The sequence below is a fragment of the Microcaecilia unicolor genome, chromosome 6 (assembly GCF_901765095.1).
Source record: "Microcaecilia unicolor chromosome 6, aMicUni1.1, whole genome shotgun sequence".
NCBI lineage: Eukaryota > Metazoa > Chordata > Amphibia > Gymnophiona > Siphonopidae > Microcaecilia > Microcaecilia unicolor.
In genome coordinates, this window is record NC_044036.1 from 23,758,538 (window position 1) to 24,906,325 (window position 1,147,788).

At 43.6% G+C, this 1,147,788-nt stretch overlaps 5 protein-coding genes across 9 annotated transcripts; 3 read left to right on the forward strand and 2 right to left on the reverse strand.

Annotated features, from left to right (window-relative positions):
• Positions 1-30,003: 30,003 nt before the first annotated feature.
• DMRTA2 (DMRT like family A2) lies at positions 30,004-33,700 on the reverse strand. Its single transcript, XM_030205598.1, has 2 exons — positions 33,250-33,700; positions 30,004-30,881 (listed from the first exon to the last, which is right to left on the reverse strand). Exons 1-2 carry the CDS (start codon positions 33,698-33,700, stop codon positions 30,004-30,006), a joined length of 1,329 nt encoding a protein of 442 aa, XP_030061458.1.
• A 49,858-nt stretch (positions 33,701-83,558) lies between these two features.
• Positions 83,559-800,467, reverse strand: FAF1 (Fas associated factor 1). Of its 3 annotated transcripts, none has more exons than XM_030208188.1 (19): positions 800,429-800,467; positions 726,660-726,728; positions 612,944-612,990; positions 601,535-601,764; positions 578,521-578,612; positions 577,341-577,435; positions 535,860-535,965; positions 420,455-420,541; positions 329,371-329,466; positions 317,391-317,520; positions 305,892-305,955; positions 301,198-301,279; positions 272,285-272,439; positions 226,780-226,916; positions 217,474-217,562; positions 152,239-152,319; positions 148,385-148,462; positions 125,352-125,567; positions 83,559-84,776 (listed from the first exon to the last, which is right to left on the reverse strand). In XM_030208188.1, the coding sequence occupies exons 1-19, from the start codon at positions 800,450-800,452 to the stop codon at positions 84,693-84,695; spliced, it is 1,962 nt and encodes a 653-aa protein (XP_030064048.1). In that variant the 5' UTR covers positions 800,453-800,467; the 3' UTR covers positions 83,559-84,692. The 3 variants fall into 3 exon arrangements, with proteins under 3 accessions (XP_030064048.1, XP_030064047.1, XP_030064049.1); XM_030208187.1 differs by lacking the exon at positions 800,429-800,467 and adding an exon at positions 768,166-768,346; XM_030208189.1 differs by lacking the exons at positions 601,535-601,764; positions 612,944-612,990; positions 726,660-726,728; positions 800,429-800,467 and adding an exon at positions 588,246-588,468.
• A 4,202-nt stretch (positions 800,468-804,669) lies between these two features.
• CDKN2C (cyclin dependent kinase inhibitor 2C) lies at positions 804,670-811,503 on the forward strand. Of its 2 annotated transcripts, XM_030208191.1 has the most exons (3): positions 804,670-805,373; positions 806,331-806,469; positions 810,446-811,503. In XM_030208191.1, the coding sequence occupies exons 2-3, from the start codon at positions 806,341-806,343 to the stop codon at positions 810,824-810,826; spliced, it is 510 nt and encodes a 169-aa protein (XP_030064051.1). In that variant the 5' UTR covers positions 804,670-805,373; positions 806,331-806,340; the 3' UTR covers positions 810,827-811,503. The 2 variants fall into 2 exon arrangements, with proteins under 2 accessions (XP_030064051.1, XP_030064050.1); XM_030208190.1 differs by having other exon boundaries at positions 804,671-806,469.
• An 82,404-nt stretch (positions 811,504-893,907) lies between these two features.
• Positions 893,908-1,018,693, forward strand: LOC115472814. 2 transcript variants are annotated; one of them, XM_030207255.1, is made up of 9 exons: positions 893,908-894,078; positions 902,050-902,208; positions 903,184-903,270; positions 927,355-927,460; positions 928,684-928,813; positions 946,439-946,478; positions 963,859-963,909; positions 983,085-983,255; positions 1,017,659-1,018,693. In XM_030207255.1, the coding sequence occupies exons 3-9, from the start codon at positions 903,192-903,194 to the stop codon at positions 1,018,621-1,018,623; spliced, it is 1,542 nt and encodes a 513-aa protein (XP_030063115.1). In that variant the 5' UTR covers positions 893,908-894,078; positions 902,050-902,208; positions 903,184-903,191; the 3' UTR covers positions 1,018,624-1,018,693. The 2 variants fall into 2 exon arrangements, with proteins under 2 accessions (XP_030063115.1, XP_030063114.1); XM_030207254.1 differs by lacking the exon at positions 902,050-902,208.
• A 28,364-nt stretch (positions 1,018,694-1,047,057) lies between these two features.
• On the forward strand, positions 1,047,058-1,126,674 carry RNF11 (ring finger protein 11). Its single transcript, XM_030207256.1, has 3 exons — positions 1,047,058-1,047,743; positions 1,109,965-1,110,134; positions 1,126,095-1,126,674. Exons 1-3 carry the CDS (start codon positions 1,047,621-1,047,623, stop codon positions 1,126,264-1,126,266), a joined length of 465 nt encoding a protein of 154 aa, XP_030063116.1. The 5' UTR covers positions 1,047,058-1,047,620; the 3' UTR covers positions 1,126,267-1,126,674.
• The last annotated feature ends 21,114 nt before the right edge of the window (positions 1,126,675-1,147,788 follow it).

Sequence of the window (1,147,788 nt, forward strand, 5' to 3'; positions counted from 1 at the left end):
ACCGCTTGGCACCTCACATGCCCAACTTGGTGGGCGAGGGGCAGGTGGGTTTTGTGCGAGGCAGGCACTCGTCTATTAATGTACGTAAAGTATGTCTCACAATCGCACACAGTCAAGCTCAGGAAAAACCACTGTTATTGGTGAGTTTAGACGCCAAAAAGGCGTTTGACAAAGTGTGCTGGGACTATTTATTTGGGGTTTTGGATTATGTAGGCCTGACTGGTTGGTATGGGCGGGCGATAGCAACTCTTTATTGTGGTCCCCGAGCCTCCATGATGGTAAATGGCCTGCGCTCTCGCACGTTTCCCATAGCTCGCGGTACGCAACAGGGATGCCCGTTATCACCGTTGTTGTTCTTGTTGTATTTGGAACCGCTGTTGCGGCCAATACAAAGATACACTGAGATTTTGGGGGTCGACGGTCCTTCGTTTGCGATTAAAACATTGGCTTTTGCGGATGATATACTGCTGACTTTGACTGATCCGCATAAGTCATTACCTAGTCTCTTGGATGTTATAGCAGAGTTTAGTTATTACTCTGGGTTTACACTTAATCTGCGGAAGTCTGTTGCCTACCCTGTTCAACCTGAGATTAGAGAGACTTGGGAGGGGGAATTTCCGCTCACGTGGTCCACTGGCCCTTTAAAGTACCTGGGAGTATTGATTACATCAGACTTTACACGCCTGTACAAAGCTAATATCCAGTCTCTGCGAGTGCGCACTCAACGGGCTCTACAGGGGTGGTTTTCGCTTCCCTTGTCTCGCATGGGCAGAATCGCCTTATACAATATGATTTTGATCCCTCAGTGGCTTTATGATTTACAGATGCTGCCTTTATTTCTCAAAGATAGTGATGATAAACTAGTAACAAAGCTAGTGACGCGTTTTCTGTGGCAGGGCAAACGTCCTAGGTTACGGGCTTCACAGCTTTTTCTTCCCCGCACCCAGGGTGATTTGGGTCTGTTAAGTGTTAAGCTTTTCTCGATAGCTAGTAACATGCGCCATTTGACCGATTGGTTTCGAGGATCCTCTTATTTTTCTTGTACAGAAATGGAGACGCGATTGTTCGCCCCCCTTCACTTTAGCGCTTGGTTACATGCGCGTCCGGGGAGGTTGTGTACCCCTCCGGTTCTTGCACCGTTGTTGCTACCCATGCGGAGGGCGTGGCGTTGGGTATGTCATTTTTATGGCCTAGAGGCGGAGGCTTCACCATTCAGGGTAATAAAGACTTTATACCAGGATCTATCTCGTTAGATTTGGCCACCTGGGCAGCTAAGAGATTGCAGTATTTGCATCAACTATATCAGGAAGATGGAACACTTAAAACCCCAGAACTTTTACAAGAGGAATATGGAATTTCAAAGGTGAATTTTTTTTCCATGTTTCAATTGCGTCATTATTTAAGATCTCTGCCACCTGCAGCGCTGACGCCACAGACATGGGAAATACTCTTGACTATTTTGGGTTTAGATGCTCAACTAGTGATTCCCCTGAAATACTATCATAATACATTACGGGAACACTTAGGGGACATTGATTATGATAAAGTATTAGACAGCTGGAAGGGGGAGTTGGCACTGGACCTGCAGAGGGATCAGGTGAAGGCATGTCTCCTGGGCAGGCGGCGGGTGACGGAGAATGTGACGTTGCAGGAGATCCATTACAAATTCTTATTGAGGATGTACATTTCTCCATACCGAGCATACCGGGCAACTATTCAGGCTGAAGATGAGTGCTTAAAGTGTGCCCAGTCCTCGGCGAATTTGGGACATATGTTTTGGAGTTGCCCGAGGGTTTTGGGATTTTGGCGCCAGGTAAATAAACATGTCTCTCAAATGTGGGAGGTCATTTGGCGACTATCGCCATTACAATTGTTTGAAGTCTTTAGGGTGTCCCCCTTTTTATCCGGAGCGCTAAGGGCCTTTTTGAAAAAGGCAGTGTTAATTGGTAAGAAGTGCATTCTTCAACATTGGATAACGAGAGAATGCCCAACATTGCAGCAATGGCGCTCACACATGATTGTATTTTGTGCGTTGGAGCGACGGGGTGTAGGAGATTTATCCACCCCTGGTGGTGATCTTTTTTGCCGGACTTGGTCCCCATTTTGGGACTCCCTGACCGCAGTGGCGCGCAGTAGAATTTTGAACGCTTAAACAGAAATGAAACGATAGGATATGACATGGCATGGGATGGGGGGGTGGGGGGGAGGGCTGAGGGGGGGGAGGAGTGGTTATAATCCTGAAGTGAGGTTTTCCATATTGTAGAGACGGTGGTTTCTGTCTGGTGCCATCATGACCACGCTTTCTCCTAAGAGAAGTCTCTGCCAGTGGCGTGGGGCTCATCAGAGTCCAGACCCCGCATGGCCAGGCACAGCAGAGCGGTAATTGGTTATTGGAAAAAGAGATGGCCTAGAGTGGGATGATGGCACACTAGCTACTCAAGAGACAGATGTTATCATTGCTATAGGGGTTGGGGGAGGGGAGAAAATTGGTTGAATTCACTTGGATAGTTGATTGTATTATGTTGAGCACGTACAAAATGATTGGTTAACACATTTGTATTCTGCAAGATTGTGGTTTAAGTGCTGTAAGGTGGTTCATAATACTAGAAATCATTTAAACATAAAAACAGAAGGATAGGGTGGGGATGAAAAGTTAAAAGTTTGATGACGGACTGCATCATTTTGTCTTTATTGTACATATCTTCATATTGGAATCTCCGTATATTCATATTGTTAAAAGTGTTCTGGTGGGTTGGTCATCAATAAAAATGTTGAACCATAATGACTCAGATGTCCCTCAACAAACTTCTACACCAGAGAGATGTTAAATCGCCTAAGTATTATCAGTATCAACTATACCGATTTGGGAATAAGCCAAAGCGTCTTTTGGCTCGGCTATTACATCAATGGCAGAGACCTACATGGGTCGCCTCTTTACGGGAGGCTGGCTGTGTGCTCCATTTGGATGTAGATATTGTATAGGCATTTTGCTATTTCTTTGCATCTCTCTACACTGAAGACACCAAGGTCAATCTGGATAACAAGGCCTATTTAACAGATAAGAATCTACCCACTTTTCCGGACCAGAACCATCAAACATTGAATGTCCCTATCAGGGAGGATGAGGTGGTATTGGTCATTCGACAATACAAGCTTGGTAAAGCCCCTGGACCTGATGGCCTTCGCATAGAATTTTACAAGATCTTATGGGAGCATATTATTCGTTCCTTGACGGATCATTTTAATGCTGCTGTTGACTCACAACACCTTCCGGGTGTACTTAGCCTCACACATATGGTGGTTTTACCTAAGCTGGGCAAGGACCCCACTAGAGTGGAGTCCTACAGACCAATTTCCTTATTATGCATGGAAACTAAATTACTTGCTAAAGTGTTGGTCAATCGCCTGGTTTCCTGTCTATCTCCCTGCATTGCTTCCCCTCAGGCTGGGTTTATACGTGGATGCAATACCACTAAGAACCTTCAACTGATTCTAGCCTCCTTGGAAGAACTGAGGACACGACGGTCTCCTTCTCTGCTAATCAGCTTCGACGCAGAAAAAGTGTTTTCCAGGTGAATTGGCAGTTTCTTCATGGGTCCTAGACCACTATGGAGTGCAGGGGTGGTTTCATAATGCTATATTAGCTCTTTTCCAAGATCCCTGGGCCTATGTAGTGATCAATGGTCTTCATAGCGAAATGCTCCCATGACAGGGTTATCCCCTATCCTCACTTCTGTTTGAATTGGTTATGGATCTCCTGTTAGGGGAAATGATGGGAAATCCAAAGATTCTGGGAGTTCGTCTGGGCCCCTACGAATTTAAAATTGCCGCTTTTGCGGATGACTTACTTGTGCATCTCGTGGAACCCAGACGGTCCCTGCTGGCCTTGTTGGAAAGTTTTATGAAATTTGGTGATTTCTCTGGTTTTAAGATAAACATGCAAAAGTCGGACGCTCTGGCTACTTGTCCTCTTTTGCGCCGGGAATGGGGAGGGAAATTCCTGATGTAGTGGGCTTTCATTACTTGGGTATCCAGCTTCCTGAGGACCCATTGCGACTCTATAAGGTTAATATCCCAGTTCTGTTAAGCTTTACCAAGCAGAAACTGGTTGCCTGGCAGTCTCTACCTTTGTCACTCCTTGGAAGTATAATTCGTTTTTAAATGACTCTCTTTCCTAAGTGACTTTATGTTTTTCAGACAATCCCTTTGATTTTTAAGCGAACAGATCAATGTTTGTTGGCAGGGATGATCTCAAAGTTCATGTGGACCGGTAAAAAAACAAAATTATTTTTTCATCGTCTCTGTAGATCCTGGTGGCAGGGAGGTTTGGAATTGCCAAATGTGTCAGCATATATTCAGGCTTGTCATCTTCATGATTTGGTATTGGATGTTGAGCGTTTTACCCCAGTTGAACATGCGTGGTCTGCTCTGTTACACTTAAACTTTCTGTTGCCTGCCCCTGTGGCTGCTCTTTCGCTCTTTCTGTGAACTAGCATGCTGGTTAGGCCTTTACGGGCACTCTGGAGAACACTGTCGATTTGTATGAAATTTCCCGCTCAATGTACAGATCTTTTGCCAGTTGTCAGGAACCCCACCTTTTCTCCTGAGATGTGTGAGGGCTCCTTTCATTCCTGGGCATCTTATGGTTTCACCTTGCTCTTTTATATTTTGTGGGAGAGTGAGTCCTTCCAGTCTTTGGCAGATCTTTCAAGGGAGCAGGAAGATCGAGTTCCAACTGTTTTTGCTTACTTTCAGCTGACTCACTATCCCCATTATTTTAGAAAGAGAAAGATGCCCATATTTCGACCCAAATCGGGAGATGGGCGTCTTTCTCCCGTGGGCGCCCAAATCGGTATAATTGAAAGCCGATTTTGGGCGTCTTCAACTGCAATCTGTCGCAGAAATGGGCAAAGTTGACGGGGGGGTGTCGGAGGCATGGTGAAGGCGGGACTGGGGTGTGTTTATCGGCCGAGGAGAGATGGGCATTCTCGGCCGATAATCGAAAAAAGAAAGGCGTTTTTAGCGCGAATTTGGGTCACTTTTTTTGGACCCTTTTTTTTTCACGAACAAGTCCCAAAAAAGTGCCCTAAATGACCAGATGACCACCAGAGGGAATCGGGGATGACCACCCCTGACTCCCCCAGTAGTCACTAACCCCCTCCCAAAATAAAAAACAAGTTTAACAACTTTTTTCGCAGCCTACAGGCTCAAATGCCATCACAGCAGTATGCAGGTCCCTAGAGCAGTTGTTAGTGGGTGCAGTGGGCTTCAGCCAGGTGGACCCAGGTCCATCCCCCCCCCTACCTGTTACACTTGTGCTGCTAACTGGGAGCACTCCAAACCGCCCCCCCAAAACCCACTGTACCCACAATTAGGTGCCCCCCCTTCAGCCATAAGTGCTATGGTAATGGTGTAGAGTTATGGGCAGTGGGATTTGGGGGGCTGAGCACCCAAGGGAAGGGAGCTATGGACTTCAGAGGTATTTTAATTTTTTTTGTTACAAGTGCCCCCTAGGGTGCCCGGTTGGTGTCCTGGCATGTCAGGGGGACCAGTGCACTATGAATCCTGGCCCCTCCCATGACCAAATGCCTTGGATGTGTTCGTTTTTGAGCTGGGCACCTTCGCTTTCCATTATCGCTGAAAAACGAAACCGCCCAGCTCAAATCCGATACATTTGCCTGGCACAAACCGTATTAGAAAAAAGATGGATGTCCATTTTTTTCAAAAATACAGTTTTCCTGCCCCTTCACGTTCCCGTTCTCGGAGATAGACACCCATGGAGATGGGCGTTCGCCTACGATTATGCCCCTCCACGTTGCTTCTTTACGTCATTAAGGATTTATGGGTGGCACAGTTGTCTTTAGCTGAGCTGCACTGTGCCTTTCAGGACTTACTTCCTTCAGTGGATTACTCTATGGTGATCCAGAACTGGGTCTCTGATTCACTAATTCAGATTTTATAACCTTGTTGAGTTGCATGCCTTCTATAAGCTGTAGTGCTGTCTTACAAGAATGTCATTTTCAACTGCTTACTCAAGTGTATTTCTCCCCTGACCGAGCCCATCATGCTAGACTGATGTCTCCTTCTTGTTTGAAATGTCAGACCGCAGTGAGAACGCTGGCTCATGTGTTTTGGAGTTGTCCAGCCATACAAGCATTTTGGCCTCAGATAGCTTACTATGAGCAATTTATTGGGAAAATCTATCCGTCTCACCCCAGTTAGCATGCTATTTGGTCATTTCCTGGCTTCTGGCCTTTTATACTGGGGGGGTGCCTTCCTGGCTAAGGCTAGTGTTATTGGCCAGAAATCTATTTTACTACTACTACTACTACTTATCATTTCTATAGCGCTACTAGACGTACGCAGCGCTGTACACTTGAACATGAAGAGACAGTCCCTGCTCGACAGAGCTTACAATCCGATCAAGACAAACAGGACAAATAAGGGATAAGGATAAAGAGTAGCAAGATTCCAGAATCCCAAAGAGTAGCAAGATTCCAGAATCCCAAAGAGTAGCAAAGTTCCGTGCACAATCCCAATGAGTAGCAAGATTCCGGAATCCCAAACACTACTACTACTACTACTTATCATTTCTATAGCACTATTAGACACACGCAGCGCTGTACACAGGCTATGAAGAGACAGTTCCTGCTTGACAGAGCTTACAATCAATCCTGGACCACTGCTTTTCTGCTGGCATCCTGGCATTGGAGAAATGCGTTCCATGCGTGCATGACATTGGAAGCACTGCATGCCAAGGGTTCTTAAAAACGAAAAAAAGAGATTTCTCGATATTTGGGAGTCATATCTGCAGTCTCTGTCCCACAGAGCATGTAGTTTGATTGTTAATCAGTTGTAATGTTGTTTCTCCTCCCACCTAAGTGTTCTGGGAACAAAAGGAAGGATCGTAGGGAGGGTGGGTAACAGTGTCTTTATTCTCTGGGGGTGTTATCATTGTTAGATGTTGACTTATGCTCTCTCTTGTTGATGTGTTTATTGTTCTCTTGCTAACCTCAATAAAAATTGTTGATTCTAAAAATGAGAGGTGGGCCTGGGTCCTCTTTTCTTCAGTCCACTGCACTGACCACAAGGCTACTCAAGGGACCTGCTTGCTGCTCTAATAGGACTGGCCATAACATCTGAAGCTGTCATAAAGCCTGGTATGTACTGTTTCTTTCACATCTTTGGGAGGTAAGAAGTGGTCAGTGACCACTGGGGGAGTGAGGGATCATGCCTTAATCACTCCAGTGGTCATATGGTCATTTAGGGCACCTTTTTGTGACTTAGGCATGATTGAAACAGGTGCAGACCAAAACGTCTAACTTTTAGCTCTGGACGTTTTTGCTTTGTTCCATTATGGCAGAAAAGCATCTAAGTTTTGTGAACACCCAAATCCTACCCCCCACCCCTTTAAGGTTTCAAAAAACAGCTAAAATCTGAATTTTGAAAAACATCCACATGCCACTTTGAGACGTCACTTCACTGGTTTCCGATCAGGTACCGCATACAGTTCAAGCTTCTCCTACTAACCTACAAATGCACTCAATCTGCAACCCCTCTCTACCCTCATCTCCCCTTACGCTCCTACCCGTAACCTCCGCTCACAGGACAAATCCCTCCTCTCTGTACCCGTCTCCACCACCGCCAACTCCAGGCTCCACCCTTTCTGCCTCACCTCACCCCATGCTTGGAATAAACTCCCTGAGCCCATTCACCAGGTCCCCTCCCTGCCCATCTTCAAATCCTTGCTCAAAGCCCACCTCTTCAGTGTCGCTTTCGGCACCTAACCATTGTACCTCTATCCAGGAAATCTAGACTGCCCCCAATTTGACTGACTGCACTTTTTTGTCCTTTAGATTGTAAGCTCCTTTGAGCAGGGACTGTCCTTCTTTGTTAGATTGTACAGTGCTGTGTAACCCTGGTAGCGCTTTAGAAATGTTAAATAGTAGTAGTAGTAGTAGTTTTTCTCTTTTGAAAATGATCCCCATTATATCAAGTCAAACTTGTTGAAGCCATGAGCTGTTGCAATACTGCTTCAAACCATCGGGTGACAGTAGACTCAAAGCTTTGAAGAAAGAGCAGCGTTATCACCACCACAAACTTTACTGAACACCTGGCTGAAACAGCTGATTCCAAACTCAGCAGCAAAAGTAGATGATTAAATTATATGAAGGCAATGAATACCACACCTGAGTTACCTTTGCAATGGTAAAATGGAAATTATGGCTATTATCTTCTAAATGATGTTTGTCATGGGAGCTTATTCTTGATTTTTTTTAAGCCGTAAAATTTCTTGCAGTGACATATGAAATTTTTCACGGAATATTAAACACTCCGCAAACTGCCCGCAAAAAATTCTAATAAAATGCCAGAAGTGATGGAAGAGTAACTGTTCTCTATACAAAACCACAAAATCTCTAATAATAAAGGGGTCCTCTTTCTAAGCCACGGTAGCGTTGGTAGCTTGTGGTAGAAATCAGCTGGTGGTAAACAGGGGCGTATCCAGACCTTACGGTGGGAGAGGGCCAGAGCCCGAGGTTGGGGGCACATTTTGAGTGCCGCCCTGCCGCCACCGCCACACTTTGCTTCGCCTCACCTCCTCCCCCCCCCCCCCCCCCCCCCCCCCCCGCTGCCACTGCCTTGCGCCTTTTCGCACCCCCCTCGTCTCGCAAATACCTTTGCTGGCGGGGGCCCCAACCCCCGCCAGCTTAAGCCTTCCTTCAGCGCCATCTCCAGCGCCGCCACAGCCACGTTCCTGCCCTGCTTTTCTTGCTCTTCCTGTCCTGTGCACGCTGACGCAAAAAGAGCAGGGCAGGAATGCGGCGCTGAAGAAGGCTTCGGCTGGCGGGGGTTGGGGACCCCCGCCATCCAAACCAGGGGCCTGGACATAATTTGCGGGGGCCCAGGCCCCCGTGGCCCCCCGTAGCTACGCCCCTGGTGGTAAATGCTGAGATGCCCATAGGAATATAATGGGCATCTCAGCACCTTCTGCCAACTGATTTCTACCATGAGCTACAAATGCTATCGCGTGTTAGTAAAAAATCTCCCAAAGGAACAGGACCTTAGAAAAAAAGACCTGCTGTTTGCCAGCATTTCAGGTTAAAATGCAATCATCCTTCCTTCAAAGAAACCTTCATACACCAAGATATCCAGCACTGGAACTCATTGCCGGAGAAGGTAGTGACAGCAGCTGGCCTTGCTGAGTTTAAAGGGGGTCTGGACAGATTCCTGAAGGAAAAGTCCATTGATCGTTATTAAATTTTGGGGGTTTGCCAGGTTCTTGGGGCCTGGATTGGCCGCTGTCGGAGACGGAGTGCTGGGCTTGATGGACCTTTGGTCTTTTCCCAGCTTGGCAGTGCTTATGTACTAAACAGAATTTAACCGGCTATCTGGCAATATTGAGCTGAAGATAGCTGGTTATCTCCCACTGAATATTCCTGGTCAGCACTTAGTGGTTAACTGGTTATATCGTGTGATATTACCGCTATTCCCTAATATTCAGTGTATCACTGGCTAAGTTTGGTGGCCAAATCAGGCTGCCGAAATAGCAGACCTATCTTTGACCTGTTTAAACTTAACCAGCCAGTGTTGAATATTGGCTTGGCCGTTTAAGTTTAAACCGACCTAAATTAAACCGGATATTCAGTGGCGGTCACCAGAAATGGCTAGGCATTGAATATCCGGTCTCACCACCCACTGCGGGAGTTAGCTCGGCTGCCTCCCCTGCAGGGGCGGCCCGACCATTAGGCCACCTGAGGCGGGGGCCTCAGGCGGCACTCATCAGGAGCAGCACATCGAAGGGGCGGCATCTCACCCTTCACAGCATCTTACCTCACGGTGATGTTCCAAACCTGGCATGCAGCAGCGATTCCCGTACTCCACCCTGCCACCACCAGCACCCGCCTTGTCCCTTTACTGTGGCCGCCTCTCTGATGTAACTTCCTGTTTCGTCAGAGGCTCAGGCAGCCACAGTATAGGGAAGAGGCGGATGTCGGCGGCAGCAAGGCAGCATATGGGAATCGCTGACGCTGCCGGGTTTGGAGCTTCACAATGAAGTAAAATGCTGTGAAGGGGGGGCGGAGGTTTGATCTGGTTGAAAGATCGCTGCCAAAGTTAAGTAGCGTGATTATGTATCTTATCTTAGAAGTAATGAGTAATTTTTAAATAAAAGAAGAAAAAGAAAGAAGAAATTTAGTTAAATAAAAAGATTGTATGCTACGGGTGATTCAATGAAGATCTATTCAGCGCCATTAATATAGGGGATGCTGCCCCCATTTGGGAAGGCTGATAATACTCTGAAGATCCCCGTTTTAAAAAAAATGTACGGAAAATGAAGTAAATATTGTTGGATGTTGGACTGTGTATTTGTTAGATATTGGGATGTTTGGGACAGAAGAGGATCATTTTTGAGTGAAGGGGGGAGCGGCATGTTAGCTCCACCTCAGGTGGTATCTTGCCTTGGTCTGGCCCTGCTTCTGTGGTCCGAATATTATTGCTGGGTCACTTCGGTCATAAGGTTTTTAGACTTAGGATGAAGTGACCCAGCAACAAAAGAAATATTTGGTTGTATTCAGAGTTGATAAGCTAATAAGCTTCTAAAGTCTTTTCATCTGACAAATAAGTGAATTTAAGGGAAGTTTAAGCAGTTAAGTTGATACATTTTCTTGTGCACTAGAGAAGATTGTGAGTTCACTAATCACAAGCTTTAAGCCATTAAGATTTGAGAAAACTCGCCATACATTACAATTTCTCAAAAAGCTTTTCATGTAAGCAAAGTTTACTCATCTGTTCAAAAATGTTCAAATCATTTCCTGAAGATAAAAACCACCCAGATGCACAACAGAGCCCTACGTTTCACCATCCTACCAGCTGCCTAAGGAGCAAACATTTTTTTCTTTTTTTTCCTTTTTTATTGGAGATTATGTGTTAATTTGTATAGAGAACTGTTTCTCTTCCGTCTTTTCTGTCATTTTATTGAGGTTAGAGAATAACAATCCATGATGTAATAAAGCATTCTGATGTATAACACAGAACAATTTACAAATTAATTGGGACCATAATCACACTCAGAACAGACAGAAATCTCATAATTCAATACTACTGCTATAACTTATCATTTCTAAAGCACTGCTGGACATATGCAGCACTGCACATCAGTGGCATAGCTACAGGGGACCACGGGGGGCCCAAATTGGCTATGCGGCCCCTGGTTTAGCTGGCGGGGGTCCCCAACCCCTGCCAGCTGAAGCGTTTGTCCCACGCTGGTCTCGTCGCATTGCCTACCCTGCTGTTCTCAGTCACTCCGTGCACGCTCATTTTAGTGCAGGGCCACAGAGAAGGGGGTTCAGGGGGGACAAAATTCCCCGGGCCCGGCGGCGCAGTACCTGATCTCACCTGCACTCGGCTCCATCAACCGTCCGCCACCGGGCTGGGCCCCCTGCATTGAAATCATCACAGCACCTCCCTCACCCGTCACCTCCGTGACTGAAAGCGCAGCAGCGGCAGATCAGATTCACCTTCCTTTGGGCCTCCCGCTCCCTCTGTCCCACCCTCGTCTGATGTAACTTCTGCGTGGATGGAACACAGGGAGGGAAGGCCCAAAGGGAGGCGAATCCGGTCTGCTGCTGCTGCGCTTTCAGTCACGGAACGAGGTGACAGGTGATGATTTCAATGCAGGGGGGCCCAGCCCGGTGGTGGACAGAGGGGGTGGGAGGGGACTGTTGCGCGGCAGCCCTGAAGGGCGGCGGCAAACGACCTCAGGGGCGGGGCCCCGGGGGCGGCCTGGCCCTGGGCCCGGCCCAGTCTCTCAGCGGCCCTGTTTTACTGAAACTGAGCATGTGCGACGCTTCACTCACATGCTCAGTTTCATGAAAACGAGCGTGCACGGCAGGACTGAGAACAGAGCAGGGCAGGCAATGCAAGAGCAGCGTGGGACAAATGCTTCAGCTGGCTGGAGTTGGGGACCCCTACCAGCCAAGGTACCATCATGCAGTGGTGGCAGCGCAGGGGGGGAGGCAAAATGTGCCCCCACATACACACTTTGGGCTCTGGCCCCCCCCCCCCTCCCCTTCGAGATCTGGCAGGCAAAATATAGAAATAAATTCATGCATACATAAAACATGGGTTTTTTGGCTGAAACTGAAAATCCTAGTTTCGGGCAGACTCTACTTTTGTTGTATCTATTGGTCTGTAGTTCTGGACAGGCTGATTCCAGATCGGATGCAGCGAGAGGCTAGCACAGTTCCAGAGAAGAAACGGACAGTTCCAGGAAAACTTATGCCAACAGCGGGGAGAAATACCTTTCATATTATGTTAATTTATCTTCCCCGGATTTCAAGGAAAGAATTTCATAACAGGGGAATCATTCTCATCTAGCTTTTAGATTAACTAGAATTAAATGCATAAATGCAGGTAAATCTGTAAAGTACAGACTAACATTTCCATGCTCTTTACACTTGCAAATGTGTAGAATACCGGTATATATGGGGGGAAGGGGATTTGATATACTGCCTTTCTGTGGTTACAAAATAAGTACCTGTATATAGTATGTAAACTGCTTTGAATGGAAAAATCACAGAAAGGCAGTATATCCCGTCCCATTTCCCTTTCCCTAATTTGAGATTCTACATGGAATGTTGCTGTTGCTACTATTTGAGATTCTGGAATGTTGCTACTATTGAGATTCTGTTGCTACTGTTTGAGATTCTACATGGGATGTTGCTGTTGCTACTATTTGAGATTCTGGAATGTTGCTACTATTGAGATTCTGTTGCTACTGTTTGAGATTCTACATGGAATGTTGGTACTATTGGAGATTCTAGATGGAATGTTGCTACTATTGGAGATTCTGTTGCTACTATTTGAGATTCTACATGGAATGTTGCTGTTGCTACTATTTGAGATTCTGGAATGTTGCTACTATTGAGATTCTGTTGCTACTGTTTGAGATTCTACATGGAATGTTGCTACTATTGGAGATTCTAGATGGAATGTTGCTACTATTGGAGATTCTGTTGCTACTATTTGAGATTCTGTTGCTACTATTTGAGATTCTACATGGAATGTTGCTATTCCACTAGCAACATTCCATGTAGAAGCCTGCCCTTGCAGATCAGCAATGCGGCTGCGCAGGCTTCTGTTTCTGTGAGTAAGTTAAACACTTGCCATGCGGCCATTTTCTGGAGGAGGCCTTATCGCCACCTATCTAGGAGATGGTAAGGGCTCCCGCGCTAACCCTGCGGTACCTGGGCAGCAAGCGATGCTGCCCGATTACTGCTGGGTAAGCTCCCCATGCTAAAAATAGAAACATATTTTCTAAGCACGGAGGGGTTAGCAACTACTGCTGGGTTCCTGCAGTAACCGATGGTAGTGCTGAATTTGCACACGGCAAGCCCACGGCAAACTTGTCGCACCTTTAGGAAAAGCCCCAAAGGCAGTTCATAAATCTCAATAAATAAATAAGAAGAAATGTAACTGGATACAAATGATATAATCCTTTCGTGTGTTACTCTCTTCTCAAGGGAATGTTTTATGTATTCAGTATAGGTTAGCTCTGATTAAGATGTTAGATAAGAATTATTCTTGCACTTCCGGACATTACTTATTGCTTCAATTTCCTTTTTCTCTGCGGGTGCATTAAAAGACTTTAGTGTCATTAAGGTTTATGTATCAGGCTGCAAAATGGTGGAATTTAGAAAATCTAATTTTTTATAAATTGCTAAAAAATCTGGCTGTTTTCAAATTTTTTAATATTTTATATGTTTTTTTATTATCTATGGCTGTGTATTTCAGGAGTCTGTTCTCCCTTATTCTTTAGTAAGCCTTGCTGAACTATTTTATGGTATGTGTGATCTGTAAGCCTTAATTGTATTGTATTTGTATTATATTATATTGTTTTTTCGACAGAGGCAGAGGACAGAGGTGAAGACCAAGAGGAAAAGCATACAGAGGTACACAACAAATCAGACCATCGACACGGTCACAAGACCGTTGGAACAAATAGTATTTAATTTATCTAACAGAGAGTTAACAGCTAATGAAAATGCAGTATTGCAAAAAGGACTATCATTTGTACCTACTAAGTCTTTTGACTTTTTTTTTCCATTTCAAATAGACATGGAACGGTTTATTAGAACCTTAAATTTAAAAATCTTCTTCCGTGATAAAGACGAAAGCATGGATAGGTCTATAAAAAAAGAACAAGTCTATATGGAGTCCACCTGGACAAATTGATCCATTAGTGGCAGCTTTTAAAACAATAGTGCTAGGTGATGTGGAAAAATAAGTAAAAATTGTAGGATACATCACAATTTATCTAAAGAAGAAGAGAGAGCATTGAAGACTTTACAAGAAGATAAAGATATAATAATCAGAAGAGCGGATAAAGGAGGAGTGGCCTAGTGGTTGGGGTGGTGGACTTTGGTCCTGGGGAACTGAGTTCAATTCCCACTTCAGGCACAGGCAGCTCCTTGTGACTCTGGGCAAGTCACTTAACCCTCCATTGCCCCATGTAAGCCGCATTGAGCCTACCATGAGTGGGAAATGTACAAATGTAACAAAAATAAAATAGATACTATTGGAGATTCTTACTGGAATGTTGCTACTATTGGAGATTCTACATGGAATGTTGCTACTATTGAGATTCTGTTCCTACTATTTGAGATTCTACATGGAATGTTGCTATTCCACTAGCAACATTCCATGTAGAAGGCTGCGCAGGCTTCTGTTTCTGTGAGTCTGACTTCCTGCACGTACATGCAGGACCCAAAATATAGAACAGGAAAAGTTCTCTACGATGACGAATCACAGAAGGCAAAAGTAGAGACTAATAGACGATTCACCACTGGAGACGTGAGTCCAACAGTCTTTATTATATCAGAGATAACGACCCGACACAGGCTGTGTTTCGGCGCTAAAAAGCGTCTGCATCAGGGGTCAATAAATACACCAAGTAATGAATGCAAAACGAAGAGTCCTACTTGTATATGTGTTGTCAACTCACTGATCACGTAGCACCAAACAGAATATGCTGGATACAAACTATCAGAGCAACTGACAGATAACCAGACATATAAAAAAAAAACTTTTACAAGGTGTAAAAATAAATAACCTTGACCAGTGAGGATTCCCGCAAAGTACCACACTGGAACTATAAAATCCAGCGGTTTAGCGGAGCAGTGCATGTATCTATTTAAAAGATAAAAGCAGCACAGGGGATCTGAGATCAAGGTGATTTGCTGAAATTAGAAAAGACTGTGTGTAAATCTACAGAGTGCTGCAGTGATTTTCAACATAGAGGTAAAGACGTTTGGCACCTTTTATGCGGAGTACTTATATTATATTGTACGCAATCTCCAAGGGCACTGTGGTTTGATTTTTTTTTTTTTCACATATGTCATTTTAGTTGTTTGGCTTCAATATTTTGGAATGCTTTACCAGTTTTTTTAGTTCAAAAAACTCTTATACAAAATTTAAGCAAGGTTTTGAAAAGTTGGTTGTTTGAAAGGCATTTTCGTGGAGGCCAAAGAGTATCTAGCTGCCCTGGTGGGGACATAACACAACTCTTCCATTCTCCGATTCCCTAATGTGGCTGTGCCACATGAACTGGATCTTACCACAACATCACCCTGTATTTGTTCACATGGGAGCCTGCAAAGGCCTCTCCGGTACTATGTAAGCCATATTGAGCCTACAAATAGTTGGGAAAATGTGAGATACAAATGTAAAAAATAAATAAATACAATTTTAGTGTAAATATGACCAGGCGTGGAGGAGTAGCCTAATAGTACAGTGAGCTGAGATCCTGGGGAACTGGATCCATTTCCCACTATAGCTCCTTGTGACCCTAAGTCGCTTAACCCTCCATTGCCCCAGATCCAAAAAAATTCAAAATCACCTACCATCTGCATAGAGGACGGGATTCAGCAAATATTCTATAAAGAGAGCTGATTATAAGTACATAAGTAATGCCACACTGGGAAAAGACCAAGGGTCCATCGAGCCCAGCATCCTGTCCACGACAGCGGCCAATCCAGGCCAAGGGCACCTGGCGAGCTTCCCAAACGTACAAACATTCTATACATGTTATTCCTGGAATTGTGGATTTTTCCCAAGTCCATTTAGTAGTGGTTTATGGACTTGTCCTTTAGGAAACCGTCTAACCCCTTTTTAAACTCTGTCAAGCTAACCGCCTTCACCACATTCTCCGGCAACGAATTCCAGAGTTTAATTACATGTTGGATGAAGAAAAACTTTCTCCGATTTGTTTTAAATTTACTACACTGTAGTTTCATTGCATGCCCCCTAGTCCTAGTATTTTTGGAAAGCGTGAACAGACGCTTCACATCCACCTGTTCCACTCCACTCATTATTTTATATACCTCTGTCATGTCTCCCCTCAGCCGTTGGTCGTCAAATTCCATACCCAACTTTGGGAGCCAGGAATTACACCAACAAAAACTAGGTGTGAATCCTGGCGCATAAGTTGAGCGTGCATTCACGGTGTTCCATAATACTGCGTGCAATTTTCTGGAATGCCCCTGACCACCCAGTTGTGCATGGATACACTTTGGCGCTATCCTATAAGTGAGGGATATGTGTAGTTCCATGCCGATCTGCCGTTTCAGCACCTTGCATCCATCGGAATGCATTTCCACTCTGAAATATTGGCGGAGAATTACTTTAGGCACCATTTATAGAATTCCCCTGATAATGTGTACAGCTCTGCATATGTCTAGTAGTGCTATAGATGTTTAATATGACACCTAGATATTTAATATGATGGGTGGGATACTAAATTCTGAATAAATTTGGAAACTTGGATAGAAATGATAAGTAGTAGTAGGGTAGAACCCTTCCCTTGGGTATTCCGGATTGATAGATGTCCTTTCAATTTTTTCCTGTTGTGCTACATCTCCGTCTTTGTTATGCTCCTGTCCATGTGAAAAGGTGTGTTTTGGTGATTGGGGGGGGGGGGGTTGTTTGTTTGTTCTGTAACTCTTTTTTATATTTTTACTGTGAACTCGTGTTGTTCAATTAATTGGTCAATTGACAGTATAACAAATCCTATAAATAAATAAAAAGATATATATGCTCTGCATGACCCAAGAAGCAGAAAGCCTGACTTGGGAATAAACACAGGTCTTTCACACAACAAGTCACTTCGCTGGCTCCCTATCCGTATCCGCATACAGTTCAAACTCCTCTTATTGACCTATAAGTGCATTCACTCTGCAGCTCCTCAGTACCTCTTCACTCTCATCCCTCCCTACATTCCTCCCCGGGAACTCCGTTCACTGGGTAAATCTCTCTTATCTGCACCCTTCTCCTCCACCGCTAACTCCAGACTCCATTCCTTTTATCTTGCTGCACCATATGCCTGGAATAGACTTCCTGAGCCGGTACGTCAAGCTCCATCTCTGGCCGTCTTCAAATCTAAGCTAAAAGCCCACCTTTTTGATGCTGCTTTTAACTCCTAACCCTTATTCACTTGTTCAGAACCCTTATTTTATCATCCTCACTTTAATATTCCCTTATCTCTTATTTGTCCTGTTTGTCTGTCCTAATTAGATTGTAAGCTCTGTCGAGCAGGGACTGTCTCTTCATGTTCAAGTGTACAAAGCTACGTACGTCTAGTAGCGCTTTAGAAATGATAAGTAGTAGTAGAAGTAAGTTAATAATTACATTAGCTAGAAATGATCGGTGTGAACTCTCACTGAGAATTATTGCCTTCAAGAAAGAGCTTAGTGATTGGCATTGTAATACTCTACATGTAAACTGTCCACTTCTTGGAAGACTGTTCTTCATTGTATGGCCTGGTGGTGGCAGCTCCCACCCACCCTAGGTATGATTCCCTGGCTCTCTGTCTCCCACCCCCTGCCAACACTCAGTGAATTTGAAGCCTGCAGTGCTCAAACTTTTGCTCTGCTCTTGTGGGACTGCGTGAACAGGTACCATGTGACTCAGACTGACCAATAGGAGCGCAGTACCGGAAGAAAACAGAACAGCTGGTCCAGAGATGGCGCCAGTGGCAGGCCTCTGAGGAAACAGGAGGGGCTGGGAGTGGAGGTCAGCTGGTGGGTCACTGAGTATTAAGACTGGCAGGTTTGAGGTTGGGGAAGAGAGAGAGAGAGAGACTGTGTCTAGGGGTCAAGACCTTGTTTTAGTTAAATATGTTGCTTTGAGTGCCCGACTACAGCAACACTGGTGGTATTATTGGAGGAGGATCCCTCTTGCCTGGGGTATTAAGCATCCTAGGTAAACCTTCAGTCTTGCATGCCTCCCCCACCCCACCCCATCCCATTACACACCAACCTACTAGCTACAGCTGTATCCTCCTCTTCACCCCCGAGTCCTATCCAGGGCCACCGAGAGAGGGGGGGGGCAGGAGGAGCAAACATCCCTGGGCCCGGGCCTCCAAGGGGGGGCCCGGCACCGGGGTCTCTCTTTCCTGCTCCTGACGGAACCCGGGAGATCATGTCCCAACAGAAGCAGGAGAGAGAAAACTCCGGCGCTGGGCCCCCCTTAGACGCTGGGGAGGACCTAGAGGAAAAGACATAGCAGGCTGCTCTTCTTCACAGTCTGCTGCTTTGCCTTCCCTTGTGGCTGCTTTTCACCTCCTCAGTCTGCGCATGCGCAACCTGAGAGAAAAAGCAGCCACAGAGGAAGTCCACGCGGCAGAAGAAGAGCAGCGCTGGAGGGACGAACTCTTCTGCTGGCGTGGCCTTGGGCGGGCAGCAGCACTGATCGGGGAGGGTGGGGCGGTGGATCCTGGGGGGGGGGCCGGTGGCAGCAGCAACAATCATGGGGGGGCCCGGTGGTGACAACGATGATCCTTGGGGAGGGCCCGGTGGCGGCCTTGCCCCAGGCCCGGCTCAGTCTCTCGGCAGCCCTGGTCCTAGCAGCCCCCTACCCCTTCGGACCCAAAATTCCACTCTCTCACTTCCTCCTGAGCTCCAGCAATGCTTCTCTTTGCAAACCTCTCCCCCCTCCCCAATGCATTTTTCTCTTCTCCCGGCACCAACCCCATCTGCATCAGTTTATCCTCCCCCTGTCTCTCTATTTGCTGCCTTCTACCTACTGGTTGCACTGGGGGGCTTCAGAGTCTGCCTAGTAACACTTGTTCCTGCTTTCCCTGGACACCATGCCAGCCACACCAGCCATGCCACAGTTCCTAGCTACTTCTCAGCTCTCTAGTGCTGCAGGTGTGCAAGACTTTTGCACTGTCTTGCTGCTGGCACAGCTGCATGCGGTTCACTTCTGGACTGTGATGCCACCTCCAGGACATGAGTTTACACTTTGGACACCCAATACTGATGATACTGGGGCAGGGTCGGCAGGTGCCCCCATCATGCTGCCTCCTCCCCCCTCTCTGCATTCATTATCTAGGGTGCATTTAGCAGAGATGAGAGGATGAGGTATGTACAATTTACAGTCCTTGCACCAGCCCCAAAACTGTGCTACTGACTAGCTTGTTGCCAGAAAATGTGGTAAAGGCGGTTAGCTTAGCAGAGCTGAAAAAAGGTTTGGACGGCTTCCTAAAGGAGAAGTCCATAGACCACTATTAAATTGTGGAAATCCACTATTTCTGGGATAAGCAGCATAAAATGTATTGTACTGTTTTGGGATCTTGCCAGGTATTTGTGACCTGGATTGGCCACTGTTGGAAACAGGATGCTGGGCTTGATGGACCTTTGCTCTGTCCCAGTATGGCAATACTTATGTACTTATGTTTACTGCTTGGGCTGGCACTGCCCTTGCCCCCTTGCCGAGGGCACAGCCACGTTGTCTAGCAGCAGCCCTGGCTCTCACTTTGAAGTGGTTTTTTTGACAAAGTGGGTCCCATTTGAAAAAATACTGACTGTGACTAGCCTGGAAGTCAATAGTTAATTCTTTTTTCTCCTCTGACCTAATACAACCCCCTTTTCAAAATCATGTGTTGACAGATACAGGAAGCTTCGCTTCAAAAAGCATTTCAGCACTTTTGGGTGCAAGCAAATACTTGCAGACTACTCGACCTCTTTCCTCTTGTCTCCTTGTGCAAGCTGCAGAAGGAAGTCTCATTAGAGAAGTAATTATAATTATTCCATTCATAAAATATAGGTATCATTACAAACTGGGGGCCTGGTCTTCAAAGCAAGGCTCCTCCCCACTTAATTCACACTCAGTGGGCCAGTTACTGGTATTCACTGGCAGTTAACCATAGTAACATAGTAGATGACGGCAGAAAACGACCTGCATGGTCCATCCAGTCTGCCCATCAAGATAAACTCACATGTGCTACTTTTTGTGTATACCTTACCTTGATTTGTACCTGTCCTTTTCAGGGCACAGACCGTATAAGTCTGCCCAGCACTATCCCCGCCTCCCACCACCGGCTCTGGCACAGACCGTATAAGTAGGTCCGCCGAGAGGGGGGACAGGGGGGACAAAAGTCCCGGGACCCGGGCCTCCAGGGGAGCCCAGCGCTGCTGCCGCCGGGCCCGCCCTCTGTCGCCGCCTGGCCCGCCCTCTGTCACTCCCGGAACTAACCTTAAGTCTCCTTTCACTTCGCAGCAAGCTGCAACAGGTCAGGCCACTCCTTCCTTCTATGTCCCGCCCTCGCCTGATGTAATGTCCGCGAGGGCAGGGCACGGAAGGAAGGAGGAGAGGTCTGCCCTGCCGCTGCTTGCTGTGAAGTGAAAGGAGGCTTAAGGTTAGTTCCAAAGGCCCGGCCCGATAGCGGGTGGAGGGGGGCCTGGCAACCTCGGGTGGGTGGGCGGCAGGGGGGCCCGGTGATCTCGGGTGGGGGGCCCGGGGGCGGCCTTGTCCCGGGCCTGGCTCCGGCTCTCAGCGGCCCTGCATATAAGTCTGCCCAGCACTATCCCCGCCTCCCAACCACCAGTCCCACCTCCCACTACCGGCTCTGGCACAGACCGTATAAGTCTGCCCAGCACCATCCCCGCCTCCCGCCAGACAGTGCAACTGAACATAAGCACTAACGGCCATGTTGAAAGAGGGCAGCAGAGAGCAAAGTCGGGGAGGAGCCAATTAGGGTGGGTGCCAGCAATATTCAGTGCCAGTGCCCACAAAGCTAACTAAACATGTAGGGTCGCACAGATATCACTCCTAACTTTACCCAGTTAACTATGCTGGTGCTGGCACTGAACATCGGCCAGCACCTGCATAGTTGTCAGTGGTGGCTCATTGCCCCTCCCTCCAACCCCCTCCCCCCCCACAATAAGTTCCAATCCCTCCTCCCACCTCCCTAGCACCATCTGATCCCACGCTGTCCATCCAACCCACGAAATCCCAGCAGGTTCCCCTTCGGGCCTACCTATGACCAATGTTACCTCTAAGGAGTAGCATGGTGTGAGCAAATATTTTGTGTGTGTGAGCAACAAGTTTTAAGAACCAACAATTTTTGAGCACCAGTACTACAGCAATGCATTTCTGTATATAGCACCAAAAAAATTGTGAGCAACCGTGTAAAATCTGTGAGCGACACTCCTAAAATGTCTGAGCAATCGCTCATGTGCTCTGCTTAGAGGTAACATTGCCTATGACCCTCGCGGAAACAGGAAGTTACATCAGACGAGGGCGGGACACAGGGAAGGAAGGCCCGAAGGGAGGCGATCTGCCGCTGCACTTTCACATGGAGGTGAGGCGCTGCCGATTTGAATGCAGGGAGCCCGGTAGCGGACAGAGAAGGGCTGTCAATGGAGCCAAGGGCCCCCCTTGGAGGCCCGGGCCCGGGGAATTTTGTCCCCCCTGCCCCCCCTCTCGGCAGCCCTGAATATGCTTAGTTGATATTTCAGCGCCAATATCTGTGCGCATCCATTTACGCCAACAAAAACCTGTTGTAAATCTCAGCACGTAGATTTAGGCACACTGGGCCATATTCTATAACTAGGCACCTACATTTTGGAACACCCACGAAAAGCCCGTTTCCCCACCTATAACCACACCCCTTTTTGCATCCATGCATTAGAAGTTCAGCACAAGTCATTACAGAACACGCTTAGCGAGTTGTCTGCCTAAATTCTAATCTGTGCCAAATTCTAATCTGTGCCAATTAGCGCTCATTAGCTTGATAAGCCAAGTAAGTTACGCGCAGTGTTATAGACTCTGCGCCCATAAATCTAAGCGCACTATATAGAATCCGAGGGCATATCTAGAATTTGGGGGATAGTACATACCTCAATAGGGGGCAAGGCTATAGGATGCGCACAGGTGTGTCAAGGCATTCTGAAAATCCGCACTAGTAGTTATAGAATGCTTGGGCGCCAGAATGTACCTCTACGTCAAATAGTACAAGCAAAAGGGAGCAGAGGCTGGCCAAAGGACCAGGGCCACCAAGAGACTAGGCCAGGCCCAGAGCAAGGCCGCCCCACCTCCGCCGACCCCCCCCCCCCCCGCCACTTCCGCCCCTGTCGCTCCCCCTGCAGTCCGTGGTCTCACCTGCCTGCTTCCACGGCCCGGGGCCCCCTGCATTCGAAGCGGCAGTCGCAGATCGCCTCCCTTCGGGCCTTCCCTCCCTATGTCCCGTCCTCATCTGATGTAACTTCCGATTTCCGCAAGGGTGGGACACAGGGAGGGAAGGCCCGAAGGGAGGCGATCAGCGAGTGCCGTTTCGAATGCAGGGGGCCCGGAGCCAAGGAGGCAGGCAGGTGAGACCACGAACTGCAGGTCCAGCTGCCTGACCCCGGCACTGGGCCCCCCCCCTTGGAGGCCCAGGCCCGGGGAATTTTGTTCCCCCTGCCCCCCCCCCTCGGCGGCCCTGCGAAGGACAACCCAACACAGGAGATGGTGCTTAAAAGATGCTTTATTTGTTGCTTGGACTAAAGAGACCCAACATGGTCTCTGTTTCGGCATCACAAAAAACGCCTACCTCAGGGGTCACAGTAGTGTTCAGGAAAAATGTTGAACAAACAGCGCTACCCGAGGAAGTCCGCTCAATATAAATAAAGCATCTTTTAAGCACCTTCACCAGAATGTACACCAGGCTTCAGCAGACGTAAGTCTGGCACCCAGTGTTAGGCACGAGATCTATGCTTAAATGTGGTTAACTTAGCGGGGTTTAAAAAAAGGTTTGGATGTCTTCCTAAAGGAAAAGTCCATAGACCGTTATTAAATGGACTTGGGGAAAATCCACTGTTTCTGGGATAAGCAGTATAAAATGTTTTGTACTTTTTGGAGGATCTTGCCAGGTATTTGTGACCTGGATTGGCCACTGTTGGAAACAGGATGCTGGGCTCGATGGACCTTTGGTCTTTCCCAGTATGGCAATACTTATGTACTTATAGGGTGCATGCCCTTTACAGAATAAGGCTTAGCGCCAATTTTTTCCGGAGCCTAATTTTGAGTGACACTTATAGAATCTGGCCCTAAATGCACTTTATATACAATGGCCACAAGTTTCATTTCAAAACTATTTTGATTGCATGTCTGAACAGCACCCCAGGGTCCCGCTAACAAATCAGTTGGTCATTTTGGCCGTTGTGCTTTATGTCAGGATTTCCGCATTGTTCCTGGACATTCTGAGCTTTTCTGAAAATAAAACTGTCAGTTGCATAGAGGTTTTTTTTTATTATTCATTCTGAAAAAGATTAGAAAGCTGTGCCTAACAGACAACAGAATGATCTAGACATAGTAGATGACGGCAGAGAAAGACCTGCACGGTCCATCCAGTCTGCCGAACAAGATAAACTCATATGTGCTACTTTATGTGTATACCTGACCTTGATTTGTAGCTGCCATTTTCAGGGCACAGACCGTAGAAGTCTGCCCAGGACTAGCCCCGCCTCCAAACCAGTAGCCCCGCCTCCCACCACCGGCTCTAGGCACCTATGCGTGTCCAATGCATGTCAAATTGGCACTACTGCCCTGAGTGGTAATTCCATTTTTGGTGCATACCCAAAACAAGGGGTAGAAAATATTTTGAATTTTCTCCTGTGGGGCCTTTACCCGTACTGCATTCTTACCGCCCAGTTAGCATGTGAGACCTTACCGCTAAGTCAATGGGTGGCGTTAAGGTCTCAGACCGAAAATGGATGCACACTGGTTTTCATTTTGCCACACACCCATTTTCCGGTACATTAAAAGAAAATCCACTTTTTTTTTCAGGCACACTCAGGAAATGGAAGTGCAAAGAAAACAGTGAGGTGGATCCAGGGAGGATAACAATGAAGTCTTTATTAGGGTTGCCTTAAAATACGACCCGACACGGCCGTGTTTTGGCCCAAAGTCCTGCCTCAGGGGTCTTGATGGATCTCTGATGTTGTAACGTATTACTTAACAACAGGAGAATCCTAAAGCAAGGGCATGGCTGTAAAATCCTTTGGTTATCCTCCGTCTTGTGAGTACACTGAAAAATGAAGAGCTGTATTACCAGCTAATGTAAGTGATGCAAGTGGAAAAGGACCCCTTAAAGTATAAAGTACACTTCATTTATTCAGCCTGTTTCTGTAACAAGTTTTAGTATCAGCTAGTGTCCAATTTACATCCTTAAAAAAAAAAAAAAGAAATGTTTTCTTGATTATTAACACTTCACAACCAAACTTTTTCTAGGATTCACAGATGTGTTTCCATTAACTATATTTAAACACAATGTTTTAATTCATAAATGATTTTTTTTTAATATCTATCCTGTAAAGGATGCTTTGTATCCTTTTACCCCTGGATTCTATATATGGTTCTTTAAGTTGCGTGTGCAAATTTGTACACACGCAACTCAATCTGCGCTGATAATTGGGCAATAAGAAGCAATTATCGGCACTAATTGGCAATAATTAGAATTTATGTGTGCATCTTTTGACACGTATTCTATAAAGAGGTGGGTGTAAATTCTAAATTGTACAGCGCTGCGTAACCCTAGTAGCGCTTTAGAAATGTTAAGTAGTAGTAGTAGTGCATGGATCTGAAAAGGGGGCGTGACCATGGGAGGAGCATGGGCGGGTCAGGGACATTCCTAAAATGTATGTGCATTGTTATAGAATTAGGGAGATCTGCACCTAATTATACCAGGTTTTAATTGGTGTGGTCGTGCCTTAATGTAGTTGTGGTTCCCGGCACTAAGCGCTATTCTAAAAACCATGTCTAACTTAAGCGCGTTTTTTTTGCAGTGCTAATTTTTTAAGCGCCATGTATAGAATCTAGACCTTAATGTGTAAAAGTCTATCTGTAAAATAACAGAAATAAGCAGCCCATAAGACAATGCTAGGACTAGGGGGCATGCGATGAAACTACAGTGTAGTAAATTTAAAACAAATCAGAGAAAAGTTTTCTTCACCCAACGCATAATTAAACTCTGGAATTCGTTGCCGGAGAACATGGTGAAGGCGGTTAGCTTGGCAGAGTTTAAAAAGGGGTTAGACGGTTTCCTAAAGAGCAAGTCCATAAACCGCTACTAAATGGACTTGAGAAAAATCCACAGTTCCAGGAATAACATGTATAGAATGTTTGTACGTTTGGGAAGCTCTCCAGGTGCCCTTGGCCTGGATTGGCCGCTGTCGTGGACAGGATGCTGGGCTCGATGGACCCTTGGTCTTTTCCCAGTGTGGCATTACTTATGTACTTATGTCCTCTACTTGGCTCACTTTTATTACATAGAGCAGTGATTTAACCTATTGTGATGTCATAGTGGCTCATTCCACCAATAAGAGCCAACCTCTTTAGTGATGTCACAATGGCTTGATTGTATAGAATGTTTGTACGTTTGGGAAGCTCGCCAGGTGCCCTTGGCCTGGATTGGCCGCTGTCGTGGACAGGATGCTGGGCTCGATGGACCCTTGGTCTTTTCCCAGTGTGGCATTACTTATGTACTTATGTCCTCTACTTGGCTCACTTTTATTACATAGAGCAGTGATTTAACCTATTGTGATGTCATAGTGGCTCATTCCACCAATAAGAGCCAACCTCATTAGTGATGTCACAATGGCTTGATTGTATAGAATGTTTGTACGTTTGGGAAGCTCGCCAGGTGCCCTTGGCCTGGATTGGCCGCTGTCGTGGACAGGATGCTGGGCTCGATGGACCCTTGGTCTTTTCCCAGTATGGCATTACTTATGTACTTATGCCACTCAAAGCAGAGAAAAAAAGCAACCCCCCCCCCCCCCCACCCTTTAACAGGAGTTCCAGTGTTCAGTTTCACATAAGCAATAAACAGAAGTAACCTCCTCCCCCCCCCCCCCTTTCTATGACATCAAAATAAATATTCAGCTGCAAGGTTGTTCCCCCTTCTGCTTTTACCAGGTGCAGGTAGCGGATGGAACGTTCTTTTCCCATTTTCATATCCTTCAGTAGTCAAAGCAAAAGTATCTGGTAAAAATAAGTTGAAATAATAATTCAAATCAAATCCCCTTTCCAGGCTTCAAAGCGGTTTACATTCTAGGTGAGACAAATAAAAAAAAAAGCGTTCTGAATGGTACAAAACCTATGAGGGACTTTGTTAAAAAGTGCAGACAGAAGAATAACCTGGGACTGCTGCATTTCTAGAGAAGTTCCCCTCAGCCCAGGGAATGTCAGTGTGTTTGGCAAGTGGACGGTGCGGTTGATCTTGCTCCAGTGGTAAATGACGGCTGATTTATACCGCGCAGCCTAGAACAGACTTCCATTCCCTTGTCCCTGAAGTTTAACTCAGAGCTGCGATTAATCGTTTGGAATTTAATTAACACACAGATTATAAGTCATCCCCGGTAGGCAGTTCAAGTAAATACCGTTTCTGATCATTCTGTTTAAACATGTTTCCGATAATGGCAATAGGTTCGCTATTTTTAAATAAAAAAAATCATAGCGAGCATAATGTGGATTATAATTGTTGCAATGTCAAATTTCACGCGCGCAAGGGAGGAAGAGATTTCACGCAACTGCTTTCACGGGAGGACAGGGGGACACCGAAAGGAAAGCAAAATGGAGATTGGAATGTGTTTATGTCACCATGAACGTAATATGTGACCAAGCATATTAAAATAAAATCACAGCACAGTCATTTTTATGTCAAAAGTAATGCAAACCTTTCTAAAAATAATTTCATACATTAGGGGGGAGGGAACTTTTAAGCACTGAAACATTTTTCTTCAATAATTATGATGGGGGGGGGGGTTAATTTGATTTCTAAATATAAGATCACCTTCTTCAGTGTGTGATCCCGTTGCATGTCAGAAGAAAATAGCTTATCTAAGTAGAGATACGCGTGTATTAAAAAGTGACATTTCAGTAACAAATACGCAATCTCTGCCTATTAAAAAGAAACCCCGTATGTTGTCAAACATCTCCCCCCCCCCCCCCACCCTCTCTATTAGCGTTTTAAAAGAAGACAGAAATTAAGTCAACATCTTCAAAAATCCATTAAATGTGTCTTAAATTGGGAGGGATGTCGCGATCAAGGCCTGGCCGTTTCATCTGTGCGAAATCAACCACGTAGAAAAGGTTTATTCAGACGGTCAAAGTCCATCCTCCCTCCCCCCCATTCTAGCCTAACCCCGGCTCTCTATAACCAAACAGACACCTACTTTTTCTAATTAAAGTGGAATTAGGCACCGCAATCAAATTAGGTCACTATTAAAGCCTTCCTTTATTGAAGCGTTTTCTCGCGGCGGTATTACGTTTCGGCGCCTCCTGGAACCCGAGACGTTTAAAAGTTTACCCAGCGCTGAGGATTTAGCCGCTCATTATTTACAAAGGTGCAAAGTTACCTACAGGTAAAAGCGCTCTTAAAATCGCATCTGGCGTGTAAGTGGTGAGAGTAAACACAGAAGCAGCGGTAGCGGCAAGACCCTGCATCTCTTTTCTCCTCGCTCCCTGGGATGTGTTTGATTTTTACCCCTGGGCTTTTTTCTGTAACGCCTAAGCTGACACATTTTTCTCCTCTACACACCAATATCTGAACTGATTATGGGAAGAGCGCTGGCAGATCGGAGGCACTGTTTACACACTTATATTTGAAGTGAGAAAGTAAAGAGTCCAGCTGCGCCAGGGAACAGTTTGCTGGGATTATTAGGTTTCCATACCAACCCATTTAAGGAGCTTTTTTTTACAGTTTTATTTCAGCCAGGCACTGAATTTCAGCGGTGTGGGGCAGTAATAGCTGCCTTTCCTGAGCCAACCCCTCCCACCCCGGCAGTCAAAAAAACTCCTCAGACTGCATTTCAGATCATTGCCTTCACGGACAGACGAGGTGCCCTGATGTTACGGATTTTAAGCGTTGCGGGGGGTGGGGGGTGGGGTGTTTCCACTTCCCAGCTAATTCCCTGTGAACCTGGCTTCCCTGCGTCCACTTCACGATCCGTCTGGGAATAGCAGCATCTTTGGAAAAAAGAGCTTGGGACATCCTAGCGCCCCAGTTTCATAGGTAACAGTTCAAAATGCCGCGCAAAGTTTGCCTTCACGCGAACACTATATACTCGCTTGGATTTCGGGTGGTTTGTAAGAGCGGCAAAATGTTGGCGTGAAACTAGATTTCTGCAGTTCGCAGAAACCTACTTTTCTCAAAGGTTTTCTCCCCGTTTGATATTTATGGACAAAGCTTTGGGGGAAGTAGGGCCCTAAATCAATGGGAACTTCGGAAAGTCAGGGGAAGTTTAGTGGGAGAGAATCCTGTTTCAGTTGGAGCCCGTCATGTGGAGAGCAGTTGGATACATGCGTTACATTATTATTATTGAGCCTACAAATAGGTGGGAAAAAGTGGGATACAAATGCAATAAATAAAATATCTTAAAACATCTCATTGATTAATCCCAAGGAACACTGGGATTTCAGAGTTGCATTATTATAACTGAAATAATTTTGTAAAAACAAAAAAACTGGTCTAAAAAATTAAACAATCGATTTATAGTTAAAATGTAATGAGGGAGGGAGAGAGATTTCGCTTAAATGTATTATCTTGAATAGGAATTAGAAACGCCTAGCCGAGGATTTGTAAATCACAGGCACACTTGCTGAAAAACGTGTAAAACCCAACTCCATTTTATCAGAAAAAAAAAGAGTAATTTTGATCTTGACTGGAATATCACCATTTCGATTTGTTATATTTCAGGGTTTGAGATTATAATCTGTAACTGTGTTAAGGAAGCCGCAATGACATTTGTTAAAGTGAACCTAATTTTCATTCGTTAATTTAAAAGATTAATGTTTTCTTATTTGCTATTGTGTGGTTTTTTTCCAGAGGACTTCGTCTTCCATCCCTAACTCCCAAGTACAAACTGCACTGATTTTGGAAAATAACATTTATTTCTAAGCGGCCCTATGAAACATAAATGTTAACAACAAAAGGTTTACTAGGTACAAAATTAACCAAGAACAAACTTTTTTTTAAATCACAATGGGGAAAGTTCATCAGAATTATTAATCTGAGATGGCTGGGGCAATTATAGGTACAACATTACAAATCTCCTAATAGGCAACCTTATATACAAAATTGTGTAACAAGTTTACATTTTGTAAATCCACCGCGACTTTCTAATCCTTTGCTCATTTTAATGCGAAGTTTCATCTACAAGTACATTAATAACTTAAAAGTCCATAACATTACATTGGCCTGTATATATATTGATTTTTAATATTAAAAAAAAAACTCACAATGCACCAATGGCCTCCATGCTTATGGTTGTAAGCCAAAAAGGAATGACGAATACCTTAACAAGGAAAGCGCACTTTTTAACCTTTTCACAATTATTGTCATGCTTTGTCCAAAAGGTTAGATTCAGTGCCATCTGTAGGTATCAAATTTAATTTTGTTAGAACCAGAAACTGGGAAAGGAACACGTCAAAATCGAATATTACTGTTTTGCATCAAGATTTCGTTGTAATTTGGCAGTTATCAATAACTGGGATAAGATGTTCGTTTTACAGCCCCAGAGAGCTGTTGTTGAGCAGAACTGTTTGTCTTTCGCGTCTACAAATGCGTGCAATTTTTAAAATATCATTTTCAAACGTCCCCGATTAGACGGCCATTTGGCAACGGCTCCGCACAGGAAAGCAATTTCGGTTCTTGAAATTGTTCGTTGACCTAAACTTGGTTGCGTTCGTTCATGGTTTCTCAGGGGTGTTGTTGACCATCGGGCCGTATAATCCGTTGGTATACACTTGCTCTTTGTGCACGTTTGATCTGTCTCTCATCAGGTCGCTGAAGGCGTAGTCCATGGGCGGGCGAAAGCCTAAAGTGGGCATCAGGCTGGCTGTGGAATAAGGAGTCATGAAGGCGAGTCCTCTGCTATGAGCTGAGTAGGCAAAGCGCAAAGGGTTCAGTCCCAGGTGGGTCCCCAAGGGGTAGGCATTTGCATCAGCTCCGAAATGGGTCGCATTAGGTTGCAGGGGTGAGAAGGCTGATCGGGTACCAATGGCAGGCGTCATGGCTCCAGCTATCAAAGGTCTATGAGTAGATGACGGGGAAGGCTGAAGGCTTTGGAGAGCTCCCTCCTTGGACCAGGTCTCATCCGTGCCCTTTTCCTGCCCCCTGTTGTTCAGTATTTGCTCAATAGCCTGAACCACGTCGCCACCGCAGCCCTGGAGGACTAGCTCCAGGACACTCTTTTTGTGGGTGGGGAACACCCTGGTCAGGATGTCAATGGGGGTCCTCTGACGCGCCCCTGCAGACGGAGAGGGGTCCTGCTCGTCCTTCTCGGGTTCCGACCCAGAATCGGAGCCCAGGGAGCTGATGGAGCCCGGACTGTCTTCCCCTTCTTTCAGCACTTTAGAGATGGGGGAGCTGAGGAAAGACTCGCCGTCCCCGTTTTCGGAGCCGGAGCCCTGGCGCACATCTGGAGAAGAGGTTCCCGGGACGCTGCCCGAGACGGACTCGCCGTCGGTGGAAACGGATTTCCCTCCCACAGCTGGAGACTGGTGAGGCGTGAGCGACCTCGGCAGCAGGTTTTTGGGAAATAGATCAAACTTCTGGAGCTTGGATTCTGTCAAATACAAAAAAATATATATAAAGCAAATAAATAAAAAGCGAAGGTTAAACGAATACATCAATAGTTAGAGTGAATTTGGTTCTTGCTTTCTGTTTCTGCTTCAGTAAATTGGTTAACATCGAGATTTTACTTGATTTACAAGATTTTACTTTAAAACACCAACTATTTTACTTGCTATTACAAGATTGTACTTTAAACGTCAACTAGAATTTTGATGATTGAGTAGGTGTAATTATTGCCACAAGAAGCTGAAATATTGGCCCGTAAACTTTCCCCAAATTATGGAGTCAATAGTATTTCCCCTATTCCACTAAAATAAAAAATAAACCATAGTACACCTAAATGAATAAACCGCAAGCCTTTAACGCCCAAGTTTCAGAGAAACAAACTCATTTCAAAATAGATTAAGAAAGGCGTATAACTAACTCTACCAGACTGTTTATTATGGACCTACGGGGCAAAGGAGTTCTATGCAAGCTTCATATAATGAGAATGTTCTGGAAAATAAGAAAAGCTCCTAAAATGTAAAAGTCAATCATCAGACCTTGGATATCAAAATGTAAAACAATGAAAGCGACAAATCTACAGGTCGTTGAGATTCTTCTGACAGCGTCTGAGGCCTCGGTTGGTTGATTGTAAGAGAACAAGGCCAAAATTACTGGGACTGGAAATTGCCCGAGAAAGGTCAGTCAGCAGGCTGCGACCCAACTGGAACATTTTTATTCGTTATTCAGAGAAGAAAAAAAATAGAAGTTGCCTGAGAAACCTTTTAATTTCCAGGAAAACCATCTTAAGTAGAGGAGTGTGGTAGCCGTGTTAGTCCACTCTTAAGGTTATCAATAAGCAAATGTGCTAGCTGACAGTGTATATAAGTCTTATATAGTGACTTATATACACTGTGTCAGCTAGCACATTTGCTTATTTCCGATCTGAGGAAGAAGGGCAACCTTCGAAAGCTAATCAAGAAATGTATTAAGTTATGTCCAATAAAAAAAGGTATCATCTTATTTTCTTTTCCATGTTTTATTTTGTTTGATTTCTATAGATTCTACATGGAATGTTGCTATTCCACTAGCAACATTCCATGTACAAGTCAGCCCTTGCGGATCACCAGTGTGGCCGCGCAGGCTTCTGCTTCTGTGAGTCTGACGTCCTGCAGGTAGGTGCAGGACGTCAGACTCACAGAAACAGAAGCCTGCGCAGCCTTCTACATGGAATGTTGCTAGTGGAATAGCAACATTCCATGTAGAATCTCCAATAGTAGCAACATTCCATGTAGAATCTCCAATGGTATCTATTTTACTGTCATAGTAATGCTTGAATGTTTTCACTTATATACACTGTCAGCTAGCACATTTGCTTATTTCCGATCTGACGAAGAAGGGCAACCTTCGAAAGCTAATCAAGAAATGTATTAAGTTATGTCCAATAAAAAAGGTATCATCTTATTTTCTTTTCCATGTTTTATTTTGTTTGATTTCTATTGATAACAGGAAAACCATGAAAGCCATGAGAGATAGGCCGAAGGGAAACTTTTAGTTGGGTGAACATAAAAATTCTAGTGATGTGTGCAATAGGATATATTGAAAAAAAAAATGCTTTTCTCAACAATAGGAAGGAAATCTGAGACAACCTTTCAAACTAATGAAGCGAGATACTTCTACTAAGGCCAGGGACAACTTCATAACAGGTACACTTCCTCAAGCAACAATTTAAAATGAAAGGGTGGAATGTTATTACTGTCCAAAATGCACTAAAATGACTAAAAATTGCCAGACCCCAGGGCCTCTAAGCTCAGCTCCTTTCCCGCAGGACCTGAATTTTCTTTCCTTAACAATGCAGGCAAGCACACTATTGACTGAAAAAGTAGCCTTTGGTCCTCTTCTGTCTTAGGAAGTTGCAAAAAAAGTAGGTCAGAAGACGTATTTGCTTTAACTAATTGCATTAGGGATTCTAGAGCCATCTGGAGAAACAAACATCAGTTTCTGAGCTCGGGGGTTCAGCTGAGTAGAAGTAATGGCAATAATTATAATCATAATTCTCACTACTAATAATCTATGCAGTCAAACATGAAACTGTTCTCCTTTTTCTTTCATAATTAATAACACAGTCTGAATTTTACAATTGAAACATTTCCAAAATGAATGACTTCTTTTAAAACCAGTGCCAGAGAGCTGTACATTCATCGTGCAAAAAGACGAGCGGAAGCAAGGTGTTGTATTGAATTTGAAATCACCTTTCTTACAAAAATGAACTATACAAAATGAATCGAATGCATTGCACTTGGGCTTTCTGTCTTACCAATTGAAAGTGAACCCTGCTGCCCCCCCCCCCCCCCCCCATCCCACACCCCTATTCTTACCTGCGTTGCTTTCGCTGCAGACGGCTCCAAAGACCTCATAAGCCGGCCGAGGAGGGATGATGCCGTTGGCCGCAGCCAGGGCCAGGCCTTCGGCGGTGCCATAAAGCAGCTGCAGCTCCCGGGCTTCGTTCTCTTCCTGCGCCTGCTGCCTGCGTAGCGCCACCTGCGCTGCCATAACGCGCTGGCGCTCGGCGATCAAGGTACATTTCGCGCACATGCAGTCCTTCCAGCGGCAGTAGCGTTTGTGGCCCTTCAGCGCCGACACCACCCCGTGGTTTCGGCAGCGCGCGCACTTGGGCGTCCGCGGGTACTTCTCGGCCGCCCGCAGGAGAAGCGGAGGCCCGCGCAGGAGACTCCCGGCCACCGTCACCGGCAGCGCGGCAGCGGCGGCGGCGGCGGCCACCGCCGCGGCGCTGTGAGACACCTGAGGACCCGAGGGGGCACCGGGCATTTCGGATCTCAGCTCCATCATAACACCTAGTCGGCCTTCCCCCCGAAAAGACGAAGGAAATAGCCCAGAGCTACTTTCTTGGCCCTGATTAGTACCAGCCAGCCCCTCCCCCTCCCCAGCAAATGTTGCTTTCTCTGCTTGGAAATATTTGGGGGTCTTGTCTTTTTCAGCCCAAATGATGTTAACTGCAAAAGCAGCAAGACAGATCAAATTCCATCACTAGTCTTTCCCTCTTGCACTTGAGATTCAACGCAGCTCGTCCCTTCCCCAACCAGATTCCCTTTTTCTATTTAAATTGCATCTCACTGGTACAAAAATAGCCACAAATTTAATCTGTGCTGCTTCTACAAGAAATAAAATTACTAACTCTTATAGAGAGAGGTTACCCAGCATTTAAGCAGGAAGATTAATCTGCCGGAGGTCAGATTTTACACATTCCCTTTCACGAACTAACTAGCAGGAGTTTAGTTTCGTTTTTTTACAACAGATTTGTTTTTTTGTTCAGCACTGATTTCAAATATTTAAAACAAACAAAAAAAAAAATAGCAAAACAAACTAGAACCTTAAACGATCCCCTTGCGCGTCAATATCCGACAGCAAGTCGAGAAGGACTTCGTGCGACTCCCAGGTCCTGCCTCGAAAGAGACACCCGGCGTCTCCCCTACCGTCACCTTTCCAAGTCCAGCTCAGACTCTCAAGTCCCCTAAAGCTCGTTACCTTCTTTCGTTTGGTTTTAGCATTACTTAAAAAATAAAGCAAGAGAGGGGAAGAAAAAGAAAAAAAAAACTCTTCCCGGATCCGAATCCACGCGCAAGCTAAGCGTCCACAGGTAGCTTTTTTCCCCCCCTAAGCAAAAGTTTGAACGTGTGACAGTAACACTGAGAAAGAGAGAGAGAGAGAGTTGTCAGTAGTTACAGATCTCCAGCGCGTCCCCTCTCTCACTCACTCTATTGTTGCCCGTTACGTTTCCATTAGACAAAAAATTGACAACAATGTGACTCCTGCCATTGGCCAGGGGAGGGAAGCGGAGCCCTGATTGGTTTTCTTGGGGTTGTTTTTTTTTTTTCTTTCTACAGTGTCCACCCGACTCTTTTCTCAAATAACTGTGTTTTAAGCAAACTGTAGGCGGATCTTGAAGGAAGTGTGCATCTGAAAATCATGATACTTTTCCCTTTCTTTGTGTGTATGTTTGTTGCGTGTATGTGTGTAGGATTTCTATATTTTTTTAACTTATTACTACCTAGTTTATTTTTCGATAGTTTTGATGCGGGTGTCAAGGGGGGGTGGTGTCAATTCCTGTTAAAAAATTCTTGTGTGTCTGTGTCAAAAAAAAAAAAGAAATTTTCACGTCGAAATTAAAACATGCGATCATGACATCGAATTTATTCGTTTGGGAATCGTATTATGGTTAGTGTCTAATGCATTTTTTTTTTTTTACTCGCTTTGAAACCGCAGGTGCGTTTTTAACCAGGCAGATGACATGTGTGCTTATGTAGATTGTTTTAGGGGTAAGTATATGGTTTTTTTTTTAATTATTCTCCTAAAAAGGGGGGCAATACCTCAATCACTCTGTTTATTTCTCTGTCATTCTGAGAGAGCTGTTTGGGAGTGAGTTTTTATGAAATGGTTGTAATCCGTTAAGTAATTTCCAGTGGGGCAGGTAACAATCTTCCTGTTGGTAACTGTAAGCGAGTCCAAGCTTTTCTTATTCTATCATTAACCTCCTGGCTGACGTCATCACTCGTAATCAGTATGCATTTGGGGTAGGGAACAGATTCCAGACTTTAGTCTCCCTTTTCTAATGACTAAACTCTACCTTACTACTTACTACTACTACTACTTAACATTTCTAGAGCGCTACTAGGGTTACGCAGCGCTGTACAATTTAACAAAGAGAGACAGTCCCTGCTCAAAGAGCTTACAATCTAATAGATAAGAGTGAGACAAGTATAGGACAATCAAGCCATTGTGACATCACTGATGAGGTTGGCTCTTAGGCATTGGTGGAATGAGGCATTATGACATCACAATCTCAGCTCTGGATACGAGACTGAAACTCTTCACACTTAGGGGGGGGAAGTGGGCCAAGTATAGGACAATCAAGCCATTGTGACATCACTGATGAGGTTGGCTCTTAGGCATTGGTGGAATGAGGCATTATGACATCACAATCTCAGCTCTGGTTAATTATTTTAATACTACTACTACTACTTAACATTTCTAGAGCGCTACCAGGGTTACGCAGCGCTGTACAATTTAACAAAGAGAGACAGTCCCTGCTCAAAGAGCTTACAATCTAATAGACAACAAGGGTGTTTTCGGTCGTTTTCTTTCTTAAAAAAAAAAAACCATATAAATGTATTTCTCTGCCTCTTTTGTTCTTTATGTCTTTTTCTTTTTTTTTTTTTTTTCGTTTCTGTGAAAACTAAGCCAAAACGAAACAGGGTATGTAACAAGGAATAATCCAGCGGTTATACTCTAAACTAGCTTATTGGACTGCTACTTACAGCAATACGGCAGGTTGAATACATTATATCTTAATACAGTAAATGTCCAGGTCTAGAATAATTGGCATTATAAACCCGACACACTCATTCGCCAGATTCTATTTGCTTGCCACATTTGGGAGAGATACGGTGCAGTAGTGGAAACCTATATCCTATGAGCTTTGAATTTTTAAATCCTTTGGGACTTAAGTTCACATTGCTACTCACTGGGAAGTCCAAGACCTAACTGGCCACAGTGTAACCCAATTTCCAGTAAAACTGTCAACATTTGAATGGGAAAAACAGTTTTGTTTTGTTTTTTAATTGAGGCGGGACACTTGAAAAGTGTGCCTCTGGCTTCCGATGCGTGAGTTTTTCAGTCGGAACATCAGTCTAAATTTAAGTGTGTTACAGTAATGCATCTTTTGAGGAAGACGTAAAGAAAAATAACGCACATAGGAAGCGTTAACTCTTTCCTTGTTTGTTCAAATGAAACTCGCTCCCGTTTTAAAACATATATAGCTAACATCTAGGCGTTGCTAGCTCTACTACTACTACTACTTAGCATTTCTATAGCGCTGCCAGGGTTACGCAGCGCTGTACAAGTTTAGACAAGGGGAAGGACAGTCCCTGCTCAAGAGAGCTTACCAGCTTTCCTTTTAGGTGTCATAACACTTTTATCTAGCGCAAGCAGAAGTCAAAATATCTGCTCTCTTTTATCTCCAATCACAAATCTAATCCTCCTGGGAGAATTTAGCAGTGTCCTGGCTTTGGGCTAGGAATTTGGTTAATTGGGTCAGACTGTTCGCAGGCTTTCTGCTTCCTATTGCTGCTGCTTTTACGACAGGATTCCTATTATTATATTCGATTGTTTGTTGTTTACCTGCCAGAAGATGTCGAAATCCAGTCTCATAATATTCTTAATTCGTAATTATTTGCAAACTACAATTTATATATAGCGCAGTTCACCGTTTTTTGTTTTGTGTGTGGTTAACGCTAAAGGACCCAATTCATTTTTGATTGTACGGTTCTGCCTTCATTGGTTACATCGATTATAAATGTTTGATAGCATGTTGTAAAAAAAAAAGTTATAACAATGTAAATATAAACATAATACAGTATTATAATTCTACACTCCTTTCTGTACATAATTGTTGCTCTTTCAAACACACACCAGTGTCCTAACACATTATTGTATCGATTATATTTACGCTTATTTAGTCCAAGATTATTGTTTTACATTTATTTTTTTAAATCTTTTTAGTTAAATGTTTTTTCATAAAAGTTTATATAACATGCAATTTAACCATATAACAGAACAAAAAGAAAAAGCACCCATTATATAGCTGGTGTGAAAGTTCACTTACTGCTTATTTAAAGTCCAGAAGATCTAAAAGATAATACTAAAGGTATCAATAAAGGTAATCATTGTAGTTCAGTTATAGTAGCCTGAGACCAGGTGCTGATATTAGCACAATATGAGTGTAATGGTGCCCAAGTTTTTTTTAATGAAGATTGATACAAACAGTACAAACAAAACCTAAAGAAAATAAAGTGCCTTTATATAATTCAGGTGTTCTTTTTAAATTGCTGAAATATCATAGAAAATAGAAGCTACCCCGACTAAAGCAGCCTGAACAATCAGAAAATGTTATTTATAGTTAAATCAGCAGTAATCTAGTTATTGTTTTATTTTTTCTAAAAATACTTTGTAAGTCCTAAATTGTTTATTTTTCTTCCAGGTTTTATCACTTCAATCAAAGATTTCAGAGAAACAAAGAATAGAAATAGTTACAAATCGTATATTCATTCTGTGCAAATTGATGTCCTGAACATTATTGCCCTTATAATAAAATGTAGATACTGTTTTTCCAATTATTTTTTTTCTGGTAACTTATGTATTTACCATAGTAATCGCTGTTTTTAAGTACATCTTTTTGTTGTTCATTGTGGATGAATAAACCAGAGTTCAGGTATCTTTAAAAAGTCTTTACATTTATTAGCAAAATAAAATACATTTTATTATGATTACTTAATGTATGTTATTTAGCAAACAACACAACATTCAGGGAATAAAGAAAGATACAGAAGGAAATCTGGACATATTAATTAACGTGGATTTTATTAACCCTGTTATGAGTTTATAGGTTTTACATTTTGTACGGGTGGGTTGTACAGTTGACTTGTCTCTTTTAAATCATCCGTTTGGTCTATTTTAAGCATTTAATTTCTACTGAGCTTAAAAATGAAGATAAATCTAGAGAAACATGAATATCAATAGAATTCCTTGGTGTCAAAATAACAATTAACTCAATGACTGCCTTCAATGTATTCTTTATTATTTAATCAAAGTATAGGAAAGCTAATTTTCTTACTGCAATTGTTAGGTCAACATTTTTACCTTAGTGACAAGAATTCTCGAATTTTAGCATACAATAAGCAGAATAATATTAGGCGATAGGTTTGTTCAAATTCAAGAAACTTGTGAAAAGTCGAAAAAATAATTGTGCTATTGATTAAGAATGACTATGTTTCCTTTGAAAAACAGGTGTGACTTTTATTCCGCGCTTAGATCTCCTTGATATTATAGAGATTGTTCCCGCAATTACATATACTAGAATAATAAATAAAATTCACCATTTGGTTTGCTGACTTTGCTCTGGTATAGGTGACATATTACTTCCTAGAAACACTTTTTTTTTTAAATTTAAATGTTGAAAAACAGTTTAGAATACAGCTGCTTTTCAACTATTATGTCAACATCAGATCGCCAGCTAATTAAATCTTCAGCACATTTTCAGAAAGAAACTTCTGTTTGTTGAGGGTAAAAAAGTATCCTACAGCTAGCTCCCTGCAATCTCGGACCTCAGACATAGCAGGTATGATGTCCCTCCTGATTAGTGCATATTCCTATTTCAAGCATTTGACAGTTTTCAAGCACTTGCTATAATGTTCGTGCTCTTTAAGGTTTCCAATTGTTCCAGGGGGTTGCCACTGACTTTTTCATTATTTACCTACTGAATCAGAGTAAGCAAATGCCATCTGTTTCCCTGCTGCTATCAGCCTCACTTTTAATTATCCGCCCAGTAGCCTAATAGAGATGATATTAAACTAAATCTTTTTGACATTAAAAGTAATTATCTCCGAAGCAATATTACAAAAATTAAAATTACTCCGCCTCCTTCAAAAACAAAAATGAATCTGAACGTCTTGAGCAATGGCTGTCCTTATGAAAGCCCGAGACATATACTCTGTTATTTTAATGCAGAAATAATGATTTGTCAGTTTAAATGTCTCTATTACTGATGAAAGCATTGAGTAGGGATTATTATGATTTTACAGGACAATTTATGTCTTAAAAATTGTGTGGTTTTTTTCTACGTAGCATCTGCTACACTGTAAAATAGTTCGTTTTCTGATAGTCAGTGAATTGCTAATTAATAGTTTAGACAAAAAATGAATTAGGAAATTAATTGAATTTTGATGCATTAGCCTTGACGAACACACACACCTATCTATGCAGAAACCGAAGACGGCAACTCTCCCCCCCCCCCCCCCCCCACACCAACAGAGTCCCAGGTTTTGCAACATACAACCCAAATTACATCTGTGAAATAATTTAACACCCAAAGTATTGTCGTTAGAGAAACATTGCACTTCACTGATTAATAATTGCAAAAAGAATAGCACAATTCTGTAACAGATGGTCTTTATCGTGCGCTATTCCCAACACGCTCCCTTAATTTATATTGAAAAAAAAAAAACCCAAAACAAAACAAAAAAAAAAAACTTCGGATCAAGTCTTCCACATTTGTACCTTAACTTGTGTAATACAATCTACATGAAGACACGTCCCATTTTCTTCAATATGTGCCAAAGTGAGCTAATTTTAATTGCATGTTTCAACTTTGCTAATTAAATCGAGTGGTCTAATTAAAAGTGACTAGGGAACTGTTTTAATTCCACCTTCTACTTTTTTTTTTTTTTTGACGATCCATTATACCACAAATCCGTCGAAAACCCGCCCTAAAAAAAAAAAAAGCTACAGACCAATGCGTTTTTACACCTTCTTACATTCTCACAATGGCCAAGTTTGACCCAACATATGTAACAGCATGTTCCTGCCCTTTCGGCCCCCTGGTGGGGCATTGGAAGAGGGCTCTGGAACTGCTGTTGCCCCGCCTGAGCGCTGTTGGACCCCGGATTGCCTCTCAGGGGCTCCTCACTGAAAGCTGCTGAGAATATTAGGCCGGTGGATGGGGGGTTTAGAGTGGCCAAATCCGAAATACAGCGGAGCAGGATTTGGGCAAAAGCAAGCGCTTACACGCTTCAGCTCTTCACCAAGTACCCATTAGGTTGTTAACCTCTGGTTCACATAAAAGGAGCGTGTGATGGTTTTGCTCTTGAACAAATGGAAGCATCCCCCTTCAGGCAGTTAACAAAGCCCTTAAAATAACGCCACGTAAAAAGGCTCTTTGGTTGTTAGTCTAAAGTTTCTTTTATGTAGGCGTTTGTGCACATACGCGGACAGAAAAGAGAGAGAGAAATGTGAATTGAAAGGTTTGATGATGTTCGAACACTTTGCCTGTTCGTCGATCTGTCATCGGATTAGATAAATCGTTGCTATGGCGTTGACTATGTGGAGATAACTCTTCAACTTTTAAAACGTTGCCTGTTATTTTCATAGTATATAGGGAAAAAGAGAGATGCGGAAGGTGGGGGGGGGGGGGGAGGCATTAGATCCAGAAATGTGGCAGCGGGAGGCAATGGGGGGGGGGCCACGCTTACCTTAACAATATTTTTAACAACTTGATTTTGAATATTTGGTGACATTTTACTGCACGGTTTTTTTTTTTCTTGCATTGGTGGTTAAATCCGAATTCTCTTTTCGGACAACTGAGTGAGGGAATAGCATTTTTCCAGGTACCAATAGTATCTTCTGTAATTGATGTTATGCTAATGGACTTGAGTTTGACGTGGGGGGGGGGGGAGATAAATATTCCGACCTTTAAATTTTGCAAATAAAAAAAAATAGAAAATTATACTTAAGTGGTCAGCAGTTTGTTAAGATTACACTAGGCATCTTGTACTATTGAAACCACATCCCATCTGTGTCCTGGTTTAATGCTGACCACTGCGCCTGTCTTCTAATCACGCTGAAGTAACTGCAGCTTTTTGGTCTTTGAAAATAGTAAATAAAAGTCTTCTAAAACAAACAGGCTCACCTTTAAAGAAAATCCTTCCTCTGCTCTGCTATATAATAATGCTCTTATTTCTAATTGACTGATTGCCAGAGAAGGACTCGAAAGAAGAGGCTCTGCCCCCAGCATTCCCACAGCTATTGTATGGATTTTAGGCCCTTTAAGACCCTTCCTTTTCTCTTTATTTTCCAGCCCCCTCGGGCACGGATTAAAGCGACAGACAATTTTCGCTTCACACCTTATTGCTGTTCCAAATGCGCTTGGAGGTAATGTGAATAGGGAGCCCTTTAAGAACGCTAGAAGCGTAGGGTTGGCGGTCATCTTGGTAAAAGGTGGAGGAGCAGGCAACAATTAGACACAACGTTTTAGAGTTAATAAAGAAGAAAAAGAAAAAAAAAACACTATTTTTTTGTGTGTGCAAAGTGTTTTAACAGTGTGAAAGTTCTATCACTTGCCAGATAATGCCGAGTCTGTTCTTCTAAAAGTGGACAGAACATCCAGGAACCCTCTCAAACTCGCTACTGGGCTGTTCCCGTGCTACTGGGAATATTCATGTTTTTCAGGAAGAGAAGGGCGTATTTTGTTCTTCAGGTCTGCTGGAAATTCCGAAGGAACTAATTCTATGCAAAGATCATCAATGGAAATCAAATAAAATAAAATAAAACAGATACAAGAAAATAAGATGATATATTTTTTACTGGACTAAATACATTTTTTTAATTAGGTTTCGAAGGTAGCCCTTCTTCGAAAGCTAATAAAAATGTATTAAGTTAGTCCACTAAAAATAAAGGTATCATCTTATTTTCTTTTTCTATTGATTACCTTTAAAAGTGGGCTAACACGGCTACCGCTTCTCTCTATGCAAAGATCAGAAGTAAAACAGGGTCTGTGATTTTAGAAAGCTTCGCCCCCCCCCCCCCCCCATGATCCCTCACCTGATTCTTACACATTGGTCTCACATTTCCTATGTATGATATAGTAACAGGTGGTCCAAAGGTACTGTCAATCCCTCTGGTGGAACCTTTCAACTCACCAATGTTATGGGAGGGGGGGGAGGGGAGAGGGAGCCCATCACATTGCTAAGTTACAATAAGAACCAAGAAAATTCATTAAAGGGGTCTAGTGGGCTACAAACCCTGGGACGGCTTTATGAATTGTATTTTATTATATTCTATTGCTCTTTCCCCCAACTTCAAACACATGGTAGAAAAAAGATCTGCTGTTTTTGTTTCAGGTAAAACCTAATAATTAGAATTCAAACCCCGTCCCATACATCTGCTTCGTCTTTGCCAAATGAATTGAATGGCAAGAGAAAAGAGATTGTACTGAGATCACAGATGGGGTGCAGGTTTTTGGAAGAAATTTGAGAAACACTATTGTCCGGAATCAAAACTCAATGTGTTTCCCTACAAAGGGGTCTGCTTTAAGCCCCTCAACTTGTATTGGGCTTGTTTTTTAAACTTGAAGGGCTGCGTACAATGAGCTGGCCATCTAAATGTCACAACCAACTCTGATTCCAAGTGTGTCTGGCTGCGACTGATGGAAGAGAAGGGAAGGGGGGGGGGGGGAGTATAATTATGAACCCATAATTACCAAAGTTACTTGCCATATCCAGGTCCTTAAGACAATACATTTTAAACATTTTTTAAGTTGGTTTTTTTTTTTCTTCTGGAAATGGATCCAATGAGCGGAATGCCTACGGCCTGGGGAAGGAAAAGAATGAATTGATGAGTATGTGGGTTTGGTGGGAACGGCTTAATACACGCATACGTATATCTATTTTCTCACAATGTTGCAAAAACGTTCATTATTTCAGGCCCTCCTTTTTTTTTTTTTTTTACCTGTGGGCTTGAATCATGCAGAAACAAAAAAAAAAAGCGTGACTGTATACATCTTCTTTCTAGTTTCACTTCAAGCTGGAGTTTCCATTAAAATGACAAGCAACTGACATCAATACACTGTAATCGTAAAGTTTGTTCTGCTGAAACGTATTAGAAGGCGAGTTAGTGGAGGAATCGCTTTTTAGCATAACAGAAGATCGGCTCTGGGAGCTTTTGGGCCGCATTTTGGGGTGTTGAGACCCCCTTCGGCAGCCCCAGTGTAATCACCGACTTTGCCACATTCAGCGTTGCTCTCCGTTTTCATATTTTAGTGGGTGTAGGGAAGCCTAGGTTTGTTTCATTAGCTCAGAGCACGAGATTAAGCCTTTTATTTTTATTCATGATCATGACAGCTCCGCTTGGATTTGCTTAAGGATTTTTCTTTGGAATGATGTTTGTTGCCTTAGTAGCTCATGGGCTTAAAACTCCACCAGGAATGTGATGGATAAATAAAACCTACTCTAAAGAAACATATTGAAAGTGTCTTTGGTGTAATAGACTCTGTCTTAGTAATATCGGTTTAAAACTTTGCAAAAATAATGCTGGTATGACTGTAATTTGCACAGGGGGGTCTTTTAAAGGTACCAGTCACTTGTAAATACACTAGTTATTAGATTTCACGTTAAAAAGACATAAGCAGTAGTTATACTGGAGACTATATTATATTTATCTCTAAAGTTGGATGTAAAACTAAAGTATATATATATTTTTTTTTTTTTGCATCAATTTGTTACACTCAACAAATATAAACATTTGAGTTAAAATTCTCTATATATTTTAGCGAGTGTAGAGTGTACACACGCTTTCATGTACACAATCTATTTATACCACAATGTGGAGAAAAGTCAGTTGTCCAGTTAAGGAATGTGGTCAGTATACGTTTATATGAGCAACCCGCTTTGCTTAGGATAGGATGACTTAATTCTATACCAAATAAGGTACACAATTAGCCAATATATTTCTTAGGACAACTGGCTGACTTGGCTCTAGAAGAGAAAATTTCTATAAACCAAAATCAGAATCTTACTTATCTCTATCCTTTACCGGGAATAATAATAATAATAGACACTTTGTACTGAAATGTTCTTTGGGACTCGCATCTTCTACACCTTTGAACAACTCACTGTCAAATATATATTCAGGTACAGTAAAAATAGCCAAACTTTGTAGACTAATGACTAATTAGTTGTCTCTTACTTTCACTAGGAGAGATTATGTAAAAATTCCCACATTTTATACTTTACAGGAGCTGAATATTTAATTTTGATCCTACATGCAAAAATATTCGTTAAGAGATTAGTAGTCAGTTTTTCTTTTGTTTTTACTTAGAAAAATTACAAATTTCGATTATTTTTATCCTCTCTCTTTATTTCTTTGTTAGAAACTGGTAAAATATGTCGCATTTGCCAGTCTCTGAGACGGATATCTCTTTTCTCAGGATACACATTGCAATGTGATTTTTGTTTAATCTTGCAAATTAAAAATTTCACGGGCAAGAAGGTTAATATTCGAATTACCATGTTCAGAGAGGGTACAGGGACCGGTAAACTTATCTGACGTTTTTAATTTTTTTGGAGCGAAAGAACTGTAATTATAATTTCTAGGATAACATGTTTTTTTTTAACTTTCTTTTCGTTTCTAAACATTTGTGGGGGAAATGCAGGAGCCTTTTTTTCATTTTACCACGTGTCTTTTCGCCATTAGAGACTAGAAAACACTTTTCTTACAATACATAACATTATTATATTTGTAAGAGTGCCCTAATAATTGTTTTAATCAAAAAGTAATTTTTTTTTGTTAAACTGCTTTGTGAGTCACTTTCTTTTTGTGTGACCGAACATTGATTTTAGCATTTAAAGTTAAATTTTGATACATTTAGTTTTTTTACGACCAGTAAAAGGAGACATTATTTTTAAGTTTTGGCAATAAAATGAGCGAATGGTAGCCACAGAGCACAGGAGGCAGTGCAAGGGGTTTGTAGCTGGATTTTGAAGTATAACTCTAATATCTCTGAAAGGACAGAGTTGATCTTAAACAGTAAAGAACTTTACGACTCAGCTATTTCCATAGGCTCCAGCGCAAACAGAAACGGAGAAAGATCTGTTTGGGACAAAACTGTTTAAGATGTAAAGACTCCTGAGCAGCAGGACCAGTGCTGCCCGCCACTCTGAGAAAGTAAACTTTGAATGACCTCGCAGGTTAGTTTAGTCTGAGATTCCAGTACAGAGGGAGTTGGTACGGGGCTGGGAATAAAAAAACCCAATCTTTCTCCAGGGGAGGAGGGGGAATCACTTGCTCTTGAAATATTATCTTTACCTCAGGCAGGCACATACTGGTAACATTTACACAACACATTTGCAACTGGTCCCGGAACAAGGATAATCTTGTTGGGACTTTTGCCCATATCCAACTATCTATTTATAGATAGATATAGGATTTTGCATTCATGCTAACGCCTGTAAGCTAGGAAAAAAAACAAAACCCCAGACACTTCAAACGTGTGTTATTTCACATTTCTATCTTTGCAAATGTTAGCATGTATTGTGCTCCGATTCTTTTTCCAGATTGATTTCTTTATCCTTTCCAGTGCGAATAATTAAAAAAAAAAAAAGTGTTAAGAATACGTAAGCGGGAAGTGGGACTGATTTGAAAGTGTCAGATTTCGGAGCTATCTCTGTGTGAAGGGCGCTGCTGGATCTTGGTTATAAAGACAGTTTCTTAAGTTGGCTAAATGTGGTTGCACTGATCAGCTTGTTAGAACTTGTTCGATTTGCCCTGGCCAAACAGAGCGGGCAAGTGCTGGGCTTAGCCTGAAGGTTCTCGGGGCACAGCAGCAGAGAAAGTTTGTGCAGGTCACGAGACGCGTCAAGGAATGGCATCAAGCTTGCAAATGAAAACAGACAGTAAAAGTCTAAACAATTGCAAAGCTGTCTTCTTAGTGCTTTTCTTTCTACCTTGGATTTGATGCTTTTTTTTGTTGTTGTTGTTGTTGTCAGTGTAACACTAGGACTTTCTCTCAGGACTTACCAGTGGATCAGAGCTTGAGCAGCTTTGACTGACAGGATGCGATCTGTGATGACACTGACTAAAGGTGTATTATTGTCTTCATTAGCCACGCGATTTAAGTAATCTTTTCCAGAAACCACAGGCAAATTAGGAAAGCTTATGAGCACTGGGGATGTACTGGTTAGCCTCCTAGATCAAGCTGACTAGGAAATCTAGACTGCCCCAATTTATCCTTTAGATTGTAAGCTCCTTTGAGCAGGGACTGTCCTTCTATGTTAAATTGTACAGCGCTGCGTAACCCTATTAGCGCTTTAGAAATGTCAAGTAGTAGCAGTAGTATGTTTGTTTGGGGTTGTTTTGTTTTGTTTTTTGCTTTTTTAAATGCAACGATTTTTGTTGCTAGTTCTTTGGATTTTCCAACACTTATCTTCCTTGAGTTCAGCTTTCCCTGTCTCTATTGGTGAATCAACAGGGTGAAGGCAGCAACTGTAATAACCCTCAGTAACCAAGAGGCAACAGGGGCTTGATTTTATCAAAGGATCCAAGGCAGCGTATTATTAAGGAGCTTATGGTACAGATATCAAGTTTATTTTCAGTTATCAGTAACACTAATTGTGGAAGATACGCCCAGTAGCATGATGGTCATGGTTCATTTAAATATGCCCAATGTGTGCAATTGATAACAGCTCCATGAAGTGATTACTACAACACACGATAAGGACACCGTCTTGCAAAACTGGAGTTATTTTCCTTTTTTTTTTTTTTTTTTACAGTCCTTAGAGGTTTAGGAAGGAATTGTGTGTTTCAAGGGGTTTATGCCAAACAGTCAGTTGATCTCAGGGCTCCGTCATCTTCATAGTAAAGAGCTCTCAGCTCCATCCTAAACTATTTAAAGGACAGAACGATATTTCTGTTGGGTTTGGTTCATTTTAGCATTTAATGTACAATAGTCAGACTAATAACCTTCACGGTCGTTTCCTGCCGTCATGAATATTTCGAGACTGTCATTCTTAGATCAAGGTACATCAAAAAGCGGAATACAAAAAAAAAAATTAATAATCATAGCTCAGTTCAACGGTCTAATATCAAAACGGTTTCTACATCAATAAAATGCAAATCTTAGAGAAAGAAGCTTGGCAATTTTAGGCCGTTTTCTTTCTTTTTTGTTTCTCCTTTTTGAATAATCCTCGTTAGAAAATCACAAAACTTTCCATTTTATTGCCATTGTTATTATAAACTGCTCAGATGTTTTGTGATGGATGATGACATATCAAACATTAATAAACGAAACAAATCCTACTGCATTTAGGTAATACAAAAATCACCCACTCAGCAATCTCACAATACTTCAGCCCTCCCAACACCTCCAAATCATGAGTCCCAGTACTCGGAACCAGGGGCGTAGCTAGACACCCAATTTTGGGTGGGCCTGGGCCCAAGATGGGTGGGCAGAAGTACTCCGCAAGTGATTTGGTCTCTCCCTCTCTCACCTGCATGCCATATGGTCCCTCAAACATCCCTCACCTGCTTACCTTTTAAATAGCAGATTTTCACCGACAGCGAGCAGCAACTAATACACACTGCTCGTGTTGGCCTCACAGCCTTCCCTCTGATGTAACTTCCTGTTTCCGCATAGGCAGGAATACATCAGCGGGAAGGCTGTGGGGCTGGTGCCAGCAGTATGTATCAGTCGCTGCTCACTGCAGGCATCTGGTATTTACAAGGTATGCAGGAGGGACAGTTGTTGGGAGTTTTCAGCTGGTGGGGCTTGGGGAATCCCTGCCAGCCACATCATAGATTTGCTGCTACTGGGTGGGCCTGGGCCCAAAATGGGTGGGCCTGGGCCCACCCAAGCCCACCCTTGGCTACGCCACTGCTCGGAACTACAGAACCACCAGACAGCTGGAAGGAACACTGACAGCCAGGTGCAAAACTTCCTCTCAGTTGAAAATTTCAACTTGAAATACAACCCACATAAAAGGAAAATACTAAAGGCTATATATACACATCAGTCTTAAATTCTATCAATCTTGGAACTGTGCAAAAACACACACACAGAAGAAAGAGTCTCTACAGGCAGTGCTAGTGCCAGAGCCAATGCAGAAAGCCATGTGGTAGAACCTGGATGACTGAGCAAGCCGCTTCCACTGCAAAATTCTCTCAATAATATACTGTGGAGATGCAGTATCAATAAGCATGCAAATTACTATGCACAAGTCATTGGGAACATGTCCCCCTTCCTGTCAGTGTACGAATGGTGATTGGCTCATGCACTGACAGGAAGTGGGGCATTCTGCATCCCCCACACCACCACAAAACCCTGGAAGTCTAGCAGCCCCACTACTCTGGTCTCCCTGGCCAGCCTCTTGCACCTGTCATTCAAAAAAAAAAAATTCCCTGGTAGGTTAGCTGTCCACCTCCAATCCCTCTCACCTGATTCTGTGCCTGCCATAAAAATAAATCACAGGTAGTCTAGCAACTCCCCTGCCTCCAACATTTAAAAAAAATCAGTCCTGGTAATCTAGTGTACCCACCTCCCCTCTTTCCCCAAAACTTCCAGATACACCCCAAGAGGTGGAAAGGCAGGAAGGCGCCCACTTGGCATCTGTGGAATCATCTTGAAAAAAATGGCAGCACCTGACCCCACATGGGGTCACTGCACAGGTATGACACTGCATGGGGTCAGTCTGCCAAATAAGGGAATTTTTCCCTTATTTGGTAGACTAGGTGGAGATTACCAAATAAGGGGAAATGTTCCTTATTTGGCAGACTGACTCCACAGGTGCATTTGCAGGGTCAGGCACCAACGTTTTCCAAGATGGCTACACTGAGGTAGGAGAGAGTGGATATCCCTCCTGCCTCAAGGCAGGGGGGAGAGGTCTGGGTTCCCAGTGGATTTCAGGGGTGAGTGTGCCACTGGCCATCAGGGCTATTTTGGAGGATCAGGAGGTAGGTGGTCAGAGGTCATGTCAGGGGAGGGATCTGGGAAGTCCAGACAGCTATTAGTTTCTCAGCCCCAATGCAGAAGGTGAGGTTCTACACCTCCTCAGACCGGGCAGTAACTTTCTTGTGTTGTGCTATGTTCTTCTCTGCATCAGAGTGGAATACTTAATAACAGTCCCCATATATTTTAATATTCTCTGTGCCGATATCTATTGAGCAAGCTAACTACCATGCTGAACCTGGGAATTGTGCCTATTCCTCTCATTAAGTGCATTCTGCTGCCTGAGGTAGCTTTCTGTGTCAGCTCCTCTGTGCAGGAGGACCAGGAAGCAGCCTTCACTCCCCTGTCTCCTCTAACACTGTCACCTGCACATACTATCAGGATACACCCCATGTCATTGTACTGTCACTGTCTCTTATCTACACTACAGCCCTGTGCATGAGACACAGTCAAATAGCCCCAAGCTGATCAGAAGATCCCTTTTGCAGAACAAGAATGTGTGTGTGTGTGTGTGTGTGTGTGTGTGTGTGTGTGTGTGTGTGAGGGGGGGGGGCGTTATATGAATATTCACTGCTGTGTGTGAATCTCTTCACAGAAGCATTTAACTGATCTTAACAAGTAAATTCAAAATGTCCACATATTTGGTTATTTCAGAATTGGGGCCCATGCATATGCATCAAGAGGGGGAACAGGGCAGTTCCTAAACAGAGTAACCTAGTGGATGTCAATTACAACCCAAGGAGAAAAAAAAACCTCTCTCTTATTCTTCTCAAAATCTTTGCCTGGGGCACATTTCTTCTGCATAAAAGCAACACTCTACCAGAGAAGATTAAACCAATCAAAGAGAATGGCTGATTCTGTCTTTTCTAGTTATAATTTTGAGTTAGCTCAGTAAAATTCCAATGGGTTGGCAAAATATATCTATAAAACATTTACAGAAAACTTTCTAACTAGTCAGAATCCCAGCATATTTTTCAATTTGATACCAAAGAAATATGAATACAGTTGCCTTAGAGTAAATTTGCAGGCAGTGCATTTCTTATGCTTGGAGTGAATACACAGAGGAAATAAGGATCATTTTTTTTATATTGTTGTTATTGTTAATACCCAATTACAGGTAGGCAAAGAGAGGCATGAGAAATTAAACAGGACCGGCTTAACCAATACACATACTAGGCAGTCACCTAGAGTAGCAGTTTCTGTGGAGGAGACAAAGAGTAGCCACAGTCATCAAATTACTCCCATATCTTTTTGTTGTGTTGTGTTGTGTTGTATTGTGTAAGCTGTCATGGTAGCTTATGCTGCAATACAAAATGGAATTAAAGTTCAATTTTAAATCTCTTGCAGCCACCCAACCTCCAATATTTAGCAGCGCTAAAATTGGGCAGTGCCTCTGAATATCATCTCTGACCACCCACGTAGAAAGTTGGTATGTCAGAGGTGGCACAGGGGGTGGTATTGGGGAGAGCTGGTGGTTATGTGGGTGCTGGGACCTGCATAGTTAAATCCAGCCAAGTTAGGCCAGCTCAAAAGCTGGCCTAACTTGGCTCAGTTAGCTATGCTTGTCCTGGCACTGAATATTAGCTGTTTTTCTATTCCCCCCTCCCCTTGAAGCATCCCCCCAAGCCTGTGACACTGAGAATCATCCCCCCAACTCCCCACACCTATCTTCAATTTATGGTGGTCGAGTGGAGGCGGTGAGGGTACGAGCAACCCGACTTGCTCCTGCCCCTAGCAGCATCTTCAAAACAGCTGCCATGATACTACCATAATACCACAAGGCTGCCGCAAGAGGTCCAAAAACGAATTTTTGAAGATGTTGTCGCTAGAAACAGGAGTGAGGGGGGTTCATTCTTGCCCCCACTGCATCACCATGGCTAGGAGGTAGGCCCAGGAGGAGGTTGTCAGTGTTGTAGACTGGGTGGGGGGCTACCTGGAAGAAGAGGGCTCGAGGGGGGGGGGAATAGAAAACAATTATGCAGGTCTTGGCCAATATTCAGTCAGGGCCCATATAATTGTCTTATGTGGGCCCCGGCTGGACATCGGCCAGGCTCACATAAGCTCCAGCGGCTAGCAGTGGGTAAATTTGCCCCAGATATTCAGTGCCCATGGCTGCACATGACTCGGTACTGAATGTCTGGGGCTAATGTAGACAGTGACAGTCAACATTTAAAATGCTGACTGCTGCCAGCTGAATATCGGACAGAGTTGTATAACAAATAAACAATAAAAATAACAGAAAATCAATCTAGAAAACTCAAATAATCTGGATTCAATTTGAATGTGTCTGGAAAGGAATTCCACACCTTCGCTGTTTGGTAAGAGAGCAAGGAAAAGTAGGGTTGCTTGTATTTCATATTAATCACAGATGGCCAATGAATAGTCAATTGTTTATCGTGCAGTGTGTCCTATAAGGAAGGGAAAAGAAGAACTAGTGACATTAAATAAGACGGTACCATGCTGTGGATAATTCTAAATGTTAGAGAACATAACTTAAATATTGAATGGGCTTGTATTGGTAACTTATGTAAAGCTCTCAGGACTGGAGATAATGGTTCCTCTTTTTGTACATGATAGATTAACCTAGCTGAGACACTTGGCAAAGTCTGTAATCGTTTCCTTAATTTCTCAGAACCACCTGCATAAATCATTTTACAGTTATCTGAGCGATCACATAGGCTTGCAATAAATAACTCTCTAGTCCCTTATTTGTCCTGTTTGTCTGCCTTGATCAGATTGTAAGCTCTGTCAAACAGGGACTGTACCATATGTGGAGGAGTAGCCTAGTGGCTAGTGCAGTGGACGTTGATCTTGGGGAACTGAGCTCAATTCCCACTGCAGCTCCTTGTGACTCTGGGCAAGTCACATAACCCTCCATTGCCCCTGGTACAAAATAAGTACCTGAATATATGTAAACCAACCTCAGAAAGGCGGTATAACAAGTCCCATTTCCCTATTTGAGATTCTACATGGAATGTTGCTACTATTGGAGATTCTGGATGGAATGTTGCTACCATTGAGATTCTGGATGGAATGTTGCTACCATTGAGATTCTGTTTCTACTATTTGAGATTCTACATGAAATGTTGCTATTTCACTAGCAACATTCCATGTAGAAGCCTGCCCTTGCAGATCAGCAACGCGGCCGCGCAGGCTTCTGTTTCTGTGAGTCTGATGTCCTGCACAGAGCCTGCGCAGCCGCATTGCTGATCTACAAGGGCAGGGTTCTACATGGAATGTTGCTAGTGGAGGAGTAGGCTAGTGGTTAGTGCAGTGGACTTTGATCCTGGCAAACTGAGTTCGATTCCCACTGCAGCTCCTTGTGACTCTGGGCAAGTCACTTAACCCTCCATTGCCCCTGGTACAAAATAAGTACCTGAATATATGTAAACCGCTTTGAATGTAGTTGCAAAAACCTCAGAAAGGCGGTATATCAAGTCCCATTTCCATATGTGTTTAGTGTACAGTGCTGAGTACATGACATAGCCCTATAGAAATGATAAGTAGTAGTAGCAGCAGCAGCATGCATGGGTGATAATCTAGTTGGAAAACTAGCTACAGAGATGGCTTTACAGAAATAAATGACTGCTTCATGGAGCAGATGGTCCAAGAACTGACAATTAAGGGAGCTATTTTATATCGCTTTGTTAGGCGAATGCAGGACTTGGTGCGACTGATAACCGTGTTGAGTCCACTGGGCATAAACATCATCAAATTTGAGTTAATAACTGGAATGAAGACAATCTTATTTGTCAGCATTTAATATTTTAAAGGGAAACTACAATAAAATTAGGACAATTATTTTTAAAAAGGTAAAAGGAGCAGATACAAAAGTTAAGAGTTTAAATCGGGCATGGATGTCGTTTAAAAATACCATCTTGGAAGCCCAGTTCAGATGTATTCCATGCACTAAAAAAAAAAAAAAGTTGGAAAGGATTCCAAGCTGGCATAGTAATGGTGCTTACCATGCAGATGCTCTGCTTTTTCTGGCTGTCAGTGTTGAGGGCTCCCCTTCCCAGTATGGGTAAGAGGAAGGATGCTTCCCAAGCGGTTCCCAGTAAGCCTGTGGTTTTGTAGCCACTCTGCCAGATGACTTTAGAGAGGTTTCAGGCATCATGCAGACCTCAAGCCACCTCTTCTTCTTTTTTGCTTGGGTCAGTATATTCAGGCTTTGTTGAGCCCCAATTAGTAGCTCGTTGAGACCTGATTAGCGGACCACACCCCTTTAACCCAGAAGTGATTCCATGGAGGCAGAGCAATGTTCTGAAGCTGTGAGCTGGAATTTGGTGTCTCTGCTGGGAAGTCTGCCTTTGGTGATATCCAACCAAAAAGAGGGAGCTATACCCAAGAAGGTGGACAGGCTTGTTCCACTATTGTCAACCTTGGAAAGTACAACTTGAGTCTGAGAGTAGGATCCTTCCAAAGTAATGTTCAAGGAGTCGAAGAAACCAGCAGCCATAACCCTTGAGGTACTCTGGGAGACTAAGAGGGGCATAATCGAAAGGGATGCCCAAGTTTTGCTGAGGACGTCCTAACAAAACGTTCCGATGGAGGGGCAGGGAAACCCGTATTATCGAAACAAGATGGACCTCCATCTTTCGTTTTGATAATACGGTCGGGGATGCCCAAATCCTGAAATTTTGGTCATCCTTAGAAATGGTCGTCCCTAGACTTGGTTGTTTCTGATTTTCGGGGATAATGGAAACCAAGGACGCCCATCTCAGAAACGACCAAATGCAAGCCCTTTAGTCACGGGAGGAGCCAGCATTCGTAGTGCACTGGTCCCCCTGACATGCCAAGACACCAACCGGGCACCCTAGGGGGCACTGCAGTGGACTTCAGAAATTGTTCCCAGGTACATAGCTCCCTTACCTTGCATGCTGAGCCCCCAAAACCCACTACCCACTGCTGTACACCACTACCATACCATAGCCCTTACAGGTGAAGGAGCGCACCTAGATGTGGGTACAGTGGGTTTGTGGTGGGTTTTGGAGGGCTCACATTTACCACCACAAGTGTAACAGGTAGGGGTGGATGGGCCTGGGTCTGCCTGCCTGAAGTGCACTGCACCCACTAAAACTGCTCCAGGGACCTGCATACTGCTGTGATGGACCCGAGTTGACATTTGAGGCTGGCACAAAATATTTTTAAAGATTTTTTTTGAGGGTGGGAGGGGGTTAGTGACCACTGGGGGAGTAAGGGGAGGTAATCCCCGATTCTCTCTCATGGTCATCTGGTCAGTTCGGGCACCTTTTTGTGCCTTGGTCATAAGAAAAACAGGACCAGGTAAAGTCATCCAAGTGCTCGTCGGGGACACCTTTTTTTTTTCCTTTATGGGTCGAGGATGTCCAAGTGTTAGGCACGCCCAAGTCCTGCCTTTGCTACGCCTCCGACATGTCCCCGGGAACTTTCACCGTCCCTGCGATGGAAAGCAGTTGGGGACGTCCAAAATCGGCTTTCGATTATACCGATTTGGGCGACCCTGTGAGAAGGACACCCATCTTCCAATGTGTGTCAAAAGATGGGCGTCCTTCTCTTTCGAAAATGAGCCTGTGACTTGAATTCCTCAGTTAAGAATTTGCTTGCTAAGGAACAGATATTGGAAGTATTTCTCAGACGGCTGTGGAACAAATGTTCTTCCCCCCAGCAGCCTTACACTAGTCTTCATTGCATAGCTCTAAAATGTGTTTAATGCTTTTTCACTCCTTAGGATTTGAATGCTGCAGTCACTTCCTGCCATGATATTTGAGGAATGCGTTGTGTGTAATGTAGTCTCATATGTACTGCAGCCACCCCTGCTTATCCATATAAGCTTCATTACTAGTGGTCTTTTCTACTGCAAAGATCTCCTCTTTCCCTCAGCTGAGCTTGGGTCCTTTGTCTACCTACTGTTATGTCCTGATTATCTCTACTATCTTCTTTCTGATGGTCAGCATGGGTATGACCTCCTTCTCCAATCAAGGTCTACCCCCATGACCTGCTCTGTAACCTGGTCTCAGGTTCTGTCCCTACTGGTTACTTCACCTCGCCCTCTGGCCTTGTGGGTGTTCTTCTTGGTTCCTCTGTCCCTGTGAGCTCAGACCCTTCCATCTTGTCTCAGAAGCATGGCTTTTCTGCTCCCCTGGAGTGAACTTGTCTTTTTACCACAATATTACAACAACTCAGTATCCCTAACCTCTGGAACTACCTTCTCATTTACCTGATAACTCTCCCACCTCTGCCATAAAGCTTATTTCTCTTCAAATTTTCACCTCCACCCACTGGTACAGTTTTCAAATCTACAAAGTCTCTTTGCAACAAGCTTCTGAGAATCTACAAACTGTAAGTAAATTAGCTACATTTATTCAATAAAGTAAGACTTCTTGTGTGTGCTGATCTGCTAAGTTTATACTCTCTGAATATTATAGCACATGTCCACTTTAAGAGGATATTACAATTTCAGAGGCCAGAAACACAAAGGCAAGGGATATCTAGATGTATTATCAAAATAGAGTCTATGTAGACATCTTTATCCCTTGTCAGAAACAGTGCATTTTTGCATAGAAAAATTGAATAGATTAAAAATGTGGCTAGGCGCAATAATTTGTGCTATTTGAATTTTCCTAGATAACCATTAGTTGCACCTATGGATATGGTCAAGTAGCATTGGATGGAGGTTAATCTACTTTCAGAATCCTTGCTGCCAATTGTTCCAGCTTATTATTTGGTTCTAAAGGGTTCCGCGACCTCACATTTATTTATTTGTTACATTTGTATCCCATATCATCCTCAAGCTGGTCAGCTTAACTTTGACCTCACAGGATTTCTGGAATCCTCTATGGAAACAGTGACTCAAAGAACAACTATGATTGACACATTTGTGTTAGAAATGGACTGCAACAATATTTTATGTCTTTATTTCAGGCACATTAATGAACTATTTTTTTGGCTGAAAAGTGCAGATTTTTCCTGATTTCTCTAAAGTTTCACAAAGGAGACACCACGATTTTCTGGCACTCTGCTCCAGAGTTTTGGCTTTTGGGGTAAGTTTTGACATTTCCTTGCTTGTGTGTGGTATTATTTCAGTGAGGGGTCCTTGTGCTAAACGCTAGAGATATGCTCATATTTCTCAGCTAATCATTAGCACCTGCTAAAAACGCTAGAGTGCCTTTGTAAAAGACCTCCTCAAAGTCTTATTTGTTTTTTGATCCAAAACAATTGATAGACTTTTTACTAGCCAGAGAGGAAATTCAGTTCAAGTTAAGGATCCCTGAGTTCTATGTCATTGTATGAATGTGCTGAAGCGGAGTGGAGGGTAATGTTTATTTCCTCACATTTCTTTTTTTTTTTTTTGTATCTTGGAATTTATATTACCTATAATTGTGGTCAAATATTTTTTTTTCCATTTGTACCCCGCGCTTTCCCACTCATGGCAGGCTCAATGCGGCTTACAGGTACTTATTTGTACCTGGGGCAATGGAGGGTTAAGTGACTTGCCCAGAGTCACAAGGAGCTGCCTGTGCCTGAAGTGGGAATCGAACTCAGTTCCTCAGGACCAAAGTCCACCACCCTAACCACTAGGCCACTCCTCCACTGTTGCTACTATTTGAGATTCTACATGGAATGTTGCTATTCCACTAGCAACATTCCATGTAGAAGTCGGCCCTTGCAGATCACCAATGTGGCCGCGCAGGCTTCTGCTTCTGTGAGTCTGATGTCAGACTCACAGAAACAGAAGCCTGCGCAGCCTTCTACATGGAATGTTGCTAGTAGAATAGCAACATTCCATGTAGAATCTCCAATAGTAGCAACATTCCACGTAGAATCTCCAATAGTATCTATTTTATTTTTGTTACATTTGTACCCTGCACTTTCCCACTCATGGCAGGCTCAATGCGGCTTCCATGGGGCAATGGAGGGTTAAGTGACTTGCCCAGAGTCACAAGGAGCTGCCTGTGCCTGAAGTGGGAATCGAACTCAGTTGATGTTCTATTTCCTTTTAGCTTTTACTTTGTTATTGTTCCTTTTTACTTGACATGGAATTTATTGAAGTGAAATAAAATTAAACATTTCTATAAAAAAAATAAAAAAGGTAGAAAGAAGAGCAAATGATAACAGGCATGTTTAAAAGGTCAGGGGAAGAGGGGGGGGAAGGGTGGGGGTTCATGGGAAACGGGGAGAAGAGAGGAAAGCCCAAAACGACAATATAACGGATAATGAATAGTTAAATATCAGAAGTGTCATGGTATGATCAATGGCTCTGGAATTTAAATGATGCAAAGTGGCAGAGCATTACTAATTGAAGAAAGATAACGAGTGGATGGGCATGGGAAGGGGGGGGGGGGGAACGATACAAGTTTGATGACAGAGGATAACCAAATGTATTAGCTGTTTGTTTCTCCATGGTTAAGTTAAGGTATCTTCTCAAATGGAATGTGGTAACTATCTTGTAATGTCATCGGAAAAAGCGTTGAAGCATTAGATGTAACTCTGAGGGGGGAAAGGGGAGGGATACCACCGAGTCTATAAGAACACAAGGCTCGGCTGGGAGATACATGGGATGGGTGGGAGGGAGGAGGGGAGAAAATGTTCAAAAAGTTTGATGATGGATGTTATCATTGTTTTGTAAGATTGGAAGTCTTGGGGCAACACTGTGTGTACCCTTGACTATTGTTGTGATAATATATGTTTATCATCAATAAAATGTTGAAACATAAAAGGTCAGGGGAAACCAGTGGCGTACCGAAGGCGGGGCGGTGGGGGCGGTCCTCCCCAGGTGCATGCCGCTGGGGGGTGCAGAAAGCAGCCGCGTGGCTGTCGGCTCCGCTGATTCCCTGCTCCCTCTGCTCCGAAACAGGTTACTTCCTGTTCCGGGGCAGAGGGAGCAGGGAGCCAGCGGCACCGACAGCCGCGTGGCTGCTCCCAGCAGGTAAGAATGCACTTTGGGGGGGCCTTGGGTGATACGCTGGAGGGGGGGTGCGCAGCTGTGTACCTCCCCGGGTGGCAGCTGACCAAGGATTGCCACTGGGTGAAACAAGCTATTAGAGCCAAAAGAACATCTTCCAAACAATGGATAAAAGGATCTGAATTAAGAAAACAGGAAGCAGCAGAAGAACGGGCAAGCTAGATGCAAAGCATCGATAAGGAAGGCTAGTAAGAACTTTTTCAGCTATATTAGAAACACTAGTAAAAAAGGCCCATTTCTCAAAGAAATGTAACGGGTGCTAACAAGGTTTTCCTCAGAGTGTGTATGTTTGAGAGAGTGTGTGTGAGAGTGACTGTGCGAGTGTGTGTGTGTGACAGAGAGAGAGTGAGACTGGGTGCAAGTGTGTCTGTGAGAGAGAGAGTGTGTGTGTGAGATTGAGAGTGTGTGCCAGGGCCTCCCTCCCATTTCCAGTGTCTCCCCCCCCTCCGTGTTCCAGGGTCGTCCTCGTCATCCCCCCCTCCCTCCGAGTTCCAGTGTCATCCCCTCCCTCCCTCCGAGTTCCAGGATCATCCCCCTCCCTCTCTCCGACTTCCAGGGTCGCCCCCCCCCCTCCCTCCGAGTTTCAGGGTCCCCCTGCCTCCCTCCCTCTGTCCCTCCCAGTTCTAGGGTCCTCCCTCCTCCCTCCCTCTCAGTTCCAGGGGTGTCATTGTCCCTCCCTTCCTCCTTCCCTTCCTCTCACTGTTCCACCCTCGACGTCATCACGTTTTGAAGCGAGGGCGGGACAGAGAGAGATGGTGACAGACTGATGAACCTTACGAACCCTTCACTTCAGTGTGCCACGGTCAGTTTCAGAACGTTGGAGGTGCTTTTTATTATAGTAGATAGGTGTACTTTTACGAAGGCAAACTGAAAAATGTCTTGTGGTAGTGCAAACGTGGGTTTTGGGCGCGCGTCAATGAATTTTTCAATGCGCCTGTACAAAAATGCATTTTTAAAATCTTTGCCGAAAATGGACGTGCGGCAAAATGAAAATTGCCGCGTGTCCATTTTGTGTCTGAGACCTTACCGCCAGCCATTGAACTAGCGGTAAAGACTCATGCGGTAACCAGGCAGTAATGACCTACAAATGCCAAATGCCACTTGGTGCGCGTCTGTTCCGCACGTCTGATAATAAAAAATATTTTTCAGATGCACGTATCGGACACGCGCCAAAAATGAAATGACCGCAAGAGCCATGCAGTAGCCGTGCGGTAACTCCATTTTGGCACACATTGGGCGCACGTAGATGCTTACACGTCTTAGTAAAAGGGCCCCATAAAGCCTGTGAGTGAATTAGTGGGACCATTAGATCATCAAAGAGTAAAAGGGGAACGCAAGGAGGACAAGGCCATAGAAGAGAGATTTAGAGCTCCTTTTACTAAGCTGCTGTAAGCATGGATTTGCCGCATGCCCAGGCCATTTTTTTACGTGGCCGTAAAAAAACATTTTTTTAAATGGAGACAGTAAATGGCCATGCGCTAATAAAAAAAAATCTGCATGCAGCCATTTACTACCTGAGCCCTTACTGCCTCCCATCCATTTGACATTTTTCTCTCTTAAAGTAAAAAAAATGGGGGTAGCAAACCTAATTACAAACTAAAAAAAATGTTTCCTAAAATTCAGGATTGAAACTTCTCAGAGAAAGCTTCATACAAACATAGTTTAAATAAACAAAGCCTCAAAGCTCATTTTTTTTGTCTCTCCTGTCCACTATCTCCCCTCTGTGGACCTATCCCTATTCTTCTCTAGTTTCAGTATCTGCCCTCAAAGTGTCTCATTCCAGCCCTTATATTCAGCAGTTTCCCCTCTATAACTTGTCCAGCATTTCCCCCCTTTGCCCCTATCCCCTCCCGAGATCAGCATTGCCCCTCTGTGTCTCTACCCCTTCCCTGTCCAGTGTTGCCCCGTGACCTTATCCCTTTCCTTCTATACCTCTTCTTTGTCTCCCTGTCTCTCTCCTTTCTCTTCCCTTCTTCCCACACCTTCCACCCCACCCTGGGGCCAGGATGTCTCCCCTCTCTCATCTCATTCCCCTCCCCCCACATTTCAATATATCTTCCTACCAGATCTCCAGGGCCTTTCCGCCTTTCTTCCCATAGTCCATCAGCCAATCAGTCTTTCTTTAGTCCAGCATCTATATCTTTCTCCCTCTCCCTCCAGCACCTCTTCCTGTCTCTGTTCCTCCCTCTCCCCTCCTGTTCCAGCAAAGCAACACTTATTTCTTCCTCCCTCTCACTTGCAAGTCCAGCGTTTCTCCCCTTGTGTCATCCTCCCAATGGTTCCTGAGTCTCTCCCTCCTGCCCCCCAAGGTTCAACGGTGCTTACCTCAATCGTTGCCAGCAGGGGCACCACAGCAATTCAAAAGAGCTGCCTTGGTTCCTGAATCTTCCCTGTGATGTGTCCTGCCCATGCGGAACAGGAAATTACATCAGAGGAGGCAGAATATGTCACAGGGAAGATCGAGGCACCCAGACAGCTCCAGCAGTGGGCAATGGAACTGACTCGAAACGGAGCTATCCCAGACCTGGTGCTCACAAATGGGGAGAATGTTTCTGATGTTAAGTTTGGGATCATTTGGCATCTAGTGATCACCAAATGGTGTGGTTCTACTACTACTACTACTATTTAGCATTTCTATAGCGCTATAAAGCATATGCAGCGCTGCACAAACATAGAAGAAAGACAGTCCCTGCTCAAAGAGCTTACAATCTAGTAGACAAAAAATAAAGCAAACAAATCAATTAATGTGTAGAGAAAAGAGGAGAGGAGGGTAGGTGGAGGCGAGTGGATACAAGTGGCTCAATATTAAGACAAAGGAGGAGAAGGCTCATTCAAGATTGAAGGTCCTAGATTTCAAAAGAACTAACTTTACCGAGATGGGGGAATTTCTCAGGAAAGAGTTAGCTGAATAGGAACAGCTGAAGGAAGTAGAACAGCAGTGGGCAAAACTGAAAGGGGCTATATTAAAGGTGACAAACCTTTATGTTAAAAAAAATTACAGAAAAGTAAGAGGAACAGAAGGCCGCTCTGGTTCTCGAACATAGTAGCTGAAAAGGTAAGGGAAAGAAGGTTAGCCTTCATATGTTACGAGATGACTCAGAAAGAGGAGGACAGGCAAAAATACCTAGAAAAGCTTAGAGAAGCTGGGAAAGCTGTCAGGAATATGAAGAGGCTTTACTCATACCACCCCTCTCCTCAAGACCCTTCACTGGCTCCCTATCCGTTTTCGCATCCTGTTCAAACTTCTTCTACTAACCTATAAATGTACTCACTCTGCTGCTCCCCAGTATCTCTCCACACTCGTCCTTCCCTACACCCCTTCCTGTGCACTCCGCTCCATGAATAAATCCTTCGTATCTGTTCCCTTCTCCGCTACTGCCAACTCCAGACTTCGCGCCTTCTGTCTCGCTGCACCCTACACCTGGAATAAACTTCCTGAGCCCCTACGTCGTGCCCCATCCTTGGCCAACTTTAAATCTAGACTGAAAGCCCAGCTCTTTAACATTGCTTTTGACTCGTAACCACTCGCCTCCACCTACCCTCCTCTCCTCCTTCCTGTACACATTAATTGATTTGATTTGCTTACTTTATTTATTTTTTGTCTATTAGATTGTAAGCTCTTTGAGCAGGGACTGTCTTTCTTCTATGTTTGTGCAGCGCTGCATATGCTTTATAGCGCTATAGAAATGCTAAATAGTAGTAGTAGTAGTAGACTCGTAACCACTTGTAACCACTCGCCTCCACCTACCCTCCTCTCTTCCTTCCCGTTCACATTAATTGATTTGATTTGCTTACTTTATTTTTTGTCTATTAGATTGTAAGCTCTTTGAGCAGGGATGTCTTTCTTTTATGTTTGTGCAGCACTGCGTACGCCTTGTAGCGCTATAGAAATGCTAAATAGTAGTAGTAGTAGACTCGTAACCACTCGCCTCCACCTACCCTCCTCTCTTCCTTCCCGTTCACATTAATTGATTTGATTTGCTTACTTTATTTTTTGTCTATTAGATTGTAAGCTCTTTGAGTAGGGACTGTCTTTCTTCTATGTTTGTGCAGCGCTGTGTACGCCTTGTAGCGCTATAGAAATGCTAAATAGTAGTAGTAGTAGTAGTAAATGGAAGAAAAGTTAACTGATATGGTAAAAATGGGAGACAAGACATTTTTCAGATATATAAATGACAGGAGGAAGTGCTACAATTAGCATAGTGAGGCTCAAAGCTGAGAGGGAGGAATATGTAGAGGCTAATGAGAATAAAGCTGAACTGCTTAACAATTATTTCTGCTCTGTGTTCACAGATGAAAGGCCGGGGGTAGGACCACAGAACACAAATGCAAATGAGGATGGATGGATGCTAGACCGGGACCGATTCTCAGAACACTGTGTTCGTGAGGAGCTAGCTAAATTAAAAGTAGACAAAGCAATGGGGCCTGATTGGATACATCGGAGGGTGCTCAAGGAACTCAAGGAACCTCTCTTTCTGGCAGCTCCACTGTCTGAGATCTTCAACACTTACTTAGAGTCTGGAGTGGTCCCGGAGGACTGGAGAAGGGCAGATGTGGTCCCTCTGCACAAGAGCAGAAAGAGGAGGTTGGAAATTACAGACCTGTCAGTCTGACCTCAGTGTTGAGCAAACTAATGGAAACGTTTCTAAAGCGGAGGATTATGAGGGTTCTTGAATCGAATGGACTACCCAAGGAAGCATGGCTTGACTAGAGGCAGGGATCTCTCTCACTCCGATAACTGTATCACAAATCCCTTATCACTGCATATAGTATACAAGAGGAAAAGCCTCAACAGACTCCGAGATACAGCTATACAGCTTCAATTTATGGAGTTCTATCTGTCATCATCGGCAAAAACCTCTGTTAGACTGATATTGCGTCTTTCTTGAGTTTGTATCAACAAGCACTTATCTTGTTTCAGACAGCTCCCGTCTCTCCACGGCCGACTTTGTCCAAGGTTTCGGTATTTCGTCCTGCCTCAGAGTCCATGGGAATCTTGACTCAGAGGCAGGTCATGTCAGGCAAACCTGACCAAACAGTTGGACTTTGGAGGTGCGCTAGATGTGGTGTACTTGGATTTTAGCAAAGCCTTTGATACGGTTCCTCACAGGCAACTGATAAATAAACTGAGTGCCCTCGGTATGGGACCTAAAGTGACTGACTGGGTTCCCTTTCTGCTAACAGCTACTTAAGGTAATCCCTCATCTGAACAAAATTAGGATTTTTTTTTTTTACAGTCTAGAACCTTCACTTTTGAATGAACCCTCTCCACACCTGTCAATATTAAATCACACTGTCTGGATGCCAAATGATCACCCACTATAACATCAGAAACATTTACCCCATTCATAAACACTAAGTTCAGTCAGGGCCGCCGAGAGACAAAAGCAGGCCTGAAACAAATGCTTTTAGGGGGCCCCCAACTTGCCGCACCAAACGCAGGGGTATAACCAGCAGCCTATGGGGGAGACTTCTGGGGCCACTCATTCCTTTTTGCTCTCTTCCTGACTCTATTCCCTCCCCCCAATTAAAAGTGTTACCTTTGCTGGTCCAAGTCCCGCAAACCAAATAGCTCCGTAACCAGAACCTGCCCTGGTCTAAGGAAGTCGGCACCATATTTTCTAACCACTCATGCCGGCACTCTTTGGACTTGCTCAGTTCATGCGCATGAACTGAGCATGCATGGAGTGCCGACGTTGGCTGCTAGAAAGCATGCTGCTGACTTCCTTACACCCGGGGAGGTTCGGGCTTTAGAGCTATTTGGCTGCTAGGACTTGGGTATCCCATCAGACATTCAAGGTACCGCAGTTGGCTAGGCCCAAGCCCTAAGTGGAGGGGCCCAGGACCCCCATGCCACTTAGTCAGCAGGGCTCCCCTCTGAGGCTGGGCCTGAGGAATCTTACCCCTCCCCCTCTCGATGGGTCTGAATTCGGTATGGACCCATTCCGCTTGGGTTTCATTACCAATAGCTAGAATAGTAGAATCCAAGGTCTCCCTACTTCTAAGAGACCCTGCAATAGAGATACCCAATCAATATCTAGAATACTAAAATCACCTATTAGTAGTACTTTCCCTTTCACAGCTATATTTTGAATGGCTTCAATTAAATCTCTGTCCATTTCATCTGTCTGTGAAGGAGACCTGTGTATCACACCAATGTAGATGCATTTTCCACTTTCTCTTTCCAGGTTGACCCACATGTCTCTTCCATATCCTGTAGGTTCTACAATTGTGTGGCTTTAATATTATCTTTAACATATAATGCCACTCTCCCTCCCTTTCTTCCTTTCATGAACAGATTGTAGCCAGGTATAACTATATCCCAGTCATGGCTCTCCTTGAACCACTTCTCCATGACCGCCACTAAATCCAAATCAGCCTCTTCCATCACAGCCTCTAGATCCAAAACCTTATTTCCCATATTTCAGGCATTTATTAAATATCATGTCCTCATTCAAACCCGTCAAACGAACCGACTTGTGAGATTTGATGGGTTTAAATGAGGACATGATATTTAATAAATACTGAAGAAAAAAGAAGATATGTGATTTGTTTAAAGTATATATAATTAGTTGGTTTAATATGTTCATGATATGGGATGACTAATTATAGCTAATTGTAACCCTTGTATGAATAATAGATACTTCAGGCATTAGTATACATTGCTTTCCAGATGTTGCCCCCTTTTCCCATTTGTGTAGAAGTATTTAATACTTCACTTACCTGAGGGCTTATACTTACCTGGGTTTTGTTCACTCAGCTCAATGATTCTAATTTAAAGCCCTCTTCAGTAGGTTAGCCAGTCTACTGCTGAAGACACTTCTTCCCTTCTTTGACAGATGCAGACACCATCTCTGCTCAGCAGCACTTGGAAAATCATCCCATGGTCCAGGAAGCTGAAACACATTCATCTCCACGATGTGAGCTTCTCTGCCTTGGCCTTCACCCTTGACATGAAGGATAGATGAAAACACCCACCCGCGCACCTGTTTGCTTCATCTTCTCTCCCAGAGCTACAAAATCGCTTTTGATACGTTTGGCGGGGTACCTAGCAGGATCATTTGTGCCTACATAAATAAGCATTACTGGATAATAGGAGTGATGAGTCTCAGCAAGCTGTCTAACATCTCAAATTCTGGCACCTGACAGATAGCACACTTCCTGGGACATCATCTCTGGTCTGCATCTGTACCCTTCAGAAGGGAATCGCCAACCATTACTATCTTTCATCTCCTAGTGGTCACTGATCCAGCAACTAGGGGAATTTTGAGCTTCAGTTCCTCCTGTCCCTGGAATATTCTCACCTCCTCCACCACTTCCAGGGCTGCATACTGGTTCTTCAGTTCGAGAGTTGATGGAGTCATGGTATCGATCCTGCAGGATCTCATGATCTAAGTTCAGTTGTCCTCTTTCAGCACAGCTTCTTCTTCCCCAAAGCTGGAGATCTTTGATGCCTCATGAAGCATTTCATCGATGTATTTCTCAGTCTCGTAGATGATTCTCAACCATATCACCTCCTTTCGCTGTACAAATGGATCCCTTGGATCAGGTTTTCTGTCTGCACAGAGGCAGAGGCTGTAACTTGGGCAACAGCTTTGGTGATATGATGTTTGCCAGCCATACTGCAGTTGCAGAAGTTTTTGCAGCTGTTGAAAGAAAAGAAGACAGAAAAAGACCTACCAAAGCCTCTTCCTTTTCCTCAGCTGTTCTAAGGTTATAAGAAACAGCTATCCTCTTTTTATGTAAGAGCTAATCCTCAGAAGTGTGGGAGCTTCAAAAGAGGCTAATCTGATCACCTCTCCTTTTGAAATGGAAGTAAAAAAAGAAATTCGAGAGCGAGAAAGAAAGAAAACAAAGAAGCCCCTTGAAGAGAAAAATAAACAAAGTCCTCTCTACTAAATATAGAAAAGGCTACAGGTATCCCAGCAATATAACAGAATTTAAAGAATCCTTTTCCTAAAACAAATCAGGCACAGCACTGGATGCAAAAAAGACAATTCTTTCTATCTCTAGATAGATAGATAGATACACACACACACACACTACCTCAATCTACAATGTCCTCCTTCTAACTGGCTGAAGAGCCTATAAATCAAAGATTAGCCTTGGGTGGGAGGAGGGGGAATTAAACACTAAACAGAGGTTTCCTTCAACTGGTATCTGTGCTCTAAATTATGCTAAGCTCTAAAATGCAACCTAAATACAAATTAGTTTTTTTATGAAATTCTAATAGAGAATTTAAAGGCTACACTATTAACTGAACTAAAAAAAAAAAAAAAGGCAATGGAATTACCTATTTAATCCCAAATTTGCATGCAATTTCCAGCTGACAAGATACTCACCAATGATGTTATGCTCCTGTCAGCAGGTCCTCTTCCAGCACCAATACAGGAATATCCTTAGCTACATCTTCTCCAAAGGAAATCATGCAACATGACATTCAACAACAAGCCTTCTCCAGAGTAGCCCACACACTCTGGAACACACTCCCAAAAAGACTTTGATGCAAGACAAAAGACACAAGACTCTACTTCAGGAAGAAGCAATTAACTAGATAGTCACACACAAGGACCATCGCCAGCTGTACATAATGTAGCAGACCTTGCTTATCCACTTTTCCTCTGTGATCATTATTTATTTATTTGTTACATTTGTATCCCACATTTTCCCACCTATTTGCAGGCTCAATATGGCTTACATAATACTGTATAGGCGATTGCCAAGTCCAGTATGGAAACAAATACAATTTGATATTAGGGTCGGGTAAGGTTAATGTATTCAGGAACATAAGGATTGAAGATAGGAAGGAATATATAGTATCCAATACAATCTATGGTTTTAATGTGTTGCAGTGTTGAGGCATCTAAGTTATGTCGGTGGGGAATACTTTTCTGAATAGGTAGGTCTTTAATGATCTCCTAAAGTTTAGATGGTCATAGTTTGTTTTCACAGCAGTGGCGTAAGCAAGGGGGGGGGGGGGCGGGAGGGGCGGTCTGCCCCGGGTGTCAGCTCAGGGGGGGGTGCTCCCTGCCAGCTCCCCCCCCTCGGCGAATCGACCCCCCCCGACCAGCTCCCGCACCCTACCTTTGAAAAGAATATTGGAATCCGCGTGCCTGCCCTGCACGTAAAACAAATGTGGACCGTCGGGTCTTCCCTCGCTCTATCTGTCCCGCCCTCCGCTGACGCAACTTCCTATTTCCGCAAGGGCGGGACAGAGCGAGCGAAGGCCCAAACGGTCCACATTTCATTTACGTGCAGGGCAGGCGTGAGGCGCTGTGCCTCGCCTCCCGATATTCTTTTTAAAGGTAGGGTGCGGGATCTGGTCGGGGCGGAGGGGGGTGTCATCGTGCTGCACCCGGGGGGGGGGGGGGTGCAACGCGAACCGCCCCGCCCCGGGTGGCAGCCCCCCCTGCTACACCACTGTTTCACAGTCTTTGGCAGTGCATTCGACAATTGTGTGCCTATGTAGGAGAAGTTGGATGCATAGGTTAATTTGTATCTGAGTCCTCTGCAGCTTGGGTAGTGGAGATTCAAGTAGGTACGTGATGCTCTGGTTCTGTTTCTGGTTGGGAGATCGATCAGGTCGACCATATATCTTGGGACTTCACTGTAGATAATCCTGTGGACCAAGGTGCAGATTTTGAAGGTGATACGTTCCTTGATTGGGAGCCAGTGCACTTTTTCTCAAAGGGGTTTGGCACTTTCGAAACGTGTTTTGACGAATATCAGCCTGGCTGCTGTGTTTTGGGCTGTCTGGAGTTTCTTTGTGAGTTGTTCTTTACATCCCGCATATATTCCATTGCAGTAATCTGCGTGGCTCATTACCATTGATTGTATCAGGTTGCAGAATATTTCTCTCGGGAAGAAAGGTTTTATACATTTAATCTTCCACATTGAATGAAACATTTTCTTTATAGTGGAGTTTACTTGGCTCTCAAGTGTAAGTTTGCGATCAATTGTAATGCCTAGTATTTTGAGGCTATCTGTGATGGGGAGGGTGTGAGCTGGGGGTGTTTACGGTTGTGGGTTTATAATTATTGTGTTGGGATGAGAGGATGAGGCAGTGTGTTTTTTCAGTGTTCAATTTCAGTTGAAATGAATTTGCCCATAAGTCCATGATATTTTATTTTTGTTACATTTGTACCCCGCGCTTTCCCACTCATGGCAGGCTCAATGCGGTAGGCAATGGAGGGTTAAGTGACTTGCCCAGAGTCACAAGGAGCTGCCTGTGTCGGGAATCGAACTCAGTTCCTCAGTTCCAAAGTCAGGACCAAAGTCCACCACCCTAACCACTAGGCCACTCTTCCACTCCAAACCGTGCTTGATTTCATCGGTGATTTTTGTTAGATCTTGATTGAAAGGGATGTAAATTGTGACGTCATCTGCATAAATGAACGGGTGAAGGTTTTGGTTGGATAAGGATTTGGCCGGGGGGGGGGGGGGGGGTCATCATTATATTGAAGAGTATTGGTGAGAGTGGTGATCCTTGAGGTACTCCGCAATCTGCTTTCCACAGTGGTGATATGTTTGTTTTTGATTTAACTTGGTATGTTCTGGTTATAAGGAAACCCTTGATCCAATTAAGTATATTTCCCCCAATCCCGAAATAGTCTAGGAGGCATAGAAGTATGTGTGGTTTACCATGTCGAATGCACTCGACATGTCGAATTAGAGGAGGAGTATGCTTTTACCTGTGGCAATTTCATGCTTGAATTTGGCCAGGAGGGTGACTAGTACAGTTTCGGTGCTATGAGAGGGGCGGAATCTTGATTGTGATTCGTGTAATAATGAGAACTTGTCCATGTATTCCATAAGCTGTTTTGCACCATGCTCTCCATCAATTTGACTACTAATGGGATGGATGCGACTGGGCGGTAATTGGTTATGTCGTTTGTTTTTTTCTTTGTGTCTTTCGGTAGTGGGGTGAGTAGGACGTTGCCATGTTCCTTGGGGAAGAGACCTTGTTGGAGCATGCAGTTTAATTAGGATGTAAGGTCTTCAATGAAGCGATTGGGTGCAGATTTAAGTAACTGGGGCAGGTGTCCAGTTTACTTTGAGTATTGGGGAATCTATGGATCACCTTTTCTGATTCCATGTACCATTTTTCCTTAATCATCCTTATTTTCTATCAGTCTGTCTATATGTTCCACCTCTGCTAACACTCTATGTACTACTATGGAACTTTGTAAATCTATGTGTTTTGAAAATTAGCACCATTCGATGTGTATTATCAGGACTTTTTTGAGGGGGTGCTTGGGGGTACTGAGTACCAGCACCTTTTCCACTGTCTGCTTAAATTGACCCATGGTCCTCATATTTTAATGAAAGAGCTTAGGCTCTACATACAAATTCTGCCTTGTCATAGATTCTGTGACTGGTTGCAGGGGGCCTGGCTATTGTGCGTGTGTGTATATGGGGGGGGGGGGGCTGGCTATTGTGGAGTGGGTCCCTCAGTGATCACCCCACCCTTGAAGAGTGGCCTGGCATTTGAGTACCGGCACATTTTTGGCTAGAAAAAATGTACTCCCTATCATTTTTGAATGAGTAGCCTAGTGGTTAGTGCAGCGGACTTTGATCCTAGAGAACTGGGTTCCATTCCCACTGCAGCTCCTTGTGACTCTGGGCAAGTCACTTAACCCTCCATTGCCCCTGGTACAAAATAAGTACCTGTATATATGTAAACCGCTTTGAATGTAGTTGCAAAAAAACCTCAGAAAAGCAGTATATCGTCCCATTTCTCTTCCCTTATTTTTGCAGTACACCACCTTGCGAGCTTCTTTTACAATGCTAGCAATTCCCACACAGCAAATGAGAGGAAACCCATAGGAATTGAATGGATTTCCTCTCATTTGCCGCATCGGGAATCGGTAGCGCAGCTTTGTAAAAGAGGTCCTAAGTGAATTTCTTTAAAAAGGCAGTAAATAAATCAAAATACATAAAAATAAATGACTAAAATACCCTTGCACTGGCTCTGGAATGAAGGGCAGGCACACGAAAGGCAGTGTCCTCTTCCAGTTGATACAACCACCATAAAAGTATCGATAATCTGTTTATTCACAATTAATGGGAAAGCAGATGCCACTTAGCTTCCACTGACTTTCCAGTGAGGGAGAAGATGCTGCTTTTCAAACGCCTGCATTCAGAAAGCATTATTGTAGCAACAGCGCAGTGCACCAGAAAGCAGGTACCACCAGGTGTGCAAGATGAAACTGGTATTAAGTATCCTGGGTGTAATTATTTCAGCAATAAGCGAGAGATGTGAATGGTAGCCATTTCAGCAGAAATTTAATTAGGAACTATTTAACCAGTTTCAGTGCTTTTCAACAAGGCAGAAAAGTATTTACACACTGCTTAAATCCAGCCAGCCACAGGCAAATGCTTGCCAGCTGGTGGAACAAAGAGGTTGCAGGTTGGAGAGGGGGGAGATGAACTTGAGATTTATTCTACTGGAAAATATATTGATTTTTTTTTTTGTTTGTTATATTTGTACCCTGCGCTTTCCCACTCATGGCAGGCTCAATGTGGCTTACATGGGGCAATGGAGGGTTAAGTGACTTGCCCAGAGTCACAAGGAGCTGCCTGTGCCTTAAGTGGGACTCGAACTCAGTTCCTCAGGACCAAAGTCCACCACCCTAACCACTAGGCCACTCCTCCTGGGAAGGGTGAGGTAATTTGTTAAGTATCAAAGTTGAAAAAGCCCCAAATCCAGGTGAGTGTAAGGACAAGGTCTCACTAGCTTCTTTTTACTGAAATTCCTTGGTTAATTATTACATAGTAACATAGTAAATGATGGCAGATAAAGACCTGTACGGTCCATCCAGTCTGCCCAACAAGATAAACTCATTTTACATGGTATGTGATACTTTATATGTATACCCGAGTTTGATTTGTCCTTGCCTGTTCTTGTACTAAGTTCTGAAGCTAACATCGAAGCCCAAATTTACACTCCAGCCCATCCCTATCTATTCAGTCACGATCAGGGCGTAGACCGTAGAAGTCTGCCCAGCTCCCGTTTTGTTTCCTATTACCAGTGTCGCCACCCAATCTCCGCTAAGATTCCACAGAACCATTCCTTCTAAACAGGATTCCTTTGTGTTTATCCCACGTATGTCTGAATTCCATTACCGTTTTCATCTCCACCCACCTCCCGCGGGAGGGCATTCCACATATCCACCACCCTCTCCGTGAAAATATACTTCCTGACATTAGTCCTGAGTCTGCCCCTCTTCAACCTCAATTCATGTCCTCTAGTTCTACCGCCTTCCCATCTCCAGAAAAGGTTTGTATGCAGATTAATACCTTTCAAATATTTGAACATCTGTATCATATCACCCCTGTTTATCCTTTCCAGCAAGGTATACATGTTCAGGTCAGCAAGTCTCTCCTCGTACGGTTTGCAATGCAAATCCCATACCATTTTCATAGCTTTTCTTTGCACCGCTTCCAGTCTTTTTCCATCTTTAGCAAGATACAGCCTCCAAAACTGAACACAATACTCCAAGTGGGGCCTCACCAACGACTTGTTGAGGGGCATCAACATCTCCTTTCTTCTGCTGGTTATGCCCCTCTCTACGCAGCCTAGCATCCTTCTGGCCATGGTCGTCGCCTTGTCTCTTCACCTTCAGATCCTCCGACACCAACACCCCAAGGTCTCTCTCCTGAGTCGAGCTTACTAATCTCTCCCCTCCTATCCGGTATCTCTCTTTTGGGTTTCCGCAACCCAAGTGCATCACTCTACACTTCTTGGCATTAAATTTTAACTCTAAGTCCTGTATTGGGAACCTTTTACCTTTCTGTTTGAAACCCGCTAGTATCTATTCCCAGTGTTCTTGTGCAAAACTGATTTTTTTATTTTTAAATATGCTGTGCTCAATGGAGGGGGTATCGTTCACAGGACCTACGTACAGTATTTACTGCTTAAGCCCCCTAATAAACATCATTGCACACCTCCTTCCTTCCTATCTCTTGTTGTTAATAATTGATAATATGCTAAAATGTTGCTACTTAGCTTGGTTCCGGAGTCTGTGCTGCTCAATTTTGTTGATGTTGCTGTCCTGTGTAGCCCATCATTACAGTACAGCCTGTTATTTTTCCACGTATTACTCCATTCTGCTATGTATCTGAAACCTTCTTCTTTACACCTAGACTCAAGCCACTTATTGAATTCCTCTGTTTTGCGTAGTCTTTCCTCTCCCCTCCCCAACGTAGGAGTTACTTCAGAAAAAGCCACAGTTCGAACCAAAGGTTTCAGTCCCTTCCCAAACTTCTGGAACACTTTCTGTGCTGTAAACCTGCTATTGTTGGCCAGGTCATTTGTCCCCAGGTGAATTACAACACAAGCGTTAGAAGCCTCGCTGTATTAGTTTTACATCTATGCATTCTGAAATTCACTATATATGGCTAGTTTCTTGCATTGTAACATACTCTGACAATGTTAAAAACATGCTGCAATATCATTGCAAATATTGAAAACAAAAACTGAGTTTCACCAGCAAAGCTGAAGCCAAAATGACAAGCCGTGTGCTTTCACTTACATGATGCATATGTAAACTAGGCAGTGACCTCAAGTGTCAAGATTCTGGGGGTAGCAAAAGGCAGTGGGCAGGTATTTTAAATTCTGTCCCTTCTGGTGGCCCCTACCCCTGTGCTTTGGCTCATCAGGACGGAAGCACTTAGTAGTACACTGCACTGTACAGTGCAGGGTCAATCTCACGGTAAGAGCTGTGAGATCCCATATCCTTGCAGTTCATAATATGAAACTGACTCTGTGCAGCACCGATCAAGATGTGTGAGTTGTGTACATACCCTTCAGCTCCTCCCTTCCCTTTCTGGTCCAGCCCCACAAAGATCTGACAATTGCCTCTATCCCTTGCTTCCCCCCTCCCCCCATCTGCCCCGTTGCCTTAAAATTCCATCCAGTCTTTGCCTGGGCAGCACCAGCAGGTTGCCTGTGGCTTGCACCACAGCTTTCTCTCTGAACCGTCCTGCCCCTTCCGATGCAACTTCCTGTTTTCTGAAGGGCAGGACAGTTCAGAGAGAAAGCCCTGGTACAGGCCCACCTGAAGCACTCCTTGCAATCCAGTTAATGCTTTACTGTTGGCAAAAACTTCCTTTTATTCGTCTTAGGTTGTTGGGCCTATCCAGGACACCTCCTCTCCTCACGGGTCCTGGTGGGGTGAAGCAACCAAAGACCATGTGTCACTAATTCCATCACTTTTATCTCCTTCCAACTCCACCCCACTATGACACCTACTGTCATTTACACCATACTAATCCCTCCCTCTGGGCTGAGCTCCATTCCCACCCACTGACATTGCTCTCCTTCCTCCCCCCCCCCCCCCCCCTCCATTGACTCTGGAGTGCTGGGTATACTACTTGACCAGTACTTAACACTCAAACTGCAAGCATCTGCCTTAACATCAAAAGTATTCAGATCACTATCAGGCTTATTTTCGAAAGAGGACGCCCATCTTTCGACACAAATCGAGAGATGGGCGTCCTTCTCCCAGGGTCGCCCAAATCAGCATAATTGAAAGCCAATTTTGGGCGTCCCCAACTGCTTTCCGTCGCGGGGACGACCAAAGTTCCCAGAGGTGTGTTGAAGGCATAGCGAAGGCGGGACTTGGGCGTGCCTAACATATGGGCGTCCTCGACCCATAATGGAAAGAAAGGGCATCCCTGACGAACACTTGGACGACTTTACCTGGTCCTTTTTTTAATTACAACCAAGCCACAAAAAGGTGCCCAAACTGACCAGATGACCACCGGAAGGAATCAGGGATGACCGCCCCTTACTCCCCCAGTGGCCACTAACCCCCTCCCACCCTCAAAAAAACTTTTAAAAACATTTTTTGCCAGCCTCAAAATGTCATACCCAGCTCCATGACAGCAGTATGCAGGTCCGTGGAGCAGTTTTAGTGGGTGCAGTGCAATTCAGGCAGGCGGACCCAGGCCCATCCACCCCTACCTGTTACACTTGTGGTGGTAAATGTGAGCCCTTCAAAATCCACCAAAACCCACTGTGCCCACATCTAGGTGCCCTCCTTCACCCATAAGGGCTACGGTAGTGGTGTACAGTTGTGGGGAGTGGGTTTTGGGGGGCTCATCACACAAGGTAAGGGAGCTATGCACCTGGGAGCAATTTACTGAAGTCCACTGCAGTTCCCCTAGTGGTGCTCGGTTTGGTGTCCTGGCATGTCAGGGGGACCGTGCACTGCAAATGCTGGCTCCTCCCATGACTAAATGGCTTGCATTTGGTCATTTCTGAGATGGGTGTCCTTAGTTTCCATTATCGCCGAAAATCAGAAACGACCAAGTCTAAGGACGACCATCTCTAGGGATGACCTAAATGTTAAGATTTGGGCATCCCCGACCATATTATCGAAACGAAAGATGGATGCCCATCTTGTTTCGAAAATACAGGTTTCCCCGCCCCTTCGCTGGGACGTCCTGCGAGGACATCCTCAGGAAAACATGGGCGCCCTTTTTGACTATGCCCCTCCACGGCAACTGCAATGACTAAGAGCCCACTTCTCAAAAAACACCTTTCGCATTTTGGTCCAAAGATTTGTTCTTTCCCAGATAGACTACTGTAATGTGGTCTATGCGGGATGCAGTGAATACATCTTCAAAAAGCTACAAAGAGTACAAAACACCTCTGTGTGTTTGAACTGTGGAGCAGCCAGATACAACCATGCTACACCACTGCTGCAATCCCTGCACTGGCTACCAATAAAAGTGAGAGTGGTTTTTGAAATCTGTACTTTAGTATACCAGGTTGTCCATGGCACTTCACCAAGCTATATGATGTCAACAGTAAAGCTACTGCTATCAAATCTCAAGGAAAAGTTGAGTGACCACCTAATTATCCACTTCCCCAGCTGCAAAGGGTTGGTCTACAAATCAGCCCATATAACGCGGCCAAATGGTGGAATGCATTGCTCAAAGACATACAACATGACATCACCTATGAAAGCTTTCATAAAAAACTGAAAACAGTTTTAGATAAGAAATTCCTGTTGATAGATGTGACTTAAATCTGTGTTGCAAGGCATCCCAATAATCACAACCAGATCATGTATACCTCCCCTCTCCTACCCTAGCTCTGTTAACTAACCAATGGGCTTCGTGCCCAATTCCAAGGAGCTGTCTACCCACCACTAGGTCTCCTTCCCTAATTCTGTTCCACAATTTTATCTGCTCACTGTTTTATCATGCATCCTTGACATTTGTATATCTGCTTAATCTGATGTAAGCCACACAGAACTAAGTTCTCGACTCGGATGACTGTGGGGTATAAATCCAATAAAGTAAAGTAAAGCTCTTCAGTCTTTATCAAATAGGTCTGGATGCATCTTCCGTTAGCAAAGTGGGGGGAACTCTATTGGTTCTTCAATCTTTACCATGTCATAGCAGGCTCCAGCCCCTTCTTTAGTTGGAGGAAGCGGGAACGAACTAGCTCTTCAAGCCAACAGACCCACTCTTGGCCACAGATTCTACTGCACTGATGCAAAACAAATCTAAATAAATACAAGCATCCTTCATCAGGAATCAAGCTTTTTCCATGAGAATAGGCTTTGATTTTCCTTATTATCATGCAAAGAAAGGGTCATTACTATCAACTTATTATATCACAACACCCTATTGATTATAAGACTAGACTTATAGGGAGATTAATGAAGTTCTTGAATATAAAGGGTGCCAAAGGTTTCTGAAATCTACAATAGATTTTTTTTTGTAAAGTAGATTTTTGCACTGCTAAGGACATTCAACTCTTTAAATCTAAAGATTATTACTAAGGGCTTAGTAACTGGGCTAACATGGCATCATATTTGCAAATATGCAGAGAGAAAACTAATCCTACCTATCCTATGCTAGATTCCGTAATAGGAGTAATGTTATCACTCAGGAAGGCAGTCATGGACTCATTGTGGACATTATGCTGAAAGCCTCAGCTCAGCATGTGGCAGCAATCAGAAAAGCAAAAGCAAACAGGTTGCAAGGAATTATTTGGAAGGAAATAACTTCTTGATCCATGGTGAAACTGCATTTCGAATAGTGCTTAGATACTAATAGCACTGCCACGTATCGCTCTTGCTTTTAAAGCTTTGCAATCCGGCTTAGAAGTGCCCCTTTTTGATTCTGTTATTCAACTGGTTCACACACGATGTTTGTGTTCAGCTGTGAATAAACTGTTGTGGATTCCTCTTCCATCTCAGGCACAGTGGGCCTCCACTAGATTCTGCCTGCTATGTTTTAGTCCCCTTGATATGAAACTCGCTTCCAAAATACGTTTGGCATTGGGGTGCCACAATTTAGGTGTACCTACTAATGCACTAACACAGCAGCCAGACTCATATTTGGAAAAACGAAATACGAAAGTGCCAAACCCCTAAGAGAAAAACTACACTGGCTCCCACTTAAAGAACGTATTACGTTCAAAATCTGCACTCTGGTCCATAAAATCATTTACGGCGAAGCCACGGCCTACATGTCCGACCTCACAGACTTACCACCCAGGAACACTAAAAGATCAGCATGCACATTCCTGAACCTCCACTACCCCAGCTGCAAAAGACTAAAATATAAATCAACATATGCATCCAGCTTCTCCTACATAAGCACGCAGCTTTGGAAAGCACAACCTAACTAACTTTCGGAGATCACTGAAGACCAGCCTGTTCAACAAGGCATACCACACTGATCCATCCTAATACCAGACAACGAACCTCAAGCCAGAACTGGATAAAACCTAACTCTCTATACTTGACTACCAAGGTCTACTCTACCACGAATGAACTCTAATGCAATACCACTTTATCCCTCATTCTATATGTACTCTTTTACTTGACTGCTTAGTCTACTATGAGGCATATTTTCAAAGCACTTAGACTTACAAAGTTGCATTGTAACCTATGGGACTTTGTAAGTCTAAGTGCTTTGAAAATGAGCCCCATCGTCAATCATGATCTTTAATGTAATACCACTTGTATCTCTCACTCCGGAATGGCGATCGCCATGACGGAACAATGTAAGCCACATTGAGCCTGTAAACAGGCGGGAAAATGTGGGATACAAATACAACAAATAACTAAATAAATATGAAACGCACCTGATAATATTCTATAACTGATGTGTGTTGTTTGGCAACATGACCATGTCCTGCACATGCTCTACCCATGCCTACCCCTCCCCCTTTGCAATTACATGGTATAGCAATGAGGTGCTACCATATAGAATAACATCTAGTGTACATATGTGCTTAACTGAAAATTATTGGCCTCTTGACACGCATAAGTGCCAGGTTTACAGAACTGCCCTGTAATTAATAGTAATAAACAAACATAGTAGTTTAATAGTATGCAAATGAAATACAAGGATATAGCACTTTTTCCCATGATGCTCTACGAGGTTTACAAAAAGAAACCTGTATAGAATGCTTCGTGCTCTGAATTTACCGCTGCTGAAAATCAGGCACAAATTCAGTTATATTGTTTAAAAAAAAACCTCCTGTATACTGCAAACCCTCCCTCGTTTGATGCAAAATGTTCAATACTGGTTAGAGACTGGTAGGAAAAACATTTCTTCACCAATGACCTGCAGGATGGAGACTGATGTGGGTGCAATTGATTAGCATCTGGACCTTCTTAAAAACTGCACAAAGTAAGGGGTATGTTTACTAAGGTCCGTTAGCGTTTTTAACACGCCTGTAAATTTAAGGCACGTTAAACGCTAACGCGTCTATACATTTCTATGACTGCGTTAGCGTTTAACGCGCATAAACCATTTACGCGCGTTAAAAATGCTAATGCGCCCAGAGCGCCGCTCAGTAAACATAGGTGCTAGTCTGCTTCGGAAATACGTCAAGTGCTAGAAACTGCGTGCATAGGGAGCATCACTCTCCCTCGTGACTAGCAGCATAGAAGTTTCTAAATGAGCTTTAGGGTTCCCTTGAAACAGAAGGAAGGAATCTTGTGGATATAAATATTGCAGAATAAGGGTGGCTTATTGAAACACCTGTTATTTCAGGCTCTTTATTATGACATCCATGACCACTGATATTTCTAGCATAATCCTCCATGACTGAATGAAATCCCCACTGTTTGTTGCCAGCTTTAGCCAGGACCATGACTCAAATATAAAGGTATTAAATGAAAATACATTGCTTGCTGGATTAATACCCATGTACTCTGCAGCTTTTTAATGTGTTGCACTGTTGTACATTTAGCTCCTGTATCTCTCCAGCATGCACACTCACACAAACACACATATACACATACAAACTAAGTCAACAGATAACACTTTTACATACAGAGGTAAGCAGATTTCTAGCCCCGAATTTTGTGTAAATCGAACATTTTACATTTCTAGTATCTCTGCAAACGTATGTTTGAATGCCAAATCAGTTTCTTTACTTATCCCCCCCACCCCGGCCAAAATTAATTACAAAAAAAATCCTTATTAAGAGTGTGTACGTGAGCACAGTGCAGACATAAATACGAGGACTTAGCATAACGTTCAAAGAGTATGGCGATACCAAAAACAAACCTAAGGTAGTCCCCTCAGAGAAATCTTCCACCTGCCCATGAATTTCTAAGTCATAACAGTCTTAAGTCATTGTTTCAAAAAAGGATTGCATTAATTGAGAAAGAAATCCTTCATCTTTACAATTAATGCACTACGCACAGTCAATATAATCCAGTAACATAACATTACTGGCTCCAGAAGAGTGGAATCAGGAAAACTTTAGTGACACTGTTACAGTTTTGGCTTAATACCACATCAGAAAAATATTGTAAAGCCTGGCAAATGGATTTATCACACCATGGGATCTTGTGATGTGCACAGCATAGCTACTTCCGGCCACCAGCAAATAAGGCATGAATTTCTGCCCGAGAAGCCAACTTACATAGTAACATAGTAGATGACGGCAGAAAAAAAGACCTGCACGGTCCATCCAGTCTGCCCAACAAGATAACTCATATGTGCTACTTTCTGTGTATACCCTACTTTGATTTGTACCTGTGCTCTTCAGGGCACAGACAGTATAAGTCTGCCCAGCACTATCCCCGCCTCCCAACCACCAGTCCCGCCTCCCAACCTCCGGCTCTGGCACAGACCGTATAAGTCTGCCCAGCTCTATCCCCGCCTCCCAACCACCGGCTCTGGCACAGACCGTATAAGTCTGCCCAGCACTATCTCCGCCCTGCCTCCCACCACCGGTTCTGGTACAGACCGTATAAGTCTGCCCATCACTATCCCCGTCTCCCACCACCGGCTCTGGCACAGAGCTTTTTCAGTTTTTGGGGAAAGTCATTTCAAAATCTAAAGCTGTAAATGCCTTAATTCTATGCTCTCAGTTTTACATCATCACTTGTATTACTTACATCTGCCCGACTGACAACATGCACCATACCATTAAACAAAAAGGAGATGCACATCCCACAGTAACTGACAGGAAACGACCAAGATTAAAAAAAAACAAAAAAAAAAAAACCTTCTAAAGATTCATATAAGTTTCAAGCCATATTTAATACGTTATTCAAATTCCTAACATATGAACAAAAACACATAAGTGCAGTGAAACAAGAGCAAAGCAAACAGCCTTATGGGAAGACTGAACAAAGGGTTAAAGCAGGCATTTTTTAAAACCTCTGTCAGCAGGTGCAAGGCCTACAGGTATTATTCCCCATAAATTCTGTACCAGTTCTTACAGGGACAATGTATGCAAACTTGCCCTTTGATAGCAGTACCCACAGAGACGTGTACCTGCTTTTTCCAAAGGTACTTTTTCCATGGACAGTAGTGTGCATAGTTTTGAAAATAGATACTTCTATGTGCATTACCTGCGGCCCGAGCCCACCTTCTGTGGGCACTCATGATTCCAGTATACATCTATACCTACAGAAAAAGTGGGGCATTTTCAGTTTAGATACCTCAGGTAAATGGCTTTAGGAAATTGTGCTCTAAATGTGACAGCTGGTTTACTTTCTGTGGGAACTTGGGAACTGACCCAATAGCCAGGGCTGTATGCTGCCATTTCGAAAACCTGAAATCAGGTCCCAAGGGGAGAGGAGGAGAATATCGGCTGCCGTGGAGACATCATTCGCACCCTTCGGCAAAAACAGCAAAACCTCGTGGCCGTGGCCAAATGGAGGGAACACGGGTGATTGCCTCCCCGGGCCAAGGACTGTTGTTAGAATGACGGGTTTAGGTGAGTTTGGAGGAGGAAAAACTCCTCCATAGCTGTGAATAGAGGCTCATGGTGTCAGATCCCATCTCTGGTTTCACCTAAGCTGAAGTACAAAAGGAGGAGGAGGAAACAGCTAGATGAAAACCTAAGGAAAAAAAAAGAGAGAGAGCCCCCTAGCAAGCTTACTAAAAAAAAAAAAGCCCATCTGACAGAGCCTGCTAGGGGTAGAATGCAGGTGCACATGCCAAAAAACAGTGTTCCTTCTTTCAAACTACCCTAGATGGCTGACTTAACAAATGTGTTACTAGATACCCAACCAACGTAAGTATCCAAAGATGATGTGTATATCACTTCTGAGACCTCACAGAGCCCTCCCTCAGATGTAGAGGAGAAACTCGTGGACATCTTCACCTGTTGAGAATTCTTACGCTGGACCAGTAAAAGACGGCCCTACCTGCAAGAGAATCTAGTTTATTCCAAGACAAACAGAGATATGATAATTGCAGTAGCAAAAATGTCCTGGAGCGTCACATCTGTTTGACAGTTACTGGAGGGGGAGGGGGGAGAGGCAGGGGAACAAATCAAACATTTACACATACATTTTCTATTACACGATGACACCCTGCTTTCATAGAAATTCCACTCTTTGTTATTAACATTGTTTATTGATAGAAACATTCAGTTTCCCATGAACTTAATTTCCAAAAGAACGTACCTAACCAGCTGCAACGTAACCTTTCCTGGGAAATAAACCAGCTTAAAGCAGTGTAGACCATGATACATTTCAAGCAATTTGTTCTCTCCCCTTATCCTTCTAACCCCCTCCCCCCCCCCCCCCCCCCCCCCCCCCACCAAATCCACAAAACCAAGCAAATCCCTGGGAGTTTAAGGCACTGGGACATTGTCCACGCTGCCTTCATGTTATTCCAGTCCTAAAACCAAACTGGTGTTTTTGGCTAAAGGTAACATGCCAACCTCCTCAAATATCCAGTTAGATGCATGCTGAGAAACATGGCTGCCCCATCTCCAACAGCAAATGGCTTTCAGTGACAGTTACATATCAGTTGGGATCATCATCGTATACAGAAATCTGGTCTTTATGGGCAATTTGTTATTTAGCAGATCTCCACAACATAAATGTATATATAGAAAGAGGATAGAAGAGACTATTTAAACAACTGAAAATCATAATTCTTCATCTTTGCTAGCAAACTTCACAATTGTATAGCTCAAACAACGTAACTCCCAACCACAGATTATGATCAGAATGGGGGGGGGGGGGGGGGGGGGGGGGGGGGGGGGGGGGAGCCTCAGAACCTCACCCTTCAGCCTCTCACAGGTGACAGGATTTTTAAGGTAATTACATCACTGGCATAAAACCCCCCACCCCAGATGAATCATTAAAACTCTGTGTGGTATATAAATCCACTGGATGCCCCTTCAAAACTGGGGTCGACAGTCAGAGCTCTTCCATTTTGAGATAAATGTATTTCTTATTTTTAAAGAGTCACAGTTTTAAAGGGGTAACCAGTGTTTTAAAACCACACAGAATTTTAGGTGCCCTTTTACTAAGCCGTGTAAACGTCTACACACGGCCAATGCGCGCCAATTTGGAGTTACCGCCCGGCTACCGCGTGGCTCTTGCGGTAATTTCATTTTTGTAGCGCATCCAAAAAATACATTTTTATTTTCTGGTGCACGGCTGCCGTGCATGCCAAGTGGCGTTTGGCGTGCGTAGGTCATTACCGCCCGGTTGTGTGAGACCTTACCGCTAAGTCAATGGCTGGCGGTAAGGTCTCAGACCCAAAATGGAGGCGTGCCAATTTTTATTTTGCCGCACGCCTATTTTCAGCAAAAAGGCATTTCTTGCAGGAGTGCTGAAAATATGGATCTGCGCGTGCCCAAAACACGCGCCTACACTTCCGCAGGCCATTTTTCAGTGCAACTTAGTAAAAGGACCTCTTCTTAATAATTATTTCAAGTGGCTTTTTGTGCCTGTGATGTCATTCAGACCTGCCATTTTGGGTGGGCCCAGAATTAACCTGGGTGGGCCCTTCCCACCCCCACCCCTACCTCTGGACATACATACAATATAGTGTTTTTTTAAATGACCCAACATCTGACCTTTTCTCTCTGAAACCCCTCCCCTGATCCTACCTCAGAGCCATTGCCCATTGCAATTCCTATAGGCAAACAGTGCCAGCCCTGCAGGATTCTCTCTACCACTTTCCCGCCAAAGAAACAAGAAGTGACATCATTGAGAGGACATGATAGAGAGAGGCCTGCAGGACTGGCGCAGGATGCCTATAGGAATTGCCGCCGGCAGTAGCTCTGAGGTAGACCAAGAGGGGGGGTTCCAGAGAGAGACAGGCGGATGCCAGACCACGAGTGGAGAAGAGGGAGAGAGAGTAGTGAGGCACGGCTACTGAAGAGTTTTGGGGGCCTCATGAGCCTGAGGCAAGACTGAGTGGGCCTGTGCCCACCCATAGCTACGCCACTGATATAGTTACTTAAAAAATCCTGTCACCTGTGATTACAAAAGTAGAGGGTGAAGGGTGAGGTTCTGAGGCCTTTCTCTCCCATTCTGATCATACTCTGTGGTTGGGAGATTGTTGTTTGAAGTACAAAATTGTGAAGTTTGCTAGCAAAGAATAATTTTGATTTTCAATTATTTAGCAGATCTCCTACATCCTGCGACTACTCCACTAGCTATCTAGGTAGTCAATCTTTAGAGCCATGTGGCTTCAAATATAGTTATTTTGTAGTATAAAACGATCCAATCAGAATTCATACTTTTATGATGAAAAGCAGGTGTTACATCAAAATGTGGAAAAATAAATTCTGTTCCAGACTGTAGAGACTGAGTTTTAAATGGCAGCTGGTATCTTTTCTACTGCTTTCATATACTAAGCTCTGGATATAAGGAACAATGCCAGAAGCATAACCACGTTTGACTGCCTTCTCGGATGTCTCGTATATGCCACGTACTACAAGGCTCACAGAAGATCATTTCTGTACTGCGTGGTACAGAACGTACCAATTGTTTCCCTCAGCAGATATTTAACATGGACACTTCGGATCTTTTGAATTTCACAAGATCACACACCTCATAATAAAACGTAAATTTAAAAAAAGTACAATATAAGGCAACATCTGCTATCACACCATCTTGTTAGGCATTTATCGTTTCTGTGGAATTAAAAAAAAAAAAATAAACAAGGTGCTTAAAAGCCAGCAGAGTTATATGATACAAAAAAGACCCAGAATAAAATAAGAAAAGCAACCCAGGAATTGTCAATCATTCCTCGCATTGAGGAGCTGGCTAGAGTTTTTTTTTTTTTTTTTTAAATTTTGGATCTGATATTAGGAAAGATTCTAATCTACTGGTGGTTATTACCCGCTGATTTCTGAAATATTACCAACATACCAAATCGCTGGTAGTGGTCTGCTCCTACAATTATTTAAATAGTCACATCATGCAAAAGAAGCAGTTGCATGTAATTGGGAACAAAAAATGACTTCCAAAAATGATCCAGAATGTGAGACCCAAAGCAGAAACTGCAAATAAATATGTCACTTATATGGCAAAACTATATTCTCCAAACAAAACCTCACATCTTAACAAAGAAATTGTAAAATAGCATAAAAAACAAACAAAAAAAACCCCAAAAAACAAAAAAACCCCAAAACAACCCCCCCCAAAACAACCCAAAATTATGTCTCTTCCAGTATAATACTGTAAAACTGCAATGGCTGAGAAAGTCCTGTTTAGATATGTTTTTTATTTTTCCTGCCTTCATAAATTAGGTGACAAAGTAGAAATTCAACCACAGAAAGAAAATGTTTATACGTATATATATGAGAGCAGTGGCTCAGCAAGATCTATCAAATATACTGTGCAGCATTCTAGTGTCAAAAGTAAAGGCAGAAATCGCCAAGATCTCTTGGTGAAAAATAGGGGTGGTGTCTGAGGAGTAAAAATTCTATGTGACTATGAACTCACATTTCAACAGTGCGTTAATTAGAACAAAAAGCCAGATGATACGTGAGCAACAGTCTTCAGGTCCAAAGTAGCAGAACCGCTGCGTCTTCTGCTAGTTTACACCAGGTTGAAAAAACAGGGACTTTATGAATGGGAAGCTGTTTTGTTTTTCGGTACTTAAGCAGCGATGTTGCTTCTTTAATTCTTTTTAAGGACTCGTGGCCACAGACAGAGAATGAAAAGTTGGTTCTGGTCGATGACTGATCCAGGTGGTTTTTGAGAGAAGCCTTTTTTGTTTTGTTTGCTGCTGTGCCTCTGGGTTGTCCAAGCACTATGGATCCTAGGATTTGCCTTGATTTATTCTTTCGCTTCTAGGAAAAGGGTTTCCTGAGGGTAGAGCTTTGCGTCCATTAATGATTTACAGGGATCCATCTGAGTAACCTGAAAAAAAAAGAAAAAAAAAAAAAGAAGAAAACACAGAACCCAAAGGTTAAAACTTACATCACCATCATGCCCCATAAGTAAGATTTGATTTTTAGATGAGTTCCTGAATATTAACTGAAAATCTTCATACTTCACTTTATTTGATATACCGGTAAATCAAAGGAGTTTCTAAGTGGTTTATAATTGAGGGGCTCTTTTACTAAGCCACTTAAGCGTCTATGCGCGCCCAACGAACGCCAAAATGAAGTTACCACACAGCTACTGTGTGGCTCTTGCGGTAATTCATTTTTGCCGCGCCGATAGGTCATTACCGCTCGGTTACCACGTGAGACTACCGCTAGGTCAATGGCTGACGGTAAGGTCTCAGACCCAAAATGGAAGCGCGACAATTTTCAGTTTGCCGTACATCCATTTTCTGCAAAAATTTTAAAAAAGGCCTTTTTTTTAAAACAGGTGTGCTGAAAAATGATTCTGTGCGCGCCCAAAACCCGCGCCTACACTACTGTAGGCCATTTTCAGCGCACCTTAGTAAAGGGACCTGTAAAATAATATAAAGAAAGAAAAGGCAGGAAATGGAACAGAAACAAAAGCTGGTCTGGGTTACAATGGCAAGATTAACAACTTAATACAGTCAAATCAATTATGATAGTAATAAGACACCCAAGGAGGGGAGGTAACGTATAGACAAGACATAGCCCACAGATCCTTGGCCCAAAACACTAGAAGATCGTCCCGAACCTTCCTCAATCTCCATTTCCCTAAGTGCAAAGGCATAAAATACAAAGTACTGCACGGATCAACCTTCGCTTACATGAGCACGCAATTCTGGAATACACTACCACGCAACCTGAAAACGATCTACGAACTAACCGACTTCCGCAAACTACTGAAGACGTATCTCTTTGAGAAAATCTACAGCAAGGATCAAAACACATGAAGTCCATACACACTAATAGATATGCATCAACACACTCTCTTCTGAATTCTCTTCCCCCGTATCCTCAACTCTCTTAAAACTCTACCCACAGATAAAATTGTTAGACCTTTATGTTCCCTTAATACTGTTTTATCGCCCCTCAACTCCCCATTGTTTTATTCCATTGTTCTATTCCCAAATGATATCCTGACTTTACTCTGTCTTCCCACAACTCTTCACAATGCAACCCATAAGCGTACTGTAACAAATTGTATTTCCATCACTCATAATGTATTGTAAGCCACACTGAGCCCGCAAATAGGTGGGAAAATGTGGGATACAAATGCAAATAAATAAATAAATAAATAAATAAATCTCTCTTCTTCCTACCAAAACAAGGATACAAAGAAGAGCAAATCATGCTGCTGTTTAAAAAAAAAATAAAGGCGTCGATATTCAGCTGGCAATGGTGAGCGTTTTTTTTTTTTTTATGAAAGACACTACTGGCTTTGCTCCTGGATATTCAATACCTTGAATGTCAAGGTTTATGTGACCGGCTTCCCTTACGCGGTTAATGCAATATTCAGCATTTAATCGCATAAGTGACACTCCATAACGACAGGACTGACTTTTATGCAGTCCGATTTAACCGCTAAATTTAGGTGGTAAAGTACTGAATACTGGCATTTATTTGCGTAAGTGCTGACTCTGCCCTCCCCCCCCTCCGACCACCCATAAAACAGCAGGCACTGAATTTAGCCGTCTGTAGTGATATTTCAGTAGCACTAAGCAGTTAAATGCTGCAGAATATCAGCAGATAGCCCCGAATGAGTGATTTAACTGGCCGGTTAAATCACTTTGAATATCGATCCCAAAGAATTTAGTTAAAGGCTTAAACTAAACTACATCCAGGGTCATAAGTACTGTCTAGGAATGAACAATTTGGTCAGTTTAGGGGTCCCTTTATTAAGGTGCGCTGAAAAATGGCTTGCGGTAGTGTAGGCAGGGGGGTTTGGGGCGTGCACTGATCCATTTTTCAGTGTGCCTGTAAAAAGGTATTTAAAAAACTTTTGCAGAAAATGGACATGCGGCAAAATCCAAATTGCTGTGCGTCCGTTTTGGGTCTGCGACCCTACCGCCAGCCATTGACCTAGCGATAAAGACTCATGCGGTAACTGGGCGGTAATGACCTGCATGCGTCCGAAAATAAAAATGATTTTTTTGGACGTGCGTATCGGATGCGTGCCAAAAATGAAATTACCGCAAGAGCCACACGGTAGCCAGGCGGTAACTCCATTTTGGCGCAGGTTGGGCACGCGTAGACACTTATGCGGCTTAGTAAAAGGGACCCTTAATTTGTTTATTTCAGCTAAGAAAGTTCCACTGGGCATTTCACAGGATGGGCCAGACACAAAGTCTGATTCTGGTCCACAATGACTGAGGTCTAAATTGCCTTTCCTAGGAGGTAATCTGTTTGGGTTAAATGATGGGAGCTAATAACCATCATCGGTTGCTAAAGAAGCAGTGGTGCTTTTTCCTAGCAAATAAGGTGCCGGTACTCAAATGTCAGGCCACACTTCAGGGGTGCGGGTGATCACTATGGGGCTCATTTTCAAAGCACTTAGCCTTACAAAGTTCCATAGATTACAATGTAACTTTGTAAAGTCTAAGTGCTTTGAAATATGCCTCTAAGGGACCCACCCCACAATAGCCAGGTCCCCTGCAACCAGTCATAGGCTGTACACACCAATTCTGCCTTGTCAGATTCTGAGGCTCTTTCATTAAAACTTGGGCTCCATGGGTCAATTTTAGCAGACAATGGAAAAGGTGCCGATACTCAGTACCCCCCCCTCAAAAAACGCCCTGTAAGGAGTGTCCTGGAATGGTTCCTATCCCGAGGGACACTTGCTGTTTCCAGCAAGCATGCCATCCAATCAGCAGAAGAGCATGAAGAATTCCAGGCAATGAGAGGGTTTCCAGCCTTTAAGAGGCCATTTTTAAAAAGCCTTCTGCGGATAAACGACAGAAAGTCTTCTGAATACTGTCCCCCTCGAGATGTGGGGAGGGTAGAGTTAGACCAGGCTGTCTAATATACACAACAGGGAGCACAGGGATTTCATTTGACATTGCCATGTGTAGTTTAGCCTTTGGCACTGGCCTGCTGCCTGATTTTCAAAGGGAAAGTCTGCGGGAGTTCCTCCTTGAAAAGAAAACAGTGCAGGGTCTGCAGGATGGACGCAATGCTCTCTGCAAGCTTTTAAAAAGTCTCCCATTTTTCATAAACTACTTTCATCTGTTTCTTTGACCCTGCTTTTCTCTGTGAGGGAGGGAAGAGGTCCAATTCCTATCTTCTAAAGTTGGCATCTTTGTACTGTAAAAACAGAGCAATTCTCCTAGGTTGGTCATATCCAAGTAGTTGGATTCTTAGTCATCTGAACGTACTCTGGGGTTGCAAAGAAAGATGGGCATGATGGGGGAATGTTTGAAAAGCCTATTTGGTAACTACGAACGTAGAACTTCCAACTCAGTCCTTTTGAAATACATATGGCCACGCATACACTAAGTCACATGACTGGGTATTTAATACAATGCATGGCGGGTGCCTGGGCAGTAGTTTGGTTTGTCACATGCGGTTTTACAATATATACCTGATACCTTTTTAGCTAGGTGCCCTATTGAAGTTTTACCCATTAATATTACAAATGAAGCTGCAAGTTACCAGGGGCAATAACAACCAGCCCTATTTTTCTTCTACTTCTAGGTTTCCTAGAAAAGACACAACTATACTGACGTCAACTGAAATAGTTTTCCACATCTCTGTCAAACTTGGAAAAATTGATCAACTATTTCCCACAATTCCTCTGAGACTGAGTGTGTTGTGAAGGATTCAAAATGATCCAATCTGTAGATGTGGAAAAATCAGATGTATCTCACTGACAATCTGCAATACATTTTCAATAAACAACACGTGGTACTGAAGAATTTCATAGCCTCGTGATGAAGAGAAACACATTTCAGTGAGCAAGAAGAAACTCTTATTTCAAAATACTTGAGTATGATCAAACTATAAATAGCCCATGAATTTACATATAAATATCTGTGAACACATTTACTAGCTTACGCTTTAGGTGGCCGATATGCAAAACCATATAACTTGGAAAACAAACCAGCAGATCAGTATAATATCCAAAAAGACTTTATTGAGGATACCGTGTATGAAACAAATGCCCGACACAGGCCGTGTTTCGCCCAACAAATAGGGCTGCGTCAGGGGCTATAATAAATAAACATATAAAATTAGAAACATATGAAATTATAAAACATAAAATTACATAATATATATATATTTTTTGTTCATGTCTGTACCCCGCACTTTCCCACTCATGGCCGGCTCATGAGGCTTACATGGGGCAATGGAGGGTTAAGTGACTTGCCAGAGTCACAAGGAGCTGCCTGTGCCTGAAGTGGGATTGAACTCAGTTCCTCAGGACCAAAGTCCCACTACCCTAACCACTAGGCCACTCCTCCACTCTTTTATAAAATATAAAACATGATTATTCTGTACGAGTAAAACAGAGACATGAATTATAAACACTAGAGTTCTTTTTTAATTCAAAACATTTAAAATTTCTATTTGAAAATTTCATAAATAACTTTATTATAGCCCCTGACGCAGCCCTATTGTTGGGCGAGAACACGGCCTGTGTCGGGCATTTGTTTCATACACAGTATCCTCAATAAAGTCTTTTTGGATAGTATACTGATCTGCTGGTTTGTTTTCCACGTTGGATTTTGCAGATCGTTTGCCCTGTTTGTTTTCTGATAACCATATAACTTGCCAGAAATGGCCGCCAACTATTAAAACGTTTGTTTGAGGCTATCTAGTCATTTTCAGCGGCACAACCAGTTATCCTCAAAGCAGCTAACCCTGTGGGCATGCCAAGGGTGGAGTCAGGTTAAATGCTGATATTCAGTCCCTCACCGCATAAGTAAGACGCATAAATAGCGGTCATCAGGGGCGTAGCCAACACTCAATTTTGATGGGCCTGGGCCTGGGCCCAAGATGGGTGGGCAGAAGAACTCCACCCTATCTCACAGTGATTTGGTCTCTACTACTACTACTTGACATTTCTAAAGCGCTACGAGGGTTACGCAGCGCTGTTACAATTTACATAGAAGGACAGTCCCTGCCAAAGGAGCTTACAATCTAAAGGACAAATGTACAGTCAGTCTACCTCTCTTGCCTGCATGCCATATGGTCTCTCAAATATCCCCCCTCCCCCGCATACCTTTTAAATAGCAGATTTTCACCGGAGCGAGCAGCAACTAACACACACTGCTCATGTTGGCCCATAGCCTTCCCTCTGATGCAACTTCCTGTTTCTGCATAGGCGGGAATACATGAGAGGGAAGGCTGTGGGGCCAGTGCACAGTATGTATCAGTCGCTGCTCGATGCAGGCAAAGATCTGCTATTATAAGGTATGCAGGAGGGACAGCTGTTGGGAGTTTTCAGCTGGTGTGGCTTGGGGGATCCCTGCCTGCCAAATCATAGGTGTGCTGCTCTGGGTGGCCTGAGCCCAAAGAGGCCACCACGAGCCCACCCTTGGCTACGCCACTGGCGGTCATATCTTTAAGTGGGTTGGCTTATGTGGTGAGGGGCTAATATTGACTTAACTGGCTACGTGTTAGCCAGCTCAAAATAAAAAGGATGTTCAACGCTAAAACCTGGACAGGCCCCGGCATTGAATATTTGAGCGGGTGGATCAAGAAAAAGAAGAAGGGCCAAAGTTAAGTTACAGGTAAAAAAAAAAAAAAGCGCATGAAGCCTGCAGGTCAGTTTGCTCACACAGTTTTATGGTTTATACTGCTTCATTTGCCAAAGACAAGCCGAAGCGGTGTATAATTCTAAAATTAAAAAGCAAGAAAAGCACTCCAACTGAATATAGGAAAGAATCAAACAGTCAGGGGCCCTTGTACTAAGGCACGCCGAAAAATGGCCTGCGCTGGTGTAGGCACGTGTTTTGGAGGTGCGCAGGTCCATTTTCAGCAACCCCTGCATAAAGGGCTTTTGGGGGGGGGGGGGGGGGGGGGGGGGAATGGACTTGTGGCAAAATTAAAACCAGCGCACATCCTTTTGGCCTAGATCTTACACCATTCATTGACTTAGTGGTACGTCTCACTCGTTAACCAGGCGGTAATCATCAGTGACGTACACTGCCAATTACTGCCGGGTAAGCGCCACATGGTAGAACATTCAACTTAGTTATAACTTAGTTCAACTTAGTTATAACCTTTAGATTGTAAGCTACCTACACTGACTACATAGTTTGTAACCTTTAGATTGTAAGACTCTCCTGAGCAGGGACCTGTCCTTCCCCATGTTAAACTTGTACAGCGCTGCATAACCCTGGCAGCGCTATAGAATACTAAGTAGTAGTAGTATTACCGTGTGTTTTGGATGCGCATCAAAAATGGAATTACTGCCCGGGGCACGTGGTAGCCGGGCAGTAGTTCCAATTTGATGTGTGTTGGACCCGCGTATAAAAAAGGGCCCCTCAAAGAGTCATAAACATTCCAGCAAAATACTAAAATTAAGATTTTAGAAATCCAAAACTCAACTTAAAATCAAAGTGTAAAAGTTAAAACACATTTTTGGCATTTGCAAAATACGAAGAGTTATAAATTACAATAAGAAAAAACAAACAAAACAAATCTTGTAAGTGCCACCAGAACTGCATACAGTAGTCAAGGTTCAGGCGTAAGGTTGCCAAACTAGATCCCAATTTGCCCGACAGGGTTGATCCAATCCTGGGCTTACCCCACTGCAATGCAGAGACTTTTGATTCCGATTTCCCCATTGGATTTCCTATGAAAAGCAATGCTATAGTTCCTGCATGCATTTCGATAAGCCCAGGAACGGATCAACCTGTCAGGCGAATCTGGATCCAGTTGGCAACCCCAAATCAGCAGGGTCAGCCCTACCACTAGATGGACTAAGCGTCTGGTGAGAGTGGCAGGCTTCAGGGGTGGCAAGCACAGCCGGCAAAAACAGCAGCAGAGCAGTCCTTAAAGCCACCATAAGCCCTGGGCCTTTTGGCATGCATCTGCATGTGTGTGCTTAAGGCCTGCCAAATAGAGAATGACATGGGGACAAAGTTTGTCCCCATCCCCGTGGGTTCTGTCTCCATCCCCGCCCCCACAGGTTCTGTTTCTGTCCTCGCCCCGTCCCCGCAGGTTCTGTCCCTGTCCCTGCAGTTTTGTCCCTGCCCCCGCCCTGTCCTCAGTCTGCAGAAGCCTCAAACAATTATGATTTTATATTTAAAATCTTTTTATTAAAGTAATAAAAATGAACAAGATGCTGTGCAACTATTGTGTATAAATTACAAATAGAAAACAATAATAACAGCGAGCAGTTATAATAACCCTCCTCACCACCACCCTCTAACCTTCCAACCCCAACAATAACTGATTTCTACTACCCCAAGGAATCCTAATCCACCCTGTTAAAATGTCCAGGAGTACAAAATACAACCCGTTCTGTATGTCCCAAAGGGGAGAAATATGACCTATGAAGTACAGTTAGATATTTTAATCTGTGGATGAATAAGAAGTCATCAACATCTCAGGATTCAGTCTGGCTCTCCTGTCTTCCACAGTCCTTCCTGCAATAGAAGATGTGCTGGTAGCAGGATGTACAGAATCCAGCGGCGTTGCCACAGGTGGGCCCTGGGTGGGCCGGGGCCCATCCACTTAGGGCTCAGGCCCACCCAACAGCAGCACATATTTAGTGCTAGCTAGTGGGGATCCCAGGCTTCGCCAGCTGAAGAGACCCCCCCCCCCCCCCTGATGGTGCTGAGAACACTGCTTTCCACTTCAGCAGTCTAAGCTTCCTAAGCTGCTGATACTGGCCTCATCACATGGGGGGGGGGGGGGGGGGGGAGGAGAACACTTGGTGTCCACCCACTTCTTGACTAGGCCACCCAAAATCTGCTGTCTGGCTACGCCCCTGACAGAATCCCCCATGCATAGTTTGCTAGTTGTTGCCAGCATGTTTGCTTGTTTTTCCAAAAAAATCAAAATATTATTGTCTGCATCATTCCAACATAAATAACACTCCAGTTCATTAACAGGCTTCAAAGTAGAAAATGACATGGGGACAAAGTTTGTCCTTGTCCCCATCCCCATGTCATTCTCTACTGCCAAATCCTGCTGCTGAAAGTGAGTTTAAACGGTTGCCTTGCCACCGTCTTTACTGGTGCTGAGCTACTGCCCCCTGAAACCTGTATTTCCTCTGTGCTCCTGCAGAGGTGGGGTGGTGAGAGCAGCAGTAGCAGTGCAATACTGGTAAAAAAAACAAAGAGAGACAGAAATGCATTTTCTCCTGTACTTTGCAAAATAAAAATAGAAAAAAAAATGTACATTTTACAAAGCAGGTACATCTCAGTCCTTCCAAAGTATTAAATAAAAATACTTTTTTCAACCTTTGTTGTGTGGGAATTTGGCTGGTCCCACTCTTTTTTTCCCACGTTCCATGAGTCAGCCTTACAAATTCTTTTCCAGGTTGGCCTTTCCATTTCTTCTCTCGCCTCTTGTCTTCTTCCTTTCCTTCTCTACATCTGTTTGGCACTGATCTTTCATTTTATGTCCCCACTATCAAATAGCTGTGTATAGAGCTGCCAAGTGATCCAGTTCCAGAAGGGAGATTTTTCAACCAGTCCTAGTGTGAACTCACATCCCTAATTCATGTGGAATTTGCAGTCCCTGATTCTACCCATCAAAATCTGTGCTGCAGCACATCCAAATGTCTTAAGAAAATGCACTCAGACCCCTCTACTGTTGTTTGAATAATTTATTTGCTTTGGAGCCACTGTCTCTTTTCTGTTTCTTCTGCCTTTGCAGGGTTTCTTGTCCACCTGACATTTCTTCTGTCTCTAAGTGCACCATCCTTCTTTCCTCTGCACCACTATTTGTCCTGTCCAGCATCTCTCTTCTGTGGTCCTTGTCCCTTTCTGGGTCCCCATCTCTCTCCTTTTTCAGCATAATCCTACCTGGTCTCCTCATCTCCCCCTTTTCTAGTATCTGCCCTCCTGGTGTCCCCATCTCTCCCTTTTTCTAACATTGCCCTGTGTTACCATCTTCCCCCTTTTCCAGGATTACCTCTTTGTACCCATCTCACCCCTTTTTTCACCATTGTCCCCATCTCACTCCTTTTTCACCATTGTCCCCATATCCCCATTCCCCCTTCCAATGGTGCCCCTCTGTGTCCCTATCTCCTCCTCCCCTTTCCAGTAGTGCCCCCTCTGTGCCTCTTTCTCCTCCCCCTTTCCAACAGTGCCTTCTCTGTGTCCCTATCTCTTCCCCTTTTCCAGTAGTGCCCCTCCATTTCAGCAGAGCCCCTATCCCCTCCCTTTTCAGTAGTGCCCCTGTGTCCCCATTTCTTCTTTTTCCAGCACAGCCTCTTTGCGTTCCAATGTCCCTACCCTCTCCCTGTCCAGCATTTACTATATCCTTCTTCCCTGTCTCTTTCAGTGCTCCCCATCCTCCTTGGGGCCACATCTCCTGGCCTGCTCCCAAAGTTCATCCTCTGGCAGCTCCAAGGAGGTTTAAAAGACAGGAGACCAAGTGACGTCAAACTGTTGAAAGCAATTATGCTAGTCTCAGTTTCCCCTTCCCTGCGTAACTGTCATTGCCGTACTCTCAAAACAAAGCAAGCAAACCTATGAGCTGCTGCATCCACATTGTCACTCTTTATTGTTGGAGGCCCCGCGCTCCTAGGGCCCCCTGCATTTTTGGCACGTCTGTCCTCCTGTCTTGGAACACCTCCTTGGTCCATACCTTAATGTGCATCCATATTTCAATAAGGAGCATCAGGCAGCAGCAGCGATTTTCATATCCCGTCAGCTGCTGAGTCCAGAGCTTCCTCGCTGCTGCATCCCGCCTCCTTTTGATGTCACTTCCTGCTTCTGCAAGAGTGGGATGCCACAGCGAGGAGGCTCTGGGCTCAGCAGCTGATGGGATATGAAAATTGCTGCCACTCTTTACGGAAAAATACGAGGATTAGGGGGCACACAATGAAGCTACAAAGTAGTAAATTTAAAATGAATTGGAGAAAATATTTCTTCACTTGACTTGTAAGTAAACTCTGGAATTCATTGCCAAAGAATGTAGTGAAAGCAATTAGCTTAGCGGGGTTTTAAAAAGTTTTGGACAACTTCCTAAAAGAAAAGTCCATAAGCCATTATTAAAATGGACTTGGGGAAAACAACTGCTTATTCCTAGGATAAGCAGCATAAAATGTATTGTGCTGGTTTGGGATCTTGCCAGGTACTTTCGCCCTCCTGCAGTTTTCAACCTCTCTTCCTACTGCAGTCTCACTGCTTCTCATCCTTTGAAGTTCACTCTATCCGTCTATTCTACCCGCTGCCACTCAAAGTTGCAGTCATTTACCGCCCCCCTGATAAGTCCCTCTCTTCTTCCTTACCGACTTTGATGCCTGGCTCTCCGTTTTCTTGAGCCCTCATCCCCATCCCTCATTCTTGGAGACTTTACATACACACTGATGACCCATCTGACTCTTATGCTTCTCAGTTCCTCACTCTAACCTCCTCCTTCAACCTCCAACTGAGCTCCACCACCCCTACTCATCAATCTGGCCACTGTTTTGACCTCGTCCTCTCCTCTACCTGCTCACCCTCCAATCTCTGCGCCTCAGCTCTCCTCTCTCTGACCATCACCTGATCACCTTCACACTTCATCACTCTCCCCCTCAGTCCCGCCCAACACTAACCACTACTTCCAGGAATCTCCAGGCTGTCGACCCTCCCACCTTATACTCTAGTATCTCTAATCTCCTCCCTTCCATTATGTCCTCCGAGTCTGTCGACAAGGCTGTTTCCACTTACAATGCCACTCTCTCCTCTGCACTAGACACCCTTGCACCATCCATCTCCCGTCCCACAAGGCGTACTAATCCCCAGCCCTGGCTGACCCCTTGTACCCGATACCTTCACTCCTGCGCCCCCGATCGGCTGAACGCCTCTGGAGGGAAACTCTCGCACCCATACTGATTTCATTCATTACAAATTCATGCTATCCTCCTTCCAGTCCTCCCTATTCCTCGCCAAACAGGACTATTACACCCAGTTGACTAATTCCCTCAGCTCTAACCCTCGTCATCTCTTCGCCACCCTTAACTCACTCCTCAAAGTGCCCTCCGCTCCCACCCCCTCTCACTATCTCCTCAATCACTGGCTGATTACTTCAGGTGCAGAAGATCAACCTCGAATTCACCACCAAACCATCTCCTCTCTCACCCTTTAAACCACTCCTCAACCAATCAACTCAAGCCTCCTTTCCTCTTTTCCTGATATTCACCCGAGAGAAGGACACCGCCCATCTTCACCCCTCCTCGAAATGCACCACCTGTTCCTCTGACCCCATCCTCCACAACTTACTCAACACCATCTCTCCTACTGTCACCCCCCCCCCCCATCTGTCATATCCTCAACCTCTCTCTCTCCACTGCAAACTGTCCCTGACACCTTCAGCATGCTGTAGTCACACCACTCCTCAAAAAAACATCACTTGACCCTACCTGTCCCTCCAACTACCGCCCAATTTCCCTCCTACCCTTCCTCTCCAATATACTTGAACGCGCCGTTCACAGTCGTTGCCTGGATTTCTCTCCTCTCATGCCATCCTCGATCCGCTTCAATCCGGTTTTCGCCCTCTACACTCGACAGAAACGGCACTCTCTAAAGTCTGTAATGACCTGTTCCTTGCCAATCCAAAGGTCATTACTCCACTCTCATCCTCCTCGACCTAATCCGCCGCTTTTGACACTGTTAATCATGATTTACTTCTTGCCACACTGTCCTCATTTGGGTTCCAGGGCTCTGTCCTCTCCTGGTTCTCCTCTTATCTTTCCACCATACCTTCAGAGTACATTCTCATGTTCCTCCTCCACCCCCATCCCACTCTCTGTTGGAGTTCCTCAGGGATCTGTCCTTGGTCCCTTCTTTTTTTAATCTACACCTCTTCCATGGGCTCCCTAATCTCATCTCACAGTTTCCAATATCATTTTTTATGCCGACGACACCCAGCTTTATCTCTCCACACCAGACATCACTGTGGATACCCAGGCCAAGGTTCGGCCTGCTTATCCGACATTGCTGCCTGGATGTCCAACTGCCACCTGAAACTAACATGGCCAAGACGAGCTTATTGTCTTCCCACCCAAACCCACTTCACCTCTCCCTCCACTCTCTATCTCAGTTGATAACACCTCATCCTCCCGTCTCATCTACCTGCAACCTCGGAGTCATCTTCGACTGCTCCCTCTCCTTCTCTGTGCATATCCAGCAGATAGCCAAGACCTGTCGTTTCTTCCTCTATAACATTAGCAAAATTCGCTCTTTTCCTCTCTGATCACACCACCCGAACTCTCATCACTCTCGCCTTGACTACTGCAACCTACTCCTCACTGGCCTCCCACTTAGCCATCTATCCCCCCCCCTTCAGTCCGTTCAGAACTCTGCTGCACGGCTTACCTTCCGACTGGACCGATATACTCATATCACCCCTCTCCTCAAGTCACTGCACTGGCTTCCGATTAGGTTCCGTATACAGTTCAAGCTTCTCCTACTAACCTACAAATGCACTCGATCTGCAGCCCCTCCCTACCTCTCTACCCTCATCTCCTACGTTCCTACCCGTAACCTCCGCTCTCAAGACAAATCCCTCCTTTCAGTACCCTTCTCCAGCACCGCCAACTCCAGGCTCCCCCCTTTCTGCCTCGCCTCACCCCATGCTTGGAATAAACTACCTGAGCCCATTCGCCAGGCCCCTTCCCTGCCCATCTTCAAATCCTTGCTCAAAGCCCACCTCTTCAATGTCGTCTTCAGCACCTAACCACCATACCTCTATTCAGGAAATCCAGACTGCCCCAACTTGACATTTTGTCCTTTAGATTGTAAGCTCCTTTGAGCAGGGACTGTCCTTCTCTATTAAATTGTACAGCGCTGCGTAACCCTAGTAGTGCTCTAGAAATGTTAAGTAGTAGTAGTAGTAGTAGTACTTGTAACCTGGATTGACCATTGTTGGAAACAGGATGCTGGGCTTGATTGACCTTCAGTCTGTCCCAGTACGGCAATACTTATGTACTTATATACTTCACAAGAATATACAATTACAAATGTATAATTTAACAAAAAAGTCTTCCAGAAAAAATAAAAGAGGATATTTACACTTAGGCACTCTGCATTGAGAGGTGCTATTTACATCAGGCCTGGGGGGGGGGGGGGGGGGGGGGAAACCCATATAGAATTAAATTTGAAATCTACGTTATGTGTGTACTTACCTGTTCAAAACTGGTGCAAGGAGACTCTGAAAATTGCCCCATATTATTAATGCCAAATGTGTGGGCATATGAAAACACAGAGAACAAGGAGTTGCCCTGCCCTTGTTAAGCTGCATTTGCCTTTAGATTCTATTGCAGTGGATCTGAGCACAGTACTCTGCCGCCATCCTCACCCACCTTACGTTCTCTATTACTGTATTTGTATTCTACATCAGTCCTGCCAAACTATTAAAAGATTGCTTTTATTTCTTTTTAAAGTAACTACGTTAAGTGAAAAAAAAACAAAGTTGTATCTGGGTTCTTAAAGCTGCAATTTCAAAGGTACACTAATTAGGCACCTTAATGTGCCCTAAGGCCTTCAGGATTCTTATGGGACAGTCACTTGCACTGAAGCACAACAGCAGAGGTATAGAGAGACTTTCAGAAAGCTCGGTACAAGATATGCCATGCACCTGAGGAAGGTGATTTTCTTCTTGTTTGCTCAGCTCAGTCGTGTATCTAATTAGATCAGGTTGCTTCTCCGATCCTAGAACCCCTTTATTAGAAAGCCTAGGTGAAGAGGCCTTTTTCTTTCCTCCATGTCTGGCACACTCCGATTGTGTAAGCACAGTCGTCTTAATGAACAGACTGCAAGCAGATGGAAACCTACCATGCACTTCGGTATAATTAATGACAGACCAGCCTAATCAAAACTCTGGGGTTTCCAAACTCGAGTTAGTATCTAACAGCGAGGAAAGGAAGATGCCCTTTTCTCGATTTTCTTTTCACTTTGAAGATTAGGTAACAGTTTTAGGCTACAGCATCTAGATTAAGCCAGGAGTGCTGCCCCTTTCTAGCCTGGATTGCGGCTCGCCTTCTGTTTTCCAGGGTGCCCAGGGACAGCAGAGTTTGCAAATGTTTACAACATTAGCCAATTAACTAACAATACGGCTCCTGCATCTGTCAACAAACAAAGCTGTGGATGCTTTGTTTTAGCTGCTAGGCAGTTTTTGTCCAGAAGGCTTCTTCACTGCAGTTAATTAGCATGCTGTAGTCTCAGGCATCATGTCCTTTTGTTATTTGTGGTTTGTAAATGTGTTGTTCACCTCAAAGAGCAGAAGCTTTATTAGTGCGCATCCTTCCTTGCTGAAAAAAAAATATACAACCAACCCAAATAAAAACAAAACAAACAAAAACAGTTCTCATTAGAGAGCTAGTGATGAAAGTTTAATATGTTATGACTTCAAACATATAAGCTCAAATCTAAAACATAGGCATATGGAAGTCCACTGGAGTACCGGGTTTGGATTTATTTAGTGTTTTTAATCCAAATAAGATCTCAAAAACATTTACAACTGCAGAAACAAGCACAGATGGTACTCAGGGGTTCAAATGTTTGGATTTTGAGGTCCGAATTTAATGCAGTTTCTAAAGAGAACACAAGAACCAATGTATCATTATTGCCTCTCATAGAGTATGAGTCAACTGCAGCACAGGGCAATAAAGGGACTTGCCACATGAGATCAGTAGCTCTCTTGATTTACAGTTTCATGATTCAAAATCATCTAATCTCCTCAAGGAACTGATGCAGAAAGCTAGCGTTAAGAGTTGTGTGCCGATGGCTTAACGCACGGCTTTCTAACGCAAGTGCAACCGAATAAAGACTGTTTTTTTTTTTTACAAGATCAGTCTCTTTGTCTTATCTTTTACTTTGGATTTGGCAGATCACCTGCCTTGTTGTTGTTTTTTTTTTTACTTGTACACAAATTATATGCAAACAGAACCTGTGCAAAACTTGGGACAGGACACCGCATACATGGATACAAGGCTCTGCACAAAGCAGCTACTTCTATGCACACATCCAAAGAGTAAAATGTATCAGCACATGTGCTGGAATGCTACTCTACTACTACTTAACATTTCTAGAGCGCTACTAGGGTTACGCAGCGTTGTACAGTTTAACAAAGAAGGACAGTCCCTGCTCGAAGGAGCTTACAATCTAAAGGACGAAATGTCAAGTTGGGGAAGTCAAGATTTCCTGAATAGAGGTGTAGTAGTTAGGTGCTGAAGGCGACATTGAAGAGGTGGGCTTTGAGCAAGGATTTGAAGATGGGCAGCGAGGGGAGGAATACAAGATAGTATTCCAGCACATTCACAGATATGTGCTGATAATTTTTTTTCCGCTCTTAGCGCAGCATCATCTCCTCCCCCATTTTGTCTTTTTAAAATTTGGCAAGTCCCATACATTTTCAGAAAAGGAAGAACAGGTATTAAATCTTCACAGACACTAGTGCAGAAGAACGAGCTAACACTTCTTTGCCGCCTCATACTTGATGTCAAAATCCCCAGCATTGTGTTCAGCCTTCTACACACTTCACCACACTGGGGGAGAATAGCTAATTATCCTCATTAACGTGATTTTAAATATGTTGTTAGCTAGTGTCTAAAGCAAGACTTTGCATAGGGTTAGCTCATGTGTACCCACAAAATGGTGAGCTAAAGCCATGCTAACCTAGTGCAAAGCCTGGGAGACCTTTACTGCATTGCCTTCTCCCCCATCAGTTGTAAATAAACTCTGATAAAGAAGTTCAGGGGAGTTCATCTGCAGAAAAAAAAACAACTTTCAAAACTGCTTCTCCTCTCAGCGGGGTAAAAGTGTTGATGCTGCTCACAGCGAGTGTACTTTTACCCCCTTTCAAAATGGGGTGGCAATGAGACAACCACAAAAAGGAGGAAAACAAAAACCCTCCACAAGAAGTCAATGGCCAAACCAAAGCAAAAGTAGAAGTCACCAAAAAAAAGTATGTGTTCAAGACGGTAAAAAACATCAAAAGACCAATGATGGAGTCCATCACATCTGTTTATTCATACTTGGTTAAACCTCAATGTAAATGAAGAAATCAGACCCAACATGGGTCTCCATCACATTTCCAAGAGGCTATTCTAGGCTTTGTCTTCTTTCTCTTTGGTGCTTCCAAGATCTATATTTAATTCAACATCCCAGCTTCCCCCCCCCCCCCATATCTTACTATCAACATTTGAAATAATCAACTAGGGGGCTCATTTTCAAAGCAATTAGACTTACAAAGTTCCATAGGTTAACTTTAAGTGCTTTGAAAATATGCCTCTTAGTCATCAAAACTAGTTAAGCTTGATTATGTTAGGGTAATTAATCATGACCACCCTGTGCTAGTTATGCCCTCCTTCTAGGAAGCCTGATATTGAATTTTATTCCCCCCTAACCCCACCCTTTTGGCTCTCTAAAGCTTATCAAGCCCATTGCATAATTTCTTCTGCCTTTTAACCCAAACCTCTTAATCTACTCTTTATATAAATCCCACATTTAAATATTCTCATGGATTTGGTTGGCCACTATCTCTACTGCTATACACCACTCTCTCAGTAAAGTAAACCTGGAAATATATTTTGAGGTGGGAGAATCTAGGCCCGGTAAGATAAGGTGTGGGGCCAAACTACACGGCCCAGAAGGTATTAGGAAGGGGAAGCAGGAAGGTGTACTCAAAAACCTGCCAGGGACTGCACATTGGGGAGGTGGAAGGGAAAAGTGGAGGGAGCAGCCGCTATGGCGATCAACGTCCAGAAGGGGGAGCAGTGATGAGAACACTCAATTTGCGTGGGTCAGAAATCAATACAAGATACCTTCCACCTACGAGGGGTGGGGCGAACTAACCGGCAGGCTGTGAGGGAGCCAGAGTTAATGGAGTTTTTGGAGGAAGGAGAAGGAGAGAGTACAGGATTGCCAGGTTTGGAGGAGCAGTTGGATATGGACTGTGATTGTGCTCTGGTGGAGGGTTGCAGAGGTTTGCGGGCAGTGGGTGGTCACAGGAGTCATGTAGCTGTGTTGAAGGAGATGTACTGCCATCCTGCAACCACTCAAAAGAAAAGACTTAAAGAAAAACAAAACCAGGAGGACTGAACTTCGGACTGGGATTTATAGGGGGGGGGGGGGGGTTGCTTTTGCTGTGGTTTCTTTTTCTTTTTGAAACTGCCTAGGATATTGACTAAGTGAATGGAGCTGTGATAGGGAAGGAGAAGAGAAGAATAAACAGACGAACTAAAAACTGTGTTGCCTGGAAAGACTGGATGAATGGACTACTGGAGGGAGGATTGAGATTGCTGAAAATCCTGGAGTTTTGGAAAAACTCAGAAAGGAGGATTAATGGCGAGCCGGCCATCACCCCAGAGGGACTGCGACCAGCAGATAAGAACTGGAATATTCCAGAACATTTCTAGATGTAAAAACAATAGCTATGAGTTTTCAGTGAATTAAAAAAACTGAACTCACAAATACAAGCATGCCATTGTGATTTGTACTGATGTCTTTACATATCCAGTTATTAAACCATCGGTGACGAAAAAGTCCACACCTTCCTAAATGCAGCTATTATATTATTTTAAAGTTACTCGGATTCTCTTGGTAGAAAATGGTTTTACAGAGCAGCAGAGAACATGGCACATAAAGATCATAAAGCTTATCCAGTCTGCCCATCCATACCAACTACCAGGCACTATAATCTCTTCCTCTCTCTTAGAGATCCCTATGTGCTTGTCCCATGCTTTCTTGAATTTAGATGAAGTCTTTGTCTCCATCACCTCCACTGGGAAGTTGTTCTACACATCTACCACCTTTTCCGTAAAGAGGTATTTCCTCAGGTTACTCCTGAGTCTATCTCCCTTCACCTTCATCTTATGTCCCCCTCATTCCGAGGCTACTTCTTGTGTGTCTATTACCATGGAAGTCCTTAAACATCTCTATCATATCTCTACTCTCCTGCCATTCTTTCAAAATATACATAATCAGATCTTTTAAGTTGGTCTCTACATACTTTATGATGAAGACCACTAACCATTATAGCAGCTGCCCTCTGGACAGATTATCCTGTTTTTATTTATTTTGAAGGTTCGGTCTCCAGAACTGTATACAATACTCCAAACGAGGTATAGGTAGAGACTTATATGGGAAGCACCGTTACTTTCTCTTTCCTGCTGGCTACTCCTCTCCCTACGCACACAAGCATCCTATTGTATTTTCTGGCCACCTTAAGAGCATAAGATATGATCATTCCAAAGTTCCACTCTTGTGCACAGAAATACTTCACACTAATATCTATAAATGACTAAAAATATGAACAATGAAAAATAACAGATATTTCTTCTGTTCTTTAAAAACAATCCTACAATTTACATAACTTTTACAACACAAACCATGCAACCACTTCATTTTCTCTTCAAATGTGACAGACTACTGAATTAACGTAGTCCTTAATGACATCACTGCAGTTCAGTCCTTTAGAGTACAGTGAGATCAAGCAAAGCTCACCAGCTATCCAGTACTGGGCTCACCATTTATAGGGGCCAGAAGGGACCATTTCTTGCCCATTCTTTGTTTCAATTCTTCCTTCTTTTGCTTCAGCCCCATGCATTGCTGACTCACCCAAGGGCGTAGGCAGACCTGCCATTTTGGGTGGGCCCAGAGTTAACTTGGGTGGGCCCTTCCCACCCCTACCCTTACCCCTGTACATACATACATATAATATAGTGGTTTTTTTAAATGACCCAGCGACTCTCTGAACCTCCTCCCCCCCCCCCCCCGGTTCTACCTCAGAGCTGTTGCCCATCGCAATTCCTATAGGCAACCTACGCCAACTCTGCATGCTTCTTCTACCACGTCCCCAGCAAAGAAACAAGAAGTGACATCATTGAGGGCAGGACATGACAGAGAGATGCCTGCAGGGCTGGCAAGGGATGCCTATAGGAATTGCTGCTGGCAGTAGCCCTGAGGTAGACCTGGAGGGGGGGTTCTAGAGAGAGACGGGCAGATGCCAGGCCATGAGTGAAGAAGAAGGAAAGAGAGTAGTGAGGCCTCATGGGCTGCTGACTGGGTGGGCCTGAGGCAAGAATGGGTAGGCATGTGCCCACCCAGGTCCACCCTTAGCTACGCCACTGGACTCACCTATGATGCTAACAGTTTGCACAAAATATCTCTGTAGCAAAGATCTATTCAGGAGGAAATGCCAGTCGAAGTCATCCTGTCCATATTCTTTTGTTACTGTTACATCTGCACTCATCAGTAATCACAATATAGCATGACAAATGATAGCCAAAACTACGTGCCTCTTTGGGCCATTTGGTAAACTAGACTGTAGCAAACTGCTCTGTCCTCAACCTAGCTTTGCGTTACTCCTGGGACATAAAATATTAGAGGATGATCTATGCCATGTGGATTCTGAGTTCCACTGTAATTTTCCGCAAAGGATAATCTTTAGAGAGAATGTAGACTGCATGTGCCATTAATACGAGTGGAAAGGAGGGCAGTGAGAATCTGGGGACAACAGTTTGCCACTCTCCATCAAGACACACATTATCTCCAGGCGCATAATTTCGCTTTGGACTCCAGATTTCCACCCTGTTTGTGCATTGTTAGGCTGGCATGCTCACCAGCATTATCAACCAAAAGGCACAAGGTTCTGGAACTGTCAGGTCTTAATATAATTTCTAACACCATTATGATTTTCAGCCTTTCTCATGGTATTGAACCATTTGGATTAAATCAAACTTACATTAACTGCTCTCTCTACAACAAGATGGATTATTTTCGTGTTTATTTAACTGCTGTTGAAACTAGATAATTAAAAGGATTTCAAAAATCTTAATACGCTAAACAGAACAAACTGGTTTTGAATTATTAAGCAACATTTTAGATGCATCTGAATAACCTTAAATGACTTAACTGCCACCTGATCCCAAGCTACGGATCAGCTAAATCAAGTGTGAAAAGAGCAGAGTCTTAGGTTATTAAGGCATGCAGATACAGTAAACAGAGCTTAATTCTCTAGCATTTTTTCTGCAAGAACCATTACCTCAAAGAAATGGCTTTTAAACAGGAACATACGAAACAGAGCATAAATACTCTGGCTAAATCACAGAAATGTACTAAGTGTTTAAATGAAGCCTGTTTGGCTAAGTGATTCTATTGAAAAGACTTTCCAAATACACTACAGTCTCTATTTCACAAAATTCAAGCCAAGTAAAAGGTCAGATATCTAAATGTACATCACATATTGTCTCAGGCGCCAAAAAAACTTAGAACATAAGAACTGCCACACTGGATCAGAGCAAAGGTCCATCAAGCCCAGTATCCTGTTTCCAACGGCAGCCAATCTAGGTCACAAGTACCTGGCAGGATCCCAAAATGTAGCCAGACTCCAAGCTGCTTATGCCTATGATTAAACAGTGGCTTTTCCCAAGTCTACTTGGTTAATAACGATTTATAGACTTTCCACATTTAGGAACGCTTCCAAACCTTTTTTTAAACCCAGCCTATGCCAACTGCTTTTACTACATCCTCTGGCAATGAAATCCAGGGCTTAAAATGTGTGTTGAGTGAAAAAAAATGTTTCTGAGTCGCATTAAATTTGATACTTAGCATATCTTTGTGGCCCTTTGAATTTTTTGAAAGAGTAAACGGTTGATTTGCGTTTACCCACTCTATGAGACTCATGATTTTATAGACATCTATCATAAGAACATAAGCATCACCATACTAGGTGAGCGTTAATGGTAAATTTGAGAGACTGAGATGATACTCCACATGTCCTGGCTTAGGAGTGAGGTTCATTCCTGTCATGGTATATGCAAAACTAAAAGAAACAAATAAAAAAAAAAAAAGAAAGGAATCCCACATAGAGCGTAGTTGGCAAACGACAGTGAGAAGGTGGAGAAGGCTTCAGAAAAACCAGGGACACAGAATAATCATCAAATGACGAAAACACTATTTCTTGTACTTGTAGAAAACATGCAAAGCCCGACACAGCACTTCAGTGCCTGCCTCAGGATCTATTGAACTTAAAACATTAAGCAAATAATATATATAGAATATACAAAGATATAAAATGATATAAATGAGTAGAACAAATAAGTATAGGATATGATAGTAGTATAGCCCTACGCATATATTCTTTCCCTTCACACGTGGAATTTTTATCCATAAGGACTCCACGCTGCTGTCTGTTTCATACAGAATTTTTATTACGTTTGACTCAATTTCTTCTTTAACATACAGCACAACCCTCTCCCTCCAATTTGATCCATCCTATCATTACGATATTTATACTCTGGTAACACAGTGTCCCATTGATTCCACCAGGGCTCTGAGATACCTATTATATCTACCTCTTTATTTACTGCTATATATTCTAACTCTCCTATCTTATTTTTTAGGCTTCTAGCATTTGTATACAGACACTTCAAAATGTGTTTTTTCTTTGCATCTATAAGCTGCTTAGAAGTTGATGGGGATAATTTGCAACATTTGCTCTGTTCTTACATTAAACATTCCTGGCTATCTTTCACCTTTGTTGAAACCTCTCTATTGGGATTCCCTAAATGTCCTGTTATAATAGTATTCTCTTCAAGGATACTTTGCTCCTGAGCGAATGTCGACTCTCCCCCCCCCCTCCCCATTCTTATTTAAAAGCTGCTCAATCTCCTTTTTAAATGTTAGTGCTAGCAGCCAGGTTCCATCCCAGTTAAGGTGGAGTCCATCCTTTTGGAATAGGCTCCCCCTTCCCCAGATTGTTGGCCAGTCCCAACAAATCTAATTCCCTCCTCCCTGCATCATAGTCTCATTCACACATTGAGACTTTGGAGCTCTGCCTGCCTCTTGGGTTCTGCACATGGAACAGGGGGCACTTCAAAAAATGCTACCTTAGAGGTTCTAGACTTTAGCTTTCTACCTAAGAGCTTAAATTTGGCTTCCAGAACCTCCATCCCACATTTTCCTATGTTGTTGGCACCCACTAAGACAGCCGGGTCTAGGTGACGCTTGAGGTTCGCAACCTTCGCATCAGGCAGGCAGGTAGGTAACCAAGACATCCTCACATCCACCAGCTACTCACCTCTCTACATGCCTAATGATTGAATCTGCAACTAATATGGCCATCCTAACCCTTCCTTCCTGGGCAGAAATCTCTGAAGATGCATCCTTGGTGTGAGAGGATATTTCATCCCCTGGTGATCACTTCCTGTCTCTCCAAGATGATGCTCTCCTTTCAGGTGATCTTCCTTCTCCATGGCAGCACAGAGATTAGAAGTTGGACTTTTCTACCATGTCCCTGTAGGCCTCCTCTCTGTATCTCTCTGTCTGCCTCATCTCCTCCAAGTCTGCTACTCTAGCCTCCAGGGATCGGACCACTTACAGTGGTGGAAATAAGTATTTGATCCCTTGCTGATTTTGTAAGTTTGCCCACTGACAAAGACATGAGCAGCCCATAATTGAAGGGTAGGTTATTGGTAACAGTGAGAGATAGCACATCACAAATTAAATCCGGAAAATCACATTGTGGAAAGTATATGAATTTATTTGCATTCTGCAGAGGGAAATAAGTATTTAATCCCTCTGGCAAACAAGACCTAATACTTGGTGGCAAAACCCTTGTTGGCAAGCACAGCGGTCAGACGTCTTCTGTAGTTGATGATGAGGTTTGCACACATGTCAGGAGGAATTTTGGTCCACTCCTCTTTGCAGATCATCTCTAAATCATTAAGAGTTCTGGGCTGTCGCTTGGCAACTCGCAGCTTCAGCTCCCTCCATAAGTTTTCAATGGGATTAAGGTCTGGTGACTGGCTAGGCCACTCCATGACCCTAATGTGCTTCTTCCTGAGCCACTCCTTTGTTGCCTTGGCTGTATGTTTTGGGTCATTGTCGTGCTGGAAGACCCAGCCACGACCCATTTTTAAGGCCCTGGCGGAGGGAAGGAGGTTGTCACTCAGAATTGTACGGTACATGGCCCCATCCATTCTCCCATTGATGCGGTGAAGTAGTCCTGTGCCCTTAGCAGAGAAACACCCCCAAAACATAACATTTCCACCTCCATGCTTGACAGTGGGGACGGTGTTCTTTGGGTCATAGGCAGCATTTCTCTTCCTCCAAACACGGCGAGTTGAGTTCATGCCAAAGAGCTCAATTTTTGTCTCATCTGACCACAGCACCTTCTCCCAATCACTCTCGGCATCATCCAGGTGTTCACTGGCAAACTTCAGACGGGCCGTCACATGTGCCTTCCGGAGCAGGGGGACCTTGCGGGCACTGCAGGATTGCAATCCGTTATGTCGTAATGTGTTACCAATGGTTTTCGTGGTGACAGTGGTCCCAGCTGCCTTGAGATCATTGACAAGTTCCCCCCTTGTAGTTGTAGGCTGATTTCTAACCTTCCTCATGATCAAGGATACCCCACGAGGTGAGATTTTGCGTGGAGCCCCAGATCTTTGTCGATTGACAGTCATTTTGTACTTCTTCCATTTTCTTACTATGGCACCAACAGTTGTCTCCTTCTCGCCCAGCGTCTTACTGATGGTTTTGTAGCCCATTCCAGCCTTGTGCAGGTGTATGATCTTGTCCCTGACATCCTTAGACAGCTCCTTGCTCTTGGCCATTTTGTAGAGGTTAGAGTCTGACTGATTCACTGAGTCTGTGGACAGGTGTCTTTCATACAGGTGACCATTGCCGACAGCTGTCTGTCATGCAGGTAACGAGTTGATTTGGAGCATCTACCTGGTCTGTAGGGGCCAGATCTCTTACTGGTTGGTGGGGGATCAAATACTTATTTCCCTCTGCAGAATGCAAATAAATTCATATACTTTCCACAATGTGATTTTCCGGATTTAATTTGTGATGTGCTATCTCTCACTGTTACCAATAACCTACCCTTCAATTATGGGCTGCTCATGTCTTTGTCAGTGGGCAAACTTACAAAATCAGCAAGGGATCAAATACTTATTTCCACCACTGTATCTTGATTCTAATCTTGAGTCTGCCTTCTCATACCTAGCTACCTGTGTGGAATTAGTTCCCACTTTTATTGCAGTCTGCCAGGCCAGAAAGATCAGACAGATGAAGATATGTTAACAGAAATTAGAAAAGCTAGCAAATTTGGCAATAGTATAATAATAGGTGACTTCAATTACCCCAATACTGACTGCTTAAATGCCACATCAGGGAGTGCTAGGGAGGTAAAATTCCTAGACATAAATGACTGCTTCTTGGAGCAACTGGTCCAGGAACCAACAAGAGTGGGAACTATTTTAGATCTAGTCCTTAGTGGAATGCAGGACTTAGTACAATGTCTTCAAAGAGGACATTTCTTTGGCATGTAGATACCCTGTAATTGTGATGGTAGATCCTCATTGCAGGATACAACAAGCCTTTACCTTGTTCTGATCCCTGACAGTGGTGTACCAAGGGGGGGGCGGTCCGCTCCGGGTGCACGCCGCTGGGGGGGGGGGGGGGTGCCGCACGCCTGTCGGCTCTTTGTTTTCATGCTCCCTCTGCCCTGGAACAGGTTACTTCCTGTTCCGGGGCAGAGGGAGCATGGAAATGAAGAGCCAAAAGGCGCGAGGTACCCCCCCCCCCAGCGGCATGCACCCAGGGGGGGTCACGCTGCACCCGGGGGTTATTTTGCCAGGGGGGGGGGTCGCGCTGTTCCGGGGGGAGACGCTGCACCCGGGGGGCTGGGCGCATCTGCGATCTGCCCTGGGTGTCAGCGCCCCTAGGAACGTCACTGATCCCTGATTCAGGCATCTGCCAAATTACAGGCCGTGTTGGGTCTTCGAATAAACGCTGCTTCCTTGATATTCGGCTCTGCTTGTCTGTTTCATCTGATGCCTTCTACACTGTTTCTCCTTCATGACTTTTTGTGTTGCTGTTTCTTCTCGATCAGCTGTTTTTTCAAGTTGTTATTAGGCCACAAATCTGGTAGTTTGCATGAGCAATTATTAATATGCTATCCTACTGTGAAAAAGGTTAAGTCTGTAAAATGTTTGTCTTCTTTCTTTTCTTATCAGGCTGTCTCTCTACGGAATTTCTTACCATGTAGAATTAGAACAAATAGAAATTATCCAGATTTCAGATGAACGCTTAAACATTCTTATTTCATAAATTTGTTGTACTCAATGCAAAATGAGTTTTTAGAGACCATTTTGCTGCCTATATTATTATTTTTGTAAATTAATTTGAACAAATGGTTCAATTATCAATGGTTATGTAATCCGAAGTGAACTATATTGGTATCTGCAGGCTATAAACAATGCAAGGAGACAAGCAGAAGACTATTTTAGAAGGAATTATAATAGTCTATGTAGGAAATCACAAAGCAAATATCAGAGAAAGAAGATCCTTTGTCTCTAAGACTTGTCTGATTGAAGGGATCTGTCTCAATGTTAAAAAGGAACTAATTTGTTATTCACAGTTCAGGGAACAGTCCAGGTGCACACCTAAAGAGGTAACAGAATCATATTGTGACCACCAATCTTCAGTATCAACCGAGTAAGCTGAGGTTTTCTAGTAAACCTGATGACATTTGATTTTGAAAAATGTAAAGTTGATTACTTGATAACCAGTGCAAAACAGCAACCAAATATACATTTAGTTAAAATAAGTCTGGAGTTAGCCAATCCACAAAAGCAACCACCTGGATGTGATCCATAAAGTAATAGCTATATCAATGTACCCAATGGTGAAAGAAATACGTTAAACAGAATAGGGTGAGTACCGAACCCTGTCGGATACCACAGGTCAGAGGAAATGTACCTGAGGAGGATTAACCAACAGAGAAATAAACGGAGCACTCTACAAAATAAGAGGAAAACCACTTCAGAACTATTCCACCAATATCTAGATCCATTAGGTAAGAAAGAAGTAACTGATGATTTATAAGACTGAATGCAGAGCTAAGATCAAATGTGACTACCATGGCAGTTTTCCCATGATCAAAATGTCTGAGAATTTCATCTACCATGGCATGGGTGAAGAACATTGAGTGACTCTAAAAAGTTCAACAACTGATTGACCACCACTTTCTCTAGAAATTTAGAGAGGAAAGGCAAATTAGACACAGGAAGAAAACTGGATATATCATTTGTATAAAGATTATATATTTTTAACAGGAGACAAACAGCAGCCTTCTCCAGGAACCTGGCCAATAGAAAGGCTAGTGGCTCAGCATGGACAGCAGACACGGAACAAGGCTAGGATGGGGATTTTTAATTGAGACGGATCTGGATCAAGCTCAGCGAAGAATTCATAGATGCCACAAGCAAGGACAGACCAAATAAGGTCATTAACCAGCTTATTTTCGAAGGAAATCACCGGCCATCTTCCGACACAAATAGGGAGATGGCCGGCGATCTCAAAAAGCCGGCCAAATCGGTATAATTGAAAGCTGATTTTGGCCGGCGCCAACTGCTTTCCATCGCAGAGCCGGCCAAACTTCAAGGGGGCGTTTCAGTAGGGTAGCGAAGGCGGGAAGGGGGCGTGCTTTGAGATGGCCAGCTTCGCCCAATAATGGAAAAAAGAAGGGCATCCCTGGTGAGAATTTGGTCCACTTTATTTGGTCCCTTTTTTTTCAGGTCCAAGTCCCAAAAAAGTGCCCGAACTGACCAGATGACCACCGGAGGGAATCGGGGATCACCTCCCCTGACTCCCCCAGTGGTCACTAACCCCCGCCCACCCTCAAAAAAACAACTTTAAAAACTTTTTTTGCCAGCCTCTATGCCAGCCTCAAATGTCATACTCAGGTCCATCGCAGCAGTATACAGGTACCTGGAGCAGTTTTAGTGGGTGCAATGGACTTCAGGTAGGCGAACCCAGGCCCATTCCCCCCCTACCTGTTACACTTTTGGTGGTAAATGGGAGCCCTCCAGTCCCCCCCCCCCAAACCCACTGTACCCACATGTAGGCGCCCCTCTTCACCCATAAGGGCTATGGTTTGTGGAGTTTGGTTTGTGGGTTTTGGGGGGGGGGGGGATTTGGGGGGTTCAGCACCCAAGGTAAGGAAGCTATGCACCTGGGAGCTATTTTAAATTTTTTTTTTAATTTTTAGAAGTGCCCTCTAGGGTGCCCGGCTGGTGTCCCAGCATGTTGGGGGACCAGTGCACTACAAATGCTGGCTCCTCCCATGACCAAATGCCTTGGATTTGGCCGGGTTTGAGATGGCCGGCCTCGTTTTGCATTATCGGCGAAAACCGAGGCTGGCCTTCTCTGACATTTGGCCGGCCCCAACCGTATTATCGAAATGAAAGATGGCCGGCCATCTCGTTCGAAAATGCGGTGCCGTCCTCGGAGATGGGCGTTCCCGGTCGAAAATGCCCCTCCACGAGTCCCATAAAAAGAGTGCCTAGCCTCAGATAAGCATTAAGAGGAGGGCAATTCAATACCAAAAGCAGAATCAATATCAAGCAATTTTTGAAAAATCATTCCTTATCTTGGCAGCTTCATTAGATTGTAAGCTCTTTGAGCAGGGACTGTCTTTCTTCTATGTTTGTGCAGCGCTGCGTACGCCTTGTAGCGCTATAGAAATGCTAAATAGTAGTAGTAGTAGTATTTCATTAAGGAAGAATGGCCAAACAGTATCATTGCTGGTCAACACATTTGAACGGAACTGGTCACATTATTAAAAACAGAAAGAAGTTTTCTAGACTAATTTTGGCTGAAGCTGACTAGAGTAACTTAAGATCTCTTAGCCTTGACAATCTGTTTATGACAGAAGGCTCGACATTCCCGGTATAAGTTGACAGAGGAGTCAGACCTATCCCTGTTCCAGGTCTTCTCAGCATGTCTAACCTGTTGTTTATATAAGGAAAACCCTGGATGGAACCAAGGCTGAGATAGCTTGCAAGATAGGGAAAGTTCATGACAAGGAACCAGATCATCTAAGGAGTTTCATGGATACCAGATATAAACATAGTGTATACTAACAGAAGACCTTGATTTAACAACTGGTCCATTCAAACTATTTATGCATACCTAAACTTTATTATAAAGTTGGTTCATTTAAAATAAATAGGTACCACACAGACACAGGGTAGTCCTAGTAGATCAATTACTTCTTTAGCCTGTCACAATGATCAATCAGTTTGAGCAGCACACAACAAAAGGAAGGCATAGAAAGGAAACTTTTCTCCAAAATACATAAGTACATAAGTAATGCCACACTGGGAAAAGATCAAGGGTCCATCGAGACCAGCATCCTGTCCACGACAGCGGCCAATCCAGGCCAAGGGCACCTGGTGAGCTTCCCAAACGTACAAACATTCTATACATGTTATTCCTGGAATTGTGGATTTTTCCCAAGTCCATTTAGTAGCGGTCTATGGACTTGTCCTTTAGGAAACCGTCTAATCAAACTTATATTAACTGCTCTCTCTACAACAAGATGGATTATTTTCGTGTTTATTTAACTGCTGTTGAAACTAGATAATTAAAAGGATTTCAAAAATCTTAATACGCTAAACAGAACAAACTGGTTTTGTTCTGCCAAGCTAACTGCCTTCACCACGTTCTCCGGCAACGAATTCCAGAGTTTTTTTTTTTTTGTTACATTTGTACCCCGCGCTTTCCCACTCATGGCAGGCTCAATGCGGTGGGCAATGGAGGGTTAAGTGACTTGCCCAGAGTCACAAGGAGCTGCCTGTGCCGGGAATCGAACTCAGTTCCTCAGTTCCCCAGGACCAAGGTCCACCACCCTAACCACTAGGCCACTCCTCCCCCCTGCTTTGGGTGAAGAAAAATTTTCTCCGATTTATTTTAAATTTACTACACTGTAGTTTCATCGCATGCCCCCTAGTCCTAGTATTTTTGGAAAGCGTGAACAGACGCTTCACATCCTGTTCCACTCCACTCATTATTTTATATACCTCTATCAATAAGCCTTCATGAACAGTAGGCGCTACTGAAACTTGACAGATACAGTAGGTATACAAATTACCACCAACCACGCCATGGATACCAGATATTTGTAAGCAAATGATGCCATATGGCGCATTTACTGAGTGGCAAAAAAAAAATAAAACACTCGAGACAAGAAAACAAGGCTCCCCCTTTCTTCCAAATGAATTGAGCCTCTCTCGCATACAAAAAGGAAACAATGCATATGACTAGCTGATGTTTGATCATGATCCATAATGAATATAAAACAGCTAGAGATGCATGTGCATCTCAGGGTTTGATACTGGGAATTTTTTTTTTAAAGGCTAGAGCTAATTGTGTAATGAACCGAAAAACCTCTGGTACACCCTACAATTGTTTTTTTTATGTCCAGGTTTCACTGAGAATACAGCCTCATGCTGCCAAAACTGTCATTTTCTCTAGATTATAATGCTTTACACGCCTACAATGAAACATTTTTTGGCATGTAGAAATGAAATGCTAAGAATGTTTCCTGTATGTATAACTTAACACACCAAAGAGGGAACTGGATTATGTGAATAAGAAAAACCAACAAAAAACCCTATGCTGCTTAATACCTAAAAAAAAAAAAATACACCAAGTATCTTAGCTTAGTTAAAGCGATGACGGTTAAAGCAGCACCGGGTAAAATGATTCTTATAAACAATACATATCTTCCGCCAGGGTCGCTTTACTCATACTACCCCTCTCCTCAAGACCCTTCACTGGCTCCCTATCCGTTTTCGCATCCTGTTCAAACTTCTTCTACTAACCTATAAATGTATTCACTCTGCTCCTCCCCAGTATCTCTCCACACTCGTCCTTCCCTACACCCCTTCCCGTGCACTCCGCTCCATGGATAAATCCTTCTTATCTGTTCCCTTCTCCACTACTGCCAACTCCAGACTTCGCGCCTTCTGTCTCGCTGCACCCTACGCCTGGAATAAACTTCCTGAGCCCCTACGTCTTGCCCCATCCTTGGCCACCTTTAAATCTAGACTGAAAACCCACCTCTTTAACATTGCTTTTGACTCGTAACCACTTGTAACCACTCGCCTCCACCTACCCTCCTCTCTTCCTTCCCGTTCACATTAATTGATTTGATTTGCTTACTTTATTTATTTTTTGTCTATTAGATTGTAAGCTCTTTGAGCAGGGACTGTCTTTCTTCTATGTTTGTACAGCGCTGCGTATGCCTTGTAGCGCTATAGAAATGCTAAATAGTAGTAGTAGTAATCAAGACAGGCCAGCAAGGGAGATAAAAACCTCAAGTAACTTCTTTATGTCATAGCCTCGAGCTGGGACAGAGCTGAAAAGTATTAATAACCATCTCCCTTGCTATAGAATATTTCATAAGGCTTTAAAATATAGCTTTTTGAAAAATATGTAATGGGTAAATTTGAAGGGGAGGTTATTTGGGGTTTTTTATTGCAATTTTTTAACTGATTGTAATTCCTGGTTTCTCCCAATCTCTTTTCTACTTCGTAAATCACACTGAACTATTTTGGGTATGTTGTGTTCCACAAGAAGTAAAGCAAAGTAAAATATATGAGGTTCTACTGGCATAGACTCAGGAACATCATGGAAAGAATGGAGATGTGACATCTACAATGCCTTCTGGGGATGGTAATAGACTTCAAAAAGTTATAGCATAAACCCCAAATCACAAATGGGCAGACTAGATGGACCAACTTGTCTTGTTCAGCAATCATTTACTACGTTATTTTGAACTGGAGCTCAAAGTACAGAAGAAGCTGTCAAGATGCCCTCTCTTAAAAGTGAGCAAAACAAATGTATAAAACACCCAGAAAACTGAATATAATTGATCTCTATTTAATTTAAAACTTGTAATGATGGAAACCTATTCTTGAAAGATGTGCTTAAATAGGAATGGATGTAGGTGGAATTCAAGATGGCTGCTCAGTAAGACATGCTGAAAGTGCTCTGTCTTACCTCTTCTTTTCCTGGTTTACTCCATGAGCTTGGTTTTTCCTTCATGCTGAAATGGAAGGGAGGATATTGAGTTCCTGCCTGCCTGACATAGCTTTCCTCTATGTGACAGAGATCTCCAGTTTTGTTTGTGCTAATGCTGGGTGCATACCAGCTAACCTGGGCATGAGAGCCTAGATCTTGGGAGCAAGGTATCGTTCAGCCTCATGGGCTCAACTGTCCCACCAGCTCAGTAAGTGGGAGCAGCTGAAGGGTCGCAAACTACGACAGAAGGTAGCGCTGCACTGAGTGGCTGAGGGCAAGGTTCAGCTGCTCATTCTCCCGATGGTGATCCATCTATTGTAGCATGTGTAGTGCAATTGCCACTTTTGGAGGGCATGGAAAGCAACCATGTAGGGGGGGGGGGGGGACTGAGACCTTCTTCTCCCTCTTTGTAAAACCTGCAGAGGTCACTTTGGAGACAATCTGAATGGCCCTGGAATATCACTATAAGATATATACTGGAGTTATCCCATCAGTTCCAATGAACTCTGCTAAGCTGCAGAAATTGGAAAGAAGGAGTTGGTTCCTGCAATAATACAACTGATGATTTGGGAACTTAACTGGAAGTTAAACAGACTAATTTTTCATGGGAAGATGATGCACCAAAAGGTAGAGAATTTTGATAATTGTGTTTGGCAATTAAACTTGAAGATCTTGAATTTTCACTAAATCAGTGGTTCCCAAGTCCTGGAGGCACCTCAGACTGTCAGGTTTTCAGGATATCGACAATGAATATTCACGAGAGAGATTTGCATGCAGTAGAGGCAGTGCATACAAATCTGTCATGAATATTCATTGTGGATATCTTGACAACCTTTCTGGCTGGGGTGCCTCCAGGACCAGGTTTGGGTACCACTGTACTAAATATTAACTGTTACTCCTAAATATTTGTTTTATAGATTCTTAAAGGAGATTTAACATTATTCTGACTCTAAGTCTTCCTTCTCTGCAAAAGATACACTTTTGCCTGTTCCAACTTGAAGCAGTAATCTGTTTCTGGAGAACCTCCACTGGTGGAAGTTTCATCTGATAGCTTGAATGCATTCTCAAAGATTCCTGTCACAATGGATGAGGTGATTTCTAGAGCAACCTTATCGGTATCATTTGTCTTTCTTCAGGATACAGAAGCTTTGATTCAACTGTTTTTCTAATTGATTGATTGTAATTTCCTGGGTGGAAAGTTTTGTGTTTTCCCTGATGTAACAAGATGGCCCCAGATTAGAAGAAAAATGATTCTTCTTCTATTTTTTTCCATTGTCAATAGATACTGGATATGGGTGCTAAATGTCAGCTTCACTATACATGTAATTGTGTAATATTAGGTAACTAGGAAAAAATGCCCGTTTCTGAGCGCAATGAAACGGGCGCTAGCAAGGGGCCCCCTCCCTCCGTCCCTCCGAGCTACTTGCCTTGTTCGGGGTTCGCGTCGCTGTGTGTGGGGAGGTTTTTTTTTTTTTTTTGCTGCGCCTCCGTGGCTGTACCTGTGGCGTTTCCGTTTCGGCCCTCGAGTGTCATAGCTCCGCCCTCGACGTCATGACGTTTTGACGCGAGGGCGGTGCAGACACTCCAGGGCACACCGGATATCTTGGGCGCCTCAACTTCCGTGGAGGCTTCATAGAACGTTGGGGTTGCCTTTTATATAGAGAAATTATTCCTATACCTTCTATGAACCATTTTTGTTTGAGAGAAGGGGACTTCCAAGTACATCATTTATATTAAATTACTTTATGCTTTGTATGCTTTGTTTGAGCCATACATGTTTTTTTGCATTAGCCTGCTTACTGTGTCTTTGAGAAAGTGACCAACCTCCTCTGGTTTATTACTTCTTGGATTCTCCTTATATTCAGGCTAAAAAGTGCTTTTCTTCTTCTTTTTTGTTATTATTTCCTGTATTTGTTTTATTGTAACTGTTATTGGAAGATTTCACTATTCTTTAAAGAGTATTTGGCATTGATATATTATTGAAATGAAATTAAAAAAAAGAATGAATGAATGTTTGTAGGAGCTGTGTCAGAAAAATCACCAGAGAAAAAAAAATGATATACAACATGCATAATAAACCTAATTTTCCAACTGAGAAACGAAAAACAAGTTGCACAAAGCAGACACACTGGAAATTGTAGCACATCTAACCTCACATGGCAAGTCTCCAAACAACAGAGCCTTTAAGGCAGGGATGTCAAACTGCATTCCTGGAGCGCTGCAATGTGCAAACCAATCTGGTTTGAAAGACATCCCATAATGATTATGCATAAAATGTATTTGCATACAATGGAGGCACTGCATGCAAATGTCTCATGACTATTCAGTACATAGCTTGTTTATTTTCATATACTGCATATAAACACAGAGTATCTAAGCCGTATACAAAGTACAAAAATGTGGTAGAAGTGGGGAAAGGGAAAGGGGATGGGACTTGATATACCGCCTTTCTGTGGCTACAATCACAGCCATTTGCATGTTATATACAGGTACTTATTTTGTACCTGGGGCAATGGAGGATTAAGTGACTTGCCCAGAGGAGTTGGGGAGAGACAGATGGTGGACAATGGGATGTTGGACCCAGGGGTGGCAGGCGGTGGAGGGGTGGCAGGCGGTGGAGGGGGGGGGAGGGGATGCGAGATGGAAGGGCAGTGGGGAGGAGAGAGGCAGAATTGATGGATCATGGAGCAAGAGGAGAAAACAGCAGAAAAGAGAGAGGGAGCAATGTTGGACCATGGGGGTTGGTGGTGGTGGGGGGGGGGGGGGGAGAGAAGTGATGGGACAAGAAGATGGTGGACGGAAAGGGGCAGGAAGATGTTAGGTCATTGGAGAAGGGAAAGGCCACTGGGGAAGAGAGAGGAGATGCTGGGCTACAAACGAGTGGAGGGAGGGGGAGATACTGGAAATGGTGAAATCATGTGGGAGAGGCCAGGGGAGGTGACAAGGAGAGGAGTGTGAAGAGGATAGTGAGTACACAGGTAGAAATGTAGTAATGAGGAGTAGATGAAAAATAGAAGGGAATAAGAGGCTGGGGAAGGAGTAAGATGGGAAATGGAAGAGCGAGAAAGGAAGACATTTCAGCAGACAAAGAGGTAGAAAAGAAAAAAGGAGGAAAGAGCTAAAAGGAATAGTGAGGGAAGCAGCCACTGGAAAGAGAATTAACAGAAGATGCAGGACAAAAGAAGTGACAAACTGAGACCAACATGATGGCTGGTGGATACTATGGAGCGGATGTATGGTAAGAGTGGCTGTAAGAAGTGGAGGAGGAGGAAAGCTAGCAATAGATCTGTGTGGGGCGAGGATGATTTCAAGGATGATGCCACCTTGGCTATTTGTGCTACAAATGGAACATCAAAGCTTGAGAGGGAAGCAACTAGAGCACATGTCAGTCTGATCTAAAGGTGGAGAGGAACTGATGGAGGGAAATCTTGTCTCACCAATCTATTACATTTCTTTGAAGGAGTGAACAAACATGTGGATAAAGGTGAGCCGGTTGATATTTCATGTCTGGATTTTCAAAAGACATTTGACAAAGTACCTCATGAAAGACTCCAGAGGAAATTGGAGAGTCATGGGATAGGAGATAGTGTTCTATTGTGGATCAAAAACTGATTAATAGAAAACAGAGAGTAGGGTTAAATGGTCAATATTCTCTATGGAGAAGGGTTGATAGTGGGGATCCACAGGGGGTCTCTGTGCTGGGGCCGTTGTGGTTTAACATATTTATAAATGATTTAGAGCTGGGAGTAACTAGTGAGGTAATTAAATTTGCTCATGACACAAAGTTATTCAAAGTTGTTCAATCGCAAGGAATGAGGAGCATGTCTGAAAATTCTACCCTGGAGGTTCTGGATTTTAGCTTTTAACTAACAGCCCAAATTTGGCTTCCAGAACCTCCCACCCACATTTTCCTATGTTGTTGGTAGCCACATATACCAAAACAGTTGGCTCCTCCCCAGCAATATCTAAAATCTTATCTAGGTGAAGTGTGAGGTCCGCCACCTTCGCACCAGGCAGGCAAGTAAACAAGCAATCCTCATGTCCACCAGCCACCCAGCTACCTATATGCCTAATAATTGAATCTCCAACTAAGATGGCCATCCTAATCTTTCCCTCCTGGGCAAAAGCCGCTGGAGAGACATCCTCGGTGTGAGAGGATAAGGCACCCCATCTACAGGATTACTTCCTGCTTCTCCAAAGTGATGCTCTCCCTTCAGGTGACCTTTCTCTTTTATGGCAACACAGAAGTTGCCAGAGTGGAGGTGGGACTTCTCTATATATATCTCTGTCTGCCTCAACTCCTCCAAGTCTGCTACTCTAGCCTCCAGGTAACGGACCCATTCTCTGAGTGCAAGGAGCTCTTTGCACTGAGTACATATATATGACCTCTCACCAACTGGGAGATAATAAAATGTTACACTCAGTGCAAAAGACTGGATAGGCCCCATCTCACTCCTGGATTGCTGTCTGCATCTTATTATTAAAAATTTCTTAATTAAGTTGCTAATGGAGTAGGAATCTGTAAACTGAAATTCCCCACAATTGTGATTTATTCTAGGCTATACTAATATTTAGGGTTTTTAAAACATTTTTATTTTTATAAGTTTGTGGTTCCCCTCCATAGGCCTACGTAGACTGTTTCTAAGAGCTAATTACTAGCTGATAAAGATGCCCTAATTAACCTTCTAGCCTTCTAACTGGTTCAAGGGCCTATAAATCAGAGATCGGGCCCTTGATGGGGGGAATTTAACTTTAAACTAAGGTTTCCTGTGACTATCAGTTCTTCTCTACACTGATGCTATAGTAAACTCTAGAATAGTCCCTTAACTAATAGCCTATGCAACTGTAATAGAGACTTTAAACGCTAAACAAACAAAAATAAACCCATTCCTTAAACTGCCTTTGCTAAATAAGCAGAGTAACTTAAAAATAAAGACACTGAGATTACCAATTTAACTCTAAGAAGTCTGATTATGAAGCAGCGCTAGTGGCTGTCCATTCGCTAGTGCCGACATGACCCATTCAAACTGAATAGGCCGTGTTGGCGCTAACGCTGCTTAGTAAACCAGAACGTTCGTCTACCTTTCCCCAAGTTTAAAAGCAATTTCCCAGCAAATATCATACCTTTTCTGCCTTTGCAAAATCAGGATTTGGACGTTTCAAGCACATGGACATCCATTTGGGCATTTTGAGATGTCCATATGCTTTGAAAATAAGCTCCATAGTAACATAGTAAATGTCGGCAAATAAAAGCCTGCACGGTCCATCCAGCCTGCCCTACAAGGTGCCCGGAGTTGAATCTGAAACTCTTCATGATTAAACCTGTTCTACTTAATGTCTGTCTCTCCCTGCCAATTTTGGGGCACAAACCGTAGAGTTTTTTGACTGAATCAGAAGCACAAAGAAATAGTAGGAAACAATTGGGCCTTCCTCCCGCCCTTTGCAAAGGAGCAGAACAATGGCCCCCCCACTCCTCATGTCAAATGTTTATCACTGTACGGCTAAAGGGGATTCCAACACCCAACAAGTTATGGGCCGAACTATTTCTTTGTTCCATGAACAGAAAGACTTTGTAGCATATTAACACAAGTCTGGCCTCCTGTGATATTTTTCCGGCAGGTAACACTTATCGTGCTGGCCAGAAGTTTCCCAAAGAAGAAAGCTTTCAGTAACATGAGTTTGGTATGTAGCATGAGGGATGTTTCAGTCACACCGATCTACGAAGCTGTGGTTTAAACAGTGGGATCCCTGATTATTGCTGTAATCATTGTAGAAGACACAATTAAAAAGCAGTCAGGTGGGACAGTGAAACAGTTCAAATCTGCAGTTTGCAAAGAAACTGCAGATAGCCGTGATAAATTCATTAAACATCGCTGTCTGTAATTAAAATGCACTGCGTGAAGATATAAAAATTGCTCTGCCTTAGAGAGATATTTTTTTTCTTCCCATTTAATTATACCATAGTTCTGAAGGATTATGACTTTCATACTAAGTTATTCAAGTAGAAGCTGAAGGAGGTTTTCTTAAATCTTTTGTCATTTCTTTGTAAGGTCAAAATAAACATTTGTGAACAAATTTATCAGATGTACCCACACCTCTAAATTTTGGGATGGCACATGCCTTTTCTAATTCACGTTCTTCTACATTGTTTGATAGGTCTCCTACGAAGTCTGTCCTGGTTATTTATTTACATTGTAAACCGCTTTGAATCCTGAGGTGTTAACCGCTTTGAACCCTGTAATGTTAACGGTATACAAGTATCCTATATAATAATTTGCACCATGAACATTCCATGAAGCTGATTGGGCCCGTGCCTCCATTCTGATTGGCTGTGCCTGGGACTGAAGCCTCGGATGACGTCATCCAGAGGGCCCAAGCAACAGCAGTGTGGGCCCAGGCAGCTTCATTGAACGTTCATGGAAAATAAAAGCTAAGAAAAAGAAACGACAAAAACCAACCGAGACTGCCGCCCTCCCGAACCTGCCGCCCTCCCGAACCTGCCGCGCTCACCGAATGCCCTCCCGAACCACCCCTGACACAACAGACAAGGGGGAAAAAAACGCATGAAAGAAAGCGACAGAAGCAACTTAACTCCTGCTGCCATGACACAGGCGCCTGACAGGCAGCTCCAAACAGAAAAAGATGATTTGAATCCTACTCCGAAGCCTCTGATGTGTCCCCTCCCCCCCCCGGCACATCAACCCCCTCCCCACCCCGGCACATCAATCCCCTCGCCACCCGCAGCTGCCACTGGTAACGCTGTCTGGCCGCTGCTGCTTCTCCTCCTGTTGAGCAGCAGCAGCCGCTTAAAAAGGAAAAAAGTGATAAATGTTTTAAAACCCAGCCCAAATCATTCGCAAATGCCCGAGTCTTGAAACGCAGTCTCTGCAGCCGCTCCTCCTCTCGCCTCCACGTCACTGCCCCTGGAGTAAGACCCTGGAGGAGCGCAGCGACGTGACAGGCAAGAGGAGGAGCGGCTGCAGAGACTGCATTGTAAGACTCGGGCATTTGCGAATGATTTGGGCTGGGTTTAAAAACATTTATCGCTTTTTTCCTTTTTGTTGCAGCCGCTGCTGCTCAACAGGAGAAGCAGCAGCGGCCAGACAGCGTTACCACTGGCAGCTGCGGGTGGCGAGGGGGGTTTGATATGCCGGATGGGGGGGGAGGGTCGCTGGACATGGGTAGCTGGAGGTGGGGGATGGGAGGGTCGCTGGATATGGGTGGCTGCAGGGGGGGCAGGGGGAGAGGAGGGTCGCTGGACATGGGTGGCTGGAGGGGGCGCAGGGGAGAGGGAGGTGGGGAGGGGGTCCTGAGACCAGAGAGGTGGGGGTGGGGAGGGGGGCACTGCGAGAGGGGGGGGTGGTGGCTCACACTCACTCACTCACTGCCTCTCACACACTCCCTGTCTATCACACTCTATCTCTCTGTCACACACACACAGACACTCTGTCTCTTGCTCATTCTCTCTTTGATACACAGATTCCATCTCTCACACACACTCTCTGTCAAACATACACACTCCGAGGAAAACCTTGCTAGCGCGAAACGGGCCTTTTTTTTTACTAGTAATTTAATATGCATTGGTTAAGAGACAATCTTAAATGTTTTCTTCTTTGCACTGAAGATTCAAATTCTGTTGGCTCCAAGACATATCTTTATTGGCTCTAAGAGAAATGATCCTTGTTTCTTGGGCAAAGATCACTGCTGGGGGGGGGGGGGGGGGGGAGGTACACTCTTCAAACTTACTGCTGAATTTCTCCACACTCTTTTTCCTTTAAGAAAATCAGCACTGTTTGAACAAAACTCTTGACATGTAAGCAGTGCCACAGGATTCTTCATATTCTGATTGAGAAAGGATGAATAAAAAGCACTAGGACTGATCAGCTCCTCAGAGCAGGGGAGACTTCCAACTCTAAACTTTCTCAGCTTCAGCCTGGTGTGGATGGAAGCAAAAGAGGCTCTCAGCACCAAACTCGTGCTGGTGTCGACATACCTGGTGACTCCTAATGCGACGGCATCTGTATACCCTTGATGCAGGCAGTTTCAGCTGAAACATGGACCATGTCGGGTCTGATTAATAAAGTCAAGCTGAGACGCCCCCAACCTGAAGGCTTCCTTGTGCTTTTTCGCTATTTGCTTCTGCTTCTGTGCTTTTGGATTCCCTCTCCTTTGTGTTTCAGGATATAAAATCAGCAACCTCGTGTGCACATCAGCCACGTATGTTTACACCACTGCCGCAGAAGGTGTAAATGTGCACAGCTGCGTTTTTGCCCCACAAATCCTTCCTGCAGTGCCTCTGGGCCTTTATAAAATAGCCATATGACAGACATTTAGTGTTTTTCAACCTACTGCATGAAATCTTTTGGTTATGTGCATTTTTTTGCAATGTATATAACTGCACATTTTTATAAAAGGTCTTTTCCCCATGTACAAAATTTATTTTTATTTATTTATTTTTGTTAAATTTGTATCCCGCGCTTTCCCACTCATGGCAGGCTCAATGCGGCGGGCAATGGAGGGTTAAGTGACTTGCCCAGAGTCACAAGGAGCTGCCTGTGCCAGGAATCGAACTCAGTTCCTCAGTAACCTTTACATACAAAAAAAAAATCATTAAACACCCATTTTTTTCTAACAGGCATACGGAGTTTTGGGTTTTGAGCCCCAGGAATAGCAAATAATCTAATTTTATTTTATTTGTTTAATCTATTTTACTTATTGTTATATATACATTGTAAACCGCTGAGACCTGTATGTCAGATATAGCAGTATATCAAATCTCAAATAAACCATAAACCATAAGTGGCCCGTTATAAATTTATCCTCAACTTCAGATTTTGCTAAGTAGGTTACTAAGGGGGGGGGGGGGAAGAGTTATAAACGTGAACTACTAAGTTAGGTTCTTTTAGCACAAGATCTCATTGGGACCTACACTAAAATAACCCGACGTAACAGTAGCCCATCTTGATAACTTCCCTCCTGAATGACAAAGATATTTTTTCAGGCTCTAGAGGTGCTTTATTGATTGCATTTTTCAAACTTGAATTCAACTTTAATTTATGAGAGTGAGCAGACAAACTAACATTTCTGCCTTGAGGTGAACTGAATGCTGATTATTAAGTCATATTGAGGTATAAATGCAACAAAATTGAATAAATATACGCATGCAAATATTAAAAAAAAAACACCATGAAGATTACAATTTAGCTCTAAATAGTTCTACCCGAGCTTCCCAATCGTACAGAAGATATCCGTTGCTCTCTAGTCTAACATTTGTTCAATACAAAAAATATCCACACCAAAAAGAATCCCATTTTCTTCAGCATAAATAAGTAATAAAACTTTGTTCTATTCCATGTGAGTGTTTTCTATTTCCCATAATGGCAAAATGAAGCAAGAAGTATGAAAGACTAGCAGTGTTTAACCAACAGATTTTGTGTATTTCCGATGGCTTAAATATTGCAAAGGACCTCAGCAGTTTCCCTACATCTCTTACACCTGAAAGCACATCACGTACAAGTATACAACGGAGGTACTGTACTGTGAAATAAGTACTTGAAGACACAGAACCCTTTCGAGGTGCTGCACAAAGAGAAGTTACTCACATCTCGCCTGGGGAAAGTACTCAGCAGCTTGAACTCTTCCCAAGGGTATCCCTTGGATGCTACAAAATCAAAGACAACCTGCAGGTTGTTGCTGGCCAGGAAACGTCGCTCAAAGAATTCTCCACTTGGCGTTCTGATTCGCAGTTTACTAACGGGCTCGTTGTTCTCCTCCTCGGGCTCTGGAGGCAAAGCCTGTTCTAGGGATAGCCGGATAGCCTGAGAAAACAAACATAACCATTTAAGTCCACTGCTTACAATTGAGAAAAGAACATTTGAATGGAAACCTGCTTTTTTTTTTTCACATCTAGAACCCTAAACAACAGGGATGACAGTGCTCCAGAGCAGATTAACATTTATCTACCTGTTTTACTTAATTGACAGATGTTGGAATGATTCATTTTCATTGGTTAATGACTGCCTACTAAGCAACTAATTAAAATAAACCCTCCTTTACAACACATATTAAGTGTACAATTTACTGCATGAGAGGAGAGCTAATTTAATTGCTTGACTGAAGGGCTTACAATTTTTTGATTGAAGAAATAATTGCCAGATGCCTAATTGATCACAGTATAAGAATTCATCCTGCTTTTTAAGGTGTAAATGAAAGCCATGCAAAGGCCTTAACCCCCCACCCATCAAATGTATCACCCAGGAAAAATAACCCATCATCTTCATCCGTCTCCAGCTGCCATCTATATTGTAAGAGAAATTGCTTATATATTTGTTACTAGCTGTGTTTTTCCGGAGATGAGCATTCCTTCTTTGCTATTGTTGTAAAGTTCAGTATGCAATCAGCTCAAAAAAATTCACTGGGGTATGTTCAAATTTGATTTTAATATGTTTCATTCTCATTATCTTTTTCAAGCTTATTCAGAATTATAAATGGGAAAGAGATGACTAGAAGCTGTTTTAAGGTGAGTAAGCATGGTAGGAAAAGATTTTAGTATTATAAACAACCTGAAGAACAGCTACCCCTGTGAAATTTGGTACAGGACATTGGAGCCGACTCTGTGGGTGCTTGAGCACCCCCAATATTGAGAAAATTCCTTGTATGTGTCCAGGGAGGGGTTATTTTCATTGGGCTTAGCACCCCCAATAATTTTGAAAAGTTGGCTCCTATGGTACAGGATTATGTAGTTTTGCGGGGAGAAGGGACCAGGAAAGGACAAATTAGACAGCGAAGGGAAGAAATGAAAGTTGGACAATCTTTCATACCTTTAAATTTATTTTCTGCCGTAGATCTTGGTGGAAGCTTCAGTTGCTTAAGAATGTTTGTCATTTTCTTAAACTAACAGCTCTAAGACCACTGGTTTCCTCATTGACACTGGGTAATTCTATTGGAAATTTTGATTACTATAATGTCTTGATAACCGAGTTATTGAACAGGCTGGCAAAAAAAGTTGTAACTGTCGCAGAAATTGACATGAAGGAAGTCTGCCAGAATGGTCATAAGGAAAGCTACTTCAGAAAGAGCAATGCCCTTGCTCAAGAGTTATACTGGCTGCCTGTGAAGTTTCATGAACAGTTCAACATGTTGACCTTGATGTTCAATGCTATACATGGAAGAGAATCTCTACAGTAGTCTGCAAAGTTTAGGCACCTCTAGAACATTTCAATTAATCTCTAAGGGGCCCTTTTACAAAGTGGTGGTAGCATGTGCCAAATCGACAATACCGCCCAGTTTGAACGCCACCCGGCTGTAATTTCTTAGTCAGCGCATGCTGTTTCCCACAGTAGAAAATATTTTTTATATTTCCCGGTGGTAACTGGCAGCACGGCCACAATAGCGTGCTGCATGAGTACCGTGTGTAGCATGTGAGCCCTTACTGCTAGGTCAATGGGCGGCGGTAAGGGCTCAGGCAGTAAACATCCGCATGCTACTTTTAATTTTAGCACAAGGCCATTTACTGCCCCTGTTAAAAAAAAGTCTTTTTCTCAGCCACAGTAAAAAATGGCCCAGCACATGCCAAAAACACGCGCCTACACTACCGCAGGCCACTTTTTACCGTGGCTTAGTAAAAGGACCCCTAAATGAATAGGCTGAAACCCTACTTCATCTCAAGCTTAACTCTTCATGGTACCAAGTTAAACAAAACATCTTTTTTTAAATGATTATTCACTATTTCCTTGTAATTCTTTACAGATTCAAACTGAGAAAACTGTGAATATGGTGATGCAAATATTTGGACAACTTTCATTACCTTTCGCGCATTTTCACGGATGTTGTTGGTTACGATTTATATATTTACGTGCTCCTGAAAGAATAAGCTTGCAGTATTGTGACGCGCATCACTGATAGGTCCCCTGACGAAGGCATACGTGCCAAAAAATGGCTTGTGTTGGGATTTCTTCTCAAGTGTTTGCTGCCTGCAGCCAGTGTTTTTGTCTCCCTGCACTCCACTGTGTGTCTGCTGGCTGCAGAAGGACTTTGTGGTCATCAGTACTACAGTTCCTTTGACTGATTGGCAGTGCAGTGTGAGGCTCTGCCCACTGGTGACATCATCAATGTTCTGACAACTTCTGTTGGTGAGATATAACAGTGAGCCCAGTCTGAGGCACACTGCTGAAGGGGCGTGTCCCACATCTTAGTGTGCACCGTTGTGGGCAACTTTGGGGGCTAGCCTTATCTGACTTGTTAAGCAAAGGTGGTTAGCTTACGTCACTGGCAAGTGGCCATATCAACGTTACTGCCTCTAAGGCGTCGTGCCTTAAATGTCGTACTGAAGAGGCATGCCAAAGGAACACCTTCATGCGGCACATGGGTGGTGCTTGGATACTTTCAATGTTTTATTGAAAAAATAAGATATTAAGTCAATTGTATTCTGTCTTAATTTTTTTTCTTCTTCTCTGCAACATCAGAAAACGACTCTCTCTTAATCACCAAGTAAGTTTTTCACTCCTTAGTGCTTAGCCGCTGCATTCTTATTCACACTCAGTGGCAATGGATTTACATAGAATTCTACAACATTGGTTAACACACTTATACTGTCTTGTGTTATAATACGCTTTACTTTAGTCTTTGAAACTTTTTATTATATCCCAGTGATAATTAATCCGACAGTATATAAATCTCTCATCTAACAGACTTTTGCATAACTTATCTATATCAGATTTTCAACGTGCGACTCATGTAGGCTCTAATTTATCACCTTCTACTAATTGCAATAATAGAAACAGAAGGAATTGTTTGAAGATTTTTTTACAAAAGGAGTCTATTAGTTAAAAATCCAATATAAAAAAATTCATTCTTATCTACCTATGCCGGTTGGATATATAAAATGCTCGCTCTGTCATAAATAAAATTGAAATAATTTGAGACTGGATAGAAGAGGCTCAGGGGTTACTTACTAAGCCGTGACAAAAAGTGGTCTGTGGTAGTGTGGGTGCATGTTTTTGGCACGCGCTATGCCAGTTTTTACAGTGCCTAGGAAAAAGGGCTTTTTTTCAATGGGCCGGGAAAAGGGCCCGTGGTAAAACTGAAACCAGCATGCGCCTATTTACAGTCTGAACCCTTAACACCATCCATTGATCTAATAAGGGCTCACATGCTACATACGTGGTGACCAGTTGGCATGCGCCAACTGCCGATTAATGCAGAAAACACCGCACGAAGTGGGAAATAAAAAAATAATTTGTCCCCGCGGTATGGGCAAACACCAAATCTGAAATTACCACGGGGCGGACGGGAGGGGGGGGGCATGCTAGTCTGGTGGTAGAGCTTACTGTGCCTTTGTAAAAGGGCCCCTCAGTTTGGCATAACTCTTATTGTTGAAACCTGGCTTTAAATGATGGATTATACAGCAACTCTAGACATTTGACCACTAAAATACAAAATTCTTCATCTCCTCAGAACTAAAAAAAAAAAAAAAAAAAAAAAAGAGGCAGAGACATAGCCATCATCTACAAGTCATTCTTTGATGTAAAAAATATACAAAAATTGCTAACTCCCCAACTAGAAATTGCAATCGTCTCTATAAAAGATTCTTATCAAAGCCAATTCAAATATTAATAGTATATCGGCCCCCTGGAAGTTGGGAGTAACTGGAAGCAGTGTTCAATGAGTTCATTGCAATTGCTTGTGTCAATAATGATGACATTTTGTTGATTGGAGATGTCAACCTTCACCTAATAATCATAATACCAAGCAATTTCTTGACTTTCTTCAATTATGGCAATTCTCAATCTTCAATGGCCAATCTTCTCATGTCAAAGGTAATTATATATATATTAGCAACCAAATTTGGAGACTCATTTATTTTTTGTGTTTAATCCACAATGGTTACCGATTCTTTGGGGAGATCATAGCTGCCTCACATTTACATTAAATTGGATGGAAGCTTCATTTAATCTTAAAACAAGAAAAGATTCTCACATCTTTCAAACCAGAGGTAAAATTAACCCTATAAACTTTTGGTCAAATGATCAAAACCAAATCCAGAACTAATCTGAGGTTATCTCCCCGGTACAATGTAGATCTCTTAGAAATGAAACAAGAATGCAGAAGATATGAAAGAATTTGGTACAAAACTAAAACGGATGACAATTGGATAAATTGGAAACAGCTCCTAAGAGAATACAAATATATGATTCCCAAAGATAAAATTACTTATTACTCTAAATTCATAGGCAAAACAACAATTAACCCTAGAAAACTATATGCTTTAGTTAATTCATTGTTGAATACTTAACAGGTAACCTCCATAAATGAATATGTTCCTTCAGCAGACCATCTGGCCTATTATTTTGAACAGAAAATAACTAAAGCAACACTGGGCCTCCAAGACTGGGACAACAAGAGTATTTTATTGACAATTGACCCGACACAGGCCATGTTTCGGTGTAAAACAATGCCTGCCTCAGGGGTCCAGTTTTAGTTGCAAAAAGTATATGCGTTCAATGCCTGTAAGAATGAATGGAGGAAGTCTTTTGAACCAAACGTTCCTGTCGAAGCAGACAGCCATGATATAGGAAGTAAACTCCTGTGCTAGCCTTGTCTTTACCAAAAACAAATTAGAAAAACCATATACTTTTTGCAACTAAAACCGGACCCCTGAGGCAGGCGTTGTTTTACGCCGAAACACGGCCCGAGTCGGGTCATTTGTCAATAAAATACTCCTGTTGTCCCAGTCTTGGAGGCCCAGTGTTGCTTTTTTTTGTTTGTATACTTTCTGTGTATGCTGTATACCCTCTCTTTTTGCTTTGAACAGAAAATAACTAAAATAAAACAAGAATTGAAAAACCCTTCCATCTCATTAGAGCAATTCCTTAATTTACAAAATCAGTCACCCTTTTGCTCATCTATGAATAGAATTTGGTCGACATTTCAACCTATCACATCGGACCAAGTCAATCATTTCCTTTGCAAATATACTAAATCACAATGCTTGCTTGACTCCTGTCCTAATTATCTCTTGAAACCAGCCCCTAAGGTTTTAATTGATCACCTACATTCAAGTCTAATTTTATCATCTCAGGGTGCATTCATTCCCTACTTGTAATGATAGCATAATCTTACCTCCGATCCCAAAAAATAGTCAAATTAATATTAGTAGACCAATGGCCTTAATATCTCTATTAATCAAATTTGTGGAGGGGCTAATCACTCATCAGTTAATGAAATATCTTCAGCATCATTCAATTCTACATAAATATCAGTCAGATTTCAGGCTCTCATATAGTCCTGAAACCGTTCTTAAATTAGTAGCCAATCTTAGATGAGAATTAAGCTTAGGCAACAAAGTTTTAATTCTCCAATTCGACATGCCTAGTGCATTTGATACAGCAGATTATGACATCTTTTTAAATACTTGACTATTATGGAATCTGTGGAACTATCTTGAAATGGTTCTCTGGATTTTTAAAATCCAGATCTTACTAAGTTAAGCAACTGGATACTATCTCGTTGTCATGGGTTTCTTGTAGTGGAGTGCCACAGGGTTCTCCTCTATCATCTATTCTGTTTAACATTATGATGATCCCTTTAGACCATTTGCTAGAATCAAATGGGTTTTCAGCATTCATGTATGCTCATGATGTTACAATTTATACCCCAATTCATCAAAGAATTACGTGAGATTGCAAACAAAATCGAAGTAGGTATTGACTTAATGGAATCCTGGGCTCTTAATTTCAAATTGAATCTTAATACTGATAAAACAAAATTTATGATAGCAACTAACCCTTATCACTCAATTACCATCTCAAATTTTAAGACTGATAATGTTAATTATTCTTTGGATTCAACAATGAAAATCTTGGAGATCTTTATTTCTTTTGATTGCCAAATTTCCAAAGTAGTCTTGAATGTTTTTTAATTCATTGTGGAAACTTAAAAGACTAAGACCAATCTTTTCAAGATCAGTCTTTTGCACTTTAGTTCAGTTGTTAGTCTTAATTAAATTTGACTATTGCAATTCAATTTATTCAGGTATTAAGCGGAGTCTCCTAAGAAAACGACAAACTGCACAAAACAGAGATCGCAGCGGTATGTTAAAGCATCTCTTCTTCTTAAGGATCTACACCGGCTACCTATCAGTGAAAGAATTTCATTTAAGCTCTGTGTTCTTGTTCATCAGATTCTTTATGGTATCTTTCCACCTTATATGATAGATCTCTTTATGTCATCACCATGAAATACCACCTCATCATCTACAGATATCTCAGATTACATTTCCCCAGTTGTAAAAACAACCTACAAAACTATCCATAATGCTAGTTCTTCTTACCAAAGTACCAAACTCTGGAACTTATTACCCAAGTATATCAGATACTCAGTCGATTATATGTTATTTAGAAGTTTACTTAAAGCCCGTTTCTTTAGATCTGTGTTCAGCTAATATGAAAATAATTATTTTTAATAGTTGTATTCTTGTATTAATATTAATTGTCATGTAATGCTTCTTCTTAATTTGTTATGTAAGCTGAATTGAACCTGAGCTTTTTTTTGGGAAAATGCAGGTTAGAAATGTTGTAATAAATAAATAAAAGTTTATCCTGCATACTGCATGTGAAGATTGCACTGAAAGAATATCTTGTGTTTTACGAATAAAAAGACTTTTTATCTTGGACTTTGGGTATCTTCCACTCTTGTTTTTGAACACTTTTCATTACTACATTTTTGTAAAACAAAAAAAAGGGGGTAGTTAAGTCCTGAAAGATTTAATTAAAGCCAATATTATTTTTCTTGCCCAGCAGTATAAGTCTGCTAATAATCAAGGGTTGGGGGCAGTATTTTGAACCCAGCGCCAGCAGGGGCAGGAGCACTTAAGGCTCAAAGACACTAGAATAGATAACATAACTAAGTTTATTTACCATATAGGTAAAAAGCACATTGTAATCATACTTATCACACAGTGTTTATACTTTCACTTATCTATTTCCAACACGTATGCCTCTCTCCTTCATGGTGCCACCTCTCAATTGCACCTCTTTCTGGTCTCTCTGCTGGAGGATCATCTTCAACTGGCTGGATTTCCTAAAAACCTTTATTTTATAGGGCTTTAGTCCATAGGCTACAATGTATTGCCTCACTAGCTGCAGTCAGGTGAGATTAGGTGCAGTGCCTTGCCAGCACTTTACGTTTGGTCTAACCCTTAGAAACAGAGTGGCTTGAGCTTACCTTGATCTCAGGGGCTAGTGTTCAAAAGTTGTCATTAATAAGCCACAGCTGAACTTACCAAACGAGAAATAGAGATCGATGTTCAAAAGAAACTGCATGCAAATGAGATGTGCTGAAAGTCTGCATGTAGTTCGATAGGGAAAGCAGCCGGCACATGTGCAGAACGGTCTCGCACTAAGCGCTGATGTTCTGTGCATGCCCAGGCCAGAGGAACAGGAGGTGGGGGAGGGATAACGAGTGCAGTAGACGTGCTTCATTACACAAGAAAAAAGCGGAAATAAAATTAAAAACAAAAGACAAAATCAAAACAGAACCCGACTTTAAAAATGGCAACAACTGCTCTTTGGACCCTGTCATAAAGGCAGATGGACATCATATACACACGTTCATGGACAATTCTTGTTGGTTACTTTATTTTTGTTTTCGCTTTATTGTTTTTTTTAATTGTTGTATTTTGTGTACGGCAATCAGAACACTTATTTTTTTTTCTTTTTTAAGGTTGTACTACTGTTCTGGGCGGAACACACATTCATATGATACATGCACATGAAAACTGCAGATACTATTTAAAAATAAAAAACCACGCCTCCGAAGGGACACCACCTTGTAGGGGTGGAGGGGCTTGTGCGTTTCAATGACTTAGAGGGCTATGCTGAAGGGTTACCCATATCAGACAGGCCTCTGAGGAGAAACCAGACAAAGAGTGTCCCAAACTGGGAGAGTGGTAAGATGGTGACCTGAAGTTCGTATGCCCAACGTCCCAGCTGCCCTCTGAAGTTTCGTCTTCTTTACGTAAATTTCTTCTCTGCAATTACAGTTACGTTAACTGAGAGGAAGGGGACAACCGGCGGTCAGCCGCCGATGGCCAGCGTTTTATCCCCTGAGCAGCAAGTGTGGGACCGCTGCGCGATGAACTGCCCACAGATGAAAGGGTTGGCGAGTCCTTTGATTAGCGCCGGTGAAGGAGCGTCGACTCTCTTGGACCTGGAAAAAGCAACTCCATCGCTCCCGAATTATTCAACCACTATGCCCAAAGGAGTGGAGAAGTGAGTTAGAGGTATATGCTGAAACGGAGGACGTTTACAGCAGAACCCGAATCGGCGGAACCACTCCTAAAGACCTATGAGAAATCAACTTGGAGTTTTTGGCTCCCGTGGAGGTTACATTGAATACCATCTGGAAGGTACTTCGGGACCTAACGGTGGCAGTAAATAATTTTGTTTCAGATATAATTTTATTAGAGAGTTACATGGACAATTCAACTGAACCCTCTGAGAGTAAAAAATTGATATAACAACTGATTCTACATGAGCAAGAAGTGGTTATGATTTTCAAAATGATAATAGACCAGAAATTTTGAATAATAAAATGAATATTATTATAGATGATTTATATCGAGATTATTGTTTTTCCCAGAGTTACGGGTATGACTCCTAAAGTTTTCCTCAGAAATATTTCCTCAAATTATTACTTTAAAAGGAGTGGAGCCTGTGAAAACTGGGATTACTTTAATCAATGGGATTTGAATTAGAGACTTAAGTATACGTATTGTTAAATAATTTCTGGTTTTTAAAAGAAAGAATGTAATCAGATGTATTATTTCTAACTAATATTGGACAATAAGTATGTTTTCAATGAAATGATTTGACTATATACCGTATTGGCCTTGAAGAAGCCAACCAGATGATCAATGTGGAATAATGAATTAGACGAGTAATATCTGGGGATAATCAGGTTAATACCACGGGGTTTTTTTTTTCTGTTTACTTGTTTATCTTGTTTCACTCTCCTTATTTAGTGGTCTAAGGAAGAGAATAGAATTACATGACTGAAATAATTCCTACATATTACTTTCTCTGTATTTCCAGCAAGTTGTTTTATCACTTGTAAAAATGTAAATGGTTATAAATTAAAAAAAAAAAAAAGCAAACCACTGAGAAGCTGCCCTTTCACATTCAACGCCACGTCGGACCTGCCGGAAAAGTTTGAACATTGCAGGCAGGCGCTCTCTTCTGTGCACTGCAGAGAAATGTCTATGCATTGCACGGAATGCTCATTTTGTACATTTGTATCTAGTGTTCGGCTACTGCTTTCACGAATGGTAAAAGCAGCACTAAAACCTTTTGAGCATTAGGCACACAATAACCTTGAAAATCAGCTAAAACCGGTCAAAACAGAACATTAGAAGCCTGGTAAGCTTTGAGCATCAGCCCCTCAGTATCTGCTCCCATAATGCCAAACCAGTGTATGTATGTAACATGTATGTGATGAATGTAGTTTATCACAGGCTTCCTCCTAGCTTTTGAATTTAACTGTTTACTTGAAGGGATAGCTGGAAAGTTCTTGTAAGTCCATTTAATATTCCCATTAAGGCCTTAGAGCACAGGCTCCAGCTCACAGTTCCTTGACCTAACTTGATTTATTTATTGCATTTGTACCCCGCATTTTCCTTCCAAGTAGTAGGTTCAATGTGGCTTACAGTTTACTGAAGGATTGAGCAATTTACATATTCAGGGTGATAGATTACATGTTTTAGAGGGGTTTCATGTTTCAGGGTGAAGACATGACAGATTGCATGTTCCAGTGGGCTCACAATCTAAGTTTTTGTATCTGTCAAATAGAGTGGATTGGTATCTTTCTAAGAAGAATTTGAACTCTATTCAATCTGCTCTCTTAGAGGTTCTTTCAAACAGGCATTGGAGGGTGATCAGAATGCAGGCAAGAGCCTTTACTATGAAACAATCTAACTCTAGTCGCTCATTAAAGAATTAATTCAATTTTCAAAAGAAAACGAAAACTCAGATGTTTCATGGAGATTAATTCGGGGGCATGTTTAGTCTATCATTATGTTTGTGGAATAGAAGTGAGTCTTGTTGGCTTTTCTTGTCACTAAATTGTGCATATTATGTTGTACACCTCTGGGAAGGGCTTTTGGGCCTCATTTGATGGTTTATAAATTGTTAAATAGATCAAGTAATATATTATACCTACGACACACTTTTAAAGCATATGATAACCTTGTAGAATGCATCTTATCATGCCTTCGTCCTTAAAGAATCGGTTAAAAAAAATGACCGACACAAAGAAATTCTCAGAAAGTGCACCAACGCCCCCTAGAATGAGTGAATGTGTGACTAAGAGCCACTGAATACCTGGAGCTTTCACAGTGGCTCAGTGTTAAGGTATTTAAGCCCAGGTGTCTCTATTATTGTAATACTTGGGAAAATGAAGTTCCTCCTCTGGTGGGGTAGTGTTATAATACACTACGCAATGGAAAATAATGTGTGCTCTGCAAAACCCAATACCTTAAAAAGTCTTTTCTTCCCCCTACATTGTGTGCAGTTCTTTGTTTAAGTGTATTTCTTTGTGTCAGCACGTCTATCTATTGGAAAAAGAAAAAAATACAATTTCCAAGACGGAAAACCAAGGACAAACCTTTGCAGCTGTGGAATGAAGGTATTTTACGTCTTTTCAACGAGGACGTCAGGATTATATTACCAGCTTATGAACATGTGAAATTATGCTACTTTGAAGCAGCTGTTCAATTAAAAAATAAAAATAAGTTACATATGAACAATATCTTAGATAGGGCAATAAAAGGACATGTCCACCAGCAATAAAAATAAGTCCCCCTCCTCTTTCTCACATTTGAAACAGTGTCCTGATCTTCCTTCCCAGACCATCTAGGGTGCATATACATACGATGTAGGATATAGTATTGCATCTCAAATCAACTCTCCCACACATCCCCTCCAAAGATTCACTGGGGTGTAATCCTCATTCAGATCTCAAAAGCATTTTTGACCTGTATGGTGGAAGGGCTCTTTGTGCACTTACATGCTTTATAATAATTGCCAATGAGCCCTTCTTTTTCTGTTCTGGCCAATACTGGATTTCTTTTTTAACTGGGAATATTATTTTATTTGTTTTGTTACATTTGTACCCCGCGCTTTCCCACTCATGGCAGGCTCACATGGGGCAGCTTACATGGGGCAATGGAGGATTAAGTGACTTTCCCAGAGTCACAAGGAGCTGCCTGTGCCTGAAGTGGGAATCAAACTCAGTTCCTCAGTTCCCCAGGACCAAAGTCCACCACCCTAACCACTAGGCCACTCCTCCACTGTTGCTACTATTTGAGATTCTACATGGAATGTTGCTATTCCACTAGAAACATTCCATGTAGAGGTCGGCCCTTGCTGATCACCAATGTGGCCGCGCAGGCTTCTGCTTCTGTGAGTCTAACAGACTCATAGAAACAGAAGCCTGCGCAGCCTTCTACGTGGAATGTTGCTAGTGGAATAGCAACATTCCATGTAGAATCTCCAATAGTATCTATTTTATTTTTGTTACATTTGTACCCTGCACTTTCCCACTCATGGCAGGCTCAATGCGGCAATGAAGGGTTAAGTGACTTGCCCAGAGTCACAAGGAGCTGCCTGTGCCTGAAGTGGGAATCAAACTCAGTTCCTCAGATCCCCAGGACCAAAGTCCACCACCCTAACCACTAGGCCACTCCATTAGCTTTCTGTTATTTATTTTCTACATCAAACTTTTTTTATTTATTTATTTTGACCTGGAGGCTTCCTCCTGCTTCTTTCAGTTTCTAGCTCAGTCATGCCACAGCACATGTTTCCATTCACAATTATCTCAGGATTTCTTTCCTTGGATTTTTAATCAAATCTGTTTATTGAAAAAGCAACAAAATAGAACCAGAAAGGAAAAATATCAAACATGGCAGAGAGCTCGGGTTCTTATAGCCCTCTGCCAGAAGTAGAAACAAAATGCAACCTTCCTCCAACTGAACCCCTCCCCCTCCCCAAACCAAAAATTACAACATTCCATTTAAGTGAAACAATAAAAAACCACCAAAACTCCAAACCTCTAGTAGATGAATACATGCAATTCAAAATCAGACTCCTTGCTATCTGTGTGAGTGACTGTAAATAGGGATCCCAAATAGACAGATAAATCTTTTCTCTCTTTGCCGAAAGGCCTGCATCTCTCGCTTCCAGTGCCAGACGGTGGACACCGAAGTGCCATGTCCAAAAGGATGGAGGTTCAGGATTCATCCAGGAACATAAGATGCACTTTCCCCCCACTATTATAAACTTTCTAAGCAGTGCCTTCTGTGTCTTTGCCCAACCCATCTGTTAGATCAAATAAAACCAAATTCACTGTAATATAAAATACAAATAGTACTCAATAAAGAGCAACGGCAGACCAAAATTGCTGTATAACAGTACTGTTCCATGGTGTGTGATAGAAAGTACTGTCACCACATTGACACATGCAGGAGAAGTCCATCGTCCTGCTCTGTGCATCTGCACCTGGGTGAAATATGCCTGATGGAGCACCCGAAACACACACTCTCTCAAATCATCCCCACCCCCGGACCAACCTGGGTATTCTATGAATAGTATTGGCTACATTCCACCCTAATAATGAGCTCTCCAAGTCAGATTCCTATCTGGCTTTTACCACCCAGTAATCTTTGCCTCCTGACTTAAAAAGCCTTGAAACAGCAAGCCTTTCAGTAACCACCGATTCAAAAAAAATCCCCTTAATTTGGTTCCCAATTTCAATTTTAGGATATTAGGGTCTAGGGAGATCATATAGTGTTTAAGTTGGCAAAAAGCAAATTGATCCCCCCCCCCCCCACTGTATTTCCACTTGTTGACTGAAAGCCTCAAAACTCATCATTGTACGCTCCCTCATTAGCACATTTTCTACCAAGTTGTAACCCTGGGTTTCCCAACATTCAAATATAATACTTTCTAAGCCAGGCAGAAAATGTAGGTTGCCCCAAATCGGCAACTGATCTGTATCCGTGGGGGCACTACCTAACCACTGAGTCAACCTATTCCTGGTATCTTCTCAGGGTCTGAATAGTGAAATTATCTCCAATGAATACGGCAAAGTATGAGTAGGAACTTGTAAGAGAGATCCAACACTATAAGGAGCACAGAGCTGCTGTTATAAACTTAGGAATATAATCTGATTTGTCCATTAACCAATCACCCAGATGTCATAAAAGACAGGCGTAATTATATAGCTGTAAATCTGGCAAGCCCAAGCCTTCATTTTGCCAACTACCATATAAGTATGGTAAACATATTTTCATCTTTTCCCCACATCAATAATATTTAATCAGCATTCTGGTCAGCTATGGAAGATCTCTCTTGAGGAGGCAACCCGGAGCACATAGAGCCATTTGGAGAAAATAATCATCCAATAAAAGCTGATCAGGCCAGATAAGTGGAGGAGTGGCCTAGTGGTTAGGGTGGTGGACTTTGGTCCTGGGGAACTGAGGAACTGAGTTCGATTCCCACTTCAGGCACAGGCAGCTCCTTGTGACTCTGGGCAAGTCACTTAACCCTCCATTGCCCCATGTAAGCTGCATTGAGCCTGCCATGAGTGGGAAAGCGCAGGGTACAAATGTAACAAAAATAAAAAATAAAATAAGGACAAGGGCAATGCTGACCACCCCTCCAACTGCTGCCGCATTGCAGCCAGGGGCACACCCACATTAAGGGAGCACACCAACCTGGCCGAACGTGGCAACAGAATCCCTAAATACCTAAAAGACTCTATGGTCCACTTCAATGGAAAGGCCCCCCCCCACACACACATGTCCTGCTCACCAAATCCTCGGTGGCTGGGGACTCCAATTTGGAAAGGTTCAGTTTAAAGCCTGAGTAATCCTGTATTCCCAAAAAATACTCAGTAGTTCCTCGAAAGAGTTCTGAGAGTCAGTGAGGCGAACTAACAGATCATCCGCAAAGGCTGATATTTTAAAACTATGTTTGTCCGTCCCCACCCTCTTCACTACTAGGGCAGAAATGACATCTCTAATAATGGGATCCAGCATCAAAACAAACAAGAGAAGAGACAAAGTACAGTCCTGACAGGTCCTCTGTCTTCCATTGACCCACACTTTATCACCCAGGGGGTGGAATAGAGAGTGCGGACCGCATCCAGGAACCACCCCTCAAAACCATAATGGTGTAACATGTCATACATAAAGTCCCATCTAACGCTGTCAAATGCCTTTTCAGCATCAAAACTGATCAGGAGCGATGGAACTGAGGCACACTCTTCCAAGCTCCAAAGAAGCCAATATTTCCTTATGTTTTTGGCTATGTACTGGCCCTGGATGAAACCTACTTAGGACTCATGCACTAGTGCAGGGAGGATGCTGGCTAATCTATTCGCCATCACTTTCGCCAGTAGTTTGGGTTCAAAGTTTAATAACGATATAGGGCGGTACGATTCCAGAAGCAAGGGATCTTTGTCAGGTTTAGGGAGAACCACTATTTGGATCAGACTTAGCTCTCCCGGTACCTTCTGGGAATCCAAGCTGGCTCTGTACATGGCAGTGAGGGGCAGGACAGCATGCTCCCCCAAAGGCCATATAGCTTTGGAACCCAGGGTCTTTAACAAGGGACTCTGCTTCATCGCCCAAGCTATTTCATCTGACGTTAATGGGGAATTCAGAAATTCCTTCTTTGATTGAGATAATTAAGGAGTATCTATATTTGCTAAATACGTGGAATTCTGAAGTCCCTCCTCAGGAGGGTGGCATACAGTGCAGCATAGTAGTCTCTGAAAGACTGACAAATCGTAGCATCAGTACGTAGAATCTTCTCCCTTCCATCCCTAAGACCCACCACTTGTCTAGGCCCTTCATGATTAGATATTAGCTGGGCCAAAAGTCTTCCCCCTTTATTATCATTCTTGTATAAGTGATACTTATAATAGGTCAGTGATTTTTTTCGATCTTTGGTGCAACAATTCATTTAGAGCAGCCTGCAGAGTTAATACATTTTGCTTAGTAACATCAGTGGCTAAAGGCTAATGGCGCTGGCAGGCAGCCCTGACTTGTCTTTCAAGACGGATAATGTCCTGATCTCTAGATTTCTTTTTGAAAACAAAATAGCTTATTATACCTCCCTGAAGAACCACCTTTGCCACTTCCCAAAACAGGATGGCGTTATCTTCGTGCTCTACATTATCAATCCTATATCTATGCCAGCATTCTATTTAAACAGTCAAGAAACCTAGCATTGCCATATAGATCTAAAGGAAATTCCCACTCAAAAGGCCCCCTCTCATCGCTTGCATCCACCTAATCCATGCAGAGCACTGCATGGTCAGAAATTTTGCATGGACCTCTGTCCCCTGAGTGAATGACAATAAGGAGGAAGACAGTAAAATACAGTTGATGCAAGAGTGCATTCCGTGCGCCTGGGACAGTTGGGTATAATCTCTTTTCTGATGGTGTAAAACTCTCCAAATGTTTAAAAGACAGAGGGGTGGGAGACCTTTGTTAATATTGAAACATTCATGGCTAACAGGAGTCGACTTATCAATAGAGGGGTCCCATACCCTATTAAAATCCCCACCCAGAACAAAGGGTAGGTTACCACACTGCAGGAAAGTGTTCTGTAGTTTCTGATAAAAGTGACCATCATAATGAATGGGAGCATAAACACTTCACAACACCAGTTCTCATCGGTCAAAAAAGAGTTTCTCTCCTTGTTTATATATCCTTCTCTCTTCAGTCCAGCCACTTTAGCAATAGTCTTTGGCTAGGGGCCATACACTGTGGGTCTCTCCAGAAAACGGCTAACTTGGACCCCAAATTTGGCCACCATATGTTGCCAATGAGTAATGACAGATACCCTCCTGCCCACCAGGGGCTATGAACACTGCCTCTGCAGCATTCGTAGCATCAGCTGATCTGAGAATCAAATACAGAGTCTCTATATGGCAACATGCAGAACTTTTCATGGAGCTGGTCTTACATATCTTTAATTCTGAGTTAAACCAGTTGGTATATAAAAAGGGACAACTGATAACTTTATTTTATTGTTGAAAAGTATACCAATACTTATTGCATTTATAGATTATTTATGTATGTTTAGTTGTAGGTGGAATAGAAATTTTTAAATAAATAAAAAAAATTAATTCCTATTCCGCTCTAACAAGCTCTTTTACAAAACGGTGGTAGGGCTACCGTGCGTGTTCCGCATGCCAAATCAACACTATTGCCCGGTTTGTGCACATACCTGGCAGTAATTTTGAAGTTTGCGCGTACTGTTTCCCACAGTAGAAAATATTTTTCTATTTTCTACCATGGGGAGTGTTCCTGGTGGTGCTGCACGACTAATATTCCACCAGTGTCGTTATGCTCATATTAGCCCTCTCCTCAAGTCACTTCACTGGCTTCCTATCCGTTTCCACATACAGTTCAAACTCCTCTTATTGACCTATAAGTGCGTTCACTCTGCAGCTCCTCAGTACCTCTCCACTCTCATCTCTCCCTACATTCCTCCCCGGGTACTCTGTTCACTGGGTAAATCTCTCTTATCTGCACCCTTCTCCTCCACTACCGCTAACTCCAGACTCTGTTCCTTTTATCTAGCCGCACCATATGCCTGGAATAGACTTCCTGAGCCAGTATGTCAAGCTCCATCTCTGGCCGTCTTCAAATCTAAGCTAAAAGCCCACCTTTTTGATGCTGCTTTTAACTCCTAACCCTTATCCACTTGTTCAGAACCCTTATTTTATCATCCTCACTTTAATATTCCCTTATCTCTTGTTTGTCCTGTTTGTCTGTCCTAATTAGATTGTAAGCTCTGTCGAGCAGGGACTGTCTCTTCATGTTCAAGTGTACAGCGCTGCGTATGTCTAGTAGCGCTTTAGAAATGATAAGTAGTAGTAGTAGTAATCAGCAGTGTGGCTACATTGGCGTGTGCTGCATGAACAACGTGTACCACATAAGCCCTTACTGCTAGGTCAATGGGTGGCAGTAAAGGCTCAAGCAATAAATAGCCGCCTGCTACTTTTAATTTTAATGCGCGGCCATTTACTGCCCCCATTTTAAAAAAAGCCCTTTTCCCAGCCACAGTAAAAAAAACGGCCCAGCATGTGCCAAAAGCACGCATCCACACTATCGCAGGCCACTTCTTACCGCAGCTTGGTAAAAGGACCCCTAAGATTCTAGGTGGATTACAAAATAAACATAATCAACTAATTTAAAACAATTAAAACAAATATTATTTGTCATTTCTCTTTGCACAATAGAGGTGCTGCTCTTTGACAGGCATGTTAAAGGCAGCTCTGTGCTATGATCTCAGTCTACGCCTGAAGAGAAAATGATCTAATATTAGAATGTGTACAAACTGTATCTCCTGTACAAACGAGTACAGGTCTCCATGGACTTCGTGTTAGCCCTTCATATAATATATTACAACCTACAATTTATACATTGCTCTCCTTTCAAAGAGAACTCACAGTGGTTCATAACATTCATGTCCTACATTTGCCATTCACATACCACCAAAGCAACAGAAAATCCCTTATGGAATTTCATTCAAGATCCATTCTCTATAGCAGGCTTTAAACAATAATGATATCATAGCAGAGGGTTAACTGAATCCGAAGCTATTGTGAAGGTTTTTTCTGGTCTCCAGCTCAAACAGAAGCAAAGCTGGAATCTGGCACCAGGCACAAAGAGCCTTCATTTGCATCCAGCCAGGAACTTTACTCCTATTTTAAAAGGCTGATCATTGCAGCAATGGTTCTGAAGTTCTTCTCTAGTGCTTTGTCAGGAAAACACCAAGCCAGAATTGCACCCTGTTCCCCCCACCCCGTGCTCCTGCCCTGCCCGCTGTGTTGCAGCCAAGCACAGGAGATAATGAATGGGGAGCAATTTTGGTGCCTCTGCTTCCACTGCACTCTGTGCAGCCATACAGCCCTTGATATGGCCTGCCCTATGTCATGGGCTCTACAATGGACTTTGCCTCTGCCGCAGTCCCATTCAGCACCACTTCTCAGCCAACACACAACTTCTAGTTATTACTGTATTCAATGAGCTGCAGAGGCAGAAAAAAAAATGTATAACTATAACCTTGTATGTAGCAGAACAACGAAGATGACTCAAGAATAAGTAGACGATGCTACAGATGGTTTAAACTGTTTATTGTAGGACAAACGAGACTCGACAGAGCTGTATTTCGGCCGACAAGGCCTGCATCAGGAGTCTCTTCTATTTAATAAAATCATCCACCTGAAATGTTAATTGTACTCAGTGTGGTAAATTGAAAAGTAGTGCGCTCCGTGAGCCAAACAAATCAAAGTTTGCTAAAAAAAAAGTAGCAAAACGCTCCGTGTGTTGAGGCAAGCACAAACTTACACGAGCTGCTAAACTCTAAACTCCGAGTAAAGGCTCATAGTTTTTTGCTTTCAAACTACGAGCCTTCACTCGGAGTTTAGCAGCTCGTGTAAGTTTGTGCTTGCCTCAACACACGGAGTGTTCTGCTAGTTTCTTCAGTGATCTTTGTCTGGCGCATGGAATGCACTACTTGTCGTTTTACTATGTTGACTACAATTAACATTTCAGGTGGATGATTTTATTAAATAGAAAGAGACTCCTGATGCAGGCCTTGTCGGCCGAAATACAACTGTGACGAGTCTCGTTTCTCCTACAATAAACTGTTTAAACCATCTGTAGCATCATCTACCTATTCTTGAGTCATCTTCGTTGTTCTGCTACATACTGTGTATTCTTGAGAAGATTTGTTTCTTCTGTGTACACATTAACTATAACCTTGACCAAACTCCGCGTTACCCTGAACATTCTCTGGGTAGAACAGTTTGGTTTAATGTAACTCTACTTACCCCTCTAGCCCACCTCGTTCGGAATTGTAGATGATGCGAGTTATACATTTTTTAAATAAATAATATATATAAAAAAAAGAACTGAGGCCAGAAATGGGCACTTGGTTATGAAAAGGACAATAAAAGTGATAAGAACACAAGCTGATGGAGTGAACCTGATCCTGCTTACACCTGACATTTTTTTTTTTTGTCTTTTATGTTTAAAACAAAGTAAGGGCAAAACCTGATTCCTTGGATTACAGCAAACTTTCTTTGCAGTAAACCATTCCCTGTGAGTGTTAGTCAATGTAATTCGGTATCCCTTGTTTCTTCACATTCTATTGTGCGTGAAGCACCTGTTCCTACCTCTCTGTTTTGACGTTTTCCTGCATGTACAACAACAGATGCTACTTTATTTACTGAACTCAATCAATTATACTACAGAAACCTAAACAACAGTAGCTCATTAGAGCTCTTTTCATAATATGGAGAATACCTTACTCCCCTATGTAACCGGTCTCAAAGGCTTCACCACACAATTGGGATGAAAAATGGATATTCCACTCCACTGACCAAGGCGGGAAAACAATTATGACATGGACATTTGCAACATACGAATAAGAATAACCGAGAATTTGTATCAACCCCCTCCCCCATACAAAAAACAAACAAACATAAAAAACCTCAACCAATAAAACCCTGAGGTTGTGACTTCACATGTGAACAGATCAATAGCTAGATTTCAGTTCTATGGATAGAACAAAAAAGCCCTGTTGTAAGCAAACACTGTTGTAGAGCAATAGACTACGGCTAATCCCTGGACTTGAGCATCGGGTTTTTAGTAAATAGTATTGTTAAAAATTTGTCTTTTATTTTGCTAAACAAATATCTTTTTATATTAGTGTTATTATTTATGTGGTTTCCAAACAGCTAACATGGTTTCAATAATAATAGGGAGAGCAAAAAGCATTTTACAATGGAAAGAGATGGTTATTTGTCTGAGAATAGACAAGTGCGGGCAGAGAAAGTACCTGCATATAAGAAATGTAAACAACTTTGATTGTACCACTGAAAAGATGATATATCAAATCCCATTACCCTTTAGCTAGCAAAAATATACATCTCTTTATATTTTATGTCTTTTCTAAATTTACTATACTTAGGGCTTTTTTTGAGGGGGTACTTGGGGTACTGAGTACCGGCACCTTTTCCATCGTCTGCTAAAATTGACCCATGGACCCCAAGTTTTAATGAAAGAGCTCAGGCTCTACACACTAATTCAGTCTTGTCATAGATTCTGTGACTGGTTGCAGGGGGCCTGGCTATTATGGGGTGGGTTCCTCAGTTATCACCCACCCCACTCTTGAAGGGTGGCCTAGCATTTGAGTACTGGCACCTTTTTTGCTAGGAAAAATGCACTGACTATACTACCAATTAAGAAGAAAATCCACTTCAGCAGTTTACAATAGTAAAAATACATCAAATAGGTCTTAGTAGTTTACAATACTGAAGTTAAATCAAATACAAAAACCTCGCTGCAAGCTAACAACGTTAAAAAAATTTAAATATACGCTACAATTATAATGAATTACCAGTTGAACAAAGACAGCAGAATATTAATACATGGGTGATACCATCTGATGAACTCGGGCTGGAAAAAAAGTTTATGAAAGCTTTCTAGTACAGTGAACTATGCAAGTGCAGGTTCTCCAGCACCGACACTGGCATGCAAGACCACCCCTATTCCATATATAGCTACTATTAAGAGAATCCAAACTCTACGATAGGTGGGCAGGCTTTGACAGGAATAATATCCTGCTCTCCTGGGAAAAAAAACATTTACAAGTAAGCAGCTATGCTTTCTCCAAGAACACGCATGATACGTATAGTTCTTAAATATGGGACTCTCAAACTAAACGTTACCACTAATAAAAACACTGCTGTGAGAAAGAGCTTAGTTCCCCATCGGTGGATCATTTGTATATTAATATAGTCAAAATGTCAGATGACATTTTTCTACTAAAATGATGAGTGCATTGTTGTCCGGGGGCCTTTCCATGACTCTAAGACAGGGGTGGGCAACCTGCATCCCATAGGCTGAATGCAGCTCGCCACTGAATCTTATGCGGCCTGCGACACCATGGGATATATACTGAGCTTAGGCCCTCTTTGGCCCACCGAAGCACATTGTAAAAACACCCTGAAGTAACTCATAGTCTTCCTGCAATTCTGTAAAGGGAAGTTCACCCTCAATCCAAACCTGTCCCAGGGTACATAAGGACTGTGCTGCCCAGGTGACAAAGGTTTTATCAATCTTCCCAAGCAGAAAGCAGGGTGTGTACATAATGGATGCATTAAGATGGTAATGCCGGTGTGGGATAAATTGGGCTCTGACTGTAGTCCAAGTGAGCAATGGGCTCTGATTTTAATTCAAGTGAGCAATGGGACCCACAGCAGACCCTAGGTATGAGCCACCAGAGTTTTCAACTGTTCTAAGGGTAGCCACGGAAGGGCCCATAGTGGAACCCCTCTCAAAGAATGCTGGTCAAGGGGTGGGAGTGTCCCGTTGCCAGAGTGCAACAATTCGCAACAATGCTGCTTTATGATAGAGTTCAAAATAGGGCACCCCCATACCACCATGGATTTTAAGTTCATACAGGGTTCGATAATTAGGGGGTTTCTTTTCCAGGTGTAGGCAAATGGTCTTTTTCGGAGGGCTATAAAAAAGGATTTTGGAATGGATAAAGGGGTAGCTAAGAATAAATACAACAATTTCGGGAGAATAAGCATTTTAAGAGTTGAAATTCGTCCCACCCTGGAGGTTTGAAGACCTTCCCATCGATCCAACTCTGCAAATTATTCTTTCAACTTGGGGGGGAAACTTTTTCTCATATATCTGCCCAATAGTATTTGTGAGAGATACCCTAAATATCTAATACAGTGAATATAAATCCCTCTCATGAACATACATTAGGGAAATCCTGAAAAAAAAACCAAAAACAAATTGTGCTCACCAAAATTGGTTGCTTCCCATCCTATAGTATTCAAAATTACAAACTCAAACAACTCCACATCATGCATTAGGAAGGTCTTTCCTTTATATTTTTTTTGTTACATTTGTACCCCGCGCTTTCCCACTCATGGCAGGCTCAATGCAGCTTACATGGGGCAATGGAGGGTTAAGTGACTTGCCCAAAGTCACACGGAGCTGCCTGTGCCTGAAGTGGGAATCGAACTCAGTTCCTCAGGACCAAAGTCCACCACCCTAACCACTAGGCCACTCTTCCACTGTTGCTACTATTTGAGATTCTACATGGAATGTTGCTATTCCAACATTCCATGTAGAAGTTGGCCCTTGCAGATCATCAATGTGGCCGCGCAGGCTTCTACATGGAATGTTGCTAGTGGAATAGCAACATTCCATGTAGAATCTCCAATAGTAGCAACGTTCCATGTAGAATCTCCAATAGTATCTATTTTATTTTTGTTACATTTGTACCCTGCGCTTTCCCACTCATGGCAGGCTCAATGTGGCAGGCAATGGAGGGTTAAGTGACTTGCCCAGAGTCACAAGGAGCTGCCTGTGCCGGGAATCGAACTCAGTTCCTCAGTTCCCCAGGACCAAAGTCCACCACCCTAACCACTAAGCCACTCCTCATATAGTGTAACTGTTTAATATTCTTATTAAAAATAACACTCATATCTGACACGACTATAAAACAGAATGTATTAAAATGCCAAAGTGTCGTACTTCCCGCTCTTCTTCCTGTTCTTTTTTAATTTGTTCCAATCGGAACTGCTCAGCCATTTCTCTTTCTTGTGCTTCCCTCTGTTAACAAGAAAGCAGAAAATTAGATTACTTTTATGCATTATGAGCTAGATTCTATATATGTCGCCATAAAAATCAACGCCAAAGAAAAATACGCCTAGCCATATTCTATTAACCGTGCCTACTTTTAGGTACGGTTTATAGAATACGCCTAGGGCCCATCCACACGGCTAAATGTAGTCATGGGAATTTACTCCAAGTAAAACTTGGTGTAAATGCCAGCGACTAAGGTAGGCGTGGAGCGGTTGTATTCTATAACAGCGCATATAGTTTTTAATAACGCCTACCATCCGCCCATCCCAAGCCCCCTTTTTGGCAGTGCACTTTATAGAATGCACTTAGCAAATTATGTGCATAAATTCTAATTAAAGCCAATTAGTACTGCCTGTTAATTGGCAATTACCGGTGCTGATGGGTTTGTTAAGATAATTAAGTTGCGCGCACAATACAGAATACGATCTGAATTGCACGTGCAACTAAAGTTGCACTCTATAGAATCTGGGCCTATATTCATACTTGGTCCATTATGAAAAACCAATTCATATGGTCTGTACTGTATCTAGTAAAACCCATGGTAAAGCTTGAATACTCAGAAATTAAGATGAATAGTGACCGTGTATGAAAACTAGCAATACTATCTACATAAATACAGACAGACAGATATAGACAGGTATGGATATAGAGATAGACAGGACATTACAGAATATGGGTCAAATCACAATAAATATAATGCTGGTTAAAAAGCCCAGCAGCAATGTTTTGGGAAATGATTTTATATTCATTTTTTCATTATATGTTGCAGCTTATTGCATCCTTAGTGAAAGCAGGAATATGGTAGGTGTGGTATAGCAGGTAGTTTTAGGGCTGGTGTAACAACAGGCAACAAAACATTACATATGCCCATACTGTATTGTGCTAGTATTCTACGACAGAACCTCGGCTCCATTAAAGAACAGACACCTAAGCTACCACGCAGCTTCGGGGCATCTAAATGGAGTTCTATAAATTTATCTGCAGATAGGTGAGCAATTTTCAAAAGCCCTTTTTTCTGCACACATGATCCTGCTTTGTGCATGAACATAAGCTTTGTCTCAGAATAAACTCAACATTAAATTTGCAAAACATCCATTCATTCCCTTCTACAAAGGTATCTGGACGTCAAGATTCTTTTCCAGCGTAAGTCAGCACTGATGCACCTGAATGGAGGCACCAACGGTTACATCATGTCTACCTTGACTAAACTGTAAGCGCCAAGCACTGCCTTTCTGAGTCTCTGAACAGTGTAAACTGTTTTGGTTATTAATGTATATTCTTTCCTCTTTTTAGGCCTGTTACTAAGGGCTAAGGCCTAAGGCCTGTACTGTCAGTTTGGTTCTCACAAGATGGCCTAACAAGTTATCTTTGCAACATACAGTGCTTTTCTCAGGAGCTGGGAGCTGAGATCATGCCTTTCATATAAGGTAACCTTGGCAGTTGCTAACAGGCTGAGGACATAGTGTGAGGGCTAAGGGAGATAGACAGAGAGAGGACACAAGGGTATTGTTATATGTAATTTTTTGCGCTGTGACTAACTGCACGCTATACTGATAACTGACTAACCAATGGCCACAGACTGTTCACGTGCAAACACATCAGGAGAGACTGATAGAATACATGACCAATCCATATATGGTATAAGGCAACCTAATGGTGCTAGTTTATGGGAAATCACATGATTTATGAGAAATGGAATTTGCAACAGTATATATGTGATGTTGGGGAGGTGTTAGCTGAGCAGTCCTTGTCTTTCAGGATGCGCATTTGCTGACTGACAACCTGCTTCAGGGAGAGAACTATTATTTGTATTTTTTGGCTCTGTGACAAGCTAATAAAGGTAATTTACCGGCCGCGCCTAATGGAGTCTAAGTTCTCTTTCTTATCTGTGTTTTCCCTCCCTGGGGGGGGGGGGGGGGGGGGGCTAAGAGATGGAAATACACATTAACATCTACAAAATACAGGAACCAAACTACAAAAACCCAAGAAACTCCAATAGAATGTAGTTCAAAAATAATTTTTATAGTGCTAGCACCTAATTCACAAGGAAACTACCCTTAAATGAATTATTAAATAAACATGACCTCATATCTCCCGATAGGCCATCTTTTGCATTTGATATGATGGTGTGAAGCTGAAGGTGATCTTCTTCTCCTGAAGCAGAAAAACTTTCTTTGTGAAATGAGGCGCTCTCGTTGAGAGAAAGGAGACTTTTGTTTATATGAAAATGTTATGTGAAGATGTTCTTAAGTTCACAATGATCTAGAAGTGTACTGCACCGGATTGAAGTTTTAGACAGTCTGCGGTTACTTTGAATTACAGCATGGACGTCCTGTTTCCTGACATGATGGAGCAATGAAGGCTTTCTCAAGCTAGGTGACATTTTCGGGGGTTGTTTTGGGCAGGAGCGTAGCCAGACAGCCAATTTTGGGTGGGCCTGAGTCCAAGGTGGGTGGGCATAGAGTTCATGCCCTCCCCCCATCCCTAGCCCCCCTCTGCTCTGCTCTTCATCCCTCCCTCCATCTGCAAGCCCACAATATTAAATACCTGAGCAGGAGGGGATCTACAAACCCCGCCAGATGAAGATTTCCTCCCTCGCAGACAGTCAGCACTCTTCCAAACAAGCCAGCAGCACTTTCCTTGAGCTGATGCCACGGCCAGCAGGCTGTGCATGCATGAAAAACTAAGCTTGTGAAGAGGGGCTGGTGTTGGTTTCAGCTCGAGGCAGCTGCCGTTTGAAAGAGCACTGGCTGCTTGAGAAGGAGGAAATCTTCAGCTGACGGGGTTTGAGGACCTCTGCAAGCCATAGCAAGAGTGCACAATTTTGGGTGGGCCAGAGTCCAAATAGGGTGGGCCCTGGCCCACCCATGGCTACGCCACTGGTTTTGGGGTGGGGGGGGGGGGTTGAAGTTGATGTTGCCCCTTTGTTTTTTCTTCTTTTTGTTCCCCCTTTTTTTCTTGATAGATAATTGTTTTGGGTTGCTGGTGGCCTTTTTTTCTCCATTTGGAGGCAGTTAGCACGCCAGCTTGAACTGAGCTTTTGAATTTGGGGATTTTTCCCTTTTTCTAGCATTATTGTACCTTCACACTTGTTTGAATGTTAGAGACTTATTTATAGATTTGTGCATGTGCTTGTACCTTATTCTGTTAAGTGTTGGGGAAGGGGGGGGGGGGGGGGTTGAACCAGCAATTTTTCTCCCTTTGTAGGGGAGTTTTTTTGTGCTGGTTTTTTTTTTCCTCTTACACCGTTTCTGACCAATGATATTACTGGAATCCCATGTTTGACAGAGGCATATCTATCACTATGTGTTGGTCCTATCGGGAGATCTGAGGTCATGTTTATTTAATAATTCATTTAAGGGTAGTTTCCTTGTGAATTAGGTGCTAGCACTGTAAAAATTATTTTCAAACTACATTTTTTTTGGATTTTCTTGGTAATTAACATGCAATTATTTAAGGTTAACTTGAGGAAGAAATTGTGATGCTGTCCATGTATGTTGCAACAAAGGGAGCAGAAGACTATCATGTCACAAGAATGAATACACTAATTATGGAACTATTCTAACTGGAAAAGAAGAGCGGTGGCAGTAAGCGTGAGAGACTGAGATAATACCCTGCCTACCCAGGCTTAAGCAAGAGTTCAGTTCCTGTCATGGTATGTGAAAAACAAACCCATTTGGAGACACTACCCTGAGAGTGAAACATACGTTACTTCTGAACTAGCCCCCACTGAGCATGTGCACCTTTGCTCTGTCTGCTTCAAGTGAAAGGCGATAGGCTTCATCCTGCTCCCTCTTCACCTTTTCTCTGGCTTCCCGTTCATCCTGAAAGATAAAAACTATGTCATTAAAACAGGCATGAACTAACCGATCAGCTTTAATGTTTGTTCACATTCACTCTTCAAATTAGGCTCTTAACAGTGCTGAATTGTATTCATCTATATTACATAAATGCCATACTGGGCCAGATCAAAGTCAATCACACCCAGTTTCAGGGACATAATCACTAAAAGGACCTCCATAGCATGCTCACAGAAGTAAAGCAAAACTTAAAGCAGGAAATAATAGTGGAAACCAGAAGCTGAACGCTATGTTCACAGAGGTTGCAGACTGGCTTGAGTGATTCGGGCCTAAGACAGGAAGAGGCTGAACAAAAAGTTGGAGGACCATGACGCAGCCCTGGAAATGCATGGTGTACACACAGAGAAATTGGTGGAACAGCAGATGGTCTCCTGGTGTGGCTGGAAGACCTGGAAAACTGCTCCACAAGAACATAGAAATGGCCAAATGGGTCACACCAATGGTCCATCTAGCCCACTATCCTGTTTCCAACAGTGGCTAATCCAGATCACCTCGCAGAAACCCAAGTAGCAGCAGTGGCTTCCTGAAATCTTCTGCCCAGTGTGCAGCGGCAGCAGCCAAAAAAGCAAACAGGATGCTAGGAATTATTAGGAAAGGGATGGTAAATAAGACTGAGAATATTATAATGCCTCTGTATTGTTCCATGGTGAGACCTCACCTTCAGTACTACGTCCAGTTCTGGTCGTCATATTAAAAAAAAGATATTGTGGAATTAGAAAAGGTTCAAAGAAGTGCAACCAAAATGATAAAGTGGATGAACTCTTCCCGTATGAGGAAAGACTAAAGAGGTTAAAGCTCTTCAGCTTGCAACAGAGACAGCTGAGAGGAGATATGATTGAGATCAACAAAATCCTGAGTGGTGTAGAACGAGAAGATGAATCGACATGTTTAGCCTTTAAGAAGGTACAAAGACTAGGGGACACTCAAGGAAGTTACATGCAGGGCCACCGAGAGACTGGACCGCCCCCGAGGTCTCGCTGCCCCCCCATCCACCCCCCTGAGGTCACCACCGTCGCTCTCCACCCGCATCCCTCCATCCGCCACCCAAGCCGTGCCCCGTCCCCTGCATTGAAATCACAGCGCCTCTCACCTCCGGGCGAAAGCGCTGCAGGCAGCATCAGATCGCCTCCCTTCGGCCCTTCTTCCCTCCCTGTGTCCTACCCTCGCGGAAGTTATGTCAGACGAGGGCAGGACACAGGGAGGGAAGGAAGCCCCGAAGGGAGGTAATCTGCTGCTGCCTGCAGCGCTTTCACACGGAGGTGAGAGGCACTGTGATTTCAATGCAGGGGGCCCGGCCCGGTGGCAGACGGTCGACGACGGAGGGCGGGTGGGACTGCGGTGCCGGGCCCCCCTTGGAGGCCCGGGGAATTTTGTCCCCCCTGCCCCCCTTCTTGGCGGCCCTGGTTACATGAAAATACTTTTAAAACAAATTGTTGGAAATATTTTTTCACTCAACAAAGAGTTAAAGTTCTGAAACTCTTTGCTGGAAGCTGTTGTAACAACAGTTAACGTACCTGAGTTTTAAAAGAGGTTGGACAAGTTCCTGGAGGAAAAAAACTCTGTGCTGTAAGATGTAGTATCAACAGTTATTGTATCTGGGTTTAAAAAAGGTTTGGGCAAGTTCCTGGAGGAAAAAGTCCATATATTGCTACTGAGGCAGACATGGGGAAGCACCTGGAAGGATGATAGTGAGATTACTGGGGTGGGGGGAGGGAAGGGAAGAAAGTGGAAATGTGTCGATAACAATGGTATGCTAGAAATAAGCAGTGAAATTTCCCGTTCATCTTAATAATGGCTTATGGACTTTTCTTTTAGGAAATTATCCAAACGTTTTTTAAAACCCTTCTAAGCCTTGTTCTGTGTCTTATTTGCTAGTGAAATTGGTTCCTTGGTCCAACCATTATTTATTTAATTTAAATGGTTTATAAACAGAAGTTGTAAGACCATCTTAGATCTAAAGAAGAAAATGATGTGTGTGAATATTGATACTATCTTATTAGCAGAGATGTGTGGATATTCGGGGAATGGTTTCTAAGATATGGAAATAGATGAGTTTGTGGAAAAAATGGAATACTTCTCTTCTACTGATGTTAGATGAATTGCTCCAAGCTCCGATGAAGAAAGTTAAATTTAGACAAAAAATGAGGTCAAACTTTGGCATTCTGAAGGTTTGAACCAATTGAGAACAAACAACCAGAGAAAAATTGGAGTACTATAAGGGGTGCTGATTTGAGAGGATCTTTTCTAGTGAAAAAGGATGAATACAATCTGCTGTAAATCAGGCAAGAGAAGAATACTATTAAAACAGATATATTTTTGAAAACAAAATTAAGAAATTAGTGAGTGGGTTAGATATTGTTTACCACATGATGACTACATTTCGACAGAGGAAGAAGAATGGAGTATTTTTGATGTTGTTAGGGAAGATGAGATTAAGTTGATTTTGAGACCTTTGCGATCGACCATTTCTTCTGGTGATTTGTGTTCACCGTTGGTTGTCCAAGTAAGTGGATCAAAAACTAATACCTGCACTTACTACCATACTTAATGCTTCCCTGAAACAAGGAAAATTAACATGTATATTAAAGATTGCTTGTGTGGGTCCTTCAATTAAAAACTGCAACTTAGATCTGATATCCCCTAGCAATTACAGACCAATTTCATCCCTTCCAATGTTGGCCCAGTTGATTGAGAAGGTGGTTTTACAACAAACTATGATTTTTAAAAAATTCTTTTCAATTAGGTTTTAGAAAAGATCACAGTACAGAATCTGCTTTATTTCCTACAGCTGATGTTATGAGACCAAGTCTCGATCATTGCTATTGTTATTTCCTTGTCTTATTAGACATCTCTGTTGGATTTGATATTATGAATTACTCAATTTGTTAAATCGATTACAGGCATGTGGAATCACTAGTATTGTATTAGAATGGTTTAACATCTTTTGAGTGTACGAAATCTGCATGGGAGATCAGAAATCAAAGTTGAGAGAACTACAAATTGGTGTACCTCGAGGCTCAGTCTTATCAGGAGTGTATATATATTTAAGACCTTTGTATCAAAAATTAAAGACTTTAAATGTACATTACAGAATATACATAAATGGCATTCATTTTTCTTCAGCTTTGATAGTGGTACAGTTTCTGATATTTTATCAAAGTTATATCAATTTTATCAAGGGGTTGAAATGTAGAGTGACCATCCCCTTCCTCTCCAGTCCTCCAACTGCTCTCTTCTCCTCTATTCTCACGTTCCTCCAGCTCTACTGACTATTGGTCATTCTCCTTAGCTTAGTTTCTCTCTCCTTGTCAGCCTTTTTTTACTGCTCTCTTCACCTCCAACTTTCTTAACCGGTCTCCATCTCTCTCCAGGGCCAGTCCAACCACCAGGAGGTCTAGGGCAGCACAATTTATGGAGAGGAACCACTGTGCTTATGGGACTCTTAATTTGGCTGCAAGGGCCCTTGAGCTTCTGCACACACTGAAGACCTGCCGGGTCATGCCCTCTAATTTCCCTCTGATAATGAATTATCAATAAATATTAAAAGGACACAAAGAATATTCAGTCTATATTTTAAATACTAATATTTATCTAGCAGATTCTATTTCTGATTAAGTGAAAATATGATAGAATGGTTCATCTTGTAATGTAATTTACATGAACAAAAACTTGTTTACCTTACTTTATAACTTCCTATTAACAGGGACATTGGAGCCGACTCTGTGGGTGCTGGGGGTGCTTGAGCACCCCCAGTATTAAGAAAGTTCCTTGTATGTATCCAGGGAGGGATTATTTTCATTGGGTTTAGCACCCCCAATAATTTTGAAAAGTTGGCTCCTATGAACAGGGAAGCCTGAAATTGACCAGCTAAGAAGGGTGATTAGTGAACAGCAACACTGACAACCTTTTGAATCATTAATGCTTTTATGGAAGAGTTAGTAGCTGTGAGCTTGACTTCATTTTTATGCACGCGAGTGTAAGAGTCACGGTTTAGGAAATGTCCCTCCTAAAGCTAGCACTACTGGGACAACTACAAGCCAAACCAATTTAGTCTTCACCTTCAACAGAACATATAATGATACTTATGACAGTAATCACACAACAATATTGGAGACTGCATATAAAAACAGAATATAATGGCATATAATGGCTAAAGCTCATCGGGTCTTCTCAATGTCATTCCTGGTGCACTGCCTTAACCCCCAGTTGATTTTGGCTTCCCCATTTTTTCTTTGTAACGGCAGACTTTCATTAGACTATCCTGCACAAAAGAGCTCTAACCGTGAACCTATTCTGCAAACAATATATCCTCAAAAGTCCATGTGCAAGCAGATAAGTCTTAAGTCCTCAGTCGAATCATTCTAGTGTCGTTGAAAAAAAGATATTTATAGACTCCATCCTTCTCCAACAATAGCTATAAATTTAAAGCTGATCCACCATCTTTTCCTCGCCACATTATGAAAAAAGAAACAAGTTTCAGTCTAATTTATAACTTTATCATTGATGGATAGTAGAAAGATTCTTAGATCCATTGAAACAGAAAAACACAAATATGTACCCTTACTTTTTTTTGTGCATTGCAAAATGTCTCTTCTGGTTTGCCGAGTCTAATGATATACTTTTGATTCAGAGATATTAATGCTGCTTTCATGGTCTGATCATATCCCACTGTTTGTCTTTGCTTATTCTGTACCAGGAGCTGACAGTGGTAAAGGTCCTGTGGTTTTTCCATTTAATTAAATGGGAAACTGTGCGTCACACTGTAGGACAGCGGATCTGTTACTCGGCCCCCACTGAATGTAAAACTGTCAAATTTGGTGTCAAGATGAAGTATATAATTATTGAAGCAGAATAAGAAACAAAAACTGTATATGCCAAGATAGATTTTTTTAAATTTATGTTCTCTTTCTTGGGCCTCAGAGTCAACAATCCAACAGAAAATCATTCCAGAACCTCAGAAAACAAGCTGACCTTTCTCAAAATAGAGCTGGCAGAAATCCATTCAGGCTTTCAATCCTATTTGACAATTCTTATTTCAATTAAAGCTTTCTGTGTTCCTCATTAATAGGTACAAAGGTTTAATTTCTTCACAAACAGCTCAAGAATATCACAGCCCAAAGTTTGCAAAAAATTTGCATGCAATCCATGCTTTTGTCCGCAGACCTAAAATAACTTGCTTGAATGGTTTCAACTTTGTTTGACAATATCGAACACACAAGGAAATGGATCTTTATGACAAAACAGAGCTAAAGTGCTCAGTTTATACCTGCCAAATTATAACACTTCCCTTCGATTAAAAAAACACAACAAAAAACCCCCACTCATCTCTTCTTATCCTTTTCAACTTAAGAGCTGGCCAGCACTAACAAACCTGTATGCCAAGAAAGGTTCTCTTTGCAATGCATTGGCAAACCTCCACATACCAGTTATTTCTGAACAAGGCACCATATACTAAAAAAAAAAAAGTCTCTCTCTTATACCTTAACTATGGAGAACGTTGTTATTGAATAAGACCATAAAGTTAAATGTGATTTTACTTTCAAAACTAAATAGAAGCATGGAAACTCAAGCCCTCATTTTCACAGACTGACTTTTAGCACTTCAAAGAATAAGCTGAACATATTCCAATCGCTCACCACAAATAGATGTTGGAGATAAAAGCAGAAGAAATCAACAATGGCTACCTGGAACGTTCAGAAGGTGGCTGAATATTGGGTATCACAGTATAGTGAGTGGCTTGCTCAAAAGCTGGAACTTCAATACAAAGTTGGAGGGCTTTTGCTTCTGAAGGAAGATAGGCACTTCTTAAGCAATGGTTTTACACTTTTACTTGAAAATTTTACATGGTTGTAAGGTTCTAGAGGGTAATTTTATAAACCTTTTCCATTTTTTTGCACGTAAAACTCCCGGATTCTATCTAATGCGCTTAGATTTAGGCGCTGAAATTGGCGCGGATTCTATAATACTGTGTGTAACTTAATTGGCTTAGCAAGTTAATGAGCACAGATAACAGCACTTAACAAGCAATAATGAGCACTAATTGGCACTGATTAGAATTTAGGCATACAACTTAGTGTACTCTGTAACGATGTGCTCTGAACTTCTAACATGTGGAGGCAAAAAGGGGTATGGTTAGGGTTACCATATGTCTGGATTTACCCGGAGATGTCCTTTTTTTGAGGACATGTCCGGGCAACCGGGCGGGTTTTGCCAATCTGCCCGTTTGTCCAGATTTCTGGACAAACGGGCAGGCTGGTGGGCGGGCCGTCCTATAGGGCTGCCCACCAGCCTGCCCGTTTGTCCAGAAATCCAGACAAACGGGCAGATTGTAAGCCTCCCCTCCCCTTACTTACTACTGCCCTGGTGGTCTAGTGACCTCTTCCGCCTTCGGGGCAGGAAAGAGCCCCCTCTTTCCTGCCTGGAGCGCTGCCCTGCATGCATCTTTCCTGTTCGTGATCTCGGCGCCAATTCAAAATGGCCGGCAAGAGTTGAAGTGACCTCGCGAGACTTCAACTCTCGACAGCCATTTTGAATTTGCGCCGAGATCACGAACAGGAAGGATGCATGCAGGGCAGAACTCCGGGCAGGAAAGAGGGGGCTCTTTTCCTGCCCCGAAGAGGTCACTAGTTCACCAGGGCAGTAGTAAGGTAAGGGGGTGACGGGGAGGGGGAGTGACAGGGTGTGTGACAGTGGGGAGGGGAAAATGTGACAGGGGGCAGAGCATGTGTCCTCCCTTTTGGGGGACAAAATATGGTAACCCTAGGTATGGTTATGCGTGGGAAAAAGGGTGTTTCATGGGTATTCCAAAATGTAGGCACCTACCGGTAGTTATAGAATATGGCCCAGTGTGCCTATATCTACGCACTGAGATTTACAACAGGTTTTCATTGGCATAAATGGATGCATGCAGATATCGGAGCTGAAATATCAACTAAGCATATTCTATCATTGGTGTCTAATTCTGATGATAGAATACATTTTGTTGGCACTGATTTCAGTGCCAATTTTTTAGGTACCATATATACAGAATCTTCTCCAAAAGGGCTTTCCTAAAATTACACCAGGCATTACATGTGCACCACAATCATGGTGCAAAGCAGCACTACTTTCACGCTACGCACATGTAGTAAGGTGAAGTATGGGCAGAGTCACAAAGGGACACTTCTGTAACTTGTGCTGATGCCGTGCACTAATGGCATCTGTGTTCTAAGGTCCTTAAATCTGTGCTCATATGCTTTAGGACAAAGACCACTGACCATTTCAGTAGCTGCTTTCTGGATGGACTCAGTCTTGTTTATGCTCTGGTTATGTGTAGCAGGCATGTCTAAAATGAGCAGGTTAAAATGGGCACATAAACATTTATGTCATGAAATTGGCGCCGACCCCCCCCCCCCCCCCGAGTAAGCAGTATTCTATAAGCTACACCTAAAAATTGGCGAGGTTTATAGAATTAACACGGAAGCAGAGAGGTCGTATGTAAATTTAGGCATAGCCATTTGCACCAATGAAAACATGGTGCAAATGCCCGCACTTAACTTTATGCGCAGAGCACAGTTATTCCACAATTACACATGTAACTCAAAACCACAACCCCGATTCACCCCGAAATGTCTATGACCTTCCCATTTCCACGCCCCCTTTTTTGGATCACTCATAAATTTTAGGTGTGGATCTCATGACTATCTTTATGCGGGCGTCCCAATTAAATCTAATTAGTACCAATGTCTGCTTGTTAAAAAGTCAATTATTGGCACTAACTGGCTCATTATTCTATTAAATTGCACACACAAATCGAGAAAGCGACTAAATTGCGCACATAATTTTTGGCAACATTTATAGAATCAGAGGGAAAACATTTAAATGCCAGAACATAAACGTTTAGGTTAGCCATTTTAGAAACAAATGCTTATTTTTTCCCGAAGCTGTCACAGAGCCTGGTATCACTTGTCCGTTTTGCTTTCAGGGGTAGGGGTGGAATAGGGGCACTTTTCTGAAACCTGGACCTCCTGGTTTGGCCTTTTTTGGACACAGGCTTGCATTCCCCTTCTGAAATTGGGAATACATGTTTATTTTTTGGCCCACTCTAGACCCACCTACCAGATGCACGTCTTTGAGTTTTTGATGCGGCCCCTGTGGCAAAAGGAGGGCTGGTGCTGGCCTTGGTGCTTGTTTTACACGCACGCCGAGCCCCCTTTTACTGCAGCTGGTAAAAGGGAAGGTCTTGCTTTCCAACTCTTACTCAACACCCTCACTTATCACCCCCTACCACTGCAATTTCCCCACCCCTAGCTGTCTGTTCGTCTGTCCAATTTAGATTGTAAGCTCTGTTGAGCAGGGACTGTCTTTTCATGTTGATTTGTACAGCATTGCATAAGTCTAGTAGCGCTATAGAAATGTTTAATAGTAGTAGTAGTAGTCTTGCTTTCCTGCAAGAAATGGACGGGTGGCAAGTAAAGAGTTTGCCACGTGGGCACAGTCCGGCGCTACAAACATAAATACATTTTTGTAGCGCTGGAAATGACTGCACTGTAGGGGTGGGAAGTACTGCCAGGCTGCTGCAGTAGCCTGGTCGTAGTTCTGTTATAGCGAACAGTAAGCCCCGCGGTGGGCTAACGGCCGCTTAGTAAACGGAGCCCTTAGTATCCAAAAGGATCAAATAAGATGTATTTAACAGAATTAAGCTTAATGCATTTGCATGGATAATTAAGCCAGAAAAGAGCTCCTAAATGCTGAACTCGCAGTCTTAAGACCAAAAATTGTTGGCAATGCTTCTGTGTCGCTCTCGCCACATCCGGGAAAGCCCTTATTTTACATCCAAGGGAAAGTGAGCTGCGATGGCAGAAGAAGATTCTTAGAACCCAATCACGGTCCAGATACAACACGAAAATCACAAAGTTGTAGTTTTAATATCTATCACTTGAGTTTAATTCAAAAGATCAAATGAAACATCCAAATTAGTGGCACCCTTTAACGGCTGATCCATTTCTTTTTTAACAAAAGGTAGAACAAAATAAACCCTTGAAACTGGACGGTAAAAGAATTTTCTGGAATTGTAAGTTTTTCAGTAAGATATTTCTTAAAAGTAACTACACATGCTTCAGTGGAAACCTTAGGAAAATTAATAAATCTTAACGTTTTACACTTATGATGTTATCTACATTTTCAACTTTACAATGTAAAATGCTATTATCCTTTATCTAGGCAGTATATCGCTTATCCATTTTCATTTCCAAAGTGGAAATTGACTTCTCTACTGTTATAACCTTCTGCTCAAGCATTGTAACCTGTGCTGGGTCACCAGAAAAATACTGAGAAACGTCTAAAAACTTTTGAGACAAACGTGCCTCTATATCAGCCATAGCATCCCACAGAGAATTCAAACTTGACTTTCACAAGCTGGAAGTGGCCCTGTGTGGGTCCTCCATTTGAATCAGCCACAGTCTCTGACGTTTCTCCAGCCACAATTCCATGGGACATCTGGTCTGCTACAGAAGGAGCAGTCAGGACTGGCAACACACTTGGCCAAGTAGGTCCTGCCAAATTGCTCTCCATTGCCTGAACAGGTGTCGGGGAACATTTGCTGCTCATGGTTCTCCGAGCCAGCATCAGGGATGGACTCCAAACTTCCAGGCTGAATGTGATGTCGGCCTCAACGGGGGGAGCCATTCCCCTTTCGACACTCCCTCACAGATGATGCAATTGGTCTGGATGACACAGATGGAACAGCATAGCAGTCCATCGGGCCCATCACAGGAGCTGCATATGCAGCAGGAAACAAACACTGCATCCTTGTACTCCTTGGCATAATGAAGAGTTGAATGGTAACTATGACCCTGGACCCAGAACTGCTGCTCAGGGACAGGCATCAGTAAAGGCATGGTCGGTGGCGATATGGGGATAGCCCCCCCCCCCCCCCCAAAGATGTTGGAGATAAATCAGAGGCAGGGTCCCACCTTTGAGGAGACTGGAGCATCGACACCACTTCCATGGAGAAGGAGTGCCTCTACTCTATTGGGTATTAGAGATGCCGGAGTCCTGGAGCTCCTGGCACCATGCTTCAAGGAGGACTTATGTTGGATGCTTCTTCACCCCTGCTTGATGCATGACATCGGAATCCCTCGGTACTGATGAGGACGATGTGGAATCTTCAAATGTCCTCTGTGTCGGATCTGATGATACTTGTCCTGACTGGGCACTACCAACGCCTAATGTCGAGGTAGGGGGAGTCCTCCTAGATGACAATGCATTCCCAGCATCCAGTGCAACTGCTGAAGCCATGAGGGACCATGCCTCTGATGCCAATGTTGATGGACTGACTTAGTTTCTTGTGCAGGGTCTCTCAACTCTTGTGTCCTTTTCTGTATTTGGGAATAGAATTTACAATGAGAGGACTTATGGTCAGGCCTGAGGCATGGCAGGCACCTGGAGGACTTTTTACTGAGAGGCTTCTGGTACATATTGGGGGAAAAAAAAGTCAAGGTGAAATCAAATGGCTCAATGGTGTAAGAGAACTTTTATTTATTTATTTATTTTAATGATTTAAGATAACACATTACAAGTAAACACTTGTTAAAGCAACATAGAGCAGTACAGTCTGGAAAAGCACAATGAAGAAACCAGCCTCCCTCTTCCTTAGACCACAATACTGAGGGAAAGTGAGTGATACAATATTAGGAGAAACAATAAAGGAAAGGTTATAACGTGAATTCTCCCATCCCTAACTCAAAATACAACCTATTTTAAGAAATTAAACATTACCTGCAACAACTTCTTTAAATCTAAGAAAGCCCTCAGTTGCCCAGGAGCAAAGAAAACATCCTTAATCCCCAAATATTTTATAAGCTATAAAAAAAGAAGCTCCTAATGTTTCTACTTCTTGTCTTAGGGCCAAGAATGCTCTTCTGCATTCCTGTGTTTGCTTGGTCACATCAGGATTTTTTCAATTCTTCTTACCATAGAATAAGGAATTTAAGTTTCTAAAGCAAAGCCTCATTAGCGCATTTAAATCCTGTTCAAACGCTAATAACGTGGCCCTTTCAGATTCCTCCGATTGCAACGTTTCCAAAATTGCTGAAATATTTACTTTTTGTTCTTGATTCATTGCCCCTTGTTGGTCTCCCACCTCTTTAGCAACAAAAGGAATATAATATATTTTATTTAGTGGAGGAATAGCACCTGACAAATATTTAAGAACTTGTCTTAAAGACTTTGAGAGGAGAGACTCCCGAGGACTTAGGAAAATGTAAAATCCTAAGATTTCAATCTGTTCAATTTATGCAGTATGATCTTATCTTTCACAATAGCAGTAGTTAAATCTTGAAAGAATTTAACATCTTGAATGCTCTAATTTGAGTTGAAAAGTCCAATTTAACCCCTTCCAATCTTTTTGATATCACATAAGAAAATAGCCACAAGATGCACAGCAATGCGCAGAAAATGAATTAAAAATAGTGAATGAGACTTTCAAAAAACAAGTTTTGATACTTCTAGAGTACCGGGGGGATGGTGCAAAGATCAATTAAGTATATTTACAGTAAAAACATAAAATATAAGACCCAAACCTGGAAACATAACTAAAAATAATGTATAAAAAGTGAGAACTGAAAATGAGTCACAATAAAATTAACAGCACATTATAAGTTGTGTCTTCACTTGGCGTTTGGTCTTTCCCACGTACAGGAGACTACACGGGCATTGATAATAGATCAATTGTGCAGTATTGCAATTGGAGAAGTGATGTAAAATATATATTTCTTGGTTTGTGGATGACTGAAGACATCGATCTCTAGAGCATGCGGACAAATGCTGCATTTCCCACATGATCTGTGTCCAAAAATAGTATCTGAGAATGGGTTCTTCAGAGGATCTGGGAGGGCAGAGGGTACCATCCGCTCTTTTAGATTTCTACTCCTGGAGTATGGTATGACTAAGGTTTAGGTACAACGTATTTCCTTTTCACTACCCACAGCAGTGACATTTTTGGCGCCAGTGTGTCCTTTGGCAATTATCACAGGTGAGTACTTTCTTTCTTTTTTTTTTCACGTTTTTTGGCTGCGATATTCAAGCAGCTTGCCGTTTTAAGTATTGTCCGGTTTAGTAACAAGCCATGATGTTTGGCTCCTATGATCATCCTTAGGATTACATATTAGCTGTTTAATTAAATTTATGATGTGCTGTCAATTTTTATATTTGGCTCAATTTCAGTTCTCACTGTTGTACATTTATTTTTAGTTATGTTTCCAGGTTTGGGTCTTATATTTTGTGTTTTTACTGTTAATATACTTTATTAATCTTTACACAGCCTGGAACTCTAGAAGTCTCAAAACTTGTATTTTGAAAGTCTCATTCACTAGTTTTCATGCATTTTCTGCACATTACTATGGATCTTATGATTGTGAAAAAAAGCCTCAGTTACGCTATATATTTCCCCCCCCTTGTCACTAACAGTAGTGGCGATTTTGGCACTAACATTATTTAATCATTCACTACAGGTGAGTTTTTATATTATTTATACCAGTGAGCTTCTTGATTTCTTTGCAATTTTTATCAGTTAAATGATGTCGTGCAGGGCAATTCAAGACCCTAGTTATGATTGTAACCTAACCTTTACCTATTTTTCATTTATAGATACTGAGGCAATTTCTACATTTTATATAGTAGCTCACCATTACTGGCATATTTCCAGCTTCTTCAAGCATACATTTTTGTATCTTCTCCAATTGGCTTGTTAGTTCATATACTTGAAATGAACATGTGTTTTTTTTTTTTACATATCCATACCGAGCATCCAGGACAAACGTCTTATGGAGTACTCATATTTTCCTCATATGCAGCACATTTATCTGCTTATTCACAGCTTATGATGCTCAGTTTGGCTCATATATAGCCCTTTTACCTGAGGCACAACACATATTGTTGCAGACTCTGAGGTGGGGTTAAGTTTATGATTTTTCCAATTTGGTCCTTCCTATCACTAGTAGACTGACATTGCTTTGCAGTCGCCAAACGTTGACATAAGCTTATACTATGCAGCCATCCTCTTTGATTTGACAGATTGAGTCATTTTGGCTCATAAGATTTGCTTCTCCTTGAGCCAAAGGCTCCGAACCGAGCTTCATCCCTGTTCCTATCTCCAGCGAATCTTAGTGTCTATAGCCCAGCATGGGTGTTCCTGAGCAGCTTCCTCTGACACAGATTCCCCCGCCATAGTAACTGAGGTTGATGGACATGGCAGTAGGTTGTAAACTGGAGATGACACGAGTGACATCCAGTCCATATCCACGAGCGCTCCTCCACTCGGGGGTCACACCTGAACGGCATACTGGGCCAGCATCTGCTGTACGGGGGAGAAGTCAGACATACTGGGGAAACAGTCTTGACTACCCTCTTCCTCATAGTGAAAGGCATATTGGAAAATTTCACTATGGAAGAAACAGTAGCAGGTAAGCGAAACTGCCACCTTAGCAATCACCCCCTGCCCCACAATGCAACTTTTTTCTTTTTTGAAAAATAGAAGAGGACGGCTGGAAGCTCAGTCCTAAGGGGCTGTGAGCCACAGAAAAAGAATAAAACTTAAAAAGACTAAAAATCACTATGGAAAATACAGGGAACAAACAAATGAAAAAGAAAATAGGTCCTGTGCTTCTCACAGGTGAAAAAGGGCAGGAAGGCAAGAGAAATCTCCTGGATAAATAAACCGCATGTCTGAGGGAAAACAGAAGAATCTTTATTGTTCTGTGGAAAAAAGCAAAAACTGAAGGGCCTGAGCAGTCGGGTGGGCGGGACAGGCATGCGCAATTTACAAATTGTAGAATGCTGGGCAGCATCCCTACTGGGGCTCCGTGGATGACATCACATGTGAGAACTGCATACCCTGCTTGTCCTTGGAGCATCAAAGTTTATAAATAAAACAATTAAGGTGATAACCTTTTTATTGGACTAACAATATCTTTTGACTGGCTTTGGGAGCACAAAAACCATCACGCTATTATATTGAATATCTATCTATCTAATATGTAGGAGACACTGGCCAGTGTATTAGAAGTATCATATCTGCAGCTATGACTTTCCAATAATGTGGGCCAGGACAAATTGTCATAACCACAGCCATCCTGTGAATGAATACTTATAACCTGATTGTAAACATGAACACTTCAGTGCTGTTAACTAGAGTCGCATAAAATCCCTCGGTTCATGTTTTATCTTAATAAGAACTAGGAATTCAGATACCACCTTCTCTAATAGCAACCAGCCTCTCAAGTAAATGAAACTGCGAAACTTCTTAGGAAAAAGTTCTTGTGTGTTTCTAAACAACATTAACTATTTTTCCCCCGGTGTCAAGCAGCAGTTCTACAGTTCATGTCTTGAAGCACTGTATGATCGTGGTCAGAACCCCTCTCAACTTACCTTGGGGCCTGGGGGGTCAGCTTTTTAGCTGGCTTCTGTTCTGTTTTTCTGTCCTGTTTGAGCTAGCTCTCTCTATCTCTGTGCTGGCTGCTGCCAGCATGGGGCTAATTGTCCTCACTTCACTGCAGCTGGGGGTGTAGTCTGAGTTGCTCTAACTCTCTTTGGGTGTACTGGCTTCAAGTGTTTCACGGTGTTGCATTGGGTGTGGGTTGGGCCTTCTATGGTTTTCAGGGTGCTCTCTGGGTCAGTGTGCTGTTGCCTGGGTCTAGGGAGTGTGACATCATCAGGGAGGGCCTTGATAAGGAAGTGGTGTTCTTTCCTTCAGAGCCTTCGCAACGTTTGCTTCGGGCTACTTGCTTTAGGGCCCAGGTTAGTTTAGTGCAGTCAGTGTGCCTTGTGACTTTGTGTTTGACTTCCCTGTTTTTCCCTTTGGCTCCTCTGCTTTCCCCTTTGCTACGGTGTGTAGCAATTGCTGTTAGTGCAGTGCTGGAGTTTGGTGCTGGGAGCAACCCTTGTTAGTAAGTGTTTAGGAAGCACCTTTGTTGTTTGGGTATTTGGCTTTCCTGCTTGTTTCCTTGTGCTTTCCCCCGCTTTTTCCTCGTGACCTGTGTTTAGCTGCTGTAGCTGGGTGCTTAGGGAGCACCGGGGTGTGCACCCATGTTTAGCTGCTGTAGCTTGGTGCTTAGGAAGCACCAGTGTTAGGTCTGGCGTTTGTCTTCCCTTCCTTTTCCCTTGTGGCTTCCCTGCACTTCTGTTAGTGTAGGGCGTAGGGGCACCCCTGTTAGTTTCTGTTAAGAGCACTGCTGTTAGTGGAGGGCTTAGGAGCTCTTTGGTTGGTGCCGGGCTTAGGAACACTTTTGGTCAGTTTAGGAGTTAGGTGCACTTCAGCTACAGCCTGTTCTAGTCCTGGTCCCTGTGTCGTCCAGTAAGTCCTGCCGGCTACTCAAACCCAGGAGCTCAACTCCTGGGGGGCTTAGTAGCTAAGTGCAGGTGAAGCTGTGTGGACCAGTCCGGTGTGCTCCAGTCCAGTGTTCCAGTCCTGTGTCCTCCTGTCCAGGGAATTCCAGTCCAGTGTTCCAGTCCGGGGGATTCCAGTCCAGGGTTCCAGTCCTGTGTCCTCCAGTCCGGGGAATTCCAGTCCCGGGTTCCAGTCCGTGTGTTCCTGCTAGCCTAGGCGGTGCCTGCAGTCCCTGCCGGTGTCGGTGTGCTTGCCCAGCGTTGGTTGGTGGGTTTTGCCTGCTGCTGTCGCTCCTCGTCAGCAGCCCAAGGGCTCACGTTTGCTCCAGAGCCCGGCCCCGCGGGCTCTGAACCTGAGAACCTGACAAGCACCCAGCAGATTTCTCCCACACCTTTTGGACTGCAGCTCATTCAGAACCAGGCCTGTCATGAGCCCTTCTCAGTGTATTTTATCTTCACCACACAACATGAATTAATCTACCAACACTAACATATGCTCAGCTGCTGTTTTGATGATCAACAATAGTCATTAAAGGGCCCTTTTACTAAAGCACATAGGCGCCTAAGCGTGTCCAACGCATGTCAATCTGGAACTACCGCCTGGCTACTGTGTGCCCCAGGCGGTAATTCCATTTTTTACGCGCCCAAAAATATTTTTTAATTTTCTACCACGTGGCGCTAATCGGGGCAGTATCGGCAGTGTATGCGCGCTGATGATTACCACCCAGTTAACGTGCAAGACCTTACCGCTAAGCCAATGGGTGGCACCAATTTTTATTTTATTTTGCCGCATGTCCATTTTCGGCTCCCCCCCCAAATTTAAAAAGCCTTTTTTGCAGGCACGCTGAAAAATGGACCTGTGTGCATCCAATACGTGTGTCTACAACAGCGCAGGCCATTTTTTGGAGCACCTTAGTAAAAGGGCCCCTAAGATACTTAAATTCTAACAGTTGGAAAGTAACTGAACCCATTACCTTTTTCTCACTACAGCATATTTGCTGTTTTATGGGTCACTGAAACTTCAGTGACTTCACATTTCTGACGGCAATTGCATAATTCATTACTTAATGCAACTGGCAAAAATGATTACCTGACAGTTCATTGAACACAACTTTAATGCATAACACTGCCTACTCTTATTTTTTTGAAGAATATCTGTAGACATATGTGCTTTCTGCCTCTCTCTCTCTGACTGTGCTAGGGAAGGCGACGGCCAGGCCTGCAGACTGTGCTTTGACCCAGTGAATGGCATGGTTTGCAGGAGCCAGACCTGACCACCTCAAGCAGAAGTCCTGTATCTCTTGCCACTGCATCAGAAAGCTGGAGCAGGGGGTGGCCTACATGGGACACAAGGCAAACACCATTACAGGGGTGATGAGATACATATTGCTAGAAGACCTGAAGCAGCAGCAGTCAGGAAAAAGGAGAACTCATCTCAGGCCATTATTTATAACACACCTTCTCAAATAGTTTAAATTTAAAAAAAAAACCCCCAAAACCCAGAATACAAGAATATGTATAAAGAATAACGTATTTTATAATTTTGACTTTTTTGTGGGGGAAGGGGAGGAGTGGGAAAGGGGAATTCCCCCCCCCCCTTTTAAGGTAGAATTTTCTTACATAACAAAGAAATAATGTGTTTTTATTCCCTCTTAGGTTATTCATTTCAACTATGGAATACTTCACAAACATGTGAGTCATGCCAATGTTCTCCAACCCATTCTGACTTTAGAATATGTCAGTAGTCCCAAACCTGGTTCTAGAAGCAACCCAGCCAGTCAGGTTTTCAGGATATCAACAATGAATATTCATGCGAGATTTGCATGCAGTGGAGGCAGTGTATGCAACTCTCATGATATTCATTGTGGATATCCTGAAACCTGACTGGTTGTACTTCCTAGGAAAATTTTCACAGGAGTTTTAAGTCAGGAAAAGTACTCTATAATATATTGTAATTACATCATCATATGTATAGTATAATCTAAAAAAGGAAAGCTAAAAAAGCAGAAAGACAATGAGCTTTTCATTATGTTTCATTAAACCATGAAAAACAGTGGCTAGGCTGTCTGCCTCATAGTCTTCTGTATAATATAAACGCATTCATCATTGACACATAAGTGCCACATCAAGTAAGGCTGATGGAAGTTATCAGTCCCTAGAATTTAAATACGGGTGCAGGTAAAACCTCCATCTACTCAAAAGAAATAATCATTTGATCAACCCTGGAATTTACATAAACCCTTGTGTACAAAACTCAGGAATGTCCATCTTTTGCTGTAAGAACATACAAAGGCTCAAAAGTGAAATGCCAATGTAATTTTCAACCTGTTTTTTCTTATTCAAAATAATATTTGAGGACAAGCAGATATTCAATCCCCAGTACTGAACACCTGAAATATGGAATGTTAATCAAAGCTCCAAACTAATGTTGTGATAAAGCAAAGTTATTCACCTGTAGCAGGAGTTTCTCTGAAGACAGAAAGCCAAGTATTCTCACAGCTAGATGACATCATCCAATGGAGCCTGGTGCGGATGTTAACTAGTGGGAATAACTTAGAACTTTCTACTAGAGCCCCATCGCGCATGTACTGGTGCCTTCCCGCCTGATAAGCAGCTTGGTTTCCTCAACAATTTTTGAAAAGCTAAAGACAACAACTCTAAGGGGAGGTATGAGGGTATGTGAGAATAATTGGCCTGCTGTCCTCGGAGAACATCTGCTACAGGTGAGTAATTTTCCTTTCTCCATGGACAAGCACAGCTGGGAATCCCTAACTACAGGCTCACCCAAAAAACAATGCTAGGATAATAGGGACTTGAAATGTCGAGGCCTCAAAGTCAATTAATCTAAAACTATTTACATACTACTTGTGAAGGTGCAGCCTAGAACAAAAGAAAAATCTAAGGGGTGTAGTTGGATTCTAGACACCAAACAAATTTTCAGAACTGCCTGCCCAAACCGGCTGTCATGTCAGGTATCCTGCTCAAAGAAGTAATGAGATGTGAATGTATGAACAGATGACCACGTTGTAGCTTTGCAAATCTCCTCTATGGAGGCTGACTTCAAGTGGGCTATCATGGCTGTCACATTATGAGCCCTGACATGACCCACCAGAGTCAGCTCAGGGCATAAGGAATGTATTCTGCTAGCCAACTGGAAACTTCATTTGCTGATGACTACCCCTATCCTGGTTTGGGAACAAAAAGCTGGATGGACTATCTATGGGCTATAGTCTGTCCAGACAGAAGGCTAAGACTCACTTGCAGTCTAAGGCAGTGTTTCCCAAGTTGGTTCTGGAGTACCCTCTTCCCTGTCAAGTTTTCAGGATATATATAGTACTGGGGATAAATATTTTAAACTAGAAGAACAGATCCCAAAACTATATCACAAAAAACGTTCTTCCTTAAGGGTTTATGTGAATGGGTGGTGAAGTGAAGGGTGTGACTGGGCAGTTCCGGAACTTACACAGCATAAGTGGTTTTATGTGATATATGTATTGTAATAAAAGAAATTAATATTTTAGTTTCAACAATTTTTATTATCAATGAATTCAACATAACATTACATTATTACCAATGTTTAACAGTAACAGATATTTTTCACCTCATTTTTCCTGTATTAGTGCAATAAAATCAACTATTATCTTCCACATTAGTATGATGTTTCATTTTTCCATCCTTATATCTACTAGTTCCCCTTCCCCATTCCCACCCCCCCTACCCTCCATTCTACATGCTCTCCCCTGTAACCCACATTAATCCCCATGCTTTTCTAGTATCGTATAAAGTCTATTCATAAGGTATTAATAATCAGACCTCCGCCCTTTCTGTGTCATCTTTTCCAAGTAGCAACCCCAGATTTTAAGAAATCTCGTTTTTCTTTTATCATTTCCTTTAGCCTCTTTGCTTCCCAGACCAACAATTGGTGCACTTGACTACGCCAATGCCAGAAATTTGGCGGGTTGTCTGTAGTCCAGTGTTGCATAATACACTTCCTTGCAATCAAACTAATTTGCGCCTTAAGCAATACTTTATCTGCATTTAGGCTCGGCTGTACCTCCTTCATATCTAATATTAGTTGCAATGGATTCATATCTACTCTACTACATAGCACACCTGTAAGATAATTAGTTATTTGTCTCCAATATCGTTGTATTAATACACAGTTCCACATCGCATGGTAGATGGAGTTCTCAGCATTATTACATTTTAAACAAAGAGCTGTTTCTATACCCCCAGCTTTATACTACTACTACTAACTAGCATTTCTAAAGCGCTACTAGGGTTACGCAGCGCTGTACAATTTAAACATAGAAGGACAGTCCCTGCTCAAAGAGCTTACAATCTAAAAGACAAGAAAACAATCTAAAGACAAGTGAACAATCTACAGTTGAACCTGTGTAAAGTATGCCCTGTGTATCATTCTAAATGCACATTCTCTATAATCAGTTCCCCCTATCAGGTGTGGAATACTTTTGATTTGTGCTACTATATCCCAAGATTGCAAGTCCCTCCCTATATCTTTTTCCCATTTCTGCTTCAACAGAGTCATCTCCTTCTCAGGAGTTAGCTCCATAATCTCTGATATAATTGTGATATAGAGGGGGCATTTTCTGTAATTTCCTCAAAGAAAGTAATAATTTTATTACCTATCTTAAGTGTAAGTGTTTCTTTATTTAATTTTTGTATGTAATGCTTAAGTTGATAGTATGCGTAAGTATCCTGCCAACCTGGTTCCTCTTGATGAAGCAGCTGCGACAATGGTTTAATATCCCCATTCTCCCCTAATGCGTCTGCCAGGGTTTTCACACCTAACTTTCCCCATTCATCAAAGATTTTGTTCTCCATTCCTGGTTTGAAGACCGGGTTCCCTCTAATACTTAATAGCTCCGTTATTCCTTGAGTCTCCATCTAATAATATGCCTATAAATTTCCACACCTCTCTCAAAGGTTTAAGTAAAGTGTTGTGTCTAATTCTTTGAGGGGTTTCCACACTCCGTAGATGCAGTAGGGTAGTAAAATGATATGGGCTGAATAGTGCATCTTCTATCTCTATAGGTGTATGGTCGGGAGCATGGAATAATCTATCTCTCACCAGTCGCAATAAGCATGCCATGTTATAATATTTAATATTGGGAATTCCCAGACCCCCCTGTCTCCAACCTCCCAACATGTGTTTTTGTTGTATTTTAGCTTTTTCTTAGCCCAACAAAATCTGAACATTGTTCGGTATAAGCGCTTTATATCTTTCTGCAGCAAGGCTATAGGTAAAATCTGCAACATATATAACCATTTCGGTAATATCACCATTTTAAGAAGATTGATCCTCCCCGTGAGCGAGATTGTTAGCGTGCCCCATGAATCTAACTGTTGTTTTGTCTGCTCCAGTAATTTTTCAACATTTAAATGATATAGCTCTTTTGGTCTAGCCGGCAGCTGTATACCCAAGTATAAAAAGGATTTGTGTGCCTGCTTCAAAGGAAAATCTCCCCCCCATAGCTTGTGTATGTCCGCATTAATCTGAAGCGCTTCTGACTTGTCTATATTCAATTTGAAACCCGAATAATCTCCATATTCTCTAAAAATTTGCAAAGATCTCTAGAGTATCTTTCGGCTTCGTATAATCATTAACAAGTCATCCGCAAATGCGGCTATCTTAAATTCCTGTCTTTTAATTTTTACCCCTGTTATCGCTGCACAACCATGTATGTCTCTGATTAATGGGGTCTAATTGAAGTGCGAATAACAGAGGCGACAGAGGACAACCCTGTCTAGTTCCCCTACTTATCTGAATTTCATCCGATATATTTCCATTTACTAGCACCTGTGCTCTTGGCTTATGATATAATGCTCTAATTGCCTGCACAAAGGTGCCATTAAATCCATATTTCTCTAGCACCGAGTACAGGAAGGGCCATTCCACTCTATCGAACGCCTTTTCTGCGTCGAAACTGATCATCAAAGCTTGCTCTTTGGAATGACCCAATCCTTCCAAGGATGCCAGAATACTCCGCAAATTTTTTGTAGTTGATCGCCCTTGGACAAATCCAACCTGTGCTGGATGAATAAGGTGAGGCAATATCCCTCCCAATCTTTTGGCCAATATTTTTGCAAATAATTTTGCCTCTTGATTGATTAAGGAAATGGGTCTATATGATGTAACCAGCTGCTCATCTCGCTTGGGTTTAGGAAATACTACTATCCTAGCTAAATTCATATTGTCAGATAAGGTACCCTTCTCTATCCATTCATTGAACACCTCGGTCAAGGTAGGAAGAATCGAATCCCCCATCATCTTATAGAATTCCGCTTTAAAACCATCTGGACCTGATGCTTTACCTAATTTACTCTGTTTGATTGCCCAGCCCACCTCATCTTCACTAATCCTGGCATTTAGCCGCTTTCTATCTCTGTTTTGAAGCCTCAGGATATGAATACCCTCCAAGTAAGACTCCCCCTGTAGCTCGTCTTGATCTGCCCTCTTATAAAGTTCTTGATAAAAAGTTTGAAAAGCCTGTCGAATTTCTTTATTAGAATGTATGAGATTCCCGTTTTTATTTTAAGAGTTGTTATATTTCGGGAAGTAAACTTAGATGCTATAAGTCGAGCTAAATATTTGCCCCCTTTATTCCCGGCTTGTAAAGTTGAAAGCGATAGTAGGCCTGAGACTTCACTTCTCTCTCATGTAATTTGGTATTAAGTTGTTTGTATGGTCAGAATCTCTTGTCTAATATCATTATTGGGGTTCAAACCGTATTGTCGGTTTAATTTACCTAAGAGTTGTTCCAGTCTCAATATTTCTCTGTCTCTCACTCGTTTATATTGCGTTGCATAGCTGATTATTTCACCCCTCAACACAGCTTTCGCTGCTTCCCAGTAGGTACTGGTCTCAGCCACTGAGCCTTCATTGAAATGCTTAAATTCTGCCCATTTGGCTTGTAAATGTTCCCAAATCTTGCATCTTTAATTAAATATGTTGGAAACGTCCAACTTTTTAGCAAGTCCTCGTTCTCCCCTCCCTTCCATGTCACTCCGACCAACCGAGTGATCCGATATGACACAGGGGGTCTATGTGTGCCTCAGTGATGTCTGTTATTATAGTTCGAGATACCAACAAGTAATCAATTCTTGATGCTGACCCATGTGCTCTAGATTGGTGTTATATTCTTTCTCCATAGGGTGCAAGGTACGCCAGACATCTATTAAATCTAATATTTCACATAAATCCGGTAGACCCCTAGTATCTATTTTTCGCATCTCCTTTGGTGGTGCGATCTGTCCATAGTCGGATCCCATGTCATATTAAAATCTCCTCCCACCACTAGGGGTAAGTTTTCTAATTGAGTGATTTGTGAAAGCAATTTCTTGTAGAATTTTAAATCTAACACATTGGGAACATATATATTTCCCAAAAGTATAGTTTTTTTATTAATGGTTACTATGCTTAGTATAAATCTACCCTCCGGGTCTGGGATAGTTTTATGTATTTTAACTGTTAACCCTTTCCGAAAAAGTATGGCTACCCCCCCTTTCCGACCCATAGCCGCAGCTGCCACACAATCCGCCACCCACCATTGGCTAATTTGGCATGTTCCACTGTTGATAAATGTGTTTCTTGGAGCAGTGCAATATCTGCTTTTATATGTTTAAGATGACGCAATATTTTTGATCTTTTAATGGGGGAATGTATTCCCCCCACATTCCAGGATACTACCTTAAGTGGTTATCTTTCATATTCCGATTTTCCATCATTTGATTACCCTTTTACTACTAAGAGTAGCCAGCCCAGCCTCCAGCCACTCCTACTCATACCCCATGTTCTCATTTTCATGTATGTATGCGTCTGTAGGTTACATTGATGTTACTCTCTCCCCCCCCCCCTTGAATTGTCCTTTAGTTATCTGTTCCCTAACCTCCCCCCTCCCCCCATTCCCCCCCAATATCCCTCTCCTTCCCATAGGAAGCAGGTCACTGTCGACGCTCCTCCTCCCATCATTTGTATCCGTCCCTTCTCTACTCATTCTTCCGTTAATGATATATTACATGTATGAATAGATATTACCCCTCTATCATTCAGTCCCCCAACACATTTAACTTTTAGATTTGCCAGTCTCTACGGTTATTAAGCAAGTTCAGTATTACTAATCTTAAGAAATCTTATTGTTGTCAGGTTCTTTCAGCTAAGATTGCAATACTTTCAAATCTAATTTAACTGATTTCTGGCCTGCGTCTTAAATTGCCCATAGTATCAAATAACTAACAACAAAAGTAATATCCAACATCAGTGTGCTATATCTATTATAGCATGCTTTCATGATATCCAAGATTCCTGGCCACTTTCATGCTCAAATGTCCCTTTTCTTTCCTCTTACTTGTACATCAATTGGCCATCCAATGTTTTCATTGTCCATCATGTCCACCTTAAGTCCAACTTGTATCTCTTTCAATTTGTCCTTTAATAATCTCCTTCATGGTGTCATCTGCCCCGACATCCTCTTATTACTATTCTCATCTCAATTATTAGCCCCATGTTGTGGCTTTTATTCCTTCTCTTTTCGTTCTTCACACCATTGTAAATTGTCTCAATCATTTAGCAACGTTAGTTGAAGAGTGCCTTATTTCTGCAGTGCAATCCTTCGCTCTCACAATTCCGGCCTCTCTTCCATCTGCTGCACAAATAGTTTGCTTCTTCCCACAGTGGTGAACAGCTTCATGCCCGAAGAATGGATGATTCTCAGCTTCGCGGGGTATAATAGCGCAAACTTGATCTTCTTATTACCAATGCTGAGCATATCGGCGAAAACTTTTTTCTTTGCGCCGCTAAACCCGCCGATGAATAATCTTGAAAACCAAAGAACTTTGCGGTTTCCACTGTATAATTCTTTGCCGTGCGTAGTGCTTGCAAAATGGCATTTTTATGGTTGAAATTAAGAATTTTGCAGATGACTACACGTGGTCCTTCCCTCCGTCGCGTTCTTCGTCCCCAGTCGATGTGCGCGTTCGATTCTTAGCGGCCCCAGCGTCTCTGGCAACTCTAGTTTCTGCTGCGAACCACGTTTCAAGATATTTGCTGAGTTCGCGATCTCCTTGCCCTTCAGTTAGTCCCACAATTCGGAGATTGTTCCTCCTCGACCTATTTTCTAGGTCTTCAAGTTTGTCATCATAGGATGGATGATTGTTTTCTTCAATTGGTTTATCTCCGCTTCTAGGACACTGACTCGGTCTTCTGTTTCACTGGCCCGCTGTTGATATTGCGCCATATCCTTTTGTATTTGGGCTATACTGTTATTGAGGGATTCCAGCTTGTTGTCCAGAGAATTCAATTTTTTTTCTAATATTACCTCTAGCGCTTTGTGTGACTTCTCCCACAATCTCAGCGGCCCAGGCGGACCCCACCGCCGACGTTCCCGGGCTCGCCGGCGCCGCCATTTTGTCTTCAGCTAGGCGAGTCTTTTCTTTCTCTTTTCTTGTGTTTTTGTCGCCATTACCGTAGCTTTCTCCACTCGGTACGTCCACTATGAATTCAGCTAATATGCTCCTCTCATTAGAGGGTATTAGTCCTTTTTTGTAGCGATAGTTTACACAGATGTTTGGAGGAGAAGGCCAGGAGCGATTCAGCTAGCGTCCACTCCCGCTCATAGCGTCACGTGACCCCCCTCGAAATTAAATATTTTAAAGGAAGAACGTTTTTGTGATAAAGTTTCAGGATAGCCACAATGAATAGGTATGAGATTGATTTGCATAAAATGCCTACATTGTTTGCAAATATTTCATGCGTATTGATTGTGTAAATCATGAAAACCTGACTGGCAAGAGGATAGTCCACGACCAAATTGGGAAACACTGGTCTAAGGTACGCATTATACTCTTGCCAGAATGGGCATGTGGTTTTGGGAAAAATATTGGAAAGACGATTGATTGATTATGATGGAACTCTGACACTACTTAGGAAGGAACTTATAGAGTGTGCGGAGATCTACTCTATTGTGGTGAAACTTAGTGTAAGGTGGATCAGCTACTAGGGCCTGAAGCTCACTGACTGCCACCAAAAACAACACTTTCCAGGTCAAACACTTCAGATAACAGAAATCAAGCAACTCAAAAGGAGCTTTCATCAGCTGGGTGAGGACAATGTTGAGATCCCATGACACAGTTTTAGGTTTGACAGGGGACTTTGTTAATAACAAACCTTGCATGAAATGAACAACTAGAGGCTGCACAGAGATGGGTTTACCTCCTACACAGTGATAAATACTAACTGTACCTTAGATGAACCTTACAGGAGTTACCCTCAGAGAGTTGGTTTCAAACCAGACTCAGGGCAGGTGAGGTGATCTAAGGCCTTGTCCTCACTCCAGACAGACAAACCTTTTCCACTTAAATGAGTAACACTTCTTCTGGAGGTTTTCTTGGAAGCCAGCAAGATGTGGGAGACATCGCAGTGGAAAAATCTAAGGATTCAAATTCTATGCTCTCAATATCCAAGGAGGATGAATTACTGAAAAGAGATATTCCCATCACCACCAGTACTGGCCTTCCGACAGCCACCCAACTTAAAACACAAGCTAATCAGAAGTAAACTTCCATCACAGACTGACAAGGAACAGAAGGGTACACTTCTCTGTAATTTATCCAGTTGCAAACTATGACAAAATATTTCACAGGACCCCACAGTCATCACAAAGGAAAGATATTCAACATAAAGGAATCTTTCACTTGCTCATCTTCCAATGTGGTATATCATTCAGTGTAAAAAATGTAACGGAGGATGCTATATTGGAGAAACAGGCCAGATGCTTAAGACAAGATTCAATTTACATAGACATCACATGAACAATACTGGTGCCAGTAGGGTTCCCACCCCTGTTGGTCAGCATTTTACAGGACCAGGACACTGTACCAGTGACTTCACAGTGAGAATCCTGAAAGGTAATTTTAAAACCATACAAGAACGTAAGACCTTTGAAGTCAGAATGATTGAATATTTTAACACCCAACAGAAAGGACTTAACAAGGATCTGGGGTTCCTAGCCCATTATAAACCATAAAGCTGTATTTCTCTCCACCCCTCACCTATCCACACCCATCCTGTTAGAATATCAATGATATGCTTTGATGTCCCCATGCATACCTCTTACCCACCCCCATCCTCCCACCCTGTCAGACAGTCATAGTAATGCTTGAATGTTTTCACTTATATACACTGTCAGCTAGCACATTTGCTTACTTCCGATCTGACGAAGAAGGGCAACCTTCGAAAGCTAATCAAGAAATGTATTAAGTTATGTCCAATAAAAAAGGTATCATCTTATTTTCTTTTCCATGTTTTATTTTGTTTGATTTCTATTGATAACCTTAAGAGTGGACTAACACGGTTACCACACTCCTCTAATATCCAAGCCGTAAGAACAGAGATTGGAGGTTGGAAGGCAAAAGGAATCCCTCGTTATCTGCGATTAGAGTCGGAAAGTATTCCAATCTCTACGGATCTTTGGAAGACAACTCCAGAAGAGGAAGAAACCAGATCTGCCTTGGCCAGTAATGCATGATTAGGATCATAATTCACTGGTCTTGTTTGAATTTCAGCAAAGGAGAAGTATTGGAGGATACACATACAGAAGTCTCTCCCCCCAATACAGGAGAAGGCATCCAACGCTAGAACGGGACTTCGTTGTTGAGATAAGTTTCAAAAAGTCCACTGAGGGGTGCCATACTCTTGGAAGATCTTGCGGGCAACGCAAAACCCTGCTCAGTCTGTCTGCCAGGCAGTTATCTTTTCCTGGTAGTGTGTGGCTTAGACGACCATTCTGGGAGGAGGGCCTACTGACATAAGGGGGACGATCCCGTACCCCTCTGCTTGTTTATATAGAACATTGCAACCTGGTTGTCCATTTGAATGAGAATAATTTGGTACTGTAGCCAATCTCTGAAAGCCTTTAGAGCGTTCCAAATGGCCCCTAGCTCAAGAAGGTTGATATGGAGATCTGTTTCCTGAGCAGATCACGTTCCCTGAATGTGAAGCCCATCCACATAAGCTCCCCAGCCCAGGTTGGATGTATCCATTGTTAGCAGCTTCTGAGGAAGTGGAATTTGGAATGGTAGTCCCACAGTGAAATTCTTTCATATTCCATCAGAGAAGGACATGAGTCACTCTGGAGGAATATGGATGACATCCGCTAGATTCCCAGCTGCCTGAGACCACTGAGAAGCTAAGGTCCACTGGGCCTCTCTGAAATGGAGATATGCTAAGGGAGTGACACACACTGTTGAGGCCAAGTGGCCCATTAACCAATCATTTTCCTGAATCATGGGGAGAAGGATGTCCAGGGAAATCATCCTAAACTTTTCTTTGGCCAGGAATTTGTTCAGGGCCCTTAGGTCTACATGGGACAAATTCCTCTGGTCTTTTGGGTACAAGGAAGTACCTGAAATAGAATCCTTTCCCTTCTTCTCCTGGTGATATGGATTCATCCGTATTGGCCTGTAGAAGTGCAGAGAGCTGATGTAAGGTGCTCTCTGTGGGTAATTTGGTGATGCCAATGCAAGGCAAAACCAAGATGGACTACTTGAAGAACCCACCAGTTGGAAATTACGGTAATTTGAGTGTGACTATGCTCTCCTGGAGCCAGTCAAAAGCTTATCCCTTCCTTCAACTGAGGAGCCAGCTGGGCTTCTGAGGGCAACTGGAGAAGCTAAGAATGCTGGGCCTAGGGGTTCTGGGCAGAGTGAGAAGGCAGCAGAAACCTATGCCTTTCAGAGTAGTGGGTTGCCACCAAGGCCCACTTGAAAATGATGGAGGGTATGAGACAGAGTTTGGATGGTATCAATATATTTCTTTATGAGGTCAGCAACCTCTTCTACCTCATCTCTAAACAGATTGTTACCTTGAAAAGGAATGCCCACCAATCTCTCCTGAAACGCTGTTTCTAGGTCGGAAGACATGCAGCCTTGAGAGTCTGTGCATCTCTACATCCATGGTGGAGAGTCTGGATGCTATGTCAAAAGAGTCATAGGCGTCCCTGGCCAAATACTTTCTACACTCCAGCTGCTTACTGACTAACTGACAAAGCTCTATGGCCGCCTCCTGTGGGACAGAATGCACAAGACTTAGTTACTGTGGACCAAAGACTGCAAGTAAAGGATCATGTAGAACTGGTAGGACTGGGTGCAGGCAATGGGCATTGAAGCCTGAAAAGTTTTTCTCCTAAACAGGTCTAGTGTCCAAGCTTCTCTACCTGAGGGCGCTGAGGCACGAGTCCTGGAACTCCTAGCTTATTTTAGGGTGGATTTGACCACCAGAGAATGGTGTGCAGTTCAACCTTCTCAAGTCTGGGAGCCTTCTGGATACATTACTGCAAATCCACCTTCTTAGGTGCAACCTGACTTGAGAGGGGATTCCCAGTTCTTTATCAGTGCATCTTTAAGGATAGGGTGCAATAGTATTATGACCCCTTCCTTATAGCCCAGGACAGTTAATATTTCTGCCCTGAGATCTTCCTGCCTCTAACTTAAATGGGATGGCACAAGCCATTTCTCTGACAAAACCAGTGAATGAGAGACCTTCAGGTGCAGATTTACATCTCTCTTGAAGTGGGGAGGTCAGAAAATCCCATAAGACTTCTCCTCCAGGAAGTAATGAAGATCCTCTTCTGAGTCCCATGAATGGTCCCAATTCAGACTCCTCATTGGGCTGAGTTGGAACCTTGTCCACGCCCTGAAGAATGCCAGTGTACAGCCCTATCCTCAGACTCTGGGAAGCCCCCTGACATCAAGGGTGGTATTGTATGTGTTGATGTTGATTTCAAAGATTTCCATATAGGCATGGATGGAGCCTGGAGGAATTAACTGGGGCTGATCCGCAGCTGGTGCAAATACCTTCTGTGCCTGAGAGGTAGTGAAAAAAGAGAGCTAAGGGTGTGTGCCTGAGCTGGAGAGGCCTTGGGGACAGACAGAATCAGGGGGTTTTGCTAGCCATTAAGGAGAGGGACAGAGAAGGCTGAGGGGTAGAGAGATAAAATTGTGGAGGATAGAGAACATGCTAGAGAGCAGAGAGAGAACAAGGGGACAAAGGATAGGTACAAAGGGAGAAAGAAAACAGGGGGCAAAGAGAAAGCTACGAGGTGTCCACTTAGAGAAGGGGTAGAGAAAACTTGGGGCTTAAGCTACTAATGCTAAACTGGGGGTAAGAGAGCAAGCTGGAGAGAGTGGAATCTGAAAAGGATGGCTGGTGAAAGGCATAATGGACAAGACTTTCCTTTGGACACTGCTGCCTCAAATGTATTTATACATTTAATTCTAAACAGGATCTCATCTGAATCAGTTTTGAGGTAAATCAGTCATAAAATATTGTGTTTTACAATTAGTCTTTATGCCCTGACACATAAACAACTGGACATTAACATTTTAAACATGTAAAAATTGTTGTATGAAAATAATAGCTGACTCTGCTCATTATAAGCAAAACATCTGACAGTCCAGTGAAATAAAAGCCTTTTAACATGACAGTACAGGAAGAGAAAATATGTGGGATTTCCAGGATACATAATACAAAGCCTCAGATTATTGAGGGGTGATGAATATATGAGTTTTCAACCATCTACAATATAATACCTGTCACTAGACAGTAAAGATAGCTCAGTCTACAAAATATTTAGACATAAGCCCCTTGGATGTACACAATCATCATGTAAATATTGCACAGGATAATCCTATTGGTTGAGAAAGTTTGAAATGTAAAGCATAATCTTAAATCCCTCTCCTGGTAAACCTGGAAATGAAAATGTGTTGTTTAGTGAACTTCTAACATTCATGGCTTGCTAAATATTTTCATGATTATAAAATGTACAGCAAAGTCTGAATGTAAAGTTACTTATAATGGAGTATCTCTATGGATAGCAATCCTACAAGTGGAAGATATCAAGCAATGGCACTGATGACGAACGCTTCCTAGACAGCTGTGGAAATGCTAAAAGCTTTTCCATGAACAATAACAGAACTTTCCACCCAGTTACAATCAGGCTGGTGCAAGGGTACTGGTGCTCTAGGAAAACCTTCAACGTTACACCCCTCTCAATTAACTTTAGGCCCCTAACACCCCCACCCCCCACCTTTCAGGTATGTTTTTATGGAGAAGTTGCCTAGTGGTTAGAGGCTTGACATCCAGGGGTGCCCAGTTTGAATCTCACTGCTGCTCCTTGTGATCTTGGGCAAGTCATTTAAGCCTCCATTGCCTCAGGTACAAAAATTGGGTTACGAGTGCTCCAGGGTCAGGGAAATACTTAATGTACTTGAAGGCCGACAGTCGCTCAAAAGAGCATGGTTCGGGATAAGGTATCTTTCAAAGATATCACCATAACAGGGAAGATAGAGTATCCTGATAGTGAGGTTGCAAAAGAGATTGTAGTAGATCGGGTATCTTTAAATAACAATAAAAATCAGACAAAAGATTGCCAATTAATACTGTCAAGTACTAAGCATGATGTACTTAGGAACAACAAACATAGTTTGAAATGTCTATATGCGAATGCCAGGAGCCTAAGAAATAAGATGGGGGAGTTAGAATATATTGCACTAAATGAAAAATTAGATATAATAGGCATCTCTGAGACCTGGTGGAAGGAGGATAACCAGTGGGACACTGTCATACCGGGGTACAAATTATATCGTAGTGATAGGGTGAATCGGATTGGTGGAGGGGTAGCATTGTATATTAACGAGAGCCTTGAATCAAATAGATTGAAAATTCTGCAGGAAGCAAAACACTCCTTGGAATCACTGTGGATTGAAATTCCATGTGCAAAGGGGAAAAGGATAGTGATAGGAGTGTACTACCGTCCGCCTGGCCAGGACGAACAGACGGATGCGGAAATGTTAAAGGAAATCAGGGACGCAAACAAACTGGGCAACACAATAATAATGGGGGATTTCAATTACCCGCATATAGACTGGGGTAATGTAACATCTGTACACGCAAGGGACATAAGATTTCTTGATGAAATCAAGGACAGCTTCATGGAACAGCTAGTTCAGGAGCCGACAAGAGAAGGAAAAATACTAGACTTAGTCCTTAGTGGTGCTCATGATCTAGTGCAGGGGGGGTAACGATACGAGGGCCGCTTGATAACAGTGATCATAATATGATCGGTTTTTGATATTGGCATTGAAGGAAGTGAAACTAGGAAATCAAGTACGCTAGCGTTTAACTATAGAAAGGGTGATTACGACAAAATGAGAAAAATGGTGAAAAAAAGACTGAAAGGAGCAGCTCGCAGAGTAAAAAACTTGCATCAGGCGTGGATGCTGTTTAAAAACACCATCCTGGAGGTTCAGGACAAATATATTCCACGTATTAGAAAAAAGGGAAAAAAGACTAAACGTCAGCCGGCGTGGCTAAACAGTAAGATAAAGGAAATCATTAGAGCCAAAAAACAATCCTTCAGAAAGTGGAGAAGAGAACCAACTGAAAGTAACAGGATAGATCATAAGGAATGCCAAGCCAAATGCAAAGCGGAGATAAGGAGGGCAAAAAAGGACTTTGAGAAGAAATTAGCGTTGGAAGCAAAAATACATAGTAAAAACTTTTTTAGATACATTAAAAGCAGGAAACCGGCCAAGAGTCGGTTGGGCCGCTGGACGAAAATGGTGTTAAAGGGGCGATCAAGGAGGACAAAGCCGTAGCGGAGAAATTAAATGAATTCTTTGCTTCGGTCTTCACCGAGGAGGATTTGGGGGGGACACCGGTGCCGGAAAGAATATTTGAAGCGGGGGAGTCGGAGAAACTAAACAAATTCTCTGTAACCTTGGAGGATGTAATGGGTCAGTTCAGCAAGCTGAAGAGTAGTAAATCACCGGGACCTGATGGTATTCATCCCAGAGTATTAATAGAACTAAAAAATGAACTTGCGGAGCTACTGTTAGAAATATGCAATCTGTCCCTAAAATCGAGTGTAATACCGGAAGACTGGAGGGTAGCCAATGTTACTCCGATTTTAAGAAAGGTTCCAGAGGAGATCCGGGAAATTATAGACCGGTGAGTCTGACGTCGGTGCCGGGCAAGATGGTGGAGGCTATTATTAAGAATAAAATTGCAGAGCATATACAAAAACATGGACTGATGAGACAAAGTCAGCACGGATTTAGTGAAGGGAAGTCTTGCCTCACCAATCTAATGCATTTTTTTGAGGGGGTAAGCAAACATGTGGACAATGGGGAGCCGGTTGATATTGTATATCTGGATTTTCAGAAGGCGTTTGACAAAGTGCCGCACGAAAGACTCCTGAAGAAATTGCAGAGTCATGGAATCGGAGGTAGGGTATTATTATGGATTAAGAACTGGTTGAAAGATAGGAAGCAGAGAGTAGGATTGCGTGGCCAGTATTCTCAGTGGAGGAGGGTAGTTAGTGGGGTCCCGCAGGGGTCTGTGCTGGGTCCGTTGCTTTTTAATGTATTTATAATGACCTAGAGATGGGAATAACTAGTGAGGTAATTAAATTCGCCGATGACACAAATTATTCAGGGTCGTCAAGTCGCAGGAGGAATGGAACGATTACAGGAGGACCTTGCGAGACTGGGAGAATGGGCGTGCAAGTGGGCAGATGAAAGTTCAATGTTGACAAGTGCAAAGTGATGCATGTGGGTAAGAGGAAACCCGAATTATAGCTACGTCTTGCAAGGTTCCGCGTTAGGAGTTACGGATCAAGAAAGGGATCTGGGTGTCGTCGTCGATGATACGCTGAAACCTTCTGCTCAGTGTGCTGCTGCGCTAGGAAAGCGAATAGAATGTTGGGTGGTTATTAAGAAGGGTATGGAGTCCAGGTGTGCGGATGTTATATGCCGTTGTATCGCTCCATGGTGCGACCGCACCTGGAGTATTGTGTTCAGTACTGGTCTCCGTATCTCAAAAAAGATATAGTAGAATTGGAAAAGGTACAGCGAAGGGCGACGAAAATGATAGTGGGGATGGGACGACTTTCCTATGAAGAGAGGCTGAGAAGGCTAGGGCTTTTCAGCTTGGAGAAGAGACGGCTGAGGGGAGATATGATAGAAGTGTATAAAATAATGAGTGGAATGGATCGGGTGGATGTGAAGCGACTGTTCACGCTATCCCAAAAATACTAGGACTAGAGGGCATGAGTTTGAAGCTACAGTGTGGTAAATTTAAAACGAATCGGAGAAAATTTTTCTTCACCCAACGTGTAATTAGACTCTGGAATTCATTGCCGGAGAACGTGGTACGGGCGGTTAGCTTGACGGAGTTTAAAAAGGGGTTAGATAGATTCCTAAAGGACAAGTCCATAGACCGCTATAAAATGGACTGGAAAAATTCCTCATTTTTAGGTATAACTTGTCTGGAATGTTTTTACGTTTGGGGAGCGTGCCAGGTGCCCTTGACCTGGATTGGCCACTGTCGGTGACAGGATGCTGGGCTAGATGGACCTTTGGTCTTTCCCAGTATGGCACTACTTATGTACTTATGTACCTTGAACTACTAATGAAAAAGGTATGAGCAAAGTCAAATTAAATAATAATAAATGATGAGGGCAACTTCCAAAAGTTATTTACCTACATAAATGGCTACTTAAATATTGTCCACCCTTCCTGATGGTTCTTTGAATTTGTGGCTGTCAAGACCTATTGTTTTTCTTTGACTGTAGCTGCTCTTTGCTGCCCCTTTCTTCCTTCCCCAAAAAGCTGTGACCCTAGATGACTGCCTTAGTCTTGCCTAATGTCTTCGCCTGGTACAGTCATGTGGAGAGCCCTCAGCTCTGAGTATTAACTGAAAAAAACAACTCCAAATGGGAATATGTGACCGAATATCCTTCTGTCCCCAGAGAACACTCAATACTAGTAAGCAACCTTTCTGAAGCAAGATGAATCAGCTAAGATTTGCTTTTAAGAAAAAAGGGAAAAGACAATAAGCAAGGTGGCTATTTCGAGAAGAAACATGTTCTCATGGATAAAGCAAGTGGCGTTCCGAGGGGTGCTGACACCCAGGGCGGATCGCTGATGCGCCCCGCCCCCTGGATGCATGCCGCTGGGGGGTGCCGCGCGCCGGTCAGCGGCGTTCGTTTCCATGCTCCCTCTGCCCCAGAAACAGGTTACTTCCTGTTCTGGGGCAGAGGGAGCATGGAAATGAATGACGCTGACCGGCGTGCGGCACCCCCCCAGCGGCATGCACCTGGGGCGGACCGCTCCCCACCGCCCCCCCTTGGTTCGCCACTGGATAAGCGAAGATACTTACCTGTAGCAGATATTCTCCGAGGACAGCAGGCTGATTGTTCTCACATGTGGGTCGATGTCTGCGTTGGCCCAGGAATCGTCCATTTTGCCAGCAAAATAAAACAAAGTTTTGCTAGTCTTCTAGTGCGCGAATCGCTACACAGCGCACATGCGGACAACTCCCACCCATCGCATGAGCGTGTGTCCTGATCACCTGGCGAAAAGGCTCAGCCAGCTCCGTAGGGAGTGCATCAACCAAGCTTGACAGTTGCGTATAGAGTCCCACAAGTGCACGCTCGTGAAGAGCTGGTAAAACTGGATCTTGGTGGCAAGCATAGCAGCCTGGTATGTCTTCTTCCAAAAGAGTCAAGTATTCTACCTCTCTGCCTGGGGGCGCCGAAGCATAGTCTCTAGTACTCCTGGATCTCTTGAGGGCAGAGTCCACCACCATGGAATTGTGGAGTAACTGACACCTCATCAACCCAGGTTCACCGTGGATCCGATACTGGGATTCACCTTTTTTGGGGACAATGGGGACAGACAGAGGGGCTGGACCAGTTTTCGCATAAGGACTTCCTTCAGTACCTTATACAAAGTAACTGTCACAGCCTCTTTAGGTGGAGAAGAATAATCCAGGACCTTGAGCATCTCAGTCCTGGGCTCATCCTCAACTTCCATAGGGAAGGGAATACAGTAGCCATTTCCTGGACAAAAGAGGAAAAGGACAGACTCTCCGGTGGAGATATCTCCTTTCTGGCAGAGGGGAAGGATCAGAGGGAATCCCAAAGGACTCATCAAAAGAGAAGTACCTCTGATCCTCTTCTGACTCCCACGAACGCTCCTGCTCAGTATCGGATAGAACCTGAGGGTAAGGTGCTTTGACACTGAACCTGCCTCAACGCCGAGGACGATGTCCTCTATGGCAATGTCGAGATGGTGAAGCTCCCTCGACCGACGTCGAAGGGGAGTCGACATGGATGCCACAAGCGGCATCACGGTGGGGACCTCACCGCAGGCGAAGGGCCAGACACCGCTGCAGCAGGAGGAACAGAAGGCGCAAGCACCCCCGTCACCAAAGCTGACTGTCGTAGCAGTCCCTCCGGAAGTTCTGGAAACAAGGCCCGTATCCCTCGTCGAGAGCCGCCATCGGAGAAGACTGTGGGTCGGTTGGAACAGGTGGCGTCAGAATCCGTGGAGGCTCGGGAGCAGGTACCGGGCTGCTAGGAGACAGACGCATCGGCACCTCCTGTATCGAGGGGGAGCGATCCTCTCGGTGCCGACGCTTCTCAGGTGCCGACTCTCTCAATGCCCCGGAGCTCCCGGTACCGTGTGTCGAAGGAGAACGATGACGGTGCTTCTTCGCCTTTGCTCAACACCATCATCGAGACTCCTCAGTACTGATGAGAAGGATGTGGAATCCTCACGTCTCCTTGGGGCCGGGTCCGACGAAGGTTGGTCCCTGGGGGCCTGCATAACAGGAGGCCTCGAGGCACGTGGAGACCCACTCAATGCCTCACTGCTCCCAGCGCAAGTTGGTCTCTCAGCAGCCATTACCTTTCTTCCCAACGTCGATGCTCCTATCGATGTCGACGTCGAAGGACCAGACTGAGCCCCCAAATGTTTTTCTTGTGGGCTTCTCGAGACGCTTGGGTCCGTTTCTTCATACGAAGACACAGACTTAAAGCGGCTGGGCTATGGTCGGGCCCAAAGCACTGGATACACCAGGCTGGGGTATCGGTACCTGAGATAGTCCGGTTGCACCGCATACAACGCTTGAAGCCGCTGGGTGTCTTCGATGACATGGAAGGAAAAATGGCTTTGGCGAAATCAAACGACGCGATTGTGCCAAAAAAAGAGAAGGGCACAAAAGGGAGAAAGGCTGGCCGCGTCGAAAAGAAAGTAAACTTAAAATAGAGAAAAAAATACTAAAAGTAACTACGAGAATATATATATATATATATATATACTATATATATATAATATATATATATATAATGACTAAATAATAAAATAAATAGTCCGTTAGACTCTGTTTCTGGAACAAGAACGAGGAGAGCAGAAAAAAATCCGGTCACCTCATCGCGCACAAAAAAGAACTGAGGAAGCACGCTCAAGCAATGGACGGGAAGTCATCCGCGCATGCGCGGGTGTGTGCGATTCGCATGCTAGAAGACTCTAGCAAAACTTGTTTATTTTGCTGGCAAAATGCCGATTCCTGGGCAAACGCGGACGTCGACCCACATTTGAGAACAAGCAGCCTGCTGGTTGGAGAAAAATCCATTTCTATTTTACTCTCTTTTTTGTATGCGGAAAAATGAGACAACTGAAAAAATATAATAAGCCTACTCCATGAAAATACCCAACATGTAAGGCACAACATTTTCAGAAGATCATGAGTGCTTGATTGTCTATATTAGGATAGCTGACCGCTGAAGGCTTTTAGGACACACAGAGGCGTATTTCAAAGCACTTTCAAAGTGCTTTGAAAATGAGCCCTACAGCGTACCATGTATTTGCAGAAATGAATGAGATATACCTTTTGCTTGCTAGATGAGAGGTCTGTTTGAGCCCACAGGTCAGGCTGGAGGCCTCTGTTGTGAGACTAATCTGGTGAAGAGGAATTTGGAAGTTAATCCGTTGGCCAGACTGTAATGGAACAGTCAAGAAGAAGAAGAGAGTCTGAGCTTCTCTCTCAATCTCGCCACTCAGATTTTAAGGACCATTGGGCTTGTCATTTAACCTTCCTATTACACATCAATTGTGGTGCATTCAGCCTTTTGTAGCTCAACCAAACCTAGTTTACTGTGCCCATGCTTATAACAAAACGGAAGGGGGGGGGGGGGGCCTAAACTTCAAACGTCAACAAACTAGGTCTTTGCTAAGATGTAAATTTTCTTCTTAAGAGAATCAATAGCACTGTCTTCTAAAGTTATATAGCAAACGTATGCGTGACGATTACTGGGCTATATGAAACTGATACTTGATGGGAAAACCACGTGTAGAAAATCATATTAGCTCAAAATAGGATCGAAATCAAAGTCAAGGAAAAACAAGACCTCAATGTTATATTTATAAGCCTTTCCTTTTATGGATAAACTTTATATATAAACAGAAAAATGAAGGCAGATAAAGACCATATGGCCTATCCAATCTGCCCAGCCATACCATTCACTATCCCTCCTTAGAGATCCTATGTACATTTGGAGGTTTGGAGATTATTTTAAAAAGGCAGAATGAGGAAGTCAAGTTTGTAAAACAATGATATATGAGAAATATCTAATAAGACAGTAGGGTAAGAGCACATCATATACAGGAAAGTATCCAACATTTACAAATAATATTTTTCCCCAAGCATAAAAGAGAATGAATACTACAACAAAAAGAAAAGTAGGCACTTTAACTTAGATCCTACTGATACTTCAAGGTAGACAAGTTGGACCAGCTGTATAACAGTTAATTCTGGTACAGTATAAACTCTTGACAGCTCAAAGAAAAGGAATGCATTAGAGAGATCTCATCTGATGAACTCTGTCATTACACAGCAGCTCCACCCAGTATAAACTTGTCAAAAAGTGTTACTGTAATCCATTGAGAAGTCCCTTCCTCAGGCAAGAGAAAAAAGTGTTTAGAATAGGTTCACAACAGGTGTGGTTAGATTGTAAAGCCAGGGGTTTTAGTCATGAATGTCTTCTCATTAGTTTCAAATGTGACAAATTCAGGCTCTCTTCTGGTCTTTCATGCTATACTAAACTTATCAGTCAACAGCCAAGTCAAGAGCCAACAAATGTAAACAAAGAGGCTAAGGACATGGCGTTTTAACACTGAGCACGCCCTTAAGCAAACAAGCAGAAAGACTAAATGACAAGCATATTTAACCGGTTTTTTCCTGAGTCAATTCTCATCCCTTGGTGGCCCAAATAGTTATCTGGCCCTAGTATAATGAAGGGCAATTCTATAAAATCTGTGTGTTACTAGTGTAAATCTTTAGAATACATGCACTTATGCACTAAACGTTGGTATGGCACTTAAGTGCCATTCTTCAAATAGCCGCTTAATTTTTACACAGCATGATTTTACAATGGGGTGTACACAGGGGTTGAGCGTGAGCTGGACATTGGTGGAGTTCCTACTTCATGGGAAACTTACAGAATCTTGTAAGTTAACTGCATCCTGTTCTAGGCTGCGTTTGGTTTGCTATTCGCTAAAACACTTACGAATTCTATTAAATGTTATAGAAAAAATTGTACAGGAATTAGAGGAGAATTAAAAGTCTTTTTAATTACTCACCCACCAGCACAGCAACAGACATCAGTTTCAAGTTATAACAAACTTACAACATCTAACATCAGTACCTCTGGTAAATTATAAGTAATTAGACTAATTAGTTAAAGAAGGAAGAAAAGTTTGTTCCTCATACAAAGGTCACAGAACAGAGAGAAGCAGAGAAAGAAAGAATAAATGAAAGAAAGATTCATAGCTATAGAGAATTAGTTTCTATTAAGGGGGGGGAAGTAAAACCCCCTTGGGAAAAAACCATAGGCCACTGGATAGATCTGAAACACTCTCTCTCCAAATATGCCTGCTTTTTTTCAGCCTTCCTTTGTTGCAGGGTTTTATAGGTTGTTGTGAGCATCCACCTCTCTTCTACCCTGGACCAATCATTGGTGCTGCATATGGGCTGGAGACTTGTAACTGGGACTTTCATATGTGCTGGAAGCTTGCAGTTGTCCTTGTCACACCTCTAACTCACTTTTATAACAGAATATACCAGGTATCTGAATTGTCTTAACAACATGAGACCCCCATCAGAGCATGTGACCAGTCAGAAATTCTTGTCTTGTAACTGTCAGTGGAAACTTACAGAAACACACAGAAATAAGCAGACCCAAAAGAAAAGGCCAGAATATTCCAGAACAATCCCTGCTACACTTAGGTGTGTGAAACTACACCAGCTCTATGGCTGCATTGAGTGAAAGCGTCAAAATGTTAGGATGTTGGTAATTGGTTTGCGCTAGTATTCTACGATGTTACCTAGGTGACTACGTTCCATTATAGATGAGATTCCTATCATGTGTCCTCCAGGCACATAATTGGAGGTGTTCAGTTATAGAGTTGCCCCATTAGTGTGCAGGCCTACTTGTTAAATAATTGTATTTAAATTGGTGCATTTCTTTAAAAAATTAGATTTAGATATAGGAAGAGCTATAGACTGGGTCCAAAGGAAGTCTAGGTGTATGACTGATGTAGAAAATCTGACTCCAGAAATATTTATGGAAAAGGAAACAGAACTGACCAGAGAGAGCTGGGTTCCATTCTCAGCTCAGGTTGTCTTCTCCTGTTAATGCTGCAGGGGAAGGGAGGAATGTAAGTGGAGACACCATGGCACAATGACGACGCCATGGCCGAATTATGGACCAAGAACCACATAGTTCCAGAAAGAGCCCTGGTGTATGGTCCATGACTGAGAACTGCCACTGTAATGATTGGATTAATGTAAATTGGAAAAGGATAAAAAAAATACAGGGGAGAAAATTCCTGTATAGTTGCGAATTAGGCTTGCTCTGTCAGAGTGCTGGATTCCAGCCCTGGTTGACAGTAGGCTGGAAGTCCAAAGCACCAGTGAAAGCAGCTGGGTCAAAAAAGAAAAAAAAAAGAGAGAAGAAAAACAGTTAATTGTTACATTTGAACTCCTTCAGTTACATGAGCTTGACGCCAATTTCAATATCTATTCAACAGTATGAGTGTGAGCGCATCACAAAATCCAAGGAGTAAGTGATCTAAAAAGTAAGGCTTCTTAGACTGATACCTGGCAAACAACCAAGAAAAAAAAAAAAAAGAAGTACATGAGCTTGGTAACCTCACAGGTCTTCTCCTTCTTTAAATGGTATCACAACCTACAAAGATGTAAAGAGTTAGAAAGGATGAGAGAACATATGAGAAAGATAAATGTGATTGTGCAAAAAAGATCATTCCCAAAAGTGTGGCTTAGAGATGAACATATTTATTCAAGTATAATGCCTGGGTCTCTCTTGCACAAAATATGCACCAGTGGTTACATATACAAAGAAGAAAGTATGTTTGTCTATGTCTCTATTCTTCATGAACTTGGACACAGTAAGAACAAATGCAGAAAAACTTTTCAGGGATCATCCCTCTCATCCGGCAGGAGATCAACGATTAAGTTCTGTTGAAAAACATCAGTCGCCCCCCCTATCTACCTGAGTAATGAGATTGTGGCATTCAGTAGTATCAGAGAATGACTGAGCAGCATGTTCTGAGCTTCAATCTGTGGTCCATTTGTCTTGACATCTGACTGGATGCAATATCAAATGTCTTGTACTAGTAATCTATATGTCTTCAAAGTTAATTTGTCCTTTATGGATTTGGATATGGAGATAATGCAACCAACTTGGCAGGGGATATCTTTATGACCAGAGGAAGATCATGGGCTACTTCTTGACCTCAAATGTCCAGTCTTTTCTGAGCTAGAGGCTTTAAAATAAGACACACTTTGTTTCTCTAAGAAACACATGCATTCATTTTCTCTGAGGAACACTCATACGCTCTCTTTGACATTCACTAAGGTAGCAGGCCAAATTTATGTAGTGTACTCAAGAGTTGGGACTGGAAGAATTTATTTATGTTTGCCCCTAAGTCTAAAACAAAAACAAATTTGGGGCAATTCTATAAGCTGGAACTTAGAGATACATGCCACTTATGCATGTCAAAGGAACTATTAATTGACAGAAGCCTATGTACAATAGGTGCTATTCCAAAGGTAACGCCTAAGTGCCATACAGCCTAACCGAAGGGGGGGACATACATGTGGATGAAGCAGGTGTGGGCCACGGGTGCATCTCCCAGTTATGCGTGTAATTTATAACAGTGATTCCCAAACCTGGTCCTGGAGGGACCCCCAACCAGTCAGGTTTTCAGGATACCCACAATGAATAATTCATGAGAGAGATCTACATGACATGCCTCCACTGCATCCACATTTTTAAGTGTGATATATAGAATCTAGCCCATAAGGGGCTCCTTTTACAAAGCAGCGCTACCAATTAGCATGCGCTGAATGCGTAGAAGCCCATGGGAATAGAATGGACTTCTTGGCATTCGACACAAAGCGCTGCTTTGTAAAAGGAGCCCAATATGAGACTATTTAAAGCTTGTTTATAAAGCTGTTGTGTGGAAATTCCAATTTAGCAATTACACATCTATCTACAACATCAAAGCTCTGCTAAAAAGGCATATTGTGCAATTTCTTCAATGGATTCTAAAGCACAAAAATTTCCAGTTGTGCTTTGGCAACATCTGGTTCACGAAACATCGGAAGCCAACAAACCTAGGTGTACGAATGGTCTTTCCAAGATAAATTCACCCTTCGTTCCCATTGAATCGCCTGTCCTTTTCCATTTGTGTAATGCACATGCTTTGAAAAAAAGAAAGCAGAGACCGACCCAAAATATCCTACCAAATGGCATTATTCCATTAATGAATATTCCCATTGTTAAGGGCAGGATGCATGCCAGTTCATTACAAAAGAAAGCTTTTAGAATACCATGACCTGGAATAAAGAAATACTGACTCTTTCTTTTTTCCCGTCTGCCACAAAAGAGCTTTTTGTTTATCTTCTTGTGGGTTTACTGACTTATTGTAGCTATTATTAAAACAGTAACAGAAACCAGCATCTAAACCTTGTTCTCTATTGTCACGTTTGGAAAGAACTTCCATTTGGCTACATTTTGATCTTCAATAGGAAAATGAGTTGATGTTCGAACACAACAAGTTGTCCGAGGACGAGATTTCTAAGAAAGCTACATATATTAGGAAAAGAAACACAGGAAAAAAAAAATATTTATCTTTCTCATGCCATCGTCTTGCAAAGAGCAGCACATCACACACAGTATTTAGCCCTTTCCTTTGGAGCCTTTGTCTTAAGTTTAGCAGTTGCTTTGGTTTGACCGCTGTTATGCAGTACCTATATACAGCATCCCTCCGAATGGAAATAGGATACACACTAGAAAATTGTGCCAACCTTCTTAAGGGAGTGGAGGAGTAGCCTAGTGGTCAGTGCAGCGGACTTTGATCCTTTTGACTCTGGGCAAGTCACTTAACCCTCCACTGCCCCAGGTACAAATAGTTGCAAAAACCATGGAAAAGAGGTGTATCAAGTCCCATTCCCTTTCAGGAGCCTGGGTACTCAGCTGTGGTTTTCGAGTATCTCTCAAAGCAGTGTTTCCCAAGTCAGTCATGCATGTTCACCATGGATATTCTGAAAACCTGACTGGTAAGAGATTACTCCAGGACTGACTTGGGAAACATTGTCCTATAGGCAGGGCTTTTTTTGAGGGGGGTACTGAGTAACGGCACTTTTTCCATTGTCTGATAAAATTGACCCATGGTTCCCAAGTTTTAATGAAGAGCTCAAGCTCTACATACAAATTCGTCTAGTCACAGATTCTGTGACTGGTTGCAGGGGGTCTGGCTATTGTGTGTGTGTGTGTGGGGGGGGGGGGGGCTGGCTATTGTGGGATGAGGTCCCTCAGTGATCACCCCACCCCTGAAGGGTGGACTGGCATTTGAGTACCGGCACCTTTTTTGCTAGAAAAAACACACTGCCTATAGGTCTAGTTACAGGATAACTAAGTTTTGCAGATGAGCCCTGTTAAGCCATGTGGATGCTGAAAAACAGACACGTGTGGCTCTAAGATCCAACTCTGAAACAACGAGATAGCTATCTTGTTGCACTGTCTGACATATACACAATATTTCCTCTTTTGTGTCTCATGATCATAAGCAGCAAGTATTTCTCAGCGGAAAGGAACCTTCGGAACAAAGATTCATGATGTTAAGTGGGAGAGGTGTAGACTGAAGACTGAGGTAAAGAAGAATTTCTTCACGGAAATATAGTAGATGCAGGTAAAGAAGAGGCTAAAATGATATTAGACCTCTAAAAGCACGACACAAGGACAGAGGATTATTTCACGAGAAGCAGACCAGGCAAATGCAGACATTTGAGTCAGGTCCAGGGCCGCCGAGAGCCAGAGCTGGGCCCGGGACAAGGCCGCCCCTGGCCCCCCCCACCCACCCGAGGTCATCGTCGTCGTCGTCGCCGCTGCCGGGCCCTGAACTAACCTTAAATGCCTCCTTCCTTTCCTTTCACCACCTTCGCGGCAAGCAGCAGCAGGGCAGACCTCTCCTTCCTTCCGTGCTCCGCCCTCGCGGACGTTATGTCAGGCGAGGGCAGGACACGGAAGGAAGGAGTGCCTGCCCCGGTGCTGCTTGCCACGAAGGTGGTGAAAGGAAAGGAAGGAGGTGTTTAAGGTTAGTTAGTTAGTTAGTTCGGGAGCGACGGCGGGCAGGCCTGACTGCGGTGGCGCCGGGCCCCCTCCGGAGGCCCGGGGACTTTTGTCCCCCCTGTCCCCCCCTCTCGGCGGCCCTGGTCAGGTCTGAAATGCTACCCCCAGAGAGAGACTGAAATGGACCTTGCAGTTTTTACTTGCCATTGTATTCAATATTTGTGTTTCTATCTTAATAGATACCATTTCTCACACCTTTATGCTGTTCTAGCATTTAATGTATATATGTTGAAGAGGCAAATTTATAATGAAGCAAATGGCATAGTTTTGTCATGTCTGTCAGTTTATTTGTATACACAGCTTGAACATGCCTTACTCTTTCAGCAAGCATGCACTTTCCCAACCTATTATTATAACCGCACACCACTTAAACATGTCCTGTTCTACTACCCAGAAAAGTTGTGAGTAAATAGGAAGCTGGGTATTTCATTTATTTCTTTTCTATTCCACCTATCATCAACTACCAAGTGGATTACAATTACACATACATATCAGATAAACATAAAATTAACAATAGTTTACAAAGAAGCTCATTTTCAAAGTACTATGGAACTTGTAAGTCCAAGTGCTTTGAAAATACGCCTCAAAGTAAAACAGTACAATAATACAATTAGTTAAAAGGAATTTTAAACAGGTGGATCTGAAGACCTTTGTTGAATGAAAATCAAATCAACTCCTCTCGTATGAGGAAAGGCTAAAGAAGATAGGGCTCTTCAGCATGGAAAAGGAGACGGATGAGGGAAGATATGATTGAGGTCTACAAAATCCTGAGTAGTGTAAGTCGAGATTTACTCGTTCCAAAAGATCAAAGACTAGGGGACGCTCAAGGAAGTTACATGGAAATACTTTTAAAACAAACAGGAGGAAATATTTTTTCACTGAACGAATAGGAAGCTCTGGAACTCTTTGCCAGAGAATATAGTAACAGCACTTAGCGTAACTGGGTTTAAAACAGGTTTGGACAAATTCCTGGAGGAAAAGTCCATAGTCTGCTATTGAGACAGACATGGGGAAGCAAATGCTTGCCCCAGGATTAGTAGCACGGAATGTTGCTGCTAATTGGTTTTCTGCCAAGCACTTGTGACCCGGTTTGGCCAATGTTTGGAAAACAGGATACTGGCCTACATGGACCATTGGTCTGACCCAGTATGGCTACTCTTATGTTCCATGGAGCAACATTAATGGTAAAACACTCCAATTAAAGGCCCCTCTCAGAGAAAGCATGCAGTCTAGTAACTTCCTTGTTTGCAACATCTATTGTTGGAACTACTGACAATGATTGTGAACTAGACTGGAGTGAACATGGGGGATTGCGATTATTCACTTAACTAATCAATCCATTTGTAGAATCAGAATACACACACCTAAAAACTAAGAAAAGGCACTTAAAGAACAACTGATAATGTGTTGCCAGTGGAGTTCCACAAGAGCTATAGTAACTGTCACTTCTCCTTAAACCACTCTGCACCAATTGTAACGGCTTGACTGTAAAATCTGACAAGCCAACATACAAAACAGTGTAATAATCAAAATGCAGTTATACGGGGGGGGGGGGGGGGGGGGGGATGAAGTCATGTCATGGAGAGAGATGGCCACCTAAGATCAGAGCTCCAAGTTGAATGGTAAATAAAAGTGCTACCTTAAGTGATTGTCACCCATAAAGAGTCAAATCTAGTATAAATTTGAAAAACAGATGTCTTCCAGTCTGCAGCGGAAGGGGGACAGCACAGCGGTAGCACAAAAGAGATAACGGAGACAGGCTGCTCTGACTCAGAAAGAGGTGGTACTAGAGAAGACAGGGAGAACCAGCGTTTACAAGATGAAAGATGCAACAGTGGTTGACTGAAATTAAAACAGAAATAGCTGTGGTATCAGATTCAAAAGAAGCTGTAGCAGACACGAATGAAACAGGAAGGATGTGAGATGGGGAATAAAATGAAGGAACTCAAAGAATAGACTAGAGAATGACAAGGGGATGGGGACCTGCGGTATTCTGTGGTAAAAAAAAAAAATTAAAAATGGATGATAAAAATAATAATGAGTCCTTACTATGGAAGAAAAACTTTATACCTCCCTACAGGAGCATTAAAAGTCTTGTTCCCGCTGTAAAAAAAACTCCTGCGATAACTGCGGGTCCAGCATGTCTTCCTACCTTCCCTCTCAGTCTGTACCTTATGGAACCGCAAAGATCTTTCATAGTCCTGCTCCGGGGCCTTCCCTCCTCTTCTGATGTAACTTCCTATTTCACAAAACAGGATCCTGTTCAGAAGAAATGGATCCTAAGGAGCTTAGCTGAGATTGGGTGGCAGAGCCGGTGGCGGGAGGCAGGGATGGTGCTGGGCAGACTTATACGGTCTGTGCCAGAACCGGTGGTGGGAGGCGGGGCTGGTGGTTGGGAGGTGGGGATAGTGCTGGGCAGACTTATACGGTCTGTGCCCTGAAAATGACCGGTACAAATCAAGGTAAGGTATACACAAAAAGTAGCACATATGAGTTTATCTTGTTGGGCAGACTGGATGGACCGTGCAGGTCTTTTTCTGCCGTCATCTACTATGTTACTATATATGTTACATCAGAAGGCGGGAGCAGGCAGAGGAGGGAAGCCCCGAAGTAGGCTTGTGGGGATCTTCTTCATGGCTCTATAAGGTAAATAATACAGGAATGTACAGCCTGGATTGGAAGACGTAAAGAAGGCTCTGAATCCAATCTGGGTGAATGAACATTTACACATTTTGGTTTCATACATCCACTGAGTAAGTAATGTGCAAGGGAGTCTGAGGGATGGATCTGTGACATACAGCACTGAAGTTTACCTCTGTAACTGAAACTAGTCCTTCCCCAATGAGAGAGAGAGAGAGAGAGAGAGAGAGAGAGAGAGAGAGAGAGAGAGAGAGAGAGAAGGAAAAACAAGAGTATTCAGAAACATTTGTGCCCTTAAGGAATAAGCAGTGGCATAACCATCACTGAGCGAACCTGGCAGAGCCTGGGGCTACCCGCTGGGGCCTAACACTGGGATGTGGTGGTGTGCTTGGAGGTTAGTGCGCTTTGTCCTTACTGCATTGCTGTGCTGCTGCCTCTGATCCTATCTTTTAATCTCCCAATGTGTCCGGGGAGTGGGAGAAACACTTAGGCACTTCCTCTCCGGCTGTCACACAGCAAAGTATTGCAGATCTTATCATGAGATTTGGCTCCAAGACAGTGGAAAAGGAGGTACTAAGCGTTTATCCTGCTCCCCAGCTGCGTTGGGAAATTAAGAAACATGCAGGATAATTGTAAGACTGACACAGTGCTTTCTGTCTCTCTCTCTCTGAGCCCCAGCTCTGACTATACAGTGCCTCGTGCTTATACAGCCAGTAAGCCTGAGAGGCTTTTAATTTTTCTGTGACACTGAGACAAAACAGTACTACCTCTCTCTCCCTTAGATCCCTATATTCTCTTTGAATATTTTCAGTGCTGCGGCTTCCTGAGGTTTTGGCTTAATATTTTTATCATTTTTGGTCAGCTATTATGTATTTGGCATTTGTGTTCTCTGTGTGTGTGACCGAGGTATTCTGTTAGCATGAATTTTCTATGTAGCATTCTGTAGTAATTTGGTTTGTTCAGTTTTTCCGATAGTGGAGGGGATATTTGTGAGAAGGGAATCTGGGGTTTTATTGATCCTTGTTCTGTATAGTTTGTGATTTATAAAATGACAGTTGTACAGTTGCTTCTTTTTATACTTTAATAAAATGATTTAAATATAAAAAATCATAATTGTTCGAGGCTTGTGCAGCTAGGATCAGACAGAGCTCGCAAGGACGGAGACAGCGCTCATGAGGACAGAGTTCGCAGAGACGGGAACAGTGTTTGTGCAGCGCTGCGTACACCTTGTAGCGCTATAGAAATGCTAAACAGTAGTAGTAGTAGTAGTGCTCATGGGGATGGGGCTGGGACAGAATTCACAGGGACAGGGACAAACTGTCACCACGTCATTCTCTAGAACAGACTGAATTGCAGGGAAGAAGTGGAGTCAGAGGTGCAAAGAACAATACAGAAGGTACAGAAAATGCAAAGACAATGTATTAAGAAAATAGAAAAACATTTACATTGTAATATAAATCTCAGAGGAATTCTTTGCCAATTGCATGGAGACTGCGCAGGGCCTTTGTGGAGTGGTACTAGAGCAGGTCTCAAGTAGGAGGAAATCCAGGTGCCCTATAAAAGTAGACCATGCTCATTGGAACCTAGGGCTGAGAAGGAACAACCAGTCTAGGGACATTCTTGCAGAGAGCAGGTAATGACAAAAGCAAGACAAAAGGACCTGACTGAATGGAGAGGGTGCAAAGTGGAGCTCTTTCAGGACTTCTCAATATCTGCCCTGCGGAGGAGATAGCTAAGGGAAATCACAGAAATAATGCCCAATCAGCGCTGCAAAACAGCTCCCTAATGTATAGCATTAATGACGTGCAAATCTAGGCATGGAGGGGCATAATCAAACGGCGCCGGCGAAATCGATCGCCGGCGATCTATTTTGGCGGCGCCGCAACAGCTGGCCGGAACCGTATTATCGAAAAAGATGGCCAGCCAACTTTTGTTTCGATAATACAGTTGGGGCCGGCCAAATGCCACAGATCGCCGGGTTTGAGATGGCCGACTTTGTTTTTCAGCGATAATGGAAACTGGAACCGGCCATCTCAAACCCGGCCAAATCCAAGGCATTTGGCCGTGGGAGGGGCCAGCATTCGTAGTGCACTGGTACTTCTGGATGTTTAGATCTTGCTGATCAGTTATGTTATGACTTACTTGTTCTGGAGTGCTGTATTTTGTGATACTGTTTTGAGAAATGTTCAAGAAAGACTTCATACAAATGAAAGAAGTCCCTGCCTTGCATTTTCCCTTGATAGCCGTCTTTCTCTCCGAAAGTGCACTTCTCTTAATGGCCGTCTTTCTCCCTGAACAGGGAAATCAAAAGCTTTTGCACACTGCTTTTTTTGTAGTAACAGTGGGATTTGAACCAGCCACCTCTGCATTACAAGACAAGTGATGTAACCACTTGGCCACAGCTCCACTTACTTGGATGTCCCTCCTTTTTGATTATACCCCTCCAGGTCTCTCTCAGCCACTCACAGACAGCTTAACGCGCTGTGATTGGCTGAGAGAGACCTGAAGGGGTATAATCAAAAGGGAGGGACATCCAAGTAAGTGGAGCTGTGCCCAAGTGGTTACATCATGGCTCTTATAATGAAGAGGTGGCTGGTTCAAATCCCACTGTTACTACTAAAAAAAACTGTGAGCAAAAACTGTTTTGATTTCCCTGTTTGGGGAGAAAGCCAGCCATTAAGAGAAGTGCACTTTCGGAGAGAAAGACGGCTATTAAGGGAAGTGCACGTCAGGGACGGCCATCAATGGAAAATGAACTGCAGGGACTTTTTTCATTTGTATGAAGTCTTTCTTGAGCATTTCTCAAAACAGTATCACAAAATACAGCACTCCAGAACAAGTAAGTCATAACATAACTGATCAGCAAGATCCTTTTGTTTTTTTACGAGCTGGCCGACTGGCTTCCCCTCCTAGGAAGGAAATGTTTTGAAGTTTTTTTTTGGGTGGGAGGGGGTTGGTGACCACTGGAGGAGTATGGGGAGGTCATCCCTGATTCCTTCCGGTGGTCATCTGGTCAGTTTGGGCATTTTTTTGAGACTTGGTCGTGAAAATAAATAGACCAAGTAAAACTGGCCAAATGCTTGTCATCGCCGTTTTTCTTTTTTCCATTATCAGCTGAAGCCGGCCATCTCGTAAGCACGCCCACATCCCGCCTTCACTACCCTGCCGACACGCCCCCTTGAACTTTAGCCGCCTCCGCGATGGAATGCCGGCGAGTGTGTCCAAAAATCGGCTTTCGATTATACCGATTTGGCCGGTTTTAGGAGATGGCCGGCCATCTCCCGATTTGTGTCGGAAGATGGCCGGCTATCACTTTCGAAAATAAGCTGCATGATGTCAGCACTGGGCATTAGGGAGCCGTTTCCAGTTTTGTGTGAGAATTGTGCCTGGGTATGTGCTCATGAGCCCAGGCACAATCCTCTCACAGAAGAGGCTTGACAGGTCTGGGCTTTTCTCCCACATGAGAAAAGCCTTAACCTGTCAAACCTAAAACCCTGGAGGTCCGGTAGACCGCCAGATCCCCAAAGATGTAACCCCCCCCCCCCCCGATAAAAAAATGTAAAACCCTGGTGGTCCAGTGGGAACTACTCCCGAATACTAGCCCTGGTGGTCTAGTGTAGGCCCCCCCAAACCCCTCCTACCTTGACGAAGGAGGATGGACTAGGACTCCCTCCCCTCCTCCTTTCCAGGCTGGGCACCTCCTCAAAATGGTGGTGCCCTGCCCAGTGCGTATCCTGGGATGCACTGGGCGGGGCTTGCCATTTTGAGGAGGCACCCAGCTCAGAAAGGTAGGAGGGATTGGGGGGTTTGTCAAGGTAGGAGGGTTTGGGGGGGCCTACGCTAGACCACCAAGGCTAGCTTTCGGGGGTGGGTTCCAGTGGACCACCAGGGTTTTAATTTTTAATCGGGGGAGGGGTTTACATCTTTGGAGGTCTGGGCATTCACCAGACCTCCAGGCTCTTACATGTTTAGGGGTCTGGGGGTCCACTGGACCACCAGGGCTGTGATGACCGTTCCCCCTATTCCTTCCCTGCTTGGCAAACCCTAACACCAACTCCGAGCTGGCATAGGGTTTGCTGCAGGAGGAGCACCCTTGTTTAGTGTGCTGGCTGCTGAGCAATAGAGAGGAATGCGGGAGACCCTCCTTTGCATGCAGTTTGCGTTCAGAGCCAGAGAACTTGTTGTTTTAGTGCAGGCACTAGTCTGGCGCTAAGGACCACTAGTATCCGCATTTGTTTCTGAGCATCTGGGCAAAGGTATCTCAAAGAAAATATGAGACAGAGATGGCTGCATCCTTTTGAGATACTCCTTATGATTAATGGAACATCTAAGTGCGCTATGACAATGGAAAAAAAAGAACATAGGAGCTGGAGTGGGCCAAGGGTCCATCTAGCCCAGTTTCCTGTTTCCAAAAGTAGCTAGCCCAGGTTACAAGTACCTGGCAGAGTCCCAAGAACTGGCAAGATTCTATGTTATTTAATTCCAAGGATAAGCCAAATTTTCATGTTTAATAACGGCCTACTATACTGCCCATCAAAACATGAGTATTTAGGTGGCTTACAAGTCTACAATAAAGAGAAAGGAGAGAGGTAGCAAGACAAGAGGCACAGGTCAGGACGAGGGGGGGGGGGAGGAGGAAGCAAACATGAGGAAATCAACTGCGTCTTCCAGGCCCACACCGGCAACTCAAACAAAAGTAATTATGCAAATAAGTAAATGCATCTGCAAAAAGAAGCAGTGGCTTTCCTCAGGTCTACCTTATCTGTTTACGGACTTTTCCTCCATGAGCTTGTCCAAACTTTTTATAAACCAGCTACATTAACTGCTTTTACCACTTGCTCTGCCAATAAGTTCCAAAGCTTAACTGGCAAAGGTCTGGAAAACTCTGATCGAGGAGGGAGTGGAGAGCTAAGTGGAGTGGAAGGATGAGTGATAAAGTACGAATGGTTAGAGAGAATGGATGTATGGATACAAGTGAGAAAGTTATAGGAGCATGAGTGTTGAATATGAATCAGTGTGGTAGAGAAAAAGGTGAGAAAATGGGGGGAGAGGGTGTCAGGAAAAGGAGTGATGGAATGAATGTGTGAGGTAAGGTGAGAGTGGTGGCCATCTTGCCAGTGGGTTCATTTCTTTACCAGTGATGATAGAGGAGAGAGGGATTGGGGCAGAGAGCTGAGAAGGGAAAGGAGTCACAGGTTGGTGAAACATTGGAAGGGGGACAAAAGAATGATAATAAGGGGCAGAGAAAAGGGGGTGGAGGTGAGATGAGGCTCTGAACTCTCCCTTTAAATGACAAATGGTTTTTAAAGAAATGGATCGCTGGAAAGCAGATATGTGTTTAATTCAGGAGATGCACTTGTGAAAGAGACACAAAGAGAGGGTAAGGCACAAGAAAACTCCATGGAATTATTTTGCATCACAACCTAATGGGTAATGAAAGGAAGTATTACTTGGAGAATTTAATATCCATATCGATGACATCACCTCTCCTTTTTCCCAAGACTTATTGGATCTTTTCTCAGACTTAAATCTATCACAGCATGTTCCCACTGCTACCCATCAGGGCGGACATACCTTACATCTGATCCTTACCATTTCTGCCTCCTCTTACTCAATTGCCATTCCCCCTTTCCTTCCCATACCGCGGACTCACCACTCACTTATCTCTTTTGTTTATACCACTCAAATGACATCTGAACTATCCGTATTTACAGATCTCAGCCAGCTCACTTACGACTCCCTATTGGATTGCTCTCACTTGATCTCCCTTCCTTTAACTGTCTCCCTTTAGCAGATCAAGCTATGAGCTAGGGCACTTGCCTCAATCCCACCCACAGATCTACCCTGCCCTTGGTATACTTCTGATCTTCATTAACTTAAAAGACAGCTATGCCAGGCAGAATGTAAGTGGCACCATAGGCTCATTTCCACCCTACTGATGATCTACAAAAATATAGCTCACTCCTATAAAGCTGCCCTGCAGACTTCTAAGAAAAAATGCTACACTGTCAAAATATTCAAATCACCATAAACCACCGTTCTTTACAAGGACCTTAAGTCCTTTACTTCCTTTCATTTCCACACCCCCCATGATTCTTCTAAACATTTATCCACTGGGCCATTACTGGCCAGCCATTTTGAAAATTACTACTACTACTACTATTTAGCATTTCTATAGCGCTACAAAGCATACGCAGCGCTGCACAAACATAGAAGAAAGACAGTCCCTGCTCAAAGAGCTTACAATCTAATTGACAAAAAATAAATAAAGTAAGCAAATCAAATCAATTAATGTGAATGGGAAGGAAGAGAGGAGGGTAGGTGGAGGCGAGTGGTTACAAGTGGTTACGAGTCAAAAGCAATGTTAAAGAGGTGGGCTTTCAGTCTAGATTTAAAGGTGGCCAAGGATGGGGCAAGACGTAGGGGCTCAGGAAGTTTATTCCAGGCGTAGGGTGCAGCGAGACAGAAGGCGCGAAGTCTGGAGTTGGCAGTAGTGGAGAAGGGAACAGATAAGAAGGATTTATCCATGGAGCGGAGTGCACGGGAAGGGGTGTAGGGAAGGACGAGTGTGGAGAGATACTGGGGAGCAGCAGAGTGAGTACATTTATAGGTTAGTAGAAGAAGTTTGAACAGGATGCGAAAACGGATAGGGAGCCAGTGAAGGGTCTTGAGGAGAGGGGTAGTATGAGTAAAGCGACGCTGGCGAAAGATGAGACGGGCAGCAGAGTTTTGAACCGACTGGAGAGGGGAGAGGTGACTACAACAACAATCACTTGTATCAAGTGCAACATCTCCTGCATTTATCGACTAAGAGGCATATTTTCAAAGCACTTAGCCTTCCAAAGTTCCATGCCTGTCTACCACCAAGTCTATACCATGCAGCACCCTTACAAACTTTAATATCCCGGCTCCCACACAGTTTAATAAGACTATTAAAAGCATGAAAATGGTGCTACTGCACAACCCTTTCCCCTTGTGCTTTGTTAAACGATTTCTAAGTACATTCCTTCCTTATATTCATTTTATATCTCACGAATAACTAGAAGGCAGCTATCATTTGCATAAAAATTAAGAATACTGTTCACACCATCAGTGACCCTACGAATTCTCATCTAAGAGCCCATCTTCAGTTTGCTACAAAAATTGCAGAATATGAAGTTCACTCTCAGCTCCTCGATTTCTTCAATAAAACCCATATACTGCATCCTTCCAGATCAAACTGGGTTTCGAAAGCACCACAGCACTGAAACCATCCTGTTGGGCATTACAACATATATTTATTCTCACCTTGATCAGCTTATCTTTTTTTAGAAGTCATCTGCTTCAGAGATAAAATGTGCTATTTATTATAGAAATATGACAATTAAAACAGCTGACTGGTTACTGTTTCCAGAAAGAGTTTTTACATTTTCTGTATATGTATACTGTTTAGATAGTGTAGTTTTGATTAAAAAATTGTAACAGCAAAAGGGCTATATAAATAAAATTTATTATGAAAACTAAGACAAATATATATATATATATATATATATATATATATATATAATAAGCCAAGGAATAAATTATAACATGTGTGTGTGTATATATATATATATATATATATATATACACACATATATATATATATATATACACACACACACAATTTATTCCTTATTCAGTGTCTACTTGATGTTTCTTGGCTTGTCTCCTGTATTCATGAAATGCAGCATCTCTTGTCAATGTCAAACAGTAGTCTACAATCATTGAAGGGCACCATTTGCCCTGATAACATTGCTCCATTCCTGCAATGTCCGGGTGAAATTGCTCACGGTGCTCGTTGCTCACTGCTCAAATGAGGAGGATGGGAAGAAATCTGGATCGTGTGACATTGATGGTTCAGGACCAGAAATTTCATCTTCTTCCTCTTCAGACTCAAGTGAGAATGATTCTGGTGCAATCTTTCTCGGTGGGATACTGGATATATAACTGATGGAATGTTTGAATACTCCACATTCCTCTTTTTCGTCCTTGACAAACCTTTTCTAAATGGAAGCACCATGCAGAAGTAACAATTGCTGATATGATCTGTTGGCTCAAAGGCATAGTTTTCCTTTTCCTGTTCATTCACTGGTGAAGATTTGTTGCACAAATATTGCTGCATAAGTGCACGGCCCAGCTCTTGTCCTTATGTCAAATTTTGCAGCTAAATAAAGAGGCCCTTTTACTGAGCCACGTAGGTGCCTACGCGTGCCCAACCTGCATCAATTTTGAGTTACCACCCGGCTACTGCATGGCCATTGTGATAATTTTATTTTTGATATGTGTCCGCTAGGCGCACCACAAAACATTTGTATTTTCTGGCACGTGGGCGGTAATCGTCATTCTACGAGCATAGACCATTACCGCCCGGCTACTGCATGAGAACTTACCACTAAGGTCAATGGCTGGCGGTAAGGTCTCAGACCCAAAATGGACATGTGGCAATTTCTATTTTGATGCATGTCCATTTTCGGCAAACATTTTTAAAAAGGCATTTTTACAGGTGCGTTGAAAAATGATTCTACACGTACCCAAAACACGTGTCTACACTACCACGGGCCATTTTTCAGCGTGCCTTTGTAAAAAGGCCCCAAAGGTAGTAGGCATTCTTAACCACAGCGGTTATACAAATGTCACTTCACCACAACTAGAGAAGAAGCTATCTGCATTGTTCAAACAAGTACATGGCACCACTTTGGCTAAACAGATGCGCGTCCCTTTGCAAAATCGTACACTGACAAGTATGAGAGTGTGATACTATAGTACAAGTCCTGGCTGTTCAGGGATTGGGTCAGTCCGGGTTTTCAGATTTTCTGGATTCTCAGGCAGTACTTTTAAAATTCAAATTTAAGAAAGAATAAAGAAGGAATGAACAGGCAAATTTTGTTGATTTATTCATTAACAAATACAGAATGCTTCTCTTATCTCACCATCCAGTGGGGGGGGGAATATTTTTTCACGCAAAGAATAGTTAAGCTCTGGAACTCTTTGCCGGAAGATGTGGTAACAGCGTTTAATGTATCTGGTTTTAAAAAGTCCATAGTCCGCTATTTAATGTATCTGGTTTTAAAAAGTCCATAGTCCGCTATTGAGATAGACATGGAGGAAGCGACTGCTTGCCCTGGGTTTGGTAGTATGGAATGTTGCTGCTAATTGGGTTTCTGTAGGTATTTGTGACCTGGATTGGCCACTGCTGGAAGCAGGATACTGAGCTAGATGGACCAATGGTCTCTCTCTCTCTCTCTGCAGCATAAGAAAATGCCAGAAACCAAAGGAGTGGGCCCGGGGGCCTAAGCCCAAAGGAGGGACTCCAGGTGGCTATACCTTCCGTTCCTCCCCCTGAATGGTCTAGTATCTCTCCCTCCGCTCCGGCTCTCTCTCCCTTCCTGCCCCCGATGTACCTTTTCAGACATAAGCAAGTTTTCTATGCTGCAGAGCTAGCAGCCTGACTGCCTCCAGCCTGAACTGGGCCTTTCCCCTCTGACCCGTCCCACCCCTTCTGATGCAGCTTCCTGCTTTCGGAAGGGCAGGATGGGTCAGAGGGACCGGAGGCAGCCTGCGAAGGTGGCCGCCGGTGCTGCAGCACAGACTTGTTTACTTCTGAAAAAGTACACCGACAGGTGGGATAGTGAGAGCGAGCTGCGAGCAGGGCTGAGAGTTGAGGGAGAGATGCCAGACCTTGCAGGAGGGAGGGAGGAAGTGTGGAAAGTGGGCCCATAGGCCTCACTGAAGGGGCCACTAAAATTTTAACTCCTCTGTTGTGGAAGAGCAGATGCAAACAACACTAAAAAGAGCTGTGGTAGGCCCCCTACTAAAAAAGACCTCCCTTGACCAGGACAAGCTCGAAAACTACCAACTAGTCTCTAACATTTCTTTCTTGGCACAACTTATAGAACAGACAATCTGCATTCAACTCCACTGGCTAATTGAAAGTAATGTAAACACCTCAGCGGACTTTGTGCTCTTCTCAGGAAGTATTTTTTCACGGAGAGAGTAGTGGATACTTGGAAATCCCTCCTGTGGGAGGTGGTGGAAATGGAAATGGTAACAGAATTCAAACACGCGTGGGATAAACATAAAGGAATCCTATTCAGAAGGAATGGATCCTAAGGAGCTTAGCCGAGAGTGGGTGGCAGAGCCGGTGGTGGGAGGCGGGGCTGGTGGTTGGGAGGTGAGGATAGTTCTGGGCAGACTTATACGGTCTGTGCCCTGAAGAGGACAGGTACAAATCAAAGTAGGGTATACACAAAAAGTAGCATATATCAGTTTATCTTGTTGGGCAGACTGGATGGACCGTGCAGGTCTTTTTCTGCCGTCATTTACTATGTTACTATGTTTTGTGCTCTTCTCAAAAAACTGTCTTAATGTGATCAGGCTTTCAACAACGCAGAAAAGCGTGTTTTTGTATGCTGGTTCTGTATTTTGGAACTCTTTACCAGAAGAGCTGCATAATGCCCCGTCTTATCTTAGATTATGTAAACTTTTAAAACCTTGGTTATTTCAGCAGTGTTTTAATTAATGTTTTCTATATTTCGATTTTGCATTTCCGGATATTGTGTGCGGTATTATGCATTTGTTATTAGGTGATTATAGTAAACTGCTTCAATACTTAAAATAAAAAAGTATATAAAATTCATAAATCCAATACTATACCATAATGTACCCAAACGTATAGCACAAAGTTGCAAAACAGAAACTCTTAAAAGTTCTGTGAAATCAGTACAAACCAACCTCCAAGCAAATGGCTCAAAGGAAAGGACCAAAAGCCATTTGAAAAGGAATTTACACACTGACACCCCCCTTCCTAAAATACCTTTACCCACCAAAAACCCACGCATCTGGAAAACAAACACGACTTCTACAAACCATGTCACACTAATTCAAAGGTTCCAAATTAAAGTAGTCGCTTGATAGTTGACCAAAACGGACTAGATTTCATCTGCATGGACAAGTGTTAGGCAGTATCCGGACTGTGCTATATTCACTAAACAGAAAAAATGAAATGCTCCTCCGTGTCTGTCATCCTTCTGCCTCAGCAGCAATCTCAGAGCTGAATTAATCAGGAGCATTGCCAATTCGACTTCAGGAGGATGTGTAGCACAATAACACATTAGTAAGGGCTGGTTTGCATTGTTCTCATGCATGCTCTCTCAGCTTATTCACATTCCCTTCCAGTTTCACTTATCAAACTAATTTTTTTTTACGAAAATACTTTTATGAATCTAAACCCTTTACAGCACAGTCCCATCAAGCAGTTAATGCAATCAAAAATTCAATTATATTGTTTTGCTGGTTTCCTGTAACCCTCATCTTAAAATCTACCAAGAATTAAAAGGTATTAAAGTCAATTTCTCTGCCAATGAGCAATGAGGAAAAAAACAAATTAAGAAAAAGATGAGGGGAGAAAAACGCATGCAATTAATGTGAACTCATATTACCATATAACATAATCAGTACTAATAAGATACAAGACTTAAGAATGTTTTCAGTTTGTCAATCAATGCTCAAGCAAGGGGATAATAATCTTCATGGTAACACACCTATTATTGCAAATTCCTAGGTAAGTACTTCATTACTTTAAAATGTCACTGTTAGTTTATAAAGAGTAACAAATAAACAGCTTTCTTGTGTCTTTAATAATTAGCAGAGTAAAACCGCCTTACAAAACTTCAGACTATCCTGTACCAATTATATTTGGCCAGAGAAAATATATGTTTGCTGCTGCTGGCAATTGACAGTTTTAAATATGTATGATCACTACTCTCTTTTTATTTATTTAGTGCAACAGTTCAAAAAGCAGCACTTCCCAGACCTGTTCTGGGAACTCCACAGCGAGCTGGACGGTTAAAAATGAATATGCATGAACATAGTAACATGGTAACATAGTAGATGACGGCAGAAAAAGACCTGCACGGTCCATCCAGTCTGCCCAACAAGATAAACTCATATGTGCTACTTTTTGTGTATACCTTACCTTGATTTGTACCTGTCCTCTTCAGGGCACAGACCGTATAAGTCTGCCCAGCACTATCCCTGCCTCCCACCACCGGCTCTGGCACAGACAATATAAGTCTGCCCAGCACTATCCCTGCTTCCCACCACCGGCTCTGGCACAGACCGTATAAGTCTGCCCAGCACTATCCCCGCCTCCCAACCACCAGCCCCGCCTCCCACCACCGGCTCTGGCACAGACCATATAAGTCTGCCCAGCACTATCCCTGCTTCCCACCACCGGCTCTGGCACAGACCGTATAAGTCTGCCCAGCACTATCCCCGCCTCCCAACCACCAGCCCCTCCTCCCAACCACCGGCTCTGCCACCCGATCTCGACTAAGCTCTTGAGGATCCATTCCTTCTGCACAGGATTCCTTTAAGCTTATCCCATGCATGTTTGAATTCCGTTACCGTTTTCATTTCCTCCACCACCTCCCGCTGGAGGGCATTCCAAGCATCCACTACTCTCTCCGTGAAAAAATACTTCCTGACATCTTTCCTGAGTCTGCCCCCCTTCAATCTCATTTCATGTCCTCTCGTTCTACCTCCTTCGCATCTCCGGAAAAGGTTCGTTTGCGGATTAATATACTGAAAATCCAACTGCTTGTGTCCGAGACAGATTTGGGAAGCTCAGGTCAGGTAGAAAAGCTGTTGCTTTCTTTCTACTGTTCCACATAGTTATACTGTATTTCATTGAGGACATACAGCTCAGTCCTTAGGAGGAAATCTAAATTACAGCTTTCTATTTAATACTGGTAAATGAGATCAGAAAACGCAAGCATTTAATCAGGATATAACACTGGCAGACTCTCCAGTTATAAAACCAATGATCCAATTAACTGCATGACCTAATATTAACAGCAAAGAGACCCCTGCTAAGCTAATGTATAATAATTTAAGGACAGGCTTTTAAAGGACGGCATCAGGATTAGCAGAACGGGGAAACAAATGTTTTAAAAGAACAAGCTTGGAATTCTATGTTATTTTATTGGATTTTACAATATACATTTGATTGAATTAGCATAGGACAATTCAGTTTCCAATACAGCATTATCCACACAGCCTAATATTATCTCATTTTAGAATACGTTGTATCTTTAAAGCTTTTGGGTTCTTTTAATGGTGTTTGGCAGAGGCCTACCAGATTGAGGGCTTGAGGAGTGAAGTTGGGGGGGGGGGGGGGGGGGGAGGGAAGCAGGGGACTCTGAAGATGACAGCGGAAGTGACCCATGAACCTCTACTCCTTCCATGAAGGGAACACCTACTCCAACCTGTCTCCTTATAAGCACAGAGCTTATGGACCAAGGCAAGGACAATTGTACTTGAATCAACAGCATTCTGAATTGGGGCAGGGGCCCTATAGCCCACGATTTTTTGGATAAAAGGTGGAGGAGTTAAAGCCCTGGTGTGTTATCCTATGATCTTTTACAATTTTGGATGGTTTATAAAGCTCATCTTCTAGCTATAGACCAGGGGCATAGCTAGGTGGGGCCATGGGCCCCCACAGATTTAGCCGTGGCCCCCTCTACTTTCGCCCCCCCCCCCCACCAGCTACTTTTGCTGGCAGGGGTCCCCAATCCCCACCAGCCGAAGTCTTCTTCAGCGCCGGAGACCGGCACTGAAGAAAGCTTCAACTGGCGGGGCTTGGGGACCCCCGCCAGCAAAGGTACCTGGCGGCGGTGGGTTGGCAGCAGGAGGGGGGTCGAGAGTGGCGGGAGAGGGTCGGCGGCAGGCTAAACTGTGCCCCCCCACCTCCCGCCGAGGTCTGGCTATGCCCTGCTATTGACATAAGCTATGAACATCAATGCTCACAGTCTAGCACAGTGATTCCTAAAGCTCGGTATACAACAGCAGCTAGAATGTTAGGAATTATTAAGAAAGGAACAGAGAACAAAACTGAGAATATTAGAATGTCCTTGTTTCGCTCCATCGAGCGACTGAATATTGTATGCAATTTTGGTCACTGCATCTAAAAAAATATATATAGTAGGAGACCGCAAGGAGCGTATATCTAGTATAAGTGAATAATCTGTAATGAGTAACTAGACGTTGATAATAAGCTAATACTACAGTTTGAATTTTAAATGTTTGTATTAATATGCTCTGCTTGTTATTAATAAAACGATTACTCAAAAAAAAAAAGAACGGACACAGAAAGGCGATGAAAATTATAAAGGGGATAAGACAACTTCCCCAAGGAAATGCTAAAGAAGAAAGGGATCTTTAGCTTGGAGAAGAGACGGCTGAGGGGAGATATGATAGAGGTCCAAAAAATACAGAATGTAGTGGAGTGGATGTGAATCATTTTGTTTATTCTTTCCAAAATAACAAGGATTAAGGGGTACGTAATGATGCCACTAAGTAGTAAATTTAAAACAAATCTGAGAAAATATTTCTTTATGTGTAATTAAACTCTGGAATTCATTGCTACAGAATGTGATAAAGAGAGTTAGCTTAGCAGGGTTTTAAAACAAGGTTTGGACAAGTTCCTACAAAAAAGAAGTCCATTTGCCATTATTAAAATGGATTTGGAAAAATCCACTTCTTATTCCTGGGATAAGCAGCACATATCTGTTTTACTGTTTTGGGATCTTGTCAGGTACTTGTGGCTACCTGGACAAGTTCTGTCAACGGGCAAAAACAGGACTACATTTTATGTGGTCCTACCTGCTTAGTTAGCTATCCAGGCACTGGCACTGAATAATGCTGGTGCCCAGAAAAGTGTCAGCTCTGTCCAGACCCTGCCCTCAGACCACCCTAGCACTACAGTATACTACATAGAAAATTCATGCTAACAAAATACTTTGATCACACACACAGAACACAAATGCCAAATATAAAATTCAAGTGACCACAAACCATAAACAAATTAAATTGAAATCCCAAAAGGCCAGACCTTGCATGTAGAACAGCACAGAGATATACAAAGAGATGCATTTTCTCTTACACTGGAAAAATATAATGATAGCACATGCCAGAGATGGTGTTAGGGGGGTACAATTAGGGTAACTTCCCTTGGCCCCCCCTAACCAGAGAGAACCCCGGGCCCACCACTGAAGAAGATGCAGCCTATTAGTAAGCTTTGGGTTCCCTCCCAAATTTCTGCCTTATGCCCCAGCCATATCTAAACACCAGCCTCTGGCAGGATGTACATTTCAAATCTGACATATTCTAATCACAAAATAGAAAAATACAATTTTTTTTAACCTTTTGGTGTCTGGTCATTTTAATTTTCAAATCATGTTGGTCCCAGGCTCTACTTTCTACCTCCCTCTGCCTGCTCTTAATTCACTCACCAGGGTCTCCTTGTCCATTTGCTATTTCTACTCCATGTCCATTATCCATCTTCTTCCATATTTGTGCCTCTATCTTCCTCCATGTTCAGTATCTCCCCTTCTCTGTGTCCCTATATTTCCCTGTCCAGATTCTCCTCTCTCTTCATCCCCCATGCCAATATATCTCTGTCCTTTCCAACTCTACCCCATCCAGCTTCTCTCCCTCTTACTTCCCCTCTCCTTCCCAGCATCTGGTTTGCTTGCTTGATTGCCTGTCTGCTCTCCCTCCCTCCCACTGTAGGTTCAGTATTTGATCCCCTTTTCCTTCATCTCCTTGGTCTGGCATCTGTTTCTCTTCCCCCCCCCCCCCCCCCCCCCCCCGTGCTGTTCCAGTAGTTCACTCCCTTCCCTCCAGCTCCCCTCCTCCTCTTCCTCCCACATCCAGCAGCTCTCTCCCTTCCATCAGCAACTATCTCCCTTCCCTCCAGCCCCCTCTTCCTCCCATGTCCAGAAGCTCTCTCCCATCCAGATCCCCCTCCTCTTCCTCCCATGTCCAGCAGCTCTCTCCCTTCCTTCCACTTCTAGCAGCTCTCTCCCTGCAGAAATCCAAGACAGCAGTACACAGTGGGGATGGGGAGAGACAAATATTGGTGTAATTTAATAAGGGAAAACAGCCATTGTGATGACTACATCTCATAATCAGTTTGCAAGGTGGTGGCCAGAGCTGAAAGAATTCTAGGTAGTAAGTTGTAGAAAAAAAATACTGAAGTGATTGTGTTGTTTTGCAGGTCATAGGAGAGACCTCAGGTAGAATATTGTGCTCATTTTAGAAGCTGTGGCTTTGGAAGAATAACAAAAGGGCGTGAGAGGAGACTAAAGAACATTAATATATGTATCATACAGCAGTGTTTTTCAAGCTGCTCTTGGAGCACCTCTAGCCAGTCTGGTTTTCAAGCTATCCACAATGAGTATATACGAGATAGGCTTCTATACACTGGAGGTAATATATGCAAAACTCATGCATGTTCACTGTGGAAATCTTGAAAACCAGATTGGCTAGGGACTATTTAACAATAGGTTTGAGAAACATAGCTGTAGAAGAGAGAAATAAATCTCTTTTCAATGGAAAGCAGCTTCTAAAACAAGATATCATGAGATGGGCTCCAAGATGTTCAACAGAAGGAAATACTTTTCCACGGACAAGCAGGTGGCAACATAGGATGGTTCCCCAGTTCAGTGAATAGTGGGTGCTAGAACAGTAACAAACTTCAAGAAGGCCTCAAATAAACATAAAGGAAGTGCACTTCTTTGTAAAAGAGATAGAAGAAGCATGACAGACATCACAGTCTATAAGAATAACTTGGTTTGTGCATTGAGATATTAGGAGACTAAAACTTGGAAATAAGAATGAACATATTAAGGATGGTAGAGGGGTTGGTCTAGCAGGCTAAAAGTAAAGAACACAGCTAGGTTTCTCTGCCAGGCTATGCAGGGACTAGTGGAAATTGATTTAAGACTGTAATTAAACTCTGGAATTTGTTGCCAGAGAATGTGGTAAAAGCAGTTAGCTTAGCATGGTTTAAAAAGGGTTTGGACAAATTCCTAAAAGAAAAGTCAATAAGCCTTTATTAAAACGGACTTAGGAAAATTCACTGCTTATTTCTAGGATAACTGTCAAACACACACGGCCTCTCTTGGTCCTCTAATCTTCAAATGTCAACAAATAACTGACCAAGTATTAAACAAGTTAGCAGTAGAGGCAATGTACATGGACGCTGAGGCAGATAATTTGATTTGGTGATACTCCCCCTTGATAAAGTTAAACGAAACGGGGACCTGTTGGGGTACAAGAGCTCACCAACCTGCCTGAGATAAGTGTAGTGTGCATAGATAAGTTAAGATAAAATGTGAAGTTACAATATAACATCAAGATTATTAGTAGGAGGCGGGAGGAGAGTCTATGATTAATTTATGAGCACCAGTGAGTGATTCACCTTAGGGTGAACTGATAACAGTTGTGCCATTTGTATGAGACTCTATCCCATTTAATTTAATTGATTTATATATCTAACTTGTTTAATACTTGGTCAGTTATTTCTAGGATAAGCAGCACAAAACCTGTTTTACTGTTTTGGGATCTTGCCAGGTATTTGTGATCTGGATTAGCCACAGGATACTGGGCTTGATGGACCTTTTGTCTGTCCTAGTACGGCAACACTTATGTTCTTATGCTCCCAGAGACTAGATGGGTCAAGTAGAGAAGGTTTCTTGAAGTGGAGTACTCTCTGGTAAGGTCATGAAGATTTAGGGGTTGAATGAAGGGAAACAGCCATGCTGGTATTGGTGACAATTTAGATAATTACAAAGTTTTCTGGTTAGATATAAGATGAGATAGGATACTAGGTTTGACTTAAATGGCAGGTCTTGCAGTCTCATTTATGTAAGGTGGTAGAAACTGACCAGATAAGGAGCAATATCTTAGAAGCAGTCATCCTCTATGGCTGACAGCTGGGCTATATTGTGGTGGCATGGATAGGAATAACTGAGCAGACTGGGTGGGGCAATTGATCTTTTTTCTGTTACCATTTATTGTGATGGATCAGTCTCTACATCCCTTCCTGCTGCATCACAACTACACACACAAATCAGTCATTCCTGTGCTATCAATTTTGACAATATCTTTATGATCTAAAGTATATTACAATCCAATTTATATAATCGACGAACTAATGTATGTTACAATCCAACTTATTCTCAGAAACTTCATGCAAGACCATAATTTATTTTCTTTACCATGTATATATGCACATGATATATATATATATATATATATATACATACACATACATACACCATGATCTGTTCCATATATGCCATGTTCCATGTATGTTACCATATATGTATGCACCTTAATGCAATACCATTTGTAATTCTGCTACCCGGAAATGGCAACCGCCATTACGGCAAATGTAAGCCACATTGAGCCTGTAAATTGGTGGGAAAATGTGGGATACAAATGCTACAAATAAATAAAATAAATAAATAACTTACGTGATGTTCAGTTAAAAACTTACTATGCTGACATGGACCCTACTACAATTTTCATTCCTGATAAGATTCAGCACTGAACGACTAATTTAGGGTTCTTGCCAATAAACCTTTGGACTGTCATAGCAAAACCTACATGCTTTTGGTGTTTTATCTTCATGAAAATTCTCAAGATGTGTGCGATTACTGTCTACACTTACCTCATCTTTTATGTCTTCCTGCTGTTGGGCAGTGAAAATCTCCATTGCTGCCATCAGTCTCATCATTAGTTCATCCACTGTCGTGTTACCTAGCAACACAGCAAGATTGCCCATCTTCATATTAGTAAAGTTATTAAAAAATTGAAAGTCAGTTTAGAATTAATCAGGAAGGAATTAATAACTAGTATTAGGAAAATTTCACATTAGAATACTGACGCCTAATTAGAATATTTTTAATTTGTCTTCTCACTGAAAAGTTTTAATTTTCAAACAAAAAACCCTAATGAGCTCAAATGAATGCTTATGATTCAACCCTACCTATATTTTATGTGCTAATTAAGTCATTATTTTACTTGTTTGTATTACCATATTTAAAGGTAATAATTAGTCTGTGTATCTAAGTGACCTGTAAAGGACGTCTGCCAACGGTGACATTTTGCTTTTCAAGCTTAGTACAATAGTTTCGAGTGCAGATTTTGATCTTCAATTTCATTCTTCACATGCATTCTTAAATATTTTTATAAGCATCTTTAGTGTTCATGGTAACTGAACACACACTGAAGTTTGTCACCTTTTCTCAGGCAAATAGTTAAACTGGGCTACTAATGGAACAAATAGTTGGGCTGGCCCAATGACTTGGTGACAGTGCTGTTTATATGGTAAGTCCTCAGTGTGATCAGCTAGTCATGTCTTCTGTTCTTCAGATTGTTGAGGCTAAGGATGCTGTTGAGGCAGTGTTCAGCCTCCCTACCCCACCCCACCCCACCCCAAGGAAGGGAGTTATGGCCATTGCTTATGGTGACACTTTGTGGCCATATTCAGAACCCATGACTGCAGAATTGTGAAAGTACATGACCTCTGACCCAGGACTTGCATTCCAATGACCAGGCTAGGTATTTTTTTGGGGGGGAGGGGAGGAGAGACAAAATAGGGGAAAATACTTGGGTGGTTGAAAATAAAGTCTCATAGCATCAGATCCCAGCATCAACTCTAAACAGGAAGCCCAAAGAAGCCCCTCCCCCAACTCCTGGCATAATTATTTTCAAGCTATGTAGTAAGCATTTTGTAGGACCACCTAGCGATCAGTGGCATTGTTGTGCACTGTCATGTTAATGAATCTGGGTTTAACTCCTGCCTCAGGTTTTCTATTCCCTGGGTCAGGCAGGCCTTGCAATGCAGTGAAGGAAGTGTTCAAAGCCCCTGGAGGGAGAAAGTGCAATAGTGACAACCCAGTGGTCAGCTATAGGGTCTATAACAGTGGGGTTCAGAAATGAGCCCTGCTGCAGGGCCTCAGCCTAAAGACTATCACTGCAATAACTAATTGGTGACTTGGAAAGCGATATAAAATAGGGAAACAAATCCCCTGACAGTTGTGAATGAAGGCTCATGGTGCCAGATTGCAGCCTACAAGCCCCAAAGAGCAGGAGGAAAGTGTCAGGTCTAGAAACAAAGCAATAAAATAAGACTTTTTCAAGCTTGCACAGATTTGATATTTAAAAAAATGTCCTGTGAGTATTACTCTGAAAAACAAACAAACAAACTGAAAAAGGAAAATAAATAGGAATATACAAAACAGAAATACATACCAGACCAAACCCCTAAAATACTACCGGTACACCGATGACATTTTTATGATTTGGACTGAGGGGGAAGAAACTCTGAAACAATTTTACAATTTCTTCAATACATACCATCCTAAAATCAGATTCAAAATTGACTACTCCCCAGGAAAAAGTCAATTTTTTGGACACCACAGTCAATATCAGTGATAGATATATACAAACATCCATATACAAGAAACTCACAGACAAATTCAGCTACCTACTACTACTACTATTTAGCATTTCTATAGCGCTACAAGGCATACGCAGCGCTGCACAAACATAGAAGAAAGACAGTCCCTCTGCTCAAAGAGCTTACAATCTAATAGACAAAAAATAAAGTAAGCAAATCAATTAATGTGTAGAGGGAAGAGGAGAGGAGGGTAGGTGGAGGCGAGTGGTTACAAGTGGTTACGAGTCAAAAGCAATGTTAAAGAGGTGGGCTTTCAGTCTAGATTTAAAGGTGGCCAAGGATGGGGCAAGACGTAGGGGCTCAGAAAGTTTATTTCAGGCATAGGGTGCAGCGACACAGAAGGCGCGAAGTCTGGAGTTGGCAGTAGTGGAAAAGGGAACAGATAAGAAGGATTTATCCATGGAGCGGAGTGCACCGGAAGGGGTGTAGGGAAGGACGAGTGTGGAGAGATACTGGGGAGCAGCAGAGTGAGTACATTTATAGGTTAGTAGAAGAAGTTTGAACAGGATGCAAAAACGGATAGGGAGCCAGTGAAGCGACTTGAGGAGAGGGGTAGTATGAGTAAAGGAACCCTGGCGGAAGACGAGACGGGCAGCAGAGTTTTGAACCGATTGGAGAGGGGAGAGGTGACTAAGTGGGAGGCCAGCAAGAAGCAGATTGCAGTAGTCTAAACGAGAGGTGACAAGGGTGTGGATGAGGGTTTTGGTAGAGTGCTCGGAATGAAAGGGGCGGATTTTACGGATGTTGTAAAGAAAGAAACGACAGGTCTTGGCGATCTTCTGGATATGGGCAGAGAAGGAGAGAGAAGAGTCAAAGATGACCCCAAGGTTTCGAGCTGAGGAGACAAGGAGAATGAGAGAGCCATCAACAGAAATAGAAAACGGGGGGAGCGGGGAGGTGGGTTTGGGGGGGAAAATGAGAAGCTCGGTTTTGGTCATATTTAGTTTCAGGTGGCGTTGAGACATCCAGACAGCAATGTCAGACAAGCACGCTGAAACTTTGGTTTGGATGCAAGGTGAGATATCAGGGGTAGAAAGGTAGATTTCAGAGTCATCAGCATAGAGATGGTAGAAAAAGCCATGGGATGAAATTAATGAACCAAGGGAAGAAGTGTAGATAGAAAAGAGGAGGGGACCAAGAACAGAACCCTGAGGTACGCCGACAGGCAGAGGGATAGAAGTAGAAGAGGATCCACCAGAGTGAACACTGAAGGTGCGGAGGGAGAGGTAGGAAGAGAACCAGGAAAGGACAGAGCCATGGAATCCAAGTGAGGACAGGGTATCGAGGAGTATGCTGTGATCGACAGTGTCAAAAGCAGCGGAAAGATCAAGAAGAATGAGGATGGAGACCTCTGGATTTAGCCAGTAATAGGTCATTGGAGACTTTAGTAAGCGCAGTTTCGGTTGAGTGGAGAGGGCGAAAACCAGATTGTAGTGGGTCAAGAATAGCTTCCACCCTTCACATACAAAAAGATCCATTATTTACAGCCAAGTCACAAGATACCACCATATCTGCTCTGACCCTGGGGACAGAGACAGACACCTTGAAATCCTGACTGCATCCTTCGAACAGAAAGGCTACAACCCCAAAATAATCTCCAAGAATATTGCCTCCTCCCTCAAAACACCCAGGGAAAATCTGCTACAGTACAAAGAAAAAAAAGCCACAGACAGAATCCCCCTTATAGTGACATACAACCCAGAACTGGAAAAATTAAGAAAAATCATAAAAGATCTGCAGCCTCTACTCCATGAGGATGAATTACTGAAAGAGATATTCCCATCCACACCAGTGCTGGCCTTCTGACAGCCACCCAACTTAAAATACAAGCTAATTAGAAGTAAGCTCCCAACACAGACTCAAAAAGAAAAGAATGGCACACATCCTTGCAATATATCCAGCTGCAAACTATGCCAAAACATTTCACAGGACCCCACGGTCATTCACAAAGGAAAAATATTCAACATTAAGGAATCTTTCACGTGCTCATCTTCCAATGTGGTATATATCATTCAGTGTAAAAAATGTAACGACGACTGCTACATTGGAGAAACAAGTCAGTTGCTAAACAAGAGATTTAATTTACATAGACACCAAATGAAAAATGCTAAAGATGTCACACCTGTGGGGCAGCACTTTACAAAACCAGAACACTGTACCAGTGATTTCATGGTAAGAATCCTAAAAAGAAACTTTAAAACAATACAGGAACATAAGACCTTGAAGTCAGAATGATTAAATATTTTGACACCCACCAGACAGGACTGAACAAAGATCTGGGTTTTCTAGCCCATTATAAAACATAAAATTGTACTGCTTTGTCACCCTCCTGTCTCCATGCATATCTCCCTGTCCCTCATCCACCCAACTCTTCCTGTCTCTCACCTATCCACTCCCATCCTGTTAGACTGTCACTGCAATGCTTTGATGTTTCACTTATATATACTGTCATCTACCAACATTTGCTTATTTCCGATATGACGAAGAAGGGCAACCTTCGAAAGCTAATCAAGAAATGTATTAAGTTATGTCCAATAAAAAAAGATATCATCTTATTTTCTTTTCCATGTTTTGTTTTATTTCTATTGATTATCAACAAAACAGAAAGAAATCATTGGCTCTGTGTTTCTACCTTGCTGTGGCCCCTGCCACGAACAGTTTTTCTGAGCCACAGTTATCACGTTCCTTCTCTAGACATTAAAATCTAGTCCAAAAATTCACCACTTTAAGGCTGCTTTTAAATTTACCTATAAATACATTTCCCATATATTCCTGTTTGTCAGGTATGTTTGTCCTAATTAGATAAGTCATACTGAGCATAGACTTCTCTTATATATATCTGCATCTGATTCATGGTGCTTTAGAAATAACCAGAAGTAAATCATTTCAATATACGAAAAAGAAGACCAGGGTATCATCATGTGAAAGGTCTTTTAAGCCTAACTGTTTACTTTCACAATTCATTTACTGTAATGTTTTGCCTTTTTTCTCTAAGCTTCTGTCTTGAATGGGCTAGGAACTGGAAAGGAAAGCAGAAAAGCAGCAGGTTATAATAACCCATAGAACAAAAGAGAGGAATAGCAGCTAAGAGAACTACATTTCCCTACATTCCTAGGAGAAAGGAGGGCTCCCCGAGGGAATTATGGGACAATAGGGGTCCTGTGGAATAAAGTCCTCAGAGAAGAGAGGATGGGTCTTCCACTGAACAGCCTGACATATCTACACAGGGGTGGCCATTAGAAGGACTACTGTACACGGAGGAGGATGTGCAGCAGGAGGAGAAAGAGGAAATTATGGAGGTGGATCCATCTGAGGCAACAGTTCCTGGAAAACTAGAGTTACAAGGAAGAGAGGAGGAGCTTATCATACTCTGCATAATACACTACATGAGAAACTGTGTGCTGAGGAGCTTGATTTATCAGTTCCAGGACTGGTTACCTGCTGAATGGATGAACTGTGGTGAACGTTAGAGCCAGAAGTAGAGCTGTAGGTGACATTTCAGATGTGGCGTTTAAATATGTATTTTGGAGAAAATGAGGAATAAGCTGAGGAAGACTAAAGCTTCTGGAACAAAATACCCAGTGTATTTTAAAGTTAAAGAAGTGGAGTATGTGAATGTTGAAAAGAGCTCACTTCTTGAGGCCTATTGTAATCTTCCTGCAGGCCTATGGGGTGGATGGTAGCATATGACTTCTGTTGATACTGTCGAGGGAAGTGGCCAACATTTGCAGTTATCTCTATTCTTGAGAGGGATAATTACATGCTAAGTACTTTCTGTCTATTATAAAGACTTGTGAAGTTACAAACAAATTGCAGATTAAATATGAGTAACTATCAGTAACCAGCTACGATTTCTGTTCCCTTGCTTGCCTCCCTCTAGAATCCAGTCATCACAGCATTCCTCAGCTAAGGGAGTGCACAGAAAAAAAGGTTTTTGTTCGATTTTAATTACTTCAAATGTGCAAAGTCTTATTTACCTGCATAAAATTACTAAGATAAAATCAAATATTGTTTTATGCAAGTAAACAACGTATGCATGCAGAGAGATGGAGACATGTAGAGAAATATTAAATTGAAACTAGTGGACACCGCTGGTCCACGGTAGGTAGCCACACGTTTTGGCTCCTTTCAAAGCTAGTATACGTACACCATGGAAATCATTTGTGAATTCCGCTGTTTGAAATGGCTGCTTTCCTGCCCCCAACTTCCTCCAGGAACAACTAAGAATGACTCCACACAGTTCTCATGTCTAAATGCTGCCTAGACCACTGCTCTTATCCAGCCAAGAGACACTGCCCCCTTTTAGCGCTGAGACAGTGGTTCCCAAACCTGATCCTGGAGGCACCCTAGCCAGTCAGGTTTTCAAGATATCCACAATGAATATTCATGAGAGAGATTTCCATGCAGTGGAGACAGTGCATGCAAATCTCTCTCATGAATATTCATTGTGGATATCCTAAAATCCCGACTGGCTGGGGTGCCTCCAGGACCAGGTTTGAGAACCACTGCACTAAGAAGGGCAGAAGCGTATAATTTATATGCAGACACTTTTGAACCTCATTTTACAAGCCCTAGCTGCATTTTACATGAGCATTAATTGGCACTGAAATGTTTTTCTTGCATAAATGTCTAAGTCCCCGTTTTACAAAGCTGGGAAAGGCATGTCTCTAACCCAGGGGTTCTCCGCCCAGTCCTCAGGACACACCTAGTCAGTCAGGTTTTCAGGATACCCACAATGAATATGCACGAGATACATTTGCATACCATGGAGGTAGGGCATCCAAAACTATCTCATGCATATTCATTGTGGGTATCCTGAAAACTTGACTGGCTGGGTGTGTCCTGAGGACTGGGCTGAGAACCCCCTATTGGTTTTACCAAAGGTAAATCGTGCAAAACGAATCTCATTGAATTCTTTGACTGGGTGACCAGAGAACTGAATCATGGATGTGCTATAGAAGTAATCTACTTAGATTTCAGCAAAGCTTTTGTCACAGTTCCCCACAGGAGGCTCTTGAATAAACTTGACAGGCTGAAAATAGGGCCCAACGTGGTGAACTGGATTAGAAACTGGTTGACAGACAGATGCCAGAGGGTGGTGGTTAATGGAATTCGCTCGGATGAGGGAAAGGTGAGTAGTAGAGTGCCTCAGGGATCGGTGCTGGGGCTGATTCTGTTCAATATATTTGTGAGTGACATTGCCGAAGGGTTAGAAGGTAAAGTTTGCCTTTTTGCAGATGATACTAAGATTTGTAACAGAGTGGACACCCGGGAGGGAGTGGAAAACATGAAAAAGGATCTGTAGAAGCTAGAAGAATGGTCTAAGGTTTGGCAATTAAAATTCAATGCGAAGAAATGCAAAGTGATGCACTTAGGGTGTAGAAATCCACGGGAGATGTATGTGATAGGCGGTGAGAGTCTGATAGGTACGGACAGGGAGAGGGATCTTGGGGTGATAGTATCTGAGGATCTGAAGGAGACGAAACAGTGTGACAAGGCAGTGGCCATAGCTAGAAGGTTTCTAGACTGGATAGAGAGAGGTGTGACCAGCAGAAGAAAAGAGGTTTTAATGCCCCTGTATAAGTCATTGGTGAGGCCCCACCTGGAGTATTGTGTTCAGTTTTGGAGGCTGTATCTTGCTAAGGATGTAAAAAGAATTGAAGCGGTGCAAAGAAAAGCTACGAGAATGGTATGGGATTTGCGTTACGAGACATATGAGGAGAGACTTGTTGATCTGAACATGTATACCCTGGAGGAAAGGAGAAACAGGGGTGATATGATACAGACGTTCAAATATTTGAAAGGTATTAATCCACAAGCGAACCTTTTCAGGAGATGGGAAGGCGGTAGAACTAAAGGACATGAAATGAGATTGAAGGGGGGCAGACTCAAGAAAAATGTCAGGAAATATTTTTTCATGGAGAGTGGTGGATACTTGGAACATCCTCCCGCGGGAGGTGGTGGAGATGAAAACGGTAACGGAATTCAAAAATGCATGGGATAAACATAAAGGAATCCTGTTCAGAAGGAATGGATCCTCAGAAGCTTAGCCGAGATTGGGTAGCAGAGCCGGTGGTGGGAGGCGGGGTTAGTGCTGGGCAGACTTCTACGGTCTGTGCCATGAAAATGGCAGAAACAAATCAAGGTCAGGTATATACAAAAAGTAGCACATATGAGTTTATCTTGTTGGGCAGACTGAATGGACCGTGCAGGTCTTTTTCTGCCGTCATCAACTATGTAAGTATGTGCAAATGGCAAGGGAGCATGGTCTGGGCAGGCTGGGGAGTTACACCTGGTACCAAGTTCATTTAGGATTTGGTAAACAGCTGTAGAGCAGCACTCCACTGAAGGGATTAGGGGAGGCTGCCTCCTTCCTTAAATCCCCCAGTGATTTTTGTCCCCTCCAAATGCCAAATTGTCAAGGGAAACCAGTCTCTACGACAGCATCAAGATTATGTTTCTAGAGTCAGAAAGATAAAAGGCTAGGTGCTGGCATATACCCCTTTATGTGCTGCCTTTAAACCAGCTGTTATTTTCTTCATTTATTTTGCTAAAAGGGATGTTTATATTGCATGTATATGGCGCATAAACGTCCATTTCTCCTTTACTTCAGTTCAGGCCCTAAGTCAGCAGATTCTGTTTTAAAATACTCATGAAACTTGAGATGTACTGATCTGCACGTCTCATTCCGACTTCTACAACCTGTTTAAAATGAAGGGGCTGTTTGTGTCCTGAACAAGACATCAATATTATATTACAACTAGAAAATATTAATGTGCCAATATTTAATCCCATTTACATATCTGATAATAAAAAAAAATATTTTAAACTTTTAGGGGTCAACTTTTCTTTGTACCAACACAATTAGATGAATGAAAGGGAAATTATTAGAAATGGATGCAAGCATAAAAGTTAGATTAATGGGGCTGATATACAAAATGGCAAAGATTTTCACTGGAATCAGCTGGCAATGCGAGAAGCTTCCTTTTGCAGTACAGAATCTAACCTGCAATATTTTTCTTGCAGAAGGCTCAGCATGAAATTGCAGACCTTTCTATAAAAAAATTAACTAGACCTCTCTGAAATTCAGTTACGTTGCACAAAAAATGTTGCTTTTGCTAAATTTGCTTATGAAGAATCAATAATGAACTAGTTTGCCTGATTTTCTAGCTCAGTTGCTATTTTGCATAAAATCTGCTTACATCTCCAGAAACACACAATTTTGCATATTTTAACATTAAAATGATTAACATGCGCTACTGTACTGCCATGCACTCATACCATTAACATGCATTATTTGTAAATAGGTCCTACTGTATAACATGGGATCTGAAGCACAATAACATGCATTAACTCTAACTATTAACCAACGAACTTGAAACATTTCCCCAAAAGTGACTACTCATGCTATTTGCTGTTTTAAGATGCAAAACCATATTTGTAATGCCATTCGCAGCTTGATATAGCAACCTCAACAGCAGCTGTGGCCTTGCAGGAAAGGATGAACCATACCTTGTATTACATTCAGAACCTCATTGGATGACCGCTTTCCCATCACAATAAGAAAAAGAGGAAACTGGTCTGTCTTCTGCGTCCTAATGGTTTGGGCAACGACACTACCAAAGTGTCTAGTGCACATCGTCAGAAACCTACAAAGACAAGGGAATACGTATATAAAATGTGCTCTGCCACTTTCTTTCTTTTTGGTGCATGGGAATACTTTTGACATAGATTTTTAAATTTCTTAAATAAATATCTCGGGCTTCCAGGCACTATATGTCGGTGAAATGACAGCAAGACTGTTCAGCAAATGTATTGCTTAAGCTCTAACAGTTATTTGGAGCTTTCTATTTCCAAAATTTTGGCATACAGTGAAGCTCAGAAACTGAATTTAAAAAAAGCACATATATGAAGACATGACTAAAATAATAATCATAACATTTAAGGGTGATCACTAGCGGCTATCAGATTATTTAACAAAACCACAAAAATTATAAAGCAGTGATGAAATGGTTTCATTACGGTGGTGGCTGTGTCAGTCACATAGGATGGATGAATTTACCTTTGTCTGTAACTGAAGAATACACACAATTTTTAAGCAAATAGTAGATAAGCGAAGCAATGTGAATGCTACTTAAGTATTCTAGTAGACCTATTATTTGATACCCCATTCCTATATTAGTTGGTTTGTTTTTAAACGTTGACAGCAGGTACCCATGATGCAAACACTACTATTAAAAAACATGGCCATGAAAGGTGATTTTTATCTTTATGAGTTATGACACCAAATAAAACAGCAATAATAACAGACTGGATCACGTCAGAAAACCTTGACCTGCTTTTCATCAGTGAAACCTGGATCCACGACCAAAAGGACCCTATAATCCTAAACCTCTGTCCCCCGGGTTACAAAATCACTCACTGGACCAGAAAGGAAAAGACAGGCGGAGGCATAGCACTGATCCACCGATCACACTTCTCTACCATAACCACTACCGAGTCCATATCACCACAACTTGAAATTGCCTCCATTGGAATCAACCACACTACCCTGCAGGATCATCTAAACTGTGTCTTGTTTTATAGACCACCAGGTAACTGGAACGAATGCCAATCACAATTCATGGGCTTCATATCAAACACCTGTGTTGCCAACCCCAACATACTAATACTGGGAGACATCAACCTCCACCTAGAAGACCCAAACTCTACTAATGCACACGAATGCAAGGAATTCCTCCATTTATGGAACCTTAAGTGGCCACACTCTCAGGCAACCCATGTCAAAGGGCACACACTCGACCTTATCTCTCACAAACTGTCCTCCGACAAGAACTTAATAATATCAGATATCAAATGGACAACTGCACCATGGTCAGACCACTACAAACTAAACCTATCCCTACTTTGGTGGAAAAAGGGCTTACATTGTACAAAAGAACGCACAACCTACAGCACAAGAGGCCAAACAGACTCGGAAACATTCTGGCAACACATGTACAATGATGACTAGACAGCACAAACGGACTCTACACACTATCTCTCAGATTGGAATATAAGATGTAAACAAATACTAGACAAAATAGCACCCTTACAAACAAGAACCTCACAAAGGCATACCATGGTACAATAAAAAACTGAAAAAAACTAAAAACACAATCCAGGAAACTGGAACAAGCATGGAAAAAAGCAAACGATACACAAACACTCAATGGATTGGAGGAGTGGCCTAGTGGTTAGGGTGGTGGACTTTGGTCCTGGGGAACTGAGTTTGATTCCCACTTCAGGCACAGGCAGCTCCTTGTGACTCTGGGCACGTCATTTAACCCTCCATTGACCCATGTAAGTCGCATTGAGCCTGCCATGAGTGGGAAAGCGCGGGGTACAAATGTAACAACAACAAAAAAAAAAGCATGGAAACAAACTCAAAGAAAATACAAATACACAACAAGACAAGCCAAAAGGTTATAGTACAAAACCAAAATAGGGCCTGACTACAAAGACATGAAAAAATTATACCAACTCGTGAACAAACTACTAGATATCACCGTGGTCACCACAACCAACACAGACATCCCACCTGCAGATAAACTTGCCAAATACTTCAACGAAAAAATTGCAAACCTATGTTAACACGCTACCTCAAAACATCACTGGTATTGAAAATTTCATCGATTGTCTGAACCCAGACTCTGCACAAGTTTCACTCCCCTCACTGCTAAAACAGTCAACCAAGCGCTTAATAGGTTCTCTAAGACTCACTGTAAATTGGATACCTGCCCCAGTTACCTTTTAAAATCCGCTCCCCACTGCTTCATAGCAGACCTCACATCCCACTTAAACTACATGCTTCAACATGGTCTCTTCCCCAAGGAAAATGGCAACATCCTACTCACAGTGGGAGTACGACCAAGGATACCAGAAACTGGAGGATTTTCTTAAATAAAAATCTTTATTGAAGGTTTGAAGACTCGACACAACGTCGTGTTTCGGCCGTCAGGCCTGCATCAGGAGTCTGCTGTGCAGAGTGCTGCAGAGCAATGATGATGGAAATCCTCTGAAGATCTTACAGCAGTCTCTTGCACGGAGAATTGCTAAATAGCAATGAGGTTGGTTCTTCAAAAAAGATGTAGTAGTCTTTAAAAAGACTACTTAAAAAAAGTCCGTCAGAAGCGCTGCACGCACTATTGGTAATGCATTACCAATAGTGCGTGCAGCGCTTCTGACGGACTTTTTTTAAATAGTCTTTTTAAAGACTACTACGTCTTTTTTGAAGAACCAACCTCATTGCTATTTAGCAATTCTCCGTGCAAGAGACTGCTGTAAGATCTTCAGAGGATTTCCATCATCATTGCTCTGCAGCACTCTGCACAGCAGACTCCTGATGCAGGCCTGGCGGCCGAAACACGACGTTGTGTCGAGTCTTCAAACCTTCAATAAAGTTTTTTATTTAAGAACATCCTCCAGTTTCTGGTATCCTTGGTCGTACTCCCACTTTTTGCACATTATCGTTTTTACCGTGGGGTGCTTGAGTTCTCCGCTTGCTGGCGGATCTTCTCTCACAACATCCTACTCACCCCAATACCAAAAGATACCAAGAAAAAAAAACTGCCGATATCACCAACTACCGCCCAGTAGCTTCAATCCCACTGGTAGTCAAACTGATGGAAAGTGTGGTAACCAACCAACTCACTGACTACATAAACAAATTCACAATATTACACGAATCACAATCAGGATTCCGCTCTAACCACAGTACTAATTACCCTTCTAGCCAAATTCAAACAAGAAATTGCAACAGGCAAAAGCATACTTCTCCTACAATTCGACATGTCTAGTGTGTTCGATATGGTGAACCATAACATTCTACTAAACATCCTAGAATACTTCGGGATTAGTGGAAGTGTACTTAACTGGACCAAGGGCTTCCTAACAACTAGAACTTACCAAGTGAAATCAAAGTCGACCATATCATCACCATGGAAAGCAGACTGTGGTGTACCTCAAGGATCGCCACTATCACAGCTCCTTTTCAACCTAATGATGACCCCATTAGCCAAGTCTTTATCCAATCAAGGCCTTAACCCTTTCAAATACACTGATGATGTCACACTGTACATCTCTTACAAAAACGATCTAACAGAAATCACCAAAGAAATCAAACTCAGCTTGAACATCAAACTCAGCTTGAAATGCTTGAACAATGCATTTCAATTTAAACTCAACACAGAAAAAAACACACAGTCTCATCCTCTCATCCCAATATAACACAAGTAAACCCACCAACATAACCACCCCAGATTACACTCTCCCTATCTCAGACAGCCTGAAACTTCTCGGAGTTACAATCGATCGTAATCTTACACTAGAGAGCCAAGTGAAAGCTACAACAAAGAAAATGTTCCACTCAATGTGGAAGCTCATACGAGTGAAACCTTTTTTCCCCCGAGGGAAATATTTTGCAACCTGGTACAATCCATGGTAATAAGCCATCTAGATTACTGTAATGGAATTTATGCGGGATGTAAAGAACAAATCATAAAGAAACTCCAAACTGCTCAAAACACAGCAGCCAGGCTTATATTTGGGAAAACAAGATTCGAAAGCACCAAACCTCTACGAGAAGAACTACACTGGCTCCCAAACAAAGAACGTATTGCGCTCAAAATCTGCACCCCGGTTCACAAAATCATCTACAGCAATGCCCCGGGATACATGACAGACCTCATAGACCTACCAACCAGAAACACAACAAGATCAACACGAGCCTACCTAAATCTCCACTGCCCAAGCTGCAAAGGACTCAGATACAAATCACCCTATGCATCCAGCTTCTATTATATAAGCACGCAACTATGGAACGCGCTACCAATAGCCTTGAAAACAACATACGACCACCTAAACTTTCGGAAACTCCTAAAGACTAACCTGTTCAAAAAGGCATACCCTAACGATCCAACCTAAATGCCTTAACCCAGCAACACAACAATATAAAAGTTTGTACTGGACATAACCCAACTCTTCCTTCTTATGACCCCTAATGTGTCTATCACACTATTCACTACTCTACCATAACCTCACTTTGTATTGTCCCTACCAGCATTGGCGATCGCCTCTACTGCACTAGGTAAGTCACATTGAGCCTGCAAATAGGTGGGAAAATGTGGGATACAAATGTAACAAATAAATAAATAAAATAAATAAAAATAAAATCTTGGTGCCAAGATGTAGGTGCTACAAAGAGGTGTGCTTATTGCCAATTCTGTAACAGATTCAGGGTACGCCTAAGCCATCAAAATTTAGGAATATCCACTTAAGACAATCCTAACAATGCGTGCTATGATAGTCTATGAGTTGAGTATGTCACTTGGCAACGTGCCCATGGCCTGCCCATATGTCCAAGTGACTTTGTCACATACATTATAGAATAGTGCCAAGCACTTATGCATTTAAGTGCCAATTATGGGAATCTCCGACTCATGTAAGTTCTATTATTCTGTAATATTAGATGTCAAGTTACACATATTTCAATGAATTTATTTCTGAGTGTGTACAAGTCCATTTCACCACCACAATACACCTTTATAGCTTTTGGCTTGTGTGAGTGAGTGTCTGTTTGGGTCTTCTGGACTTCTGACTTTAAGAAAAAGCAACAAGAACAATCTAAAATCTAGATAGGTAAGCTTGCTCTATACTTTAACTCTGGTTCATAAACCACCCCCCATTGTTAACTTGAAGGGTGGTATAACAAATTCCTGTAAGTAAATACTCTACAAAACTAGGAATTACTACGTAGGAAAGAATACTTCAAGAAGCACAAATATTTTCATTGGTACAAAACAAGGCTATTTTTAGAGAACCTGGAATGTTTACATGAGGGAGAAATTTCAAACCCTCCTCTCCCTGCCCCCTCCCCTTTAAAAAACCCCAAAAACTGTATTTCTAAGCTTTTGACCAAAAAAAAGTGCTTCGATATTAGCATACTGAAGTCTAGCATTAGCATTCTTCACACGATCTTGAATAAATGAAAAAACTGATAAAGCTTTTCTCTTCCATTAAAGGACTGTTTGAAATTAGCATTTCTTTCAAGAGAAAAGGGTAGCTTATGATATGTTTTCAGATCTGATGGTAAAAAGTAAATGTCATAATAATAATGAATTATGAAAGACCAAATGCAAATATAGAATGCTTTAATAAGATCCAATTTAATAAAGTCTGTAAAAATAATGGACTTTTAATAACACAGGTCACAAAAGGCAAAACAGTGGAAATTCTGAGCAGCAGTCAGTGATACAGGCTTATTAATTCTTAATTATGTTCAAGAAAGGTAACTTAAATCATGTGATTTTCCTCTCTGATAACATTTTCGGCAACAAGTGCTTTGAAATGCATGTTCTCGATGATGAAGGCATGTTGGTGCACACGTCAGAAGACGAAGCTATCTGAAACTACAAAGTGCACTAAAATGTCATATTGCCAAGATTGATTTCATATAATTTTTAAAAGCAATATTTCTGTGCTGCAGCAAAGTTTGGAGTGTGACAAGGCCTCTGGCTCCAGAGGTTTTCACAGTACTTTATAAAACACCTTCCATAAAATAGTCATCAGAAAGGAGAAACCAACTATTGTATCATCACAGGATTCATTTCTCAGCCTTGAAATCTGAGAAACCCTATTACTATTTACTAGCCAAAAGGGCTAGTCACCAAATGATGGATGAACACAGCCTCCAAGAAGTGTACTCCATGGCCCTGACTTGCACTGTAGACCTACTTGTCCTCATTCCAGGCCACACATATCCAAGGTGCTGTTTCTTATTATTCACCTGCGTGGGCCAGGGCTGCCCACCTCGCTGACACACTGCCTCATTACACTGCCCCTGAAATCTGGGTCACTCACCCAGTGGCGTACCAAGGGGGGGCGGTGGGGGCGGTCCGCCCCAGGTGCACGCCGCTGGGGGGTGCCGCGGCGTGCGCCTGCTGCGAGAGTTCGCTAACTTCTCTCGTTCGCTGCAGCTCCCTCTGCCCCGGAACAGGTTACTTCCTGTTCCGGGACAGAGGGAGCTGCAGCAAACGAGCAAAGTTAGTAAACTCGCAGCAGGCGCGCGCTGCAGCATCCCCCCCCCCCCCAGCGGCATGCACCTGGTGGGGGCGGGGGGCGCTGCACCCCGGGGGCGGGGCGCCGTCCCGGGTATCCGCCCCCCCTAGGAACACCACTGCACCACCTCATCATTGCACTTCTCATACGGTTGTCTGCTGGGGCTCTTAACAGCCACATTGGCTGCATGTCCCATGCTGCTGTGGGTTATGTATAGACTATTCGGGTGTTATTCACAGCAGTAAAACAGATATATATATATATATATATATATATATTGAAAGGGGGGGGGGGTCCGCTTCTTCCTCTTGGGTGGAGCCAGCAAGCCTGCGGGGCACCCAGGGTTCCAGGACAGAATGCTGCTGATACTGGGACTCAGGGCCAAAGTATTTTATTATCAAGGCAATTTCATACCAAAAATCATAATATATTCTTCAAAACAAAAGGTACAGCCCTCGTAATATAGTCTTCAAAAGAAAAAAAAGGTACAGTCCATGTCCCAAAATCCCTCAGCAAATGCTCAGGTCTTCTATTAGGGCATTAGCTTTCCCTTCCCCCTCCTTCAGAAGGGTTTAGTAAGAGCTCAGCACACTTCCAATATAGCACAACAGTTCAGAACAAATCTTCATGGACAGTCTTTTCACATCATACCAATACCACAAATCACCTGCCTTTTCACAGCACAGAGAGAACCCTGTAAGGAGCAGGGTTGGCAGTTTCTCCCACCTCTCAGCACCACGTCCCGGTGTGGCCCCCTCCACTGCCTTAAAGTGCTAGGCAGGACAACCTTTGAATTCTCCCACTCCATGGTAGCTGGCTCCTCTCCTTTAGGCAGCTCTAGTGGCAGGCTATTTCCTTCCTCCACATACTCCATGGAATCTCTCCCTCCATTCGTCTCCCCTCTCTCCTGGTGACTGAGAGCCTCCAGGAAATCTGCTCTCCCCTTCTCTCAGCTGGGGGGAATTATATATTGATGGTGAAGCCAGGGAAACTGAGCTTCATCCTTCCCTCGCCCTCTAGTGGGGAAGGGAGTAACAGGCTCACCCTGCCTCGAGCCATTGCTTGCTTGGGCTGGGAATCCATTCCCATTTTTTTTAGGACTACTCTCTTCTCTCATTCTTGCAAGGACTTCTGGGACCCGTAGTTCTGGCCTCAACTGCTTCACTGGGGAATATCTAGGGTTTGTCTTGTCACTATATATATATATATTTTTTTATTTTTATTATTTATTTTTTTATTTTACTGCATTTGTATCCCACATTTTCCCACCTTTTTGCGGGCTCAGTGTGGCTTACAATATGATATGAATAGTGGAAATACAATTTGTTACAACTTGATTATGGATTACATTGTGCAGAGTTATGCGAGATAATCGAAGTATCGTTGAGGAATATAACAATGGAACACAAATATTGAAACATTGGAAGGAAACAATGGAAAGCTTAAAGGGCAATATTAAGACACGAAGACATATGGTATACATATTTCTGTGAGTAAAGGTATGAGTGATGTGAGATTACGGGGGATGAGAGTTCAGAAGTGGATGTATGATGCATTAATGAACAGAGAGTGTGGACTTTATGTGTTTTGGCTCTTTCCGTAGATTTTTTCAAAAAGATGGGTCTTCAATAATTTGCAGAAGGAAGCTTGCTCATAGATCGTTCTTAAGTTGTGCGGCAGTGTATTCCAAAACTACGTGCTCATGTGAGAAAAGGTTGATGCGTGTAGCGTCTTGTATTTCAAGCCCTTGCAATTAGGGAAGTGGAGGTTGAGGAAGGTTCGGGATGATCTTTTAGCGTTTCTGGGTGGTAAGTCTATTAACTCAGACATGTAGGCTGGGGCTTCGCCGTGAATGATTTTGTGAACTAATGCGCATACTTTAAAAGTGACGCGTTCCTTGAGTCGAAGCCAGTGTAGTTTCTCTCGTAATGGTTTTGCACTTTCATATTTTGGTTTTCCGAAGATGAGTCTGGCTGCTGTATTCTGGGCTGTTTGAAGTTTCCTCAGTATTTGCTCTGTGCAACCTGCGTATAGTGAGTTGCAGTAATCCAGATGGCTGAGTACGAGGGATTGCACTAGGCTGCGAAAGACGGATCTTGGGAAGAATGGTCTAATCCTTTTCAATTTCCACATGCAGTAGAACATCTTTTTAGTTGTGTTGTTTGCGTGAGTTTCGAGTGTTAGGTGGCGGTCGATAGTGACTCCAAGGATTTTTAGCGTTTCTGAGATTGGAAAGTTTAGGTTTGGTGTGTTTATAGCAGTAAATTCCTTCGTGTTGTATTGGGAGGTATTAGGCATTGAGTTTTTTCTGCATTTAATTTCAGACGAAATGCATCTGCCCATGTGTTCATGATATATAGACTTTGATTGATTTCGTTGAAGATTTCTTTGATGTCTTGCTTGAAAGGGATGTATATTGTCACATCATCAGCTTATATGTATGGGTTGAGGTTCTGGTTTGATAGGAGTTCTGCCAAAGGGATCATCATTAGGTTGAAAATGGTTGGTGAGAGGGGTGATCCTTGTGGTACTCCGCATTCAGGTGTCCATGTCACAGATGTGGTTGAATTTGATGTGACTTGATACGAACGCTGGGTTAGGAACCCCTTGAACCAGTTCAGGACATTTCCTCCAATGCCAAAGTATTCAAGTATGTGTAATAGGATTCCGTGGTCTACCATATCGAAGGCACTTGACATGTCAAATTGTAGGAGGAGTATGTTGTTGCCAGTCGCAATTATTTGTTTAAATTTAGTCATAAGGGTGACTAATACTGTTTCTGTGCTATGATTCGACCGGAATCCTGATTGGGCATCATGCAGTATTGAGTGTTTGTTTAGACAGTTTGTGAGTTGTTTGGTTACCATTCCTTCGGTTATTTTGGTTATTAGTGGTATGGATGCTACTGGCCTGTAATTGGTTCATTCGCTCGTGCTTTTCTTTGTATCTTTAGGAATTGGGGTGAGTAAGATTTTTCCTTTTTCTTTTGGGAAAAGTCCGTTTTGTAGCATGAAGTTTACATGGTTCGTTAGGTCTATTATGAATTGTTGAGGAGCAGATTTCATGAGGTTATTTGGGCATATGTCTAGTTTGCAGTGGGATTTGGCATATCTTTTGAGAGTTTTAGAGATGGGGTCTTCTGATAGTGGTTCGAATTCGGTCCAGGTTCTGTCTGCTGGGTGTGTTCCTTCTTCTGGATCTAGACAATCTAGAAGTGTGGCATATTCAATAGGGCTAGCGGGTATCTTGAGTCGTAGTTGTATAATTTTCTCCTTGAAGTATTTCGCAAGGTTGTCAGCATCTGGTGTATCTTTGCCGTTGTTTGTAACTGGTGTGCGTCTAACAGTTTGTTCACAAGGTTGAAGAGTTTGTGTGTGTCTTTGTAGTTTGGTCCTATTATTGTTTTGTAATGTAGTCTTTTGGTCTGTTTTATGGTATATTTGTACTTTCTACGGAGTAATTTCCAGGCGTTTAGTGTTTGTTCGTCTCTCTTTTTGATCCATACTCGTTCTAGTTTCCTGACTTGTGTTTTAAGTTTTTTCAGCTCTTCGGTGAACCATGGATTTGCTTTTTTCCTGTGTGATGTTCTGGTTTGGATTGGGGGCGATTTTGTCTAATGTTGTTGTACATAGATCGTCCCATTCTTGGAGGAATTGGATGGTGTCAGCGTTTGTTGACCATTCGTTCAGGTAGATCTGTTGCCAGAATGTTGTGGGGTCTATTTTTCCTCTCGTTGTGTATGTTGTTCGCTCATGTTTATTGATTGTGTTTATGTGTGTTTTTCACCAGCAGAGAGAGACATTTGCTTTATGGTGGTCTGACCATAATGTAGGTGTCCATCTTGTGTCAGTGAGTATGATAGTTGAGTCCGGTTCGAATTTGTTTGTTATGATATCTAGTGTGTGTCCTTTTTTGTGTGTTGGTTGCGTGTTGGGTGCTTGCAGATCCCAGAGTTTTAGGAATTCTTTGCATTCTCGTGTGCTTGGTGAGGTGTCGTCTTCTAGGTGTAGGTTGATGTCTCCTAGTATAAGGATGTTTGATATATATATATATATATATATATATATATATATATATATATATATATATATATATATATATATATATATATATATATATATATATCTCACTTGTACATGGCTCTCTTTTACTGCTGTGAATGACACCTGAATAGTCTATACATAGCCCACAGCAGCATGGAAAATGCAGCCAATGTGGCTGTTAAAAGCCCCAGCAGACAACAGTATGAGAAGTGCAATGATAAGGTGAGTGACCCTGATTTCAGGGGGCAGTGTCATGAGGTAGTGTATATCTATCTATCTATCTATCTATCTACCTATCTATATATATATATACAGTGCACTCCATTTAAGTGCACGTTGGATAAGCACATGCTCTGTTTAACTGCATGCTGTACTTCAGTCCCGTTTTTGGCGCTATCAATTTCTATGGGGACAAACTTCGGTTTAGTGCACCACTGATAAGTGCAAGATTTGCTTATATGCATGGTTTAAGACTGCTCCTCTGCAGGAAAGACTCCACATAAGCGCATGCATGGAATATGGAAGCCGAATGGCGCGTGACAAAGGGGCGGTAAATTTGAAATCTTGTTGGTTAACTGCTACAGGCAGAATAAGCGAAAGAATGTTATTAAGAGTGTACACTGAAGTTGTTATCGTCGCGCAACTGTAAGACTTTAACACTGGCTGAACTGTTCTTAAAAAATTAGAAAACAAAGTCAAGCATCTATTGCTAAAGAATACGGTGTCAATCCCAGTCAAATTTCACGTATCTTGAAGCAGAAAGATCAGCTTCTGGAAGACTGGCAAAACAATACAAATCCACACAGAAATCGTAAACGGGAGGGAAAAGCTGAGGCTGTAGAAGATGCTCTTCTTCGGTGGTTTTCTCAAGTCAGGAGCAGACAGTTTCCTGTCAGTGGTCCACTGCTTATGGAGAAAGCTAATCAGCTAGCTGAAAGTCTTGGACTAACTGAATTCAAAGTCACTGTTGGATGGTTGGAAAGATGGAAGGAGAGGAGCAGCATACAATTCAATAAACAGCATGGTGTGAAACAAGACACTGATGACTTTGGTGCTGAAAATTGGGTTGTTTCAGTTCTTCCTACCATCTTGAATGAATTTGCATCTCATGACATTTTCAATGCTGACGAAAACGGACTCTACTGGTGAGTGATTCCTGATGGAACACTTGCATTCAAACGAGCCGAAACTACAGGAAGTAAAACATCGAAGGACCGACTGATGATCCTCCTTTGCTGCAATATGGATGGGAGTAAGAGGTTGGAACCACTCGTCATTGGACACAGCAACCAGCCCCATTGCTTCAAGAATGTTAAGCGACTTCCTGTGTCATACGAGGCTAACACAAATTCATGGATGACTAGGGAAATTTGGAAGCAGTGGCTAAAGAAGTTAGACACTAGAATGCGGGCACAAAAGTGTCAGATTTTGTTGCTTTGTGATAATTGTGCTGCACACAGTGATGATGTCAGGCAGTCTAACGTCAAGGTGGTCTTCCTGCCACCGAACACTACCTCTCTGATCCAACCTATGGATCAGGACATAATAGCCAATTTCAAACAACATTATCGGGCTCTTGTGCTACGTCGTCTGATGAGCGTTATGGATGACCAGACTGGCAAGGATAAATGTGCTGTTGAACTGGCTCGCAATCTATCACTGTTGGATTCCCTACATATGCAGAAAGAAGCCTGGAATCATGTTACACAGGCAACCATTGTGAACTGCTACAAGCAGGCAAGCTTTGTTAGGGATGTGGAGAGGGACGAAACAGATGCAACTGTTGCAAATGTGTCAGATGAACAGGCTATTGACATCCCAGCCGGTGTTACTGAAGAGGAGTTTCACCACTACGTAGCTGTTGATTACGATCGACAAACAGCTGACGACAGCACTGATGTGCAGATATGCGCCTACACGCAGGCAACGGCTGATGATGAAACAGATGATGAAATGAGCAGCGAGGCACATGCTGACGAAATTCAACAACTTCCTGTCACTTTTGCAAGAGCGCTGGAGAGTCTCAACACCATGCGGGCCTATCTGGAGGCCACTGGATGTCAGTGCTATGACAGTTTTTACCGTCTGGCAGATGTAGTCTATGGAACTCACAGACACAAGAGTGTACAGAGGACTATGACTGATTACTTCAAGTAAGCCTAACGTCAGTTAACGGAGACTGTATACTGTACATATAATAAACAGTACTGTACATATGATTATCAGATGTCAAGCTTCTTTTTTGGGTCACAATGGTTAAGTGCATGCTCCGGATAACAGCATGTATTTCTTTGGTCCCAGACCCTTGCACTTAAGCGGATTGCACTGTATTCTGATATAACTGATGATAAAATCAATTTTTGAGAAGTGATCCACATATTTGATTTAAGTATTTACTTGTGGACTGAATTATTTAATATTTATAACCCATGTTATATCTACCCATATCTACAGCTAACTGCAAAATGAAGAGTCATTCACTGGATATATGAAATAAAGTGTGAACAAGAAGTTGTTTTATTCTAGTAAAGAAATTCTTTGTAAGAGATAACACACAAAAGCAGACTTGCTTGCCAGAATCAAAAATGAGGTCTGTGAGTGAGGGACATTTTCAGAGACAACAAGGTAGCCAAGATATATACAGTGGAGGCTCCAAAGCTTCCAGCCGAATGGCCTGTGGAGTTCATCAAAGAACCAGATGTCACTGCGGGAGGAATTGTTTCCTCACAGCTTAGAATCTGGATTACTGAGATCTCCCATCAATGTGGAAACAGAGGTGGATTTTAAGACAGGAGGGGCAAATGGCACCCCACCAGTACCTTTGTCTTTCTAATTATAAAACTATTAGCTATGTTAAGAAATCTATATTTTAGGATAGACTTAAAAAAAAAATTAGAAAACAGATAAAAATGTGAAAAAACTGTTTTAGTAGTTAACAGGAAAACTGAAGAGGGAAACAGCATAAATAAGGTGAGTTTTGATTGTATTTGTGCATATACACACATTTATCAAAGATACTTGTGTTGTTTTTAATTTTTTAAAAGCCTGAAACAGCCCTGTCTTAAGGTCCAATGGTCACCCCACTTATCTACCAACTCACCACTCTCCAGGCAGCACAGCAGATCCTGACGCAAGTGCTTCCAGGCACATAACAGAAGTATCGACAGAGGCCCTCAGCCTCAGCATCAGTTGGGGGAGGGGGTCACAGTGGACAAGTGCCCCTCCTACCTCCTTGATTTATATGCCAGTTAGCATACAGTAGGAATGCTGACTCACACAAAGCAGAGAAATGGCAGAGTAGCCTAATGGTTAGAGCAGTAGGTTGAGAGCCAGGGAAGCCCAGCTCAAATCCCACTGACACTCCCTGTGACTTTGGCCAAGTCACTTAACTCTCTGTTATCTACGGTACAAACAAGACTGTAAATTCGAGGGATAGGGCATTATCTAACGCACCTGAATGTAACTTGTGTGTGCTAAATCTAAATAAAATAAAGTAATAAAATGGGAAAGGAGAAGGTAAGGTGGTAATATCATTAATAGGAGAAATCTTGAGTTTGCTGTAAGAGGAGCTGCCATGGGGGTCACTGAACTGCACAGATGGAAATATAAATGAGGCAACATTTAAAGCAATGGTCTGCCTAGACCAGAGACTCTCCACCAGTGTAACTGGCCTGTGTAGACAGTTACGAAAGATACTGCATAACATGGGCAGCCGTGACCTATCCTTTAGCCTTGCAGTTTCTGCTTCTTACCAATCTTGTCTGACTCAACAGGCAGTAGATGGTTCCCAGGAGGCATGATTAGCCAGACCATTGTATTGATGGTAAATATTAGGCCGCAGCTTTATTAAATGTATCAATATGCCATTTCAAACAATTCAGTACATGAGCCATCTGGTACCTTTGATCTAAACATCAATGTAGGCCCATCATGGTAACCAGCAAGGCCCATGGTTACATTTTACACCCCGGGGGTGGGGGGAAGCACCAGCCATGAAGCAAGGTGGCCCTGTCATGCACCCACTCAAGCGTGAACACTCCATTGTTCTAGGGGTACACCGGTCCTGCAACCAGGGCACCCCTCTGTAGTAATATCCTTCTCTTAAGCCAAGGATTTACTTCTGGATCGGGTACCCCCGCTGCTGCAACTGCTGTGAACCCCCAGTCCAATTGACTGTGGGAGGGTGGACTGGGAATGCCACCGCACCTGGAGAGAGAGAGGGTGCCGGCCTGGTGGTCATGGCATATAAGCGCTGCCGCGCCTCCCGTCGGCACCCTCTCTCTCGAGTCGCATATTTAATGACGCGCAACTTCCTTGCAGCTCCCGCACCTGGTGGGAGCCACGCGTGTCATGGGGCAAGGGGCATGGCGCCAGGTTATCCTCGGCTGCCAGGCACCCTGGCCCATTGCATCCCCATTTTTCTAACCCACTGAAAGCTGTAAGCAGTGCTGTGAGAAACTGTTGGTGGGAATGGCAGCAATAGCATAGGCTGAAGAAGCAGGATAACATTCTGGGATGGAGGAGGAGAATGAACGGGAGGATGGCTGAGAGAGTTGCAGGGACTTTGACAAATTAGAGTAAAGATATTTTGGATTGTAGTATGTAAAACATATGAAATAAACAAATCTTCTCCTGATTGTAGAGCAGCACTGACCGAACTTACGTTGCTATCCATCGCAACCTTTGTGCAGAAGCCACCCACCAGTCAGTAGCAGGAACGGTTCAATCAATAGTTCTCAGCTTCAGCAAAACCAGGTGGCGCGTGGAACAAATTAGGAGGACCTTTGGGGGATGTGGGGCCACATGCAAAGACTCACTCATTTGCCCAAGTTCGCAGGGGCCAAACATTGGTAGGGCCAGCCCTTATGAGTAGCACAAGCTGTAGTGTAATATGTGTGTGCGTGTGCTCATTTGCGTGTGTATATCTAATTAAAATCTTTACTAGTCTATAAGACACACATAAGATTTCTTATAAAAATTTAAAAGAAAAAACACACTTCACCACAGCTTGTGCAATTCATCAAGGCTGGGCTACCAATGAGCAACAATGTGTTTTTTGCACACATTCATACACAATTTTCAAAAAGAGAGCACACACTGCTATTCTTTGGTTAAATGAAGCTTTTGACAAAGTTGCAGTGTTCATCACAGGTGAGCAGGAATAAGAAAAAGACTGTATTACTGTAAATTCACTATCCAGTGATTTCTCAGCTAAATCATACAGAATGCAGCGGCTCATTTACTGACAATTCAGAATATTCCACCATATTTAAAAATGGCTGCCACATCAAATTTTAACACATGAGGCTTTGCAAAACAACACTCCCTACTAGTACTAGTAGAGGAGTAGCCTAGTGGTTAGTGCAGTAGACTTTAATTCTGGGGAACTGGGTTCGATTCCCACTGCAGCTCCTTGTGACTCTGGGGAAGTTACTTAACCCTCCATTGCCCCAGGTACAAATAAGTACCTGTGTATACTATGTAAATCGCTTTGAACGTAGTTGCAAAAACACACAGAAAGGCGGTATATCAAGTCCCACTCCCTTTCATCTGTCCACAGTTTTGAAAATCTATAGGTGAAGCAGAGGATTGAGGTCTGAAGGCACTCAACATTTGTTCATTCCTTCACTACACAGAATTTGTTTTTCAGAAACGTGATCCTGTTCATTTTCCAATGCTGGTCTGGAAGAGTAGAATAAGCTCCTGAAAACTTTCTGATTGTTGGCCAGCAGATCAATGTCACATCAAAAAGATTTTATTGAAGATACCGTGTATGAACAAATCGCCCGACACAGGCCGTGTTTCACCCACCTAGGGCTGCGTCAGGGGCTAATTTGAAACCTTCGTAAAGGGGCAAATATGGTGCATAAAAGTCAAGAAAAAACCAGCTCAAACGGGAATCCTGTGGTCTCTAGCATACACAAATGGACACACCATTATTGAACTGGAATAATGGTGTGTCCATTTGTGTATGCTAGAGACCACAGGATTCCCGTTTGAGCTGGTTTTTTCTTGACTGTGTCGGGCGTTTTGTTCATACACAGTATCTTCAATAAAATCTTTTTGTTGTGACATTGATCTGCTGGCTTTCTTTCCCATATTGGATTTTGCAGATCGTTTGCCTTGTTGTTTTTTGGAACTTTCTGATTGTTGTCTGATACTGCAGGGCTTAAAAACAACTGAAGACCCTCCTGCTTATACAGGCTTTGGCCTTTAGTGCTGTATTGAGATATATATATATATATATTTATTTAACTGCAGGATAATAAGGCAGATGATAGGGCTTTTCTTTACGCAGGCTTTTGATCTTTTTTCCCCTTTGTTTTATGATAGTGCCGTTTGAACTTCTATAGGCTGATATCCCGTTTGTCTAAACACTGATTCTATAATGTCTATTTTTGTGCCAGATGTTTTATTTAGATTTTTTATGGATGTTCAATTTGCAATCTGCTAAGATATAGACAGAAAGAATATAAACATGTAAATAAATATAACTGAAGTCTAATGACCCTAAGTTTCATTGTCATTATTTTCACTGCTGGTCATATGAAACAAAACGAGTAATTGTTTTTGCATTGTGTGCAGACCAAAATACAAGGCCAAAAGCTGGACTTTTAAGTGTCAGAAAATTAAAATCATGGGCTAATACTTTTGAGATTTTTCAAGTGTAAGATAACTTCAGAAACTACAAGCACACATTTTAAAAACCTATCCAGTTTAATACTGCTTGCCTATCAGATTTAAGGGGTTTTTTTTATTAAGCTGTGGTAGCATTTTTAGCTCATGGTTGAAATCAGCTGGCAGTAAACGCCGAGATACCCCTTACATTCCAATGGGCGTCTTGGCGTTTACCACCAGCTGATTTCTACCATGAGCTAAAAATGCTACCGCAGCTTAGTAAAAGACCCCCAAGTGCCTTATTTCCTATTAAAAAAACAGCAATCAGAATTTTATAATACTGATTTAACACATATGCACTGCATAGAAACTTAAAACACTAGTAAAAAAGCAGTATTGAAGAACATTTGCATTTATATTGCCATATACCTCTATTCAGTTTTTAATTAAGTCTAGATGGACACGTGGAGGGGCATAATCGAATGGGGGGGGGGGCCAAGTTTTCCTGAGGATATCCTCGCAGGACGTCCCCGTGAAGTATTATCGAAACAAGATGGACGGCCATCTTTCTTTCGATAATACGGTCGGGGACGCCCAAATCTCAACATTTAGGTCGACCTTAGAGATGGTCATCCCTGATTTTCGGCAATAATGAAAACAGAGGACGCCCATCTCAGAAACGACCAAATCCAAGCCCTTTGGTTTTAGGAGGAGCCAGCATTCATAGTGCACTGTTCCCCATGACATGCCAGGACACCAACTGGGCACCCTAGGGGGCACTGACAGGACTTCAGAAAAAGCTCCCAGGTGCATAGCTCCCTTACCTTGTGTGCTGAGCCCCCCAAAACCCACTCCCCACAACTGTACGCCACTACCATAGCCCTTAGGGATAAAGGGGGGCACCTAGATGTGGGTACAGTGGGTTTGTGGTAGGTTTTGGAGGGCTCACATTTACCACCACAAGTATAACAGGTGGGGGGGATGGGCCTGGGTCCACCTGCCTGAAGTGCACTGCAGTACCCACTAAAACTGCTCCAGGAACCTGCATACTGCTGTCATGGAGCTGGGTATGATATTTGAGGATGGCATAGAGGCTGGAAAAAATATTAAAAAAATTTTTTTTTTAGGGTGGGAGGGGGTTAGTGACCACTGGGGGAGTAAGGGAAGGTCATCTGGTCATTTAGGGCACATTTTTGTAGCTTGGTCGTAAAAACAAAAAGGACCAAGTAAAGTCGGCCAAGTGCTCGTCATTATCGGCCGAGGACACCTATGTGTTAAGCACACCCCAGTCCCACCTTCGCAATGCTTCCAACACGCCCCCGTGAACTTTGGTCATCCCCGCGACGGAAGGCAGTTGAGGACGCCCAAAATCGGCTTTCAATTATGCCGATTTGGGCGACCCTGGGACAAGGACGACCATCTCCCGATTTGTGTTGAAAGATGGGTGCCCTTCTTTCGAAAATAAGCCTGATAGTCTCTTCCATATTATCTAGCCTGAGAGGCACTGTTAACAACCTACTGGTATATTTTTCATGCTACAGGAACTTATTTTGCAGGTCTGTCATCTGATAATGTATGTGGCTTTCAAAGATTTTCAAGAGTTAAACATTTCATAAATTTGTCTAGTGGAGCTGGAGAACAGAATGAACATGAGAGAGGATCACTGAACAATTTCTTAAGAAATTATTGAACAATGTGAAGGTGCTGAAGGTCAAGCAGAGGGGACCTACCGAACAGCTCTCGCTGAAGCGATATTAAAACATGAGGAGTTTTGGAAGCAGAACTCAGAAATCCAACCACCTTATCTCAAACACACTTTTAATTTCATTAGTCTCTTCTATATTGAAAGCATAATAAGATTTATGGTGCCTGGTGTAAACGTGTTCACTGTGTTTTATTTTATTGCTTTGCTATCTAGAGGATGTGCAGAGATCCAAATTGACATCACTTGTAACCAAGAGCTCTTATGATGGTGAAAACTAAGTAAAGCATTAGTAATTTTATGCACTGTTTTATTCGTTAGCAAATGCAAACCTACAAATACGACCTCTACCCCTCCAAAAACCCCTTGAGTTTGCTCTAATGGAAGTAATCACATCCTGGACCAAGTATATATGTTGATCCTACCAGGGTATTAGGCACCTGTATTTGAACCTCCTGGTTTGCCTCCTCCTCCAATTAACTTAGTTTAATTACCAAAATCTCAGGGAGCCAACAATCATGACTATCTCCACATCACCTGTCCTACAACAATTGTGTCAATATTCAGTGGGACAGCCAATGTAGAACTTGAAATGGATTCACTTTAGGAGCTATCAATAAGGCATGCCTAAAGTAAGGTGCCAATTGCATGTCAACGTTTACAGAATAGAGGCACTTATGAGCAGGATTGGAGCTATGAATTGGCACTTAGGTATACAACTTCTCTCGTGGGTGGAGAATGGGCACCATGGGTGTGTCACCACAGACAGAATACTATTCGCAGGGCTTAATTTGTAGATAAAGAGGAAGTGGCACTGGGGGCGAGGCCAGAACCAGAAGTGGAGCGGGGCAAGAACCAGAAATGAATTTACTCCTACACACACACATAATGCTTCATTTGCGGATAGAAAGGAAGCTGGTATGTAAATAAACTTGGAAAACTCATATTTAATTAAAAAAAAAATCACCAACCATAGTACAATTTTGCAACATTATGAACAAAATCTTGGACTAATCAATGTTTTTCTTAGCATTTACACATTTGATACCATCGTGTTTTCACCCAAAATGTTCGGCAGCCTGGTGGCATAAAGAGCAGGTAGGTGGAAATGGAGGAATACCTGCACAGTATTATAAAACTTTCTGTTATTTATAAATACAACTGCTTTATTTCTGTAAAGACATACATTTAAAGTGAATGCATAATCCAGGGCAAAAATTGTCTGAGTTACGATTAATTGATTTAATGATTATGATATCAACACACATGAAAACAAGGGTCCTGCATGTCTTCTTCTCTCTCTCCCACAATGGTCCAGCATTTCTCCTCTTCCACCTTCAATAGTCCAGTATTTCTCCTTCACCCCAAATGGTTCATGATATCTCTTCCCCCATGGGTCCAGCATGTCTCCTTCTCTTTCTACCTCTCTCAGTGGTCCAGCATGTCTCTTTCACTCTCCATCCACCCATGATCCAGCATGTTTTCTCTTCTCCTCAACCCACCCCAATGGTCCAACATGTTTTCTTCCTCCACCCAAGGGTCCTGCATGTCTTCTTCTCTCCCCATCCCTCCTAATAGTCCAGTATGTCTCCCTCTCTCCCCATCCCCCCAGTGTCCAGCATGTGACCTTGTCTCCCTATCTCCCCATGGGCCAGCATTTCTCCTTTTTCTCCCAACCTTAACCACCAATGGCCCACCATACCTCCTATCTCCCCCTCATGATCCAGCATGCCTCCTTCTCTTCACCCCTTCCAAAAATCCAGCATGTTTCCTTTTCTACCCACCCCTCCAAATGAGCATGTCTCCTTTTCTATCCTTCCCCCAATGGTCTAGCATTTGTCCTTCCTCCCACCCCCCCCAATGGTCTTGCTTGTTTCCTTCTCTCTTCATTCCCTAATGGATTAGCATGCATCCACTCCCCCCTCCCCAAGGTCCAGCATTTCTCCTTACAGTCCCTTATCCAACTGGCAATTCCTCCCCCCCCCCCCCGCCCAATGTACCTTTTTAATTGTTGTTTTTCCTTGCAGAAGCCGAAGGCAGTGAGCAGCAATGCGTAAGTGCTGTTCGCACCTTCCCTACAGCTTCACTCCTGACACTTTTCGCCCATGAGTGAACAGGTAGTTGCATCAGAGTGAAGGCTGTGAGGAAGACATGAGTAGCATTCATGCTTTGCTATCGGCAGCCTCTTCAAGGAAAACATTTAAAAGGTACACATGTGGGTGGGTGGGGGGTTAGAGGCCAGAAGAGATGTTGGATCAATGGCTGGGGAGGAGAAAGGAAGGAGAGAAAAGCCAGACCATGGGAAGAGTCAGCCAGTGGTTATATAGGGGGAGTGGTGGTGATGATGTCACTGCAGGAGTTGCCAGAAGTGCTGGAATGGAGTTCTACCTCGTTCTGGAACAAATTAAGCCCTGTGTGGCACATCAACTCATGCCAGCCATTATCCTGATACATGTGGTCGCACTAAGTTTCAGCTCCATAACGGGTTAGGTGCATTCTAACACCATTACAGAACTGGCGCTAAGCACATCCTATTTAGGCGCTACTTTATAGAATTGCCCGTTTAAATTTCTGCATTCAAGTGTGATTGCTAAAACATCACATAACAGAGAACTCACTCATATTTTTGATGTTATTCCGATTTCTGCAGATCTCTATGCAACTTTTAGCCCCACCATGGACCATCCCAAAAATCATAAGAGCATAAGAATAGCCATACTGGGTCAGACCAATGGACCCATCTATCCCAGTATCCTGTTTCCAACAGTGACCAATCCAGGTCACAAGTATTACTACTACTACTATTTATTATTTCTATAGCGCTACTAAATGTATGCAGCGCTGTGCACTGTACATGGCAAAAACCCAAATAGCACCAATAGAGAACAGGCGCAGATGCAACGTGGCAACAGACCCATGTCTAATATCAACTTATAACAATTTTTGATATTATCTTTTATTATTCATTTCTGATTTCTTATTTTTATTTTCTATAGAGAAACACAGAGGAATCAGATATTTTCATCAGCTAACGGATCTCTTATAGCGCACAGCTATTCCAAATCCAAGCTCTATCATATCATCAATCACTTGCCTCGTGTGTTTGCTTTCAAATCATTTATCGATCAAAAAGCCTTCACACTACTAGTCCAAATGTTAGTCCTACCTCACTTGGATTAATGTAATGTTCTATTTCTTGGTATTAAGTATCAATATCAGAAAATACTGCAAATCATACAGAACACAGCTGCTAGACTAATATACAGATTGAATTGATATACTAGTGTTTCAACTCATCTAAACAAACTGAACTGGCTTCCCATAGCAGAAAGACTCAGATTCAAGGCTGCTTGTTTAGTTTTTCAAATCCTAAAGGGCTTACCTTTGAACTGTGACTTAAGACCGCTTCGCTATGTCTGGTCCAGTCTAACAAACTGAAACAACAACGGATGCTAGCATCACCATTCCAAAAGACAATTAGAAACCAGAAAAGTTTCAGCTCTCTATTCCCTGTACTTGGAGTCAAAATATGGAACTCTCTACCTATCTCCATCAGAACAGAAAACAGCTCAGGAAGAGGCTAAAAACCTCTCTTCCCAAAGACAGCTTCATAACAATCCATCATGACTTCTACCTCCTAGTATCATCAGGGCCGCCGAGAGCCGGAGCCGGGCCCGGGACAAGGCCCCCCCGGCCCCCCCCACCCGAGGTCGCCGCCCACCCGAGATCGCCGGGCTCCCCCGCCGCCCACCTGAGGTCGCCGGGCCCCCCTCCACCCACTATCGGGCTGAGCCCTCGGAACTAACCTTAAGCCTCCTTTCACTTCGCAGCAAGCAGCGGGAGGGCAGACATCTCCTCCTTTCTTCTGTGCCCCGGCCCTCACGGACGTTACGTCAGGCGAGGGCGGGCCATGGAAGGAAGGAGTGGCCTGACCTGCTGCTGCTTGCTGCGAAGTGAAAGGAGGCTTAAGGTTAGTTCTGGGAGTGACGGAGGGCGGGCCAGGCGGTGGCGCCGGGCCGCCCTGGAGGCCCGGGCCCCGGGACTTTTGTCCCCCCTGTCCCCCCCTCTCGGCGGCCCTGAGTATCATCCATTATCCTTTCCTTAATGTTCTTAGTCTCATGCATTAATCCAATGGTCTCTAATATTTCTCGAACCTCACACTAACACTATTTGCTTTTATCTCACCTAGAATGTAGACCGCACTGAACCCTAGAAAGGAAATATTAGCGGTATACAAGAATTGATTTGAATTTGAAATATATAAAATTCACTGTGAACTTCTTAAAAACACACTTGAACAAAAAGAAAGAAAGAAAAGAAAAACCCAAATAGTAGCAACACTCCATGCTACCAATTGAATTCAAGTTATGTACAACCGTGCACAAAATCATCCACGCAGATGCCCCACTCTATATGCTAAACCTAGTAGACCTGCCGCCCAGAAACGCCAAAAGATCGGCCCGCAAATTCTTAAACCTGAACCTTCCCAGTTGCAAAGGAGTGAAGTACAAACAAGCATATGCCACGACCTTTGCATACAAAAGTACACAGTACTGGAATGCACTACCCAAAACCCTAAAAACCACGAACAATCTAACCAGCTTCCGCAAAGCTTTGAAAACGCATTTCTTTAACAAAGCTTACAAAAGTCTCCACCAATGATACAACTCTTCCCCAATTCACCCAAACACACCTAAACACCTCTCATATAATCTACCCAAGCTTCCGCCCAACTACCACCTCTCTTACCTCTGCTTTTGATCAATTGTATTTAAATAAGGCACTGTCTTTATCATAACCTACTCTGTAAGCCACATTGAGCCTGCAAAAAGGTGGGATAATGTGGGGTACAAATGCAACAAATCTCTCTATATAAAAAGCAACACCAACGTTCATGAAGCCTCCAGCCGGAAGTGTGAAGGGGGCGAGATATCCGGTTTCCCTATGAGTGTCTGCCCCGCCCTCTCTGTAACACAGTCAGTGAAGGAAAACAGCAGAGCACGAAATCAAATTGCTGGCTCTGTAACAGTGAAGGACTCAGAGGGGAGAGAGGCCAGAGGGCAGGGACACACACACTCCCACATGAACACAGAAGAAAACATTGCTAGCCCCCGTTTCATTTGCATCAGAAACGGGGCTTTTTTACTAGTAAATAAATAAATCATAGGGCAAGCAGTGGCTTATCCATGTCTATCTCAATACTATGGACTTTTCCTCCAGGAACTTGTCCACGCCAATTTAAAATGGATAACTGACAATATAGTGACTAATACATCCAAACATTATTTGTATAAGTGCCAGCAATTTTTATTTTTAATAAAGCACTGATGCAGATCATAGATGCTTTCGCCCCACATTTTGAAATATTAAACATTTTTTATATTACAGTGGGGGAAATAAGTATTTGATCCCTTGCTGATTTTGTAAGTTTGCCCACTGACAAAGACATGAGCAGCCCATAATTGAAGGGTAGGTTATTGGTAACAGTGAGAGATAGCACATCACAAATTAAATCCGGAAAATCACATTGTGGAAAGTATATGAATTTATTTGCATTCTGCAGAGGGAAATAAGTATTTGATCCCCCACCAACCAGTAAGAGATCTGGCCCCTACAGACCAGGTAGATGCTCCAAATCAACTCGTTACCTGCATGACAGACAGCTGTCGGCAATGGTCACCTGTATGAAAGACACCTGTCCACAGACTCAGTGAATCAGTCAGACTCTAACCTCTACAAAATGGCCAAGAGCAAGGAGCTGTCTAAGGATGTCAGGGACAAGATCATACACCTGCACAAGGCTGGAATGGGCTACAAAACCATCAGTAAGACGCTGGGCGAGAAGGAGACAACTGTTGGTGCCATAGTAAGAAAATGGAAGAAGTACAAAATGACTGTCAATCGACAAAGATCTGGGGCTCCACGCAAAATCTCACCTCGTGGGGTATCCTTGATCATGAGGAAGGTTAGAAATCAGCCTACAACTACAAGGGGGGAACTTGTCAATGATCTCAAGGCAGCTGGGACCACTGTCACCACGAAAACCATTGGTAACACATTACGACATAACGGATTGCAATCCTGCAGTGCCCGCAAGGTCCCCCTGCTCCGGAAGGCACATGTGACGGCCCGTCTGAAGTTTGCCAGTGAACACCTGGATGATGCCGAGAGTGATTGGGAGAAGGTGCTGTGGTCAGATGAGACAAAAATTGAGCTCTTTGGCATGAACTCAACTCGCCGTGTTTGGAGGAAGAGAAATGCTGCCTATGACCCAAAGAACACCGTCCCCACTGTCAAGCATGGAGGTGGAAATGTTATGTTTTGGGGGTGTTTCTCTGCTAAGGGCACAGGACTACTTCACCGCATCAATGGGAGAATGGATGGGGCCATGTACCGTACAATTCTGAATGACAACCTCCTTCCCTCCGCCAGGGCCTTAAAAATGGGTTGTGGCTGGGTCTTCCAGCACGACAATGACCCAAAACATACAGCCAAGGCAACAAAGGAGTGGCTCAGGAAGAAGCACATTAGGGTCATGGAGTGGCCTAGCCAGTCACCAGACCTTAATCCCATTGAAAACTTATGGAGGGAGCTGAAGCTGCGAGTTGCCAAGCGACAGCCCAGAACTCTTAATGATTTAGAGATGATCTGCAAAGAGGAGTGGACCAAAATTCCTCCTGACATGTGTGCAAACCTCATCATCAACTACAGAAGACGTCTGACCGCTGTGCTTGCCAACAAGGGTTTTGCCACCAAGTATTAGGTCTTGTTTGCCAGAGGGATCAAATACTTATTTCCCTCTGCAGAATGCAAATAAATTCATATACTTTCCACAATGTGATTTTCCGGATTTAATTTGTGATGTGCTATCTCTCACTGTTACCAATAACCTACCCTTCAATTATGGGCTGCTCATGTCTTTGTCAGTGGGCAAACTTACAAAATCAGCAAGGGATCAAATACTTATTTCCCCCACTGTATATATACACTATTTCTAAAATTGCTCACCCTCTCTGTTGCTAAAAATATATGCTGATACTTTTGAGTTTGCTCTTTCTTTCCCCGCCCCCCCCCCCCCCCCAAATTGCTGCACTAGGCAACTGCCTAGTCTCCCCATTGACTAAGTCAGCCCCATTCCTGGCACTAACTCATTATTCAATATAGTAATGTTATGTGAATTGAAAATTACAACATCTCCATATGTGTCAACACAACACAGAATGTGGACTATGTTTTATCTCTGTAACCATAAAAATTCCACACGGTTATAAAATAATATAAACATGTATAAAATAAAGTTATAACAACGAAAACTAGAAAGAAAATTAGATGTCCTATTGTTTAATAGCAATGGTAACTAATCCAATCTTAGAGGAGCCCCTTATACTGGGAAGGTGTGCTAGAAATCGAAAAACATCTATTCTGGTTTTCAGGATAACCTCAATGAACAGGCATGACATATATTTGCATACAATGTAGGCAGTGCATGAAAATCTCTCATATCTATTCACTATAAATATAAAATAGGGCAATAAAAAGTTTTACAAATCAACACTATTTTCGATACAATTTGTTGATAATTATACTAACAAAATAACCATGCATGACCCCTTCAAAACATACACAAACGTTAAAACTACCCCAATGAACCCCAAAGTCAAAGGACAGTTCTGGTTTGAAAATGACCATGTTTGGTACTGGAGTTTTGGACGATTTTTGCAAAATGTCCAAAATCAGATTTGGATGTCGTATTGAAAATGCCCCTCTATACTGAACAGTTCAGCCATAATATTATTTCTGAAGGTGTGAACTACAATATCAAGTACTTGCAAGAAACCTTCCGACAAAAATTAAGGGATCTTATACAAAAGATGAAAAGGAAACCTGATTGGCTTGTGCTCTAGTCAAAATGTACAAAAATAAAGGCATGTGATCCATACTGAAGGTTTGCAGAAACCTTTCCGAATTCTTGAAATTAACTTATAAAGACGTTTATTGGCAGTTAATCCACCTCCTCTAGTGGAGAAAACAGTATTATAAACAGTTAAGCGTCATCTTTACACAGATCTACTTGTCCTCAATCTAACGAGACCATTACCTTTTATCACTTTCTCTTTTTTCTTCACTTTGCACTGCTATTAGAAAACTATTCACCAGTACAAACCTGAACAACACTATGTGGTAATTATGGCTAGCAAACAAAGAGATGTGAACAATTACTGAGTCCATTTTGAAACCCTATACTAATAAAGTCATTAGATGCTGCCCTTGCCATGATCCTTGTAAAAGCTTCTGAAGTTACAAGAACTCAAAGCATTGTTTGTTGGGACAATCGCAGCTGGCAGAACGCAAACCTCGAGTTAAACCATGCTGCAAATTGATCTTGACATTCTGTTAAGAATGCTACGGAAATCAAAAGCAAAAGAGAAAAAGAGAAAATGAGTGGGTAGGTTCTAAGCATCCAATAAGAGGACTCCATTACCATCATCTTCTACAGCCCTCAAAACTTTACAAAAAGATACACAGAGAATAAGATTCTCTCCCGTGATCTGAAACCCGATTTTTTTTTTCATGCACTGAAACAGGGTTTCTTTGATAATTCCAATCCTACCTAAACAAATGCAGTAAAGGCTGTGGAAATACAATATCCTGGAGAATATCATCTCAATGCTGATTACAGACCCCTCATTTCTCTTATTCTGTGTACATGACAAAAACCTTGATCTTATGCATAGTTCTGTAAAGACCAATAAATATAAGTCTCATCTGCCAGGATGACACTGCACAAACTGTACAGTGCATTGGGTCTGTGAGAAGCTGTTGGAAATTAACATCTTACACACATTTAACACCTGCAGATGTCAAATGAAAGCGAAGGGCTGGGGGTACCATGGTCAACTGGCCTTCATCCAGTGAAGAATCCTTAAAGGTTAGTGCTAGGGTCAGCAACTGTGAATATGGTTAATTACTTGATGGTGGAGATGGCAGGTGAGGGTGCTTGAATCAATTAACTCTTTCCTGAGCTTAAGCAAAGTGAAAATCCATCATTTGAATGTTAAGACTAACAAGTACCTGTCAAGACAGTAGGTAATGTCTTGAAACTTTGCACCCAAGGGCTTTGGGTTCAAAAGGAATAACAGAGCAGACATTACAGTTACTTGTTTTACCAGTTTAGTGTGTGCACTCATGCAAGCAAACTAATTAAATCTAGAACCATTTCAACTTGCTTCTATACAAATATTCATCTACAACAGACATGGCTTTTCCAGGCTATCTGTATTGCAAACAGTATGCTAAAATAGTTTCAAAATTATGTTCCTAATTATGGAACAAGATGTCTATTACCACCATCTTGATTTGTATAGCATATACCAGGTGTACACAGCACTGTACAGACACACATAGGGGGCAATTCTATAAAGGTCACCAAAGTTTGGGTGCTAAAATGCAGGATGCAGAGTATGAATTCTATAATGGTATCTGGGTGCCCAGATTCCACTGCAGACTAGAGCATAAGTTGACACATGGATGCCAACATTTATAAGTACATAAGTATTGCCATACTGGGAAAGACCAAAGGTCCATCGAGCCCAGCATCCTGTTTCCAACAGTGGCCAATCCAGGTCACAAATACCCGGCAAGATCCCAAAAAAGTACAAAACATTTTATACTGCTTATTCCAGAAATAGTGGATTTTCCCCAAGTCCATTTAATAACGGTCTATGGACTTTTCCTTTAGGAAGCCGTCCAAACCTTTTTTAAACTCCGCTAAGCTAACCGCCGTTACCACATTCTCTGGCAACGAATTCCAGAGTTTAATTACACGTTGAGTGAAGAAACATTTTCTCTGATTCGTTTTAAATTTATTACATTGTAGCTTCATCGCATGCCCCCTAGTCCTAGTATTTTTGGAAAGCGTGAACAGACGCTTCACATCTACCCGTTCAACTCCACTCATTATTTTAAATACCTCTATCATATTGTATAGTGAGCCCTCCAGAAATAGAAAATAAAAGTGTACTGTACCCGTGTACACCACTACAATAGTCCTTATGCCTGCAGGTATCTCCTATATGTGGATTCCATTAGGTATTTCTGGGTTTTGGGGTGCTCACCTCTATCATATCTCCTCTCAGCCGCCTTTTCTCCAAGCTGAAGAGCCCTAGCCGCATTAACCTTTCACTTACACCACGTAAAAGCAGACATAACTTGCTAGTGTAAATGTTGCACTTCAGCATGTAATTTATAACATCTATAAATTACATGTGTTACGTGTGGGACTTGCCCATGCCCTGCCTAGGTGTATGCCCCCCTTGCAAACTGTGCGCTATGTGGCTTGTGCACTAAGCTTGTAGAATACCGCTTAGCGCAGTTATATTCATGCATGTAAGTAATCACATGTACTGATTCTTTCCGCCCAGATCTTTTGCCATTTTAGTTATGTCTTGACTCTGTCTATTCTTGGTTACATAGAAATCGGTCGATCCATAACTTTTCTAAGTCCACTGCATGTTGGATCACTGGTAACAGACAACTTTCCCTACCAGCTCTAACATTATTAGTTGGTATTCAGATTCCTCAAGCTGAGTCCTTTTAGTAACTTGGGTATAAATTGTATTTAATGTTTGATTGATAAGTGTCAAACGTGGTTTGCTACCTGGTCTGGTCCTTTTGTCCTTATCTGGATACTGCAGCCCAGCAAACTCTCCTATACAATCTGTAATATGTCTTTTTGTTAAGCAACTCCGGACAGTCCAGAATGTTACAATCAGATTTCTCTGTCATACTGGGCAATGTGATCGAATAACTCCACTTCTGATGAATCATCATTGGCTCCAGATTTCATTTCAGATCCAGTTTAAAATTTGGATCCTGGTCTATAACACTTCGTATAAGCTTTGTTCTACATATAGGACATCTTTTATTATTCCATACATAACACCACGTCTACTCTGATCATCTACTGGATATCGACTTTTTGTCCTCAGTCAACTCTGCCCATCTTGATTGAACAAGAAATGCTTTCTATTTTCTAGTTCCACTTCCTTGGAATTCCCTTCCCTTCCCAACTATCTCCAATGTGAACTGTCTTACATGAGGTTTAAGGCTGGCCTAAGTCCCACCTCTTTATCAAGGTGTTTGGAGGAGAGTGTTAATTGCAGAGGTTGTCTGCTTGCTTTCTTTTTGTCCTCTACTCTGAGACTCTTTTGCCTATATATATATATATTTCATAGTTCCTTTCTTTTATTTATTTTAATGTAAACCACCTTGATATCATCAAGTGCTAATAGTTTCTAAAGAATAAACAATCTTAGCGCTTAAATGACACTTAAATGGCCAGTTAAATGCCATTATTCAGCGCAAGATAGCCAGCTATCTCGGCTGAATATTACTGCTTAGTGGCTAGTCTGGTCAGCGGCTATGTCACGCAACAGATGGTTAGCGCCGATATTCATTGGCTGACCAGGTAAGTTTAGCAGCCAAACAGAATAGCAGGTCTATCTTTGGCCACTATAACTTAGCTGGTCAGCCGATGAATATTGGCTTAACTGGCTATGTTTTTAGTGGCCAAAATAACCTGGAAATTCAATGTCGGTTGCCGGATATGGTCCCAGCAATGAAGTTCCGGGTTAGCCACCGACAGCGGGTGTTAGTTGGGCTCCCAACTCTGGTCTCAATATCGGCTCTAAGGATTACAGAATTAAGAGAAAAATGGACAGTCCCTACCCCTTGGAGCTTTCAATCCAGTTACGATAGATAGAAAAGACATATAAACAACAAATAGGTGGATTAAGAACATAAGATTAGCCATACTGGGTCAGACCAATGATCCATCTAGCCCAGTATCCTGTTTTCCAAACAGTGGCCAAGCCAGTTCACAAGTAACTGGCAGAAACCCAAATCATGGCAACACTCCATACTACAAATCCCAGGGCAAGCAGTTGCATCCCATGTCTGTCTCAATAGCAGACTTTTTTTCCAGGAACTTGTCCAAACCTTTTTTAAACCCAGATACGCTAACCGCTGTTACCACCTCTTCCAGCAAAGAGTTCCAGGGCTTAACTATTCGTTGAGTGAAAAATATTTCCTCCTATTTGTTTTAAAAGTATTTTCATGTAACTTCTTTGAGGCTTTGTACATTTGGAACGAGTAAAAAATAGATTTACGGAGGAAGTGACGTCAGCGGAGCGAATGGCTGCTTAAACGCTGAGCTCCAGCACACCCGCGACTAGAAAGCACTCTCTCTCTTCCCCACGGCGGCGAATTGATAGCCAACTGAGATATAAGAGATACCCTGGTTGCGGCAAGGAAAAATTCGGGATGCAGGCGAACGGAGGAGCTGTGAATCTCACTCAATTCGCGTTTGAAGGCAGTGCGACACAGAAAAAAAAGATGGCGGATCAGCCTGCACTGACCTCGTGCACACAAGACTCGGCGCCAGAATTATTCACCTCTCAAGAACAAACAGACAGGTTGGGAGAAATCCTGCCCGAACTGCGGGACTGGCTGCAGGAAATAAGATCTGATCTGAAGGTGGTCCGGGAGGAACTCACGAATCTGGGGGCTAGCTTGCGAGGAGAAATCGCGGAGATTGGCCAAAGAGTGGAAGAAGTAGAAACGCGAATGGAAGACCACACGGAGGCTTTGACAGCAGTTGAATTACAAGTCTCTGATATTAGCTTGGGGCAACAACAAATCAATGATAAGCTTGAGGACTTAGAAAACAGGAGCAGGCGCTGCAACCTCCGTTTTCGAGGCCTACCAGAGACTCCTGCCTACCGCGAAGCTGAGAGTGTGATACAAAAAGTGGCTAGTGCTCTACTATTGTTGGATGGAACTGAGGTGAGCCCAGATGACATCAAGCTGGAAAGGGCACACAGGGCACTGGGCCCGGCAAGACAGAATCTGCCCAAAGATATCATCGTGTGCTTTCGAGATTACGGGATGAAGGAGAAAGTGCTACAAGCAGCTCGCAAAAGCACAGATTTTAAATGGGACGCCCACCGCATAGAGGTATACCAAGATCTGGCAGCGGCGACATTAAAGCGGAGAGCTGAACTGAAGCCGGTCACGGCAAAGCTACGTGAGATGGGCATACGCTATAAATGGAGACATCCCTTTGCACTGGTATTCTACAAAGAAGGCAAAATGCAGCAGATCCGAACGAGGGCAGAGGCACAGCAATTTTTTCCAGAGGGGCTGGCCGAGATCCCACCGAGTGCAGGAGGTAAAAGAGGACACTCGGGAGGGAGGGCTACCCAGCCAAAATGGCAGCGAGCAGGGCGCAACAGGCTGCAGAGACAACAATCAGCAAACCGTCTGACTTGAACTTCTCGGGGCTGAAGCGAGTAGACTCGGCGGTTGGAGAAGACAGCCCCCGCGGCGTACTGAGGGGACTGAAAAGATGACTGAGTGGTATAAAAAGAGGGGTATTATAGAATTGCGTGGGATGAGGATTGGGGTGCTTAAAGTTTCAATCTCACATGTATATAGTTGAAGTTATGTGTTAATGCTAGAAAAGAATGACAATAGGGTGTGGGGGAGCCACTTCCTTCACGGGTAGCACCTAGCAAACTAAGAGAAGAAGGGTGCTTAAAATGTATGAAGAGGAAAAGGTGGGGGGGGGGTGGGAGGGAAGAAGGGGGAGGGGGAGGGAGGGAGGAGCAGACAGATATGATATAATCAAAATATGGGGGATCTCGTTGAGATGGCAAGAGGGAGCCTGGTTGTACGAACAATATGAAAGCAAATGTCATGGCTCTTAACTGTGTAACGTTGAATGTGAGAGGGCTTAACTCCCCGCAGAAACGCAGCCAGATGTTTAGAGAAATGTTACGTTTGAAGGCAGATGTTATGTTCCTCCAGGAGACGCACTTGAAGCGCGGACATGAAAAGTTGGTCAAACATAAACGATATCCCTCAATTTACTATGCATCTAACATTGCAGGGACCAAAAGTAAAGGGGTTTTAATAGCGCTTTCCAGTGCGTGCCCATGGAGTGTGAACGAAGTGATACGGGATCCTGGGGGGAGGTATTTGATTCTAGTGACCTCAGTGCTAAATGTGCAGTACACATTGATAAATGTTTACGCTCCCAATGAAGACCAAGGGGGGTTCATAAAAGAACTAGAGGAAGTGATTCGGAAGAGAGCTAAAGGCCTTCTCTTGATTGGAGGCGACTTTAATGTCACCTTAAATCCGAGCGTAGATAACTCGGGGGGGACAGCAGGATATGCCCAAAAGGATAGAGATGCAATGAGTGAATGGATAGCCCGAGAGGGCCTTATGGACATCTGGAGGGAAATCCATGGGACTGAAAGGGACTATACATATTTCTCCCCTAAGCATAAAACGTACTCTCGCATAGATTACTGGTTGGGGGAGGAAGCCTTTCGAGGCAGAATTTGTGAGACCAGGATCGAACCTTGCTCCTGGTCAGATCACTGCTCGGTCAGTTTAGAGCTTAGCCTTATAAGAGAGAAGAGGGGTCACAGGAATTGGCGTATGAATGAAGCACTTTTGTTGGAACCTCAGCATGCACGTACAGTGGAGAAATGTATTGAGGAATACATTATGTTGAATGACAATGGAGAGACACGTCCGGTGAATGTAAGGGAAGGTATGAAAGCGGTTGTACGGGGTCATATCATTGCGCTGCAGTCTCATATAGATAAGGAAAGGAAACAGGGAGAGGCCACAATGCGGCAGCAATTAGACAACTTGGTAAAGACACATAAGGCAGACCCCGCGGATAATGCGCGAGAGGGGCAGATACAACAACTACGTAGACAACTTAATGAGACCCAGTTAGCTGAAATAGCAATTCAGTTACAAGCAGCGCAACAGGAGCACTTTGAATTCGGGAATAAAGCTAGCAGGTTATTGGCCCGTAAACTACAAAAGCGAACACAACGTAACTATATAGCTGCTATAAAGTCTGAAGGGGGAGAGTTGTACACCTCCACAGGGGCTATACAACACGCTTTTTGGGAATATTATGGCCAGCTCTATGAGAGGGAGCAAACAGCAAATAGGGAAGAGCAAGAAGAGTATATAAAAGACCTGGGTATACAGGGGATCTCAGAGAGGGACCGGGAGGACATCTCAGCGCTAATAACAGTAGAGGAAGTGGAAGAGGTGATAGCAGGGATGCCTACACATAAGGCTCCAGGCCCAGATGGCTTCCCAATCAGATTTTATAAGATGTTTAAGAAATGGCTTGCCCCCCTGTTAGTAAGGGCGATTAGGTCCTTCGACGAGGAGCATTCACTGCCATACTCCTGGAGAATGGCAGAGGTAGTATTGATCTTGAAGCCAGGGAAGGACCCGCAACAGTGCGCGTCATACCGACCTATATCCCTGTTAAATAATGACTATAAAATCTTTACTAAAATTCTGGCCAATCGATTGAGGGGGATAATGCCTCGCTTGGTCCATCATGATCAAACGGGGTTTATTGAGGGACGTCAAGGCAGTGACAATATAAGAACCCTGCTACATGTGATCCAACAGATTGAGGATGAAGGGGGTCCAACGTTGCTGCTCTCGATAGACGCGGAGAAGGCCTTTGACCGGGTGGACTGGGCCTTCCTGCAGTCTTTGATGGGGAGGCTGGGCATGGGTGAGAGATTCGATAAGTGGATAAAGCTTATATATGACAAACCTTTAGCCCTACTAAAAATCAATGAGGGGTTGTCCGAGCCGGTCCAACTACATAGAGGCACGAGGCAGGGGTGTGCTCTGTCTCCCTTGCTGTTTGCATTGTCGATAGAGCCACTGGCCAGGAAAATTAGAGAACATGCTGACATTAGAGGGGTGGCTCGGGGCTCCCGCGAGCATAAGATAATGCTCTTCGCTGACGATATCTTACTGACTGTATCGGACCCGGTGATGTCCTTGCAGAGGGTGATGGAGATATTTGCGCAATATGGGAGGATGTCAGGATTCAAGATCAATATGACAAAATCTGAGATTCTAAACCTGTCAGTAGACCAAGATGTTAAGCGAGAGATACAACAGCGATACCCATTTGTTTGGGCACAAAAATCTATCAAATATTTGGGAGTGCAGATAACAGCAAAAATAGACCAGCTATATCAGGCAAACTACCCCCAAAAAAGTAAAGAACTATTTTTGGAACTAGATAGATGGGAAGCTATGACAGTATCATGGTCGGGTCGAATTAATGCAATAAAAATGATTATACTACCCAAGTTATTATATATGTTTACGGCCCTACCGGTGCCTATTCCGCGTTCCTTTTTCCAGCAATTACATAGAAAAGTGTTTGCCTACATCTGGAAAAAGAAACCACCGAGAATCCGTAGGAGAGCAATGCACCACCCCCCAGCATTGGGGGGGATGGGCGTCCCTGATTTCTTCTTATACTATCAAGCAGCTCAATTAAAAATTTTGGCTGAATGGCAGCCCAGTAATAATAAGAAATGGCTGCATTGGGAAAGGGCATGGATGGGCACTAAGTATTTAGGCAATGTGCTATGGGGACCGAGACAACAGATTTTAACAGCCCTTCGCAGGGTGCCGGGGGGACTAGCTCATCTGCTTAACACGTGGCTACAAATTAGAAATAGAGTGTTTCCTGAAAGGCAATATTTCTTGCAAACGGCTATAAGTGAAGCCCCTGGTTTTTCTCTAGGGGCGGAGGAAAAAACCTATCAAATGTGGGCCCGCAAAGGGTTATATAGGTTGGGTCAATTGTGGGAAGAGAATGCGGTGAAAGATTTTGAGATAGTGAGGGAAGAATATGATTTATCCGCCAGGGACCTTGTGTATTACCACTATGTGAGGGATTACATCCAGAAGAAAGCAAGGGATGAGCTGGAACTGGCGGAGACGGGCTTAGAGCGGGCGCTAAGAGAAGGAGGAGGGAAGGGATGTATAACTAGACTCTATAAAGCTCTTTTGCTCATGTACTCCCCGATTGACTTTTACACAGACAGATGGGAGAAAACGATACAAAAGAACTTTTCTATAAGTTGGTGGGCCAATAGCTTTAGGTTCATGTTGCGCTCATCAATCACTCAGCCGGTGGCAGAAAGTGGATACAAGATATTGTTCTGGTGGTATTATACGCCATTACGCCTCCACAAGATCTATCCGAAGGTATCCAAGAGCTGCTGGCGTGGCTGTGGGGGACAGGGATCCTTTTTACACATCTGGTGGGAATGTCCCAAGGTACGTACCTTTTGGGAACAAATCATAAAGATAGTCAATGAGTTGGGTACAGGGGGCTATACACGCCAGATAGAATACTGCCTGCTACACGCCCGCCCAAAAAAAACCAGAGTGCAAGAGCATAAGCTGGTAGTCCAGATATTTGCTGCGGCCAAAATGCAGCTGGCAAGGGCCTGGAAAACACTGGAAACTCCACCCTTGCAAAGAGTGGGATATAAGGTCGAGTATATATACCAAATGGCAAAACTGACTGCGATGAGGAAAGGTTTGCTAGGGGTGTTTCAGAAAATATGGGGCCCCTACGAGGAGAAACGAGAAAAAATCTGGCTCCGGGGGGGAGGGGATCGAAATGAGGGGGAGGAGGGAGGGGAGGGAAGGAGGGGACAAAAGTGAAGAAGGAATTATATAATGTTGGTAAGATAGGATACATGATGTTTTCCAGTAGTAAGATATTCCTTGTGTGACTGTATGATCAGTGATGTCTCCATTTTGGTGTAAAATTTACTTAAAATCTTTAATAAAGTATGTTTAAAAAAAAAAAAAAAAAATAGATTTACTTCTACTCATTCTACACCACTCAGGATTTTGTAGATCTCAAAGTCTTCCCTCAGCCTTCTCTTTTTTTGCGCTAAAACAGCAAGGGCATAACCAAGAAGAATTAAAGAAGGTAGTTATAGGAGTAGAGATGAGACTAGATGAAAGATATTAAAAATATCATGAAATATTATTTAAAGAACACTGGTTATATACATTGCTTTAAATCAGCCTTTTCAAATTTAGTATGAATAGACAAAGAATATCTCCCCCAGTTCTAGTAAGAGACTGAAAAATGCATCCCCCCCAACACACCCCCTCTGAGTAGAAGTCAGATTGATAAATCTGCTGCACTAGCAGGAAGAACTAAAATTCAAATATTTTATGCATGGGATGCACTGAAGCCAAAACTGGCAAGAGTTAAGCCAGATGGGTGAGGGGATATGGACAGATTGCTTTTGAACGCCCTTAAGTTTTACTTTAGCTCTATGAATTTTGCTACAAATGTGAATTGGAATTACAATATGCCATAATATTTTTGCAGACAAGAATCACTTACACCAAAAACAATTTTTACAAAAACTGATTAGCAGTTTTGGTTGGGGGGTTTTCTGACCTAAGATAGAAGCTGTGAACTGTGGTTTGAATGTTGAAACATTGAATTACCGCAACATTCTAAGGGTACTCCAGTCATCTGAGGTCTTTTCCCCCACCATTCCGATTTTGTGCCACATTACAGGGATTTTGAATTGAATTTAGATGTGTATTTTATAATATACATACATTGCAGCTACAGCCCTGTTCTATCCAAACGTTGCCTACAAGGGTACTACTTACACACAGATCACATAAAAGTAGATACACACTTTCTATCCACATAATATTTACACACATATGTGGTCGCTTAATTTTGTAAAAGCCTTCTCATGTGTGTATAACAGGCTTTACATATGAAAAAAGCTTTGCAGAATTACTCCTCAAATTTGTAAAAATATAAACAAGCAGTTAAAATTTTCCAGTGGAAAAGAAGGTTTAGATAAATAGTTATGTTCAAGTTGGGTAGACTGAGCAATAATGCAAAGAATATTTGAAAACACAAAGGGTGATGGCTAAAGTGTCTCTCACAGGGTAGGCCCTGCTATTAAGCCGACTAGATGTGGTGCCAAGGACAGCAGAGTTTGGAAGAGAGATCTGCTCTTGCCACTTCTCCGCCAGTGCATTGCCACCCTACATCTGCCGGCTGCCCTGAAGCCTTGTAATGCAGAATATACAGCACAGGGCCACTGAGTGCAGGCACATGCTCAAACTCTGCCAGGACTTGCCCCCACTGACATTCCGCTGGAGGGGGCAGGACCCAGCAGAGCATGAGCACGTGTCTGCACTCAGAGACCCTCAACCATGGCACAGAAAGGGTGGTGGTGGGCGACAAAGGACAGGGATGATTAAGAGAGATGCTGAGCACAGGACAGGCAAGTAGGCAGGGGAAAGGGAGATGCTGGGTACCTGGGGCTGGTAGAAAGAGGAGAAATATTAGAAATGTGGTTTGGGGGGGATATGGGGGGAGAGGATATAGAGGGGAATGGGAGGTTAAGGAGTAGAAAAAGAGATGCTGGGCATCTGTAGGGGAATATGAAGAAGAGGAGGAGATGCTAAGTACCTGGTTGGTGGGGGAATGGGGAAGGCACGCATCTCAAGGTTTGCCTAGAGCTTCAGATAACTTTGGGCTAGCCCTGGTCTCTCAGTAGCACAGGTGCTTGAATAACACCACCATTCTTGTTTCTAAGAGCATGGGAAAGGCAGCAAGTCTGAATGGGTCAGCAATCTTTATCAGCCATTAATTTCATGTTTCAAGACAGTATTTAAAACTGCATATAGTATACATAGTTATATACAAAGTAGACTTTTAAAACAATTCCAGATTGCTTTGGAAACCCGAGATCACCTGAGAGCAGCCCCATATACAGTAATGTTTCTTATAGGTGCCTACAGGAAACTGTGTTTAGCACTTTTTAAGGGTATACGTGCAGTAAAAATCAGAGACAAAGAAAAGGACTGATGACTATACAAATATAGGGGGTTCAAATTCCACCTTATTAAATATATTGTCCACTTTGAGAAGAAGTTTTGGGTAATATATCTGCTGAAACGGGTGACTGATATTTACGAAGGTTAGTAGTTGCTGAATTCTATTTGAGTGACACTGTAAAGAAAAGAAATATGCATATATACATATCCAGATATGAGTATTTTAAATGTACTTTATAACATAACACAAACTACGGGGTCGCTGGGAGCCCTTACCGCCGCCTATTTAGGTGGCGGTAAGGGCTCCTGCACTAATTGGGTAGACACGTTTCATGTTGCAAAAATTAAAAAACAAACAAACCATTTTTTACCATGGGAGTGGTGGACACTGCTGCCCAAACTACCTCAGGATGCCTCAGCGCGTCCTGCGGTAGTGCCTTTTTACCCCATGGTAGGCCCGCGTTAGGCCTATCATACCTCAGTAAAAGGGCCCCTATATTAATGAAAAACATTATTTCAGCTAATGGAGGTTTTTTTTTGGTTTGTTTTTTTTTTTTAAATACAATGACAGACCAACGTACAAAAGTTATCATATATTTCACATACAGTAACACAGAAAACAGTAGCACAAAAAAAAATTGGCCGATGTAGTCTGCCTGGTTCTGATTCTTGCACTTTGGATAAAAAGATAAAGGTAGGCCACTGTATACAAGTATCAATTTGGCAATCGGTTTTCACGGAGTGGAGAAAGAAGGGGTGTAGATACATAGGTGACTTTCGAAAGGTGGGTGGTCAGGAATTCCCGGAGTTCACACAGATCAGGAGTGCATGGAATATCCTGAACTCCCAATTCTTTGCCTTTTTACAAGCAAGGGACTATGTGTTAACTGTTGAGAGGAAAGGGGGGACTGAGGCTGTTTTTGGGAAAGCTGATGCTTTGTTCTTGCAACTACCGCACACTTTAAACAAGTTATCTCAATGGTATCAGCTCATTGGGGAAAATAGGAAAGCTACACATCTAACACACTTGGCTAATGTATGGAGTAGAAACATAGGAGGCACAGTGTCGGAGGAGGAACTGGGGAGAGCATTTGGAGAACTCAGCAGGGCCACGCCGAATGCGGCATTACAAGACATTCAATTGAAAATTATGCATAGGGTACACATATCTAAAGCGAGAGGAAAAAAAAATGGGGCTTTGGACTGATGACACCTGTGTAAAATGTGGGGCTTTCGTGGGCACGCTGTTACATTCATTTATGGAATGCCCGAAGTTGGGGGAGCTCTGGAGAGGAGCCCTACAGCAGATAGAACAAATAGTGGAGCATGCGTTCGAATGGACATACTCAGTAACCTATTTAGGGAGCACTGCTGGCCTGAGAGAGCAAGGACTGAATGAGGCCCAGTGTAAATTCATCCTAGTTGCCACCATTTTGGTCAAAAAATGTATATTAATGTCATGGGTGGATGCTAGGCCCCCACAGATAAAGGTATGGTTAGATGCGATGAAAGAAATGGCCAGTTGGATGCAAGAGTCCCTTAAGTTTCAGTCCTCTAAGGAGCACGACAATATAAAAATTTGTGGAGCAAGATTGCCAATGTGGAGGGACTACTGGTGGACCCCTCTCTTGATAACACTGCAGAGTAAAGTACTAGCAGCCACTTGACGGGGTGCGGGAGCAATAGGGTATTGGTCTCTACATGGCACTGTGCAGCAGGACATGTTAGCATATTAGGAGGAGTGGACGGGGGGGGGGGGGGGGGGGGGGGTAAGTAAAGGCAAAAAGTCCAAGGTGTTTCGTTTAATGTTATTTGATGTATATGTGTTATAACCCTGCGGATGTTAATGGAAAGGCTAATATTTTATTTTATTCATTGATGGAAATGACGTGGGGAAGGGGGCTGTTGTGTATTGATGTTCTGTGCACTAAGGACTTAATAAAGATACTTTCAAAACAAACAAAAAAAACAAGTATCAATTTGGCAAATTACTTGCTGGGTTTGCTACTTGTGTCATGGTTTCTTGGCAGACTATTAATGGGGTGGTTTGCCATTGCCTTCCCCAGTCATATTCCCCCATTCCCGCTCAGCCAAGTTGGAGTACTCATTTACCAATCAAAAGTGGATGGATGGCTGAATTGTCCAGGGGTGGCTACCTGACAGAAATCCCAGTACGGGAGTTGATCTCAGATCATGTGCTCAGTAGGCAAGAAACCAAACGATTGCACCAAAAGGCCTCAGACTTTGGGTAGATGGGCCTAATTTTCCATACTCATTCTAACCCTAGTAACTTCCTTTCCCAGCTCCTGCTTTGTCTTTTATAGGAGTTGGCAAACCCTTTCTTACCAGTGTTCTCCACATCAGTTCCAAGCATGCCCAGCATACCATTAAAGTACTGTCTTTTATCAATGCCATTGGTAGTCCATTGCAGGTCTTGCAGTCTTCCTCTATGATTTTTACAAGATCAAAAGTAAATTCAAGACTCGGGTCTCCTTCCGTGTCTTAATATCAAGTTTTCCAATAGTGGTTACAGCTATCAGAACCAGTGAAGCTATTGTCTAAAATACTTGGCCTGCCAATATGTTGTTTTTTTTAAACTAAGTCCATTCCATGAGGTTGACCCCAATGCTTCTGCAGTCATACCACCACTGTGAGAGTCACAAGGGCTGTTCTGTAATGGGTTACCTGAACTACCCCTGATGGTATACGGATACCACTGGGTTACTCATCCACCATTCCTTCATTGTTTGTAAGTAAGGGTCCTCAGGGTTTATCCTATAACTTTTGGGAATGGAACATTATGGGAAATGGGACTTGATATATTGCCTTTCTGAGGTTTTTGCAACTACATTCAAAGCGATTTACATATATTCAGGTACTTATTTTGTACCAGGGGCAATGGAGGGTTAAGTGACTTGCCCAGAGTCACAAGGAGCTGCAGTGGGAATCGAACTCAGCTCCCCAGGATCAAAGTCCACTGCACTAACCACTAGGCTACTCCTCCACTAGCAACATTCCATGTAGAAGCCTGCCCTTGCAGATCAGCAATGCGGACGTGCAGGCTTCTGTTTCTGGGAGTCTGGCATCCTGCACATACGTGCAGGACGTCAGACTCACAGAAACAGAAGCCTGCCCTTGGACGTCAGACTCACAGAAACAGAAGCCTGCGTGACTGCGTTGCTGATCTGCTAGTGGAATAGCAACATTAACATTCCATCTAGAATCTCCAATAGTAGCAACATTCCATGTAGAATCTACAAATAGTTTCAACATTCCATGTAGAATCTCAAATAGGGAAAGGGAACTGGGACTTGACATGCCGCCTTTGTGAGGTTTTTGCAACTACATTCAAAGCGGTTTACATATATTCAGGTACTTATTTTGTACCAGGGGCAATGGAGGGTTAAGTGACTTGCCCAGAGTCACAAGGAGCTACAGTGGGAATCGAACCCAGTTCCCCGGGATCAAAGACCGCTGCACTAACCACCAGGCTACTCCTCCTTTCTGAACTTGATTATCATTTTAGTTTCTAACACACTGTGAAAAATTATTTCTCGAGGTTGTTCCTTAGTCTAACACCTTCCCTCCTCCCTCGGAGTTTAGTTTAGCATATTTGGGCTTGCTATACCGCCTTTGCCAGCCAGCAGATCATAGCGATTTACATATTATCAAAAATCTACAGAAAAACAGAAAGGAACTAGAATAATTAGATAGGAAAGTTAACAACCATCCAAACAATACTAAATGGTTAGGGTGTGGCATTGGACTGTTACCCAGGGTGAAACAGACGTGAGTGAGGAGAAAAAAGGAGAAGAGGGGAAAAGTACTCCTACGAGTGGGAAAGGTAGAGGCAGAAACAAAGAAAACAGTTCACATCATGACCCCCCAGTTCTCACCTTCCTTCTCATTGAAAAGGTTTACTTCCTGTGTATCAGGTGTCTGAATAGTTGAGTTATAGCCCACCTGGCTCTATTTTAGGTAATAAATACTTAGATGCTCTAGTTTCATTTCATGCACCATTTTGGTTGTACGCTCCCCAGAACCAAAATAAAACAAATTCTGCATCAATTATTTTAGTGAAAACACAGTCAAATTTATGCCAGCTTTCATTAAATGTACCAGTTAAGAGGTTAACAATCTGCTTAGGTAAGAGGCTGAAGATAACTGGAAGCTGAGAACTAAGATCTATTTCAGCTAACTTAACATTATTTAGCATCATCCTGCTTCATGTTTCATTGTAAGCATTCACTTGATCTTATTTGAATTTATACAATGCTTTTAACTCAAAGCTCTTTCACACAGCCTACTGAAACATTTTCCAATGCCAAAGGCACACTAAACAGCCGTTGAATTCAAGCAATAAATTCAGATTCTGGTAACACACACAATATCTAAGCCGATACGGAGAACACGGACTCAGAACCCTAAATAAGACCTTTATTTGGTATCTGAAAAAATGTCATAAGGAGTTAATAAGACACAGCTGTACTGGCTCTTTCTAATAAGCAGCTTCTGGCACTTTGGACACCACAGGTATCTGCGTAACCAGAAAACTTATTACTAGTGTATCAAAGTTGTGCTACTTAATGGACCTTCTTTAGTAAAACATAACAAAGCAATTACATGGCTGTTGATTGTCAGTCATAAAAAAAAAACCCTGCAACACTGCTTTTCAAAAGAAACTACACTGCAATTTTTGTGGTGGTAAAATAAAAGGAACTAGAAAATTAAATGGAGAATAGAACAAAAGACCAGCAGGTAGCCAACTGAACTTAGTCACTACAGATGGCTTAGGAACAGTGTTTCCTTCTACATCCAGTGGAGGGATAAAAGGGAAGGAGGAGACTCCTCACAGCCTGTGAATAGTAATAGCAAAAAAGTTTAGGCAAGGCTTGAGTCTATGAATTTCACCTCATGAAAGGCCTCGGTTGTCTCATTTTTTTCCTCTTTCTGGAAACGCTTTTCATTGCTTTTTAATTACATCTGAATGATAACCTGATGTAATAGAACAAATAAAGGCACTTAAGGAGTTTTCCTTGCAACACTCAACTTGCTCTGGGCCTAAAATAAGACCCATTGTTCAGACGCCCAACAATAAAAAAAAAAAAGCACTTGAGAATCAAAGAATACTACTGTGTTCTTTCTCTTTTATCTACAATATATTTAAGGGACAACAAAAACAGTATTCATTGATTTTTACCCACAGATTCCTGGAAAACATATTGAGATCAGGGGAAGAAAAGCACTGGAATTAATTATTCATAGCCATTTCTTTTTAACTTTCTAAATATACTTTTGTTCATTTTTCAGTGCACTTTTTTTTTTTTTTTGGCAGAAAGTGGTTTCATGCAGTTTCTGACAAAATGCTCTACCTACAGTCAAAGAGAAAATGTTTTTTTTTTTTTTTGCTGTTTATACTGATCTTGCACTTAATGAATGCAGCTTCCAAAAGTCTTAGAGGGACGTGGCGTGGCGTTTGGTATAACTTGTAAAGGATCACTAACCTGACTTTATTCTTACAAGGGTAGTGTATATTTTCCACTGTTAACCTTTAACATTTTTAAAATGTATTTTAAACAAAACTTCCATTAAACTTTGAAATAGAGACTTTTTTTTTTTTAAGTATCTACCTAACAGGAGATTTACTCATTATGACAGGATAAGATAAAAACGACATAAATCATAATTGAAAGACAAAATAAAAACTAATTCTGCAAAGTGTAATCTCTTAACAAGCGAGTCACAGCCTCAAGCAATAGGTAATATGGATGGCTTGTAATTGGACAACAGCCACATTATAAAACCACATCATGTGCCCTAGAGTGAATGCATTTATTCAGGCTGCAGCACAATTAGCGTTACACTGGATTCCTGCCCCCCCCCCCCCAATAATGAAGTTTAATGACAAATTATAATCCCACAAACACCCAAAGATGATAAAATAGAATATCCTTTGCACAAACCCCAACATGTATGGCAACCAAAAACCGTCCATTTCATTGATTAATATCACTGATGCTTTAAATTAATTTATCTAAAGGACATGGGTCGATTTCAGGCTGCGCAGCCAAAAGAATGAGTGAAAGAAAGCGATTAAATCAATTAACGTACGGTAGAGCTAAGCCATTACTCCTGCAACTTGACAAGCCTACAGTTTAATATTTCCTGATTCTCATTAAGAAAGCTAACATAACTATAATAAATAAAATCAATGTGTCATCTTGTGTTCATATTACTATATATTCTTTAAACGTTAGGGCCTGAATCACTAGTATAACTTTTTCTACATGGCTTTTTGGGTGCTGAATAGTAACATAGTAGATGACGGCAGAAAAAGACCTGCACGGTCCATCCAGTCTGCCCAACAAGACAACTCATGTGTGCTACTTTTGTGTATACCCTACTTTGATTTGTACCTATGCTCTTTAGGGCACAGACTGTATAAGTCTGCCCAGCACTATCCCCGCCTCCAGCCCCGCCTCCCAATAGTGTTCCATGAAGAAGAAGCTGTGAATTACTGCATCATTTTACACAATGGAATGATGCTTTGAACTAGGATACTGAGAACGCAAATAACTTCACTACATTAAAACAAAGTAATTATAGGTGTGTGCCCCATCCACTTACAAGCCAAGAATATCAGCAAGTCTTACTGCTACCAGCACATACCATTAACAGATGACCTTTGTAATGAGGATGATGATGAGAACTGGTTTAAATGAGAGCCCCTTATGTAGCATGGAGAAAGCAACCTTGCTTGATATGACAGCTAAGAAGCTCAGATCTCATAGCAACTCTTTACCTTGCTCGGTTCGCTTCCTTTGTTGTATCCCACGCCCAGGTTATGAAGTTCTGACTCAGATAAGAGACGACAGATTCAACACAGAGCATTTGTGAGCAGAACACGTTGGTGAGAACACTTTCATCATGATGGAGGTAGATGGCAAGAAGTTTTCGCTGAAAATAAAGGAGTAAATGTATTTAAAGCGGCGATTCCACTATTTAACCACATTCAGCATGGGCACAGCAAGTTTCATTAAACCATCTGATCCAGGTACTTCAAACTTATTTTGGCATGATCATCTGTAGAGCAACGAGAGAACAAGTCAATTAATTCAATCCTTGGCCTATCTGCACACATGACCAACTGAAGTGCCAGCTGTGAAGGTACCTTCCCTAAACTGCCATCTGGAATTAAATTGCTACCTTATTTCTCTTACTTTTGTACGATACTGTTTTCAGGCTAGTCGATTATGGATGAAGACTAATAGGTTGGCTTTAAATTTAGCAAAGACTGAAATTATGTTTGTTAGTCAGGTGGCCTATAGCCAGAACACCTCCAGAGCTTTCTTGTTCCCACTGTACATCAGATTGTGAAACTTGAGAGTTGTACTGGATACACAGTTGAATTTTAAGGCACAGGTAGCAAAGGTAGTTCAAACTTGTTTCTATCAATTAGATGTTCTAAGCAAAATTAAACCTATGACTCCTGGATCTCATTTTCAGATAGTGATTCAGAGTTTAATTTTGTTTAGATTAGATTACTGTGATAGTCTTTACCTGGGTTTATCTAGTTGTAAAATATTACAGGAAGTATAACACGCTGCTGTATGGCTGATTGTTGGATTAAAACGTACTGAGCATGTTACATCTTCTTTAAGTCTTTACATCGACTATCTGAGAGCTTCAGGATAACGTTTAAAGTACTGATGATTTTTTTTAAAGACTCTGATCAGTGGTGTTCCTGAACATTTGAAGAACACTCTGAAGCTCTATGAACCAGCTCACTCTCCTTGAGATCGACAGGAACTCGGCTATTGGTACAGCCTTCTTTAATGAAGGTTTGATATGTTGATACTTGTAATGGTGTTTTCTCCTTGGCTGGTCCAACTCCTTGGAAGTATTCAGATGTTAACATCTGTTGTTGAATGTAAGAAAAAGTTGAAAATCCTTTTGTTTATTCAAGCTTTTATGGTGTAAGAAGGCTTGAAACTGGTTCTATGATGCTGGCATATTAAATTCTGTAAAAAGGATGTTATTTGGATTTCTGTTTTTAGTTTTAGATTTTATATATGATTTGTAAAATGTTTGTTGTTTGCCATAAAATAAGGGAAGTTATACTCTAATAAATATATCTAGTGGTGACAGGTAGGCAGAATGCTACCTTTATCTGCCATCATTTACAGCGTTATGCCACTGAAACTCTAAGGAAAAGCTGTCAGTGTATCACCGGTTACTACAGGTGTGGAGAACGTTTACTATGAACAGCTAAATTCACATAAGGGATAAGAATGAAGATGTGACAAAGGAATAGAAACTCTTTCTGAAATGTGCAGGGGGGTTGTACAGTCTTGTTTCCATGAGACTTCTGAAACATTTATTCAAAAGTTCATTAACAGCTGAGATTACCACCTAATTTTTCTTTCAAAGGCCAGAGATTTTAAGTATCACATATTATTTCAATGCTAACTTTTGCCTATGGTTTAGGTACTTTTGATTTAAAATTCTGGTATTTTGTCAGATGGCGAATGAAATAAATGTTGCATACAAGAATAATTGATTATATACAGTATTAATGTGCAGAAAACATCAATAAAGAAAAAGTGTTAAAGGTTTGGTACAATTCACAAATTTTTTACATAAATCAATCAATGTTGGCACACTTGCCTTTTACATATAAGCAAATAGTCCATCACACTGTCATGCAGAGTAATCTAACAACAACACAATACCTAACCTAAATGGCACAGAATGTATTTTCCAATAATGACTTGTTCAAACCTACCTGTATTCCTCTACCTTTATGTAATACCAATTGTTTTCTTTAACCTGGTATAGTTATGCTATAACAGGTCCTCTGTAAGCCACATTGAGCCTGCAAATAGGTGGGAAAATGTGGGATACAAGTGCAACAAAATAAAGAAATAAATAAATAAATATATTTTGCTTGCATTAATGCATATATTAAAGGTTTCTGGTAAATTATATCAATAGAAATCAAACAAAATAAAACATGGAAAAGAAAATAAGATGATACCTTTTTTATTGGACATAACTTAATACATTTCTTGATTAGCTTTCGAAGGTTGCCCTTCTTCCTCAGATCGGAAGGGCAACCTTTGAAAGCTAATCAAGAAATGTATTAAGTTATGTCCAATAAAAAAGGTATCATCTTATTTTCTTTTCCATGTTTTATTTTGTTTGATTTCTATTGATAACCTTAAGAGTGGACTAACACGGCTACCACACCTCTCTAATTAGGACAGAGAAACAGGACAAATAAGGGATAAGGACAAAGGGTAGCAAGATTCCGGAATCCCAAAGAGTAGCAAGCTTCTGTGCAGAGTCCCAAAGAGTAGCAAGATTCCGGAACACAAATAATAGCAAGATTCCGGAATCCCAAAGACTACTACTACTACTTATCATTTCTATAGTGCTACTAGACTTACGCAGCGCTGTACACTTGAACATGAAGAGACAGTCCCTGCTCGACAGAGCTTACAATCTAATTAGGACAGAAGGGCAACCTTCGAAAGCTAATCAAGAAATGTATTAAGTTATGTCCAATAAAAAAGGTATCGTCTTATTTTCTTTTCCATGTTTTATTTTGTTTGATTTCTATTGATAACCTTAAGAGTGGACTAACACGGCTACCACACTCCTCTACTTTGGGAAATTATACAATGCTTATGAATTCTGAAAGGGTAACCTACTTAATGAAAATTGCCCCTACATTTGTAACCAACTTCACTACCTGGAACGGGCCCAAAACATTTTGCTGTGCATGTTTTGGATGGAATAATCATTTTAACAATTACTGGAAATATAAAAGCCACCTTTGCCTGATAAACAGAGCAGGATGCACAAGCGTTTCCACAGAAATTTTCAAAAGGGACAGCACATCAAAAGCCTTTTCAAAACCTTGATTCAGATTGTTCTGTTGCATCGGAGAAAAGCAAATGCTTAACCCTAACCAGTCATCACTGGCTGATACCAACCACAAGGTTATCGTCAACTTGCAAAAGGCTGCAGGTTCATTACTGTTACCCCTTGATTTTTTTTCCCAGAATAGCCTTAACTGATGCCAATAACAGATGGCAAACTACGGGCAAGCTATGAAAAAGTAAGACACTCAAGAACGTGTATTTGCAAATAGCTAACATTCTCTCTCAGTCTTTAAATGTCTCTAAAATAAAGAATTATGAAAAAGATGAAACACTGCTGGCAAACATTGACATTGTAGACTTATATTTCCCAGCAATAAGAATGTACTTAGAGTTAACACTTATAATCTATGGAAGTTAAAAGCTCATCCAATCAATAATCTCTTTTCAAAATGATAAGTTCTTTATGCCTGGGGACTTTCAGCCAGTCAGGTTTTCAGGATACGCACATGCATGGGACTGATCACTGCCTCTAGTACATAAGTATTGCCATACTGGGAAAGACCAAAGGTCCATCGAGCCCAGCATCCTGTTTCCAACAGTGGCCAATCCAGGTCACAAATACCCGGCAAGATCCCAAAATGCACAAAACATTTTATACTGCTTATCCCAGAAATAGTGGATTTTCCCCAAGTCCATTTAAATAAGTACATGCAATTTTAATTCACATTCATTTATTGAACGTATCCTGAAAAGTTTGGTGGCTGAAGCATCCCAGGACAAGTCTGTGAGTCACTGATGTAAAGCACTGGTACTTTTTAATAAGCTTCTGGAAATATGTCCAACGTAGCATATCTCTCAAACCATAAACTAACTCTAATTTCATGTAGTTGTCTACTGTTATCTGCACAACCTTGAGACTCTAGAATTATCGGCGACACTAATTTTTGCCACTCATATCAGGGGCTTCCAAACTTTTCATCTGAAAGGCATAAAATGCATTTCTATTCACAGGCACCAACATTACGACATGATTGGGGACAATGCCAAACACATTTGAAATGATCCCTTCCTGGACACAAAGAAGGAGCTTGCTCAATAGTGAAGGTACTCAGCACCCACAGAGCTAGCTTCTATGTTCTAATCTCAGAGAAGGCTGAATGGGGGTGGGAAGAGAGGGCTGGAGGTGAGAAGAGATTGATGAGCGGGGAGGGGAGGACTTTTCTTACTCTACCACCTCTATTCTTTTTCACTGCCAACCCCTTCTCCTAGTCCTGCAGTCCCAGAGCAGAGAAGGACATGGTACATCCACATACATATTCCTGGTATTGTACCACTGACAGCTTGTAGCACCAACACACACCCTTCATCTTGCAATCCTGGAACAGGGCACAAATACACAACCCCCTCTCTCCCTTCTCCCCTGGTACTGCAGCCCTGGAACAGAGAGTCAACTATATACCTGGAGCCTGTATCATCAAAAACAGGGTGATTCTCCTCCTTGGCACCAACAATGCCCAGCTCATGACAGGTGCAAGCTGGGTCTAAGCTATAGAGGGATTAAAGGTGTTTAGGTGGACTCACTTCTAGCAGGTCTACCAACCACAAGTTCCAGAGGCAGTGGCTATTCCTGGTTCTGTTAATTTCATATTAATCCTGGAATTATTACCACTTTCCTGGCAGAGAAAAGGATGAGGAAGATCTGGAAAGCTCAACAGGGAAGGATAGAGAGGGAAGGACCAAAGAGACTGAGAATGGGTTGCCTTGGGCTCCAGGAGATGCGGGTGTGAAAGAAAGAGGCAAGCTGGAGTACATGGGCAAACCAAAAAAATATATATATTCTTCTCTTAGGCTTCTGTAGCTGGCGTCACGATTTTTGTAGTTGTCTGGTTCTTGCCGTGTCTGAGTACTAGAACTGAGGTTTCAGCCATCATGCTGTGGCTTTCTCCAGGGTATGTTATGAGATATGCAGTGGGCTCTCAAACCTGACTGGCTTAAGTTTCAAGTGGGTGGTTTCCTCAGGAAGGAGATTTTGGGAGGAAATTGAGGCAGGAAAGTCTTGGTCACAAATTTGAATACCTCGAAGAAAGCCACATGGTTGAAGCGTCAGTTCCACTTAATGAGAAGCAGCAAGATCTGGACAATAAAAAAAAATTGTTTGTAGGGATTCATCTGATCTGGGGACAAGAAACAGAACAGAAGGCTACACAAATTTGTTATAAGGACCATATCTGGTCTATGGGCTTTAGTTTGGGGACCCCTGATTAATATACGGCCCTTAAAAACCAAACACAGGGAGATGATAGTGCTATTTAGAGACCAACAAAAGTTGAGGCCCAAAGTTACATCTGTAAACTGTGGCTTCAAAGGAAGGTGTGTGTAAGGAGCTATGATAGCAAGTGATCTAGTCCCCCTGCTGGGAAGGATGCCACATTTCATGAGTATGGTTGGCCCATAAAAAAAACAAAGTTGAGGCAAACAGTGCTACCTGATATTTAGAAACTGACAGGTTAATATTCGGATGCCACAGCCAGCATTGTTTTTAAACACTAGCTGCGTTGGTCAAAAAATATCCAGATATTCAGCACCGCTATCCAAACAGTGCCTGGTACTGAATATCTGGATACAGTGGTCAGTACAGGAATGTCTCCAGATCATGGCGATATTCAGTCTGCTATCAGGATAAACCTATCTGTCCTAAGTTATCCGGATGGTGGACTGAATGATGCCACTACTTGGGTAAATTCTGGGACCATCCTGGCTCTGCCCCAACACTATTCACACAGAACAGCCGAAAGATAAGGTATTACATGAGCTTTTGAGGCCACATACTTTCCTCTTTAGACATGGTGAAAGTAACCCTCAGAAGGGACTTATGTGATCCTGCAAGTGGAGGAGTGGCCTAGTGGTTAGCGTGTTAGACTTTGGTCCTGGGGAACTGGGTTCAAATCCCACTGCAGGCACTGGCAGCTCCTTGTGACTCTGGGCAAATCACTTAACCCTCCATTGCCCCAGGTACAAATAAGTATCTGCATATAATATGTAAGCCGCATTGAACCTGCTATGAGTGGGAAAGCGTAGGGTACAAATGTAACAAAAACAAAAAATTACTACAATACTATTTAATTATACTTACATTGGTTCAACACAAGGTATCACACCCTACAAAGAATCCAACTTTCCACAGGACTTAACTGGGCCAGTCCATGGGGGCAACTCAAGGCCTAACATCCGCCTATGTCTCCTCTTTCCTTCCCTAATCCAACCCCCCAAACAGGTTTCCAGCAGCTCCCCTTTTCTCACCAGGTTTCCAGCATCTCCCCTTCTCTTCCTTCCCACTCATGTCCAGCATCTCCCTTCTCTTCTCTTTCCCTGCCCCCGCTCCTTCTTTCACATCTGCTTCCCTACTGCTCCCGCTCAGCAGGTCTTGAAAATTGTGAGCATGCAACACAGGGCTTTGAGCTCCCATTGGCACTCAAAGGCCTGCCACGTCAGGCCTCTTTCCAAAAAGAAGTGTGTGCTGGGGGGTGGATCTGGACACACCAGGCCTTTGAGCGACAGCATAGGTTCAAGGCCCCATGCTGTGCACTCACAGTTTTTTAAGTGCCCAAGCTACCCCTGAATTTAGCTACCTTAGGCGGAAACCTAGTCCACCAAGTGGTTGGGTCAGCCCTGAGGACCAGAGAAAGACTTCTAGAAATCTCTACCATCTAGAAACTGGAACACAGAGTCCAGCTGTTGGATAAATCTATGGGTGTTTTGATAATTTCAATATCTTAATAACTATCCACAAGAAATCAGTTTCATAAAATTTGTTCTGACTGCCGGCAGAGGAGTTATAAGTTACTTATTGTTACCTTGGGTGCTTTAACAGTGAATTGTGCCTAGAAGAGTGCATGTAACAGAGTTCAAGTTTGATTTTCTATTAAATCTGCGGCTTTGGTTAAAACTTAAAAGGACCGTTTCTTTTCAAGACACATGATTTGAGCATTAAGTTTTAGAGAAAAGATTAGCAACTTACACTGATGTCTGCTTGATTTCATTTAAACAGACTTCAAAACAAAATACACATTTCCTAAGAGAGGCCATTAATAATCCCAATATGCACGGTTCCATATGACTGCAGCCAACAATGTTGACTTGAAACGAAAGCTGAAAATCCAGGGCACCGATACACAATATCTAGCAATAAAAAAGCATTTCTCTGACGATATTTAATTTAAAAAGAAGAAAGAGGCAGGAGAAGATCAGGCACTGTCTGTTTGGAGGATCAGTCATTCTGCATTTCAAAGCGGGTGTTCCTGCAATATCCAGGTTACTGTGGTAGAATCTGGACTGTTATATAGCAGTTCTAAGAGAGGAAGGGTAAAGAGGTGTTTACTCAGTGATTAAGGCCTTAGACTAAGCCTCTAGCTCCTAGAGAGGCAGCTCACCGCTTATTCATTTGGGCCAATTCACAAAGCCCAGAAAGATTAAACACCCATGCTGGGAAGACAAGCGAATGCAGCAGGTGAAAAAGAAATAAAAATTCTTGAAAAACTCTTCGATGACTTCATTATTTTTTCCACAAGGAAACTTTAGGAAAGTGTTTAGTTAGAGAAAAACCCACATTGACCTCTCGATAAACCCTTAATCTTTCCTTTGTGGTAGCCCTGCTTTGTGGTAAGCGGATGGCTTTGCTCTCTCCTTTTCACTGAGCAGAGACAGGGAGAAAAGGACGCTTGAGAAACTGTTTTAGCTGCAAGGACACAAGTTCAGTGAAACTGTTATACTTCAGGTTCTATGAAAATAAAGATTTAAAAATGAATGTTTGCGAGTTTTTTTTTGTAAACACGAGAAACTAGATAAACTACAAGGAAATATTAAGGAACTTCTAAAACTATTTCATAACACAATCTCAGAATGAATAGATCATATTCCATTAGTAACAGCAAACTTATGTTCCATTAACAAAGTGCATGTTTAGTAAAAAAAATAATAATTTTTTAATTAAACATACTATTTAGTACTGCAAAATGCAGTTTCATCTTCGTAAGCAATGAGTTTCTGAAGACCATGTCAGCAGCAGCATCTTGTTTCCATGGACTCTTGATACACAAACCTTCCTATAGAAACTGGAAGGTGTGCTCGTTAAAGCGAGCGAACTCAACAATGGCCCTTAAGGACAACAAAAATGGGTCTGGTTTAGAGGCTATCCAGTTCTTGGACTCATTTATATCAATGTCTGTGAAGATTATGCATTCGGGACAGACTGAAACCTAGACTTGTCTGTAGCCTCTAAGAACTGGCATTGAGGAACTGTGTTGCACAGCCAATAACATGACGTCTCCTTATAGCTTCTATTTCAATTCCAGACAGCATCAGTTCATCAGGTGGCATTTTCTTCTTTTTCACTTATTTTATTGGCAGTGGATGACTTGAGTTCAGGCTTTGGACTCCAAGTCTATGGTATCATTGGGCAATGGTCTAGTAATTTATTCATGTTGTGAATTGAAGGCATATAGCTGGTTGCCTTTAAGATATATTAGCTCTTCTATAATTGATCAAGTAAAAAGTGTTTAGCCATTTAACAGATATAAGATGGAACATATAGAAACAGCAAACAACATACACTACGGGCTCTTCAACTTTGTACAAAGTGATTTTCTACGACTTGAAACCTTTGTTCATTTTGATTTAACTTTACAGAAGATGGAACTTACTTTGTGGCTACAGCATGGGAACAGGAATGAAAATCTGGGTATCTGAATTTACCCATCTCGGTTTCACCACACCCCAGGTTGATATAACTAACAAGAACTTTGTGTCTTCTCGCTCTCCTCTCCATTGAGGGGGTGTGTCGTGGGGGTGCAAAGAGTGGTCATTTCTGTGATGAACAGTTAGTGTAGCTACATGCTAACTTAGTAAAGGACAGCCCTTATCTCCTACAAAGCAATTGTTGGTAAGTGCTCATGTGCTAATTGTTTTGAATGGCAACATTAGCACGTGGCCATTAATTGAAAAAAACATGGAAAATCGGCCATTTTACTGTTGCGGTAAAAATGTCTTTAACGCATGGGAAAAACCCATGTAAATGAACCTTAAGGCCACTTTCTACCTCTACTACTACTACTTAACATTTCTAGAGCGCTATACCACAGCTTAGTAAAAGGACTCCTTAACTATGTTTATTTTTAATGTTTTGATGTTACAATTTATCATTATATCACTTTTTTATAATTGTGATAATGTACATTGGTTATTCTCAGCACTGAATTTTGAAAACAGTGGGCTATACATAAACATACATACAAAGAAAAGACAGAGTCTTAGAAAGATTCTTTTAAGGGATAAAAAAAAGAGGATTCCTTCTGAAAATGACATCCATTGTAGACATTTAAAGAGCAATTTTCAAAGCAATTTACCCAAGTACTGTAAATAGTCTATCTGGGTGAATGGGCTTATCTAAAAATTGCCTTTCTCTGCCCAGTCAAGTATGCTCAGGCTTCCATGTTGGGTGTTCTTTCAGCTGAGTTAAGTGAGGCATTCCCAGGGGGCAGGTTTAGGTCAAGGGAGGAAAACCGTGTACTTTCCGTTTTCAAAATTACATGTACTGTTTTACCTCAATTCGGAGCCTTCACAAACAGCAGTGTATGTATCTGCGTACTTTACACTGGCCAATTAAAAAAAAAACGTTTTCTGGAATCACCCTTTCTACTGAACATTGATCCCAAGTGCAACTGCAAGAGTTCTTAACATACCACAAGTGCCTGATGTTCTGAGGCTCCAAAATTAAGCATTATTGGAAACAGCATCATACTCGGTCATCTCTCTGAATTAAATGTTTCATTTATGTTAGTTTCCAAACATGAAGTCTGCTACCAGCACCTGGATACTCAAAATCCCACTGCCATAATCCCCAATGCACCTAACAAAAAACAGACATGCACTCAGAACTCAAAACCAGTTCTGTCTGTCCATACTACACAGCAATATTTAAATTAGTTTTGGTGATATGTAAATATTAAGCCACCGATTCTTTGGAAGGATTGCAGGAAGGATGGCTGTGTTTTCTGCAGTACAGCTAGATAGGCCTTGGTCAATTCAAATGGGCTAAGCAGCCTTTATTTGCAGTCATAGCCATTTGTCTCAGTTTCTATTCATCACAGACATTTGCTTTTCTCACAGTACAAAAGGAAGACTTAGAAAAAAAAAAGGTAAAGAATAAAAGCCTCAAAACAACATTCTATTCATATGACAAAAAAAAAAAAGAAAAAGAAAAACAAGCACAGGAAGCATTCGTGTACATTGAGTCTGTACCACCACAGCGCCTGCCAGGCTCTAAACAAGACATATACACACAGTATGCACAGAAAAGAAAAAAACCCAGGACACTCCAGCAGGTATGAGCACCAAGCCTGAAGGGATAGCTCACGAATCTGGAGGGATCCTCTACTGGAACTTTCTGATTTTTGCTGAATTTGGATATTCTGTTATCAGTCTGGTATACATTCGCCTTTGTGAAACAGCCATAAAACACCTGTTCTATGCCTATTTTATAAAGGCCAAAACCAAATTCTCTCAAGGAAATATATATCAAATATATAATAACAATCAGTCTGGAGATAGTAAAATACAGCAGTTAGATTCAGTGGTGTGCTGGTAAATGTTTAACAACAGGATCTCTCCCCGGTCCCACCTCTGTGCCCCCCCCCCCCCCAAAAAAAAAAAAAATTGCAGAGCTGGCTATAGCCAGGGAGAGAGCCTGGGTGGGAGGGCAATGCATTACTCTCTCCAGGAAAAAAAAATTAAATGCTCCCAGGTTCCAATCTAATTCATGTTTAATGTGGGATAAAATGCCATAAATAAGTAAATAAATATAAACTTTTAATGTGGAGAACCTGATTCTCACAACATGATGTCTGTTTTAGAAGCCCTTTACCAGGAAAAAAAAATCTCTGCAGTACACCCAAAATGACACAAACCAAATTAGCATACAGACCAGGAATTAGGAGAACAGACAGTCTTGCCAACTCTGAAAAACAATGTGTTATCAAAATCTCAGAACCTAACAAACAGATCCCTATTCAGACACTTGGCCTTGCAGTCATACATGCAGAACAGAGATAGCCCCTATTCAAATTCTTCAACAATTAACCTGAAATCCTAAGAAGCACAATACCAGAAAAACAGAAAGAAACACGTTGCTATACACTGCAAAATATGATAGCAGATGTAAATTCTCAAAGTGGACATATTCCAAACACTAAAATGAAAATAATTTTTTCTACCTTTGTTGTCTGGTAACCTTGTTTTTCTCATCATGCTGGCCCAGTATCTGATTCTGCTGTTCTCTATCTGTTCCCTTAGCTCCGTTTCCAGGGCTTCCTTTCCATTTATTTCTTTTCTTTCCTCCTTTCTTCATTTCTGGTCCTCCGCAGACTTGACTGTCCAGTGGATCCAGCTTCTTCCTATTTTCTCCATTCATGTGCAGTTTTTCTCCTCTCTTCCTTTTCCCTCATCTCATCTCCTTTCTCTTTCTTCCCTCCATGTCCAGCATTTCTTCTCTCTCCTTTCCCTCTCCTCCATCCATGTCCAGCATTTCTCCTTTCTCCCCTCCATTCATGTTCATCTCACTTCCTCTCTCTTCCCTCCCCTCCATCGATGTCCAGCATTTCTTCGCTCTCTCCCTTCCCCTCCATCCACGTGCATCTCCTTCCTGTCTTCCCTCCCCTCCATCGATGTCCAGCATTTCTTCGCACTCTCCCTTCCCCTCCATCCATGTGCATCTCCTTCCTGTCTTCCCTCCCCCCATCCATGTCCAGAATTTCTCCAGCCCTCCCCTCCATGTCCTGAAACTCTTTCCCCTGCCCTCCCCTGCCCTCCCCTCCATCCACCCATATCCAGCAACTCTCCTCTCCCCTCCCTTCCATCCACCTATGTCCAGTAACTTTCCTCTCCCCTGCCCTCCACCCATGTCCAGCAACTGTCCTCTCCCCTGCCCTCCACCCATGTCCAGCAACTGTCCTCTCCCCTGCCCTCCATCCATCCATCCACCCATATCCAGCAATTCTCTTCTCTCCCCTGCCCCCTCCATCCATACCCAGCGATTCTCTTCTCTCCCCTGCCCCCCCATCCATCCATACCCAGCGATTCTCTTTTCTCCCCTGCCCCCCCTAACCATCCATACCCAGCGATTCTCTTCTCTCCCCTGCCCTCCCTCCAGCCATCCATACCCCAGCGATTCTCTTCTCTCCCCTGCCCCCCCAGCCATCCATACCCAGTGATTCTCTTCTCTCCCCTGACCCCCCAGCCATCCATACCCAGCGATTCTCTTCTCTCCCCTTCCCCCCCTCCAGCCATCCATACCCAGCAATTCTCCTCTCTCTCCTGCCCCCTACATCCATCCATATCTATGTCCTCTCTCCCCTGCCCTCACCTCCCCTCCATGTCCTACTACTACTACTATTACTACTATTAAACATTTCTATAGCGCTACTAGACTTACGCAGCGCTGTACAAATTAACATGAAAAGACAGTCCCTGCTCAACAGAGCTTACAATCTAAATTGGACAGACGAACAGACAGCTAGGGGTGGGGAAATTGCAGTGGTAGGGGTGATAAGTAGGGTGTTGAGTAAGGAGTTAGGAGTCGAAAGCAGTAGCAAAGAGGTGGGCTTTAAGCCTAGAAGAAGACAGACAGAGACTGAGCCTGAAGTACTGACTCAGGGAGTCTATTCCAGGCATTGGTAGCAGCGAGATAGAAGGAACGGAGCCGGGAGTTAGCAGTGGGGGAGAAGGGGGACGACAGGAAACATTTACCCAGCGAACGGAGTTCACGGGTAGGAGTGTAGGGAGAGATGAGAGCGGAAAGGTACTAAGGAGCTGCGGAGTGGATGCACTTGTAGGTCGGTCAAAAGGAGAAGTTTGAACCATATGCGGAAGCGTATGTCCAGCAATTTCTCGTCTCTCCCTGGGCCCTGCCTTCCCATCCATATACATCAATGGCTTCTATGCTCCTCTTTCCCCTGCCCTCCCGCTCCAATGTCCACCTGCCCGCCCTCTTCTCACCCCAACATCCCTCTTTTTGCTCCTGCCGTCCTGGGGAGTTTAAATCGTTGATTTACCTCCATCGCAGCAGCCGCAGTGAAAGCCTGTCTCTAGCCTTCCCTTTGTTTCCTGTCAGTGTCCCACCCTCGCGGAAAGAGGAAATGATGTCAAAGAAGGTGGGACACTGACAGGAACGAAGGGAAGACTAGAGATGGACTTTCACTGCGGCTGCTGCGACGGAGGTAAATCAACGATTTAAACCTCCCAGACCGATGGGAGGTGAGGTAAGCATGGCTTATGGCGCCCTCCTGCCATGCTTACCTCACTTACCGCCGGGTTGTGCCGCCCCGCCTGCCAGAACAACCGGCTCGCAAGAGCTTTAAAAATTTAACAACCGGCTCTTGCGAGCTGGCTCCAGCACACCACCTCTCAAAAATCCATTACAGGTCCTGTATAGTAGATAAGGTATGCAGACACTGATCACAATAAACTTATATAGTAACCAATTTCTTCAAACACTTTTCTTTTTTCACATCAGGGCATTCTACATGCTCCTTCCTTCAAAATTCAATCTAAATATAGTCACCAAATACTCCAGTCTTTAAAAGTTCTTTTTCAGAGCTCCTTCAAATCCATCTAATAGATTAGTTTACTGATCCATCTGCTCTGTCCATATTTACAAATAAAAATTGCGGATAGCATACCAATGTGGGAGAAATTTAAAAAAACCAATTATGTCTCTCTTTGAAATTTTGTTGGACATAAGATGTTCAGGAAATCCTGTGCTGCAGAAACAGAGTCCATAAATCTTCCAGCAACCCTCATGCTGAACTTTCAAAAGCACAGGATACAGAAATAAGATTTGCTTCTCAGCAAGTCCAGCACAAATAGGATAATACTGCTTCAGCCGCTCCACCAATGCTGGAAAATAATCCTGAAAAATTTGGACTGGGTGGCCATCATATTGCAAGGAAGGATCTCTACTTTATAAACGTAATTTTGCAGTTTAACAACCGCCACACGTGGGCAGAGGTCTCGAGATCCCTTTTGGCCTAGATGATGTGCTTGTTGCAACTTATTTATTTGGATTTATTAACTGCCTTTATGAAGAGATTCACCCAAGGCGGTGAAGGGCCTAGGCCATCCAGCATGAAGAACTCCATTCACTAGGCAGTCCACCGGTATAGAGATGTTGAGTGTCCGCCACAGTGTCAAGGATGTCCAGAAAGCGAAGGTTACCGCATCTAGAGTGGTTTTCAAGATAGTCCAACTTCTCCGCATGCTGATGTAGCTGGGCTTGCAGGGATTCCAGGTCCGTGGTCTCTGCATGGGAGGCATCCTCAAGTGCGGACACCTGAGTTTCAAGTTCAGTAGTTTGAGCCTGGGTCTCAGTAAGTAAATGCTCTAAATAAGTAATCTGACCCAACAAAGTTTCAAAGCATGGAGCCAAATTGCGAGTAACCACTAGTGCTGCCTCTGTGATCTGTGATACTGCCATCGAGAATAAGTCCGCCATCTCACCCTCAGACTGCTTAGCGTTGTCACGGGCTTTCTTCCTGGGTTTTGCAGACATGTTGCCTTCTGCACGCTGCAGAAATCTGTCCATACACGCTCCACTACAGAACTAAAGCGCCAGCAGGCTCCTGAACTTACAAATTGGTGAGTTTTAAAGCGAATACAGAGGCTGGGACCCTGGAGCCTGTCCGACTTATGTCTTCCCACTCCTACAGCATCATGTGACACCAGAAGAAATATTTTTATGCACCACCACCTGCCCCCCCCCATCACCACGAGGACATGGATATTCATCGAAGGCACCCTGGCAAGGTCAGTGTGAAGCAGTGCATCACACCACCACTCATGTGCAAGCACCATACATAGGTAGGGTAACACACAGTGAGGTTCCTTTGTTGTTGCAATACGTTATTGATTTTTCATAAAAAAAGAACAAAACATTGCTGAAATCAGAATGTACAGAATATCCAATGACAAGTAATTATGGGGTCCCCTCCACTAACGCTAAAATGAGGGGCTGCATATATACTGACCCCCCTCAACCATCCTGCCCCATGCCTTCATACTGAAGGGAACGTTGGCAGCAGCTTACTGAAGTACACTAAGCCATCAAAAGGCACACTTGCTTTACCCCAATGGCCATCCCTTTCTTCCCAGCAACAGTAAACATGTTCCACAGAAAGGCCACCATGCCATCCTCATCTCACATAGCACCTGTGGCTGTGTAATGCATACCCACCCCCTCAGCCCCGCCCTCCAAATCTGGCTGTTAGCATATGTCATAGGCTATGTGAGGAGCACTGCATAACATGCTGTAAAAATGAATAATGTATGTGACACCAAGAGGCCCATCACCTGAACCCTGTCTCCACCAACTTGTGTTTTGCAGACGCTTCGGTACTCACCAGGTCCTTGAGTCGCTCTGGATCTACTACAGGCACATCTGCAGAGAAGTCCCTGTCCTAATCCGGCACTTGAGGGAGTGCTCTGGGCCCGATGTAAGTACCACAGACATAGCTCCCTTACAACAGCTCTGTCCCTGATCAAGGCCTGAATATGCAGCTACCCTTGCTACAGTGTGCCCCACAACCCAATATTTGCCAGAATGTGTTGCAGCCAACCCCCAACCTATATCCAAGCTGGGGGGCCCTGAATTCTGCACATTATAGTGGGCCCCCAATCTCCTCTTATGGAAACTCCCATCTATGTGTACACTTCCCCTCTCCCCAGGCACCCCCAAAGTATGGGGATCCATTATGGGGTGATGTGCAGTCACTGCCATCAGTGAGGGCCCTAAAACAGCTAGCATGAGTATCCCACAGATAGATGCTCCCAAATCTAGGTTTTCCACCTTGACGCTTGTGAACTGCTGTTCTCCTGGGGGACGCAGCAGAGGTGGTCAGAAGGATGGGTGGCTCTGACAAGATCCCCTGGCATCTCCCAGACAGCAGTAGGACACATACATATAGGGATGCACACACACCCATATCCCTGACAAAAATAGAAACAATGGCCTCACCCGTGCAACAGAGCAGTGCCATACTGCCTGCAAGCCCGTTCCTGCTCATCCAGGGCCCTCCAACAAGGCCAGAACCCATCCTACGTGCCCACAGCCAGACAACCCTCTCAGGGAACAAACAGCTCTCATATCATTGCCTCCCGGTTTCCTGTTATGTCATCTTGTTGATGCCACATCTCACACATAAGAACATAAGAATAGCCATGCTAGTCAGACCAATGGTCCATCTAGCCTAGTATCCTGCTTTCAACAGTGGCCAATCCAGGTCACAAGTACCTGGCAGAAACCCAATTAGTAGCAACATTAGTAGTAACAATGCCGCCAAGTTGTCCCTGTTCCTGCCTCCCGATAGATGTACCGCTATGCAAAGCCATGTAGCATATGTCGATATGAACTGCAAACCGTTTACACACACAGTGCACCTTCTAGCTGCCAAACAGCCTGCCTAGGACCAGCCCGTCCCATCCACTTGCTGGGTGGTACCAACGGTGATCTTGCCCCATGCTGAACAGAAGCTCCACAGATGCTTCCCAACCTGTGGGTCTGGTTTTCACGAGGGCCACTGGCCCCTTTTGCCTCTGCATAGACATAACAATAAGACCAGAACTTCCAGGCTGTCTACTGTCATAGCCAACACTAAAAGCCTTGATCTCCTGTTCCAACTGCAGCGGTGGTAACCTGCTTACTTGGGCTTAAAGTGACATTTGCATCAAGAGGAGAAGCTGGACAACCTGCCCCTGGTTCCGGCTCAAGTGATGCCACCACTCCCAACATCAACCAGACAGTCAGCAAACTGGTCTATAGAGCCCCACAGAAGAGGAAGGCATTTGTTCTGTAAGATAAGGTCTGAACTTTTCTTCCCATTTCCCTAAAGCTCAGAAACATTTTGCAGGAAAATATATGCGCTCCCATTGAGTGTCACAATCTTGGTGTCATCTTGAATCCATCAGTATGTTGATTTTTATAATCAAAGCAAAAAAAAAATTGGGCTCACTTGTGGGATTGTCACTCAAATAATAACAGCCTTTCCTGACTTAAAAAAAGACATTTTTAATATTTATATCTTACAATTGTGGGGCTCCTTTTACAAAGCTGTGCTAGTGATTCCCACATGACAAATGTGACGAAGCCCATTCGATTCCTATGAGCCTCATCTCATTTGCTACACTGGAATCACCAGTGCGGCTTTGTAAAAGGGAGCCCATGATGTCATATTTTTCTGTAAATAATTAAAAAAAATCCCAAATATTAATGCTTGCTGTTTTAAGAACTGCTGCATTTTTGAAAGAATCTTTAAAAATCCTGAAATGGTTGAGGGTTGTACTTTCAGCTTGGCCTTTGGAAAAGTCCTTTTGTGAGAAGCAGCCCTCAGCATTAGGCAGAATGAGAATTCCAGGAAGAAAGGAAAGTTATCCATGGGTCTTGCTGGCTGCCGACAGCTCTCAAATGTAATCAGTTTGAAGTGGTTTTCATTAAGATGGATTGAGAGTGGCATCGTGAGAAACACTTTATCAAATGTAGTGTTTTACTTAGTGATTAGCCATATTCCAATTGATGAAGTGACTCAAATCCTTCATAATCCCACCACTCCAATAAACATTTAATGAGCAAAAAGCCTAGCAGAAGATTTAAACCTTCAATCTTGTTTTTATTTACTCTTGGAGCTCAATTTCTTATGTCAAGTGAAGAATGCTGGTGATTGCTGCTCATTTTATTTTGCCCTAGAGGTGCCGTCCACATTTTAAATTAAACACCAAATATTAAGGTTAAAGGGAAAAAAATGTGTGAATTTTTAGTGATTGCTGGTTTTAATAGTCTTAGTCCTTTTCAAAAAAAGGAAGGGGCACAATCTTCATCTTTTTCCACTCCTACCCTAGCTGAGATAATATTAAACCATGTGTGACCTCATGTGCAACTTTCTTGAAATTAATCACCTTACTTATTTTATTTATTTTATTGCATTTGTATCCCATATTTTCCCACCTCTTTGCGGGCTCAGTGTGGCTTACAATATATTGTGAATGATGGAAATACAATTTGTTACAGTACTGTTATGGTTACATAGTGAGGAGTTTTGTGAAGGCAAAGTGAAAATCAAAATATCATTTGGGAAACTAGAACAGTGGAATGTATCAATGGGGAAATGATAGGGCGATAGAACAAAAGCAAGAGAGCATTAGGGTATAGCAAATTTTATCTGAGGGTAGAGTTTTAGGTGTGGTGAAAGTATGGGGAAGAGAATTCAGAAGAGAGTGTATTGATGCATTTCTATTAGTGTGTATGGAATTCATGTGTTCTGATCCTTGCAATTGATTTTTTCGAAGAGATGAGTCTTCAGTAGTTTGCGGAAGTTGGTTAGTTCGTAGGTCATTTTCAGGTTGCGTGGTAGTGTATTCCAGTAGTGCGTGCTCATATAAGGGAACTCTTACTCTCTTACCTGTCTATATGTTCCATCGTTGCTTTATCCTTCACTATCAATTACAATGTTCTATTACGTATTGTATTGACATTGTAAGTAGTATATATCATGCCATACTTTTTATTGTTATTTGAATATTTTTACTGCTGTAATTGCCTATTGCTCATGGTTGAGCTATTCTTACTGTACACCATCTTGAGTGAATTCCTTCAAAAATGCGGTAAATAAATCCTAATAAATAAATAATTTTTTCCATAACTAATGAAGAGTCCTTGACAATAGAAAATGGTTGCTCTAGTTCTGTTAAAGACAGTGCTGTTTCAGCACGACACACTCAACTTGTTCACAGAACTTGGGAAATGGGATGATATACCGCCTTTCTGAGGTTTTTGCAACTACATTCAAAGCAGTTTACATCTATTCAGGTACTTATTTTGTACCAGGGGCAATGGAGGGTTAAGTGACTTGCCCAGAGTCGCAAGGATCTGCAGTGGGAATTGAACTCAGTTCCCTGGGTTCAAAGTCTGCTGCACTAACCACTAGGCTACTCCTCCACTAGCAGCATCCCATGTAGAAGCCTGCCCTGGCAGATCAGCAATGCGGCCGCACAGGCTTCTGTTTCTGTGAGTCTGACGTCCTGCACATCAGACTCACAGAAACAGAAGCCTGCGCAGCCGCGTTGCTGATCTGCAAGGGCAGGCTTCTACATGGAATGTCGCTAGTGGAATAGCAACATTCCATGTAGAATCTCAAATAGTAGCAACAGAATCTCCAATAGTAGCAACATTCCATTTAGAATCTGAAATGGAGAAATGGGACTTGATATGCTGCCTTTCTGAGGTTTTTGCAACTACATTCAAAGCAGTTTACATATATTCAGGTACTTATTTTGTAGCAGGGGCAATGGAGGGTTAAGTGACTTGCCCAGAATCACAAGGAGCTGCAGTGGGAATCAAACTCAGTTCCTCAGGATCAAAGTCCACTGCACTAACCACTAGGCTACTCCTCCACTCATTCCACCAATAAGAGCCAACCTCATCAGTGATGTCACAATGGCTTCATTGCTCGATACTTGGCTCACTTCTGATATTGTGATGTCATAAGGGAAAGGGGGAAAGGGAAATGGGTCTTGATATACCGCCTTTCTGAGGTTTTTGCAACTACATTCAAAGCAGTTTACATCTATTCAGGTACTTATTTTGTACCAGGGGCAATGGAGGGTTAAGTGACTTGCCCAGAGTTGCAAGGATCTGCAGTGGGAATTGAACTCAGTTCCCTGGGATCAAAGTCTGGTGCACTAACCACTAGGCTACTCCTCCACTAGCAGCATCCCATGTAGAAGCCTGCCCTGGCAGATCAGCAATGCGGCCGCACAGGCTTCTGTTTCTGTGAGTTTGACATCCTGCACGTCAGACTCACAGAAACAGAAGCCTGCGCAGCCGCGTTGCTGATCTGCAAGGGCAGGCTTCTACATGCAATGTCACTAGTGGAATAGCAACATTCCATGTAGAATCTCAAATAGTAGCAACAGAATCTCCAATAGTAGCAACATTCCATTTAGAATCTGAAATGGAGAAATGGGACTTGATATGCTGCCTTTCTGAGGTTTTTGCAACTACATTCAAAGCAGTTTACATATATTCAGGTACTTATTTTGTAGCAGGGGCAATGGAGGGTTAAGTGACTTGCCCAGAATCACAAGGAGCTGCAGTGGGAATCAAACTCAGTTCCTCAGGATCAAAGTCCACTGCACTAACCACTAGGCTACTCCTCCACTCATTCCACCAATAAGAGCCAACCTCATCAGTGATGTCACAATGGCTTCATTGCTCGATACTTGGCTCACTTCTGATATTGTGATGTCATAAGGGAAAGGGGGAAAGGGAAATGGGTCTTGATATACCGCCTTTCTGAGGTTTTTGCAACTACATTCAAAGCAGTGTACATCTATTCAGGTACTTATTTTGTACCAGGGGCAATGGAGGGTTAAGTGACTTGCCCAGAGTTGCAAGGATCTGCAGTGGGAATTGAACTCAGTTCCCTGGGATCAAAGTCTGGTGCACTAACCACTAGGCTACTCCTCCACTAGCAGCATCCCATGTAGAAGCCTGCCCTGGCAGATCAGCAATGCGGCCGCACAGGCTTCTGTTTCTGTGAGTTTGACATCCTGCACGTCAGACTCACAGAAACAGAAGCCTGCGCAGCCGCGTTGCTGATCTGCAAGGGCAGGCTTCTACATGCAATGTCACTAGTGGAATAGCAACATTCCATGTAGAATCTCAAATAGTAGCAACAGAATCTCCAATAGTAGCAACATTCCATTTAGAATCTGAAATGGAGAAATGGGACTTGATATGCTGCCTTTCTGAGGTTTTTGCAGCTACATTCAAAGCAGTTTACCTATATTCAGGTACTTATTTTGTAGCAGGGGCAATGGAGGGTTAAGTGACTTGCCCAGAATCACAAGGAGCTGCAGTGGGAATCAAACTCAGTTCCCCAGGATCAAAGTCCACTGCACTAACCACTAGGCTACTCCTCCACTCAAGTATTACCATAGTCATGCACTGATATACAAAGATATTTAATGTGGGCTGACTATTAATGAACTGTAGCATAGACTGAAATTCTGTTGTAGTATAAATATACAAATGTTAATTCTATGAGGACTATAATAAGCTACCTCACAGCAGATGCAATTCGTAAGTGCAGGCTTTGAATTCATTTTGCTGAAATGAACGGAATCAGGTGAGTTAGCTTATTCAGCAGCTTGGTATAGCCACTTTCCGATCAAGATACACACCAAAGCAGTTTAAGAATAGAGGGGCCCTTTTACTAAGCCGCACAGGCGCCTACGCGCGCCCAACAAGCGTCAATTTTGAGTTACCGCCATTCTACGCGCATAGACCATTACCGCCCGGTTACCGCGTGAGACTTTACTGCTAGGTGAATGGCTGGCGGTAAGGTCTCAGACCCAAAATGGATGTGCAGCAATTTTCATTTTGCCGCATGTCTATTTTTGGCAAAATTTATAAAAAGGCATGTTTTCACAAGTGCGCTGAAAAATTATTCTGCGTGTGCCCAAAACATACGTCTACACTACCACAGGCCTTTGTAAAAGGGACGCAGAAATAGTTTATCGAGAGGAAAGAAAGGGGGTTAAGCAGCTTGAGTCCTCTTGCACCAAATGCATTTGAAGGACAAAAAGCACCTCAGAGGTCCGAAAAAGATTGGTCAATAGGTAAGTTTTAAGATGAGCCTTGAAATGAGGTCGAGAGGCCTTGCATCTTAACGTAGTTGGCAGAGTGTTAGGCTACTGTACTAACGGAGTAACATTCAAGAGTGTACACACTTTTATTTTTTTAAATCTCTCTATATAAAAACCAACACCAACGTTCATGAAGCCTCCAGCTGGAAGTGTGAAGGGGGCGAGATATCCGGTTTCCCTATGAGTGTCTGCCCCGCCCTCTCTGTAACACAGTCAGTGAAGGAAAACAGCAGAGCACGAAATCTCTCTCTATATAAAAAGCAACACCAACGTTCTATGAAGCCTCCAGCCGGAAGTGTAAAGGGGGCGAGATATCCGGTTTCCCTATGAGTGTCTGCCCTGCCCTCTCTGTAACACAGTCAGTGAAGGAAAACAGCAGAGCACGAAATCTCTCTCTATATAAAAAGCAACACCAACGTTCTATGAAGCCTCCAGCCGGAAGTGTGAAGGGGGCGAGATATCCGGTTTCCCTATGAGTGTCTGCCCCGCCCTCTCTGTAACACAGTCAGTGAAGGAAAACAGCAGAGCACGAAATCAAATCGCTGGCTCTGTAACAGTGAAGGACTCAGAGGGGGGAGGGGAGAGAGGCCAGAGGGCAGGGACACACACACTCCCACATGCACACAGAAGAAAACATTGCTAGCCCCCGTTTCATTTGCATCAGAAACGGGGCTTTTTTACTAGTATGCTAATAAAACACTCTCTCATTTTGCTTATTAACAGATTTTCCTAACTTCATTTCCTTTTGCCGTAAGGTCAATTGAACATATATTTCGGACGTGCAGGCAGTACATAAGGAACTGAGAAAGAAGTAAAAAAAAAATCCGATACAGAACCTACTATCAACTGAATCCCTCATCCCTGTTACACAAGGAAAACAAAGACAAAATAAATAAATAAAAAGAAATCAGACTGAGCAGAGAAACCCCAGAGAAGCAGAGATGTGTTTCCTTCTGTACAGAACAAAATACAAGAGGTGCACATTTTCAAAGCTGACATTATCTTTCTCTAAATATCAAAAATAAATTTGTAATCTTGTTTTCTGATGTTTCTTTCTCTATAATATCACCAAAATTCGCCCTTTCCTTTCTGAGCACGCTACCAGAACCCTCATCTACACTCTTATCACCTCTCGCTTAGACTATTGCAACTTGCTTCTCAGAGGTCTCCCACTTAACCATCTCTCTCCTCTTCAATCTGTTCAAAATTTTGCTGCACGACTCATATTCTGCCAGTGTCGCTATGTTCATATTAGCCCACTCCTCAAGTCAGTTCACTGGCTCCCTATCCGGTTCCGTATACAGTTCAAACTCCTTTTATTGACTTACAAATGCATTCACTCTGCAACTCCTCAGTACCTTTCCACTCTTATCTCTCCCTACACTGCTCCCTGAGAAACCCATTCACTGGGTAAATCTCTCTTATCTGCATCCTTCTCCTCCACCGCTAACTCCAGACTCAGTTCCTTTTATCTTGCTGCGCCATATACCTGCAATAGACTTCCTGAGCCGGTACATCAAGCTCCATCTCTGGCTGTCTTCAAATCTAGGCTAAAAGCCCACCTTTTTGATGCTGCTTTTAACTCCTAACCCTTACTTTATCACCCCCTCCTTAGTAATTCCCTTATCTCTTATTTGTCCTGTCCTAATTAGATTGTAAGCTCTGTTGAGCAGGGACTGTCTCTTCATGTTCAAGTGTACAGCACTGCGTACGTCTAGTAGCGCTATAGAAATAATAAGTAGTAGTAGTATTTCCTTTTGTTGTTTTTCTCTGAGTTCCTTTCCAGGATCTTATTTTCATTTCCTATTTCTTCACTGTCCTGTCTTCTTCCTTATGCCTGACTGACACTGATTCTTGTTTCATTTTTGTCTCCATTTCTCTCATCTGCCTTTTCATGAAGCTGTAATTAGATTTCATCTCTCCTTCTCCACACAATCCTCGGTCTCCTCTTTCACCTACTTACCAACTTTCAATTTCCTACACATTCCTCTCCTCCCAACCCCACCCCTCTCTCATTCCTTCTCCAGTCTCCCATTCCCTGAATTTTACTTGCTTTCCAGCCCCTGTATTCATCGCCTCTCATCTCCTCCCTGTTATTCATTTCTCCCCACCTCTGGTCCCCTATGTCTTACCCCCTTATTCAGGTTCCGATTCCCCATTTTACCTCCCCTATTTCCACCCTCTCTCATCTATGTCACCTTCTTTTATTCTTCAGACACTTTGTAACCTTCTTTTTCCCCTTTCCCCAGCAGCCACTGTCCCTACCTCTTCTCCTATATTTCCTTCTCAACTTCCCTTGCATCCAATCACCTCCTTCTCCAATATTTTTTACCCTATCTTTCTTTCCCTTAACCTCAGTCCACATATAATCCTTATTTTGTTTTATTATTGAGGCTAGTGCGAGTGATTCAGGTGTGGCACTTTGAGAGAACAGGTATATATGTTGAGTGAAGTTTACATTATGTTATTTTAGAGCACTGGGTTTGCTCACTAAAAAATTGAAATTTCACGGAGTAGATCAATGATTGAGAAGCTTGTCCATCCTTAGAGGTATAAATCGTTTCGGCGTTTCCTTGTTTGGGTGAGTTATTACTCTGAGACTACTCCAACACACATATTAACTATTTATAGGTTTATTAGCGTTTAAGTGGTTATACCTGTTCCCTCATTAGTGCTTCCCCTGATTGAGACCCTGGTTTTTTCCTTGCAGTTGCATATATAATCCTCAGCATTCATCTCTGTGCCCTTCCATTGTCACCTTCCTCTACCAACAATATCTATCTTTCTCCTCTTTCTCCCACCACCAATGCCCTCCTCCCATCCCCTGTATCAGACCCATCTCCATCTTGTCCCCTTGTTAGGCCCCAGCCCCCTTCCTCCAATCCCAGCATCAGAATGGTCTCATTAGCCCCCTTCTCCTATCTTCCAAGCACCACTAAATGCACTGCAGAGAAGGGAGCTCCTTTCTTAGCGCAAGCATTTTAGCCGCCAGCACCGAACAGCAATTTAAAGTAAAGAAAGAATGCTTCCTGTACCGTAAATGAAACAGAAAGTAGATTCTCTTTGATTTTTAGCACCTGTGCAGTGCCAGCAGCCAGAGCAACTGGAGCGAAGAAAGGAGCTCCCCACTTTACCACTGATTCAGTTGTGCCACACCAAGCAGGTAGTAGAAGGGAGCACTTGGCACAAGCTGTGGTGGAACAAAGAGAGGCTGATGCACCACAACAAAATGAAAAGGACGGCCAACCCAAAGAGCGACATTCACCACCACAATGATTGAGCTTGAAGACTATGGGAGAGATTTTCTAGCAGTGTATCTGGGGTATAAACTTGGAAGGATCTGCATGTGGAAGAGTGGCCTAGTGGTTAGGGTGGTGGACTTTGGTCCTGGGGAACTGAGTTCGATTCCCACTTCAGGCACAGGCAGCTCCTTGTGACTCTGGGCAAGTCACTTAACCCTCCATTGCCCCATGTAAGCCGCATTGAGCCTGCCATGAGTGGGAAAGCGCAGGGTACAAATGTAACAAAAATAAAATAGATACTATTGGAGATTCTACATGGAATGTTGCTATTCCTCTAGCAACATTCCATGTAGAAGGCTGCGCAGGCTTCTGTTTCTGTGAGTCTGACGTCCTGCACGTATGTGCAGGACGTCAGACTCACAGAAGCAGAAGCCTGCGCAGCCACATTGGTGATCTGCAAGGGCCGACTTCTACATGGAATGTTGCTAGTGGAATAGCAACATTCCATGTAGAATCTCAAATAGTAGCAACAGTGGAGGAGTGGCCTAGTGGTTAGGGTGGTGGACTTTGATCCTGGGGAACTGAGTTCGATTCCCACTTCAGGCACAGGCAGCTCCTTGTGACTCTGGGCAAGTCACTTAACCCTCCATTGCCCCATGCAAGCCGCATTGAGCCTGCCATGAGTGGGAAAGCGAGGGGTACAAATGTAAGAAAAATAATATTGGAGATTCTAGATGGAATGTTGCTACTATTGGAGATTCTACATGGAATGTTGCTATTCCACTAGCAACATTCCATGTAGAAGCCTGCGCGGCCACATTGGTGATCTGCAAGGGCCGACTTCTACATGAAATGTTGCTAGTGGAATAGCAACATTCCATGTAGAATCTCAAATAGTAGCAACAGTGGAGGAGTGGCCTAGTGGTTAGGGTGGTGGACTCTGGTCCTGAGGAACTGAGTTCGATTTCCAATTCAGGCACGGGCAGCTCCTTGTGACTCTGGGCAAGTCACTTAACCCTCCATTGCCCCATGTAAGCCGCATTGAGCCTGCCATGAGTGGGAAAGCGCAGGGTACAAATGTAACAAAAAAAAAAACAACATGTTTTGTTTTCTAAATGCTGCAGAGACTCTAGGGCAATGGTTCTCAATCTTTTTTTTTTCAGTTAGGACACACCAAATGGACGATGCTCATATATGTGACACACTGCATATATAATCCTCTAGGACCTTTGGTCCGACACAATATAGCAGTTCTTATTAGTTAAATGTAACTATGTTCTGCATCCACAAAGTAACCCCCCCTCCCCCCCCCCCCCCCCCCCCCCCCCCCCACTAGAAGTGCAGATCATCACTAAGACATTTCTCCATGGAAGTCACAATTATTCTGATTCTGAAGCCATCGGAGTAATAGCAACATAAATCTTTCCACCAGGCACATTGTGAAATACAAAGCCTAAAGAAAAATCCAAACTCAACATACATTTAGCAAGTATGTCATACAACGGTAGCACTAATGCTATGATTCAAACAGAATTTTGTGCACAGCATTTTAAAACTCTGCATCTTTATTTGAAATTTTTGCGCAGAATTTCCCCATCATAAGGCCTAACCATGCCCTCAGCCTCTTCCTTCACCAGTAATATCGCTCTTCAGGTTCCAACCTGCCCAGCTCTGTTTCTCTGACTTAGCTTCAGGTTCCACCATCCCCACCCTGATATAACTTGAAACGCTTCCTTTCCTCCAACTTGCTCTGCCCTCACGTTCTTTCTCTCCCTTTAATCCCCAACCCCCACCTCTCTGTATTCTTTCTCTCCCTGCCTCCACATTACTGTGTTTTCTTCCCAGATAATGTGGCATAAGGAAGAAACAAGAAGCTGCACCTCAGACCACTTCCTCCACCTCTTCTGGCCTTGGTCCACTGCTCATCTGAACCGTGCAGGACTCTGTACAACAACTGGGTCCAGGCTAGCAGAGGAGGAACAAGCAGTCTGATGTGCAGCTGCTTGTTTCTTCCGTCTGCCACATGATCTGGAAGAACAGGGTAAGCCAGGTGGGGGTGAGGGAATTTGTACAGGCAGTCTGTGGGTGTGGTTTGTAAGGTGAGGGGGATCAGAAACCGGAAAAATGTTACACTAGACCCTAAAACACCAAAACGCCTACTACAGAACAACAGAAGAAGCTGTACTTCTATAGATCTTAACACACACTATATGCAAAAAATTAAATCACATTTCAGTCTCATGCAAAACAGACAGACCCTCACCAAATACAGCACAAGGGATCCTCAATTACAGAAATAAATGTGAAGACAAAAATTGAACTGGGAACCCTAAGACGTTAAGCTCAGCATATACTGCAACACTGGAGAGAAACAAGAGCAAATGCATTTCTTTATTATGTTTCAACAAGTTTTATTGATGATCAACAGAATAAACAAAGACTTAACATTTCTGTTGGCAACATTTGAGTAATTCCTCATTTGTATACACCTCGATACAGGTCTTCTGCTTTGTCATCAAGAGTTTACATTTTCTCCCTCCCACCTCTATACCTTTATGTTTCTACATTTTTAATGATGAAATTGTAGATAAGTACACAACAGATTTTTGTCATGTGTTTAGTACAAATCTTGATTGTCAAACATGAGCATCGAAACAAGCTGAACATCAACCATTTAACATTTTATTCCCCATCATACCCTATTCCCCCCCACCCCCGGGAATGCATTTCTTTTTGTACTGAACACAATACATAGACATTTGTGATGCATTTCCCAAAGCTAACAATGCTCCAGTTTATAAATTAAAAATATAACACTTTTTTCTACTTTTGTGTAAACCACATTGAATGTAGTTGCAAAAACCCCTTTCCAGCTCGACTCCATTTAACTTTTCATCTACTTATCAACTTTCTATTTCCTTCTCTTATCATCTAGCTCTCACCCTTCCATCTCACTCATTTCCCAACCTCCTTTTCCCTTTTATCTTTCATCTGTTCCCCATTACATTTCTATCCTCTGGACTCTTCTCACTCATCTTCTTGACAACCCTCTCCTATGTCCTCTCCCACATACATAGAGGCGTATTTTCAAAGCACTTAGACTTACAAAGTTACAAAGCAACCTATGGAGCTATGTAAGTCTAAGTGCTTTGAAAATGGCATAATTGAATGGGACACCCAAGTTTTGCTGAGGACGTCCTCGCAAAACGTCCCAGCGGAGGGGTGGGGAAACCTGTATTATCGAAACAAGGTGGACACCCATCTTTCGTTTGGATAATACGGTCGGGGACGCCCACATCTTGACATTTAGGTCGTCCTTAGAGATGGTCATCTCTAGACTTGGTCGTTTCTGATTTTCAGCGATAATGGAAACTAAGGACGCCCATCTCAGAAACGACCAAATGCAAGCCCTTTGGTCGTGGGAGGAAAAAGCATTCACAATGCACTGGTCCCCCTCGCATGCCAGGACACCAACCGGGCACCCTAGGGGGCACTGCAGTGGACTTCATAAATCGCTCCCAGGTACATAGCTCCCTTACCTTGTGTGCTGAGCCCCCCAAAACCCACTACCCACCACTGTACACTGCTACCATAGCCCTTACGGGTGAAGGGGGGTGCCTAGATGTGGGTACAGTGGGTTTGTGGTAGGTTTTGGAGGGCTCACATTTACCATTACAAGTGTAACAGGTAGTGGGGGGGGGGATGGGCCTGGGTCCGCCTGCCTGAAGAGCACTGCACCCACTAAAACTGCTCCAGGGACCTGCATACTGCTGTCATGGACCTGAGTATAACATTTGAGGCTGGCACAAAAGATTTTTAACCAACGTTAGAAAGACACTTACATCTCTGGCTTTCCCGTAGAAGGCCTCCTGAAAAGCAGCTTCTAGAGATCCAATGAAAAATACTGGATGGCAGTCACCATACCTGGTTAAAACAAATACTCTGTAAGTACACTGCACTGGGAAAACATGATCACTTCAAGAAAGAATATTGCCAGTAGTGGCTGCATATCAAGGCGATATGTATTATGAGCCAGTAATAGGAACATTTAAAATAACTTTTATTTTAATTTGTTGTTCCTTACCTGAAGCATGATTAAACTTGTAAAAGTTTCTTTTTGTGTGCAGTTCTAGAGCAGTGTTTCCCAAGTCCAGTACTGGAGTACCCCTTGCCAGCCAGGTTTTCAGGATATCTACAATGAATATGCATGAACTTGATTTGCATGCAATGCCTCCATTATATGCAAAGCTCTTTTATGCATATTCATTGTGGATATCCTGAAAAACCTGGCTGGCAAGGGGTACTCCAGGACCGGACTTGGGAAACACTGCTCCAGGGTATTTTAACAGTTTTTTTTTTATTTTTTTGTCACCGTTATTTATTTATTTTTAAAAATATATATGTTTTTCTTGGAAGCTGCTTAGTGTTAGGCAGGGCATAATTTTTTTTTTAAATAAAAATAATTAAATAAATATGTACAGACATTGGACACACCAGGGGGAAAAAAAATCAAAATTAAAAAATGTATAATCATCTTTATTCTTGAATGTAATTAACTACAACTCTAATCTATTAAAATAGAAATCTGGAACAGTCTTTTGCTTTTATCAGGAGAGAAAAAGAACATACTGGCTAACTTACTAAGAGGAATTTAAACTAAATTCATTGGGGAAGGGTAAACAAAACCCTCAGGTAACTGAGATATTGTTAAACCAAGTTATACTCTTTGCAGAAAAGACAGGGTAGGGAAAAAGTGCGAGGAGTGGCATTATATATCAGAGATAACAATAAAGTGACAGAATAGCTGGACTTAAAGGGTAAGGAAAAGGCACTATCGGTTAATCTGGAAAGAGCGAATGGACAATGTATTCACATTGGTATGTTATACAGGCCTCCTTCATAAACAGAAGTGGACCAAGATTTAACTGAAGATATTCACAAGACTGCAATGAAAGTCTGGAAGGAACACAGGACGAATGTAGATGAGTTGGAGATAATTACGCTGGACAGCTTGAAGACGAGGAGAGAGATGGCTCATAGGAGTTGTGCTACTGTGGAGCTGGCAGTGTTGGATGGTGTACTGGTGGGCTGAGTGATATGCCTGGGGTGCCTGTACAAAAGCAAAGAGACCCCGGTGAAACTGTGCTGTCCTACTTGTGGCACTTGCTTCTATGAGGAGGACTGGAGTGAGGCATCCTCGGGCAGTGCAAGCCTAATTTCCAGTGATGGAGAAGGAGCCCCCTCGGGAGGGGGGGAGACGGGGGACAAGAGTACTATGTGGGCCAAGATCCGAGAGCAGTTGGCTGCCGAATACGTAGTGAAGAGCGCCTCGGTGGATGACACTGAGGAGAAGCTGGAGATGGTAACTGATCCAGTTTATCGTGGGCCTGGAAAGGAAAGCTGTTGGGGAATCCCCACTGGACCAATGGATAAGGACAGGGAGAGCATTGGAAACGAGGAGACAAGAGACAGGCCTGGATATGGGGCTGTGGCTGCAGACGCCGGACAGAGAAGATGGAGGTGGTGCTCCCACAGGAGGAAGTCATATTAACACCAGTGGGGGCCGCACCAGAGCCGGGGGTACTGCGGGGCAAAGTAGAAGCCTCGACCAAGCCTCAGGAATTCCTACAGCCCAGGAAAAACAGCATAATGTGAAAAACCCTAAGGATCGAGAGATGGGCTTGCCAACACCTGTCACCATGCTTGACTCTGTGTGTTTAGCCACTGGAGAACTGACCTTAACCATCCTAGTTAATTTGGCTTTGGAGTGGGTGGTGAATAGTCTGGAGGTGGACGGCTTCTGTGGACTCTATGGATCCCAGCTAATGTAGTGGACAAAGATGGGCGGCCAGGCCTACAACCAGAAGCTTTGGAGAGGTGCTGCCTGGGAGAGTCAGTGCCAGAGGACCTGCTTAACAGCATCCGGACTGAGGGTGCAACAGTAGCTGGGGGGAAGCTGCCCAAGGTCAGCAGAGTTGACAGACATACGCAAAACATTGTTTGGGACTTGTAGGGTTTGGCATACCCCTAAGTGCCACTGCCAGTCATGTGCCTGACTGATGCCCAGAGGGAGGTTTGGGCTAAAGAAGAGATCTTCTGGCAGATTAAGCCAGATCCTACCTATCCGATGGAAACGAAGGACCCTATAATGCATGGTCATATCAAATCCCTTTTGGACCCATTACGTGGAAGTAATGGACTCCTATCACTGCTCAAAATATTATGGGATGACCTGTCCTCTGTGGGATGGGGTCATGGTCCAGAAACTAGACCCGAAGTGGTATGGCTGAAACCAACCAGTGAATGGAACCCCGACCCATGCTAGCTGGAAGAAAAAATATGTTGAACTATATTGAGTATGAAGGTAAAACTGGTTGGACCCAGATCCTGAGGTGAACTGTTGCAAATAATATTTCTGACCCAGCTAATGAAGACAAAAACAAAATAAAGATCATGTTAAATGATACAAAGTATTAGGGTTCATAATATAAGACAGTGGTATCGCACTTGGGTTGCAGAATTATGCAAATACTAGTAAAAAAGGCCCATTTCTGACACAAATGAAACGGGCGCTAGCAAGGTTTTCCTCGGAGTGTGTATGTTTGAGAGTGTATGTGAGAGTGACTCTCTGTGAGAGAGAAAGTGAATGTGCGAGTGTGTGTGTGTGTGTGTGTGAGAGAGAGTGTGATTCTGGGCGCAAGTGTGTCTGTGAGAGAGAGAGTGTGTGTGTGAGAATGAGAGTGTGTGCAAGTGCGTATGTGAGACACAGTGTGAGAGAGAGAGAGAGAGAGAGTGTTTCACAGATACAGTGTGTGCAAGAGATAGAGAGTGTGTGTGAGACACAGACTCTCTGTGAGACTGAGTGTATTAGACCAAGAGAGTGTGTGAGTGACTGTGTGACACATAGAGAGTGAATGTGATATAGTGTGAGACACAGAGTGTGTGAGAGACAGTGTGTGAGAGTGAGAGAAAGACATTGACTGTGAGAGAGAGTGTGTGTGTGACAGAGATACCTCCCTCTCTCTCTCTGGTGTCTGAGCGTTACTGTGAAGGACGCTGAGCTCTGGCTGTGCTTCAAGGAACTGACCAATCCTATTTAATAGAATGCACCTCCAACATTCTGAAGCTGAGAAACCTCGTGTGGTTGGTCCCTTCTGCTTGTGATGAACACGGAAATGCGTGATGTCAATTCAGGAGATGGATCCAGAGAGCAGGAATGTCTCAGCCATGCAGTCAGCTTCAGAATGTTGGAGGTGCGTTTTATTATATAGGATGTGTGTCGAATACAGCTTGTCTGGTATTATTGATTAAAGTGTTCTCATTTGTATGGTGAATTGATGGGGAATGTGGGAACAATGGGAAAATGTTGTAGAGTGTGATATGGCCAAAAGTATGGCTGAGCAGGCTGCCACCTTGGATTCATCTGAGCATCCTGGTTAAACCAGTATGGGTTGGAGGTAAAGAAAACCCCTGGACATACAGAGTAAGGGATTCTCACTGAAGGAAGAGAGGCTGAAGAAAAAATCATTGATAACATTGGGTAAATAATACATTTGTTTGAAGGGAATAATATCAGGAAGAAAGAAGTTAATGGGGAATAAAATGGTTGAATGAAAATGTTTGTGTAAAGTGAAGGTCACTGAAAGAAGTGACCAGTACAAAGATAAAATGGGTTAAGGTGATATTGTACTTTGAATAAAGTTTAAAATGTTGAGTGGGGTTGTTGTTGCTCCAAAAAGGGAAAGGAGAACAAAACCTAAGCAGTTTAGCCCTTGAGGACAAGGGAAGATGATTTCCTGTAATGGAGACAAGAAAACAATTTTTTCATTGCTGGGGGAAGAGTATAATATCCCATGATATGGGTATTATTAAAAGTTGTGATAGAATTTTCCAGAGGCCCTGCCCGTGGGCTGGAGTGTGAAGTTGGAGACCTGCCCAGAGGAGGGGTTGGCACAGAAGTTGCAGGAATAAAGTGGTTTGGGGGGGGGGGGGGTTGGAAAATAATAAAAGGGATTGCAAAGAGGTACATGAGGTCTTTGGTTGCCTGTACTCCCCACCAGGACCCGGGAGTACTAAAGGATCCTGGAGTGATAGAAATAAATGCAGGCTGGGTAAAGGTGTTGTTGCTGCCCCTTTAAATGCCAACTGAGGTTCAGGTGGGTAAGGGGAATTCAGTCTGGAAGCGGAAACCAGAGCAGGGGAAGCCTCCAGAAACCAAAACCTCTACAATATTAATTAACCTTTATTTTAAACTTTTATTTTAAATGCATTGGAAATTTAAATGTGTTAAAAATTCTTCAAAACAAAAAATGTATATATATGAATTACTTTTAAGATTGCTTTATATGAGGCAACATTAAACCTCATAATATCTCCTGACACTGGCAAAGAGCAGGCAACATGACTGAAAACATGCAACAATAACGCAACCCTGTTATCTTCAGCTTCTACTAGGGTATGAAACACAATATCTAAAACCTGTGCAGGTGCAAAGTCCCTTTTAATCTAAAAGGTGATGGAAGTATCCCAAATATACCTTGAGGAAAATTCTGCTGTAAACTGTAATAAAGCATCGCCTTCATTTTCAGCATTTTCTGGCACTAGAAAAAGAATTAGATTAAAACATAAAATGAATAAAACTTAACTTTCAACAGAAACTTGTGGCCATGAACAGAATGCAGAATATCCTTGCCTTTAATTAGACCCAACACATCAGTTTTAAACAGTGAATTTCCAGTATAAACTGCATACGTCCACCCTGATCCAGAAAGCTTTTACTGAAGGCTGTCGTGCTCCTTCAAAAGTGGGCCTCGGATAAGAAAATGCATAAAAATATAACTTTCAAACACTATTTCATAAAATTATATAGAAATAAAAATCTAATAAATTAAAAAGACACATACAAAAAATATGGTGATACTTTCTTCTTGAACTAAATACATTTCTTGACTAGAGTTTGGAAGCTGTCTTTGGGCCCTTTTACTAAAGCTTAGCATGCGCTAAATGCTGTGTGTTCTATTTTATACCTATGAGCCATGTGGCACTTAGCTCATGCTAATGTCTGTTAGTGCGTACTGAGCTTTAGAAAAAGGGCCCCTTAGGTAAGAAGAGAATGAACAAAAAATGGTATTTCCACAAATATGTCAAGTTGTACCTGCTGTGCACCACCTTGGGTGAATGTCTTCATAAAGGCAGTTAATTAATCACAAACAACTAATAAAAAGCATCCCATTGATAATCTGACAGGGAGAGTTGGGGGTAGGTAGGGATTGATGGGTGATCTGAACTTTGACGGGCAGTACACCATAAATTCCTGTCTTGCTCACCAACCTCATGTGAAGGGCTGAGCAGCATAACGTCAGCAATCCCGAGTAAAAACACAAGTTATTCTTGATTAAAATGACTGCATATAAAACTGTGCCAGATTTGTGTATATCATCTCCCCTTTGGTTTACGTTGGGATTTATATGTTCAAATTTCATGTTTCGACCCAATTCAGCTCCACCTGTCTGAGTCTCTGTTATTCACAAATCATCCCTATATCCAATTCAGGAAGGAAAAAGACTCAGCGTCCTCATCTCGGCCACAATGCTCTCAACTTACAGTAACAATCACATCGTGGGACTAAAAACTTCCATTTTTTGTGTGGAAAATTAGTCCAAAAGACCCTGTGCGATTTTATAAATTATATTGATGTTGCTATGAAAACTTTGGGGTAGACAGTGAGCCAGCAACATTCAGCATTTTTCTTTTAAACAATGACCGCTGCGGGCTGAATTGGCCCCAGATATTCAATACCAGGCCACATCCAGGCACCAGCAATTGAATATCTGGGACCAATTCATTATGTACTAGTCACTGGGTCTTATGCGGGTCCCGGCTAAGTTTCGGCTGGAACCTGTATTAAACACTGTGGATGCTTCCAACACCCCCCTTCCAATCCTCCCTCCAATTCCCTCCTCCCCCGAAGAAAATGTAAGGGGGCCCCAGGCCCTAACCCCATATCTATGCTTCCCCCCCACCTCTCTTTATGAGTTCCTAGTGGTCTGGGGGAGAAGGACAGGAGGGATGCCCACTCACTTCTGCTTAGTACAGCCTACTTGAAGTATAATGAGGCTGCTGCTAGAAGTCGCGGAGAAAATTTTTCTTCACCCAACGTGTAATTAGACTCTGGAATTCGTTGCCGGAGAACGTGGTACGGGCGGTTAGCTTGACGGAGTTTAAAAAGGGGTTAGATAGATTCCTAAAGAACAAGTCCATAGACCGCTATTAAATGGACTTGGAAAAATTCCGCATTTTTAGGTATAACTTGTCTGGAATGTTTTTACGTTTGGGGAGCGTGCCAGGTGCCCTTGACCTGGATTGGCCACTGTCGGTGACAGGATGCTGGGCTAGATGGACCTTTGGTCTTTCCCAGTATGGCACTACTTATGTACTTATGTAACCATTGATGAGCAGGGAGCGAGTGGCCACTGCACCGTGGTGTCACTGAGTCATCTGTTGCCATCATAAGCCACCGGTTCATGCTCACAATTCAGTTAAGAGCGGCATTAAAGAAGATAGGCCCCATAGATTCTAACCTACACAAACCAAACTTGAGCATCACCCTGTAGAATACTCTTCCATAACCGAGGTCAGGTTTCTAGTTAGCTCCTGAATTGATGCTTCATGCAGGGTAAAAACAAGCTTTTTCTGGGAGTTTTGTGCCATTTAGAGGAGGCTATAAGACAATTTCAATGTGTTTGACCATCCCTTGAGGCAATGTCAGGTCCATCATTGTAAAATGGAATCACTTCAGCACCATTAAGATACTGCCTCAATTAGATGTCACTCCAAAGTCAGTAGTTGTGTGTTACAGAAACTGTTGTGAAAGGTCATTGTAAGGCCTAAGATTACTTTAGAACAATTAGAATCTCTGATTAAAATTGGGGAAAATATTGACTGTTCACAAATTCCAAGATTATGTCACAAATATGGCCTATATAGGACAGTGGCAAGAAGGAAGCCACTAGTAATTAAAGGCCATCTGATAAACTACACAACATTGCAAAGAACACTTGGTAGATATGTGATTTTATGAGATCAAAGTAGAATTTTTGGTTTCAATTCCAAGAGATATGTGTAGCTTGAAAGAATAGCACACTTCCCTGCTAACACTATTCCTACAGTAAGGCCTGGAGGTGACAGCATTATGTTGTAGGGATGCTTTTTGCAAAAGAAGAGACAGAGAAGTTTCTGAAGACAGAAGGTGCAAAGTACAGGCAGATCCTGGAGGAAATCATGTTCCAGTCTACCACAGACCTAGGCCTGGTGAGAATGTTGGCATATAAGCAGGACAGTGATCCTAAGCTCCAAGCATAAGCAACAATGGAATGGCTCAGCAAGAAGAAAGTGAATGGCCTTGAGTGGTCCTAAGCCCAGAACTGAATCCAATAGAAAATCTGTGGCAAAACTTTAGTACTGCACCTATAGACAATCTACAGTCAATCTGAAAGAGCTTGAGCTATTCTCCTATGAAGAATGGCCAAAAACTGAAACATCCATCTGTACAGTTGATAGACACCTTAAATGACTCATAACAGCTATTCCTGTAAAAGGCTTCCATAACTGTTCAGTCAAGGGGTGTAAACACTTATACAATCAAGACTTTTTGGTTTCTTATTTTATGTACTTTTTGAATATTTCTATAATTATTCCTTCATGTTCAAAGTGTACAATGTGTTGAGTATATCATGAAACAAGCTCTTACTAATGCATTTGGAACTGCAGTTTTTTAAGACAACAGAATGTGGAAAATGTAGAAGGGTGTGAAGACATTTACAAGGCATAATTACCTGCATCTACAGATTCTGGGCACTGTCATGAGCACCAGATGGCACCCACAGTATGCCAACAATTTCACGCAGAACTGAACAAATATTTTAAATAAATATCAAAATAAACCTCTTGAATATTACCAGTATACTGATACGTTTCTGATTTGGACTGACGGAGAAGCTGCTCTGCAGCTGGAATCATGCAGTATGTGTGCTTGTAAAGTTTTCTAGAGCCTCTACTATAAGCAAAGTGATTTTACCATCAGGCTTATTTTCGAAAGAGAAGGACGCCCATCTTTCGACACAAATCGGGAGATGGACGTCCTTCTCCCAGAGTCGCCCAAATCGGCATAATCGAAAGCTGATTTTGGGCATCCCCAACTGCTTTCTGTCGCGGGGACGACCAAAGTTCACGGGGGGCGTGTCGGAAGCATAGCAAAGGTGGGACTGGGGCGTGCTTAACACATGGGCGACCTCGGCCGATAATGGAAAAAAGAAGGGCGTCCTTGACGGACACTTGGCCGACTTTACTTGGTCCTTTTTTTTTTTAACGGCCAAGCCACAAAAATGTGCCCTAAATGACCAGATGACCATCGAAGGGAATCGGGGATGACCTCCCCCTACTCCCCCAGTGGTCACTAACCCCCTCCCAATCTAAAAAAAAAAATTTTTTAATGTTTTTTCCAGCCTCTATGCCAGCCTGAAATATCATATCCAGCTCCATGACAGCAGTATGCAGGTCCCTGGAGCAGTTTCAGTGGGTACTGAAGTGCACTTCAGGCAGGCGGACCCAGGCCCATCCCCCCTACCTGTTAAACTTGTGGAGGAAACAGCGAGCTCTCCAAAACCCACCGCAAAACCACTGTACCCACATCTAGGTGCCCCCCTTCATCCCTAAGGGCTATGGTAGTGGTGTACAGTTGTAGGGAGTGGGTTTGGGGGGGGGGGTTGGGGGCTCAGCACACAAGGTAAGGGGAGCTATGCACCTGGGAGTTTTTTCTGAAGTCCACTGCAGTGCCCCCTAGGGTGCCCGGTTGGTGTCCTGGCATGTCAAGGGGACCAGTGAACTACGAATGCTGGCTCCTCCCACAACCAAATGGCTTGCATTTGGTTGTTTCTGAGATGGGTGTCCTCGGTTTCCATTATCGCCGAAAATCGGGGACGACCATCTCTAATGTTGAACTAAATGTTGAGATTTGGACATCCCTGACCATATTATCGAAACAAATGATGGCCGCCCATCTTGTTTCGATAATACAGGTTTCCCCGCCCCTTTGTGGGACGTCCTGCGAGGACGCACTCAGGAAAACTTGGGCGCCCCGTTCGATTATGCCCCTCCACATGTCTGACATCAGTAGTTGCTAGGTATAGCACTACACAACACTCACACTTTCTAGCTTCTTCCTGAAGGAAGAAGGATCTAGAGTAGTGACGTGAAAAGTAGAGGGAGGGAGCTGTGAAGAATTCTCTGGCTGAGTATAAAACCCTGTGCTACATTTGTATAACTGCCTTTCTTTCTTTGTCTCCTCGTTCTCTTACTGTACCCATGAGGGGTGCGCCCTTCTAGCCTAAAGCCTTAGCCATATAGACCAAGAAGTTCTACAAACTTTATTATGTGTTATCTTAGCTGGTATAATAAGAGTAATCCAGGATCATACAGGAGACAGAAGTTGCTTAAGCATCTGCCCTGTTGAATGCCTGAGAGAATGGTGAACCCTCTACATCCCATCTATTGGACTGAAATAAGTTTTACCTTCGAAATCTACAGACTTACTGAGGATTCAATACAGATTGAAAGGATCTGCGTCTGAGTTTCAGAGCCTCTGAGCCTTATTGCAGCCAACAAAAGAACTGTAAGTGAATACTGATATACCCCTCCTACCCACAGAAGGAGGATCTAGGAGATAGGGGAGTTTGGACCTTCTCCTAACTCAGAGTATAAAGCACCAGGCACTGCAAATTGGTTGCTACCTGTTGTCCATGTATGGTTCTGTCTCTCGACAATTTCTGGACATATTATCGCAAATGAGTTTTGAAAGTGATGACCCTTTATTGTTGGCAACTTTGGATTTTAAAGCTCTATACACACTTATGCCACAAGATCAAGCCATTCAGGTGTCACATTCATTTCTATCTCAAGCATCTATTTCTGGGGACAAATTAAATTTGTTAATATGGATGATAGAAATGGTAGTCACTCAAAATTATTTTTTGTTTGAAGATAAAGTTTATCTACAGGTCAAAGGAGTAGCCAAGGGGTTACTATAGCCCCATCCATAGCCTGTTTATATATGTCTCAGTTTGAACATAAATATGTCTATAGCCATCATGATTTTTCATTGGTATTATTGTGGAAACACTATATTGATGATGTAGTACTGATTTGGAGAGAAACACATTAACGATTTGTGTCGTTTATTACTTATTTGGATGGAGTGGATGCCAATATCTTTTTTGATTTTTGTATATCCCAGAATCAAATAATATTTTTGGACATTAAAGTGTCTGCATCTGATTTAAATTTATGTTCTACCACAGTGTTATCGTAAAGAATCAGACTGCAACACATTGTTACATTATACTAGCCATCACCCCAAACATCTTTAAAATAATATTCTGTTGGGCCAATTTTTACGTATTCGGCAACTGTGTTTGAGTGAAAAGGAATTTCAGCATTAAGCCGAACTATTGGTACCTAGATTTGTAGAACGTGATTATCCATCAAACACTATGCAATGAGCATATAAATGACACAAATATACACATAAGGAATGGGGACCTGTTCATCATCAGTCTGAAAAATGCAATGCAGTAGTCTGTGTACTTCCATATTCACTATATACTGTAGCTATTGCTAAGTCTATTCATATGAATTGGTCGGTTCTGGGTATTCATTCTTCCTTACAGGAGCACCCCAAGTTTGCTTAGCTACGTCAACGCAATCTGGGAGAGATGTTAGCAAGTACTCCCACCCTATTTGATTTGAATCCGAGCCACTTTAAATGTGGCAAAGGTGTACATTATGAGTATGTACTGGGAAATGAATGTTATTCCCATACCACATAGTTTGAAAACATTTCACTGTAGACAACATACCGATTGCAACAGTACTCAAGTGGTTTATGTGATAAAATGTCCATGTGGACTATACTACATTGGTCAAACTCACAGAAGTATAAAACTCCAAATGGCAGGACATTTAAGCAGGTTGTGCACGCACAGAACGGAAGCTCCACTGACTATGCATTGGGAATGCTTTGGCCATCACCTTAGTGATTTATGATTTGCTGTTTTATTTCGTATTCATAAGCCATGAGGGGGAGATATCTATCTTTTACATTTTACATATAAAGTATCACTCATTTTACATATAAGTATCACATACCATGTAAAATGAGTTTATCTTGTTGGGCAGACTGGATGGAATGTACAGGTCTTTATCTGTCATCATTTACTATGTTACTATGTATGTTAGATGTTTATTGCTTAAGGAACAATGGTTCATATTTATGTGGAATACTACAACCCCTGCGGGCTTAACTGAGGAAATAGAATTGAACATATGATGACTTCCAGCATCAAATTTACGCATGCGCGCAAGAATTTCTCTTTAAAAACTGACGGTAATGTCAAAAGTCTTGTAAGCTATTGCGTGAACTACCGAGTGATGATGCATGAATCTAATTTCAAGTAAGTGACCTGGAAAAATGAATCTTAAAGATAATTTTTTGTTCAAACATTAGTTTCACTTTTCATTTTTGATTTAATGTTTTTGATCTTGATTTAATTAAGTGCACATATCCAGTTGAATTTTATCCATTTGACATATTATAGAACCCTTTCTTCCTGAAGAAGCATTCTAGCAAAACCGGATCTGCGTTGAAGCAAGGACACAGTTTTTTCGTCTTTTCTTTTTTTCCTTTGATTGATATTTTTTGGCGTTTTTGGTTGGATTTTAAACTACTGCACTGATTGAATGTGGATCCCTACACAGTCAACAACGCCATCAGTGTTTCATTGGAAAGAACAATCAAATGCCAGATAAGTCAACAAGATTTTGTGATTCTTTATCCATATATACACTTAAGAACTACTATGTAAGTAAAGCTCATTTGCATCTTGAATGTATTATTGCGTAGACTGGAAATGTCACTTGCATGACCTTTATTGTAAAAGACCATTAGTAGCTTCTGTTATGGTGTAAGCTCTCTGGCAACTTGAATGTTAGCATTCCCGCCCTTAATTGGGTGGGCAGTTTGGAACACTGAAGTGCAATGATGGTTCCATATCCAGTAGTAACTTGTTTGTCCTGTTTGTCTGTCCTAATTAGATTGTAAGCACTGTCGAGCAGGGACTGTCTTTTCATGTTCAAGTGTACAGCGCTGCATACGTCCAGTAGCGCTTTAGAAATGATAAGTAGTAGTAACAGTATACATTTTGGGTGAATATACGGGGTGAACTGAGCACATTATACTTAAAAAATTTAAATATTAAAAATTAATCTTTATTTCCACTTTCAATCATTAATTTTAATGTTAGGATTATGTATTTAGGTATATGAGTGCGGTACTTTTTAGTATTTTACATAATGGTTCTGTCTCTGCCATAAGGAACTTATTTCAGTATTTCAGTAAATAGTTGGCTGATAACACATTATTGGAATGGCCTGAATTATTGTGGGAGTGAAAAGAAAGAAGTCTAATGAGCTACTTATGGCCCCGGCACTGGCCCCAACCAAATAAATATTGTTTATCTAAGGGGGCTGTACTGACTCCGGGTACAATATGCCTATAAACACTAACTGAGGCCCCACTACATATACAAGAAACCAACTGATAAATGTTGCAATCTTCACAGGTTTAGCTTTTATCCTTTACATACAGCCTAGCTATACAGTACCACCATATATGTTCTGATCCAAGAGGCAGATGTCTTGACTAAATCATTAAATCCACCAAATCATCACCAGAAAGATTGCTTTTCCACCTCAAACACACAGGACGAACATATTGTAGTACAAAGAAAAGAAGGTCAAAGAATAATTACTCTTTGTGGTAAAATAAAGTCCAGAGGTGGGGAAAAAAAACCTCAGAGAAAAACCACAGAATAGCTACAGCCACAACATCCGAAGGATGAGTTACTAAAAGAAAGACTCCCCATTCTCTTGGTACTGATTTTTCACCAAACACCTAATCTGAAGATAAATATGGCCTAATGCTATCCAACCTGGAGCGGTCAGAGCTCTCCCGATCAGTTTGCCTCTTCTGCTTCATCTCTGGCAACCTTTCCTATTCTATCAGGAACATGTGACAGTTTTTCCACCTACTACCTAGCCCTGATATATTTCCAAGGTTAAAAAGTACTACCCCCAACCCTCCTCTTCCCTATCCCCTCCTCCCCCCCTCTCTCAATCCTGATGATTGTTATACTTATGGCAGTTGTGAAATGATGGATACCTGTTGTATAACGCCTTTCTTTGTACAGTAGATGCATATTCTGTATTGACGTTGATAAATACAAATTAAAAAAAAAGTATTAGCTGTACTGGAAAGGTGATAGATAGGTACACAGAGATCTCCACTGTCAGTAAGAGGCAGATAAGCAAGGATTCAGCACCGGTGCTGGCTTACAAGTGAAGTGTACTGGCCACAGCTCCATGACTGAGAGAGAATAAGCATGTGTCTCTTACTCCACCCCCCTCCAAATAGCCCAAGCCACATGACAACACAGAGCCCTATATGTGCAACCTACAGCAAATGTGTGTGCTCCTAAGAGCGACTGTAAGTCTCATTTACACAGGGACTGTATGTGGGAAACGGGTTGTTCAGGTTGGGATGTTCACATTTCTTCAGTATTTTACAAAACACTCTGCCAAATGGGACAACAGTGTTAACTGACACTAGTGTAGGGGATCCCTACTGAGTTTCTGAACCTTCCCATGATGTTATGCAGTACTTTGAGGGCTTCAACAGCAGTAATATGGCCCTCCACCCAAAAAGGTTCACCATCCTTGACACAAAGGGATCCTACTCATGCTTGTCCTTTAACGTGTTATGCATTCTTCTGGGATGGCTAGTAGGGCTGTGGAGTCGAAGTTGGAAGCACTTTTGGAAGAATGTACCAACTCTGACTCTAGCTTCAAAACAAAAATTTACAACATCATAATATATGGTAAATTTATAATTTTAAACTTTTGTAATTGTTTTTGTCCTGGATCTAAATTACTGGCAAATATATCCTTAGGGGGGCTTTTACTAAAGCTTAGCTCAAGTTATCTGAAGCAAGGCCCATAGACCTGCTACAGATAACTCGAGCTAAGCTTTAGTAAAAGACCCCCTAAATCTGATAGAGATGTTGCCCTGGTGGTTGCTGCTTTGCCACCGACTCAAGTTAATGTTGAGAGGTTGTTCTCTGCTCTGAGAATAATTGGATCAGATTTGAGGGCATCCATGAAGGAAATCTGACTGAGGCTATTTTCTTTTCTGAGAACAAATTCTTCAGAGATCTATTACAACTATTAACCCCTCTGTTTACTAAGCCACCACGCGGCAATGCTGACACAGCCCATTCAAAGTGAATAGGCTGCGTCGGCATTAGCGCATGGCAGCTGCTAGCATGGCTTAGTAAACAGGGAGGTAAATGCGTAACAGTGTACAGCATATTTTCTTTTGACGTCCAACAACAAAGAAAAACCAAATAATCCCACCAGAAGCATGAGCAGGCAAAAGGGTGGAAATGATCAAAAATAATGAGTCAAGAAAACCACACAGGTCTTTACTATGTAGAATTAACAATGATTGCTTGAAGAAATGCATTTATATTGATTTGCTGCCAAGACTAGTGTTTGCTGTTCATAGTAACAGCACTTTATTCATTTTAGACTCCACACCTGGACTCCTGACGAACGCATAGGCTGAATCACAGACTGTGTCGAGTCCATGCTTCTGTGAAGCCTGTTTTTACCATTATGCTGTCTTGAAGCAAACACTACACAATAAAAACCTGTATGGTTTTCTTGGTTCATCGCTTTTGCTCATTCTCACCTATTTGCATATTTTAATTTGACAGCATTCTTCAAACTTAAAATAAATATATTTTGTGCTCTATTAGTCCTAATTTGCGATAAAGCAATATCCCATGTTTCCATAATGAAGCAAATTTCTCTTAGATTTACTATAAATAGTAGAGTCGGAGATGGACAGCAGGAAAAAAAGAGAAGTCGGAGTCAAAGGTTTGGTGTACTAACTCTACAGCTCTCATGGCTAGTGGTATAATTTTTTTAAAATAAATAAATTAGAATGATGGTAAATTGTCCAGATGTTAACAAGAATCAACGCAAAGCTACAAAGAAGACCATGACAATCACTTCATGGGGGGAGAACCTTTTGGGATCATACTACACCTTAATAACTTTATAATCAAATACTTGAAGGAAAATTTCAAAATTAAGGAATGCAAAAGTGTTCTAGATAAAATGATCATATACTTCGGAACAGAAAAGAAAGCACTCAAAGATCTGAGTTCCTTCAAACCTTTGTAAGCCACAAATGCTATGCCGCTTAATTTAACACTCAATATAAACACCCTGTCTACCCCTCCCCCCAAAATCTCGCCTTCAGACCATCAATGGAATGCATTTTAATTCTCTGGTAAATGCCATCTTTTGCTAATTTTGTTCTGACGTAAAAGAGTGTTAGCTCCTGAAAGCTAATCAAGAAATGTATTAAGTTTATTCAATATATATCACCTTATATTTTTTTGTTTTAAATTGTAACCTTTATTTCTTTTTATTCAAGTAGACTAGCACAGAAACCACACTGGTTTTGAAAAAAATGCACACCGAAACAAAGTTTAAAACTTGTAATAATTATCAAGTAATATTATTGCTTATAGAATCGTACAAACGGACACAATACTAATATCAACAAGGGCATTTTGTATCTTCAAATTAAGAACAGTAATGCAAAGCTCCTTGAAGAGGTGGGATTAATAATATAAATGTCTTATCTCTAGGTTATGTTCTTTAAAAGCGGTGTCAACATTTTTGCAATATGCCAACGACATAATTAACACTTTCAGTCTTCTTTGATTAGAAAAATCAATTATATTTATGAGTAAGTCTTAATGAAGTATTTACCCAGTAAAATTATACTTCGGAAGACATTCTAAATTGGCCAACACCTCACTAAGATGGCAGCACTGTGACTTTTACCACTTACTCATTGGAGATTTTCTTAGTGTAGATGATGATGACATCCCAAATATTTCTCCATCATCCACTCCAAATTCTGTTGCATCTTCAAAGTCATCACCATCACTGTCACTAACCATGTGCACATCTGTAGATGGCTAAAGGGCAAAACAAATAACCAATTATACTGTTGTATTATTCGTAATAAATATCTACAGTAAAATGATCTTATTTGAAACAATGTATGTTTGTTGCGTTAATTTCTGTTTCCTAGATGTTCTTGGATCCTCAGACTTCTACAGGTTCATACTTATTGCTAGACATACTTAAGGAGTGTCCATAGCATACAATCCTCATACAATTGTTCACTTTACAATGAATTAAAAGCAAGGAATTTATTGGTAAGGGTATTAATGTAAGCCCCATCAAGAGACACCACTGCTCTTACTATATTGGATGAGTTGCAGACACAAGGTATGAGCTCTGCTTCTCTGTGCACTTTCTAATTAAATCTGAAAACATGGTCAGTTTTCTAAAAGTCTATGGCCCTTCCCCCTACTGTCATCAGATCTTTAAAGTTGACTCACGTTTGTGCCTTTTAAAATTTTTTTCTATAAAGTTTATTTAGCAGCCACAAAAGACAGCATATAAAATGAGGCATTCAAGAGCTGAACAATACAACCACAAGCTTCGGGAACCAACCTCCCCCATCCACTCCTTCACCCCAAAGCGACACAGAAAAGAACTGCCCAAGGGGTCGCAGTGTTGCTCCTTCACTGTGATCCCCAGGAAATAGAGGATAGGCCCAATTCAACTCCCCATACCCCCCACCTTTTGCTCTGAAATTACAAGTTCAACAAAAGACTGCATGCTCTATGATTAAGTATGTCCCAAATCAGAGACCACACTTGTTGAAATGCCCACCAGGCTCTCGGGGATCCCTGCTTGACATCCAAGCACTCCCAGTGCATCAGCTGAAATAGTTCATTACGCCATTCTACTAAAGATTGTGAGAATAACTGTCTCAAACTGCATAGAATACACTTTCTGGCTAACAAAAAACACTTGTGCAAGAAGACATTAACATGTCTAGTAGTGCTCATTTACGGTACTATGTAAGCCACACTGAGCCTGCAAATAGGTGGGAAAATGTGGTGTATAAATAAATAAATAAAACAAACATTGGAAAACAGTAAGATACCAGCACACAACACAATGTGTTTGCCCAATGAAGCTGTTAAATAGGACTCTATTTTCCTCCAGAACACTTGAATCTGAGCACAGGTCCAAAATATTTGAGTCAAGTGGGCTGGACTAGCCCCACACTTAGGGCATCAAGCAGAGTCTGAGGTCTGTGCATGAAATGCCCTCTGTGGGGAGATGTACACGTTCATCAAAATACGTAACATATTGCCAGAAACATGTTCTACATCCGCCAATTCACTATTCCACTTAGTAGCTAGCAAGTCGTAGTCCCATGGTGGATCCAACGTACGCAAACTTATTTGATAGAAAGACTGGCCCTAGTCTCTCTGGTAAGAGTGAATATCTCTACTATCAGATCCGCTGCATCCTCATTAATCCAGTCCTGGCCTTGTAATAGACCCTCTTCCTGCAAAGTCACAAAAGATTTAAGGTGTAACCTCAGAACTAATCAAGTCTCTTACATGCCGGAATCCAGCATCCCACCACCTCTGCAAGTAAGACTTGGACCTGTCAGGATTCAAATCTTGATTGCCCGCCTGAGGCAATAACACAGTCGATCATGGTGACAGCTGGATGCGTTTGCAGATCCAATTCCAATTCCATGCCTGTCGTATGGATTTTAAAATAGGATGTTGCTGAGATGAAATAATCTGAGACGGTTTCAAAGTACGGAGATAGAACAGCAAATGAACTCGAGCCACAAGCTGAGACTCTAAAGCGTACAGTGTATAAAAATGTATACCTTTAACCTCGTCTACCAAATGGTGCATCAAAACAGGCCACACTGTACTTATGGAGATCAGGATATGCCAGTCCTCCTCAACCCAAAGGCTGCGCCAGTTGTGCTAATGTAGCCCATGGCTTTTTATTATTCCAGAGAAATTTACACAGTCTGAAATCCCGAAAGGTCTCTATCAGTCAAAAACAATGGGAACGTCTGCAGAATGTATAGCTATTTAGGGAACAATACCATCTTATAAAGTATTACATGGCCTAGCAGACTTAAAGGAAGAGCCATCCATAACATCAAAACACCTATAGTTTTCTGTAACAGTGTGGTAACATTTGACGCTTAGGCCACACTCACACAGACAGTAAGGTATACCCCCAGATATTTCAGCTGATGATCCACCTTTATAAGAGGGAAAGTCCCCACTGAGTCAGAATAATTATATCCACCAACAGGCATTGCGTCTAACTGTCCATGAGCTGGAATATTGTGGGATATAAATGTCATAAATAAATAACTTATTGAAATTTAACAGAAAGCCAGAAACAACTCCATGCTACTCGCTCCATCGATCGATATGGTTGAGATAAGACCAAGAGTAGATCATCAGTGAATGCCATACACTTTACCAATTCCCTTCCCATCCGAATACCCTGAACCTCCACATCCTTCCTCAACTTGATCAACAGGGGTTCTGAAGCTAGAACCAACACCGCCAACTCCAGGCTCCACTCATTCTGCCTCGCCAAGCCCCCTCCCTGCCCATCTTCAAGTCTTTGCTTAAAACCCACCTCTTCAATGCTGCATTCGGCACCTAACTCTTACCGTTCAGTAAATCCAGACTGCCCCAATTTGACCGCCCCTATTGGACTGTCCGTTCACTTGTCTCTTAGATTGTAAGCTCCTTGAGCAGGGACCGTCCCTCTATGTTAAATTGTACAGCGCTGCGTAACCCTAGTAGCGCTTTAGAAATGTTAAGTAGTAGTAGTAGAATAAATAATAAAAGAGAGAGAGAACACACCAGCCTCATTCCTCTACCCAAGCGGAAAAAAATCAAAAAGAATCCCATTAACTCATACAGCCGAGGCAGGTTGATGATAGAGAAGATTAAGCATATCAAGGAAAGGACCCCATCCACCCATACTGTCTTAATAGTTGGTCAAGTATGGCCAATGAACACAATCAAATGCTTTTTGGGCATCAAGGCTAACTAATAGCACAGGAAGTCCACGCATAGCACAGTGCCTCATTGCAGCCACGGAACATCTGACATTCTAAACTGCTTGCCTGTTCCAAACAAAACCTACCTGACCCGTGTGCACCAACCCTGGGAGATACTGAGCCAGACGAGAGGCTAAGATTTTAGGAAGCAGTTTTAATTCAGAATTGATTAATGAAATAGGGTGATATGAATCTAATAAGGATATATCCTTCCCCAGCTTAGACAGAACTACTATAATAGAACACTTTTTATAGGCAGACAAAGTCTGCTGAGCAATCACCTGCCGAAAAATAAGCCTTCAGAGGCAATGAAACCTGTTGTATCAAAAATTTGAGTTTTAACTCCACTGTTAGACCATCAAATCCTGGTGCTTTGGGCAATGGGGCCTGCTTAATAGAAGCCAAGATGTCATATACAGACATAAACCGCTTCCTCCTCAAATTGAAGCACCACCACGAATGAAAGATAGTCCTCAACTGCCCCCCCAGGAGTGTCCTTACTCTGGTAATAGGCCTCAAAATACTGACTAAAGGCATTCAATACATTGGTGGTCAGTTATTGCCTCATCTCCCCACACAAGGCTGTTACAGAATTTAGGACCCTGCCATGAATATACCAAATGGGCCAAGAGCTTACCCATGCGGTTACCATATCTATACAACTTAGAATGGTAGTACAAGTGTGATTTAGCTACTTTCTCATTGAGTTTGAAGTTCAAGGCCACCCTTGCAGCCTGTAAATTATCCAGAGTCTCTCGTGTCCCCATCCGGCGCCAATGAGCTTTACAGGACTCAATTTGATGCTCTAAGTATAGAAGCTCTCTAGCAGTCTGTTTCTGAGCAACATACCACCCTGAGAACTGACTTGGCAGTCTTCCAAAATAACACTGCGTCAGTTACATGGGCAGTGTTATCTTCTGCATAGCTTTTCCACTTATCAGCTATAAATGCCTGGAAATGTGAATTTCTATACAAATGACTAGCGAAGCACCAGCTAGAGACTCCCAGCCCCCCCCCCCCCCCCCCGAGTGCCTGGCCACTTCACCCAGATCATCACATGATCTGAGATAGAAGGGATCCCAATCTCACTCCTAGCCACCCGGACAAACCACGTTGAAGAGACAAACACATAATCAATAAGAGACATAGAAGGGTTGGCCCAGGCTAAATGAGTAAAATCTCTGTCAAGCAGATGAAACACCTGTCAAATATCAACCAGATCCAACACCTTGCAGAGGTGCTGTAAGTCCACGAACAGACCTGGAATCTCCTGAGTCTGCTTTAACCAATTTCTGAAAAAATGTAGGATCAAAAGTATTGGGTGTATAGACATTAAGCAGCACCAGATCAGAGCCCAAATATGTAAATGAAATAAGACAAAGTGACCCGCGCTATCCTTTTCTACATGATGAACAGTATAAGGGAGATGTTTGCTCAGCAGAATGGCTACTCCAGCACTATAGGTAGTGCCTACGGAAGAAAACCTTCCTTACTCACATCCAACACAATTTAAGATGCTTCTGTGCTGAAACATGTGTCTCCTGGAGACAAACGATATGCAGCGTCTGTTTCTTAAGCTCCTGTAAGACTTTTGATCCTCACCTCAACTGATCTCTGGTATAAGGCAAGCAGAGAAGGTCCCCTACTAGGATCCTTATCAGTTCTACATATCAAAGGTTTCTTGGCCAATGTAGGGAAATTAGGATGAACAAGCCCAAATACGCTTCAAAATGACATTATCTACATAAGTCAGTTAAGACAGCTGTGGTTGAATTAGGGTATCTATGGTGCATGACCCTATTATTCTCCTGTGACTGAAAAGACAGGGGAACTTTATTGTTCCCCAGTGTTGTCATCAGATCCTATATGTGGGATTCCCCACTTCTCTGTGACCAAAGCAAAGGCTTCAGAGAGCCCCTACTCTCCCAATTCTAGAATGTATTGGCCTAAGTAATCCACCTGGATGTTCTCTATTCCTGCAGTATAACCTGCTCACAAAGTCATAACATGGAATTCTGCCCATGACAGAATGAAAGCTCATTCTCTTGCCAGTTGCGGGATCTTAGTACCTTCTTGCTTGTTCATAAAGGCTGAACATTGTTAAAAAGTACATGTACTGGCCTGCCCTAGAGGATGGACTGCAAATGCTTCAAGGCAAACCACACGGCCCTAATTTCCACCCTGCTGACGGACCATTTTTTCCTTGGTGATCACACCACATGCTTTCAGAGTTGCACCTTTGGTGACAACAATCCATGTTGGAGCTTTGAGGTTGATGCCTTTTGTCAGATGCATTTGCTCAGACTCTGGCACGGGCTTTCTCATGCCCTCTTCTGTAGTGAAAGTTGGCCCTTGAAGTCTTGATCCTCTGGGTATGTGCCCTCAAGGGCTGAGGCTACTGATTTTAAAATCTATAAATTTGCACCAATATCCTGAAGGCTTGGGATTAACAGCCTCCGAATCTGGGTCTGGATCTCAATGACGCAGCCCTCAGGCAGAAACAGCTTGGCACTTGGGCCATATTGAACACTACTTCCCCCCCTCCCCCCACCTATTCCAACCTTTGAGAAGGCTGTAGCTTGCTCTTGACTATGTTCATCACCCAGTCTAGCTGTTGCATATTTGTTCAGCTATCCTTATCAACCTAGTTGAAACTAGAATATTAAATGCAGGTGGACTCAAATGCCCTCTTTCCTCAGAGGATGTCACAGTTATCATAAACTGCAAACCGAAAGGGTAGTGTCTGAAACATATAATGGAGGAATTTCTAAAGATCTTCTGTGATAGGAATATGGAAACATGTCTCCATGAGATCCACTGATGACAAACTTTCTGGCCTGTACTGTCACAATTACTGAATGCAGCGTGTCTATCTGGAGTTTCTGCACCCTCAGTGAGCCATTGACCTATTTCAAATCCAGAAAAAGTCAAAAGGATCCTTCCTTTTCTAGTCAATGTATAATACAGAGGACAGTACACAGTAAACACACAGTAACATAGTAAATGACTGCAGAAAAAGACCCACACAGTTCATTCAGTCTGTCCAACAAGGTGGCCAGAGCCTCGCCCACCACTCTGTGCAGCCCCAGTCACCCATGCTTAAATGCTGGTTGCCAAGTCTCTGTCATGCCAATCATATAGGCAGCCAAACATGATGGAGTCTTGGCTATACCTAAATATCATCCCCAAGTACTGCTGACAGTATTTAACTTATCAGTCAAAATGTCTTCCTTCCCACCTGAGCTGCATAGCACCCTCACTCACAGCACATGACATGGAGAGGCATAATCGATAGTTTTGCTGAGGACGTCCTCACAAAACATCCCGATGGAGGGGCGGGGAAACCCGTATTATCGAAACAAGATGGGCGTCCATCTTTCGTTTCGATAATACGGTCGGGGATGCCCAAATCCTGACATTTAGGTCATCCTTAGAGATGGTCGTCCCTAGACTTGGCTGTTTCTGATTTTCGACGATAATGGAAACCAAGGACACCATCTCAGAAACGACCAAATGCAAGCCATTTAGTCGTGGGAGGAACCAGCATTCGTAGTGCACTGGTCCCCCTGACATGCCAGGGCACCCTAGGGGGCACTGCAGTGGACTTCACAAATTGCTCCCAGGTACATAGAAAGACTAGGGGGCATGCAATGAAGCTACTAAATAGTAAATGTAAAACAAATTAAAAAAATATTTCTTCACTAAGGTGTGCTAGCGTTTTTAGCGCACGCGCTAAAAGCACTAACACGCCTCTAGCGTGGCTTAGTAAACGGGGCCCAAAACGTGTAATTAAACTCTGGAAATTGTTGCCAGAGAACGTGGTAAAAGCAGTTAGCTTAGCAGGTTTTAAAAAAGGTTTGGACAAGTCCCTAAAGTAAAAGTCCAAAAAACATTATTTATTTTAAACACTCCAACTCGCCTATAAACTTGGCGGTTTCCATAAAAACACATACCAATGTAAAACAAAACATTATCAATTAACAAAAATATAACATAAAATACTATTAACATAATCCAACACATAAGGTGCTGTTGTCATAACTTCCAAAACTGCACTATATCAATAGTATGCTTGAACAAAAAGATGTATTTTTAATAATTTCTTAAAATTGTTGGGAACTAGTAGTTAAGCGAAGCTGTCCTGGCAAGGCATTCCACATTAACATTCCTGCTATAGAAAAAGGAGGACTTTGGATAATACACTGCTTATTCCTGGGATAAGAACCATAAAATCTGTTTCACTCTTTTGGGATCTTGCCAGGTACTTGTGACCTAGATTGGCCATTGTTGGAAACAGTATACTGGGCTTGATCGACCCTCGATCTGTCCTAGTATGGTGATGTTTTGCTGGAACTCTTTTCTTCCTTCTTGCATCAGAAAACACTCTCTCCCAGCTGGAGACAGAGAATACTGGTCAGCTGCCCTGTTGCATCAGCCTTTACAGGAAGCTGAGCAACTTCACTATGCTTCCACCCGCTGGAAAGTAACTGATCTGGCAAGAATGGGGGTAGATTTATTCATTCCATTATGCTTTACTTACTCAAAAGTATGCAGGACCTGTCACAAAGTGGACAGAAGGTAACTGCAACTCTTGCTTGCCAACCTTTACAGCAGCACTAGCAGCAAAAACATTTTTGGGATCATTCAGCTAGAAGATAAAACAAAAAATGACATGCAAAAGCTCCTTTTTCTATTTATAAATTTAATTCTTTGCTTTTTTAAAGTTTGAAAGTATTTGCTGTTTAGTTACTTGCACCAAGATCGGTGACTGAGCTGACTATCCACATACTGTAATAATGCATGTAAAGCGCAAATACAGTATCAACTACAGAGTATAACAGGAGTGTGGTTGTATTATTTAGTTCAATAATAATAAATTTATATACCACAGGAAAACAAGCAACAAAAAGGCAGTGCTGAAAACAAAAATGATATATAACAATGAAGAAAACAAAGAACCAATACAAAAGACAACATACATTATTAAAGCAAAAAATAGATAAATCAGCATAAGAAGTAACTGTAAAACTGAACCAAACTACCACAAATATCACCAAGCATTAAAAAGCCATGATTTTATATCTTTTCTAAACATAGTGTAATTAAGCATCACTGGTTCTAAGATATGCCTGACAGACTGGAATGTATTGATTATGTCCAGGCTGTGCAGAAAATAGCAAGGATCCTCATGTTGGAAGGTCCCGATACAGCTGAGCTAAGCATTGTGAAAACACAATGCTTTGGGTGGCAATGAGCCAATCTGCTGAAAAATAACCAGCTGCTTCCATAGGTATCATGAGAAAAGGCAAGAAGAGCACTGGACACTCTGAAGTGGGACACAGATCTTTCAAGATGTGCTACTTGGTGTAGGATACATGAACTTAAGGACATTATTGCAAAACTGGGAGAGGCATCCTTTTTGTCTGGCTTTCACTGCAGAGGGAATAACATATAAATCAAGGAACAAAAGGAAGGCGAGTAGAAGCTGGAATTAACAGTCTGAAGATATTGGAGGAGACTGAAGGTATCTACAGCCAACCTCCACTGGTACAGAGTTTTGAGGGGCAAAAGCAAGCTGAGCTGTCACTCTTCTGACCTGAGGCAGAACAGTCTGGCCAAGCACTAAAGCAGAATAAGTGGATCGAAGGAGGTTGCTGGTCAGAGACTGTAAAACACCAGACTTTGAATAATTGATAAAAACACTGGGACTAGATCAATTAAGAGGGCTGTTCAGGTGACGTGTCTGTATGATTTGGAGTGGGGAGGGTGTGGTAATTTTAGGTGACTAGGCCAGAAGCGTTGTGAAGCTTGCTCCCTAATGAGTTGGAGTCTGTGGGGTTTGGATTCTAGAAGGTATTGGTTTTGTGGGTGGGAGTAGGGAGAGTGGGGGCAGGTGGAGGAGGAGATCGGACAAAGAGTCAGGAGACATCTTAAATGACACGGACAAACTGTCATGAACAAAATGTCATGTTGCAATATTAAAACAACTGCTAGCTGATAATAACTGACTATTTATATTTTTAAAAATGTATTCTGCAGTGCTGCTGAATTTCCCCCTCTAACTGCCACAGCACTATTTACTCCTGCAGGAATTCTGTGTGAAAAAAAATCAAAAATTTGCACAAAAAATTCAAGACACTGCACAAAATTTGCAAATCTTGCAAAATTCTGAACAAAAAATTTGAAAATTCTGCAAGTTTGTCATAATTTAACCAATATTACAGCACCCCTCACATACACAGATACCAACCATGTATTCCCAAGCCCCCCTCCAGCGCCCATTGCTTTTTACACCCCAGTGCATCCACACATAGCATCCACCATTTTTTTTTACAGCCCTCCCTCCCTCCACTCACCTTTTTTAAAATTTTTATAATTTTCTTCAATTAAATACAAAGATATTATAATCTTTGAAAGAATACACCAATTTCCAAAAGAAATACAATCTGAAAAAGGTAACAACTGTAAATTGAATTATTGGTTATTTAGTCCACAAATGAGAGAGGGATCCATGATTACCTCCAAAGGAAGTTGGATATAGGAAATATTACAAAGAAAGATACAGGTAGTTACCCCTTTAAACTAATCAGCTTAACATTTGGTTCTCCTCCCTATTTACCCTGTGAATTAAAAAAACTACGCAATTGAAGAGGTTCAAAAAACACATATTTTTGTCTTTAAAGAAATGAATACATTTACATGGAAATCTCAGCTGGAAACGAGCATTTAATGAAAGAGTCTCTTGTTTTATTTCCAATAATTTTTTTCTCCTCTGTTGAGTCCATTTAGAAATATCAGGAAAAATTGACACTTTGCCCCCCAGAAATTCGGAATGAGTCTTTCGAAGATGAAGTCTTAATAAGGCCTCTTTATCTTGAAGAAATACAAAGAAGACCACAAGTGTAGCTCAAGTTTTAATTTCCTCTTTGGATTGTTCCAAGAGCGTAGAAATATCTAATATATCCACAGATGGTTCCTGTTGCTCTCGAGTGTCCTGTTATTTAACTTTTGTATAACTTCTGAACTGGTGGTAAAGATTGTTCTGAATATTTAAAATTCTCTCTTAGAAATTTATGAAACATTTCCCTTGGAGCAATAAACTTTGAATGTGGAAAATTAAGTATTTGTAAATTTAAGTTCCTTGTTTTATTCTCTACATTTTCAATTTTACGATGAAGAGGTAATCAGTCTCCTGCAAATTGAGCTTGATGCTCTTAAACTTTTGCCATGTCTGTTTCCAATTTAATCTGTCTAGCGGAAACATTTTCAATAGCTTTCTTAACTTCTCTTGGACAAAATTATTCAGAGACACAGTAACAAAATAAGAACAGACCTTATGCAGGGTTTCGAGAGCAGTCCAAATGGATTCCAGCGATATTTCCTGTGGTCTTTTCAATGGCTGAATCGCCGAGGCACACAAGGAAATCTCCTCCTGTGAATAGTCAACACCAGCAACCTCCACCGTTGCCTCCCCCGATGCCATAATCGGAAAGTGCTGGGCCCCCTCCACCAAAAGCCGAGGAATAGCCTCAGCAGAATTTCCATTCACTGCTTCCTGTGACGAAGCTCGCCTCCCCTTCGAGTCACCACAATTCTGTGCACTCGGTACCATTGCGCCGTCCGGTCGCGGGAGTGGGGGGGTAGCTGGTCCTACCGGGCTGAGCGAAAGTTCGTCCTCCTGACCGGGACTCTTCCTCATCCCGGTAATGGAAACACCCGAATGTGGGGTTGACACCAAGTAGGCTGAGATAGAAGTTTGACCAGGTGAGGGGGCATCTAGCTTCAGGAGAGGAAGTCCCTTAAGCTTGCCCATCCTCTTCAGCATGCTCGTTTTGAGGAAAATAAAAATTTTCAAACTTTTAATAGGAAAGCGTTCTCCTCAGCCTTTCTGTATCGCCACCATCTTGGATCAATGTCCACTCACCTTTTTAACAGTCCCCCCTCTCTCCCTGCACTCACACACCATCCATATTTTTTTCAGCCGCTCCTGCACTCACCTGTGGGGTTCAAGGAAAAGTCTTCAGACCAGGAAAGAACCCCACTCTTTCTTGCCTGCTACTGCTGCTCTGAGCCAGTGCTGCTGCTTTTCCAAATGGCTGCCAGGACTTCCTGCGGCAGTCTCATGAGATTACTGCTTGAAGTGTCGGTAGCCACTTTGAAGAAGTGGTGGCACCAGCTAGAGAGTAGCAGAAGCAGGTAAAAGAGTGTGGTTCTTTCCTGCACCTGAAGAGGCCACTAGACCACCAGGGAATGCTCAGGGAGGCCCGGGGAGGAGGGTAACGGAGGACTTAGGTGGGGGCGGCAGGGCCACTAATCTTTACTGCCAGCTGGCGAGGGCCTGCCGAGGCTTGAAGGCGGGGGGGCAGCCACCTAGCCAAAGTTCAGATTCTGTTTTCCGCAGTCACGCAGGAGTAACGATTAGAGCATATAACCACGAAGAATGGACGGAAGTGATCCCCACTGCTACTACCCATGCCAGCCCCAAAATGGCGGTCAGGACCTTAGCAGTAGTACCATAAGTCTACTACTACAGATCACAGCTGCAATTCTGAACCCATAGCCGGCAAGGGCAGGAGCAACTGGGCATCAACTCCTATCCATCCTACCCTAGATCACCAGGGCATCCTTAAGGTAGGAGCTGGGGAGACAAAGTATGATCTTGGAGGAAAAGGACTTTTTGGGAGGGTATTTCTTCTGGGGGTGGCTTTTCAGGAAGATCTTTGGGGGTTGGGGCATTAGAGGAGTGGATACACTCCTTTCACCTCTCATATCAGCATTGAGAGCATAAATACTTTCAATTGAAGTTAATGGCAATTAATCAACAGAACTACATTTAAGCAAATATGCTCACCTCTTCTGGCTGTACTCTGGTCTGCGCAGGGGATGATCTTCTTCCAACTGTCAGTCGATGACAGGGGTAATTAATTCCTGCAGCAGCTAGAGTCATCTGCAAACATAAGGTTCGTTGTTAGTCAACATAAATATTCTGTTTCCTTTTCTCTATATATTCTGAATATTTCTACTATTTCTCCAACTTGTTAAACACTTTAAATCATCAAAACTGAAGAAAGAAAAATTAAAAAGGAGTACGTTGAAGACTACACAATGAGAGCTATATATGGAATCTTTATGAATAGTCACTAAATACTGGAGAGGTAAAGGTAAAGTATGACAAATATGCTAAAACAAAAGAACAACCAAAAACCCATTCTATGCAAGGGGTACATCTAATCAAATTTAACTTAAATCTAAATATTTATATATTGCAGTCAATGCATAATTCAGTTGAAAAAATAAACTCATGTTAGCTGCAGCACACATTTTCCAATTTCAACAGGGGTCTGAAGCCACTGTGAAGTTTGTGCATGCATAGAAACATAGCAAATGCAGGCAGATAAAGACCATCCAGCTTATTTTCGAAAGAGATCACCGGCCATCTTTGACACAAATCAGGAGATGGCCGGCGATCTCCTGAACCCGGCCAAATTGGTATAATCAAAAGCCGATTTTGGCCAGCTTCAACTGTGTTCCGTTGTGGGGCCGGCGAAAGTTCAAGGGGGCGTGTCAGCATGGTAGTGAAGGCAGGATTAGGGCAGGACTGGGGTGTGCATTGAGATGGCCAGCTTCGCCCGATAATGGAAAAAAGAAAGCCAGCCTTCACAAGAATTTGGTCCGCTTTATTTGGACCCTTTTTTTTCAGGTCCAAGTCCCAAAAAAGTGCCTGAACTGATCAGATGACTACCAGAGGGAATCAGGGATCACTTCCCCTGACTCCTCCAGTGGTCACTAACCCCCTCCCACCCTCAAAAACTACACTTTAAAAACTTTTTTTTGCCAGCCTCAAATGTCATACTCAGGTCCATCACAGCAGTATGCAGGTCTCTGGAGCAGTTTTAGTGGGTGCAGTGCATTTCAGGCAGGCGGACCCAGGCCCACCCCCCCTACCTGTTACATTTGTGGTAGAAAATGGGAGCCCTGCAAAACCCACCCAAAATCCACTGTACCCACATCTAGGTGCCCTCCTTCACCCCTTAGGGCTATGGTAGTGGTGTATAGTTCTGGGGAGTGGGTTTGGAGGGGGGATTGGGGGGGGGCTCAGCACCCAAGGTAAGGGAGCTATGCACCTGGGAGCTATTTTAATTTTTTTTTTTACTTTTTAGAAGTGCCCCCTAGGGTGCCCGGTTGGTGTCCTGGCAAGTGAGGGGGACCAGTGCACTATGAATCCTGGCCCCTCCTATGACCAAATGCCTTGGATTTGGCTGGATTTGAGATAGCTGGCTTGTTTCCATTATGGGCAAAAACCAATGCCGCCCATCTCAAATCCGGCCATCTCTGACATTTGGCCGGCCCCAACCGTATTATCGAAAAAAAAAAGATGGCCAGCTATCTTTTTTGAAAATACGGTTGGTGCCGCCCCTTCGCGGCACCATCTCTGAGATGGCCGGCACTGTTTGATTATCCCCCTCCATATGGTCTACCTAGTCTAGCCATCGGCAGTGTTTCAAGGGTGGTGTTTACAGAGCTGCATGCCTCAGTAAGTAATACATAAATATTAATTATATCATCAAGTAAATATGTAATAGATTAATAAATAGTTATAATAAGAGTATCTCAAAAAACATGTAAAGTGACATACTACATTGATAAACATAAAAACATGTGTGGAGATCAAAATTAGGCTCATTACATACCCTTATGGTTTAAACCTTTCCCTTCACCATAGGCAATAGTGCAGTAGTTCAAAAAATATATGTAGTAAGAGTCAATCTCATCCATAGGGTAGCTATAAAACAGTTTAAAATCAGAGGCTCTATGACAGTAGCCAAAATCCACTTGCCAGGACCTCTGCACTCCAGGAGGGTTACTGTCTGGCAGCATCTAATGTCTGCAAGTCCTCTTTATGAGCTGTGATGGGTCACATGACATACACTGCTATGAAGCACAAAGGTGAAACTGAATTTTTAATTTTTGATTTCCAGCTACATAATTAAAAAAAAACATACACAAAAAGAATTGCCAAAACAACATGAAAGTTAATAAAAACAATGTTTGGGTTTTTAAAATGCTACAACAATGCCATGTGTTCCACCTATGCTTTCCAAAGATGTCATAGGGGACAACATGGCCGCCACAACTAAAAACCATCAAAACCTACTCTAGAAACCCCAGTTTAAACAAAATAAAAGTATACACGAAGGGCAGAGGCTGCTTGTGTGGCTCATATCAATAAACCTGCTTTTTAAACAATTTTAAAATCACGACTAAAATTGGGAAAAACAAGATGGCTACCATTATTAAAACTTAAGTCCATTAAAAATGGTCATTTTGGAAAACAAATTAAATATTAGTGAAGGACATGAGATGATCTCTCAGAGTCTAAAAAGCCCAATTTTATAACGTAAAAAGCACAATAAAATCCACTTTTACAGTTTACAGTTGATTACTATTTGATATAACACCAAGCCCATGCAGATTTAGGTGGTTTACAATAAAAATATACTAAAATTATTAGAAAAAGAATGCCATAATCATTAAATAGGATACACCTCATACATAGGCGCCCGGTATAAGAGGCTTGGAGAGGCTAAGCCTCCCCTGAGGGGTTTAAATTGTTGATTTGCCTCCATTCTCACAGCAGGAGCTGCAGTGAAAGCCCTTTAATTTGTTTACCTTACTGCTGGGAGAGCAGGGGAGTGGGGGTTGGCTGGAGGTGTCCTGGGTTGCCAGGGAGATATTTAAGGAGGATGACTTCCTGACCTGCACTGAGGACAGATAGCAGCAGAACGGATACTGGGCCAGCAAGATCAGAAAAAGTCACCAGACAACAAAGGTAGAAAAGATCATTTTATTTTCATTATAGTGTTTGGAATATGTCCACTTTGAGAATCAGGTGCTCAACATTAAAAGTTTATATTTATTTACTTATTTATGGCATTTTATCCCACATTAAACATGAATTAGGGTGTTTTGTGGCTCTACATGAGAATTGTGATGATATGATCCCTTGTTTCATATTGTTGACGGTCTGCATTTTCCGTATGGGTGGTATATTGGTGTATTAGGTTCTGCCCAGTGTAATATTTATGGTACAGTAAGGTTCTGAGTGTGTTTTTGCACAAAGTTGTGCATAGTGTTTTGCAGTTGAGCGATTGTGGTTAGAATATGCTTTGGGCAACCACTTTATTCTTTGACATGATACATATCTAATATCTAAATTTAATAAAAGGTATTAATTGTGACTTTTATTTTTGTTTATTTTTTCTGTGTGTTATCAGACAATTATGGATTTAAGCTCCACCCCTGGCCCACCCCTAACCCCACCCCCTTTAGCCTCCCCAAACAGTTGGGCCACCGACTGCCTATGACCTCATACATGGCAAAAGAGGTAAAAATAGAAAATCTTATTACATCCCATTACTCTGCATCCCGGGGACACTAATAAATCCTCCACTCCTCAACCCGTAAATGGAATGCTGTTTTTAAAAAGTGAGTTTTTAATAACATTTTAAATTTTTTAAAAACCATTCCTGCTCAAATAATTTTAGGTAGATCATTCCACAAAGTGGGGGTGATCTATGCAAAAGCATTTGTACGTGTAGATTCCCATTGAGCACTAGCAACTGATGACAGAATCATTCTATGATCTTGTAAGGATATGTATGGGATAGCAAGACTGTGTAAATAAACAGGAATACGTTCAAAATAAGCTCTTTAATATATAGGTAACCAATGAAAATTGAATAAAGGAGGGGACTGTGGTCAAACTTCCTCATATTGCCCCAAATTCTCAAAGTAGCATTTTGAATTGTCTACAAAAAGCCTACATAGCACATGAAGGCTTGGCCAAGATTGAACTTTGATTAAAAACAAGTTAGATAAAATTGAGATAGATATTCATAAAGATTAAAGTACATTATATTAAAACGAATCAGAATTTCATAAGGGTAAGAGAGCATGGTGTTGGCCAAATTTCAGGAGTAATCACACAGTATGAAGGACAATCATCCAAATGTAACTGCTGAAGAACAATTGAAACCAAGCAGTCATTACACAATACTGACAAATCCAGTTCCTGGTTAAGACCTTGTGGGTGGACGGTATAAAATCTGAAGATTAACCTCTGTTCAATTTTTTTCAGATCATCCAGATTTCCACCTCTCCAATCCAATTGTGGTTTTTACCAAAACCAGAGATTTCTAATCCTCAAAAGAATGGCTCTTAGCGAGTGCTGTACCAGAGGCTTTTCTTCTGCTCTGCGTTTGATCGCACTTATGTTCAATCAGTCCCTTATTAAATTGCCTTATTGTTTTGCCGCATGGACAGATGCCTGTATTGATTAGTCAAGTACTCTTGCAGTTTGTAAATTGCTTCAGTTAGAACTCATCTCCAGATTGTGGGCCCACAAATGTTTTGCACTGCATGTTTACACAACAGACAGGACATACTCCACACATCTGTAATGTTCAGCAGACAATTTCTTCAAATCTTTATTGAGTGCTGGTAGTGCAGAAGGTACCAGATGGTCTCTAAGGTTACATCCTCTTGTAAGCAATAATTAGATGTTTATTACTGAATTAATCAAGATGTTGTACAATGTGCCAATGGGTTTTTTTTTCAAGACTCCTTCTGATATCACTGGAGACATGTCATAACCATACTCTGTAAGCCACATTGAGCCTGCAAATAGGTGGGAAAATGTGGAATACAAATGCAATAAATAAATACATAAATAAACAAAGGGGAGGGTGAACATAAGAATAGTGGCAACATTCCATGTAGAACCCCAAAGAACAGCAAGATTCTGGAATCCTAAAGAGTAACAAGATTCCATACAGAATCTCAAAGAGTAACAACATTCTATGCTACCAATCCCAAGGAAAGAAGTGCCTTCCCATGTCTGTCTCAATAGTAGACTACAGACTTTTTCTATAGGAACCTGTCCAAACTTTTTTAAAATCCTGATATGCTAACCGCTGTTACTACATCCTCCGGCAAAGCATTCTAAAGCTTAACTATTCGCTGAGTGAAAAAAATGATTCCCCTTGTTTTAAAAAAATTTCCATGTAACTTCTTTGAGTGTCCCCTAGTTGTTGTACTTTTGGAACAAGTAAAAAAATCGTTTTACTTCTACTCGTTCTACACCACTCAGGATTTTGCACACCTCGATCATATCTCCCCTCACCCGTCTCATTTCCAACCAGAAGAGCACTAACCTCTTTAGCCTTTCCTCATATCAGAGGAGTTACATCCCCGTTATCATTTTGGTTGCTCTTCTTTGAACCTTTTCTAATTCCGCTATATCTTTTCTGAGATATGGTGACCAGAACTGAACGCAGTACTCAAGGTAAGGGCAAACCATGGAGCGATACAGAGGCAGTATTTTCAATTTTATTCATCATCCTTTTCCTAATAATTCCTAGTATCTTGTTTGCTTTTTTGGCTGCTGTCACACACTAAGCAGAAGATTTCAGCGTATTATCTACAACTAGATCTTTCTCTCTTTTTTTTTTTGTTACATTTGTACCCCGCGCTTTCCCACTCATGGCAGGCTCAATGCGGCTTACAAGGGGCAATGGAGGGTTAAGTGACTTGCCCAGAGTCACAAGGAGCTGCCTGTGCCTGAAGTGGGAACGAACTCAGTTCCTCAGTTCCCCAGGACCAAAGTCCACCACCCTAACCACTAGGCCACTCCTCCACTCGACTCTTGGGTGCTGACCCCAAAGGTGGACCCTAGCATCAGGTAACTACTGTATGATTCAGATTATTCTTTCCAATGTGCATCACTTTGCATTTGTCTACATTAAATTTCATCTGCCATTTGGATGCCCAGTCTTCCAATTTCCTAAGGTCTTCTTGCAATTTTTCACAGCTTGTCTGTGTTTTAACAACCTTGAACAATTGTGTGTCATCTGCAAATTTAATCACCCCACTCATCGTTCTGATTTTCATATCATGTATAAATATGTTACATAGCACAGGTCCCAGTATTTATCCCTGCGGCACTCCACCAGTCACACTCCTCCATTGAGAGAAATGACCATTTAACCTTACCTTCTGTTTTCTGTCCAATAACCAATTCCTAATCCACATCAGAACAGTGCCTCCTATCCCACGGCTCTTTAATTTTCTCAGGAGTCTCTCATGAGGAACTTTGTCAAAAGCTTTCTAAAAATCTAGATACACTACATCAACTGGCTCACCTTTATTCACGCCTTCAAAGAAATGAAGCAAATTGGTGAGGCAAGGCTTCTCTTGGCTCAACCCATGCTGACTCTGTCCCATTAAACCATGTTTATTTACCGTATTTTTCGGACTATAAGACGCACCTAGGTTTTAGAGGAGGGAAATAGGAAAAAAAAATGTTTCCTTTTTCCCTCCTCTAAAACCTAGGTGCTCTGGTGCGTCTTGTCCGAGTTCGGGATCGCCCTCCCCTACTCACGTCAGCGATGTTCCCTGGTGGTCTAGTGACATCGGGGCAGGAAAAAGCCCCCTCTTTCCTGCCCAGCGTGCTGCTCTCCGTCCTCCTGTATGCTGCCTGACGGTCTCGGCGATATTCAAAATGGCTCCCGAGAGTCTCGGCGGCCATTTTGAATCTCGCCGAGACCGTCAGGCAGCATACAGGAGGACGGAGAGCAGCGCGCTGGGCAGGAAAGAGGGGGCTCTTTCCTGCCCCGACGTCACTAGACCACCAGGGAACATCGCTGACGTGAGTAGGGGAGGGCGATCCGGAATCGCTACCTTCGGACTATAAGACACACCCCCCATTTTCCTCCCAAATTTTGGGGGAAAAAAGTGCGTCTTATAGTCCGAAAAATACGGTATGTGTTCTGTAATTTTATTCTTTATAATAGTTTCCACTATTTTACCCGGAATTGTCAGGCACTCTATTTATTTATTTATTACATTTGTACCCCACGCCTTCCCACACATAGTAGGCTCGATGCGGCTTACATTGTAAAAAGTATTGATGTACTGATTAAGGAGCGGGAACATTACCCTTATATATGAGAAGAAACAATGGATTTATGTGGAGTATAAATTGAAAATAGACTATCATTATTTTGGAAAACGAGCTGTTCCTTAACACGTATAATTAGTAATACTATCTTTGTGTAGGAAAGTATGGAATGTATTAGAAATTTTAGGATTTGGAGCTAATAATTGTGGTTTGTTAAAGTTTTAAAATATATGGATGACAATGATAATAATTGAGTTGAATTTTCAATAAAAACATTATATATATATATATATATATATATATATATATATATATATATATATACACAGAGAGAGAGAGAGAGAGAGAGAGAGAGAGAGAGAGAGAGATTTTTAAACTCATTGTTGTTATTAACTATCAGGTCGTTTTGGCAAATCTATTCTCTTTTATTTTAAAGATTATGCAGCTGGAAGTCAAAGATAAAATTCAGCTTCACGTTTCTTCACTGCTCATATTTTCTATTTTTGTAGCACCATGTGCTGCCCAGTTACCGCTGGATAGCATGGGAGCCCTTATCGCCACCTCAATGTGTGGCTTTAAGTGCTCCCCCCCCCCCCCTGAAATGGTCGTGCGGCAAGTGGTTCACTTACCGCACAGCCATTTCTTTTCCAGATAAAAGGACAGCCTTTTGCCTGTTGCAGTCAAAAGGGGCCTCAGCGCGCATCAAAATCACGCGCCAATGATAGTACAAGCCCCCTTTTACCGCAGCTTAGGCAGAGGACCCCCATAAAGAAGAACTTCATTCACAGACATTAGATGCTGACAGACAGTGACCCCCCCCCTCCCCCCCTGGAGTCTGGAGGTTCTGGTAATTGGTTTCTGGCTACAACGAGTATTCATTGTGGAGCTTCTGATGATTGTAAACTGTTTTATAGCTACCCTATGGATGATGAGATTGACTCTTACAATATATATTTGTTGAATTACTGCAGTATTGTCTATGGTGAAGTGAAAGGGTATATAGTGAACCTAATTTTGATCTCCATGCATGTTTTTATGTTTGTCAATGTAGTATGTCACTTTACATGTTTTTTTAGATGCTTTTATTATAACTATTATTTATTTCAGAACATTTATACCCCGCTTTATACCACTTAAAGCAGCCTCAAAGCGGCTTACAATGAACTGTGAAATCAAGTACAATGACAGTTAAGAGGGCAGAGAATCAGAAGGAGAAGGGAAGGGAAAGCAGAAATTGATTAGATAAAAGAAACAAAAAGGAAAGGTGAGAATGTCCAAAATGGGCCAAAAATATGATGGTAGGAAGGTCTTCAGATGAGCTAAACCCTCCTTCGCTGCCTGCCGAGGACACAGAGGAATGGACAGTGGCAACAGGATGAGAGATGAAACCGATCCAGCAGTCCGATGCGAATATGCAGGCTGCAGAAGAAGATGAAAGCTGCTCCCCAAGCAGCCACTACAGTTCCTCCGACAAAGGTCGCAGCTACCAGGCGACGCAGAGCCCTGGGAAGCTGGGCCTGTTCTGGAACCACGCAGCCCACCTCTGGTCTTTCTCCAGGGGCAGCGACGTGGAGGCGAGAGGAGGAGAGGCTGCAGAGCCGACAGGAGAAGCAGCAGCAGCAGCAGCAGCAGCAGCGGCCAGACAGCATTACAAGTGGCAGCTGCGGGTGGCGAGGGGGTTGATGTGCCGGGGGGGGGGGGGGGAGAGGGGGTGTTTGATGTGCCGGGGGGGGGGGGGCTTGGGTGATGTGCCAAGGGGGGGTTGTCTGATGGCTGTTTGCGGTGCCACGCTTGTCGTTTTTTGATGCGCCACTCCCTGCAGAGCAAGTGGCAGGGAGTGGCGCACTCACAGCTGATTCCCAGGCAGGGGGAGGAATACGGAAGCACGTGGAGCAAGTTGCTCCGTGTGTTTCCCTACTCCTCCCCCTGCCTGGGAATCAGCTGTGAGTGACGTCAGGCTCCTGGCTACGGAGCCTAGCTCAGCAACTCCAGGAGCCACGGACACAGGCAGTCACACATTAGAACGTTGGTGGTGAAAATTATTATATAGGATAAAGTATCTTGTTCCTTCTACCACTGTATCTGCTCCAATTACTTCTTTCCACGCATACAAAGATAAACAGAAACACATAGGACAGCTGTGAAGTTCAAATCAACAGTCTGATACTAGGCAGCAGAGGAAGAGGAGGAGGAAATAGCCTGACAAGAAGCTGCTGGCCTCTTCCTTGCCGCACACTGCCTAACAGAGTAAAATGGATATATGGAGAGTGGGCTCAGATGCCACGGGGGATGAGGATGGGGTTGCGTAGGGTGGGAAGTGGACAGAACGTGTTGCAGGAGATTGCCAAAGAGAGAGAGGAGGTTGAAAAGGAGAGGAATCATGCCAGCTGCTGCTGCTGCCTGTGCTAAGGACCCTGTGAAGGTTCTGTACACATTCTGCCTTGTGCACTTGAACAGAATTATTCCAGTACATACCCTGTCTGCCTGAAGAGATTATAACCCAGTATAACTGTATTCAAGTCATGAGACTTGTTAACCTACATCTCTGTGACAGCAACAATATCCAGAGCTGACTATGCCATCAGGAAATGAAAGTCAGGATTTGTTTTGTATTTCTGATATACCTGCAACAGGGCAAAAATCAAGACTGCGTCACCTATTTGGCTGATGTGGGATCAGCAGGCATTCCCACATTCCCATACTATACAATCTCTCCAATAGTCCTCACACCTCTACCCAAATCAAGAATTACAAGCCAGCTGTGCTTACCTTCTAACAACTCCCCATCTTCTATGGTCCCTGACATGGCTCTGGCCTCCCAAGGAAGCAAAATGGAGACGCGTTCTGAGCCTGCAGGCTTTTTTTCCTCCAGGGAACTCTTACCTAATCAGTGCAAAGCTGTCCCCTCCTGCTGCCTCAATTCTGGGAACCCAGCCATATTGTCCTACCCTGTACTCCTCTTCCTTATTACAGAATCTCCTCCTCTCCTCCCACACTATTCTGGCTCTGCTCCTGTCACATATATTTTGTCTCTTTTCCTTGCCACCCTTCCCTCATCTTTTTCCTTACTACCTTTTGTTTCCCCCTTCTACCTCCTCTCACCTCTCTCTTCCATCTATTCACACCCTTACTTCTCAGCTCTTTCTTCTCCTTTCAACTTCCTTCTCAACTTATCTTCTATTCAACAACTTCTTGGAAGGAGGTCCTGGCTTGACTATCCAAAGTGGATCTTCTTGTCCAAAGGTCGGGAACTCCTGCTCTGACCTCCCTTTCAGAAAACAATCTTAGTTAGGGCTAGTGTTAGACATGGGGGGCAGAAACCGAAGAGGGGCATCTGCCTGTAGGCTCTGCCTCATTCAACTTCAGGCAAGTTTTGGACCACCTAGATATGGAGGCCAGGACAACTGCTCTGGTTGCTCACCCCTAATGCTAACATTGACTTCAGTCAACACCCATTCTCTAAACTCTTCTTAATGCACGATCTGAACCACTGATATAGGATTTTGCAGGTCTTCTCTACCATATAATCTTTCCACCTACTACTCAAGTCCTCAATATAACTATATCCCTCACTGCACTTCCTCTTAATGCACAAAGAAATTACCCTTTTCTGTACCACACACATTAACACTTTCAAGAATGACAAGACCCCCTTTTATTTGAATTTAGGCCTTTTCAGTAAGGTGCATTACATTCAGACAATGTAGGGCTTACAATTTGAGTTTGCATCTGAGGTAATGTAGGGTTAAACAACTTGCCCAAAGTTATAAGTCGTGGGTGTAAACCCTGACTTCTCTGGTTCTCAGCCTGCTGCTCTAACAACTAGGCAACTCCTTCAAATTCTTCAGCTCTTCTACCACCTTGACTTGGTACCCTTATAATTTGATAAACATTTGTACAAAGCATATATCTAGGCAGTACAAGAAACCATTAATTCTAAAAGGTAATAGCTTTCAAATATGATCCTACACCTGATTGGCATGTGAATTGTACATATCCTTAATGTTCTTGGACACCTCCATTTTCATAGTTCAGTAAATCAGAACATCTAACCGCTCTTTATCTTATTTAATTTCATTTATATCCCACATTTTCCCAATCAAACCAGGTTCAATGTGGCTAACGTTAAACTAACAACACAAATTAGTTAGTGAACACATCAGTATGAAAGACTTGTAGGGTTGAATTAAACAATGATTAAATAGAATGTGATATTTAATTTGAAAGAATAACATTATGAAGTAACATAGTAGATGACGGCAGAAAAAGACCTTCACGGTCCATCCAGTCTGCCCAACAAGATAAACTCATATGTGCTACTTTTTGTGTACACCTTACCTTGATTTGGATCTGCCGTTTTCAGGGCACAGACCGTAGAAGTCTGCCCAGCACTAGCCCTGCCTCCCAACCACTGGTGCTGCCACCCAATCTTGACTAAGCTCCTGAGGATCCATTCCTTCGGCACAGGATTCCTTTATGCTTATCCCACGCATGTTTAAATTCCGTTACCGTTTTCATTTCCACCACCTCCCGCGGGAGGGCATTCCAAGTATCCACCAATCTCGCCGTGAAAAAATACTTCCTGACATTTTTCTTGAGTCTGCCCCCCTTCAATCTCATTTCATGTCCTCTAGTTCTACCGCCTTCCCCTCTCCGGAAAAGGTTCGTTTGCGGATTAATACCTTTCAAATATTTGAACGTCTGTATCATATCACCCCTGTTTCTCCTTTCCTCCAGGGTATACATGTTCAGGTCAGCAGGTCTCTCCGCTTACGTCTTGTAACGCAAATCCCATACCATTCTTGTAGCTTTTTCTTTGCACCGCTTCAATTTTTTTTACATCCTTAGCAAGATACGGCCTCCAAAACTAAACACAATACTCTAGGTGGGGCCTCACCAATGACTTATATGAGAAAAAGAAATGGACATGTTGCGTTTAGGATTGTTTCCCTATTGGCGGGGGGGGGGGGGGGGGGGTCATCAGTAAAAAAATTCTTTTAAAAAGAAAGGTGTTTAAAGATTTCTGGAATTTCAAATAATTATGCACCCATCTTACTAGTTTTGAGAGGGAGTTCCACCACTGGTACATTGGTAAGGGAAACCTGCCATTAAACCTGATGTATCTACCAGTTTTTTGCATACCTGGCTCAGTTTTGTTTTGATTCTTACAGAAGAAAAAGCCATCACTGGATCCAACGAAAGAACATGTAGTGACCCATGGGCTTTGACAGTGGGAAGATATAACCCTATTCCTAACTAATTTAGTTTTTTTCTTCTAATTAATAAGCAAACAATCTAAAGCCAGTCAGGTGAAGTACTAAGGGATTAATTAAAACATCAGAAATTCAACAAGTTTGCATTTGGCATGCAGCAATGGCCACTACACTGCAAATTAAAAAAAAAAAAAGTCTAAAATAACAGACCTTACCAAACAGAAAACATGGAAAATTAACAAATTAACATTTTATTCCTTCCACTTTAATGTGTGAAACTGCAATTTACACTCAGGGGTCCAACAATAACCCCAACAATCTGAAACTGCTGAGTTTGTGGTCTGCATGGGCAAAAAAAAAAAAAAAAAATCCTTTAATCCTTCCTAAGGGAGTGAAAGAAAGGATGCACTTTAGCTGTTACCATGAATATAATCCTAAAATTAGCAAGCCAGTAAACTGATAGCGGTGTTGGCAACCAACTGAACAGCACAATAATATATTCCAAAAATTCTGAACAAATTAAGTAGCAAATTACTTCCTCCTCCTCCCCACCCTCCACACATGCATTCACTTTCACATTTTGCGAAATGGGTAATTTTTAAATATACTGTTTAAAGCGCCAGGAAAGAAAAGGTGGTGTTAACTGGTTTTCTAGGATCCAAAATAAACACAGGCATATCTACCCATGTTAAGAAACTTAAAAAAAAAAGGGAAGAATTATATTATTAAACACTTTTTCCAACACGGACAGCTGTTGTACCAGTTACTACATACACACCCCAAAATACTCTTAATTACATCGTGAAATTAAATCATCTTTATGGTGTTACTGGGAGCCAAGGCTGGATGTTCTTGGAATATACACCATCCAATATATAATATATTAATTCACCCAAATTCAAGACTTAGAAACATACTCATTGACTAAAGTCAATAAATCGAATCAAGCCCTACGTTGAAAAAATGTGACTGAGGCCACATGTAATTTGGAAAATTCGAAGACGTACCCTTTATGTAGAATTTAAGACCACTTCTGTTCCTGAATCATGTAATATATTATCAGTCTGATTACAAAACACGAGCCTCATTATCATTTTCAGATATATCAAGAAAATGTTATACATAAGGGTTAGTCAAGTATCTCACAGAAGACAGAAAACAATCCGAGTCCTGTGCACAGTGTAGAAGCTAGCAGATAAAATTGGGCTGAAAGGAAGTTGCATATGTACTGAACTAGCTGATGTGCACAAATTCCTAGAAGACTCTATAGGTCCTATACTTGACACAAAGTCCTGCTGCAGCTGATCAGATATGGGCCCCATTTCATTTTTTAGGTTTTTGTTTTTTGGGTTTTAGTTCAAAGCAAGTCCCTTTCATGTTCAGCAGGTGTTTCCCTTTTCCCAGAGGACTTAACTGAGGCAATGGAGGGTTAAAGTGACTTGTCTGAGATCACAAGAAGTGTTGGTGGGATCTGAACCCTGGTTTCCCTGGTTCTCAGCCTCTGTTCTAGCTCCTATACACTTATCCACTCAATACTCTCACTGTCCTCCTCCTCACCTCTTTCCTTCCTTCTACCAGACTATCTTCCTCCTGTCTAGATCCTCTAAGCTCCATTGCCTTGCACCTCTCTCTGTCCACAATGCCTTGCATCTGCCAAGTGCTTATGGTGGGGTTCATGCATGCTGATGCACATCCTGCCTCTCTGCTCACAGACATACCCCTCATTATTTTGAGACCATTTTGTGAAATCACTTTTTGACAGCACTGATTTATGGACAGTGGACTCTTAGGAAGGAATTTATTTTCAGACGTAAATGCTTTAGAAGTTTGGAAGAAGGTTCGGGGAAACCACATTTTGCACTGCTGTACTGTTGGTTAATAAATGTGAATGATACAAGATTAAAAGTGGCTTATACTTATGATCTATTGCATGGGGAATGGTAGATGTTTTGTGTGTTACAGAGACCTGGTTGAAAAAAGATGATGAAGTCACTTTGAGTGAACTTTGCCCAGAGTGTTTCCAAGTGTATTCTGTAACATAGAGGACAAAGGGTGGTGGTGGGTGGGTGGGGGGGGGGGGGGGGGGGGGGGGGGGGGAATTGGTTTTATTTTGAGATTTTTTTTTAAGGTGAATTGAGTGGATCTTAAGACCTTGAAAGGGTAGAATGGTTGTTATTACTGGTTACAGAGGCGAGGTCCTTGGGACTGTTAGTGTTATACAGTCCCCTACTCCCCCAGGAAGAATGCCGAGATGTTGAAGATTTTATTACTGAATATTGCAGACATTTTAGCTGGATATAATGATTTTTTTGTGTGTGTGAAATTTTTAATGTCTATGGGAAGGGTGGGGGAGGAAAAGTAAAAAAGTGTTGGTTTTTTTTCCTAGCATGGTTGAAAGAACTTATTTATTGGGATTTATTAACTGCCTTTATGAAGAGATTTACCCAAGGTGGTGTACAGCAGGTATAGTTTAACATAAAAACTTACAGTTTTGTTAACAGCATAACAATAGTAAAATAATCAAATATAAACACAAATACAATAAATGAGGTAAACTTGAAAACAGCAAATTGAAACCTTGTAATAGGACTACCATGAAACAAATATCAAAATCATACACCTTTAACAGCACTGTAGAACAACCATATAACAGAAATATGATAAATGCCATAAGAACATAAGAGTAGCCATATTGGGTCAGACCAATGGTCCATCTAGCCAGTATCCTGTTTCCAACAGTGGACAAAGCCAGGTCACAAGTACCTGGCAGAAACCCAAATCAAGGCAACATTCCACACTACAAATCCCAGGGCAAGCAGTAGTTTCTCCATGTCTGGAATCTTGCTACTATTTGGGATTCTGCCAGGTACTTGTGGCCTGGATTGGCCACTATAGGAGGCAGGATACTGGGCTAGATAGACCATCAGTCTGACCCAGTATGACTATTTTTATGTTCTTATGTAATCCTACTGCTGCTTCTTTTGATCTTGAGCAAGTCACTTAACCTTACGTTGCTTCAGTTACAAGCTTAGATTATAAACCCTCTGTGGACAGGGGAATACCTATTCTATTCCCAGCATTTCTAAGTCCGCTAATTTCCATTAGGAATCATAGCGGATAACAAAAGAGTATCAATTACACAATCTAATATCACTTATTAAGATACTTCTCAAAAAACAAGGATTTTAAAGCCCTCCTAAATGATATATAATCTTTGATATCACAAAGTAATAAAGGTGTACAGCTAAATAACTAAATGAACCATTGAAAAACCTCTTATATCAAATCTTACAAACTACAAGAAAAGCTAAATTTAATGCATAACGTTTACGTATAGACAGAGTTGAGGTTGGACAAGAAATCAAGGAAATGTGGTCAACAGGACAGTAACCATAAAAGATTTTATGAACCAAGCAGGCCAACTTGAAATCAATCCTAAAATTAAACAACCAATGAAGCTCCCTAAGCAATGGTGTCCCATGGTCATATTTTTTTCTTACTAAAAATCAAGTTTGCATCAGGGAGCTCCCTGCTGCACGAGTGAGACAGATTCCCCAACTGCAAAATGCCGCATACAAAGCGGAAAGGAGCGGTGAGGCTTCCTCCGCGACCCGCAGCTTCTTCCTCCCCACTTCAAGGCAGCATCGAGCCCTTCCTTTCGCATTCGTCTCAAAGATTAGAGACGGGGCTGCCTGCTTCAGGGGTATCCGGTGGAGCGGATCCTCTATTGGGCCTTGAAACATCATTATCCCCGCCTCCGGAATCAAGTTGCCCTCCGTGTCCGGCTTCAGTGATGGTAGAGGGAGCAGGCGTCCGAGATCCCATGGAGGAGATTAAGGAGCCAGCGCATGGAGACCCCTTGACACAAGAAAGAAGCCGAGAAAGGGAAGTCCCTGTGTCTGAGGGCCCCGGAATAACTCCGGAGGTGAACCTGGAGAGGATATGGCTGATGCTGGGTAAAATTGATTCAACTCTTCAAAATACCTCTAAAAAGGTAAATACTTTATCCCTGAAATTTGAAGATATGGTGAAAAACTTAGAAACGGTGAAAGAAGATCTGACTATACAAGTTAAAGACTTAAAAAAAAGATGTTGTACAATTGCAAGATTTTAAAATGACAGTGATAAAAAATCAGTTGGCAATGCAAAAAAAAATTGAACAGATTGAGAACTTCAATAGAAGATTAAACCTCCGAGTACTGAATTTTCCTAAAATTCCTGGTAAAACACCTATTGACCTATTCAAAAAATACTTGCTGGAAAATTTGAAAATACCTCAAGAACTTATTCCCCCTATAAGCAAAATATATTATTTGCCAACAAGACCTGGCGCAAAAGAAGGAAATAAAGACGGTCTTGGAGTGGATGGTATAGATCTTAACAATCTGTCAGCAATTCCAGAACAATCTATTGAAATAGTTCCGGAAAGGGCAATTCCAGAACAATCTATTGAAATAGTTCCGGAAAGGGCTACCCTTTTGGTTTCCCTGGTATTTGAACAGGACTTTAATACAATATTGAAGTTGTACTTTAAATATTCAAAAGAACTGTTTTATGGAACTAAATTGTGGATATTCCCGGACGTTACCAAGGTAACTCAGGAACGAAGGAAATTATTCTTGATAATGAAACAGGATGTCCTTAAGTTAGGTGGCTCATTTCTGTTAGCATATCCTTGCAAATGCCTGGTCAAGCTCAATGGGATAAAGTATGCATTTTATGACCCAGAACAGCTGAAATCCTTTCTGGATATGAAACAACTGCATGTAGATTTAGTAAAATGATGAGGGACGAATTTGTACACATAAACCGCATTACGTATAATTTTGTAATAGTATCTTTAAATCTCCACAGATTTGTAACTCCCCCTTCTTATTTGAGGTCTAAGAAAGTTGTTAAATTTACTTCTTGTTTAAATCTGTTGCTTTAAATATTTAGGATTGGCTGTTTTTCTGTAACAAGTGTTATACTTGTAAGAAATTGAAAAATTCATAAATAAAAAAAAAATCAAGTTTGCAGTACAGTTCTGCAACAACTGAAGCCTCTTTAAAAAGATCTGATTGATCCCCGATTACAGAGAATTACAGTAATTTAAATGTGGCAGGATGATCGCTTGTACAAGCAATCTAAACTGTGCTGGAAAAAACTTAGAACAAATAGCTCTAAGCTGTCTCAATTTAAAAAACACTCTTTTACATAAGTTGTCAACTTGATTTTTCATAAGTCAATTGAATGTCTAAAATAACAACTAAAACTCTTGATGATTTTTCAAAGATCAAACTTTCCCCAGATTCAAGAGTAAGATTTTGTGGGATTTTAATCAATGAGTTATCAAAGTATAGTGACTTGGTAATTTTCAAATTTATTAATCTTAAATACAGCAAAAACTATTTATGAGTTCTGGAAATACAATTTGAGATAACAGATTCACAATCTTATATATTGCTTGATAAAGGTAACAAAATAAAAATATCATCCCCATAGGAAGCTGTATAAAATAATGAGGAACTTAAAAAGTTTCCCAACAAACTTATAAAAACATTAAACAATAGGGGAGCCCTGAGGGACTCCACAGACAGAATTCCAGGTTTTGAAACCTTCCCATTTTTCCTTACGCTATACTGCCTATTTTTATTTATTTAATACATTTGTAACCCCACATTTTCCCACCTATTTGTAGGCTCAATGTGGCTTACATGGTGCCGGAGAGGTTTATGTTGCCTCCGGAGTAAACGAATACAAGTTTATATTGTGGTAAGAAAGGTTCATGTGGAAGGACCCCATAAAGGAATCGTACTTCGGTATAGTTGTTTGATGATCGTTACGAACTTTAGTGTTGTTTTGTCGCGTAGATCAGGCATTTAAGCTGGCTCGGAAGAGTTTGCCTTTTTAAACAGGTGAGTTTTTAGTGTTTTTCTGAAGTGTAGGTGGTCGTATGTGGTTTTCACGGCTTTTGGTAGTGCATTCCACAGTTGTGTGCTGATGTAGGAGAAACTGGATGCGTAAGTTGTTTTGTATTTTAGTCCTTTACAGCTAGGGTAGTGCAGATTTAGGTATGTTCGTGTTGATGCAGAAGTGTTTCTGGTGGGTAGGTTGATCAAGTCTGTCATGTATCCCGGTGCTTCTCCGTAGATGATTTTATGAACCATAGTGAAGATTTTGAAGGCGATGCGTTCTTTGATAGGGAGCCAGTGTAGTTTTTCGAGGAGGGGTGCAGCGCTTTCATATCGTGTTTTTCAGAAGATAAGTCTTGCCGCCATGTTTTGAGCGGTCTGAAGTTTCCTCAAGATTTGTTCTTTGCATCCCACATAAATTCTGTTGCAGTAGTCTACCTGGCTTAGTACATAAATTCTGTTGCAGTAGTCTACCTGGCTTAGTACTATTGATTGAATCAGGTTGCGAAAATATTTCCCTCGGGAAGAATTGTTTCACACGTTTGAGTTTCCACATTGAGAAGAATATTTTCTTTGTTATGGATTTTACTTGGCTCTCCAGTGTTAGGTTGCGGTCTATTATGACACTGAGGATTTTCAGGCTGTCTGAGACAGGGAGGGTGTGATCTGGGGTGTTGATAGTTGTGGGGTTGTCCTTGTTGTGCTGGGATGAGAGGATGAAAGAGTGTGTTTTTTCTTTGTTGATTTTTAGTTGGAATGCATTTGCCCAAGAGTTCATGGTGTCCAGGCCGATCTTGATTTTGTTTGTGATTTCTGTCAGTGTAGATCTGTAAGGGATGTATATAGTGACATTGTCTGCATAGATGAAAGGGTTAAGGCCTTGGTTGGATAGGGTTTTGGCTAGTAGGGCCATCATTAGGTTGAAGAGGATCGGCGATAGCGGTGATCCTTGTGGTACACCACAGTCTGCTTTCCACGGTGGTGGTATGCTTGATTTTACTTGATATGTTCTTGTGGTTAGGAAACACTTGATCCAGTTGAGTATGTTGCCACCAATCCCGAACTTATCGAGTAATTTTGGTTTACCATGTCGAATGCACTAGACATGTCGAATTGAAGGAGGAGGATGTTGTTACCAATCGCTATTTCCTGCTTGAATTTGGCTAGGAGGGTGAGTAGTACTGTTTCTGTGCTGTGTGAAGGACGAAAACCTGATTGTGCTTCATGTAATATTGAGAATTTGTTTGAGGAAACCCTTGAACCATTTCAAAACTAAGCCAGTCAAACCCAGATCACTAAGCCTATTTAGTAATAATAAATGATCAACAGTATCAAAGGCGCCTGAAACATCAAATTGCTAACGGCATATTTTGCCTAAGCAAGTTCTTAACCTTGGTAACCAATGTTACCAATAACTCCTCAGTATTGTGCCTAGCTCTAAATCCAAACTGTGACTCATGAAGACAATGATGTGAATCTAAATAGGATTGTAGTTGCATTGCAGCAAAAATATTTCATTAATTTAGCAAACCAAGGAATACTGGCAACCGGTCGAAAATTTGCTGCCACTGACATATCAGCATCGCTGGATTTGGGAATTGGTCAATATTATTCTACCAAAAACCTGAGGGAATTTTCCTCCTTTAAACAGTATATTTACTAGCTGTGTTATCCACGCTATTATTTGAGGGGGAGCTGTTCTTAACAAACATGAAGGACAATGATCATACATGCAAAACTTGCCAGCTAACTTTTTTAAAAACAGTTTCTACTTCACTTGGAGTAACATCACTGAATACAGACCAGATAAGATCTGCTTTAGTGTCTTTGTGACAAACAGACATTTCAATTGATTCTGCAGTATCAACTGGACCTGAATGTAATAATGTAGTTTTTATATTTTCAGCCTTGTTTCTAAAATAGCTAGCCAGCTCCTCTGTTGAAGGATGTAAATCTTCTGAAGTCTGAGTTAAAATGAAGAATCTGTAAATCTAAAAAGTTTAAATAAAATTCTACTATCCGTTTGTTCTGATCCTATTAATTTCTGATAGTATGTCTTCTTTGCTTCATTTACTGCAGATTTATAAGTTCTAATCATCTTTCTCCATTTTAATTTCATATCATCACTCTTGGTTTTCCTTCACATCCTTTCCAATCGTCTACATGATCCACGTATATCCCTCAAAGATTCATTAAACCAAGGTGATTTCTTACCACGAGGTTTATTTTTCTGCTTCTCTACAGGGAATTGATCCAAGCTTTATCAACAGTGGTAGTTCAATTTCTTTCTTAATAAGGAAGAGTCATCAACTACAGGGCCTAGATGTAAAGATAAATGAAACCAAAAAATGTTGCTCTCAATCCTCCTTCCAGAACCAAAATTAAATTTTTCCTCTTCAGCTTTTTGGAATCTCTTACTACTTACTATAAGGTAGATACAAAGTAAAACTGGCTACGTAATGATCTGAGAAGGAAGACAACGTAGAGAGTACAACACAAGCTTCAACACAGGGAGTGTCTATCACAATTCCTTTATTGCACCAAACAAAGACCCGACACGGGCCCTGTTTCGGTAGTAAGAACCGCCTGCCTCAGGGGTCAAAGCACAGTATCAGTGAAAAAAATATGCACATACAGTAAACATGATTGAATTTAATAACATATTAAAAAAAAAACATTGCATAAGTATAGAAATATAAATAAATGATTAAAAGTGGCCTGATTATACATAAAAAACTAAAGGGTGTCTTATAGATAGATAAAAATGCATTATCACACATTATGAAGTCAAACATTTGTCTGCAAAGTGGTGAGGAATACGCATGTGAAGGGCATGGAAGAAGAACAGGTGGAAATGAATGGGACCAAGTAACTTGACCATGTCATTTCCATCCAATCTACATGTGAGATTGAAAAATCATATGGACTAGTAAAAGCAATCAAATCTAATGAATGATCCGTTATATAGGTTACACTATCCATCTTATACTGATAATGTTACCTATATAAAGCACCAAAAATTCCCTAAATCTTCGCACTGATAAATCTTATTTTCCAGATGTAAATTCAGATATCCTACCAAAACAACATTTGAAAAAAAAAATATATATATATATTTTGCAATTCATTCCACTAAATGAAATTCAACCCTCTGCTAGGAGCCAGGTGGACGATGAGCTAGAATCACACCAACCATTCCCTGTACTGCATCATCTAAAAGTTTACATATCAATTTCCAATCCTGGTTCCTCCATGGCCTCCACTGGATTTGAATTTAAAAACCTTTTACAATCTATACTTAAACCCCCTTCTATTTCAGAGATCTGGGGACATGTAATATTTTGTAGCCAGGAGGACAAAGATTAACCAGGCCAGGACTATTGTCTGGCAGCCATGTCTCAGTAATCATGGCCAAACCAACATCAAGGTCCTCAATCATACCCTGTAAAATTAAAGTCTTATTACATACTGACCTTGCATTAATATAACAGCATGGTATTGGCTGAGGCTCCACATGCTTATTCTGATTATTATTTGAATCAAGATTAATTTTCTCAAATCGGAGCATCTGGATTATTTTTTCCCATTCCTATATTCTCGGATTCTAATAAGTACTTCAACTGGATACTCAATATTTTCAACATTAATGTTAGTATTTAACACAGATCCTTGATATTTTATAAAAGCAGAAGATGCTCATATTAATTCCATAATTTATATTATACTACCTACCCCCTCCCCAACAATCGAAAAGCAATAAAGATGTCAATAAAATTCTCATTTTCAAACCCAGATCCTGCCCCAATTCAACAAATTTAAATAACCTTATACTTCTGAAAAATCTGTTAACAAATATCAAACTAAAATATAGGCGCCACCAGTGTGTCGTGCTAAGGCACACCGCTAGACACACAGTGCTGAAAAGTGCGCTTCTGGTGATGTCAAGGAGGGGGTGGAGTGATCTGCCATGTTCAACCATCTTTGAAAAAGATGGTCAAAAGTCACTTGTAGACTGAAACAGTAGCGCTTTTAGGGCATCTTTTACTAAGGTGCGCTCACGTTTTTAGCGTGGGGTAAAATTGTGGGCGCGCTAAACGTTAGAGACACCCATAGGAATGTATAGGTGTCTCTAACGTTTAGCGCACCCACAATTTTAGTGTGCGCTAAAAACGTGAGTGCGCCTTAGTAAAAGACGCCCTTAGTGAGCACAAGTAAAGATGGAAACAAATCTGTTAGCAGCGCTGTTAGAGTGAATAGATGGAAACAAGACTCGGAGGCTCCACAATTAAAAAGTACGCTCTTTATGACGTCAATGAGGGGGCAGAGTGACCTCCCACGCTCAACCTTCCTTGAAACAAATGGTCAAAAGTCACTTGTAGACTGAAACAGCAGTGCTTTTAGTGAGCATAAATAATTCTGTTAGCAGTGCTGTAACTCACCTTGAAATAGGTATGAGCTAAATCCAAATAAATAAATAAATATGCATCTGTAACTTACACAGATAGGTACTTATAAAATTTGTCCAAGAGTTTTCATACATAAAAGTAAGCATTACTGATGATATGTATTTTTACATGGCATATGCATAGGTATGCAAGGGACAGAACTGCAAGATGTGCACTAAAGGCTGCATTCAGTAAATGGTGCTCAAAAATCGGCACCAGCTATGCGCCCTTTGTAGAATAATGTGTATTACTGATTCCCATGCCCAAATTTGGATGCCAGAGCTTTGCCTGCTGAAACCAGAAGTAATTCCTGCTACCCAATTTTGGCACTCATCCCCAGTATTCTATAACTCTGCGTGCAGTTTTCAGAACAACCCTGACCCCGACCATGCCTCTCCCATGGCTATGCCTCCTTTTGGGTTGCGAGCTTATGGGATTTGGGCACCCAGTGTTATGGAATAGTGCACAGCCACATGTATGCGCAAATCCCAATTGGTGCCAATTAATTTCAATTGATTGTTCCCATCCAATTATTGCTGTTGGCTCATTAAACAATGAAGTTGAACACATCTCAGCACATGCCTAAATTTGAACATGCAAATTTGAATGACTTTTATAGAATCCATAATGTTACAAATGTGTATATCTTCTCGAATTAGGCAGACCATTTACATCTGCTTCAGCAGGTATAAATGTGTCTGCCTAATTTCTAAGTGTGGGAAGGGGGAATTTTATAAAGGCATAAGGACACATACGTTGCTTTTATACAATATAAACAAAGAGCCTTGCACAGAAATAATATACAGGGCAAACACCTACAAGTCCACTATAGTTTCAAAAGATTTAAAACTTACTCTAATTAATTTTGTTTTATTTTGACCTCAGCAGTGCAACTCAACGGACTTAACCTCTATTGAAAAGCATTATGCACTTGAGTCATTATGGGTCAACATTTTATCCATTTGGATACAGAAAGTGAAAGTGTCTTGGTGCTTTGTAGCTTTTACTATATGAGACGTGGGGTAAGGAATAATATATTGTAGAGGAATATATTTGAGTTATTCCCCAAGTTTTCCACGTCATCACTGTGACCCCTGACGCAGGTGCTAGTCACCGAAACACGGCCCGTGTCGGGTCTTTTTGTCAAGGCTCATTCATTAAAGAACTGTGTTCCATTTTTAAAGGCCCGTTGTGCTGTTTTTTTTGTTTGGACTTTAGTTTGTACTTCGTTCCCTCTCTTTTGTTACATCTTCATACTTTAATCATTCCTTTAACTAAGCCGTGTAGGCGCCTACAAGTGTCCTATGCGTCTCAGTTTTGAACTACTGCGTGGCTCAGGCGGTAATTTCATTCTTTACGCGAGTCCACTAAGCATGCTGGAAATTTTAAGGCGCATGGCGCTAACCAGGCAGTAATCACCATTGTACGTGCATAGACCATTACTGCCCGGTTAACACATGAGACTTTACCGCTAGGTCAATGGCTGGCAGTAAGGTCTCAGACCCAAAATAAACACGCGCCAATATTTATTTTGCCACACGTCCATTTTCAGCCAAAAAAGGGGCCTTTTTTGCAGATGCGCTGAAAAATTGACCTGCACGTGTCCAATATACACGTCTACCCCGGCGCAGGCCATTTTAATAAAAGGACCCCTAGGTGTTCTGATATAAAATGACCTTCTTAGATAGTAACAGATGCCTTAAGTGGAGTGAAAAAAAATACCCACATTTTCAAAAACGTCTTAGAACCTGGAGTGGCATAAGTGCCAATTCAGCTCAGGATGAAACAAATAGTATCCAGATGGGGGCACAGAGACAATGCTGGATGACCATATACAGGTTGTATGATGTAACAAAGAGAGGGAACTAGGTACAGAAAAAAGTCCAAACAAAAAAACGAGCACAAAGGGCCTTTAAAAACAGAGGGAACACAGTTCTTTCATTCAAAAAAAACTTTTACTAGTAGAATTTGATTGGAGGAAGACCCGACAGTGCAGGACTCACGCACACCATTAATGTGGTTCTCAAAAGGATTAAAAAAAAACACATTAATGGTGTGCGTGAGTCCTGCACTGCATGACATTCGGAGGAAAATTCTGGAAAACATCAGACGGTTTGTAATAAATCTGTTGAAGCCTTTTAGTCATTGGTGTGACCCCTGACGCAGGTGCGGTAGCACTAAAACACGGCCCGTGTCGGGTCTTCCTCCAATCAAATTCTACTATTAAAAGTTTTTTTGAATGAAAGAACTGTGTTCCCTCTGTTTTTAAAGGCCCTTTGTGCTCGTTTTTTTGCATATACAGGTTGTACCCAGAGCAGAGTGAAAACAGGGATAAGAGCAGCCCCAGTGCTACAGTACTTCCTATAATCTGATCGGCCAGCGAAGCTTCCCTAGTAATTAGAACACATGGAAAGCATAAAATGAAGTATTCTATTTCAGTATTATAAAACTCCAGAGCTGTCAGTTTTCTTTTCAGATACAAGGTGTTAACATCCAAAACATACAGCTTAGTTCGCTTTAATTGCAGGCACGGCATTCTTATGCACAAAGCCAAATCCAAAGTGACCAGCCAGCCATACACCTATACAGTTACAAGGTAATGTGATTCAACTGTACCTTTCTTGGCAAAGGCTGAATACCAAGATATAAACTTTGGTAAAGCATTTAAGGCTCTTAAAAAAAGAGTACCTGATTTTAAGCTTTAAAGTATAGCTTTTCAATCATAGTTAACATTTCCTGTACAAAAGGATTTGCAAATATTTGAGACTCTATATTTGGTCAAACTTGTCTCTTCATGACTGACACAGAAAGCAAAGCCTTTTACCTGTAACTGATGTTCTCTATGGACAGCAGGATAAATCAAGTCCTAATGTGTGGGTGATGTCATTTAACAGGCCAAGGCTTTTTCACAGCTTATGAGGGAAAAAAAATTTGTTGAACTCAAAAGGAGGTGAATGTGTGACTCATTTATCCTGCTGTCCATGGAGAGTACATGAAAATCTAAAATTATTTTTGGAAGACACTTTTGGATGTATATGCCAAATTATTCCGCTGGGGTAGAATTATATACTTTGAGTAAGACGCTAGTGCCTGATATTTGCCGACCTTTCGGCAAAGATGGTTGTATTAAACAATACTAGTTTCCAAGTTAAATACTTAAGATGACGTGATCTTGGGTTCAAAAGATGATTTCATTATTTAAGCAAGGGCCATACTAAGATACTAGACAGTAACATAACAGTAGCCATACTGGGTCAGACCATGGGTCCATCTAGCCCAGTATCCTGTTTCCAACGGTGGCCAAACCAGGTCACAAGTACCTGGCAGAAACCCAAATCATGGCAACACTCCATGCTACCAATCCCAGGGCAGGCAGTTGCTTCCCATGTCTGTCTCAATAGCAGACTATGGACTTTTCCTCCAGAACTTCTCCAAACCTTTTTTAAACCCAGATACGCAAATCGCTGTTACTACATCCTCCAGCAAAGCGTTCTAAAGCTTAACTATTCATTGAGTGAAAAAATATTTCCTCCTATTTGTTTTAAAAGTATTTCCATGTAACTTCCTTGAGTGTCCCCTAGTCTTTATACTTTTGGAACAAGTAAAAATTTGATTTACTTCTACTCATTCTACACCACTCAGAATTTTGTAGACATCAATCATATCTCCCCTCATCCGTCTCTTTTCCAAGCTGAAGAGCCCTAACCTCTTTAGTCATTCCTCATATGAGAGGAGGTAGATCCCCTTTTTGGTTGCTCTTCTTTAAACCTTTTTTAATTCCGCTATATCTTTTTTGAGATACGGCAACCAGAATTGAACGCAGTACTCAAGGTGAGGTCGCACCATGGAGCGATATAGAGGCATTATAGTATTTTCGATCTTAACATCCCTTTCCTAATAATTCCCAGCATCCTGTTTCCTTTTTTGGCAGCCACCACACATTCAGCAGAAGATTTCAGCGTATTATCTACAATGACACCTAGATCTTTTTCTTGGTTGCTGACCCCCAAGGTGGACCCTAGCATCAGGTAACTATGATTCAGATTATTCCTTCCAATATGCATCACTTTGCATTTATCCACATTAAATTTCTTCTTCCATTTGGATGCCCAGTCTTCCAATTTCCTAAGGTCTTCCTGCAATATTTCACAGTCCGCATGTGTTTTAACAACCTTGAATAGTTTTGTGTCATCTGCAAATTTAATCACCTCACTAGTCATTCAGATTTCCACATCATTTATAAATATGTTAAATATCACTGGTCCCAGTACTGATCCCTGTGGCACTCCACTTCACCCTCCTCCATTGAGAGAAATGACCATTTAACCCCACCCTCTGTTTTCTGTACAATATTCCTGATCCACACCAGAACACTGCCTCCTATCCCATGACTCTTTAATTTTCTCAGAAGTCTCTCATAAGGAATATTATCAAAAGCTTTCTGAAAATCTAGATACACTACACCAACCAGCTAACCTTTATCCATGTTTATTCACACCTTCAAAGAAATTAAGCAATCTGGTGAAGCAAGACTTCCCTCGGCTGAACCCATGCTGACTCTGTACCATTAAACCATGTTTGTCTATGTGTTCTGTAATTTTATTCTTTATAATAGTTTGCACTATTTTTCCTGGCACCAATATCGGGCTTACACGTCTGTGATTTTCCGGATTACCCCAGAACCCTTTTTAAAAATCAGCGTAACACTGGCCACCCTCCAATTTTCAGGTACTATGTTAATGACAGGTTACATATTACTAACAGCAGATCAGCAATTTCATGCTTGAGTTCTTTGAGTGCCCTTGGATGTATGCCATCCAGTCCAGGTGATTTGCTACTCTTTAAATTGTAGATTTGGCTCAGTACATCTTCCAGGTTCACTGAGATTTCTTTCAGTAACTCCGCATCATCACCCTTGAAAACCATTTCCGGTACAGGCAGAACATCTTCTTCCGTAAAGACCGAAGCAAAGAATTCATTCAGTTTCTCCACTATGGCCATGTCCTCTTCGAGTGACCCTTTTGCTCCTTTATGATCAAACGGTGCCATGGATACCCTCACAGGCTTTCTGCTTCTGATGTACCTGAAAAAGTTGTTACTGTGAGTTTTAGGCTGTGCGGCAAATTTCTCTTCATATTCTCTTTTAGCCTTCTTTATTAATGCTTTGTAAGTACTTTTGTGGGAGACCGAAGGAAAAGTAAGCCTTTAATGAAATTAGTTTCTAGAGGATGAGAAGAAATTGTTTTTCTTTTCTCCTAGTTATGGTAAGCACCTATTGCACTTAAGAGAAACAAATTCCATCAGTGTTCACAAGTCAGATTCAGATAGGTGGGAAAGGTAGTTCAGTAGTATTGGTATAGAAGAGGAGAAGGAATGTATGCCCCTATCAGAACAACTTACAGCATAAGAGGTTGTGGTTGACAGTTGGGGGGAAGAGGGGGTGGTGGTTGGGAGGCGAGGATAGGGGAGGGCAGACTTATACGGTCTGTACCAGAGCCGGTGATGGGAGGCGGGAAATACTGCTGGGCAGACTTATATGGTCTGTGCCCTGAAAAGGACAGGTACAAATTCAAGGTAAGGTATACACATATGAGTTTGTCTTGGGCAGACTGGATGGACCATGCAGGTCTTTATCTGCCGTCATCTACTATGTTACTATCTTACAGTGTTCTTGACAGAAGTATCACCTGAAAAACAATCAGGCTCATTTTCAAAGCACTTAGCCTCCCAAAGTTCCATAGAAACCTATGGAACTTAGCCTCCCAAAGTGCTTTGAAAATATGCATCAATGTCTCACTGGTCAAAAGAAGAAACTAACAACCCTTTCTTTCCTTTTTTTTTCTTCAAGTTATCTAGGTAAGGGAGGAACTGTTATTTTTCATCAGGATTTGGCTAAATGTATTATTATTATTATTACATTTGTACCCCGCACTTTTTAGTAACAGATGGTAGGCATACAGAAGATATCCGATGCTAGGCTCTCTCTCTGGATAACTGCCTGGAGAGGAATACTTCGACCTTGTTGTTGAGGTTGGTGGCACCAAGTCTCTTAACTGTTGGTTCATAGAGCACTTGGGGGTATCAAGGACGCAGCTGAATTTATCCACTACAACCTCTTTGGTAAATAAGTGAATCAAAGAATGGATGCGAATTTAATTGTCCCCTGCCAAATCCTGATGCTTGATAGTCTCTACACAATACAGAACCCATTTCCCCCTTTCTCGCTCCACTCCCTCCCCTCCTCCGCAGTTGTTGAGTTGGAAGACTGAATTGCTGCCAGTAGGGGGTGGTTTTTCAATATTGTGTTTTCAATCACTATGAACAGGCAGGTTCCCTGCAGAGCTTGGCTGTCTCTCACTATTGAAAATGTGATAGTGAAATAGCACCCCCCCCCCCCCCACACACACACACACAGGCAGGACTTATCTCCATTTGTACCTGCTTAAACCTAAGCGGTTCACGCCTGAAAAAAAAAATAAGTCATTGAGATATACAGGAGGTGGAAGACTCCCTTCCTATTATCTATCAGTCATCTTCACTAGCTCAACTGCTCTGAATCGACAGTATAGAGCCAAGTTTTGACTGTATTGCCTGTAGCTCTATTCTCAGCCGCACTGGATGACACCACCAATATCCCACTTGTCCACAAAGAACTTTTTTTTGTAGAAAAGAGGTTTTGAACCCTGTTTTTTTTAGAACTTTTTATCAAGTTGAGTTTTCAGACTATTCACAACGAATATGCATAACAGTTCGGCATGTACTGACTTCACTGTAGTCTGTCTCCGAGGACAGAGCTGACATTTCTGCTCTACAGGTTATATTATACTATGAAAAATAATTGTTAGACTTATTCCAGTTAATGATGTAGAGCTAAGGACGTGAGGTTTTGGGAAGGACCATGACCTAGAAAACATGACCTTCAGTTTACTTTGTACAACCACCCTGAGACGTCCAGTTCTATTCTAATCAGTTTACTAGCTCAGTTGTTTGTATGTTTTTTTAAACTAGTGGTTTTCAATAAGCGAGAACATCAAGTTCAGGATGTGCTGTTTCTGTAGCTGTCATTACCTGACATGAACATCATTGTTTAACAAGGGCAGCTGTTCCACTATGTTAGTTACATAGGGAACGCACTGTTTTGTACAGTAACTACAAGGAAAAAACATGATTTTAACTATAGCTATAAAATGGAAAAAATAGATATGTCAGTAACACGAATGCCTCCCTTCTACAGAGTGAGGGATTTAAATTACCTTTGGTAGGAATGTCCCAAGTTCCTTGTTGGCAAATAAGTTGCACCTTAGAATACAGTAAAGTCTCGATTAGCCGACCTAAACAGGATTGGCCCATCAAACATATAAACGGCGAGTGACTGAACTTACTCGCAAATGCGCAGTAGAGACTTCCCTCTCTGTCCCGCCCCCGTGTCAATACGTGATGACGGGGGCGGGACAGAGAGGGAAACTGCGCTCCCCCCCCCCCCCCCGAGGTTGCCACCACCGGTAACCCCCCAAGTCACCGCCGCCACCTGGCCCGGGCCCTCTGATCGCAATTAATTCAACTTACATCACCGCAGCACGCAGATCAGCTGAGCTCCGGTCGGCCTTCCTTCTCTGCTTGTGTCCCGCCCTCGCCGACGGTACGTCACACGAGGGCAGGACACAGGCAGAGAAGGAAGGCCAGGCCAACGGGAGCTCAGCTGATCTGCGTGCTGCGGCGATGTAAGTTGAATTAATAGCGACCAGAGGGCCCGGGCCGGGTGGAGGGGTGGCGGCGACTCCGGGGGGGGGGGGGGGGGTGGTACCGGTAGTGGTGACCTCGGGGGGAGGGCCTTGGAAAACCCTCATTCCAATAGTAGCCCGTTTTAACGGGCTCAACGGCTAGTTGTTGGATAAATGAAAAGTGAGACAAACAATGCAGAAAACAAAGGCAGTATACGCAGGGTTCTGGCTCACAACAGTGGTAAAAGTAAGGTCCCAGGTTCAGAAAACAGAAAGAGAAGACGCGTGACGTCACCGGGGGTCTGTCAGATATGCCAGATAGTCGAATCAGTGAAGGTTGGATAATTGAGACTGTACTATACTATCAAATATTCATGGCAATTCTGATGACTATAATTAAGGCTTCTGATTTTAGATTTTAACCAATAAACAGTGAACACTGAAGAACCACCACTTTCCTAAGTACTCTTTCACCCCTCCCCTGGCCTGTCTTGGATCCTTAACTGTCTGTAGGTCTTCCAGGCTGAAGATGCCACAGCCATACAAATGCAGTTTTTCATTCCACCCAAAAAGGAACCAATGCCTGTGGCATGAACACATCGACAGAAAAATAATTTTTTTTCTATTCTCAAAGAACACCTAATTTAGCAAAAAAAATAAACACCTAAACATATTTATTTATTAGTATTTATTTTACCGCCTTTTTGAAGGAATTCACTCAAGGCGGTGTATAATAAGAATAGAACAAACATGAGCAATAGGCAATTACAGCAGTAAAAATATTCAAATAATAATACAAAGTATAGAATAGTATACTACTTACAATGTCAACACAATACGTAACAGAACATTTTAATTGACAGTGAAGCAAAGTAGTAACATACAGATAGGTAAGAGAGTAAGAAACGTTAGAAAGTAAGGTGACTGATTTAAAGAAAGTTGCACACGAGGTCAGAGAGATGGTTAAATATTATCTCCCCCCTCCCCATGTCCAGCAGCCCTCCTCTCTCCCCTGGCCTCAGCCCGTCCACTGACCCTCCTCTCTCCCCTGCCCTCCCCCCATGTCCAGCAACCCTCCTCTTTCCCTTGGCCTCCCCCCCCCCCCCGTCCACCAACCCTCCTCTCTCCCCTGCCCTCCCCCCATGTCCAGCAACCCTCCTCTTTCCCTTGGCCTCCCCCACCCCCCCGTCCACCAACCCTGCTCTCTCCCCTGCCATCCCCCCATTTCCAGCAACCCTCCTCTCTGCCCTGCTCTCTCCCCATGTCCAGCAACCCTCCTTGCCGCCGCTCCCTCCCCCCTCCGTGCTGGGCCCCCTGCACTGATATGAGAACGCCTCTCACTTCTGTGTGAAAGCGCTGCAGGCAGCAGCAGATCGCTCTGAGAGGCGCTATCATGTCAGTGCAGGGGGCCCGATATGGAGGGGGGGGGTGGAGGTTGGTGCGCCGGCGATGTTGGTTTGTTTCAACTTTCCAGGCTCCAGCGGCAGCGGCAAGCAGCGTCCGACTCCGTTTCCCTCTCTGTTCCGCCCTCTGACGTCATCACGTCTTGACGCGAGGGCGGGACAAAGAGGGAAGTCTCTACTGTGCATTTGCGAGTGAGTCGGTCACTTGCCATTTATATGTTTGATGTTTTTTAAACAGTGGGCTTATTAAAATAATGCAAATAAAACAGACTTGACACAGGGCTGCATTTCAGCTCCCATGGCACCTGTCTCAGGAGTCAAGTGTTCTCTCAGCCAGTGGTGGTAACAAAGAAAGGCTAAGATATCAAAGGTAACAGCATAACAGATGTAATGACAGAAAAAAAGCTGTCTTTGACCAGATTAAGAAACATTTAATAAGATCATAAGGTTTAATTTCTAGAGGTGCCTCAGAAGGCTTGTAAGCTTTTGCATAAATAGATTTTTCACTAAGATGTTTTATGAATCAGGGCACTAGACATTAGATTAATCTGTTTAGCAGTCATTATCTAATGGCTGTTATTCATAGTTTTAGAACAAAAAAGAAAAAAAGTGGAAAAACACAACTTCAAGAGATCAATCCGAGACAGGGGGTGAGATGCTCCAGGAAAACTTTATTAGGGACCCTACACGGTCCGTGTTTCGGCTTTTAAAAAAGCCTTCATCAGGGGTCGATCAGTAGTTGCACAAAATATACTGACAGACAATGGAGCTCATAAAATCTTGTCTCTGAGTAAAATGAAATAGCACCATAGCCTCGTACCAACGAGATCAGTTTGAAACTGATCTCGTTGGTACGAGGCTATGGTAAAATTATGTATCATACCTGATAATTTTCTTTCCATTAATCATAGCTGATCAATCCATAGACTGGTGGGTTGTGTCCATCTACCAGCAGGTGGAGATAGAGAGCAAACTTTTGCCTCCCTATATGTGGTCATGTGCTGCCGGAAACTCCTCAGTATGAAACTGATCTCGTTGGTACGAGGCTATGGTGCTATTTCATTTTACTCAGAGACAAGATTTTATGAGCTCCATTGTCTGTCAGTATATTTTGTGCAACTACTGATTGACCCCTGATGAAGGCTTTTTTAAAAGCCGAAACACGGACCGTGTAGGGTCCCTAATAAAGTTTTCCTGGAGCATCTCACCCCCTGTCTCGGATTGATCTCTTGAAGTTGTGTTTTTCCACTTTTTTTCTTTTTTGTTGTACTTTTTGTGGAAACTTCGAACCCCTTTTGTGCCTGCGATTCATAGTTTTAGGCCTCACTGTAAAACTTGACAACAGGATGGTTTTCATGCTATGATAATGGCCAAACAGTTTAAAACCATAAAGTTAACTACTGCTAAATATTAGGTATGCATGTTTAATCCCCAATTCAGATTTTTTTTGTATTAATATCAACTATATGAAAGTTACAAAGTTAATTTACTGCAGGCTAAACAAGCTTATTATGAACGCTAGTTACCAAGTAAATGCTAACCTGCCTGAACCGGTGCTACTGCCACATTCCTCCAGCGAGGTTTAAATAACAATTTAGTCACATCAGCTTAACAGAAAGAAAAACATAGAAAGGAAATGATTACTCAAATATACATATAGTTTAAGATCTATTATCTCTGCAACCTTTGAGTAAATGGCACAACAACTGTATTCACCCTGTAATACCGGATTGGCATGCTTGCAACTCATAGTATACTTAGGTTAACAGACTTGGCTTCCGCAACCAATCGAAAAGTTGTGAGCATACCTTTATGTTGGGCTAATCTAATGTTTATGAGCAGTTTTGCAGACTCCCTTATCAGAGTTATGAATTTCCCAGTTAAGTCAGCATGTTATCAGGCTTCATTACTCATCCAGTCTAAACAGTTACACATTGAAAAGTTATTACATATAAAATACTGAACTAATTCTTTTATACATTTGTATAATAATCACCACCTTTCTAAGTATAATATTCCTTATCATGAATTTCATATACCACCTAATCCGGCGTGTGGGTCAAGGTGGTTTACAAAACATAAATTGCACATATGCAAGAAGCGCTTTCCCACTCATGGCAGGCTCAATGCGGCTTACATGGGGCAGTGGAGGGTTAAGTGACTTGCCCAGAGTCACAAGGAGCTGCCTGTGCCTGAAGTGGGAATCCAACTCAGTTCCTCAGGACCAAAGTCCACCACCCTAACCACTAGGCCACTCCTCCACTGTTGCTACTGTTTGAGATTCTACATGGAATGTTGCTGCTATTCCACTAGCAACATTCCATGTAGAAGTCGGCCCTTGCAGATCACCAATGTGGCCGCGCAGGCTTCTGCTTCTGTGAGTCTGACGTCCTGCACGTCAGACTCACAGAAACAGAAGCCTGCGCAGCCTTCTACATGGAATGTTGCTAGTGGAATAGCAACATTCCATGTAGAATCTCCAATAGTAGCAACATTCCATGTAGAATCTCCAATAGTATCTATTTTATTTTTGTTACATTTGTACCCCGCACTTTCCCACTCATGGCAGGCTCAATGCGGCTTACATGGGGCAATGGAGGGTTAAGTGACTTTCCCAGAGTCACAAGGCGCTGCCTGTGCCTGAAGTGGGAATCAAACTCAGTTTCTCAGTTCCCCAGGACCAAAGTCCACCACCCTAACCACTAGGCCACTCCTCCACTCAGCCCCATATGAACATACAAAAATTGCAGATGGCAAAAACACCTAGAAACAAAATAAAATCCAGCCATAACCCATCAACAGTAAAGCTAAGCAGTATGAAGTTGCCTTAACATTTCCATCCCCAAACATAATCTAACATCTCACAACTACATATCCATCCATCCATCTTTATAAAGGGGTTGGTAGACTGCCAAATGTCGTATGACTATTGTTCATAATGCATCATGTATTAGTTTTGTCTTATATTTGTTGCTTTTTTTCATATTGGACTTTATGCCTGTTTTACTTTGTTCTCCATCCAAAATTCTAGATGATGTGGGCTGTAAGTATTTCAAAATAAACAAACAACCTGACAGTCTCACAATCACTCACTATACTATCAGCGCTGGCCTCCTATATCCACCTACAGCCAATCATGAAGTTAATCAACAAACAAGCTCACGGTTACACCTTTTAAAATTACTAAATGCTTCCCAAATATGACAGTATAAACTACCTATCTGGAATACAAATACTAAAACAGAGATCTCAACCCACAAAAGACCTTAGGTCACGGAATCCAACAGTTTAAAATGAACCGGGTTTGGGGGGAGGGATGTCTAGGGTGGGCCCAAGGCCAAAGTGGGTGGGCCAAAATTTTCATCTCCACTCCTCCCCCTACCTGTCCCCCCCCCCAAAGTAAACAAAATACCTGTGCTGGCAGGGATCCTCAAGCCCCGCCAGCTTAAGACTTCCTCCCTGCCGAAGAACCTTACCTCTTGGTTGGCTATTGGCAGTGTCCGCGAGCCACAGCTGTCAGCCACTGGCTCTATCCTGCGCGTGCTCAATTTTTGCACATGTGCAAATCCTGCCTGCCCTTAATTCTTCTCCCCAGGCTCCGCTTCGCTGCATCGCTCCCTGCATTCTTCTACTCGCCTGTCACGCAGCGCTCCCCTTTTGCCGCGTCCATCCAGTCCTCTCTGATGCACTTCCTGTTAGGACTGGATGGACGCGGTAGGGGGGAGCGCAGCTGCCTGTGTGAATGGCAGCGCTGCGTGAAAGGCGAGAAGAATGCAGGGAGCGATGGAGCGATGCAGCAAAGCGGAGCCTGGTGAGAAGAATTAAGGCCAGAAAGGCAGGCTATGCTGAACGCTGCCTCCCGGACGACCGTACCCGGCGGAGGCGCGGGAGAAAAGGCAGCGACAGCGTCAGCGAGCAAGGATGTGGATGGGCGGGCCTGGAGGGAAAGTGGCTGGGCCTGGGCCCATCCAGGTTCACCCGTGGCTAAGCCCCTGGTCTAAGATAACACAGTGAAGATGCTTTTCTTATAACACACCTTACCAATAAGCTCGAGGTAGTAGGCTCAATAATCAAGCATCATCCCTTTGTATATTACCCTTAAGTATTTAAATACACAGAAAAAAAAATTAGAAAAAAGTGATTACTCACCTCTAGTAGGTGTTCTCTGAGAACAGCAGGACAAATATTCTCACAAGTGGTGTACATATTATATGCAGGTACTTTATATTGTACCTAGGGCAACGGAGGGTAGAGTGACTTGCCCAGAATCACAAAGAGCTGCAGTGGGAATTGAACAATGTTCCCCGGGTTCTCAGGCTGCTGCACTAACCATTTGGCCACTTCTCCACTCCAAACAAATCTCCATCAATATAAACAGAAAGCAAGGTAGGGTCGTACTTGTGAATATCTAGTTAAAATTATTTGCTAGACAAAGAATAACCTTTACAGAGAACCTTCTGTAAGAGTTTTCCTTTAGGAAGCAAGATAAACACTTTGTTCAGTTATCTGTCATTCAAACAACAGTGACCAATGCAAGAAAAAAGTTCTAAAGGGCCCTACTGGCACACTGATTGCACTATGAATCATCAAGGAAGCACAAGCCCACAAGTAAGCCACAGCTGATTTTCCCTCAGTCCAGACGAGCTGCTGCGAGATGACATCGAGAGAAGGAGAGAAAACTGCTAAGAATTTGCTGGGAAATTGCTTTTAAACTTGGAGAACGGTAGACAGAGTTAAATAGGTAACCCCAGGGACTTTATTTTAAGTTACTCTGCTCACTTAAGCAAAGGAGTTTAAGGAATAGCTTTTCTTAGCATATAAAGAGGCATATTTTCAAAGCACTTCGACTTACAAAGTTACATAGGGGCTCATTTTCAAAGCACGTAGACTTGCGAAAATATGCTTCATAGTAACCTATGGAACTTTGTAAGTCTAAGTGCTTCGAAAATACGCCTCATTGTCTCAGTTATAGTTCCATAGGCTAGCATTAAGGAGTTATTTTAAAGTTAGCACAGTATCACTATAAAGCACATCTAATAGTAACAAGAAGCCTCAGTTTAGATTAGTGGAGGAGTGGCCTAGTGGTTAGGGTGGTGGACTTTGGTCCTGAGGAACTGAGTTTGATTCCCATTTCAGGCACAGGCAGCTCCTTGTGACTCTGGGCAAGTCACTTAACCCTCCATTGCCCCATGTAAGCCGCATTGAGCCTGCCATGAGTGGGAAAGCATGGGGTACAAATGTAAGAAAAATAAAATAGATACTATTGGAGATTCTACACGGAATGTTGCTACTATTGGAGATTCTACATGGAATGTTGCTATTCCACTAGCAACATTCCATGTAGAAGGCTGTGCAGGCTTCTGTTTCTGTGAGTCTGACGTCCTGCACGCAGTAGCCTGCGCGGCCACATTGGTGATCTGCAAGGGCCGACTTCTATTAGCAACATTCCATGTAGAATCTCAAATAGTAGCAACAGTGGAGGAGTGGCCTAGTGGTTAGGGTGGTGGACTTTGGTCCTGAGGAACTGAGTTTGATTCCCACTTCAGGCACAGGCAGCTCCTTGTGACTCTGGGCAAGTCACTTAACCCTCCATTGCCCCAGGTACAAATAAGTACCTGTATATAACATGTACACCACTTGTGAGAATATTTGTTCTGCTGTTCTCAGAGAACACCTACTAGAGGTGAGTAATCACTTTTTTCTTCATATTTTTTTTCTGTGTATTTAAATACTTAAGGGTAATATACAAAGGGATGATGCTTGATTATTGAGCCTATTCCTTGAGCTTATTGGTAAGGTGTGTTATAAGAAAAGCATCTTCACTGTGTTATCTTAGACCAGGGACGTAGCCACAGGTGAGCCTGGATGGGCTATAGTTTGGGTTCCTCTTCCCTACAGGTATCACTTTGGACTTGCTCACATTAAATGTCATCTGCCATTTGGATGCCCAGTCTCCCAGTCTCATAAGGTCCTCTTGCAATTTAACAATTTTGAATAACTTTGTCTTGTTATCAAATTTGATCCCCTTACTCATTATTCCTGTTTCCAGATCATTTATAAATCTTAGATCTCGATGCAGTCATTGCTGCTGAAACTTGATTGGACCTAGGAGAGCCTGAGTCTTTTCATATAAACATGAGGCTTTGAAAACCCCAAGCTGTCATCTTCTTGAAGGCAGAATAGCTAACAATACAGTCCCTGGATCTCAGGTATGACAGACACACACTGTGGTTGTCAGTGTCTGATATGGTGCAGCTGTACCGGGTGTACTTCTTGAAGCCGCTGGCCTTCTTCATTCGATGCCATCAGATGAAAACCAGTCACAGTAAACAACTTGATGCTGAAAAATGGTCTGCAGATCCCACTCAATGCAGGATGTAGCCATGCAAAAAGATACTGCAGACTCTGAAGTCAATAATTAAAAAAAGAAAAACAAACAAAACCCATTAACTAGGGTTCTCCAAGGGGGGGAAAAAAGAGCCAAAAGAGATGGCAAACCAGTGATAAATGCAGAATAAGCAAAGTTACAGCAAAAGGTGTTACCTCATCCCAAATTAAGTAGATGCAACTTTTGGGCTCCTTGGAAAAGGTAGAACTGAGGTGGGCCCCAAGCAATACTGCAGACACGAACTCCTACACATGCTCAGCAAAGCATCCATGAAAGCTCTTAAGCTCTGTTTACTTCACTCAGACCCAGGCTTCAACAAATGGCATGACCCATGTGTGAGGACTGCTACCTTCTTGTCCTCAGAGAATAAAAATGACCTTGCTACAACAAATCAACAGAAATCACTGATACATCATATATTCCAGTCTGTAGGCAATCTTAAATAGTTTTGATTTTTTAATTGACACTTGCAACTCTTCACTTTTTTTCTTTTTTAAGAAGAGAGGTAGAGAATAAGTGAGTGGCAGATTAGTGTATTGTGTACAGGAAATGGTTCATTTCTGATTCAGTGCCACTCCCTGTAATCCTAGATGCTACAATTGCTCAAATTGTAATAACATGACACCAGGTAAACAGATTCCTTTTTATCCCAGAACAGGAAAAAGATTTGAAATTAAAGGAAGGCTTACTTGTCAGATAAACTTTATGCTACTTCATACAGTGAAGAAACAAAGATCTTTAAGAACCAGGGAAGCAGAACATAAAACTGAATGCACAGAAAACCCTGCAGTTAAGTACGTGAAGAATAGCCATGTCTCTTCCTAAATTATAGCAAAATGCATTCAAAGAAAGGCATGAATGTATTTTATTATTTTTAATGTTAAAAGTATGCCATCTTAAGGAAAGCACAGTGAAACACTACTTACACCAGTGGTTCCCAAACCTGGTCAAGGAGGCACCCCGATCAGTCAGGTTTTTGGGATATCCACAATGCAAATCCTCTCATGAATAATCATTGTGGATAATCACAAAAACCTGACTGGCTAGGGTGCCTCCAAGATCAGGTTTAGGAACCCCGGACTTATACAATTTATATTCTTTTCATAAAACTAAGTATTCTGGGGGCTTTCTATTGTCCTCTAAGGGGTCCTTTTACTAAGGTGCGCATGAAAAATGACCTGCGCTGGTGTAGATGCATGTACTGGATGTGCACAGGTCCATTTTTCAGCGCGCCTGCAAAAAAGGCCTCTTTTTTTGGGGGGGGGGGGGCGAAAATGGATGTGCAGCAAAATAAAAATTGGTGCACTTCCATTTGGGGCCTGAGACCTTCCCGCCACCCACTGACCTAGCGGTAAGGTCTCATGCGTTAACCGAGCGGTGTACGTGCGTACAATGCCAATTACTGCTCGGTTAGCACCGTGCGCCAGAAAGTGGATGCACATAAAAAATGAAATTATTGCCCGGGTCACGCGGTAGCCGGGTGGTAGTTCAAAATTGATGCGCCTATGCGCTTACACAGCTTAGTAAACGGGCCCCTAAATGTTTCATAAAGATATAGCCTTTTACTCATTAATCTTTGCCTGAAACTTTCATGGCTGATGGCTGCCAGGGCTGGTGTTAACTCTAAGTTCCACTCAACAAACGGAATATAAAGCCTCAAGGTTTCTGTAGCTTTCAAGTGTCCTGTTATGGGTGGTGGCAGTGGCAATGTTTTATTAGTATGATACAGAGATCTCTCTTTGGGGCCCTTTTACCAAAGCTTAGCGCGTGCTAAATGCCGCACATCCTATTTTATATCTATGGATCACGTGGCACTTAGTGCACGCTAATGTCTGTTCGTACGCACTAAGCTTTCGTAAAAGGGCCCCTTTATTTTTAGGTTATTATTCACAAGTTACCCAAGAGGATCTTAAGCATATCTGTACAGTGCTCTGACAACTACAGAAATGACAAACTGTGGTAGGATCATCTTACTGTCAAATATATGTAAGAAAAATGTGAAAATGGCTGATATCATATGAGCATATTTAAGACACAAGCCAGTCTTGAGCCTGTGTGACTTTCAGGTTGAAAGGCAGCCGCCTACCAGTTAGAGCTACTTGAGCTCTTTATAACATGGCACCTATACAAATTTCCTACTATGTGTTTACTATGTGCCTAAACTGCATCCTAGAAATGCCTATGTATGTGTTATGTAAATGCTGGTATCACTAAAAAACCAACCTCTTCAAAAAGGCCTACCCCAAGGACCCCATGTAACCCTCTTCACCTACCAACACAGCATGACTATGATCGAACAGGACAACACGCAATCTTCATCCATTCCGACCCTCCACTTATACCTCATACGATCACTATACAACTTTGCATTTGTTATCAACTGACTGGGCAAACGCCTTTGACGGTGCTACGTAAGCCACATTGAGCCTGCAAATAGGTGGCAAAATGTGGGGTACAAATGCAACAAATGAATAAATAAAATATGTATGCACCTAACTTTTACAAGTGTTTTCACCCATTTTCCATGTGTAAAAATTTGCTTTACATCTGGAAAACCCTTTATAAAATTACCCCCACATTAGGACAGCCCCAAGCAAACCTTCAAAGGGAAATTCCCCACTAAAAATCTAGTGGATTGCAGTTTCCTTTTAACCCACATGCACTGCAGGTGCAAAGGATGCAGGTTAAAAAGAGGGAAAAGCAGGCACGGGGATTTGAAAATGAAACTTCCACATTTGCTTTTCTGGGCCTGCCCGGCCCCCTCTCTTTTCTCAGTGGGAACCGTTGGCAGTGCATGTATTTTCCCCCTACTGAGGGCAAATTTTTAAGGACCTGTTCTGGCACCTAAACTCTTTCCTTTAAATTGACGGCTAGTTTCCACTAAGATTTTTCACTGGAGGACGTCCTTTACTGCGTGATCCAGCGATGCTATGCTGATCTAATGAGAACTGTTTCGCTGGGAAGACGAGGACATTTATGATTTGCAAGCTGGTACTTTCTGGGGCTTCCAATTAACCACAGCACACTGTGACTTTTGGCAGCCTGCCAGAATGTATTAATATTGTACTTTCTAAAATGTACTTGGTGAGCTAGAGATTTCATTTCTAAGAAGCTTTCAATCCACAAAGTCTGCGAAATAAACGTGCACAAGCAATTCAGTGCAAGGCAAAAAATGTAAGATTAAAAGAGAAAATAGAAGCTAACTTTAAAGAAATAATGTTACTGGTAAAATATTATATCGGCCTTCCTTAAAAAAAAATAAACAAACATATGAAATCATGCTTCCCTTGCTGACAAAATAAACTAAAGCATCTTTGCACGTAGTGAAGTTTATTAAGGCGATAACTGGAAATGGAAAAGCTACTGGGAGAAGCATGCTAAGGTTATAAAGCAACACTGCTGGCTTTCTCTGCCCACAAAGTGTTGCTGAGATAATTACTGCTGACAGCCTTAGTCAAGGTTCATTTCACTTTTTCTGCTATTTTCTCTGGCTAGAAGTTCAGCTGAGCCCATGGGAAGATCCACCCCCTCGCACCTGTTAGGCCTCTTCATGTTACCAGGATCAGTTTGGACATGTCACCTCAAATTAGCATTGTACCAGGGCGCTAACTGTGACAATTACTTATCACGGGTTCATTCTTTATTTGGAAAAAAAAAAGTTTCTAATTCAACCACAAAAACAGTGTCAAGAGTATATAACTTAAACCAGTAAATACCAGTTGTAGATGCGTTATCTATCATGACAGCTGCAGAAAATGAAATGTTGATAGGCCAGATATTCGAAATCTGCTAGAATTATAAAGGAATGCGACCCGTCTATCACTCGAGAAACTGTACGGCCTGAACTGGAAGCAGTGCTCAACATGTCAATGGGGGAAAAGTGCCGTTTTCTTCATTTTTGCCTGTTTAAGTTATGTTTCCTCGGTCTCTATTCCACAAGCTGTATAGGCAAATTCATTTCCATCAGTTTCAACAGGACCAAGATAAACAGCAGCAGCAGAGATAGTTAGGCTTTTCCCCCACAGGTACTTAATCTGGTCCTTAGCGTTCTTACAAATTCTCTCTCAAATGAGACATAAAGATGAAAATAAAACCAGATCAGGCTGAATTACAAATACTTTGTTGCAAATGAGGGAAAAGTCTCAACTACTAAGGCTATTTTCACACATAGGTGTTCATTGTATAGCTCGTAGAAAAAGTCATCACTGACTCAAAAACCCTCAATTTTTGTATTTTCTTTTTTGTTTCAATTTTAATTACAACATATAAGCGTCTTTTTAAGACTTAAAAAACTGTTAAACGTATCAAAAAGCATGGAACTAATTCACTTATCTTGCCCAGTATTGCCGAATGTTTTTTTCTCAATGCTGTGCCAATGTATTCTTGATGAGGCGCTAGATCCAATTTAAGCTGGGTAATGCACTGGTTCCTACGGTCCCGTTTCGAATGTCTTCATCAGGGAACCTGCTCACACCTAGAACACTGCGCCGTGACCACTTTATCATCAATCTGAATCTTCTGTCTTCTGAAGAAATCGTATCTTCTGAAAAAATTCTCGATTTCTTCAGAAGACAGTGATGACTTTTTCTACGAGCTATACAATGAACACCTATGTGTGAAAATAGCCATAGTAGTTGAGACTTTTCCCTCATTTGCAACAAAATCTCTGCTATAGGTGTAATTAGATTATCTAGCATAGTAGCAGTGTATCTGGTGTTGGAATTTTGAATTACAAATACTCCTTCTGAACCCTATAATATGAAGCAGCTATGAAAAATGTTAGCGATAAAATATTCTCAAAATATGAGGGAAGGAATATATTTAAACATTAAAGCACCAGTCAACGGGGCACACTATGACTTGAAGTGTTAGGGTCCGATGTGAAGTACAACAGAATAGAGATAACCAGAACCGGAAGCTACAGGCTGTTTTGCAGACTCTTGTGGGGCCTACTGGTGGACTTTAAACTACAGTTAAGATACGACCTGAACAAACAGACCAGTGGTTTCCAAACCTGGTCTAGGAGGCACCCCAGTCAGTCAGGTTTTCAGGATATCCACAATGAATATTTATGAGATATTTGCATGCACTGCCTCCCACTGCATGAAAATCTCTCTCATGAATATTCATGAAAACCTGACTGACTGGGGTGCTTCCATGACCAGGTTTGGCAACCACTGGTCTATTGTTAAGGTCATAGCTTTTAAAATAGCAGTCACTGAATTTTTTTCTCAGTCTAATCCCTGTGGACTCTCAAAAATGCATGCGCCTCCTAATTCTTTTTAATGTGAAAAGTACTTTAGATCATTATCTCAAAGCGATGTCCCTCTTGATGCTATGATTTAGGAATGGTGCCCAGAGGTTTGCAGCTCCAACATCTGAGATTGGGCAGACATCTGCATGGAGATCTTCTGCCATGCCCAAGTACTTTGAGCCTTGTGCCCAAGGGAAGAGTTGATATTTCAATTTAATTTAATTTAAAAATAGACAATTATGGTCTGCTTTACATATTTGTCCAAAGCAAATTCCAATTTTTGAATAGCCTTCTAAATATCCATTGTAAGTCCATCATCAGAAGCAGCATTACATCACTAGGCAATATTAACAATATTATATAGTCCAAAATCATTCGAAAGACATTAAACCAAATAATCAGTTAATATAAAATGTCTTAAAAGACCAGTTCTTTAATGCTATCCAGAACTCCTTATAAGAAAACATCAATCTTAAGTTTAAAGGGTAAGGAATTCAATGATTCTGGCCTACTGCCTAAGACTAACAACCCTTGTCTTGGGTCCTTCAACCTAATATACCTCATACAAGGCAGAGTTAATCTTATGTCATTTTCTGATTGTAACTTCCTAGATGGAGTACCTGTGCTTTGAGCAGTTAATGGGCTGAAACCCTGTATTCAGGCATGACTTCGTACACCGGCATCAAAGCAGCTGAGGTCTATTTCCACAAGGGCTGATCACCAGCAAAACTCAATGTATCTCTCTGGGTCTTATTCCGTAAGTTCAGAACTAGCTTCAAGTTGAATCTAGACCAGTAAGGTAGGTCTAAAGCCTCTCCCTGCTGGTCCCAAACCAAAATATCAAACAAATGTTACATCTGGAGATGTTGCAACCTCTCCCAAGGGCTTAAGTAATGGTCTGTGATGGATGTATTGCAGGAGACTTGTAAATCTCTCTAATTTGCTATCGTGTTTTCGATCATCATTAGGTGAAAAATAGAGTGAAAATTAAATGAAGACATTTTGATGACATCTGTGAAGAAGAAAAAGTGTGCTACAGACATAACTCAACATGGTACACTGAAGCACCAAACAAAGGAAAGTTTTAAAAAGTTAAAATTCTAATTAGGAATGCTAAGAAAGAAAGAAAAAAAATGTGAGGGTGAAAAACAAACAAACAACTCACTAAGTAACATGGAACAAAACAGAACAAAAAAAGCAGAGGTCCAGTGAGATGCTCTCAAACCGGTGAAGTCTCTCTCAGTAAGCAGGAGACTTCCACTTCAGAGTGCCATCTCCCACACGAAATGAGGAAACTCCTATAGAACACAGGAGACTAAGAATCAGCCACTCGCTCCCCCCCCCCCCCCCCCCCCCCCACTTGCATGCAACCACAGACAACTTCAGATCTCACCTCCAACACCTCCTGCTGTAAGATTAACAGGCAGGAAGCAAGTGCAAGGAGATCTGGGTTGTTTGGATCACAATGCTGGCAGAAAAGTACTGCAAAGGCTGTGAATTTGGGTGTTTGGGTGGGGGGGATAGGCAAAATGAAGTAGGGGAAGATCTAGGTTGGGAGGTGGACTCAAAACCTGCTGTAAAAAACTGGCCCTCTGTGCTTTTCCTTAGACACTCAAAACTGAATGACTGCCCCTTTTATTTATTCACTGCATTTGTATCCCACATTTCCCCACCTATTTGCAGGCTCAATGTGGCTTACATTATGCCGTAATGGCGATCGCCATTTACGGGAGGAGAAATACAAGCATTGCATTTAAAGTACAGAAAAAATATAAACAAATTAGAAGTAAATAGATATACAGAAAAATCTAAAATAAATTAGAGCTAAATAGATATACAAATCATTTCAGGTAAAAGAGGACAAGGTAATGTGTAACGTTCAATAATGACATTATGATTATAGTAAACAGAAAGAGGTCAATGGTAACTTTACATATGCGCTCAAGAGATTTTTCTGGAAAAGTTCGCCAGACATTCCTCTGATAACACATGCAGTGCGGTCACATGATGCATTTGTGCTCTTCCAATCAGGCTGCCTGCTATTAGATGTCACCATCAGTGTTTCCTCTAGGCTGTGTGCGTGCGCACACAGGTCAGAAAAGCAATGCACACGTCTAGCGACTGCATGCACAATATTTCTGTTGCTATTCTTTATTGTGAACATCGGCTATACTGCACATATCACGTCAAGACTGAAAACTTGTGCACAATATTTTTCATGCATACAAGGACCCCAGCAAAAATTAGAAAGAACATTGGTCGATATGCTTTCCATTTAAATGGCCAACTTCAGATACTTGGATCTACAGCTGAGGCTACCTGAGTATCTGTCAGCTAGCAGTCTAAGTGCCTGCTGTGCAACGTTTTGGAAATTTAGTCCATTATGTATCAAGTTATGCACGATATTTAACAGAGGAGGGAGAAAGATTTTCACTTCAAGCTGATTGATGTTAACGTGCACTGCCAGAATGCTAGAACACGAGTTTAAGTTTATTACAACTTGCACTGCTTAACTTAAAATACTTTGTACTCAGCCCTAGCAGATAACGACCAAGTTTTTTTCCACCCAGAATCATGAACTCTGATGCTTAACTGCTATATCACTCTAGAAAATTAAGATCAAATCTTAAACCAACCATTTTTAAAACTGTTCAAATTATGTAACATGGATAAATAAAAACATTCAGCCCAGTATTCAAACTGCTATACAGTCACCAGTAGTCAATGACCATATAACTGTTATCTGTGCATTTTAAAAACTTACACTGAAAGCCCTGATACTGTCCATATAATATAGAGTCAGGTTTGGAGCGGTGTGAAAGCAGGCTTTAAAACAATTTATTCAAAGGCAAGATTTAGCCACTAAATTGATAATTAATGTTTAATTTAGGCCTGTAAATAACAAGCCTAAACTAAACCGCTAGTGTTTGCACAGTGCCTGCACTATCTCTATATTCAGCACCAGTACCTTTACAGAGAGCATACACAAGTATTGCCATACTGGGACAGACTGTAGTCCATCAAACCCAGCATCCTGTTTCCAACAGTGGCCAACCCAGGTCACAAGTACCTGGCAAGATCCCCAAAACGTACAATACATTTTATGCTGCTTATCCTAGAAATAAGCAATGGATTTTACCCAAGTCCATTTTAATAATGGTCTATGGAAGTTTTCCTTTAGGAAGCCGTCCAAATCTTTTTTAAACCCCCGCTGAGCTAACTGCTTTTACTACATTCTCTGGCAACGAATTCCAGAGTGGCGGGGCTGGTGGATGGGAGGCTGGGTTAGTGCTGGGCAAGACTTCGGTCTGTGCCCTGAAAATGGCAGATACAAATCAAGGTAAGGTATACACAAAAAGTAGCACATATGAATTATCTTGTTGGGCAGACTGGATGGACCGTGCAGGTCTTTTTCTGTCGTAATCTACTATGTTACTATGTTAATTACACATGGAGTGTGGTAACCCTGCTAGCTCAGTATTGGGTCACCGTTTATAAGTCATTAGTGAGCCAAGTCACTTTATTTTTTAAATCCCAATCGAAACCTGGCATGCTTTTGGTTTTTACTCACTTCCACTGTCCCTGAATCAAGCCACTTCTTTTTTTCTACTCTTTCCCCACCCTCCCATCCAGGCTGTACCCTTTCTTTGCTTTTTCATGTATCTGAATCCACTGCACGGCATCAACAGTAACTGATCTGGTCAGCACTATAGAAGTTCACCGGAACCTAAAGGCTGCAGCAGCTGCTGAAGGAAGGAGAAGGCGAATGAGGGAGGGAAGGATTATAAACAAGAGGTTGTGAGAGGCATGAATGGACTGAGTGTTGAAACACTGGAGGGGAATGTTTGAAGAATGAGATCAGAGGGGAAGATGTAGGTGACAGAAAGGAGGTGAAAGGGAGTACATGGAAGAATAGAAGCAGCAGCTAAGAGTGAAGAGCAGCTTTAGGACAGGAAGAAAGATTACAGTAAAAGTATGAAGGAAAGAAAGAAAGAAACAAATGAAAAAAAAAAAACAGAAAACGTGTGCGCAATGAATTGAAAAAATGATTCACAGGTTGGAGATTTATTTTAAATGGAATCAATAGAAATAAAATAAAGAAAAGAAAAGAAAGTAAGATGATTTTTTTTATTGGACTAACTTAGTACATTCTTTTATTAGCTTTCGAAGGTACCCCTTCATCAGATCCAAAACCGTCTACCATTTGTCCATCTACAATGTCGTCATTGAATGAAGTACAGGTAAAGGGTTGTCACTCCAAAAGTGGCTACTGCTCTGTATGCAGCATTACTGCGGAGCTAAGTGAGTTTAGAAATCCTAGAGATTCTAAGAATACACTTTGAGGCATGTGACATTGTAATAGTGATTATGTTGTATATATCAGCAGGTGTCCGTGTCAGAAGATGTATGTGGGTAAGACGGACCTTTCAAGACACGGATGATTGAACACAGATCTTACATGAATTGTAAAAAATAAAAAAAAATGGAAGCATCTATATCATCTCTCTGTGTAAAACTGGGGCATGGGACATTCAATAATGGATTGGCAATGTTTTGTATTGGATAGAGTGGGGAATAACATAAGAAGAGGGGCTCCGGGGAAAAAATTATTTTCAAAACAGAAGTGGATCAATAGGTTAAAATCAGTTGAACCATGGGGCCTTAATGTTACTATTGACTGGAGAGCTTTTTAAAATAAAATACCTTATAAGCTTGATGATAGTTTGAGCGTAATACTTCTGTAGTGTAAGTTTTGGCGTCTATGAAATGAACCAGCGCCATTTTTAGTTAAGTATCGCTGGACAGCAAGAAAAATAGCTGTGCATAGAACAGGAAGATTTTGCTGATAAATCTTAACAGGAGAAGCCTTTTATATGGTTCTCCCTTTGATTCTTATTCTTCTTTTCAGGAAGTGTGGCAAAGCATGTGATAGTACCAGATGAAGCCCAGGAAGGCAAAATGGACAGCTCCATAGAGCTTAGAGAGCTTTATGAAAATAAGTGCATTTTTGCTTTGCATAAAATAGGTTTATAAATAACTTTGTGGATTAATGAGGATAAAAATATATTGGTTTTATTTAAAGGAAATAATAGAGCAAAAAATGGTGATTGTGCAATTGGGGGGTTTTACCAGTGACGGTGGTGCGATTGTGAGGCTTTTGAATGTGCCTATAATATCCAGCCATACTGAAGTCTTTTCCTTCGAAAAGGAATAAAACTGGAAAAAAAAAAAAGAGTAAACAAATATTTGTAAAAATATAAAGGGTTGAAAAAACATTAGTGGGAACACTTGGATTTAATTAGTTAGTTGGTATTTAATACACTAGTTTTAGATCCTTGGATCCATCTAGGTTATAGATTGCTGGGTACAGATTTTTAGTTAATGAACACACATCAAACAGTGATTGACTTACAGTACAGAAGTAGGCAGTCTAGTTTTCAAAAACTTCCACATTTGAGTTTGACCAAGTCTGAGGCCAAGCTGATTATCAAGTGCGGATCTTCCTCAACAACTTTGGCTGGCTTCTGAGATACGCATGAAAGACTTTGCATGATATATACTTAAAGTTGTGCTGCCCAAACAAATTTCCTTTGACAGAGTCAACCAGCAGGGAAACAGAGGAGATCAGCAATGCCTCTCGTTCTCTTTAGCACCCCCATGTGTCCAGACTGACTAACAGGCCAGAGATGATTTCTCTCATTATATGGGTAGGTGTGTTGGTGATAGACAAATAAAGAGAACATTTTGTCTAAAATTAAAAAACCTGGAGAACATATCTGAAGAAGTCCAAAAGGAGGACATGTCCTCTTAAAAGAGGACATATGTTAACCCTAGGTCTGGAAAAACAAGTAATTAAATCCCCAAAATTCAGATCCTCATTTGTGCAAGTAAGGTTCATGTACCACTACTTCTACTGTCGCTAAATTTTGTCAAAAATTACTTTTTTCAGGCAGTTTTCACCAAGTAAAACTATTACTGACTTATTTTTGACCAGGGCTGAGCTAAAAGAAATGCACCTCTTGTTACAGTATCTAAACTTGAATACACCCTTCATGCTTCAAGCACAAGTTGTTTGCATAGGTTTAGCAAATAATGTAACTCAGCCAGGACATGCTTTTTATTATTCTTAAACAAGAATTAAAACCCACTACCCTGAGGCCATTTACTATATGCATTAAGAGACTACAAACAATTACTAAATATCACTGGCGCCTTCTTCAACAGCCCTGACAGCCAAATGCTTGGTGAAAGCAAATATGACGATATGTCATGCAACCAAAAATCCCCTTACTGTACTCCTTCATGTAACTCTCGTTACATAATGCGGGCTTTTCCCTTAAAGTACAAACGTTCTTAGAAACTGACATGTTACAAAAGGCTTCAATGCCATTAAGTTCTGGAAAGTAGAAAAGAAACTGAGGAAACTAACGAGAAGCAGAGGTCTTCACTTTAAGACATATTCCACATTTTCATCTCTTTGGTGCCAAGAAATTCATTTGGGTAAATTTCTTCATAATGGTGGCTAATAATTCCCAATAAATAAAGTAAGAAGGATGAAGCACATTGACAAATGAGGTCTTTCCAATTCACTTCCATATAATCATAAATAAATTCACAGCTAGTGACTGTATTAAAAAACCTGTTTTATCGCATTATCCATATTGGGATCATGGAAAATATTCTAAATGAAAATGAAGGAAAACATTTTCACAACTGAGTACTTCCTATGTTTTTTTTTACTATTTTACACTAACTCTGTCACAAAGGGAGGAGGAGTCTTTTACTAAGGTGAGGTAAAAATCAGCTGGCGTCAAACGCTGAGACGCCCATCCTATACAATAATTCTCACCTCCAACGTTCTGTGCTTGGGACCGTGGCTCGCTGGAGGTGGTCTGCTAGGCAGACACGCACTGACGTCACTGACGTCATGACAGCTGATTCCAAGGCAAGGGGAGGAGTAGGGAAACACGCGCAGCGCGTTTCCCTACTCCTCCCCCTGCCTCGGAATCATCTGTCACCCCCGCGCTACGGCCCCCTCAACCCCCCCTTCCACAAACCTGTCGACCCCCCCCCCCGGCCCGCCGAAAACCGCCCCCCGCCGCCGTTGTGGACTACTTGTGCTGACGGGGGACCCAAACCCCTGACAGCCGAAGTGCTGTTGTGCCCTTCGCGTTGCTTCTTCAATCGTCTTCTCTGGAAGTTCCTCTGCGTGCGTCTGACGTCAGGTCAGACGCACTCAGAGAAACTTGCAGAGAAGATGATTGAGGAAGCAACGCAAGGGGCACAACAGCACTTCGGCTGTTGGGGGTTTGGGTCCCCCGTTAGCACAGGTAGTCCACAATGGCGGGGGGGGGGCGGTTTTCACTGGCACGGGGGGGGGGGTCGACAGGGGCGCGGAAGGGGGGCGAAGGGGCCGTAGCGCGAGGAGGGGAAAAATTGCCTGCCTAGGGCCCGTTTCCTTGCCTTCAGAAACGGGCCTTTTTTACTAGTAGGAATATAATGGGCATCTCAGCATTTAACGCCAGCTGATATTTAGCGAGAGCTAAAACCGCTAGCGCACCTTAGTATAAGGCCCCCCCCCCCCCCAAAAAAAATAAATTTACACAAAGCAAGCAACTCGAAGAGATTAGGCTGACCCAAGAATTAGTTTGAGAAGAATTTAAGCCCTATCACAAATTACAAGTTCCGTAAACCATCACAGGAGAACAGACTTTCACTTGTTTATCAGCAAAGTTTTTCATAAGGCAAAACCAAGGTGTCATCAAAACATCTGCTCACAGCTCTTGATCAACATTTGCAGAGAGTTACAGTAGACCTTCTCCTCCAAGGCAAGCAGAAGTCCACCACCCGCACTCTTATGTTGAGGGCGATGCAGCAATCTCGTGGTTTTGATTGCATGGAGTAAACAGGTACCCTGAGAGTCCTGCAGAACCTACCTGCCCTGCACACTTGAAACTGGCGGAATGTTGCGCCAGCCCTGATAGTAAAAATACAGCCCACAGACTCCTGTGCCTTAGAGAGAACACCAATTATGTGTCATTATTTTTAAGTCCAGTGTTAGCCTATGTAACAATGACACAATGTCAGAGCTTAACATGGTCAACCTCCACTTCCCCAATTGCAAGGGCTTGAAATACAAGACGCTACACGCGTCAACCTTTTCTCACATGAGCACGCAGTTTTGGAATACACTGCCGCGCAACAAAAGAACGATCCACGAGCAAGCTTCCTTCCGCAAATTACTGAAGACCCATCTTTTTGAAAAAATTTACGGAAAGAGCCAAAACACATAAAGTCCACACTTACTGTTCATTAATGCATCATACATCCACTTCTGAACTCTCATCCCCCGTAATCTCACATCACTCATACCTTTTCTCACAGAAATATGTATACCATATGTCTTTTGCCTTATGATCGCCCTTTAAGCTCCCATTGTCTCCTTCCATCGTTTCAATGTTTGTGTTCCTTTGTTATTGTCCTTAACGACACTTCGATTGTCTCGCATTACTCTGCACAATGTAATCCATAACCAATTTGTAACAACTGTATTCCCATCATTCATCTCATATTGTAAGCCACACTGAACCCGCAAAAAGGTGGGAAAATGTGGGATACAAATGCAATAAATAAAATAAAATAATCACGCAAATGTAGACTACACAGAAATGCTGCCTGCTCGAGAGGGCTCTTTTCAGCCCTCCTGCTTAGCATGCAGGTTCACAGAAACTTGAGGTTCAACAAATGGCTTTTAAAATGGAACCTCCCTGCCAACATTTCCTTTAAAAGTTTACTTGACGGTTGGCACTGCAGAGTGACTTTACCCACATTTTTTGCAGGGGAAAAACAGGAGAAAACAGGTGAAATTTCCTGTGTGGACTTCTAGCCTGGATGAGCCCCGTTTCTTTTCCCACAAACATCAATTTCTGGTTTGATTATGGATGTTCATCTGTAAGTTTCATTAAAAAAAAAAAGGTCCCAGGGAAAAACAGCGAAAAACAAGTCATAGTTATGCCTGAACTGGCCACACAGACATCCCAACAGTGTACAGGGGCAGCCTAGTGGTCAGCGAAGTGGACATCACGTAAAGGGACCCAAGTACAAATTCCACCTTTATATTGTATTGTGAGCCCTCCAGGAACAGAGAAAGCCTACTTTCTAGTCTACTGGAGTCTTATATACCATCTTTTTTTTTCCAAAAAGGATTCATTGCAGTTTACGTATCAAGAAAACTCTACAATAGAGAGAAATAACATATCAAGAAAAATCTACAGGAGAGAGAAGTAAGAAAGCAATTGAAAGTATAAGACTAATGGATAAAAACTAGTGAATTCCAATTTACTGATCAGAATTTCCTGAAAGAGAAGTAAGAGGGTATGGGGACCTTTTACAAAGGTGCGAAAGGGCCTAAGTGCATCCAGCTTGCACCAAACAAGCATTACCGCCTGGCTAGCGTGTGAGCCAGGCGGTAATTCTGAATTTTGTCTGCAGGGATATCATTTCTTTGATGATGTGGAGCTATCCTTACCAAATTGTTCTGATCAACCTCTGCGAAAGAACCCTTAATTTTATTTATCTTATCCTGAAAAAATTACGTTAGATCCTCAGCACTGGGCTGTAATACTTCAGGAATCACAAGTATTGAGTCTATATTAGTTAGGTTTTCAAAAACTTTAAAGAGAGCTTTTGAGGAGTTACCAGATTTTCTGATTTCTTGACAAAAAAAAAAAAAAAAGCTTTCTTGCCTCAAATAAAACTCCCTTCTCCAAGTTATATAGGATTCATTGTCACCATTTTTCCTCCAAGTTCGCTCCAAATGTCTACATGATCATTTAATATTTGCAACTGGTTCACTAAACCATGAATTTTTCTCTTTTCTGACTTTCTTCTCTTTCAAGAGAACTAAATCATCTAACGTATTACAAATCACGTTATTCCATATTTCTAGCTCGTAGTTTTGAGAATCATTGCACAACTTGAGACTTCTCTCCAAAAGGTTTTCGAATCTACCCTCCTTCTACTAAACTTAGTTGTACCGTCTCTAATTGAACACAAAAGGTAAATTTAAAAACATTAAATAAAAAGAATGGTAAAAATGGTCTGACCATATCAGTGGTCCCCAATGCAAATGATCTAATGCAATAGAATTAGTAACTCTAGAATAGACCATAAAATCCAACTTATGACCCTTTTGGTGCGTTGGTAAAAAGGGGTCTAAAACCAGATTTAGTGACTCCAAAAATTGTAAAAAAAAACAATTCCTCACTTCGGGGTCAGAGGAATCCTCTAAAATGCAAGTTAAAATCCACAAGTAATATAATATCTGATTCTATCAAATAACTTTTTTTTTTTTTTTGTTTCAATAATTTTTTATTGAAGTACTCATCAATACATGGTAACAAGCAAAAGAATACAATATCCGACTCACCCGTCGGACAAACAACACACCAAGTGACCCCTCCATAACCCTACATCAACAATAACACCACCCTGACTTCAATCTTATTTTTTAGTTTCCCCCCCCCCCCCCCCAATACTTCCCAATTCAAACAAAAAAATTTTTAAAAAATCCCAAACTCCTATGTAAAGATATCCCTCAACCACTTGCTCCTGCCCATCTAACCGGTTGCAATACGCCACAACCCCCTTAACCCCCCTCCCCCTACTCCCCCCCCCACCCCCTTACCCCTTAAGCCAAAGATAACAACTTGCCCTCCAACAGTTTCCACCCTCTTTGACGGATCCAAAAACAATCCCTTCGTACAGCTGTTTGTCTCTCCAAGAAAAATAAATACCTCACCTTCTCCTTCCATTGATCCATGCTAGGCGGAAGAGAAGATTTCCAAGAGGCTGCAATCAAACACTTCATTGCCGCTAATCCCCACCGGAACATCCTCTCCCGCCACCACTCCAACTTAATCGGGCTAAGCCCTAGTAAGCAAACTTGGGGAGACAAAGGTATAGGCACCTGAAGCAATGCAGAAAGCACCCCCACCACCGACTCCCACACAGACAATAATCCCTCACATTTCCACCATACATGCAAAAACAACCCCCGTACCTCCCCGCATCTCCAACATATGTCAGATACCAAAGGAAACATTTTATGAAGTCTATCCGGCGTATAATACCACCGAGTAATTATTTTGTATGCATTTTCCTGAATTAGCACACATCCTTTCCCATTCCTCATCAGTAAACGTCTTCCCCAAATCCCTTTCCCAAGCCTGCATAAACTTATGCTTAGTCCATTTCCATCCTCTTATATACTTATATATGATCGATATGGGCCTAGGATGTTTTCCCACCAACAACCAAAGATTTTCCAAACACTTCCCTTTAATCGGATCTCCCCTTAACCAACCCTGCTGTATAGCAAAATGCCTTATTTGCATATAAGCAAAAAAGTCCCCTTCCGGTAAACCAAACCTATCCCTCAGCACATCAAACGATGCCCACTTCCCCCCCTGAAAGCCATCCCGAAATCTAACCAACCCCATTTGAGCCCACATAGAGAAGGTTCTATCTAAGCTTCTCCAAGGTGTTGGTTGACATTGAGGCATAGAACCCCAACAGCAAAGATGCACCCTCACTGAGGTCTTCACTGTTAGCCATACACAGATTGAGGTTTCTCAATGAAGTATTTCTCTAGAACAGAGTTTGATCCATCTGGAATTCAAACAATGAACTAGCAGAGTTTCTTAAAGAAGAGGACTGTACAGATTTCCCCTTGGACACCAAAGGAGAAAGTCCCCCCCCTCCCCCCAAGAAGACCATTCTATTTCAGTTGGCAAAGGAAGAGGAACCCAGATCAGAATTGTTGGAACATCCTTGAGTTGCTTGACCCCTCCCCCCATCAGAAGACAGGACCTCTTCCAATGCACTTGTTATCGACATCAGGGTGGCCAATATTGATGCCCTTCAAGGTCCTGAAACTGATGAAAAATATCCAGGCAATGGAGGAGCTAAAGAGGAAGAAAAATAATAACTTCTCAGGTATCTCAATGTTCTGGCACAATGTCTATGTTGCAGGTGCCAGAACATAAAGATGAGCCAGATATCTGACAAGCTATTCATTATCTTCCTATTTAGCTTCAGGAGAGATGGCTAGTTCTAAAAAAAAAACTTGAAATGTAGCGTCAGCACTCAGGATCAAAGTGACTGGAATACCTAGTTAGGGTTTTGGAAGTCGTGTGCTGCAGGAGTAAAGAAGCTCAATAACAAAGACCCCCTTCTCAAGAAGCCAGGAGAAATGTGACTGGGTGAAGTTGAGAGAGCATCTTACTTGGATGTTTCCCTCAGGTTCAAGGAACCCTGAGTGTAAAGAGAAAGAGTTTAGAATTCTGTGAGAAGTCTTGTAGGCTAGAGAATTCCTGGATGAGAGATGTGAGAAAAAGACAATGTTGAAGGATTTGCAGATCAGAGGAGCAAGTTTCTGACTGAGGCTGCAGTAAAGAGGAGTCCTGGCATCTAGAACAGGAAAAGTCCTGGCCTAAAGGGCAGAAAGGAGAAGTCCCCACCCTTCCCCCAGACAAAAAGGAAGAAAAATGAAATCTAACTGTTTGCCTTTTCATTTTTCCATGAAGAAAAGTTGGTCTGATATTTAGTCACCCAAAACGTATTTTATATATATACTAGTAAAAAAGGCCCGTTTCTTAACGCAATGAAACGGGCGCTAGCAATGTAATGAGTTCCTGCCATTAATGTTTCCACGGTTGTATTCTGAATATAATTGTTGTTTACATGTGTAAGATTTCCTTATGTACAATATTTGTTTTGTAAACTGTGTTACAATGTGGTAAAAGTTTTCCTTGTTCAGGCTCTTCAATCAGTTTAACAATCACATCAGAAGAGCTCCTTACTCGTGAGAATGCAACATACAGTTGCCCATGTGAGACACTGAGAGTGACAGTGTGTTTTACAGTCAGTGTAAGAGAGAGATACAGAGAGTGATTGAGTGTGTGTGTGTGTGTGATGTGTGTGAGTGACAAAGTAATTAAATGTTTGTCTTCCCTTCTGTGCACTTGCTCCGTTCTGTCTGATTGGTTCTTCGTTGACAGTGAGAGACAATGAAACGCTCAACTACAGACTAACGAACCCTACACTGCCACAGAGTAAGCTTCAGAATGTTGGAGGTGCTTTTTATTATATGGTGTGTGTGTGTGCAAACAGGAACATTTTGTGGATCTCAGTACATCTTTTCCCAAGTAATGTGTTTATTCATCCCAACACACTAGACCTCCATAGCATGGTCCATCTGAGGACAAAACAGTAGTATTAGAAACAGTAAGGAATTGTATATAGATGTTTTACTAACACTTCTGTACTGTTAACATGAATTGTGTGCACATGTAGCCACATTAGTGGATCAACACTGTCTCTTAAAACAATATTTCCTAAATCTCTCCCTAGAGGAATACCCTTCCATTTGGGTTTGCAGAATTGCCACAATGATTTTGCATAAGATTTATGCACAGGAGACTCAAAGCATGTAAATCTCTCTCATGCATATTCATTATGAATATTCTGAAAACCATACCAGTTAGTTATGCTTTTGGGGCAGAGTAAGGAAACACTTTCTGTGAAGCCTCAATTTGCATAGGGGCTCTACATGGGAAACAGGCTGCAGAGATTGGGACCTTTACATATTGTAATTCTCACCGAGGTCTCTCTTGTCCACCCCCACCCCTTTTTTTTTAGTTAGATATATGCATTTTGTTCTGTGTGTATTTTTCTATCATAGGTTGATTTTGATATTAGTGTACTTTACATATCTCCCAGTACTTTACAAAAGCTTGTTCTGAATGTGGAGCATTATGTAAATACATATAAGGATATGTAGAAAGCATATGTATTTGTCAGCATGTACAGCTGGAGCATTCATTTTAGAAACCTACACATGCAAAAAGCAACATCATCTCTTACTTACATGTATATGTGTCTAACAAGCTACACGTTCATGAGGAGCCAGTTAATGAGATGAGTGAAATAAATATTCATTAACTTTTGAGGTGGTATTATATATTACAGAGGTTGGCAAAACCAGCAGGTGCAAAAGCTGGCATGGAAGTTTATTAAACTATACCTCTATTCCTACTGTAAAATGGAACCACATGTGTATTTTTTCAGTCTGCCGTAAACCTCTGCCACCATTTACATGTGTGTAAAACCTACACATGTAAATGAGGCTACTTTTACGTGCAGATGCATCTAAAATGAACTCCTAAATGTGTAAGTATTGCTATATTTAGATGAATGTCAAAGAATTCAGAGAAAAACAATAATAATTTACATTTGGTACATTTACATGAAAAGGGCCCTGATTTATGTATAATTCTGCAAGGCAATACACGTGATCAACATTTCCATGACTATCAAAAACTCAGCTTCGATTTCACTTTGCCATTTGTGGCTGGGAACGTGTGCTGAAGCTTTGAAGCGACTGGAGCATCAGACGTGTGTTTCCGAGCCCGTCACAATTAATTCAATCTTCTGCACTCGAAAACCTTCACAATAAGAACTTTATCAAGCTGGCGATGATATGAAGTAGCACAGCAAACTGAAATCCCATAGGGAGCAGTCTAGAGCCCTCACTTCTAAGCAGCAGAAAGCTGTTATCATTTTCTGAATTACAGGAACTATAAAAGGACACTCTTCTCAAGCTGCCGCTGAATGTCACCTGAAAAGCAATCACAAAAGGGCTCTGTCTTGGCTTATCTCTGAGCTCTGTCACTACGGCAACCAGCAGAGAATAAGTATCGGTAGGTCTATGAATTTAAGAATCCCATAAAAGCCAGGGCTAAAATGGCATGTGAAGCCTCTCAAAGATTGACTGCATTAATACATTAGCAAATACTGTGAAACACTGGATAAATGTCAGCAATTATGGAAAAGGCGTCTAATAACGATATTCGTTGTCTGTCAAACCCCCGTGAGGTTTGATATGCATCTGCCACTCAAAAGCTGTCTGCAGTTTTACTTCTTTCTCTTCATCTGAAGCCACAGCATTCAAATTTGTACTTTTCGAGTAATGAGCTATAAAGATGACCATTCAGTGCTTATCACAACTATAAACAACTTAGTTTCTTTTCATTTATTTATTGTCTAGCCCTAAGGCCCAAGGCACCACCCAGAGAATATAAAACTTATCATCACAAAGCTAATACATAAAACAACTTATCAGAACTAGCTCACAGCCCTCACAACGTTTCAGATTTTGGAAGCAAAATTATACTCAATAAAAAACAAACAAACTAGGTGGCTAAAAGCTAGCCTACAAAGAAGAGGTCATTTCCTGAATCTCATGTAACCTCTCTTTAGCAGATGGGCAAGGCGTTCCAGAGTGCTGGCAAATTACTGGTAAAGTCACCTACTTTGGATCCACCAAGCCTACATTCTTTTACTACAGGAATGCCCTGTCTGTCCTAACCCTTATCCCTTACTTGTCCTGTCTGTCTGTAAACTCTATTGAGCAGGGACTGTCTCTCCATGTTCAAGTGTGAAGTGCTGCGTATGTCCGGTAGCGCTATAGAAATGATAAGTAGTAGTAGTAGTAGTAAGTAGTAGTAGGAATGGCAAAAGAGCAGATCCTCACTGGACTCAGATGACAACCAGGGACACATTTTTCTATTTATTATTATTATTATTTTTTAAGTATATGCAAGATAAAGGAGCTTCAGTTTCAACTAGAATATCACAAACAGCCAATTTTGACTCTGCAATAAAAGAAGAGACATGATCTCAAAAACCAGTGCCCCAAACCAGGCACACAGCCACATCCTGAATAAACTGTAAATTACATAAAACTTCAGGATTAAACCAGTAAACAGAGTTATAATAATCTGTGTTGTCAATCCTTGGGACTGCACCATTGTCCTCAAATCAGCTGGGGTCAGGAAGAGCTTGATGCTCTACCTAATAGCTTATACTATGTTCGCTTGGCTACAACACACATGCTGTAAAGGACATCGTAATCAAACTCTCCCGCACTTAATTTATACACAAAACCTCCATTTTGGGTGGATTAAGGGACAGTTATCCTTCAATCAGTCTGTCAAGGATATTAAGCAATCATTTCAAAGATAATATCAAAACAGAAGGGGCTTCTCATGGTAGACTGTCCCTAATGGGGTCACAAAAATTATTAACACCTCTCTTGTGGAAGGGTAGCTGCCAACGACACTAAACAGAGCTGTGGAGCGCCCCCTACTGAAAAAGAGCTCACTCGAGCAGGTCAGGCTCAAAAACTACCGACCAGTTGCTAACATTCCTTTCCTAGCAAAATTTATAGAAGAGTCAGTCTGCATTCAACTCAGTGACTGGCTAATTGAAAGCAACTGGCTAGACCCATGTCAATCTGGCTTCAGACCTGTGTCCCTTCTTGATGATCTGCACAGAAATTGTGACAGGGGATCTGTCTTGTACTAGCGTTGTTGGATTTCTCAGCCGCCTTCGACACTGTGGATCATAATATCATGCTTACAAGACTGGCAGAAACAGGTATCAGTGGCACAAGGTTTAAATCCTACTTGTTAGACAAAAATCAGTTCTGTTCAGTAAAAGCACATCATTACCTTGGGCACTAAACTGTGAAAGGCCACAGGGATTCATACTGTCTCCCATTTCATTTAATATCTACCTCAAGCCTCTGGCTGAGCTGCTTCGGTCGATGGATATAAAATTCTACATCTATGCTGATGATGTGCAGCTACTCATACCGATTGAACCAGCTCTACCCACAGCTCTGAATAAACTGTCTGCTTACCTAACCACAACTCAAGAACGGGCAAACAACAACAAACTCTGCCTGAACCCAAGCAAAACAGAGATTCTTTGGGTACCTAATACAAGTGGACAAATACATGACTTCAAAATATCTTTGAGGAAGTATGAACTCCCCCTAAAATCAAAGGTCAGGAATCTTGGAATTGTGCTAGAGTCATCACTCACTCTGACCCCACAAATTCAAACAACCTTTAAAAATTGTCTCTACCGCCTAAGGCAGCTACGAAATCTCTCTCCATATATTGGAACAACGAGTCTGACCATAGTGGTCCATGCCATGACATCACAACTAGACTACTATAATGCCCAGCACACTGGTCAAAACAAAAAGAATTTGTATCAGCTCCAACTAATTCAGAATGCTGCAGCACGACTGATAAAAGGCTGCAAATGGTGTGACCACATCATGCCCTTCCTGCAAAAACTACACTGGCTACCAGTGCCTTACAGGGCTAAATTTAAAACTCGATGTTTGATTTTCAAGGCTCTCAGACAAAATGGGCCAGAGTACTTAAAGAATTTTCGCTCTTTACATAACTTTGAGACCTCTAAGATCTTCTAAAGGATCGTCATTATATGTCCCCTCATTAAAGGAAATTGTAGGATGTGACACCCAGGCCTTCTCAGGTGTAGCCCCATGCTCTGGAATTTACTCCCAGAGGGGCTACATATAACTTGAGACTATCTCTACTTCAGCAAGCAGGAAAAAAGCCTGGCTTTTCTCCCCTTATATCTTTGATTAACTGGACAATGAACTCTCCTTTAGTTTAGCCACCCATTTATTTATCCCAACTAACTCTGTACCACACATCTTGTCCCCATCTATATATCTGCATTTGGCCCCTCAGCTATATGGTAAGCTGTATTGTAGAAAAGCATTACCGTCATAACAATGTTATTTGACTGTTCTAATTGTGCGCTTATTAGATAATCCATCACTATTATGCTGACATCGTATTATATCTCTGTTATTTGAATTTCAGTGCTGTTAAATGTGTTTCATGGTAGTCCTATTGCTAGATTTCAATTTGTGGAAGTTGCAGAGGACAATCTACCCTCCCATAGCAGAAACTGAGACTAGTGCCTTAAACGTGATTGGCAGCAATGGATCATTTACTTTATGACAGCAGTGTCACACGACTGAGAGAAAATCACGGTATCACCAGTATTAAAATTTATCAAAAGATTGGCAGAATCAAAACTGATGATCTTCCCCTCTCATGTTTAAGGTCATTTGAACGAACAATCTAAGTGCTGCATACGGTGTAAAAGCCAGAATGATATGGCTCTAGGCAACGATGTGTATCCAAGAATGATTTCACTCGCTCTAAATTGACCCATCAATTTTAAGAGCTGTCTATTGTTTTCAAGCCAAATGGCATTCAGGGAGTCTTTTAAGAATAAGTTTAAAGACATATGGGAAAGAAGCCTCTTTTTAAAAGGTATTAATCATTGTTACTAAACTGTCACCAATTATGCCCACCCCCTCTGTAAATCTGGCCAACTGGAGGATACGTATACTATATACAGGTAAATCAGAAGGCCATGGCCACAATTCAACAGCCTCCTCAACCAACACAAAGAAAAAAATCCATCCAAACTGATTAGGGCTGAAGGTCTGCTCCGGTGAATAGAGTATTTACTCCAGGAGGAGATACACTCCCTACTACCTAGAGCTCATAATCCATACAATTCACTCTGATTTATCAATAAAAAAAATTATCAAAATCTGTACATTGTAACAAAGATTACTAAGCAGAGAAGATAAAAAGGAGGTGGCATCAGATCCTTAGCCACCTCAAAAAGCTCTTAAGCCTTTATCAATTTTTGCCTGAAAACGATTACATTTTAGCAACCAAAACAGCTGCTTCATATGATGTAGCTTAAGTTATTAGTTCTATCAAGTCTTCCTATTTAATTAAAACAGCTGATTTAGTGTTAACATAAAGGCTGCCCTCTCACTTTAAATGTGATCAGCTAGTGACAGGACCAACTTGATGCAGCCGCATTCACCTTGAGGACAGACTATTGAGTGAAAAACCAAGCCTAATATTTATATTGCCCAGTGTGTAGAGAACAAATAGAAGGAGCCATTCCCACAAGAGAAAGACTAGCAAGAAAATGTGAAGGTCTGCATGTATATTGAAGTGAATTACCATCAACAATTTTGGACAAGCCAATAGCCAAAACGAAGCTAGTTTCACTGAATCCAGAAAATTAGGCCTCAATATTTTCAGAAGACAGAATACCATACAAATTGCTTTCAGAAGCAAGGTCTCCATGACTTTACTTTGTGGGATCTACAGCCCTAAAAGAGGTAGATAATTTTTTTTAAAGAGTATGGCTACTCTCCTTCCTTCTTCATCAAGCCAAGAATGACGGTAGCACAAATATCCAGAAGAAGACATCAGCCATTAAAGACTCATCCACCAAAATAAGTCAAGTTTCTATGAAGCAGAGTACAACTCACCTTGAACTACTGCAGACATGGTAGAAGCTAAATAAACAGAGGAGGTTTATGTGGCCATCTTAATAAACATTATACACAGTAGGCAATTTCCCATATGCCGACAGCAAATAATGGGACAGAAATACTTTTATTAATTTATTAAAAACACTAGTAAAAATGGCCCGTTTCTGGCGGCGATGAAACGGGCGCTAGCGGGCAGGGGACTCCCTTCCCCTCCCCTTACGCGTGTCTCCCTGGTGGTCTAGAGGTACCAGTTCGGTGGGGGCAGGAAAGAAAGAGCCCCCTCGCGATGCAGCTTGAACTGTCGGCGGCCATTTTGAAATGCCGAGAGCCGGACTCCCACACGATGCAGCAAGGAAGCTACCACCACCGGTACGGGCAGGAAAGAGGGGGCTCTTTCTTTCCTGCCCCCACCGAACAGGTACCTCTAGACCACCAGGGAGACACGCGTAAGGGAAGGGGAGGGGAGGTGACGGGGGGGGGGGGGGGGGGGGGGGATGTTGCTGAGGGTGAGTGTGGTACCGTGGGTGGGGCGGGGCGGTAACTTCTAAGGGGTGGGGCTATGTGGTGAAAGGGGCCAGGTTGACGTGGACGTCGTGGGCGGCTGGGATTTTTTGGAAGGGGAGGAGTCCGCCTATTTCCCTAGTGCTCCCCATGCGTTAATTAGCCTTGTTTTCGTGTTCCGCCCTCGACGTCATCACATTTGACGCGAGGGCGGGGCATGAAGATGTTGTGGCTTCACCACCATGAAACCACGAACCGGTGTGTGAGTGACTTCAGTGACGTCAGTGTCCTCAGAACGTTGAGGGTGCGTTTTATTATAGTAGATTTGTATGCCACAAGTCATACAATTCCTAAGTAGCTCACAAATTAAAAATATGAATGATAAATTATACAATTAATAAAATATATAGCGTGTACAACATAAACAATAAAATGCAAATACTAACTTTAATGTCCATATACCTGTCCAAATAACAAGGCCTTAACAATTTTCCTAAATCACATGTGATCAGTTGGTAATTTGTTCCATAATGTAGGTCTTCTCAATCTAACATAGATAACAAGAGGGTTTCTGTGCCATATCATAAATGGAAGCCATATTGGTTATAATCCAAAAATGATTATCCATTACAGACTGCTGCAATTATTGAGTTATAACACATCCAAACAACTTCCCTAAAAATGAAATACTCAAGACTAATTAATAAATAGATAGATCTGAGATATCATTCCATAGCAAATCAAATGATCCATGCTGACCATCTTCTTTAGCTGTGTATTTAAAATAGAGAAAGAATAAATCAAGAGAGACCAGGAAAGATATGTCTGTAGTATTTCTATACAATAACTGAAGTAGGACAGACACAGGTTTGATTCACAAATGAAGAATTGCAAGCATCTGCCCAGAAGGCAAAAAACGGTCACTTGAAGCTCTTCTTTCATTTTGGAAAAAATGAATACTATATTAAGAGATTTTGGGTAACAAACTGATTAACAATTTCACTCTCCTGAAAAACACAAAACAACATGGGATTCAAAGTCTACAAATATAGCTAGAGCTTAAAAAGTTAGTATTCTTATCAGGGTGTAAACAAACCATGGTGCCTTAAATCCTTAATGCTTGGCCTACAGTACTAATGTTTTTCCTCTCTCTCTGCCTAATGTCACCTAAATTCAAGTGTGAATTCTAGGAGAGCAAAGCGTCATGCTCCTACTGACGGGTAAAGAACAGCAAAATCATAAATGGCTGACCAATCTCTTTTAGACTCAAGTATTACAACCACACCACCCAGGGCTGCCAAAGAACAGTTGTGCCAGGTATGGAGGAACAAAACCAGAAAGCACATGAAGGTTCAGAGTAAAGACCTAGATCTTCAACTTTTCTGCTTTGAGGCTGCAGATTGTATCAGTTGAGTCAGAAGATTATTTAACAAAATGCTCCTTTGGTGTTCTTGGAAGCGCCAAACCAAGGGTGGAATGTAAAATGGTTCCAAAGAAGACAAAGGCAAAAGCTGAAGCTCAAACTTCAAGAAGTAATTTATTTTCCAAACTTCACAAGCAGTAATCCACGAAGCAGGGAACAGGTAAACCCAGTAACCCTACATGGACCTTGATTTGGCACAAAGCCAATGGATGACTCGCAAAGCTATGCAGGCGCCTTTTTCAAGTTTGGAGTTTTCTGACTCACCTGGTTTATATTTATCCACAGGTTGTGAAGCATTCTGATTTAGCCTCAGTGACCCCTGCAGAAGGCTTTGTGCCGAAAAACGGCCCATGTAGGTTTACTTGGTTTATCTGTTCACTGCTTCGTTGATTATTGCTTGTGAATTTGGGAAAATAAACTATGTTTTGAGCTTCAGCTTTTGCTTCTTCGTTTGTTTTTTTGGTGGAAGCTGAGTGGATCCTCTTTTTTGCTTGGACTAGTACCCTTTGGTGTTCTTGTCATTTTCTGGCTCTTTCCACAATAGCAGGCTCTAAGAAGCAACAAATTGGCTCAGCACAGAAAACAAAAACAAAGGGAAATATGGTATTTGTTCTCTCAAATTCATTGCTACAATGTCTAACTACCTTTTTTTAATACTTTATTTATGCAAGTGCATACGGTTACAGTAACAGCAAAGAGTCAACCATCTTATCATTTGTCATAAACACCCATATTACACTTACGTAACCCCGAAAAATGAAGATAAACCTGCCCTCATCAAACTCTCCTCTCCCACCCTCCATTCCACCCTTTCCCTCCCTTGGAGGACATCAACCATTCAAAATTCTGCTAAGAGCAGTCGATGTTAACGTGTCCCAGAAGGGGGACCAACACTGAAAAAGATGGTCACCCCACTGTGAGGCCAAATCTCGAACATCCTTACGTTCCATTGCGCTCAGGGAGATCATAAGGGACCGCCACTGTTGATTCAAGGGGCAGTCGGTGAGTAGCCAAACACTTAATATAGTTTTTTCCCCCATTATTACCGCCTGCCTTAAGACGGCTAACATCCCCACCCTACAGGGTCCCCCTATATGATAAACATCAAACAGCAATACAAGGGAGGGTCGCCACTGAATCCTCCAGATCCCAAACACGTAGGCGCACAAGGATGTCCAGAATGCCAGGAACGGAGGGCAGAGTCAGAACATATGGCCTAGATGGGCCCCGGATCCCACACACCTTGAACAATCATCACGGGGTCGCAGGGTGCCCTGTGTGGCAAGACATAAAGACGCATAACAAATTTATATTGGAGCTCCCTGATGCTAGCACTCCTGAAAGCCCCATAACGAGTACGTAAACAAGTTTGCAGTGTTTTATCCTGGATCCGGCACCCCAATTCCCCAGACCAACTCTGCACCAGGTCCCCATAGCACACCTCAGGCAGCGCCTCTCTTAGTTGATTATGAAAGTATTTTAAGGGAACCGATAGCTGAGCTTCCAGGTCATAAATCTCTACTAATTGTTCCCGTGTTTTCAGTGACAAGGAAGCCCGTGGCAGTGAAGCGATATAATGACATAGCTGTAAATACGGAAGGAAAGCCTGAGGGGTCAGATGCTTACTTACACACAAATCCTGAAAAGTTTCACAAGTGCCATCCTTATTTAATACTTGGAAAAGAAAAATGGTCCCCTCCTCCTTCCACCCGCGGAAGACCGCTGAGGTCCTACCCACAGAGGAAAGTCTGCATTCCCCCAAATTGGCAGTAAAGGAGATACATGAGGGTCAAAGCTATAAAGTTTACAAATCCATCGCCATGCCCTCCGCAGAGGAAGGAAGAGTGGGGCGAAATACGGCCTCGTGGGGGCACGACCAGGAGCTGCATGCAGTCAGTAACTAAAATGGCATGGACTCAGCACCCTATGATCAGTGAACGGGAAGAAAAAAAGGACGTGCCCCTAAACCACTCACTCAGATGTCTCATGCAGCCAGCCATTGAAAACACTTAAGACTTAGGGCACCAAGACCACCCTTAGCCACGGGGAGGTAGGTCTGCAAAAAAGGGACCTGGGATCTCCGCCCATTCCAAAAGAATTTCACCAACATCTGATGTAGCAGACGTTCATCTCGTCTCAGAAAAAAAAAAGGACAGCACCTGAATGACATATAGCCATTTTGGAACTAAGATCATATTGTATAAGGCAATCCTGCCCCAAAGAGATACAGGAAGGTGTTGCCACATCCCCAAAGAGGATTGGGTGGAAGCCCACAGTGGAGCCAAATTAATATCATAGAGTTGTTTCAAATCTGCGGGGACCCTAATGCCTAGATATTTAAGATGGCCGGATGCCTACTTTAACGGAAAGGGTCCCCCCCAGTCCCCCATCACTGAGGTAGGGATCGGTAGAGCCTCAGATTTCTGTAAGTTTAGTTTGAAGCCTGAATAGTATCTATATTCCATAATAGCTTCCAGCACGGAGGTTAATGAACTCTGAGGGTTCATGATAGTAAGCAATATATCATCTGCATATGCCAACACTTTAATGGAGAGCTGAGGTAACATGACTCCCGTGATCGCCAGGTCTTTCATGATGGTGCGGAGAAGGGGTTCTAAATATAGTAAGAATAAGAGAGGGGACAGCGGGCATCCCTGCCTGGTTCCCCTACTCACCTGAAAGCTGGGGGAATATAAATCATTCAGCAGCACACGGGCTGCCAGCCCTGCATATAAGGTGCCCACTGCTTGCAAAAACCACTCTTTTATCCCTACATAACGCAACACTTCAAAAAGATAATCCCAACATACACGATCGAAGACTTTCCCAGCAACCAGTCCAACAAGCAACATTGGTTGTCGCAAGGCCTCGCCCTGCGCCACCGCCAACAAAGCTCTGCGAACATTCAATCCCGGGAGACGCCCTCTAACAAATCCCACTTGATGGTCTCCCACTAGGTCAGGAATGTATTTAGCTAGCCTATCTGCCAATATTCTTGCTAAGATTTTCACATCTACATTGAGCAGCGAGATTGGACGGTAAGCCCCAGGAGAGTCAGGAGGTTTACCTGGCTTCGAAATAAGCACTATAAGTGCCTCATTAGCTCGAGCAGGGAACGTTCCCCCCCTGAAATTGCCTCCTCGAAGAATAATGTTAGCGGAACACTCACTTCCTGTACTAGCATCTTGTAATATTCCGAGGAGAATCCGTCAATCCCTGGGGCAGTTCCTGATGTCAAAGATTTAATTATCTGTTGGACTTCTCGCACGCGTAGTGGAGCACTCAATTGAGTGCTAGCTTCTGGGGGGAGGGTTGGGAGACCCGAATCTTTAAGGTAGTCTAATAGTGATGGGCCACCCCGCTCCGAATCCGATATATCTGTGAGAAATAATCATAGAAAATTTGCATAATATCGTTGGGGCTAGATTTCCTAGAACCGTCCTGTGCCACTAAAGTAGGGATAAACGTCCGGGCTGACCACGCTTTCACTACTCGGGCAAGTAATTTACCCGGCCGGTTACTGAACTTATGGAATTGGCAGTGACGAGAGAATAACTGTTTTTTCATATGTTCATGAAGCAATGAGTTCAATGCAGCTAAGGCGGCTTTCACATTCTCAAAGTTAACCCCAGATGGATGTTTTAAATGGGCCTTCTTGGCTCGTTGGTAACAGTGCTCCAACAGAAGGATCCCCTGGGTGATTCTCCTGTTTCGTGCACTCACATAGCTAATAATCTCACCCCGCATCACTGCCTTTGATGTTTCCCAAAACAACTCCGGAGCCCCTCTATGACCAGCGTTATTTTCCACAGAGTTCCCATTTTTGAATCAAAAAATCCCGGAAATCAGAGTCGTCCGAAAGGTAAGATGGGAATCTCCAAGTTCTCATCGCCCCTATATCCAGACCCAACGATAAATCCACCCAGATGGGCGTATGATCTGAAATTGCCATAGGGCCCAGGTCCGCAGATACAACCCTTGAAAAGATCGAGGTAGCTAGCAGGATATAATCAATACGAGACCAAGTCTAGTGAGCCCGAGACAGATGCGTATAATCACACCACGTCAGGTATAATAATCGCCATGGGTCCACTAGGTTCAAGAGCCTGCAGAGATAGGGCAGACCTCTGCCCTTAGCCAGCGCACTCCATGCCCCAGGCAATGAGCGGTCTAAAGTTGGGTCCAGGACCTGATTAAAGTCACCCACAATAATCCACAGGGCTGTATCATATTTAAGACCCAAATTGGCAAGTGCGTGAAAAAAACTAGCTTCGTAGACATTAGGCCCATACACAGCACATAGATAATATTCTTGACCCATGTAATTCAAGTGTATTAACATAGTAACATAGTAGATGACGGCAGAAAAAGACCTGCATGGTCCATCCAGTCTGCCCAAGAAATGTGCCACTTTTTTGTGTATACCTTACCTTGATTTGTACCTGTCTTTTTATCTGCCCTCAGAGTCCCTTTCCACCATTCATGACATGCAAGGCAGACCTCGTTTTAACAAGATCGCCACTCCCCCCTGCCGGCCAGCCGAGAAGAAGTAACACTCCCCCACCCACTGCTCCGATGCTCTGTGTCTGAGAGTTTCATTTCCTGTAAGCATGCTATGGAGGCCCATGGCGCTTAAGAGTTGACAAAATTTTGGTATGCTTAATAGGAGATGTAATCCCTGCTACATTCCAAGAGATTATTCGCACTGGTGGGGTCCTAGGCATCCCAATCATCCAGATCCCATATTGCAAGTGCTTTCAAGTCCCTATCGGGCCCCCAGTTGCCCAGCCTCAAACAGGAGGTATTCCAAGTGATCTGAAGATTGTACAGCTCCTTCTGCATAACACTGACATCCATACATCCACCATACACACCTACCACTATTCGTTTCAGCAACCCAACATTCACACCATCCTCCAATTGGCTCCCTTCCCTGTACCACAAACCAAACCACCCCTCCCCTTCACCCCACCTTCCTATCCCTCGTCCCCCCCACCAAACATAACAAACCCACAGATCCCTAACTTGCTCCTAGGTAACTATGACACCCCCCCCCCTTCTTACAAAAGGACAGTCAAGTAAGGTCTAGAATGCTGTGGGGTCCCCATCCCCAGTCCTGTAGCATAAACTTAAGCACAGAATGCATGGCTCCCAGAAGTATAACACAGTTATTGCCTGAATACATATTAGCCAGGGATATTCACTCTCTATGAAGCAGCAACACACTACACAGGGGCCCAAGCTTGTTGATCCTCCACATCCTGGTCTCTCCTGCATTTGGCTCTGCCAGCCACACTCGAGCTTATCAGACGGACTCTGTGATATGCCAGCATTCTTAGTCCAACATTCATACTGTAATCCGATTTCGAACTCAAATGGTTCAGTCCCAATTCCGAACGTAAACTAATCCATGGCCAACTTGGCAACCAACAGACATGCTCTCCCAAGCACAAAGCGATATTTAGTCCCAGGCACTGACCAAGTCACTGTTTAAGTATCCAGTTGGTTAAGCCACTCCGACACTGCTTCAAGCGTGATGAAGGATTTCCAGGTGCCATTAATCAGAACTTTCAAGGTGGCCGGGTACTGCAGAACGAAACGGAATTGTTTTTCAACCAGTTTAGCACAGGCTACAGAAAATGCATGACGTTTAACTGTCAGGGCCACAGAATAGTCTTGGAAAATTTTTATCATTTCACCATCGAATTTTGTATCCTTTCTACAATTTTTGTGAAGTCACAACAGAGTAGCTTTCTGAGAGTAGCAGTGAAATTTGGCAATCCCTAGGCCGGAGGTCTCTTGCAGGTTTTTGGCATATACGGTGGGCCCGTTCAAGACGGATCGCCCTTCCCTCTCCCGCATCAGGGAAAGTTGCCAGGAGCCAGGTTTCCAATGTCTGCTTAAGCTTCGTTTCAGCAATGGATTCCAGAAACCCGACAAATCTCAGGTTATTACGGTAGGAACAATTATCCAGGTCTTCAAGCTTCTGGTGGTATTCTTGTGTCAAGCGTTCCAACTTTTCTAACTCCCCTACATAGGTTTGCTGCACATCCTCCATCTCAGACACTCGCGCCTCCAGCTCCCCAGTTCTACGAGTTAGTTCTGAAGTTAAAGCTGTTAGTCCTGTAAGCTGGTCTGATAGTTGTGTAAATCTAGGATCCAGGGCGCGCACCACTGAGTTGGTAAGTTCGAGAATCATATTATCAGGAGGTGAGCGGGGTGGTGAAGCCGCTGGAGAAGCAGCATTCTTTTGGGATCCAAATGCTTCTGCCGCTCCTCTTTTTGTTTCAAACTTTTAGGAGCCTGTGCCATCACAGCTCGAGTTAAATATTTGTCCATATGTTGTTAGCTACTCATGAGTCGAAAGATCTAGTTTCTGAGTTCCAGGAGTCATGCGGAAAAGTTGAACTGTGGATGGGGCTCCGAGCAGCTGAAGCGACTCGCGTCTTCCACCACTCACAGCATCATGTGACCTCATGTCTTAACTAGTTTAATCGGGACCTTCTGCCTCTAATTTCACACAGCTGAATGAGTAAATGTAATCAATCAATCAGTGGAGGAGTTTTCTGTCTCTTGCCAGTTCAGTCTCATCTTTAGTGAATTCTACAGTACTATGCCCCAATATCACTTATTTTTCCAACAGGAGTTTTAATTCTCCATGCTTGCCCATGGCCCAAACAGTTTTGTATCGACATGGAGTTCAATGTCAAGATGATAAAACCCCTCTCCCGTGACAAAAGATCAAGAAGGAACCACCCTCCACTTCTTGCTCTGATTTTACCTTCAATTTTAGTCAAAAGGGGTGCGAACATAAATTACTGCATCTGAAAAAGAAGTGCAGTTTTTTTTCAAACCAGGTTTATTCCTCCTATTTCAGCAATAATCAAAGCATCGCCTGTCCCCAGTGGGATTGGATGGCAGAACATTTTACCACCACAAATCCTCATGTAATACAGGCTCTCCATCTCAGCAATACATGGTTGGAAGGACTCTCATCTACACATGGTTCAGAACTCACAATTGGGGGCCCTTTTACTAAGCTGCGTACGCACACCAAAATGGAGTTACCGCCCAGCTACCGCGTGGCTCTTGCGGTAATTTCATTTTTGGAGCTTCTCTGATACATGTGTCCGAAATATAATTTTTATTTTCGGATGCGCGTAATGGACGCGTTCCAAGTGGCATTTGATATGCCTAGGTCATTATTGCCCAGTTACCGCGTGAGACTTTACTGCTAGGGTCAATGGTTGGCGGTAAGGTCTCAGGCCCAAAATGGACGCACGGCAATTTTCATTTTGCCGCACATCCATTTTCGGCAAAAAATTTTAAAAAGCCATTTTTTTAAAAGTGAGCTGAAAATGGATCTGCGTGTGCCCAAAACACACGCCTATACTAGCACAGACCATTTTACAGCGCACCTTAGTAAAAGGACCCTTTGGATAGCAGCTGGAGAGAGGCCAAGAAACATAAGAGTCAGATTTCTCTGGATTTATTGCTCGTTTCCTAACTACACCTTTGGGTGATAGGCAGTTTTAAAAATTCCTCTAGGACTTACTAGAGATGAAAAGTGTCCATTATGTATTCTCACTGCTGCTCCACCTAATAATTTATTTGGGGGGCGAGAGGGGGAAGATGTATATTTTGAGTACATAGTATTTCTTCCCTGTGGGTGCACTATCCCACATTCTACATTTATATAATCCCTCTCATTCTCCTCTTCTAATCCCTATTTCACCAAGGTTCAGACTTCCTTTTCTCTCTAGCGTGTGACAGAGATAGGTGCAGCGGCGTATCGCATATGATATCTCTGTTAACAGTTAACTGACTGTGAGTCATCTGATTTACAAGGTATTTTGCATCAAAAATCAACAGACCCCTGACGCAGGCCTTTATGGCCGAAACACGTCACATGTCAGGTTGGTTTTATTGATTTGAATAAAGACCTTGTTCAGGAAGACACCAACTGTGAGAGGACTTTTATTGGATCCACTGTTTGTACGTTTGTCTTTGGTTCTCCCGTGAAGAGATCACCTTCTGTGGGTGTTTGCTTCCTTTTCTCTCCTCCAAATTCCCGCCCTTCCTTTGCCTCCTGTACTTCCCCATATTCTCCCTACTCTATGCTCTCTTCCTCTCTAACTTCCTCTGCTTCTCACTCTCCCTGCAACCCATAGGCCTCTCTTCTTTCTCATCTATTCAGTCCCTCTGAAGCCCTCTCTGCACTCCAAGGCCTTAATCAAACAAAAATACAAACTCTGGATTTTTATTTTATGACAGCGGATTGGTTTATAGCTTTTGTTACTTTGATCTTATCTTTTTTTGCTTTAATACATGCTTCTCTATTATCCTACCATACACACATCTACAGACAGATATACTACCAGTTTTCACAAGGTCATGGCTTCTGCAAAAAACTGGAGTGTTCTATTACATTGATACCACCCTTATCAAATACATTGGTCACTTAAAGCAGGTTGCAACAAAGTTAAGAATACATATCATAAAATACACTTCAACGCAATACAGTAGGGTACTGAAGTCATGGGACTCACTCATGGTTCTCCTTTGGTCATTTATTTTATTTTCAGTATTGAGCTCACACCTTTCCAGTGGTTAGTGAGTTACATTCAGGTACAGTAAGCATTTCCCTGTCCCCAAATAACTTACAATTTAAGGTTTTTTTGGTTTTTTTTAAACTAAATATTAGTGAATTATCTGCAGCAGGGCCCATAGAAATAAAACAGGTCCTGTGGCAGATAACATGAGCTAATCTTTTGCAAAAGATCCCCTAGGTTTGTACCCGAATCAGTGAAGGGTTAAAGATGACATGCCTAAGCCCACATGGAGCATCAGTGGAAATTGAACCCTGGTCACTCTGGCCCATAGACTGCTGCTTTAACCACTAGGTTACTCTAGCAGGGCAAGACGTCTATCCTTGGGTGTTCATGAATTGTAAATTGAGTTGTTTATTTCTTAGGTAATTTGGAGGGAAGGTTGGAGGGTACCCACCCCCCAGAAACAAATGTTTGTGTAACTTGGTTGTCATTGGCGTAGAAAAGCAACAAAAACTGGTGAAGAATACAAGCCAAGCCAAGGGATTACTAGGGGAAGTGGTGTTCTTTTGGTGTTTATCATATAAACACCTATTTTAATTCTTTTCCATCCAGGGTGTTTTATCTGTGTTTATCAGACAAAACAAAATCAAAAGTGCTAATTATATAGTAAAAGTTTCTAGGATCATAAACTACCCTTGCTTTCATAACCAACATCTCTGTCTGGAACTGGTCCAAATGCCTTTGCTGTGCATTTTAGGTTCCTATTTTGGATGCAATGTTCATATTAACAGTTAAGAGTACTGAAAATTAAAAAAAAAAAAAAGACCTTTAACTGATAAATAGGGCAGGAAGCACAAGGTTTTTCAAAGATTTTTCAAAAGGCACAGCACGTAAGAAGCCTTTTTCCAAACCATGGCTCACATTGTTCTGTTGCATTACAGAAAAGCAAATTCTTAAACCTAACCACTCGTTATTGGCCAACATCAACCACAGGGTCATCAACTTACAACAGACTGGTATAGGAATGTCATTACCCTCACCTCATTTTTCCCAAATCAAAGTCTGTAATGCGAACAACTAGTTGATACACTCACAAAACCGTCTATAAATGTAACAAATAAATAAATATTTAGTTTTGACAATTGGTGCTACCCAACTGCTTGAACATAAAACATCAGATTTGCCCTAGGCATACACAGAAGCTTTAATATGAAACTAGTATTCATGTGGAGGAGCGGCCTAGTGGTTAGGGTGGTGGACTTTGGTCCTGGGGAACTGAGGAAGTGAGTTCGATTCCCACTTCAGGCACAGGCAGCTCCTTGTGACTCTGGGCAAGTCACTTAACCCTCCATTGCCCCATGTAAGCCGCATTGAGCCTGCCATGAGTGGGAAAGCATGGGGTACAAATGTACCTATTTCTGTTGATGGCTCTCTCATTCTCCCTGTCTCCTCAGCTCGAAACCTTGGGGTCATCTTTGACTCTTCTCTCTCCTTCTCTGATCATATCCAGCAGATTGCCAAGACCTGTCGTTTCTTTCTTTACAACATCCGTAAAATCCGCCCCTTTCTTTACGAGCACTCTACCAAAACCTTCATCCTCACCCTTGTCACCTCTCCTTTAGACTACTGCAATCTGCTTCTTGCTGGCCTCCCACTTAGTCACCTCTCCCCTCTCCAGTCGGTTCAAAACTCTGCTGCCCGTCTCATCTTCCGCCAGGGTCGCTTTACTCATTCTACCCCTCTCCTCAAGACCCTTCACTGGCTCCCTATCCGTTTTCGCATCCTGTTCAAACTTCTTCTACTAACCTATAAATGTACTCACTCTGCTGCACCCCAGTATCTCTCCACACTCGTCCTTCCCTACACCCCTTCCCGTGCACTCCGCTCCATGGATAAATCCTTCTTATCTGTTCCCTTCTCCACTACTGCCAACTCCAGACTTCGCGCCTTCTGTCTCGCTGCACCCTACGCCTGGAATAAACTTCCTGAGCCCCTACGTCTTGCCCCATCCTTGGCCACCTTTAAATCTAAACTGAAAGCCCACCTCTTTAACACTGCTTTTGACTCGTAACCACTTGTAACCACTCGCCTCCACCTACCCTCCTCTCTTCCTTCCCGTTCACATTAATTGATTTGATTTGCTTACTTTATTTATTTTTTGTCTATTAGATTGTAAGCTCTTTGAGCAGGGACTGTCTTTCTTCTATGTTTGTGCAGCCCTGCTTATGCCTTGTAGCGCTATAGAAGTGATAAATAGTAGTAGTAGTAGTAGTCTCTTGTAACCAGAGCTAATATTGTGATGTCATAATGCCTCAGGCCACCAGTAAGAGCCAACCTCATCAGTGATGTCACAATGGCTTGATTGTCCTATACTTGGCTTACTTTTATTACATAGCTCTTTGAGCAGGGACTGTCTTTCTTCTATGTTTGTGCAGCGCTGCGTACGCCTTGTAGCGCTATAGAAATGCTAAATAGTAGTAGTAGTAGTAGTAGTAAAATAAATGTAGTCCTGCTTTTGATGCAAAAATTTGGTTTTCTATATGATATATTAATGCTTATGGTTATTTAATGTTCTTTTGGTGTCTAACTCCAGAATCCTGCAAGTAAACACATCAAACTCACTATTCATAGTCTTAGAATTAAAGAAAATCAAATTCTATAATATAAAAAGGAAGAGGAACAGGAAATGACTACATACACTTTTATTATTTAATCATATATTTGCTTAAAAATTACACTATCAGATGCTTATTATTTAAAAAAAAAATCCAATTGCATTTTAATTAGCGGAGCCAACATAATTCACAGTGTTAAAATTATTTCTACCCTCCAGAAACCAAACAAGTGTCCTTGTTGAAGTGCAGAATGAGATTTTGCAGGCTTGTATGCTCTCCATTTCTCACAGTTGAACTGTCACAGCATGAAAACATTCCCCTACTGGCAAAGCTTTAAAAACCTATTTCCCTGGTGAAAATGTGTGAAAAAAAGAAAGTTAGACAATTCATACAGTATCCCATACTTCATTAGAGTAAACTGGAAGTAGAGAGAATATTTTAACTCTGAGGGGAGACGAGGCAACAATGTTTTAAATGACTGTTGACTTCGCTGAGCTGCCTTATAATGCCAGAAGACTGAGGTTCTATCAGGTTCAGAAGAGACTCAAGATTATACAGGAATCCAATTATAGAAAAGTCTATTTAGTTGTACTGTATGCTAAGCCACAGGTTAATGAGAACAGCACCCAAAAACTCCCCTGTGACGCTGCAAGATATATAATTTTTTTTACAGTATACAGCATAAAACATATCACCCACAGAACAAGCCCGTTTTTAATTTATGAATTAATCGTTAAATCCAGTCACGGGATAAAGTGGATAAAATATAATAATTGCAGCAATCCCCCTAGGAGATTTTCAATTTGGGGTAAAACTTGATTTAAACTCACTAAGTCTCCATGTCATGTCTCTGATGACATTCTCTCCTCCCACTGTACCACATACTTGTCCTTCCAGTCTCCTGATGTATTGCTTACAAAAACACTGAAAGAACCAGACCAAGGACTGATCCCTGTGACACATTTTCCTTTTCCTGAACATGAGCTCCATTTATCAGTCTCCTCTGTCATTTTAGGGCTTATACCAAAAGTGTTCTGTTTGACACTATGCAAATCCAAGGAAGGTGGCACTTCCTTCAAAAGCTAGTCAAAAATGTATTGTTAGTCCAATAAAAAAAAAGTAACATCTTTGTTTTTTTATTTCCACTTATGTCATTTCTACCATATCTGTGCTCTAATTCGGTGCCCAGTTTCCAGTGCAGCCTTTACCTTCCTGGGAGTCCCTCCTTCCCTTTCTCTCCAAATTACTTGAGCGTGCTGTTCACCGCCGCTGCCTTGATTTTCTCTCCTCACATGCTATTCTTGACCCACTACAATCTGGTTTTTGCCCTCTCCACTCAACCGAAACTGCGCTTACTAAAGTCTCCAATGACCTATTACTGGCTAAATCCAGAGGTCTCTATTCCATCCTCATTCTTCTTGATCTTTCCACTGCTTTTGACACTGTCGATCACAGCATACTCCTCGATACCCTGTCCTCACTTGGATTCCAGGGCTCTGTCCTTTCCTGGTTCTCTTCCTACCTTTCCCTCCGCACCTTCAGTGTTCACTCTGGTGGATCCTCTTCTACTTCTATCCCTCTGCCTGTCGGCGTACCTCAGGGTTCTGTTCTTTGTCCCCTCCTCTTTTCTATCTACACTTCTTCCCTTGGTTCATTAATCTCATCCCATGGCTTTTCCTACCATCTCTATGCTGATGACTCCCAAATCTACCTTTCCATCCCTGATATCTCACCTTGCATCCAAACCAAAGTTTCAGCGTGCTTGTCTGACATTGCCGTCTGGATGTCTCAATGCCACCTGAAATTAAACATGACCAAAACCGAGCTTCTCATTTCCCCCCCCCCAAACCCACCTCCCCACTCCCCCCGTTTTCTATTTCTGTTGATGGCTCTCTCATTCTCCCTGTCTCCTCAGCTCAAAACCTTGGGGTCATCTTTGACTCTTCTCTCTCCTTCTCTGATCATATCCAGCAGATCGCCAAGACCTGTCGTTTCTTTCTTTACAACATCCGTAAAATCCGCTCCTTTCTTTCCGAGCACTCTACCAAAACCCTCATCCACACCCTTGTCACCTCTCGTTTAGACTACTGCAATCTGCTTCTTGCTGGCCTTCCACTTAGTCACCTCTCCCCTCTCCAATCGGTTCAAAACTCTACTGCCCGTCTCGTCTTCCGCCAGGGTCGCTTTACTCATACTACCCCTCTCCTCAAGTCGCTTCACTGGCTCCCTATCCGTTTTCGTATCCTGTTCAAACGTCTTCTACTAACCTATAAATGTACTCACTCTGCTGCTCCCCAGTATTTCTCCACACTCGTCCTTCCCTACACCCCTTCCCGTGCACTCCGCTCCATGGATAAATCCTTCTTATCTGTTTCCCTTCTCCACTACTGCCAACTCCAGACTTCGCGCCTTCTGTCTCGCTGCACCCTACGCCTGGAATAAACTTCCTGAGCCCCTACATCTTGCCCCATCCTTGGCCACCTTTAAATCTAGACTGAAAGCCCACCTCTTTAACATTGCTTTTGACTCGTAACCACTTGCCTCCACCTACCCTCCTCTCCTCCTTCCTGTACACATTAATTGATTTGATTACTTTATTTTTGTCTATTAGATTGTAAGCTCTTTGAGCAGGGACTGTCTTTCTTCTATGTTTGTGCAGCGCTGCGTACGCCTTGTAGCGCTATAGAAATGCTAAATAGTAGTAGTAGTAGTTCCAGCGCTGGTTCCACCCTCTGTGAGCATTTGAATGGGAAGCCACTGCTGGAGGAACTGCCTGCCTGATCGGTGCTGGACATTTTTACCATCTCTGTGTTCTGATTCAGCGGCCAGTTTCCAGTGCAGCCTTTACCTTCCTGTGCGTTCCAGTTCTGGCTCTGTCCCCTGTGAGCATTTGAACGGGAAGCCAGTGCCGGAGGTGCTGCGCGCCGACTCTGTTGCGCGCCTTTGTTCAGAATGTGGGCGGAGTCCAGGCAGAATCTGGGTGTTTTCCTTCCCCCCACCCACTGGAATTTTTATTTAGACAATGAGTACTATTCCTGTGATCTTAGGAAGGGAAGATATGGCCCATTGTCGAGTGCTAAGCCACATAGAAGGCCTCCTCGTACTTTAACTCCTGTCAAAACTGAGTCAAAGGTCTCTTCTAATCATCAGACCCCAAAGTTGTTTTTATTACTTGTGAATAACCGGTCGGTTAGGAAGTTCTGAGAGATTTGCTTGGTGCCTATTGTTCTGACTTGTTATGTGTAATGGAGACTTGGTTATATGATGTGGACGCCATGTTAGTTAATCATCTTTGTCCTGATGGTTATAAAATTTTTGTGAAGTCCTGTATTGAGCAAAAAAGAAGTGGCTTAATGATATTAGCAAAGCATGGAATAGCCTTCACAAAGAAATCCATCTTAAATTCTAGCTTGTGTGAAGTTCTGTTTCTCTCCTCTCTGGAATTAAATATTTTTCTCTGTTATTGTTCCTTGGATAATTGTTATCTGACAATTATTAAATCTTTAAAACCTGGCTTGTTGAATCTTTTATCTATTATCATGAACAACTCACTATCAGAGGGGATCACCCCGGGACTTTGAAACAGGCAGCTGTTCGTCCTTTGCTGAAGGCTGGAGCACTTGATCCTGAACAAGTTGTGAACTATCATCCGATCTTAACGTTGAAATTCTTAGCAAAAATATTGGAAAGACTTGTGTAGGATCAATTACATGATTTCCTTGAACTGATTTTATTGATGCTTGTCAATATGGTTTCAGGTCTAAACATTCTACTGAAACACTGTTGATTCCTGTATTTGATTTCATATATGCAGGATTTGATCAGGGTTGAGAAATATCTAATGGTTTTCCTGGATATTTCCACCGCTCTTGACACAATCCACCATGAAATTTTACTAAGTCTGTTATGTTCTTTAGGGATTCAGGGAACTGTCTTAGAATGGTTACGTTCTTTTCTATCTGAATGTTATTTTTCAGTCTGTTTGGCTGAAGAGAACTCATCTTGGATATCGATTACTACGGGTGTACCACAAGGGTCCGCTCTTTTGCCTGTTCTATTTAATATCTACTTGATTCCAATTTGTCGTGTTCTGTCTGGTATGGATGTGCAGTACCGACTTTATGCTGATGATATTCCCAAGTGTTCTGTCTCTGACACTGTCTTTTTTTGAAGATGTGCTTGCAGAAGTTAGGATCCTGGTTTAACACCAACAGGTTGAAGTTAAATATAAGGGAAATGCAGATAATGTTATTGACAAATGATTCACATCCTGAGTGCTGGCCCGGTGTGCTCAGCTTTGCAAATACAGAGATTATTTTCGTCACCAAATGTAAGTATCTTGGAGCACTATTAGACTCTAAGCTAAATTACAAATTTCAAATAAGGAATGTTATTCGGAAAGCCTTCTGCAGGTTAAGATTATTAAGAAGTTTGAAGCATTTGTTATCCCAGGTAAATTTCTGGACAGTTTTGCAAGCTTTGGTATGATCTGTTCTGGATTACTGCACTCACTGCACTTGGGCTTTTCTAAATCGATAATTCATTTTCTTCAAATTGTTGCAAAATTCTGCTGTTAGGTCTCTGACAGGATTGTCAAAATCTGATCACATTACATCAGCTTTGAAGGATTTGAACTGTCTTCCTGTGCTTTGGCGGACTACGTTTAAGGTGTTCACCTTGGTTTTTAAGGCCTTGAGCAGCGACGCACCCCTGGCATCAGCTTCATCTTTAAGATTGTATCAGCCATCTCATAGTTTATGTTCTGCAAATAAACTTTTATTGGATATTCTTTCCATTAAGTGTGTTAGACTGGAAGCTGTTAAGCAATGCTTCAGTTTGTGGTGCATTTCTTTGGAATTCTTTTCCTGTGAACAAACATATTATATAACTTTGATCCTTCAGTTTAGGAAACAGTTAAAATCATTTCTTTTTTGCTCAGGCTTTTTCAGTTTAGCTTGAGTATTATGCTTGCAGCCACAAGTTTCTAGTCATGGTAAGGGGGGAGTTCATTTGGCGATTCTTTTTTGTAGTTTTTGTGTATTTTGCTATGCTTTTACTGTGTATGATCCTGATGTACACAGCCTAGAAGTAATGGATAGAGCAGTTTAGAAATGTTTCAAATAAATCATTGCCTTTAAAGTGGACTAACATGGCAACCACACTATTTTTTTTGTTACATTTGTACCCCGCGCTTTCCCACTCATGGCAGGCTCAATGCGGCTTACATATTGTATACAGGTACTTATTTGTACCTGGGGCAATGGAGGGTTAAGTGACTTGCCCAGAGTCACAAGGAGCTACCTGTGCCTGAAGTGGGAATCGAACTCAGTTCTTCAGTTCCCTAGGACCAAAGTCCACCACCCTAACCACTAGGCCACTCCTCCACTGTTGCTACTATTTGAGCTATTCCACTAGCAACATTCCATGTAGAAGTCGGCCCTTGCAGATCACCAATGTGGCCGCGCAGGCTTCTACATGGAATGTTGCTAGTGGAATAGCAACATTCCATGTAGAATCTCCAATAGTAGCAACATTCCATGTAGAATCTCCAATAGTATCTATTTTATTTTTGTTACATTTGTACCTGCGCTTTCCCACTCATGGCAGGCTCAAGCGGCTTACATGGGGCAATGGAGGGTTAAGTGACTTGCCCAGAGTCACAAGGAGCTGCCTGTGCCGGGAATCAAACTCAGTTCCTCAGTTCCCCAGGACCAAAGTCCACCACCCTACCACTAGGCCACTCACCAAAAGCTCAGCTGAAATCAATCTAGCTTGATCAATATGGTCCAACTCAAATCATATGTGTCTGACGTGACCTACACCTTAGTAAAAACCATGCCATCTCGGATCCTGTAAATCCACTGGATTCCAGAAACTACCCAAATCTCTGTTTCATCAGTGATTCCATTAAATTTACTCACTCCTGAGCTCCCAGCTTTTGGGCTTGGAAGAATGCATTTCATAATCTATTACTTATGGAAGCAAGAAATGCAGGGCAGACCCCGAAACGAAAGAAAAAATTCTGGTCCATTTGGGAGCCATATATTATGGCGCTGTCCTCCGAGGATACGTAGTCTTTTCCTGAATCAAAGTTTCACTGTAATGTGATAAAAGACAATATTAAATGCGACAAAGGATTGAACCAAATTGAGAATCATAACAGACGATTGAATATGCAAATCTTAATTTCCCCAAACCAATAGGAATCTCACCGTATGAAATGTGTAAAACAATTTCTTGTAGAAAATTTAAAATTTCCCTCTCAAAATATTCCGCCGAGTAAATAAAATATATTTTTTACCTACTAAGAAGAATACAAGATGGGGTTCCTTTGAATTTGGAGAAGGACGAGCAGCTAAAGGACATTTCAATGATTTTAGAGGACTCATTATCTGAGGTGACAGAGCTACTCTCCTAATATCCTTTGTATTTGAACAAGACTTTGAAGCTGTATTGAAATTATACTTTAAAACTACTCAGAAACTTTGGATTGTTCCAGATGTGACCAAATCAACTCAGGAGAGAGAGAAGAAACAGTTTTCTGGAAATGAGAGCTGAAACTAGGTCTTTGGGGGCAACATTCTTGCTCAGGTATCCTTGTTAATTGTGTTGTAAAGTATTTAGGTATAAGTATGTGTTTTTTATGCCAACCCAATTAAGAGATTATAAATCTAAAAAAGATAGTCAAGTAATGAATCCAGTTTAAAGTACAGAGTTGGTGGATGTTAGGGCTATGCCTTTCCTTATAATTATGTTTTGTGATTCCATGAATCTTTTTGGATTCCTCCCCACTTACTGTGGGTCTAAGGTAGACATGATGAATTAATAATAGTTTCCACAATATCAAGATTATATTTGAAATATATGTTTCATTATGTCTACTATTCCTGTAACAAGTTTGTTATACTTGTAAAATAATTTAAAGTTGCATAACTAAAACTAATAATAATAAAAAAAAAAGCAAGCAGCAGGATTTTGAACAGGCTCTCCCCTGTGGTCGGCCCAGTGCTCTGCCCACTAGGCTACTCCCCAAACTTGTAGATGCAAAACAAAAGCAACCTCCTGGCTCCACAGAAAAAAGTAAACCTAGAGTAGCACCATATGACAGAGTGGAAATGCATGTCCACGCTTGGTAACATAGTAAATGACAGCAGATAAAGACCTGAACGGTCCATCCAGTCTGCCCAACAAAATAAGTGGTAGAACTCTCTAGAAAGCTCTACAGCTCTGTAAACATTGCTCCAATCTCAAGCTTGTTAAATGGCACCTCCCACTTGAGAGGGCTGCAATCCTGTTGATCAGGAAGATGACTCAGCACAATGGTGTATTGTAGCAAATCTTATTCTCCAAATTTGATTAGGTTCTAATCTAAAAACCTGATAAGCGAGACAGATAGCCTCACTGAATAAACAAGTCAGGGGAAAGGATATATTTATAAAAACACTGCCACCTTCTACTCCAGTCACAGAAAAAAAACACCTAAAAAATACAAATTGGTCCCTTATTATTTAGAATAAAAATGAAAGCCCAGTTAACAGGACTGGCTTAAAGGAACGATCCCTGAACTAATCAATCAGCCAAAGTAATACATTTAGCAGTTAAGGTGGAGAAAAAATACAAAAACATTTTAAAAAGTGATAATTTACAAAATAGTAACAATAAAACCACAGAGTATAGAGAAGATAATAACCAGAAGAATTCTCAGATTCTGGTGCCAGTCTGTACTGTCCCTGGATCAGGTTACATTTCTCGCCCAACAAATTTGGCTCCTATAACTGCATTTCTCCTAGGATTATACATAATTTTTTCCTGCTCCTTCTTTTGTTAGAAATTATTGATTTTCTCTGTAGTATGGGGAAATGTGTCTCTCTGATATATTTGATTTTGCACAAACAGAAATGCATTTTTGTTACTATTAGAGCTGGACCAAATTGTATATCTTACTATCTGGCTTATTATGAATACTGAATACGAATAATGGGGCATTGAGCTTTTAACATAACAAATAATAAAAGAATCAAGGTAAAATCAGAGATCAAGTGTTTATTTCAGTAGGGATTTAGCCTTGGATTATTTGTATTCAAATTTAATATCACTAATCGGCTGAATACAAATAATGTACTCAGGGCACTATTTGGGGCGGAATCAAATGAAAATGTTCGGTACAGTCGTAGTTTCTATTTCTCCAGAGCTGCACTGCAGGCAAAGCCTGGTTTCTTGGGATTTCCACTTAATTTTTGACTGCATCTTTCTTTTACTAGTCTATAGTTACTTATTCTGTATTTGGTGAGAGTCCCTAAGAGGGCAATTCAGTAACAGTGCATCTATATTTAGATGACTACTATCCTTTATACAATACTAGCATAGTTGGGTATATACATGCGTAGGATGTTATGTGCAAGCGTTTGTCCCAGCCATAGAGCTGGTGGAAGTGCTCACACCTAAATGCCAGAGATAGCATCCACCAAGGAGGTTAGATTGAGAACAGGAGACAGTACAAGGCTATCTAGCCCATTATATAGGTTAAAGTCAGTAGGAGGAGCTTGCCACCACACTGGTTCACCCAAAACAATAGCAAACGCTATTGAAAACATAATAAAGATTATTAGAATAACAAACTGCCTATACTTGGTCCATCTGTAAAAAGTCAACAGCTGTTCCAGTTGGATAGGCAGAGCCTTAGAAGGTGAGAACAAAAGAGGGTTGTTTTTTTATTTGACAGCTTTTTAATTTATTTGAAAGCTTCCCATATGTAGATATAAATATCATACAAGGGCCTTGGGACAATGAAAGGAAATGTATTCAAAGGATGACATGACACAGGCCGTGTTTCGGCAGCAATCCGCCTGCATCAGGGGTCAAGAATGTCCAAAGTTGCTTGTGGTGTCTTGCAGAATGATAGAAAGTACCAGATAATATTGCCGGTTTCCTAGTAGGCAACTGCACAATTGCAGAGAGAAAAGATGCTATCTAGATACTTGATAAGCGTCTTTTCTCTCTGCAATTGTGCAAGTCGCCTACTAGGAAATCGGCAATCTGGTATTTTCTATCATTCTTCAAGACACAACGAGTAAGTTTGGATGTTCTTCACCTCTGATGCAGGAGGATTTCCACTGAAACACGGCCCGTGTTGGGTCATCCTTTGAATACATTTCCTTTCGTTGTCCCAGTCTTGAAGGCCCTTGTGTGCTTTTTTTGTTTCTGTTTTGGTTGTACTCTTGATCCCTCTTTTATTATCGATATAAATATCATGAAATCAAAACTGAATATCACTAAAACAGCTCCAAAATTATTGTAGCTGGTGGAAACAGCACTAATAAAGGCTGTATTTTGTGCTCGTTTTTCTACACTGTTCTATATAATACAGTAATACATAGCCAAATTTCAATGAGGATATCCTGTTTATTGATTGGTTTATCTTAACTGTTGTTGTAATCTGCCTTGGGAAGCCTGGTGTTATAAAGATTGGAAGTAAAATTAAACTCTCTTTTCATTGGGGTACACGGAATCATACCTTCACTTCATCTGGATTATTCTGTTTTGAGCATGTTTCAGGGACAAGTAGTTTTTATAAGTCAAAATAATACAAATAAATATTTTCTTTCATGCAGATCTCTCATTTGTTTAAACATAACTAAATGGGCTATAAGCTCCTAATGCAATCCATTGGTTTTCTTATATTTTGTTCTTGTGATGATTTATACTGTGCCAAAACTAGAAATACAGTGAGACAGAATAATAGAATTTAGTGACATCCAAAACTTACTAATATTCAAGAAAGCGATTTCCTTCCACTGCTTCCACTGCATGCAAATCTTTCTCATGGATATTCATTGCAGATATCCTGAAAACCTGAGTGGCTGGGGTGCCTCCAGGACCAGGTTTGGGAATCACTGATACATGCTACGTAACCTTGAAGTTACACCCCCACATATTCTTTTGGGAATGGTAGCCAAGATAGGAGAAGCAGAGGTAACAAAGTTGAACTGGGAATAGTGGCAGTGTGTTGCGAACTGCAGCTCAATGGAAGCAAAAACAAGTACCCAGTTTGCAGCAATGGAAGATATCAGAGTACCAGATTGGAGTCATGGAAAAACTGTCTGCCTTCAGGCAGAAGAGGGTGGATAAATACCTGACATGTTAGAGATTATTGGAGAAGTATATAGGATAATCTAGGACACGGATACGTTTGGATGCTGGCTCTTAGCTTTGGTAGGGATTTAGGATGGGAAGGATGAGGCAGATAGGAATATTTTAATGGTGAATGCTGGGATAAAACTCCATTCAATCACTGCCTCCAATTTACAGGCTTTCCGATTTACCACCTTCCAAAAAAAAAATAAAAGACCTGGAGGAGAGGGGGTAGATGTCTTATCACTCATCTCACAGGATAGTCTGGATCTAGCACCCTTCTTGGAGTCTTCTAAAGGAGCTGCAATACCTTCTACTCTTCTACTGACTTTAATACTGGATCATAATAAGGTCTAGTTACTTAAGCTTTAGTTTTGTAAATTAAAGTTTCAAATGTTTCCTGATGTAGCTAAGGCCAGAAACGTCAAAGGAAGTTCATACTTATGTGCCCTAGGGTATAGCCTTGGGTGGCTTCTTTCTTTTGAAATTTCTAGTCAAGTATCAAATCACAGACATATTCCGGCTGATATTCTGAGTGAGTTAATCGGCTAGAATGGCCGCTGACCAATTAACTCACATCTCAGCGGATAACCAGTCACTTTCAGCTGAAAATACTCAGAACTGAAAATAAAGCTGGCGATGCTGGAGGTGTTTCCGGGGGTATGACCATTAAGTCCCGATATTCAGAACTTAACTGGGCAGGCTTAATAGGCAAATAGACCGCATAAACAGCAGTCCTATCTCTGCCTGTTAAGCATGGCCGGTTAAGTCTAAATATTGACTTAACCGGTCATTTGCTAGCCGGCACTGTAAGAACTGAATATTCAATGTTGGTTGCCGGAAACGGCCTGGTATTAAATACCCAGGTTGAATGCCGGCAGTAAGTAATCAAAGAACTGCCCGCCATCGGCTGAATATCAGGGGGGGGGGGGGGGGGGGCGGGACTATTTCTATGATCCCTTTTAATCAACTACGTTTTTGAGTAATAAAATTGAAGCAACTGGTCAGAGTGCGCCATCTCGATCTGCAGTGACCCAACCATAGGATCCTGTGTTACTCTCGTGGAGGAATATTGTTGAAATCTTATTCTAGGTTCTTGTTTTCTTCTTGTTTCGGGATTTTTTCCCCCTTATTTTCTTATTATTCATTTGTTCTCTTGTCTGTACAGGCTTATGCACTTCAGTCAGCTGCTCTTATATATATTTGTTTTTCTCTTCTGGCAATAATGCAATTACCTAATTGTTTCTATTTTTTCATATGGTATCTATTATTCTACACAAGTTATTTGCTTGGACTGTATTCTTGAAATTCTAATTTTAAAAAAGGGTGAATGTTAAGGGAAGGAAGATATAGAGAGGGGCAAGGTTAGAAAATCTGAGGTATTTGGGGAGGGATTAGGTGGGAGAGGTGAGGGGATGAAAATGTAAAAGCTAGTTTTCTCAATGTGCATTAGAAAAGCCAGTGCACAAAAAGAACAGTTGCATACTAGTTGGTAGTTATAATATATGAATGAAGAATAAACACATTTTTTTTTTAAAACGCCTCATTTAAATGCACGCAACTCTGATGCACTGACACAACAAAATGTGAACAATATTCAAAGGGTTGAAGACTTTCAATGGCCACTGTCTGACGCCAGTTCCAATTCAGCTAGAAAGTCAAGAAGCATGAAGAATTTGCCAAAATTTACCTCCATACGGGTACTATGTAACATTTAATAATAGCTGTGTTGTGGTTTTCCGACTGCCTTTGAATAGAAGAAATTGAAATTAACTTAGCTAGATGTAAAGCTGTATCAGATGGCTGTGGATACTGGGGTCCATATTTTGAGAATGAAATTCATTACATTTCTGTAAGTAATATAATTTGAATTGTTTACACAGCTGACATCTCAGCTGCAGTAGATTCAGGCAGTAAACTATTTGTGTTCTCTGTCTCACTGTTCCCTGATTCATTAAATGTACAAGCACGGAAGAGAGTCTTACATGCAGAGTCAGTTGTGAAAACAAATCTAGACAAGTTTATATACTTGTGATAACTAAAATGACACAGGAAGCTGGATCAAATCCTCATTCATCACTGCACCTGGGATGTTTACCACTGAGGGGTTTTCAGTATAAGGTTTAGCAGCAGAAATATTCCAAGCGTAATTTGCAGAAGTCTATATATTACAATTAGGATGTAGGGGTGCTGATAGCCGCGACAGGCACCTATATAGGGGGTCCGGAGCTGGCATAATCCTACCTTGGAAATTAAAACAGCAGAGCACATCTTCCTGGGAATGCGCCAAGCCTGCTGCAGTCGCCAGTGCAGTGGTGCACGTGCGTATGCAGAGCGTCGAGGATTCACGTAAAAGAGCCTGTCATTGCACACCAGGCAAGAAAAGGCATGGGCCTGGCTGTACCTGCACTGCACATTTTCACATTTAAAAAACTAGTCAGGCCTGTTGGGCCCCTGTCTACATTGTAGTCATGATACCTCCGTGTCATTGTCCCCCCCCCCCCCCCCCCCCCCCCCCAAGTCCTCAGGCCTGTTTGTGGCCAGACTGCTTTGTAGCATCATGTTACAAGTAGGAAGATTAGAGTTACTGTAGAAAGATAAACTGTTCTTCTAAAATATTCCCTGGAAAACAAAAAAGTCTCATGCTCCAAAACAAATGGCTTGTAGATCCTGCGTATTCCTTTCTCCTTCTCCCCTCGTTCTTTCTTTGATTACAAATGACATCTACTTATGGGAAAACATGTCTTTTAGGCTGCTTCGTCTTCACTACAAAACCAAAGCAAATGCAAGCTCTTTCCTTCTTTAACATTGAGCCTACCTATCCTGTTCTCAGGCATATGAATAGCTTGTTTATTCATGCACCCAGCTTAAAAGAGGATTACTTTTTGTATATTTTGGAGTGCCCAACATGCTAGATTCTTCCTTGTCTCCGGTGTAAACATTTAAACAATAGAAGCAAGGATGCAGTCTACTGCATGAATTGCAACAAAGCAATCACTATCCTTATAAATAGGACCAAGTTTTGATGGTACATGGCTGTCAATTCACACCACACAGCCTCTTCCACCTGTCACCACTTACTAGGCATTCACCATACTGAATGCATGGATTCCTTGTGAGTGGCTTTGATAGTATGCTAAAAACAGTACATGATAAATTAATTTTTGGCAGAAAATTTAAGGTATGGCCAGGCAACATTATTTTAGAGACTTACTTTGGGCATTATGAACTTACAGGTCAAAATGCTTCATACTCTCTTTATTTTCCATTAGACACATTCTGACCTAACTTTCCAAATTACCAGAAGAGTACCAACAGAAACTCATAAAACGTCTTGAAAATGCGTATGTAGCAAGAAAAATAAAAATGGATAACTCTGATCACTAACAATTCTGCTTTCCACTACATATTAATTTGAAAGACTAACATCTACTCAAGGGACTTGAGATTTGCACTGGTTTGAATAGGTCCTACTTTCTGTCTTCATTGGACTAAATCCTTTGCCCAACACTTCATGTACATATTATTCACTGTCTAAACAGAAGTACAGTATGTGTCTTAAGAGAGTTGATAAACTGACAGTTACATCTTTATAGACACTGTTTCAGTATTTACAGAATGCTAACCCTGCCTTCATTAAACAGAGACTAAAGCTCTGTATATTTTTATTATTGTATGGTTTAAGCCTTCAACAGAACACTAAACTCCTATTTGTCTAAAGGATACTTCTGGGTTGTATGCATGTGTAAGTGCCTCAAACATTTACATTTTATTTAACACGCTAGCAGGAAATCACATTCTCAATATATTTCAAGATCAAAAATGCTGATAAATGGTGTGAGTTGGGAAAGAACGCATTTGCTATTGTCAATAGTCTGACAAAAACTGTCCAGTTATTTCACGGATTTGTGACTTCATTTTCGATGGGTAGACTAGGCATGAGATTGGCCACCGTTTTATCTGTTGACATCTTAATGTACAGAATTTGGATGTAAATTTGCAAAAATAGCTGGAGTAATCATCTACTAGGTAATATTTGCATGTCATTACTCAGGCTTTGCAGATATACATTGTAATAATATTTATTTTCAGCTATTCGACAGACCAAAATTTGACAAAAAACACATCATGGTGGTATACAATACCAAAATATTCCCAGAAGCACAAACAGCTAAGAAATCAGGAGGGGAAGGTGAATAAACAATTATCTGAAAATATCAAATCAAATAATGAGGGAACAAAAAAGAAAAGAGCAGAGACAGAATATACAATCCTGCCAAGTTGAGGAACAAAACAAAGCACTGATGCTGTTCAACAGTACATCTGAGAGCAGAATTCTACGATCATAGAATAAATATCAAGAGTCAATCTGAAGAATGGAAATATTTTCTTGTAGTTTAAATAAAGCACTAATAGCCAATACATGTTTTGCACACTTGTTATTAGTTTAAATATCTACTGGTTATTTGTGGTTTAGATAAGCGTATTATACCTGAAATCCAATAAAGCCATAACAGATTTGAACATCGTTTGGAAAGGCAGGCTAAAAACTCAAATTAACAATTGTCCAGTTGATAATTTGTGGTTCAGTGTTATATTCTTTTCTTGACCGTGCTTACTAGGGAACTGCTTGCTCTCATACATAGGATTTCTAAGGGAGAGGAAGGAATAGTAGACGGCATGGATGGGCCAACTGGATAGGCCATATGGTCTTTATAAGCCTTTATCCTTCTCCGTTTCTTGCATCAAAACATGTCACTGAGTCTGCCAGGTTAAATGGATATATGATTGCCTGTTGACTCACATTAACATACCTACTTCATGTATCACAGTACTTGATTAGATATTTAGTATAAGGGACAACACCTAACTGGAATACAATCTGATATTTAAAAAGGCAAAATATCCTACATACAGATCAGACCCAGGGGTCAGCCTATAACATGGAAAATCTAGATTTGGATATCCTTGGGAACAGGTTATATCTGGGCATGCCAGGAAGGTGGGTATGCTTAGGCTCAGCAAAGTAGTCAACATGTCTATCAGGATCAGGACCATCAGCTATGGGTAGTGTGAAAGGTTGGGCTGGTCAGTATATTGTCAACCACCACCACTTTGTCTCCCTCTTTAAGAAAAGAAGGAAAGACATGAGTAACCATGAATTAAATTATTTACTCACAGAGTCATCGCTAGCAGCAGGTGGCCAGCCTTCCCATAACTGGTGGCGAACAGGGATACTTGTAAGGTCATACACATTTCGTTTTACCTGCAAGAAAAAAAATTATTATCTTGTTAAAAAATATTTGCTTTCATAAAGCACTCCAAAGTATATACCACATGCAAATGAAATCAGTCAATCACTCAGTTCATTGGTTGTCAACTTGCATCTGTCCCCTATTAAGGTGATTAATGCAGTATGGCTCTGTCCCGTCTCTGTCTGCATAAAGCCTCTGTACTGAATCTAATGTACTCTGCTTTTTATCTCATAGACACTGTGTTCTGCTAGTTCTGTCATTGTTCGGGCTGCTTTTCCCTTACTCCACCCATTAACCCACCCTGGAGATTCTGTGTTCCGCTGGTCCCAACTATCACTGTTCAGGTTACTTTCTATGACTCTGCCCATCAACCTATTCTACTACTACTATTTAGCATTTCTCTAGCGCTACAAGGCGTACGCAGCGCTGCACAAACATAGAAGAAAGACAGTCCTTCAAACTATATAAAACTTATTCTATTGCAGCGTCTGTGCCAAAGAAGCGCACCCAAGGAGCAGGATGTGCTCCTTGGACAAGCTCCTTGGGGGCAACACTTTTGTTGTCTCTCCACAGACCTCCATCTCATCTGAAGTAATTTCCATTTCCTCTTCTGTTTAGTGCATTAAGTCTCTGTTTATTTTCCTCATTTATGTCTCCCCAAGCCCAGGCTATCCTGTCATTTTGGGACCTCAAGCCTCTTTCTCATTGTTTTCACTCTCACCCCATTGTAAGATATCTGATTCCATGTCATCACAGATCGCATGCTCCTTTTGAGGTTTTTAGTCTTCCACTCTCTCCATTGCCTGCCTTGCTGAATTACAGATCAATTTGTCACAAAATCACCAATATTATTTCTCATTCCCGCCTAATTTCTTTTCTGCCTTTACAGAAACTTCTGAGAGGGGGGAAGGAAGCCACCTGCTCTCAACGTCTTCTTCCAAATTATTCAGTCTCTTTTTTTTTTAAACCTCTAGGGGTTTCCACAGAGGTGATGGAGTAGCAATACTATTTGACTTCAATCTCCCTCTACTCAGACTCTCACAGAAGTTCTCCTTTATTCAAAAAATAATGATGAAACTTTCTCCTAGACTTCCTCTCCTCCTGCTCCTTCTTCAAGTCCCTCTGACATTTGAAACTGCTCATTGGGAGTCTCTAACTCAATCTCTCAGAAGCTGTGATCCCCTTTCCTAATCTATTAATCTTACTGTAGGTTACTAATTCCATGTTGATGAACCTCAGCTCTGGTGTGATCAGCATTATCTTAATTTTTCTCACTGACTGGGTCTCACTCAATAGGTTGCTCTCCTACTCACTCAGCTGGTCGTAATTTGGACCTGGGTTTTTTTCAACCCAGATTTTCCTAGTATTCTTTGATTTTCTACTTCCCCTATTGTCTTGGTCAGACCAATTTTTCACTACTGTTCCTTCTTTTCCCTTGTATGCTCCCACTGAAGGCTGCTGACTGGATCCAGATTCCAGATTCACAGGACAGGGTTAATCCAGTCTTGGGTATACCCCATTGCATGCAGGGACTTGTAGTTCTGATGTCCTCATTGCACGCTCAAAGAAAAGCAAGACTACAAGTCCCAGCATGCATTGGGGTAACCCAGGACAGGATCAACCCTGTCCTGCAAATCTGGATCCAGTTGGCAGCTTTAAATTACTGAAACCTGTCCTATATCAATCCATTGGCTTTCGTCCCTTTTTGTTCTTTCCTTCTGGTTTCGTCTCTCATGATCTTCATGCTCAGGCTTCCTCTAGGGATTCTATTCTTCATTCAGCAATGGACAAGATTGCTCCACTACATTCAGTGAAGGTTCACCTTAGTTCATCTAAACCTTGATATAATCCTGTCCTTCAACTCCTTAAACAGGTTCACTAGGCCAAGAAATTTTGGAGGAGATCTAAATTCCCGTCATCACTAAACAGGAACATCATGCTCAAATTCTGTTGGTATAAAAACAATTTTATACTTCAAGAATCAATACGGCAATAAATAAAACAAAAAAAAAAGCTTTTCTCACTCCTAAGCAAACTAACATCAACTGCTCATCATGACTCTACACTCACTGCACCTTCAGCCATGGCTTAAGCCTACCATTTCTCAGATAAGATTTCATCTTTGAGGAACGCACTTCCCACCCTGTTCCCCACCATATTCCCTGACTCAGACATCCATTCCTCTCCTACCCATACTTGCACTAGCTTTAATTAAATCTCACAGTCTACCCTGCAAAAATCACTCTTTATAAGGACTACCACCTTTACACTCTATTCCATCGCCTCTCAATAGCTTTAATGCAATATGGTCTCCTTCTACCAACTCTGTCATTAACTAGTAATAACTTGTCAAGTAGTGTGGCTCCTGATCTATGGGGGGGGGAACCTGAAGTACATCAGATTTTAAAGAAACCTTAACTGGATCCTTCGGATCCATCTAACTACTACCCCATCTCTATTCTCTCCTTTATTTTGAAACTGGTTGAAAATGTCATCTTTCATCCACTCTCAGTTTGGTTTTCATTTACGTCACAGTACCAAAACTATATTTGTTTTTCTCTTAAATTAGCTGAATGTTGCTTTTGATGGTGGCATAATTGTTCTGGCTGTTTCCTCAGACTTATCAAGCATCTTTACATCTTGTAGATCTCAAACTACTCTTACCTAGACTACCAGACATTAGAATGGCTGATACAGTCCTTCAATAATTTATTTTCTTCAGAAATGTTTTTTCTGTTTCATTTTCAGGTACTTCCTCTCCTTTTCTTTGCTTTTCCTCTGGGGTCCCACAACACTCAATTCTCGCTCCCCTTATTTTTAGTATTTGTTTTGAGTCCACTTGCTTTTCTTATTCAAGACCATGAAGTCACTGCACACTAGTGCAAGGATGATATTTTCCTAATACACGACATTTCACAGGTAAATCCAGGGACAGGGACGTACCTGCTAAATCCAGATTTCTCTCAGTTGAATAGATTTTTGTCTACAGTCTTTTTCTGGTTACCCTCCAATCGCCTTATTATTTAATCTATAGCTTGCTGGTTAACAAGTCGCACTTCTCAACTATCTCTTCCATTTGTACTCTATAGTTCTAACTCTTGTGGATCACTTCAAATATCTAGGAATCACACTATTATCAACTTTCCTTTGATTAACAAATCACCTTGGGGAGGACCTGCTTTCTGCCACTATACCAATTTTGCTCTATCAATTTTGATATCGACTCGTCTTCTCAGAAGACTAAGCTCTCAAAATTTCTAGATTAGACTACTGTAATACAGTTTACACTGGTATAATTCAATCCCAGTTCAAATGGCTACAGACTCTGCAAAGTACCACCATATGAACACTCTGCAATGCTAAAAGATTTGGCCATGTTATATCTCTTATTCCAACACCACTGGCTTCCGATAAGTTTCAGAATGCAATTCAAAATACTGATGCTAGCTTTTAAAGTTCTATTTTTCTCTTCTGTTCGCTACCTGACCTTACATTGTTGAACACATCCCTGCTCACTCTCTGCATAGTATTCATGACTCCCGGCTTGTTGTCCCATCGGAAGTGAGCTAGGCTTGAACTGCACGTCAATTAGACTTTTCTCAGTCTGTCCTGTCATACTGGAACACTCTCCCTCTCCTTACATTCTTAATGTTTGCTCCCTAAATTTAAAACTTTGCTTAAAACCTCTGTTTTTCACCTGTGGTTTTGGAGGTCACAAAGAGAGCGCAAAGGCTGAAAGTCTGGAAAACACAGTGCTTGCTAATTGCTTTGATCTCTCTGGTATACACCTTTTTACCCCTTTTCCTCTGTGATTTCTCTATCCTATATAAGAATTTGCTGCTCTTTTCTTAATTTTATTTTATAAATCGCTTTGATTGCAAAGCCATAAAAGATGGCATATCAAGTCAAATAAAAAACATACTTGTGTGTCATAAATATTTCACATCTGATGACATTTTTACTCGTCTTTTAATACAATCCCCAAAAGCCTATAAAGGAAAAGAAAATCACTCTACTGTGCTGTCCTGCACTTTGGTTTACAAAAGGGGCAAAATGTTAATGGTGATCTCATTCTTCATCGATAACCAATGCTGGAAAATTTCCAGTGCCAAGATCACTATCATTAAAAAAAAATGAAGATGGTAAAAAGCCAGCCTTTTCTCCATAATCAATGTCACTTGAACTGAATTAACACTGAATTCTACTTATGTATGTAAAAAGTACAAAGACTAGGGGACAATCAATGAAGGTACATGGAAAAACTTTTAAAACAAATAGGAGGAAATATTTTTTTCACTCAACAAATAGTGGGGAAAATCCACTGCTTATTTCTAGGATAAGCAGCTTAAAATGTATTGTACTTTTTTGGGATCTTGCCAGGTACTTGTGACCTGGATTGGCTACTGATGGAAACAGGATGCTGGGCTTGATGGACCTTCAGTCTGTCCCAGTATAGCAATACTTACATACTTATGCACTTAAGTTAAGCTCTGGAAAAGAGTTCCAGAGCTTAACTATTTGTTGAGTGAAAAAAATATCTCCTCCTATTTGTTTTAAAAGTATTTCCATGTAACTTCCTCGAGTGTCCCCTAGTCTTTGTACTTTAAGAATGAGTTTTAAAAAAACGATTTACTGCTACTCGTTCTACACCTCTCAGGAGTTTGTAGACCTCAATCTTATCGCCCCTCATCCGTCTCTTTTCCAAGCTGAAGAGCCCTAATCTCTTCAGCTTTTCCTCATATGGGAGGAGTTCCATCCCCTTTATCATTTTGGTCGTTCTTCTTTGAACCTTTTCTAATTCCGCTATACTTACTATACTTCTCCTTATAGGCCTGATGTGATTGGTTTTTTTTCATAATAAAACATTAAATTTAAATTCCTGCATTTGAAATGCACTACTTACTATCTCCCCAGTTTACTAAGCTGCGCTAGTGGCTGCGTGGCAATGTCGACACAGCCCGTCAGCTTTAGCACGCAGCTTAGTAAACAGGGGGGAATGTTAGCTATGCACCTGTAATGATAAGCAAGCCAGTAAAACATCACAGAGTGGCACTCGCTACCCTGCATTTACCAGGGAATAGCCATCTCACAGGAACCCCCGTATGGCTGCCAATCATAATCCAATCTTTTTCATTTACATTTACTTCTAATAAGAAAATACAAAGCATACCCAGAACCCCAGGCCACGGTCTTCCAAGGGCGGGATTTCAGAACAGTGATCCTGTCTCAAGAAAAGAAAATTATCAGGTAAGAGATAACTTCTCCTTTCTTCGCGTGAGCATACACTGCTTTGAACCAGCAGGATGTACCAGCAGGATGAACCAGCAGGATGGGCGGGGAAGAAAAGGTTCCCTGAATGATTGCTTTGCCAAAGTCTGAAGAGACCCTGGCCAGAACATTCAACCTGTAGTACTTAGCAAACTTATGCAGCAAGGACCATGTCACCGCCCTAAACAGGTGAAACAGCCCAGGTCTCCACCCAAGATGCCGCCTGATCCCTGGTCGAGTGGGCATTCAGTCCTCGAGGAACAGGATGACCCACACCGATGTAGGCGGATTCAATGGCCACCTTAATTCACCTTGCAATAGAAGCCTTAGAGGTCACCTGGCCCTTCTAAAGACCATGGAAGAGCATAAAGAGGTGATCAGAGAGACAAAACTCATTCATCTTCTTCAGGTACCAGAGAAGCATCCTCCAGACATCCAGTTTGAGAAGCTTCCGGTCCGCAGTGGACGAACCCTCCCCCGCCACAACGGTGGGCAAACGTACCTCCTGATTCACATGGAATAGAGACATCACCTTCAGCAGAAAGGATGGGACCATAAGCAAGGACACCGAATCCTCCACAAAGGACAGATACAGGTCCTGGTATGATAGGGCCTGAAGTTCCGAAACCTTCAGAGCAGAGGTGATTGCCACCAGAAACACCATCGAGCGTGAGGTCCTTGATGGAAGCTAAGCACAAGGGCTCAAATGGAGCCCCTAACAACACCTGAAGAACCAAACTGAGGTCCCATGAAGGGAAAGGAAGGACAAAGCAGAGGGTGCATGTGTGCCACCCCTTCAAGAATCCAGCCACCTCCCTGTGCAGAGTTAGAGAGGTGCCTCTCACCTTTCCCAAAAGCTGGAAAGTGTAGCCACTTGGACCCTCAGGGAGCTCAATGCAAACCTCTGCTCCAGGCCCTGCTGCTGGAACCCCAAGATATTGGAAACCTGAATCCTCCAGGGGGATAAGGACCATTCCCTGCAACCGGGATTCAAAAACCTGCCAGACCCTGACATATGCCAGGGACATGGAGGTCTTCCTGGACTTCAGCAAAGTAGAAATCAATGCAAAGAAAAACCCACGCCTCTCTAAATGCCACCTTTCAACAGCCACACTGTAAGTCAGAAGGGATCCAGATCCTCCACATCTATTGGCCCCTGCCAAAGAATCCCCCAATCTGTGAGCAAAAGAAGAGGGTCACCTACCAGCAGGCCTCATACCAAGGTCTGCAATGCCAATCCAGTGCCACCAGCAAGACCAAATGAGGATGATGCACAATACTGCCCAACACTCAGCCCACCAGAGACTACAAAACAAGGAAAGCAACTGGGTAAAGCACAAACACAGTGGGAAATATATACAGTTACTTTAGAAACCACTAGTGGCTCAAAATTTCATAAAGAAATGATTAAAGAGAGATGAACATAAAACCTATACATGGGTGACCGATAATGCTACTACTACTACTACTACTACTATTTAGCATTTCTATAGCGCTACAAGGCATACTCAGCGCTGCACAAACATAGAAGAAAGACAGTCCCTGCTCAAAGAGCTTACAATCTAATAGACAAGAAATAAAGTAAGCAAATCAAATCAATTATTGTGTACAGGAAGGAGGAGGGTAGGTGGAGGCAGGTGGTTACAAGTGGTTACGAGTCAAAAGCAATGTTAAAGAGGTGGGCTTTCAGTCTAGATTTAAAGGTGGCCAAGGAAGGGGCAAGACATAGGGGCTCAGGAAGTTTATTCCAGGCGTAGGGTGCAGCGAGACAGAAGGCGCAAAGTCTGGAGTTGGCAGTAGTGGAGAAGGGAACAGATAAGAAGGATTTATCCATGGAGCGGAGTGCACGGGAAGGGGTATAGGGAAGGACGAGTGAGGAGAGATACTGGGGAGCAGCAGAGTGAGTACATTTATAGGTTAGTAGAAGAAGTTTGAACAGGATGCGAAAACGGATAGGGAGCCAGTGAAGCGACTTGAGGAGAGGGGTAGTATGAGTAAAGCGACCCTGGCGGAAGACGAGACGGGCAGCAGAGTTTTGAACCGATTGGAGAGGGGAGAGGTGACTAAGTGGGAGGCCAGCAAGAAGCAGATTGCAGTAGTCTAAACGAGAGGTGACAAGGGTGTGGATGAGGGTTTTGGTAGACTACAGAGAAGATGGCTCACAGTCAAATGCGGATTGTGTAGCCAAGAACTGAAAACAGTTACCTGTTCCATCACTAGGTGAGATGTGTTGATCTCAGAAAAATTGTGTATAATAAAGGTAGTACTAGTCCACTGTAAGCTATGCAAACATCATAACCTTACAGTGCTAGAAAAGTCTGAGATCGCAACCTGGGGAGGAGGAGGAAGTTGTAATCACCCGACATTCCTACTCCCACAGATAAAAAGCTCTGTGCAGGAAAACTGGACATTGTGCTAATGGAGAAAAGTACAAGAGCAGCACTGCTAATAGAAATGTCCCCACCACAGAGAAAGAAAAGGAACAAATGCAACTGCTCCTCACAACAGGCACCACCCACTGGAGTGACACACGCCTAAAAAAAAGGTGGCAAAATCAGAGCCTGCACATTAATGGTTTACACAAGTACAGTGGGATGGAAGGGGGGTGGCAACATTTGAATTCTATGATCTTGAAAAGCTTCTCCTTACATTATTATTGTCCCACAATTTCACTGCTTTATTAGCTCCATTCTCCTTCCTTGTACTCTGTTTCCCCAATCTTGACTGGGGGAGTAATGCCATTTGCATGGTCACAGATCGACTGAGCACATTGGTAAAGTTCCTTAGAATTGGCAAACTTAGCCGTGTTACTGAAAACAGAGCCCAGAGATGTGCAGGTAATGAAAACTATAGTAACATCTATATAAATAATTCTCACCTCAAACATTCTGAAGCTCACTCTGTGGCAGGGAAACACTGCAGCCCTGCACTTAGGCTGTCACCACTCACTCTCACTGATAGACCCGCCCGCAGCCACGCCCCTTCCGCACATAATTCGCTACCTCAACGTTCTAATGAAGCTGCAACTTCCGGTTTGTGAGGCGGCAGAGATCGGAATTTATCCCCATTACTGTTTGCCCCTCCCTCGCGTCAAATGTGATCACATCAAGGGCGGAGCAATGACACTTGACCAATCGCATCGCTGCACCCTCGATGTCATCATGTTTGACGCAAGGGCGGGGCATACATCGATCTACTACGTGAGGACGAACGGAGGGAGTGTGAGGCAGGCAGGCAGGCTGAAGGTCACACGCAGCGAGGGAGCCAGCCAGCCACTCTGTACGTCGCGGGGCGGGCACGGCGGGGTGCGGCGAGGCGCCCACGACCACCCTCAAGCACGGAGAGTAAGTCCAGCAACAAGGGGAGGGGGATGGTAACAAAAGCGCCTTGCTAGCGCCCATTTCATTGGCCTCAGAAACGGGCCTTTCTTACTAATAGTAACATAATAGATGACAGCAGAGAAAGACTTGTACGGTCCATCCAGTCTGCCCAACAAGATAAACTCATATGTGCTACCTTTTGTGTATACCTGACCTTGATTAGTATCTGCCATCCTCATGGCAAAAACCGTAGAAGTCTGCCCAGCACTAGCCCCGCCTCCTAACCACCAGCCCCGCCTCCCACCACCGGCTCTGCCACCCAATCTCCGCTAAAGTTCTGAGGACCAATTCCTTCTGAAAAGTAGCCCAACAGTCCCTTTTACTTCCTACTGCTGTGATTCCCAAACTGGGTTCCGCAGAACCCTAGGGTTCCTCGAATTCTCTTCAGGGATTCCTCAAGAAATCAGACTGCAGAATCTGTGTATAAACATTTATATGTTTACATAAATTGAGGGATCCTTGGTGTAAGAAAAAATCATTTAGGAGTTCCACTATAGTAAAAGGTTTGGGCATCGCTGTCCTACCATATTGGAGCAATCAAAAACATGCTCACATCCTGCTGGCACAAAAGACAGAATTTAAAGCACTATATCTTAATATTACATTTATTTTTTTCATTTTCAGTAGTAGCTCAAGGTGAGTTACATTCAGGTGCACTAGGTATTTCTTTATCCCTGGAGGGCTCACAATCTAATTTACATTACATTTTAATAACATTAAACAAGAAAACCAAAACAAGTTCCTACTGAATATTTGAAGAATTTATACTAATAGAAAAGGCAGGGTAAATATATGAAGTAGCAACCTGTGAGTGATTTTGGTGGTACGGCAGCTTTAATTACTGAATTCTGTATTGCATTACAATCCACCATGAGCAAACACACTAAAGCCCTCTTCAACGAAACAGAGAAATATGAGCAATGGAAAAACTTGGGAATTCAATCTGTTTTTCTCTCTCCATCATATACACCTGTGAAACACCAAGAGCTGGACAGGCCCTTTGATTTCATCTGTGCAATGAGGGCTAAAGGGCTAGAGATTAGCTCCAAACCTTACTTAATTTGAGCACACAGATTTCCCTCAGCACTTGTTGACAGCAGGCCAACCCACAAAGCAGTATTTATTTCAGAGTTACAGGAGTGTTAACAGTTAATATTACCCACTTACAAGGCACCATATCCCATCCAAAAGAGATCTAGGTTAACTAGTGCTCACTTAAACATTTCCTAAGAGTTATGTGCCAATTACATGTATGATTCATTAGAATAATGTGCACACATACACATGTAGCTGTCAAAATTCCACCATGTGCTATTCTGTAAATATGTACATATCTTCCATATTGCATGTTTTACAGGTAGGCTGGGCAGAACACGAGTGGGGCGACGTGTTACCCGCGTTATCTCCAACACTTTTCTGTGACTGACGTAAATACCAGTCATAAGTACATAAGTATTGCCATACTAGGACAGACCAAAGGTTAATCAAGCCCAGCATCCTGTTTCCAACAGTGGCCAATCCAGGTCACAAATACTTGGCAAGATGTCACGGTTGTGTCCAGGTTCCTGGCTTGCAGTCACCTCGGGCCCCGGGGGTTAGACCCGGGGAATGCTGCGAATTGATGGTTTACCATTTCCCATGTTCCAGAAGATATGTTGGTCCGGATCTTCCAGCCCTCTAGATTGTTTTGGGAGTTTTTTGGAACTAAGCAGTATTCGTATATGGTGAACTCCCTTGTGGGCTGCCTTTATTAATCACCTGGGAAGGTTCCTAGTTGCCTTGCAACAGAGGTCCTCAGAGGAGTTTCCTTTGGTGGAGGTCGTTTGCAGTGCTGCTGAGTTTTTCCTGATTTAGGTTTTGACCCTGCTTGTTTAGTGACTTTCTCTACTGACCGCTGCCTGCCCAGACCCGGCTTGTCTTCTGACTTACTCTACTGACTGCTGCCTGCCCAGACCCGGCTTGTCTCCTGGCTTACTCTGCTGCCGGCTGCCTGCCCTGCTCCGGCTGGGTTCCTGGATCCTGTAGCCTGCTGGTCCCTGCAGCTCTGCTTTCCTGTCCTGTCCGGTAAGTCGTGCCGACCACCCGCAGTCTGGGGCTCAACCCCTGAGGAACAGTTGTTAAGTGCAGGTAAAGTTTGGGCTATTTCCGGTCCAGTTGGTGTCTGCCTGAGCTGCCTCGGCGGCAGCCTTTGTCAAACAGTTCCGGCCCAGGGTACCGGGAAGTCTGTTCTGCCTGTCCTGTGTTTGGGTGATTCTCCTGCCACTGCCACTCCTCGGCAGTGGCCCAAGGGCTCACTAACCTAGAAGTACCGTTTATAGCGTGACACAAGATCCTGAACCAGTACAATACATTTTATGCTGCTTATTCTAGAAATAAGCAGTGGATTTTCCCCAAGTCCATTTTAATAATGGTCTATGGACTTTTCCTTTAGGAAGCCATCCAAACTTTTTTTTAACCCCCACTAAGCTAACCGCCTTTACCACATTCTCTGGCAACGAATTCCAGAGTTTAATTACACGTTGAGTGAAGAAACATTTTCTCCGATTTGTTTTAAATTTACTACTTTGTAGCTTCATCGCATGCCCCCTAGTCCTAATATTTTTTAAAACAGTAAACAGATGCTTCATGTCTACCCATTCCACTCCACTCATTATTTTATAAACTTCTATTATATCTCCCCTCAGTAGTCTTTTCTCCAAGCTGAAGAGCCCTAGTCGCTTTAGCCTTTCCTCATGGAGGAGTAGACTAGTGGTTAGTGCAGTGGACTCTGATCCTGGGGAACTGAGTTCGATTCCCACTGCAGCTCCTTTTGACTGGGCAAGTCACTTAACCCTCCATTACCCCTGGTACAAAATAAGTACCTGAATATATGTAAAATGCTTTGAATGTAGTTGCAAAAACCTCAGATAGGCGGTATATCAAGTCCCATTTCCCTTTCTCTCATAGGGAAGTTGTCCCATCCCCTTTATCATTTTTGTCGCCCTTCTCTGCACCTTTTCTAATTCCACTATATCTTTTTTTGAGATGCAGTGACCAGAATTGAACACAATAGTCGAGGTACGGTCGCACCATGGACCGATAGAAAGGCATTATAACGTCCACATTTTTGTTTTCCATTCCTTTCCTAATAATACCTAACATTCTATTTGCTTTCTTAGCCGCAGAAGCACATTGAGCAGAACTTTTCAACGTATCATCAACAATGACACCTAGATCCCTTTCTTGGTCGGTGACTCCTAACGTGGAACCTTGCATTACGTAGCTATAATTCGGGTTCCTCTTTCCCACATGCATCACTTTGCACTTGCTCACATTAAACGTCATCTGCCATTTAGACGCCCAGTCTCCCAGTCTCGTAAGGTCCTCTTGAAATTTTGCACAATCCTCTTGCGATTTAACAACTTTGAATAGCTTTGTGTCGTCAGGAAATTTAATTACCTCACTAGTTACTCCCATCTCTAGGTCATTTATAAATATGTTAAAAAGCAACGGAAAGTAGGTAAGTATGTTCCAGTACAGTATAGGTTCCTACCGGGTACCGATTCATGGGTACTTAGTTATAGAATTGCCCCTTTAATACTATAGGAAAGAGAAATACTGACTCGCCTTTTAAAATATAGTTTTCAAGCCATCCTAGTTCCTGCAAACTTAAAAACAAGCATTATAAATAAATCATGCATAATGATATGCCAGTCACCTTCCCCCTCCTAAAATTCAGATCCTGCATTCTCTACATACCATTTTCATTCTACACCCTAATGCCATCTGCTGAAATGAACAGTGTTTTCCTGCATCTATTAACTGGTCTTCAACTGCAGTGATTTCAATAACATTCCAGTGCTATTCTAAGCTTGAAGGTAAGGCCTTCTTACAGTGTTACCTTGGTATGAAGCACAATGCCAAGCTGATGTGCACATGTGGAACAAAAGTGATCAAAGTTGAACCAGTTTTACCACTGCAAAAGTATTCTACTGAATTATTCTGCCAGATGGACATCTGTTGCACAACTTATCACAAAATGTACTAATTGTTCTAGATCATGTCTACGAAGCCATCGCGCACAATATCTTGGATACTGATTAAACCAACAGCTGGACCTAACACCAGGAGACTGTTTTGGAAAAGATATTTTTATCTACTTGGCTGAAAGCTAAAACTATTTTTCAATAATTATGTTATTTGATCTGAAAAAAATATATGCATCGTTACATATTTAATACCACAAGTAAAATGGAGAAGTCAATTATATCTGGAGTTTGATTATTGTATCGGGAATTTTGCTGCCCGGGCCTTTCTCTAACTTGGCAGAGCTTTCTTCTTAGAAAAACCACCTCAGTAACTAAGATCAGTCCGTGTCTCAGTACACACATCACTGGTTAAAGCTAGGCTTAAAGTGTGGCTCTTACCCAAAGGGGGCCTCCTCTCTTTGCCTTGAAAAGAAAAGGCATTCCATTGAGCTCTGTTTCTCTAAGCTTGATATTTTTGCTGAGTTAGCTTCTCAAATTCATACCAAAAATCATATCACAGTGCAGAAGGGTAAACTGGTTTCATCTTTTGCTCTCGCCAACAAAACATTAATAAAGCTGCCAACAAGGTGAATGTAACCATTACAAACATAGTGCATTCAATGGAAAAAACAAACCCGTTTCTGTACGTAACAGACATTTTTTTTCAGCTGTTTGCTTTAAAGTGTTTTTGTGATGGTCAGTATTGTCTCTCACTTTTCTATGACAGAAGTAATGCAGTTTGTGATTGATCTTGCAAGTTGCAGGATTCTCCTCTAAAGTGCAGCCCAATGCTTCCAGAGAGGTAATCTTAAAGAGGCTGGTGCTGTAGAAAAACATGCACAGTCTGGTGGTATCCGCTCCCAAAGATCTTCTACACGAGAATATTTTTCCCACTTTTAATCCATCCAAGGCAGAAATTTACACAAGCACTTCAAGAAAATTGTCACATTTCCCCTCCCTTAGTTCCTTGGTCTTCCCTCCCAGTCTTTGAGTGTCACCACCAAGTCAGGTTTTCAGGATACCCTAATAAATATGCATGAGAAAGATCTGCATATATTACTACTACTACTACTAAATATTTCTAAAGCGCTACTAGGGTTACGCAGCGCTGTACAATTTAACATAGGACAGTCCCTGCTCAAAGAGCTTACAATCTAAAGGACACGTGAACAGTCAGTCTGATAGGGGCAGTCAAATTGGGGCAGTCTGGATTTCCTGAAAGAGTTAGGTGCCGAACGCAGCATTGACGAGGTGGGCTTCCATGCAAATTTCTCATACATGTTCATTATCGCTTCAACAATATGACTGATCATTACATTACTCACATCAAAGTAATTCAAAGTGCTTTACCCTTATTCATAAGACTATGTTAATAGGTGCTCAGTACGTCCCCAAAGCCCTCTGGGATATTTTGGTTATATGATGAAAATCATCGCACCTGTTTGCAAATATCTATCAAATTGATAGATAACCGACTGGCAATTTAAAGAAAGATGTACTTATCGTTTGCTTTTCTCTTGCTTGGTGCGCACCAAAACTCCTTAATTCAACCCCAGACTGTAAAGTTCACCTCCGTGTGTGACCTAAGGAATTAACTTTGAAAGAGTGTGGAACTTTTACCTAATGGCTTCAATGCAATATAGAAGAACCAGAAATGAAGAATGGCCTTGAAGGATTATAATTATTTGTGAGCAAAGTCATATTAGTTATAGAAAAAATAATATGCAGTGACCTGTGGAAGTGGAATAGAGTGATTGTGGAATTCAGTGGTGGAAGCTATTAGGAAGAAGTTTTTTTCGTGTTTTTTTTCTTGGATTTCATTTTGTTGCTAATAACGACTCTTCATTTTTTCTGGATTAAGATTTGATTATCACAAGTGCAGTGAACACATTGAGATGAACTTTACAGTCTGGGGTAGAATTAAGGAGTTTTGTTGCGTACTCTGGTTATTTGTCATTTTAATAGATATTTGCAAACAAGTACGATGATTTTCATCATATAACCAAAATAGCCCAGAGAAGTTTGGGGATGTACTGAGCACCTATTAGTTTTATGAATAAGGGTAAATAGCACTTTGAATAATTTCAAAGTTGTTAACTCGAGGCAGGATTGTGAAAAATTACAAGAGGACCTTACGAGACTGGGAGACTGGGCGGCTAAATGGCAGATGACGTTTAATGTGAGCAAGTGCAAGGTGATGCATGTGGGAAAAAAGAACCCGAATTATAGCCACGTCATGCAAGGTTCCACGTTAGGAGTTACGGACCAAGAAAGGGATCTGGGTGTCGTCGTCGATAATACACTGAAACCTTCTGCTCAGTGTGCTGCTGCGACTAGGAAAGCAAATAGAATGTTGGGTATTATTAGGAAAGGTATGAAAAACAGGTGTGAGGATGTTATAATGCCGTTGTATCGCTCCATGGTGCGACCGCACCTTGAGTATTGTGTTCAATTCTGGTCGCCGCATCTCAAGAAAGATATAGTAGAATTGGAAAAGGTGCAGCGAAGGGCGACTAAAATGATAGCGGGGATGGGACGACTTCTCTATGAAGAAAGACTAAGGAGGCTAGGGCTATTCAGCTTGGAGAAGAGACGGCTGAGGGGAGACATGATAGAGGTATATAAAATAATGAGTGGAGTGGAACAGGTGGATGTGAAGCGTCTGTTCACGCTTTCCAAAAATACTAGGACTAGGGGGCATGCGATGAAACTACAGTGTAGTAAATTTTAAACAAATCGGAGAAACTTTTTCTTCACCCAATGCATAATTAAACTCTGGAATTTGTTGCCGGAGAACGTGGTGAAGGTGGTTAGCTTAGCAGAGTTTAAAAAGGGGTTGGACGGTTTCCTAAAGGACAAGTCCATAAACCGCTACTAAACGGACTTGGAAAACTCCAAAATTCCAGGAATAACATGTATAGAATGTTTGTACGTTTGGGAAGCTTGCCAGGTGCCCTTGGCCTGGATTGGCCGCTGTCGTGGACAAGATGCTGGGCTCGATGGACCCTTGGTCTTTTCCCAGTATGGTATTACTTACTTATGTACTTATATTGTTGAAGCAAAAAAGGTCATTGACTTATTTTGATAAATATAGCCCAGTTAGGATTAAGAATGCATGTTCATTAGAGGTATCCTGAAAATCTCACCTGTAGGCAGCCCTCAAGAACTAGGAGTAAACACCAAGGCTCTAGTATGATACACATGCCTCTGGTAAAGGGGTTATTTGGGGGGGGGGGTTCCAATGTAATTTTAAAAAGCAAGAAAACTACAGCTAAGCAGCTATCTATGGTGAGGCATCAATTTCTTCAGGTGATAAGGAAACAGCTTCCCAGTGAGAGGTGATAAGAGGCAAAAACTATGCATTGTATTGTTTTGGGATCTTGCCAGGTACTTGTGACCTGGATTAGCCACTCTTGGAAACAGGATACTGGGCTTGATGGACCTTCAGTCTGTCCCAGTATGGCAACACTTATGTGCTTAAACAGTGTCTGAATTCAAGACACCATGGGACAAGAATAGGAAATTCCCAGTGGTGGAGAAGTAAGGGAAAGTCGGACATCAAGTAGAGTGTGCAGCAGGGGCGTAGCCAGGCTTCGGCAGGAGGGGGGTTCACAGCCCAAGGTGAGGGGACACATTTTAGCCCCCCCCCCCGGCGCCGACCCTCTCGACCCCCACCTTTGCTGGCGGGGGACCTCAACCCCTGCCAGCCGAGGTCCTCTTCTTCTCGCAAAAGACTTCCTTCTGTTTCAGCTGATCTGCAAGGCTTCGTTCTATGAGTCTGACGGAAACAGGCCACTCTGTGAGTCTACGGGGGCCCAGGCCCCCCTGGCCACACGTAGCTACGCCACTGGTGTGCAGTACTTCTGCAGGAAGGGAAACTGGTCAGGTGTGAGTCCTGTGGTCATTGTCTAATGCAGGGGTGTCCAACTTTGGCCCTTGCCAGGTCGGAATTTCAGGATTTCCACAATGAATATGCACGAGATCTATCTGAATACAATGGAGGCAGTGCATGCAAATAGATCTCATGCATATTCATTGGGGAAATCCTGAAAACTCAACTGGATGTGGCCCTTGAACACCGAGGTTGGACAACCCTGGTCTAATGCATTTTATTTTTCTGTGTTTCAGATCTATAGCTCTTTAGTCATCCATCCATTCTCAAACACTTATCCTATCATCCGCAAACGAATCTTTTCCGGAGATGGGAAGGCGGTAGAACGAGAGGACATGAAATGAGATTGAAGGGGGGCAGACTCAGGAAAGATGTCAGGAAGTATTTTTTCACGGAGAGGGTGGTGGATGCTTGGAATGCCCTCCTGCGGGAGGTGGTGGCGATGAAAACAGTAACGGAATTCAAACATGCATGGGATGTGCATAAAGGAATCCTGTGCAGAAGGAATGGATCCTCAGAAGCTTAGCTACAATTGGGTGGCAGAGCAGGTGGGGGGAAGAGGGGTTGGTGGTTGGGAGGCGAGGATAGGGGAGGGCAGACTTTTTTATACGGTCTGTGCCAGAGCCGGTGATGGAAGGCAGGACAGGTGGTTGGAAGGCAGGAAAAACTGCTGGGCAGACTTATACGGTCTGTGCCCTGAGAAAGACAGGTACAAATCAAGGTAAGGTATACACATATGAGTTTGTCTTGGGCAGACTGGATGGACCATGCAGGTCTTTTTCTGCTGTCATCTACTATGTTACTATGTTACCTGACACAGATGAATTTTGCATAACGTTTCGCTCCAAGTACTAATCTAAGCAGCTACCAAGCACAAAAATTAACTTCTAATTTAAAAAAATGTATATTCTGCATTTTCACAAGACTCAGCATATAAAATGGGTTATAAAAACTACATACAGTAGATATCCAACATTCACTTACGATAAAATAAGAGACAATAAAAGAAACAGTACTTAAAAAAAAAACCTTACCACAATAGATGTGTACATTTAACTTTCAATGAGCTGCTCAGAGGGCCAAATTTTTCAATCATTGCAGAAATGTTTTTGTAGTCATACTTGACCTTCAATCCATGAAGCAGCTTATGCAGTAGTCCAGAAGTAGTACCAATAAAAATTCAATACATGGTCCAGATCATCCATTCTGAAAAGCCACATATGAGCTAGGCTACCACTTCTCAACTGATGATGATGGCCCAGCAACAACTCATGGTTTACAAGACCAAAAACAGCAAATGAGCAAAGAAAACCAGAATAACCTAAATCTCTCAATCTACTGCACCATGTTTGTCACCCATTAAGGCAGGCAAAATAGTCTCTGTGCTAAAAGGCTGCATAGAACCATAACTGGGTGTGATCAGAAACACCTGCCACCTGATGCACCCATGCCCTGCCCACGCCCCTACCGAACACCTACCCCACTCCCAATAACTTCAATGGGAATAGCAGTGCTAGCCCCAGTGGCTGCAGGCCTCACTGAGAGCTAGGGGAGATACAACAAGGTGCACTCTTGATCCTCCACTGAGCCAGAGCCCTCCAACAAAATATGCCCTAAACATTACAGTGGGGCCCTAAAATATTAATACATCAAGAAAACTGAACAGGCCAAATTACTACAGTATACTACATAGAAAATTCATGCTAACAGAATTCTTTGGTCACACACACAGAACAAAAATGCCAGTGACCACAAACCATAAACAAATTAAATTAAAATCCCAAGAGGCCTGACCTACAAAGCCAAGTGCTCTTGTAATTGCTCTATCATGCAAAATTTCAGCAATTTTCACTACGATGGGCATATTAGAAATGGAATGATAATTTACTTAAGAAAATGCTCTTTCACAGAAGGGGGAGTGGGTGCATGTAATTGCTTCCTAGTGAAGGTTGTGGAGACGAGGACTGTGTCAGAATATAGGAAAGCATGGGACAGACACGTGGGATCCATTACGAAAAGGAAGAGTTAGTGGTTATGGAGGATGGGCAGACCGGGTGGGCCATTTGGCCCTTATCTGCCATCGTGTTTCTATGTTTTCTAACTACTTGTCTGGGCTTGCTTCAAAGCACCCAGATATTCTCCCAAACTCAAAGAGCAGGAAACCAGATATACTAAAATAGACAATACTACTTCTGGGAAATGCTTGTACAACCAGATTGGGAATAGCAGAAAAATATATTTTCCCTTAGTGCAGTGTGAGAAGACAAAATGAATCCCATTGACCACAATAATAAAGAAGATGGTCTGAGAGCAGAACACAGTACAATTCATGATGAAGGAAACACTGACACAGATTATAAAAAATATGCAGAAACTTTTCAAAGCCCACGTCATACAGCTAACATTCATGAAATTCTGCTAGGATATCACACTTAAGAAAAGGAAACATGATATTACATAAAAAAGGGCCAGAATTAGGGTATTATACGTCAGTAGGAAAATATCAGAATCTGTTAATGAGGAAAAAGTTGCATCCACAGACAAGTGGAATTACTGTAGAGGTATTAATGAGTCTATTTTAATTGCTTCAAGATTATTAGCAGAACAGAAGCAACAATGAAGATGCTTTGCAAAATCCAGTTAAATGGCATAGGAGTGGAGGAGAAACCTAGTGGTTAGAGCACAAGGCTGACAATCCACAAAGCCTGGTTCAAACCCCACTGCTGCTCTTTGAGATCTTGGACAAGTCACTTAACCCTCCATTGCCTCAGGTACAAACTTAAATTTTAAGCCCTCCGGGAACAGGGAAATATCTACTGTGCTTAAATATGTCTTGCCTTGATGTAGTACTAAAAAGAGTATGCGATAAATCCAAATTTCGAGACTAGCCATTCTTAGCTGTTCAACACTGGTTGGAACAAAGACCAAAGCAAGTATCACTGACAGACAGAACACGAAGATGGTTCCTAGTGAGAGAGGAGGTAAACATTTTTACAATGACAAAGGGCTGTTTTAAAAGCTGCATTATACTGAGGATCACATAAAAACACTTCACAGCAAAATCATGTGTAATTAGTAGGATATTATTTGAGAGCAGACAATTGCCAAGAGTTCTATTTTATTTGCTTTAATAGAACTATAAAGGTGAACAATTGTATTAGGGACATTTATAAAACACAGAATGGGAAGCTTTAATATCCTGTATATTAGAAGAATTCTATTTTCCAAAATATAAGAATATGTTTAATGCAGTACTTACCTTTTGCTTTATGCCATTAAGTACAGACACATATTTTAGTTTATAGTATCAAATACTCAGTAAATTTACTGCAACACTTACGCCCTAATTCTATAAAAGGGTGTCTAAAGTTAAGAACCATTTGTGCGCTAACATTTGTAACATATTAGCATTTACATGCTTAAATGTACACGTGTGTGTAAATGTTAGCAGAGCACTCAGCGGGAGTTTATAATATAAGCACGCAAATGCCTTATGTGCAAATGCAAGGGAGTGACAAAGAAACAGAGAGGTGATGATCTGAAAACAGTCGAAGTAGAAAACAGCACATATGCTTCTGGAAACTATTAAAGACTAACCTGTTCAAAGAGACTTATCAAAAGGATCCTTCTTAAAAATATGACATCAATACTGTACCAGAATTAGTTAACATTGAACTATTCTTTTCTTTGTTTTTTGGTTATCACATTGTTGTTATTGGACGCTTTTCATTACCCTTGTTCTCATACACCTGAAATGAATTATCTATTTTCTTCTAATTTTATTGTGTATTTCCTAAACTCTTACTGGAATATTACTCTGTATTTCTATTCCGGAAATGGCGATCGCCACTATGGTATTTGTAAGCCACATTGAGCCTACAAATAGGTGGGAAAATGTGGGATATACATGAAATAAATAAATAAATGCATGTCTGCTTGACTACATTTCAAGTATGATAGTACGCAGTTTGCCTGCTATGACACTTTTTGCATCATTTTAATTTTGAAGTTTTATACACTTTTTTGCCCTTTTTTTATTGTTTTAATCATAAACCATTGCACAGTAATGTATTTGTGTTTTTTGAACAGTATATTTTAAAATTGTAATTTTTACTCATGTTTGTTTTTAACATTGTATGTTACAATTAACAGCCTTACTCCTGATGCAGACTGTCGAGATGAAATGTGGCCATGTCGGGTGCTCTGTTTTGAATAAAATTGCACTTATGGGCATGCCTCCACTTATGCACACAACTTATACAATCTTGTGAGTTATGCGGGTAACTGCCACATTTAGGCATGCCATAGACCTAATGTAAATGAGTGCACCGAAATGCATCTTTGTCGATGCCAACTTACATTAGCATTCTACAGTATAACCCAAAAGGGTAGCCTGACCCCTATCTGCACTAATTTAAGACCACTGCTGAGCGTCATGGCCACCATTTTGAAACCAGTAACGGCATGGATAGGAGTGACTAGGGATCAGCCCCTGCCTGCAGACCACCAGGGATGTCTTCTGATAGGTCCTGGAGGGGAGCCCCAAGGGGGGTTGATGGTTCCTTTTTGAGGGACAGGGCCAACGGTTTCAGGAAGTATCTCTGGACAAGGGAGGGGGCTGCTGCTTTTAACATGCAGCAGTCCCTTTACGATATGCTTCATAAGTAGTACAAACAACACAGCTTGTGAGGTTGATCACAAGCTACATTATTCATATACAGAGAGAGTCACTAACCTGCTGGACTGAGACACTGCAGGTTACCGATTCACATGGTAAACTAGATATGATAAAAGCCCAACTTTTACCATACCTTAATAACTAACCGCCTTCATAGCACAATAAGCAATGGTAGATAAAAGTCCAAATGGACCATCCAGTCTGCCTAGTGAAATATTTAGGGAGTTGGGCGTGGACTAAATAGCATGTTGTATGATGTCTGCTTTTTCTGTGTTTTTATTATGAGTGTGATTTTGCAAACCATATTGGGGTACACAATACACTATGGAACTATATATCACGCCTAAAAATTTGGCACAGATGGTTTATAGAATACAATGAGCGCCGGTCCATGTGGCTAAATTTAGTCATGGGCAGTTATGCCAGGTATAAATGCCAATGCCTAAATTATGTGCAGACTGGGTCAATAATTGCTTGTTAATTGGCAATTATCAGGGCTGACTGGCTTGTTAACCAATTAGGTTATGCACATTGTTAAAGAATATACTTCGATTTCCATGCGGAAATCTTAGCGCAATATATAGAATCTGGGGATAAATTACAAAAACGAACGCATTTGTCTGCAAAAGTGCAAACCACCGAACTGTATACAACAGAAGAGAAGACCTCAGACTAACCTTATCGGCCAACAGGCTATAGTCCCAATCATAGATCATAAAAACTTCTCTTTCAAAGTGACTCACTCAAAACATCATATTTATCCCAGGCTTGCTTGAATTCAGATAAAGTCTTCATCTCCACTACCTCCACCGGGAGGCCGTTCCACTAATTCTCTGTATATGAATTCAAGAAACCCTGGGATAAATGCAAAGGATCTCTAAGAGAGAGAGGAAGGGATAGTAGATGGCACGGATGGGCAGACTAGATATGCCATGGTTTCTATATCTGCCTTCATTTTTCTCTGTTTTTACATATTTGAAACTCAAAAATCAATGCTAGTGTCCAAAATATCAAACAGATTAAACATTATTGAAAAACTGTTAATGCACTTATAATAGTTTTTCAGTAATTTAAACCTGTTTGATATTTTGAGCACTATCATTGATTTTTTTTGAATTTCAAATACATATGATGTATTGAGCTAAAAAAAAAAACACCCCAACAACAACAAAAAAAAGGAATAAGGGTGTTACGACTAGAAGGACAGATCTGAGAAAAAGAAAGCATGTGTAATCCCTGGTTAAATTGGGATTACTGTGCGAGCCCTGGTAGAGAGTCACTTGGGGGGAGTGACAGGGAGGTCCCTGGGTGGGAGAAAGCCCAGCCCATGGGAGTGTTTTTACAGAATAAAATGCAGAAAGATAGTGCCCATATTGAGGTGAGTGACAGATGTGGGAGGAGTTAAGAGGAAATAAAAGAGGAGAGTGAGAGCAGGAAATGTCCTTGGTTTTGGCTGGAGCTTTGGTAACCTAGTGGTCTTTGGTTCCCTGCAAGCCCCTGCCAAGTGACCTGGAAGGAGAACGAGGATCCTGAAGTGCCAAATTGGGAGCAGTTATTGCCTCATGCACAATAACTAGAGGAGGAGCCAGAGCTTCGGGTGGATTGGGGAGTATAGCCTGCAAGCGGGGTTTAGGTCAGGAAGGTGAATACTCAAGGCCAGGGTGTAGCTCTGCAAGGACAGCCATAAGGGTCTGTGCCTGGGTGTAGCGGGGCAGTGGCGTTCCTAGGGGGGGGTGGTAGGTGCGGTCCGCCCCAGGTGCATGCCGCTGGGGGGGTGCCGCACGCGCCTGTCCTCCGTTGTTCCAGGTTACTTCCTGTTCCGGGGCAGAGAAGAAGCATGGAACAACGGAGGACAGGTGCACGCGGCACCCCCCCCCCCAAACGACGTGCACCCGGGGGGGGGGGGGTTCCTTCGCGGGGGGTGTCCTTTCGCCGGGGGGGGGGTGCTGCACCCGGGGGGCGGGGCGCATCGGCGATCCGCCCCGGGTGTCAGCCCCCCTAGGAACGCTACTGTAGCGGGGTGACTTGGTTGAGGAGAACAACAACACTGAGGTGGAACCCAGAACTGGTAAAGTGTCTCCCAAACCCCCGGATCACTATTCCGGACCATTGACCCACCCCAGCTCGACTGTGTGTGGTTAGATTGGCCCACATGAAAGCAATGACTGTGAAATCTGAAGTGAGAGAGACAGTGAATTTGTTTTGTGGTCTGGAACCGGAGATAAGACCAGGTGAGACCCAGGTTACACATGGAAAGAAAAAAATAGAAAAGTACCCAATCATTCATCGACTTTGAAAAGCAGCAAAACCTAATAGCTCCACAAGGATCTACTGTCACATGAAATTGGTAGAGTTAGGCCCATCCATTTCAAAGTTATTGGGGATCAAGTAGAAAGATAGAAACATGATGGCAGATAAGGGCCAAATGGCCCATCCAGTCTGTCCATCCCAATGGGAGTGATGCCACAAAAGCACATACTGCAACAAAACACAAAGTTCTATTGAACTGAGGCTAAAATCCGTTTGAGCCTAGGTAGAGAAGGTGAAAAAAACTGAGTTTGCATTCTTGTGCACACTGCCTGTGCAAACTAAAGGCATTTTAAAAGGAGATGTGGAAGGGCATTTTCGATATAACGTCTAAATCCAACTAAATCCAAAAATCAAGTGGTGAACATGTCCATTTTCAAACCTGAAAAACACTTATCTTTTTGTTTCAAAAATGCCCACTTCCTTGTCATTTTTAGATGTTTTGTGCTCAGCGTTTTTTTCTTTTGTGACCATTTTTTGGGGGGGAAAAACCGTCCTAGAGAAAAGCGCACAAAAACAAAACATTGGGACGTACGAGGGGCCAGCATTCTTAGCAGCCTGGCCACAGAGACATCCCAGCAGAACAGTGGATGCTTTTCTGTTTTGAAAATGAGACCCAAGTTCAGCAAGAAAAAGAAAACAAGAAAAAATAAAACTGCTGAAATAAGAGCAGAGCTAAGAATCTATGAAAGATAGACTAAGAAAGCAAAGCAGAAACTATATTACTACTAATCATTTCTATAGTGCTACTAGACATACGCAATGCAGTACACATTATATGCAGGTACTGTCTCTGTCCCTAGAGGGCTCACAATCTAAGTTTTGGTACCTGAGGCAATGGAGGGTTAAGTGACTTGTCCAGAGTCACAAGGAGCTGCAGTGGGAATCAAACCCAGTTCCCCTGGATCAAAGTCCACTGCACTAACCACTAGGATACTCCTCCACTAGCAACATTCCATGTAGAATCTCAAATAGTAGCAACATTCCATCTAGAATCTCCAACAGTAGTAACATTCCATGTAGAATCTCCAATAGTAGCAACATTCCATGTAGAATCTCAAATAGAAAAAGGGAAATGGGACTTGATATACTGCCTTTCTGTGGTTAAATCAAAGTGGTTTATGCATTATATACAAGTACTTATTTTGTACCTGGGGCAATGGAGGATTAAGTGACTTGTGCAAAGTCAGAAGGAGCTGCAGTAGGAATCGAACCCAGTTCCCCAGGATCAAAGTCCGCTGCGCTAACCACTAGGCTACTCCTCCACTCCATGGGATAATCATAAGATCATCAAATGGGCCAGAAAACCAGATTGACTCAAAAGCCATCACAGTATTTCTTCTGTAGCCCCTGGGCATTTCCCCAATTGCTTCCTTTATTCTGTGCTTTTGTCACTAGGGATTCCAATCTCAGAGGAAATCTGTGACAGGCTTAAGAGGTCAGAGTTAAAAGGTTTGAACATATACTCTCAATGTAGTTACTACAAATCTGATTTCAACATCTCTTTTAGAAAGGGAAGGAAAGAGAAAGGGGATGGAATTTGATATACTGCTTTCTATGGTTACAATCAAAGCAATTTACATATTATATACATGTTCCTGGGGCAATGGAGGGTTAAGTGGTTTGTCCAGAGTCACAAGGAGCTGCAGTGGGAATCAAACCCAATTCATCAGGTTCTTGGGCACTGGACTAACCATTAGGGCTGGAAGGTACCAATGATGAAATATATAGGTTTAAGTAAAGCCTAGATCATGGGCACAATCTTATATGACATTTTCACAAGCACATAGAAGGAAAGTCCTTCTGGGGGGGGAAAAAAAAAAAGAACAAACAACTATTGGTATCTTAACCTTTTGATAGAAACGAGGTGGTTTTAAGTTTCTGTTATATCAATGTCTTAAGACTTGTTGTGAAACTCTCTAGGAGATACATTTATAAAGCCTTTTTTACATGCAGAAAAGGTTTGCTTTGCTTTTTTTTTTTTTTTTTTAATAATGCACAACAGCAGATGTGCATGAAAACAACACACATGGAAAGTGTGCCCCTAATTTTAATTGATCTGCACACAGCTAATCTCAGTGGTATAGAGCGGAGCTGCAATGTATCTACGTATTTTATAAAATATGCGGGTACAAGCCATATTTTGCTTTTTTAGCCTTAGTATTTAGTCCTATTACCGTGTTTCCCCGAAAATAAGACACTGTCTTATATTAATTTTTGCCCCCCAAAATGCGCTGTCTTATTTTTAGGGGCTGTCTTATTTTTCGGGGAAACATCGGGGTTGGATCAGGGTTGGCCTGCCCCCCGTCGCTCCTGGAACTAACCTTAAACGCCTCCTTTCACCTTTGCAGCAACAGGGCAAGCCACTCCTTCCTTCCATGTCCCGCCCTCATCTGACGTAACGTCCGCGAGGGCGGGGCACGGAAGGAAGGAGAGGTCTGCCCTGCTGCTGCTTGCTGCGAAGGTGAAAGGAGGCGTTTAAGGTTAGTTCCGGGAGCGACAGAGGGTGGGTGGAGGGGGGCCTGGCGACCTCAGGTGGGGGGGGGGGGGGGGGGGGGGGGCGCGGCCCAGGGGCTGCCTTGTCCAGCTCTCGGTGGCCCTGCTTTCAAACAAAAATTTTCTAGGTCTTACTTTCGGGGGAGGCCTTATATCTACCAATTCAGGAAAACCTCTACTAGGTCTTATTTTCGGGGGATGTCTTACTTTCGGGGAAACAGGGTACATTGTGGTGTTTTTCCTTATCCTGTTTCTCACAGTGTTTACTTTTTCCTAAATATATTAAAAGGCACTTTGAGCAACTAAATATAAGACTATTTTCCACTAACGTATGCTACAGGATTGTTGACCACTGAAGCAGGCTCACATGGTGATGCCGGGTCCTTGATGAGTTGAATTTGTGACTACATTAAAAGTCCGATAAACTGAGTTTTTGGATAGTCTCGCTTTTTTTTTTTTTTTTGCCTCACTCTGTTTTTGTTGTCTGTGTATTTTATAAAATATGCAGGTACAATGATAAGGTACATGGGTACATTTACATCAACTTCAGAACAGGTATATTTTCCTCATAATTTGCTTTCAGTTACCCACTCATCCTATTTATTGCAACTGACTTTGTACAACCCATCTTGTCTCCATCTGTATATCATAACTGCACTTGCCCCCTCGGTTACAAAATAAGATGGTTCAAAACAGCATTAGCATCATCATATCTATGCTATTTGAATGTTCTAATGGCCTATTATGGGTTTCTTTGGTATTATGCTGACATCATATTTGAATTTTGTTCCATGCACCAATACCAAAAGGGAAAGTAGGCACATATTTCCAGAAAAAAATTCTTCACCGACACTTGCACCTCCATGGGTACTTTTTTCTCAATTGAATAACATGCGCGTGTTTAAAAAGACTGTATGTGCATAGTAGAAATCCCTGCCCCGAGAAAGCCTCTGCTCATAGAGCGGAAAGTACATGTGCCTTTGTAAAAGGGCCCTTTACTGCAGAAATGAACCCATGGTAGCTGTAAGACCTCCATGGTAAATATTAGGGGGGGGTGTTCCCAGCATTTGAAGGAAGGCAGTTAAAGCCCACCTCTTTAACGCTGCTTTTGACTCCTAACCATTACTCACTTGCCCTGTACCTTTCTATCCCCTCCTCTTTAATTCTCCTACCTCTTACTTGTTCTGTCTGTTTGTCTGTCTGTCCTGTTTAGATTGTGAGCTCTTTGAGCAGGGACTGTCTTTTCATATATGGTGTACAGCGCTGCGTATGCCTTGTAGCGCTATAGAAGTGATAAGTAGTAGTACATGCATTGGGAGGGTGGGCATTTTCACATACAACATTTCCACAGGTAAAACACTTTTACCAACAGACATGGCTTTGAAATTTGTGTGTTGCCAACAGTTCATACGTCTACAAATCTGTGAGATCTAAAATACAAAGGTAAAAATGTGAGCAATGATGAAAACGTTGATACTGCATTTCACTGGATTACTAACCAAGCAGTTCTGTTAGGACTTCACCACAGACATAGTTTTGGGTGTGGTGATGCAATCCTTCCCTCTCCCTTTCTTTGCCACTTCTCACTCACATACATAATCTGCTAGGTCCAGCTGCAGCCCCCCTCCCCCATGTTGTAACTGCAGTACGGTGATTCTATAATTTTAAAACCTTTGTATGATTTTCTTCCTTCATGATTCTTTAAAGTTTTCCTATTTTTCTAATTCAGATTTCTTATTTCCATTCCTTAAGCCTTCTTCATCTCTTTTCCTCCTTTAAGTTTTATATTTCCCTTTCCCAGTTACCCATTAGCCTAGTGATTAGAGCACCAGTCTTGACATCCAGAGGTGGCCGGTTCAAATCCCACTGCTGCTCCTTGTGATCCTGGACAAGTCACTTAATCCGCCATTGCCTCAGGTACAAACTTGGATTGTGAGTCCTCCTGGGACAGAGAAATATCCAGTGTACCTGAATGTAACTCACCTTGAGCTACTACTGAAAAAGGTGTGAGCAAAATCTAAATAAAATAAATGGAATGTTGCTACTATTGGAGATTCTACATGGAATGTTGCTGAGTGGAGGAGTGGCCTAGTGGTTACAGCACCAGTCTTGCAATCCAGAGGTGGCCGGTTCAAATCCTGCTGCTGCTCCTTGTGATCTTGGCCAAGTCACTTAACCCTCCATTGCCTCAGGTAGATTGTGAGCCCTCCTGGGACAGAGAAATATCTAGAGTACCTGAATGTAACTCACCTTGAGCTACTACTGAAAAAGGTGTGCGCAAAATCCAAAATAAATAAAATAAAATTCTAATCTCACAGTCTTTCCAATAAGTTTTTTGACCCTGCTTTCTTGTCTTAGGATTTCACCACCTCATTCCTAGGTCCCATTCCTTCTGGTCTCCTTTTTCTTTATCCTACTGTAATCCCCCATTATAATGGGGATTACTAGACTAGTGATGGCCCCTCCCTAGAGTTACTGGGGGAAGGGAATTGGTTGGTAATGGAGAGAATGTGAAGTCCAGCAGAGGCGTAGCCAGGGTTTGACATCAGAGGGAGCAGACTTTTCTAAAATAGGTGCCAGTGCAAGGCTGAAGGGCCAGAAGAAAAAGGACAGTTAAAATCCTCATACGCATATGCGGTTGGTGACTCAGCTGTTTGGGGAGGCTAAGGTGTGGTTGGGGTGGGGCTAGTTAAAATCCTTACGGTGGGGGCAATACCCACATAAGCAGTAAAGGGACAGTAGGGGTACTTTTGAACACAGCAGTGAAGGACCCCTTCGCTGTGTCTCTGGTGCATATGCACCAGCTAGTTCCCCCTAGTATCTCTATTACACAGTAACATAGCAAATGACGGCAGAAAAAGACCCGCACGGTCCATCCAGTCTGTCCAACAAGATAAACTCATATGTGCTACTTTTTGTGTATACCCTACTTTGATTTGTACCTGTGCTCTTCAGGGCACAGACTGTATAAGTCTGCCCAGCACTATCCCCGCCTTCCAACCAGCAGCCCCGCCTCCCACCACCGGCTCTGGCACAGACCGTATGATATTATGCACACTGAATACACTCCAGAGAATTATGTGCCAAAAACATCCAAATAGTGTACCACAATAATGCAAATTATTAAACAGAACAGCATTTGCAGTATTCTGGAAACATATGCAGGTACTTTAACACTGGACTGGACTCCCAGTCAGTCCTAGCTCCCTGGTTCAGCATATTCCTGTTGACTACGTGAGAGTGGTGTTCAGCAGCACTATTCACAAAATTCTGTGGGTACTGGCAACCATAAAATAGCCTATCAAATTTGCCAAATGACCACCTGGCTTTAGATCTGCTGGTCTTTAGTTTACTGTACAGTTACCAAATATGTTTGGAAAAAGAAATATCTGTATTAGCCGTTATCTAATGGCTAGAAAAGCAGACTGAGATCCAGGGAAGCCAGGGATCACATCCCACTGCTGCTCCTTGACAGCTTGGGCAAGTCACTTAACTCTCCATTGCCTCCTGTACAAGCTTAGACTGTAAAACTCCAGGGACAGGAAAATACCTGTTGTATATGAATGTAACTCACCTTCAGCTACTACTATGAGAGGTAGGAGCTAAATACAAACCTAACACCCAGTAACAGGCATATTGTGAAGTAATATAAGAACTATAGAGCAACTCTACTATACCATAATAGCACTAACATCTAAGAATCATACAACAAGGGTCTACCTAGGAAAAAGCAGCACCATAAATATTGTAGTGGGCACTAGAACATCAATACACGTATTGAAAAAGATTAACAAGCCAGATTAATACAGATTGATCCTACACAGATATACAGTGCTTGACAGAATACCTGACCTCCTTCACACACACAGAACATACAGACCCTCATCATATACAGAATAAGTAACTATAACCTAAAAATAGAAATATATACACAAATATTAATATGAACCCCCAAGAAGCCAGACACTGCATACATTGCAATACCAGAAAAAAAAAAAAAAAAAAGAAACAGTGATACGTGGCCTCCTGTACTGTGAAAAACAAAGGTAGAAGCTGTAAATTTCAAAAACTGATATATTCCAATCACTACATTACAAATTAACAAATACAAATAAAGCAAAACAAACAGAACATAAGGTGATATATTTTTATTGCAATAACAATACATTTTTTGATTAGCTTTCAAAGACCAAAACCTCGGGTCAGGGTGGTATAATGCTTTTATGGTATACTGTCCTGACCTGAGGAAGGTGGTTTTGGCCTCTGAAAGCTGGTCAAAAAATATATTTAGTCCAATAAAAAAGTATTGCCTAATTTCCATTTTTTTGTTTTATTTTTATTAACCTTTGGAGTGGACTAAGGGCCTCTTTTACTAAACCGCACTAGTGATTCCCGGAGTGGCAAATGAGAGGAAGCCCATTCAACTCCAATGGCAGGAATTGCTAGCGCAGCTTTGTAAAAGAAGCCCTAACATGGCTACCACACTAATTTAATCTGAGTTACAAATAAAATTATTTTCTACCTTTTTTGTCTGGTCATTTAGTTTCTCTGGTTTTTGCTTTCTTCAGTCTTCTCTTAACTCTCTTGCCAGGGTTTTCTGTCCATTTCTCTTTTTTTCTCTCTCCTGTCTTCCACACTTCCTCCACTACATTCATCTCTGACACTCATCTTTCTCTTTCAGTTTTCTTCTATCTTTCTGCTTCTCTATCCATTTAGATTTTATTCATTCTTTATTCCAGTCTTTAAGCTCCCTTTTTTTTAACTGAATCTACCTACATTTTTCCATATGTTTCCCTCACTCAGGCCCATCCATTCCCCTTTCTCTTACACCCCAGTCTTTCATTAACTCTTTGCTCTTACATCTCCTCTGTTTCTTTTCTCCCCTTCTCCCCCCTCCACTATACAGCATCTTCTCTTAGTATCTCTCTCTCTCTCCCAACTGAATGCCATGCAACATCTCTACTCTTTATCTCTTACTCCCCCTGCCAACCATCATCACCCCATCTCTTTCTTTCTTTCTCTCACTTCCCCTATCCAGCATCTCCCCATCTCTCTTTCTTCCCTGTTATCCAGAATTGTCCCATAGCTCTCTCTCCTCCCCATTCAGCATTGCAGTGTTGAGAAAGAGAGATTCTCTTCTCCCCCATTCAGCATTGTGATCGCTCTTCCTCCATCCATCATTGCTCTGTCTCTCTTCCACCCAATTCAACTTCACCTTATCTATCTGTCATCCCATCCACCATCTCCTTGTCTCTCTCTCTTCCCCTATCCAGCATCTCTCTTTTCCTCCCTATCCAGAATCACCCTCTCTCCTCCCCATACAGCATCACCCTGTCTCTCTTCCCGCCTCCCTACCCAGCATCATTCTGTCTCCCTTTCATCCCCCATCTCTCTCTCTTCCCAACCACCATCGCCCTGTCTTTCATCTCCCATCCAGCATCATCCCAACTGTTTCTATTATTATCCTGTCTCTCCCCCCCCGCATCACTCTATATCTCCCTCCCTCCCCCCCCAGCATCACTCTCTCTTTCCCTCATCTAGAATTACTCTCTCTCTCTCTGCTACCCCATCCAGCATGGTACAGTCTAGAGAGCTGCACAGGAATGGGGTTTGCGGGATTCTCGCGTGGATGGAAGCAGCTATGCGGGGTTCCCATGGGGATGGATGCAGTTCCTGTGGGGTTCCCGCAGAAGTGTAAACTGCACCTGCACCAGCCTTTCACCTACCGAGTGCCCAGTTTTTGAATGCTATTTCCTCCTCCTTGCTTTAACAGCACAAATGTGGAAAGTCTTCCATTAAGGAGGTGGTAGAGACACAAATGATGACAGAATTCAAAAAGGCGTGGGATGAACACAGAGGATCTCTAATTAGAAAATGGAAGTTAAAAAAACCTAACCTTAAATGGCTGCATGTGTGCGGATATGTCAAGTGATGCTTAGATGGCGACTCTGGCTGTGATGAACTAGGGCTGATACCAGGCAGACTTGTATGGTCTGTGTCTCATGCATGGACATACTTAACTCTTCCTCTCTAAGATCCCCAATGTGTATATCATACACGTAACTCATTCTACCATAATATCACCTTGTATTCGTTCATACCGGAATTGGCGAACGCCGATAAGGTACCATGTAAGCCACATTGAGCCTGCAAATAGGTGGGAAAATGTGGGATACAAATGTAACAAATAAATAAATGGCAATCTGGTTTAGGATGGGCTGGAGAGAGCTGAGACAGCAACTTCAGTGGCTGGAACATGAGGACAGTGCCGGACAGACTTTTACAGTCTGTGTCCCACAAATGAGAATATTAATGTACTGGAGTGGGCTTCAGCGGCAACTCCAGCAGTTGGAACATAAAGATAGGGCCAGATAGACTTCTATGGTCTACGTTCCAAAAACACCAAAGAAAGACCATAGTCAAGTATATAATATCACACTCATTGATTTAATCAGGAATTGATAATGAGTGTGACTATTGGGCAAACTGGATGGACCATTCAGGACTCAGGGGAATAGCCAGACCTCGTGGTGGGAGGGGGCCAGAACCCACTGTGGAGGAGGGGGGCACATTTTGGTGTGCTGCCCCGCTGCCACCCCCACTGCTGCCTTATTGCCCCGCTCCCTGCAGCCTTGCCGCTGCAAATACCTTGGTTGGCGGGGGTCCCCAACCCCCACCAGCTGAAGCCTTCGTCCAGCGCCGGTCTCCGTCACCGCTGCGTTGCCTGCCCTGCTTTCATTTCCCCTCACGCTGGACATGACGGGAAGCGAGAGCAGGGCAGGCAACGCGGTGGCGCCGGAGACTGCTGCTGGATGAAGGTTTCAGCTGGCGGGGGTTGGGACCCCCACCAGCAAAGTCAGGGGCCCAGAAGAAATTTGGGGGGACCAGGCCCCCCATAGCTACACCACTGGTTCAAGTCTTTATTCGCCATCACTTACTATGTTACAATTAATCCTCTTTGCTCCCGGGCTGATGCGCAGACCTCAGCTCTGACACAGGCATGAGTATCAGATGTCATCTGACCTACTGGCGTGTGCATGTGGTGACCTCTCAGCACACAGTGCCAGTAAATCAGAGACCAGAGTGTTCCAAGTTTCACCTTCCATTCCTTCCTTGCCTACAGTGCTGTGGCTCAAATCAAGAGACAGACTGAGGGAGCTGACCGGAATTTTCTTTTATGTACCATTAAATTCTTACGGGGATGGGTGGGGATGAGTTAAATTTTTGCGGGGATGGGTAAGATTCCAGTGGGGACGGGTGGAGACAGGTAAGATTCAAGCAGGGACGGGCGGCGATGGGTAAGATTTCTGTCCCCGTGCAACGTTCTAGTACAGTTTCTCCCCCCACCCCACCAAATCAAGTATCACCTCATCTCTCTCTCTCTACCTTTCTTCTCCCATGAAGCATCACCTAATTTCTGAATCTCTTAACCCTTCCACCTCATCCAGCATGGCACATTTTAGCTGTCTCTTCACCCAAACATCCAGTGCCATCCCCTTTGCCTCTTCCCCTTTCTTTCCCGATCATCTTCTTTTACAGCTTGCAAGTTTGTTAGGAGAGCAGAGTGGTATTAGCAGTAAAAACAAAGTGAAAGCGTGTGTGGGACCATTTTCCTGCATGCATGCACATGCTGCTGCTGCTCTGCCACTCACGCTCCTTCTGACCCAAGAAGCTTGCAACAGAGGCGGCATGACCAGCATAGAAGCAGCAGTGCGTGCAGGAAAATAGTCCCAATTGCTTTCACTTTCTTCTTACAGCTGATACCGCTGCTGCTCTGCCGCCGAACTTGAAAAATGTAAGAAGATGATCAGGAGAAAGGGGAGGAAAAGGGACCAGTAAAGGGGTGGGCCTAGCAGCAAAAATAGGCGCTGTTTTTTATCCAAACCCATTTGGGGGAGTGGTCACTCCACCTGTGCCCCCCCCCCCAGCTATGCCACTGAAACCCAACCCCAAGGAGATGTTTGTGGGAAAGTGCTGAGGGAAATGTTTCTGGTTATTGAATGACAGTAGGGGTGGAGCTTAGTAAAAGTTGTTGTTGGGGAAAGCATGAGGTCCTTGGTTGCCTCTACCACCACTGGGACTCTTCAGATGAGAAGGTGTCCTGGATGGGTTCAAGAAACTAAGGCTGACCAAAAAGGAAAGTTTCTGCCAGTAAAGCATTAACTGTGTACAGGAGGAGTTCTCCAGGTGGGAAGTAGAGGATCCCAGCCTGGGAGTCAGAACAGGAAAGGTCCATTTGGTGTCAAATGTGGTAGCCCGGAAAGGTACACCTTTTGGAGGACTGTGGACAGACAGGGAGGTCTGATCCAAAGGAAGATCTGTTTACTGCAAAAATGCTGCATACACAGTCTAGAAGGGATGGATATGGACAGGAGCAGCTATAACTATGTACATAATGTAGGATTTATGAACTGAATCAGAGAAGATACACCATATCCCTGAGTTTGGCACTGGATCTATTGGTGTTGGATATCAAGTTGGATTACAAATTGATTTGATTTAAGTCTGAAAGGATTTTGAACTGCCCGTTACAGAGAATTTCAGTAAAGTTCCCGTTTGTTTGCATTCAAATCTGGACTAGAGTCTTTTCTTGGAGTGAGAATGAAATTTACTTACTCCCGGACTAATATTTCTCCGGCCTGGTCCACGCCCAGCTCAGTGAGTGTATAGAGACTGTTAAAGAACTGCTTGTGAGAAAATAAATTTTGTGGCACCATCTTGGTTGCCCCCGACCTGCGACAAGCTAGTTGGTGCCCAGACTGGTGAGACCAGGATTACACTACCTATACTTTTCCTTTCTCCTCTTGCCTCCCCCACTTCTTAGGTACTGCTTTCTCCTGCTATTATCACAAATGCTTCACCTTTTTCTCCTCATCTCTCTTCACCACCTTCTTTTGGTCTTCTCCTTTCCTTCCTCTCCTCTTCTACCACTATCCACTCTTCCTTCACCCCTCTTGTATTTTCCCCCTCATCTTTCCTTCCTCCCCTTCACATCCTAAACTCTCATCTCTTTCCACCTCCCTCTTCTACTCCCACATCATTTTTCCTCCATATTCCCTCCCTCTCTGTTCCCAACTTTCTACAGCTTTCCTCTCATACCCTACCTTCCTCATTCTTTTCTCATAAGTACATAAGTAATCCCATACTGGGAAAAGACCAAAGGCCCATTGAGCCCAGCATCCTGTCCCCGACAGCGGCCAATCCAGGTCAAGGGCACCTGGCAAGCTTCCCAAACGCACAAACATTTTATACATGTTATTCCCCCATTCACCCTCTCCTTCTTGTAGATCTTCTCCACTTCTACTTTTCCATCTCTCTCCTCCTTGTCGTCGTCTTCATAGCCAGGAGTAGAGGCTTCGAGGAATTGGAGCATGCACACTTGCCAGTATGTACAGCCCCCTTCTCTTCCTTCCTGTGGCTTTGAAAGAAGAAATGTGGAGGGACAGTGGAGACAGCAAGATGACTAAGATCCAATGGCGCACTGCACATGCTTCAAATCTCAACAGCCTAGTAAATTCTGCTTGTTGGTTAACTGCCTGCTCCTCACTACCCTTGGGCCTTGGTGCAAGTGCTGTCTCCTAGCCTTCCGATCCAGAAAGCCCGTGTAATGCTGCTTTCTTTTTTGGATCCAAAGGACAATGGAGTATAGGAATGTTGGGGGGAATAGAAGGAATCACTTCCTTATTTTTTCTATATATATCTATTCTGATTATTTATTTCAGTCTAGGCAGTAAACACAAAACATAAGACCTAATAACATTACCCTAAAATGCATAAAGTAAAATAAGTCTCTACCTACAACCTATATAAATCCAATTGAACAGACAGAGCTTAAAAATGCATGGAATTTCATATAGCAAGTTTCCAGTGGACTCAGTGTTGGTAAAGTACTTGGAGAAAAGACGGCTGTGGGGAGATATAATAGAGGTCTATAAAATAATGAGTAGAGTAGAAAGGATCTCTTTACTCTTTCCAAAAATACTAGGACTAGGGGGCACGCAATGAAGCTACAAAGTAGTAAATTTAAAACAAATCAGAGAAAATTGTTCTTCACTCAATATGTAATTCAACTCTGGAATTCGTTGCCAGAGAATGTAGTAAAAGCAATTAGCCTAGCGGGGTTTAAAAAAGGTTTGGATGGCTTCCTAAAGGAAACGTCCATAAACCATTAATAAAATGGACGAGGAAAATCCACTGCTTAAGCAGCATAAAATGTACTTTTTTGGGATCTTGCCAGGTACATGTGACCTGGAATGGTCACTGTTGGAAGCAAGATGCTGGGCTTGATGGACCTTCAGTCTGTCCCTGTATGGCAATGCCTATGTACAAATATTGCAGAATAAAGAACACTTGTAGGTTTGGGATCCAAGAGGACAATCTGGGGCTTTGCTAAGCACAACTAGTCATGAGACTGAGCCACTGCACAACACAACCTCCAAACCCTCAGCTGCTTCAAATTCTTCCATCTTCTGCAGTATAGGAAAAAAATTAAGACTATATTTGGAAATACACACACAGAAGCAGATTCACATCACAGAATAGAGAAGCTTGTGTCAATATACGAAAATCTTCAGTTTGGTAAAGTTCATAAAAATATGTAAATGAAAATTCAGAATCAGGTGCTATTCATCTTTAGGACCTATCTTTTCATGTTTTGAAATAGAATTGAATATTCTTATTGATCTATAATACTGTGATTTACTAAACATACAGTCACAAAAGGTTTGTTTTCAGAGAACTGAAGGCAGCTTGAAAGAGGCACTGCTGCTACGACCACTGAAGACAGAGAGTTCAGAAAATTATGTTTCTTCAATTTCTTATCTAGATAATGCTGGCTGCAAGTAGACTATTTCTAATTTCAGAGAGTAAACATTACCTTTCATTTCTTATTCTCAACTGCCAAATCTCAGACCCGTTCATATACTTAAGTTGCAGCAGCTTGTAGGTCAAACCTCTAGTTCTGGATATATTGGTAACAATGAATTGGTATACTTAAATAGCTCATTTGGGACTCTTCTACTAAAAGGCATTAAGCTTTGGGCTTGACACACTCTCTAACACAGGATTTTAAACATGTGGCAAGTCCCAAACTAACGCTACATCAAGAAGGGGTGTTTCCTGTATTTTTTAATTACAGGCCATGTGGTACCTTATGAAATACTCATTTAAAAAAATATGTATTTTACGGCACATATACCAGAAACAGTCATGTTACAAGAAACTTTTTTTCTTTTGAACAGCCTTGCTCAAGGGTTTCCACTTATAATAGTACTTACACCAACATGTGTCAGATTTGACTGCCTACACAGAAACACAGGAAAATTGTAGGCAGATAAAGACCATATGACCTATCCAGTCTGCCCATCCATACCATCAATTTTCCCACTCCCTTAGAGATCCTATGTACATGTCCCAAGCTCTCTTGAATTCAGATACTGTTTTCGTCTCCATCACTTCCACCAGGAGGCTTGATGCACAAATTCACCACCCTTTTCATGAAGAAGTATTTCCTCAGGTTACTTCTGAGCTTATCCCCTTTCACCCTCATTCCAGAGCTTCCTTTCAATTGAAAAAGAGATTCACTTCCTGTGAGTAAGTGCCAGATTCTCTACAACTGCATGCACAAGGTGTGCCAATTAAGGACTTGAGGTCTGATACTCAAATTTTGGGCATTTTGAGGTGGTTTTCAATACCTGGTGGGTAAGCACAATTGCTCCTCCTCTGCCAAGCATTTTCCGTGTCCAGACCCAAACGTAATGCAAAGCTGGTGAAAGTGTCGAGGAAATTTTCTTTGGAGTATACAAGTATTGGCATTGAAAATACAAAATTCATGTTTACTTTCAAACCTAGAACACATCCCTTTAAATCTATGTATGACAGGTGCATGTAATAGTGCCTGCTCCAAAATCATTACTTACGTATACATGTGTGAACAGATTTTTCTAGACATGTAAATCTTCTAAAATTGCCTCCTATATGTTTCAAGCAATTATCTTTTCATACGGGGAGGGATACAGTAAAAATCTTTTATAAAGGAACCCACAGTTACTAATGTGAAATGTTAGTTTTGTGGCGGAAGAGCTGGGCAAGGGAAGAAGGGCTTAATAAGTAAGAAACCACTAGCCTTTTCCATCACAAAATTTGCACTCAAACCCAAGTACTCTTGCAAAGGAAGAGTCTCAAACTAGCTTTTAAAAGATGAGTCACGCAAAGGTCCTGCATATTAACTTTTGCTATATAAGCAGCACAATCCAAAAAATCAAAATAGTGATTGACAAATCAAATGAGTCTTACAAATACTTCAGCATATTCTTTTATCTTTAGCTATGCTCTCAAATAGAACGTTACTCAATATTCATTTCATTTAGAATCTCTAAAGTACAAGTCTTTATCAAAGCTCTCATTGCTTTGTCGGTTAATGACACTACATGGTCACATGGAGCTCAGCTGTATAATTTATTGGGGCATCTGAAGTGCAAAGCCGCAAATCCTTACTCTATGGCCCATTGGTCACACTGAATGAACTTGGAAGAGACCTATCTGGCACAGCTGAATTGAAGAAACGTGCCCAGATATCGCAAGATTCTATTCAAGCTTTACAAAAGACTAAAGTGTTCTATCTCTTTTGTGCGATGAAGAAAAAAATAAAACAAAAGGAGAAAGGGAAGGATCCTAACCTAACAGCTTGCTCTCTTTAATGAAGACAATTCTTTCAAACAAAACTCCTAAAGGAAATCTGATTGAACTGAATCACTCACCTGTTTTCACAGTGGAAAGTACTAACCTGATTAGGAGCTGGATAAGGAACTTAATAAATATTTTTTTAAAGCTCAGGCTTGCTATTTCTATATACAAAATGCAATGGCATTCACAATAAGGACAAACTCAACCCATTTCTTTCGGAGACTTTTCAATTCTATTTTCTTAAGTGAATGAATTTTTCTGGCTTTTTAATTATATAATGGCAACTGGGGTACAGAAAATTCAAGCTCAAAAGCAAGGCCGCCAAGGACAGGAACAGTAGTACTGACTCAACATTAGTCTGACTTTATGTCAAGACGTCATGCCTGGTATTTAATAAGAGAGCTACACTAATCTGAACAGTCTATAAGAACAGAGATTACTACCTCAGATTAGTCTATATTAATAACTGCTGAAATTTGGTTAACCTAGTTGGTCAGACTGATTCATACAAAGTGTGTTCTTTATTTCTGAACCAGAAACAACACAGAATTCTAAGGAGATCAAGTAGATGGAAACCATGTTATTACACCTAATTCACAAGTTCTGAGTTCTGGATTTTCCTATGTCCTGAATGAATACACTGCCTCGAGTGAATTCCTTCAAAAGGGTAGTAAATAATTCCTAATAAATAAATAAATATTCATCAAGCACATCTGTAAATACTTAGTCCAAAAATCAGGTTCAATTGTATCCTTCTTTTACTCTGAAAACCCAACCAGCCTGCACGCCTCTCTGACTGTAGCTGAGCACACATAACAGTGTAGCTCAAAGCACTTTCTAGTCGTGTGCAATCAAATCTATTTCTATAATTTGCAGCACATTGTGAAAAGTGAGAGTCAACTACGGTAACAAGTAGTCTATTACTGAAGAAGTACTCTTCTAGCTTGGATCATTATCTAGGACTGGTGACCCCTTTCACAAGCATTCAGCTGCAACACAGTCTGGAGATGCAGTTTCAAGCTGTCAGTCAGAGATGAAAAACTGTTCCTAATTTGCTGTAAGATACCACAGTTGCCAAAGCAAACCCGTAACTGTTTCAGCCGTGATTCATGTCTTCTTGACAACATAAAGCCAAAGAGCTGCCAAGGTCAACCATACTTTGATGATTCATTTTGTGCTCTACCAGTCTACTCGAAAGGAAAACAAGCAAGGTAAAAAGGTAGACGATGAGATTAAAATTCCACCTAAATTCACAGAGCTGAAATGTTTCTCTCTCTTAAAAGTAAAGATCAGATTACAAACTCTCTTTAATTAAAAGTCTTGGAATCCATTGTAAGACCAGTTTTAACCAGCTACACTTCAGTCACTGTGAACAGTCATCATCATGTGTTACACGCTTTAATTTAATATGGCACTTACATTCCACTTAACTGGTAAATCGGTACAAGGCAGATTACAGCAACACAATTTTCATTATAGCAATCACAAAAGCACATAAAACTATCCACACACACACACAAAAAAAATCATGAATACAATACCATCTGAGAAGCTCTGAGAGATGAGGAAATTTCTCTGGATAAGTGAACATTTTTTGTACTTTGATCTGGTGACTTAAAGGTTGGGGTTTAAAGGAGGTAAGGTAGGTTTATCAATAAAGATAGTTAGAATTTAAAAACACAAACTTTATTAACTAGTCTCCCTACTCTTTTCCCCATAGCTTCTAAAACTTGAACCACAGCACACACCATTAACAGACAGTCTCTAGATGGAACAGCAGGGCCTAGGTCAGTCTTTATTGACTGGATGAATGCTACATCAGGGAGCGCTAGGGAGGTAAAATTCTTAGATGTAGTAAATCACTGCTTCTTGGAGCAAAGGATCAACAAGAGGGAGAGCTATTTTAGATCTAGTCCTTAGTGGAATACAGGGCATGGTACGAGAGGTAACAGTGTTGGATTCACTGGTAAACAGTGATCATAATATGATCAAATTTGAGCTGATATCGGGTGTGAAGTTACTAAAAAAATTCTACTGTAGCAGCATTCCATTTTTGAGTGACTATGAAAAAATGAGACAAATGCTTAAAAAGAAGCTGAAAGAGTTGGCTGCAGTGGTTAAGATTTTAAATCAGGCACGGATGTTGTTTAAAAATACCATCATGGAGGCCCAGACCAGAAGTATTTCATGTATTAACAAAGGTGGAAAGAAGAGTAAACGACAGCCAGCATGCTTAAAAGGTGAAGTGAAAAACTATTAGAGCCAAAAGAGCATCCTTCAAAGAATGCAAAAAGGATTCGAATGAAGAAAATAAGAAGCAATATCAGCAGTGTTAAGCTAGATGCAAAGCACTGATAAAGAAGGATAAAAGAGAATATGAAGAATAACTTGCCGTAGAGACAAAAACTCACAGTAAAACCTTTTTCAGGTACATCAGAAGCAGAAAGCCTGTGAGGGAATCCATGGGACCATTAGATCATGGAGGAGTGGCCTAGTGGTTAGGATGGTGGACTTTGGTCCTGAGGAACTGAGTTTGATTCCCACTTCAGGCACAGGCAGCTCCTTGTGACTCTGGGCAAGTCACTTAACCCTCCATTGCCCCATGTAAGCCGCATTGAGCCTGCCATGAGTGGGAAAGCGCGGGGTACAAATGTAAAAAAAAAAAAAAAGGGGGAACTCAGGGAGGACAAGGCCATAGCGGTGAGATTGAATGAATTCTTTGCTTTGGTCTTATAAAAAGAAGATGTAAGAGACATACTTATACCCAAAATGATTTTCAATGGTGATGATGTGGAGGAACAAACAAATACTGGGCCAAATTGGCAAGTTTAAAGAATGATAAATCACCTGGACCGGATGGAATACACCCTAGGGTACTGAAAGAACTCACATAAAATTGTTGATCTGTTGTTAGTGATCTATAACCTGTCGTTAAAACCATTCATAGTACCTGAAAATGGAGGGTGACCAATGTAACGCCGATTTTTAAAAAGGGTTCCAGGGGTTATCTTGAAAATTACAGACTGGTAAGCCTGACTTTAGTAAACACCCACAGAAGGTGAGCTCTCCACAGGAAAACCAACGATAGGCAAAACACACAAGGTCTTTATTAACAGTAGCAGGATTGACCCGACACGTGACGTGTTTCGGCCGTGAGGCCTGCGTCAGGGGTCTATAAAATAATATACATAAAAATGCATAAAAATACAAATGCAATTAAAAACATGAATAAAGAAACATGAACATACAAATAACATTTTTTATACATATTTAAACCATTATAAATAACATTCTGATGTTTTAATGGTTTAAATATGTATAAAAAATGTTATTTGTATGTTCATGTTTCTTTATTCATGTTTTTAATTGCATTTGTATTTTTATGCATTTTTATGTATATTATTTTATAGACCCCTGATGCAGGCCTCACGGCCGAAACACGTCACGTGTCGGGTCAATTCTGCTACTGTTAATAAAGATCTTGTTCAGGAAGACACTCATTGTGAGAGGACTTTTATTGGATCCACTGTGTGTTAAGCCTGACTTTAGTGCTATGGAAAATAGTGAAAACTATTATAAAGAATAAAATTACGGAACAAGTAGTCAAATATGGTTTAATGGGACAGAGTCAGCATGGGTTCAGCCAAGGAAAATCTTGCCTCACCAATTTGCTTCATTTCTTTGAACATGTGGCTAAAGGTGCACTGGTTGATGTGTATTTTCAGAAAGCTTTTGACAAAGTTCCTCAGGAAAGACTCCTGAGAAAATTAAAAAATCATGGAATAGGAGGCAATGTCCTTCTCTGGATAAGGAATTGGTTATTGGATAGAAAACAGAGTGTAGGTTTAAATGGCCATTTTTCTCAATGGAGTAGGGGGAATAGTGGCATGCCACAGGGATCTGTACTAGGACCGGTGCTATTTAACATATTTATAAATAATATGAAAAATGGAAGACGAGTGAGGTGATTAAAGGCTTCTTTTACAAAGCCGCACTAGCAATTCCCACGCAGCAAATGAGATGAAGCCCATAGGAACTGAATGGGCTCCCTCTCGTTTGCAACACCGAGAATCGGAAGAATAGCTTTATACAAGAGGCCCTAAATTTGCAGATGACACAAAACTATTCAAAGTTGTCAAAACACAAGCAGATTGGGAAAACTTGCAGGAAGACCTTAGGAAACTGGAAGACTGGGCATCCAAATGACAGATGAAATTTAATATGGCCAAATGCAAAGTGAAGCACATTGAGAAAAATGATCTGAATCATAGTTACCTGATGCTAGGGTTCACCTTAGGAGTTAGCACTCTAGAAAAATATCTAGGTGTCATTGTAGACAATACGCTGAAATCTTCTACCCAGTGTGAGGCGGCAGCCAAAAAAGCAAACAGGATGCTAGGAATTATTAAGAAAGGGATGCAAAATAAGACCAAGAATATTATAATGCTTCTGTATCGCTCAATGATGCGATCTCACCTTGAGTACTGGGTTCAATTCTGGTCGCCGTATCTCAAAAAAGATATAGCGCAATTAGAAAAGGTTCAAAGAAGAGCAACCAAAATGATAAAAGGAATGGAACTCCTCTCATATGAGGAAAGGCTAAAGAGGTAACGGCTCTTCAGCATGGAAAAGACATGGCTGAGGAAGGATATGATTGAGGTCTATAAAACCCTGTAGCACGGGTAGAAGTAAATTGATTTTTCAAAAAGTACAAAGACCAGGGGACACTCCATGAAATTACATGGAAATACATTTAAAACAAATAGGAAAAAATATTTTTTCACTCAAAGAATATTTAAGCTCTGGAACTCACTGCTAGAGGATGTGGTAACAGCAGTTAACTTATCTGGGTTAAAATAAAAGGTTTGGACAAGTTCTTGGAGAAAAAGTCCATAGTCTGTTATTGAGATGGACATGGGGAAAGCCACTGCTTGCCCTGGGATTTGTAACATGGAATGTTGCTACTAATTGGGTTTCTGCCAGGTACTTGTAACCTGGATTGGCCACTGTTGGAAGCATGATACTGGATTAGATGGCAGAAAACAAACAGAGGATACCTCTGTCCGAAAGTCACAGCAGACAAAAGTAGAGGCTGAGCAAGGATGAATCCAACACTGGAGATGTTATGAAACAATCCTTTATTGATGCAAATATGGAGGGACCCAACAAGGTCCGTGTTTCGACATATAACAACGCCTACATCAGGGGTCAAATTACTATCACTATAAACAGAAATTTTTTTTTGTAAAAACAATAAACTATCTAAACTACATATAATATCAACAGAACCAAATAAACAAAAATAAATAATGACCAAATACCAACAAATAATAAACATAAAGACATAGTAAAAATAATCATTACTAAGTACTTTAACATAAAAACATAAACAATAAATATATGGTAAATACTAATGTTGTAAGTAATGAAATGTAAAAAATAAATATGTGGTGAATGGTGATATTGTAACTGGTAAAGAGAATAGGGGAAAGGGAAAGGGACTTAATATACCACCTTTCTGTGGTTTTTCCAACTACATTCAAAGCGGTTTACATTTTATACAGGTACTTATTTGTACCTGGGACAATGGAGGGTTAAGTGACTTGCCCAGAGTCACAAGGAGCTGCAGTGGGAACTGAACCCAGTTCCCCAGGATCAAAGTCCGCTGCACTAACCACTAGGCTACTCCTCCACTCCCATATATAAATAAATATATTTAAAGTGTATGTGTGAATGCTAAAGCAAAGACCAACCAGAATTCAAACACAGAAGAAACTTATAATGTAATAACAAACTCTGATATGTGGATGATTCCTATAGGAAACATAAATGTTTTGACAGAATGTATTTAAAAAAAGAACTTGCTAAAAATATCAGCCATTTAAAAAAAACTCCAGTATCGGGAGTGTGAACAAAAGATAGGCCTTTGCGGAGAACCTGATATTCCTCATCTGAGAGAGGGTGGTGTGATAAATTGTACATAGAGATGTCTATTGCCAACTGGTCTTTCGTTATTGTGGTTGATGGTAATGTGCCATTGGAAATCTAGCCTGGGCTATCAGCATTCACCACATATTTAAGTTTTGATAATTTTCTACCTCCTAAGTCAATGAAAGCAAGTATACTTGGAGTGGAGGAGTGGCCTAGTGGTTAGGGTGGTGGACTTTGGTCCTGGGGAACTGAGGAACTGAGTTCGATTCCCACTTCAGGCACAGGCAGCTCCTTGTGACTCTGGCCAAGTCACTTAACCCTCCATTGCCCCATGTAAGCCGCATTGAGCCTGCCATGAGTGGGAAAGCGCAGGGGTACAAATGTAACAAAATAAAAAAAAAAAAATACTATCCTGTGGATACATTACAGTACTACTGACGATCTATGAGAAGAATAAACCTCACCTTCTACAAGAGAATGCACAAAACATCAACAATCAAGAAAATGTATCAAATGTTTATTCCCTTTTCAAGACCGTGAAAAGACGTTTAACACACATGGTTCCTCATGTTTTATCCACTTATGTTTAAATGAGTTAATTGTTTTGTAAAATACAGAACATTCACATAACCAACACTTTGGTACTCATGAACAACACACCCCTATTTACTAAGCCACATGGCAATGCTGACACAGCCCATTCAAAAAGAATGGGCTGTGTCCTCGCTAGCGCGGCTTGGTAAACAGGGGGTGGGAGGTAAATTAATTATCTACCGAATCAACAATTATATTTTTCAAGCAGAGTGCTTATGATGCCCTGAAATTATGGCTTTTTTTTAAATTATTTAAAAGGTGCTCTTAACTATTTTCATTTATTTGTTGATAAACCGCAGTTCTCCATAGATATCGCACCAGTTTTCAACAAGAAGGCTGATCACAAAGTTCAAGAAAAGCATCATATAAAAAGGTTTTTTTTTTTAAAACAGCATTATAGTGCAATGTTTATTTTCAACTACAACAGTTTGATGTTTTGACCGTTACAGAAGACTAACCATATTAACTATGTCAATGTATTATATTCTTTACCAGTTAACCAAGAATTTGTAGTCAAAAACAATACCTTTCAATATTAAAATCAGCATACACCATTTCAGCTTTGAAGTATTCCTACCCTCTTAAACATTTCTTTAGCATTTTCCAATTTTATTCTCTTTCAGAATTGCTCCTATTTAAACATTCATTAACAAAGCTATTTTTTTTAGCTCATCCCTGCCATAACCTGCTCTATTCAGAAACATATGGGAAAAGACATTAAATAACCACTGCCAAGCAGGGACTTCTGGTATTAGTGCTACACGCTGCATACCCCTATTCATTATTCCATCTCTCTTGTTTAATCTATCATTAAGATTCAGTGACCCTGAAGTAAATTTAAAGCAGATCCTTCCTTCCTCCCATGCCTAAATTCACATACTTTTCTAGTTGGGGATGCCCTCTGGTATTAGCGGCTCTACAGGGTTTCTCTAATCTCAGCTCTGAACTATGTATGTGCAATAGAACCAAGAAATTGCTGCTTTACACGTTTAACTATTGAGCCTGCCCAAAATGTCACTTACTTGATGAGATAAAAAAAAATCTTAACAGACACAAACTGTGTGTGCATACAAGGAAGGAGATGACTCAGCTCCAGAAGGAACTAGATAGAATTAAAGACAAAAATCCACTCCTCATTCCTGTAAAGAATCCAAAGGACTAGCAATAGAGGAATTGTAATGGTTTCTAGTAGGATAAGACTTGTGAAATCAAATACCAATGAAATATTTAAAATAGAATGACGTTGTTGAATTGGAAATAAATGATACTCTCAAAATGTCATCTGTTCTGGCGACAGATGTAAACGGAACCTGAAAGTGAAGGACTCGAGAGGCTGCCAAGATTACAACAGTATGCCAAGAACCAGGAACGCTCCAAGTGCTGCATCTCTAATGCTCTTTGTGACCCTGGGCAAGTCATTTCACCCTCCATTGCCTCAAGTACAACTTATCTCCCTGTCCAATGGGCTCACAGTCTAAGCTGTACCTGAGAGAGGTACATGTAACAGCAGAATAGAACGCATACTATTTATAGGATAGAGAGTTTGCTTAAGCAGATTTCAAGGAAACAAAGCTATGGGATCAGCTGGTACATCCTAGAATATTAAGGGGGCTCAGAAAAGATCTGACTGGTCCACAGAGTCAGTTCAATTGTTCTTTGAAAACAGGAGTAGCTCTGCAGGATGTCACCCATCTTTATAAAAATGGGATGTTGATCAAGGTCTGAGGGAAACTTCCTCCATTGATTTCACCATTAGAGTAGCTGGCATCAATTCAGATGCCCTTTGAGGCCCTGGTGCTGATCAAAATCCTCCAGGCAATGCAAGGACTTCAAGGATTGGTTGTAATTCTTTACACAGAACTTTCTTTGTTAACCACTTAGAATCTTAATGGAATTTGGCAGGCTATAAAAACTGGAGAGTATAGCATAATATAGTAACCACCATCTGTTTGGACGTTAACGTCACAAGTAATGGAACACCATCTCCTCCTCAAAGACTGCTGACACAAAACCGAAGGGAGGCCAGTAGGAGAGGCCAAATCTTTCTGGGTAACCTAAGGTATGGTTTGTATCCCAGACCCTCTGACTCTGTCACACGTCACACTCCATTTGATGTCAAGAAGGTTGTGAATTCCTCTCTTTGGAGAGCTTTACAGATATGGCAGCTGCCAGTATCTAGGATGTTCCCAGCACTGATGTCTATGCTTCTTTGTCTCCACACAATGTGTGACAGTTATATACTTAAGATGCCTGATATCAATGGGTCCTTTGACACTCCGTTTTCAAGGGAGATTGAGGCATCCCCAATATCTGGGGCAACAGGGTCTTTTGGTCCCATTGTCTCCAATCCTGAAAAATGTGGGTCTGACTTTAATGAGCCAAAGAGTCTTTCCTTCTGCTCTTCACAGCCACAAAGACCTCTTCACTTCATTTGTTGACATATATTACACTTAGATTTAGTACATTACACAGCTTTGGAAGCTCCTGATCTCACTCCACTCTAGCACTGTTTGAATTCGATCATGGCTTGGCTTCACAATCACCATCCTAAACTTAATTGTGCTAAGAACCTGTATATTGGCTTATGAGTGGTCTGGAATGCCCCTCCTTGATTCTCTATTTATTTGATTCAACCATAATTCCAGTTACCTCACTCAGATACCTGGAGTGCTCACTGACTGCAAGTTGTCCTTTGTACCCCATATGTTGTGTAATCAAAGCAGGGGGTTTCTTTGGCATTAAGACAGTTACGTGCTGTATGTTCCTTTTTTTTTTTTTTTTTATACTATGCATATGCTGATCTATCCATTTTTATTTTCTAAGACGGATTACTGTAACATGATTTATGCAAGTATGCCAAATTACAAACTAAAGCACCAACAGACACTACAAAACACTTTATTATCAGGGTTTTTAAAAAGTTTGGATAAGATCCTAAAAGAAAAGTCCATAAGCCATTATCAAAATGGACTTGGGAAAATCCACTGCTAATTTCTAGGATAAGAAGCATAAAATCTGTTTTACTCTTTTGGGATCTTGCCAAGTACTTGTGACCTGGACAGGCTGTTGTTGGAAACAGGATACTGGGTTGATGGACCTTTGGTCCATCCTAGTATGGCAACGCTTATGTCCTTCTGTATCAAACTTGCCGCTTTGATCGAGTGAGTCCTTTGTTAGCATGTTTGAATTGGTTACCGATTAACAAATCGATGGCAATTTAAAATTCTGTTTCTGGTTTTTCAAGTCCTATACCCACTTACTCCTGGTTACTTATCATTGATTGTCACTCATCAACCTCTGCGTGTACTATGCTTTCTACAAGAACATTGTCTTGTACTTCCTTCCCGAGCCCTAGCATGATTAGATCCCACTAGACAGAGAACTTTTTTCTTTCTAGCTCCATGGCTATGGAATAAACTACCTAAGACCCTTTATGCTGAGGAAATCTATTCTTAGATTTAAGGCATTGTTGAAAGCCCACTACTTTAGGCATTTGGGTGACTGATCTGGGATCAGGGGTTTGGGTGGAGTCAATCCCTCCCAACACAAACCTCCTCGCACCTAATAAAAAAAGCTCTGGTAGCCCAGAGAGTCACAATCGCAACCACCCCTAACCTGGTGGTCTAGCGGCCTCATTCCCCCTCCCCCCGTATCTTAGCGGTAGAGTAGGGAGTAGCACACTTCCTCCTCTCATTTCAAGGAGGCGCTGAAGAGAGAAGGGAGTGTGCTACTCCCACTTCCACCACTAAGGTATGGGGAAGGGAATAGGGCCACTAGATCACCAAGTTGGGGAGGGGGTTGTGAGTGTGGCCTACCTGCCACCAAGGCTTTTTTTATTGGGTGTGAGGAGAGGTTATGGGGGGCTGGAGATACACCAGATCTCCAGCTCCCCTGTGAGCTTGTGTCAGGGGGCTGCATTGGGAGGGACTGGAGGATTGCCGGACCTCTAAACCCCTGTGTCGCTGGCTTGAGGGGGGGGGTCCAAGGCTTATGCAGGGGAGGGGGGATGATGGGGAACTCCCCATTCCTCCCAGATGCTCCAGAAACCCTAATGCCAACTCTGAGCTGATGTAGGATTTGCTGTGGGCAGCATGCCAATGCTTGGCGCACTGCCTCCTGAGCATTGGGGAGGAATAGGTTTAGCATGCATTTGCGGTCACAGCCTGCGAGCACATTGTTTCACACATTTGGGGGCTTTGATCATGGGGCGGTAGCAAATGCAGGTGCTACTACGACGCTATTGGCCTCTAGCGCTCACGTTTGCTTCTGATCATCGGCCCCTGAGTACTCGAAGGGCATCATGACAAATGAGTGAAAAACTGCATGAAACTCATTCAAAGGGATGGGACACATCAAATGATGTAAAATAACCTGATCTTACGAACTGTAAATGAAGTTTCTAATGTACATATCTGCGAAAAAAGAAATTTTTTGAGGCGTTCCAGACAAAGGCGACAAAAATGGTACAGGGTTTGTGCCATAAGACATATGAGAAGAGACTGGAAGATCTGAATATGTATATATGCTAGAGGAAAGGAGATATGATACAAACTTGGAAAGTATTAATATACAAGCAAACCTCTTCCAGAGATATAGAGGCAATAGAACTAGAGCACATGAATGGAGGTTGCAGGGCGGTAGACTTATTTTTTCACAGAGACTTAGGGGTTATGTCAGGAAATACTTTTCACAGAGAGGGCAGAGTGCCTGGAATGCCCTTCCAGTAGGGATGATGAAGTCAAACACCGTGAAGGCATTCAAAAATCTGTGGGATATGCACAATTGTTGCCTAAATAGGAGGATGGAAACAAAACATGGCTGTTGAGGCATTATGCTGGACAAGAGTAGTTGAGAACTAAGGCCAATGCCAGACGGACTTTTATGGTCTGTGTCTCGCAAATGACAAAAAAAAAAAAGTGCGGATTAGGGAGCTAAGGCCAGTACTGGACAGATTTCTTCAATCTGTGTCCTGCAAATGGCAATAGACAGATGAAGATCAAGTGTTCGTATTGTATATCACTTTATGATCATATGCTACGAGTGACGGTGCTAGGCATCTCAAGGAGGTGGGGAAAACATCTTAATGTTGAGATTAGCAAGTTAAAACACTGTTACTTTGGTTATACAATATTGTCCAAAGACTGCATCATATTTAACTACCTATATGTGGTTGGCATGATGGCACATTGCCAACCAGTATTCAAGCATGAATGACTATAACCTGCACAGAGTGGCGGATGAAGCTTCGCCTTTGTTGGGCAGACTCGAACTATGCGGGTGTCTATCTGCCATCATTTCCTAGATTACTGTATAATAAGAACTCAGCATGACTTTGCTTATAGTGTTGGGGGAGATTCCTCAAAGTTGTTTACAGTAGTCTCCCAAACCAGTCATAAGTACATAAGTATTGCCATACTGGCTCAACGTATATATTTTCAACATATGAAAGAAGATTTCATGGGGGGGACAGATTAAAATTTTTCCTGATTTATCATGGGAAACTCAGTTAAGGAGGAAAAAACTTCTGGCCTTTAGGGCAAGAGTTTTAGCCCTGGGGGGATCTTTCTTTATTAAGTTCCCATGTAAATGTTTAATTTCTTATGAGTCTAATAATTTTCTTTTTACTGACCCCATGAAACTTCAAGAATTTGTAATTGCTAAAGAAAGTTTGAGAAATCCCTCTGGGGCAATTAACCAGAATAATGCTGCTGTTTGATTGTATAGTTGGATTAACCTCTGTTCTAAAAATTTAAAATGATATTGTGTTTAAGTATAATTTCTGACTCTTGGATCCCACCGGTAGTGGTCTATGAAAATGAGAATATTCTCCTGTATGCAATTTTCTGTAATGCTTTAATTTCTAATAATTTCTGTTATTGCGTTCCTTTGTGAATGTTATAATTTAAAACTAATAAAGAAATCAAACACAAGTATTGCCATACTGGGACAGACCAAAGGTCCATCAAGCTCAGCATCCTGCTTCCAACAGTGGCCAATCCAGGTCACAAATACCTGGCAAGATCCCAAAAAAAAGTACAAAACATTTTATGATGCATGGACACACATCAGTTTATTGAATTAGCACAGTTTGAAAGAGTAAGAGATCTTTCTGATTCGGTAACTGTCCTCACTCCTTGCAGATGGCTGATTGCACCCCCCAAACTGATGGAAACTCAATTAGCTCATAAAACTGTCACAGTCTGATGTGCCGAAGGTCCAGTTCAGGGAAAGCAATATACTAATAGGCTTTCCTGAGAGAGGCACTCAAACTAGGCAATGCACAGCGACATAGCTGACTGGTTTATGCTAGCTGTTGCCTCCAGGATGGTCTGAACGTTTCCAGTGACTAGGGATGTGAGGGCTGTACTGACCTTCCTAGTGAACCGACCTGATATATTCTCTCTAAGCAGCAAGATGTAGTTAATCCTCTAGCTGTTAGCATAGATGGGAGAATGGTCTCCTTGTTCAGTCTAAACCTGTATCTGCACTGTTCCTCATACAAACAAGAACTGGGTCCTGGTGCCTGTAGATCCTCTGCAGAAGGCACTTCCTTCTCATTCTATTGCCTCTCCAACCTCCAAGCCATAGCACACAGAAACAACTGGTTCATTGCATTCATCTTAGTTGGCCTACCCTCCATGAGCAAGACAACCGCACACAAAAAGATGGGCACACAACCACACAGACAGGTGCACATACATCCAGACCCAAACCCACGGAGACAAACAGTGACACTGAAAGACAGCAAGGACAGAGAGCTAGGGAGAGACAAAGAGCGGGTAGAAAGGGACAGATCAGCCAAAAATGAAGCTTATGCAGTGTAAGAAAACAGATAGTAAAAAAAAACAAGAGAGAGAGAGAGATTTTGAAATAAAGAGGAGGATAAAAGTAGGCAGAGGACAAAGTAGTGTGAAGAGGAACACTGACTGGCCATAAACTCACAAGCAATTCTCCGGCAATGACTACTCTTCTATGCACCAGGTGTCAAAAGAAAAGCTATCCCTGGCATAGGCACTATATATAGCAAGTTTTTATAATACAGGCACATCTAAAGAGTATACATTACATTTCAGACTTACACCCTACTCTAACCTCACAGTTCTGAGCAGGTTACAAAAAATTAAAATCAGGACAATCTCTGGGAATTACAACTCTAAACCTACATAACATGACCTAAAATATTAGTGATCTTATAGAACATGTTTTTTAAATAAACAAGTTTTAACCTTCCTTCTAAATGCCAAATAATGCTGAGGAACAGAAAAAAGCCACACAAAGTTCTTGCAGATCCTACCTATGTGTTCTGCTCTTTTCGTAGGCACTGACATTTTATTTATTTATTCATGACACCTATACCCCACATTAGCCCAAAATAGACTCAAGATCAATGTGGCTTACAAACAATAAAGTGAATAAAACATAACAATGTACAGAATACAAATTACAATAACTTTTATGTATAGCCTACCTATACACATATTACCCCTCCTCCCTTTACAAAATGGCTTGCAACACATAACCCTCAACAAACAGGTAATTTCAATGTGCACATATGCCACAGAAGCTTTGCAAAATTTCCCTTTTAAGGAGCAATTATACAAAGAATTTTCCAGAAAAGGTCTTTTGTAAAGTCAAATGGCCATATCTGTGTAAAAAAAAAAAGTATGAATGCCAAAAAGATTACATGTATTTTTAGGCATCCCTGGTGGCATAGTTTGTGCAGAACAAGGGTAATTTGTGCATATATTTACACCATCTTCGGAGCAGGTGCAGATTAGTGTGCTTGTTCTGGGTTCCAATTAGTATAAAAAGACACATGGGTTCCTATGTTACTTTTACAAAATAGGCTAAAATAGGTACCTTCTTGGACCTTCAACATAGCTATCATGTTATAGTATTAGCCCCTTAAAGACCAATCCAAATTGCAAGGTAATGAGGTTAGATGAAAGGTTCATATTTCAGTCTTGCTTGTTTTTGCATCCTGTTTCCAAACACTGTATACCACCAATCGTGAAAGTGATTTATCAGGCAAAGCAACTTATCTACACCACTATAATTCTAAAGCCTTAAATCTGAAAGGATCAACACATGTATACCATCAAGTTTAGCCACCACCATGCCGACTAATTAAATTCATATCACATCACTTGCTATAAAGATGGAAAACAAACCTTTTTAGCCCTCTCTCTCCAAACAAATTTAAATTTCCACTATGTTCAGTTTAAGGGTAACAAAATATGTCAGGCTCATTCTCTAGGACCCTGAAAAGAACACTGTATTTTGGAAGAGTTCAAATGCTACACTGGCTACCACTGAAGGAACGAATTGAGTTCAAGATCTGCACAACCGTCCACAAAATCATCCACGCAGATGCCCCTCTTTATATGTTAAACCTAGTGGACCTACCACCTAGAAACGCCAAAAGATCGGCCCCGCAAATTCCTCAATCTGAACTTCCCCAGCTGCAAAGGAATTAAATACCAACAGTCATACGCTACTACTTTTGAGTACAAAAGCACACAGATCTGGAACGCACTACCCATGGCCCTGAAAAAAATGGACAACCTAACCAGCTTTCGCAAATCTTTGAAGACACATCTCTTCAACAAAGCCTACTAAGGACATCCTCACTAACTAATCCCCAAACTACTCAGTTGCATCTAAAACACCTCTCACAACACCTACCTAGCACCTGCATCTAAACTACCTACCTTAGCTTATTATCGACTGTATCTAAGATCATGTAATGACTGCATCATAACAACACTCTGTAAGCCACATTGAGCCTGCAAAAAGGTGGGATAATATGGGGTACAAATGCAATAAATAATAATAATAGGAAGGAGTGGCCTAGTGGTTAGGGTGGTGGTCTTTGGTCTTGGGGAACTGAGGAACTGAGTTCGATTCCCGGCACAGGTAGCTCCTTGTGACTCCGGGCAAGTCACTTAACCCTCCATTGCCCGCCGCATTGAGCCTGCCATGAGTGGGAAAGCGCGGGGTACAAATGTAACAAAAAATAAAATAAAATAATGCTGAATGTTCCAAGACAGCACAAATAAACCAAACACTCTCTTGCTTAAAAATGTCATAAATCTTAGAAGTACTTTATACGCTATTTATCTAGCCTTGGGAGTTTACTAAGATGATCTTGTTGTTGAATTGCATCAAATTGCTTGATAATTGAAGGGCTTTCGCCAATGTTGTTGGCTCTGCATTATTTGCTTCTGTATTGTTTTTTCATAAATGTAATAAAGACTTCTATAAATTAAAAAAAATGCTCACTTGCTTCCAGATGCCTATTGCATAAAGTTTAAGGTCCTAATTATACCCAGCAGGCCTTTTATAAAGAATTATCTCACTACCTCTACAACTTGCTGATTCCTTTCATTCCAACTAGAAGATTACGTTCACAAGACCACCACTGTCTTGCACATCCCCTGTTGGCCTTGTTGAAGTTAGAAGAGGAGAGCCCATTTGGCTCCAGTTTTCTAGAATGCCTTTCCATATTTTCACATGCAGAAATAAAATTTAAGAAATATAAGAAAGGTCTAAAAATACTAGTGTTTCCTGAAGACTCGGCCATCAGGTCTGGGCTGTTATCGGCGATGGTTGCTGCTTTCGTTGTTTTACTTCTGTGTGCTTATGACTTTCAGATTATTTATTTAGGAGTCCTTTTACAAAGGTGCGGGAAAAACTGGCCATAGTGCGCACTTTTCCCACGCGCTAAGGCCACTTTCTACTGCAGCATTAAAATGGCTGACTTTTTTTTTTTTTCATTAATGTTGCCATTAGCGTACAGCCATTAAAACAAATGAGCACATGAGTAATTCTAATCATGTGCTAGTCAGTGTGCGGCATGCCCACTCTCCACATCCCCCCCCCCCCCCCCCCGGACACGTCCCCAACTGCTATTAAAAATATATTTTTTAGCATGTGCTATATCTCAGACTTACCGCAGGACCTTTCGCAGTGAGCCCTTTTAAATGGCGGTAAACGCACACAGCTTAGTAAAAGCATCCCTTAATAGTTGTCTGTCTCTATACTCAGTTTCTGTAACTGTAAACTACTGTAATTTGTTTTTTTAGAAGAGTGGTATATCTACTACTACTACTACTATTTAGCATTTCTATATCAAGCTTTTTTTTTTAATAAACATGATAAACATAGATACATAAAAATAAAAAAATTTAAGTCAAGGCTGCTCCTTCAGGCAGAATACAGCAATCTAAATTCTGTTCAAATTCATTTGATACAAGAAACACCTTCTCGTTTAAACAATCATATTAACATAACTGGAAATAAAAGGAGATTTTACAGAGTTAATAGGTTACATCTTACACTGGAATATAAATTTTCCAGGGATAAATGCATTCTGCTCATTTGTTACAATCACAGGCAGTAAGAGCCTCCTGCTGACTTGCTATAATTACTTGCTAATTTAGAACTTTTCATATTTTAGATGCCTAGAATAGCAAAGTGTACAATACAGATGATACAGAGATGCTGTGAAATACAGGACCACAGGCCAAATGCACACAGTGAAAAGATATTAAAAAAAAAAAAGAAAGAAAAAAGTTCACACTTTCCTTCATATACTCTGAGCAACTCTGTATGGTGTGTAGAGCTGAAACCTAGAAGCAAATTCCACAGAATCAGCATGGATTCAGAACCAGAAGCTAAAGGAGCAGAGACTGCTAAAATGTGCAGACCTGGATCCAAAACACTGATACACTACTTCCCTGTTAGAAAACAAAACTATAGGTTGGGCTGTGGGGAGGATTTCTGTGACTCTGGGCAAGTCACTTAACCTTCCATTGACCCAGGTACAAAATAAGTACTTGTATAAAATATGTAAACCCCTTTGATTGTAACCACAGAAAGACAATATATCAAGGCCCATCCCCTTTCCCTTCTCATATTACAGTATATAATAAACTCATGCTATAATATTAAAATGGTATATTTAACAATGGGTCAATGAAGATATATTAATAATACATATTTTTATAACACAACAGGATGTACATAGCACTGTGCTGATATTCAGGAACTATATGTCCCTGCCCCAAAGAGCATATAGTCTACTGCTATTGACCACCGGCACCATTTTGCGCCTGGGGATCTCTTCTGCCCCAACCCCAGGGCATTTTACCAGGTAGTTCTGAGGGGAAACTCTATGGACTCTACCAGGACAAGGTAACCGTTTCACTTATTACTCTCACAGCTTCTGCCTATGATTGACAATGGTAGGGGGAGACACCTTTGGAGGGAAACTGAGTTGCAATGAATACCAAGGTCAATGGGAGTAGCCTTGTCTTTGGCTCCATTGCCCCAGCTATCATACCACCATAGCATGGGGGAGAGACTTGGTTCTTGCCTTCCTAACTAAAATATACCTACTAAAAGAGAGGGTCTCTGGATATCAAAGCTACTGTATTTGTAGGAAGGCTGTGCATCTAACAGAGTCCACCCAGCTGCTGCATTTACACCACATGAACACACTAGTACAGGGAACAAGTTCAACACCCTGCCTGCACAGAAGTCAGGGGAGAAACAGTAACAACATCAAGCCTTAAAGAACAGGAGGAGACTGGAAGAGGTTCCCAGGAGATATGACAGGACAGAGGACTTCAGGAGCAGTGCATCCACTGGAGAAGGGACAACCTACAAGAATCTCCAAAAAGGTCTAAGATTCTGGCAATTAAAATTTAATTTAAAGGAGTGCGGAGTAACGCACTTGAGATATGGAAAGCCAAAGGAGATGTACAAGATAGGATGCGAGAGACTGATAAGCTGAGTTCAGGAGAAGGACCTTGAGGTGACAGTGTCTGAGAATTTCAAGGTGGAAAAAAATGTGATAAGGCAGTGTCCGTAGCCAGAAGGATGCTAGGCTGCATTGAAAGAGATATAACCAGCAAAACAAAAGAAGTGTTGATGCCACTGTACAAGTCATGGGTGAGGCCCCACTCGGAGCACTGTGTTCAATTTTGGAGGCCATATTTTGCTACGTTTCAGAGAAAAGCAACAATGATATGGGGTTTGTGCCAAAAATGCTTTCCTGTAGCCGGTAGTCTCAGAGGAGACTACGTGGTGGGGACGCACGCACGGGTGCCTTCCTGCCCGACTCATGAGCACGGGACCAGCAGTACAATAACATAGCTAAAAACTAAATTCAACCCCTAGGGGTGGTGGGAGGGTATGTGAAAATAATTGAGTTTCAGCAGTCTTCCCTATGAGAGAAAACAGAGGATAGGCATATGGAAGACCTATCCCCCAATGAAGGCATCCAGTATTAGTTTGTTCTGTGGGCTGAGCCTGGAGCAAGGACTTTGTGACTGTAATGAGTGGCAAAGAGATCCACAGAGGGAGTTCCCCACTCTCAGAAAATCTCACGGGTAATGCTCATGCTGAGAGACCACTCGTGAGGTTGCATTACCCTGCTCAGTCTGTTGGCCAGGTTGTTGAGTTTTCCCACCAGGTACATAGCTCTGAGAACTATCCTGTGCTGAATAGCCTAGCTCCATATCCCAACGACCTCCTGAAAAAGAAGGTAAGATCCTGTACCACCCGCATGTTGACATAATACATTTCAACCTGATTGTCCATTTGAACGAGTACAATGTGGTTCAGCAACCGATCTCTGAAGGCCTTAAGAGCATTCCAAATTACCCAGAGCTCCAGGAGGTTGATCTGTAAAATCTGTCTCCTTAGGCTGATCATTGATCTTGAGTGTGAAAGTCCATCTAAATGAGCTCCATACCATCCAGTTGGATACATCCATCGTCAGCACCCACTGGGGTGGAGGAATTTGGAATGGTAGTCCCAAAGTCAAAATGGACTGAATTGTCCACCAGAGGAGGGATAAAGCCAGCTCTCGGGTTACTTTTTTTTTTTGTTACATTTGTACCCCGCGCTTTCCCACTCATGGCAGGCTCAATGCGGCTTACATATTGTATACAGGTACTTATTTGTACCTGGGGCAATGGAGGGTTAAGTGACTTGCCCTGAGTCACAAGGAGCTGCCTGTGCCTGAAGTGGGAATTGAACTCAGTTCCTCAGTTCCCCAGGACCAAAGTCCACCACCCTAACCACTAGGCCACTCCTCCACTCCTACTTGGATGATATCCGCTAGGTTCCCCGTGGTCTGGAAGCTAGAGTCCACAGAAGCTCCTGCCCAGTTAAATCGCACTGAGCGAGTCAGGAGGGGATATTTAGCGACACTTAATGGGGTAGTTCCACTGATTTGATATACCATCTTTCTGTGGTTACAATCAATGTGATTTATATATTATATACAAGTAATTATTTTGTACCTGGGGCAATGGAGAGTTAAGTCAGTTGCCCACAGTCACAAGACGTTGCAGTGGGAATTGAGTCTGGTTCCTTTGGTTCTTAGCTCACTGCACTAACCATTAAGGCTACTCCTCCACTCATGAGAAAGTACTTAACCCTCCATCAACTTAGATAGAAATTTAAATTATGAGCCCTGCTGGGACAGAAAAATGCCTGCTATAACCAGAGCTTTTTTTCTTTTGCTGGTACTCGCCGGTATAGTGTACTGGTATCTTTTTTTTTTCTTGCCCGCTCTTCCCCCATCTCCCATCTCCCACTGTTGCTTCTCGCGATGAGCAGCAGTGGCAGGCAAAGCAAGCAGTACAAGGTGCAGGGACGCAGTGCTCGTACAAGCGCTGTCAGCTCTGCTGGTTTCCTGCCCCTCTGACATCAACTTCTTGTTCCAAGGCAGGGGATTGGCAGAGACATTAGTGTGCGCCTGAGCACTGTAGCACCACACCTGCTACTGCTGGTCATCGGAAGAAGCAGCAGAGGACCTGGAAAGAATGGGGGGGGGGGGGGGGGAGAAATGACAGAAGAGGGGGTAGAAGGATGCAGGATAGAAAAATGGGGAGATGTTCAATGGAAGGAGGAAAAAAAAGGGGGATGCTAGATGGAAGGATAGGGAGAGAAGAGAGGGGAGACGCAGGAAAGATGGGGATAGAAAGAGGTGAGGATGCTGGATGGAAGTTTGGAGGAGAAAGGGGGCAAACGCTGGATGGAATATAGAGAGGGGAAATGCTGGATGAAAGTGGAGAGGAGAGAGAGGGGAAGACAATGGAAATGGGGAGGAAAGACAGTATTACATTCAATTCTGGTCACCATACCTCAAAACAGAAAAGGTTCAAAGAAGAGTGATCAAAATGATAAAGGGGATGGAACTCTTCCCTTATGAGGAAAGGCTAAAGGTTAGGGCTCTTCAGCTGGGAAAACAGATGGCTGGGGGGGGGGGGGGGAATATAATTGAGGTCTATAAAATCCTGAGTGGTATAGAACGAGTAAAAGTGAATTGATTTTTCACTCTTTCAAAAAGTACAAAGACCAGGGGACAATCAATGACATTACTGGAAATACTTTTAAAACAAATAGGAGGAGATATTTTTTTGACTTAAAGAATAGTTAAACTCTGGAATTCACTGCCACAGGATGTAGTAACAGCGGTTAGCAAACCTGGATTTAAAAAAAAGATTTGGAGAAGTTCCTGGAAGAAAAGTCCATAGTCTGTTATTGAGATGGACATGGGGGAAGCCACTTCTTGCCCTGGGATTGTAGCATGGAATGTTGCTACTAATTGGGTTTCTGCCAGGTACTTGTGACCTGGATTGGCAACTGTTGGAAACAGGATGGGCTAGATGGACCTGGTCTGATCCAGTACGGCTATTCTTATGTTCTTAGAGAGGAAGATAATGGAAGTGGGGAGGAGAGAGAGGGAAAATGCTGGATGGAAGTGGGGAGGAGAGAGGAGGAAGCTGCAAGCAGACACAGTCAAAAGAGGGAAACTGAAGAATGGATAGTAAGAAAAAATTAAATGTAGACAGAGGCAGAAAAGAAACTGAAGAAAGTTGAAAGGAAAAAGGAGGAGAGAAAAATGACTAACAAACAGGAAATCCTGGCAAAAGAGTTAAGAGAAGATGAGGAAAATAGAAACCAGACACTGGGACCAACACAATTTTTAAAAAGTACATGGCCCATGACAACAAAGGTAGTAAAAAAGAATTTTAATTTTAGTGAAAGATAAAGTAGTGTGGTAGTTGTGTTATTTTTTTTTGTTTGTTTTATTTGTAGTTGTTAATTTGTAATGTAGTGAATGGAAAATGCCAGTTTTTGGCATTTATGTCTGCAATCTTAGAGCAGTATAAGGGGAAAACATTTTTGTTTTTCTGGTGTTGTCCTGCATGCCAGAGTCTGGTTTTGGGGGGTTTCAGCTGAAGCTTTGTCAACACAATGTATTAGTTTATGGTCACTCTTAGGGGTTCTTTTGTTGGACCTAGGAACTGGTGTACTATTAGAAATGATGCCTTTTTTAATGCTCCATAGATGGCTAAATGGGTGTGGCAACAGTAGGGGTGGAGCCATAGATAATGACCCCGCCCTTAAGGTTCACCCTGTATGAGTATGAGTACTATTTCCCTACTCAAAAAAAAAAAAAGCACTAACTGAATATTCACCACTTGGATAACTTTCAGGCAGTATAATAAGAAATTATGAATAAAAAAATATCTCCTCTGATCACCAAGGCAGTGTCCGGGCAAGGGGCCAAGGGGCAGAATCTGGGCCACAGCTGCTAATTATGTGGGCACTAGTGATATTCAGCACCAGTACCCGCATACTGCTTAAGGGGGATGGATTACAGGATAAGCATTGGGAGTTTTGGTGGGAAAGATACTCAAGGTCATTGTCGTTGTCTCCTAGATATGTGATGGGTAATAGGATTCATAGAATTAGTTTGGGTCATTAGGATAGGCTTGCTTGAACAGATGGGATTTTAATGATTGCCGGAAGGGTAGATAGTCACTGATTGATCTGATAGGTCTTGGGAGGGCATTCCAGAGTTGGCTGCCTAAGAAGGAGAAATTGGATCCATAATAGATTTTATATCTGAGTCCTAACGCGGGGTACAAATGTAATAATAATAATAATAATAATTAACAAGGCAAGTAGAACCACTTAAACATCAGTCCTATCTTTGCCCAGTTAGCTATGCAGGTACAGCACCGAATAGCGGCCACATCCACGCATCAGCACCAAGAAGTTAACCCATATATTCATTAGTGGCCTGGCACTGAAAATCTGGGTCTAAATTAGCCAGCAGCAGTCATCATTTATAAAAACACTAACTGCCAATGGCTTAATATTGACCCAAACAGGGTTAATGATAAAGCTTTTTACTAATACTCTACAATAAAAGTACAAAATATTAGCGCCGATGCAGAGGGTCGATGCCTCGATACACTCGAAGCACTGGCGGCCGAGGATGAAGGTCTGGACGCTGGAGACGTCGATGCACTCGATACCCCCGGTGCCGATGCCGACGAAGAGCCCGAGAACAAAAAGTTCCACTGGGCTAACCTCGCTACCTGAGTCCGCTTTTGTAAAAGGGAACACAGACTACAGGCCTGAGGGCGGTGCTCGGCCCCCAGACACCGAAGACACGGCGCGTGCCTGTCAGTGAGCGAGATTACCCGGGCGCACTGGGTGCACTTCTTGAAGCCGCTGGAAGGCTTCGATGTCATGGGCGGAAAAATCACGCCGGCGAGATCAAAACTCGAAATGGCGAAATTTGGCACCACAAAAATAGGGAGAAGAAAATTTCGACCGAGGCCTAACTAAGGCCTACCCCGACAATGAAAGAAAACTTACCGGGGCGAAAAGCTCGAAATACGGGAAGGAAAAAACCAAAGAGTATCTTCCCGAACACTGCTCAGACTTTTAGAAAAAAGAACGAGTCGAAAACGACGCGCGAGGTCAACTTTCCGGGGCACGAACGGCGAAACACTACCGTACCGAGCGCGGACAAAAGAAGACTGGCCGGCACGAGCCGGTTTCGGGCGGGAAGACGGCCGCGCATGCGCGGTGCGCATCGGCGCGTGAGGGCTAGCAAAGGCCTTTGCTAGTGAAGATTCCGATTGGAGGGGCTGCCGTGGACGTCACCCATCAGTGAGAACAAGCAGCCTGCTTGTCCTCGGAGAAAAGTACAAAATATTACTGCTGGACTGAATACAAGTGTAATATCAACAATCTTGCACATACATCAAAATAAATACAAGTGTTATATTCTTATTTTATATTGGTAAACGATAGAAGTACATCAAAACAGATTAATAAAATACCAGTAGGATTACTATTATTAAGAACTTCCCATGATGCCTTTTCCCACCGTTTGGAAAGGAACAGAGAATAAAAGAATATTATGTCTCTCTCCATGGTGAGACAACATCTTGAGTATTTTCTGCAAATCTGTTTGCCATATCTCAAAGATTATGCAGATTTTCAAGCAGTTTCTTAACGCTTTATTCCGTGAACAGCGCTAAATCCACTCCATTCACAGATCTATCCTCAGAAGTCGACCAGTGTCCTTTCTCCAGAGTTTTCTTCCACAAATACCAAAGTGAAGTATTAGTTTAGCACGTTCATTTTGTCCTCATCGCTCTCCGCATAGCTATTCTCAGTATCTTTCAGTCTTGCAAATCCATTCATATTTTTTCTCCTTTCCCCAATATATCTAAAAAAAGGTTTGTCTTCACATCTTTAGCCTTTTTTTCTTATGCCTGCGCTTTCGCTAGCCATATTTCCATATTTGCTTCCTTGAGTTTAATATGGTAATCTTTTCCATATTTTTCTATATTTCTTGAACGAAACCTCTTTTGCCCTTATTTTTTCAGACACTTGTTTGGAGAACCATATAGGCTTCCAGTTTCTCTCATTTTTGTTTAATTTCCTTGCGTAAAGATCGGTTGCCATATTTATAGCAGTTTTCAGCTTGGACCATCGTGTTTCCACTTCTCCAATTCCTACCCCTGCCTTCAGCTCCTTCTTCAAGTATTCCCCCAATTTAACAAAATCAGTATATTTGAAATCTAGTATTGCATTTTGTGTATCCACATTCTGCTTTTGCCCTTACATCAAACCATATCGTGCGATGATCACGATCACTATTACCCCCAGGTGGGCAACAACATGGATACTGGAAACACTTCCTCCATATGTGAGAACTGGATTCAAGATCAACCCTTCCCTCGTGGGCTCTGTCACCAGTTGCCTGAGCAAGGTACTCTGACAGGCATCCACGATCTCTCTATTTCCTTCCGATTCTGCTGACAGGACGTCCCAATCCACCCAACAGTAGCACCTCCCCTTTCATACCAAGCTTATGAATATCATCTACCAGGTCCTTGTCCAGCTTCTCCATTTGTGCCAGAAGTCTGTAGGTAACATCCATGTGGATACAAGTTCCACCTTCTCTTTCCAGGATGACCCATATAGCTTCTTCCTTTCCCCAGGTACCCCACATTCAACCACTCTCATATTGTTTTTCACATACACCACCACTCCTCCACCTCTTCAGCTCTCCCTATCCTTTCTAAAAAGACTATATCCTGGTATAGTCGCATTCCATTCACAGGAATCACTGAACCATGTCTTTGTAATAACAACAATATCCAAGTTTTCCTCAAACATCAGGGCTTGAAGATCTTGAACTTTGTGCTCATTGCTTCTATGTGCAAATTGAGTTAGGATGGTTTTCGTTATTTACATGACCTTTCCCTCTGCCAGCATGTTTTTTCTGGGGGTGACTTTCTGAATTCCCTTGTTTCCTTTTGTCACCCCACCCTCTAGTTTAAATGTATAGAAACATACTGTCTGAATTTCTCCCTAAGGATCCTTTTTCCCATCACAGAAAGATGTAGTTCATCACTACAGTACAGCCTATGATTTTGCCCCGTACTGCCTCATCCTCCTATATATATGAAACCTTCTTCTTTACACCAAACTTTGGGCCACTTATTGAATTCCTATGTTTTATGTAGTCTCTCTTCTCCCTTCCCACATGTAGGAATAACTTCATAAAATGCTGCAGTCCAAACTAAAGACTTCAATTCCTCCCCAAGTTTCTAGAACGCTCACTGTGCTCTGAGCTTGTTATTGTTGCCCAGGTCATTTGCCCCCAGGTGGATTACATAGTATTAGAATCTTTACTCTTCTCTCGGACCACGTTCAGTATTTGGTCTGTACTTCTGATAGCTAAGGATCCTGAAAGCACTACACTAAGTTGGGTCCTTTGAACTGTGCTCCTAAGTTTAAAACCTCTGTAATGGAATCCCCTACAGGTAAGAATTTTCTGCTTTGCGCCAATTGTTTTGGGGATGTCTCTTAGATTGTATTACATTCCTTGCCTCTGGTTTCACATCAGTACTTCTTTTCTGAGTATCATAATGCTCCAGTGCAGCAAAGGAATTATATAACATCAATGGTTGGAAAAGTGAATGCCTCTGTGTCACAGGTCGTAATCTACTAGAACCTACTGTGACCCATCTATTCCACTGTTGCTTTAATCTCTGTGGCAGTGCTGTTGGTAAATTAGCTGGGAATTGAGTAATCTTGGATGCTTCCTTAATTGTAGCCAATTCCTTCCTGAGGTTGTTGATTTCATCTTTCATAGCAGATATTTGGAGACAGATGGGGCAAGCTCTAAAGTTCCAGACTGTTTGCCTTAGGACTAAAGCCTAACATATATTGCGTTGAATGAAGGTCATGTTGATGTGATTCACAGGTGTGAAAAGGTGAACCGTGTTAAGGGATATGAGCAGTGGTGTGCTGGTAAATTTTTAACAACAGGCTCTCTCCCCAGTCCACCTCGGCGCCCCCCCCCCCCCCATCCATCTCTGCACCCCCCCAAAATTGCAGAGCTGGCTATAGCCGGGGGGGGGGGGGGGGGGGCAATGCATTACTCTCTCCAGGAAAAAAAAATTAAATGATCCCAGGTTCCAATCTAATTCATGTTTAATATGGAATAAAATGCCATAAATAAGTAAATAAATAAAAACTTTTAACGTTCAGCACCTGATTCTCAAAGTGGACATATTCCAAACACTATAATGAAAATAAAATTATTTTTTTCTACCTTTGTTGTCTGGTGACTGTTTCTCTGATCATGCTGGCCCAGTATCTGATTCTGCTGCTCTCTATCTGTTCCCTTGACTCCATTTCCAGGGCTTCCTTTCCATTTATTTCTTTTCTTTCCTCCTTTCTTCTTCATTTCTGGTCCTCCGCAGACTTGACTGTACAGTGGATCCAGCTTCTGCCTATTTTCTCCATCCATGTGCAGTTTCTCTCCTCACTTCCTTTCCCTCATCTAATCTCCTTCCTCTATCTTCCCTCCATGTCTAGCATTTCTTCTCTCCCTTCCCTCCCCTCCATCCATGTCCAGAATTTCTCTTGCCCTCCCCTCCATCCATGTCCTGAAACTCTCTTCTCTCCCCTGCCCTCCTCTACCCATCCATGCCCAGCAATTCTCTCCCCTGCCCCCCTCTGCCCATCCATGCCCAGCAATTCTCTCCCCTGCCCCCCTCTGCCCATCCATGTCCAGCAATTCTCTCCCCTGCCTCCCTCTGCCCATCCATGCCCAGCAGTTCTCTCCCCTTCCTCCCTCTGCCCATCCATGTCCAGCAATTCTCTCCCCTGCCCCCCTCTGCCCATCCATGCCCAGCAATTCTCTCCCCTGCCCATCCATGCCCAGCAATTCTCTCCCCTGCCCCCCTCTGCCCATCCATGTCCAGCAATTCTCTCCCCTGCCCCCCTCTGCCCATCCATGCCCAGCAATTCTCTCCCCTGCCTCCCTCTGCCCATCCATGTACAGCAATTCTCTCCCCTGCCCCCCTCTGCCCAGCAATTCTTCTCCCTCCCCTCCAGCTCCCATCCATGTCTAGCGATGTCCTTCGCCCCCACTCTCCCCTGCCGCTCCCATCGTCAGTTTCAATTACCTCCTTCGAAGCCCTGCATTATTTAAGGCCCTGCTGCCTGTCTCCAGCTGCCTTCCCTGCCTGCTTCTGAGGCGTTTGCGCCCTTAGTCCCGCCGCGGAAAAAGGATATGACATCAGAATGACGTCAGAAGGCGGGACTAAGGGCGCAAATGCCTCAGAAGCAGGCAGAGAAGGCAGCTGGAGACGGGCAGCAGGGCTTTAAATAAGGCGGCGCTTCGAGGAAGGTAATTGAAAGTGACAGATGGGAGCGGCAGGGGAGGGTGGGGGCGAAGGACATCGCTAGACTTGGATGGGAGCAGGAGGGGAGGTAAGCATGGCACCCTCCTGCCATGCTTACCTCGTGCAATGGAGCCGGCTCACCCCAAACAACAACCGGCTCACAAGAGCTGTCAAAATTTAACAAGCGGCTCTTGCGAGCTGGTGCGAACCGGCTCCAGCACACCACTGGATATGAGCTAGGACGATTGACCGATGTAGGGTTTATTGAAGATATTTGTCGCTAGATGTTCCTATATTGGAGGAGTCAACCCAGGCTTGGGTGGGACAGGGGTGAGTTAGGTTGGACTATAAAGTCAGATATAGTAATTTAGAGGCCAGCCCTTGTCACAGCATAATGAGTTGTCACAAACAAATCTTAAGCAATCGTTATATAGAATCAGATGTTAAACCCCTTCCAGATGAAAACAGCTTTACAACTCTATGAAAATACCATGGTACCCTCCCATACACCGACTGGTGACTTCGGAACAAAACTTTAAACTGAATTCGAAATCTTACTGGCAACCAGTGTAACTGTCTTAATACAAGTATAATATGTTCCCATTTTGACACACCAGCGACCACCACCCTTGGGGCAATGGTCTGCACTAACTTAATCTTTCCTATTAGGCAGATCAAGGTCCAAGGAGTTACAATAATCCACCTTTGATATAACCAGGCTTTGAACAACACTATGAAAATCAAATAAAGTCAACTTCAAACCATATAACCTTTTTGCTGTACCAACGAACCCAGCATCCTGTCCATGACAGTGGCCAATCCAGGCCAAGGGCACCTGGCAAGCTTCCCTAGAATGTTTGTACATTTGGGAAGCTTGCCAGATGCCCTTGGCCTGGATTGGCCGCTGTCGTAGACAGGATGCTGGGCTCGATGTACCCTTGGTCTTTTCCCAGTGTGGCATTACTTATGTACTTATGCAAATGATGAAAAGACGCTTGCAAAGGGGGAAATTTAAGGGGCATTTAGGTACGGGGGAGTAACTACTACATAACAGCATCTGGGTGCACAGATTTCATTACAGAATACTAGGAAAAACCCACAACAGTGCACCTAAATGTAGGCACACCCACATATACCAGGTCTATGGCTGGTGTAAATGGTGTACCTAAGTGCGTCATAGGACATCCGTAGTGTATAGCAGTGCATTTCAATCCAGTCCTCAGGGACCACCTGGCCAGTCTGGTTTTCAGGATACCCACAATGAATACGCATGAGAAATATTTGCAGGACTGGGTTGAAAACCACTGGTGTATAGAATTCTGTAAGTTATGAGTATAAGTTGGAAATAAGCCCATGTCCCTCCCACATTTCGCCCATGTGTACATTCCACCCCCTCCCCCCTTTGCTAAGGAATTTCTGTGCTCTGTTATAGAACAGTGCTCACTGCAATAATATTTCTCGATACTTATGTAACTACACACACCCATGCATAGAACTGCCCTGAAAGGATTGGGTTAAAGCTTCTAAACTTGTAGAAAACTTCAGGCAGAAAATCATGGAAGCGGAAATGCCATTTCGTTTCCATTTGATTTGAAACTCTACTCACAGACCAACCCTAGGTTAATTATCCATTTTAAGCGCTTTCATAAATCACTTATATCAGTAAAAAAAAAAAAAAGAGAGAATTGCGCGCAACAGCTTTCGAACTGACAGGAATTCCAGTACAGCAAAAAGTTACATATTTTAATCAGCTTTCAAGAGCTAATACTTCCCTTCCTCAGGTTAGGCCAGAACAAAAGAGTGCATCGCCTACAGAAAAGGCACTCATAAACCTAGGAGGAAGAGAGCTGGAAGCTACCTACACACCACCACCTGCTGCACAGCTGTAGAGCATTAGTAGAGGAACTCCTTCCTAACTGCTAGGTCTGTTCAAAATTCTGCAGCACGACTTATTTTCCGCCAAAAAATAAGCCCACTCCCTGTCCGCTTCCACATACAGTTCAAACTTTAAATGCATCCATTGTGTAGCCCCCCATTACCTCTCCACTCTCATCTCTCCCTACATTCCTCCCCGTGAACTCCACTCACTGGACAAATCTCTCTTGTTGTCCCCCTTCTCCTCCACTGCTAACTCCAGACTTTGTTCCTTTTCCCTCGCGGCACCTTATGCCTGGAATAGACTTCCTGAGCCTGTACGTCTAGCTCCATCTCTACCTGTTTTCAAATGTATGCTGAAAACCCACCTTTTCACCACTGCTTTTGGCTCCTAACCACTACTCAATTGTCCTCCCCTTGTTCCTTCTCACCCAGTACTTCCCTCGCCCTTAATTGTCTTGCCTGTCAGTATTTTTAGATTGTAAGCTCTATTGAGCAGGAACTGTCTCTCTGTGTCAGGTGTTCAGCGCTGCGTGCGTCTGGTAGCACTATACAAATGTTAATAATAATAACATTCCATGTAGAAGCCTGCCCTTGCAGATGAGCAATGCGGCCACGCAGGCTTCTGTTTCTGTGAGTCTGACGTCCTGCACATTCGTGCAGGACGTCAGACTCACAGAAACAGAAGCCTGCGCGGCCGCATTGCTCATCTGCAAGGGCAGGCTTCTACATGGAATGTTGCTAGTGGAGGAGTAGCCTAGTGGTTAGTGCAGTGGAACATGGAATGTTGCTACTATTGAGATTCTAGATGGAATGTTTTGGCTCCTAACCACTACTCAATTCCCCTATCCTTGTTCCTTCTCACCCAGTACTTCCATCGCCCTTAATTGTCTTGCCTGTCTGTATTTTTAGATTGTAAGCTCTATTGAGCAGGAACTGTCTCTCTGTGTCAGGTGTTCAGCGCTGTGTGCGTCTGGTAGCGCTATACAAATGCTAATAATAATAAATAATAATAGGTCACCAAAGGCCATGCATTAAAACCCTGACAGGAAATCAATTCACAGACCCTCCCCAAATTTAGTTCCCCCCAGCACCCACTTTTCCCATGCCTGACCACAAAGCTGTGAATTAAGTTAAAGAGCTGCAATACTAGTCTGGCCATTGCCTGAACATTCAGCTTCCTAGGTATCCTGCTAGGATAAAACTCGCAACCTGCCAAGCCATCTCAGCTGCTAGTCAATTCTGTGACCACTGACCAAGAAAAGGATCTAGGCGTCGCTGTTGCAGATACGTTGAAATCTTCTGCTCAGTGTGCTGCGGAGGCTAAAAAACTAAATAGAATGTTAGGTATTATTAGGAAAGGAATGAAAAACAAAAATGAGGATGTTATAATGCTTTTGTATCGCTCAAATAGTGTGTTCAATTCTGGTCACCGCATCTCAAAAAAGATATAATGGAATTAGAAAAAGTGCAGAGAAGGACGACGAAAATGATAAAGGGGCTGGGACGACTTCCCTATTAAGAAAGGCTGAAGAGGATAGGGCTCTTCAGCGTGGAGAAAAGATGGCTGAGGGGAGATATGATAGAGGTCTATAAAATAATGAGTGGAGTGGAACGGATCGACATGAATCGTCTGTTTATTCTTTTCAAAAATACTAGGACTAGGGGGCACACAATGAAGCTACAAAGTAGTAAATTTAAAACAAACTGGAGAAAAATTTTCTTCACTCAACGTGTAATTAAACTCTGGAATTCATTGAAAGAGAATGTGGTGAAAGCGGTTAGCTTAGCGGGGTTTAAAAAAAGGTCTGGCTGGCTTCCTAAAGGAAAAGTCCATAGACCACTATTAAACTGGACTTCGGGAAAATCCACTGCTTATTTCTGGGATAAGCAGCATAAAATGTATTGTACTTTTTGGGGATCTTGCCAGGTACTTTTGACCTGGACTGGTCACTGTTGGAAACAGGATGCTGGGCTTGATGGGCCTTTGGTCTGTCCTAGTATGGCAATACTTATGTACTTATGTGATTTTAGCCTGCCAAATAAACCAAGCAACACAGCAATTTATCATTTATTCTGGATGCCCCATCATTACAAAAAGCCGTGAAAACAACTTATAACCACCTAAACCTCCGGAAATCACTAAAAACTTACCTGTTCAAAAAGGCATACCCTACCGACCCTACTTAAATACCTGAACCCAGCAACACAACGAAACCAAACAACATAATGGACATAAATTAACTTTTCCTCTATATGATTCCCTAATATGTTAGTTTCACATGAACCCTATTCTACCATAACATCGCTGTGTAACTGTTTATACCGGAATTGGCCAACGTCCCTACGGTACTATTGTAAGCCACATTGAGCCTGCAAATAGGTGGGACAATAAGGAATACAAATGTAACAAATAAATAAATAAATAAATTACCGTTAAATTGGTCAAGCACAGCACTATGAACATTTAAACATATACTACTACCTGATGCGCTTTATACTTTTAGCAACAGAGGATCTTTTGTTCTTATCTCCTACCTCTTAAACTCCGATTTAGCCACCACCTACTCTGGAAAGACATTTCACACTTCCACCACCCTTTCTATGAAGAGATCTAAGATATCATGGAAAGAAATAAAAACTAATTTAATCTAATAGCATTGCAGGTATCAGCACACAACACAAATCCAGCCATACGAAAATACTTCTTCCATCTCCAACTTCAAACAATTTAGAGGTTTGGAACCTCAAAGTCGTACAAGTTCAATAGAACGTACTATGTAAATTTTAGGCTTCTGCAAACATGAGTATGCCCAGTTACTCAACAGAGTGTGTTTAAGTTCCTTTTCTGGGCCATGCAAGGTTGGTGAGATGACACCATTCTGGTTGGCTTATTTTGGCTGTGTCTTCTTTACTTAACCTATTCATCCACAAAAGGGGAACAGCTGCACTAGTGAACAACTTTAAACAAATTTCATCTTGGCAGCATCTAATCTAGTGCCTGGTGCAAGCTGCATGGGAGAGTCAGTGTCAAAATTAAACAAAGCTGGCTTTAGTGGGAATAGATGTTTTTTCCTTGCAGCTGTAAAAACCTTAAAAGAATCCTGGAGCCCTCTGCAGAGTCACGAAACTACCACAAAAGCACAGCATACATTTTGCCACTTCTTGCAAATATTTGCTGTGAGCTCTGATATCCTTTTTTAAAACATGGGGAAGAATTTATTCTTGTGATTATGGGGTCACTTTACCTCATAGGCACCATATTAATGGATTTCTGCCCTGGACAGCAAATAGAGAAAGAGAAAGAAAAAAAAGCTCTACGTGTGAAAAAAGTACCCTTCAAAATTCTTTACTTTAATTCTCAAGACCAAGGGTTTTGTAGGAATAGGCCTTTTACACATTTGTATAAGCATCTGGTTTTCAGAAAATGGTCTGTGTGACAATATAATGAAATGTAACGGTATTGCTGTACTTCTGAATAAAAAGATGTTATGTATACAAAACAATAAAACCATAGGTATAGTCTGTGGTGGACGTACAGGGTCCCCCCCCTAAATGTTGCTGGTGCTAATGTTGAACTGCTTCCCCTTCTCCCACTGTCCCTGACCCCCCTCTCCCAACACCACCAAAGTACCCTTCACAATTCTTTACTTTAATTCTCAAGACCAAGGGTTTTGTAGGAATAGGCCTTTTACACATTTGTATAAGCATCTGGTTTTCAGAAAATAGTCTGTGTGACACTATAATGAAATGTAACGGTATTGCTGTACTTCTGAATAAAAAGATGTTATGTATACAAAACAATAAAACCATAGGTATAGTCTGTGGTGGACGTACAGGGTCCCCCCCCCCCTAAATGTTGCTGGTGCTAATGATGAACTGCTTCCCCTTCTCCCACTGTCCCTGTCCCCCTCTCCCAACACCACCAAAGTAAGCAGGCAAAGTATGCCTATGAATAAAATACTCCAGAGTGCAACAAGCATTTGCAAAAATACTACAAGACGTGAAAATCATATGAAGAATACCCTATGTGTACTATACGGCAACATACTACTTTCAATCCTGGAGATTTTAGAAGGAAAGACGCTAAGCTACAAACACCAAACCACTATCAGGAATGAAAGCAGTGACATCTACTCATCCTAGTGACTCCTCTAGGCCTTCGAACCCATCAAGAACTCAAATTATGCGCAAAGGATCCGAGATGGGATAAGCTCCATGTTTTCAGAACATGCAATCCCTTAACAGGGCAACACAACCAGTCCTGAAAGCAAGGGATATCGTTGGGAGACCCCCGCCCCATTTTTTTTTTTTTTTTTAACATTTGTACCCCACGCTATCCCACTCATGGCAGGCTCAATGCGGCTTACATGGGGCAATGGAGGGTTAAGTGACTTGCCCAGAGTCACAAGGAGCTGCCTATGCCTGAAGTGGGAATTGAACTCAGTTCCTCAGGACCAGAGTCCACCACCCTAACCACTAGGCCACTCCTCCACTGTTGCTACTATTTGAGATTCTACATGGAATGTTGCTATTCCACTAGCAACATTCCAGAAGTCGGCCCTTGCAGATCACCAATGTGGCCGTCCAGGCTTCTGCTTCTGTGAGTCTGACGTCCTGCACGTGTCAGACTCACAGAAACAGAAGCCTGAGCAGCCTTCTAAATGGAATGTTGCTAGTGGAATAGCAACATTCCATGTAGAATCTCCAATAGTAGCAACATTCCATGTAAAATCTCCAAATAGTAGCAACATTCCATGTAGAATCTCCAATAGTATCTATTTTATTTTTGTTACATTTGTACCCTGCGCTTTCCCACTCATGGCAGGCTCAATGCGGCTTACATGGGGCAATGGAGGGTTAAGTGACTTGCCCAGAGTCACAAGGAGCTGCCTGGGTCGGGAATCGAACTCAGTTCCTCAGTTCCTTTCAGCAATATAAACATTGTACTGAACTGATAGGACATTTGGCTTCCTGAAATACAGCCCAAAACAGGAGCGGCACAGTACGGGAAGAACGAAGCCACTTTTAAAGGCACCGCACTTTCACAATTATATTTGGGATTAAGAAAGTGGGTTTTATTATTACAGAAGAACTTGATAAACAGCTCTAAAATAGTTGGTGTTACCGTATTTTTCGGACTATAAGACGCACTTTTTTTCCCCCCAAATTTGGGAGGAAAATGGGGGGGTGCGTCTTATAGTCCGAAGGTAGCGAGGTCCGATTTCGGGATCGCCCTCCCCTACTCACGTCACGCGATGTTCCCTGGTGGTCTAGTGACGTCGGGGCAGGAAAGAGCCCCCTCTTTCCTGCCCAGCGCGCTGCTCTCCGTCCTCCTGTATGCTGCCTGACGGTCTTGGCGAGATTCAAAATGGCCGCCGAGAATTGAAGTCTCGGCAGCCATTTTGAATCTCGCCGAGACCGTCAGGTAGCATACATACAGGAGGACGGAGAGCAGCGCGCTGGGCAGGAAAGAAGGGGCTCTTTCCTGCCCCGACGTCACTAGACCACCAGAGAACATCGCGTGACGTGAGTAGGGGAGGGCGATCCCGAACTCGGACAAGAAGCACCGGAGCACCTAGGTTTTAGAGGAGGGAAAAAGGAAAATTTTTTTTTTCCTATTTCCCTCCTCTAAAACCTAGGTGCGTCTTATGTTCCGGTGCGTCTTATAGTCCGAAAAATACGGTAAGTATTTTACAAACTATTTCTATACTGCCTCCTCACATCTCAGTGATGTGGCATCCAATAAAATTACAGATAAAGTGGCCTCTTTACAGCACACTAAAAACAGCCAGTGCAATACAAATCCAGCACTGCTTGCCGAGGTATGGAACAAGGACTGAGCAGGTTATAGGCAGAGAATAGGTGTGGACTTCATACTGCAGTCAGTGCATGGTACTTACCACGTGTCATCAGTTAGCAGGGGTGCACTTATCAGCTCCTCATGATTAACTGCAGTTAACATGGGTGTACACCACACGCTAAAGAAATGTTTCTGTGCAGTAACTACTGGGCCCATTCCTAACAGTTAATGCACAGTCTTTTCCGTTTGCTGCTATAGTGCAGGAAGTGCAAAACCTTACCACACATTTAGTAATCATGCTCCAAGACATCATTAGGGCTTCTGATTTTAGGTCTCAACCACCCAACGCCAATAAAAACAAAAAAATAATAAAAGTTTTTTTAAAACACCACCAATTTTAAAAGGTAAAATAGGTGTTTACAGGATAAACACCACTTTTCTCATTCCTCGTTTGCTTGCCTTACATCCTCCATTCTGTTTCTGTGCCAACTCCTCACTTGCAAAAAACCATGTATTTGATTCCACCAGAAAAGGTACCAATAACAGTACCTCTAACATGAAAACACCAACACACACAGATTTTTCATATCCTCAAAGGACCTTTTATTAGCTAGAAAATGCAAAATTCAAAGATGACCCCAAGGTTACGAGCTGATGAGACAGGAAGGATGAGAGTATTACCCACAGAAATGGAGACTGGGGGAAGAAGAGAGGTTGGTTTAGAGGGAAAGATCAAAAGCTCAGTCTTGGTCATGTTTAGTTTCAGATGGCACTGAGACATCCAGGCAGCAATGTCAGACAGGCAGGCTGATACTTTGGCCTGGATTTCGGCTGAGATTTCTGGTGTGGAGAGGTAGATCTGGGAGTCATCAGCATATAAATATACCATAAGACAAACAAAAAGACTATATTACAAAACTGAAATTGGACCAAACTACAAGGACACACATAAACTCTTCCAACTTGTGAATAAACTACTAGACACCACACCAGTCACAAACAACAGTAAGGACACACCAGGAGCCGACAACCTCACGAAGTACTTCAAGGAGAAAATCATACAACTGCGACTCAAAATACCTGCCAGCCCCATTGAATATGCTGTACTCCTAGATTGTCTAGACCCAGACCTTGGAGTATACCCAGCAGATAGAACTTGGACCGAATTCGAGATACTATCGGAGGATCTCATCTCCCAAACGCTTAAAAGATTCGCCAAATCTCACTGCAAACTAGACATATGCCCAAACAACCTTATGACATTGGCCCCTCAACAATTTATAATAGACCTAATGAAGCACATGAACTTTATGCTACAAAATGGACTCTTCCCGAAGGAGAAAGGACACATTCTACTCACCCCCATACCCAAAGATGCAAAGAAAAATGCTAGTGAACTAACCAACTATAGGCCAGTGGCATCCATTCCCTTAATAACCAAAATAACAGAAGGGATGGTGACCCAACAACTCACAAACTACTTAAACAAGTTCTCAATACTACACGACTCCCAGTCAGGATTTTGTTCCAACCACAGTACCGAAACAGTACTAGTTACGCTCATGACTAAATTCAAACAAATGATTGCAACCGGCAAGAACATACTACTTCTACAATTCGACATGTTGAGCGCCTTTGACATGGTTGATCATGGAATTCTACTACACATCCTCGATTACTTCGGTATTGGAGGCAACGTTCTCAATTGGTTCAAGGGATTCCTAACCACACGCTCATATCAAGTGACATCAAATTCGTCTACATCAGCCACATGGACACCAGAATGTGGAGTTCCACAGGGATCCCCCCTTTCACCGACCTTATTCAACCTAATGATACCTTTGGCCAAACTACTATCAATCCAAAACCTCAACCCATACATATACGCTGACGACGTAACGATCTACATCCCCATTTAAACAAGATTTAAAGGAAATTTCCAACGACATCAACCAAAGTCTACATATCATGCATTCATGGGCAGATGCATTCCAGCTAAAACTTAATGCAGAAAAAACCCAATGTCTAATACTCATCTCCCAACATAATACGAACAAATTTACCACCATTAACACACCAAAACTGAACGTACCAATTTCGGACACCCTAAAAATTCTTGGAGTTACCATTGATCGGCACCTAACACTTGAAAATCACGCGAATAACACAACCAAAAAATGTGGAAATTAAAAAGAGTAAGACCATTCTTCCCAAGGACCGTCTTCCGTAATCTGGTACAATCATTGGTTCTCAGTCATCTAGACTATTGTAATGCATTTTATGCTGGCTGCAAAGAGCAAATACTCAAAAAACTCCAGACAGCCCAGAACACTGCAGCTAGACTCATATTCGGAAAATCAAAATATGAAAGTGCCAAACCCCTAAGAGAGAAGCTTGACTGGCTCCCACTCAAAGAACGCATCGCGTTCAAGGTATGTAGCCTAGTTCATAAAATCATCCAGGGAGATGCCCCAGCCTACATGTCAGTCCTAATAGACTTACCACCCAGGAACGCTAAAAAATCATCTCGCACATTCCTCAATCTTCATTTCCCCAACTGTAAAGGTCTAAAATACAAACTTATGCATGCATCAACCTTTTCCTAAACGAGCACACAGTTCTGGAAAGCGTTGCCACGCAACCTAAAAACGATCTACGAACTAACCAGCTTCAGCAAACTACTGAAGACCCATCTCTTCAACAAGATATATCACAAAGATCAACATATGTGAAATTCCCCACATGTATCCAAAACTGCTTAAAAATATTTTTATTGTTATATCATTATTACGCTTTATCATTAACATGTAACCCAAAATCCTCTGTAATACCAAATGTCTATTCTCTTCTTGTATCCACTACTCATGATGTATTGTAAGCCACATTGAGCCTGAAAAGAGGTGGGAAAATGTGGGATAGAAATACAACAAATAAATAAATAAAGATGATACTGAAAACCATGGGATGAGATCAGAGTACCAAGGGAAGAAGTATAGATGGAGAAAAGAAGAGGTCCCAGGCCAGATTCCTGAGGTACACTAACTGACAGTGGGATAGAAGTAGAGGAGGATCCACTATACACTAAAGGTACGCTAGGAGAGATAACAAGAAAACCAGGAAAGAACAGAGCCCTGAAATCCAAGTGAGAACAGCGTGTCAAGGAGTAGGCTGAGATCAACAGTGTCAAAAGCAGCAGATAGATCGAGAAGGATAAGGATAGAATAGAGACCTTTAGATCTGGCCAGGAACAGATCATTGGAGACTTTAAGAAGCGTCTCTTCAGAAGTGGGGGAAATCAAACTAAACCCATATAGGAAGGGACAGCAACTTTCCTAAGAAAAGAAAATGAAAAAAAATCAGGGTAAAAAAACCTGAAGGGGAGACACAAAACCGAAAAAAATAATGCTCACACACCAGACACTGTAAGGAGCACAGGAGAATCTCATCCTCTCCTCACTGAGGATGAGAAAAGACTGATGGTCCTGCGCTGTCATGGCAGGCGGGAAGGCACTTGCGTATGCGCAGTGGGGATTCTGCGCATGCTCATAAAGTTGTATTTGCTTAAGCTCCACACCGGGTGATATGGATGACATCATCCACATATAAGAATATGGACTGCTTGTCCTTGGAAAATGCAAAATTACTTCAAAAATTTGGGAGAAAATTTCTAAAACATTAACACAAGCAATTCTACCCTTCAGCCAGTGGGTGTTACACCATTAGGAAATTAGTGCAGCGAGAGCATTATATAAAATAAACTCTTCTTCTTTGTGGAATAAATTACCTAATTAATGGAAACAAGAGACTTTCATCTCCCCTCCACACAACAGCAAAATCATTAATGCAAATCTGTTATCACATTAATCCATTTTTAATCATTGTTTGTCTTTGAAGTTGGTCTTTTTACGTAGTAACAATGCTTACATCAAACAATTTTACACATCATTTTAATTAGCCATGTTTTAAACTCTTTTCCTTCTCCAAAAAAACACTTTCATGGACTGTTTTCCTTTTCTATTTAAATTAGTTTTTCCTAACTGGAAGCCTGCTTTTCGAGAATATTAGTTCATTAGCACCTCACTGCTTATAAATATATTTGACTGTCTGATGTTATTATCTTTGATGGTTGTTTGCCTCTTTTTAAAAATTGAATCCATAAACAAAGAAAGGAAAAACCTACTGACCAATTTACCCAAAATAAAAAGTGGGTGGAAATATTATCAGTTGAAGTGGTCATCCAATGTACGATGTTTCTCCAAAAGAAAACAACTGCCTAGGTCAAATCTTGTGGTGACCAGTACAACAGTGCATATGCTAGTATCACTTCTATGCATGTGCTTTTACTGAAATGGAAAATAAATCATTAGCCGTTACCAATCATAACAAATCCTAAGTAGTTCATCTTATCTCAGGTTATTATTGTCTACAAAAAACTAGATTGGAGGAGTCACCTAATGGTTAGTGCAGTGGGCTGAGACCCACCAAAAATGTACTGTACCCACATATAGGTGACACCTACAGCCTTAAGGACTTAAGGACTGGAGTAAACTTCTTGAGCCCCTACGTCTTGCCCCATCCTTGGCCACCTTTAAATCTAGACTGAAAGCCCACCTCTTTAACATTGCTTTTGACTCGTAACCACTTGTAACCTCCTCTTCTCCTTCCTGTACACATTAATTGATTTGATTACTTTATTTTTTGTCTATTAGATTGTAAGCTCTTTGAGCAGGGACTGTCTTTCTTCTATGTTTGTGCAGCGCTGCGTACGCCTTGTAGCGCTATAGAAATGCTAAATAGTAGTAGTAGTAGTACTATACTAGAAGGTTTTTGGTGGGTTTTGGAGGGCTCACCATACAATAAAAGCGGGTAACGGTGAGATATGTACCAGCATCTTTTATGTGAAGTCCACTGCACTGACCCATAGGGTGCCTCACTGCTCTGCTGGGATGTTTATGTGGCCAGTCCACTAAGAATGATGGCACCTCCCACCATCCTAATAGCTTGATTTTGTGCGCTTTTCACTTGGTCTCTCTCTCTCTTTTTTTTTTCAAAATGGACCAAAAAGATAAATGCACAGAGCACAAAAAACATCTAGCAAGTGGCCATTTTGGGGGAAAAAAGATAGACGTTTTGCTGTTTAGCAAATGACTGATTTGCTATTCAAATTCTGGACATTTAGAGTAAAACATCCACAGTCGGACTTAGATGTCATATCGAAAATGCCCCTCCGCATCTCCCAAAAGAAAGTGTACTGAAACTATGGGGCACATTGCCTGCCTTTTTAAAGTCAGGTCGTAACTGTTTGGGTTCTGGGGGTTAACATTGGTTTGGTAGGGTAGGTCTGCAACATATCTATTGAGTGCATTTTATCCAAGGTGTTTTGTAAACAGAGAAACAAATGTTTTCCAGAGAAGTGGCATGAGGGCATGAGGTTGCAGGGTGGTAGACTTAGGAGTAATGTCAGGAGATTCTTTTTCATGGAGAGAGTGGTCGATGCTTGGAATGCCCTCCCAAGAGAGGTGGTACAGACAAAAACAGTGACACAATTCAGAAAGGCATGGGATGTAAATGATGGTATTTAAAAAAAACAAACAAAAAAAAAACTTAAATGGCTGCATGTTTGTGGATATGTGAGTGACACTTGGATGGCGACTCCGGCTATGAAGAACCAAGGCTGGTGTTGGGCAGATGCTGTAGGTCTGTGTTCTGTATATGGCAATCCAGTTTAGGACGGGCTTTAAAGGGCTTCAATGGCAACTTCAGTAGCCAGAATCCAGGAGGTGCTGGGCAGACTTTTATGGTCTGGGTCCAGCAAATGACAAGACAGATTAGATAGGCTGGAATGGGCTTTGGTCTATGTCCCAGAAACACCAAAGAAAGACCATGATTAAATATGTAATATCAAGTTCATTGTTGATTTAATCATGAATTGATAATGAGCGTGACTGTTGGGCAGACTGAATTTTAGGTCTTTATCTGCTGTTACTTACTATGTTACTTCACGAAGGAGCCTATTTACTAAACCATATCATTAGTTTTAATGAATGTTAACACAGAAATTCTTATTAAGAGGCAGGGAAGGAATGGGAAGTGCTATGCAGTTACTGAAGATGCTGTCTGCCAATATGGTAAACAAGGCAGAATAATTAACTACAGCCCAGAACTGTAGTTGACTGCATTCTGCATTGGCAGCTGTATTATTAATGCAGGTTAGCAACGCTACTCCATGTTAGTGGCACAACTACTACTACTACTACTTATCACTTCTATAGCGCTACAAGGCATACGCAGCGCTGTACACCATACATGAAAAGACAGTCCCTGCTCAAAGAGCTCACAATCTAAAAATTGAATGTTGCTAGTGGAATAGCAACATTCCATGTAGAATCTCAAATAGTAGCAACAGAATCTCCAATAGTAGCAACATTCCATGTAGAATCTCAAGTAATAGCAACATTCCAGAATCTCAAATAGTAACAACACCCCATGTTCCACTGCACTAACCACTAGGCTACTTCTCCACTAGCAACATTCCATCTAGAAGCCTGCCCTTGCAGATCAGCAACGCGGCCGCGCAGGCTTCTGTTTCTGTGAGTCTGACGTCCTGCACGTACGTGCAGGATGTCAGACTCACAGAAACAGAAGCCTGCGCGGCCGCGTTGCTGATCTGCAAGGGCAGGCTTCTACATTACTACTACTACTTATCACTTCTATAGCACTACAAGGCATACGCAGTGCTGTACACCAAACATGAAAAGACAGTCCCTGCTCAAAGAGCTCACAATCTAAAAATGGAATGTTGCTAGTGGAATAGCAACATTCCATGTAGAATCTCAAATAGTAGCAACAGAATCTCCAATAGTAGCAACATTCCATGTAGAATTTCCAACAGTAGCAACATTCCATGTAGAATCTCAAGTAATAGCAACATTCCAGAATCTCAAATAGTAACAACATCCCATGTTCCACTGCACTAACCACTGGGCTACTCCTCCACTAGCAACATTCCATCTAGAAGCCTGCCCTTGCAGATCAGCAACGCGGCCTTGCAGGAGCTCAAAAGTTCTTTCAATAACAAATGCGCAGAATTCTGGGACAAAACAGCATTCCAGCCCACACAAAAAGTGGAGAAAAAACATCAGTTGAACCACCCAGCCAACCACAGTTATAAGGCGTGGGCACAGCTCACCGTCACAGGTCAAAAAACACTATAAAGAGTGCACAAAATGACTTATCTAACTGACCCACAGAGTCACAAACGCAAGTGTATGGTCACAGGAAACAGAAAACGTCAGTCACTAATATAGCTATCATAACACTCATCTGTTGTCACGTCTGTGGCCATGATCACCCTCAGACTTACCTTATTTCTGGGGGTCAGCTTCTAAGCTGGCTTCTGCCTATCCTTTCTGGAGTAGTTTTCCTTCTGTGTGCTGGCTGCTTCCAGCATGGCTCTAATTACTCCACTCTACTGCACCTGGGGGTGCTGCCTGAATTAGCTCTACCTCTGTCTCCAGCCTGGCTCTGTTTGCTCCTCTGTGCTGCACCTAAGTATTCTAAGTCTCTCTATGTTCTGTGTGCGCTCTGCCTGCTCCTTGGTTTGTGCTCCTCTCACCCGCTGGTGGCCAGAGCCAGTGGCTGCCATAGTTTGTCTTGCTGTTCCTACCCATTCCAGACTTTAGCGCAGTCCGGTCCGGTTCTGCCAGGCTGCCGGATTTGTCTCTCTTGTTTGTGCCTGGACGGCCTCCATAGTTGCTTACTGATGGCTGCAGCTGCTCCTCAGGTGTTGAAAGGCTTTATTAATCACTTAGAGACTGCAGCCTTGGCCTTTGCATCGTCTAAGGTCCGTGGTATGTTAGAGTGCTCTGTGCACTGCTACCTTGTCCAGTTCAGTGTGAGTTTCTAGCTTGTTACTAGTAGCTTGGGCATAGCTTTTCTTGTTGGCTTGTGTACAGCTTTATTAGTTTACTAGTTCTCCTGTATGTTGTGTTGTGTGAGTTTCTAGCTTGTGACTAGTTAGCTTATGTACAGCTTTACTAGTTTTCCTGTGTTTGTTTTCCTTTGCTTTTGGAGCTTCAGCCCTAGTCCTGTCTGCTGCCAGTACTCCTTGCTACTGGAGCTCCAGCCATAGTCTTGCTACTTGACCTGACCATTGCCTGAATCTGACTACTCTCTGTCTGCTGTCTGACCTGACTGCTGCCTGTACCCAGATATTCTCTGCCTGCTGCCTGACCCAACTTCTGCCTGAACCCTGATACTTGCTGCCTGAACCCGGATATTCTCTGCCTGTGGCCAGACCTGACTAATGCCGGAACCCGGACATCCCCTGCCTGTCTGCCTTGCTTTCGCCTAGGTGCCTGGGGGCACTTCTGTATCCTGATTCCTGCTGTTCCTGCTTGCTAGTTCCAGTTCCGGTTTTCCTGTAAGCCCTGCCGGCTGCCCGAACCTGAGGGCTCAACCCTCAGGGAACTGTGGTGAAGCGTAGGTGAAGCCTAGGTCCAGTGTGTTCCAGTCCAGTGGGCTCCACTCCAGTGCGCACCCGTCCGGTGCATTCCAGTCCTGTGTATTCCAGTGCAGAACTCCAGTCCGGGGTTCCAGTCCAGCCTTGCCTCGTCTCTGCTTTGAAGGTGACCCTGCCTGCCACTGCCGCTCCACGGTAGTGGTCCAAGGGCTCACAAACCCAGTGCTTCCAGGGAAGAAACCTGACATTCTTCAATAGGAGGGAAGCCAGTATGCCATGAATCCCACGTACCCAACAGGGAAACCCCATTTTGCCGAAGCTGCGTCAGGGGTAATGTTGGGGATAATAATCCTGTGTCAATGCCACTGTACACCAAACACCAGAACACTGCAAGGTGGTTCATAAGCAGCATTATCATTTTTCCACAGGGGTCAGCAACCTGCAGTGCGAAGATATTGCAGGTTGGTAACTGCAGTGGTAAATCAAGGTGCAGTAAAAGCTGATTATAATAGGGTCTGCCAGAACGGTTTGGGCAGCGGAAGCAATGGGATTTCTACTACCCTGAAAAGGACTGCATATTCCCTCAAAATACTTAATTACTCTGACCTTGTATTTGCTCATGACTGCTTTACACAGTCTGGGCAGTGGCAAGCTCCATAATTAGAAAGAAACCCAGTAGTCAGTAGATATAATAATATAGTTTATTAGCATCAGTATCTTAACCACAGGCAGTACAGGCAAAGTAGGCGTTCATCTCTGGATCATGAAGGGACAACATTTCACACAGCAGGTGCAGTCTGATCTCTCTCTTCAGCCTTCTGCCATGACACCCTTCAGACTGCCCTTTTTATACCCTTCTGGCTCTATTCATCCCAATGGACCCTAGCTTTCTCACCAGAACTCTTTGGTCCTTATCAGTTGATAAGAATGACTTCACATGGTCCCAAGCCTTCCTCTAGCCCCCCTTTTGGATGTTCTCATCCTACTTGCACCTGACCTACTGCTATCTTCCGTTAGCCAAAACATCTTCGCTCATGAATTCTTGCACGTGCCGGTCTCCTTATTGTTTACAGAGCAGATTCCCCCCCCCCCCCCCTCCCTCCCTCTATCTGCTCCCAATTACCTCATTTCAGCATTTGCTGCAGTGAAATCTATCTGTGTCATAGATGATCTTTGATTTTTACAGGCCTAGTTCTTAGCCTGAGCCATTGGCCTGTATTTCACTGAGAGCAAGGGACAGCATATTTCTACAAAGGCTACCTTTTACTGCACTGTGGCAGCATGGCTGACGGACAGGCATGGAACCGCCACAGACACAGGCAGGGTGTAGTGTACGTCAAAATAACAGCTTTATTATTAAACAAGCAATCAAAGTAGCACAGTCTGTTCCTGTCACACATTCGGGCTCAAACCTGGGTAACAACCACATTGACAAATCACTTCCACATCTCTTTAACAATTCTGTCTTGCCAAGCTTCTCTAGCACAATTCAAATTACTCACAGATAAATCCAGGCCGGGTTCCAACTAGAACACCCAGGAGGACCAGGGTCTTCACAAATAAAAAAAGGCAACCTTTTACCTTAACAGTCTGTTTCTTCTCACGCAAGCACTTGGCATCTACTTCTTGACACCAGGTGCAAACCTCTGAACTAGGGCCACGCCTTACTCCCCACAGGTACTGCAGCCCAACCAATACCTGGGAGGATTCCTTCACTCAAGGCCTCCTGCCTAGAGACCTCTTCCCTCCACACCTTCCTAATCTGTTCTGCGCCAGGGCATTTAACTACCTCCATGCCACCTGCTGTAAGGTGGCTGAACTTCAACAGCAGTGAGGGAGTGTTCATAGGAAAACCTGCTGCAATACCACTCATTCCCTCACACGCAGCTTGATAACTTTCTCCCTAAACGCTTGTTTCATCATTTGCATGCTAGAGGGCTTGGTCCTAGGTGCCTATTTTACAAAGGCACATAAGTACCTATGCTGCCTTTATAAAACAGGTGTCCTTTTGGACTTCACACATAAGTGTCTGTTACAAAATCAGGCCATCCTTATCTTGTGCGAGTCTCGTAGGGCTATAGAAATGAATTATAATAATTGCAGTTTCCACCCACTCATCTCCTCAACGTTTCTCACATCTTTCAAGCTGCAACATATAGGTGTTTATTTCACTCATGAAATTATCAATATGATACTTAGATGTGTATAATATACACACAGAGATCTATAGTTCGGAATATCCTGGGATAAAAGATGTTAGCTTTCCATTGATTATAAATTTCTTATATTTGAAACTTTTCTTCAAAACTAAACCCTCTCTCCCATATGTTAAATGAACCACACCCATTTTTTTAAATGGCCAAAAGAATTATGCAGAAGCAAAAGCAAGTTTGTCAGAATTTTAGACTTCCGAAGCAATTGCTTTCTGAAAAAGAAAATGCAGAACCACAATTATCCTAAATAAACAAAACGCAAGGTCCTGAAACTCCTCCTGCACGGGCATTAAAATGTAAAGCCCTGAATATGATGAATGTGATTCATCCGGAGGCACAAAGCTTTAGCACAGTAAACTCGGTCAACTGTTGCTCTTGCTTTTACGTTCATCCCATTTAACTAGTGCACTTTAAAAGAGGGGGGAAAAAAACCTCCCAATTGGCTTTTTATACATCCACCCTCCCCAAAAATAACGCATTAAAAAAAAAAACCGCCTTCAAATGATATGAAAAGCTTCAAGGCCTCTTTTCTCCCTTTTCTAACACTTTTTTTTTTTATTTCTGTTTGCAGTAATCTGCCTTTCACTTTCTCATTGCTACAGAACAAACAAGGAGACTCAGCACTTTGAAAAGGGGGCTCAATGTGTAATGGGTCCACTAGAATTAATTTAGTTGCACCAAATCCATTGAACGCAGGGGGGGGTTCCCCCCCCTTTTCTGAAATCATTTTGAGTTGAACGCAGCCCCCGGCCTTTGTAATTCTAGTAAAGCACTTAAAGTGCACAGTAGGTGTTCATCAGGACCATCTGGTCAAAAGCAAAACAAGCTGCTGATTTTGTCTTTGAATAGAATGAAGCAAGTGTGAATTAGTCTCTTCAATTAGCACTATTACAACCCGTCAAGTGCATATTGTAAAACAGGATTATTACAGTATTGGTCACCAGTGCAATTATTTACTCTCTGCCTTTTTTTTGCATATAAAAATGTCTCGGTTTATTGGTTTCTGATAACTGAACACGGCTCCTTTAACCCGTATGCACAGAATTAGCCAAACCTCAAATTAAAAAGCTATGAGACATGCTCTGTCAAGAGGTTAGGTCTCAAGAGTGGGACAAATGTTTCTTTAATTTTTATTTAAAAAAAATAAGTGCTTTATTCTCCTGCTTTTGAAAATCTGCTTTATATTTCCAGTGTTTACATGCAATGGAAAGAATGAGCCGAAAGAATTTGATAGTGTTTAGAATTCATTTAAAGTGCATACAAAAAGCCCAATTTTTATCATGAGCCCCTTTACCATAAACGCTACAGTACCTGACCTCAGCACAAACTGTGCTTTCATTTATGTGGCTTCAATTGACAATGCAGAGAAGTGTTTTAGAAAGCCATAGGAGTCGTCTGAAATGGGAAACAAATCAACACCAAACTACACTGGAGGAGTGTCCGAGTGGTTAGAGCACCGGTCTTGCAATCCAGAGGTGGCCAGTTCAAATCCCACTGCTGCTCCTTGTGATCTTGGGCAAGTCACTTAACCCTCCATTGCCTCAGGTACAAACTTAGATTGTGAGCCCTCTTGGGACAGAGAAATATCCAGTGAACCTGAATGTAACTCACCTTGAGCTACTAATGAAAAGGTGTGAGCAAAAATCCAAATAAATACAGTTGAGCAGTCACAAAATTCTCCAGTTGTTAGGGAAGAATACGTTTTGACCACGTTTCTCCTCTATTACAATCCCCGTGCTGGTTTCCAGTGGAGTGGATGAAATTAACTTTAGAACTCTTTCCGATTTCCAACACTATCATAAGAAGCCACAATATCTAGCTGACTTGTTGATGTCATACATTCTTGGAAAGTTCTGTGCTCTTCTCACAACTGCTGCTCACTATTCCAGGGAACCTGACAAGAAGCATTTGCTTGTTTTGGCCCGAGTCTTAGGAGCTCTTTCCACTCAGCCAGGTACTCGTTTACAGACCTGCTACATTACGGAAATCTCAATGTAGAATTTGAACTCAGTAGATCGCTCGCCTACTGCGCCCACAACCCAACTGCACCACAACTGGGCAAGGTAATGGGCAAACCAAGAAACAGTCACACAAGAAGCAGCCCCCAAAAGTCATTCACAACTTGGAACTTGAAAGCAGGGGACTACTTTTAATCTTTTATTATTATTATTTTTATAAACTTGAAACAGAAGCAGGACCTTTTAATTCTTTGCACAAAATTTGAAACTTTGGCAGCAGGGATGGAGGGATGGCCTTCTCAATAGTTTAAATCTATAGTGATAGTATCAGAACGTGCAGTTCTTGACCCAATAATGGCTAAAGAGAGAATGATCTGCTGTATTTAAGGCAATTTTTGTCTGTTTTTAGTTAGGTCAATTTTCAAAAAGTATTTAAGGGTCTGTTATTAAGCTGCCTTTTACTGCAAGGAAGTGCGGGCCTACACTACTATCTACCATGTTAACTGTACTGCATGGTAAAAATGCTGTATTAGCTGCCTAACTCAAGAGTGGGCAGCATTTGGGTGTGATAAGGGCGGACAGAGGTGTGGCCAGCTGCAACAGCTAGTGCTCAGTTCAATACTGCCAATACTGCAGTTTAACCTACCACCTCAAAAAGAGGCGGCAGTCCAAGTAGCTCAGTACCACTGGAGGTATGATGGTGCTCCCCCCCGATCAGATCCCCAACCCCTGATGCTCAAACCAAAACCACCTCCAACCTGCCAATCTCAACCTCCCCCAATCCAATAACACTGCCCATTGCAAGAAATGCTGCCCCCCCCCCCGCGATAGAAAAGCAAGCTGTACTACAGCTCAACCCCCCCCCCCCAAAAAAAAAAAGACTTATGGGTATGAATCGGTGGGTACTGTTCCCAGGTGGCCATGATCCTCCTCCATGGCCGCTCCGATCAGTGCCTTAATTCAAAATGGTGCCCAAAGATCCTTAGCAGTAGTATTGCAGTAATATCTCTATGGGTCATCCTTCCACATCAGGAGTATAACACAATTCTTAAATTCTCTTCTGCAACTCTTATCACATTAATGACAACAATCCAAGATCATTAGTTATCAAGTGTTTTAAAGAAATGTGATTGACCTCTTCAGTTAGCAGTTCTTTAACACTGATCAAGTTAACACCAGTGGGATGGCCAAGTGCTTAGTTCCCTGCCTAAATAAATCAGACTTGCATTCACATGTCAATTTATTTATTTATTTGCTTACTTATTTTACATCACCAGATTCTTTACCACTTTAGGACACTCCTTATTTTACCTCTTATATTTGTTTTGTTTTACTTATTTTCATTTTAACTTACAAGATCAAGAAAAGAATTATCACTTACAAAAGCAGCAGAAACCACAGAAATAAACCTATAAAGGGAAGGGAAGAGATTTTGGATTAATTTTTCAACTGTAGCTCTAGGCGAGTTACATTCAGCCACAGTAGGTACTTCCCTGTTCCTGTAGGGTTTACAATCTTATACTGCAAACAATGACGGGTTCAGATGAGACCAAAGTGAAAACCAGTCAACAAATTTATAGGGGGAGGAGTTACACAATAACAGGAAACATATCTAATGCATATTTTATATAAGAAAAGTAGCGAGAAAACCTGCTGACAACATAGTTGAGAACATCTAAAAGCAGCCAAAGTTTCTTGAACAACCTAACTCAAAAAGAGAAGTGAGAGGTCTCAAAATAGATAGATAGATAGATAGATAGATAGATAGATAGATAGATAGATAGATAGATAGATAGATAGATAGATAGATAGATAGACAAAATATCTGATTACACATTTAAAAGGAAAATCAAGTTGAAAGGCCCATCTAGCAGCAGCAGCACAGTCTCAGTGATAAAATGGACAACATCTCTTCTGTGAGATTAGCAATCAATCAATGTAGCCAGAACACGTTTCTCATCTGTATCAAAATCCTGTATTCAATTTAAACTAATAATAATAATAGACACCAGAGAAATCCTACAAAGTTTCCTCAGTCTTTTTAAACCAGCAAAAGGAGAACCGGCTCAGGGATCTTCATGTTCCCAGCCATATACCTCCTCAATTACTCCAGGGGAGTAAACTAGAGAGTTGCACTGGAACATAAATTCCACCCATCCCCGCAGGAATCTTCTCCGTCCCCGCCTGTCCCCATAAGTAATTTCCTATGTCCCCATAAACAGAACCCTCCACCAAGTAAGAGGGCAATAACCAGTCAGGAATATCAAGCAGTTATTTCTTAAGTCTGTGCAGAAACAGAAGTCCATCTACTATATGCGGTCCTAGCTATGATCATCTATCCTCAAGAACAAGTGGAGGAGTGGCCTAGTGGTTAGGGTGGTGGACTTTGGTCCTGGGGAACTGAGGAACTGAGTTTGATTCCCACTTCAGGCACAGGCAGCTCCTTGTGACTCTGGGCAAGTCACTTAACCCTCCATTGCCCCATGTAAGCCGCATTGAGCCTGTCATGAGTGGGAAAGCGCGGGGTACAAATGTAACAAAAATAAAATAGATACTATTGGAGATTCTACATGGAATGTTGCTACTATTGGAGATTCTACACGGAATGTTGCTATTCCACTAGCAACATTCCATGTAGAAGCCTGCGCGGCCACATTGGGCAAGTCACTTAACCCTCCATTGCCCCATGTAAGCCGCATTGAGCCTGCCATGAGTGGGAAAGCGCGGGGTACAAATGTAACCCCCCAAAAAAAACATGGGCTGGGATGGGTGAAATTTCTGTCCCCATGCTGCAACTCTCTAGTACAGAGTCTGCTCTTGGGTCCTGGCACTGCAAAATTCAGGAGTGGAGATGATGCTGGTGAAGAATTGTTTGTTTTAGGGCAGTGCTTCTCAATCTCCTACATACTTGTTGGCGTAAACCTGAAAACCCGACTAGCTGTTCTGCCTCCAGGAAAGGGAAAGGGAAGGGAAATGGGACTTGATATATTGCCTTTCTGTGGTATTTTGCAACTACATTCAAAGCGGTTTACATATATTCAGGTACTTACTTTGTACCTGGGGCAATGGAGGGTTAAGTGACTTGCCCACAGTCACAAGAAGCTGCAGTGGGAATCGAACCCAGTTCTCCAAGGAGAGGAGTAAGACGCACACTTTTAGGGCACACCCAGCCAGTCAGGTTTTCAGGATGTCCATAATGAATGTGCATGCGCTTCATATTCATGCACTGCCTCTGTTGTATGCAAATTTATCTCATGCATATTTATTGTGGATATCCTGAAAACCTGGCTGGCTGGGAGTCCAAAGGACTGGGCTGAGAACTACTTCCCTAAAGATCAATATGGAACTGACACCTGGTGTGCACTGCGAAGAGGGCAGTGGGCATACTGCAAAGCACCACATGGGGCTGTTAACAGCAGCTTCCCCAAACCCACTCCTTCCTTCTGTCCTGTCTGCAGTGCACCCAAAAACCAAAATGCAGCACTGCTTCCCCCTGCCTGTCCCTTCCGCCAGTGATGGGGAACGCACTGGAGCTGAGTCAGCAGCTGAGGACAGGCTAGGAGTTAGTCATTCAAAAAGAGGTAGAGGAAGCCTCGTCACTCCAGCTCCCACCCAGCCCTGGCATCTTGGATGAAGTCAAGGTATTGTAGTGTACATTGAGGGAACCCCGAAGGAGCTGCATCCATCCCCAGGGGATTCCCACAAACCCCATTCCCATGCAGCTCTCTAGAGTAAACATAGCCAATTTGGGGAAATTAACAAATCAAAGTTCATGATGCTTTACTATTATAATAATATATTGATAACTTCGAAAATATAAAGACAATTATTTTTCATTTTTCCCCAATCTTCTTTTCCATCAACTCCAGGTGCTTAACATCTCAGCCTGGTTTTCCAAATGTGGAATCTTTACTGTTAAAAGGACTCCAACTGAACAGAAAGATTAGCAATTGCATTTAAGCACAGCTACTGCATCTCGTATCCCAGCAAAATAAAAAGTAGAAAGAAGACTTGCCTCCAAGCAAACCAAATGCTGGGATGGGGTCTCCACCACTCTCTTGTGCCTTAAAGACTATAAGATCATTTGAAGATCTGGTCCAGACCATTTGTGGAAGAAAAGTGAATGCAGATCTTGTCTTTTACATAAGTACATTTCAGACACTCAGTGGTCCTCTTACTAAGTCGTAGTAAGGCATCCAACGATAATTCTGTGCTTCCTATGCGCTAAAATGTTTTTAGTGCTGGGGGTGGGTTGAGAGCGGAGAGTAGGCGTGTTCTGTGCTAACTGATTAGTGTAGCTACACTGCCATAGTGTAGCTAACCAATTAGCACATGAGCCCTTACCGCCTACAAAATACGTGGCAGTAGGGGCCCATGTACTAACAGGACAATTAGTGCATGGCCATGTGAGAAAAATGGCCTTAGCACACAGGAATTATCAACGTAAGGCCACAATTAGGCCACTTTTTACCACAGTTTGATAAAATGGCCCCTCGATAATTTACGAAGTAAAAGAACTTTTGGACACTTTTATAAAGCTGTTGGACCAATGAGGAAGTTGGGGTCTGATCTCGTCTCATGGCTTCCAGTATCATCTTTATGCCGACGACACCCAGCTTTATCTCTCCACACCTGACATCACTGCGGAAACCCAGGCCAAAGTATCGGCCTGCTTATCCGACATTGCTGGCTGGATGTCCAACCGCCACCTGAAACTGAACATGGCCAAGACCGAACTTCTTGTCTTCCCACCCAAACCCACTTCTCCTCTACCTCCACTCTCCTCGGTGTCATCTTTGACTCTTCCCTCTCCTTCTCTGCGCACATCCAGCAGTTAGCCAAGACCTGTCGCTTCTTCCTCTATAACATTAGCAAAATCCGCCCCTTTCCTCTCTGAGCACACCACCCGAACTCTCATCCACTCTCTCGTTACCTCTTGCCTTGACTACTGCAACCTACTCCTCACTGGTCTCCCACTTAGCCACCTATCCCCCCTTCAGTCCGTTCAGAACTCTGCTGCACGTCTTATCTTCCGCCTGAACCGATACACTCACATCACCCCTCTCCTCAAGTCACTTCATTGGCTTCCGATCAGGTACCGCATTCAATTCAAGCTTCTGCTACTAACCTACAAATGTACTCGATCTGCAGCCCCTCCTTACCTCTCAACCCTCATCTCCCCTTACGTTCCTACCCGTAACCTCCGCTCTCAAGACAAATCCCTCCTTTCAGTAACCCTTCTCCACCACCGCCAACTCCAGGCTCCGCCCTTTCTACCTCGCCTCACCCCACGCGTGGAACAAACTCCCCAAGCCCATACGTCAGGCCCCCTCCCTCCCCATCTTCAAATCTCTGCTTAAAGCCCACCTCTTCAATGTCGCCTTCGGCACCTAGCCTCTACACCTCTACCCAGGAAATCTAGACTGCACAACTTGACATTTCGTTCTTTAGATTGTAAGCTCCTTTGAGCAGGGATCGTCCTTCTTTGTTTATGTTGTACAGCGCTGCGTAACCCTAGTAGCGCTCTAGAAAATGTTAAGTAGTAGTAGGGACGGAAGGAGCTGTGCAATTCTGCTCCCGCCTGATGACCCTTTAAATATAAAAATGACATCATAAAAATATATTTACTCATATTAGAAATAAATTATTTCTGTCACTGGCATGTCTTTGGTGGGTGTGTAGATATTGCGACATGCTCTTGGGGAGTTTAAGGGGCTTCAGTTTTGAAGATAAAAGCAATCCAGGATATTGTCTTTCCCATACACTCCTCCTGGAGTAGAGGAGTAGCCTAGTGGTTAGTGCAGTGGACTTTGATCCTGGGGAACTGAGTTCGATTCCCACTGCAGCTCCTTGTGACTCTGGGCAAGTCACTTAACCCTCCATTGCCCCTGGTACAAAATAAGTACTTGAATATATGTAAACTGCTTTGAATGTAGTTGCAAAAACCTCAGAAAGGCGGTATATCAAGTCCCATTTCCCTTCCCTTCCTTAGTGGAGAAATCCGCTGCCAGCTCTACTACCTCCATGCTGCTGGCCTCACTGGTAATCACAAAGACATTAGGTAATGTCACCAAAAAGCACCGAGAAGTCCTAGACACAAGTACTCTCACTAGGTAAGAGAAGCCCTCGGGTTCAGAGGAAGTGACATTTCTATCTCTGGGGATAGCCACAGTTCTCTTTACCCCAACATGGTCATCAACAGCCCTGGCTGAGCACACTGGTAGTCCCAGCTCAGACTACAAAGTGGTCTATGGCCTCAGAAGACAATGGAATGGGCCACTCAGATGGAAATGTTTAACCCTTTCCTTTCTACTTTGACCTGCTTCAGGAAACGCAGCAAACTGAGAAAACTAAGAAAGTAAGCAGAAGTGGTGCAAGTCAGTTCAGCAAGCTGCTGCCGTATTACTGCCTTTAATTATTTTCCTCCTTAATGTTTTCTTTTCCTTCAAAACATAAGGGGGTACACTGAGCATATTAACATTTAGGCTACCTCCGGCTCCTGTTACAGCACATCTCTGGCCCTTAACATTTGAAATGACATATGGGCTATGGAGAATATTCAGCCCATTTACAAGGCCTATGGTGTCTCTTCATCTTCATCAGAAAGATAACGATGCCATCTGCATATCTGACCACATCAACAGTAGACAGGGGTTAACATAGTAACATAGTAGATGACGGCAGAAAAAGACCTGCACGGTCCATCCAGTCTGCCCAAGAAGATAAATTCATATGTGCTACTTTTTTTTTTTTATTTGTACTGTCCTCTTCAGTGCACAGACCGTATAAGTCTGCCCAGCACTATCCCCGCCGCCCAACCACCAGCCCCGGCACAGACTGTATAAGTCTGCCCAGCACTAGCCCTGCCTCCCAACCACCAGCTCTGCCACCCATTCTAGGCTAAGCTCCTGAGGATCCCTTTCTTCTGCACAGGATTCCTTTATGTTTATCCCACGCATGTTGAATTCCGTTACCGTTTTCATCTCCACCACCTCCCGCGGGAGGGCATTCCAAGCATCCACCACCCTCTCCGTGAAAAAATACTTCCTGACATTCTTCTTGAGTCTGCCCCCCTTCAATCTCATTTCATGCCCTCTCGTTCTATCAGATCTTGATCTGTTACAACCAAATTATAACTGTTAAACTAAATACTAAAAACTAATAGTTGAAGGCATACCTGCTAGTAAACTTATTAAATTTACTGTTGCTATCTGATCTGAACAACAATTAATAGATTTGAAATTTGTATGTTATTAAAAAATCATGTATAGTAAACTCTAGTAAAAAATAAGACATTTATACTTGTTAACCTGGGCCTGTACCCTGCAGCTCAGAGCAGAGTAACTTATGAGATCATATAGGCCACAATTTACTGACATGCACTTCTATGCTTTTTCAACACAGATATAACCAGACACATGACGGGAAGCTTGTCCCCAGGTATTTAAAAAAAAAAAAAAAACGGTCAAGCCTCCAAAATGAGAACACTTCTAGGTGTTAATTGGGGCTGCTCTTACTGTAAACACACTGTTAGCGTACACAGGCTTAGGCTGAGATCTATAGGATATGCCTCTCAGCCACCCATGCATACAACAAGGCTAACATAAGTGGAGCAGTTATAGCTCCAAACACATGACTGCAGAACGACTTTAACATTTTCCAACAAGCACCAGTGAGCAACATTACATACTGAAGGGATAGAACACTTCTCCCAGGGTTCAAAAGGGAGTGCAGCATAAAATTCAGCAAGACCAGCTGGTGAATTGCTCTGATGGGGAGAGGATAAAGTTTCTCTTCAAGTATTGCCGAGTACCTTCATATGGGGACTCCAATGTACAACATCAACACCAAATTTCAGCAAGACGATACTACAACTGAAGTATAATTGGAAAGAAAAAATAATACATACTGGCCACATGTCATCCAAGGGCAGATGATCAGAGGTAAATGCAGGTATTAGAGGCAGACTAGCACCTTGACTAACCTTGCGTTATGATCAGCCACCCGGAGCGCCAGAACAAAAGAGCGAGCAGCAGATCAATGCAAGCAACATGCTAATCCATGCTGGTGCACTCTTTCGTTCCGGCGCCCCCATGATTAAAGGTAGAGAGTGCTAATGAATAAACAAAAATAATGCTCGAAACTTGCTCTTATTACATTTAATTACTTTTCTACATAGTCACCACCATTCACCATACATTTCTGCTGACGTTAGACAGTTATTGAAAGCCTTCGCAAAAGAAATACACATCTTGTTTCTTCAACCAGTTGCCCACAATCCTTTCTACCTCTTCATTCAAGTTGAACAGATGTCCCCGAAGGTATACCTTCAACCATTCACCATACATTTCTGCCGACGTTAGACAGTTATTGAAAGCCTTCGCAAAAGAAATATACATCTTGTTTCTTCAACCAGTTGCCCACAATCCTTTCTACCTCTTCATTCAAGTTGAACAGATACCCCCAAAATTATACCTTCAATTTTGGAAAAAAGATGGAAATCATATTGCACTAAGTCTGGGTTGTATGGTAGAGATCAAACCAAAACAACGAATCCCCCTGTTTACTAAGCCACGCTAGAGGCTGTCATGCGCTAATGTTGACACAGCCCAAAGAGTGTCGGCACTGTCGAGAAGCTTAGAAAACAGAGGGGTAAAGAGAATAAAGCAGACCAAGATCAAGAAGCCCATATAACCCATCTGCTTCAATAAATACAGTGTGGTTCCTGTGCCTCTTAAAGTAATCACATCAATATATAATAAAACAATGTATAAAGCATAGACATGGAGCTTAATATGTACAATAACTGTATCCAATATTAGTTCAATTCCATCACTGGTCAGAAAAAAAACTCCACTTAAAATTAATTCAAAATAATCAGAAGCTCAAAAACCAACACAATACAAAAAAATAGAAAAAGTGAAACGATGAAAACAACTAGTGCTCTGGTCAACAAAATTCACCATGAACAAAGTATAAAATTAAGTCCAACTTATCTAGAAAAGAAGCCAAAATCTCTCTTCAGTATTGAAGTAGAACTTTTAGACTTCCGACAGGGGGGTCCCTGTTTCGCGTTTTAGCTGCATCAAGGGATTTAGAAACATCAATTCAAATAAATTTGGTTTCCATGTTGTAAGAGCTGGTGTTTCTAAAGCCTGATGCACAGTACTCGTATCAGTACAGCCACCAAAACAACCTGCATGTGATGGTGAATTTTAATCAGAAGGACTCCATCAAGAGTCAGAAATGTTATCACAGCATGTTGCTTAAATCACACTGAGTGGTCACTGCATGCTCCATTTCAGAAACAGCCTCTTCACACAGGCACTTTTCACCTCCAAAGAACAAGTAAACACATATAGTGCCTCAGTGCTGCCATCTGTTGATAAATTATGGAGATGGAGAAGTGACTTTCATTCAACCCTCGTAAAATTACATGTAAGCCGGTGTTTTCCGAGGACAGCAGAACTTGAACCATCACCTACCTTCTACCTAGTTTCGGCTGCAATGCAGTCTGGGAATTTTAGGCCCTCTGCTGTCTAACAAGAACTCTATATGGACTGAGAGGAGCAGGAGGGTGAAGGATACCTATGCCTAGGGTAGTAATAAGATCTCTGTTGCCCTCTACTCTCATTTCTCCAGGCATCAATTCCCATTGCAGAAGCTGCTGATGAACTCTGTGTTTTTTGCACTCCTTCCTTTTTGGCAGAGTTATTCAGCCTCATCTCTAGGAAGAGTGAAATGTTCTGCAAGTACATGCCATGAAAAGCTCATATGATGCTATAGAAACATAGAAAAATGAAGGCAGATAAAGGTCATATGGCCCATCCAGTCTGCCTATCCATGCTATCTACTACCCCTTTCTTTCCCTTATTGATCCTATGTACTTGTCCCAAACTTGCCTGAATTCAGATATAGTCTTCATCTCCACCACCTCCACCAGAAGGCCATTCCACAAATTCATCACCCTTTTTGAGAATTATTATTTCCCCAGATTACTGCCAAGTCTGTCCCCTTTCACCTTCATCCTATGCCCCCTCATTCCAGAGTTTCCTTTCAATTGAAAGACTTCTCTCCTGTGCATTTATACCATGGAGGTAGTTAAACATGTCTATCATATTCCCCTCCACCCCAATTTTCTTCCAAAGTATACATATTGAAAGATCTTTCGGTCTGTCCCCATGTGCTTTGTGACTAAGACCACTGATCATTTTAGTAGCTACCCTCTGGACTGACTCCATCCTATTTATATCTTTATGAAGATGAAGTCTCCAGCACTGTACACAAGACTCTAAATAAGGTTTCACCAGAGACTTATAACGAGGCATCATCACCTCCTTTTCCTTGATGGCCATTCCTCTCCCTATGTACCCAAGCATCCTTCTAGCTTTTGTCACTGTCTTTTCTACCTGTCTGGCCACCTTAAAATCATCACGTACACCTAAGTCCTGCTCTTCTTTAGTGCACAAAAGAACTTCACCCCCTAAACTGTACCACTCCCTTGGAGTTTTGTAGCCAAAAGGTACGCCCCTGCATATTTTAGCAGTAATCTTAACTGCCAAATTCTGGACCATTCTTCAAACTTCACCAGGTGCCTCCTCATGTTATCTACACCATCATGGGTGTCTAACCTATTGCAGATTTTGATATCATCCACAAAGAAGTAAACCTGACCAGACAGCCATTCTGCAATATCCTTTACAAAAATATTAAAAAGGTTAAAAAAAGAACTAGACCAAGAATTGAACCTTGTGGCACACCACTGGTAACATCCCTTTCCTCAGTGTCAGCTCCATTTTCCACTACCCTGTCGTCTTCCACTCAACCAGTTCCAAGCGTTGTCCCCTCACTTTACAGTACTGACTATTTTTTCTTCCATTTTCATCTTTGCTTTCCTGATTACTTTATCAGTTTCTCTTCACATTACCTAAGACAAACCTCTTTTTCCTTTTTCAGCTATTACTTTTGAGAAACAAAGCAGCCTTCTTTCCTCTTACTTTTATTTACTTTCCTTACAGAAATGTTTGTAGCCCTTAAAATAGCTCCTTTCAGTCTTGCCCATTGCTTTCCTACTTCTTCCCGATGTCCCCATCAAGCTAACAACTCCTTGAGCTAATATCCCATCTGGAAAAAGCGAAATTAGGTCTTACCTGATAACTTTCTTTTTCTTTTAGACCCTCCAGATCAGCACAAACGAATGGGACTGAGAACAACTGATTTCTAAGTGGCCTGTGCAATCCTCCTAGAATCAGTCATCGAATAGCCAAGCAGACTGAACCACATCTTAAACTAAGTCACCCTCTCAGCGCTGACTGTTCCCCAGTTAACCCGGAGGACCACATGCTGCTGTCCAGAACACCAAACTCACTCCCCTTTCCTGCTTGTTTGAGTCAAACTTATTTACTGTGCTCTTTTTTTTTTTTTTTAATAATTGGTTTGCTTTAAACATCAAATAAACAACAACCATCAGAAAGACTCTGCAACCTCGATCATAAGAACAGCACAGTTTTATAGAACAACCTACATGACAGACTTCCAAACAAGAGAGGGTTCTGTGCCAGTCCAAAGGGACTAAAAGAAAGAAAATTAGCAGGTAAGTCCAAATTTTGTCTATTTGCCCTATGAAAAAAAAAAAGAGGACACATGCCTCGCCCCATCCCGTCACTCTGACCCCCTCCAAAGAAAGCCAGATTCTCTCTCTCCCCGCCATGTAGATCCCCTCCAAAATTTTCCTGCCTCCCTTCATCCATATGACTCCATTCACTTCCCTCTCCTCCTTTACCTTCATGTGGTGCCCTGGTGGTCTAGTGACCTCTTCGGGACAGGAAAGTGCCCCTTCTTTCCTGCCCAACACATCTGCAGACTGTCTTTTCTCCCGGCGCTGATTCAAAATGGCTGCCACGAGTTCAAGCAGTGACCTTGAAAGACTTCTGTGGAAGTCTTGCGAAGCCATCCTTGAACACTCAGCAGCCATTTTGAATCGGCACCAGGAGAAAGACAGTCTGCAGACATGCCAGGTAGGAAAGAGGTCACTAGACCACAAGAGCACCATACTAAGTTAAAAGAGGGGAGGGGAGGATAGGATGCCCGCCTGCCCATCCACCCACCATCCTGTCCGTTCAAAAAGAGGACATGTCTGGGTAAAACCGGACTATGGTAACCCTATCTGTACATTACACCAATGTAAATACATTTTCTAGTCCCTCTATCCAGATTGACCTACAGCATCTCTTCCATCTTTCCAGATTGTCCCAAAGCATCTCTTCCTTAACCCATAAGTCCTGGAGTTCTGTTGCTTTACTATTATCTTTAACATATAAAGCCTATCCCCTCCCTTTCCTCCTACCTTGTCTTTCCTGAACAGATTATAGCTCAGTTCAACTATCTCTTAGTCATGGTTTCTCGTTCTCATGGATGCTTCTTAGGCTTGCCACCTCTTCTCTCAGACACAGATGTTCAAAATTCCAGCCGAACAGCGCAGAAAAATAACTCCCTAATGCTCAACGTTAATAAGATGCAAATCCAGGTGTACTCATAGCACTGAGCATTAGGAGTTTGGCACATGCGCAGAGGAGTTCCACGGTACGCTCGGTTCCTGTGCGCATCCACTTGGCAAAACCCAAATGTGAAGCACATATTGGCGCCTGTTTTCTGTGGCCTAAATCTAAGCATTTTACTTCTTTTTTTAGTTTGAACACTTATGCAGGAAACAGACACCAATGTGCACTTTCACTTTTGGGTCTGCTGTGACTTGCGCATATTCATTTCTCACAACCAGCGCTTAAGGGCTTGCACAGGCTTCCTTCTGTTTCCTTCAATTACTTTATCACCAATTGAACATTATGCATTACCCCCTTATCTCTTACGCCTGTTATGAACTGTTTATATACTTACTTTAATTTATTTTAATACTGTTTGTACTCTAAATGTTGTAATACCTTGTATTTCTCATTCCGTAAATGGCGATCGCCATTACAGCTTTATGTAAACCACATTGAGCCTGCAAAAAGGTGGGAACATGTGGGATACAAATGCAACAAACAAATAAATAAAAGCACTCAAAACCAGCAGAATTTGAAGAAAGAATCATAAGAAATCCTCTCTTCACTTGCTCCGATCTGGCATTATTTTTGCAGCGGTAAGGCAGTTTTGTTTTAGGCACTCTTTTCCGAGCGTTCTGCACACTCATTTGTCCCCACGCTCCGGGGCTCTGAACATCCTGCACAGGTAAATGTGGCCGCTAGTCCGCACTTAGGGCCTCTAGCTCCCGCGTTTGCTTTCATGAGGGATTCAAGCTGCAGACATTTCATACGTGGAACCAGCCCCTCTCCTTGGATGACACCGTCTACGTACAGGCTGTACTTTTGTGACATGATGTTTTTCAGCTATACTTCTTTTTTTTATTAATAATTTTTATTATTATTTGCAAAACTTTAACAGGTATAATACTGTCAAGTTAAACACAGCCATAATAATCAAACAAGCATAAGTCATTTCAACCTTACAATCCAATACAATCTGGCTTACTTAGACCTCAAAAACAGGGGGTAGGAATTAGTGAAGTTTAACCATAAACAAATTATCAAATAATTATCCAAATTGGAGTCGTTTTTCTCTACATTTCTTTTAACTCTGACTCTGTTCTACTTCCAGAAAGGATTTAAACTGATCAGGAACATAAAAAACATATTTAGTCTGATTAAGCCTTATAAGACATTTACACGGGTAAGCCAAGAGGAAGTTCCCCCCTTTATCAACACCTTTGGACCTCATAGATAGAAACATTTTCCTTTTTTCTTGGGTTAATTTGGTTACATCAGGGTAAAGCCAGATCTTTTGACCTGCAAAAATATGATTAGTTGATTTAAAGTATAATCTCATAATAGCATTCAGGTCTTGCTGAAAAACAAAGGACACCAACAGTGTCCCTCTTTCATTTGCGTCATCTATAGATTTCTCCAACATAGCTGTAACATTTTGTAAATTGTTTGAAATCTCTTCTTCAACCTTTTTCATTGTGCTAGGTATATAATAAATCTTATTTAATGGAGGAACTACTTCCTGAGAATAATTCAAGTTTTCTTTCAGGAATCTAACAAACATATCAATTGGAGATACACCCAACAGTCTAGGAAAATTTAAAACACGTAAATTCAGTCTCCTGTTGTAGTTCTCCATTTGTTCCATCTTTCTTCTGATATCCAAATTATCCTTAATCACTGCCACCTTGAAATCTGCATTCTGCTTAGTCTCTATCTGTAAGGCCTCAATTTTTGTGGAAAAATCTTAGCTATACTTCAATTGCAGAAATCTTTGCACCTGTTGGAGCAAAAGAGAAAAAAGAAAAATCCCAACAAAAGCCCCTACCTTTTCCTCAGCTGCTCTATAGTTTAAAAGAAACAGCTATCCTCTTTTGTGTTTGGAGACTTCAAAAGAGTTTAATTAGGTCACCTCTCCTTTTGAAATGGAGGTAAAAAGAAATCCTAAAGCAAGCAAGCAAAGAAGCTCCTTAAAAAAAGGAGCATAGCATTCTTTAACAGTCTTTATCCAAAAAACTCCAATATCTGAGTCTCCCTCCCAAGCGTCACTAAGGAGTAAGTGTTGGAACTCTTGGATTCTTTTGAAAGCAGATTCAACCATCACAAATCATGGAACTTACTGAACTCTTTACATATAGTCAACCTTCTTATTCACAGTCTCCCACATTCTCACCTGAACATCCTTTAAGATTTTGTTAACAGGGATGCACTGAGAGGGACTAAGCACCATATAAGGAAAAAACTCCTTATATATGGTGCTTAGCCCCTCCCAGGATGCACCAGGCAGAGACTCGGCACTGCCATTTTTAGAAGGTGGGCCCAGAGGCAGGAGGGAGGAAGCGTTGCTTCTGCCCTCTTGCCTCCAACTGTAGGGGTTTACGGAAGGAGAGGGGGGAGGGGAGATCACTAGACCACCATACCGATTTTTGGAACTGGGGGAGGGCTCGAGATGGGGATTTTTTGCTCGGAAAGGCCAAGAAGGGGTGAGGGGTGAGTTTTTAATGGTCTGGGGAGGAGTCTGTGAGCGCCTACCATGGGGAGCAGCAGTCTGCTTGCACTATACAGTGCAAGCAGACTCCTCCCCATAAGGTAGGCGCTCAGGTCTGTGCATTGCTCGGAATGCTCATTTTAACATTATTGAGCTCGTTGCAATGCATAGGGTAGTCGGTAGCTGCTACGTGGAACGGTTAAAGGGATGCAGAACCCTTTTGTGCATTACACGCTAAATAACTTTGGAGTGGAGGAGTGGCTTAGTGGTTACAGCACCAGTCTTGACATCCAAAGGTGCCCAGTTCAAATCCCACTGCTGCTCCTTGTAATCTTGGGCAAGTCACTTAACACTCCATTGCCTCAGGTACAAACTTAAATTGTGAGCCCTGCAGGGTCAGGGAAATACCCAGTGTACTTGAATATAACTCACCTTGAGCTACTACTGAAAAAGGTGTGAGCACCATCCAAATAAATAAATAAATAAATAAATAAAATTTTGCTTTAAACAGGCTACAACCGGTCTAAAGCAAATGTTGCAAGCACAGTAAGCTTTGTACAACAGGTCCTCAGATGTTTGAAACTTGTTCTTTTTTTTTTACATGAATGTATTTTTCAAAATAGTGCCGCACATTTCTGCCAATGATAGCCATATCTTGTCTCTTCAACCCGTTGCTCACAGTCCTTTCCACCCTTCAATTTTTAAAAAAAGATGGAAATTGCACAGCCAAGTCTGGGCTGTATGGCAGATGGGTTAAGGCTGAGAGACCCATTTCATACTATATGAGGCCTAGCATTGTCATGTTGCAACAAAACTTCCTTCTTGCGCTTCTGAACTCTTCTCAATCCTTCTTTCAAAATTTTCAGAGTTGTAATGCAACCCTTCGTGTGATCCTCCGACTGTCCTTTACGAGTTTGTCAACCTTTCTTATGTAAGAATCGTCCATTGCTGTCGTGGTTCGGCCACTTCATTTTTGATCACACAAATCAGCCCTTCCCAGTCCACAATCTTTAAATTTCTTTTGGACAGTGCTCACATCCAGTGGCGTCGCGAGGGCAGCTGACACCCGGGGCGGGTCGCCACTGCGCACCCCCCCCGGGTGAAGCGCGACGCACCCTCCCCCCTCCGAAGCGCAACACCCCCCCCGCCCCGCCCGCGAGAACATACCTGGAAGGCGGTGAGGGGCGGGTGGGAGGGCCAATCCGCCGAGAGCACGCCGCTGGGGGGGGTGTCGGCGCCTCGCTGGTTCCTTGCTCTCTCTGCCCCGGAACAGGAAGTAACCTGTTCTGGGGCAGAGAGAGCAAGGAACCAGCGAGGCGCCGACACCCCCCAGTGGCGTGCACCCGGGGCGGACCGCCCCACTGCCCCCCCCTTCCTACGCCACTGCTCACATCACAGTCATCACCATAAACAACCTGCATACAGTGGTAAATTTCAATTGGAGGAACTCGTTCGATAGCCAAAAATTCTATTGGGGCACATTGCTTAAACTGTACCGATGAGCAAAACAGCCTCTTCACAGAGACACTTCTCGCCAACTGAGGTGAAAGAAGAGATTTTAAAGAGCAAGTGAACGCATGCAGTACGTCAGTACTGCCATCTGTTGATGAATTATGGAGGTGAACGCATTACTTTTCATTTAATTAACATTTAATGAATTGAAAACTAGATCGAAATAAATGCATATTACAGACGTGGCTCCACAGTGGCAAACGTTAAGCAGTGACTAAAGCTTAGTTAGTACAGAAATTCAATGCCTAAAACACATTCAAATAAAATTGAATCATAAAAAGATGGGCAAACCTGAGATTTTAAGAGTACAGGTCTTCTAGCATCACTTCTGTTAAGTTTCAGGGCTTCAGGTTACAAACCAGATAGTCCACTTTAATATACTACACAGGTAAATCATTTGTTCAGAAGGCTACAAGCTATATACAGTTGTTTACAGTGTCTTGAAATGACAAACTTGCCAATGGACAATTTTTTGGTGTAATTCTTTGGGGACTGTTGTAATACCCTGAAGGTAGGTGCACATGTGTACTATAAAAAAAAAAAAAGAAAAAGATTTTAAAAGGCCACAAGTAACATGAACTACTAGTGAAGCCCAGCCTTTTGCATTTCCAGTGGGTGAGTGTAACGATGGAACAAATTTCTCTCACACAGGTGAGAGCAAAACAACCCAATCAACACAAATTGTATTTGCAGGAACAGGGAGAAATCAAGAGCATCTCAGTTTAAAACTACGTTATAGGAAGAAATATCCAAGTGGATATTGACTGTTGTCAAGTAACGGAATTACTAAAGTATCCATCATCATCGAGCCAGCAAGCCCTGGAGAGACAGTTGCATTGAAGAGTGGCACGCAATGGAACATTTATGGAATTTTAAATATTTCTTTGAATAATTGATGCTGTCATTTTGAATCCATGTGCATAGGTTACCCGGTGTGAGTGGATTGCATTAGCAGTGCTTAAACATTTCAACTTGTCAGTATGGCAGACTCGATTTCGGAAATATTTGCAGAATTTCCCCCTCGAAACTGTAATAATGGCAAAACAAATATGTGCTGCTATTTTATAATCACTGAATATTAATGAATATTTTATATCTTTTTAAATCGCTGTGTTTAATTTAAAAGGGTGAAATTAAGTCTCCTTCCTGCAATGTGCCAATTATCAGGAAATCAAACAATAACTTGGCCATTATACTCCTTTCTGTTTATATATGAGAAGTTAATTTGAAAACATGAAGAAGTATGTTTGGATAATATATGAGACAGGAGCAGTCCTGGCTGCCCCCTGGTGGCCATGAACTGTAATCTTCTGCACCTTCAGAACCCAGTGTAACATTTTCATCAATCATACTGATCTCAATCTAAAAAGAGAACAGCAGGATGAATCAGGCATGTCCCCTTCTGTTCTTCCCTAAGTGTCCCAAGACTCAAAGCACCTTAAACACTGCTGAGAGAACACTGAACTGGAAGTGTGTTAAGGTGGGGCCCTGCGTGACAAAACTCAACTTTCTCAAAATGAGACCTCAGATCTATGCGAGGCTGTTCTGTGACCTAACACAGACCGGTTAAAATGACACGGTCACACATAGCCATAGAAGAGTAAAGAAACATTAGGCTGAAAGATGCTTCTTTCACAAGCTGACGTCACTGGGCAAAATCTTTTTCATATCTGCTGCCAACTCCCAAGAGAACCATCCTGAACTCTACACACCGCTCCACAGCCTTTCACCGCTGACAGCTGCTTCAAGCTGTATTTTTATTTTATTACACTCGATGACTCACCTCGCCGAAATACATTCAAAGCGAGACGCAATAAAAACAGAGTAAATGTTACAAAATTAAAAACAATAACCCCCCACACACACACATTTACTCTTAAAAAAAAAAACATCACTTCTCAACATAATTCCATCATGAAAAATGAAAGTTTCTTCTGAGCCCAAGCAGAGCACAGCGCAAGTCCCCAGAAAACTAAAATCATGCCTTTTGATTTTAAATAAAATTCTTTAAAATGCTACATATTTTGCTATTTTAGGTTTTATTGTGATATCTGTTACTGTTAACCCTGCAACAGCGGTAGTCGGTGTTTCAACACTGTGAGCACCAACTGAAAAGGACATATTCAGATTACTGAATGGTCAATTATTCTGTGCTAACATCCTGTAAGACACAGCAGTGTTGTTTAGGTATTAGTCCACACATCATGGAATGCATTACAAACACCGCAAACACGAGTGTTTAGCCTGGGTTTCAGGTTTATCCTAGATGAATATTCAAAAGCAGATATCTGCATCCAGTCTGTTTTACACTTAATTTGTTGTTTTTAATTATATTCAAAACTGTGCTAATCTGCAGGACATGAAAACCATTGTTTACTAGACCTAAAGTCACTCTTGGGCATATACCAGAGCAGAGACTTACTAGGAGTGCTGGTCACTGACCTGGCTGATGGCTGGACCGTATCAAACTATAGCTGCACCCTGGTTCAACTCGCCCACTGGTGCCTCCTGCCTCGCCTGCTTTACCGCTGCCAATTCTAGGGCTTATTTCCAAAACCCGCTAAGCTGATTTTATTGCATCAGAGAAATATCAATTTTTCATTTCCCAGAAGAGGTGAAGTAAACATACATTCAGAAAGTGTTGCTTAAAATCTTGCATTAGTTACGTGTTATATATATAATAAAAAATGCTGAATTTTAGAGAAACCTATGCATTTAATTATATGCCAGTCTTATCACATAAATCTTGAAATTGAATCATATAGGACTAACGCCTATGTTTACTAAGGTGCGCTACAGGCGAATTAGTGTTTTCAATGCGTGTAAATGGTTTGCACGCGTTAAACGCTAATGCGCCCATAGAAATGTACAGGGCTCGTTACCGTTTAATGCGCCTTAACTTTAAAGGCGCATTAGAAACTCTAATACATCTTAGTCAACATACCCCTAAATTTTATAAACAGTGCTGAAGAACAGCACTTAGCACTATTCTATAAAAGGCGCTTAAAGTTTGGCGCTGTTTATACAATAGCACTTAATGCCAGGAACCACGACTATACTTAGGTGCAACCATTTGCACCAATGAAACCTAGGTCTAAATCCCCGCACCTAAATTAAGCATGGATAGGGTTACCATATTTTGTCCCTCAAAAGAAAGGACACATGCCCCGCCCCCACCATACCCCACCCCCTTTCACACCCTCGCTCTGCCCCCTGTCACATTTTCCCCTCTCCCCTGTCACCCCCCCTTACCTTAATACTGCCCTGGTGGTCTAGTGACCTCTTCGGGGCAGGAAAGAGCCCCATCTTTCCTGCCAGGAGCGCTGCCCTGCATGCATCCTTCCTGTTCCTGATCTTGGCGCCGATTCAAAATGGCGAGGTCACTTCAACTCTCGGCGGCCATTTTGAATCGGCTCCGAGGATCAGCAACAGGAAGGATGCAGGGCAGCGCTCCGGGCAGGAAAGAGGGGGCTCTTTCCTGCCCCGAAGAGGTCACTAGACCACCAGGGCAGTAGTTAGTAAGTGGAAGGGAGGCTAGCAATCTGCCCGTTTGTCCGGATTTCTGGACAAACGGGCGGGCAGGCCTTCCTATAGGACGGCCCGCCCACCAGCCTGCCCGTTTGCCCAGAAATCCGGACAAACGGGCAGATTGGTAAAACCCGCCCAGTTGCCCGGACATATTCTCAAAAACAGGACATGTCCGGGTAAATCCGGACATATGGTAACCCTAAGCGCGGATCCCCTTTACTCTATAACAATGTGTGTAAATTAAAGGAATGCCTCTGATCTGCCCATGACCTTCCCATGGCCGTGCCCCTTTATTGAACCCGTGTGTAAAATTTAAGTGCGGATCCCACTCCTAAATTTACGTATTTAAATTTTAATTAAATCCATTTAGCACCAATAATCGTTTGATAAAATCTCAATTATTGGTGCTAATTGGCTGATTATTCAATTAAATTGCACGTGAAAATTGGGCAGGTACCCAAAGTTGCACGTGTAATTTTTAGTGATTTCTATAGACTTCGAGGGATAATGTGTTAGGTGCAACATATTAAAAATACTGAACTAGGATTAAAACTATAAAACATTTTTCTGTTCCTGTTTATCCAAAATGTGTCACTACATGTGACAATGGCATGCCACATTGTTGGCTGCTGCACGTAATGCTACCTAGTATGTTACGGCCAAAGAACAAAGAAGACTTAACTGGTCTTGGAATGAACATCCCGCTGGACTTAGCTAATTTTGGAAACAAATCTTATTTTAACTTGGCTGCAGATGAACATAGTAACATAGTAGATGACGGCAGAAAAAGACCTGCATGGTCCATCCAGTCTGCCCAACAAGATAAACTCATATGTGTATACCTTACCTTGATTTGTACCTGTCTTTTTCAGGGCACAGACCGTATAAGTCTGCCCAGCACTATCCCCTCCTCCCAACCACCAGCCCTGCCTCCCACCACCGGCTCTGGCACAGACCGTATAAGTCTGCCCAGCACTATTCCCCGCCTCCCAACCACCAGTCCCGCCTCCCACCACCGGATCTGGCACAGACCGTATAAGTCTGCCCACCACTACCTTCGCCTCCCCACCACCAAACCCTCTTCCCCCCACCGGCTCCACCACCCAATTTCGGCTAAGCTTCTGAGGATCCATTCCTTCTGCACAGGATTCCTTTATGTATATCCCACGCATGTTTGAATTCCGTTACCGTTTTCTTCTCCACCACCTCCCGTGGCAGGGCATTCCAAGCATCCACCACTCTCTCTGTGAACGACAAACACTTTTCATCTACACAATTACACTGGTCTATATGAAACTATAGCTCATTTTTTTGCCAAAACTGGACTGCTCCCAGGTGGGCTAGGAGCAATTTTTGTGCACTATATGGCCGTAACGCTGCACAGCATCACATTCAGGGGCCCAGGGCAGAAACTAGGAAGAGGGCCCGAAAGCTGGCCTTCAGCCTAAGCCTCCTTCAGCTTGAGGCAGACCTGGGGCCCCCTATGGTATAGGGGCCCAAGGCAACTGTTTGCTACCCCCTAACGCCAACCCTGAGTCCATGGCATAGCACTGGCTGGTGGTGTAGCAAACTAAACACTGGATGAAAGAAAACCATCGCCTACTTAACTGCCCAAAGCACCTTGGGACGAGCACGTAATCACAGCACCCTATCCTGTAGAAGATTCAAGATCAGGAGCAATCTCAGATCAGGATGGTTAGCAGTAGGAACTATGGCAATGTGACAATTTGAAAATTCAGAAAAGGAAGTCAGACTGACCAATCTTTGAAGTGTATACAATTAAAAACAAAAGTTAGCTATACCTAAAAATAACTTGATTGGTCTATGAGGAACTTTTATGATCTGGCCTAGTGGTTAGGGTGGTGGACTTTGGTCCTGGGGAACTGAGGAACTGAGTTCGATTCACACTTCAGGCACAGGCAGCTCCTTGTGACTCTGGGCAAGTCACTTAACCCTCCACTGCCTCATGTAAGCCGCATTGAGCCTGCCATGAGTGGGAAAGCACGGGGTACAAATGTAACAAAAATAAAATAGATACTATTGGAGATTCTACATGGAATGTTGCTACCATTGGAGATTCTACATGGAATGTTGCTATTCCACTAGCAACATTCCATGTAGAAGGCTGCGCAGGCTTCTGTTTCTGTGAGTCTGACAGACTCACAGAAGCAGAAGGCTGCGCGGCCACATTGGTGATCTGCAAGGGCCGACTTCTACATGGAATTTTGCTAGTGGAATAGCAACATTCCATGTAGAATCTCAGATAGTAGCAACAGTGGAGGAGTGGCCTAGTGGTTAGGGTGGTGGACTTTGGTCCTGGGGAACTGAGTTCGATTCCCACTTCAGGCACAGGCAGCTCCTTGTGACTCTGGGCAAGTCACTTAACCCTCCACTGCCCCATGTAAGCCGCATTGAGCCTGCCATGAGTGGGAAAGCGCAGGGTACAAATGTAACAAAAATAAAATAGATACTATTGGAGATTCTACATGGAATGTTGCTACTATTGAGATTCTGTTGCTACTATTGGAGATTCTACATGGAATGTTCCTATTCCACTAGCAAAATTCCATGTAGAAGCCTGCGCGGCCACATTGGTGATCTGCAAGGGCCGACTTCTACATGGAATGTTGCTAGTGGAATAGCAACATTCCATGTAGAATCTCAAATAGTAGCAACAGTGGAGGGGTGGCCTAGTGGTTAGGGTGGTGGACTTTGGTCCTGGGGAACTGAGTTCGATTCCCACTTCAGGCACAGGCAGCTCCTTGTGACTCTGGGCAAATCACTTAACCCTCCGTTGCCCCATGTAAGCCGCATTGAGCCTGCCATGAGTGGGAAAGCGCGGGATACAAATGTAACAAAAAAAAAAAAAAAATACAGATTGGGGGACTATGAGCAAAAACAGCCAGTTTGTTTTTTGCTTTGTTTTTTTTTTTTAATTTATAGCAAATACATTGTTTGTGGATCATCCCTTGGCAATTACGGAGCAGAAGCCCTACAACCAAAGGACGTTTGTCATCAGGGGTTTCAACATCAGTGCAAAGACGAAGTACATATTATAATTGTTTGCAAAGTCAGAATAACTAATTCTGAATGCTATCCGAGTATTCTATTTCCCCCCATTTTAGATCTCCACTTCCCTTCCACTTTCCCAGACGTTATTCCTGGAATGCTCCAGGCACGCTGGCTAACCTAAGGGCTGGAGGAGTGTCCTTTCAAAGGTTCACCCTCAATGCCATTTGTTGGCCAGCAGAGGCCGCCACAGTAGCATCAGCCACTCTCCTTGGGCCTTTGTGGGGTACCCTGGCCTTACTGGCCCCAACAGGTGGGGGATTCAGACTTGGATGCAACACAACACACAGTGCTGCGGTTTAAGCCAACCTACAGATTTGCTTTTATTAACACTTTTTTTGTTGCAAGTAGATTTAATATAGCAAGTGCCCAGAATAAACAGCAAAGCACATCAAGGCATAATTCAAAACCTTGACTCAAGAGTTTCGATATGATGATGTGGGTTCCCAACTCATTGCAGGAGGCCTGCAAGCAGATTGCCAAAGCTTTGTACAACAGGAGCCGATACACAAAAGTCCCCGGCAACAATCGCTTGCTATTTCCACCTTGGTAAAAATTAACAGTGAAAATAACGCAAGATTCTCTAAAGAAATCAAATACAAATGAGCTACACAGGCTTTAACCATGCAGCTCGGTAGGGAAAGCGCAACAGCATGAGCATAGCAGTCAATCGATAAACATGGCTGCTATGCGCATGCCCTGAACAGCGTGGATGTGGCTCTAGGACAGCTTTCACCAGGTAAAACTAGAAGAAAAAGTCAAGCTTCACTTTGTACTCCAGTCTCCTGCGATCCATACATAAAACTTCCTTTTTTGTCAAAAGTCCTAAAATTGCACGAACCGCAAGCCTGTTAAATCTCCCCACTACACTCCTTCTATTGGCCTACCAGCTCTATTTATATTTGCGAGGTTCTGATTGGCTGCGAAGATTAAGCTGTTTGTATATATAACTCATAAAAGCCAATTTCTGAGCTCTGCCCCCAACATTCTCAATCCTGGCTGCTGATTGGCTAAAGGAGGCTCCAAATTTGGAGCGAGAAAGTATTCTATAGAATAATACAAATAATCCCCCCCCCCCCCCCGGGGGGGTGTCATTTATTTGTGCATCTGTGAAAGCCGTGTATACCTTTTTTCCCCACAAACAGACATGGGTGGCAGAGGACCCAGGCAAAAGGCATTTTTCCTACGTTCTTCATAACTCCTTGGGCTGGAAAAGGAAGATTACCGGGAGGTTAAAGCTAGATCACAGGACACAGCCAAAAGGAAGGTCCTACAATGGCAGTCAAAGTTGATGAAAGCAGAAAGCATCGCCACAAGCTGGCGTGAAGCAGTACTGTCTATAGCAAAAACCCGAACAAAAGTCGTACTATGGCTGCTCCACACCTCACGTAAAATTTCTCTCAGTAAAGGTAGGCGGGCCTTTCTGTGCATCAGAATGCACATTTAAATACTGATCAGCTCATTTAAATAGACTAGCAAACTATTCCCATTAATGTTTGCTACAAACATTAAAAAGCACGCTGAGCCCCCCCCCCCCCCCATGCATCTCCCGCTGAACCGGCCGGAACCGGTCAAAAACTCACGTTGCTAGCCCATTAAGTTTTGTGCATCAGCCCCTCAGACTTTTAGGATTTCGTCATGACTAGACATTACAGGGTAATTTTAAGTGGCCACGTATGTGTGAAAATTCTGACTGGTATAAAAGTACACCCACCGACATGGCGTTACATACTTTGCTGGTAGGCATCTAAAGGGCAGATCAGGAGTGAAGCACGCGTGCACACACACACATTATAAAATTCTTTAATCTGGTGGTTCTCAAACCTGTCCTGGGAGACCATCAGTTAGTCAGGTTTTCAGATTTACACGTAACAGGATTCCACCAGGTACTTGTGACCTGGATTGGCCACTGCTGGAAGCAGGATACTGGGCCAGATTGACCATTGGTCTGACCCAGTATGGCTAATCTTATAGTAAAACTAGCCGTTCAGCCTGTTAAAACGGGCTAGTATGGGGTTTTGGCAAGGACCCCTCCCCTCGCCGCTGCCCCTCCCCCCCCCCCCCCCCCCCCCCCAAGGTCGCCGCTACCCCTGCACCTGGCCCGGGCCCTCTCTTTGGTATTGAACTTACATCGGCAAAATGCAGGAAGCACACAGATTAGCTGAGCTCCCGTCGGCCTTCCTTCTCTGCCTGTGTCCCGCCCTCGTGTGACGTAACGTCGGCGAGGGCGGGACACAGGCAGGGAAGAAAGGGCGACGGGAGCTCAGCTGTTATGCGTGCTGCGTTTCGCCGATGTAAGTTCAATACCGAAGAGAGTGCTCGGACCGGGTGGAGGGGGAGCGGTGGCGGCGACCTCGGGGGTGGGGGGAGCAGTAGCGGTGACCTCGGGGGGGGGGGGGGGAGCGGTAGCGACGTCGGCACATTCGCGCATTTTCCCTCTCTGTCCCACCCCCGTCATCACGTATTAACACAGGGGCGGAACAGAGAGGTGAGTCTCTACTGCCATTTGCGAGTGAGTACGGTCACTCGCCATTTATATGTTTGATAGTAGAGGACAGCAGATAAAGCCCTGCATCATCCATCCAAGTCTGCCCAACATATGCATACTTAGTCATGAGCTGTCCTTGCCATTTTCAGGGCACATGGCTTAATTTTCAACTACTAGAGTTGCCATCAAAGATCTGGTTGGGTTGGAGCAAGCTATCTATCCATAACGGGGACACAGACCATAGAAGTCTGCCCAGCACTAGCCTTACTTTCCAACTACTAGATTTGCCGCTTAAGCACAGCTAAGCTGTTTTGATTTCATTCTCTTTCCATTTAGGAATCTTTTGTGCATATTCCCCATATTCTTTGAGTTCTATTACCATTTTCATCTCCACCACCTCCAACAGAAGGGCATTTCAGGCATCCACCGCCCTCCCCGTGAAAAAGTACTTCCTAAAATTACTTCTAAGTCAACACCCTCGTAATCTCAATTCGTGTCTTTTCTTCTGACTGGCATGCAAATCTGTCTCATGAATATTCGCTAGGGATAGCCTGAAAACCTGACCAGCTGGTGGTCCCCCAGGACAGGTTTGAAAACCACTGCTTAATGGGTTCATAAAAGTCAGAGGCATCCAACATTTATACCACCTCCAGAGCATGTGTAAACACCACACTTGCAAAGTAGGTGCAACTTTTGCCACTTATAGTACTATTTTATGAAGACAAGTTAGCACCTACTACAGGCTTCCACTAGATGCTCCCTCATAAAATTACCCTCCACAAGCATCAGTTTTGGATGAACAGTCAATTGTTTTAAAGAGTAGATTAGGATATGTTCATGAAAATGCACATCTTTCGCTTACAGGCCGATGCTCAGAACTCCTGCGGTAAAGCCAACAGCACAGAACCCACACCACTGGAACAGTGCAGAAAACTAGTTCACCGATGCTCAAAGGAAACGGTATTCAAAATATATGCAGACTGTAAAAGCAAAAGCAATGGGAGACGTGCTTGGTGCACGTACAGAAGAGTTTCACAGGAAGCTCAGCTCTTGTGTGCATGCACCAGGCAAACCTGAAAATAAAGAACACATTTGTGCCTGTTTGCTGCGCCTTTAAATACAAGCTTTTCAATTTTTATTTTTACTTGGAAGGCTTATATTTAAGCACAGGAAAAAGGCTCCAATGTCTGCTTTCACTTTTGGGTTTGCTCGGAATCATGCACATTTATTTCTTAGTACCGGCGTTTACATGATTGCACAAGCTTTCTTTCACTTCTAAAAGAAATCAAAACCGGCAGACCTGGCATTTGGTTTTAAGGGTGGTTTCGTTTTGTGTGCTGTTCTCTGAGCATTGGGAGGGACTAGGAAATGACCTCATTAATATCCGTTTGACTACATTTGCAAGCTATTTGGGCTAATCACTGGCACTCCCATAGTCTCCCACACTAGGACTCTCGGACTATTCTGCACTCGATAACGCTGGAACGAGTCCAGCGCTAATCGCTTCTAATGCCGGCGTTATGTTTTGAGCATCAGCCCACTAAAAACATACTTTAACCTTAAGCAGTATTCCTGCTTCTCCAGCCTTTTATCTAACCTTCCTTTACTAGGGGTGGGTTGATTTATTAGGGATAAATCTGAGCAGGAATACTTGAAAGTTTAGATTGTGCAGTGGAATATAAAGGCCAACAGATAAACTAGATTGTAAGTCCAATTCGACTGGGAAATAACCTATGTAACTACTTTTAACTCACCCTGAGCTTAGAAATGGAAAGGAAAAGTGGGGAAAAAAAAAAAAAGCTCAAATCCAAATTTCACTTGCTTGTATCAGTCAACTCTTCCTCTATGTAGGGAGTAAGTTTTGAGATGAACAAATATTCCTAGTTCTGATGATGGGAAAGATGGAGAAGAGTCGCCTTCCGTCACCAAAAAGGTAAAATGACAATGCTGTCCTTTCCAACAGCGCTCCTTGGTAGTCTTTGCATACTACCGAGAGTGGAGGAGTGGCCTAGTGGTTAGGGTGGTGGACTTTGGTCCTGGGGAACTGAGGAACTGAGTTCGATTCCCACTTCAGGCACAGGCAGCTCCTTGTGACTCTGGGCAAGTCACTTAACCCTCCATTGCCCCAGGTACAAATAAGTACCTGTATACAATATGTAAGCCGCACTGAGCCTGCCATGAGTGGGAAAGCTAGGGGTACAAATGTAACAAAAATAAAATAGATACTATTGGAGATTCTACATGGAATGTTGCTACTATTGGAGATTCTACATAGAATGTTGCTATTCCATTAGCTCATTCCATGTAGAAGGCTGCGCAGGCTTCTGTTTCTGTGAGTCTGACGTCCTGCACGTACGTGCGGGACGTCAGACTCGCAGAAGCCTGCGCGGCCACATTGGTGATCAGCAAGGGCCGACTTCTACATGGAATGTTGGAACATTCCATGTAGAATCTCAAATAGTAGCAACAGTGGAGGAGTGGCCTAGTGGTTAGGGTGGTGGACTTTGGTCCTGAGGAATTGAGTTCAATTCCCACTTCAGGCACAGGCAGCTCCTTGTGACTCTGGGCAAGTCACTTAACCCTCCATTGTCCCCATGTAAGCCGCATTGAGCCTGCCATGAGTGGAAAAGCGCGGGGTACAAATGTAACAAAAATAAAATAAATACTTGAAAGAGATTACAGTTCAAAGCTCCATGTCCTCACAAAAGTAAAGCAACACAGGTGTTTAAAAGAGCACAACGGCAAGAAAACAACCAAAATAATGTTGTTTATTTTACCACTCCCATGAATGAATGGCATAGAGTCACTTTTAAGGCAAGTAAACCCTGAGCATCTGCTATAAAACTGGAAAATTCAAAGTAGCAAAAGGAAAACTTATCCTACTGAAAATACTTTCAAATACTAAAATATGATTGATGCTGACGACAAATTCAATAGACATACAAATATTTCTAGGTCAAATGCTTTAGTATATCAACAATACATCTTTACCGCTCCTGTTAATTAAAGACAAGTGAAACATTGTGAGTATCTAAGCAGAAACGCTAAGCTCCCTGAGTCAGGGTCACCATTAGCTCTAATGAGCTCCCTTTACTCTTCAGCTGTGAGATATGTCACACAACTCACCTCCTGAATGGTACTGCTTCCTGAGAAGTTCAGGCTGTACTCCCGCTGGACTTCACGATGGGTGATGATCAGCATGAAGTTTTGATTTAATAACTCCTGCAGGGCACTGAAAGGGTTGAAAGAAAAACAAGAGAATCAGGGCCGAGCATGTTCTAGCCTGCTTCACAGCTAGCTGTAGAAGCCCCAGGAGTATGACAGCCTCCGTTTAGACAAGCCCAGACACACTCCAGCATCCTCCTTAACTGGGAAGGCACGCTGTCACAGAAAGGGGAGCTAACTGGTTAACCCCTTGTCTACAAAAGGAGGTTACAGAGCCATGTAACAGTAATACCATCATGAACTAAATGGATTACCTATACATTCACAATGTTACTACCTAAAAATAAAACCTACGTTAACACTGGCCCAAGTCCCTAAATTTCATTTCTGATACAGAGTACGTTTGTCTTGCTACCCGTTGAGCTCAGTTAAAAAAAAAAAGAAGAAGAATTAAATCAATATATGTCAAACTAAATAATTTGTTATCGTTGAACATCTAACAAACACAAAAAATTCTATTTAAGTTGATTATGGATAGTGGGCCTGAAAACCAGACAACTTTGATCATATTTTAGGATTTCTGTCATTTAACAAAGTGAAAAGAAAGAGGTGGAAGGGAAAACTGGAGCTGCAAATGGGGGTAAAAACGACGGGGAAAGCAGAGAACATCTTGCAATGAACTGAAAATCAAGAAGGAAGGTTCCCTTAATTTGGTGTAAGGAAGCCCCAAAATTAAACGTTAAAAAAAAAATATATATATATATATTTACTACATATATCTACATATATATACAAATATACATATATATACTACGGCTGCATTTCAATTCAAAATGTTAAGCGTGGTTAATTGCGCAATTAAAGGCAGGACATAGCCAGCAGTCCACTGGGGAGGGCACGCATTTCTTCTCCCTCCCCCCCCCCCCCCCCCACATTAGATATCATACCTTCACTGGTGGGGAAATTGAAGCCCTGCCAGTCGAAGAAATCTACTACCAAAGCAGGCTCCTTCCTCCTTGTGCTGCCTCAGGCGCGAGGATGTCAGCGGGGTGCCTCTAGCCGCCGAAACTGGCAATCCTCGAGCATGCTCAATTCATGCACCAACTGAGCATTCATTGGGAAGTGCAAGTGTTGGTGGCGGCCTGCTGACTTCCTCATTCCTGAGGCAATATGAGGAGGAAGGGGGTAACTCTGGCAGATTTCTTTGGCTGGCAGGACTTCAGCTACCCCACCAACTACTGAACAGGTACTGCAGCTTTGGAGGGGGCTTGAGCCCCTTCTCTCCCTCTCATGTTCCCCCCTGTGCCTTTACCCATTCTCTATCTTTCTCATGTAACCCCCTGTGCTTTGACCCATTCCCTCTCTCACGTGCCCTCCTGTGCTTTCACCCATTCCCTCTCTTTCTCACGTGCCCCCCTGTGCTTTCACCCATTCCCTCTCTCTTTCTCATATGCCCCCGTGCTTTCACCCATTCTCTCCCTCTCTGATGTGCCTCCCCTCACCTCTCCTCCCATGGTTCTCTTGCCCTCCCCCACCCAGTCAGTCCGGCATCTCTCCCTCCCGGACCACCGGCTGCTCTCTCTCCCCTCTTCGTTTACCTTTTTTTTCAGTAAATCTTCACTCTGCAGCAGCAGTGGTATTGAAACGCTGTCTCGGCCTGCATCGTGCCTTTCCTTCGGACCCTTCTCGCTCCCTTCTGAAAACAGGAAGCTAGATCAGAAGGGGGTGGGACGGGTCAGAGGAAAAGGTCTGGTGCAGACCAAGGCGGTGTTTCAATACCACTGCTGCTGCCACAGCAGGGCAAAGATTTACTGGAAAAAAAGAAAAAAAAAAAAAGTAAACAGTGGGTAATTCCCTTCAGGTCACCTAAACTTAGGTGTGGGATGATCAGCGCTAAGCATAATTTATATATTGGCAATTATGCACATAATGCGAGGCTACACCTGTCTCGGCCAATTGGAAAGTTGTCCAGGCCTTGCGACTAGGCGCTGAGGTGCCTGCTCACATCTTGACCTCGAGGGAGCTTCCCCTCCTGATGTCGAGTGATGCTGTGCATGGAGAGCCGCCAACACCAATGCATCTCGAGACAATAGAGCCAAAGACCACTGAATCATGTGCCTCGGGGCTGGAGTGGCTGAGTACATTTTGGAGCTGTAGCAAGTTTGCTAACTCCTCCTCAGCATGGCCCGGTATCGGTCATCAAGGACAGGCATCAATAAGGCTGGGGTCGATGTCTGTGTACAGAGCGCGTGACGAGTTGTCGGGGCCGAATCGGAAGCAGGATCCTGGCTGCACGGAGATGGAGGCAACAGCACCAGTATTTCAGAGGGGGGAACAGTCCTCTCAATGCCGATGCTTCTTGGGTGCCGGCAATGCCGATGCCCCAGAGCTTCCGGCACCATGTATTGAAGGGGACCAATGTCGATGCTTTTGGCCTTTGTCTGATGCTGATGAGGATGATGTTGAATCCACACATGTCCTTGGCAGTGTTCCCGCTAAGGAGCAACCTGCTACGTGCAAAACTTTTTTCGAGGGAGCGCAGAAAATAGCCTGACAGTCAAAAAAGAGTGGGGGAGATCCCCCCGAGCTATCTGCATGGTCCATTTGTAAAAAGTCTAAAGCTGTTCCAGTTAGATAGGCAGTGCCTTAAAAGGTGGAGGAAAAAGGATTTTTTTTAATTTATTTGAAAGCTTCCCATATGTAAAAACTGAGTTACACTAAAACAGCTTCAAACAGTAATACATGGCCAAATTTCAGTGAGGATATCCTGTTTACTGATGGGTTCATCTTAACTATTGTAATCTACCTTGGGAAGCCTGGCGTTATAAAGATTGGAAGTAAAATCAAACTCTCCTTTCATTGGGGCACATGGAATCATATCTTCACCATCTCTTTTGTACAAATGGGTTATTATGTTTTGAGCATGTTTCAAGGACAAGTGGTTTTCATAAGTCAAAATAATAAAAATATAACTAAAACATAACTAAATGGGCTATAAGTCTCTAATGCACTCTACTAGTTTTCTTATACAGTAGAATGCCATTTATCCGAAAGCCAATCATCTACTACTACTACTTAACATTTCTAAAGCGCTACTAGGGTTACGCAGCGCTGTACAATTTAACATAGAAGGACAGTCCCTGCTCAAAGAGCTTACAATCTGAAGGACACGTGAACAGTCAGTCTGATAGGGGCAGTCAAATTGGGGCAGTCTGGATTTCCTGAAAGGTAAGAGTTAGGTGCCGAACGCAGCATTGAAGAGGTGGGCTTTAAGCAAAGACTTGAAGATGGGCAGGGAGGGGGCTTGGCGTAAGGGCTCGGGAAGGCTGTTCCAAGCATAGGGTGAGGCGAGGCAGAATGAGCGGAGCCTGGAGTTGGCGGTGGTGGAGAAGGGTAATGAGAGGATGGATTTGTCCTGTGAACGGAGGTTTCGGGCGGGAACGTATGGGGAGATGAGGGTAGAGAGGTAATTATCCGCCAATACCTTCCCAGCCAATCCTCACAGTCTGCACTGAGATGAACCCTGCTCTTTCCTTTTCCAGTCCTTTCCTGACTCATACACAGCAGAAAAGGCCCTTTGTGCTTTGCTGTTGTGGGGATGTGGCAGAGGAAACAGCCTTTCTATCGCTGCTTGCGGGGACGTGGCAGAGAAAACGGTCTTGCTATCGCTGCTTGCAGGGACGTGGCAGAGAAAACGGTCTTGTCATTGCTGCTTGCGGGGACGTGGCAGAGGAAATGGTCTTGTCATTGCTGCTTGCGGGGACGTGGCAGAGGAAACGGTCTTGCTATCGCTGCTTGCGGGGACGTGGCAGAGGAAACGGTCTTCCTATCGCTGCTTGCGGGGATGTGGCAGAGGAAACAAAAAAGATAGACCCAGAGAGGGGGAAGAAGATGATGTCCTTGAAAACACTGCCAGAGATCTTCCACAGGTTCTTAGCTGCTCTGATTGTGCTGTTGAGAATGTCAGCAAATGTATATGCAGTGATGCAAATTATCCAGAGTATCAAATCATAACAGATGATGAAATCGTGGAATCAGTACAGAACAAGGAATATAAAGAATCAAAAACTGATGATGATCGCCAGGTTGATGCTGATGCAGGACTGACACATGCAGAAGCCTTTGAATGTTGAAATATAGCGATGGCTTGGCTGGAAAAACAGGAAGAAATCAGTGCAATCCAGCTCCATTTTCTGAAAAAACATGATCTTGCAGCAGAGAAACGAAAATCAGCCTTGAAGCAATTAAGAATTACTTCCTTTTTTTTAGTGTACAGTAGTGTATATACAGTATGTACAAGAACTACAGCACTGCACTTTACTTTTAAAAACAGTACTTTTTGATTAAACTACTTTTTTTCCGCAAACATATTGATGAAAATAAAGCTAATATTTAATATGCAATACTGTAATCTTGTTCTCTTCTCAGATATTTATGTCCAATTATCCGGATTTATGATTATCCGGACCACCCTCTGCAGAGGATAGTCTGGATAATCGGTGTTCTACTGTATTTTGTCCTTGTGAAGACGAATGCTGTGCCAAAACTGGAACTACATTGATACAGAATAACAGAATTCAGTAACATCCAAAACTTAATTAACATTATAATTGTGTTCATATTTGGGTAATAACTGAGAAAATGTTGTTAAAAAAATTATATTAGAAAGCATGAAGTCGACTTGGTTAACTTCTGCTGTTTATCAACCAGTAGTAAATAGTAATAATAAAACACATAAAGTGCATTTTTATAATATACCACTGCATTCCACAAAACAAAAGGAGCAAGTTCCCACAAACCATCTTTCTATTTTGATCTAGGCACAGGAAAAAAAAAGATTTTAAATGCTCCCAGGTTTCAACCTAATTCATCTCCCTATGACCAGCCCCTCCAAATGACACACGGATTACGATTTATAACAAATCACTACTCTACCTATGAAAACTTATTCCGTTATTACACTTCCTCTGTGTACATCTGTATGCTGCACAAGCCGGCATGCTTAAAAATATAAGTGAGATTAAATAAAAATGCTACCAGCAATAAAGCGCGACAGCATGGATGCAGCAGCCCGATTCCTGTTTTTATCCAACCTCCTTTGGTTCCTGCAGCCAGCAGCGATTCACAATAAGAGACTGTCTGTGTGGCTTTCTTTCTGACATGTCCTGCCCTCTCGTCTGCAACTTCCTGTTTTTGATGCTAAACAGGAAGTTGCAGTAGAGGGTGAGACGCAGCAGGAAAAAGGTCAAGGAGACAGTCTTTTACTGTGAATCGCTGCCAGCTGCAGGATCCTGTTAGAGAGATCTGCAGGGAAGAAGACAGGAAAGGATTTCTTTACTGCGAGAACAAATCTTTTTACCATTTCCAGAGGGCACTAAAAAGTTTTGTTCCCGCATCCCTCTGAAGTGAGCGCACTTTCTAGATTTCATATCGAATATTTGTGTTTCCACCCAGAACCTTCTCAAAGCAGGAGACATCAATCTTCATCTTGAAGATACTAACTCAAGCAATGTACGCGAATGCAAGGACTTCCTCCAACTATGGGAGCTCCACTGGCCAAATACACAACCCACCCATAACAAAGGACATACACTAGATATCATTTCCCACAAATTCTCATCAGAATCAAATCTCACACTAATAGACATAAAATGGACAGCCATGCCATGGTCCGATCACTACAGTGCAAACCTTTCCCTCCACTGGAGAACAAAAAAGACACAACAAAAACAAGAAAAACAAACCTATACTACGAGAGGCAAAATAGACCCAGTAACATTCTGGCAACAATTTTACACCGACGAATGGACAACACCTACAGACTCACCCCAAAATCTCCAAGAATGAGAAAATAGATGCAGAACAGTACTAGACAATATAGCACCACTTCAAACCAGAACCTCACATAGAAAAAACTCAATACCGTGGTTTAACGAAGAATTGAAAGAACTAAAAACACAAGTCAGAAGACTAGAAAGAGCATGGAGCAAGAAAAAAGACAAACACACACTCAAAGACTGGAAACAACTACAAAGAAAATACAAATACACTATCAGACAAACTAAAAGAACGTATTATAAAGCCAAAATAGGACCAAACTACAAGGATACACACAAACTGTTTTCACTAGTAAATAATCTCCTAAATACCACAACGGTTACAACCAGCAACACAGACACCCCGTTAGCAACCAACCTTGCGAAATACTTCAACGAAAAAATCACAAAGCTCCAACTCATGATACCTACTGATATAACGGATTACACAAACATCCTCAAATGTTTAGACCCAAAACCCGGGGAATGCCCAGCAGATCGATCACGGACCAACTTCAACACGCTCTCATCAAACGAAATCTCACACTGGATCGGAAAATACGCCAAATCGCAATGCAAATTAGACATTTGCCCTACTAGTCTAATAAGATCTGCAGCCAAATAATTCAAAACAGACCTCACAAATCACGTAAACCACAGGCTTCAAAATGGGCTCTTTCCCACAGAGAAAGGAAAATCCTACTTAATCCGCTGCCAGAAGATGCTAAGAAAAGCACAATGGACCTAACCAACTATCACCCAGTAGCATCTATTCCACTCATAACCAAACTCATGGAAGGCATAGTGACGAAACAACATACTGAATACCTAAATAAACACTCAATTCTGCACGAGTCTCAATCAGGATTTCGGTCAAACCACAGCACTGAAACGGTCCTAGTGTCCACAATGAACTCATTCAAACAAGCAATTGCAACCGGTAACAACATACTCCTCCTACAATTCGACATGTCCAGTGCCTTTGACATGGTTAATCATGGAATACTATTACATATACTAGAATACTTCGGAGTAGGAGGCACAGTTCTCAAATGGTTCAAAGGATTCCTGACCACAAGATCTTACCAAGTAACTACGAACGCGGACAGATCACCCCCATGGATACCTGAATGTGGAGTTCCCCAAGGATCCCCCCTCTCGCCATCCTTATTTAACCTAATGATGATACCATTAGCCAAACTTCTAGCCAATCAAAACCTCAACCCCTACATATATGCAGACAATGTCACAATTTATATCCCGTTCAAACATGATCTAAATGAAATCACCAACAAAATCAACCAAAGCCTCCAAATCATGCGCAACTGGGCGGATGCATTCCAACTAAAACTTAACGCAGAAAAAACACAATGTCTTGCACTCACCTCACAACACAACACAAAAATCTTCTCCACAATTATCACACCATATTGCTCTCTCCTTGTCTCACAAAACTTGAAAATTCTTGGAGTTACCATTGATCAAAACCTCACTCTCGACACCCACGTGAAGAATACGACGAAAAAGATGTTCCATGCCATGTGGAAACTCAAACGAGTAAAACCCTTCTTCCCGAGATACATCTTCCGCACCCTGATACAGTCATTGGTAATAAGCCATCTGAATTACTGCAACGCACTGTACGCTGGCTGCAAAGAACAGACTATCAAAAAACTCCAAACAGCCCAGAATACTGCTGCCCGACTCATATTTGGAAAAACTAAATATGAAAGTGCAAAACCACTAAGAGAGAAACTTCACTGGCTCCCACTTAAGGAACGCATCGCGTTCAAGATCTGCACGATTGTACACAAAATCATTCACGCCGACGCCCCAATCTACATGCTAAACCTCGTGGACCTATCTCCCAGAAATGCCACAAGATCATCTCGCAAATTTCTCAATCTGCACTTCTCCAGCTGTAAAGGACTAAAATACAAGCTGATGCATGCCACTACCTTCTCATACACGAGCACGCAGCTATGGAACACACTACCTACAGACCTGAAAACAATCGACAAATAACTAATTTTCGCAAATCTCTGAAGACATATTTCTTCAACAAGGCCTACAAAGAGAACCTATAACCTCATTAATCCACTTCACCAACCCACCCAGCATTGAAAGTCCACCTCTATACTCTACCCCTAATCACTTCCTTCTTTCTTCCCTTACTTAATCTCTGCACATCACTTATTGTATCTGATATCCTGGAATGTCATAACAAAACTATGTAAACCACATTGAGCCTGCAAATAGGTGGGAAAATGTGGAATACAAATGCAATAAAATAAAATAAATAAATAAAATCTTAAGTGAGCGACGCTCCCGATTTGTATGAGGGATCGCACATTGGTCCTTGGTGTCAGGTCCGATGCAGATCAGTCCTAGGGCTTGCTACTAGTGCCCAACTTCAAGGGACGTAGAGAACTCCTCAATGCCTGGGCACTCCCAGTGTCAGACGGTGCCCTGGCAGTCATCGAGGTCGATGCTTCCAATGCCGATGTTGACATACCAGGCTTACAGGATCAAAAAACTTCCCTCTGGCGGGCCTGACGTGCATTCTGTGTTCTTTTCTGCATTTTTAAACAGAGAACACGGATGGCTCGTAGTCAGGCCCCAAGTACCCCATCACTGTTCCCTCTAAGATGAGCGGGAGTCCTCCACCTACAGTTCTGCCAGTGGGGGATGCTGTTTCACTATCACATTTTCAATAGTGTGAGACAGGCAAGTTCTGCAGGACTCCAGGGAACCTGTCTGTCCAGAGAAACTGAAAACAAAACATTGAAGCACTACCCCGTACTGGCAGCAATGCAGTTGGAGGAGTCCTGCTCAGCTTACAGGGAACCGTGCACTCTACACAACAACTGTGTGGGTCAGTGCTAGGTATCACCTGATTACATTGGGTGCATCTCTTGAAGCCAATGGGAGTCTTCTGGGACATATCAAAGAACAGCAGCTAAATCAAAAGGCTCAATGGAGAGGCCAAAAAAAAGCAAAACAGCTAATCTTTTTTTCAAAAATACTGTTTCAAACAAGGTTTTCTGCTTTGGATGTTTTGCTTTTTTTGATCCATTTAAAAAAACAAAAAACGAATAACTGCAAAACGCAGACATTCATGCCACTGGGATGTAGGAGGAGTTGGCATTTTTAGCAGCCTGGTCCCCCGGACATCCCAGGAAAGCAACAGGGCACCCTAGAGGTACACATCTCACCTTTGCTCCCTTATCTTTTCCCCTGAGCCCTCCAAAATCCACTTCCCCCCCCCCCCCCCGGTACACCACTACAATAGCCCTTCTGGGTGAAGGGGGTACCTCTATGTGGGTAGAGTAGGGTTTTTGTGATTTTAGGAGGGGTCACAGTTTCCACCAGAAGTGTGACAGGTAGAGAGATATAGGGCCCTGAGTCCCCCATTCCATGGTGCACTGCACCGACTACCATACTACTCCAGGGACCTGCATGCTACTCTAATAGACCTGACTTTAACATCTAACATCTGAGACTGGGAAACCATATTTTTATTCACATCTTTGGGGATGGGGGTGGGAGGGGTCACCCCTGATTCCCTCCCATGGTCATCTTGTCACTTAGGGCTCCTTTTTGTGCCTTATTCATTCTAAACACAGGTCTAGCTCAAAACATCTTAGTTTTAGTCTTGGACGTTTTTATTTTGTTCCATTATGGCTGTAAAAAACGCCCCCGACACCCACCCCCACACCCCTTGTGATTTGAACACACTTCTGACGGACTTCATAGAAAAACGTCTAAAAATAGGTTTAGAAAATACTGATTTGTTCCAATATTTTTATTGTGTTTTGTAGTCAATAACAAATAGCTAAAATAAAAGTAAATAACCAGTATAACAGATTAACAATAACAAAGCATCAGCATACATGTTCAGACTAAGATTATACAAGAATTATTGCTATAACAAGTCATGATCATACATAAATTCAACTCTAAGAGAGGTTATTATGTAGTTGATCTAGTAAAGAAGTCCATATTTTATTGTATTTAACAAGTGAGTTATGTTTTTCAGCCGCAGCATATTCATATTTAGCTAATATACACACAGAATTCCACCAAGTTAAATACGTTTGGTAAGGTCTTTCCAACAAAAGAAAAGGGTTCTTAAGGCTTGATGTAACATTATGTCTAATAATTGTGCTTGATATTTGTCTAGTGGTGATTGTATCATTAGGGATCCAAATATGACTATGTTATATGTTAAAACATCTTGAATATTCAAGGTAGATGATATTGTGTTCCATACAGAGTTCCAATAATCTTGAACAAATGACCAAGAATAAATAATATGTTTGAGATTTCCAACATCCTTTTCACATGTCCAACATTTATTCATATTATTTTTGGTTTTTGTCGTATTCATTTTGGCGAGTTTAGCCGGAGTCCATAGGGCCCTGTGTGCTAGGTAGAACATGGATTGTGAAATGGACGCTGATTTGGTGGTATGAGTAGTTTTGAACACATACCATATACATCCCAATTTAGAAAATACTGATTTGGATGTTTTGGTGAGAAAAACATCCAAATGCTGCTTTATGCCACTTTTTAGACGTTCTTCTCTTTTGAAGATGAGCTCCATAGGCACCTAGGCTCAAAACAGGTGCTTTTCTGCCCTATTAACCTAGTTGCCCTGTTATAAAATTACCCTCATAATCAGTCAGGCTAACACTACATTATCTCATGCCAAGGAATCATAAAATACATTTCTTGATCATTTCTGCATTTATAGGCAGACACATCTAATACTAGTAACACTGAATTTTATCAACAAGAAATATCACATCCAGCAATGTGTTAAAACAGTCAGTAGCACATGTCCCTATTGTATATATTATAAATAATGACTTTTTCATTCTGTGGATAATTATTACACTACAGTGGACTACCTATAGCTCCCATCAGATAAGGATGAAAGCTTCTTTGGGTGCAGATTTTCCAGGCAGCTTTCAGCATGATTTCTTTTCATAATGCTGACGATTAAAATTATGATCCATATGTGAAATCCTACTTGTTAAAGGCCTATGACTTGACAATGAAAGAAAACTGAAGTGCCTTCTTTACAGAGACTTGGTGAACAAAATGCAGGCTTACGCTTTAGTTTGTCTTTATTTTATGAATGTTTTGACTAACCAGCTTAAATTTTATAGATAACTAGTGCAACCAAGCCCATTTCGTCAAAAATGAAACGGGCCCTAGGAAGGCTCTCGTCTAAGAGATTTCTCCTCTCTCCCCTGCCCTCCCCTCCATGTCCCGCGATTCTTCCCTCCCCTCCCATCCCCTCCGTGTCCCGCGATTCTGACCTCACCTCCATGTGCCGCAATTCTCCCCTCGCCTCCCATCTCCTCCATGTCCAGTGATTCTCCTCTGCCCTGCTCTCCCCTCTGTATCCCAGGATTCTGGCCTCCCCTCCATGTCCAGAAATTGTCCACTGCCTTGGCCTTCCCTCCGTTGGGCTCGCGTCCCCTCCAGCGTTCCGTTGCCTTAACTTGCTTGCCTTCACTTGCTGCGATTCTCCCCTCGCCTCCCATCCTCGCCATGTCCAGCGATTGTCCTTTGCCCTGGCCTCCCCTCCGTTGGGCTCGCGTCCCCCCCAGTGTTCCATTGCCTTCACTTGCTTGCATTCGTAACATTCTGACATCAGCTCGCCTTCAGCATTCCCTTCCCTCTCACTGTTCTGCCCTCCTCTGACATAATTTCGTCTTTACGTGACGGCGGGACAGTGAGAGGGAAGGGAACACTGTAGGCTTGCTGATGTCAGGATGTTACAAACCCAGCCAGCCAGCCATAGAACGTTGATGGTACAAATTATTATATTAGATGTGGGATAGAAATTTGTTAACTAAAAAGATGGCAATTTGTCATGAAATACTTACAAGGTCTGGATTGAGCAAATTCTTTCAAAACCAAAGAGGCTTCGAGTTTGGTAAATCCCTGTGACTGCCTAAAGAAATTAATATGCTATAACATTGTAAAACTTAAGTAAATCTTATCACAAACAAATTACAACAAAAGATTGAGACTTAATAAAAAGTATTGGAATTGTAGATAATAAACACAGTTATGCACCCTGATGTAGAGTCAAAGGGCAAAGGCCATAAATCGTGAGGCCTAGGAACCTATGACCTGATTATGATGTCCTTGCGGGCAAACAGGTCTAGGAAAGGAGGAAGCATAAACAAACATGGGAATGTGGTTTAGCAGGTGAGGGAACCCAGATGGCTTTGAAAGAAGACTAGATGATCCTGGGTAAGATAACTTGTTGAAGTGTTGTAAATCACTGTTAAACACAAGTGTATAAAAATAGTTGCTTCAGTCCAGTATGTTGGAGTGACAGATAAAGCCAGCATATTTATGCAGTAGTTCTCATAAAAAGCAGCCTTGATCTTTTATTTCTACACATTGTGGATAACTGGTATATGAAGATTTGTAGAGGTGGTAAAAAGATCTAAACATTTATGTGGGATTAATTCAGAATAGTACCTGCATTATATATGGGAGCAGTGAAATAACGAAACCTCGGGGAAACGTCCACAAGCAGGTACTCTTTAGGCAAACCATGGCATGTCGACACTTTTTAATCATGGAGTGCAATCGGTCATCCACTCTGGCACGTCCAGGAACTTAGTGCGTCATAATGTGCTCTGTCACAGTTCTAAGAGGATAATTTTATAACAAGTCGCCTAGATTTGGAGGCCAAGCAGGCACCTATTTTTGGGCTATTTTATGAGGACAGATAGGTGCCAATGGGTCAGTATTAAATACTAGGTGGAACAAGGCAAAAATCACATCTAGACTTAAGATGTGCGTAAATATCTGAGCCCACCCCTCGCCCAAACATGCCTACCCAAAGAGCGCATAGAAGTATACCTCTTGGCACTGTGCACATACTTCTATGTGCCTAACCCCTGAAGTAATTTTATAATGGCCCTTTTACGTGTGAAAAATCCTTTATAAAATTATCTCCTCAACGTCAGCAAGTCTGTGGACCTTTTATGTCATGAGCAGAGGGTCATAACTTCACATCAGGTATAAACAGATGACATAAGAAGAAAAAAGGTTTTTCCTCTTGAAATGATATAAAAAAAGGCAAACTTGGGTTATGTGACTTGCCCAAGGAAGCAAGGAGCTACAGTGGGAATTAAACCCAGTTTGCCAAGATTTCAGCCCGCTGCACTAGCCATTAGGCTACTCCTCCTGGATAATCAATCCTATGATGGACAGAAAGTTTATTCTTAGCCAACCCCTCATGGTAATAATGGCTGATGGATATTTAATCTCAGCCAATGCTAAACAACACTCTTCCTATAAACCCCCATCCTCCAGCATCTGTAACTAAGTTTTACAAATTCTTCTTAATGTATCATCTTATCCTTAAAAGTCCACCCCTGGGCAGTCAGGAAAAAACATCAGAATGTCTCTACAATTTTTTTGTTTAATCCAAGAGTCGAACCAAAAACTTAGAATCCAACAGCCGTGACTTTGCTCCCCCCACCACCACCACCACCACAAGTGTTGTAGGGAAGGAATCTCCTCAGAGATCTGCAGCAGCTCTTTCACAAACTGGTATGCTAAGGATCTTTGCCCATTTTGTGCCTATGGGAAAAAAGTTATCAGTCCCTTCATGTGCCACTGCACATCGCCGGCAGAAGCCAGTAGCTTCTCTTCCTCAAGTATGCTGTCAAAAGTGTGATGGCATCACCTTGATAAACGAATCAGAGACAATTAGCTCTCTGCTTCTTATATCTCCATGGCCTGGGTCCCCAGCAGTCTCTCTCTCATATAACCTTCATCTAGCTTCTCTTAAACACTCTCCTTACCCCACCCAGTAGCGCTTCATATAAGTACCTCTAAATAACCAGCTATCCCTCACCCACAGGCAGCTAACTTGATGCACTTCAGCACCTGTTTCCTCGACCTTGCTGTCTGTTTTGCTACAAAAGAAACAGCACAGTTCCATCAATGCCATGTGGCTTGGTTTTCAGAGATTTTGAGCCACACACAGCAGGAACGTCCAGGTAGTCTCAGACTCAAGATTCACAAAAACCATTTGGTGGATCCTCCATGGAGTGGCTTAAATTTACTCAGAGCTAAACTGTGCTCTGTGAATGGAGCAATGCTGGGGTTTCTTGGCAATAGCAGCCAATGTTAAAAAAAAAAAAAAGGGGAAAAAACAGGGATGGGGCTTGCAGTTGGAACTTAGGCATCAGAGTATAATTTCTTGGCACCATGGTGACCCAATGCCTGGGATTTGCTGACCTCAGAATAAGGCATCCAGTTGTTTTCATCAAAATACCCCTCTGCACGTGTTCTGAAGTTAGCCTCTGCTTAACATTCTCTTCCCAGGGGACCTACTGCTATAAGTGAGGTACACACCAACAAAACCCAGATGACAGTTTGCAGCTTCATTTTCTCCTCCACAGAACTATCATTTACAAACAATGCTTTTAACAGGGTACCAGCCTCCATAATCCTAGCATCTTCTATGATGTGCCAGTGTGCTGGAGTGGCAGAGGAAAGGAACAATCAGAGCTCAAAGATGTAACGTCATCCAATAAAGTGGTGCTCCCAATCCAATCCTTGCAACAGAGATCATGCACCCAGTCCACTGCTGGTACCAGTCATAAAAGATACATAGTAACATAGTAGATGACGGCAGAAAAAGACCTGCACGGTCCATCTAGTCTGCCCAACAATTTAAACTCATATGTGCTACTTTATGTGTGTACCTGACCTTGATTTGTTTCTGCCATTTGCAGGGCACAGACCGTAGAAGTCTGCCCAATACCAGCCCCGTCTCCCAACCACTAGCCCCGCCTCCCCCCACTGGCTCTGCCACCCAATCTCGGCTAAGCTTCTGAGGATCCATTCCTTCCAAACAGGATTCCTTTATGTTTATCCCACGCATTTTTGAATTCCATTACCGTTTTCATCTCCACCACCTCTGAAAGCCTTGAGAGCGTTTGATACAGGGGGGGAAAGGCTGAATAAGGCCTTTATAATTTCCATAAACACTGGCTTTGTGGACCAACAGGTCTCAATACAAACCACACAATCCTAAATATATATATATATATATACACCTTAAGTCACAATCTTAAAATGCCCCTTTGACAGAGCAGCTTTTAATTCTCAAGCTGCTGATATCACGTCCAGTGTGGGGTCTACCCAGGAGGATGAAAACCACATCAAGACCACTCAGGCACATACCACAGAAAAGAGATTGCTGAAAGTTATAAAAACTAAGCTAAAAACCATAAAAGACAAAACTCGGCACAGCCACGTTTCAGCTTCGCCTGCATCAAGGGTAAAAATCAAACATCTAATGTAAGGTATGTGTAAAAATTGCACTCGTCTTAACCGTGTATCAATTTTTATTTCATTATCCTTGAAATGGTGTCTTTGAAAGAGTCGCCTCTTAGAAGCTAGAAGGTGTTAACAGAACACTGCTTGACAGTCTGGTGCTGTGAATACTTTTAGATACAGTTCAGGCAGGGAGATCCTCCTTAAGAGATAATTGAACGTCCTTTGAAAATAGGGAGAACCCTCCTAAGGGAGCATTCCTTTAAAGACATCTTTGTGATGAAATACTACTACTACTTAACATTTCTAGAGCGCTACTAGGGTTACGCAGCACTGTACAGAGCAACAAATAAAAACTTGATATATGGTGAAAAGCAGTGAGTTTTATATACCCTTTGCATCACATATTGTAATTATCTCTATTATATTTATTTACTATTTAAACAATGCCTCATTGTCTGTCTGTATTATTTAGATTGTAAGCTCTTTTGAGCAGGGACTGTCTCTTTGTATCAGGTGTTCAGCGCTGCGTGTGTCTGGTAGCGCTATACAAATGCTAATAATAATAAATTCTTACTGTGAGTTCTATTGTGGACACCTCGGAAAATTTTGTAGAACCTCACCTCTCGTCTTCACATCACAAAACAGAGCAGGTGGAACCCAGAATGGCAACCAATAATTGTTTATTTTTGTATCTGTCACAGCATCCACAGTGCTAGCGGATTTTGAACCCTGTTTACTGTGCTTTCAGTAGGATTTAGTCCTATACTTCAATGCACCAGATTTATTTATTTATTTATTGTCAGCCCACATAAGGCTCAGAGATCCCTGAGGCACGTGGCTGTGCCCACCGAAACACGGCCCGTGTCAGGTTCTTATGCACTGGTGCCTTCAATAAAGATTAGAAGACCTCATCCCTACCACAGATCATCACTTGTTTCACCCTCTACTCCTTTCCTAACAGTCTTTCCGTGCACAGAGGTTTTGCTCCTGCGTTGCTACTCTTAACCAATAATCTTACCCTCTGCGTGCCGTAGTTCAAAAGCTCTCTCCCTCTACTGTGTATCCCTTCCCTTCCAAAACACACACAAACTCCTACAAACTCACTCAATTGGTTCACTGCACGGACTTCTTGGTCCAGAAGCCATTTAGACTGACTCTCTTTGTAACCTTTAAATACGGATACAGACTCCAACCATCTAGGCATCCTTACCCGGCCCCAGTTCTGCATGGTATGGTCAGCATTTACCATCTGAGTCTCTAAGATGGCCCCTTAGAATTTCAAATCTTGAACCCTTTACCAGCTCATCACAAATTCTATTTCTATATCCATTCCACCTTTTATCCTCTGTAAACCTTGAAGGGGGCTGCCCAGGCCTTTTTTGGTATTATGTAATGTTTTATACTTAATTTTATTTATATGCATATTTTGATTATGTATTTAGTCAATTTTGTAAAAAGTATTATTTATGCATTTGCTTTGTTGCAAACCATACTGGGTGGTCCTTTGCTGGACCACAGAAAAACAGTATAGAAACTCCAGACTGGATTAAATTTATTTGTATACTGATAACTAGGTTATGCAACAGACACATTTTAGATAGGTTCTGCTTTTAGAAGGTTACAATCTAATAGACAGATAAGACAAATCAGGCCATGGAGTTAAAGCCAGGATGTCAAGAACAAGGAGAAAGGCCTAATGAGAACCATCTAAGGGAGCAGAAGCCTGTGGACAGAATATAGGCCATGTCCGGGATGGTGTGTTTTAAATACTTAAAACACACAACCTCAAAGAGGTGAATTTTCAGGCTTGATTTGAATCTGGCAAGAGGGGGCACAGCGTACATGTCCAAATTTTGTACTTTTTTTTAAAAATAAGAGATAGTGCAGAGGGGATAGAAGAAAATAAATCTTCTCGCACTTTCCTTAATCTTCATCCTCCCAAGTGTAAAGGTCTGAAATACAAATTGATGCATGCATCTACCTTTTCCTATTCGAGCACACAGCTACGGAACGCGTTGCCACGGAACCTGAAAACGACTTATGAACTGACCAATTTCCGAAAACTACTGAAAACCCATATCTTCGACAAGATATATCACAAAGATCAACATGAGTAACCGCATAACCTCTAAAACTTCCAGTATTGTCTTATAATGTCTGCTGCTTAATACTATCATGTATTTCACAACCATGTAACACCTAATCCTCTGTAACCAAATGTATATTCTCTTCCATTTCCAGTATCCATGATGAATTGTAAGCCACATTGAGCCTGCAAAGAGGTGGGATAATGTGGGATGCAATAAATAAAAAATAAAATAATTTGGTTTTGCAGACAAAAAAATCTGTAGCAAGTTAATATGACATTTTTAGCTCAGTTTTAATGCAGCGAAGTTTTGAGTCACGTAGCAGGGATTCAAAAACCCACAACGGTAGTACTGAACAGGCATAAGAGTGATGTACTCCAAACAAAGAGATCTTGAGGTAATAATTTGCAAAGACATCAAAAGTCACAAACCACTGCCACGAGGCAATGGCTGGAGCAGCAGAAATGCTAGTGTACTTTACAGCAAAATGTTACCAGTAGGAAGAGAAATGATACGTTTGTAAATCATTTGAAGCGTCATTTGGAATATGGTGTCCAGCTTGGGAGGCTGTATCATCAAATGAATCTACACAAAGCAGAAGTAGTAGCCAAGGAACATTAGGCAGCCTGGGAAAACTGTGGAATTAGAAACCCCGTTTTAAAAATTACTACGGATGCTAAGCAAGAAATAAAAAGGACCACTTTACACAAAAAAAAAACTCAAGACAAACTATACTTAAACAAAATGTTATTAGCTATTTTCCATTAGCAAAATCATTTTGATCTTTAGGGTATTTTGGGGGTGGGGGAGGGGTTATTATCAAGACATCTCAAGTACTGAATTAATAGTGATCCCATGTGGCAATTAAAATTTCCATTTTTAAGCCTTCACATTTATACCGGCTCCTGTCAACATGAGACCACATTTACTGTAATTACAGCTTATTGACATTAAAACAAAATAAGGAAATCAGTATGTAAATGTAATGTTTGTTGTTGCTAAAGCAGCTGCAGATGACAGATTAGGTTCAAATAGCAATCACTTAGAAAATCTGACAAATATGCAAACGAGATTCAACTCCCCGTATTTACACTGTGCTGGAAGCGCTATGTCAGCACTTTGTCATCTCCTGAGCAGATTCCAAAAATCTCACCACCAACTTTACCGATGCCATCAAAGCAACAAAAACTTACATCTAGACAAATTACTGGCGAATATTAATACTAATAATTAGGAACCACAAATGACATCATGCTTAATTAACACTCGCTACAGTTGTTAACAAACACAGACGTGTCATGTCACCACATGTCCTGTAGGCACCCCTTAAAAGCAGGATTTAACAAAGGGCTGGCTCCCCGTTCAGCAACTACAGCCCTCTCTGTGGAAGAAACACATCGGATGATCTTTCATTTTTTCCTCCGTTTCAGTGCTTGACTGTTCATCACCATTATTAGTATTTAAGTATTTCATTCACCAATCTGAGCCCCCACCCCCTTTTCAAAGGCAAGGAGAAAGGATGGCCTGAGGGAATTAAGAAATCTTTTTCTTTATTAAACCCGATTGCTTTAGGCTTGGCTCAAGCAGTACACAGCCCACAGGATGCGGCAAGGAAACTTTGTACCATGAGTCAGACTGTAAACTAACCAGGATGAACACTGTAGAAATAGCAACAATTTAAAAAAAAAAAAGGCATTTGTTTTTACTTTCCTGGGTGCTTTACTGATTTATGGAGGGCATGTGCCATGTCTGCGATACTGAGAATGTAATGATCAACATGGTCTTGAAACAGGTCCTCAGTCCATCAGAATATGGAGATATTTAGCTCAAGGTTCATTTGTGACTTCACTTCTACACACTGCTTAAAACTCAGATTTAATTACAAATACGATTTTTACCCAAAATAGAAAAGAAGCTAAGACTTGTTGTTCCCCTTGCCTTTACTTCTGAGGGTGAGGTGAAGACACTGGCTTATGAAAAAGACTATTACAATTCCTTTGAGGTAGGTGTGTCAGACACCTTTTGTTATGTTTCTTTAAATTGCATGCGTACCTACATTTATCTTCCTTCTCTACTACACAGAAATGGCACTTTGTTGACTGCAGAGAAATGGAATTTTGTTAAACCTCAAAAAATACTGTACAAAATTCATAATATTTAGAATCTTGTAAAAACTCAAGGGCTGATGTAGTAAGTCATGTGTTAGGAAAATGTGTTGAAACTCAGTACTAACGCACATGCTAAAACAAATTTCTATGCCTGATCAGCAAACAGACTACATACAAATGACCTCAGTGTTAAAAGAATATGCATCAACAGAAACAAAATAGCGCCCAGCTTTGCAGTAACATGCCGCCATCTTTTGCACCTAGCAGAAGTCTTCTCTTTTTTCCCCTTCCTATCCATGCACAAAGACAATTCCTGTTGTATTCAATACCAGACAAGAAGTGGCTCACACAACAACAGGAAAGGAAAAGGTGGGGGGGGGAGGGGGGACGACTTTCTTCCTTTAATGAGGCTATCAGGTCCAGGCACCCTCCCACCAGGCGACCTTTCACCAGAGAGACTCCAAAAGCTGCAGCACCCTCACAAGCCAATAAAAATTTACCTCATCTGGGAGAAGTATTCAATGCTATCATCTTCTTACAGTACCATCTTGAAACATAGCGGCATCTAATCCCTAGTGGAACATCAGAACTTACTACTAGGGTGTCAGCCTGCCTACTACTACTATTTAGCATTTCTATAGCGCTACAAGGCGTACGCAGCACTGCACAAACATAGAAGAAAGACAGTCCCTGCTCAAAGAGCTTACAATCTAATAGACAAAAAATAAAGTAAGCAAATCAAATCAATTAATGTGAACGGGAAGGAGAGGAGGGTAGGTGGAGGCGAGTAGTTACGAGTCAAAAGCAATGTTAAAGAGCTGGGCTTTCAGTCTAGATTTAAAGTTGGCCAAGGATGGGGCAAGACGTAGGGGCTCAGGAAGTTTATTCCAGGCGTAGGGTGCAGCGAGACAGAAGGCGCGAAGTCTGGAGTTGGCAGTAGTGGAGAAGGGAACAGATAAGAAGGATTTATCCATGGAGCGGAGTGCACGGGAAGGGGTGTAGGGAAGGACGAGTGTGGAGAGATACTGGGGAGCAGCAGATTGAGTACATTTATAGGTTTATAGGAGTGCTCTCTTATATGGCAATCTGCTCCTAGCAGCACATTCCAGCTAACTGCTAGGGATCTAGTGTCACTCTTCTGAAATAATGATACCAGAAGGAGTAAGCAAGTTGGTATCCCTCCTACCTCTTGATCAAAATATAGGCCGCGGCAGGGGGGGGAGGGGGTCTGAGGCCTACTTGTAGGGGAAACTGAGATTTATCAAACCTACTTGAGCAGTCAGGGACTTCTTTGTTTTTTTTAAGGGAAGGGGGGCTTCAGCAAGGGACGTGGATGTCCTTGTGGCAGCAGAGGAACGTCCACTGCCAACTCCAGGCTCCGCTCATTCTGCCTTGCCTCACCCTATGCCTGGAACAATCTTCCTTTACCCTTATGCCATGCCCCCTCCCTACCCATCTTCAAATCTCTGCTTAAAACTCACCTCTTCAATGCTGCCTTCGGCGCCTAACCGCTCGAGAAATATAGAATGCCCCAATCTATCCACCCTATCAGATTAACTGTTCACTCGTCCTCTAGATTGTTCACTTGTCTTTAGATTGTTCTCTTGTCTTTTAGATTGTAAGCTCTTTGAGCAGGGACTGTCCTTCTACGTTTAAATTGTACAGCGCTGCGTAACCCTAGTAGCGCTTTAGAAATGTTAGTTAGTAGTAGTAATAAAATGGTCACACAGACGCCCATGTGGAGGAGTAGCCTAGTGTTAGAGCAGTAGACTGAAAACCAGAGGACCCTCTATGGACAGAAAAATACCTACTGTGATCTCTCTTACTCCATCTAGCTCAACTGGAGCACTTTCTGTAAACTAGACGTGCCAAATACCAGAGCTAAATACGGATGTCCATTTTTTTGAACATGGACGACACCTCCCCTTCTGTCATCGGAGTTGGATGTCCATATTTTGCCCCTCCCTAGTCCTGTCCAGACAATGTCCTCTTGCCATAAGGATGTACTGAAGTTTTAGACAACTATATCCCAACCTTATAATACTGAGATCTAGATCTCCATGTAATATGGATGCCTAAACGCCAATTTTCAGACATCCAAAACACAAATAAAGCTTCTAAAATACGGGCCTAAATCTAGGAACAAAAATACAGCTATCTATTGAAGTTCCAATCTATTATTATTTACTGCATCTTGTTACAGGCAATTAAAAAAAATCCCTGTTTTTAAATGAAAAGCTTCAAATTGCTGATCATATTCCTAATCCGAACATGGCACATTTTGAGAAGGAAAAAACCCTCTGTATCAAAGGAAATTACTAAGAACATCCTCTTGATTTTCAGGAGTCTGTTGGTTTACTCTCACTAGATGAAAACATCTCTCATTCTGAGCTTCCATCATAATAATATAGAAAAGGGCAGCAGAAAAGGGTTAGTATGGAGTCTGCCCAGTAAGGTGGGTACGGTTACCTACTGCTCCATGCAGGTTATAGCCCTCCATTCCTGAAGTGTGAAAGTCGATATCATTCTGTCCTCTTCTTAGCAATCATCTGTGTTTATCCCATGCTGTTTTGAATTCTGCCATTGTTTTTGTCCGCACTACATCCACCTCAAAGTTGAAGGAGGGAAGGAGTCCTGCTCCCTCCTCCTCCAACTTTGAGGTAGGCCACAGTTGGGGGCCAGGGCCATCCCTAGGCCACCAGGGATGGTCTTTGGGATGGGGACCTTGACATGGCCAAGGTCCCACTGGACCACCAGAGTTAAAATCCTTAAGGGGGTAGGGATGAGGGTCCCACTGACCAACAGATCACCAGGTTTAAATGTTATTTCAGAAGGTGGAAGAGGGCCTGGGGGAGCCTGGGGTCCATCAGGCCACCAGGCCTTCAGCCCTGACCTGTCAAAAAAGGCTTTTCTCCTATGCTTTCTGGACATGAACTCAAGAGCCTAATGCACAGCTCTTGAGCACATGGCCAGGCACAATCCACCCCCAGTTGTCCCTCATGTTCAATGCTATAACCGCAATTAAATTTGCGTGTCATTAGCACTGAGCATGAGGGAGCTGATCAGACATGCTGATCGGGTGGTAAAACTCCAGCGATGTTCAGACAGCGCCAAAGTTTTGATCATCTACACCTAAGTGATGGTGTTCTCAGCACTTAACCCCCTCCTTTTCTCTATCACTTTGCCCTCAGACCATTGTTGTACTACACCAAGCCCTAACTCCTTTTGTCTCCCCGTCCTAGTCTATTGTCTAAGCATGAGTTTTGCATTTTCTTGCGCTGAACATATCTGAAACAGAAGTTCCCTTTCTTCCAGTCAGTGCATTCCTACCTACTCCCATTTGTCACTGCTCCCCTTTCCTAAGCCCAGAACCTCTTCTATTTTGTGTTCCTAATTCCAATTCCTGCTCCACTCTCTATTATGAACTTGATAATGTTCAGAAAAACCACACCACCCTTAGTTTTGGCATTTATCGTGTTCTTTTATCAGTGTCTGCTCACTGTTTCCCTGATTTTTCCTTTCATCCCCTTCAGATTCTGCAAAATTCAACTGCAGATCTTTTTTGTTCTCTCTCTCCCCTTGTTATTCTTATGCCGGCTAACATTCACTGACTCCTGTTAAACAAATCACACTTTTAAATACATCCACAATCTAGCTTCTCCTTCCCTTTCTACTTCTCTTTCTTGTTCTAGGTTCTTCTCACACTCATTTGTCTAACCAAAAATTGCCTGGTCCCCAGGTAATCAAAAGGAGAGTGTAAAGGGGTCGGATATTGTCAATCCTTGAGCCTTTTAGACAAGTAAACCTAATGCGAAACCCCTACGGGAAAAATTACACTGGCTCCCACTAAAAGAACGCATCACGTTCAAACTTTGCACCCTAGTCCATAAAATCATCCATGGTAACGCTCCAGCCTACATGTCAGACCTAATAGGAGTGGAGGAGTGGCCTAGTGGTTAGGGTGGTGGACTTTGGTTCTGGGGAACTGAGGAACTGAGTTCGATTCCCGGCACAGGCAGCTCCTTGTGCCTCTGGGCAAGTCACTTAACCCTCCATTGCCCGCCGCATAGAGCCTGCCATGAGTGGGAAAGTGCGGGGTACAAATGTAACAAAAATAAAAAAAATAAAAATAAAATAGAACTACCACCCAGGAACGCAAAAAAATCTTCTCGCACATTCCTTAATCTTCATCCTCCCAAGTGTAAAGGTCTGAAATACAAATCAATGCACGCATCTACCTTTTCCTATACGAGCACGCAGCTCTGGAACGTGTTGCCACGTAACCTGAAAACGGTCTATGAACTGACCAATTTCCGTAAACTACTGAAAACCTCTCTCTTCGACAAGACTTATCACAAAGATCAACATGTGTAACTGTACAATCTCTAAAACTTCCAGAATTGTCTTACAATGTCTTTTGCTTTAACACTGTCATGTATTTCACCACCAAGTAACACATAACCCGCTGTAAAACCCCATGTATATTCTCTTCTATTTCCAGTACCCATGATGAATTGTAAGCCACATTGAGCCTGCAAAGAGGTGGGATAATGTGGGATACAAATGCAATAAATAAAATAAATAAATAAATGCTAAAAGCTAAAACGTATGCGTGCGTTCTGTTTTCATGTCCTCGTGTATACACCACAATCTTCTCCTACTGTTTATCATAAGCTACCATGGATTAGGATGCTATAATAGGTATATAAAATCTATATATAAACAAATGGGTACACACATATGGGCACATGTATTTAACACAAAAATCAGCTCTGGCTTTAGAACAAATAGACAAAGAACAAAGTAAACGGTTAGATGAAGTATTTGCTGTAACGCTGCGATGGCTTAACTGATGCTGCGCAGTATTTGCTATGGGAGTCATCATTTATTAAATAAAATGTTATGAACGGGATCAGTAACTGAAATCTCATGGGCAAAAAAACCTGAACACATGGATGTCAAAAATAATCAAGAGAACCTTTGCACAGTCAGTTACAAACGACAGTTGGTAGAAACGCTGGTTTCAAAAATGTAAAAAATGTTCAGCATTATAAGTGAACCTGTGTGACTACTTCCCAAATTCAACTTAATCCCTTGTGGAAATTAGTTCTGGTTTTCTTTGAAGGTGATTTTGTAAGCATTAGGTTAGTAAATGACGGTTAATTAGGGATTACTTAATAGTGTCTAATTGTTAGGGCTAGAACATGTCCCTGAAGTCAAATTCTAGAGAAAAAGGGATGCTTGCTTCAAATTAAAGCAACAATGGAGATCAAAACACATCTAAATAAAGTGCCACACCAAACCCAGTGACATCCAGTGGCTCCCGCAATTAGTTCATTGGCACCCTTGCCTGAAAAAGATTAGCAACAGTCATCTCCATGTCCTTTAAGCCAAGTAAATGTTCTTTGTTACTTCTGCTCCATTCTGTTTTCCATTTATTAAAAATTACGATCCTCTCCAGTCAGTCCTATATCACTCACATTTATCATAACTAGGCTTTGTTATTAAGAGGTCTTGTCAAACAAATCCAATTCATTTGACTGGGTGACCAGCGAGTTGGATCAAGGGAGAGCTCTAGATGTGGTGTACTTCCATTTTTCAAAAGATACTGCCTAAATCAAACAGATATACAGAGTCACATTTAAAAGTAAATATACAGGAACTGTGAAAAACGTGGTGAAGTGGAAGGCAACAAAGGTTAGTGTTTATTGTAAGCCACACTGAACTCAAACTTGTTTTGAGATAATGTGGGATATAAATGTCACAAATACATACATAAATAGTAGTAAAATGAAACTCACTGAGGAGAGGGATGTTAAAAGTGGTGTGCCACTTGGTAAGGGGGGGGAGGGAAGAGAGGGTAGGTATAGTTGGGGAGTGGGGTAGTTTATGGAAGTAGGATGGGATAGTGGCACCATACAGATGCGATGTAACTCTCCTGCTAAGGGGGTGATAACTTGCTGACTGGCAGAACCACAGTATAACAGAACAATGAAATACAAACCAAGAACACAGAATGGCACCAGTGATTTATATTTATTTAAAAAAAATTTGTTGCATAATGTTCAGGCTGTTAGTTGATACAATCCCAAAATAATATGCAGATTTATTGATAATAGTTATGTACAACACTTTTGCAGGCACACGCCATTGTTAATTAATATAGTAATACGGAAGGGGGAGCGGAGGGGGGAAGATAGGGGGGAGAAACACAAGGGAAAAAATTGATGATAGAAGTTTCGCTGTATTAGTACAGGTTTACAATGTTAACTGCCTGAGTTATCTTGTTTAACATGGAATTGTTTTATCTCTGCATTCATCAATAAAAAATTATTAAACATTAAAAAAAGTGGTGTGCCACGAGGATCGGTTCTTGGTCCGGTTATTAACATTTTTGTAACTGATATTACTTAAGGGCTGTCTGGTAAGTTTTGTCTCTTTGTGGATGATACCAAACTATGCACTACAGTAGACATCCCTGATAGTTTGGGCAAAATGGGGAAGGACCTAGGAAAGCTTGAGGAATGGTCCAGAGTTTGGCAGCTAATATTTTAATGCTAAAAACAAGGAGTACAGTTTAGGGCATGGGTGGCCAAAATGGTTAGAAAAGGCGATTGCAAAAGCTAGAATAAGTTAGTGATAATTTTCTGGTGAGGGCCCATTCAGAGTGTGGGATGCTGGAGACCAAACCATCAAAAAAAAAAAGATATAAACAAGATAAGAGTTGGTCCAGAGGGCGGTTACTAAAGTGATCACTGGTCTATGTCATAATATGGTAAAGAATGTGGTAAAGGCGGTTAGCTTAGCGGAGTTTTAAAAAGGTTTGGACGGCTTCCTAAAGGAAAAGTCCATAGACCGTTATTAAATGGACTTGGGGAAAATCCACTATTTCTGGGATAAGCAGTAAAAAATGTTTTGTACATTTTTGGGATCTTGCCGGGTATTTGTGACCTGGATTGGCCACTGTTGGAAACAGGATGCTGGGCTCGATGGACCTTTGGTCTTTCCCAGTATGGCAATACTTATGTACTTATATATGGGATGGACAAGAAAAGTGAGGACAGCTCAAAGAAGAAATCAGGAAGTCCTTTAATAACAACAGCTAAACAACGACCCGGGTCGTTGTTTAGCTGCTGTTATTAAAGGACTTCCTGATTTCCTCTTTGAGCTGTCCTCACTTTTTTTGTCCGTTGCTTTTGTTGCACATGAGGGCTTTCCTCCTCTTTTTTGTTTTCCTGTTGGATAATATATACGGGGACAGACAAAGATCAACATTTATACTTTGGAAGAAAGACAGGAGAGGGGACATACGATAAGAGATTTAAATATCTCCGTGGCATAAATGCACAGGAGGCAGGTCTCTTTCAATTTAAAGGAGGCTCTGGAATAAGGTGAAAAGGGACAGACCTAGGAGTAACCCGAGGAAATACTTCTTCACAGAAAGGGTGGTGGACTTTGTAGAATGGCCTCCTATTGCAGGTGGTGGAGAAGAAAACAGTATCCGAATTCAATAACGTTTGGGACAAGTACGTGGGATCGCTAAGGCCCAAGGTGCTCAAAACTCAGGCGCTGTTCTGAAAAGCACCGTAAAAATACTGCCAAAATAGCGCAGAAAAACAACTCCCATTAATGTTCAGTGCTAATCAGATGCAAATACAGATGCTCACTGCGTTGAGCATTAGAGAGTTTGGCGGGAGGATTGTGCTTGACGTATGCGCAGACGAGTTCCATGGTAAGCTGGGCTCCTGTGCACATGTGCCTGGCAAAACCTGAATGTGAAGCACACATTAGTGTGTGTTTTCTGCAGCCTAAATATAATCGTTTTTCATTTTTTAAAGTTTGGACGCTTATACTTAAGCGAAGGAAACCGACACCAATGTGCACTTTCAATTTTCAACTATGGAATGCACTACCAAATGTCATAAAAACAATGCACAACCTAACAAACTTCCGAAAATCACTAAAAACCAACCTGTTCAAAAAGGCATATCACACCGATCCATCCTAAATACCAGACAACGAAACTTATACCAGAACTGGACAAAACCGAACTCTCTATACTTAACTGCTTCATCTACTTGTCGCAAGTGAATTTTAACGCAGCACCACTATATTTCTCATACCGGAAATGAACTTTCCATACTTGACTGCTTAATTTACTCTGTCACTATGATCTTTAATGCAATACCACTTTGTATTTCTCATCCCGGAAATGGCGATCGCCACTACGGAATAATGTAAGCCACATTGCACCTGCAAATAGGTGGGAAAATGTGGGATACAAATGCAACAAATAACTAAATAAATTTTAGATCTGTGGTGACTTGAGCATTTTTGCTTCTCAGGACCAGCGCTTAAGGGCTTGTATGCAGTGGTGTTCCTAGGGGGGGGGGGGGGGCGGTCCGCCCCGGGTGCACGCCGCCGGGGGGGTGCCGCGCGCGCCTGTCCTCCGTTGTACCATGCTTCTTCTCTGCCGTTCCGGGGCAGAGAAGAAGCATGGAACAATGGAGGACAGGCACGCACGGCGGCACCTCCTCCTCCCCCCCCCCCAGCGGCGTGCACCCAGCGGGGGGGGGGGGGGGTGTTCCTTCGCGGGGGTATCCTTTCGCCGGGAGGGGGGGGTCGCTGCACCCGGGGGCAGGGCAAATCGGCGATCCGCCCAGGGTGCCAGCCCCCCTAGGAACGCCACTGCTTGTATGGGCTTCCTTCTGCTTCCAAAAGCAACCAAAACCAGCAGATTTTGAAGAAAGAATCATGAGAAATCCTCTCTTCCAACACCCTAATGCCTGCTCTGACCTGGTGTTATTTTTTGCAGCGGTATTTTTTTTTGTTGTTTTGGGCATTATTTTCTGAGCAATAGGAATACAAAACGACCTCATTTTCATGAGCTAGACTACGTTAGCATGTTACTTGCCCTGTTTGTCTGTGCACTCATTTGTTCCACGCTCCAGGCCTCTGAACATTCTGTGTAGGTAAATGCGGACGCTAGTCCAGCACTAATGCCCTCTAGCACCTGCGTTACTTTTGAGCATCGGGGCTGAAGGGAACGAAAGAGATAATAGATGGTTATGGATAGGAAGACTGAATAGGCCATATTGTCTTTACCTGTCTTCATTTTCTCTGTTTCTTTCAAATCCTTTAAATAGACCCCTTCATTTCTTTAAGTGAGAACCACGATAACACAGCTAGTGCCTCAGAAGCCACATGTAGCTTTCTAGAGGCCTCAGTGCAGAATTTTCCAAATGACACTGAATAAAAGTGTGGAGCACATCATCTCTCTTAACCTTGTTGCTGCTCTGTTTCTAAAGTCATTGAATTTTGGAATAAGACAACCAGAGGATCCACAGAAACCTACTGTGACAACTCAAGGCTCTGTCAACCAATTTTATGGTTCATTTGGGGGAGGGGGGGGGGAAGAAGAGAAAAAGCAAAGCAGCTTTCCATAAATCAATTGGTTTCTCAAGCATTTTATCATGTTCTATGCTTCAGTTTGGCAACATTCGTGGCAGCTCAGACTCTCTCTCACCCCTGGCACAAAGCTGATCACCCCAGGGGGGGTAGCTAGGTGGGGCCATGGGCCTCCACAGATTTAGCCCCCCTCTACTTTCAACCCCCCTCCCCCGCCACCGCTGACCCATGCAGGATGTCAGGACTCATAGAAACAGATCAGTGAACGCACCGGAGACCGGCGCCGGGGGGGGGGGGGGGGGGATAAAAAGTGCCCCCTCACCTCAGGCTCTGGACCCCCCTCCTGCCGAGGTCTGGCTACGCCCCTGGATCGACAGTGTTCGCTTCCCACACCTTCTCCAGCCTTCCTCCCCAAGCCAAGTACTGTTTCTTATTCCTGACCACCAAATAAACACCAATGTTTAGCCCCTTCTTACACATTCATTTTTCTTAATTTATTGTTGGACGGCAAAAACAAATGAACAAACAAAAAGCCTAAGGATTAAACAAAAGATTGTTCATGGTATTACCCCATAAAGCATCAAGGTTCAGAGAATAAGAAGGAAAAAATCTTTATGAGGAACTCTTTTTAAGCATCAGGCCTCCCAAAGAAAGAACTGGTAGGCATTTAAACAACTTATTTTAATCTTCCTGTCCAGAGCAGCCCCAGTCTGGCCCCCAGTTCGTTTGCAAACCCAAGGGAGGAGTGTGAGGTGACTAAGGAGCAGGTGATCCCAAAGAGTTACGGGACATATTTTTTAAAATGTTGCTTCATATTTAAGCCAATTCCAACCTCTTATTCAAATACTCAATTACCATGTGCCCTCTAGTGGCTATATATGAATACTACATTTGTGAAACACACCAAAGACAAGTATTAATTCGGATCAGATGTCACAGTGCAGGTCAAGGTGACCCCTTTTGGGGGGGGAACACTTTTCAGGACTAGAGCACTGCATCAATGACCTTTTGAAAGGAAACATTAAAATGAACCATAAGCAAAAGACTGTTAACTTTAAAATGATCAGATATTTTAAAGCTAATAATTAAAAAAGACACCCCACAGACTTAAGATCTGGACTTTCAAGCATAATATGAGCCATAAAACCCTATTGCTTATCACCTTCTGACCACTAAGCTATCTCTTCTCCCCTCTTCACACCAACGTTTCTCCTTCGTATTACCACTCAAATGCTTTTTATGATTCACTTCTATTTCTTAGTATTGCCATCTTTTTCTCAGTCTGCCCTGGTTTGAGGGAAGCAGATACTAGCTCTCAATTCTAATCAAATAGTACTAAATTAGTTCAATAAGGTAATCACCTTATAAGATTTTATATACATATTGGGCATAGGCGTCAACCTTTCAAAATGATTGGGGCTGCCAATTACAATAACAATTATCCCTCCATGGACACAAATTAAGGATTTTGCTGAATACTGGGAGCGCTCAACACCTACAGAGCTGGCTTCTATGATCCTGGGTCAGATCAAAGGTCTATCAAGTCTGACAAATCCAGATCACAAGTACCCAGCAGGAACCAAAGGAGTAGATTCAATCCTTATTACTCATAAAGATAAGCCTTTTTAAACACAGCTATGCTAAATGCCTCAATTATTACCTTCCAGCAACAAATTACACAACTCGATTGTTGAGTGAAAAAAACAAACACTTTCTTGGGTTTGTTTTAAATGTGTTGCTTCTCAGCTGCATGGAGAATCCCATCACCTTATATTATTTAAAAGGTTAGACCACTATTCCCCATTTATCTATTCTACTCCACGCAAGATTTTATGAATTTTTATCATTCTCCTCTCAATCATGTATCCAGGTCAAGCACTCTAACCTGTTTAACCTTTAATGGGAAAGCCATTCCATACCTTTTATCATTCTGGATGCCCTTCTCGGTTCCTTTTCTGGTTCTGCTATGTATCTTTTTTGAGATAGGCTGACCAAAACTACACAAAATATTCAGGATGTGGTCACACCTTTCTCCATGGGGCAGGATAATGCAGACGCACTGGTAGCCCTCTCCTGCCCGGACGCACTCTCCTAGCTTAAAGCTGATTGGATTAAATTCGACCAATCAGCATTGAGATACAGCTTTCCCACCTTGCACTTGACAGCAAATTCCCCCCCCCCCCCTTTTTTTTTCCGCGTATTGCTACGAACAAGCTCTGATACCGGTCACCAAATCCTCTTTATTAAAGTGCTCCAGGGATTCTACTCCTCACCAAAGTCAGCGCAGAAGGCTACAGTGACAAAGCCACCTCAAAAGAGGTTTAAAAAGGTGAGCAAAACTAAACATTTAAACTCACCTGTCAGTCAGCAAGCTACTGTGCAAGTATCTCCTATTCAGTTGAAAGTGATAAAAGGAGCTATATATATATGGAGAACTGCATTAACCTGCACTGTAAAATATTTAAGGAAATGTACACAGAACATAAGAACCAGATTTCTACCAATAATGTTTATTTACAATACAGGTAATGCAATAATGTTAGAAGGCAGTTATAAGGATTTTACACAAGGGAAATGTGCCACAAGATAAATATTCTTAGAAAGTCTGAATTATTAATTAAGCTGGCTTAATACTAACTCACTTTGAGTGAGGCTCAGATTAATTCTTTCTGCTGCTGGTTGAGTGGTAAAGGAGGTTCTTGCTGGAAAAGAAGTCTTTCTGGCAGATTTGTTGGGAATGGAACCTGGCTTGTCCAGAGAGCTTCAGTGATGGTCCAGAGATGTGCAGATCATCCAGCAGGCAGGGTCCAAGGAAGGGCGCAGGACCAGAGAGGTAAAGGAGAAAGAAGAAGATGGCCGACTAAGAGTGTTCTAGTTTTTTATAATTTCTTGTTGGGCCATAGGCTGAAATCAGGTGTGGGATGTACTGATCCAATCAAAACTCAGGGATAGGTGGCAACTGGTTCTCTTCAGTTTTTGAAACGGAGATTTGGAAATGTTGATTTAGCTGGTCACGTGTTTTGTATCATAAGGGTTTCTGGCTGACCCTCTGCTGGTACTTGACTAGATTAGGTGGGTCATTGTCTGTGAGTTTCAGGTAGATGGGCCTTCCAGACTCTGTGATTACAAGGTTGAGTGAGTCACTGTATGTGAGTTTCGGGCAGATGGTCTGCCTTTTGTCGTGTCTATTCTCTGTGATTGCTGGTGATTAACTTCTCAGTATCTACCCTGCTAGTTCTACTGTTACAAGCTATTAGTGGTCTTCAGGGGGATGGGGCCAGTTTCTGATACTGAACATGTTGCATTAGCAAAACATTTCAGATAGGTTTTCCAGCAAAATCAATAACTCTGAAAATCCCTCACATCATGCTACACAGTCAGTACCAGTCAATCAGGAGGCAGCTTCTTTGCTGTTCTAACTTTTTCAGCAAATGTTACAACAGCCACAGTTGCTGACACAGACTACTTTCCTGCCTTCAGTACCAACAGCAGTTCTCTCTCACCTGCTCCTTCTATGCGACCAGTCAGCCCTGCTTTGTCTTCTCAGCAGTGCCTTTTTCTCAGTCTGATCCTAGTGAGGTTTATTCTTTTGAAGAAGATCAACCTGTTCCAGATCAGTTGCCTTCACACTCGCTTCCTTCTGACACTGTACTAGATGCTACTAAAGTACCAGTATCTTGCTTTAGAAACACAGGCAAGTACTATGAATAAAAAGGACTTTCAAAAGAATTTTTACTTCTATTGACACTCCCTCAGGACCAGTGGCGGTCAGTATACATTCTGTTCTTCAAGGACTGCAGACAAAAATATGGCAAAATCCCTAAACTCAGCAATCCACTTCAATGTGCCTAGACGCTAAATACAAGGTTCAGCTTGCACCAGGTCATGAAAAGATCCAACTCCCACATCAGTCTGTGATCAATAAGTCCATGAAGACTCGTCCTCAGTTTCCTCCTGGAAAAAGACCCAGAGTCTTTAGATGCAGTTGGCCGCAGAGTTTTTGCAGGAGCTATGCTTGCCTCCAGAACTGCTGCACATCAGTTGCAGATATTGCATTAAATCTACGGATAAAATCTACGGAAAGAACCAAAACATATAAAATCCACACTCACTGCTCCGTTATACATCAACACATCCACTTATGAATTCTCAATCCTGAAATCGCACCACACTCATACCTTTAATCACAGAAAATGTATACCATAGGTTTTTCGTTATTATATGCTATATATTGTCCTCAGACCCTCTAGTTTCTCATTGTTTTCCTTCCAATGTTTCAATGTTCTTTTCCATTGATATATTCCTTAACGATACTTTGATTTTGTCTCGTATAACTCTTCACAATGTAATCCATAACCGAACTGTAACAAAATGTAATTTCCATCATTCATAATGCATTGTAAGCCACACTGAGCCCGCAAAAAGGTGGGAAAATGTGGGATACAAATGCAATAAATAAATAAATAAAATCGGCATTCTAAACTATATTCTTCGTTGGAAGCTGTTTCTTCACCTTTACCAGAACAAGTGGCACATTGTTTTTATCTGCATTGGAAGAAATTACCTTTCATCTGATCACCAATATTTATGACCTGTATGATACCACTTCCAGGATAGGAGCTGCTTCCATCGCAGCACAAAGAACTGTATGGTTGTGTGCTTCAGGGCTCAGAAATGACCTTCACGACAGACTGGTGGATGCCCCATGTCTGGGAGACAACTTATTTGGGGATAAAGTGATAGATGCAGTATCCCAAGTTTAAAATGACAGATCTACTTTTAGCTGCCTACAGTCAGCCCTAGACAGCTTTCCTTGTACCACATCCCACCTTCTCTTGTACCACATCCCACCATCTTCCTGCTTCCTCATGAGTGAAACATGACAGAGGGAAGGCTCCGGGACCAACCACATGCAGAATCTGTGAATCACTGCTGCTGATGACAACCTCTATAGAGAGAGACATTTTAAGATAGACTCAGGGAGGGGGTCAGAAAGAGGGAGAGATGTTGGACCCAGGCAGCAGACTGCCTTGAGCCACCCCCAGGCCTAACAGCAGCCACACTAATTTATGTGAGAATGTTAACCCAACTATACTTTGGAAGGAAATGAAGGAGAGATGTTGGACCCGCAGACTGCCTTGAGCCACCCCCAGGTCTAACAGCAGCCACACTAATTTATGTGAGAATGTTAACCCAACTATACTTTGGAAGGAAATGAAGGAGAGATGTTGGACCCGCAGACTGCCTTGAGCCACCCCCAGGTCTCAGCAGCCACAATAATTTATGTGAGAATGTTAACCCAACTATACTTTGGAAGGAAATGAAGGAGAGATGTTGGACCCGCAGACTGCCTTGAGCCACCCCCAGGTCTAACAGCAGCCACACTAATTTATGTGAGAATGTTAACCCAACTATACTTTGGAAGGAAATGAAGGAGAGATGTTGGACCCGCAGACTGCCTTGAGCCACCCCCAGGTCTAACAGCAGCCACACTAATTTATGTGAGAATGTTAACCCAACTATACTTTGGAAGGAAATGAAGGAGAGATGTTGGACCCGCAGACTGCCTTGAGCCACCCCCAGGTCTAACAGCAGCCACACTAATTTATGTGAGAATGTTAACCCAACTATACTTTGGAAGGAAATACCTCTGCAACCATATGCTACATCAGTACAGATGAGAAAGTGCAGCAGCGTTCACAGAGGTTAACAGCTCACTAATTTAGTTAAAATCATTTATGTTGTGTTGACAAGATCAGCATTTGCATGCCCTGATCTTTAAGTGGTAAAGGACATAAAGCTCCTTGGCCATATTGCAGTAGCCAAGATAATTGCTATAGCACTTGGAAAACTAAAAATAATTGACAGACCAGAATAGGCATAGGGCAGAACCCAGCTTAGAAAAAAAAAATCAGGAATTCTAGCAAGAGACCAGTGAAAATTGCTGGTGCGGTATTAAAACAAGGACAGAAGGAAAGTCATGTAATGGATGTAAAATACTACACACCATTTCTAAGGTTTTCTTATGCTCCATTAATTCCCCCCCTGTTTTTTTTTGTTTAATCTAAATGTAACAACATAATTAAGACTTATTGGTTTTATTTAAAAATGAAGGCTGAGATTTGTACAGGGCATTAAATATTCAAGACTGACCAGACTACTTCTTGCCACCAGGAGGACTTATGCAGCTCCCAGCCAATATTCAGTCAGGACTCACATAAGGCATTCAATCCCACATTATCCTCTGCTGCCCCAGGGCCTTTCCTGCCATAACAGCCAAATAATCATGTGGCTCATATCATGAGACTGACCTCACGTTTGATTAAATGCTGTTCCTGCTGCAGGTCCAGTAGACAAGGTTAAAAAGGATCACCAAACATATGGATTGCTTAAGATGGAAAGGTGGTAACATGAGTTCTAAGAGCTACTTTGGCAAACACTGTGTATGATGAGTATGACATTAATGCTTGAAGTGGGAAGTTCTTACCTTGGTAATTTTCTTTCCTTTAATCACAGTAGATGAATCCATTAACTGATGGGTTGTATCCGCCTACCAGCAGGTGGAGATAGAGAACACTGAAAAGCCACAGTGACCTTGGACGGCTAGCCCCTTCAGCCTTCAGTATATGAAATTTCCAAAGCAGAGTGAATAAGAAAGTTAAAGTAACGTAAACTTTCCTCACAGTGAACAAACGCCCCAGAACCGGAGCAAGAACCAAATAAAGGAGGGACGACCTCAACCTCTTGCAATAGAACAGCATGTAGAAACTCTTGAGCTGGTCTTCAACTCCTCCCGATGAGATACAATACCTGCATGAAAGATCTGAACAAAAAACAAAACCAGACAGGGAGGGATCCTGGATTCATCTGCTGTGATTAAAGGTAAGAACCTAATTTTCCCTTCCTTGTCATCAGCAGCAGATGAATCCATTAACTGATGGGATGTACAAAAGCACTCCCTACATAGGGTGGGAACAGGCAACTCCACGAGCAAGCACCTGCGCTCCAAAATGCGCATCCTGCCTCGCTGCAACATCCAGTCTGTAATGCCGAACAAACGAGAGCTGAGAAGCCCAAGCAGCTGCACAACAGATCTCTTGAAGAGAAAGGACACCCGTTTCAGCCCACAAGGAGGAAATTGCTCTCGTGGAATGCGCTTTAAACACTTCAGGCGGAGACCATCCTGAGATACGCAGAAAAAATGACTTCCCAGAGCCAACAGGCTACAGTGGCCTTAGACGCCTTACACCCGCGTCGAGGACCTGACAACAATACAAAAAGGTGATCAGAAGCCCTGAAGTCATTTGACATCTGTAGATACTACAACAGAGCCCTGCGGACATCCAAAAGACGCAATTGCCCAAAGGAATCCGGAAAGTCCTCCCTAGAAAAGGAAGGTAGAAAAGTGGGCTGGTTCAGATGAAACGCTGAAACCACCTTAGGCAGGAAGGAAGGCACTGTACGTACCGTTACCCCGGACTCCGAGAACTGTAGAAAAGGGTCCCAACAGGAAAGAACCTGAAGCTCAGATACACGTCTAGCCAACGTCATTGCCACCAAAAAGACTGTCTTGAAAGTCACATCCTTCTCAGAAGCTCGCCCAAGCGGCTCGAAAGGCGCACGCTGAAGAGCCTTCAACACCAGCCCCAGGTTCCAGGCCAGACACGGTGACCGCACGGGAGGACGGAGCCAAATGTCCGGATGAGCAGCAAGGGACAAGTCAGAGACTTTCCCTCGGAAGCATGCCCAACGCTGCCACTTGAACCTGAAGGGAATTGTAAGCCAGGCCTTTTTGTAATCTGTCTTGCAAAAAGTCCAGTACTAGCGCGACTGTAGCCCGCGTGGGTGTGACCGCTTTTGAAACACACCATGCCTCAAACTTGCGCCAGATCTGAGCATAAGCTGCGGAGGTAGACCGCTTGCGGGCCTGCAAGAGAGTGGAGATGACCTTGTTAGAATAGCCCTTGTCTCTCAATTGCGCCCTCTCAAGAGCCAGGCCATAAGACCAAATCGGCAGGGATCCTCCACAGACCCTGAACCAACAGGTTCGGCACCAGAGGCAAAGAAAGTGGAGCCTCCACCAGCATCCGACGGAGATCCGCATACCACGGACGCCTTGGCCAATCCGGCGCAATAAGAATCACCAATCCTCGGTGCAGTCGAATCCGCAGGAGGACTCGCCCTATCAAGGACTAAGGAGGGAACACTTACAGGAGGCCCGAGGGCCAGGGTTGAGCCAGAGCATCCAACCCTGCTGAGCGAGGATCTCTCCTTCTGCTGAAAAAGTGAGGGACTTTGGCGTTTGCACTTGACGCCATTAGATCCAAGTCTGGAGTCCCCCATTTGGCACAAATCTAAAGAAAAACTTCTTCTGCCAGTTCCCATTCTGCCGAGTTGATTTGATGTTTGCTGAGGAAATCGGCTTGCATGTTGCTCTGACCTGCTATATGAGCTGCGGACAGCAGATGCAAGTGGAGCTCGGCCCAGTGGAAAATCTGAGCAGCCTCCGCGGCCAGGGCCCTGCACTGAGTGCCGCCCTGACGACTGATGTAGGCCACTGCTATCATGTTGTCTAAAAGCACCCAGACAGGAAGCCCCTTCAGAGTCTTGTGGAAGGCCAGCAGAACCAATTGTTCATCTACTCTTGAATGGCACCTGCCATGATGTAATATTGTAAGCCACATTGAGCCTGCAAATAGGTGGGAAAATGTGGATACAAAGGCAACAAATAAATAAATAAATACATAAATAAAAGAGATGGATGAGGGGAGATATGATTGAGGTCTACAAAATCCTAAGCGGTGTAGAAGTAAATCAATTTTTTACTCATTCCAAAAGTACAAAGACTAGGGGATACTCAAGGAAGTTACTTGAAAATACTTTTAAAACCAACAGGAGGTAATATTTTTTCACTCAACGAATAGTTACGCTCTGGAACTCTTTGCCAGAGGAGTTGGTAACAGTGGTTAGCGTATCTGGGTTTAAAAAAAGTTTGGACAAATTCCTGGAGGAAAAGTCCATAGTCTGCTATTGAGACAGACATGGGAAGCAACTGCTTGCCCTGGGATTTGTAGTATGGAGTGTTGCCACGATTTGAGTTTCTGTCAAGTACTTATGACCTGGCTTGGCCACTGTTTGGAAAACAGGATACTGGGCTAGATGGACCATTGGTCTGACCCAGTATGGCTACTCTTACGTTCTTTTGTAATAATCTGTAGTCGTGATTAGTGGCATGTCGTAATCCTAATGTTCTGATTTTTTTTTATTTCAATTCAGTCATATGGGATTTATTTGCCTTATGCCACATTTGGTGGTGAAACCAAAAATAAATTCTCTAATGTAGGCCTTAAAGGCATCCCATCAAATACTGAAAGGGGTATTGGAGAGATTATTAAACTTGCAATAACCTGTAATACCTTGACAGGCAGCATCCCTAAAACCATTTGCCAATCTAGGGTTAAATCTCTAGCTTGGTTTATAAGATCTGCATGCAGCAAGGGTGAAATGCATAGAACTCAGAGCACAATCGGAGATAGTAGTAAGTAGGATGTCCGCACAATCTACGATTGGAATGCATCTTTGGAAACTAGAAAGTAGTGTATCTGAGAGTGAGATTTATGTGGTATAGAATAAAAAGTAAAGTCTTTTGTACTGGGATGAGAAGTCTCCAAACATCATTCAATGTAAGAGCTTGCATTATACTAGTTAGGGTTGTTCTGCTTTCAGATGAAGCTGGACAAGGGGAAAATGTATAAAATAGGATTTAGTACTAAACTGAAATACCCATCAAGAACAAAGAGTATTTTGGCAAATGGGGTAAGAACTTCTGCAAGGGATGTAAAGAAATGAGGATTGTAGCAATTTGGGGCATAGATACAGCATAAAACAGGTGTAGATGTCTTGTGTCTCCATATAAGAACCATCTGCCGTCATTGTCTGAGGAGGCAGTAATTAAAGGCAGAGCTAAAGATGATTTAAAGAATATGATAGTGCCATTTTTGTCCCCAATGGCTGGGGATACTGAACCAAGGATGTGTGTTTAGGATGTTTCAATAAATATACAAATTTTGCATTTAAATGAGTCTCCTGTAAAATGAGGAAATCAGGAGAAAGTTTAACAATATAGGACCAGAATTTCTGCCTCTTAAAGGGATTATTAAGTCCTTTAATATTTAGTGATATAATGTTTAAAGGACTACTCATTAGAAAACATAAATTCACTATAAAAAGTGGTAAAAGAAAATTGATTAATTGTGCAACAAATAATAATAAACAAGAACAAAAAAAGATGGATGCATACATACATGTTTTATCCTTGCTAAATGAAGAGAGTATAATCAACTTAACAAATGAATGTGCCTGTATGAGGCCGAGCAGAGGGCTAGAGAGAGACAGATAGAGTCCCATATTTGAGATGTACCCGGTCAAAATAGCCCTGACAAAAAAGCTCCAAACAAAAAAAAGCTCCCGACATAATAGCCACAATATAGCCCTTGACAAATTAGCCCCCTGACAAAAGGGCCCGATCAGGCTGCCCAAAATATGGCATTACATTTTTTATAGGGGGCTATTTTGTTAAGGGGGTTATTTTGTGGGAGGGGCCATTTTGTTGCCAGGCTGTTTTGTCAGGGCTTTTTTGTCGAAGCTATTTTGTCGTGGTGCCCTATTAGCTATTCTAAGCAACAAAAAAAAAAGCACAAAGGGCCTTTAAAAACAAAAGGTAACACAAAAAGAAACCACTGGGATGTATTGGGGGGTGAGGGGGGCAGCAGTAGACTGACTACAGAGTCATCCCAGCAGGGGCACCCTAAGGGACACTGCAGTGGACTTCACATAAAAGGTCCCAGGTACACAGTTTTGGTGGATTTTGGACAGCTCACACTTTCCACCACAAGTGTAACGGAGTAAGTTATGGGCCTGGGTTCCTTATCACATCTCCCTCCACAGCAACCCAGCGAGTCCACCACAGCACTCTGGAAACGCTGGTATAAGGCATTGCAATAATCAAACTGACTGATTACTAAAGAGTGCATGAAAATATTTAAGGTTGGGGGGGGATGCAAGAAGGTTCTTATGGAGCGGAAAGTTTATAGAAAGAGCATTTTACTACAGCAGAAACCTGTGGCATAAGAGAGTGTGTAGTCCAAAATGACTCCCAATATTTTTGCTTCATGAACTAATGGAACTGAGACGTGAACAAAGTTGAATCGGCGCTGCTCGTGTTATGATTGGTTGGTGTGTGAAGGATCTTGGATTTATTTGGGTTTAACACAAACTTGTTGTCTTTTAGCCAGTCAACGATTAATGTGTTGTACATTCAAAGAGCCCCAAAACCTTTTTCCAAATTTCATAAGACTCATTTACTTAATCTGGCTTTGAATTAACTGTAATACTGATGATTTGCAGTTATATTTATTTTACATATGTATGCTGATTCTGTAAACTGCTTAGTAGGTTAAACGTGATAACATGAAATTTATTTATTTATTGCATTTGTATCCCACATTTTCCCACCTTTTTGCGGGCTCAGTGTGGCTTACAATAAGTTGTGAGTAATAGAAATACAATTTGTTACAACTCAGTTATAGATTACATTGTGAGGAGTTATGTGAGATAAAGTCAAAGTAACATTAAGGAATATAACAATGGAAAGAGCTGTGAAACATTGGAAGGAAACAACGGGAACTAAAAGGGGCAATATAAAATAGCAGGAAGGCATTTGGTATACATTTTCTGTGAGTAAAGGTATGATTGCGGTGAGATTACGGGGGATGAGAATACAGAATGGCTGTGTTGATGCATTACTGAACAGTGAGTGTGGGTTTGGGATATGCATGAGAGGGATGTTTTCACATGGTCCCCTTCCTTTCACAAATTATGGGAAAAGTTTGGCCTACCATGCTTTGCGTGGTACTAGGTTTGCTCACTATGGATACTTCTACTTAAAAGACTAAAAGAGATTGCCACATTGGCATCACTTTTCTCATGTAGCTAGCTCAATATAAATAGTTCATGTTTCCAGTGGTCCAAAAATTAATGTATCAAGTGGTTATTTTCATCTAGTTGGACAAAATGCCGCTTTGAATTCTGAAGCTAAACACTCTAGTAACCTACATGCTAAACCTCGTGGACTTACCTCCCAGAAATGCCACAAGATCATCCCGCAAATTTCTCAATCTGCACTTCCCCAGCTGTAAAGGTCTAAAATACAAGCTGATGCATGCCACTTCCTTTTCCTACATGAGCACGCAGTTATGGAATGCATTACCTACAGACCTGAAAACAATCGACGAAATAACTAACTTTCGCAAATCTCAGAAGACATATTTCTTCAACAAGGCCTACAAAGAGAACATATAGCCTCAATAATCCACACCACCAACCCACCCAGTTATGAAAGTCCACCTTCTACACTTACCAGATTCACTTCCTTCTTTCTACCCTTACTTAATCCCTGCACATTACTAATTGTATCTGATATCCTGAAATGATAATGTCATAAAAAAACTATGTAAGCCACATTGAGCCTGCAAATAGGTGGGAAAATGTGGGATACAAATGCAATAAATTTAAATTTTGGTTAAGTGCTTTAGTATTCAGTACAAATTTCACACAACATGGACAAAGATGTTAAACCGCAACTTCAAAATATTTAATCCACCAACCAATCAATTTGTAGTTAATAAGACTTACCTAGAACTGCTCGACAACAAAGGCGGTGGTGGTAAATCAGGGGTAAGAACATAAAGATTACTGTTCTTTGGCAAGTGTAGAGTTCTTAAAACAGTCTGCAAGTCAAACAAAAGAAAAACTCATGCAAAGGTTCTGAGCAATTGGTTTACAATCAATGCTGGAAGCCAAATCTGAATTAAAGATTAACTCAACATGCACCACCAAACACCGCTATTGGCCCACACATCTAAGCATCGAAATACTATTAGCACCCTACTGCTGTGTACAAAAACAGCCATTAACTACCATTGCTAGACTTCACTTTATCATCATCATTATTTACATTGAAAAAGTTTTTAGAGAAATATTTTTTAATAATGTTACCTATCCTCTGTGTCTATTGAATATGCTAGACTCATCTACAAAACATCCTATTTTAGATGCTCCAATTTGCCAGTTAAATGTTTTATTGTTAACTAGTAAAAAAAGGCCCGTTTCTGTTTGAAAGGAAACGGGCGCTAGCAAGGTTTTCCTCTGAGTGTGTATATTTGAGAGAGTGACTATGTGAGAGAGGCTTCTGTTCCTGCTGCTGTGCATTCCCCGTGTTGTGCTGATTCGCTGCTCCCTGTATCGTGGCTCCGCCCCTCTCCCTTCTACTGGCCAATCTGGTATGGGTTGTGTGACATCACTATTATCAACTCCAACATGATCCACGGTTCCAGGCAGCCTCAGAATGTTGGAGGTGAGAATTATTATATAGGATATTTAAATGTTCTAACAACAGTTCATCTTCAAAGTATCCTTTCATTTTGAACAGCTACTACCTGTAACTAGAGGTAAGATGTGAGACGAGTTGAGTACTATACCTTCCACCTCAATAAAACATGAAACCTCAATGTTATTCACTTTGAAACACATCTTAACAAAAAAAACAACTTTTTGGGTAAATGGCAACAAAACTGTCTCCTGCTCCTCCTTCAGGTGACGCTGAGAAACTAGCTGCACAAAACTTTCATGTAATGGTCAATAATCTAGAAGACACCCGTTAAAGTGGGATTTATTTTTGGAATCCCAACAAGGTATCATTTCTGGGTTGGTACATGGGACCTTTTTTTTCAGTGCAACGGTTTCTAATACTCAAATGTTAACGTTTGAATGAAGAGTTTCTGAGTGGAAAAATGCAAAATTTAAGCAGACTTACACTGTCGTCAACATCACCACACTTCCAGCCCTTCAACAGCATTTTTGCAACAGGGATTTGTAGTTCATTTTCTAGAATCTGTTTTATATCTCCTGTGCAGTGGGGAAGAGAAAATAGCAAATGTGAAATCAGGTGACGGACGTTTCTCAGCAGCCAGAAATAACAACTCAAACTGAAGATCTGAAGAGTCGCAGTGCTAAATTTAGGGAAAAATAATCAACCCAGGCTTGTTCTTATTTGCATATAATAATACCACTTCCATTAAAGACAAACATAGCAGCATAGTAAGTGACTGCAGACAAAGACCTGAAAGGTCCATTCTGTCTGCCCAGCACTTACATTCGTTATCAATTCAAGATTTAAATCAGCAATGAACGTGATATTATATACTTATCATGGTCTTTGGTGTTTCTGGGACACAGACCATAGAAGTTCACCCGGCTCTGTCCTTATGCTCCAACTACTGGAGGTGCCTCCAAAGCCCACATCAGCCAATCAAAATCCATCTTGTCGTTTGTGGGACAAAGACCATAAAAGTCTGTCCTGACGTTCCAATAATCATATTGTAATCATAGGGGTAGGAGAAGACAAAATAGTACACAACTGCAAAATCAAAGTGGCCTTTCCATATCCTTCAGTGGTGTATTGTTTTCTTTTGTTTACCACCCAGTCATCTGACATGAGGAAACCCAAAAGATTAGGGTTACCATATTTTGTCCTCTGAAAAAGAGGGCACATGTCATGCCCCCTGCCACGCCTACATTGTGCCCCGCCCACACAACGTCCCTTTCACATCCTCGTCCCGCCCTTTCTCGCTCTCACCCCACCCCTGTCACATATTCCCCTCCCCCGGGTTACATATTCCCCTCCCCCCATCACCTCCCCTCCCCCAGGTCACATATTCCCCTCCCCTCCCTACTGCCCTGGTGGTCTAGTGACCTCTTCGGGGCAGGAAAGCGCCCCCTCTTTCCTGCCCGGAGCTCTGTCCTTGCGCTGCAATGCATTCTGTTGCTGTGACGGTCTCGGGATTCCAAATGGCCACCGAGAGTTGAAGTCTCGCGAGGCCGCGTCAACTCTCGGTGGCCATTTTGAATCCCGAGACCGTCACAGCAACAGAATGCAGAGCAAGGGCAGCGCTCCAGCCAGGCTCTTTCCTGCCCCGAAGAGGTCACTAGACCACCAGGGCAGTAGATAGTAAGTAAGGGAAGGGGAGGGGAGGGTAGGATAGGTCCGCCGCCCGCCCACCCATTTGTCCAGAAATCCGGACAAACGGGCAAAACCCACCCAGACACGTCCTCAAAAAGAGGACATGTCCGGGTAAATCCGGATGTATGGTAACCCTACAAAAGATAAACTAACCAAATTACTGAGGTAAGACGAATTTGAGGAAGTAGATTTTTGTACTCCAAATTCATGCCTCAAGAAATTGGTTTGTCTACAAGTTGCTACCAGATTCTGTCATTTTTGCTACTTCATATTAATACCCCTCTGTAAGTTTTTTTTTTGCTTGTTTTTTTTAAATTTGAACAGCAATACAGAGGAACTGCTTATATAAAGAAACAAAAGTACCAATTGTCAAGAGCACAGTTGCAGTCACTAAACAAAAATAAATAAATAAAAATGAAAGCCTTAAGGGCAGAAGCATAATCAGCATTAATCAAACAACTAAAATTCTCAGTTTTGTGGAATAAACTGCCTCCTCAGTTAAGAAATCTTACATTTCCCTACTTTTAAGAAACAGTTAAAAGCTCATTTGTGAGTGTTCCAGAAAGGAATGTAACATCGTTCCTGGTGTACTTTTACATGTAGGACATAGTCCCTCTTCCCATGAACCAAGGGCAGCCCCTTTCTCTCTAGAAAGATAAATTCTATGGAGTATTTTAAACTGGGTCTCCTGCAGGCCTGCCAATTTGATCAGCTCATAAATGGTACAGTAAAACTCCAGAAACTTCTTTTCCCACATCCCTATTTCATTTCTGCAGCAACAGATCCATGTTGGTAAGCAGAGCGGTAGGTTTTAGTAACTTTGCAATCATTGTTAATTAGGGAGAAGCAGACTAAAGGTCAGAGCACTGGTCTATGACTCAGCAAATATCCTGGAACATGAGCTTAAGGCCCACCTCCATTACTGACATTTTGTGCGACCTTGGGCAATTTGCTTCACCTCCCCGCTGAAAACAATTAGTCAAACTAGCTTGCCCAGTGAAAAATCAAAGATTTGCCATATACGGTTACAGGCCCAATGCCCTACCATGCATTAATCATTGCACAGATCTAGCTGAATGCATAGCCCTGGAGATGGAACGTGCCAAATGGAACTGACTCTCAAGTTGGCTTTGTGTATAGTTGAAGTTTCAACCTGAGGCTTTCAAGTCTGCTAGAACAGGGGGAAAAATACAAAAAGGATATGGCATGAAATGCTTTGCTTACTTATGGTCCCTTTTACAAAGGTTAGGGTTACCATATTTTGTCCCCCAAAAAGAAGGACACATGCCCGACACCCCACCCCGCCCCCCTTTCACACCCTCGCTCCGCCCCCTGTCACATTTTCCCCTCCCCCCTGTCACACACCCCGTCACCCCCCCTCCCCTTACCTTACTACTGCCCTGGTGGTCTAGTGACCTCTTCTGGGCAGGAAAGAGCCCCCTCTTTCCTGCCCGGAGCGCAACCCTGCATGCATGCTTCCTGTTCCTGATCTCGGCGTCGATTCAAAATGGCCGCTAAGAGTTGAAGTCTCACGAGATCACTTCAACTCTCGGCGGCCATTTTGAATCGGCGCCGAGATCAGGAACAGGAAGGATGCATGCAGGGCAGCGCTCCGGGCAGGAAAGAGGGGGCTCTTTACTGCCCCGAAGGCGGAAGAGGTCACTAGACCACCAGGGCAGTAGTAAGTAAGGGGAGGGGAGGCTAGCAATCTGCCTGTTTGTACGGATTTCTGGACAAACGGGCAGATTGGCAAAACCCGCCTGGTTGCCCGGACATATGGTAACCCTAACAAAGGTGCACCTGGATTTTTAGCACACATTAAAAATTAGCGCACACTAACCGAGTAGATGCCCAGAGGAAAATTATGGGCATCTACACTGTTAGCAAACATTAATTTTTAGCACACACTAAAAACTGTAGCGCACCTTTGTAAAAGACTCCTTTAGAAACTGAACTTTGCAAAAAACCTGGAGAAAAAAAGGCATTTGAAATTGCCTTTTAAAAATATTAAGATAAAATGGCAGATATTACCCCAAAATAACTTAACTCGTACTGAGACTCAGTGAGGACCAATACCAATCAAATTATTATTATAATAACCTCTTCACTGATTTCAGCGCAGTAAAATAGCTTTAAATCAGTAATCAACTGGTTTTCACTCTTTTAACTAAGATCTACATGTAGGGACTCAATTAATAACTAGGAGTACAGTCCTTTTTTAGCCTTTAGGCTGAGACCGAGAACCTGTACAATGTGGAGGGGGTTAACATCCTGCTATCTGACCGCTAGGAACAGAATGTTACGACCATTGATAAGTAGAAGGATTAAACTTCCTGCTAGAAATAAACATAGTAAATGAACCCTCATAAAAAATGTTTTACTGAGGAACACATTGATGAGAGTGGTTACACCATAAAATTATAAAATATTGTACGGATAGCTACGTCATCATGTGCAAACCAGAATCCTTGCTAGCAGCTCAGTCATTATGCTATCATTTAAGGTACAATCTTGCCTAACACTGTATAGGTGATGCATGCCACAAAATTTTGTACTGGGCTAGAAAGACGCCACAGAGCACTGATGGGCAGATGATCTAAAGCAAACACCGGCGCTAGAGGCTGTTAGCAAACGCCGGCGCTAGTACGGTGCTATCGCGCCATGATCAGAGCCCTCGAGCGCCTGAAACAACCCGCTCGAGGGCTCTTACTGCAAGTAGCATGCAAATGCATGCTAAAAGGGGCTTAACGCATTCATCCCCAATGATCAGTGACCAGCGCGCCAAAGATTGGGTCGCTGGCTGCGACAAACCCTATGCCAGCTCCGAGCTGGCATTAGGGCTTGCAGATCATTGGGGAGGAATGGTGAGCCCTGTCCAGCATACATTTGCATGCTGGCAGGCCCCCATTCCCCCCAACGACGCAAAGCACCCCCCCCCCCCAACAACAGGGGACTTGAGGTACGGCGGACCTCCAGTCCCCACCCCGATGATCCCACCCCCCTCCCCCCAGGTTCAGGGAGGGCTGGAGATACGGTGGGTCTCCAGCCCCCCAAACCCCCAGAAAAAGACTCCCTGGTGGTCCAGTGCCCGCCGGTCAACCCCCTCCCTCCCACCGAGCAACAGGGGTGGGTGGACCTCCCCGCCCAATGCATCCCAGGATGCGCTGGGCAGGGCTGGGCGCCGCCATTTTGCGGCATCGAAGGAAGAGGAGGGAGGCAGGCTGCGTCCCTCCTCCAACTAAAGTAGGGGGGCCGGGAGGGGGTTCGGGGTTATTTTTACCAGGGATTCGGCGGCAGACAACTCTGGGAGTTGGGGTGGGCTGGAGGTCCGCCCACCCCTGTTGCTCACTGGGAGGGGGGGGGGGGTGACTGGCGGCGGCCACTGGACACCGGACCACCAGGGAGTCTTTTTCTGGGGGTTTGGGGGGGCTGGAGACCCACCAGATCTCCAGCCCTCCCTGAACCTGGGGGGGTGGGATCGTCGGGGGGGGGGGGGGAAGGAGATCCACTGGATCTCCAGCACCCGTTGCTCAGGGCAGGGGTAGTAGGGGCCTGGTGGTCCCATGGACCTCCAGCCCCTGTGTTGACAGGTTTGGGATTTTGACAGCCCAGACCTGTCAAACAAGTGTGGGAGGATTGTGCTGAGCGCATGCTCAGGCACAATTCGCCCGCACTTCTAGCTCATGATCAGAGATAATTGCGCTGCTTAAATTTGCATGCATTATCTCTGATCATCGGTGCGGTAAAGCCCCGCGCTGTTCCAGTGCCATTTTAGAGCGCTGTTTGGAACAGCGCGGGACTTTTGATCATGAGGGTTTGAGAGCAGAAGTCTTCACAGAGTAACACATCAGAAAATGCACAGTCAGCTCTGCATGAAATTACCAAGACATAGGACCAGCCATTCTGGATTCCAGCAGCAATCCCAGTAAGCTATAATTACAAGACGCCTGTCAAGTTAACAAACCAACCTGCTTCAGAATTCAAACACACCTAACTCAACGTGTGGAATCAAGCAATGGGTACTTTTTGCTGAACTCTTGAGATCGGTGGAAGGCGCGTAGATCGTTCTGTGTGCACTCGAGTTATTTGGTAGGAAGTGATCGAACAGAGGAAGAAGCTTTTTCATTAAGTTCGAGTCCAAGAACCTGCTGGTATGCTGGAATTCTGCACAGGGTTGTTCCAGCAGCAGTAGATGGCATTTAGACCCGAGGGGTACTCTGAGGCAAGATTGCAAACTTCTAACATCATTGAGCATGTCATCTCAGCTATGGTCACAAAAATACAGCCATCGTTACTACACAAATTTCAGGTGTGAAAAACCACAGGAACTACTCTTCTTGCAACTGGACTGAATAACCTCAATTTACATTTACTGTAGCAATTTCCCCATGGAAACTTCCAAAAACATTTATTCGGTTTTATAATGACAAATTGTCCTTTTATTTCCAAAATCAATTTACAGTACAACAACACACTGGTTAAGAACTTCCTAGCATGAACCTACCACATCCCCACTCTGACTAAGGAAACTGACAGGCCGAATCACACAATTTAACCACTTCTACACCCTCTCAATTACATCTTATTGATCGAAGTCCCACTTCCATCTTAATCAATTGAGACCAAAAGTGGCTCATTGAAAATACAACAAGAGGGTCACTTTAAAAAAGCATTTTCACCTGTGAAAGCTTTTATAAAACTACCCTAAAAGGTCACATGCATTAAGTACCCTTCTCCACCACCGCTAACTCCAGACTCCGCCCCCTTCTGCCTCGCATCACCTTATGCCTGGAACAGACTCCCCGAGCCCATACGTCATGCGCCCTCCCTGCCCATCTTCAAGTCCTTACTCAAAGCCCATCTCTTCTCCCTTGCTTTTGGCGCCTAACCACCTTCCCCATTCATGATACCTACACTGACTACATAGCTTGTTATCTTTAGATTGTAAGCTCTCTTGAGCAGGGACTGTCCTTCCCCATGTTTTAACTTGTACAGCGCTGCGTAACCCTTGTAGCGCTATAGAAATGCTAAGTAGTAGTAGTAGTAGTAAAGTATACTTGGTGACAAGAAGGCAAGTTTGTTTATCTGACCCGCACATGGGCGTATTCAAGAGAGGATTTTAGAGTCACAGTTTGTGTGCGTTTATAAAATATGCGACTATATTTTGGAGGCGAAAAAACTAAACGGCCGTTCAAAGGAAACATCTGATATCAGCTAAATATATAATGCTGTGGGATGGTTAAGCCGATTTATTCTTAATTATTGTGGTTAAAAGTTTCTCCTTAATTTTCTACCGCCCCCATTCAGTTTTATAGAGGTCTAAGGAAGAATGATAAGATTATTTATCTTTGTGATAATTATGTTTACCTTAGAATTACATATAATGGAAGTGTTTCTTTCTGTGTTTCTTTACAAGTGTGTATAACTTGTAATTATACAATTAATAAAATAAATCATTAAATAAAATAAAATATGCGACCATGCTTATATTTTACACTCTAATATTTATGGATGCTCTCAAGCACGCATAAATGTCTATGGCTTTGTCCTAGCCAAGATTCCTAGCCCATAGGCACCTATGTGTCTTTAAAAATAGGCTGGAAATAGGCACTTATTTGACTCTCACTCATACTAACGCTTGTGCGTCTATTCTTTTAGGTGTTCATTTTCCAGCTAATAGTGGTTCTCTGAAGATTTAAAAAAAAAAATGGTGTTTATCAGTGTTTTCATGGCAAAGGTGCAATTAAAGGACACCTAATCTGGTGGGGCCAAATATTGCCTCAGCTGCACAAATGTCTCATCAGTGTTGAAAAAAGCACAATAACTGAGTGGCGGATCTACAGCAGCCCAGTGGAGGGGCAGGAGACTACTAGGAAAGATGGCGTTTTGCATGTGTTTGTGTACTTTTATTGCACAAGGGGTGCTTTTATTGTTGGGGGTTTTTTTCTGTTTATTGATTAAAACCTAAAAACAAAAGCCCTAACAGACAGATGATCAAAAGCCCCGCGCTGTTCCAAACAGCGCTCTAAAATAGTGCTGGAACAGAGCGAGGCTTTACTGCACCAATGATCAGAGATAATTGCATGCAAATTTAAGCACGCAATTATCGCTGATCATGGGGTAGACGTGCGGGCGAATTGTGCCTGAGCATGTGCCCAGCACAATCCTCCCACCCTAGTTTGACAGGTCTGGGCTGTCAAAAGCCCAAACCTGTCTAACACAGGGGCTGGAGGTCCATGGGACCACCAGAACCCTACTACCCCTGCCCCGAGCAACGGGAGCTGGAGGTCCGGCAAACCTCCGGTCCTCAGCCCCCCCCCCCCCCCCCCAACAAATGGTCCCTGGTGGTCCAGTGGGCATCGACCAACATCCCCCCCCCCCCCCCAGCAACAGGGGGGCTGGAGGTCCGCTGGACCGCCAGTCCCCCCTCGACGATCCCCCCCCCCCCCCAGGTTCAGAGAGGGCTGGAGATCCGGTGGGTCTCCAGCCCCCCCAACCCCCCCCCCCCCCCCCAGCATTGGCTAGAGTCCCTGGTGGTCCAGTGTCAATCCGCCCCCCTCCCTACCTTTGGTTGGAGGAGGGAGGTAGCCTGCCTCCCTCCTCTTCCTTCGACGCCGCAAAATGGCAGCACCCAGCCCTGCCCATTGCATCCTGGGATGCGATTTGATTTGCTTACTTTATTTTTTTGTCTATTAGATTGTAAGCTCTTTGAGCAGGGACTGTCTTTCTTCTATGTTTGTGCAGCGCTGCATATGCCTTGTAGCATTATAGAAATGCTAAATAGTAATAGTAGTAATATGGTGTGTAGCCCTGACCAGCGCATCCCAGGATGCACTGAGTAGGGCTGGGCGCCGCCATTTTGCGGCGTCGAAGGAAGAGGAGGGAGGCAGGCTACCTCCCTCCTCCAACCCAAGGGAGGGGGGCGGATTGACACTGGACCACCAGGAACCCTAGCCAATGCTGGAGGGGAGGGTTTGGGAGGGCTGGAGACCCACTGGATCTCCAGCCCTCCCTGAACCTGGGGGGGGGGGTGTTGGTCGGCGCCCACTGTACCATCAGGGACCATTTGCTGGGGATTTGGGGGGCTGGAGACCCACCAGATCTCTAGCCCTCCATGAACCTGGGGGGGGACCGGCGGCCCAGCAGACCCCCAGCCCCCCTGTTGCTGGCAGGTTTGCTTGTTGGGGGGAATGGGGGCCTGCCAGCATGCAAATGCATGCTGGACAGGGCTCACCATTCCTCCCCAATGATCTGCAAACCCTAACGCCAGGTCAGAGCTGGCGTAGGGTTTGCCGCGGCCAGCGACCCAATCTTTGGCGCGCTGGCCGCTGATCATTGGGGAGGAATACCTAATGCCCTGTTTAGCATGCATTTGCATGCTACTTGCGTTGAGCCCTCGAGCGTGTTGTTTCACGCACTCGAGGGCTCTGATCATGGGGCGGTAGCAAACGCCGGCGTTAGTGTGACACTAACAGCCTCTAGCGCCAGCGTTTGCTTCTGATCATCCCCCTGTAAGTATAATGGAAAGAAATACAGCAATGGCTCAATAATAAGGTCCCAATATCCACCACTAGATGGCACCCTTTGATATGAAATGGAACACTGCTGCAGAGAGACCCATTGTTTCAATTCCAATTTGCTGACCAGGGATGCTAAAGACAGCATTTGCTTTATCCTGCACCCAGCGATACCAGAGCGACCCGGGCCATGTAACTCGCTACATTCCAATAATGAAATAAAACAAAGTTTCTCAGCATGCATTTTTCCAACAGTGTTCCTTAAAAAAGAAAAGAAAACAATTATGAAGTGGCATTTTGGCATGTGAAACCATCAAAACCATTGCCATGCCTAGAGCAGAGTATTTGGACAAGGGTCCGATTATACTCACAATACCTCCATTTTTTTTTTGTTTTTTTACCCAGTAACTGTATTGTAACAAACATCGTTAATGATTGTTATTGACCAAAAAAAATCCAGAATAAAAGAATACCATTACAGAGAAATAAGTGTCAGCCTTAAATTCCAAGTGACTCATCTACTTAAGGATTTTTCCTATTTGAATAAACAGTTCCCAAACCTTGTCCTAGAGGCACCCCAACCAGGCAGGTTTTCAGGACACTCACAATGAATAATCATGAGAGAGCTCTGCAGACACTCCCACCCACTGCAGGCCAATCTATCTCATGAATATTCATTGTGGTTATACTGAAAATCTGACTGGTTGGGGTGCCACCAGCACCAGATTTGGGAACCTCTGGAATAAACTCTTTGTGCATCTGGCTAGACCAGGAGTATGCAAACCTTGATCCTTGAGGGCCACAACCCAGTCGGGTTTTCAGGATTTCTCCAATGAACATGCGTGAGATTTATTTGCATACAATCAAGGCAGTGCATGCAAATAGATTTCATGCATATTCATTGGGGAAATCCTGAAAACCCGACTGGGTTGTGGCCCTCGAAGACTGAGGTTGCCCTCTCCCCTAATCTAGCCTATGAATTAAGGTGAAATTTAAACTTACCTGTTAATTTCCTTTCCTTTAGTTCTGCCATGTCAGTCTAGATGAGTTTGTCATGTCCCTCTGTCAGCAGATGGAGATGGAGGTGGGATAAAAAGCAAAGCTCAGGAATCAACTTCACTTCCCTTATAAGTGTCTGTGCTGCTCTCAGCTCCTCAGTACACCTATGTAAAAGCTTAAGAACCCAGGTAAAAACCAAAGACAATAAAAAAGTGTTTTGTTTTGGCCTTCCAAATTATCAAAACCAAACCTAATGCAGGTAAAAATGACTTGCTTGTTCAATAAAGCAGATAATATACCCCAAACCTAGGGTAATTCTAAATAAACTTTAGAGTGAGCAACAGTGCACACTCGCTGTTCATTTTCTGAATGTATCAGACCAAACCTCTGATCACTGCAGCTTCCCTGGGTGGGTTCTGGAATGGACTGGGAAGACCAAAAGGAAGGAAATTAATAAGAAAGTTGAAATTTCAGTTTCCAAACTAGGCCAGTCAAGTGCCACTTAGAACAGTCAAGGGGAAGCCACGACATCTCTCTAGCGAAAGGTGTAGGCTCTTCTGACCTGCACACCCAAGCTTAAGAGCTTAGGGCAGGAACGCAATAGAGGGAGATTCTGTCCTGCCATTAGCTTCTGAAAAGTTCAGACTCTGCCAACAAGGACTCCTGCACCTTCATGATGGCTTCACCAGTCCCCTGGAGCCTGTAAAATGAGGCAAGTATCTCCATAACTCTTCTAGAATCTATGCCTCAGAAACCACTGTGTCTTTTTGGGACCCATCCAGAGACCAAAGAGCCTATTTGAAATCGAGAAACTATAACATCTCAAGGGAGGCCTATGCCTGACTTGAAAATGGTAGTCCCCATCCTGGCAAAATTTTATTACAGCTGGAAGAGATAGGCAGAAGAGAATTACTACCTTTTGAAGGAAGAGGATAACAAGTACTGTGATACCTTATTTAAAAAAAAAAAAAACAAGGACCCTGAAGGAGACCAAACTTCAGTGACAGCACCTCACAAAGCCCATGAGGAAGGTTCCAACCAGAGAAGACCACCTAACACAGGATTCTTGCATATTTTTCTCTCTAGAGTAGAGGTTCTCAACTAGATCCAGATTCGCCTGACAGGGTTGATCCAGTCCTGGGCTTATCCCATTGCATGCAGGGACTTGTGGATCAACCCTGTCAGGCAAACCTGGATCTAGCTGGCAACCCTATTTTCAATGAGTATATACACTGGGTATTCTTAAAGTCAGTTTCTTATCTATGAATATAAGTAGAAATCAGAAACTCCAATTTTAACTCAAAATTTAAATATACAAGCAATGAAAAAAAAATTAAAACATTTTTTATGATATGTGCTCAGTTTTAGGTGTATACACTTAAACTCAGGAACTGAGATGTTATAGCACCTTTCCATACATCATAGCACACCCTGCCTCCTCCTGATAAGTTATGGCTCAATCAAATCTTCAAAGTAAACCAAAAAAATTTGCTAATGCAAATTATTTAGCGCTGTTACTTAGCTTAATCAGTGGGTTTGATGCAGTCAGTGGTGTGTATAAGTCGTTTCATGCGGATTCCTGGTTAGTGTATAACTTTTTTTATATAGTGCAAAACTTCTTCATTCAAAACATCCAATAAAGACAACACAACTTCCCAAGTTGTGCAATGATGGGTGTGCTATGATGTATGGAAAGGTGCTATAACATCTCAGTTCCTGAGTTTAAGTGTATACACCTAAAACTGAGCACATATCATAAAAAATGTTTTAATTTTTTTTCATTGCTTGTATATTTAAATTTTGAGTTAAGTACATAAGTACATAAGTACATAAGTAGTGCCATACTGGGAAAGACCAAAGGTCCATCTAGCCCAGCATCCTGTCACCGACAGTGGCCAATCCAGGTCAAGGGCACCTGGCACGCTCCCCAAACGTAAAAACATTCCAGACAAGTTATACCTAAAAATGAGGAATTTTTCCAGTCCATTTAATAGCGGTCTATGGACTTGTCCTTTAGGAATCTATCTAACCCCTTTTTAAACTCCGTCAAGCTAACCGCCCGTACCACGTTCTCCGGCAATGAATTCCAGAGTCTAATTACACGTTGGGTGAAGAAAAATTTTCTCCGATTCGTTTTAAATTTACCACACTGTAGCTTCAACTCATGCCCTCTAGTCCTAGTATTTTTGGATAGCGTGAACAGTCGCTTCACATCCACCCGATCCATTCCACTCATTATTTTATACACTTCTATCATATCTCCCCTCAGCCGTCTCTTCTCCAAGCTGAAAAGCCCTAGCCTTCTCAGCCTCTCTTCATAGGAAAGTCGTCCCATCCCCACTATCATTTTCGTCGCCCTTCGCTGTACCTTTTCCAATTCTACTATATCTTTTTTGAGATACGGAGACCAGTACTGAACACAATACTCCAGGTGCGGTCGCACCATGGAGCGATACAACGGCATTATAACATCCGCACACCTGGACTCCATACCCTTCCTAATAACACCCAACATTCTATTCGCTTTCCTAGCCGCAGCAGCACACTGAGCAGAAGGTTTCAGCGTATCATCGACGACGACACCCAGATCCCTTTCTTGATCTGTAACTCCTAACGCGGAACCTTGCAAGACGTAGCTATAATTCGGGTTCCTCTTACCCACATGCATCACTTTGCACTTGTCAACATTGAACTTCATCTGCCACTTGCACGCCCATTCTCCCAGTCTCGCAAGGTCCTCCTGTAATCGTTCACATTCCTCCTGCGACTTGACGACCCTGAATAATTTTGTGTCATCGGCGAATTTAATTACCTCACTAGTTATTCCCATCTCTAGGTCATTTATAAATACATTAAAAAGCAACGGACCCAGCACAGACCCCTGCGGGACCCCACTAACTACCCTCCTCCACTGAGAATACTGGCCACGCAATCCTACTCTCTGCTTCCTATCTTTCAACCAGTTCTTAATCCATAATAATACCCTACCTCCGATTCCATGACTCTGCAATTTCTTCAGGAGTCTTTCGTGCGGCACTTTGTCAAACGCCTTCTGAAAATCCAGATATACAATATCAACCGGCTCCCCATTGTCCACATGTTTGCTTACCCCCTCAAAAAAATGCATTAGATTGGTGAGGCAAGACTTCCCTTCACTAAATCCGTGCTGACTTTGTCTCATCAGTCCATGTTTTTGTATATGCTCTTTTATGCAATTTTATTCTTAATAATAGCCTCCACCATCTTGCCCGGCACCGACGTCAGACTCACCGGTCTATAATTTCCCGGATCTCCTCTGGAACCTTTCTTAAAAATCGGAGTAACATTGGCTACCCTCCAGTCTTCCGGTATTACCCTCGATTTTAGGGACAGATTGCATATTTCTAACAGTAGCTCCGCAAGTTCATTTTTTAGTTCTATTAATACTCTGGGATGAATACCATCAGGTCCCGGTGATTTACTACTCTTCAGCTTGCTGAACTGACCCATTACATCCTCCAAGGTTACAGAGAATTTGTTTAGTTTCTCCGACTCCCCCGCTTCAAATATTCTTTCCGGCACCGGTGTCCCCCCCAAATCCTCCTCGGTGAAGACCGAAGCAAAGAATTCATTTAATTTCTCCGCTACGGCTTTGTCCTCCTTGATCGCCCCTTTAACACCATTTTCGTCCAGCGGCCCAACCGACTCTTTGGCCGGTTTCCTGCTTTTAATGTATCTAAAAAAGTTTTTACTATGTATTTTTGCTTCCAACGCTAATTTCTTCTCAAAGTCCTTTTTTGCCCTCCTTATCTCCGCTTTGCATTTGGCTTGGCATTCCTTATGATCTATCCTGTTACTTTCAGTTGGTTCTCTTCTCCACTTTCTGAAGGATTGTTTTTTGGCTCTAATGATTTCCTTTATCTTACTGTTTAGCCACGCCGGCTGACGTTTAGTCTTTTTTCCCTTTTTTCTAATACGTGGAATATATTTGTCCTGAACCTCCAGGATGGTGTTTTTAAACAGCATCCACGCCTGATGCAAGTTTTTTACTCTGCGAGCTGCTCCTTTCAGTCTTTTTTTCACCATTTTTCACATTTTGTCGTAATCACCTTTTCTATAGTTAAACGCTAGCGTACTTGATTTCCTAGTTTCACTTCCTTCAATGCCAATATCAAAACCGATCATATTATGATCACTGTTATCAAGCGGCCCTCGTATCGTTACCCCCTGCACTAGATCATGAGCACCACTAAGGACTAAGTCTAGTATTTTTCCTTCTCTTGTCGGCTCCTGAACTAGCTGTTCCATGAAGCTGTCCTTGATTTCATCAAGAAATCTTATGTCCCTTGCGTGTACAGATGTTACATTAACCCAGTCTATATGCGGGTAATTGAAATCCCCCATTATTATTGTGTTGCCCAGTTTGTTTGCGTCCCTGATTTCCTTTAACATTTCCGCATCCGTCTGTTCGTCCTGGCCAGGCGGACGGTAGTACACTCCTATCACTATCCTTTTCCCCTTTGCACATGGAATTTCAATCCACAGTGATTCCAAGGAGTGTTTTGCTTCCTGCAGAATTTTCAATCTATTTGATTCAAGGCTCTCGTTAATATACAATGCTACCCCTCCACCAATCCGATTCACCCTATCACTACGATATAATTTGTACCCCGGTATGACAGTGTCCCACTGGTTATCCTCCTTCCACCAGGTCTCAGAGATGCCTATTATATCTAATTTTTCATTTAGTGCAATATATTCTAACTCCCCCATCTTATTTCTTAGGCTCCTGGCATTCGCATATAGACATTTCAAACTATGTTTGTTGTTCCTAAGTACATCATGCTTAGTACTTGACAGTATTAATTGGCAATCTTTTGTCTGATTTTTATTGTTATTTAAAGATACCCGATCTACTACAATCTCTTTTGCAACCTCACTATCAGGATACTCTATCTTCCCTGTTATGGTGATATCTTTGAAAGATACCTTATCCCGAACCATGCTCTTTTGAGCGACTGTCGGCCTTCCCCCCATTTCTAGTTTAAAAGCTGCTCTATCTCCTTCTTAAACGCCGATGCCAGCAGCCTGGTCCCACTCTGGTTAAGATGGAGCCCATCCTTTCGGAATAGGCTCCCCCTTCCCCAGAATGTTGCCCAGTTCCTAACAAATCTAAAGCCCTCCTCCCTGCACCATCGTCTCATCCACGCATTGAGACTCTGGAGCTCTGCCTGTCTCTTGGGCCCTGCGCGTGGCACAGGTAGCATTTCAGAAAATGCTACCCTGGAGGATCTGGATTTCAGCTTTCTACCTAAGAGCCTAAATTTTGCTTCCAGAACCTCTCTCCCACATTTTCCTATGTCATTGGTACCCACATGTACCAAGACAGCGGACTCCTCCCCAGCACTATCTAGAATCCTATCTAGGTGACACGTGAGGTCCGCCACCTTCGCACCAGGCAGGCAAGTCACCAGGCGATCCTCACGTCCACCAGCCACCCAGCTAATTGGAGTTTCTGATTTCTACTTATAACCCTATTTTCAACCCAGTCCTCAGGACACACATAGCCAGTCAGGTTTTCAGGATATCCACAATGAATATGCATAAGGTAGATTTGCATACCAAGGAGGCAGTGTATGCAAATTTCTCTCATGCACATTCATTGCGAGTATCCTGAAAACCTGACTGGCTATGTGTGTCCTGAGGACTGGGTTGAGAATCCCCGCTCTAAAGGAATGAATCCTATCTGAGAGAGTAGCAAAGGGGACTTCTCTGACCACATCCCTTGACACGAGCCAGAATCAGACTCTGCAACAGATGCAGGTTATGCTTTCCTCCAATCTCTTTGAAGGCACTGGTATAATCATAAAAGAAAATGCCACGAATAGAGCTGTACAGGTGAACGTTCTTATGGAAATCTTGCTGAGAAAGAAGTGAGGCAGTGCCTGTTCAGGACAGTTCACAGCTTACTGAAATACATGGGGCTTCACTAACATGTTATTATCCCTAGACTGTGAAGAAACTGCTCAACCATGTCAAGTTTGCATCAACTACTACTCTGCGAGGGAGCTCCCAAGAGCTATCATCATAAACACTGTAGCTCGCTCTTGAACGAAAAGTGGGCCACATCAATAGAGAAATTGACATCTGCCTAGTCCATCCAGTCTGCCCAACAAGGCAGCCAGAGTTCTACCTGCCCCTCCGTCAGGGACGTAGCTAGGTGAGGCCACGGGGGCATGGGCCCCCATAGATATAGCCCTGGCCTCCTCTATTTTCGATCCACCCGCCACCGCCAGGTACCTTTGCTGGTGGGGGTCTCCAACCCCCACCAGCCAAGTCTTCTTCAGTGCCGGTCTCCGGCGTGTTCGCTGATTGGTTTCTGTGAGTCCTGACTCCTGACATCTGCAGGACGTCAGCAGTCAGGACTCACAGAAACAGTTCAGCGAACGCGCTGGAGACTGGCGCTGAAGAAGATTTCGGATGGCGGGGGTTGGGAACCCCCACCAGCAAAGGTACCTGGTGGCGGGGGAGGAGCGGCGGAGAGAGGAGGGGGCCAAAAGTGGCGGGTTAAACTGTGCCCCCCCACCTCGGGTTCTGGACCCCCCCTCCCGCCGAGGTCTAACTATGCCCCTGTCCTCCGTGGAGCTTACACCTCTCTATGCCCTGTTTAAAGCATGAATGTCACCTAAATTCTGCTTTGATTCCATTGCATTTCTATATAGGAATCCTCTTTGCTTATCCCACACATTTTTGAATTCCGTCACAGTTTTTGTCCCCACCATCCCCACCAGCAGGGCATTCCAGGCATCTACCGACTTTTCTGTGAAAAAGTATTTCCTGATGTTACTCCTAAGTGTACAACCCTGCAACCTCAACTTATGTTCTCTAGTTCAATCACTTCACCACCTCTAAAAAAAAAGTTTGGTTTGTAATATATTTCAAGCATTTAAGCATCTCCCCTTGCCCCTCCTTTCCTCTGGGGCAGGGTTGGGCAACCGCGAGCCTCGAAGGCCACAACCCAATCGGGTTTTCAAGATTTCCACAATGAGTATGCATGAGATTGATTTGAATGTACTGCTTTCATTATAAGCATTGAGGGAGATTTTGTAAGAAGTGTAACCTATTAATTTCAGAAATTAACACTGTTTTTAAAGGTTATTTCCTCAATTTAGCCCCTTCCCCTGACCAGCTAATCTTAACCACCTAAATTCACAAGGCAGATAAATTTAGCCAAACACACACACACACACAAAAAAAAAGAGGCAACCCCACGACTGTTCTCAGGTCAGGCTTGTGACTCAGACAGTCACAGGCCAAGTCTGAAAACTAGGTATTTGCATTTATACACACAAATGGTTGAGGTTGCTAGCGTTTCTATGCACCCACATGTGTTAACGCTAGAATGGCACCTATTCTGCAACTACTCACTTAACTTACGTAGCACACATATACAGGGGTGGAGAATGGGCAGGACACAAGCAGGGCTCCTGTTTATACAGGTAACTTACAGAATACTGGAAGATACATGAGTCCCTGCAGTCACCCAGCTATAGAACTGCCCCTTCAGCACTGATTTTCAGTGCTATTGGGTAAGTTTAGGTGAGCAATAATCACTGCACAAACATATACCCCAAGTAGGGTTATCATATTTGGTCCCCCCCCCCAAAAAGGACACATACCCCTGCCCCCTGTCACATATCTCCCCACCCCTTTCACCCCCCCTAAGGGTGTCCTATCCCATAGTCCCCTCCCCTTACTCTACTGCCCTAGTGGTCTAGTACTTCAACTCTCGGCGGCCATTTTGAATCAGCACCGGGACCGTCAGCATTGCAAGGGGAAGTCAGAGAATGCAGGGCAGCGCTCTGGGCAGGAAAGAGGGGTCTCTTTCCTGCCCCAAAGAGGTCACTAGACCACCAGGTCAGTAGAGTAAGGTAAGGGGAGGGGATAGGACACCATTAGGCCTGCCCGCCAGCTTGCCCGTTTGTCCGGAAATCCGGACAAACAGGCAGGCTGGCAAAACCTGCCCGGTTGCCCGGCCATGTCCTCAAAAAGAGGACATGTCCGGGTAAAACCGGATATATGGTAACCCTAACCCCAAGTCTAGTTACAATTAGAAGATTTTCATATGCCAAATTACTTACCCGTGGCAGCTATTTTCTATGGACAGAAGGATACAAGTCCTCATAACATGGGCAACATCAGCAATTTCTCTCAAAGCTTTAGAACTGTCTCACCATGTGTGTGCGCCACCTCCCAACTGCCACTGTCAAAAGGAATCACTTCAGTCTAGTAAAGCTGAGAGTAGAATATAACTCCTCAGGAAGTGGGTGGGTATGTGAGGACTCGTGTTCTGCTGTCTGTGGGAGAATACCTGCTGTAGGTACGTAACTTGGTGTTCTCCAAGGACAAGCAGGACAGCCAAATCCTCAAAACAAAAGACTCTCTAGCTATCACATGACTTCAAAAGAAAAAGGGGGGGGGGAGAATATGAAAAAGCCCTGCAACAGGCAAGCAGCAACAATTTTTTGGAAGCAACTAGCCTTTTCTTTACTTTTTTGTTTTTTTGGGGGGTGAGGGGAGATCACGGAGGGAAAGACAGCCTGGAAATCCACAGAAATGGGCCTAGGGGTGCATGGAGCTGGATTCTAATCCCCAAAAGAGATTCTGAAAGTCTCACAGGCCATACCTACAAGTTGTGTCAGGAAGCTCTTTCCAAACAGCAGTGGAATGTCTGGGAGGGAGTGGAAAACATGAAAAAGGATTTGAGGAAGCTAGAAGAATGGTCTAAGGTTTGGCAATTAAAATTCAATGCGAAAAAATGCAAAGTGATGCACTTAGGGAATAGAAATCCACGGGAGACATATGTGTTAGGCGGGGAGAGTCTGATAGGTACCGACGAGGAAAGGGATCTTGAGGTGATAGTATCTGAGGATTTGAAGGCGACGAAACAGTGTGACAAGGCGGTGGCCGTAGCCAGAAGGTTGTTAGGCTGTATAGAGAGAGGTGTGACCAGCGGAAGAAAGGGGGTGTTGATGCCCCTGTATAAGTCGTTGGTGAGGCCCCACCTGGAGTACTGTGTTCAGTTTTTGGAGGCCGTATCTTGTTAAGGATGTAAAAAGAATTGAAGCGGTGCAAAGAAAAGCTACGAGAATGGTATGGGATTTGCGTTACAAGACGTAAGAGGAGAGACTTGCTGAACTAAACATGTATACTCTGGAGGAAAGGAGAAACAGGGGTGATATGATACAGACGTTCAAATATTTGAAAGGTATTAATCTGCAAACGAACCTTTTCCGGAGATGGGAAGGTGGTAGAACGAGAGGACATGAAATGAGATTGAAGGGGGGCAGACTCAAGAAAAATGTCAGGAAGTATTTTTTCACAGAAAGAGTAGTGGATGCTTGGAATGCCCTCCTGCGGGAGGTGGTGGAAATGAAAATGGTAACGGAATTCAAACATGCGTAGGATAAGCATAAAGGAATCCTGTGCCGAAGGAATGGATCCTCAGGAGCTTAGTCAAGATCGGGAGGCGGGGCTGGTGGTAGGGAGGCGGGGATAGTGCTGGGAAGACTTGTACGGTCTGTGCCAGAGCCGGTGGTTAGGAGGCGGGGCTGGTGGTTGGGAGGCGGGGCTGGTGGTTGGGAGGCGAGGATAGTGCTGGGCAGACTTATACGGTCTGTGCCCTGAACAGCACAGGTACAAATCAAAGTAGGGTATACACAAAAAGTAGCACATATGAGTTATCTTGTTGGGCAGACTGGATGGACCGTGCAGGTCTTTTTCTGCCGTCATCTACTATGTTACTATGTATGTAATACATGAACAGATGGCCATGTCGCAGCTCTGCAAATTTCCTCCAGAGCAGACCTCCAAGTGGGTTGCTGATGCAGCCACAGCTCTGATACTGTGAGCTGTGACAAGGTCCTCAAGAATCAGACCTGCATGGGCACACATGAAGAAAACATTGTCTGCTAGCCAAATGAACAGAATGAGTTTATGAATGACAGCCTCCTGTTTGTTAAGGTCAAAAGAAACAGAAATTGGGTGGACTTTCTAAGGACTTTACTCTGCTCCAAAGAGAAGGTTAATGCTCTTGTAGTCTAACGTATTCAATGCCCTTTCACCTTTGTTGGTGTGAGGCTTGAAAAAAAAAGATTTGGTGGGAAAATAGACTGATAAAGATGGAAACTCGACACTTCAGATGAGTGCACAGAATCTTCCTGTGCATGTGAAACATGATATTAGGTAGACCAGTTATTACAGGCTGGAGCTCACTTACTCTGGTGCACTGAAGTTATCACCACCAAAAATAAGACCTTCCAGGTCGGGTACTTTAGTTCATAGGTATTCTGTAGCTCAAAAGGAGCATTAATCAAATGGGTTAACGTGAAGTATGTGGTCCCATGGCACTGCAGACGGCTTGATGGAAACCTTCAATAGAGGCAAAACCTGCTTGAATCAAACAAAAGCTTGTACAGACATGGGCTTACTGTGTTATGATGGTGCTGTGCACCAATTGCGCACTACGGTGTACCCCAAAGAAGTTGGTTTTCAAACCTGACTCAGATAAATGTAGAAGATATACAAGCAATTTTTGTGTAGGGAAAGAAAAAGAGATCTAAGGCCTTTTCATCATACTAAATAGTAAACTTCTTCCATTAGGATCTGTAAGACATTCTATTGGAATTTCTCCTGGAAACCAGATTTACCTGCAAAACACTGTCTGGCAGATTCAGGAAAGTCGAGGTTACCCTCCCAATATTGAAGCTGAGAGGGCAAAGGACTGATCAGCGCTGGAGAATTCCTTAGTTTTATAAGTCTTCATATGGAAAGTTCCAGAAGAGTGAACCATATCTGCTTTGGCCAAAAGGGGGCTATGAAAATTATGGTTCCTTTGTTCCAGTCAATTTCAGGACTATTAGGAGTATCAGAGAATATGTGTAGGGTTAGACCCCTACCTATATAGCTATAATACACAACTTAGCTTGACAACTTCGTCGTTATACTTCAGACAGTGCCTCAATGCAGTGTGAACTTTAGTCTGAATTTGCTCATCAGCAAGAACCGTTTGTGGCCACTTGGCTGATGCAAGACCCCGACAAGCATAATGAGCGGAGTGGAATAGGTAGACATGAATCAAAAAAAATACTAGGACTAGGGGGGTATGCAATGACGCTACAAAGTAGTAAATTTAAAACGAATCAGAGAAAATACTTATTCACTCAACGTGTAATTAAACTCTGAAATTTGTTGCCAGAGACTGTAGTAAAAGCAGTTAGCTTAGTGAGGTTTTTGGATAGCTTCCTAAAAGAAAAGTCCATAAGCCATTATTAAGAGGGACTTGGGGAAAATCCACTGCTTATTTCTAGGATAAGCAGCATAAAATTGTACTGTTTTGGGATCTTGCCAGGTATTTGTTATCTGGATTGACCACTGTTGGAAACAGGATGCTGGGCTTGAAGGACCTTCTGTCTGTCCCCGTATGGCAATACATGTACTTATGTAAGTCTGACCAATATACAACAGGTAGAGGTAAACAATGTAATAGATCACATGAGTTGTAAGACAAGACGTCAAATGACGTAGAGAATACAGTTTGCCCGTTCCGGGATCTTTAAACGGAATCTCCTACCATAGTCACATCACGGATAGTACAGGCTCCACATTTGACATGACCACCTGCTCCCTCAAATTTAAGTGTCCAAACATGTTCCAAAACACTGGAGGTTTTACAATACTCCTCTGTAGAAGAGAAAATGGAAGACTATCTTTCAAATGACGAGGGTGCTTACTATGGATATTGCAACAGTGTATTCCTTCTGTAGCCTTATGGAACACTAAGATAATGAAAGATCCATACTGAAACTGTATTTGGACATCCAATAAAAATACAGTAGGATGGTAGGTATAATCAAATTTCACCACCGCACATAGGAGCCAACGTTTCAAAATTATTGGGGGTGCTAAGCCCTATGGAAATAACCCCTCCCTGGACACACACAAGGAATTTTCTCAATATTGGGGGTGCTCAAGCACCCACAGCACTCACAGAGCAGGCTCCTATGCCACCGCATGACAGTTATTGAGATAGTTCATAAATGACATTAGCTGAGATTCCGTGTCTTGCCACACCACAAAAATATTGTTGATAATCTACGAGAAGAAAATTGAGCAGAAGGATACACTCACTTCTCAAAAAATGCCATTAACAGATTAGCAATCGAGGGGGCAAATGTACCTATATATAAATCAATTCTAAATTAATAAAACTTCTTAAAAAGAAACGTCTTAAGCAATTTCCTGAACTGATAGTAACCATAAATCCTTAAAAGAGAAAAGGAAAGAGAATTCCAAAATTGGACAGTTCTTTGGACAGAACTTGGATGACCAATCCCGATGGCTTCTAATGATGCTTAATGCCTCTTGTTACCAATGCATCCTCAGCCTCAGATGCAGCTCTTAGCAGAGACCAGTGCATCTGATGCCGATGTTGATGGGCCAGACTTATTAGTGCCAAAACTTCAGGTGCATTGCTTCTTGTGACGAGACGACTTCTTGAAATCTCTGAACACAAATTACATCAGGAAGGTTCATGGTTAAGCCCCAGACATTGCAAGCACCAATTTGATGCATGCATAATGGATATGGTCTTATTGTACTGAGTGTGCTTTTCAAAGCTGCTGAGGGCTTTCTTCTGGGACATGTTGCCAAAAAAAATAGAGCTGTAGGGAAAATCAAAACAACTCAATACCTACTGGGTGATGAATGAAAAAGAAAAGAAGCATAGAATCAACTGAAAACTACGTAAGGCACCACCAGGAATCAGGAACCACACGAGAGCCCTAAGACTTGAGAAAATATACAAAACAAATGTGAAAAAGTTGGATAAAGTTGAATAAAAGTCTTAAAAGGGAGTTTCAATGGTATGTATTGAAACAGCTCCATGGAAAGATGAAGACTGACTTGGTCCCATGTGACAACAGCAGGTGAGAAGTGGTGTGCATGAGCGGTGAGGTAGCGCCAAAGCTTTAAGAGAAATCAAAGTTGGGGCAGAATTCCTGCACAGGGCTCTGTTGATGACATCAGCCATGCTGTGATAACTTACAATCCTACTTGTCCTCAAGAGAATCCAAATTATTTCTACTGCATAGTAAAAAGTTAGCAGTAACATATATTGATCAAAAGCCGATAGAAAATTACTAACCATTTGTTCCGGCTAACACCACATACGTAAAGCAGGCAATTCTCCAGTCACCTGAATTTCTATACATTAACTACCAAAATAAACTTTAAAAAGGTTAAACAACTCTTACCAACTGTGCAGCTGTCCTCAACCACGACATCCACATTTCGGTCTCTGTACTCCACTCTGAAGTCCAGCATGCGAGGCAATCGTTCCACGATCTGTCTAGACGGCACTACAGGTCGAAATGCAGAAGCAGAAGCAGAAACAGACACCGCTGGGGACACGACAGAGGTGGAGGTTGTGGGATGACTTGCAGGCCCATATACTGAACTATGTAATGTCTCACCACCATATTCACTGAAAAAATAAAATTAAAATGGCTTGCACTGAGAGAGAGTAACATGACAGGCTGTTATGTGTCTTATAACACCAACTGTACTTATTTCAGATCCATAACTTCATCAAGAAAATATTAATATGTAACATTCCCAAAAGAATCTAAAATGTTTGATGGGGCAGGGAGGGAGATTTCAGAAAGGTTTACTTTAATCCTTCGGTTAACCAAGTAAAATTCAGCAGCATTTATGAGAATACAGAGTCCTACAACCACGGTTGTGAAGTAGGAGATGGAGTTAGAAGCAATTTTGGGTGGTTGGAAGTAAAACTGCTTTAGCTTCAAAATAACATTATAATATATAATATAATAACTTACAACATTATAATATATGGTAAATTTAACATTTTATACATATATTTCCTTGTCCTGTTTCCAAAGTTATATTTACCAGTACTTTAAAACCAGAACAAAAAATGTAAAGCCTAATATCAGTAGGAGTCGGAGTCAAACAGCAGAAAAATACAGGAATCATAGTCTGCGTTGAAGGTTTAATGTACCAGACTCCACAGCCCTTCCTACAGCCAGAACATTTTCATTTTCAAGAACATGGGCTGACATCATACTTGATATATTGTGATAAAGTCACCTCCAGGATAGTTGGGTTAAGACAGCTTCAGTCTGAACTACAAGTCCCAGAAGGCATTGCAGGCAAGGAGCCAGAGGGTGAGATGAAGAACCCGGACTGGACTCCTAGCTGCAATCAGGGAAGACATGGGTGTAAGCTAACAGGAGGTGTAGATTGGCTGCCACTAGGGGGAAAGAGAGTTAGGAAACCCTGTGTGCAGGAGCTCATCATTGGTCTCATTAGTTTAATGCTCAACTTAGCTGGTATGGGTGTGGGGAAGCTAATGGAAGGAGAATGATTGGTGGTGGTAGCTGAAGCCAGGGATTGATTAGGCAGGTGGGAAGGAGTCCCAGGAGAGAGGCAGTTCAGTTGAGAAGGAGAGAAGCAGTTGCAGGCTGAAAATCCTTGGACAAGGAGGTCCCTAAAGTACTGGTAGTTACAGGCTGAAAATCCTGGGGCAGGGAGGTCCCTAAAGTACTGAAGCAGGCTGAGATTCCTTGGGTGAGAGGAAGCCCCAAAAGTATTGAATGCACTGGGAAGCTGATGAAGGGGAAAACCCTTGGGTAGAAGGAGTCCCTAAAATATTGAACTCTCCTGAATGTAAAGAGGATAGAAGGTAGAAAATGCTGCTGGGTGACTGAACTGTGATGATGAACTGAAAGAACTGTTTGTCTTGGGAATTGAATTACTGTTTATGGTGCACTGGATAAAGAGCCCAGACTGGAGCCTGTAAGCCTGTATTGAATCCTGGTATGTGCTATGCTGCTGTTGGAACTGTGTACTAGAAACCTGCATGGAATAAAAGTCCTTAAGCTTGAAGTTACTGGTGGACATCTAATTCTTCATTGTACCGGGAGCCTGTGGCTGGAGGAGATTGTTCTATACTTGGCTGCACCTAGGGGCACCTGGTTACAATATTAATCTAAAGAGGTTGTGAAGAAACAAGCTCTGGTTAGTAGGGCTGCCCGAGAACATCACAGACAAGGAACTTGGGGGTTCCTAAAAACATGGACTTCCCGGGAATTGCACCTCAAGGGGTTCTCAGGCCAGTTTTACATTAAGAGTACCAATTAGCTGACAGCGTGAAGAAGCAATTCATCCAGGGCTAGAGTGGTGATTTTAAGCTGTTAAAATGTGCACACAAAATGGAAATCTTGCAAACCTCAGCGGGAGAAAAGGTTGGACTACAACAGGAAACCTATCTTGGTATTTCAAGATCATTCAGCAAAGGTGGTGGCCCTGCATAGAGAGTTTTACCCCATGTGCTTAAAAATGTTCACCGCAATGATAAATTTTATGTTCCTTGTGCACCTCCAGTTTACGAACAACAGAGAGTCTCTTCTTCAATATACCAGTGATGCAGGACTAGCTAGGGTTAGGGCGTGCAAACAGGGCAACTGCCCTGGCTTCCAAGCCTGCTCAAAGATACAGCCTTGTCCATGTGCTTTGGGGGTCCCCTCTCAAATGTCTGTCCTGGGCCCTAGCATGTATAACACCAGTCCTAGTCCTATAGTATAGACCAGCAAATCTGTCAACAAGCCATCAGGGAGTGAGAGACTGAAGAAGGAAGTGAAACAAATGAAGGCTACGTTAGACTGTAGATTATTCTAAAGTAGCAGTGGAGGTTTATCATTGAAGAGGGCTTCAGCTTGGACTGGACTATGCTTTTTTTCTTTTCTGGTTTCCCTTTTTGAAAGACAAAATAGAATGAACCCTTGTGATCTGTTTGGCCCCATAATCAGCACAGTTGTCTTCTTCCCGTTCTGTTAGCTTACATGAGACTGCTGGAGATATGAGGGCACTGTAATTAACTTGGTTCAAAATAGGCTAAGGATGACATTATGACATTTAGATTAATGGGGCTATTATGAAAAGTGGATGAGGGGGCAAGGGGCCGATAAAGGACTAAACTTATGTGGCAACTCCGCCTGTGAAGAACTATGGCCGATGCTAGGCAGACTTCTAAGGTCTGCGTCCCATATATGGCAGTCCGGTTTAGGATGGGTTAAAGAGGGCTTCAACGGCAACTCCAGTAGCTGGAATGCGAGAATAATGTTGGGCAGACTTTTACAGTCTGTGTCCCACAAATGGCTTTGGATAGGCTGGAGTGGGCTTCAACAGCAATTCCAGTAGTTGGAACGTAAGGACGGACTTCTACGGTCTATATCCCAGAAATGCCAAAGAAAGACCATGATCAGGTAATTTATATCATATTGATTGTTGGTTTAAACATGAACTGATAAATGTGACTATTAGGCAAAGAGGGGCAAAATCGAACGGGGCGCTCAAGTTTTCCTGAGCGCGGGAAACCCATATTATCGAAACAAGACGGGCGTCCATTTTTCATTTTGATAATACGGTGAGGGACGCCCAAATCTCAACATTTAGGTCGACCTTAGAGATGGTCGTCCCCGGTTTTCAGCGATAATGGAAACTGAGGATGCCCATCTCAAAAACGACCAAATCCAAGCCCTTTGGTCATGGTAAGAGCCACCATTCGTAGTGCACTGGTCCCCCTCAAATGCCAGGACACCAACTGGGCACCCTAGGGGGCACTGCAGTGGACTTCACAAATTGCTCCCAGGTGTATAGCTCCCTTACCTTGGGTGCTGAGCCCCCCAAAACCTACTCCCCACAACTGTACAACACTACCATAGCCCTAAGGGGTGAAGGGGGGCACCTACATGTGGGTACAGTGGGTTTGTGGTGGGTTTTGAAGGGCTCACATTTACCACCACAAGTGTAACAGGTAGAGGGGGGGGGGTGGGCCTGGGTCCACCTGCTTGAAGTGCACTGCAGTACCCACTAAAACTGCTCCAGGGACCTGCATACTGCTGTCAGGGAGCTGGGTATGACATTTGAGGCTGGCAAAAAATATTTTAAAATTTGTTTTTTGAGGGTGGGAGGGGGTTAGTGACCACTGGGGGAGTAAGGGGAAGTCATCCCCGATTCCCTCCGGTGGTCATCTAGTCAGTTCGGGCACCTTTTTGAGGCTTGGTCGCAAGAAAAAATGGACCAAGTAAAGTCGGCCAAGTGCTCGTCAGGGATGCCCTCATTTTTTCCATTATTGGCCGAGGACGCCCATGTGTTAAGCACGCCCCAGTCCCACCTTCGCTATATGCTTCCTACACGCCTCCATGAACTTTGGTCGTCCCCACGACGGAAAGCAGTTGAGGACACCCAAAATCGGCTTTCGATTATGCCGATTTGGGCGACCCTGTGAGAAGGACGCCCATCTCCCGATTTGTGTCGAAAGATGGGCACCCTTCTCTGTCGAAAATAAGCCTGTAGGTGGACCATTCAGGTCTTTATCTGCTGTCATTTACTATGTTACTAAGTGTGCAATTCTTTGGATGGGGGCTGCAGACAGTAAACTGGATCATTCTAGAAAAATGCTCCAGAACTGTAAAGGTGGTGAGAGAGGAAGGGTTGGTATAGGGGGCATTATCTAGCTGGTGATTAAGATTTGTTAAGATGGTTTTGTGAAGGAGGGATGTCCAACAAGCTTGCCTACATTCAAGACCTCTATTTCTCATACTCTACATTATCTTGCTCTAACAGAGACTTACCCCCCCCCCCCCCCCCCCCCCCCCCCAGACTCTGTCTCAGTTACTGCCCTTTGTCACAGAGGTTACTTATTCTCCCATATACCTCTCCCCTTGGCCGCAGCAATGGTGTCAGGCTGCTACTCTCCCCTTCTTCTAGGCTTCAACCTCTTCTTCCACCTCAGTCTCACCCCTTTTCTTCATCTGGAGTGGAGGAGTAGCCTAATGGTTAGTGCAGTCCCCTGAGAGCCAGGGGAACCAGGATCAAACCCACTGCAGCTCCTTGTGACTGTGGGCAAGTCACAACCCGCCACTGCCCCAGGTGCAAAATAAGTTCCTGTACATAATATGTAAATCGCTTTGATTGTAACCACAGAAAGGTAGTAAATTAAATCCCATCCTCTTTTTCTCTTTCTCTATCCACTACCTCTCCAAGTAGCTATCATTTATCGATCCCCTATTAAATCCCTTTCTTCTTTTTTCACTGACTGTCTCCTGGCTTTCCTCAGACCATCCTCCCCTTCTCTCATTTTTGAGGACTTTTACATTCATTCAAATGCCCCCCCTAACTCTTATGCCACTATGTTTCTTGCTTTAACCTTCTCATTAGATCTCCTGTAATACTCAACTACCCTTACTCATCAGCATAGCCACTTCCTCAATCTTCTGCAATTGTTTACTCTCAATTTTCTCCACCTCAGTTCTTCCTCTCTCTGACCCTCAGTGTTGTCCAATCACCACCATCACATATAGGAACCTTCAGGCTACTGACACTTGCATTCCCTCCACCACTGTTTCACCTCTCCTCTCATTCACTATGTTATCCCTACAATACTATTCTCTCCTCTGCTCTAAAGAACATAAGAATAGCAATACAGGGTCAAACCAATGATCCATCTAGCCCAGTATCCTGTACCCAGGGCATGCAGTGGCTTTCCTATGTTCATCTCAATAGCAGAGTATGGACTTTTCCTCCAGGAACTTGTCTAAACCTTTTTTAAACCCAGATACACTAACCGCCACTATCACATCCTCTGGCAACGAGTTCCGAGCTTAACTATTTGATGAGTAAAAAACTGTTTCCTCCTATTTGTTTTAAAAGTATTTTCATACAACTTCATTGAGTGTCCCCTAGGCTGGGTCATAGGGGAAAGGCCTGCTGCATGCCAGAGGCAGCTAATAAGGCTGCCACCAATGCTGCAGCACCAAAGACTTCAGGAAAGGTACCTGCAACAAAGAACGGTGGGCAGGGCTGGGCCAGGAGTGGAGGGAAAGAAGCCGAGCTGTGCGAGGGAGGGAGGGATGGATGGAAGGGGGAGGTATAGCCAGGGGGGGCCTTGGGAGGCCTAGGAGAATGAGAGACACAAGCAAAGGGCAGAGAATGGAGGGAGAAAAGCTGAACGGGGAGGGGGAGGGGTGGGGAGTCCAAATTCTCAGGCGTCATCAGGCAATTTTAAAAGGTCCAGATTCTCAGGTGTCCGACATTCCGGACTTCTACTGTATATCACTTTCCACCGCAACTCCCTGATGTCTTCAAACATAGTGTAGTTATACCACTCCTCAAAAAACTTTCACTGGAACCCTACCTGCTCTTCCAACCACAGCCCCATCTCCCTCCTCACTTTCACATACAAACTAATTGAATATTTTCACCACCACTGTCTTGACTTTCTTTCATCTGCAGCTATTCTTGATCTTCTACAAGCTGGTTTTTGCCCTCTATATTCTAAAGAAATAGCCTTTGCCAAGGTTTCCAGTAAGTTATTCCTGGCCATATCCAAGGGCCTTTACTTAATATTCGGTCTTGAACTATCTGCTGCTTCTGACACCACCTACTGATTGATGCACTGTCCTCACTTGGATTTCAGGGCTCTATTCTGTCTTGGTTTTCTTATCTCTCCCATCACACTTTTAGTGCATGCACTGGTGGGATCTGTCTCCATCACTATTTCACTATCAGTCAATGAACCTCAGGGATCTGTCTTGGGACTTCTTCTCTTCTCTATACTTATTCCCTTGCAGCTTTGATCTCCTCTCATGGTCTTCAGAACCACCATTACACTGACAACTCTCAGATCTACCTTTCTACACCAGAAATTTCATCAGAAATCCAGACACAAGTCTCAGCTTGCTTGTTTGACATTGCTGCCTGGATATCCTACTGCATTCTGAAACTGAACCTAGCCAAGACTAAACTTCTTATCATTTCCCACTAAACTTACCACCATTCTCTATCACTGTGGATAACACAGTCATCTTCTTGTCTCCTCAGCTTGTAAGAATGGGATCATCTTTGACTTCTCTCCTCCGTTCTCTGCATATATCCGAGTGCTAAAATTTGTTGTTTCTTTTATATAGCAAAAAACTTTCCTAATCCAAGGATGAGTGTGCAAAATTAATTTTTTTTATTATATATAGAATAGAACTATTACCACCCTGCACTAGCGGCTGCCGTGCGCTAACGCCAACAAGGCCCATTCACTTTGAATGGGCTGTGTCGGCATGGCCACGCAGCTTAGTAAACAGGGGGGGTAAAAATTTAAGAGAACAATAATATAATATAATGATAGGGGGACTATCTCTCTTGGGACCTACCAACACTATTGTGATTCCCCAGAGCATCAATTTAAATGAAAACACCAATTTACAACAGCATTCATTAATTGCTCTTAAAAGCCATCATTGGTCTCCCTTCCTGCAGTGCTGTATATAAAAGATAAATCCTGAGTATATAAATGTACTAATGCAACAGTGCTAAAGAAAATATAATGTCTATAATTCAAACAGTTCACTCCCAACCCTTAATATAATATAAGGCACTATTATCCGAAATTTACAATCAAAAAAATTGTGCAAGAACCAGAACACTTATCTTAAGGGCCAAATGATGACTTTCGTTCACCAGGAGACAACCTTAGTTTCTCATACTGCCAAAATTCATCCCCTCCTTTCTGAACACACCACCAAAACCCTTATCTATACTCTCCTCACCTCCTGCTTAGAATATTGTAACTTACTCCTCACAGGACTCCCATGAAACCATCTCTCTCCCCTTTAATCGGTTCAAAATTCTACTGGTGTCACCACATTCACATAACCTTCTCTTCAAATCACTTCACTGGCTCCCTGCCTAGTTCCATATACAGTTCACACTCTTCTTACTGCAGCTCCTCAGTATCTCTCGTCTCTTCTCTCCCTACAACCCTCCCCTGGGAACGCTTTTCATCAGGTTACGTCACTCATCTGTGCCTTTCTCCTCCACTGCCAACTCCAGGCTCTGCTCCTTCCACTTTGCTGTGCCATACACCTGAAACAGACTTCCTTTGTCAGTACATCATGCTCCATCTCTGGCCCTTTTGAGGCTGCTTTTAACTCTTAACTCTTTAGTCATGTGTCCAATGCCTTTTTAATCATTCTCGTAATAAATGAAACTGTAATCCCTTATGTGTCCTGTTTGTTCTGAATAGATTGTAAGATCTGTTGAGCAGGGACTGTATCTGTGTACAGTGCTGCATACAGAATAAGTAATTGTAATACTTCCTTGATGCTTAATAAAATACTTTAAACGTCACTGCAGAAAGTTTTTGAACTGAAACATACAGAAGCCATGTGAATTCCCTTAGTTCTTCTCCACCTTCACTGTGCTCTGCTTAACATGCTAGAAATTACTAGCTATTTTTTTGTATTTTATTTTTATAGATAAATCAAGTAAATCACTTGTATAGACGAGCCTCAATAAACACCAGAATCATCATACAGAGTAAAAAATATAAGAAATTACTAGCTATTTTCAGAACAGCACTAACTGTACTGTGCCACTTAGCATATGTTCGGGTGGTATCACTTTTCTAAACCAGAGCATCTGGCATTTTTCATTTCATGAGGAAAAATAAGAAAAAATGACTCAAATGGCATTTGGACATGGGGGAGGGAGGGAACTAATGATTCAACAGAAAGAATCCGAGCACTATGTAGTGAAATTCTATTTAGCACCTGATCATTAGGCCTCCCTATTGCGTCATGTACTAAATGGCTACTCAATGGAGAAAGCAAACCCGGTTATTCTACCAGGAGTTGGGGAGAAGATGTACACATCCTACTATCTGTGTTCGTTCTTGGCACATTGGAACACTTCCTCTTATTCACCCTAGCTTTGTAATACAACAGTGTATATACCAGACCAACAAAAGGAAGTGCTTAGTGTGGACTAGTGAAGACGGAGGGATGTTTGATAAGTCCATACTCAATGCAAGAAGAAAAAGGGAGAAAGGGCTTGTAAACATATTTATAAGAAACCATTTCCCAAAATATTTCAACATTAACAAAATGCTAAACATTCTGCTCTCCCCACTTTAATTTATATGCCCAGTGCTGATAAATCTCTCACGGATACTCTAGAGGAATGCGACTGCTTATATAAAAAGGTCAGCCTCTTTTTCCTAGCCATGGAATGAGTAATCGCAGACAATTATTTCACAAGGAAAAATAATATTCTATTGCACAAATCCCCCCTCTGTCCTCACTGCCATTCCTTACATTTTGTCTCCCACGTTCAAAACGTTTTATAAAAGCATGTCCAGCTCTTGTGACAGTACAAAGGTCTTTGTTTTGCTTTCCTCCAGTCAGCATTAGACAGGCCAAGAAGAATTTGCAGAGGTTTGGTAGCAGAAGCCCAAACATCATGTATTTATGTTTTTAAAGGGGAAACACGCTGGTGACAGAGTTCCGCAGGACAACACGTATGACAGAAAGATGCCACTAACTGAATTTCAGGACAGAGCCGCTATAGCACCTACAGCCAGTACATAGGTTTATTTTTCCTTTCTTTGGCTGGTAGACGTAAAATTCTTTGGTGTATGCATCTGATTTAAAGACAAACTATGGAATTTGCTGCCAGAGAATACTGTCCAGGCCAGTAATTTATGTGGAGTTTAAAAAAAGGATTGGACAAATTTATGCTTCTGAAGGACACATGCATTTACAACTATTAGACCAAGAGTGTCAAACAACCTTGGAGGGCTATAAACCAGTTAGATTTGCAGAATATCCTTAATGGATATGTCCAATAAAGAATGGAATGAGTGCAAGTATCTCATGAGGGATAAAACCTGACAGGTTTGCAGCCCTCCAAGACTGCAGTTGGACATCCCTATATTAGAGTGATATGTCTCCACCTCTGAAGTCTAAGAGTAAGTTAACATGGAATGGACTTTCCTATTATGAAATAAAGGTTACGTCCAAGAAGGGACAACTTTTGAGGCTATGTATGAAGGAGCACTGCCATACTGCCCTCTACCCACCATCCCAGTTTCCTCTTCATTATATGGGCAGGTGGTCCCTAACTCTTCAACCTACTTGATAAGACATGCTACTGGGAAGAGAGAAAGGTGTGCTGGGTAGAAGGACAGAGAGCAAGGGGGGGGGGGGGGATGCTGTGCTGAAGTCACCAAGATTTTCAAAAGAGCAAAGGAGGAAACACTGTACACGAGCTGACACCACAGAAATTTAGTTTTTGTACAAGGTGATAGTTAGCCAACTCCCCCTCCTTCCCCCCCACAACTGTCAAAGACAGAAAACCGGGCTTGATAGAACACTGGTGTGACCCAGCATGGCACATCATTCTTATGGGCCTTAATATATCTAAAATAGAATGCGACTTCACAAGAAAATTATATTCAAGTATAATTTATCAATGGCATCATACAAATGAACCAATCAAATAAAATATTTTTCATCATTTAATTATGATGCTATTTTATAGTATGCAATATTTTGTTTGATTTGTATAGATTGTAAACTGATATGATGGTCTTATTGTTGAAATTATAGTCTAGAAAGTTTATAAAATTAATACAAATATTAATTTCATTGATCCGAGTACTGTGGCCTCTCAGGACCCCTGGAGATGCAGCTGAGATATTTATAGCATGTCAATTAAAACAACTCTAAATTAAAGCTGTCAATGGGGGTAGCCTAGGTGTCAGTATTGACCACACACACTGGTGAAATTTTAACATACTGCGTGCTGGGAACAGTTTTCCCTATCAAGTACCAAAACAGCAAAAAGCGGAGTTGGCCAGGGGGATAACGATGTCACTGGAGCCACACTGATTATACATTTTATTGTTGACCCAACAAGGCCATATTTCGCCGTGCCTGCGGCAGGTGTCCTTGTTTTTCAATTTGAGTGAACACAATGTGCTCACAAACCTTAGCCTCTCATATAATCAGTCGATCCAACAAAATACTCCTAACACCATTTAAAGGAGACAGAAAATCTCTCTCACTCCTTTGGGTTGGATCAACAATAAAATTTATAACCAGAGTGTGACTCCAGTGACACCTTTATCCCCCTGGTTGTCGCCACTTTTTGTCGTTTCTTATTTCCGTGGAACATTTTTGCACTTCTCCTGTTTCTGTACTTTCCCTACCAAATGACAGCAGTATCTACTCTTGGCAACGTAAACACTGGGTGAACAGGAGAACAAGTTCTACTCATGTATGAAAAGGAACCAACAGGACCTTGTAGAAATACCATGGCTGTAGGTACAAGTGACAGAGTTAAGAAATTCTGCCACCTGCCACCAATTCATCGCTTAAGCAAAATTAATTGATGAGTTGATCCATGATGACTTAGACAGGAGCTTCAAATTTTCTGAATGCTAAGGGTTATTTTTAAATTGCTTTTTATTTATTTATTTAAACAGAGGTGGTGCCTTTTATTTTTTCCAATCTGGGTGCTGCCAATTTTATTACTACAAGCAAGAAGAAGGCATTGCCACCTCATTACTCGTCGCTGTCTTTTCCTTACTATCATACTTTACTTAATACATTTGTAGGTGATTAACGACTTTATGAAAACCAACCAAACTGCCTAAAAGAACAAGGATGCTTGGCCTTGATTTGTGTTTTTAGGGTTCATGGCACAGCAAAATTTGAGACTGAAAAACAAGTATCATAAAGCAGATTTAAAAATACAGTATTAAATTCCTTTTCATCATTCTATCAATATTTTCCCAAACCACATACCTTTGTAGAATGCCATTTTCTTGAGGTATTACGCCATTTATCGCTGCCTGTAAACAGAACATAGAAATCTGATATATGATAGAAATGCATTTTTAGAAATGCTGAGAAAATTATTTTAACTACAAAATGGACAAATTGTTGTGTACAGATGTTAGCATGCATTTATCTATTTCTGTAGAATGAAAATCTTGCGATAAATAAAATATTAAATTTAAAAAAATGTCAATAACTCCGAATGTGATCAGTACCAGACATGACCTAATATAAAGCCTGGTGCTCAGTTGGGATGATGTTCACAGCCCATATATGAGACCTCCATATGCTACTGCCTCCACTGTTTATACATTTCACATTGGCACAACCACTGATGCAGGCTAGTAGCAAAGTTGATCCTATGAAGCATGGCAGCAAGGTTTTCCTTAAAATGCACTGAAGGAGAGAAAAGGTCTATCCTTGGAAGAATTGTGCTTCCCCACCTACCTTCCACCCTTCAAGGAGTTGGAGATAACATAGTACTTGCTTATGATGACAGGTTGGGAGGGTAAAGCTCCTCCCAATCCTTTTTGAATTCAGGCAGAAGGGCAAGCTGTCCAATCAAGGACTCTCATGGCACAATCAGTCCCATTCAGGGATCCCTACAAAAGTGTTGCTGCTGTGGGGACAGAGGGGTGCCACCACAATTTCAGAGATTATGAGCATTCTATAGCCACAAGTTACTACTAAGTACCAACCAGCACGGAAACTGTTTCAAGATACTGGCTATGGACCACAGGTGTGCCCCCCATCCCACTACCACCTAGACAGGTCGCTGTCAACCACTTAGGATGACTCAGTTGAGGTGGGGATGGTGAAGGCAGATTAGATGCTTTATCATGACATGACTATGGCCAGATAAAGAACATAATAAATTAGATTCAAGTTCTGATGAGCTGACACAGAGGAAGGACCAACTGTATTCTGGAGTGACTTGGGAACTGTATAAGTGTACATGTAATTGGAAGCAAGGACAAACTGTAATTTACTACTACTACTTAACATTTCTAGAGCGCTACTAGGGTTACGCAGCGCTGTACAGTTTAACAAAAAAGGACAGTCCCTGCCTCAAAAGAGCTTACAATCTAATGGGCGAAATGTCAAGTTGGAGCAGTCTAAATTTCCTGAATAGAAGTATGGTGGTTAGGTGCCGAAGGCGACATTGAAGATGTGGGCTTTGAGCAAGGCTTTGAAGATGGGCAGGGAGGGGGCCTGGTGTATGGGCTCAGGGAGTTTATTCCAGGCATGGGGTGAGGCGAGGCAGAAAGGGCGGAGCCCGGAGTTGGCGGTGGTGGAGAAGGGTACTGAAAGGAGGGATTTGTTTTGAGAGTGGAGGTTACGGGAAGGAACGTAAGGGGAGATGTATCCATTACCTGCCTATTAACAGTCACTGTCAGCTCACTTCTCCCTTTATAATCTATTAACTAAAGACATCCTAAGTTTCTACATATACCAACAGAAAACCACTACAGCCAGGGGTGTGCTGGTAAATTGTTAACAGGGGGCTCTCTCTCACCAGCAAAGTAAAAGAGAATTCAGGAGGGGCCCAAGCCCACATTTTGGGATCCATTTGTTAAAGTAGCCATGGAGAACCGGCTCCCAAAATTCTTAAAAACTTAACAAACGGCTCTCGAGAGCCTGTGAGAGCCTGCTCCAGCACACCACTGACTACAGCCATGAATTTTAACAAATGTATCTTTACGGTATCCATTCTATGAATTCTAAATTACCACATAAGAGTTTACTTTGCCTCTATCTTGAAAAAATTCTGGAATCTGGGAATCTAGGAACACAGGCAGATGGCAGTCAGAGCTCAGAACTGGTTAAAAGGGCAACGACAACCTCATGAGTATTCTATCACCTCACCCCAAGCAGAGAATGTTGCAAAAAAGAGGGCAAAAGTTAAAGATAATAAATTTGCACAAAGTCTGAATCTACATCATGAGCTTAAAAAGGAGCCAGTGGGTCCCCAAAGGTATTCAAACCCAGAAGAGCACAACCCTTAATCCAAGGGGGAAGTTATGCTAGGCAAAGATCATGCTGCAATAAAGAAACAAGCCTTTGGTATGCAGCAGTTACACCCCTACAGACAAGCAGTTCTCATATGCCTGCGTTTACCAGGAGAGGATGGCTGGAGACATTGCCATTTAGAACTCATTGAGCAGCCCTCTACGTTTATACACAATATGCACTCTTGTCTACAGGAATTAGAATAGCCCCTATGCAAATAAAGTCTATGTTTCAGCAATTAGCTCACCATAATCATAATGAGCACTGAAGTACTTCTTTCTATTGCTCGTGTCACACCAGCTATCCTTGATCAAACTCAATTGTTTTAATAGACTAATTCTCATTTAGAAGAAAATGTGAGCCACACACCCAGGTTCAAAGAGAAACTGAAGAAAAGTAGCACAGTAATGTGGGGACTAAAACCAGTCCCATGGCTCTATACACGTTTTTTTACCAGTTATGTTCCAGGAAACAGCATTTGTACACTTCTGCCAGAGGCATCAGTCGGCTGGGAGATGCAAGTTAAGCAGAGGCACAGCCACAATTCAAGAACATCACTCACAGTTTACAAGTAATGTTATCAAAGGCCGACAGAGATTGAACATAACTCTCTGAATACAACTAAAGACTGGTTAGTTGGTACTACTTGATTGCATGCACAGTCTCTGATTTGAAGACTAACCCAAGCAGTATGGTGACATGAAATAATGAAGAAAAGGACCATGGAGCTGCTCTGCATTTGCTGTCCAGTGAAGCAGATTTCAAGAGGTACAGAAGCCGCATTGAGCCTGCCATGAGTGGGAAAGCGCGGGTACAAATGTAACAAAACAAACAAAAAAAACAGTGGCTTTGATTTGCTTAATTTTGGATTCTACTGATCAGAGGAACACTAGTTTGCTCATAACGGAAATTAGACACAAGAAGCTAGCCAATTAACCTCCATGAGAAGTAGTACTCCTTCATGAAGCAGGAAGGAATTAACTGAGACCAGGTCAAGGATCTTTTAGAGGAACTAACAAATTTGAGATGGCAGCTAGACTTGATAATGTTGAGTATCAGAAATCAGTTCTCGTCAATTATTTCTGCAAAAAAATCTGCATTCAGCCTCCTACACGCAGGGCAGAATGAGCAGGTACTGGCAGCGTTTAAACCAGTGGTTCTCAAACTTGTCTTGGGGGACCACCAACCAGATGGGTTTTTAGGATATCCCTAATGAATAGGCATGAGACAGATCTGTATATAACAGAGAAGGTGAGAGGCATACAAATCTGTCTCTAGAACAGATTGTAATTCATCTTATGTAGTTTATGGTGTAATATGGCCATGTTGTCTATGGTACATAAGCCAAACAATAAGGAAGATGAAATATCGATTGGCTCAACATTTACCGTATTTTTCAGACTATAAGACGCACTTTTTCCCCCCAAAATTTGGGAGGAAAATGGGGGGTTCGTCTTATAGTCCGAATGTAGTTTTAAAAGCACCGTAATTCCGTTTTGCAAGGTCCCTCCCTCGCTCCGTTTTGCAAGGTCCCCCCTCGCTCCCTCCAAATTTTAAAAGTTTTACCTGGTCATGGTCAGAGCAGCAAAAAGCATGCACGCTGCGCGCGTCAGTCTTGCGTTCTCAAGGGGCGGGACCAGAGCAGAGAGAGACGTCAGAACTGATGTCAGCATGCGTTTTTGATACGTGCCGAGGCCCCCTTTTATTGCAGTGGGTTAAAGGGAGGTCTTTCTTGTTTTAAAGAAATGGTCATGCGATAAAAGCACTTGGCGGGCTGCATTTTGGCCTGTGGGCCATAGGTTGGACAAGCCTGTGCTATGTGCTAATTGGTGATATTTGGTTAAATGGTTTTGAATATCAGAGGGATACATTCTGTAGAAGACTTTCATGAGAGTCTACTAGTTATGCTCTTTTTTATGTAGCTTAGAACTGCTGTAGCTCTGGCCACCATCTGTCTCACCGTTTTGCTACTTTGAAATCAGATATGATCACTCCCAGGTCTCTCCTGCTTAGTACACATCTGCATACTCCTCCTCCCCCAAATAATTCTCTTTTGCATTTCTACATCAAAACCTAATTGTTCAAGTCGCTCCTCAAGCCTTCTTAGATTTCTCATTTTGTCCACTCCCTAAGCAGTTTCAACTTGTTACAGATCTCAATGTCATATAGGGAAAAAAGTTTTAATGGGGTTTTTAAAAAACCTCTTTTCCTACTACAGTACTTACAAAGATATCTAAGACCACCCCAGGTACAATCATTGAGGTACTCCACTAATCCTTGGAGTGTTTCCTTTCACTCAATCAGTTTCTAATGTTGAGAGTCCTCCTTGAAATCCAGTCTTAAGCTCCATGGTTTACCTAAGCTTTTCTGAAATCCAAGTACACCTCCAATAATTTAAATTTTCAGAAATTGAGTAAGATCAAAAAGGGGAGAAACTACTCTGAAGATCTGAGAAAGACAGATCCCACCCACCCCCTCTTTTAGGGCTCTGATCTCCTTGCAAAAATTCAAGGCACTTCTCAAAACCCTCTCTCTAAACCTTTCAGTCCCTCTTCCTCCTAGACTTCATTTCACTATCTCAACTTCCCCTCGATTCCTCCTTCACCTTCCAGCTATTCTTTCCATCTTGTTGGCAGCCACATAATTGCCACTGATGGCTCCATTTGTGGTATATCAAGAGCTGTAAATAAATAAATAAATACAATTTAGGGATTTTGCCCTCCCATAAGCACTAAACAAGAAAAACCTCTGTTCCCGACTCTGCATTTTCTACCTTTCACTTGCTGTTTATGCTTCTCCCAATCATCTGGAAATGCATTCTGAGCTCCTCAGTACCTACCTTCCACCCCCACAACTCCTTCAAAACTCCACTGAGCAAGCTGCTATAATATCTGCACTTTTCCTGCCACCTCTCGACTTTGTGCTTAAAACCCACCTTTCAGAACAATGGTTCTCAAAACAATCCTCAGATTGAGAAGCTTGCCAGGTGCCCTTGGCCTGGATTGGCCGCTGTCATTGACAGGATGCTGGGCTCGATGGACCCTTGGTCTTTTCCCAGTGTGGCATTACTTATGTACCCCCCCCCAGCCAGTCAGGTTTTAGGATACCCACAATGAATATGCATGAAAGAAAGCTTCATACAATGGAGGAAGTGTATACAAATTTATCTCCTGCATATTCATTGTGAATATCCTGAAAACCTGACTGACTGGGTGTGTCCTAAGGACCTGGTTGAGAACCTCTGTATTAGAAGCTATTTTTAAACCTTAATCACTCTCTAATCAATCAGTCTTGCTCATTTAAACATCTAATACATTGCCTGAAGTCTTTTGGTCTTGACTTGATTTTAAGCTTCCCAGAGCAGGGTCTGTCTCTTATACGTATCTATCCAGTATTGCGTGTAGGGGGTGGGTGACCTGTGGTTTTATGCATCCCGCAAGACCATGAGAAGTATACACACAGAAAAAGTCATTAGCCAGAATTTCGCTATTTTAAATACTGTATTTTACAAATATTTTCAGAACAGCCACTTTAGTAGTTTGTCTCCATCATCTTTAGTTACATTTTTTACTTATCCCAGAAGATCTATGGAGCTTTGTGCATTTCCGGTTCCAACACGGCGCAATGTTGCAGCCCACTAGGGATAATACTGATATTCATGTAGCCCTCTGTGTATAATGGCTGCCCACCCCGGTCTAGTGGCAAAACAGAAATAAGCAGCAGTAGTAATACACCAGGCCCTTATGCTTCTCTTTCAATTTACATTGGTTTGAACAGTACAAATTTCAAAATAACATTCAGTTTCATCAGTTAAAGATTTACAAAGCATTCAAAGGTGCTTAAGAAAGTGTACAGGAAGACATTTGTTTTAAATGATACACAATTTCAACAATTTTCAAGATTTATATTGCCCAAGTATGCAAAATGAAACCAGCACATCTGATCTGCACTCCAACCTCATTTTAAAATTCTGAAAAAAACTTTTTGCCACAAGTTATCACACACTCTGAGAGCTTTATTAAATTCCATTACACCTAAAACCCTTCAAATTTCCTATTTAAAATAAACCCCTCATCTGGTTTTAGAAAGCTGGTACAAAATACTTTGCATGGTGCTTTACCACATAGAAGATGTGGAGATGAAAGATTTTGGAGAAAAAGAAAAAGAACACATGATAACCAACTTTAATCACATCCAAGAAATCATATTTAAAAGTACAGCCACACTGCCATTCCTTAGGAGGGCTGGAAGTGTGTTTACTGCAAAAACAGCATTCATAGCCCCTGGGAAGAAGAATCCTGACATCATGCAGCGGTGACACCTATTGACAAGATTTGGACTATGGATTATAGGGCTCTGGATGAAGTCTTGGTACATAGCTTTGTGTCAAGAACTGTCACTGCAATGACTGGACTACATGAATTGGAAAGAGATATGAAAACACTGCGCAGATGTGCAGGCCAAAGGAGGTCAATTCTGATTGAGAAGGAAGCCTAAAAGGATGCAGAAATGAAGCCAAGTCCCAAAACATAGTACTGCAATTTACAACTAAGCACTAAGCTGAGATGCATACTACTGACCAGTGTACCATGCAGCGCTACGAGTTTCAGCTATGTGGCATCCAAAATTTACGCTATTCTCACGAGACAGAGCACCGTGCAGTTCAAAATTATATATTTATTTGTAGCATTTATACCCCGCTCTTTCCCGCTTGATAGCAGGTTCAGTGAGGCTTACAATGTATGGTACAAAGTATCACAGAAATAACACAATTGTATAGATTAGGACAAGAGGAAGAGATGTGGGGGGAGGGATTGAGGTAAGGGTAGTGTTCGTGGTGTGGATTAGGTTTGTGAATTAAGTTGGGTCACTTGGATAGGCTTGTTTGAAGGGGTAAGTTTTCAGCAGCTTTCGGAAGGGTAGGTGTTCTTTGGTTGTTCGGATGTGTCTTGGTATGGCGTTCCAGAGTTGGCTGCCTATGATGGAGAAGTTGGATGTGTAATAGGTTTTGTATTTGAGACCTTTGCAATTGGGAAGGTGAAGACTGAGATATGTTCGAGAAGATTTGGACCCGTTCCTGACTGGAAGATCGATCAAACTGGTCATGCAGCTTGGAGCTTCTCCAAGGAGGATCTTGTGTATCAATGTGTGGACTTTGAAATTTATTCGCTCTTTGATAGGGAGCCAGTGGAGTTTTTCATGTCCAAGAAATCAAATTAATGTGCGCTTGGGGGGGGGGGGGGGGGTGATGAATAACTGCTCAAGAGGTGACTCCACAAACAAGCCTGCAGAAAAAGTGTAGAGGGAGATTAAAACCTGGAGGGGGAAGCAAGCAAGCTTGAAGGGAATGGGGGAATGGGGTAGAGAAAGGGTAATGGATGTTGACAGGATGTCTGCTGCTTTGTCCGGTAAAGGTCTAGTCTCTCATACTTAAATTTTGTGGATAAACTGGCTCCCACTTGAAAAATAGTGAAGATCTCTGCTATAGAATGTTTCATCTCCTAGTTCTAAGGTTATTTGGAAGTGTTTTAGCTTCAGCAGAGTTAACGTATAATGCAGGATCTTGTCAAACCAGATCAGCTACAGTAATACATGGAAGGAAAACTGATACAGGAGGAACACACAGTTTACTTGGACTATAGCCAAAGTTCTACAACGTCATAACCTGGTTTAAAAAAAAAAGTCATGCTCACACATAGTAAATAGCATTTGTGAATCATAGCTTTCTGAGTGCAGAAATCCACACACAGGGAACAAAGTGATGGCTATGAGTGAGATGAACCAGCAAGGACAGTATTACAAGATCATACATACTATGTGGTACCCTCAATTCTCCCTTGAAGTTTGCTTTTTATAGCTGCCTTCCATTTTCCTTCATAATCCCTTTACCAGCTTTAATTCCTTTACTTACAAATGTCTCCTGTAGTAAAAAAAGGCTTTATCTTACACTAACTACGATCACTTCTCAGCTATTTTGACGACTCAACCAGGATTTCTCTTTTTCACACTCTTCTGATGTCTCACTTGGACTACTATAATGTAGTATCCTGGTATCACTGTAATAATCCGGAATAAGTAGGGTCTATTTTCAATAATACTGTCACTCTCCTACCCGTTATGCAACGTGTTTGAGGGAAACTTTTAATGAAACAACAAAGTGGAGAAAAAAAGACCTCAGGTCACTCGGCTGATCCTCGTTCTTAAAGGACAAGCCTTTTGTATAATGAGGAGGCCTTATCAGTCATGGGTCTCAAAAAAAACTCCACTAAATAACTTATAAATTTCTAGTCCCAACAAACAGATGCATAAGAGACACTGTTTTCAAATACATTCAAGCTTGGCAAGAGTACTTATCTCAATGTATGAATGCTTAGAAAGTCCAGCCGTATTCAATATGTTCTTTTGACATTCGAAAGGTCCCGACAGGGAAGCCCTGTTTCGCTAGATATAGTAGCTGCTTCAGGGGAATCTTTCACAATGTACACAATCCCAAGCCTGTAAAATATCTCCGTCTCCAATCTCACTGGAACAGAAAATGGCGGACAGCTTCTCTATACCCGTGGAAAGTTTAAATACTCAGCGTCTGACGTCATCTCATTTTCATCCAATCAGACGGAGCACTATTCAAAGAAACGCTTTCCACTCAATCGCCACATTTAAACCTTTGGGAATGACAGTCTGTAGATTAAATATCCAACGTTGTTCTCTTTGTCTTAAAATTCGTCTGATGTCTCCCTTCCTTTCTGTTATTTTGATTTGTTCTAATACAATGCATTTTAAAGCCGAAAATTGATGTTGATATTTCAAACAATGTGTAACCATGGGCTCATAAATTTTACCCGTATGTATGCAATGTCGGTGTTCAATTAACCGAGTTCTTAAATTCCGTGAAGTTTGTCCCACATAGCATAAACCACACGGGCATGTAATAACGTATATTACATGCGATGAAGCACAGTTTGTATTGGCATGGAGCATATACGTTTTCTTTGAATGGGGATCCGTGAAAGTGCGAGACTGTGTCATAATGTTGCACACAGAACAATGTCCGCATGGACTGTGGCCACCCTCGTCTCTTCGTCCAACGGTATCCCGATTCCAAACATCCGCAGGACATAACACATCATTAAAATTACTGTTGCGTTGGAAGGCAAAAATCACGCGTAAATCTTGAAAACAAGGGTGGACTTGTAACAAAGATAGATGGCGTTTGACAATTTTGATCATTTTATTTGAATGAACATTAAAACGTGTAACAAATGTCAATGTTTCTTCTGTCTCCTGAGTTTTTGGTGGAGGGTGTAACAACCAATCTCTGTGATTATATCCAGCTCTTTTTTTGGCCTTGGCCACCAATTGTTTAGGATAGCCTCGATCTATTAACTTAGATTGTAATTGGGTGGCTTGTTGTACATAACCCTCTCGAGAAGAACAAATTCTTCTATATCGAAGAAATTGTGCAAAAGGAATGTTGGTCCTGCAATGATACGGATGCATGCTATTGTATTGTAAAGTCGTATTTCTGTCAGTGGGTTTAATATGTACAGAGGTGTTCACATGGTGTTGTTCTAAATGTACATCCACATCTAGAAAAGCAATCGATGAAACACTATGTTTAACTTCAAATTTAATCGTGTTATGACATGTGTTTAGTTCTTGTACAAATGAATTCAACTGTTCCAATGTCCCTCTCCAAGCCATATAGATATCATCTATATAGCGAAACCAACATTTGGCATGGACAAATAATTCAGAAGTGTAAATCCACCGATTCTCAAAATATTCCATGAAAAGATTAGCAATAGTGGGAGAACAAGCAGCTCCCATAGAGACTCCTGTTTTCTGAAAATAGAATCTCTGGTTCCATGTGAAATAATTTCTGGATAAGGTGATACGAATTAATTCAATGATGAATTCGGTGGGAATTAACTGAGGACGGGGTCTGGATTCTAGAATCTGTTCCAAAACAAGAATGGCCTCTTCCTGGGGTATAGATGTGTATAAAGCACAAACATCCAGGGTGACCAGCAGAACAGTCGATTCATCTTGTATCTGTAAAGATTCTAACAGCGTCAAAAAAATGGGTGCTGTCCCGTACATAAGAGCGTATTGTCAACATGTGCGGTTGTAAGATCTTATCTATATATTGAGCAGCACGTTCAAGTAAAGATCCCTTGGCCGACACAATAGGTCGGCCAGGGGGATGTTCTAAATTTTTGTGAATTTTGGGTAAAGTGTAAAAAATAGGGACTTTAAAGAAACGAAAATTCAAAAAAGTATATTCTTTCTGAGTAAGAAAACCAGCGTCTTTACCTCCCTTAGTGACTTCCTCTATCAAATCCTGCACCTCATCCGAAGGATCCCCATCAATTTCTGCATATGTATCCCTATCCGATAATTGGCGTGTTATTTCTTCCATATAGGCGGAAGTGTTTTGTATTACCACCGCCCCTCCTTTATCTGCTTTCCGAATAATTACCTTAGGGTCTGTTTTTAAATTCTGCAGAGCTGCACGTTCTTCCTTATCCAAATTCAATTTACATCTAGGCAAGTGCGCTTCTACTTCCTCTAAATCCTTTAGGACACACATTCTAAAGGTCGCTAATACTGCTTCCAAATTGCCCGCAGGGCACCATTTAGAAGGTTCACTGACCAAAGATCTATCAAAGCCCATAGAAGATTCTTCGGAAGAAAAAAATAACTTTAAATTCAACTTACGTATGAATTTTTCCAAATCCATACGAAAAAGAAAAGGGTCATGAAATCCAGTGGGAATAAACGATAAACCCCTACCCAAAACCTTCATCTCTACAGGAGATAGTGTGCGATCTGAAATATTTACCACTGTTGATTTCGTCTTTGAGATCTTGTCTGGGGCCTCTGATTGGGAAACCGATTCCCTTTGCCCCGTGTTCTCCATTGTTTGTTGCGCCCCGGGACATCTTTTATCCGTTCCCCAGGTGGATCATTCGATTCTTCATTGCTGCTTGAAGTATCTGATGAGAATTGGAATCTAGTTTGTTTTTTTACCACTAGTATCCGTTGAGTCCTTCCTCATCCAAGGATACACATACCCTTCTTTGTAATCCCTTTCATCACGCTGATACTTTTTAATTTTTTGTGAACGTAATTCTTTTTGAAATGTATCTAATTTGAATTTAAATTCTTTGATTTCACTTTCATAGTTAATCGACTCCTCCTGTGCCTTTAATAATTCCTCACTGCGTTTTTTCTCAATTATAATTTCCTCTTGTATTCTTTTAACCAGCAATACCATCAAATCCAATGAACATCTGTTCAATATCATGTTCCATTGTATAACAAAATTCTCATCATCTTGAAACATTTTAGGACCCCGTGACATTCTCAACCCCCTAGGGATTACTGGTATCACCCAGAGCAATTTGAAATAACTACAGATTCATCATAATTCTGCAATTTGTCTCCTCTGCCATGCCAGAAAGTTCAACCACGTGATGCCACTTCGGATGCATAGGCATTGTCTCCCTGTTAAAATTTCTATTTATGTTCAAAATTCTAATTCTTGCTTTTACAGCTCTTCAAAATAGTTGTCTGCCTTTTTTTGCTTCATTTACAATCCCTTATGTCCCTTCACAACTTCTCCATTCATTTAATGCACATCATACTACGCCATACTTTGTATTTGTCACATCCTTCGCTCCCTCCGGCTGCTCCTCTGCGGGAAGCAAGGCCGGGAGGAAGGACCCGCAGCCAGAGAGGACTTACCTGACGGTTCCTCGGATGGACGCCTGTCTCGAGTGCAGTCGGGGCCGAGCCAGTGTCCCTTGTGGTGATGGCCGGCCATTCTGAGGCCGCTGCCGAGAGCCAGGACCCGTCACAGCGGTGGCCGCCCTGTCCGGGGCCGGGCCCGTGGGCCAGCGATCGCAGCTTCCGGGCTATCGGTCGCCGGCTGCGGAGTCCGCGCTTGCACCAGCAGAGAAGATGGCGCCGAGACGCGATGGCCGGCATTTTCTCCACGTTCGGGCGTGGGAACCCAAAGCTCCGCCTCAGAGGAACCAGATTGGGATGCCGGTACTGTAGTCCCGCCTGGGAGGCCGGACGGAACCAACCAGAGGGATTTCTTCAGTAGCCGAGTTCCGATTGGCCGGCAATGTCGGCTGGGGCTGGGCGGTTGAATGCTGACAGTATTTAAGGAACAGGGCTGGAACAGGACGTTGCTTCAGGTTCTGTTTCCCGAGGCCAGTCTTCGTGTGTTCCTTTGCTCTCCTGGTTTGACCTGTTACTGGACAACTCTGATAGCTGCCTGCCCTGACTTGTTGCCTGTTTTTGGACGACTCTGATAGCCGCCTGCCTTGACCTGTTGCCTGTTTCTGGACTTCTCTGATTTCCACCTGCCCTCCCCGCTCCCGGTGCTGGGTCAGTCCGTCAATCCCGTGGTTCCGGAAGTCCCGTTGGTCGCCTGCAGCTGGGGGCTCAACCCCCGGTGAACGGTGGTCGCCGCGGGTGAAGACTTGGGGTTGCACGGCTGTCCTCTGAGGTCCTTCGGGGCCTTGCGGGACCTAAGGGCTCACCCTCTTCCCAGACAAGACAGGAACCTGAAGCCATGAGCTCGCCAACGCAACCCGATCTACGAGACCTGGCTAAGATTCTCCAGCAGCAGCAGGAGCAGTTGAATGCCATGTCGAGGGCCCTGCAGAATGTCTGCTCCCAGTTAACCACGGTCCAGGCGCAGAACCAGGCCGCTGCGGCGAACCAGGCCGCTGCAGCGGCTCCCCGTCAGGGAGGGTCCTTCCCGGGACCTCGGTTCCCTGAGCCTACCCGGTTTGATGGTGTCCCTGGAAGCTGCCGAGGGTTCCTCAACCAGTGCAACTTGTACTTTAAAATGCAACCAGAGGCTTTTGCCTCAGACCAGGTAAAAGTGGCCTATGTTATTTCTTTGCTAACTGGACGAGCACTAGCCTGGGCGTCTCCGCTATGTGAAGCAAGATCCACTTTTGGACAACTATGTGGAGTTCCAGCGCCGGTTACGCATGGTGTTTGATCTCCCAGGAAGGCCATCTTCCGCCGCTTCCGAGCTGCTGCGGATTCAGCAGGGCGAAGGGACTGTGGCGGACTATGCGATCCGGTTTCGGACTCTGGCAACAGAATTGCGTTGGAATCAGGAGTCCCTATCCGCTATCTTCCTGGAGGGCCTTCAGGATCGGATCAAGGACGAGCTGGCCGGTCGGGAGGTTCCAGGGCAGCTGGACGCCTTGATCTCGCTCTGTGTTCGGGTGGATACCCGATTCCAGGAAAGGGCTAGAACCCGTGCCGACCGGCGGAGGGGGTACGGAGGCGGGCCCCTGCCTAGTCGGGTACTCTCCCCCCGACGGGGCTCCAGAGGGCCGAGAGAGGTCTCCGAGGAGCCTATGGTCATTGGCCGTCAACGGTTAACCCTGTCTGAGAGGTCTCAACGCCTCCGGGGCGGCCTTTGCCTGTATTGCGGCGAGGCCGGTCACTTCATCAGCACTTGCCCCGCACGGCCGGGAAACGCTGTTCCCAAGGCGCCATAAGGGGATAGAGAACTGCTAGCCTTGACGTTAGCTCTGCAAGAGTGGAAACATCTGCTGGAAGGGGCAGAGCATCAATTTACAGTGATTACGGATCACAAGAATCTTTTGTATCTGCAGGAGGCACAAAGGTTGAATCCGCGGCAGGACCGCTGGTCGTTGTTCTTCGCCAGGTTCCGGTTTCAACTAGTGTTCCAGTCGGCTGCGCAAAATACCCCTGCAGACTCCCTCTCCAGAGCCTTCGAAGTTCCAGAGGACCTCGAGGAACCTCATCCTATGTTGGATCCGGCCTGCCTCTGTGCGGCCCCAGGTGGGGTCACCCCTACGCGGGAATTTCGTGCCTCCGCAGAACCGGGAAAAGGTAATGCACTGGGGACACTCGTCTGTATTGGCCGGACACTTCGGGTTCCAAAAAACCCTCCGTCTGATTACTCGACAGTACCGATGGCCTCGTATGAACCAAGATATCCTTCGGTTTGTCACGACCTGCCCCACCTGTGCCCGGATCAAGTCTGTTGTAGGGTGCGCCTGTGGGAATCTGCAGCCCTTGCCCATTCCTGCAGCCCCCTGGGAAGAATTGTCTATGGACTTCATTACGGATCTTCCCCGCTCCCAGGGGCACACAGTGATTTGGGTGGTGGTGGACCGGTTCTCCCGCATGGCACACTTTGTTCCCCTGCCAGGCCTTCCGTCGGCAGCACTGTTAGCCCAGCATTTCATCCAGCACATCTTCCGGCTCCATGGGCTATCAGTCAGGATCATCAGCGACCAGGGAGCCCAATTCACTTCGCGATTCTGGAGAGCCCTGTGTTCCGCCCTGGGGGTCGTCACCCATTTCTCCTCTGCCTACCATCCCCAGACCAACGGGATGGTCGAGCGGATTAACCAGACGCTAAAGGGATTCCTGCGGGCTTTTGTCAACAGGCAGCAAGACAACTGGGCATCTCTTCTCCCTTGGGCCGAGTTCGCCTATAACCACAGTGAACACTCTGCTTCCGGGCAATCTCCATTCTTCATTGTATACGGACAACATCCACGGCGTCCTCCACCCATTCCCTCTGACTCATCTACGCCCCTGGTTACTCAAACCCTTGCTGATCTGCGGGAAGTCTGGAACATGGTCCAAGAACAACTACAGAAAGCAGCCGCCAGGTATAAGTCGTTCGCAGACCGGCACCGGCGCCCCGCTCCGGTCCTTCAGCCGGGGCAAAAGGTATGGCTGAGTACTAAATACCTGAGGCTCTGGGTGCCCTCCCGGAGGTTGGGGCCACGGTTCATCGGGCAATTCATGATCCAGTCTCGGATCGGAGCTGTGACATACCGCCTGCGGTTACCTAGAACTCTGCGAATACATAATGCTTTCCATGTTTCGCTGCTGAAGGTCTTTTGGGGGTCTAAGTGGCATCCACAGGGTAATGAGTCAGTTGTTCCAGAGGCTGACCCCGATCCTGAGTACGAAGTTGAAGAAATCTTAGACTCCAAGAGGTGCCGGGGAAAGCTGCTCTACCTGTTATCATGGAAGCATTTCGGTCCCGAGGACAACTCTTGGGAGCCGGCCACCAATGTGCATGCCCCAGAGTTGGTACGGGCCTTCCATGATCGTTATCCTCAGAAACCAGGACCCAGAAGGAAGGGGGCATCCGTGGAGGATACTGTCACATCCTTCACTCCCTCCCGGCTGCTCCTCTGCGGGAAGCAAGGGCCGGGAGGAAGGACCCGCAGCCAGAGAGGACTTACCTGACGGTTCCCCGGATGGACGCCTGTCTCGAGTGCAGTCGGGGCCGAGACAGTGTCCCTTGCGGCGATGGCCGGCCATTCTGAGGCCACGGCCGAGAGCCAGGACCCATCACAGCGGTGGCCGCCCTGTCCGGGGCCGGGCCCGTGGGCCGGCGATCGGGGCTTCCAGGCTATCGGTCGCCGGCTGCGGAGTCCGCGCTTGCACCAGCAGGAAAGATGGTGCCGAGACGCAATGGCCGGCGTTTTCTCCACGTTCGGGCGTGGGAACCCGAAGCTCCGCCTCAGAGGAACCAGATTGGGATACTGGTACTGTAGTCCTGCCTGGGAGGCCGGACGGAAACCAACCAGAGGGATTTCTTCAGTAGCCGAGTTCCGATTGGCTGGCCATGTCGGCTGGGGCTGGGCGGTTGAATGCTGACAGTATTTAAGGAGCAGGGCTGGAACAGGACGTTGCTTCAGGTTCTGTTTCCCGAGGCCAGTCTTCGTGTGTTCCTGTTCTCTGTGCGTTCCCTTGCTCTCCTGGTTTGACCTTTGGACTGTTACTGGACAACTCTGATAGCTGCCTGCCCTGACTTGTTGCCTGTTTTTGGACGACTCTGATAGCCGCCTGCCTTGACCTGTTGCCTGTTTCTGGACTTCTCTGATTTCCACCTGCCCTCCCCGCTCCCGGATCTGGTACTGGGTCAGTCCGTCAATCCCATGGTTCCGGAAGTCCCGTTGGCCGCCTGCAGCTGGGGGCTCAACCCCCCGGTGAACGGCGGTCGCTGCAGGTGAAGACTTGGGGTTGCACGGCTGTCCTCTGAGGTCCTTCGGGGCCTTGCGGGACCTAAGGGCTCACCTTCTTCCCAGACAAGACTATTATCATCTAAATATTTTTACTGCTGTAATTGTCTATTGCTCATGCTTGATTTATTCTTACTGTACACCGCCTTGAGTAAATTCCTTCAAAAATGCGGTAAATAAATCCTAATAACTAAATAAATCTGTTCCCCTATCCCCCCAATCACGAAGAGCTCATTTAGTGTGCACCCTTCTCCTCCATCGCTAACTCCAGACTCCGTTCCTTTTATCTCACCGCATCTTTTGCCTGGAATAGGCTTCCTGGGCCGTTATGCCTAGCTCCATCCCTGGCCGTCTTCAAATCCGGGCTAAAGGCCTATCTGTTTGATGTTGCTTTTGACTCCTAACTTGTCACTTGCTCGTAACCTTTATCTTGTCTTCCTCTCTTCAATAGTCCCTTTCCCTATGTGTCCTGTCTGTCTGTCCTACCCTTAATCCGTTATTTGTACTGTCTGTCTGTCCTGATTTAGATTGTAAGCTCTTTTGAGCAGGGACTGTCTTTTCTTCATGTTCAATTGTGAAGTGCTGATTTATAGTAGTAGTAGACTAGACACTGTGCATTTTTTTTGCTTTGCATTCTTCTGCTTGGCATCTGCCTTATGGAATTCACCGCCCCCTGTGCTACAGCTAGAAATAGTTTAGAAAATCTCTGAAGACATACTTTTTCAGCAGGCATGTGAAAAGCCTGGATTGGAGCTCAGTTAGCCTGGTGATACCTGTCTTGTTACCTAATTATGGCCATTTTCAATTATTTTATAACTTAACAGGATAACTACCTAGATTGTTTGAGTTTCTTCTATCACTTCACTGGATTTCCTTTCCTTCTTTCATCAGTTTTTTTTTTTTTTTGTAAACCGCTTTGACCTGTTTTACCAGAATAAGGTGGTATAGCAAATCTAAGTAAACGATCAAGGGCTCCAAAATCCCTTCCTGTAAGATGGGAGAGGGCTGCGAAAGCACAAGTTGGCTTAGGATGCCACGACCTCTTGAGCTGGCCTCAAAATGAAAAACAAGCCAGATTGGACCAGGAGTTCCAGAGAAATAAAGACCCTCAAAAATGGGCCAATATATTTCTCTGAGAAGAGTTCCAGCTCTTGCAGTACAAAACATTGATATACTGAATCTGTGTCCTCTCTTCCCACTCCCAGTCACAAACGCACACACAAATGCATGCAAAGGGATTGGAAATTATTCCACGAAGAATACTCTATATAGGTCACTGGTGAGGCCCCACTTGGCATACTGCATTCAGTTAAAGATGTAAAAAGAGATGAAGCGGTTCAAAGAAAAGCAACAAAAATGATATGGGGTTTGGGCCAAAAGATGTACGAGAAGGGACTCAAGGAACTGAATATATATATATGCACCCTAGAGGAAAGGAGGGGTTGAGGTGATAGGATACAGATGTTTAAATATTTGAAAGGTACTAATATGCAAACAAATCTTTTCCAAGAAGGGGAAGCGGCAGACCTGAAGGACGTGAATTGAGGATGCAGGGGGGGTCGATTTAGGAGTAATCTCAGGAAGTACTTTTTCCACAGAAAGAGCGGTGGATGCTGGAATGCCCTCCTGCAAGAGGTGGTGGAGCCAAAACCAGTAACAGATTTCAAAAATGTGTGGGATAAACACAAAGGATTCCTATATGGAAAGAGAATGAAATCAAAACTAAAAACTTATTGGTGTTTAGACAGTACATAAGTACATAAGTAGTGCCATACTGGGAAAGACCAAAGGTCCATCTAGCCCAGCATCCTGTCACCGACAGTGGCCAATCCAGGTCAAGGGCACCTGGCACGCTCCCCAAACGTAAAAACATTCCAGACAAGTTATACCTAAAAATGCGGAATTTTTCCAAGTCCATTTAATAGCGGTCTATGGACTTGTCCTTTAGGAATCTATCTAACCCCTTTTTAAACTCCGTCAAGCTAACCGCCCGTACCACGTTCTCCGGCAACGAATTCCAGAGTCTAATTACACGTTGGGTGAAGAAAAATTTTCTCCGATTCGTTTTAAATTTACCACACTGTAGCTTCAACTCATGCCCTCTAGTCCTAGTATTTTTGGATAGCGTGAACAGTCGCTTCACATCCACCCGATCCATTCCACTCATTATTTTATACACTTCTATCATATCTCCCCTCAGCCGTCTCTTCTCCAAGCTGAAAAGCCCTAGCCTTCTCAGCCTCTCTTCATAGGAAAGTCGTCCCATCCCCACTATCATTTTCGTCGCCCTTCGCTGTACCTTTTCCAATTCTACTATATCTTTTTTGAGATACGGAGACCAGTACTGAACACAATACTCCAGGTGCGGTCGCACCATGGAGCGATACAACGGCATTATAACATCCGCACACCTGGACTCCATACCCTTCCTAATAACACCCAACATTCTATTCGCTTTCCTAGCCGCAGCAGCACACTGAGCAGAAGGTTTCAGCGTATCATCGACGACGACACCCAGATCCCTTTCTTGATCCGTAACTCCTAACGCGGAACCTTGCAAGACGTAGCTATAATTCGGGTTCCTCTTACCCACATGCATCACTTTGCACTTGTCAACATTGAACTTCATCTGCCACTTGCACGCCCATTCTCCCAGTCTCGCAAGGTCCTCCTGTAATCGTTCACATTCCTCCTGCGACTTGACGACCCTGAATAATTTTGTGTCATCGGCGAATTTAATTACCTCACTAGTTATTCCCATCTCTAGGTCATTTATAAATACATTAAAAAGCAACGGACCCAGCACAGACCCCTGCGGGACCCCACTAACTACCCTCCTCCACTGAGAATACTGGCCACGCAATCCTACTCTCTGCTTCCTATCTTTCAACCAGTTCTTAATCCATAATAATACCCTACCTCCGATTCCATGACTCTGCAATTTCTTCAGGAGTCTTTCGTGCGGCACTTTGTCAAACGCCTTCTGAAAATCCAGATATACAATATCAACCGGCTCCCCATTGTCCACATGTTTGCTTACCCCCTCAAAAAAATGCATTAGATTGGTGAGGCAAGACTTCCCTTCACTAAATCCGTGCTGACTTTGTCTCATCAGTCCATGTTTTTGTATATGCTCTGCAATTTTATTCTTAATAATAGCCTCCACCATCTTGCCCGGCACCGACGTCAGACTCACCGGTCTATAATTTCCCGGATCTCCTCTGGAACCCTTCTTAAAAATCGGAGTAACATTGGCTACCCTCCAGTCTTCCGGTACTACACTCGATTTTAGGGACAGATTGCATATTTCTAACAGTAGCTCCGCAAGTTCATTTTTTAGTTCTATTAATACTCTGGGATGAATACCATCAGGTCCCGGTGATTTACTACTCTTCAGCTTGCTGAACTGACCCATTACATCCTCCAAGGTTACAGAGAATTTGTTTAGTTTCTCCGACTCCCCCGCTTCAAATATTCTTTCCGGCACCGGTGTCCCCCCCAAATCCTCCTCGGTGAAGACCGAAGCAAAGAATTCATTTAATTTCTCCGCTACGGCTTTGTCCTCCTTGATCGCCCCTTTAACACCATTTTCGTCCAGCGGCCCAACCGACTCTTTGGCCGGTTTCCTGCTTTTAATGTATCTAAAAAAATTTTTACTATGTATTTTTGCTTCCAACGCTAATTTCTTCTCAAAGTCCTTTTTTGCCCTCCTTATCTCCGCTTTGCATTTGGCTTGGCATTCCTTATGATCTATCCTGTTACTTTCAGTTGGTTCTCTTCTCCACTTTCTGAAGGATTGTTTTTTGGCTCTAATGATTTCCTTTATCTTACTGTTTAGCCACGCCGGCTGACGTTTAGTCTTTTTTCCCTTTTTTCTAATACGTGGAATATATTTGTCCTGAACCTCCAGGATGGTGTTTTTAAACAGCATCCACGCCTGATGCAAGTTTTTTACTCTGCGAGCTGCTCCTTTCAGTCTTTTTTTCACCATTTTTCTCATTTTGTCATAATCACCTTTTCTATAGTTAAACGCTAGCGTACTTGATTTCCTAGTTTCACTTCCTTCAATGCCAATATCAAAACCGATCATATTATGATCACTGTTATTGTAATTGGGAAATAAGACCTGTGCCGGGCAGACATCTACGGTCTGTACACCAATTACAGTTAGACACATCTGAATGGGCTGGAGTGGGTTTTGACGGCAAGTCCAGTAGTTGAGGAGTATATCCATTGCTGAGCAGATTTCTACAGTCTGGGCTCTGAAAATGGCAAAGACAGATCAAGATCAAGAATACACATTATGTTGCATCACATGCTGTGAGTTTATCTTATTAGGCAGACTGTTTTTGATCTGAGATCGTGCTTCTCTGCAAATTGCCTGCTGAACAATGTTTTTCATTTTCTTCATTGCTGGTTAGTGTTAATAAGGAATGTTTTTAAATTAAAGATACCCTATGCTTGTTCTTCATGCATAAAGTATGTTTTCCGTGCATCATTTGAGGAGGAGTAGCCTAGTGGTTAGTGCAGCAGACTTTGATCCAGGGGCATTGGGTTTGATTCCCACTGCAGCTCCTTGCGACCTTGGGCAAGTCAGTTAAACCTCCATTGCCCCAGGTACCAAAACTTAGACTGTGAGCCCTAGAGGGACAGAGAAAGTACCTACATATAATGTGTACAGCGCTGCATACGTCCAGCAGCACTATAGAAATGATTAGTAGAAGCAGTAGTAGGGGGTTACCATTGTTTTCCGTATTACCCAACTTTTCACTTATTTGACAACAGACCGGTCCAATTTACGTCGGACAATCGAGGCTGTATTGTATCAGGATTCTGAAATCAGGTTTTACACATGTAAGTGCTGGTATTGACAAGTGCAAATCACAAATAAGCCTTCTAAAATTACGACCTCAGAGTTACAACTGCTGCTCCATGCCAGGGGCGTAGCCAGACATCGGCGGGAGGGGGATCCAGAGCCCAAGGTGAGGGAGCACACCCCCCCTTGCCGACCCTGCAGACCCCGCCACCAACTTTGACCCCCCTCCCCCCCCCCCCCCCGCCAACGACCCCCACCAGCTGAGGTCCTCTTCTTCCTTCGTTCTGTTTCTGAGTCTGACGTCCTGCACATTGTACGTGCAGGACATCAGACTCACAGAAACAGAACGAAGCCTTGCGATCTGTTTCTGTTGTACGTGCAGGACGTCAGACTCAGAAACAAAACGAAGGAAGAAGAGGACCTCGGCTGGCAGGGGCTGGGGTCCCCCGCCAGCAAAGGTAGCAGACAGCGACAGCAGGTTGGCAGCGGGGGGGGGGGGGGTCGAGAGGGTTGTCGGCAGGGGGCCCCGGGCCAAATCTACGGGGGCCCAGGCCCCCATGGCCCCACATAGCTACGCCCCTGCTCCATGCAGGTTACAACATTAAGCAAAGGCACAGAACAGGTAAGTACTGTTTTGTACAGGTTATACCCTGTCTTCTGCTATTTTTGAACTGAAGCGATGCTTTGTGTAGGTTATCCCCTGTGCTTGGTTTCCATCATGGAAGCTTTCAGCCATTTGAAGAGTGAGGAGCACTGCTATAACAAGTTATTTAAAGAACTTAAGTCTTTTCTATGTGGGGTCAAGTTATCTCTAAAGCCAGAGGGACTGAATGTTCCGTGCCAAGGTTATTATAAGTGAAATGTATAAATCCTATTTGTAAAGTCAACAAGAAGCAGTTCAGATAAATATTTACCCAGTTTACCCTGCTTCTAAATGAAGTGTCAGTTTTCAAACGGACTTTGCTGCTCTAATCAATGCCGCCTGCTCCCAAGATAGCAGTTAAAAAGAGTTTTTCCTCTCTAAAACAAATGAATTAGAAGCCAAATCTGAAACGTGTAGCAAAATGAAGCATGACATCACAACATGGGCAGCTGCAAAACACAGAAGTCTTTAATCAATGTGAAATTATAATAGAGGAATCTATTTTTCAAGGTCTCACAACATCTATATATATATTTTTTGTAAAGTGTATATATATATATATATTGTTACATTTGTACCCCACGCTTTCCCACTCATGGCAGGCTCAATGCGGCAGGCAATGGAGGGTTAAGTGACTTGCCCAGAGTCACAAGGAGCTGCCTGTGCCTGGAATCGAACTCAGTTCCCCAGGACCAAAGTCCACCATCTTAACCACTAGGCCACTCCTCCACTGTTGCTACTATTTGAGATTCTACATGGAATGCTCCAACATTCCATGTAGAAGTCGGCCCTTGCAGATCACCAATGTGGCCGCGCAGGCTTCTGCTTCTGTGAGTCTGACGTCCTGCACATATGTGCAGGACGTCAGACTCACAGAAACAGAAGCCTGCGCAGCCTTCTACATGGAATGTTGCTAGTGGAATAGCAACATTCCATGTAGAATCTCCAATAGTATCTATTTTATTTTTGTTACATTTGTACCCCGCGCTTTCCCACTCATGGCAGGCTCAATGCGGCTTACATGGGGCAATGGAGGGTTAAGTGGCTTGCCCAGAGTCACAAGGAGCTGCCTGTGCCGGGAATCGAACTCAGTTCCCCAGGACCAAAGTCCACCACCCTAACCACTAGGCCACTCCTCCACTCCATTTTAAGTTATATATTCTATTCTATACATAAAATAAGATGTTTGAGAGTACATAATTTTAGCTGCTGTTAGTTCACTCGATAGTACGCTAGTTCCCAATGCTGGCTACAGAGATCAAAGAGAGCTTAGGGTACACATCAGGTGCTGCCTTTTGAGTGTGCTCAGAGCACAAAGACCTCTCTGTTACAAGAAATAGAGAGGGCTCTTCATAAAAGCCAAAACTATATTTATTAGCCTGCTGCGTCTTTGATAACTATGCTTTTCTTGCTGGCAGCTGTGCAAGGAAAACAGAGTAGCAAAACAGCTCATTTCTGCAGTAACTAAATTCCTACTATATTTTTAAAAACAAGAAAGTAAAAAGAACCTGTTGCTGCAGTCCGTTTTGTCAACATACCTGTCACCTACGGACAACAGGTCTAGTCAGAACACCACCAGATCGTACAATTAATTATATCCCCCTCCCCCTTTCATATCCAAAGTACTGTCCATATTTTAATGCTGCCTGATCTCAGACATTTCTTAATCGTTAAAAGGAATTGTTCGTTTTTTATTCCCTAACAAGTAATACAGTAGATGGTGGAAAACGAGGAACAGTTTAGCCTACCCCAGTCAATCTTGTTGAGCTACACTTCCCTAAGATATATACTCATTTCCAACCAAGTCGCTTCATGTCTTTTCTTCTTTAATCCTCTTCCATTCTGGGTAAAAAGAGTCTATAGTTCCAAACCCTGAAATATCACGTCACTGATTATTCTGCTGTCCTCGTACAACATCTGTTACATAATAACATAGTAGATGATGGCAGAAAAAGACCTGCACGGTCCACCCAGTCTGCCCAACAAGATAAACTCACATGTGCCATTTTTTGTGTATACCTTACCTTGATTTGTACCTGTCCTCTTCAGGGCACAGACCATATAAGTCTGCCCAGCACTATCCCCGCCTCCCAACCACCAGCCCTGGCACAGATCGTATAAGTCTGCCCAGCACTATCCCCGCCTCCCAACAACCAGCCCCGCCTCCCACGACCGGCTCTGCCACCCAATCTCGGCTAAGCTCCTGAGGATCCATTCCTTCTGAACAGGATTCCTTTATGTTTATCCCACGCATGTTTGAATTCATGTAAGCAACTTTGCTTTCTGTGCAGGGCAATCAAGAAGACCAGACACACAAGAACCCTAGTAAACGGTTGCATTCAACACACAATCAAAAGAAGACCATTATCAACAGGTCAAAAATCACCAAGGTTTTCACAGACAAAACCCCTTTTATTTATTAGGATTTATTTACTGTCTTTCTGAAAAGAAAATGTACCTCTTGGGGTTTTTTTTATTTATGTTTTTCCTTTTTATACAAAGGCAGCAACACAAAATAATACAAGTCAAGAAAAGATACCGAGCATGGTTCATAGAAGTCTTTCCAATCAGATGAATAATTTTAAATTTAAATGTAAAACCGCCTAGATGGATTTGCTGTAGGAGAGTACTTCAACGAACAATAAATTTAGAAACTTAGGTGTTAGGGCAGGTTGGAGGTGCCAACCTTGGTCCTCGAGGGCTGCAACCCAGTTGAGTTTTCAGGATTTTCCCAATGAATATGCATGAGATTTATGAGCATTTATGAATGAAGAAGTGAAAGCTACAAAGGACACAAGTTCACAGAGCACTTTTAAACACTTTATTTTTAGATTCCCTGAAGCAGCAATTGCAAAAAATGGTCCATGTTGGGACCTAAGAACCTTTCGTTAACAAAATAAGTTGATTGATTTGAGCAAATATATGACTGATAGAAGCCCCCGAGTGCAGGTGGTGCATAAGCGTCCAATGATTACACTGTCAAAGGACAGCGGTGACACAGTCATTATAGTTAATCTGTGGTGGTCCCATCTGTCTTATGAGCACACAAACTAATTTCTAAGCTACTTGACATCAGATAGAAGACAACACAATAATTCTTAGTTGACTGTGGATCTGTTTGACATTGAGCTTTTACACTGGATGCAAAGCCTGCTCCAGAGCTGAGGCAATAGAAGCCATGAAAGGTCTGGAATTTCTGGGAGTGAGCAACTTACACTGCCCCCAAAGCCACAATGCCAAGGTACTGACCAAGTGGCAAAGAGCTGAACAAGGCAAGGGACAACTGAGGTGTCACTCTGGAAAAACTGAACGTAGAGACAACCTGCGGGGTCAAGTTGGATGGACACAGATGGAGGGAAGATGCTGGAGGAAGACCACTTACTACTACTACTATTTAGCATTTCTATAGCACTACAAGGTGTACGCAGCGCTGCACAAACATAGAAGAAAGACAGTCCCTGCTCAAAGAGCTTACAATCTAATAGACAAAAAATAAATAAAGTAAGCAAATCAAATCAATTAATGTGAACGGGAAGGAAGAGAGGAGGGTAAGTGGAGGCAAGTGGTTACAAGTGGTTACGAGTCAAAAGCATTGTTAAAGAGGTGGGCTTTCAGTCTAGATTTAAAGGTGGCCAAGGATGGGGCAAGACGTAAGGGCTCAGGAAGTTTATTCCAGGCATAGGGTGCAGCGAGACAGAAGGCGCGAAGTCTGGAGTTGGCAGTAGTGGAGAAGGGAACAGATAAGGATTTATCCATGGAGCGGAGTGCACGGGAAGGGGTGTAGGGAAGGACAAGTGTGGAGAGATGCTGGGGAGCAGCAGAGTGAATAGCCTCAAGATCCCCACCAGCAAAGGTATTTGCAGTTGCGGTGGACGGGGGGGGGGGGGGGGGGGGGGGCGGTAGCAGCGACGATCCTGGGGGGGGGGGGGGGGGAGCAGCCCTGCCTCGGATCCAGAGCAGTCTCTCGGTGGCCCTGGCAGGCTGTCGGGTAGTATCCCTTAAATGTTAAAGAATTGAATTCATCCCAGAAAAGATCTCTGCTATTCAAAGCGCTAAAAAGAGTCCCAGAGCTTCCACACGTTTTATTCAGGAGACCCACCTGCTCAGGAAAGAGAAGCAGCTATTGTGCATACCTGACATGTCACTGTCAATTGTGCCTCTAATGTGAAAGAAAGTTTAAAAGGGGCTGGGAGTAGTCATCATGGACCAGATTCTATATATGGCGCCATAAAATTCAGCACTGAAAAAATAAGTACACTCAAGTATATTCTATAAACTATGTCTAAAGTTACGCATATTTTATAGAATATGCCTAGCGCACGTCCACACAACTAAATTTACTTGCGATATTTACACCAAGTAAAACTTGGTATAATGCCGGCGACTAAGTTAGGCGCGGAGCGGGAGTATTCTATATCAGCGCACTCAGATTTTAGAAATGCCCACGACCCGCCCATTCCACGCCCATGGCCACTCCCCCTTTTCAGTTCTGCATCTTAGAATTCACACACAGAGCTTTACAGAATACACAACAAGTTCTGCGTGTAAATTCTAATTAATGCCAATTAGTGTCAATAATTGCTTGTTAAGTGGCAATTATCAATTGTCAGGGCTGACTGGCTAGTTAAGGTAATTAAGTTGCACGCACAAATCAGAATACGACCTGATTTGTGCACCGATCACAGTACATAGTATCCGGGGGGGATCATGTGCCAGAGAGCTTCAACTGACAATATTGCAAAATAAAGTTGACCCTGGAGGAAGGTTTCTATTTGTCAAGCTTGCTGTTAAAGAGGAAATTTCGAATCTGGTAAACATATATGCCCCAAACGTAGATCAAAAATCTTAACTTTACCAGACGGAAGAAGAAACTGTTGGATGTGGAAAAGGACAAATTTTCACCTACAAGTCAGGAGACAGGAGAAAACAAGATTGAGATTTGATTCATCTCAAGGTCTCAATCCTTCCCCTTCTTCTCTCTGCACGCTACTCATACAATAGGATAGATTTGATTCTCATAAAGAAATTACTGCTCTTACTCAATGAAGCAGATATGTAAAGTTATTACATAGTAACATAGTAGGTGACGGCAGAAAAAGACCTGTACGGTCCATCCAGTCTGCCCAACAAGCTAAACTCATATGCGCTACTTTATATGTATACCCAACCTTGATTAGTATCTACCATTTTTTTTAATTGAATGAAGTCTTTATTAAAGTTTGGGAGCATCAACAAATTATTTACATTTAAGTAACAGTCGACACATTACAGAGTCAAAGTAGAATAGCATTTAAATCTTATAGAACCCCAAGTAGAACAGTAAGGAACTCCCAAATAATAGGTAACAGAGCACAATAAACTTCGATTACATTATCAGACCATGCTCCTGTATGGGCTGATCTACAATTATACTCCTTAGGGAATTCTGTAAAAAAAAAAAATATATATATATATTAAATTCTTTGTATGGGTTTTGAAAATTCTACATGCTTAAATGTATTTAAAAAAAAAAAAACACTGTACAGAACTCCTCTATCAAAAGGCCTGAATGATCCCTGCCCCAGGTCGACACCCTCCCTAAGCTTTATTCCTGCTCAGGCTAATTATCCCCCCACCTCCAGTCTCACTCCCAAGCTTAGACTGAAACCCTTCTTAAAGGTGTTCTCTATCCTGCGTTCAACCCTCAACCTTCACTACCCATTCTGCAGGGTGGACATTCCCAGCAACAATCCCAGTTTTCTCCATCCCAGATATTCTTGACCCATATCCCCACAGAACTCCCCCCCCCCATCTCTCACCCACACACAAAACCTCCCACCCTTAGTTCTCTTACAATCCCCAAGGCACTCACTCCAGCCTAGCTGTCTCTCAGACCTCACATCTATTTTAGCACCACCCCCTCCTGCACAAATATCCTATGAGCCTGCAAATTGGTGGGAAAATGTGGGACACAAATGCCACAAATAAATAAATAAAATATCTTTCTTTCAGTTCCCCATGTACTCACTCCAGCCCCCATAGCTTTTTCCTGAATCCTGCTGTGATACTCCCTCAGCTCTCCCCCCCCTCTCTTCATTACCCCAAAACTCAAAATTTGGCCATCTCCCCACCCCCCACCACCACACAGGCACAGCTCCTCCAAGACACATATCCCTCCTATCCATATTTCTCCCCTCAGGCACAGCCTCCCCCTCTCAAGCCATACACCCCTCCTGCGTGTCCTCCTCCTCTCATGTACAGCCCTCCAGCTCTCTCTACCCCATATACACAATCCTCCTCCACACCCCTCAAGATTAGCCCCCTTTTCTTTACCCCCAACAGGCACATCCCTTCTCCCATAGGACCCCCTCATTTATCTTGCATGGCCCAGAGCTGTTCCTCAGGAGGCAGGCAACGATAAAGGCCTGCAAAGATGTTGGGGCTGAACTGCAAGGTTCATCCTGGTGTCGAGGAGACTGGTGCATTGGCACCGCCTTCACAAAGGGAGAGCAGTCCTCTCAGAGTTGACACTTCTCAGGTATTGGGGTTGCTGATGATCCAGTGCACCTGGCACTGTGCTTCAAGGGGGATCGATGCTGGTGCTTCTTCACCATTGCTCAATGCACACCAGGGTCCCTCAGTGCCAACAAGGACAATGTTGAATTCTGGCGAGTCCTCGGTGTTAGGTCCAATGCAGGTTGGGCCAACGGGGTCCTACCAGTGCCCGACCTCCAAAGACGCCAGTGATTCCCCAGTGTCCGGTTGCAGCTCCTCCAGCTGTAGAAGCTAATGTCTTCGATATCAGTGTTGATGGGTCAGACTTGGAAGCACCTCTTCTGCATTTTAGAACAGAGGTGACAGAGGCTGTGTGGTCAGGTCCTAAGCACAGCAAACAGTAATTGTGAGCGTCAGTCACAGAAATAGTGTTGCTGCACCTAGTACACTTCTTAAAACCACTGGGAGTTTTAAGGGACATCGGGGCAAAACCAAATGAAATCAAATGAATCAATTTTTAAGAAAAAAAAAAAGGGGGGGGGAGAGAGTTCCAACTGGGTGCTCAGACCTAAAAGCCATGCAAAAAACAAAGAAAGCCTAAAAAAAAGCACACAAAAAACCTAGTACATAAACACAAAGAAACCGAAAATGTACATGTACAGAAAAGGAAAGAACCATGACAGATGCAAAAAGAAGTGCTGAGGAAAGCCGGCAAAGATGACCATTCTACTCCGTAGATAAAACAAGATTGCTGGTCCCAAGCACTCACATTGGGCAGGAAGGCACCTGCACATGTGGATAAACAAATAACCTCTGTCAAAACGCTCACAGCCCCCCAACCACTCCTAAACGTTGGTGCAATTTAAATATAAAGTAAGTTATTCGGTAGCACAATAAAATCCTTATTGACTGGCATAACTGCACCAACATATATTTCCAGGATGCGTGGATCTTCAAAATATACCCCTGTTGTGATCTTCAGTCCCTTTTGACATGTTCTGCTAATTTGGTGTGGATTGGATGAAAAAAAAATTAAAATAAAAAACAAAAGGTTGTTATGGGAGAGCAATTGTTTGAACACATGAATTACAGGATTTGAAAAATATCTTTACGAGAATCCTCATACAAACAGAGAAAAATGTAGGCAGATAAAGACAATATGGCCTATCCAGTCTGCCTATCCATGCCATCTACTCTCCCTATCACTCCCTTAGAGGTCCTATGTACTTGTCCCAAGCTCTCTTGAATTCAGATACTGTTTTCATCTCCACCACATCCATCGGAAGGCCATTCACGATTCACCACCCTTTCTGAGACGTATTTCTTCAGGTTACTTCTGTCTATCCCCTTTCACCTTCATCTTATAACCTCTCGTGCCAGAGCTTTCTTTCAATTGAAAAAAAACTTGCTTTCTGTGCACATATTCCACATATGATAGAGACATTTAAATGCCTATCTCCCCCTCTTCCACCTTTCTTCCAAAGAATACATATTGAGATCTTTAAGTCTGTCCCTATATGCTGTCATTGGTGGAAAAGCACAAATACAAGCTATCGTATGACATGTTGCCTGCTGATGGGTTAAAGGCAGAAGTGACACTGGAGGATGGAAAGTGGGACAATTAAGAAGAAATGTCAGTGGGAAATAACAGAAACCAGGTACTGGAGAAGCGTAAGACAAAGGGGAAGGAGTGATTTGGAGAAGGGATAGAGAGTATACAGAAGAGAAAGGATGAGGAAGAGAATATTCTGAGGGGCCCTTTTACTAAGCTGCGTAAGAGTTTACGCGCGCCAAAATGGAGTTACTGCCCAACTACAGAATGGCTCTTGCGGTAATTTCATTTTTTGAGCACGTCCAGTACGCGCATCTGAAAAATATTTTTTTATTTTCGGGTGCACATAACGGATGCGAGCCAAGTGGCATTTGACACGCATAGGTCATTACAGCCCGGTTACCGCATAAGTTCCATATATTCCAGGGCCTGGGTAGGGAGCAGGTGACTCTTCAGACAATTTACCACCCAGGGGGATAGTGTTGGGCAGACTTATACGGTCTGTGCCCTGAAGAGCACAGGTACAAATCAAAGTAGGGTATACACAAAAAGTAGCAAATATGAGTTATCTTGTTGGGCAGACTGGATGGACCGTGCAGGTCTTTTTCTGCCGTCATCTACTATGTTACTATGACCAGGCCCTCCAAGAGGGTAATGACCTGAGCAGTGCCCCCCCCCCCCCCCCCCCGGCCTCCGTCTCTGAGTTGGCCCAAATCACCCAATCATCCAAGTAAGGATGCACACAGATGTCCTGGCACCTCAGATAGGCTGCTGCCACCACCATCATCTTGGAAAAGGTGCAGGGGGCCAAGACCAATGCAAAACTCTAAATGGTGCCCAAGTGCACAAAAGCAAAGGTACCACTTGTGATGATCCAGAATGGAAAGGTACAGATGACTTCTTTGGACCTCACAGAAGCCTAAGAACTCACCTGGATGAACCAAGGCTCCACACGCTTCTCATGAAGCTCACGGAGAGCCGAGACCACTTGCACAGGGACAGCAGTCTTTATGGTGATCGCCATGACAAGCAAGTTCACTTTGGAGTACACCCCATAACCTCTCCACATCCTCAGGAGCAAAGGCATAAAGACAATCCAAGGACCTGGCCCTTTAAAGACTCCCAATCTGCCAACATCGTTTGAGTGAGGGCCTTGCGAAGAGGAAAATGCTTTGGGGGCCCCGCGAGGCCCTCCAACAGAGGATCCCCTTCAGAGGAGTCCGGTGCAGGAGCCTTGACCTAATCAATGAGACAAGAAAGCTCCTCCTGACAATGGAGACAAGAAAACTCTTCCTCTTCCCTTGGAGAAGATTCCTTCTCAAATTCAGAGTCAGAGGGAGACTGGGGTTACAAAAGAAAATCCTGATCCTCTGAGGTCCATCCAGAGCCACTCAGAGCATCAGAAGCCTCCTGGTCCCCCCTGCAACGCCTGAGCCCTGAAACAAAGCCATGGCCAGAGACATCGGGGACCCTAGGGGTCCCACCACACTCCAAGGGGCCAGTCTCTGTCTACAGGGCTTGCTTAATCATTTGGGTTAATCTCTGGAACCAAAAAAGAGCTAAGGACCCACCTCCCTGATGCTTCAGTACAGGGAGAATGGCAGCCAGTTCCAGAGCCCTCCCCAGGAGCTGTTTCTGAAGTCAGAAATACCCATTGTAGGAGAGGCAGACAGAGCCCTTTCCTCTCTGAACACCACCCGAACTCTCGTCCACGCTCTCATTACCTCTCGCCTTGACTACTGCAACTTACTCCTCACAGGCCTCCCACTTAGCCATCTATCCCCCCTTCAATCTGTTCAGAACTCCGCTGCACGTCTTATATTCCACCAGAACCGATATACTCATATCACCCCTCTCCTCAGGTCACTTCACTGGCTTCCAATCAGATACCGCATTCAATTCAAGCTTCTCCTTCTTACCTACAAATGCACTCAGTCTGCTGCCCCTCACTACCTCTCTACCCTCATCTCCCCTTACGTTCCCGCCCAAAACCTCCGTTCACAGGACAAATCTCTCCTCTCATTACCCTTCTCCACCACCGCCAACTCCAGGCTCCGCTCATTCTGCCTCGCCTCACCCTATGCTTGGAACAACCTTCCCGAGCCCTTACGCCAAGCCCCCTCCCTGCCCATCTTCAAGTCTTTGCTTAAAGCCCACCTCTTCAATGCTGCATTCGGCACCTAACTCTTTCAGGAAATCCAGACTGCCCCAATTTGACTGCCCCTATCAGACTGACTGTTCTTGTGTCCTTTAGATTGTAAGCTCTTTGAGCAGGGACTGTCCTTCTATGTTAAATTGTACAGCGCTGCGCAACCCTAGTAGCGCTTTAGAAATGTTAAGTAGTAGTAGTAGCCAGGAACTGTGCTACGCTGCTGGCTCTTGCACACTGCACACCTTCTGCCAGCAGGCATGCTCAGCCACATGGCCAGTGCATGCAGGCTTACCTCCCCACTTCAGCCAACTTCGATCTGGTGATCCAGCGCCTCCACCATCTCTCTGCTCTGCGCAGGTGAGCTCTGAGGTCCCCCCCCCCCCCCCCCCCACTCAATTAGCTTTATTCCCCAACAAAGGAAATTAAGTAAAACCAGGCAAATCCAATTTTTATTTAATGCCTGGGATCTTCAGGAGAGCCTAGGGGAAAAAGATACACAAACAGGGTGTATGGGCAATGAGGACTGGGGGGGGGAGGGGCGGAGAGATCACTGCCTATTTTAGTAGCCATCCTCTGGATTGGCTCCATCTAGTTTATATCTTTTTGATAATGCAGGCTCCAAAACTGCACACATTACTCCAAAACAGGTCTCAAAAACACCTATAAAAAGGGCACTGTCATCTCCCTTTTCATGCCAATATTGCCACTATGGACTAGTTTGCTGGTGTCATACATTTTCATTTGTAATGTTTTGTACATTGGGATGCTGCAGCTAAACCAAATTATTTATTGGTCAAATGCAACTGGATCTTTGGGTCGGTTTGGCCTTTTTTTTTTTTTTTTTAATTAATTAGCACGTGCACAATTAAGTTGAGTGGAGTCTATCCTTATTGTAAAAGAGAACAAAATGATAATTTTCCTTGACTATTTTTTTTCTTTTGTCTGATGTACACAGAAGTGTTCATTAGACGTTTGTTCTTTCTTACTGTGAAATTCTTAATGGTCACAGTTAGGTCAGGAGCATTCACCAACTAATGAGCTTAGTTTGCAATAAGCTCCCTCCAGTGGTAAAGTTGCTTCATTACAAGGTAATCAAGACCCAAACCACACAACTATGCTTTCCATACATCCAGAAACCCTGAATAGGCTAAAATTGGAAAATTCAGGTCTTGTGCACAAAAGCAGCCAACTTGTTTCAGCATGAAACCTTTAATCTTTAAGTTTCCCAATGATTAACCTTTCTCTTAATTATTTTTCTGCATTTCTCTCCAATTTACTTTTTCTTTCTCTCACTGCTACCTTCATTTATGTTTTCATTAACTCTGTAAATTCTTACTATTGTTAAATGGTGGATCAGGAGACAAGAAAAAAAATGCTCCTGCTGGGAAACTCCATTACTGGAGGCATTAATTTGAACACAGCTCGAGAGACCAAAAAAAAAAGAAGGTTAAAGGCATCTCAGAATCCTCAGCAAACAGAAGCAGAAATGAAATAGTAAATGAAATCAGAGAAGGTAACGAAATTACAACTGATGTTATAATCCATCTAGGGACAAACGGCCTGGCTAGAAACAGCACCCTTGTATTGCAGACAGATTTCTAGAATTTGGGGAAGGGGTTTAAGTCGATAGTAAAGATTATAGTATTTTCAGAAGCACTGTTTATTGAAAGGGAGAAATCGGCTACATCATATAGAAAACATCAATGTGTGGCTCAAAACCTGGTGTAAAGCAGGTTTTAAGAAACCTAGGTGGTTGAAAAAATAGAAAAACAAAAGGCTATAATATAACGATGGCCTACGTCCTTCAGTAGCAAGAAAAAGGATCATAAGTAAGAAATTCACACAGTATGTTGTAGGCATTTAATATGGAGGACAGGAGCAACACATTCAAGTGTATAAGTTTGTAAATGGCAGTCTCAGGAAAAAATGATGAAAGAGATGAAAATAAAAGAGAAGCATCCCATGCTGGATTGCCCATGGTCACATCCGGATGGCCTCCTGACACAGTGGGCGTGATCCGGTACCCCCCTGCATGTTGGTAGTAGTACATTGCAACCAGACTGTCTGTTTGAACGAGTACGATTTGGCCGGACAGCCGATCTCTGAAAGCCCTTAGGGTTTCAGATTGCCCACGTGAAGATGTGACACAGAAAGTGGAGGCCACGTGGCCTAACAATCTCAACACCTTCCGAGCTGTGACCTGCTGGCTGGCTAGGACCTGAGTGCCAAGAGAGACAAGAGTTCCCACCCCTGCACGGTGGGGACACTGTGTGTGCTGCTCTTAAAGCTGTAGTAGCTTGTTTAAGTTCCTCACCAGGTGACATCACCCACATGTGAATATGGCCTGCTAGCCCTCGGAGAATATGTAAGCCACTTTGATTGTAACCACAGAAAGGCGGTATATCAAATCGCATCCCCTTTCTCCCCAGATCCATTTAAGAGGGACAGATGGATGAGAAATAGGGGACTAAGCAGCTCTTTATTTCAAAATAATGTTCAGTGACTAAAATGTAGGGGGAATCAGAAAAGGAGAGAGTACTGTGGACTACCTTGGAAAGAGGATGGTATTTACATCCATATGAGTGCAGTCTACAAATCTCCAACTCAGAGGAACTGGATGTAGACCTGGCCATAGACATTCAAGAGCTGGGAAAGATGGAGGAAGGTGCCGTCAGGAAACAGAAAAGGGAAGTGAAAGAACAGTAGACTAAACTGAATGGAGCTATTAAAATACCAACAAACATTATGTAAGAAAAGTAAATAAAAGGGAGGTAAAGGAATCCTACATGGTTCACCAATAAACTAGCTGACAAAAAGAAAGATAAAAACAGCAGCATTCACAAAACATAGATCACAAAAAGAGGAGCCTAGAAAAGATCATCTGATAAAGGTGGAAAAGATGAGAAAAGAATCCGGACAATAAAGAAACGATATCTAAAGAAGTAAAGTGAGGTGACAAGACTCTCAGAGAAAGGAGAGGTCAATCTATCACTAAAAAAACAAAAACAAAGCAAATAAGAAAGTGGAGGTGTCCCCTCAAAAGAGAGCCAAACAACAAATCAGGATGTACAGTAAGCATAAAGGCCTACATTTAGTAGCAAGCCCTAACATTCATTAATGTGCATAATTTACTGCAGATCCCATTTTATGCAATGAGATCTATTTACTAATGTTTATGTTTATTTAAAACTTAATACAACTCTTGAGTAGACCAAAGCAATTTACACTATCACACAAAACATATAAAAATACATAAATAAATAAAAGGAACTCCATAATGTGATAGGAAAGATCTATATACATTCACAAAGAAATCATTCACTCAAGGACTTTCATGTATTTGAGGTCTTTGAGCAAATGTAGATAGTCCCTTCATGGACCATATATTGAAGCTCAAAGGACACACACACAAAAAAAAAAAAAGGGCAGAGGAGAAGAACACTTAACCTTCAGTTACAGGTCCTGAAGGGTAGGGGGAGACTTTTCCCACAAGGCCCAAGTTCAATAAAATGGTCATTCACTATATCATGGGTCTCCGGCCTTGCTATAGCCATTGACACTTATGTAGTCCAACATCTACTCCAGAGGTGTTTTGCCACCGTTTACTAAGCCGAGCTAGAGGTGCAAAAATTAAACTCTGTTCGCCTATTGAATATTCAAGACAAACAAATAAAAGTTTTTTTAAAAAGGTGGTCACGTGATGCCGTGCTAGTAAGCGGGCACTGGTGGAGTGCGCTCTTGGGCCCATACCCTAAAGAAGTTATTTTTAGAGGGTTTATTGGAGATTAGATCCCGGCCAGCGACGGATTGTAGCCTGTATTAGTGATTGGGCAGCTGATTTGTATCGATTGGAGGAGATGGCACTGCGAGCGCCGCGATGAGAAAAAGAGAAGCCGCGCCAGATTGAGAACAAGATGGCGGATGATGGAGATGTGGGGCACCGTACGATCAGCTCCGCATGGGTTGCAGAGATTGTAACAGAAGTTAAACAGGCAATAGACGCGTCGTTGGATAAGCGCTTGCAAGGGATCACCGATAAGCTCGACATCGTGGATGGTTAGCTTGAATCTTTAAAGGCAGAATTTACAGCATATTGTCAGCGAGTATCGGATTTGGAGGACAGGGTGCAGCAACTTGCTACTGTGAATGAAGAACTACATAAAAGGGTGCGTACCTTGAAAGACAAGTTGGACGACTTTGAAAACAGGTCGCGAAGGGGGAACCTGCGTCTGGTAGGTTTGCCCGAAAAGATTGCAGAGTCAGAGCTTCGGGGATTTTTGGAATCCTGGTTGAGCACCAGTCTGCAGTTGCAATCAGAAGCGGGAGTGCTGCGTATTGAAAGAGCACATCGACTAGGCCCGCGGAGGCCTGCAGAAGCGCGGCCTCGAGCGGTCATCTTTAAACTCCTGAACTTTGTTCATAAAACTGAAATTTTACGTGCTATTCGGAATAAAGGAACACTCACGTTTGAGAATAAGCCAGTGCTTAGTTTCAAGACTTTTTATCTAGAGTCTCCCTGCTGCGGAAGGCATATGCTCCGATTTGTGGGGAACTGCATCGAAGACACATTCAGTTTGCCTTATTAAACCCGGCACGTCTTAAGGTGTTCACAGAGGGAAAACCGCAAATGTTTGATACGGCAGACGAGGCAAAGGCTTTTCTTCAAATTCTACCGCCTTTGTGCAATCAACCATGAATACGAGTGTGTGCTAGTTTGGAAGCTGTGGAATTATCTGTGAGTCAGCGACGGTTTTCTTATGGACTACAGCAAGGGGAACTTGTGAGGTGTGCCCTAGAAGCAGTAGATCAGGCCAGAATGATTTCATCTTTGGCCGCTTTATTGGAGGTGTCAACATGGACCTGTTCAGACAATGCGAGCATGACTTAATTTCAATTGGCAGGAGCCTGGTTGGACATGCAGTCCATATGCAGCTTTGCTGCCACAGATTGTGACGAAGTGTCTCCCTAAACTCTTTTATGTTATGAGTAATTAGCTAGAATTGTGGGCCGGGAGAAGTTTGGTGTAGAAGTTGTGGACGCGAGTGGTCGACAGTTGGGCTGCATTGTTTCGGGGCGGGTCTTTGGTGTATATTTGTGTTGCAGTGTGCCTGGCCACGGTGCCCTGTTTGGCTGTCGTGCCTCTGGGTGATTGAGTGTGGTTGCGAGTGTGGAGGAGTGTGGTTGTGCGGGGGCGGAGGACGTGGGGTGTGTGGTTTGATTGGAAGTTGTGGGGTATGCAGAAGTGGCACTGGTTAGGGGTAGTAGATAGACTCCAGATGTCTATACAAAGTGACAGTAAGTTCGAGCAACCATATCTGTACAATGATATTAACAGACTTGGAAGATATGTTCGCAATAGGTTAGAAGGTGGAGTGCATGAGAGTGAAGATTTATTTATTTATTTTATTGCATTTGTATCCCACATTTTCCCACCTATTTGCGGGCTGATGAGGATGTATGGTGGAGATGTGGATGTAAGAGTATAAGGACTTGTTGTTGATAATGGTTATATGTTCTTAGTAACTGATAGGTATTGCTCTTGGGTGTGTTCTTGGTACTTTAAGGGGACCTAATCTACAAGAGGGAGGTAAGCTTGGGGGCGTGATCTCCACGTGGGCCTCGACCTGGACTGGGTGGTGTGTGATGGGAGGGTAGATATGTGGGAGGGAGGGTGGTAAGGAGAGAACTTTAGTTGGGTACTGGGGGAGTGGGAGTAGGATTGGAGATGGGGTTTTAGGTTGGGGGTGGGGTTGGTATTTTTGTTTTCTTTTTTCTTTGTTATTTTATTATGTTTGGAGGGCACAGGGTACAAGGAAGACATGTGCGGTGGGGAAGAGAACTGAGATCTGGTCTTTGGCTGTGGTAACTTTGGGTCGGGGGGCTATGTACTGGGGTGGCCCTGAGACCTGGTTAGAGGTATTAGATCTTTGGATGTACTGCCACTTATCAACCATGGCCCCGATTAAGCTAATTTCATGGAATGTTAATGGAGTATCATCTCCCATTAAGAGGCAAAAAATTATGCAGGCTTTGAATTGGCAGAGAGCAGATTTGGTGTTTTTACAGGAAACTCCCATTTGTCAACTTTAGAACACCTTAAATTTAAAAAATGGTGGGTTGGAGATTTGGTGGAGGCTCCAGCGATAAACCGTAAGGCAGGGCTGTTGATTTTATTCCGGAAGGGGTTGGATGTCCAAAAATTGCAAACTTGGAAGGACCCTAAGGGTAGATTTCTCATTGTAAAAGTTGTTATTTGTAACAGAGAAATACTCCTGTGTAACATCTATGGTCCTAATGTGTATGATCATAAATTTATACAAGCACTCACACATAGGATGTTGGGGATGCCAGATATTCCAATTCTTATGGGAGGGGGATTTTAATTTAGCACATGATCCAAACCTGAATAGATCTCTCGGCTCTGCACGAGATGTTGGGAATCCGAGTAGGGGCATTCTGTTGCTCTGTTCTACTTTACATCTTTTGGATATTTGGCGAACGTTGCACCTCACGGATAGGGACTATACCCATCTATCAAGGGCTCATGCGTCTCAGTCTCGTATTGACTACTGGCTGGTATCGTCATGGATTTTTTCTTCAGTCCTGAAGGCAGGGATTGGTCCCTATAGCATGTCGGATCATGCTTTGGTGTGGTGCTCGGTTACTTTAGGGCCAGTGGGGGATAGGTCATTTCGCTGGAGATTTCCGATACATTTGTATTGGGATGCTGAATTTCGGGAATATCTGTTACATAAGTGGAGTGAATATCAGAATAATGATGTTGAGCATGCACACACACACACCTGTACTTTTTTGGCAGGCGGCTAAAGCGGTGTTGCGAGGAGACATTATAGCATATACTGCGTTTAAGAGGAAGGCGAGAGACCGGGAAATTTTATGGCTAGAAAGACAATTATTTAAGTCCTGAGCGGATTCAATATGGAAAGCCTCCTTCGGTGAGTCTGCGTAGTTCAATGGTGGCTTTGCAGACCACATTGGGGGAGTTGCTTCATGCTCAGGCAGTAAAGTCGATACAGTATTATAAGTTTCAGCTATACTGTCATGGCAACAAATCAGGAAAGCTTTTGGCGAAGTTAGTTAAAGGAGCTAAAGGTTCTCCTAGAATATCTCAGATAGATCGGGAAGATGGGGTGTTGGTGAGGGAAGATTCAGAGATTGCAGAGGTTTTTCTGAATTATTATAAACATTTATATACTCGCCCAGTAGGGGAGGTTATGGAAGGAGATATATTTCTCAATAGTTTACACCTACCACGGTTGTTGGAGGAGGATAGGAATAAACTTGACGTACCTGTAACTGAAGAGGAGGTGTCTTTGGCTATTCAGCAAAGTACTTTATGTAAGTCACCAGGCCCGGATGGTCTTCAAGCTGAATTTTATAAGCTTTTATCTCCGTCCATTGTACCTCTGTTACAATCGTTGTTTATGCAGTTCATTCAGGATGGGAATATGCCCAACTCTACAATTAGCTCAGATCATTCTGCTGTTGAAGCCAGGGAAGGATCCTACACAGCCGTCCTCGTATCGGCCTATCTCACTGTTGAATGTAGAAGCTATGTTGTTCGCTAAGATTTTGGCAAATAGATTGGCTCGGGTGTTATCTTCTGTGATAGCCAAGCCACAAGCTGTCTTTGTACGAGGACGTACAATTACGAGGAATATGAGGAAAATTCTCACTTCTCTGGAACAGGTAGAGCGGTTGCAGGTACCATTTCTATTAGTCAGTTTTGACGCGGAAAAGGCTTTTGATCGCGTAGATTGGAAGTTTTTATTTGCTACTCTGCGTCATTATGGTGTGGGAGATTTTTTTTTTAAGGAAGTGCAGACTATGTATACCTCACCCCAGGCAGTGATTGGGTTAAATGGGGTCTTCTCGTCATCTTTTGAGATTTGGAAGGGGCACAAGATGGGGGTGCCCCCTATCTCCATTACTATTTGTACTTTCTTTAGATCCTTTGATCAGAGAAATTGTGGGTAATCCTGAGATTAAAGGGGCCAAGGTAGGGACGCAAGAATTCAAAGTATCTGCTTTTGCGGATGATACATTAATCCACATTACAGAACCTCAGAGATCTTTGGTAGCACTCATGGATAGCTTTGTGGAATATGGTAACTTTTCTGGTTTTAAGCTTAATCTTGACAAGTCTCTGGCTCTTCCAACCTCCGACTCAGTGCGACGAGATTGGATAGGGCTATTTCCGTTGCGTTGGAAAGCCACTTCCTTTAGATATCTGGGGATTAGATTATGCTACAAAACTGCATCGTTGTACAAGTGTAATGTAGAGGGGTTACTGGATGCCACTAGAGAATGGGTGTTAAGGTGGATGTATCTGCCGTTGTCGGTGCAGTTATTTAATATAGTTCTATTTCTCAGATGGCTTTATACTCTCCAATTATTACTGCTCCGGTTGTTGAAGCGGAACTTACATTTACTGCGGAAACTTCTTTCCAAATTTTGTTGGGCAGGGAAGAAGCCAAAAACAGCTTTTAAATATCTCTTAGGTTCATGGAAATACGGAGGTCTGGGGCTGCCTAATTTGTGTGTGTATAATCAAGCCTGTTTGTTGTGTCATCTTGGAGAATGGTTCTTAGGTGAGCAAGATTTCACTCCAATAGAGTTTGAAACTGCATATTATGTGCAATGGCATGCTAACTATTTGTTGCAAGGAACTTAGAAGATGTTACCAAAGGGGTTGCGGCAAAGTGTAATTCTTAGGCCGTTGCGGGAGGTGTGGAGGTACTTGGTTCACCTGCTGGGGGGAAATCCGGAAACTTCAGATCAGATACCTATTCGGGGTAATTTGCAATTTCCTCCAGGACAGGATAACGCCAGTTTTGGGAGATGCGCTGGGCAGGGGTTGATTCTCTTGCAGCATGTGCTGGGCGATGATGGGCGGCTGCTTAGTTGGGCACAGCTGCAGGATAAAGGATAAATATGAAAATTTTGGTGTCCCTAAGTGTGGGACAGTCCTTTTTATACAGAAAGCAGCAGTTTTGGGTACATGAATCATATTGGGTGAATGGATAGGTGAAGTAGTGCCGTCTTTTTGGGCATGGAGAAACCGTTTACATGCATTGATGCTGTTGGAACAGAGGGGGGCTCGCAGCTCTCCAAAGTGAAAGAAGTCGTTTTTGGCAGTATGGGATGCATATCTTCAATCCCTTCCACATAGAGCAAGGAGTTTGATTTTGAATAGTCTGTAGACACCGGTTCCCTTAATGTTGACAGTCGGTTTTATCTGTCTGCGTTTGACTGGAGTTTTTCTCCCTGTGCACACGCTGGAACTCATTAGGGATTTTTTTTTTTTAATAATTTCTCAATCACAATTGTTACCACATATAGGGTGAGGGGGGAGTGAGACAAGAGCCGGTTTAGGATGCTTCCCATCCGTCGTTCCGGGAGGTCATAAGAGTCCAGACCTCCTGGGGCACAGATGGTGGGAAACTGTAGTAAAGGGGGGGGATCTCAAGGTTGGGATAGGTTAGTACTCAATAAGATTTTCTGGCCATATTATATCTTTGGAGCTATTGACCAGTTCCGGCAGGGATATAGTATTATTACTATTTAATGTTTAAAGCTGTGACTGTATTACTTGGGAGGGGGGAAGGTTGGGTAGAGAGGGGAGAAAATGTTACATTTTGAATGCTGAATAGTATTATTTTGTTCATATGCAACATGTTTTGATATTTCAAATTTTGTAAGGTTGAATGTATTGAAAATGTTTAACATTCTGGATTATCAATAAAAATTGTTGAAACATAAAAGTTAAAAAATAAAAAAAAATAGAAAGTTAATACACTTGATCATAAGGTTGAATTCCTCCTCTTGAAGTCTCTCTCTGGATCGTCTCCAAAAGTCAACATCTTCTTCATTTCACTTCTCTATGAATTCTATGAACCGGGGAGGGGGAAGGGAGCTCCTATCTGGAAATCTCCCAGCAGATATTACATTTTTTACGACACAAATTTGTTAAATACCCACTCCCATGGGTCATAAACAGTCAGCAACCAGCCTGTAGGGTGCAAAATGTTGTTCCTCAGTGAAACTGTACACTGATCATATGTTCTATGTAGCCAAATCCCTCAACTAAATTATTCTCTCTCTTTCGGTAAAGAGGAAAAAGAGTGATACACCAAACACTTGTTTAGTGCTTTAGGATCCAACCCTCCACAGGGCCTAAGACTCTATATTACTGAGCTCTCAGCTTGCTTCTAGGAGGCAGAAGACAATTGCTCTTTCATTGGCAACTCCCAGTGAAGAACATCAACTTTAAAAAAAAATCACTTTGCTCTTGGTTTCATTCCATTTAGATACAGAGGGAATACACATCATCCTCTTAAGCAGCACCACATTATAGAGCACTCAAATTCTGCAAAGCACCTCATTTTAATGGACAGTTCACACTAATAGTTCTTGTTAACAGCATCAGGGCTGCCAAGAGGGGGGGGCAGGGAGGGCAAAATTCCCCGGGCCTGGGCCTCCAAGGGGGGCCCGGTTCCGGGGTCAGGCCGCCGGCGCAGCAGTCCCCGGTCTCACCTGCCTGCTTCCACGGCTTCGGGCCCCCTTCATTCAAAGCGGCAGTCACAGATCGCCTCTCTTCTGGCCTTCCCTCCCTGTGTCCCGCGTTCGCAGAAACCGGAAGTTAAGTAATGCCATACTGGGAAAAGACCAAGGGTCCATCGAGCCCAGCATCCTGTCCACGACAGCGGCCAATCCAGGCCAAGGGCACCTGGCAAGCTTCCCAAACGTACAAACATTCTATACATGTTATTCCCGGAATTGTGGATTTTTCCCAAGTCCATTTAGTAGTGGTTTATGGATTTGTACTTTAGGAAACCGTCTAACCCCCTTTTAAACTCTGCCAAGCTAACCGCCTTCACCACGTTCTCCGGCAACGAATTTCAGAGTTTAATTACGCGTTGGGTGAAGAAAGATTTTCTCCGATTTGTTTTACATTTACTTCCCTGTAGTTTCATCGCATGCCCCCTAGTCCTAGTATTTTTGGAAAGTGTGAACAGACGCTTCACATCCACCCGTTCCACTCCACTCATTATTTTATATACCTCTATGAAGTCTCCCCTCAGCCGTCTCTTCTGCAAGCTGAAAAGCCCTAGCCTCCTTAGTCTTTCTTCATAGGGAAGTCGTCCCATCCCCGTTATCATTTTAGTCGCCCTTCGCTGCACCTTTTCCAATTCCACTATATCTTTCTTGAGATGCGGCGACCAGAACTGAACACAATACTCAAGGTGCGGTCGCACCATGGAGCAATATAACGGCATTATAACATCCTCACACCTGTTTTCCATACCTTTCCTAATAATACCCAACATTCTATTCGCTTTCCAAGCCGCAGCAGCACACTGAGCAGAAGGTTTCAGTGTATTATCGACGACGACACCCAGATCACTATCTTGGTCCGTAACTCCTAACGCGGAACCTTGCATGACGTAGCTATAATTCGGGTTCTTTTTTCCCCACATGCATCACCTTGCACTTGCTCACATTAAACGTCATCTGCCATTTAGCTGCCCAGTCTCCCAGTCTCGTAAGGTCCTGCTGTAATTTTTCACAATCCTGTTGCGAGTTAATGACTTTGAATAACTTTGTGTCATCAGCAAATTTAATTACCTCGCTAGTTACTCCCATCTCTAAATCATTTATAAATATATTAAAAAGCAGCGGTCCTAGCAAAGACCACTGAGGAACCCCACTAACTACCCTTCTCCATTGTGAATACTGCCCATTTAACCCCACTCTCTGTTTCCTATCCTTCAACCAGTTTTTAACCCACAATAGGACTTTTCCTCCTATCCCATGACCCTCCAATTTCCTCTGTAGCCTTTCATGAGGTACCTTGTCAAACGCCTTTTGAAAATCCAGATACACAATATCAACCGGCTCCCCTTTGTCCACATGTCTGTTTACTCCTTCAAAGAATTGAAGTAAATTGGTCAGGCAAGATTTCCCCACACAAAAGCCGTGCTGACTCGGTCTCGGTAATCCATGTCCTTGGATGTGCTCTGTAATTTTGTTTTTAATAATAGCCTCTACCATTTTCCCCGGCACCGACGTCAGACTCACCGGTCTATAATTTCCCGGATCTCTCCTGGAACCTTTTTTAAAAATGGGCGTTACATTGGCCACCCTCCAATCTTCCGGTACCACGCTCGATTTTAAGGATAAATTGCATAGCAGTAGCTCCGCAAGCTCATTTTTCAGTTACATCAGACGAGGATGGGACACAGGGAGGGAAGGCCAGAAGAGACGCGATCTGCGACTGCCCCTTTGAATGAAGGGGGCCCGGAGCCATGGAGGCAAGCAGGCGAGACCGCAGACTGCAGCGGCGGGGGGGGGGGGGGTGGGGGGGCTGAGGCGGGGCGGCCTTGCCCCGGGCCCGGCCTAGAATCTCGACCGCCCTGAACAGCATTAATGCATACTGATGTGGTAGAGAACTTAGATCTATCATAAAGGCAGGGAAATATATAAGCAATCAAGTAGAAAAGTAAAAAGAATCATACAAATAACTTTTCTGGCCAGATCTCAGAAAGGCGTTCCCCTTGGATCTATGTCTGTACCAATAATGTAAAGTGTCTAGGTATACATTTTCTGGCAATTTCCTATCATATTCTAATTCTTACTAGAATCCTTTAGGATCCTACTTTTTTTTTTAAGTACAAATATATATCTTTTATGCATTTTCATTTATAGAACCTAATTGCTCAGTCACTGCCACATTGTGTACTTTTACATTTTTATGTTTTTTAACCTTAACTATTGTAGGTTGTTTCATAATGACACAGTAAATTATGGCAGAAAAGAGACCAACATGGCCCTTTGAGTTTGTCCATGAAGGTTGTTGGGGTTGTACATGCTGTGCAATGCAAGTTTCTTTTCCCATGATTTTTAGAAGTGCAAAAGTAATTACATAAATGAAGTACTTTTGTCTTTTAGGGTTCCAGTGTGCATATACCACTCCTTTTTTTTAATTCTAGGACCAGTCTTGCTATTGATTAAACTTACTTCACTCTTTATTGGCCATTCTCTGCTTCTTCGCGATTGATTAATTTTATGGCCACCTTTTTATAGAAGTGCCAGGTTTTTGAAAATAGTAAATTCCATATTTCCAGTATTGGGAGTATCACTGTGTTACTTTTAGGAAGAAAGTGAAAACCTTTTTATTTCCTAACAATGCTAACATTGTTTTTCTTAAGTTTGTAATTTGAACTAATTTTGTACTTTATCATCTACTTTGTACACCACATTAAAACCCAAAGCAGGGATACTAGCGGTCAACAGAATTTGATTTGATTCCAGGCAGCCACTACCCTTTCTATACAAAAAAAAAATCTCAAGATGCAGCTTTCCACTCCATGTGACTTCATATCAAGTCATCTGTAATTCTTTTCAAGTACATAAAGGTTTGTACCATATTTCTACCCCCTCCCCCATCCCTCCTGTCCTCTAAGGTATACCTACTTATGACCACCAGTCTCTTCTAATCATTATGCCTTCTGATGGATACCTCTTCTCATTTTGGTCACTTTCCTCTGTATCCACGCTAGTATCTTTATGTCCTTAGTAAAATATGTCCTCCAAAACACAGTACTCCAAGTGAAGCCTAACCAACATCCTGTATAGAAGCACTAGTAAAAAAAAGCCCCGTTTCTGATGCAAATGAAACGGGGGCTAGCAAGGTTTTCTTCTGTGTGCATGTGGGAGTGTGTGTGTTCCTGCCCTCTCTCCCCTCCCCCCTCTGAGTCCTTCATTGTTACAGAGAGAGCGATTTGATTTCCTGCTTTGCTGTTTTCCTTCACTGTTTGTGTTAGAGAGAGAGCGAGGGCGGGGCAGACACTCATGGGGAAACCGGATATCTCTCCCTCTTCACACTTCCGGTTGGAGGCTTCATAGAACATTGGTGTTGCCTTTTATATATAGAGATTTTGTGTTCCTCCTTTCTGCTGGCTACACCCCTCACTATGCAGCCTAGCATTCTTCTGGCTTTCGCCATCATCTTGCAGCCCTTAGACATTATCACCCCAAGGTCTCTGTATTGGTCATGCTGGTCAGTCTCTCCCCTCCAGTCGCATAAATGATTTTTGCATCCCAAATGCATCACTCTGCACTTCTTTGCATGAAAGATTAACTGCCAAGAATTCGACTAGACCTCTAGTTTTTGTAGATCACTTCTCATTTTGGCTTCTCCCTCAAGCGTGTCTATTCTACAGGCCAACCAAATTTCAGATTTGGTTTCAGTTACAGTGCCAAAACTGGTACCAAATCATTTTTCTGCCTGGTTTCTATTTTGGCCCAAAAGGCTACTACCATGGTTTTGGTTTTGGCCAAAAATGGCCATGTGTTTTTGGTAGAAGCTGAAAATGTGTGCTTTGTCCTGTTTGTCTCCCTCCATTTCCCTGCCCTCCACTCCAAACAGGAATTGCCTTTCCTCCCTGCCCACTTGTAGGTGCCCCCCCCTTGGGCTTATCTTACAATCCCTAGCAGACTAGGGTTAAGTCATGCCTGCCCATGCAGCCTCTGCTCTCAAAATGGCTGCCGTGACCTCTAGTGGCAATCTCACGAGACTGCAGCAAGAGGTCATAGCAACCATTTTGAAAGTACAATTGATACGAGCAAGAGTGACTGAAGATTACTCTTGACCTGACTACACCACTAGAACACAAGGGATTGTAAAGTAGTCGGGGGGGGGGGGGCTCTTTGCATTCTTTCTGTATGTGGGGGGGGGGAACTCTCTGCTTTCTTTGTGCATGAGGGGGGGGCTCTCTGCATTCTTTTTGTGTGTATGTGAGGAAGGGACTCTTTGCAGTGTGTGTGCGTGTGTTGGGATGACAAACTCCCCAGGAATTAACCTCTCTGTGGAGATATGACATCAGCTTTTTAACTCCAGATGTGGCATAAAGTCAGCTATTGTAAACGCACTGTGGCTTTTAGATTCAGTTTTCATTAGCTGAGTTCCATATGTACAGAGGCTATTTTGCTTGGAAGTAAAATATGGTCTTTCATTATTTAAATTATTATATATTCTGGCTTGGATACAATTTGGGTGATTCTAAAGAATTTCCAGGCTCTGTTGGGTAGGATGAAGATGCATCATTTTAATCCAATTTGTGGTGTGCAGAAGCTGGATTCTATGAGAAAGGAACCTGCAGCGATTGTTTTCAACCACAAATACTAGACAGCTTATAGCGTTAGTAGGGAAATGATACTACAATGAAATGAAGTTTATATATTAGAAAATAATTTGAGAAATGTATTGCTCTTGGTTGTAATTTTTCAGAGCATATAGTCCTCACATTCAGTAACATCTGTGTGTTTTTATTTTATTCTGAATTGTGCATCAGGCTTCTATAATATCTGCAGTGTAGACCAGTGTCTGGACTCTTTTACCCTATTTTAGTAAGAATCTATATCATGCTATAAATAAATACAAAATGGGGAACATCTCAAAGCTACTTTCCTTTGTTACTTGTGCACAGTTTGGGCAAGCCTAAAAGGCTGGTAATCAGGATTTTTTTTTTACACACTCTCAAAGTTTCTGCTTCAGAGGATATTTAATTACATCTGCATTGACTTGGGAACCAAAATGTAACAGAACTGAGAAGTCCTTGTTAAATGGTTCTCCCAGTTGTCAGTCCATGCTTACAGTTCCTGGGACTGGAGGATAATCTAATCTTCTGTGTGTTTATCAGAGGGCTGTTGACTGCAAGCTCTGACAATCCCCAGTGGGCTTCACAGAGTCATATTCACACAACTAAATGTTAGTTTTCGGTTTCAGTTGAAGTTTCGGCTGAAAGCGTTTAGACAGTTTCGGTAGCAAAACTGAAAACCCCAGTTTCGGTCGGCCTCTAGTCTACTCTGCTGAAGATCTTCATGTCCCCCACAAAAAGGAAAATTTTCCCTTCTAAAGGATAATCATTCACAAGATATTGAACAGAATCGGACTCCAAGCCAACCCTTAAGGTACTCCACCACTCGGCGTTCTTTCTACCAAATGAATGTCATTTACTGGTTTGCCCATGTCGCATATCCTCATTTGTAAGGCTTCATAGCTTGGTATGTAGCAGCTGAACCAAATTTTATTTATTGGTCAGAGGGTTTTTCATTAATTAGCACTTGCACAATTGAGTTGAGTGGGGCCCACACTTATTCCAAAGGAACAAAATGACATTTTCCCTGATTATTTCTATCAGTCAACCAGTTTTTTATCCAGTTAAATCACCTTGGAGCCAATCCCCAGGCTGATTGGCTTGTTTATAAGCCTTCTATGGGAAACTGTATCTAAGGGGATCATTTTCAAAGCTCTTAGACCAGAAGCTACCTACTTCTCCACTTACCCACCTCCAGAAACACAACAATATACACAGCAGGATTCAGCTACCTGGGTTCAAAATGGTGGAACTCAATATTGAAAGCCATAAGAAGTATCACCAACTATCTCCTGTTCAGAAAAGCTATGAAAGCCTACCTATTCAAACTATTCTACAACTAACCAAATAAATAAATCAACAACCTCCCTGCATCACAATTGTAAAACACTAATGCAACTCCACCCAAATGTAAACTGTATGCAACTTTGAACCAAAATTTGTTTTTGGATAACAGTGGGATAAATAAAATAAAAGTGGCCAGAAGGATATACTGGGCATTGGGAAAAGCCAGAAGGATGACTGAATCAATTAAAAGAGGAATGACCAGTAGGAAAAAAGATGCAATACTGCCTCTTTATAAATACCTCATTTGGAGTACTGTATGCAATTCTGAGACCACATCTCCAGAGTGGACATGTGGAACAGCCTCTCTGTGGAGGCGGCAGAAATGAAGATGGTGTGCGATTTCAAGAAAGCATGAACATGCACACAGGATCTGAGGGAGAGGAAGGGATTGTACAGCTTAGTAGCTCATGTGGATGGGTAGACTGGAGAGGCCATGAGGTCATTATCTGTCATCATTTTTCTCAAGGATATAGAGAAGATCGTGTAGCTTTCATAGAATCAAATGTACTAAAAGCCTAAATATGTACTTCAGCCTACCTGGTTAATTTTAAAGCATTCCAAAAGTAACAGTATGTCAGGTTTAGTACTTACTGAAGATCAAATGCCAAGCAAAAGATAGTAGAGCAAAAAACCTCTCTCAGATGGTGTCCACAGTGAAGCCTTTATTCAAACAAATTAAATTGGAGACCCGACACGAGTCGTGTTTCGGCCCAACCGCCTGCATCAGGGGTCTAGGAATTTGTGAGACAATATATATTCCTAGAACAGTCGTATTACAGCCAAATCTCCGCACACGGATCTCGCAAAGCGAGGAAATGCAAGGACAGTGTCACTCTGTCAAATGCTGTCCACTGCGTTTTTCTCAAGGATGTAGCGAAGATCGTGTAGCTTTCACAGAAACCAAATGTATTAAAAGCCTAAATATGTACATCAGCCTACCTGAATAATTTTACAGCATTCCAAAAGTAACAGTATGTCAGGTTCAGTACTTAGCCAAGTGGTAGCAACACATAGCAATTATTCAACCTGGGTCCTGGAAATTATGAGACTTGCACAAACATTTCAGGAAATGTACTTTTAATTCTTCAGTTGCCAGAAATTACAAGTCCTGATGCACCAACAAACCCGCATTAGTAGGACTCGCATTTAAGTTAATTGACACAAGGAAACTGGTACAGAGACAGACTGTTATTCAAGAAGGGGCCCTAGTGAGGCTTTCTTTCACTGCTGTCAAAATCAGAAGCAGAAGGTTGGCATAGATAAAATATCACTGCTTTTCTGTTTGTCAAAAGGTAGGATATCAAATAAACTAAACTAAATCAAGCTTTCCCTGCTGCACACTGCCTTGGGTGAAACTCTTCATAAAATCAATTAATAAACCCCAATAATTAAATAAAATACATAAAATATTTTATGCAACATGAAGCTACCCAGAAAACTAGTGCACAATTTTAAAATACTGTTGCTACAAAAAAACTGAACTAAATAAGACAAATTAAAGTTAAAAAAAAAAAGGAAAGAAATACCTGTTCTGTCTCACTTTTCATAGTCAGAACCACTAGGGTTTAATTTGAAAATCTGCTCTTCCTTGTACTGTAGTCTCCAAGTCACCACAGTGGATTTATAGAAATATGTTCAGTGGCTCAAAATTGAAAACTGTATGTGGTTTAATCAGCTGCATGAAACTAATTGACCAATGGTGCATTTGGCCCTATGTCCTGAAGGTAATTTTCTGTTCCTGAATTCTACCACAAATAAGTCCTAGTTTTGACCGTGTTTATCTTGGGGCAGAGACTTTGGCATGTACAAATAAACCGCTGAAGACTTGGTAGAACTTCTGTATGCCAGAATCCAAACTCCACAGCACTAGTGAGGTTATTTGTCTTCAATGTTTAAATACAATATGATCAGTAACCACAAGGGAATGCTAATTTGGGGCAATAAATTTAATTCAGTAATGCTTTTCCTATCAACTAAATAAAAATTTAAAAATACAAAAAACATATGTCGCTACAAGGGTAATTCTAAAAATTGGCACTTAAACACAGGAACCAATGGATGCACAAGTTACACAATAATAATACTTACACGTGTGATTGGTGCCACAAATTGGCATTTTAAGTGTTAGATGCTACTTTATAACATAGAGGCATATTTTCAAAGCTCTTAGCCTTCCAAAGTTCCATAGGTTTCTATGGAACTTTGGAAGGCTATGTGCTCTGAAAATATGCCCCATAGGCACCAAACTGCTTGCTATGTAGGTTAGATGAGGCGCACACATGGGCAGAAAGTAGGCGGGTCATGGGCACGTCTCTGAGAATATAATTCCATGCATTTCAGGGCACACTTATGACTGCCATTGACCTGGCATAACTGCCAGCACCTAAGTTTAGGTGTTATGCTCAAATTCTAAGGGAATCTTGGTACCATAAATGTCATCATAAAAATGGGATGAAGCACACAGCATTGGGGTACTAAATCTTGTGCCAATTTATAGTTTTGTCACCTCATATTATCTATACATACATACACACACACACACACTATTCCTTGGGGATTTCTCTTACCTTGTATCAATTTTAGGTGGAGTTGGTTTTTGCAAAACCCTTTTTCCTTTACAAATATATTTTGCAAAATCAGCCTCTAGCTATTGGACTTCCAAAGGGAGTCCCATTTACAACTCTTAAAAAAAAAAAAAAAAAAAAGAAGAGTGTACGAGCTCTCCGAGGAGAAGAACTTAGATCTCATTTTGTTATGAACACTGTTGAAACTCACCTTGAGCTACTACTGGAAAGGTATGAGCAAATCCAAATAAAATAAATAAATAAATAGTATTGAAGAGTAATTGTTGTTATACCCTTACTTTTAGAGTAAAATTCTGATTCTACAAGGCTGAAACCTTCTAAAGGACAAAGCAAAAAAAAAAAAGGCGTCTTTGCAACCACAGGGATTCCTTTCTTCAGCATCAAAACTACTAGAACTTGCATTCATCTGTCCTTGGCATTATTATAATATCAGGCTCATTTTCGAACGAGATGGATGTCCAAAAAGTGACATAAATCAGTACTTGGACGTCCATCTCAGAGAAACGTCCAAATCGGTATAATTGAAACAGCATTTTGGACGTCTTTCTCGGAAGTCCGTCAGAAGGACGTCCAAATCTCAAGGGGGTGTCCCTTTGTCACACTGAACTCTCGCCTCAAAGTGCCTTAACCTCCAACCCCCCCTTCACTTTCCCCCCAGACTCTGGCTGAGTTCTTTCATGATAAGGTTCACAAGATTAAATTTGAATTTTCAACCAGTTCACCTCCACCTCTCCTTCCCTTAGTCCATTCTCTCAACTCTCCAACCCCTGCCTCCTTTTCTTTTTCTGAAATCACTGAAGAGGAAACTACACATCTTCTTTCCTCCTCAAAACTAACTACCTGTTCCTCTGATCCTATTCCCACCCATCTACTTAACACTATCTCTCCTACTGTCATCCCTTTTATCTGTCATATCCTCAATCTTTCACTGTCCACTGCGACTGTTCCTGATGCCTTCAAACATGCCATAGTCACACCACTCCTTTAAAAAACCTTCATTGGACCCTACCTGTCCTTCCAACTATTGCCCCATCTCCCTCCTCCCTTTCCTATCCAAGATACTTGAACGTGCTTGTTCACCACCATTGCCTTGACTTTCTTTCATCTCAAGCTATTCTTGATCCACTTCAATCTGGTTTTCGCCCCTTCATTCAACTGAAAAAGCACTTGCTAAAGTCTCCAATGATCTGTTCATGGCCAGATCCAAAGGTCTCTATTCTATCCTCATCCTTCTCGATCTATCTGCTGCTTTTGACACTGTTGGTCACAGCCTACTCCTTGATACATTGTCCTCACTTGGATTTCAGGGCTCTGTTCTTTCCTGGGTTTCTTCTTCTCTCTCCCAGCGTACTTCTAGTGTATACTCTAGTGGATCCTCCTCTACTTCTATCCCACTGTCAGTTGGTGTACCTCAGGGATCTGTCCTGGGACCTCTTCTTTTCTCCATCTATACTTCTTCCGTTGGTTCTCTGATCTCATCCCATGGTTTTCAGTATCATCTTTACGCTGATGACTCCCAGATCTACCTCTCCACAACATAAATCTCAGCCGAAATCCAGGCCAAAGTAACAGCCTGCCTGTCTGACATTGCTGCCTACATGTCTCAGCGCCATCTGAAACTAAACATGACCAAGACTGAGCTTCTTATCTTTCCCCCTAAACCAACCTCTCCTCCTCCCCCATTCTCTATGTCTGTGGATAACACTCTCATCCTTCCTGTCTCATCAGCTTGTAACCTTGAGGTCATCTTCGACTCCTCCCTCTCCTTCTCTGCACATATTCAGCAGACTGCTAAAACCTGTCGTTTCTTTCTCTATAATATCACCAAAATTCATGGTGAAGGCGGTTAGCTTGGCAGAGTTTAAAAAGGGGTTAGACGGTTTCCTAAAGGACAAGTCCATAAATCACTACTAAATGGACGGGAAAAATCCACAATTCCAGGAATAACATGTATAGAATGTTTGTACGTTTGGGAAGCTTGCCAGGTGCACTTGGCCTGGATTGGCCGCTGTCGTGGACAGGATGCTGGGCTCGATGGACCCTTGGTCTTTTCCCAATGTGGCATTACTTACATATGTACTTTCTGAGCACACTACCAGAACCCTCATCCACACTCTTATCACCTCTCGCTTAGACTATTGCAACTTGCTTCTCACAGGTCTCCCACTTAGCCATCTCTCTCCTCTTCAATCTTTTCAAAATTCTGCTGCATGACTAATATTCTGCCAGTGTCGTTATGCTCATATTAGCCCTCTCCTCAAGTCACTTCACTGGCTTCCTATCCGTTTCCGCATACAGTTCAAACTCCTCTTATTGACTTATAAGTGCATTCACACTGCAGCTCCTCAGTACCTCTCCACTCATTTCGCCCCGGGAACTCCGTTCACTGGGTAAATCTCTCTTATCTGCACCCTTCTCCTCCACTGCTAACTCCAGACTCCATTCCTTTTATCTTGCTGCACCATATGCCTGGAATAGACTTCTTGAGCCAGTACGTCCAGCTCCATCTCTGGCCGTCTTCAAATCTAAGCTAAAAGACCAACTTTTTGATGCTGTTTTTAACTCCTAATTTTTATTCACTTGTTCAGAACCCTTATTTTATCATCCTCACTTTAATATTCCCTTATCTCCTGTTTGTCCTGTTTGTCTGTCCTAATTAGATTGTAAGCTCTGTCGAGCAGGGACTGTCTCTTCATGTTCAAGGGTACAGCGCTGCGTACGTCTAGTAGCGCTATAGAAAATGATAAGTAGTAGTAGTATTGGAGGCGTGTTCATGGCGGGACTTGGGCGTTCCTAAGACTTGGACATCTTTGAGCCATAATGGAACAAAGCAAAACATCCATCACTAAAACGTGGACGTTTTGAGCTGGACCTGTTTTTGTTACGAATAAGGCACAAAAAGGTGCCCCAAATGACCAGATGACCACTGGAGGGGAATCAGGGATGGCCTCCCCTTACTCCCCCAGTGGTCACTAACCCCCTTCCACCTCCAAAAAGTATGGTGAAGAACATTACTAGCCAGCCTCTATGCCAGCCTCAGATGTCATATTCAGGTCCATGACAGCAGTATGCAGGGTCCTGGAGTAGTTTAATGCACTTCAGACAGGTGGACCCAGGCCCATCCCCCACTACCTGTTACACTTGTGCAGGAAACTGTGAGCCCTCCAAAACCCACCAGAAACCCACTGTACCCACATATAGGTGCCCCCTTCACCCGTAAAGGCTATGGTAGTGGTGTACAGTTGGAGGTAGCGGGTTTTGGGGGTGGGGGTGGGAGGGGCTCATCACACAAGGTAAGGGAGCTGTGTACCTGGGAGCATTTTATGAAGTTCAATGCAATGCCCCTTAGGGTGCCCGAATACTGTCCTGCCATGTCAGGGAGACCAGTCTACTAAAAATGCTGGGTCCTCCCACATCCAAATGGCTTGAATTTGGACATCTTAGGCCTGGACGTTTTTTTTTTTTTTTTTTTCCGAAAATGGCCAAAAATCAAAGATGTCCAAATCGAAGGACGTCCATGGTATTTTTGAACACAAAAGATGGATGTCCATCTTTTTCGAAAATGACCTTCTCCCCGCATCGGAGTTTGGACGTCTTTGTAAAACGCCCAAATTCTGATTTATACGTTTCTTTCGAAAATGCCCCTCCACGTCACACAAAATTAAGTATTAATACAAGACAGCTTCATTTCAAGACATTCTTCTGGTTCTAAGGTTTTTAAGGTGTATCACCTTTTTGAAGGCATGCTTTTGGTATCATCTCACTCCAAGATCTTTACATTCATCACAACTCGACCAATTTCATCCAGGGAGGATTGTGGTAGCCGTGTTAGTCCACTCTTAAGGTTATCAATAGAAATCAAACAAAATAAAACATGGAAAAGAAAATAAGACGATACCTTTTTTATTGGACATAACTTAATACATTTCTTGATTAGCTTTCGAAGGATGCCCTTCTTCGTCAGATCGGACAAAGGGCAACCTTCGAAAGCTAATCAAGAAATGTATTAAGTTATGTCCAATAAAAAAGGTATCATCTTATTTTCTTTTCCATGTTTTATTTTGTTTGATTTCTATTGATATCCAGGGAGGATGAAACCGGTCAAGACTAAGAAACATTCCTTTTCTTGTGTAGGCCCAATTAAATGGAATTTCAGGCCTCATGAGTTGGTATCCATAAATGAAGTATATCTGTAGGAAACTACTCAAGGCATGGTTATTTTAATCAGCTTTTGTAGAGTTTTACGTTAATAACCAATGACTTTTATGTCAAATAGCTGCTGGATTTATGTTAATTTATTAATTTTAGTTGTACTATTTAAATTGTTTTGATAGCTGCTGTTCATTGCCTTTTAGTCTGAGAAAGGCAAGCTATAAATGACAAATAAATGTATTGCCTAATTTGGATCAAATCTTAAAGAAATGACAAAGAAAAACCAGAAACTGTAACAAAGGTTATTTTAAACACCTGCTGCTTAGAACAATTCATCTGTTTCAAAACAAAGAAATTCTTTTTAACAATAGCTTCCATCCAAAGATAAAAGAAGTCTACTTCCCAGGAGGCACATCAATGCCTATATTTGAATCCACCTCCCATCATCAAAAAAATTATCCAGATCAGGATCTTCTGACTCCAATATGTTCTGAAAACGGTGTTAACAGGACACAAAGAGCCCCATTTTACATAGGTTGGGACATCCTCAGTTTTGGTGGAAGTTTAGAAAACAATCTAACTCACCTGCAGAACTGAGGCCAAGATACACTAAAGACTAGTTAAAGCCCTTTCCTTACTGATTCCCTTAGCGAATCGGTAAGGAACGGGCATGCATCAAGGAAAAGGAATGCAAATGAGCTGCTCATTGTAGCTCACTTGCATTCTCTATTCCATCGTTAAACAGTCGGCCAGTCGAGCATGCGCACAGCAGCCAAGCATTATGCCAACTGTTCTGCGCCTGCCAAGGACGTCCTTTATGGACATCCCTAACGAGCACTTGGCTTTTATTTTCCCTTCTGCTGCCGCCCCCCCCCCCCCCCTCCCCGAGGTCGCCGTCTCCGCTCCCCCCTGAATTGAAATCACAGCTTCCCACAGCCCCGGCCTCCGCACCATCCTCCGCGTCCCGGGGCCCCCACCCCCCCTGAGGTCGAGGTCGTCGCTGATCCCCCCTCCGTCTGGTGGTAACTATGGAATCAATGGTCTGCAAAGTGCAGCTAAGGCTAAAAGCAACAGTAAACAGATAGGTCTTAAAAGTGAGCCCTAAAAGTAGGCAAAGAAGTTTCCAGAAGGAGTGCTAAGGGAGCAGCATTCCAGAGCTGTGGCCCCATGACACTAAATAAGTGCTTGCAGAGGGAAGAGAGACAAATACTGTGAAGTGAGAAAACTTGGAGCAAATAATCCTGAGAGGAACCAAGTGCCCCAGAGGGACAATAAGGCAAAAGAAATTGCTTTAGATATGATGGTTGATTTGAATGACAGATTTTATGAATAGAAGCAATTTATACGTAATCCAAAAAGAAACAGGTACCCAACATGCTCATATCGTGCAGCACCAGTAAGACAAAGTATGGCTACATATTGAACTATCTGTAAATGATGGATATATTTTTGTGGAATGCCTTGACGTAGCACGATGCAATACTCAAGACTTGAAAGAATTAGGGAGTGGAAAAGGACCCGAAGGGCTGAAGGGGTAAATAGCCAACGAACTGAATAAAGCATCTGCAGTTTGAAGAAGCAATGGTGAACAATTTTAGAAATGTAAGGGAGTAAAACCAAGACTAGCTCAACCTGTCCCTCATGGCCTGAGGCCATCTGGTAAGTCTGTTGTCAGTGTCTGGCTCCCTCTTCACTTCACACACTGGTGTCTGTGGACAGAAGTAGCCAGACACACAAGAGGAACACCACCCATGAAAAAAAAAAAAGAGCTCTGTGGAACTTGAAGGAAGTTTGAGCCATCCAGGTTTCCTTTTAGCATGCGCTGGCTGGTGGCTGACTGAGTTGTCTCCTTGCAGCAGGAATATACACAGTCAAATGCAGCATGCACACTTGAATTAGAAAACGCTGCATGATCACATCGCCCCTCCCAGTCTCACCAAACATAGTAACATAGTAGATGATGGCAGAGAAAGAGCTGCACGTCCATCCAGTCTGCCCAACAAGATAAACTCATATGTGCTACCTTTTGTGTATACCTGACCTTGATTAGTATCTGCCATCCTCAAGGCACAGACCGTAGAAGTCTGCCCAGCACCAGCCCCGCCCCTCACCACCGGCTCTGCCACCCAAATCTCCACTAAACTTCTGAGAATCCCTTCCTTCTGAACAGGATTCCTTTATGTTTATCCCACGCATTTTTGAATTCCGTTACCATTTTCACCTCCACCACCTCCCGTGGGAGGGCAATCCAAGTATCCACCACTCTCTCCGTGAAAAAATACTTCCTGACATTTTTCTTGAGTCTGCCCCCCTTCAATCTCATTTCATGTCCTCTAGTTCTACCGCCTTCCCATCTCCGGAAAAGGTTCGTTTATGGATTAATACCTTTCAAATCAACCTACCAGGTGAGAAGCTCATGAGGACTGGGTCCAATGCAACTGTAACATGAGGAGCAGCAGCAGTTGGTGCCTCACACGCTGCTGTGTAAGGTGCTGGCAGCACTCCTGCTGGGGCTTGTACAGTTTTCCTTCTGCCAGCTGCTGCTCCCTGGAGCCCTGTCCATCAACACCCTCAAATGACTGCCGCCAGGTAAGCTGCTCAGAGGGATTTCTGACAGTGCTTGTGGGCCAGACACAACCCATCAGCCGTATGTTTGGCACTCCTGCCCTACACCCTAAGAAACTTTCATGGGTTTCAAGATAAAACTGTGCCCTAAAGTTACAGATGGTTTTAAGTATTTATGGATTTGGTTTCCATGTTATATTACTCTTATTTTAGTTATTCACAATTTCTAAATTTATTTTACTATTTAATGCTTTCAAAACTGTAAACCACTTGCAGATTTGTTTGTCAGATGACAAATCAAAAATCAGAATACATAAAATAAAAATAAACCCAACTCAGCAGGGAAAAAATTCCGAAGTCTGTGCCAGGTAATTATTAGAAGGATGAGGAAGCAGAATTCTCCCTCTTATCCCTTGCCTCCACTCCTCCCCAAAACGTAAAATTATATATATGACTGGACTATATTTCTGGGGACTCTGGTCATCAGGATCTCTACAACTGTGCTCAATCCAACCCCTTTCACTAGGTGACACTAAGATTATTAAGACCCATGACAAGGACTGATTACAAGGTGTTAAACTGCATAAAGTTATATTTTATTTATTTCTGACTGGATTCTTTTTCCTCAGTTCTCTCTCCATTTTTATACTGTGGCATTACAAATTAGTTCTATACCGTTCTTTTTAATGATATCTGAAGAGTTTATTGTTTCAACTGTTATTTCCTTTCTGCTTCAATTTTTAAATCAAATTTCAAATTATAAATCACATATAAACCATGTTTTGATATTAGAAACAAAAAGCATTACGAATTTTACAGGTACCGTATTTTTCGGACTATAAGACGCACTTTTTCCCCCCAAATTTGGGAGGAAAATGGGGGGTGCGTCTTATAGCCCGAAGGTAGATTTGGCTGGCTGGCTGGCTGGTAGGCCGCCCGCCCTCCGAGTTCCGGATTGCTGTCAGGGTTACCTCCTCCCCCCCGGCCCTGTCACCACTTCTCCCTACTCACGCGATCTTCCCTGGTGGTCTAGTGACGTCGGGGCAGGAAAGAGCCCCCTCTTTCCTGCCCAGCGCACTGCTCTCCATCCTCCTGTATGCATTGCTGCCTGATGGTCTTGGTGAGATTCAAAATGGCCGCCGAGAATTGAAGTCTTGGCGTCCATTTTGAATCTCGCCGAGACTGTCAGGCTGCATACAGGAGGATGGAGAGCAGCGCGCTGGCCAGGAAAGAGGGGGCTCTTTCCTGCCCCGACGTCACTAGACCACCAGGGAAGATCGCGTGAGTAGGGAGAAGTGGTGACAGGGTCGGGGGGAGGGCGATTCCGAACTCGGAGGGAGGGATTCGGACAAGACGCACCGGAGCACCTAGGTTTTAGAGGAGGGAAAAAGGAAAAAAAATTTTTTCCTATTTCCCTCCTCTAAAACCTAGGTGCGTCTTATGGTCCGGTGCGTCTTATAGTCCGAAAAATACAGTAATTCAACTTTCTCCATTCAGCAAATAATATAAATACATTCGCCCATATCAAAGGAAAACTGGATCCATAAACCAAGAAACTCAAAGGCTGAAGAAAATCATAAAAACGGTCCTACTTCTAATATTGAAGCCCACCTTTGCAGCGTTTTATCCTCTAGATCCCCAATTCAGACATTTATTTCTTCCTTACTTGAACAAAATCAGATGGCTGTTGAGGATCAAAACCACAAATAATTCTTACTCTCAAAAACTACCAAGAAATTACAGGGAAAACACACAAAAAAAGAAGCCCCTAGCGCCAAAGCCTTAGTTTTGAAAGCCAGGGACTTCTGGTGCTGCTTCTGAGAGTTCTTAGCCAAGTCAGGAAACATGCGAATTCTCGAACCCACAAATTATTCATTCATGTGTCTAAAGATGGAAAATATTATTCCGGTCAAATTCAAAAGCAAAAAAGACAATCAAGGTTGTGATAAGATCCCAAAGAAGATTCTAGAAAATTCATTAAATTCTCTGTAGCCATCTCATCCACACTTCTTCCTACAGAGAAGTATTGGGCCTTAACTATTGGTGGTAGTGACTCCACTGGTATTTTTAATATCTCCATAAGATATTTTTTTAAACATATTAATCGGGGCCATCTAATCTGGTTTTCCAGATATTCCAGTCTGCGACACTCAGTTCTTATCTTTAACCAAGGCAGTAGTCAGATTTTGCATTTCTTGTCGCTTGCTAGTCTAACTTCTCTGAACTGTCCACAACAACTTCAGTAACAGTAGTCAAATCTGTAGCAAACTTTCCACTTTAATATGGAGTCATTTAAACCCTGAATGGCACCCCAGAGTGACTCTTAATGTCACAGGACCTGGTCTCTTGAGTTCCCAGGCCTTCAAATAAACAGCAGCCTTCCCCTTACACTGCAAGATGTCCCTCACCGTTTTCTGTACTTTCCGCATCCCCATGCCAAGAAATAACACTGACACAGCTCCCAGGGGAGTTGAAACAGCCAATGGGGGACCCTCCGATGATAGTGTTTGAAGCATCTTGACTGGAACCATTCAACCATCCTGTGGGGGAAGTACTCTTTCAAACAGGCTGAGAAAAGCCCAGTCCTCACTGCTTTCCACTAACACAGCCAAGGAGGGGGTGGAAGAAGCAGAAGAGGTAGGAATTTGAGAGCTTCTAAACATCTACAATGTAGTCTAGCGAAGCTGAGGTGTATTCTACAGCATGAAGGGATTCCTCTGGCTCATGCTCTTCCTCTTCCCCATAGCTTTCCACCAGGGTTACAGGACAGACAAAGCTAGACGCAGCAATGCTTCAGAGCTCCCGCAGGCACCTTAATCAGCACCATCTTGGATCCCCCAGGACACTGACCCTGCTTCTTTTTTTTTTTAAACATTCATGCTGTTTATTTGAAAAATAGAAAGCGTTAAAAAAAAAAAGTTACATTTATTGCAAATCATCCTGCCTTGGAAAATATATTTTAAAGCAAGCTTCATACAGTAGCGTGGTGCTCTGTTTTTATATTTAGTTTCATATTTTTAAAATTCCATTCATCTGGTAGTTCAAAGCAGGGTGTATTTGCAATAAAAATAGTGCTTCTGTGTACCTGTAAATGTGATGACTTGCAGTTCATCTCTTCTACTGCAACCAAGAATCAGCTAACAAAAACTGTTTTGTACTGCATGAAAACCAAATACGCAGCATTTTGGCACCTGTAAAACCATTCAGATCTTTCCAGTTACCGGTTACAGTAGGTGTTATAGTTTAAAAAGCTGAATTAGTTTCACTCAACATTTTTACTTTTGTTGCATTTAACTGTGTAGTTTTCATTTGCTCTGCAATAAGAATATGAACTCGGCAAAGAATAATCCCACTTACATGTATTCAGCATTCTACCTTCCCTAAGCAATTAAAGGGATTAAGATACATACCCGTTCATCGCTACCATAGGACTAGTGGTTCTCCAACCTGCTCTCTTGACCTCACTGGCCAGTCATTTTTAGGATATTCATGTACTGGATCTCCCATCTATGCAAATCTCTCTTGCATGTTCACTATGGAAATCTTGGAAACCCTATTGGCTGTCAAGACAGTAGAATGGGCTTAGAAACTACTGTCATGAGCATTTCATCTTCATTTTATCCCAGTGACATTCAGACTTGACATCTTCAAACTACAACATCAGTCAAGTGTTAATGGTTTTCATAGTTTCTAATTCTACTGATGACTTTTCTTGCTTCTTCTGAAAGACGATTTGGTCATGGTTAATAGTATAGGCTAGGTTTTAAAATAGTTTGGACAAGTTTCTGGAGAAAAGGTTAATTAGCCATGCAGAGATTGCCACCTCTTAATTTCAGAATTGAACCTGTGATGGATCTCTCATCATCAAGGAACAACTTGGTTAGTTGTTCCCAAGGCTAATCCTGGAAGAACCCCAGCTAATCAGGTTTTCAGGATATCCACAATAAATATTCATGAGATAGATTTGCATGAGGTGGAGGCAGTGCTTGCAAATCTCTCTCATGAATATTCATTGTGGATATCCTGAAAACCTGACTGGCTGGGGTGCCTCCTGGATCAGGTTTGGGAACCACTGTTCTAAGTACTTCCGAGTGATGCAAATTGGTCAGTGTCAAAGACTGCTAGAAGCAGTGGACAGAAGAACATGAGAATTGCCATACTGGTTCAGACCAAGGGTCCCTTTACCCAGCATCCTGCTTCCAACAGTAGTCAAGCCAGGGTACAAGTAGATCCAAAGTTGTTAAATCGCATACAGACTATGAGAAATTGAAGGACCTTATAAGATTGGAAGATTGGACATCTAAATGTCAGATGAAATTCATGTGCAAAGTGTTGCACATTGGGAAGATTAACCCAAATTAAAAGCTACATGGTGCTAGGTTCTACATTAGGAGCCACCATCAAGGAAAAGGATTTAGGTGTCATCATGGACAATATGTTGAAATCTTCTGCTCAGGATAGGGGTGGTAGCCAAAGATGCAATAAGAATATTAGGAATTATTAGGAAGGGAATAAAGAATAAGAATTTTTTTAAAAAGTATTACAATGTCCCTATAATCGCTCCACGGTGAGACTGCACCTTGAATAGTGTGTGTAATTCTGGTCTCCACACCTAAAAAAAAAAAAAAAAGAGACAGTGGAACAAGAAAAGGTACTGAAAAGGGTGACAAACTACTTAGGGGATGGAATGACTCGTGTGAGAAAAAGCTAAAGAGGTTAAGTACATATAGTACATACGTATTACCATACTGGAATAGACCGAAGGTCCATCAAGCCCAGCATCCTGCTTCCAACAGTGACAAGTACAATGCATTTTATGCTGCTTATTCTAGAAATAAGCAGTGGATTTTCCCCAAATCCAATTTAATAAAGGCATATGGACTTTCCTTTAGGAAATCATCCAAACCCTTTTTAAAACCCGCTAAGCTAACTGCTCCTACTACATTTTCTGGCAACGAATTCCACAGTTTAATTACACGTTGAGTGTTAGGATTCTTCCACTTGGAGAAGAGATGGCTGCTCTATAAAATTCTGAATGGAGTGGAACAGGTAAATGTAAATCGATTGTTTCCTCTTTCAAAAAGCACAAAGACTATGAAGTTGCATAGTAGCACATTTAAATCAAATTGGACAAAAAATCTTTACACTCAACCTATAATTTATTTATTTTATCACATTTATCCATAAATTAGAAACTATACAGAAACATAATAATTAAAACAAATGCACTTATCATTCAGGGGTCGATGCACAGAGGTCACCATTAAATACAGAACTCGTGCGTGAGCTAAGCTTACCGAGTCGCAAACAGCGACTAATGCACAAAGGGGATTGCATGCAAATAAGATCCATGAACATTTAATGGCCAATATACAAAGGTATAAGAACGCCATGTTTTTGGCTCACTGTCTTCCCTTTGAGAAAAGATATTTGAAGCTTTCTCTGTGTAAGTGGGATGCTTTAAATCTGGGCAAGTAGACCAAAGGAACTTTTTGAATACTCACCCCATGTTTTCTCTCCTTCTTTGACAGACTCTAAATTTGACCGTTGAACCCTGAAGCAGGCGATGAAACGTTGGCCACCGAAGGTCATGGTCTGTTAGTTTGAATAAGAGGAGAGCAAGGAAGACCATTCTGAAGCTAAGTAACTCTTCATACTACTACTGTGGAATATAATTTTGAGGAATATATATTTTTGCAGTTGTGTAGCTTATTTTTCTCCCACAATGTAGAGAAAATTAGTTCGAGTTTATCAGGAGGTTCTTTATGCCTTTTTTAAAGCCAATGATGAAGCAGTCCTACTCTTGTTGCTTTTTAGCAACTTTTGAGCTTGGTGAGGCTTTTTCCTCCTGTACTGAAGAGAAGCTGGTGTTAGACCACAAGAGAACTCTCAAGATTTATTTATATTCATCAAATATACAAAAGTCACCATTAAGTTTCCATGCATGCTATTCCCTTTGTGCATCGTTCACTGTTTGCAACCAGTAAGCTGTCAAATGCAACCACTATTGTGCAGGGGGGCTCAAGAGGGGGTCCACTGGAGTCCAGTGGACCCATCTTGAGCCCCCCCCCCCCCATACACACACACAACTCAAAAAAACTCTGTAGTGGTTCAATTACTCCCCACCCCCTCCTCTCCCCATCCAGAAAATCCATGCTTGCTTATTTCCCAGTCTGCTTGCAAAGGCATTTTGTTCCTCTAATAGATGTGCATGTCCAACTGTATACGGGTAATTGCAAATGGTGTCCCCCACCAAAAAAAAAATGCTTGTATGGCTAGATGGTGCATGGTTTTCCTCCAAAAAAATGTTCCAAATTTAGCCCGTTTCTTTCTTTCTCTACTACAGCATTTGACAGCCATTTGGCTTCTTTTTCCAATGATAAAGACTTAGTATCAAGGTGGGTGTAAATAGTTGTTATTTATTGGGGTTTACTAACTGCCTTTATGAAAAGATTCTCCCAAGGCAAATATGTACGTATGCGTGTGCTATGTTAGTTTTTGCACGTTATTCTAACACTTTTCTCTATTTATAACTAAAGTAGGCATGGAGGGTACCAGCCAAGCAGGAATCCATGCCACTGTTTTGTAGGCAGGCCAAAAAAACATAGTCTGCTCACTTTACGGAAGCTGAAAATGAACTGCTCCTAAAGCGCATGTCTTTTTCATCCATTAAAGCACCACAAACTAACTGAATCTTCTGCAAACAGCTCTCCAACCATTGCAGCCTATATACTGGATGAGTTGCTATTCTAGAGACCAACATAGTGGCTTATGTTCCTTCCCAGGAAGAGTACTGGAAAATTCCTTAGACCTGTTTGCTTTCCTCTTCAATGACTCCATCAATACTGAGTGATGGCCAGCAGGAATAAGTTGAACTTTATGTTTTGTATTCAATCTTTCACATAATGGAAAAAAAACCCAGATACAGTCTTTATCAAGCTTTTGTCTCCAAGTCCAGAGGCAATCTCCATATGGGGAATGCAATGTTGAAGTTGCAGTCAAAAGAGTAGATTGAAACACCTGCTAAGACCATATATTTATTTTCAGCACTTGATATACCGAAAGTGATCCCTGAGGCGACTATGCTGTCTACAATTTTTATTACAGGTACTTTGCACCATCCCTAACGGGCTCACAATCTAAGTTATATTGAGGGGCATAATCGAACGCAAACGCCTATCTCCATGGGCGTTTATCTCCGAAAACGGGTCCGTGAAGGGGCGGGCTGAACCGTATTTTCGAAAAAATGGACGTTTTTGAGCTGGGCGTTTGTTTTTTTAGCGATAATGGAAACTAAAAACGCCCAGCTCAAAAACGTCCTAATCCGAGCCATTTGGTCGTGGGAGGGGCCACGATTCGTAGTACACTCGCCCCCCCTGATATGCCAGGACACCAACTGGGCACCCTAGGTCAGTGCGGTGGACTTCAGAAAAAAGCTCCCTTACCATGGGTGCTGAACTCCCAACCCCTCTCCCCCAAAACCCACAACCCACAAATGTACAACACTACCATAGCTCTTAGGGGTGAAGGGGGCACCTACATGTGGGTACAGTGGGTTTTGGAGGCCTCCCATTTACCAGCACAAGTGTTACAGGTGGGGGGGGATGGGCCTGGGGCCACCTGGCTGAAGTCCACTGCGGTACCCACTAAATGTGCTCCAGGGACCTGCATACACGCAGGCCTCTAGGACTTGTTGCTGCTATATAACATTGGCACACCAGTTGACACCTGAAGACTAATCTCTCCGAAAACGTCCTTTATTGGAATAACCGCGTTTACTCACAGGTTGTGCCCCACTGGCAACGAGTCTCCCTGGTACTGAGATTAGCAGTAGGTCAGAGCTGGCAGAATTCTGTACAATGCCCTCTTTCAGCTGCATTCAAGGTAAGAACTAAGTTCTCTAACGTGGCTAACACAGGAAAGGGAACTAAAACTGGCTTACAAAAATGGCCACTATCGCATGGACTACAACAGGAAACACAACAGGGCACACTCTGACCCAGTAGTAAGGGGGAAAAGCACCATGGGAGAAGAGCCTACCAACTACCAACATCGTGAGACTATAACATAAGCTAATGAAATCACGGAGCCCAATACCCTACACCCACCACAATGCAATGCTGATGTGACCCTGTACTGCACCCGAGAGCCACATCTGACCCAGGGAAAGGCTGTGACAGGATCAAACACATTCTGCTGTCATGGAGGTGGGTACGGCATTTGAGGCTGGCATACAGGCTGGAAAAAAAGTTTTTAAAGTGGGGTTTTTTTGTGGGAGGGGGTTAGTGACCACTGAGGGAGTCCGGGGAGGTCATCCCCGATTCCCTCCAGTGGTCATCTGGGCAGTTGGGGCACTTTTTTGGGACTTGTTCGTGAGAAAAAAGGGTCCAAAAAAAGTGACCCAAAATCTTCAGCTAAAGACGCCCATTTCTCCTCAGCTGATAACCACGCCCCCATCAACTTTATTCATTTCCGCAACAGAGTGCAGTTGGAAACGCCCAAAATCGGCTTTCGATTATACCGATTTGGGCGCCTTTGCAAGAAAAACGCCCATCTCCTGATTTGGGTCGAAATATGGGCGTCTTTAACTTTCGATTATGAGGCGGATATTTTACCTGGGGCAATGGAGGGCTAAGTGACTTGCCCAGGGTCACACAGAGCTGCAGAGGGAATTGAACCCGGTTCCCCAGGATCTCAACCCACTGCCGACCGTCAGGCAGCAGCGTGTCACGTCTGTGGTCGTGACCACCCTCAGACTTACCCTATTTCTGGGAATCAGTGTCTGTGCTGGTTTCTGTGTACTTCTGAGTTGGCTTTGTTTCTGTCTCTGGGTGCTGGCCACTTCCAGCATGGTGCTGATTGCCTCAGTATACTGCACCTGTGTGGGTTTAACCTCTCTGTGCCTCAGTATACTGTTCCTCAGTTAGCTCTATCTCTGTCTCCGTGGGCTGGCTGCTCTAATGACTTCACTTCTCTACACTTGTGTGTATTGGGCCTCTCTGTACTTCAGTGGGCTGTTCCTGAGGTAGCTCTGTCTCAGGCTGGGTGGGCTGGCTGCTTCCAGCCTGACACTAATTACCTCACTAGACTACACCTGTGTGGGTTAGGTCTCTCTGGGCTTCTGTGTGCTCCATGCCTGTGGCCTGAAGGGGTGACCTCATCTGTCAGGGCCTTCTTAAGGAACTGGTGTTCTAGTCTTCAGTGCCTTTGCATTGCCATTTCCTCCGCAGTGCCTTAGGTCCCGAGGTTAGTGTGCTGTTTGCACAGTTAGCTTTCCTTGTCTTTTCTTGTGGGCTTCCAGCCCTTCTGCTTTGCTAGTTACTATCACCTGTGGGCCTTGCCTTCTGGCTCAGGGTATTATTGCTCGTAGGCTTTCTGCCTAGTCTACTCTTTACCTGTGGGCTTCTTGCTTTCCTGCTCAAGGTGTTTATTGCTCTGTGGGCTTCCATCCCTTCTGTGTCTATTGCTCTGTGGGCTTCCAGCCCTTCTGTGTCTATTGCTCTGTGGGCTTCCAGCCCTTCTGTGTCTATTGCTCTGTGGGCTTCCAGCCCTTCTGTGTCCATTGCTCTGAGGGCCTCCAGTCCTTCTGTGCCCATTGCTCTGAGGGCCTCCAATCTATCTGTGTATATCCCTTTTATCTGTAGGCTTCCAGGCCTTCTGGGTGTATTACTGCAGCCTGGGGGTTTCCAGCCTTTCTGTGGGCTTCTAGCCTTTCTGGGTGTATCTCTCTGACCTGTAGGCTTTCAGTCTGTGTATATTATTCTCTGTGGGCTTCTAGCCTTTCTGTTATCCCTGTGCAGTGGCTCTGCTCCCTATCTGAGGTTGGTTAGCGGCTGATGCTGCAGCCATTTCTCTCCTTTCTATCTGTTAGCTACTGTAGCTCCAGTCTAACCCTTCCTCTGGCAAGCGTAGCTGTCATTCCCATTCCCTTGAGCTTAGCTTGTATGTAGCTCCTGTGTCCTCTTTCCTGCCAAGCTAAGCTTCTATGGACACCCTGCCTGCCTAGTGTTTGGGTGAACCCGGATCCAGTCAAGCTGTGCCAGTTTCCCGAGTCCTGTGGGGGAAGCCTGTATTGAGTATCCTGTATCCTGCTTCTCAAGCCTGAACCCTGCTGTAGGACGTTGTTCCTGGATTCCTTGTTGCTTTCCTCTTCAGCTCCAGCCCAGCCACTCCAGTCCTGTCAACTTCAGCCCGTCTTAGGGTTGTCTGTTTCCTGTTGGGTGGTTTTGCCTGCTGCTGCCACCTCTGTGACAGCGGCCCAAGGGCTCACATTTCCCCGAGAGACCTGACACAGCGGCAATTGAACCCAGTTCCCCAGGTGCGGAACCTGTTGCACTAACCATTAGGCCACTCCATCATAACAAATACTGCTGTTAAACCTGCCATAATGGTGTCTCCTAACTCATTCTCTTAGCCAAGGGCTGGGAACTCTACCATACCAGACATAACCAACAATTTGATAGCAAGCAAATATATATTTGAAACCCTATTACCTCTTCCCCAATTCTGACCAAATGGTTGTTGGTCCAAGTCCCATATGGATCCAGGGAAAATAAATATTCTTAATTTAGAAACTTCATGTTTACCTGCTTAGATCTACCTGAACACAGGAAGCTGTATGAAACCCACGTCACTAATGGCAACCATAAAGGGTTCTCTGATGAACTTCAGTATCACAGACTTCTATAATAATGGGAAGAGAATCAGAAATGCTAGGGTCCCACCTAATACAGTTCATCAGTCCTGTGTTGTTTTGTCGTTCTGCCCTTATTTGTATTGCCTAAATGGTGTTCTACTATTGCCAAACAGCATTGTGCAAATATGTTTGTGTAGAAAAAGAAACAATAAAAGCTATTATATTCCCAGACTGATACTGACCACAGGAACTTATTTTCTTTTTGTTTTCAATTAAAATGCAAAGATAATTGGTGGAATTCAAGGGGATTTTTTGCTACATAATAAAAGCTCTTAAAGAAAAAAAAAAAAAAAAACAGGAAAGCCCAGCCCATATCTAAACGAAACATACTACACTGAACACGATCACAGTGAAGTCCCTAATATACCGACATTCTTCTGAAGTCCTGATTCCTTGCAACATAACTAAAAATAGAATAAAATTGCTGTTTCAAGGAAAAGAAATGGCTACGCAGAACCAGACTACTTCACATACACATCATACAGGCAGGGCTGTGGAGTCAGTACATGAAACCTTTAAACTCTCTCCTCTATTTTTCTACTGTATGACTCCGGCTCAGATTCCAGCTCAGACTACAACGTCTACTGATATTAGGCTTTAAATTGTTTGATCTGAATCTAAAAGTATTGAAAATATAACTTTAGATCCAGGATAAAAATATGTATATGTAAGCTTAAAAAAAAAAAAAAAAGAAGATCACGTTTACTATATACTAAAATGGTTTCTTCTTGTTTGTTTTTTTTTAATTTTGAAGCTGGAGTTGGAACATTTTTACTGACGCCAACTCCATCCAAAATTGCTTATGACTCCGACTCCACAGTCCTGCATACAAGTCTGTTTCTCTTAATGTCCAATACCATATTCAGAAAAAAATATAATTGTTACATCATAAAGCTATGGGTAATGTCCCCTATCTGCCAAGCTATTGCAGCCATTGCCACAGAAACTTCAAATTGATGATGAATCAGTTTGTTGCCTGCGTGCCTGCCTGTCATGGTTTTTAAGAGAGAAATTTATGTGCAATCTGATCTTCGGATAGTTATGTAAGGAAAAATTAGTTGCCTGATAATTTTCTTTCCTTTAGTCCCAAAGGCTCAGTACAGACAAATGGGCTGTGACCATCCGCCAGCAGGTGGAGATAGAGAACTCTAATGAGCTGTACCTCATAAGCTCCTGCGCTTAGCAACCAAGCCGGTATTCAATAACAAAGCAGTGAAAGAGAATGACTTCCAGAGAAAAAACTCCAGCCTCTAGATAGAAAAAGAACTATGAAATAAATGGCAAAATTCTTGCCTTAGAAATAATGGAATCAGAATACAAACACCAGAAATTACATAGAAACCAGAAAAATCAAAATCATCATAAAAAGGCAAGCTCTGGACTGTTCCTTTGGAACTAAAGGAAAGAAAATTATCAGGTAAATAACAATTTTTTCCTTCCATTATGTCCCAAGGATCAGTCCAGACAAATGGAAAGTACAAAATCAATCCTTAAGAGGGGAGGGACTGTGATATCCCTGAAGCGGGGACTGCGATATCCCTGAAGGAAGCATCTCCTCGAGAAGACACATCCAAACAGTAATGCTTAAGAAGAGGAATGAGAAGACCATGTCACTGACTGACAGATCTCTGCCAATGAAACTGCCCTAGACTCTGCCAAAGAAGTCACCGAAGACCTGGTAGAATGAGCCTCAATGCCCATGGGAGCAGATCTACCCCTCAGAAACTGAAGAAATAGCCTCCTTATGTCATCAAGCCAATGTCACTTTGGAGGCTGGCAAACCCTTGCGGGGTCCCACAAAGAGGACACAAAAGATGATCAGATCGCCTGAAATCGTTGGTAGTAGTAAGATAGTGCATAAGGACTCACTTCACATCCAAAAGTTGCAGAGAAGCATATTTTGCAGAATAGACCTCCCTGGAAAAAGAAGGAAGAAGCACAGTCTGATTGACATGAAAAGGAGGTACAATCTTCAGCAAAAAGGAAAGAACTGTCCATATGGAAACTCCCGAGTCAGAAAAGTGGAGAAAGGGATCCCTGAAAGACAGCTTGAAGCTCTGAAACTCTCCGTGCTGACGAAGTGGCAACTAGAAATACTGCCTTTAAAGTAAGATCTTTGATAGTTGCTGAACAAAGGGGCTCCAAGGGGGCTGACTGAAGAGCCTTAAGAACCACTTGAAGACTCTACTGAGGACAAATAATGCGTAGAGGGGGACTCAGAAGTGAGAGTCCCTTGAGGAATCGCACTATATCAGGGTGAGCAACCAACGAGCCATTCTGTATCTTGCCTCTATGACACGCCAACGCTGTCACCTGAAACCTGAGCCAATTGAGAGCCAAGCCTTTTTTGAATCCCTCCTGAAGGATAAAATTTGAGACAAGGAACCATGACATGAAGAAACACCATTCTGTGCAGACCAGCTCTCAAAAGCTCTCCACACTCTAGCATAAGAAGAAGTTGTGGACCACTTTTGAGACTGTAGTAACAACATCAACCGCATAACCCTTCTTTCTCAAGCGTGCCCTCTCAACAGCCAGGTCAAAACACCAAAGTGGGAGGGATCATCCATAAGTACTGGACTTTGGTGCAATAAGTCAGCCAGTGGAGGAACAGCCAACTGAGAAGCGATTTGAAGACGGATGGGGTCCACATACCAAGGACATCTGGGCCAGTCCAGAGATACAAGAACAACCTTCCCAGGATGACACACACTCCTGTGCAATGTCCTTCCCATGAGAGGCCACGTAGGAAACATGTAAAGGAGGCTGACTGATGACCAAGGCTGTACCAGTGCATCCATTCCTAGGGAGTCTTTATCCCTGAAGTGGACGTAGAATCCGTGTACTTGCGCATTGAGTATTGATGCCATGAGGTTCAGAACAGGAAGGCCCAACTGTGTAGAAATGAGGTGAAATGCAGTCTTTGATAGTTGCCATTCTCCCGGGTCCAGTGACACTCTGCTGAAGAAATCCGCTTGTGAGTTCAGTGAACCTGCTATGTGAGATGCTGAATTCATCGGAATGTTCAATTCCTCTCAATGAAAAAGAAGACACACCTCCTGGGCTAGAGATACATCAACAGACAAGGAGGAACAGAATGTAAGACGTGGCTGTGACATTTTCCGAGAGCATGCACAACGTACTAAGTATGTGAGGAGCCACAACAAAAAGCAGCTGCTCCTCACAAAGAAATAGCGAAACTAAGGCAGGCGCATTTGCACGGCAGGCGCTCCTAAAAGCTCTAGCTTTTTCTTTGCCAAATTTGCTGGGCCACATGGGACGGCATCTACCCACTTGTGAGAATAAGGAAGCCTGCTTGTCCTTGGAGAAATGGAGTTCACTCAGAGGAACCAGTGATGTATCGCAGGGATCAGTCCTTGGCCCAACTTTTTTTAACATCTCTGCGCGTGTTATAGTGGAAAGGCTGTCGCGTACGATTTGCCTCTGTGTGGATGATATAAAACTCTGTAATAGGGTAGACACCCCTGATGGTGTGGATAGTATGAGGAGGGATCTAGCTAAGTTACAAAAATGGTCTAGAAAATGGCAACTAAGATTTAATGCTAAAAAATGTACAGTCATGCATTTGGGCTACAGAAACCCGAGGGAGCAGTACCATTTAAGAAGAGAAGTACTTCTGTGCTCGAAGAAGAGAGACTTGGGGGTCACCATTTCCGACAATCTTACTGAAGTCAAACAAGTAGAAAGGACAACAGCCAAAGCCAGAAGGATGCTTGAGTGCATAGGCGGAAGAATAGCCAGCAGGAAAAAGGAGGTGATAAACCTTTGTATAAGTCTCTGGTGAGACCCCATTTAGAGTACTATGTGCAGTTCTAGAAACTGCACCTTGAAAAAGATATAACCAGGAAAGAGTTGGTCCATAGGGCAGCTACTAAAATGGTCGGTGGTCATCATCACAAAGCATGTAGACAGACTCAAAGACCTCAATATGTATAATTTGGAAGAAAGATGAGAGAGAGGAGATATGACTGAGACATTTAAATATCTCCACAGCATAAATGCACAGAAGGCAGGTCTCTTTCAACTAAAAAGAAGCTCTGGAACAAGAGGGCATAAGATGTCATTGAAGGGGGATCGACAAGTAATCTAAGGAAATACTTCTTTACGGACCGCGTGGTGAATGCGTGGAACAACCTTCGGGTGCAGGTAGGGGAGACAAGGACTGTATCTGAATTCAAGAAAGCATGAAGCAGGCATGTGAGATCTGTTATGGGGAAGAAGAGATGGAAGATGATATAGATTGGCTAACTGGAAAGGCAATATGGCCTTTATCTGCCATAATTTTCTATGTTTCTATCCTTGCTAATGAACAAAACTGAGAACATAAGAGTAGCCATACTGGGTCAGACCAATGGTCCATCTAGCCCAGTATCCTGTTTTCCACAGTGGCCATTTGTGTAAGTCTTATACTTTGTTGGACTTACTTTGCTTAATATTTGATATGTCAGATTTGCTTTGATATATTATTTATATTTGAATTCTGTTTTTATTTATGGTTTTAGTTTCTTTACCTCTTATGGTGAGCTGAATTTCTATCACTGATTATGACACTGGTCCTTTTAAAAAACCTATGTTATTAAAATCCGACTAGCTACTTTTTTTTTTGCTTTTAGCACCACACCTTAGTGTATTTAATTTAAGAAAGGAATTTATGTAAAATCCTTTTTCATGTACAATTTATTTTTGTATGTCAGAAATGATCTGATTATTTTTACTATAGTTATATTTATGGATTTTATGTATTTATTAACACAACACATCCCTGCATTGGGTGAAACATGGCCACATTGGGTCCTTTTATGTTAGATCTTCTATTCCTTTAACATACATATGTTTTATCTACTACATATGATATGCTCTCTTTCCTGCACTTTGGACTATCTGCAGGTGCTGATTACTTCTGCTGTTTCCGACAGACATCATAAATACTGCCACTGCCGACGCCTGCCAGCTCCCCCTCACATCAGCAACTATCTTAACGTCTACCTTCCCCTACAGCAAGTCACAAGAGCCAATTTCTTACCGCAAGTCTTACTGAGTACTCATATATATACTCATATCACCCCTCTTCTCAGGTCACTTCACTGGCTTCCAATCAGATACCGCATACAGTTCAAGCTCCTCCTTCTTACCTACAAATGCACTCAGTCTGCTGCCCCTCATTATCTCTCTACCCTCATTTCCCCTTACGTTCCCACCCGTAACCTCCGCTCACAGGACAAATCCCTCCTCTCAGTACCCTTCTCCACCACCGCCAACTCCAGGCTCCGCTCATTCTGCCTCGCCTCACCCTATGCTTGGAATAAACTTCCTGAGCCCTTACGCCAAGCCCCCTCCCTACCCATCTTCAAATCCTTGCTCAAAGCCCACCTCTGCAATGTTACTTTCGGCACCTAACCTTTATACCTTTCAGGAAATCTAGACTGCCCCTATTTGACTGACTGTACATTTTGTCCTTTAGATTGTAAGCTCCTTTGAGCAGGGACTGTCCTTCTATGTTAAACTGTACAGCGCTGCGTAACCCTAGTAGCGCTTTAGAAATGTCAAGTAGTAGTAGTACCATCACATGTCCCAGAAAGATGGCCACTGCAATGAAAGCATGGCAGGAAGGAAAAAGAAAAATGATGTAACGGCTGCACAGACCCAGGATAAAAAGCAGAACCTTGAGGTGAAAACATCCCTGGTGCAGCAGTAGGCCATGGTGAACTTGTTCATGGATCCACTGCAACAGGACAGATCATAGAAGCTAATAAAAAAATTAAGAGAGCTAATTAAAATTAAGTGGATTCCTAAAACAGAGAAAATAAAATACTGCTATTTTTAATGCTATAATCCCATTATTGAAAATGGAAAGGTTTAATAAGAAAGTCCCACACAAACTGTAAGAAAGAGAACTACTAAAGAAAAGCTTCAAAAAAAAAAAAAAAAACCAACTAATGCAGCTGTAAGATTCCTACTTACAAAACTCAAAGAAACATAATAAGAGACAAATTAAGATTTTGTAGTACTGCATTGAAAAAAGTCACACAACTCATCACTGGATGTGACAAGGTAGATAGGAACTGGCTGATCTACTAGGGCATAAAACCACAGAGCATAAAGCCTGACCTAAGGAAATCTGCATTTTATAATGGACTTCATAAATAACTATGTTCTCTGACCTAGACAAGTATACCTGAAGAACAACTGCATATGACGTTTTGAAAGATCCATTTGACATAGCATCTGATAGAGAAATAAAGCTGTAAACAATTCTGTGCAGCTACTAATTTTGTAAATCAGTCTAGTAACATATAACGCAACAATGATTTTGCTACTGAGAGAAAAACATGTGATTTATACTAAATTGAATCCGCCGATTCCAAATATGAACTCCGAATTTGCCTGACACGTCTAGATTTTAAGTTATACATGCAAAGCCTATTCACTTATAATATTAATGCATTATATATTGGAAATATTCCAACGGACATGCCCGGACGCGCTCAGACAGGTCTATTGGCTGATGTCAGCAGTACGTATATAAGGCAAGATGGATAGACTCAAATGTGTTAACGATCTGGACAATTTCTGCTACATATGTGGCAAATACACTACTTATGATCAGCGCAAGAATCTGACAAAGCGAGTGCGCCTTGCTTACAAGTATTACTTTGACTGTCAAATTGGAGATCAAGATAAAAGCTGGGCACCCCATGTTTGTTGCACTGTGTGTTACTCTGGGGTAATGCAGTGGTTGAATGGTAAAAGGAAAGGAATGGCTTTTGCAGTGCCGATGGTTTGGCGTGAGCAGAAAAATCACCATTCAGACCTATTTTTGCATGACTAAAATTGCTGGATATTCAAAGAGAAACAAGTCACAAATTGTGTATCCTGACTGTGAGTCTGCTCTTAAACCAATACCACACGATGTAGAGAATCCAGTGCCTGCCCCTCCCGCAGCAGGAACGGCAATTGAAACTGATGCTTCAGATCCAGATGAAGAAGATGATGTTGATTGGCATGATGTATTTCCTGATCCAGAACAACTGGAGGGTCAGCCGCACTTGCTGAGCCAATCAGATTTAGATGATCTGGTAAGAGATCTGTCATTATCTAGTCAGAACTGCTAGCTTCTAGACTTCGGGAATGGAATTTGCTACAACGAAGCACCACAACTTCACACTTTCGTCATCGACACACCAAGTTAGATGCATACTATGCAATGGAAAGCGATGTCTGTTTCTGTACTGATGTAAATGATCTTATGATGGAGTTAGATGTTACACGTTCCCGGTGAATGAAGGCTATTCATAGACTCTAGCAAAACGAGTTTGAAAGCTGTCTTGTTGCACAATGGTAACGAAAAAACATCTGTTCCATTGGCTCATGGGGTTGGAATGAAAGAGACCCATGCTTCTATGGAGTTAATTTTGAAAATGATCAAATACTCTGAACATAAATGGAATATTTGTGCTGACCTGAAAGTGGTAGCAATGCTGCTTGGCCTACAGTTTGGGTACACGAAGCATATGTGTTTCTTGTGCCTATGGAACAGTCGTGATATCAAAAATCATTACAAAATGAGACAGTGGCCTCTCAGAGTCAAGCACACAGTTTGTCGGTACAATGTACAACACAAATCACTGGTCGATCCACTTCAAGTTTATCTTCCACCACTTCACATTAAACTTGGTTTAATAAAAAATTTTGTAATTGCATTTGTTCGTGATGGAAATGGTTTCCAGTATTTGAAGGAGGTGTTTAGCACACTGAAAACTGAGGCTAAAATAAAGGCCAGAATTTTTATTGGCCCCGAAATCAACAAACTAATGCATGATGACACATTCAGAACAAAAATCAACCCTCTGGAACTTGCTGCTTGAGATGCATTTGTGCTAGTAGTGAGAACTTCCTTGGGAACAGATGAGCTGAAAACTGTGCTGAACTAGTAAACATGCTTAAAGCATATGAACAACTTGGCTGCCGAATGTCATTGAAAATGCATTTCTTACATTCCCATCTTGACTTTTTCCCACCCAATTTGGGACACGTAACTGACGAACATGGAGTTCCATAAAGACATTTCTACAATGGAGAACAGATATCAAGGCCACTGGAATCCCAACATGATGGGGGACTACTGCTGGTTTTTGCAACGGGAAAATATGACCGGTCACAAACGCAAAAGCAGATGCCTGAAGCACTTTTAACAGTACTGGGCCTTGCTGAAATAAGCCACTTAAACTGGAATACGAGACCCAAGTGCTTAATTCATTTGGGCAAACTTATGCATAACAAAATTTCCTGAGGTGTTACAACAATTCTGACTTTGGATTTGGAATACGCACACTGAATTTAGTATAGGACAAATGGTTTTTGCCCAGTAGCACACAAAAAAATTTTTTTTTTTTTTTTGTGCTTTTGGAGGCTGACAGCAACACAGATTTTGAAACGAAAACAGCTTTGCATTATTTCACACCAGGGGCGTATCTGAAAGTCAGCGGTAGCGGGGGCCGAAGCCAGAGTGAGGGGGCACATTATAGCCCCCCCCAGCCGCCGCCATTTCCGACCCCCCGCCGCCGTGGGTACCTTTGCTGGCAGGGGACCCCAACCCCTACCTTTAAAAATCTTGTCACAGAGGTGGTTGCCAACTGCTAAAAATGTATTAAAGAAAAAAATGGCCATAGCCCTGAAGCTGTAAGAAAGACAAAACTCTTGGTATGCTTTGTAGATCCTCACAGTCTGCTGTAATAGCCTCCATGAAGCATGCAGTCTTTGTACCTAGAGGGATGTGAAACTTCAATAATCAACTAACAAACATACACATGTGCTCTGGTTCTTCAGATGTGCCTGTGAGGGTTCTTCAAGGGCTGTTACAGTGGTGTGTAGTCATAGCATTGTAGTGGTGTGAAACAGGGGCGTATCTGCGTGGGGCCACAGGGGCCTGGGCCCCCACAGATTTCGCCCTGGACCCCCCTACTGCCGCCGTGGGTACCTTTGCTGGCGGGGGACCCCAACCCCCACCAGCCGAGGTCCGCTTCCTCCTGCCACTGCGAGGTTTTTTAAGTTCTTCATTGGGATTTGTCCTCCGTCACTCTGTGCTGCTGTTCAAAGAAGCTGCTAGCTGAATGCAGTTTCGGACTGAGTCCGACGTCGCTGCTGCACGTTGTACGTCATGTACAACGTGCAGCAGCGACATCAGACTCAGTCCGAAACTGCATTCAGCTAGCAGCTTCTTTGAACAGCAGCACAGAGTGACGGAGGACGAATCCCATGAACTTAAAAAACCTTGCAGCAGCAGGAGGAAGCGGACCTCGGCTGGTGGGGGTTGGGGTCCCCTGCCAGCAAAGGTACCCACGGCGGCAGTAGGGGGGTCCAGGGCGAAATCTGTGGGGGCCCAGGCCCCTGTGGCCCCACGCAGATACGCCCCTGTTTCACACCACTACAATGCTATGACTACACACCACTGTAACAGCCCTTGAAGAACCCTCACAGGCACATCTGAAGAGCCAGAGCACATGTGTATGTTTGTTAGTTGATTATTGAAGTTTCACATCCCTCTAGGTACAAAGACTGCATGCTTCATGGAGGCTATTACAGCAGACTGAGGATCTACAAAGCATACCAAGAGTTTTGTCTTTCTTACAGCTTCAGGGCTATGGCCATTTTTTTCTTTAATACATTTTTAGCAGTTGGCAACCACCTCTGTGACAAGATTTTTAAAGTTTGCTTGAATAAGGTCACAAAAACTTTGCTTTCTTCTGTCAGATTTCTCAATTTATAGCTAGAAATCAACCACAGTTGGTAAATTCACCTTTTCTTATGGGCTGTCCTGGTGGAACTGATCATAAACTTTGCAATTTTAAAATTTCTTTATTCCTCACAATACTTACTCATACTTAGGAGCAGTTAACATTTTCATGGTAGACTCAGGTTTACTTTAAAACACATGCTTCTTCACTCTTAATTGCCCACCTAAAATCTTTAGACAAATTTTGACCTAGAATATCAGTTTTCCTTCAAAACTTTACAACAGCTCTCAGATTTGACACAGAAGTTGTTTTCACTCTGCTTCTCAGGCAATTTTATTTTCACTCCAAAAATATCATCAAGTCATATCAAGCGACCATGCACAAAATATTTGTTTTTAATTATGCTCTTATTCTCATAAACTACCTAAACTTTAGGAAATCATTGAAATCAGTACTGTTTAAGAAGGCTTATTCCCCAGGTTCAACATAATCAGAATTATCCTTTATTATATGATCCAATGAATACTAATTACACCTTATTATCTTCTTTATTTATTACTGATTAATTGTTAATCCTATCTCACTCACAATACCTATTGCTGTTCAATTGTTATTCCTATCTTGCTCTCAATTTGCAAAATTGTACTACTTGCATTGTAACTTTACTACAGAATTACTATAAGCCACTTTGAGTCTGCAATCAGTGGGAAAATGTGGGATACAAATGTGATAAATAAACTTCTCTTAATATAAGTGCATTCTCTCACACATGGTATATCATATTTATTTATTTGTCACATTTGTATCCCACCCATTAACAGCCTCAATGTGGCTTACATAATACCATAAAGGCGAGCGCCAGGTCCGGTAGATGTTAAACAAATACAGTATTAAATAAGGATCAGGTAAGGTAATGGATCGTTCTCACACTCTTTGGTAGTGCATTCCACATTTGTGTACCTAAGTAGGAGAAACTGGATGCATAGGTTGATTTGTATCGGAGTCCAATGCAGCTTGGAAAGTGGAGATTCAAATAGGTACGTGACGCTCTGGTTCTGTTTCTGGTCGGAAGACCTATCAAGTCAACCATGTATCCTGGGGTTTCACTGTAGATAATCTTGTGGACTAAAGAGCAAATTTTAAAGGTAATGCGTTCTTTGATTGGGAGCCAGTGCAGTTTTAATCAGAGAGGTTTAGCGCTATTGAATCGTGTTTTGCCGAATATCAGCCTGGCAGCTGTGTTTTGGGCTGTCTGGAGCTTCTTCATAAGCTGTACTTTACATTCCGCATATATTCCATTGCAGTAATCTGCGTGGCTCAGAACCATTGATTGTATCAAGTTACGGAATATTTCCCTCGGGAAATAAGGTCTAAGACGTTTAAGTTTCCACATAGAATACCACCCTGTCCATCCTCTTCTCTAGGGCATACATAGTAAGATATTCAAGTCTCTACTCGTGCATATTCTGGCACAGTCCCCATATCATTTTGGTTGCTTTTCTCCAAACCACTTCAAGTCTTTTGTATATTGTTAGTGAGATACAGCTTCCGAAACTGAACTCAGTACTCCAAGTGAGGCTTTCCTAATGAACAAAGCCATGGGGGGGGGGGGGGGGGGGGGGGGGGTGGTAAACCTCCACAGAGTGGCAGGTTGAACCTTAAGGAAAGCCACAGAACAGGGGTTCTTAACCTTTTTTTTTGTTCCCATACTCCTTTTAACTGATCAATTAAACTCTCAGACCTCCTTCCTAAACCACATGCCCACTAATGACTACCAACAGCTACGTATATTGCTGTTTACCACTAACAGTGCTAACTGCTGACACTACCAAAGTAGTCACACAAAGCTGCAATGCTATATGTTGTTGAATAAAATGACTGTTTTTTACCGCTGTTTGGTAAAAATATCCCTTAGAAATTTCCTAATTTTTAAATGCTTTCTGTTTTATTCATTTAGGGCTAGATGTACTAAAGTGCACTAATGGTATTCATGCAGATTCATGTGCCTCTCTTGATCCGGGGTGCCGTGGTGAGCCTGTTAGGCTACGTCCGGTTGCCAGTGTCGGCAAGTTACCGCCATCTTCATGTGCCTGCCGCTGGCCAACAGCGGCTGCCCGCTTGGGTCATTCGTAGCGGGCTAGCTTGCAGGTAGTCTTAGCCTGCCTTGCCGGATCCGGATCCTACGGGGAACATCAGCCTTCGATCTTGGCGAAGTAATGTCCCTACTGCTTTGTGTTGATGTTGCCGGGTCCGTCGGCATCTTGGGCCCCGCCTTCGTTGAGTGCGGTCAGCTGTGCAGCCGAGTGTTGTCTATCTCCAGCGTGGACCATTGCGGCTGGGCCGTTGGGCCGTTTGGAACTGCTCCCGGCTGCTGCAGCCATCGTCTGAGGAGCTGGAGTGGACGGTTGATGAGCTGCTTTCGGCGCCTTCTGCAGCCTGCTGTTTCGACTCTCATCACATCCTGCCTCACACGGTCCTGCTCGTGGCATGCTGCTTCTTTTTCTTGGTCGATCTTGGATATCTCATCTGCCCTCTTTTGGACTGCCTTGCTGGAAGCTGTTCTATTCACTGTTGTTTCAGCGCCTGAACTCCACCTTTGACTGGCCTGTCTTGGACGGCCTACTTCTGTATCACTTCATCTTACTTTCCGTCTTTCTAGCCCTTTCCCCTTTTCTTCATCCCTCTTCCGTCTATTATTCTTTTGAGATTTGTAATTCTCCCAATGTAATTTGGCCTATTCTGCACATTATAAGCCACTTTGAGTCCGCACAACTGTGGAAAAAAGTGGGGTATAAATGTTCAAAAATAAATAAGAAATAAACTAAAACATTTTGTTCATAAGCACTGAAACAATTCAGTCATTTCAGTCAGGTCACTAGGTACAGACTTTATCACCAAGACACGATTTGCACACTTATTCTTCAGGTTGCGCAATGAAGTAAAAATAACTTAAGTTTCATCACCACTAGTGAACTTTGCTGCTGTTTAACCTCAACCAAGGTTTCTCGAGCCAGTCCTTGGGACACACCAAGCCAGTCAGGTTTTCAGGATATCCTGAATGAATATGTATGAGAGAGATTTGCATGCAGTGGCTCCATTATATGCAAATCCCTCTCATGCATATTCATTGTGGATATCCTGAAAACCTGACTGGCTTGGTGTGTCCCAAGAACTGGGTTGAGAAGCCCTGTCCTCAACCAATGCTCAAAACTGTGGTTCTGTTTTCAGGTGGCCGGTGTGCCAAAATGGGAACATATTACGTCTATATTGAGACAGTTACACTGGTTGCCATATCTCAAAAAAGATACAGTGGAATTTGAAAAGGTTCAAAATAAGAATGACTAAAATGATAAAGGGGATGGAACTCACATATAAGGAAAGGCTAAAGAGGTTAGGATACATATGATTAAGGTCAACAAAATCCTGAGTGGTATAGAAAGAGTAGAAGTAAATCAATTTTTCACTCGTTCACAAAGTACAAAGACTAGGGAGCACTCGAGGAAGTTACATGGAAATACTTTTAAAACAAATAGGAGGAAATATTTTTTCACTCAACGAATAGTTAAGCTCTGGAACTCTTTGCCAGAGGTTGTGGTAACAGCAATTAGCATATCTGGGTTTAAAAAAAAAAAAAGATTTGGACAAGTTCCTGGAAGAAAAGTCCATAGTCTGTTATTGAGACAAGACATACCTGCTTATTTTCGAAAGAAAAAAACACCCATATTTCGACCCAAATCGGGAGATGGGCGTCTTCAACTTCAATCTGTCACGGAAACAGCCACAGTTGACGAGGGCATGTTGGAGGCGTGGTGAAGGCGGGACTGGGGTGTATTTATCGGCCGAAAGATGGGCGTCCTCGGCCAATAATCGAAAAAAGAAAGGCGTTTTTAGTGCGAATTTGGGTCACTTTTTTTGGACCCTTTTTTTTCACGAACAAGTCCCAAAAAAGTGCCCTAAATGACCAGATGACCACCGGAGGGAATCGGGGATGACCACCCCTGACTCCCCCAGTGGTCACTAACCCCCTCCCACCAAAAAAAAAAACAAACCAACTTTAACTTTTTTTTTCCAGCCTGTACGCCAGCCTCAAATGTCATACCCAGCACCATCACAGTAGTATGCAGGTCCCTGGAGAAGTTGTTAGTGGGTGCAATGACTTCAGGCAGGTGGACCCAGGCCCATCCCCCCCTACCTGTTACACTTGTGGTGGTAAATGGGAGCGCTCCAAACCGCCCCCAAAACCCACTGTACCCACATCTAGGTGCCCCCCTTCTGCCTTAAGGGCTATGGTAATGGTGTACAGTTGTGGGCAGTGGGTTTTGGGGGGGATTTGGGGGGCTCAGCACCCAAAGGAAGGGATCTATGGACTTCAGAGGTAGTTAACTTTTTATTTTAAATTGTTACAAGTGCCCCCTAGGGTGCCCGGTTGGTGTCCTGGCATGTGAGAGGGACCAGTGCACTACGAATCCTGGCCCTCCCACAAACCAATGCCTTGGATTTGGTCGTTTTTGAGCTGGGCGCCTTCGGTTTCCATTATCGCTGAAAAACGAAACCACCCAGCTCAAATCCGATGCATTTGCCGGGCACAAACCGTATTATCGGAAAAAAGATGGACGCCCATTTTTTTTTAATACGGTTTGTTCCGCCCCTTCACATACCCGTTCTCGGAGGTAGACACCCATGGAGATGGGCGTTCTCATTCGATTATGCCCCTCATAGGGAAGCAACTGCTTGCCCTGGGATTTGCAGAATGGAATGTTGCCATGATCTGGGTTTCTGCCAGGTACTTGTGACTTGGGTTGGCCACTGTTAGAAACAAGATACTGGGCTAGATGGACCATTGGTCTAATCCAGTATGGCTACTCTTATGTTCAAATTTCAAATTCAGTTTACGATTACGTCTCTTATTCACCAGTTGGCATATGGGAGGGTACCACATTATTTCCATTCTGTTGTGCAGATGGTTTTCATCTGGAAGGTGTTTAAGATCTGATTCTATAAAACGATTAGCTCACGATTTGTTTGTGACCCCTCATTACGCTGTGACAAGGGCTGCATCATTTTCAACAGCAGGTCCTTTTATGTGAAACACCCTGCCTGGTGTGCTGCATATCTGTTCTAGTGTGGTGCAGTTTAAGAAATTATTAAAGACTCAGTTCTTTGTTCAGGCTTTCTTTAATTGCCGAGTATGGCACTTGGGTATCAACACTGGAGAGTATAGCAGCATTTATGTTCACCTGTATAAGCAGTAGCACATTTGTTTATTTGTATAAGTATGTTGGTAATTTTTATGGCAGCTGCTTAGGTTTATGTGGATTACAAGCTTTTAAAGTAAATAACCAGCACAACATGCTTTGACTTGCGTTCATTCTGTTTCTGTTCTGGGCAAATTCCTTTGAAAACCGTCTTCACTTTGTCTACAATGTTTCAATAAACTGCCTCCGATTTCAAGATCCTGCTCCACACCCCCATTTCACCTCTTCCCACACTCCTTGGGAGTGTGGGCACCACTGGTCTAAAGGCCCTGCCATAGAGGGAGGTAGCCTGCACAGAGTAGCAGGTACAACTCTAGCCACCGTCTCAGGCAGACTACGTGAGCCATGCTGATTTTTATCTACTGCCAAGGGTCTTATTTCATGCAGTTATAATCATTTTTCCCAGGCCCATTAAGTTTCTACTGAAAATAAACAGTATCCATAATCAATATAGCATTACTTGTAGCCAAAAACATAATGCAGAAACTAATTACCTCAGACCTCAATGTGCTGGAAAAGGATGTTGGCAGGACTAATTCAGTGACTCACAGGTGCTCTCACACAGTATCGGAAATCCTGTTGGGCAAATTACTCTGAAGCAAGCCAAACTAGGAAAGTTATACTGGTAGACCAAACCATAAATCACTCTACTGAATAGTACCAGCAGTGTTTCATCACTTCAACTGTTTGCTTTGGGGAGACTGTTAATACCAATCAGTTTTCATAAGGTGGATCATCTGGTTATGCCTGTATTGTGATTGCTCCTGCCTTTTATTTCTGCTCCCTTTCACAAAAACTTCAGTTTGGATGACTTTTAAGAATATTTTTAGAGGCTCAGAGGACTTTTTAAATATGACCTATGATTTTGAGTGAAGGAGAAATGCTGCTTGGTATGCTTTAGATGCATGCCTACAACCGTAAGTAGAATTGTGTTTCATTTATTGACATGCTGAATTCAAGTTTATTCATTATTTTAAAATCACTCAGCCTTTTAACTTCCTCTTTTAATAGGCCATACGTTTAGGAATTTCCTGGCTAGAACATGCTTAATCTGGACAGCTCTTTCGTGCCATTGAGATAGCTGGGGGAAGGTATATCAAAACAACTGGCCGACGGTTTCACCTATCATCAATTGCGTTATGTTCAAATCTTCAGATAGGACAGCTTTGACTGCAGCTCATAGAGATCGGATACATTCCCTCTTTAATTTAGAGGATCGAGACAGTCTCTCGGTATCTTCCCTGAACAAGGCCTTACAAAATATTTCTCCCATTAATCATCATGAGCAAGTGAAGGCCCGATGGGCGGAAGACCTACATAGGTCACCAGCGTCTCTGGATGTGATGGCCTTGGTTGCTCGTATCCTCCATTTAACAGCAGTGTCTGACTTACGTGAATGTCAGTTTAAAGAATAGACAGTATATTTCCCCAGACTCAATTGTTTCACATGGGTGGCATTGATACTCCTCTTTGTTGAAATGTTCCTTCCAACATAATACATTTTTTCATGCATTCTGGGAATGTTCTATGGTACACAATTTTTGATCCCAGCTTGTCCTTTATTTAGAGAAATTGTTGAACTCGGCTATTCCTCTCTCAGGAATAGGCCATAAATATGCACACATTTTTGAGGGAGGAAAGCACATACCTCTGAGGTATGTGCCTTTCTCAAATGTTTGTTCATCACCATGTTCATTATTAAGCTTATCATCTTGCAATAACACTGTGGATTGTTTTCATATTATAGCATTTGTGCTCTAACACCCCGGATGCTGAAAAGTAAACGCAGGCGCTAGAAGTCATTAGCACCATACTAGTGCCCGCATTTATCTGTGCAGATTGTTCAAAGGCCCGGAGCGCGAGAACAAACAAGCGCGTAGACTAACAACGCAAGTAGCATGCTAATGCAGTCAAGCTCATGTTAATGAAGTCATTTTGTATTCCTCCCCAATTCTCAGAAATAGCGTCCAAAACAAAACTGCCTTACTGTTGCAGGCGTTTAGGATGTTGGAAGAGAGGATTTCCCATGATTCTCACGCTTCTCTCATGATTTCTTCTGCAAAACCTGCTGGTTTTGATTGCTTTTGGAAGCAGAAGGAAGCCCGTGCAAGCCCTTAAGCGCTGGCCGTGAGAAACAGAAGGCCATGCGAAAGCCCATGCCGAGTCCTTTATGATTGTATATCGACTTGTTTATTAAAGGTTTTTAAAAAAAATAACTTTGGCTACACCCTGGTCCTTGGTCATCTCCACTGTTCGGCTTTCCTGTATTATATACATTACCAAGGGTTTACATATGGTCTTGGATAATTTCTTCTTTTTTTGTTATTAATTATCAACTCTATGATTAAGGAAGTATTGCTTCCTCTCATGTTTTGTGTTATCAAATCTTTGACTATTATATTTAACCAGAGGAAAATACTTCAGATGCTCGGCTTTCACAAGCTTCCTAACACAAAGCACACATTGGCGTCTGTTTTCTGTGGCCTAAATATAAAAGTGTTTGAAATTTTTTTTAGCATGGCCACTTTAAATTTAGATGCAGGAAACCAGACGCCACATTTGAGATAAGTGCCCTTGCATAATTCTAATTGAAAAATGTAATCAAACATGAGGTATTGAAATAAAATATTAACAAAAAAATCGATACAAGTTTTTTTGACTGGTGAGGAAGATCGCCCAGCATCCATCTTGAAAAATTCAGTTTGTGAAAGCCAAGCACCTGAAGTCTTTTCCTCCGGTTATACATAATAGTCAAAGATTTGATAACACAAAACATGCGAGGAAGCAATACTTGCTTATTTATAGAGTTGATAATTAAAAAAAAAAAAAAAGGTTACCCAAGACCAATAATCACTCGTGTGAAAAAGTAACTGCTCCCTATACTTAATAACTGGCTGCACTGCAATCAAATGCTTTCTATAATTTGATATCAATCTTTCACATTGCTGTTGAGGAATTTTAGCCCACTCTTTGCAGAGCTTTCATTTAGACACATTCACAGAATTTCATTCACAAATTGCTCATTTCAGATCCTGCCACAGCATCTCTACTGGGATGAAGAAGGGTTCAGATTTATTTATTTATTAGGATTTATTTACCACCTTTTTGAAGGAATTCACTCAAGGTGGTGTATAGTAAGAATAGATCAAACATGAGCAATAGACAATTACAGCAGTAAAAATATTCAACAATAAAAAGTGTGGAATAGTATAATAAGTACATAAGTACATAAGTAGTGCCATACTGGGAAAGACCAAAGGTCCATCTAGCCCAGCATCCTGTCACCGACAGTGGCCAATCCAGGTCAAGGGCACCTGGCACGCTCCCCAAACGTAAAAACATTCCAGACAAGTTATACCTAAAAATGCGGAATTTTTCCAAGTCCATTTAATAGCGGTCTATGGACTTGTCCTTTAGGAATCTATCTAACCCCTTTTTAAACTCCGTCAAGCTAACCGCCCGTACCACGTTCTCCGGCAACGAATTCCAGAGTCTAATTACACGTTGGGTGAAGAAAAATTTTCTCCGATTCGTTTTAAATTTACCACACTGTAGCTTCAACTCATGCCCTCTAGTCCTATTATTTTTGGATAGCGTGAACAGTCGCTTCACATCCACCCGATCCATTCCACTCATTATTTTATACACTTCTATCATATCTCCCCTCAGCCGTCTCTTCTCCAAGCTGAAAAGCCCTAGCCTTCTCAGCCTCTCTTCATAGGAAAGTCGTCCCATCCCCATTATCATTTTCGTCGCCCTTCGCTGTACCTTTTCCAATTCTACTATATCTTTTTTGAGATACGGAGACCAGTACTGAACACAATACTCCAGGTGCGGTCGCACCATGGAGCGATACAACGGCATTATAACATCCGCACACCTGGACTCCATACCCTTCCTAATAACACCCAACATTCTATTTGCTTTCCTAGCCGCAGCAGCACACTGAGCAGAAGGTTTCAGCGTATCATCGACGACGACACCCAGATCCCTTTCTTGATCCGTAACTCCTAACGCGGAACCTTGCAAGACGTAGCTATAATTCGGGTTCCTCTTACCCACATGCATCACTTTGCACTTGTCAACATTGAACTTCATCTGCCACTTGCACGCCCATTCTCCCAGTCTCGCAAGGTCCTCCTGTAATCGTTCACATTCCTCCTGCGACTTGACGACCCTGAATAATTTTGTGTCATCGGCGAATTTAATTACCTCACTAGTTATTCCCATCTCTAGGTCATTTATAAATACATTAAAAAGCAACGGACCCAGCACAGACCCCTGCGGGACCCCACTAACTACCCTCCTCCACTGAGAATACTGGCCACGCAATCCTACTCTCTGCTTCCTATCTTTCAACCAGTTCTTAATCCATAATAATACCCTACCTCCGATTCCATGACTCTGCAATTTCTTCAGGAGTCTTTCGTGCGGCACTTTGTCAAACGCCTTCTGAAAATCCAGATATACAATATCAACCGGCTCCCCATTGTCCACATGTTTGCTTACCCCCTCAAAAAAATGCATTAGATTGGTGAGGCAAGACTTCCCTTCACTAAATCCGTGCTGACTTTGTCTCATCAGTCCATGTTTTTGTATATGCTCTGCAATTTTATTCTTAATAATAGCCTCCACCATCTTGCCCGGCACCGACGTCAGACTCACTTACAATGTCAACACAATATGTAATAGAACATTTTAATTGATAGTGATGGGTAAAGCAAAGATGGAACATATAGATATACATACATACATAGTAACAGATGACGGCAGAAAAAGACCTGCACGGTCCATCTAGTCTGCCCAACAAGATAAACTCATATGTGCTACTTCTTGTGTATACCTTACCTTGATTTGTATCTGCCATTTTCAGGACACAGACCGTAGAAGTCTTGCCCAGAACTAGCCCCACCACCCAAACACCAGCCCCGTCTCCCAATCTCGGCTAAATTTCTGAGGATCCATTCCTTCTGCACAGGATTCCTTTATGTTTATCCCACGCATGCTTGAATTCCGTTACCGTAAGAACAGTTAGAAAGTAAGTTGATTAATTTAAAAAAAGTTGCACATGAGGTCAGAGATGGTTTAATATTATCTCAATCTGTATTGATTACAAGTAATGCTCTCAACATATAATTGTTATTGGTTATGGAGGAAAAGACTTCAGATGCTCTGCCTTCTCATTGCTCTCATGTGTATAGAGAGCTGGCAGGTTGCTTTGTATCCAATACAGACTACTCGTTTGTAATTCTTGGATACATTGTGAGCTCTTCATCAGTCAAAAACCTCCAGCGGGGTGATTAACTCTTGTCACCTGGCAGCTATAAGGTATTTATATTTTATTCTATATTTATCAAGCAAAATAGCCACTTATCTGAGCTGTAGCTGGGATGTAAGGGAACGCTCGACAGACAGCCCCTGTTTCATTTCTGCTTCCTAAGGAGCTGAACCCTTGGCTACTATGTGTATCCTGTAATGAAAGATAACACAATGTTGTGAGAGAGGATCTGGTATAATACCTTAAGGTTTTCTGTGTGAAGTCGCTTGTGCGCAAGCCTACCTGTCTGATTCTTTCTGCGAGACTCAGTGGGGTTAAAGTATTTAACTTGAAAAACCACCATTGCTCTGTTTGAATTAGAGTTTGATCTCTATCTCCTCCTCGTATGGATATAGCTATCTGATCTATAACCAAACATTTAAAGTTCATAAAAGCGTGAGATGTTTCGATGCAGTGAGTTACGAGTGGGGCTTCCTTATGTTGGTGAGTAATATTGAATTTATGGTGACCATAAATTCAATATTACTCTCCAACGTAAGGAAACCCCGCTGGGTTTGAACAATCGTATAGAACGGACAGCATTTTTATAACAAAACCGGGTAGTCCAAGTCATTAAATCCAATGAAATTCATTAGCTCACGTAACTTGGGTTGCGACAGACACACGTCGATAGCATCAGTTTAAATACAGGCGCCATTTTGATCTCTTGCCGAGTCTCGCAGAAAGAATCGGACAGACTCCAACAGGTAGGCTCGCGCACAAGCGTTTGCACACAGAAAACCTTCTGCTGTTATACCTGATCCTCTCTCACAACATTGTGTTATCTTTCATTACAGGATACACATAGTAGCCGAGGGTTCAGCTCCTTAGGAAGCAGAAGCGAAGGGGCTCTCTGTCGAGCATTCCCTTACATCCCAGCTACAGCTCAGATAAGTGGCTATTTTACTTGATAAATATCTACTATAATAAAACTCACCCTCAACGTTCTGAGGACACTGACGTCAGTGAAGCCAAGCCCTGACTTCCTTCAAAAAGGTTCGAAGGTTCGTGGTGGTGAAGTCACCAAAATCGCTCCGGGCCCCGCCCTCGAGGGCGGAGCAATGGCAGAACAACGAACGGGTTGGCAGGAAGGGAGGCAGGGAGGCGGAGGGGGGTGGGACATCGCTCCGGGCCCCACCCTCGCGTCAAACATCATGATGTTGGGGGCGGAGCAATGGCAGAACAACAAAGGGGTTGGCCAGGGAGGGAGGGGGTGTTGGCGACGAAAACCTTGCTAGCGCCCGTTTCATTTGCTCTGAAACGGGTCTCTTTTACTAGTAGAATATAAATACCTTATAGCTGCCAGGTGACAAGAGTTAATCACCCCGCTGGAGGCTTTTGACTGATGAAGAGCTCACAATGTATCCAAGAATTACAAATGAGTAGTCTACATCACAAAGCAACCTGCCAGCTCTCTATACACATGAGAGCAATGAGAAGGCAGAGCATCTGAAGTCTTTTCCTCCATAACCAATAACAATTATATGTTGAGAGCATTACTTGTAATCAATACAGATTGAATAATACTTCATTTACAAGTACCATAAAGAGAATAAATTAATATTATCTCAGCAAGGGTAGGAATGGATAAACAGATATAGACTTGCTTTTATGTTCTGGATCCTTGTCTTGCTGCATAACCCAATTACGTTTCAGCTTACAGACATTCTCCTTAAGAATTTTCTGCTATAGTGCAGAATTCATGGTTCAATAATATGGCAAATTTTTCAGGTCATGAGGTAGCAAACATCTCCACATCATCACAATACCACCCCATTTGACTGCTGGTATTTATTTGTTGCATTTGTATCCCACATTTTCCCACCTATTTGCAGGCTCAATGTGGCTTACAATGTTCCATAATGGCATTCGCCATTCCAGAGCAGAAGATAACAATTGGTGTTACATATAAAAAATGGATGACATAATAGAATTAGGCAAACAGATATAGGCAGAAATTAGTTCCGAATGTAAGGTAAAGTGGTGATGTGTTACATTTACAATTAATGATCGTTGTGGTAAGCCTTGTTGAAGAGATAGGTCTTCAGAGATTTACGAAAGTTAATTAGGTCGTAAATTGTTTTTAGGTTAAGCGGCATTCCACAGCTGCGTACTCATGTATGAAAAGCTGGACGCATGTGTTAGTCTGTATTTTAGACATTTACAGCTGGGGAAGTGACGATTAAGGAATGTGCAAGATGATCTTTTAGCGTTTCTGAGTGGCAAGTCAACCAGGTCTAGCATGTAGGCCGGGGCATCTCCATGAATTATTTTATGAACTAGAGTGCAAACCTTGAACGCAATACGTTCTTTAAGTGGAAGCCAGTGTAACTTTTCTCTTAGGGGTTTTGCACTTTCGTATTTTGTTTTTCCGAATATAAGTCTGGCTGCAGTGTTTTGGGCTGTTTGAAGTTTTTTGATGATTTGTTCTTTACAACCAGCGTATAGTGCATTGCAGTAGTCCAGGTGACTCAGCACTATTGACTGTACCAGATTGCGAAAGATGTTCCTTGGGAAGAAAGGTCTTACTCTTTTAAGTTTCCACATCGAGTGGAACATCTTCTTAGTTGTATTCTTCACATGACTTTCAAGTGTAAGATTTCGATCAATGGTTACTCCAAGAATTTTCAAGGTGTCAAACGGGAAGGGAGAAGTTTGGTGTGGTTATGGTGGTGAATTTGCTTGTGTTATGTTGTGAAGAAAGTATAAGACATTGTATTTTTTCTGCATTGTTTCAGTTGAAATGCATCCGCCCATGAATGCATGATTTGTATGATGTTTGTACTATTGAATGCTGTATTTGTTTTATGCCAGACATAATGAAACCCGTATTGTTCAAACACTTCCACTTTGACTCACCTGTCCATTGAATACTATTCCAAAAAGGCTTGGGAATCATTCAGGTGTGTTTTTGCAATTATGAAATAAGCACTAATGTTCCTCTTGGATAACAGTGGTTTGTGCCTTGCTAGTATCCCAAAAATCCTGTTTTTGCCCAATCTATTTTTTTTATTATTATTATTATGGCTTCCCAGATAACTTATTGTCGCTCCAGGAGTAATTTTGGCAGACAGGTCAGTCACTCCTGGGAAGACTTATCACTGTTTCAATTCTTCCTTTGGAGATAATGGCTCTCACTGTAGTTTAGGGGAGTCCCACAGCTTTGAAATGGCCTTATAACTCTTTCCAAACTAATATTTCAACAACATTTGTTTCTTGTCTCTTCTGGAATTTCCTTTGATTGTGGCACGATAACTTCTTCACTCTCATGGTAAGGTTCAATATATGTGAGGTTTAGATTCAACAAGGCTGGCTGTAATCAAACCTGGCTGTGTTTATCAGTTGAATTTAATCACCAATTAGATGTGGTCAATTGGTTGGCTGAGTAACAGCTACTCTTTCACACATGTAATATGGGTGTGTGATAACTGTTTGCTAAATAAATGATGTAATAATTTAAAAACTGTGCTACATGTTTACTTGGGTTCCCTTTGACTAATGTTATGTTTTGTTTAAAGATCCGAAACCGTTCAGTGTGACAAATATGCAATAACAGGGGCAATCAGAAGGGGGGTAAAAACTTTTTCACAACACTGCATACGGTCTTATGGAAGCAATATATTGATGGACATTTTCATGCTGTGGTCAGGTTCTAAGGATAAGCTGTCCTGTGTTTTTGTAAGGTTGAATCATTTTGATTCCAATTAAGATGTACCTATAATAGCAGCGGTCGTATGTGTAATTTTTGGGCATTATTATTGCTTGCATATAGCCGGATTTCATGTTTCAATATTTTGTTAAGCCCACATGCTGTTAAGCCCGCTGCAATATAATAGTAGTCACCCTAGAAAACCAAGAGAAAATCCCTCTGGGACAGTTTTTATGTCTTCAACTTTGCTCATTCATATCTCTCATGACCAAATTCAAACAAATGATTGCAAATGGAAAGAACATACTACTTCTACAATTTGACATGTCAAGCACTTTCAACATGGTCAATCATGGAATACTATTACACATCCTTGAGTACTTCGGAATCGGAGGCAACGTCCTCAACTGGTTCAAGGGATTCTTAACCACACGATCATAACAAGTGACATCTAACTCGACTACTTCAGCCACATGGATACCTGAATGTGGAGTTCCACAGGGATCCCCCCTCTCGCCGACTTCATTCAACTTAATGATGATACCCTTGGCCAAACTACTATCAAACCAAAACCTCAACCCATACATATACGCAGATGACGTAACGATCTACATCCCATTTAAGCAAGACCTAAAGGAAATCTCCAACGACATCAACCAAAATCTCCATATCATGCACCCATGGGCAGATGCATTTCGACTGAAACTTAATGCAGAAAAAACCCAATGCCTAATAATCACCTCTCAACATAACAAGAACAATTCACCGCTATTAAAACACCAAATCTGAACCTTCCAATATCAGACATCCTAAAAATTCTCGGAGTTACCATCGATCGACACCTAACACTCGAGAGCCACGCGAAAAACACAACCAAGAAAATGTTCCACTCAATGTGGAAGCTAAAAAGAGTAAGACCTTTCTTCCCAAGGAATGTTTTCCATAACTTGGTACAATCAATGGTGTTTAGTCATCTAGACTACTGCAACACACTCTACGCCGGCTGTAAAGAGCAAATAATCAAGAAACTTCAGACAGCCCAGAACACTGCAGCTAGACTCATATTCGGCAAAACAAAATATGAAAGTGCTAAACTCCTACGAGAAAAACTACACTGGCTCCCACTCAAAGAACGCATCACGTTCAAAATATGCACTCTAATTCACAAAATCATTCACGGAGATGCACCAGCCTACATGTCAGACCTGATAGACTTACCACCCAGGAATGCCAAAAGATCATCCCGCACATTCCTTAACCTGCACTTCCCTAACTGCAAAGGTCTGAAATACAAACTAATGCATGCATCAAACTTTACCTACTTGAGCACACAGTTATGGAACGCATTGCCACGCAACTTAAAAACGATATACGAACTAACAAACTTTCGCAAACTACTGAAGACCCATCTCTTTAACAAGGCATACCACAAAGATCAACCAATGTGAATATACACAACTCCTCCACATATACTCAGAACTGCCCTACTATATCTGCTTGTTATACTACTATCATGTTGCCCAAGATCCTTCTGTAACACTAAATGTCTATTTCTAATGTATTTCCATTATTCATGATATATTGTAAGCCACATTGAGCCTGCAAAGAGGTGGGAAAATGTGGGATACAAGTGCAATAAATAAATAAATCTAAATTTAAAGCACACACTATTGCTAAGAAGAACTAGTTTTTGCCAATGGGATATCCACATGCAGCAGTGGCTAAGAATGTCTATACTAGAGCTCAATTGGCTATCAGAGATCTACTGCTCTGCCCTGGTATTAAGGCTTCCTCAGATAGCTTGGTTTGTGTTCTTCCTTAATCAGATTAGTCAAGAGTATTTATACACATTGGAGAATTCTGAAACTACATATAGCTTTTGTGTGCATTTGCTCTGGGATAGGAAAAAAAAAGTCTTTAGGATATGATGAGTCACTTTATTTATCATGTGATTCTCTTTTACCTCGAGAGCTAGACCAAGGGCAGTACCTTTGCAGGAATTGATCTATTTGTCATAAAGGGCTAGATTCAGTAAATCAAAAAGAGCACTGAACAGTGAGTTGAGCACCATTTATAGAATAACACATAGAGCCAGGATTTGCAACCAACTTTGGGGGCCGAGGATTTACACCAGCTGAAACCTGGTGTAAATCCTCGTGCCTAAATTTAGCACGGATCCCCCATATTCTGTAATACTGCGTGAATCTTTAGTGAACGTCTCTGACCCACTCATGCCCCTCCCGTGGTCACACCCCCTTTCATCTGTGCACTAAAAAATTTACACGCTTATCTTTATAGAATAGCCCCTAGCAAGATGCACGTGTAAATCCAAATTGTTGCCAACACCATTAATCGACAGCTAGCGTCCAATTAGTGGTGCTAAAGTGCTCGTGCACGCAATTTTGAGCGCCATTTACAGAATTTGGGGGGGGGGGGGATAGAGGGCAAGTTCTTTCCTTCTTGAAATGCAATGATATTCAGCTTAACACTTGTCATTCTAGTTTCATGTTTGTATTCTTTCATGTCCTCACTATAAACTTTGTGAGTAAGACCATGAGCACTCCAAATATTAGGAAAGGTAAATGCAGAAGTTGTATTTAAAGAGAGATGGAGGAGGAAATAAGATTGGACTGTGTCGTAAGAAATTGTGTATATATATATATATATATATGTGTGTGTGTGTGTGGTGGGGGGGGGGGGGGTCTTAAACCTGGTCATATTTTCAATTTACATAGTAACATAGTAGAGGACAGCAGAAAAAGACCTGCACGGTCCATCCAGTCTGCCCAACAAGATAAATTCATATGTGTTACTTTTTATTTGTACCTGTCCTCTTCAGGGCACAGACCGTATAAGTCTGGCCAGCACTATCCCCGCCTCCCACCACCAGCTCTGGCACAATTTGGATATGAGACTTGAAATTTATGGTGACAGGGCACCATAAAGTGTTATCTTACAATGAGACACAAGTGGTTTACAAGTGTAAAGAAAAATTAGGGTTTGTTTTTTTTAATAGGAATAGTGTTGATATCCAAATATGGAGACATTTAGAGGGTCATTCTATTCCTTAGACACTGAGGTTTGAGGGATTAAAAACAAAAAAAACATTATAAATGTGCATAACGTCATCCCTCAAGCCTAAGTTTTTGATCTCAGCATCCCTATAAAAAAAAAAAAAAAAAAGTTTGTGAATATGTGTGACCCTGCTTTTTGGATGCTTTCCTATCACAAGTTTGTGATGATTATTTTACTTGGAGGTGCTGAAACACTACCAGTACTGCTGAGGGTTGAAGGTGCTGTTTATGGTTCAAACTACTGTGCCCAGAATCTAGGGTCTGTACTATGAGTTAAAGGCAATTCCTTCCTGCTCCTTCCGCTTTGACTGAGAAGCTTTACAACCGTTTGCAACCCAACCTCACCAGGGACATTGTTTGGCACTGGTTGTTAAATCAAACAAAAATAAGCTTATACTCTAGAAGGCGCTTCACATCCGACCCATTTCCAGGCTGTGGGCAACATGTTGGACGTGCACAGAGCTAGCCATCAGAGTCAAGGCCAGCACAAACCCAGTCATCAGATTATTTTTATGAGATACAAATCAAGCCTTATCCACAGTTAATATGCAATTGCATGGCAGTTGTTTACTCAGAAGAAGACTGGATAATTCTGAATTTCCAAGTAAACTGCATGGTCAGCCAGCAGCAATCCCACCTGCTAAGGGGAAGTCTGAGGAAGGGAACACTCCAGCAAGCAAACCTGATACAAAATCAGAAGAAAAATTCCACAACGGGCAAAGCCACAGACAAGACTCCCGAAGCCCCTGCTACAAAAACGCTAGAACAGTGTTCCTGAAGTGTGGCGGGGCACAAGGACTCTGAACTCAAGATAACTTGCCACAACATGCTCATTGGCTGTAGAACCCAAGATGGTGTGTGTCCCCAGTGCGTCAGCGTGGGAGCACCTCTACCGCAGTAATACCATTGGAATGAGAGAGGCCCTCCAGGCAACCCATGAGGCAAAGACCTGTCAACGAATGGCGCTTGCTGCAGAGAGAGCAGTGCTTGACTGCATCAGCCACCATGCTCCCAGCCCGTCCGCAATGACCGCTCAAAGAGAAGGAGAAGAGCAATCATTCACTACCGCCAATGATAAAGTTCGGGTCTCCTCTGCCAAGATCATCTCGGGGCAGAACCAGCCACAAACGGGCTGAACTCAACTCCTGTGCAGGATGGACAGTCCCTGTACTGTCTTACTGAGCAGTTTCTGTGTTAGCTTTTTTTTTTTTTTTTTTTTCTTTGCGAGGAAGGCACCCAGAGGACAGCTAGGAGGAGAAAGAACGGTGGGGAAAAAAAAAAAACTTAGCGGAGCGACTGTGAGGGTCAAAAATTTACATCAGGCGTGGATGCTGTTCAAAAATACCATCCTGGAAGCCCAGGCCAAATATATTTCACGTATTAAAAGAGGACAGCCGGCATGGTTAAAAAGTGAGGAGAAGGAAGCTATTAGACCTAAAAGAAAATCCTTCAGAAAATGGAAGAAGGAACCGACTGAAAATAATAAGAAACAGCATAAGGAATCTCAAGTCAAATGCAAAGAACTGATAAGGAAGGCAAAGAGGGACTGAAAAAAAGATTGCGTTGGAGGCAAAAAACACACAGCAAAATTTTTTTAGGTATATTAAAAGCAGGAAGCCAGCAAAAGAATCGGTTGGACCGCTAGATGACCGAGGGGTAAAAGGGGCAATCATGGAAGACAAACCTAATCTTATAACAAAATTTGTCCTTTTTTTTTTTCCACAGGAGATTAACTCATGTGTACCTGCAAGGGAACCAGCGAGAGGGGGAAGGAAGGGAAGGACCTGGCACTACCAGGTGTCCCTGCTCAGCACCTTAGCGAGCCCTCAACCCTGTAGGGAATCTCAACTGCCCGAGTGGACCAGGCGATGGAGCCCCAATATCCAAAGCTGCAGAGTTATGGCCATCCACCTGCTAGACAGAGAGAATACTGAGGTTTGTGTGGCTACACCTGGCCACATATAGAGCCTCAGAAGTTCTATCTATCTCCACCTGCGGACAGGGACATAACCCACCAGTTCTGGATTGATCTGGGGACGCTATGGAAGGAAGTATTTACCCGAGTGGTGCTGGCACTTGATGGGGCATAGGCATTTGATAGAATAGAATGGACAGTTTAGGATGCCTTTCGTATCCACAGAATATGTGCAGCTTTTATATTCACAACGGAGCACAGGCACTGGTTTAAGAGTAAGATGTCGTACTTTTTTCATATTCAAAAGAGACTAGGCAAGGGAGTCGGTCTCTCTTCTTGTTTAGTTGGCTATTGAGCTTTCGTGCAAGCAGTACAACAGTCACCAGAGATTTGAGGTATCCAAAGCAGGCAAGGTGCAGCATAAAATATCTTTATATGCAGCTGAGTTCCTACCCTTAGCAAGAAAATTAAGCAGCTCCTAAACTAATGGCTTCTAGTTCAGGAATTCAACAAGCTCTCAGTTATGGACTCAAGACTCAACCAAATTAAGTATTTCCATTATGCCCCAGAAAATCAAGTCTTTACTAGTTTAAAATGGCAAGAAAGCTATGTTTTCAGGAGTCACTGTTGCACCCCAGAGTTTTTGGATCCTTTTCTGATGAGCTATACTCTGGTCACTCAGAGAATTAAGAGAGACCACAAGGGAATCAGGTAGGCTTTTTAAAGATGTGCATTTCAACCAGAATTCCACAGGGATCCCCCCTCTCACCGACCTTATCAACCTAATGATGATACCCTGGCCAAACTACTATCAACCAAACCTCAATCCATACATATACGCAGACGACGTAACGATCTACATCCCATTTTAAACAAGATTTAAAGGAAATCTCCAATGACATCAACCAAAGTCTACATATCATGCATTCATGGGCAGATGCATTTCAGCTGAAATTCAATGAGAAACAACCCAATGCCATAATACTCACCTCTCACCATAACACGAACAAATTCACCACCATTAACACCACCAAAACTGAATCTTCCAATTTCGGACACCCTAAAAATTCTTGGAGTACCACTGATAGACACCTAACACTTGAAAAACACGCGAAAACACAACCAAGAAGATGTTCCACTCAATGTGGAAATTAAAAAGAGTAAGACCTTTCTTCCAAGGACTGTCTTCCGTAACCTGGTACAATCAATGGTACTCAGTCATCTAGACTACTGCAATGCACTCTACGCTGGCTGCAAAGAGCAAATAATCAAGAAACTTCAGACAGCCCAGAACACTGCAGCTAGACTCATATTCGGTAAAACAAAATATGAAAGTGCAAAACCCCTATGAGAAAAGCTACACTGGCTCCCACTTAAAGAACGCATCATGTTCAAAATATGTACCCTAGTTCACAAAATCATTCACGGAGATGCCCCTGCCTACATGTCAGACCTGATAGACTTATCACCCAGGAATGCTAAAAAATCATCCCGCACATTCCTCACTTCCCTAACTGTAAAGGTCTAAAATACAAACTAATACATGCGTCAACCTTTTCCTACCTGAGTACACAATTCTGGAACGCCCTGCCCCGCAACTTAAAAACGATCTATGAACTAACGAACTTTTGCAAACTACTGAAGACCCATCTCTTTAACAAAGCATACCACAAAGATCAACAAATGTGAACTCCTCTACATATACCCAGTATTGTCTTATTATATTTGCTTGTTATACTAATATCATACTTTTTCATTATCATGTTACCCAAGATCCTTCTATAATACTAATTGTTTATCTTATTATATATTTCCACTATTCATGATGTATTGTAAGCCACATTGAGCCTGCAAAGAGGTGGGAAAATGTGGGAAACAAATGCAATAAATAAATAAATACTACTTATTTCAAGATCTGTCTTACCATATCCTGACTAAAGTATTTGTGGATCCAAATGGCACTCATCTAGTTTGGGGGAATAAGGCCCCCAGGGTTTGGAAGCAAGTGCTGTTCCAACCAAAAGATAGTACTGAGATGGGGGTTCCGGAATCTGCAAAAATATTACACTTCTAGACCAACATACATTAGTGGCTAAGAGGGGAAGGTGGAGAATTATGGTTACAGATAAAGAGTAAGATTGGGGAAACTACTGATGGCAATCTGGGTATGCCCAAGGTGAGGGCATCTACTAGACATAGCCCTATCACAGTTCATACATCTGGGTCAGTTGCAACAAGACACAGTGTTCAAGTCCTTTGACAATCTGGTCAGAGATTCTGGAATCACTGTTTACACCAGACACTTCTATGTACAACTGAGGACTAACTTGGGGAACTCCTCAGTTTTTAAGTTGTCCCCTGCCCCCCCCCCCCCCCCCCCCCCCCCCCCCCCCATCATCACGGGAGAGAATGTAGTGGAGGAGATGCTCATGGATTCCAGATCACAGGAAGGCAAGAGGGTACAGCATATCCCAGATTTATCTAAAGCCCTCCCTGAAGAACAGGGTGAACCAATGACTTCCTCACATGTTACAGAGAGGATGGAATATGGACCCTGGGGTGCAGTATACAGAGAGGGTATGGCAGGCTTAGATTACTGCAGAAGGTATATAGATGCCCTGTTTTTTTTATGAAGATAATTTCTAGTGATAGACAGTTTTGCAGGAGGGAGTGCAGTGGCATTAGTAAATACTTTTATATGGTGGCTGTAAGCAAAAGCAGACCTTTTGGCAAAGAGTTGGACAAGAAATTAAGGTGCAAGTTGAGTTCACACCGTCCCTAGATCTGTATTTGTTGAGCTCTTGGAAAAATTCAGGAATGTAGGCTCAACTACTACATGCATCTCAATATGTTGTTATTGCTTTCCAATGGAAAAAGACACCAAGGTAGCAATTGTCAAGAAACCAACTTACAAACTCTGGGATCAAGTGGATAACTATAAGGGTATCAGGGTGTCAGGGACAGAAGCAAGCTGGAGTAGACCTGTAGCACGCTATGTATGAGCCTTGCTGCACCAGGAAAAGCCCTGTGCCTTGTTCTAGTTTCTGTATTCCTGGTTCCCTGTTATTTGTAATATCATATCCTTGTTGCCTTTGTGATTATGTTTCTGCCTGTGCTATTTTCTGCCTTGTGTCTTGCTCTAGCTTCTGGTCTGCTTCCATATTCCTGGTCTGTGTCCAGCTGACCTACTTCCCTGTTTTGTGTAATAGCCTATCCTTGTTGCCCCTGTGATCATGTTTCTGCCTGTGCTCCAATTTCCTGTCTTGTCTCTTGTTCTAGCTTCTAGTCTGTATCCTGCTCCAGATATTTGTTTGGACACTTGTCTCGTCTTCTTTCACTGGAACTCTGGTTTTGGACACTTGCTAGGGTAAGTGCTGATTATTATTTTGCCCTTAAACTAAGGCTAGTGATGAATACATTAGCCTTTGACCAACACTGTGATGTATTCTCTTTAAGGGGACCAATTCCTTATAAGTACATAAGTATTGCCAAACTGGGACAGACTGAAGGTCCATCAAGCCCAGCATCCTGTTTCCAACAGTGGCCAATCCAGGTCACAAGTATCTGGCAAGATCCCAAAACAGTACAATAAGTACCTAAGTAATGCCACACTGGGAAAAAACCAAGGGTCCATCAAGCCCAGCATCCTGTTCACAACAGCGGCCAATCTAGGCCAGGGCACCTGGCGAGCTTCCCAAACGTACAAACATTCTATACATGTTATTCCTGGAATTGTGGATTTTTCCCAAGTCCATTTAGTAGCGGTCTATGGACTTGTCCTTTAGGAAACTGTCTAACCCCTTTTTAAACTCTGCTAAGCTAACCGCCTTCACCACGTTCTCCGGAAACGAATTCCAGAGTTTAATTATGCATTGGGTGAAGAAAACTTTTCTCCAATTTGTTTTAAATTTACTTCACTGTAGTTTCATCGCATGCCCCCTAGTCCTAGTATTTTTGGAAAGCGTGAACCCTCCACTCATTATTTTATATACCTCTATCATGTCTCCCCTCAGCCGTCTCTTCTCCAAGCTGAAAAGCCCTAGCCTCCTTAGTCCCTCTTAATAGGGAAGTCGTCCCATCCCCGCTATCATTTTAGTCGCCCTTCGCTGCACCTTTTCCAGTTCTACTATATCTTTCTTGAGATGCGGCGACCAGAATTGAACACAATACTCAAGGTGCATTTTAAGCTGCTTGTTCTAGAAATAAGCAGTGGATTTTACCCAAGTCCATTTTAATAATGGTCTATGAACTTTTCCTTTAGGAAGCCATCCAAACCTTTTTTTAAATCCCGCTAAGCTAACCGCTTTTACTACATTTTCTGGCAACGAATTCCAAAGTTTAATTACACAATGAGTGAAGAAATATTTTCTCCGATTCATTTTAAATTTACTACTTTCTAGCTTCATTGCGTGTCCCCTAGTCCTAGTATTTTTGGAAACAGTAAACAAGTGATACACGTCCACCCGCTCCACTCCACTCCACTCATTATTTTATAGATCTCTTATTATATCTCCCCTCAGCCGACTTTTCTCCAAGCTGAAAAGCCCTAGCCGCTTTAGCCTTTCCTCATAGGAAAGTCGTCCCCTCCCCTTTATCATTTTCATCGTCCTTCTCTGTACCTTTTCTAATTCCACTATATCTTTTTTTTTTTTATTTGTTACATTTGTATCCCACATTTTCCCACCTATTTGTAGGCTCAATGTGCTTTACATAGTACCACAGAGGTGTTACAGACTCCGGTGTAAACAAATACAAAGTGATGTTGTGGTAAGATAAAGTTCATGTGGCACAGCCACACTTGGGAATCATACAACAGAAGAGTTGTGTTATGTCCATTATGTTCTTTAGTTTTGTTGTGTTGCAGAGATCAGGCACTTATGTTGACCTCCTTCCAGTCTGCTCTTTTACTTGCCAAACAGGACTATTACATCCAGTTGACAAATTCTCTTGGCTCAAACCCTCGACGTCTCTTTGCCACACTGAACTCTCTCCTCAAAGTGCCTTCACCTCCAACTCCCCCTTCACTTTCCCCCCAGACTCTGGCTGAGTACTTTCATGATAAGGTTCACAAGATTAAACTTGAATTCTCAACCAGGTCACCTCCACCTCTCCTTCCCTTAGTCCATTCTCTCAACTCTCCAACCCCTGCCTCCTTTTCTTCCTTTTCTGAAATCACAAGAGGAAACTACACATCTTCTTTCCTCCTCGAAACTAACTACCTGTTCCTCTGATCCTATTCCCACCCATCTACTTAACACTATGAGGCTCATTTTCAAAGCACTTAGCCTCCCAAAGTTCCATAGAAACCTATGGCACTTAGCCTCCCAAAGTGCTTTGAAAATATGCCTCTATCTCTCCTACTGTCATCCCTTTTATCTGTCATATCCTCAATCTTTCACTGTCCACTGCAACTGTTCCTGATGCCTTCAAACAAGCCGTCACACCACTCCTTAAAAAAACCTTCATTGGACCCTACCTGTCCTTCCAACTATCGCCCCATCTCCCTCCTCCCTTTCCTAGCCAAGATACTTGAATGTGCTGTTCACCGCCGTTGCCTTGACTTTCTTTCATCTCAAGCTATTCTTGATCCACTTCAATCTGGCTTTCACCCCCTTCATTTAACTGAAACAGCGCTTGCTAAAGTCTCCAATGATCTGTTCCTGGCCAGATCCAAAGGTCTCTATTCTACCCTCATCCTTCTCGATCTATCTGCTGCTTTTGATACTGTTGATCACAGCCTACTCCTTGATACGCTGTCCTCACTTAGATTTCAGGGCTCTGTTCTTTCCTGGTTTTCTTCTTATCTCTCCCAGTGTACCTTTAGTGTATACTCTAGTGGATCCTCCTCTACTTCTATCCCACTGTCAGTTGGTGTACCTCAAGGATCTGTCCTGGTACCTCTTCTTTTCTCCATCTATACTTCTTCCCTTGGTACTCTGATCTCATCCCATGGTTTTCAGTATCATCTTTACACTGATGACTCCCAGACGTACCTCTCCACAACAGAAATCTCAGTCGAAATCCAGGCCAAAGTATCAACCTGCCTGTCTGACATTGATGCCTGGATGTCTCAGCGCCAACTGAAACTAAACATGACCAAGACTGAGCTTCTTATCTTTCCCCCTAAACCAACTTCACCTCCTCCCCCATTCTCTATTTCTGTGGATAACACTCTCATCCTTCCTGTCTCATCAGCTCGTAACCTTGGGGTCATCTTCGACTCCTCCCTCTCATTCTCTGCACATATTCAGCAGACTGCAAAAACCTGTCGTTTCTTTCTCTATAATGTCAGCAAAATTCGCCCTTTCCTTTCTAAGCACACTACCAGATCCCTCATCCACACTCTTATCACCTCTCGCTTAGACTATTGCAACTTGCTTCTCACAGGTCTCCCACTAAGCCATCTCTCTCCTCTTCAATCTGTTCAAAATTATGCTGCACGACTAATATTCCACCAGTGTCGTTATGCTCATATTAGCCCTCTCCTCAAGTCACTTCACTGGCTTCCTATCCGCTTCCGCGTACAGTTCAAACTCCTCTTATTGACCTATAGTGCATTCACTCTGCAGCTCCTCAGTTCCTCTCCACTCTCATCTCTCCCTACATTCCTCCCCGGGAGCTCTGTTCACTGGGTAAATCTCTCTTATCTGCACCCTTCTCCTCCATCGCTAACTCCAGACTCCGTTTCTTTTATCTTGCTGCACCATATGCCTGGAATAGACTTCCTGAGCCGGTACGTCAAGCTCCATCTCTGGCCGTCTTCAAATCTAAGCTAAAACCCCACCTTTTTGATGCTGCTTTTATCTTCTAACCCTTATTCACTTGTTCAGAACCCTTATTTTATCATCCTCACTTTAATATTCCCTTATCTCTTGTTTGTCCTGTTTGTCTGTCCTAATTAGATTGTAAGCTCTGTCGAGCAGGGACTGTCTCTTCATGTTCAAGGGTACAGCGCTGCGTACGTCTAGTAGCGCTATAGAAAATGATAAGTAGTAGTAGAGATGCAGTGACCAGAATTGAACACAATATTCAAGGTGCGGTTGCACCTTATGGTCACCCACATCCAGGCCACTTCATCTCACACTGAGGTCACTTGTGGGCACATATCGACTCTTGAAGACACTGATTTGATTGTATTTGATTGACTCTGGTAAAGTTCGACTTTCAAAAGATGATGTTTTGTGGTTGTTGAATAATGTTGTTGAATATTGTTGCTGTGTATGCCTATTACAGTGGTTTAACACTAAAAAAAAGTTATTAACAAAAAAGAAAACATTAAATGGACAATTTATTTTTTGCTGTTTTTCAATAGTGATAACTTCAGTGCTAAAGAGGCTGTCCAGGGCCAACCCACTGGCTCAGCAACAGCATTATATGCTGCTATGTGGAGAGGCCTGAGCTCAAGTCCCAAACCAGGGCAATTCAATAACTGAGCACTTGGTAAGAGCCTAGTCTATAGAGGAACATAGATATCATCCCATGGCTTTCAATACCATCTCTATGCTGATGACTCCCAAATCTACCTCTCTACCCCTGAAATCTCAACCAGCATCCAGACCAAAGTTTCAGCCTGCCTGTCTGATATCGTTGTTTGGATGTCTCAACGACATCTCAAACTTAAGAAGGCTAAAACCGAGCTTCTCATCTTTCCCCCAAAACCTACCTGTCCTCTCCCCCCTTTCTCTATTTCGGTGGATGGCACTCTCATTCTCCCTGTCTCTTCAGCTCGTAACCTTGGGGTCATCTTTGACTCCTCTCTCTCCTTCTCGGCTCACATTCAGCAGATTGCCAAAACCTGTCGTTTCTTTCTCTATAACATCAGTAAAATCCGTCCCCTCATCTCTGAGCACTCTACCAGAACTCTTATCCACACTCTTATCATCTCTCGTCTTGATTATTGTAACCTACTTCTCACCGACCTCCCTCTTAGCCATCTCTCTCCTCTTCAATCAATCCAAAACTCTGCTGCGCGACTCATTTTCCGCCAGAGTTGCTATGCACACATTAGCCCTCTCCTTAAAAGTCACTTCACTGGCTCCCTATCCGTTTCCTTATTCAATTCAAACTTCTCCTGTTGACCTATAAGTGCATTCACTCTGCCGCTCCCCAGTACCTCTCCACTCGTCTCCCCCTACGTCCCCCCTCGAGTACTCCGTTCTCTAGATAAATCTCTCTTACCTGTCCCTTTCTCCTCTACTGCTAATTCAAGACTCTGCTCCTTTTATCTCGCTGTACCTCACGCCTGGAATAGACTTCCCGAGTCTGTACATCTAGCCCCGTCTTTGGCCGTTTTCAAGTCCAAAACTCAAAACCCACCTCTTTACCACTGCTTTTGACTCCTAACTCACTTGCCCTGTCCTTTATCCTCACCGCTTTATTCCCTTACCCTTAATTGTTCTGTCTTAAGTGTACTGTCTTATCTAGATTGTAAGCTCTTTGAGCAGGGACTGTCTTTGTGTATGGTGTACAGCGCTGCGTATGTCTTGTAGCGCTATAGAAATGATAAGTAGTAGTAGAACATAGGCACCTACATTCCATTATAGAATACTAGCATAAGAGCAGAAGTACACTGTGAGCCACAGAGCTGGCATAAGAGTGTGCATCTAAGTGCCAGAGAAAAAAAATGTGTAACTTGCAATATTCTAAGTTAACAGAATCTGAGTATCGCCCATGCTCTGCCCAGACTCTGCCTATGAATACAACCACCTGTAAAATGCACACTAAGATGCATACATATTTACAGGATAGTGCTTAGGCAGAATTCTGGCATTTACATGTATAAGTGCACACATACATGCCATTATTCTAATGAAAATTAGACGCATATTTGGCGTGCAACTTAGGGCAATTCTATAAAGCATGTATTATTTTTAATCAGTCTCAGGGACTGAGACTGCACATTCTGAAGGGAATGTAGTTGTGTGACTAGTTTAAAAATAAATAAAAGAACATAAAAACATGAGTAAAATGTCCTGGGTAGTTATAAATGAACTTTAAAAAAATACTATAAAGTGTTTTAAATTATTTTAAATGTGCTCAGACCATACCGTTTACACCCATTATATCCCCAAGAGGGAGCAGTTATTTTGATGGCAAGATTGGAATGGATGAATGATATGTGATTTTAATGAAGCACGAGCACAATATACCCCAAGGGAAGTGAAATAATTATGTGAATATGAGTGTATATCGCATTGTGGGTTGGTTTATGTAAGATATGTGGGGGAAGTGAGATCAGGGTGTCATGAATTAACATTTACCTCCTTTAGGTTCAAACAAATGTTGAATGGTATGTTTTATTATCCATGTATTAGATGGTAATAAGGAAAGCACCATAATTTATGGGTGGAGGTTTGAGCTCAAGTCTAGCAATATTTAATGTGAGTAGTTTATGACTTATACATATGTATTATAAATATACGCATACACCGGTGATTAAGATCTACTTGGGCTCAGCTGTATGTACATACACAAATATTAGGAGGTGGAACATCATATGTGCAATGATGGTTCCATTGTGACACCACCACATAATCCTCTTGGGGATATAATGGGTGTAAACGGTATGGTCTGAGCACATTTAAAATAATTTAAAACACTTTATAGTATATTTTTTAAAGTGCATACATAAAAATAAAAAAAGATAAATTATTTTGAACCCAAGTTTAATATAGTGAGTTTAAGATTTAACTTGGTTTGTGGATTGTTCTTCCTGATTTTTTGTGATTAGTTATAGATGAAGCCTCGTGGTACTGGTTCCCAGCACTAATTCCAGCTGAGCTAGAAGGGAGAAAAAAAAAAGTCTTGCAGCCCATCATCATGATTAATAATCCACATTATGTAGGCTTTTGTGATTGGGCAACCCCCTTAATTTTTTTAATATAATTAATATTTGCCTCACCATCATAATAATCAAGCTGTTTCAGTGAAGTCCACTATTCTTCTTACACAGATGCACAGCCCAAGGCAGAAACTTGAATCACCACTAATTTTTTTTTTAAGAAGTTTATTGAGCAATCAATACACAATTGTCCAACAAAAACATCACACATATAGTTAACCAAAGCACAACGTAATGACTGACTCCTCCAACCAACTGAAATAAGATAAACCATTCTTCCATGTTTTTGTTTGAAATATGAACTCTATACGATAAGACACTCTTCTTCAACTTTTATAACAAACCCAACATGATGCCCCCCTCCCTCCACTCCTCCTACCCCCGTGGATGAGGATACCTTCCATGCAACAAATTCATATCAAACTGAGTCAAGTCCCCCCCCCTTTTTTATTTTATATATAGATTGTATATTATGCAGAACATGCTTGTATGGAAGGGACCCAGATATCCTCCCATCTCACAAGAGTTTGCCTCCTAATTGCAGTCAATCTTTCCATATCACAGATATACCATAATTTAGAAATCCATCCCAGCAAGGAAGGCACAGACCTCTTCTTCCAGTGCCTAGCCAGATTTATACGGGCAGCTTGACAAGCATGAATTACCAAGCTTGACTAATTTTGCGGGAGCCCAATCAGCCTCTTACCAAATAAAAATACAGCAGCATGCCACTGAACCCTCCCGCCCAGCCAACCTTGCAAATGAGCCTGAACTGCCTTCCAATACGCCCTTGCTTTGGGGTAGGTCCACCACAGGTGACCCATAGTCCCCCTTTTCCTTACAGCCCCACCAACAATGAGGCGAAACTCCATTAAACACATAATGCAATGTAACTGGTGTAAGATACCACTGATAAAGCACCTTGACCGCATTTTCCTTAACAGCAACAGAAGATTTCAACACTGCCCTTTCCATAATGAGCCAGTCAGTCATCGGGAGATATTCCTAATCCTAATTCCCTCTCCCAACTCTCCCTATGTAATTTGGCCACAGGAGCTGATGTACACAAATATTGATACAGGTAATAAGGCCCCTAGTACTCGTCGAGTCCTCACATAGATCCTCCAGAAAAGTATCATCTCTGACTATGGATGTTCTAATACCCGGAGCACCCAGGAAATGCTTCAACTGCATATAAGCATATTGATCAGTAAGAGGAAGTTGGAACTCTGCAGCTAAGGATGCAAAAGAAATACCCTTATCTTCTTCAAAGAGCTGGCCCCATGTACTCAGACCCAGTCGAGCCCATCGAGAAAAGATACCTCCGCCCATCCCAGGAGGGAACATAAGGTTACCCACAATAGGCGTAAGCTTTGATAAGATAGCTCTAGGCGTGGGAAACAAAGAGTCCCAATAATGGAAAGTGGAACTAATGAATGGGCACAGATTCCTCGGCAAAGAGCGATATTTACGAGGCAACCAGATAAGATGTTTTAAGAGGGTAGCCCCTACCATATGTTGTTCTAGAAAAATCCACCTTTTAGATGGTGAAGCATGAAACCACTCGATAGCCGCACGGGCCTGCGCTACCCGATAATACCAGAACAGATTCGGTACTGCAAGCCCTCCCAACCTCTTTCCTTTATACAAAAAGGCCCTAGGAAGCTGTGATTTCTTATTATTCCATATAAATCTAATTAACTTATATTGAATCCCAGCCAAAAAAGATCTAGAAAACTGCATTGGTAATACCTGAAAGAGATACATGAATCTAGGAAAGACATTTATCTTAAGAGAAGCAAACCTTCCAAACCATGAAAATTCTAACCCCAACCACCTATCCAGGTCTATAAAACACCTCACGAACAAGAGCCTGAAAAATGTCCTCCACCCTTGTAGTCAAAATTGACACCTAAATAACGAATAGCCTGGGTCTTCCGTTTAAAAGGAAAGGAGGCACGCAATGTCTCCACAAGAGTTGTGGGAAAGCCAATAAGCAAACCCTCTGATTTAGAGACATTGAGTTTATAACCGGAGACCGTTGAGAATGCCTCCAGTTCTGCAATTAGATTAGGGAGAGAGATCAAAGGACGATTAAGAGAGAAGAGAACATCGTCTGAAAAAAAGGGCTATCTTAAACTCCTCGGCCCCACTTCTAATGCCCACTATGTCTGGATTATCCCTAATTGCCACAGCTAGGGGCTCTATAAACAATGCGAACAATAACGGGGAAAGGGGACAGCCTTGATGAGTACCCCGAGTGAGAGGTAACAATGTGGAGTTGCCCCCATTAATACGTATACACGCCTTTGGTGACATATAAAATGCCTGAATCCAATGTCTAAATTCACTTCCAAAGCCATAACTTAAAGTCCTGTCCAAAAACTCCCAATGAAGTCTGTCAAAAGCTTTTTCTGCATCTAACCCCAGTAGACTTATAGGTAACCCCTCCTTTGAGAAAGATACAGCAAATCAAGAGTTCTCCTTACATTGTCCATAGCCTGACGCTTGGCCACAAACCCCACCTGATCCGGGTGCACCAAATCTGGGACAACCGATTAGCCAAGACCTCTGCCAGAATCTTTACATCAGAATTAAGTATAGAAATAGGGCGATAGGACGCACACTGAGTCTTATCCTTATCAGGCTTTGGTATAACTGCCACCCATGCCTCTATCATCGACGAGGGCAAAGAAGCCCCCTCTCGAACTGAATTTAAGATCAACACCAAATAAGGGGCCAAGTCTACCCTAAAGGATCTAAAGAATTCATTAGTGAACCCGTCCAATCCCGGAGACTTACCAGTAGGCAGATTATTTATCACCTGGAGCACCTCCTTAACTGTAATAGGTGCCTCCATGGCCTCCCTTTGGGTATCAGATAGAGCTGGGAGAATCTTAGACTGCAAATACGCATTAATATCGAGGCTGTGAGAGACCCCCACGGGCCTCAGCCTCCAAAGAGCAGGTTGTTTTTTTTTAATGCACAGGAAGACAAGAGAAAATTACAACATCACAGAAAGCTTAATGTAAAAAGAGAAAAGAATAGAAAAGTCTGAGACTGAAGAGCTCACCACCTTCCACCTGCTGGAGACTGAGATTACTGGATCTTTCTGTAGCTGGCAAGGGCTCTTATTGGCTGGCTAGAGTCACAACTTTTTTTCTCAGTCGCCACCTGCTGGAAGGCGTACCCAACCCATCAGTCACATTCTGGGCCGGGCCGAAGAGACGCTAAGGAATGCCCATTTCTGCTGTATACAATGCTTCACAAAACTGTTGAAACTTCTCCCTAATCAAAGTTGACTTAGGAACCCCCCTCGACCATCCCTCACACGAGGGATACACCTCTCAGCCATCGCCCTCCGCAGCTTTATAGCCAGTAGCCAGTTCGCTTTGTTACTAAATTCATTAATGTTGCTTCAGATGAGAATTAGTGAATTGGAATTGTTCATCATGAATAGCCGCTATCTCAAGACGCAGTGACTGAAGCTCCCTTAAAACAGCCACCTCTCCACTAGTTTTATGTCTCTCCTCCAAAACACCTAATCTAGACATATATTGAGCCAGTTTATTCCTTTGCCTTCTCGCCCGATTGCTAGCTTTCTGTAAGAAGAAGCCCCTTGCCACTGCTTTAAAAGCATCCCAAATCGTGCCCAAGGAAGGCCCAGGTTCCATACTTAATTCAAAATATTCCCTTAGTGACTTTTGGAAAGATTGACATGTTTCCTGATCCTGTAGTAACAGATTATTCAGTGACTATTGTCTACCACAAACTTCCTGCAAAAGGGAAGGTATAACTGTCCAAACAGGTGCATGGTCTGATATAGTGATATTACCAATGACCGAAGAGCAATCCACATCCGGCAAAGTCTTATCCAAGAAAATATAATCCAACCGAGAATAGGTAGCATGTGAAGATAGAAAAAGGTATAATCCCGGGCAGTAGGGTATGCTAGTCGCCAAACATCATATAGACCCATGGATTCAACCATAGACTGCACTGCCTTTACCAATCTCAAGTCCAAAGATGTTGAAGAACTCATTTTGTCCAGGGCTGGTTGCATGGTCGCATTAAAATCTCCCACCAGAAGGAGCCTACCCTGGACAAAGCCCAACAAAGTGGACTGAAGGCGGGCAAAAAAAAAAAAAAAGAGATCCTGATGCTCGTTAGGCGCATATACAGAGGTTACAGTCACCACCACCTGATCAAGTAGGACATGCAGTAAAAGATAACCACCACCAGGGTCCCTCCTAACATTAATCAACTGAACAGATAAGGATTCATGGAATAATATAGCCACACCACGCTTTTTTTTTTCCCCTGAACATCAGAGGCAAAGTAAATGTTTGGATATCGAGCATGATTCAAAAATTTTTCATTCTGTTTTGTGAAATGCGTTTCTTGTAAGCATACAACATGTTCCCTAGAAAGAGCAGATCGCTTATAGGGGGAATTGAGTCCTTTAACGTTATAGCTCATTAACTTAAGTGCTGGCATTGTACAAGGTGAAAAGGTTACAACCCAAAAACATAATCAACCAAATGACACAGCACAGACTCCAAATTATCCTCATCCACAATCCCTACCCCTCCCCCCAAACCTTCAACCATACAAAACCATCATTCACACTCAAAGCCTCATGTTTAACAGGCTCCCTATCCGTTTTCGCATCCTGTTCAAACTTCTTCTACTAACCTATAAATGTACTCACTCTGCTGCTCCCCAGTATCTCCCCATACTCGTCCTTCCCTACACCCCTTCCCGTGCACTTCGCTCCATGGATAAATCCTTCTTATCTGTTCCCTCCTCCACTACTGCCAACTCCAGACTTCGCGCCTTCTATCTCGCTGCACCCTACGCCTGGAATAAACTTCCTGAGCCCCTACGTCTTGCCCCATCCTTGGCCACATTTAAATCTAGACTGAAAGCCCACCTCTTTAACATTGCTTTTGACTCGTAACCACTCGCCTCCACCTACCCTCCTCTCTTCCTTCCCGTTCACATTAATTGATTTGGTTTACTTTATTTATTTTTTGTCTATTAGATTGTAAGCTCTTTGAGCAGGGACTGTCTTTCTTCTATGTTTGTGCAGCGCTGCGTATGCCTTGTAGCGCTATAGAAATGCTAAATAGTAGTAGTAGTAGCATAGGCAGGAAGTCCACTTAACAAAGCAGTTCACTTTTTCTTACGTCCCTTCTCAACTCTCCTCCACCGCTGCAGCTTTTCTCTCGTGGCAGGAGCCACTAGCTATGGAGGCAATGCTGTAGGAGCAAGCCCAGCCTCATGTAGAATCTTCCAGGCCTCTGCCAACTCTTGCACATGATGCACTTTCCCTCCAGCAGCAAAGCTCAAGGCAAACAGGAAAAGCCAACGGTATTTAATTTTTTCTGAGACAAGTATGTCTAAAGCTGGTTTCATGGCTCTACGATGCTGCAGGGTGTATGCCGACACATCTTGGTAAATCGAGACCCGAGCTTCATTAAACATAACCGCCGCCTCCTGTCGAGCTTGCAGCAATACATGCTCTTTGTCTTTGAAGTGTACAAAGCGCACCACAATATCCCTTGGAAGATTCTCCTTAGGTCTGCCCAGGGCTCGATGTGCTCTTTCAAGTGGAATAGGCTCAAAATCGCCACCCTCCACCAGCAGCTGCCTGCACAATTACCTGGACCTCCTCCGTTATCACCTCCTTCTGGGACTCCTCGAACCCGTAAATTTTTCCTGCGGCCACGGTTTTCTAAATCATCAATCTTATATAAAGGTTCCTCATATTGCTCGCCCAGCTGCGTCATCCGCATCTGAGTAGTCACGAACTGCTCCTCATGTTCATCAGCTTTAGCTTCCAGCTCCGAGACCCAGTTGCCTGGGTCCCACATGTCCACACTTAGATTCTCAGTGTGTTCCACTATTTCCTCGCAGGAGGCCTTGATTTCCTCCTTAATCTCTACCAACCAGTGCCTCAGCCGTCGAATGCCTCCAGAAGTCTCACCAGGCTCCACCACGGAACCCGCAACCGACAACGCCGAGTCCGAGTCCGACTCCGGAGCATGGGCCCTGACAAGATGGTGGCGAGGTGTTTTCACTGCAGGCTGAGACAAACTTCTTAGATCCCAAATTCTGCTGTTCACTCACTGCAGTTGCGTTCTTGAGGCAATTACTCACAAAATTCAACCAAGTAACCTCAGATGCACAAGGATGGAGGGCGATTATCAAGTGGAGTGGAGGGGAGCAAAGCAATCAGGCTGCCATCTAGCCAGGTGATGTCACTTCCTCCCTCAAATCACCACTAATTTTTATGACAACTTGGTGCCAGAGCTCAAATCTTGACACCAGAGCTAAGCTTTCCTACGCGAGCTCTAATGTGTCTCACATTAGAAAATACATAGACCGAAAGTTTTTAAAAAATTGTTAAATTCCCAGTTAAAATAGCTGAATATTTTTCCTGGATAGCTCACAGAGCCTACATCACAGATTTAAAAAGCAACACTTTAGAGATATTTCTTTCAGCTTTTAACTGAGAGTGTCAAAGCATCCATGGTCCAGTGTAATTAATGAAATTAAAAAAAAAAAAAAAAAAAAAAAAAAAAAAAACACGAAACAGCAAGTAAGAGTGAAATCTGCACTGCCAAAAAATGTTTGTTCACACACTTACCACTAAATCCCAATTATTCTGTTCAAGCAACGTAATCGCTTCATCAATATTTTCGATACCAGTGCAAGCCTGAAAAACAAAGTAAAATAACCAAGTCATTTTCAACTCCTCCTGATTAACTTTAAGGGTTTCATGTACTAAATTATTTATATTTAGTTCACAACTTTTTCTGTTGTAGCTCAAGGCGAATTACAGTACATTCGGGCACCTATGAACATAAGAGTAACCATACTGGGTCAGACAATAAAAATGTATGCAAAACAACAGAAACCCTTTAAAATATAGCAATTTCAGGCCACCCACCTGGAAGAGAATCCTTGTACCTGCACAAGAGCAACACCTTTGGGTTTCTGCAAGATACTTGTGACCTGGCTTGGCCACTGTTGGAAACAGGATACTGGGCTAGATGGACCATTTGTCTGACCCAGTATGGCTACTCTTATGTTCATAGTTGCCCAATTTAGAGCCTTAACTTCAGGGTTCCGAAGACCACCTGGTGTGTAGTCCCAGGATGAGGGTTATCCCCATAATGACTAGATTAAAAGTAAAATCGGGAAGGGATATGAAAAAAAAAAATCCTTGGGTAGTTGTGAATGAAGATGTTATAGCATTAAAATCCCAGCCCTTGTTCTGACTGATCTGGAATCACAAATGAGCAATAAGCTGCTGGGCCAAAATCCAAACATATATAGCAATTCTTTCCACCCTCAATAATCTGGGAGAGCTAAAGATCTATATTTTCAGGGGGGAGGGGGAAGAAAAAGGAAAAAAATGACAATCTTCAGGGATGCAAAAACAAAACAAAAAAAAAAAGCACCTCACAGGTTACAAGATGTTGACCCACAATGTCTCTTGAAACAAACATTATCCAATAAATCACTACAAAGCACCATAATTCCATCAAGATGTCCACCACCTAGTTAACACCACAAATAAACCGGGCATTTTTGCTCATTAAAAAAAAAAAAAAAACCACCCCCCTCATTCTGTGGTCTCATGAAAACATGAAACTTGGAACACAACCCAAGAGAAACAGGCCTATGAAATGTAGTAATAACTATGGTCTGGTCAAAGCTGAAAGAAAAAGGGCATTATCAAAATACTGAACTCACCTATAACATTTTCAGTATGGTTTCTTTCACAAAGCATACAATACCTCACTTGTTTTACATATTACTAGACTTCCTAAGTGACTACTGCATTGTCTTCATCTACTATAGCTCTTTAAGTCATTTATGGTCATAAGTTTTAAGTCCGATTTTGCATTGGGTATCTAGGTAGGAATTGGGACATCCAGCTCCGGATGTTCACAATTCATAGTATTTTACAAAAGGGTTTGCTCAACATGGTGTCTTCTGTAAATATATAAGGACGCCAGGAAATGCAGTCTGCGGATCTTGTTAATATCAGCTATCTACCCCACAATTCCACTGCTACCGACACTTTCAGCTAGGACAACAAAACTGCACTACCACAAATTGGAGCAGAGCGGTACGCCAATAAAAAAAACCCAAAAGCAGGTCAAAACAAGGCCAAGACAAGCAAGTTAAAGATAGTGGAGGGACAGGCAACGTTCATCATACTTGCAGGGGACTGGGTCCAGGAGATCAAGTCTGTATCAGCAGCGCTGGAAGACAGGTTAAATAAACAGCAATCAGCTGTGGATGAACTGAATGAAAAGTTTGATTCTCACAGCAGTCGCCTATCAGAGATTGAGAACCGTCTCCGCACAGGATGATGGTGGTGCACACATGGCAGCAACAACTGGAAGAAGTCCTACTGAAAGAAACAGCAGAGCCTCAGGAAATGTTGGAGGAGAATAGAACCTGTCACAACAATCTGCCCCTTGTGGGCCTCCCGGAGAGCACAGGAGATAATGATCTCTACCAGATATTCAAGTGGCTCCCAGAAAAGCCTGACCTTCCCCTAGAACAACTTCAGTTCTGCTATGAAAGAGCAAAAATAAGGCCTAAAGTCACAGGGCAGCACAGACTGCATACCGCAATTGCATGATATCTCAATTTGAGAAAGAAAAAGTAAATACTTTTCCTATGAGGAAAGGCTAAAGCGGCTAGGGCTCTTCAGCTAGGAGAAAAGGCGGCTGAGGGGAGATATGATAGAGGTCTATAAAATAATGAGTGGAGTTGAACGGGTAGATGTGAAGCGTCTGTTTACGCTTTCCAAAAATACTAGGACTAGGGGGCATGCGATGAAGCTACACTGTAGTAAATTTAAAACGAATCGGAGAAAATGTTTCTTCACTCAACGTGTAATTAAACTCTGGAATTCGTTGCCAGAGAATGTGGTAAAGGCAGTTAGCTTAGCGGAGTTTAAAAAAAGGTTTGGATGGCTTCCTAAAGGAAAAGTCCATAGACCGTTATTAAATGGACTTGGGGAAAATCCACTATTTCTGGGATAAGCAGTATAAAATGTTTTGTACTTTTTTGGGATCTTGCCGGGTATTTGTGACCTGGATTGACCACTGTTGGAAACAGGATGCTGGGGTTGATGGACCTTTGGTCTTTCCCAGTATGGCAATACTTACGTAATGTAGTGGCCACCCATCAAGTGGGTTTTGTTAAGGGCCGGAATGTGATGATGAACATTCATAATCTAATTATGGCCATGGAATATGTTCAAGAGCATTGTTTGGATGTGCTTTTGATAATTTTGGTATCATAAAAGCCTTTGATCACGTTTCCTGGCCTTATTTGTGGGATGTTTTAATGCGCTGTGGCTTTTCTGGCCGGATTTTAGATACAATATGCCTATTATATGGTGATCCTTGGGCACAAGTCCTGATCAATGGGGTACTCTCCCCCCCCCCCTTTCTGATCCAGCATGGAACCCGACAGGGTTCCCCTTTTCACCCATTTTATTTTGTGTATTGAACCCTTAGCCCTGAAATTTCTGGGAGACCATATTATTCAGGGAATACCAATGAGGCCCAAGGGCTTTAAATTGGTTCTTCTTTGTTGATGATCTGTAAGCTCTTACTGAGCCGCAGGTATCACTTCCCAGAGCCCTCACATTATTGCTGGATTTTGGTCAAATTTTGGGTTTCTGGATTACTGTGGATAACTCGGAGGCTCTGGGTATGGGGGGGGGGGGGGGGGGGGGGAATTTAGAGGCCCGGTAGGCTGGACATGTAGTGCCTTGAAATATTTGAGCCTTCTGATTCCCAGTAATTTAGCACACCTGCATGACAGTAACATTGCTCCTTTATTGCGTACTACTAGGATGCTTCATCAGCACTGGTCCCCCTTGTCGCTGTCCCTCTGGGGTCGCATTCATCTTGTTAAAATGACTGTCATTCCCAAATGGATGTATGTTTTACAGAATCTACCTTTGATAATGCAGCAGAGTTTGTTGTGGAACCCGAAGTGTGAGCTCCAACTCTTTAGGAGGAAGGTGTTATGGGATTACCAGATTTATAAGCTTACACTATCGCTTGTCATTTGAGTTTTGTCTGGGATAGGATCTATTCTACTTCAGCATTTTGTGATGTGACTTTTGAATCTGCTCTCCGTCCAGAGGTATCCCTCGCCTCTCTTGTACATGGACAGGCTCCTCAGTTGTCCTGTAGGATGAAGCGCTACCCGTTGGTGAGACCCCTAGGTTGGGGGCTGATGCACCTATCACCGGGATTTTCAGCTGCCAGCAAGTTCTAAATATTTGCCTTTGATGGCCAATGTGGCCTTCCCTCTGGGTCAACAGGACCCTCGTTTCCAGGCGTGGGGTATCAGGGGCTTGACCATGATACACCATCTCTTGGAAGAGGATGAACCAGCGCTGCTACCATACGACTGTACATAACACTTACAATTTACAATCTTCTGACTGGTTCGCCTACCTACAAGTGCATCACTACGTTACTTCTTTGCTACAGGATTAATCACCCGGCATTTGTGGAGTCCCTTTTGATGACTCCTGCCCACTTTCTGCTGTTACAAAGTGCTTGGTGGGACGTTTTATTAAAAAAGTTTTTAAAAGACTTCAGAGATTATATCACTTGCATCGCATAGTTTCCTTGTGGATTACAGACTTTGGTTATCAGGATATTAACAAATTTCTGGCTAGTCTACAGTCTGCACCTATGCAAGTACAGGAACTTCACTATAAGTTTTTGCTACATATGTATATTCATCCTTCTTATGCAAAGATTCCCCTCTGATGGTACCTGTGTGAAGTACAGTGCACCGGAGGCTTCCTATAAGCATTTTACGTGGGACTGTACCGCTATTTTTCCCTTCTGGCAGGCGGTCTGGCAATGCTTGGCCAATTTGTATGCGAGTAACTGGACTATAACATCTCAGGCTGCTTTATTGGACAATGTTACAATGATCAACGAAAGGCACGAAAGCATCGGGCCTCTTTTTGCATAAAGCCTTTACCCATTGCAAAGCACTGTATCCTCCCAACAATAGATCTAGCCAACCCTCCCAGTCTGGCACAGTGGAGAATTCACATGCATGAACCTTTGAGAACAGAGAGACTCTTGGTGGACTCGAGAGGCCCCCAAGCAAAGCGCAAATTCTTGAAGCTTTGGACACCCTCTTTTGGACTCCCTCACGCAGCAAATTCACACTGCAGTTTTGAACGATCTGGATGTTTAGTGTTGTTGGGCATGGAGGAGAGGGTTTGTAAAGAAGTGCTATGATGAAGGTGGAGGGGGAAATCTGTGGATTGAGGGGTATTGAAGCACTATCTGGTGACAGTCTTGGTCATAAAACATATAGGGACAGGCTTAGGAACCTCAACATGTATACACTGGAAGAGAGGCGACAGAGAGGGGACATGATAGAGACGTTTAAATACCTCAGTGGCAACAATATACAGGATGTGAGCCTTTTTGAAATGAAGGAAAACTCTGGAATGAGGGGCGCATATGATGAAGTTAAGAGGAAATTGACTTAGGAGGAATCTAAGAAAATACTCTTTCACTGAAAAAGTGGTGGATGCATGGAACGGCCTCCCAGTGGAGATTATGGAGATGAAGACTGTCAGAATTTAAGAAAGAATGGGACAAGCATGTGGGATCCCTTTAAAAAGGAAGAGTTAGTGACTACTGAGGATGGGCAGACTGGATGAGCCACTGGGTTCTTATCTGCCATCATATTCTATGTAACTGTGTAGTAATTGTGGTTCTTTGTGCCTTTAGATTTCAGGGTACTAGCTTATGCTTTTTTGCTGTTACATTATGTTGGAAAATTCAATAAAGACATTTAAATACATATTTAAAAAAAAAGGAAACAGTGTGAAAAGGCGGTGGCCGTAGATAGAAGGTTGTTAGGCTGTATAGAGAGAGATGTGACCAGAAGAAAGGAGGTGTTGATGCCCTTGTACAAGTCGTTGGTGAGGCCCCACCTGGAGTATTGTGTTCAGTTTTGGAGGCCGTATCTTGCTAAGGATGTAAAAAGAATTGAAGCGGTGCAAAGAAAAGCTACAAAAATGGCATGGGATTTGCGTTATAAGACGTATGAGGAGAGACTTGCTGACCTGAACATGTATACCCTGGAGGAAAGGAGAAACAGGGGTGATATGATACAGACGTTCAAATATTTGAAAGGTATTAATCCACAAACGAACCTTTTCCGGAGATGGGAAGGCGGTAGAACTAGAGAGCATGAAATGAGATTGAAGGGGGGCAGACTCAAGAAAAATGTCAGGAAGTATTTTATCACGGAGGGAGTGGTGGATACTTGGAATTCCCTCCCACGGGAGGTGGTGGAGATGAAAACGATAACAGAATTCAAAAATGTGTGGGATAAACATACAGGAATTCTGTTCAGAAGGAATGGATCCTCAGAAGCTTAGCCGAGATTGGGCGGCAGCACCAGTGGTGGGTGGCAGGGCTAGTGGTTGGGAGGCGGGGCTAGTGTTGGGCAGACTTCTACGGTCTGTGCCCTGAAAATGACAGATACAAATCAAGGTCAGGTATATACATAAAGTAGCACATATGAGTTTATCTTGTTGGGCAGACTGGATGGACCGTACAGGTCTTTCTCTGCCGTCATCTACAATGTTACTATGTAAATGCAGACATGGAAGATCAGAACACAACAGGCAGAAGCAGTTCTTTTGTGCAATATTACCTCCACCCTTTCCTACAAACAAAAAAAAAAAAAAATAGGAGATGACAGGGAAGAGGGAAAGCGGAAGGGAGAACGAAGAGCAGGATCTGGAGAACTTTATCACTCTAGGAAGTAGAACACTGGGGCTCGATGCAGAGTGGACTATTAGCATATCTGAAGTAGCTCAGAGAAACTATATATATAAAGGAAGAAGGGAAGAGAGAGAGAAAACTTCTCAGAGATAAAGCAGAGCATTATTCAGAGTGCCAGAAATCACTACTTTTGCATTAATATGCTTCTTGTGCAAGTAGATGTCACAATGTGTGTGTCTCTCTTTTTCTTTCACCTTGTACAAAAGATGCATCTGTGTCTATATGGCAATTTCTGGCACCAGCATGTGTACCAGAAAACACAGACTAAGTAACTACCCCTCCATGATAATCTCCAAGTGATCAAAAAATATATACAAATTTGTTAGTTCAATTGGGCCTGAAGCGTCATGCTCTTTCACTTTTTCTTCATTCATTAGTTCTAATAGAGTTTAGAATGCATTACAGCATTGGTAAGTCAACTGTCCCTCTGGTGAACTTCAACTTCAGTTCCAAGCTGTTCCCTCCTCTTTCCAATGGTTGATGAAAGCCATCAGTACATCATCTCGAAACAAATTAGTCAGTATCAGAATGAAACCCAGATCGAAAGCAGGAAATTAACATAACAAGAATATCTCTTTCAAGAATCTAACCAGCAGAGTAACGTGTTTTCCACAGAGAAGCCATGTATAAAGCAGTTCTTAGAAATATACACAATCAGAATTCTTGAAAATGAAATAAATAAAAATTAAAAAGCCCTACATAGAATACCAGCACGCTTACTAGGAACAGTGTATAAGGACACAAAGCTAAGAGTGGCTAGAGAAACTCTACACCCCTTCTCAAAATGTTTCTTTAGTTGCCTTAGAGTCTCAAAGTAAAATGCATTAAAACAGCATTTGTTCCATTTATCAACGTGGCCCACCTCACAGCAACCAAGTTAAAAATATATTTCAGAAATCCTTCTTTAGTAGACAAAAAAAAAAAAAAGAATAGAATATCGTATTTTTCGGACTATAAGACGCACTTTTTCCCCCAAAATTTGGGAGGAAAATGGGGGGTGCGTCTTATAGTCCGAAGGTAGACTTCTCCCTACTCACGCGATCTTCCCTGGTGGCCTAGTGACGTCGGGGCAGGAAAGAGCCCCCTCTTTCCTGCCCAGCGCGCTGATCTCCATCCTCCTGTATGCAGCCTGACGGTCTCGGCGAGATTCAAAATGGCCGCCGAGACTTCAATTCTCGGCGGCCATTTTGAATCTCGCCGAGACCGTCAGGCAGCAATGCATACAGGAGGATGGAGAGCAGCGCGCTGGGCAGGAAAGAGGGGGCTCTTTCCTGCCCCGACGTCACTAGACCACCAGGGAAGATCGCGTGAGTAGGGAGAAGTGGTGACAGGGCGATCCCGAACTCGGAGGGAGGGATTCAGACAAGACGCACCAGAGCACCTAGGTTTTAGAGGAGGGAAAAAGGAAAAAAAAATGTTTCCTATTTCCCTCCTCTAAAACCTAGGTGCGTCTTATGGTCCAGTGCGTCTTATAGTCCGAAAAATACGGTATATGGAACAGCTTGGTTAGACAAGAGTCCACCCTCCTTTGTACTACTGTAGCAATCCTAAAAAAAAATTACGCCATGATGTAACCAAATTCCTAGAAAAGTACACAGGTGGGGGCCAATTGAACTGACCCCACCTGTGTTAAATTGTACTGATTCAGATTAAGGACTGAAAACCAAGGAAGGCAGGTTCAAATCCCACCGACCCTCCTTGTGACAGTGGGCAAGACACAAGCTAAATCCAAAATCCACTCACCCCCCCCCCCCCGCCCCCACAAATTCCTCTTGGTTCCTCCTGATGGATAGTGCATTTCAACAAGGATAATGAGCAGTAAGGAGCTGGCAAAATAATTCTAGGACAAAACTGTGAAAAGGTACAGCTCAGGGATGAGTATAAAATCTGAAAAGGTCTTGAATCTCAGAGCAGAGTCATGATAATCATTAAATTGACCAGGGCCAGTGCAAAGGCTTTATCTGCCCAATGCCAGTGTTTCTCAGCCATTCTCCGAGTACAGTTTACAGCTTATTAATATTTGCTATATGGCCTAACTCTGCAGAACCTGGTGGTTTAGAAAAAAAAAAACGGGAAACATGAAAGTCAGAAAGGAACTCCATTAAATTAGAGGACAGATCAAAAATCCCTGAAATAACACACATCCCAGCACAAAAAGTTATCATACCCCCTGATCAGTTTTGTTTTCAGGATATCCATAATGAATATATATATGAGACAGACCTGCAGTACAGTGGCTTATCCTGAGACACAGAATGGATAACAGGTATTCTAGAACAGCTTCAGAAACACTGCCATAAGCAGTCTTTCAGCCTTAAGTATTCCCTCCACCCCCCCCCCCCCCCCCCAAAAAAAAAAAAAAAACAACCTTTCAGGCCCCTCAACCCCTTAAAAATTAAAACTGGACAATTATAATTACCTGAACACCATTGGACATAATTTTTAATAGTAAATTGAGGGGAATTTCCAAGAGACACTTACATTACCTGGATAGAAGGCTACTAGAAAACCGACAACCCTCCCTTCAGATCAACTATGTGCTGCTCATGGTTTTTTTGAGTTTGTGTGATCATCTAGACCTGTTCTGATTGCAGCTGCTCCCACAGATGACATAGTAACAAATGTTGGCAGATAAAATACCTGCACGGTCCATGCGGTCTGTCCAGAGTTGAATGTGGAACTCTGCACAGGTTCCACTTCATAATAATTAAACACTGCTATATTTTATCTTTCCTTGCTAATTTTGGGGCACAGATTGTAGAAATCTGTCCGTCCCTGGTTCTAACGCCCAACTACCGGAGCTGTCATTGAAGCCCTCTCCAGCCTTGATCCTGACCCATTTTATGCCCATTTATGGGGACCCAGACTATAGAAGTTTGCCCGACACTGGCCTAACTTCCAAAACTCTGAAGCTGCCATCAAAGCTTACTCCAGTTAGGAGATCATTTAAGTTTAGCTTTAATTGGATTCCATCCTTTTTCTATATAGTGATCCTCCGTGTTTATTAGCCTAGGCCACCTACTGGTTCATCTGGCTCAATTCAAGACCCTGAACGACCAAGCAAGGAGGAGGCTGATCAGTGAGGTAACCAAGGTGCCAACAGCAATTTCAAAAGAATTACAAGCATCCATGGTCTGTATGGTAGGATGGCAAGAATATTGCACCTCGAATATTGTGTCCAATTCTGGTCACCACATCTCAAAAAAGATATAAAGGAATTAGAGAAGGTGCAGAGAAGGTCGACGAAAATGATAAAAAGGATGGAACGACTTCCCTATGAGGAAAGGCTTAGAAGGTTAGGGCTCTTCAGCTTGGAGAAAAGACGGCTGAGGGGTGATATGATAGAAGTCTACAAGATAATGAGCGGAGTAGAGCGGACAGATGTGAAGCGTTTGTTTACACTTTCAAACAACAAAACCAGTGGACACAAGATGAAGCTAGAATATGGTAGATTTAAAAAACAAACAGGAGAAAGTTTTTCATTACTCAGTGTGTAGTTGGACCCTGGAACTCGTTGCCGGAGAATGTAGTGACAGCAGCTGGCTTTACGGTGTTTAAAGGGGGTTTGGACAGATTCCTGAGGGAAAAGTCCATTGAACATTATAAAAAATGTTTATTTTTTTTGGTTTTGCCGGGTTCTTGAAGCCTGGATTGGACACTGTCGGAGACAGGATTCTGGGCTTGATGGCCCATTGGTCTTTTCCCAGTATGGCAGTGCTTATGTTCTTAAGCTTATCACTCAAGGAAACCCACTTTGAATCTTATTCAAGTATACAAAAATATTTACATTCTGTAGTCTGATGAAACTAAAACAGAATTTTTTGGCCTAGATGCAACCTGTTATATTTGCACAAACCAAACACTGCGTATCACCCAGATTAAACCATCCCTACTGCAAAGCATGTTGGGAGGCAGCTTCTTGTTATAGGAAAGTTTCTCACTGGGGCACTCATCAGGATAGAAAGAACCAGGGATGGAGAAGATAAAAAAAAAAAAAAAGAGAGGAAACTTACTACTCTCTGGAAGAAAACTTAACAGGGACAGAAGTTCAAACTGCAGCATAAAAGAGGGATTACCCCCTAAACTCTGGGAGAGTGGATAAGTAACAAAAGGGTAAAATGTCCAGAACCTTCATCTCATTTTAAATCAAAAATCTGTGTCATGGACTTGAAGACTACTGTCCCTAGGCATTCCAACAAGTTTGATAGAGCTTAAACAATTTTGTTAAAAAGGTCTGATAACAGCAAATCTATCCCAACAGATTCAGAGATATAATTCCCGCCAAAAATGTCTCCACCAAGTATTGACTCAGAGGGGTGAAAACTTACCCAATTGTAGCATTTCCGTTTTATTTTTAACTATATGTTTTGTTCTCCAAGAAAGCCATTTCCCCCTGAAAGGTGTCATCAAGTAGACGAGTGGTGGGGGGGGGGGGGGGAGGGCTGGAGAGAAACAACTCATAATTTAATGCATGGAAGTCCAATGCACTGACAACTAAATGTGAAAGGGGAGAAAAAGTTACTGTACAATGAGAGGAATTTGAATCCGCAGCCTGAATTACAAAATTGCCCCATAAAAAAAAATATTTCATCTTGTGTAATATCTATGTAATCTCTATTCAAAGTACTAGTCAAATACAGCAAAACAACCCAGTACAGAAAATACTGAACTCTTCTTCCTAGGTTATAGCTAAAAAAGAAATAGAAGGTGCCAAATGATGGGTCACTGGTTTTGACTTGCCAGACGCTGCATATCATGAATTTAGACAGTGGTGAACAGAGATAGTTTTTCATTAGAAATAGCATCTACGTTTTATCTTGAATTTGCAGATGAACTAATCTTGCAACACTGTTCCAAGAAAGGGGGAAGAGAGAAAAAAAACAAATGCAACACCAGCAAGAACACACTGTGCTTGGCTCTGGGCGGGTGAAGCCATTTACAAGCAACTCCCATCTGCTGCAATGCGAGCAATGGACATCCAGTGCAATACAGCAGTACAGCCTCAGCGGTGTTTTTCTCAAACTTAGAAAGACACTGTTCTCACTGGATAATGTTTCTTCCCAAAATGTGAAAGAGAGAACATTGTTCAATAGCCATCAGTTAGACCAAGTCCACACACAAAATTAGTAACTGGAGACAAAGGACATTCACAGAGACATATTTTTGCACTCCCTTCCTTACCTTTTTATGTTCAAATGATTTTTATTGATAGATACACCGTGTCCAAACATATAATGCAATAACACTATATATAACATGTGACTGCAACATTACTACCCACAATCATAACTCCAACCATACAAATATAAGCCATGTATTTCACAGTGCATCTATACAATCTGTTTCCCCCTCTCCCTCCCCTCCCTACGATGCCTATTAATCCTCCCCCCAGTCCCTCCCCCTTCCTTCTACATCCCCCCCCCCCCCTTACCCTAGTCCTGTGCTTCAGGAAATTACATCTCTGTTAGAAGTTCAACATAAGGCTGCGTCCCACTGGAGGCAAAGTATTCCACATGGGTTCCCATTGCGCCCTAAATGCGAGATCTGGGGTGCTGTCCATATCGCTCACTCCACAGCGGTCTATTCGCATCTGCTGAATTAATTGCAATCTCCATGTTTGTTTAGATGGCTGTTGAGGTGATCTCCAGGAGAGAAGTATTGAAGTGATCCCAAAAAGGACTGACAGACTGGTGAAGCCCTTAAACCCCTTTGGAGGGTCAGTCAAAAAAGTGTAGGAATTAAAAAGCATCAGTGGGTCTTTTACAAGTGTGCAATTCCTTATCTTTTTATAAACCATGCAAATTCAGATGCATACTCAAAAGTCTGTCCTTTTCCTCTACACACCAAGAACTTGAATGCAAGCTTCCTTATAAAAAGATAACCACGAGAATGCAGAAATATTACTTTTTATATATATTCGTTTGTTAAGAATGGAAAATTACTCTTGCTAACCACACATTATTAATACAGATATAATACAAAAGGTTCGTATCCCTAAAGAAGTTCCTTGTGACTTTGGGCAAGTCACTTAACCCTCCACTGCCCCATATAAGCCGCACTGAGCCTGCCATGAGTGGGAAAGCGAGGGGTACAAATGTAACAAAACATAAAATAAAAATATACAAACATTCTGGTCATACTTCCAGCATACAAAGAGGACCCTTTTACTAATGAATAGCACACGCTAACAGAATTACTGCAGGTTAAATGCTAAGGAGCCCCCAGATATAAAATCAGCTTCTCAGCATTTAGCGCATGCTAATCTATAGTAAAAGGATTCCAAATAAGCCTGTGCAAGTTGGCTTCTACTTGGCAGTCTTGTCAGCTTCAAAAAACTCCAAAAATATTAGAGCATGAAAATATTTCTTTACCACTGTGCACAAATTGTTTTATAGCTTGTGTTTTATAGTTTGATCTTACATAATTCTCATTGCCTACCAGCGCAGTTCTCGTTTATAGAATTACTTGTAATTCTGTAAAGGTAACTTGAACAGGAAGTCTCTTAACTTTAATGTTAAAAAAAATACAGGGTCATGCATTTGGGCCGCAAAACCCAGAAAAGGTGATATGGTTTAGCTGTGAAGAACGTTTGTGCATGGAAGAGCAGCGGAATGGAGTGTGATCATATGTGAAGATGACCTTAAGGTGGCAAAACTGATAGAAAAGGCAAAGGTGAAAGCTAGAAAGATGCTTGGGTGCACAGGGAGAGGAATGGCCAGCAGGAAAAAGGAGGTGATGATGCCCCTGTATAAGAATGGTGAGACCTCATTTAGAATACTGTGTACAATTCTGGAGACAACACTTTCAAAAAGATAAAGAGGATGGAATCGCTCCAGAATGGCCAGCAGTCTTCATCATAAAGCATATGGGGACAGACCTAAACATCTCAATATGTATTACTTCAAAAGAAAGGCAGGAGAGGGGGAAAAACAAGAGAGACATTTAAATACCTCCTTGGCATAAATGCACAGCAGGCGAATCTCTTCCAATTGAAAGGAAGCTCAGGAATGAGGAGACATAGGATGAAGGTGAAAGGGGATAAACTCAGAAGTAACCTGAGCAAATATGGAAAGGGTGGTGAATTTGTGGGAACGGCCTCCCAGTGGAGATGAAGACAGTATGTGAATTCAAGCAAGCTTGGGACAAGTACATAGGATCTCTAAGGGAGCAGAAGGGATAGTTGATGGCATTGATGGGCAGACTGAATAGGCCACAAGGTCTTTATCCGTCCTCATTGTTTCCTGTTTCTGTGTTCCAGCTACGTTTTACACCCTCTAATCATGGCATGGACCAAGACCATGGCTGCCACCACCACTATCACTTTGGAAAAGATGGGGGGGGGGGGGGGGAACCATGGCAAGTCCAAAAGGCAAAGCTTGAAACTAGAAATGGCACCCAAGCACACAGAAACAGAGGTACCATCTGTGGTGATCCACAATGGGAATGCGCAAGTAGGTTTCCATAAGGTCTAAGGATATCGAGAACTCACCTGGATGAGCTGGGGTGATCACAGACCTGAGAGTTTCCGTGCTAAAGTGCTGTACCAAAGGCAAGCATTCACTCCAGGATGGGCTGAAAGGAGCCTCCCTTTTTTGGGACCATAAAATAAATGGAATATCAGCCCAGATCAAGCAAATGTTGCAAGGTAAGAGCAATGGCCTCTCACTTTAGTTTCAATCCACATGGATATACCATGAAGGCATATGAAACGGCATGGAAAACTCCAGGGAGTAACCTTTTCGTGAACCCACTGATCTGACATGATGCGGCCCATTCGTGGAGGAAAGAGTCCAACCTGACCCCTAACAGAACCACAGAGGGGACCAGCACACCCTCACTGGGCAGGCTGACCTGCTCTGGCTCTGCTGGAAGGGCCATATTCACCAGCCCTTTTGGGCCCATGAAAGGAGCGCAGCCTGAAGGTACTACCCGAATTAAGGCCTGGGGCGCAGAGCACCTAGCCAGCCAAAACCAGCCTGCTCCCCTGGTGCAGCCTCTAGCTGCCGAAGACTGCCAAGAGCCCTTTTGTCACAGCTGCGGGAGAAAAAGGGGGGAATGCCTCCCCCATATCCTTCACCAGTTTCTCCTGTCCTCTCTGAGCAACTCACTACCGAGGTGGCCACTGACCAGGAGGAGAGATGGACCATGTCGTAAAGACCATCTGCCAGGAAGGCTGTGCCAGATTCCAGACAAGAAACAGCTGGGGACTCTGGCAGCTGCTGCAGCCAACACAGCATAGCCCTCACCACATAGAAGCCACAGATTGCGGCTTGATATACCCAAAGGCAAACGTAAGGTGGACTGCTGTTCCATCTGTTTTTCATAGAGCTCACAGAGAGCTGAACCTCCTTTTACATGGACAGTGGTCTCTTTAGTGACTGCTGTGACGAGTGCATCCACCTTGGGGTATATCCAGTACCTCTCCATGTTCTCAGGAAAAAGTAAAAAGATGATCCAGGGCCCTGGCCACCTTACGAGAACCATCTGGGGACTTTTACTCCTCCAGCATCTTTCAAGCTGAGAGCCTTGTGAAGCAAAAAATAGTTTGGGAAACCTGCGAGACCCTCCAATAAAGGATTCTCCTCAGAGGGGTCTGCAGCAGGAGACTTGAGCATCCCCAGGACCTCCATGGCCTACCTATAAGATGAGAAAGCTCCTCCCAACAGAAAAGCTGAACAGTATTGGAATGCTCCTCTTCCTCCTCCCTGGGAAAAGAATCCTCAAAATAGGAGTCTAGGGAGACTGAGGGTCCAATAGATCATCCTGATCCTCTGGGGTCCATTCAGAACCACCTGGGGCATCGGGAAACCTCCCATCCTCCCCTCCAGCAGCGCTTGGACCCCAGCTGGGAGCTTCCAGGCCCCGAGAGCTCTGCTTCTGCCTGCAGGGCTTACTTAACCATTTGGGTTAAGCTCTGGGGCCCAAAACAGCTAGAAATCTCCATCAGGAGCCCCCCACCCCTGCAGGCAATCCCAGCATGGGTAGGAGAGATAAGCCCCCACCCCTCCAAGCCCTGATAAAGGCTAAGAGCTCTCCTGCTTAATTAAAACAGTAGAAGGAGAAAAAGAAAGAGAATCAAACATGGCTGTCGGGCCTACTAAAGTCATCAGGACAATGCTTCAGTGTAGGGAGCTGAGCAGGCAGCGCTGGTGGCCTCCTGGGGTGTGTATGGTGTACAGCGCATTGCGTATGCCTTGTAGCGCTATAGAAATGATAAGTAGATAGATTTCCAAAGTCAGAAATGGCCCATCGAAGACGTGTAACTGAGGCAGCAGCTGTGCTAAGCTGTTGGAGCAGTGTCTGCTGGCAGGCATGCCCCGCCACGTGGCTGATACATGCAGGCCTGCCTTCTCACTCGGGCAGATTTTGGACTGGAGTTCCAGTGTCTCTGCTGTCTTCCTGCTCACTTCCTCAAGAGAGGGAATAAAGCTATACCAGGCAGACCCAAACAGCAATTTTTTTTTTTAATTATATGTGTGGGAGCTGCAGGGAAACGTGGGAGAGAACATCCAAAACAGGGCATATGGGCTATGAGGGACGGGAGGATGAGGACCTGTGCCCCTCTAGCAGCGCCAAGCCATGAGCCTTGCCCAGTGGATGCTAAAAAGTGTGACTGGGAGCAGCAGTGTGTAGCTCTATGCTTAACCAGGTCCGGTTAGAGACCAGGTAAATTACCTTGTTACGAGGCCTCAGCCAGCAGAGCAGGGACCAGTAGCAAAAGCCTGAACAACCTATCATCTGCTAGAGGTGGAGATTTCCTTGAGCACCAACAGGTTATACTTGTGAGTTCACTGGAAAAATAACCTGCTTTTTCTCTACTTTCATCTGCTGGTAGGAGGGGACAAAATCCACTTGTTCAGAATAGTGCAGCCAGATGACAAGCCATACATAAAATAAAACTGTACAAAGCCCAACGACATAACTAAAAAAGGGAACAAAGCGTTGTCCAATTTGGCACAGAAATTGTGCCAATGCATCTGTGTGAGCCATTCCCCAAAAATGCATATATGAATAGAAGGTTTCAAGACATAAAGGGTGTGTAACCAACTATGTTTATTGATCCTTTCACGATCAAAGCAGTTTACAGTCAAAAATAATATAATATCAGAAAGGTACTACAAACCCAACAGTAAAGAAAGACCAAATTTTAAAAAAGCAGCTGCAGCTCAAACAAGTATTACTGCGCCCTCGTATCCAGGAAGGCCTGGATAAAGAGGTAGTATTTCAAAGCAATTCTAAAAGGTTCTGCTCGAATGGAGGCAGGAATGGAATTCCAAAGGATGGGGGCAGTCCAGAAAAAGACACCATGTCGTGTAGATTCTAATTTAGCACAGAACACTGAAGGAAGGGCTAAATGGACATTCAGAGGCAGAGCAAAGAGCATGAGAAGGATGGTAAGGGGATCACCAAAGTGAAGAATCTTGTGTTGGATACAATATGTGATCGGAAGCAATGGTGTTTGCTAGGGCTGTACATCTAATGCATTTTAACACAATTAAGGTGTTAAAAATGTTAATGCATTAAACAAGCTGCTTGCTCCTGGTTCCGCTATCTATCTTTCTGTCTTTCCTCCTCTCCCAGACTCTTCCTCCCTCCGGCATATTTTTCTCTCCTATCGCTGCCCTCCGAAATTGCCTTGTACACACAGTGGCATTAAGCACAAGCTGCTCAGCTCCTCTGTAAGCAGAGCCCTCCCTCTCTAGCGTTCCGCCTCCTCTGATGAAACTTCTCATTTCCTGCTGCAGCAGTCAAGACGCTAGAAAGACAGGGATCTGGTTACAGAGGAGCGCAGCGGCATGTGTTTAACGCCACCGTATGTGCAAGGCAAGTTCAGAGGGCCGTGGGGAGCAGGGAATGAAATGCCAGAGAATACGGGGTGGCAGGAGAGAATAGGCTAACAAACAGATGGGGTTCACACTTTCCACAGAAACGGAACACAATAAAAATTGGGTGGTAAGGACCCAATGCCAAGTGATCAGTCACCACATCAAGGTAAAATGCTCCAAAAGAAACCTGTATTACGACCCAACACGGTCCGTGTTTCGGCTAACACGCCTTCCTCAGGGGTCAATTACGTATCGATAAATGGAGCATTTAATTATCTTGACAAGTGCTTTGTAAAACGTGCTGTCAATATCGATACGTAATTGAGCACTCATCGATTGATTTGACCCCTGAGGAAGGCATGTTAGCCAAAACACGGACCGTGTTGGGTCGTAACAAAGGTTTCTTTTGGAGCATCTTACCTTGATGTGGTGACTTATCACTTGGCATTAGGACAGAATAGGCTGCCAGTGTGTGGCAGCGGGGGTAGAAGAGAACAAGCCGCAGGGGAGGAAGTGAAGAAGAGCATTCAGAGCACAGACAGAGGAACAGAATCAGAGACAGGGAATAAGATGATTAGAAAAATAAAATCACATCACCGGACAACAAAGATAAAGAGAAATGATTTTATTTTCAGTTTAATAACTGAAGTACAGTATGTCAGTTTTGAGAATTTACATCTGCAGTCTATATTTTGACTATACAGGTGAAAATGTGAGGGGGACACTTTCAGGCTCATTTTTGAAAGAGAACGTCCATCTTTCGACATAAATCGGAAGATGGACGTTCTTCTCCCAGAGACGTCCAAATCGGTATAATCGAAACCTCATTTTGGACGTCTCCAAATGCAGTCCGTCGCAAGGACGTCCAAATTTCAAGGGGGAGTGTCGGAGGCGTAGCGAAGGCGGGACTTCGGCATGCCTAACACTTGGACGTCTTTGACCCATAATCAAAAAAAGCAAGGATGTCCCTGACAAACACTTGGACGTTTTCACCCGGACGTGGTTTTTTCTTTTACGAATAAGCCACAAAAAGGTGCCCAAAATGACCAGATGACCACCAAAGGGAATCGGGGATGATAACCCATTACTCTCCCAGTGGTCACTAACCCCCTCCCAGCCTCAAAAAATATCTTTAAAAATATTTCGTGCCAGCCTCAGCTGTCATACTCAGGTCCATGACAGCGCATGCAGGTCCCTGGAGCAGTTTTAGTGGGTACTGCAGTGCACTTCAAACAGGTGGACCCAGGCCCATACCTGGCCCAGGCCTGTTATGTTTGTGAAGGAAACAGCGAACTCTCCAAAACCCACTACAAACCCACTGTACCCATATATAGGTGCCCCCTTCACCCGTAAGTGCATAAGTATTGCCATACTGGGAAAGACCAAAGGTCCATGAAGCCCAGCATCCTGTTTCCAACTGTGGCCAATCCAGGTCACAAATACCTGGCAAGTTCCCAAAAAAGTACAAAACATTCTATATTGCTTATCCCAGAAATAGTGGATTTTCCCTAAGTCCATTTAATAATGGTCTATGGACTTTTTCTTTAGGAAACCATCCAAACCTTTTTTAAAAACTCCGCTAAGCTAACTGCCTCCTTTACCACATTCTCTGGCAACGAACTCCAGAGTTTAATTACACGATGAGTGAAGAAAAATTTTCTACGATTCATTTTAAATTTACTACATTGTAGCTTAATCGCATGAACCCTAGTCCTAGTATTTTTGGAAAGCGTAAACAGACTCTTCACATCTACCCGTTCAACTCCACTCATTATTTTATAGACCTCTATTATATCTCCCCTCAACTGCCTTTTCTCCAAGCTGAAGAGCCCTAGCTGCTTTAGCCTTTCCTCAAAGGGAAGTCGCCCCATTCCCTTTATCATTTTCGTCACCCTTCTCTGCACCTTTTCTAATTCCACTGTATCTTTTTTGAGATACGGCGACCAAAATTGAACACAATATTCAAGCTGTGGTCGCACCATGGAGCGATACAAAGGCATTATAACATCCTCATTTTTGTTTTCCATTCCTTTCCTAATAATACCTAACATTCTATTTGCTTTCTTAGCCGCAGCAGCACACTGAGCTGAAGGTTTCAACATATCATCAACGATGACACCTAGATCCCTTTCTTGGTCTGTGACTCCTAACATGAAACCTTGCACAGACCCCTGTGGAACCCCACTAACTACCCTTCTCCATTGAGAATACTGACCATTTAACCTTACTCTCTGTTTATCTTTTAACCAGTTTTTAATCCACAATAGAACACTACCTCCTATCCCATGACTCCCCAATTTCCTCTGGAGCTTTTCATGAGGTACTTTGTCAAACACCTTCTGAAAATCCAGATACACAATATCAACCGGCTCACCTTTATCCATGTTTGTTCACCCCTTCAAAGAATGTAGTAGATTGGTGAGGCAAGATTTCCCTTCACTAAATCCATGTTGACTTTGTCTCATTAATCCATGCTTTTAAATATGCTCTGTAATTTTGTTCTTTATAATAAACTCTACCATTTTGCCCGGCACCGACGTCAGAGCTATGGTAGTGGTGTACAGTTGTGGACAGTGGGTTTTGGGGGGGGGCTCAGCACACAAGGTAAGGGAGCTATGTACCTGGGAGCATTTCATGAAGTCCACTGCAGTGCCCCCTAGGGTGCCCGGTTGGTGTCCTGGCATGTCAGGGGGACCAGTGCACTACAAATGCTGGCTCCTGCCATGACCAAATGGCTTGCATTTGGACATTTTTGACAAGGATGCCTTTGGTTTCCAAAACTGCCGAAAGTCAAAGACGTCCATGTCTAGGGGCGTCCAAATCTAGGGACGTCCTTGGAGTTGGACGTCTCTGACTGTATTTTCAGAATGAAAAATAGACGTCCATCCTGTTTCAAAAATACGGTTTTCCTCACCCCCAGATTTCGACGTTTTGCAATGATGTCCAAATCGCAACTTGGACGTTTTGAAAATGCCCCTCTTTATGCAATTAATCGTGCAATTACAAATTTTGGCTGCGGTTAATTGTGCACTTAGAAACAATGTAAAGCCCTAGTGTTTGCACAATAGACATGTAACCCAATCAAATCTGGTAGCATGAGAGAGCATTCTAACCACTGTGTTTACTGGAGTGGAGGAGCAGCCTCGTGGTTAGTACACTGGGTTGAAAACCTGGGAAACTGGGTTTAATTCCCACTGCAGCTCCTTGTGACTCGAGGCAAGTCACTTAACCTGCGGTTGCCCCAGGTACAATACTTAGATGGTGAACCCACTGGAGACAGAGAAAGAACTTGCATATACTGTATATACTCAGTTGACAAAGTTGAGAAATTTTGGCTAAAAAAAAGCATTTTAAAAGCCCAGGATCACCTTATCTATGAGGCTGAAAATCTCTTCTCCACCAGCCTGTAGGTTCAGCATTTCAACACCTACCCCCTTCGCTGTGTACCTTCCAAAGTATCTTCTTTAGAGCTGTGGCGATGCAGTGATCCTCCTAGACTGCCTGCCCCGAAGCACACTCTGGCTGTCCCGCCAAACAGGAAGTTGACTCAGAGGGAGCAGGAAGGACTAGGAAGCAGGCAGTCTAGGAGGATTACTACACTGCCATAGTTCTAAAGAAGATACTTTGGAAGGTACACAGCAAGGGGGTATAGGGGGGTTGAAACGCTTAACATGTGTGATCCGAGGTCAGTGTAAATGAACTGTGTTTTTCTAAGTAACCACCGGGATGCCATGTGTCTTGTCTCGTGAGGCTTCCACTGGAAGTCTCAGCAGCCATTTAAAAGAAGCAGCAACATTGAGAATGACGCCATCCCTGCTACCGTGCGGCTCTGTACTCCGAAGCCACAGCCACCGCCCATGGCTGAAATCAGAACCAACTACTGGGTGCTAACTAGTGGCCAGAGCAAGATGACAGAGCAGCCTAAGGCAGTGTGTTCCAAGAACACTAATAATGGCGAGTAGCAAAGTGACTGGAACTGGCAACAGCTGAATCTCCGTGCTCGCTTTCCGCTGGTCGCTGTACCAGTAAGACACACCTCTACACTGCCAAAGCTCTGTACTCTCGCTAGCTGTCCAAGCGAGGAAAAGGTGCAAACGCACAAGAGAAGCCTCCCAAGACACAATGACACCCAGCTGACAGTGCTGCTGATACTGAGGTGGCTGCAGCTGGTATGCAAAAGATCTGGCCAACAACAGTGCCAATCCCACAGAGTGCAGCCATTGTGGAACCAAACCAGCTAACCCTGAGTGCAGTAGTATCAGGCAGTTTCCCCCTGCTATGCAATGCACCGCATGTCAAAGCAAACCATCTTCCAGAAGAAATGATTGCACCTCAACGCACGCATCACAAACACTACACCCAGAAGGGGGGGAAAAAAACACCAGTGAGACCCTGAGAGCCATGGGAACAGTTCGGCGGCTGCCAGAAGAAAGGGAGAGACTATATTACACTCCATGGGTCAGAAGAAGACAAAGCTGCAGACACCTATCAACAAAGAAATATCCACAAAAGGAGAAGGAAACTCCCAGGGTGGATTTTTTTTTTTTTTTAAAGAAACGCCCGCAGACAAAAAGTGAGGACTGAACCCTCGGCACACACAGCATGCATGCCACCCAATGCCATATATTGGTTCCCAGACTAGCAACCATCCTTGCATTATAAGAAAAGGCTGCACTCGCCACAGACAAGGAGCATTCCGTCTTATAAGACAGCTCAGTTCAGCGCTCTGTCTACACCTGCTGGTAGAAGGTCACAGCCCATACATCTCTGGATTCAACTGTTGCTAACACTGCTTTATATAGGTGGAATATATAAGTTCAATTTAAAATCTAGGTAGGTGGCAGGTTCTCTACAAAAGACTTGGAATGTCAGTTTAGCAAACCATCTCTGAAGTCCAGAAGTTCTCACATGTGCAAACATGAGAAGAAATTTTGCAGTACACTTGTCCGAGTGTTAATTGCTGAGTGTTACAGCAGATCTATTTATTTTATTTTTAAATAACAGAAAAAAATGAGAGACAGAAGAATATCATCAATTGTATTACCCTTTCCCTAAATTTTTAAATGTTATTTTATAATTTTGTATATTTCTTTTCCTTTACTTATATTCTTATTTTATATTTGAATTTATTTTTATGTAAACTACCTAGTTCCCTAATAAGTAGTATCTAATAAATCTGAAAACTTTACAATGTTCTACCTCCCCTTTACAATGTTCTACTTGTCTTTTAGATTGTACACTTGTCTTTAGATTTACACCTGTCTTTTAGATTGTACACTTGTCTTTAGATTTACACCTGTCTTTTAGATTGTAAGCTCCTTGAGCAGGGACTGTCCTTCCATGTTAAATTGTACAGCGCTGCGTAACCCTAGTAGCGCTTTAGAAATGTTAAGTAGTAGTAGTACCTCCCCTATTAAATTTGAACCATATGGCAAAACTGCTGTGATTCTCTCAAATTTGTATTTTGAATTAAAACAACAAAATTCAGAAGGAGGTTTTATATACATTTATTAAGCTCCCTAATCAATCCACATATTCACTGGCTTTTGAAAGCATTTTATAAGGCAACAAAATTCTGCATTGCGTACCATGTATCACATGTTCAGATAGCTGTTTGTATACAGCTTGTGCCCCTACGGAATTTGCAATCTTAATTTCACATCATTATTTCTTTATGGAGATTCACTGGAAGCTGCTGTGCCAACACAACAGTGACAGTTTTGCACAGCACATTCAATTCTACTGCACCCGGAACGATACTGCTAAATATCTTGACAGTACAGCATTTTCTGAAGAAACTGCTTACAGAATTCAAAAAGCTGTATAAATTGGGACACTGTCAGAGGCCAAACATGAGATGGATCTGAATTTTTCCCTCATGCAGGCACTGAATGGGAAAATAAATTCCCTTATAAATGTGAAACACTGTATAAACGTTTGAAACAATTTGCAGCGTGCAGTTAATTTTTAATGCTCTAGTAAATGATATATTTACTATATTTGCATATATTTTTTAATGTATTATTTTATTTAGTGGGCTTTATTAACCCCTATTATGATGTGATTTACCCAAGGCAGTGTACACAACTTGAATTGTGTTAACAGTAAATCAATAGTAAACTGACTGAGGGGGGAAGTTTTCAAGGTATGGTGAAAGGCGATCTTCCACACCTTGATTTACCACAGGATTCAGCAACCTGCAGTATCACAGTACCGGAGGTTGAAGCCACCTCACAAGCAGCTTTATTCCAGCAGCCTGAGAGCACCGAGCCATAACGCCGCAGCCCAATGCTCCAAGATCAGCAGAGCAGACTCCCCCGATTAAGTCCCACCCCACCCCTCCCTCAACTACAGACCTCCATTCCACCCAAGGCCAACACCCCACTCCACCCCCAAAAGGACCTACTGTATCAAGCACTGTTTTGAGGACATTTTTAAATAAAAATCTGTATCATATCTCCCCTGTTCCTTCTCTCCTCTAGGGTATATATATTCATGTCTTTAATTCTCTTTTCATACATCTTCTGGCACAGGCCCTATGCCAAATTGGTCATTTTTTTCTCTGAACCGCTTCAAATCTTTTTATATCCCTAATGAGATATGGCCTCCAAAATGAACAGGACTCTAAGCGAGGCCTCACCAACAACCTGTACAGGGGAATTGCATAACCACCTCCTTTCGTCTTTGGCCACCACCTTGAGATTCTCAGACACTATCACTAAATTAAATTCTTGGCTTCAGTCTTTAACTGAGTTTGTTGCTGGGGAGATACCCACACTCTAATCAGTCAGGTGAATTGAAGCATGTCAATTAACCTGGAAGATCTAACAGAACAAGCCAAAGAGTAGCATGTCACCAGGATGGATGGTATACACACCAGACTTCTGAAAGAAATCAAAAGTGAAAATGTAGACCTATGGCTATTAATCCATAACATCATTAAAATAACCTTATAGTACCTGATGATTGGAGAATGGCCAGTGTAACACTGATCTTTAAAATGAGCTCCAGGGAAACTACAAATTTGCAAGCCTGAGAGTGGTGCTAGACCAAAAAGTAAACTTTTAAAAGTAAATTACTGGAAAACAAAATTATGAGCCAGATGGATCAACGTGGCTTAATGGGGTGGAGCCAACACAGATTTAGCAATGGGAAGTCTTGCCTTACCAATCTGTTAGATTTCTTTAAAGGGGGTTACAAAAAACTTGGAGACAAGAGCAAGTTGGCGACCTGTACCTTGATTTTGAAAAGGCATTTGGCCAAGTCAATAATGAGAGACTCCTAAGGAAATTTTAAAAGACCTGAAGTAGAAGGTAATGTGCTACTGCGGACCAAGAACTGGCTAAAAGATAAGAAGCAGAGAGTAAGACTAGATGGTCATCTTACTCAGTGGACAAAAATAAATAGTGGAGTAACCCATGGATCTGTACTGGGGCCACTGCTTATTAACATATTTATGACTGATCTAGAAAAACGAGTAATGAGCAAGGTGGTTATATCTGCAGGATGATGCTATGTTATTGAAAGTTGTAAGAACATAAGTGGATTGTAATGAGTTGCAGGAGGGCAACTGAGTACCTAAATGGGAATTCAATGGGGACAGGTGCAAAGCTTTCCTTAATAGATGTGGGTCTTGTCTTGGCACTATCTACTACTAATAGCATTTATATAGCGCTACCAGACGCACGCAGCGCTGAACACTTGACATAGAGAGACAGTCCCTGCTCAAAGAGCTTACAATCTAGATAAAACAGACAAGACATTACGAGCAAGGGAATTACAGGGTAAAGAGGAACTGGGGGGGGGGGGAGGAGGGCAAATGAGTAGCGGTTAGGAGCCAAAGGCAGTAGTGAAAAAGTGAGCATTCAGCATAGATTTAAAAACAGGTAGATGGCTTTTCCTACCATCTCTATGCTGATGACTCCCAAATCTACCTTTCTACCCCTGATATCTCACCTTGCATCCAAACCAAAGTTTCAGCGTGCTTGTCTGACATTGCTGTCTGGATGTCTCAACGCCACCTGAAATTAAATATGACCAAAACCGAGCTTCTCATTTTCCCCCCCAAACCCACCTCCCCGATCCCCCCGTTTTCTATTTCTGTTGATGGCTCTCTCATTCTCCCTGTCTCCTCAGCTCGAAACCTTGGGGTCATCTTTGACTCTTCTCTCTCCTTCTCTGCTCATATCCAGCAGATTGCCAAGACCTGTTGTTTCTTTCTTTACAACATCCGTAAAATCCGCCCCTTTCTTTCCAAGCACTCTACCAAAACCCTCATCCACACCCTTGTCACCTCTCGTTTAGACTACTGCAATCTGCTTCTTGCTGGCCTCCCACTTAGTCACCTCTCCCCTCTCCAATCGGTTCAAAACTCTGCTGCCCATCTCATCTTCCGCCAGGGTCACTTTACTCATACTACCCCTCTCCTCAAGACCCTTCACTGGCTCCCTATCCGTTTTCACATCCTGTTCAAACTTCTTCTACTAAACCTATAAATGTACTCACTCTGCTGCTCCCCAGTATCTCTCCACACTCATCCTTCCCTACACCCCTTCCCATGCACTCCGCTCCATGGATAAATCCTTCTTATCCGTTCCCTTCTCCACTACTGCCAACTCCAGACTTCGCGCCTTCTGTCTCGCTGCACCCTACGCCTGGAATAAACTTCCTGAGCCCCTATGTCTTGCCCCATCCTTGGCCACCTTTAAATCTAGACTGAAAGCCCACCTCTTTAACATTGCTTTTGACTCGTAACCACTCGCCTCCACCTACCCTCCTCTCTTCCTTCCCGTTCACATTAATTGATTTGATTACTTTATTTATTTTTTGTCTATTAGATTGTAAGCTCTTTGAGCAGGGACTGTCTTTCTTCTATGTTTGTGCAGCGCTGGCGGAAAATAAGTCGAGCTGCAGAATTCTTGACAGATTGGAGAGGAGAAAGATGATTGAGCGGAAGAACAGTGAGAAGTAAATTGCAATAGTCCAAGCGAGAAGTAACAAAGGTGTGAATAAGGGTTTTGGTGGCGTGTTCAGAAAGGAAGGGGCAAATTTTGCTAATGTTGAAGATAAAAAGCGACAGGTTTTGGCGATTTGTTGAATATGAGCAAAGAAGGATAGAGAGGAGTCCTTCAGTTGGCTGATGGCCTAGCTTCTTTGTTTTCTTTTGTTGGTACTCACTTACAAATGTTATGACTGTGTAGTTGTCATTCTTTTTCCATTATGGATTATGCTTAGTGTTATTGCGAGGTTTTCAATGACAGTTACTTTTGATTCTGCATACTTCTAATTGATGTTTTTCTTTTCTTAGAAGCCTAAATGTCATATTTGGAGGATGCCAAATTCACAGCAAAGATCTAAAGGGTAGGATTAGACCAGTGATTTTCAGGATATACACAAGTTCACACCTCTTACACAGGCAAAAAAAAAAAAAACCCCAGCAAAGATGACGAAGGTGGCTGGAAACCTTTAATTACAATTCCTCAATCCGACTCAACAAGTAGTTCTGGCAGGAGAATGACCCAATATGAGATTCACTTTACTTTGACTGTGTGTTCCATTTATTGTAGCAGCTGTGGCTTCCTACTGATATTTGTGTTGCAAGATCAATTCCCTGATAGATAAGAGACCTTTCTGTTCTCAAACCTATATTCTCCTTGCAGGAGTAGCAGACTCCTGACACAGGCCCTATCGCCAAAACACAGCAGTGTCGAGTTGAATTGAGGCATTGTAATTAAAGATCTCCAGTCACCTTCGTAGTTTTTAATGTTTTATTTTGCTCTTTCAAGATAGCCACTCCATGAATACGCACGAGATGGCTGTGACTACACGCAGAGGCAGTGCATGCAAATCCACATCATATATTCACCTTGGGTGTATCCTGAGGACCAAACTGCAAATCACTGGGTTAGACTAATGGTAGGCTGAGCCTAACATCCAATAGAGCATTGGCTCCCAAACTTGTTCTAGGGGACCCTCAGCCAGCTGGGTTTTCAGGAACATTCACAATGAATATGCACAAGGGAAATCTGCACGCAACAAAGGCAATGCTTGCAAATCTCTCATGAATATTCACTGTGATATCATGAAAGCCTGGTTGGCTGGGGGGTCCCCAGAACAGGTTTGGGAACCACTGCTCTACAGGAACGACTGGCTTCGACCACTTCCTTGAGCAAAAACATCTGCAGCTTAATTGTGCATTATCTGGGGGGGGGGGGGGGGGGGGAAGAACCTTCTTAATTTGTTTTAAAATCAACCATCAATTAAATTTGTGAAGTGTTCTTTCATCCCAGAACTGTTTTTAAGGGTAAATAACTCTTCCCTATTTACCTACTCCACACCACTTACTATTTTATCTTGGTATAGCAGTTTTTCTCCTATCAGTTGGGCTTCAGACAATTAAGAGGGGATATGATTATATAGATGTCTGTCTGTGGCTCAATGGTAGTGCTATCCATTACTGTGCAGAGGTCTTGAAATTGATTCCCACTTTGAATCCTCCTTCCTGGACTAGCTGAAGATACAAGAGTGGCAGCTTTTAGTCTTTCAGATGAGAGAGTCCCAATCACCATGCAAAAGTGACACCTGGTGGTTTAGATATAGGGACTACGATTGCATAGTTCCAAATGTAGCCCTGGTACATAATCCCCCGATGAGGACTGGGCTGAGTGGGTAGTTGTGAGTGAATGCTTGTGGTACCAAATGCATGTGCTGATTTGGATTAAATGAACTGGTCAGAGCCAGGGCACAGATCTGGTACCACAAGCCTTCACATCAGGGCTCGATTCAGATGTCTGCAGTCATGGGGCCCTACCATCCTGCTCACCATATTTAACTGCTGCAAGTGGAATAATTGAGATTATTTGCCTCTTCTCTCCATCCCCCACTAACCCACCCAGCTATGATAGTCCCCTTCTATACTATCCTCCCTAACACCTTCCTTCACTCTTCCATTACAATCTTTGTACACTACCAATTGTATCTGATATCCTGTAATGACTATGTCATAACAAAACTCTGTAAGCCACATTGAGCCTGCAAATAGGTGGGAAAATGTGGGATATAAATGCAATAAATAATAATAATAATCATAAATAATAATCCCCCTTTCCCCAAAAGGCTGTGAATGCTTCCTCAGCAGCAACTTGAGCCAGCCCAGAAAAGAGGCCCTGACACACCAATCAAAATTCAAAAACCTCTACATAGTAATGGACAGTACTGCAACTGAGCCACCAGACCAGTCCCGCATGACTTTATATCCTTATCACTTCTCAGCTGCTTCATTTCAAAGATGAAAACTCTAACCCGTTTACCTTTTCTTCATAAGTTAGCCATTCAGTCCCCTTTTATTAATTTTTTCCAGTTTGTTTTCTTATTCCGCCACATATTTTTTGAGACGGCGCAAGCAAAACTGAATATGGTAACCAAAGTAGACTCACACTACAGACCTATACAGAGGCCTGATTAACATTCAGTTTCATTTTCACTTTCTTTAAAAAAAAACTTGCTAACTGTTCTGTTTGCCATTTGACCACTGCTGCAACCTATGAAGTCAAAGGTCCTTTTCCTCAAGTGGACCCCTAATACAGAACCCAGACCTGTGTACCTAAAGTTCCTCCCCCCCCCCCCCCCCAACACTTGTCCATATTAAAATTTGAACTGCTATTTAGATGCCCAGCTCCCCAGCCTTGTCAAGGCCGCCTGTAATTCGTCACAGTTTATGTTTCCAGTGCTTCAAGAAAAACTATTCATTCTGCAGATCTAATCACCTCACGTTACTCCTTTTTACAGATCATTAACGTATCAGTTAAAACACTGGTCCCAGTACAAATCCGTCAGCCACTCCACTATTTCCTTCAACACTGGAAACCCCTATAATTACCTGTGGTCATTTAACTCTAGTATAGCACTTAAGTGATTTATTACACCTGTTTCTCACAAAAGAGAGGTGAACGGTAAGGTGGATAACTGCACTACATTCAATCCTGAGACTAGAAATCACACATGCAGAAATTGCACATAAACCTCTGAATTCTATTTTTAAAAAAAAATTGCTAAAAATTACGCATGCCCAAATTTGCGCTTGCAATTTAATTGAATAACTAGCTAATTCAATGTAAATTTAGGCACAAGATCCACGCAAGTTCAAAGAAAAGGGGACGCGGAAATAGGAGAGTCATGAATAGAACGGGGGCGTTCTTAACATTTATGCACGTTGCTATAGAATGAGGGGGATTATGTGCTTAATTTAGGTGAGTACAACTGTATCACATTTCAGTTGGTGCAAATGGCCGTGCCAAAAGTTAGGCGCGTCTCAGGCGTAAGCGCTATTCTATAAATCACACCTAACTTTAAGCGTAGTTTATAGAATAGTGCTTTTTTTTCTGCGCCCATTTGTTTTTCACGCCATATATAGAATTGACCCCAAACTGTCACGCACTCTTAAACCTACATTTCCCTCAGCAGCTCATCTGTAATGTAAAACCAAAACCAACAGGTTTTCACATAAGGGAATCTCATCACTGAAGGATGAGGGATTAAGAATCTACCATTATGCAGGGTGTGTCAAAAGGGGATTTGCCAAGAACTGTTTAGGAGTGTTCTCCGGGAGGGCAATGTCTCCAAATAGGTTAGTTTTGTGCATACAGTAACAGGAATGAACCTCACTCCTAAGCTAGGCCATGTGGCATATGATCCCAGTCTCTCAAACCTGCTGTTAACATTTGATGTGGTACTTCCATTGTGTCAAAGACAGCTTCCTTCTGGAAATCATAAGATGCAACACATATAGGCCAACTTCTCCAAGTGTACTTGAAAATTCCTTTAAAAAAAAAAAATCAAGCTTTGTGGCACCCAAAACGATGGGAAATTTCTGCATTCTTTTGGCACATTTTCTTGGTTTCTGACAGCATTTCTTGGTACATCAGGATCTTCTGTGTTACCAAATGATTTACAGTAATCACTTGGGACCGACACCACTATGATCAATGCCGTTTTGGCATTTTTCCTCTTTTACCACTATGTCTGACTTCCTTGCATCCTGCTTTCTATCAGTTAGAACGGGGATGTTCCAGGTTATCATAACCTCTCCATTCTCCGCAATTCTCTTTGTATCATGATCCCAGTGCTTTTCTGGTACGGTGATGGTACAGCATTTCAAATGGATAAGATGTGCCACCTTGTTGTGCTTTTCTCTATGAAAACTTTCTGCCATCAAAACTTTGCAGCCAACTACAAGATGAGTGACTGTTTCCGGTTCTTTCTTACAGATATTTGTTGTCTCCGTTTTTTCTACGATTGCTATGAACCATTTGGTCTGTAATCCACTGTCCTGGGCTGCAGCCATCACTCTTTCATCCTTGGGTTTCAATCATCTTGGTTTGTCTCAGGGGCAATGTCTCCAAATGGGTTTAGTTTTCTGCATACCATAACAGGAATAAGAAATAAGAATAGCCATACTGGGTCAGACCAATGGTCCATCTAGCCCAATATCCTGTTTCCAACAGTGGCCAAGCCAGGTCACAAACACCCGACAGAAACCCAAATAGTGGCAACATTCTATACTACCAATCTCCCAAGGCAAGCAGTAGCTTCCTGGTGTCTGCTGGACCTTTCCTCCAGGAACCTGTCCAAACCATTTTTTTAAAATCCTGATACGCTAACCACCGTTACCACATCCTCTGGCAACAAGTTCCAGAGCTCTGGATTTTGTACTTTTTGAAAGAGTAAAAGGTACAATTATGTCTTATATGATAATTTTCTTTCCTTTACTCGCAGCAGATGAATCCAGAAACTGGTGGGTTGTGACCATCTACCAGCAGGACTGCCAAGGGAAGGAGACATACCCTGTAGGATGAAAGAACCATGTGGATATGGGACGACCCAGATGCAGAACTGGTTCAGAACTGTGGCTATCAGTGTGGAAGTTTACAGAGGACTGTTATAAACAATATTATGGACAAAGTGGGTGAATTGTTGAGAATTAAATTTAGATGTTGAAATTTGATGTAAGTTAATGCTTTGGAACAATGTCTACAAACCTGAGAGAGGGTGCTTGAAGAGTGAAAAAGTGTCTATGGCCCTCAGAAGCTCTCCTCTCATCACCTTGGTCAGATTCCACAACAGGTTTTCCCAAGGCAAGAAGGAAGATTGGAAACTGAAGTCATGACCCCTTTGCATTTCAACAGTGAGTGCTAGCCAGAGGGCTGCATTTAAAAGAGACCATAAGAGTGGAATTTAATGTAATAAAAAATAAAAGCAGATCTTTGGCATTTAAATTATATATTACATCTGGAACCCGAAGGGGGGCGATGGAAACCCCCCAGTAGTGGGGGATGGAATGAATCTGACTTCATTCCTCGAGAGCTCACTGGAAATTATTACCCAGAGGTCAACTATGCTGGTCACTTTTGCCCTGGAGCCTGATCGTAATGCTATTCTAAGACTTTCTTTAAGACATTTAGAAAATCTGTTTTTGGGCTCAAAGATCCGTATTTTTCCAGATCTCTCAAAGCCTACACAAACTAGGCGCAGGGCTTTTTTGGAGCAGCGTCCTAGAGCGTTGGCATTGGGAATAAATTTTGTATACGATTTCCTTGTACATGTAACTTACTGCTTGAGGGTAAACATTTTCAATTTGTAGACCCAAAACAGTTAAAAGAATTTCTTGACGCTAGAGTAGATATGAATGTTGTATGCCCTCCATAACTAGCAGGCTAGGATCGGTAACCTGAGGTAGCAACCGTTATTTTCTTAAATACTTTATGTTATCTATGTTTCTGAATTCTTGGAATCTAATTTTCCTTAAATTGTGGACGAATAAGCCTTAAAGATTTTTTTTTTCCTTATATTATGGATTTCCTGAATGTAATGCCGATTGCATACTCACAGTTTGTAGTCGCACCTGTGTTGGCATTTAAATTATATATTTTTTTTCTTGTTAACGTTTCTCTCTCATATACAAAAATAACTAACAGTTAGGATTAAATCTCATCACAATTTATTTAGAATGTTTTTTAGGAACCTGACCATGGATAACTGTATAACTGATTGAGCTTTGATGAACATTGGATCAATAGTTTCCTATTACTGTTTGTAATTCTTTACTTAATTCTGTTTTTATTCTGCAAGCCACCATAGCCTATCCTTAGGTACAGCTGTATATCAAATGATAAACTTGTTATTTGAGTTAGTCTCAAGATATGACTTAATGGCATTGTGACACACCTAGTATTCACCCACCAAACACAAGCATTCATTTCAATTTTTCACCTCATAAATATGGCTGTAGTCTAGGGGGCCCCAAATTTTAAAAAGGCATTTTTTACAGGTGCGCTGAAAAATGATTCTGCGCGCACCCAAAACATGCATCTACACTATTGCAGGCCATTTTTCAGAACACCTTTGTAAAAGGGCTGGTACTTTCTCTGTCCCCATTGGGCTCACAAGAATATAACGTAGACCCTTTCATTCAGGGGTCCTTTACTATACTGCAGTAAAATGTGGCCTCTTTGAATGTAACAGATTTATTGGAAAGTTCACTAACGTCAACTACGGAAAGACAAACATTGCTGGTATCATTTATTTTTCAGCAAGCTCTGGAGGCCGCTTACAAACTCCATTTTATGGAGGAAAGATTTGGGTCTTTCCAGATGTTACCAAACAAACTCAAGCTAGAAGAAAAGACTTTCTTGCGCTGCGTTCTGCTACTTTAGCGTTGGGCGCAACATTTAATCTGAATTATCCTTGTAAATGCAATATAAAATCTTTGGGAGTTAAATATGTTTTCTTTATACCTGACCATCTTAAACAATTTATTGATCAGAAAAAAGTTTCATGTTGGAATCACACACTATGTTCCAGGGTTAACAGATTTGATATTATTAAGTGGATATTCTGTTAACCCTTTCTTTACCTTTATAGTAAGAATCTCATCTCCTGAGTTAGTAACGGCTCTTCCCCCTTATTGGTGGACTAATACAAGATGTAGAAAAAAAATTCTTTTTTTTCCTTATTGTAAACAAGTTTTTCTTATTACTACTTAATCTGCTTTTCCTATTCACGTCTATAATGCTTGTAAATTTGTAAAATGATAAAGAACAAAAAAAAAAAAAGTGGCCTTAGCACATCCTTATATGGGTTTTTCCCCACACACCAAGGCCATTTTTACCGCAACCATTAAATGACCGATTTTTTATATTAAATGGCTACAAGCTAATGCTGCCATTAGCATGTAACAATTTTTTAAAAAAAAGTTACGGGCAAATGGTGTCTGTGACGAACATGAGTACCTGACTTCCTGCTTCTCTGGAGCTTGGCTTGATATGGAGAAACGGAAGGCATAATCCAGAGATAACCCCCTAGCCCTGGATGAGGTCTCACCCCGAAAAAGCTAACTCTGGACAAGTTCGGAGTCCAGCCGAAGGAGGTAACTGCACCCGCTTCAGCTGGGTTGGGGGGTCTACGTCAGACCACAGCATGAACGACATGTCTCTCAGGACCCAGAAGCAGCTTGGCGGCGACGGAGACACTGAAGCAAAGGGAACCAATTGTGGTGTCCGGGCCGACAGCAGCTGGAGGGGTTCCACTTCCTGCTTCTTCCTCGAATGTGTCAGCTTATGAAACAGGAGGGGCTGGGGCTCAGCTCCTGTTCTAGCTTGAAAGGATAGCTTCTTCTTCGGTTCTTGAAGCGTTGGAAAGACCGGCAGTAGTGATGCTAGAGTCCTTGTGGGATGCTATCCAGGGAGTACATTACTGAAAGGAAATTATCAAGCTCTGTCTCAGGATTTGGGGCAACAGGGGTCCAGAACTGGTTCATGGGAAGAGGAGGTAAAGAAATTGCAGAGCTTTTCTTCTGTGATTCTTAAACAGAAAAATATTCAAGCTCGTAAACTCCCTTCACCTCATCTACCCTCCAATTGCTCACTTACCCTTGCTCATATTTCTCCTACTCCCCTCATCCCTGCATTTCTACATTCTTCTTTTATTACTCCAATAATATTCAACTTATTTCTCTCCACCAACACTTTGTAATCCCAATTACTATGTAAGCCGCATTGAACCTGCTTTGAGTGGGAAAGCGCAGGGTACAAATGTAATAAATAAATAAATATTTGGATAACATTGTCAGAAGGAACAATTTCTTAATTTTCCAATATCTCCTTTAATTCCTGCAATAGATAAGTTGAAAAAGTATTTTCTTGAGATATTGGGGGTGTTCCGTTTGAAGGGTGTTATGGAGTTGCTGGAAAGCTCACTGGAACTTGTAACTGAACAAACTACTCTTCTGGTAACTTCTGCCCTGGAACCAGACAGAAATAACATATTTCGTCTATATTTCCGTCATATGAAAGCAAAGTTTTTTGCGTCGGCCATACAAGTGTTTCCTGATCTAGCTAGAGACACTCAGAGAAGAAGATGGGAATTCTTAGCCTTAAGGCCTAGAGTCCTGGCTCTGGGGAGCTTCTTTTGTTCTAAAATTTTCTTGTAAATGTACGTTGTCTTTAAATGCAGTTAATTATGTTTTCTTTGACCCCAAAAAATTGCAAGAATTTGCAGTTGCTAAGGAAGACAGACAGACATACAGCCCTGGACCATTCTGCTTAACAAAAATGCTGTAAGACTGGCTGCAAGTACTACCCTCACTTCTGTTTAGTTTAATTGGACTTTTTCTTTGGGCCCTGTTTAGTAAGTTACGCTAGCATTTTTAGCGTGCGTTTTTAGCAAGCACTAAAAAACTCTAGCATGCATACAGCACAGCTTAGTAAATAGGGCCCTTTGTGTCTTGTCCAATTTTTAGTGGTCTAAGTTAAGGGTTAATTACTTCTTCATTTCTTAATATTTTCTTTGTATTTATTTCTATTTCCACTATTATTCACAAGTTTATTCTTAGAATATAAATCACACAGTGTTGCATAAATTAATTTAAAAAATAAAGTTACCACAGGAGCCCTTAACGCCATCCATTTTGTAGATGGTAAGGGCTCATGTGCACGCTTATACATTTGCACTGTTTATTGTAGAAACACTCACTTTCTGACCCCCGTTTTATTATTTTAGCATACACACATTTGGCAGTTACCACAGGACACCTGAATGCATCCCATGGTACACCATTTTAAGTTGCATCAGATGCACATTAGCACCTAATGCAACTTAGTAAAATGACCCCCAAGTGACTGGCAAGAGAGAATGCCAATAAAATTACAGAAACCAATAGGTGCAAGCCTCTTAACTGTGTATTGGGGGTTCAGGTGGTCTCCAATGATTTGCTAGCTCAACTATAACACGCTGGAAATATGGAAATACTAATAGCGCTCAGCCATATGGAGTAGGAGAAATTTGTGAAAGACTGAGCAGACCTGATCACATTCTTCTAATAAGAGTTACCGGGATTATCTCAGTCAGGGGATAGGGTGAACAAGAGAAGATGGGAGTTCAAAGGGGAGAAAAAAAAAAAAGAGATAAAAGGGGCAACAAGAGAGAGAGGAGATCATGTTATGGAAAAATATGGTTCTGATGTTCTGCCCATATCCAACAGACTGCCAAGACCTGTCGCTTCTTCCTCTTCAACATCAGCAAAATTCACCCTTTCCTATCTGAGCACACCACACGAACTCTTGTCCAAGCTCTCATTACCTCTCGCCTTGACTACTGCAACCTACTCCTCACTGGCCTCCCACTTAGCCATCTATCCCCCCTTCAATCCGTCCAGAACGCTGCCGCACGTCTCATATTCCGCCAGAACCGATACACTCACATCACCCCTCTCCTCAAGTCACTTCACTGGCTTCCGATCAGATACCGCATTCAATTCAAGCTTCTCCTTCTTACCTACAAATGCACCCGGTCTACTGCTCCTCACTACCCTCATCTCCCCCTATGTTCCCGCCCGTAACCTCCGCTCCCACGACAAATCCCTCCTTTCAGTTCCCTTCTCCACCACTGCCAACTCCAGGCTCCGCTCATTCTGCCTTGCCTCACCCTATGCCTGGAACAATCTTCCTCAACCCCTACGCCAAGCCCCCTCCCTACCCATCTTCAAATCTCTGCTTAAAGCTCACCTCTTCAATGCTGCTTTCGGCACCTAACCGTCCGTGAAATATAGTATGCCCTATTATTCGGACTCTACACTTGTCTTTGACTGGACACTTGTCTATAGATTGTACACCTGTCTTTTAGATTGTAAGCTCCTTGAGCAGGGACTGTCCTTCTATGTTTGAATTGTACAGCGCTGCGTAACCCTGGTAGCGCTTTAGAAATGTTAAATAGTAGTAGTAGTAGTAGTAGTATATGGTTCTGAAGGCTGAACAAAATAAATTGCAAAAACACTAAAAATAAAAATAAAGTAGGGGGGTGTACAATCCTTTAATAGAGTACCATGACCAGGACAAGCTGGAAAACTACCGGACAGTAACTAACAGCCCTTTTCCAGTAAACTTATAAATCTGCAATCAACTCGATGACCGGCTAGATCCATGTCAATCCAGATTCCGACCTGGATGGAAAAGCGACAGTCCCCTACTAGATGATGAGGAATCCATCTTCATACCACTGCTATCAATTTCTCAGCAACTTTTGACAGCATGGATCATGATATCATACTTCAACAACTGTCTGAAACAAGTATTAGGACTTGAACCATGCAAATACTGTGCCAGCATCTACGAGACAGAAAACAGTCCATTCTTTTCAGCAGCACCTCTTCATTACCTTGACTACTGGCCTATGGGATCCATACTGTAATCCATGGTATTTAAGATCTACCTGAAGCCTACAGCATAGCTATTTTGGTTAGGGACATCAACTTCTACATCTATGCAGATGATATACAGCTACTCATACTAACGGAACCAGATCTACCAGTTCTCCAAGTTAGCAAAGCTGGGTTATATAAAGATTTGGACAAGGAGGAAAAGTCCAGAAACTATTATTAACCACGTTTACTCCTAGGTGTAAGCAGCATGGAATCTATTTTTTTTTTTTGGTAGCCTGTCAGGTACTTGTGATCTGGATTGACCACTGTTGTAAACAGAATACTGGGCTTGACGGACCCTTGGTTTGACTCGATATGGTAGTTCTTATATTTACTGCCTAACTTCAACTCAAGACAAGGGCAAAATAAATAAATAATTTTGTATAAATACAAATAAAACAAAGATTATGTGTTTTCTGGTCAGAAGTACCTAGAAACCCAATATCAAAATCCTTTTTGGGAACTAAGAACTCTCCTCCTAAAATCATAGGTCAGAAGTCTTAGGATACTGCTGGAATTATCACTTACTTCGATCCTATAAGGTCGAGCAACTTTTTAAAGCTACGGTTATCATTTGTAGAACAGTGAAAAGACAAGTCTGTTTGGTGGTCCATGTCGTGGTAACATTATGGCTAGACTACTGTAATGCCCTGTACATTGACCAGAAAGAGACTGTACCAGCTCCAATTAATTTAGAGTCCTGCAGCATGACGGACAGAGGGTTTCAAGTAATGTGACCCTATCACTTCCTTCTTGATACTAGAATTCTACAGTGCCAGATTTAAACCTCTCTCTGATCGTCAAGGCCTTCAGAGGAAAACAGGCCAGCTGTTATCCCTCTACATACTTTTGAGGCCTCTAAAGTCCTTCCAAGAAACATCCCCCAACTGTACTCTTGCCAAAAGAATCACATGATGTGACACCCACTAGCGAGTGGTCTATCTAAGGAGCAGCCCTCACTCTGGAACTCATTTCCATGGGGGCTATGCTTAACTCAAAACTACCTCTGCTTCAGGAAGCAGGAGGCCTGGCTCTTCTCCCAAGTCTTTAATGGCTATGGCCAGTTGGGGAACTGACAAGTGAATCAATCGATCACACCATATCACAGCAAGCTTGGCACATGCCCTCTGAAGCCAGCTGCACATAACTTATTTAACTGTACATACAACTTACCTTCCATCTAGTCACTTGCTTTTATTTACCCCCCCCCCCCCCCCCAACACCTTTGTCTGATCCATTTTGTCCTATATGCACATGTGCTCTGCTGCTTACTAAGATATGATAGTCAACATCAGCACAATAAAATTAAACATTTCTGAAAGTTCTACTGTGCTATTGTAATACGTGTACAGAGTAAAATCTCATCAAAACTTGAGACTCAATGAGGTGATGGTGAATCACTAAGAAAATATTGTATTTCAAATATAAATACATATAAGAAAGACTATTAGTAATCTCAAGGTACAGCCATGGCACTGCTGTTAACTCCCAAATCATGCTATAAAAATGCTGAACAGGCTCATGTACTCCTAAATGAGCCTGTTAAGCTCTATTTTATAGCATGATTTGGGAGTTAACAGGCTCATTTAGGAGTACATGAGCCTGTTCAGCATTTTTATAGCATGATTTGGGAGGTAACAGCACTGTCATGGCTGTAGCTTAAGATTATTAATGGTCTTTCTTTATATATACAATATTATCTTTCTGATTCACCAACTCAACGCAGAGAAAACACAATGTCTTGACTAACCTCACAACACAACAAAAACAACTACTCCAAAATAACCACACCATACTGTTCTCTTCCCGTCGCACAAAACCTAAAAATTCTTGGAGTGACCATCGACCGAAACCTCATCGATACTCATGTGAAGAATACAACGAAGAAAATGTTCTACTCCATGTGGAAACTCAAAAAAAAGAGTAAAAACCTTTCTTCCCAAGATATATCTTCCACACCCTGGTACAGTCAATGGTAATAAGTCACCTGGACTACTGTAATGCACTATACGCCGGCTGCAAAGAAGAGACCATCAAAAAACTCCAAACAGCCCAGAATACCGCCGCCAGACTCATATTTGGAAAAAATAAATATGAAAGTGCAAAACCCCTAAGAGAGAAACTTCATTGGCTCCCACTCAAAGAACGCGTTGCATTCAAGATTTGCACGATTGTACACAAAATCATTCATGCAGACACCCCAATCTACTTGCTAAACCTTGTGAACTTGCCTCCCAGAAACGCTGTAAGATCATCCCGCAAATTTCTCAATCTGCACTTCCCCAGCTGTAAAGGACTAAAATACAAGCTGATACACACCACCACCTTCTCCTTCTTGAGCACGCAGCTGTGGAATGCTCTACCTACAGACCTGAAAGCTACTGACGAAATAACTAACTTCCGCAAATCTCTGAAGACATCTCTTCCAAAAGGCCTACAAAGAAAATACATAGCCTACAAAACTACCTCAACAATCCACACAATTATCACAGTTCACCTCTATCCTATCCAACACCTTCCGCCTATCTTACCTTACCTAATCTTCAAACATTAATAATTGTACCCGTAATCACGAAATGATTATGTCTATCTTCTCTTAACTAACCTTCAAATATTAAGAATTGTACCTGTTATCATGAAATGATTATGTCATAACCACACTCTGTAAGCCACATTGAGCCTGCAAATAGGTGGGAAAATGTGGGATACAAATGCAATAAATAAATAAATTTCTTTTTTTTGTTATGATACAGCATCAGTGCCACTCATATTATGTCATCACTATTGTTATAATTCAATTTACCTAGCTTAATTTGGTGCCTCTTTTACCAAACCGTGCTAGCAATTCCTACACAGCAATGCCAACGGTGTTGCTTTGTCGGCATTGCCACACCAGGAATTGCTAGTGTGGTTTGGTAAATGAGGTGCTTAGTTTTCAAATTCTCAGAGCTCCTAATTGTTATTGGATGATATCCGTTATCATTTATTGTAATTCCTAAAGTTGGCTAGCCTCCTGTAAAGGAGCCATGGATTTCATATACCACCTTTCCAAAGTAGAACCAAAGCAGTTTATATTTATTATATGCAGATACTTTCTCTGTCCCTAATGGGCTCCCAATCTAAGTATTGTAATCCACACTAAGCTATCTTCACTTGAAGCAGAGTAAAAAAAAAAAAAAGTGTACCTGTTCTATTACGTACTATGCTGACATTTGATCATTTAATTATAGTTATTTTGTTACTACAATTTGTTTATGTCCAGCTACACCTGTTGTACACTGCCTTGCAGGTGTCCTTCATAATAAAACACAGCACACAGATGTCAACTGGCAGTTAATGTATCAGCAAATGCTCCGCTTAACACACGGCTATCTCTACTTCAGGAAGCAGGTTAAAGCTTGGCTGTTCAACCAGGCCTTTAATAGAAGAAGTAACTAACTTGTTAGTCTCACTCACACACACAAGGAGTGCCAGAGGCTGCACATATTGCAGCAGGACAGGTTTATCCACTCCTACTCTATCTGGGATAATATTTAACCATCTCTCTGACCTCATGTGCACCATTTTTACTTTCTAACTCCTCTTACCTATCTATATGTTCTATCTTTATTAATACCCTATACTGTCAATTAAAATGTTCTATTATGCATCGTGTTGACACTGTAAGTAGTATACAGTAAATACATCCTAATAAAGAACCCCTGTTTTAGACAAATTTATTAGGATGTATTTATCACCTTTTTGAAGGAATTTACTCAAGGCAGTATACAGTAGGAATAAATCAAACATGAGCAACAGTTACAGCAGTAAAAATATTAAAATAATACAAAGTATGGCATAATATACTACTTACAATGTCAACACAATCCGTAATAGAACATTTTAATTGATAGTGAAGGGTATAAGCAAAGATAGAACATATAGATAAGAGAGTAAGAAGAGTTAGAAAGTAAGGTGACTAATTTAACAAAAGGTGCACAAGAGGTTAGAGAGATGGTTAAATATTATCTCAGCTAGGGTAGGAGTGGATAAACATGTTCTGCTGCAGTATGTGTCCCAAGGACTGGGTTGTCAAATTTTCAGGATATTCACAATCAATATACATGAAATAAATTTACTTACACGCTCATTCAGACTAGGCATTAAACTATTCTACACTGAAATAACCCCATTACATACTAAGTCATGTTTACAGACAATATGCAGGGGGGAGGGGAAGTGCTGTGTCATTTGCCAAGGACTTGTTTACACTCTGCGCATACCAGCCAGGAAGAGAAATAGAATGATCGAAAGGCAAAAAGAATGTACCACACTTCCCCACTAGACCTCGCTACCCGTTCATAGACTCTTGTATAGATACTTTATAGAATTAATTTTCATCTAACTCCGATTCAAAATCTGCCCAGGGGCAAAGGTCTTCCCAACAGTTGTCTACCGTCGACACCGACTGGGAACAGATGAGCGACAGTCCAAGCACTAGAGACCCACTGAAGACATCCCCCACCGCAACGCCTGCTCTATTTAAACAAGAATTTCCCTTGAAACAATAACCAGAGGTTCCCTTGTCATTCTGTCAGTATCGTAAAGCCACTGCCTGAGCTGGTAGGCGGCTGCCGGCAAGAAAGGCCAGACCGTGACGGGGGACTTTAGAGCCAAAGCTCTACCCAGGCTTCCCCCAGCGCCCCGAATCTGGAGCGCACGTACCTGAAAATCGGCCAGAATCATCTCCCGATCCATGTTGGAAGCCATCACGGTTCTCTCTGCTGCGGGACGGGTTGGGCACTCGGAGACGGCGGCTGTAAGGGAAGGGGGAGGACGCAGAACCGGGGTAGCCTCGGACGCACTCGCTCTTTCCTCCTCCTCTCCGCAGCTGACCACTGTCGCACACTTTCTCTGTCACTGGGGTCGTAAAGCGCTGCTTTACGGCTGTCGCGTCATGTGACGGGCTCCTGTCAAGCAGGCGCTACTGCCACTTCCGCTTCCCGTGAGGGAGGAGGCGTGGTCACTGCCCCTTTTTTGTTGTTGTTCTAATAAATGGTCTTGTGTTTCGGTGCGGGCGGGGGTGGGTTGAGATGAGCAGCTACGGTATCGGCTAATGGATGCATTGGAAAGAGGGAGCAGGATTTGGAGAAGCGGGGGTTATTATTCGGTTGTTTCAAAGCCTGCAGTGTTTTCGTATAAACGAACTGGTCTCCGGGTGCGATAGGGCGCCTGTGCTCGGATCTAGGACCTAAGTCGCCGGCGTTTCTAACTGCAGACATTTATATGTAGCGCGTGAGGTTCCGGGTTATTTCTGTTTATGTTTCGATTGACACCGTTGTAAGTTGTCGTACACGGAAGTGCTGCTGTCGTCTGTCGCTGTCCCCTCCCCTCCCCTCCCCTCCCATTTCACTTGCTACACTTTTTCGTAGAGTTTGAACTCTGCGGTAGCGGTCACGGGGCAGCCCCGAGTGCCCTACAAAAAGGAGACAGTTTGATCTTGTTTGTTTATTAGGTCTGCCATCTCCATTTGGGCAGCAGCGGAGCCATGGGCTCTCTGTACTATCCTGGGAAGAACTGCATATCCCCTCTAAATACTTAATCACCCTAACCTGGTATCTGCTCATGACAGGGTTACACAGTCAAGGCAGTATAAACCTATCAAACATATAAATGGCGAGTGACCGTACTCACTCGCAAATGCGCCGTAGACTTCCCTCTCTGTCCTGCCCCCGCGTCAATACGTGATGATGGGGGGCGGGACAGAGAGGGAAACTGCACGAAGGGGAGGGAACCGCCGAGGTCGCCACCGCTCCCCCTCCCCCCCCCAGGTCACCGCCACTGGTACACCCCCCCCCGGAGTCGCAGCCGCCACCACCCGGCCCATTTCTTCACTATTCAGCTTACATTTCTGGAGCAGGCAGATCAGCTGAGCTGCCATTGGCCTTCCTTCCCTGCCTGTGTCCCGCCCTCGCCAACGTTACGTCACACGAGGGCGGGACACAGGCAGAGAAGGAAGGCCGACGGGAGCTCAGCTGATCTGCCTGCTCCAGAGATGTAAGTTGAATAGCGAAGAGACGGGGCGGCGGCGACTCGGGGGGGGGGTTCCTGCCAGCGGCGAACTTGGGGAGGGAGGGGCCAGCGGCAACCCAATAGCCCATTTTAACAGGCTCAACGGCTAGTGTAATTAGGAACCCAGTATTTAGTAGATAAAGAAATATAGTTTATTAGCATTGAGATCTTACCCAAAGACAGTACAAGCAGTTCAGGCATTCACATGGTAGTACAGCACTTCACGACTCATGACATGTGCCTTCAAAGGTTGCTGGCTTCACTCTTCTTCTCCAAGGCACTGCTTAGGTAGCAGACCTTTTATACATTTTTGGGTCCCATAGATCCCTATGAACATTTCACTTTCCCACCTGCACTTTCGTCATAATTGGCACATATATCCAATTATGCCCAAGTTCCAACTTTTCTTATCTTTCATCCAATTAGGACCAAGTTTCAAGCTTAGCAAGTTTGCTTATCACTTATCCAATTATGACCAAGTCTCAGAGCTCCTATCTCCAAACTTCTCTCATCCCCAAATGTAGCTTTTCTGCTCCTGGCCCAATTATTTTTCATAGTTTCTCAGCATGCCTATGTCCAGCTATACACAACCCTTGCCAACCTTGTAATTCTGCCAAGGTTAAGCAGGCTGTCACATTTCTTTAGTGAAGTATCAGGACTGAGAGATGCTATGATTTTAGAGGCCTAGTTTACTTTAGAAAGCCTGAACCTGTTTTTCAGTGCATTCAATTTGTAACAATTATTTACAATCTACGCCACAAGTTGAGACAGCGAACGGTTCTAGTATTGCAGTTTAAGGTCATTCCTTGGGATAGTAATGCTGCCTTCTCACGCCTTCAGAGGCTTTTTTTTAAATGTATTTGTACACATTTTCAAGTCACCATTGAAAACTTGTAACTTCTGTATTCTTTGTTCTAAGAAAAAATAACTTCGTGTTTATGATTTGCGTTACAAGACATATGAGGAGAGATTTGCTGACCTGAACATGTATACCCTGGAGGAAAGGAGAAACGGGTGATATGATAGACGTTCAAATATTTGAAAGGTATAATCCACAAATGAACCTTTTCCGGAGATGGGAAGGCGGTAGAACTACAGGACATGAAATGAGGTTGAAGGGGGTAGACTCAAGAAAAATGTCAGGAAGTATTTTTTCACAGAAAGTGTTGGATACTTGGAATGCCCTCCCATGGGAGGTGGTGGAGATGAAAATGGTAATGGAATTCAAAAATGCGTGGGATAAACATAAAGGAATCCTGTTCAGAAGGAATGGATCTTCAGAAGCTTAGCGGAGATTAGATGGCAGCACGGGTGGTGGGAGGCAGGGCTAATGCTGGGCTGACTTCTATGGTCTGTGCCCTGAAAATGGCAGATACAAATCAAGGTCAGGTGTACAAATAAAGTAGCACATATGAATTTGTCTTGTTGAGCAGACTGGATAGACAGTACAGGTCTTTCTCTGCCGTCATCTACTATGTTACTATCCTGTTTCCAACAGTGGCCAATCTAGGTCACAAATACCTGACAAGATTCTGAGAAAGTTCAGTACATTTTATGCTGCTTATCCCAGAAATAGCAGTGGATTTTCCCCAAGTCAATTTAATAATGGTCTATGGACTTTTCCTTTAGGAAGCCGGCCAGACCTTTTTAAAACCCTGCTAAGCTAACTGCCTTTACAACATTCTCTGGCAACAAATTCCAGAGTTTAATTACACGTTAAGTGAAGAAAAATTTCCTCCGATTTGTATTAAATTTAGTACTTTGTAGCTTCATCGCATGCCCCCTAGTCCTATTATTTTTGAAAAGAGTAAGCAAATGATTCACATCTACCCGTTCCACTCCACTCATTATTTTATAGACCTCTATCATATCTCCCCTCAACCGTCTTTTCTCTAAGCTGAAGAGCCCTAGCCGCTTCAGCCTTTCCTCATAGGGAAGTTGTCCATCCCCTTTATCATTTTCGTCGCCCTTCTCTGTACGAGATGTGGCGACCAGAATTGAACACAGTATTCGAGATGCGGTCGCATCGATTCACAGTTAAACACATTAAAATCTAACATATCCTCGTGCTTCTGGGCAAGTCACTTAACCCTCCATTGCCCCAGGTACAAATAAAGGCGGTATATCAAGTCCCAGTCCCTCTTCTCCTCCTCTTTATCTGTGAAGAGACCGAGCTAAGGCAGGCATTGAGATCATCAATAGTGGCCAGAGTTTGGATAGTAAGAATTAGGGGGGACAAAGAAGATGTTCCACAAAGCTCCATTCTCACTCCTATTTAACTCCCCATGTGTGTGGGTGAGTGATCGGGAGAACTGGAAAGCAGAGTTTGAGAGAGAACATTCTAACTAGTAAAGAAGACCGCCTGAGATATCTGTGGTGTGTAAACAATTAAGGAGGCATTTGTGGTCTATCAATTTGAAAGCTGATGAGAGATTCAACAGTACTAATACCACAGAAGGCAGTTGATCCAGGGATTTACAGATTTAGCTATATAGTGCTGAAAAAATGGTGGGGGTGTAACACTAAACACTTCTATATATATGAGGAGAGCTGGATGTGTACTATTTTCTCCAATAGTTTGCCAAAGAGTGGGAGATTGGAAATTGGGCAAAGGCTTGAAGGATTTGTAAGTTCTAAATGTGTTTTTTTCCAGAGGAGGGGGTAACGAAAGTATGTTTCCATCATGAAGTCACAATTCTATCTGTAGACAGTGTTGTAGGAGAGATGTGGAAAGGTGTTCCATTATGCATCCATGCCAAGGAGGTAGCACTGAAGATGCTGGGTTTAAAGTCTGGATCAATTCTGTTAGTGAATTTAGTGTTAGTGGTGGAAGAGAGGTCCAGGAGTAGCATAGGAAATGGAACAAAGTGTCTGGAAGTGATGATGGTGTAGAAGGTGATCGGGGAGAGAGCTGTTTGTCTTTTTGTGGCTGTGACCTCATGATCACAGCCAAATAAAATTGTATGACCCTCCAGAGGTGCAGAATAAAGACGCACCTATGGAGATCCCACCCAGGTTGTGATTCCAAACACAGATGATGTGATCCCATTTGGTGTCCTGACCCACAGTTTAGGGAGCTTTGGTCTAAAACATTGTATCATTTATATTTTCAGCTCCCTTCCAAGAAAGTTTACCAGTTTAAACACTTGGTGCATCTCACGTGGTTGGCAGTATAATAGTGGCTACTGCACAAAAGTGTGAACTAAAATCCCTGGTTGAATTCCACCATTCATGAATAAGTCATTTAAAGTTAACTATATAAAAGTGCATTGTTTGTTACAACCAGACATGGAAGAGAAGTTTGCACTCAGGAGAAGGAAATAATTTGGTTCTTTGCTTGAACACATGAAAATCAGTGCTGATTTATTTTTGTTTGGTCGGTCTTTTGTGATCCTGTGAACCACCTGGAATTGTAGATAGTGGTTATAAATATTTTTAATAGAGTGAAAAGTATGTATGTGAGTGGATGGGTGGTATGAAGATGGGCAGAAAAGGAAGTAGGAATGGACAATCCGCATTGCATTGCAATACAATCCAAGCTGAGACAGACGTATGTTTATTGAAGCACCAACTGTAAAAGGACTCAATGTTTATTGGACTATCAAAAGACTTGACATGCCGGGTTCGGCATAGAGACGCCTGCCTCAGGAGTCATGCAATCTTACTGAATCCTTTTATCAGTAGATGTTGAGCCTGCAATTGGTGGGGAAATGTGGGATATAAATGTATTAAATAAATAAATGTTAAAGTATGCATAAGAAAACGGCAACCTTCACACCGACAGAGGTCGTGTAGACGAGCAGAAAATGATAAACCAAATTGATGAGACTTCTAATGTGTGGCTCAGAAACTTGCACCAGCATCTAAACTAGAGAATGACGCGGGGATGAGGACAAACTCTGTCCCCATGTTGTTTTCTACTTTGAAGCCTGTTAATGAACTGGACTGACTGTTATTTATATTTGAGTGATGCAGACAACGATATTTTGATGTTTTTGTTAAAACGAGCAAACATGCTGGCAATGACTAGCAAAATTTGCATGGGGGATCCTGTGCATCCTGCTACCAGCACATCTTCTAAGAAAAAAACATCTTTTATTGCAGGAGGGACAGTGGAAGACTGGAGAACTAGACTGAATCCTGAGATTGTTGATGATTTCTTATTCATCCCCATATTTAAAAATCATAACAGTGCTTCATAGGGCATATTTCTCCCCTCTAGGGCATACAGAATGGGTTGTATTTTGTACCCCTGGATATTTTAACAGGGTGGATGATGATTCCTTGGGGTAGTAGAAATCGGCTATCGTTGGGGTTGGAAGAATAGAGGGTGATGGTGAGGAGGGTTATTATAGCTGCTCACTGTTATTATTGTTTTCTAATTGTAAGACACACAATATGGAGCATGAAAGGGCTAATTATCTGTACAAGAGAGTGAAGCAGAAAAGGAAGTAGCTTCCTTAGCAATATGAACCTATGGATGCAGAAGTGCTGTTGTAAGCCGCAAGCAGTGCAAGGACACCCCAGTACAGACCATAGATCCAGAGTATCTGATTCCACACCAAAGAAAGGAAACTCTAATGCTCAAGGAATCCATTTGATAATACTGAATTCTCCGAGGACAAGCAGGCTGCTTGTTCTCACATATGGGTCGGCGTCCATGGCGGCCCAGGAAACGGCAAATTTTTCTACAGCAACATTTTAAAAGTTTTGCCAGAGCCTTCTAGTGCGCGTACCGCGCATGCACGGCCAACTTCCCGCCCATCGTGTGAGCATTCCCGCTCAGTTTTTTCTTGTCCGTGATGAGGTGAAGAAGTTTTTCCCTGTTCACTTCGCTGGCCCAGGAAAGACAGTCTTGACGATGCTTTTTATATTTTTTCTTTTCTTATTTCGTTATTCGTTTTTTGTTTTTTTTGTTACGGTATTTTTCTCCTAGTTTTTTAGCACTTTCTAAGTTTTCTTTATTTTTGCGGTCAAGTTTTTCCCCTTTTGTGCCCTTTACTTTTTTGCCACAATCGCATCTTTTAATTTCGCCGAAGCCGAACAACCGGACAATCTCAGGTACCAATACCCACGCTCGGTGAATCCAGTGCCTTGGGCCTGACCATAGCGCAGCCACTTGCAGTCTGTGTCTTCGCATGAAGAAACGGACCCAAGCATCTCGAGAAGCCCAACAAGAGAAGCTTTTTGGGGCTCGGTCCGGTGCATTGGTACCGAAGTCGGTGGTATCGACATCGAGGGACGCATCGACGTCGGGAGCGAAGGTAATGGCTGCGGAATGACCAACTCGTGCTGGGAGCAGCGAGTCATCGAGTAGGCCGCCACCTGTCTCAAGGCCTCCTGTTATGCAGGCTCCCTGGGACCGACCATCGGACCCGGCCCCGAGGAGACGTGAGGATTCCACGTCTTCCTCATCAGTACCGAGGAGTCTCGATGATGGGCGTCGAGCGAAGGCGAAGAAGCACCGCCATCGTTCTCCTTTGACACACGGTGCCAGGAGCTTCGGGGCGTCGAGGGATTCGGCACCCAAGAAGCGTTGGCGCCAAGAGGATCACTCTCCCTCTATTCATGAGGTGCGTCAGTCTAGCAGCCCGGTACCTGCTCCCAAGCCTTGACAGATTCTACCACCGTTTCTTTTAGCGACCCCGCAGCCTTGTCTAACAGCAGCTCTCAACAAGTGCATCAGGGCCCTGCTTCCAGAGTTTCTGGAAGGGTTACTGCGCCAGGCTGCTTTGGTGTCGGGGGGTGCTTGCACCTTCCGTACCGTCTGCTGCAGCGGCATCTGGCCCTTCACCTGTGGTGAGGTCCCCAACCTCGGTGCTGCCTGCCACCCAGGTCGACTCCCCTTCGACGTCAGTGGAGGAAGCTTCACCGCAGTTCAGGTAGGCGTCGACTTCTCGGCACCGCCATCGAAGACGTTGTTCCTCGGCGTCAAGGCAGGCTCAGTTTCGGACTGCTCTGAGGGATGTCTTGTCCGATACTGAAGATGAGCGTTTGTGGGAGGAAGAGGATGATCCCAGGTACTTTTCTTCTGATGAGTCCTATGGGATTCCTTCTGAACCTTCCCCTCCACTAGAAAGGAGACTTTCTCCACCAGAGAGTCTATCCTTCACTTCCTGTGTCTAGGAAATGGCTGTGGCTATTCCCTTCCCTATGGAGGTTGAGGATGAGCCCAGGGCTGAGATGCTCGAGGTCCTGGATTATCCTTCTCCGCCTAGAAAGGCTGCAATGGCTCCTTTGCATAATGTATTGAAGGAAGTCCTTTTGCGAAACTGGTCATTCCCTCTAATTCTGTGATCCCGAAAAAGACTGAATCCAATATCGGATCCACGGGGAGCCTGGATTGATGAGGTCTCAGCTACCTCACAATTCCATGGTGGTGGGCTCCGCTCTCAAAAGAGCCAAGAGTACTAGGGACTGTGCCTCGGCACCCCCAGGCAGAGAATCTAGAACCTTGGACTCTTTTGGGAGGAAGGCATATCAGGCCGCTATGCTCGCTGCCAAAATCCAAACATACCAGCTCTTCACGAGCATCCACTTGCGGAACTCGGTGAGGCAACTGTCTAGCTTGGTTGATGCACTCCCTTCGGAGCAGGCAGAGCCTTTTCACCAGGTGGTCAGGCAGCAGAAGGCATGTCGAAAATTCCTGGCCAGGGGTACGTTCGACACTTTTGGTGTAGCATTCAGGATCGCTACCCAAGATATAGTGATGCGCAGACTCTCATGGCTGCGTGTCTCTGACCTGGATCATTCGGTCTAGCAGCAGATGGCGGATGTTCCTTGCCGGGGGGTATAACCTTTTTGGTGAGAAAGAGGATCTAGTTGACCAGCTCAAGAAGCACAATGATGCTATGGATTCTTTCTGCCGCCGGGCATCTTCTGCTACTACCTCCTCATCTAGGAGGTTTTTTGGAGGGAAAAGGAGTGCTCCCTATTCCTATGCTAGGCGTAGGTACACTCCTGCTTCTAGGCAGCCTGCCCAGGCTCAGTCCCAGCGCGCTCGTTCTCGTCAACAGCGTGCGCCTAAGGCCTCTGCGGTTCCACAGCCAAAGCAGGGGACGGGTTTTTGACTGGCTCCAGTTCAGCATAGCCTCAGTAAAAGTGTCCGTGCCGGACGACTTGCCAGTTGGAGGGAGGTTGATATTTTTTCACCAAAGGTGGCCTCTCATAACCTCCAACCAGTGGGTTCTTCAAATAGTCCGGTCAGGATACACCCTCAATCTGGAATCCAAACCTCCAAATTGTCCACTGGGAGCTCATTCTTACAATTCCCAGCACAAACAGGTACTTGCAGAGGAACTCTCCGCCCTTCTGAAGGCCCAAGCAGTCGAACCCGTTCCACCAGGGGAAGAAGGGCTGAGATTCTATTCCAGGTACTTCCTTGTGCAAAAGAAAACGGGGGATGCATCCCATCCTAGACCTAAGGGCCTTGAACAAATTTCTTGTCCAAGAAAAGTTCAGAATGGTTACCCTAGGCACCCTTCTTCCCATGATTCAGGAAAACAATTGGCTATGCTCTTTGGACTTAAAGGATGCTTACACACACATCTCGGTACTTCCAGCTCACAGGAAGTATCTTTGATTTCGGCTGGGAACACAGCACTTTCAGTACCGTGTACTTCCTTTTGGCCTGGCGTCTGCGCCCAGAGTGTTTACCAACTGCTTAGCTGTAGTCGCAGTGTCGCTAAGCAGACTGGGAGTGCATGTGTTTCCTTATCTCGACGATTGGCTGGTGAACAGCACCTCGAAGGAGGGTGCTCTGGAGTCCATGCGAATTACTATTCGGGTGCTAGAGCTACTGGGGTTCGTCATAAATTATCCCAAGTCCCATCTCACCCCAGTCCAAACTTCGGAATTCATTGGAGCCCTGTTGAACACTCAGACAGCTCGAGCTTATCTTCCCAAGACAAGGGCGGACAACCTTCAGTTCCTGGTGTCCATGGTTCGAGCGTCTCACCAGGTCACGGCTCAGCAGATGTTGAGACTTCTGGGGCATACAGTGGTGGAAATAAGTATTTGATCCCTTGCTGATTTTGTAAGTTTGCCCACTGACAAAGACATGAGCAGCCCATAATTGAAGGGTAGGTTATTGGTAACAGTGAGAGATAGCACATCACAAATTAAATCCGGAAAATCACATTGTGGAAAGTATATGAATTTATTTGCATTCTGCAGAGGGAAATAAGTATTTAATCCCTCTGGCAAACAAGACCTAATACTTGGTGGCAAAACCCTTGTTGGCAAGCACAGCGGTCAGACGTCTTCTGTAGTTGATGATGAGGTTTGCACACATGTCAGGAGGAATTTTGGTCCACTCCTCTTTGCAGATCATCTCTAAATCATTAAGAGTTCTGGGCTGTCGCTTGGCAACTCGCAGCTTCAGCTCCCTCCATAAGTTTTCAATGGGATTAAGGTCTGGTGACTGGCTAGGCCACTCCATGACCCTAATGTGCTTCTTCCTGAGCCACTCATTTGTTGCCTTGGCTGTATGTTTTGGGTCATTGTCGTGCTGGAAGACCCAGCCACGACCCATGTTTAAGGCCCTGGCGGAGGGAAGGAGGTTGTCACTCAGAATTGTACGGTACATGGCCCCATCCATTCTCCCATTGATGTGGTGAAGTAGTCCTGTGCCCTTAGCAGAGAAACACCCCCAAAACATAACATTTCCACCTCCATGCTTGACAGTGGGGACGGTGTTCTTTGGGTCATAGGCAGCATTTCTCTTCCTCCAAACACGGCGAGTTGAGTTCATGCCAAAGAGCTCAATTTTTGTCTCATCTGACCACAGCACCTTCTCCCAATCACTCTCGGCATCATCCAGGTGTTCACTGGCAAACTTCAGACGGGCCGTCACATGTGCCTTCCGGAGCAGGGGGACCTTGCGGGCACTGCAGGATTGCAATCCGTTATGTCGTAATGTGTTACCAATGGTTTTCGTGGTGACAGTGGTCCCAGCTGCCTTGAGATCATTGACAAGTTCCCCCCTTGTAGTTGTAGGCTGATTTCTAACCTTCCTCATGATCAAGGATACCCCACGAGGTGAGATTTTGCGTGGAGCCCCAGATCTTTGTCGATTGACAGTCATTTTGTACTTCTTCCATTTTCTTACTATGGCACCAACAGTTGTCTCCTTCTCGCCCAGCGTCTTACTGATGGTTTTGTAGCCCATTCCAGCCTTGTGCAGGTGTATGATCTTGTCCCTGACATCCTTAGACAGCTCCTTGCTCTTGGCCATTTTGTAGAGGTTAGAGTCTGACTGATTCACTGAGTCTGTGGACAGGTGTCTTTCATACAGGTGACCATTGCCGACAGCTGTCTGTCATGCAGGTAACGAGTTGATTTGGAGCATCTACCTGGTCTGTAGGGGCCAGATCTCTTACTGGTTGGTGGGGGATCAAATACTTATTTCCCTCTGCAGAATGCAAATAAATTCATATACTTTCCACAATGTGATTTTCCGGATTTAATTTGTGATGTGCTATCTCTCACTGTTACCAATAACCTACCCTTCAATTATGGGCTGCTCATGTCTGTCAGTGGGCAAACTTACAAAATCAGCAAGGGATCAAATACTTATTTCCACCACTGTATGGCCTCCACAGTTCATGTCACGCCCATGGCACATCCACATATGAGATCAGCTCAATGGACCCTAGCTTCCCAGTGGTGTCAAGCTGCGGGGGATCTAGAGGATGTAATCCAACTGTCCACCGGCTTTCGGAATTCTCTTCACTGGTGGACGATTCGATCCAATTTAACCATAGGACGACCATTCCAAGTTCCTCAGCCACGAAACGTGCTGACGACGGATGCATCTCTCCTGGGGTGGGGAGGTCATGTAGATGGGCTCCACACTCCGGGAGCCTGGTCCTTTCAGGAGGAAGGCCTGCAGATCAACCTCCTGGAATTAAGAGCGATCTGAAACGCTCTAAAGGCTTTCAGAGATTAGCTGTCCAACCAGGTAATCTTAATTCAGACAATCAGGTTGCCATGTACTACACCAACAAGCAGGGGGGGCACTGGATCTCACCCTTTATGTCAGGAAGCCGTCCAGATGTGGCTTTGGGCTTGCCGTCAGAACATGTTTCTCCAAGCCACTTATCTGGCAGGCATAAGCAACAGTCTGGCCAACAGGTTGAGCAGGATAATGCAACCTCACGAGTGGTCGCTGAACATGGTCGTAGTCCGCAAGATCTTCCGAGCGTGGGGCACCCCTTCGGTGGATCTTTTTGCCACTCGGATCAATCTCAAGGTCCCTCAGTTAAGTTCCAGACTTCAGGCCCACGACAGACTAGCGTTAGATGCCTTTCTCCTGCATTGAGGGACAGGCCTTCTGTATGTGTATCCGCCCATACCTCTAGTAGGGAAGACTTTGCTGAAACTGCGGAACCATGATCCTGATTGCACCCTTCTGGCCGCATCAGATCTGCATCCCTCTTCTTCTGGAGTTGTCCTCTGAAGAACCGTGGAGATTGGACTGTTTTCCAACCCTCATCACTCAAAACGAGGGGTCGCTTCTACATCCTAACCTCCAGTCTCTGGCTCTCACAGCCTGGATGTTGAGAGCTTAGAATTCGCCTCTTTGGGTCTTTCGGAGGGTGTCTCCTGAGTCTTCCTTGCTTCCAGAGAAGATTCCACGAAAAAGTTACTTTTTCAAATGGAGGAGGTTTGCTGTCTGGTGTGACAGCAAGGCCCTAGATCTTCTTTCTTGTCCTACACAGACCCTGCTTGAATACCTTCTACACTTGTCAGAGTCTGGTCTCAAGACCAACTCCGTAAGAGTTCACCTTAGTGCGATTAGTGCTTTTCGCCGTGTAGAGGGTAAGCCTATCTCTGGACAGCCTTTAGTTGTTCGATTCATGAGAGGTTTGCTTTTGTCAAAGCCCCCTGTCAAACCTCCACCAGTGTCATGGGATCTCAACGTCGTTCTCACCCAGCTGATGAAAGCTTTGAGCCACTGAATTCCTGCCATCTGAAGTACTTGACCTGGAAGGTCGTTTTCTTGGTGGCTGTTACTTCAGCTCGTAGAGTCAGTGAGCTTCAAGCCTGCACTCTCAGTTAGTTGTTCATGGTTTCAGGTCAATCTCTGTTATGTGCTCGCCATTGCGAGGCCCAATTGACCAATGTTCATTGTTTTGAGGGATACCCCACATGTGAGAACAAGCAGCCTGCTTGTCCTTGTAGAAAGCGAAGATACATACCAGTAGCAGGTATTCTCCGAGGACAGCAGGCTGATTGTTCTCACAAACCCGCCCACCTCCACTTTGGAGTTGTTGTTTATTTGCTTTTTGATTAAACTGAGCGGGAACGCTCACACGACGGGCAGGAAGTCATCCGCGCATGCGCAGTGCGCACAGTTCGCGTGCTATAGAAGGCTCTGGCAAGACTTTTAAAATTTTGCTGAAGAAAAATTTGCCATTTCCTGGGCCGCCGTGGACGCTGACCCACATGTGAGAACAATCAGCCTGCTGTCCTCAGAGAATACCTGCTGCAGGTATGTATCTTTGCTTTAGCAGAACTCCTCTCCATTTCCTGCAAGTTCATTATGAGTTTTTATGTGTCCTGTTTACCAGTGGGCTTTTATCACTATCCCTGGATGAACTTAAAACACTACAATTGTCCAGTCTGTGACTAAAGATATTCTATTAATCTTGTAATAGGTGTATCCCATATTTTCTTACATTTCACAACATGATCAAGAAACATCTGTCATTGCTACCATCCACACAGTTTAATATTTTTGTTTCCAGAATTAATCTGTTCGTTGCCATCCCTTAGCTTTGATGGAAGCAAAGAACATCACCTGGGCCTCTGCTTCTTTCACTTGTGCTCTATTGGCAAATAGTTCTTTCAGATCTGTTTACGGTCGTAGCCTATAGTATCATTGATGCCTCTATGAATGAGCAGCATAGGTAGTTGTCAGAAGGCCTGCCAAATTTCAGCAAGTTTTGTAACATAAGAATAGCCATACTGGGTAAGACCAATGGTCCATCTAACTCAGTATCCTGTTTCTAACAGTGGCCAAGCCAGGTCACAAGTACCTGGCAGAAACATAAATTTCCATTATGTACAGAATTCAGCGTTGTGTGTGTGTGGGTGGATCCCTTTGTCTCACCTAAAAGGAGGAGGAAAGCAAGTAGAAATAATAGTGATTTTGGCCTGAAATTAAGCATGGCCAAACCTGGATTTTGAGCCAGTTTCAGCACTGAAACCAAATTTCAGTTGGTCTTTAGTCCCAGATACAAAATGGTGTAGTTGTAGTCTTGTAGTACTAAGGCTCAACAGTCAGGCTGCCGAATAAGAGCAAAAGGCTCTACTAGCTAAAAGGAAAAGACCCCTATATGACAGCCTGGCCCCCTAGTGGTAGTACAGTGAAAGTACAACAAGGGATCATTGCTGCCATTTTGAACCCAGGACTTTGATGAAGCAGGAGGAACTGGGGTTCGCTCCTGCTCTCTGCTAAATACAAGAATATTTGGTAAGAGTCATAGGTGGTGGGTCCCTGTCTAAGGAAGGAAGGGATATGGATGTTGGGGTGGGGAATCGGAAGGCCTGGATGTTGGGTGGGTATCAAAATGTGGGTTAGGGTTGGCAGGGGTGAGGGTATGAGTAGTGTCAGGAGGAACAATTTTAAAAAGCTGCTCCCCACATATTAAGTGGGATGGTGCATGTTTTTGTTTTTTGCCCCAGAAGAAAAGGAAGTAGGGAAAGACCAACAAAAAGCAGAAAAAATAAACCTTGGAGTCAAAGAATAGCAAAAGCAAAGCTTTATTATAATAATAATTTTTTAAAACCAATAGATCTATGTAAAATAAATCCTCAAAGATAGTAGGAGTTCAGAAGAAGGACTCGACATGGTACCATGTTTCAGTTCAACTGCCTTCATCAGGAGTCGCAACAATCTGTATGGTTCTTAACACAAGTGTCTGTTTTGGGGATTAAGTAATCCTCAAAAGAGAATTATCAGTATAAGTATTTTCTCTGCTAAAATGTTGTTCCTGGTGCACACATGCCTTCTTTAAAATAAATAAAAAACTGTCTTAATTTCCACCTTCTAATCTCCCTTTTAACTTCCATTTTCTGCAGTCCTGTGTGCTTGTTTCCATGACACAGGAACTGTATTGAAACTAATGTCTATGCCAACCCTTCCACAAAGCACTGCGATCAAGTCTAGTAAAAAAAAATCATCACACTCGAGCAATTCTTTAAACCGCCATAGAGAAAATTCATAGAAAGATATTCTCAGCCTTTCAGAATTACAGCCAGTGTTTTTTGTAGTAGCCCCTTACACTCCGCTCTCTGCATTCCTGTATTGCACAGTAAGAGCTTCATTTTATAACAGGACCATATGTAAGATATCCAAAATGGGGCCTATTTTAAGCTTACGTAATAAAGGCAACATAAGTACCTATATGCCCTTATAAAATAGGATCCTAGATCCAGACCAATTGTGCACGAATACTAACACACAAATTTACACCTACTCTGAAACAGAAGTAAATGTATGCATGTACTCTATGGGCTGGATTCTGTAAAATGGCACCCAAAGGTAGGTGCCAGAAAGATCCGTACTACTTATCTATAAAGGATGCTCCATCCCAAGCGCCCTTTATAGAATAGCACTTGGAGTAGACCTGCGTTCGAGAACTTAATGCCTGCTGAAATCCTGAAGGCAGTTGGGTGCACAAATCCAAGTATTCTATAAAATTACCACTAATTTCTGGGAACACCCCGGACCTGTTGTGCACTATTGAATTTAGGCACAACTATTATAGAACAGTGAAGTGACTTGGCAAGATGCATGTGCAAATACAAACTGATGCCAATTGACTCCAATTATTAACACCTCATTAACTTGGGTGACCTTTGTGGAATTCAACAATGTACTTGTGTGTTTTATAAAATATGCATGCAAGGGTGGCCTGTGGGGGCCATATGCAGAGACTCATTCCAGGACTTAATTTGCATAAGACAGTAAGGGCAAAACAACAGAACCATGTTCAAAGAAAAAAAGTAACTCAAAAGGTAGGGCTGGCCCTGTACCGCCACCCAAACTATTTCCCCAGGAACACCTACACGCAGATCATGTAAAAGTAGGCACATACGTTTTTATGGGTGTATGCGGTTGCATAATTTTATAAAGCTCTTTACCAGTTTTTAAAATTATATATACACACACACTCCTTCTCTGCACATATTCAGCAGACTGCTAAAACCTGTCGTTTCTTTCTCTATAATATCAGCAAAATTCGCCCTTTCTTTTCTGAGCACACTACCAGAACCCTCATCCACGCTCTTATCACCTCTCGCTTAGACTACTGCAACTTGCTTCTCACAGGTCTCCCACTTAGCCATCTCTCTCCTCTTCAATCTGTTCAAAATTCTGCTGCACGACTAATATTCTGCCAGTGTCATTATCCTCATATTAGCCCTCTCAAGTTACTTCACTGGCTTCCTATCTGTTTCCGCATACAGTACAAACTCCTCTTATTGACCTATAAGTGCATTCACTCTGCAGCTCCTCAGTACCTCTCCACTCTCATCTCTCCCTACTTTCCCGGGAACTCTGTTCACTGGGTAAATCTCTCTTATCTGCACCCTTCTCCTCCACTGCTAACTCCAGACTCCGTTCCTTTTATCTTGCTGCACCGTATGCCTGGAATAGACTTCCTGAGCCAGTACGTCAAGCTCCATCTCTGGCCAACTTCAAATCACCTTTTTGATGCTGTTTTTAACTCCTAACCCTTATTTACTTGTTCAGAACCCTTATTTTATCATCCTCATTTTAATATTCCCTTATCTCTTGTTTGTCCTAATTAGATTGTAAGCTCTGTCAAGCAGGGACTGTCTCTTCATGTTAAAGTGTACAGCGCTGCGTACGTCCAGTAGCGCTTTAGAAATATGTAGTAGTAGTATGATTTAGTATGGTGTTTCTCAACCCTCTCCTGGAGACACACCTAAACAAGTTTTCAGGATTACCAAAATGAATATGCATGAGAGAGTTTTATTCTATGCTGAATACGTGCTGCATGTAAATCGATCTTGGAACCTTATTTCAATAATGTTTTTCATAGGCACAAAAGGGAGAAAAAAATCCTTTTTGAAAAAGGCCCTTCATGTGTGTGTCCCTACAAAACTGCCATGAGGAAGCAGTTTTAAAAGGGAAATTTTCAGAATGAGGTGTTGTGGGCCCCTATACTGGCATCAATAAGGATGAATGAGAGACACGCAATCGCCATTTTCCCTACCTTTGGGAACTCCCTTACCATAGACCAGCGCAGGAAATGCTGGAAAGAAATAAAATAAACAATTTTCCAATCAGTGTCTGCAGTTTGATTTTGGATGCTCATCTCTGCTTACTTTCCTCCTTTTTCTTCCATCTCTACCTCCCCATTCTTTCTAGTGTTACCCTTTTTTCCTTTCTTTCAGATTTCTTCATTGCCTTTTGCCTCAGAGTAAAAATGTTAACGTTTATTCTCTCCACATTTTTCTGTTTCTCTTCTTTCATCCTTCATGCTTTCCTTTCCCTGTATGTGCTCTCATATTCTTTCTTCTCCATCCTTCATTCCATTATATCTCTAATTTTCATTCCTCTTCTCCACCAAATCCAAGCTCCTCTTTTACCAGTGTTCTCCCTCTGTCCCATCTTCTGACCTCTCTTCTTCCCCATCATCCCTGGCCCCCTGTAATAAATCATTAAAATCAGCTAGGTTATCTGAAAATCAGAGGGTAGCCAATGTAACATATATAGAATCTCAAAAATACTGCACAGAGTAATTAAATTAGAAACTATTGATTTACCAAATACTCTGAATCTCAGTTGCTATTTTGGCACTTATATCCACTGTCATTAAATTGTGTCTTAATATATCTGCCATCATGTACTCTAACAAATATCTGTTTTTTCATTTCAATCAATGTGTTCACATATATAGAATACCATAGTAGATGTTGGCAGATAAAGACCTGTGTGGCCCATTCACTCTGCCTAACAAGATAAACTCCTAGTGTATAACATAAGCATACTTGATCTTGAGCTGTCCTTGTCATTTTCAGGGCATAGACTGTAGAAGTATGTCTGACACTGGCTTAATTTTCAACTACCAGAGTTGCCGTCAAAACCTGCTTCAGACCAATCAGATATCTCAAGCCTTAAGCAGGACACAGACCATAGAAATCTGCCCAGCGCTAGCCTTACTTCCTAACTACTAGATTTGCTGCTTAATCACAGCTAAGTTGTTTTGATGCCATTCTCTTTCCATTTAGGAATCTTTTGTGCTTATCCCACACATTCTTGAATTTTGTTACTGTTTTCATTTTCACCATCCTTTTCATGAAAAAGTACTTCCTAACATTATTCCTAATGTAATGCCAATCTTAAAAAGGCTCTGGGGTGATCCAGAAAACTACAGATTAGTCAGCCTGATGTTAGTGTCAACCAAAATAATCAAAATTATTGGCCATATGGGCAAAAACTGTCTGGGCCTGGGCCAGCCCATGGCAGGATGGTCCCAGATAAGCAGGAGCAGAAGGCATAGACAATTCTAGGCTGGGTGGAATGGCAAGCAGATTGGGAGCAGGAACTAGGCCAACAAACGGATAACAAGCAGGTAAGGAGTAAATAGGATTTGATATATTACCTTTCTGTGGTACAATCAAAGCAGTTTACCTTTATTAAATGCATGCACTTTGTCCCTAGTGGGCTTACAATCTAAGTTTTTGTAAAACAATGGGAACATAAGGCCAACTGGACAACAAGCACAGTGAAAAAGCAGTAGGATATAAGCCTTGCACAAGACAGGTCCATTGGATGTCTTGTTAGACATAAGTATTGCCATCTTGGGACAGACCAAAGGTCCATCAAGCCCAGCATCCTGTTTCCAACAGTGGCTAATCCAGGTCACAAATACCTGGCAAGATCCCAAAAAAGTACAAAACATACTGCTTATCCCAGAAATAGTGGATTTTCCCCAAGTCCAATTTAATAATGGTCTATGGACTTTTCCTTTAGGAAGCTATCCAAACCCTCTTTAAACTCCGCTAAGCTAACCGCCTTTACCGCAATCTCTGGCAACGAATTCCAGAGTTTAATTACACATTGAGTGAAGACTAACAAGGATGTGCTAGCTTCCTTATACATGATAGCACATCCCTTGCTGGTCCAATGAGCTTTCTCTGTGTGTGGGGATAATGGTTGTACAGAAGTTCTGGCTCACTGGCTGGTTAGCAACCTCCAGCTGATGGGGTCCCAGCATTCCTGACACACAGTCAACATAGCAAGTCTTGACTTAACAGTCTGTAAGATTTTTTTGAGGGTGTTAATGAATATGTGGATAAGGCTGAGCTGGTTAATATACTGCATATGGATTTTTAAAATGCATTTAACGAAGCCCCTCAGAGACTCCTAAGGCAATCTTTAAAAAGTCATTGGTTAAGAAACAATGTCCTGTTGTGTATTAGGAACTGGCTACAGCAAACTGAAAGTAGGACTAAATGGTCAGTTTTCTCAGTGGAAATGGTAAGTAATAGATTGATTCTAGTTCTGAAAGACAGTATAATAAGAGCTTATAAACAAAGTGATGTACAGACTAAAAGTGGAAAATTGAACTACAATCAAAGATAGGAAAGGAAAGGGCAGGGAAAGAAAATGAAGGGACAAGAGGGAGACAGAGCAAGTACTGGGACAAGAGGACAGAGAGCACCACTAACTATATACAAGAAGGGGGGGTGGATGCTGCAGGTCGCCAAAATCCAACACAGTTGAGATCATGGCATCTCTGGGAAAGCTACTTTAAAAAGATGGGCTTTTAGGAGGGCAATGAACTGGGGGAAGGATTGAATAGAGGGAACATCATATGGAAGAGAGTTCCAAAAGGAGGGAACAAGAGAAGAAAGCTGAATGACGGGCGGATTCCAATCTAGAACGGTGCAAGGAGGGAACTGAAATGTCACCAGAAGAGGAACGGGGAGGATGGTAGAGAGCAATGAAAGTGGCCAGATATGAAGGCACACCAGAGTAAAGAGCATTGTAAGCAATAGTGAAGGCTTTGTGTTGAATGCGGTATGGGGTAGGAAGCCAGTGGTGTTGTTTCAATAAAGGGGTGATGCGATCATATTGGCATGCATGAGTAGAAAACGAACAGAGGTATTCTGAATTACCTAAAACTTCTTCAAAGCAGTGGCCAGAAGTCCAGCGTATATGATGTTACAATAGTCCAGTTTTGTGGCAACCAGGGCATAAACTAAAGTGGCACAGCTAATGTCATCCAGATAAGGACAGACAGAGCAGATGAGACGCAGAGAATAGAAGCAAGAACAACTGAGGAAATCTGAGACAAAAGAAAGTGTGGAGTCCAAGATTCCTCCAATATAGTTAAAAGAATCAACAAGTGTGATGGGGGAACCACACACAAAAAAAGAAGGCAATTGAAGGGCCAGAGAGGTGACCTGTCACCCTTAGGGCAACAGTCTTCTGCGGGTTAAGAGTCATGCGGTGTTGAGAAAGCCAACAGTCAATTCTCTCAAGGCAAGCCTGACGTGAGGAAAGATTAGGGTTGCATGGATCATGGGAGGAGACCAGGAGAATATCATCTGCATAGATATAACAATGAATACAGGACTCGGATCAGGGTTGCCAAAGGGCTAAGAAAAATGTTAAAAAGCAAAGGAGAAAGCACAAAGCCCTGAGGGACACCACAAGTGAGGGAAGTAGAAGGGGAGCTAGAGTATGCCAAACAAACTTGAAAGGATCAGAAAGGAAAGAAGAAACTTCAAGACAGTCCCAGAAATACCAATAGAAAAGAGCCTAGAAAAAAAAGGAAAGAGTGACTCACCAAGTCAGAGGCTGCAGAGCGATCCAGAGATACAAGAAGAGCATTACTGTGATCCAGTGACATTCAGAGGTGATGTGATCACGGTCTCAGTAGAGTGGTTTTCCTGGAAATCTGCCTGAAAGGGGTGGAGAACATTCGAGGATGCAACATATTGATTGAGCTGTAGGAAGACACTCTGCTCCAGAAGTTTGGCAAGAAAGGGAAGATTAGATTAATCACCATCCTGTATCCAATACGGAAATTATTCACCACACAAATCCCAACTGGTGGTTTGAGGTGGCTTACAACATAAGAGGCCCAAGACAGTGTATGGGGAATTACATCAATCACAGTACATTGACGAAAAACAAATGAATAATAATTCCAAATTAACAAAATAAAACACTCAGACTTAATTAAATAAAAATGTTTTCAGTTTCCTTTGAAACTGAAGATAATTAGATTCAGTTCTGATACATTGTGGTAAATCATTCCATATTGAGATAGCATGGAAGGAAAACAATAAATCTAACTGATGTTTGTATCGTAAAAACTGTATTAAATACCCAAGATGAAGAAAAAAAATGAATGAGAAAAAAATATGAAAAACAGTACATGAAAATTTTAAAATAATTCGAAAATTTAAGGGAAGCTAGTGAAGTCTGCAAAGATACCCAGAATTATGCTCGTATTTCTTAGTTCGAAAGATCAAACTGCTATATTTTGTATCAACTGGAGTTTTCTTAAAAAGCATATAATTTAATCTCATATACAATAAGTTACAATGATCCAAATTGGATAAAACCAACATTTGGACCAATAGGACAAAATGATGCTATAAAATACAATCTTATTAAATGCACAATTGTCTTAATCAAAGATAGTTTTCTTCCATAAGTTAGCAACTTGTGGTTCAAAAGGGGGAGAGATCCAGTAAAGACTTCAGTACAGGACAAACCAACGTCAACTTCCAGCAAGGGGAATAACCCCAGAGCTAAGGCTGTTAATCGTGGAGTGGGCCAAGGCTGTGGGAAAAAAGCAACAACCAACCAGAGGGGATGGGATCCAGAGGACAAGTTGTTTTCTTCGTTGTTACAAGATTTTATCAAAAGTAGTCAGCAATGGAAGAGTGAATCGAGACCAAGAAGAGGAGAGTGAACTGGTGGAAACAAAAAAACTGGGGGGAGGGAAGAAGGATAAGAGAAGGAAGAAGAAGATGAGACATTCATAAGAGGAGGAGATGATGGAAATGAGGAACACTGGCAAAGACCTTAGAAGAAAAAAAGGCCGCGAAATCATCAGTGGTCAGGGTCATGGGGAAAGAGGATGGTAGAGCAATTGCAGAGAGGCTAGAAACTAGCAAAAAAAGAGCTCTGGGATGGTTTCCAGCCTTATTGATGTTTGGTGTAGTAAGAGCAATGGGAAATTTTAAGCTCAGACCGATATTGGGCCAAAAGAGACTGATAGAAATGCAGATCGGACAGTGATTTGGATTTACACCACGAATACTCAGCCTTGCAAAGCTGCCTTTGCAAGGTAAGAAGGTCGTCCCCAAACCAGGGCTGTTGATGTGAATGGGAGGGGACTGAACGAGAGACCATTTCCTGAAGGGTGACATCCCACAACAAAGCTTGGGAGAAGAGGGAAAGAGAGGAAAAATCATTAGGGAAGTGAGTAAAAAGGAGTGAACAAGAGGAAAGATTGAATAACCTAAAATTTGTAAAACAGGTCCTAGGAGAGGCTGAAGGGTAGGCTGCTTGGGCTTGGTTAGAAACAAAAAAAAAGAAAGGAGTGAGTGAACTGACCAAGGAAGAGGAATACAAGAGAAATTAGAAAACTAGATAGGGTGCAAATGACGAGAAAGAACTAGATCAAGGGTATGTCCCACAGCATGAGTAGGGAAGGCAACATGTTGAACAAAACCCAAATCATTGAAAAAAGTAGGTAAGCGTTCATCAAAAGGACAGAGAGGCTTATCTCAGTGGATACCGAAATTGCTCAAAAGAACAAGGAGAGAATGACGAACACAGATGTTAGAAAGAAAGGAAATAAAGGCATCCTGATCAGAAAGGAATAGGGATGGGGGGGAGATGCACAAGGAGACAGAAGATAGGGGGAGAAAGACAGAGCCATATAAGCAAGGTTTCTGAGGTAGAAGAAAAGTAATGAACAACTGGAGAGAAGGGGACAGAAGATGGGAACAGGACAGCCATGCCCCATCCCTCTTTCAAGAAAACCTTGAGACAGAGTGAGCTGAGTAACTGCCTCTTCCCCTTCCCAGAGCCAGGTCTCAGAAAGAGAACAGAGTCACAAGGACATCAAGTACCTGGGTGGATTTAGAATGGAGGGATCTACAGTTTAGATGAAGAAAGGAAAAGATAGTAGGGCCGAAGGGTACAGAACGTACCTAGGAGAACAGGGCTGAGGGGCAGGTGGGGGAACACAAAAAAATCAAGACCTGAGGACACAGGGGCAGAAGAGAGGTTGGGGGCACGAGTCATAATGGACTGGAATGGAAGCCATGAAAGGAAAAACAAGTAAAGCCAGCAGATTGAAAAATTAGAAAGGAAACAGGGGCCATGGTTGTCAACAGGAGTTGTCCCAAGGAGCTCGCCAAAGAAGCATGACCTGTTGCTTAAGCGTGCTGCTTTATAGCATGTTCCTTTGCTCATGGTTCAAGACACCACAACCTGTTGAGCAGGTCCTGGTTATCATGCTTAATTTAACATGGCAGATAATGCGGCACAGATAACACCACCTGATTAGATGTAGTTTACTGCCTTGCATTATCTGATCTTTTGATGCAAAGTAAAGAACTTTTCTCTATGCTAATTGAATGGTAAAATGATGGAAACATGCCAACAGTTAACAAGAAGGCTTTGCAATTACTGCATGTTAATTTTGGCTGTTAACTTACTGGACCTACAAAATCTTATTGCACACTAGTTAATAAATCAATAGGGCCTTAATGTGGGCAACTGCAAAAAAGATGGATATAGGGAAAATAATCCTAACTATAGGTGCACAATGCCAGGTTCCATATTAGCAGCCACCATCCTTAATCGTGAACAAGTGTTCCAATGAGCAACAAGAATGAGTGAGAATCTACCAGCTTGTAGGGGGAGGGGGAAAGAAGCAGCAAAATTTGCAAAATGAGGAAAGCACTCTTTAACATATTAGACCAGCAAACAAGGAAAAACAATTAGCTAAACACAAATACAGTGGGAAATAGTCACTTCAGAAACTACAAGTACATCAAAACCTGCAGTACAATGCCTTGAGTGAATATCTTCATAAAAGTGGTTAATAAATCATAGTAACATAGTAGATGACGGCAGAAAAAGACTTGCACGGTCCATCTAGTCTGCCCACGATAAACTCATATGTGTATACCTTACCTTGATTTCTACCTGTCTTTTCCAGGGCACAGACCGTATAAGTCTGCCCAGCAGTATTTCCCGCCTCCCAACCACCAGTCCCGCCTCCCATCACCGGCTCCGGCACAGACCCCGTATAAGTCTGCCCTCCCCTATCCTAGCCTCTCAACCACCAACCCCTCTTCACCCCGCCACCCAATTTCAGCTAAGCTTCTGTGGATCCATTCCTTCTGCATAGGATTCCTTTATGCCTATCCCACGCATGTTTGAATTCCGTTACCGTTTTCATCTCCACCACCTCCCGCGGGAGGGCATTCCAAGCGTTCACCACCCTCTCTGTGAAGAAATACTTCCTGACATCTTTCCTGAGTCTGCCCCCCTTCAATCTCATTTCATGTCCTCTGGTTCTACCGCCTTCCCATCTTCAGAAAAGATTTGTTTGTGGATTAATACCTTTCAAATATTTGAACGTCTGTATCATATCACCCCTGTTCCTCCTTTCCTCCAGAGTATACATGTTCAGGTCAGCAAGTCTCTCTTCATACGTCTTGGAATGCAACTCCCATACCATCCTCTTAGCTTTTCTTTGCACCGCTTCCATTTTTTTAACATCCTTCGCAAGGTACGGCCTCCAAAACTGAACACAATACTCCAGGTGGGGCCTCACCAACGTCTTATACAGGGGCATTAGAACCTCCTTTCTTCTGCTGGTCACACCTCTCTCTATACAGCCTAGCAACCTTCTCGCTACGGCCACCGCCTTGTCGCACTGTTTCATCGCCTTCAGGTCCTCAGATACTATAATAAATAAATAAACAAACAAACCTGACATATGAATGAAAGAAGAAGTAAGTTTATACCTAATGATCATTGCATCACAGGATAGTAGACTATAGACAAGATGCTTCATAGCAGGAATAGAAAAAAAAAAAAAACAGGCATGCGGGTTTTGTAGCATTGAACTGGAAAGAGTCACACTACTCATTGCTGGGTGTGACATGCAGAAAAATCACAATAAATTAGGCATTTTTCTTCCACTAACAGTATAAACATTACAGCATTGCTGTGCCAGAAAATCATTGGGATCATGTTGTGTTTAATGAAGAAACTGTGATTACCTGGGACATTGCTATTCCTTCTGAGTGGAGGAGTGGCCTAGTGGTTAGGGTGGTGGACTTTGGTCCTGGGGAACTGGGTTCGATTCCCACTGCAGGCACAGGCAGCTCGACTCTGGGCAAGTCACTTAACCCTCCATTGCTCCATGTAAGCCGCATTGAGCCTGCCATGAGTGGGAAAGCGCGGGGTACAAATGTAACAAAAATAAAATAGATACTATTGGAGATTCTACATGAAATGTTGCTATTCCATGTAGAAGGCTGCGCAGGCTTCTGCTTCTGTGAGTCTGACGTCCTACACGTACTGTGCAGGACATCAGACTCACAGAAGCAGAAGCCTGTGCGGCCACATTGGTGATCTGCAACGGCCGACTTCTACATGGAATGTTGGAACCATGTAGAATCTCAAATAGTAGCAACAGTGGAGGAGTGGCCTAGTGGTTAGTGCAGTGGACTTTGGTCCTGAGGAACTGAGTTCGATTCCCACTTCAGGCACAGGCAGCTCCTTGTGACTCTGGGCAAGTCACTTAACCCTTCATTGCCCCATGTAAGCCGCATTGAGCCTGCCATGAGTGGGAAAGCAAGGGGTACAAATCTAACAAATAAATAAATGCAAGAAAAGCAGGCATTGCAGTAAAGGAAAACATAGCAGCGCTAATAGAAGTGTCAGCACCAAGTAACTGTTCTATAGAATGTACGGAAAAAGAGAAGATCCTCAGTTACCCACAAATGCAATCAGAGAACAAGAAAATGTGGTGGAAAGCTATGAAATCACAATTGCATTGGCCACCACTGGCCTGATTTGAAATCATTTCCAATCACATGTTGAACTATTGCCTGAATATAGTACTTCTGAACTCCAGAAGGAAGCCCTCTTTGGCACACTGCGAGGGTTGAGGAAAGCAATAACGATAAATCTGAGAGGCAGGGATGATCTCCAATATACTCTGCCATAGGAGATGGGCTCATTCCTGTCACGGTATGTGAAGCACTAACAACACATATAATAATTGTAAGAAAGCATCTGTTCACGCTTTCCAAAAGTACTAGGACTAGGGGGCATGCGATGAAGCTACAATGTAGTAAATTTAAAATGAATCGGAGAAAATTTTTCTTCACTCAACGTGTAATTAAACTCTGGAATCCATTGCCAGAGAATGTGGTAAAGGCGATTAGCTTAACGGAGTTTTTAAAAAGTTTGGGCGGCTTCCAAAAGGAAAAGTCCATAGACCGTTATTAAATGGACTTGGGGAAAATCCACTATTTCTGGGATAAGCAGTATAAAATGTTTTGTACATTTTTGGGACCTTGCCGGGTATTTGTGACCTGGATTGGCCACTGTTGGAAACAGGATGCTGGGCTCGGTGGACCTTTGGTCTTTCCCAGTATGGCAATACTTACGTACTTATGTACTAACCTATTTTGAGAAAAAGGATCTTGGAGTCATTTTGGGCAATATGTTGGAATCCTCAACTCAATGTACAATGATGGTAAAAAGAAAAGCATTAGAATGTTAGGAATTATTTGTGGAGGGGATGGAAAATATATAACAAAATTATAAACCCTCTGTATCAAACTATGGTCCATTAAGCACTAGACTACTCCTTCTCTTCTGTATGTGCGTTTGTCTGTCTGTCTAAATGCCAGTATGTTTCTACACTGTAAAAACACAAAGAAGAGAGTACTCAATAATAAGCAACTTTACTAGCATATACTTGGTAACTGTAGTGAACACTGTAGCATACAAAAATATCTACAAGAACATAAGCGATCAGTTAGATAATTAAACAGATATTAACATAATGCATTAAGATTAGTTTCAACAAAAGAGTACACTGGCCTTGCTGTGCTGGTAATCGACTATAGTGTTGTCCTAACCCAAATATCAAGCTGCAAGATCTGGGAGGCAAAAAGGGTCTGACAAAAAAAAAAAAAAAAGTCACAAATGGAGCCCCCTGCACCTCCAACAGAAAGCTGCCCCCCCCCCCCCCCGACCAAATGTGCTGCCCTCCCACCACTCGTAGGCCCTTCTCAGCCTACATTAAAAGTCCCAGTGGCCTAGTCGGGGCAGGAGTGATCACCAGTCACTCCTGCCCATGACAGCTCCATATTCAAAATGGCTGTCACATCCTCCTGCGGCAGTTTCATGAGACTGCCATTGAGGTTGCAGCAGCCATTTTGAGACTGGAATCAACATGAGCAGGAGCAATCCCCAGGGGAGGGCCTGCGGTTGGTGGAAAGGTGAAACTTTTGTTCAGAGGGGCAGAGAGTGGTCAGCGCTTTTGGTTGGGGGGGGGGGGCTGAGTTTCAGCTCAAAATGCACCTGAATTTTTGGCCAAAACCAAAACACGGCTGAATCCAAATTTTGAACGGTTTCAGTGCCCAAGCTGAAACTGAAATTCTACTAGCCTCTATTCTCAACCACTTGGTAACCGTGTAAAACAGGGCCAGCTCAACCTATCAATCAGGTGAAGCACTAGCTCAGGACGCCAGTGATAACGGGTGCCAAAGTCTCAGTGTAGCATCTCTCCCTCCTTCTTCCCTACCCACTGCAGGCGAGAGAGGGAGAGATGCCGACCAGGATTTGAGGGAGGGGGCTACCAGAGCATGGGTAGGGGGACACCGATGCAAAAGTTGGCTCCAAGTCCCTCAGTCTCTTGAGCCGCCCTGATGCAACACATGCTGAAACAAACTTTTTATAACCCTGTAGCCCTGCTTGGACTGCATTCCTTTCCTCGGCTGAATGGAGTAAACTTTTCAAAATGATTGGCAGTGCTCAACTCCACAAGGAAATCTTTATTAAACTTAAATAAATTGTTTTAACCTTTATGTTTATAGTTTTCTATTCTCTGTCTCTGCTTATTCTTGGCCTTCTTTTCTTTGACCTCTCTGCCTTCATGCTCCTTCTCTTATGAATTTCTTTCCAGTTTCCCTCTCATTTCTTTCATTTCTCTTTCCTCCATGTGTTTATTTCTCCTTAGCCTGTCTCTCTAAAGACTCTCATCTCACTTCCTTCTAGTCTAGTCTGATGCCCTCAATTCTACTTCTCACCCTTTTCTCACCATCTCTTTTTCTCTCCATCATGGCGTCTCCTATCACTTTTCTCTCAGCCCCTTTATTCCACCCCCCCCCCCCAATCTCACACAGCTACTTTCCATCTTTTATAGCCCCCCCCCCACCACCTACACTGCCAAACATGTATCCTAATGATATAGAAAATGGGATTTTTAAATCTGTGAATAGTAGAGCCTTGACAATTGGTGCCCAGGTAGGCACAGCCCCACCCATGTGGCACATTTCTGATGTGGCTGGCAGGACTCCCAAAGCACTGCCAGTTGAAGACTCCATAAATTACTAAAGCCAAGACTGAATATGCTGTATAAATAAAGCTACTAGCTCCATAAACAATGTTTGTTAAACTTATTCATTTACTTTATAATTACTTTTTTCTTTTGCTTTTATTACTTAAAGAGTGCCCTCAGTATAAAACCACTATTTGAGGCAATTAATTTCTATGCCATGTGGTATAGCACTTCATTCATTGGGCTACTCTTTATTATTATGTGCTATAGCCTATAATAAATAGTGCTTAAATTTAAATTCAATAAACTCAAAACGTGAACTTATCTCATAACGTTCTCAACGATGTGCACTGTGCTTCGTGCACATCATAGTAACATAGTAGATGATGGCAGAAAAAGATGCACGGTCCATCCAGTCTGCCCAACAAGATAAACTCATATGTGCTACTTTTTGTGTATACCCTACCTTGATTTGTACCTGTCCTCTTCAGGGCACAGACCGTATAAGTCTGCCCAGCACTATCCCCGCCTTCCAACCACCAGCCCCGCCTCCCACCACCAGCTCTGGCACAGACCGTATAAGTCTGCCCAGCACTATTCCCGCCTCCCACCACCGGCTCTGGCACAGACCGTACAAGTCTGCCCAGCACTATCCCCGCCTCCCACCACCAGCTCTGGCACAGACCGTATAAGTCTGCTCAGCACTATCCCCGCCTCCCAACCACCAGCCCCGCCTCCTACCACCGGCTCTGGCACAGACCGTATAAGTCTGCCCAGCACTATCCCCGCCTCCCAACCACCAGCCCCACCTCCCACCACCGGCTCTGGCACAGACCATATAAGTTGAGAATGTTAAGAGATAAGTTCACATTTTGAGTTTATTGCATTTAAATTTAAGCACTATTTATTATAGGCTATAGCACATAATAATAAAGAGTAGCCCAATGAATGAAGTGCTATACCACATGGCATAGAAATTAATTGCCTCAAATAGTGGTTTTATACTGAGGGCACTCTTTAAGTAATAAAAGCAAAAGAAAAAAGTAATTATAAAGTAAATGAATAAGTTTAACAAACATTGTTTATGGAGCTAGTAGCTTTATTTATACAACATATTCAGTCTTGGCTTTAGTAATTTATGTCATCATTATTTTCCAAAGACTGTGGGGTTTGATTTGGTGAATATCCAGTTGAAGACTCCAGGCATCTCTTCTTCCCCTCCCCTACAGGCACTCCGACACCTCTTAACTCCACCCCACTCCCATCTCTCTGTACCTTTTTCAATCTTTCAGTGCTTCACTGGCACGCAGTGAGCGACTCATACCCACTGCTTACACCATGCCATAGCCTTCCCTTTGACACAACTTCCTGTTTCCGCATAGGCCAGACCAGGTCAGAGGAAAGGCTCTGAACCAACACAAGTGGGTATGAGTCACTGGCCACTAGCGCCAAAGCACTGAAGGGTTGAAAAAGTACGAAGGGGCAGCTGGCAAGGTTTGTAGAGACAATCGGTCACCTAGGGGGGGTGGAATGAGAGATGCCGAGCAGGGTTCTTGTGCCCACTCACTTTGGACTCAGGCTCACCTAAAATTGGATGTCTGGCTACACCCCTGGATTGTGCTACAACCCACAAGTTTTTAACACCATTTTTTTTTCATTTGCATTTCAAAAATAATTTAAGCACAACTTGAAAGAAAAAGAAAGAAAGAAAAAGAAAATAGTTACTTAAGAAGTCATTTACTACTGCAATCTGCTCCAGGGCCCATTTTATTTCTATTGGCCAACCAGCAGGTAGTGTGCTGTTAGTAAATTACTCCCTTAATACCTACTTCCAAGTACTTAACAGTTATATTAGGAGGACTATAGAAAATACTTGGATAGGGGGACAATTATATCTACATTTAGCAAACAGCATTTGTACTCAGTGGAGCTAAGGTTTGTTAGAATTTAGACAAAAAAAAAGTCTCAACTGAAAGGATTGAAAGAAAATATACCTAGTACCAGGAATTACAATGATGCATTCAAAAGGAAATCATACAATAAAGGTTGTGCCTAGGGTCAAAGCCTTCTGGCGCTTAGACAAAACCTTTTTCTGTGCTACACATTTTCTAGCCTGAGAGCAATGCCTGTGGATTCTGCACATACAGGAGAAAAACATGGCACCCTGGACTTAGGGGAAAAACAAAAGAGATGTTGGTTTCTTCCTCTATAGAGCTTTCAAAAAGTCAGTTAAGTCCAAGCTATGGGCAGAAAGATCCACAGGAGTGCCACTGCTCCCCACCCTCTCATCCTCATATTTCTTCAGTGGAGGGAGGTGAAAGATTTTAATTCAAAAGAGTATTCCACCTCCAGGGATGCTAAGGTGTGTCTTAAAAAGTTTCTGTGGGGAAATAAGGCACAGGAAAAGTCAAAATATGTATATTCAAACCTAGCAGAATTTTCTAAGTTCTCCCATCCTACAATGGTTAATGTTCTGCTCTTGTATATGGCTCATCTGGACAAATGAATCTGTCCAGTATCAGGTTTCTTGATGCATTTAACGTGTAAGGAAAAACACTAGTTTCCTGAGGGTGCATTCCAGAATGTATATCGACAATTAATAGAATGTGAAGAAATTCTTTCTAGAAACTGTGTCAAATACTCTCTAAAGTGACACTAAGAGAGGGCTCTACTGGACATGTTTAAAATAGCTGTATTTACCTCTGGGGTAAAGTTCTAGCATTTCACAGAAGACTGACAAGGAGCAGCTACCATGCGCACCATGGCAAAAACACAGGCAGCTCTAGCATGCCATCTCTTGTGGAGCTACTGAATGGCAGCTGCTCTTTGTCAGCATCACTCTTCCTCACAAGCACTAATGTCTGATCATCTTCAGACATGGAGTCCTAGTCTTTTTCCTCATGCAGCCAAATTCACAGGACATACCACCAGAAACCCCAACTTCAGTTAGAGGAGCAGGCACCGCACATCCACTGATGCTAAGTGAAACCCTGGCATCCAAACAAACATCTACTCCATACTGACAACATCAGGCTAGAGAGTTACACAGGGACAGAAATTTCACCCATCCCCAATGGCACCTAACCATTATACCCCTATTCAAGAAATCTAGACTGCCCCAAATTGATTGACTGCACATTTTTGTCCTTTAGATTGTAAGCTCCTTTGAGCAGGGACTGTCCTTCTTTGTGAAATTGTACAGTGCTGCGTAACCCTAGTAGCGCTTTAGAAATGTTAAGTAGTAGTAGTACCCACTAAGATCCATTCCATCCCCACAAGTAATCTCCTCCATCCCCATCCGTACCCACAGGAGTCAATACTTCTCTCTGTACATTACAAGCCTCATTCTGGAGTCACCAGAGATTTTGACTACACTCCTGTGGGAATCCCATGGCAACTTCTTCCATCCCCATGGGAATCCTATGGTAGCTTCTTCCGTCCCCGCGGGAATCTCATGGTAACTTCTTCCAACCCCATGGGAATCACATGATAACTTCTTTCATCCCTGCAGGAATCCCATGGTAACTTCTTCCATCCCCATGGGAATCCCATGGTAGCTTCTTCCATCCCCACAGGAATCTCATGGTAACTTCATCCAACCTCATGTGAATCCCATGGTAACTTCTTCCATCCCCATGGGAATCCCATGGTAGCTTCTTCCATCCCCATGAGAATCCCATGGTAGCATCTTCCATCCCCATGGGAATCCCATGGTAGCTTCTTCCATCCCCATGAGAATCCCATGGTAGCTTCTTCCATCCCCATGAGAATCCCATGGCAACTTCTTCCATCCCCATGGGAATCCCATGGTAGCTTCTTCCATCCCCATGAGAATCCCATGGTAGCTTCTTCCATCCCCATGAGAATCCCATGGTAGCTTCTTCCATCCCCATGGGAATCCCATGGCAACTTCTTCCATCCCCGTGGGAATGCCATGGTAATTTTTCCAAACCTGCGGGGATCCCGCAGGAATCCCACAATCGCCAGTCCTGTGCAGCTCTCTACATCAGACCCGCCAATGGCGGAGGAGATAAAATGGGTATCTGTTCCTCATAAAGATTTGCCAGAGTTGTACTTGGGAGGGCTCCTCTGATGGAACCTTTGTGCTTCCCTATATTTAGCAAATGATTGCAATAAAGAAAGAAACAGCAAAGCAGGCAGCTCAGCTACACGTCTAAATACTAGAATCCATCTTGTGTTCTCCTCTATTTTGAAGTCTTTTGTACACGTTTATGAACTGCTCTGTGATTTTCCATCTTAAAAATAATACTATAACCATCAAGTTTCAGGACAGTATAACCAAAATGCACCTCAGTAAATGAATGCAAGGCCATGCTCCTTCAGTGCTTCTCTGGGTCAGTAGGATTTGCCCTTGTATCGGCAATCATTCTCCATTGTGGGGCCAAAGTGCATCACTTCCATAGTGCATCATCACTCTGCTGGACAGAAGAATCAACAGTCACTCAGGAGAAGTTTGTCTTTAGGGTTTTTAATCTACAAAATTTCTGTACCAGGTAATAGACTAAAAGCAGGAAGTAAATCATAATATCTGGCGATATTAATTATATGATATTTTTCTCACGCTGTAAAAAAGGCAACTCAGATTATATTTCATTCTGGTGGTTTACACTGATGCACAATTTTTGCACACCTCCAAATTTCAAAAGATAAAGGCTATAGACCTCATTCATATTTCATGCAAAAATAGCTCATTTTCCCTTGCCTCACCCTATGCCTGGAACAGTCTTCCTGAATCCCTACGCCAAGCCCCCTCCCTACCCATCTTCAAATCCTTGCTTAAAGCTCACCTCTTCAATGCTGCATTCGGAACCTAACCTTTCGAACATTTAGGTTGCCCTAATCTGTCTGACCTGTCTGATTAACTGTACATTTGTCTTTTTAGATTGTAAGCTATTCGAGCAGGGACTGTCCTTCCATGTTAAATTGTACAGCGCTGCGTAACCCTAGTAGCGCTTTAGAAATGTTAAGTAGTAGTAGTAATAGGGCAAGAAACTGCAAAAACACCTGGAGGTCAGTTTTCTGGCAGTTAAGAAATTCTTCCTCTTTTGCTCAATTATTTTTAGGGGAAAGAAAAACAGAGAAAAGGTTGTGTAAGCCTTCTGTATGAGGAGCTGTGGGACATTTGCCCTTTAATTTCAAAATGCAGAAAATGGGCAGCTGTTTCATAATATAATCTCCACGTTTTTCCTGTCATTAAAGATTTCTGTGAATTATTTTTCCCTTCCAGAATTCAAAAGAATAGTGGATCATTGATGTGCTGCTTCACACTTGTACCAGCACACTGACTGGTCCAATGTTAAAATTTCCTTGCAGGTAGACATACACAAACCATTATGAAAGATTATATTCAGATGCTGATCTGCTTATTCTTACTGGACATTCATGCAAGGAGATTTTAGCAGATGTATGTAAAGCCTAAATGCAGCATGTACAGTTAGAGTAGACTCCTGAAAGCTATTAGAAAATCCAGTCAGTACTGTTATTGCAACATTAATATACTACCCTCTAAAAATTTATAAAATAATTATTCATGTTATTTTCTAGTTTTCCCATCAATGCTAATAACTAGCAGTGTATTTTACTTAATATTGCATATATAGTATAAAGATGACCATAACTTCAGCATATCAGTGCAAATTTATTTATTTATTTTATTGAGCATTTGTCAGACTGATATAATATCCAACAGATATTAAATCAGTACAGACTTGGCCAATGTAAAAAATGCATAGAAGTAAAACAAAACAAATCTTAAAATTGTAAGAAATGGGAAGGAAATGGAGGTTAAAACAACGGGGTAGAGACGAACAGCACAATAAAACCAACCCATGTCATAACTCTCAATTATAATGAAATTATGATAAAGGTTATAAAAGAAAATCATTCTGGCTGGAGTTATGATAAAACTTCGTGCCAGTCATTTTTGTAATCTCAGCTAGATGAATTGCAATGACTCACTGCAAACATTAACCACAGTCCGATGGCCGGTTGTATATTGAGTTTTCATAACAAAACCAACCTATAACCCCGCCTGTTTCACCAGGAGTAACAACAGAATGAGGTGAAACATTAGCTCGCACACGCTAAAGAAAGCAGCAGGAACGGCGTGGGTTAAATATTAGGTACGAGTGCACAGTTCACTGGCAACTGTATCAGTTTTGAAAGGATGGGAGACTGGAAAATTGCCAGATATACTTTGACCCCCCGCAGTATACTAAAACTAGGCAAGAAACCAGTGGCGTAGCCACAGGTGGGCCTGGGTCATCAGTAGCACATGTTTAGCAGTAGCTGGTGGGGATCCCAAGCTCCGCAAGCTGAAGACTTCCCCCTGATGGTAACGAACATGCTGCTTTCCATGATACTGGCACCTGCACATGCTCAGTTTTCAGCGTAAGCCTGCTGCAGACTGTCAAGGTGGAAAGAAGTGTTTTCCCGGAGAGGGGAAGGTGGTAGAACTAGAGGAAATGAGATTGAAGGGGGGCAGACTGAAGAAAAATGTCAGGAAGTATTTTTTCACGGAGAGAGTGGTGGATGCTTGGAATGCCCTCCCGCGGGAGGTGGTGGAGAGGAAAACGGTAACGGAATTCAAACATGCATGGGATAAACATAAAGGAATCCTCCTCAGAAGGAAGGGATCCCCAGAAGCTTAGCCGGCGGTGGGAGGCAGGGCTGGTGGTTGGGAGGTGGGGATAGTGCTGGGCAGACTTATACGGTCTGTGCCAGAGCCGGTGGTGGGTGGCGGGGCGGGTGGTTGGGAGGTGGGGATAGTGCTGGGCAGACTTATACGGTCTGTGCCAGAGCGGTGGTGGGAGGCGGGGCGGGTGGTTGGGGGGCGGGGATAGTGCTGGGCAGACTTATACGGTCTGTGCCCTGAAAAACACAGGTACAAATAAAGGTAAGGTATACACAAAAAAATGGCACATGTGAGTTTATCTTGTTGGGCAGACTGGGTGGACCATGCAGGTCTTTTTCTGCCGTCATCTACTATGTTACTATGTTACTGAGATATTTTTTTCGTGGTGGTGGTGGGGGGGGGGGTGGGGGAGAACACTTGGTGCCCACCCACTTCTTGCCCAGGCCCACCCAAAATCTGTTGTCTGGCTACGCCCCTGCAAGAAACAGAGGCAATGCCTAGGGTGAATGTTGGGGGTCCTTATTGGTTCCCAGGCGTTAAATTGAGAGGCGATTTTCAGTGGACAGATGGCTGCTTTTCTTCAGCCAAACCACTCGATTGTAGAATATATATTCCCTTCTGAATTGTGAGTGGGTGAAAAAGCACTGCAGTTGGTCTTTGAAGAAAAAATAAAGGCTATATTGTGTGTAAAATGTATACCTAGGAGTCACATTAAGAAACACTAAACCTGAAATGCACCTGTTCTCTGTAACTGAAGATGGTAACTCGGTACAAATGCAGCCTACAGCACTTGCATCATCCTCAAGAGTCCAACGTCATCACATTAACACAAGGTATCTGTCTACCTCCTTCTCAGTCCTTACCACAGATGCCACGACCATAACATCCACCCAGGACTCAACAAGTTATCCAGCCGTTTTGTACCATGCACCCGTGTACTGACTGATTATAACTGCACGCTTTCCTTCCTTCCTGCCAATAAATATGTCTTAGCTCCATTAACCCTGCTGTAAGCTAATTATTATCAAGGCTTTCTCATTAAACTATTTTTGAAATGCTAATTGTATTCAAAGTTATGCAAAAGTGATCTAGATCGCAGCATTTCATCGGCTGTCGGTGTTACACTTTCATCATCAAGTAACACAATGTCATATGAAGGTCGAAATCTGTATTTCGATGCAAGGCTGGTAATAGCTACATTCCTCTTACCTATTGGAAATGTCGCTGGAGAAACAGGGGTGAATAATGTACTGCGAGCTTGGTTACCTGCACTGCAACCTTGTTTCACCCAAGGTGTTACAATGTTACGCACCCCCGCCAGGACATATGCTTCCCACTTCATTGTGTTTGTGCTTACCTGTGCAGTTCGCACCTGTAAGTCATCAACCCTTTTCTGAAAATAAGGGATCTGGGAGGACGCGCCACTTGCTTTCCTTCTCAAAACAGGCAAATAGGAATGGGCTTCCTTAGAGATCGTATTATGTTTAATAACCGATTCAAGCAGCACAATCCGTGCAGTCTGCTCGAATGTGCAATATAGCCCTAAAAAAAAACAAAAAAAAGTAGAAAATAATACAGTGATTTAGGATAAAGAAGGCCGAAAAGAAGAAAGCAGGTACATATTTACGGTCCTAGTAAGTCACAAGATTTTGATTTGGGGTTGCCTTTTTGTTTGAACGTGTGCAAGAGCAGTGCAGGATTGCAAAGGTCCATTCTTTTATTTAGGCCCTGACATCTTGGCGTGCCTTTGCTTTCTAGTGGGGGGTATAATGACCTTAGTCTCAACGAAGCAGGGCCACTGAGGTTTTTTGACAGCCCCTGGGAGGCGGGGAGAAATGGCGCTTCACCTTTCCTCTCTAGTGGTCTGACTGAGCTGCTGTGAGCAGAGAGAGACAGACAGAGCGCGAGCGCGTCTGGCAGGCCCTGAACCGGCCTGAGCTACAGCCGCAGAGAGGGAGCAACTCCTCGAAGCCTCCTTAAAACTCTGCCGTTAAAATGGGGGCGGGGTTTACAGTCTAAAAGCGCTCTTTTTTTTTTCTTTTCAAAAAAAGCTGATGGAGTGAAAAAAGAAAAAAAAAAAAAAAGCCAACCCCAAAACCGGCTTCGGGCAAGAAGGAGCAGAAATTACACTATTGTTCTTGCAGTTCCAGTTAAAAGACGCGTTTTAGGAAGAAAAGCCACTTTTTTTTTTTTTTTTGCAAGTGGGAAAAGAAAGCTGTCATTAAAGTCAGCTGTCCTACAACAGCTCCGGAGCCCGGGGGAAAGGCATCTACTGGCTGCTTCCGTCTCTCAGATTGCAAAGCTATGCACTCTGCTTGCAGCTGTCTCGCACCTCTGCGTTAACTTTGGAGCACGTTTGGCCACACAAAAAAGAAAAAAAGAAGATTCTGATCCCTCGTTCCCCGCCTAAACCGCCGAGCGACAGTCATCAGACAAACTAAGGAACAAGAACATGAAAAATAGACTCTCGCAGTTCTCTTTTAATATTGTCATTCCAGATTTGCATTCTTGGGTGATCGATCTGAAATTTGCAGGGAAAGAGAGAAAAGCTTGCGGCGGACAACAGCTGGTGCATGTAGCGCCTGGGCGGGAAGCGGACGGTACGTTATAGGCAGAAAAGCCTTTTCTCTCTCTCCCTAGGGAGCCCTGCAGTGCGAGCTGCTTTGTGCAGTTTGGACTTCAGATCATGCGAGGAGCTTCGGGTGCCGTGATCCGGGGCCGTCTGGGGCACTGATCGATCCCGAGCGAGCCCCAGGACGGGCGCCCGAGGCATCGGGTATACGGGGGCTGCTCTCCCTGCCGCTATGAGCAGGGAGACCGTGCGCCACCGCCGGGGGGGCTTCAGGGACACCCGATTGCTTCCACCAAAGCTGCTGCGAGTCCGGGGGCAAGGTGCCCCCCCTGCTGCCCCCCACCCCGACACGCCGCCGTGCTCGGCTGGGCTGCAGAGCGCCGGACGATGATTGATGGAAGCGTTGCAAATAAAAAAAAAAAAACTGCAGGCGAACGTTGGAAGATTTCTGCCGCAAAATCGAGGAAAGGCTTTTGCGATTGCGTACGGGCAAAGCAGGAAGTATAACAAAGTTTTGACATCTCCTCCTCCCCCCCCCCCCCCCCACCCAAATCATTCAATTTTTTTTTTACGCGATGTTTGCAAGCTTCGCATGGAGTGAAGCAGAAAGCTGCTGCGCCTAAGAGCCGATGAGCAAATTCAAAGCACTTGATGCGGAGCGCTAGCAAAGGATTTGTATTGTAAATCGCGTCTAGACTGTGTAAAATGTCAGGGGGGACTGCTTCTCCGTCTTTAACGGTTATAGGAATGAATTTATTTCCCCTTTTTTAAAAAAAATGTAGCAAAGTGTTAATATGGGGGATATGCTGTTGCTACATGCTGGGAGTACTGACATATAATCACGTGTGAGTAAAGGGGGCGGGATCCTGGCACCAGTAATTTTACGAGAGCATTTACTAATACAATACTTCAACGAGATTACACAGCCCATGTCAGTCTCTATACCAAATGAAATATTAAAAGAGACTAATCTTTTTCGATCAAGGGACAAAATTATGGCGGATCCTTTTGGAAACGAGTTAACGTCCGCAGCTGCTAGGGGGGATCAAGAGCAAGTTGAAATTTTGTTGCAAAATAATGCAAACGTCAATGCAAAAAATGGATTTGGAAGAACGGCGTTGCAGGTTGGTAGTATACACAAAATTATATTTCACCACAGCTACCTACGTGACCCGGTTTTTGAGAAAGGTGGTTTTAAAGAAGCCAGATGAGAAAAAACTAGAATGTTTTGTGAACTACTTGGTTGCCATATTATATATTCTTAGTTGATGCAGCTTTCTAAATGACGTATTTTAAATACAGTAAATAGGACGAACCATTGTTTTAAACGGGGATCTTCTTCCTTTCCAAGTAAGTTGGGTATTAATCCGCATGTTATAGCTTTTTATCCCTTACAAGGACAATATTAGAAAGGGGACTACATCAACATAGGTAAAATATTATTTTAGTTTTGGGAAAACAGGTATCTTATTTACATCTGTCTTCAAGACTTTAGATGTTATGTGATATCAAGGCACAGTTCACTTATTTTCTTTATTGTTAGGTCTAAGTTATAATAGTGGATGCCTCACTCCTGGCTGCATTCACAAATTAACTTTTCTTGCAAATGGAGTTGCCTAAATAGGACAAGATAGGTTTATTGCTCCTCATAAATGGAAATTTTTCCATGAGGGGAAAATAAAGGGGTAAGAATCAAGTCTGAATCACGTCATTACCTGTTTAGATTTAAAATGAGATAAAATACATGTTTCTATTTATAATAACATGCTTTTTTTTCACTAGTTGTTGCTTTTAATACATATGTGGCACATGGTTTCAAATATTAATATTTTAAAGTCCAGAGGCAAGATTGAAAGGTAATATTTGGAACATGAATGTTTAAACTGATATTTTGGATGACTGTGATAAACAATATCAACAAAAGAAATAACATTTTTGATATTTTAAAAAATAAATTAAATAACACATAGGTTTTTGCTGAAACGCGACCTGAGGACATTATATCGTGTGTGTTTCACACACCTATCTATATTTCTGGGGAATCCTGCAGTTCTATTTATCTATTTACATGCCAATATATCAGTTCTTTTCAAAATACTATGGGAAATGACTGTATGAAGTATTGTTGAGGACCTTTTGTCATTTTTTCCTTTTATAAAAGCCACGCTTTTCCCTTTTCTAATTTAAATTTGCGAGACTATGGCTGTTTGAAATATTATTTGAAATTGACAGTATACTAAACACTCAGAGGCGTAGTTATAAAATGCAGGCTACCATTAAAGATGTGTTATTTTACCAGTAAGGTGCTATGCTAAGTAGTAGTAGTATTTTAGCATAGGTCCCTTTTTATGCAATGATACCTAGTTACTAATAACTGTTTTTACTGTAGCCCACTTGATAACTCCTTCACCTGTGTCTTATTTTATAGATTTATTTATTAGGATTTATTTACCCCTTTTTGAAGAAATTCACCCAAAGACACGTACAAGTATACTCTGGACATAGGCAATTAACAGTTACAGCAGAAAAAAATATTTAAATAACAATACACATTATGGTGTAGTATGCTAATTACAATGTCAACAGTATACACATTAAAACATTTTAATCTAGACAGCAGAGGGATAAGCCAGGTGAAACATATATAGACGGATAAAATAGAGTAATAAAAGTTAGAAGATAAGGGTGACTAATTTAAGGAAAGATTGCAGTTGGAGTCAGAATAGGTGTATGCTTAAAACAAAAAAATGCTAGACAGTAGAAAAAGGCCTCCTTTAAAGAATACTTTTAATGGCAATTTAGATATGTTTTAACAGGTGAAAAACCACACAAGCTATCCAGTTTTCAATGATATTGGTAACTATGGCGATTATAGAGTTCTTCATACAACGCTGAGAAAGAACTTATACTGTAAAAGGCCATACCATACAAAAACATCTGCCTAGGAAAAGCAACAGGAGTCTAGGCATTTTTCTCTGACCTTAAAATGTACAAATTTCACTCAGATTGTATTTAATGTACTTTTTAAGCAAACTAGTAAATAAACATTTGGAAACATTTTAAATAGTGACATAGTAGTCTGTTTATTTTAGGCATATGCAAACGCCCACATTTTTTATTTCAATATAATCGTTAACAATTTAATGAGCTGCATCACAATCAAACCAGAGAAATTATAGACTTGTTTATTTACAATATTGTTGGTGAAAGAACTAAAATTATATCTTTACAGTGTTTCTGTCTTCAGTATAGTTAAAAGAGGAAAGTGAAGATAAATATTTCTTCAATCTGCAATTAAACTGTATTTTCCATAATTGTAAATAGTATGTTCACTTCTTCACTGCTTCTTGATGCAGTGATATTGTATAATTGAGATCTTCCTGTATGCAACACTATACTAACATTTTCTTTCAAAATCATATAAATTTTTTTCCCCTGGAGTAAAAAGACTGTCAAATGTGTCTTTTTAATTCTTATTTTTTTTCTTCTGGGAGCTTTTGATACTGAAGCGAATCGATTCACACTTGCCAAAGGAAAATGGAGAATGAAACAGAGGGTTTTTTTCTTTTTTTTTTCCAGAAGCAAAACAGAGATAGTTTATTGTGGTTATAAGATACTCATCAATATTAATTAGGTTCTCCTGGCAGGTGTATTTTGCATAGAAGTGCATACTGTTTATGCTGGATTTTCCTGTACTATATGCAATGGCAGAGACCATGCTCTAAATGAAACAATACACTTTATTCTATGTAGAAACTTTCAACAATATCTCAAAGTATTCATAGTTATGCTGTAACCATAGACTAAGCTTCTTTTCCATTACAGGTGTACAGTATCTTTTGATTCAGATTGTAAGTGGATTCAAGTTCAGATTTGTAGGGCAGTTTTGCCAGTCATAAGATCTTATCAATTTAATTAAGGACAAAAATAGATGTTAATACAAATTTCTTAAAACAGGCTTTTTTAATGTGATATATGGCTCCTCCACAACTCTATATAAGAAAAAGAACAATGATAGCAAAGATGTAGTAAAATATCCAGTGTTATAATTGAACTCTTTTCCTAGGGTTGTGAATTATGCAAATTTGGAAGGAGAGAAGGAGAAATAGAAGCCAAATAATTCTCTCTCTCTCTCTCTCATGTATGTGTGGTGTGGATGTGTTTCTAATGATCCTTGCAATTTTTGCACGATTAATATGATCAAGCACATCAAACATACATTAATTTTAATTGTATTTTAAGAAGCGTGAGAAAAGATATACACGTGTAGTGTACATATATTAAGGTTCATAATTACTTTTAATCGTTATTTTCATTTAAAAATGTACAGTGAAACTGAATCTTAAAATAAATATCTAGTCAGTTTGTTTACTGAAGTGTAGTGCACAACTTCTAATAAAAGACGTTTACAAACTCTGCTTTATACTTTGAAAGTATATTGAAACAGATTTCTATTTGCATTTGCTTCTTTGTTGTATGTAGATTAAAAGCAATGCCATCAGAACAGTAAATTACAAGTGTTTTTAAAATAAAATAACATCCGTTTTTGCAGAAACTTGCACTGAAGGTAAAGTCCATTGCACACAGTTACCTTGATCCACGTGCATAGTTTTCTTATATAAAGAGTATAATAAATTAGATTTGTCCTTAGTAGTTTTTCTGGCTACAGTAATGCGAATTATTTTTGATAATAATTAGCAAGCTGTGAAAGCTGTAAAACCAGACTCAGAGCCTGCACTGTTGGCCGGGTTTATGTGACTTTGAGAGAGTCACTTAAGCCCCTCTTGCTTAAAAAGATTACAAACTGTTCTGGTAAGAGGCCGATGTTATGTATACAACTGGTCTACACTGCCTTGGGCTCTAAACCAGTAAACTAGTCATACACTGGTATTATATTACAATAGGGAAGATTGTAGTGTTTAAGGAGAATTGAAGAGTCCTCTGGATTGTGCATTATAGTTCAATATTTACACCAATTATTGTCTGAGTTTCCCTGACATTGTTATGAATGTTCCAAGTTCACTGAAAACCTATGAACTCAGCTTTAAACCATGAGGTGCAAAGACTACGACCAATACGTTTGATTCTTCTTCCTGCTAGGTGGTGAAGCTCGGTAATCCTGGAATTGCCAGGCGGTTGCTGCACGAAGGTGCTGATCCTAATGTGAAAGACAGAACTGGGTTTGCTGTGATTCATGATGCAGCCAGAGCCGGTTTCTTGGACACTGTTCAGACTTTACTGCAGTTTCAGGCTGACGTTAACATCGAGGATAATGAGGGGAACTTGCCCTTACATCTGGCTGCTCAAGAAGGCCACCTCAGTGTAGTGGAGTTCTTGGTCAGACACACTGAAAGCAATGTGGGACATCTTAACCATAAAGGAGCCACCGCCCATGACCTGGCTAAGATGTACAAGAGGGAAGAAGTGGTGAAATGGATGGATGGCAATGTCCGTGTGCAGACAGCCAACCTGCTGCAGTAATGAAAGCAAAAAAAAAACAACCAAACAAACACTTGCTTGGACAGCTGAAATAATTTTTGAATGATTGTTACATTTTTTTTTCTGTTCTCCCCCCCCCCCCCCCCCCCTTGGTTATGTGTAATTCAAAATAAAACGAATATAAAGAGAGTTGTGAGGTTAATGTGTTTCCTGATTTGTATAAGTTTTAGACTTCCCCAGCATCTATGTCCAGAATGTTGTTTGTCTTTCTTTTATTGTTCAATGTCATTATTTTTTTTGCTTTTATGTATAATTATTTGGGGTTGTCAATTAAATAAGATTGTGAATAATATCCAGGCCGTACAAAATGCTTGGTCTCTTAGATTGCGAGAGCTTTGTCTCAGCTATCTTTGAAGTCTGCAAACAGTCAAATATTTATTATAATAGGAGGTCCTTTCCCCCAAAGATTTTCGTTCTTGCTGTTTCCAGGAGAAAAATCTTCGGAAAATAAGCCTTCAGGGTACTTATTCGAAAAGAAAAGAGCCGTCTGTATATTTACTGTGATTGTTTTCTTTTGACATTATTTTAAGTTGTAGTTTGCTTCCAGAAAGAATGTCCTCATAGCAGTGCGTTGCTTATAGGACAATAACAGGTTTGTTAGATACAAGCATTGCCATTTTTTTATTACTGTTTTGTCGATTAAAATGCATTATATTAAATGCTAGTTGTGTCATACATTTTTCTTTCAGTCATTTCTTTTACAAACTTTGAGCGTGCAAGGCTGTATATTGATGCGTTTTACATAGGGCATATAGCTATACTGGGGCCAGCTTATTAAGGGACCTACTCAGGAAGGCTTTATTTAATGTTGCGTGTATGGGAAATGCTTAGTAAACAGGCCCTTTATATACGCATATTTTAAGTCATCGTGTCCTGCCAGAACCTTGGTCAAAAGAAGCGTTCTTACATTTATTATTACTTTTTTTTTTTTTAGCTACCGCCCAAATGGAAAAAAAAAAAAAGCAAAATGTACGATTTGCGGTTTTACGGATTATTCTTATAAACATTTCAATTCATAAAAATTACAGTTTTCCAATATGAACGTGAATTCTTCAGGCCTATCTCTTGACGCTTTCACATATTTAATGTTAATAATAATTAAAAAAAAAAAAAAAAAAGACAAGGGCCAAAAGATTTTGCTGGGGGTGGAAATATTGTAGGTATCACTCACGGGTGAAGAAAATGACCCTTATGGACTTTAATTAAGTAATCTTGCCACTCTTATTCTCTGACAAGGCCCAGACAATGCCTCTCCAATAAGTGATGAAAGTACTCTCATATCTAATGTGGTTCCTGACATGACTGGTTCCTGAAACCTGCAAGACTTGAAAATGAACAAATGACTCGACATACGCCTAAATGTCCAATATCCCCTACTGTGTTCATACACTGTGTTTATGAATATAACACAGTGATATTGTGAATGCTGAGCCAAGTATTCAGGTGAATACAGTCAAATATAACACGTGGAAAGGACATTACTGGAAGGGCAAAATCATTCAAATTAGACCCTGGTACCCAGCACTGAGATACACAGGGCGTTCATGAACCCAGAAGATAGAAAGTTAAGGGTGTATAATAGATATAAAAAATAATTAGCAATTCGTTATATTGACTGGACAATGGCGCTATACAATAAAATAACGGGATTAAATAGAAAAAATAAGTTATATACATAGTAGTGAGTTGAATATGGGAAACACATCTGTGTCTTATTCAGTATTACAGTATCCACTATCTAAGGAGCGTGCTTGAGCACCCCCAATATTGTGAAAATTCCTCGTATGTCCAGGGAGAGGTTATTTCCATTGGATTTAGCACCCCCAATAATTTTGAAATAATAATTTGTTACATAAAGGCGTCGAAGGATTGTAGAAGTATGTAAATGTAGCTATATTAAAAATTCAATTGAAGCAAATCAAACCCCATATCAAAAATAATAAGTAATACAGTGGATTAAAACAAAACAAAGAAACCATACTTGTCATTGCAATTACATCACATGTCTAATGCAGTACTGCAATATTGCGCAGCTCTGTTTACCGCAGAATCGTAAGTATCTGGGTTGTTTTATATGTATATATTATGCTGTATTCACACACATATGTGGATAGCTAAACAATATATACGTATACATCAGACAAAGAGGTTTAGCTATGCATGCACATATGTGTGTGTACTATATGGCTATATATTTATGCAGTCTGTATGCATATGTGAGTAAAAGAAAGGAACATAGATTTTAGCCAAGGAAAGTGCAATAATGATCATATTTTCACGCTTGCCAACTATTTCGCGTAACTATACGTCTTCTAGTCAGGCAGGATCGCTGTAAAACGCGATCAAAACATTAAGGAGCGAGACTGAGGAATGAGTAATCTATAGCAAGTGCAAATGAAACAATGTAGCGAGGGGAAAAGTCGAGACAATGCAATAGATCAAGCAGAGTTCTCTCCTTGCTGCAATGGCACCTCCCACTAGAGTAACAAAGATCCACACAGATTCAAAATGCTGGATACCGGCCAGGCTCCATACAGCCCAATAGAACCGGTGCCCAATAGAGCAGGGAGAAATGAGCTCTTCTGCAGAAATCCCTGGGCAGGAACTCCTCCCCCGAGAGCGCAGCGAGGCGCTCTGCACTGAGCCCAGGAACCGTTAGTTTTGGTTTGGTTTTTTTAATATATACTACAGTTTCTTTTCCTGCACCATATTTTAAATTTCCGCGCCCGAATTAACAGTTCTCTTTACTATTTTTCATTCATTCACGGTCTTGCCTTTTTGGACTTATTAAATAAGGAAAGCCAGATCTTGCTTTTACAGAAAACACTGCCCGCTTTTCTTTCTCTTTTTGCTCAGTGGGAGACTGAACTTAACTCCAGATTTTTTTTTTGTTTACCCTTTGGACTTGAGTCTCTGTTGCTTCTTTTTTTTTTTTTTTTTTTTAATCCTGTTCTCCTCTTTAAGTTTGCACCCCTAACAGGAACAAAGGACAAGATGGGGGGCATAGGTCCTTGAAACTGCTCCGCTTGAATATTGCTTTTCTGGCTGCGTTAAGGTAAGGGGTTTCTTCTTTCGTCCTGAGGTTGACAAGCTACTTGTTCACTTCTGCCAAGCAGAAAGTTTGAAGTGTGGGAAAAATTGGGCTATTCTTTCGAGTAGAAAACAAATTACAGTGATACCATTATTACACAGATACAGTACCTGAGAAATGTTGACTTTTAGGAAAGGAAAAAAATAAAGTAGTTTTTTTGCCTGTAGTTGTGCCTTTCCTTCTGAAAATGAATAGTTTATGCTAAAGCTTTCAAACTATCTTTTGTAATCCTGTCCAAATTAGATGCAAGCGGCCTGCCTTCTATTAAGCCCTCTAATGAGTTTTCAAATTACTTGATGTTTACTTTCAATCTCATTTTTACCACCATATTGACTCAATATGATATTTTATCATTTGGATTTCAGACATGCTTTCTTGTTGTGTATAGGGGCTTCCACATTCTACACTGAGGTAACTTTGTTAAACTATTTAAGGCAACAAAGATGGCATAATTGAATGGAAGAGAGGTGGTAAATGCCCAATTGGCAATAGCTGACTGTATTATATTTATACTTAAGCTAGAATGGAAAACATACATAGAAATATTGATATTTGTGTATTAGAACATTTGTCCTATCCACTTGATCAAACAGTCTGAAAGCATCATGCAAAGTTTAAAAATAAATAGCTAGTGTTCTTGTTTAGGGTTAGTTACCTCAAACTAGGGACTTTCTATGACCCAGTCTATACTATGCATTTTCTTATTGCTAAGCACAGTGTGTGGCAGAAACTCATAGATACACCCCTATGGCTGTTGAATATTTTCAGTTTTTACAACTTCAGTATTTGTAATACTGGGGAAAAAAGCAATTTCTTACAAGGATTCCATAAACCTCCTTACCTTGGGAATTACTTCCATCTATCTTTGGGAAGAGAAAAATAAATCATAAAAAGTAATGTTACAAAGGTAGCACATTGTAATTTTAGGGCCTTATTTTCCAAATAGGCTCTTATTTTGCATTTGTGGACAAAAAGTTTGGAAAATAAGGTCCTTAATAAAGATCTGAGAATGATTAGGTTTCAAAACAGGTAAGGGCACTAAATTACATCTCCCCATCCTGTTAGATGACTAACTAGGCATTCTCTAGAGAATAATAGAGATTCAAAATTATTATATAAAGATTTTGATTGGTTAGTCTGACCTTGATTGTAAATACACAGAAAAAGTTTTAGTTCAAAAATTCTACCCATGAAAATTCATGATTTACTTATATACACTATAGTGTCCTACACTATACTAGAGGCTTGTATGCCAAATCCCCTTAAATAAAAGTGCAAGGTGGGTAACAAAAAGCCCCAAGCATAACAATGAAATAGGTAACAAAAGAGAAAAGTATAACATCGGCAAAATTGCAATTTTATTCTGCATCTTATTTTCAAAAATGGCTTTCAATCATAGTAAAGAAAAATAAAAATGAGTGTTTTCTTCCAGCTAGTTTGCTACATAAGCTTCATTTATTTTTTCAGACTGAAGTCAGTAATTTCAGCAGCTTTCTTAATTCACCGGGTCAACATTCTGGAAAAGTCAGTCTTCATTGTGACAAAAACAAAAATCCCAAATTCATTGTATTGCACTGAAAAGATGATTTAATATTGTTCCTATTTTCACATTCAGATTGGGTTTAGTACACTGATAGGCCTCTTCTTCTAAAGTCACCTAGCACAGGAAGAGAGTCTGTAACAAGGCCGGGGTAACCTCTTCTCGAAAATACACGAGGAGGCACTCATTGGATATCTAATTTTATTGGGAGACTTCTCACAAAATTGGGTCTTCCATGTTTAAGGATACGTGGAGGGGCATAATCGAATGGGGCGCCCAAGTTTTCCTGAGGACATCCTAGAAGGACATCCCCGCGAAGGGGTGTGGAAACCTGTATTATCGAAACAAGATGGGCGGCCATCTTTCGTTTCGATAATACAGTCGGGGACGCCCAAATCTCAACATTCAGGTCGACCTTAGAGATGGTCGTCCCTGATGTTTGGCGATAATGGAAACCGAGGACGCCCATCTCAGAAATGACCAAATGCAAGCCATTTGGTCGTGGAAGGAGCCAACATTCGTAGTGCACTGGTCCCCCTCATATGCCAAGACACCAACCAGGCACCCTAGAGGGCACTGCAGTGGACTTCAGAAAAAAGCTCCCAGGTGCATAGCTCCCTTACCTTGTGTGCTGAGCCACCCAAAACCCACTCCCACAACTGTACACCACTACCATAGCCCTTAGGGATGAAGGGGGGCACCTACATGTGGCTACAGTGGGTTTGTGGTGGGTTTTGGAGGGCTCACATTTACCACCACAAGTTAAACTTGAACAGGTAGGGGGGGATGGGCCTGGGTCCGCCTGCCTGAAGTGCATTGCAGTACCCATTAAAACTGCTCCAGGGACCTGCATACTGCTGTCATGGAGCTGGGTATGATACTTGAGGCTGGCATAGAGGCTGGAAAAATATTTTAAAATTTTTTTTAGGGTGGGAGGGGGTTAGTGACCACTGGGGGAGTAGGGGGAGGTCATCCCCGACTCCCTCCGGTGGTCATCTGGTCCTTTAGGGCACATTTTTGGGGCTTGGTTGTAAAAAAAAGGACCAAGTGAAGTCGGCCAAGGGTTCGTCAGGGACACCCTTCTTTTTTCCATTATCGGCCGAGGACGTCCATGTGTTAAGCACGCCCCAGTCCCGCCTTCACTTTGCTTCTGACACGCCTGCGACGGAAAGCAGTTGAGGACGCCCAAAATCGGCTTTCGATTATGCCGATTTGGGCGACCATGGGAGGATGCCCATCTCCTGATTTGTGTCGAAAGATGGGCGCCCTTCTCTTTTGAAAATAAGCCTCTTAATGTCCTCAACTGATGTTTTAAAAGGAATTTACACTGCTTTATACAGTTTTATGAAATAAACAAAACATCTGCTGTTTGCGTACTAGGGATAAAGAGAGCGTAATTATAAACGTCCTTTCAGAATATTCATATCCATGTGATAAAGTAGTAGGTGTGAATATTTTAGTGTTATCTTACAACCACCCCCCCCCATGAATAGTTAATGAATTGTTTGCAAATAACGTGCCTATAATAATCCCCCTAATTTCAGACCACTGGATTTATAATACTTATTTCAAAGGTCCTTTTTGGAGCTGAGCTTAATATCCACAATCACCCAAACTTTTTGAGAAACAAATTCTCAATCAATACAGTTTGATTTTGAGCCCCTCGCTTCTGTGATATTGAGCCTCTCTTCTACGAACTCTTGAGCTTCTGTGATATTGTAAAAGGGTAAGCACGCGTTTTGTCCAGTGGGCAATGTAAGTAAAATAGGCCCATCACAGTTAAGGTGGTTATCTGAAATGCAAAAGGTAATTAAAATAGACTGTTGATCCAGATCTATTAATACAATCAAGTGCGGAGGAGCATCCTTTGGTTGGCTCCTATTTGCTGGTGTCATGCGGGGTAAAATGTTGGCTGGGCCACAGACCCTGGGTTGATACTATGCAATGCTCAAGTTATCTAGAAAAAGGTGACATGCAGGATTTGAATAGGGCTAGGCTGCTGTTTGTTACATCATTATTACCAAATAAGGTGAACACATCCAACAAACAACTTATGTTTTATTTTAACTATTTGATTTCCTTGCATTTTTCACGTGGTTTCTTTTAAGTTCCAAAAATGTAGTTAAAGTAAGCTAAAGAGCGGCATTATGCGCGTTCGTTGTCCCTAACAAGTAATGTCTCTTATCTACGGTTTTATTTTATTTAATTTTTTACTACAAGCACAATACTACTGCATTTGCTAGTTGATGCAACTTACATTTGCTGGTCATTACAACTTACGCTACACAGTGGAGGCTCTGGTCTCAGCTTTCTGAACGATCCAATTCTGAGCAGTTTTGAGAAAAAAGATGTGTAAAGTAATATGATTACTATTTGAGAAGCATAATCGAAAGGGGCCACCCATCTCTAAGGGCACCCATCTCCGGGAACGGCTACGAGAAGGAGCAGTCCCAAACGTATTATCGAAAAAGATGGGCGGCCATCTTTTGTTTCGATAATACGGTTGGGCCCGGCCAAATGTCAGAGATGGGTGGGTTTGAGATGGTCGGCATCGGTTTTCATTGATAATGGAAACCGAAGGCAGCCATCTCAAAAACGAACTCCAATGCATTTGGTCGTGGGAGGGGCCAGGATTTGTAGTGCACTGGTTCCCCTCACATGCCAGGACATCAACCGGGCACCCTAGGGGGCACTTTTAAAAATTAAAAAAAAAAACATTAAAATATCTCCCAGGTGCTGAGCCCCCCAAATCCCCCCCCCAAGTCCCACTACCCACAACTCTACACCATTACCATAGCCTTTATGAGTGCAGGGGGGCACCTACATATGGGTACAGTGGGTTTGGGGGGGGGGGTTGGAGGGCTTACATTTATCACCACAAGTGTAACTGGTAGACTGGGGGGATGGGCCTGGGTCCACCTGCCTGAAGTGCACTGCACCCACTAAAAACTGCTCCAGGGACCTGTATACTGCTGTCATGGAGCTGGGTATGACATTTGAGGCTGGCTTAAAGGCTGGAAAAAAAGTTTTTAAAGTACTTTTTTTTTGGTGGGAGGGGGTTAGTGACCACTGGGGGAGTCAGAGGAGGCCATCCCTGATTCCCTCCGGTGGTCATCTGGGCAGTTCGGGCACCTTTTTGGGACTTGGACCTAAAAAAAAAAAGGGTCCAAAAAAAGCGACCTAAATTCTCGCTACGGACGCCCTTCTTTTTTCCATTATGGCCTGAAGCTGCCCATCTGTTAACCACTCCCATGCCCGCCTCTGTCCCACCTTTGCTACTGTGCCAACACGCCCCCGTGAACTTTGTTCGTCTCCGCGACGGAGTGCAGTTGAAAGCAGCCAAAATCAGCTTTTGAGTATACCAATTTGGGTGCCCATCTCCCGAAGATGGGCGCCCTTCTCCTTTCGAAAATAAGCCTGTTTATGTACTTACTATCAGTGGCATTCCTGGATTATCTTTGTTTATTACCAATGGGGAAACCAGAAGGCTGAAAATCGCAGGATTCTAACACAGTGGATCAAAATAAAGCTGTATTATTATGTTTGCAATGTTGAATACTAAGGTTTGCATTTGTCCAAAAGAATGGGATTTAAAATGTTTTAATGAAAACATTAACATTGTTACCAAGTTTCATAATGCATAGCATGAATGACTGTCCTGTATGCTTATCTATTACACACAACATAAGAAATAATTTAAAAAAATGAAAGAATTGGTAAACTATAACCCCAGCTCCCAAAGGATTCTGTGGCAGTGGAAAAAATAGCACATTGGGAAACTGGCTTCAGTATTTAGAAACCGAACATAACATTTAATTCCTGGCAAACAAAACAACCTTATGAAATAATTTTTAATTACCTCCAAATATGTTATCGTTAAAACAGACAGCAAAAAAGTTAAATAAATAAATAAAATTAAAAATCCACAAGAATCTAGAAACCTTAACGCAAAATGGTCCTGGTTGAAAATACAAACCTAATAACTTTGAATAGCATCTTTAATATATACTTTCCACCATCTAAAACATAAATATAAGCGTACTTAATCAAAAGGATAAAGGGGCAGAATTGTAAGAGTCTTGCTCAATGTAAGATCTCAGTTATAAACTTTGGGAGATGTCGAAGTTCAAGATTAACATTGGTTAGTCTGACCTTGATTGTAAATACACAGAAAAAGTTTTAGTTCAAAAATTCTAGCCATGAAAAATCATAATTTAGTTATATACCCTATCCTGTCCTACACTATACTAGAGGCTTGTATGCCAAATCCCCTTAAATAACAGTGCAAGGTGGGTAACAAAAGGCCCCAAGCATAACAATCATATAGGTAACAAAAGAGAAAAGTATAACATAGGTAAAATTGCAATTTTATTCTGCATCTTATTCTCAAAAATGGCTTTCAATCATTATAGTAAAGAAAAATAAATATGAGTGTTTGCTTACAGCTAGTTAGCTATATAAGCTTCATTTATTTTTTTCAGACTGAAGTCAGTAATTTCAGCAGCTTCAGTATTTAGAAACCGAACATAACATTTAATTCCTGGCAAAAAGGTCCTGGTTGAAAATACAAACCTAATAACTTTGAATAGCATCTTTAATATGTACTTTCCCCCACCTAAAACATAAATATAAGCGTACTTAATCAAAAGGATAAAGGGGCAGAATTGTAAGAGTCTTGCACAATGTAAGATCTCAGTTATAAACTTTGGGAGATGTCGAAGTTCAAGATTAACATTTCACATCAACACCGTTTAATACGAAGCCAGGACAAATTAATAATATTAAAGCACATTTTCTTCTTACACCAAGATCGATGCTAATGCTGTTTATAGGCCAGCATCTTTAGCCACGATAGAGGTTAGGGACAAGTAAGAAAATAAGAGCACCCCCCCCCCCCCCCCCATACACACATCACTGCTTACTTAAAAGACAGGAAGATTATACAAGTGTGGACTTTATTTAGGAGGTTTGTTTTGCAGCAGATAATACACATTTCTGAAGAAACCTGGCCCTATATTGATATAGTGCTCAGCAAATCTTTTCAAAGACAGAACTTGGAACTTTTTTTAAATTACAAAACTGAAAATAGTATGGTTTATTGACTTTGTTTACGCTTCAGTTGTTTCACAAGCCATTGATCTGCTTTTTGTCACATAAAATGTCTTAAGAAAAACAGCTTGAAATGAATGCATAAATAGAGCACATTTGAACATAATGTAATGAAAATTTCAGCTATTAGATTGTAAGCTCTTTGAGCAGGGACTGTCTTTCTTCTATGTTTGTGCAGCGCTGCGTACGCCTTGTAGCGCTATAGAAATGCTAAATAGTAGTAGTAGTAGTACAGCATGTTTGAAGGCATCAGGAACAGTCGCAGTGGAAAGTGAAAGATTGAGGATAAGACAGATAGAAGGGATGACAGTAGGAGAGATAGTATTAAGTAAATGGGTGGAAATAGGATCAGAGGAACAGGTAGTTAGTTTTGAGGAGGAAAGAAAATGTGCAGTTTCAGGGGCCCTTTTTCAATACCATGGTAAAGCTCCAGCAGCACTGGTGCACGCCAATCTGGCACTACCACCGGCCTACCATGGAAGCCAGCTGTAGTGCCAACTCCACCGGGTACCTTTCCAGCTTGACAGGAAATTGGTTTTATTTTTAGCACCAGGCAGATGTGGATGGAAGGAGCAGGAAGAGACAGACACTGGATGGCAGAGAGAGACCGAAGACAGATGCTGGATGGAAGGAAGACAGTGAAAAGAAGATGAGGAAAGCAGAAACCAGAGACAACAAACTGTAAATAAAATATATATTTAAAATTTTTTGCTTTAGGATAAAGTAGTATTGTAGATGTGTTAATAAATGTTTATAATAGAACATATAAACAAGGTAATCTTTTTATTGGACTAATTTTAATACATTTTGGCTAACTTTCGGAGAACAAAACCCCTTTCCTCAGGTCAGGATAGGATACTGTAACAGTACTATACTGTATTGACCTGAGGAAGGATGTTTTGGCCTCTGAAAGCTAAATGTATTAGTTCAATAAAATGGTATTTTATTTTCTATATTTGTTTTATTTCTATTTGTTAATTTGTAAAGTGGTGATTGGTATTTGTTAGTTTTTTTCAAATTTACAACTGCTATCTTTATATTTTGCACAGTACTAGAAGACATTTTCTGTTTCTGTGGTGTTGCATTGTATGCAGAGTCTGGCATCGTGGGGTTTCATTTTATTTTTTGTCTAAATAGAAAGTTTATGATTACTTATTCTATAGTGGATTAGGGTGTATCTGTGTTTGTGAAAAAGACATGGCTTTCAGTTGGCATTGACTGTGCAGGATCGACAAGCCCTGGAGCTGGGGGCCTTGGAGCTCAGAGGGAGGGGTGGCGGGCCCTGGAGCTAGGGTGGGGGCGGTTAGGGTGAGGGCAGGGCTAGGGTGGGGCCCCATCAAATTGGTCTGCATAGGGCCCCGCACTTGCTAAGACCGGCCCTGTTGGTGCCTTAAGGTGAGGGAGAAAAGATGGAACAAAAAAACCCCAAACTTGTTCCTGAGAATATGACTTTTTCCTCAGGACCGTGATCCCTTACTGTGTATAACTGTTATAAGAAGTTCTAACAAGAATGGGCCCAATTAGGACCCAGGAAATGTATCTTTTATGTGCCTTCTCAATCATATAATAAAAAGTAAATGACATTTTACAGAACCAACTTCTTTGTACTCTGAGCTAAGAGAAATTGTATTTAAGTCTCTTGTAAGGGAAAGGCAAGAAGAACACGGACAATCTCTGACTGTTGGTCTCACAAAGCAATGAGATATGTGTTCCTCCCACTGACTTCTTCCTTTTGCCCGTGTATCCCAATTACCCTGCTTTATTTTTGTGCAAAATAGTTTCTTACTTTTATAACTTTGGTAAAAATAAAACATTACTAACATGATGAGATTCTTTTTGTTTGTAGCTTTCGTTTTGTGACTTACCAGGCCAGTAGTTCCAAGAAATACAGTTGGGGTAATTTATTTGGGGGGGAGCAGGGTTCTGGTTCTGGGACCTGGTTCCGACTGAGACCCGAACACACACTACTTGCATATTGAGGGAGTGGAAGACCTTTCTGTTGCAATAGGTGAGCTCTTCCTTTTGGGGGTGGGGGTGAGGATCACATGGGTGTAGTCAATGACCTCCAAAGACAGAAGGGAAATGGAAAACCATATAGAATTGGGCCATTGTATGCTGTCTTTGCTGCTGGGTCTGGGGGAATGTAATATAGTCAGTGGTGAGAAGGGCCAAGAGGAACTGGGAGATGGCTGAGGCCTATCATGACTGCCAGGACAGTCTAGAAATGGCAGTGGACAGAAAGGCAAGTGCAGATGTGACTTTGAGGTGCATGGGCATAGGTTGCCCTCTGTGAGTAGTGGTGTGCAGGAGGGGCTCCAACTGCTGGCAGAGATGCAGAATGGCTGCCTTGTTGAAGCAGAAGTGCTTTATGCACTGCTTCTCAGTGAGGTCAAGGAACTGTGTCTTGGGCTTACATGTCCTCAGAAAAGGATGTGGCCTGTTGGCTCTCCTCACCTCCTGGTGTTCCTCATTCAGCATAGCTTCTATTGCCCATACGTTCTGGCAGCTCATGGCCAACAACTTCCATCACCAACACCTAGAGTGCTCCCCACCACCAGACACCCAGTGCAGCAGCACAAATACTGATCGTCACCACCTCACTTGCACAGACACAGAGAACATGTGGAGCTAGGGACCGAACTGCAGACAGAATGAGACTTGTATGGGCTTGGGTAGGGAATGGATGAGAGGGCTTACAAGGGAGTGGAGACAGGTTGCAGGGGAGAGGCTCAAAGTCAGGAAGAGCAGAGGGGTGAAAGATGGACTCTGGAGGGATTCTGGCAGAGATGGGACCAATAGGGGTGAAACACAGATAGATCTGAGTAGACACGAGACAGCAATTGGGCTCACAGATTCTTGTATCAGCTCTCCAGCGGTCAGCAGCAATGCAAGCAGTCACAAAGACAAGCTGCAGTGGGCACTTACTTGTGCTTCATAAGTTTTTATGTCTTTATTAAAACTTGATATACCGCTCAACTTTAGCAGATCTAAGTGGTTTACAATAAACAAGTAGAATATAATATAAAAGAACGCCATCAAATTTAAAAAGGAAAGCCTACAACTAAAAAAAAATTAGTTTTGTTTCCTTGTCTGTGCTCACCTCACCCTCTGGTGGCCAGAACCGGTGGCTGCTATGGACTGTCACACGTTCCAGACTTCAGCCCAGTCCGGTCTGGATCTTCCGGGCTGCCACACTTGCTTTTCTTGTTTGTGCCTGAACAGCACCCATAGCTGCCTTGTGATTTCTGCATTGAACTTCAGTTGCTGATGGGCTTTATTAACCACCTGGAAACTTCTGTGTTTGCCTTTGTATCATCTAAGGTCCCTGGTATGTTGGTGTGCTCTGTGCACTTCTGCCTAGTCCAATTTCTAGTCTGAGTTCCTTGTCTGGTTCTAGTTAGTTTGTGTGTAGTTTAGCTTTGGTTTTATTGCTTAGTTCCTAGTCTTGTTTCTGGTCTGTATTCCTTGCCTAGTTCTTGGTTGTCTGTGTTTCTTTCTTAGTGGCTGCTTGGCAGCTTTCAGTCCTGACTCTTTCCTTCTGTGTTTCTTTCTTAGTGGCTGCTTGGCAGCTTTCAGTCCTGACTCTTTCCTGTCTGTGTTTCTTTCTTAGTGGCTGCTTAGCAGCTTTCAGTCCTTGTTCTTGAGCCTGTCTGCTTTCTACCTAGTGTGGTATTGTTTGTCTGAGAGTCCTAGTCTAGTATTCTGCCTAGCCTCCCTTGTGCAGATAAGCAACTTTGTGTTGTAGCAAGATCTAAAGATAAGTGTATAAGTCTTAATGTTTTTCTTGCATTACCAATATATCGCATTGCTACCCAAAACTGCTGGTACACTGTAGATTAGGAACTGGCTGAAAGACAGGAAACAGAGAATAGGACTAAGGCCCAGATGCACTAAACCTTAACGACCCTTTAACGACCCTTTAACGAAGAAATTCTTAACTGTTGCATGCATTAAAGGCCTTTTTCCGACAAAGCAAGCAGCTAATGAAAACGGAATACAAACGAGTAACTACCATTATAATGTGGACGATTCGAGATTCACTAACAATACAGCGAATGCTACATACCTGTAGAAGGTATTCTCCGAGGACAGCAGGCTGATTGTTCTCACTGATGGGTGACGTCCACGGCACCCCCTCCAATCGGAATCTTCACTAGCAAAGACGTTTGCTAGCCCTCGTGTGCCGATGCGCACCGCGCATGCGCGGTCGTCTTCCCGCCTGAACCGGCTCGTGTTCGTCAGTCCCGTATGTAGCAAGACAAAGACAAGGGAAGACACAACTCCAAAGGGGAGGCGGGCGGGTTTGTGAGAACAATCAGCCTGCTGTCCTCGGAGAATACCTTCTACAGGTATGTAGCATTCGCTTTCTCCGAGGACAAGCAGGCTGCTTGTTCTCACTGATGGGGTATCCCTAGCCCCCAGGCTCACTCAAAACAACAAACATGGTCAATTGGGCCTCGCAACGGCGAGGACATAACTGAGATTGACCTAACAACTTATCCAACTAACTGAGAGTGTAGCCTGGAACAGAATAAAAAATGGGCCTAGGGGGGTGGAGTTGGATTCAAACCCCAAACAGATTCTGAAGCACCGACTGCCCGAACCGACTGTCGCGTCGGGTATCCTGCTGCAGGCAGTAATGAGATGTGAATGTGTGGACAGATGACCACGTCGCAGTTTTGCAGATCTCTTCAATAGTGGCTGACTTCAAGTGGGCCACTGACGCTGCCAAGGCTCTAACATTGTGAGCCGTGACATGACCCTCAAGAGCCAGCCCAGCCTGGGCGTCAGTGAAGGAAATGCAATCTGCTAGCCAATTGGATGTGGTGCGTTTCCCCACAGCCACTCCCCTCCTGTTGGGATCAAAAGAAACAAACAATTGGGCGAACTGTCTGTTGGGCTGTGTCCGCTCCAGATAGAAGGCCAATGCTCTCTTGCAGTCCAATGTGTGCAGCTGACGTTCAGCAGGGCAGGAATGAGGACGGGGAAAAAATGTTGGCAAGACAATTGACTGGCTCAGATGGAACTCCGACACCACCTTTGGCAAGAACTTAGGGTGAGTGCGGAGGACTACTCTATTATGATGAAATTTGGTATAAGGAGCATGAGCTACTAGGGCTTGAAGCTCACTGACTCTACGAGCTGAAGTTACTGCCACCAAGAAAATGACCTTCCAGGTCAAGTACTTCAGATGGCATGAATTCAGTGGCTCAAAAGGAGGTTTCATCAGCTGGGTGAGAACGACATTGAGATCCCATGATACTGTAGGAGGTTTGACGGGGGGCTTTGACAGAAGCAAACCTCTCATAAAGCGAACAACTAAAGGCTGTCCCAAGATCGGTTTACCTTCCACACGGTAATGGTATGCACTGATTGCGCTAAGGTGAACCCTTACAGAGTTGGTCTTGAGACCAGACTCAGACAAGTGCAGAAGGTAGTCAAGCAGGGTCTGTGTAGGACAAGAGCGAGGATCTAAGGCCTTGCTGTCACACCAGACGGCAAACCTCCTCCATAAAAAGAAGTAACTCCTCTTAGTGGAATCTTTCCTGGAAGCAAGCAAGACACGGGAGACACCCTCCGACAGACCCAAAGAGGCAAAGTCTACGCTCTCAACATCCAGGCCGTGAGAGCCAGAGACTGGAGGTTGGGATGCAGAAGCGCCCCTTCGTTCTGGGTGATGAGGGTCGGAAAACACTCCAATCTCCACGGTTCTTCGGAGGACAACTCCAGAAGAAGAGGGAACCAGATCTGACGCGGCTAAAAAGGAGCAATCAGAATCATGGTGCCTCGGTCTTGCTTGAGTTTCAACAAAGTCTTCCCCACCAGAGGTATGGGAGGATAAGCATACAGCAGGCCTTCCCCCCAATCCAGGAGGAAGGCATCCGATGCCAGTCGGCCGTGGGCCTGAAGTCTGGAACAGAACTGAGGGACCTTGTGGTTGGCTCGAGATGCGAAGAGATCCACCAAGGGGGTGCCCCACACTTGGAAGATCCGGCGCACTACTCTGGAGTTGAGCGACCACTCGTGAGGTTGCATAATCCTGCTCAACCTGTTGGCCAGACTGTTGTTTACGCCTGCCAGATATGTGGCTTGGAGAAACATGCCGTAACGGCGAGCCCACAGCCACATGCTGACGGCTTCCTGACACAAGGGGCGAGATCCGGTGCCCCCCTGCTTGTTGATGTAATATATGGCAACCTGGTTGTCTATCTGAATTTGGATAATTTGGTGGGACAGCCGATCTCTGAAAGCCTTCAGAGCGTTCCAGACCGCTCGTAACTCCAGGAGATTGATCTGTAGACCTTGTTCCTGGAGGGATCAGCTTCCCTGGGTGTGAAGCCCATCGACATGAGCTCCCCACCCCAGGAGAGACGCATCCGTAGTCAGCACTTTTTGTGGCTGAGGAATTTGGAAAGGGCGTCCCAGAGTCAAATTGGACCAGATCGTCCACCAGTGTAGGGATTCGAGAAAACTCGTGGACAGGTGGATCACGTCCTCTAGATCCCCGGCAGCCTGAAACCACTGGGAAGCTAGGGTCCATTGAGCAGATCGCATGCGAAGACGAGCCATGGGAGTCACATGTACTGTGGAGGCCATGTGGCCGAGCAATCTCAACATCTGCCAAGCTGTGATCTGCTGGGATGCTCGCACCCGGGAGACGAGGGACAACAGATTGTCCGTCCGAGAATCCAGCAGAGCTCCTATGAATTTGAGTCTCTGTACTGGGAGAAGATGGGACTTTGGATAATTTATCACAAACCCCAGTAGCTCCAGGAGTCGAATAGTCATCTGCATGGACTGTAGAGCTCCTGCCTTGGATGAGTTCTTCATCAGCCAATCGTCGCGATAAGGGAACACGTGCACCCCAAGCCTGCGGAGCGCTGCTGCTACCACAGCCAGACACTTTGTGAACACCCTGGGCGCGGAGGCGAGCCCAAAGGGTAGCAGCACACAGTACTGGAAGTGACGCGCTCCCAGACGGAATCGGAGATACTGTCTGTGAGCTGGCAGTATCGGAATATGCATGTAAGCATCCTTTAAGTCCAGAGAGCATAGCCAATCTTTTTCTTGAATCATGGGAAGAAGGGTGCCCAGGGAAAGCATCCTGAACTTTTCCTTGACCAGATATTTGTTCAGGGCCCTTAGGTCTAGGATGGGACGCATCCCCCCTGTTTTCTTTTCCACAAGGAAGTACCTGGAATAGAATCCCAGCCCTTCTTGCCCGGGTGGCACGGGCTCGACAGCATTGGCGCTGAGAAGGGCAGAGAGTTCCTCTGCAAGTACCTGCTTGTGCTGGAAGCTGAAAGACTGAGCTCCCGGTGGGCAATTTGGAGGCATGGAGGCCAAATTGAGGGCGTATCCTTGCTGGACTATTTGGAGAACCCACTGGTCGGAGGTTATAAGAGGCCACCTTTGGCGAAAAACTTTCAACCTCCCCCCGACCGGTAGATCGTCCGGCACGGACACTTTGATGTCGGCTATGCTCTGCTGGAGCCAGTCAAAAGCTCGCCCCCTGCTTTTGCTGGTGAGCTGAGGGGCCTTGCTGAGGCGCACGCTGCTGACGAGAGCGAGCGCGCTGGGGCTTAGCCTGGGCCACAGGCTGTCAAGAGGGAGGATTGTACCTACGCTTACCAGAAGAGTAGGGAACAGTCCTCCTTCCCCCATAAAAACGCCTACCTGATGAGTTAGATGCTGAAGGCTGCCGGCGGGAGAATTTGTCGAAAGCGCTATCCCGCTGGTGGAGCTGTTCTACCACCTGCTCGACTTTTTCCCCAAAAATGTTATCCGCACGGCAAGGGGAGTCCGCAATCCGCTGCTGGATCCTATTTTCCAGGTCGGAGGCACGCAGCCATGAGAGTCTGCGCATCACCACACCTTGAGCAGCAGCCCTGGATGCAACATCAAAGGTATCAAATACCCCTCTGGCCAGGAATTTTGTACATGCCTTCAGCTGCCTGACCACCTCCTGAAACGGCTTGGCTTGCTCAGAAGGGAGCTGGTCCACCAAGTCCGCCAGCTTCCGCACATTATTCCGCATATGGATGCTCGTGTAGAGCTGGTAAGATTGAATCTTGGCCACGAGCATGGAAGAATGGTAGGCGTTCCTCCCAAAGGAGTCTAAGGTTCTAGAGTCTTTGCCCGGGGGCGCCGAAGCATGCTCCCTAGAACTCTTAGCCTTTTTTAGGGCCAGATCCACCACACCAGAGTTGTGAGGCAACTGAGTGTGCATCAGCTCTGGGTCCCCATGGATCCGATATTGGGATTCTATCTTTTTGGGAATGTGGGGATTAGTTAGTGGCTTGGTCCAGTTCGCTAGCAATGTCTTTTTCAGGACATGATGCATGGGTACTGTGGACGCTTCCTTAGGTGGAGAAGGATAGTCCAAGAGCTCAAACATTTCAGCCCTTGGCTCATCCTCCACAACCACCGGGAAGAGGATGGCCGTAGACATCTCCCGGACAAAGGCCGAGAAAGACAGACTCTCGGGAGGAGAAAGCTATCTTTCAGGGGAGGGAGTGGGGTCAGAAGGAAGGCCATCAGACTCCTCGTCAGAGAAATATCTGATGTCCTCCTCTGCCTCCCACGAGGCCTCATCATCGGTATCAGACACAAGTTCACGGACCTGTGTCTGAAGTCGTGTCCATCTCGACTCCGTGGAACCACGGCCATGGTGGGAGCGTCGAGAGGTGGACTCCCTGGCCGGCAGTGGCGAAGCTCCCTCCCCTGACGTTGTCGGGGAGTCCACCTGGGAGGCAGCCGAAACCGGTACCGCAAGCGGCACCAGTACCGGGGACCTCACCCCGGGCAAAGAGCCAGCTGTCGCCTCACTCAACGGCACCGGAGGCGCAAGCACCCCCGGTACCAGAGAAGGGCGCAACAGGTCTTCCAGAATGCCAGGAAGAATGGCCCGGAGACTCTCGTGCAGAGCGGCTGCGGAGAAAGACTGAGAAGCCGGTGCAGGCGTCGAGGTCAGAATCTGTTCCGGGCATGGAGGCGGTACCGGGCTGTCCGGGGTAGAGCGCATCACCACCTCCTGGATGGAGGGTGAGCGGTCCTCCCGGTGCCGATGCCTGTTGGGTGCCGACTCCCTCGGCGACCCAGAGCTCCCGGTACCAAGTCGGGAAGGTGACCGGTGACGATGCTTCTTCGACTTCTTCGAGCGAAGCATGTCACCGGAGCTCCCCGGTACCGATGAGGAGGACGTTGAATCCAGACGTCGCTTCCTCGGGGCCGGGCTGAAGATGGTCGATCCCGGGGGGCTGTACCGCAGGAGCCCTCAGGGAAGGAGGAGACCTACCCGAAGGCTCACCGCCACCAGCAGGGGAACGGACAGCCCTCACCTGCACTCCAGACGAAGCACCACCGTCCGACGACATCAGCACCAGAGGGGGTCCTGGTACCACCGACGCCGACGCACTCTTCCGAAGCCTTGGTACTGATGATGCAGGAGGAAGACGCCTCGATGCAGTCGATGTCGATGCGATGTCCGAAGACTTCGGTGCTGCCGACGCTGATGCACCCGACGAATCTCTAGATGCCGATGCCGTCGAAGCGCCGGAGAACAGAACGTTCCACTGGGCTAATCTCGCTACCCGAGTCCTCTTTTGCAAAAGAGCTCAAAGACTACAGGCCTGCGGGCGGTGCCCAGCCCCCAGACACTGAAGACACGAGGTGTGCCTATCAGTGAGCGAGATTATCCGGGCGCACTGGGTGCACTTCTTGAAGCCGCTGGAAGGCTTCGATGTCATGGGCGGAAAAATCACGCCGGCGAAATCAAAATTCACGATGATGACAAGAGGCACCGAGACAAAAAGGGGGAAAAAACCCGTGCGGGCGGCCAACAAGGCCACTCCCGAAAGCGAAAGAAAACTTACGCTGGGAAAAAGCTGAAATACGGGAAAAAGGTTCTCTCTCTCTTTTTTTTTTTCGAAAAACACGAAAGACGCGCGAGGGTCCTCTGAGGGGCACGAAACGGCGCAAAACACGACCATCCCGAGCGCGGACAAAAGAAGACTGACGAACACGAGCCGGTTCGGGCGGGAAGACGACCGCGCATGCGCGGTCCGCATCGGCACGCGAGGGCTAGCAAACGTCTTTGCTAGTGAAGATTCCGATTGGAGGGGGTGCCGTGGACGTCACCCATCAGTGAGAATAAGCAGCCTGCTTGTCCTCGGAGAACGACGATTACACTGAATCATTTACCGCAACATATTAAACAAATGGTCAGAGTAGGGTAACTTACGTCAGAGGAGGGCGGGCCCAGGAAGAACAGAGGGACGTCGGAGAAGGCAGCATTGATCGCCGATCAGCTGTTCTTGCCCGTGCAGCGCCTTCACACAGAGGTGAGAGGCGCTGCGCGGGCCGGTAAAGCGGAGGGGGGATCCGGTAGAGGGTGGGAGCGGCGGCGACAAGCTCAGGGGGTTGGGGCATGGGGGTGGAGGATGGCGGGAGGCGGAGCTGTGGGAGAAGGAGAAAAACAGAGAGAGGAAAGGTTGGGGGACCGGGGCTGCTAAACTTTGTTTTTTTGTTTTTATTTTTTATTTAATACATGCAGAAGCGGGGAGCAGCAGCGACCTCGGGGGGAGGGGGGGCAAGGGCGTCCATACAGGATGCTCCTGATGAGCGCCTTTGCCCCTTTTATTTTCAACGTGTTTTTTTTTTTGTTTTGGGTTTTGACGTTTGTGGCATGCGCAGAGCAGCCAGCATAACGCTTGGCTGCTCTGCGCATGCTTTACGGGCAGATTAACGACGGGGATTACACTTCTGTAATGCATTCGACTTTCAAATACCGAACCGAACATGTGGGACTTCTGTTTTTAGTGCATTCTTCGTTTTTTCAACTTCAGTAAGGACTTTTACGTTTTTGATTTTTTAACGTATGGTTGATGCATCTGGGCCTAAGTGTCTGTTTTCCAAATAGAAAAGAGTCAGTAGTGGCATGCCCCAAGGTCTGTAATGGGACTTGTGCTATTTAACATATTCATAAATGACTTGAAGAAAGGAGCAGCAAATAAGATGATAAAATTGCAGATTATACAAATTATTAAAATGACAGAGGACTATGAGGCATTACAGAAAGATCTTGTGAGAAAAGAAGACCAGGTGTATAAATGACATGTGAAATTTAAAGTTAACGAGGACAAAGTGATGTACATAGGGAAAAATAATCCCAGCTACAGATACAAAATGCTGGGTGCTGTGTCAGGAGTCACCACCCAAGAAAATATCTTGGAGTCAATGTGGACAATATGCTGAAATTTTTGACCAAGCATATTATATTTGCCAAAAAACAAATAGAATGTATGGGATTATTTAAAAAGAGACAGAAAACAAAACTGAGGATATCATTATGCCTCAGTATAGGTCCATGGTGTGACTGGACCTTGAATATTGTATATAATCTGATCACAACATCTCACAAAGGATATAGAGGTAAAAAGAATTGAAGCGGTGCAAAGAAAAGCTATGAGGATGGTATGAGGAGAGACTTGCGGACCTGAACATGTATACCCTGGAGGAAAGGAGGAACGGGGGTGATATGATACAGACGTTCAAATATTTGAAAGGTATTAATCCGCAAACGAACCTTTTCCGGAGATGGGAAGGCGGAAGAATGAGAAGGCATGAAATGAGATTGAAGGGGGGCAGACTCAAGAAGAATGTCAGGAAGTATTTTTTCACGAAGAGGGTGGTGGATGCTTGGAATGCCCTCCCGCGGGAGGTGGTGGAGATGAAAACGGTAACGGAATTCAAACATGCGTGGGATAAACAAAAAAGGAATCCTGTGCAGAAGGAAGGGATCCTCAGGAGCTTAGCCTAGAATGGGTGGCAGAGCTGGTGGTTGGGAGGCGGGGCTAGTGCTGGGCAGACTTATACGGTCTGTGCCGGGGCTGGTGGTTGGGCGGCGGGGATAATGCTGGGCAGACTTATACGGTCTGTGCCAGAGCTGGTGGTGGGAGGCGGGACTGGTAGTTGGGAGGCGAGGATAGTGCTGGGCAGACTTATACAGTCTGTGCCAGAGCTGGTGGTGGGAGGCGGGGTTGGTGGTTGGGAGGCGGGGATAGGGCTGGCCAGACTTATACGGTCTGTGCCCTGAAGAGGACAGTACAAATAAAAAAGTAGCACATATGAATTTATCTTCTTGGGCAGACTGGATGGACCGTGCAGGTCTTTTTCTGCCGTCATCTACTATGTTTACTATGTAGAGGTAGTAGAAAAAGTTCAGAGAAGGTTGACAAAAATGATAAAGGGAATGGAATACCTCCATTATGAAAAAAGTCTAAACAGGTTACAGCTGTTTTCAGCTTAGAAAACAGATAACTGAGAGGGGATACGATAGAAGTTTATAAAATCATGAATGACATGGAATGGCCAAAAGGGAATGGTTAATTAACCTTTTAAACAAAAGTAAACCAAAGGTACACAATGAAATGAATAACCAGCCGATTGAAAACAAATCATAGACAACATTTTTTTCATGCAGTGCCACTATTAAGCTATGCAATCTGTTGCCAAAGGATATGGTCAAGGCAATTAATATATGGGCCCTTTTACTAAGCTGCGTTAGGTGCTAACGCAGGCCCAACAGCAAAAAGAAATGGACTGTGGGGTGTGCTACAGCATCACAAGGTAGTTTTTGAATGTGCACACACTAACTGTGCACCAATATAATTTTTTTTTTTTGAGATGGCATTCCTGTGCTAACCAGTTAGCACATTTACATTACTGCACACTAACTGGTTAGCACATAGATAACTCAGAAGCCCTTATCGCCTACAAAATAGGTGTCAGTAAGGGCTCCCACAGTAATTTTTTTTTTTTAAAATGGCTTCACGCTAATGGCAACATTAGCATATGGCCTTTAATGAAAAAAATAAATGGAGTTTTTACAGCTGCAGTACAAATGGCCTTAGCACATGGGAAAGACCCCCGTAAGGGCTCATTAAGGCCTATTTTATTTTTCTTTTACCACAGCTTAGTAAAAGGACCTCATTGTGGGGGTTCAAAAGAAAAATTTTAAGTTCCTGAAGAAAAAGTCCATAAGAATAGTTAAAAGAACAGCAAAAAAGTAGCGAGATCAACACGACACTTCCAAGACACCGTGGAGGTGAGTAATCAAAATGCTTTATTAAATGAATGTTACAAAGACTTGACACGGAGCCGTGTTTCGGTGAAAAAATGCCTGCTTCAGGAGTCTACAAATCAAGAGAGGTTTATAATTACAATACACACAAATGTATAAAACTTAGTACAATCATAAAAATTGTAGTGACTGATAAAACAGAGACATAAAAAATATACATTGAAAAAAAATAAATGATAAACATCCAAGAAGACTATAGATCACATGAGGCTAGTAAAATCAAATAAAATAAACTGTAAATTGAACCATAAAATAATAACAATATAAAAGTGTAAAAAGAAGGCATGAAACCATAGTTTTGTTCATCCTTTTACAGGATTGAAGCTAATGAATATAGTAGATATCAAGTATGGGTAATATATAAATGCGAACCTAGTTCATTAGCTTCAATCCTGTTAAAGGATGAACAAAACTATTTGAGATGAGACAGGATGCCAGGTTCAATGGATCTTGTTCTAACTCAACGTTACTTATGTTCTTATTTATGTGCTAAGTAGGCTGCTTCGCCTTCATTTTACTGTAGTTTCCTGTTTCTCAGTAACCCCTTTTAACTAGGAATGCACACTCATTAGTGTGTGTTTGATTTGTTTAGGCACCTACAAATTTTGGTGCATGCAAAATCAATTGTGCACATAAACCAATGAATTAATGTGCATACAACTGATTTTCACAGGTTAAGTTCTAATGCATGTACAAAAAAAAGTCACTAAATTTGTGTAAAATGAGGTGAAAAAATTTGACAAGAATTTGGAAAAAAGGCAAACAAACTGAAAATGAACCGAAAATACACTGCCCGTGCACATCCCTACTTTTATATGAGCCCCAGTGAATCCCAGAAAGCTAGTGGTGTAGCCTTGGGTCTATCTGGCACAGACATCTTCCCCACAGCCTTGACCTACTCTAGATCATTAGCTGCTGTGAAAGTTAAAAGACTCCTATTCTGAACTCCAGGGATGACTCCATTTGACATATTCCAATAGGAGGCCATGTCATCATCTGGTGGCACCATTTGTAATTACCACACTGGCAGGCCAGGAGCAACTGTGACAAAAGAACAAAGTAAAGGATTCTGGGGAACTAGAAGGAGTTAGGATACTTCTAAGAGGTTTTATTTTTTTGTGGTGTGGCAGTGACATCAGTTTTAAAATCAAATGAACAAATCTGAACAAAATGTTATTAATCTTTCAAGTCTAAATATAATAAGACATTTTTTAATTCCCTTTTTCATTTCAAATGAATACATATCTCCAGGGAGGGGGAGTTATTTCCGTTCCAGGAGGGAGGATTTAACTAGGATTTAACTTTGGGCTGTTGTTGGCTCTTTAAGGAGAATGGGGCAAGGGATGATTAATGTTACTGTAGCTGCTAATGCTGATGTGTTAACTGGTAATAATAAACGTAAAGGTAAGTAGGTGAAAACAGGGCAAGCATCATCCTAATGTAAAAAAATTGTTTAGAAACATTTTTAATAAAATATCAGTAATGTTTCAAATGCCATTTCAAATTATATAAAATCTAAGAGGCAAGACAAATCAAATCGGGTCCTAGGACCTCTTGTAATGCAAAGTTATTCTAGATCATGACCTCACTGACCAAGTTCAATCATTTGTCTCACCTCAAAAGCTATAACACACATTTATCTCTATAAATGGACAATGCCAAACCATATACATAACGTTTACAAAAATGGATAAACTCAAATACAGCAAACTAACCACTTATCTGCGGTTGCAGAAACCAGTGCTGGAACAGCTTGGGCATGAATACAGATGCATTTTTTTGTCACCAGTAATTTCTCCACATTACTAGTTGCAGAAATCATTCTATGATTTAGATATTCAGTAATTTGCAGCATTCATTTAGCACATTTAATTGAATTCCTTATAATTTACAGTGACTAATATGTGGTTGTAATACACTTTAGTAAATAATCCCTATATTGTTCTATCCAAGGTCAAAAAAGTTCCAGTGGGAGAAGCTGGATTTGAACCCCCTTCTCTTGATTCCCAGCAATTATTCTAATTGGGCTAGCCCCACTCTCAAAGTTAGTACCAATGATGCTTTTTTTTTTTTTTAAATTGCGAAAAACAAATGGCCTACTGTTCACAAATATAGAAGTAAAGTATGTATCAGTTAACAGTAATGGCTGCATTATATTATCCACTACCTACTATTAATAGTAGAAATGATGATGTCATTCACAGTATGGACATGACAAAGGGCATAACAGTGCATGAGCAAAAACAATGAGCCAACAGTTACCATTCCACTGAGTGCAAAGACTTCAACTATGGTGAAAGCAATTCATTCTTTTCATACACAAAGCTTTTTAACAACAAACTAGTGCTACCTACATAAAATGTATAAAATTAACATTAGTATATTAAACAAAAACAGTCTTTATTCCAGATGCAATAGGAAAAGTTCCAGAAATAAATTCACTGCAAATATAATTGTCTAGTTCAACATTTAAGTTTAAACTAAATGGCCTTAACTATATAATTGTACATGAAGTAAATATTCCTTTTCAAAACACTTTAGCATACGACACATAGTATCAGTTATTAACATTTTCAGCCTGAAGGATGTAATCACATAAAAAGTATCTTGCTCCCTAATTTTCCATTCAAAGATAAGAGAAAAATAATGAACTCAAGGGCAAATCTATAAGTTAAATGTCAGTCACTCAGAGCAACCAAGGTGACCAAGATAGTAAGTATGCTTTAGAATACTGTTAACAGAAACAGTAATTTGATCGTACTGGCTTTAATATTACCCTGTAATAAAGAAACTTTAATTCCTGTAGCTAGTTCCATGAAAATGCATCTCAAAATGGTCAGCACTATTAACCTTTTGTAACCAAAGTTTAAAACAACTCTCAACAGCTTACAGAGTGAAAGAGGGGGCCAATGGCAATAAAAGTAACCACTTACTGCAATCACAGAGACTATGGTATTAACAATAAAGAAGAACCAAAGTGGTATGAACTATAATGAGCTTTAAGAATGTATTAAAAGAAAAGGCATTGTTTAGCGGGGACTGTTAGAGACATGTTGCTGCCACAGACATGTAAGATCTACTGTCTGAGGAAGAAGGCACAAATCAGTAAACCTGACAAGTAAACCAATGACTCTTCCACATACAGTGATACCTCGGTTTTCGTCGGTAATCCGGCCGAAAACAATCGGCGAAAACCGAGGCAATAAGAAAGTACAGTACAACTATATAAACTTGGGACACCTTACAATTTAAGATTCTTGACTGAACAGTTGAGCTGCACCTTTAGGAGAAGAGGTACAAAGCGCCCTGTACAATTCCCATTGTGTTGGGCAAATTAACACCTTTTCAAAGTAAAATCTTCTGATTGTCTGTCTAAAGCTCACTGGAGGTGGTAGGAGAATCCAAATGGTTAAAGATTTTAGCCAGCCTTGTTCTGATGGGAGGGGCTCAGAGCTAGCCCTTTGTACATTTGTGCTTCCGTTATTGCTCTTCTTGGCTGCAGTGAAACTCTGGCAGCTGTACTGTGTGAGCGGTCGGGACCCTCAGTCTTACTTCCCTCTCCCACCGGGAACGATGGGGCTTCCGTTTTTTTGAGAAACCCTCCAGCTGCTCCTTCAGGTAGGTGCCTATTTCATTTTCCTTATGCTTGGTCTGCTCTTGATAAACCTTTGATCGGAGGGGCAGGAGGTGGGAGGGTTTGGTGGGCCTACAGAAAACGTGGGTGGGCATGAAATGTCCTCCATCTTCCAGACCCTGCCAGCAGAAGACGAAATCCGAGGCGACAGACGAAAACTGAGACAAATGTTTTGATGAAAAAAACGACGAAAACCAAAAACAACGAAATCCGAAGGTGACGAAGACCGAGGTTTTACTGTATTTATTCAAGAGATAACTGCTTTAGGAGGCAATTTTCAAAGAGATTCTCTACAAGTAAACAAATGTTTATCTATGAAGAAAACCCCAGTACTCCAGTAGAAGTTAGGGTGTGCATTTTTTTTTTTTACTGTTTTATTTCTGTAGCAAACCTCTCAGCTCAATAGGGCTAAGGGATATCCCAAAAGCCATCGCGTAATCAATTTCAGTAGAGTCTGTGGCTAAAACTGTATAACTTTCCCAAAACTCCTCTCCCAAAACACACAGACTAACAAAGGGTCTCTGAGGGAGTGCGTGGTATAGTGGCAGGTGTTCCTAAGAACACTCCTTCACTGAAGCTGCAGTTAAGCCAACGTACCATAGGTGATATTAACCTGCCATGTCAGAGGCCGAGTCAGAGGGGCGAGACTCAGGCTGGGAGGTGGTTGAATGCCTTAAAACAGACTTCCACCCAATAATGTCTGGGATGTGGAGGCTGAAAAGGAGTGGGCCAAAACAGTGGCTTGATGGTGTCAGTTTTCTTCTATTCTATTAATTGATCTTACATACCATGTCTACCCTTACAAAAGGTCCCAAAGTGGTTTATAACAAATTACAAAGAAATATAATTAATGAAAAAGAAATAAAGAATATAAATAGCAAAAAGGCTTATCAGTGAAAAAAACATCTTTAAACATTTTCTAAATGTAACAAGAAACAACAAATCTAATAGTCTCGGGAAGAGCATTCCAAATAGATACAGCCTTATACAAAAAGGATTGTTCAAGCATCTTTTTTTTTTTAACAGACACCGTTGAAAGAAGGGTATATGAGCTTAAAGATCCTTGAGCATCTAACAGAAAACTCCCCCACAGAGAAGGAAACTAGACTCATAAGCTCTTCTGGAATGTCTTCTTAAAAAACTTTAAACACAAAACAAGAACATTTAAATCTATTTTATTCACTGGAAGCCAATGTAATTCTTTCAGAAGTGGTGACACATGATCAAATTTAGACTTCTTAAAAATCATACAAGCAGCCATGTTCTGAACTAGCTGTAACCTTTACAAACTTAAAGAAATGCCAACATACAACGAATTACAATAATCCAGGTAGGACAATATAATCTGATGAGTTAAGATCGTAAAGTGACATTGTTCAAAAAGTGCTCATACAGGACTCAATTGCCTAAGTTTTAAAAAACCTTTTTTGTAGCACATTATTAACTTGTGGTGGAAAGGTAAGAAGGGAGTCCAAAATTACACAAGTTTCGGTCATTTATCAGTCAGAATGGATTACATTGTTATTGAACACTTACAATCAGACTAAGAACATTTGGTACCGGTGACTGGCTACCCAATAAGATTTCTTGGAAGGATGCGTTTGTAGTTTTCTTTTGAAATGGAGATAGTTATTGATGCTTCTTGTGACAGTCAGAGATTACAATTATTTTTATGCATTTGAAATCATTTGGTAACATTTGGTTATTGTGTTGATTAGCCATAAAACTTCTTTAAAAAGATGTGTTTTTAGTTATGTGAGCTGCTGACAGAAGCTGCAGATGTAGCTCGGCCCAGTGGCATATCTGAGCAGCCTCTGCGGCCAGTGTTTGACACTGAGTGCTGCCTTGTCGATTTATGTAGGCCACTGCTGTTGTGTTGTCTGACAGAACTCTGACAGCCAGTCCCTCCAGAGTCATGTGAAAGGCCAGAAGAGCCTGGAATATCGCTCTCAGTTCCATGCGACTGATGGACCACCCCGTTTCCTCGGGCATAGCTTCCCTGGCAATGTGCTCCCCAGCCCTTCAGGCTGGCATCCGTTACCACCAGGCACCAATCGGGAAGCGCTAGCGGCATTCCTCACCGCAGCATGCTGTCTGAGAGCCACCACTCCATACTGAGTCGGGCCGCAGGGAGCCACGTGAGTCTGCGTTGATAATCCTGAGACATAGGAGACCATCGTTGAAGCAGGGCAATCTGCAGAGGTCTCATGTGCGCTCTCGCCCATGGCACCACTTCCAAGGTGGCCGTCATCGACCCCAACAGCTGAACAAAGTCCCAAGCTCGCGGGCGAGGCATCCTTAGGAGCAGACGGACCTTTAGTGCAGGGGCCAAGTAGGAATGTGCAAGTAAGCTTCTTTTAGGTCCAGAGACGTAAGGAATTCTCCTGGCTGTACCGCCGCAATGATGGAGTGCAGGGTTTCCATGTGAAAATGCTGCACTCTTAGTGACTCGCTGACTTTAAGTCGAGAATGGGCCAAAAAGACCCGCCTTATCGCGGCACCACAAAATAAATGGAGTAACAACCGCAGCCGTGTTCGGCGGGAGGCACAGGGATCACCGCTCCAAGGTGCAACAAGACTTGTAAGGTCTCCTCTACTTCCGCCCGTTTGGCGGCAGTACCGCATCGGGACTCCACAAACACGTCTCTCACCGGGGCACCGAATTCCAATCAGTAACCTTCTCTGATCAGGTCCAGGACCCACTGATTTGAGGTAATCTTGGTCCACTCCTCGAGAGAGGGAAAGGCGTCCTCCTACAGCTGTAAAGGAGGAGTGGACAGGCGTCCCATCATTGTTTAGGACGGCCCTGAGCTCCTGGCCTTGAGCCTGCTGCTGCGGAGCGTTTGTCCGAGCGAAAGGAGTTCCTCTGCTGAAAGCGGGCACGTTGAGTAAACCCAGCAGAGCGCCCCAGGTGATACCTTCTAGCTTCACGGAAGCGAGGTCTGGAGGAGGAGGGAACCACTTGACCCTTGGAAGAAGGCCGCAGTCTATCCTCAGGTAACCGCTGGGGTTTAGCATCCCCCAGGTCTTTAACAATCTTCTCCAACTCCTCTCCAAATAACAAAAGGCCCCGAAAGGGCAACTTCACCAGCCTTTGCTTAGAGGCCATGTCAGTCACCCAATGCTGTAGCCATAGAAGGCGGCGGGCGGACACCGCCACAGACATCTGTTTAGCCGAAGCTCTGACCAGATCATAGAGGGCGTCAGCTAAAAATGACAAGGCCGACTCCATGCGCGGTGCAACCTCAGCGAGGGACTCCGCACCATCCATGGTCTGTTCCACTGCCTGTTGTAACCAAGAGAGGCAGGCTCGAGCAGCATAACAACTGCAAACAGATGCCCTTAAGGCTAGGCCCGAAATCTCAAAGGACCATTTTAGCGCTGATTCCAGCCGCCGGTCCTGAATGTCCTTCAGGGCGACCCCTCCCTCTACTGGGAAGGTGGTCTTTTTTGTCACCGCCGTGACTAAGGCATCCACTTTAGGCATCCCAAAACGGGCCAAGTGCTCCTCACTCAGAGGGTAAAGATGCCCCATTACCCTGGCCACTTTCAAGGGTCCCTCGGGGTCAGCCCATTGAGCAGAAATAAGCTCTTGGATGGAGTCATGCAAAGGAAAGGCACAAGCATTCTTAGTACTCGCCATCCTCGGATTGCCAGAGGAGGCCTCGCCTTGAACAGGGTCATTAATAGAAAGGGCCTGTAAGGCATCAGAGATAAGTGCTGGCAGCTCATCGCGGTGGAAAATCCGAACCGCAGTGGGATCATCCAGATCCAGTGGCAAACCAGCTCCTTCCACTGGCTCTTCAGACCACGAAGGCCTGCCAGATCCCTCAAAGTCCCCACAGCCTGACCACAGGGGGGGGAGGGAGCGCCACTCTCCGACGAGGAATTTACCCGTCTATGCTTAGCATCCAACGCTCAGGGGCATCCACGTCTGGTATCAGCCCCGGGCCATCATCAGTCGGAGGGGAACCAGGTAGCAACGCAGTGTCAGACACCTGCGGCAGAGCTCTTTTCAGCATGAAGGTTTTATGTAAAACTAGAGAAAAAGGCCTGTTTCTGTTAGCAATGAAACGGGCGCTAGCAAGGTTCCATGGCCCCCTCCCCACCTCTCTCCGTCCCTCTGTGTGTCATCAGACATTCCTCCCCATCGAGTTGCACGGCGGCACCCCTCCCTCCCCCTCCCTTCGAGTTCCATGTCCCCCTACCTGCCTCCCTCCCTGTGCTCAGAGTTCCAGGGCACCCCGCCTCCCTCCCTGTGCTCAGAGTTCCAGGGCACCCGTCCCCCCTCCTTCTCCTCCTCCTCCCCTTCGAGTTCCAGGACCCCTCCCCTAGACTTTGTTCTGTTCTCCTAAATCTGTCAAAACAACTTTAAATAGTTACAACACAATGTCTTACCTAAGTGGGGCACAGACTCATCACTAACCTTTGCTCCTCAGATCTCCCAAGTTATGAAAATTGTACTTTTTTTCCTGTGCAGATTAAGTTTGATCTGCAGTTTGCTTGATTTTGACGCGCTGTGCTCCTTGCTCTATGACCCCCTCCCCCTGCCGATGACCCTCCCGCCGCCAACCTGCCATTGCCTACCTTTGCTGGCGGGGGACCCCAACCCCTGCCAGCCGAGGTCGTCTTCTTCATGCAAAAGGCTTCCACCTTCTGTTTCTGACGTCAGACTCACAGAACGAAGATCAGCTCAGCAAGCCTTCGTTCTGTGAGTCTGTACGTGCAGGATGTCAGAAACAGAAGAGGAGGAAACCTTTTGAAGGAAGAAGACGACCACGGCTAGCGGGGATTGGGGTCCCCTTCCAGCAAAGGTAGGCGACAGCGGGTTGGAAGCGGGAGGGTCGTTGGCAAGGGGGGTGTAAAGTTGTTGTTGGTGGTGGTGGTGGCGGCGACGGTGGCAGGGGAGGGTATCGTGCGAGGGGCAGGGCTGTGGGTGGCTGTATGAGTGGTGCTGAGTGAGGTTACGAACACTACAGGGCTTCAGGGCTTTAGGGCTTCAGTGGAACGGAGTGAGCTTCAGAACGTTGGAGTTGCAAATTATGTGGGGGGTGGACGGGGCTGAGGGCGGGGCTATGATTGGTGCTGAGACCCAAAACACTACGGGGGGGGGGGGGCTTCAGGGGCAGGCTTCAGTGGCACGGAGTGAGCTTCAGAATGTCTCCGAATTAGGAGCCACGGTAAACAGAGCTCCTCTGGTAGCCTCGGCCCGAGGTGCCCCTCTGTTCTCAGACTCCTCCGTAACCGCGGGGGTCGAGCCATGTGGCGCTTCCAAGATGGCGCCCACAGCCAGCTCCATCGAGCGGGAAGAATCATTGCTCGCCATGCTCGTACTGGCTCTACCGTCTAAACAGCACATTTTACAGAGTCCCGCTGCTGATCTGCGCTTGTCACAACGGGAACAGCGCTTAACTCCCTCAGCAGCCATCGCCGAAGAACAGTGGAATAAAATTCAAAATGACGGCTTCGCACCAAAATCACCCCGATTGGAACGCTGTCCGCGGGCCCTTCCCGGAGGAGCTGAGTACTGCTCTTACCTGAAAGGACCGAGTCTACGAGCTCCGGTCACGCTGCACAGTCAGGAAAAGCCTCAGAAATAGCAGCACTGAAAAGCTCGGTTTTTTTTAATGCTGTGAGGAAAGTTGGAGGCAAACAACTGCAGAGGCACTCCAGAGGCAGAAGAGGGTGGGAAAGGCAGGGAAAGGGCGAACCTATATGCCTGCATCCACACAGGGGGAAGGGTAAGGCAGGGAAAGGGCGAACCTATGTGCCTTTAAAGTAGGCTCCACTTAGCCACAACACCCCTGCTACAACTGGGAAAAGCACAGGAGCCACCCCAGGCAGTATCTTCAAGGAGCTGAACAAGCTGCGTCCAACCCTGCTGGGAGATAGAGAAATACTGAGAGGCAGATGGAGCTAGCTGTCGTAGAGGCACTATGGTTTTCAGTGTTCTCTATCTCCCCCTGCTGGTAGGTGGACACAACCCATTTGTAATGGATTCATCTGCTGCTGATGACAAGGAATGCAAGGTTCCATGTTAGGAGTCACCGACCAAGAAAGGGATCTTGGCATCGTTGTTGATGATACGTTGAAACACTGTGTTCAGTGTGCTGCAGCGGCTAAGAAAGCAAACAGAATGTTAGGTATTATTAGGAAAGGAATGGAAAACAAAAATGAGGATGTTATAATGCCTTTGTATCGCTCCATGGTGCGACCGCACCTTGAATATTGTGTGTAATTCTGGTCACCGTATCTCAAAAAAGATATAGTGGAATTAGAAAAGGTACAGAGAAGGGCGACGAAAATGATAAAGGGGATGGGACAACTTCCCTATGAGGAAAGGCTGAAGCATCTAGGGCTCTTCAGCTTGGAGAAAAGATGGCTGAGGGGAGATATGATAGAGGTCTATAAAATAATGAGTGGAGTGGAATGGGTAGACATGAATCGTTTGTTTACTATTTCCAAAAATACTAGGACTAGGGAGCATGCAATGAAGCTACAAAGTAGTACATTTAATACGAATCGGAGAAAATCTTTCTTCACTCAACGTGTAATTAAACTCTGGAATCCGTTGCCTAGATAATGTGGTAAAGGTGGTTAGCTTAGTGGGGTTTTAAAAAGTCTGGATGGCTTCCTAAAGAAAAAGTCCATAGACCATTATTGACTTGGAGAAAATCCACTGCTTATTTCTAGGATACTCAATTGAACAGACCACAGATTAATGTGTGGGGACTTTCAAAGCAATATATTTTAATCCTTGTCCCAAACCACCATAGTCTTTACATCAGCTTAGTTATACTTTATATAGTCATTGCATCAGTATAACATTCTGTAGCAATCAATATCTCTTTCTTTTTTTCGTGGATCTTCAGATACTAATGCTGTTCTCACGATATGAACATGATTTTCAATGTTCTTTTATTCTTCCTGGACAATGGTTGAGGCGCAAATCTTCATAGATCAACCCTTGTTGATGAACTATTGGTCAACTTTAGAATTTCAAAGAACAACGCTGGATTTTTCAACTGCAAACTTTACACCCAGTAGGGTTCAACTCGGAGCTTGACTGGTGGTCACTGATATGATTGGAGGATAAGATGCATTATGGGATCCAATCAGAATGCGGGTGTTGTTATCAGCGGTGTGCTATTTAAATTGACTGTTTAGTGTCGACAAACCGCGGCCATTTTATTCAAACTTATGCAGGAGCATGTTTGGTCTGTAGCTGGAACCTCTTCCCTGAGGAAGAAAACAAAACTTGGCCATATTGGCGAAGGTTCTCCCGTGGATAAAGTGTTGCCGTTGAGAAAGATGAGTGCAGATTTGTACCTTTAAGAAAAACTAAAAAAAAAACTTAAGGAAAAAGAAATAGGAATTCTAATATAAATATAAATGATAGTTGAACAAGGGTTGATCTATGAATATTTGCGCCTCAACCATTGTCCAGGAAGGATAAAAGAACATTGAAATCATGTTCATATGGTAAGAGCAGCATTAGTATCTGAAGATCCCCGAAAAAAAGAAAAAGAGATATTGATTGCTACAGAGTGTTATACTGATGCAATGACTATATAAAGTATAACTAAGCTGATGTAAAGACTATGGTGGTTTGGGACAAGGATTAAAATATATTTCTAGGATAAGCAGCATAAAATGTATTGAACTTTTTCGGGATCTTACCAGGTATTTGTGACCTGGATTGGTCACTGCTGGAAACAGGATGCTGGGCTTGATGGACCATTGGTCTGTCCCAGTATGGCAATACTTATGTACTTATGCACATACTGCTTTCCTCACCATGTATTTTAACAAGGTTGGCCAGTAACGTACTGGACTTATTGCCAAATCTATAAAAACAATACTTACTACTAAGCAACATCTTTTGGGTATGTGCATGAAGCAAGGAATTTAAGGAGGCCTGGGCTGTGAGACAAGTTTCGTGTGCAGCCTGAGTGGGATGGAGAGCATATGCCTCTTGGGCTTTACATAAGGTCCTTTCTAAGGTCACAATTCCCTGCGAGAGTCTCCATAGCGCTAATGAAGGCAATTATATCACCCCAGAGGACCAAGTTTGCAACCTCCCAAAATAGCAAGGGGTCCTCTAAATGTTGACTCTTATGATGACTTCATTCCTCCCATCAAACATATAAATGGCGAGTGACCGTACTAACTCGCAAATGCGCAGTAGAGACCTTCTCTGCCCCGCCCCCACGTCAATATGTGATGACGGGGGGCAGAACACAGAGGGTCTGTACTGCGCATTGCTGAGGGAGGGACACCGCCGTCTAACGCTCCCCCCACCCGAGTCGCCGCCGCCACCCACCTTCTACCCGGTCGGGCCCTCGCTCCACTATTGAAACAGCGAGGGTCCGGGAACGCAGCACTGAGCTCTGCTGAGCTGCCGACATCGCCCTTCCTTCTTCTTCTCTGCCTCTGTCCCGCCCTCGACGATGTTACGTCACACGAGAGCAGGACAGGCAGAGAAGAAGAACGAAGGCCGACGTCGGCAGCTCAGCAGAGCTCAGTGCTGCGTTCCCGGACCCTCGCTGTTTCAATAGCGGAGCGAGGGCCCGGCCGGGTGGAAGGTGGGTGGTGACGGCTCGTGGGGGGGTGCGAACTCGGAGGGGGAGGGGCAGCGGCGAACTCGGCGGTGGGGGCGGGCCTTTCAACCCCCCCTTCCTATAATAGCCCATTTTTACGGGCTCAAAGTCTAGTTTAGTTAATAAAAAGGTCTGGAATTCCTTGTCCTGAAAAAGGTACAGGGGGAATCTCCAGGACCACCGGGCCTGATAAAGCTCCACCTACATAGTAACATAGTAGATGACAGCAGAAAAAGACCTGCACAGTCCATCCAGTCTGCCCAACAAGATAAACTCATATGTGCTACATTTTGTGTATACCCTACCTTGATTTGTACCATGGTCCAATATCACAAAACAGCCAAAGCCTGCATCTTGGACAGCCAAAAAATATGAATTGGAGATAAAAATATAATCAACAGAGTCTCCTAGGAGGACCACTGACTTTGAGAGTGAAGCCCATCTACATGGGCTCCTCAGCTCAGGCTGGATACATCTGTTGTTAGCATTTTTTTGTGGAGAACAAGTTTCGGTTGAATTGCCCACCACAAGAGAGACTCCTGCAGCTTAGGAATGACATTGTAAACATCTGCTAGGTTCCCCATGGGCTCAGGCCATTAGGAAGCTAGAGCACTTGGCCAGACTCAAATGGAGACATGCAATGGATGTCACATGGACGATGGAGTCCGTATGGCCTAACAATCTCAACATCTGCTGAGTTATATCTGCTGGCTCTGATGGACCTGAAGCGCAATAATGACTAGCATATCTGCCTGCTGCTCTGGAAGGAAGGCCCAGGCCTGAACTGAGACTAGCAGGGTTGCAATGAACTCCAATCTTCAAATGGGAAGTAGATGGGACTTTGGGTAGTTGATATCGAGCCCTAGTAACTCCAACACCTGAATAATTCTGGACAAGGATACCTGCAATCCTGCCTTTGATGTGCTCTTTACTAGCCAATCGTCTGTTATGATTCTACCAGTTTGGCAGGGGAAGGGGGGTGGACTTCACTCCTGATTGGCTGGCAGGGTCTGACTGACGTCAGTGGGTGTACTTTAGCCTGCTTCCTCCTGCCCTTCCTGCTTTGGCGTTAAATCTCCTTGTGACTAGAAAGCTGTGCAGGTCTTAGTCAGAACGTGCTCTGTGCTCTGGCTTTGATCTGTGTTTCTGTTTAGGGATTCCTATTCCCTGCCCCTGTTTGTGTTAGCTGGTTGCAGCGTGTGTGCAGATCACTGCCTCCAGCTGGGCTCTCCCTCTCTGCTTGCAGCTCTCAGTGGGAAGCCAGCTGTGTGTTTGTTCAGCAGGGGGGGGCATGCTCCGGAGCTTTCTTTCTGTTTGTTTATTTTAGGATCTCCCTCATGTGCATGCCTGCTAGCTCAGTAAGTTTAACCCCTTGTGTGCTGTGGCTCTGCCTCTGTCTTCTGGGTGTTCTGTCAGAGATTTCCTTTCTCTTCTGTTGTGTCTTTTCCCTGGCTTTTGGCTGGGGCCTAGGTTTTTCTTTTGTTTGCTGCTCCTGTCTCTGGCTTGTAGGGGCTTCCCGTATTTATTTCCCCTGTCGTGCGCTGGTCCCCTGGGAGGGTGTGGCCCCGCTCTGGTTCCTTTGTTACTCCCTTTGCCTTGTGGCTGGTGTTCAGCGTGTGGCTGGCACCTTGGGGTCCCGGGGGAACTCCTGGGTCTCTTTCACCCCTCCCTGTGTGTGTCTGGGTTCCAGTTCGGCTGTGAGGCCCGCACGAGTGGCTCTGAGTGCCTGGGTTCCAGTTCGGCCGTGAGGCCCACCTGTATGCCTATTGCCCTTTCTTCCTGAGGTGCTGCGGGGGAGGGTAGATTATGGGTATTGCATAGCTGGGGTGTGCAGTGGTGGGTCGGTCTCCCCTTGGCCTGGGTTGGCGCTCTGCTGGCCTCGGCCAGGGCTCACGACCAACCCAACAGATTACATCGTCTAGGTAGGGAAACACATTCACTACCGCAGTTTGCGCAGCGACGCTGCAACTACTGCAAGGCATTTTGTAAAGACCCTGGGAGTGGACAAGGCCCAAAGGCAGGACGTAATACTGGTAGTGGTGTTTTCCTACTTGAAACCCGAGATACTTCCTGTGACTGAGATGTATCTGGATGTGGATATAAGACTCCTTTATGTCCAAAGAGCATAGCCAATTATTTGCCTGAATCATGGGGATTAAGGTGTCCAGGGAAATCATCCTGAGTGTTTCTTTTGCCACATATTTGTTCAGGGACCTTAAGGTCTAGGGTGGGATGAAATCCTCTTGTTTTATTGGGGACTACGAAATACTTGTCACGTATACACAGCAGGAACCTGGGTTTGTGAGCCCTTGGGCCACTGCCGAGGAGCAGCAGCGGCAGGAGAATCACCCCAACACCAGATAAGGCAGACCGGAACTGGAACACAGTGGACTGGAGTAAGGCTTCACCTTCACTTGGCCACCTTTCACCAAGAGTTGAGCTCTGGGCTTCAGGTGGCCGGTAGGACTTGCAGGACAAGGCAGGACACAGCAGCAGGCTGACAAATAACAGGAACACTAGAAACACGCTGGGTTCCAGGAAAAACAGCAGGCAAACAAACAAACCAGAAACAAGCCGGGACAGGGCAGGCTGTAGACAGAAGAATAGTCCAATAAACAATCCGGGTCTGGGCAGGCGGCAGGCAGAAGAATAGTCCAATAAACAATCCGGGTCTGGGCAGGCGGCAGGCAGAAGAATAGTCCAATAAACAATCCGGGCCTGGGCAGGCAGAAGAATAGTCCAAAAAACAAGCAGAGTAAAAGTCACCAACACGAAAAGCACAAAGGCACTGCAACACTTCACACCAAAGGAATGCCTCTGAAGAACACTGTTGCAAGGCAACTAAGAACCTTACCAGGTGGTTAATAAAGGCAGGTCACAAGGGAGTTCACCAGGTATGGGTGCTGCTTGGTTCCAAACAGGGCCGTGCCTAGGGTCTCTGGCGCCCCCCTGCAGACTATCAGTTGGCGCCCCCCCCCCCCCCCCCGGTGAAAATGATCGCTCACCACTTGCCACACTGACAGGAACTGTCAGCAATATTCTTAGAAACAAATTGCTATACATTGCAAAATAAGATAGCAGATGTAAATTCTCAAAGTGGACATATTCCAAACGCTAAAATGAAAATAAAATGATTTTTTTTTTACCTTTGTTGTCTGGTGACTTTCTTTTTCCGATCATGCTGGCTCAGTATCTGAGTCTGCTGCTATCTGTCCTCTTAACTCCATTTCAAGGGCTTCCTTTCCATTTATTTCTTTACTTTCCTCCTTTCTTCTTCATTTCTTGCTCTATATCCATTTCCAGCAATTTCTTCTCTCTCCCTGGGTCCTGCCCTCCCATCCATGTCCATTCTTGTCCCTCTCTGCCCTTCCCTCCTCCATCCATAGCCAGCAATCCTCCTCTCTCCCCTCCCCTCCATTTCCAGCAATTTGTCCTCTCCCTAGGCCCCCATGTCCATCCTTGTCCCTCTCTGCCCTTCCCTCCTCCATCCATAGCCAGCAATCCTCCTCTCTCCCCTCCCCTCCATTTCCAGCAAATTGTCCTCTCCCTGGGCCCCCATGTCCATCCTTGTCCCTCTCTGCCCTTCCCTCCTCCATCCATAGCCAGCAATCCTCCTCTCTCCCCTCCCCTCCATTTCCAGCAAATTGTCCTCTCCCTGGGCCCCCATGTCCATCCTTGTCCCTCTCTGCCCTTCCCTCCTCCATCCATAGCCAGCAATCCTCCTCTCTCCCCTCCCCTCCATTTCCAGCAAATTGTCCTCTCCCTGGGCCCCCATGTCCATCCTTGTCCCTCTCTGCACTTCCCTCCTCCTCCATCCATAGCCAGCAATCCTCCTCCCCTCCATTTCCAGCAATTTGTCCTCTCCCTGGGCCCCCATGTCCATCCTTGTCCCTCTCTGCCCTTCCCTCCTCCATCCATAGCCAGCAATCCTCCTCTCTCCCCTCCCCTCCATTTCCAGCAAATTGTCCTCTCCCTGGGCCCCCATGTCCATCCTTGTCCCTCTCTGCGCTTCCCTCCTCCTCCATCCATAGCCAGCAATCCTCCTCCCCTCCATTTCCAGCAATTTGTCCTCTCCCTGGGCCCCCATGTCCATCCTTGTCCCTCTCTGCCCTTCCCTGCTGCATCCATAGCTAGCAATCCTCCTCTCTCCCCTCCCCTTCCAGCAATTTGTCCTCTCCCTGGGCCCTGCTGCTGCCCTCCCATCCATGCCTGTCAGCAATTCTCTCCCCTGCTCTGCCCTCTCCCCTCCTGTCCAGTGATTTCTTCTCTCTCCCTGCCCTGCATCCATACAATTCTCCTCTCCTCTCCCCTGCCCTCCCCCCTACATGTGGCAGGCTGCAGCGTTTTTGCCAGGCAGCTCTGGCTCTCCCTCCTTCCTTCCTTGGTTCCCGCTCTGGCTCCCCGATCAGCAGCCCCCCCCGCGTGTTTTAACCTTTACGCGATGTCAATCAATGAAGAACGCACAACAGACTCGTTTCCAGCTTCTCTCTTCACACAGTGTCCCGCCCTCGCGGGAACAGGAAATGCATCATCGCTGACGCTGAAGGCGGGACACTGTGTGAAGAGAGAAGCTGGAAACGAGTCTGTTGTGCGTTCTTCATTGATTGACATCGCGTAAAGGTTAAAACGCGGGGGGGGGGGGGGGGCTGCTGATCGGGGAGCCAGAGCGGGAACTAAGGAAGGAAGGAGGGAGAGCCCGAGCTGCCTCGCAAAAGCGCTACGCTTGTGAGGGCAGCAGGGACGTCCGAAGTCCACGATTAGGCTGGGGCGCCGGGGCGAGGGTAAGCACCGCGGCGGCGCCCTCCAGAGGTGGGCGCCCCCCTGCGGCGCTTACCTCGCTTACCGCATCGGCACGGCCCTGGTTCCAAAAAACTCCCAAAACAATCTGGAGAGCTGGAAGATCCGGACCGGACCACCATATCTTCCGGAACACGGGGAACGGTAAACCATCACTTCGCAGCATTCCCCAGGTCTAAACCCCGGGGACTGAGGGGACTGCGAGCCAGGGACCGTGACACAACCGTGACAGTATCCCTCCCTTAAGGCCTCCCCGGGCTTCTCGGGAGGTCTGGGTTTCCCTGGATCTTCTGGGTGAAATCGGCTGGCATGATAAGGTAGTCTTCCAATGTCCCTATCCTTAGGCGCCGGCTGGGAGCTGGCCAGTTGAGGGCGAGACTGGGCTTTGTTTACCAAGCGGTGTTGAGTGCCTGGCACTGGAGTGGAGCTACAGGCCATGGTTTGCTGCAAACTAGTCTTTTGATTCTTAGATATCCGGCGCTCCGGATTGTCCTGAAGCTTAGGTCCTGGGGTCGACTTTTTACGTAAAGTGCGGGATCCCTGGCCCCAAGGAGGCGTCTCAGCAGTCCTGTTGGCCAGATCTGGAGACCTGGGCCCGTTACTGGATTCCACTTGGCGCTGGCTGATCGGGGGTAAGGCACATGCACAGGTCATCCCCCTTGTAAAAGTCTTAGAGTCCTGAGAGTCACTGATGTCCGTCCATGCATCTGAATCCTGGTCCAACTGTTCGCCGACCACACTATCGGTGTCAGGGATGAAACAAAGTTTTCAGCACGACTCGCCCCAGTCCACGATCTCACCTTTACCCCAGTCTAGGACCGGGTTGTGTCTCTGTAGCCAGGGAAGACCTAAAACGATGGGTTGTACTGCTGAAGGAAGGACATATAGAGAGATATCCTCCCGGTGATCGCCAATCTGTAGGCCCACAGGCACCGTTTGAGTATTTACATAGCCTTGGATACTACCATACACCGAAAAAAGCGGGATGGTCTTAGGTAGTTCTTGTGTAGGAATGTTCAGTTGCTGGATAGAGATGCGGTTATAAAGCTTCCACCTGCCCCAGAATCCAAAAAGACCTCAGTATGCTCCTGTTTATGACCTAGGTCAAGAACCGCTGGCATGAGAAACTGAGTGCGCAGAAGGTTAGAGGATTGGCTTACTACAGTACCTGCAGTTAATCCTGGCCCTAAAGAGCCGGGTTTCTGTGGGCAGTTGACCGCGTAGTGTCCCGTCTCACCACAGTACAAGCAGAGGTTGAGGGTCCGACATCACTGTCTTTCTTGACTTGTGAGAGGGGTATGACCTAATTACATGGGTTCTGCCGGTGGTTGCGGGGGAATCTCCCGTGTACGAGGAGCCAGTGGTAGCCCTTGTTGACTCGGCGTCTTCATACCTATCCTTTCAATGGAACGCCGTTCTTTGCCCCACTCCTGAAATCGAATATCAATCCTATTCCTAGTACACAGTTTAATCAGGTCATCCAGCCTGGTGGGAAGTTCGTGTCCGGCCAGCTCATCCTTAATCTGCGGTGCCAGCCCCTGCCAGAAGGTTGCTAGCAGACTTTCATTATTCCAGTCCAATTCAGAGGCCAAGGTGCGGAACCTAATTGCATAGTCCCCTAAGGTCTGGGTTCCCTGTTTGAGTCTCAGGAGTGCAGAAGTAGCTGAAGTAACCTTCCCTGGTTCTTCAAACACTCGTTTGAAGTGCTCTACGAAGCCCCGGAAATCCTGAAGAACCGGATCGTTCTTTTCCCAAAGCGGGGACGCCCAATCTAAGACTTGGCCGGACAGCAGGGACATTATATAAGCTATCCGGGTTCTCTCCGTAGGAAAATCTTGGGCCTGGAGCTCAAAAATTATTTCGCACTGGTTAAGAAACCCTCTACAGCCCTTGGGATTACCGTCATATCTAGGAGGTGACTTTAGACGGATTCCTGATATGGCCGGAGCTCTCGCTGGTGCTACACCGGAGGCGTCCGCTGCGGCCCCCATAGAGGCCGCCATCAGTCGCTCTAGCTGCTCCATATGTGCTCCCAACGTATGAAGTATTCTGGCATGCTTCTGCAGCGCCTGCGTGAGGGATGATACCTCCGAGCTCATGGCCTTGCAAACTGTCACGTATACACAGCAGGAACCTGGGTTTGTGAGCCCTTGGGCCACTGCCGAGGAGCAGCAGCGGCAGGAGAATCACCCCAACACCAGATAAGGCAGACCGGAACTGGAACACAGTGGACTGGAGTAAGGCTTCACCTTCACTTGGCCACCTTTCACCAAGAGTTGAGCTCTGGGCTTCAGGTGGCCGGTAGGACTTGCAGGACACAGCACCAGGCTGACAAATAACAGGAACACTAGAAACTCGCTGGGTTCCAGGAAAAACAGCAGGCAAACGAACAAACCAGAAACAAGCCGGGACAGGGCAGGCTATAGACAGAAGAATAGTCCAATAAACAATCTGGGTCTGGGCAGGCAGCAGGCAGAAGAATAGTCCAATAAACAATCCGGGTCTGGGCAGGCGGCAGGCAGAAGAATAGTCCAATAAACAAGCAGAGTAAAAGTCACCAACACGAAAAGCACAAAGGCACTGCAACACTTCACACCAAAGGAACGCTTCTGAAGAACACTGTTGCAAGGCAACTAAGAACCTTACCAGGTGGTTAATAAAGGCAGGTCACAAGGGAGTTCACCAGGTATGGGTGCTGCTTGGTTCCAAAAAACTCCCAAAACAATCTGGAGAGCTGGAAGATCCGGACCGGACCACCATATCTTCCGGAACACGGGGAACGGTAAACCATCACTTCGCAGCATTCCCCAGGTCTAAACCCCGGGGACTGAGAGCCAGGGACCGGGACACAACCGTGACAATACTTGAGTAAAATCCCTTCCCTTTTTCCCTTGGTGGAATGGGCTTGACTGCGTTGACCTGCAAAATGGAATAGAACTCTCATATAACTAATTCTCAGTGCTGAGAGCTCAATTTTGAGGCTCTTGGTGGGCAATTTGGGGGGATTTCTCATCTATGAATTATGTAACCAATGTGGACTATTTTGCGGACCCACTAGTCTGAGGTTTCAAGGGCCACCTTTCTTGGAAAAAAATTCAGCCTCCCTCTTACCAATAAGCCATTTGGTACAATTACTTTGACAGTGGCTATGCTCTTCAGGAGCCAATCAAAAGATTGTCCCTTCCTTAGACTTAGGAGCTGGCTGGAACTTCTGAGCCCTCTGCTGCCTTGGGCGGGAGTGAGGAGTCTGAGCCAACTGGGATGGATAGGAGGGAGGAGGGTACTTATGCTTTTGAAAATAGTAGGACCTGCAGAGGTTACAGCAGGAGTGGGCCAGGAGAGTTCTTGTTGGTATCATTTCTCTTCTTGATACAGTGAGTGACTTCCTCCACCTTGTTACCAAAAAGGTTATCATCCTAGAAGATTTTTCTGAACCACAGGTTCCAGGTCAGAGCCATGCAGCCAGGTGAGTCTATGCATCCTTATACCCATAGCAGAAGCCCTGGATGCCAAATCAAAAGCATCACAGATTGCCTATACCATGTACTTTTGGCACTCCCATTCCTTAGTTATTATTGGGTGGAGCTCTGCAGCCTTCTCAAATATTCTGGCACACCGTTCACTAAGGACTTTGAGTGCATGCTCATACTACTACTAATCATTTCTATAGAGCTACTAGATGTAGTCAGCGCTGTACACATCATATGCAGGTACTTTCTTTGTCCCCAGTGGGCTCACAAGCTAATTTTTTTGTACCTGGGGCAATGGAGGGTTAAGTGACTTGTCCAAGGTCACAAGGAGCTGCAGTGGGAATTGAACCCAGTTTGCCAGGATCAAAGCCTGCTGTACTAACCATTAGGCTACTCCTCCACTTCTCAAAGAAGAGTTGTTAAGAATGTTTGTGGGAGACTAGCATAACATTCTGAAACACTTTTCTCCCAAAAGACATCAAAATTCTAGTATCCCTCTCCAGGGGCACCAAGGTTGAATCTTGAATTTCTTGGTTCTTTTGAGAGTGGACCATGAGTGGTGCAGAAACTGGAGCTTCTCGAATCAGGGAACCTTCTAGACTCTATACATAGAGTCGACCTCCTTGAGAATGTGCTGTACAGAGATGGGGAACGCCCACTGCTTCACATGCACTGCCTGAAGGATGCTGTGAATGGGCAATGTCACAGCTTCCTTAAGAGAGGCATCGAAATTAAGGACATTCAACATTTTGGCCCTGGTCTCATCCTCGACATCCAACTTAAATGGGATGGTCTGAGCCATCTCATGGACAAAACTGGTAAAAGAGAGCTCCTCAAAAGGAGATTTTCTTTTTCATGATGAGGGGAGGGACCTGAAGGAATGTCCAATGATCCTTCCTCCAAGAGAACTTTCAGGTTTTCCCCAGAATCCCAGGAGCGGTCAGTATCAGGGTAAGAACATAAGACCAAAGGTCCATCTAGCCTAGTATTCTGTTTCCAACAGTGGCCAACCCAGGTCACAAGTACCTGGCAGAAACCCAAATTAGTAGCAACATTCCATGCTATTAATCCCAGGGCAAGCAATGGCTTCCCTCATGTCCACCTCAATAATAGTATGAACATTTCCTCCAGGAACTTGTCCAAATCTTTTTTTTAAACCCAGATATGCTAACTGCTGTTACCACACCCTCTAGCACCAAGTTCCAGAGCTTAACTATTCTTTGAGTTAAAAAAAATCCTCCAATTTTTTTAAAAGTATTTCATTCAGTGTCCCCTGGTCTTTATACTTTTTGAAAGAGTGAAAAATCAATTCATTTTTACCCATTCTACAGCACTCAGGATTTTATAGACCTTAATCATATCCCTCCTCAGCCATCTCTTTTCCAAGTTAAAGAGCCCTAACCTCTTTAGCCTTTCCTCACATGAGAGCAGTTCCATCCCCTTTATCATTTTGATTGCTCTTCTCTGAACTTTTTCTAATTCTGCTACCTCTTTTTTGAGATACGGCAACTAGAACTGAACAAGGTTGCACCATGGAGCGATACAGAGGTATTATAATATTTTTGGTCTTATTTTTCATCCCTTTCCTAATAATTCCTAGCATCCTGTTTGCTTTTTTGGACGACGCCACACACTGAGCAGAAGATTTCAGTGTTTTGTCTACGACACCAAGACCATCTTCTTGAATGCTGATTCCTAAGGTGGACCATAACATCAGGTAACTATGATTCAGATTATTCTTCCCAATGTGCACCACTTTGCATTTGTCCACATTAAATTTAATCTGCCATTTGGATGCCCAGGCTTCCAGTTTCCTAAAGACTTCCTGCAATTTTTCATAATCCACATGCATTTTGACAACTTTGAATAGTTTTGTGTCATCTGCAAATTTAATCACCTCACTCATCATTCTAATTTCCAGATCATTTAGAAATATGTTAAATAGCAGCAGTCCCAGTACAGATCCCTGTGGCAGTGGCGTTCCTAGGGGGGCTGACACCCGGAGCGGATCGCCGATGCACCCCGCCCCCCCCCCCAGGTGCAGCGCCCCCCCCCCCCCCGATGAAGCATGACCCCCCCCCCCCTGGTGAAAGGACACCCCTCCACCCTGGCGAAAGAACCCCCCCCGGGTGCACGCCGCTGGGAGGGTGCCGTGCGCTGGTCAGCTTCCTTCGTTTCCATGCTCCCTCTGCCCTGGAACAGGTTACTTCTGTGGATTAGCTGGACAGAAAACAGAGGGTAGGATTAAATGGCAATTTTTATCAATGCAGGAGGGCAAATAATGGAGTGCCGCAGGGCAGTGGTATATCAAGGGGGGCGGTGGGGGCGGTATGCCCCGGGTGCACGCTGCTGGGGGGGTGCCGCGCACCGGTCAGCTTCCTTCGTTTCCATGCTCCCTCTGCCCTGGAACAGGTTACTTCCTGTTCCGGGGCAGAGGGAGCATGGAAACGAAGGAAGCTGACCAGCGCATGGCACCCCCCCCAACGGCGTGCACCCGGGGCATACCGCCCCCACCGCCCCCCCTTGGTACACCACTGCCCTGCGGCACTCCATTATTTGCCCTCCTGCATTGATAAAAATTGCCATTTAATCCTACCCTCTGTTTTCTGTCCAGCTAATCCACAGAAGGACATTGCCTCCCGTCCCATGACTTTTTATGTTTCAACGGTTTTTATTGATGAATCAAAAGACAACAAAATTAAACCAAAATGTAAATCCACCTTCACACATTAATATCAAAACAACATTGCAACATGCGCGGTGGCAACATAACAGATATACCCCTCTGCTTGCAGTCATCATACTTTCAATATTTCTATCCCCCCTCCCTCGATTATACTTTATATTCATATTTCAGCAACTTTTACTGATATTATACAAGTAACAATTATCTTTGATGTTTTAATAAGACATTTCCCTCCCTCCCTGTCAACCTTCTAACCTAATATATTTGAAAAAAAAAAACTTATATGTTCCCCCATTCCACATCAAAATCCACCATTCTTGAAATGTTCGTGAGGGACAGAATATTACCAAACACAAAAAGGGTGCTGAACTGTAAATCAAACAGTAGTATCCCTCCCTCCCCCCTCCCTCTCCCCCCCCACCCCTTGTTGAGAGATATTCAGACTTCCAATTTATTATCACAGAGGATGGTCTGAGTTCAGTATATGTCTAAAGCGAGTTCACCACTAAACTGCGCCCTTTAGGAGACAGACTGTGAATATATGGCCCCCAAACTTCCAAGAATCGTCGCAGCCGCCCAGGGGAGCCTCCCACCCCTCTTCTCTCGAACAACATAAATTCGTGTAACTTGTTACGCCAATGCCAGAAATCCGGGGGGGTCTCTGCCACCCATTGGCTCATCACCAGCCTCTTACCAAGCAAAAAGGCCTTCCGAACCAACTGGCGGGCCGATCCCTTCTGCAAAAGAAATGCTTCATGTTTGTCTAACAAAATTCCCAACGGAGAGCACATGATTCTCAAATCCAAGAGATTCGCCAGATATTGAGCAATGGAATCCCAAAAGTGTCTCACTGTATAGCAGCTCCACAAACAATGAAAAAAGAGCCCGGAGTCCTCCCACACTTCCCACATAAGGGTGTATCAACTCCCCCCATCCTAAATATCTGAGCCTTCGTTAAATAGGCCCTATGGAGAATACGGTACTGGCACTCTCTAAGCCCTGCGTTTCCCGTCAAACTTCGTATCCTGGCCGTCAAAACATCAAAATCCAAAGAAATATTTGGCTTCTCCAAATCTCCTGCCCATCTCTGTCGAATATTCTCCCGATCCTTGGGCGCCAAAAACTTTCCTAACGCTCTACACAGCCCTGAAATGGAAAGACGTTCACTTTGTACCGAATGGAAAAACTGCCTCAAAAGGCGACAGTGTCCAGCTCCCAGAGCCTCCGTCTCCAGGGAGTCCACATAATGTTTTAACTGGGCATAGGCAAAAACACCTCTCATATCATACCCCAGTCCCAATGCTCCTAGGTTCAACATGCAACCTTGTCTACTCAATACATGCTCCAACCGACTTATCCCCTGTCTCGCCCAAATCCGAAAAACCGCATTCTCCAAACCCGGCTTAAACAGCAGGTTACCCTGAATAGGGAGAAGATCTGAGGTGTATCTACTCAGGCCAAACATCCGCATCATATCTCTCCAAAGCGCTCTCAGAGGGGACACTAATATACTGGAACGCAAATCAGGAGGAAGTGACTTACTGGGAGCCTGCAAAAGAAAATGGAAATGGCACGGTGCGTAATATTGGCTTTCCAACTTCCTCCAAGTGTAATCATCTCGCGCCAAAAACCAATCTCCGAGATACCTCAGGAGGCAAGCCCAATTATACCTCCTCAAATCCGGGAGCCCCAAGCCTCCTTCCCTCCAAGCCCCCTGCAGCAGCTGTAATGGCAGCTTTGCCTTCTTACCTCCCCAACAGAAACGCCTAACCATCTTGGTCAACAGGGTCAAATCTCTTGTTTTCAAATAGACGGGCAACATATGTAATAAGTATAACCATCTAGGGAACTCCACCATTCTGAATAACTGAATCCGCCCACTAAGAGATAATGGCAAATGCTGCCAAGCACGCAGCCTCTCCGTTGTGGCTCTCAACAAGCTAGAAACGTTCAAGTTATACAATTCTGAGACTTTCATCGAAATATGTAGGCCAAGATACTTAAAAGACCCCGGCGCCCACCTAAGAGGGAATTCCTCTCCCCATGCCCGCCTTAAGTCTTCCATCGAGGATAACGCCATTGATTTACTATAATTGAGGCGGAACCCCGCAAAATCTCCATATTCCGCAAATAGTTCTAAGAGAGCCGGCAAAGAAGAGCGCGGTTCTGTGAGATGTACTAGCAAATCATCTGCAAAAGCAGAGAGCAGGAATTCAGAATCTCCTATCTGTACACCTCTAATCTCCGGGTGGTGCGTCACCTCCCGGAGCAGAGGATCCAGGGACAAGATGAACAAAAGCGGAGACAAGGGACACCCCTGCCTCGTCCCTCTATGAATCCGGAAAGATCTCGAACGTTCTCCATTCACCCACACATAAGCACCCGGCTCCGAGTATAGGACCTTGATAGCCTCTAGGAAAAAACCCCCAAAACCGTAAGTACGTAAGACAGCAAACAAATACGACCAGCTGACCCGGTCAAACGCCTTTTCCGCGTCAAAACTAACTAAAAGCGACGGAAGGCGTCTCCGGGCTACAACTTCTAGAGAGGTCAACAAAGATCGAACATTTTTCACGGCCGTCCTCCCCCTTACAAACCCCACCTGGGACTCTTCAACCAGGGACGGTAAAACTAAGGCTAATCGATTGGCTAAGATTTTGGCATATAACTTCGCATCCACATTAATTAAAGAAATGGGTCTGTAAGATGCAGGGTCCACCACATTCTTCCCCTCTTTAGGTATCACAACAATCTGGGCCTCCCGGAATGTGCCCGGGCACGTCCGCGTTGACACCATTGAATTAAATAAAGTCAATAAGGGCCCCTGAATCTGGTCATAAAATTGTTTGTAAAATTCTACTCTATAACCGTCAGGTCCAGGAGCTTTGTGGGAAGTACTCTGCTGTAGAGCCAACATCAGGTCTCCCTCTGTAAATGGTGCATTCAAACATTCCCTCTGCCTATCCGAGAGGCCAGGCAAAACCAAATTATCCAAATACAAATTGCTATCCAATACTTCGTCTCGATCTGAGGCATACAACCCCTCATAAAACTTACCAAAGGTGTCCGCAATATCCCCATCCTCTCTCACCATCCTCCCGTCCCCAGCTTTTAATTGTGAGACCCGGTTGATCCCCTCTTTCCTACGAACCATCCTAGCCAACATGTTTCCCGCCTTATTACCATACTGGAACAGACGGTATTTATAATACAACTGGGTCTTGGTCGCCCGCTGGTGTAAGAGCTCGTTTAATTCTTTCTGCGCCTCCAATAAAGCCCCTCTACATGAGGCCGTGGGTGAGTGTCCATATTTTCTCCGTAGCTTCTGGACCAAGCCTCCCAGACGAACAATTTCCCTGTCCCTCATTCTCTTCTTATGTGTAGAATAAGAAATAATATCTCCCCTTAACACAACCTTTGCTGTTTCCCAAAACAGAGCTGGTTGATCAACATGAGCACCATTATGATAAACATAATCCTCCCATTTGTCCAATAAGTGTCTCTGAAATCTCGGATCTCTTACCAACTCCAAGGGGTATCTCCACATCCAATTACCCCGGCCCTTTAACCGATCTTCCAGTGTTAACCATATCAAAGCATGATCAGAAACTGCATATGGGCCAATCTCCGCCTTCCGCACCTTAGAAAATAAAGAATTTGAGACAAACAAATAATCTAAGCGGGACTGAGAACCATGTGCCCTTGAGAGATGGGTATAATCCCTTTCAGACGAATGTAACATCCGCCATACATCTACTAGTGCCAGGGCTTTACAAAAAGAGGACAACGCTTTACGACTCCCCCCCGGATTCTGGCAAGCTGAGGTGGAACGATCCATGAGAGAGTCACATACCAAGTTAAAGTCTCCACCCACAATCAATTCTCCCTCCACGTGAGGAGACAGCCTCCTGATCAGATCCTGGAAAAATTTTTCATTAAACACATTGGGGGCATAGACATTGCATAAAATTAAAGGGCGGCCATTAACTTCCACCTTGGTCAAAACCCACCTACCCTCCGGGTCGGCCCAGACGGAGCTGATCCGAAGCGGGATGCCTCTCCGAAAGAGAATCAGCACCCCTGCCTTCCGACCCACCGCCGGGGCTTCTACCAAAGATCCCACCCATCCTCTTTTAAATTTAGCATGTTCTCCGGAGGAGAGATGTGTCTCCTGAAGCAAAGCCACATCGGCCTTCTGTCTCTGTAGTTCCTGCAAAACTTTAGTTCGTTTAATAGGGGAGGAAACACCCCCCACATTCCACGAAACTATTTTAAGTGAACTCATGAGTCCAGTAATCATATATTTGAATAACAATGTTAGATTTATCAAATAATGAGAGAGAAGGCCCCCCAGCCCTTGAGCCTCCCCCCCTTGACCATCCATTCCAATCATACTTCTTTCCAGTTCCTCTCAAATATCTCCACAACCCCCCGTCCCATGACTTTTTAATCTTCTCAGGAGTCTCTCATGAGGAACTCTGTCAAAATCTTTCTGAAAATCTAGATACACTACATCAATTGGCCCACCATTATCCATATGGTTATGCCTTCAAAGAAATGAAGCAGATTGGTGAGACTTCCCTTGGCTGAACTCATGTTGACTCTGTCCCATTAAACCATGTTTGTCTGTGTTCTCTAATTCTATTTTTTATAATAGTTTCTACTATCTTTCCTGGTACTGACACCAGGTTTACTGATCGTAATACCCCGGATCACCCTTGGAACCCTTTTTAAAAATCGGTGTTACATTGGCCACCCTCCAATCTTCAGGTACTATGGACCATTTTAATGACTGGTTACAGATCACTAACAGATCACTAGCAGGTCAGCAATTTCATGATCGAGTTCTTTCAGTACCCTGAGATGTATACCATCTGGTCCAGGTGATTTATTTTAACTGGTCGATTTGGCTCTGTACGTCTTTTCAGATTCAGTGAGATTTCTTTTCAGTTCCTCTGCAACGTTACCATTGAAAACCATTTCAGGTACAGGTAGATCTCTTACATCTTCTTCCATAAAAACCGAAGCAAAGAATTAATTCAATCTGTTCGCTATTGTCTTGTCCTCCCTGAGTGTCCCTTTGCTCCTTCATGATCTAACAGTCCCATGGATTCCCTCACAGGCTTTCTGCTTCTGATATACCTGGAAAAGGTGTTCCTATGAGTTTTTGTCTGTGCAACAAGTTTTATTTCATATTCTATTTTATCCTTCTTTATCAATGCTTTAAATCTAGCTTGACAGTGCTTATGTTGCTTCTTAATTCAGATCCTTTTTCCATTCTTTGAAGGATGCTCTTTTGGCTCTAATAGCCTCTTTCACTTCACCTTTTAAAACATGCTGGCTGTTGTTTGCTCTTCTTTCTACCTTTGCTAACATATGGAATACATCTGGTCTGGGCTTCTAATATTTTTAAACAATGTCCATGCCTGCTTTAAAGTCATAACCTTTGCAACCAATCCTTTTAGCTTCTTTTTAACCATGTTCCTCATTTTTTCATACTTGCTCTGACTCTGCACTTGCCTCAGTCTACTGGGCTCATGGTCAAGCTATGGGCCTAAAAGTGCCAAAGAATGGGCCAGATCCTGGGCCCCAAGGAAGCTTCCTCTCCTAAGGGGCTAGACACAGACACCATCGCAGCTGAAACCCACTACGATGCCTTTCCAGGCAGTGGAGCAAGGCCAGAATCTGCTCCTCAAGGGCAAGCACCAGTAAAGGCAGGGTCTCAGTCAATGTGGTCAGGTTCACAAAAGGCATAGAGGTCACACTACAAGGCTAGTCCTCACCCAGTGATGGCTGGCGCACCTAATCCTTGGAAAGTGAATGATCCTCACATGGTGCAGGTGCTTCTTGGATACTGGTGATGCTGATATCCTGATAATCCTGGTGCTGTGCCTTGAAGAAATTCTAATGGTTCTTGGCCTCCGCCTGACATGTGGCATTGGGAACCCTTGCCACCAATGAGGATGATGTTGAATCCTTACGTGTCTTCAGGGTGGGGTCCAAGGATGCTCAGTCCCGACACATGCTATCAATTCTCATGGCTGAGGCAGGGGAAGACCTTCTCAATACCGATGCACCCCTAGTGTACGACATAGCTCCGAGGGCTATGGGGACCAATACCACTGATGCCAAAGTTACTGAACCAGACTTCTCAATGCCAAAAATATTTTTACACTGCTCCTCACAACTCTTAATAGTTCTTTTTAACATTTGCTGACAGTACCAATTATGAGTGTCAATAAGTGTGTCAAGGCCCTAGGCCATGCCTTGCACCTTCCTCTCAATTTACCGCCAGCAGGCGGGGTCGGCTTTGTGGTCCAGCAGCAGTCCAGTGTGGCAGGCCACCAGCGTCACAGCCTACGGGGCGTCTGGCTGCGACATCCTCCACAAATGTTCCTAGGTGCTGTGGAAGGGGCATTTGCTTATATTTGATGGGACTGTGCTACAGGGCAGAAATTTTGGGTTATGGTAGCTCAGTTTATTGAGGAACTTCTGCATGTTTCTATTCTACTGCATATTCATACCTTTTTGCTAAATGGCCAACCCAGTTGGTTTTGGATGATGATACCCACCACTTGGTGGCATCAATTGTCATGGCAGCGCAGATTTATCTGGCATCGGCACGGAAGCAGTTGGAAGTTGACACTCCCTTCTAAGGAGCATCTTTTGGCTAAGCTGGACTTTCTTTATTTGATGTCTAAATTGACTGCCATAAAAAAAAGCCACTGTACACCAATTCTAGACAATTTGGCGGCCTTATCAACTCTGGATGGGCTTCCATTATGGTGGTTTTTCTTTTGTACAAGTTTGGTTGGCAGTTTTTCACATAAAGACCCATTTCTTGCTGTATAAATAGGACAATGATAAGGTATAATATTTTTTTTAAAAGGGGGTTGGATGGGTGAGGTTTGTTGTACAGTAATACTTGGGGGACTTTTTGTACAACATCTCCTTGTTGGCAATCTGCCTATATGCACTATTCCTTTGTTGTTAATCTCAATAAAGGCTTTTTTTCATACCCCCCCCCCCCCCAAAAAAAAAGATAGAAAATAGAGAGTAGGGTTAAATGGTAGTATTCTCAATGAAGAATGGTAGGTAGTAGGGTTCCCCAGGAGTCGGTGCTAGGACTGCTGCTTTTAACATATTTATAAATGATCTAGAGATAGGAATATCTAAGTGAGGGAATTAAAATCGCAAGAGGATTGTTAAACATTGCAAGAGGACTCTATGAGACTGGGCATCCAAATGGCAGATGACATTTAATGTGAGCAAGTGCAAAGTGATGGAAAGAGAAAAGGGAAAGAGGAACCTTAACTATAGCTATTTAATGCAAGGTTCCACATTAAGAATCACTGGCCAAGAAAAGGATCTAAGTGTCATCGTTGATAATACATCGAAATGCTCTGTTCAGTGTGCAGTGGCGACTAAGAAAGCAAATAGAATGTTAGGAATTATTAGGAAAGGAATGGAAAACAAAAATGGAAACTGTTGTAATACCTTTGTATTGCTCCATGGTGTGACCGCACCTCGAATACTGTATGCAATTCTGGTCACCACTTCTCAAAAAAGATAGTGGAATTAGCAAAGGTACAGAGAAGGGCAACGAAAATGATAAAGGGGATAGGATGAGACTTCACTATGAGGAAAGACTAAAGCAGCTAGGGCTCTTCAGCTTGGAGAAGAGACGGCTGAAGGAAGTCTATAAAATACTGAGTGGAGTGGAATGGGTAGATGTGAATAACTTGTTTACTCTTTCCAAAAATACTAGGAGGCATGCAATGAAACTACTAAGTAGTAAATTTAAAACAAACCAGAGAAAATCTTTACTCAACATGTAATTAAACTCTTGAATTAGTTGCCAGAGAATGTGATAAAACCAGTTAGCTTAGCAGAATTTTAAACGGTTTGGATACTTTCCTGAAAGAAAAGTCGATAAGACATTATTAAGATGGACTTGGGAAAATCCTGCGCATTTTTAGGATAAGCAGCATAAAATCTGTTTTACTGTTCTGGGATCTTGCAAAGCACTTGTGGCCTGGCCACTGTTGTAAATTGGATACTGAGCTTGATGGCTCTTCAGACTGTCCTGGTATGGCAATGCTATATTCTTATGTTCTAATTAAGTTTTTTCACCTGCTTCTACTTAAATACCTTTTTGACTTCAATTGAAGTATATCATTAAATACAAATAAAAATGGTTCAGACCTCTATCCTATCCCACCTCAGCAGTATTTTTGCCAAGCTGAAGAGACATAAAGGGGCATAATCGAACGGAAACGTCTATCTCCATGGGCGTTTATCTCCGAGAACGGGTCCGTGAAGGGGCGGACCGAACTGTATTTTCGCAAAAAATAGACGTCCATGTTTTATTCAACAATTTGTGAGGTGGGCGTTTTTGTTATTCAGCGATAACGGAAAATGAAAGCGCCCAGCTCAAAAACGAATAACTCCAAGACATTTATTCGTGGGAGGGGACAGGATTCGTAGTGCACTGGTCCCCCTCACATGCCAGGGCACCAACCGGGCACCCTAGGGGGCACTTCTACAAAAACAAAAAAAAAAGGTAAAAGAGCTCCCAGGTGCATAGCACCCTTCCCTTGTGTGTTGAGCCCCCCAAATCCCCCTCAAAACCCACTGCCCACAAGTCTACACCATTACTATAGCCCTAAGGGGTGAAGGGGGCACCTACATGTGGGTACAGTGGGTTTGGGGGGGGCGGTTTGGAGGGCTCCCATTTACCAGCACAAGTGTAACAGGTGGGGGGGGGGATGGGCCTGGGTCCACCTGCCTGAAGTCCACTGCACCCCCTAATAACTGCTCCAGTGACCTGCATACTGCTGCCAGGGAGGTGGGTATGACATGTGAGGGTGAAAATAAAAAGTTGTGAAACGGCATATTTTGTGGTGGGAGGGGGTTTGTGACCACTGGGGGAGTCAGGGGAGGTCATCCCCGATTCCCTCCAGTGGTCATTTGATCATTTAGGGCACTTATTGGGGCCTTATTCGTGGAAAAACAGGGTCCAGGAAAAGTGCCCTAAATTCTCACTACAAACACATATTTTTTTCCATTATCGGCGAAAGGCGCCCATCTCTGATTGGCCGATAACCACGCCCCAGTTCCGGCTTCACCACGCCTTCGACATGCCCCCATCAACTTTGTCCGCATCCACGACGGAGTGCAGTTGAAAACGTCCAAATTCGGCTTTCGATTATACTGCTTTATTCGTTTTTGTGAGATAAACGTCTATCTCCCGATTTGGGTCACAATATAGGCGTTTTTCTATTTCGATTATAAGCAGGATAACCTCTTAAACCTTTCCTCATATGAGAGGAGTTTCATGTCCTTTATCATTTTGGTTGCCCTTCTTTGAACCATTCAGCTATATTATTTTTGAGTGACAGAGGCATTATAATATTCTTTCTTTTGTCTTCTATCCCTTTCCAAATAATTCCTAGTATTTTGTTAGCTTTTTGGCTGCCCTCACCCACTGAGTAAATGATTTCAATGTATTATCCACAATGATACCTAGATCATCTTCTTGGGTGGTGACTCCTAAAGTGTAACCTAGCAGCAAGAAACTATGATTTGGATTATTCTTCCCAACGTGCTTCACTTTGCATTTGTCCACATTAAATTTCATCTGCCATTTGAATGGTAAAATTATGTCTTACCTGATAATTTTCTTTCCTTTAGTCACAGCAGATGAATCCAGGAACTGGTGGGTTGTATCCACCTACCAGCAGGTGGAGATAGAGAACACTGAAGAGATAGCAGTGACCCTGGATGCCCAGCTCCCTATCACCTCAGTATAGGTCGCATCCCCAAAGCAGAGGATAAGGATAAAGTATTGAAACAAGAACACTCCTCACAACTATGTGGCAACAGCCGAACACAGAACTTGAACTTGACAGAAAAATAACAATAATTCCAGTAACTCTTTTTCTGTCTTCTCGTTTATGTTATCTTAATCTCCGAAATCAGATTTCCTATCTGAAGAAAAAAATGCGCATCTCAAACAATACAGGGTAGGGATCCTGGATTCATCTGCTGTGACTAAAGGAAAGAAAATTATCAGGTAAGACCTAATTTTATCTTCCTTAGCCTCAGCAGCAGATGAATCCAGGAACTGGTGGGATTTAACAAAGCAATCCCCTAATTAGGGTGGGAAGCCGCTGCCCCCTGACTGAGCACCGTCGCCCCAAAAAGCACATCTTCCCGCGCTGCAATGTCAGATCTGTAGTGCTTAATAAAAGAATGGCGAGAAGCCCAAGTAGCCGCCTGACAAATGTCATCCAGAGAAAGGACCCCCGTTTCAGCCCAAGAAGTAGCCTGAGCACGAGTCGAATGAGCATGCAAGCCATCCGGAGGAATCTGACCTTTGAGAAGGTAAGCTGAAAGAATGGCTTCTTTAAGCCACCAGCAATGGTCATTTTGGAAGCAGAAAAACCCAGTCTAGGGCCTGACAAAAGGACAGAAAGATGATTCGAAAACCGAAAGTCATTCGTCATCTGAAGATATCGGAGGACACGATGAACATCCAATAGTCTTAGAAGAGAAAAATTCTGTGGAAATTCCGACCTCCAGAAGGAAGAAAAAGCGGCTGATTCAAATGGAAAGCCGATACAACAAGACGGAACAGTCCTCAGAGAAACACCAGAAAATTGCAGAAAAGGTTCCCTACAGGACAGTGCCTGCAGTTCAGAAATTCGACGCACTGAGGTAATGGCCACTAAAAACAGTGTCTTTAGAGTGACATCTTTATCAGAGGCCAAACGCAAGGGTTCAAATGGCGGGCCCTGCAATGCACTGAGCACAAGATTCAACTTCCAAGCAGAACACTGACGTCGTATCAGAGGCCTAAGGTGAAGAGCTCCTTTCAAAAACCGATTAATATCTGAGTGAGCCGCCAGAGAACAGCTGGACACTCGACCATGGAAACAGGCAAGAGCTGCGACTTGAACCCAAAGGAAATTATAAGCCAAACCCTTCTGCAACCCTCCCTGTAAAAATGCCAAAATCTGAGAAAAAGAAGACTTAAGGGGAGACCAACCCCGCTCTGCACAGCAAGCGTCAAACGTGCGCCACACTCTGGCATAAGCTATAGTAGTGGAACGCTTTCGAGCGCGAAGTAAAGTAGCAATGACTGAGTCAGCATAACCCTTCTTCCTCAATCTTGCCCTCTCAAGAGCCAAGCCATAAGACCAAAGTGGGAGGGATCTTCCATCCGAACTGGGCCTTGATGGAGAAGTCCGGAAAGAACTGGCAGCTGAAACGAAGATTCCAACAGAAGACAAACTACGTCCGCATACCACGGACAACATGGCCAATCTGGGGCTACCAAAACCACTGGACCGCGATGAAATCTGATCCGACGTAGAAGATGCCCGATTAAAGGACACGGCGGGAAGACGTAAAGAAGATGTGCTTCCGGCCAAGGCTGTAACAGAGTGTCTAGGCCTGCAGAGCCGACCTCCTTTCTTCTGATGAAGAACTTGGGAACTTTGGCATTGGATTTGGTTGCCATCAGATCCATTACCGGCGAGCCCCACTTTTGGCAGATCAACAGAAATGCTTCCGTCACCAATTCCCATTCCGCTGCATCCAGAAGATGATGGCTGAGAAAATCCGCTTGAACATTGTCTTGGCCTGCAATGTGAGCCGCTGACAGACAGAGAAGATGAGACTCCGCCCAAAGCAACAGGGCGGAAGCCTCCGTGGCCAGAGCCCTGCTCTGAGTGCCTCCCTGTCAGTTGATGTAAGCTACCGCCGGCGTGTTGTCCGAGAGAATTCGAACTGCCTGACCCTCTATGGGGATCATGAAAGGATTGAAGAGCTAGCGACACGGCTTTCACTCCAGTCTGTTGATGGGCCACTTTGCTTCCTTCACTGACCAACTCCCCTGTGCCACCCGGTGGAGACAATGCACTCCCCAACCCGAGAGGCTGGCATCCGTCACTACCTGAAGCCACTGCGGGGACGCTAAAGGCATTCCCTTCTGCATAATTGGAGCATGCAACCACTAAGTCATGCTGTCCATCGCAAACGGAAGCCAAGGTAGACAATGTTGGTAATCATGAGTGACTGGAGACCATTGCAGTAACAGGGCACGCTGAAGGGGTCGCATGTGAGCCCTCGCCCATGGAACCACCTCCAGGGTGGATGTCATTGACCCAAAAACTTGAACATAATCCCAAGCCCGAGGGGAGGGAGTCCGAAGAAGACAGCGAATCTGAGAACAAAGTTTGAGTCTCCTGGCTTCTGGTAAGAAGACACGTTCCAGGGCTGTGTCGAAAACTACTCCCAGATACTCCAAGGACTGGGAGGGAACCAAATGACTCTTGGGCCGATTGATTACCCAACCTAGGGACTGAAGGAACTGCACAACTCAAGAGGTGGCTGACAGACTCTCTTGCTCCGAGTCTGCCCAGATCAACCAATCGTCCAGATAAGGGTGGACCTTGATCCCCTCTTTTCGAAGAAAAGCCGCAGCAACTACCATAACTTTGGAAAAGGTTTGAGAGGCTGTAGCCAGGCCAAAGGGTAGCGTGCAAAACTGAAAATGACGGCCTAACACAGCAAACTGAAGAAACTTCTGATGAAGAGGCCAAATGGGGATATGCAAATACGCCTCTTTCAAATCCAGAGCCGTGAGGAACTCTCCTGGCTGGTCAGACGCAATCACCACCGAACAGTCTCCATGCGGAAGTGTCGGACTCGGAGACATTCGTTCACATGCTTGGGGTCGAGAATAGGCCTGAAGGAGCCTCCTTTTTGAGGAACCACAAAGTAGATAGAATAATGACCGGTGCGTACCTCGGACTGAGGCACCGGGACCACTGCTCCAAGGTCTAGCAGCACCTGCAACGTGGCTTCTACTGCCGCTCTTCTGGCTTTTGTGGCACATCGAGATTCCAAAAAGAAATCTGCGACGGGCAACGCAAATTCTAATCTGTAGCTGTCTCTGATACGATCCAAGACCCACTGGTCTGTAGTTATCTTGGTCCACTCTTTGTAAAAAAAAGGTCAGCCGACCTCCTATAGGAAGAACCAAAGAGAGGACCTGCGCCCCATCATTGAGAAGGTCGCCCTTGGACCTGAGGCCTGGAAGCTGCAGTAGACAATCGTTTGTCATTCCGAAAGGAAGACCGCTGCTGAAATCTGGAGCACTGAAATGCCAAACTACGACCAGGACGATAGCGGCAGGAGTCACGGAAACGAGAATTAGAAGAGGCCGACCTCGCATTAGACTTGGGCTTATCTTCCGGTAGCCTATGAGACTTCTAATCTCCCAAGTCTTTCACAATTTTTTCAAGATCTTCACCGAACAAAAGCTTCCCCCTAAAAGGAAGTCTGGTAAGATGCTGATTAGAAGCCATGTCTGCCGACCAGTGGTGGAGCCACAGGAGACGTTGAGCTGAAACCGCTAAAGCCATCTGCTTAGCAGACGCCCTCACCAAGTCATACAGGGCGTCCGCCAAATAAGCAAGAACCGACTCCATAGGAGGACCAGAAGACGGGGAAGAAGCAGGATCTGGAACCTGGTCTAAACCACCACTACTACTACTACTATTTAGCATTTCTATAGCGCTACAAGGCATACGCAGCGCTGCACAAACATAGAAGAAAGACAGTCCCTGCTCAAAGAGCTTACAATCTAAACCCTGCTGGAACCAAGAAAGGCATGCCCTGGTAGCATAAGAGCTGCAAATAGAGGACTGCAAGGCCAAGGCCGCCACCCCAAAGAAACGTTTAAGGGAAGCTTCCAGATGTCTATCTTGAACATCTTTAAGCGCAACCCCACCTTCCACAGGAAGAGTGGTCTTCTTGGTGACAGCAGTAACCAAAGCGTCCACTTTAGGTAAGGAAAAGGAATCTAAAGTAGAAGCAGACACCGGATAAAGACGGGCCAAAACCCTAGCCACTTTGAATCCGCTCTCAGGATCAGACCACTGCGCGGAAATCAGCTCCTGAATGGAATCATGCATAGGAAAAGCCTTAGAAGGTCTCCGAGTGCTTGCCATTTTTAAATTAACTGAGGTTGATGCCTGAACCTCTGGATCTGAAATATTCATGGCTTCCAAGGCCTGTGAGATCAAAACAGGCAACTCATCACGATGAAAAATCCTTACAGCACAACCTGCTGGAGATATACTGAGGTGATAGGAAGCTGGGCGTCCAGGGTCACTGCTATCTCTTCAGTGTTCTCTATCTCCACCTGCTGGTAGGCGGGGCGGATACAACCCACCAGTTCCTGGATTCATCTGCTGCTGAGGCTAAGGAAGCCCAGTTTTCCAGCTCCCTAAGGTCTTCCTACAATTTCTCACAGTCCACATGCTATTTAAAATTTTGAATAGTTTTGTGTCAATTGAAAATTTAATAACCTTGTCCCCATTTCCAGATCACTTATAAACATGTTAAATAGTAATGCTCCCAGTATAGATCCCTGGGGCACAACATTATTTACCTTTCTCCATTGAGAGAAATGGCCATTTAACCCTACCCTCTGTTTTCTATCTGTTAACCAGTTCCAAATCCACAACAGAACATTGTCCCCTATTCCATAGCTTTTTAATTTGCTCAGGAGTTGCTCATGAGGAACTTTGTCAAAAGCTTTCTGAAAATCTAGATACACTGCATCAATGGGCTCACCTTTATCCACATATTTATTCATGCCTTCAAAGAAATGAAGCAAATTGGCGAGGCAAGATTGCCCTTGGTTGAATTCATGTTTGTCTACAGGTTCAAAAATGTTATTCTTTATAAAAATGTGCATTGTTTTGCCTGGCTTGGATGTTAGGCTTACTGGACTGTAATATCCCAGATAACCCCTAGAACCCTTTTTAAAAATTGGTGTTACATTGGCCACCTTCCAATCTTCAGGTACCAAAGACAATTTTAATGACCGGTTACAGACCACTAATTGCAGATTGGCAATTTCATGTTTCAGTTTTTTTCAGTACTTTGGGTTTCTTGTGATTATATATTTAACCAGTAATAATCCCACATTAACCAGAATACAAAATCCAGAGTACACTACCCTATAAATCAACACATACATAAGTTACACACATCCTACAGGATACCACTACAGTTAGCAACAATTTCCTGTTAACACTATACACATGCACCACAATTTCTTACTGAACCACATTAGAATAATGCTCGAGTCTATGTAAACAATTTAAGAAGGCAGGAGAGGCTCCTGCCCATTTAAATTACGCTCTGTGGGCTGGCTGCCGATATTCAGTGGCAATTAACAGGGCAGTGCCACTGAATATTGGCACTAACTCGTTATTTTTTTATCAAGCCACATAAGAGCATTACAGGAGTGGAGTTGGGGAGGAGCCAGCAGTTATGCAAGTGCTGGCAATTACACAGTCACCGGCACTGAATATTAAGTAGGTATACAGGAATACACAAAAAGCAGTCCTATGCCCATATGGAGTATCCTAATGATTAATGGGCTGAGAACCTGGGGAACTGGGTTTGATTCCCACTGCAGCTCCTTATGCCTAGACAAGTCACTTAACCCTCCACTGCTCCAGGTACAGAACGTACCCCCCTGTTCACAAAGCCACGCTAGCGGCTGCTGGTGCGATAATGCTGACACAGCCAATTCAATTTGAATGGGCCGTGTCGGCATTGCTGCGCGACTTTGAAAACAGGGGGGGTTAGATTGTGAGCCCACTAGGGACAGAAAAAGTATCTGCATATAATATATGTAAACTGCTTTGGTTGTACCCACAGAAAGGCAATATATCAAATACATTACCCCCTCAAACTTCTGGGTAGTAGTCTGAAGTATTCAATCCTCCCTCCCACCCCATGGAACATGAACAGGCCCTTCATTCTGATCGCTCTTCCACTCCCCCTTCCCTAAGGATTCCCACCTCCAATTCCGTTGGAACATGAAGGAACCCCTCAGGATCCACCTCGCACCTTGAACAGATGCCCCCAAGAGTCCTCCTTGTAAGGAGGAGGTAGATAGAGAAGAGCTGATAGTGACAATAAGCGGGGAAAGGAGAAAAACCCTCAGAGGGGAAAAGGGAGGAGGAGATTGATGAAAAGGGAAGAGAACTACAGAGCCCAGCAACACTTGCAAGGAAGGAGGGAACAAGAGAAACAGTACCACAACTCCCAGCAGGTAGTAGAATCAGGGGGTGATTGGGAGATGGAGGATAATCAGGGGGAGGAGCAGCACCTGGGAGAGAGGGTGGGGGAAGACTCCATGGAGTGGGAGGAGATTGAACTAGGAGAAGAAAGTGAAAGGAAAGAGGTGGGTGAGGAGCAAATGGAGTTCTTTTGCTCAGGACAAAGGGCGGTGTAAAAGGAAGAGACTGCAGAGAGAGAGAAGCCAGAGATTTGAGGCCGCTAAGGGACAATGCCTAGATGCGGTCTGGCTTCATGGACCAGTGGGAATTAATTACCTGAAGGAGGTCAGTCTGAACATTTGTGGGAGGTTGTCAGAGTGTTGGTGTCTGGCAAATGAGGGTGGTGAAAATGCCTCTAACTCCTAGGCAGTAGCAGAGAGGAGTGGAGGAATAGACTGAACCACAGGTTTTCCCAAGTCTTTAGCTAATTCTAAGACTGATCTGTTGTTTGTTGGTGTGTTTGAAAAAGTGAAGCAAAGTGCACGAAGACCAGCAGCTGTGGTACAGTGAACATACTGTTTTTCCCACTGGTACCGTGGTGTAATAAAGTACTCTGCAGGATAAATTTGGTACTGTGAATAATTACTTTTTTGCAAGTGAACAGAAGCAGTTCCTCTTAGGAGGTGGATTAGCCCCAATTGTGTGGGTGAAGACAGCACGGAGAGGTGCAGGTCGAGAGCGGACAGCACAGAGAGGTGCTTGCTGACATCCTCTATCCCCTGGAATATCAGCATATCCCCCACCCCCAGGCCTACCTGCCCGAAATCTGGTGGTCTAGCAGAGAACAGGTAGGAGCAATGTGGTGGGAGGATCCTGGAAGGTTTGTTCATGATCTGGGGGTGAGGGATGGAAGGAGAGGGATTCTGGGGGGGGGGGGGGGGGGGGGGGGGTTTGGGAACCAGTCAGATACTCTTATGCCAGTCCTTGTTCATTGTGTGTTTTATGCAAGTCGTGGCTGAATATCAACTGGGACCTGCATAAACTCCAGTGACCTGCATATTGGTGCCCAGAAAAAGCCCAGTATTCAAGATCAGGGCCTAATTTAGTCAGCAATTGCTAGCATTTATGCTTACTGCCATTGGCTGATTATTGACTAGAATATTTATTGCTTACAGTTGTGAAAGGCTGAAGGTTGCGTAAAAATAATCATATTGCAGGGCAATTTTCAAATAGCTCACATAAAAGAAAAGATGTAGTTTGTAATTACACATGCATTTCAAAGATGCCTATTTTTAGGCTATTCTATGAAGACACAAAGATGCTTGTTATAAAAAATAGCATCATAGAAGATACCAAAATTACAGCTAAAATGTGGTTATGTACATTTATTGGCATTGAAGGAAGTGAAACTAGGAAATCAAGTACACTAGCGTTTAACTATAGAAAAGGTGATTACGACAAAATGAGAAAAATGGTGAAAAAAAGACTGAAAGGAGCAGCTCGCAGAGTAAAAAACTTGCATCAGGCGTGGATGCTGTTTAAAAACACCATCCTGGAGGTTCAGGACAAATATATTCCACGTATTAGAAAAAAGGGAAAAAAGACTAAACGTCAGCCGGCGTGGCTAAACAGTAAGATAAAGGAAATCATTAGAGCCAAAAAACAATCCTTCAGAAAGTGGAGAAGAGAACCAACTGAAAGTAACAGGATAGATCATAAGGAATGCCAAGCCAAATGCAAAGCGGAGATAAGGAGGGCAAAAAAGGACTTTGAGAAGAAATTAGCGTTGGAAGCAAAAATACATAGTAAAAATTTTTTTAGATACATTAAAAGCAGGAAACCGGCCAAAGAGTCGGTTGGGGCCGCTGGACAAAAATGGTGTTAAAGGGGCGATCAAGGAGGACAAAGCCGTAGCGGAGAAATTAAATGAATTCTTTGCTTCGGTACATAAGTACATAAGTACATAAGTAGTGCCATACTGGGAAAGACCAAAGGTCCATCTAGCCCAGCATCCTGTCACCGACAGTGGCCAATCCAGGTCAAGGGCACCTGGCACGCTCCCCAAACGTAAAAACATTCCAGACAAGTTATACCTAAAAATGCGGAATTTTTCCAAGTCCATTTAATAGCGGTCTATGGACTTGTCCTTTAGGAATCTATCTAACCCCTTTTTAAAACTCCGTCAAGCTAACCGCCCGTACCACGTTCTCCGGCAACGAATTCCAGAGTCTAATTACACGTTGGGTGAAGAAAAATTTTCTCCGATTCGTTTTAAATTTACCACACTGTAGCTTCAACTCATGCCCTCTAGTCCTATTATTTTTGGATAGCGTGAACAGTCGCTTCACATCCACCCGATCCATTCCACTCATTATTTTATACACTTCTATCATATCTCCCCTCAGCCGTCTCTTCTCCAAGCTGAAAAGCCCTAGCCTTCTCAGCCTCTCTTCATAGGAAAGTCGTCCCATCCCCATTATCATTTTCGTCGCCCTTCGCTGTACCTTTTCCAATTCTACTATATCTTTTTTGAGATACGGAGACCAGTACTGAACACAATACTCCAGGTGCGGTCGCACCATGGAGCGATACAAACGGCATTATAACATCCGCACACCTGGACTCCATACCCTTCCTAATAACACCCAACATTCTATTTGCTTTCCTAGCCGCAGCAGCACACTGAGCAGAAGGTTTCAGCGTATCATCGACGACGACACCCAGATCCCTTTCTTGATCCGTAACTCCTAACGCGGAACCTTGCAAGACGTAGCTATAATTCGGGTTCCTCTTACCCACATGCATCACTTTGCACTTGTCAACATTGAACTTCATCTGCCACTTGCACGCCCATTCTCCCAGTCTCGCAAGGTCCTCCTGTAATCGTTCACATTCCTCCTGCGACTTGACGACCCTGAATAATTTTGTGTCATCGGCGAATTTAATTACCTCACTAGTTATTCCCATCTCTAGGTCATTTATAAATACATTAAAAGCAACGACCCAGCACAGACCCCTGCGGGACCCCACTAACTACCCTCCTCCACTGAGAATACTGGCCACGCAATCCTACTCTCTGCTTCCTATCTTTCAACCAGTTCTTAATCCATAATAATACCCTACCTCCGATTCCATGACTCTGCAATTTCTTCAGGAGTCTTTCGTGCGGCACTTTGTCAAACGCCTTCTGAAAATCCAGATATACAATATCAACCGGCTCCCCATTGTCCACATGTTTGCTTACCCCCTCAAAAAAATGCATTAGATTGGTGAGGCAAGACTTCCCTTCACTAAATCCGTGCTGACTTTGTCTCATCAGTCCATGTTTTTGTATATGCTCTGCAATTTTATTCTTAATAATAGCCTCCACCATCTTGCCCGGCACCGACGTCAGACTCACCGGTCTATAATTTCCCGGATCTCCTCTGGAACCTTTCTTAAAATCGGAGTAACATTGGCTACCCTCCAGTCTTCCGGTATTACACTCGATTTTAGGGACAGATTGCATATTTCTAACAGTAGCTCCGCAAGTTCATTTTTTAGTTCTATTAATACTCTGGGATGAATACCATCAGGTCCCGGTGATTTACTACTCTTCAGCTTGCTGAACTGACCCATTACATCCTCCAAGGTACAGAGAATTTGTTTAGTTTCTCCGACTCCCCCGCTTCAAATATTCTTTCCGGCACCGGTGTCCCCCCAAATCCTCCTCGGTGAAGACCGAAGCAAAGAATTCATTTAATTTCTCCGCTACGGCTTTGTCCTCCTTGATCGCCCCTTTAACACCATTTTCGTCCAGCGGCCCAACCGACTCTTTGGCCGGTTTCCTGCTTTTAATGTATCTAAAAAAGTTTTTACTATGTATTTTTGCTTCCAACGCTAATTTCTTCTCAAAGTCCTTTTTTGCCCTCCTTATCTCCGCTTTGCATTTGGCTTGGCATTCCTTATGATCTATCCTGTTACTTTCAGTTGGTTCTCTTCTCCACTTTCTGAAGGATTGTTTTTTGGCTCTAATGATTTCCTTTATCTTACTGTTTAGCCACGCCGGCTGACGTTTAGTCTTTTTTCCCTTTTTTCTAATACGTGGAATATATTTGTCCTGAACCTCCAGGATGGTGTTTTTAAACAGCATCCACGCCTGATGCAAGTTTTTTACTCTGCGAGCTGCTCCTTTCAGTCTTTTTTTCACCATTTTTCTCATTTTGTCGTAATCACCTTTTCTATAGTTAAACGCTAGCGTACTTGATTTCCTAGTTTCACTTCCTTCAATGCCAATATCAAAACCGATCATATTATGATCACTGTTATCAAGCGGCCCTCGTATCGTTACCCCCCTGCACTAGATCATGAGCACCACTAAGGACTAAGTCTAGTATTTTTCCTTCTCTTGTCGGCTCCTGAACTAGCTGTTCCATGAAGCTGTCCTTGATTTCATCAAGAAATCTTATGTCCCTTGCGTGTACAGATGTTACATTACCCCAGTCTATATGCGGGTAATTGAAATCCCCCATTATTATTGTGTTGCCCAGTTTGTTTGCGTCCCTGATTTCCTTTAACATTTCCGCATCCGTCTGTTCGTCCTGACCCAGGCGGACGGTAGTACACTCCTATCACTATCCTTTTCCCCTTTGCACATGGAATTTCAATCCACAGTGATTCCAAGGAGTGTTTTGCTTCCTGCAGAATTTTCAATCTATTTGATTCAAGGCTCTCGTTAATATACAATGCTACCCCTCCACCAATCCGATTCACCCTATCACTACGATATAATTTGTACCCCGGTATGACAGTGTCCCACTGGTTATCCTCCTTCCACCAGGTCTCAGAGATGCCTATTATATCTAATTTTTCATTAGTGCAATATATTCTAACTCCCCCATCTTATTCTTAGGCTCCTGGCATTCGCATATAGACATTTCAAACTATGTTTGTTGTTCCTAAGTACATCATGCTTAGTACTTGACAGTATTAATTGGCAATCTTTTGTCTGATTTTTATTGTTATTTAAAGATACCCGATCTACTACAATCTCTTTTGCAACCTCACTATCAGGATACTCTATCTTCCCTGTTATGGTGATATCTTTGAAAGATACCTTATCCCGAACCATGCTCTTTTGAGCGACTGTCGGCCTTCCCCCCATTTCTAGTTTAAAAGCTGCTCTATCTCCTTCTTAAACGCCGATGCCAGCAGCCTGGTCCCACTCTGGTTAAGATGGAGCCCATCCTTTCGATTAGGCTCCCCCTTCCCCAGAATGTTGCCCAGTTCCTAACAAATCTAAAGCCCTCCTCCCTGCACCATCGTCTCATCCACGCATTGAGACTCTGGAGCTCTGCCTGTCTCTTGGGCCCTGCGCGTGGCACAGGTAGCATTTCAGAAAATGCTACCCTGGAGGATCTGGATTTCAGCTTTCTACCTAAGAGCCTAAATTTTGCTTCCAGAACCTCTCTCCCACATTTTCCTATGTCATTGGTACCCACATGTACCAAGACAGCGGACTCCTCCCCAGCACTATCTAGAATCCTATCTAGGTGACACGTGAGATCCGCCACCTTCGCACCAGGCAGGCAAGTCACCAGGCGATCCTCACGTCCACCAGCCACCCAGCTATCTATATGCCTAATGATCGAATCACCAAGTACAACAGCTGTCCTAACCTTTCCCTCCCGGGCAACATTTGGAGATATATCCTCGGTGCGAAAGGATAATACATCCCCTGGTGGGCAGGTCCTGGCTACAGGAGTACTTCCTACTTCACCAGGGTGATGCTCTCCTTCTAGGAGACCTCCCTCCTCCAAGGTAGCACAGGGGCTACCTGACTGGAGGTGGGACTTCTCTACAACATCCCTGTAGGTCTCCTCTATGTACCTCTCTGTCTCCCTCAGCTCCATCAAGTCTGCTACTCTAGCCTCAAGGGAACGGACACGTTCTCTGAGAGCTAGGAGCTCTTTGCATCGGGCACACACATATGACACCTCACCAATTGGGAGATAATCATACATGTGACACTCAATGCAAAAGACTGGATAGCACCCCTCTCGCTGCTGGACTGCTGACTCCATCTTAGTGTTTTTTGAGTTTTTCCGTAATTTAAAACTTGCTAAAGTATTAAGGATATCAGCCTATCACTAACTTACAGTTCCTCCTTTAAACCCCAATCTTCAAGTTCCGAAAGCACAAGCAAAATTTGTTCACTTACCAGAGAAATATCCTCTTCTCCCAGAACTTATTAGAAGGAAAGCTTTCAACGGCGCGCGGCACCTTGAGCAGAGGCCCCAAGTGGATCGGACCTGGGAGTCACTCTGGCGAAGGCTCCGAGGATATGCAGATGAGCTGCAAGTCCTCCACGGCACCTGAGAAGGCAACCGGTGGGAGAGCTGGGCACCTCTCAACCAAAAAAAGGCTTACCAGGGGTTAGGCCGAAGCCAGCATTCCTCCCCCTGAGGGTCACCTGATCCTGGCTAAGAAGTACCTGGTAGCTCTGTGTAAGTCTTCACCGAGGAGGATTTGGGGGGGACACCGGTGCCGGAAAGAATATTTGAAGCGGGGGAGTCGGAGAAACTAAACAAATTCTCTGTAACCTTGGAGGATGTAATGGGTCAGTTCAGCAAGCTGAAGAGTAGTAAATCACCGGGACCTGATGGTATTCATCCCAGAGTATTAATAGAACTAAAAAATGAACTTGCGGAGCTACTGTTAGAAATATGCAATCTGTCCCTAAAATCGAGTGTAGTACCGGAAGACTGGAGGGTAGCCAATGTTACTCCGATTTTTAAGAAGGGTTCCAGAGGAGATCCGGGAAATTATAGACCGGTTGAGTCTGACGTCGGTGCCGGGCAAGATGGTGGAGGCTATTATTAAGAATAAAATTGCAGAGCATATACAAAAACATGGACTGATGAGACAAAGTCAGCACGGATTTAGTGAAGGGAAGTCTTGCCTCACCAATCTAATGCATTTTTTTGAGGGGGTAAGCAAACATGTGGACAATGGGGAGCCGGTTGATATTGTATATCTGGATTTTCAGAAGGCGTTTGACAAAGTGCCGCACGAAAGACTCCTGAAGAAATTGCAGAGTCATGGAATCGGAGGTAGGGTATTATTATGGATTAAGAACTGGTTGAAAGATAGGAAGCAGAGAGTAGGATTGCGTGGCCAGTATTCTCAGTGGAGGAGGGTAGTTAGTGGGGTCCCGCAGGGGTCTGTGCTGGGTCCGTTGCTTTTTAATGTATTTATAAATGACCTAGAGATGAGAATAACTAGTGAGGTAATTAAATTCGCCGATGACACAAAATTATTCAGGGTCGTCAAGTCGCAGGAGGAATGTGAACGATTACAGGAGGACCTTGCGAGACTGGGAGAATGGGCGTGCAAGTGGCAGATGAAGTTCAATGTTGACAAGTGCAAAGTGATGCATGTGGGTAAGAGGAACCCGAATTATAGCTACGTCTTGCAAGGTTCCGCGTTAGGAGTTACGGATCAAGAAAGGGATCTGGGTGTCGTCGTCGATGATACGCTGAAACCTTCTGCTCAGTGTGCTGCTGCGGCTAGGAAAGCGAATAGAATGTTGGGTGTTATTAGGAAGGGTATGGAGTCCAGGTGTGCGGATGTTATAATGCCGTTGTATCGCTCCATGGTGCGACCGCACCTGGAGTATTGTGTTCAGTACTGGTCTCCGTATCTCAAAAAAGATATAGTAGAATTGGAAAAGGTACAGCGAAGGGCGACGAAAATGATAGTGGGGATGGGACGACTTTCCTATGAAGAGAGGCTGAGAAGACTAGGGCTTTTCAGCTTGGAGAAGAGACGGCTGAGGGGAGATATGATAGAAGTGTATAAAATAATGATTGGAATGGATCGGGTGGATGTGAAGCGACTGTTCACGCTATCCAAAAATACTAGGACTAGAGGGCATGAGTTGAAGCTACAGTGTGGTAAATTTAAAACGAATCGGAGAAAATTTTTCTTCACCCAACGTGTAATTAGACTCTGGAATTCGTTGCCGGAGAACGTGGTACGGGCGGTTAGCTTGACGGAGTTTAAAAAGGGGTTAGATAGATTCCTAAAGGACAAGTCCATAGACCGCTATTAAATGGACTTGGAAAAATTCCGCATTTTAGGTATAACTTGTCTGGAATGTTTTTACGTTTGGGGAGCGTGCCAGGTGCCCTTGACCTGGATTGGCCACTGTCGGTGACAGGATGCTGGGCTAGATGGACCTTTGGTCTTTCCCAGTATGGCACTACTTATGTACTTATGTACTTATGTACTTATATCTACTGGAGAGTAGGTGTAAAATGTACATGGCTGAAGTACATCTGTAGGTGTGTATTTTATATTCTACCCAAATTATGCCCCTAAACATGCCTACACCTGGGTTGCATAAAATCATCCACAATCTCATCACCGCACATGGAGTAATTTTATAGGAAGCCTTTAATGTGTATACTCTTAGATGGAAATTGCTAGCTAGCAGGCTGACCAAAACAAATAAGGGAATAATAAGGCCTAGAACACTTTTTAAAACATTTTTTGTAGGTTTTTTTTGTGTGTGTGTGTGTGGTGGTGGGGGGGGGGGGGAGGATCAGCCTGGAACAGAAACATAAGGACGGGGGGGGGGGGGGGGGGGGGTTGAGTTTTATTTCAGAATCTCAAAGAAACATTATACTATTTAATGTGTTTCCATGTCCAGCCACTAGGTGGCAGCCAAGTATATTGTTCCAACTGCACACAAAATTATGAGGCACATTTTCAAAGCAATTATATTACAAAGTTCCATAGGTTTCTACAGAAGTTTGTAAGTCTAAGTGCTTTGAAAATACGCCTCTATGTGTCCTTGTACAGTGGTTCTTAACTTTTTTTCTGACATGAATCCTTTTGAAAATCTGGTGAAACCTAAGGACCCAGTCTCAGATAAATGTAACGCCAATTTTTTAAAAGGGTTCTGGGGTCATCCGGGAAATTACAGACCGGTAAGCCTCACCACTCTGCTTCATTGCTTTAAAGGCATGAATAAACATGTTAATAAAGGTGAACAGTGGAGAGAAGCATATTTATAAATGACCTGGAAATTGGACTGATAGGTGAGGTGATTAAATTTGCATATGACAAAAGAATATTCAAAGTTATTAAAAACACATCAGGACTACAAAAAAATTGCAGGAAGACCTTAGGAAATTGGAAGACTGGGCATCCAAATAGCAAATGAAATTCAATGTGGACAAATGCAAAGTGAAGTTCCAAAAGTAGGAAACTAATCTGCAAATAATGCCAAGAAGGTCAAAAGAGCAGAATATACGTTTTCTGATGTTGGAGAATTTTTATTCCAATCAATATCAAACCATACAATGCCAGACATATTCTGCCTTCCTAAAGGCTGTGTCAGGGGTTTACACTGTACAATTAAAACATATACATCAAATAAAAATCATAAAGATGTACTCAAAAACAATTAAAGCCATTAAAATCATACAACTGATCAACATGCATAAAAAATAACTTCACATATAATTGAGCATAAATAAATCTTTAAATAGAAATGTCCATACATATATATTTTATTTCAGAGGAACGTATAACTCTTTAAGAGCACACAACTATACAAGACCAATCTAGAGTAGTTACTTACCTGTAACAGGTGTTCTCCGAAGACAGCAGGCTGCATATTCTCACAAGTGGGTGACGCCACGTCGGCCCCGGAGGATTTTAAAGCAAAATCTCAAAATCTCTTTACGGCGTTCCGTCGCGCGAGCGATCGTACTGCGCATGTGCGCACACCTATTCCCGCTCGCCGAGCGGACACGCCCCTCAGTTATATCCAAAAGATGGAGGAGACAACTCCAAAAGGGGAAGGTGGGAGGGTTTGTGAGAATATGCAGCCTGCTGTCTTCGGAGAACACCTGTTACAGGTAAGTAACTACTCTTTCTCCAAAGACAAGCAGGCTGATATTCTCACAAGTGGGGTATCCCAAGCTTTCAGGCTTACACAACAAACAGTGGTCAATAGAGTCTCGCAACGGCGAGGCCAGAATAAACATTGACCTGAAATATCTAAATGAGTGTAGCCTGGAACAGAACAAACATGGGCTTAGGAGGGTTGGAGTTGGATTCTAAACCCCAAAGAAGTTCTGCAGCCCCGACTGCCCAAAAACCGACTGACGCGTCGGCTATTCTGCTGAAGGCAGTAGTGAGATGTGAATGTGTGGACTGATGACCACGCCACAGCTTTGTAGATCCCTTCAATAGTGACTGATTTTAGATTAGTCACCGATTCAGCCATGGCTCTAATTTTGTGAGCCGTGACATGGCCTTTTAGAGTCAGTCCAGCTTGGACAAAAATGAAGGAGATGCAATCTGCCAGTTAAGAAGAAATGATGCGGTTTCCGACAGCAACTGGCATTAAAAGAAATAAACAACTGGGCGGACCTTCCGAGGGAGCTCGTCTGCTCCACGCAAAAAGTGCGCAGCTTGCTTTCGCCAGGGCTTGTAAGAAGAGGGAGAAAGCATGTTGGCAAGACAGTTGACTGGATCAGATGGTACTCTGATACCAGCGCCAGTAAGAACCTTGGCTGCATGCGGAGAACTACTCTGTTAAGATGAGAAGTAAGGTAAGGAGCTTGAGCTACTAGAGTCTGAAGCTCACCGACCTTTCGAGTTGAAGGAACAGCCACCAAGGAAAATGACCTTCCAGGTCCAGATGACAGGAATCCAGTGGCCCGAATTGAGCTTGCAGCAGCTGGATGAAAATGACATTGAGACCCCAAGATACTGAATAAGGATTGATAGGGGCTCTGACCGAAGCATAAGAGCCAACTGTAAAAATTATTGGGGGTGCTAAGCCCAACAGAAATAATCCCCCTTAGACACATACAAGGAATTCTCTCAATACTGTGGGAGAAGTAAACGTCATGAAGTGGACAGCTAAAGGCTGACCTTTACACGTTGATGATAAGCTCTTATTGCACGAAGATGAATACTGACCGAGTTGGTCTTGAGACCAGATTCAGACAGGTGTAGAAAGAACTCAAGCAAGGTCTGTAAGAGACTAGAGGCAGGATCTAGGGCCTCGCTGTCACACCAGACGGCAAACCTCTTCCATGAAAAGAATAACACCTCTTTGTGAAATCTTTTCTGGAAGCAGGCAAGAGTCGGGAGACACTCTTCTGGAAAAGTCAACGAAACCTACACTCTCAACATCCAGACCGTGTGAGCCATAGATTGGAGGTTGGGATGTAGAAGTGCCCCCTCGTTCTGCGTAATGAGAGCTGGAAAACATTCCAACTCCAGAAGAAGAGGGAATCGTATCTGACGTAGCTAGAAAGGAGCAATCAGAATCATGGCTCCACAATCTTGCTTGAGAATCAGCAAAGTCTTTTCCACCAGATGTATGGTAGGATACGCATACAGAAAACTTGTCCTCCAAAGAAGGAGAAAGGCATCCGAAGGTAGTCTGCCGTGAACCTGCAGCCTGGAACAGAACTGAGGGACTTTGTGATTGAACTAAGTTGCTCAGCCTGTCGGCCAGACTGCTGTTTACGCCAATTAGAAAAATGGCTTGGAGAAAACAAGCCGCGTTGGCGAGCCCACCGCTACATCTGCATGGTATCTTGACTCAGAGGACAAGATCCAGTACTCCTTTGTTATCGAGTACATCACAATCCGATTGTGTGGTTGATTAAAATAATTAGGTTGGATAGCCAGGAGGGATGCAACCTTCGTCAGCAGCTTTGACTGAGTAAGGTGGACTGGACACCTCAGAATCAAAATGGAGAGAATTAACCACCTCTGAGGGGAATTCCAAAGACTGGCGAACAGTTGGGTTACATCCTCTAGATGTGCAAAAGTGTCAAGGGAGTGACGTGAACTGTGGAAGCCATGTGTCTAGAAGTCTCAATATTACTGTGCTGTAATCTGTTGAGACGGGCAATCAACGTGTTAAGGGAACACTTGCACTCCCAGTCCATGAAGATACGCTGCAACAACAGCTAGGCACTAGGAAAAACATACTCTGGACGCAAAGTGAGTAGAAGAATCTTGTAAGTCCAGAGAGCATAACCATTCGTCTTCCTGAAGAATGGGAAGAAGGATGCCCAGGGAAATAATCCTGAACGAAATCTGTTGAGGCCCCTTATGTCTATGATGGGACGGAACCCACAAGGAAGGACCTGGGATAGAAACTCAATCCTTCTTACCCTTGTGGAACAGGCTCGACTGCATTGGTACTGAGAAAGGCAGAGAGTTCCTCTGCAAGTACTCACTGTTGATGGAAGCTAAAGGATTAAACTTCCAATGAACAATGTGGAGGGTTTGATTCTAGATTGAGAATGTATCCTAACCGGACTATTTGAAAAAACCCCCCGGTTGGAGGATATAGAAGTCACCTGTGGTGGAGAAAATTTGAACTTCCCCCCGACAGGCAGATTGGCCGGTACGGACATTTGTTGTTTTTTATATACAGTGGCTATGCTGAATTGGAGCCACTCCAAAACCCCTCTCTGGTTCCTGTGGAATAGCTGCAGGAGCCTGATTAGGTGCACGCCGCTGACTAGAACGAGCGTGCTGATCTCTTTAAAGAAGTTCCGAGATGAGGAAGTGTATGCACAGCATATCAGCAATTTTCTGCTGAGTCTCCTCCTCCAGGTGAGAGGCACACAGTCATGAGAGTCTGCGCATCACCATACCTAGAGCAAAAATCTAGGTGTTACAATACAAGTGATGAAAACGCCATTGGACAGGAACTTGCGACACTTGGAAAAAAGATGTAGCCTACTCCGGTGGGAATACTCATAAAGATCTGGCAGGACTTGGTCTTGGACGCGATCATGCCAGCCTGGTACGCCATTCTCCAAAGGAGGCTAAGGAAGTATGCTCTGGCCTCGGGGGCGCCGAAGCAAGTTCTTAGAACTGCTATCAGTTCTAAATTGAAGATGGTAGTCCAGGACCTCGAGCATCTGGGCTGATTGACAATCTCCATTGTAATGTGTCAAGACAAATAGAGGAGCTAGAGGATTCTCAGCGGAGAAACCCCCATGACCTTCATGTTCATCAGATGAACCATCATTGAACTGAGCCAACTACTCAAACAGAGCAGCTCAGATGCAAACATTGACCAGTATAGAGCAACTGTCATACATACAATTCTACAGAACAGCTATGGAAAAATATGTTCTCCTGTAGCAAAATGGCTGTTCTTAACATGCATTTCTGGGCCTGGAAGCCAAGGTATGGAGGCGCGGTAAGTTCTACGAGCGAACACCCATACCAGAGGTAGCATCGGTGAAGGAGACCAGTTGAAAAGCTAGATGCCGCGGGAGGCGGTAGCATCCATGGCATCCAATGGTACCCATGGTCTCGAAGCCAAGGACAACATCTGGCAATGCAAGGGAATCGAAACCAGACTGCCAGATGACTTCCATAACAGAGATGTGACCGATGATACTGATAGTACTCATGGCACCGACGGTGCCGATGATACACATGGTACCGATGACCCCCGGTACCAATGGAACCCATGGTACTTGGTACCGATGATAGTCATGATATCTGGTATCGATGGTACCCATGATACCCTAGTACCGAAGGGGCCCTTGACATGTGGTACCGATGGTACCCATGATATTCGGCACCAACAGCACCGACGGTACCTATGGTACACATGGTATCGACGGTGCTCAAGACACCTGGTACCAATGGCAGCCATGGCACCGATGGTACCTGGTCATGATATTTGGTATCGACGATACTCATGTACCGACGGTATGCATGATACCTATCCATGGTTCCGACGATACCCGACACCGATGGTACTCGTGATACTCGGTACCGATGGGCGATGATACCTGTGATCGATGGTGCCCATGATACCTGGTGCCGACGGTGCCCATGCACCGAAGACACTCGGCACCGATGGTACCCATGGTACCGATGATACTCGGTGCCGACGGAATCCATGGTACCGATGGTACCGGCACCGACGGGGACCCATGGCACCGACCATGGTACCAATGTTCCCGGTACCGATACTCCTCGGTACCGACGCACCGGTGACATTCGGCACCGACGGCACCCATGGTACCGATGATACTCGGTACCGACGGTACCCACGACACCCGGTACCGATGATACTCGGTACCGACGGTATACTCGGCACCGACGGTACCCATGACACCCGGTACCGATGATACTCGGTACCGACGGTACCCATGACACCCGGTACCGATGATACTCGGTACCGACGGTACCGATTGATGCCCGGGTACCGACGGCACCCATGGTACCGATGATACTCGGTACCGACGGTACCCATGACACCCGGTACCGATGATACTCGGTACCGACGGTACCGATGATGCCCGGTACCGATGCGGTGTATCGACGTCCAATGCCAGGATACCTCCATAATAGAGGGAGCAACGCTCTCGGCACCGACTGATGTCTGAAGCCCGAATACCTCCATAACAGAGGGAGCAAAGCTCTGGGCACCGATGGTACCGACACCCGCTGATGCGCCCGAATGACCTGCCAAGCAGGAGGGGCCGAGGCAGGTGGAGACCTACTTGATGCATAACTATACCCAGCGTGCATCGGTCTCTGTCGGACTCCCTGGCAAGTAGCATAAGTCTCGTCTTTGAGACACTACTTGCGCTTCACAGGGAGATGATCCGGTCCTTTGGGCATCCCTGGCAGAGTAGAATACGTCTCGGTACTTTGAGACACTACTTGCGCTTCACAGGGAGATGATCCGGTCCTTTGGGCATCCCTGGCAGAGTAGAATACGTCTCGGTACTTTGAGACACTACTTGCGCTTCACAGGGAGATGATCCGGCCCAAGACACTTCCGCCGATGCGTCCGAATGACCTGCAGAGCAGGAGACGCCGAGACGGGTGGAGACTCACTTCAAAGGTTACACCACTGATATTGTGTCACCAGGCTGCCCATTCAGTGGCTGACCAGGGATGTACCTGCTTAGGTTCCTGGTTTCTCCTGTGACATACACATTCACCACTTGTGAGGCTTAAAGACAGTAGTGTGCTGAAGCAGGCTCTCACAGCTCTCGAGAGCAATTTGTTTAAGTTTTAATAAATGGATCAAAAAATGTGGGCTTGTTTTATTTGCTGGCTAGAGAGAGCCCACAGATAACAATATACCAGCACTTTCAAGAAAAAAGAAAAAGAGAAGCCTATAAGCTTCGTTGAGGCACAGCCCCTTGTGACTCTGGCAATTACTTAAATTTTTTCTTGCCTCAGGTACAAAAAATACCTGTATATATAAGCCACAATGAGCCTGCCATAAAATGAAAAAATAAAAAAGAGATTTACTCCGAAGACCTGAAGAAAACACGAAGCCCTAACGAACTCCGTGTCTCCTCAGACGCGGAAAAAGAAAAACTGAGGGGCGTGTCCGCTCGGCGAGCGGGAATAGGTGTGCGCACATGCGCAGTACGATCGCTCGCGCGACGGAACGCCGTAAAGAGATTTTGAGATTTTGCTTTAAAATCCTCCGGGGCCGACGTGGCGTCACCCACTTGTGAGAATATCAGCCTGCTTGTCTTTGGAGAAATGGCCGTTACGTCAAGCTCCATCCCTGGCCGCCTTCAAATCCGGGCTAAAGGCCTACCTGTTTGATGTGGCTTTTAACTCCTAACTTGTCACATGCTTGTAACCTTTATCTTGTCTTCCTCTCTTCAATAGTCCCCTTTTCCCTATGTGTCCTATCTGTATGTCCTACCCTTATCCCTTATTGTCCTGTCTGTCTATCCTGATTTAGATTGTAAGCTCTTTTGAGCAGGGACTGTCTTTTCTTCATGTTCAATTGTGAAGCGCTGTGTACGACTGGTAGCGCTATAGAAATGATTTGTAGTAAAAATTAAAATCATAAGCCTTAGTAACTTAAATATAAATTATATCTCAGACATACAGTGGGGGAAATAAGTATTTGATCCCTTGCTGATTTTGTAAGTTTGCCCACTGACAAAGACATGAGCAGCCCATAATTGAAGGGTAGGTTATTGGTAACAGTGAGAGATAGCACATCACAAATTAAATCCGGAAAATCACATTGTGGAAAGTATATGAATTTATTTGCATTCTGCAGAGGGAAATAAGTATTTGATCCCTCTGGCAAACAAGACCTAATACTTGGTGGCAAAACCCTTGTTGGCAAGCACAGCGGTCAGACGTCTTCTGTAGTTGATGATGAGGTTTGCACACATGTCAGGAGGAATTTTGGTCCACTCCTCTTTGCAGATCATCTCTAAATCATTAAGAGTTCTGGGCTGTCGCTTGGCAACTCGCAGCTTCAGCTCCCTCCATAAGTTTTCAATGGGATTAAGGTCTGGTGACTGGCTAGGCCACTCCATGACCCTAATGTGCTTCTTCCTGAGCCACTCCTTTGTTGCCTTGGCTGTATGTTTTGGGTCATTGTCGTGCTGGAAGACCCAGCCACGACCCATTTTTAAGGCCCTGGCGGAGGGAAGGAGGTTGTCACTCAGAATTGTACGGTACATGGCCCCATCCATTCTCCCATTGATGCGGTGAAGTAGCCCTGTGCCCTTAGCAGAGAAACACCCCCAAAACATAACATTTCCACCTCCATGCTTGACAGTGGGGACGGTGTTCTTTGGGTCATAGGCAGCATTTCTCTTCCTCCAAACACGGCGAGTTGAGTTCATGCCAAAGAGCTCAATTTTTGTCTCATCTGACCACAGCACCTTCTCCCAATCACTCTCGGCATCATCCAGGTGTTCACTGGCAAACTTCAGACGGGCCGTCACATGTGCCTTCCGGAGCAGGGGGACCTTGCGGGCACTGCAGGATTGCAATCCGTTATGTCGTAATGTGTTACCAATGGTTTTCGTGGTGACAGTGGTCCCAGCTGCCTTGAGATCATTGACAAGTTCCCCCCTTGTAGTTGTAGGCTGATTTCTAACCTTCCTCATGATCAAGGATACCCCACGAGGTGAGATTTTGCGTGGAGCCCCAGATCTTTGTCGATTGACAGTCATTTTGTACTTCTTCCATTTTCTTACTATGGCACCAACAGTTGTCTCCTTCTCGCCCAGCGTCTTACTGATGGTTTTGTAGCCCATTCCAGCCTTGGCAGGTGTATGATCTTGTCCCTGACATCCTTAGACAGCTCCTTGCTCTTGGCCATTTTGTAGAGGTTAGAGTCTGACTGATTCACTGAGTCTGTGGACAGGTGTCTTTCATACAGGTGACCATTGCCGACAGCTGTCTGTCATGCAGGTAACGAGTTGATTTGGAGCATCTACCTGGTCTGTAGGGGCCAGATCTCTTACTGGTTGGTGGGGGATCAAATACTTATTTCCCTCTGCAGAATGCAAATAAATTCATATACTTTCCACAATGTGATTTTCCGGATTTAATTTGTGATGTGCTATCTCTCACTGTTACCAATAACCTACCCTTCAATTATGGGCTGCTCATGTCTTTGTCAGTGGGCAAACTTACAAAATCAGCAAGGGATCAAATACTTATTTCCCCCACTGTACATACTGATACATATAAAAACTAATACACATAAAAGGCACACATGCCTATTAGGGTCCCAAAGGGCATTTGCACCTAATAGTAGATCATGGGTCTTTAGCTGGGCAAGAGTTCCTCTGCAAGTACCTCCTTGTGATGAAAAGCTGACATACGATGCTCTCAGAGGGCAATTTGGTGGTCTTTGATGCCAATGTAAGGTGTAACCGAGATGGACTATTTGAAGAATTCACCGGTCGAAGGTTACAAGGCCCACCTTTCTTGAAAAAAATTCAGCCTCCCCCCCCCCCCCCCCCCCCCCCACCAGTAGGTCATCCGGTATGGTCACTGTTACTGTGGCTATGCTTTGCTGGAGCCCGTCACAAACTCGTGCCCTGTTTGACTGGGGAGTTGGCTGGGTCTTAGATGCAATTTGTTGATAAGAACAAGTGTGCTGGGACTGAGCTTGCTGAGGAGGGCAAGGAGAGTACCTATGCCTCTGTGAGAGATAGGGACCCCCTCTTCAACATCTCCAAAAGCCTCCTGGATGAGGAGGGTGCAGAAGGCACATGGCGGGAGAGAGTGTTGACAGTATGAGTGTGCTTTTTGATGAAGTCTGCAATCTCCTCCACATTCGCAGCTGTTAAATGCTAACGTATTGGATTTCCTATGTGTACTTACTCCACAGCCGATATCAAATCTGATCATATTATGATCACTGTTATCAAGCGGCCCCAGCACCATTACCTCCTGCACCAGATCATGTGTTCCACTAAGGACTAGTTCTAGAATTTTTTCTCCTCTTGTTGGCTGCTGTACCAGCTGCTCCATAAAGCAGTCCTTGATTTTGTCAAGGAATATTACCTCCCTAGCATGCCCTGATGTTACATGTTACGGACCGACCGTTCACTTGTCTATTAGATTGTAAGCTCTTTGAGCAGGGACTGTCTCTCTTTGTTAAATTGTACAGCGCTGCGTAACCCTAGTAGCGCTCTAGAAATGTTAAGTAGTAGTAGAATTGAATGCGGTATCTGATTGGAAGCCAGTGAAGTGACCTGAGGAGAGGGGTGATATGAGTATATCGGTTCTGGCGGAATATGAGACGTGCAGCAGAGTTCTGAACAGATTGAAGGGACGATAGATGGCTAAGTGGGAGGCCGGTGAGGAGTAAGTTGCAGTAGTCAAGGCGAGAGGTAATGAGAGCCTGGACGAGAGTTCGGGTGGTGTGTTCAGAGAGGAAAGGGCGAATTTTGCTGATGTTAAAGAGGAAGAAGCGGCAGGTCTTGGCTATCTGCTGGATATGCGCAGAGAAGGAGAGGGAGGAGTCAAAGATGACTCCGAGGTTGCGGGCAGATGAGACGGGGAGGATGAGGGTGTTATCAGCTGAGATAGAAAGTGGAGGAAGAGGAGACATGGGTTTTGGTGGAAAGACGATGAGCTCAGTCTTGGACATGTTCAGTTTCAGGTGGCGGTTGGACATCCAGGCAGCAATGTCGGATAAGCAGGCTGATACCTTTGCCTGGGTCTCCACGGTGATGTCTGGTGTGGAGAGATACAGTTGGGTGTCATCAGCATAGAGATGATACTGGAAACCATGAGATGAGATCAGGGAGCCCAGGGAAGAGGTGTACATTGAGAAGAGAAGGGGTCCAAGGACAGATCCCTGGGGAACACCAACAGATAGCGGAATGGGGGTGGAGGAAGATCCATGAGAGTGAACTCTGAAGGTGCGGTGGGAGAGATAGGAGGAGAACCAGGAGAGGACAGAGCCCTGGAACCCAAATGAGGACAGTGTGGCAAGAAGTAAGTCATGATTGACAGTGTCAAAAGCGGCGGATAGATCAAGGAGGATGAGGATGGAGTAGTGGCCTCTGGATTTGGCAAGGAACAGGTCATTATAGACTTTAGAGAGTGCTGTTTCTGTCGAGTGAAGAGGGCGAAAGCTGGATTGGAGTGGATCGAGGATGGCATGAGAGGAGAGAAAATCAAGGCAGCGGCTGTGAACGGCATGCTCAAGTATTTTGGAGAGGAAGGGTAGGAGGGAAATGGGGCGGTAGTTGGAGAGACAGTTAGGGTCAAGTGATGGTTTTTTGAGGAGAGGTGTGACTACGGCGTGCTTGAAGGTGTCGGGCACAGTTGCAGTGGAGAGAGAGAGAGGTTAAGGATATGACAGATGGAGGGGGTGACAGTATGAGAGATGATGTTAAGTAAGTTGGTGGGGGGTGGGATCAGAAGAGCAGGTGGTGCATTTTGAGGAGAAAAGAAGGCGAGCGGTTTCCTCCTCGGTGATGACAGGAAAGGAGGAGAAAAAGGCCTGGGTTGGTTGGTTGAGGGAGAGGGTTGAAGGGTGAAGAAGAGATATCACTGATATCAATGTGCTCCTGGAAAATCTCATTCCCAAGTTTAATAAGATAAAAAGAGCTCTGGAGCACGGTGAGCAATTCTATAATGACTGTACCTTCCTGTAAGCATGGCTATCATACGAATACCGAAAGTAAGTAAATATGTGTCCCCAAATGGTATAAATAGACAGGAAGCTATCAGAACTGAATAGTGTTTTGAAGGAAAAACAGCCTCAAAGAGCTCATGGATATGGTCACTGTTTGACTGATTAGAGCAGTACTTCAACCTCCAAGATCCTGATGCAGCAAAAAACGAAACGCTGGCCACCGTTGGCTTGGGGTGTGATTATTTAAACTGCCGCAGCAGCAGATAGTGCACTTGTTGCACACGGATTCGTGCACTGGACACAGGCATAGGACAAGCCTGTTGGCATAAGTTACAAAGATAAGTGCTCTTGTTCCTATCCCCACATTCAATTTATTGCTTAGCTATGGAAGCACATTCAACTTATAGTTTAGCTGGAAGTTTAAAAATTCTACAAGAGACAGAGTCAATGTAATATTGCAGTAGTATTAGCAATGTATGTTTCACCACCTATATAATGTTGTGGTTTAGACTCTATCGCTGAAGGATTTTTTCACGTGCCAATGATGAAGAGAGGATCTATTTGATCCGATTCAGCTCTAAAGATAATTTTTTATCCATGAGCTCATTGAGGCCGTTTTCCTTCAAAACACTATTCAGTTCTGATAGCTTCCTGTCTATTTATACCATTTGGGGGCACGTATTTACTTACTCTCAGTTCCCATTTCCCTTTATTATCTATTTAGTGTATCATACGAATACTACCTTTCATACATCCCTCCAAGACTCTTGGGCGCTGAGTGGTGCACGGCACGCGTGCAGGTTCCACAATTTATTTAAAAAAAAAAAAACACAAAAGGCGGGAAACAAAAAGCCGCGAGAACTGAAGACGTGTGCAGACAGGCGCGTGTACGTGGAGGAGTTGCTGCGCGCCTGCCTGGAACCTGTTGGTCCTGTCGTCGTGTGTCCCGCCGCCGGTCTCTTCAACCGTTGGTTGGAAGGAAAGGATGATGACCTTGCGGAGCACTCTTTTTGTCATAAACCCCAAGTTTCTGCCTCATAAACGGGGTGGATTAAATGGTACCGGAAGTGAGAGAGACATGCCGCAGAAGAAGACCATTTTGCTCTTCATCCTCCTGGCACTTACCATCGCACGTGACAGTAGGTTCATTGGGCAGTTTAAGCATCTCTGTACGAAGAACGACGAAGACCGCAGCGAAATTTACGTTAACATTACGACGGTTTCGTTTATTACGGGTTTCTTTTGTTATTCTTCTGTTGTGAAGAAAACTTGAGTGTCATTTTCGGCCTATATAAGCGTGCTCTGGCTAGTTAATTTCCGTATTAGTTGAAAGTGCCTTTTATTAGCGCTCATAATCGCAAATCAGCGATCCAATTACCATAATTATGACTTCCTAATTATTCCAATCACAACTATTAAGGAACCCTCCTATCTGTCCATCCTAATACACCCTCACGACTGAATATTGTATCTTGTCCTGATATCATTATGTTGATCTTTCAGTCCACTTCCAATCCATATGATTTACTTATGCACTCTTATTTGTAATAATTGTAAAATTATTATACCGTTAATATGATTGCTTTGATATTCTATGTACCCATCTGTATCTATATTTGGAAATTCTTATCCTGTAATGTGTACATGTTGCTATAACATTTTGTAAGCCACATTGAGCCTGCAAATAGGTGGGAATGTGGGATACAAGTGCAGTAAATAAATAATAATAAAGTAAACAAACTATTTAAGAGAAGCACTGCAATCCATGGACGAAAATGGCCTGATTGGAAGGATGTTCAAATATTGGCGAGTCCTTACGTTGGCAATGGAGTTCAGCATTGGTTAGTTGTGCGTAATAGCAAATGTATGCAGTGAACCCTGCAGCCCAGGGCCCAATAATGTAGTTAATTGAGCAATGGTGCGGAAAAATAATTACTTACCCCAAAGATGGAAGCCTATGAGATAACTTCATCCTTATATCCACCAATATCTCTTTACTGGCCAGATCTCTTTATTTTTTCTTAATAACACATTTAAGAAGTATTTCACGATAAAGGAAACTGCTGGCTCTGAAACTTAAGCATGTTACTACAGTATTTATTATTTTCTGAAGAATTGACTATTGAAGTTTGGTGGTTTTGTTGCTCCTGTGTTAACACATAGATAGCACTTAAGCAATTATATAACTTGTAGTTGGTCTTCAACTTTCTGTATAAAAGTAAGGGTGATCCAATGGTTTAGCCATACAGCCAATTTTGGGTAGGCATGAAAATTTCTCTCTGCTGTCTCCTCCCCCTGGCAACCCCAACTCAAAGTATAAATATCTTAGCTAGTGGGCTCCCCAGGCACTGCCAGCTGAAAAAACCACCCTTTTACTAAGCTTGGCAGTCAGCAGCAGTGTCCCTAGCCTGCCGATAGCAGAAAGACCAGCAGTCTAGAAGGATGTGCAGTGCAGCTTTATTAAAACAGTCACGTGACATGGCCACATTTTTGCTTGCAGGCTGCGTCAGGGGTAAAAACTGATATACAAACAAACAGTACAATTAAAATCTTGCTCCTTATCGTCCCTCCGGACTGGCCCTGAGAATGACTGACAGGTTGTCCAAGCCTTCCAGCAGGTGGAGACTGAGAAAACTGACTCATCCAAGAGAGCCAATAAGAGCCCTTGCTATGTTGAGTAGAATCCAGTATTCTCAGTCTCCAGCAGGTGGAAGGTGGTGAGCCATGTCAGTCTCTCGTTTCTCTTCTTTACTTTTTAGCTCTGTTAAAAAAAAAATTGGTTTCTACATTGAGTTCTCTTGTCTGTGCGTTTGTTTCTAGTGCTGGGAACCTGATTGGAGGCACAGGTCCGTGGTGGCCTATAGTTGCCTCGGGGGTGCCAGGTCCCTCCCCCCTAATCCTCCCTGCAGTATTCGGTTCTCTCGGTGGACTCAGGCTCTTCGGGGGAAGAGAGAGGGAGAGGCAGTCGCGTCTTTAAAAAAAAAAAAAAAAAGGCCAATTTCCCTGTGTGGCAGGGGCAGGCAGGCAAAGTAGCTCTCCTTTCTGTGGTTTTTTTTTGTTACATTTGTACCCCGCGCTTTCCCACTCATGGCAGGCTCAATGCGGCTTACATGTTATATACAGGTACTTATTTGTACCTGGGGAAATGGAGGGTTAAGTGTCTTGCCCAGAGTCACAAGGAGCTGCCTGTGCCTGAAGTGGGAATCGAACTAAGTTCCCCAGGACCAGAGTCCACCACCCTAACCACTAGGCCTCTCCTCCTCTTCAGCTCACTCCCTCTGCCTTCTTCCAGTAGGTGCGCCGGCGGCGTGTATTAAAGCAGAATCCGAAGCGGGGAGTTGAAACGTGAGCTACAGCTGTCATGCCGGCATGTCAGAGAAGCTTCGGTGGTGCGCGGTCTGTCAGCGCCGCGGGGGTTGGGAGCAGCGGGCGTTGTAAGTTTTGCACCGTTGTAGAGGGAGCGTTGGATCTAGGTCCCTCAAACCGCGGTTTTGCCATCCTCTGGAGGGGGTGACTCGGTGGCTCACAAGGAAGTACCTGCGGTTCTCGTTTTGGTGGGAATCACCCCCATTTTGTCTTCCTCGACTGAGCACTCTGTTTCTTGCTTCTCTTCTGCTCAGGCTCATAGGAGAATTTTCTCTGCTGCCTGCAAACTCTGAGGGTGGATTTCCGCCAGAGTTTGTTATGCAGATGTATCAAACCTTTTTGCTGCATAAGTCCGACCCTCATGCTTCTAGTTTCAGAGCCTCGGGGGCAGAGTCAGGTTGTAGCTGCTAAAGGCCTAGGAAGTCTTGGGCTCTTGATGAAGGAGTGGATTGAGAATGAGATCCAGACCAGGATATGCCCTGTCTTACAGATCGGGATTCTTCTCCAGGAGATGTTTTGGAGGAAGATCCAGCACATATGAGTTCTGAGATGGATTCCCTTGTTCTGGGGGAGGATCCTTCGGTATTCAGAATTTTCCACAAGGAGGACCTTCAGGAATTAATTTCTTTAGTATCATCCACTCTGCGTTTTGAGGAGGAAGAACCCCACAAGCCGCAGAGCCTCGTAAGGTGGATCTACTGATAAAGGGCGTCCGCAAACCAGGGCACACTTTTCCCATGCATCAGGATATCAGAGATGTGATTCAGACTCAGTGGGAGACGCTGGACTCATCGTTCAGACCTGCCACATCCATGGTACATCTTTATCCGGTTCTGGAAGCTGACAGGACACTTTTTAAGCCTCCAGTGGTGGACGCTGTGGTTTTGGCGGTCAAGAAGTACAATAAGGTGCAGTACGGTGCGAGATCGTCGTCTGGAGGCAGTGCTCAAAAGTAGCTTTGACGTTTTGGCCTTGGCAGTCCAGCCTGCTGCTTGGTGGCTAGAGCTTGTTTTCGCTGGTCTGAGAGGGTACTCGATAGGTCCTCAGATGATTTGTCGGCTATAGACTCAGGTGGCTAAGCTGGAAATGGATTCCGCTTTTTGGCAGATGCCCTCTACGATCTATTGCGGGCTGTAGCCGCTATAAGATCTCTTTTGCTGCGGGGTTGGTCGGTGGCTGTGGCCTCCAAGTCTAAGCTCATCAACAGGCTTATTTTCGAAAGAGAAGGGCACCCATCTTCCGACACAAATCGGAAGATGGGCTTCCTTCTCTCAGGGTCACCCAAATCGGCATAATTGAAAGCTGATTTTGGGCATCCTCAACTGCTTCCCGTTGCTGGGATGACCAAAGTTCACGGGGGCGTGTCGGCACTAGCGAAGGTGGGACTGGGGTGTGATTAAGAGATGGGCGTCCTCGGCTGATAATGGAAAAAAGAAGGGCATCCCTGACGAGCATTTGGCCGACTTAGTCCATTTTTTCCTTGCAACTAAGCCTTGGAAAAAGTGCCCGAACTGACTAGATGATCACCGGAGGGTATTGGGGGATGACCTCTCCTTACTCCCCCAGTGGTCACCAATCCCCTCCACCTTAAAAAAAAAACTTAATTTTTTTTTTTTTTTGCCATCCTCAAATGTCATGCCTAGCTCCATGACAGCAGTATGCAGGTCTCTGGAGCAGTTTTAGTGGGTGCAGTGCACTTCAGGCAGGCAGACCCTGGCCCATCCCCCCTAGGTGTTACACTTGTGGTAGTAATGTGAGCCCTCCAAAACCCACAAGAAACCCACTGTACCCACATGTAGGTGCCCCCCTTCACCCCTTAGGGCTATGGTAGTGGTCTACAGTTGTGGGGAGTGGGTTTTGGGGGGCTCAGCACCCAAGGTAAGAGAGCTATGCACCTGGAGCAATTTGTGAAGTCCACTGCAGTGCGCCCTAGGGTGCCGGTTGGTGTCCTGGCATGTGAGGGGGACCAGTGCACTATGAATTCTGGCTCCTCCCACAACCAAATGGCTTGCATTTGGTCGTTTTGAGACGGGCGTCCTCAGTTTCCATATGGCTGAAAACCAGGGACGACCATCTCTAAGGTCGACCATCTCCACATTTAGGTTGACCATCCTCTGGCACTGTGAAAGTGTATTCTCTCTGCAAGCAGCTGTCTGCAGCTTGTATGCTGCTGGTGCATTTATTGGCTGGTGACATCTTATTTCTGATTTCTTCCTGGAGTTCGCCGGTCTGTCTCCCTATTTCTCCTCCTGAACATTCATTGGCTGGGGACATCTATTTCTCTTTCTTCCTGAAGTGGTCTTCCCCTTTCATGTGAGCCAGGAAGTCTGTCTGTCCTCTTTAAGTGGAAGGGGGCTCAGACCCTGCTTCTAGGAGGCTTCACAAGCTAACGTCTGCAGAGTTGTGCTCAGGTACTTGCAGGAGACAAATGAGTTTCCTTAGCCTCTGAAGCAGATGAATCCCAAAACTGGTGGGTTATAACCACTTACCAGCATAGGCGTAGTTTGACTGTTTCATTTGGGGGGGGGGGGGGGGGGGCGAAGGATGGGCGGAGCATATTAGCATATTCATTTGCATATATACATATGCAAATGAATTTGCTAATATGGAGGAAGGAATTGAAATTTACAGGCAAAATATCACAGATGCACATTTCAAAAAGCTGACATTTCAATTAATAAATTCGGAAGAAAATACTTTTATCTACCTTTGTTGTCTGATCATTTAGTTTTTCTATTTGCTTTGGTCCCAGTGTCTTCTGTTTTATGCAGTGTCTTCTTTCCAGTAGGCTTCCCTCTGCTCCCCACCCTCCCAGTCCCATCCATCTCTTGCTCCTTCCCTCTGCTTCCCACCCCTCCCAGTCCCATCCATCTTCCATCTGCTCCCCACCGCTCCCCGTTCCATCCATCTTCCTTCTGCTGCCCCCCCCCCCCACGAGGTCCAAGATCGTGACTCCGTATACCCCCCTCTCTCCCTCCGGCGCAGGCAGCAGTCTTTTCCAGCGTTCCTGGCAGCTGTAGCGATGTACACGCTGCCTTCGGACTGCCCCGGAAGCCTTCTCTTCAAGTGCCTGTTCCCACCTATGCGGGAACAGGAACTTGAAGAGAAGGCTTCGGGGCAGAGCCGAAGGCAGCGTGTACAACGCTACCACTGCCAGGAACGCTGGGAAAGACTGCTGCCTGCGCCGGAGGAAGAGAGGGGGTAGATGGACATGCTCCTCTCCGTCCGCTTGGCTTCCCTGCCCTCTCTGTCTGCGTCCCGCCTGAAAGGAAATGACGACAGAGGAAGGCGGGACGCAGACAGGGTAGGGAAGCCAAGCGAACGGAGAAGAGCGGCGTGCCTGCTTGTTTTTTTTTTTTTTAACTACTGGCGCGGCGGCGCCTCATCCCCCCAGTCTACGCCCATGCTTACCAGCAGGTAGAGATAAAGAGCACTGAAATGAAGACAGTGACCCTGGCTGTCCAGCTCCTCAGCCCTCAGTATATCTCTATCTCCAGCAGGTGTTGCTGAGACCTCACATTCACTGGCAAAGAGTTTTCCACATAAATGGCACCATTTTATGTGGAAGACTCTGTTCTGGTGAAAAAAAGCCGATGGCGGTGAATCAGGATGAAGTTGGAGCACAATCAAGTTAAAAGCTTTTTTTTGCTTTTGTGACTAGATACTAGAAAAGTGAGTATATTATATGTTGCTGCAAATTAAGAAACTACAAGAATGTTGGAGGTTTTTGCAGATGATTGGTCTAAGTCCGAAGGAGTTGTGGTTTCATGTTGAAAATTTACTGGATCGGACAAACAGTGCCAGTTTCCACAGCGTTAACCTGTGTACTACTGAGGCTTTTTCTTCTCCTTTTGAGTAAATGTTGAAAAGTAAAAGAAGTAAAAAATATAAGAAGTATATGAAGTGACTAGCTATTTATTATTTAAGGTTAGGGTTTGTTTCCACATAGCCACACCCATTTTACCAGTCATGGAGCATATAAGAAGGCATCATTGAAATAGTAGACAAATCCCTAGGCCCAACAAAAGAATCTTAAGATTGACCATAAACTAATAAATATGTAGACAAAAAATCAGCTGAAACCCCCCAAAACCAGACTCTGGCATGCAGGACAACACCAGAAAAACAAAAATATTTTCCTCTTGCTATAAAAATAGCAGATGTAAATTTCAAATATTCCATTCACTACATTACAAATTAACAACTACAAATAAAACAAAAAATTAGCACAGCTAGCTACCTCACTACTTTATCTTAAAATAAAATTCTTTTTTCTACCTTTGTTGTCTAACCACGTACTTCTTTTCATTTGTGTTGGTCCCAGTCTCTGGTTTCTACTTCTTTGTCTTCTCTTAACTCTGTTGCCAGGATTTCCTGTTTGTCATTTTTCTCTCCTCCTTTACCTTTCGGCTTTCTTTGATTTGATTTTCTGCCTTTATCCACATTTAGTTCTTCTTACTATCCAATCTTCAATTTCCCTCTTTTTGACTGTCTACCTACAGCTTGCCCCTCTCTCTCCTCCCCTTATCCATCTAGCATTTTCCCCCCTCTCTCTCCCATCCAGCATTTGCCCTCTTCTCCACACATCCATCCAAAATTTGCTCCCCTTGTTCTTCTCCTACTTCCATCCAGCATTTCTTCCCCCTTTCTTCTCTCCCCATCCAACATTTCTCCCTTTTGACTCCTCTGTCCCCTTACCCTTCTCTCTCCCCATCTAGCAGCTCTCCTAGGACCGCTGTTGCATCTCCCAACAAGCGCAGCGGCGGGCAAATCAAGGAGGTAAATGGCGGAAAGCCACAGTACTCAGATGTGTGCTGTTGGCTCTGCTGATCCCCTGCCCTTCTGACGGCAACTTCCTGTTCTGGGGCAGGGGATCTGCAGAACCAACGGCGCATGCAACCCCACGGCTGCTGTTCCTTGCGGCGCCGCTGCTGCTCATTGAGAAAAGCAGGTGTGGCTGTGGGAGAGAGCAGGAGATGGAGGAGATGAGCGGGGAAGGGAAAAAAGGTGCCAGTATGCTGTACTGCTATGTACCAGCACAAAAGAAGCCCTAAGAAGGGATAACACCTGCTTGTTCAGGATGGTACAGCCCTACAAAAGGAAAGGAAATTAATAGGTATGACTAAATTTCACCATAATAGCATGCCACTGTTTAGAGTGCTTTATAATTACAGAAAGTGAGCTAGTGGCTTTTCCTTTTGGGCAAGAGAAAAGCAAGGCTTTGTCAAAGCCTTCAGTTTTTTTAGATGGATTATACATTTTATTTCTAACAAACTGAGTTTTGAGATTCAAGATGTGCATTCCATAAGATCTTTGACTGTCTAGCAAGTAGAGAGAATGTGTGCATTAGGTTAGCAATCTGTGGGCCCTGTTTACAAATGCACACTGGCGTTTTTAGTGTGCGCTAACCGTGTAGATGCCCTTTGTAAACAGGGCCCTGTAAGTCTGAAGTCAGAAAATTATTGTATATCTTCATAAAACTCTGTTGTCAGATTTATAAATTGCATTGGTGGATGCAGCTCTATTTGTGTGTATACTGCTTTGGTAAGTCCCCATGACAGAGGTTGGATGAGGCAGTACAGAAGAGGCAGTTTCAGACCTGCCTATTCCTTTTCTGTTAGTTTCATTTCAACCTAGACCATCTCACCCTTTGGTATTAACAAGAATATGGTGTTTTTCTCTGTGAATGAAGTGGGCTTGCTGTTATTAGTGATACTTTTTGTTTTATTTTTCATGAACTGCAGATGTATTTGGACTGAAGAGAGGGTGCAGTATAGACCCCGAGGAATAAGTGAGGTCCAGGAGCTTCCTGATTGGTCTGTTCTGTTTCAATCTCTTTCCCCTAGAGGGTGCTGTTGCCTGTGTCCAGGTTGTCATAATACTACAGAAAAAAGAATTGGCAGGTATGAGATTTCATTTTATAAATAGACCGTCTCAGTTTACCAAAAGCTTCTTATATTTGTATCAATATTATGGAAGTATGTCATGTTTTCTGTGCATAAAAAGCCATTTGTGCTAGCTGCCTTTGTTTTAAGGGCACTATCAAATGGAAATATTTACTACTACTACTACTTAACATTTCTAGAGCGCTACTAGGTTTACTCAGCACTGTACAATTTAACAAAGAGAGACAGTCCCTGCTCAAAGAGCTTACAATCTAATAGACAAGGGAACGGTCGGTCGATAGGGGCAGTCAAATTGGGCAGTCTGGATTCACTGAACGGTAAGGGTTAGGTGCCGACGCAGCATTGAAGAGGTGGGCTTTAAGCAAAGGCTTGAAGACGGGCAGGGAGGGGGCTTGGCGTAAGGGCTCAGGAAGCTTGTTCCAAGCAAAGGGTGAGACGAGGCAGAATGAGCGGAGCCTGGAGTTGGCGGTGGTGGAGAAGGGTACTGAGAGAAGGGATTTATCCTGTGAACGGAGGTTACGGGCGGGAACGTAAGGGGAGATGAGGGTAGAAAGATAGTGAGGGGCAGCAGACTGAGTGCATTTGTAGGTAAGAAGGAGAAGCTTGAATTGAATGCAGTATCTGATCGGAAGCCACTGAAGTGACCTGAGGAGAGGGGTGATATGAGTATATTGGTTCTGGCGGAATATGAGACGTGCAGCAGAGTTCTGAACAGATTGAAGGGGGGATAGATGGCTAAGTGGGAGGCTGGTGAGGAGTAAGTTGCAGTAGTCCAGGCGAGAGGTAATGAGAGCGTGGACGAGAGTTCGGGTGGTGTGTTCAGAGAGGAAAGGGCGAATTTTGCTGATGTTAAAGAGGAAGAAGCGACAATTATTTTTGTTAGAATAATGCATTATTGTAAATTTGAAAAATATTTTTAAATTGCTTTCTAAAATTTAGTATTAAGAGCAATCATTTTATTAATTTTTGTAGATTCTTTCATGGCTACCACAAAAGAACATCAGCCAGCATCAGTGACAAAAAAGAACACCTTAGATGGAAAGTCACCATTTCTGTACAGTAAGCTATTGACACCTGGAAAATATAAAGCTCTAATTTCTATTGTTCTGAAGAAAAAGATAAAAAGAACAGATCAGAGAAGGAATTCATCAGAAACACCATTATCTGATCATTTGAATTCTTTTTTGCATGATATACATCCAGGTATTTTAGACTATGATATTAATAACAGCAGTAGTAAAGAAAATTATGCCTACTCAGTAGGAATACCGGAAAAGATAGTGAGTGGAAACTATTCAGTATTTAGTACAAATATGGCTAATTCAACAACTAATTTTATATGGAATTTACATCACTCTTCAGAAAACATGAAAGTTCTAAATGCTAGAACCAGAAATCCAAATCACTCTTTAGTTGTTACTAATCTTCAGCTCTTTTTCACTTTATATCCAGTGCTTTTAAAGCAGTTTGGTTGTAACACTTATACTTCAATAGATCAAAATAAAAATTCTGAGATAGATAATTGTATTGAAAAAGCATTAGTAGATATTCTCAGTTTAAAGATTTATTACTATACACTCAATCAACATTTTTGAGCTTGGCATCTGAATATAAACCAAAAAAGAACAGACTGACAGATAAAGACAATTCAATGTCCACATTAAATAGCACAATAGCTTCTGTCACAACTAAGAAAAACTTAATTCATTTTACAGGATTTGTTAAGAAAACGAAATATGTGAAATAGCTGAACAATGGTCAGAAGAGAAAAATCAACCACTTCTAGATGTTTCCCAGATGAGCTGATACCTCATGAAGAAGAATATATCAAAACACTGCAATCAAAGAAAAACTATTCATTCAGTAAAAAAGAAAGTCTATCATCAAATTCTATATTTTTTCAAAACATGTTTCACATGATTCACAGTAGTGGTATAAAAACACACATTTCACCAGAATTGAGACAGAATGGCATACTTGGACCGCAGACAACAAATATTGAGCTTAGGGAAACAGCTGAGTCAATGAATATGTATAAAAAGTTAAACCAGTTCTACGCAATAACAATAAAAGAACCTTAGTTTCACTACATTGAACAGAAATCATGCTCGAAAAAGTGCAGAAGATCAGAGGTTAGAATTCAACAAAGAATCTTCCAGAGATGAAAACAAGGGAGTTGCAGTGAATATGGTTACCTTCATTTTCTTGAAGATTGAAAGAGAAAGTGATACGCTTATTTTTATGGGAAAATCACAGCTTTTGGTAGAAAAACTGGGAATACTTACTGAGATGAACAAATGGAAAAGGAAAAGAAAGAAAATACCTAAGCTGATAATACATACAAGAGAATGTAAAAAGACATCCGACCCCAACTTATGAAATCAAAAAGAAAAGCAGCTGCAGAAGAGAATAGAACAAGACTTTCAAAGAGAAAGTACTTTATGTACTTTAAATCAATGTATATCTCCAAATTATTTTCATCAACTATCTTCTTTGGAAATAAAATACAAGATTATTTCACACTAAAAGAATATCACAGAATGTACACATTTTAACCAACTTTAAAATTAGATGAACAAGACAGTAGTAGAAATGTAGTTCTGGAGAAAAATGCTACACTACTTGCAAATGGATTGCTCTTAAAGAAAAAACATGCATATATCAGAACAGAAGGAAGATCAACAACACAAAGGCTGGCTTATGCACTTTTTGATGAGCTGTATAGTAAGTTAACTAATAATATTAAAAATCCCTATCAGTATGAAAATGTTAATAGAAATGTTTTAGACATGATAGAAACCCCTACCATAACAGAAAAAAGAAAGGCTGTTAAAAATGTGCCTTGGAATAGAAACTCACAAATTCTTATTTGGGGTCCTTTCCTTTTTCCTAAAAAACCTATCCCTTCTAATTTTGGTGACACATTGTTAACAAAATATCCAAAATATCATCTTAAAGAAAATTTGCAAATTATACCTAAAAAATATATAATAAATAACAAATGGACAGCAAATATTCATAATGCCAGAGCTCTAAAATTTGCTAAAAAAAAGATGTCAGCTGCTGAAAATATTTCTTTAATGCCTGAAAATATTTCTAAAGTCATGAAAACCAAAAAGCGAATAAAAGAGAATTGGAAAATAATAATAAACAAATGGATTATATTAAAGAACTTTAAGAATGCTGAAAGACGTGAAAGATTTAACTCAGCATAGTGACATAAGAGGCACAGATTACTCTGGAAGAAAATTCAGCAGTATTCAAAATACACAAAAGTTGTTTACCACCAAAAAGCTAAATAATGGTGAAAACCCAGTGATGGAGCAAAATAGCAAAACTAAAATGAAACATCTTTTACCATACTATATAGCAAACAAGGACAATTATTTAGGAAATAAATCACTAGATGTTAAAAATCATCTTCAAAATGTATCAGATGTCATCCAAAATACTGGAATGTCATCTTCTTCAAAGAAACATGATAAAGCAGAAATTATACTGAAAGAGAAAAGCAAGGAGGATGACATAAGCACAGAAGATTTTGAACCAGAACATAGTGGAACTGATGAGTCAGATTTAAAATTCTTGACCCCATTTACTGAAAAAAATGCGCACCAAACTACATATGCTGTTTCAGATATTGAAAAGTTAGCTTTTGCACAAAGACAAACCAACTTAGAAAATCAGCTGCAAAATGGAAACAGCAAACTCGGCATGAAATCTTATCAACCTCACCAAAAAGCAAACAAGAACTTTAAAAATGGTCCAAGATATAATGGTAATCAAACTCTGGAAAATATAGGCACTGCAATTGAAATTATGAATAACCCACTTACAAAAAGACAAAAGAAAGGAAAAGGCCCAATGGGAGGTCAATCTATCTTACAAAGCAATGATAAAAAAATAAGCACAAAAACGTTTGATCCATACCATAAAATCAAAGTGGACAAGTATTCAAAACCGCATGCTATGGATATTCTTCAGAGTACACAAGACTATAAAAGAAATAGAACATTAACAAATGTTGACATTGTAATGATTCCAAAGGTATGTTTAGTATGTACTTTGTTTCCCTTACATGTTGCATATTGTGTACTTGTTTTTTTTTTTTTTTTTTTTGTGGTACTGCAGTAAGAGAAGGGTAAGTCAATTGGAAGAAGACATGTAAACTGGACAAGGAATATATAGATATATTCTTCAGATAGATCATATATAGTTCAGTTTAGTTAGGGCTGGCTGTACCACTTGGTGGATTAGGCATCTGCCTCGGACAGCAGAATTAAGTTGCAGTGGTGAGACAGCATCAGAGTAGCACTTGAAAGCCTCTGTCATTCAGGTGGCAGGCCTTTGAGCACCCACATGTGCTTAAGGCCTGCCGTCTCCTACCCCCTCTGAAAGAGTTTATGTCAATAGAGAGCGGAACATGGCAGCACTTGAGCACACACAGGTACTTGAAGGGCCTGTGTCATTCTGCATTTCTAGTGGAGGCTTATGCTTGGGCAGAGGAAGAAGGTAGGGTGGCAGTGGCAGGTGAAAAGGAAGAGGTGAAATGCTGGCCAGCTTGTGGGGGAATAGGGAAGGACGGTGGTGGGGAGGGGAGAGAAGGGAAGATGCTGGACATGGATAGAAGTGGGATAGGGAAGAGAAGGGAAGAAGCTGGACTGGATGGGTGTTAAGAGAAAGGGTTATAGATGGGTAGATAACAAATGGGGAGGTGCTGGGCATGAGAGTTAGGGAAGGGGAGAGGAGATTCTAAAGTGGGAGGATAAGCAAGGGGAGGGGAGATGCTGGATTATGGGGAAGGGTCAAAAAGTGAAGAGGATATGCTGGACTGGAGAGTCTAGGGAAGCGAATGAGAGATGCTGAAGAATAGGAAAGGAAAAGGTAGGTGCCGTACTATGGGGATGGGGAGCAAGAGAAAAGGAAACGCTGGACACGGGTGGGAGTATGATAGGTTTAAAAAAAAAAAGGAAGATGATGGATTATGAGGGGAGTAAAGATGGAGAAATACTGGACATGGAGAGCACATGACTGAAGGTTCACTTAGAGCACCATATACTTTTGGGTCTGCCCTGAGTTTAAGGTCATGTCTACTAAATTCCAGTAAGGTAATAACAGATTTTTAATGTGGCATAACCTTTAGTGCAGGCCTGATTAAACAGCTCCACATTAAGAATCATGCAGTAACTGTTTTGAGGTGGCACTCAGTAATGTATGAGTGGAGAATAAGTATAGACAGCACAGAGCATGTGGTTTGCTAACACATACTGTCAAGGCTGCTGGTAGCTGGGGTACACTTAACACCATCTCAAGAGATAGCTTTAAGTGCAACCATGTTACTAGCAACAATTAGTATGGCTAAGGCCCAGAAAAAAATCATATGTGCCCCAACCCTATTGGTGACAGACCCACACAATCACAACCCTTTCATGACAGCCCCTACCTCCCCATTAAAGCTTTAGCCCAGATCACATACTGCCCCCCCCTCCCCGGGCACTTACTGAGGTATCCCTGGTGGTGAGATAGCTATAACCAATTATACAACTGCTTTTTCCTTAGCATCCCTCTAGACCGGCCCAGAATGACTGATGGGTTGTGCACGCCTACCAGCAGGTGGAGACTAAAAAGACTGATTTCGAGGCAGCCAATAAGAGCCGTGCTCAGCCCCCTTGGAAACCTCAGTATTCTTAGTCTCCAGCAGGCGGTAGATGTGGTGAGCCCCTTGGTCTCAAAATGTCTATTCTGTTTTCTAATTTCTGTTACCTCAGGTAAATATACCTATTTCTTTCTCAGTCTAATAAGTTTGAAGTTTTCTTTTCTCTTATACATCTGTGCGCTGTTTTGGTTATCTGCTGGCAGAGGCCCGCGGGGGTTCTCTAATGCCTCAGGGGTGCTACACTCTGGTGGCCGGGTCCCTCACCCCTCCTATCCCTGAGCTGTCCCTGTATGCCTGAGGGCTCAGGGTGGACTGTGGTCCATTGCTGGCCTCAACCCCTTCAAGGGAAGGAAGTTTTTCTGAGCCATGGGGAACAGCCACTATGATATTAAATTAAAAAAAAAAAAAAAACAACTAAAAGCAGGCAGGTGCAGTGGCTTTAGCCTGCTGTCATGGCTGTCTCCCTGCAGGGTCTTGGGCTCGGGAGTGTGTTATAGTTCCTCTTCCTCTGTTCTGGTTTGGGTTCAAGCACCAGGTGGTTGTTCTGGACAGTTAAAAAAAAATTGTATAGAGGCATGAGGACTTCTCAGTTTAGCGAAGCTGTACCAGTTTTCCGTATGGCGTCAGCGGCTTTCTACGCCACTTGGGTTTTCGGCGGGAAACTCTGCCTTCCTTGTCACAAACAGCAGATGAATCTAGGAACTGGTGGGTTGTGTCCATCTACCAGCAGGTGGAGATAGAGATAACAGAACTCTTGGGAGTAAAGCAGACGGCCAGCCCCTCTATCAGTTACTATATCTCTATCTCCAGCAGGTGGATGGATGGCTTCTCTCCAGCTCCTAGATTCAAGGCCACTGAGAGTGCTCCTGGACCGCTGGCCAGTTGAGCTAGGAGGGGGTGTCTGACTGAAGGTGTCAGCTTTGGAGGCATACCTTACTACAAGGTCCCTGTCTCACATCGTACTCTCTGCTGACAGGCTTCAATTCTCTCTTGTTTTGCTCTCTCCTTCCCTCCTCACTAAAAAAAAAAAGAGAGAGAGAAATTTGTTGAGTGCTGAATAGAATTGCTTCTGTCTGCCTGACTTCTGCTGTGCGAAGCGGCGTTCGGTGGCAGGAATTTGCATCGCCGAGTGCGCTGAGGTACCTGGGGCAGAGTGGAGGAGTAGCCTAGTGGTTAGTGCAGTGGACTTTGATCCTGGGGAACTGGGTTCGATTCCCACTGTAGCTCCTTGTGACTATGGGCAAGTCACTTAACCCGCCATTGCCCCAGGTACAAAATAAGTACCTGTATATATGTAAACCGCTTTGAATGTAGTTGGAAAATACCACAGAAAGGCGGTATATCAAGTCCCATTTCATAGTAACATAGTAGATGACGGCAGAAAAAGACCTAAAGATATAAAACAAAAAGTGAGGAGAATGAATAAGGATACCAAAAAATATTTATTCACATGAAAAATACAAAATGATATAATCTGCATTAAAAATGACCCGACACGGCCGTGTTTCGGCCCAAAGGCCTGCCTCAGGGGTCTTTATAACCTCCTCTCTTCAAAAAGTGTTAAAAAACAAAACAACTTGTTATACTCCTCTCCGAAGAGATGTGTACAAGTATAACAAGTTGTTTTGTTTTTTAACACTTTTTGAAGAGAGGAGGTTATAAAGACCCCTGAGGCAGGCCTTTGGGCCGAAACACGGCCGTGTCGGGTCATTTTTAATGCAGATTATATCATTTTGTATTTTTCATGTGAATAAATATTTTTTGGTATCCTATTCACTCTCCTCACTTTTTGTTTTATATCTCACGGTTCCGTGAGGGTTTTACCTCCTTTTTTGTTTTGGCAGAAAAGACCTGCACGGTCCATCCAGTCTGCCCAACAAGATAAACTCATATGTGCTAGTTTTTGTGTATACCTTACCTTGATTTGTACCTGTCTTTTTCAGGGCACAGACCGTATAAGTCCGCCCAGTACTATCCCCGCCTCCCAACCATCAGCCCCGCCTCCCACCACCGGCTCTGGCACAGACCGTATAAGTCTGCCCAGCACTATCCCCGCCTCCCACCCACCAGCCCCGGCACAGACCGTATAAGTCTGCCCAGCACTAGCCCCGCTTCCCAACCACTGGCTCTGCCACCCATTCTAGGCTAAGCTCCTGAGGATCCCTTCCTTCTGAACAGGATTCCTTTATGTTTATCCCACACATGTTTATTTCCCTTCCCTTCCTCCATCTGGGAGATGGCGTTTTCCTGCGCTGAGGCGCGTGGTTCATACACCATTTTGCCTAGCGCTACTGAAGCGGTTCCAGTAGCGCTTCATGCTCTCCCGCCTTCTCCTTCAGTTGGGGCATTATCGGGGGGGTCGGAAATGCAGACAGGTCCCGGGCCTGTGGCTCCCGTTGCCCCGGGGGAATTTTTTTCTCCAGAATTTGTTTTATTGATGCATCAGGCATTTGTGATGAAGCGGGCCCTCCCCCATTCTTTCTCAGGTCTCTCCTCTGAACCCTTGTTAGTTCTTTGAACCCAGAACAATATCTTGGGGCCCTTGATGGATGATGGAGCAGCTCTTAAGAGGAGAAGGATCTCTCCTGGTACTCAGGAGGGGTCCTTGTCCCTAGGATCGGCAGCCCCATCGGATGTGGCCCCCTCTGAGGGGTCCTGGAGACAGACGGTGGGGGAGGACATAGAGGAGCTTGACCTTCCTCAGGATCAGGCGGATTATTCATCTTCGTTGCGACTTTTCCACAAAGATGAGTTATCATCCTTAATTTCGCAAGCTTTAGAAGCTTTAAATATTGAAGACCCAGATGTTGCGGTTGCACAGTCTGTGAATCCTAAGATGGCCAGCACTAGGCGTCCAGCTAGGGCTTTTCCGGTGCATTAGGCTATTGATGAGTTGATCTCTGCACAGTGGGCGGATCCAGATAGTGCTATGAGGGTTTTCAAGGCCATGTCTCGTCTTTATCCGGTCATGTCAGAGCGATTGGAGCAGTTTGCCCTACCGAAGGTGGATGCCCTTGTGACTGCGGTCACTAAAAAGACTACTCTGCCAGTTGAGGGTGGAGTAGCACTCAAGGACATGCAAGATAGACGTCTGGAAGCATCTTTGAAGTGTTTCTTTGAGGTAGCTTCGTTGACTCTGCAGGCTTCCATTTGTAGTTCCTGTTGTCTGAGTTGGCTCCACTCCGGACAGGAGTCTCTTCAGGAACCAGAGAGTTCCGGGGCTCCGGCCTTTGCTCAAATGGAGGTAGGGCTGGCTTATTTAGCGGACGCCCTTTATGACTTGGTTTGCTGTTCGTCCAAGCTTATAGCTTTGGCTGTCTCCTCTCGGAGGATGTTATAGCTCCATCATTGGTCGGCTGACATGGCTTCCAAACAGCGACTTATTTGTCTGCGTTTTCGAGGTAAGCTGTTGTTTGGAGAAGACTTGGAGAAAATTGTTAAGGATTTGGGGGAGTCCAAATCCCAGCATCTCCCTGAAGATAAGCCTAGGCCGGCTTCCAGACAGGGACCCGCTGAATCCCGTTTTCGGAATGCGTGCCGTTATCGCCCAGGTCGAACTTCTGGCTCCTTTCAGAGTCCCCTTTTCCAGCAAAGATCTTCCTTTCGCAGTGAAAAGCGAGCTGCGGGAGCCCCCGGTCGACAGGGAGCCACTCCTTGCACCCCACAATGATGGGGCGCTGGCCCAGTCTAGGGCGCAGCAGATAGGGGGGGCACCTTTATCTGTTTCTCCCAGAGTGGGTCAAGATAACTTCAGACCAATGGGTACTAGACGTGGTGAAGGGTGAATACAAACTGGAATTCAGTACACCTATCTGTTACGGAACTGGTAGTGAGCCCTTGTGCCTCAACAGAGCACGGTGAAAAAGAAGGCCGCACTCAGTCAGGCAGCCGGACAACCCCTAGCTTCACCTGGGGACAACCACCGTTCCCCAGGAGTTGAGCTCCCAGGTGCGGGTGGCCACCAGGACTTCAGGATACGGGCGGGGTCGGATGGTTGCTTGCCAAGCCAGGCAGCAAGTAAACAGTATAAAGTCCACACCCAGAATCAGGGCAGACAGGAAAGCAGAGAATGTCAGGTCCAAACCAGAAGTCAAGGCAGGCAGCAAAGCAGAGAATGTCAGGTCCAATCCAGAAGTCAGAGCTGGCGGCAAAGCAGAGAAAGTCAGGTCCAAACCAGAAGTCAGGGCAGGCAGCAAAGCAGAGAAAGTCAGGTCCAATCCAGAAGTCAGGGCTGGCGGCAAAGCAGAGAATGTCAGGTCCAATCCAGAAGTCAGGGCAGGCAGCAAAGCAGAGAATGTTAGGTCCAATCCAGAAGTCAATGCCAAGCCGGGAGAAGCCAGCAGAATGCTCAGAACACGCACCAGACCTCTATAACGATAGAAGCTGAAGCAAACTGATGACTGTGTTTAGTTCTTAAATAGGCCTCTCATCAGGAGATCCCTGCCACAGCTGACGGGCAAGGAACCTCATTGGGCACGACCATAGGAATAAGCCTCTCAAGATGGCTGCCCCTCAGGAACCAATGTAGATGCTCTACTCAAGATGGCCGTCCTTCAGGAACTGATCAAATGCACCTCTCAAGATGGCCGCCCCTCAACTGAACCTTCCAAGATGGCCGCTGCCAGGAGCAGCTAGGTAGGAGTGTAACACTGTCACAGAATTTTTTCTGGAGTCTCGATGCAGAACGCAGTCAAAGCGGGTAGCAGTTCTAGCCACATTGCGAGAACTTCTAAGGTTGGGAGCCACAGTGCCCGCCTCTCCTCCCGAATTGCACAAAGGCTGCTATTCCATTTACTTTGTAGTACCAAAGAAAGGCGGAATCTTTCACCTGGTTCTCGATTTAAGGGTCGTGAACAAGTTTCTGCGAATTTTCGCATGGAGACATTACGAAGCGTTATTGCAGTGGTTCAGCCAGGAGAGTTCTTGACGGCATTAGACCTCAAAGAAGCTTACCTGCACATTCCAATTTGGCAACTTCATCAGGTTCCTCAGGTTTGCAATTTTAGGTCGTCACTTCCAGTTTCAAACTCTTCCCTTTGGCCTGGCCACAGCGCCACGCACCTTTTCAAAGGTTGTGGTAGTGGCGGCAGCTTTCTTGCAGAAGGAGGGAATTTGAGTTCATCCTTATCTCGACGACTGGTTGATTTGGGCCTCCTCTCCGCAGGAGAGTCGGACTGCCACCTCCAGTGTGATCTCTTCTTCAGTCGTTGGGATGGATTATCAACCTGGACAAGAGTCCACTGTGTCCCGACTCAGACCTTGGAATACCTGGGGGTACTTTTGACATGCAGGTAAGGAAGGTCTTGCTTCCCAGCGGCCGGAGAGTAAACTGGTGGCACAGATGCACGCCTTGCTACAGATGCCTCCCACTCGGGTTTGAGACTATGTCCAAGTCCTGGGGTCTGTGGCGGCTACCCTAGAAGTGGTTCCGTGGGCGAGGGCTCACATGCGGCCTCTGCAGTTGTTTCTTCTGAGCAGATGGTCTCCAACTTCCCTGGACTATCAACGCCGTCTGCCCTGTATGGATGCGGCCAGGGGCAGCATGTCTTGGTGGATCTGCCCGACCACGTTGCAGAAGGGCATGCCGTTAGCCTCCCTGAATTGGGTGCTGGTCGTGACAGATGCCAGTCTGGCCGGTTGGGGAGCTCATTGTCTACACAGAGTGACTCAGGGGACTTGGACCCCTCTCAAGGCGGCGTGGTACATAAATCGTTTGGAATTGAGAACGGTAGTGAATTCCTTGGCCGATTTTCAGGATCTCCTGCAAGGGAGACCTGTTCGGGTGTTATCGGACAATTCGAAGACTGTAGCTTACATCAATCGGCAAGGAGGGACTCGCAGCGTGTCTCTAGTGGTGGAGGCATCTCGTCTCATGGAGTGGGCGGATACTCAAGTTCTTTGCTTATCAGCGGCTCACATTGTGGGCCAGTCCAGTGTCCAGGTGGATTTCCTCAGTCGAATTCTGTTGAATGCGGCAGAGTGGACGCTTTCGGCGGCAGCACTCAGACTGATTTTTCGTTGTTGGGGAACTCCGGTGATGGACCTCATGGCCACGGTTCAGAATGCCAAGGTGCCCAGATTCTTTACCCGGAAAAGACAGCCCGAGTCTGCAGGAATCGATGCCCTACTGCAGCTGTGGCCAAAGCAGGGGCTACTCTATGTGTTTCCTCAACCTCTGATAGGAAGAGTTCTTCATCACATCAGTCGTCATCGCGGGCTCGTGGTACGCAGACCTTGTTTGCTTACTGCACGACACTCCACTGCAACTTCCAGAAACTCTGGATCTACTGTGCCAGGGCCCTGTTCAGATGGAAAATCCCTCCCGCTTTGGTCTACGGCCTGGCTATTGAAAGGAACCGATTGAGAAATAAAGGGTTTTCGGAACCTGTGATTACCACGCTTCTACAAGCACGGAAACGGTCCACTTCGTACGCTTATGCCCGGGTATGGAAAATCTTTTCTTCGTGGTGTGAGCAGAAGACCGGTTCTCCCTTTTTGGCTTCAATTTCAGTGATATTGGATTTCCTCCAGGAAGGCCTTTTGTAAGGGTCTCGCGTATAACTCTCTGCAAGTGCAAATAGCAGCTCTAGCTTGCTTTCGAGGTTGAGTAGCCGGATTCTCCTTAGCAGCTCACCCGGATGTGGCTCGTTTTTTTTCGAGGAGTCCTTCATCTACGTCCGCCTCTTCGGCAGCCTTGTCCTTCTTGGCAGCTAAACCTGGTGCTCAGTGCTTTGTAGGTGACTCCCTTTGAACCTTTACAAAAGGCAACAGATAAGGACCTTACACGTAAAGCTGTTTTTTTGGTGGCGATTTCTTCAGCTCGGCGCATTTCCGAACTGCAGGCCTTGTCTTGTAGAGATCCCTTTTTGCAGTTTTCAGATTTGGGGGTCTCGATTTGGACAGTTCCTTCCTTTCTTCCGAAGGTAGTTACAGAATTCCATCTCAATCAAACTCTGTTTCTCCCATTGTTTAGGAAAGAGGATTTTCCAGGGGAGTTTGCATCCCTTCGGCTATTGGATGTCCGAAGGGTGCTTTTGCGTTACCTTCAGGTCACCAATGAATTTTGGAGATCGGACCACCTCTTTGTCCTTTCGGGGCTGCGGAAGGGTGAGGCGGCCTCTATAGCACGTTGGATTAAGGAAGCCATTGCGTCAGTGTATCTGTCACAAGGTCGAGAGCCACCTTTGGCTCTACGAGCTCATTCTACTCGAGCACAGGCGACCTCTATTCTTCATGCGGATGAAATTTGTCGAGCAGCTACTTGGGCGTTTTGGCATACTTTTTGTTAAACACTATCGCTTGGATGTTGCATCCACGGAAGATGCGCGTTTCGGGGCTCAGGTCTTGACGCGGGGGATGTCGGCTTCCCGCCCTTCTTAGGATAGGCTTTGGTACATCCCACCAGTTCCTGGATTCATCTGCTGTTTGTGACAAGAAAGGTAAAATTAAGTCTTACCTGATAATTTTCTTTCCTTTAACAACAGAAAATGAGTCCAGGATCCCTCCCATTAGCCAACTATTTTTTCCGCTGCTCTATTCTTTTTTTTTTTTCTCTAATGCAGATTCAGTCAGATATGAAAAATAAATAAATAAAAAGGAGAAACTCTGCTTTGGCAGACATTGTTGCAGCTTCGTACCATAGTTAGTTTTCTAGTTGGTTCTCTTTTATTATAGTGAGGATGGGTTTTATGTTAAAATTATTGAGTTGATTGGCCTACTTCTACTGCTTTCGAAAAACATATACGAACTGATAGAGGGGCTGGCCGTCTGCTTTACTCCCAAGAGTTCTGTTATCTCTATCTCCACCTGCTGGTAGATGAGCTTAGCCGAGATTGGATAGCAGAGCTGGTAGTGGGAGGCGGAGGTGGGGATAGTGCTGGGCAGACTTGTACGGTCTGTGCCCTGAAAAAGACAGGTACAAATCAAGGTAAGGCATGCACAAAAAAGTGGCACATTTCTTGGACAGACTGGATGGACCATGCAGGTCTTTTTCTGCCGTCATCTACTATGTTACAATGAGGCATATTTTCAAAGCACTTTGGGTGCTTTGAACAGAGGCTAAGTTCCATAGGTTTCTATGGAACTTTGGGAGGCTAAGTGCTTTGAAAATGAGCCTCTATGTAACTGATAGAGGGGCTGGCCGTCTGCTTTACTCCCAAGAGTTCTGTTATCTCTATCTCCACCTGCTGGTAGATGGACACAACCCACCAGTTCCTGGATTCATCTGCTGTTGGTAAAGGAAAGAAAATTATAAGGTAAGACCTAATTTTACCATTTTGTTTGTAGCTGTGGAGGAGCAGCGCAGACCTTTCTGATAGCAGTCTGCTATTGTTCCTGCAGCCTCTTCGGTAGTGCTACAAGGTCTCCTCTGAAGGGGGGAAGATTTCCTCCGCCTTTCGCGCTGTTAATTTGAAGGACACACAGCCATTCCAGAATGAGAGGTTTGAGTGCGTGGGGGCAGACTCTCTCTCTCTTTTTTTTTTCTTTCAGCTGCTTTATGGTGAAGTGAGCTAGAGTGCAGACTGCCATGTTTTGTGTTTGTCTGGAGTGGGAGGCTCCGGTGCTGTGTCCTGTGGTTTCCCTTTCCTTGCATCGAAACTGCCAGAATCTGATACAGTATGGGTGTAAATAAAACTATCTCTGGTAAGGATTCTTTTCTGACTACCAGATTCTGTATATGTAGGATAAAATAATTTCTCTAGATTCTGGGTGTTGCAACGACACAATATGCTATTTTCCTGACATCTAAATGGGGCATGGAAACTGTCTATACCTGTCGCCCATCTGTTCTGCTGTTTGCTCATGTCTTTATAGTTTGCGGCCAGTAGCTGCACTGGTATTGCCTGGCGGTTCAGCACATGCTTCTAACCTTGCTCATGCAGGGTTTTTTTTTTCCAGAAGGCTGTCTGACTGGTTTGGTATGACTAGTGAGTTGTGCTCTTTTAGTTAGAGCAACTGTTTGGGCACCTGTCTTTGTGGGTTCATCTCCCACTATTGTATATTATGGTGTGCTCTCTTGGAAGATCCTTACTGTTGGAAGATCTCCTTACTTTCTCTGGTCTGCTACATTAGGTGCTCATTTCCTTTCATCCCTGAGTTAGGTAGCGAAGCACTATCTGTTGAACTGTTACGTTCCCCGTAGCCCAGTAGACGGTTTGGGGATGATTCACCTATTCTGTCATGTTCTCTTAAAAAAAAAGACTTTTACACTTTAGAAAACGCACAATGTATGTCTACCAGAGATTTATTTATTTATTTATTTGTAACATTTATACCCCGCGTTTTCCCACTTATTAGCAGGTTCAATGCGGCTTACATAGAATATCAGGTTTACAAAGTAACATAGGATATGGCTGTAATATAGTAGATAAAGAGGTGATCGTTTAGATGAGAGTAGGTAAGGTTGTAACAACATGTAGCTTTCTCATATTTTTCTGTTTCTGTGGATCTATCTCAGGGGGTCCTTCTTTTAGCCTTGGAGAACCATATGTTTTTTTTTCTCCTTCAGTGTTCCAGACGTTGAAGAATTTCTGTTATGTTTTGTTGCTTGCTGTTATGTGTATTTTGCATTGAAAGTTTTTTTCTATTCAAACGATCCTACTGAGATCATAGTTTACAGTTTGTTTCTCTACATACCTGGTGTATCAGTGGTCATTCCTCAGCTGTTTGCAAGGAATTTATAACTGTCATTTTGAGCCAAAGCATTTTTTTTTTGTGTGGGCTCATGGTTTCTCTCCATACTTACTTTTCCCAGGTGTTGGCACAAGTTTGCTAGCTATCACAGCTTGCGTATATTGCCATTAGTGGATTTTGATTCACTTTCTCTTGCTTGTTTATTTTCTTTTCTCCTTTGTGATCTCATTTCTTCTTGCTGACCTCATTTCTTTCATCATTTGAAGTAGCTAGCTGACTTCTTGTTGTTCTTCCTTTCTGAGATCCTTGAACTTTAAATTATTCAAAGGCTTGAGGGTGCCTTTCTCAGTATGCTGCCTGCAGCCCTAACTATCTCCTGTGGTGGTTATTGCGTCCCGCGTGGCTTAGCCTCGCCAGGGGTTGCTGTCTTCTGCATTTCTCTTTCATCCTTCTTCTCTGTTTAACCCTGCCTAGCTGAGATCCTACAGTACGAGAATGGTGCACCAGGACTAACTGTTTCATCTCTCATTCCCTCAGTCAGACACGTTTTTGGCGGCTGTTATTGATCATTTGTCATTTTTTTCTGACTTCTACAAGTTTCCTGGTGGCTTCCTAATGAGTTGGGAACTCCCCAACATAAGATGTTAGGAATTTCTGCAGATTTCCTCCTGTTAGATTTGCAGGAGTCTTTTCTATGGAGGCCGGTTGGCTTCCTGAATCTGTTATTTTCCAGGAGTTGGAAGTCTGAGGATGGCTTTGCTCCTGAGATCTCGGCTGTTTTCCCTCTAACAGCTCTATCAGTACTGGGCAGTTTTCGAGATAAAGGGAGTTCCGCCTAGCCCTCACACAGTCTTCCTTACTCAGTTATGCTTCCCATCTTGGCTGCTTAGCTTCTCAGGGATCCGTCCTGGGACCTCTCCGTTTCTCCATCTATACTTCCTCTCTTGGTGCTCTGATCTCATTCCATGGTTTTCAGTATCATCTTTATGCTAATGACTCCCAGATCTACCTCTCTGCACCAGAAATCTCGGCAGGAATCCAGGCCAAGGTATCAGCCTGCCTGTCTGACATTGCTGCCTGGATGTCTCACCGCCACCTGAAACTTAATATGACCAAAACTGAGCTTCTTATCTTCCCACCTAAACCAACCTCTCCCCTTCCCCCATTCTCTATTTCTGTGGATAGCACGCTCATCCTTCCTGTCTCATCTGCTCGTAACCTTGGGGTCATCTTCGACTCCTCCCTCTCCTTCTCTGCACATATTCAGCAGCCTGCTAAAACCTGTTATTTCTTTCTGTATAATATCGCCAAAATTTGCCCTTTCCTTTCTGAGCACGCTACCAGAACCCTCATCCACACTCTCATCACCTCTCGCTTAGACTACTGCAACTTGCTTCTCATAGGTCTCCCACTCAGCCATCTCTCTCCTCTTCAATCTGTTCAAAATTCTGCTGCACGACTAATATTCCGCCAGTCGCTATGCTCATATCAGCCCTTTCCTGAAGTCGCTTCACTGGCTCTCTATCCGTTTCTGAATACAGTTCAATCTCCTCTTATTGACCTATAAGTGCATTCACTCTGCAGCCCCTCAGTACCTCTCCACCCTCATCTCTCCCTACACTCCTCCCCGGGAACTCCGTTCACTAGGTAAATCTCTCCTAACTGCACCCTTCTCCTCCACCGCTAACTCCAGACTCCGTTCCTTTTATCTTGCCGCACCATATGCCTAGACTAGACTTCCTGAGCCGCTACGTCAAGCTCCATCTCTGGCCTCCTTCAAATCCAGGCTAAAAGCCCACCTGTTTAATGCTGCTTTTAACTCCTAACTTTTTCACTTGTTTGTAACCCTTATCTTACCTTCCTCACTTCAGTAGTCCCTTATCCCTTATTTGTCCTGTCTGTCTATCCTGACCCCTATCCCTTATTTGTCCTGTCTGTCTGTCCAAATTAGATTGTAAGCTCTCTTGAGCAGGGACTGTCTCTTCATGTTCAATTGTGAAGCGCTGCGTACGTCTGGTGGCGCTATAGAAATGATAAGTAGTAGTAGATCTACCTCTCCACACTAGAAATCTCAGCAGGAATCCAGGCCAAAGTATTAGCCTACCTGTCTGACATTGCTGCCTGGATATCTCACCGCCATCTGAAATAAACATGACCAAGACTGAACTTCTTATCTTTCCCCCTAAACCCACCTCTCCTATTCCCCAATTCTCTATTTCTGTGGATAACACTCTCATCCTCCCTGTCTCATCAGCTCGTAACCTTCGACTCTCTCCTCAGCACATATTCAGCAGACTGCTAAAACCTGTCATTTCTTTCTCTATAATATCACCAAAATTCGCCCTTTCCTTTCTGAGCACACTACCAGAACCGTTATCCACACTCTTATCACATCTCGCTTAGACTATTGCAATTGGCTTCTCACAGATCTCCCACTAAGCAATCTTTGTCTTCAATCTGTTCAAAATTCTGCTGCACGACTTATATTCCGCCAGTGTTGCTATGCTCATATTAGCCCTCTCAAGTCACTTCACTGGCTCCCTATCCATTTCCGCATACAGTTCAAACTCCTCTTATTGACTTATAAGTGCATTCACTGTGCAGCTCCTCAGTACCTCTCCACTCTCACCTCTCCCTAAACTCCTCCCCGGGAACTCCGTTCACTGGGTAAATCTCTCTTATCTGCACCCTTCTTCTCCACCGCTAACTCCAGACTCCGTTCCTTTTATCTTGCTGCAGCATATGCCTTGAATAGACTTCCTGAGCTGGTATGTCAAGCTCCATCTCTGGCCGTCTTCAAATCTAGGTTAAAGCCCACTTTTTTGATGCTGCTTTTAACTCCTAATCATTACCCTTATTTTATCATCCCCACCTTAGTAATTCCCTTATCTCTTATTTGTCCTGTTTGTCTGTCCTAATTAGATTGTAAACTCTGTCGAGCAGGGACTGTCTGTTCATGTTCAAGTGTACAGCGCTGCATATGTCTAGTAGTGCTATAGAAATAATAAGTAGTAGTAGTTCTCGGTTGACAGAGTTTTCTGGAGCTCATTTTTCTCTCTGCTCCAGTCTCTTACCTTGGCTAGGCTGGGATGACGGTTGAGGTTCCAGGGTCAAAGTGATTCACTTGCGACATTGAGTGGCGCCATCTCTTCGAGAACTCTGTGCTGGTCTGTCAGGGAGGGCCCTGTGTGTCTGTTCTCCTCTGTCAGAGCGGCGAGATTAGCAGTCTCAATGAGCTGTGAGTCTTCTTTTGAGACAGAGAGATTCCTCTAGGTTTTTCTTGAGGAATGATAAGGCACAGTTCCTGGATTTCCTCATGTTTTTGGTTTGATCTTCTAGGCCATATACAGTGTTTCTTCATATCAATATTTTGGTAGTACTCACAGTTCTTTCCAGGGCTGATGACTGGGTCATGTACAGCCTTTTGATGCCTTCTGCCTTGTCGCTGATGGACCCGCTTTTCAGACACTGGGGATCTTCTTCTGTTGACTTAGCTCAGATGCTTGCTCTTGTCAAAGCTCTACTTCTTTGGCTTGCTCCTGTACCCATGGACTGGTCCACTGCCGTTCAGTGGTGTCACATATAAGTGAGTATTTTGGGTTGGGAGGAATAACCTTATTTTCCCTTTCAGTCAGGTGGTCATGCTGGCTTCTTTCGCTTTGCTCCTTGAGTAACTCTTTGTGAATCTTTCTGAGACTCTGGTCGCTTTGCGACAGTGTTTGCTTCCCATCAGGTACCGCATTCAATTCAAGCTTCTGCTACTAACCTACAAATGTACTCGATCTGCAGCCCCTCCTTACCTCTCAACCCTCATCTCCCCTTACGTTCCTACCCGTAACCTCCGCTCTCAAGACAAATCCCTCCTTTCAGTACCCTTCTCCACCACCGCCAACTCCAGGCTCCGCCCTTTCTGCCTCACCCCACGCGTGGAACAAACTCCCCGAGCCCATACGTCAGGCCCCCTCCCTCCCCATCTTCAAATCTCTGCTTAAAGCCCACCTCTTGAATGTCGCCTTCGGCACATAGCCTCTACACCTCTACCCAGGAAATCTAGACTGCACAACTTGACATTTCGTTCTTTAGATTGTAAGCTCATTTGAGCAGGGACCGTCCTTCTTTGTTTATTTTATTTTGTACAGCGCTGCGTAACCCTAGTAGCGCTCTAGAAATGTTAAGTAGTAGTAGTAGTAGTGTTTGCCTCTTTTGACTTTCTTTGCTCTGTGATTTCACTCGTAGTTTATTCTCGCTCTGCTTCTTCTTCCTTTGTGCTCTTTTCTCTCCCCTCTTTATCTTCTGAGCCATTTCGTGGACGAGTTAGGGGGCCTAGTTGGTTTCGGTCTCTCTGCCTCAGGGCTGTCTTTTTTTTTGGTGTCTTGGGCCCTTGAGAACATTGGGTACCAGTTTCTTTCTTCAGAAAGTCTGGTCATTCCTTAGTATTTTCAGTCTATGCTCCTTATTCTTCTAGGACCCGTCTGGGGTTTTGCAGGCACGTCATTCCTCGAGAAGGTTGACAGGGCAGTCTACATGGTAACTGCCTCTGTGTGATAGGGGGAGAGTGCTTAGTTCCGGAGTTATCTTGTGCATCCATTTTTCAGTATTTTGGCAGGTCTTTTCCTGCTGTCTTGGTGCACAGTTTCTTCCTTCTGCTCGTTCTGAAAGGATTCAGGTCTCCAATTGACAGGAGCGTTTTTTGGCAACTCTGGTGAGGCGTATTGTAGGTTTCGGTATTCTAGTGCTCAGATCAGATCATGAGCTGTACAGAATTGCATCTGGTTGCTCTTTTAGTGGCCCACGTGGCGGGAACTGAGCTCTATTGTTTGGTTGTTGGATATCGTTATTTGTTTGATATAGTTGGACAGATGTCCAGGTGCGTCGGGTCTCGGTTTTTGTTTACTGGGCTCTTGCAGTGGTTCTAGTTTGGTCCCTTCTGTGGTTTACTGCTCTGGTACTTCCCATCATTCTGGGCGGGTCCGGAGGGACGCTAAGGAAGAAGAAATTAGGTCTTATCTTCTAATTTGCTTTCCTTTAGTCCCTCCGGACCGGCCCAGATCCCTCCCTATTCAATATCTGATTTGTTCTTGTGGGGAGCTGTTTGTCTTAAAATAATAATAATAAAATAATAATAATATATATATATATATATATATATATATATATATATATATATATAATATGTCTATATTTGCAAAGAGACCAAATATTCAACCATTTCTAGGTCGCACATAGGCACATTACTGATGATGTTGCTGACTCAGTTTGGAGTAGTTGAAATTTTTCGACAGTGGCCAGCAAGGTCTCTTTGTTAGTAGGTGGCTTTATGAACTGACTGGTGCACAGATGTTTAGTGTCTGTCTTTCCTTTTGCTTTGCTATCTGAATATTGAGGTTTGCAAGGGGCTGAACACGGCTCTTATTGGCTGCCTCGAAATCAGTCTTCACCTGCTGGTAGGCGTGCACAACCCATCAGTCATTCTGGGCCGGGCCAGAGGGACTAAAGGAAAGCAAATTAGCAGGTAAGACCTAATTTCTCCATTCGTATAAATCTGTAAAATATACCATCATTGTTAGTATGGTGATAGTGCTATCACCCTGGTTAAATGCACACACTCTCATTCACACTCTCAAACTTCAATAGTAACTCAAGTTTACAACAGTTGCCCACATTCCCTCATGTAACAAACCATAAGATTCTCAGTAAACACATATCTCGGGATATTCTTGAAATGTTCCGTTCACTAGGTACACAGTGTCCACTCCTGCATTAGTCGCGGTATCTGTGTATAATCAACACTGAGGATATAATCAGTGGACCGGCATCATATCAGCAAGTTCAAAATAAGCTGTAGGTCATGAGAGAACTAATTGTCTTCATTCCTAGTGTCCATGAATGGAAGGGCAACTTGATGAAAATTTATTGCAGAAAAAATCACTCGTTTGCCTGATCAGTTCTTCGGTCTATGGAAAACACTTATTATGGGTGAGAAATAGTTCTTTTATGGCCCCTGTGTCCTTTTCCTTTCAGCAGTTTTAAATGGATTTGCTGTGAAGAACAGAGACGCTATGTGGAGGGTAGTATTATAACAGGTTGGTATGTGTAAAGGCCAATTTCAAGCCTATTTTATAAAATACTAAGACCAAAACAGCAGAAATCACACCAGTTGAAACAGCAGGCTTTTGCGCTTGCTGAGGACAGGTACAAATGTTTGCACATAAAGTATGTATGTATGTGTGTATTTTATAAACAACAGCTGTAAATCATGACTTTAGCCATGTTCTAACCAAACTTCACTACCAAAAATCATGTACAAGTACGCATCTTCCTAACACCATTTCGTAGTATGCCTGTAACCTCCGTGATAAATTTTAAAAAGTTATTTTATCTACCATTTGTAAGTAAAAAAAAATCCCTTTTTAAAATTGTCCCCATATATGTTTTAAAAATTACTTAGAAAATAGTAGCTCTCTTGTGGACATGCTCTGAGTCTCTCTGCTTTTTTTTTTTTTTTTTTTAATTCCAACCAACCTATTTGGAAAGAATTACATATAAGGGATCACAAATACCTGTTTAGGGGCAAAATAACTCTTTGAAAATTTAACATAATGGGACCAAATTTGGCAGGGGAGAAAACCAGTGAAAAATCACATCATATTTGAAAATAGGCACGATCAGACACTGGATTCCAAAGAAATAAGCAACCCAAATATTGGCCAAATGCATTTTTAAGGAGAAGCAGTGCCAGCTTGTGCAGCTTAGAAGCTTAGATATAGTGAAACATAGCTGTTAAGGAATTGCATGTTTCAAGCTGCCCTTCCTTTGTTCTCTAAACCCCACCCCCTTCTAAATAACACATTCACACCACTCCTGTCCCCAACTCCCATATACCATCCCCACCTCCTGCCCATGTTTCCCTTCCTATTTACCCCCATACCTATGCCTACCACCACTTAACTCCCACAACCTCCAGCTTCTATCTGCAGTTCTCTAGTCTTCCAGTATGCCTAAGCGTAGTGTCACAGTTGGTAGAGATTGGGGTGTAATGGGTGGAGCACTGGAAGGCTGTTCTAGTTACAGGAAGGGGGTTGAAAGCTTTTGCATGAAGTAGGGGAGGGAAGGAATATGTTCTGGAAGAATTAGGCTAAGATGATCAGAAGCAAACGCAGGTGCTATAGGCCATTAGTGCCGAATCAGTGCCCAGGTTTGCCGGCGCACAATGATCAGAGCCAGCGACTGCGTGAAACAATGATCCTGCCAGCTCTGAACAAAAAGTGCATGCAAAAGAGGGTCTCCTACGTTCCTCTTTAATGCTCAGCATGCAGTGTGCCAAACATGGGCACTTTTCCCACGGCAAACTCTATGCCAGCTTGGAGCTGGCATTAGGGTTTGCCAAGCAGGGGAGGAATAAGGGAGACTGGCTGTTGCAGCCCTGGTGGTCCCGTGGACTTCAGGCTCTCCATCCCCCCCCCCCCCCCCAAGCACGTAAGGGCCTGGAGGTCCGGTGGTCTCCCAGACCTCCAAAGATGTAAAGCCCCCCCCCCCCCCTCCCCCCCCCCCCCCCCCCCCCCGAAAAGTAAAAATACTGGTGATCTAGAGAACTGTCCCCCAACCCCCGAAGGCTAGCCCTGGTAGTCAGGTGGTGGACCCCCAACCCCATCCTACCTCCAAGAAGATGGATGGACTAGAACTCACACCCTTCTTCTGCCTGACCAGGGCATATCCTCAAAATGGCAGTGCCCTGTCCGGTGCATCCTGGTATGCACTAGAAAGGGCTTAACTTCCATATAAAGGAGAAGTTAAGACTCACCCAGTACATCCCAGGATGCACTGAGCAGGGCAGGGCACTGCCATTTTGAAGTGGCACCCCAGCAGGAGGTGGGAGGGAGTGCAAGTCAGCACAATTTACAGAACTTGGATTGTTCCTTTTTTTTTTAATTATTATTATTTATTCATTTTAATTAAATTTAACAAGTTATTACACTTGACAAGTAATACAGATAAGCAAAATGTATGAGGAACATAATTTTCCCTAAGGGAAAAAAAAGGAAAAATATTACGTTTCTTTAGACCACTACTGGTGGAGGGCAGTCTAAAAATAGGAAGACTACAATAAGAAGAAAATAATAATGTGGTAATATGCTCAGCATGCAAACCTATCTTAAATTCAAATAATATCTTCATCTGGATTAACAGTTAACCAATTTTCTTCATACTTATAAATGCTTTCAACTGTTCAGGTTGGTAAAAAATATATTTTCGACCCATATACTTAATAACACATTTGCAAGGGTAATTAAGGTAAAAGGAGGCCCCTAATGATGTTACATCTGTTCTCAATGACAAAAATAGTTTCCTCCTTTCCTGGGTTTGCTTAGTAATATCAGGATAAATCCAAACTTTTTTCCCCCTGAATAGAGTTTGCATTTTTTAAAAGTACATACGCATCACTGCATCAAAGTCTTGTTGGAAAATAAAAGAAACAATTAATGTCGCTCTTTCAGAATTCAAATTTAAAGTTGCCTCTAATAGTTCTGAAATATTCAAATTTTCCTCTTGATTTTCATTTGGAATAGGTTGAAGAGAAGTTTCCATAGCTTTTTTTGTTGGAATATAATATATTGTATTCAATGGTCGAATAGTTTCTTGGGAAAAGTTTAAAACTTCTTGCAAGTACAATTCAAAGGCATCATGCCCCCCTGAGTTTGGTAGTCATTAGAGGTATGGCTGATTTATCCTAGCTGTCACTGGAGAAAACAGAGTTGCTCCCTATACGCTCTCCATGGACAGCAGAATAATGCAGATGCACTTTCCTACCAACTGTCCCCTACAGCAGTGCTTCTCAACACCCAGCCATTCAGGTTTTCAGGATATCCACAATGAATATGCATGAGATAGATTTGCATGAACTGTCTCCTTGGTATGAAAATCTGTCTCATGCATATTCATTGTGGATATCCTGAAAACCTGATTGGCTGGGTGTGCCTGAGTACTGGGTTGAGAACTACTGCTTTATAGGGCACAAAGTGAGGAAAACATGAAAAACAACTAACCTACAATTACTAATGATTGAGCTTGGTATTGCCTGAAGGGACAGACTGTCTTGGTCAGAGTGGGAAACCAGCTGCATGCCTAGAGTGCACATCAGGAAAGTTCTAGGCTAGAAGAGGGCAGTCTATGTTGGCATCTTTTGTAGGACATTGCCAGAGTTACACCTGCACTATCCTGCTACCCATGGAGAAGTCCCGTTTCAGGTAGTCAGCTCCACTTTTCTTGTTCTTTAATTTTACCCTTTGGGATGCTCCACACCTAGCATCTGTGGTTTATACCACAGCCAGTGGATGATGAAAATGAATTGTTCAGTTTCCCTTGTTGTCAGCCCATTCAATGCATATGCTTGTGCAGTTACCACGATCACTCACAAGCTGCTGGCTACAGTACCACAGCCAAAACTAGGCCTTGAATTTTTTTTTATGCTACTTTTGGAGCAGTGAAGTCAAATGCAATAAGGCAAGAGACAGAACAACCAAAGGTGAACCCACAGCATTTTTTTGGTGTTTTTTTGTGATTTAACAGACTCAGAATACTTTATGGCTATGTTGCTCTTCTTTCTATGTTTTATAATCAAACTATAGGCAAGTTACAATGAAACCTGCCCATTATGAGTGCTAATTTATCTGCTAGTTTCCCCTAAAGTCAAAGGAAGGGCTCTTTTCCTTTAAGAGAAGCTTTAAGATGCATTTTTTGGAGGTATATTATAAAAGCTTTTTATAAGATCTCACTGTATTATGAATTCTTGTGCTAATTACAAGGATATCTTTATATAAACCTTACTAACTTTGTTGAACTCTTTGTTCATTTAGGATTTTTGACCCGTTTGACTTCAGGTCTAACAGCAAATGCTGCTATATTTGGTATTATATTCTTTTTCTTTATGGTGGCAGTATTATTCCTGTTATATAGGGAAAGGTAAGATTAAAAGTTCTATTGACATTGAATTTTTATTACAAAATACTTATTGTCTATAGTAGCTAACACTTTTGTATCAGCTCCTAAGCCCTTGATCTTCTTTCCTAGTCCTCAAGGGCCATCATTTAGGTTAGGTTTTCAAGATATTCCTAATGAATGTGCATATGAGAGATTTGCAAGCTTTTTACTTCCATTGTATACAAATCTCTCTCGTATATTCTTTAGGAATATCTGGAAAACCTGGCCTATTGGTACCTATACAAATGATATACCATGAAGAACTACAGTACTCCAATATAAATAGCTAAAAATTCAGTTATGGAGAAATAATATCTGTGCATGGGATGGAAACTCTTTTTATTGGAAAAGTGTATGTCTCCATAAACAGAATTTCTTTCTTCTAGTCACTTGCACATAACAGCACCTGCTCACTATGGGCCCTATTTACTAAGATGCGCTAATGCTAGAGACACTCATAGGAATATGGGTGTCTCTAGCGTTAGCAAGCGTTAATTTTTAGCGCATGCTAAAAATGCTAGCGTGCCTACAGCACAGCTTAGTAGACAGGGCCCTATGTTTGGTATGTTTATTAAACTCAATATCCTTGCCTACTGTTCTGTAGGAGCTCATTGAATTAGGTAGGATCTCTTAGTTCCAGTCATGTGCTATCCAGCAACTTCTATGGACAATAAAATTTAGATGCAGAATTATAAACTTGGAGCCATTCATTTTTCTATGTATCACTCATAATTGTGTGACGGTAACAGTAATCATCACTAGGTGTCAGTTGTAGGATAAAGACGTGTATATTTTAGTTTATTAAATTTTAACAATGAACCAAGCAATACACTTGTATAGAAAAGTGAATTAAGGAAAATCATTTTAAAAAATAAGCACATCGGGAAAACAAAAAGGTGATTGTACATCACTCAAGTCTAGAATAATAAAATAATAATTGGATCCAAACCTTAAAGATTAAAATGAATATCGTGTGTGTGTATCAGAGCTAAATATCAGAGGCAGAAATAGAAATGAGTGAAAAGTTTATTTCCTAACAAATGAGTGAAAGCATCAGGGAACCAAAGGATTTCCTAAAAATAAAAATTGCAACTATAGTAAGGTGAGTCCATGTTTACTTTTTTTATTTTCACGGGGGGCCTTAAAGAAGCAAGAGATTTTACAAATAATTTTCAGTATAATTTGTTTTTGCTCTGTTTTTTTAGTAAGTACTATGGATTTCTTGAACAACTGATGGTGGAGAAGATTGCAAGCAAATCTGATTCAGCAGAAGAGTTACAACCTCCTTCCGCTTGTATTACTTATCCCGAATATTATCATGCTGAAAAATCACAGGTAAAACCAACTTCACATTTTAAATCATAAAGCCTCAAACAATCAATGAGGCTCATTTTCAAAGCACTTAGCCTCCCAAAGTTCCATAGAAACCTATGGAACTTAGCCTCCCAAAGTGCTTTGAAAATATGCCTCTATGTGTTCATCATAAATATGTGAATAGGTGGTGCATTGCACAAGTAAGCTGAGTAAAAATGCAAGCATCATTTGGTCATGGGCTCCTTAAGCTAGACACTGGATCTTATGTATTACACGTGTACTATGGGCACAGAATTGGAAAAAGCACTAAGTCTGTTTTATGGTTGTGATAAGACACTGTGCTTTTTTATGTTTATTAGTTTCAGAGAATCATATTTTTAGATTTATAATCAGACCTTCACATCCTGTTTGTTCTATTTTGCACTGTTGATCATGAGTTAGTATAGTATTATTATTATTTGTTACATTTGTATCCCACATTTTCCCACCTTTTTGCAGGCTCAATGTGGCTTACATATAACCGCTAACGGCGTTAGCCGATTCTGGTCTGAACAAATACATGGTATGAATGAATACAAAGTGATGTTGTGGTAGAATGAGGTACATGTATGGTAGGTACAATTGGGGGGAACTTAGGGAGGGAAAGGGGGAAGAAGAGTCAGGTAATGTCCATTACGGTCTTTGGTTACATCGTGTCGCAAGTGTCCAGGTATTTTTATGTTGGGTCGGTGGCGTATGCTCTTCTGAACAGGTCTGTCTTTAGTGCTTTCTGAAAATTTAGGTGGTCAAGCGTAGTTTTTGCTGCTTTTGGCAATGCGTTCCATAGTTGTGCGCTTAGGTAGGAAAAGCTGGATGCATAGGTGGATTTGTATTTGAGTCCTTTGCTGCTTGGGGAGTGGAGGTTTAGGTATGATCGTGCAGATTTTCTGGTGTTTCTGGTTGGCTGGTTGATAAGGTCTGTCATGTATCCCGGTGCCTCGCCGTAAATAATTTTATGAACAGTCGTGCAGATTTTGAAAGTGATACGTTCTTTGATTGGTAGCCAATTTAATTTTTCTCGGAGTGGTTTGGCACTGTCAGAACGTGTTTTTCCAATACAAGCCTGGCTGCTGGGTTCTGGGCGGTTTGAAGTTTCTTTATGATTTGATCCTTGCATCCCGCATAGATTCCATTACAGTAATCTGCATGGCTTAGTACCATTGACTGTACCATATTACGAAATATTTCCCTCGGGAAGAATGGTTTCACGCGTTTGAGTTTCCACATTGAGAAAAACATTTTCTTTATGGTGGATTTCACTTGGGTCTCTAGTGATAGGTTACGGTCGATTGTTACTCCGAGAATTTTCAGGCTATCTGGGATAGGGAGGGTGTATCCTGGGGTGTTAATGTTTGTGGGTTTGTATGTATTGTATTGGGATGAGATGATGAGACAGTGTGTTTTTTCTGTATTGAGTTTTAGTTTCCATAATCACAGAAACACCATAGTATATTTGATCATATGCAGGTTTTTTATGCTATACTCAAACATAAAGCCTCAAACAATCTATATGTTCATCATATTATGTGAATAGGTGGTGCATTGCACAAGTAAGCTGAGTAAAAATGAGCTACTGTTAGTGATATGCAATTTATCCTTAAAATCGAGCCTCCCTTCAGGGTGGCCAATGTAACGCCGATTTTTTAAAAAGGTTCCAGAGGAGATCCGGGAAGTTATAGACCGGTGAGTCTGACGTCGGTGCCGGGGAAAATGGTACAGGCTATTATCAAAAACAGAATTACAGAGCACATCCAAGGACATGGATTAATGAGACCAAGTCAGCACGGCTTTTGTGTGGGGAAATCTTGCCTGACCAATTTACTTCAATTCTTTGAAGGAGTAAACAAACATGTGGACAAAGGGGAGCCGGTTGATGTGGAGGGGCATAATCAGCGTATTTCCACTACAGTCCTCCGCTCTACCAGCTGAGCTATCGAAGGGACCTCCAATCGAATGCGAACGCCTATTTCTATGGGCGCCGATTTCTGTGAGCGGGACAAACCGTATTTTTGGAAAAAGATGGCCGGCCATCTTTTTTTCGATAATACGGGTTATGCGGGGCAAATGTGGGTGTTTTTGAGCTGGGCGCTATCGGTTTTCAGCGATAATGGAAACCGAAGGCGCACATCTCAAAAACGAACAAATCCAAGGCATTGGGTCGTTTGAGGGGCCAGGATTCGTAGTGCACTGGTCCCCCTCACATGCCAGGACACCAACTGGGCACCTTAGGGGGCACTTTTACAAATAAAAAAAAAACAGTAAAAGAGCTCCCAGGTGCATAGCACCATTCCCTTGGGTGCTGAGCCCCCCAAAGCCCACTGCCCACAAGTCTACACCATTACCATAGCTCTAAGGGGTGAAGGGGGCACCTACATGTGGGTACAGTGGGTTTGGTTTTTTTTTTGTAGGGCTCAGCATTAAGCACCACAAGTGTAACTGGTAGGGGGGGGATGGGCCTGGATCCACCTGCCTGAAGTGCACTGCACCCACTAAATTGCTCCAGGGACCTGCATATTGCTGTCAGGGAGCTGGGTATGACATTTAACCGAGATTGGATAGAGCCGGTAGTGGGAGGCGTGGCTGGAGGTTGAGAGGCGGGGATAGTGCGGGGCAGACTTATACGGTCTGTGCCAGAGCCAGTGGTGGGAGGCGGGACTGGAGGTTGGGAGGCAGGGATAGCGCTGGGCAGACTTATACGGTCTGTGCCAGAGCCGGTGGTGGGAGGCGGGAATAGTGCTAGGCAGACTTATACGGTCTGTGCCAGAGCCGGTGGTTGGGAGGCGGGGCTGGTGGTTGGGAGGCGGGGCTAGTGCTGGGCAGACTTATACGGTCTGTGCCCTGAAGAGCACAGGTACAAATCAAAGTAGGGTATACAAAAAAGTAGCACACATGAGTTGTCTTGTTGGGCAGACTGGATGGACCGTGCAGGTCTTTTTCTGCCGTCATCTACTATGTTACTATTTGAGGCTGGCATACAGGCTGGGAAAATTTTTTTTAAGTTGTTTTGTTTTGGTGGGAGGGGGTTAGTGACCACTGGGGGAGTCAGGGGAGGTCATCTGGTCATTTAGGGCACTTTTTGGGGACTTATTCGTGAAAAAAAGGGTCCAAAAAAAGTGCCCTAAATTCGCGCTCAAAATGCCTATTTTTTTTTTTTCGATTATCGGCGAAAGGCGCCCATCTCTGTTCAGCCGATAACCACGCCCCCAGTCCCGCCTTCACCACGCCTCCGACACACCCCCATCAACTTTGGCCGTTTCCGCGACAGAGTGCAGTTGAAGGCGCCCAAAATTGGCTTTCGATTATACCGATTTGGGCGCTTTTGCGAGATGGACGCCCATCTCAAGATTTGGGTCGAAATATGGGCGCCCATCACTTTCGATTATAAGGCGGATTGTGTATCTGGATTTTCAAAATGCGTTTGACAAGGTACCTCATGAAAGGCTACAGAGGAAATTGGAGGGTCATGGGATAGGAGGAAATGTCCAATGTGGATTAAAAACTGGTTGAAGGATAGGAAACAGAGAGTGGGGTTAAATGGGCAGTATTCACAATGGATAAGGGTAGTTAGTCGGGTTTCTCAGGGGTCTGTGCTAGGACCGCTCCTTTTTAATATATTTATAAATGATTTAGAGATGGGAGTAACTAGCGAGGTAATTAAATTTGCTGATGACACAAAGTTATTCAAAGTCGTTAACTCGCGACAGGATTGTGAAAAATTACAGAAGGACCTTATGAGACTGGGAGACTGGGTGGCTAAATGGCAGATGACGTTTAATGTGAGGAAGTGCAAGGTGATGCATGTGGGAAAAAAGAACCCGAATTATAGCTACGTCATGCAAGGTTCCACGTTAGGAGTTACGGACCAAGAAAGGGATCTGGGTGTCGTCATTGATAATACACTGAAACCTTCTGCTCAGTGTGCTGCTGCAGCTAGGAAAGCGAATAGAATGTTGGGTATTATTAGGAAAGGTATGGAAAACAGGTGTGAGGATGTTATAATGCCGTTGTATCACTCCAAGGTGTGACCGCACCTTGAGTATTGTGTTCAATTCTGGTCACCGCATCTCAAGAAAGATATAGTAGAATTGGAAAAGTTGCAGCGAAGGGTGACTAAAATGATAGCGGGGATGGGACGACTTCCCTATGAAGAAAGACTAAGGAGGCTAGGGCTTTTCAACTTGGAGAAGAGACGGCTAAGGGGAGACATGATAGAAGCTTATAAAATAATGAGTGGAGTGGATCAGGTGGATGTGAAGCGTCTGTTCACGCTTTCCAAAAATACTAGGACTAGGGGGCATGCGATGAAACTACAGTGTAGTAAATTTAAAACAAATCGGAGAAAAATTTTCTTCACCCAACGTATTAAACTCTGGAATTCTGGCAACTCTGGAATTCGTGGCCGGAGAGCGTGGTGAAGGCGGTTAGCTTAGCAGAGTTTAAAAAGGGGTTGGACGGTTTCCTAAAGGACAAGTCCATAAACCACTACTAAATGGACTTGGGAAAAATAGTGCATTTCAATAGAATAAAGATTACATTTGACAAACTTGTGTGCTGCATCCTACCAGTTTTACTCTTAAAGCACAATATCTTCTTAGGATGACCAACTAGTAAGATGTAACATGTAATTTTGTCAATAGATGCAATTAATAGAAATAAAACAAAGAAAATAAGATGATGCTTTTGTTTTTCTTGGAATAACAATACATTTTTTTATGAGCATTCTAAGGTAATCCTCTTTCGGATCAGAAATGAGCAAATAATGACATCCTTAGCACAGGCAGCAGATGAATCCAGTAACTGGTAGGTTGTGTCCATCTATCAGATAGAGATTACTAACTGAAGTGAGTGATAACGGGATGACCAGCCCCTCCATCAGCCAGTATATCTCTATCTCCAGCAGGTGGTGGACGACTTCTTACCAGCTCCTGGATTCTTTGCTTTTGGAGCTACTCTTGGGCTAGTATTAACCAGTTGAGTCTGGGGGGTGACTGACGTTTTGGTGCCATCTTTAGAGACATACATGTTCTGGGTCCCTGCTTCACCCCATGCCTCCCTTCCCTCCCAGTGTTGGCTGGTGGCTGTAACCTTCCTCAACACAAAGCTTGGAGCTGAGGGGTGATATGATAGAGGTATATAAAATAATGAGTGAACAGATAGATATGGAGCGTCTGTTTACGCTTTCCAAAAATACTAGGACAAGGGGGCATGCGATGAAGCTGGAGTGCAGTAAGTTTAAAACAAATAAGAGGAAATATTTCTTTACTCAGCCCATAATTCGACTCTGGAATTTGTTGCCGGAGAATGTGGTTAAAGCGGTTAGCTTAGCAGAGTTTGAATGGTTTGGATGGCTTCCTGAAGGAAAAGGCCACTGAATGTTATAAATGGACTTAGGGAAAAATCCACTATTCCTGGGACAAACAGTACAAAATGCTTTGCTCCGTGGATCTTGTCGGGTGATTGTGACCTGGATGGGCCACTGTCGGAGACAGGGTGCTGGGCTAGATGGACCTTTGGTCTGTCCCAGTGTGGCGATGCTTATGTCTTACGTCTGAAAAAAAAAAAGGAGCTATGCTGTTGGCATTTAAAAGAAACCCAAACAGACAAAGGAAGGAGCAGAAACAGGATGCACAACTTTTCTTATAGAGTCCCTTCACCAACGGGGTGCCTTGTCTATCCTGCGTGCCTGTCTGGCAGCAGGTCTATTTCTGGGAGGTGGTGTTTCTCTCTAGGCCGCTTTGTATTTGGTGAGTGCCTTGTTTTGTTTCCCTCTTTCCTGTGGATTGGGTGTCAGGATGGCAGCAGAGGCAGTTAAGAAGTATTCCCGCTGCGGGAAGAGAAAATCCGTAGCAGGGCTTTGTTTGGTGGGCTGTTCAGATCCCTTGCTGGATGATAGCATTCCTGCTGCAGAGGCACCCATTTCCCGCGCTGACTACTTGAGCATGTGTGCCATTTTGACTGCTGCTTCAGACGCGGCTCCCGCCGGTCAGCTGATGGCAGTTTTGGAGCCATTGCTTGGTTTGGCGGAATTTACTGCTCTTTCTGTGGGGAACCCTTCTGCGTCAACTCCAGGGACCTCCTCAAGGGGTTGAGGTTCCTGTGGATGGGTTTTTCTCTTAGTTTGTTCTTCTGCTGCATAAGACACACATGAGGAGTGGAGGAGTGGCCTAATGGTTAGTGCAGTGGGCTTTGATCCTGGCAATCTGGGTTCGATTCCAACTGCAGCTCCTTGTGACGTTGGGCAAGTCACTTAACTTAACCCTCCATTGCCCCAGGTACAAAAGCTTAGATTGTGAGTCATCTAGGGACAGAGAAAGTACCTGCATGTAATGTGTACAGCACTGTGTACGTCTAGTAGCTGTTACATTCTGTTACACTCCTCCAGAGGTGCAGCCTGCTTGCGCAGGGTATGGGCATTCGAGGATGTGGTGGCCATCTTGGATGTGGGATAGGGCGGCCATCTTGGAGATGGGCGTCTCAGGTTGTGGCAGCCATCTTGAAGTTGGGCAGCTTCAGGAAGGAAGCCCATATTTGGGCGTAGAGCATCTCCTCTGATGGGGACAGCCATCTTGGAACAGCTGCACATGTTTGAGCCTAATTCCTACACTATTTAAAGCCCTGCCCACCAGTCCTTCCGTGCTTCGGCTTCTAGTGCTTAGAGGTCGTGGTCTACGTCTGTGTTCTACAGCCGGCTATCTTTGTTCCAGTGATTCCTGTGTACCAGACCCTGGATTGTTGCCTGACTACGCGCTGTGTAGCTGCCTGCCTAGACCTCGGACTGTTTCTCTGACTATTCACTGCGCTGCTAATTCCTTTACTCCTGGACGGTGTCTGCTCTCCCTGCCTGTCAGGTCAGTGGCCGTGCAACCCCGCCGGTTCCGGGAGCCCTGGTGGCCGCCTGCACCTGGGGGCTCAACTCCCGGGGAACGGCGGTCGCTTCCCAGGTGAAGCTAGGGGTTGTCTGGCTGCCTGACCGAGTGCGGTGTCACTCCATCTTTGCCGTGCTCAGTCGGGGCACAAGGGCTCACATTCTTAGACATAACAGTAGCGCTATAGAAATGATTAGTAGTAGTAATATGTTAGAGGGCCGTTCCTCAGCCTCAGATCCAGGGTTTTTCTTTGCCCTCAGGTAGCTCTGTTGATTGCTCTCAATTGTTTTCAATGGAGTAAACCACACATGTCGCACAGTGGTTGAGGCCCAACTCTAGGCTTGGATTGAAGGTGGAGAAGGATCATCAAAGTCAGCACATGGCTGAGTGTTTGACAGTTGTTCCTCTTAAAAGGAAGAGAAGAAGAAAAGAACAGAGAAAGGAAGGGAAAGGAAGAAAAGGAAAAAGAAAACTTTTTTTCCTGCTAATGCTACTGCAGGGATGTCCCCCCAGTGCCGAGGACAATGACTTATGGGACATGTGTGTAGTTACAGCTCTAGTGATGAACTCTACAATCTCATGGGAGGGTGGTCTGAGACAGATTTTTGGCTTCTTGGCTTTTGATGAGTTGGTGATGGCCCTGTTGCTGACTAATTGTATTACTACTGGATCCTGTGGCTCCCAATGGTGTTCTGGGAGTGGGGGATTGATCTGGACCCTTTGGGCCTGTCCCCAGGTGAGACATGTTAATAGCCGACTGGTTTATAGTGGGGGAGGACCCTCTTGGACATTTTGGAGTTTGCAGCACTGTCTATATGAGTATATCTATGACTATATCTGTATATTTTTATTTATTTTATTTTAATTGATTTCGCCTTTGAGAGGTGTGGCCTAAACAGGGCATGGAGGTATTGCTGGACCAAGAAGGGTAATACTTAAAGCTGGTTGAACTTTTTGGGTCTGCAGCGGATTGATAATCTGGGTCTGCAGTGGGTTGATAATCTGATATACAGGGGAAAGAAAGAAGGGGGGGTTTAAACGTGAGAGTTCCTATGGTGGGAACGCAAGGGTCTTTGGGGGACCTTCTGGCGAGGGGAGGAAGGTGGGGTAAAAGGTGGGGGGTATGTACAGATATGATATTGAGTCTAAGTGGACAGACGTGTAACTTGCATCATCTATGGGAGTGCAGAGTTTGGGAAGGGATCCCCCACAGTTACAACACGTTACATTAGGGGCTGGGACGGTACCCCCTGATAATAGAAACTGGCTATGTTGTTTGTGATATCCACAATATAAGTGTTTCAATGTGAAATTTATTACATGGAATGTAGGAGGGATAAACTCGTCTATTAAACGTACAAAAAGTTTGCAACATTTACAGCTCCACAAAATTAATATAGCCCTTCTATAGGACACACAACTTTCAGCCCTGGAACATTCTATACTCCATACATTGTGGGTGGGAGAACGAATAGCTGCAGTGGCTCGGGCAGAGGGGGTGAGTGGCTATTTTAATTAGGAAAGGAATTGCAACACAAACTCACACCCTCTTTACCGACCCAAGGGTAGATTTGTCTTGTGTAAAGTGTGGGTAGACCACAGTGAATTGATCATGGGTAATGTTTATGCTCACAACCAAATCAACCACAAGTTTTATCAAAAAGTGACCAACCTTCTCTTGCCCTACCAAGCTCAAACCTTAGTGGTTGGGGGTGACTTTAACATGTTGTGGGACCCATCGATGGATCAATCTCTTGCCGTCAGAACCCTAATAGGGGCCTACCTAACGTGCAGAACTTTGGCCCTCATAGATGCTTCGCGGGTGCTACACCCAACAGAAGAGGATTATACACGTTTGTCAAGGGTGCATTGCACGCAGTCCTGCATAGACTACCTATTAATTTCAAGAAAGGTGTTTTTGATTTGGTAGCAAAAGTAGAAATCGGTCCATTTGTCGTCTCAGACCACATGGATGTGGATGGATTGGTCTCCCCTAGAGGGGGCTAGCCGGAACGGTAGGAAGTGGGTTTTTCCTTTGAAGCTCTATAAAGATCTTGCTTTCAAGAATAGATTGAGCAAATGTTGGAAAGAGTACAAGATTCATAATGCAAGTTGTACCCATACATTGTAAGCCGCACTGAACCTGCTATCGAGTGGGAAAGAGCGGGGTATAAATGCTACAAATAAATAAATAACTCGGTCATTTATTGGGAGGCTGCAAAGGCAGTACTACAGGGTGAGGTTATCAGCTATTCTCATCATACCAGATGGGCTTGGGATAGGGAGATATTGTGACTGAGTTCTCAATTACGACGGGCATGCCAGCAGTTGGTCACACACGGGGAGGACCATAAGCATCGCGTTCTGCATTTTCAGACCGCGTTAAATGAATTTCTTCACCAGAGGGCGCGTAAATCACAACTTTATTACAAATACATGCTGTATTGGCATGGGAATAAAGCAGGAAGGCTGTTGGCTCAATTAGTCTCTCAAAGAGGGGTCGTTGCAAGATTCTGACTTTGAGTGATGGGAAGGGGGGCTTTGTCATGAGAGATGAGGGCATTTGCAACATCTTTCATGCCTGTTATCAACAGCTCTATGCAGCCCAAGAGGACGAGGGATTGCAGAGCAGTCTATATTTGGAGAACTTTAACTCTGCCTACTTTAATACAGACAGACAGGGACCTTTGAATACGGATATACAGGAAGATGAAGTGTACTGGGCCATTCAGCAAAGCCCTGTCTTGAAGGTGCCTGGCATGGATAGGTTTCAGGCCAAGTTCTATAAGCTACTAGGAGAGGAGGTAGTGTTGCCCCTTACAAGACTTTTCAATCAGTTTATTACATCAGCATTACAAATAAGCATTGCTTATTTTAGCGCAAATCATTGTGCTGCCTAAACCAGGGCAAGATCCCGCTATCCCTGAATGTTATCAGCCTATATCTTTATTGAACTATGAGGTGAAGCTATTGGCCAAAATAATGGCAAACTGGCAAAAATTCTTCCCATCTCTTCTTTGTGAATCTCACGTAGGCTTTGTCTGGGGATGATTGGTGGCCAAGAACCTGCAAAAGATTTTGGCAACACTGGAGGTGGAGAGCAGAGTGGATCTACTGTCACACCTAATTAGCTTTGTCTCAGAAAAAGCATTTGACCATGTTCCCTGGGATTTTCTCTTTACTGTGCTGGCTCAGTATGGTTTTGTGGTTGCTTTCTCTCTGTAATTACAACCTTGTATTCAGCTCCTCGTGCTCGATTGATGGTCATTGGGGTAGATTCACTGTTTTTTTTTCAATATTTCGAGGGACAAGACAGGCTGTCCACTTTCACCTCTTTTGTTTGTGTGTTTCAAACTTGTGCTAATTCATCCTCTTTTTATGTTTATTCTTTGCTCAGCACTTTTTAATATGGCAGTAATTTACATTCTCATTAATTCCTGCACTACCGAGATATATCTTTAAGGTTATTTTGTAGTTGAAGACGCGTGCTCAGCCATCGGTGCATGGCTTCTTCTGCATGGCTTTCTGCATTGGCCCCCAAATGGCTTGTTGTCTGTTCAGGCTCACCCTCTTCCCTGCATGGAGAGGCTTGGACAGAACACTCCTGCTCTGACTAGAATCTGAAACGAAGTGGCCAAATGGCGTTCCAGGCCATTCCCCCAGAAATTAAGCCCTGGGACTAAACCATTGTCACACATCACCAAATATCTCCTCAGTTGTCGTACGTTTTATATGGGTAGCAGGCTGAATACCACTGTTATCCAGATAATGTCACTTAACCCTCCATTGCCCCAGGTACAAATAAGTACCTGTATACAATATGTAAGCCGCATTGAGCCTGCCATGAGTGGGAAAGCACGGGGTACAAATGTAACAAAAAAAAAAATAATCCCAGATATACAGGGCTGTGTCTGGATCATGGCAGTGATTATCCAAATACTTTTTAACTGCCATGGCTGGCATTTAAAAAAAATGGTGACAGCAGTGGCTGAATATTGACCCAGTGGTGTTTAATAGCTGGATCGAGGTCTAATTGTCAATTTGCTTATATAAGCTGTGTTCCATTTTGAATTTGAAGGAAACAATTACTACGTTTTTTTAAAAGGAAAGGAGGAACAGGGGTGATGTGATACAGACGTTCAAATATTTGAAAGGTATTAATCCGCAAACGAATCTTTTCCGGAGATGGGAAGGCGGTAAAACGAGAGGACATGAAATGAGATTGAAGGGGGGCAGACTCAGGAAAGATGTCAGGAAGTATTTTTTCACGGAGAGGGTGGTGGATGCTTGGAATGCCCTCCCGCGGGAGGTGGTGGAGATGAAAACGGTAACGGAATTCAAACATGCGTGGGATATGCATAAAGGAATCCTGTGCAGAAGGAATGGATCCTCAGAACCTTAGCTAAAATTGGGTGGCAGAGCAGGTGGGGGAAAGAGGGGTTGGTGGTTGGGAGGTGTGGATAGTGGAGGGCAGACTTATACGGTCTGTGCCAGAGCCGGTGATGGGAGACGGGACTGGTGGTTGGGAGGCAGGGAATATTGCTGGGTAGACTTATACGGTCTGTGCCTTGAAAAAGACAGGTACAAATCATATACACATATGAGTTTATCTTGGGCAGACTGGATGGACCGTGTAGGTCTTTTTCTGCCGTCATCTAATATGTTACTATGTTTTTAATTGGTAGAAGCTGAGCCATGGAACCAACAAAAATTCTCCAGACCTTCAGGACCCCCCCCATCTCATAATATGTCCTTCCCTATCATCATGCTGATCAATCCATAGACTGGTGGGTTGTGTCCATCTACCAGCAGGTGGAGATAGAGAGCAATCCTTTTGCCTCCCTATATGTGGTCATGTGCTGCCGGAAACTCCCCAGTATGTTCTCTATCTCAGCAGGTGGTGGTCACACACAGCAGCAGCTCTGGCTAGGTCTCCAAGCCTAATTTTTAGGTTTTGTTGAGTACCTGGGGTTGAGGGCTCTTCTATCGGGGATGCGGGGGTCTTAAAGTCTGATTCGCCCTTGTTGGGTGTCAGTTTGGAGGCCGGTCAGTGTCCCAGGTCTTCCTCCGGTGCGGCGGTTTTTCCCGCCATAAACGCCCATCCCCCGCTGCTCGCCTCCGCCATCTTGGCCGGCCACTCTGCTCGGACGGCTTCTTCTTGGGCCGCCCTTGAGCTGGGAGACGTTAATGCCATGGCCACCCTTGATTTGGGCGACGGCAAAAAAGCGGCTAAAGTTAAGCGCCGTTCTTCCCACGCGGCTCCTTCGCGGAGTGTCGCGCCGGACGCCATCTTGGATGCGCAGCATGTTTCTCCCCCGCTCTTGCGAGCGCCGGTTGAGGGTGCGTCTAGAGCTGTGGCCCAGGCTGCTGAAGTGCACAGTCTGGGGGGTTTCTCCCCCGAGTTTATTTTGCTGCTGCATCAGGCCTTCCTTATGCAAAACGCTGCCCCTTCTCCCTTGTCCGATAAAGGGGTTGAGGCCCCCGGAAGTAAACGCCCTCGGGTGGATTCCCAGGCCTTAGAGGACTTTGTCTCCTCTGATGTAGATGAGGGCAGCGTATCTGAGTTCTCCCAACGGTCCTTTGGGGATTCCTGCTCGGATGGAGCGGATGACCCCTCTGCAGCGCGGATCTTTCGCTCAGAGGATTTGCCCAACCTGTTAGTGCAGGCCATGAGCATTTTGAAGATTTCCTCTCCAGAGGACGTCTCTCCCTCAGCCCCTGTTGGCTCCGCCATTATGCTGGGGATGAAGCGCCCGCCTAGAACCTTCCACGTGCATGATGCCATGCACACCTTAATTTCGGCTCAATGGGATGTCCCGGAAGCGAGCCTCAAAGTGGCTAGGGCTATGTCCCGCCTCTATCCTTTGCCTGAAAGTGAACGTGAGGCCTTTCTTTGGCCTACTGTGGATTCTTTAATCACTGCGGTGACTAAGAAAACGGCGTTGCCGGTGGAAGGTGGCCTAAAGGACGCCCAAGACAGAAGATTGGAGGCGGCCTTAAGGTCGTCCTTCGAGGCGGCTGCCTTAAGTTTGCAGGCCTCAGTTTGCGGCTCCTATGTGGCCAGGGCGTGCCTGACGATTGTGCAGCGGGCTTCCCCCTCGGATCCTTCCTTGAGGGCTGATTGGCCGGCCCTGGAATCGGGCTTGGCTTACTTGGCAGACTTACTGTATGATGTCTTGAGAGCCTCGGCTAAAGGTATGGCTCAGACAGTCTCTGCGCGGCGGTGGCTTTGGCTGAAACATTGGTCTGCTGACCACGCCTCTAAGTCCCGCCTGGCTAAGTTGCCTTTTAAAGGCAAGCTGCTCTTTGGGGTCGAGCTGGACAAAATTGTGACCGATCTCGGCAAGTCTACGGGCAAGAGGTTACCAGAGGTCAGGGCTCGGGCCAGTGCTCGCCCCGGTAACTCCAGAGGACGGTTTCAGGAAGCCCGTCGGTACCGCCCGGACAAGTCGGGCTCCTCTGCCCCCTCTTCCTTCAAGAGGAACTTCTCCCCCAAGCAGCATTCCTTTCGCAAAGACCGCCGTCCCGGAGGTGCGCCCTCCGGTCCTCCCCCAGGGTCTCGTACCCAATGACGGGGTCCTGGTCCATGGCCCAGTGCAGATTGGAGGACGCCTGTCCTCATTTCTGGGCGAGTGGACCAAGGTAACTTCAGACGCTTGGGTGCTGGAAGTCATCAGAGATGGCTACAAGCTAGAGTTCTGCCGACCCTTAAGAGACGGGTTTGTACTCTCTCCCTGCAAGTCTCCGGTCAAAGCTGTGGCAGTGCAGCAGACCTTGGACAATCTGATCCGCCTGGGTGCGGTCGTTCTGGTGCCAGAAAATCAGCTTGGCAAGGGACGTTACTCCATTTACTTTGTGGTACCAAAGAAAGGAGGTTCTGTCCGGCCTATCCTCGACCTCAAAGGGGTCAATCGGGCCTTGAAAGTTCGGCACTTTCGCATGGAGACTCTCCGCTCTGTTATAGCGGCAGTGAAGGCAGGGGAGTTCCTGGCATCCTTGGACATCAAGGAAGCGTACTTGCATATTCCCATCTGGCCTCCTCATCAACGCTTTCTGCGTTTTGCAGTCCTGGGCCGACACTTCCAGTTCAGAGCCCTCCCGTTCGGGTTGGCCACTGCTCCGCGGACCTTCTCCAAAGTAATGGTGGTCATCGCGGCCTTCCTGCGAAAGGAAAGAGTACAAGTCCATCCTTATCTGGACGACTGGTTGATCCGAGCCCCCTCTTATGCAGAGTGCGGCAAAGCTGTGGACCGGGTGATTGCTCTTTTGAGCTCCCTGGGGTGGATCATCAACTGGGAGAAAAGCCAGCTGCGCCTGACTCAGTCCCTGGAGTATCTGGGAGTTCGATTCGACACCCAAGTGGGCAGAGTGTTCCTGCCGGACAATCGGATTGTCAAACTTCAGGCTCAGGTGGACCAGTTCCTAGTAGCCTCTCCTCTTCGGGCTTGGGACTATGTGCAGCTATTGGGCTCTATGACGGCCACGATGGAAGTAGTGCCCTGGGCCAGGGCTCATTTGAGACCACTACAACACTCTGCTGCAGCGCTGGACTCCGATGTCGGAGGATTATGCGGTGTGCCTTCCCTTGGACCCAGCTATGCGCAAGGCGCTGAGCTGGTGGCTGAAGACAGACAAGTTGTCTGCAGGGATGCCTCTTGTGACCCCGGAGTGGATTGTCGTCACAACGGACGCCTCTTTGACGGGCTGGGGAGCCCACTGCTTGGGAAGGACAGCGCAGGGGCTCTGGTCTCCTGCAGAGGCAAAGTGGTCTATCAACCTCCTGGAACTCAGAGCCATTCGGTTGGCGCTTTTGGAGTTCCTCCCGGTACTGGCGTTGAAGCCAGTACGGGTCCTGTCGGACAATGCCACGGCTGTGGCCTATGTCAACCGCCAGGGAGGTACCAAGAGCGCCCCTCTAGCCAAGGAAGCCATGAATCTATGCCAGTGGGCGGAAGCGAACCTGGAACAGCTGTCAGCGGCCCACATTGCCGGAGTCATGAATGTCAAGGCGGACTTTCTCAGTCGCCATACCTTGGATCCCGGAGAGTGGCAGTTATCGGCTCAGGCGTTCTTGGACATCACGAAGCGCTGGGGCCAGCCGAGCCTAGATCTGATGGCGTCTTCGGCCAATTGCCAAGGGCCGCGCTTTTTCAGCAGAGGACGGGACCCTCGATCTCTGGGAGTAGATGCTCTTCTCCAACAGTGGCCGACACAGGAGCTTTTCTATGTGTTCCCGCCCTGGCCCATATTGGGCAGGGTACTAGACCGGGTGGCAAAGCATCCGGGCCGGATAATCCTGGTGGGTCCGGACTGGCCCAGACGTCCCTGGTATGCGGACTTGATCAGGCTCTCAGTGGACGACCCTCTGCGGCTGCCAGTGGAGCAGGGCCTGTTGCATCAGGGTCCCGTGGTGATGGAGGATCCCTCCCCCTTTGGTCTTACGGCCTGGCTATTGAGCGGCAGCGTCTGAGGAAGAAGGGTTTCTCAGACAAGGTCATCGCCACTATGCTGAGAGCGAGGAAGCGCTCTACTTCTACGGCTTACGCCAGGGTTTGGCGTACCTTTGCAGCGTGGTGTGAAGCAGGCTCACTTTCTCCCTTCACTGCTCCAATTTTTTCAGTGCTGGCGTTCCTGCAAGAAGGTCTGGAGAATGGCCTGTCGCTCAGTTCCCTTAAAGTCCAGGTAGCGGCTCTGGCTTGCTTCAGGGGCCGCCTGAAGGGTGCTTCCCTGGCTTCGCAGCCAGATGTGGTACGTTTTCTCAAGGGAGTTAATCACCTGCGCCCTCCTCTGCACTCAGTGGTGCCTGCGTGGAATCTCAACCTGGTGCTAAGAGCTTTGCAGAAGCCGCCTTTTGAACCCTTGTCGAGGGCATCTCTGAAAGACCTGACGTTGAAAGCAGTCTTTTTGGTGGCTATCACTTCAGCCAGAAGAGTTTCCGAGCTCCAGGCACTCTCATGTCGAGAGCCTTTTCTGCAGTTCACTGAGGCAGGAGTGACTATTCGCACAGTGCCTTCCTTCCTGCCCAAGATTGTTTCTCGCTTCCATGTGAATCAGCAGCTCTGTCTCCCTTCCTTTCGTAGGGAGGACTACCCAGAGGAATACTCTGCTCTCAAATATCTGGATGTGAGACGAGTCATCATCAGATACTTGGAAGTAACCAATGATTTCCGGAAGTCGGATCATCTGTTTGTCCTGTTTGCAGGTCCTCGTAAGGGTCTGCAGGCTGCTAAGCCTACAGTGGCAAGATGGGTCAAGGAAGCCATTGCAGCGGCTTATGTGGCCACGGGGAAGGTGCCGCCTATTTAGCTGAAGGCTCACTCCACTAGAGCTCAGGCGTCCTCGATGGCAGAGGCCGGGTCCGTCTCCTTGGAAGAGATATGCAAGGCGGCAACTTGGGCATCGGCCCATACCTTCTCCAGGCATTACCGCTTGACTGTGGCTGCTCGGGCGGAGGCCCGGTTTGGAGCTTCAGTGTTGCGGTCAGGGATTTCAATGTCCTGCCCTGGGTGAGTACTGCTTCGGTACATCCCACCAGTCTATGGATTGATCAGCATGATGATATGGAAGGTAAAATTATGTATCATACCTGATAATTTTCTTTCCATTAATCATAGCTGATCAATCCATAGCCCCTCCCAGATATCTGTACTGTTTATATTCTGGTTGCATTTCAGGTTCAAGTTTAGTCTTCAGTTCCTGTTCAGGAGGACTTCGTGTTCAAGTTTTTTCAATTGGATTCTTCAAGAGTTGAGACGAGTTTGTGTTACAGTGAGCTGCTGCATTCCTCTCCCCTCCGTTTTACGGGGCTGGATTGAGACATAAATTCTGCCGGCGCTCCCTCCCGCTTCGTGCGGCTGTATGCAGCTTTGTACCCCTCCCGCTTCGGCGACGTTAGGGTCAGTCAGCTCCTCCCGCGGTTGCAGGATAAGCCAGATCCCCCCACATCGGCGGGGTGGTGTCCCTTCCCCGCTCCGCGGGGATGAGCTGGACGGATTCCCCTCCCCCACTTGTGTGGGGATGAGCTGGGTTAATTCCCCTCCCCCGTTTCGGCGGTGGTGAGCTGGGCAGAGTGTCCCTTTGTGGGTGTAATTCTCTAAGTGCTGAGTCCTGCGGATGGCGCTTGGATATCGAGTTTCCGGCAGCACATGACCACATATAGGGAGGCAAAAGGATTGCTCTCTATCTCCACCTGCTGGTAGATGGACACAACCCACCAGTCTATGGATTGATCAGCTATGATTAATGGAAAGAAAATTATCAGGTATGATACATAATTTCCTTAGCGTCCCTCCGGACCGGACCAGGATTGGACTGATGGGTTGTGCTGGTCCGGTCCGGAGGGACTAAAGGAAAGCAAATTAGCAGGTAAGATCTAATTTCTCCTTTACCATCCCAAGCCAATATGAATGCCCCAGTCACTCCCTAAAGAGCTTTCCATGGATGACTACACTCCCTTCCTTTTGGAGTGCCCATTCTTAGGCATTCCATCTCACTGTGGACTAGTTTTTCAAGTCAACCTGCATTGATGTCAGTAGGAGAGCATTGAATCTGGGTGTTATCTCAAGCCAGGCAGAAGCAGCAAACCTGAGTTATCAAAGGGACATCCTCTGTTTGGGGGTGGGGAGCAAAGGTATAACAACTTCTTCTCATGGGACTGTTGCGGACATTATGGCTGTTAAATATTGTTCATTTCTTTAGAATATTTAATTACAAGTAAATATATTTTAAATTTTGTTTATAGGATATCGGTAGCAATGAACAAGAAGATTCATTTTCTTGTAGTAAGTACATGATTTGTTTTTTAAGTAAATTTTTAGATTTTAACTTAATATGATAATATGTAGTAGCTTTTGAATTGTATTTTTTCAGTAGTATTTACTAGACAAGTAAATCAGCATAATAGAGTGTTATATGATACACTATTGCTAGTCCCACAGTATTATATTAAATTTTTATTCAATTTAGAGTTTTTCCTCCAGATTTACATTTGTTTTGACTGAATCAATGGAAAACCAATTTTTTCTAATAAGGAACTATATGATATTTACCTCTGCAATTTTTAACAGCAATGTTGGGCAAAACCTTCTTTGAGGTCATGTTGGGTGGCACCCTGTGTGGCTGAGAGAGGGGTCTCTCTCAGAGATGTGAAGATCAGATGCTGCTGTTTCTCCATAATCAGCTGATAAAAGTTGGATACATCTTCATCCAACTTGTATTAGCAGGCTTTATGAAAAGCTGTTGTGCCCACCTCTGTTGTACAGCATTTGACTAATAACTCCCATTATGTGTTATTTATATCTTTTAATGCTACTTACCTTTATCTGTCCATACTATGGATTTTCTTTGTTTAATTTATTCAGCCTAGTATGAACGATCAAAATATAAATGAATATAGCCATTAATAGATATATTGCCAGCATTCAAAATGTGCAGTCCCCACTTCAGGGATCTGGTATTAATATCATATATAATATATATGGGGACTTGTGATACCCATCTGTCAGTGGAGGATCACTGTAGTCATGAGGTGGCAGTATCCTATGAATTAATAAACAGTAGTGTAACTTTATGGCCAGTGCTGATATAACAGCTTTTCACATTTCCTGTGCAGGCACTAGGCCCCTTCAAAATGTATCTTTCTCACAGCATTGCTTAGGTTGTCATGCTGCCCCCAATGTGTTTAAAATTTTTGATTTGCAGTAGTAGCAGGACAAACCCTTTCTGTCACCTTTATGAGCAGTGCCAGGCCTAAGAGACACAGAACCTGTGGGTCATGATGATAGGGCTGTGCTGAGCATCACAGGGTGGAAGAGTGTTAGGTGCAGTAGTGGAAAGATGTTGGCGAGACAAACCAGAGGAGTAGAGGATAAACCACTGACTTTCACACAGGGAGTGTCGTCAAAAGTGTTCTCCGAGGACAAGCAGGCTGCTTGTTCTCACGACTGGGGTGACGTCCGCGGCAGCCCCCACCAACCGGAAAGAAGCTTCGCGGGACGGTCGGCACGCAGGGCACGCCCACCGCGCATGCGCGGCCGTCTTCCCGCCCGTGCGCGACCGCTCCCGCCAGTTCCTTTTTTTCCGCGCCTGGAGAGAGTCGTGTTTTGCGCTCTCTCTGTTCAGCCGCCGGATCGTTCGATCGCGTTTACGCTGATCGTGCTTTTTCTATTTGTTTTTCGGTTTTAGTTACCGCCCGGTTTCCTTTAAAAAAAAAAAAAAAAAGAAACCCTGCGCGTGTGGGACACGCGCTCCCTTTTTTCCCTCGCTTCCAGCGGGGACGTCACGTTGCGGCCTAGTGGCCGCTCGGTCGTTTGTTTTTCGTGGTGTGTTTTTAGCCACCATTGACGACTTTGACTTCGCCGACGCGATTTTTCCGTCGATGTCCTCGAAGGTCCCGAGTGGATTTAAAAAGTGTGGTCGCTGCGGCCGGCCGATCTCGCAGACCGACACCCACGCTTGGTGCCTCCAGTGCCTCGGGCCGGAGCACAATCTCAAGTCGTGTTCTTTGTGTCTCGGTCTCCGGAAACGGACTCAGGTTGCGAGGCAAGTTCTGCGGGACCGTCTTTTTGGAACTTGCGCCGGCCCCTCGACGTCGACCTCGAAGGCATCGGTATCGACGCCCGGCCCTTCGGTACCGGTATCGATGCCCGAGACTTCGGCACCGATGGCAGCGACCCCAGGAGAACAGGTCCCGTCGGCCCGCCGGTCCTCCGGTGAGGGTAGAGGTGAGAGGCCGCGTGGGCAGTCGGCCCCGGTCACTCCCTCAGCCCATGGCCCACGGGACCGAACCCTGTCTGACCCGGTGCCTCGAGACCGAGGGGGATCGACCTCCTCCTCCTCCATGCCCTCCGGCGCCGGTGACGTGCATCGGAAGAAAGACAAGAAGCGTCGTCACCGGTCGCCTTCGGTGCATCCCGATGTCGGAGAGGAGACGACGCCGAAGCGTCATCGTCGTGAGGAGAGGTCCCCGTCGGTTGTGGAGGTACCGACGCGTCGGGGTTCCGGCACCTCGGTGCCGTCTCCTGGCCCCCAGCAGCTTCCGGCACCGACACCCTTACCGGCCCCACCGCCTTTCCCGGCAGCGGGCCTGGACGAGTGCCTCAGAGCCATCCTTCCGGGGATCCTGGAAGGGCTGATGCGCCAGGCTGTGCCGGCGCCGGGGGTGCTTGCGCCCTTGGCGCCGATGACTGTGGCGCCGGCGAGCTCTAGCCCGGCGCCGGGGCTGTCGACACCGCCGCCGCTTGCGGTGCTGGTCTTGACCGCCACGCAGGTGGAGTCCCCGTCGACGTCGATGGAGGGAGCTCCGTCCCCGCCGGCGCGGGAGTCCACCGCTCGACGCCACCGAGACCTCGGTGCCTCGACGTCGAGCCGGGCCCGGTACAGGACTCAGCTACATGAGCTAATGTCCGATACCGAGGATGAGGACTCGTGGGGGGAAGAGGAGGACCCTAGATATTTCTCCTCAGAGGAGTCTACGGGCCTTCCCTCGGACCCCACGCCTTCACCGGAGAGGAAGCTCTCACCACCTGAGAGTCTCTCCTTTGCCTCCTTTGTGCGGGATATGTCTATCAGCATTCCCTTCCCCGTGGTCTCTGTGGAAGAGCCGAGGGCCGAGATGCTCGAGGTCCTCGACTATCCATCACCACCTAGAGAGTCCTCCACGGTACCGCTGCACAATGTCCTCAAGGAGACACTGCTTCGGAACTGGGTGCGACCATTAACTAACCCCACCATTCCCAAAAAAGCAGAGTCCCAGTACAGGATCCACTCTGACCCAGAGTTAATGCGGCCCCAATTGCCCCATGACTCGGCGGTCGTGGATTCTGCTCTCAAGAGGGCACGGAGTTCGAGGGATACCGCCTCGGCGCCCCCGGGGCGGGAGTCTCGCACTCTGGACTCGTTTGGGAGGAAGGCCTACCAATCCTCCATGCTCGTGACCCGCATCCAGTCATACCTGCTCTATATGAGCATCCACATGCGGACCTATGTGCAACAGCTGGCGGACCTGGTCGAGAAGCTCCCGCCGGAGCAGTCCAGGCCTTATCAGGAGGTGGTCAGGCAGCTGAAGGCGTGCAGAAAGTTCCTGTCCAGGGGTATTTTTGACACCTGTGACGTGGCATCTCGTGCTGCGGCCCAAGGTATAGTGATGCGCAGGCTCTCATGGCTGCGTGCCTCTGACCTGGACAACCGCACCCAGCAGAGACTGGCTGACGTCCCTTGCCGGGGGGATAACATTTTTGGTGAGAAGGTCGAGCAGATGGTGGACCAACTGCATCAGCGGGAAACCGCTCTCGACAAGCTCTCCCACCGGGCGCCTTCAGCATCCACCTCTACAGGTGGACGTTTTTCCCGGGCCCGGCAGGCTGCACCCTATTCTTTTGCGAAGCGTAGGTACAACCAGCCGGCCCGAAGGCCTCGTCAGGCACAGGGACAGCCCCAGCGCGCTCGTTCTCGTCAACAGCGTGCGCCTAAGCAGCCCCCTGCGCCTCCACAGCAAAAGCCGGGGACGGGCTTTTGACTGGATCCACGGGAACATAGCCGCCCTACAAGTGTCCGTACCGGACGATCTGCCGGTCGGAGGGAGGTTAAAATTTTTTCACCAAAGGTGGCCTCTCATAACCTCCGACCGGTGGGTTCTCCAAATAGTGCGGTGCGGATACGCCCTGAATTTGGCCTCCCTGCCTCCAAATTGTCCTCCGGGAGCTCAGTCTTTCAGCTCCCATCACAAGCAAGTACTTGCAGAGGAACTCTCCGCCCTTCTCAGCGCCAATGCAGTCGAGCCCGTACCACCCGGGCAGGAAGGGCAGGGATTCTATTCCAGGTACTTCCTTGTGGAAAAGAAAACAGGGGGGATGCGTCCCATCCTAGACCTGAGAGGCCTGAACAAATTCCTGGTCAAAGAAAAGTTCAGGATGCTTTCCTTGGGCACCCTTCTGCCAATGATTCAGAAAAACGACTGGCTATGTTCCCTGGATTTAAAGGACGCATATACTCACATACCGATACTGCCAGCTCACAGACAGTATCTCAGATTCCGCCTGGGCGCACGGCACTTTCAGTATTGTGTGCTGCCCTTTGGGCTAGCCTCTGCCCCACTAGTGTTTACCAAGTGCCTCGTGGTGGTAGCGGCCTACCTACGCAAGCTGGGAGTGCACGTGTTCCCATATCTCGACGATTGGCTGGTCAAGAACACTTCGGAGGCAGGAGCCCTCCGGTCCATGCAGTGCACTATTCAACTTCTGGAGCTGCTGGGGTTTGTGATAAATTACCCAAAGTCCCATCTCCAGCCAACTCAGTCTCTGGAATTCATAGGAGCGCTGCTGAATTCCCAGACGGCTCAGGCCTACCTTCCCGAAGCGAAGGCCACCAACCTCTTGGCCCTGGCTTCGCAGACCAGAGCGTCCCAGCAGATCACAGCTCGGCAGATGTTGAGACTTCTGGGTCATATGGCCTCCACAGTTCATGTGACTCCCATGGCTCGTCTTCACATGAGATCTGCTCAATGGACCCTAGCTTCCCAGTGGTTCCAAGCCACCGGGAATCTAGAAGATGTCATCCGCCTCTCCACCAGTTGCCGCACTTCACTGCTCTGGTGGACCATCCGGACCAATTTGACCCTGGGACGTCCATTCCAAATTCTGCAGCCCGGGAAAGTGCTGACGACGGATGCATCTCGCCTGGGGTGGGGAGCTCATGTCGATGGGCTTCACACCCAGGGTCTGTGGTCCCTCCAGGAAAAGGATCTGCAGATCAACCTCCTGGAGCTCCGAGCGATCTGGAACGCACTGAAGGCTTTCAGAGATCGGCTGTCCTACCAAATTATCCAAATTCGGACAGACAATCAGGTTGCAATGTATTACGTCAACAAGCAGGGGGGCACCGGATCTCGCCCCCTGTGCCAGGAGGCCGTCGGGATGTGGCGTTGGGCGTGTCGGTTCGGCATGCTCCTCCAAGCCACGTACCTGGCAGGCGTAAACAACAGTCTGGCCGACAGGCTGAGCAGAGTCATGCAACCGCACGAGTGGTCGCTCCATGCCAGAGTGGTACGCAAGATCTTCCGAGCGTGGGGCACCCCCTCGGTGGATCTTTTCGCCTCTCAGACCAACCACAAGCTGCCTCTGTTCTGTTCCAGACTTCAGGCACACGGCAGGCTAGCGTCGGATGCCTTTCTCCTCCATTGGGGGACCGACCTCCTGTATGCTTATCCTCCCATACCTTTGGTGGGGAAGACCTTACTGAAGCTCAAGCAAGACCGCGGCACCATGATTCTGATAGCGCCCTTTTGGCCCCGTCAGATCTGGTTCCCTCTTCTTCTGGAGTTGTCCTCAGAAGAACCGTGGAGATTGGAGTGTTTTCCGACTCTCATTTCGCAGAACGACGGAGCGTTACTGCACCCCAACCTTCAGTCTCTGGCTCTCACGGCCTGGATGTTGAGGGCGTAGACTTCACTGCGTTGGGTCTGTCTGAGGGTGTCTCCCGGGTCTTACTTGCCTCTAGGAAGGATTCCACTAAAAAGAGTTACTTTTTCAAGTGGAGGAGGTTTGTCGTGTGGTGTGAGAGCAAAGCCCTAGAACCTCGTTCTTGCCCTGCACAGAACCTGCTTGAATACCTTCTGCACTTATCAGAGTCTGGCCTCAAGACCAACTCAGTAAGGAATCACCTTAGTGCGATTAGTGCTTACCATTATCGTGTGGAAGGTAAAGCCATCTCTGGAGAGACTTTAGTCGTTCGATTCATGAGAGGCTTGCTTTTGTCAAAGCCCCCTACCAAGCCTCCTACTGTGTCATGGGATCTCAACGTCGTCCTCACCCAGCTGATGAAACCTCCTTTTGAGCCACTGAATACCTGCCATCTGAAGTACTTGACCTGGAAGGTCATTTTCTTGGTGGCAGTTACTTCAGCTCGTAGGGTCAGTGAGCTTCAAGCCCTAGTAGCTCATGCTCCATATACCAAATTTCATCACAACAGAGTAGTGCTCTGCACCCACCCAAAGTTCCTGCCGAAGGTGGTGTCGGAGTTCCATCTTAACCAGTCAATTGTCTTGCCAACATTCTTCCCCAGGCCGCATACCCGCCCTGCTGAACGTCAGTTGCACACATTGGACTGCAAGAGAGCATTGGCCTTCTACTTGGAGCGGACACAGCCCACCAGACAGTCCGCCCAATTGTTTATTTCTTTCGACCCTAACAGGCTAGGGGTCGCTGTCGGGAAACGCACCATTTCTAATTGGCTAGCAGATTGCATTTCCTTCACTTACGCCCAGGCTGGGCTGACTCTTGAGGGTCATGTCACGGCTCATAGTGTTAGAGCCATGGCAGCGTCAGTGGCCCACTTGAAGTCAGCCACTATTGAAGAGATTTGCAAGGCTGCGACGTGGTCATCTGTCCACACATTCACATCACATTACTGCCTCCAGCAGGATACCCGACGCGACAGTCGGTTCGGGCAGTCGGTGCTGCAGAATCTGTTTGGGGTGTAAATCCAACTCCACCCTCCAGGACCCGAATTTATTCTGGTCAGGCTGCACTCTCAGTTAGTTGTTCTTCGTAGGTCAATTTCTGTTGTTTCCTCGCCGTTGCGAGGTTCCATTGACCTGGGTTCTTGTTTTGAGTGAGCCTGAGAGCTAGGGATACCCCAGTCGTGAGAACAAGCAGCCTGCTTGTCCTCGGAGAAAGGGTATGATACATACCTGTAGCAGTTGTTCTCCGAGGACAGCAGGCTGATTGTTCTCACCTACCCTCCCTCCTCCCCTTTGGAGTTGTGTGTTTCATCTTTTGCTAGTCATTCAACTGGCGGGAGCGGTCGCGCACGGGCGGGAAGACGGCCGCGCATGCCCTGCGTGCCGACCGTCCCGCGAAGCTTCTTTCCGGTTGGTGGGGGCTGCCGCGGACGTCACCCCAGTCGTGAGAACAATCAGCCTGCTGTCCTCGGAGAACAACTGCTACAGGTATGTATCATACCCTTTCTTTATTAAGACACCAGAAGAGACCCGACATGGGGCTGTGTTTCGGTGGAAATGTCTGCCTGCCTCAGGGATCAAATACAACACTACTGTAAAAACATAAAATGATATATAATACAAATAAAATCATCAAAGTGAATCACAAAACAAATGTATAAGTACAATTTTTAAATAAAAAAGATTACAAACTTCAAAACATGATAAACTACTGGCAAGACATTAACTGTACATACAAAATGTGATAATATAAAGTCTATATAAAAAGATATAAACCATGAAATATTGTATAAAATGGACTGCACCTTAAATGAGATTGAATAAACTAAATAACAGAAACAGGCAAAAAAGTAAATACATATTAAAAAAAATAGATGTGATGGGGCCTAAAGTATCAGCAGACAAACAAGCTCCCCTTGAAGCTGGAAGGTGTTACACACAGTGCCTTGATAGTAACATAGTAACATAGTAGATGATGGCAGAAAAAGACCTGCATGGTCCATCCAGTCTGCCCAAGACAAACTCATATGTGTATACCTTACCTTGAATTTGTACCTGTCCTTTTCAGGGCACAGACCGTATAAGTCTGCCCAGCAGTATTTCCCGCCTCCCAACCACCAGTCCCGCCTCCCATCATCGGCTCTGGTACAGACCGTATAAGTCTGCCCTCCCCTATCCTAGCCTCCCAACCACCAACCCCTCTTCCCCCCACCTGCTCCGCCACCGAATTTCAGCTAAACTTCTGAGGATCCATTTCTTATGCACAGGATTCCTTTATGCATATCCCACGCATGTTTGAACTCCATTACCGTTTTCATCTCCACCACCTCCCGCGGGAGGGCATTCCAAGTGTCCACCACCCTCTCCGTGAAAAAATACTTCCTGACATCTTTCCTGAGTCTGCCCCCCTTCAATCTCATTTCATGTCCTCTCGTTCTACCGCCTTCCCATCTCCGGAAAAGATTCGTTTGCGGATTAATACCTTTCAAATATTTGAACGTCTATCATATCACCCCTGTTCCTCCTTTCCTCCAGGGTATACATGTTCAGGTCAGCAAGTCTCTCTTCATACGTCTTGGAACATAAATCCCATACCATCCTCGTAGCTTTTCTTTGCACCGCTTCTATTTTTTTAACATCCTTCGCAAGATACGGCCTCCAAAACTGAACACAATGCTCCAGGTGGGGCCTCACCAACGTCTTATACAGGGGCATTAAAACCTCCTTTCTTCTGCTGGTTACTCCTCTCTCTATACAGCCTAGCAATCTTCTAGCTACGGCCACCGCCTTGTCGCACTGTTTCGTCGCCTTCAGGTCCTCAGATACTATCACCCCAAGATCCCTCTCCCCGTCCGTGCCTATCAGACTCTCCCCGCCTAACACATACGTCTCCCTTGGATTTCTACTCCCTAAGTGCATCACTTTGCATTTCTTCGCATTGAATTTTAATTGCCATACGTTAGACCATTCTTCTAGCTTCTTCAGATCTTTTTTCATGTTTTCCACTCCCTCCGGGGTGTCCACTCTGTTGGAAATCTTGGTGTCATCCGCAAAAAGGCAAACTTTACCTTGTAACCCTTCGGCAATGGCTCTAAACTGAGCAGAGTTAAGGATAAGCAAAGCTGTGAAAAAAAAGGACAGGATACTATGTTGTATGACTGTCCACCTCTAAACTAATATGAAATTAATTGAACCTACAGAATTCATTGTAACAGTGGTACAGAATATAGGAACTGATTATAGCGTATAAGAGTACAAAGAACAAGCTAGACTGCATCTAAATAACAACCCTCTTAAGTGAAAAGAGCTAAGATATGCTACAAGGTATATCCACTATGTGGTGGGAGATAAAACTTTAAGTGGCTAATGTCTTGAAAACTAGACAAAGTTAGCCGGTTAATAAAGATACCGCTTGATGCAGTATCACTGTAAATACCTATTAAAAGACAAAAACGCCAAATGATAAAGGATGTGAGTCTAAAATATGCTAAAAACAGAGCAGCATGAGCAACCCATAAATATAGTATAAACTGCTGGACTACCAAATAAACTGTAGCAAATGTAAATAGTTTATTGCATAAAAAAAACAATACTAAGCTGCTGTTTGTAAATGCTTGGTTACAAAAAGAGCCAGTAGTTTAAAAAACATGCAAAAATGTGAAGCAGTTTAAAAATATGTATTAATTCAAATAATGGCTAGGTATAAAATCTAAGGGCCCTGTTAACTAAAGTGCGCTAGCATTTTTAGCGCATGATAAAATTTAGCTTGTTCTAAAGCTGGAGACATCCATGTATTCCTATGGGTGTCTCTAGTGTTAGCGTGTGCTAAAAATGCGTGCCTACAGCGCGGCTTAGTAAACAGGGCCCTAAGGTTGGACTGTAAGATTAAAGGGCTTAAAGCTCTAAATGTCAAAAGACTCGCTGTATATCATTGAAGGATAAAAATACTCACCCACAGCTGTGTTCAAACAGATGCTGTGGCGCCAAAAATGCCACTTCAATAGTTCTGAAGAAACAGAACTGCATCATAACTACTGCATATTTAAATCTAAGATCATGAATAATGTATAAGATGGCAATATCCCTGAAATGCAGCGGTGTGAATGCCAGCTAAAAAACAGCCAGTTATAAATATAACCGGTTAGAATGCACAAACCGGTTATAAAAACATATATGAGAATTTAATATATGTAAAAGATAAGAATAAAAATAAAATATGTGGCAACTATGAAAAAGCAATGTACACTGTGAAATTGAAGGTAAGTAATATGCAAAAAAGGTGCAAATGAAAGTACAGTAAAACGCTGACAGTTGTATATTGCAAAATTTAACTGATAGAAGTCACCGATAACAGTGTGTACTATATGAAGGGTCTTAAATCTAATTCTGAATTCAGTCCATGCGGAATCAGCGTTTTAAAAAGAAAAATGGTCCTTTGTTCTTCCTTTAATAATTTTTTGTCTGCATCACCACATCTCCATGAGGTTTTCAAAACTTTGTAGACAACAAACTTAAATTCATCTGTAGTGTGATCAAATGATTGCCAGTGATGAACCAAAGGGGCTGTAGTGATGTTCTGGTCGATATAGCTCCTGTGTTCAATTAGACATGTTTTGATTTGACGCTTGGCCTTGCCAACGTATTAGAGATTGCATGGACGCTTAATAATGTATATTGCGTTGGAGGTATTGCAATTTGAATAGTTGTGTAAAACGTATTCTCCAAGGACAAGCAGGCTGCTTGTTCTCACTGGTGGGTGACGTCCACGGCAGCCCCAGGAACGGAAATCTTCCTAGCAACAAAAAGTTTGCTAGAGCCATCGAGTGCGCGGGCATGGCCATCTTCCCGCCCGTCGTGCGAGAGTCCTACTTCAGTTCTTTTTTCTCCTCGGTAGAGAGTGGCTGCTTGCGGTCTCTCTCCATGTGCCCTGAACGAGCCTTTGCTTTTTTCTCATTTTTCGTCTACTTTTCCCTCGGTTTTTCTTTCATTTAAGTTGTATCCCTTGACAAAAAAAAATCCCTTTATTTCTTAGTTTTAGGTCGCTTCCGACGCGGCTTTCTCATTTTTTGTGCCTTTATTTTTGGCACAATCGAGAATTTTGATTTCGCCGCCGCTATTTTTCCGTCCATGTCATCGAGGACGCCCATCGACTTCAAGAAGTTGGTGCAACCGGGCAGTCTCGGGTACTGACCCTCACAAGTGGTGTCTTCAGTGCCTTGGGCCCGACCATTGCCCAGACGCATGTAAGTTGTGTCTTAGCTTGAAAAAGCGGACACAGGCGTCGAGGAAAGCTCTTCGGGATCGTCTTTTCGGAGCTTCGCCCGGTTCTTCGACGTCGACATCGGTACCGCGGTCAGCGGCGTCGATATCGGCACCAGAGATGGCATCGACCTCGGGAGCGCAGGTAATCGCTGTCCGGACACCACATGCTGGGAGCAGTGAGCCATCGAGTGCGTCTCCACCTGCCTCGAAGACTCCTACTGTGCGCAGGCCCCATGGGACCGACGACTGTCGGACCCGACTCTGAGGAGGCGTGTGGATTCCACGTCCTCCTCGTCGGTACCGAGGAGTATCGATGACATGCGTCGAGCGAAGGCGAAAAAGCATCGCCATCGGTCTCCTTCTAAGCACAGTACCGGGAGCTCCGGGGCATTGAAGGATTCGGCACCCCTGAAGCGTCGACGCCGGGAGGAACGCTCACCCTCCATTCAGGAAGTGTCAGTGCGTCGGTCTTTAGACAGCCCGGTACTGCCTCCTCGACCTCAACAGATTCTGGACCTGGTTCCTGTACCGACCCTGCAGCCTTGCTCAACAGCGACTCTGGACGAGCGCATCCAAGCCATTCTCTCAGGTTTGTTGGAAGGGTTGCTGCATTAGTCTGTTACGGTGCCGGGGGTGCTTGCACATTCGGCACTGTTGATGGAAGCGGCAGCTGGCTCTGGCCCTGTGGTGAGGTCTCCGATGCCGGTACAGCTTGTGGCATCAGTGTCAGCTGCCACCCAGGTCGACTTCTCGTCGACATAGATGGAGGGAGCTTCATCGCCGCTGGCACAGGAGTCGACTTCTCGGCATCACCATTGGGGACATGGTTCCTCGGCGTTGAGACGGGCCCGGTTTTGGACTGCAGTTCAGAACTCTTGTCCGATATCGAGGAGGATGCCTCGTGGGATGAGGGAGATCCCAGATATTTCTCTTCTGAGGAGTCTTGTGGTCTTCCCTCTGATCCTACTCCTTCACTAGAAGGAAAGCTTTCTCCTCCGGAGACTCTTTCTTTCTCGTCATTTGTCCACGAAATGTCTGTGGCTATTCCCTTCCCTGTAGTAACTGAGGAGGAGCCCAGGACTGAGATGCTCGAGGTCCTTGATTATCCTTCACCACCTACGGAATCATCCACTGTTTCTCTGCAAAATGTCCTTAAAGAGACATTGCTGAAGAACTGGAAAAAACCACTAACTAATCCCACCATGCCCAAAAAAGCTGAGTCCCAATATCAGATTCATGGAGAACCAGAGTTGATGAGGTCGCAGTTACCTCATGACTCTATGGTTGTGGATTCCGCTCTCAAGAGGGCCAGGAGTACTAGAGATTTTGCTTCGGTGCTCCCGGGGCGGGAATCTACAACTCTTGACTCGTTTGGGAGAAAGGCGTATCAGTCCTCTATGCTCGTGTCCAAGATTCAGTCATACCAGCTCTACACGAGCATCCACCTGCGGAACAATGTAAAGCAACTGGCGGACTTGGTGGACAAGCTCCCTGTGGAGCATGCCAGGCCTTTGCAGGAGGTGGTCAGGCAGCTCCTGTCTAAATTCCTATCCAGGGGTGCTTATGACTCTCTTGATGTTGCATCCAAAGCCGCTGCTCAGGGTATAATGATGTGCAGACTCTTATGGCTGCGTGCCTCTGACATGGATAATCGAGTCCAGCAGCGGATTCCGGATGTCCCTTGGGGGGGGGGGGGGGGGATAATATTTTTGGCGAGAAAGTCGAGCAGGTGGTAGAACAGCTCCACCAGCGGGAAACTGGACAATCTCTCCCGCCAGGCGCCTTCAGCTTCTATCTCATTGACATTTCGCCCATTAGATTGTAAGCTCTTTTGAGCAGGGATTGTCCTTTTTGTTAAACTGTACAGCGCTGCGTAACCCTAGTAGCGCTCTAAAAATGTTAAGTAGTAGTAGTAGACGTTTTTTCCGGGGAAGAAGGAATGCTTCCTATGCGTACAATAGGCGTAGGTACAATCCTCCTTCCCGACAGCCTTCTCAGGCTCAGCCCCAGCGCGCTCGTTCTCATCAACAGCTTGCGCCCAGACAGGCCCCTGCAGCTCTGCAGCAAAAGCAAGGGACAAGCTTTTGACTGGCTCCAGCTGAGCATAGCCGTTATCAAAGTGTCCGTGCCAGACGATCTACCGGTCAGGGGGAGGTTAAAATTTTTTCACCAAAGGTGGCCTCTCATAATCTCCGATTGTTGGGTTCTTCAAATAGTCCAGTTAGGGTACTCCCTCAATTTGATCTCCAGACCTCCAAATTGCCCATCAGGAGCTCAGTCCTTCAGCTTCCAGCACAAGCAGGTACTTGCAGAGGAATTCTCCGCTCTTCTCAGCGCCAATGCAGTCGAGCCCATGCCACCGGGGCAAGAAGGGCTGGGATTCTATTCCAGGTACTTCCTTGTGCAAAAGAAAACAGGGGGGATGCGTCCCATCCTAGACCTAAGGGCCTTGAGCAAATATCTGGTCCGAGAAAAGTTCAGGATGGTTTCCCTGTGCACCCTTCTTCCCATGGTTCAGGAAAACAATTGGCTATGCTCTGTGGACTTAAAGGATGCTTATACACACATCCCGATACTTCCAGCTCACAGGAGGTATCTTTGATTCCGTCTGGGAGCGCAGCACTTCCAGTATTGTGTGCTACCCTTTGGTCTCGCATCTGCGCCCAGGGTATTTACCAAATGCCTGGCAGTAGTTGCAGCGTTGCTACGCAGACTGGGAGTGCATGTGTTCCCTTATCTCAACGATTGGCTAGTGAAGAACACCTTGGAGGCAGCAGCTCTACAGTCCATGCAGATGACTATTCAACTGCTGGAGCTACTCGGGTTTGTTATAAATTACCCCAAGTCCCATCTTCTTTCTGTTCAAAGACTAGAATTTATTGGAGCTCTGCTGGATTCACAGACGGCTCGCGCCTATCTCCCCGAGACGAGAGCAGACAATCTTCTGTCTCTAGTTTCCATGGCAGAGCGTCTCAGCGGATCACAGTTCAGCAGATGTTGAGACTTCTGGGCCATATGGCCTCCACAGTTCATGTGACACCCATGGCTCATCTTCACATGAGATCTGCTCAATGGACCCTAGCTTCCCAGTGGTATCAAGCTGCAGGGAATCTAGAGTATGCGATCCAGCTGTCCACCGAATTTCACAATTCCCTTCAGTGGTGGACAGTTCGATCCAATTTGATCTTGGGATGTCCCTTTCAAATTCCTGAGCCTCAAAAAGTGCTGACAACGGATGCATCCCTTCTGGGGTGGGGAGCTCATGTAGATGGGCTTCACACTCAAGGAGCTTGGTCCCTCCAGGAATCAGGTCTTCAGATCAATCTCCTGGAGTTGCAAGCGGTCTGGAACGCTTTAAAGGCTTTCAGAAATCGGCTGTCCAATCAAATTATTCAAATTCAGACAGACAATCAGGTTGCCATGTACTACATCAACAAGCAGGGGGGGCACCGGATGTCGCCCCCTGTGTCGTGAAGCCGTCCAGATGTGGCTTTGGGCTTGCCGTCACGGTATGCTTTTCCAGGCCATGTGTCTGGCAGGCGTAAACAACAGTCTGGTCAACAGGTTGAGCAGGATCGTGCAACCTCACGAGTGGTCGCTCAATTCGCGCATAGTGCGCAAGATCTTCCAAGCGTGGGGCACCCCCTTGGTGGATCTTTTCGCCACTCACATCAATCACACAGTCCCTCAGATCTGTTCCAGGCTTCAGGCCCACGACAGACTAGCGTCAGATGCCTTTCTCCTTCATTGGGGGAAGGGCCTTCTGTATGCATATCCTCCCATACCTCTAGTGAAGAAGACTTTACCGAAACTCAGGCAGGATCGGGGAACCATGATTCTGATTGCTCCTTTTTGGCCGTGTTAGATTTGGTTCTCTCTTCTTCTGGAGTTGTCCTCCGAAGAACCATGGAGATTGGAGTGTTTGCCAACCCTCATTACTCAGAACGAGGGGTCGCTTCTGCATCCAGTCTCTGGCTCTCACGGCCTGGATGTTGAGAGAGTAGACTTCGTCTCCTTGGGTCTCTCTGAGGGTGTCTCCCGAGTCTTGCTTGCTTCCAGAAAAGATTCCACGAAGAGGTGTTACTCTTTTAAATGGAGGAAGTTTGCCGTCTGGTGTGACAGCAAGGCCCTAGATCCTTGCTGTTGTCCTACACAGACCCTGCTTGAATACCTTCTGTCAGAGTCTGGTCTCAAGACCAACTCTGTAAGAGTTCATCTTAGTGCGATTAGTGCTTTTCATTATCGTGTAGAGGGTAAGCCTATCTCTGGACAGCCTTTAGTTTATTTATTTATTTGCTGCATTTGTATCCCACATTTTCCCACCTCTTTGCAGGCTCAATGTGGCTTACATTATGCCACAATGGCGATCGCCATTAACGGAATGAGAAGTACAGAGTATTGTTGCAATTAAGGTATATAAAATATCAGGTAAATTAGAAATAAATAAGTAAATAACATCTGTTTTTTAATATGTATTTACTTTTTTACTTGTTATTTAGTTTATTCAATCTCATTTAAGGTGTAATCCATTTCATACAACATTTCATGGTTTATATCTTTTTATATAGACTTTTATATTATTACATTTTATATGCAGAATTAATGTCTTAGAGCCATATATCATGTTTTGAAGTTTGTAATTTTTTTTATTTATAAATTTTACTTGTATTATACTTTTAATGTATCACACACATGTTTCGTGATTCACTTGATGATTTTTATTTGTATTATGTATCGTTTTATGTTTTTACTGTACTATTGTATTTGATCCCTGAGGCAGGCGGACATTTCCGCTGAAACATGGCCCCTTATCGGGTCTCTTCTGGTGCCTTAATAAAGAACACTTTTGATGACACTCCCTGTGTGGAAGTCAGTGGTTTATCCTCTACTTGTTTGGTTTCTTTGGACTTTCATAGAGGTTACTTTCCTGTTCCCCTTTGGACTTTTGGAGAGACAAACCACACATGCTGGCAACAGTTCAGTTGCATCAGAGTCCTTGATTGACAGTGGCGCTGTAGCACACAGACAGTGTTGGCCTGCAGTGAAAACTGAAGGACAAGAGATGTGAGGCAGTGTATCAGCACTTCATTGGGCTGCTGTATGAATTGCAGGGACTGTATTTATGGTTAAATTGGTTGCAAAACAGAAGGCCATAAATGTGGAATGGTCTGAGGGAAGTAGTTGTTCTTCTGGTAATACTAAGGGAGAAGGGACAGAGGGGGAAGAGATGGAGGGATGGGGGTTCATGATACAGAAAAAGAGGGGATAGAGGGATAAGGAGTGAGATGAATAATGGAGAAATCGGAGGAAGTAGGGAAGGGGAATGGGGAAAGGGATGTTTGAATGCAAGTACTCATTTGACTACAGTTGTTTGTAGCTTCAGCAAATCTCTATATATAAAAGGCACCTCCAACGTTCTAATTTTTTTTTTAAATTACATTTGTACCCCGCACTTTCCCACTCATGGCAGGCTCAATGCGGCGGGCAATGGAGGGTTAAGTGACTTGCTCAGAGTCACAAGGAGCTGCCTGTGCAGGGAATCGAACTCAGTTCCTCAGTTCCCCAGGACCAAAGTCCACCACCCTAACCACTAGGCCACTCCTCCTCCAGCCGGAAACTTGAGGTGGCATAGATATCCGGTTTAGCAAGTACACAAAGGATAACAGAGTAGTAAATCAAGCAGACAGAAATAGCTGAGGGACATAATTGTTTTCTCAGGCACCTGGAGTGCTTGCCCTGGGTGATTAACAAGGTCAGCTGGGGTACACAGCTCCTTGCAAGTCAACCAATTAACTCTGCCCTGAACTCTGCCCTGGGTGATTAACAAGGTCAGCTGGGGTGCACAGCTCCTTGCAACTAAAACAATTAACTCCTCCCAGACTCTTAGGAGCTTGCCTTTACTCACCCAGGCTGCCGTCATTGCCATACACTCTAAACCAAACAAACCTAGCAGCTGCTGTTCCACATTCTCCTTTTTAAATTGTTGCTCCATCAGAAACAAGTTTACAGCTGTTTCAACTGGGAGGGAAGGTGGCCCTGGAACTGGGAGGGTGGGGACTTTGAAACTCTGAGGGACGGAGGGTGGGGGACCCTGAAACTCAGACGTACCCTGGGACTGGGAGGGGGGGACGACCCTGGAACTGGGGGGGAGAAGGGTGGAGGGGGACCCTGCAACTGGGAGGGAGGAGGGAGTGATGGGCCCCTGGCACACACTCTGATTCTCATTCCCTCTCTCTCACAAAGTCAATCTCACACACACTCTCTCAAACATACACACTCTGAGGAAAACCTTGCTAGCGCCCGTTTCATTTGTCAGAAACGGGCCTTTTTTACTAGTATACTAATAAAAAGTAGTTTGTGTTGCAAGATGAATTTGACAGCGTTGTTATTATTTACTTTTTAAGTTAAAATTTTAAATTAGATATTGAAATTTTGTTTTGTAGGGCGACCAACATTATGCAAACATCAATCTTTGGGAAAATGTAATAATGAAGGTTAGATGTCTTTTTTGTTAATACTTTGATTTGAATGAATAAATGTTAACAAGTGAACAAAATAGGTACAATAACAGCATACGTAAACAGTTCTTCCTTATCATCCTAAACCAGTCAAAATGACTGTTTGTTTATGCCACCTTGTCAGCAGAAGGGGACAGAGAAAACAGTGGCATCACTAGTATAAGGAGCAGTGGATCCCTGGAACTTGTTAGTATTCTCTGTCTCTAATAAACGGTAACACATCTTGGACTAGTGCAGCAGAAGTTGAGTTTGGGACTGGCTCCCTTAAGTTTAGTCTGTGGCCTTTGTCCTGGATTAGAGTAGCTTAAGCAGGTGCTCTAAGGGATCGGTCTGCAGACCTTTCCTGATCAAATGTGTACTGCCTTCTTCCTAGTATCGTGTGCAGATCCTTTGCTGGGGTAAGATTGGGCCAGATAGCTGACCTTTGGACTTTCAGTCAGGCCATGAAATGTGAGGTACGTTGGGATTCTGGTTCTAAAATTCTACCCCCTTCTAGTTTTTGTTTTCTCCAGCCTGTGAAGTTGATTTGGTTCCCTTCTTCTAGAAAGGCTGGGAGGTTGTCAGTAAACTATTTAAAAAAAAGAGAAAAAGAAAAGTCTGCTGGAAAGATAAATGGTGAGTGCTAGTGCAGGTTTGTCTGTGGCTCAAGGGGAATGCTAGTGATTGTAGAGAAAGACCTTTGTTCCAGTGAAGGTTAATGGATTTGATATATTGCCTTTCTATGATACAAAGTGGTTTACATGTTGTCCGAGGACAAGTAGCACATTGTTTCTCACATATGGGGTGATGTCATTCAGTGGAGCCCATTTAGATGCTACCCAGCATATATCTTTAAGAGGCCTTATTACAGTCTAGTTTGACTAGAGATCAAGAAGTTAGGATGTCCTGCATTTTTGAAATATACTGCATTAATATCACCTAAAATTGTAGCATATATCAAACAACACTGGCAGGTGATGCAGGTTTATCCCAGGTTTTCGGGTGTGGAGTGCATGATTGCCTATGCTAGAAACTGTAATTTGCCTGAGAAGTTATGCAGATCGAATGTATGGACTGCAACATCTGAGAAGAAAGGAGGACATCGGAAGTGTGGTGGATGTTTTATTTGCCCAATTACTGAAGAATGTTCCTCATTTTATGATAAAAAAGTAATCATTTCAAATGAAAAGTGGGACAACTTGTGATTCCAAGGGAGTGATTTATGGAATTCGCTGCCCTTGTGGATTGGTATATGTGGGACAAACTTCCCGAATTTTTAAAACTAGGATAATTGAACATCAACATTGTATATCCACCAAAAAGATTGAGGCTCGTCTTGTCCAACATTGTGTTAAATTCCAGCATAAATTTTATTAGATAACTTGTTGAGTGACTGAGCAATTACATGAGGGTGAGAAGGGGGGGGGGGGTGGATTTTAAAAAAATTGCTGAGGCAACTTGAGCAACGCTGGATTTTTCATCTTAATACTGTGGAGCCTATTGACGGCTATTATTTTAAAGCATTTCCACTTTGGGATAGGTTGGTCTTGGGAGCATATTCTTAAATTGCTGGTTGCCATTTTGGAAAGATTTCAGATTCTGTTCCACCTCCTGAAGCAACATCTATGTAAAACAAGTGGCTCTTGTCTGGGTTGAGAAGCAGCTGGTGTCGGGTTGGATTGGATGGAGAAGAGTGAGTCGCTGTGTTTGGTTTATTCAAGTCCCTCTGAGGACTGACACACAATGACGATTTGAAGTCTCTTCCCTTCTAAAGTTAAGTGACTGTGGAATCAATATGTATTGTTTGAATAAGTGATCACCAGCATTTTTGAGATTTTTGTAACTGTTTTGTTTTTTGTGGTTGATGAGTTTGGGCTGTTTTTCTCTATTTGGAGGGGGGGGGGAGCAACTTCTTTTTTCCTGTGGTCAGTGGGGTTTGTGTTTATTTTTGGGTGGTTGCTCTCTTTTTTTTCTGGAGTAAAAATTAAAAGGCCAATGATAATAACTTGGGACTCTATTTAGAGATGAAACTGGCTTTGGGTTAGTTTGTGCTTTTGAGCTTTGAGGCCTTTCTTTTATTGTAATTTTGTTATAGCCCCATGCAATCTATCTGAAGAATGTATTCTCCGAGGACAAGCAGGCTGCTTGTTCTCACTGATGGGTGACGTCCTCGGCAGCCCCTCCAATCGGAATCTTCCTAGCAAAGTCCTTTGCTAGTCCTCGCGCGCCCGCGCGCACCGCGCATGCGCGGCCGTCTTCCCGCCCGAAACCGGCTCGAGCCAGCCAGTCTTCTTTCGTCCGCACTCGGTACGGCTGTGTTTTTGTCGTGTCGAGCCCCGGAGAGTCGACCTCGCGCGTCCGTTATCTAAATCGACGTGTTTTTTCTTCGGAAAAGTTTCATTTTCGTTCGGAAAGTGCTCCGAAAACCCCCTTGGGTTTCGTTTGCCCCTTCCCGTATTTCCAGTTTTGCCCCGGTAAGTTTTCTTTCGTCGTCGGGGTAGGCCTCTTTTCGGCCTCGGTCGAGATTTTTTCTCCCTTAAAGTTTTGGTGCTCCAAATTCGTCATTTCGGATTTTGACTTCGCCGGCGTGATTTTTCCGCCCATGACATCGAAGCCTTCCAGCGGCTTCAAGAAGTGCACCCAGTGCGCCCGGGTAATCTCGCTCACTGATAGGCACTCTTCGTGTCTTCAGTGTCTGGGGGCCGAGCACCGTCCCCAGAACTGTAGTCTGTGTTCCCTCTTACAAAGGCGGACTCAAGTAGCGAGATTGGCCCAGTGGAACGTTTTGTTCTCGGGCTCTTCGTCGGCATCGGCACCGGGGTCATCGTGTGCATCGACGTCATCAGCGTCTAGACCTTCATCCTTGGCTGCCAGTGCATCGAGGCATCGGCCCTCTGCATCGGCGCCGAGACATCGGATAGCTGCATCGACGTCGGTGGTACCGGGACCTCGTCTCCTGATGTCGTCGGACGGTGGTGCATCGGGTGGAGTGCAGGTGAGGGCTGTCCATTCCCCTGCTGGTGGCGGTGAGCCCTCGGGTGGGTCTCCTCCTACCCTGAGGGCTCCTGCGGTACAGCCCCCCCGAGATCGACCCTCTTCGGTCTCGGCCCCGAGGAAGCGACGGATGGATTCTACGTCCTCCTCGTCGGTGCCGGGGAGCTCCGGTGACATGCTTCGGAAGAAGTCGAAGAAGCATCGACATCGGTCCCCTCCCCGCGTCGGCACCGAGAGCTCTGGGTTGCCGAGGGAGTCGGCACCCAGCAGGCATCGGCACCGAGAGGACCGCTCACCCTCTGTTCAGGAGGTGTCGATGCGCTCCACTCTGGACAGCCCGGAACAGCCTCCACGCCCGGAACAGGTTCTGACGTCGACGCCTGCATCGACCTCTATGCCTTTCTCTGCAGCCGCTCTGAACGAGAGCCTCCGGGCCGTTCTCCCAGAGATTCTGGGAGAGCTGTTGCGCCCTACCCCTCCGGTACCGGCGGTGCTTGCGCCTCCGGTACCGTCGAGCGTGGCGCCGGCTGGCCCATCGCCCGGGGTGAGGTCCCCGACGTCGGTACCGCGTGCGGTGCCGACTGCGGCCACCTCCCAGGAGGGCTCCCCGACTACGTCGGCGGAGGGAGCTTCGCCGATGCGGGCCAGGGAGTCTACCTCTCGACGCCCCCATCGTGGACGTGGCTCCACTGAGTCGAGCCGGGCGAGGTTGCAGACACAGGTTCGTGAACTTGTGTCTGACACCGAGGGTGAGGCCTCGTGGGAGGAAGAAGAGGACCCCAGATATTTCTCTGACGAGGAGTCTGAGGGTCTTCCTTCTGATCCTACTCCCTCTCCTGAAAGACAGCTTTCTCCTCCCGAGAGTCTGTCTTTTGCTTCCTTTGTCCGGGAGATGTCTACGGCCATCCCCTTCCCGGTGGTTGTGGAGGACGAGCCCAGGGCTGAAATGTTTGAGCTCCTGGACTATCCTTCTCCACCTAAGGAAGCGTCCACTGTTCCCTTGCACCATGTCCTGAAAAAGACATTGCTTGCGAACTGGACCAAGCCGCTAAGTAATCCCCACATCCCCAAGAAGATCGAGTCCCAGTACCGGATCCATGGGGACCCAGAGCTGATGCGCACCCAGTTGCCTCACGACTCTGGAGTTGTGGATCTGGCCCTAAAGAAGGCTAAGAGTTCTAGGGAGCATGCTTCGGCGCCCCCGGGCAAAGACTCTAGAACCTTAGACTCCTTTGGGAGGAAGGCCTACCATTCCTCTATGCTCGTGGCCAAGATCCAGTCTTACCAGCTCTACACGAGCATACACATGCGGAATAATGTGCGGCAGTTGGCGGGCTTGGTTGATGCTCTTCCCCCTGAGCAAGCCAAACCTTTTCAGGAGGTGGTCAGGCAGCTGAAGGCGTGCAGAAAATTCCTGGCCAGAGGGAGTGTATGACACTTTTGATGTTGCGTCCAGGGCCGCTGCTCAAGGTGTGGTGATGCGCAGGCTCTCATGGCTGCGTGCCGCCGACCTGGAGAATAGACTCCAGCAGCGGATTGCGGACTCGCCTTGCCGTGCGGACAATATTTTTGGAGAGAAAGTCGAACAGGTGGTAGAGTCTCTCCACCAGCGGGACACCGCATTCGACAAGTTCTCCCGCCGGCAGCCTTCAGCTTCTACCTCTACAGGTAGACGATTTTTCGGGGGAAGGAAGACTGTTCCCTATACTTCTGGTAAGCGTAGGTACAATCCTCCTTCCCGACAGCCTGCGGCCCAGGCTAAGCCCCAGCGCGCTCGCTCTCGTCAGCAGCGTGCGACTCAGCAAGGCCCCGCAGCTCCCCAGCAAAAGCAAGGGGCGAGCTTTTGACTGGCTCCAGCAGAGCATAGCCGCAGTACAAGTATCAGTGCCGGACGACCTACCGGTCGGGGGGAGGTTGAAAGCTTTTCACCAAAGGTGGCCTTTCATAACCTCCGACCAGTGGGTTCTGCAAATAGTCCGGCAAGGATACACCCTCAATTTGACTGCAAAACCTCCAAATTGTCCACCGGGGGCTCAGTCTTACAGCTTCCAGCACAAGCAGGTACTTGCAGAGGAACTCTCCGCCCTTCTCAGCGCCAATGCGGTCGAGCCCGTGCCATCCGGGCAAGAAGGGCTGGGATTCTATTCCAGGTACTTCCTTGTGGAAAAGAAAACAGGGGGGATGCGTCCCATCCTAGACCTAAGGGCCCTGAACAAATATCTCGTAAAAGAAAAGTTCAGGATGCTTTCCCTGGGCACCCTTCTCCCCATGATTCAGCAAAACGATTGGCTATGCTCTCTGGACTTGAAGGATGCCTACACTCACATCCCGATACTGCCAGCTCACAGACAGTATCTGCGATTTCAGTTGGGCACACGCCACTTCCAGTACTGTGTGCTACCCTTTGGGCTCGCCTCTGCGCCCAGGGTGTTCACGAAGTGCCTGGCTGTGGTAGCAGCGGCACTTCGCAGGCTGGGGGTGCATGTGTTCCCATATCTCGACGATTGGCTGGTGAAGAACACATCCAAGGCAGGAGCCCTGCAGTCCATGCAGATGACTATTCGCCTCCTGGAGCTACTGGGGTTTGTGATAAATTACCCAAAGTCCCATCTTCTCCCAGTGCAGAAACTCGAATTCATAGGAGCTCTGCTGGATTCTCGGACAGCTCGGGCCTATCTCCCAGAGACGAGAGCCAACAACTTGTTGTCCCTCGTCTCGCGGGTGCGAGCGTCCCAGCAGATCTCAGCTCGGCAGATGTTGAGATTGCTGGGCCACATGGCCTCCACAGTTCATGTGACTCCCATGGCCCGTCTTCACATGAGATCTGCTCAATGGACCCTAGCCTCCCAGTGGTATCAGGTCGCTGGGGGTCTAGAAGACGTGATCCACCTGTCCACGAGTTTTCTCGAGTCCCTGCATTGGTGGACGATTTGGTCCAATTTGACTCTGGGACGTCCTTTCCAAATTCCTCAGCCACAAAAAGTGCTGACCACGGATGCGTCTCTCCTGGGATGGGGAGCTCATGTCGATGGGCTTCACACCCAAGGAAGCTGGTCCCTCCAGGAACGCGATCTACAGATCAATCTCCTGGAGTTGCGAGCGATCTGGAACGCTCTGAAGGCTTTCAGAGATCGGCTGTCCCATCAAATTATCCAAATTCAGACAGACAACCAGGTTGCCATGTACTATGTCAACAAGCAGGGGGGCACCGGATCTCGCCCCCTGTGTCAGGAAGCCGTCAGCATGTGGCTCTGGGCTCGCCGTCTCGGCATGGTGCTCCAAGCCACATATCTGGCAGGCGTAAACAACAGTCTGGCCGACAGACTGAGCAGGATTATGCAACCTCACGAGTGGTCGCTCAACTCCAGAGTGGTGCGCCAGATCTTCCAAGCGTGGGGCACCCCCTTGGTGGATCTCTTCGCATCTCGAGTGAACCACAAAGTCCCTCAGTTCTGTTCCAGGCTTCAGGCCCCCGGCAGACTGGCATCGGATGCCTTCCTCCTGGATTGGGGGGAGGGCCTGCTGTATGCTTATCCTCCCATTCCTCTGGTGGGGAAGACTTTGTTGAAACTCAAGCAAGACCGAGGCACCATGATCCTGATTGCTCCTTTTTGGCCGCGTCAGATCTGGTTCCCTCTTCTTCTGGAGTTGTCCTCCGAAGAACCGTGGAGATTGGAGTGTTTTCCGACCCTCATCACACAGGACGAAGGGGCGCTTCTGCATCCCAGCCTCCGGTCCCTGGCTCTCACGGCCTGGATGTTGAGAGCGTAGACTTTGCCTCTTTGGGTCTATCAGAGGGTGTCTCCCGCATCTTGCTTGCTTCCAGGAAAGATTCCACTAAGAGGAGTTACTTCTTCCAATGGAGGAGGTTTGCCGTCTGGTGTGACAGCAAGGCCCTAGATCCTCGCTCTTGTCCTACACAGACCCTGCTTGAATACCTTCTGCACTTGTCTGAGTCTGGTCTCAAGACCAACTCTGTAAGGGTTCACCTTAGTGCGATTAGTGCATACCATTACCGTGTGGAAGGTAAGCCGATCTCAGGACAGCCTTTAGTTGTTCGATTCATGAGAGGTTTGCTTTTGTCAAAGCCCCCTGTCAAGCCTCCTACAGTGTCATGGGATCTCAATGTCGTTCTCACCCAGCTGATGAAACCTCCTTTTGAGCCACTGAATTCCTGCCATCTGAAGTACTTGACCTGGAAGGTCATTTTCTTGGTGGCAGTTACTTCAGCTCGTAGAGTCAGTGAGCTTCAGGCCCTGGTAGCCCAGGCCCCTTACACCAAATTTCATCATAACAGAGTAGTCCTCCGCACTCACCCTAAGTTTCTGCCGAAGGTTGTGTCGGAGTTCCATCTGAACCAGTCAATTGTCTTGCCAACATTCTTTCCCCGTCCTCATTCCTGCCCTGCTGAACGTCAGCTGCACACATTGGACTGCAAGAGAGCATTGGCCTTCTATCTGGAGCGGACACAGCCCCACAGACAGTCCGCCCAATTGTTTGTTTCTTTTGATCCCAACAAGAGGGGAGTGGCTGTAGGGAAACGCACCATATCCAATTGGCTAGCAGATTGCATTTCCTTCACTTACGCCCAGGCTGGGCTGGCTCTTGAGGGTCATGTCACGGCTCATAATGTTAGAGCCATGGCTGCGTCGGTAGCCCACTTGAAGTCAGCCACCATGGAGGAAATTTGCAAAGCTGCGACGTGGTCATCTGTCCACACATTCACATCTCATTACTGCCTGCAGCAGGATACCCGACGCGACAGTCGGTTCGGGCAGTCAGTTCTTCAGAACCTGTTTGGGCTTTAGGATCCAACTCCACCCCCCGAGGGCCCTGTTTGTTCTGTTCCAGGCTGCACTCTCAGTTAGTTGGTAAATTTTTTAGGTCAATCTCAGTTATGTCCTCGCCGTTGCGAGGCCCAATTGACCATGGTTGTTGTTTTGAGTGAGCCTGGGGGCTAGGGATACCCCATCAGTGAGAACAAGCAGCCTGCTTGTCCTCGGAGAAAGCGAATGCTACATACCTGTAGAAGGTATTCTCCGAGGACAGCAGGCTGATTGTTCTCACAAACCCGGCCGCCTCCCCTTTGGAGTTGTGTCTTCCCTTGAAGTGTATTGTCTTGCTACATACTGGACTGGCCGGCTCGAGCCGGTTTCGGGCGGGAAGACGGCCGCGCATGCGCGGTGCGCGCGGGCGCGCGAGGACTAGCAAAGGACTTTGCTAGGAAGATTCCGATTGGAGGGGCTGCCGAGGACGTCACCCATCAGTGAGAACAATCAGCCTGCTGTCCTCGGAGAATACCTTCTACAGGTATGTAGCATTCGCTTTTCGCGCAAACCACTAGAAGAATTGCCATAATCAATGCAGGCCTTCATATATTCTGTGCTTCCTAAAAACGGAGATCTGAATCCATTCCCCCTTGTTTGTTTATGTAGAGCGTTGCAACTAGGTTGTCTGTTTGCTCAATAACTAGCTTTAGATTTTCAGTACTAGTTCAAGACAAGTTATACTCGCATCCAATATGTAATTTTCTGACGCTGGTGGGCTTACAATTTAACCCCCTTGTTTACTAAGCTGCACGGTAAGGCCAACACAGGCCATTCAAAGTGAACGGGCTTTGTTGGTATTAGTGCACACTTAAGTGACTTGCCCAAGATCAAAAGGAGCATCAGTGGGATATGAACCATGACTTCCTTGGTCCTCAGCCCACTGATCTAACCATTAGGCTATTCTTCACTCTTCCAGCTATGACCCAGTCCTCCAAGTATGGATAGATGAAAGTTCCCTGCCTGCAAAGATGAGCAGCTGTTACAGTTGTGCATGTTGTGAAGACTCAGGGAACTGATGAGAGATTGAGCAGCAGGACTCAATATTGGTAATGTTTGTCAAATAGTTTGTAATTTGCGTCTTTGAGATATAAGGATACTTATTTAGTCATTTTTTCTGAAACATAGGCAAAATGGAGATGAATGAATTCATTCTGAATCCTTCCTTCATTTTTTCAGATATAAAATAGCATGAAACCGTCATTTTGGGATGGAGGGTGGAAGGAATTACTTGGAGTATAAACCCTTTATCGCTGGAAAACATTGGATCTCTTATTAACAGCATATGATGTTGATGAAATGGGCATATTGAACTTGGGGACTTGATCTGCCGATTGACAAATCTTATTTTGTAACTTTTTCTTATGACTTAATACCCACTTGTCTTTTCTAATATTTTTTCAGGCTGTTGTAAAATTTTGTGTAATCTAAAATAGGAGCACTCTTGGACTCCTGAAAATAAGTGATCCCCTTTCCTATCCCTTGGCCTTTCTTTTTGCTGATAAGGCTGTTGCCTTTGCTATGGGTGAACTCGGTGGAGTAGCTGTTTGACTGGCATCTCTTCTATGGGCAATATGTCTTTATACAATAAGAAAACATTGCTTTTATCCACAAGCTGTGAAGAAAGAGATTGATACATAGTAAAATGGTCTGTGATCAGGGTAAATATTTCTTCTAGGGGTGTGCAGGCCAACAAATTGTTTTTGTTTAGTTCCATGTGTCATTTTCAGGATTTTTCTTCTTTCTTGGGATTATATTTTCATTTCAGGGGCAACATTGTAAAAGTGCACAACAGTGCACCCTTTCTGCTCAAATAGTTTGTCATGTTGCACAATAATGCCCACTTTTGCACAGTAGTGTATACCATTGTGTTTATTGATAAATAGGGTGCACTATTGAGAAATACAACACACTATTTGAACTATAGTGCAGACTGGTGATGACATAATGAAAAAACAATTCTGGGTTTTCCTCCCATTGCGGGTTAAAAAAACAGATGAGAGATACATCCCTCGTTTCCTTCACCATTACAGTGAACAGGTTATCTCCTAAGCATGATACATCTGCATGTTTAGAGCTTTGGAGAGTGGTCCCGATTTTAGTGTCACTGGCGGATATTACCACTTATGTGGCTGAATTATTTTGTTTGTTCATGGAAAAAAAACTTCATAGAGACAATGTATTTGTGTAAAGCCGTGTATGTATTCAGTTGTTTCACATATATATTTAAAAAGGCTGCACTGTTCACAGAAGAAAACATTTATAAACAACTTGAAAATCTGAAAATGGACAAGGCTATGAGGCTGGATAGCATACATCCCAGGATATTGAGTGAGCTCTTAAAGATTTATTTAATAGATCTTTAGAGATGGTTCTGTTGGATTGGAGACAAGCAGATGTGGGCTTTCTTCATAAAAGCGGGGACAAGGAAGAAGTGGGAAAATGTAGGCTGGTATGCCTGATGTTGGTGGTAGGAAAAATAATGGAGTTGCAAGTGAAGGAAAAGATAGTTAATTTTCTAGAATCCAGTAGATTGCAGGATCCGAGGCAACATAGCTTTACCAAAGGAAAATCCAAATGAATCTGATTTTCTTTGACTGGGTACCAAAGTACTGGATAAAGGGCATTTGCTAGATGTAATCTACTTAGATTTCAGTAAAACTTTTGATACAGTTCCTCACAGAAGACTTTTGAATGATCTGAGAGGGCTGAACTTAGGACTCAAAGTTGTGAACTAGAATGGAAACTGGTTGACCGACATGCAACAGAGGGTGGTGGTAAATTGAATTCACTGGGAGGAAAGAAGGTGAGTAGTGGAGTGCTTCAGTAGTCGGTACTGGGGCCAATTCCGTTTAATATAGTTGTGAGAGACATTGTTGAAGGGTAAGAAGGAAAAGTATGCCTTTTTGTGGATGAAACAAAGATAGCCAATAGAGTAGATATCCTGGAGGGAGTTGGAACCATGAAAAGAGATCTCCAAAAATTAGAAGAATGGTCAAAGGTCTGGCAGTTAAAATTTAATGTGAAATAGTGCAGAGTGATGCACTTGGGGAGCAGAAATCCAAAGGAGATGTACCAGATAGGAGAAGAGAGATTGATGAGCACAGCTCAGGAAAGGGACCTTGGGGTGATGGTGTCTGAGGATCTCAAGGTGACAAAATAATGTGAGAAGGCATTGGCCACGGCCAGAAGGATGCTAGGCCTCTTAGAGAGGGGTATAACCAGCAGAAGAAAGGAGGTATTGATGCCTCTGTGCAAGTCATTGGTGAGGTCCTACTTGGAGTATTGTGTTAAGTTTTGGAGGCTGCATCTTGCTAAGTTAGGGTTACCATATGGCTCCAGAAAAAGGAGGACGGATTGAGCCAGCCGGGTTTTACTTCCATTGCTTTCAATGGAAGTAATTGAGCCAGCCGGGTTTTACTCAATCAGTCCTCCTTTTTCTGGACCCATATGGTAACCCTATGCTAAGTACATAATAAGACTTGAAGCAGTTCAGAGAAAAGCGACGAAAATGGTATGGGGTCTGCACCACAAGATGTATGAGGAGAGACTTGACCTGAACATGTACACCTTGAGGAAAGGAAAGACAGGGGTGATAGACATTCAAATATTTGAAAGGTGTTAATATACAAATTTACAAACAAACCTTTTCCAGAGGAGGGAACATGGTAGAACTAGAGGACGTGAATTTAGATTGCAGGGGGGCCGACTCAGGAATAACATCAGAATAACATCTCCAAATAAATCCTTGGAGACGGGAGAGGTTCCGAGGGACTGGAGAACGGCGGAGGTGGTCCCTCTTCACAAAAGTGGTGATAGGGAAGAGGCTGGAAACTACAGGCCGGTAAGCCTCACTTCGGTTATTGGTAAAGTAATGGAAGCGATGCTGAAGGAAAGGATAGTGAATTTCCTGGAAGCAAATAAGTTGCAAGATCCGAGACAACATGGTTTCACCAAAGGGAAATCGTGCCAAACGAATCTCATTGAATTCTTTGACTGGGTGACGGGAGAATTAAATCAAGGACGTGCTATGGACGTAATCTATTTAGATTTAAGCAAAGCTTTCGACACGGTTCCCCACAGGAGGCTCTTGAATAAACTAGATGGGCTGAAGATAGGACCCGAAGTGGTGAACTGGATTAGGAACTGGTTGACGGGCAGACGCCAGAGGGTGGTGGTGAATGGAGTTTGCTCGGAGGAGGGAAAGGTGAGTAGTGGAGTGCCTCAGGGATCGGTGCTGGGGCCGATTCTGTTCAATATATTTGTGAGTGACATTGCCGAAGGGTTACGAGGTAAAGTTTGCCTTTTTGCGGATGACACCAAGATTTGCAACAGAGTGGACACCCCGGAGGGAGTGGAAAACATGAAAAAAGATCTGAAGAAGCTAGAAGAATGGTCTAACGTTTGGCAATTAAAATTCAATGCGAAGAAATGCAAAGTGATGCACTTAGGGAGTAGAAATCCAAGGGAGACGTATGTGTTAGGCGGGGAGAGTCTGATTGGCACGGACGGGGAGAGGGATCTTGGGGTGATAGTATCCGAGGACCTGAAGGCGACGAAACAGTGTGACAAGGAGGTGGCCGTAGCTAGAAGATTGTTAGGCTGTGTAGGGAGAGGTGTGACCAGCAGAAGAAGGGAGGTTTTAATGCCCCTGTATAAGACGTTGGTGAGGCCCCACCTGGAGTACTGTGTTCAGTTTTGGAGGCCGTACCTTGCGAAGGATGTCAAAAAAATGGAAGCGGTGCAAAGAAAAGCTACGAGGATGGTATGGGATTTGCGTTCCAAAACGTATGAAGAGAGACTTGCTGACCTGAACATGTATACCCTGGAGGAAAGGAGGAACAGGGGTGATATGATACAGACGTTCAAATATTTGAAAGGTATTAATCCGCAAACGAATCTTTTCCGGAGATGGGAAGGCGGTAGAACGAGAGGACATGAAATGAGATTGAAGGGGGGCAGACTCAGAAAAGATGTCAGGAAGTATTTTTTCACGGAGAGGGTGGTGGATGCTTGGAATGCCCTCCCACGGGAGGTGGTGGCGATGAAAACAGTAATGGAATTCAAACATGCATGGAATGTGCATAAAGGAATCCTATGCAGAAGGAATGGATCCTCAGAAGCTTAGCTACAATTGGGTGGCAGAGCAGGTGGGGGGAAGAGGGGTTGGTGGTTGGGAGGCGAGGATAGGGGAGGGCAGACTTTTATACGGTCTGTGCCAGAGCCGGTGATGGAAGGCGGGACAGGTGGTTTGGAGGCAGGAAAAACTGCTGGGCAGACTTACACGGTCTGTGCCCTGAGAAAGACAGGTACAAATCAAGGTAAGGTATACACATGAGTTTATCTTGGGCAGACTGGATGGACCGTGCAGGTCTTTTTCTGCCGTCATCTACTATGTTACTATGTTTTTAATGGAGAGGGTGGTAGATGCCTGGAATGTCCTCCCATGGGATGTGGTGGAGATCAAAACAGTAATAGGATTCAAAAATGCATGGGATAAACACAAAGAAATCCTATGTGGAGGGTAAGAAACCAAACAAGTTTAGTGGTGATTAGATGACTGTGCTCTGATATTGGCTGGATAGTTGGAGAACATGGCCAGTGCTTGGCAGTTTTCTACGGTCTGTGCCCTGATTGTGGCTGGAGAGAATTTGGATGGGCTGGAGTGGACTTCGGTGATAACTTCTGTAGATGAAGAGTAAGGCTAGTACTGGGCAGACTTTACGGTCTGTGCCTAGAAAATAGCAAGGACAAATCAAGATCAAGTATGCATATGTCAAGTACACATATATAGTATCACATCATACCTTATGCTATGAGTTTATCTTGGGCAGACTGGATGGGCCGTCTACTCTCTATATATATAAAAGGCACCACCAACGTTCTAATGAAGCCTCACTTCCATTTTGCATGGTGGTGTAGATATCCGGTTTCATGAATCACAGGCAGGAGTAGGGAATACTCCTCCCACAGCCTACAAAGCAACCCTCACTGCCCCCCCAAACGAAACACCCCGAAACCAAGTTCGATGAAGGATGAACGACAGGAACGCAACAGGCAGGGAAGAGTGTTTCCCTACTCCTCCCCCTGGCTCACAATGAGCTGCCACTGCTTGAATGCAGGGAGGACTGGAGGTGCTGAAATCGGCAGGGTCATAAAACAAAAAAAACGACAAGGAGGCACATTCTTACCAGCAACAGCACACAATGCAGATCGCCAGGTTCCCCGACTTTCTGCTCCCCCACCCCAACAAATAACACAGCTTTAGAAGTATTTAAGAGAACTGCTAGCAAGTTCCCACATTCATGCCCTCTGCCAAGACTAAAACTTTTTCAACAAGCTGTCCAGCCCAGTGCTTCAAGGAAAAAGGCACAGCTCAGGTTTCGTTCTCTGCCAGGGACAGTTGAATGCAGAGAGGACTGCAGGTGCTGTGTTCTGTATGTTAGCTCAGGCAGGCACTAGGACCTAGAGGGCACTGTTTGGGGGCCGCTTTCGAGACCACAACATTGTATATTCGCTGCTGCTGCTGTGACTGATTTCAGTGTCGGCTCCGCTCCCAAGCTTAGGAGTCTGTGTTTCATTTACAGAGAGGATAGCCTGTACAAGTATTCTTTCCACACACAAAAAGGCAAGTAGTTGAACGCTTACCGGAAACGTGTATCTCAGTCAAGGCTGTGCGACAGGGAATGTACTGAGCGAAGCGTTTTGCCGCTGGCCTTCTATTTATAGTTTAATTTGTCTTTCCAGGTCTTTCATTTTTTTTCTCTTGCATTTGCAGCAACATAAAATGATGTGGGGAAAACGGTAAACACCCTCCAGAAAACCCCACAAAACCAACATATCCGCACACATTACTCATGCAACTCACAAACTCCCCAAAAAAACAATAACTAACCCACCCTCAAAATCCTCCTTCTACAACAGGACAAAGGGAAGTACAGGGGAACAACATCAAACTCACTCACAGAAACACGCAACTAACCTCTACTCCCCACACACACAGTCCCCCCCAACCACAAACACAACATACATGATTTCTGTCTGCCACTAACACGCACGTTCCCTTACAAAACTACCCTATCCTCACCCACAAACACCCCCCAAAATGCCAAACACTACCCTCCCAAATAAATACACATCTAATGTGAAAAATCAACATCTCTCACTCACACCTATACACACAAGCAAACTCACCAGCCCCCACACCAATATACACACACTCTCATGCAAACACACTGTCTCTCACACTCACTGTCTCACATATGCACTCGCACACAGTCAATCAGACACACACACGCTCTCACAGACACACTCGCACCCAGTCTCACTCTCTCTCTGACACACACACACACTCGCACAGTCACTCTCTCTCTCTCACACACTCTCGCAAACATACACACTACGAGGAAAACCTTGCTTGCGCCCGTTTCATTTCAGTCCGAAACGGGCCTTTTTCACTAGTGTTATATTTGCAAAACTTTATACTGGTAACTTAATCCATGTAAAGCTGTATGTGTAGCTTCCTGCTGAATTTATCTCACGGGTTTTATTGTTAATATTTTAGCATGTCTTTCCAGTAACAAATATGTTAGTTTGTCACCAGAAAGCTACTCAGTGACACATTTTGGCTTTGCAACATTGTGAGTGAAATTTTCAAACTGCCTGCAGTGGGACAAAGAATGTTTATTTTATTTATTTAAGGGGGAAATTATCAATGTGGGTTACTGTTAAGATTTGTAAACAGTAGACCACATTGATAATTTTTCCCCTTCTGATTTATTTTTTGGGATTTATTAACCACCTTTTATGAAGAGATTCACCCAAATCTTATTTAAGCAGTTAATGATGTCTCAGGCTCCTAATATTTGGAACTCCTTTGCTTTAAAATTAGAAGATCTGAATAGCTATGATAATTTTCAGAAATATTTGAAGAATATTCTTTTTTAAAAATTTGTTAGCTGTTTTATTTCTATCTAATTAGATGGTATAATTGTAATTTCCAAGGTTTGTCTTGGTTCATTGCTCTTTTATTTCATTGTAAACAACCTAGAACTTATGGGTTAGGCGGTCTAGAAATTCAATTGAATGTAATATAACAATAAATATAGCTATAGGCGCCGACTCTGTGGGTGCTCGAGCACCCCCAATATTTCACACACCGGAAGTTCCCTTCCTCCCTCCCAGTTCCAGGGTCGTCGTCCCTCCCTCTGAGTTCCAGGGTCGTCGTCCCTTCCTCCCTCCCTCCCTCCCTCCCTTCGAGGTCCAGGCCCCCTCCCTCCAAATTTTAAAAGTCATCTTGACTTACCTCGTCGGGGTTACGGCGGCCTGCAGCAGCGGTAAAAAGCGTGCAGGCTCGGCGCTTACTTCAGTTTTCCCTTCTCTCTCTCTCTCAGCTCTGGTCTTGCCCTTATTTCCTGTTTCTGCAAGGGCGGGACCAGAGCTGAGAGAGAGAGAAGGGAAAACTGAAGTAAGCGCCGAGCCTGCATGCTTTTTACCGCTGCTGCCGGCCGCCGTAACCCTGACGAGGTAAGTCAAGATGACTTTTAAAATTCGGAGGGAGGGGGCCTGGAACTCGAAGGGAGGGGACCCTTGAACTCGGAGGGAGGGGACCCTTGAACTTTGAGGTAAGGGAGGGGACCTGACCCTGGAACTGGGAGGGGGGGGACCCTTGAACTCAGAGGGAGGGGAGGGACCGGACCCTAGAACTGGGCGGGGGGGGGGGGACCCTGGAACTGGGAGAGAGGGGAGGGGGACCCTGGAACTCGGAGGGAGGGGACCGGACCCTGGAACTGGGAGGGAGGGGCAGGGACCCTGGAACTTGGAGGGACCCTGGAACTAGGAGGGAGGGGACCGGACCCTGGAACTGGGGGGGAGGGAGGGGAGGGACCCTGGAACTTGGAGGGAGGGAGGGGGGCCTGGAACTCAGAGGGACTTGAACTGGGAGGGAGGAAGGGAGGGGGCCTGGAACTCGGAGGGAGGTGGAGGAGGGACAAGGGAGGGAGGTGGATGGGGGAGGGGGATGCGGGGGAGGGGGAATGCACCACCTGTAAAAAAAAAAAAAAAAAAATTTCTGCACCCCCAATCATTTTGAAAAGTTGGCTCCTATGCTTTCATGCTTTTTACCTGCACCAATTTTCAAACTAGAAGTATGCACATACTTTTGTGTTGAAATTTGCTGTAGATGCAAAGTATGCATGATCACTTTAGCTGAAGAAGCACAGATGAAAATCTGAAAATGCATCTGTGTGTGAACGCTTCCACCTCCCAGTCTATACTGGTCCTAGGAATGCCTCCACTTAATGTGGCTAAAAGTAAGCACATTGTGAAAGAGTGTGTAAACTTTATTACACTGATAGTAATTTAATAACAGGGAGGCAAATATTCATCAATGATGGTCAGTGGTTTTTGACCAGCTTCAGCATTATGCCCTGATATTCGTTGCTGGGTCATGTCCAAGCACTGACATTGAATATCTCAGATTTTATGGCAGTAAAGAGCAATATCTGGCACTTAACTACTTTAGGGGCTAATTTTCAAAGCACAGACTTACAAAGTTCTATAGGTTACTGTTGAGCTCATGTTGGAAAGAGAAGGACGTCCATCTTTCGACATAAAACAGAAGATGAATGTCCTTCTCCCAGAGACATCGAAATCGGTATAATCAAAACTCGATTTTAGATGTCTGCAACTGCAGTCAGTTGCAAGGACGTCTAAAGTTCAAGTGGGCGTGTCGGAGGCATAGCGAAGGCAGGACTTGGGCGTGCCTAACACTTGGATGTCTTTGACCCATAATAAAAAAAAAACAAGGACGTCCCTGACGAACACTTGGACGTTTTCACCCGGACATGTTTTTTTAACGAATAAGGCACAAAAAGGTGCCAGAAATGACCAGATGACCACCGGAGAGAATCGGGGATGACCTCCCGTTACTCCCCCAGTGGTCACTAACCCCCTCCCACCCTCAAAAAACATCTTTAAAAATATGTTGTGCCGGCCTCAGATGTCATACTCAGGTTCATGACAGCGCATGCAGGTCCCAGGAGCAGTTTTAGTGGGTACTGCACTGCACTTCAGACAGGCGGACCCAGGCCCATACCCCCCTTACCTGTTACATTTGTGGAGGAAACGGTGAGCTCTCCAAAACCCACCACAAACCCATTTACCCATATATAGAGATACCCCCTTCACCCGTAAGGGCTGTGGTAGTGGTGTACAGTTGTGGGTAGTGGGTTTGGGGGGGGGGCTTAGCACACAAGGTAAGGGAGCTATGTTCCTAGGAACATTTTATGAACCCCCTAGGGTGCCCGGTTGGTGTCCTGGCATGTTAGGGTGACCAGTGCACTACAAATGCTGGCTCCTGCCATGACCAAATGGCTTGCATTTGGACATTTTTGACATGGACGTCTTTGGTTTTGAAAAATCGCTGAAAGTCAGAAACATCCATGTCTAGGGATGTCCAAATCTAGGGACGTCCAAATTTAAGGATTTGGACGTCTCTGACGGTTTTTTTTAAACGAAATCTGGATGTCCATCTTTTTTTTTCAAAAATACTGGTTTCCCCGCCCCTGGATTTCGCCGTTTTGCAAGGACATCCAAATCGTAACTTGGACGTTTCTTTCGAAAATGCCCCTCCACGTAACTTTGTAAGTCTAAGTGCTTTGAAAATGAACCCTTTAGTGAAACTGGACAAAGATAGGACTAAGTTTTATGTGGTTTGATTTGTCCAGTTAACTTAGGCAGTTAAGTGCTGAACATCAGCACGTAACTACATAAGTGCTGACTGCATCCCCAGACCACCCACAAAATTGCTGGCTTTAGCTTTTGCAATTAGTGCTGACGTTCAATGATACTAACTAGTTAAGTGCCACTGAATATCAGCAGATAGCCCCACGCAAGTGATTTAACTAGGCAGGAGCCTTTTCTGCTCAGTTTAACCGCTTTGAATATCAACCCCAAGGTTTCTAGGCAATGGGCTTTGTAACAAGTTTTGTGGCAAATAAAACATAATAGTAAACAAGGTCCAATAGCAAATGCTATTTATTTTTATATTGTTTACTACTACTACTACTATTTAGCATTTCTATAGCGCTACAAGGCGTGTCACTATGTTTTGAGATCACTGGCTCATTATTTGTATTATACTCTAATTATGTACGTATTTCAGTGTAGTTTATTGGGTTTATTATATATTTATTTTTTTGTTTTGTTACTTGGAGATTGTATTTGGTCTTTGCTTTTATTGTAATATGTTCTAGCCATTTCGTCAGTAAAGAGTGGTGAATTATTAATATAAATTATATTTATTAACTCTATACTCTCAAAACATCAATGAATGTGTGTTTTTTCTTACAGCTCCTAATTGTCCACCCAAAGAAACTTCAGATTCTCAGCCATTTGAAAGACCACATGTGACCACACGTTTAGATAACACCATGGATAAACCCACCATACCATTATATATGGATAGTTTACTGAGAGGGAATCTATTGAACTGTTCAGTTGAAGAAGATTCCGGTAGCAAAGGTGAAATTTTTTCATTAACGAGTACCTTGAATTAGGTTTCTGTAAATGCAAAGGGCGGTATTTAGCTGGAAGGTCACTGCTGAAAGATATAAGTTACTTGGATATCCTTAAGTGGATTTTTAGCTGCACTTTATTTAAGTGGGACTACTGAATATTGGTACTATCCACTTTATCTTTTGCTGAAGGCCTGGAATGCTTCCACCTGTGGCCAGCTAAAAGTTATGTGTTCATTGGCCCCAAATGATTTAGAGATGGGAGTAACTAGCGAGGTAATTAAATTTGCTGATGACACAAAGTTATTCAAAGTCGTTAAATCACGACAGGATTGTGAAAAATTACAAGAGGACCTTACAAGACTGGGAGACTGGGCAGCTAAATGGCAGATGATGTTTAATGTGAGCAAGTGCAAGGTGATGCATGTGGGAAAAAAGAACCCGAATTATAGCTACGTCATGCAAGGTTCCACGTTAGGAGTTACGGACCAAGAAAGGGATCTGGGTGTCGTCGTCGATAACACACTGAAACCTTCTGCTCAGTGTGCTGCTGCGGCTAAGAAAGCGAATAGAATGTTGGGTATTATTAGGAAAGGTATGGAAAACAGGTGTGAGGATGTTATAATGCCGTTGTATCGCTCCATGGTGCGACCGCACCTTGAGTATTGTGTTCAATTCTGGTCGCCGCATCTCAAGAAGGATATAGTAGAATTGGAAAAGGTGCAGCGAAGGGCGACTAAAATGATAGCGGGGATGGGACGACTTCCCTATGAAGAAAGACTAAGGAGGCTAGGGCTATACAGCTTGGAGAAGAGACGGCTGAGGGGAGACATGATAGAGGTATATAAAATAATGAGTGCAGTGGAACAGGTGGATGTGAAGCTTCTGTTCACGCTTTCCAAAAATACTAGGACTAGGGGGCATGCGATGAAACTACAGTGTAGTAAATTTAAAACAAATCGGAGAAAATTTTTCTTCACCCAACGTGTAATTAAACTCTGGAATTCGTTGCCGGAGAAAGTGGTGAAGGCGGTTAGCTTAGCAGAGTTTAAAAAGGGGTTGGACGGTTTCCTAAAGGACAAGTCCATAAACCGCTACTAAACGGACTTGGAAAAATCCAAAATTCCAGGAATAACATGTATAGAATGTTTGTACGTTTGGGAAGCTTGCCAGGTGCCCTTGGCCTGGATTGGCCGCTGTCGTGGACAGGATGCTGGGCTCGATGGACCCTTGGTCTTTTCCCAGTATGGCATTACTTATGTACTTATGAAATTTTATTTATTTATTCCTCCCCGGGAACTCCTTTCACTGGGTAAATCTCTCTTATCTGCACCCTTCTCCTCCACTGCTAACTCCAGACTCCGTTCCTTTTATCTTGCTGCACCATATGCCTGGAATAGACTTCCTGAGCCGGTACGTCAAGCTCCATCTCTGGCCGTCTTCAAATCTAAGCTAAAAGCCCACCTTTTTGATGCTGCTTTTAACTCCTAACCCTTATTCACTTGTTTAGAACCCTTATTTTATCATCCTCACTTTAATATTCCCTTATCTCTTGTTTGTCTGTCCTAATCAGATTGTAAGCTCTGTCGAGCAGGGACTGTCTCTTTATGTTCAAGTGTACAGCGCTGCGTACGTCTAGTAGCACTTTAGAAACAAGTAGTAGTTGTTACATTTGTATCCCACCTTTTCCCACTATTAGTAGGCTCAAAGTGGCTTACATAGCTCCGGAGAGGTGGTTACAGTCTCCGGTGTGAACAAATACAGTATAGGGGTACTATTACAGTGACAAATACAGTAAAGAAGTATCGGTAAATAGGTTGGGGTGATTCAGACAAAATGTTAGGGTATGATCATGTGTCGGGGTTGAAAACTGTCTGTTTCCTGATTAAAATGCCATATTTCATTATTCTGTATTTATGTCAGATACTGTGGGGTATGCCTTCTTGAATAGGTGAGTTTTTAGGTTTTTTTTGGAATTCTGGATGATTATTTGTAGATTTCAGGCATTTTGGTAGAGAATTCCAGAGCTGTGTGCATATGTAAGAGAAACTTGACGCGTATGTTCATTTATACTTCAGGCTTTTACAACTTGGGAAGTGAAGAGTTAAGTACGTTCTGGCTGATTCAGTTGTGTTTCTAATTGGTAAGTCGATTAGTTCAGACGTATAGCTCGGAGGTTCTGTGAACAAAGGTACAAATCTTGAAAGCGATACGTTCCTTGATTGGTAGCCAGTGTAGTTTTTCACGAAGGGGTTTTGCGCTTTCAAATTTAGATTTTCCATAGATAAGCCTGGCTGCCGTATTCTGAGCAATCTGTAGTTTCCTTAGGATTTGTTCCCTGCAACCCGCATATACTCCATTGCAGTAATCGACAAGTGTTAATACCATTGTTTGAATCATGTTGCGAATAGTTTCCCTTGGGAAGAATATTTACCCATTTGAGTTTCCACATTGTGTGTAACATTTTCTTTGTAATGGCGGTGGCTTGGTTCTTTAGCGTTAGGTTGCTGTGAATAATAATGCTGAGGATTTTCAGGCTATCTGAGATTGGAAGAGTGTGTTCCGGGGTATTGTGGGTTAGTTTGTAAAATGTTGAGATGAAAGAATAAGGCAGTGTGTTTTTTCTTTATTGAGTTTTAGTTTCAATGTCATAGCCCAGGTATCCATTAGGCTTAGGCTGTTTTTTATTAGATTTGAAAGGTATGTATATTGTGACATCATCCACATACAGAAAAGGGTTAAGGCCTTGATTGAAAAGAGACTTGGCTAAGGGGGTCATTATTAGGTTGAAAAGGATGGGTGAGAGAGGTGATCCCTGAGGTACTCTGCAGTCGGTTTCCCAGGGTGGAGAGATGTTGGAGTTTGACTTTGCTTGATATGACCTTGTGGTTAGTAACCCCTTGATCCATTTGAGTATATTCCCTCCGATTACTATCCTGTCGAGTATATTTAGTAGTATATTATGGTCTACCATATCGAATGCACTAGACATGTCAAATTGAATTAGGAGAATGTTTTTACCTAGTGCAATTTCTTGCTTGAATTTGGCAAGAAGAGATTCCAGTACATTCTCCGAGGACAAGCAGGCTGCTTGTTCTCACTGATGGGTGACGTCCAACGGCAGCCCCAAGATCGGAAGATCTTCCTAGGAACAAAGTTTGCTAGCCCTCGCGTGCACATGTGCGCACCGCGCATGTGCGACCGTCTTCCTGCCCATAGCGCGAGCGTGCTCCTCAGTCTCTTTTTTTCCGCGGCTCAGGACAGCTGTTTTTTTTCCGTTCTGTGCCCCAGAGAGGCCCTCGCAGCGTTTTCGTCGCTTTTTCGCCGATTTTCAGCTTGTTTCTGTACGAGTTCGCTCGTGTTTTCCGTTTAAAAAAAAGTTTCTTTTCCTCTATTTCTTTAGTTTTTGTCCCGTAAGTTTCCTTTCTTTGTCATGAGCGGCCATTTTGGCCGCCCGTACGGGTTTTTCCCTGTTTTGGTGCCTTTCCTTTTGGCACCATCGCGAATTTTGACCTCGCCGGCGCGATTTTTCCACCCATGTCCTCGAAGCCTGCCAGCGGTTTAAAGAAATGCACGCGGTGCAACCGGACAATCTCGCTCACTGATAGGCACATCTCGTGTCTTCAGTGTTTGTGAGCTGGTCATCGTCCCAACGCCTGCACATTGTGTCTTCAGCTAAAAAAGAGGACTCAGGCGGCGAGATCGTCTCAGTGGAACCTTTTGTTTGGAGCCCTGTCCGGTCGTTCAACGTCGACGGAGCCAGCGGTACCGAGGTCATCGACGGTATCGATGTCAGCATTGGAGGGTGCATCGATGTCTGGAGCGCAGGTGATGGCTGTCCAGAGATCCCACGCTGGTGGCAGTGAGCCATCGAGTGGGTCTCCAAATGCCTCAAGGGCTCCTGCAGTACAGGCCCCCCGGGACCGACCTCCTTCGGACCCGGCCTCGAGGAGACGTGTGGATTCCACGTCCTCGTCGGTACCAGGAGGTTCCGTTGACATGCTTCGAGCGAAGGCGAAGAAGCACCGTCATCGGTCACCTTACCATCACGGTACCGAGAGCTCCGGGGCGCCGAGGGAATCAGCACCCGGAAAGCGTTGACGCCGGGAGGACCGCTCACCCTCCATACAGGAGGTCTCGATGCGCTCTTCTCAGGACAGCCCGGTACCACCTCCGTGCCCCAGGCAGATTCTGACCTCGTCGCCTGTACCGGCCCCACAGCCTTGTTCGACAGCCACGCTAGACAAGCGCCTCTGAGCCATACTCCCAGGGATTCTGGAAGGGCTGCTGCGACCATCTGTTCCGGTACTGCTGGTGCTTGCGCTGTCGGTACCGTCGAGAGATGCGGCGGTTGGCTCCCCGCCCATGATGAGGACTGCGACGCCGGTACCGCTTGCGACATCGGCGTCCGCTGCCACCCAAGTTGACTCCCCGTCGCCAGTGGCGAGGGAGTCTTCTTCTCGACATCGCCGTAGAGGACTAGGTTCCTCGGTGTCAAGACGGGCTCCGCTGTAGAGGACTAGGTTCCTCGGCGTCGAGATGGGCTTGGCTTCAGACCGAAGTTCGAGAACTTGTATCCGATACCAAAGGTGAGGCCTCGTGGGAGGTAGAGGAAGACCCCAGATATTTCTCTGATGAGGAGTTTTGTGGTCTTCCTTCTGATCCTACTCCTTCGCCGGAGAGAAAGCTTTCTCCCCCTGAGAGTCTGTCTTTCTCGTCATTTGTCCGGGAAATGTCTATGGCCATTCCCTTCCCAGTGGTTACTGAGGATGAGCCCAGGGCTGAGATGTTTGAGGTCCTGGACTATCCTTCGCCACTTAAGGAGTTGTCCACTGTTCCTCTTCATAATGTCCTGAAGCAGACATTGATGGCGAACTGGACGAAACCATTAAGTAATCCCACTATTCCCAAAAAGATTGAGTCCCAGTATTAGATCCACGGTGACCCAGAGTTGATGAAGAGCCAGTTTCCTCATGACTCTGGAGTTGTGGATCTAGCTCTCAAGAAAGTCAAGAGTACTAGGGATTACGCCTCGGCGCCCCCGGGGCGGGAGTCTAGGACTGGACTTTTTTGGGAGGAAGGCCTACCATTCTGCTATGCTCGTGTCCAAGATCCAGTCCTACCAGCTCTACACGAGCATCCACTTGCGGAACAATGTGCGGCAGCTGACGGAATTGGTCAATAAGCTCCCATCGGAGCAGGCCAAGCCTTTTCAGGAGGTGGTCAGGCAGCTGAAGGTGTGTCGCAAATTCCTGTCCAGGGGTGCTTACGACACTTTTGATGTTGCATCCAGGGCCGCTGCTCAAGATGTAGTGATGCGCAGACTCGCATGGCTGCGTGCCTCTGACCTGGAGAATAGAGTCCAGCAGCGGATTGCGGATGCTCCTTGCCAGGGGGATAACATTTTTAGCGAGAAAGTTGAACAGGTGGTAGAGCAGCTCCAACAGCGGGACACCGCCTTCGACAAACTCTCCCACCGGACGCCTTCAGCATCTACCTCAACAGGTAAACGTTTTTATTGGGGAAGGAGGAATGCTCCCTACGCTTATAATAAGTGTAGGTACAATCCACCTGCCCACCAGCCTGCTCAGGCTAAGCCCCAGCGCTCTCGTTCACATCAACAGCGTGCGCCTCAACAGGCCCCTGCAGCTCCCCAGCAAAAGCAAGGGACGGGCTTTTGACTGGCTCCAGGCGAGCATAGCTGAGATAAACATGTCCGTGCCGGACGATCTGACCGGTGTTTTTTCACCAACGGTGGCCTCTTGTAACCTCTGACCGGTGGGTTCTTCAAATAGTCCGGCTAGGATACTCCCTCAATTTGATCTCAAAACCTCCAAATTGCCCTCCGGGAGCTCAGTCCTTCAGCTTCCAGCACAAGCAGGTACTTGCAGAGGAACTCTCCGCCCTTCTCAGCGCCAATGCGGTTGAGCCCGTGCCACCGGGGCAGGAAAGGCTGGGATTCTATTCCAGGTACTTTCTTGTGGAAAAGAAAACGGGGGGATGCGTCCCATCCTAGACCTAAGGGCCCTGAACAAATATCTGGTCCGAGAGAAGTTCAGGATGCTTTCCCTGGGCACCCTTCTTCCCATGATTCAGGAAAACAATTGGCTATGCTCTGTGGACTTAAAGAATGCGTATACTCACATCCCGATACTGCCAGCTCACAGACAGTATCTTCGATTCCGTCTGGGAACACAGCATTTTCAGTACTGTGTGCTACCCTTTGGTCTCGCCTCTGCGCCCAGGGTGTTCGCAAAATGCCTGGCAGTCGTGGCAGCGTCTCTACGCAGGCTGGGAGTGCATGTGTTCCCTTATCTCAACGATTGGCTGGTGAAGAACACCTCGAAGGCAGGAGCTCTACAGTCCATACAGATGACTATTCAACTCCTGGAGCTACTAGGGTTTGTGATAAGTTATCCAAAGTTTCACCTTCTTCCAGTACAAAGACTCAAATTTATAGGAGCTCTGCTGGACTCCCAGACTGCTCATACCTACCTCCCCGAGGCGAGGACAGACAATCTCCTGTCCCTTGTTTCCTGGGTACGAGCGTCTCAGCAGATCACAGCTCGGCAGATGTTGAGATTGCTTGGCCACATGGCCTCCACAGTTCATGTGACTCCCTTGGCCCGTCTTCACATGAGATCAGCTCAATGGACCCTAGCTTCTCAGTGGTTTCAAGCTGCGGGGAATCTAGAGGACGTGATCCATCTGTCCACAGTTTTTCTCAAATCCCTACATTGGTGGACAGTTCGCTCCAATTTGACCCTGGGACGTCCTTTTCAAATTCCTCAGCCGCAAAAGGTGCTGACTATGGATGCGTCTCTCCTGGGGTGGGGAGCTCATGTCGATGGGCTTCACACTCAAGGAAGTTGGTCCCTCCAGGAAACAGGTTTTCAGATCAATCTCCTGGAGTTACGAGCGGTCTGGAACGCGCTAAAGGCTTTCAGAGATCGGCTGTCCTATCAAATTATTCAAATTCAGACAGACAATCAGGTTGCTATGTACTACATCAACAAGTGGGGGGGGCACCGGATCTTGCCCCCTGTGTCAGGAAGCCGTCAGGATGTGGCTTTGGGCTCGCCAGCACGGCATGTTTCTCCAAGCCACGTATCTGGCAGGCGTAAACAACAGTCTGGCCGACAAGTTGAGCAGGATAATGCAACCTCACGAGTGGTCTCTCAACTCAAGAGTAGTTCGCAAGATCTTCCAAGCATGGGGCACCCCCTTGGTAGATCTTTTTGCCACTCAGATCAATCACAAGGTCCCTCAGTTCTGTTCCAGACTGCAGGCCCATGGCAGACTAGCGTCGGATGCCTTTCTCCTTTATTGGGGGAGGGGTCTCCTGTATGCGTATCCTCCCATACCCTTGGTAGGGAAGACTTTGCTGAAACTCAAGCAGGATCGGGGAACCATGATTCTGATCGCTCCCTTCTGGCCACGTCAGATCTGGTTCCCTCTTCTTCTGGAGTTGTCCTCTGAAGAACCGCGGAGATTGGAGTGTTTTCCAACCCTCATCACTCAGAACGAGGGGGCGCTTCTGCATCCCAACCTCCAGTCCCTGGCTCTCACGGCCTGGATGTTGAGAGCGTAGACTTTGCCTCCTTGGGTCTTTCTGAGGGTGTCTCCCGAGTCTTGCTTGCTTCCAGAAAAGATTCCACGAAGAGGTGTTATTCTTTCAAATGGAAGAGGTTTGCCGTCTGGTGTGACAGCAAGGCCCTATATCCTTGTTCTTGTCCTACACAGACCCTGCTTGAATACCTTCTGCACTTGTCCGAGTCTGGTCTTAAGACCAACTCTGTAAGAGTTCACCTTAGCGCAATTAGTGCTTTTCATTATCGTGTAGAGGGTAAGCCTATCTCGGGACAGCCTTTAGTTGTTCGCTTCATGAGAGGTTTGCTTTTGTCAAAGCCCCCTATCAAGCCTCTTACAGTGTCATGGAATCTCAGTGTTGTTCTCACCCAGCTGATGAAACCTCCTTTTGAGCCACTGAATTCCTGCCATCTGAAGTACTTGACCTGGAAGGTCATTTTCTTGGTGGCAGTCACTTCAGCTCGTACAGTCAGTGAGCTTCAAGCCTTGGTAGCTCATGCTCTTTATACTAAATTTCATCATTACAGAGTAGTCCTCTGCACTCACCCTAAGTTCTTGCCGAAGGTGGTGTCGGAGTTCCATCTGAACCAGTCAATTGTCTTGCCAACATTTTTTCCCCGTCCGCATACCCGCCCTGCTGAACGTCAGTTGCACACGTTGGACTGCAAGCGAGCATTGGCCTTCTATGTGGAGCGGACAAGCCCCTTCAGACAGTCCGCCCAAATGTTTGTTTCTTTTGACCCAAATAGAAGGGGAGTGGCTGTCGGGAAACGCACCATCTCAAATTGGCTAGCAGGTTGCATTTCCTTCACTTACGCCCAGGCTGGGCTGACTCTTGAGGGTCATGTCACGGCTCATAGTGTTAGAGCCATGGCAGCATCAGTGGCCCACTTGAAGTCAGCCACTATTGAAGAGATTTGCAAGGCTGCGACGTGGTCATCTGTTCACACATTCACATCTCATTACTACCTACAGCAGGATACCCGATGTGACAGTCGGTTTGGGCAGTCAGTGCTGCAGAATCTGTTTGGGGTTTAGGATCCAACTCCACCCCCCTAGGCCCATTTTTATTCTGTTCCAGGCTGCACTCTCAGTTAGTTGTTTCTGTTTAGGTCAATCTCAGTTATGTCCTCGCCATTGCGAGGTCCAGTTGACCAATGTTTGTTGTTTTGAGTGAGCCTGGGGGCTAGGGATACCCCATCAGTGAGAACAAGCAGCCTGCTTGTCCTTGGAGAAAGCGAGAGTTACATACCTGTAGCAGGTATTCTCCGAGGACAGCAGGCTGATTGTTCTCACAAACCCGCCCTCCTCCCCTTTGGAGTTGTGTCTTCCCTTGTCTTTTGCTTTCTACTTGACTGAGGAGCACGCTCACGCTACAGGCGGGAAGACGGTCGCGCATGTGCACGCGAGGGCTAGCAAACTTTGTTGCTAGGAAGATCTTCCGATCCTGGGGCTGCCCTCGGACGTCACCCATCAGTGAGAACAATCAGCCTGCTGTCCTCGGAGAATATCTGCTACAGGTATGTATCTCTCGTGTTTCTGTACTATGGAGGGGTCTGAAATCGGATTGTGATTCATGAAGTATTGAGAATTTGTCGATATACTCCGTGAGTTGTTTGGCTACAATACTTTCCATCAATTTGGTTGACAGTGGGATGGATGCCACAGGACGATAGTTGGTGATATCATTTGATTTATTCTTGGTGTCTTTTGGTAATGGTGTAAGTAAAATGTTGCTTTTGTCCTTCGGGAATAAGCCTTGTTGGAACATGTAGTTTATATGGGATGTAAGATCTGCAATGAATTGGTCAGGTGGTGAGTTCATTAAATAGTTGGGACATGCGTCAAGTTGACAATGAGCAGATGAGAGTTTTCTGGTTACCTGTGCAACTATTTCATCTGTAATCTGGGTGAGCTTTGACCAAGACCGATTTGCTGGATATTCTCCAGAGTGTGGATCTAGTTCATCAAGAGAGGTATCAAGGTTAATGTTTTCATGAGACATGGTTTTGCGTACGTTGGAAATTTTTTCTTTAAAGTATTTGGCAAGTTCTTCTGCTGGTGGAATGTCGGTATTTGATATGGTAACTGGTTTGGTGTCTAGTAGTTTCTCCAGTAGTTTGTATAATTTCTTCATGTCCTTGAAGTCAGTTCCAACTTGTGCTTTATAGGAATTCCGTTTGGGTTTTTTCTATCTCATTTTTGTATTTTGTGATTCTTTCCATGTGTTTAGTGTTTGGGCGTTTCTATTTTTTCTCCACGCTCTTTCAAGTCGTCTAGATATTGTTTTTTCAAATCGTCGTTGAACCAAGGTGTTTTATTGGTTTGTATGAGGTTTTTGTTCTTATAGGTGCTATTTCATTTAAAGTGGAAATGCATCGTCCCAATCAGGGACGAGCTATGGACGTAATCTACTTAGATTTCAGCAAAGCTTTTGACACGGTTCCCCACAGGAGGCTCTTAAATAAACTGGATGGGCTGAAGATAGGACCCGAAGTGGTGAACTGGATTAGGAACTGGTTGACGGACAGAAGCCAGAGGGTGGTGGTAAATGGAATTCGCTCGGAGGAGGGAAAGGTGAGTAGTGGTGTGCCTCAAGGATCGGTGCTGGGGCCGATTCTGGTCAATGTATTTGTGAGTGACATTGCCGAAGGGTTAGAAGGTAGTTTGCCTATTTTGCGGATGATACTAAGATCTGTAACAGAGTGGACACCCGGGAGGGAGTGGAAAACATGAAAAAGGATCTGAGGAAGCTAGAAGAATGGTCTAAGGTTTGGCAATTAAAATTCAATGCGAAGAAATGCAAAGTGATGCACTTAGGGAATAGAAATCCTCGGGAGACATATGTGTTAGGCGGGGAGAATCTGATAGGTACGGACGGGGAGAGGGATCTTGGGGTGATAGTATCTGAGGATCTGAAGGCGACGAAACAGTGTGACAAGGCGGTGGCCGTAGCTAGAAGGTTGTTAGGCTGTATAGAGAGAGGTGTGACCAGCAGAAGAAAGGAGGTGTTGATGCCCCTGTATAAGTAGTTGGTGAGGCCCCACCTAGAATATTGTTTTCAGTTTTGGAGGCCGTACCTTGCAAAGGATGTAAAAAGAATTGAAGTGGTGCAAAGAAAAGCTACGAGAATGGTAAGGGATTTGCGTTACAAGACGTATGAGGGGAGACTTGATGACCTGAACATGTATACTCTGGAAGAAAGGAGAAACAGGGGTGATATGATACAGACGTTCAAATATTTGAAAAGTATTAATCCGCAAACGAACCTTTTCCGGAGGTGCGAAGGCGGTAGAACGAGAGGACATGAAATGAGATTGAAGGGGGGCAGACTCAAGAAAAATGTCAGGAAGTATTTTTTCACGGAGAGAGTAGTGGATGCTTGGAATGCCCTCCTGCGGGAGGTGGTGGAAATGAAAACGGTAATGGAATTCAAACACGCGTGGGATAAACATAAAGGAATCCTGTTCAGAAGGAATGGATCCTAAGGAGCTTAGCCGAGATTGGGTGGCAGAGCGGGAGGCGGGGATAGTGCTGGGCAGACTTATACGGTCTGTGCCAGAGCCGGTGGTGGGAGGTGGGGCTGTTGGTTGGGAGGCGGGGATAGTGCTGGGCAGACTTACACGGTCTGTGCCCTGAAAAGGACAGGTACAAATCAAGGTAAGGTATACACAAAAAGTAGCACATATGAGTTTATCTTGTTGGGCAGACTGGATGGACCTTGCAGGTCTTTTTCTGCCGTCATTTACTATGTTACTATATTATCTCTTTTCTCATTCCGCGAGGAAGTATTCAGAATTAGCTAAAACTGACCAGTTGTTGTCATATATCGATTGCCAAAATGGTTTTGCATCTATGCGACCTCTTATATTGTAAGTTGATTTTTTTCTTCTACTTGGTGATGTCCCTTCTTCAGCCAATGTAAGGCACAATTTACAGAACAATAAAGTGCCCTCCGCCATGGGCCCTCTAAAGGACCCAGGATAGTCAAGCACCAACTGAATCGGGGTACCTTCAATTCTACACGAGCTAAGAAAGGATAGATATTCAGTGACCCGCCGCCAGAAACGTTGTATCACTCTACAGCCCCAAAAGGCATGGAAAAAGGTATTATTTGCCAATTGACGTTTAGGACAAAGAGGTGACTGCAAGCCTCCCGCCCTGAATAATTGAACTTGAGTAAAATAGGCTCAGTGTAACACTCGGAATGCGCATTCTCTATAACTTGCACTACTGAAAGCTGCGGGATACTCCTGTAAGAGAAGCCAAAACATCCCAGGTAGCCAGAGTGACCCCAATATCCTGTTCCCACTTAGACCTAAGCAGATCTAATCCCCCAGACCTCCCAAAAGTCCACAGGGCCTTATGAATGCCAGATATAGCCGGGGCACTCTCCAAGATAGCATCAAAGAATTTTTGTAACCTAGCCCCAGTCTGACTGCAACGCCTCAATATCTAAGGACCTAATGTAATGTTTTAGCTGACAATGCGCAAATGTATCCCCCCCCCCAATATAGCTGCCCGATCTCCCCCTTGTGCTTGCTCAGGAACATGATCGGCAATGAGGCAGGAGATGGGGGCAATGTGGCAGGCTAATGGGCAGCACCATAGGGCAGTGAGGCTGCTCCTGGTGCTGCTCATTAGCCTGCTGCACAAGGCCATTCAGAGAGGACATGCCCATCATTGAGGGATATTTGGGGGGGAGGGGGAAAAATTGGACAGTATAAAATGTTTTGTACATATTTGGGATCTTGCCGGGTATTGTGACCTGGATTAGCCACTGTTGGAAACAGGATGCTGGGCTCGATGGACCTTTGGTCTTTCCCAGTATGGCAATATTTATGTACTTAATGATGAACCAATGAAGTTCCATGAATGTATGAACAATGAGCCACCAAGGGAGCTGTCATGGTCCTTGTTGTCAGTCGACTTTTATGTTCAGTCAACCATGTTTTTATCTTGCGTACAGTTCATCCTATGTAATATACATGACATGGACATTTGATAATATATACTACAAAGGAAGATTGGCATGTAGTTTTATATTTCAATTTATATATCTGCTGTGTTGGAGAGTAAATCCATTCTTGCATGGCTGTGGATTGTGACCAAAACTGGCATTCTCCACAGGGTTTATGTGAGCCCTCATTGTTAATTTGATTATCGTAATTCACGGTAGTATGTACAAGATTATCCCTTAAATTACGTCCACGAGTATAAGCTATACATAGGTGCTGCCGAAATATCTGATGAAATGTAAGAATCTGCCAATGTTTGTATAGTAATTGGGCTGCTTGAGGTGCTAAAGTAGAAAATTCCAAAACACATATGAATTTATCCATATGTTCCCTAGGTTTGTCCAGTAGTAATAGAGGTCGTTGTGCATACCATGCTCTCATAAGCTTGCTGAATGCATGTAGTAGAATAGCCCTTCTGTCATAATTTATTACTTGCAACATTCAAACAACAGGCAATTGTTTTATCTGTAGTGCATATTCGGCGCAATCGCAGAAATTGACCGACAGGAAGAGAAGATTTTAGTCTGCAGGGATGATGACTAGTAAATTGTAACAGAGTATTGCAATCTGTGGATTTATGGTAAACCATCGTGTGTAATTCTCCCTGTGCTTTATAGATCCAAGTATCGAGAAAAGAAATATTAACCAAATGTTTTGTCATAGTAAATTTGAGGCAAGGATCTATAGTATTCAACCAAGCCAAAAATTGAAGTAAGTGTTGCTCTGTAGACTGCCAAATGGGAAAAAAATATCTATATATATAAAAGGCACCACCAACGTTCTAATGAAGCCTCCAGCCGGAAGTGTGAAGCGCCAGAGATATCCGGTTTCCCCATGAGTGAAGGAAAACAGCACAGCACGAAATCCCTCTCTCTGTAACAGTGAAGGACTCAGATGGGGGAGGGGAGAGAAACGCCCTCACTCTCTCGGTAACACAAACACAGCACAGCAGGAAACTTAACACTGAAGGACTGGACTCGGGGGGGGGGGGAGGGGGAGGGGACAGACAAGCACAGGGGAAGGGAGAGAGGGCAGGGACACACACACTCCCACATGCACACTCTGAAGAAAACCTTGCTAGCCCCCGTTTCATTTGCATCAGAAACGGGGCTTTTTTACTAGTCATCTATAAAACGATACCAGTTGGAAATATTTTGGAACCATTCAGTATTGTATAGGTGACATTCTTCAAACTTACTAACATATAAATTAGCCGCACTGGGAGCAGCTGCTGTGCCCATAGCCACACCCTGAACTTGTAAGATTATTGGGAATCAAAACTAAAATAATTTCGCCCCAATAGTAGTTGTGCTAAGGCTAACAACAGTGTCGATGAAATTCGCTCTCTATCCAGTCTTGCAGATAACATCTGTTCCACACTAGTCAGAGCCGCTTCTTGGGGGATGTTAGAATACAACGATTCAATATCGAGTGTAACAAGCCATGACTCTGGTGCCACATCTGTAATTTCTGACAGATTTCTCAAAAAATGAGAAGTATCTCGAATATATGATTTTTGCCTGTTTTACAAAAGGTTGTAAAAAGTTATGCAAAAACTTGGACAATGGCTCCAAAATAGTGCCACAACGTGACACTATAGGGCGTCCCAGAGGGCTATTATAATTTTTGTGGATCTTTGGGACTGTATAAAATATAGTGTACGCACATGTACTACTAGGCATACAACTGCCAAGACAATCACTAGTTAGTAAGACTGTGCATAGGGCTTGCCCTTGGCACTGTATATTACTGTGGACACTGAGTGTAAGATTTATCCTTAGAGTTGGTGTTTTGTTTCCAAAAGAGTTGGTGTTTCTGTTTAGATACTGTGTACTACTCAGATTCCTGATTCGCCTAGTGGCTGAAACAGGCCCATGCCGAGTCCTATTTTATTGGCAATAAAGATTTCGAAGCACCCGAGAGAGTTTCCTTCTTGTTCATCATCTTCGCTGTAGTTGTTGTGTCACAATTGCAGTAGGCCACATTTCTTCCACCTGGCACTTGGCGACAGATGGACCAAATGTGGAGATTGGGACAACCTTGGCCCTGCAAGAAGCAGCAGATCACAGCTCACAGGTGCTTGCAGCAGCCTCTTCCAACTGTTCAGCTGCTTTCACAGCCAAGGGGTCAACGTTCAGGTGGGTTATGTCAGTGATGCCCCAGGGGGGCTCAGGCTCTCAAGCCACTCCCAAGTGTTAGTGTCGAGGTCTGTGGATCTGGAGCCCATTCTAGTCTCCGCCATTGAAGAATACTGGTTGTAGGTTGCAAACCATGAAGAAGAGTCCTCTTGCAGTAGCCTGTCTGTGGAATAAGGTGAGGTTTCCCAGAGAGAGAGAGACATATCTCTGATTATTTGGCTTTTCAGGAGGAAGGAGTTGGGTTCGCTCATCTCAAAGGTGGTCTCCTCCCTGCACATATCAGAGGCTCTTGTGTGGGAGGAAACAGATGGGGGAAACATCCTGGAGGCCTTGAGAAAGCTGGCCCAAACCTTTGCCCTTTATTAAGCTCTCCACAGGATGGTCCTGACAGAATGGGAGACACCAGCAATGGTACTGAAGGATCGAGAGTCAGAGCCAGCTATTTAGCACTCAGCAATTCTGGCTTCTAGCCCAGGAGAAGACGGCTCAGGTGGCAGTAGGCAGGACAACACTCTTGGCTGATGGAAGCAAGCTGAGGGAAACTAGAAGCACTGAAGTGCCCTGGGAAATATCAGATTTGTTCTGGGGTAGAGTTCCCCTGCAAGACTTGCAGCAACACACATGACCAATACTATTACCATTTAGAGTAATTTTCCAGGCCCACCCCTTTTGAAGTATCAAGACTGGAAGAATCAGCTGTGGCTCTGTTAGGAGTGGGGCACCTTCATGAGTGGACCTCATATCTGCTTGGTAAAACTCCAAGACAAGCAAGTTCTTCAGCCAAAGACATAAAAGCAGGATTCAGGGAACTGGATATCCTGGTAGAATGTCATCCAGTTTCCTTCTTGTTGGGAACCTGGATGTTCCCTGGTATGTTTTCTGAAGGGACCAATCAGGAGTGGTACTTCACAATTTTCCCAGTCAGTCCTTCCTGAAACATTCGTTCCATGCTCTTTTACAGGCTTATCTATTGCGAGAATAAGGCAGCGTAGCAAGGTCACTTAAGGCAAATTTTAGCTAGAACATAGATATCAGAATTGAGATGTCCAAGTTGGGATGTATCAAATTGTGCTATCATTTTAGAAAAGGATATGCCAATGTAGAGTGTTTTCTGAAATGTGTGCAGGAATAGACATGTATGTGCTGGTTTACATATGGCAGCAGCACCCATTTTGCTAATATCAATGTCTACAGTATCAACACAGGCAATTCAGGAACATGTACTGACACATATATGAATACTTATAGACCACTTTATCCCTAAAAATGGGTTCAGAGTGGGTGAACAATAAAGTAACACATTCATTAATCATGAATGTACAATAAAAAAAAAGGAAAAAATTAAAATTCTTTTATTAAAAATTTAGAAAATAAATATTACTTTAATAATTTCTGAAATCAAAGATAACTAGAGCAGTCACGGATGTCAATTGATAATGTATTCCAACACTTTTTCGATTGATATCTAAAAGAATCTTTACAAAAACACAGGTTTTATTTATTTATTGCATTTGTACCCCACATTTTCCCACCTATTTGCAGGCTCAATGTGGCTTACATAGTACTGTCAAGGCGTTTGCCCAGTCGGTTGATAACAGCTACAAGGTTGTATAGTGATTGTATGAGTTATAAGTGGAGGGTCCCAAGAGATGAAGATTGCATGTTGTCCAGTACGATTATAGTCATGCTGTGTTGCTGGGTGAAGAGGTTTACGTGGGATTGGGGTAGGCCGTTTTGAAGAGGTTGGTTTTTAGTGATTTCCTGAAGTTCAGGTGGTCGTGCATTGTTTTCACAGCTTTTGGGAGGCCATTCCATAGTTTTGCGCTTATGTAGGAGACGCCAGATGCGTAAGTTGTTTTGTATTTCAGTCCTTTGCAATTTGGGAAGTGTAGGTTTAGATAGGATCTTGACGATTTGACTTTGTTTCTTATTGGCAGATCTATAAGGTCTGTTATATATCCTGGGACTACGCCCTATATGATTTTGTGGACTAATGTGCAGATTTTGAAGACGAACCGTTCTTTGATTGGGAGCCAGTGCAACTTTTCTCAAAGAGGTTTGGCACTTTCGAAGCGTGTTCTGTTGAATATCAGCCTGGCTGCTGTGTTTTGGGCGGTCTGGAGGTTTTTTATGAGTTGTTCTTTGCAACCCATGCAGATTCCGTTGCAATAATCTGATGGCTTAGGACCATTGATTGTATTAGATAGCGAAAGGTTGCTCTTGGGAAGAAAGGTTTTAATTGTTTGAGCTTCCACATTGAATAGAACATTTTCTTTGTTACTGAGTTTACTTGGGTCTCGAGAGTAAAGTTACGGTCAAGTGTGACGCCGAGTATTTTCAAACTGCCTGAGGTATGGAGGGTATGTCCTGGAGTACTTATGGTTGTGGGTTTGTACTTGTTAAGTTGAGAGAGAGGATGTGGCAATGTGTTTTTTCAGTGTTTAGTTTCCGTTGGAATGAGTTAGCCCAGGAGTCCATGATGTTAAGGCCATCGTTGATTTTATTGGCTATTTCTGTCAGATCATGTCTGAAGGGGATGTAGATTGTAACATCATCTGCATAAATGAGTGGGTTAAGGCCATGAGTGGGGTTAAGGCCATGATTGGATAAGGACTGTGCTAGTGGGATCATCATCATGTTGAAGAGTATTGGTGATAGTGGTGATCCCTGGGGTACGCCACAGACTGCTTTCCATGATGGAGTTATATTTGACTTTGACTTTACTTGGTAAGTTCTGGTGGTTAGAAAACCTTTGATCCAGTTGATTACATTTCCTTCAATCCCTAAGTGACTTAGCAGTCTTAGTAATATGTTGTGGCTTACCATGTTGAATCCAGATTGTGAATTATGTAATATTGAAAACTTGTCCAGGTAATCTGTTTAGTCACCAAGCTCTCCATCAGTTTTACTAAGAATGGAATAGACGCAACTGGGCAGTAGTTGGTGATATCATTTGTGCTTTTCTTGGTGTCTTTTGGTATTGGTGTGAGTAGGATGTTGCCATGTTCTTCAGGGAAGAGACCTTGTTGTAACATGAAGTTTAGGTATGAAGTGAGGTCTGCTATGAAGCAGTCAGGGGCGGACTTGAGTAGATGACTGGGACATGTATCCAGTTTGCAATGGGTCTTGGCGAACCTGTGAGTCGTTTGCGTGACTGTTTCGGTGTTGAGGAGATTAATAAGTGTAATTGTAGGAAATTGTAACATAAAATGATTACATGCACAAAAATCATGACATTTTCCAAGCAGTTGAATCAACAGTGTCAATTTAACTAGACAGTATCCCTCTAAAAGTTTTTAAAAAACAAACAGCATACTTCAAAAAGTATCTGTGCTCACACAGGCAGCCAGTGGAGATCAATCAGCAAAGTGGACACATGATCAAGTGTAGACTTCTGAAAAATCAATCTACTTGTACATAAGTATTGCCATACTGGGACAGACCGAAGGTCCATCAGTCCCACTCATTATTTTATAGACCTGTATCATATCTCCCCACAGTCGTCATTTCCCCAAGCTGAAGAGCCCTAGCAACTTTAGCTTTTCATTATAGGGAAGTCATCTCATTCCTTTTATCATTTTCGTTGCCCTTCTGTGTACCTTTTCTAATTCCACTATATCTTTTTTGGGATGCGGTGACCAGAATTGCGCACAGTATTCAAAGTGTTGTTGCACCATGGAGCGATACAAAGACATTATAATGTCCTCATTTTTGTTTTCAATTCCTTTCCTAATTATACCTAACATTCAGTTTACTTTCTTAGCTGCCGCCACCGCCACACACTGAGCAGAGGGTTTCAACGATGACACCTAGATCCTTTTCCTAGTCGGTGACCCCTAATGTGAAACCTTGCATCACATAACTACAGTTCTGGTTCCTCTTTCCCACATGCATCACTTTGCACTTGCTCATATTAAACGTCATCTGCCTTTTGGATACCCAGCTCGTAAGGTACTCTTGTAATTTTTCACAATGCTCTTGTGATTTAACAACTTTGAATAACTTTGTGTCAGCAAATTTAATTACCTTACTAGTTACTCCTATCTCTAGATCATTCATAAATATGTTAAAAAGCAGCAGTCCCAGCACAGACCCCTGTGGAACCCCACTATCTAACCTTCTCCATTGAGAATACTGACCATTTAACCCTACTCTCTGTTTTCTATCTTTTAACCAGGTTTTACTCCACAATAGAACACTAGCTCCTATTCCATGACTCTCATATTTCCTCTGGAGTCTTTTATGGGGTACTTTGTCAGATGCTTTTTGAAAATCCAGATACACAATATCAACTGGTTCACTTTTATCCACATGTTTTTTCACCCCTTCAAAAAAATGTAATAGATTGGTGAGGCAAGATTTCCCTTCACTAAATCCATGTTGGCTTTGTCTCATTAATCCATACTTTTGAATATGCTGTGTAATTTTGTTCTTTATAATAGTCTCTACCATATTGCCAGGCACCAAAGTCAGGCTCACTGGTCTATAATTTCCTGGATCACCTCTGGAACCTTTTTTTTTTTTTAATCAGTGTTGCATTGGCCACCCTCCAGTCTTCTGATACCATGCTTGATTTTAAAGATAAATTACATATTTCCAACAATAGTTAATTAGCAATGATGGTGTAATCCCCCTATATTATTGGTGATTACTTGAGTGGTTGTAGATCTTTCCAGTTGTACTGAAGGTGGGGGGGGAGGATTTGAGTTATGTGAGTATCCTGCCCATAGAGGGTGGGTTTGTGGAATAAAGTGCAGGAAGAAATGTTTGTTTGTGTGTGTGTGTGGTGTTTATTTATTTACAGAGGCTTGAGGAGACACGGGGTCTTTGGTTGCCTGTACCCCCGCTGGGACCCTTGGAGGAGAGGGGGATCCCAAAGTGGCTAAATAAACTTAGGCTGAATTGAGGATTTGCTGCTACCCCTATCAGTGGCAGCGGTGAAGGTGTGAGGCCTTAGGATGTGTAAGGGGGAACCCAGCCCAAAAGCAGAAACCAGGACAGGGGAAGCCTGTTCAAGGCCAGGGTGCAGCTCAAGAAGTCATTGTTTGAAAGACAGCCTGAAGGGTCTGTGTCTGAGGAAAGTAGATTGTGATCAGGAAAAGAGGGCCGAGATTGTAAAGCACAGTCTTGAATGGACAGGAGCAGTTCTACTGTACTGTACTGATGGAGATATAAAGACATTGATTTACGTGCCATTTGCAGAAAGTTCAGTAAAGTTGGGTTTTTCAACAAACATAATCTTTGGAGTGCCGTGTGGTTTTTTGAAGCATGAGTGAGGAAGCTTGCTCCCTGGATTGGTAAGATCTCATAGAGAAGCTCACTTAATTCCCAAAGCCCCGGATCTCTATTCTGGACCTTGACCCACACCCAAGCTTGAATTGGAAGGACTAGGCTGAATGGAAAGTGAGGACTGAGTGTGGTGATGGAGGAATATGTCCCTGTGACCCAGGTTGGAACTGAGCTGGTGGCTGTGAGACCTGGGTTACAGTGATACTTTAGAATAATCTTCTTATGTGAAATTCTAGTTGAAATACACTCATATCTAGTGACATTGACTCACTGTGTAGGAGAAGGGAAAGACTTATGACAGTAATTGCTGAATAGTCTCACAACTGACACATCCTTAGTCTAAAAAACCTCCCCTCATTTAATTTAAGGTTGAGACTTTTTTCTTTTTGTTCTTTGCACTCCCAATATTATACAGCTCAATGACTCAATTCAGATACAATCTCCACAAAAATATATATTATTCAGTCCAAGAGGTTTTTTGTACAATAATAAATGTAGTTCAAATGTTTCTGTACAAGTATCTTTGAAGCTGTACTCATCTGCTCAATGGAGCTGCCTGTTTCATTGCACACTTCATTGCACCAGCCTCTCTAACAGCCTGATGATCAAAAGTAAATGCGGGCACTAGAAGAGACTAGCGTCTGCATTTACACAGTGCCCATGATCAGAGGGCGTCAGGCGCAAGTGCACAGGGAATACCACAGAGCTCATTTAAATTATATTTAAATGAGCTGTCCGGTATTCTCGTATGATCAGAGCACTATGCTCTCATCATACAGGCTGAATAGTGCCTTAACCCTATGCCAGCTTGGAGGGAAAGGAAATGGGAACATGCTGCTCATGGATGTTTGCTTTTTTAGAAGTGTACATCTTTTCTAATTTTGTATTTAGATTACGGAAGAAAATGCATTTCTGTTACTTTTACCAGCATTTTTACTTCTTTTAGAATCTGGCTTTTTTAGGGAATCATGGTGACTGTGCAGTGGGTGTGGGCTGGAGCAGGGTTTGTGTCCTCTTTTTTGCCTCCACAGATACGATAATCCTACCAATACTGGACTGATGCTTATTCACCTGATGCAAAAGGATCTAGTAGTTTTTCCCACATAAAACTTATTACATAGGCAACCAATTATGTATACTACAAAAGATAAGTTGCAGTCTATCTGGTGTCTTAACTTGCCATCGAGTTCCAGAGTGTAATTACAAGTTCCATATCATCAAGCTGATCAATCCATAGACTGGTGGGTTGTGTCCATCTACCAGCAGGTGGAGATAGAGAGCAAACTTTTGCCTCCCTATATGTGGTCATGTGCTGCCGGAAACTCCTCAGTATGTTCTCTATCTCAGCAGGTGGTGGTCACACACAGCAGCAGCTCTGGCTAGGCCTCCAAGCCTAATTTTTAGGTTTTGTTGAGTGCCTGGGGTTGAGGGCTCTTTTGAGCAAGTGCAAACCTGGTGGTGCCAGGTCCCTCCTTTTCTCCCCCCTCCCGCTGGCTCCGTTTAAAAAAAAAAAAAAAAAAAATTTTAAACGTCCTTAAAGGCGTTTATTTCGACGTTTATTTAAACGTTCATTGCAGCTACTCACTGGGACACCAGTTCGTTACAGCTCGGAGCGGACAGCAGGTAATTTTTACCTTTTTATAGCGGGCAGGGGGTTCCCCGATTCTTCTCCTCGTGGCATATGGCGTCGGAGGGCGAGGGCGCAAAGGGTCGCTCCCCGGATCGCTTGAGCGCTTCTAGAGGGGATGCGGGGGTCTTACAGCCTGATTCGCCCTTGTTGGGTGACAGTTTCGTGACCGATGAATGTCCCGGTCCTTCCTCCGGCGTGGCGGTTTTTCCCGCCATAAACGCCCATCCCCCGCTCCTCGCCTCCGCCATCTTGGCCGGCCACGCGGCTCGGACGGCTTCTTCGTGCGCCGCCCTTGAGGTTGGAGACATTAATGCCATGAACGCCCTTAATTTGGGCGACGGCACAAAAGCGGCTAAAGTTAAGCGCCGTTCTTCCCGCGCGGCTCCTTTGCGGAGTGTCGCACCGGACGCCATTTTGGATGCGCAGCATGTCTCTCCCCCGCTCTTGCGAGCGCCGGTTGAGGGTGCGTCTAGGGCTGTTGCCCAGGCTGCGGAAGTGCACAGTCTGGGGGGTTTCTCCCCCGTGTTTGTTTTGCTGCTGCATCAGGCTTTCCTCATGCAAAACGCTGCCCCTGCTCCCTCGTCTGGTAAAGAGGTTGAGGTTCCCACAGGTAAACGCCCTCAAGTTGATTCCCAGGCCTTGGAGGACTTTGTCTCCTCCGATGTAGATGAGGGCAGCGTGTCTGAGGTCTCCCGACGGTCCTTTGCGGATTCCTTGGAGGAGACGGATCCCCGCTCGGATTGAGCGGATGACCCCTCTGCAGCGGCTCTTTAGCTCAGAGGTTTTGCCCAACCTGTTAGTGCAGGCCATGGGCATTTTGAAGATTTCCTCTCCGGAGGACGTCTCTCCCTCAGCCCCTGTTGGCTCTGCCATTATGCTGGGGACGAAGCGCCCGCCTAGAACCTTCCACATGCATGATGCCATGCACTCCTTAATTTCGGCTCAATGGGATGTCCCGGAAGCGAGCCTTAAAGTGGCTAGGGCTATGTCCCGCCGCTATCCTTTGCCTGAAGGTGAACGTGAGGCCTTTCTGTGGCCTACCGTGGATTCTTTAATCACTGCGGTGACTAAGAAAACGGCGTTACCAGTGGAAGGTGGCACGGCCCTAAAGGACGCCCAAGACAGAGGATTGGAGGCGGCCTTAAGGTCGTCCTTTGAGGCGGCTGCTTTAAGTTTGCAGGCCTCAGTTTGCGGCTCCTATGTGGCCAGGGCGTGCCTGACTATGGTGCAGCGGGCTTCCCCCTCGGATCATTCCTTGAGGGCTGTTTGGCCGGCCCTGGAATCGGGCTTAGCCTATTTGGCAGACTTGCTGTATGATGTCTTGAGAGCCTCAGCTAAAGGCATGGCTCAGACAATCTCTGCGCGGCGGTGGCTTTGGCTGAAACATTGGTCTGCTGACCATGCCTCTAAATCCCGCCTGGCTAGATTGCCTTTTAAAGGCAAGCTGCTCTTTGGGGTCGAGCTGGACAAAATCGTGACCGATCTCGGCACGTCTAAGGGCAAGAAGTTACCAGAGGTCAGGGCTCGGGCTAGTACTCGCCCTGGTACCTCCAGAGGACGGGCTCAGGAAGCCCGTCGGTACCGCCCGGGCAGGTCGGGCTCCTCTGCCCTCTCTTCCTTCAAGAGGAACTTCTCCCCCAAGCAGCATTCCTTTCGCAGAGACCGCCGTCCCGGAGGTGCTCCCTCCGGTCCTCCCCCAGGGTCTCGTACCCAATGACGGGGCCTTGGTCCACGCCTCAGTGCAGATTGGAGGACGGCTGTCCTCGTTTATGGGCGAGTGGACCACAATAACTTCAGACGCTTGAGTGCTGGAAGTCATCAGAGACGGCTACAAGCTAGAGTTCTGCCGACCCTTAAAAGACGGGTTTGTACTCTCTCCCTGCAAGTCTCCGGTCAAGCTGTGGCAGTGCAGCAGACCTTAGACAATCTGTTCCGCCTGGGGGCGGTCGTTCCGGTGCCAGAGAATCAGCCTGGCAAGGGACGTTACTCCTTTTTCTTTGTGATTCCAAAGAAAGGAGGTTCTGTACGGCCTATCCTCGACCTCAAGGGGTCCATTGGGCCTTGAAAGTTCGGCACTTTCGCATGGAGACCCTCCGCTCTGTTATAGCGGCAGTGAAGACAGGAGAGTTCCTGGCATCCTTGGACTTCAAGGACGCGTACTTGCATATTCCCATCTGGCCTCCTCATCAACGCTTTTTGCGTTTTGCAGTACTGGTCGACACTTCCAGCTCAGAGCCCTCCCGTTCGGGTTGGCTACTGCTCCGCGGACCTTCTCCAAAGTAATGGTGGTCATCGCGGCCTTCCTGTGGAAGGAAGGAGTTCAAGTCCATTCTTATCTGGACGACTGGTTGATCCAAGCCCCTCTTATGCAGAGTGCGGCAAAGCTGTGAACCGGGTGGTTGCTCTTTCGAGCTCCCTGAGGTGGATCATCAACTGGGAGAAAAGCCAGCTGCGCCCGACTCAGTCCCTGGAGCATCTGGGAGTTCGATTCGACACCCAAGTGGGCAGAGTGTTCCTGCCAGACAATTGGATTGTCAAGCTTCAGGCTCAGGTGGACTAGTTCCTAGTAGCCTCTCCTATTCGGACTTGGGACTATGTGCAGCTGTTGGGCTCTATGTCGGCCACGATGGATGTAGTGCCCTGGACCAGGGCTCATATGAGACCACTTTGACAATCTCTGCTGCTGCGCTGGACTCCGATGTCGGAGGATTATGCTGTGCGCCTTCCCTTGGACCCAGCAGTGCGCAAGGCGCTGAGCTGGTGGACGCAGACAGACAAGTTGTCTGCAGGAATGCCTCTGGTGACCCCGGAGTGGATTGTCGTCACGACGGACGCCTCTTTGTCGGGCTGGGGAGCCCTCTTCTTGGGAAGGACAGCGCAGGGGCTCTGGTCTCCTGCAGAGGCAAAGTGGTCTATCAACCTCCTGGAACTCAGAGCCATTCGGTTGGCGTTTTTGGAGTTCATCCCGGTACTGGCGTTGAAGCCAGTACGGGTCCTGTTGGACAATGCCACGGCTGTGGTCTATGTCAACCGCCAGGGAGGTACCAAGAGCGCCCCTCTAGCCAAGGCAGCCGTGAATCTATGCCAGTGGGCGGTAGCGAGCCTGGAGCAGCTGTCAGCAGCCCACATTGCCGGAGTCATGAATGTCAAGGCGGACTTTCTCAGTCGCCATACCTTGGATCCCGGAGAGTGGCAGTTATCGGCTCAGGCGTTCTTGGATATCACGAAGCGCTGGGGCCAGCCGAGCCTAGATCTATTGGCGTCATCGGCCAGTTGCCAAGTGCCGCGTTTTTTTCAGCAGAGGACGGGACCCTCGATCTCTGGAGTCGATGCTCTCCTCTAACAGTGGCCAACACAAGAGCTTCTCTATGTGTTCCCGCCCTGGCCCATGTTGGGCAGGGTGCTAGACCGATTGGCAAAGCATCCGGGCTGGATAATCCTGGTGGGGCTGCCAGTGGAGCAGGGTCTGTTACATCAGGGTCCCGTGGTGATGGAGGATCCCTCCCCCTTTGGGCTTATGGCCTGGCTATTGAGCGGCAGCGTCTGAGGAAGAAGGACTTCCCAGACAAGGTCATCGCCACTATGCTGAGAGCGAGGAAGCGCTCTACTTTTACTGCTTACGCCAGGGTTTGGCGTACCTTTGCAGCGTGGCGAAGCAGGCTCATTTTCTTCATTCACTGCTCCAATTTCTTCAGTGTTGGCATTCCTGCAAGAAGGTCTGGAGAAAGGCCTGTCGCTCAGTTCCCTTTAAGTCCAGGTAGCGGCCCTGGCTTGCTTCAGGGACCGCCTGAAGGGTGCTTCCCTGGCTTCGTAGCCAGATGTGGTGCGTTTTCTCAAGGGAGTTAAGCACCTGCGCCCTCCTCTGCACTCAATGGTGCCTGCGTGGAATTTTAACCTGGTGCTCGGAGCATTACAGAAGCCGCCTTTTGAACCCTTGTTGAGGGCATCTCTGAAAGACCTGACGTTGAAAGCAGTCTTTTTGGTGGCTATCCTTCAGCCAGAAGAGTTTCCGAGCTCCAGGCACTCTCATGTCGAGAGTCTTTTCTGCAGTTCACTGAGGCAGATGTGACTATTCGCACAGTGCCTTCCTTCCTGCCCAAGATTGTTTCTCGCTTCCATGTGAATCAGCAGCTCTGTCTCCCTTCCTTTCGTAGGGAGGACTACCCAGAGGAGTACTCTGCTCTTAAATGTCTGGATGTGAGACGAGTCATCATCAGATACTTGGAAGTGACCAATGATTTCCGGAAATCGGATCATCTGTTTGTCCTGTTGGCAGGTCCTCGTAAGGGTCTGCAGGCTGCTAAGCCTCCAGTGGCAAGATGGGTCAAGGAAGTCATTGCCGCGGCTTATGTGGCCGCGGGGAAGGTGCCGCCTATCCAGCTGAAGGCTCACTCCACTAGAGCTCAGGCGGCCTCGTTGGCAGAGGCCGGGTCCGTCTCCTTGGAAGAGATATGCAAGGCGGCAACTTGGGCATCGGCCCATACATTCTCCAAGCATTACCGCTTGACTGTGGCGGCACGGGCGGAGGCCCGGTGTGGAGCTTCAGTGTTGAGTTCAGGGATTTCTATGTCCCGCCCTGGGTGAGTACTGCTTCGGTACATCCCACCAGTCTATGGATTGATCAGCTTGATGATATGGAAGGTAAAATTATGTATAATCATACCTGATAATTTTCTTTCCATTAATCATAGCTGATCAATCCATAGCCCCGCCCAGGTATCTGTATGGTTTCTATTCTGGTTGCATTTCAGGTTCAAGTTTAGTCTTCAGTTACTTCAGGAAGACTTCGGGTTCAAGTTTTTCACTTGGATTCTTCAGAGTTGAGACGAGTTTGTGTTACAGTGAGCTGCTGCATTCCTCTCCCCTCCGTTTTACGGGGCTGGATTGAGACATAAATTCTGCCGGCACTCCCTCCCGCTTCGTGCGGTTGTAGGGCAGTTTTGTACCCCTCCCGCTTCGGCGGTGCTAGGGTCAGTCAGCTCCTCCCGCGGTTGCGGTTGCAGGATAAGCCAGATCCCCCCGCATCGGCGGGTGTGGTGTCCCTCCCCCGCTCCACGGGGATGAGCTGGACGGATTCCCCTCCCCCACTTGTGTGGGGATGAGCTGGGTTAATTCCCCTCCCCCACTTGTGTGGGGATGAGCTGGGTTAATTCCCCTCCCCCGTTTCGGCGGTGGTGAGCTGGGCAGAGTGTCCCTTTGTGGGTGTAATTCTCTAAGTGCTGAGTCCTGCAGATGGAGCTTTGATATCGACATACTGAGGAGTTTCCGGCAGCACATGACCACATATAGGGAGGCAAAAGTTTGCTCTCTATCTCCACCTGCTGGTAGATGGACACAACCCACCAGTCTATGGATTGATCAGCTATGATTAATGGAAAGAAAATTATCAGTTATGATTATACATAATTTTACCTTTTACTTTACAACTACCACATTTTCTGTGTTTGACCTTTATCATGTCAGGGGTTAAAGAAGAATCATGTGGTACAGACAGACTCAAGAACATTCATGTTTATATTCTGTGAAAATGGCAGTCAAAGTTTAGCATCCTTAAACACTGGATGGGTTTGCATCATTCTCCAATGCTGTTGAATGATTCTAGCTACATAGCTGCTACCCTTTGTGTAATGTAAAACATAAGTCTTAATGTCTATTTCATTTGTATATCTCATTACAAGCTGTAAAAGAAGTTCCCGGTGATTGTACTTTGCTCTCGTGTATGCCTGTCATATTTTTTCTTAGGATAACCACGGTTCTCCAAGTTCATCATTAACAGTTGAGAATACTGTAAACTTTCTTTCAGTTGTAATGGGTGCTGCTGTCAAATTGAAGCGAACTAGTATTGGTAGATTTCTTGTGTACCAATGTCCGAAAAGCAGACTCTTCTTGAACAACCTGTATATCCAAAAAAGAGATTTATATAGTAGAACATTGAGACATAATTTTAATATGCTCATCTCTATTGTTCAACCACTCCACAAATGTTTCAAAAGAATTGATAAACTAATAGTATATAATAGGGAAGGAGTCTCTACTTATGAAAATAACTTCTTAGTATAAACCAAAGAGACTGGTTGCGTAAGCCCTATGCTCTGGGGCAGATTTATTTTTGGAGGAAAAAGCCTCAAGAAGCAACTTATCCACTATTTACGTAGAAAAAGGGCTAGGGCTGTTTCATCACTGGCAAAAAACCTGGTATCAAACATTTGTCTTTCAGTAGTAACCAACAGAACGGGGAACATAAACCCCAAGCCACATATAATTTCTTTCAATATGCTTTCAAAAAAGTACTTACCTTGGGGCTGGGGTCCTCTGTTAATGTTCCTCCGTAAGTATCAGACCGTGGTTAACGGTGGCCTCCATTTACGCCACTGCTGCATCAGAACCACTGGTCATATATTTCTGCCGGAAAACAAAAAACAAGCATGATCAGCTACATGGAATGCTAAAAAGACAGATTACTGAGCAAGTTGCTTACATTCCGTTCAGTACATCGACGGATCACGAAAGACGGAAGTATATTCAAACATGGCGGCTCTTTAAGCTTTCTTTGACGTCAGACGCTCAGTTATTCACGCAATCAGAGCCATGATAGTCTAAGCCCCCCCCCCCCCCCCCCCCCGTGGCAGGCCCTCAGGGACGGATGATCCAGATGAGGGTGTCTGTTTGCCACTGGATTTGGATGATCCCAATGCGGTCCGGATTTTCCACCGCGACGAGCTGCCAGCTCTTATTACTGACGCCTTGCAGGCCCTCTCTATTGATGATCCTGCTGAAGGCGAGGCCTCCTCTGTTAATCTTAGGTTGGCGAGTACTAAGAAGCCTATTTGGGCCTTTCCGGTGCATGACTCCATCCAAGAGCTTATTTCTGCTCAATGGTCTGACCCCCGATGGGCCGTTGAAAGTGGCCAGGGCTATGGGTCAGCTTTACCTTCTGCGTGAGGAGCACTTGGCCCCTTTGGGGATGCCCAAGTGGATACGTTGGTCACGGCAGTGACAAAAAAGACCACTCTCCCAGTAGAGGGAGGGGTCGCTTTGAAAGACATGCAGGACTGGCGGCTGGAGTCCACGCTGAAGCGGTCCTTTGAAATTGCGGGCCTTGCCTTGAGGGCATCTATTTGCAGTTCCTATGCAACCCGGGCCTGTCTTTCCTGGCTACAGCAAGCAGTGGAACAGCCCGCCGATGGTGCGGGCCCCCTTTCCGAGGTTGCCCCGCAGATGGAGTCGGCCCTGTCATTTTTCGCTGACGCCCTTTATGATCTGGTCAGGCTTCAACTAAGCAGATGTCTGTGGCGGTCTCTGCCCGCTGCCTTCTTTGGCTGCGGCATGGCGGCTGACATGGCTTCTAAGCAAAGGCTGGTGAGGTTACCCTTTTGGGGCCTCCTGTTATTTGGAGAGGAATTGGAGAAGATTGTGAAAGACCTGGGGAACTCTAAACCCCAGCGGTTACCTGAAGATAGGCCGAGGCCTTCTTCCAAGGGTTCTGTGTTTCCCTCCTCTTCCAGACCTCGCTTCCGTGAAGCTCGCAGGTATCACCCAGGGCGCTCTGCTGGGTTTTCTCAACGTACCCGTTTTCAGCAGAGGAACTCCTTTCGCTCGGACAAACATTCCGCAGGGGCCGGTTCAAGGCCAGGAGTTCAGAGGCGTCCTCCACAATGATGGGACGCCGGTCCACTCCATGCCTGCAATAGGAGAACGTCTTTCCCTCTTTCTAGAGGAGTGGACCAAGATTACCTTGGATCAGTGGGTCCTGGACCTGAGCAGAGAAGGTTACCGACTGGAATTCGGTGCCCCGGTGAGAGACGTGTTTGTGGAGTCCCGATGCGGCACTGCCGTAAAACAGGCGGCGGTAGAGGAGACCTTACAAGTTTTGCTGCACCTCGGAGCGGTGATCCCGGTGCCTCCCGCCGAACGCGGCTGCGGCCGCTATTCCATTTATTTTGTCGTGCCTCGAAAAGGCGGGTCTTTCAGACCGATCCGCGACTTACGAAGAGTCAACGAGGCCCTCCGAGTACGACATTTTCGCATGGAAACCCTGTGCTCCGTCATTGCGGCGGTACAGCCAGGAGAGTTTCTCATGTCTCTGGACCTAAAAGAAGCTTATTTGCACATTCCTATCTGGCCTCCACACCAGCGGTTCCTCTGCTTTGCGGTGTTGGGAAAACATTTCCAGTTTCAGGCCTTGCCTTTCGGCCTAGCCACAGCTCCCCATACCTTTTCCAAGGTAATGGTGGTCGTAGCTGCCTGCCTCAGGCGATAGGGTATCAGACTTCACCCTTATCTCGACGACTGGCTCATCAGAGCGGATTCAGCAACCGAGAGTCGTCTTGCCACAGCCAGAGTGGTTACAGTCCTGCAGGCGCTAGGCTAGGTGGTCAGTTTCCCCAAAAGTCACCTGAACCCCTCTCAGTCTCTCGAGTATTTGGGGGTCCGGTTCAACACGGCCTCGGGGTTTGTCTTTCTCCCCGACCAAAGGCGGTGCAAGCTTCAAAATCAGGTCCGTCTGCTCCTGCGGATGCCTCGCCCGCGAGCTTGGGACTTTGTCCAGCTGCTGGGTTCGATGACGGCCACCTTGGAGGTGGTTCCTTGGGTGAGAGCGCATATGAGGCCTCTTCAGATTGCTCTGCTTCAACCATGGTCTCCAATGTCCCAGGAATATCAACGCAGACTAACATTGCTCCCTGTGGCCCGGCTCAGTATGGAGTGGTGGCTCTCTGACAGGATGCTGTGCCAAGGAATGCCTCTTACGCTTCCTTCTTGGTGCCTGGTGATAACAGATGCCAGCCTTTTGGGATGGGGAGCGCATTGCCAGGGAAGCTATGCTCAGGGTTTATGGACACCCGTGGAAGCAGGGTGGTCCATCAATCGCTTGGAACTGAGAGCAATATTCCAGGCTCTTTTGGCCTTTTAAAAGACTCTGAAGGGGCTTGCTGTCCGGGTTCTGTCAGACAACACGACAGCGGGGAGGCACTCAGTACAGGGCCCTGGCCGCGGAGGCCGCTCAGATTTGCCAGTGGGCCGAGCTACACCTGCAGCTTCTGTCGGCAGCTCACCTAGCAGGTCAGAGCAACGTGCAAGCCGATTTTCTCAGCAGGCATCAAATCGACCCAGTGGAATGGGAACTGGCAGAAGAAGTTTTTCTTCAGATTTGTGCCAAATGGGGGGGACTCCCGGAATGGATCTAATTGCGTCAGCAGAAGGAGAGATCCTCACTCGGCGGGGTTGGATGCCCTGTCTCAACCCTGGCCCTCGGGCCTCCTGTATGTGTTCCCTCCTTGGCCCTTGATAGGGCAAGTCCTACTGCGGATTCGACAGCACCGAGGTCTGGTGATTCTCATTGGTCCAGATTGGCCAAGGCGTCCATGGTATGCGGATCTCCGCCGGATACTGGTGGACGCTCCTGTTCATTTGCCCCTGGTGCTGGACCTGTTGGTTCAGGGTCCGGTGTCTATGGACGATCCCTGCTATTGGTCTTACGGCCTGGCTATTGAGAGGGCGCAATTGAGAGACAAGGGCTACTCTAACAAGGTCATCTCCACTCTTGCAGGCCCGCAAGCGGTCCACCTCCACAGCTTATGCTTGGATCTGGCACAAGTTTGAGGCGTGGGGTGTTTCAAAGGCGATCACACCCACGCGGGCTACAGTCTCTACAGTGCTGGACTTTTTGCAGGAGGGCTTACAAAAAGGCCTGGCTTACAATTCCCTGCGGGTGCAAGTGGCAGCATTATCATGCTATCGAGGGAAAGTCGCTGGCTTGTCCCTTGCTGCTCATCCGGACATTGCCCGATTTCTCAGAGGGGTGCTTAGGCTCTGTCCTCCCATCCGGTTGCCCTGTCCGGCCTGGAACCTGGGGCTGGTGTTGAAGGCTCTCCAGTGTTCGCCCTTCGAGCCACTTATGCGAGCTTCAGAGAAGGATGTAACGCTCAAGACAGTCTTTTTGGTGACCTTTACCTCGGCTAGACGCGTCTGAGCTGCAGAAGCTGTCCTGTCGGGACCCTTTTCTGCAATTCTCGGAGTCCGGAGTAACAGTACGTACAGTGCCTTCCTTCCTGCCTAAAGTGGTTTCCACGTTTTACCTGAACCAGCCCATTTTTCTTCCTTCCTTTTCTAGGGAAGATTTCCTGGACTCCTTTGGGCAGTTACATCTTTTGGATGTCCGCAGGGCGCTGTTTCAGTATCTACAGATGTCAAATGACTTCAGGACTTCTGATCGCCTTTTTTGTCTTGTTGTCAGGTCCTCGGTGTGGAGGCCCGACGTCTAAGCCCACTATAGCCCGTTGGCTCAAGGAAGTAATTTTTTCTGCATATCTGCTTTCAGGTCGGTCTTCGCCTGAAGCGTTTAAGACGCATTCCACGAGAGCGATTTCCTCCTCGTGGGCTGAACGGGTGCACTCTCTCTTCAAGAGATCTGTAGTGCGGCTACTTGGGCTTCTCAGCTCTCTTTTGTCCGGCATTACAGGCTGGATGTTGCAGCGACGCAGGACGCGATTTTTGGAGCACAAGTGCTTGCTCGCGGTGTGGCCTGTTCCCACCCTAAGTAAGGATTGCTTTTGTACATCCCATCAGTTAATGGATTCGTCTGCTGCTGATGACAAGGAAGGGAAAATTAGGTTCTTACCTTGGTAATTTTCTTTCCTTTAGTCACAGCAGATGAATCCATGATCCCTCCCTGCCTGACTTTGTTTTTTGTTCAGATCTTTCATGCAGATATAAATCTCATTGGGAGAAGTTGGGAACCAGTTCTCAGAATTTCTACATGATGTTCTACTACAGGAGGTTGAGATCGTCCCTCCTTTGTATGGTTATTGCTCCGGTTCTGGGGCGTTTGTTCGCTGTGAGAAAAGTTTGTTATTATACCTTTATGGTTCACTCTGCTTTGGAAATCTCAAATACTGAAGGCAGTTGGGGGCTAGCCGTCCAAGGGTCACTGTGGTTTTTCAGTGTTCTCTATCTCCACCTGCTGGTAGGCGGATACAACCCATCAGTTAATGGATTCATCTGATGTGACTAAAGGAAAGAAAATTACCAAGGTAAGAACCTAATTTTCCCACAGTGAGTATATTGAAATCTACTTTGAAGGTAGCCATTACCTTAGTGTACAGAATTATCTCATTCCTAGATTAGTGACCATGAAAATTTTTTGACTGCATCAGGTTTGGCTTTGGTGATGAATTGGAAATCCAAAATATAACAATAGCCTTAAGTTGCTTGGTTTTGATATCGGAGCTGAAGCCAGCACAAGCCCCTCACAAGAGTAGTGAGTTGAACTGTTTCTCTGTGCCACAGTCTGGCAGAGGAACATAACTTACTCATCTGGACTGATCTGATAGGTCTCAAGGAAGGGAAATTAATAGGTAAGTCTAAATTTCACATTGTATTAGAGTAGACAGACTTTAGAACTGGAGGTAGGAGGCATTCTAGTGTCTAATTGGGATTCTTTAAAAAATAATTTTATAAATCTGTTTTGTCATTTAAATTGGTATGGAAGGTATGTTACCTTCTAACTAAATGCAACTATGGTGCTAAAAATGTCCCAAATCCCGATTTTGGAAAGTCAGAATTTGGACATTTCACACTGCAGTTCATCCAAATAGCAAGGGGCATGTTTTCAGTAGGACTAGGGAGGGCCCAAAAGTAGGATGTCCAACAGCGATGTTTGAACGGGAAGAAACGCCCATGTCTAAAAAGAAGGACATTTTTATCTAGACCTGTTTCCAAGTTAGAAAAAGGTGCTCTGACTGAACATCTAACCACTGGAGAGATTAAGGCATGACTCCCTCCTTAATCCCACAGTGGTTGCTATCCCCCTCCCTTTCCCTGAAAGGAAAATTGGGCTGTATGTCAGTTGCATGTATTATAGTCATTCTGAACAAAGCAGTAACAAGGTCAGAGGAGTAGCCTAGTGGTCAGTGCAGTGGCGTATAAACCAAGGGATGATGGTTCAAATCCCACTATAATGCTATTAATTTTTTTTCTGGGGCTCCTCCAAAAACAGAAAAATTCTTACTGTACCTAAAGAAGACACCTACAAGCCTGAAGGGTATTGAAGTGGTGTATATTCAGGTTACAGTAGGTATTTTCTGTTCCTAGAGAGATCACATTTAACAAAAAAAAAGTTACAATGGGATTTGAATCTGCATCTCTTGGTTTATAGTGTGTTTCACTAGTCACTAGACCAGCCATGCCCAACTCAGTGCTCGGGGCACACCTAGTCCCATCAGGTTTTCAGGATATCCACAATATGTGTGAGATAGTTGAATGCACTGCCTCAATTGCATGCAAATCATTAATATTCATTGTGGATATTCTGAAAACTTGATCAGACTCAGTCCTCAGGTGTGCCCTGAGGACTGAGTTGAGAATGGCTGCCCTAGGCTACCTCTCTGTTCTGCAAGGATGCCTGTATGGCCAGTATCTTAAGAATGCTGCAAGACCAACATCCCTATGCCTTGTTTTCCCCCGTTTATAATTTAAATGTTTCAGTTTCTAAAATGGATTTTCAAGATGGAAGTCTCCAGTGTAAGGGCATCCTTACACTGAAAAGTGCTGTGAGATGGACAGGTTTTTTTTTTTGTATGTTATGAGCAGGATATCACAATTCTGACTTAGACATTCTTTCAAAAATGCCCCTCCACATGACCTACTAGAGTATATGATGAGGTTCAATGAATCCAAACCATTTTGTAATTTGTTTTTATACACTTCTAATTTAATGTCTGAGAAAATTGCAATTTCATTTTTACAGCTCCCAGCTTTCCAACCAAAGAGGTTCCTGATTCCAGACAATTTCAAACACCATTTGTAACCGAAAACGTAAATGATGTATGCAAGAGTCCCATACCAGAAGAATCAAATTCTGTACAAATGAAGATCATTTCTGGCAGTGCAGATGAAGAGGACATCAGTAATATAAATAGAAATATTCCCTTAGAGGCTAAGTCTCCCGCAAGTGCAGATGAAGAGGACAGCAGCAGTAGTAAAAATGGAAATGTTCCTTTAGAGGCCACGTATTCCTCATGGGCAGATGAAGAGGACATCAATAATATAAATGGAAATGTTCCCTTAGAGGCTAAGTCTTCCGCAAGTGCAGATGAAGAGGAGGACATCAGTAATATAAATGGAAATGTTCCCTTAGAGCTTAAGTCTTCCACAAGTGCAGATGAAGAGGACATCAGTAATATAAATGGAAATGTTCCCTTAGAGCTTAAGTCTTCCGCAAGTGCAGATGAAGAGGACAGCAGTAGTATAAGTGGAAATGTGCCTTTAGAGGCCAAGTATTCCTCGTGGGCACATGAAGAGGACATCAATAATATAAATGGAAATGTCCCCTTAGAGGCTAAGTCTTCCCCAAGTGCAGATGAAGAAGACAGCAGTAGTATAAGTGGAAATGTTCCTTTAAAGGCCAAGTATTCCTCGTGGGCAGATGAAGAGGACAGCAGTAGTATAAGTAGAAATGTTCCTTTAAAGGCCAAGTATTCCTCGTGGGCAGATGAAGAGGACATCAATATAAATGGAAATGTTCCCTTAGAGGCCAAGTCTTCCTCTTGTGAATCTATAACACTAAATAGTAGTGATGTGTTGAACTTTTCTTTCATTCCAAGATTTTCAAGCCCTCTCCCTAATAAAACTCTTATGGAAGTAATGCATGAATATTTCTCAAGTATAGACGATAACGTTAACATAGGAAAGCATTCTGACTTTATTAATTAACTTCAGTACAGAGATTCAACAGTGATGACCAACTAATCATAACCTCTCCTTACCTCCAAATGTTGAAATAATAAAGTACTTTTGAAATATTTGTTCTCTGAGAAACTTTAAGCAACTTATTTGTTAGCTTTTCAACTTTTAAGGTGGATGTGCTTAGTTCACTAGACAAAATTCCTGTTACTCTATAGTAAATATGTTGGTTTACAAAACTCTTATTGTAATTGTCAAAATGGTAAGCTAATGTCATGATCAAAGATTGGGCTTAACCACCTAATATTCTTTTCTTTGCTACTTTACACTGCATCCACCATTTATACAACCATCTTCCCTTTTTTGGTTTATTTAGGGGCCCTTTTATTAAGCTGCACTAAGAAATGAGCTTAGAGCACCCTTATGCAGGTCTTTCCCACATGCCAAGCCCATTTCTTGCGTAGCTGTGAAAAAGGCCTTTTTTTTCTATTTCTCTGAAGACAAGCAGGCCAGTTGTATTCTCACAGCTGGGTGACATCATCTGATGAAGCCCAGTACGGACGCTGACTATGAGATGAACATAAAAATTTCTAACAGTGTCCCATTGTGCATGCGCTGGTGCCTTCCTGCCCAATGTGTAAGCCTGAGTTCATCAGTCTTCGTTTTTCTGTGGAGCAGGAAGGACGCACCATCGTATTCTCTCAGTGTATTTTTTTCTGTGCCTTATCAGTTCTTTCCTGTGTGGGTATTTTTGTCCTTTTTGTAATTATTATATCCTTCTTTATTTTATTCTGTAGCACTTTAATGTTTTTTTAGTATTTTTGGCTCTTCAAGTGTCCTTTCTTTTTCTTGAGTTGCTGGGCCTGCTTAGCCTGGACCACCAACCTCAATTTGAATGCTGCCCTTTTTTACAGCTCACAATTGAGGAGTTAAATTTGTCTAAGAGTTTCTCTCAATGTCCAAGAAAACCCCCAGTGGCTTCAAAAGTTGAGAGCACAGCAGGTCCAACAGGAGAGACATTTTGGCTCCTTGAAGGCTGATCCATCGACATCGACAATGGAAGCATCAACCTCGGCTGCGAAGACTTTGATTACCAGTGGTAGTGCTCTGACATTAAAGAGGTCTCCACCTCTCTCGACATCCAGTGTTGAATGTAGGCCTCAGGACTGGTCAGCTTCGGACCCAACACCGAGGGTGCAGACGGGTATGATGTCCTTATGGCACTGAAGAACCATGATGATGAGTGTTGGAGGAAGTTCAAGAAGCGTAAGCATTGGTCCTCTTCGAGGCACGGGGCTGGAAGCTCTGGGGCACTGGCATTACCAGCACCGGGAGGAGCACTTTCTCTCTTTGGTAGAGGCAATGGTTCACAAGTCTCCAAGCAGTCAAGTTCCTGCTTCCAGTTCAGCACTGACACCACATTAGGCTGCCTCTCGGTTCCCTCTGCCAATGCCTTCCTCCCAGTTCCTCCACCTTTGCCAATGCCTTCCTTCAATGAGTGGTTTTGAGCCATGCTCAAGGAGGAGCTGGTGTAGTTGCAATCCGCTCAGACAATTGTGGATCAGCCCCAGATTCTTCCTGAGGGTCCATCCATGCTGTGGAGAGATCCTTGGCACCAGTGCCTCAAAGGGTGTTGATTATTGGCATCAACTCATGCAGTACCACTCTTATCAAGTGAGGAAGCTTCCCTTGAGTATGAAGGTAGGGCTGTACCTCGGTTCTCTTTGGAGCATGGACATGGTTCCATTGAGCTGGGGCAAGCACATTCTTAGCCCAGTCTGAGTATGGTGAGGAGTCTGAGTGGGACCACTCATGGAACTCAGAAGAGGACTCTCATTCTTGGAGGAGGAATCTTTGGGATAGATTCTGATCCCTTTCCACCTCAACAGAGATGTAAATCTCCACCTGAGGGTCTCTCTTTCTCCAGTTCTTTCCAGCCGATGACTTCGGGCACCCATTTAAGTTGGAGACAATGGAGGAGCTCAAAGCAGAGATGTTATCTGTTCTGGACTATGAGTCTCCTAAGGAAGAGGTCACAGTACCATTCCACTTTTCCTTAAAAATACACTGACGAAGAACTGGGAATCTCCCCTCTCAGTTTAGGTTGCACCTAAGAAGATGTATACGCAGTATTGTATCCAGAAGGCTCCTGGATTTGAGAGGGCACAATTGCCTCACCACTCTCTGGTTGATGAATCTGCCCTCAAATGAGCTAGGAGCTCCTCATGCCTCGGCTGCCCCAGGTAGAGAGGCTTGTACACTAGACTTGTTTCAGAGGAAGACTTTTCAGGCCTCAATGTTTATTGCCCACATCCAATCCTACCAGCTGTACACCAGCGTTTACTTTAATTTGTGATACGCAGTACACATAGTCTTGCATATTCTTTCCCATAGGAGAAGGCTGCAGAGCTTCACCAGTTGGCCAGTAAGCAGCTAGAGTGTAGGATCTCTCCACAGCATGGAATAATCTGGGGCTGATCCACAATTGTCTGAGCGGATTGCAACTACAGCATCTACACCAGCTCCTCCTTGAGCATGGCTCAAAACCACTCCTCGATACCCTGTCCTCACTTGGATTCCAGGCCTCTGTCCTTTCCTGGTTCTCTTCCTACCTCTCCCTTCGCACCTTCAGTGTTCACTCTGGTGGATCCTCTTCTACTTCTATCCCTCTGCCTGTCAGCGTACCTCAGGGTTCTGTTCTTGGTCCCCTCCTCTTTTCTATCTACACTTCTTCCCTTGGTTCATTAATCTCATCCCATGGCTTTTCCTACCATCTCTATGCTGATGACTCCCAAATCTACCTTTCTACCCTGATATCTCACCTTGCATCCAAACCAAAGTTTCAGCGTTCTTGTCTGACATTGCTGTCTGGATGTCTCAACGCCACCTGAAATTAAACATGACCAAAACAGAGCTTCTCATTTTCCCCCCAAACCCACCTCCCCACTCCCCACTCCCCCCGTTTTCTATTTCTGTTGATGGTTCTCTCATTCTCCCTGTCTCCTCAGCTCGAAACCTTGGGGTCATCTTTGACTCTTCTCTCTCCTTCTCAGCTCATATCCAGCAGATCGCCAAGACCTGTCGTTTCTTTCTTTATAACATCCGTAAAATCTGCCCCTTTCTTTCCGAGCACGCTACCAAAACCCTCATCCACACCCTTGTCACCTCTCGTTTAGAGTACTGCAATCTGCTTCTTGCTGGCCTCCCACTTAGTCACCTCTCCCCTCTCCAATCAGTTCAAAACTCTGCTGCCCGTCTCGTCTTCCGTCAGGGTCGCTTGACTCATACTACCCCTCTCCTCAAGTCGCGTCACTGGCTCCCTATCCGTTTTCGCATCCTGTTCAAACTTCTTCTACTAACCTATAAATGTACTCACTCTGCTGCTCCCCAGTATCTCTCCACACTCGTCCTTCCCTACACCCCTTCCCGTGCACTCCGCTCCATGGATAAATCCTTCTTATCTGTTCCCTTCTCCACTACTGCCAACTCCAGACCGCGCCTTCTGTCTTGCTGCACCCTACACCTGGAATAAACTTCCTGTGCTTCTACGTCTTGCCCCATCCTTGGCCACCTTTAAATCTAGACTGAAAGCCCACCTCTTTAACATTGCTTTTGACTCGTAACCACTCGCCTCCACCTACCCTCCTCTCCTCCTTCCTGTACACATTAATTGATTTGATTACTTTATTTTTTGTCTATTAGATTGTAAGCTCTTTGAGAAGGGATTGTCTTTCTTCTATGTTTGTGCAGCGCTGCGTACGCCTTGTAGCGCTATAGAAATGCTAAATAGTAGTAGTAGTAAGTATTTGGCCAGGGGTGCTTATGATCTCCACCATGGGTGTGGGGGCCGCACAGACTTTCATGGCTACATGTCTCTGACCTAGAAGTAGCAGTTCAGGAGAGATTGGTGGACATATCCACCAAGGAGATAGTTTTTTGGGGAGAAAGTGGAGGAGGTCACTGACCTCATAAAGAAACATACTGATACTATCTAGATCCTGTCTCTGCAACTTTCAGCTGTAGCCTCTTCTAGGAGGTTTTCCATTGGGCCTAGGTGCCGAGGTTTCCACTGCTTTCTCACTCTGCCCAGTACTCCCAGGCCCAGTGTTTTCAACTTTACCAGTCCCAGTCAGTTCCCCAGTCAAAGCATAAGAACATGCTGTACTGGGTCAGACCAATGGTCCATCTAGCCCAATATCCTGTTTTCCAAACAGTGGCCAAGCCGGGTCACAAGTACCTGTCAGAAACCCAAATCATGGCAACACTCCATACTACAAATCCCAGGGCAAGCAGTTGCTTCCCATGTCTGTCTCAATAGCAGACTATGGATTTTTCCTTCAGGAATTTGTTCAAACCTTTTTTAAACCCAGATAAGCAAACTGTTGTTACCACATCCTCAAGCAAAGAGTTTCAGAGCTTAAATATTTGTTGAGTGAAAAAATATTTCCATGTAAATTCCTTGAGTGTCCCCTAGTCTTTGTACTTTTGGAACGAGTAAAAAATCAATTTACTACTACTCGTTCTACAGCACTCAGGATTTTGTAGACCTCAATCATATCTCCCCTCATCTGTCTCTTCTCCAAGTTGAAGAACCTTAACCTCTTTAGACTTTCCTCATACGAGAGGAGTTCCATCCCTTTATCATTTTGGTCACTGTTCTTTGAACTTTCCTAATTCCACTGAATCTTTTTTGAGATACAGCGACCAGAACTGAACACAATACTCAAGGTGGGGACGCACCATGGAACGATACAAAGGCATTCTAGTATTTTCAGTCTCGCTTTCCTACTAATTCCTAGCATCCTGTTTGCTTTTTTGGCTGCTGCCGCACACTGAATAGATTTCAGTGTATTATCTACAACGACACCCAGATATTTGTCTTGAGTGCTGACCACCAAGGTGCACCCTAGCATCAAGTAACTATGATTTGGATTATTCTTTCCAATGTTCATCACCTTGCGCCCAGTCTTCCAATTTCCTAAGGTCTTCCTGCAAATCACCTCATTCTAATTTCCATATCATTTATAAATATATTAAATTTTTCCAATCCCAGTACAGATCCCTCCGGCACTCCACTGTTCACCCTCCTTCATTGATAGAAATCACCATTTAACCCCCCCCCCCTCTCTGTTTTCTGTCCAATATCCAATTCCTAATCCACACCAGCACCTTGTCTCCTATCCCATGACTCTTTAATTTTCTCAGGAGTTTCTCATGAGGAACTTTATCAAAAGCTTTCTGAAAATCTAGATACACTACATCAGCTGGCTCACCTTTATCCATATGTTTATTCACGCCTTCAAAGAAATGAAGCAAATTGGTGAGGCAAGACTTCCCTCAGCTGAAACTATGATGACTCTGTCCCATTAAACCATGTTTGTCTTTGTGTTCTGTAATTTTATTCTTTATAATAGTTTCCACAATTTTCCCGGCACCAATGTCAGGGTTACCATTCTATAATTTCCCGGATCACCTCTATAACCCTTTTTAAAAATCAGCCTCACATTGGCCACCCTCCAATCTTCAGGTACAACAGACAATTTTAATGACAGGTTATGTATTACTAACAGCAGGTCAGCGATTTCATGCTTGAGTTCTTTGAGTACCCTTGAATGTATGCCATCCAGTTCAGGTGATTTACTACTCTTTAATTTGTTAAGTTCCTCCACATCATCACCCTTGAAAACTATTTCCGGTACAGGGAGATCACTTACATCTTCTTCCTTAAAGACAGAAGCAAAGAATTTATTCAGTTTGTCCACTATGGCCTTGTCCTCCCTGAGCACCCCTTTTGCTCCTTCGTGATTTAACGGTCCCACGGATTCCCTCACGGGCTTTCTGCTTCTGATGTACCTGAAAAAGTTGTTACTGTGAGTTTTAGCCTCTGTGGCAAGTTTCTTTTCATATTCTCTTTTAGCCTTCTTTATGGTTCAATGATTTTTATTGTTGAAAAACCTCAGCACAACATTTCCAATGGGATTTGAACAGATTACATATCTAACACATACACTCTAGCATCTAGGTCATTGTTCACCCTGGTCTGCATTACTGCTCGCTCTCCAACAACTTTTTACAATTTTCTCCCCCCTCCTTCCCTCCCTCCCTTACCCCCTCCCCTCCCTTCTCCCCTATCTCAGTTATAGTCCGCATCCCCACGCTGTGAGTACTTGGCTTCCACTTCCCCATCACATGTTCATTATCTGCCCTCTGGCTTGGGGTGTCAAAGTCAGCCAGAAAGGAGTCCAGCAATGCCAGAATGCTTTCATAATCTGCGGCCTTTGAGCTCCCAGTCTTGTTCTTTCAGTACGTAACAAGTGGATCATCTGTCCTCTGCACTGAGGGAGTGTAGGGCCCTCCGCAGACAGCCATGACAGTAATATTGTCCTTTTTGCCACCATTATGGCTCTTGATACAAACGATCGGCATCCCCTTGGCAGGTATCCCGTCAGCCGGGGGTGTCCAAACAGAAGCTGGGCCTCAACTTGCCAATGTATCTCCCAAATGACGGCAGTCTGCTGAGCCAAGAGTTTCCAAAAGGTTCTCACTCGCGGGCAGCCCCAAAACATATGGCCCAGAGTTGCACCCTCCCCTTTACATTTGGGGCACGCTCCATCTGGCAACAGACCCATGTGGAACGCCCTTCTTGGGGGAATATAGGCTCTCATTGTAAATTTAAATTGAAGCTCCCAGTAGTAGGTTTGATCTGTATTCTTGCGATAGCCTAATAAGTGTTCTCGTACCATGGCTGCCGTAATTTCGGCTTCCAGCTCTATGCTCCATCTGTGTGACAATGTCTCAAAGTCCGGCTCTTTGGCCATGTCCTTTAGATGTCTGTGATAATACGTTAGCGGGACTTTCTGCTGTGCTCCCAGCGAGAGCGCTGACCCCAGCTCCTCCTGCACATCCTCTGTCAATGCTTCTTGTGGAAGGCTAGTTATATAGTGCTTTAATTGGTAGTAATGGAACCAATCTGATGGGTTCAGAGAAAACTGGTTCCTAAGCTCCTCCCATGACTTGATTTGCCCTTTTTCATTTATTGCCTGTAGGAGGTACTCCAGTCTATTGTTCCTCCAACGCTTAAAGGCCGCGTGGCTCTGCCCCGGCGGAAAGTCCAAATTACCCCAAATTGGAAGATAGGGGGTCACTCTAGCCGAAAACCCATGGTGCCGGCAGAGCCAACGCCACGCCGCCTGTGCCGCCGGGAACAATTGCGCTTCTACCAGTAAATTAGTCTCTCCCTTGCTTTTCCTGTGCAGCAGGTAGCCAATATGTCTCCACTTCACCTCCGTCAATTCCAGGGGGGTTGGAGTAAAGTATTGTGTGCATCTGAGCCAGTCATTTACATGTCTTAGTCTACTTGCAATGGTCATATAGCGTAAGTTCAACAATCCCAAGCCTCCGAACTCTACCGGCAAGAATAAAGTTGACAGTCCTATTCTCGGTTTTTTCTTCGCCCACAAGTAGGCTTGCAGAATTTTGTTTAGTCTCTTTTCACCTGGCTTAGACAGGTATAATGGCAAGGTCTGGAACACGTACAACCACCTGGGCACTATCACCATGTTATAAAGAGCTATCCTACCCAGGAGTGAAATGGGAAATCCCTGCCACATCTGCAGACTCGACCCCGTGTCATTCAACAGCTTTCTCACATTCCACTCATACATTTGTGGGAGCTCTCGAGGGATTGTAGCTCCTAGGTACTTTATAGCCTCCTCCTCCCACTCCATAGGCAGCGCCAGCCTTTGCCTGATATTATCTCCCTGCAACACCTCCAGCGCCCTAGATTTCCGGATGTTCAATGTATATCCTGATAGAGTCCCAAAATCCTCCACCACCTGTAAAGCCCTAATTAATGAGTGTTCCGGATGCTGGGTGATCACAAGGAGGTCATCGGCAAATGCCAGGGCTTTAACCATGCCACCCTCCAGCGGGACCCCCCTCACTTCCCCGTCCATCTGTAGCGCGCGGAGTAGGGGTTCCATTGCCAATATGAAGAGAAGGGGCGAAAGGGGACATCCCTGTCTGGTTCCCTGCCTGATCTCAAAAGACTCCCTTCACTCCATTTACCAGTACTGCTGCTCGAGGGTTATTATACAATGCCCTTAACGCATCTCCAAACCATCCCTGGACTCCCATGTAAGATAATAGTCCAAACATGTATCCCCAGTCCACCTTGTCAAACGCCTGCTCGGCATCCAAGCTAAGTATCAGTGCTGATTCTTGTTCTCGCTGACACATTGCCATCGCCAGGAGGAGACGTCTAACATTGCTCCCTGCTTGCCTATTCCTTACAAATCCCACTTGCTCTTCTCCTATAAGATCTGGGAGTAATTGTCCCAGGTGAGTGGCAAGTATGCGGGCCAGGATCTTTACATCAACATTGATCAAGGAAATGGGCATATAGGACCCTGGGAGCGCTCCATCCTTCCCCGGTTTGGGTATCAAGGTGATTAGGGCTTCATTCGCATATTGTGGAAATTCCCTATCCTACTTGTTCCAGGTATTTCCCCATTGCCTCCAGCCCTAGTTTGGGAAGGACCTTATAATATTCTCCCATAAGTCCATCTGGCCCCGGAGCTGAGCTCAGAGCCAGTGCCTTAATGGTATCCTGCAATTCCTTTCCAGTGATGGGCTTATTTAGTGTGTCGATATGCTGTGTTTGGAGTCTGGGGAGTCCTACCCGTTCTAAATAGCCTGCTAATGGTTCTATGTTTCTCCCCCGTGTCTCCCCATAGAGCGTACTAAAATAATCATGAAATACCTGCCCGATATCCTCACTTTTATGCTTTGTCGTTCCTCTAGGGTCCCGTATTGAAGTAATCACCCGTCCTGGCCCGTCTGTTTTGATCAGTCTTGCTAGCATGGCACCTGCTTTATTACCAAACCGCTGCAATCTGCACTTATAATATAGCAAAGATCTCGTGGTTTGACTATGAATAAGGGCATTAAGAGCCACCTGGGCAACTAAGTACTGTTCTTTATTTGCTGCGTTCGGGGTCTTTATGTACTTTTTTTTACTCTTCTGGAGCTGAGCTTCCAAGTGCAAGATTGCCCTAGCCTGCTTTTTCTTACGCGCTTGAGCAAAAGCTATTATGTCTCCTCTTATAACAGCTTTGGAGGCCATCCAGTAAAGCTTTGGCTTGACTGCATGTTGCTTGTTAAATCTCTCATACTCCTCCCATTTTGTATGTAAGTAATGTGTGAATTCTTTGTTCCCATATAAGTACCCCGGGAATCTCCATCCCCCTGTCTGTTGATAGTATTCTGGGACTTCCAATTCCAACCACACAATCGCGTGATCCGATACCTCTGTGGGGCCTATTCCTGTGTTACGCACCCAGGAGAATGCCCGACTGTCCATCAGTGTGTAATCAATCCTAGAGCTAGTACCATGGGCCCTAGACAAATGAGTATAGTCTTTTGTTTCAGGATGTAGCACTCTCCAAGCATCCACTAGATTCAGGGTGCGCATAAACGTCTGAAGGGCCCTTTTTCTACTCCCTCCCTGTGGCACGTCCCGTGGATTGGTGGTATCCAGCTCCGGGTCTGCTATTAAATTAAAATCTCCACAGACCAGCAGTTTAAGCGAGGGGTAGGGAGCACACTGCTTTATTATTGACTGAAAGAAAGATGGTGTGTAAATATTGGGGCCGCACAGGGAGACCAGCAGAAACTCACTGCCCTGAAGCCACAAGCGAACCAGGACATACCGTCCCTGAGGGTCTGCCTAACTAGTTCTGTCTTTGCCGCTATACCTTTTCTGACCAAAATAGCTACTCCCCGTGCTCTACCCTCAGCCGAGGCTGCAAAGACCTCCCCCACCCACGACCGCTTCAGCTTACAATGCTCTGCCTCCGAGAGTCGAGTCTCCTGGAGGCAAGCTATATCCGCTTTGTGTCTCTGCAAGGCTTGTAATATTTTTGATCTTTTCACTGGCGTTGCTATACCCCCCACGTTCCATGAGATAATTCGAGTCACTGTGGCCATAATTGTCTAATGTTCTGATCAAGTTTTCTATAACTTTCATTTTGAATGTGTGGGGCACGGGCGCCAAGCCTCGCCCGTTCCCTTGTTAGGCTGTGTGTGCATGTGGGTGCGGAATGCTGTTGTCTGCTAACTCCCCCCCCCTCTTCTCTACTCCCTCTCTCCCCATCCTTACCCATCCCCCCTTTCTTCATCCCTTCCCTCCCGCCCTTTATTTAATCCTAAGTAACTCTCTTTTAGTAGGAGCATAGAGGTCTCATGATTTCGGGTCCCCTCCCCCCCGTTGTGTAATAGTTGGGTCTTTCTGTGCCGGGTCTATCTCCTGTCTGCTCCCTTCACTAAGCCCCCCCTTCTTCCACCAGGCTATTCACCCTTTCTGGAGGTATCCATTCATACCAGCTGTTACACCATTACTTCGCCTCAGCCCTCCCCTCCCCCACAATCAACTCAACCGTTCAAACAACTCAGTGCTCTTAACAAACCTTGTGTTCTCTTATAGATATCTTCCCTATGGGAAGGTGGCCTTGTGTCTCGCCAAACCTGTTTGAGCGTTTCTGCCATCAGTTTCCCATGGCTCCACATAGTTAGTGTCTCTCTCAGCTATTCTGGTCCATTTCCATGGGTGGTTCGGTTTTTAACAGGACTTGCGCCTCTTCTGGAGATCGAAAAGTGTGCCAGCCCCCCTCCTGCAGCACTTTCAACTGTGCTGGATAGAGGAGCATAAATCTTTGATTTCTCTGGGCTAGGTGGCGGCACATAGGGCCAAAGGCCTTTCTGCGCTCCTGCAAAGCGGCGGAATAGTCCTGGAATATCTTCACTGCTACACCATCGTAAGCCAAAGTACTCCATTTCGCTCTGGCTCCTCTCAAGATTTCCTCCTTATGGAGGAAGTTGTGTACCTTGATTATAACTGCCTGGGGTCTGTTTCCAGTAGCAGCCCTCCGTCCCAGCCGATGCGCCCTCTCCAGGCATAATGGACCAAAGCTATCCGAAAGCGCTAGCTCCGTTTTCAGCCAGCTTTCCAATTGCGTCGCTAGGGACCGGTCTGGGACTGATTCGGGAATGCCAATCAATCGTAAGTTTGATCGTCTCGATCGGTTCTCCATATCTAAATGTTGTGTTTGCCTCAGCAGTTCTTTTTTCAGGTCTTGTATTATTATATCCTTGGCTGCTCCCATATCTTCCAGTTCCGCTACGCGGACCTCCAACTCCCCTGTCCTGCGGGTCGTTTCGTCTAAGCGGGCTTCTACCCCCGCCAGTTGGTCTGATAATTTGGTGAATTGAGGCTCAAGCGCTTTCTTCACCGCCTCCGTGAGCTGTGCACACTGGAGCAGGTGGAACTGTGGCGGCGGTTGTTAATGTCGGGGTCCGGCGCCATCTTGTTTTCTTCGGGCCCACGCTGTTTCTCGCTGCTTTTTTCGCCATTCTACTTGGCGTCGGTCTCATTTCGCGGGTGACAAAATGATCCTATACTTTCCACACAAGCCGTGCCGGTTACAGGAAAGTGCTGCGGCGTTTTCCCCGTTGTTTTAATCGCAGGGGGGGAGGGGAAGTCCCGGAGAGATGGAAACACACGACTTCCTCCCTCAAACATCATGTGACCCTTTAGCCTTCTTTATTAATGCTTTTCATCTGACTTGCCAGTGCTTAAGTTGCTTCTTATTTTCTTCGTTTGGGTCCTTTTTCCATTCTTTGAAGAGCAATCTTTTGGCTGTAATGGCCCTCTTTTTCTTCACCTTTTAACCATGCTGGTTGACGTTTCTCTTCTTTCCACCATTGTAAATATGTGGAATGCATCTGGACTGGGCTTCCATGAAGATATTTTTAAATAACATCCACGCCTGATTTAGGGTCCTAGCCTTTGCAGCCGATCCTTTTAGTTTCTTCTTAACCATTTTCATTTATTATAGTCGTCCTTTCAAAAATTAAATGCAGCTACAGTAGATATCCTTTGCAAGTTCATCCCAGATAGTAGGTCAAACTTGATCATGTTATGATCAGTGTTTCCCAGTGGACCCAACACCACCACCACCACCTCTCGCACTACGCTGTGCACACCACCAAGGACCAGATCCAAAATGGCTTCCCCTCTTGTCGGTTCCTGGACCAGTACTCCAAGAAACAGTCATTTATTACATCTAGAAATTTTGTCTCCCTGGCACTCCCTGATGTAACATTTATCCAGTCAATAGCGGGATAATTGAAATCACCCATTATTATAGCGTTGCCCAGTTTGCCAGCTTTCCTAATCACTGTAACCTTTTGTTCATCCGTCTGTTCGTTCTGTCCCAGCAGGCGGTAGTACACCCCTACAAGTATACTCCTTCCCTTCACTTATGCAATTTCTATCCATAATGATTCCACACTGCTGTGTCATGTGGAACGTTTATTTTATTTGACTCAATTCCCTCTAATATAAAGCGCAATCCCCCCCTCCAATTTGATCCTCTCTATCATTGCGATACAATTTGTACCCTGTTAACACAGTGTCCCGCTGATTGTCCTCTTTCCACCAAGTCTCTGAGATGCCTATTATATCTACCTCATCATTTAGTGCTATATATTCTAACTCTTCCATCTTATTTTTAGGCTTCTAGCATTTGTATACAGGCACTTCAAATTGTGCTTTGTCCTTTGATCTACAAGCTGCTTATACTGCTCTCTCATTAAGCACACCTGGCTTACTTTCAGCATTGTTGAAACCTCTCTATTGGGATTCCCTAAATGTCCTGTTTCAATAGTAGACTTCAGCGATATTCCACACCGAACTATGCACTCCTGGGTGACTGTGACTCCACCACCTCTCCATTCTAGTTTAAAAGCTGCTCTAGCTCCTTTTAAAAGTTAGTGCCAGCAGCCTGATTCCATCCTGGTTAAGGTGGAGCCCATCCTTTCGGAACAGTCTCCCCATTTCCCAGAATGTTGCCCAGTTCCTAACAATAGTAACATAGTAGATGACGGCAGAAAAAAGACCTGCACGGTCCATCCAGATTGCCCAACAAGATAACTCATATGTGCTACTTTTGTGTATACTCTACTTTGATTTGTACCTGTGCTCTCAGGGCACAGACCGTATAAGTCTGCCCAGCACTTTCCCCACCTCCCAACCACCAGCCCCATCTCCCAACCACCGGCTCTGGCACAGACCGTATAAGTCTGCCCAGCACTATCCCCCGCCTCCCAACCACCAGCCCCGCCTCCCAAATGTAAATACCTCATTCCTGCCACCATCGTCTCAACCACGGATTGAGACTGCGGAGCTCTGCCTGCCTTTTGGGTCCTGTTCGTAGAACAGGGAGCATCTCTAAAAATGTTATGCTGGAGAAACTGGCCTTCAGCTTTCTACCTAAGATCCTACATTTGGCTTCCAAAATCTCCTATGTCATTGGTGCCCACATGTACCAAGACAGCCAGCTCCTCCCAGCACTATAAGATCCTGCCTAGGTGACGTGCGAGGTCCACCACCTTCGCACCAGGCAGGCAAGTCACCAGGCAATCCTTACGTCCATCAGCCACCCAGCTATCTATGTGCCTAATGGTCAATTCATCAACTACAACAGCTGTCCTAACCCTTCGTGCCTTGGCAGATGTTCTCGGAGAAATATCCTGGTGCGAGAGGATAATGCATCCCCTGATGCGCAGGTACTGGCTACAGGAGTACTTCCTACTTCGCCAGGCCATCTTCACTTCCTTTTTTCTACTGGCCATACCTCTCCCTATGCACCCGAGCATCCTTTTAGCTTTTGTTGTTGCCTTTTCTACCTGTTTGTCTTAAGATCACAAATCCAGAACAAATTCACTCCTAAACTGTGTTTGGGATTAATCAGAGAGTAAAACTGAATCATAAAACTTAAATCTGGGAAAGGAAAAAACCTCAGCAGGTTCAGCTCCTATGGCTGTAACTCGATCATTGTCATAAAAACCGTCCCAGAATGTAATAATTTTAAATAAGTCAACCAATCCAAAACTTTGTGTCAACTGAGCTTATTTAACTTAAACTGAAATAAAGTCAACTGCTGTTCATGTTCGTAGTTGGGTCTTGCTACTGCTCCAACAATGGCCAGTGTTGCATGCAGGGCTATTGCAACACAGCATGGTAAGCACAGCAGAGGGGTCCCAATGTTTGGGGTGCCAAAAGCTGCTGCACTTACCTGTTGTATCAAGCCTTTGGATCATGGGCATCTAAGGGAAAAGCTTTCTCACCTTCACTCCTCCCACCAGCCTTGCATTTAAAAATCATTAGAAAGATTACTTCCTGTTAAACAGGAAGTAGTTCATCCTTAGCGTGGTGCTGGTGGCCAGACCCTAAAAAAGGCAGACAGAGTGGTGACAGTGAAAAGAGAAGCTGCCATTGCTCAGCAAGACATTTTTAATTGCAGGGCTGGTAGAATGGGGCTGGGGCTGGGGCAAATGAGAAAAGGGCACTGAGGCTACATCTGGGGACTGAAAAGGGAGGGACAAATGGGAGAAGGGCACTGAGGCTGGAGTTGGGAGCTAAAAAAGGGATGAGTTGGGGGCAGGTGGCAGAAGAGGATGAGCTGGGAAATGAAAAAGGGGTGGGTGGAAGAGGATTGGGGCTTTGAAATGTCTCTGATTTAGGGCCTAGAAGAAAGTGGCTGGGGCTAGGAGATGGCCCCGATTTAGAGAATAGAATATAATGGCTGGGGGTAGCAAAAGGAGGATGATGCTGGGAGCAAATGCAAGAAGGGGCTGGGGCAGGGAGAAAGGGGGCTATCAGACTCGGGATGGGATCTAATGCTAGGCATGAGTGAAGGGGTGGATTGAATATAAGAGTTTGGGGCTGATGCAGGGGCTTCGAAAAGGAAGAAGATCACGTCATGGGAAGGGGAGAAGCAAGAGTATATACAAGGAAGGTGAAGAGAGATGGGTACTGGTAAGGTGGAGGAAAGATAGGGTGCATAAATACTGGAGAAGGGTGTAGGTGGGTGGATGCTAGAGAAAGGGAGAAGACTCAGAAGGAAAGGGGAGAACATGGAGGGTTGTGAAGAGGGTTAGGGACAAAGGAGGGGGACAGATCTTTGAAGGAGGTGAGAAAGTAGAAATAAGGAAGGTATAAGGAGATAAGACAAAGGGACTGATACTAGAGAGGGGATACATGACAAAGGAGCTTAGGTTGGTTGGGGATGAGAGGCAGAGACATAAGCTGGGGAAGCAATGAATGCAGAGGTTGGAAATGGGAGACTTGAAAGTGGGCGAAAGACAGGAAATAGACTGGGGGAAGAATAAGACATAGGCAAGAATGTGAGAATTAGGGAGGTAATTGCAAGAAGTAAAAATACTGGTAATTAGGTGAACAATGGAGACTGAAGATTAGAGGGAGGGGAGGAGGAATAAAATCCAGCTTAAGGTAGTTACAAAAAAAAAAAAAAAGCAGATGAGAGAAATGGAGAAAATAAAAACAGAAGGATTAGAGTCAGATATAAGGGAGGGAGGGAAAAAGACAGTGAAGAAAATGAAAATGAAATCCTTGAAGAGAACTGTGGAAAAAAAATGAGCATGTAGTAAAGACCAACCCAAGTGGAAAAACAAAATGGTCAGAACGCAAAGGTACAAAAAAAAAGATTTTTAGTATTTAAAGAAATGTGATAGCTTTAAAAATTTATATATTTGTTATTTTGTTCTTAAAGGAAGAAATGTCTTTCTGGGGGGTTTTCAGCATTCCATTGCACAGGCTAGTTTCCTGGGTTTTCCGTTTCCTTTTATTTTTTTTTTAATAATATTTTTATTGGCACATCATAATAAAGAACAAGTCATCAAAACCACAAACCATTCACCAAAATGATTACAGGAACAGTATCCATTCAGCGTCAGAAAAGTACCAATCATAGTTTTCTCTTAATTTTATGTTCCCCCCTTCCCCCCTCTACTACTCCCATACTAACCCACCCCACCAATACCCCCCCCCCCTAAACTTCCCCCCCTCCCCTAACAGTTTAGAATTCTGCTTTTTGCTATAGGAGTGAGTGAGTCCCAAAACGGAGACCAAATCTTGCAAAAGTAATCCCCCCGGTTAGAAGCTAAGTCACGAACTCTCTGCTTTTCCACCGAGCAACATTGCATCATGGCCCATCGCCAGTGCGACATGCTTGGGGCCTCTCGGGTAAGCCACTGTTGCAAGATGGTTCTTTTCCCCATTAACACAGATCTCTTCAAGAAAGCTTTTAGACCCTCCGGCATAGGCCCCTGTACTGAAAAAACATCAAACAGTTGGCCTGGGGTGGGCTTCCATCGCACTTTCCATATGTCTGACACCTACCTGCTCATGGCCAACCAAAATGAATGCACCACCGGACAGGTCCAAAACGTGGCCCAGGGAGGCACCCTCCCCCGCGCACTTTGGGCAATCATCTGTCTCTCTCAAGGTTGCTCTAAAGGCTCGGTGGGGTGAGATGTGCAAGCGCAACAAAAATTTATAATTCAATTCCCACCATGCCGTGTTCTCAGTCACTTTGTGCAGCCATTTCAGACAGCTCTAGTTGCGGTGGCTCCAGACGCCAGTTCAGTTCTTGAGTCCACTGGGCGCATATGAGTTTCCTTTTATTTTTACATATTTGCTTCTAATCTGTAGTCTCTTATTTATTTTTTAACTAGGTGACTCTGAGGGGCTTTTTCGATAGAGCGTCTAAATCAGAATTTGGACGTTTTACAAAAACATCCAAATTCTGAACAGGAAAGGGTCATTTTTGAAAAAAAAATAGACATCTGACTTTTCTGTTCGAAAATGCTATGGACGTCTTGTGATTTGGACGTGGTTTTTTTTTTTTGGTCCATTTTTGAACAAAAAACGTCCAAAACAGAGGAGGAGTGGCTTAATGGTTATTGCAGCAGGCTTTGATCTTGGCAACATAGGTTCAATTCCCACTGCTGCTCCTTGTGACTTTGGGCAAGTCTGAATTTGGATGTTTTTTGTAAAATGTCCACAGTCAGAACAGGACAGGTCATTTTCTTAAAAAAAAAAAAAAAAGACTATCTTTTTCTTTTTAAAGTGCTGTTTGGAAAAATGTTTTGTGATTTGGATGTTTTATTTTTTTGGTCCATTTTCAAACAAAAAAACATCCAAATGCAAAACGTACAAAATACACAAGAAAATCCACACTAGAGTGAAACCATTCCCATGTTTAAGTGTGGTAAAAGCTTTGGTTGTAATGTAAATCTCAAGTGCATTTGGAAGTCCACACGGGAGAGAAACCCATTTGCATGTATAGAGTCTGGTAAGAGCTTTGTTCAGAAGGTAAACCTCACAATGCACCAGAGAATACACACAGGAGTGAAACCATTTACATGTCTTGAGTGTGGTAAAAACTTTGGTTGGAAAGAAAGCCTCACAGGGCATCAGAGAATCCCACACGCATAAAACCATTTACATACACTGAGGAGGTAAAAGCTTCAGTTGCATTAGGACAGGTATTAGGGAATGTACACTCTTGCTATGAAGTATGGAAAATAGCACTCTGGTATTTAGATATATGTAATGAGACCTCCTTTTCATCTATAGATCAGAATTCAAAGCCCAAATCTAATGATAAACAATAGACACAAGGCTCAGATGTTATAAAACAAAATAGAAAGCTTTGCATCAGGTAGAATACTGGAAAAGTTACATCCCAGAAAAGTAATAAAGCATCCTTGGGGGCACTGCAGTGGACTTTATAAAATGCTCCCAGGTACACATCTCACCATTGCTCCCTTACCTTGTGTGCTGACCCCGCCCCCCCCCCCCCCCAATAAAAAATAAAAAACAACTACCCCCAGCTGTACACCACTACCATAGCCCTTACAGGTGAAGGGAGTATCTCTGAAAACGTACCTCTTCAACAAGGCCTATAAAGAAAACCCATAGCTTAAGTACACCACATTGCTAACCCATCCCAGTTTGATAGTCATCTCTCTATAATATCTACTTGGACCTTTTTTCTCATCATTCTTCTTTCTGTATCACCATTGTATCTGTTAGCCTGGAATGGCTATGCCATAACAAGTCTATGTAAGCCACATTGAGCCTGCAATACAGTGGTGGAAATAAGTATTTGATCCCTTGCTGATTTTGTAAGTTTGCCCACTGACAAAGACATGAGCAGCCCATAATTGAAGGGTAGGTTATTGGTAACAGTGAGAGATAGCACATCACAAATTAAATCCGGAAAATCACATTGTGGAAAGTATATGAATTTATTTGCATTCTGCAGAGGGAAACTAAGTATTTGATCCCCCACCAACCAGTAAGAGATCTGGCCCCTACAGACCAGGTAGATGCTCCAAATCAACTCGTTACCTGCATGACAGACAGCTGTCGGCAATGGTCACCTGTATGAAAGACACCTGTCCACAGACTCAGTGAATCAGTCAGACTCTAACCTCTACAAAATGGCCAAGAGCAAGGAGCTGTCTAAGGATGTCAGGGACAAGATCATACACCTGCACAAGGCTGGAATGGGCTACAAAACCATCAGTAAGACGCTGGGCGAGAAGGAGACAACTGTTGGTGCCATAGTAAGAAAATGGAAGAAGTACAAAATGACTGTCAATCGACAAAGATCTGGGGCTCCACGCAAAATCTCACCTCGTGGGGGTATCCATGATCATGAGGAAGGTTAGAAATCAGCCTACAACTACAAGGGGGGAACTTGTCAATGATCTCAAGGCAGCTGGAACCACTGTCACCCACGAAAACCATTGGTAACACATTACGACATAACGGATTGCAATCCTGCAGTGCCCGCAAGGTCCCCCTGCTCCGGAAGGCACATGTGACGGCCCGTCTGAAGTTTGCCAGTGAACACCTGGATGATGCCGAGAGTGATTGGGAGAAGGTGCTGTGGTCAGATGAGACAAAAATTGAGCTCTTTGGCATGAACTCAACTCGCCGTGTTTGGAGGAAGAGAAATGCTGCCTATGACCCAAAGAACACCGTCCCCACTGTCAAGCATGGAGGTGGAAATGTTATGTTTTGGGGGTGTTTCTCTGCTAAGGGCACAGGACTACTTCACCGCATCAATGGGAGAATGGATGGGGCCATGTACCGTACAATTCTGAGTGACAACCTCCTTCCCTCCGCCAGGGCCTTAAAAATGGGTCGTGGCTGGTCTTCCAGCACGACAATGACCCAAAACATACAGCCAAGGAACAAAGGAGTGGCTCAGGAAGAAGCACATTAGGGTCATGGAGTGGCCTAGCCAGTCACCAGACCTTAATCCCATTGAAACTTATGGAGGGAGCTGAAGCTGCGAGTTGCCAAGCGACAGCCCAGAACTCTTAATGATTTAGAGATGATCTGCAAAGAGGAGTGGACCAAAATTCCTCCTGACATGTGTGCAAACCTCATCATCAACTACAGAAGACGTCTGACCGCTGTGCTTGCCAACAAGGGTTTTGCCACCAAGTATTAGGTCTTGTTTGCCAGAGGGATTAAATACTTATTTCCCTCTGCAGAATGCAAATAAATTCATATACTTTCCACAATGTGATTTTCCGGATTTAATTTGTGATGTGCTATCTCTCACTGTTACCAATAACCTACCCTTCAATTATGGGCTGCTCATGTCTTTGTCAGTGGGCAAACTTACAAAATCAGCAAGGGATCAAATACTTATTTCCACCACTGTAGGTGGGATAATGTGGGATACAAATGCAACAAATAAAATATGTGGGTTTTGGAGGGCTCACAGTTTCTTCCACAAGTGTAACAAGTAGGGGGAGGTAGAAGCCTGGGTCCAGCTCTGCTGCTGCCTGCAGCGCTTCCACACGGAGGTGAGAGGCGCTGTCAGGTCAGTGCAGGGGGCCCGATGCGGAGGGGGGCGAGAGCGGCGGCGGGGATGGGGGGGGGGGGGTTCACGCAATGTTCCTTTCCAGGCGGCAGCGGCGGCGTCCGACAATTCGACTCCGTTTCCCTCTCTGTTCCACCCTCTGACGTCATGACGTCTTGACCCGAGGGTGGGACAGAGAGAGAAGTCTGTACTGCGCATTTGCAAGTGAGTATGGTCACTTGCCGTTTATATGTTTGATTGACTAAATGTAAATTGATGTGGGAGCTTGAGAACTGAAGGTGGAGCTGCGAGTGAAGCTTGTGTTCCCCCAATCAAAAGATATTCTGCTGCCCCTGGGGAGTAGAGGGAAGATAGAAGGTGCTGGGGGGTAGGGAGCATCAGAAACCCTTGCACGCCCTGGTTGCACAGTATATAAGAACATAAGAGTAGACCAATGGTCCATCTAGCCCAGTATCCTGCTTCCAACAGTGGCTAAGCCAGGTCACAAGTACATGGCAGAAACCCAAAACATGGCAACACTCCATGCTACAAATCCCAGGGCAAGCAGTTGCTTCCCCATGTCTGTCTCAGTTGCAGACTATGAACTTTTCCTCCAGGAACTTATCCAAACCTTTTTTAATCCCAGATACGCTAAATGCTTTTACCACATCCTCCAGCAAAGAGTTCCAGAGCTTAACTATTTGTCGAGTGAAAAAATATTTCCTCCTATTTGTTTTAAAAGTATTTCCATGTAACTTCCTTGAGGGTCCCCTAGTCTTTGTACTTTTAGAATGAGTAAAAAATCAATTTACTTCTATTCGTTCTATACACTCAGGATTTTGTACACCTCAATCATATCTCCATCTGTTTCTTTTCAAACTGAAGAGCCTTAACCTGTTTAGCCTTTTCTCCTATAAAAGGATAATTTTGGTTGCTCTTCTTTGAACCATTTCTAATTCCACTATATCTTTTTAGAGATACAGTGACCAGAACTAAACGCAATACTCAAGGTGTAGTCGCACCATGGAGCGATACAGAGGCATTATAATATTTTTTTATCCTAATAATTCCTAGCATCCTGTTTGCTTTTTTTGGTGGCTTCCACACACAACAGAAGATTTCAGCGTATTATCTACAATGAAACCCAGATCTTTTTCTTGAGCGCTGACCCCCAAGGTGGACCCTAGCATCAGGTAACTATGATTTGGATTATTCTTTCTAATGTGCATCACCTTGCATTTGTCCACATTAAATTTCATCTGCCATTTGGATGCCCAGTGTTCCAATTTCCTAAGGTCTTCCTGCAATATTTCACAGTTCGCATATGTTTTAACAACCTTGAATGGTTTTGTGTCATCTGCAAATGTAATCAGGTCACTCATTGTTACAATTTCCGTATCATAACACCGGTCCCAGTACAGAGAAATGACAATTTAACCCTACCCTCTGTTTTCTGTTGACTATCCAATTCCTAATCCACACCAGAACCTTGCCTCCTATCCCATAACTTTAATTTTATCAGGAGTCTCTCATGAGGAACTTTATCAAAAGCTTTCTGAAAATCTAGATGAATCTATATATTAGCTTTTACTGCTGCATCTGGGAATCAGCTAGACCCTTAAAATAAAAAAAAAATGAACAGATCAGAAAGCCACATTTCATAAAGAAATATATATCCAAAAACTGTGCACACTTGTAAACAAAAAAACTCTTCTATCAAAACATTTCCTTACTTCCTAGAAAGTACCGGGGGGGGGGGGGGGGGGGGGAGATCAGGGCATATAATTCATTGAGCCTCAGCAAAGAGATCTCTCTCTCTCTCTTCTCCTGGGCTAAGTCTGAAGCAAAAGCCAGCAACAACTGCTTGGTAATTTCAAATTGCAGGCCAATCAGAGCCAGTCAACAAGTTTTAAAAGTATACTGCTCACAGTACTGTAAAGAGTAGTTACCTGTAGCAGGTGTTCTCCAAGGACAGCAGGCTATATATTCTCACATGTGGGTGACGTCACGTCGGCCCGGAAGATTTTCTAGCAAAGTCTTGCAATCTTTAAGTGTCCCTTGTCGCGCGGGTGGGCACACTGCGCATGCTCCCCTTCCCGCCCGCCGCACAGACACGTTCCTCAGTTATATCCAAAAGATTAGAGGAATACAACTCCTAAGGGGCGGTGGGAGGGTTGTGAGAATATATAGCCTGCTGTCCTCGGAGAACACCTGCTACAGGTAAGTAACTACTCTTTCTCCGAGGACAAGCAGGCCAATATTCTCACATGTGGGGTATCCCTAGCCCCCAGGCTCACTCAACATAACAAACAATGGTCAATTGAACCTCACAACGGCGAGGACATAACGTAGATTGACCTGAAACAAAACTCAACTAACTGAGAGTGCAGCCTGGAACAGAATAAAAATGGGCCTAGGGGGTTGGAGTTGGATTCTAAACCCCAACAGACTCTGCAGCACCGACTGCCCAAACCGACTGTCGCGTCGGCTATGCTGCTGAAGGCAGTAATGAAATGTAAATGTGTGGATTGAAGACCACGTCATAGCTTTGCAAATCTCTTCAATAGTGGCTGACCTTAGATGAGCCACTGACGCAGCCAAGGCTCTAACATTATGAGCCATGACATGACCGTCTAAAGTCAGCCCAGCTTGGGCGTAAGTGAAGGAAATGCAATCTGCTAGCCAATTAGATATAGTGCGTTTCCCGACAGCAACTCCCCTCTTGTTGGGATTAAATGAAATAAACAACTGGGCGGACTGTCTGAAGGGGCTTGTCCGCTCCACGTAACAGGCCAATGCTCTTTTACATTCCAAAGTGTGCAACTTGCTTTCGCCAGGGCTCATATGAGGAGGGGGAAAGAATGTTGGCAAGACAATTGACTGGTTCAGATGGAACTCTGACACCACCTTCGGTAAGAACTTAGGGTGCGTGCGGAGGACTACCCTGTCATGATGAAAAGTAAGAAAAGGTGCATGAGCTACTAAAGCCTGAAGCTCACTGACCCTACGAGCTGAAGTAACCGCCACCAAGAAAATGACCTTCCAGGTCAAGTACTTCAGATGGCAGGAGTCTAGTGGTTCGAAAGGAGCTGTCATCAGCTGGGTGAGGACGACGTTGAGATCCCATGACACTGGAGGAGGTTTGACGGGGCTTTGTCAAAAACAAACCTCTCATAAAGTGAACTACCAAAGGCTGACCTTCTACACCATAATGATAAGCACTGATTGCACTAAGATGGACTTTGACCGAGTTGATTTTAAGACCAGACTCGGATAAGTGCAGAAGGTATTCAAGCAAGGTCTGTGTAGGACAAGAACGGGGATTGAGGGCCCAGCCATCACACCAGACGGTAAACCTCTTCCACTTAAAAGCATAACATCGCTTCGTGGAATATTTCCTGGAAGCAAGCAAGACTCGGGAGACACCCTCAGAAAGACCTGAGGAGGCAAAATCTACGCCTTCAACATTCAGGCCGTGAGGGCCAGAGACTGGAGGTTGGGATGTAGAAGCGCCCCCTCGTTCTGAGTAATGAGGGTTGGAAAACAGTCCAATCTCCATGGATCTCTGCAGGATAACTCCAGAAGCAGAGGGAACCATATCTGACGCGGCCAGAAGGGAGCTATCAGAATCATGGTGCCTCGATCTTGCTTGAGTTTCAGCAAAGTCTTCCCCACCAGAGGAATGGGAGGATACGCATACAGAAGGCCTGTCCCCCCAATGAAGGAGGAAGGCATCCGATGCTAGCCTGCCGTGGGCCTGAAGTCTGAAACAGAATTGAGGGACCTTGTGAGTGTCCTGAGAAGCAAAAAGATCTATTGAGGGAGTGCCCCATACTCGAAAAATCTTTTTGGCAATAGTCAGGTTCAAGGACCACTCGTGAGGCTGCATAATCCTGCTCAACCTGTCAGCCAGACTGTTGTTTACACCGGCTAGATAAGTGGCTTGGAGAAACATCCCATGTTGGCGGGCCCATAGCCACATCTGCACGGCCTCCTGACACAGAGGGCGAGATCCGGTACCCCCTTGCTTGTTGGTGTAATACATTGCAACCTGATTGTCTGAATTAGAACAATTTTGTTGGATAGCCGATCTCTGAAAGCCTTTAGAGCATTCCAGATCGCTCGCAATTCCAGGAGATTGATCTGGAGATGCCTCTCCTGAACAGACCAAGCTCCTTGAGTGTGAAGCCCATCTACATGCACTCCCCACCTCAGGAGGGATGCATCCGTCGTCAGCACTTTTTGTGGCTGAGGAATTTGGAATGGACGTCCCAAGACCAGATTGGAGCGAATGGTCCACCACTTGAGGGAGCTGCGAAAGTTGATGGACAGCTGGATGACATCCTCTAGATTCCCTGTAGCCTGAAACCACTGGGAAGCTAGGGTCCATTGAGCAGATCTCATGTGTAAACGTGCCATGGGAGTCACATGAACTGTGGAAGCCATGTGCCCCAGGAGTCTCAACATCTGCCGAGCTGTGATCTGCTGAGACGCTTGCACCCTGGAAGCCAGAGACAGCAGGTTGTCTGCTCTGGGACCGGGAAGATAGGCACAAGCTGTCTGTGTACACAACAGAGTTCCGATGAATTCCGACTTCTGGACTGGAATGAGATGGGACTTGGGGTAATTTATTACAAAGCCCAGCAGCTCGAGCACCTGAATAGTCATTCGTAGGGACTGCAAAGTTCCCTCCGAGGAAGTGCTCCTCACCAGCCAATCGTCCAGATAAGGGAACACATGTACTCCCAGTCTGCATAGTGACGCTGCAACCACTGCCACGCACTTTGTAAAAACCCTGGGAGCAGACGCCAAGCCAAAAGGCAATACACAGTACTGAAAGTGCTGTGATCCCAGCCGAAATCAAAGATACTTCCTGTGAGCCGGAAGTATCGATATGTAGGTGTAGGCATCCTTCAAGTCCAGAGAGCATAGCCAATCATTTTCCTGAATCATGGGTAGAAGGGTGCCCAGGGAAAGCATCCTGAACTTTTCTCGGACCAGATATTTGTTCAGGCCCCTTAGGTCTAGGATGAGACGCATCCCCCCTGTCTTCTTTTTCACAAGGAAGTACATGGAATAGAATCCCAGCCCTTCTTGCCCTGGTGGAACGGGCTCAACCGCATTGGCGCTGAGAAGGGCAGAGAGTTCCTCTGCAAGTACCTGCTTGTGGTAGGAACTGAAGGACTGAGCTCCCGGTAGACAATTTGGAGGTTTGGAGTCCAGATTGAGGGTGTACCCGGACCAAACTACTTGGAGAACCCACCGATCGGAGGTTACCAGAGGCCACCTTTGGTGAAAAAATCTTAACCTCCCACCGACAGGTAGATCGTTTGGTACAGATACGATGATTTCGGCTATGCTCTGCTGGAGCCAGTCAAAAACCCGTCCCTGGTTTTTGCTGGGGAGCTGCAGGGGCCTGCTTTGGTGCATGCTGCTGACGAGAGCGAGCGGGCTGGGGCCGAGCCTGAACCAGCTGTCGGGAATAAGAAGTGTACCTACGGCCCCTAGAGGCGTAAGGAGCACTTCTCCTTCCCTTAAAATACTTCCTAAAGGTGGAAGTGGATGCAGAAGGCGCCCGGCGGGAGAGAGAATCCATAGCGTTATCACGCTGGTAGAGATGATCAATCAACTCTTCTACTTTCTCTCCAAAAAGGTGATCCTCCCGGCACGGGATATCTGCTATTTTCTGCTGAGTCCTGTCCTCTAGGTTAGAGGCACGCAGCCATGAGAGTCTGCGCATCGCTATACCTTGTGCAGAAAACCTAGATACCACATCGCAAGTGTCATAAACGCCCCTGGACAGGAACTTGCGACACGCCTTCTGCTGCCTGACCACTTGACGAAAGGGTTCAGCCTGCTCCGGTGGGAGTGCATCCACCAAACTCTCAAGTTGCCACACAGAGTTCCGTAAATGGATGCTCGTATAGAGCTGGTAAGACTGGATTTTGGTCGCGAGCAAACCGGCCTGATACGCCTTCCTCCCAAAAGAGTCCAAAGTTCTGTACTCCCGCCCCAGGGGCGCCGAGGCGTAGTTCCTAGAACTTTTAGCACTCCTGAGAGCGGAATCCACCACCGCTGAATCATGGGGCAACTGAGCCTGCATGAGACTGGGTTCCCCGTGGACCCGATACTGGGACTCAACTTTCTTGGGGACAGGTGGGCAAGAAAGAGGCTTCTCCCAGTTCCTCAACAGCACTTCCCTGAGTGTATCGTGAAGCGGAGCTGTGGCAGAAGACTTAGGTGGAGATGGATAGTCCAGGACCTCGAGCATCTTGGCCCTGGGCTCATCCACAAGCTCCACAGGGAAGGGGATGGCCTCAGACATCTCCTGAACAAAAGAGAAAGACAAGCTCTCAGGAGGAGAAAGTTGTCTTTGTGGCGAGGGAGTAGAATCAGATGGGATGCCTTGAGAATCCTCGGCAGAGAACTCCCCACGCCTCTCATCATGATCCGATGAGGTATCATCAGATGGGGCTAAAAGCTCAGACAGAGCCGCCCTAATCCGAGCCCGTCTCGACGAAGAGGCACGAAGACCTCGATGGGGGCGTCGAGAAGTCGACGGTCCAGAAGACTCCGGTGAAGCTTCCTCCACCGATGCTACCGGAGAGTCGACCCGGGAGGCTGGCAACACCGGCACCGAAAGCGGTACCGGTGAAAGAGGCCTCACCGCAGGCATAAGGCTCGATGCCGCGAGCATCTCCGGCACCGACGGTTCCGGCACCAGCGCCTCTGACTCCATCGGCACCGACACCACCGGCACCGAGTGCAACTGACGCAGCATAGTTTCCATAAAAAAAGGAAAAAGAGCCTGGATACGCTCATCCAGAGCTGCTGTCGGAAGAGGCTGTGGGGCCGGTACAGGCGCCGGAGGCAGAGTCTGTTGAGGTACCGATGCCAGGTGACCCACGCATCGGTACCTCCGTAACAGAGGGCGAGCGACCCTCTCGGCACCGACGCTTCTCGGGTATCAAATGTCTCGATGACACGGAGCTCCCGGTACCGTGTCGAGAAGGGGAACGACGGCGGTGCTTCTTGGCCTTCTCCCGATGCCCGCCGTCGAGACTCCTCGGTGCCGGAGAAGAGGACGTGGAATCCACATGCCTCTTCGGGGCCGGGTCCGATGCGGGATGGTCCCGGGGAGCCTGCAAAGCAGGAGGCGCCGAGGGAGGTGGAGACCCACTCGATGCATCACTGCTCCCAGCGAGCATCGGTCGTTTGGCAGCCTGTCCCCAGACTCCCGATGCTGTCTTCGACGTCGACGTTGAGGAACCGGATCCAAAAATCTTCTCTCGGGCATCTCGAGAGAGCAGGGTCCGCTTTTTCATAGCGAGACACATTTTGCAGCCCTCCGAACGATGATCTGGCCTAAGGCACTGAAGGCACCAGGAGTGCGGGTCAGTGCCAGAGATGGTCCGGTGATAGCGGGCACAAGGCTTAAAGCCGCTGGGCATCTTTGATGACATGTCAGGAAAAACAGCCCCTGCCAAATCAAAGGACGCGATTGTGCCAGAAAAAAGCACAAAAACGAAGGAAAATAACGCGAACGAGCGACTTAAATACAGTCGCGACTAAAAGAAAGAAAACTTAAAACGATGGAAAAAGAAACTTAGAAGATAAAAGGATATAATTCTTGAAGTTCTTCACCGGGCTTCGAAGCAACACAAATCGATAAAACTCCGTGTCACCTCAGACGCGGAGAAAAAAAACAACTGAGGAACGTGTCCGCGCGGCGGGGGGGAAGAGAAATGTGCGCATGCGCAGTGTGCCCACGCGACAAGGGACACTTAAAGATTTCAAGACTTTGCTAGAAAGTCCTCCGGGCCGACGTGACATCACCCACATGTGAGAATATTGGCCTGCTTGACCTCGGAGAAATTCACTTCTTCACTTAAGTGAAACTGAAAGAGGGCATGCCCTTTTCTAAAACAGCTTTAACATAAACATGCACCACCTGCTGGCCAAAGTAGAGAAATGCATTTCAGAATTAATAAAGGCAATTTGACAGGTTTAAAACACATTGTTCTGTCACATGGGCTTCTTAGCATTTAGTGTGTAATAAGTTTTTTTGTAAAAGGACCCTTAAGATAAGACTGACTTTTATGTGGTCCTGTTTATGTGGTTAATCTAGCCAGTTTTGAGTTTGGTGCTAAACAATTAAGTGTCACTGAAAATGGTCGGTTTGCCATTAACTGGCGATTTAACTGACCAAGAACCATTTCTGGTGACTTAAATCGCATTGAATACCGACCCCTATATGTTAAATCACAACTCCAAGGTAACTATGGTATGATGGAAGTAGTTTGGCATCTGTAAAGTAACTAAGCTTCTCAATTTAGGAATGCATTTTCCCCATGCATGATGAAGAGGTACTTAAGACAGATTCAAGCAGGTGAGTGTGCTTGTTATACCGTATAAATGTTAACTAAGTCTTTGAAATATAACCCAAAATTCACTCTTGCTGCAGCCCGTCACCTTCCTAACCATACCATGGGTAGCACCAGCCTCTTAAATATCTTCCCCACTTTATTATACAGAGAACCACAGTACATGTCCATGTACTTAACAGTATCATCTATTAACATACCAAATACGTGACAGTTTTGGGCTGCTAGCTACACACCTAGCTCACCCTGATCACTACAAATTCTAGCTCATGGGGACAGGTGCATTAATCCTTGCTTGTATTTAAATGAAGCAGCACTAACTCAGCTGTTGCCTAAGAGCAGGAATCTGCCGTTTGCCTTCTTCCCATCCTCCACAGCCTTAAACAAAGAAAGTTTTCAGCTCTGCGCAAGGAACAGCAGAACGCGGAAGGCTGGCGCTAGCAGCGGGAGGCGGGGTAGCTGCTGCCAGTCTCTGGCCATAGCTCTTCCCGAGTCTCCGCAGCGGCCTCCAGCCCTACTCAGGGGAGGGTGACGTCAGCCGCCGGGCGCAGAAGCTGCCGGATGACGCACCTCTGGCGGCAGTGGAGTGTCACACTTGAGTCTGTAGTGGAAGGGGCGGAGGGACCGCGCACAGAGCGTTACCTTACCTGCTCGCATTGTGACTCCCCCCCTCCCTCCCCATAAAGGTGGAAGAGGCCCCTGCTGGCTGGTTCGGCTTGGGCTGCTGCTTGTTTCGTTTTCGGTCGGGTCGTTCGTTTGGGAGACTGTGGGATGTCTTATTGTGTTTGCTGAGAATCCTTGTTTCCGCTGTGCGGTGATGAGACCCTGAGAGGGAAGCGCTCGGATTTCTGCTCGCTGCAGAGGATTAAGAAATACACACAAAGAAGAGCTGACCATGGGGAACTGCTTGAAATCGCCCACCTCGGATGACATTTCTTTGTTGCACGAATCCCAGTCGGATAGGGCGAGTTACGGTGACGGAAATGAACCGGACCAGGAGCCTCCGCCGCCATATCAGGTATTGGAAAATTAACAAATAAGAATGCACACTTCATGTTTATTATCCCCTCCCCCCTATAAACCAGGCATTGCTCTGGGATTTTTTGTTTTGAAAGGCCATGCTGGAAGGACTAACTACTTGGCCAGTACGACGCATTTTAAATCTAAATGCCAAAAGCTTCCAAAAACTTTTTAAAGAGTGGAAATATTTAAATGCCTTAATTTCTTGTAAAACTGGCCTGTACTAGGACAATTGGTACTTGTGCATGAGTTAGCAGTTTCCTGGAGATTGTTGGGGGGTGGGCGGCTGTAGAGCAAAGCTTAGCTCCTTAAGCAAGCTCAGAACGGATAATCTTTCTCACTACTACACTCTATTGTCTGAGTTCGGGGTGGGGGGGGGGGGGGGACTTCATGTACGGTTTGCAATCAGCCCCGGAGTATTTGTACCTGGCCTAAAGGTCAGAAGCTGGCGAGAAAGGGCTGGACGGAGCTCCTGCTTCTTGCATCGTGCAGTTTTCTTTGTTATCTTTGGCTGGTGACATCACTGTCTGGGGTTGCTCATTTCTCGTGGCGGTGCTCGGCTGAGAAAAGGAAACGTTTATTTTACTGACTCACTGAGCCTTATTTTCTTTTCCCCAGCTCAGATAAAATCTAAAATCTTTTTTTTTTTCATCTGTTGGACTTTAGACCTCTTTCTTGGTGGCATGTTTCTGTTCGTGTTGGGGGAAGGAAGTTGGAGCGTGAAGCTCTTTGTGTTATTTGGGGCTTTCCAAATTTCATTGGCTTGTGCAGATGGTTGGCATTGGCTGTATGAGTGTAAGATCGTAATTAAGGTGAAATACAGCATTCGTGTTTGGTTTTAATCGGGAAATTGTTTGTTTTAGTTTCTGATAAAATTTGTATCCAGGCCAAGGATTCAATTCATGAACTTGACCCCCAGACTGTGACTGGGAACCAGCTCTGTGCTAGCATTGACTCCATGGTTAAGTAATAGTTCCTGTTTCGGGTAGATTTCGATCCATAATTTTTTTTTTTTTTTTTTTGGGTGGGGGGGGGGATCTTTAGAGTTCTCTTGTACATCTTCTTTTAGTTGTGTAAGGAAAAGAAGACGTCTGAGGTTATCATGTCTGTGTTCACATATTTGGCCATTCATTTCCCCACTGATATCTTGGGTTGTTTTTTTTGTTTGTTTTATGGACTCGAAATTTGGGAGGATATGTTAGGGGTAACATGAGAATTTTGTTGGGTGAGGTTTTGTACATCCCGGCTTCAACTGGATTAGTTCTAGGAGGAATTTATTGTACCTGGAACACAAAATGGTTGTTGTGGGTACAATGAATACATTTTTGCAGAAGGGCCAGTTTGTGATCTGTATGCCTGGCAGTGACTTTCAGTTTCTTTCCACCTGTTTTATAATACCATGGAATTACTTATTTGTTGAATCAATTCTTATAGAGTGAAAACCTTTCCAGCCCATTTTGAAAATGTTATTTAACTTAACCTTTTTTTTTTTTTCTTGAAAAGCAGAGTACAAGCGCTTAGCTGGTTACAACACACATTGTCCTATGCATTGTGCCTGTTGAGGTTTTAGTACTGAAAATCAATAAGTCCCCTTAACTTTTTTTTTCTTCTTAAATCTGCTTCTGTTACCCACTTGTGCTCCTAAATTTGGGAGTTAATTGAAATTCCAAGTGTAAGTTTAGGTACTCAGCTCTATCAAATCTTCAGAGAAGCCACTTTAGGAGCATAATGCTCAAAATTAGAAGTATTGAGGGCGAACAGGTTGTATGAGTCCAAACTTAATGGGGGATGAGCCAGCCCACCTTTTTCCTGGGCTCTGGGCCTTCTGGTGGCAGGAAGGGAAGTGCCATCATGTGTTTAGTCCCTGTGGGAGCTAAGTTGAAACTGTACCGGCGGGAATTGCTTGCCAATGGGCGGGTTTAGCAGTGGCGTATAAGGATGGCTCCCTCCGAGGACCAGGATCCTTTCTGCTCCTCAATCGGTTTGCTCTCCCTCCCTTCCCACCCTTACTTACGTTACCAGCTGACGTTCGGTGGGGCTAGCTTTATTGTTGTAGCTTTTTGGGGGAGGGGGTACCTAAGCTTTACCCAGTGCAGAAGGAGGTCCTTCTGGACAGGGCCCAAATGTTCACCTGGCAATATACGTTGGGCCAAAGCTCGGTACACATATGGAGGTCCATGTCTTGAGAGTTAGCCTAAAGGGTCGCAATGTTCACCCGCCAGTGTACATTGGGCCCCAGGTCACGGCTTGGGGGTTTAGCCTTGCTGGTGTGGCTGTTAATTCAGGGCAATAGTATACGCTAGACCCCAGATCAATACAGGCATGGAGGTCCACGTCTTTAATTTTTAGTCTTGCCGTATGTTAAGGGTTTTGTGATTTATAACTATTTGGATAATAAGATTATTTGCCTTATAGCTCTGGCCCCATATTTCACCAATAAACAAAGCTGCAGCCTGTTTATACCAAACAAATGTCTAGTCTCAATTATTGAGGTATTGGTGTTGAATTTACATGCATGGTATAATTATATATGATGGAAAAGGGGGTGTGAGGTCTCGTATCCCCTCATTAGTATTTAATCCTTTGAATATAGGGCCCATTTAAGCAATCAATCTGCTAGCTTTTGAAAACTGTCCTGTAGATCACCTGACTTAGGGGGGTCGTTTGCTAAGCTGCGGTAGCATTTTTTAGCTCACGGTAGAAATTGGCTGGCAGTAAACGCCAAGACTCGCATAGGAATATAATGGACATCTTGGTGTTTACCGCCAACTGGTTTGTACCGCATGCTAACAACACTACCGCAGCTTAGTAAAAGACCCCCGTAGCCAGCCCAAAAGTAAAAAGAAAGTTAGGACTGACAAACTGTAAATTAAGTGCAGGCCTGCAGTTGCTCTGCATCTCCATTCCCATCCACCTGAAGCGAAATTTGTATCTCAAAAATGAAGAACCTAAATAGGTTGGAGCTACTGAAATATCAAAAAGAAAAGCAAACCCAATAATGTATCAAATTTATTATATTTAAGGTAGAGAGGTATGTTAGTCCACTTTTAAAGATAATCAATAATGATTTCTATTGATTACCTATATTTAAGGGAAACTACTGAAAAAAGGAACCTCAGATCTTTTTTTGTCAGCTACACTGTTGTGACATCAATCCCCGGTTCTTCTGTCCTTTTCATTAAATAACCACTTTGTTTACTTTAATACTAGCCGTTGAGCCCGTGAAAATGGGCTACTTTTGGAATGGGGGGGTTTCCGGGCCCCCCCCCCCCCCGTAGTCGCCGCCGCCCCTCCACCCGGCCTGAGCAGCCCTGTGAACTTACATCAGCACGCAGCAGCAGGCACATCAGCAAAGCTGCCGTCGGGACAGGCTTCCTTCTCTGCCTGTGTCCCGCCCTCGGTGTGACGTAACGTCGGCGAGGGCAGGACAAAGGCAGAGAAGGAAGCCCGACGGCAGCTTTGCTGATGTGCCTGCTGCTGCGTGGTGATGTAAGTTCACAGTGCTCGGGCCATATGGGGGGGAGGGGGAGCAGTTCCGACGTCTGCAGCATGCCAGTAGAGACTTCCCTCTCTGTCCCACCCCCGTATTGGGGCGGGGCAGAGAGGGAAGTCTCTACTGCGCATTTGCGAGTGAGTATAGTCACTCGCCGTTTATATGTTTGATAGGTTTTTTTAAAAATATAATACAAATAAAATACTTTCTTGCAAGAAAGATGTTGACAGCTCTGTTTCCTATGCCACTGCTTCAGGGATTTGATGTGTGGATACTTAAGCACCCAACTTTGTAGACCAGGACCACAGAGAAATAGAAAAGGATTAGAATGTGTTCCTACTGCCATGCAAAATGATTGAGATGGGTGATTCTTTTATTCAGTTCAGGACATCAAAGAAATTAAATCAAAAATCTGGACTAGATTTAATGGAAACCAGGACCAACAATTTTTCAAATTGAAACTTAATAGGGGGAAAAAAAAGTTCCTAATACTAACAAATCCTTATCCAATACAGACCAAAAACTTACCCATTAGATTCCATTATGAAAATCTTAGGAGTAACAATTGACCAACAATTATCGCGTTAACCACAGGTATCCAAAGCAGTATCCGATGTCTTTAAATCGCTATGGAAACTAAAAAGACTGAGACCATACTTTTCCCAAGTTCAGTTTTAACTACTGCAATGCCAGAAAACTACAGACTGGCCAGAATACGGTGGCTTGCCTTGTACTCGGAGCACCCCGCTACTCTAAAGCGACTCCACTAGTACTAAATTACATTGGCTTCCATAAATGCATTCATCACTTTCAAATTATATGGCGTATATAGAATCTATTTATTTATTCTTGTATCCCACTGTTATCCAAAAACAAGTTTTTTTTTAGTTCAAAGTGGCGTGAAGTTACAGTGGTGTATTACCATTACAAAGTGGTGTGGAACAACTGTATCCACACCACTTTGCAACTGTAATACACCACTGTAACTTATTCAGTAACTGTATTTAGCTAACCATAGAATTTCTTGAAGAGGGAGGTCTTCAGTTCTTTTCTGAACTGAACATAGTTTGTAATGTTTCTTGTGACCTTGGGTATTGAATTTCACCATTTGGACCCCAGATAGCTAAATCCAGCCGTGTAGATGGATTTGTAAGTTGTGTTTCTGCAGTTGGGTAAATGAAGTAGTAAGTAGCCTCTAGTTTCTGGATTTGCATTTCTTGGGGATAGTGCAAGAAGGTCTAGCATGTAGTCATGAGACATGCCAAAAAGTATTTTGAAAATGAGTGCTAGTTTTGAAAAATATTCTTGCCTTGATTGGGAGCCAGTGTAGCATTTCAAGTAGAGGGGTTGCTCTTCATAGTTTGTCTTTTTAAATATCCGTCTTGCTGCCGTATTTTGAATGGTTGCGGTGATTTTAGTATGCTTTCTTTGCACCCTACATATTCTGCAATGCAATAGTCTAGTTGTGACTATCAGCAATTGCATTATTAGATGAAATCATCGTCTGGGAAAATAATCTGTAATTCTTCTGTCTCCGTAGTGTACTGAAACACTTTGATGTGAGTTCTGATACTTGACATTCAAGAGTTAGATGTTTATTGAGAGTAATTCCTAGTATTTTTAGTTGTTTCGATTTGGTATGTTTGCTGGTTGATTGTGAAATTTTGGTAAGAAGTGGGATTGTGTGGGCTAGATAGAACCAGGAATTTGGTTATATTTAGCTTAAGTTTGAAAATTGTGGCCCAATTTTTCATAAGGTCCAGAGCTTTTTTTTTTTTTTTTTTTTTTTTTTTTTTTAACCCTAGCCAATATTTCTGTGATATTGTCATTAAAAGGTATGTAAATAGTACATAAGTACATAAGTAGTGCCATACTGGGAAAGACCAAAGGTCCATCTAGCCCAGCATCCTGTCACCGACAGTGGCCAATCCAGGTCAAGGGCACCTGGCACGCTCCCCAAACGTAAAAACATTCCAGACAAGTTATACCTAAAAATGCGGAATTTTTCCAAGTCCATTTAATAGCGGTCTATGGACTTGTCCTTTAGGAATCTATCTAACCCCTTTTTAAACTCCGTCAAGCTAACCGCCCGTACCACGTTCTCCGGCAACGAATTCCAGAGTCTAATTACACGTTGGGTGAAGAAACATTTTCTCCGATTCGTTTTAAATTTACCACACTGTAGCTTCAACTCATGCCCTCTAGTCCTAGTATTCTTGGATAGCGTGAACAGTCGCTTCACATCCACCCGATCCATTCCACTCATTATTTTATACACTTCTATCATATCTCCCCTCAGCCGTCTCTTCTCCAAGCTGAAAAGCCCTAGCCTTCTCAGCCTCTCTTCATAGGAAAGTCGTCCCATCCCCACTATCATTTTCGTCGCCCTTCGCTGTACCTTTTCCAATTCTACTATATCTTTTTTGAGATACGGAGACCAGTACTGAACACAATACTCCAGGTGCGGTCGCACCATGGAGCGATACAACGGCATTATAACATCCGCACACCTGGACTCCATACCCTTCCTAATAACACCCAACATTCTATTCGCTTTCCTAGCCGCCAGCAGCACACTGAGCAGAAGGTTTCAGCGTATCATCGACGACGACACCCAGATCCCTTTCTTGATCCGTAACTCCTAACGCGGAACCTTGCAAGACGTAGCTATAATTCGGGTTCCTCTTACCCACATGCATCACTTTGCACTTGTCAACATTGAACTTCATCTGCCACTTGCACGCCCATTCTCCCAGGCTCGCAAGGTCCTCCTGTAATCGTTCACATTCCTCCTGAATAGTGACATCATCTGCTTATACGAATGGGTTAAATCCCATTTGTTCCAGTATTTTGCTGAGTGGAGCCATCATAACATCTCTCTATATAAAAGGCAATGCCAACGTTCTATGAAGCCTCCAGCCGGAAGTGTGAAGGGGGCGAGATATCCGGTTTCCCTATGAGTGTCTGCCCCGCCCTCTCTCTAACACAGTCAGTGAAGGAAAACAGCAGAGCACGAAATCAAATCGCTGGCTCTGTAACAGTGAAGGACTCAGAGGGGGTAGGGGAGAGAGGCCAGAGGGCAGGGACACACACACTCCCACATGCACACAGAAGAAAACATTGCTAGCCCCCGTTTCATTTGCATCAGAAACGGGGCTTTTAGAGCACGAAATCAAATTGCTGGCTCTGTAACAGTGAAGGACTCAGAGGGGGATGGGGAGAGAGGGCAGGGACACACACACTCCCACATGCACACACAAGAAAACATTGCTAGCCCCCGTTTCATTTGCATCAGAAACAGGGCTTTTTAGAGCACGAAATCAAATTGCTGGCTCTGTAACAGTGAAGGACTCGGAGGGGGGGAGGGGAGAGAGGCCAGAGGGCAGGGACACACACACTCCCACATGCACACAGAAGAAAACATTGCTAGCCCCCGTTTCATCTGCATCAGAAACGGGGCTTTTTTACTAGTTAAACAATATAGGTGATATTGGACAACCCTGTGGCAGTCCAAGGGGCTGAAAACTGATTAGACATCTTTACAATATAGGATCTAGTCCTTAGAAACCACTAAGCCATAAGCCTTGCTGCCACTGCACAACTAATTCCCATATTGTTGAGTGGGGTCATTAGTGATGCGTTGTCAACTAGATTGAAAGAACTTAACAGGAGTAGTAGAATTTTCTGTCCTTGGCATATTAGTCTTCTGAATTTTGTTATTGGAGTGATTATGACTGACCCAGTGCTGTGTAGTGGTCTAAAACCTGATTGAGAGTTATGAAGGATTGAGAAATGCATCAAGTATTCGATTAATTGTTGTGCTACTAGACCTCCATCGTTTTGGTCAATAATGATATTGGTGCCACCGGTCTACAATTTGTGAGTTCACTGATTTTGCTAGTGGTGTTTTTAGGGATTCGGGTAAGTGCAATGTCTCCTTTGTCAGAAGGGAAATGGCCGTTCAAAAACATATATTCTATGTGTTCTATAAAGCATTTGATGAACCAGTCTGGTGGATTTTTCATCATGTAATTAGGGCAGCTATCTAGTAGACAATTTGCATGTGTGTATTTTCAGTGAGCTGGTTGTGGGTATTTAAGGAGGTTCAAAACTCTGCTGCCCGTCTCGTCTTCCGCCAGGGTCGCTTTACTCATTCTACCCCTCTCTTCAAGTCGCTTCACTGGCGCCCTATCTGTTTTCGCATCCTGTTCAAACTTTTTCTACTAACCTATAAATGCACTCACTCTGCTGCTCCCCAGTATCTCTCCACACTCATCCTTCCCTACACCCCTTCCCATGCACTCCGTTCCATGGATAAATCCTTCTTATCTGTTCCCTTCTCCACTACTGCCAACTCCAGACTTCGCCCCTTCTGTCTCGCTGCACCCTACACCTGGAATAGACTTCCAGAGCCCCTATGTCTTGCCCCATCCTTGGCCACCTTTAAATCTAGATTGAAAGCCCACCTCTTTAACATTGCTTTTGACTTGTAACCACTTGCCCCCACCTACCCTCCTCTCCTCCTTCCTGTACACATTAATTGATTTGATTTGCTTACTTTATTTTTTGTCTATTAGATTGTAAGCTCTTTGAGCAGGGATTGTCTTTCTTCTATGTTTTTGCAGCGCTGCGTACGCCTTGTAGAGCTACAGAAATGCTAAATAGTAGTAGTAGTAGTAGACCAGATTTCTGTCTGCCTTAATATGATCGTTGTTGGTTTCACATTCATGTAAGAATTCTGTGAGGAGTGTTTGTGTTACAGAAAGATTTGATCTTGTTTTTACTATTTTTTGCTCAAAGTATTTGCAAGCTTGTCTACAGTTGGTGGTACTTCATTTGATGCTAGTAAAGCTTAGGTGTTCAGTTGGCTGTTCATGAGTTCAAATACTTTTTTCATATTAATCTGGGTTCACATATGTGCTGTATTATTCTGCTCAGGCCTCTTATGTTTGGCTTTCCTTCATATTCTTTTGTTCATGCCATTTGTTTTTGGACCATTTTTTTCCTGCAAAGTTTCCCCCCCCCCCCCCCTCATCTCCAGTAGCTCGTTATTAACCAGGGACATGGTTGCTTTTTACTTTTTGTTTTCTTTTTTTAAGTGGTGCTATTTTTTGTTCAGTGTATTTTCACATAGTTCCCCTACATCGGAGGGTGAGTTCAACTACACAGTGTTATATTGTCCTTTAGAAATGCAAACTATTTTTAAGGGTCAGTGAAGTTTGACGGTTCTGTAGTGGTATGGATTATTCTTAGAAAAGCATACTGTGTGAGAGGTTTCAGTGTTGCTGTCTGGTGATGTTTTGTGTATCACCCTGGGGGTGCGGATTTGCCGGTCAAGAGTCGTGGTGGTGGTGTGTTGTTGTGTGTGCGAGTCTAAGGTGGCCTGCAATTTTTCTTTAGGTTATTGTTTCCTTGTGTCAGTTGTCCCTTTTGCAGGTTTTATTCATCTCAAAGTGGTGATTTGGGGTGGAGGAGGTCAGTGCCTGTATTTGTGGTGTATTTAGTTTTGTCCGCCAATGCACAACGCATTGAAATCTTCCAGAGTAACTTGTTCTCCACTTCCCAAATTGCAATAAAATTCAATACATAAAAATTCATAATGGATTCTCCTATCAATGTGCTAAGAGATGGAACTCCCTTCCTAAGTGATAATGGGGCTCATTTTCAAAGCACTTAGCCTCCCAAAGTTCCATAGAAACCTATGGAACTTAGCCTCCCAAAGTGCTTTGAAAATATGCCTCTATGTAACTTTGTAAGTCTAAGTGCTTTGAAAATACGCCTTGCATGTCATATGACTGACTATTTCATATTTCACAAATTGCTAAAAACTCACCATCTCTCATTGACGAAAGCAGGTAATTCTCAGTTCATTCTTTAAGATGTAATATTCCTGTTGATTTTTTTTGCATTGTATTCACATAAGTTTCTGTCTTTATAACTAATGTAACTTGGATTTGTTCAAATATGTTCTACTTTTAATATGATCCACATTGAACCCAAACTTGTTTGGGATAATTGTGAGATAAAATACATTTTAAAGTTGAGCTTTCACAATTAGGCTTACTGTGGGGCATAAACTTCTAGAACAGGTTTGGTTCAGTCCTTTGAAAGCTGCAAACAGGCAAGGTTTTCAGGGTATCCCTAATAAATATGCAGGAGAAAGCTTTGCATGCCCATTACGTCCACTGTATGCAGATCTCTCTCATGAATCTTCATTAGTGAAATGCTGAAAACCTGGTCTGTTTTCGAAGCCCTTAACTGAACTTGGACAAGCCTGTTAAGAACAAAGAGTCATGATACAAAGCCACAAGTGGGAGTAACAAGGAAGAAGCCTTTCTGTGCAGAACAGATGAAGGCTATATGAACCACTCCCCCAGTGGAAATAAGGGGAACAAAAACAATGTCGGATTTCCGTAAAGATGCACAAAGAATCCATAATGACGGGGGAGGTAAAGGTGATCTCAGGTCAACAAGAGGCTATTACAATCGATAGTCTTATCTAATTCTCTTTCACTTGTCATGTAGTTTCTAAACAAAACAAGGAGGTAGACCGATGTGGTTCCAAAGCAATGAACCACATTGGTCCACCCCCTTTTTGTTTGTTTGTGGTTAGGGGAATACTTCTGCATTTTTTAAATGTTTTTGTTTTGCTTTAGTTTATATTATGCTTAATGTCTGTATTAGAAATAAATTGAGGGGAAAAAGGTTCTAATCACTAACGCACTGGTTCTCAATCCAGTCCTCGGGACATATCTAGCCAGTCATGTTTTTGGGATCATAGCTGTAGGTGGGCCTGGGCCCACCCAAAACTCTAGCACCTTTGTTATGGCTGGCAGGGATCCCCAAGTCCTGCTAGCTGGAAGAAGTCCTCTGACAGCCAGAACAGGTCATTCCCCTACTTGCTGCAGCCAGTGGCACTATTCATGTATTGCTACCGTGTGTCCTCCCCACCCCCACACACGCATGCTCTGTTTTCACACACAAGCTGTCTGCATGCATTAGTCATCATACTTGCATCTTACTATTAAACATTTAATTATCAAATATGTTGATATGTTTAAGCATTACTACATAGCAATTTTTACACATTTTAAAAATATTCAAGCTTAAAATTTCCATGTGAATGTGTGGTCAAGTATCGAGCACAGGCGTATTATTTCTTTGACCCCCCCCCCCCCTCATAATTGTGGGTTTGTTTGTTTTTTTCTTGTATAGTAAATGATCTCGTTGTTCTGTGGGTTTGTTTTCCGTAGAGTAAGGGTTTGTATAATTGTGGGTTTGTTTGTTTTTTTTCTTGTATAGTAAATGATTTCGTTGTTCTGTGGGTTTGTTTTCCGTAGAGTAAGGGTTTGTATAATTGTTGAATCTCTTGATATCCTCAAAAATTGTGGACTGTTTAAGTTATTTTTTTTCCTTAAGATTTTGTCCTGATTTTTTTTTCTTTGATCAAGTATATTGCTTGAGTAATTTTGTTTTAATTACAACAAAAATAAATGTAAAAAAGGTGTTCACGCTAAAACACAGTAAAATAACCTCATTCAAGTGATTACAATTAACAGTGTGTCGGTATTTTGCAGTCACTGTGAATGCTCAAAGTGTCCACCCCCAGCAAAGCTTTGAAAACACATCTCTACAACAGAACCTACAAAAGTCACCCTCAATGAAACAAATCATTCCTTAAACCACCCAAGTACACCAAAACACCTCTTTCACGACCTTACCTAACACCTTCTACCTAAATTCCTCTTTCACCTCAGCTTATGATCGACTGTTTTCTTATATCATGTAATGACGTTCTCATTTCCATACTCTGTAAGCCACATTGAGCCTGCAAAAAGGTGGGAAAATGTGGCGTACAAATACAATAAATAAATAAAAAATTAACACAGGCATTCAGTCACTTTGGGAAGTTCTTAAGCCTTGTCCATCTGTCTCTGTGGTAAGCTGTCCCAGATCATCTGTAGCGCTTCCTTGAGTTTGGTGATGGTTTGCGGCTTTGGGTGGAGCTTGTGATAAACTTCCAGCATTGCTTCCCGAATGTGGTAGTCCAAGGGGTTTAGGTTTGGCAGAGAGCTTCCAATTCTTGAGATGATATGAAACCACTATTGCATTTGCTCCAAAACCTTACCCAGTGTCTGGATTCTCACTTTGTCCATTATTGAAACCTTGCCCGTGATTTCCCTGAAATGCATTTAAACAAATTGTCATTAAATTATCATTTATTCAAATTGTTTACAAAGGTCTGTCGCTGTGACATCTACATTAAGCTTGGTACCCTGTTTTTTTAATGGTGGTTTTACAGTGCAAATATTTTTGAATACATGAAAATCGCTGGGTGGTCATTCTAAAGTCTGTAACTCTGCTGTGATTAATCTCATTCCACTTGGCATGTAAAATGTAGATAGTAACAAGTAAAACTGTAAAACTTCATTCTCCGAGGACAAGCAGGCTGCTTGTTCTCACGACTGGGTGACGTCCGCGGCAGCCCCCACCAACCGGAAGAAGCTTCGCGGGACGGTCGGCACGCAGGGCACGCCCACCGCGCATGCGCGGCCGTCTTCCCGCCCGTGCGCGACCGCTCCCGCCAGTTCCTTTTTTTCCGCGTCTGGAGAGAGTCGTGTCTTCGCCGCTCTCTCTGTTTCAGCCGTCGGAAAGCCGTTCGCGTTTACGCGACTCGTCTATTTTCTATTTAGTTTATTAGTATTTAGTCACTGCGTGCTCCGGTTTTCCTTTTTCAAAAAAAAAAAAAAAAGTGAGGAGCACGCGCTCCTTTTTCCCTCGTTTCTAGCGGGGGCGTCGCGTTGCGGCCTAGTGGCCGCACGGTCGATTTTCTTTTTCGAGGTGTGATTTCCGCCACCATCGACGACTTTAACTTCGCCGACGCGATTTTTCCATCGATATCCTCGAAGGTCCCGAGTGGATTTAAAAAGTGTGGTCGGTGCGGCCGGCCAATCTCGCAGACCGACACCCACGCTGGTGCCTCCAGTGCCTCGGGCCGGAGCACAATATCAAGTCGTGTTCTCTGTGTCTCGGTCTCCGGAAACAGACTCAGGTTGCGAGGCAAGTTCTACGGGACCGTCTTTTTGGAACTTGCGCTGGCCCCTCGACGTCGACCTCGACGGCATTGGTATCGACGCCCGGCCCTTCGGTAAACAACAGTCTGGCTGACAGACTGAGCAGAGTCATGCAACCGCACGAGTGGTCGCTTCATTCCAGAGTGGTACGCAAGATCTTCCGAGAGAGGGGCACCCCCTCGGTGGACCTTTCGCCTCTCAGACGAACCACAAGCTGCCTCTGTTCTGTTCCAGACTACAGGCCCACGGCAGACTGGCGTCGGATGCCTTTCTCCTCCATTGGGGGACCAGCCTCCTGTATGCTTATCCTCCCATACCTTTGGTGGGGAAGACCTTACTGAAGCTCAAGCAAGACCACGGCACCATGATTCTGATAGCGCCCTTTTGGCCCCGTCAGATCTGGTTCCCTCTTCTTCTGGAGTTGTCCTCAGAAGAACCGTGGAGATTGGAGTGTTTTCCGACTCTCATTTCGCAGAACGACGGAGCGTTGCTGCACCCCAACCTTCAGTCTCTGGCTCTCACGGCCTGGATGTTGAGGGCGTAGACTTTGCTGCGTTGGGTCTGTCTGAGGGTGTCTCCCGTGTCTTGCTTGCCTCTAGGAAGGATTCCACTAAAAAGAGTTACTTTTCAAGTGGAGGAGGTTTGGTGTGAGAGCAAGGCCCTAGAACCTCGTTCTTGCCCTGCACAGAACCTGCTTGAATACCTTCTGCACTTATCGGAGTCTGGCCTCAAGACCAACTCAGTAAGGAATCACCTTAGTGCGATTAGTGCTTACCATTATCGTGTGGAAGGTAAAGCCATCTCTGGAGAGCCTTTAGTCGTTCGATTCATGAGAGGCTTGCTTTTGTCAAAGCCCCCTATCAAGCCTCCTACAGTGTCATGGGATCTCAATGTCGTCCTCACCCAGCTGATGAAACCTCCTTTTGAGCCACTGAATACCTGCCATCTGAAGTACTTGACCTGGAAGGTCATTTTCTTGGTGGCAGTTAATTCAGCTCGTAGGGTCAGTGAGCTTCAGGCCCTAGTAGCTCATGCTCCATATACCAAATTTCATCACAACAGGGTAGTGCTCCGCACCCACCCAAAGTTCCTGCCGAAGGTGGTGTCGGAGTTCCATCTTAACCAGTCAATTGTCTTGCCAACATTCTTCCCCAGGCCGCATACCCGCCCTGCTGAACGTCAGTTGCACACGTTGGACTGCAAGAGAGCATTGGCCTTCTACTTGGAGCGGACACAGCCCCACAGACAGTCCGCCCAATTGTTTGTTTCTTTCGACCCTAACAGGCTAGGGGTCGCTGTCGGGAAACGCACCATCTCCAATTGGCTAGCAGATTGCATTTCCTTCACTTACGCCCAGGCTGGGCTGGCTCTTGAGGGTCATGTCACGGCTCATAGTGTTAGAGCCATGGCAGCGTCAGTGCCCACTTGAAGTCAGCCACTATTGAAGAAATTTGCAAAGCTGCGACGTGGTCATCTGTCCACACATTCACATCACATTACTGCCTCCAGCAGGATACCCGATGCGACAGTCGGTTCGGGCAGTCGGTGCTGCAGAATCTGTTTGGGGTTGTAAATCCAACTCCACCCTCCAGGACCCGAATTTATTCTGGTCAGGCTGCACTCTCAGTTAGTTGTTCTTCGTAGGTCAATTTCTGTTATACCCTCGCCGTTGCGAGGCTCAATTGACCTGGGTTCTTGTTTTGAGTGAGCCTGAGAGCTAGGGATACCCCAGTTGTGAGAACAAGCAGCCTGCTTGTCCTCGGAGAAAGTGAATGATACATACCTGTAGCAGGTGTTCTCCGAGGACAGCAGGCTGATTGTTCTCACCTACCCTCCCTCCTCCCCTTTGGAGTTGCGTTTTCATCTTTTGCTAGTCATTCAACTGGCGGGAGCGGTCGCGCACGGGCGGGAAGACGGCTGCGCATTGCGCGGTGGGCGTGCCCTGTGTGCCGACCGTTCCCGCGAAGCTTTTTCTGGTTGGTGGGGGCTGCCGCGGACGTCACCCAGTCGTGAGAACAATCAGCCTGCTGTCCTCGGAGAACACCTGCTACAGGTATGTATCATTCACTCTTTTGAAATTCCAAATGGTTGCTGAGAAAACAGCAAGAAATCTCTAGGGGGTTACTTTTTTTTTTTTGCCTTATCCTGTAGAGATGGGCAGCCAAAATGATAAAAGAATATAACGATGATACTCTGAGGAAAAGGCAAAACAAGTTAGCATTCTTCAGTGTGGAGACATCTGAGGGGTGAATATGATAGAGATCTATAACATCTTACAGGAGTGTAATTGGTAAATAGAGAATGGTTGGTGATCTTTCAGATAGTACTAACTGTGTCTGCAGGTCATTCTTGCTTTGATTCATTCCCTTTTGATATAGCCATAATGGGGGCCTACAAAAGGAAGTCTAGTACCTACCAGACTGAGTCCCAGTATTTGGCCCAGGTTTAAGCCAATGGATTTTTATTAGAGTTCAGGAGTGCCTAGGAACTGGGTGGCTTGGGACCACAAGAAGAGGTCCGTGGCTGCCATACATGGCTCTAACATCGCTTTTATTTCAAGAGTTGCATATCTGTTTTCTGACATTCTGCCCCTGCCCTCCCCCCCCCCCCAAAAAAAAAACCCCCAAAAAAGATGCTAGCCAGAGAGGAGCATAGCGCTATGGATCTTTCCCTGGTGCCAGTAGATGATTTCATTTCTGGTGTGATTACACGGTTGGAGCAAATCCAGATTGCAGCAATTGCGATACTATGGGAAGGGCTTGATGTTTCAGTTGTGTTACTAATAACATAGGTGCAACGTGTTATGTCTGCTTTGGTTAAGTCAAATTTTTTTTAGCTTGCAAATGATTCGAGATATTACTTATCCAGACAGATTAATCAGCTGTCTAAACAAGTTGCTACATTTATGGACGTGACTCACAAGCAGGATTTAGAGATTAATAACTTCAAGCATCATATTGATACACTGGAAGAAAGGATTGTAAGCCAACAGGACAGTAATACTTCTCTTGTTAACAGAAATCCTTTTGTTTTAGAAATAAAAACCCGTGAAAGTTTGGAAAATGTGGTTAGGCTTCAAAATATCTGCCTGATAACTTTTCCCTAAGTGAAAATTGTTTCCCTTGGAAATGTTCAAGTAAAACTTAGTTTCATAAAGTGTGGTTTCTTATGATTCTGTAAAACTTATTACATTCCCCCTTAAAATGTTTGCCTGATGCAGTAAACTAATGATACAGGTGCAGAAAATACTGAGTATGCAGCTGTTCACATTGGAGTAAAATGGCTCTGTCCCTGTTGGTATGTGAGTGGGAATTGGTTAACGCATTGACTGGAAAAGAGAGATTTTTAAGAAAACAAAGGCTGGCAGGCAGTACTTTCCCACCCCTACCCTGCAAAGATTCCTTGGTGGTCCAGTGGGTCTTGAACACCCCTGAACTCTCCCCTTGAAGGTCTCTGGTCCAGGGCACTCCTGAGTCTCCATAATGATGGACCAGATCCTCTGGACCAATTATATTTTTACCTAATTCAGGGAAGTAGCCAGTAGCGTCCTTCCCTCATTCACTACCATTTATGGCATCATATACTAGCATAGTAACATAGTAGGTGACAATCAGAAAAAGACCTGTACGGTCCTTCCAGTCTGCCCAACAAGATAAACTCATATGTGCTACTTTATATGTATACCTGACCTTAATTTGTATCTGCCATTTTCAGGGCACAGACCGTAGAAGTCTGTCCAGCACTAGCCCCGCCTCCCAACCACCAGTGCTGCAACCCAATCTCTCCTAAGCTTCTGAGGATCCATTTCTTCTGAACAGGACTCCTTTATGTTTATCCCACACATTTCCCACCACGTACAGAACCCTCTACAATCCAATAGAGCCCCCCCACAAAAAAAGGATATGCGTACTTCCAAAGTCTATCAATTACAAAAATCCTTTTATTTTTCTATTAGCGTGATGTTGCTTAATTACTATCTTTACAAAAATGGAGGAAAAGCCTCAAGTAACCTGTCCACAGCTCAACAGCCTTCAACTTTACGGAGCGCTCACTCCTGCAATCTGCTCATCTGTCCGGAGAAGATTGCAGGAGTGAAACAGTCGCACGGACCCTGAAGCAGGACCCAAAACCTTGGCCATTGTTGGCCTTGGAAAGAAAGAGACTGTGCCACTGCAAAGATAAGTTTCTGTTTGTTAAGAAATTAAAAAATGAAAAAAAAAATTTTTTTCTCAAAAAACTAAAGAGACCATAAGAATTTATGGAGTTTTTATGCCAACGATGAAAGTGTGCCATAAAGTTGTAATTAAGCAACATCACGCTAACAGGAAATAAAAGGGTTTTTGTAATTGATAGGTTTTGGAATCACATGAACCCTACCAGTGCATCCTTTAGAAAACCACTGATTTTCCTATGCTAAAAAATCTTACCATATCATGGGGAAAATCTTGAGTAAATCAGTGCGTTAAAGGGTAGCGCAGCTTACTGATTTGGTTTCCATTAGTCTCTCGATATATTTGGCCATTTTAAAGACAAGGAACCTAAACTTCAGGAAAGCTATGTTAAGTTGGAGGAGCTGCTCAAGGAGCTATTAGCTGAATGGGAAGATCTAGGGGAAGTAGAAGAGCAGTAAGCAAAACTGACCTCAGATATAAGGACAAATAAATGAGCTCCTATGGTTTTCTAAAGAAGTAGCTGAAAAGGTAAGGGGGGAAAATTCAGTGTTTATAAACTGCAGAGAGGAAAGCAGGTAATATCTGGAAAGGCTAGAGAAGTTGGAAAAGTAGTCAGGAGGGTAAAAGATGCAAATGGAAGACAATATAGCTAATAGAACTGGAGAGGCAAATGTGTTTTCTTTAGGATAGGTTAGTGACGATAGAAGTACAAAAGTATTATGGATTCGACAGTGAAGGCAAGAAATATGTAGAGATTAAATCAGAATTGCTCAAATATTTCTATTTGGGTTTCACTGAGGAAGGGCTAACAGAACCACAGAAAATGGGTGCAAATAGGAACAGAGACGTCCAATGATTTTCAGAAGATTTGTGTTCTTGAGGAGCTAACTATAAAATTCCTTGTCATCCATTACGAGTGGGTTGTGTCCATCAACCAGCAGACGGACCTGGTTCTGAAGCTTGCACCGCCTTTGCTCGGGTAGGAAGACCATCCCCGAGGCTGTGTCGAACCGGACCCCCAAATATTCTAGAGATTGAGAGGGGGTCAGGTGACATTTGGCTATATTGACGACCCAGCCCAGAGATTGCAGTACTGAGACCACTCTGGCTGTAACCTGATGACTTTCTTCTGCAGAGTCTGCTCTGATGAGCCAGTCTAGCTACGGGAGAACCCGGATACCCTCTCGCCTGAGAAAAGCAGCTACTACCACCATTACCCTGGAAAAGGTTTGGGGAGCTGTGGCGAGGCCAAAAGGCAAGGCCTGAAACTGGGAATGTTTTCCCATCACCGCAAAACGCAGAAACCTCTGGTGCGGGGGCCAAATTGGTATGTGCAAGTAAGCTTCTTTCAGGTCCAGAGACGTGAGAAACTCTCCTGGCTGTACCACCGTGTGAAATTGCCGCATGTTCAGAGACTTGTTGACTTGTTTTAAGTCTAGGATAGGCCGAAAAGACCCTCCTTTTCATGGCACCACGAAGCAAATGGAGTAATGGCCAGAGCCGCATTTGGCGGGAGGCATGGGGGAAACTGCCCCAATGTGAATCAAGCCTCGCAAGGTCTCCTCTACCGCTGCCCGTTTGGCGGCAGAACCACATCGGGACTCCACAAACACGTCTCTTATCAAGGCATTGAATTCTATTCTGTAGCCTTCTCTGGTCAGGTCCAAGACCCACTGATCTGAGGTAATCTTGGCCCACTCCTCGAGAGAGAGGAAAAGACGTCCTCCTATCACAGGAATCGAGGAGGGGGATGGCGCACCATCATTGAGAGGGTCGCCCTTGAACTCCAGGTCTTGAGCCTGCTGCTGCAGAACGTTTGTCGAGCGAAAGGAGTTCCTCTGCTGAAAACGGGCACGCGAAGTGAACCCAGCAGAACGCCCCGGGCGGTACCTTCTAGCTTCACGGAAGCGAGGTCTGTAAGAGGAGGGAACCGCCTGACCCTTGGAAGAAGGCCTATCCTTGGGTAAGCGCTGGGGTTTGGCATCCCCCAGGCCTTTCACAATTTTCTCCAACTCCTCACCAAACAGAAGGCCTTGAAAGAGCAACTTCACCAACCTTTGCTTTGAGGCCATGTCAGCTGCCGAAGCTCTGACCAGATCATAAAGAGCATCAGCCAAAAATGACAAGGCCGACTCCATCCGCGATGCCACCTCCGTAAGGCTCCGCTCCATCTCTGCGCTGTTCCGCTGCCTGTTGTAACCAAGCGAGGCAGGTTCAGGCAGCGTAGCAGCTGCATGCAGATGCCCGTAAGGATAGGTCTGAAATTTCAAAGGACCGTTTCATAGCTGCCTCCAGGCGACGGTCCTGCATGTCCTTCAGGGCAACTCCTCCTTCCACTGGGAGGGTAGTTTTCTTTGTCACAGCCGTGACTAGGGCATCCACTTTAGGCACTGCTAGGCGCTCCTCACTTAGCAGGTATAATTGCCCCATAGCCCTGGCGACTTTCAAAGGCCCCTCGGGGTCAGCCCATTGAGCCGTGATAAGCTCTTGGATGGAGTCATGCAAAGGAAAGGCTCGAGCAGGCTTCTTAGTACTTGCCATCCTGGGATTACCGGAGGAGGTCTCAGTACTCCCAGGGTCTTCTATAGAGAGGACCTGCAAGGCATCGGTAATAAGCGCTGGCAGCTCATCGTGGTGGAAAATCCTTACCGCGGAAGGATCATCTGGATCCAGTGGCAATCCTGCACCATCCACGGACTCCTGCCAGACCCCTCAGACTCCTCACATCCCGACCATGGGGGGGGGGGGGTGCCACTCTCTGAAGGGGAATCCACCCTTCTGCAGTTGTCTTGCGGCCATCTGTCAGGGGAAAATGCACCTGACAGTAATCCAAGCCCAGACTCCACTGGAGAGGATACAGAAAGCAGGGCCGCAGAGGACCCCTGCGGAAGAGCTCTTTTTAGCATGTATGCATTATGCAGCAATAAAACAAATTCGGGGGAAAATGGCTCACCCTGGCCTCCCGGTTTCAGTCCGGGGGAAACATCTCTTTTATTAGCCTCTACATGAGGCGCCCCTCCAGGCTCAAACCCCTCTGGCTCAGCGGGGGTCGCACCATGCTGTTCCAAAATGGCGCCCACTGCCAGCTCCACGGAGCGGGAAGGAACATCACTCGCCATGCTCGGGCTGGCTCTACCGTCTGAAAAGCACGCCTTACAGAGCCCCGCTGCAGATTTGCGCTTGCCACAAATGGAACAGCGCTTTACTTTCTCAGCAGCCATCGCCGAAAGCGGTGGAAATTCAGAATGGCAGATTCGCGCCAAAATCATTCCGAACGCGGGCCCTCCCCGGAGGAGCTACAAAATGCTCTTACCTCACCAGACCGAGTCTCCGAGCTCCGGTCACACTGCACAATCAGAAGAAAACCTCTTTTCTGGGATCGCAGCACCAAAGCGCGATGCGACTTTTTTTTTTTTTTTACCGCTGAGAGGAAAGTTTGAGGCAACAGCGAAAGAGGCAAATTTCCAACTCCGGAGTATCAGTAGCATGGGAAAGGCAGGGAAAGGGCGAACCTATGTGCCTGCATCCACAGCGTGGTCAAAGACAGGCACAGGGCTAACCTATTTGCCTTTAAAGTGGGCACCATCAGCCACAACACCCCTGCTACAACTGGCAAAAGCACATGAGCCACCCCAGGCAGATTTTCTGAAGGAGCTTGAACAAGCTGCAACCGCCCTGCTCGGGAGATAGAGAATACTGAAGAGGCAGATGGAGCTAGCTGGCCATGAGGCACTATGGTTTTTCAGTGCTCTCTATCTCCCCCTGCTGGTTGATGGACACAACCCACTCGTAATGGATTCATCTGCTATGACTAAAGGAAAGAAAATTACCAAGGTAAGAACCTAATTTTCCCTTTCCAAGGGCAACTTTCCGAAACCTAATACAATCAGTGGCCGTAAGTCATACAGACTATTGCAACGGAATCTATGCGGGATGCAGAGAACAACTCACAAAAAAAACTCCAGACCGCCCAAAATACAGCAGCCAGGCTAATATACAGTAAAACCCAATTTGAAAGTGCCAAACCCCTCCCAGAAAAACTGCATTGGCTCCCAATCAAAGAACGGATCATCTTCAAATCTGTACTCTGGTCCACAAAATTATATATGGCGTAGTCCCAGGATACATGTTAGACCTCGTAGATCTACCATTAAGAAGCAGTATCGGATCATCATGATCCTACCTAAACCTACATTACCCAAATTGCAAAGGACTTAAATACAAAACAACCTACGCATCCGGCTTCTCCTACATAAGCGCACAACTATGGAATGGTCTCCCTAAAGCTGTGAAAACAATACATGACCACCTGAACTTCAGGAAATCACTAAAAACCAACCTCTTCAAAACGGCCTACCCCAATGATCCAACGTAAACCCCTTCATCCAGCAACACAGCATGACCAATGATCGTACTGGACAATATACAAGCTTCATTCTTTCGACCCTTACAACTACCTCATTCAATCACTATATAACCTTGTATTTGTTATCAACCGACTTGGTGAATGCCTTTGACAGTACTATGTAAGCCACGTTGAGCCTGCAAATAGGTGGGAAAATTTGGGGTACAAATGTAACAAATAAATTGTGCCTGTAAACTTTTAATAGTTTCTGACAATTAAACCTTGGCACCAGCTTTACACTTCTTTCGATGTGGTGCTTTACCAACATTCCTTTTTTCACTATTCTTACATCTTAACCTATTTGTAATATTTTTATTTTTTTTTTGTTTGGTGGGAGAATCTCAGGTTGATAATGACTGAATTCTCCAGAGTATTCTTTAAGATCTGGTACACAGTTCCAGCAAGAATACTGTGCATCTTCCCCCTAGAGACTTGATTGATGGTAATTAAAATGCAGGGATGTGATCATCTTTCTTCATATGAGCTCAGTTCATTTACAGTATCATTTGAAAACGGTGTTCAGGCCAGATTTAAAGTGCACATCTTGTATATATTTCAGAATGTTTTGTAGAGATTTAACAATGACATTCGATTTAATGTGACTTCTTTTAAATCATAACTGTCCTTTAAATCGAACAATTTGGATTGAGTTCTCCTGAAATGTTGTTAGCCCACCAGGTGTTTTGCAATGGAGCTTTTAACATTTTAAGAAGCTGGAGAAATATTCTAGTTTGCTGTTTTCAGCGGAAAAAAAAAATCAGAGCTCCCTGCAGCTGTTTGAAGAGTGGATCTGCAGCGTCCTGGAGTCGTCTTTTTTTTTTTTTTTTTTTTTTTTTTGGATGTGTACCCTGAGAGCTCCAGGGAACAAGCTGCTTAGCTGGCTTATTCTGAAAGAAAATTTCCACCATGAATAGTTTGGGACTTGCTATCTTATGCTTGCCTCTAGAACTGTGTCCATGCCTACTTGGGTTCTCTTTGGTGAATGCAGAATGGATTTTGTAGAGCCCTCCTTTATGGTAAACATTTTAGGATTTTTTTGTTTGTTTGTTTAAATTAATCCTGCCTTAAATTATTGTGTGTTTTAAAATATTGGGCTTGGAAAATCCCAGGAACCAGGTTACCAGGGCCTGAAAATTTGGGGCTTGGCAATTGATTTTTCTCCTGGCCCCCAACAGCTGTTGCCGTGGCTGTCCAGGACCCAGTGAGAGGTCTTTGCTGTGACTCTGCTGCTTCTGCCTGGCTCTGAGGAGAGCGGTCTGCTTCCCCTGCAAACCAGGTCCAGGAAAAAAATCCTACTGAATCTGGGGAAAAGGAGAGAAGAGAGGGAGGCTGAGGGAAGAACAAGGACAAAAACTAAAACCATATGCAAAATAAAATTAGGTTTAGAGAGTATGAAAAAAGCAAAATTATTTTATTTTTACATTATAGGCAGAAAACGAAATGGCCCTTGGTTGCATGAGTTCTCAGAAATTGTCTTCACCTTGTTTATATTGTTCTGTCTGCAAGCAGTGCATTTGGTGGATAATGGGTAGACCTCTGCAGGCAGCCGCAGGGATTTGAAATCAGTGATGCATTGGCACCCCATGACTGGCACAGTTTGCCAGAGAAGCCCATCACAGTTTAGCAGATGGCTCTCTGCTGAGTAGAAAAAGCAACACTCTTTATTTCCAGGCTAAAAAAAGTCTTAATGTTCATGGTAACATCTGTTTTATGCTAGGCCTGTGCTTATGTCAGCTGAGATCAGCTTTCACATGCCAGTGTTTTTGCGCCAGCAAATGGCTCATCAAGTTCACCTTAGCAGCAAGTTACTTTTATATTGGTCATATAATGGAAATGTGTGATCTACTTTAAACATTGAGTATCCAGCTACGTGTGTATGCAAAGAAATATTGAGCCGCTGTCTGAAGATAAGTAATTGTGCCCTGAATTTGCCATTACACGGCTTGTCAGCATTCAGCTGCACAAAACCCATTCAGTAGGGAGTTGTGCCATTTGATTATGCAATGGAGCCCATATAAACTTTTATTTTTCTTTGTTTTTATTTTTGGCAGTGTGATTTACGCCTTTTGTACATTGTTTGTAAACTGTGCTGTAGCTGAAGAAAGTTCCTTCTTGATTCCCCCCACCCCCAGTTTTGTAACAGCATAAGTACAATCAATGAGGTAAATTTTGGAAATGTGAAATTGAAACCTAGTAATACAACTGACGTGAAACGCTAACAGCACTTTAGAACAATCATATAACAAAACGTGATAAATGCGTGGGATAAACATAAAGGAATCCTGTTCAGAAGGAATGGATCCTCAGAAGCTTAGTGGAGATTGGGTGGCAGAGCCGGTGGGGGGAGGCGGGGCTAGTGCTGGGCAGACTTCTGTGGTCTGTGCCCTGAAAATGGCAGATACAAATCAATTTATATACCTTGCAAAGCATTTTGGATGATAGATATTGATGCTGTTATGTTAAACGATGGAGGTTTTTTTTTTCCCCCTAAGCTGAGCTCAAACCTTATAGACTGCATTTCAGGCTGGTTGAGTGGCTGGACTGAGGCTTTTTTTCTCCATCAGGAGTGGATGCTAGGTAGTTTATCAGTGTGAGTGACTACGTAAATTATACACAGCTGGTGCAAGGTTGTGTTTTTGATTTTCAGTCATTTAAGCAAGCTTGAGTGAATTATTGGTCATTAGAAGATGCAAATCAAAGTCAGGTATACACATAAAGTAGCACATATGAGTTTATCTTGTCGGGCAGTCTGGATACAAATGATTCCATAATAGACAGCAAGGAAGAACATTCAAATAATAAGGGGCCTATTTTGGTTTTGCACCTAACCTGCATTAACTACGAACACTGCCCCCAACGTTTACTGCAGAGGTTCTGCAGCTACTGTGGGTTACTCTCGGCACTTTGGGGAGGGCAGCTGTGCCACTAACCAGGGACAATGTTTGCTTTTGTGTATTAATAGCACACCACTGAGAGGAAAGCAGTGAACGGCACTTCTGAAGGTGACATTAAGGGGTCCTTTTAAGCCTTAGTGTGCTCTTGCGCAGGGTTTTTCCCTGCACACTAAGGCCACTTTTACTGCAGCAGTAAAATGGCTGATTTGCTAATTTTTGTATTAATGGCCATGCACTAGTGTCGCCATTAGAACGTGACCATAAAAAAAGTCTGATTATGGGACCGTTTTGGAAATATGGTTTCATATGCTTATGTACTTCAATGAAGAAATTTAGACAAAAATAAAATGAGGGGTGGGTTACGGGACTGAGTAGGGGGGGGAGAGAAAAATGTGTAAAATATTTGATGAAACCATTTTTTTTTTTTTTTTTTATTTATTTATTGAATTTTACATATTTACAAGCATAATATCTTGTATCAGGAAAAATCGGATTAACAGAAAAAGAATAATTTTTAAAGGAAAAATATAATTATTAAAGCATTATTTCTTCCAGTCCGATTTAAGTCCACTATGGGGAGTTCAAAAATTATACAAACATTGTTGAAGTAAGAAAGTAAAGGAAATATTACAGTACAACTTGTAGGCCAGACGAATTCTGGACACTTGAACATTTATTTCAAACATTATGATGAAACCATTTTAACATTTTATTGTATATTGAATGTGTTGATTGTTTGATGAATCATCAATACAAATTATTGAAACATGAAAAAAAAAACTAGCACGTGTGCACTTAGTCACCTATTTTGTAGGTAGTAAGGGCTCGCAAGCTAATCCTGTGCTAACCAGTTAGCACATAGTAACATAGATGACGGCAGAAAAAGACCTGCACAGTCCATCCAGTCTGCCCAACAGGATAAACTCGTATGTGCTACTTTTTGTGTATACCGTACCTTGATTTGTATCTGTCATTTTCAGGGCACAGACCGTAGAAGTCTAGCCCCACCACCGGCTCCGCCACCCAATCTCGGCTAAGAATCCATTCCTTCTGAACAGGATTCCTTTATGTTTATCCCACGCATGTTTGAATTCCGTTAACCGTTTTCATCTCCACCACCTCCCGCGGGAGGGCATTCCAAGTATCCACCACTCTCTCCGTGAAAAAATACTGAGAGAGTGGTGGATACTTGGAATGCCCTCCCGCGGGAGGTGGTGGAGATGAAACGGTTAACGGAATTCAAACACGCGTGGGATAAACATAAAGGAATCCTGTTCGGAAGGTAATGTAGTAACGCAGGAATGGCCCCTCCCCCAGGCACACTCCCTCCAAAAATTTTACAATATTTTTTAGCCCATGGTTAATGTGCACTGATTTGGAACTTCCCACAGGATGCCTGAGCATGTCCTGCGGTAAGCAATGTTGAACTGTGGTGAGCGCTCACCAGCGCTTATCGCAGCTTGCTTAAAGAACCCCTCAGACTCTTATGTTGAATGCAAGGCACGGATGCTACCTAGTCTCCTTCCTCTAATTAGAATTTCTTCAGTGTTAACACGGCTCTTAAATGTTATGTTTCTGCTAAATGTGCAAAAATTGTTTTAATAAAATCAAAATTAAAACGAGATCAGCCGGTGTAAAGCTGTAACCAATAAACACTTTTTTTTTTTATTATTAGTTGAAGTTAAATATTTTTGTACTACTGCTGCTTCAGTGCAGAGCAAAGCTTCACACATTCTTTTAAGGCTTTCACCTAAGTTCTCAGAGAGGAAGGGAAATGTGATGTAACTGTCAAGGCCATATCTTTGATTTCCCATGTTGTACAGATGTGCTAAAAAGTTTGCAATATGCACAAACAACTCTGTAGTGTTGTGGGGTGGTTTTTCTGCTCTAATTTAAATGTCCATAGTTTTAGAGTATATTTTATAGGGCATTGCATATTAAGCCTTGGTAAAGAATGAGGTAGCCCTGAAGGACAAAATGCCCTTTATACTAAAAGGTCACACTAATCACGCCCAACTAAGTAGTAAATTTAAAATCAATCAAAGGTATTTCTTCACTTAATGTGTAATTAAACTCTGGAATTCTTGCCAGAGAATGTAGTTAGTAGAGGACGACTGAAAACCGAATCCTGTGGACGAAATTTGTCACCCGGTTTCAGCTAAAACTGAAACGGTCACTTACCCATTCCCTTCCTGACCACAAACTCTGCCCTCCTCCCACCCATAGGCTCTCCCTGGGCCTTCCTTCAAAAACCTGCGGAGGGCCTACAGGTGTAACATGGGGAGGTTTTTTGGGTTTTTTTTTTTTAGCCGAACATGCACTTGCATTACGTCACTAAAGATCAGTCTAGCCAACTGGGTTATGTCCCTCATTGACCAGCAGGTGGAAATAAGAGCGCACTCTTAATATGTGCTATTTGTTGCCTTGTACATCTAGCTCGATCCAGTAGTCTCTATCCCAAGCAGGTTGGTTAGTTTTGCCTGTACAGCTGCGGAGAGGTTTCGGTGCTTCGGGCCTGGCGTTACCTAGGGGGATGGTTTAGACAGTGTCGTACCGCTGTGGGGTCTTTTTTTTTTATGATGGTCACATGGCTGCGGAGCATGTAAAGTGCTGTTCCCGGTGTGGGAGCCAGAGAACATCGTTGGGGAAGTACAAGATCTGTGCAACTTTGACAAATCACCTGGCTCTGACACAGTCCTTAAGTATTTGGGAGTGTGCTTCAACACTCGGGCAGCTCAGGTTTTCTGCCCCCCTCCTCAAGATTAGTCAGCAGAGAACCTGTTGTCCATCCAGAGCCCCAGGGCCTGGGACTAAGTTCAGGTTTTGGGGTCCTTGGAAGCCACACTGCAGGTGGTGCCGTGGGTTTGTTTTCATAGGCGTCAGCTTCAGGCATCGCTCTTGAGCCATTGGTCTCTGGTCTTGGAGAATTATGAGGCTTGGATTCCTTGGTCGATGATCCAGGCTCAGGCAAGCACGGCATGGTGGCTCTTGCCTTGAAATCTCCAAGCGAGTCTTCCACTCGCTACTCAGGCCTGATGTATGATTGTCTGATGCGAGTCTGTATGGATTGGGGGGGGGGGCCCATTATCTTCATCACATGGCACAGTCAGTAATCTCCGGAGCAGCCCTCTTGGTCGATCAACCAGCTGGAGCTTAGGACTATCGGGTATGCTCTTCTCAACTTTGCCTCTCTCATCCGGGGGCAGCCTGTGCGGATCTTTTAGGACAGCGTGACAGTGGTGGCTTATGTTAATTGACAAGGGGAACATGGAGTGTCCCCCTTGCCCGGGAGGCCTGCTTCCTGTTCCTTTGGACAGTGTCTCACATTTCCCTTATGTCGGGCACTCACATAGGGGGAATGCTCAATATAGATGTCTAGTTTTATCTCGGCAGGGTCTCCCTCGACCCAGGAGAATGGCAGCTGGCTCGAGAGGTCGTCTTCGTAATCGTGGCTGGTGGGGAGACCCCGTACTCAATTTGATGGCTTCTCGGTCCAGTGCGCAAATGGGAGCCGCCTTCAGTCACAGGAGGGAGAAAGGGTCCTAGGGATCAATTCCCTTGTTCAGCCGTGGCCAGTGGAGGGCCTCCTGTACATCTTTCCTCCCTGGCCTATGGTGGGCAAGATGTTTTACAGCGGATTGCAGCGCATCCGGGTCAGGTCATCCTGGTGGCACCAGACTGCCCCAGGCATCCCTTAGTATGCAGATCTGATCTGACTTCAGGTGGATGTTCCAAGGCCCAATCCTTATGGATAGCTCTCCCCTGGTCTTATGGCCTGGCTCTTGAAAGGTCATGGCTGAGGAAGAAAGGTTATTATGAGGGGGTCATTGTGACCTTGTGTCAGGCCTGGAAGCACTCCACTTAATGATTGTTTATCAATTATATGTGAAATAGTAATCAAGCCTAAGCTTGTACAGAAAGGTATACATTCCAAGAATAATTAATAACAAAGAAAAGAAATTATATAAATACACTCAAGTCCTCATTTTTGGATCCAAGATTATCGATAATGGAGAATAAGAAAACAAAATATTTTCTAAAGTAATTTAGTAACCTGCCTGAAATCGAAGTGTCATATATTAACAGAGCTCAAATAAAGGCCAATAAACACTAACATTCTCTCAACCCCAAAGAGCGTTTGGTTACAAGGAATTCTGTGAGCTGGAAGGGCTCAAAAAAACATTTTACTGATTGGAATCTGACTATACATTTACACTTCTACAGCTTATGTGAGTGTGATGGACATTTGAGGCCTGGGTGGCCCAGGGGTGTTGCCCCACTCCCAGGTTCTCAACACCCTGAAGGTTCAGGTGGCAGCCTTGGCCTGGCTATCAGGGTCTAATTCAGTGCATGTCTATCGTGGCCCATCCGAATGTGGTCCAATTTTTTTTTTTTTTTTTGCAGGGGCTCTCGCATCTTCATTCTCCTGTGTAGCTCATTTTGTCCCTCATGGGATGTCAGGTTTCGTTCTTCGTGCGTTCCAGTGGGCCCTGTTGTGAGCCTCCTTGCTCAGACCACACTTAAAAGATCTTACCTTGAAGATGGTGCTCCTTGTGGCCCTTTTCCTCAGAAAGGCGGACCTCTGAGCTCCAGGCCTTGTATTGCTGGGATTCTTCAGTTTTTGCAGTCTGGAGTGCTGGTCCATCTGGTTCCTTCTTTTCTGCCCAAGATGGTTTCAGCCTTTCACCTTAATCACACCATTTTACTTCCCTTCTTCCAGAGGGAGGATTACGGCTTGGAGTAGGTGACTTTGCATTTGTTGATCTGTTATGTGGGCGTTGTCTTCTGGGGCTCGTGTTCTATCTTCTGCAGTGAGCTGGTCCTGCCCTTGAAGTATTGCTTTCTACATCCCGGTTGTTTGGATTGATCCTTGGTGATGTAATGGAAGGGAAAATTGAGTTAACTAGTAATTTTTTGGTACCAGTAAACCATGCTTTTGTGTTTAGTGTAAAACAATTTTTATTGGTGACAGAAGAAACAAAGACTGGTACAATCCAATAGAACCACATCAGATACAATCCTTTTTAAGTAAGTAGTTATTGCATACTACTACTACTACTACTATTTAGCATTTCTATAGCGCTACAAGGCATACGCAGCGCTGCACAAACATAGAAGAAAGACAGTCCCTGCTCAAAGAGCTTACAATCTAATAGAAAAAAAAAAATAAAGTAAGCAAATCAAATCAATTAATGTGAACGGGAAGGAAGAGAGGAGGGTAGGTGGAGGCGAGTGGTTACGAGTCAAAAGCAATGTTAAAGAGGTGGGCTTTCAGTCTAGATTTAAAGGTGGCCAAGGATGGGGCAAGACGTAGGGGCTCAGGAAGTTTATTCCAGGCGTAGGGTGCAGCGAGACAGAAGGCGCGAAGTCTGGAGTTGGCAGTAGTGGAGAAGGGAACAGATAAGAAGGATTTATCCATGGAGCGGAGTGCACGGGAAGGGGTGTAGGGAAGGACGAGTGTGGAGAGATACTGGGGAGCAGCAGAGTGAATACATTTATAGGTTAGTAGAAGAAGTTTGAACAGGATGCGAAAACGGATAGGGAGCCAGTGAAGGGTCTTGAGGAGAGGGGTAGTATGAGTAAAGCGACCCTGGCGGAAGATGAGACGGGCAGCAGAGATTTGAACCGACTGGAGAGGGGAGAAGTGACTAAGTGGGAGGCCAGCAAGAAGCAGATTGCAGTAGTCTAAACGAGAGGTGACAAGGGTGTGGATGAGGGTTTTGGTAGAGTGCTCGGAAAGAAAGGGGCGGATTTTACGGATGTTGTAAAGAAAGAAACGACAGGTCTTGGCGGTCTGCTGGATATGAGCAGAGAAGGAGAGAGAAGAGTCCAAGATGACCCCAAGGTTTCGAGCTGAGGAGACAGGGAGAATGAGAGAGCCATCAACAGAAATATATATTGAACCAACACAAATCACCCTTTTATAATATAATCACCCTTTTCTACGCCCCCCAGAATATTATAAAGTTCTTTTTTATTAGGAAAAAGACCAATACAAATACAATAACTGTCCCCTTCCTGTACCCTACCCACCTCAACCCCACCCAAGAACAGATATGCACAGAGAGGTACAACCAACTGTGTGAACATGAAACCAACAAACAAGTGGTCTAGACTGCAACTCTTAGGGCCGAGACTGAAACCAGAACTCCCATGCACTCTCCTGTATCCCATCACCCCCCCCTCCAATCCCTACAGCTGATAACATGTGAATAGGACCTTAATGCATAACAGAGAAACTATTAAGGACTTGGCTTTGAGATGTAGGAGACATCTTTTGTAGGTACGCATCTTCTGCCTTCGTGGTGAGAGATGAGACCCTAATGATTACCATAATATCAGCGTAAAGTCTATTTCTCCAATACCAGGTAGGCCAAGGGAGAAATAACCAGGTAGAAGGGGGATAATCTAATAACCAGTGATTAAGAATACATTTCTTACCCAAAATACAAGATTAACAAATAGTTTATCCCCAAGTTCTTGCAACCCCATGCCCTGGTGGAGCCCAATAGAACCCCCTCCAAGGAGACTTGGAGACAACAACCCAAAACATATTGTAAATGTTGAAATATGGCTAACCAAAACAACCTAATGGGACGACACTGCCAAAGGCCATGAAAAAAAGTTATACTTCCCTGGGCATGTCTGGTTTTGGGGGTGTCTACACAACCTGCCAAGTAGACCCTGTAGATAGTGCGAAAGTGACACTCCTGTGATTCTGCAATGTACAGGAACACCAAAGAAGACATCCCAGGTCCCATTCCCATATCTCAACTAACTGAGTGTCCTATAGAGGTAACATTCTTAACCAGTTCTCCGCAGAAACAGAAACCTGTCCCAAGGCATCCCCAGCCAGAAATTCTCTAAGCTGAACCCCAAACCCAAGAGACAAGCTTTCCTGGGGTAAGGATAAAAAATAATTCAATAACTGAAGATGGGCAAACCGACCCACCAGTTGAAAACCATAGCGTTGCTAAAAATCTGAAAAAGTCCCATCTTCTCTTACTAAATGTTCTAGAAGAGACATACTGAATGTTGTCCACCGCCTAAAATTGGCCGTCTCCAGCCCCGGTATGAACTCTGCATTCCCCACCAGAGGAAGCAGCACACTCCTAGAAGGTGCCTGATGCTACCAAGGAAGTAGCTCTCACCATAAAGCCCACAGACGGCAAAACAATAAACTGCAATGTACTTGATAAGGCAACCGGCATGAAGAAGAAAGTTAAGATGCCAAGGATGGAAAAAGGATCTCTCAAGCTAAACCTCCGTGAAAGTGTCCATTCTTGGCCAATCCTGCAGGTGGCGTAACAGACAGGCTTGATTGTATTGTGTGTCTAAAAGTGACATTTTTCCTCCTCACCAGTCCATGTCCCAGGAAACGATCCTTGTTCTGTGGGAGTCCTCATTTAAGATAATGCATTAAAAGTGAAGACCAGGAGGAATTGTTGTCAAATGTGGATCTTTGATGAGGATATCATGCTTTCAGCATCAATCATCCCCTGTCCTCCTCCTCCCATGTGTGGAATGTTGGATACAACACTAAAACTGTGTCATGTATAGCAGAATGGCTTAATGCCACCTCTCCCAGGAGCTGTAGGAAATGTTAAGGTTTGATGCTTGCTTTCTATTTGTAAGAGGGAGAAGTGGGTGCAGATCTGCTTGCTAATTATAACCAGACAGTAATTACAGCTTAATGCTTATGCACAGAGAAGAATATTTTATGAGTAATTAATTATTCTTTGATATAAATAAATCTAAAAAAAAAAAAATCAACAAATGGCTGAATTTGACATCCTTCTTGGAGCTGTATGTATTCAGTATTCACTCTCTGTTGTGGGGTGTTTTTTTCCATCTCCTTGGAAATTTTCTCTCAGACTTTTTTTTATATTATTTGCGCTCACAGTTCCTTTTTCCATGTCATTGGCCATTACAGAAACCTATTAAGTTAAATGTTGTTCTTAGTAGATTTTCAGGCTTAACAATTTTGTTTCAGACTTGGTTTGATTGGTAACTGAGGTTACCCGTGCCCTGCTCTTAATATCTCTTAAAATCTTCCTGATAAACTATTGACTCCTTTATTCTATTTCACCCCCTTTTTTATTCTATCCTGTTAACACACAAAAAAAGAAAACCTGACCTTTCATTTGCAGAGGGTCTGACCTCTATAAGTTACTTATCTGTCTCCATCCTATTGCCTATATTGCACTGTGATTTTATATTTGTATGCTGGTATTGTGTTAAAGGGATTTTATGTTTCAACAATTTTATTGATGGTATAACAAGATTAACTGTCAACAATCTCAGTATATATCAATTTGAGAACAAATCGAACTGAGTACAAGCGTGGTGATAAGCTCATCATCAAAATTTTAACATCCCCCCCCCCCCAACTCCCTATCCCTCCTCCTCCCTCCCTCCCTCCCTTTTCCCCCCTTCTCTACCACACTGTCTGCTCGCATCCTTCCAACTCCTGCAATGGAAAAGTAGTATCTGTGTCACATATTCATTAAATGCCCTCTGGCATAAGGTGTTAGTGTCTGCCAGAACAGGGTCCAGCAGTCCCAGAAAGCTCTGGCCTCGCACGGCCGCCGGCTTCTCATGCTCGTCCTTTCCATACGTAGCAGGTGGATCATTAGCCCTCTCCATTGAGAAACCGTGGGGCCCTCTGCGTACAGCCATGCCCGCAGTATCGTTTTCTTCACCACCATGACTGTTTTCAAAACAAACGCCTTACATCCTCTAGGTAGGGGCCTAGAGAGCTGTAGGTAGCCAAAAAGTAGTCTAGGGTCTTCTTGCCAAGTTATAGCCCAGGAGACAGCTGTCTGCTTGATCAAGGCCCTCCAAAATTTCCGGACCTGTGGACAACTCCAAAACATGTCTTAAAGGGATTTTATAGAACTGTGTTTTGAACATCTGTGCTAGTGATTTCCATCTTTTTATGCTGGAATTGTCTTAAAGGTGTTTTTCATTGGAACTGTGTTTCAATCTGTGCCAAGTGTTTTAAACCTGTGACTTATCCAATCAATCTGGTTACATAGAATCTGGTGACTCTGGTGTCCTGTTTTAAAGTTGCATTCTTTAGAATTGTGTGTTGAATCTACATTGCCAGAGACTTAATTCAATCAATTTGGTTACATAGCTCTGGAGGAGGGGCAGCTTGTATAGATCTGTTTTGGTAAAAGAAAAAAAAAAACAGAACTTAAGTTTACCTTGTGAGCTACGCAGGGCATTTTCAGAGTTGGTTTGATTGGTAACTGAGGTTACCTGTGTCCTAGTCCCACCCACCCCTAGGTAAACTCCCTTTATATAGAGCAATCAAGGGACAAGTATCTTTGTTACGTTTAGTTGGGTCAATCCTAATTCTTGTTACTCCCCGTCATACTTCACCTTTTCTCACTTGTGAGTCACATCATTATGACCTTCATTCAGCGCAGTACATGTTCTGCTTTAATCCTAAGGCAAACTATCTGGAATCTTAGAGCTTGTCCTATCTGTCTCCAAATGTCAGCCTTGAAAGAAGAGATCAACAAACTCAAGAAGGAATTAGCTACAATTAAAGAAGCATCCAGGATTACTCATTTCCCAGCTAATTTACCACCACCCCTGCCTCAGAGAATGAAACATCAGAGGAATAGATGGGTCACAGTAGGCTCTGGTAGACTAAGGGCTAGATGTACTAAACTTAACGAGCCAGCAACGTGGGTTTTAAACTGGTTCTAGCCAGTTGAGCGTGCAAGTAGTTAACCGGGTCATGCACAAACTGGTTCCCCGAGCCATTTTCCTGTCACGGTAGCAGCTAACGAAAACGGAATGCAAATGGTCTACAGGTTATTATAATGAGCTAATTTTTTTTACATTTGTACCCCGTGCTTTCCCACTCATGGCAGACTCAATGCGGCTTACATGGGGCAATGGAGGATTAAGTGACTTGCCCAGAGTCACAAGGAGCTGCCTGTGCCTGAAGTGGGAATCAAACTCAGTTCCTCAGTTCCCCAGGACCAAAGTCCACCACCCTAACCACTAGGCCACTCCTCCACTGTTGCTACTATTGGGGATTCTACATGGAATGTTGCTGTTCCACTAGCAACATTCCATGTAGAAGTCGGCCCTTGCAGATCACCAATGTGGCCGCGCAGGCTTCTGCTTCTGTGAGTCTGACTCCTGGGGAAGGGTGGCCAGGTGCAGGTGAAGTCTAGCTGTCCTTGTCAGAGTTCTGTCTTATCCCTGTGTGGGGTGGTTTTGCCTGCCACTGCCGCTCCTCGGCAGTGGCCCAAGGGCTCACAATCCTAGTTCCTGCTTTTGAAAAACGTGACACTTAGTGCCTCATTAATCATATTTAAATCTTGTTTCTCTGAAATACATCTAGCAGAACAACAACAAGCTTTATTTGATATTTTGATTACTATTGGACAATTTATGATCTTAACGAACTGGAAAAGTGCATCAGTGCTCAATTAACATTTCTGGTGGCAGTTAGTTTTATTATATCACAAATTGGAAACAGCCTCTGCAGGCTTTACAGGATCCTACAACAAAAAGACATTGACATGGTCTCCTTTAACAGACTATATTCACTTAATTGGTTAATATTTCTCAATTATTCTCAATGCTAGTACATATACTGAATCACTTCTCCAGCTATTATCAATATGTCCTATTTTTATTGTTCTACTTTACTGTTATTACAATTTTGGTTATCTGAAAACCCTAATAAAAGTTTTTTGGGGAACCCCCCCCCCCCCCCCCAATTGTGAGTATGTATATTTCAGGTAATAGAAATAAAACATGGAAAAGAAAATAAGAGACTTCTTTTTTTATTGGACATAACTTAATACATTTCTTGATTTGCTTTTGAAGGTTACCCTTCGTCAGATCGGAAATAAGCAAATGTTGGTAGATAGGATCTGGGATTTCTAGCCCATTACAAAGCATAAAATTGTATTGCTTTGTAAATTGTATTTCTCTCTTGTCCACCCCCATCCTGTTAGACTGTCACTGAAATGCTTTGATGTTTCACTCATCCCCTGTCTCCATGCATATAGACTGTCATCTACCAACATACCAGTATTAAAGTTATGTCCAATAAAAAAGGTATCATCTTATTTTCTTTTCCATGTTTTATTTCTATTGATTACCTTTAAAAGTGGACTAACACGGCTACCACACCTCTCTACTCAAGATGGTATATTTCAGGCGAAGCAAAAGTTATCTAATCAAATGATTTGCTCAGAGCACGAAACATAGGGAAATTGAACTACAGGCTTTAAGTACTCAGCTCTTGATTGTAACAGCTGTGCTACCCATCAACAAGTAACGTGCTATCAGAATGGAAGTAATGAGAAATAATAGTTGCCATATGTAATTTCTTTATTCTATTCTGTGTAGTAATAGATTGGCAGAGTGCATTTGTAGCCTTTCCTGAAGGTTCAAGGGTGAGCTTTTGAGTTCTGAGTTGTAGTAACCAGATTTGGCCCTGATGAAAACAAGATGATGTTTTAATACATGACCTTCATTGTCCCTCCCTCACTTGCTCAAAATTGTCTTGAAAGGTTCAGTTCTAGAATAGGCTTTCCTCACCCACCTGCTAATTTTTGTACTGGGTATCGCAAGCAGCTCCAACACCCGTACATCTGTGCAACCACAGAATGAAAAAAATGATTTACAAATCAAATTTTATTTGACATTTATATCCTGCATTTTCCCAAACGATATGTAAGTTCATTGTGGCTTACAGAAAATATTTAGAGACATACATACTGTATAGTGCAGTTGATTTGTAATTAAGCATAATGTGTTTTACAATAAATCTTGTCAAAACAGAAAAACATGCAAATTGTTTCACAATGTTACTGAATGATTTCATTTCACTTTAGTGTTTAAAGATATATAGAAATATTCAAAACCCATATAAGACTGGATTAGATTTAATCTTTTTGTTGTAAGAGCCAATTTTTTAAAAACGTTCCAGAGGCGATTTGGGAAATTATAGACCAGTGAATCTGATGTTGGTGCCGGGCAAAATGGTAGAGACTATTATTAAGAACAAAATTACACAGCATATTCAAAAGCATGGATTAATGAGACAAAGCCAACATGGATTTAGTGAAGGGAAATTTTGCCTCACCAATCTATTACATTTCTTTTAAGGGGTGAACAAACATGTATAAAGGTGAGCCGGTTGATATTGTGTATCTGGATTTTCAAAAGGCATTTGACAAATTATCTCATGAACGACTCCAGAGGAAAGTGGAGAGTCATTGGATAGGAGGTGTGGATTAAAAACTGGTTAAATGATAGAAAACAGAGGGTAGGATTAAATTGTCAGTATTCTCAATGGAGAAGTGTAGTGGGGTTCTCTAGGGGTCTGTGCTGGGACTGCTGCTTTGTAACGTATAAAGGATCTAGAGATGGGAGTAACTAGTGAAGTAATTTTGCTGACTACACAAAGTTATTCAAAGTTGTTAAATCACAGAGGCTTGTGAAAAATTACAAGAGGACTTTACGAGACTGGGCGTCTAAATGGCAGATGACGTTTAATATGAGCAAGTGCAAAGTGATGCATGTGGGAAAGAGGAACCCAAATTATAGCTACGTAATGCAGGGTTCCATGTTAGCAGTCTTAGAGCAAGAAAGGGGATCCAGGTGACGTTCAAACCTTCTGCTCGGTGTTCTGCAGCGGCTACGAAAGCAAATAGAATGTTGGGTACTATTAGGAAAGGAATGGAAAACAAAAATGAGGACGTTATAATGTCTTTGTATCACTCCACAGTGCGACCACACTTCAAATATTTGTGCAATTCTGGTCACCACATCTCAAAGATATGGTGGAATTAGAAAAGGTACAGAGAAGGGCGATGAATATGATAAAGTGGATGGGACGACTTCCCTATGAGGAAAGGTTAAAGTGGCTAGGGCTCTTCAGCTTTGAGAAAAGATGGCTGAGGGGAGATATGATATAGAGGTCTGTAAATGAGTGGAGTGGAACGGGTAGACATGAATCGCTTGTTTACGCCTTCCAAAAATACTAGGATTAGGGGGCATGCAATGAAGCTACAAAGTAGTACATTTAAAACTAATTGGAGAAAATATTTCTTCACTCAACGTGTAATTAAACTCTGGAATTCGTTGCCAGATAATGTAGTAAAAGCAATTAGCTTAGCAGGGTTTAAAAAGGTTTGGATGGCTTCCTAAAGGAAAAGTCCATAGACCATTATTAAAATGGACTTGGGGAAAGTCCACTGCTTTATTTCTAGAATAAGCAGCATAAAATGTATTGTACTGTTTTAGGGTCTGGCCAGGTACTTGTAATCTGGATTGGCTGCTGGTGGAAACAGGATGCTGGACTGGCCTTCGGTCTGTCCCAGGATGGCAGTACTTATGTACTTTCAAAAAATGTTTTTGGTGATTTCCGAAAGCTCGTATAAACTGGGATACGTTTGATGTTTGTTTTTTGGTAATGAATTCCACCACTTAGTACATTGATACGAAACATCAGCTGAAAGGACCAATTTATATATAATTTTCTAACAGTTGGGGTAGTGAATAAGCAGGAAGTCCCTGGATCCTTGGATGGAATTGTTAGCAGAAAGTTCAGTCAAGAGACGCTTGTAATCCGGTGTCAATCCATAAATGATTTGTAAGGCAAATACACATCATTTATTAGCTACCCTAGTTTATAATGAGAATAGTCAATCACCATTAGGTGCACTGCCACCTCCTGGATTGAGCAAGCTAGCTGATGGCTATTGCATGCCCCTGAACTAGTAAGATGAATTTTATTCTGTCCATCCAAAAACTAGAGCCCCATGGAAGGATTAATCCAAATATTGTTAATCCAGATATGTTCCAGTGTTTATATTTCTTAACAACACTTTGATTGTCTCATATAACTCTTCACAATATAATCCATAACCAAGTTGTAACAAATTGTATTTCCATCATTCATATCGTATTGTAAGCCACACTGAGCCCGCAAAAAGGTGGGAAAATGTGGGATACAAATGTAATAAATAAATATCAAAACAAAGCAAAAACAAAAAGGAGGTGAAAACCCTAACGGAACCGTGGAAAGGAAAACAAAAAGTGAGGAGAGTGGATGAGGATACCAACAATTGTATATTTATTTGCTAAAAAATAGAAATTTAAAAAAATAGCACTGTACATAAAAACGACCCGACACGGCCGTGTTTCGGCCCGAAGGCCTGCCTCAGGGGTCTTTGCAACCTTGGTGGATGTAATTCAGAATGTGTGCTCCAAGGAAAATAACAGGACTCCATCCTCTTAGGTCTCCTCTCTTCAGAAAGATATATATATATACACACAATATATATTAGAAGACGAAACGGACTTGTAAAACTCCTCTCCGAAGAGATGTCTGCAATTGTGAAGATATATTGGAAGATATATTTTTTTCCAATATATCTTCACAATTGCAGACATCTCTTCGGAGAGGAGTTTTACAAGTCCGTTTCGTCTTCTAATATATATTGTGTGTATATATATATATCTTTCTGAAGAGAGGAGACCTAAGAGGATTGAGTCCTGTTATTTTCCTTGGAGCACACATTCTGAATTACATCCACCAAGGTTGCAAAGACCCCTGAGGCAGGCCTTCGGGCCGAAACACGGCCGTGTCGGGTCGTTTTTATGTACAGTGCTATTTTTTTAAATTTCTATTTTTTAGCAAATAAATATACAATTGTTGGTATCCTCATCCACTCTCCTCACTTTTTGTTTTCCATAAATAAATATCACCCTTATTGTAAGTCCAGGAAGCCGCTTCTTATTACAAAATAAAAGTATTCTTAAGCTGGACCACAGAATCTAATGTTTATAAGCAGCAGTACAATATTGTGAATATGTACATATCAACTTCTTGTGATCTGTCTAGATTTTTGAGGGTACATGGGACAGAAACATAATAAATGGAATTTCAAGATTTTAATAGCTTTTTAATAAGGTGGCCAAAAATCTGTCACCCCCCCCAACCTCACAAAGTGTAATGTCTGTTGAGATTATTGAACAAGTCGGACACATCATTATTTTAATTAGATTTTCTAATCAAATGCTCAGGGGGTCTTGAGTTATCTGCAGCAGGGCCCAAAGGAATAGAATGGGCCTTGCTGTAGATAACTCGAGCTAAGCTTTAGTAAAAGACCCCCTGAGTTAAGGATCAACAGTAGTTGGTCACTGAGACACTTTTCAGTTTAAAAAAAAAAAAATCCCGATAAGAGTCAAACTGAGAGGAAACAGACAATGCCATCAACACAGAGGAAAAATAAATAAATAAATAAGAGAAAAAAAGTGGGGGGGGGGAGGAAAGGAGGAGAGAAAAAAAGGTGGAAAACAAGAAAAGGAGAATGGAGAAAAAAGGAGGGGGAGGGGAAAGAGAAGGGATGGGGTCAAATGTAAGGGAAAAAAAGAAAAAGCAAATCAAGTACTACAGCAGTGTGTATCCGTAAACGCAAATTCAGAGTGGTGAAAAAGCTTCACATACATAATGAGTAAATATGCATAGCAGAAAATCATTAACGCTCTTCTACGATAGGCATTGAACTGGGCTTATTGAATGACGAAATGTGCTTTTACAAAGAAATAGAAAAGCGTGTGCGACATGCATTGCGCTTAAACAGTTGTGTGACATTTTGCATATCAAATCGTTCTGCCAAAGGCTGTGGGCACTAAAGCATTCCATTTTTAACTAACAGTAAATGAAGTTTAAGAATGGATACTCGCAACACTAGTGGCACCAAAACTGAGAAAAAGGCATGAAAATTAATGATGTTAGCATGAATAGTGCATGAGAACTGTGCTTGCTCTTAAAAAAAAAAAAAAAAAAAGAGCATAATGAAATGTAATCTAACGTTAAAAAAAACAAACAGCAAATGTGATGTTAAACAGAATTTCAACTTCAGCTCCAGAAACTAAGTTGTTGCTCTCTACAGGCCTAAAGGTGCAATGTTTGCTGCCATGTTTTTGCCCTTCTTCCCCTCCCTGGAGCATTAAAAATGAGCATGGGAGAGGGGGGGAAGCAGGGCAGGAAGCATGGTAGCGAATATCACTGGAGGACCGCCTATCTCCCGCAGTTCATTGGACCTCAGAATCAGCAGCCCAAACCACGCCTACATGCTGCACTGGATCACTTGTTGCAGTGTTGAGGCTCGGCAGCACCCCCACAGCCGGTGGTTCTACCAGTAAAACAGAAAAAGGCGTGAAGATGAATGTCGGCGCACGTTAGCATGAATAGTGCGTGAGAACTGTGCTTGTTCTTAAAATGGACCATAATGAAATGCAATCTAATATTCCCCCCACCCCCCCGCCCAAAAAAAAAAACCCCAGCAAATGCTTTTGGGACTTGAGTTACAGTGCTGTGTGCCTTCGTTGCATAAATACTCGGAGGATACCAAACTAAGGGGTCCTTGTACTAAGGCGCGCTGAAAAATGGCCTGAGGTAGTGTAGGCATGGGTTTTGGGCGTGCACAGAATCATTTTTCAGCATGCCTGTTGTAAGGTCTCCACCACCGGGAGACTCTTGGAAAAGTCTCCTGCACCGGGAGACTCTTGAGTCCCTCGGCCCTTTAGCTGAGCTGTGTGCTGTAATCCACTGCTGAAGAGCACACGGTAATCCACAAGGTCAGATCATTATACTTTGTAATCCCTTTGTGTCAACTGCTCCTCCAAAGGTAGTTCCCACCACAGCATTTCTCAAGAAGCATAGCAGTTCAACAGCATAGTATTCAAAACGAAACAAAAAAAAAAAAACCCCAAAAGGTCCAAAATCTCAGCAGTTCGTATAAAGCAGATATGCAAAGCAATTCTTCAAACAGAGTAGCTAAAAAAGGGCTCATACTCCCAGCATGAATAGTGCGTGAGAACTGTGCTTGTTCTTAAAATGGACCATAATGAAATGCAATCTAATATCCACCCCCCCCCCCAAAAAAAAAAAAAACCCAGCAAATGTGATGTAAACAGAATGTCAACTTCAGCTCCAGAAACTCAGTGATTTTTCAACTTGCGGCACACTAACAAGGCGCTGAAATTGTCAAGGCACAGCACACCATCAGTTAAGTGTCTGAAGCCTGCTATCTAGGGAACAATGAGACTGACAAATTACCTGAAGGGATTCTTTGAAAAATTAATAAAAAAAGAATGTTTAGGATACAGTGTGTGGCTTGCAAAGGCCATCTTCGTAGCCATGCTAGGTCAGGCCAGTTCAATGGCATTAATCAGCTACAATGCCTGAAACTGAGATCACTGTAGTTTTAAACCATTTGCGTTTTTTGGAAAGGGCATTACCTGTTTTCCCCATGTGTGTCAGGGGTCTGCTATGTCAGGTAAAATAACCTCTTCCCTTAAATTTTGGCAGACAATGTAACAACCTATTTGAGCTTGCCAAATCTCAAACACTGGAGCAGCAGTTGGAGGTGGGCAGGCACAAAACATCAATTTGCTCATTTTATACAATATTTATTTTATTGCACTGGTTCAATTTTAAGAGCTGTGTATATTTAAATCAAATATACAGAAAATAAAGCTGCTGTACCAGGCCTACCCCTACCATACATGCACAAAAATATCTACTCCATGGTTCTAAAAAGCATTCGTTACTAGAACATACTTTTAAAAAAGGACAAAAAATTATCTCTCAGATCCAAAAGTCTGCTATTATTTTCTTGCCTTGTGTGACTGTATGGAGCCTGTAACAGGGCACAGGGTTTGGTACAATCTGGGTCCTTTTCTCAATTACATCAGGGAGGCTCACAACCTCCAACCGTCAGCCTCACAAATTTTATATCTTAAATAAAACTGTCGAAGATGGTCACTGTTATATTTATTTTGTGTGGTTTTCACGTGGACCATGGGTCACGGGTCCGTCCTGACTTACGGTTTGTTTGATGATCCACAGAACAGAACGGCATGCCGTGTCTCCTTGGAATAATGGCAATGAAGGCAAGAAGAGATGAAAACCGGGTCCAGGTCTACAATCTCTCCCACCCAGCCTGTCCCCTGGGTCTTCTAAAGGCTGCAGTGGATCACAGCAGAGGCAGTTTTGGAAGCTTCCTCTCTGGCTAGCAGGACCTTTCCTCTGCCGAGTCCTGCCACTGATGCAACTTCCTGTGGGCGGGACACATCAGTGGAAAGGTCCCAGCGGCAGAGATTCAGCTTCCAGAACTGCCTCTGCAGTGACCCACTGCAGCCTTTGGAGGAGCTGGAGGGGAGAGTTGTCAGACTCCATCGCAGGTGGGAGAGATGCTCAGAAATAAGCAGTGGATTGTGACTGATCCTCCCCCAAACGTCTGCAGCACACCAATTGAACTAAATCGTTGCTCCCCACAGGCCTAAAGGTGCAATGTTTGCTACCATTCTGCCTACCCTGCTCCCACCCACCCCCTCACACATTAAAACCATACATTGGGGGGGGGGGGGGTGCAGGGAAGGCAGCATGGTGGTAAACATCACTGGAGGAAGGCCCCTGCCTTTGCTGCACATTGGACCTCAGAATCAGCAGCCCTAACCAGGCCTACTTGCTGCACCGGATCACTTACTGTGGTGTCGAGGTTCCACAGCACCCCCACGGCCAGTTCCTGTGCCAGACCTCCAGGCAGAATGACATGCACCAACCACGAGCAGTAGCAGCAGCTCCTAGTGAGTTGATGTCGGATGCTGGATTTCCTCTGATTGGGCCCAAACTTCAGTCCCGGAAATTTGGGCCCAATCAGCTGCAAACCACATCTGAGTGGGAGAAGCAAAGGTAAGAAAAAATACTTAAGTTATTTTTTTAACTTGTACTTAAGTACAAAAGTATAGCTTATTTGTAACAAGTAAAAAGTACTGGGAAAAATGTTACTTGTAATAGTTAAAGTACTGACAATTGTACTTAAGTAATGTAACAAAGTACATCTCTTCGTACAATATACCACTAAGAGGCATATTTTCAAAGCACTTAGCCTTCCAAAGTTCCATAGGTTTCTATGGAACTTTGGAAGGCTAAGTGCTTTGAAAATGTGCTTCTAATTAGCTTTCCAAATAAATTAATGATATTTTCTAAATGGCAATTTGTATAAAATGTTTGCGAATTCTGTAAAAATACATGAACCCAAAATAAAGCATTCCCGTCGGAAGGAGGAGTAATAGGTTCAAATATGTGTTTAGGGCAAAATATACCAGTCTAAAATTCTAGATCGGCACGTTTTCTAATGAACAGGTTTTGTTTTGCTGCAGAATTTGAGAGAGTCTCCGAGCTGTGATGCATTACAAGCTCTGCTAATGTCTTTTTATAGAAAATATTTTCAAGGTTGAAAGTCTACCTTATCCCTCTCGATTTAGCTGGAGGGAGAGCAGAGGACTTGACCCTTAGTTTTCTCCTTCTTTTGGGACTTGAGTTACAGTGCTGTGTGCCTTCATTGCATAAATACTCGGAGGATACCAAACTAAGAGGTCCTTGTACTAAGGCGCGCTGAAAAATGGCCTGCGGTAGTGTAGGCATGGGTTTGGGGCGTGCACAGAATCATTTTTCAGCATGCCTGTTGTAAGGTCTCCACCACCGGGAGACTTGAGTCACTCGGCCCTTTAGCTGAGCTGTGTGCTGTAATCCACTGCTGAAGAGCACACGGCAATCCACAAGGTCAGATCATTATACTTTATTGTAATCCCTTTGTGTCAACTGCTCCTCCAAAGGTAGTTCCCACCACAGCATTTCTCAAGAAGCATAGCAGTTCAACACCATAGTATTCAAAACGAAACAAAACCCCCCCCCCCAAAAGGTCCAAAATCTCAGCAGTTCGTATAAAGCAGTTATGCAAAGCAATTCTTCAAACAGAGTAGCAAACACGGTAGCTCCAGAAAGGGTTCAGACCCTCCCCAGCAGTTAGGCAAAACAATCCCCCAAACACAGCAGTTCAGAAAGGGTTCAGACCCTCCCCAGCAGTTCATATCAGCAGTTAGGCAAAACAATCCCCCAAACACGGTAGATCAAAAGGGTTCAAACTCCCCAGCAGTTCATGTATAGCAGTTATGCCCAAAACCACCACCACTCCTCTCTCCCTTTCAAAAGAAATCAACCTAGGGAGAGTGGCAAGGGTCCCTCCCCAACCAGGCCAGCATTATACCCTGACCACCACCCGCATGACCCTTCCGTGGTAAACCTGTTCTCTCAACTCCCCTCATGGGGTAGCCACTTTTTCCCTTCTACCAGGCTCTCCTCCCGAGCAGCCCTCTCCTGTTTCACCTCCTTTCCTTCCAGTTTAGTCAGAACAGCAATCTCCATCGGCTCCTCTTGCTCTAGTTCCTCCCCACACCCATTGCTCAGCTGCTATCCATTTGCTTGGTTGGACATGTTCAGAACTCCTTCCCTCATCCTGCCTCTCTGGGACAGGTTTTCCAAACTCCCTTCTCTTGCCCATCTCCTGACCTCCTCTGGGGGCTGTTGGGGATTGAAGGCTCTGTTTCTACCATGGCAAAATCAAAATTGCCACGCATCCATTTTGGGTCTGAGACCTTACCGCCAGCCATTGACCTAGCGGTAAAGTCTCGCGCGTTAACCGGGCAGTAATGACCTATGCGCGCCAAATGCCACTTGGTGAGCATCCGATATGGGTGACTGAAAAAAATGATGTATTGGACGCACGCCAAAAATGACATTACCACAAGAGCCAAGCGGTAGCCGTGCTGTAACTCCATTTTGGTGTGCGTTGACGCTTAACGTGGCTTAGTAAAAGCGCCCTCCTCAGTAACACCTGGCCAAGGGTCACAGACTGCCACTGCTTTCAGGAGGTGGACCATGGTGCCTGATTCTGCTGTGCAGCTTCCATAGCATACCCACCTCCTGCCTGAGATTAGGACCTAGGTCCTCTATATGGCATCAGGCCAGCACATATGTCTTCGGTTTAAAAGATGTGGGAATTAGTCATGAATATTTTAAATGTAAGAAGAGCTTTTGGCAGTTGTCTAAAGCTGACCCCTGCTATCTCGGTAGAACGTGTTGCATGGCTGATCAAGCTGAGTGTTTTTTCGACTTGCAAAAGAAACAGTAGCAGCGCCCTCATTTATTTATTTTTAATTATAGTTGGGATTCAAACCCTTTTGTGGGGGACTGACGGACAGGGAGGTAAACGATGCCTTTATGAGCATAAAGCCGTAGGAGTTGTCCTTTTTTTACATTCTGAAAAACAGAGGCCTGGTAATGTAGATATCGTGTGCCTGTCATTCTGAGGGTTTTTAAATAAACATGACCAGCTGCGGTTCAGTTAAAGGAATTGTATTAGTCTAAGCCACTAACACTGATTGTGAGCAGGACAATGACCGACTCCTTTGTCTAGACGGACAGATGAATCTCCGGCTTTGAAACCGGAGTCGCCAGTCTTCTGGAAAATGCAGATTTCTGCCCTGTAAGAAATGATAAATTGTCTGTTGCCTGACTCTGATACTCTCTGGTACTCGCGGCATTCGTGGCTAATTAAAGACTGCTTTCACCGGTAGCAGATGTTTCACAGATCGTTGGAAAGTGTTGCTAAAAGAAGCTGAAGCTGTGTCAGTTTCAGCTAGACCTGGTACCTGCTAAGAAACCCAGAGAGTGGAGGAGTGGCCTAGTGGTTAGGGTGGTGGACTTTGGTCCTGAGGAACTGAGTTCGATTCCCACTTCAGGCACAGGCAGCTCCTTGTGACTCTGGGCAAGTCACTTAACCCTCCATTGCCCCATGTAAGCCGCATTGAGCCTGCCATGAGTGGGAAAGCGCAGGGTACAAATGTAACAAAAATAAAATAGATACTATTGGACATTCTACATGGAATGTTGCTACTATTTGGAGATTCTACATGGAATGTTGCTATTCCACTAGCAACATTCCATGTAGAAGGCTGCGCAGGCTTCTGTTTCTGTGAGTCTGACGTCCTGCACATACGTGCAGGACGTCAGACTCGCAGAAGCCTGCGCGGCCACATTGGTGATCTGCAAGGGCCGACTTCTAGTGGAATAGCAACATTCCATGTAGAATCTCAAATAGTAGCAACAGTGGAGGAGTGGCCTAGTGGTTAGGGTGGTGGACTTTGGTCCTGAGGAACTGAGTTCGATTCCCACTTCAGGCACAGGCAGCTCCTTGTGACTCTGGGCAAGTCACTTAACCCTCCATTGCCCCATGTAAGCCGCATTGAGCCTGCCATGAGTGGGAAAGCACGGGGTACAAATGTAACAAAAATAAAAAAATAAATAAGTATAAGACTGAGACCTCATTTGGAATATTGTGTACAATTCTGGAGACCGCAGCTTCAAAAAGATAAATCAGCAGGTTGGAGTCGGTACAGAGAATTGCTACTAAAATGGTCTGTCTTCGTCATAAAGCGTATGGAGACAGACTTAAAAGATCTCAATATGTATACTTCAGAAGAGAGGCAGGCGAGGGGAGATATGATAGACATTAAAATACCTATGTGGCATAAATGCACAGAAGGCAACTTTTTTTTTTTTTTTTTTTAATCAAAAGGAAGCAGTGGAATGAGAGGACATAGGATGAAGGTGAAAAGAGACACTCGGAAGTAACCCGAGGAAATGCTTCTTCATGGGAAGGGTAGTGCATTCATGGAACGGCCTCCCAGTGGAATTTGTGGAGATGAAAATAGTATCTGAATTCAAGAGAGTTCGGGACAAGTACATGTGATAGGGAAAGAAAAGGTGGCATGGATAGGCCAATCCATATAGTCTTTACCTGCCTACATTTTTCTGTTTCTATTAATGCTGTATTCGTTTTCACTGTCTTGATATTGGAGTTCCTTTTCCTTTTGTTATGTTTTATTTTTGCTTTGTAATCCACTGTGTTATATGTTAGGAACAGCAGTATATCAAATGTAAACCTAACCAAAAGTCTCACCCTGAGCCCCCCCCCCCTTTTTTTTGTGTGTTTCTTCATAATGTCAGCTAATTTAAGGTTGTTAAAAGCGTACATCTGTTCCAGACAATGATAAGCATCCACAACTTGAAGTGGTTACTGTTAAAGAGACTATGAATGCAAAACTCTGACACTCCAAGTTTTATATAACAAATCTTCCTGACCAAAACAGCACTTATAATCAGAACTCAAGTGAAACAGCAAACACTGAGAATATATATTAAAAAAAAAAAAAAAAACCCCAGCCCCTAGAACACCAATACACCTATTGTAAAACCGGATTCCTACACCACCCTCTCCTATGTGTGACTTGTCCCAGCCAGACAGGGGAACAGCAGTGGCAGCCTGGGGTGGTTCTCTAATTCACTTCTTTTTGCCCCCAAACCCTCTTTCCTATGCAATTCTCAGCACAGGTGTTTGAACCGTATGACCTACTTCTGAGGCACACAATGTTTTCAAAGAGCTGACAGTTGACAGAGTCACAAACCAGTGGTAGGAGGAGAGGGTTAGTGTGGCAGGTGCTGGACCACAGAAGGAAAGATGGTGAGGCAGTAAATTCTTTTAGGGCAACACCTAGATGAGCAGTAAAAGGGCAGTTTGAATATAGCAGGGACCCCTTTGCTGCGTGGGCTGTTTTGCAGCTGTGCCAGCCGCTTCCCCATAGGACTAGAGTGCATTCCTGGGAATTATGCACCAAAATAATGCAATATATTAATAGAACAGAATTTGCAGTGTTCTGAGCGTGTACAAAGATGCTTTAACATACATTGTGTGTGAAAGTTTGTGCATCAAGTTAGAGCCTGTGTAACCTCAGTTTGTAGGATTTTTTTTTTTTTAATTTCTCAGAAGTTAATTCTTCTGTGTTGTCTTCCCCCCCCCCACCCCCCACTACCAAAGAACCTGATCAGTTGTTGCCTCCCAGGTGCCCCTCTTCTCCCCCAGCAGATCATCCTTTTTAATATTTTCCCTCCCCTTGACAGTCACCACCTTTTTCTCCCCCCCCCCCATCCCCGACACTCGGCCACAATGCCCCTTGCTCACCCTCGTGCCTTACGACAGCTATGATGCTCCTGTCCAGCTACCTCTGACAATCATGATGACTCCCTCTGCCCGCTAGAGCATGGGTGGGTAACCTCAGTCCTCGAGGGCCACAACCCAGTTGAGACTTTAGGATATTCTCAATGAATCAGATTTATTTGCATGCAGTGCCTCTGTTCTACATAAATAGATCTCATGCATATTCATTGGGGAAACCCTGAAAGACGGACTGGGTTGTGACCCTCGAGGACCGAGGTTGTCCACCCTGGCTTACATAATGCTGCAGCACAGGTGATGCAAGCCATGTTAAAGGCCAGGGGTGGCAACCTTGTTTTGAGGATTCCCCCTATGAATATGCATGAGATGTATTTGCATGTTCATTGGAGAAATCCTGAAAACCTGACTGGGTTGTGGCCCTTGAGGTTTGAGGTTGCTTACCCCCATTATAGGCAATAGCTCGCTGGTAGCAGCAGTGAAAGCAGTCAGTTGGGTTTACAGTAGAATCACTGTGGGAGGCAGCCAGCAGGCAGATACAGCTCCTGCATTCTTCTTAGAAAGTCTGCTCTAGATCCTTGTGCCTTCCTGTGGCTGCATGGGGTAGCCTAGCTTCAAGTAAACCACAACTGTGCACCCCAACTGACTATATGTGGACACTAGATAGACTAGGCAGCTAGGTTTACACTCGTCCTGAAAAAAAACATTTCCAGGAAAAGAAATGGAGCCAAGCAATATTTCAAGTGTTAGGTACTAGTTTTTGCATAATTAAGAGGATGATTCACATTTACCATTAGTGGGGGGGTTTTAACTTGAAAACATGCATTATTCGCAAATGGGGCACATTTGACAAAAATGGGATCTGCAGGAAATAATGCACATCTCTAGGGTTCAGATGCTACCGTATCTTTGAATCAGCCTATTATCGCTTCTGCTTAGTTTATATTCATTTGTTTACTTAGGGAGTCACACATTAACCATTTGTAAATGACCCCCCCACACACACACAGTGTGTTTAACCACAGATAACCAAATGCCACACCATCTGCCACAAACTGTGAAGAATGTTACCTCCTTTAATGGGCTCCCAATGCCAGAATAAATGAAAGTTTCTTTATACAGAGTGGTCTTAGAGTATTTTACAATGCATCTGTGTTGAGTCTTTGGGGAAAAATTACATTTAGTCTACGATTGACTCCACTTTGGCGATGTATCTTGCAAATGAAACTTATTTTAGTTCATGCCTTTTTTTTTTTTTGTCAGTGGTAGCTGAAAGCAGGGTTACCAAATGTACACTTTAAAAAAAAAAGTATAACGTAAAGATATTAGGTGCCCTAGACAAATATTTCATCTTTGTAACTATTGAATTAACTCTGGGATCCTAGGCCTCCCCCCTTGAGATTTTGATGATTAAGCTCCATATTCAGCACCTCAACATCACTTCTTCCTGAAGAATCTAGTAAAAAAGGATAATTGGATATTACACTTTTATTTGAGCTACATTTATACTACCACTGCTACTGGATGTACGCAGCACCGCACGTTGTATTCAGGTACTTTCTCTGTCCCAATGGGCACAAGGTTTGTACTTGGGGCAATAGAAGGTTTAAGTGACTCGCCCAGGGTCACGAGGAACTAGGGATCGTCTTGGCCTTTACTGTGCACATTTTCCATCTTGTTTGTGCTCTTTTGGCACTTTCTGCTTCATATTTGCAGTTGGGGGTGTGAAGCAAATTGTCCATATTAGTACGTTTATAAATAAAATTGGGTCATTTTATTTTTGTAAGCACTAGTACAATGAATTAATGTTGTGCAGAGCAATTTAATCGTACTGTGTTTTGGGTAAGGTTTGCTGGACTCCTATGGTTCTGTCGTCAGAATGTGCCATAGACACCCCCATGTATCCTGGCTCAATATAACGTAGAATTGCTTATAATGGGTCAAGGGTTGGACCACATTGTTATTACATTACACTGAGAGCCCCAAGTAATGTAGATTCACTGATAGCATAACATGATCAAGTATCTTGAAACCCCCCCCCCCCCCCCCCCAACATCTGTCCTGTGTGTTTAATCCATATGGTTATAGCCTAGACGTGACATAGTGAGGACTCAATTCTATAAACGGCACCCAAATTTGGGCGTTGGTTTAAAAAAAAAATTTAGCGTTACATGCTGTTGTATAAATGACGCTCGGAATTGGTTGCGGTTGATAGAATAGTGTTTGGCGCAGGGATCTGTGCCCAGTTTTGGGCGAGAGGATTTATACCAACTAATCCTGGTGTAAATTGTCACACCTAAAGTAGGTACACATCTCCTGAAGTCAGCAAAACTGCACACAAATTCCAGGAACGCCTCTGATCTGCCCATGCCCTTCCCATGGCTGTGCCCTCTTTTCAGATCTGCACATAAAATTTATGTGCGGATTCTGGCGCCCAAAGATGAGAGTGCAAATTTAAACGAATGTCAATTATCAGCGCAAACTGTCTCATTTAACAATTGCATACCCATATTTTGCAAGCGCAATTTTGAACACCATATATAGAATTAGGATGTAAATATGGAGTTAGGTGGTTTTTGCAGAGGGAAAACTTTTCTTGCCGTCACGCCTCTGCATGCTCAGGAACAGACTTCGTATTATTATTTAAACCTCGGCAGTAAGAGCCCACATTAGCGGCGATATGACCTGCAGAAGGCTCCATGGGAATGGGCTTAGTACCATCAGTAGCTTTTTCTCACAGTGCTTGCGTAACACGCACATGGATCTTGCAGCTGCTTCCGTGTCAAAAAGTTAAGGAGCAATTACTAGCTTTTTCACAAAAAACACTTAGGTAAGCCACAGGGAATTGTAGTTAAGTTATGCAGCAAATCACCCATTTGTGCACAAAATTCAACTTATGAGAGCAGCTAATGAGCTAATTTGCATGATATCTCAGCACAGTAACAATTTTATGTAACCTTTGCAAATGAGTTTGCAAATGAAAAGCAGCATGCATAGACATTTGCAAGCATGCCCTGTTTTGCATATGCTTATATTTTGCACATCTGTTTGCAGTTTAGTACATCAGCAATTATTGTTTACAAGATTCTTGCTTAAGATACTCTAATCTTTCTTTGTGTTTATTTGCAGGGGGGGTTATTGTTTTTGTTTGATTTTGTGTTTACTTTTGTATTATCTGTATGAAAAAACCTTTAATAAAAACATTTAAAATATATATATATATATATATTGTAAACTGGTTCCGCGTGTGTTTACATTAAAATTAATAATCACATCAGCAAGATCGTAAACTCAGAATGGGGTCATTAAGGTCCACTATAAATATCTGTACCCACATTCCACTTCAAACTAATAAAGTAGCGTTTGAGGGCATTCTATATCTATAATTTCAAAGCTTTCTCATTCTCAAAACAGTAGGCTATAACATTCTTCATTGATCCTTCATTTTTAAATATTCATTACTCCAAAAAATGCTGTTATGAGTGATGTTCATCCCTACCTAGATAAAGGAGATTTTGGTCTCTTGGTTTCATTGGATTTGACCACTGCTTTTGATCTAATTGACCATGCTTTCCTATTGGACAGGCTCTCTGAAATCGGTCTAGTATTCCACTAGCAACATTCCATGTAGAAGGCTGCGCAGGCTTCTGTTTCTGTGAGTCTGACGTCCTGCACGTACGTGCAGGACGTCAGACTCACAGAAGCAGAAGCCAGCGCGGCCACATTGGTGATCTGCAAGGGCCGACTTCTACATGGAATGTTGCTAGTGGAATAGCAACATTCCATGTAGAATCTCAAATAGTAGCAACAGTGGAGGTGTGGCCTAGTGGTTAGGGTGGCGGACTTTGGTCCTGGGGAACTGAGTTCAATTCCCCCTTCAGGCACAGGCAGCTCCTTGTGACTCTGGGCAAATTCACTTAGCCCTCCATTGCCCCATGTAAGCCGCATTGAGCCTGCCATGAGTGGGAAAGCGCGGGGTACAAATGTAACATACATAAATAAAAAATCCAACGTTTCTTGAGATTGAGTAATCCTCCTCCACAGTGCAGTCCAGCCAGTCAGCCCTGAGAAACTGGTCCTTCAAATTCTTGCCCCCCACACTGCAGTGCTCTTGCCTCTGGGCATATTTTGAAGTAGCACTAATAGCAAAAAGAAAATAAAAAGGCAATCCTTTAAAATGGTGACTCTCAAATCTTATCTTTCGTTGTGATCCCCAAATTCGTCCAGTCATCAGGATATTTCTGTGAAATATCCTGGCTTTTTATTAAACTGTCGCCTTTTTATAAGATCTACGGGATGGATTGGGTAAGAATGGGCATTTGGAGGGTAGTAAGAGGACGGCAGTTCTTTCCTTTTTTTTGTAGTCTGTTACTGAGCCTCGGAATCTTTTGTGGGAAGGGGATTATTGTTAGTAATAAAGAATGCTGCTATTTTCCCCTCTATAGAGGGTTTTGGGGGGTCTTAATCACCATGGAAAAGGAGGATTAAGGAGATAGATATATTCTTTTGTACAGACTCGGCTACTTACAGCAACATCACTAAGTCTCTGTGACTGAGATGAGAGGCTATGGAGTGGTTTTGTAATATATTGGAAGAGAGGTTATGTTTTGTGTGTGTGTTTTGTTTTGTTTTTTTTTGTTTTTTTAATATGTAAATGTGAGCCATTCTGTTTTCTTTTAGAAACATAGAAACATGACGGCAGATAAAGGCCATATGACCCATCCAGTCTGCCCATCCTCTGTAACCCCCAATTCTACCTGTTCCTAAGCGATCCCAAATGCTTATCCCATGCCTTTTTAAATTCTGGAGCAGTCCTCGACTCCACCACCTCCACCGGGAGGCCATTCCATGCCTCCACCACCCTTTCTGTGAAATAATACTTCCTTAGGTTACTCCTAAGCCTATTCCCATTATGACATCACAATATGAGCTCTGGTTACCAGAGACTGAAACTCTTCACACTAAGGGGGGAAAGTAAGCCAAGAATAGGACAATTGAGCCATTGTGACATCACTGATCAGGTTGGCTCTTAGGTATTGGTGGAATAGAAACATAGAAACATGACGGCAGATAAAGGCCATATGACCCATCCAGTCTGCCCATCCTCTGTAACCCCTAATTTTTCCTGTTCCTAAGCGATCCCACATGCTTATCCCATGCCTTTTTAAATTCTGGAGCAGTCCTCGACTCCACCACCTCCACCGGGAGGCCATTCCACACCTCCACCACCCTTTCTGTGAAATAATACTTCCTTAGGTTACTCCTAAGCCTATTCCCATTATGACATCACAATATGAGCTCTGGTTACCAGAGACTGAAACTCTTCACACTAAGGGGGGGAAGTAAGCCAAGAATAGGACAATTGAGCCATTGTGACATCACTGATGAGGTTGGCTCTTAGGCATTGGTGGAATAGAAACGTAGAAAAATGACAGCAGATAAAGGCCATACGACCCATCCAGTCTGCCCATCCTCTGTAACCCCCAATTCTACCTGTTCCTAAGCAATCCCAAATGCTTATCCCATGCCTTTTTAAATTCTGGAACAGTTCTCAACTCCACCACCTCCACCGGGAGGCCATTCCATGCCTCCACCACCCTTTCTGTGAAATAATACTTCCTTAGGTTACTCCTAAGCCTATTCCCATTATGACATCACAATATGAGCTCTGGTTACCAGAGACTGAAACTCTTCACACTAAGGGGGGAAAGTAAGCCAAGAATAGGACAATTGAGCCATTGTGACATCACTGATCAGGTTGGCTCTTAGGTATTGGTGGAATAGAAACATAGAAACATGACGGCAGATAAAGGCCATATGACCCATCCAGTCTGCCCATCCTCTGTAACCCCTAATTCTTCCTGTTCCTAAGCGATCCCACATGCTTATCCCATGCCTTTTTAAATTCTGGAGCAGTCCTCGACTCCACCACCTCCACCGGGAGGCCATTCCACACCTCCACCACCCTTTCTGTGAAATAATACTTCCTTAGGTTACTCCTAAGCCTATTCCCATTATGACATCACAATATGAGCTCTGGTTACCAGAGACTGAAACTCTTCACACTAAGGGGGGAAAGTAAGCCAAGAATAGGACAATTGAGCCATTGTGACATCACTGATGAGGTTGGCTCTTAGGCATTGGTGGAATAGAAACGTAGAAACATGACAGCAGATAAAGGCCATATGACCCATCCAGTCTGCCCATCCTCTGTAACCCCCAATTCTACCTGTTCCTAAGCGATCCCAAATGCTTATCCCATGCCTTTTTAAATTCTGGAACAGTTCTCAACTCCACCACCTCCACCGGGAGGCCATTCCATGCCTCCACCACCCTTTCTGTGAAATAATACTTCCTTAGGTTACTCCTAAGCCTGTTCCCTCTTAACTTTGTCATATCCCCCCTCATTCCAGAGCTCTCCTTCATTTGAAAAAGGCTCTCTTCCTGTACATAAATGCCCTTGAGATATTTAAACGTTTCTATCATGTCTCCTCTCTCCCAGCGTATACATGTTGAGGTTCATAAGCCTGTCCCTATAATTTTTGCATTCAAGACCGCTTACTAATTTTGTAGCCGCCCTCTGGACTGACTCAATCCATCCATCCATTCTTTTTTTTAAAGAAAGCATATAAATGCTTTTAAATAATACATTCTTAAAGGCATTGATGTCAGTTAATAGGCTTTTTACACTAGTCAATTAACTTCTGCATATTGCCTTCCAATATGACTAAAAGTACTTGTGGTGTTCCAAAACAAAGGGGGATGTTCTTGGGATATGTTTGGGCAAGATAGGAAAAATGAACACACCCAGAGAGTGTATTTTATTAAAGTCTGCACACACATTTTTCTTATACAAAAGACAGTTGCTAAAGTTGAAAATCCAGCGTGTTTCAGTGGAAAAATAAGCAGGTGCTTTCGAGATGTGATGCAGTGTCTGTGGGTAAAACGTACACCTGGTAGGTAGGTCTATAAGGTCTGACATATAGGTCGGGGCTTCCCCGTGTATAATTTTGTGGACCAGGGTGCAAACTTTGAATGTAATTCGTTCTTTTAATGGAAGCCAGTGTAGTTTTTCTCTTAAGGGTTTGACACTTTCATATTTCGCTTTCCCAAATATGAGTCTGGCTGCTGTGTTTTGAGCGGTTTGAAGCTTCCTAATGATTTGTTCTTTGCATCCAGCATAAATGGCATTACAGTAGTCTAGGTGGCTTAGCACCATCGATTGTACCAGGTCCTAAGAGAATATAATAGCAAGCACTATGGAAAAATAAAATTTTGCTTTTGTTTATTTGTAGCATTTGTATCCCACATTTTCCCACAGATTTTCAGGCTCAATGTGGCTTACATTTGCCGTAATGGTGGTTGCCATTTCCGAGTGAGTACAAAAGGCATTACATTAAAGTGTATACGTACATGGTAAAGAGGATTGCAAAAGAATTGAGCCTGCCATGAGTAGGAAAAAGTGCGGGGTACAAATAAAAAATAAAAAAATAAATATAAAAGAAGGGTACAACCGTCATTTCGTTGCATACATACACGGTAAAGAAGGGTATATTTTGGTAGTGTGTATTGGTTCCTGCGTGATAGATAGGATTGTTATATACATTAGATCATCGGCTGTACAGAAGCCATATTAAAGTGAAAGAGGTTAGTCAGTCATGTGATACGAGTTCGATTTTTCTAGATCGTGTAGTTTTATTATTTAGTGTTGAGGATGAATGTTAATGGTATGGTTTCTTGAATAGATCAGTTTTCAGTAGCCTTCTGAAGATAGTTAAGTCTTGCATTGTTTTTATGGCCTTCGGTAGTGCGTTCCAAAGCTGCGTGCAAACGTAGGAGAAACTGGTTGCGTATGTGGATTTATATTTTAATCCCTTACAGTTGGGATAGTGGAGGTTGAGGAATGAGCGTGCTGATCTTTTTGCATTCCTAGTAGGCAAGTCTTTTGGGTTTTGAATAATGCCTTTGTGTTTTATATATGTAATATGGATGCTTGTATGTGTATACATGAATATATACTCGCATACACATGCACACAAAGGTATTATTCAAAAGTAAAGAGGTCCCCCCCCCATCCCCCCACCGGTGGCACTCTGTGTCACTGCTTCAGTAGTACAAGGCAGCAGCTGTTCTCATGCATGAGGAAGCAGCTTGTCAAATAGCCTTGTCTGCATCTTGCTGACCCAGTTCTTTGTAACAAACATCTATAAACACATTTTCTCAGGCTCGAGAGGTTGTGACATATGAAGCAAAATAACTGTGCGTTCTCCTTGAGTCGGCGAACTAATGTTGGACAGCTTGGGAAGACTTAGCGAGGTTCATTGGATATTCTTCGTTCGGAATTACCGGTTTCTGCTATGCTGTAAGAGAATTTGCTGCTGCCGGAAAAGAGCATCAACAGGGTCAAGACAATTTTGAAAGAGTGCCTGGTCTGCACTATATACTTTCTGCAGAGAGAATGAGTGATCTCTAAAAGAGAAAGAAGGGATATGGTAGTTTATTCAGTTATCTATCAGTAAAGTACTGGAGGAAGCATTTTCGATGGAATGAAAACTTGAGCACAAGGGCTCCTGGAAGAAGCCGAAAGGAGGGTGGCTAAAACCAAATGTGAGAAAATCCTTTCACGTAGAAGGGAGGTGGATACCTGTAAAAGACTATCAAAGGCGATGGTAAGAGCCAGGTGAGAGTGGCAGCAACTTGAACACACATGGAACAAACCGGAAAAGGACCTGATTGGCAGAGGGAGGGAGAAGACCAGCCTAAGATCTGTGACAGCACAGTAGGCAGGTACAGGGTGTTAAAAAAAAACAAAAAAAAAAAACCCTGAACACTCCCCCACCCCCCCCCCCCCTGATTTTTCACCTGTTATTGCATATACCGTATTTTTCGGACTATAAGACGCACCTAGGTTTTAGAGGAGGGAAATAGGAAAAAAAAATTTTTCCTTTTTCCCCAACTCTAAACCTAGGTGCTCCGGTGCGTCATGTCCGAATCCCGCCCTCCCCCCGGCCCTGTCACCACTTCTTCCTACTCACGCGATCTTCCCTGGTGGTCTAGTGACGTTGGGGCAAGAAAGAGCCCCCTCTTTCCTGCCCAGCGCGCTGCTCTCCATCCTCCTGTATGCATTGCTGCCTGATGGTCTCGGCGAGATTCAAAATGGCCGCCGAGAATTGAAGTCTCGGCGGCCATTTTGAATCTCGCCGAGACCGTCAGGCTGCATACAGGAGGATGGAGAGCAGCGCGCTGGGCAGGAAAAAGGAGGGTCTTTCCTGTCCCGACGTCACTAGACCACCAGGGAAGATCGCGTGAGTAGGAAGAAGTCTACCTTCGGACTATAAGACGCACCCCCCATTTTCCTCCCAAATTTTGGGGGAAAAAAGTGCGTCTTATAGTCCGAAAAATACGGTATGTCACGCTGAATAGTAACAAAATGTAATACTGTATTATATAAAAAGAACTTGAGTGAACACACAACAGTTTTTAATGTAGATATATTTATTGGTCAAATTAATAGAAACAGCAACATCACATACATATGAAAATGACATGTACAAATGACCAACCTGATTTTCAAAACTTCCCCCATCCCCTCTCCCCATCGTAATAGTGATAGTATCTGAGGATTTGAAGGCGATGAAACAGTGTGACAAGGCGGTGGCTGTAGCTAGAAGGTTGTTAGGCTGTATAGAGAGAGGTGTGACCAGCAGAAGAAAGGGGGTGTTGATGCCCCTGTATAAGTCGTTGGTGAGGCCCCACCTGGAGTATTGTGTTCAGTTTTGGAGGCCGTATCTTGTTAAGGATGTAAAAAGAATTGAAGCGGTGCAAAGAAAAGCTACGAGAATGGTATGGGATTTGCGTTACAAGACGTATGAGGAGAGACTTGCTGAACTAAACACGTATACTCTGGAGGAAAGGAGAAACAGGGGTGATATGATACAGACGTTCAAATATTTGAAAGGTATTAATCCGCAAACGAACCTTTTCCGGAGATGGGAAGGTGGTAGAACGAGAGGACATGAAATGAGATTGAAGGGGGGCAGACTCAAGAAAAATGTCAGGAAGTATTTTTTCACGGAGAGAGTAGTGGATGCTTGGAATGCCCTCCCGCGGGAGGTGGTGGAAATGAAAACGGTAACGGAATTCAAACATGCGTGGGATAAGCATAAAGGAATCCTGTGCCGAAGGAATGGATCCTCAGGAGCTTAGTCAGGATCGGGAGGCGGGGCTGGTGGTTGGGAGGCGGGGATAGTGCTGGACAGACTTGTACGGTCTGTGCCAGGGCCGGTGGTGGGCAGCGGGACTGGTGGTTGGGAGGCGGGGATAGTGCTGGACAGACTTGTACGGTCTGTGCCGGAGCCGGGGCTGGTGGTTGGGAGGTGGGGATGGTGCTGGGCAGACTTGTGCGGTCTGTGCCGGAGCCGGTGGTTGGGAGGAGGGGCGGGTGGTTGGGAGGCGGGGATAGTGCTGGGCAGACTTATACGGTCTGTGCCCTGAAGAGCACAGGTACAAATCAAAGTAGGGTATACACACAAAGCAGCAAATATGAGTTATCTTGTTGGGCAGACTGGATAGACCGTGCAGGTCTTTTTCTGCTGTCATCTACTATGTTACTATGTAATTAGAATAAACAGCTTTATTGAAGGTACAAGAAGCAGGAGCATATCGGTGAACAGCAAAACCCCTCAGAGATCAAAGTCATCAGTACCCACCCTACCTACCCTCCCAACACTCGCCCATCTCACTCACCCTCCAAGCAATTGCCCTGGTACCCCAAGAAACAGAGAATTTAGAGGAGAAAAATTACAAATGATTAACAAACTACAAGCTCTGTGGGTTAAGGATTGCAAATAATACCCCTAGCATGAAAAGTCTCCAGTGTCATGTAGGAAAGAAGCACATTTCTCCAGTGCCAAAATGTCGGGGAGACTCAGGTTCAGCATTGTAAAGTACACTTCTGACCTAGAACAGTAGCCTTAGCTATGAAAGGTTGCCCCCCCCCCCCCCCCGTGTAGAAACCCAAGAGCCAAAAATCGCCCAAATAACATACTGATCATGGTGAGGCAAATCTCTCCCCAATAAACCTGTAAGGTAATGGACAACTCCCCCCCAAAAAACATGAGCCATTGTTCCCACTGTGTACTGACACTTCAAACAAGAAGAGGTTGCCAGAAGCCCAGCGTGATAAACACAATCGGGGGAGAAATGCGCTCAAATAAGCACTCGAAAGCGACGTTCCAGGAGCACAGCAGTGCAACTGATAGAAGGTGCACGTCCCAACAAGGTATTTGTGATTCGAATACCCAACTCATGAAAATAGCCTTGGGTCACCACAGAACAGTCCATCTGAGTAAGTAAATCCTGAAAAAGCCCAGTGGAGCTCAGCTAGGGAGAGGGGATCAGGGAGGTCGACCTAAAAAAAAAACACAAACAAACCCAGATCATGAAACCAGTACCCTAACCTGCCTTGCCCCCTCCTCCTTATCCTCCTGGGACTCACCCAGGGGTTCTTTCCTAGTCTAGAGGAACAGAGCTTGAGCCGTCATCCTTTGCTACCACCTTGTTTTTCTTCAAAATGATGCCAATAACTCCTAAGGGTAGTCTCGCAGTATTACTGCTGGAAGCAATCTTTCCATATAAGGAATGATCCGCATACCTCCTTTGTTGATTCAGATACTACAGATTGTATTTTCTTGTTACTATGTAAGCCGCATTGAGCCTGCGATGAGCGGGAAAGCGCAGGATACAAATGTAATAAATAGTTCCACAAGAATATCGCATAGGAGTCATTGGCACCGTTATGAAACACGGAGCCAGATGGGGTAGGAGTGGAGGGTGATTGCTCTCTGTATGTTCCTCTAGTCTAATGGGGAACCGCCAGGTGAATCCCAAGGGAAGTTGGGAAAGTATGTTTACGGGGGTTCTATATTTTATTTCCATTAGAGGGGCATGCTTATAGGGTCTTGATATAAAGGGGGGAGTAGTTGGACTCAATTAGGGGTTCAGGACTTTATTGGGACATCATGCTTAGTAGGAATCACTGAGAGGGGTCTTGATTTGGGGAGTAGGCGCGGGGATTGAGTGGGGGCCAATTGGGGTGGGGGGAACAAGTAAACTAAATCTATATTAGCTTTCAATTCCATTCACAATTTTTTTAATAAGATGACAGCTAAGTTGCAGTTGTGTTCTAACAGTTATCAAAAATATTATTTGGCTTTTTAAAATTTCATTTGTTTACCAAGGCTTATGGCCCCACGCTATGCATGACTCTAGGAAGGTAACAAATTAAACATGCACAAAAACATACAAAAACATAACAGTAAAAGAATAAACACAAGAACAAAATATCTCTCTATATAAAAGGCAACCCCAACGTTCTAATGAAGCCTCCTCCATGGAAGTTGAGGCGCCCGAGATATCGGGTGTGCCCCTGAGTGTCTGCACCACCCTCGCATCAAAACGTGATGACATCGAGGGCGGAGCAATGACACTCGAGGGCCGAAACGGAAACGGCACAGGCACGGAGGCGCAGAAAAAAAAAACCCTCCCCACACAGAGCGAACCACGAACAACGTCTGACGGTCACATGGAGGCAGGCAAGCAGCTCGGAGGGACGGAGGGAGGGGGCCCCTACAATTACAGAACCTTGCTAGCGCCCGTTTCATTGCGCTGAGAAACGGGCCTTTTTTCCTAGTGAAACAATAAAAACCAAAAGTAAATATAATTCACCGGTCCCCAGTGCTCACATGCCCACCCTTCACAAGGACGAGCTATGATGGTTACGTAAAAAAAAAGTATCAAAATAATCTAGTAAACTCTGCATGGCCAACAGTTTATCCCTTGTCTCAACAGCTACAGTGTAAGGTGTTTAAGATAGTATTTCAGCTTTTTTCTACAGGATGCCAAAGATGGTATCAAACAAAGACTACGGACAAAACATTCCCCAAAAAAGATTCTGCAACCAGGAAAAGTGAGAAGCTGTATTCCTCCAAATCCCTACAGCAAAAAGGAACCTCTAAGAGACACTTTGTCAGCTGATCCGTAAAGCTTGAGAAACACAATAAAAGTTTAATGCAGCAGTAATACACAAAGGAGCCTGGCTGTTAAATAGCTTTGTGAACAAGTGTCAACACCTTAAACTGAATTCAGCAAGATACCAGAAGACGATGCAGTTGTTTAAGAAACAGTGATATATGTTCAAAATGAGGAATCTTAAATGGCAAAAGGCAGGGCCGCTGAGAGACTGGGCCCGGGGCAAGGCCCCCCCTCCATCCGCCATATTATATATATATATATGTACAAGGAGGAGGGCCGAAGGGAGGCGATCTGCTGCCCTGCTGCGCTTTATATATGACTAGCCGTTAAGCCCGTTAAAACGGGCAAGATTTCCAGCAACCCTCCTCACCGCCGCTCCCTCCCCCCTCCGTGCCAGGCCCCCTGCACTGACCTGACAGCGCTTCCACACGGAGGTGAGAGGCGCTGTCAGGTCAGTGCAGGGGGCCCGATATGGAGGGGGGCGGGAGCGACGGGAGCAGGGATTGGGGGGGAGGTTGGTGCGCGCGATGTTCGTTTCCAGGCTGCAGCGGCAGCGTCCGACTCCGTTTCCCTCTCTGTTCCGCCCTCTGACATCATCACGTCTTGACGCGAGGGCGGGACAGAGAGGGAAGTCTCTACTGCGCATTTGCAGGTGAGTCGGTCACTTGCCGTTTATATGTTTGATGGAGTTGGGCCAGAGGGAAGCTACTAAAAAAGCGTATGGGGACAGACTTAAAGATCTCAGTATGTTTGAAAGAAAGGCAGGAGAGGGGGGAGATATGATGGACATTTAAATACCTATGCGGCATAAATGCACAGGAGGAGAGTCTTTCTTTCCTTTTTAAAGGAAGCTCTGGAACAAGGGGGCATAGGATGACGGTCAAAGGGTATAGACTCGGAAGTAACCTGAGAAAATACTTCATGGCAAGGGGGGTGGATTAATGAAACGGCCTGCCGGTAGAAGTGGTGGAGACAAACGCAGTGCCTGAATTTAACAGAGACTGGGACAAGTACATAGCTCTCAAAGGGAGTTGATAGGGAGAGTAGATGACATGAATGTACAGACTGGATAGGCCATATGGCCTTTGGTGACTTTTTTCTATGTACATCCTGTTTTTTGGCCTTTTATGTCTGAATATCAAAGTGCCATTTCAACGGTCAGTGCGCTACTTAATTCTGGAATATGACGCTGCAGTGCATGCTTAGAGTAATGCTAACCATCTTTTCTCTTTTTCAGGAGCAAGTCCCAGTTCCTGTGTATCATCCCACACCCAGCCAGACCCGCCTAGCAACCCAGCTGACGGAAGAGGAGCAGATTAGGATAGCACAGAGGATAGGACTGATACAACACTTGCCTAAAGGCGTTTACGACCCTGGAAGAGATGGATCTGAGAAAAAGATTAGAGAGTGAGTCCACCACACTTTATTCTTAAGCCCTGAGACACCGTCAACAAAGTTTGAGCACCTATATAACAGAGTCTGTTCCCTTGCAGCGTTTTAATCTGCTTCTATCTGTGCAATTCTTATAACTTGATCAGTTTTGCATTTCAGTTTATAAGTGGGGGAAAATCCTCTGTGTTTGTGGATTTTTCTGGAGAGAGTCCTGGATATGATTGATATAAAACAAGGCATTAAAAACCTTTTAAGGTCTAGAAAGAAACCATTCTGAGAAATATGTTCTTTATTTTTATTACATTTTTAACTAAACAGTCTGCATGTGGTACCATGAGAGAAAATGCCAAATACCGTCAGAAAAATCTATTGTTCTACAGATTGTTTTTTGGGGGGTTTTTTTCCCCCCCATTTCCTCATAAGCTTTCTGCTACCTGTATAGTCGCTCTCCAGCACGCTGGGAACTTGGGCTGTTTTATCTTGATTGGATTAGAGTTGCTCACCTTCCCTATGAATCATTCTGAATCGCACATACGTTTTATAATAGTCTGCTGAGGTGTGAAGTTTTATTTATATTCATGTTTCATCTCTGTGCAAAGGACAATATTTGGGATGTACATTTTAAAACGCAAGTGCTAGTGTCTAGATCAGATTTACAAGTTGGCTACTACCAGTGAAATTTGAGTGACTCAGCAAAGGGATAAAGATTACGACATCAGTTCAGCTTACCAGGAGAATAAATAGCCTTTCTTCTGGAGCACAGTACAAATCTTAGACCAAATATGAAAATTGGCTGCTTTTTGTGGCCTGGTTGTGGCAGTGGTGCTACTGCAGATTACGAAGTGTGACTTCTGAAGGGACAGGGCCTTCTTTCAGAAGGGTGGCATACATCCTTTTCCATGACATGCTCAGTCTTCCTACGACAAACTAGAGACTAGTTCCCCAGTCATCCCCCCCCCCCCCCCCCCACCGTTCTCTATCTCATCCTCCCTGTCATCAGTTCAGAACCTTGGGGTTTTCTTTGACTTCTTTCTCTTTCTCTGTACCAGGGGCGTAGCTACATGGGGGCATGGACCCCCGTAGATTTGGCCCTGCCCCCCCCCGTCACCACCTTTGACCCCCCCCCCCCTTCCCCCTGCCGCCGTCTGGTACCTTTGCTGGCAGGGGTCCCCAACCCCCACCAGCCGAAGTCCTCTTCTCCGTCATGGCTGTGTTGCTGGTCTGCAAGGCTTCTGTTACTATGAGTCTGACGTCCTGCATGCAGATCAGCAACGCGGCTGCGCCAGAGAAGAGGACCGGCTGGCGGGGGTTGGGGACCCCCGCCACCAAAGGTACCCGACGGCAGGGGAGGGTTGGCGTCGGGAAGGGGGGGGTCGAAAGGGTTGCCACTGGGGGGGTGTCAAAGGTGGTGGTGGCACCAGGAGGGGGGGTTGGCAGTGCCAGGGGGGCTAAAATGTATCCCCGGGCTCTGGACCCCCCCTCCCGCCGAAGTCTGGCTACACCTTGCTCTGCACATATCCAACAGACTGCAAAAACCTGTCGTTTTTCTCTCTAATATCACCAAAATTCATCCTTCAATTTCTGAGCACACTACCAGAACCCTTATCCACACTCTTTTTATCACCATTCATTTAGACTATTGCAACTTGCTTCTCACAGGTCTCCCACTAAGCAATCTGTCTCCCCTTCAATCTGTTCAAAATTCTGCTGCACGACTTATAGTCCATCAGTGTCGCTATGCTCATATTAGCCCTCTCCTCAAGTCACTTCATTGGCTCCCTGTGCATTCGCTCTGAAGCTCCTTGGTACCTCTCCACTCTTATCTCTCCCTACACACTCCTCCCCCGGAACTCCGTTCATTGGGTAAATCTGTACCCTTCTCCTCTACTGCCAACTCCAGACTCCGTTCTTTTTATCTTGCTGCACCATTTGCCTGGAATAGACTTCATAAATCAGTACATCAAGCTCCATCTCTGGCAGCCTTCAAATCTCGGCTGAAAGCCCACATTTTCGCTGCTGCTTTTAACTCCTAACCCCTATTCACTTGTACAGTACCCATGTCAGTTTTAACATTCCCACCTTATTTCCCTTCTCTTATTTGTCCTGTTTGTCCTAATTAGATTGTAAGCTCTGTCAAGCAGGGGCTGTCTCTTCATGTTCAAGTGTACAGCGCTGCGTACGTCTTGTAGCGCTATAGAAATAAGTAGTAGTACATTGTGAAATGCTTTAGAACAGTAGCTGTCAAACTTGTCCCCGGGACCACCAGCCAGTTGGGTTTTCAGGGTATCTTTAATGAATATTGAAGAGAGATTTGCATATAATGGAGGTGATAGGCATGCAGATCTGTCTCATGCATACCTCCATTAGGGATATCTTGAAAACCCAATTGGCTGGTGGACCCCAGGACAGATTTGAGAACCACTGCTTTAGAAGATACTGTCTGCCACTTCTAGAAGCTTTTGCTGGTGCTCAAAACTGTTTCAAGTCCCCTGATACAGATCAGTCTTGGAACTAAACCAATTTCTAACCTTTAGCTGTATCAGATTGCCATTTAGTTGATTTATAGCCAGTCTGTCTGTGTGCTGTCTAACCCTGAGCCAGCTTCTTCTGTCTGAGTCATTGTTTAGCATGTTTAAGATTGCAAAAGATTTTTTTTTTAAACCCCGCTCTTCCCCTACCACCGTTCTTCCCCAATAAAAAACTATATGCGAGACTGGGAGAATGGGCGTGCAAGTGGCAGATGAAGTTCAGGTGTGCGGATGTTATAATGCCGTTGTATCGCTCCATGGTGCGACCGCACCTGGAGTATTGTGTTCAGTACTGGTCTCCTTATCTCAAAAAAGATATAGTAGAATTGGAAAAGGTACAGCGAAGGGCGACGAAAATGATAGTGAGGATGGGACGACTTTCCTATGAAGAGAGGCTGAGAAGGCTAGGGCTTTTCAGCTTGGAGAAGAGACGGCTGAGGGGAGATATGATAGAAGTGTATAAAATAATGAGTGGAATGGATCGGGTGGATGTGAAGCGACTGTTCACGCTATCCAAAAATACTAGGACTAGAGGGCATGAGTTGAAGCTACAGTGTGGTAAATTTAAAACGAATCGGAGAAAATGTTTCTTCACCCAACGTGTAATTAGACTCTGGAATTTGTTGCCGGAGAACGTGGTACGGGCGGTTAGCTTGACGGAGTTTAAAAAGGGGTTAGATAGATTCCTAAAGGACAAGTCCATAGACCGCTATTAAATGGACTTGGAAAAATTCCGCATTTTTAGGTATAACTTGTCTGGAATGTTTTTACGTTTGGGGAGCGTGCCAGGTGCCCTTGACCTGGATTGGCCACTGTCGGTGACAGGATGCTGGGCTAGATGGACCTTTGGTCTTTCCCAGTATGGCACTACTTATGTACTTATGTACTTATACTCACTGCTGAATCCACTGAAAATAAGAAGGTTATGTCACCAGTTCTGTGTGCACTATGCAATACTTTTGAGGGCTGCTTAGTGGATCTTGTTCAGAGACACACATGATCTGTCGACTTCAGCAGCCCACAGCCCAAATGCAAGAATGAAGGGGTCATGTCATTTAAAGCTCTGTCTTTAATGGTCGTATCTGCTCCCAATGGACGTCGGTGAAAATTAATTTCAAGAACTTGTTAGCCATTGTGACTTTTTTCTGACTGGATCTTGTGGCAGGATCAGATTCACCTTCTGGTGTCCATCATTTAATAGTAGCAGCCAGGGCCAGATTAATAGGGCCCTAGACAAACATATTTATTTATTTAGATTGTGCTCACACCTTTTTCAGCAGTAGCTCAAGGTGAGTTACATTCAGGTACTCTGGATATTTCTCTGTCCCAGGAGGGCTCACAATCAAAGTTTGTACCTGAGGCAATGGAGGGTTAAGTTGTTGGATTATTTGTAGTAAATAATTAGCAGATTTTAGTACACACAGCTTCAGCTTTAGAAATGTTAATTTCTTTCTTCATCTCTCTCTCATTCACCCCTGAATAATTCACTGCTGAGTCACTTTAAAGTTGAAGTAACAAAACATCTGTTTACTCACAGTTTGTAGTTAGATTATAATCAGACAGGCTTATATTTACATATTACTATACATTTGTATTATCAGCTCCTTCCATGTGCTTAGATGGTAATGGATGCTCACACCACCATGGATCCTCTCAGGTTAGGAGAGATCATGAGCTCCATGTGCTCCATGTGCTGTGTCTGCTGCATCTAAACCCCCACAGGAAGTTGCATAGCAGTGTGACCTCTCTAAGTAATTCACATCAGAGGTCACAGAGTAATCACAGAGAAATAATAGGTGACAGGCAATGCATGTAAAAATACAATTACATTCCAACAAACCCCTTCTCATGCATAACTGTCATGCAATTATTTATTCATACAAAGTCCAAGCTTTATACGCAGATTCACAAAATGTTCTCTGGGTAACGGTTTGGTCATGATGTCAGCTGTCATCTCACTGGTGTGACAATAGTGTAGACTGATGACCCCTTCTTTCGCCAACTCTCGCACGTTGTGGTATTTCGTTGCGATGTGCTTGGTGCGTGACTGAACCTTGTCATTCTGTGACAGTCGGATGCAGCTCTGATTATCTTCCATTATCTGGATTGGTCTCTTTTCAGCTATTCCAAAATCCAGCAAAAGTTTTTCAATCCACATCAGTTCTCTGCACGCTTCCGATACGGCCACATATTCAGCTTCTGTAGAAGACAGACTCACAATACTTTGTTTATGACTGGCCCATGAAATTTGTACATTTCCATACATAAACACATATCCACTTGTGGATTTATAATCAGAATGATCCCCTGCCCAATCTGAATCACAGTAACATATTAGTTTTGGATTACTATTGGCTGAAATCTTTAATTTACAATCAATGGTACCCTTTAAATACCTTACCATCCTTTTAACTGCAGTCCAATCTGATTTGGTAGGTGAGCTGACCCTTCTGCTCAAAATTCCTACTGCATTTGCTATATCAGCCCTGTATGTGGTAGCTAGATATAAAAGCTTACCTATGGCTGATCTATATTGGATGTTATCTGGTAAAGGTTCTCTTACTGTTTCATCCTTCAGAAAATCAGTGATCATGGGAGTGCTTACAACTTGGGCATCTTGCATACCTAAACTTTCAATAAGCTCATTTATTTTCTGCTTCTGGCTTAGAAGATAAGAACCATCATTTGTTTCTCAATTTCTATACCAAGATAGTATGACACATTACCCAGTTCTTTTATCTCAACATTGAGGTTTAAACACTTTACAATGTCCTTGTACTCTTGCTCACTTTTGCTTGCAATGAGCAGATCATCAACAAAAGCTAAAATGTATGCATATTGTCCATTTGTGCACCTAGTGTACAAACATTTATCTGCTTCACCTTGCTTAAATTCTAAATTTGTCAATATTTCATGCAATTTATCATTCCAACATTTTGCACTTTGCTTTAATCCATAAAGACCTTTGTTTAATTTACACACTAGCTGTCTTTGTTTGTATTTATGAAACCTGTTGGTTGTTCCATGTACAAGTCTTCAGTTATTTCTCCATGAAGAAATGCTGTTTTCACATCAATGTGGTTGACTTGCATGCCTTTTGAGACTGCAATGCTCAGAAGTGTTCTAATTGTCGTGTGTTTCACTACAGGTGCAAACACTTCATCAAAATCTTCTCCATATTTTTGAAGATATCCCTTTGCCACTAATCTGGCTTTATACCTTTCCACTTTTCCTTGTGCATTCCTTTTTAACTTGAATACCCATTTGCATCCTATAGCTTTCTTGCCAGGAGGTAATTTTGTAAGAATCCAAGTATTATTTTTATCCAATGCATCAATTTCTTCTTGTGCAGCTTTATGCCATTCAGCAGCTTCTTCTGCTGGCATTTTCTCAATCTCATCCCATGTTAAGGGCTCTTGAGCTTCTGCTGACTTTGTTAAGTAAGACAGTCTTGGGGGTGGAACACCTTTGTTTTCCCTGGATGAGCGTCTGACAACAGGTTGGTCTGACCTTTCCGCATCCTCTAAATCTGAGAGTCCTTCTCCAATTGATTCCCCTTCTCCAACTGTACTGTCTTCTTCAATGATCCTTTCTGTGTCTGCTTCCTCTGTCTGTTCCTCGTTAGATACAGATGAGTTGCTTTCAGACATCTGCCTTGGTATGGCATTTATATACACTGGCATGTCTATTATGGTTCTAGTTTCATATTCTGGATGATAAGGCTCATCTGGGATAGTCCAGCCTTTATCAACCCTCTTGTTTTCATCAAAATATGTAACATGTCTTATGCCAACAATGCCAGTTTTCAGATTCAAAATTCTATATCCTTTGTGTCCTGGAGCATAGCCAACTAAAATGCCCCTTTCTGTTGTGGAATCCAGCTTATGCCTTCTTTGCTTTGGTACATGAGCATATGCTGTACTTCCAAACGTTCTTATGTGTGACAGGTTTGGCTTCCTACCATGCCATGTCTCATGTGGTGTGCGCTCAGCGCCTTTAGTTGGCATTCTGTTTTGTAGGTACACTGCTGTGAGAATGGCTTCCCCCCATAGTCTTTTAGGGAGATTGCTATCTGACAGCATACATCTGGTCATTTCCACAAGTGACCTAAATTTTCTCTCTGCAACAGAATTTTGCTCTGGTGTATAAGCTACTGTTGTGATATGCTGAATGCCTTCTTGTTCTAGAAATGTGCGCATGCTTTGTGAAGTGAACTCACCACCATTGTCGGTCTGAAGAACCTTTGGTTTTCTTTCAAATTTATTGCTCACCATGGCTACGTATTTCTTCAGCATGTCTGTGACTTGACTTTTCTCTTTCAGCAAATAGGCCACACAATATCTAGAGAAATCATCCAAGAATATTAGCACAAATCTGTTATTTCCCAATGATGGGATATTAAACGGTCCACATAAGTCACTGTGTATTAAGTCCAGCACTTTATTACTCCTATTTCCTGTGTATGCAGGAAATGAGGGTCTCACACCTTTTTGAGTAACACAGTCTATGCATTTCTCCATTTTACCAGCATCTGCACTTATCTGAATGCCGGTGGCCAGTTGCTTACTGTAAAGATCCTGGATCACCTTAAAATCACGATGTCCCAGGCGGCGGTGCCAGATTTCCAGACTACATTTACCATCATTCTTCCTTACTTGCGCCATATGTGAGGCTTCACCTGAAATGCTCAGTTTATAAACATCATTATGCATAAAAGCTTCAGCATACACTTCATCATTTTTAGAGATTGTGCACTTACTGTTTTCAAAATGAATCACAAATCCCTTCTTATCTAATGTAGATACACTAAGCATATTGCAAACTGCTTGGGGAATATACAAGACATCACTTACAGGAATTTCTTTAACTTCATTAGACACTTTGCATTTTAAGAATCCAATACCTTTTGCTTGGATCTTAGCAGTCCCTGCGTTTGCAGTTTTAAGAATACCTTCCTCTGGACACATTTCCTGAAAGAAATTCTTACAATTGGTTAAATGGCATGTGCTCCCCGAATCCAAAATCCAAGTACTTTCATTTGAATTATTATTTACCATAGTCAAAGATTTTTCTGCCATTAGAAAGCCCTTGTGTTTATCTTTGTCCTTCATACATTTCCTGGTTTGAAAATTCTTTAGTTCCATTGGCTTAGGTGAGCTAGAGGGAGTGTTTTGTGTTTCCTTACACCATTTAGATACATGTCCCTCCTTTCCACATGAGTAGCAAATCAGCTTGCCCTTGGGTGGAGTTTTCCCATAGCTCCGCCTTCCTCTGTTCTTTGCCAAGAAATTTGTTTCATTTCTCTCTGACTTGCTTTGAGAACACATCTCCTCAGAATCATTTATTATGCATTCCTGCCTTAGTTTTGATGTTGTCTGTTCAAAAGATTGCCCTTCAATGGCCTCATTTACAGACCTAAAAACATCAAACTTCTTTGATAGTGAGGTAAAAAGAAATGCTCTTTTCAATGCATCACACATGGGAATTCCAGAAAGTTCTAGCTTTTGAAATGAAGACATAAGATGCATAATGTGATCATTACATTTACTTTTATCCCTTAATTTGGTTTCATTCAACTCTGCCAACCAAATTGGTTGCTGCTTTGCATATGTAGTTGCATACATAGTTCTCAGTTTATATAAAATGTCCTTTGGTGTATCTTTTCCCTCCACTAATATGGCTTGTTTCTCTGAGAGAGCTTCCAAAAGCATGCACTTCACATAATAGTTTGCATTGTCCCATTCAGCCATATTTTCAGCTGTTCTGTCTTGGTCTAAGCATATATCTAATCTTTTTGCTCGAAGGAGACATATGAATCTTAGTTCCCACTGCCGATAATTAAACTCAGTTAATCTAGGCACCTTGAGAGAATAGAACAATGGTGAATTTCTTCCCTCAGCCATTTTCTTAGCCTTCTGTCTGCTGTGTGGGGGGAGAGAGAGACAGACTGAATCTTTCCTTTAAAACTCAAGAGAAAAAATGTGGCCTTTTTTCTGCCTGGTAATATTTCTCTTCTTTTTCAATTCCTGGACCCTGGGCCCGTAACCCTTTTGTTGGATTATTTGTAGTAAATAATTAGCAGATTTTAGTACACACAGCTTCAGCTTTAGAAATGTTAATTTCTTTCTTCATCTCTCTCTCATTCACCCCTGAATAATTCACTGCTGAGTCACTTTAAAGTTGAAGTAACAAAACATCTGTTTACTCACAGTTTGTAGTTAGATTATAATCAGACAGGCTTATATTTACATATTACTATACATTTGTATTATCAGCTCCTTCCATGTGCTTAGATGGTAATGGATGCTCACACCACCATGGATCCTCTCAGGTTAGGAGAGATCATGAGCTCCATGTGCTCCATGTGCTGTGTCTGCTGCATCTAAACCCCCACAGGAAGTTGCATAGCAGTGTGACCTCTCTAAGTAATTCACATCAGAGGTCACAGAGTAATCACAGAGAAATAATAGGTGACAGGCAATGCATGTAAAAATACAATTACATTCCAACATAAGTGACTTGTCCAAGACCACAAGGAACAGCAGTGGGATTTGAACTGGTCACCTCTGGATTGCAAGACCTGTGCTCTAACCACTAGGCCACTCCTCCACTATAGCAACATTCCATGTAGAATCTCAAATAGCAGCAACATTCCATATAGAATCTCAAATAGTAGCAGCATTCCAGAATCTCAAAAATAGTAGCAATATTCCATATATTTAGATTTTGCTCACACCTTTTTCAGTAGTAGCTCAAGGTGAGTTACATTCAGGTACTCTGGATATTTCTCTGTCCCAGGAGGGCTCACAATCTAAGTTTGTACCTGAGGCAATGGAGGGTTAAGTGACTTGTCCAAGACCACAAGGAACAGCAGTGGGATTTGAACTGGTCACCTCTGGATTGCAAGACCTGTGCTCTAACCACTAGGCCACTCCTCCACTATAGCAACATTCCATGTAGAATCTCAAATAGCAGCAACATTCCATATAGAATCTCAAATAGTAGCAGCATTCCAGAATCTCAAAAATAGTAGCAATATTCCATATATTTAGATTTTGCTCACACCTTTTTCAGTAGTAGCTCAAGGTGAGTTACATTCAGGTACACTGGATATTTCTCTGTCCCAAGAGGGCTCACAATCTAAATTTGTGCCTGAGGCAATGGAGGGTTAAGTGACTTGCCCAAGATCACAAGGAGCAGCAGTGGGATTTGAACCGGCCACCTCTAGATTGCAAGACCCTGCCATGGAGCCCATTTATTTCTTTTTCTTATCCCCACCCACATAGCCAGATTCATTCTCCCCTTCCCCCTCCCACCCCCAATATTTCACCTCTCCAGAAGTAGAGTAGGGAAAACAATGGGCCCTAGTTCTGGGTGTGGTGGCAGCATCAGGTTGTGAGTGAGCTTGTGGGGACCGTGCAAGTCCGCGCTTCGAATGGAGCCTAGTGATTTTAGAAAAGTAGGCTGAGAATCGAGGAAACTGGGCGAGTCATTTTCATCCTCCATTGCCTCTGATACGGGCCAGAGATACCAAGGGTTGATTTTGTCCCAAGGAATGATTATTGAAGGCCAAAAAGTGACATTTTAAAGATTTGTCTGAAGCATAAAACAGGAAAGATTTTTAAGCGTCAAAAGGGTTTCACAAATGAAGAACCAGTAGAAAACATGTTTAGGTTTTTTGGGGTTGCTTCAAAGGATGTGGACAAAATGGAGGCAGCATTAGGGAAACTTTCAAAGGAACTTGCCCGAGATACTAAACAACTGCCTGGGTGAATTCTCAAGACTGAAAACTTCCTTTCACTTAATATGCACATGGGTACATTTGTGGCAAAGGGCTTCTCCACCCTAAATTATCTCTCTATAGATGCTGCACAGTGTTGCCAGGTGGGCGGTTTTCCGCAACCCGCCGCAGGAAATTTTTGCCCGCGGCGGGTTGCGGTTTTTTGGGCTTGTTTTGGGGTCTTTCGGCGGTTTTTTTTTTTGCGGTTTTTCTGGCCGCGGGGGCGGGGTTAGTGATCTGGGCGGGGCCGATGACGGGGGGCGGTGACGGAAGAGGCGGGGCCGCTGACGGCGGGGGCGGGGTTGATGACGGCGGGGGTGGGGGTGTCAGGAGCGGGGTTTGACTTTGGGCGGGTTTTGGGCTCGTTTCGGTGGGAAAAAAATTTTCCACCTGGCAACCCTGATTGCTGCAAAGAAACACACTCGTTTTTTTCTCTTTCTGTTCACACATGCATATACACATTCTCACTCACACAGTCTTGCTCTCTATTCTAGTCAGTGGCGTTCCTGGGGGGGGGCGGTGGGTGCAGTCTGCCCCGGGTGCACACCGCTGGGGGGGGGGGGGTGCCACGTGCCTGTCGCCGCCACTCGTTCCGTGCTTCCTCTGCCTCGGAACAGGTTACTTCTGTTCCGGGGCAGAGGGAGCAAGGAACGAGCGAAGCCGACAGGCGCGCGGCACCCCCCCCCCCCCCCAGCAGGTAAAAATGCACCGGAGGGGGGGGCAGTGTCGTTTCGCCGGGGGGGGGGAGAGGTGTCACTTCACCGGGGGGGGGACACATCGGCGATCCGCCCCGGGTGTCAGCCGTCCTAGGGACGCCACTGATTCCAGTGTGCTTTTGCTTCCCTACCCCCCCCCCCCCCCCCCCCAACACATACCAAAATGATCAGTTCATCCTGCAGAGGTGTTGAGTTCCTTCCTGCTTTTCCTTTTTAGCCAGTAGCAACTTCTGTTTCCTCCAATCCATTCCCAGCATCCCTCTCCTGGACACTCGCTGGCTCTCTCCAGAATTCAGTCCCTCCACCTCATGCACAAGATTGGCTTCCACCACACTAGAATTTCCCCCTGGCTTATCCCTCTCTTCCTCTGACTGGAGCTGCCTTCCAGTGCTCTGCTCTGCATCCTGTCCACAGTCTGTGAATAAAGCTGCCTTTTTTCAGACACTTTAGCTGTGCTTCTGGGCCCCAAACATCCATGCAGAAATCCTTTACAGTCCTGGAAAATGTGAGACGGGTGGGTAGTTCTAGCTGTAGAATCCTGAACACATCTTGACAAGTCGCTTCAAACTGAACTTTTGGCACAGCTTGCAGGGGCTACTGAGAAGAGAGCAAGCTGGGAAGCAGTGGGAATAGGGTGGGAAGGAATGAGGTCACTAGTCTCCATGTTCCACCAAGCTTTAGCTGCAATGCAGATCTCAGTATCTCAGCAGTGTAGTGAAGTGTGAACTTGTCTTTGGCTGCAAATGCAGGTGACGTACTGAAGTGGAAACCTTAATTATGTTTATAGCAGTCCTTAATAAAACAAAGCAGAGCGCTCTGAGCATACACAGAAATAGTATATGCATTTTGTTCCCTTCATGAGAAGAAAAGCATGTATTTTTTAATTTTTGTTACATTTGTACCCCGCGCTTTCCCACTCATGGCAGGCTCAATGCGGCTTACATGGGGCAATGGAGGGTTAAGTGACTTGCCCAGAGTCACAAGGAGCTGCCTGTGCCTGCAGTGGGAATCGAACTCAGTTCCTCAGGACCAAAGTCCACCACCCTAACCACTAGGCCACTCCTCCACTGTTGGTACTATTTGAGATTCTACATGGAATGTTGCTATTCCACTAGCAACATTCCATGTAGAAGTCGGCCCTTGCAGATCATCAATGTGGCCGCGCAGGCTTCTACATGGAATGTTGCTAGTGGAATAGCAACATTCCATGTAGAATCTCCAAATAGTAGCAACATTCCATGTAGAATCTCCAATAGTATCTATTTTATTTTTGTTACATTTGTACCCCGCGCTTTCCCACTCATGGCAGGCTCAATGCGGCTTACATGGGGCAATGGAGGGTTAAGTGACTTGCCCAGAGTCACAAGGAGCTACCTGTGCCTGAAGTGGGAATCAAACTCAGTTCCTCAGTTCCCCAGGACCAAAGTCCACCACTAGACCACTCCTCCACTGTTGGTACTATTTGAGATTCTACATGGAATGTTGCTATTCCACTAGCAACATTCCATGTAGAAGTCGGCCCTTGCAGATCATCAATGTGGCCGCGCAGGCTTCTACATGGAATGTTGCTAGTGGAATAGCAACATTCCATGTAGAATCTCCAATAGTATGTATTTTATTTTTGTTACATTTGTACCCTGCGCTTTCCCACTCATGGCAGGCTCAATGCAGCTTACATGGGGCAATGGAGGGTTAAGTGACTTGCCCAGAGTCACAAGGAGCTGCCTGTGCCTGAAGTGGGAGTGGAACTCAGTTCCTCAGGACCAAAGTCCACCACCCTAACCACTAGGCCACTCCTCCACTCCACTTTTGAAAATTGTCGCCAGGAATTTTTTTTTTTTTTGTAACTTTGAATCTTTTATTGATGTTTTTAAAGAGCAATATAACAAACATAGGTAACGCACAGCCATACATGCTGATGGATACACCTGCTGTTTGGCATTCACAAGTTTTCTGGGTTAATTTATGTATTTTGAAACGTATGCCCAAAAATAATACATCCCTTCGTGAAGTCTGCCCCTGAGAACTCCTCCACTCAGTTCGGGTAAAAATACACATGTACAAACTCTCTACCTTTCAAAATAAGAAGCATACACTAGGCCACTCCTCCACTCTATGTATACCAGAGTTTGATTTGTCGCTGCCTTTCTCAGGGCACAAACCATAGAAGTCTGCCCAGCACTGTTCATGTACTAAAAGTTCTGAAGCTAACGGCGCAGCCCCTTAAAATTTACACTCCAGCCCATCCATATCTATTCAGTCACGATCAGGGCACAGACTGTAGAAGTCCGCCCTGCACCGATTTTACTCTCCAAATACTGACGTTGCCACCCAATCTCTGCTAAGATTCCATAGTTCCATTCTTTCTAAACAGGATTCCTTTGTGTTTATCCCACGCACTTTTCAATTCCATTAACGTTTTCATCTCCACCACCTCCCGGAGGAAGGCATTCCACATATCTACCACCCTCTACTTGAAAAAATACTTCCTGACATTACTCCTGAGTCTGCCCCCCTTCAACCTCAATTCACTTCCTCTAGTTCTACCACCTTCCCGTCTCCGCAAAAGGTTCGTTTGTGGATTAATACCTTTCAAATATTTGAATGTCTTGTATCATGTGTAGCTGGGTCCCCCTCCCAGGACCCAGCTGGGCTCGACCCTGTTTAGCTTCCTTCTTCACCCGACTGTTGCCTTGCTCCACACCACCTTGGCCTGTTCTGGGAACTCAGCGCCAGACCCCCTGAGAGCTTGCAGGACTTCCTCCTCTCTCTATGGTTTCCACAGAGGCTCAATCAAGGCAAAACGTTTATAGAAAAAAAACTTTATTTTCTTGCTTCCATTCAGCATAGACACAAAAGGAAAACACCTTACTCCCAGGTTGTTAAGGTTTGCTGCCAAAGTCTCATTCAGGGTTTAAACAGTCCATATAACTTCACTTTAGCCAAAATTACTTCTTTTAGGGAACAGTACATTATCAGAAAGAAAACACCATAGCTTGGTAGGTTGCAGGCCCAGACCTTTCCAGTATGAAACAGTTTACACAGTCTTTCTTACAGCACAGCTACACAGCTTTGGTCCCACCTGGTTCAGACTGGGGTTTCAATTGTGCCCAGCCCTCTTTCTCTCCCAGGGGCTGCACCTGTTTCCTGTTTAGTAGAGATCTCCCCCAGCACCTCAGTCTCTCTCCTCTGGTCTTCCACCAGTCTCTCCAAGGCACAGCTAGCCACCCTCTTACAGCAGCTTCACGGGTTTGAGCCAGAGCTCCAAACGCCATCTGTTCCTCCTCTAGTCCTTCAGTAACCTCCATTTTATCCTCCTCTTCAACTTCCCCCGCCCCCAACCTCTCCAGCTGGCCCTCATCACCTCCCTCAGAGACCATTTCCCAATCTTCCATCTCCTCCCCTAATTCTTGCACAGCCAGGTGGGGAAGAGAGGGATTCTGGAACTGGTAGTTCCTTTTCTTCTTCCTTAACCCAGCCAACCTCTCTGCCTCCGGTAGCGCAGCTTTCTGAATGAGGGTGTTGTGCACATGAAGTCTGCCCCGTTGGGGTTCCCCGGCTGCCTGCACCCCCCTTCTGCGTGCCTTCCCGGATCCCCTTTCACCTACTCTCTCACACATGTCACCCCTGTGTCTCCTTTCCTCCAAAGTATACATGTTCAGGTTGGTAAGTCTCTCCTTATACGGTTTGCAACGCAAATCCCATACCATTTCCGTAGCGTTTCTTTGCACCACTTCCAGTCATCTTTAGCCAGATACGGCCTCCAAAACTGAACACAATACTCCAAGTGGGGCCTCACTAACGACTTGTAGAGGGGCATCAACACCTCCTTTCTTCTGCTGGTTATACCCCTCTCTAAGCAGCCTAGCATCCTTCTAGCCACAGCCGTCGCCTTGTCACATTTTCTTCACCTTCATATCCTCCGACACCAACACCCCAAGGTCTCTCTCCAGAGTCGAGCTTACTAATCTCTCCCCTCCTATTCGGTATCTCTCTTTTGGGTTTCTACACCCCAAATGCATCACTCTGCATTTCTGGTCATTAAATTTTAACTGTCAGACCCTCGACCGTTCTTCTAACTTTTGGAGATCTCTTCTCATTGTTTCTACTCCCTCTAGGGTATTCACTCTATTGGCTATCTTCGTGTCATCCGCAAAAAGGCAAACCTTTCCTTCCAACCCTTCAGCAATATCTCTCGCAAATATATTAAACAAAATGGGCCCCAGCACCGACCCCTGAGGAACCCCACTGCTGACCATCCTTTCTTCTGAACGGATTCCATTTACCACCACCCTCTGCCACCTGTCGGTCAACCAGTTTTCTGTCCAGTTCACCACTTTCGGTCCTAAGGTCAGCTTATTCACGAGTCTTCTGTGGGGGACTGTATCAAAGGCTTTGCTGAAGTAGATTACATCTAGCACACGGCCTTCATCCAGTTCTTTTGTTACCCAGTCAAAGAAATCAATGAGATTCGTTTGGCAGGATTTTCCTTTGGTAAAACCATGTTGCCTCAGGTCCTGTAACCCGTTTTCTTCTAGAAAGTTAAACATGCCCAAAAAGGAGTTTTCTAAAATTGCATGAAAACTTGGGTGCCTAAAAAGGCACATGTGATCTGTGCGTAGGTACTCCAGGGGTTATAGTTTGGGCAAAGCAGAGGCAAATTTTGATGCATGCATGAATTTTTATAAAATATGCAGGTATATGCATCCACCTGCTGTTGAGTGGATTCTGGAAGCCTGTCTTATATCTCTCCAAATCCCTCTTATGCCTACAGTTCAAATGTGCTTTACAAATACTTTTTTTTTTGTTTGTTTTTGCTTTGCTTTACTGAGGATTTCTCCCTAATCGAACTTTCTTGGGTTTCAGATGGGGATCTAGTTCCAGATGAACCCCAAAGCTGTACTGTGCATTTGAAGTAATTCTTTAATATCTCTTTTTTTGTGTGTTTCAGGTGTGTGATTTGTATGATGGACTTTGTGTACGGGGACCCAATCCGGCTTCTGCCCTGCATGCACATTTACCACCTGGACTGTATAGATGACTGGCTGATGAGATCCTTCACATGTCCCTCCTGTATGGAGCCCGTGGATGCAGCGCTGCTTTCTTCCTATGAGACTAACTGAACCTTGAGTGACTTCAGTTCTGTTTTAGTGGGTTTTCATCTTTGTCACTCAGCCCAAAGAGTCAGAAAATAGGAATTTGAATTCTTGCACGTAGAAGTGCAACTTCCTGCTTAAAAAAAGAAAACTTCTGGAATAAATGTTTTTTTTTGGGGGGGGGGGGGTGGGAGGGGAGAGGGAGTACAAAATATTTTGGCAAGGAAAAGTAAACTAGGAAGTATTTTTCTATAAAGCATTGACCCAGTGTTTAAACTTATCATTTTGCCCAAACAAGCCAGTTAGTGCTGAGAATGGAAACTGTGAAGTGTTGTGTTCATCAGATTTGAATCTACGAGTGCGATGGACAGGGGCGTAGCCAGACACCCTATTTTGGGTGGGCCCAAGATGGGTGGGCAGAACTCCACCCTGTTGCACAAGTGATTTGGTCTCTCCCTCTCTCACCTGCATGCCATATGGTCTCTCAAACATCCCCCTCCCCCGCATACCTTTTAAATAGCAGATTTTCACCTTCAAGCGACACACTGCATGTTGGCCCCATAGCCTTCTCTCAGATGCAACTTCCTGTTTCTGCATAGGCGGGAATACATCACAGAGAAGGTTTTGGGGCCCGTGTGAGCAGTATGTATCGGTCTCTGCTCTCTGCAAGCGAAGATCTGTTATTTACAAGGTATGCAGGAGGGACAGTTGTTGGGAGTTTTCAGCTGGTGGGGCTCGGGGATCCCTGCCAGCCACATCATAGGTGTGCTACTCCTAAGCCCAAAGTGGGTGGGCTTGGGCCCACCCAGGCCCACCCTTGGCTACACCACTGGCGATGGAAGGTTATTTTTTTTCCCCCTTCCCTAGACAAATGGATTTTTGTTTAGATTCTTTTCACAAGGTGCTGGCATTTGGGTCAAGGCTGTATTAAAAGCTACATTTTATAACACTGGCACAAAGGAGTAGTTTTAAGCTTATTTGCACAGGTTCTTTCTTTGTTTCCATTGGAAATGGAATCCATTGCCTTAGGTCTTTTTTTTTTAATGGTCTATTGTTATGGTTGGGGCTGGCTCTACGCTTCGAAACCAGTTTATTTATAACCTGTTTAAAAAGTGCTATATTCTGTTTCGTAGTTTGGAAATAACAGAATATAAAGTGATCTCTTAAGTTTGCCAGCAAGCTCTGAGACGCACGATCCCTTTTCTATAACTGCTTGTTTAGTCTGTCCGTGCTAAAGCCTGGGAAAAAAACAAACCCGGTAAATGTATTTTAATCTTTTTACATAAATGTGTTTTGTTTTTTTGCTTCTATTTTTATTATCGTGCTTATGAGTTGAAGCATGCTTTAAGATCACTGGTTCTGATGATCACGTTAAAGTGCAAGTCCACCACTGTGCGTTGAACGCACAATTTTAGTGGTGTTGAAGTATATGTGTTTAAAAAAAAAAAAAAAAAAAAAAAACTCTGACATTTTACTTATGCTCTCAAAATGAGTGTGGGTTTTTATGCTTTACCATTTCTTATTTCTGTAATTCTTTCTGTGTTATCAGAACTTATTTGTATAAAGTGAATAATGTTATGTTGTACCTCATCGACTTCCAAGTTTCAGGCAGACTGAACTTGGATATATGCAAAGTGTACTGGATTTTTGCTTCTTTTATGCTACAGTCCCTGGAGCATTCGGGTTCGAATGCAGCTTTTTTTTTTTTTTTTCTTTTAAAGAAGACACTAATTCATAATTGTGAATCCCATGTAACAGTTGGACTTGAGCTACTCCTTCGCGAGTTAGAGGCCAACCCGAAACCGGGCTTTTCCGTTTCGGCCGAAATTCACTGCTCTGTTTTGTCTGAAACCGAAACCAAAGCTGAAACCTAAACTGGCAGAACCCCCCTCCCTTCCCAGGCGTATCTTAAACCCGGGGTGTCTTTTTTACAAAGGTGCGCTGAAAAATGGCTTGCGGTAGTGTAGGCACGGGTTTTGGGTGTGCGCAGAATCATTTTTCAGTGCACCTGTAAAAAAAAAAAAAAAGGCCTCTTTTTCTCCTAGAAAATGGATGTGCGGCAAAATCAAAATTGCTGCGCGTCCATTTTGGATCTCGGACCTTACTGCCAGCCATACCTAGTGGTAAAGAATTTAGGCGGTAATGACCTACGCACGTCAGATGCCACTTGGCGCGCGTCCGTTGCATGTGCCAGAAAATAAAAAAATATTATTCAGACGCGTGCCAAAATTGAAATTACCGCAAAGGCCAGGCGGTAACTGGGCGGTAACTCCAATTTGGCGTGCGTAGACGCCTACGTGGCTTGGTAAAAGGGGCCCAGGTCACGTGTGATCCCCGGTTGCTCCTGCCCACGATGTCTGTGCTGTCAAAATGGCTGCCAAGACCTTCAGTAGCAGTCTCGTAAGATTGCTGCTGAAGGTTTCATCAGTTACCAAAGGCACCTAAGGCATGCCTGGGGTGGTTGTTTTGGTCAGCGTGGGGGGGGGGGGGGGTTGGTTTGGGGAGGGTAGTTCTGATTTCAGCTGAAACTGAAATATGGCCAAATTGAAATTTTGGGCTGGTTTTTTGGCACTGAAACCAAAATTTGGTCAGCCTGTATTGTGAGTTGCTCAAATTACTTGTCATGCTTTGAAATAATCTGACAGTGTGGTATCACTGTATTCTTCGAGCAGATTTTGATTTTACTGACTCTTTTTGTGCACTGAACCTCCAAACTTTGGGTCATACGTTTCTGATCTTTATGACGTTTGTCTTATTCCATACCTTTCACAGACGCGATATGCCATTGAGTCAGAATAACTGTATGCCCAGTGTTTTGAGTGGCCTCGTGTTATTAAAAATCTTAGTTTAGCTTAACTACAGTGCAGTCTCACCTTGAGTGAAGCTGTTTAGTTAGGGTTTGATTCTTACTTGTTTGACTCGGAATTAGTATGTAAATTGAGAAATCCTGTGAGACTTGAAGTACACTTACAGTACGGCGAGATGATATTTTTTGAAACGCATCCAAAAAAAAAAAAAGATTTGACTAGTGGTTTACAGAATCGAGGCCCACAGCAGTAATTTTGTTGCAAATTAGTTTCTGTTGTCAAACGTAATTTGATTTTCTTCTGGGTTTTTTTTTTTCTCATTTGATTCTTTCATGTGAATTTTTTTTTTTTTTTTTTGTAGAAAACGTCAGACAGAATACCTGAACTTGTGTGCAATATTTTTCATTTATATTAAAGCATTGCCTTTCTTTTTTAAGTTTGTACATTTCTGCTTTAATTTTTTTATAGTTATTTTCTCATCAAGTGCTACAGCCTGATATGTTTTGTTATTGTGATTCTTTTTAAGATTACTAAAATGGGTAATCAAAACACATTTCTCAAATTGACATTATGTTTTAAGGCTTTACTTAATCAACTGTATAAATCAGTTTGAATGCTGTCCTAGGCACCGTGTATGTCTTAACTCTTAACAGTGACATCTGTGCCATGCTGAGATGTATTTAATAATGTTGTGTCAAAAAAACTGTTTTTTTTCACCTGGGTCCTGGAGTGAGGTAAGGTACATGAAGTGTTTTTTTTTTTTTTTTTTTCAAATTAAAACAATAAAACATAACACTCGTACCATTTTTAGCATGGAACAGGCCACAGTTTTTTGTTTTTTTACCCCACGTGCTGGATCAGCACAAGATGTAAAAGCCAATTTTTACATACCACATTGGAATTGAGACATCCCGGTTGGGACATGCTCCATTCTGGCAATATTTTACAAAATCCACTGTCCGTACTCCTCACTTCTTTTAAACACTATTTTGAACAACAATGACAATATTTAACAATAAATATACTTCCACATAGGAAGCAGAGAGTAGGATTGCGTGGCCAGTATTCTCAGTGGAGGAGGGTAGTTAGTGGGGTCCCGCAGGGGTCTGTGCTGGGTCCGTTGCTTTTTAATGTATTTATAAATGACCTAGAGATGGGAATAACTAGTGAGGTAATTAAATTCACCGATGACACAAAATTATTCAGGGTCGTCAAGTCGCAGGAGGAATGTGAACGATTACAGGAGGACCTTGCGAGACTGGGAGAATGGGCGTGCAAGTGGCAGATGAAGTTCAATGTTGACAAGTGCAAAGTGATGCATGTGGGTAAGAGGAACCCGAATTATAGCTACGTCTTGCAAGGTTCCGCGTTAGGAGTTACGGATCAAGAAAGGGATCTGGGTGTCGTCGTCGATGATACGCTGAAACCTTCTGCTCAGTGTGCTGCTGCGGCTAGGAAAGCGAATAGAATGTTGGGTGTTATTAGGAAGGGTATGGAGTCCAGGTGTGCGGATGTTATAATGCCGTTGTATCGCTCCATGGTGCGACCGCACCTGGAGTATTGTGTTCAGTACTGGTCTCCGTATCTCAAAAAAGATATAGTAGAATTGGAAAAGGTACAGCGAAGGGCGACGAAAATGATAGTGGGGATGGGACGACTTTCCTATGAAGAGAGGCTGAGAAGGCTAGGGCTTTTCAGCTTGGAGAAGAGACGGCTGAGGGGAGATATGATAGAAGTGTATAAAATAATGAGTGGAATGGATCGGGTGGATGTGAAGCGACTGTTCACGCTATCCAAAAATACTAGGACTAGAGGGCATGAGTTGAAGCTACAGTGTGGTAAATTTAAAACGAATCGGAGAAAATGTTTCTTCACCCAACGTGTAATTAGACTCTGGAATTTGTTGCCGGAGAACGTGGTACGGGCGGTTAGCTTGACGGAGTTTAAAAAGGGGTTAGATAGATTCCTAAAGGACAAGTCCATAGACCGCTATTAAATGGACTTGGAAAAATTCCGCATTTTTAGGTATAACTTGTCTGGAATGTTTTTACGTTTGGGGAGCGTGCCAGGTGCCCTTGACCTGGATTGGCCACTGTCGGTGACAGGATGCTGGGCTAGATGGACCTTTGGTCTTTCCCAGTATGGCACTACTTATGTACTTATGTACTAACCCTATACAGACACCCGAACTCACTCATACCAGCCTTTCACTGTGCCATTCAACCCAGTCTTATAAAGCTACAGACCAAAACACCGCTGTAAACCCAGGGATACACTATATCTTTGTATCTTGCACATGTACCCCAGTCCCATGTAGACAGTTTCTCTTTCTTCCATGTGACTGGGGTACATGTGGAAGATACAAAGATATAGTGTATCCCTGGGTTTACAGCGGTGTTTTGGTCTGTAGCTTTATAAGACTGGGTTGAATGGCGCAGTGAAAGGCTGGTATGAGTGAGTTTGGGTGTCTGTATAGGGTTGTGGAAGTATATTTATTGTTAAATATTGTCATTGTTGTTCAAAATAGTGTTTAAAAGAAGTGAGGCGTACGGACAGTGGATTGGGTATGCAGGATTGTACTTATGGTTAATTTATTAAATCCCCATTGAATATATATAATATTTTACAAAAGACAGTAGGGACAGGCAGCGGTGTACATATATGTATTTACCAGTGAGCGCTGCCAGTTTTTCAACTATACACGTGGAAAAGAGTGAGTGACATGAGCCCAGTGGCTTTCACGTGTAAACAGCAATTTTGCAGCTGCCACGTGTGAGTGGTATTGCTTTACACCGGGGATTGAGTAGGTCTTTGAGCTGGTGTAAACTAGAGAGTTGCACAGGGATAAAAATTCCATCCATCCCCACTGGAATCTTCTCTATCCCTGCCCGTCTCCTATGCTAAAATAACCCGACTTCTGATAAGATAACTCAACAGTAGCACATGTTGATAACATCCCCTCTGTGCTTATGAGGATTTCAATGCTGTCAACCATATCCATTAGTTGTTTTAGTGCTATTATAATTGCCATAACCAAAAATATGCTCTGCTTCAGTTCATTTTCAACATACATTTATCATAGCTTACTGAGTTCATAATCACAGTATCTATTTATATAGATATTTTTGTAAATGGCGCTCTCAGATCAGCGCACCTTCCCCTAATAAGGCTAAATGAGCCTAGCATATGTCTAAAAGGGGCGTAACGCAATCCTCATCGATCCTTAAATGTTTTTCATATCTTTTTTTTCTTTTTTTAAATCATTTATCTCTATTTTCAATTATTGTATCCAGTGTTTTCACTAAGTTAAACCATATATTCAAGTACTTAACTTATCCGATTTTCCCATATCCGATATTCACTTATTTTTATTTTTCAAAAACTGGAGACCAGATGTCACACCGACACAGATCCATGTTTCGCGTTATAAAACGCTGTTTCAAGGTAGTCTCCTGTATATAAAGAAATTTATAATCAGTATATATATATATATATACAGTGGGGGAAATAAGTATTTGATCCCTTGCTGATTTTGTAAGTTTGCCCACTGACAAAGACATGAGCAGCCCATAATTGAAGGGTAGGTTATTGGTAACAGTGAGAGATAGCACATCACAAATTAAATCCGGAAAATCACATTGTGGAAAGTATATGAATTTATTTGCATTCTGCAGAGGGAAATAAGTATTTAATCCCTCTGGCAAACAAGACCTAATACTTGGTGGCAAAACCCTTGTTGGCAAGCACAGCGGTCAGACGTCTTCTGTAGTTGATGATGAGGTTTGCACACATGTCAGGAAGAATTTTGGTCCACTCCTCTTTGCAGATCATCTCTAAATCATTAAGAGTTCTGGGCTGTCGCTTGGCAACTCGCAGCTTCAGCTCCCTCCATAAGTTTTCAATGGGATTAAGGTCTGGTGACTGGCTAGGCCACTCCATGACCCTAATGTGCTTCTTCCTGAGCCACTCCTTTGTTGCCTTGGCTGTATGTTTTGGGTCATTGTCGTGCTGGAAGACCCAGCCACGACCCATTTTTAAGGCCCTGGCGGAGGGAAGGAGGTTGTCACTCAGAATTGTACGGTACATGGCCCCATCCATTCTCCCATTGATGCGGTGAAGTAGTCCTGTGCCCTTAGCAGAGAAACACCCCCAAAACATAACATTTCCACCTCCATGCTTGACAGTGGGGACGGTGTTCTTTGGGTCATAGGCAGCATTTCTCTTCCTCCAAACACGGCGAGTTGAGTTCATGCCAAAGAGCTCAATTTTTGTCTCATCTGACCACAGCACCTTCTCCCAATCACTCTCGGCATCATCCAGGTGTTCACTGGCAAACTTCAGACGGGCCGTCACATGTGCCTTCCGGAGCAGGGGGACCTTGCGGGCACTGCAGGATTGCAATCCGTTATGTCGTAATGTGTTACCAATGGTTTTCGTGGTGACAGTGGTCCCAGCTGCCTTGAGATCATTGACAAGTTCCCCCCTTGTAGTTGTAGGCTGATTTCTAACCTTCCTCATGATCAAGGATACCCCACGAGGTGAGATTTTGCGTGGAGCCCCAGATCTTTGTCGATTGACAGTCATTTTGTACTTCTTCCATTTTCTTACTATGGCACCAACAGTTGTCTCCTTCTCGCCCAGCGTCTTACTGATGGTTTTGTAGCCCATTCCAGCCTTGTGCAGGTGTATGATCTTGTCCCTGACATCCTTAGACAGCTCCTTGCTCTTGGCCATTTTGTAGAGGTTAGAGTCTGACTGATTCACTGAGTCTGTGGACAGGTGTCTTTCATACAGGTGACCATTGCCGACAGCTGTCTGCCATGCAGGTAACGAGTTGATTTGGAGCATCTACCTGGTCTGTAGGGGCCAGATCTCTTACTGGTTGGTGGGGGATCAAATACTTATTTCCCTCTGCAGAATGCAAATAAATTCATATACTTTCCACAATGTGATTTTCCGGATTTAATTTGTGATGTGCTATCTCTCACTGTTACCAATAACCTACCCTTCAATTATGGGCTGCTCATGTCTTTGTCAGTGGGCAAACTTACAAAATCAGCAAGGGATCAAATACTTATTTCCCCCACTGTATATAGCACTATGTTTCGACCTACAGTTGAGCTTTACTCACCACGCTATTGTCAAACAGTCGCCATCAAAGATGGCCGACACAAACTTACTATGGATTATATATCCTGTGACGTATACTGACGTAAACTAACGTATAGCGTCACTCTTAAACTCCCAGGCCGCCATATAATGAAGCAGAATGGAGATATTATAACATCTATACACTGTAAACATACAGATCGAAATAACTATCTTCATTATAATAGCTTTCACCCTGTTCATTTGAAAAATAATTTACCTATAAGCCAGTTCCTCCGTCTACGGAGGCTATGTTCATCATTGGAAGATTTTAAATATCATTCAAATAATCTCACAGAAAAGTTTGTAACCCGGGGATATCCGACGAAAATTATTCGGAAAGCATACCTGAGGGCGCATTTCTCTCAAAGAGAGTTACTATTAAGTTATAGGGATCATGAAGAACAGAACCGGCCAGTATGTATTCTACCATTTTCGTCTATGTCTAAATATATTATACAGATCATTATGACACATTGGCATGTTATCCAGATGGATGGACTTTTTGATGAAAAGCCGTTCATAGCTTTTACACGACCTAAGAATATCGGTGAAATATTATCATGGAAAAAATTATATAGAAGCATGAACCTGATATCTATGGCTTCACAGACTAGATGTGAACATTGTCAATGGTGTGCTACAGCCATAATAGGATCCTTATGGACTGACCCCCATTTGGGTAAACAAATTTCTTCGAAGTTGGATTCAAATTGTAACACAAAGATGGTAGTATATGCTATTGAATGTCCCTGTAGGAAGATCTATGTGGGGCGAAGTATGCGACCGATAAGAATCAGATTGACAGAGCATAAATCCAGGATCCTGAATAAAAAAAATGGAAGCACCCCTAGTTCAACATTGGGTGGATCATCATCATTCTATTTTAGATCTACAATGGCGGATTATTGATCAAATTATAGAAGGGTGGGAGGGAGGAGATCTTGAAAGTATATTAAATTATAAAGAGCAATATTGGATATTTACTCTGGATACGATTGAACCTTCCGGACTAAATCGAGAAATTGATTGGCAGACTCTTATATGAATGATATACAATGAGAACTGAGCTTCTGTGATTATTTTGACTTTTGAATTTCCATCAGCTGGCGGCCTGGGAGTTTAAGAGTGACGCTATACGTTAGTTTACGTCAGTATACGTCACCGGATATATAATCCATAGTAAGTTTATGCCGGCCATCTTTGATGGAGACTGTTTGACAATAGCGTGGTGAGTAAAGCTCAACTGTAGGTCAAAACATAGTGCTATATATATATATATACTGATTATAAATTTCTTTATATACAGGAGACTACCTTGAAACAGCGTTTTATAACGCGAAACATGGATCTGTGTCGGTGTGACATCTGGTCTCCAGTTTTTGAAAAATAAAAATAAGTGAATATCGGATATGGGAAAATCGGATAAGTTAAGTACTTGAATATATGGTTTAACTTAGTGAAAACACTGGATACAATAATTGAAAATAGAGATAAATGATTAAAAAAAAGAAAAAAAGATATGAAAAACATTTAAGGATCGATGAGGATTGCGTTACGCCCCTTTTAGACATATGCTAGGCTCATTTAGCCTTATTAGGGGAAGGTGCGCTGATCTGAGAGATCCATTTACAAAAATATCTATATAAATAGATACTGTGATTATGAACTCAGTAAGCTATGATAAATGTGTTGAAAATGAACTGAAGCAGAGCATATTTTTGGTTATACTGTGAGCTCCCTTCAAGATAAATATCTTGGTGCTTATTAATTATTATAATTGCCATGGCACAAGGAAAAGGTAGGTAGGCTGGCCTGGCACTAAACTTCAGTGGGAACCCTGCAGGATCTCCATCCATCCCTGTGAGAGTCCTGTGCACCTCGAGGGGGATCCCTGCAGGGGTCCCGGTAACTCTGTTCTCGTGCAACTCTCTAGTGTGAATTACAAGTGTGAAAGTATGCTCCCTTGTACACGTGTTCCCTCTGTAAAACAGGAAATACAAGTGTCTATTTTTGTCCCACTCAAGATGTGCCCAAACCACAGCTTCTGAAAATCCCAGCATGCTGTGGATCTCCAGGTGTAAATAGCTGTGTTTATGCACATTGACTGCATACGCATGTAAATGGTGATTTTCAGAAGGCCACTGTTTACACATGGAGATGCTTCCAAAATAATTCCCAACATATGTTGGGTGGGTTTTATGATTTGTTTTTTGTTTGTTTTTTTTGTTACATTTGTACCCTGCGCTTTCCCACTCATGGCAGGCTCAATGCGGCTTACATGGGGCAATGGAGGGTTAAGTGACTTGCCCAGCGTCACAAGGAGCTGCCTGTGCCTGAAGTGGGAATCGAACTCAGTTCCCCAGGACCAAAGTCCACCACCCTAACCACTAGGCCACTCCTCCACTGTTGCTACTATTTGAGATTCTAGATGGAATGTTGCTATCTAGCAACATTCCATGTAGAAGTCGGCCCTTGCAGATCACCAATGTGGCCGCGCAGGCTTCTGCTTCTGTGAGTCTGACGTCCTGCATGTACGTGCAGGACGTCAGACTCACAGAAACAGAAGCGTGCGCAGCCTTCTACATGGAATGTTGCTAGTAGAATAGCAACATTCCATGTAGAATCTCCAATAGTATCTATTTTATTTTTGTTACATTTGTACCCTGCACTTTCCCACTCATGGCAGGCTCAATGCGGCTTACATGGGGCAATGGAGGGTTAAGTGACTTGCCCAGAGTCACAAGGAGCTGCCTGTGCCTGAAGTGGGAATCGAACTCAGTTCCCCAGGACCAAAGTCCACCACCCTAACCACTAGGCCACTCCTCCACTGTTGCTACTATTTGAGATTCTAGATGGAATGTTGCTATCTAGCAACATTCCATGTAGAAGTCGGCCCTTGCAGATCACCAATGTGGCCGCGCAGGCTTCTGCTTCTGTGAGTCTGACGTCCTGCACGTACATGCAGGACGTCAGACTCACAGAAACAGAAGCCTGCGCAGCCTTCTACATGGAATGTTGCTAGTGGAATAGCAACATTCCATGTAGAATCTCCAATAGTATCTATTTTTGTTACATTTGTACCCTGCGCTTTCCCACTCATGGCAGGCTCAGTGCGGCTTACATGGGGCAATGGAGGGTTAAGTGACTTGCCCAGAGTCACAAGGAGCTGCCTGTGCCTGAAGTGGGAATCCAACTCAGTTCCTCAGTTCCCCAGGACCAAAGTCCACCACCCTAACCACTAGGCCACTCCTCCACTCTCTAAAAACTGCTCATTCCTCCCCCCTTTTATTAAGTGATGTCACAGAATAAACATCGGGCCTGATACTCCAAGGATTTATGCTCCTAAATTAGTCTCTCTGAAAACTTAACTAGGACTGGGTGCCTAAATTTATACACCAAATTTCATTAAGCCCTTAACTGATGGAGCATAAAATGTGGGCTGCAACAGGGGTGGATTTTGGGGCTAATTAATCTAGGAAAGGAGATGGTATTTTTGATATACTCCCTTTCTGTGGTTACAATCAAAGTGGTTTGCATATTATTTGTAGGTACTTAATTTTGTGCCTGGGGCAGTGGAGGGTTAAGGGGGTCTCTTTACTAAGCCGCAATGAAGGTTTTTATCTCTTGGTAGAAATCAGCTGGCGGTAAAGGCGTCTCAGCATTTACCACCAGCTGCTTTCTACCACGAGCTAAAAATTCTACCACAGCTTAGTAAAAGGCCCCACCCCTAAGTGACTTGCCAAGAGTCACAAGGAGCTGCAGTGGGAATCAAACCCAGTTTCCATGGTTCTCAGGCCGCTGCACTAACCATTAAGCTGCTCCTCCATTCCATAAGCATAACTTTTTTTAAGCTCCTAAATTACCAAGCTGCGGCAAAAGGAGGCTGGTGTCGGCGTGTGTTTTACACGCGTGCCGAGGCCCCCTTTTACCACAGCTGGTAAAAGGGAACTCTTGACTTTCTGCAGGAAATGGGCTGTGCGGCAAGTAAAGCACTTGCCACACAGCCATTTTTTTTTTTGGGGGGGGGGGGGGGGGGCTTTACCTGCCACCCATTGAGGTGTCAGTAGGAGCTCCTGCATTAACCCAGCAGTAATCAGGCAGATTACTGCCAGGTACATTCTGGCACTACTAAAATAAATTTTTTTGTAGAGCTGGAAATGACGGCACTCTAGGGGTGGAAAGTACCACTGGGCTGCTGCGGTAGCCAAGCGGTATTTCCTACAAGTTGCTATAATCGAAACCCAACTGCACACTCCGTCGCAAGGACGGCTGAAGGTCAAGGGGGCGTGTTGGAGGTGTAGCAAAGGCGGGACTTAGGCATGCCTAACACTTGGACATCCTTGATCCATATTCGAAAAAAAACAAGGACGTCCCTGACGAATAAGTGGGTGTTTTCACACGAACCTGTTTTTCTTATGACTAAGGCACAAAAAGGTGCTCAAAATTACCACTGGTGAGAATCGGGGATGACCTCCCGATACACCCCCAGTGGCCACTAACCCCCTCCCACCTTCAAAAAGCATCTTTCAAAATAGGTTGTGCCAGCTTCAGATGTCATACTCAGGTCCATGACAGCGCATGCAGGTCCCTGGAGCAGTTGTAGGTACTGCAGTGCACTTCAGACAGGCAGACCCAGGCCCATACCCCCCCCCCCCCCCACCTGTTACATTTGTGGAGGAAACAGCGCGCGCTCCGAAACCCACCACAAACCCACTACCCATATATAGGTGCCCCCTTCACCTGTAAGGGCTGTGGTAGTGGTGTGCAGTTGTTGGGGGGTTTTTTTTTGGGGGGGGGGGCTTAGCACACAAGGTAAGGGAGCTATGTTCCTGGGAGCCATTTATGAAGTCCACTGCAGTGCCCCCTAGGGTACCCGGTTGGTGTCCTGGCATGTCAGGGGGGCCAGTGTACTACAAATGCTGGCTCCTCCTATGACCAAATGGCTTGCATTTGGCCGTTTTTGACATGGATGTCTTTGGTTTCGAAAATTGCCAAAAGACAAATGTCCATGTCTAGGGACGACCAAATCTAGGGACATCCAAATTTAAGGATTTGGATGTCTCTGATGGTATTTTTGAAACGAAAGATGGGTGTCCATCCTGTTTTGAAAATACGGGTTTCCCCGCCCCTGGATTTTGCCATTTTGCAAGGACATCCAAATTACAACTTTGGGACATCGTTTTCAAAATTTCCTCTCCTGGTCTGTTTTTGTCGTAGAAAACCATTGTTCTAGGTATTGTATCTTGTTACATTGAAATGGTAATAAGAGGGTGGTAGATGTCTGGAATGCCCTCCCGTGGAGGTGATGGAGGAGATGAGAACCATAACAGAATTCAAAAAGGCATGGAATAAACGCATTGGGATCCTTGTAGAAGGCATGGAACCAAACAAGCTTAGTGGTTGTTAGATGGCAACACCAGTAACTAGAAATTATAAAAGCAGATCAGAAATAGATAAATATAAACTTTTATTCCTGCAAATAGCAATCTCCTTACATCGCCTGACACTGGCCATGTTTTGTCCAAAAAGGCATACCTCAGGGGGCTATACTGTGGATTTTACGGTATATAGTAAATGAACAAATGGGGTGAGCAGCAAGCAGTTGCCAATATCCATATTGAGAAAAAAAACCCCAGCAAAAACGCCATTGAAGGAGTGCAGTCCTTGTAACTGGTTGAGCGGCGTATACAAACTCCTCTCACGATCGCTGGAAAAAAAACTACAGCCAGTGTCGTATTTGCACGAATAAAAGTCTTCAGTTTATCTATTACTGATCTGCTTTTATCATTTCTGTCTTGGAGCTTGCAGATCGATTGCCTTCCTGTTGTTTTTAACACCAGTAATTGCTCGGCACTGGGTTTGCTTCCCAAACTTCTACAGGTTCTGCTCTGATCAGGGCTGGACCCATTTGGAAGGGCTGCAATGGGGTTTTGATGACGACTTCAAGAGTTGGAGAACAAGGCCAGTGCCAGGCAAACTTGTATGGTCTGTGCCCTGATGACAACTTCAGAAGTTTGAAAACGAGGTCAAGGCTATGCAGACCAACAGTCTGGGCCATGAAAATGGCACGGACAAATCAAGTAGTGGAGGAGTGGCCTAGTGGTTAGGGTGGTGGACTTTTGGTCCTGGGGAACTGAGGAACTGAGTTCAATTCCCACTTCAGGCACAGGCAGCTCCTTGTGACTCTGGGCAAGTCACTTAACCCTCCATTGCCCCATGTAAGCCGCATTGAGCCTGCCATGAGTGGGAAAGCGCGGGGTACAAATGTAACAAAAATAAAATAGATACTATTGGAGATTCTACATGGAATGTTGCTACTATTGGAGATCCTACATGGAATGTTGCTATTCCACTAGCAACATTCCATGTAGAAGGCTGCGCAGGCTTCTGTTTCTGTGAGTCTGACGTCCTGCACATATGTGCAGGACGTCAGACTCGCAGAAGCCTGCGCGGCCACATTGGTGATCTGTAAGGGCCGACCTCTACATGGAATGTTGCTAGTGGGACTCAGGGCAAGTCACATAACCCTGCATTGCCCCATGTAAGCCGCATTGAGCCTGCCATGAGTGGGAAAGCGCGGGGTACAAATGTAACAAAAAAAAAAAAAAGATCAAGTATACCTATGTACTATCACGTTATTCCTTATACTATGAGTCCATCTTGTTGGGCAGACTGGATGGACTGTCCAGGTCTTCAGCTGCTATCATCTACTATATTGCTATTGTAAGTTATCGATGCAGCAAACGCTATCTTATCTGCATATTATTGACCAACCATGTGCAACAGTACATTCACTCTACATGCACAAAGTGTGACCAGTGGGGGGAGTAAGACTGGATAACTGGAAGGGCCCCGTGCTGCTAACATGTATTCTACAGAATCTGGCAACATGCTTTGTTCAGAGCCACTGCTGTCTGTCTGGGAGACAGTTCTGTCTATCAGGGAAACTTATTTTCCTTGATCTTGCCATAGTGTCTTACGATTTACTATATCAAAAATACAGGTCTGTAAACCCTGCACCATCTGTGAACCTTAAGGCAGAGCTTACAAAATGAGGTTGCACCCTGGTTGGGCTCCTCATAGGTGCTTCACTATTCTGCACCCCCAAGGTAATTACAGTTTTATTTGCCCACAATCATGGAGTCATGGTCACAAAAAGACTGACTGGCACTGCCCTGAAGGGTTGTTGTTTTTTTAAACATTCCAGAGGAAAAAAGTGTCCAGATCCTTAGTTTTATTTAATACTAACTGTCCTAAAAGCTAATCAGGGGCAGTGGAGGTTCAAAAAATACTTTTGACATATTCTGAATAAAACTATGGTATATGTACTGGTGGTGAAACCACCATCAATGCGCCACTTGCAGCCTGCCCGCCATGAGGTGGTTCGTCCGTGCACACTGCTTTCGCCGTTTCCTGGAGATCTCAACCCTGAGCTACAGTATCTCCACAAGGTCCATCACTGCAGCTGTGCATTTACACTTATAATCTGCAGGTATGATTTTACATTTATTTATTTATTACATTTGTACCCCGCGCTTTCCCACACATGGCAGGCTCAATGCGGCTTACACAGTAACAATGATTATACAATTTGCAGTGAACGTAATAATCGTGGGGTTAACAGATAAGTAAACTGAACATAGGATTTATAATCTGCAGGTGTGATTTTGTCACTTTGGTCATGTGAAACAAAAGAAACCACGATGGTAAGGAAATGCAACAAAACTTTCTCTGACTTACAAACTACTGTTAACACATTGTTTGTCTGCTGCCACCCTTAAATACGCAATTTTCTGTGTAGCAGATTGTGGTATTTTTATTAAACCACTTTTTGCCAGACCCTGCCTTCTTCAGAAGCAATTTCGCTCTCTCATGTTACCCATGTGCCCTTACCTTCTCTCCACGTTTTCAGTTTCCTGCATGAACGCACAGGACGTTCATGCAGGACGTCAGACGCACAGAAGCCCTGCAGAGTACAGCAAAGATCAGCTGAGAGGAGTGTGTCTGTGTGCACTTCTGCTGGCGGGGGTTTGGGTGAAAGGGGCGGAGGTGAGTGGGACTGCGGCACCGGCCCCCCCTTGGAGGCCTGGGCCCTGGGAATTTTGTCCCCCCTATCCCCCCCCCCTCTTGGTGGCCCTGAGCAGCAGTGGGATTTGAACCGGCCACTTCTGTATTGCAAGACCAGTGCTCTAACCACTAGGCCACTCCTCCACTCATTCTAGCAGTGGAATTTGACCCCTGGTTCTCAGCCGAGTGCTCTAAGCATGTGAAGGATGATTCTACAATATTGGTGCCCAGGTTTACACACAACTGTATAGAACACTAGCATGTACGTATGCGTGTCTATACCCTTGTAAATGCTACCAGGGTGCCTACCGTGCTGTTCTGCAAATACCCGCTTAATTTGCATAATGTGTATTCTGTCTGGGGTGTGCTGGTAAATGTTTAACAACAGGCTCTTTCTCCGGACATAGCCAGCTCTGCAGTTGGAAGGGCCGGGGGGGGGGGGGGGGGAGCAACACTTGCCTCTCTCTCCTCCCTCCCTTCGTGCGGGCATGCTAGACATACCTTTGCTGGCAGCCAATAAATGGACTGCCACCACTCCCAACGTCTTGCTCTGAGCAGCATGCTGGAACTTCTCTCATATGCTCGAGAAGTCCCAGCCTGCTGCCCAGAGCTGGAAACAAGGAGCGGGGAGCAGCAGTAGTCTATTTACTTGGCTGGCAGGGCTCAGCATTCCCACCAGCAAAGTAAAAGAGAATTCAGCAGGGGGCCCAAGCCCACATTTTGGGAGCCAGTTGTTAAAGTAGCCATGGAGGGCCCTACTTTAACAACCGCCTCCCAAAATTCTTAAAAACTTAACAACCGGCTCTTGCGATCCTGTGAGAGCCTGCTCCAGCACACCACTGTGTGTATTTGCAAGAGTGCATACATACATAAGGGCGGAGCATGGGTGGAACATAGGCCACACAGATAAGTGTTTTTGTTTTTTTTGTTACTGTAGCACATTCGATGTACCATTCAGCTTGCAGCTTGATCTACAGTTTTTGATTCCGTCTGTATTCTGTAGCAACAATTGATGAGTAACCACATGCAGAGGTCTGTGGTCGGGACTCTACTTTTTGAAGGTTTTTTACGTGCCTATGATGAAGAGAGGATCTATTTGATCCGGTTTAGCTCTAGAGATAAGTGATATCCATGAACTCTTTGAGGCCGTTTTTTCCTTCTATAAATTATACGGTGTAGATAGCTGCTTGTTTATTAATACCACTTGAGGACACTGTGTGATTTATTATAGTGTTATGGTTACCAAGTCACTACAGGATTCAGTATAAAATTCTTATGTTAGTGTTCAAGACGATACATACTGGGTGATTTGGGTACCTGGCCCCTCTCACTATTCCTTACGTTCCAGTGGGCTATCTACAATCATTGAATGATTCTAGGTTGGTATTTCCCAATCCTCATCAAGCCTACGGAGAAGTCGCATGAAAGAGTACATTCTGCTTTCTGGCCCTATTCTTATGGAATAGTTCATGTTTAGGTGTAAGATCTGAACCATCCTGGAAAAACTTTTTAAAGATTGTTCTAAAAACTTATTTGTGTTCCCGTGCTTATGTTGAGTACCAGGAGGATGCCTGAGGGCAGGATGTAACTCAACAATTAGTTCTGTTTTAGATTTGTTTGTTTTATTAAATTTGTTTTTGCTTTCTGGAATGGTGTTCTTGGTATGAATGTGACCTTTCCTATCAAATAATGGCTTTCTTTTCAGTTTTTAGGGGTATTAATTATTTTTTTTTTTACACTGTACATTGCTTTGACTTACATGTTAAAAAAGGTGATCCATAAAGTTTTAATAAACATAACATACTGGGTTATGCTATCATTGTTTAACAGAACCAGGGTGCTTGGGTTCTGTTATAAATTAGGCTCCTGCTGTATGGCCTTGGGGTGCCCAAATGGAGGCACCCACTTCTAGAATGGACTCCTAGGGTGATTACTAAAAACCAACCTGTTTAAACAGGCATACCCTACCGATCCCCTGCAAAGCAAAGGGATTCACAATAGCCACAAAATTCAACAGCACAAAAGAAAGTGGAAAAAGAAACCCAACTTTAAGAGATCAGTCCAAACTCAGAGTAAGAATTTGAATTTGTTGGTGTAAGACAGTATTCTTCGTTTGCATTTAGAGAGATCAATTCATATGCTCCACTGTCAATCAGTATACAACTGCACACTCACTGATCGACCCCTGATGAAGGCTTTTTTAAAAGCCGAAACACAGACCATGTAGGGTCCAAATAAAATTGCCTATTGGAGCATCTTACCCTGACTTTGGACTCATCTCTTGAAGTTGGTTTCTTTTCCACTTTCTTTTGTGTTATACCCTACCGATCCAACATAAATGCCTAATCTCTGCAAAACAACCAAACTAAAGCACGTAATGGACATAACGCAACTCTTCCATATTCCGATTCCCTAATGCGGCTGTGCCACATGAACTTGATGTTACCACAACATCACCCTGTATTTGTTCACACCGGAGCCTCCAAAGGCCTCTCCGGTACTATGTAAGCCACATTGAGCCTACAAATAGGTGGGAAAATGTGGGATACAAATGTAACAAATAAAATAAAATTATGCAATAGTGATTGTCAGCTGTTGATATTTAAGGCAGTCGACAAGATTGAAGAGTTGTGATTGCCAGAAACTGAACAATAAAGGTGTACAAAGGTGACAAGATATTTCAAGTCTCTAACAAACTAGAGTCAACAGAAAGACAAGACTGGTTTTTCAACTGTTCAGATCTTAGCTTTACCTTAAGAAAGCAAACAAATGTTCAGGGATTAAAGTATATGCACTGAATCTCTGTATTTAATCAAATATTGGCATGGACTGCATAACTAGTTTCAAAATTTATTCATGCATTATTGTTTATTTAAAACTTGCTAGACTACTCTAGCTGCCAAGGCAGAGCAGAGTGGTTTACAATCTAAAAATATAATTTGGAAAAAGAAAAGGAACTCCAAAATATATTATAAAAAAGGGGAAGGGAATGGGACTTGATATACTGCCTTTCTGTGTTTTTTTGCAACTATATTCAAAGTGGTTTACATAGTATATACAGGGTACTTATTTGTACCTGGGGCAATGGAGGGTGTTAAGTGACTTGCCCAGAGTCACAAGGAGCTGCCTGTGCCTGAAGTGGGAATCAAACTCAGGACCAAAGTCCACCACCCTAACCACTAGGCCACTCCTCCACTGTTGCTACTATTTCAGATTCTACATGGAATGTTGCTAGTGGAATAGCAACATTCCATGCAGAATCTCAAATAGTAGCACCAGAATCTCAATAGTAGCAACATTCCATCTAGAATCTCCAATAGTAGCAACATTCCATCTGGAATCTCAAATAGGGAAAGGGAAATGGGACTTGATATACTGCCTTTCTGAGGTTTTTTGCAACTACATTCAAAGTGGTTTACATGTATTCAGGTACTTATTTTGTACCAGGGACAATGGAGGGTTAAGTGACTTGCCCAGAGTCACAAGGAGCTGCAAAGGGAATTGAACTCAGTTCCCCAGGATCAAAGTCCGTTGCACTAACCACTAGGCTACTCCTCCTGAAAGGATAGTCAACCACATAAGGAAGAGTAATACACACCGAGAGAGGAAATAAAAATAAAAAATAAAACCAAAGAATAGTAGCAATAATCACAGTCTTCTAAAAAATCTGTCTCTCTTCAGCCTGCCTCCCCAAAAGCCCACCTGAACAACCAGGCCTTCAGGTTTGCTTTGAAAGTTTTGATCGAAAGGTTGCTATGGAGAGATAAGAGGAGATTATTCACTATGTGGGGTACAAGGGAAAAAAAAGTACAGTGTCCAGTTGATTCTAGGTGAGCATACTTGGGACTAAGTAATTGGTAATCGATGGTCATTGAGCGATCGGAGGACCCTTGTACATCAGTAGGGAATGGTAAGATGGGAGAGAGAATCCATGGTACCTGTTCTAAAAGCTTTAAAAATCAGCAGTGCAACTTAGACAATTTGAAATTCAATGGGTAACAGTAGATGATGGCAGACAAAGACCAAAAGGGTTCAGCTAGTCTGACCAGTAAGGTGCTTAAGGTTGCAATTGCCACTCCAAGCAGATTGCCCTCTCCCCCAATGTCAACTTAGAAATACCAAATTCATTTCACAGCTGTCAATAAAGGACATTTGTACCCCACATTTTCCCACCTATTTGCAGGCTCAATCTGGCTTACATAGTACCGTAGAGGTGTTTGCCAATTCGGTTGATAGCAGATACAAGGTTATATTGTGGTCAGATGAGGTAGGTGTGGATCAGGAGCCATGGGGTCGAAGGAAGTAAAGATTATAAATTGTCCAGTATGATCATTAATTATGCGGTGTTGTTGGCTGCAGAGATTTATGTTGTGTCGGTGGGATAGGCCTTTTTGAAGAGGTGAGTTTTGAGTGATTTCCTGAAGTTTAAGTGGTCATGGATTGTTCTCACAGCATTTGGGAGTCCGTTCCATAGATGTGCGCTTGTGTAGGAGAAGCTGGATGCATACGTTGTTTTGTATCTTAGTCCTTTACAATTTGGATAATGTAGGTTTTGGTATGATCGTGATGATCTGATTCTGTTTCTGGTTGGTAGATCTATTAGGTCTGTCGTGTATGTATCCTCCAAATTCTGTGTCTCCCTCCTATTAAGAGGACATACGACAGGTTTGAATTAGCATGTGTTTGGCACTACTGTTCACAAAGTTTCGATGAGCGAGGCTTTAGTCCTGGCAACTGTCTATTCACAAATCTTTCATCTATCTTCATAATTCAATCATTTACAACATTCTTTTGAGGCTGTCGAGTTTGGTGCTCATTTTCAAAGCAGATCGACATCTCAAAATGGCAAAAATAGGTCCATCTGCCGAAAACCATCCAAAGCGTGATATTCAAAAGACAGAATTTGGATGTTTTACACTGCAGTTCATCTAAATAATAAGGGGATGTGTTGGAGGTGTCTTTTGGATGGGATTAAGGAGAGCCCAAAATTAAGATGCTTTTTAGCAATAATGGAATGGGAAAGAGTTCCAAGGCAAGAAAGATGGGATCAAATCCAGGGCACAAAAATGCCCTGATTTGAGCAGCTGACCTTGGATGGATGAAGCCATGATCCCTCCCTTAATCTCCCAGTGGCTACAGACCCACTCCCACCCCCTTAAGAAGTGGCTGGATACCAGACTCTATGACATCTCTACTACACTAAATCCTACTGAAATAACCCTTGATCTTTCCGGGTCTGTGAATACTACAACTTTGATCTTGGTTTGATAGCAGTGATTTGCAGCATGAACATTTTTTCACTCTGGTCTTTCACATAGAAATTTGTATGGATGTCTAGGGTTCCGGTGATGCACGGAATCAAAAAAGATACAGTGGAATTAAAAAAAGGTTCAAAGAAGAGCAGCCAAAATGATAAAGGGGATGAAACTCCTTGCATATGAGGAAAGGCTAAAGAGGTTAGGTTTCTTCAGCTTGGAAAAGAGACTGATGAGGGAAATATGTTTGAGGTCTATAAAATCCTGAG

Bases quoted from the DNA above. Each gene is read 5' to 3' on its own strand.
- FAF1 (XM_030208187.1), bottom strand. From the start codon at position 768,210: ATGGCTTCCAACATGGATCGGGAGATGATTCTGGCCGATTTTCAG. The intron at 317,521-329,370 runs GTGAGCATATTT...TTTGCCCTTTAG, and splicing joins CCAGAGTACAGCCAGAAGAG to CCATCTACAGATGTGCACAT. The intron at 125,568-148,384 runs GTACGACACTTT...TTGTTTTCTCAG, and splicing joins AACAGGAAGAAGAGCGGGAA to GCTATCCGGCTATCCCTAGA.
- RNF11 (XM_030207256.1), top strand. From the start codon at position 1,047,621: ATGGGGAACTGCTTGAAATCGCCCACCTCGGATGACATTTCTTTGTTG. The intron at 1,047,744-1,109,964 runs GTATTGGAAAAT...TCTCTTTTTCAG, and splicing joins AGCCTCCGCCGCCATATCAG to GAGCAAGTCCCAGTTCCTGT. The intron at 1,110,135-1,126,094 runs GTGAGTCCACCA...TGTGTGTTTCAG, and splicing joins TCTGAGAAAAAGATTAGAGA to GTGTGTGATTTGTATGATGG.
- DMRTA2 (XM_030205598.1), bottom strand. From the start codon at position 33,700: ATGCCCGGTGCCCCCTCGGGTCCTCAGGTGTCTCACAGCGCCGCGGCG. The intron at 30,882-33,249 runs GTAAGAATAGGG...TGTATTTGACAG, and splicing joins CTGCAGCGAAAGCAACGCAG to AATCCAAGCTCCAGAAGTTT.
- CDKN2C (XM_030208190.1), top strand. From the start codon at position 806,275: ATGTCAGTCTCTATACCAAATGAAATATTAAAAGAGACTAATCTTTTT. The intron at 806,470-810,445 runs GTTGGTAGTATA...TCTTCCTGCTAG, and splicing joins TTGGAAGAACGGCGTTGCAG to GTGGTGAAGCTCGGTAATCC.
- LOC115472814 (XM_030207254.1), top strand. From the start codon at position 893,925: ATGATGACCTTGCGGAGCACTCTTTTTGTCATAAACCCCAAGTTTCTG. The intron at 903,271-927,354 runs GTAAGCTATTGA...TTGTTCATTTAG, and splicing joins AAAGTCACCATTTCTGTACA to GATTTTTGACCCGTTTGACT. The intron at 928,814-946,438 runs GTAAAACCAACT...TTTTGTTTATAG, and splicing joins ATCATGCTGAAAAATCACAG to GATATCGGTAGCAATGAACA.